The sequence below is a fragment of the Clarias gariepinus genome, chromosome 1 (genome assembly GCF_024256425.1).
Source record: "Clarias gariepinus isolate MV-2021 ecotype Netherlands chromosome 1, CGAR_prim_01v2, whole genome shotgun sequence".
NCBI classification, from domain to species: domain Eukaryota; kingdom Metazoa; phylum Chordata; class Actinopteri; order Siluriformes; family Clariidae; genus Clarias; species Clarias gariepinus.
The window spans coordinates 33,494,548-34,647,980 of NC_071100.1; the positions used below are offsets into that span (position 1 = coordinate 33,494,548).

General features: G+C 37.7%; 35 protein-coding genes and 2 non-coding genes across 55 annotated transcripts in view; 9 read left to right on the forward strand and 28 right to left on the reverse strand.

Moving 5' to 3' along the window:
• Window positions 1-250,938: 250,938 nt before the first annotated feature.
• Window positions 250,939-284,246, reverse strand: dhx15 (DEAH (Asp-Glu-Ala-His) box helicase 15). 2 transcript variants are annotated; one of them, XM_053495594.1, is made up of 14 exons: window positions 284,018-284,246; window positions 282,241-282,586; window positions 278,636-278,829; window positions 276,489-276,648; window positions 274,798-275,016; window positions 271,720-271,887; window positions 261,897-261,983; window positions 261,538-261,687; window positions 259,123-259,231; window positions 255,380-255,571; window positions 254,449-254,571; window positions 254,007-254,197; window positions 252,996-253,165; window positions 250,939-251,489 (listed from the first exon to the last, which is right to left on the reverse strand). In XM_053495594.1, the coding sequence occupies exons 1-14, from the start codon at window positions 284,023-284,025 to the stop codon at window positions 251,372-251,374; spliced, it is 2,235 nt and encodes a 744-aa protein (XP_053351569.1). In that variant the 5' UTR covers window positions 284,026-284,246; the 3' UTR covers window positions 250,939-251,371. The 2 variants fall into 2 exon arrangements, with proteins under 2 accessions (XP_053351569.1, XP_053351568.1); XM_053495593.1 differs by lacking the exon at window positions 284,018-284,246 and adding an exon at window positions 283,832-284,000.
• A 6,325-nt stretch (window positions 284,247-290,571) lies between these two features.
• On the forward strand, window positions 290,572-291,567 carry sod3a (superoxide dismutase 3, extracellular a). The gene is given in 1 exon segment (XM_053498742.1): window positions 290,572-291,567. A coding segment is annotated over 1 exon segment (645 nt). The 5' UTR covers window positions 290,572-290,593; the 3' UTR covers window positions 291,239-291,567.
• Window positions 291,568-295,825: 4,258 nt separating this feature from the next.
• ccdc149a (coiled-coil domain containing 149a) lies at window positions 295,826-312,309 on the reverse strand. 4 transcript variants are annotated; one of them, XM_053505000.1, is made up of 13 exons: window positions 312,160-312,309; window positions 309,691-309,852; window positions 309,490-309,528; window positions 308,399-308,506; window positions 307,442-307,558; window positions 306,856-307,028; window positions 305,757-305,829; window positions 305,580-305,664; window positions 305,253-305,397; window positions 303,778-303,854; window positions 302,941-302,973; window positions 298,206-298,322; window positions 295,826-297,479 (listed from the first exon to the last, which is right to left on the reverse strand). In XM_053505000.1, exons 1-13 carry the CDS (start codon window positions 312,271-312,273, stop codon window positions 296,875-296,877), a joined length of 1,848 nt encoding a protein of 615 aa, XP_053360975.1. In that variant the 5' UTR covers window positions 312,274-312,309; the 3' UTR covers window positions 295,826-296,874. The 4 variants fall into 4 exon arrangements, with proteins under 4 accessions (XP_053360975.1, XP_053360974.1, XP_053360978.1 ...); XM_053504999.1 differs by having other exon boundaries at window positions 298,206-298,325; XM_053505003.1 differs by lacking the exon at window positions 302,941-302,973.
• Window positions 312,310-321,858: 9,549 nt separating this feature from the next.
• On the reverse strand, window positions 321,859-364,590 carry LOC128519237 (uncharacterized). Of its 3 annotated transcripts, none has more exons than XM_053492895.1 (7): window positions 364,471-364,546; window positions 324,041-326,039; window positions 323,746-323,909; window positions 323,435-323,655; window positions 322,806-322,935; window positions 322,333-322,433; window positions 321,859-322,253 (listed from the first exon to the last, which is right to left on the reverse strand). In XM_053492895.1, the coding sequence occupies exons 2-7, from the start codon at window positions 326,013-326,015 to the stop codon at window positions 322,109-322,111; spliced, it is 2,736 nt and encodes a 911-aa protein (XP_053348870.1). In that variant the 5' UTR covers window positions 326,016-326,039; window positions 364,471-364,546; the 3' UTR covers window positions 321,859-322,108. The 3 variants fall into 3 exon arrangements, with proteins under 3 accessions (XP_053348870.1, XP_053348880.1, XP_053348861.1); XM_053492905.1 differs by lacking the exon at window positions 364,471-364,546 and adding an exon at window positions 330,950-331,024; XM_053492886.1 differs by lacking the exons at window positions 321,859-322,253; window positions 322,333-322,433; window positions 322,806-322,935; ... (1 more) ...; window positions 323,746-323,909; window positions 324,041-326,039 and adding exons at window positions 352,171-353,878; window positions 353,965-354,065; window positions 354,400-354,529; ... (1 more) ...; window positions 355,952-356,115; window positions 356,238-358,260 and having other exon boundaries at window positions 364,471-364,590.
• A 6,881-nt stretch (window positions 364,591-371,471) lies between these two features.
• Window positions 371,472-381,607, reverse strand: LOC128519252 (uncharacterized). Its single transcript, XM_053492918.1, has 7 exons — window positions 381,521-381,607; window positions 377,222-379,238; window positions 376,927-377,090; window positions 376,616-376,836; window positions 372,630-372,759; window positions 371,796-371,896; window positions 371,472-371,718 (listed from the first exon to the last, which is right to left on the reverse strand). Exons 2-7 carry the CDS (start codon window positions 379,221-379,223, stop codon window positions 371,574-371,576), a joined length of 2,763 nt encoding a protein of 920 aa, XP_053348893.1. The 5' UTR covers window positions 379,224-379,238; window positions 381,521-381,607; the 3' UTR covers window positions 371,472-371,573.
• Window positions 381,608-390,767: 9,160 nt separating this feature from the next.
• On the reverse strand, window positions 390,768-395,950 carry lgi2a (leucine-rich repeat LGI family, member 2a). The gene is made up of 8 exons (XM_053497975.1): window positions 395,662-395,950; window positions 395,338-395,409; window positions 394,076-394,147; window positions 393,706-393,777; window positions 393,544-393,615; window positions 393,091-393,260; window positions 392,627-392,791; window positions 390,768-392,358 (listed from the first exon to the last, which is right to left on the reverse strand). The coding sequence occupies exons 1-8, from the start codon at window positions 395,844-395,846 to the stop codon at window positions 391,541-391,543; spliced, it is 1,626 nt and encodes a 541-aa protein (XP_053353950.1). The 5' UTR covers window positions 395,847-395,950; the 3' UTR covers window positions 390,768-391,540.
• Window positions 395,951-400,641: 4,691 nt separating this feature from the next.
• Window positions 400,642-411,666, reverse strand: sepsecs (Sep (O-phosphoserine) tRNA:Sec (selenocysteine) tRNA synthase). Its single transcript, XM_053498702.1, has 11 exons — window positions 411,344-411,666; window positions 409,663-409,817; window positions 408,437-408,555; window positions 408,193-408,351; window positions 407,759-407,912; window positions 407,185-407,287; window positions 406,955-407,084; window positions 406,356-406,447; window positions 404,946-405,039; window positions 404,400-404,490; window positions 400,642-401,265 (listed from the first exon to the last, which is right to left on the reverse strand). The coding sequence occupies exons 1-11, from the start codon at window positions 411,455-411,457 to the stop codon at window positions 401,019-401,021; spliced, it is 1,458 nt and encodes a 485-aa protein (XP_053354677.1). The 5' UTR covers window positions 411,458-411,666; the 3' UTR covers window positions 400,642-401,018.
• Window positions 411,667-413,183: 1,517 nt separating this feature from the next.
• On the reverse strand, window positions 413,184-430,530 carry aco1 (aconitase 1, soluble). 2 transcript variants are annotated; one of them, XM_053501269.1, is made up of 21 exons: window positions 430,449-430,530; window positions 426,752-426,891; window positions 425,274-425,442; window positions 424,375-424,512; window positions 422,742-422,811; window positions 422,431-422,614; window positions 421,607-421,746; window positions 420,691-420,862; window positions 420,127-420,227; window positions 419,521-419,637; window positions 419,253-419,412; window positions 418,930-419,065; window positions 418,279-418,363; window positions 418,040-418,196; window positions 417,779-417,903; window positions 417,574-417,678; window positions 417,256-417,398; window positions 416,969-417,116; window positions 416,701-416,823; window positions 416,347-416,532; window positions 413,184-414,660 (listed from the first exon to the last, which is right to left on the reverse strand). In XM_053501269.1, exons 2-21 carry the CDS (start codon window positions 426,846-426,848, stop codon window positions 414,544-414,546), a joined length of 2,673 nt encoding a protein of 890 aa, XP_053357244.1. In that variant the 5' UTR covers window positions 426,849-426,891; window positions 430,449-430,530; the 3' UTR covers window positions 413,184-414,543. The 2 variants fall into 2 exon arrangements, with proteins under 2 accessions (XP_053357244.1, XP_053357253.1); XM_053501278.1 differs by having other exon boundaries at window positions 426,752-426,914; window positions 430,449-430,523.
• A 447-nt stretch (window positions 430,531-430,977) lies between these two features.
• Window positions 430,978-436,957, reverse strand: LOC128528555 (leucine-rich melanocyte differentiation-associated protein). Of its 2 annotated transcripts, none has more exons than XM_053501460.1 (5): window positions 436,864-436,957; window positions 435,190-435,403; window positions 434,742-434,858; window positions 434,557-434,634; window positions 430,978-432,264 (listed from the first exon to the last, which is right to left on the reverse strand). In XM_053501460.1, exons 2-5 carry the CDS (start codon window positions 435,366-435,368, stop codon window positions 432,141-432,143), a joined length of 498 nt encoding a protein of 165 aa, XP_053357435.1. In that variant the 5' UTR covers window positions 435,369-435,403; window positions 436,864-436,957; the 3' UTR covers window positions 430,978-432,140. The 2 variants fall into 2 exon arrangements, with proteins under 2 accessions (XP_053357435.1, XP_053357445.1); XM_053501470.1 differs by having other exon boundaries at window positions 434,742-434,916.
• A 7,432-nt stretch (window positions 436,958-444,389) lies between these two features.
• Window positions 444,390-447,060, forward strand: ppp1r15a (protein phosphatase 1, regulatory subunit 15A). The gene is made up of 3 exons (XM_053495575.1): window positions 444,390-444,625; window positions 445,162-446,104; window positions 446,573-447,060. The coding sequence occupies exons 1-3, from the start codon at window positions 444,609-444,611 to the stop codon at window positions 446,801-446,803; spliced, it is 1,191 nt and encodes a 396-aa protein (XP_053351550.1). The 5' UTR covers window positions 444,390-444,608; the 3' UTR covers window positions 446,804-447,060.
• Window positions 447,061-448,659: 1,599 nt separating this feature from the next.
• Window positions 448,660-457,269, reverse strand: acer2 (alkaline ceramidase 2). The gene is made up of 6 exons (XM_053495577.1): window positions 456,889-457,269; window positions 456,547-456,661; window positions 454,128-454,269; window positions 453,846-453,983; window positions 449,279-449,416; window positions 448,660-449,062 (listed from the first exon to the last, which is right to left on the reverse strand). The coding sequence occupies exons 1-6, from the start codon at window positions 456,991-456,993 to the stop codon at window positions 448,876-448,878; spliced, it is 825 nt and encodes a 274-aa protein (XP_053351552.1). The 5' UTR covers window positions 456,994-457,269; the 3' UTR covers window positions 448,660-448,875.
• Window positions 457,270-459,836: 2,567 nt separating this feature from the next.
• Window positions 459,837-516,871, reverse strand: dennd4c (DENN/MADD domain containing 4C). The gene is made up of 34 exons (XM_053479919.1): window positions 516,548-516,871; window positions 495,385-495,695; window positions 487,830-488,082; window positions 487,661-487,730; window positions 485,930-486,099; window positions 485,537-485,778; window positions 485,333-485,399; window positions 485,158-485,216; window positions 484,363-484,507; window positions 482,574-482,749; window positions 482,379-482,479; window positions 481,349-481,567; window positions 480,302-480,447; window positions 479,997-480,035; window positions 479,102-479,232; window positions 476,797-476,929; window positions 474,346-474,552; window positions 473,829-473,957; window positions 472,468-472,600; window positions 472,230-472,379; window positions 471,522-471,659; window positions 471,234-471,383; window positions 470,006-471,090; window positions 469,539-469,731; window positions 467,975-468,081; window positions 467,602-467,777; window positions 467,230-467,415; window positions 466,278-466,461; window positions 466,051-466,161; window positions 465,823-465,960; window positions 465,480-465,597; window positions 465,158-465,311; window positions 462,514-462,578; window positions 459,837-462,385 (listed from the first exon to the last, which is right to left on the reverse strand). The coding sequence occupies exons 2-34, from the start codon at window positions 495,681-495,683 to the stop codon at window positions 462,249-462,251; spliced, it is 5,811 nt and encodes a 1,936-aa protein (XP_053335894.1). The 5' UTR covers window positions 495,684-495,695; window positions 516,548-516,871; the 3' UTR covers window positions 459,837-462,248.
• A 3,215-nt stretch (window positions 516,872-520,086) lies between these two features.
• On the reverse strand, window positions 520,087-529,307 carry haus6 (HAUS augmin-like complex, subunit 6). The gene is made up of 16 exons (XM_053505562.1): window positions 528,873-529,307; window positions 526,858-526,953; window positions 526,691-526,769; window positions 526,453-526,585; window positions 526,204-526,348; window positions 526,038-526,100; window positions 524,977-525,031; window positions 524,532-524,705; window positions 523,834-524,027; window positions 523,246-523,375; window positions 522,954-523,056; window positions 522,788-522,860; window positions 522,558-522,657; window positions 521,662-521,760; window positions 521,265-521,394; window positions 520,087-521,104 (listed from the first exon to the last, which is right to left on the reverse strand). Exons 1-16 carry the CDS (start codon window positions 528,995-528,997, stop codon window positions 520,452-520,454), a joined length of 2,352 nt encoding a protein of 783 aa, XP_053361537.1. The 5' UTR covers window positions 528,998-529,307; the 3' UTR covers window positions 520,087-520,451.
• LOC128532042 (small Cajal body-specific RNA 8) lies at window positions 521,460-521,590 on the reverse strand. The gene has a single exon (XR_008361255.1). It is a non-coding gene; the product is annotated as a small Cajal body-specific RNA 8 (non-coding RNA).
• Window positions 521,933-522,063, reverse strand: LOC128532048 (small Cajal body-specific RNA 8). Its single transcript, XR_008361256.1, has one exon. It is a non-coding gene; the product is annotated as a small Cajal body-specific RNA 8 (non-coding RNA).
• Window positions 529,308-530,956: 1,649 nt separating the features above from the next.
• plin2 (perilipin 2) lies at window positions 530,957-534,774 on the reverse strand. The gene is made up of 8 exons (XM_053513090.1): window positions 534,639-534,774; window positions 534,503-534,537; window positions 533,372-533,567; window positions 533,202-533,284; window positions 532,797-533,061; window positions 532,247-532,422; window positions 531,767-531,886; window positions 530,957-531,680 (listed from the first exon to the last, which is right to left on the reverse strand). Exons 2-8 carry the CDS (start codon window positions 534,527-534,529, stop codon window positions 531,276-531,278), a joined length of 1,272 nt encoding a protein of 423 aa, XP_053369065.1. The 5' UTR covers window positions 534,530-534,537; window positions 534,639-534,774; the 3' UTR covers window positions 530,957-531,275.
• A 7,196-nt stretch (window positions 534,775-541,970) lies between these two features.
• larp7 (La ribonucleoprotein 7, transcriptional regulator) lies at window positions 541,971-551,900 on the reverse strand. Its single transcript, XM_053501891.1, has 12 exons — window positions 551,267-551,900; window positions 551,072-551,172; window positions 550,884-550,967; window positions 550,631-550,795; window positions 549,815-549,920; window positions 546,556-546,897; window positions 546,141-546,297; window positions 544,762-544,889; window positions 544,543-544,652; window positions 543,763-543,922; window positions 542,467-542,558; window positions 541,971-542,374 (listed from the first exon to the last, which is right to left on the reverse strand). The coding sequence occupies exons 1-12, from the start codon at window positions 551,478-551,480 to the stop codon at window positions 542,300-542,302; spliced, it is 1,734 nt and encodes a 577-aa protein (XP_053357866.1). The 5' UTR covers window positions 551,481-551,900; the 3' UTR covers window positions 541,971-542,299.
• Window positions 551,901-553,634: 1,734 nt separating this feature from the next.
• On the reverse strand, window positions 553,635-558,282 carry LOC128525494 (NACHT, LRR and PYD domains-containing protein 1 homolog). The gene is made up of 6 exons (XM_053497520.1): window positions 557,645-558,282; window positions 555,544-557,257; window positions 555,351-555,434; window positions 555,165-555,248; window positions 554,919-554,996; window positions 553,635-554,284 (listed from the first exon to the last, which is right to left on the reverse strand). The coding sequence occupies exons 1-6, from the start codon at window positions 557,946-557,948 to the stop codon at window positions 553,957-553,959; spliced, it is 2,592 nt and encodes an 863-aa protein (XP_053353495.1). The 5' UTR covers window positions 557,949-558,282; the 3' UTR covers window positions 553,635-553,956.
• Window positions 558,283-560,932: 2,650 nt separating this feature from the next.
• On the reverse strand, window positions 560,933-681,046 carry LOC128525453 (ADAMTS-like protein 1). 4 transcript variants are annotated; one of them, XM_053497517.1, is made up of 24 exons: window positions 680,793-681,046; window positions 629,433-629,555; window positions 598,013-598,140; window positions 591,411-591,456; window positions 590,969-591,205; window positions 590,436-590,562; window positions 588,527-588,601; window positions 586,041-586,198; window positions 583,626-583,737; window positions 582,287-582,425; window positions 582,093-582,143; window positions 581,417-581,621; window positions 578,058-578,205; window positions 577,875-577,959; window positions 573,723-574,015; window positions 570,081-570,210; window positions 568,201-568,411; window positions 567,700-567,879; window positions 567,011-567,164; window positions 565,505-566,507; window positions 565,258-565,385; window positions 562,620-562,716; window positions 561,908-562,094; window positions 560,933-561,130 (listed from the first exon to the last, which is right to left on the reverse strand). In XM_053497517.1, the coding sequence occupies exons 1-24, from the start codon at window positions 680,841-680,843 to the stop codon at window positions 560,969-560,971; spliced, it is 4,230 nt and encodes a 1,409-aa protein (XP_053353492.1). In that variant the 5' UTR covers window positions 680,844-681,046; the 3' UTR covers window positions 560,933-560,968. The 4 variants fall into 4 exon arrangements, 3 of the variants coding, with proteins under 3 accessions (XP_053353492.1, XP_053353493.1, XP_053353494.1); XM_053497518.1 differs by lacking the exons at window positions 629,433-629,555; window positions 680,793-681,046 and adding an exon at window positions 603,390-603,525; XR_008360761.1 differs by lacking the exons at window positions 560,933-561,130; window positions 561,908-562,094 and having other exon boundaries at window positions 562,621-562,716; window positions 565,258-565,380.
• Window positions 681,047-702,917: 21,871 nt separating this feature from the next.
• LOC128518716 (collagen alpha-1(XXV) chain) lies at window positions 702,918-874,922 on the forward strand. The gene is made up of 39 exons (XM_053491959.1): window positions 702,918-703,350; window positions 703,459-703,528; window positions 795,478-795,522; window positions 799,424-799,431; window positions 815,772-815,798; window positions 817,401-817,427; window positions 821,847-821,918; window positions 823,278-823,394; window positions 827,690-827,725; window positions 832,108-832,134; window positions 833,065-833,109; window positions 838,116-838,160; window positions 838,821-838,847; window positions 840,661-840,705; window positions 847,888-847,920; window positions 848,028-848,063; window positions 849,119-849,163; window positions 853,002-853,064; window positions 854,212-854,280; window positions 854,977-855,021; window positions 855,217-855,261; window positions 856,407-856,484; window positions 858,915-858,938; window positions 860,654-860,698; window positions 860,852-860,896; window positions 861,038-861,118; window positions 862,209-862,271; window positions 862,374-862,424; window positions 862,758-862,784; window positions 863,306-863,386; window positions 863,735-863,770; window positions 864,317-864,370; window positions 867,138-867,191; window positions 867,303-867,329; window positions 867,463-867,516; window positions 869,901-869,987; window positions 870,317-870,394; window positions 871,528-871,566; window positions 872,376-874,922. Exons 1-39 carry the CDS (start codon window positions 703,054-703,056, stop codon window positions 872,400-872,402), a joined length of 2,175 nt encoding a protein of 724 aa, XP_053347934.1. The 5' UTR covers window positions 702,918-703,053; the 3' UTR covers window positions 872,403-874,922.
• A 1,225-nt stretch (window positions 874,923-876,147) lies between these two features.
• On the forward strand, window positions 876,148-887,999 carry etnppl (ethanolamine-phosphate phospho-lyase). The gene is made up of 13 exons (XM_053491952.1): window positions 876,148-876,297; window positions 877,360-877,478; window positions 877,762-877,921; window positions 879,201-879,275; window positions 879,665-879,758; window positions 881,247-881,363; window positions 882,004-882,086; window positions 883,387-883,612; window positions 883,752-883,906; window positions 884,377-884,466; window positions 884,756-884,886; window positions 885,640-885,710; window positions 886,951-887,999. Exons 1-13 carry the CDS (start codon window positions 876,239-876,241, stop codon window positions 887,038-887,040), a joined length of 1,470 nt encoding a protein of 489 aa, XP_053347927.1. The 5' UTR covers window positions 876,148-876,238; the 3' UTR covers window positions 887,041-887,999.
• A 7,191-nt stretch (window positions 888,000-895,190) lies between these two features.
• On the reverse strand, window positions 895,191-898,208 carry ostc (oligosaccharyltransferase complex subunit). Its single transcript, XM_053507857.1, has 4 exons — window positions 897,990-898,208; window positions 896,672-896,765; window positions 896,354-896,551; window positions 895,191-895,602 (listed from the first exon to the last, which is right to left on the reverse strand). The coding sequence occupies exons 1-4, from the start codon at window positions 898,126-898,128 to the stop codon at window positions 895,584-895,586; spliced, it is 450 nt and encodes a 149-aa protein (XP_053363832.1). The 5' UTR covers window positions 898,129-898,208; the 3' UTR covers window positions 895,191-895,583.
• A 2,587-nt stretch (window positions 898,209-900,795) lies between these two features.
• rpl34 (ribosomal protein L34) lies at window positions 900,796-904,468 on the reverse strand. The gene is made up of 4 exons (XM_053506473.1): window positions 904,323-904,468; window positions 903,814-903,913; window positions 902,623-902,726; window positions 900,796-900,916 (listed from the first exon to the last, which is right to left on the reverse strand). The coding sequence occupies exons 1-4, from the start codon at window positions 904,385-904,387 to the stop codon at window positions 900,835-900,837; spliced, it is 351 nt and encodes a 116-aa protein (XP_053362448.1). The 5' UTR covers window positions 904,388-904,468; the 3' UTR covers window positions 900,796-900,834.
• Window positions 904,469-906,157: 1,689 nt separating this feature from the next.
• Window positions 906,158-923,809, forward strand: trmt44 (tRNA methyltransferase 44 homolog). The gene is made up of 11 exons (XM_053495638.1): window positions 906,158-906,581; window positions 906,666-906,780; window positions 908,131-908,350; window positions 908,456-908,524; window positions 908,707-908,814; window positions 909,157-909,228; window positions 913,099-913,205; window positions 915,571-915,754; window positions 917,669-918,047; window positions 921,404-921,520; window positions 923,039-923,809. The coding sequence occupies exons 1-11, from the start codon at window positions 906,227-906,229 to the stop codon at window positions 923,257-923,259; spliced, it is 1,947 nt and encodes a 648-aa protein (XP_053351613.1). The 5' UTR covers window positions 906,158-906,226; the 3' UTR covers window positions 923,260-923,809.
• Window positions 923,810-938,216: 14,407 nt separating this feature from the next.
• gpr78b (G protein-coupled receptor 78b) lies at window positions 938,217-940,797 on the forward strand. The gene is made up of 3 exons (XM_053501752.1): window positions 938,217-939,195; window positions 939,309-939,422; window positions 940,126-940,797. Exons 1-3 carry the CDS (start codon window positions 938,528-938,530, stop codon window positions 940,361-940,363), a joined length of 1,020 nt encoding a protein of 339 aa, XP_053357727.1. The 5' UTR covers window positions 938,217-938,527; the 3' UTR covers window positions 940,364-940,797.
• Window positions 940,798-944,971: 4,174 nt separating this feature from the next.
• Window positions 944,972-959,246, forward strand: LOC128527703 (carboxypeptidase Z-like). The gene is made up of 11 exons (XM_053500195.1): window positions 944,972-945,244; window positions 945,675-945,701; window positions 948,541-948,915; window positions 950,623-950,838; window positions 951,101-951,330; window positions 951,857-952,018; window positions 953,523-953,681; window positions 953,856-953,991; window positions 954,094-954,233; window positions 956,538-956,637; window positions 957,568-959,246. The coding sequence occupies exons 1-11, from the start codon at window positions 945,130-945,132 to the stop codon at window positions 957,912-957,914; spliced, it is 2,007 nt and encodes a 668-aa protein (XP_053356170.1). The 5' UTR covers window positions 944,972-945,129; the 3' UTR covers window positions 957,915-959,246.
• Window positions 959,247-973,396: 14,150 nt separating this feature from the next.
• Window positions 973,397-974,771, reverse strand: LOC128530627 (homeobox protein HMX2-like). The gene is made up of 2 exons (XM_053504677.1): window positions 974,624-974,771; window positions 973,397-974,058 (listed from the first exon to the last, which is right to left on the reverse strand). The coding sequence occupies exons 1-2, from the start codon at window positions 974,760-974,762 to the stop codon at window positions 973,577-973,579; spliced, it is 621 nt and encodes a 206-aa protein (XP_053360652.1). The 5' UTR covers window positions 974,763-974,771; the 3' UTR covers window positions 973,397-973,576.
• A 3,710-nt stretch (window positions 974,772-978,481) lies between these two features.
• Window positions 978,482-989,684, reverse strand: LOC128529371 (receptor-type tyrosine-protein phosphatase eta). The gene is made up of 9 exons (XM_053502844.1): window positions 989,460-989,684; window positions 986,505-987,206; window positions 983,441-983,683; window positions 982,999-983,250; window positions 981,772-982,041; window positions 980,889-981,158; window positions 980,346-980,621; window positions 979,112-979,209; window positions 978,482-978,634 (listed from the first exon to the last, which is right to left on the reverse strand). Exons 1-9 carry the CDS (start codon window positions 989,491-989,493, stop codon window positions 978,563-978,565), a joined length of 2,217 nt encoding a protein of 738 aa, XP_053358819.1. The 5' UTR covers window positions 989,494-989,684; the 3' UTR covers window positions 978,482-978,562.
• Window positions 989,685-989,833: 149 nt separating this feature from the next.
• Window positions 989,834-996,625, reverse strand: LOC128529631 (cellular tumor antigen p53-like). Its single transcript, XM_053503101.1, has 11 exons — window positions 996,458-996,625; window positions 994,669-994,807; window positions 993,797-993,857; window positions 993,478-993,690; window positions 992,751-992,937; window positions 992,083-992,195; window positions 991,762-991,871; window positions 991,527-991,651; window positions 991,037-991,134; window positions 990,816-990,919; window positions 989,834-990,723 (listed from the first exon to the last, which is right to left on the reverse strand). Exons 2-11 carry the CDS (start codon window positions 994,743-994,745, stop codon window positions 990,645-990,647), a joined length of 1,167 nt encoding a protein of 388 aa, XP_053359076.1. The 5' UTR covers window positions 994,746-994,807; window positions 996,458-996,625; the 3' UTR covers window positions 989,834-990,644.
• Window positions 996,626-1,001,736: 5,111 nt separating this feature from the next.
• On the forward strand, window positions 1,001,737-1,019,154 carry LOC128528672 (solute carrier family 2, facilitated glucose transporter member 4-like). Its single transcript, XM_053501694.1, has 11 exons — window positions 1,001,737-1,002,067; window positions 1,005,450-1,005,545; window positions 1,007,883-1,008,043; window positions 1,009,649-1,009,773; window positions 1,010,534-1,010,649; window positions 1,011,494-1,011,656; window positions 1,013,533-1,013,720; window positions 1,015,687-1,015,791; window positions 1,017,421-1,017,522; window positions 1,017,709-1,017,912; window positions 1,018,010-1,019,154. The coding sequence occupies exons 1-11, from the start codon at window positions 1,002,035-1,002,037 to the stop codon at window positions 1,018,232-1,018,234; spliced, it is 1,518 nt and encodes a 505-aa protein (XP_053357669.1). The 5' UTR covers window positions 1,001,737-1,002,034; the 3' UTR covers window positions 1,018,235-1,019,154.
• Window positions 1,019,155-1,026,156: 7,002 nt separating this feature from the next.
• LOC128531819 (Y-box-binding protein 2-A-like) lies at window positions 1,026,157-1,033,344 on the reverse strand. The gene is made up of 10 exons (XM_053506005.1): window positions 1,033,186-1,033,344; window positions 1,032,235-1,032,298; window positions 1,032,078-1,032,111; window positions 1,030,380-1,030,469; window positions 1,030,007-1,030,255; window positions 1,029,779-1,029,861; window positions 1,029,223-1,029,400; window positions 1,028,583-1,028,711; window positions 1,028,219-1,028,285; window positions 1,026,157-1,026,691 (listed from the first exon to the last, which is right to left on the reverse strand). Exons 1-9 carry the CDS (start codon window positions 1,033,262-1,033,264, stop codon window positions 1,028,259-1,028,261), a joined length of 933 nt encoding a protein of 310 aa, XP_053361980.1. The 5' UTR covers window positions 1,033,265-1,033,344; the 3' UTR covers window positions 1,026,157-1,026,691; window positions 1,028,219-1,028,258.
• A 5,595-nt stretch (window positions 1,033,345-1,038,939) lies between these two features.
• Window positions 1,038,940-1,043,703, forward strand: LOC128528341 (eukaryotic translation initiation factor 5A-1). 4 transcript variants are annotated; one of them, XM_053501172.1, is made up of 6 exons: window positions 1,038,940-1,039,318; window positions 1,040,579-1,040,754; window positions 1,040,999-1,041,103; window positions 1,041,212-1,041,343; window positions 1,041,439-1,041,511; window positions 1,043,580-1,043,703. In XM_053501172.1, the coding sequence occupies exons 2-5, from the start codon at window positions 1,040,587-1,040,589 to the stop codon at window positions 1,041,499-1,041,501; spliced, it is 468 nt and encodes a 155-aa protein (XP_053357147.1). In that variant the 5' UTR covers window positions 1,038,940-1,039,318; window positions 1,040,579-1,040,586; the 3' UTR covers window positions 1,041,502-1,041,511; window positions 1,043,580-1,043,703. The 4 variants fall into 4 exon arrangements, with proteins under 4 accessions (XP_053357147.1, XP_053357154.1, XP_053357139.1 ...); XM_053501179.1 differs by lacking the exon at window positions 1,043,580-1,043,703 and adding an exon at window positions 1,042,412-1,043,545; XM_053501164.1 differs by lacking the exon at window positions 1,043,580-1,043,703 and adding an exon at window positions 1,042,501-1,043,545.
• A 2,008-nt stretch (window positions 1,043,704-1,045,711) lies between these two features.
• Window positions 1,045,712-1,054,774, reverse strand: LOC128531345 (G protein pathway suppressor 2-like). The gene is made up of 11 exons (XM_053505192.1): window positions 1,054,687-1,054,774; window positions 1,054,313-1,054,430; window positions 1,052,480-1,052,589; window positions 1,050,239-1,050,351; window positions 1,050,046-1,050,125; window positions 1,048,931-1,049,010; window positions 1,048,626-1,048,800; window positions 1,047,383-1,047,466; window positions 1,047,158-1,047,234; window positions 1,046,313-1,046,408; window positions 1,045,712-1,046,094 (listed from the first exon to the last, which is right to left on the reverse strand). Exons 2-11 carry the CDS (start codon window positions 1,054,404-1,054,406, stop codon window positions 1,046,002-1,046,004), a joined length of 1,002 nt encoding a protein of 333 aa, XP_053361167.1. The 5' UTR covers window positions 1,054,407-1,054,430; window positions 1,054,687-1,054,774; the 3' UTR covers window positions 1,045,712-1,046,001.
• Window positions 1,054,775-1,060,425: 5,651 nt separating this feature from the next.
• LOC128527676 (histone H2A.Z) lies at window positions 1,060,426-1,063,199 on the reverse strand. Its single transcript, XM_053500186.1, has 5 exons — window positions 1,063,095-1,063,199; window positions 1,062,705-1,062,782; window positions 1,061,511-1,061,624; window positions 1,060,922-1,061,051; window positions 1,060,426-1,060,767 (listed from the first exon to the last, which is right to left on the reverse strand). Exons 1-5 carry the CDS (start codon window positions 1,063,095-1,063,097, stop codon window positions 1,060,706-1,060,708), a joined length of 387 nt encoding a protein of 128 aa, XP_053356161.1. The 5' UTR covers window positions 1,063,098-1,063,199; the 3' UTR covers window positions 1,060,426-1,060,705.
• Window positions 1,063,200-1,073,055: 9,856 nt separating this feature from the next.
• On the reverse strand, window positions 1,073,056-1,075,484 carry LOC128527579 (DNA damage-inducible transcript 4-like protein). The gene is made up of 3 exons (XM_053500031.1): window positions 1,075,398-1,075,484; window positions 1,074,946-1,075,080; window positions 1,073,056-1,074,229 (listed from the first exon to the last, which is right to left on the reverse strand). Exons 2-3 carry the CDS (start codon window positions 1,075,034-1,075,036, stop codon window positions 1,073,733-1,073,735), a joined length of 588 nt encoding a protein of 195 aa, XP_053356006.1. The 5' UTR covers window positions 1,075,037-1,075,080; window positions 1,075,398-1,075,484; the 3' UTR covers window positions 1,073,056-1,073,732.
• A 7,744-nt stretch (window positions 1,075,485-1,083,228) lies between these two features.
• On the reverse strand, window positions 1,083,229-1,094,861 carry LOC128526125 (uncharacterized). Of its 2 annotated transcripts, XM_053497750.1 has the most exons (13): window positions 1,094,627-1,094,861; window positions 1,090,391-1,090,480; window positions 1,090,212-1,090,277; window positions 1,089,807-1,089,875; window positions 1,089,597-1,089,665; window positions 1,089,392-1,089,460; window positions 1,088,997-1,089,065; window positions 1,088,594-1,088,662; window positions 1,088,282-1,088,314; window positions 1,087,023-1,087,115; window positions 1,086,900-1,086,927; window positions 1,086,615-1,086,691; window positions 1,083,229-1,083,964 (listed from the first exon to the last, which is right to left on the reverse strand). In XM_053497750.1, the coding sequence occupies exons 1-13, from the start codon at window positions 1,094,727-1,094,729 to the stop codon at window positions 1,083,957-1,083,959; spliced, it is 843 nt and encodes a 280-aa protein (XP_053353725.1). In that variant the 5' UTR covers window positions 1,094,730-1,094,861; the 3' UTR covers window positions 1,083,229-1,083,956. The 2 variants fall into 2 exon arrangements, with proteins under 2 accessions (XP_053353725.1, XP_053353803.1); XM_053497828.1 differs by lacking the exons at window positions 1,088,594-1,088,662; window positions 1,088,997-1,089,065 and having other exon boundaries at window positions 1,094,627-1,094,860.
• Window positions 1,094,862-1,103,303: 8,442 nt separating this feature from the next.
• The window catches only part of LOC128506827 (protein phosphatase 3 catalytic subunit alpha), a 101,086-nt gene continuing 50,956 nt past the window's right edge, over window positions 1,103,304-1,153,433 (reverse strand). The window contains exons 2-15 of one of the 4 annotated variants that reach the window (XM_053477462.1): window positions 1,151,678-1,151,878; window positions 1,130,601-1,130,725; window positions 1,129,505-1,129,616; window positions 1,128,896-1,129,041; window positions 1,127,064-1,127,203; window positions 1,123,323-1,123,400; window positions 1,122,617-1,122,711; window positions 1,117,884-1,118,009; window positions 1,117,567-1,117,638; window positions 1,114,717-1,114,743; window positions 1,112,018-1,112,102; window positions 1,111,807-1,111,904; window positions 1,107,588-1,107,617; window positions 1,103,304-1,105,156 (exon numbers count right to left, since the gene is read on the reverse strand). In XM_053477462.1, the coding sequence (XP_053333437.1) occupies window positions 1,104,960-1,105,156; window positions 1,107,588-1,107,617; window positions 1,111,807-1,111,904; window positions 1,112,018-1,112,102; window positions 1,114,717-1,114,743; window positions 1,117,567-1,117,638; window positions 1,117,884-1,118,009; window positions 1,122,617-1,122,711; window positions 1,123,323-1,123,400; window positions 1,127,064-1,127,203; window positions 1,128,896-1,129,041; window positions 1,129,505-1,129,616; window positions 1,130,601-1,130,725; window positions 1,151,678-1,151,878 (1,532 nt within the window). In that variant the 3' untranslated portion in view covers window positions 1,103,304-1,104,959. The remainder of the gene's footprint in view (window positions 1,105,157-1,107,587; window positions 1,107,618-1,111,806; window positions 1,111,905-1,112,017; window positions 1,112,103-1,114,716; window positions 1,114,744-1,117,566; window positions 1,117,639-1,117,883; window positions 1,118,010-1,122,616; window positions 1,122,712-1,123,322; window positions 1,123,401-1,127,063; window positions 1,127,204-1,128,895; window positions 1,129,042-1,129,504; window positions 1,129,617-1,130,600; window positions 1,130,726-1,151,677; window positions 1,151,879-1,153,433) is intronic. The other 3 variants (XM_053477536.1, XM_053477598.1, XM_053477665.1) reach the window with 3 other exon arrangements.

A 1,153,433-nucleotide genomic window follows, 5' to 3' on the forward strand; every position in this document is an offset into this window, starting at 1 on the left:
TTGCATCCAGTGTGAACTAACCCAAGTTATTTAGGTTATGCCTTTATTTGACACATATACATTACTGCACAGTGAAATTCCTTCTTCGGATATCCGAGCGTAGCTGGGGTCACAGCACATGCCACAACGCCTCTGGAGAGTATAGGGTTAAGGGACCTCTCTGAAGGGCCCAACAATGGCAACCTGGGGGAGCTGGGTGTTGAACTGCAGACCTTCTGATCCGTAACTCAGTGCCCTAACCCTCTGAGCTATAACTGCCTTAAAACATATTGTACTATGGTAATGATAGTGTACTAGGGTAAACTGAAGTACGATAATATATCATCAGATGACCATGATACTTGATACATGATGCACCATAGGACTTCTAGGAGTCCTAGGGTATGTACTGCGACACTTGATTTAAGTTCTGTAGTAGCATGTTCTCACTCTCTAACTTACTCTCACTCACTCATTGTCTCTACCGCTTTATCCTGTATACAGGGTCGGTTTAGGAGGGGGCTGGAGCTCTCCCTATCCTAAGAGACCTAGAGCATAAGGCGAGGTACACCCTGGACAAGGTGCCGATTCACAATTGTGTAGTTACCACCAGACTACTCCAGTACATACACCATGGAAGGAGTTTAGCCCAGACCTGCTCTAATACATGACGATGCTCCTGCTCACAAAACAAGCTCCATAAAGATATGGTCTACACTTATGTGGGAAGAACTCACACAGAGCCCTGACCTCAACCCCACTGAACACCTTTGGGATGCATTGGAATGCCAGCTACATGCCAGGACTGTTTACCTGACAGCACCTGACCTCACTAAATGCTCTTGTGGATAAATGAACACAAATCACCAAAGTCAAAGGAGGTTAATATAACAGCAAAGGAGAAATCAGGTTCATATTAATGTCGGTGATTTAGTAATGCGACGTTAAACGAGCACATACAGTATAGGGGCGGCAAGTGCAGCCACATACTCTACCTTTTAATATAGTGTGTGAAAATTTCACCTGTTATTCCAGGCCATGCGCAAATACATTTTGGTTCATTTTGGAAAAAATAATACTTCTTATTGCTGAAAATAAATAAATAAATAAATAAATAATGTTAAAAGTTGCTCCACACCACAACGGCATACTGTAATTGTCATGCATTCCCTCCTGTAAGGACCCTTCTCTCCCCAAAGTAAGTGAAATGCATGGCCACCCACACACACACAAAAAAAAAATAGACATTTTACAGGTCTCTTACACAACACTCTCGGCCATATACACTATCATTACCAGAATCAAACATGCCCAAATGATCGCTGAGCATTGCATGACTCAGTGTATGAATACAAAACTGTGTGTCCACTTCAGTGCAGGCCAGAGGCTAGACCAAATGAAAAGATGTCTACAGAGAATAGAAATAAGTGAGTACAAATAAAGGCAGAAGAAGCGAGTATCCTCTCGGCCTCCAGGGCTTCCATCCCTCTTGTAACACCTTTTCAAATTTATGCGGAAAAAACACGGCAATGTGCAAAGTACCCCGTCTCCATTTATGCCTATACAATCCATAATGCATGAAGCAATAGCCACTTAATTAGCAATGTTCACACGCCAACATCGCAACATGTCACATGTGCCCTTTAACATGCTTTTCTTTTCTTTCCCTCTTTTCCCAGCTGCATTCTCTATTGTTGCTGTATCTAGATTATGGTACACCTTAGTGAGTTGAATGTGAACAAAAAGGCCATAACCCACTGCACAACTTTTAAGCTAAATTCGTCCAAGGACCCCAAACCTGAGCAAGGCCAATGCAGCAACAAGTCTGTAGTGACAGGTTTTACAGTCACTGCAGCTGCCATGACGGTGTCCACTTTGACAATGAGAATGGCAAACTTCCAAGCACTTGAACAAAGAGCGATCCCCACAAATATGTTTGGACAACATCATGCCATTGGTCAAAGTTAGCCTATAAGGATGAAGGCAGGAAATCTTACCCTCAGGGGGGTCATGTATCAAAAACAGTGTTCAGTATCATCATTTACTGTACCAGCTGGTATAACAATAGATATACTCTAGATCATACAGATGATGTGGCTTGTGAGGATAATAATGTCCTCTTTTGATCCGAGCAGTCAGATACATGGTGAAGAATTCAGCGTATTTAATGCATCACTGTCCAACTGCCACTACAAGCAGACTCAGAGGGACAGAAAAGGTCAAAAGCATTTCTGCCTAGAGACCCATCAAATGGCACGGACAGATTTAAAAGAAATTGTAAGAGTTTGCGATTGGGACAATGTCGAAAGCTGTGCCGCAGCACTCATTACCCATTCCCACTTAGACCTCTGGCCTTGTCTTATGCAAAAGGAGTGCCCACTTAACGAGAGATGGCACGGGTGCACATGTCAACATCGATGTCAGTGCCACATGGACTGGAATGCACTGAAGAGCCACGTGGCACAGGCGAGCACATGAGCTGAGCAAATGTATGCCACTTAGCCCACGAAATGCTTCATCTGGAAAACAACATCAAACACATACTGTACACACATATCGCAGCACTGCAAGTCAAGCACTGCAATCATCTGCAGCAAATTTAGCCCGCCTGACTTGGGGTCAATATTAGAAATGAATGATAGCAGACTTCCCAGGAGGGTATTTGTTTAATTCAGAATGGTATAATGGAGACATATGTTCATGCATTTATTGTTCATGCAGCTAGACTACATCATCAGCAAGGAATATACGTGAAATTATCAAATATATTCCAAGAGATAGTAATATCTTGTAATATCTTTGCATGAGAAATGTGTTATTAGTAAAATTAAGACATATTTTTATATTTCACTTGACATGGTATTGTTGCCATTCATTCATTAATCAATTCATTCGTTCCACAATGGTTTGCTTTAGCATAAATATACTTCCTGCTGCATTATGCATCTATGTGTCCCCCAGTTGTTCAATTTGTCCTACACGCGCAACAAAACAAAAACCGCTCTCTGATTGGCTGAAATGTCGGTTTAGAAGACAAGCCAAATGGCCTTCGATTCAGTTATCAGATTGACCTTGCTGTGCCCCGGGTCATCACTGGGCTTTATTATTGCCTTGGACTTTGAAATCTACTGAAGTGCACAGTAGCCTGTAAGAGAACAGTGATAAGATCAGAGCAGGAGGGCCTGCGGGAGGTCAGTGCTCTATTAACCTGGGAAAGGATTAGCTAAACACCACAGGGGAGGGGGATTCACTTCTCTCAACATCCACAAACCTGGGTCCTTGCATGGGGAGCCTCAGCAGGTGTGTGTGTGTGTGTGTGTGTTTGACATAAAGTGACTGAGTTGTAGGTTAGAAAGTGTTTGTGTGTGCGGGAGTGCATGGGGCCCTGATAAGAAATTGAATGTGTGTATGTGGGTCTGTATGTGTGTGTATGTGCATGTGTGTGGCCTGTGGCATTTCAAAAAGTCGCCTCTAAAACATGAGTGCCTGGGGGGCTGCACATCTCTCCAGCTCGCTTATCTGCTGCTGCTGCTGCTGCTGCTGGCTGCAGAGGGGGCTTCGGCCAACAACACTACATCTCTCTCTCTCTCTTTCTCTCTCTCGCTCACATACACACAGCTGATAGAGAGACATTGCAGCTTAGTGAGGGTGGCATTTTGATCCCAGCACAGGGTTATATCATCACATAGCTTCCTTTACAACATGGATCAACCATACAGCAAGTTTGATTTGGGAAGATCTTGAGAGGCCAAATTGCCCATGCTGTTTCGGACCATGACTTACATGTCGAATAATGATTAGAAATGATTTGCCATCGAAAGTTGATTTAAATCGAATTCGTCGTCTGATTATGAACCAGCACTTCCATTATTTATCGCTGTCTAACTTTCAAGGTAGAGGTCAGTTGTACCATAAACAACACCTTTTGGTTGAACTCGTTCTAATAACCTGTGTTATTCATCTCTGCACCAATCAGAGGGCTTGTCATATAACAACAGGTGCAATCTATGTGAGGTTAAAACTCACACATCACACTGCATCTTTACTAAATGGGGGTGTTTGTAGATTTTTATAAATGCAAGGGTTACCATACTTCATTATTTGTGAGTTTCATGAAACAGTCAAGGATCACCTGATAAGCTTTATGATTATACATTTATGAACCATTAATGTACCTAATACACAAGACAAGCTGTCTTTAAGTTTTTTATTTATTTTTGTCCGTGATCTGCTTTCAAAATTACTTTAACACCTTAACATTCACATATTCTACCTTCCAACACCCAGAGCTAATAAGAATCAGAAGAATAAGAACAAATTATGATGCTTTGTATAATGCTTCACAATCATAAAGAATGAAGACGTGTTGGGACAAAAAAAAAATAATATTTATATAAAACAAGAAGTCACACTTGCACTGTAAAAAAAAGTGATAAGGTTAAGTGACAAATATATCAGACATCTATATTCAGATTGCATGCTTTAGTGAAAAGATATACTGAGAACAATGTGTGTGCTAGTGTAACTGTGGGTCTGGGCTTGAGTGTGTATCTAAAGCACCAATCAAAAAAAAAAAAAAAAAAACCTTCACATGTAACATATTGGTAGTATCTTGTATATACTAAATATCATCCTGACACAAGCCTATGCTGCATCGCAATGTATAAAATTTTCACTTGAATGCTACAGTATGTATGCCACATCAATATATTTTAACCAAGCTAACCTCTCCCACTCTACAAATACTTGAAAACGATCAATATGTAATAAATAATTTCATCTCTTTTTTCATCTCACTATTTAGAGTACCCCACTTAAATGTGTAGTTTATGCTTTTTAAGTTTATGCTTTCTAGGACATACCGTATGATCAGACGCACGAGCTCCCGAAACGTCTCCTCTTCTTACCCGTCTGGTGCTAACACTGCAGATACATCATAAGTGATAACAGGATCTAACTTGTTTAAATAAATTAAAAGTATCCATCATTCTTTGTTTTTCATATGACAGGCTCTGTTTAGTGTATCCTGAACACTATTGCCTTCTTTAATATCTGATTCGTCGTTGATGATATCTTTATAATGCAGAAATAAACAGGAAGTCAAACAAACAGGCAATGAATCCATTATGAATAATTAACCACACATTTCTTTAATAGCATGCAGCACTAAAAAAGTTGCCTCAGGTATGTATAGCTGTGAGTTTTTCCTTTTTTTTTTTTTTTTTTTTTACAGCTGTGTCCACTGATAGCAATTCTTAATTGCACGGCAGACACGACAGACGGCTTAGCTCTGGATATATGGGATAAAGCGGAACAATCAAACACAAATGCACGGGATATAATAGGCTTTACAAAAATGACTTTTGATAAATATGACTTTTCTAAATATGTAAAAGTGATTTAAAGTTTGTATGAGAACTTCACAGGACTGTATTATACAATTTGCATGCATTTTATGTCCTCTATATGGCTTAAATGAAATGCTTAAAAAAAACATTAATGTTCTACAGCCATAATTGAGAATATTAGAGGAAGAAAAGTGGGCAGTGTTTAAAATGACCCATTATCCATGGCTGACCTTATTATATAATCATTTAAATATATGTGAAAATATGTAGGAAAACAAAATGCATCTTTTAAAAGTGTCCTAAAAAGTAAATAATATGATTTCTGCAAATCTGGATTTTATACAGTCTTATGCAAACGTTTAGGTACTCCGTAATAAATAACAGATTTTTGTAATTTTTTAATTAAAAAGATGGTAACACAGTCTCTCTTGGAAATAAAAAAAAAGTCAAATATTTTCAGCAAACATTGAAGCATAGTTACTCCTTATGCCATTAATTGAACAAAAATATAAAACATTTTTATGGCATTGTGCAAAAGTTTGGGCACCCTAAGAGTCCCAGATTCTTTTTACAAAGGTTTCAGACACTAATCAGCTTGTTAGATCTGATGCATGGCAACGGCTGTCTGTGGTAAATGTCAATTTTAAAGCTTTACAGTTGCGGACACTCGACAACCATGGGTTCATCTAAGCAGCTGTGTAAGACTCTGAAAATGAAAGTTATTGACGCCCACAATGCAGGTGAATGCTACAAGAAGATAGCAAAGCGTTGTCAGCTTGCTGTTTCCACAGTGAAAAATCTAATTAAGAGATGGCAGTTTAGGGGAACTGTGGAGGTCAAGATAGGGTCTGGAAGACCAAGTAAACCCTCGGAGAGAACTGCCCGTATGCTGGTCAGAAAGACAAATCAAAACCCCCATTTGACTGAAAAAAACCTGCAGGAAGATTTAGCAGACTCAGAAGTGGCACAGGAAACATTGCACGGGTGAAGGGAAGCCATGGATTCCACAATACCAGCAAGTTCTGGAAGCAAGCATCACACCATCTGTAAAAAAAGCTGAAGCTGAAAAAGAGGATTGCTTCTACAACAGGACAAAAATCCTAAACATACCTCGAAATCCACTATGGAATACATCAAGAGACACAAGCTGAAGGGAATGGTCGTCACAGTCCCCTGATTTACACATCATTGAAAATTGTAGATCTTAAAAGAGCTGTGCATGCAAGACGACCAAAGAATATAACAGAACTAGAAGCCTTTTGTAAGGAAGAATTGGACAAAATCCCAAGTACAGTGAAACCTCGGATTGCGAGTAACACGGTTTGCGAGTGTTCCGCAAGACGAGCAAAAAATTGTAATAAATTTTGACTTGGAAAACAAACATGTCTTGGTTTATGAGTACTGAATATCATGTATCACGCATGCGCTTCTTGTTTTGATGCTGAGCCTCACGTGATCACAACTGAGCCAAAACTGAGTTTTTCTCTCTCTTGCGTTGCGGAATTGTGGGTAATCATCTCCTCTGCTGGGTCTTAGTGCGCGTCTTATAAGTCCCATATGTTTATATATGTATTACTATAACACTGTTACCATGTGTGTGTGTGTAAAACATATTTTTTTTGTGTCTGTATGTGTGTGTGTGTACAGCGCACGTGTAAAACAAAAGCAAGTCTCATTAGACCTAATTAAAAATCCATTTTCTCTCTCTGCTCATGCGTTAGCCTGCTCTTTGTGTCTGTGTGCGCGCGTGTCATTGGACACCGTGCCACACGCACACACACATACACACACACTCTTTCTCTCTGCTTTACACAGAAACACTGTTCTGTCGCGATTCTTTTCAAAGATAAAGTGCAAGTTAATTTGTTTTATTTTTACTTTACAGCAGTGATTTCGTTAGCGTGTTGCTCAATCAAGTGTCATTATAGAGATTTCTTGTTAATTTTTCCGATAAAACAGTGTTTCCGTTGTGTGCGCGCGTGTGTGTGAAAGAGTGGAGGAAGGGTAACTGTGTAAGACAAGAAGGGGGAGAGGGGAGCTTACTTTAGATTCACACACACACACATACACAGCACCTGCGCGCATAAACAAAACACTTCAATTTTTAAAGGTAAAGTGCAGGTTAATTTGTTTAATTTTTACTTTATATTTTGTGTTAATTATTTTTAGGTATTTTTTATGGGGGGGGGCTGTGGAACAAATAATTAAAGTTTCCATTATTTCTTATGGAAAAATTCAATTTGTTGAATTTAAGTGTAAAATTAAGTGTAAAAATAAGTGTTTTGGACTACGAGCCACTTCTGGAACAAAATATGCTCGTAATCCAAGGTTTAACTGTACACGAATTTAAAGACTTTTAGCTGGCTATAAAAAGCATTTGCAAGCTGTGATATCTGTTACTAAGTACTGATTATGTAGGGTGCCCAAACTTTTGCACAGTGCCACAATAATGTTTATGTTTTTTATCTTTGTTCAATTTAGGACATAAAAAGTAACTATGCATCAATGTTTGCTGAAAATATTGTGCATTTTGTTTTTCCATTTTCAAGAGAGACAAAAATGACCAAAATCTGTTATTTATCAAGGAGTGCCCAAAGTGGCGTTTTTTGGTCAATGTCTGTGCAGGTACTTGGATCTTCTTGAGGAGAATGAGTGGGAAGACATTCCATTGCAGTTTCTAACCGCTGTGTCATACAGTATGCGCTCCGTGTTTTCAGAGCAGACACACAAGTGTTCCACAATACTTATAAAGCTGCAGCTAGCGCAAACAGCAAAATCATGACTTCTAACACACAGTTGCATTATATCATAGCACTAATACACAGCACTGCCTTTAGCAGGAGCTCATCAACACCTGTGTGAACAAATCAGCGGATTATTTTACATCAATCTCAATTGGCAGATGTAAAACAGCACATCACAGAACCCTTGCATCCTTTTCTTCCCTGGTGAAGCTAACATGCAACTGTGATTCGTTCACAGCATGGACAAAGTGGTAGCAGTTTAAATATTTCATTTGATTTCAGGGGTGTGGATTTTATTATTTATGATCCAAAGAGCTGTGCGCACTCTTGTGTAAGGATTATTGTAAAATAAATATTGCCTCACTGTTATAATGAACATGCAGCTTTAATGATACCTAGGCATAGATGATAAGCTGTTACAGACTGTTCGGCCTCCTCCTGTGTGAATGATAAGAGCTTTTTTTCTTCTTCTTTTTTATCCTACTTCTGTTTCACTACTATAGTGACTTAAGGTATAAAAGGCAACACTGGCAGTGCAGATGTAAAATTCTGCACAATTAAGATAGTACACATTATTTATTACATGGAATAACTCAGCACTCCTCACTAATACAGTATACCATTTATCATTATTTTTCCAAAAGCTTATATGATTTTAGGCTGCATCAGTGGCCAGAATTGAGGATGATACCTGGCCAAAAAATGGAGTGCTCCAATATTTCATTCAACCGTCTTTAGCTTTGATTACGGTGCACTCTTTCAGCCTCTCTTTCACAGTTTAAGTCCTGGAATATACCCGTGTCATCAGGAAAGAAAACTCTATTGATGTGATACCCTGGTCATAAGCTGACTTCATTTTATTCCCACATAATGCTGCTGAGCCTAGACTTGACCAACTGAAGCAACCTCAGGTCATAACATTGCCTCCAGAGGCTTGTACAGTGGGCACTATGCATGATGGGTGCATCACCTCCTGCGCTTCTTAATGCACTAATCAGAACTGTGTATGGTTTGGCAGGATGCTCAGTAAAACTTAGTAGCTGATTTCCCTTTAAAACTGTACCAATTGTTCCTGAGACAAAAGGGTCCTCAAAGCGTCACACCAAATACTCACCATACTGTTTACTTGGCCTTACAGTTTATTCGTGGGTTGTATTTTTAAAGGCATCATTTGATTTGCATGTGCGTAAGACTTTTGCATAGTACTGATATATATATATATATATATATATATATATATATATATATATATATATAATAAAATATATATATATAAAACAAGACTGTGCATATCAGTTTTTGTTCTATGGCATTTAAATTATTTCTTTAAGAGAGAGAGAGAGAGAGAGAGCGAGGGAGAGAGCGAGGGGATGGCTGGCTTGAGCTTACAGAGTATACTTGAGCATGCTGATTGTAATGCTGCATTGTGTTGCTTGGATGAGATGACTAGTTATCCAACAACAATAGTGAATGTGAAAGTATTTCTGCTTGTGTGATTGTGTGTATATGTTTCTGTTATGCTCTCTTGTCTCTACTACCATTACTATATATTACTATATTACTATAAAGCGACAACAAACTCCCCATACAAATATTCTATAAATGATCTGAAGGGACATTACTTCACTCCATTTCACTCTCATACACATCACAAATCACAGCATACTGTATACATCATTCACCCCATGACCTGCTCCATGCTCTATCATTAGCAGCTGTAATCAGGAGAAATCCTGACTCTTTTGATGCAGGACCGTGTATGTAAACACATAATTATATACCAGTAATAGAGCTGAGAGCTTTGATTTGCAAGGTTCAATCCTAGCGGTAATGTTCAGACACGGTTCTCAAACGCTGAGGGAACCAACAGTCCCTGCGCTTCTTTAGCACAGTTCAGGGCCTGGCTTGAAACCTAGAGGATTTGTGTTTCATAATAGACTCAGTCAGGGAGAGAATGAGCAGGATTAAGTCAGCCTGTATCGGAATAGGGATTTGATGATGTCATCCGTATGAATGAAGCAGTTAGCGGATTAGCGCTCCTGAGGCGGAAGTGATCCAAACAAATGGATGTGAATGTCTGGCCAAGAAGAAGAAAGAAAGAATAAGGGGAAGGTGATGGCTGAGCTTGACTTTGGTCTATGTAAAACAGGAGCAGCTCTGTTCTTCCCTAGCTGTTCAGAAAGTAAGACATTTGGCTGGTAACCTTAGAAAGAGGATTCTAAATAGTAACATTTATTCAAAAAATAATAATGCACTGCAGCCATTTCTAACCTTTTGGAATGTTTTTAATTAATTCTTTTAAAGGTTTGTGTGGAAGCCAGTGCATATTTTCTCTGTCGAACCACTAGTCACACAGCGATGGTGAATCTTGGATCCCAGGAGAACTTTTAGCATTTGTTCACCTCTGCTGTACAACCATGGGGATGCCTAAATGGCTGCTACAGCGCCTAGGGATGTTGCCTTTCCTCCTCTATAAAGACTACACGCCAGTTTGCCAAGGAAAACAAAGAACACGCATCACCGTAGCTGTATTCACAATTTATATTGTTATGGGCAATATTATTTATCCGTGGGGAGGCCTAGAGCCTATGCTGGGAAGTTAGGGGACAAGGCAGGTGACACCCTTGATAGGGTGCCTACCCCTCACCAGGCACAAACACACACTGTACACTCACACCCCAATTCATACTGTACCTTACAGGCAATTTGGAAAACCAACAAGCACAGGGAGAAATTGCAAACTCCACACACACCGATCTGTGCTGCAGAAGTGAGATTCCAAACTATAACCCTGGAGGTGAGAGATGACAGTGCTAACCACCACGCCACCCATGCAGGCTATCCAATATCACAGATGCAAATGTCCAGTCAGTTGATTGCATCATGTTGAATATAACATTTTATAACTTCATTTTCTACCAAAACTTCATCATCACCCATGCAAGAGTAATATGTAACACAGATTTTCTTATTGCTTCTAATAACCAATTTAATGAATTAGTTTTTGTCAAAAATAAAAAGCACAGTTGTAGTGCTGCTACTCTAAAAAACGGAGAAATGCTGGCCTTGAGATGCTAATCCCTTTCTTTAAACTGCCATATAGTAATTTGATATTTGAATATCTGACAGTTTGTACATGCTTTCACCTTTGGCAAGCTAGCCCATTAAACTTAATTTATGAGGTGGACCTCTCGGCTTCTTTTTCATGCTCTCCGGCAGCCCTACACATTGTTCAAACGCACATAAATCTGTCCTCCTGGGACTGGATATATTTGGCTACTGTGTTCTGTATGTAATGGCCATGCACGGACACAGGCAGCCTTCAAAGTGTCTAAGGTCTATTCAATTGTCCCTGTCACTCGACAGTTTGAGCACATGGCATGACCGCAGCCTATTCCCTTCTCCACCGCCCCCAAAATTAGTTGGGGCATGTGGCTATTTGCTCCTCGTGGCCCAAGAGGAATGCTAGCCACAGCTGTTGGTGTGGCTGCCAGCTACTGGCCAATACTTCTCTCTGCATTTACCCTTATCAACAAGCCTGGCCACTCAGCGCTTCCCGAGGGAGGAGACAGAGGACAAAGCAATGCAAATTTACTCTCAAATGGACCGTCTGGGACATCGTGCTTGCCAGCAAGCTTAGTGTGTTATTAAGCACGCCAGCTAATTTTGCAGTTTTCAATCATTCATTCATTCATTCATTCATTCATTCAGTCCTTTCTTTTTCATCGTCAAGTTTTTGGTCCCAGAAATCACAAAGTGTTTTTATTTTTATTATTATTATCAGCCAAAGGCCCAGGGCCAGGAGGTTCCATTTGTAAGTATTTTTGGTACCTGCTCATGTACTAATAGTACTTAGCTAAGTGGTTTGCTGATTGTTTACACCATCATTTATCCAAACAAAGAATCCCTACAGGCTGCCAAAGTTTTTTAGTGCTACAGTATTTCTGCGGGGGAAAGCATCACTGTTTTAATTCACACGGGAGAAACGGCCTGTGCTTTGGGACATACAGTACTGATCAGGTGCACATGAAAGCCTCGCTCTTCAGCTGGCTATCACTCAGATTCCTCGTCGTATCTCCTGAGCATGCAGCGGCCATAAAATAACGGTACATGATTGCTAATTTGGGGCTGGCCTTCAACGGCTTAACCTTTGCCTTTTAAATTGATGCGTAGTAACTTGTTCTTTAACAAGAAAAGTATTAGCTTTCTTCTGAAATCAGGGAAATTTTTCTCTCCTTTCATGAAGGTTTTCCTCCTTTTTTCCCCCTCGTATGGTAATAAACTCTCTATTCTCAATAATGCTATACATCTACAGACAAGAGTTGTGTTACTTTACTGTACATTTGGCTAAAATAATCCATGCAAACTGTAACCTTCGAGCTGTTTTCACTAAGAGCTGTTCCGCCCAAGCTTGTTGGAGTGGTGGAGAGTGTATTTTGGGTTTTAGTTGTAGAACAGTAGAAGGGTGTAAATGTTTCCCAGCATTGCTGGGACGGCACTGAGCTTTTTATGTCTGCTATCAAAGGTTGACCGGGACATATATCAATTTCTTTTTACTATCTCTGTCAGTCCCAGGCATGCATGCAGTCACTTACAGCCTTTACAAATTATACCGATCTGAAATTGCAGAGAGATCACACACTATAGTAATATGTCAAGGATCCCAAACTGTTATACAAAGTCGAAGAAAATCCAGTGAACAGTGGATTTTCACATTCATACAGTAAGAATGTTTTTTTTTTGTGTCTTGAATAAGAAAAAATTTGAATGAAAACCCTTATTGAAACGTTTGTATGATGTCTGTTGGTAAGTCTTTACATACATTAGAGAACACCACCTTAATTACCTTTATGTAGTAGGTTGACTTTTTTTTTTTTTTTAACTTTATTTCAGAAGTTATACAGGGTCATTGGGGGTCTGGAGCCCAAGGTGGGGTACTCCCTGGATAGGTTGCCAATCCACACACTCATTCGCACACTACAGGCAATTTGGGAACACCAATAAACTTAATCTGTATGTCTTTTGACTGTTGGAGGAAACTGGAGTACCCGGAGAAAACCCACCAAGCACGGGGAGAACATACAAACTCCATGCACACAGACGGGAATCGACCCAGGACCCTGGAGGTGCGAGGCGACAGGTTGTTCATTCTTACCTTATTTATTTCTGAAGGCCGTATGCCAGCCAGATCAATCGGTTTATTGCCCAGATACTAAAGTGGTAATTAAATAAAAATGTTTAACACTGTGGTGTATACTGTGGATAGCATGAGTGTGCTTTAACTGAAAACATCATAAATAAGACACTTTCCACAATAATTAGAGACTAAGAGTAATTAGAGGAACTCAATCTGTCTATCAATAATATTCATTTTTGGTTGTTTTCTTTCATCTTGGTTGTCTCTTTTTTAAGATAAGGCAATGTTTTATTCAACCACTGTTATTTTATAGGTTTTGGCATCGGCCTTTCATAAATTCCTCGGTAACCTTCAAATAAAGCTTCCAAAAATTCTTAAACAACCTTATTTTGTTTTCGCAGAAGTCTAACAAAGCATTGCGCAGTTCATTAGCAGAGACAGTACGGTTATAGATGGGTAAGGATACAATAAATACTGTATGTACAACTTGTTCATCCTAGTAATTGGTCATTTGAAAAGAGAACAGACAGCAGGAAGCTTTGTCTTTGCTGAACAGTAAAGTTCACGGTGCTGTGTATGACCTTAAACAGGATTTAAATGTGGACAAGATTCACAAAATGCTTTATCAATGAAAGCAATTAAGATGTTACATATAAATGACAAGGAGACATCGATTTGCTCGTACGTGTTCATGTTGTATTGAAGACAGCGATTAAAAGAAAATCACATGAATGAGGACCTTGTACTGTAATAAAAGGTGGAGGTTTTTTAACAGCACTCTGCTTGTTGCTCGTATTCACTCATACATGTGGACACACACTACTACGACAGGTGTGTTACCTCCCCTCCTTAGATCACAGCTCATGGGAGAGTGTGTTGCCTCCCTCGCTGTGTGTGTGTGTGTGTGTGTGTTATTTTTCCATTCTGGTGCCTCTACTTTTATCCTTTGAGATTTAATTACTATCTTCCTTTCACCTCCAATTAAAGAGGCCAGGCCTCTTGGCCCTAATACTAATTCACCACAGCATCCTGTTCACTTTATAAATAAACTCCTAGCATCTAACCCGCCTGGCTCCTGTGCATATGCACTGACTACACTACGTATCTGATTCAACCACAGCTTTTTTCGGAACAAAATAGTTTAATGATATAACGATAATGTGTTTTAAACTCACTGGATAGAAGATGAAAGGTGAATCTCTCTCTCTCTCTCTCTCTTTCTCTCTCTCTCTCTCACCGAGTGTGTGGGATCCACCTGCTATAATGTAGGCCTGCTTATTTCACTATACGATTTGAGGAAGAAAAGTTCCAGACATGTTGCGGGAGTCTGAAAGGCTCCAGACAGCTGAGTTTGAGAGCATCTAATTCTGCTAATACAGATTAGCTCCTGTATTGATTGAACAACAAAGACAGGCGGGGAAGAATGCTCCAACATTCAATTATCCACACGGATAGACATGAAACCAACAACCAGCTTACTGCCAACACCTCCGTCTGTTCTCTTTGTTGATGAAACTGACTGGCGAAGAATTACGCATTTGTACTGATAAGATAATGCATGTATATGAATTCACCAAAAAATTAGACAGTTGAAGATTGGAAAGAGGCCAGGCGATGTTTTTATCCAGTCTTACAGATACATCACGACATATGGGCCTCTGCAGTCGTAGTCCACCTACTGTACCATGGTAGATTTGGCATGTTCGCTCTGGGATGCTCTTCTACTTAACACAGTTGTAAAGAATGGTTATTTGGGTCTCTGTAAACTTCTTTATGCAGTATATGGCAGTAAATATTTCCCATTGGTGAAGAACATCTCCAATAAAGAAAATATGGAAAATAAAGAAATACAAGTTGAATTGATTCATGCACTGATTTCAGTAGCAGTTATGTATTGGTTATGCTTGGTTAAGGCACCTTTTTCATCTTTTTATCCCCATGATTTTTATTTTTTTTTACTTTTACATGTTTATCAGCTTTTTTGGTCTGTTCAGATATTCTTTAACTCTGTAATAAACTGTCTGAGTATAAGAAGTTATGAGCTAATGATGTAATATACTAAAAATTACATACAAATGTAATATGTTACATCAAACTTAAATTATTAGCTTTTTCCTTTCTTTAATTCTTCGAAATAAAATATATTTTGCATATATACGTATATATATATATATATATATATATATATATATATATATATATAAACACACTATAACATTTAGTTATAAAAAGATAAAGTATGTACTATATATAAACTTTTTAGTTTAAAACTATAATAGTGTAATAGTGTAGTATAGTGTAGTTCATCAATCTATCTATCTATCTATCTATCTATCTATCTATCTATCTATCTATCTATCTACAATAGTAGCCTTCTTTTTTTAAACTAAATGTAACACATTATGGACACACAACCATATTTACTATAGCAGCAGAAAGTTATTGTCACTTCTGGCATATACATTGTTTATTATTTATTGCTAATGATATCAAAAGTCACATCTGGATATTAGTCCCTTACCTGCCATATAAAAGACTCCCAACACCACTACTGTAAGGCAAGTACACCATACTCTATTTATTAGTGCTTTATAATACACAAAAGTTTTAGTACAACTAGGTGCTGCTACTGAAGTAGCTCTTTTAACTTTTTTGAAGTGTGCCTATGAAAAAAAAATGAAATCCATACACACCACAGTAAAAAAAAATTGACAGCTGCAGGGAGGAGTTGGGAAATTAACCGGAGTCTGCTGTTAAGCACAAGTAGTTGTGTGGCTTTACAATATATGGTAGACTTCAGCTCAGAAGGGAGAGAGAGAGAGAGAGAGAGCACAAAAGAGCAAGAGAGAGCGATGGAGGGGGGGTTGATGGTGATAGCCATAAGCCGTACTCCATTGCGTGACAGTGCTGATGGGATTGCAGCGATGGCAGGAGGTTAAGAGCTTCAAGCGTCCAGGGGCACACAAGGCCACCTGGCTGCGCGCACACACTCTGCACACATTCAGAATGACTGAGCTGCTCATCATGGGCTGGCTGCACGGCTTGGAAATGAAGAAAAGATTTAGGAGAGCCGATTCTACTCATTCTAGATCAGCAGCTACCTGCCGAAGGGATCTAAAGAAGGAAGCCGAGTAGGCGCCGCCAAAACGCTGTTGATGCTAATTACCTGTTTGACTAATGTTTCAACATTAGCAGGAATGCCACATGTACATATTTGAATACAATATGTCGACGCATAGGTCTTTATATGGATAAATAATAACGCTTAAAGCAACATCTCTGATATGTGATATGGCTGAGATTCGATATGGCGGAAATGACGATTCGCATAATGCTTAAGTTCAAAATCCATGAATTTTCTCACTCGAGCAAGTTAGTGCTTTTGTTATGGCTGGGCATTTTGTGGCTATAAAAATCCTGTGCCTGCGCGCAGCTTAAATTAGCACTTCTTTCATTTTGGAGTTTCTGTGCTGCAGCATGAAGGACGGTCATTTGAAAGATCAAAACTTTCAAAGAGTTCTTCTGTTATTTAATGATACGAATGCATGTGCCAAGTTCGCCGAGGCTGAACAAGGCAACGTTTTTGCTCGTCGCATTGGATGCAAAATTTAGTCTGTGATGCAAAATCTTTGGTAGCAGCAAATTCCTTGCACATTTTGCTTGCAAATGTGAATGTACATAGAAATCAAAGCACATTTATTTTGTTTTATTGTAAACCAAAATATACGTGCACAGCTCATTTATATTACTTAGTTAATACCTGGATTCTGAAAGCATTGTAATAATAATGATGATAAAAAAAACAGGCATGTACATGAATATACCCGAATACACACAAGCACACAAAGATACACAGTTTGAATCAGAGTGTACATCCCAACAAGCTCACACCATCAGTCTCTCTCGCTCTCTCTCTGATTTTACTACTGTACCCTAGATGACTTGTGTATATATAAAGCTTGACAGAATTCTGATTGGCTGAGAGAAAGACAGGCTGAGGGAAAGACCCCACCACCACCACCAACACCCTTCTCTCTCTCTCGGTCAGTGTGTGGATGACAAGCGTGCATGGTGATCTGTCACCATGCTGGTATCATCAGAGAGAGAGAGAGAGAGAGACTGAAAGATGTGTGATAGATCGAGTGTCACATTAAAGCCCCTTCTAGTGAAAGAAAGAAGGAGAGGGACACTGCATGCCAATGCCATCTTCACTGGGACATGACACTTGGTGTACAATTACACATGATGCTAATGAATCAAGCAGGGATAATACACGGGAATTTACATGCATTCGGTCAGGGACGTGTACGCAAATACTTACATGAAGTACAGTGCACTGAAAGAGTCGGAATGATTCAACTCAACTGGCATGAGAAGAGAACTCGCTATTATGCTAAGGTACTAGTTATGCGGGAAAACAAGATCGCTTTTCTCCCAAGAGAAAACAAATAATAATAATAGGCTTTAAAGTCAGCTCTTTTTCAGCAACCTGATCTCGGCACAACGACCACAGGTGTGATTATGTAATTATGTATAAATAGAGCTCGTTATATAGCCTCCTTATACAAATCCTCCTTCCATACACTGTAGACTCAACACAATCTCTTTTAAATATAACGGGACAAAATCCACCAAACTTAACTGTAAATATTTACGCAATTGCAACCATATGTCAGTGCTACGGAGTGTTTGTTTCATTACACTGTTATTGATCGATCGCATACGGTTTAAAAGAGAAGGTTTAAGCAAGCCGAGATCCCGTTCATCTAAGCCTAGCTATCTAGCAACAAGGTCTACAGGTTCCTAAGGGACATGGATCAGCAGTGCTCCAGCCCCCGCGGCAGCTCCTTGGATCTGGATGAATTTTAATGGGATTTCCAGCTCAGCAGGACGCACCTGCTCTTCAGCCACAGAGCACCTCGTATCGATCAGCCCGCCATGTCGTACCGCCATTCATCAGGCGGCCTGTGACGCTCCAGCAGCAAAGCATCCAGCAGACACACTCACACACACACACCAATGACCCTAACCAGGTGTGTTTTACTGACACCAATTACACAGCACAGGATGGTGACTCTTGAGAGGAGAGGCTGTTTTCAAACGACAAGGGTGTTTTCCAACAGCGATGCACTGAAGCTGTGATAATGCTTCTATGTGTGTATAAGTGTATGCGAGGGATTCAAGGCTCTGCACTTAAATATAAACAACATTGTAAGATTTTAGGAATTATTAATTACTTCAAATGTAAAAAAAACAGGATTTTTGAGAATGTGAGAATGGTCTCACTGTGGTCTGTTCTGTATTCAGAAACCGGTCCCTCTTCGGATTGCGGTGGATCTGGACCATATCCTGGAAACACTTCACCTGGAACCTGTCCTGGAATCATGGAAACAATTTCTCCACTTCATCCCATGCAGGTGGGAATATAAATATAAATATAATACAGGGAATATACTATATATATTATAAAGTTGTTGGAATCTTGAATATTGAATAACCGGGCACAATGCATACACACACACCTATGGGCAAATTTAGCATAGAGAGTCCACCGATATGCCTGTTTTGGGGGATGGGAGAAAAAAAAAAGTGGGAAACCACTAGAACTAGAACTCTAAGAGAACGTGAAACATTACAACAACAGTAACCTCAACTCCAGATCAGAAACACTACCCGCTGCACTACCATGCCACCCCTATGCCCTATGTACTGTACAGTAGGTGTCAGTATCACTATCACTAGGGAGTTGAATGTCATTGCAGTCAGAAAGTAAAATATACACATACAGTATGTAAAAAAAAAAGTATCAATTATGGTAAAAACTGAATTTTATTATAAAATAAGCTGTTCTGTGGGTAATCTTTTATTCCTTTAAGATACATGTGTATTTACATACTGTATATACAGTATGTCTGTATCTGTAAGCATCTATAACAAACACAATATTTACTTGTATCTGTATCCGTAATATCTCAATATGACATAAATTTAGGGCAAAATATTATAATGGACTTTTCAAAACATTATCAGGTTAAAGCAAAGGTTCGGCGTACGTAAAGAGAGCTTCACTTTACTGAGTGTACATCTTGGCATAGTGACAGTTGGCACTCTGTACGACCGTGCCTTCAAAAGTGGGTCTGCACGACATGACGTGCCCTTCTGCCACCATTCGTCACCTTAACGCCACGGCTATGGCTCCTTGGCGATGTCATCATTACGTCTCTATTCAATTACTCTGACCTCCACACATGCCCTGGACTCCCACCTCTGTCCCGCTCCATTGCTACAGAAGGTTAATTAAAACAGAATGCATGGCTAATTTCTTTTCTAACGAGACTGGATGAGGTGTAATAAGTCAAAGAGACATTATAGAGCTTCATTGAAAGAGATTTGTGGACAGGGCGGCATTACTCTTCATCTCGTGTGTTTTCTCAAGTAGAGTGAATCTACATACTAGAGTGAATCATTTAGAAAAAAAAGCTTTAATAGTTGGCAGAGTGGGCTGGTGCCCAGCACTGTGGCCTCGCACCTCCATGGATAAGGGTTTCAATCCCGCCTTTGTGTGTGTGTGTGTGTGTGTGTGTGTGTGTGTGTGTGTGTGTGTGTGTGTGTGTGGAGTTTGTAGGTTCGCCACCGTAATGCTTGATGGGTTTCCTTTGGTTTCCTCCCACAGTCCAAACACATGCAGTGTAGGCTAAGTGGTGTTTCCAAATTGCCCAAAGTGTGTGTGGGCATGTCTGGCCTGACACCCCGTCCAGGGTGTACCCCACCTCCCGCAGCCCTGAATAGGATAAGGGGCTCCTGAGTGGCACAAGAGAAAGCGTTCATCCTTAATCTCAGTGTTACCTTTGGGAGTCCAAGCTCCCAAAAAAAAAGACGAAGCGGGCGAACCCACTATAATATATATATATATATATATATATATATATACAATAATAACTTTTATTTCAATCAATGTAACAAAAATGTTAAATTGTAGACCCACTGGCTATAGTGGCCATGGTGCATTAGTGGGTAGCTCTGTTGTTTCATACTTCTATGATCTCCTGTCACTTCTGGTGTGTGTGTATGTGTGGACTGTGTGTATTCTCCACACAGTCCACACACACACTTGGTAGATTACTGGCTTCCTTACAGTCCCAAGAGATGCACTGTTTCTTCAACTGCTTTTAGTGTATGAGTGGATGTGTGAGGGTGTGTGTCCACAGCGAAGTACGACTGCAGGCATGAGACCATAAGTCACTGCAGACAACCTTTGGCTCTTAAGATCCAGTTTAGGAATATAACAGCCTGGCTATGCAGCTCCTCTCTACCCCAATCACTAATAGACCAGGACCCCCGCCGAGCAGGTGCAGATTTTAGAAATCGTTGAAAAGCTGCGCTGTGTACCAGAATAACAGACAGTACAGACACACACGTACGGATCAGCCGTTGGTGGCGGCGTAACACACTCGGAGGACAGCGCTATCCGCTCCTTCCGCTTGCATGAGCTCACAGACGCCCCTGATTAGCCGTAGAGCAGGGATTAATGTGGGAGCACTAAGTACCTCTCATCCTCTCATCCCTGCCCTCTGAGAGAGCTCGGCCAATCAGCTGTCTCTAGAGCTCCGACTGTGAGAGGTAACAGCATCACCCGGGAATCTAATATATAATCTAATCTGCATGTCTTTTGATTGTGGGAGGAAACTGGAACACCCGGAGGAAACCAAGCAAGGAAGAACATGCACACTCCCAGATCCCGAGGCGGGAATCGAACCCAGACCCTGAAGGTGCAAAGTGCTAAGCCATCATGCCGACTTCAAGACGTACTGTAATCAGATACCGTTTAGAGTAACTGTACCATGTCAGGTCACAACATCCTGATGTCTTTAATTTTATTATAATAACACATCCAATTGTGCTTTATTCCTTACATGTAAAATTCTCTCTGAAACCTGAAAAGATCAAACAGCGGAATAACAAAGTGGATTCTCCTCAGTCTATCCTACACAGGGAATTCCGAATGTCTACATCTAAAGCTCTTTTGTTTAATTTTCCCCCCTCATTCTCGTCATCTGTTCGAAAGACAATTCAAAAGATTTGCTTTGATTATCACATTAAAGTCCATTTCTATTAACAGTAAATGTGCATAATCCAATTCTCAAATCCTGGATCAGGTAGAAAAATAGTAAATGTGAAAATAATCCTGGCCAGCGCCGTTAGAATTTAATAAGCTCTTGTGGTTTTAATGTAAAACAACTTTGCAGGTTTTAACCACTCCACTCACAGCTGGAAGGCATGGTATGTGAACTGAAAGTGAATTGAAACAGAAAGCCTTCTGCGTTTTTTTTTTTTTTTTCACCACCAGTATTACATAAGCGCTTGTTGGGAGATATAGAAACAAACACATGGAACGCAAAATAAATAAATAAATAAAAATAGTCATGGTGTGCTCTGTTATGTGGTGGGCTTCGTGTTTGAAAAGAAGGAAGAACAAACCTTTTCCTTTGCAGGCACGAGAGAGACGGCGGGAGACGGCGGGAGACGGAGGGAGATGGAGGGAGACGGCGGGAGAGGGAGGGAGATGGAGGGAGACGGGGGGAGAGGATATGAGAGATGCGGACGTGGATGAAAAATATTCCCAGAGGATAACTTGTGGGCCTCAGATGTTAATCATTTCAAACATTCCTAAACACAGTTATATCAGTATAGTAACTACTAAAATAAAAGTAAAAAGTGTCCAAGAAATTCAATACCAGAGTCACAAAACGTTTAGCTTGTTTAAGGATTTGGAGATATCAAAAAAGCAAATCTCAACCGAGAAAGGCCAACCGAGTGAAACCCCAAACAAACAGGTGAGCGGTGCGCATCCAGACGGGGTATTTGAATACACCGAGCACAAACACAACACTGTTATCTTGCTTGCTATTTGATTTCTATTCTTTTGGCTTCTCTGTTTTGAAAGATTAAAAAGTGCGGGGGAAGGGCACCGAGAGAAAGAGAGACAGGGAGGGAGGGAGGGAGAAAGAAGAGAGAAGGAGAGAAGGATAAAAAGGGAGGAGGAGGAGGAGGGGGGGGGAGGTTTATTGATGTGCAATGCCAGGGCTGATAAAGCGTTACGGGAGAATGGCTTTTCTATCAGTCTCCTTCAGCATGGCCGTTTCTGCTTTTCAGGCCCGACACGTCAAGGGAGGCATGCGGATGCTTCTCCTGAGTTTGGTTCATAGGCCAAGTAATTGCAATGGCAGCAATGTGTGTGTGTGTGTGTGTGTGAGAGAGAGAGAGAGAGAGAGACAGAGAGAGTGTGTTTGTGTAATTGTATCTCGGTGTGGTTTTTGCAATACGGCGTTCCACATGCATACAGGCCCCTACGTACCGAGCTACCTAAAATAGGTAATGGAGCGAGCGCGTCACACAATGAATATCGATTATATGTGAATATGTGATTATCATGGCTCCAGTTCCAGTCATGCCTTTAAAATACCCCCATGGTGGACAATAATGCACAGACCCGATCAATATTCCCCCTCCTCGCGTTCAGTAAGCGGGAGGCCTGGAAATGGCAAGGCTAAAGACTGAAGCAGGAGAAGCCGCTGCTTTATCAAAAAAACATATTTCACAGGTCCGGCTGATTTACAGCGACGGCAGCCGATAATGACAAACATGACTTATGGGTCGTGCGCGAGAACGGGGAAGGAGAAAAGAAGGTAAGGAAGAATGCGGCCCTCATTTTTTTAATCAGCGCCCTGTCATCACAGCTGTGCCCACGTGCAGCCATTTGGCCGTCTCTGGCTGGCCGTCGCACTGGGCCTAATGGAGTTCTGCCATTACCGGCCTAAATGAAGGTGACAGATATTAACCTGCAGCTCCAGGAATAGGAGCGCTTCCTCGAATTTTGTCAGAGGGAAGAAATATCACAGCTAGCGGAGCACAAGGCACCCGAAAACAACTCTATTTTCTCTTCTTGCCTGGTGACAAACGGCTTGAAATCTGTCCAGTATGACCATCCTAAGCGAGTCGAAAGCAAGTGTAACGCCTCCTTTTTCCGCTCACATATTAATTAACTAGGTTAGCCTGGCTTTCTTGGAAATTTCCAGTTAACAAAGATGCATTTCATTATTTATAACTAAGTCTTGTGATGTAGTGCATAAAGGGGGAAAAAAAAAGAATGCAAACCTGCTCTTAGAAACCGAGCGTTTCGGTTATAGAAAATCTATTGAAGATGATAAATATACTATATTTGAATATCTTACAATACTGTATGTTAAATCAAAACAAAAAAATCCCAAATCTCTAAACACTGCTATTAATAATGTTACTATACAAGCGGACAACTCTTCAGATTGCAGCTGACTACCATGCTAAGGCATTCAGAAATAACATATCTAATAATTTATATGTCTGTGGCTACAGCGGTGGCTTATATAAGATGCGGGATTTGTTTCCTCATTCTATCTTAATATCTCGCTATAAGCAAACAGAATTATGCAGTACCATGTCCCATTATCTTGAGACATGCAGCTGTCTGAATTTTTCATGCAATGATAATTGAAGAAAGAAAGAAAGAAAGAAAGAAAGACAGAAAAACACTGAGTGTTTTGAAAATGTGTCCTTATTCCAATCAATTTGTGGGAGCCGCTCGCTCTGCATGTCTCTGTCTCTGTCAATCTCTCCGTTGCCACGAGGCTCCTGTGCTTGAGTGATCGGCCCTGTGTTTTTTCCAGCCCATTCATGGTCTCAACTAGCAGCCAGGGCTCATTAGGAAGCCTGGAAAGCTGGAGGGCTGCCTTGGCCTTCCGTGCATTGCGAAAAGCTGATACGCGGTCGAGGGCTCTGGTGTGATCGAGTTGTGCGCCGAGCTCAGCTGATGCTGGTTAAAGGATCATAGAGTTTGTGTAGTCATGAGAGTGAAACTCAATCCTGGAGCACGTCAAGTAGGAGAAGAAAAAAAAAAAAAATGCACCAGTGCAGGGTGTGAATGGACGTTCAATTGAATTCCTTAATGTTATATCATACCGGCGTACACAAAACTCACACAAGCACTTAAACACTCACACGCTATTAAAAAAAAAAAAAAAAAGGAAAGCCTGAAAGCCTCGTCACATGCTTGCCGGGCTGTTTATATTACACTGAAGTTAAGTATTTAGCAGGAGATACACATGACTTGCTGCGTTCTTGGGTTCACAAATTCGAGACAGTCAGGATAACCTTTTTAACACTTAACTCGGGAGTGGTAACTCATTAACGCGCATATAGTAGTTTTAGGGGAACGGCTGAGCGGTGGAAAAGTAAAGGCGCGTCTCCCCCGTCAGCGTCTAGCGGAAACACGCACAGCTTGCTGTCATCATCACCCTGATTTGGAGCGTACGTCAGGCCTGGTGGAGCAGATGTAATGGGAGAAGGCAGCTCTGTACCCGCCACATACTCGATCTGTGCTTGTCACATGACACTGTAGGTCACGGCTGGGCCAGGCCGGGCCAGCGAGTCACCATTAGTGCTGCCATGGCAATCATTTTTTATTTTATTTTTTTAAGAAAGCATTGGAGTGAAAGGAATACATGTGTGCTCAGTGTGCACTCCAGAAAAAGTCTATACAGTATATGCGTATGCACATGTGATGGTATGTACTGTATGTGGCATGAGACAGATGGATCAGACCGGGGAAGGAGGGATCTGCTGCGGATCTATATACATCTCATTCATTCCCATTCTGTACAGGGTTGCAGGTATGCACAAGGAGGTAAACCCGGTACACCTTGGACAGGGCACACAAGATCACACTCACTCACACACTATGGGCTATTTGGAAATGCTATTTAGGCAAGACGGTAGTTACTAACTACACCCCCGTGTCACCACTGTACTGTACACAATATACAGAAATGATCAAAATAAGCCACATTTAGAAAGTGAATAAATGGGAGGAGCTTACATCAGAATATTAAACGGATACCGATACAAATTACGGCATGGTGTCTCACACAAACACATATAAACACACAAACTTCATTGTGGAAACACCATTAAAGCAATTCCTAGTCTAAATATTTAATGCAGATGCAGTCGATAAAACAATTCAAAGACTCAAGTGTCCAATACTTGGTGCAGTTAAGGAATTCAGATTAAAATAGAACTGACAAGTGAAGCTCCAAAGAGGCATCTTCAGGCAAGGTTCACACCAGTCAGGCAGAATGGTGTGAGTAAAATGTGTTATGAGACACTCCAGAGCCCGGATACACAGGCAAAACGGAGATCAGGCTCAGAGCCAAGATGGGCATTCGGCTCTTGGGGCATCGGCGCAGTCTCCACGGTGACATGAAGTTAATTAAAATGCAGCGTCACAGTCAACGCATCGACTCTCGTACTCTCTCCACAAGAGACACGGAAGTTCCTGTCTGATCTCTGATCTAATCATGCTGCTCAGCTATGCAACTGTGCTATTTCACATGGAGTGATGTAATGTTAATTCTCCTAGTGAACTCAGATGAATCATTATTGTGTGTAGCAACTTGTGTGTGTAGAACTTGTTAAAAAAAAGTTAAAAGTTTCCTCAATTTGACAACATGAAAAGATATAATTCACAAATGAAGTTAAGAAAGAGCAAACTGTTGTCCCGCACCTTTGAGGGTTAAGGGGTCCATTCCCACTTTGGGGTCTTTGTGCATGGAGTTTGCATGTTCTCCCTGTGCATGGTGGGTTTCCTACACGTACGGTCTGGTTTCCTCCCAAAGTCCAAAGACATGCAGGTTAAATGGCGTTCCCAAATTTGCCTGTAGTGTGTGAATGAGCAGTGAGTGTGTGGCTGGATGGATAGGCCCCCTCTCCATGGTGTACCTCGCCTTGAGCGCTAAGGGTATTTTCTCACTTGGGAACCGTTCCTGAGAACACTTGGCCCAGGGACAGTTCATTTTTGTCTGTGAGCACGCAATCGTTCCAAGCTCGGGAACCAATCACTAAACTAATTGCAGAGGTGGTCTCGGGACGTTCCTGGGATAGGATTCAGACCCTCCGCGACTCCGTATACAGGATGAAGCGGTACAGATGTCGATGACGATAATAATCACAAAAAATAAACAGTCCAAAATGATAAAGAAAGTGTGTTATAGAAGAAATAAACATATAGAACTGGATCTGATTTACTTTTTCGTTAAAGATCAAATCCTGGGTATCCATTAATCCAAGAAAGCAAAAAGCATCCCTCTTTTTTGTATCAATCAGAGTGACAGTTGTGAATGCCTGTGATGAGGAATGGGCTGTAGTACTAGCCTTTACTCTAACCAGCCTTGTGATAGGCAGAGTAAGATACAGAATGGGAATTCGAAACAAGAAAAGAAACATGGAAAATTAAACTAAAAAGTGTTAAATGCCAGATCTCCTGGTATACTACAAGCTGAATAATTACATATCTTTTTTTTTTCTTTTTTTTAAAGGAATGCCCACACGGTCTCATGCTGGCAGCACAGAAACAATTAAGTTGGCAAGGTGAGGATTAAAGGCATCATAAAGTTCTCAAATCCATCCATTTGAACTTTCCATGAGCTCAGGTTTGTTGTCTGGCCCTCGTCCTAGCCTACACTGCACTGTATATACTGTAGGATCTGCTCAGTGTGCTCGCCGCGTATCAGAGCAGCGCGAGTGTGTGCTGTGTGGCCTCTGCAGACTCGCTGCACTCAGCCGTGCCCCTGCTTCGTTACTTGGCTTCACAGACAGCATAATTTCAGACTGACATCACCTCAAACGAACGGCTGTCAAGACCAGTGCTGCCTTGGGGGAACTCGTGGGACACCCGTTCAAAAATGTCCTACTTGCTGGTGGAGAAGCGGAGAAAAAAAAGCATGAGAGAAAGAAATAACAAACTGCACAAGCACTGGGAACAACTGTTTAAGTCATGACAGGAAAAATGGCCAGTGCTTGGGGACGGGGGTTTTGTGTGTGTGTGTTTGTGTGACACTTCTCGCTGGTGCTAGGAATGTGTCTTTTCAGAGTGAATTATTCTCCTTTGCAGTAATGTCGTAGTGCATACACAAAAAGTTGGCTTTTTATAGATAGATATATAGATAGATGTGAATGTTATTGCTACAGAATATATGTACAATACTAATTAAGCATTCAGGATGGAGGCGTACAAGTGTCTGTAAATAGGATGTGTGTACCTATATGCACATGTGTTTGTGTCTTTCTGCACTACCTGGCCACACTACAAAGTCTTCTCCTTCTTTTTCACCGAGTTACAACCACAGGTCTTGTTGTCTGATGCCAGTTCTTCCAGCTCCGGTGGGCGTGTGCCAGCGAGCGGGGTCTGCCTCAGCTCCGCTGTCTGGCATCCTACACACTGAACAGGGCGCCCAGTACACCCTCATCATTTACATCCATTAAGTCAGGGATGGTTGGTGAGAGAGTGTTCGCCAGAGGCCCGGTGCCAGGCCTATAGCAGCACAACAGCAGGCCTGCTGCTGCCGATAAACAGAGAAACTCGTCTCTCTGTCCAGTTCTGTTCCCTCACCGCTGCCCACAGACATGAGAACAACACCCTGCTGCCAGTGCTGTTATAGTCACCATTTCAGAAAGTTTACATTTATCTATTTTAATGGAACAATTTTTTATTCTTTTCAGAGAAAATGGGGCGGGACAATGGGATTACACAGGGCAAGACGAATCCCTTAAGGGGTTTTATTTATGAATTTGCACCTATCGTGTATGAACTGTTGAGGGAAGAACTTCCTCAATCACTCTTTCGGTCATTTTCAGTACCTTATTTATTCTGATCACGGTCACCGTGGATGCCAGTAACATGGGGCATGAGGTGGGGGAAAACATCCTGGATGGGTCCATTACACAGCACCGTGCACACACATTCACACACTCGTTCTCACCTAGGGGCAATTCTGCATAAACAAACAATATACTGGTCTGTTTTAAAGTCTGTTTTTACCCAGTCAAGCTATATGTTCACAAATAGTGTTATATCAGCAGAATTATTCAATAAAGGCAGTATATCTATATATATATATATATGGCTATTTATGTGTTTAAATGAATACGCCAATTGGTAATCATACAATCTACAGTTATAGGCAGATAAATGTTTTGCATATATCTATTAAGTTAATTTGAATGTTTGTGTTCAATCTAACTTCAACTTAATTAAGCAATTTTTGTTTATATGCATTTCGAACTTTAAAAAAAATTGATGATAACCACAAAACCTCAAATACGAAAGAAAATGAACATCAACTGGATTGATCATTACATGCAGGTTGAGGGTGAGACCATTACAGTAGTGGCATTATTATGACCTTATTTTGATGCAATATTGTGTTATTCATAAGATGAAATGCAGCTAACAGCAGTTTGGAGGGTTAATTTGGTGCTTGTTATGGTGGTGGCATTCTTGAACAGTATAACATTTCATGCTAGTTTGTTTGACCCTGTCTGCTGCCAGGGATATACAGTACTAGCTATGAAACATGTTTATTTACAGTAGCATAACGGTAAGAGTAGCAAATCCCAATTAAGCAATATAGCTTCAACTTAAGACCTAACATTTGTCCATTTTCAAAGTATATGTTAATATCATTTCCCCAAGATAGGAGACAAATAAGATTAAGACATTACCATTGCAATTTGGAGTATACAGTTCCTCTTATAAACATCTCAGGCTTGAATAATGACTATTTTTATTATAAACTGAAAGATACATACTGTACGTGTGAGGGCAAGAATTCCTACTAAATATGAGTCAGTCCACAAACAGTGCTAAATCACAGACCTCCGTGCATTTTCAGAGTGAATGGAAGTTGGCTGTACGTTCAGTACGACACTGCCTTTAACAGATTACTGCTGGCGCACTCAACACTCTCTGGTGGCGCAGGAAAGCGCAAGGTTAACCACTCAACGTTAACCTCGTTCTAATTCTGTCTTCCTCATGACATCATCAGCCAGCGCCCCACTGGTGGCTTTCGATGTCACTATTCCCTTACGGTTCCTTTACTGAGCACATGCACAAGGACCTGGGGGCTCCCTCCTTCTCCTATTTCATACCTCACTGCTTACGATCCTTCATAGTCAACACACTAACCTCAACCTGTCTGGGGGGGGGTGCATTCACAAGTGTGCATACATGCATATATACAGCCACACACACCTGACACACTTACATACAAAAAAAGAAGACTTCAGCTCTTTCACCACATGCTTTATTCTATATTATAAAGTGAAGAAAAACTATGCATGTCTTATGTATGCAAAGTTATTATGGTAATGTATTAACTTATTAGTGTGTACTTCACCAGACAGATCAATCATCTTCACTAAGCCTATATAAATACATGGGATGTTCAAGTCGAACCATGACTTGTAATGAAATTTCTCACAGCACAAAAGTGATTGACATTTAAAGAACACTTCAAGCACAGTACAGTGATAGGACTCTTAGCTGCAGTAAAAGATTTTAATGGTGCGGATGTTTTAAAGAAGGCTGTACATCCCTGACTGCCCTCAGCGAGCCTAGTACATTCGTTCCCCATGAACGTTCACGAGTGGAACACCATATCCTTGAAAATGTACGAATAAGTTCAGCAACTTGCAGAAAAGACGCATTTGTCTGTGGGAACTGTACATACAAACAGTCGCGGACACTGTTTGCACGTCACAAGAACTCGGCTGGAAGTTACTGACACATCCTGCCATACAGGCCTCACTCGCTCCAAGACATCTCCACATGTTTTAGCTATTAAAGGAGTTCCTGGGAGGCCAGCGTTCCAGACATGAAGCAGGCAGACTGAGAAATAGAGGTAGTTTTTACTCTTATAAATGCGTTGATTCTGCACAATCAAAAGTCCCAGTTTGACTTGAACACCCTTCACAATTTGAACCTTCACTTCTTCAAACTATAAAGGAGTTTTATTGAATATATATACAGTACATATATATACTGTATATATAAGAATGATGTATTATCACTGCTGTTCCGAAACCCCTCATGTACAAATGATTTGTCGATCAAAAACATTTCTCCTACATTTATTTTCTGCCACACGTATCATAATCAGTGGACACAGTTTTAAGATGCTAGAATATAATGTATATTTTCCTCTATTTTCCACCACAAGAAGATACTATAGAATATTCTACTTAGGTTGCTGTTTACTTTTTAAATGCTTACATGCTTTGTTTTGAAACTGATTACGCTGATTATGTGTAAAATTAAATGGCGAGCATTTTAAATAAATATTGGTTAATTAAATGGCAACTGTATACTAATCTAATCAAAACACCACCGAAATGTTTGTTACCGTATTAAAAGCTCTAGTGGCAAGTGTACAAGATGTTTGTAGAAATATCAAAGACTGGATTGTTAAATCACGAATCCTGAATCAAGCCTTACAATACGCAGGACCTAATTTCATTTCGAATGACCTTTACGCAAGCCTGAAAGGAAACGGCAAACATGCAGACATTTGCAAGTGACAACATGGCATTTCACCGTCCTCATCAAGTGACACATAGTTACAGTCCACCCAGTGCTTTTCCACCCACATTATTCACCCTTATGCAACAGCACACAAGCAGTGCACTGTTCCTTACTTCAAGCTGATTTTTCATTTATGGTAATAATCATTTCTCTTGCTTCTAGCACTTTTGATTTGTGATTGTTTTTTTTCCCCTGTTGGACAATATATGTCATATTCTATATAAATATACTGTATGCAACTAATGCATTTTACATTACTAAAGAAAAAAAAATCTTGCATTATGGAGGGTACATTGTTAGAGTGCAATCTACCGTGACGCCACTAGTTCTCTGGTGGTCTGATAAACAAATTTTAATTTGTGGCCTGCACTTGTAGTTATATATATACATTAAGTTGTTATATTGTACTTGTATATATACATTTTTTTTTTTAGAGAAAATAACAAGGCTTTAAAAATTGAACTTGGAAATGAATAATGCTTATTAAGGATTTTAAAAACACTTATTTATAAAGTTTGGAGGTCTTCTATGGCCATTTGACCCTTGGTGACCCCATCACTGACGTCTTTACCAGTTAACGTTGTTAAGTGGCCAACTGATGGGCAGATGTCTAGATAATTAGGAACAGTTTCTCAGGTCTTCTTCAAAACCCTTACTGTCCACAGTCTTTTCTTCTTTCATATAAAGATGTTGTTCATCATACACCGTTAAACATCATACAAGCATTATAAATAGTGTATGTGTCTGCTAGAATTAGAATATCTTCTAATAACCAGCATAACTGCACTGAATGTGATAATATAGTTGGTTGTAATTGGCTTAGATGGTGATGATGGTGAAAGAATCATCCATATTATATTATGATGGTTATGTTAGTATTATTTTGTTGGGATGTTTTGTGTGCTGGTTACCCTTAAAGCTCACTTTATCCCACTGTAAGAAACCGAATCCCCTCAAACTATATTTATTTGGACTCTGTAAATGACACAGAAATGTTTCGATGCAATTCTTGCTTTTTAAACGTGGAATATTTTAGAAGTGGTGAAGTCTCTACTTTGTAAGCATGAGATGCGCATTACACTTTATTAGTAATAAAGTCTCAGAAAAAAGCAACGTTGCTGGTTTGGTCTTTGTTGTTCCTGCCCGTTAGTGTTATGTACTGTACACTGACAACCAGTAGTGTGTTCTCGAAGAAGAAGCCAGGACCCTCTCGTTTGTTTTTGTTTTTTTGTTTTTTACAGACGTTACATGTCATTTTAGTTTTTTATTTTTAAAAAGACACCTTATTTAACAGTTTTGTTTCAGTAATAAACTCCTCTGTGCTATTGCTGACTGCCATTTGTTTTTTTTTACTGAATATTTTACAGCAAGTGAAACAGCGCCTCCCCAAAACAACAACAAAAATATGCTGTGGTGAATGTGTGGTGAAACACGGTATTTCCATCATGTCCGAGGGGAAGCCAGGCCATGTAGGCCTCCCTTTCAAAAAAAAAAATTAATAAGTGAAAAGTTAAAGCAGATAATCAGATAAGGTTATCTTCATAGCATTGGCAAACTGTGATGTGTCAGAATCATGCCAAGGGAAGCCAGGGTGAAAAAAATACAAATTAACCAATCAGGTGATGCAGCTGTTATACAACTAAATATAAAAAAGGCAGGGAAAAAGAGAGGGATTTGTGCTTTCAGTGAGTGACATGATGTCCACGCCAAATAGCAGGCTGGTAGTGATAAACTTCAGCTGTTATTTTGATGGCTGAGACTCTTATATTGCTCATTGCGCCGCGCTTTGCCTAGATTAACTGCATATGTACATTTTTTTTTTAGTTAAGCCTTTATTTGTCACATATACATTAAAGCACATTGAAATTCCTTCTTCGCGTATCCCAGCGTAACTGGGGTCAGAGCACAGGGTCAGCCATGATACAGCACCCCTGGAGCAGATAGGGTTAAGGGCCTTGCTCAAGGGCCCAACAGTGGCAACCTGGTGGAGTTGGGGATCGCACCGCCAATCTTCCGATCAGTGCCTTAGCCCTCTGAGCCACCACTGCCCTGAATTTACAGTTGTGGTCATTTTACCGTGACAGTTTAAACATGTACGTGAAGAATTCGTCTGTCAAGTTCTTATAACACAGCTTATATATTATACATATGTGTTTGATATTAATGTAAATTTAACGTTTTCTGGTTTAGTTTGTAATAAACTCCTCCTTTATTAGCCTAATAATTGAATCTTTGCTGCACATGGAACTAGAGAGAGGTACTTCTGGCTGTTAAAGCGGCAACATATGATGTAGAAAACACACAGGATGATAAAATATCTGAAACAAGATGTAAATGAATAGTTTTGGGAGTAGGTGGCATGGTGGTTAGTACTGTGATTTTGCTCTGCCCGGGACAAGGGTTCGATTCCCACCTCGGGTCTGTGTACAAACATATGCAGACTACGCTAATTGGCATCTCCAATTTGCCCGTAGTGTAAGTGTGTGCGTGTTTGTGCCCTGTTATAGACTAGCACCCTGTCCAGGGTGTACCCCAACTAGTGCCCTGAGTCCCAGGGTTCACTGCACCCCTATACAGCAGGGGTCGGGAACCTATGGCTCGCAAGCCAGATGTGGCTCTTTTGATGGCTGCATCTGGCTCGAAGACAAATCTTTAATTAAAACAAAATTATAACGTTAAAAATATAAAACATTTTCATGTATTTCAATCCATTCATTTCCTACCGCTCATGCTCATGGTTGCGGGTGACTGGAGCCAATCACAGCTGTCCTCCGGGACAACACCAAATTTTTTTGGGATAATGTGTAACGTACATGTGTCGTTATGAGGTCAGGAAGTAAACTTCCCTTTTAATCAAGTAGTCAGCTAGCTAATCGCAGAAACCCCTTTTATTAAAGAAGATGGCTAAAAGAAAAAGTATCGTACTTTTCTGCAGGAATGGACAGAGGAATTCGCCTTTGTGGAGAGAGCAGGTTCTGCAGTGTATCTAATATGCAATGATGAAACAATCAAATCGCGCTTTGGAGAATTTCGTGAGCGTACTCGTCTTTTTAGGTTCATCACCCATCCACATGAGTGTGCAGTGGACAGCGCCACCCCCGGTGTCTCCGCCATAGATTTTGAGTTACAAGCTGCTGACCTGAAGGCCTCAGACATGTGGGTGAATAAGTTCAAGTCACTGAATGAAGATTTGGAAAGACTTGCACGACAGCAAGCAGAGCTGGCGAGCGAGCACAGGTGGAAATGAAGAGAAATGAAAAAACTTCAACCCGTGGACCAGCTCACTGCAGCGTTTAAGTATTGCTGTCCTGACATTGTTTGGCTCTACGTATGCATGTGAGCAGTCTTTCTCACATATAAAGAACATTAAGACCAACCCACAATCACGTTTAATGGATAGAAGTCTCAACGCCTGCATGAAGCTTAACCTCACCACGTATCGACCAGACTACAAAGCCATCTGCAAATCCATGCAGCACCAGGAGTCGCATTAATGGTAAGAAGTACTTTATTCATCATTGGTTAGCAACAGCTTAACAATGTTATTAAAAAGTATTTAGAGACTTTTTGTACTTTAAAAGTGTTGGTCTTACATAAAATGCATATATTTACTTGTATTTAGTTTTAAACATATTACATTTTAAAATATGTCGTGTTCATGGCTCTCTCTCAGCCAAAAAGGTTCCCGACCCCTGCTACTGTATACAGCATAAGTGGTATAGAGAATAAGAGCGAGAGAGTGAGTGAGTGAGTTTTGGGAAACATTTATGTTTTATTTAACCACTTCCAGAATGAGAATAAAAAATAATATTAATAATAATAAACGATGCATCATACAGTATTATAAGCAAAATTAAGTTTTCACAGAGGTGGTGTAGAAACAAACTTTGTTCATCTTTCTATATACTATTCTCGTTACCAGCTATTCTTAGGTTAAGAGAAAATGGTTGTATTTTCTGTCGAGGAGGGGTAAACTGATGTTACCAACATGCTGCCACTTCGCAGTTTGGTCTTTACACACTATCAGGGATTCTCCATCAGATGAGGACTGTATGCATGTTACTGGCTTTTTGTTGTTACATAATGTTATGCTGACTTCCTGTTTCAGAAGGAAATGCATCAACATAAAGAGTCCAATCACAGCTAAGAAGCCATTTCATGATGATTATAATAAATCAGCTCGAAACGATTAGTAAATTCATGGCACGCCATCTGATAAAAGCACATCTTAGTTTAACTGCAGGGCTTTAAAAGGATGAAAAAAAAAGCCAGCAGTAATAGGCCACAGGGAAAAGGCACACAATCCCAAGTGTTATGTTAAAGGCTCGAACTTTGCAGAGAGTTTCAGCCTGCAGTGTCAATAGATCAGGGAAGAAAGAGGCTCCCACCAGGACACGCTGTCACAAGCCTGATGGGGAGACCAAGTTCGACTCTCAGCATGGAGAGAAAAAAAGAGGGGGAAAAAGGGGGGAAAAATGGCTGAACTGAGTGAAGCCGACAGAGTGGCTGAAAGGATGAGAAAAAGGTTGTGAGTGTTAATTACAAACAGCCTGCAGAGAAGGAGAGAGACAGAAGAGGGGAGATTAAGTCAATTGTAGAGGATGGCCCAATATAAACCAGGGGAGAAAAAGGCAAGGGGAAAAAATAGCTTTAATTAGCATTAGCTATCATTAGCATTCAGAAGGCGGAAGCGAAGAGGAGCACAAGGACAAATTTGGGTGACGGGCGATTTTGGGAGAGCAGCTCACGAGCGTAAGGACTGCAGGCACCAACACCGTGTGTGTAATCAGCTGATTCCTCGCGTCTCCTTCACCATGTCATCTCATGACAAAGGTGCGGAAGCTGAATTAAACGTCTGCTTTCGGGATTGCAAAATACAACCTAATTTGTTTAGACCTCAAGCATGGGAAAAGACATATGGCTCAATTAATGAGTCCGGTACTTCTGAGACAACTCCGAAAACATGTGATTAAAAGCAATCAGTAACCAGCCTTTCAAATAGAAGGCACATCTGAATAAAAACAAAACAAATAGTTTAACAAGGACAAAAAAGTCTTAGAAAAGAAAAAAACACACAAACATACAGTATATATGTAAAAAAAAAAATGGTTCTACCGTTTAGTTTATGCCGAGATGCTTTTCTGCTTAACACAGTTGTAAAAAGTAATTATATGAGTTACTATTTACTTCCCGGGCAGCTCAGACCGATCTGACCATTTTCCTCTGTCCTCTCTTATTAACCAGGCGTTTCCACTCACAGCACTTTCGCTTACTCTATGTTTTTCTCCACGCCGCCTTGTGTAATGTCTAGAAACGGCTGTGCATGAAACCTTCAGGAGATTAGCACTTTCCGAAATACTCATACCAGCCCTGGCACTAACAACCATGGGACAGTTAAAATGGGTATGTACTGTACTGTAGGTGTGGACCTATGCACATTAAGTTCTGTGCAGTCCCAAAGAAACAATAAATACACACATACAAAAAACAATAAATACGTAAAACAAATAAAGCCCAGTAAACAGTAATGAAACAAAGGTACAATTTGTGCAGTTTTACAAGAGCTAAATTTGCTGTAACATTTAATTTTGTGTCGAAATATCTGAAATATTTCTGTACCTACTCACTAATAAGGTAATAATAATAATAATAATTCATGTATAAGTAAAAAATAAAAATAATTTAAAATATAGTTGCAAGCAACGATGAGCAGGCCCAAGCACCCTGCGCCATCACCACTCTGTGCCACCGCACATTTGTAGAATAGGCTGCAGATGCTGGAAAAAACCCATCACACTATGACGTCACTCAATGTGATGTCACTGAACGTGATGTCACTCAATATGATGTCCCACAGAAAGTAATTATCGACTGGGGTTTAAGGCATCATCACGGCTGGGCCGTTTGAGATATCAAAAATCCCTCTACAATTTTGCATCCACAATGTCTTTAGATCACATCAGCCCGGTTGGGTAGTGTTTGCATAAATCCCCTGGGAGGAGTATATCAAAATCTTTAGGGTGCGTTTTGGCAAACAACACAAAATAACTGACCTTCTGTTGAGTTGAGCCTATGACGAGCTCTAAATGTGTATTGGCTTTCACCTGCATACTGTACGTGCACGTGTGCATGAGCTATGCAGAAAAATCTCGTGTGAGCAGCAGACTCTCATGCATCCCAACGGCAGAAGATTCCACCCTGTCTGCCAAGTTTCTTTTTTTTTTTGAGCATGTTAACCCAAAATGGTGGGTGAAAAAAATTATTCTACACAACCCATAGTGCCTGGGCCCTAAAAATCCATAGGAAAATATTCACGTAAAAAAAATTATAATAACAAGGTGTCTAAGACTTTGGCACAGTGCATTAGATAGCCATGTGTCCAAATGTTTGTGGACAGTTTGGTTTGGCCTTTTCCCAAAAAAGTTGTAAATAATATACTATTTACAGAAAAAATTTTGTATAATATGTTTTTTGTATTCATGATCATTAAATTTCCTTTCACTGGAGGTCTCAACCTGTTGCAGCATGACAATATCCCTGTGCACATTGTCTCCCATAAAAAATAAATTTAGTCAAGGCTGGTGTGGAAGAACTTATGAGTGCTACACACAGTCCTGATCTCAACTCCACTAAACACCTTTGGGATAAATAATGCAGTAATGTAGTCTGCACCCAAGGCCTCCTCACCTGACATCAGTACCTGATCTCACTAATGCTCTTGTGGCTGAATGAGCCGATCCCCACAACTACACTCCAAGATCTAGTGGAAAACCCTTCCAGGAGAGTTCATATAACAAACTACCTGGAGATACAGTATATAGTTCAATGATCACAGATAATAGCTTAACAAAAGCTATGCAAGGAATTGATGAGAAATGATAGGCCGTGATCGGCACATTATTTCAATCCATTTATTATTTGAGTAGATGATTTGCCATGTGTAATATTTCTCCCTGCCATTATTAATATAGAAAAAAAATTATGTTTTTGAAAACTTGCATTAATATTAATCTGTTGTTTGAATTAAAGCCAGACAATCAGAGTCACACTGTTAGAGAAAGTTAACACCTTCTGGCTAATCAGATTCGAGATTTCAGCAATGCTGTGATATAATTATAAAATAATGCGGGTTTCTTTTGAGTACCGAGCTACGTTTTTCACCAATTAAATCAAAATTTACACCACTCCTTTTCTCTTCGAAATTACTTCTGAAATGAAAGAGTACAAAGTGAAAACATCCATCAGGAATCAAGCTTAACAATTTCTAATTAGTGCTGAACACACATGGGAATCTGCACAACTCTGAAGAAAAATGATGTTGGAAGAAACCCACCAAGCACAGGGAGAACAGGCAAACTCTGTTCACACTGACCAGATGTGGGACTTCCTTAAAATTGTTGTTGGGTGATTAGCCTCAGGTTGCATTAAACACTGCATTATATGAAATACCAAGAAAGTATTGTTACTCAATGTTATTGCACAACCAACCATCCAAACCCAGCCATTTAAATCAGTGTTATACTAAATACCAGGGTCAGGGGTAGCTCAGTGGTTAAGGCATTGGACTACGGTTCGGAAGATCCCAGATTCAAACCCCACAACCACCAAGTTGCCACTGGTGGGCCCTTGAGCAAGGCCCGTAACCCTCAACTGCATAGATGTGTAATGAAATAAAAATGTAAGTCGCTCTGGATAAGAGCGTCTGCCAAATGCCTAAATGTAAATACTCTATAGCGATTCGTTAGTCACACATTCGACAAGAGTAAAGTTGCTTCATAGAGTAGTTCGTTTAGGTTAACCGTTTCTAACTACTTCTAAAACAGAACAGTAAGAAACTCAAATACTTACAACCTTATTACTGTATGCATTTTTTTGTGCAATCAATTAGCTAAACAATAAAATAAAAACAGCTTATTTCATTGGTATTTCTAACTAACTCTAATGCAGTCAGGTATTTTTTATCAAATTGGAGTTTAAAACATAGCTCTTTTAAATAAGAAGGAAGCTACAGCTTCAAAAGAGAAGCTACAAAACTTTAATTTACATGATTTTATATATATATATATATATATATATATACTTGCACACAGTTATCGAAAAGAACATCAATACAACTGACTTCCATCTAAGACGAGCTAGTAATTACAGTACACTTATTCCTGTCAACCCTCACAAAACACTAAATGTTGTTTTGGCATAAAAAATCTCACTGCTGATTTTTTTTTTCTCCTGTTTGTCTGTGTGTGTTAAGTGTATTTTAAGGACGGCTTCCTGCATGCAAAATGTTTGCAGCAAAAAGAGTGACATTTGTCTCCATTAAGCCCAGGCTAAACGCTTCATTAGGAAGGAGTGCGAGGAGAAATGTAACCCTCACTCTCTACTTGTGTCGGAGGCTAAAATCCGCCGTGACGTTTGATGTGTTTGGGGTAATGGCAACTGTCACAGTGTCAGACAGGGCATTTGTGGCCGCAGTTTGTGTCACCACAGCCCATCAGTAGGAAATTACACAGCGAAGAGAACACAATTAGCTTTCCAACTTGTTAAAAACTGTCTTACTCTAAATGAGCTCCACTTTGGAAAGGAGGAGAAAAAAAAAAAGCGGGGACCAAAAAAATTTCGAATGAATCCCAGTGTTTATTACACATCTCTCCTTTCCATCCTTTGTTTCAGGGCTTATAGAGTGAGACAAGACGATTGGGGAGGAAAGTAAGAAATGGTGGGAGGAAGAAAAAAAAGAAAAGTACGTCATCACTCATTCCTCAAACATGTGACACCAAATCATTATGGGTACCATGACGATTGATCAACAGTCAGCTGGTAATTGATATCAGCAAAGTGTTTTTTCTTCTTCTTCTTCTTTTCTTTCCACACTCTCATCTATCTCACACTCAGGCCACCACGGTTTCGAAAATGTTCCCTGACATCATGTGGCACACTCAACGAGGCGGCTGCTTCGATCTATCAAAGAGAAATTGAATTACAGTAATGACTACGCCGATGAGATCTTATTTGTATGTGTTTGAGCGGCCCTTATTTTTCACCCCGTATATCCCTCCACGGTGAAGAAAGAACCGCCTGTTCTTTAAGCGGCGGGCATGCAACTCAGACATATTACAGTCAACTGTTTTGTGCCTAGAAGGGGGAGGGAGGATTGTATTTACAGCACAGAGACGCTTCCGTCGCATCGTTGAGTTTAATTAGTAATATCACACATCGTTTTCCACACAAGCTAAGTTTCAGTAACCATTAATGACCTTCATTTGAGTCTCATTGGCTGCGATGCAAATGCACTCGCACTGGATACAACAGTGGCAAAATAACAACACGCCGTTTTTGCTGCCTCCTCCAGACAACTTTCAAGTTGCGTTATGTAAATCATTCGGCCATTAAATTGATGTGCAGCAAGATGTTTAAAAGCATGCATTTAAAATGATATAAAGCATCTACTGAGAGGGAGAAATCCTTAACCCTTTATTGTAATGGGAAAAAAATGACATTCTAATATCTGATCTAACATGTACATTTTATTTTTGTTTAAAAAACTAGGAAAGTGATGCACACATGACTGTCTACGTCATGTAAAGAAAAAAAAACAGGAATTCGGGCCTTGAGTCGCTTTTACATACTGATGTGTGTTTTATGAAAAAAAAACATGAAAAACTGATTTTTCTCATGATCCCATACCCCCCACCCACCTTGCCACTAGGGGGCTCCCACATTAGGGCTACTACTATCACACAGTGGAGAGGTCCTTAGATTATCGTGTTTCCTCTAAACCACATGACGCCAGCCGCTTACGCATCGTTGGGGAAGGCGTGACACACTCGGAGGACAGCGCTATCCACTCCCTCCGCCTGGTAAGCTCACAAACGCCCCTGATTGGCGGTAGAGCCGTGATTAAGATGGGAGCACTAAGTAACTCTCATACTTTATTCTATTTAATGAGTTTCATCTAAATGCACCAATTTTTCTTTTTTCTCAATTATTTAACCTAATATATTTTTGTTCAGCATGCCCCTTTTAGTTCAGTGGAATACTTTATCCTGTATTCAGGGTCGCAGGGCGCCTGGAGCCTATCCCAGAAGGCTTAGGGCATGAGACGGGGTACACCCTGGACAGGGTGGCAATCCATCGCAGGGCACACACATACACTCACTCACTCACTCACACACTACGGGCAATTTGGGAATGCCAGTTAGCAATGGACTGTGGAGGAAACCAGAGTAACCTGAGGAAACCCACCAAGCACAAGGAGAACTCCATGCACACAGAGACGGGAATCGAGCCTGGCCGGGAATCGAACTCAGACCCTGGAGGTGCACGGTGACATTGCTAACCACTACACCACCAGGGTCAGGGGTTTGATTTGGGGTTATATGCATGGAGTTTGCATGATTTCTTCATGTGCTTACTGGGTTTCCTTTGTGTGCTCCAGTTTCCTCCTACAGTCCAAGGACATTCAGAGTGGGCTAATAGGTGTTCCCAAATTGCCTGTAGTGTGTGAATGAGTAAAACTGATTCCTAAAAAAAAAAATATTAGGTGAGATATTGGCCGACTTCCAGGATAACTTTAAAATAGAGGACTAAGCTGAGTAACTGCACCCCATCACAGCCCCCCCCCCTAACCCCCCCCCCCACCCCCCCCCCCGCCCATGGAGGAAATGTGGACTTGATTTCACCACTCAGTATCTCTGTACCCAAACATCACACAACCAAGAGCAATGATGTTATTCATGGTGTGTTTGTGTAAGCATGAATAAGAGAAATAAGTGGTCAGGAACTTTGGGAATATCGAGTAACGGGTGTCGCTGCTTAGTATGGCAAACACGGCGAATATGCACTTCTCGTACCCACTCACTCAGCAGCTGCATTTGAAGACTCTACTTGGGTGACATCTGATCAAGCGATGTGGACCTTTGAGACTTACACAATTTCAATGACTCTCTCTCTCTCCCTCACACACACACACACACAAACGGTGGACCCCTGTGAGAGCTCATTACTCCTAGCATGTGGACCCCTACACTATGATTCAAATATGCACTGCAGTAAGTGGACGAGTGGACTGAATATTCACCAGTGACACAAATCTAATATTTAGCTCAAATCTGAGTCATTGTCAGTCAATATTTAACACTTCAATTTAACACCATATACCCCAGGTTCAGCCAGTGTTTCCAGACTCCACACTCGTATAATTAAATACCCTTCCTATTAGTAACACACTAAAGAAATAGCACTTGTTAAATGAATCATATTCCAGATGATTGAATCAATATTTCAATAGCAGATATTTCAAGGGATTAACATGACAAAACTAGCATTCTGTTCATTTCCCAGACAATACAACAAGCACTAAGTGTGGAGAACACAGGTCCAAAAAAATAATAACCATTTTTGGCTTTTTATTTTTGTGGAATCCTGAAACATAACCGAAAAAAAAAAAAAAAAAACAATCAATCAAACTTAATAATGCCACAAGTGACTCTTGTATCATCTATAAGGCTTTATCTGTAGCCTTTTCTAACATAAATTATTATTAATGAGCTTTAGTAAAGGATGTGCAGTACTGTAGTTAGCACTGTGGCCTCAGACCTCCAGGGTCGAGGGTTCGAGTCTCACCTTCGGGGCTGTACAGTAAGTGTGGAGTTTGCATGTTGTCCCCATGCTAGGTGGATTTCCATGCAGATTACGCATGGAGATTATGCTAATTGGCATTTTCAAATTGTCTATATTGTGTGAATGTCTGCTTGTTTCCACTGCAATAGACTGGGACACTGTCCATGGTGTACCCTGCCTCATGCTTCTTCCCCCAGTCATGGGCTCCAAGCCTTCTATGGTCCTGCACAGGATACACACTACTGTATAGAGAACGAGTGAATGAGTTTGAGATATTTCGGGGGAAAAAATTACAATAATGCTTGAAATGAATAGTTTAAATTGTAAAAAATTGCTAAACCACATGTTTAAATAATATCTTCAAAAAACAAATACTTAGCAGCTATGAATGCTCAGTTTTTCCTACAAATGTACATTCTTCCCTAGAGCAGCTAGTTATTTCACATCCTTCTAAGAGCTTCTTAGACTTGTGTGCAGCTGCTCGGACACATCTCACTTTCCTGACTCTTTCTAGCTGACTCCCCTCAGAGCGGTTTGATTGGGTTTAAGGTCAGGGTGGCTGGGTTTTTCTATTACAGACAACAGTGTCTCCTTCCTCTTCAAATATCTCTTAGGGTGCTTTCACAAACCACTAACCGGAGCACCTTTTGTGCTGATATGAGAAAAAAGGGGGGGTCATGCACACTGTCCAGTTCTAGCTCATACCAATCAACTAACTAATATTAAATTTAATATTTACAGTAATAAAGATGAAATAAAATGGCTTTGCTCGGATTAATATGTTTCAGGACGATGTTTGTGAAATTTGTTTAAGGAGGAGATTGTATAAGGAATTTGTCTGCCGAGGTTGTATAGGGGGCTGTATTAAAGGCAGTTTAAGAAATGAAGAGAATTCAACTTGTGCAAATTCACTTTTTTGTCATCTTTAGAAATTCAGGTACAGTAGGTATCCAAAAAAACATAAGAGGAAAAAAAAACATTCGATTCTTTTTGTCTTTTTCCATTTTTCTACTATATAGGGTTAAAACAAGCCAATTAGGATTCCCCCCTATTGTGACCTCATATACGTAAGAAGATACCTTCCCCCAGCCGTTCTGTTTTCTGGTGGTGCGTGGCTTAGAAATAGCTCGTTTACATGCAGGAGGAGTAAAATAAAGGAAGTTTGAGGCGTGAAAAAAAAAACATTATCTCAGGGGTATTTCAGCTAGAATATTAACACTCACACACACTTTGGTGAGCTCTAAGACTTGGGTTAACTTGTTAAAGAAATAGTAAAATATGATACTTTTAAGAAAAAAAAGCATTGTCACCATTCATCCTCAGTAAGGGATTTATGTACATTGCCTCATATTGAAACATTCTTTATTCAGCCTGTGGTAAATGTTCTTGAATTTGCTCACTAACAGGGATTTTTTTTTCTTTCCCTATCTGCCCTCCTTGTTTGTTTTCTCTGCTTGCCCCAGCCTTGCAAGATGAAGGATTAGTTCATGTTATTCTGCAGTTAAACTGAAATATTTAACTTTTTTTCATTTTTTTTTTCAAGTGCTCCACTGTGGCTGAAAAAAAAAAAGAAAAGTAAAAAAAAAAAAAAACATTTTGGCAGCAGCACGTCTCAAAAATGGCTGCATTCCACCAGCGTCCCACAGGGAGAGCATGTTAAATGTGCGGTGGTGGTAAAGAACATGTCCGGTGTGAGAGCACCACTAGCCGGCTTTGAAGTGTTTATGGTCAATGAAAACCGATCAATGCCCAAGTAAAGCCTTTTTGTTAACATGCAGTGCGTATAGGTGAAAATGCATAGGAATAAAGAATGGTTATACATCATAATATATAGCACATTTTAAAATTGTGATACATCCTATGAATGGAAATTTAATTGGATATGTGTCTAACAGTAAACATTGTAACCTCTGTGTCTTTTAAGGTTTCATCTTTTTGTTGAGATCATCATAAAAAAGAAAAAAAGTTTAGAAATAATAGGCATATTTGGTTAAATTACACAGCTTAAAGCCATGCACCAAATGTACATGCAGACCCAAACACCTGGCAGCTAGTGCGAGCGAGGGATGCTTCAGAATTGACAGATAAGATGATTGACAGGTGAGCGGAGATGCCTACTTGTACTGATTGTTTTCCTCTGGTTTCCACAGCCTGGGGCACCACCGAGACTGGGGGATCACCTCGGAGCTTATTGACAGCTAACAGAATGTGAGGAGAATGTCAACAAATGTTACAAAAATGCTTACTTTATTTTGAAATCTACTTAATATTATTAATCTAAACGCCCTTTTCTCTTCCCCAGCCTGCTATGTACGTCATACTTCATCTGCACTCTAAGCTCATCAACCCATCAATTTATCTCATCCCACCAAAACAAACACGCCATACACGGCCATTCAAAGTGTTCCTAATTATCTCTTTAAAATTCACCAGGGCGATTAAGACCCTGTTCTGATTTCTCTGTTCTGCTTTCTCTCTCATGCCCACACACACACACACACACATTTATGGAGTGAGACACACACACATATCTTGAAATGTGGCAAGCAATTTGGTGGAGTGACTTAATTCATTAGGCGCGTGTTCCTGAAGATTATTAAACCGCAGACAGTGCATGCCAGTAATCAGGAGAAACGGAGAGAGAGAACTGAACGGTGTGAATTTATGAAAGAGAGAAAAACAGGGAATGGTCTTATTTTTCTAAACGACATTAGAATTTTCTTATCCATGTACAGTACACACCCTTCACACACCAAAATTCTACAATTGTGTGATTTTAATATACATGTACAGTATAATGGTCCAAAAGTCTGGATGCATAGGTAGGTTTCTCAATATTACATGAAATATGGCTTCAAAACGTGAACAAAATACGTCCATTTTCCAGCAAACCAGTTTTGTTCTGCAACAAGCAAAGAAAATATTAAAATGACTAGAATTGTGTTAAGAACTGTCCAACACATTATTAAAACCTGGAAGGATCTGAGCTATCATGCTCAAAGGATTTGGACTAAACAGCTGTGTGGTTCACTTGTTAGTGAGACTAATCAGGAAAAGGCTTCAATTTGCTAAGAAGTACAAAAATTGAACTTTAAAACAATAGGAAAGGGTCATGTGGAATTTGACTCTATTCCAGAGCGATTGGCCTGTCAGGGTAAGAAGAGACGCTGTACAAGCCTCTGGAGGCAGTGTTATGATCTGGGGTTGCTTCAGTTGGTCTGGCCTAGACTCAGCAACGTTATGGGGCAATAAATGAAGTCAGCTGACGACCTGAATGACCAGATTATCACATCTTCCCTTTAAATTAATTTCAGATTGTGAAAGAGTGGTTTTGGGAGCAAAGCTTAAGGGAGCCAATAAAATATATATTTTTCCCCTATATGTTCTCACTCACTCTTCTTCTATACCGCTTTATCCCGTATCTATCCCGGGAGACTTAGGGCACGAGGTGGTACACACTGATCAGGGTGCCAATCCATCACAGGGCATATACACACACACATACACTACGGGCAATTTGGAAACGCCAATTAGCCTAATCTGCATGTCTTTGGGAGAAAACCGGAGTACCCGGAGGAAACCCACCAAGCACCCGGAGAACATGCAAACTCCATGCACACAGAGACAGAAATCGAACCCGGACCCTGGAGGTCGATTTGAAGTACTAACCACTATACCACCAAGCCACTCCTATACAGTATATGTTCTATATCTGATACAACATAAGCCGTATAGCTAAATGACAATCAAACAAAATACAACCTCTCTCACAACCTAGAGTGTCTCACTCCCTCTTTTACTGTAAAAAAAGAAAGAAAGAAAAATGAAAAAGAGACACATGTCCTGAAGAAGAATCCAGCATTTCTTACCCATTCTGCCATACAATCATGATTCCAGGCGTGATCGGCACATAAAAGTGTAAGAAGCGCACACGCTCCGAAGGCGAGCAGGATAGTAGAGACTCTGCGGGGAAGAAGTGAGGTTCATGTGCTTGCATTTGTTCAGTTGGGATAAGCGCAGAGACACGCTCTCTGCCGAGTGTAATTTCTATCACACCCAAGAGCTAGACGCCTCACAGCTCAGATATATCAAGAAACCGAGAGTTTACTTTTCTCACACCAATATAGAACTTCTGTTCACACACTGACATGTAAACAAAGAAACAGATCCACACACACACATCACCAACCCAAGTGCTACAGTATCAGACGACCTTATTTTTTTTTTTCACAAAAACAAAACAAAGACTAAAATTATAGAATACTATAAACGAACATTCGCATATTCATGCTCAGACGTACAAAGAACCACACTGACTGATCTTAAATATAGGATTTTAGGGGACATATAAGAAAAAGCTTTACAAGAATGCATGCAGATACAGAGAGACGCTCTCTCACGCACAGAAACGTACACAGATCCCACGCTCTCACTCTCAGTCTCCCAGTTGACGTTATCAGTGAGGGAGATTTATTCACTCTCACAGTAAAATTTATGAGAGGTAGCTGCTTTCTGATGGAGAGGCCAGCTACTGTAAGAAATTACCTTTATTCTGGAAACAAAAAGACTAACAATAATAATAATAATAATAATAATAATAATCAGATTTGAACATTTTATTTTGATCTCTGCCAAGGATGCATGATACACCCGATCTGTTTATTAGAATGAAGCAATCATTTTGAGTCCACTGGCAGATAAGGCTGAATTGCATTTACTGGCGTGTTGTCGTAGGCTCTGTCTCAGCTTGTTCCAATCCATTTTGTCAGCAGTGCTTTGCTTTACTCCACCGAGGTGATAGTGAGTGACAAGTATGTGTGCAGCAGTTATTCCTTTGTTTACATTAAATGATTGATTGTTACTTCGGATGTTAGCTTGAGCGATATATTAATTAAAGATTTCACCAGCGAGGACAGCTAGTACATCATCCAAACAGTGTGAACACAGAACACTGACTCTTTTGTTTTGCATTCGGAAGTTAATTGCGGACTGAGCAAAATTGATGTCTTGTCTCATTCGGAAGCTGGAAACGCGCGAAACCTTGTCTTCGGTAATCTATTTCACAGGTGAGAACTGGAAAATGTGACAGCATTTAATAAGCCACAAACATGAAGTTAGAATTAAATATAGTGTACGGAGGAGATCAAAAGAACAAAACATTACTGAGATTGAATAAAAAATGGTCTTAAAAAAAAAGAACATATGAATAATAGGTAACTATTCCTTTTTGTTTTTCGTTTGTTTGTCTCAGTAAACTGCTTTACCGAGCTCCAGACTGAAACAACATTTCTACATGTACTATATGTATATACTGTACAAACTCGACTACATCTCAAGAAATGCGCCTTTATTTATAGAAGCACCACTTCATATACTGTACTGTAGCTCCTGCTGTGCATGGAGCACTACATCTCTGCTAGAAACTGATTTGATTACACATTAAAAACATTTCGTACATATTAACAGGTCTAGCTTTAAAGTTGATTTTGATAGAGTGGACATCAAACTTTAATGAATTGTCTGGAGTCTATTGAACCCCACCCCAAAAAATAAATATGAGAGAACATTACATTTTGTCTATATAATCCGTGGGTATATCCAGGATATATATGTTTATGCAAGATTTATAATAATTACAGTACTATAACAATTTACTATAACATTTTATGATGTCTGCAACTGTGTGTGTGTACACCTTAACTGTTGAGTTCTGCTTGAATTTAGGATAACTTGTGAATTTCTTGTGAATGAAAGCGTAAAACTGATTGGCATTTACTGAAGACTTTAAGCACAATGAGACAGTGATGAGACTCTTACTGTAGCTGCAGTAAAACATTTGAATGCTGCAAACATTTTAAAGATACCTATTAACAATTTCTCCTTCACAACTCTCACAACCCTATTTGTAAATCAAGTAACCTTACGTAAGCTCAAGTTTGGGATTTCCTGCTATTACTGAGTTTCCCAATTTGGGCAAATCATGGGTATTTTTAAAGACTTTTCCCAAGCTTAATGCAAACCTAATATGACATATTGTTCAGACCAATTATTGGAATAAAGTGGCCGAGGTTGAGTTCTGGAGTTAAATAAAGTTATGTTCTATAAATGATAGATTTCTGCCTATTATTCAAATTCAAATTCAAATTTTATTTGTCACATACACAGTCATACACAGTACGATATGCAGTGAAATGCTTATTATGTTGTAAAAGAAAAATGACTTGTTTTGTATATTTCAGCAGTGTTAATGGTAGTCTAAAATTAGAAAAAATTGTGATCTAATGTTTTTTTACGTCGAAAGTAAGACTTAACACTCAGAGAAAATTTTAAAACTATTGTAAAGATTGACATTATTATTTTTATTATTATGCATTCATGTTCTGTTTAGGATTTCTCAAAGGTCAGGTTGAATCAAACGTGCCTCAGAGCTGCCTAGGAGATATTCGGAGTGGAAGGAGGCACTGGTGTATGTTATGGAATGGCCTGTCTAGTGAACCAGTCTAAAACCCAATCAAGCTGCTCTAGGAGGAGTCAAATCGAAAGGTTTGAGTAACCGTCCGACTTCACACGTCTCTACACATCTCTGAAAAGCTCTGCAGGAGGAAACGAAGGACATCTCAGGAAAGTTAAAAAGCTTGGCAGGATAAAATTCCACTTTGTAGCAAGAAAGTGTGTCTACAACAGTTCGAGCTGCTAAGGAAATGCATAAGATTATCGCCAGGTGAAGCCATTGTGTTTTTAGAAATGTTATAAAAACCTGTATGCACAGAGCTTTTTAAAGCAATATACATATTTAAACAAAAGTAATCTGAGTGCATGGTATTCTGTTTTGAAGTGCATACAGAAGCAGTGGGGGCAAAGTTGACACCAGAAAGCGATGTTTTAGGAATTACTCACTAGAGAAACAAAGTTTAAATTGAGAAAGCGTTTGTAAGATGTTTCCATTGCGCTGAGCCGTTCTGTACCTATGCTGTAAGATGGAATAAACATGCATCTGGACAAACATGAATAATAGTAAATCTATATGTAAATGTTTGTTTTCTTGGCCCATCCACTTGGCCATTATAAATAACAAGGCATTCACTATAGTACAACGATGGGGGGAAAAGCAGGATTGAAATTGAAGTATCAACCCAGGCAGAGCAGACACTGGTGAGATGAGAGAATGCAGCGCATGTTTGGAATAAAGCTTTATAAATCCTCCCGGATTAATCTAGCTAAACTCCCTGAAATCACTAGAGGCTACAGGAAGAGACAAAAGGCCATGGCTGCCATTCTTCTCGAACAGGAGTATAAACATGGACAAGGCTTAATTATGCTCCTAGCAGGCACTTGCAGATGGCTGACCAATTAGTCTAACACTTTGTCACAATGTGTGACAGTTACCAGTTTTGACATGAAAGATTTTTTCTTTTTTAAGAACCTTAAACTTAACAAGCTGCTTCTGAAAACTATAAGGTAACAAATACATTACACTGTATGTGCCAAGCACGGGGGCTTAGTGGGTGGCACTCGAGCCTGGCACTTCCAGGGTCAAGGGTTCGATTCCTGCCTTTGTGTGCTTGTAGTTTACATGTTCTGCTCATGCTTGGTGGGTTTCCTCCATGTACTCCGGTTTCCTTCTACAGCCCGAAGACATGCAGATTAGACTAATTGGTGTTTTCTAATTGCCACTGGTGTGTGAATAAGTGTGTGTGTGTCCTGCCATGGATTGGTACCCCATCCAGAGTGTACCCCACCACGTTCCCTTAGTCTTCTATTAAAGGCTCTAGGCTGAGTAAGGGGGGGCTGGATATACACTGCGGCTTAGTGTTTAGCACCAAGCAGTAAAAGTTGCTATGGACGCAAAGAGGAGACTGACTTTGGAATAAGATGTTCAATAGGAACATATTGGTGTAATAATTATGTGTCTCCACCTACTTTTGCAATATAATGAATATGCTTTATTACAAAGACATCTTTCTTATTAACCCTTCAATCTCTAGCATCATGGATCAGTGTGAAAAACACAACCTTGACATTGGTCAATGACTAATAAAAATAAAAAAAACTTATATAGAAGTCCTGGTGGTATGTGTCACTGGAGGAGACTTCAGATGTCAACCTGTGCATTTGGGTGTTGGGATGTGTCATGTAGAACCAAAGTTATCATAACTTTGATAAATAAAACTGTTTATAAATGTTCCTACTACCAGAATATAAAAAATGACCTCATAAAAATATAGAACTCAGAAAATGCTTAAAGACAAGCCTGTCAGTCCGATCCTACATAAAAGACAGTGCAGTAAAACTTGCCAAAAAAAAGTCAATGCTGGCCATGAAATAAAGAGACCGGAACAGTGCACCACAGCCTGCTGCAAACAGGAACCTGCAGATAAAGAGCCCAGGGCCATTGACGCAGCCTCTGAATTCCCCAGATCCCAATCTGATCAAGCACCTATGGAACCTGCTGGACAAAGTCTGATCCACTAAGGCTCAACCCATAACTCACAGCAACCAAAGTATCCAGTGCCAATGTCTTGGTGCCAGACACTGGAGCACACCCCAGAGATCCACTTACTAAGGAACACAAGGAGTCCCGGTGGCACAAGGGAAACCCAAAACCGAGGCTGTTTTATTGTTAATTGATTTAATATTATGGATGATCAGTGTAGTTGGGTAAAATGAAATAAAATTAGTTTCATTTCATTATCTAGGTGATGCTAAATAAAATGAATTAAAACATTATATTGCACATTGCTGGATAATAGGCAAATATGGATAAAATGCTTTGGGAATTGAGGGTTGAACCTACCATTATACAAGAGTAGATCTGACCAGGGGTAGCTCAGTGGTTAAGGCATTAGACTACGGTTCAGGAGATCCCAGGTTCAAACCCCACAACCACCAAGTTGCCCCTGTTGATCAAGACCCTTAACCCTTAAGTGCTCAGATGTGTAATGAGATAAAAATGTAAGTCTGCTAAATGTAAATACCAACTATGTAAAATAACACCATACTATTATTACTAACAGAAAGTTTATTCTTTTAGATTACATATCTATTAGTGTGTTATTAAGGTCACATTAAATCTAAACAGAATGACTGAGGTTGAGAAACGGTCCCTGATATTTTCCTATGACATGAATATCAGTTTGCAGGAGAGTCTTTGCCCTCACCAGTCACTGCAAATATCAACATCAGACTGCATGGCACAACTGAGCCCTAAGGAACTACCATCAGCAAACTCACCACTGAGTCACTGAAAGGCACCAATTAATTGAGGCGATTCACCAGGCCAAGGGGGGGCCATGACTTCTGCATGCGTGTCTACATAAAAATTGAATAAGTATGGATCCATATGCATGATTAATGTAATTGTGAACTCAAGCAGATTTACAACTCCCACTCTGACACTATAACTGTGGGGACCACGCCACATTGCTCCTCGCTCATGAATGATGCAGGACGGCTCTCCATTTCAGGTGTGAGTGATAAAAAAAAAAAAAAAAAAAGATATGAATATTCAGTCATGGCAATAATTAAATCAAATTCTTGAGGATGGCTGTATGTTGGCTGAGTGTAGGACTGCTGGGGTGCGCAGATGGGGAAAGATGTGTGATTTGATACGCAATGACAGAACGGAAAATGCAGGCTTAGTTTTAACAGCTTGTCAAAGTTTAGATAGAGACATCACATGGGCAGAGGAGATGGGAGCCGTTATGTGGAAATGGGAATGTTGAAAAATGGTGTTTGGATAACAGCATAGCAAACTGACAAATTGCCTAAATTTTATTGTATTCTAGAAGACTTGGGTTAATTGGGGAAGGCGTATTAAACAAGCTGTATGGCAGTGCCTCATAGGACTTTTATTTAATTAGCTTAAAAGCCTTGGAATAGCAGTATCCAAGTAGGAATATTGCAAAACAACATTTTCTTCCACTGATCGTTCTTAAAGGTATCAACTGTAATGGCTGTGTATAAGTGTTGCTTCTGTAAGTGACAACATTACTACCCCGCAAGTTTTGGAATACTGTTGATTTTACTTGTTACTTGTTTCAATGTCACTGAACATTTGTATTTTACAGTTTTGTTTTTTTTTGCTGGTTTCAGGTTTAGGCGTCTCAATGTGTTTGTCCTTTTGTCCTGATTGCTTAAGTTGGTAGCGGTGATTAGCACGTCTTGTGAGAGCCGAGGGCTTGGAGGAGGCCAGACGGCACAGTGGCAGCCGTCAAAGAAAAACGAGTCGGCCGAGCGAAGGTTAATGCATGCAACGTGGTGAACACAGACAATCCAGCCTATCAGGGAGAAGAGGGTCGAGGACCTGTGTAGCTCCACCTCAGGCCACTGCTGCTAACACCATGATTAATACACGCCGTGGCTAATTAGCCTTGTGCTGGACCGACGCTTTAATGGCAGAACGCGTCAAAAACAAGCGCAGCTGCTGTGAAAGTCAGAGAAAGACAGAACGAGAATGGGGAGGGAGAACACTATTAACCTGGCTTGTGCAGGGGTTTGTCTGGCACCCTTTCCCACACCATTACCCAAGCCCAGTACACCGTGCCTGCTTGTACCCTTTCAGATTTATCTCCACACAGCACCTACAGGGACCATTTACTGCCTGCTGAGGCCTTTAGCTTAACTCTCATTGAGCAAGAGATAAACAGTTTCCACCAGCAATATGAGAAACCTACCTTCCCCAACGCAAACACGCATCATACCACAAACACACACTTAATACACTTAAGCACTATTTGCAGATAAGTACAGATGAAGTTATTTTTCTTGCACTGTAAAATTAAAGAATCGTGGGAAATGGAAATACGGGACAATTCCTGATTTATTAAGTTATAGTTAACTTACAACGTGACTTAAATCAAGTAATCAAACCGTAATAAATTGGTTCTTTTTGTTCAACCTGAGCTCAGAACCCTCATATGGACTGTGACTATGAAGTCATGCAATTTTTGTCCTCAGGTCCTCATTGTAATTCTAAAATAATAATGCAGTCTTTAAAAAGTAATTTATATTTTTATATGAAAAAAATATATGAAATATAAAAATATCATGTGGATGTACACCTCATATAAATCTTTTCAGTAATTTGTCCTGTTCTCTCCCTATTTGCTCTCTGATTGCCAGGGGTAGCTCATGAGCTCCCCAGTTCGAGTTCCCCGGAGTCGAGCTGCTGCTGTTCGGCCCTCGAGAAGTGACCTTCACCCTCATCTGTTCAGATACAATCGGGCTTCGAGCTGGCAACCCGAACCTGTTAAAAACTGCTGCTGAACCAACAGATACCTCTCCAGGGGTGGGGAGTATTCATCGCCCGATGGCACGTGTACAGCCCCTTATTCCACCTTATCCTTATCTGGTTCTACACTATGGCACAAAAGCCAAAATCTCAGGAGAGTGAGAGATAATAATGTTTTATCATGTACCACAAATGCTTACATCATGAACTTTAGTAACTCTGGCATCTTATCAAGCATGGTTTGAGGATCAATGGCATTATTCTGTTTGATCTCATGCTCATATTATTGATTTTGTTCTTGTCACTGTCCCAGGTCCTGAAATATCAGTGCTACCTGTTAGCTACAAGAAGTTAGAAACAGGATCAGACATTCAAATATTATTAGTTAAGTATATAGTATACAATACAGTATGTATCCGGAAATTTCTTCATGGGTATACTTTCATTACACATAAAAGTAAATATTATACAGTGGATCATGACTTCTAACCCAGTAAAAAAAAAAAAAAGATTACCAAGGTGGCACACAATGTTTCATTACAAATATCAGTTTCACTTGCACATAGTGTATATGATTGTTTATTGTTTAAGCTTAAACAAATCCGTGGTATAAATGAGACAACAGACCAAGCAGTTGTCCCGTGCAGTCTCACAAGCATTCTCACAATTATTTCCAGCTCAGCAGTGATAGCAGTACTAAATTGAACAAAGAAAAAACACCTTGCTGAATCCCATTCAACTACTGGAGGGTGACAACACAAGATGATCACCCCATCATTAACTCTCCTCAGTTTACACCCAATTGAAGGAAATACAGACAACATAAAATGTATTAGTAAGTTGAGTCACTAGAACAGCTTTAATGCACCTGGAAACAGATTCAGTGTCTTTGACAAATTCGCAGAAGGGATGAACATTATTCTTCTAAATAATATTTTGAGTTGTTTCTTTAATTGATGATGATTATGATGGAGAGCACTGTCTAACATGTCAGTCCAAAATCTCCCATAGGTGTTCAATTAGTTTGATATTTGGTGACTGTGAAGGTCATAGCATATGATTTATATCATTTCCTTCATTAAACCATTCGGTCCCATGTGGCTGGGGCAGGGGCATCCTGAAAGAGGGTAGAACCATTCAATCATAGCATAAACATAATCATTCAGGAGAATTCTGTATTGATTTACTGTGACTGTTTACTCCAAGCGGACAAGCGGACTCAAACACTGTCAGAAGAATGTCTCAGACAGCATCAGACTTTCAGCCTTCTGTTGTATGTTCCTCTCTTCATTTTTTATTGTAACGTATTTCGGTCCATCCGGCACATCGAGTGATAGAGCAAATACTCCCCACCCTGGAGGTACATCCTCTGTTTCTGTGGCAATTACTTAAGGGATCGGGTTGCCAGTTTGATGCCCGATTGTTACGGGGGCCCGACTCGTAAGAAACTGGAGTATGTAAAGGAAACCCACCCGAGGTGGAAATCGAACCATGACCCTGGAAGTGCTACTGTAGGTGACGGTGCTAACCACTAAGTCTAACCCCTCTCTACATTAGAAGGTAGAAAAAACGCACTGGGTTGCTCAGTGGTGTGTTCTTCAAAGTCTATCAGCACAAACAAACACTCAGTCACTCAGTTACAAAACATATCCACACACATGCAGCCGGATACTAATAAGTGGCAATCATCGTAATCTATACCCACACTCCAGCAAAGTCCCTGGTCGGACATTAGCCGCATGTTGCTGGCCAATAAATAACCAGGCAAATAAAACGCCTGTTCTGTGCAGCACAAAATGTTCCATGGAGTATGCAAAATAGGTCAATTACGGCCGATGGTAGGTCATTCCAAGCCTATTCCTTTTTATCGACTCTCACTGCAAGGCCCCGGGAAATAAGGTACGTCACAATTCATCGTTGATGCCGGCTCATTTCTTTTTTCCCACAGAGAAGAGCCGCCAGAGGAAATGACACAACTCATTTGTTTTACAAGGTTCCGCTTGAGGATTTTTTCCCCCTCTTTTCTCATACACACTTCAAAAAACCTTGAAATTTGCAGCCTTAGTTGCTCAGTGCTCTGAATATAATTGAGGATCGTGCTTCAGCTTTAAGTTTGCATATTGTCTAGGCCAACAAAAGCGCTTTTCTGGCAGCAGTTCTCGCTTTTAAGAAGGGGGGGGTCACCATTATTAGTCGCCCGCATATAAATTGCATGTCATAAAAGACAGGAAATACGCTGAAGAAATCATATGTAGGAAGATTACAAGATGGATCAATCTGGCACTGCTCCCCTGGGGCACTTTTTAATAGGCAGTGGTTTATAGATACTGTTTAGATATTTTGCTGTTCTGGACTATTCAGTGTATACGGAGGGAAATAGTGAGGCAGAAAACCTTCATGCTCTCCAGTTGCTAAGCATCAAATGAGTAGAATGGAGATTAGCCAGTAAGGGCATGAAGTTTTAGAAGTTTCAGAGACCTTTGGCAGAGGCACTGATGGGTGTCCTGTCTTAAATGTCAGCACCTCATCAATAAAGGTTTAGGGCCACTCATTAAGTTTTGTTGCATGGTTAAATGAGGGCTGTAATGGACCTGCAGTGCCTGAAGGGAAGCAGTCATCAGCATGCTCACAATGACTTTGCCTCACAGATCACTACCATCAGTTCCATCACTCCTCCTCGCAGCCCTTGTTTTTCTCCCATGTTTTCCTTCGGCTGTGTTTAATCCTGTGTTGGATCCGTTTCTGCCAATGCCCTGTTCATCTCCTCCTCCTATTTCCTGTCAGCTCTTAGAAAGCTCCTTCTGCTATAAACACAGCTGTCATGTCGACTGGCTGACGAAAAAGCAGCCAGCAATGACAAGCATCTCCAGCTTGGGTCTATCAGAGTGCCATGTAAGGTCTTCAAAAAGACACACACACACACACACACACACACACACACACACACACACACAGTCCCAACCAAAGCAAGAAAATGATTAAACAGATTTTACAGAGGCTAGTTAACGAATGTCCTCTACCAGGAAAAATGCCGAGCTTTAAACCTGACAAAGAAAATTCAAACTGGTTTCTAAATACCCAAAATGGGATTTTTTTTTTCAAAAACAAACAAAAAAACTGTTTAGACAAATTACTAAAAACCTGTTACCTGTTAATATATAAACCATATGGCCATATGTATTTGAACACATGACCAGTCATGACCATACATCCTTGTTGAAGCTCTTATTCCAAATGTACTGTATTATCCCTATAATCTCCACTCTTTTGGGAACACTCAGCCTTAAGAGTAATAGTGAGAACAGGCACTGATGACGAGTAACGAAGTCTGGCACGTAGTCTGGGTTTATTTTTATCCCAAAGGTGTTCAATACGATTGAGGTCAGGGCCTTGTTGAGGAAACTCTTTCAAAGTTCTCCCACTCTGTCCTTGGCAAATCATGTCTGTATAGACTTTGCTTTGGGTTTGGGCCTCTTAGATTCCAGTGAAGCTTGAAAGCGTACAAAGACATTCTGTACAACTTGGTGTTTTTAACCTCGCTTCAGTAATTTAGAGAAGAACTACATACAGGTCCACATACTTTTAGCCATATAGTGTACTGTATACAGTATGTTCTACATGTCCGGTCTGGTCCACTAGCTTATTATTTGCCTTACTGTACCTCCAATCACCCAAATGCTTTAGTCCAATAACACGTCTCACAATTTTCAATCTAGTGGGTTGAGCAAATGTGCAAGCTTTATAATAATCTTCTAATCTTTATATTTAAAAAAAAATATACAAGCAGATTAAATAACAGTGACTACAAAATATTGCATCTTTTAAATAAGCAAAATAATACATCAGGTTTTGAGTTTGCCCTGATAATCAAACATGATATTCAAAATATAGCACAGAGTCAAAGCAAAGAAATTCATTTGAGCATCATAGCATCTATTAAATCGGCATTGAAAAAGTTCAATACACACATTATGTTTCTGTTTCTCAAAGTGGACGCTTTGGTATTAGACATTTCCCTCTGAATGATTTCGACAGCATTTAAAGAGAGACTCTTAATTCAGATTCAGCCTAGTTTATAATCAGAATATTATTTTGCATTCATATTGGATTTTGTACAGTGTTTTTGACACAACTTGCTGTCTTTAATCTGTGTTATATTGAACACACAATCATCTGTGTATGGCAAGGATTATTTTTAGTTTGACTTTTCTGCCCTTCTGCAACAGCTATTTTATACAAATCGCATAACCAGAAACCCAATTTCCATATTGTTTTCTAACCCTGCTCTGCATGTGATGGAATTCGCACAATTATTGTTTGCCACAAAACACTCAATATTCTGTTGCACATACAAATTAGAGTACACTATTTGCCATCGTAGTAAATGAGAGATTAAATCCGGGATTAATGATAGGCACTTAGCTAGAATGTTTTATTATTATTATTAATAATAATAATAATAATAATAATAATAGGAAAAAACTACATTTGAGGATGAAGAGTAAAAGTGTGTGCGTGTGTGTGTAAATATCCATGTTGCATGGCTTTCCAAATCTACCACTGTAGCACATTAGATCTACATCCAACCTATGCCAAAAGAACAGAATTAACTTAATACTGTTTTATAAAACATAGGCAAAAATGATTCCACTTGGGGAAAACCATTTATTTATTTTCAGCACATGAAGGCAGAAAGTAAAGGAAGGAGATGATTCTGATTATTAGGGCTAAAGTGTCAATGAGGCCTGGTTATGGATGAGAATTTATTGGATGATGCTGTTGAAGTAGAAAGCGTAAGAACTCTTCACAATATTTCACCCAATAGATCTAAAGGAAAACCATACATGTGTGCCCAGGTTCACGTGACAGACAGTGAGAATTCAATGATTACATTTGATCAGCTGAAAAAATCTGTTATATATTTACTCTAGTCTAGATATTTGCGGTAGCAGTCGGTGGGGGTGGCGGTTATGGGAAGAGAGGAAGTCAGGGAGTCTCTAATCTCCGAGTTCTAACATTCCCTCGATAAAAGCACTTTTACAGAAATCACATTTCTTGCCGGATATCCTCTGGAAAAATGATTCCACCGTCTGTTGCCGAGTGGCGGGTCTTGGAGAGGCTGTCGGACAGCTAGGGCTTCTTTTTTTTGTGGTAGGTTAAAAGAACAATTTTCTTTGTTAAGCGTATATACTGGCAGGGCTCAAGACTGGGGATATGCGAAGCATAGTAAGTAATGTTGTTTCTTTTAACGGGGTTTACCGTGGATGGCTTTCTTTTCAATATCTTAAAAGCACAGCCTTACAAGCTTCTTTATCCAGTCAAGAGAAATCGGATACATGATCAGAGAGTGGCTTTTGCAAATGCAAGGAATGCTGGTGAAATATGAGGGACATATTACAAAACTATCTATCTATCTATCTATCTATCTATCTATCTATATATATATATATATGCAGTAAGATTTCCATCTTACACAGTGTTGCAATTCATAATTTGGATAGTTAAGGGTTCTTGGCCCCCTGAAGATATCCTGCTTGTGTTTCTTCCTGATAGAGAATTTGTTTGTGAAAGCGTTCTACATAAACCTTAAGGGTTTCCCCGGTGGGACAAAGCAAAGAACCCTTGAGCTAGCTAAATTTAACCTTTTAGCCTAACTTTCCAAATAAATGTAACATAAGAAGTCACTCAAACACACAGACGCATAAAACAGGTGCCAGTTTTCCCTGCTCTAACTAGATGACACACCAAGAGTGTTCTTGATTCTATGAGAAGAAGCTGCTGATAGATCCAGGATAACAAAGCCTTAGAGGAGGTGGAACCGTGCCACCTGACAGCATGTTGATTTATAAGGCCATGTGAAGGGCTGCCACAGCAACGGCTCTCTCCCTTCATCGTATGTGGAGAAAGGGGCGGGTTAAAAGTAATTTGGTGGCATGTAAAAGAAAGGAGGCACCTAAAACCAGTGTCAGAGCTCCTTTTGTTTCTTTGCCTTATTAAAATTGAAGATTGCTCCCGAGCTAGATGTTGCTCTATTAGTTTGCTACGTCAAATGAACAAATGACTCACCCTGTTATTATGGATGCGTCTGTATTGCTGAGTCTTTCCTCAGAACATATTGTATTGTATTTTTATTAGCACCACTCTTGACAGCAAACGTCCCACTTCATATTCATTTTAAATGACTTAGGGGTGCAACACTGTGCCACTATCTGTATCCATTTAGTGCTCCAAATATTCACATCTGATTTTAGATTGATGCTCAAAGTGGGTGTGTGTTTTTTTTTTTTAACCATACCATTACTCTCCCTGGAAAACACTGGTCTGAAAAGTCTACAAGCTCTTACACTTCAGTTTCTATTATATACAGTACTGTGCAAAAAGTCTTAGGCACCGTGTTATATGCTGTACCAATTTTGTTATATATGTTTATCATGTCTGCATAATTATGTACAAAATCATTCAGTATTCTCCAGCATGCTCTGTAAAACCTAACAGCTGTTTTCTTATAAAACTGCACAAATCTCCTGATTTTAAGCAATGCGTTTTCACTTCAAATATTGACGTTTATTTTATTACTCTGCATTGCACTTTATTGAAGTTTCTTTTATGCAGAAATGTTTTTTTAAAGCCTCTTTCACTTATGCCATACTTTTGTCTGTGCCCAAGACTTTTGCACAGTACTATAAGTAAAACAGTTGTTAGGTTTTACTGAGCTTGCTGGAGAATATGAGCTCTTCTGGTAACTTTGTCACACTCGCTCCTTTCTAATTATAAGCAAATCCCAGAAGCCTACATTAGGTTTTTTGTTCCCATCTGGAAACTTGTCTGTCTTGTACTATATTTCTTTATAACCATGCATATATTCTCCATTAATCATAATTAATGTAATTTTTAAGTTATATATGGAAATACTGAATAATTTTTTACATAATTATGCAGACATGATAAACATATATAACAAAATTGGTACAGCATATAATATGGTGCCTAAGACTTTTGCACAGGACTGCAGGGAGTCTATCTCAAGAAGCTCAAGGCACAAGGCAGAGAGCACCGTGAATGGCATGCCAACCCCTCGCGGGGCACAAGAACACACACTCAATCATGCATTACAGGTAATTTGGAAAGAACAATCAGCCTACACTGCATGTTTTTAGACTTTAGAAGTACCTGGAGGGAACCCACCAAGCATGGGGAGAAAATGCTGGTTTCACGCACAGACTTGGGGCAGGATTCAAACCCTCAACTAAAGCTATCCTTCTAACTTGAGATATTTTTTTATATATAGTTGGTTCCTTTTTCCAAAATTTACACTAGTAGCACAAGTTAAACCATTACTTTTGATATTGGCCATGTAGTTACTAAGGATGAATGAAGTGGTGATATGGCGCACCATTAAGGTATTTGCTTACATTATGCAACACACACACATACAGTACAATCAGATGTCAGGTTTCTTCCCACATTCCATAGACATGCAAATTAGGCTAATTGGTGTTCCCAAATTATCCATAACGTGTGAATGAGTGTGTGAGTGTGTGTATTCGTGTGTGCCCTGTGATGGATTGGCATCCAGTCTATGGTGTATCCCATCTCGTGGCCTGAGTCACCTGGGATAGGCTCCAGGCTCCCTCCGATCCTAAATACAGGATAAAGCGGTATAGACGATGAGTGAGTGAGTGAGTCACTCACTTATTCTTTATACTGCTAATCCTGTACAAGGTCACGGGAGGCCTGGAGCCTATCCCAGGTGACTCAGGCCACTGGACTGGGTGCCAATCCATCGCAGATCACAATTACACTAACTCACACATTATGAGTAATTTGAAATAGCCAATTAGCCTAATCTGCTTAGTAGGAGGAAATCAGGAGTACCCAGAGGCAACCCACCAATCATGGGGAGAACACGCAAACTCCATGCACACAGACCCGAGGGCAGACCAAAAGATGTGAGGCCACAGTGCGAACCACTATGCCACCATGTCAGCCATAATAATAAGGTGAAGAAGAAAAGGAATTCTATCCTACATTCATATCTGTGTTTGTATCTGTTAAGAACACATATCCAATCCAATTGATCACCAATATTAATTTATCAACCATCAACCAAGCACTATTCTCTAGGTCATACCTGTGGCTCTCACAACAGTACAGTGATCTCTTCCGAGGCTTTCCCAGACTCCGGTTTTAGACCAAAGCAGCACAGAAGGAGGTCACTACACAAAAGGAAATGCTTGATTCACTTTGATATATCAGTTGCTTTGATCCCTCATGTACTCCATTATAAATAGAAGACAATTGCTGGAGGGTCCATTCATGAAAGAGCGTAGATCTCATCCCCTAGAGGTGTGATGGATGGACAGGATTCAAAAAATGCTGCTAGGTTACCATGGACTTTGGTAACATGGCTTTCCTAGCTAGAGATGTGTAAAAAAAAAAAAAAATTATATATATTGTAGCCGTGTGTGACAGCAGGGCAGGACCCTGAGCGCTAACTTCCACTGAAAGACATTAACAACCTGAGGAGGGAGATTCTTTATTCAATAATCCCTATGATGGACATTCAGGGGCAAGACGTAAAATAGCTCAGGACTCACGTGTCAACTTTAGTGAGATGATGTTTATGGTGACACAATTCAAAAGACGGTTATCTTTTTTTAGATTCCGTACCTGATGTCACACCGAGCGGTGACAGGGTTGCACCTGTAGCTTAATTCTGTCTCAGTCGAACAGAGCTGAAAATACCCAGCGTACATTCCAGCCTAGCGTCCATTAAGCAAAGTGTGCTGTACTGTCAGTGACAAACAAGCCATCGACGGCTGAGTCAAGAAAAAAGAAAAATACGAATAACAATTGAACAAGGATTTAATGTAAGCCTTGTGGTCTGTCTCAGACTTGTTACCTTCCTCCCAAGACACAAATATGATTAAATGTATCAGTCTTCCTCGGGGAGAATGTTAGCGTTGACAACTCTAAATGCAAGTAGCAGTTATTTTAACTTCGCCGAAACTAATTTTCACCACAGTAACATCTATTACAGTATGCTGTAAATGCATACTCCAGCTAATATATTGGTGCGCCGTTGACACCTGTGAGGAAGACTGATAAATATGTTACTTTGCAAAGCCAATAAATGGCAAATGACTTTTACTGCTGCTGAGGCATTTATAATATTGATGGAACAGAAGTCGATATCACACTCCATACATCCTCATATAATATCACTCCATCTGTGTCCAAAAAGAAGAGCAAAAGCCAAGAGGAAAGGTACAAAAATCAATGGCCACCCCGATATTAAAATAAGCAGGCCCGTTCGTTCCTAATGGAGATAAAGAGGTTATAAATGGCTTCATTGAAAAACCGGACTGGACTTGGCTTTCATCTTGACACGATTAAACCCTCATTAGGTTGCTAATTATTTGGCATGTCTATATTTACTGTTGACAGTGCCAGCATGCCTCTTGACTCTCACAGAGAGCGGAGTGAATATTTCACAATGACAGTGGACTTGCAATGCATAGCGCGATGGGTTGCCAAGTGCACTAATCGATTAGGGAAAGAGTGATGCATAGCAACGTATAATTGAAATAAATTTGCCATAAAAAGACAAACAACTGGCTGAAGAGAAAGGACTTCAATACCGAAGAGATGCAATGGCATTTTCTCACCTTTTGCCCTCTTACTTTTATACCAAGTGAGAAAATCGTATTTCTGATAATGATTTCATGTCAGAGCAAGACGTGCCCTACTTTCTCATACTTTAGCATGGTTTGCTGGAAGGAGCTTTGGGATTAAGCCGCTGATGTTCAGTGCTGAAGTCAATCCTAATTACGTGACTTGTGAAGACTCAACGACTATACTTGCATGAAATTTTACCACTTATATTTTTGGCTCCTAAAATTCTGTATTATGGATCAGAGGCTTGCAAGAAATATAAATGGCTGAGCAGATGAACATCAGATTTTACACTTGAGCAGTTTTGTAAGATAAATATATCAAGGGATACATTGACTTGGCAAACAGCCATCATGGCTTATGCTGCATTTTATTCAAGATGCACCATGTGTCAGAAATAACTAATAACAAGAAGCGCGGTCTGATACAATTATCAACACACTTCAAGACAATGGGGAACATGCATGTGTTACAAATACTGTATACAAAAAAAATATGGAAATTTCTACCTACGAAGTCCCATCCTTTGCAATGACACAACATTTATTTTCAACCAGAGTTGCATTCATTTCTCTTCAAGATTTTAAATGGACGATTGGAGGGTCAGAATGGTGTGTAAAACCCAAACAATCGCTGAAGATTCTCAATGGGGTTAAGGTCTAGACTCTGTGGTTGCCGATCTATGTGTGAAAATAATGTCTCATGCTCCCTAAACCACTCTTTTCATTTTTTTCAAAAACATCTATTAATGGAAAAACCTGGTCATTCAGTATATATATTTTTTTCTCATTACTTTTTGGGGCACATACTGTACCATTACTGAACCTAGACCTGACCAACAGAAGCAACCTCAGATCATAACACTGCCCACAGGCTGGTATGGTAGGCACTATGTAGGATGGGTACATGTGCCTTTTTTTTTTTTTGAAGTCTTCTTTTGTTTTTACCCTGAAACACTCTGGAATTACTCTGGAACAGGATAGATCTTGACTCATCAGACAACATGACCTTTTTCCAATGCTCCACAGTCCATTCTTTATGCTCCCTAGCAAATTGAAGCAAATTGAAGCCTTTTTTCTGATTAGCTTCACTGATAACTGTTTTTCTTAAGGCTAAAATCTTTTCTTGGATGCAGGACGATAATTCAGACAAAAACAGAGTAACATCCTTGCCACGACCGCAGGATCCTTCTGTCATGGTTGTAGAAGCTACTCATTGCAGCAGTTAGGGTTAAATAACTTGTTGCCAGCTGAACCATATTAATCACTGCAGTAATTATCCAATGGACGGCCCATATCTATTTGCTTGAATCCAGGTGGTGATTTTTTTTTGGCCGGGCAGTGTGTAATTTTTTAACGTTATATATGCTGCTTGGCCAAAAAAGTAAATTATTGGTCTGCATCAAGCTGGGAAAACAAATAGGCAAATCACTGAAATTACTGGAACTGGGTTAAGAACTATCCAACAAATATTACAGATTAGAAGTATAGTGCAGCTACTCCAGTAAGTAAAAGTTATTTTGTCAGAGAAAACCAGAGAATCTAAATGAAACCCATGTAGAGAACAGATAAACACTTTTACCATGAATGAACCAGGGACTCTGGACTTGGTTTGATATTACAGAAAGAAACCCGGTGCTGTTACTGTTTCAGAGGAGGTCAATAATTATAGATGGTGAAGTGACAATTTAAAAACCAACATTTTGCAGGAAAAATAAAACAAATCACCACCATAATGTTTTGGGGTTGGCTGTGTGCGGGATAAACCTCTGTGACAGCACACACACACACGCGCACAGACATAAGTCAGCCATCTGGTTGGAGACACCACAATCAAAGTGAAGGAGAATGAGATACTCACTGGAGTGTATGTCTCGATGGCAGTAGGAGGGGAGAGTATAAGTGATAGAGGATCAGAGTAAAGTGAAAAAAGAGAGAACAAAACTGAAACGTAAGCCAAGAAATAGAAAAAAACATGAAGCAGCTCTGTTTGCAGCTTTTATATGAAAGTGCTCTGAAAGGCAAATTTGAGCTGTATTCATTTCTCTTTCTGATCAGTTACAAAAGAAAAGTGAGAAAGAAAAAAAAAACCTGTCTCTGTGGAGCAATACAGAGTTATTGATGCAGCCTGAGGCTCGGTGCATAAGCTACATACTGTATAATATCAGCAACCAGTGCCTTCACTAACTATTGATAACCTTCATCAAGTGTACAGCTGGATCATGCTCTGATGGCATGCACTTTCGTTGGCGAATTAGTGTGGCATTTTTGAATAGGACAAATGTCAATTTATTGGCAGAGCTTAAATAGATTAAGTCAAAAAAATTTTGGGTGATTATCTGGAGTGATAGGAGCAACTTTCTGAAAGGAGAGCAGCAGTTTGAGTTGCGTATACTCCATGTAGCGACCATGTGAGTTAAAAAAAAGGGTGTGATTAGAATTCCTTGGAGTTAACCTGCAAAATCAGGCCACAATCCATGTAGATAAGAACTGCCAGGAATGGAGTTTACAGATGGGGTTGAGGTTTCACAGACAGTTTCTCGTGATTTTACATGAGAGACATAAAAAAGAGTAAAAGGAAAAAGTGATCGATTCACTAAGTTCATTAATTTATTAATTAATTAATGTATTTATTTTTACAATAGCAACAATACTGAGGGATTAATCTGTGTAAACTTATTAGAAAGGTTCATTAAGCTTAAACTGTACTTTCCAACAATTTTTTTACTGCATTGACAACAACAGCAGCAGCAGCACAACAACAACTACTACTATTAATTATAATAATAATAATGCTAATAATAATAATAATAATAATAATAATTATTATTATTATTATTATTATTAAAATAATAATAATAATAATAATAATAATAATAATAATAATAATAATTATTATTATTATTAAAATAATAATAATAATAATAATAATAATAATAGTTGATATTTTTGCTCAAAGCAGAATGTTTAAAGAAAAATAAATAAATAAAAACATATCCGGGAGGGCAGATAACAGTAAACTTCCACTGATAGGGAAACAAAACAAAACTCACTAGTTTAAAAGAGGCGTAATGGACAGTGCCATCTGAGTGATGAATGTATAAAATCACTATTTGTTTATTGCAGTGTCCATCATTTAAATCCTAATTGTCTGTCAATAAACAGCGTGATAATTTCCATGCGATTATGTTTGATGGTGCCATATGGCATCACTGCACTTCCTGCTAAATCACCTCACACTGAGCAAAGACATGAATATACATTTTATTGAGGATGAAATGTTTGGTGAGATGAATTAGAAACTGCGAAAGAAAAAAAATCCAAATTTAAATGAATAACAAACTGCTTCTCTCTCTCTCTCTCTCTTTTTTTTTGTTGTACATTTGACTTTCTAATTAATGTGGGGATTTTATGTATTTGTTAATTGTGTCAATAGTAATTACATCCACTTTGACTGGCAATGCAATGGTTTTATGCTAATGCGTGTTTTTCATGTTTGTTTTTGTATCTGTGGACCTTCCGCAAACGTTCTGCTCCCAACAGTCTGTTAATCTGAATATACCTCTCAAACACATTTCTGCTCACTCTGTGCTTAAGCTGTGTGGTATTATCTATTTAAGGTCACGGGAGTGTGTGAGAAGTGTATCTGGTGAAAAACATATTGAAAAAGGCCAGCTGCCTGATGAGCTTATTAGTGTAAGATTATGAAATATAGACCTGTAACATTGAATTGGCACTAATAATGTTCTGTAGGTAGTAGATGCATAAAAAATAGAAGAAAAAAAACCTAATTGAATTCATCTTGAATCACAGAGCTTATATACTACAAAAAAAAAAAAAAAAAAATTAAAAAGTTTGCACTTTTTTCATTTATGGTTCACAATGACATTTCTCTCAAACAATTGTACATTATTTATGGCTTTCAACCGAAATTGACGAAACATTTCAATCCTGAAAGAAGCACTCTCTCCTAGGACAATGATCTTCTGGTGGCTTAAATACGAGGGGCATTCGAGTTAGACTGGGATCAAATTTACAGCAGATTTCAAGCACAGTACGGTGACGAGACAGTAAAATAAATGAATGGCTTTAAAATTTTAAAGAAGGCCGCTGCAGTCGTTCCTGTGAACCATCAGCGAGTGCTCCTTGAAAATTAATGTCTGTCTGTGGGAACTGTACATACAATCATTTATGAACACCACTTGCACATTACATGAACTCAATCAGGAGGTATTGCATGTAGCTCACTCCAAGCCTTTCCTACGTTTCCATGTTTGGGGCATTAAAGGAGTTCATGGGAGGCCAGGGTTTCAGACTTGAAGCAGGTCATCTGATCATGGCTCCGGGTATACTGAGAAAAAACCTCGTACCTTGTATCCAAGCACTAGTGAAACGATGGCATAAGTGCATTAGTGTAGCAGAGGATTATATAGAGGGGAAAAGGCAGTTTTACTCAGAACTGTGTTCTGTTATTCAATCAAAAGTCCCGGTTTGACCCGAACACCTCTCATGTTTTTATTTCTATTTAAATGAAATATAAAATTCCCTCGATGCTGATGTAAATCAAATCCTTTAATAACAGTTACGTTAGTTCTAAGGAATCACTGAGACAGGAACTGGCTACCGTTACAAACAATAAGAAAATGAATTTACTAAGAAAATAAGGAACTTAATTTACATCTGCTTTTAGTTTATTTGGGTCAGTTTTAGATTTCTTTGTTTTTATTATTCAGTTGTAGCTTAATTCAATTTTCTTCACCTTGTTTATGAATCCATCAATCCAACACTTATTTACATGTTTATTGTTGTGTGTGAAAGAGACATTTGCCTGGTGTCTTCAGCAATGAGATTCTCCCCCACCTTGTTCTTTATTTTTTTATTTTTTTATTTTTTGCCTGAAAGGTTTATTTCCTCCGGGAGGATGTGGTGGGAAAAAGAGAGAGAAACTTCCATACATACTACATTACTTTTTCATCAGCACACCGGCAGCCAGGACTCCCAGACCTGCGCATGTGTGTGTGTGTGTGTGTGTGTATGTGTGGCACAAGTCTGCACTTTGCATTACTTCTGGCATTTGCCAACTCTCTGCCCACTAAATTGCATATTCTCAAAGACATGATCTCTGCATTTCTAATAGACCTGACACAAACAAGCACACATTCAAAAATACACACACACACAAACACACACACACAGACACACATACTATCTGTGTGCCACATTGTTATTGCTACTAAATATTTGTATATAACGTACCTTACCCTTACCCTAGGCTCGATTCCCGTCTCTGTGTGCATGGAGTTGGCATGTTCTCCCCGTGCTTGGTGGGTTTCCTCCGGGTACGCCGGTTTCCTCCCACAGTCCAAACATATGCAGGTTAGGCTAATTGGCGTTTTCAATTTGCCTGTAGTGTGTGAGTGTGTGTATGTGTGTGCCCTGCGATGTATTAGCACCCTGTCCAGGGTGTACCCCGCCTTGTGCCCTAAGCCTCCTGGGATAGGCTCCAGGTCCCCGCAACCGTGAATACAGGATAAAGCGGTATAGACGATGAGAGCGTAAGTACCTTACCCTAATCTTAAGCCAATTAAGCAACAAAGACTCTTTCTTTCCTTTTGTCAGTGTTTCATTTAGTTTGATTGTTGTTTCATTCTTTTTAATTAAAACTGCAGTTTAGTGCTGTTGATTGATTATAAAAAATGATCTAGTTAAAATACAGATTTTGTTATATTATAAGCGTGCAATGTTAAAATAAAGCAATACATGACAAGGTGTTTACAGGAAACAGATTATGCAGGTTTATAATATCCTAAAAATGTTCAAAGAAATGTTAAATTATGCAAAAATGTAAAATAATCGAATTGCAAACTCCTTGCAGCAGCAATTATACTCTGAGCCCTGTCTGCTCTTACTGTATAGTGGTAACCATGTCCGTTATCACATTTTTTTTTTCAACCTTCCTAGCACAGTTGGCTAGCACATGCTCTGGCTAATATCTTTCTTCTGGTTTGACCTGTTTTCGGTTTTCATAATAAAACTTGCAGTTCAGCACATCTGATACTATTTCCTCAGTCATCTTATTATCCACGTTGAAAGTGTCATATTAACGCACTACAATTATGGAAAGCCATTAGGGTCAAACTTGGTCATATGATTAATTCATTTGCTTGATTTCTAGATTGCGTCATGTGTCAGTGTGTTAATATCCACAGCCCTAATTATTTATATGTATAGATATACATGTATCACACACACACACACACACACACACACAAAGACACACGCAGAGATACAGACAAAGACACACACACACACACAGCCACATACACACAAACACAAACACACACACACACACACAGAGAGACACACGCAGAGATACAGACAAAGACACACAAACACACACTCTCTCTCTCTTACACAAACACACACACACACTAAGGGACACATGGCCACTTTGATACCCCCAGTCAGACACACACAGAGACATACAGAGAGATAGACAGACAGAAATAACACACACACACACACACACACACACACATACACACACACATACACACACACCAGGTTACATCAGTATAACACAAAGCGAGTCACATTTCTGACATCAAAAAATGTTATAATTCTCATCCCAAAAACAGCGGAGTGTATGTAATGGCGAAGGAGAGGGAACACTCGACACTACACTCTATAGCAGACGGGTACAGAAACGCCCATCTTCAGTTTATGATGTAACCTGTAAATAGGTTGATCTGCATAATGTCCATACCAAAGATAATATTAGTGTTTTCCTAAGAGACCCATTGATACAGCATCACACAAACAATAATTAACATCATAATTAACATTGCTCTCTCTCTTAATAACACACTCGGGTCACGAGAAAAGTTATTTTATGGTATGTTAATGATTGCAACCTACCAATCCCGCTGACCTCAAATGACCTCACAGGTATTGGCTGTGACTTTAACTGGTTTTCTCACTGCACACTGTCCACCAGTAACGACTTCTTGGTTAAACAGTGGCTAACCCCATGAGAACATGTGTGATGTGAGGCTAAAGATAAGAGACACAAAAGAGGCACTGAAATGGTCAGTTCATTCTTCACTACGGTATAATAGGTAATAAAACGCAACAGGGCTTCAAACTCAGCTCTGCTCAGAATTGCTGGGTGATTTTCCCCTGACAAACTGTCAGCATGGCTGGAGGTTAAGATCATAAATAAGGAAATGACCACCTCCTCCGCACCCCCTCGTGATCCCCGCGCCCCGCTGCTTCAGGCCACCCATGACTGCCTTTCCTTTCCCATTCCGATGCATCTGTAAATATGAAATTTGCAAGAAAGAGGTTGTAAAGATAAAATAAAAAAAGGTATTGAATCTCGAAAGGCAGGAGAGAAATAATGTCAGCATGTGTATAGCGAAAAAAAGGAAGAATGAGAAAAGAGAAGGAAAAAAAAAACGCGCTCTAAAAATATACCAGCCTATGTCCACAGAGAAAGAGTCCTGATGGTAGAGCTCAAGCAGTCCTATGGCTGTAGGCAGTCAATTTCAGACCCACTACTGAGCCCTCGAGCACCAGAACAGCACAGATTGTAGAGATGTCGAACAATTCAGCGTATCACCGCTGATAGAAATGTGATCTGAGCTAAGATTAAGAAAAGTACCAAAAGAGTAAGGTCTTGAACAAAGTGCAGTAACAGTGAACTGCACAAATATAGTTATTATGCTTCATTTCTATACATTTATCCAAACCTGTTCATCTCATGGTCATTTAGTAAGAAGTGCAGGTGTAAGTCAGCATCTCATTACAAACACCGCTATGTGCTCTACTGTGTGTCTTGCTCAGATGCGACACTTCAAGAGTCTTGTTAACAAATAAACAGTTTGCATACTGTTATAGCAATATCTGATTATAATATTGCATAATAAGTAATAGAGAACAAAAGTCAAACTGAAACTGAATTTCTTTTCATTTTACATTGTGTTTATAAAGAATTTGGACTTGCTGTTCTAGTACTTTTAGAAGTGTTTGTGTGTGTGTGTGTGTGCGTGTGTGTGTGTGTGTGGTGCATGTGCACATATACTGTATATCCCCATCCTTAAAATGAAATGCATGTATTTTTAGTTTACATATCATACACATTTGTAATTATAATATTTAAGGATGTGTACTTTTCAATATTTTAATCTTTTTAATGGAACTGTGATTTTTTTTTTTATGGTCAGTCTATGAGGCTCTGATATCACATCACTGCCCTGTTTGTCTGCTTTTTTTTATTCCTGTGGTCAGGACGTACTTATGTATTTAATCATTTACTGTATTCTCTCACTCACTGTGGTCAAAAAGCCTTTTTAAGATGTTATAAAGTGTTACTTTGTTTCATCTTTTATATCATAATATATTCCTTCTTTCAGATTGGCCAGGCCATGAACATTGACAGTGTTTGTTAGTGAGCTGAATGTCAGTGGGCTATTTTGATTGCAGTCTCTCTCTCTCTCTCTCTTTTCAAATATTTTTCCTCTTACTTCAGCAACTAATTAAAATACCCAGATGCATCTTGTGCCATGTGTCAGTTACACATTGACATATTGTTCAAATTAACAGGGTAATGCACAAGAAAATGAAGCCACGTAAAGCAGCCGAGGCTGAAAATATGTTTGATTGGCATGGGTTGTAAGTAAGTCACCACTAAAGGTAGCATGGCATGCCTGTCAAAACAGACTGACAATGTGAAATGAGAACCTAGCATATCATTTATGTTTATGCTTCATGCACATTTTTGCAGTTCAGAGGCCAATTAGAACATCAAGTCAGTAATTAGAGACCCAGCAGTAAAACTATTTTCAATTAAAAAAAATGTCGTTTTATGCAAATAATTGAATGTTAGACATTCTGTATGCATGCCCATCAATTTCTAGCACAAAACTAACTTAAAAAAAACAGTCAGGACTCTGCTAGAACACTAACACTGCTAACACTGCTAGAAAAAAATAAAATAAAAAAACTATGGAATGGAACTGTTAAACAAAAGTGATTAATATATAGAAATGAATATCTACACAATAACAACCTTATCATTAAAAATACATCCTGATACTGATTCACTAAGAATACTATACCTCTAAAAACTCTGTTATGGAGCTAGTGTAGTAAGAAATTCTCTGTCTCTCTCTCTCTCTCTCTCTCCTTTGCTCTATCTCTCTAATTAAAGTGCTAATTTAAGAAATTGTCCTTATTATTTTAAGTACTTAATTACTTAAAATACAAAGATAAATTAATAATACTAAAGTGGGCTAACTACGGCAGTAGTTGTACACAAGTGACTTTTTTATTGCCATTATGCACGATTAATAAAATTCGGAATAATTTTTATTAAAATTCATGAAATATAAGTCAAGTTAATTCCATTTCAGGAGGAGGATGAATACTTCTGCAAGGCAATGCATAAGCTCTCTCCATAGCGATCTAATATACACTGCCCAGCCCAAAAAAAAGTCACTAGCTGGATTTAAGCAAATAGGTAAGAGCCTTCCACTGGATAATTACTGCAGTGATTAATATGGTTCAGCTGGCAACAAGTTATTTAACCCTAACTGATGCAGTAGTAGCTTCTCATTAATACAACAACCATGATGGAAGGCATATCTTGTGGTCATGACAAAGATGTTACTCTGTAACTACAACTACGCAGATTGCTAAAAGTACTCAAGTTGGGTGAAGAACTGTCCAAGACATTAGTAAAGCCTGGATGGATAGCGCTGCACCATCAACGTGGCCGAAGAAATGTGGTCGGAAAAAATCTTTCAAAACTTCACATCTGGAGGAATCAAAAGTACAAATCATGATTTTTATTTCTTCTTTCTTCCAAGTTCTTCCACATCTAAATCACTGATCCATGTGTCTGTATGCAGCTTGCTTTGTGCACTGGTGTGCAGTTATGTTGGAACTGGTGTGTGGTTGTTCTACAGGAGTTGGGCTCGGCCCCTTACTTCCAGTGAAAGGAACTCTTAATTCTTTAGCGTTCCAAGATATTTCGGAGAATTTCATGCTCATAACTTTGTGGGAACAGTTTCGTGAAGGCACCTTCCTGTTCCAACATGACTGCGCACCAGTGCACAAACCACCGTCCATAATAAGGATAAGTGAGTTTGGCGTGAAAGAACTTGACTGCCTCGCACAGAGTCACCTTTCGGGGGTTAGTGTGTTAAGCCGCCCCCAGTGGTAAGTCTTCAGCTCTCACTGACTGGCGGTGGTGGCCTTGGTGTGGGAGCCCCCTGGCGATGAGTGGAATTGGATATGAGTAAATTAGGGAGAAAAAAAATCTCTTTTGGAATGAAGTAGAGTGAAGACTGTAAGACAGACCTTCTCATCCAACATAAAATTCAAATAAACACACTCCTAAACCTTGTGGAAAGCCTTCCCAGAAGAGTTGAAGCTGTTATAGCTGCAAAAAGGTGGGGCCAACATGATATAAAACCCTATGAATTGAGAATTGGATGTTACTAAGTTTTTATGCATGTGAAGGCAGTTTAGCGAATACTTTGGATTTAAAAATTAATAAAATAGTGTATGTTAAAGTATATGTTAAAGACTTTTTTTCAGAATTTAGCCACGACTGGTCAGTTTCTCCACAACTATTATGCATACTGTATACATGTACAAAATAGAAACGGCTCTTTTCATCAGATAATTCTTGCTGTATTCTGGGGAAGAAGAAAAAAAAAACACATTTTCTTGGTTCTTGCTGAACTTTATAGCACCATGATCATCTCTGTAATGATACAGGTTAACAATATAGGAAAAACAATGAGCCTTGAAGCTTTGGGGACTTCATGCTTTGTAGTCTTGGATAAAAAATGTTTGTGTCTGATTTTAAACAGAGATTGAATCAGTGCACTCCTCAGTGCTCTGCATAATAAGCAGCACAAGAAGACTTTGGTCTACTAATTCAACATGGCTGAGAGGGGGGGGGGTGCAGTGATTATTGTAAATACATGAACAAACAGAGAAATAATTTAATTTTTGAAAAACAGTTCATCCTTTAAATGGAAATAATCAGATGTGACACTATGAGGTTGCATTTTGAAGATTTTACATTTGCATTTACTTTTAGACATTTGACAGGTGCTTTAAAGAAACAATACAAGTGGGATGGCATACAAATGAGGCACCTTACTGTTTGACAACTATAGCACAGAAGTACAGAAGTAGATATAACGCTAACAGACAAAAGGGCTAGATATTGCTGATCACAATCATTTGTGAGCCCCTTTGTCTGTTAGCATTAGGGAGTTTCAGATTTATTTGTGGTGTCATTTGCAGACCATGGGAACAGAATTGACTATAGGCTCTGAATGGTGACCATATTTAAAATCATATAGCCAGTAACACTGTGTCGTATCAAGGGATAACAAGAAGCTTGGTCTTTAAATTGTTGGTATTGTTGGTGCTTCATGAATGGGCTCAGAGAAGAGGACATAGCCAGGCATGGATCAAAGTGATATACCAGTCATCACTGGGTCACCACTGGGACCACTGCAGAAGTGATTGATACACGTGGACAACCTTTGATGTTGAGACTGGAGAATTCCCAACATTAACAAACACAACATACTGGCCAACATGTTTGGACATCTGACCATCACATAAAAATTTTTTTCAGCCTTCTGTAAATTGTTTCCACAAAATAAAAAAATAAAAAACAAACACATGTCCTTTGAATGCGTTGGCTGTAATATTTCCCTACATTGGAATTAAGAGTTATAACCCTGTTCCAGCATAACAATGACCCTGTGCACAATGCACACCTTTTCCGTTAAGACATCAGAGATAAATTTGACCACCAAGGCTTCCTACCCAACATCAGTGCCTCGCTTTACTAATGCTCTCGTCACTGGAAGGAAAATTCCCATAGCTAGGTTATAAAGAGGAAAGCTTTCCCAAAAGAGTGAGGGTTATTATAGAAATAAAAAAGGGATTGACTTTAAAATAGGATAATCAATAATTACACATGGTTCATACAGTATAATCCACATGCTTTTGGCCATATAGTGTACTATAGATCCCATATGACCAGTAAGGGCTGATTGCAGAGGTTTCTAACAGCCAATTTCGATGGTCTGGGTGGAGTATGAGCATGGATCCAGCATGCCGAGGTTTCTCATCTACGTTAGTCCCCCATAACAGGAGGTAAATGTCATATTTGGGAAAAGAGAATCAAACAGAAGCTCTGTATCTCTTATATATTTAGCAGATGCTGTTTTTCAAAGTTCCTTTGTGGGTTTAAACCGCGCCTGAGAAGGAGGGAGGGTTGGCTAAGCACAGACGGCCTTTTTATTTTGTTGTTGTCTTTGATACCGTTCTTTATCGGCCTTACTATGCTTTCTTCTCCTGTCCCACCTGAGGCCAGTGAAATTAACAGAAGAATAAATGACATTAACTGTGAGCAGAAGAAAAACAGCTGCAGCTGGAAGAAGCAATGAAATCGGCCCTGATGAACAAACAGGGGGTCTATAAACAGCTTCCCAGGTCTTTTGTTTTTTTGGACAAGGAGCGGAGAGCCAGAATAGATGAAGTGTCTAAGATCACACAGCAGGGTTCTAGTAGTTTTCTTCCCCTCTCACTAAAACACACAGGGATTTATTTCAGCATGTAGCTCTAGGCTTGACACCATGCATTCCCTAGAGTCAGGATTTAACACACACACACACACACAAACATGAGCAGACACACACACACACATTACTAATACTGATAGCTCGGTTTTTCCAACTTTACACAGTAACCCTTTAGCAGTTCCAGCAAAGATATGTGCTTTTAATTTTAACATGAACAAAAATGTAACTATGGTAATGTGCCTTATCATTTCCATGAAAAATCAGTTGCACTTTTAAGTCTACAATCATCCCGGGTAATCAAACAGGCTGAGCTACTTACAGTACAGTATGGAAACACTGCTGTCAATGGATTCTGTTTTCTACTAAAGAACAATTTTTAAAATGCTGGTAATTCCATATTGTATTGTGCAGTTAAGTCACTCTTTCTGCCGAGGATAATGGATTAAAATTCCCTTGTATAAAAATCATTTATCTGTGCCATCTTGTCATTGTTTGTAGTAAAACAGGTGCTCTGATCAGTCTGGTTATTTCGGTTTGTTAAGTTCGCATCTGTGTTGTGGCAATGAAAGCCCATCTTGACTAATAAAAAATCCTCCACCATGACCAACACACATTAAACACTGTCCTTTTGTTCTACCATGCTTTGGTGTTTCTCGATGGTATTTAAAAGCACAAATTGAGTACTTACTTCATGAGCGGTTTCCCTCGGCATTTTGGAAAAAAGTTCAGAGTAAAACTACAGCTGCATGTCTTTTAGTCAACCCGGGGTTTGCGGTAATGTTTAAATAGAGTAGAAACTTCAAAAAAAAAAAAAAAAAATCACTATCTAGATTTAACTAAGCACCCGGTTGCAGTGATTTATACAGTATGTTTCAGCTGGCAACAAGTTATTTAACCCTAACTGTTGCAGTGAGTAGCTTCCTATTTCTTAAACAACCATGTCAGTAGATGTATCTCTGTTACAGAAAAGTCAAATTATTATAATTTACATCAAGCAAAGAAAACACATAAGATTGCTGAAGCTACTGAAATTGGATTAAGAACTGTCCAATGCATTATTAAAACTTGGAAGCACAATGCTGCAACATCATCTTTGCAGAAACAATGTGGTGAGAATGATCTTGATCAGAACAGTTGGTGTAATCATATCGTGAAAATAAACACAAAACTTTTAATAGTGAATGCACAAAGCAAAGAGAATGCAAGGTATTGGGACTAAACATCTGTGTAATCTTCAGAAAAACACATCAGTAAGGATATTTAAAAAAAACAAGGGAAGAAAACCTTCAATGTGCTAGGAAGCATAAAAAATGATTGGTGCAGCATTGGAAAAAGGTCATGTGGTCTGTTGAGTCCAGAAGGACCCTGTTCCAGAATGATGGGTGCATCAAGGTAAGATGGGAAGCAGATGAATGATACATCATCATGTCTACGTAGTGCCTACCGTACAAGCCTTTTGGTCACGTCTAGGTTCAGCCAGACCATAACCACATTGACAATGTCTGGGATGTGTTGGAGAAGACTCTGTGCCGCAGTCTGATTCTCTGATTATGAATACAAGATTCTCAAGAAAAATCCATGCGACTTTGAATAGAAATAAATGTTGTGGCATTGCATAAGCTTATCAAAACAATGCCACAGTGAATGCATACCGCAATAAAAGCAAAAGGCGGTTCAACGAAATATTACAGGTTGTGTGTTTTTTTGGGGGGGCTGGACAGTGTAGTGCTTCAGTGTAATTAATCCATGGTGCACAGTGGAAGTCTCAAATCATAACATTGATATTAATGTTATCATTTGTAACCTAGAATTCAAGATTAACGGAAAATAAGGTAAATCATAAATTACATGTACAAGTAAGGCAGTAAAATATAACACTCCAAAGTTTTTCATTCCTTTAACTGAGACTGATGCAGCCAACATTTCCAATAAATGCAATTAAATAGCTACCTGCCCTGTAAACTGTTCTTTCCAAGTTCTCTGGTTTCACTCCAACTCTTAAAAGCGTACAGGTAGCCAGACTCGCATTCGCGAAATTAATATGCATGCATGGTGGGTTCATCAGTTTCATATTCTCTACATGATCCTGACCAGGAAAACAGCAGTTAAAAAAGAAGATGAATCAAATAAACCTGTAAATTATCTTTACACTGGAAGAAATGGGGTCTTAGCAAGTGAAATATTTTTTAATCTAACAAAACTTATCTATAATTTCTTTAAATAAGTCATTTCTTTTATAATATTGTTAAATTTTAAGCATAAAAATTCCAAGAAATAAACTCCTAAGACCAACAAAATCACCTGCTAACAGAATAAAAAATTTTGGTTTTAAATTTTAGATTAAAATAAAATTTAAAATTATATTTGGTTTGTTGGCATCATCTTTAAATAGCATTCATAATTCAATAGCATATATTATTTAATATTCTTATCATATTATGTTTGGATACATTAACTATATTCATATTATACACTGTGATGTATTTACTTGCTTATATATAATGTTTTGCAGTGTAAGCATTATAGCAGAAGTGCTGTTGTACTAAACATCAGAGTATTGTGCTAATATTTAGTAAACAGCACAACCTTGATATTGTTGTGTAATGGTATTTAATACATAGTATTACATTCAGTATTGCGGTATAATGTTTACTGTGGATATGTATCCTTGTCTATATCGCTTTATCTTGTGTAAAGGGTTACAAGTGGCCTGGAGCCTATCCCAGGAGACTTAGGGCACGAGGCGGGGGACAAGAATGGGAGGACGTGTTGGTGGAGCAAAATAACTAGCCATGGAACTCGGAGGTGAAATGCCCCTCGTCCAATCAGATACTGTAACTCAGTCGGAATGGTTGTGTAATTGTATTTAATACATAGTATTACACACAGTATTTCTGTATAATGTTTATTGTGGTTTTATGTATTGACCATATAGTCCTATATTCCTAACATGCGCAGGATGGCACTGTGATTACAATGATTTCAAACCTATTTGATCACCATCCACACTAAAACACTAAAAACTGTTTTTTTTTCTATTTTTGAGGACATAGTTTTGAAAAATCTATATGTAGAAATGTGTGTGTGTGTATAGCTCTAGATACACTGCATTATATACAAATCCATGGCATTAGACTTCGGCTATAGAGACTGTCCTTTAGCAACAATCGAAGACCTGTAACCCAATTCCTCACCATTACTACAGAAGAGTTCCCAGAGTAAATGCTTCGGTAAATTGATTCAACATCCACCAACTAAACCAGCTTTTTCCGCGTGAGCAATTATAGGAAGAGATGGGTTTCTCCATTTCCCCCTCTTAGATTCATTTCTTTTCCCTCAAACAACTGTGAAACCAAACAGAACACTCTGTGTGTGTGTGTGTGTGCGTGTGTGTGTGTGTGTGTGTGATGACAGTGCTCTAAGGAGGCAGTGTCTATGGAGAATATTTGGCCTTTTAAACAGTTTTACGATAAGCACCACACACAGCTGAGGTGGACATTGTACATTAATAATTGATTCACCTTTGAAGATCTATTAATCTGGATATTTTATATTTATTTATTTATTTGCACACAGAAAATATGTGAAATGTTTTCTTTAATACCTCCATTGTGGGTGCTGCGGATTGTGAGCCATCTTGTTAGTATGGACCCCTAACATATCTCCATCTATTGTAATGTGCATGCTGCTGCAACTCCTCAATGCCATCTCGCTGGCATTGTTGTGCCGCCCTCTGCATATAATTACTGATGCTATGGAAACATATGCGGGAAAGCACCGAGACTCCTATTTAAATTCATATTGCATCTTCTTCCTATCAGAGTGGAAACGGTGTCCCTTCAAAGACCGCATCTGGATAATGCAGGTTACATTTTAGATCCGGTCTTCACTCTTCCCCTGAGTGCCTTTTATAAATTATCCTTTTTAAGTAGTCCAAATTGTGCCCACTGGTTATTCAGAGACTTTAAAAGTCAGGAAACAGGGAAAGTTAGAGAGGGAGAAGGAGGTGGAAGAATGAAATGTGCATGAAAAATGCATCATGCTTGATTCTCAGGGGAGTTGATGGGGAATGTTTTTTATTGTTGCATAATGATTGTTTTGAGTGAATTTATACACACACACACACACACACACACAAACACACACATATGCACACATGCAAAATGTACAAAAGACCACGGTGAGATTTAGTGTGAATGGTATGTTCTGAAATAACACACAGTCTTTGACAAATTATATTTAAATAATATTGAACATTCAAGTGCCAGAGATTATGCTTTAGCCCTTTAATAAGAGTTGCAAAAGGAAACTCATGCATTTAAATATGCTTTTTAGCCTTAACTGCTTTTGGCCAATAGTTGCCTTAGTGAAGTACACCGCAGTATTATTTCTGTCTAAACTACTGGTTGTTTGCTTCACACATAAATGCCATTTTTTTCCTGAAGTGCGGAAATCACTTTTGCTGCATTAGATTCTAATTATCTTGCCTTGAAGGCAGAGAGGGAGTGCAAAAATATAAAGACGGAGACAGGATGGGTGTCTGAGGCTAGGCAAGTGTTTGCAGATGCCTACTGACAGAAGAGGAAAGGAGATGAAGTAGAATGGTTCTCCTGTGCATGCACATGTGTGTCTAAAAGAAAGAACGTTGGAGAAAATCTCTCAGAGAGAGACACAAAGAGAGAGAGATGGATATAAATGGTCAGACAATTGTCTGGGATTTTCCTGATTCTTTGCACCCACATCCATATACAGTGTTGGGGGACGTTACGTTTTAAAGTAACCAATTACATGTCGTTAAAAAGTAATCAGTCACATTATTGCGTTACTTTCTGACAAAAGTAGCTAGTTCAAATACTTTTCCATTTCGGAAAATGAAAACTCCTTTGTGATTCCTCATGCATGTTGTTTTAGTCAAGACCATCACCACTCAGCGAAGATTGGCCGATAATCTGGTAACTACTAACAGCAGGAATAACAGAGGCTTATCGGGGGCGGGGCTTGTAGGACGACTTTCACACACACACACAAGGCAAGACGAGGCAAGGTTAATTGTTTAGCACATTTATACACAATGGTAATTTAAAGCGCTTTACATAAAAGAACACACACACAGACTCACTGCTGTCTGGCATATGGGTTACAGAAATTGTCTAAATAACGGATTACATTTTTTAAAAATATAACTAAATAACTGAGAACTTACAGTAAAGTTACATTAGTTACATTATATATATATATATATATATATATATATATATATATATATATATATATATACAGAAAAACACCATTATCCCCACCACCTGTTGGACAGACAGCCCTAAACAGACCTTATTGAATAGTACGTCCTCATACCTAATAGTCTAACCCCATATTTTACAAATATTGTCTTACTCTTATGACTTTGACAAAAAACAAGTTCTGATGGCTAGGCAGCTGGATCAGAACATATCCTAAATGACAAGTCTTGTCAGGTGTCCCTGGTAGGCAGAAGATAGTATGTACCAAAGCGGTTCAAGAAAGGACAAGCAGCGAACCAGAAACACAGTTGTGGATGCCACAGCTACTCTACAGCAAACTGCTGAAAAAGTTAATAATAGAAAGGTATCAGAACACAGTGCATTACAGTTTGTTGCATATAGGGCTGTTTCGCCCCCGACTGGTCAGGGTGCTCATACTGATCATATCCATAGCTGGAAAAGACGGAAATGACGGCAATAGGCATGTGAGCATAAACCACAGAGCAGTTGAAGAAGGTGGCCTCACAATTTCGTTTACATCATCTGAAGAACTGGATGCAATGTGATGAGGTAGTGATGGAACCAGGATGCAGTATGGGAACAAGGCAAGTTGGAAATGTTCTACCGTGAAACCTTATGTCCATCATAGGTGGCATTCATGTTGATGTTACTTTGACACACATCACTTTCCTAAACAATGTTGCAGACCAGGTACACCTCTTTATGGCAACCTTATGATAGCATTATCCAGCATACGGTCTAGCAACTTCTTTTGAGCAGTTGTAGCAGTTTTAGAACTTTATTTAACTGTGTTCAGGATAATGTATTATTAACCAGGGTTTATAGGTGAGAACGATGGCTGAACAATGAAAAGTGAGCAAATCAGCAGAACACTGGTTTATATCTGTCATAATAGAGACATTTAAAAAAAAACGCTGGTCGCTCAAAGGATCCAAAAAGCATTACAAAATATATGGAGTTGTGAATAAGGACTGAAGATTAAAGGAGGAAGGTTAATTTTTATTGAACAACTGGACAGCTAAATGGAGAGGCTCTGCAGAAAAAAAGTCACAATTGCTTATTCCCATAAAGGATTCCTTGTAAAGGATGTTTAGCACATCTATGACTAAATGTTCCATTAGAGCAGGGTATTCAAGTAAAATCCATTTACAAACGCCTGACATGGATAAACAACAACTGTAGTTACCTTTAATGCTGAGCCATTAGTAATTATTTTATAGCTATAAATAAGACTGCATGCTTACAGTATGTTTTGTAGTGTTTCATGCTTCAAGTCTAAGGACAGATGTACCCTGGCGAGAAGAGACTTTGTTTTTGACATCGATGTCAAATGTCAACCGACCCTTTTCTAACTTACTGTACATCTCTAGCCCTGCAGCTACTCACTGGTCTGATAAGCTGGGAACTGGCTTTAGGTAAATTATTTACATAAATCCATGAAATTGGATGAAGAACCAACAGAGGATCTGCTATAGAAGCGCCATTCGTTTCTGTCTTTAAAAAAAAGAAGAGCTGTTAAACTATGGGAAGTTTTTTCATGTTTATTAGCTTTGCTACAGTACTTTTGAAGCACTTATTTCTGAGTCCACAGACTGACAATTGCCGTTTTAGACTCTTAAGATCCAATGAATTATCTATATTATCCATCCATCCATCCATCCATCACACTTATCCTGTGTATGGTCACAGAGACCTGGAGTCCGGAACTCAGGAAACAAGGCAGGGTGTATCCTGGATGGAATTCCAAACCATAACAAAGGACAAGCACGCGCACAATACGGGCAATTTAAAAAACCCCAATCAACCTACACAACTCCACACACACACAGAGAGGAGGCAAAATTCGAACCTCAAACCCAGGATGCATGGGTTTAATTTGTCGATTTATCAACAAGTCACATCTCATTCAGTAACTACAACAAATTATTCATTAACTCCAGTGACACCAGGAGGCAAAATATGCAGTTACCTAGTGAAGAATATAATTCTGGAGCTAGAGATGAGTGCAAGTTGTTTAAAAAGATATACATACAGTTATATTCTTCATTATTCCTAACATTATGGCTTATCATATACACTGTATATTCACCCTTGCCAGACTACGTTCTTAAAAAGAAAAATAGTCATTTGCTTAGACAAAGTGGATACTACAGATGCATCTCATCATAATGCAGAGGAGAAAAGCCCTGATGGTGCTCCACTGTCCTCTAACTGTGATTAAAGCTTATCCATTAATAGAAATCTCTCTCTCTCTCTCTCTTTCTCTCTCTCTTTCTCATTGTTTTGTTTTGTTTTATGTATCACTTTTTTATGGCTATCATAATGATGAGGTATGTAGTTTATGGCTGTTGCTTCTACCGCCGCTGAGCCGAACTGTGATGGGGACGCTACGGGCATGGTCCTTAAAGACTCTCGGCTATAAAAGCAGAAGAAAGTGGAAGATAGAGATGGAAACGAGCTAGCGGTGTGGATCCAGGCTGAACACACGGGTTCGGCTGGTGTGAAGCGCAATGCGGGTGACCTAGTAGATTACAAGGGTCAGTGAATTCTGAATAAGCAACCGAGTGAAGCCACTCTGTGACCCACAGGCTCAGCCTGATGTCGAGAGAAAGGCTTGGGAAGAGCTTTGGCAACACCAGCTGCAAAAACATCTGCACGATTGCACCCTCGAAAAGACAAGCTCTAATGGCACCAGTGCATACCACACTACAATCTCCCCCAGGGCTCTGAAGGAGGCAAACAAGCCTGAAAACCAAAGCAATGTAGAAACATTTCAAATTATAACACACTGGAGAAAAGGGGGTTTTGTTTTAACCCTTTAAAGTCATGGTTTCTCAGTTAGATTTCATGACAATTCAGTAACAACTTAACTTGAAATTATAAACCTTAGAAGCATGAATGGGTTTAACAGGTTAAATAACTAACATTGTTTTAAAAACCCTAACCTTACTGCTGTGTAAAAGCAGTAAGGGTGTATTATTATTATATTAATATTATGCCACCAAATGTGTTTTCCAAATAATTTTTCTACACTGTGTGATTGTGTATATTTTTTAAATCACACATACAGTCTTACAGTATGTACCTCTACATAAACCAATACAGTATATTTAAAGATTTATTCATGAGCAATTTGAAACTGAAAAGAAGTTATATCAATAACAAACATATTGTGCGGCTGCCAACGAAAAAGGGTTATTTACTGTTCTTTGAACACTGCCCTTAATTTACTGACATTAGTTGGTTTTCGATTTAAGCCCTGGCCTCCAAGAGTGTTGCTGAAAAAAATTTCAATTATGTTCTGGGAGAAGTAGGCGACAGGGCGCTTTGAGAGCAGCAGCATGCAGTCAGGTGATGTGATAAATGGCCAGCCTTTAATGTTATGGAGGATTAAACCTAAATTTTGTACGATCCTTAACTCAACCTATAGTCTCTCCTCTTTGAACTGAGCGTAATAAGTTTTCAGCTGTCACATTTTTAATTACATCCTTTATAAGCCTTAACCACACCGACCCTGGTTAAAAGAGCTAAATAAATAAATAAATAAATAAATAAATAACATGACCAGGACATTGGACATGTTAGAGATTTGTGCATGTGTGCGATTTAGCTAACCCATTGATTTATAAAAGAATGCCACTTATGTTCCTGAAGAGTTTGGCCCTTGACTCTCCATTAATGATCCACTTGTATGCAATAAATTATGCTAATGGATTTTAGCCCTTTAATGCAGGCGTGTTTTTCAGGCCTGATGGTGATGCCATTTATGTCCTCGTGACGCTGGGACTATTGTAGCGTCAAGGAGCATTGAAAGCATTATATTATACAAGGGGCGTTCAAGTCAAACTGGGACTTGTTATGAAATGTCGCATCAATGAAGGCATAAAACAGACATTTACAGTAGATTTCAAGCACAGCACATTGACGAGACTCTTAGCCGCAGTAAAACATTTGAGTGGTGTGAACTAGTTTTGAGAAAAACATATGTTCGTAGATGATGATCCCGGCCATAATGGCCCAGATCCTCTCTAATCGTTCTTATAAATATTCAGGAAGTGGAACATCTGATCCCTGAAAATCGATGAATAAATCGATGTCGCCAACTTGTGGAAACGACTCACATGTCTGTGGGAACTGTACATACAATCATTCACCAACACCACTGGAAGTTGGTTGCACTTGATCCAGACAGACCACAGGCAGTAAGGATGGGCGAGCATGTCTCAGCATCCCTAACTCTCAGCGCTGGAGCCCCCCAGGGTTGTGTTTTGAGGCCCCTGCTGTACTCTTTGTACACGTACGACTGCGTGGCCACTACCAACTCCACCGCCGTCATTTAGTTTGCTGACGACACTGAAGTGGTGGGCCTGATCATGAACAACGATTAGTCGGCCTACCTAAAGGAGATTGGAAATCTGGAGAAATGGTGCCAGAGAAACAATCTCCTCCTGAACGTCAGCAAGACAAAGGAGCTGATAGTGGACTTTTGTACAAAGCAGGAGAGGAACTACCAGACCCCCGTCATCAACAGGAGCCCAGTGGAGAGAGTGGACAGCTTTTGATATCTCGGTGTTCACATCATGCAGGACCTGTCATGGTTCTGTCACATCAACACCGTGGTGAAAAAGGCCCGGCAGCGTCTCTACCACCTCAGACGCTTGAGAGCCTTCAGACTGCCCGCCAAGGTGCTCAGGAATTTCTACTCCTGCACCATAGAGAGCATCCTGACGGGAAACATCACAACCTGGTTTAGCACCATGCAGGACGACGAGCTCTACAGAGGGTGGTGCGTTCAGCTGAGCGCATCATCCGCACCGAGCTCCCTGACTCGATCTACAGCAAGCGGGGCTGTACCAAGGCCAGGAAGATCGTGAAGGACCTCAGCCATCCCAACAATCCAACAAAGTTCTCTCTGTTGCGGTCCGGGAAGCGTTTCCGCTCCCTGAAGGCCAACACAGAGAGACTGAGCAGAAGCTTTTTCCCGCGGGCGATACGTCCTTTCAACCACAACACAACACAGGACTAATACCATCTTTTTAACATTCAACACTGACTGGGCATTCATGGCCACTATGGACACATTCACACTTGCACTAGAAATTTATATTTTCATTTATGGACCATCGTACAAATCACTTTAATAAGATACTTCTTATTAATAAAGTCACTTTTTATGCATATTTGCACACCCCAGTCATTTCTAAATTTCTACATTTTGACAAATTTCTATTTTCTTCTTCTATATTTAATATATTGATATTTTGTTCTTATTTGTACAGTATATTTTACTTTGTACAGTATATTTTACTAGTAATTTTTTTATCCATATTTATTGCTTATGTATAAGCTTTTATTTTTTAAGGTCACTGGTGTTGTATAAGCATTTCACTGCATATCGTACTGTGTATGACTGTGTATGTGACAAATTAAATTTGAATTTGATTTAAATTTGGGATATTGTCACATGACCCATATAGTCCTGACCTCGGTTCAAGCCATTTTCACACGTTTGGGACATTAAAGGAGTTCCTGGGAGACATGAATCAGGCAGTCTGATAATGGCTGGAAAAACGTCCTGAGAAAAAGTTCTACCTTGATAGCATCCAAGCACTAGTGAAAGCTGGGATAAGTGCATTAGTGTAGCAGGGGATTATATACAGTAAGAGAAATAAAGAGACATGCAGATATTTTTATTTTCATAACTGTGTTTTTTTATTCTGCACAGTCCCATTTTAAGTTGAACATATTATTCCACTGGTACCCACAGCTGATTAGCTAAGAGGAGAACCACACATACAGTAGCCTTGGCCACACCAATATTGGTCGTAATGAAATGAGAATGCTGATCAGGATTTAGAAAAACAAACTAGATTTAGTGCATCAGTATTCACAATAGATGCATGAATGATAAGATGAATTGTAACATAGATACCAGACTTTATTTTTCTTTATAGAATTCAATAATCACTGCGGCTGTATTCAGAGTTGGCGATTAAAGTCTTATGTCAGTATTTACATCAAGAAAGTTATCTATGTGTAGTTCACATATTCCACTTACAGATTCCACTGCCTTCATACATAAGCACTTTTAAACCCTTTAAAAAAATCATGGATACAAGATGTGAACTACATTTCTTTCATATGTAATATGATGTAAGATAAAAGCAAGAGAAATTATAAAAAGAAAAAAGATGAATATTATAATATATGAATGAGGCAATATAAAACTTTAAAACGATCTATCAGCATTGCAATATACAGTATGCTACATAAAATAATCTTTTTTATTATTACTTTTATCATTGCAAATTGATTTAATTTATCAATATGGCTTCCTTTCTTATTATTTGGATTATGTTGTCGTCTAACATTCAATTATGAGCTACCACAAGACACTTAATCTTGATTTAAATTTACCGTTTTGATTTGTCAAATGATAGAATAAAATAACATGTTTGTGGGATTTGATTCTCCTGTAAAAAAAAATTGAAGATAAGCTGTCCAAGCAGTTTAATTAAGTTCATAATTTTATGCATTAAAAACCTGATCCTTAAGATAAGCTCTGTCCCTAATGAAAACAGAATCAACTTAGTTTTAGGCAAAATCCACTAAGAGCAAAAGTCCCACACATATATATTAGCAGTTAGTAGTTATGACAGAGGTTTTTTTTGTTTTTTTTTGGCATTTTGGTCCCATCCATGTGCCATCAGGAACATCAGGTGACGAATACTCCCTACCCTGGAGATATAGCTGTTGTTTCTGTGGCAGTTACTTAAGGGATGGGTTTCGAGCTTAACGCCTGATTGTCATTCACACACTAATGGCAATTTGGGAATTTAATTAATTTAATCTGCACTGGCTGTGGAAGGACCCACCAAGTATGGAGAGAACATGCAAACTCTATGCACGCAGACCTGAAGGGTACAGTGCTAACCACTAAGCAACCGTTCCGTCTATGTCTTACGGCTTTGTCTGAAACAGAAAAGCTACCCATAAAAGCAGACCTTTAAATCTCTCCCTACTTCCTGAATAAATAGTCCACTTTAACGAAAATCAAGCATGTAGTGTACTCTATACACTCTACGCCCCAAGTACTGTAAAAGCAGTATTTTTTCCCTAACTGGTCAGTTCTGAGTGACATCACCACATTGTGGTAAAGGTATACAGTATAGATCTTTTCTCTGCGTATCGTGATCTCTCAGCATCTGCAGAGCATTCTCCTTTCTCCTCACTTTATGGCGAGACTTGAATGTTTAAGGATTAGTCCGCTGATATGATCGCATCCACTCTGAAGCACAAATTCTCAGAAAATAAATGTTACACATCATTTCATGGTATTAGGTTTCAGTGCCGCCCACTGTGTTCTGTAACCTTAAAATAAAACCGTGGCAGATTTCTCGTTCAATAACCTCTTGTTCCCCATGTGGCGGTTTACAAAAGTTTATTCTGCTCTCGCTCCCCGGTTCTTCGTTTCATTACAAAGCTCTGCGTTGCCGATGGTGATGGTATTGTTTCTGTACACCATGAGGGCTAAGGAGAGACTAATGAAGGTAAAACACAGAGAAACACCTGACTGTCCCAGAGGATTGTGAGGATCTTAGGAATAAAATTCATGTTTGCTGAACTCGGGTGTTTATCAAGAGAGAGAGAGACAAACAGCATAAAATGTGAATGAGTGTGTGTTGTTGTGTTTATGTGCATCACAGAGACATTTTATGTACCTGGGACTCATTTCGCTGTCAAGGTCTAAGACAGATGAGATGTGGTGTACTGATAATTCTCTTTATTGACCACTGGACTAAACCAAGATGAAGAATAGGACACACAAAGACCTCTCTTGAATCTATTGGAAAAGATGCTATTACACTAGCTATATAGGGAAGATATCATTCCAAATAATATTACTTCTGCTGTTATGTATTCAAACATTATAAACAGAAAAGTGCCTTTTTTTTTCCCAAAACAGAAATGAAACGCTTTTTCCCTTGGAAATGTCATTTCCACCTGTTTGTTTTTGTAAAGATGAGGGTTGAAGGTGTAAAGGCAATGGTGAATTCATATTTCATAACCACCACAGGTAACTTAATCAGAATATAATAACTGGCCTCAGTCAAAATCATAATCTAAGAACAGACAAGAAACCGGCATAACAATTGGGAACATCAAAATGGTAAAAAAATAGGCAAAGAATGTGCAGAGTGTTGCTTCGCAATGGGTGAGACCAAAGGGTTACATCTGGTTCTGAAAAATGAGTCTGATGCAGAAGTGCCAAAAGTTGCAATTTCTCGAATGACCACTGGCTCAAAAGTGAGCCAATACTCATAAATCACCACCACGATAAAATGTCCAAGTTTACAACAGACATAAACATTTGCAGCCTGTTTTGGTCTCCATAGTTAGATCATTCATTCATGACAACTGTAGAGGAGAAAGTGAGGTTTTATATAACTCATCAGTGACAATTATATTAAGCCATGAAACTGACATATTAAGGGGTGTGGTTAATTTGATTGACAGCTTTATTGCAGCTATGCATGACTTTAGCTAACCAGCTAACTGGAATTGTTATCGTTTAACTAATCACAAGAAATATAGGAGTTGACACGGGACGATATATACTGTAGCTAAAGCTAAGCTAGCTATCTTGTGGTAACCGAGGTAAACAGGCATGTTCCAACCAACAGCCAGGCCCCTTTTGCCTATTTATGGATTAAGGTTTAGGAGGCATCAGCAGTCTATGGGTGTGACACCTTATAGACGATGTGGGACTGAGAGGTGTGCTTGAGCACAAGTGATGATAACTGGAGTGTGTATGATGGCCGTTAGAGTTCTTGACAGCCATGCTTGTAGGCTGTGTTGTGTTCTGGGAACAGAAGGTTTTAGGCTCATATGCAGGTAAGGTAAAACTTTATTAAAATGACTGTGTATGAGGTTTGTGTGTGTGTGTGTGTGTGTGTGTGGGTGTGGGTGTGTGTGTGTGTGTAATGGTAGTGCTAAATAAAGCTGGCTAGGTGCTGCCTGTGTATAACCTAGAAATCCAGCAGCCAAACTCTGCTTTACTTGGATGCAAGAAAGCAGGTCACTCACACATCAGAGGCTACAGCCCAGCTCCATATCCCTGACATGAAGGAAAAAGAAAAATAAGAGGATGGAGGAGCGATTGGACAGCAATGTCAAAAAGCATTAAAGGAGCTGTGTCAGAAGAAGCAACATTCGTGGATGCATGTGGAATGCATACTGTAGGTCTTATGCTTCCCCGAAAAAAACACAACTTATTTAAACTTTGTAGAGAAATACGCCTGTATTCAGGGCTGCTGTGGAGGTTTAACACCTGTAAATGGTACACCTCTTAAATTTCTGGAATATGGTTTACCCACCCCTGATTAGCATTTACCCATCTCTGTATAGCGTTAAAACAGCTTCAAAAATGTCAAAAAACGAGGGTAAAAATGAAAGTTTTTTCGCAAAATGTCATCCTAAGAGTTTGGGATATTCATATTTGTTAGGTTTAGAAACAGTGCCCAAATTGTCAAGTTTTAAGATGAACACTCGCCGTGCTCCAAACCAGGAGAGGGGCAAACACACATGCACACATGGTGTGTCTGAGTATCTCTGTTTATTAGCCAAGAGAGCATATTTAAGCTTTTGCAGGAGGTCCCCTGTGTCACATACAATCCATGCATCAAAAGAACCAATCATTAACATGTGAGTCATAGAGAATTCCGAATACAGACAGACGATAGAAAACACATTTGCATCTTCAAGTTAGACACAGGGATCTAGGCAGACACAAGCTATTTGTACTGTATGTACAGTGGAACATTGAATTGGATTGCGAGTAACTTGGTTTGCGAGCGTTTTGCTGGATGAGCACATTTGTTTAATAAGTTTTAACGTGCTAAACAAGCGAGGTCTTGATATATACGAGTAGTATGCATGCACTTTGTATGCCAAGCGTCACGTGATCACAACTCTCTCTTCTGTCTAACGCGCTGTAGGATTGTGAGTAATCGTCTCCCATGCTCAGTCTCTGTGCGCGTGCGTCACTTGTATAGTCAACATCCATTCACGCGTGTACTGTTTAATATAATATGTAAAGCATGTAAAGCGAAAGCAAGTATCATTAGAGAGGTTCCTTGTTAAAGATCCAGTTTCCCGACAGAGCAGTGTTTCCATTGGTGTGTGTGTGTGTGTGTGTGTGTGTGTGTGTGTGTGTAGGTTGTCCTACTCCCTCCTCCTCTCCTCTTGTCTTACTTTAGCTTCAAAAACACACACACACACACTAACGGAAACACTGCTGTGTCGGGATTCTTTTCAAAGGTAAAGTGCAGGTGAATTTGTTTTATTTTTATGGTTTTATTATTTTTATATGAATATTTTTGTGCTGTGGAACGAATTATCTGAACTTATCATTTTTAATTAGGAAATTCGATTTGATATACAAGCAAGCTTCAAGAACAAATTATGCTCGCAATTCAAGGTCCCACTGTATATCCATCTGGATGCAGTCTACAGAAAATGTTTCCACATAAGGATTTAGGAAACGCAATGAGGGGGTTGTTTTATGGGCATAGAGGCATGGGAAAGTTCTCATTACAAAAAAAAACACACTTTCCAATATTGTTTTGCCTTACAACAGTAGTGCTTTTCTTAATTTTAATTTTTACACATTTTTCATGAGTGCAGGTTGAAAAGTACACTGGAACTGAGTAAAAGTTTTTTTAACATTATATTAAAAAAAATCTTACTGTATCAGATTGATAGACATAATTGTAAGCATTAAAATTGACTTCTCTAACTTGACACTAACTAAAATAAGTAGAAGGAGCACTTTCACAAAGTATTCTTTAAGAAGGAAAAGTGCTGACAGGCGAAGCACGAGTAAGAGGTGACTGATAAAGAGAAAAAAACAAACACAGCCCTCCAAGGAAGAGCACACAATGCTGCTATCCACAGATATGGTCTAATAACATTTTGTGCTGTACCAAGCCCGTTGCGTTAATCTTCCCTACCCTCATTAAATCAGCACTTCATTACCTCAGGTATTCTCTTAATTACTCCTGAAATCTTTTAGCTCAGGTAGCCACTGAGATGTGCTTCATATATAAATTCTGCCCAGATGTCCAAACCGCCCTCTTCTTCTTCTTGGTATTGCAGCAGCAGCAGTTTACTTTGTTGTTGTTTTGTTTGTTTGTTTTTTTGTTTTGTTTTTTTTGCTTGCCAGGGAATAAACAGGTTTGCTGTTGATCATATGACTTCATGGAAGAGGCATTTCTAACATCACAAATATGCTAGTTTCCACAGTGGTCTTAGGATGCTTGACAGTCAGTGTGCTCCAGACAAAAAGGCCAACCCCAAATCAGATAGTCGCAAGGCCAGATGTGATTAGAGAGTAGCTTGGTAGAACATAATGTGTGTAATGATGTACTGTAGCTTCAGAAAAAAAAGCAGTGTTGCGGTGGAGAAGTTCCAGAGGCCTGACTGCACAGTTTAGCGTGTACTGAAATAAATAAAGCACCTATAAAAACAGACCAACCTCCAAATAAATGTTTATATAATGAGCAAGGTAAATGAAGAGAAAATGCTGAAACTCTCAAAAATCATTAAATTAGCCACACACGGGGAACAGTCAAACCGAGGGCAAAGAGGTACAAAGATGACGAGTATAGATAATCGTGTCCTTAAGTGAATTAAATTTCCAGATTTTTTTTTTTTTTTTAAATAAAATGCTGTGACTGCTCAGGTAGTAAGATGGATGGTGGGATTAGATAGAAAATAAATGATTTTTTAAGACAGATGTCCTTCTCTTCCTTGTCCATGTTCACCCACAGGTAGACTCCTACATGTGATGTGGAAGTCATGCTGTCTCGGTAACCACCAAAGACTTTGCATACAATTTTAACCAATATACAGTATATGCTTTCCTTTTAAAGCAGGATTTAGTGCGGTTTCATCTGACTAATTGTAAGAGAAAAGCAATTTATTTAAACATAATGTGCATGTGGCATACGTTTTTACCCTGAGATGTAAATAAGCCAGTTACATCTACAGTATTCACTATACAAACCAATTTTAAAATAGATTTAATTTAAATAAAATGGATCCTAAGCTAGTTATAAATGAATTATAGCTGTTAAATTATATCAAACATGATGTTTCATCCTCTACAGTAGCACATGACTATAGCTTAATGAGCTTAATTTGTATTTCTACGTTGTCGTGTTACATTGCAGAAGTATTAAAGCTCACTTTCATGCTACACTGTAAACCCGAATAAGTTGGCAAAACTCAAAAGATTTGAGGTAATCAGTTACATCAATTTTTTTAAGTAATGGTTCCAGTTTTAAGTAAATGTAACTATGAGTTTTTGAGTTTCTTGTACTCATTTTTTTTAGTTGTTGCAAATCAAATAAATTGTTGCTGGTCTTTCGGCTGCTCCTGGCAATGGGTCGCAACAGCAGACAATCCGTCCCGCACACAAGCTTGGCACAGGTTTTACACCAGATGCCCTTCCTGACGTAACCCTTCCATTTTATCTGGTCTTGGGACAGGCACTTCATCCAGTTGTTGGGAATCGAAGCCAGGCCTTTCACATGGCAGGTGAAACACCTACCACTGAGCCACCAGTGCCCTATTGCCCTGATGACGTCAGACACAAAATCGCTAGTCTGAAAGATTTTAAGTTGGTGGAACTTTAAGGTGACAGTTACTGTTACTTAAGTACTTAAAAGATACATAAAATAAAATTTGTTCAGCTAACTTGAAAAGTGTCATTTCTACAAACTCATAAATACCAAAAAGTTCTAAATACTCATAAAGGTCTATTAATTTGAACTAATTGTAATTATTTAAGTTAACAGTACTCAATATGTTTAATTACTTTGAGCATTAGGGTTTACAGTGTACATTCTATTCATACGTAATAGGCTATTCAGCAGAATATGTCTCTTAATATTAATAGATGTATAATATTTAATCAGATGTAAAAAAAAAATTTGGGCAAGTTACAAGGAAGATATGTAGTTTGGATTTACAGAATGTAATTAAAACACTGGGTGTTGTGTTACACCACATTTGGACGCTCCTCACTTAAGTAAGAAAGCAAAAGTACAGTGCACGTTCAGCACCACAGCCAGCGCCACAACATGTGTACAATGGGCGGGGTTGTGTAATTCTCTTCAACTGGCAGCAAATTCCAGCTTACCGTCCTCCTGTCATCACCTGGCCATAAAATACTGCCAGAATGCTGGGTCAGTGAGCAGGGTTTGTCACATGTGCATAGCTCAAGGTGCTCTCGGCCTCTTACACTGTTGTAGACTCTGATGTCTCGTGTCTGAGTGCATCTTCAACCGAGCATCCTGTTGAGAATCAAAAGAATTGTCTGTCTTCTCAACCACAACCATGCCTCAATTTTAGCCATAAGCCTGCATCTTGTCCACTTTGCACACTACGTCACAAAACCCCAATTCTTTCCAGTGCCACCAAAGCGGGTTGTCATGGGAGGAGTTCCGGTTCACACAGAAGGTGCAGTTTGTTTGGCTCACCCATCAATTGTGCCACGGGACACACCGCAATGTAAATCTTGAGGCTGAGGTGAAAAATGTCTCCCCGCACTGCACTAAGTGTCAGACAACTGCACCTAGAAAACCAATTCCCACCATACTCCTCGCCTCCTCAATATTGTAATGCCATTCAAGCGGCCTCAGGATGGAGCTCATCAGCCTGTCTCACAAATCTGCAAGAGGCCATGAATACATCTTGGTCATGGTAGACTATGCCACCTGCTACCCAGAAGCAGTTCTTCTATGGAAAGCCACATCCAAGAATATTGCTAGGTTACTGGTATTTTTCTTCAGTTGTGTTGGTCTGCCTAAGGAACTGCTAACAGACCAAGGTACACCATTCATATTGAAACTAATTGCAGATGCTAATCAGCTTTTGCAGGACAAGCAGATCCAAACATCAGTCTAGTATCCGGAAACTGATGGCCTGGTGGCATGCATTAAGCAAACACCCAAACAGATGCTGTAGTGGGTAGTAAAGAAGGGTGGAGATGGAGCCAGCTGCTCTCATATGTATTTGAACTGCTGTTCAGATGGCCATGGGTTTGAGAAGCCTTGGAAGAGCAACCATCTCTGATCCATGGTGGACTATGCTTGATACTGTAGATAAAGACAAAGATTGACTTCATTCTCTTAAGCAAGATGATGGACAAATTCAGGGACATGTTTTTCACTGTGCCAAGGCTCACTCACCTAGGGCGACATGACATTAAGCCTTCCCCAGCCACGATCATTTCAGGCTTGCCATCAAAGCTAGAAGTAACCAAGATCAGTTAGCTCCTGGTCGAGAACCATTATCGTGGTTCCTAAGCCAGATGAGACGCTTCATCTTTGGAATTATTTCTGGTGCTTCTGAATTTGATGCCTATCTTTTGCCTCATATGGATGACCTCATCAAGCACCTGGGTAGATCACGCTTCGTGTCAATGCTGAATGTGACTAAAGAATATTGCCTTATTTTAAGTTTTTACAGTTTATGTTCATGGTTAGCTTGTTACTGTAGTGTATAGTGTCTGAGATGAATGTCTTAGTACTAAAAGAATCATTAGTATCCCATCAGGGATTTTTGGTGGTCAAAAAGTTGTGGTCATGTTATTTTTAAAACATTAAGGACGTTGGGACAACATTGATATCAGGTTGTTGTTGAAAGTTTACTTTGATTAAATGATGACAGAACAAAAAAACCTCATAAAAAACGTTGAACAGTACTGCTGATTTAATTTGTATTTTGCTGCAATTTTACTGTTGCCAATCCATTTACTTTGCAACCTTGTGTTATCTGTGCAGCTTATAACAATTTAAACTAGTAAATGATTAAAAAATATAATTTTCTATGTCTTCCAAATGCTCATAAAACAGATCTCGGCATCAGTCCTAACTATAAGCTTAAGTTCGCTGCCCTTTATATGAAACTTAAGAAGCCTAAAATGCTAATGATCTTTTTTTACCAACCTCATATTTTACCTTTGCTTGCCTGTCACTGTAGCTGAGGTCAACTCCATCAGGGCCGGAGATGAGGGCTTAACGCATGCCTTTATTTCATCAAGACTTGATTACTTTTCTAAAGATTCTCTCCACTTTCCAATAACCTGATGCTTCTTAATGACAACCTTGTACTGGCATGATCATAGCGGGACAGAGAAACATAAGAGTTCTGCACATTTCATCTGTTTTCATTGCACAGTAAAACCAGTGACTCACATGAAAGATATCTACTCATTAAATTTAAGTTATTTTGATTCTGACTGGAAGTAATATGAAAAAGCAAAATTTTAATTCACATAGACAAGCATTAATGTGTAGAAGGAGCCACATTTTACCCCTTGTTAAAGTAACTAACCCTCACCACCAGATGCTGAGGAAGGGCTTTAATGTGGAGATAGATACCTGTTATTATGCAAGAGTTCACTAAATTGCATGTTTTTGCATGGTTTACTTAACAACACAAGCATTAAGACCCATTCTAGCATTACTCCAAACGGTGGTCATGTCCTTGTCCTTACCCTTCCACCTCATATAACACATATTCCATCACATTTTTTAAAAATCTCATCATTTCGATTGACATTATACAGGTACGACTCGCAGCTCACTACACGTCATTCTAATAAGAGCCTGCATAAAAGTGTTAATTTGCTTAGAATGGCTACAGAATCTAAGTACTAGCTCTTATCAGGCAGTCGTAAACTTAATGCATTTCTATTACTGCACAAAAGCTAAGGATGTCAGAATGGCGTTTTTATCAGGAAGTTGTTCTAGGGCAAGGAGAATGTTATTTCATGAACTGGGAGAGCATTAATCTCCGTCACTTGTCCCCTCTGATTTATACCCCTTCCCAATGTGCCGAGGGTGAACCCAGCCTGAATCACTTTGTGATAGTGGTGTGTTTGGGCCCCTGACGACATCATTGCTGGCATTGAAGTCTTGCTCCCTAAATAAATGTGGAGAGTAAACAAGGGAAGGAATTAAGCTTCCTGAACAAGGAACATGAAAGACAAGATAACGCTGCATGCTAAGTGCGTTGTCTTTCTCCTCTCTATCTGTTTTACTCAAAGTACTCCGTGACGATTTTGAATTAGAGCAATTAATCTCCAACCTTCAGCCACGAGTGCAATCTAAGCGGGTGTGGGTCTTCTTTGAAAAGAAATATGAATGAGGACGTTTAAAAAGCAAACAGAAGGTGAATATTTTAGAATGCCTTCATTGATTAATGGACTGGCAGCTCAGCCCTGCAGCCCACGGGAGAAAATGGAGGCACCACTGGATCACCTTCTCATAATTTCCTGCAACAAGCATTTAACTAATCAGTTCTCTTGACTTTATTAAAAGACCACCAGGATGGGCACTAGGCGCTTGCCAAATTGTTTAATTAGTGATGATTCATTGCTAAAATGCTACTAAGAGACGAAAACCTTCTTCAGACCGTGGGGCATGATCATCATGCTGCTTTAAAGACCTCATTTTGATTAAAATGAGTATTACTTCTAATTCTTTCAATACATTTTAAACACAGCATGTGCCCCGAGCCCAGTCAGGCACTTTCACATGATTCATATGGCCCCTGTCTACATTCACGGCTTTATTATGTTTGACTTAATGCGTTTTTGATCTCGCAGAGGTTTCCTATAAAGATTAAAGGACAACACGGCCCTGATCTCATATATTAAGCCTCTGTCTCTTCATCTTTATTGTAAAGCTGTAAATGTGTTGTAATTACCTATAGCTGCAAAAAAGATAAATATATTACCTATGCAGAATGCTCAAACCTACACTACACATGCCTAGCGTTTGTCCTTTGAGTCTGTATGAAGTGCATCTTTGATGCCTTGTTGTGGTGTTTAAAGTGGTATTTAAACTTTCACAGTATGCTTAACTTTATCGTAAGATCACATCGCGTAGTGAGAATGACGGCAAGCTGTAATCAGGGGTGGCTACGATTTTTTAATTACAAAAAGATGCTAATATGAGGTTTAATTTTTGCCATCCAAATTAGATTATTCATACAATTTAACAGCAAAACAAAATGAATGTTACGGTCAACCTTTTACTGGTTTTGGCAAATATTCTCCTCTTGTATATGTTTTAGGCAAAACTGTGACACCGAGTGGCTATAGTAAAATGTCAACGCATTCAGGAAAACTACCAGCTGTGCCAAATACTTGCTGCTGTGAGTGAGTTAAATAGGTTCAGTGGACCTTTGGAGAATGTTGAAGCCAAGTACAGGTATGCCTGAATAGGAAATAATGGTGCTTTTACTGGTTTTGAAATGAAATTAGGCAAATATAGCATTGCACTTAAAATCACTCGTTTTTGCTGTTGTTGTCTTTGGTATATTTCGTTCTGACCCCGACTTTTGTTTTCCAAAAAACCGACATAGATCACAGAATGAAAACAAAAAATTCCAGTATTGTGTAGGTTCTCCTTGTGCCACCTGGAAAGCTCTTTGCCACCAGAGAATTTTGCAAACAGATTCTTTGGACTGATGAAACCAAAAATAACATGTACCAGAATGGTGTGAAGAGAAAACTATGAAGGAAAAACAGAAACAGCTCATGATCCGAAGCATACTACTGTCCACCCTCGGTGAAACATGGTAGAGGAAGTGTTATGACATAAGAGTGCATGACTGCCAATGGGAACAGGTCACTGGTGTTTACAGTATTGATAACCTGACTGCTTAATAAAGTATCAGCATGAATTATAAAGTGTATATTGCTATACTTACCCTCTGCTAAGATTTAGCCAAATGCTTCCAAACTGTTAGAACACCGCTTCATACTGCTGATGGATAATGACCCAAAACATACTGTACAGTAAAAGTGTACCCATGGCAAAGAATGGCATATTCTTCACAGTAAGGCAAGGCAAGGCAAGTTTATTTGTATAGCACATTTTATACACAATAGTAGTTCTAAGTGCTTTACATAAAAGAGAAGAAAATAATTATAAAGCAGTAAAACCTTTTTTAAATTATTTAAAAGTACAAGTCAGTCACCCAATCTTAACACAATAGAGAATGGAGACAAGACTGAATGCAGTGTGTGTATATTATGTTTGATGTTCCGTTATTTATGGCACCCCTCAAATAGATAAATTTATAGATTTTTTTTTTTTAACTGAAATTGTGTATGAAAATAGCACAATAGCAGGAGAAGTTCCTGAATGGTTTATGCCACACTTTTGTGAAACCCCTTGAATTAAAGCCAAACATCTTGACTTCGCTCACTTAAATTTTCATTTCAAATTCACTGTGCTGGTGTACAGAGGCCAAATGCCAAAAGATCTTTGTTCCAAAATGTATGTGTCTGACTGTAATTGATAATAAATGTTATTATGTTAATGTTTTGGGGTGTTAATTACAGTATGTAGCTGATCAGAGTATATGCAGTCAGACAATACGAGAACAGTCATTATACCGTGAATACCTGTACTATGATATTTAAAGTGAAATTAGAAATAAAAAAATCACACAACATTCACACTGATATAACTCAAACAGTTTTGACATGCTATTTTGGAATTTGTGCTTTTTAACATCATTGAGACTGGAAGAAAACATGCACAAAATATTCTTTTTCAATCAGTTCATAATTCTCATTGCTTCATTAAAAAAAAAAATTATTTGCAGTTAACGAATATTGTAAAGCAAACTATTTAGCTTTTTTTAAACAAACTATTTTAATGTTGAAAATGAAAAAATCAATTAATAAATTAACGGAAAAAAAATCACAGTAAAGAAAAAAATGGCAGAACTGTAAGTTGAGTATTTTGGAGGATGAACAAGAGTTGCAGCTTTTCTGGTGCCTAGATTTAGTATTCAGAGAAAACCCGTCATGAAGCTGGCAGAAAAAAAAGAAATGCTTGAACCAAAAAGAGCAATGATGTCAGAGGATTCTCTGAGAGACACTTCACAAACATGTATTGAATGCAACATTTTTATGTGGTTCACACAGTCATGCATATTCATGTAGCGTACATGACTGAGATCTCTGCAGGGGGAGTTGAAACAAAAGCACGTTTGGGAAAGTGGATGAGAACACCAGGGGCCTGGAAGAGAGGCCTTGTTCAAAGAGGGAAAAAAATAATAATGAGATTATTAAATACAGCCAGCAGATGAAAAATAATAACATATTGATCGAGCGAGTAGAACTTTAAAGGGCCATAATAGCCTGATTCCCTGTATTGATCAGCTTGCTCTCTGTGGATGGTTTTACAGGGACTTTACTGAGAGAAAAAGAGTGTTGCTGTTGTTGTTTTTTGCCGTGTTACTATGCAATATTATTGCAGTGTTATTACAATACCTTAATTGTTTGCTTGTGGGTTAAACTGTGTGAATGTTGCATTTCCCGTTACTGTGTGTAAAATCTATTCAGTTTCACACACTGCTTGACCTATCAAAATAAACACATAAAAAAAGAACACATACTGTACCACTTTATCCACTACTAGTGTATTGGTGTTGTTATGTTTTTGTATCTCGTGATATAATTAGAAAGTGTTCCACAAGGCGGTTAAAGAAACTGTGTCAGGAGGTATCAGGTGGATTATATCTGAGCATGAAATTTTTTCTGATGCATGTCAGAGCTATGTTTTGGAGCGACTGCCTCCTCCTTTTCCTTTTCCAGTGTGTGGTAGCGGTATGAGGGAAAGCACTGCTGGGGGAGCACCAGTGAGTTTGGGTGGAGGCTGAATTAAATTACCAGAAACAGTTGGGCTTTTATTGGGTGTGCGATACTGTCAGGGCGCCTGCGTCTCACTTCGGTAACATGCCGGATGAGATTTTTGTATTTCTCGAAGGCAACTGTGAATACTCAATGTTATCTCATTATGTGCCGAGTGTGTGTGCGTGCAGGAAGGGTGAAGGTGGAGTGAGGGCTGTATATATTACGTGCCTCAAGTCGCATAAACGGCATGTTGCCTAGCCTGCTAAAGGGAGGAAAAATAAAAATGGCAGCTGTCTAATGGGTAATAACTTCAGGCATGATTGGTCAAAAAAACATGCAAAAGTGGACAGCCTTAATTTGGATGCTTCTACCAAATCCATTGTTAACATCAGGTTACTATGCAAAAATACGGTTCGACACCATTCTGGGTGTCAAGAAAAAAAAAAAAAAAAAAAAAACTCATGTCATGATGGGAAAATAATGTGCTAAATGCTGATGACACGTGGCGTCTGTAGGAAATAAAGCTCAGCCCTTATTTCTGAATCTAAGCCAGAATGAGTGGCAGCTGCTGGTGAGATTTAGGAGAATTATATTCGGAAGGCAGAGAAGCAGGGATACATGGACGAGATCTTCAGTTCAGTCATGATCCACGCTCAAAGACTGACATATGGGACTATTTGTAAATAACACAAAACAGATTGGCTTCCAGGATTACAAGATGTGTGGGATTCTACCAAAACTAATGGTTTTTCGGAGAGAACCAAATTTAGAGCTTGGTAACAGATGTTGGAAGGCTCCTGAAGGGGAACCATGTTGACATCTAGAACTCCTACTTTGATAGATGGGGCCTAATTATACTCGAAAGCATAATTTCTGTGTTTTTTTTCTGTGCATATTGCTAAACATAGCACACAAAACACCCATACTGTATTCTTTTGTACTAAAGAAATTGTAATATGATATAACAGACTTCCAGCTCACAGACTTTAAGCACAGCCAAAACATCAATATCAATAGATAGGGATTACTATAATGTAACGAAAAAAAAGCTTCTTATTGAAATGCTAAGTCAGGGAGAGGGAGCAATAGAGCAGATGTGCAAATTTGGACTGACAGTCTCCATTTGGTATAAGGTCCATCAGTACCAGGCGATGATTTTGAGGAGAGGCAATGACTTTCAACTGTCAAAAGGAACGAAAAAAAAACAGACAGAGAGACAAGGTGTCTATTAAGGGCATGTTGGGGATAAAAATCCCTGCTGCAGAGCTGAATTAACTCCCTTATGGAAGCTGGCATCGAGAGGAAAGATGATATGTGAGCCCAGCAGAACTCATTCAACTCAATTACATCGGATTTGGCCATGTTTTAGAAAAGCACTTAGTTTGGTACAATGCATGCTTCATTATCAAGTTGTTCTTGAACAAGGGTATAAAAGTAACCATGGTGAAGGTGAGAAGGATAGTTCACAGAAAACAGAGAGAACATAAAAAGCAATAGGGAGAATTTACCAATTCTTGTCAAATAATACCAATAATAACAACAAAAACAATAATAATAATAATAATAATAATAATAATAATAATAATAATAATAACTCCACTTCAATTAACAGCCAAAACCTAACTATAAATGATTTAGGGATCTACCATTTTTTTATAATGTACTTGTGGGACAAGTTGGCAGCTTCGCTGATTGTGTTTTTGACAATGAATAAAGCACAGCATGGCACTCAAGCTCCTTGTAATGTAATGACAAATAGACAACATAATGTCTACAGTAGCATCTGGGAGGTTTTTATGCAACTCAGTAGCACCCAAAAATGGTAAACTAGCTGAGTGAGATTAAACAATCTTGTGGCTCAGAAAGTACTCTTTCACACAGGCCCAGATACAACTACAGTCGACCCCCAAAATTTGCGGGGTTACGTTCCTAGAGCGAGCTTATAAATGCCTATTTTCATAGTTTAAACCCTAAATATGTCCCTACATATGCTCCCAATTTTTGATTTTAAACTCAGCTTAATATATTAAAAATACAAAAAAACTTTTTTTAAAGGTAAACCCTTATACTGTACAATACTGTTCTGCTATGTCTGCCGCAGTGCAGTACTAGAATATAAAATACCAATGTAACCCCACATTTTCTTTGGTATGCCATGAACTCTGAATGGCAAATTCGTTGACTGTATATTTACTCTGCCACAATACAAGCAAACATAACATCCTCATATTTTAATGTTTAGTTTGTTTAGTCTATTTATTTATATCTTGTGTTCCAGTAAGATCTTGGTCTTGCGATTGTTGTCTTGGTCATTGCCATCACTGAAATTATTATGGATGGAAAAGTTCCATTTGGTAATGTATCAAAATTATTGTGTTTGGCAATTCATGTATCGCAAAACATATCATTTATATATGTTCGCCCATGTTTGGCAGTAAAATGTTGCAGTTTCTCTATAATTCTACTGTACAGGTGGTAGGAATGGAGGTGGTAACTGTTCACACATTGTCAGGCAGCACAGTATCCTGTGTGCTAGGAGCAAATTATTTGATAAGTTTGTTTAGAATTGCAACAAAATTTAAAAGAAAAAGAAAAAGGATACTAAAAAATCTAATCGAATCGGCACAGGGGTATCGTCTGGTCCCATGTGATTCCCATCCCTAAAAATTATTCTGTCATATGTCTGCTTTGTTGGAGTATTAGCTTTGTCCTTAGCATTAGCGATAGTTTCTGCCCAGCCACAGTCATCGTTTTCATGCTGTCATTTGAACTTGTACGTATTTGTGTTTGTTTGTTTTTTATATAATGTTCAAGCTTTACTTTTTTATAAGGAACAACCTACTGTTTGCATCCTGCCTCAACTCCCTCTATGGCATCATGTTAAAGAACAACATAATTAATTGTGGGTGGAATTCTGTCAAGACGGAGTGGGAGAGGGATTTAAAACCAGTCTTTTGCACAACTCTTCACTTTAAGCGTCAACTCAAATGAATAGCATTAGTTTAAAAAAAACAAAAAAACATAGTCTTTATCTGCTATGAAATATTTTTAGATTAACAAAGGGTCAGAAAATCTGGCTTTATTTGCTGTGTACCATGCTTTTTTTTTACGTGTACCATGTTTTTTTTTCTTTTAAAGATCTTGCTGAATTGCACCAAAGCTAGCGTTGCTAAGTTGTGATGAATTACTTTTAATGTTTTTCCTTAAAGCCGATCCCTCCTGCACACCCTCTTGTGAAGACAAGACCTACAGCAGCATCAGCGGGGAAATTTGGTAAAACCTCTATGTGCAGCATGTACAGTACCGTCCTGCAGAGACGGTGGGGAAATCTTTAGTCCAACCTAGTCCAACATATTACATAACACTTTGCAACGTATACGTCATTTCATTGGTGCATCATGTTTGGGGTGTAGAAACCGTCCTCACTGTAGCACAAGCAAAAGGTTAAAAAGGAGAAATTAATGTCTTAATGACATTATAACGAATGAGGAAATACTGGCCTTCATTTATTAAACGGAGTCAAGTGTGTCAGTGCAGTGTGGGGACTTGCAAACGCATGAATTATGTGCACATGGCACACTGAAGTGACAGCGAGGTAATGATAGCCACAAGTATTGTAAATTACCTCCGGGGTGGCGGGATCGTCATGCCCCTCACTACAAAGCAAGTCGAAAAGCCCTTGACTACTCAAAGAGTGTTCACTGGCTTTGTTCCTTTTCCAGCTGAGCATATGATGAATAATAAGCAGGTGTCATTTTCACAGCTAATTCGGATTTAGTTTTCGTCGTGTGAAAAAAAGTGTGTTTTATATTCCTTTTAATGGAACGTCAGGTCGTGTTCTTAAAGCCTTTCGCCACCTTTGATGTGTACAGAAGCATATTTAAATAACAGTAATGTTGGTATGCGTACACACACACACACACACACACAGGTCTTTAGTCTAGCTAGGAGTGAAGCTGCTGCGAAGCTGCTCATATGCACACATACTTGTTATGAAAGGATAGATTGGTTGAAATAATGTTTGTTTTTTTTACACACTTTAAAGTGCACTTTACTTCATTAAGGGGATCAGTTCATATTAACTGAAGGGAAGTTTCATGTTTTAAAAAGCGTACTGTCAAATCCATGACAATGATTGTTTCCCTTCTGCAACTGTGTAAATTATTTTAAAAAGTCAGTTTTGCCTTTCTACTTTTTTTCAATTTTTATCTTGATTTTTTTTGTGTGTGAAGAAAATCATTACATAGATTTAGATTTTTTTTCCCCTTTTTTTTGACAGTAATGCAATAAGTTTGGTTATGCAGCAACTCATTTACTTATACTGTACATGCATAAATACATACACAGAGATCTGTTTATATATATATATATATATATATATATTAGGGCTGTGTATTGGCAAGGGCCTCACGATACGATACGTATCACGATACACGGGTCACGATACGATAAATCACGATATATTGCGATACAATACATATTGTGATATATTGCAATAGTTTGTACTAGTATGTGTACTCCCTGGTATCGTATTGAAACCGAAGTGCAGCCACACGTCAGCCCTAAAAGCTGGAGGCGTTTTTATATTTTCCGCCATGCTCACTCATGTCTTGCTTACTTACTTGTTCTGATACCGTACTGCTTAGTGTTTTGTTGATAGCGAGTTAGCGACATCTATTGGAGCGGAGGAGGAGTTTTTTTGGCACAACTTGTATCGATACTTGAGGTTTGACTATCGATACACTATCGTAAAAAAAATTATCGCGATAGTTTGATGTATCGATATTTTTGCACAGCCCTAATATATATATACATATAAATGTTTACTGTTCTCATTTTACCACCTCAACCTCTTGGTTGCATACAGTATTTGCACATGCACTTTATGTTGTCTTTTTTGTAAGGTACTTAGTTTTGTAAATTTATGGTGTTAATCTGTTTTGTCTTAGCTAGTCAGCTAATTAGGTGTCTTAGTTAGCTAGTTAGTTTTTTAGTTAATTTGCATGTAGCATCTTGGTCCTAGAGGACCGCTGTTTCGTTGCACTGTGTACTGAGCTGTATATGGTTAAAATGACAATAAATGACTACTTGACTTGACCAATCATCCACAACACCAACACCACTACCAGGCGAATTTAATAACATTAATTATCAATTATATACCAGTGGTTATATATTGGTGAGAGAATCATGGGCACCCAAGGCTCCTCTAAGCTTTCAGGGACACAAGGCAAAATCCCACAAAAAAGATTATGTAGAGCAAAGTGCTGTCAAAGTTGATGCCGGCCCTGATGGAAAGATATCTGAACACCCAGTGCATCACAGCTTGCTGAATCAGTCTTAGCGGGCAAAGAGTGCAAGGTTGTTGATCCGCCCTTCAAATTCCCCAGATCCCAATCCGTTCAAGCTTCCATGGAATTTACAGAACAAACAAATCCGATACACGGAGGCCCCAACCCTCAACAAAAAGTGCCCAAATGTGGCAGTGCCAGGCACAACAGCACACCCCAGAGGTCATGTGGAGTCATACCCCGAGGGGCTAGAGCCGCTCCAGCAGCACAAGGGGTATATATTCTTATGGCTGCTTAGTGTGTATATAATGCCATTTTATCTACAAAATGCGATCTTAATGGGTCATCAAAGGAATTGAAATGGTTCCATTTACACCCATCTTAAATCCAGGATATATTTTAGTGAAGTAGCCATTCACACCAGCTATTAACACTCCCGCACTGCAGGTTTATGAGGAGAAGAACTGCAAATTTTAGGGTATTTATGTTTACGAAAAATGGCTTTTGTGTCTAGGAGGCATCTCTCATTAAAAGACGTATCTTTAGTATGAACATTAGAATAGTAGGACAATCAATGGAAAATGGGTTTACATGAGTAAGTTTGTTGCTTTAATTTGTAAATTAATCAGTGCTTTCCCCTTACTGTATGTCACTTAGACCTGGCCGGAAGTTAGAATGATAAGCTATAATAAGTTATAATGAGCTGAGCATCATTCTGAGCATAATCCCCTTCATAGGTGTTTTTTATCGGCTTGTTTGATAAATATTAATTACTACCTCACCCAAATACACTTAAAAGTCTCTTCTTCTTAAATAAATCATAGGCTTTTTCAAAAAGTTTACCCACTCATTCCGAAATGTGATGCTGCTCATGTATCTCTTGAACAGTTTCCTTCATTAGCCTTCACTGAGCAGCACTAAAGCAACATGGTGACCCTAGAGAACCTGGGAGAGCGTGAGCCACCTGTCTGTTCCTGGCTCCAAAGGATTTACAGCTTTGAGGCCATATGCTGCTATAAAAACATACACACTACATTCTAAGAAAGCATCATCCCTCACAATCTCGCTGTAGCCGACATCCATCAGTGTTTCAGGATAAGTATGAGTCAAACTAAAATAAAAAAAACCTTGAAGGTTATGTATTATAAAAACTGTGCTTTCATTAGCGAGAGAAGAACCTGAGAAGAAATTATATTCTAATTGTGTTCTAAGTGTGAGAAATATGGTTAGGCAGAGAGGCTGACATTATGATATAGAGACTGGAGGTGAGGCATGCATAAAAAATACAGTTTTGGCATATGAAACGAGTTCAGTAAAATAGTCTTAGAACTGAATATATTAGCGTGCGTCAGTTCTTAGTGATATTTTTCTATTAAAGCTGGCACGATACCATTTTCTTGTCTAAAACCTTAAGAATCAGTCAGTGCAATATTATTATCTTTAAAAGTTTTAAAGGTTTATTTTTTTCCAAAATTAAAGCGCTCCACAAACACGTATGTAAACTATTAACCTATAATACATCTAATAAATACGACGTAAAAATATGATTAAAATCAATCCAAATTCTTGTTACAAATTTTACCCTCAAATCTATTTTCAATCTTTCACAGAATCTGATATCCAGCATTTTATCTTTGATTTCTACAAATTTTATACCTATTTTCCATATCCTAAAATGCTCCCAGTGAGTCTTTCGGTGGTATCTGTGACCAGTCACCTGAAATACGATGTCAGTAATCGCAAAGCCAGAAAAAAGGAGCGCTTCATCTCTAATGAAGTAAAAGGCGGGTGCAGAACTGTTTGCAACACATGTGGGAGGGAAGCGAAGATGCGAAACAGCATCTCAAGTGGAGCAGGTCTGTTTGAAAGAGACCTCCTCAGCTTCTGCTGAGCGCACAGTCTGCCATGGCATGCAGCGCTCGGCGAGAGCGAGGAAATCTGACAATCAAGGTTTTTAAATGAACAACTAACAAGATAAAAGAGGACTAGATAACTTTCTAGACTATATGACCAGATTGACTGCTATATAACTCAGAAATAAAAGAATATTCAATTACACACACACACACACACACAAGTGATTCAGCAGACATAACACCATACACATAAAGTCGTGCCAGACGCTTCATAGAGTCTTCCAGTGTGTGAATACACATGGGCTCTTCAAAGGTAATTAGTCTTTATATTGCAGCATGTTCATCCAGTTTGCCCCCACACTGCTTTTGGGACTAAACACATGGACATGGATAATAGGTTCTGTTAATGAGCCGGTCCTTCATTATTAATCTTGCTAGAGGTCCTCTAGCTTATGAGCGTGGCATGCTGTGGACAAATGAACAAAAAAATAAATGTCTCTGGATCCTTGGTGGACTAAGTGTAAAAGAGACAGATTCCAAGTAAAAGCAAAAGTGTCCCATTGGTACGGTAAAGAGAAACATGCTGAATTAAACAGACTCCTCATACTCACACCTCTCCAATTCTGAAAGCTTTTCTAGGGTGGGAATGCCCTCTTAGCCCCACACCACCTGGTCAAAATACTAACAGCTGACTTGTTACTGACCTCCACAATGGCTATAAATCATTGGTTAGCCTCTGGCGAAGCTCAACTGCTTACTCCATGCTCACCATTCAGCACAAAGCAAAGTGGTAGCCAACTCTAGATCTGCTCTGTGGCCAGAATTTGATCAGCCTTATTTTTTCTGGTGTAGTGCTGTAATTCATTCTCCTTTTCTGCTTATATGCTTCAGGCTCTTTTTGGCTTAAAGGGCATCTATTGTATAAAATTCACTTTTTTAGTCATGTTTAGGCTTTCAGATGGGTCTCCAGTGTGCATGTACGAACAAAACACACGAGAAAGAAATACTCCCTGCCTTTCTTCTGTTTTTGTATTGGATGGGGCTAAAACAAGCAGGTTAGATTTCCGCCCTATTGCGAGGTCATACAGGAAGATCCCCTCCCTGGCTTCTTTTTCTTTTTCTTCCTTAACAGCTTTTGGGATCTAGTAGGTAGGTTGCATTACCACTAACTGCACAGTAGGTCTAATTCTCCCCCATCTTCCTGGCCTCTTAAAGCTGGCTTGTTGTTAAGTTCTGTAGCTTATTTACATGGACACTGAAACAGTGCATTTAGAGGTAGAGTAAAATATGTATGAAAATCGCATTAAATGAGGGGTATTTCAGCTTAAACATTAACACACACACACATTGGGGAGCTTTGAGACCTGTGTTAAATTGTTAAAGAAAAGTTAACATATGTAACCTTTAAAGGTAATGCTTTGTAATTTTGTAATATTCAGCTATATTCTTGGTACAATTTCATTTAGTTTTCAAGGTAATAGTCAGAGTAATAAGCAGTCAGATTTGCTGAAATGAAATCACAACTAAGTTTCTTAAAAAAAAATATGATTGTCATGTTGATTTCACTATACAGTATTTCCATTGTGGAGTTTCATAACACCCTCGTGAAGGTGTTTAGCTAGAGCTCATCATTGTTAACCACTGATTAACACAAGGTGTTGGCAGGTTTCACTGTAGTTTGCATTTCTAACTCAAGAGTGAGTGATTGGAGCACCTGGCTCACGTCATTCGTGCCTATCCTCCGATGCAGTATTTATCTGGCATGTGCAAAACTTGTCATTAGCAGGCTGGATGACAATATATACAGATTAGATCAGACTTCACATAAGTCTGCTTTGGGTAAAATGACCAGGTGTTATACTGTGGTATTGTTCTTCAAACTATTCAATTTCAGCTAGCTAACAAGACCAGCCAAAAGCATTGCATGTTGTGATATACTGTACGAGCCACATAATATGATTACATGTGGTTAGGTACAATACAGCAGCATTTCCCCAGCAGTTTAACAGAGATCATTAGTGAACAATATTATTGCTTTAAATGGAGCTCTTGGATTGGGAAGGCAGCCGTGACCTTACAGGGATTTGTTAAGGGCATCAGGCCTGCAGCTCCTCCATGTTTAATTAAAAAGTGCAGAAAGCCAACTCACTGACAACACGGGTTTCTGCAGAATGACCTTGACCTCCACTACCTGTGTTCTCATCCTTCAGACCCCTCAAAAGCCTTACACAGGACACAGGAAACTTGAAGGGCTACTGAAGGAGTCACACGGGTGTTTCTCATTACTCCTTATCTCATGCCATCGGCTCGGATACCCAAAGGCCTGCTGCAAATTCCCTGTTATGTAAAACCCAATGAAAGAACCAGGATAGAACCTCGCATAAGCACAAAGGCACATTCTCCGCCTGGTAAAAGCTGGTGGAAGCCAAGAAATAGGACGTGAGCGAATTGTTACAACGCATTTGTGTCGTAGCTATGGGGGCATTTTCTCCGTCAAGAGCAATTACGACTGATGTGACATATTTTGCGGTCCTCCGGGGTGACAAAGGTAACATATTGACTTAGATCCGAGCTGGAAACAGACATAGAGAGAGAGAATGCATGCAATTTTATCTTGGTACATTTTTCTAAAATTCAGCTCATGCTCTGCATCTGTGATAAGCGTAGCATATCCACACTTCCATAAAATATGGCAATTGGCAGAGCAAGTACTGCAAACCTTTTGAGAGCGAACATAACACATAAGTAATGACAATATCATGTGTTTGTGTAACTACATGATACTCGTACCCAGCGGCTGTCTGTGCAGTAAATGCTTCCACAGCCCTCTAGAGGAATGCCATGGGTAGACAGATGTTTCATTTCATGTCATGCTCCATACCCTCTTACTCACACCTACGTACAGTACAACCCTGACACACACACACACACACACACACACACTCTAACAACAACTCTATATCATGAATGATAAAGACTTCTCATTCAGAACAAGCTCAATCAATAATTTACTAGACAACGTTGGCTATAGTACAAGTACAAACACTGCCAGGATTAAAAAAAAAAGAAAAAAGTCACACACACTCTAAGATTTAATTCAACCACCCTTAGCTTTGATGACAGCACACAGTGTAGTGGCCAGTTTAAGTGTGAAAATGATTCCTCATGCTCCCCGAACCACTCTTTCACAATTTGAGTCCTGGAATATGCCTGTGCCATCGGGGGGAGGGGGGGATCTTTTTGTACAGTGGGCACTATACATTATGGGTACAGAATAGTGCTTCCTGACTATTTGAGGACTTTCTTCTGACTAGTCTCACTAACAAGTGGTTTTCTTATAGCCTCACACTCCTGTGAGTTCTCATCACATTGTGTGTATATGGAAATGCTCTTACTTTCACTATTTTCTTACCATGCAACTTCACCAAGTGTTTAAGTGATCTCCAGTCATGTTTTTTTTTTTCTGATCACATTTATTACACATAAATGAAGTTGACGGTTCAGCGCTAACCTTGCAAGGGTGTGGGGCTTTAATAGAGTTCTTAAATAGATTTCCAAATCATATTTAAAATCTGCTTAGTTGTTTTCTTTGCTTAATACAGGCCAATAATTCGATCCTTTTGAAATGGTGCTTTTCTTTTCCTTTTTTTCACAGGCTGTGTATATACACCGACATACACTTAAACTAGTTCCTGTTCCTTGCCTAGAACATGAGCAGTCCCTGGCAGAGAATAATGGCTTTGGTCGGCGGATTTGAGCTACTCAGCATAAAACACTAACTGTTGCTGAAGCTCCTTTGACCTCTCAGACATCAAACACCAACACAAAGGCCTTCTCCCAAAGGAGCTGATGTGTGAGACTTAAACCTTACAAAAGTAGAAGAGGGACCACAAATGGTATTTTCTTTCCTCAAACTCTGACACCTTCAAATCTGTATAGGTCAGTGTAGAACAAGGGCTAAACATCAGTGCAAGCAGATTATAGTAGAAGTGCATGACTTAGTGGAAACAATGGGTGGCTAAATGTGTGTTCATACTGTAGGAAGGATCTTTTGGAGCCTACTGTACCTACAGGATTGTGAGGTGGATATTGGTTCCTACTTGCAAAATCTAGATTTATTGGCTAGTACCTAGCAAAGTGTGGGTCCTGGATATTAATGAGATGTTTCCCACTGTATATGACCACCTTAAAATAAAACCAGATGCTAAGCTAATAACCAGTGTCAAATTGTATGAAGTAGTAAAACTGAATATTACATTTCTTTATATATTTATATATATTTCTTTGTATATTTTTTCTGTTTAGTGTTAATGTAAGCAAACAAAAACATGAACTCAGAAATATACAATAAATAAAATAAACTAAATTTAAAAAGAGTAGTATTAGTAGAATTGTCATTGTTGCAGATATTTTTCCTAGTGGGTGACCAACAGCAACCATAACCTCAAACAGCAACCATAAGGAAGAGTGAAAGGTCAAGGGCTAGATGTCAGGTAATCACAGCACCCAATCCACTGGTATCGACTAAAAGATTAAAAAGTTAAAATGACAGAATGACCCAGAAGCATCATATCTTCCACACAATTGCACTGTGAGAGCATTTGATCCTATCAGGATCTTAATGTTCGAACTTTACGAAAAACTGCAGAAACTTTACATTTTCGTACACTTTGCTTTAAATCATCATTAACAAGTTCATTAGAATTTAGCTTAAATACTGTTTTACTACTTAAAAACCGTAAGTTTGTAATAATTTTTTTATTACTTAGATTTTAAAGTATATATTAATTAATAAACAAATAAATTAAAATGAATAATTAAAGACTGTTGCAGTATCAGTGTGTTGTTAAATTGTGCTTTGTTCCCATTTTTCAAGTCATGAACTATGAGTTGTTAGTTTAAAATGCTCAGAAGTGGAAAATAAGAGTACTGTAGTTATCATTACTATCATTAGTTAATGGCCAATCTACTTTTTTACTGTTTAGTTAAGCTTAGCAAAGTAATGTACTGTGCTAATTAAAATGTATTATAACCAGATTTATATCAAATTCTTGATTCTGACTAGTGTCTACAGTATAACAACATACAGTAGTTTTAACAACAGTGCCCGCTGTAATTCAGCTCCTTCTGTAAAGTGCTTATCCTGTACAGGGTCACAGAAGCCCTGAAGCGCTGAATCTCAGGGGAATCGGGAACAAGGCGGATTATACTGTACACTGAACAGGATGGCAATAGATTGAACACACACACAATTCGGAAATGCCAATTAGCATATTCTGCATGTATTTGGACTGTGGGAGGAAACTGGTGTACCCGGAGGAAATCAACCCAGCATGGGAAGAACGTGAAAACACACACAGAGCCAAAAAGCAGGAGCACTACGCCATGTGCTGCCGCTGTAGTCCTGATCACATATTTATATGAATGCAATCATTTTAAAACTATGATTTCTATAGTAACAGCACATTCACAGGATCTTGTATAGCAGATAATCAACATAATTGAAGCCCCCTAAAAAAACATGTTAAATGCTGTTGGTATTTAACAAAGGAAGCATCTAATTGCTGATTTGGTGAATGTTTTATTACCATAAAAGGAAAATGCATCCAGTTTTAATAATAGCGTTCTATTGTAAGAAATCTTTAGCTGCAAATTGACAAAAGGAACTAACATGTTTAGTAACGTAAATATTTAACTTATATTGGCACTTATATTTAATATAACATCTTTGTGACATGTTGACATGACTCTGGGGTAGTAAAAGCATAACGGGACCTTGTGATTAATTCCTTATTTATTATTAACTTATTAATATCTAAAAATACTTATTAATATAAAAAACTGTTTTATGGTGTTATAATGGTTAGATAATGCTGACCATTGTATTAGGTAATGCTTATTAAATGTACCCTGCATGTTCACTTTGCAATCTTTCCTTTCGTCAGGCACCTAGCCTCCTGAGAGAACATCTTGTCTACCATGCATGATGGGTGTTTCTGATGAATATATTACGCTCTTTTTTTCTCCCTCCTCAAAGGGAAATGAATGTTGATAACTCCATAAATTCCATCCATTTTCCCCTCGGTGAAAGTGCTTCTGCCCTCTTTTTTTCTTCCGCTTGCCAAATGAATTCAAGGACACTTTTAACTTGGATTGGGGATGAACAAGTAGGAATAAATGACACTACAGAGTTAAATCAACATCAGCAGCTGGAGCTCCATCTTTCTGTTTTTCTTCTCGAGACTCAGCTGCCCAAGAGACCGCTGAACTGTAGCAGTGTCGTCTCGATGTTAATTCGGCTTTAATGTAACAGTCTAAAAGTATCGACTCTGGCAATGAAAAAAAAAAAAAGTATAATAATAATTCACTGACTGACAGCCGTAGACTTTCATTCACTTTCTGTATGTAGTTCAAAGTGCAACAAGTTAAAACAAGGTTTGATGCTAACAAATAACTGATTGCGAATGATTTGGGAACATATCACAGCAGTTCCTAAATCAAACTGAAGTACATAAAAAGTATTAACTAGAAACACAGACACACACAAACGCACACACAGTAGTCATTCAAAGCCACTGAATTTCTTATCAGAATAAATGAAATAGACTTCTTGTGAACTCCATGTGGCCAATTATAAAAAGCAATTTCAGACTGTGGGCCAAATTGTTCTGATCTCCCTGTGAATATGCAGCACTTTCTGGGACATGGGGCTTAATCGGCACCGCTCATTTGAAAACTTGCAGTGACCTTTGACCTAATATCCCCAGACACCTGAAGCTCCAGATGGAGAGAAAGTGCTGGAAGGTTCTTCAGCTCCATGCTTCAAGCCTTCACCTTATTACAGCAACAGCTTGTGTTCCAGCGCTCCTCCAACAGAGCCTGACCTCATTTGGCAGATTGGCTTTGCCTCTATAGATGATGGGTCTGGTGAAATTCCACCCCTATAGAGAATTGAACAAAAATAAAGAGATGATGGATATGCTGTGCAGTAACCAGATTTCTTTTTGAGAGCGGACTGAGAATTCTCAGACTAAAACAAGGGTTTTTTTTTTTTTTTTTTCCTTTGGTCTTTGTTTTTCAGTTTCATTTGGATTGAGAGTCACTTGCTGAATTCAGAACTACAGTCATGTTCCAAAGTTAGTACCCCCCTCTTTAAATTGCATGAGTGTGTATCTGTGCAAAAGATAATTAAAAACATTTGATTGTAGGGGGTCCTAATGTTAGGCATATACAACCACAAACGAATAACAATTATACTGTATAACCTTGTTTTACTATACCTTTATTTATTTAACAAAAATAAAACCAAAAATATGCGCCCAATGTGTCTAAGTACCCTTATAATTCAGTAGCTTGTAGATCCAAACTTAGCAGCAATAACTTATAAAAGTTATGAAACGTACAAAAATAATTTCCTTATTTGTGGAGAAATTTTGGCCCATTCTTTTTTACAAACTGCTCAGTTCATTAAGGTTATTTGGGAATTCACTTATGCACAGCTCTCTAAACATTTAAATTGGGTTGAGGTATGGACGTTGATAAGGCCATTCCAAAAAACCTTGATTCTTTTTAATGTAGCTTTACTGGTGTGCTTCCCAATTTCTACCAAGTTTTAGCTGTCAGACAGATCAGGCTTCACATTTGCTTTTAGAATACTCTGGTATACAGATGAGTTCATGGTCGATTTACTGACTGCAAGGTGCCCAGGTCCAGTGGCTGTATAATAAGCCCAAATTATCATCCCTCCACCACCGTGCTTGACTGTAGGTATGAGGTGTTTTTGCTGAAATGCTGTTTGGTTTTCCCCAAACATGACGCTGGGCATTAGGGCCAAACAGCTCTGCTCTACAGTCTCATTTTTCCATAGGACATTGTTCCAGAAGTCTTCTGGTTTGTTCAGATGCAGTTTTGCGAACAGACCAGCAAACTGCCAAAAATGCTTTAATATAAAGATCTGCACACCTGCTGATGATCATTTAATCAAGGGCTAATGATGAGCAACATGGTAAAAAAAAATTATATGTTGCTGTTTGTCTGAGGTTGTATTTGCCTAATATTAGTCCCACTGTGATTAGATTATTCTTATGTTTTTTACACAGAAGAGGGGGTGCTAACTTTTGAACATGACTGCTTTTTTAATATTTTATTATGTAACATTTCTTTTGAATATGTTTACAGGGTTACTCTCACATAAAAAGATTTCACGTTATTAATTTGTGTTTGTTTTGGTAGCTTTGTATTTTGCCTTAGCTTTAGTTTTTGTTACTTCCCTTGGTGTCTCATTCATTCTATATCTATAAAAAACAGGTGAGCATCTCAGTCTGCGGCAGCTCCTGCCACCATTCCATCAACCAGAATGCAATTAGGGCCAGCCTCTTAGACCGACTTTAATCCCAGCACTGTGGCTCATCCTTGCCATGTCAGACATGTAAAACATATAAAAGTGTGTGTGTGCAATCCATGTTTGTTCATGAAAAAAAGGCAAAACCATTGTAGCATGAAACTAACACCTTGATCTATTGCTTAGACTACCCATTTGCTTTGCATTCAATTTACTCATTGAACATGAGCACATGAACCTTAACCCTTGCTTTCAATGTTTCTGAATATTCACAATCTGAAATCAATAACGGGATTATTGATTCCCACACTAATGCTGTCGTTTCACACTCAGCCTGCCGAGCCACTATGTCAGAAATAATACATAAAGAATATTTGCTGTAAGCACAAACTATACACGATGACACTGTCATATACAATCAATCAAAATGGCAAAGAAAAATGTGATTTATACGGTGCGGTGCGTGCATCTTTTTTCTATTGATAAGTGCGGCCATAAATGGGAAAGGAGTTCAGATTCGGAAAACACATCCCACTACCTAGAGATGCACATGACTAATTAGCTAAAACGTTATCACTGTAGAGACATGGTAGCGCAATTTCTTTTTCCTGCCTGTAAGCACCACTGTTTATTGTCCACAAGCAAATCAATTTTGATTTGTTACAACCAGTAAAACCAGACCAGAAAAAAAGAACCCTAGAGTAAAGAATTTGAACATCTCGGTGTGGATAATGTCCATCCATGCATTAAGCAAAATAGGCAAGACAGGAATACAAAAGCAGAGGAGAGGAGATTAACAGGGCTGAAATTGATTTCTTAAGCTTCTCTCCTTTCAGCAGAGAGCCAGTCAAACAGGATTTACCGTCCTCAGATGCCCATGCGTTAAGAATCTGCCCTGTTGGAGAGGTGCATGTCCTCTTGGACTCACAAAACCTAGCACTCCCTGCGACGCGAACAACATACACCCTGAGAAACAAGAAGTGTGCGTATATAGGTGTCTATTTGTTTATGTTTATCCGTCAAGTTTTGGGTGCCATGCTTGAAAATGGCTATGAACACTTTTTAATGTATGGAATAAATCTCCTATGTCTGAATTATATGCAACTTTTTTCACTAAATGTGTAAAATGAAACAGTATTCTTCATCAGCACAAAGTAATTGTAACATTTGTGCAATGGCAAGAGTGTGTATTTGTGTGTACAGGAGGAGAGGGAGGAGACAATGCCTCAATCTGTCCAAAGGAGTTGTGAGATACTTGCCTTCTGTGGAGATAAATTAAGCGTCAGCCCCCATTTCATTCCCAATGACCTTGCTTCTTTAGGTGTCGCTATAAATTATGCACTTTAAAACTTAATTGCTTGTTCTAGTCAAGTATGGTATGCTTGCAGGATAATTAGTTAAAGATAAGTTAAGCTACAGAAGCTGTGGTTGTAGATACAGGCATGATAAGTGAGTACTGGAAGTGGGAAGGTTTCTTTTAGCGTGTGCATTCAGTGCCATCACATTCATAATGTAAATCCTTCTTACTGGGCGGAGACGGTTGACTTTACCAGCCAATCGTCTCGTCGGATAAAACAAAATTCAGTGCCGCTTCATAAAAATGCCTCGCCTTCTAAATTATGGGCCGCGCACACAGGTAATTGAGATAGTTAGGCGAATGTGGCAAAAATTATACTTTGCCAAATTGAGTATGATACATAAACATGAGATTGTCTCATGAATAATTTATAAACATTGCTCAGTCCAATTAACAAAGACAGAACTGCCACACAAGGAGTTTGTTTCGACATGCATGTCAGGTGTGTCTACAAGACTGATACTTAGTCAGGGCCACTGCTTAGCCAAAAATGTACATTAATAAATTGAATCATTTAAATTCACAGTTTACTAAAAGGCAGGGCACTAGGACCCGGGGAAGGCTTCACTGCAATGTTACCTGAGCTGAAAGAGAATAGAGATTGTAATAACAGAGAAAAAGAGAATAGAGATTGTGATTAAATAACAACTGACTGTTGTTATTTAATTACCTGATGCCATACAGTATGTGTTATTTTATAGCTTGGGAAAAAAAAATCTGAATTTTTATAAAATGAAGAAAATAAATCCGAACATGTGTCCAAACATGAAACTTAAGACATGAATTTGAAATTTAAGACATGAAGGAATAGATCTTGCGTAATCAGTATTGTCGAGTGCATTTGCAAAAACCCATCAAGCACCATGATGAAACTGTAAAGACCATCCCAGGAAAGCAAGACCAAAACTAACCTCTGCTGTGAGCCATTATGGAGGTTTTACAGAGCATAAGTAGCAGGCAACTATTTAAGGAAGAAATCAACTGTTTAAGGGAGAAATCAACTGTTTAAGGGAGATTATTGCAAATTTTGGATTTATTCAGCACTGTTTGACAATGCAGTAAGTAATAAAAATCAGAAAAATGGTATCTGAAGGTGTGTCCAAACTTTTGAATTTTGAAATACTGTACATCCCAAAGAAAAATCACATTAACAATTATAGAATGTGCTTTGTACAGTACAAGGGCCAGGGGTAGCTCAGTGGTTAAGGCATTGGACTACGGTTCGGAAGATCCCAGGTTCAAACCCCACAACCACCGAGTTGCCACTGTACACACAGACAAAGTTTATTTAAGATGCATCCATTCAGGTGTGAAGTTTATGTCAGTTTAAATATAAATATCGAAACTGACTGATGTGATATTAAACCTTCAGCTCTTCAATTTTAAGAAAAAATAATGTCGGCAGGGAGGAGAGGAGAGAAAGAACCTGAAAGAGATTAACAGGGCTGAAGGAGTTCGGTGATCAAGTAGAAACCAAGAGGGAGATGTTAAACCTTTGAGGTGAAATTCATGCTGAATTTTGGAGACACTGGCATATTATTCACCACACATAGGGCATACAGTTTTAACATGGCATAAATGAAATGATTCTGTGACATTTTTAGTTTTAGTTTAATCGTTTCCACTAACAGCATTATACATAGTGTGTTCATGGTGCCTTTGCAAATTGTACTAATGTCATTTCACACTTAAGTACGTTAACCTTTAACTGCGCTTTTACACGTCTAAGTGGCTAGTGATACTGTTCTACTAAAGTGAACTCCAAAAATGCGTACAACTACAGCATACAGTACAACAATGACATTAGAAAATAGTTATCAGAAAGCTAATGTTAGCGATAACACTAATGGATAAGGCTGATTAGGATTATCAGTACTATACAAAGTTTAACCAAGTACTGTCTGTCTGTTTCTTAACTGATCCAAAACCAATAGAGCTATAAACCAATTTAAAAGGAAAGACGTGTTGCATAACACTGCTCATACTATGCATGAAAATGTTGATTTACGTCGAAAGGGGGTTACTGGTGGTAGTACTGGTTGTATAAGTTCAAACACACCATTCTTATTCTCTCTCTGAGGACCGAGTAGACTTTAATTTCTACACCATTTGAAGAAATGTCATTCCCTTAACATCCCCGTAATATATCATTTAATAAAATTTAATAGGGGAATGTTAATATTTGTTCTGTAAAATGTCACTATGTCCTTGAAATTCTGAAATCTATGTTATAATTATTAAACTCAGCACAAACACTTATTAATATCTTACAATGTTAGAAGGATCAGGAAATAAATATTACTCTTTATTTGTATTTATGGTCTGTTTATTTCAACTCATATATGAGATTTATATCTCAGAGAATTATATTTACTTGCGTTACTGTAATTAAGTCGATTTTTTGTGTACTTGTACTTTGAAGTAGTTTTTTTATCTGTAATTTAACTTTTACTTATGTACGTTTTGTTTGAAGTCTTGTACTCTGCTACATTTTAAATCACATCAGTTACTGAGTAAAATAATAATAATAATAATAATGCATGGGAGAAAAAGAATCACCAGCTTCCATCTACTGCCCAGCGCTGTGTATACTGCAGGGAATGTTAGGCAAGAATACAAACTGGGGCTAAAATCACAAGAAAGATGGAGACGGACAGGTCAGACACCAGTGCTGCAGACCAGAACCGTGGTGGAAGCTAAACCACACTAGTGTTAATGTAGCTTTAAAATTTGTTAGAAGAGCTTTGAACAGCACGGGTCATTCATACTCCCATAGTGTATTCTATATCGTGCTGCTTAATCAGCATTTACGTTACCTCGACTGTCTATTGTGACCAATCACATCATCCTTCATGTCAGCCAGCTGATCATTCAGTCAAGTTTGCAAATGGCAAGTCACATCCTGCCAATGCCGACAAAACATATATAGTAGGGGAATATAGTGGTATAGATGTGATTTATGGATTTTATAATACTCACCCTATTTCTCAATGAAATGCATGATGGATTGTTTAGTTTTTTAAAATGAAGCCAATGTTAAAAATTTTCCATACTGACTTTCACTGTTTTATATTCTTCATGGAAATTAAAAAACTTTATGGACTTCATGGAGCTATGTTTATTTCCCCTCATGCCATTGTTTAAGAATTAATTGTAGATTAAATTCACAATTTATTCCCCAAAGAATTGCCCATTTATAGACATTAGAAGTCAAAAGTTTGGACGCAAGCTTGAATTTATTTTCTACATTCTAGAACAATACTGGATTTTTTTTTTTTTTTCAAAACTATAAAATAACATATGGTATTAGGTAATTACCTAACAACAACAACAACAACAACAAACAGCTGTTGTTGTTTTTTTAAAAAAGTAAGGTCAGCTGTTCTGGAATAGCTCTTGCAAGAACAGTATTGTGTCAAGTGCATTTGCAAAACCTATCAAGCACCATGATGAAACTGGCGCTCATGAAGACCATCCCTGGAAAGCAAGACCATAACTTACCTCTGCTGCAGAGCAGAAGTTCATTTGGAGTTACCAGCCTCAGAAATCACCAAATCAACAGCACCTCAGATTAGCGTCGTTATGAAGACTTTACAGAGCACAAGTTGTAGAAACATACAGTACTGTAGTTTACCCTACCGACTACAGCGTTGGTTGTGTGTTATCATGGTTTATTTTGTAATTGCACTTTAATTTGTGAAGGTTTCCTTTAATGAAAAACAACTTATTTGATTTTCTATCCATCTTGTCCTTTTTCCAATACATAGAAAAGAACCCTTTCGCCTTTCTGCTAAAAAAAATAACTTTGAAAGTAACTTTTACTCTGAGTAAATTTAAAATGATCTATTAATTTCTTTTACTTGAGTAGATTTTTAGACGTATTTCTGTTAATTTTACATTTCCTCACAAATTTCAATAACGTAATAGTACATTTACTTAAGTAGAATATTTTAGTACTCTTTTCACCTCTGGAGATACGGCATAAGTTGATATCAGTACCTTTGATTAATGTGTGTTTACTGTGTGCCGCCCTAACCAAAGAGCCAGACTGTACAAGAATTTTACACCTGCAGCTTTTACTGTGAACAAATTCAGAACAAATATGCATGTAAGGGCGTTTAAAATGCCCACTTTCCCCTGCACTGCCTCCCCCATGCCCCAACATATATAACTTTTTAATAAAGAGCATACACTCAGCTGAAAGGAATACGTTATAAAATAGATGAAATGGATGAAAAAGTAATGTATGCCTACTGAATGTATGTCAGGTTACTTAATTTCCAAAAATACATCACACCTTGTATAACCACCTAAAACGCTGCAGTACCATTGCTGACCTTGGAATGGTCCCCTCTCTTGCTTCTTCTCTTCCCCCTTCCTCCGGAAGCTCCCTCAAGCCTTCCACTGTAATTAGGTTCTTTGAATGTGTCTGTGAGGCAAGGGGTGGGCTACGACTCGCTAGCACACACAGGTCCGTATACTTGCATTGTTAATTCCATTAGCCCTCTGGCAAATACTTCAATATTTAACATTCTCGATTTAGCAGCAAACTCACATTGCCCTTTTCTATATTTCACCACTTACCTCATCCAAATCGAGTCACACTATACCACAAAGTGGCCTACAACACAAAACCAATACATGCCTAATCGATCTTAAACTCCTATATATAGTGTCAGCCACTGTTAGATATACTGCAGGAGAGGGGAAGAAACTCAGTCATTTAAATGCAGAACTCAGCACGGGTTGGGGAAAAAAAGATTTAAAAGTTGCTTTCCCAAGATGATGAAACAAGCAGATTTGCTAAAGGTAAAATTGGATCCATAGTTACAGGCCCGATAGAAACAATGAATCAACCACCGGCATCTGTTTTTCTTTATGGCCAAATGATTACTGTATATAGCACATAAATATAGTTCTGCTGCTTCTGATGATCATCTCCAAAAATCTGACCTGTTTATTATCTTAACCAGACTTGTACGTAATATTAATGAGATGTAATGAAAATGACAGACAATGTACTAAAGTTATATTTGAGTGAACACTGTTTACTACTTATGATTATAAATTAATAATTATAATGAGTATAGTTCCGATCAAGTATGCATAGTTTAAGTTTTGTCTCATAAGATTTACGCCAGTTAAGTGTGATTACTGTCTGTTATTTATTGAGCTGTTATGTCCCCATCTTCATCCCTCTCGCAGGTATTAAAATTATACGTTAACAATTAAAAGCTTAAATAGTTCTTTGAATAAAATCTAATAAGGGTTAAGGCAATATAATTGTAAACTGCATAATTTTTTTTTTATTAAAATGTTGAGCCATGAGATGATGCATATACATTTACATATACATATACAAAAATTGAAATACATATGCATTTCAATTTTTTTACTATGACTTTATAGTTTAGGATTTTAGTTTAAATCCATCCAAACCAAGCTCAACTACTGTAGCCACCCTGTTCTAGTCCGGACAGAAAACTCTCCAGAATGTGTAAGAAAAATATCACAATATCACCCCGCACCACATGGGCGTGTGCGAACATCTTGTTATTGTCACACCAGGAGCTGCTCCTAGGAGGGGGTTTCTATAACAAACTTCATGCCTCAGCTTTGACCTATCTTCAGCGGGATGGTTAACGCTTTACCCGAGTATTTTTACGTTTCCCATAAGCTTTGAAATACTTGCACAGCCATTCTCACCATCACACTAACCTAGAGTAGGTATGTGGTTTATACCTAATCTGTGTAATTCCGTTCATTTCTGTCATAGTTTTCACTGCACGTACATCAGGGTTTTAACATTTAGACTTACTAAAGTTCATGTATTGTACTGCCTACTGTATATAATACATAATATAATACAAGTGACATACAAACCTTTTTTTTAATTTGTTATCATACCCACACATCTTATTTTCTTCGTACACACGTATTCGTGGTATTTACCATCATTTTCTTCTTTAATAGAAAATTTTACGACTGGTCGAGAGCACTCTTACCAAGGTAAGAGGAAAAAAATCCCTCCTGTCTGCAAATTGTTTACATAGGTGGCAGAGGTTATGCCCCACTCCATGTCCCATCAAACCACTTTTTTTTTATTTCCTTAATAAAACGGTGTGTCCCTCGGCTGACACGGCATTCACAGATCTTTTTCTATTTCTGCATTTTTGATTTACCTGTAACGTACCTATCCATGCTGTGGAAGATCATGTGTTTTATTTCGAAGTACTTTCATTTCTCTACTGCTGTAGTTCTTATTACTACTTTTTTAGTGGCATCTCTGAAATTTAAGCTCCAGATTTGCAAACAACACAACATGTACCTGCCCTTATATGGAGTTAAGGGATGTTACTTAACCCCACCTCTTAATGTTTGGTTAAGACCGTTATGTGCATCTTATTTTTAATCTCAAAAGAAAATTAAGAAAATATTTAAAAGAAATTTAAGAGAATGTTACAGCATAAGGCTTATTGTATTGTATTTAGTCTTCTTAGTCTTATAATACTTATTAGTATTATTTGTTTGTTTACTTTAAAAAAATCCTTTTTATATACTCCTATATCCACTGGGTTTAATATCTTGCCTTGTTACAATGTGTGCATATGAATAAATGTGGGATGGGGTGAAGTTGAGTGTCCAGAATACCAACTGCCATTTAGATTGAAAAAAATGAGGACACATGCAGCAAAGAAGCCAAGAAATAGATTGTGAGGAATGGACTGCCTCGAGAGTTTGTGAGTAAATTATAGGGAGTAGAAGAGAAAAATATGATGCAAGAGAGAGAGAGAGAGACTGAGAGAGAGAGAGAGAGCATATGAAACGATGCGTATTGTTCAGTGATTATGTGCACTAACATTAGCCTGGTGATGACTCCTGCAGTATAATTGCTTTCACTGGTTAGGTAGTAACAAGCTGCTAATATTCTCTATAGATGTACTGGGAATATCAGAGTGTGATGGACAATCTGATGCTAAACATCCTCTATTGTCATTTATGAACTCTGTACTGTATCGCTTTCCTCAATCTTTCTTTTACCATTTCTCGATTGTTTTAGTTATATAGGCTGCCTCCTGCACTTGGGTCACCTAGACATTGCTCCAAGCACTTTATTGCCAATGCTTTCCGCGATATCAACCTGCCATTTATGGAACTATTTTCAGCCCTCATGAAATAGTTATCCTTTAAAGGCTGACCAAAGCAAACACAGGGTTTTTTTTTTTCTTTGTTTTTTTCTTTATTATGCTCCACAGGGTGCAGGTCACACTTTCACCGCTGCATGTTGATTCAGGTTCAAATGACAGCAGTGCTACCTCCAGTAAGGCATATAATAGCCTGTAATTTAGGGTTTGTCCATATGAATTGGATCCAGGCACAACAGATAATGACCAATATGTCTTAGAGACAATTTGCGCTAAGACTATGGCTCCAAATGGGCCGTCATGTGTACCAATTTAAGAGCGGGAGAAAATATACGACACACATAAAACTCATGGCTTTACCTCTTGTGCAGTTTCAGACCTTAATGTTTAATGTACTTAAACTTCATACAGAAGAAAAAATGCAAATGTTAGGGTTCTGATAGGCGGAGTTTAATCCTGACCTGCCACTGAAACCACAGTCACGTTTAAAAGTTAGTACCTCCTTATTTAATTCTATGTTTTTTTGTGTGAAAACATAATAAAAACCATTAGATCGTGGGGTCTCAGTATTAAGCAAATACAACCTAAATTTTTTTTCACTGTGCTAAAATAAATCCACCTTCATCAGCAATAACTTGAGGAAATCATTTCCTGTATGACTTTATCAGTCTCTCACATCATTGTGGAGAAATTTTAGCCCATTCATTTTTACAACACTTTTTCAGTGCTATGAGATTTTTTGAGAACTTTTTTGCAAAGCTCTCTTAAGGTCCTGCCACAGCATTCCAACTAGGTTAAGGGTCTGGATTTTGACCAGGCCATTCCAAAACCTTAATTTCAGCCATTCTGTTCTAAATTTACTGGTGTGCATTGAATCATTGTTCTGTCGCAGGACGTCATTTCACCCACCCTTTACCTACAGATGACCTTAAACATTTACCTTTAGAATAATCTCATATAAAGAGGAATTCCTGGTCAACATACTGACTGCAGGGTGCCCAGTCCTGTAGCTGCAACATAAGCCAAATCATCACCCCTCCACCGCTGTGCTTGACAGTGGGCATGAGGTGTTTTTGCTGAAATGCTGTGTGGTTTGGGTTAAATATGACGCTGGACATATTTTGTTAATGACACAGAACTCACATTGTTCCAAAAGCCTTGTGCTTTGTGAAAATGCTGTTTTGCGAACCTCAGTCATGCTTTCATGATCTCTTTAGACAAAAGAGGGTTTTCTCTGGGCAATCCATACTTGTTCAGTCTTCTAACTGTCTTATCATGGACTTAACATTCTCAATAAGTCCTGTAGGGTCTGAGATGCAGCTCTTGGGTTATTTTATATTTCTCTGAGCATTGCACGGGTTTTCACCTAGGGGTGAAAGTCCTGAGACATCCACTTCTGGGAAGATTGGCAACTGTCTTAAATGCTTTCCACTTGTTAATAATCTTTCTAACAGTAGAACGTTGAACTCCAAATTGTCTGGAAATGGTTGTATAACACTTTCCAGATAAATGTGCAGCAAAAATTGCTTTTTTAAGACCATTGCTTACTGTATGTCTTTCCTTCTTGGCATTGTCTTCACACAAATCTGAATGCTCTAAACCCGGAAACTGAAAAAACGTCTGATTTTATAGAGGTCTGCACACCTGCTGACGATCAGTTAATCAAGGGCTGATGATTAGCAGCACCTGGCTGCAACTTACCCTCTTAGGTCTTGCGGAAGCATTAACTGGGTACTTAGTATTGCACGCATGTTTTTTTTTTTTTTTTTTTGGCTTTATTTTAATAATAATTAAATAATGCCATATTGAAGAAAAACGTTTTCTGTTATTGTTGTCTGAGGTTGTATTTGCCTAATACTGAGACCTGCTACAATTATGATTTTTATATATATATATATTTTACACATAGAAATAAGAGGGGGTGCTAACTTTTGAATTTCCTGAAGTGAAAGGACAGCATCGGGAGCACAGAGTTGTATAAGAAGTTTTTTGTTGTTGTTGTGGCTGTTTGTTTGTTTGTTTGTTTTTCAGGGCAGAGGCCGACAGCTGTTTTTGAATGATGTTATTTTGTAAACATGGCAGCACAGCAAGGATCCAGTGCACCTATAAACGTCAGTCAGGCACTCTGGCATAATTTCATTTTGTTTGGAATAAATAAAAGGCTCATCCCTCAAAGTGATTGTGTGCCCTCCCAATATTTCAGCTTGACTCCCACTTTGATGAAGCAGTAGGTGCTTAATGATGCTCCTGATTTATACGCTTTGGAGATCGGGGGGAGGATAAGTGCAGCTGAGTTGCTGAGGAGAAGTGGCCTCATCTCTCTCGCTTCCTCCGTCTCTCTCTGCGATCTCTGTCTGTCTCTGTCTCTCTCCGTCTTCTCCTCCTTTTTTCTCCTCAAACATAAACAGACAAACACTATGCTGCTGATTTCTCCTTATGAATAAGTCATATCAACCTTTTTATACTACTTTCTACAACATTTTCTGTTAATGGGGACAGAGGAAGTTCTGAGCATCTTGAGTTCATCTTCTAAAGCTGGTTATCTGTTCGTCTGGTTATTCTGTGTTTAAGAACATGGAGAGATTCTTAACAGAACTACAGTATATACAGTACAGTAAGAAAGGTGCGTCCTGCTTTCCTAGATCCTGCACTGCTTAACAACAAGTATTAGAGGACTGATCACATTATACATTGCAAACTGCTATGTATTAATATACAGTACAGTATCTGCTCCATGGACTATAATTCTAATGTCAAAATACAAAAGAAAAATCCTCTGACATTCCAGAATAAGATTCTGCAAGAACAGCATTGTCACATCATGTTTGTCACATGTCCTTTACAGCACAGTAAAATATTTTTTTCCACCTATCCCAGTTAGGAGCGTAGGGTCAGCCAGGATACAGCGCCCCTGGAACAGATAGGTTTAAGGTCCTTGCTCAAGACCTTAACGCTGACAGCTTGGCGATGCTGGGTCTTGAACCCCTGACCTTCTGATCAGTAACCCACAGCGCTAACCGTTTAAGCCACCGGTGCCCTATAAACAATAATAAATAAACAGGGTAGCCACACACTTTGCCTGTGTCTTATGTTTGCAATTAATTAAAACTTTAATTCTTTCCCTTTATGCAGTTACTGATACTTGATGTTCTGGATTACTGGCAGCGCGGTAGGATGTAATTTGTTTTTAATAAAAACATTTGCCAAGATTAAATCGATGGAGTTTTATTGTGATATGAAAAGCCAGGAACCCCTGGTTTCCTTCGTACACTAAACGAAAACAAATCCAGTGATAGCCTGGCATCTTAAATAGGTATTTAATTATCCTTAATAGTCTTAGAATTAACATAATAAATGAGATTATTGCAACATATATAATTAAAATTTTTAATATAAAATAAACTTAAATAGATATCACTGCAAATATTTTTTGGATTAAACCAAATTAAGCTAAAATAATTGCACTTAATATTAGAAAAGGTATCATTTATTAGTGGTGTAAAGAGGATTTTTATGGGTTGCCACAGCGGAGAGCACATAAAATGACACCGTCATTACTAATTGAACATGGCAGGTCTGCGCAAGACCATCTGCTCCTCAAGAAACTGGTACTGAAGTCACAATTACCTTTTTGTAGATGCTTTAATAAGAATAAAATCTGTAAATTAATGCATTGCAAACACTGTTCAAGAGGAACAAAAAAAGAGTTTTAATGACCGCAGACAATATGCATTCACCTGCATGCTATGCTTGCAGCCTGTCTAATAATAATTCATTGTTTTGTCCCAGTTACTTTCTGACAGGATGTGTTAATGTTTTCAGATTGCACCAGGATTCCCTGATGATGTGACATATTTGGTAACACATTTTGTCATAATGCAGTGCCAACCAAGAAAAGCAACAGCTCCCAACTTTAGCAGTGCTGACGATCACTGAAGGTGGTCAATAGACCACAGAGGGCCTGCCCTTTCTTTCCTACTCGCTGCTTTCAGTTTGCACTCCAAACCTGTCTTTGGTGGTGTTTTTTTTTTTTTTTTTTGGCTTTGTCTTTAGAAAAAGCTAATAGAACAGCAAAAGATTTCAAATGTATCCAGGTAATTGAGCTAGTCTCTGTCTGTCTAATACTTATTGTTGTCCAGCCTTTATCTGACAATCAGTCAATACAACCCATTCCAAGCATATTTGCTAACACATAAAACCTCGGCTAAAAACAGCACCTTTTTTTTTCATTCCTCCCCTTTTCCTCTCTTTTTCTTCGTTTCTCTTCTTCATCATAATCCATCTTGCACGGTCAAATGTTCTTTTAGGCTTGAAACAAATGTAGAGTTTATTTAACACACATTAAAAGACACATTGAAAGGAGGTTTTGGGTGCAGTGGTCTGCCTACAGGGGACATGAGGGCACAGCTTCAAGAAAGACGTAACAGGATAAATACCTTTAATAAAATGTTAGTCTATGTTGGCACAAGGAAATTACACCATTAACCAACAGGCACCATCTTCTTGTGGTCAATGGGTTTCCCCTGGGTTCTCTGGTTTCCTCCAAGACACATGGTGTACTGAATGCAGATTGTTTCCAAATTGCCTGTAGTGTAGTGAAAAGGTGTGTGAGTGTGTTTCTATATGCTTGTGCCCTGTGATTGATTGGCATCCCATCCAGAGCGTACCCTGTCCCGTGCTCTAAGTTCCCTGGAATAGCTTCAAGCCCATACACAGGATAAGCAGTATAGATAATAAATGGATGGTGACAACTTCTCACCTGAGGGACTGGTAAAATAACTATTTTCTAATCACACCTACTTCACAATGGCATAACTATCAAGCACCTGGTGTGTCAAACCCTTTGTCAACTTGGGTCAACCCTGTACATCATAACCTAACACTGTGTTGTTGTAATGTGCAGTTCAGGAATTGCATGAACTCAGCTTGGACTTCATTACAGTCGATATAAAAATCATTATAAAAAGAGGTTGTAACAAATGCTAGAAAACAAGCAGATGTCATTAAACTAAGATAATCCATACTCCGGAAACTGAAAATCAGGTGATGCTAAAGTATGAACATGAATGTATAGATAATGTAGGAAAACCCACATGGATCCATAAATGTGCAACAATTTCCTATGAGACTTTGTGCCAAGACAAAGGCTGTGTTCCCATCAACTCGTAGTTTCCTGTGAAGTGGACTGCACTGAGTATTCAGACATGTTAAGTAAGCTTTCAAACCGTAGGGACTAAAATATTATGAATATTATAAAATATTACATGTAATATTCAAAAATCTCCTTCATAATTTTGAAATATCCAGTGTTGCCCCAAAATATAGAAACTAAATCAATAACATAAACATTGAATTAGAAGATGTGTCCAAACATTTGACTGGTACCGTATGGAATCATGTTAATAAGTAACAACAACAACAGTCAGTCGTTATTTTATGAGTTGTTATGAAGGCTTTAGGGAGCATAAGTAACAGACACATCTCAATATCAACTGTTCAAGAGGAATAATTGCATATTTTGGATGCCTTCTATATTGTAAAATAATGTTAAAAGCATTTAAAATATGCAATAATCTAAACAGGACTAAAATCACACACATGCACACATTGATGCGTCTTTACTAGTGCCATCTGGGCTAACCGGTACACCACCATGCTGCCTCAGTTACATACATTTCTGGAGTATATTCGTAGTTTTGCATGTATCAGTTTTTGTACATATATACAATTTGAGTGTGAAATTTCACAGTAACAGTAACAAGTACTCAAGCTGCTTACGTTACCAGGGAAACACAGAAAAAGGTATGTTCCCTTAAATGACATTCCAGGAGCAGCAGGGACTAGGGAAAAGGTTTAAAGATACAGTGTGGAACAGAACACAGTGTATAACAGGTAGAAAGCGTTTAATCAAAGTGAAAGCAGAGCAGCTAAAAACATCAGGTGAACCCAATAAACAATTGATAAGACAAGATGGGTAGAGACAGGACACATCCGAAAACAAACTATAAAATATACAAGGGTATAAAATAAACAAAAGTCACAGTTCTATTTCACTGGACATATTCCAAACTTTTCAAACAGGGGTAGCTCAGTGCTTAAGGTATTGGACTACCGCTCGGAAGGTACCAGGTTCAATTCCCACGGCCACCAAGTTGTCTCTTTAGGGCCCTTTAGCTGAGCTGCTAAAGCTCGGATGTACAGTATAATAAGACAAAAATGTACGTCTCTCTGGATGTCTGCCAAATACCTAAATGTAAGTAAATATTGCTTTAGATATAAATTTAGTACATAAATCATGTATATCTGTAGGCTATTTGAAGCAACGGCCCCACATTGATCTCCTGGTGAACAGCACTGATTAAACATGAGCATCTGCTGTTTAGAGAACCTTACCATCCATTTCTACAATATATTTAGTAAAGAAAAAATCAAACTCTTACTGTGTGTATGGATAAAACTAAAGGAGAGATGATTATTATTTAGGATGGCTACAGGACTGCGTAAAGCTCACACCTCAGTGTGGCTCTCAGGAGCACATTTATCACAGGCGCTTCCGTGCGGTAGAAGTGCTCGGAGTAATCGGTGAAACCTTCTCCCATATGTCTCCACCGCCTCTTTATCTACAACAGCAGCCTGCGGGCAACCTACAACCTTAACCCAATGTACATCTGACCTCCAACAAAGACTCGCTCCATTCTCAAACGTGTCACTGTACGTGCATGTGTGTGTGAGAGAGAGAGAGAGAGAGAGAGAGAGAAAAACTAAAATAAGAGAGAATTTTCTGCGGTATCACCACATGGCGCTGTCCAGAAAGAGAAGAAAAGCAAGCAGATGAATACCAACTGGCCATCTTCATGCTCTGACTGGCAAAAGCCCAGGCACAAGAGCAGCTGAGACACTGAGCCAGTCAGCCTATTTTACATTTAAGCAGTGCGGGAAAACCCGAACTACTAAAAGGATGTGCAAGCTAATTGTCCTCATTAGCATGATATACGACCCATAAATTCTCATTCGCCGAAGAATCCGCTTTGAAAAACGAGAAGTGTCCTTTTTTAATTTTTAATTACTCAGCCCACACATACTGTAATGATTCGTATATCGATAGCGAGACTAAGAGCGCCATCATTCTATGCTCGGTGCTTTATGTTACAAATGGAAGTTGGATGAGCTTAAATCTGTAATTGTATCAGCTGGAAAGCATCAAAACATTGGTTTTTTTTTCCTAAATTAAAAGTGGGAAATGGCCTCATGTATTTTACATGATGACAGCCACAGTCTGCTTTCATTAAAACTTGCATGCCAAAGAGAAATAACAATGTAGTAATGAAATCCCATAGAGCCATTTACCGTTTATGGACCAGAAGGACTAAAGACTGTGTTTCCAACTGCTTTAGGGGCTTTTCAGACACCATTATGATCCATTTGAGCCCCAGCAAGTCTCATATAGGCTGGTTAACAGAACGCATTAAACACCTTGATCATATTGAGACATCTTTTGCGCTCGCAGCAGTTTGAAGTAATAGCAAAACAAACACATGTAGAGTGCAGACTCATCTCAATTTTCCCGGTGATTGCGCACTGTATCACATTAATGCATATTTGTTCTGTGGTGATCAAATACAAGCTAAGAATTAGTCTTTTTTCCATTTAGGTGGAAATATTTAGGCAAAGATGAGCCAAAAAAAAACTATTTTAGTTTGATCAATCTTTATTTCATTCATTTATCTTCAGGAACTACTTTTTCGTGGTCCGGTTTCTGACGCATCCAGATGCTATCTCCAGATCATTAGGAGTAAGATACAATAAGAGAATTCACAAGTCCTGTGAATAGTGATACGAAGTTTGGATCATTTTAGTGAGTTGGTTCTTTAAATCTCGTTCATCAGAATAAATGAATTTTAGGCCTCCGAGTGGCGCAGTGGTAAAGTGCTCGCCCTATCATCCAGAGATCGCGAGTTGGATTCAGTCCAGTCGGAGGTCTAGAGAGAGCTGATTGGCCGAGCTCTCTCAGAGGGGAGGGATGAGAGGTACTTAGTGCTCCCACGTTAATCACGGCTCTACAGACAATCAGGGGCTTGTGTGAGCTCGCGCAAGCGGAAGAAGCCTTCAAAGTGTGTAACGCCACCACCAACAGCAAGCAGTTCGAAAAGAAGCGGTCGGCTGGTGTCATGTGGTTCAGAGGAAATATGTGATAGTCTTCGGCCCTCCCGACTGAGTGGTAGTAGTAACTTAATGTGGGAGCCCCCTAGTGACGGGGAGGAATATGATACGCGTAAATTTGAAAAAAAGGAATAAAAGAATTTATTTATTTAAGTCATTTAGTTCATTTCGTTCTTTTGATCAGAAATAAAATAAAATGTTATCGTTCATTCCTTTACGCTAGTAGCGTTTATGAGAATCACATGGCCAAACGATTCGGACCAAAAGACTTACAGGTAACTACTTATTTCTGTTTCCTGTACATAACCTACAGAGTTTTTGCGATGATTTGCGCATGCATGCCGAGTAGAAAACAAACAAATCACACTCTGAGATGACTCGTTCTTTTGAGTTGCATTAAAGACTTGTTCAAAAAGAACAATTTGTTCATGAATGACCCATCACTACAGTCCTTCATTTGCAACAAAGGGACAATTTAGCCTAGGCATAATTTTATGATTGTGGTGGAACCTGGAGGAAAACTATGTGAAGAGGGAGAACATGCAAAATGCACAGTATCCTGAGTTCAGGATCAAAAACCAGGAATCCTGAAGCTGTGAGGTGACACCTCTACTTAGTATTTCATTACACTCCCTGGGTCAATCTTTGAATCTACACTACAACTATTTAAACTTAATATCATGCAGATCCGTTCGGTATTAAGTGAAAATTACAGTAGTTTACTGTGAAAAGATTCATTCATTCATTCGCTATACCGCTTATCCTATACAAGGTCAAGGGGCCCTGAAGCCTATCCCAGCAGACTCAGGGCATAAGGCAACCATCGCAGAGCACAAAAGCACACACATTTACACACTACAGTTAACTTGGAAGCACCAGTTAGCCTGATCTGCATGTGTTTGGACTGTGAGAGGAAACCAGAGTACCCGAAGGAAACCCACCAAGCTCAGGGAGAGCATGCACAGCCCCGTAGTGGGAATCAAACCCTTGACTCTTGGAGGTGCGAGGCCTCAGTGCTAACCACTGTGAAAACAAAAGCAGTTAATTAATTATAAACAGAAATTGTTCTTTGCTGATCCTTTACTGGTTGGTTCTTGGTTCTATGGCATCGCTCCAAAGCACTTTTTTCCCCTCCAGTACATACATTTTTAAAGGTGCACCTTCACTGACCCTTTTTTTCTCTACCCTCACCCTTCTAGGTGTCTAGATTTCTTTTCTTACTTATCACTCTTCTTTCTCATCCTCTCTTACACACACACTCACATGTGCACACATGCTCTCTTTCTGCTACCCATTCGCCCTCCCTCCACTTTCTTCTTTCCATCCTCTCTATCTCTTCCTGTGCATTCAGACTGCTGTCTGCTCTTCTGGACGATCAGTGATTTATGTCGTCCCCAGGTGAGCATGTTCACATCAGCATTACCTTCCTTTTCCAAGGCAGTGATCTGTTTCCCTGAGCTCTCCGCTCCCGAGCTCGTACCACTTCAGTGATCAGAAGCTCGCTCCTACACCAGCGTCTCTCTCTCTCTCTCTCTCTCTCTCTCTTTCTGCCTGAAAGCCTAATACCAAATGGCAATATTCTGGAGGGAAAGAGACATCTAAAACCCATTGACTTTGAAGATTCATTGACTTCTTGTTATTTGGGCCAGCTCCACTAGTATATAGAGGACATTATTTTGGGTTCAGAGTAGAAGACAGCTTTTGGTTCAGGAAAAGCATGGAGGAGATTTGATTTTCTGATCATTTATAACATTAAATCGGTGATACCGGAAAAATAGTAAAGGTCATTTTTGTCTGATAGGGGAATATAACGTGTGTCTCTTACAAAATTAGATTGAAGGCACATTTAATACATATGCAGCCTTCAGAACAAGCTAATTCACATGCAACTACAGTACTGGTATACATAAGCCTGAAGGATTTTTAAAGACGACTGAGGACTGGGCTGCCTGCCCATAAAATGGCTACATGCTTCATTTGAATCTAAATCACATCAAAACCCCAATCTGAACACTGCCTGTCCTGTAGCATTGCACAGGAAGTGAACAAATAATGTCACAGAGCAACTGCAAGCTTCAGCTGAAATGCGATTCAATGCATTTCAATAACGTATTTAATAAAACATGTCAATCCACTGCTTTTTTTTAGAATGCAAATAGTGCAAGTGTAAGTACACTATAGCTTTATATGCTGTACATATTTAGGTTTTATGCTCTTTTCAAATGAGAACCGTGAACATATTTACTTCACTGGGACCAGTAACAATCAGTAATATTACTTTATGCTCATGTGGCTTTGGAAAATGAGAAATTTTATCACTACATCACCCCAGTTGGCCATGGTGATTTCAGATGGGCGAGAATGATACAACACACTCACACGTGTGGCTTGTAGTAAAATATCGATTGATTGGATCGGATAAAATCTGATTTAAAATAGCGTCTATACCTAAATATTATTCTTAGGCTAGTCATTATGCACTCTGACATGCCTGTTCCGTGACATCAAATAACCGCAGACAAGACCAAGCGCTCAATCTTATGAACCATTAAATCCATAAAGACAGTCAAGGGAGAATAAAGAAAAATGTGAATGATAGTCCTATATTTTGGAACGTTTCATCTTAATGTTTACATTAAGTCCCACAGAACACACTGAGAATTTAATTTTCCTCCCCATGAAACTCGATTGTAAATGAAACAGATACTTGGAGCCTTTTTGTTGTTGTTGTCTTATCTGCCGGAATATCAGATGGCGTCATGGAGAAGCCCACAGCAGACGTCAAAGCGTACATGATCGTCATGGGTCTTAGGTCAACTCCTACTATATGCTTACTCAGCACAAGATTCTAGTAAACACATTCAGTGCTGTGTACACTTTATTTTCCTGGACTAGTGGAGATATCACCACTCTTGATCTACATTTGTTTACCGTAACAGACAAAGCTACTTAGTTGGTAAAACAGGGTTACCGAGTGCATTTCACATCACATGGAAATAAAAAAAAAATATGTATTATAGCGAAATCTGTATTAATGCATGTAGCTTACCGTTCATACACTGACTAAATGTGATAAAAGCGAGTGATTTCATAGAAACAGGAACAAGAAACAAGATCCTATATGCCTTTTTTTTTTGTACTCTCCCGTTTCAGTAAGTCTTTACTGTCTTTTACTGGCTCAGAATTCAATTCTTGGGAACCTGATGTGGTCCTTTGCTGTTGCAGCCAAGTCTCTTCAAGTTGGACATAAGGTGTAAGACATTCTAATACGCTTTTATGCTCACCATGATTGCAAAGAGTGATTATTTACATAACTGGAGTGTTCCTATTAGCTGGAATTAGTCAGGGCATTTACTTATCACCTCTGTCAACGGCAAGAAGTTTCCACCCCAAGAACTACAGCACCACTCAGTGGATGTTTCCACACCAAGAACTAACCACTCACTCTCTCACAGGATGCTTTCACTCCAAGTACTACCACTTAATGAATGTTTCTACCTCCAAGAACTACCTCTCACAGGATGCTTTCACCCCAAGAACTACCACTTAATGGACATTTCCACCCCTGAAAAGCTCCTATCACTTAATGGACGTTTACCCCCCAAGAACTACCACTAACTGGATGCTTCCACCCCAAAGGACTACCACTAACTAGATGCTTCCATCCCAAAGGACTACCACTCACTGATGCTTCCACCCCAAGAACTACCATTCCATGGATGTTTCCACCCCTGAGAACTGCCACTCACTAGATGTTTTGACCCCAAGAACCACCTCTAACTGGATGTTTCCACTGGCAATAACTACTACTCACTAAGTGATTTTTCTGTGTAAACTCTAGAGAGTGTTGTATGTAAAAAATAATGTAATAAATAATGATCATAAATTAATTAATTTATATAAAGCCTTTGTATGGAAACCGAAATCCTTAGCCATGATAAGCAACCAAAATGTAATGAGAAAAGCTTAATATGGTGCACTGGGGTATTTCAACCTGAAGAAACAACAACAAACATTAAATCACGGGCTGAGGTACGCAAAATTTAAATTATGTTTATCTACATTGGGTAAGACCATATCTTTTCAAGTACAATTTGCACTGTAATCCATTGGCTTGTTACTCATTCTTGCCAGCCTTCAGATACTAATCACAATAAGCCATGGCAAACATGAATTGCTGTATTATTCCAGGTTAATGCTTTAGATAACATGGCCCATACTTTTTTTTAATTAAGCAGCAGTGCCCCGGATCCAGGAGGAGACCAAACCCACGGGAGTATGAGCCAAAGGCCAGAAGGTGGGAGGCATGTACCCTTTTGTCCATTGATTCCAGATGATCCCTTTGTATCCCTACGGATTTTCTGTTGAATTGAAAGCCCACTATAAATCTGGAATGGAAATCTATGAGTGCACACAATGGCCCAGTAACAGCAGAATTTTACCATAGGAGCTGGGAAAAATATAGTTATTGGCTTGTGTGTTTTGCACTGGCTGCTCAATGAGTGGCCAAAGAGTAGGGTATGTATTTCACAAAGGAAGGTATGTATTTCACAGACTCGAAGCAGACTTAAAGCCTGAGGATTATAGCAGGCTTAGAGCTATTTCAGACACTTACAGCTTTGAATGTGGTGTTTGGCTACAGTGCAGAGGAAAGATTTAAATCTGAGAAAGCAGCTTCTAGACATTCAGCTTAAAACTGCCTATAGGTATTAGTTCTTAATGTTAACATTAAATGTCAATGAAAGATAAATAACACAAAACCGAGAGAGGGTAAGGAAATAAAAATAGACAGCGGGAATTGTTGCTTAATATTATAGCCAATCATGTCTGCTTTTCTTTATTATCATTAATTGGTTTAAATCTTTTGCAAACAAGATCACATCAAATTCGTTACACCCCCTGTCAAGATTTACCCCTATTGCTTGGTCCTTGTGTCAACAATTAATCAGCAGTTAATACAGAGACTGCCTGATGACAGAGTAACAGACATCAAGCGAACAGCCAGAGAAGATGTCTTATTTAGTTCCCATGAGGTCCATGAGTTGTACGGGACACCTCTGCCTCCTCCACTCATTTGCATAAATCCCCAGACTACCCCTATTCCCTGATGACCTCTCCAATCCTCTCTCACTTTCACATTATTCTTAAAGACCTGCTGCCACCATGAGGGCTAAGGAACTTTACCAGGCTCACTGTCAGACTACATTTACAGGTTGCCGTATAAAGCAAGAGGACAGAGCGGAGCAAAATAAATAAATGAATAAAAATAGATAAATAAATAAATCAAACTATGTGCGAATGGAAATTTACAATTTATTTAAGCTTTTAGGCATTTAATCATTAAAAAAAAGGTGTAAGTTTAGGTAACCTCAAATAGGATATGCAATTGTAGAAAACCGCTTTGATACAGCTCACTCTGAAACCCTACTAGAACTAGTTTGCCTATGGTGAAGAATAAAGATTTCCCCCAAATTGTATCTTCTAAACTTAAAATGGACTATCACTGTGTCTTCTTGCAACGATGCTGGATCACAGATGGTAGGAAAGTTTCCTGCTGCAGTAAGAGCAGACCAGCAGGAGCTGCCCAGAGATCCTCTTCAAACACCTCGCTACTTTCTTTACACCACTGTCTGACAGTGATGAGATGTCTTAATACACTTCATGGCATGCAAAGAAGGAAGTGTTTTTTTCCATCCTTGTCCCTCCGACACAATGAACATGGTTTTCTTCCCCAAAAAAAACCGACATCCGAGGTGTATAGAAAATGTAAGAAGTAAAAACAGCATTTAAAATATGACAAAAAAAAATTACACAGGTACCATGAAAGAAATGCTAAAATAAGACAGTGATAGTGTCATAAAGGCCAGGTCCAGTGAGAGGGATTAATAGTGCAGTCAGATGGAATGGCAGAGGACACGACCTAACATGAGCATATGCCATACTAAAAATTAAATGTACATCAAACTTTTTCATGCAGGGAAAAAGTGTAAAAGATAGAGCTTTATTATAAGGATGCTTTGTTAAAATTAGTTTTAAAAAAAGCTGTTTTTTTTTTCACGGTTGATTAAGTACTGTGATTGCCTTGATGAGAAATGAATAAATAATTGATCTTCATTGCTTTGAAATGAGAGGCTTAAGTCTGTCATAGCATACAGTTTACTGTGGGTGTGGTCCTCATCAGACATAATCAAACTATATCGTTTTGTTGATTAAGGCATTCATGATAAACACACTGCATGAAATCAGGAGGTTGTCAAACGAGCTTGTGTCTGGAGAAGACAAAACAGTCTTGAACATGATATCCGTACATACATACTGTAGCTCGACTAAAGGCACACAAAACCACAACGTTCCTCACCAAAACCCTTCGCCTATAACATGAAGGCTGGCGTAGTGAGGATCCTGCCTCGCCTTGTAAGAGTCGCTGTAAGCTATCTGTAGCTGCAGTGTCTATACTAAAAGGTTGGCAGATTTCGTGAAGCGCAACTCTCTTCCTCCTTTTCTTCTTCGAGCACTCCGACCTCCGCCTAACCTCGCCAGTCACCAGAGCTGAGCGGCCCATCATGCCTGTGTCAATACGGCAATTTGTTTTTCTATTGCCTTCCTTATCAAGGTTAAACGGAATCAATCAATCATCCTCTATGGGGCAAAAGGGAAAGTGGAGAGAAAAAAAAAGGGGAGGTGTGCGGAACTTCCCATCAAAAACCAAGGGTTATAAATAATACGGCAGCAGAAACCAAACACTGTCATTGTGAATTTGTGACAAAAAAGGCAATTAACCGGCAGAGGAAACCTGAAACAAATGTCTTTTGAAAGACCTTCCGCCAAAAGTAAAACAGAGGGACATTCAGCCTCATTTCAGCTGTCTGCACGTTTAAATTACATGCTTCTGGCTCCTCGCTGGTATATATTAATATTTTATGTTGATATATTTCCAGTGAGGTGCACATTTTATCCATTTTGTTCTTAAGAAAGGAGCTCCATGAATAACAAAAGAAGCTCTATTCATTCAGCCTGTGTTCAGTAAAAATGTATTATATGATTAGTCAAAAACGGCTAGATATACCGTATGCGATAATTATACTACATTAATCCGATATGCAGTAAGCATCACATACAGTAGTTCAAGTTAGGTCACATGTACATATCAAGGGGCGAGGTCACTGTCAGATCAAGATAAACTGAAGGAGATTATTTTTGACCAATAGCACGCAAGCGACATGTCCATCCTGGTCCGTCAACAAGATGATTGATAACGTCAGGATCCTTTGCAATCATGCATAACTGTGTGTATAAGTGAAGAAATTTGGCATGTGCTTCTTACCCGGCGTAACTGATATATGAATCCGACCACATGACTGAAAATGGACTTATTGTTTTGCGGCATTTCTCACAATGACAATTTGCATACAGCTGGCATCATCAGTGTTGCAGCATTCTGCAGCATGCAAATAGGAGAATCTGTTTGTTCCAATCAAAACTATGCAAAATATCTCCTGTCGTTTTCAGCACCAGCTGCTGACACCACTCCCCAATGATAAAGCCAAACAACCCCATACCCCCAGACCAACTAATTCAGTTTGGACCTTCATCCACACCACATACAGTATGACTATACAGAGTTATTACAACTACACACTAACACTTAAATTGCCCTCCCCGATGCCTTAGATGCACCCTGCGAGTCACAAATGTTCATTCCCCTTGCTGAGCAGATCCTTGGGGACTCAGTATTTCAAGCCCTGTCTGGTCCAGGTGTACTGCCAGCCAAGCACCTCTCTTTGTTTTTATATGGCCTTTATTGCACAGCTGTTCCACAGGCTGACTCTGCACTATAATCATCCACTGAGTGTGTGCAGCTCCCATAATCATCATGGCCTCCAGAAAGCTGGAGCACAAAACCAGACATAAACCCACTGCAGCTTGACTGACATCGTGGTGAACCGCACACCTTTATGGGATCAGTGATCAAAGTTGGGAGCTGGAAAGTTCAGAAAATCTGAAGATGCTATTCCTTTTAAAGGTGTTTCTCCACTCTTAGCCCTTCTTTTCGCCCTCCTACTCAGAGACATAAAGTCCTTCAACATGCCCCTCTCCTGTATAGGGGAGGATCATTACCTATTAGCTTTGTTACTAGCACCCTGTGTGGTTGCACTAGCACATCAATGCACCGTTGTGCCACCGTAATCATTGTAATGCATCTCTGTTCATTTAATTAAGGGATAATGTCCAATTTCATGACGTTTATGAGGTTATAACATTCATTAGTCCTCAACAGATGCTGCGGCTGCATAGCTAAGTAGCCTGGAGTGTGTGTTGGTGTCGGCCATCCTCCTGGAATTAGCCAGTCGGCACGCAGCGCGCCTAACAGCCAGAAGAATTCATAAGCCCCGCGCCCTGCTTTCTTTACTCGTCTGCAGAAATGGGATAGATTTAAAGAGTATAGTGACTGAACTTTAAACAGCTTATAGCCGTAGCACATAAAACTGGCATTAAAATTTGTGATTGCAATTAAGGGGAAGTTACTTGCAATGAGAATGTCAAAAGCAGTTCTAATCATTTTTATTGTAGTGCTTAATTATTGTTGCCTGTACCTTTCCCAGGGCCAAATGTTTTACAGTCACATAATTTTAACCTTTAATTTTTGTGTTTTGCCCACGGCAAGAGTAGCAAGATGTGAAAAATGCACCAAATACATACTTATATTTAATACAAACTATATCCAAAAGTATGTGGACATCTGACTATCACAACCAGATGTATTTGTTTCAAAACCACATACATTAACATGGAGGAATTTCACTAAGCCTAAGTGCTAAATGAAAGACAAATCCACGAACTTTTTTTACTTTCAGCACTGACACTATCCAACCTATCAACAAACACACCATGGCAGGGTAGATAGGTCGAATTACAGGTGCTACTAAGACATAGATGATGTGATGATTGTAGTGTGGCAAGTCCAAACTCTTTCATTGCAAAATCCTTTCACTCACTCATCATCTGTACCGCTTGATCCTGTATACAGGGTTGTGGGAGACATCTATCCTGGAGTACCAGGAGAAAACCCACCTAGCACGGGGAAGAACATGCAAACTCCATGCACGTAAACCCCTAGGCGGGAATCGAACCTCGACCTAGGAGGTGCCAGGCAACAGTGCTAACCACTAAGCCACCACCACTAAGCAAGCTAAATTGCTACGCTGCAAGAAATAACTTCTTAGCAAGTGAAATATACTTGAATCTAGCCAAACCTATGTATAATTTCTTGAAATAAGAGTACAACAAACCAAACATTAAATAATTAAGCTTATTTTTTGGTCAAAAGTTTCAATCAAAAAATGGTTAATAATTTAGCTTTTTTCAAGAAATAAGTTCCTAAAAACTAGCAAAAGTATAACAAGAAATTTTTGCTTGCGATTTTACGAACATTTGGTTTGTTGACATTTTATTTAAGAAAAAAACATGTATGATGTTTGTGTTTGTCCACATGTATGCATGAGGACTGTAACTTAATTCAAGATATTTTTACTTCCTAGGATATGTTTTTATTTCAGTGTATAATTTGCTAAACTTTGTAGAGTGCAGTAATCACATGTTGATTACGGGATCCACAGCCATCCATGAAGATGCAAGTTCTGAAGGAGGGATGGAGGTGGAATGGCTGTCTCAGGGGTGAGGTCGGAGTTTCTGGGCAGCTGTCTGTAATTAATCCCTTTCCAGGTGTCTGGCCTCGGGCATCTGTGAGAGCAGTACAGCCACGTCTCCGTGGTGGCCCGCGTCCAGAGCTCAGGGACACACATCAATAAGATTCATTATGTTTTATTTAACCGTGAATCAGTAACACAAATACTAAATGAACATATTGGCTCATTTTGGGAGCATTAATATCACAACTTCTGTCATCCACTTATTAGTGATGAACGGATGATCGGAAAGATTAAAAATTAAATGATATACAGTTTGTATAACCTTGCAAATGCAAAGGGTTACTGGTCTATGCAGGGGGTCTATGGTGGATTACATCTTTCGCACGAGAAATTCATTTTGGCATATTTGGTTTAATGAATATGCAATGTAGAATGTTCTTACCTAGTCTGTGGCAGGATCTCGGCAGCTCAATTCATTTTTTCGCTCGCTATGTGCTTTACTAAAAATGATAAGTTGTGCAAATTAATACGTCCAGGGAGTATGTAATAAATTTGCCCAAACCTGTTTTACCCACCTGAAGGCAATATTATATACTTACTAAGATTTAATAACGAGAAGGCTTATTAAAATGATGTCTTAGTAAAATAATCAGAAGTTAATATTATCAGGGTAAAATAGGTCTCATATTAGATTTTCACGGACAGGATTTTAAACTGAACTTTATTAGCATAATGCAGACCATATTTAGGATCTTTTTTTTTTTTTTTTACTTTCCCACAGCCTTCACTCAAGCTCAGTTTGCTCTTCTTTATCTCGTGCAGTCAGACTGCGTGGTGTTGCAGTGGGTAGCATTGCTGCCTTATAGTTAGGTCTATAGTTTAATTCTGAGCTCAGGTTCCAGTCTGGGTAGAGTTCCGCATGTTCTTTCCATGTTTGTGTGGGCTTCGTATACTGTAGGTTCTCAGGTTTCCCATGAACGCTAAATTACCCACGATTTTAAACATGTGTGTTTACGGTGCCTTGTCATGAACTGGTGCTCCATGAAGGGTGATATTCCCACCCGAGATCCAAAGCTCTGAATCCACAGTGATGCTGTGCAGGATGAAGAGGTGACTAAAGATGAATAAATGATACTGTAGTCATCTACAGTAGTCTAGGACACCCTGTGGTTTTCAGGAACATTTGAGACAGTCTGAAAACTCATTTCCGTATTGTTTCCTCCTCCTACCTTTCACAGGACATAATTCACTTAAAAGTTCTTTGTAACTTACCTGCAACAGACATCTTAATATTAGTTTTTTTGTGTGTTTCCTTGTTCCTTGCATGCTGTTAAGCACATCGGTTGATGGATTCGTCATTTCTAAAGCAGTGGCTGTTTTTACGGGCCCTGACCCCCAACCTTCCTCCTTTCTCATCCAGGCTTTCGAACTGCCAACAGCAGAGCACACATTTTGTATGCATGCTCGCGGGCCTTACAGTGGCAACGCGGCAGAGGCGGGGCTTGAACCTCGACCCAGGGATCAGCTCAACCACCTGAGCCACGGTCCCATTTCAATGTATCGCACAAACGAAATACTGTACAGTAGCATTACTGAGTGGTTTGCACAACCATTAAACATTAAAACACTGAGATGATATCTATATATAACGCTGTCAGAGCTGATTCTTGTTTTGACTGCTGCATTCTTTCTTTCATCTTTTGAAAAATACTTTATGTTGTGTTCTTTACTTTTATTTCTCTCTCTCCTTCTCAATAGCTCCACCGCTCTGAAAGTGAGGCCAAGTGATCTTGGGTGAAGGGGGCTCCTGAGGAGTTAATGACACCCTACTATGACTAATGGGGAAAAGCCATGACAAAATAAGACAAATGGTTTAGACTAACTTCATTACCTTAGTGACAGCTTGACAGCATCATCGTTTAATGTGGTATTTTTCATCTGTCTCTCATTTGGAAACAAAAGCTTCTATGGCAGTGTTCCTTTTTTATAATAAGGAAATGGGCCAGTATCAAATCTCCCTCAGCCAAGAGTGAATTAAGAGTCTCTATTCCAGAAGTAAAACTATGTCTATCATTCCTCTTTCTGTACACGGCGCTAATCAAACGAGAGTGTAAACGTGACGCACAACCATTCCCAAGGTTTTATTGAAAGTAAATGAATACATAGACATCTGTTAATTGGAACAGATTCGTCCCGCTTGTATCTACCAATTCGAGGATATAAACACGCCACTCTTATTCAGAGACACCCCAAAAACACATCTCGCATTCCACAGGGTTGATCACGCTGTTGACTGCTGCCTGTGGAATGTTGTCCTACTTTTACTCTGTAGCTGTGAGAAGTTGTCAAATATTTGGGTGCACACTGCTGCATGCGCCGATCCACCGCATCCCATAGATGCTCAGTGGGTGACATGCAGGTCATGGAAAAACTGGGGCATTTTCAGCTGCCAGGAAGAGTGTGAAGAGAACTGTGCAGAAATCTTTCTACAGGTGCCAGTGTTTGTGTGGCTGATCTCAGGTGAGCCCACAGATAAAGTATTGTGTAGCTTTGTTCAGTGTTTATGTATATACGCACAAAAATATATATTTCCTTAAGTGCTTTTACATATGCAGCATTTAACTCAGTTTGAATCAAAACCCTACTGCTGTTTTCTTCTCTGTGTGCTTTACTTGGGTGAGTGAGTGAGAAAACGGCAATCGCATTCACGTATGGAGCTGCCAAGTAAATTTTAGCACAGTTTGGTTGCAGTGAGAAAGCAATTTGACTCTGAAATGACGACAGGAAATGAACCAAACATGCAGTGGAGATACCGTGTAGAAATGCTTTTTATATAGCAGGTGTTTTATATATATATATACTTTTTTATTCAAATACTGTAAATTTAAATAAAAAATGGATGCAATTAAGTGTTTTATCTTGCATTATATATAATTTTTATTGATATAAGGACCTATCAGCAGGAACCCTAACATCAGATGATGTCAAATGACAGATGTTGTAAATGGTAAATTACAAATAGAACTCAAAACAACAGAATATCAACCTTTACCTGCTTCCACCACTCAACGCTTATTCACACAACATCCGTCTGTTACATCCATGCTCCCATGAGTGTCTATCAGATTTCAGAAATCCAGACTGCAGAACGAGATGAACACAGCAGCTTCCCGCTCACAGCGCATGCATCTTATGTCTCTCGTACACAAATCGCTCACAAGTCTCCAGATTGTTGTACTGATATCTCCCTGTTTTCTTTTAAAAATATTATGGTGAAGAAATATCGATTTGGGAGTAAAACTCAAGTCTATTAAACTAAATTACAGCAAAATCACCTAGCGCTCTCACTCCCAAGGCCCGCGCTCAGGTGCCACCCATGACATCGGCATAGTTGCCGAAATAAAGGAGAATAATATGATACATTTTATAGCTACAGCTCTGGAGTCCTAACAGCTGGTAGTCAACAATGACCAATATCATAATATTAAAGTAATTGTAACTTTTTAAAACAACTTACAACCGATAACGTCCTAGCATCCATAACGTTGCAAAATTAGCATTAGCACAACATTTTGGAAATTATAAATTCAGAGCTTGCATTTGTCAGAAGGCAGAGCAGTCAGAACGCTTCATGAAAATTGCCGGCAAACAAATCCAAAACGTTGCACAAAATAGGCAAAAGTCTGGTGACGGGCAAACGGATTAGATCAGGCTGGGCATGAGAATCAAAACCACAATTAGGCAGACGCAGTGTTCATAATGAAGTGCAGATGTGTATATAATAAAAAAATTTCATTTGTATATGTAGTCCATACAGGCCTTTTCTGAAATCTCTGAAGCAGGTTGGTGTTCGTGGTAGTTCCTCTTCTTCAGCTACGATGCACTTTGGGAATTGTATTGTAGTGTGACGCTGATTTTGCCATTGATGCGACAGCCCTGTGTTCTCAGTTTTCCTGTAAACACTACACGGATACGGGTTTCTGTTTTTCCATTCCTGTATAGTATATATCGTACAGTACAGTATTTTTTCCATGGTTAATAAATGAATGAGTACAGTTTCAGCTTTAAATATGCGCAGTGTGACACCAAACCAAGTCAAATACTGTACATACTGAAACAAGAGCATACATTTGCCTCTGCAAACGGAATAATACAGTAGGTATGAAGGCCGCATAAAAGACACAGGCTTCCTGTTGGTGTGAGTGATTTAAATAAAGTCTAAATAAAGCATAAAGGCTACTCAATATCAGTATAGTAAATTTTTCATGACATGGGGTTAGCAGGTCTATTGTAATCTCTGGAACAGAGACAGCCCTTAGTGTTAGTTGTCTGCTTCTTTGACTGTCACATGCATTATTAAATGTCTGCTATGAGCTCCTCTCCATATGGGAAGTTTGGGCTTGTTTTGATTTTTTTTTTTTTCGTGGAATTACACAAATTTAGTCCAACGACAGTGAAAAGTGTTTAAATAATGCATGAGCATTCTGAGCACTGAGAAGTCTCTTAGGCATTACATTTGTTTGGTAGCAGTCAACCGTGTTAAATAACAAACCGTTGTAGTTCGAGACCATTCCTGCATTCTTTTAATGTTTACAGATTATTTTGTTTTTAATAAGATAACCTGGCAGGGATGAATGCGGGATTCTGCCAGTTGTGAGTGTTTCCATTCATGCTGTGGCGTGGCACCTGACGGTAAACCTAAACAAGGTGGAGAAGGTGAATGACGTGACATGCCTGAGCAATGACAGAGTTTGCCGTTTTAAGCATTTGAGCAGAGGTATCAAAACAACAGAACACCTCATTCGCCTTGATAACAAATGAGCTATGCTGAGAAAATGGATTCACGGTGACTCGTGGAGGGCAAGCGTTACGACAAACTCCATAACTTACAGAAAGATAAAATATATGACGGCGTGTTTATTATCGGTTACGTGAGAGGGGGGGCAACATCGGATGTTATTTCCTCAACAGACACCTTCAAACGGCTATTCGGCGCAATTAAGACAGGGCCGACTCACATCAGGTAAAGAATAAATCTGCCCGGGCCAGGTCGTGCTGTATGATTTGGCGTCTCTGTGGCTCATTTGTGTGTAAATGTAGCAGAGCCCAGATCGTGCCTGTGCTGTGTTTAAGCCCAGGAGTTGTTGCCTCCCCCTGAGAGGGAGAATCCATCAAACTCTCCTGAGAATAGCCAACTAGAGCAGCTGCCACCCCTGTGAGGCAGAAAAAGTGTTGTAGTTGCAGATTGTGTTATTGTTGATGCTTCTCTACTTCTTCCTCATCCTATCCTCTCTCAGTCACTCTTGTGAACTTATACGCTGTATTTGCCCGCTCTAGTGTTTTTATCATTATAGGGAATGAGGCTTGGGCCATTACACAAGCTACAATCCGATGCAAATGTTACTGAAATTGTACTGCGACTCGTCCTCGGCTGCGGCACCAGAATAAAAATCCCCCGCCATTTTTATTAGACGGGATTCTGTTCAGAATTTTCCCTCAGTGCTAGTTCCCCAGCAACAGTGTTGAATACCTAAACCGTTTGCATAAAGGGTGTTCATCATCACCTTATAGAGTGGCTTGCTTTCTTTTGTACTGTGAGTGACTGGATTTAATTACAAGCATATTTGCATGTACTGTATGTTGTACAAAGACATTTTTGTCCTGATCTCAATTTATATCAATATTTCCTTTTTTATCGTTTATTTGTTCTTAGTCAATGATTCTTTGGAGTAACTGAATAACATGCCTTATAATGAATTTGTAAATAATTAGCATTGATTTACCATCATGTAAACATCATGTAAAGTACTGTATAAACATTTATACCTTTATAGTCACAGACATGCTGTTTCAAGATGTCACACACCTGACAGTATATTTATTTAAATACACATGTACTAGCTTTAGTCTTGGCTTGTGTTATTCATTGATTGTGAGTCTAAACCAGAAACACTGGTACTGCATGCTTCAGGACTAGGTCTTTTGTCAAAGAAAACAAAAATCCACATTATTTATTGGACATTGTGCTCTTTTTAAAGTACAGTAACACTTGAGCCTCATAAACTCTAGTGGTCAATAACTTAATCTATAATCCAGGTTGATACAATTAGTCAACACCAATCAGCCATAAAATACCCTGCCTAGGGCAATGATGGCTCAAATGGTTAAGGCGCTGGATTACTGATCTGAAGGTAGGGAGTTCAAGCCCCAGCACCGTCAAGTTGCCACTCCGGAGCCCTTGAGCAAGGACCTTAACCCTATCTGTTCCAGGGCACTGGATCCTGGCTGACCCTGCACTCTCACCCCAGCTTCTTGACTGGGATTTGCAAAAAAATCATTTCAATGTGTTGTAAGGTACAGTACATTTGACAAGTTATTGAATATTAATATTGTGTCACTTATACAGTTTTTCGAGGCAGGCCTCCAGAAGACATCTGAAGGTGTGCTGTGGTATCTGGCACCAAGATATCAGCAGGAGATCCATTAAGGCCGTCATGACTTGTTTATTCAGGACATGCTTGATCGGCCTGAGAACTTGGTAATTTATCAATGCCTATTTGTTGTGTTTCTTAAACCATTTCTGAAAAATTCCTGAACTGACATCAGGAAATACTGTTTCAATGAACGTTTTCCAGCAAAACAAGGCCCCGAGCAACACAGTGCCTGCTGGTGCATCTCTTCATGGCATAAATGACACACACCCAGCCCTGCATACGAGACCACCTGCGTCTGTTGGTCTGCTGGATGTTGGTCAGCATAAACGCTCCAAATAATGGTTACATTTTTGTTGTTTTGCAGGGATAATGGCAAAGTTATATTAAGATCATGCACTCAATGTTAAACCAACGTTATTTTATCACAGTCATTCTAAACAATGTTGTTCTGGCGTTGTCCTGACAGTGAATGTCATCGCAACATTGTTACAACTATATTACAACGCTCATCCAACATTAGGGTTCCTGCTGGGACAGGCTTTGATTAGGACATTGATTAAGCTTCTAGTTATCAGATGCAAATAAAGATAAAAGTGAGGAGAAACTGGAATGTACACAACAGTTGAGTCTGGGTCTCAAGAGGTTACAGCGGGGCAAGAGGGCACAAACTCCCTGATTTATAATAGGAAATCCAAAGTTAAAAGCCAAGCAGGCTTAACTTACATAGCTAACTTCATCGAGAAAATAATAGAGCAACATAAACAGGAAGCACTTTGCAAAGATACAAAGCAACAGCAGGGAACACACATACAGACTAATCAATGAGATAAGACAGAACAGGTGGGTGCAGTTGCGTTCTCTATCAAAGAAAGGGCGGAGACTAACAGAAGGACATGGTGTGTACATATAAACGCACACACAAGAGCAGTGCTTAGTGGGAAACATGCCACAAACAGAGAGAAATGTGCATCAAAAACAACAAAAAAATAATGCTGAAATACTTCACAGGATATCTTTCTACCTTTTCCAGTTTTCCTTATTTTGCCTGCTATACAATACCATGACTAGCCAACGAGGGATATTAGAAATAACATAAATTCTATGGTACATTTAACAAGTCTGTAGATTCTACATGTTTATACTGTACCTATATGTTTACGTTCTCATACACTTTCTGCATTAACAGACTTCACTCTGTTATTTGGGCCAGAACTAAAAAATAAGAATGGAATGGCTACGAGGTCTACTTCAACTTTTTTTTTCTGACCAGAGCAACAAAAAAAATCCAGCATGTATTTTACTTCAACCTGTGCTCTCGAGCTACAATGACATCTTCCCTTTTATTGTTTCTTCCTTTTTTTTCTTCTCTTGTTCCTACTCAAAGCTACCCTGTGTATGAGCAAAGCCTTTTTGAAATTAAAGCCTGAACTCTGAGGCCACCTCATCCCCTTTCAGCTGAGTGAAGTCGGGTCTCTTCTGAGGAAAGGTGTCACTGACAGGTCACAGGTCATGTGATCTGTCAGCTCAGTGAAGTCAAGGAAAAGCAAAAAAAAAAAAAAATGCATTTGTGGAACAGATTGGAAGAATATTGTCCGGACTCTGTGTGTATAAACATTGTTTCGGGGTTTTTTTTGTCCGGAGAAAAAGAAAGTCTCCACCTGGAACTAAGCAAAGGCAGTGCACAGAGCCTCTTGTTACAACACAGTAAATATCTTCTGATGCTCAATAAAAGAGCAGTCTTGGTATAAAATTTGGGGTATCAAAGCTTTCCTTTGGCATATCTGATGCAGTATTTTTTTAAGGTCCCCTATTCCAGCAGTGAAATAGGAAACGAGGCTGTAATTAAACAAATGTTTTTCTAAAAGGGAGATTCCAAATAAAGAAAAAAAAAAGGTTTTATAAAAACAACTACTTCTTTATATTTCTTTAATGTCACCCAGGGTTTGATAAAAGGAATACAACTGAATACTTCCTCATCATCCGTTATATTACTAGTGTAATATACTGTCATGGGGAGGAAAAAAAGTGCTTGTATTAATCACGGTGTAAATACCGATCTCGTGGTCCACACTGATTTCTTTGATCACGCAAATAATCTCAGATAAAAATGAAAAACACGATTAGTTTATCCACAGCTCATCCAAGATCCTTCCAAAGCATCCCCATGAGCTTGGTCCTTGACTTGGTCGTTCCAACACCTTAATGTATTTCTTCTTTATCCATTCAGATGTCAACCTGCTGATGTCCTAACACATAACATGATGGACAGTACGGGGCTTCCGAGTGGCTAGAGGAAATCCACTATAGTTCCCCACTATCATACGGAGATACCATCCGTAGCTGGGAGCCTAGCAAACAATTTGGCCGTGCTCTCTCAGAAGGAGAGGGAGAGAAGAAGGGAGGGATGGCCTACTCGCATTCACACATCAATCATAGTGACACTAGCCAATCATGGACGCCTGAGAACTCACTTGGGAGAAAGGGCCAGACAGGGCTCTCCTCCGTCTGTGTTATGCTATTCCCTAATGATGCGTGAGAAGCAGTTTGAAAAGATGCGGTTGGTGGCTTCACGTGTGTCAGAGCAAGCCTCCCATGTTGGTAGCTGTTGCTAATGGGAGAGTGCCCCGACAAGATGGGTGGGAATTGGACATGACTAAATTATGGAGAAAATCAGTTCGAAATTTTGTGTATTCTGAGGTAAATTTCTCCTCACCACAGTTGTAAATAGTGATTGTTTGAGTTATTGGAGGTATCAGTAGGTGTCCAGGCTCGATTCCTGTCTCTGTGTGCATGAAGTTTGCATGTTTTCCCCTAGTGCTTGGTGGGTTTCCCCTGGGTACTCCGGTTTCCTCCCAACCAGATTAGGCTAACTGGCATTCCCAAATTGCCTGTAGTGTTTGTTTAAGTAAGTGTGTGCCCTGTAATGGATTGGCACCCTGTCCAGGGTGTACCCTGCCTCATGCCCTAAGCCTTCTGGGAAAAGCTCAAGTTCTTATTTTTAGTCCTGTATAATACCAGTCAAAACTTTGGACAAACCTTCTGATTCAATATCTTTTAGTTCAGTGATTTATTTCCCACATATGAGAACGATACTGGATATTTCAAAACTATGAAAAAGCAAATATGTCATTAGTTAATTAAGTAACAACAACAACAGTCAGTTGTTATTTTAAGACACGAAGGTCAGCTGTTCTATAGTATAATAGTTCTTGCAAGAACAGTCTTGTGTCAGGTGCATTTGCAAAACGCATCAAGCACCATGATGAAACTGGCCCTCATGAAGACCATCCCAGAAAAGCAAGACCATAACTTACTAATGAAGTTCATTAAGAGTTACCAGCCTCAAAAACCACCAATTAACAAACATCACCGGAGATTAGAGTCGTTATGAAGGCTTTATAGAGCATAAGTAGCGGACACATTTCAAGATCAACTGTTCAAAAGAGATTAATGCATATTTTGGACGCCTTTCGCATTGTTCTTCAATGTAGAAAGAAATAAAAGTCAAAAAAGACACTGGAATTAGAAGGTATACCCAACTTTTTGACTTTTGGTAGTGTATATACAGACAAACATTACTGTGTGTATTGAATAATCACCATACAGTTTCTCCGAGCTCATAGTAAATATCCGCTATGAACAGAAGAGTGATAGTTGCTGTGACTGGGTCATGCCGACTGAATTTACAAACAATAACAGTCTGTTTACTTCACATAAGCACTGCAATCATTTTGCCTGTGTATAATTAATACGCAGCCCTTTTTTCTTCCCATCCATACATCTTCATGCAAATTGCATCTGAAGATCAGGGATGCCTTGAAATCAAAGAAACTTTTTTCCCCTACGCAATTAGGACCCAATCTTTGATGGTAGGAATAAAAACAGTGCACATCATTAATTAAGTGCATAAACAACAACAAACCAGAGAAACAAAAAATACTGCCAAATTCTGCTGCTCTTTCATGAACGCTGATAGAAAGCATCTGCAACACCGATCCTTCACTTGTGTCTTCCGTACATGCCATCCCTGTATGCCTTTCACTTGTCAAAAAAATCTAGAGCAGTCTGTTCCCACATTTGTAACATTACCTGGACCCTCACCTTCAAGTAAAGGTTGACAGATTCTCATGGGAATATTGAGACAGCATTGGAAACATTCTGTATCACCCTTTAGCTAACCTAAAGCCCTCTTTTGGTGGAACACTGTATAGATTACAGCTCATCTCTACATAGAAAGAAATAAGAAAACATACAGTACATTTTGTCTTACAGAGCCAGCCCACAATCCTGTACTGTATACATATATACGTCAGGAGTTCAAATATTACACTCATCATTTTTTCAATAATATTCTAGCTATTTGCACCTCAACTTTATGCTAACAGGACATATTTTGTCCAGGTTAACTTTTCTTAGAGGTAGATGATGTGGTGTACTAATAATGAACAATGTAAGCCTCAACGGCAAAAACAAGTCTAGTGATTCTTACTAATTCGGATGATTCTTGGTACCAAAAGGATAAGTGGTTGAATCCAAAAAAAGGCAGGGTGCACAATCATAATATCTCCACCACCTAGTAGTGGAAGCATAACAAACATATACCCAACACTTCTTTATATACATATTGCAGCACAGTGGCGTAGTGGGTAACAGTGTGGTTCTGCATTTTTAGGGTCAACAGTTTGGTACCCGCCTCGGGTCTGTGTGCATGAAATTTGCATGTTCTCCACGTGCTTGGTGGGTTTCGTCTGGATACTCAGTTTTTTTCCCCACAATCCAAAGACATGCAGATTAGGCTAACTGGCATTCCAAAGTTGCCCACAGTGTGTGTGGGCCCTGCAACTGATGAAGAAAACATCCAGTGGGAAAAATGATTCTTTGAAATTATTCTTTGATCCCGTGCAGATTTTGCAAGTTTGCCCACTTACAATGAAATGAAGGGTTTATAATTTTATGACAGGTTTATTGTGAAGGATAGAAATAGAATATCAACCAAACATCCTTAAAAAGCACATGATACAAAGGTTATCAATTGAGTTGAATTTCAATGACTAAAATAAATATTTTATCTCAAAACAAAACATGACTTGGTGGAGGAATCCTTGTAGGCGAGCACAAAGGTAGGACGTTTTTTTGTAGTTGGTTACCAGGTTTGCACACATCTAAGAAGGGATTTTGGTCCACTATTCTCCACTGATATTATCTAAATCCTTAAGGTTTTGCCTGTCGCCTGGCAACTCCAAGTTTCAGCTCCCTTCATAAATTTTCTATAAGATTAAGGTCTGGAGACTGGCTAGGCCACTTCATGACCTTAATGTGCTTCTTCTTAAGACACTCCTTTGTTGCCTTGGCAGTATGTTTTGGGTCATTTTCATGCTGGATAACACATCCATAACCCATCTTCGGGAGGTTCTCATCCAATATTTTAAAAGTCGGGCTGTACCTTTAACAGTAAACAACCCCAAAGTATAATGTTTCCACCTCCGTGCATGACTGTAGGAATGGTGTTTTTAGAGTCACAGCCAGCGTTTTCTTTATTACAAAAACGACAAGTCGAGTTGATGCCAAAGGGCTAAATTTCTCTGTTCCCTGCAAATTTCAGACAGGCCTCCACATGTGCCTTTCAATCCATGGTGGCGTATTGTGCTACCAGTGGTTTGTTTGGTGACTGTGGACCCAACTGCCTTGTGATCATTCACAAGCTCCTCCTGCGTAGTTCTGGGCTGATCCCTCACTTTTCTCATGATTATCCTTCAACCATGAGATGGAATCTTGCATGGAGCTCCAGACCAATGGCGATTGATGGTAATCTTGTATTTCCTTTATTTGTGAATAATCGCTCCAACAGTTTTCTCCTTCTCACCAAGCTTCTTGCTGATTGTGTTGTTGCCCATTCCAACCTAGTGCAGGTCTACAATCTTGTCCCTGACATCTTTTGACAGCTGTTTGGTCTTGCCCATGGTAGTGATGTTTGAATAGAAGATGGAGATAGTGTCTTTTATACACATAATGAGTTGTTAGGAGCACCTTATTAATTTAATTTGTGTACCACATGAGCACATAACCAGTCTGTGGGAGGTAAAATTATTGTTGGTTGGTGGTTTTCTGGATTTTTGATTGATAGTCTGTCTCTGTCCTTTAAAATAAACCTATGATAAAAATATAGACCCTTCATTTCTTTGTACCTGGCCAAACTTACATAATCTACAGGGAATCAAATAATTATAATTTTTTCCATTGTATGTGTGCGTGTGTGTGTGTATGGACAACTGAATATCACAATAATATATAATGTCTTTTACTCCAGATTTAGTCTTACATTATAATAACCTCCACTCTTCTAAAAAAGACTAAGTAGATTTTGACTCATGGCTATATGGATATACTCAAACAGCTTTATGTACACAGACTAAACTTATAGATGTGTGCATGAAGTTATACTAATCAAACTGTATGTAATGTAAACTCTCAATCTGATCAAAATGACTTGTGGAGAAAAAACTAACCTGGAGAGAAGATAAAAGCTTCTTTTTTTTTTACTTTTGCTTGCGGAGTAAAATGTAAATACGTAATTTAAGGAGAATTCTGCCCTACTCTTACCTCTAACGATTAAAAGAGTGTGAGAGTTGACAGCAATTTGTGACACCATCCATGCCACCTGTCAGTTTGCTGCACATACCATTGAGAAGTGTAAAATATGGGGGTACACTGTGCTAATAAAGAGATGAAATGAAATGTTAGCTTAGAACACAGAATCACAAAAAACTGTTGTGTACACTGTCAAATAATTCTAGATATATAATAATACACGAGGAGGTTTACATAAGCCATCTTGTCCATGCTCCAGGACGATTATTTTAGTGTGTGTGCCATGGATGACACCAACAACTCCTGGGAAAGCAGTGATGCGCATGATTTCATGATGCGTCGTGGGGAAATGTATAAATTTGTGCATGATCTGTGGTGCTGTAAAAGCAAAGTTTGATTTATTATTTCGCACATTGTCGGCTGTGACAAAAACAAATCATCTCTGTTGCAAAGCTGCATCTACGCTGTTACTAAAAAAGTAAAGTAGCAATCAACTTTGTTTCTGCGTGGACGAAATGTTCATTGATGGACTAGTTGTATAACGCACACGATCTGTCACAAAATGTATTAAATTCCTAAGCCAAAATGGATCTTTAATGAGCTCCATGTCATTCAGTGTTACCAAAATGTCTTTCATCCCCCAAGTCTCTGCCTGAATGCCATTTCCTCACAGCTCCTAACCAGTTAGGACACCACCGGAGCTTTTCTAAATTTTGGTGGACATAGGAGTGATTTCCTATTTTAGAACGTTGATAATTTGCTCCTACTCCTAAACAAGCATCACTCTGAGATTTTTAAAAGTGATTTCCCATTAAGACACTAAGTAAATATGAACCCAAATCCCAATAGAGTTCACTTTGTGCACAAGGGCATTGTTATGTTGGCAATGGAAATCTTAAGGCAGAATAAATTAATGAAATTAACTGGTAACAAAATTTTCTTTTTGTCAATTTCAGGCATTCAGATGGGTCTCAAGCGGTGGTGGGCAATGTACACAAATCCTGTACTTGAATAAAAGTAGAAATTTTAACAGGCACTTAATACTCGAGTAAAAGTGGAAGTCCTCTATTTACATTTACTCAACTTCAGTAAAAGTACAAAAGTAGTCACCTTGAAGTTTACTTAAGTATCAAAATTACAGGGCTTGTACAGTATTAGCTCACAAGGTCTCTCTCTCTCTCACTCTCTACTTTCTGACCATAAATGTGCTGTTTTCGTCACTGTCTGCACCAGTTCTGCTTCTGATTTTTAACACCTGTCATGTTATTACAGTAGGCGTGGTCAACCAACACAATGTGATGCAGAAATATAGCTAAGTAAAAGTACAGGTATTTGCTGTACACCGTAGTGGAGTAAAAGTAAAAAAAAAAGTACTCTCTAATAAAACTACTTACATAAAGAACAGAAACATTAAATATATACTTAAGTACAGTAGCGAAGTGAATGTACGCAACTACCTTCCACATTCCACAAACAAAAAATTCATGTTGACAATTGACATTTGTCCTTGTCTTTTCCATATTTGTATTGGCTGGACTTTAAACAGGCCAATTAGATTTTTCTCCTATTGGGACTTTATATACGTAAAAAGATTGCCTTTCCAGGCTTGTTGCTCAGCTCCGCTGTTCTCTTTCGGGGTGTGGCTCAGCCGCTGCTCATTTACGTAGACACTGAAATGGTGCATTTGAAAGAGAATGAAACAGAGAGAGATTGAGTTATTAAAAAAATATTAGGTATTTCAGTTGGACTATTAACACACAATTTATGGAAGCTCTGAGACCTGTGTTAACTTGTTTAGGAAATAGAAAAATATGGGACATTTAATGCTAGAGCATATAAATACATACAAAATAAATCTGATTTTGTGGCAACATTTTTGGGGAAGGCCCAAATATGAGTACGATGGTCAGTTGTCTATAAACCTTTGGCCATAGAACAGAAATAGAGTTAACCTGGACATGTTAAACATTAAATAGAACTCAAATATTGTAGGTTTTTAATCAGTCATTTTAAAATCATTTGTTCTTCAAGAAGGTTCAAACGAACGGCAAGAGCTTACTCACTGGCTCATGGCAAACGGTTGAGTGAAAATTTCTCATTACAGCTTGTAATCCCAAAACATGCAATTTTACCGAAACAATGTTAAAATCTCCCCTATTCACTGCCAGTTCTCTGAGGATAATATTATAGGTCTCAGTTTCTCAGTTAAATATATATTCCAGTGGCGTTCCACTTCGGAAACAATGATACCACCACATTTCGTCTGACTCTCCCAAGAAGAACGAGGGGGTGCTTGAAAACAGGATATTAGCTTCAACCCGCATTCACAAATACAAGCGCTGCATTTAGGCAAGGGAACGCAAATTAACCTGAGATGCCATCTGCAATCAAGCCTAATTTCAATAACATTGTGCTTCGCATTCGCGTGCGCTCCCATTAGCATAATCAAGCGACAACAAAAATGTTTTCCTGGCTGATAATAGCGCCTGCATTCCGTGCGCATGTGCGTGAGAAAATTACAGGGAGACACAAGAGCGTGGATTGTACTTGGAGTCCTCCCATCAATAGCAGACACCCAGCCTACAGGGCAACTTATCTCCTGCTCTGATCAGAGATGGGAGGAGACTCTGTGAATACTTGCCTAATAAATAATGTACCGACTGTTTTGATATTCTACGACTTTATTTAAAGGTTTTTTTTTTTTAAATGTATAAATAACTCATCCCAAAAAAAAAAGCCTCAATTTTCCCGCTGACATTTTCTCTAAGAATTTTACAAAGAGCGAACTTCCACTTTGGTGAGCTCACCGATGGGATGAACATGAGGTGAGCAGACTCTCTGAAGAACGGCTCTGATGATATTTCTAATAATATGGTGCCATATGCAATTCCCTTGGGTGCACATCATCAGCCCAGCAAGTGGAAGAAGAAAAAAGAAGATGCTGCTTCACTGCAGCTGCCTCGAGTGACACACAATGTTTGAAACTGCATACTACATAACAAATACCCCAAACTCTGGGACATGTCCAAGACCAACCTGAGGGCTTCTTTGGTCTTTTATAGGGATGCACCGAAATTTCGGCCGCCGAAAATTTTCGGCCGAAATAGCATTATCGGTTTCGGCCGAAACGTAAGAAAGCGCCGAAAATAAAAGCCGAAATTGTCGCCACGCCTCTCCCATCCTCCCGTCTCGTTCGCGCTGTCATTACGCATCAAACACGGAGTGTGTCGGCGGTTTGGAAGCACTTGGAAGCAAGTTTTGTTATTGTTAAACAGCCTTATTACTGTTATTTATTATCAATAAAAGTTTGATTGCTTAATTAATTTGTAGTTTTTTTAATACAAACAAAAAGAAAATATTTTAAACATGTTTTTTAATGAAGCCACTTTCGGTTTCGGTATCGGTTTTCGGCCAAGTGCATCCAAAAATTTCGGTTTCGTTTTCGGCCCAGAATTTTCATTTCGGTGCATCCCTAGTCTTTTAATTACCTTCCAGACTCTTACATGTTCGAGCATATGATAAATACAATACAGTCAACTTAAAATATATATATGAACAAGGCTTTTTAGAAATGGAACAGTTAATGATGTGCACATCAGCTGGTAAAAGCTTCTATATACCACAAATAATTAACTAAATGATAGGCATGTTTCCTAAAATGACTGCAGTAATTTCCCCACAAGAGTATAAGCAATCCTTCAGTATTATGGGTTGTTTACTTAGCGCAAAGACACCCTCTAAATTAGATGCCCATTTTCAAAGTGATAAGGGAACAATTTAGTGAAGACCCATAACAATAATGCAACACGATCGATAATGTTAACAAGTGATTTGAAAAATCTAACGACCCTTAGACTGACTGCGCTGCAGCCGAGTAGGAAATATCCAAATAAGTACCAATAAAGAATGCTACTTTATCACAGATCTATCTGTGATTAACACTGCATGAATAAAATGATAGCTCTTAATGCTGTCATCATTAACTAGAATGAATATCAGGCTGGCAAAGTAATGAGGTTTTACATAATGAGCAGTGCTACAGAGATTGGAAGTAAATCAGAAGGAAACAGGCCAAAACATGAAAATGGCCAAACATGTGAAGAGAATTGAAATGACAACTTGTTTTTTTTTTTTCTTTTTTATTGCAGCAATGTAATAACAATTATTGTGCTACAACCTATTGAAAAGGGTTACTTAAAGTGCTGTGAAAAAGTATTTGCCCCTTTCTAATTTAATTTTTTTTCATAGTTGACATACTTTAATGATTAAGATCAAACAAAGATAATTAAAGAGTAAAGAGGTACAGTGAAACCTCGGATTGCGAGTAACGCGAAGCAAAGATTTATAATTCATTTTGATTTGAAAAATTAACAAGTATTAGTTTACGAGTACCGAGTATCGTGTATCACACATACACTTCTTGTTTTGATGCCGAGCCACACGTGATCACAACTGAGCCAATGTTTTCTCTCTCTCGCGCTGCGGAATTGTGGGTAATCTTCTCCCCTGCTCGATCTTAGTGCGCGTCTTCTGACTTGTGCATATGTGTGTGTGTGTGTACAGTGCGCGTGTACTGTTTATTATAACACACATGTGTGCATGCGTGTAAAGCAAAAGCAAGTCTCATTAGAGAGGTTAAAGATCCATTTTTTCTCTCTCGCTGTATCAGCATGCAGTGTGTTTCAAACACACACACACACACACACACACACACACACACACACACACACACACCGTACACACACACACACACACACACACACACACCTCCTCCTCTCGCCTTCGCACACACACACACACACACACACACACACACACACTCTTTCTTTCTCTAATGGAAACACTGCTTTATCGCAATACTTTTCCAAGGTAAAGTGCAGATTAATGTTTGTTTGTTTTTTTTACTTTACAGCAGTGATTCCATTAGTTTGCACTTACTCGAGAGTTATTAGCGATGTGCCTTGGTAAGTTTTCCAATAAAACAGTGTTTCCGTTAATGTGTGTGTGTGTGTGTGTGTGTGTGTGTGTGTTTGAAACTCAAATAAAAGAGGAGGAGGGGGTTACTGTTTAAGAAGGGGGGGGGGGGGGACTGATCCCTCCTTTCCTCTTACTTTAGCTTCACACAGACACACACCACAAACACACACACAGCGTCTGCGCACAAACGGAAACACTTATCTTTCTGATTTTTTTTTTTATTTTTTTTTAAGGGTAAGATGCAGATCAATTTGTTATATTTTTACTTTATATTTGTGTTAATTAGCGAGCCCGATTCCAAAACGAATTATGCTCGTAATCCAAGGTCCCACTGTAAATTAAAAAATGCAGTTTTAAATGATGATTTCATTACTTGAGGAAAAAAGCTGTCCAAACCTGTTTGACTGTATGTGAAACAGTAACACCCCCACCCCCTTGATAAATCATGAATTAACATTTTTTGGAAAGTTAAGGCAAATTTTACTTGCCACACCCAGGCTTGATTACTGCCAGATCTGTCAAATCTAGAAAACACATAAATGGAAAATATCTGACAAAGTAAAGCATTCAAGTGTGACAAATATGAAAAAAAAATCTAATTTTACTTGCCACACCCAGGCTTGATAAATATATATATATATATATATATATATATATATATATATATATATATATATATATATATATATATAAAACGTTTAACTTTACTCATGTTCTAAACTATGGCATTTATTTCTACAAAACATTTATTAGTAGAGTTGCTGTGTCAAAGTTCCTGGTTTAATTCTGACCTTGGGATAGATGGGTGTCCTCCAGGTTTCCTTCCAGAATTATGCCACTAGAAGCTCTGGCTATGCTAGGTTTGAATGAATGCTTGAATGTTTCCCGGTTAGGGACTGGTGTCCCATTCAGGCTTAGTCCTCACAATGTGTCCATTTTCCAGATTATTATCCAGATTTCTATCCAGGTTATTGGATGATTGACGGTATGGAGAAACACTATCATAATAGCTATCAAGTCTATTGAAATGTCAGTTGGACAAAATGCTGTCTGCAGCTTTATGATCAGCAAAATTCCATATGATGTGTTATGTAGTCGCACACAAGTATCTCTGCCTCTGCTTAACACATTGTACCTAAATGTGTAGTTTATATATTTGAATTTACAAGTTATAGAGCTTACACGTTACATGATAATGCTATTGAACATTAATCGATGTAGGCATTGTTTGCCAAAGATGGAGTAAAAACACCCGAGTATCTGCACACAGCACTGACCCCAACCTCACTGAACAGCTTTTAGATAGAACTGGAACCCAGAGAGTGCGTCTCCTCTTACAACAGCAGGGACTGACCCTTAGAGAGAGACTTTGTAATAGGACATTCTGTAAGCACATATACATTATAATTCTTTTGGCCATATAAGGTACAGTATATAATTTCTGAAACTCCTACATGCATAAATATACCAGGTTTGTATATACAGTGATGACAAAACAATGTTGTTCTCAAATTATCCCGATCATTATGTAAGATATCTGTTTAGAATATTTTCCTGTTTTCAAGCCTTTTTAATAAAAACTTAAACCCATCAGACACTAAAGCTACATGATCATTTTTTCAGGAAAACCCGCCTGAATAATACCATCGCCTGATCTGACTGTAGCGACAGAAAAGATTGATCTTACTGAATGCCGGAATTGCTCATGCACACAAACATCAGCTATCATGTTCTTATGATCGACTCCTTCACTTTATTTCTGTTGCAAAGTTAAGAAAAAATGAAGAAGAAAAAAAAAGTTCAGTAAATGTGCTTTTGTTAATTTGCAAGTAAATTTTGTCGGGAACACACTGTAGAGACCTAGGCATTTTCATCTATTTGTCTGTGACAGAGAATTTCGCATGGGGTGTTGTTACTTTTGACACCATAGTAGTTATTGCCTGAGAGAGAAAGTTGGAGGCTGGTACTGAATAGCAAAAGTTGATGGTTTGTAGAGAGAGAGAAAAAAAAAGTGGACGGCATTGTCTGTCAGAAAATACTGATGGAGAAATTGGGGCAAAAGAAGTGAATAAGAAATGAAATGGGGAGCTTTTCTCCAGAGTGCACATCTTGAAATGATGCCTCGATAGAAGAGGGGGAGTAGGAAGACGCGTACAGACACAGTTTGCCATATTAACACAAACTGCAGGGAGTTGTGTTGGAGAAAAAGAGAAAATGGGCAGGATGAAAGCAAATACAGAACAGAGACATTAGCTGGCGAGAAAAAAAGTGTACTGGTTAAAAAAAAAGGGAAAAAAACAGAGGAGAAGAGAATGAGATTGCAGAGGAGGAAAGGGCAGGAACGAATAAACCAGCAACTGTTCCTCTGTGTGTTGTGAAAGACTACGGTCATATAAATCATGCTCATGAACAGACCATTTCATTTATTGGGAATGGTGTTTGCTAAAGCCAGATTTCTATGCCTCACACTATATGTGTCACTATACACTCCTTTTATAAAGCGATTCCATCCTCCACCTCCTTCCTACGGCTGGGAAACACGATGACTTTTACATATAAAGAGATACAGAGATGGAGCTGTAACAATATGAGACATAGCACAACTAACAAAAATCCATAATGTAACAGAAAATGTTAATATAATTTTCTGGAGTCTGTACTCTGAATTCATTAAATTTTACAACTTGGTAATGAATCCTAATAAGCATTTTGTGAACTTGTAATGCTGCCATAAAGCTCTAATAGCATTCATTTATTGATCTTCTATATCATTTATCCTATACAGGGTCACAGGAAGTCTGGAGCTTATCTCAGGAAACTTCGTGCACAAGGCGGGGAATACCCTGGACAAGATAGCCATCCATCACTCGGCACACACACACACACACACACACTACGGCCAATTTGGGAAGACCAATTATCCTAATCTTCTTGTCTTCATTCTTTGGACTGTGGGAGTAAACTGCAGTAGCCGGAAGAAACCCACCAAGCAGGGGGAGAACATGCAATATGGGTATTCTGCAATATCTATTGCTGGATATAGCACTCCATTTTGTGTGATATTGCTCAATTACACTAATTGTTGGTGTACAAGACAGTGAGACCAGCGATGCTCTATGGCTGAGAAAAAGACAGGAGGCAGAGTTGGAGGTAGCAGAGATGAAGATGTTGAGGTTCAAGGATAGATAGAATCAAGAATGAACCAGAGGGACAACCCATGTTAGATGTTTTGGAGACAAAGTCAAAGAGGCTGGATTGAGGTGGTATGGACATGTTCAGAGGAGAGATTGTAAATATATTGGAAAAAGGATGCTGAGGTTGGAACTGCCAGACAGGAGGTCTAAAGGAGGACCAAAGAGGAGATTTATGGATGCAGTGTTAGAGAGGACATGATGTTAGTTGTTGTGAGAGAAGAGTATGCAGAGGACAGAGTTAAATGGAGGCAGATGATTTGCAGGGCAACCCCTGAAAAACAAAGAAGAAGAAGACACTAATTGTCTGTCGCCAGCTTGATACAGCAGTACTGGAAAGATGGGAGAGCAGCTGCCTGCCAAACCCACATTCAAAAACTTCAAAAAAAGAAAATCTCAAACAACCCAAACAATATCACACACATGATGGTTGTGGTGTGATATCTTCACCATGACCGTATCACAGCTGTGCTGATATTCAGTACAACAGCATGACCTTGTGGCACGAAAATGCAGATATTGCTTAAGCATTGTAGAGTAGAAACCGTATAAACTATCTAGTTATTTTAACCATGGAAAAATGGTTAAAATTTTGAGTTAAGTAAGTTGAGCATCATAGGTTGAGCATCATACTGTACAGTATGTGGCACGGCAAGGTATGTGGACACCTCCACCTCCCCGGCATGTGATGTCCCCCAACATTACATCTTCAGACTGCAAATATTCTATTTATCTACAGAGACTTTTCTAAAGGATAAAACTCAGCAACTTTTTTTTATGAATAATCCATGTTTTCAAATGTGCCTTGATGATGTAACAGCGTTTCAAGCAGGCGGTTAAAAAAAGATGCTTAAAAAAAAAGAGCAAAATGCTGATGATCTCTAGGTGGCCATTAAATTTTTATTGTAGCTATTAAACATTTTTAAAGACAATGAGAATTGTTGTATTACTGAAATCTGTTACTTAGTGACAGTCAGGAATTTTAGTAAGACAAATTACAGCTTATTGTATAAATAAAAGCAAAACTAGTTCATTTTTGGAGTTTAACTGTAAAGAGGGAGGATTCTACAAGAAGGAATTCTGGCTTTAATGAAATAAACATGCCAGTCTATTCATTTAACTTAGTGTATCCTCTTGGGGTAAAAAGGTATTGCCTCTTGGAAATACAGAGTAAACACCCATTTTGAGGGATAATATTTAGTTTCAAATAGCTCCGTTATGCATGCGAGCATTTGTAAATATAAAGAAAATGAGCAGCTGCTTAAACACAGCAGGAGGTATGATCAATGCTTTAGGGAAGTTGGGAGAATTCCCACACACTGGTGTTTTCAGTGAGATGAGCAATTTACTGAACAACACAGAGAACATATCCATATGAATAAAACATCGTCCCAGTTTCAGCCACGAGCGCAGAGGACCCGATGCTAAAGTGGCACGAACAGCCAGGCAGGCGCAGACACTCAAACTTTCAAACTTGGACGCTACCATGTATTTCGTTTCTGATATTTAACCACGTCGGTGCATTAAATGCTGTCATGTGTAAAAAAGGGAGAAGACAAGAAGGTCGATTTGTGTAGCAGATCCAGGTAACATGCTGTATGGCTTGCTGGAATGTATTGAATATATTCTTTTCCTAATAAGATTAGCTTTACATAACGATTATCATGAGAATGAAGTCTGATCATGTGGACGGCGCTTAATTCGTACCACATGAAAGCAACAGTATGTGTTTAAGGAAAGCCTATTTAAAGTCCTATTTTATCATGTGACCTTTAACAGAAAGTTGGAGAAGGATGGAAAGGCACTGAGTATGACCCAGGTAGTAACTCTTTCTCTTTATTTATACCGCAGTGCAACACCGTGTGGTACCATTTCATACCAATGAGCTCTGGAGAACACGACAGCTGTTTGCCTCTGGAGACGCTTAAGAAAAAGAAAAGGACAGAAAGAAAGAACAAAAAGCAAAGCTATTAAGAGGCAAGGTATTATGTTTGCACGTGGTGCGATTTTTTTTTTGCCTCTTATCTCTTCCAAACGACACATTTGTTCCGAACAGCGGCGATCAAATGCTCCGTCTGAAGAAACGCAATCAGAAATGTTTAGGTTGCTCTGACAGCGTGTCTGTCTTCATCTTTTGGCGGCACAAACAAAGCTTTTCTTCCATCTCACAGGAGACGAGGAGAACGCTGTTCTGCAAACCCCACAAGGCATCTGTGCTTTGTGAAGATCACAATTATTGGCACCCATGGGTGAAAATATTATGTTTTGCGGGAAGCGTTTCTGGTATTACACTTCTGGAGAAGGGTGGGTGAGGCCCATGGTTTGAACAGATTGTCAAACTGGTCTATGAAAAAAAAAAAACAATACAAAAAACAATATACACACACACACACACACAGGTAAACTGTATCAAAGATGTATTGAACAATGAAGACAGACTTTGGCATTTTGTTACCTTCGCTTTTACTTAGAGTTTCACATCGACAGCAAGAGTATTGTTCTTTTTTGTTTGCTCTGTAGCTACTGAAAAAGTCTCTAAACTGTTGTCAAAAACAGACAAAAAGAACATAAAAGCTCTATTCTTAGAGAAACGTTAGGTATGTCGGCCCAAAAAAAAAAAAAGAATACACAATACCAAGCCTAAGATATTCATTAATATTCTACAATAAATGTGATCATTCTTTGCTATATAAATGTGTTCTTGGGAAACTGCTACAAAGATAAATTTCATGCCAGGTTAGTACATAGCAATTGTATGACAATTCTGATTAAGGTCGATGCTCTTCACGATGGCGCCCCTGCGCTGATATTTTGATAGCTTGTACTTGCAATCCTGAGATCTTTATTCAGCCGTCAGCAACTATGCACTAAATCACAGCGGGGGGTGAAGTGACTAAAACCAAATTAGCATTTTTATCATTTGGGTTTAAGGAAGACTGACTTATTATGAAATTCATTTCTAGTACGCTGATGGAGTATGATCAAAGGCAATTAGATACATATAGCAAGAGCAGCTATATGTTAAGCAGGCAGGTATATATTTGATTTAGGCTGTCCAGATCAGTTATGTCGACAAGAATAAGCAGACAGAGGAGCAGTTTAGCCTCAGTTATCAAACCACCGGGCACAATCAAGGACTGCTGATGAGAGACACTTTCATCTTATCTGCAGAAAATTACAGCACAAGTCGAACGTTTGGATTTATTTTCTACATTATAGAAAAATACAGTTGTTGTTTTGTTTTTTTTTTTACTATAAAATAACATCAGCATATGGTAATTAAGTAACAACAACAACAACAGTCAGTTGTTATTTTAAGACATGAAGGTCGGCTGTTCAGGAACAGTTCTTGCAAGAACAGTATTGTCAGGTGCATTTGCAAAACCCATCAAGCACCATGATGAAACTGTCTCCCATAAAGACCATCCCAGGAAAGCAAGACCAAAACTTACCTCTGCTGCAGAGGAGAAGTTCATTTGGAGTTACCAGCCTCAAAAATCACCAATTAACAAACATCACCTCAGATTAGAGCCAAAAACATACTTTAAGCATTATAGATAATGGGCAGAAACTTCATCTTGTTTAGGTATTTTCTTTTGACACTATTTTCTAGAAAAAGTAAATCATGTGTGATAGAAAGAACTTATATACTAAGTAATGTTTGCCTCTGCCTTATATGTCTGATATGTACCTGGATATCATACCGTATACGTTGTTAAGTGTATAATAGTGTATGATAATCGAAAGTGAATGAGCTCTCAAAATATCAAAAGAGTCATGTTTGCAAACATTAATGTGAGACAGGATGTTTTGCAGACTGATTCCTCCTCTCTTCTCCTTATCTGTGATTAAATAGGCAGGCTTGTTCATAACCAGACAGAAGAGAGACAGAGGAGAAGGGAATGCAGATAACCTCCTCTCACCTCTTCCCATCTAATCATGCCTGCCTGTGATGAGCACGTGTGAGAGACGTAGCTCTCCATTGCCCACTGTCCCTGCAGCAATTACTGTTCTGACAGCTCCACAATGGCTCTGTAATTATGGCCCTCATATTTATCCGCTGAGCCCTCACTCTGCGTACGGTTCACATCGGCGAGTGATACGAGCACCTAACCGCAGATGTGGAAGCTTATAAATTGTTAGCATCATTAGTGTTCATAGTTGACGTCCTGTTTAGTTCATAGAGTGAAACAAAAAACACAAACAAAAAAACCTACCTATGTCAGCTGACAGGCAGGTCGGGTGTCTCCCTGCTGTCTCCCTGCTCCCATAAGCAGGTAACGTAGTTAAACTTCTGTTCGTTGATTAAATAAATTAGTCTGACGCTCTTGTCGTTGACATACCGCGGGTATTGAGACTGCAGGACTAGAGAGTACTCACTCGTTGAGAATTCCTTGATTTTGATGAACATGTATAGGGCTGTTTGCGCTGATGAGAGACCAAACCAGCTCTCTCTCTCACACACACACACACACACACACTCTTAAAAGCACCTCCAGTGATTGACTCACTTGATGAGATAGGAGATAAGAGTCTCACAGGATGCTAGGATTGGTCTTCGTAGCCCATTTCTCATCTGTTGCACATAAAACAGTAGAACTGTCAAACTTAAAATACTCATATGTACAGTACTATTAATCGAAACTTAATTGGGAAACTTAAAACCAACGTACAGTACGTCTAGTCAACATAATCTTGTGGATGTCAAATATTTCTTTTTTTTTTTTTTTTTTTTGTTTAGTGAACCTGTCCTTGACCCTGTCACCAGTTCATCCGTCTTCCTTCCCTTTGGTAGGTCTTAACCTTTGCAGAACTTCCCACGAGAGCTGCAGTGGTCAGGGCGTACTAAAAGTGGTCCAAGGTAGAAAGAACTGTGAACCAGTGGACATGAATGACCAAGGTTTTTTGATGCACATGAGGAGTTAAAGCTGGTCTGTGTAGACCAATCAAATAAGGGAGCTAATGTAGTACAAAACGCTGAAAAGGCAATGCTGGTTCGCACAGGAAGGTGTCAGAACACACAGTTTTGCATCATTATTTTGGTATCAAAAAGGGGACCTACTCAATATTAGTCCCCTGTATACCACTGGGCCTGGGCCAGGGGTAGCTCAGTGGTTAAGGCATTGGACAACGGTTCGGAAGATCCCAGGAACCCCACAACCACCGAGTTGCCACTGTTGGGCCCTTGAGCAAGGCCCTTAACCCTCAACTGCTCAGATGTGTAATGAGATAAAAGAAAATGTAAGTCGCTCTGGATAAGAGCGTCTGCCAAAATGCCTAAATGTAATTAATAGAACCTTGTTCATTCTAGAACCACATTGGAGATTTTAAAAATATGAAATAACAGATATGGCATTAAGTAATTAAGAAACAACAACAACAACTGACAGTTGTTATTTTAAGACATGAAGGTCAGCTGTTCTGGAATCGTTCCTGCAAGAACAGTATTTTCAAGTGCATTTGCAAAACCCATTAAGCACCGTGATGAAACTGGCTCTCATGAAGACCATCCCAGGAAAGCAAGACAAAAACTTACCTCTGCTGCAGAGGTGAAGTTCATTTAGAGTTACCAGCCTTAAACATCACCAATTAACAAACAGCACCTCAGATTAGAGTTGTTATGAAGGCTTTACATAAGTAGCAGACACATTTCAATATAAACTTCTCAAATGGGATTATTGAATATTTAGGATGGCTCCAGCTTTGTTTCACAATGCAAAAAAAAATCTGGAAAGGGCATGGAATAAGAATACTGTATGTGTCCAAATGAATGAAAAAAAAATATTGGTCATGAGCTTAGTCCTTCTCTACACATCCTCTACCTAAGACAACACACTTCTCCAAGCGGTGGATGAGCTCGAGAAGACCATCTTTGAAGAAGCCTTCTTTCTGACTCTCTTGGGGAGAAGTTCCACCTCGGTCACGACCACGTCATCATCTTTGAAACGCCTGCTATGAGGTGGAAGGACAACGTCACCGGGTGTGAAGTCGGGGGAGCAGGGGCAGGGGGATGAGGTGGAATTTCGTACCCCAAGTCACCAGCAAGTTTCACCGTTTTGTGAGCTGAATGGGCTGATGAACATTCATGAGTATTCCATGATGCTTCTCTTGGTTTTGACCCTCTAGCGACATTGTGCAGAACTATACCGCAGGTGTTTCAAATAAGAAGAACGTTCATGAACTTACTCATTTCCAGAGACAGAATTGTAAGACCGTGCCTCGTAATCACATCACTTCATACCGTCCAGTCTGTGACACAGAGGCAACCTGCAGGGAATGCTCACGTCTAGAAAAAATATTCCTGCTTTAATAGTTAAGCAGTACAAATTTTGGCAGTGAAGCATGGGGGCAAAAACAAACAAACAAACAAACAAACAAATGAATAAATAACCCGAAAACAAAATAATTCATTAATCATAATCGAGGTAAAATTTTCAATTCATCTAGATAGTGATTTGACGTCATATTGCCGACACTACTCTTATGTATTATAAAACTCACAGACTTAGTGTGAAAATAAATTAAATTCTACTTGCCCAAGTCGTGATTTGTTGTATTCCGACCTGATTCTCTTAAACACTATTTTAACTTTATCAAATTGTCCTTATTTTTCATTTGCCATTTTTTATTAAAGTGATTTTCTATGCTGCAACGCTATTACCAGTGAGTACTCTGACATTTCCATATCTCAGTGAAGATGTTCTTATCTTTCGGGCGTGCCATAATGACTTGCATCCTTAGAGAATCCCAGTCAACGTTGGTTGTCTATGTGTTATGTACATTACCCCAGAGATATATCCTATCTGAACTGGTTTTTCATTTAATTACCTCACTCCTGGAGAGCCAGTAAGAGTCATGCATTTAAATAGCAAGCAGTATTCATAATACAACTTCTCCATTTTTAAAACTACTGACACACAGATCTGTTTTGATGACTTTATAATTGTCGTTAGCGAATAGCCGCTGATGGCGTTTCAATGCGGACGCGCGGCCTAAGGCGTTTATTTGAAAGTGAACAGATGATAGTGGAAAATGACTTTGGCTTGATGTGCATTTGTGTTGTTTTTTTGTGCCAGAGACCCTCTACATAATCTGCATCACTGCTACATTAAGCTTGCTCCTGGGAAGTGTGAGAAGGTCACCGTCGGCTTTCTGGATGTTTCAGCACGCTGTCACTTTGGCACTGTATCTAGTGATGCTAACTGCTGCTATTAAGAACAAGTCATTAGTCGCCTCCAAACGAAGCTTGTTTACTCTCCTTTGGGTTTTTTTTTTTTTCAATTGTGTTTTTTCATTACAGTGTTGATAACTCTGCAATTCAGAAAACTTAATAGCAAGAACTTTTTTTTATTAATACTAACAAGCATTGTAGGTGAAAGTCCATCCTTAGCTGTGTTCTTTTGCATTTGTAACAACTAAATTCACATTCTAAGTCACAGAGATTAAGATTGTTATGGTTATGGCTGAGGTTAAGCTTTTATAACTTTAAAATAAAATAAAATCCAACCACATCAACTTCAATTTCATACACATTAGTCATGAGATCTCAGTCTCACAAAACCATAATAAAAACAAGATCGTATTAAGTCAAAAAAAGAAAGTGTGTGTAATGTGATGGTATCTCTTGGATTTAACAGCGGTCTTGGCTGTGAAAGTTTTTTCTCTATATCTTGTCCACCACAACATTCAAGGCACACTTTTGGCATAAATGACACAACATGTACAGTGTGCCAATGCCAGTCCTCATCAGTGCCTGATATAATGCTCTTGTAGCAGAATGAAAAATGCCCATAGCAATGCTCTAACATCTAGTGGAACCCTAAGAGATTAAATCTGGATTTCACAAACTTACCCTGATTGACCATAACATTAAAGTCAGAATTGTCTGAGTTCTCTCTGGTGTGTGCTGTGTTGTCTGGTACCAGGATGTTGGCAGTGAATCCTTTGGGTGCTGTTGGGGTCTCCAAGAATCTGACATGTTTGTCGAATGCAGTACATAAATGCTCAGTTTTGCTGAGTTATGGGGAGTTTGGAGGCCAAATCAACAACCTATCCTGCTAAGCCCCATGTGTGGCAAACTATGAAGCACTGGGTGTTCTGCTGCCTTTCTCTCATGGCTTTGTTGGACCCCCATGGGCATAGATGGGCCTTGGGTGGCCGTGATCTGGTCACCAGTTAAATCAATGTTATTCAATTTACCTTGCTGTGTTAGTGCTGTGCCTAATTGATGTGTATGGCTCTATACTACACTATGTAATCTTTGCATTGATTCTGCAGTTGATATACACATCAGTGTACGCAGAACCTCAGTAGCTCAGTGGTTAAGGCATTGGCATACGGTTCGGAAAGTCCCGGGTTCAAATCCCACAACCACCAAGTTGTGCCTTGTTGGGCAAGGCCCTTAACCCTCAACTGTTTAGATGTATAATGAGATAAAAATGTAAGTCGCTCTGGATAAGGGTGTCTGCCTAAGCTATAAACAATATATTGTGTTCAGATCTGTTGGTAACCAGTCAAAGGTATGGAAAAACCAGCAGCTTGGAAATGGATGGCCACTTGGGCAAAGTCCCCTACAGCTGATGTTGTTCCTCACGATCACGGTGTGTGAAAAAAAAAAAAAAAAAGCTTCATAACTGATACAAAGTGTTCTGGTGAACAAACAGGAATCGCTGCTAGTAGTTTTGAAGAGAACACTTCATTTCTGTCATCTAGCCTTCAAATTAGATAAAACCATGAAAACAATGGGAGCAGAAGCATGGCTATAAATAGGGACGCTGAAATGACGCAGGAACAGTCTAATTAAGGCTTGAACAAAGTCGACTGAAATCAATGGCTGCGTCAGAACGGCGCTGTTCAGCATACTTCATTAAGTTATTCATTCGGTCAATAAGCTGTATTATATATTTGTATAGCTGTAATAATGTAACACATATTATTTATACATGCTAATGCAACAATTATGTGGTTGCGGATGGTTTGATCGTAGTAAGTGGAAATCCTAAGGATTTTGTCTTTCTTGATTCTTATTGTGTTTAGTCACTAAGCAGGTAACAAGCAGATTTGCATTCTATTCAGCTGCTGTTTTTTTGTTCTGTCCAACAGTCAGAACAATAGCAGCAGACATCAGGATGTTTTGCCAGTTTAATTGTGCAGCAAATGTTATCCTGGTACAGCTGGTCTGTGAAAGGTATTCTTGTATAAAAAGTCCCTTTCCTGATTCTTCTCTCAAAGAAGATGAAATGGAGTCTGACACCAGTGGTAATCTAAAAGTCCCCTTGCTCCCAAAAAAAAAAAAAAAAAGAATGCTCAGTGGAAGTGCAAGACTGCGGGTGTAAACCTATTAATTTGTATCATTTCAGGACTTGAGTGTTATCATTCCAGTTCAAGTAATTAAAACATCACTCTGCCTAGATTGCCCCCCCCCCCCTTCACATTGCCTACACAGGGCTTGGTCTCCAAAGCATCAGCACATAACAAACCAATTTCCTTATATCAGCTTATATTCATATTTGATTCTGCCGCATTGCTGATGGGAGTTGGAACAAGGTCTCAATACACAGAAATCTAAATAACATTATGGCGCCTGCCGCAAACCTCATTTATAATCCAATGCCTCAGCTGAATTTGATTACTTCTTTTTTTTTCCTCTCTCTCTCATGTCTTTACTCAGGGAAAACGGCACATAATAAAAGTATATCAACATGAATTTGCCGAGGATGAGCTGTCAAAGCAAAATACTTGCGACGATACAGCCACAGTGGGTAAGCTCATCCTAATAGCAAATATGTAATAAAGTCCGACAAATTGGTAGATCTAACGAAAAGCTAAGCGGGGAAAAAAAAAAAAATTAAATCGGAACAACCAACCCTTTTGATCTAGTAAAAGAGTAACACTAAAAGAAAATAAATATCTTGACTACAGAAATGATTACTTGATAAGTAAATTAAGTAAAATAACAGAATTATGTCAAATAGCGTACAATAAATTTACAGTAGTATTCAAGTGTACTATGTGCAATTAACAGCGGCACAGTGGTGTAGTGGTTAGCAGTGGGGCCTCGCACCCCAGGTACTCTGGTTTCCTCCCACAGTCCAAAGACGGAACCTTTGCGAAGTAGGGTAATGGGCCTTTCCAAATTGCATGAAGTAAGTGTGTGAGTGTGTGTGCCCTGTTCTCTACCTCATGATCCGAGTCCACTGGAATGAGATGTGACCCTGTACAGGATGAGTGGTATAGAGAGTGCAAGTGAGTGCATTAACCACTTTCTATAATCTTAACATTATAGACATAACAAGCATATTTTTTTTATTCACTTAGATTTTTCTTAATCACAAAAATTCTGTAGCCTAATACAGTGGGGCAAAAAAGTATTTAGTCAGGCACCAATTGTGCAGGTTCTCCCACTTAAAAAGATGAGAGACGCCTGTAATTTTCATTATAGGTATACTTCAACTATGAGAGACAAAATAAGAAAAAAAAAATCCAGAAAATTACGTTGTGAAATTTTTTATGAATTAATGGTAAATTCCTTAGTAAAATAAGTATTTGGTCACCTACAAACAAGCAAGATTTCTGGCTCTCACAGACCTGTAACAACTTCTTTAAGAGGCTCCTCTGTCCTCCACTGATTACCTGTATTAATGGCATTGGTTTGAACTTGTTATCAGTATAAAAGACACCTGTCCACAACCTCAAACAGTCACACTCCAAACTCCACTATGGCCAAGACCAAAGAGCCGTTAAAGGACACCAGAAACTAAATTGTAAACCTGCACAAGGCTGGGAAGACTGAATCTGCAATAGAAAAGCAGCTTGGTGTGAAGAAATCAACTGTGGGAGCAATTACTGCATTAAAAATTGGAAGATATACAAGACCACTGATAATCTCCCTCTGTCTGGGGCTCCACGCAAGATCTCACCCCGTGGGTCAAAATGATCACAAAAACTGTGAGCAAAAATCCCAGAACCACACGGGGGAACCTAGTTAATAACCTGCAGAGAGCTGGGACCAAAGTAACAAAGGCTACCATCAGTAACTCACTGCGGCGCCAGGGACTCAAATCCTGCAGCCAGACGTGTCCCCCTGCTTAAGCCAGGACATGTCCAGGCACGTCTGAAGTTTGCTAGAGAGCATTTGGATGCTCCAGAAGTGGACTGGAAGAATGTCATATGGTCAGATGAAATCAAAATAGAACTTTTTGGTAAAAACTTAACTTGTCATGTTTGGAGGAAAAAGAATGCTGAGTTGCATCCAAAGAACACAATACCTACTGTGAAGCATGGGGGTGAAAGCATCATGCTTTGGGGCTGTTTTTCTCCAAAGGGACCAGGACGACTGATCCGTGTAAAGAAAAGAATGAATGGGGCCATGTATCAAGGGATTTTGAGGATCCATCAACAAGGACACTGAAGATAAAACATGGCTAGGTCTTTTAGCATGACAATGATCCCAAACACACCGCCCGGGCAACGAAGGAGTGGCTTTGTAAGAAGCATTTCAATGTCCTGGGGTGGCCTAGCCAGTCTCCAGATCTTAACCCCGTAGAAAATCTTTGGAGGGAATTAAAAGTCAGTGTCGCCAGCGACAGCCCCAAAACATCACTGTTCCAGAGGAGCTCTGCATGGAGGAATGGGCCAAAATACCAGCATCAGTGTGTGAAACCCTTGTGGAGACTTACAGAAAACTTTTGACCGCTGTCATTGCCAACAAATGGTATATAACAAAGTATTGAGATGAAATTTTGTTATTGACTAAATACTTATTTTTCACCATAATTAGCAAATAAATTCTTTAAAAATCCTACAAAGTGATTTTCTGGATTTTTATTTCTTATTTTGTCTCTTATAGTTGAGGTATACCTATGATGAAAATTACAATTTTCTAAATACTAAATACTACTAAATACTATTATAAGTTACTTGCTATGAAATGGGTGGAGTTTTCTTTGGAAAGAGATTGTTTGGGCAGGTGTGTGGACCTTTCGGCTTCTCCAAAAACTGCCAGAACATGATGTGTACCAAATAAAATTTAACTCTGACCCTTTCCGTTCACCACGTTACACTTACTGTTCCTTACATAAAACGCATCTGGATCTGAGTTATTACAATTATTCTGAACAGCCTCTATCAAATCGATGCATCACTCCAAAGCCTTAAATAATGTAATAAATACAGTACTTTAACGTTTCGTTGAGCGTTACGAGAAAAATGTAATCGGTACGATTGGCAGGTGAACCTGAATATTTTGCTTGCATTGTGTTACTGTGCATTGACAAAGCCTGCTAGCAGACCTGTCTTTGAAGTCAGTCTGAAAAACAATTCTGTCTGTTCCCTGTAGGCTGTAGACATCCTCAATATGACAAGAGCAAGCAGCAAAACCTGAGGTACAACATAATTGTCTATCCTGGCCCCAGAGTCAGGGAGGATAACAGAAGCAGCTACGTACGTGTCACCTTGTCTCATACAAAAAAAACGGGAAGTTAATTGTTATCAAACTTCCTGCTAATGTCAACAGAATATATATTTGTTTTATAAATGTTTATGCAACAGATTTTGACTTCGTACTTCCCAAGGGCAGGAAAATCAATTTTAATCAAAATTCCTGCAATACCTACAGTACAGTACGTTCCATATGTATATTCCACCACCTTGTATTGCATCATCTTAGTGTAATAAATACTGCTGTCTAAATGCGAAAAGGAAGAAAAAAATTAACCTTTTTTTATGATGCTTAGCGAAGCACTTTTAAACTATAAATGTAGGGATTTTTTTTTTTTTTTTTTTGATGATGATGTCCTTAAAGAGTTTGTGATATAATTAAGAACAAGAGAGGGAACAAGCACAGAAACAAAGGGTTTAGATTTGTTATTGATCGAACTTATATGCACCATACATTCTTCATATGGAAAATAATAACGTTTTAGCCATGCACACAAATACAATGTTTTAGATCACATGGGGATGAGAGCTAACGCTCCTACCGAAATACTAATATTCTTCATTTTTAACACAGGATAAGTTTTCTTGTGTATTGACATATACAGCTAAGATCATTTTAGTTCCAATCCATTTAAATAATTCAAGTTGCATTTACAAATCCTTAATCTGGCAGAAGATGAAGATACATATTTATAGAGCATATTTATTTATTTCAGTGAAAATGTTAAAAGGCTGCCTTTCTTTCAACTGCTATTACTACATTTGGCAACAAAATCCCAACATATTAGTGAGAGTGACAGGCCTGCGATGCAATATGTGCAGAAACTCATTTGCCTCCTGCATTTGAAAACTAATCTATTTATCACAGTTGGGACATGTGATGTGAACTTGTCTGGACTGCCATTTGGTGGACACAGCATACCAAATCAAAGGTTGTTCCACGAGAGTTCTTTCATTAATTTTTTTCCCCCCTTTCTGTCTTTTTCTTTTCATGATGGAAAGCCAGGCATGTTAATACATAAAATGCCCTGAGAATATTTGCTCCAAAGGGTTATGTCCATGAATCACAATAGCCTTCTTAAAGAGGGGGGGGGGAATAGACAAATCTGCTTACTTTGAAGCTTATTGAGTAGAATGAATCACGCAGAAGACTGCAAAGCAAAAAAAGGCAACAGAGATAGAAAAAAAGACAGAGAGAGATAGAGAAAGAGAGAGAGAGAGAGAGAGAGAGAGAGAGAGAGACTGAAAGGCCAGATGAAATTAGTTCCATCAGGCTACTCTGATTGTTCTTTTTATAGTGTGACCACCACCGGGGAAAACAGTGCCTTCTGGGAGTTTCAGAGACTGGATTGCTGACACATAGAACTCTCAATATCACGAACAAAATTGTCCAATGTGTCAGTATTGGTAGTGACACAGCTCTTTGAAGAATGTCACAAGGGATGGACATTTTTTTTTTCTGTTGTGGCCCTTGGGTGAAGGCACCACTGAAACTCAATGTACATACTGTCCCCTCTGGAAGTATTGGAAAGGCAAGCCCAATTCTTTTTTTTTTTTTTTTTATACACTGAAGAAATTCAAGTTTGAGATAAAAGGATGAATGAGACAAGTGATCTGATTTTCTGCATTTCATTTACTATACATTTATACTCTGGGATTTCCTTCTATCAATCTATCTATCTATTTATAGATATAGTAGTGGTAAAACATTGCACCTTTTGTTTGATGCAAGTGGGACTGATCAATTGAGTGATAGGCAGTTTGTTGGCAGTTACAGCCTTTTTAAAAAAAAAAAAATTCTTAAAAATGTAAGCACATAGTATTGACACCAAGTGTTCAATTTACATTTGTAGCTCTACAATGTAGCTTACTGTATGCAGTCCAAGGGTGTGTTGGTGTAAGTGACGAAGAACAACATTAGTCTAAAAAAAAAAACCTTTTAGAATCATGGCAGGAACTTTAAGAGTCACCAAGTCAACAAGTTGGTACACTGTTAAAGAGAAGAAATGCACTGGTGAGTTCAGCAACACCAAAAGGTCATAAAGCCTACACTAACTTGTATAGGAGGTAAACAGGAATACTTTCCTTTGTGGAAAAAAAACACAACATCTACTGTAGCTTAGTTAAGATCACTCTGGAGATGATCATTGGAGGAAAATCATTGTCAAGGTCTTGACTCAAGAGACACCTTCATGAATGTAACTCGTTAATTAATTTGACACGCTTACCTTGTAAGAAAATGAATATGCCAAAGGAAAGAAGGGGCTTGTGTCATCCAGACATGGTGGAGGCAGTGTTATGGCTTTGGCATTGATGACTCCCAATGGAACCAAGTCCTGGGTGTTCGACTGCTGATAGAAGTATGAAAGGATGAACTCTAAAGTCTATAATTTCTGCTCAGATTGACAAGTTAACTGAAAAACTGACAAGGCAGCGCTTCCTGGTACAGATGGATAATAGATAAGCCTTGGCTTCTGAAAGGCAAAGAATGGAAAGTTCTTTAAGGGCCAAGTCAATTGACTGACCTCAACTCAACTGAGCATGCTTTTCACTTACTGATGACAAAACTGAAACTGAAGGCTGGAAGACCCACAAACATGCAGCAACTGAAGGCATTTACAAAAAATGTCTGGCAAAGCGTCTCAAGCGGTACAGTATTTGTGTTTTTTGCATCCAAGTGTTAAAAGGTAAGCCTAATATTAATGATCATGTTAGCTAGTCCAATTACTCACTCACTCATCGTCTATACCACTTTATCCTGTATTCAGGGTTGCAGGGGGCCTGGAGCCTATCCAAGGAAGCTTAATGTACAAGGCTGGGTATGCCCTGGACAGGGTGCCAATCCATCACAGGGCGCACACATACACTCACCCATTCACACACTACGGGCAATATGGGAACGCCAATTAACCTAACCTGCATTTCTTTGGAATGTGGGAGGAAACCGGAGTACCCGGAGAAAACCCACCAAACATGGAGAAAACATGCACACAGAGGCAGAAATCAAACCCGGACCCTGAAGGTGCAAGTCGACAGTGCTAACCACTAAGCCACCGTGCCACTGTAATTCCTAAATGGATAATGCAACATTTTTGTTAACCCTAAATCCATTTAAATACATGGTGTTACAGAGGTAAAGAACTTATAAAAAGAAATGTGTAACTGTCCAAATATTGTCCTTATGGAAATGATTGAATATAATTAAGTCTGTAATTGTATATCTACAGTATAATGTATAATGAAGTATTTTTTAATTGTGCTACAAGCCATCCTAGTCAGAAACCAATAGTGATTGTTCAACAAATACTATATAATGGATTTTTACTCACCTAGTTCTGTCTGAAGACATTTTTTCCTCTCCTAAATAGCATTTGCTGTAATGTTGTTTTTTTTCTCCTATAGCACTCCGTGTGTCGAGTTTTATATGTAAGACATTTTATCAGGTTACTTGTACTGCAGGAAGATGTTGTAGTTCCTTCTGTTGATGTTTCCCCAGAGCACAGTTTGAAGTGTGCCTTTGCTTTGATTGCCGTCATTAACTGTGAAATCGCTGTCATTTTGCGTCGCCTGTTTATTAGTACACTAGATTTATGTCACATAGGATCAGGTGTTGGTATCAGAGCATTATTAATGAGTTTGATAGCATACAGAAGTGTATTTAAACAAGAAGCAAGAAGCAAACAAATCGAGAATGAAGAAGACTTAAAGTTATGAAAGTAATAAAATGGGCACATATACAACTAGGTGCGATAAATACTGTGGAATATGGCAGCTCTACATCCATGCCAAGGTTTGATGAGAATTCTGATCTAACACACCTAATCCAAATTAAATTCTTTGCACACATATAGAGATTAGAGGCATGAAACATAGGCACTTGTGCTACACAATATTCAACACTACATCATGTTATCACAAGTCATTACGAAGTCACGAAATCAGGAACGACTGCTAATGTTTCCACCATGACACTTATGTGAAAGTCATGAAAGTTAGATATGATATCATTACATTTCAGTACAGGACAAATCAACGTCTGTGTATCTTGTCCACATGCATTTAAGCCATGCATAAACGGTATCAAAATGAAATTGTTTTATGCTAACCCGCTTTTTAACTTTTTATTACTTTCCATGATGTAGAGAAAGCAGATACATTTCTTATCAACAAAACACCACTCACAGCTCTCGCTGTCTTTTCTAATCCTCCAAAGCTGAAAAGTCTTCATACGGAATAGTGATATAAAAATAAAAAATAAATCTTAGTTTTCAAATAACAAACCCACCCAGAGGCAGTACAGGAGTAGCCTTTAATTTGGAAAACTACTTTTAATAATTTAACAACCTTAAAATTAGCATGCACTTTCCTTTAACGATTATTATGCATAATAATTAAGAGTTTCCTTTTCTATGGTAATCTCACCAGATCAGGAAATTTCAGCTGCTAGTCGAGGTTCGGCACATGCGGAAACAAGAGGATATTAAGATCCGAATGTAATATTATTCTCGCAGGGCCACATTAATATGCAAGCAGATTATTGGCGTGATTACCCTAACCATATGTTAAGGCAAACAGAAATTAACCGAAGCACCACGGGAATAGCGGCGCGGAGGCACATTGGCAAGAGAGAATTGGCCTGTCATGCGATTGAATTTACAAATACCAGTGCTGCGATCTGCGATTGAGCGCTTAGCCTGAAACATGCATAAAAGCGAACGTTGAGGCTTTTTCCTTTAACATGGATACCATTTGCATCCAGACATGCAGTTTGCCAGCATTAAGCGAGCATTGTAAACATCCGTCAGAACTCGACACGATGCAGCCTTATTCCCTCTATCTTTAACAATACATCTGTCAAAGCTTTTGTTACATGCTCGGAGAATTCAGAACCCCTGCTTACTTTTGCAAGACCTGCTGAGATGAGGCTGCCTGTGACAGGCTTCACTTGATGAGATGTTCAAGGAAACCACAAACACGGCTTTGATCTGTTGATAGGTGTAATCAGCAGGCTACAGGATTTCATGGTAAATTGGGACTTTTCTTATTTTTGGAAAAAAAATAAACTTTTGAACATATCCTTGACAAAGTCAAACAAACAAACAAATGAAAAAAATATAATAATAAATTGCTCCCAGCTGAGATTCGGGTTCGGTGTTAACCTCGAATGTACCAATGGATCCGGTTGAAAGATATTCAGTGTGGATTAAAACTCAATTAAAACTACAAATTGCTTGTGTTTCCCTATGTGCTTAGCACATCGAAACAGTCTTGTCCTAACACCGTCCTTGCCATGCACCAGATCCCAGGAGTGCACAGCCAACTGATACAGCTAGATATAAACACCTGCCCCAACTCATTTTCTCAGGGAAATTGACTGAGCAACACTTAATTAACTAATTGAGGTCAGGGAGGTCTAAACAATGTTTTTGATGTTAATCAGATGGGGTGAATAGATGCCTTATGTATTTATGATCTGGGAAATACGAAGCATGTTACCTCCTAAAGAAACGTCTAGTGGAAGTAGGTAAAGAAGTGCTAGGGCAAAGACATGAGATGATAAATATACAGTCGGGTCTGTAAATATTTGTACAATCACACAAATGTTATAATCACGCCGCTGTACACCACCACAATTAGTTTAAAATGGTGCAATAGAGCTGTGGTTGAGGTTTAGACTTTAATTCAAGCCATCATTTGGGTAAAAAAAAAAGAAACAGACTGGTCAAAGAGAAAGCACAAACTTCAAATCAACATTTTGGCACAAGTAAAAATGCAGTGGCAAGCTCAGCAGCAGCCAAACTCATCGCTTGGTGAAGAGACACTTTACAACATCTAGCCAAGTCAAGAAAACTCTTAAGGAGGAAGGCATTTTTTTGTCAAAGTCTATATTTGAAAAGACACCTTCATGAATGTAACTGAAGGGTTTACCTCAATATGCAAACCACTGGAAACATTCAAAGACAGAAAAATGACAAAGCATCAAGATTTTGGATGAACAAAACCAAGATTGCACCACAATAATAAAAATGAAGGGTATGGCTAGGAAAAGAAGGGGGCTCGACATACTGTACAATGCATACAGGAGCTTGGTGTATAGCTCATCCTCCAAAACACAAGGTAACTCAGTAGTTAAGATTCAAATATCAGCATCACCAAGCTGCCACTGTTGGGCCCTTAACCTTCAACTGCTTATGTGTAATGAAATAATTGTACATCGCTCTTGATAAGGGGGTCTGCCAAATACAACAACTGCAATTTAGAGGGAAAATGTAAAAGCCATACTGTAGGTGCCCCCATACCACATCATCATCAAACATTGTGGAGGCAGTGGTTGAGAATGTATAACCAATTGAAATGGATCAGTGGTGTTTCTTGTTGGTGACTGCTGAAGGATGAACTGAAAGTGTATAGAGCTATACGTTCTACTCAGATTCAGTCAAATGCTACAAAAAAAAAAGATAGGATGGTGATACACAATACAGATGGCTAATGACTCAAAATATAACCTCGAAAAACAACCCAAGAGCCAAAGAAATGTAATGTTCTTAAATGGCTGAGTCAGTCACCTGAGCCCAACCCAATTGACCATGCTTTTCACTTACTGGAGAAGAAAATGAAGGCAGACAAACAGACAGCAACTGCAGTAAAAAGTCTGCCAAAGCGGCTCAAGGGAGGAAAGTTAGCATTTGATGATGGCCAGAACTTTCAGATTTCAGCCAGTCTTCGATAGCAAATGATTTGAATGCAATCGTGATTGTTTGTTCAGTTACTTTTGAGCCTGTGAGATTTACAAACATCCAAAGCAACTTGGATTAAAATTTAAATTAATGCTGAAAGTCTACAGTGTGGTTAGCACTGTCACCTTGCACCTCCAGGGTCTGGGTTCGATTCCCGGCCAGGCTCGATTCCCGTCTTTGTGTGCATGGAGTTTGCATGTTCTTCCCGTTCTTGGTGGGTTTCCTCCGGATACTCTGGTTTCCTCCCACATTCCAAAGACATGTAGGTAAGGTTAATTGGCATTCCCAAATTGCCTGTAGTGTGTAAATGGGTATGTGTACGTGTGTGTACGTGTGTGTGCCCTGTGATGAATTGGCACCCTGTCCAGGGTGTACCCTGCCTCGTGCCCTAAGTCTCCTGGGATAGGCTCCAGGCCCCTCGGATTAAGCGGTATAGAAGATGAGTGAGTGAAAGTCTAAAAAACTGTTACATCTTGATTGCCTAATTTCATGTCCGTTCAGACACAAGGCTAAAATATTTCTTTTATTTCTTTCTTCTAAATCAGAACGTTAAGTGGATCTTCTTGTAAAGAGATCAAGAAATAATACCCATTCGTTTATCGATTCATCCATTTATCATTTATTTATCGGGTGAGTTGCAGTCTGTAACTGATACCTGGAGGAAACATACACAGCACATACAGCACATTGAGGAAGAATTTAGCTCCACTTTTTGCACAATTTACAGTATTATAGATTCAATTTAAAATGGATCAAATTGGCCAGTCTTTTGGCTCCATCCAGTCTGACTGAGCTTGAGAGGTTCTGCCAGTAAGTATAGGAGAAATCCAGGTAGCGCTTATGAAGCTATACCCAATAAGTCTACTATAGAAGGCTTCTATATTGGCTCTGACCACTTAGTAAAAAAAAAAAAATCTTTAATTTTCAATACATTTCTGAGTCTCCAAAAACAACAAATTGTACAATACGAGACGCGGTAAAAAAAAAAAACAAGATGCTTTTGTCAATTTCTTGAGCAGCTACCTTCTGAGCAATTTAAAAACAAGAATCCTATGCATAGTTGAATGCTCAGTGATAAATCAGTATTCATCCTATTGTCAACAAAATGTTATTTGGCCCAAAACCAGCTAAAGGGCCCTTGAACACTTTGGCCTCTCTTCTTCTCTCTCGCTGTCTGCCTCTGCCAGACAGTGAAGGGCAAAGTGAGCGAAAATGAAATGCACAGTCGCGGCGCTGCAATTTAGCTAGCAAATTGTAAGAGAGTGGGGAGAAAAGCTGCTCCCAATTACTCTGGCTGATAGAGATACATCATCATTATGCCATTTCAAAAATCATAAGGTCGAACATCATGCCATGATGAACAGTAGCCAGTGGCAGAGGCGAGAGGAAATCAAAAAGTGAGAGAGCGAGAAAGGGAGTGGAGAAACGAGGGGCACGTGCGTGCATGCAAACGCTGTTCATTTCCTTCTAAAGTCCTTTTTCTAAGTTTATTTTTTTTTCCTCTTTTCTAAGACTGTCTCTGACAATCAACCATATATTTCAAATTGAACTGTCACACGGAGCTCATCTCTGAACTGTGAGAGTAATACATCAACATTCTCCCCTTGTGCAGGGAAGATAAGCTGTAGACATGTGAGCAGAACGATAGGAGGGGTCATTTCTCACTCTATTCATCCTCCTTTCCTCCCTCTTACTAGTCTTTCATGCTAATTACAAGCTTTGACTGTAATCCCAAGAAAAGCCAAGAGTGTCTGTATAGAATGGCTGACTGTGGTCTTTTCTCTATTTTTTTTTCCTTAAAATGTTTGGAGTCACCATTGCCAGCGTGTTTTTGGAGCATGCTAGGTGTAGCATGTAAGTACAGTCTGCCACTGACCCAGTGCCTGCCACACTCTGCATATCTTTCTGACCCTTTTTGTCTTCCACTTTACTTATTTGATCAAAAGTCTTTTTTGTATCATTGTATGCCAGTGAATATTTTATTGGATTTGTTCCCTGTTTGTACCTATAAACCTACTGTTTGGCTTTTCCTGGCATCCAGCCTCGTGGGTGTCTCCTGTATCCCTAACCTTACCTGTAACCTTACATATCCTGCTAGTGATGTTAATGTTTAATTCTAAATTAATTAACTGGCATCAAAAATGTATCAGATTAAAAACTTATTAACAGATAATGTTTGTTTTGCATAATGTTTCTCGGCAGCTCACATGTCCATTAACTTGTACGACACAAGAGGGCACACTTGCAGTTCAGGCAATACTTAGATTATAGGACATTGGCTGTATTTTTAATGGCTGTGTTGTGGAATGTGGACAAAGACACGAAAGCAAATGTTTTTGGCAGCCTTATCATATTACGACAGAAATTAACATCCATTTACACAAGGTCTGACAACATTGATGCTCTCTTAAGTTTCTAAAAGGGTTTAAAATTCTGATTAAAGATCAGGACAACACAGAAGCTCTCCGCCCCTCATGTCATGCATTACTTAGTGTTGTTATTTAATGTGTTCACGGCGTGTAAACCGCATCCGGCTTAACAGAACAGATCTCAGGCATTAAGCGTGTTTTTTTCCAGCTTTTCCAGCCTATTAAAATATACAATTCAATATTTTAATAAATTGCTGTTGTCTGGCATTTCTGTTGTGCTCTTTGTTATGTATGTACATTTACCAGTATTTACCTGACAAAACCAAATTAACTTTAATTTCTGATAGATAATAATAACAGTGCAGTACAGCACTGCCTCTCAAAAAAGCATTTATGAAAGACAATCCAAAAACAGTCAGTGTGGAGCCTGAGCTGAATCTGTCCAACCTTCAACATGCTGTCACCCTGCAGATGCTGAGCTTTTTCGATGTATAAGTTTTGCTAGAGTAGACAATATTAGAAAGTTATTCTGACAAAGCCATTTTTCATTATGCATTACTGTAGCTAAGTGGGACACTGTATTCCAATACTGTGATTACAAGATATTTTAAAAGATGCTACTGAAAAATACAATAAGTTAAATTAAAACCACAGCAATGGGGTTGAAAGTCCTGGTCAATCCACATCAAAGCACCATCATCAGCTTGTATAAGACACAATGTGTGGGTGCAGGTCACACACCAAAAATCAATAACATATACAGTCAGGCCTATAATCTTTTGAACAAAGATATGTTTGGGGGCATTTGGCCTCTGTACACCACCACACTGAATATAAAATGAAACCCTCAAGAAAGCAAGACTGACAAGGGGTTTGACAAAAGGGTAGCATTAACCGTTCAAGGATTTTAGCCAGTTTCGTGAATACCCCCATCTTGTGTGCCTGTTTCTTTGATTTTCCATAACTAATCAAGCTAATAAAAGGTCTGGAGGTGGTTTTGAATGTTACATTTGCATTTGTTAGCTGTTCACTCGAACTCTCAACATGTGAGGTGTGTATGAAAGTGAAAGAGGCCATCATTAGGCTGAAGATAGATAGATAGATAGATAGATAGATAGATAGATAGATAGATAGATAGATAGATAGATAGATAGATAGATAGATAGACCCATCTGAGAGATAACAAAATACCAAAAAAGCTTATCTGCGTTTCGGTATATATGGGCCTGACAGTATCAACCATTGTGCTGTACAAAACTCCCTCTGCTGACATTCCCAATAAAAAAATTAAAAAAACACGTTCGGCCTTCTTCAAGATAAGAACGAGATCCTAATGCTTAGCCGCGCAAAGGCGAGGTCATTAAGTCAAAGGAATGTAAAGGAATAAAAGTGACAATAACACTGCTACATATTATGTTATCATTGTATCGAGCCTGTCAGTTAGTAAATACCTGTTTTTGGTTATTGGCGCTGTAGCTGCCACACTATAGCCTGAGGAAATGAGCTACTGTTTTCCAGGGATTTAAGACGTACTGTAGACACGATTCAAACTTTGCAGAGTTGCTAAAATATATTATGTTTATTTTCCATACATATACTTGATTAAAAGAATAGGATCATAGAGCAAAACATGTCTCAGTCCTGTCATTTACAATAACTAAACTCATTAAATAGACATTGAGTAAACAGTAAGAGCTCTGTTTTTTTTGTATTATGGTCTCTATTATTTCCATGTTATTTCATGTTTATTCATATCAACTTGAGTAGAAAAAAAAACATTTTTCCTCTAGCTTAACTCTCAAATAAATCAGCACCATACCACAGCAGCAGTTTGTGTTAAACACTGAGCTCGGATATAGTCGAAAGGGTATTGATTGAGAGGTGATACATTCAGAACGACACCCTTTTTGTCTCTCCCTCTTATTTTAGAGACAGCCTGACAGAGCAGGGAAGAGAAGAAGGAGAGAGAGAGAGGGAAAAAAAAAGTCTGATTGTGGGAGAGTTTTTCCTATAACTCTTTGATGGGATCCTTTTGTCCTAAACATGCTCTCTCCTAAAGCCTGGTCTCATCATCAGTAAGCTAGACAGGCTGCTCAGTAATAACTCTGCAATCTCCAGAGCAAACAAGCAGTCACGCTGCATGAGAAAGTATCTTTTTTTCCCTTCTTCTTCTTTTTTTTTTTAATCAGCATGATGCGTCAGACAATGCACGCAGACGAGCGCTATGGAAAACGCTTCAGCTGCAGGCAAATACTTGTGCTGAATAAAAAGCAGTATGTGCACACAAAAAGAGAGAATCACAATGAATCAATGTGATTTATTGAAATTTTAAGTATAACAGGGGGGGGGGAAAGTAGGCAGAAGTACTGCAAGTGAAGAAGTGCAAGAAGTGCTGCCCATTCCAACACTTTTCCCTTCCATCACTTTCAATTATCAAACGCTTCCCTTTAAAATGAGTTATTTTATCAGTGCAGAAAGACCAATTGTCCTCTGAGCAGTATTTTACATTAGCCGAAGCCTTTAGAGAGAAAAAGACTTTCATTAGGCTTTACAGTTGACTGCTTTCTTCATTCCTTTTCTCAAGAAACTATTCACAAAGCTCTCAGGAGTCACATGACAGGATGCTGGGACAGAAAGGCCAAGATGGATGTAAGCAGGGAATATCAGCTCACATGCACAATGGACACAATTAATCTTCTCTTCAAGTATCTGAAGATTATTTAAAAGGGGGGGAAAAAAGAACGAGCATGTGGGAAGAAGTACAGGAGGACGACGGTAAAACGAATATGACTCCAGTAGTGACTAAAATGATAGCGAGTCCATGAGAAGAAGACAGGATTATGAGCATGTAAAGTGAAAAGAAGTATTTCCCAAGCGACTAAGGGCAAAGATAATCTGGATAAATGTTGACGCAGCCTAGTCAATGTTTCGGACAACTCCGAATCGAGGGGACAGAGCAGAATTACTTGTTGACAAGGGAACTAATATGTCTTTCATGTCTTATTTCATCCTCCCCTTTGCACTCAGGCTAAGCTCAAAGGTTACAGAAGGGGTCTCCATTGCAGTTTATAAGCAGTCTTCTGCCTCAAGAGTGAGCAATACGCTCTTTCAAAAAGAAAAGCCAGTACTGATGGGTCACAAGAATAAGCTGTAAGAAATAAGTTTTTTTTTTCCCCCTTCTATTTCCCCAACATGACAGCTTGGAACATGACATGGTAGCAGTGCTTCTCATTAAATCTGTTAAATGGCCTGTCTCAAGAGAATTACAGCCTCCATTTCACACAGTGCTAATCTGAATTGATGAGATTACATGAAATGTTACCCCAAATGAAAATTCAGACAGGGTTACATTTACAGTTTTGCTCTTCAATATTTTGTAATTGAACAATTCCCATGTCTTGTGCTTTAAGTTCAAAATATCCATGTTGCTGTTGATGTTTAGGCGCAAGCACAGGTGGTTCTCCACATGCTGCATATTCTGTTGTTGTTGTTTTTTTTTGTTTTTTTTTGGATGAAACTAATGCTATGTGAAAAACGCCTCAAACATGGTGAATCAATACTTCCATATCAGTGAAATCAAGCAACAGCAAAAGCTGACAAATATAATAAAAAGAGCTTTATTTCTAAGCCCTCCACTGTAAATGATCATGATGATACAAAGTGGCTAAATTTACCTAGTTTCTGGTGCTGAAAAGTGACCTTATTACCCATGTTTCTAGCAATATACTGTACAGTCACGTCACTATTTATTTATGACATAAATGAAGCCGAAATTAACAAATCATATGGACTATACTAAGATAATATTAAAATAATAATTTCCTATATGATATTATCAGTCTCTCACATTGTTATTGCTTCAGTTCATCGAAAAAAATCACTTATGTACCGCTCTCTTAATGTCACACCACAGCATTCCAGTTAGATTGAGGTTTACACTTTGACTAAACCATTCAAACACCTTGATTCTTTTAGTTCTTAGCCTTTCTGATGTAGAGTTACTGGTATGCTTCGGATCATTGTCCTGTTGCGTGACCCAATTTCGACCAAGCTTTAGCTGTCGCAAAAACAGCCTCACATTTGCCCCTAGAATACTCAGGTATACAGAGGAGTTCATGGTTGACTAAGTAACTGGAGGTGCCCAGGTCCAGTGTCAGCAAAAATAAGCCAAAATCACCCTTTCACCGCCATGCTCGGGTGGACAGTGGGTATTGATGTGTTTCTGCCAAACACCTTACTGGGCATTAATGCCAGACAACTCTATTATGGTCTCATTTGTCCAAAGGACATTGTTCCATGTGTTATTTTTATACAAAAGAGGCTTTCTTCTGGCAACCCTCCCAAACAAATCGTACTTGTTCAAGTCTTCTTCTAATTGTGCTGTAATGAACTTTTCATTTAACATGCTTATTAAGACCTGTAGGGTCAGAGATGTAACTCTTGTATAATATATATATATATATATATATATATATATATATATATATATATATATAATTTCTCTGTGGTCTGACCTTAGGGTAAATGTGTTGGGATGTCCACTCCTGGGAACATTTGCAGCTGCCTTAAATGTTTTCAAGTTCGGAAATCTTCCTCACTATGGAACACCAAACTTTTTTTTTATGTTTTTTTTTTTTTCAGATCTGCTTTTATAGAGGTCTGCACACCTGTTGATGATCAAAATAATCAAGGGCTGATGATCAGCATCTACATAATTCTTTTCCTTGGGTAAATTAGAGTATCACTGTATGATTTGGGCCACTATCAATCTGCAATATGAAGTGGCATTGGATCAGTTTCCCAGGATTCGGATGAATCTGAGAACAGGGCAATAGCCCTATACTCTTCAAAATTCATCCCGCTACTTTTATCAGCAGTCACGTCATCAACGAACAAAGGTGACCCGATTCTTTTGGCAGTCACACATGCCTGTGCCATCACACTGCCTCCATCGTGATGTGGTATGCTTTGTATCACAAGCTGTTCCTTTTTTTTCCTCGTATTGTACTATTATCTTACCATAAGTCTGGTACAAGTCAATTTTGGTTTTGCTGTCAAAGTCTAATCTGGCCTTTATGTTCTTGAGTGTTACAAGGTTTGCACCTTCTCTTGACTTTGACAATGACACGTCTACCTCCTCAAGAGTGTTTCTGACTTGGCTAGATGTTGTGAAAGGGTTCTTCCTGCATCATAGACAGAATTCTGTGGTCATCCATTTAATATATTTAATTCAAATGACATTAATACAAGTAAAGTAATGACACAATTACCTCTGCATTCAACTTCTCAACCCACTATTTGTGACTTCAGTACTTATATACAGGAGGTCTTGTGTGCTTAGCCATAGCTTGTTTACATTTTAGCTTAAAATGAGCAAAACCTTTCCTCTCATGAGGATTCTTTATAGACATTCGAGTTTTGCAGAAGTTAGAACAGCTCAGAGCTCTGTGCGATGCTGTTGGCAGTATGAAGCATTCTGTGGTGTGCACTACACTGGCACACAATCATTTGGAGCAGCATCAATCGAGAAATTGGGCCAATTTCGGAGTACAGCTTGTCTTGGCCTGAATTTTAACCAGTGTATGTTGGGGAGACACTGGGAATGAGTCAGCCAAAGCTTTATTAAGTCTGCAGATACAAGATGTTAACAAAAAATTAAATTGACCAGTTGCACTATGGTAAAATTAAACTAGAGGTATGACGAAAAGAAATCATATCACAATTTTTAAAAGCATTCCTATAATACAGGATACTGGTACGTACCAGAATATATAGGTTTGTTAGCAAAGGACCTGCAGTGCAGAGTACCAAAAAAACATATGTAATGATACTTTATTTATATAACACTCAGTTTATAAGAAATCTTCAAATACTTATAATGATTATGATATCATTCATATTTAAAGAACTTTAAAAGGAAAAAAAATATTAAATCAACTGCTTCTAGTCACTTTGCTTTTTTTATTTTAAAAAAGTAATAAAAAGATATCATGATAAAGCATATTGGGACATAATTTATCACGATAATTGTAGCAAGGCTGCTTCATTTTCTGCCATGCTCATCTAGATAAGCAGTGGTGTGCTGAACCATGCGGTCAGCGGGCAGGAAGCAAGCGGCAAGGGGTGACTGTGACTCAACCTCGACAGATTGCTTCGAACTAACTGAGGGGAAAAAGTACGGGTAGTCCTGCTTTTTAATCCAGACGCTTCAGGAGCATTTTTTTTCCAATGTGTCTTTCTGACAGAGCTCTCCGTCAGTCGATGCTAATCTGATATAAACCCGCTTAATTAAGATCTTGCTAATGATTATAATTGATCATATATGATTAATAGTAATTAGAATAATAATGTAATTATTGAAAATGTGAACTGAATAAGTGTATTGTTCTTTTTTTTTCAGTTATATTTTGCCAAGCCTATTTTGTAAGATAAACTAATATATAGACAGATCAAGGAGCATTCAAGTAAAAGTCTTTTAAATGTCCGAATAACAGAACACAGTTATGAGAGTAAAACTACTGTACCTTTATTTCTGCTACACTAATGCACTTATGCTAGTTCTTCACTAGTGCTTGTATAACATCAAGGTAGAAGGTTTCCTCATACGCCGAAGCCACTGTGCTAAATTGGACTGCCTGCCTCACCTCTGAAACGCTGGCCTCCCATGAACTCCTTTAATGGCCCAAATATGTGAAAATAGCTTGGAGCGAGGTCCAGACTGTACGGAAATGTGGCAATAGCTCAGACCAGAGTTTCTGTAAACTGCCGATTTCTATGGATCAGGCGTTCAACTCACTGAATGTTCACCGGAACAACTGCAGTGGGCTTTGAACAACCTTGCCCGGGATTGTCAATGTCAATGGTTTTATGCCTTCATTCATAAGAAATTTCCCAATGAGAAGTCCCAGTTTGACCTGAAGGCACCTTGTAGATAGATAGATAGATAGATAGATAGAGAGATAGATAGATAGATAGATGCTAAAAAAAAATCGAAAAAATTTTTTTTAGAAGTTTTTGATATTTTTTATTTTTTGAAGTTTTAAACACTTCTAAAGTGACGGCTTTCAGTCACTTTATAGTTTTAATGTTAAAAAAGTTAAAAAACATGATGATGAAGCATATTGGGACATAATTTGTCATAATAATTATGGCATGGCTGCTTCATTTTCTGCCACGTTCATCTAGATATGCTGGAGTAATACATCATTAATAGTAATTAGAATGATAATAATGTAATTATTGAAAATGTCAGCTGAATGAATGCTGATTTTGTTTACTTCAGACTTATTTCGACAAACCTATTTTATGATATAAACGACAGAAAGACAGACAGAAAGACAGACAGACAGATAGATAGATAGATAGATAGATAGATAGATAGATAGATAGATAAAGATAAGATATCATACATCAGAGTTGTTGATGATTTGGTGCTATCCTTTGTATTAGCAGCACAACATTAGCTCCATACCTGCAATCTTTTTTCTGTTCATTAAATTCTTTTTTTTTTCAGAGAGAGAGAGAGAGAAACTCCACCATCGTTTTCCACCTGTTTTGCGCTGCATTGAGTTTCCTGCAGGCTTTGGCACACGTTTCGCACAATGCTGGGCTGACTGGCACTGCCTCGCAGGTATTGTGAATTGTGAGTGAATTTACAATGCGGGCTGCACAATGCGCCTTAGGAAATACGGTCATGTTCGTGAGAAGTATTCATTCCAACCTGCGAGGATATGAAATGATCCTCTGGCTTAATGGCAAGCATTTATGAGTGACATAATATAGAACGAGGAAAAGCACGCATAAAAGGGGTTCGAATCATAATAATGCATTATGTTCTGTGGTTCTCCATTTAGTTCCCTTGAAATGACTGCAATACGGCCTCCTTGAAATTATGGCGGCCATAAATATTTCATCATGCGTCCTGTGCGGCACCTCAGACTACCAGGCTCATACAAATGCCCTCTTAATAATGATCATCACAGGTGCAATTCCTTGCCTTCTCCTGCAATAACACTAAACGCCTATTAATCTGTATTTGCATGCATTGACATAACTCTTGCATCAAATGACGCAAATCAATAAGTCGAAATATGATAGTGGCAAGATAAACTATATAACTAAAGGCTTGCTTACTGTCCACATCCTCCGACCTGGAACTTCTGCAGTCGATAACTGTTCTACATTTTTCTATAAGACAAGAGCTGAATACATTTTTTTTAAAAAGCAGCTAGGATAGCCATGAGAAACTAGCCTATCAGCTTACAGCCTCTCTTTATCAGCGCACCTCAGACCTGCCACGCAAGCGATATTCACGCAGCTAACACGCTGCCCCATCCAGCACTGACAGCAAGTGGTCATTTTAACACTCATCACTGTCACTATGCAGCTCACAGTCATATTCATGCTCCTTCATCAGGCCCACAATCTGCCTGAGACTTTTTTTTTCCTTAAATAAAATTCGTGACATCCTTCTTCGCATGCTAACAGATGGCTAACAGACGTATTAACACCTGCAAGCATGCGAGCTCGATTACCACACCATTACATATTTAGGATGCCCTTTTCATGCATGGATTCCCTCCTCACTCAATCTCATTTACTTGCTCTCATCTGTAAAACTGCAGATTATGAGGGGTGTGTGTATGTGTGCGTGTGTGTGTGTGTGTGTGTGAGAGAGAGAGAGAGAGAGATAGCATCACTTATACGTGGTTTTCATATGAAAATATGCATGTGAATGCACTGATTTTTTTTTTCAGTCACTACTTCCTAATGAATGCCACCAATCAAAGTGCCACTATTCAGTTATTCCACATGCATACGTCCTCACTCAATCTTTAATAATTTAAGAAGCTTTCCTCTTGGTCTGCCTCAACCATCTAAAAACTGCAGGAGACGTGAGAAGTGCTAAGAGTCAGCAATCAGATAAAATGAAGCGAACGATCTAGAAATGGGTCTCTTCAAGGATCCAAGTCGAAACACACAGAAGTGACAATATTCACAACCTGTGTGCTGCCATTACACACCAACAAAAAACGGTAAGAGATCTGGTTATCTGGGTATACAGTAAGTGGAAACATATTCCGTTCAATTCAATTAAATTTTATTTATATAGTGCTTTTCACAATGGTCATTGCAATGGTCATTATCTCAAAGCAGCGGCCCTGGTGGCTCAGTGGTAGGTGTTTCGCCTGCCATGAGGAAGGCCCGGGTTTGATTCCCAGCCAGTGCCCAAACCCCAGCCACTGGATGCAGTGCCGGTCCCAAGCCCAGATAAAATGGGAGGGCTGCGTCAGGAAGGGCATCCGGCGTAAAACCTGTGCCAAGTTGAAGAGCGGACTGGATATTCCGCTGTGGCGACCCCTTGCCGGGAGCAGCCGAAAGACCAACAACAACATTATCTCATAGCGGCTAAAGAAAATTATAGAAATGTGTATGAAATATACGTACATATACAGTATGTTGTTTAATTTTGGAGCATTAATGTGGGGATTTGTTCATTTGCTGATGTTCAATGAGGAGACATGGGGTGCAGTCCAAATTGTGCTGAGTGTGGTTGAGGTCAGGGCTCTGTATAGGAAACTCAAGTTCTTCCAGTCCAACCTTGGCAGAGCATAGACTTTGTGTTTAACACAGGGGCAGTGTCATGCTGAAACAGGTCTGTGCCTCTTTTCCATCAAAGTAAACATGGTGCTAGTTTAGATCTGGTGCTAGTGCCAGTTCAGAGCCAGTTCAATAGTAAAACTGGCGTTGTTTTTTAAATGGGCTGGAGAATCACTGTCTACATTGGGATCAAACCATCATTACTAGAAAGCATATGGGCTACCCATTGCATTTTGAATCCAATTTTTTTATCTTTTATGATGGATACAACGCTACACTACACATGAATACACTACTCCGGTTTAATGATGGTGGCCAGAAACTTTTAGTCGTGGACGTAATAAATAAAACCCCACAGCCTCTGATGTAAGCGTTTTATTTTGTTCTAGCCAAGCAAAGTGATGGTGCCACCATGAAAACCTTTTTTTTGTTTGTTTGTTTTTTGTCTGTTCTTTGGATGTCTGGAAATTTCTGGTTCGAAATTTGGCGCCAGCTCAGAACTAGCTTCGGAACCGCCTTGGCGAAAAAGGAGTATCTGTTTCAGTGAAGGGAAACTGTATGATACAATATACAAAGACATTCTAGACAATTTCCTTGTGGCAACAGAATAGGCAAGAACCACATATGGAAAAATTATCTCATATTTTTTGCCATATAGTGGATGTCCATTTTGATTTTGATAGAAAGCAATTATTAAAAAATGTGGACTTATAGAACCATATAATGAATATCATTGAGTTTTTTTATTTTTTACAATTTTTTCCCCATGTTTAATGTTATTATATATTGTTTCTAAAAAGCCAAGAACCACTGGGACTAAAACTAGACTAAAAGTACACTGCATTTTCTCAGCCGCTGTATCATGTTTGTGGTATTGATGATGATAATTCTCTACATATTCACTTCGACATGTTGACTTAACATGCTCCGGTCGATTCCCTGCGTTTTAGACACTCTATATGCTGATTCTTTAACGAGGATGTTAGCTTCCCCTTTAAGCTCGGCTTTTGCATCAAAGACTTTGTGGGGTTTAGTCAAAATGCCAATCACGGTCTCGATCAATAGAGGAGACCTGACATCAAGTGGCAAATCGGTCCAAGCAATTAAAACATACTGAAGCAGAACCAATAAAAGATTTTTTCTTTCTTTTTTTTTTTTACATGAGCCATGTAGCACGTCTTCTGTTGCAGCTTGTCCAATCACATGTAAATCATTTGTCTTATACAGTAGCAGCTCGTTGAGAAAAGAAGGAGTTCTGATTAATTAAGTTTACAGGAAATGTTGACTATAAAACCGGGGGGAAACCAAAGCATCGCAGCACAAAGGTTATTTTAAATGGTACAGTAAAGTGAGAATCACATTGATCACTCTCCCACAGTCATAACTTCTTTTAACTGGACCACAAAGTATGTTTTCTCATTCTCTAGTTTTCTCAAGTGGTGGCAAAACATAACCATAACCATTTTAAATCGGTGCCACTTCTTTAGATTCATATGCGTACAAAAAAAAGCTATAGGAACTTTTGTCACCATCTGGATGAGGTACAGTAACTGCTTCATCTACGTCTCTGAATGCAAAGAATTTCATGCAAAGAGTTTCATTTCATTTTCTAGACATTTATAACTTAATGGCTTTTTAGTTTTAATTAACAAGATGTTCAAAAGGTGGCACAGTGGCATAGTGGTTGCACCTCGGGTCTGTGTGCATTATGTTTTATGTTTGCATTTTTTCCCCATGGTTGATCTGGAGGATTCCTCCAGATACTCTGGTTTCCTTCCACAGCTCAAAGACATGCAGATAAGCCTGTTCTATGTGTGTGTGTGTATGTGCCCTGCGATGAATTGGCACCCTGTCCAGGGTGTACCCCCCTCACGCCATGTCTCCTGCGATAGGCTCCAGGCCCAAGTGACCCTGTACAGGATAAGCTGTATAGAAGACGAATAAATGAGTTGAATAAATGAAGATGTTTTCAAATCACATGATCATGTGATAAACCATTGCGTTATAAAGGAATGAGTTAACATTTACCGAATTAATTTACCTCTGACATGAAAAAGTGAAATAAATAAAGAAATAAAAAGTGTATTTTTCAACACTATTTTAGTACAGAAGAAAAGCAGAGCAGCTGCATCTCGGTCACTGTGCACGATGCCTTCTTGGTCACGATAGAGATAACCAGCTCTGGCAGGGAGGCAGCCAGCAGTGATTTGCCAGTAAACGTGCACAAGCCTATGAGCGCAGCTCTCGCTGCATGATGCAAAGCGAAATCCTTCGCCTTGGCTAATAAATATACGCACACGCTGCTATCAACGCGTGCACATGTGGGAAACTAAATATAGAAAGCCTTTAAATGTGTGTGCTCCATGGTATCCGTGTGTGTGTGTGTGTGCATCAGGAAAACTGTGCAATAGGAAGATGAAACAATCTTGGGCAATTTGATTTCCTTTTAATAATCTAGCCACTATATATCTGGCTCCAGGGTGAAATCAGGGCTTGGATGGTCTTACGGAGACAGGCATGACCTGCGGAAACAGGAGACACAGGGTGGTTCTTTAATATTATTCTATCCCATAACACATCAGCATACGCACCAAACTCACAACCTGCAGGAGACACCGGTGAGCAGAATAAAGCGACGCTAAAATTACCCACAATAATGGAGGTCACGAAGGAGACTCTGTGTGGCGTAAATCAAACGTATATATATATATATCTCCACACTGCTTTTATAAGTACCAGGGAAGGACACGGGACTAAATGCCATCCAGTCTTGTGGTGTGGCTTTTCATTTGCAAAGTGGACACTCAGTGGCACAGAGCAAACGCCACAAGATGCTGGCACGGGCCGCTGAAGCCTCACGCACACACACACACACACACATTGGGCCTAGAGCCATGACGTCAACGAAGATATTTTTGGAATGACGCACGCAAGTCCCCCCAGCTTGGCACCAAATCGTTTTAGCTGCATGGCTGAAATTCATTCCTACCCCCGCATCCCACCGAAACGCATGTTATTTTAAGAAGATGGAATGCTATAAGAGGCGAATCCCCCTGCCGGATAGAGCAGTTTTGTTTTGTTGTCTTTTTTTTTTTTTTAAGAGGGGGCACGATCTATTCTCTCACACCTTTTATGTGTCCTGCTGCATCCAAGTGAGGAAACCGTGCGAGTGTGAAGGAGCTGGTTACAGTAACACGCAATCTGGCTCTAAACAAAGGTCTGATTATAGCAGCACCAGACTGACAACAGAACACAGTTCCACCACTGGTCATGTTTACTTAAAGTGCTCAGATGATCAGAAACTGGTTTGTATAGTGTTTTTACATGGTTACTGGTATTGATTATCATAAAACAAACATAAAAAAAAAAGAATAAAATAATAAAAAACATATTTTACAGACGTGCAGTATTGTTTCTGGATCACAATTAAACTGTATCTATATGGCATCTTAATTATGTCTGCATGTTGATGTTGAGAGCATCGGATGACACAGATCAGCACTTCTGCCTATTTCTAGCAGAGGGAAACAGATGCATTACACTCCATCGACCCTGACATCATGTGAGGAGTCGTACGTGTGCGGCAGCCTGGTATGAATATCCCGAGCTCATATCGCTGTCTCTGACAACGCTGGCTTCCACCTTTCCAGGTATCTGGTTGCTCTGCTTTATGTGGACCTTGCATTTTTTTTTCCCTTTCCCTGGCTCCATGAAACGTGACCCGGTCTTTGCCACTGGAAGAGCTTCGTTCCGGAATGACAGGAAGGAGCAGCGGCTCTGCAACACCAGCAAAGCTTTTTTAGATTCACGTCTTTTTGGCACTTGAAGTAGCTAAATTTGCAATGAGTCAAGCTAGACTTCAAGGCGAAGAAAAGTTAAACATGCACAGACATATAGCGGGAAGCAAAAATCTGACAGCATTAAGAAAAATACATGTTTATTTTGCATTCTTTTTCAATTTAATACATCAAATTTAATTATAAATTATATGATGTGATACAAGGTAAGAAAAAACAATCTTGAGAAGAATTTCAGGCTTTCTTAGTATTCAATAGGTCCCTCTTTTGCTTTAATCAAGATGGCATGGACTTGTGTAGTTTGTGTTTCACGGTAGATCAGATTAGAGCGTCATCTGTAATGGGCGCACTTTAATAGAATGGAAAAACGTTTACAAATCTGACCTTTTGTGCAAAGCAATTAACACAGGCAATATCATATATGTACACCGTCTGTGATTTGCTGCACACTATTTTTCTCCGACCTCATTTAAGCTTTGATTACATGTGCCACGTCGTGTGTGAAGATGATTCCTCATGCTCCTAGAACAATGCTTTCACAGTTTGAGTACTGGAATGTGCATGTGTTTCATCAGGGAAGAAAAACTCCACTGATATGATAAACTGGTCATTCAGTACATTCAGGTCATCAGCTGACTTCATTTTATTGCCACATAACATTGCTGAGCCTAGACCTGACCAACTGAAGCAAACCCAGATCATACAGTAACACTGCCTTGTACAGTGGCCACTATGCATCCTTACACAGCTGGCCACACAGCTGTTTAGTCCTGATCCTGTGAGATCACTTTCTTGCATCGGGCGTTTAAGTAATCTCCATTCATTTTTTTTCTGACCACATTCCTTCAGCACAGTCCCTTTCTGGTTTAAATAATGTATTGGATAATTCTTAATCCGGTTCCAATGATTTCTGCAATCTCCTTAGTTGTTTACTTTGCTTGATGCGCTTGATTTGACCCTTTTGAAACAGTGACTTTGTTTTGTATTGATATACTGACATTAGAAATAATGCAAACCTTCGAATATGAAATACAGTGGAACCTCGATTCACGAACACCCTGGAGTACGAACAAATCGGTTTACGACCAAAAATTTTGCCTAAAATGTATTTGTCTCTGTTCACAAACTCCTTCTTGGGAACACGACCCAGAAATCGCCATCCCAAGTTGCCGCTATCAGCTAAACAAAGGCACGAATTCGGTTTTGCTCAGTCCGCGGGTAGGGGTCGCGCACATGATAAAATAATTTTGTGCGAAGTGGAATGACGTCCAAGCCCCTGCCAAGAAGTATCATCCGAAAAAAAAAACTCTGTGGACTACTACTTCTTATGAACTATTTTTTGTGCAGATGTTTTGTCAATCTGGCAGCCATGTACTGTACAAACCAGAGGCCAAGAAACAAAAATAAGGGAGAAAACCCCTGAAGGAGAATGGCCCAGTGTTATTATGGAAGGGGACCTACCTTCCTAACACTAACCTCCTCCTCCCTACAAATTATCTTCTCCTCCATTTATTCACATTAGCGAGTCTCCGTAAGAAAGGTGCGCGAACAATACATGTGAAAATGAAGGTTTTCGCTCACTCTTGTACGGTTTATATTTAGTGCTCTATTATTTCTGTATAATTAAGGCTTTTTCATACTTTTTTAAATATTTTCTGATATAAACAAAATCCATCAAGCGTTAAATATAGTTCATAGTGACGGAAAACTAATTAATTCTATTTACATGTATACCTGTGGAAAAAACGGAATCAGTCTACAACCAAATGGTTTATGACCAGAACTTAGGAACGAATTTAGTTCTTGAACCCGAGGTTTCACTGTTTTTAACATAACTATTTCCTTGTGTGTTTTAAAATTTTCTGAATGCTAAATTGTTCTTTTATTATTGCCAGTTTTAAATGAAATGAAAAAAGCAAGGATTTTCATTATAGTCTCAGACATTTGCACCACAATGTAGTAAATCATAAATATAACAAGTATTTCAGGTTACAAATGAGTAGGGATGGGAATCACCAGGGACCTCCTACTACCATTGTTATGTATCATTTGTATATATTCCACCAAGTTCTAAGCAGACAATAGCAATACTTTGGGTCTACCGCTCCGGATACTGTGCTGTGTGAATAGTTTAACATGCACCACCTGCAGGATTGTGGAGGAATGGCAGCATTTTTCCACTTCAAATGCAAACATACTGTATATAAATGTTGCTTTTTAAGACAAATTGTTTTTGCAGTGAAACTTATCTACATTTCTTTTTTTTTTCATGTCCTTGCAAACGAGTAATAAATTCTTAGGCATAAATCCTGGAAAAGGTAACAACGATTGCACATGGAACCTGCGAATCGGTCTCCGTTGTGTTTGCCATACAGTATTTGGTACGTTTCAACGCTGATAAGAAATCTGAGTGCTGTGCATGAGCTGCTAAAAATGTTATCATTTTTGGAATCAGTGGTCTGTCACCAAATGCTAACGGCTTATCTGTGTGAGCGCACAGATGTGCTCCAGTTGCCACAACAGCACATTTAGCTGATCGTTTGTAATTATGTTATTGCGATATTTATTACACATCTTGTATGGCTTTTTCGGAAATATTTAATGATGGCTAATGTGGGGATTTTAACAGAGACATTCAGGTTCATTGAGCAGAGTGTAGAGATTATGGCACAGCAGTGAGCTGTGAGTTTGAATACAAATGTGCTCTTTTCTTGCAAAAGGTGAAGCTGCTCCACTCGCAGAGAGTCTAGTGCTTTCCTTTGCTACTTGTTCACTTGCGGCACTTCGATTCAATCTAGACTGTTACGCGTATAAATACTGTCCTGGATCCACTTGATAACTTACATGGGTAAATCATGCTCTTGCTTGATTTTTTAACACCTTTTCAAATCCCCGTAAAAAATTTCTTAGCATTTAATACTTTAATTTCTGTAGTTGACACAAAGTTTTAAATAATAAACTGGAATGGTGCATTACTAGTTGAGTGTACTCACGCATACCAGGAATTAGCATTAGTTGTTGCACACAGAGACAAGAAAAGAGACAACACTTAACTCTGAAAGAAAAAAATGATTGAGGATTCAATACTACTTTAGTGCTTATTTTTAAGAAAAGCAGAGCAGTTGCACCTTAGTCACTATGAACGGTGCCTTCCTGGTCACGGTAGAGATAACATTTGTGCTTTTTAACACCCTTGTGACTCAAAGAAAGCATGCATAAAATATTCTCTGTCAGTTTGCAATACTTGCTTCTTCTGACAAAACTTCTCAGAACTGAAGAAAAAAAAAATGAAAGTTAAGGAAAAACAAAAATGAAGTTCTCATTTTGCTGTGAAAGTGTTCAAATGTACCTAAAACACACTTTAAGGAATTTTATATCTGATCACTCAAAACGTTTTACGAGGTCTGAGATGCATTTTGGCCACTTTATACGATGCATCCGTCAATCCGATAAACACTTGGCTAAATCTAGAGCCCATGCCTAAATCTAGAGCACATGCTCCAGGCTTCCTGTGACCCTGCAGTATAGAAATTGAATGAATTAATGAATGACCTCACCTCAATAAGTGACTCTCTGTGGGACCTGAATATGGTGCAAAAAGTCATGTTTTTACAATTCTGCAACCACTTTAGTCATAAAAAAACGAAAAAACACAAGAAGCTGGTTTTTATAGAATTCTTGGGTCATGCAAATTAGTTTGTCTGAAATTTTCTGATTTCGTTTGTGCATGTATTGTAAGTTTTCACCTTTCACATTTGTGGAAAAAGGCTCAGAGATGCCACCCAAGGCCCAGAAGCACTCGGCACAAACAGGGAAAGTACAGTGCCGCCTGGTCTGACTGCTAATGCCGGGAGCACTAATTCCAATCCAAAGAAGAAAAAGAAAAAAAAAAGGACACCTTGCTAATCAGCGACTGTTCAATAATTAGCTCCCAGTAGACTTAGCAAGTTAGAAAATGAAAGAGGGAGAAAGGGAACGAGAGAGAGAAATAAAGAGAGAGATAAGGAGGGTGTGAGAGAGATTTGGTGCACAGCTGGGTATCATCTCAGAGACATCTTTGCCCACTCAGCAATTAGCTTCTCTGTGACTAAGTAAGCAGACAAAAAGCACAAACCAAAAAAAAAAAAAGTAAGAAAGAAAGCAGTGCATTCGCTTAACATCTGTACTTGGTTTTGTTTTTGTCATTTAAACAATCAAACGAATGTCAAAGGTAGAGCAGGAGAAAGAGAGAGAGAGAGACTGGAAAAAAAGTAGTGTTTCACCACATCCGCTCCTGTCGGCTAATTGTAGGAAAATACAGACTACTTACAGGAGCAATGAGGGGGGTAATGACAAAGTAATTTTGACTAATTTCGCTTGGCTCACTTTCCCATTCTGTCTGATTGTGTGAAAGCCTTCTGCATCATTACAGCAACATCTGCAGTGACTAACCGAGCGTATGCCAGCTAGGGAAAGACAAGAAGGTTGGAAAAGAGAGCGAGAGAAAGAAGAGTGACACGGCGCACAGCGGGAAGTGGAGAACATGGCTGTTTAATGTAAACATTGCCTCCTGGTGTCAGAGCAAACTTATGAGGAATCTTGCTGAACAAATCATTATGAGATGTTTTCTGTAACCATCCCGGACAGCCGACCTAGGATCGTCACAAGCTACAAGATACTACATGCCAGGTAGATGGAGGTAAGCAAACTGAAATGACTACAGAACTGTGCAAAAGTCTTGACACCCCTCATCTTTTTATGTTTCCTGTCCAAAGAGCCAACCTTTCTTGTATTATTCTGGTTCTCATTTTCTGTCCAGTCCCTGTACCTCACCAGTTTGTTTTTTGTTTGTTTGTTTGTTTGTTAAGCCACACAGTGATCTATGAATCATTCAAGCATGAAAAAAATCTAACTTTAAGGCACAAACCTGGAGAAACAGGTGCAGATGATGACAGATGATCAAGTCAGTGATTAGTATACTGCTGATGCTGAGTGGTTGGAACAGATGAGAAGGGAAATGAGGTTGCTCCTAAGGTTGTTACATACAGAACACAACCAAGATCGAAATAGATTTAGGAACTTTGCAGTAAAACATCTGTTGCAGTAAAACATTTGTTTCCTACATAAGTTGATCTACATCATTTAATATAATTTAACATAAAGAAAGACTTTTGCACAGTATTATATTTAAAAAAAACTAAATCACGCTGATGACTTTAATCCTCCACGACAAAATGTTTGATCACTTCATCTAATTCGTTAATGCCTAGCGAATGCTTAGTCAGACTGTCTATATGCACGATGAGAACTTTGGCTCTGTGTGTTGGAGTGGAAAAAAAGATAAGCAGCATCAGATTTTTTACTTTAATAAAGATGAATGTGACACCCCATCCAAACTCCACCCACCCCCCCACACACACATACAAGCACAGAGAATTCATTTGGTTCAGTTTTCTCTCTCTCTCTCTCTCTGACACACATGCACACATGATCCCACACACTTTTCCATTCTCTATTTACACTTTCCCTGGAGAGCAAGAAAGTAAATCAGCCAGCTAATACAAGGTTGTACTTCTATTTGCTTTATCATCTGTTCTCTATCTGTACACTGAACAACCTGGGGTGGTGAAAAACGATTTCAACACACCAGCTCTCTGACCTCCTCCATTTCCATCTGTGTGGAGAATACTACAGATTATATTGCACACTTATTATATTGTAATCAAGGCCCAGACCTTGGAAGAATAGGCTTGTGCGAAGCGTTTCCTGCTTTTCTAACACAGTACTGGTTTATATAACCCTGTTTCTTGCATGTGAACATGATGGAAGAAGTGCCCGTGAAATTAAAGTTTGTTGTTGTTTTTTTTTTTTTTTTTGGTTTTGTTTTGGGTTATTTTATTTTTACACAGAGAACATCCGACAGCAGTGAATAGCCCTTGAGGATTGGATAGAGACCAAAAGAGCAGCACAGCTAAACATAAAGTGGAATTAAAAGTTTACACCGGGGGCTTTCGAAGTAGTGCCTGTTCACCCGGCAGTGTCATAATCAGGATGTGAACTCGCAGTCCCCGAAGATGCCACAGTCGTCTGTGGACAAGAGCCAAGCTAGCAAAATTGGCTGTGCTGAGTGGGTTAGAGGGATGGCACACTCTTTCCGCTGTCAATCACAGCGACACTTGGCAATCGTTTGCGTCTGTGAGATTGTTTATGTTGAATAAATCAGATAATGTTTTCCCTTTATGTGTGTTATACTGCCGTAATGCGAGGAGGAGGAAGTGTAAGACTGCATCCTGCGTGTAAGGCTCAATCCTCCCTGGTTGGTAACTGGTAAATGATAAAATAAGTAAAAGACGCTTGGTGGGTGAAAAATTTGCAAATGATAATATAAACTGTTTAAACGTTGATTTAAAGGCCTTCCTTCTCTTTCAAGAAAAAAAACATGAAAAATTTGTTTCAACAGCACTACCATTGGTCATACGAACAGGCAATGATGTGAACTACATGTAGAGGCTCATTTCTTTCCCTGACTTTTTTTGACCAAGTTAAATAAGTCTGGTAATGTTCCAGATGAATTCCAGCATGTTTGCATTTCTTTCTGATTCACCTCTTTTCCAATCATGTGCCCTTGCTTATACAGTAAATAATTTTTTTTTGTATTTTTGTTTTTATACAGAGTGAAGAAAAGCGGTGGGAGGTAAATGATTAAATCTACTTTGTTATTGTACTTAAGTACATACAGTACTGTGCAAAAGTCCTAGGCACCATCTTACAGTATATTCTGCACCAATTTTGTTATATATGTTTATTATGTTTTCATAATTATGTACAAAATCATTCAGTATTTCCATTTATAACTTAAAAATTAATAAATAAATAACATTACAGGAGAATATATGCATGGCTGTATAGAAAAAAAATCTAGTACAAGACAGACCAGTTTTCAGATGGGAACACTAAACAAAAAAAGGTATCAGAATAACTCATATTCTCCAGCAAGCTAAGTAAAACCTATCAACTATTTTCTTATAATACTGTGCAAAAATATTGTGCAGTATTTGATACTACAGATTTGTGCAGTTTTATAAGAAAACAGCTGTTAGGTTTTATTGAGCATGCTGGAGAATATGAGTTCTTATTTATTCATTTTTAAGTTAAATATGGAAATACTGAATGATTTTGTACATAATTATGCAGACACGATAAACATATATAACAAAATTGGTACAGCATATAATATGGTGCCTAAGACTTTTGCACAGTACTGTACATGTGTTTTATGTGGTTGTTCTTTACTTAAATGTTTTATTAGAATATACGTCTTTACTTGCACTTCACTCAAAAGTAGAGCAAATCTCTGATCTTCTACTTAACCAACCACAATGGTGTGGAGTACTTGAAGCAGGAATTTCACCTGATTACCTGATGACTATTATAAGTAATTGTGTGACAGCCTTTGTAACGGGTGTTTATCAGAAATCAGAAGCAGAGCTGATTACAGACGGCAACAAAAACAGCACGTTCACAATCCAGAGGCAGAGAGAAAGAGAGATTTTTTTTACTATGAAAAATCTTACTTTAAGCTAATACAAGCCCTTTCCTTTAACACTTAAGTAAATCTGAAGTTGAGCAATTTACCTTTATTCAAGTATACATCCAAATGGATGGCTTCCACTTTTACTTGAGTAATTTTTGCCCCTCTGCTTTTACTCAAGTGCAGGATTTACGTTTTACATTCTGAAATTCACTATAAAAATTTAATTTTGCATGATACTGTAGGATCGCAAGGGCAAGAGCAGGTGTGCTAACTATGATGGATTACTTGCTTTCTAATTAGTATTTTTTAATTAAAAATGAAGAAGACACAAGAAGTTAGCTGAAAAAGTACTCATTGTCAAGTTCATTGCTTTGCATCATTGAAGCACAGCTTTTCTTTCTTAACCGTAAAAAAATAACACTACATTACAAATGTATATTTATTTAAATGTACCTCAGCCTTCCTATTCAACATCCTGACTTCAGTCAGCATTGTTTCTCCTATTAATAAACCTAATTCAGGTCCATGTACAGGAAATGAGTGCAATTAATCCATGTTGCAAGTTTAACAAGTTTTTACGTCACCAGAGTATACACAAATACAGCTGTTTTAGCTCATCCTCAAGTCTCAGCACAAAGCCTGACTCCATCGGAGTGGAGACGTCAGACTTCGTGACGACTCCTCAGAGCTCCGAGCATTATCAACAGATACAGTTGCGTCCCGTCGTGGCTAGACTCTTATTATAGATTCTATTAAGATGAGCCCAAATTGGTGCTCTCCGTCAGGGCTGGCATACTTTGTTTGTTTTATTTCTCCACAACGAGTCAGAAGAGGCATTATTAGGCTCGACAGAGATAAGAAGGAATTAAAGGGACAATGAAATAAAAAAAGTCTATTAGCACTTATCATTTATTGGTGGTCAGTAAAGTAATGGTGGAAAACTGGGATAAATGCTTAGATGCAGCAAACTTATTTAAGCACAGTGCACTGAACATTTCTTACCATCTTATCTGTGTTTCATTTCCTGCCTCGGCTATACACAGATGACTGAATTATGAACATAAATACACCTCAGTTTGTGCCTTTTTTTTTTGGCTTAGTTAAACAAGTTATTAATTGTGAAGGTTAGTCTACTCCAATATTTGTTTTTATGCCACAACATTCCCGCTGACCTGTTAGAAGCCCTATTAAAAGATATTTTTTCTATAATTCAAACCACATTTATATTAATGCAGTCATTCAAATAATGGCTCATTCACAGGGACTATGGACAGACGTTCTATGTGTTCAAAGACTAATAAGAAAAGATACATGTATAATTTCTGTAAAGCAAAGATTATATAACGTTTCTGTAAGGAGTCTCGAGTGTCAGTGCTTTGTAACAGTCTCAATGTTTTCTGACACAGGAAAGACTTTAGAAATTTGGGACTTTTTCTGTTCCACAATGGTCTTATTTTGTCTTGTTAACTTCGACAAAGAGGGAAAAAAGTAAGCGGATGGGACTAGCTGTGGATAACTGTTATAACATATAACATGTCTCATGGATGTTCCACAACATTAAAACAGTAAAAAGCATGACATCCTTGATAAATAAACAGAAAAATTGGGACTTGTTGACAAACTGCTGTAGTATATATACAATAACACGATTCTGTAATTAAATCAAACCTGCCACTTTTCCCAAGGTCACATGTCATCATGCTGTTTTGGGTTATTTACTTATAGCAGCATGATGTCATGATTTATTCTTTATTTGTGGACTGCACTGGAACAGCTAAATAAACAATCAGGTCTCATTTGCACCAAAACTCACAAAAGCTTTTACATTTTTTAGACAGATCCACTAGATAAAATAAAAAAATAAAAATAAAGCACAGTAATAAGGATCCAGTCTTCACACCTGAGAAGAAGGGGCTCAGCTGGAAATTTCGCGAGGTAAGGATGAAACCATGACAACCTAACTTTTACACACAGCGCAAGACATTTACCACACGTGGCTGAAGAAAACAGCAGAATGTGATTATTCTAATGATTCGACTGTGAATGAAGCTCACTTTACTGTAGAGCTTATAAACAGATCGTTTTAATGAAACAGACACCAATCAGCCATAACATTAAAACCAGCTAGGTTTCGGGTTCCAATTATGCCATAGGGGTGACTCTGGCCCTTCCAGGGGGCCTGGCTCTGTTTTGCAGGGCCTCTGGGGGTGTGTTGTAGTGTCTGGCACCAGGATCCTTTGAGTTCTGTGTGTTGCAGGGTAGGGTCTCTGTGAATCAGACTAAATAGTGCTCTGGGTGTTCTGGTGCTGTTTTATCATGGCCGGCATTGACGTTCTTCTATGATTTGTTCTGCGTTGTCTTGACGGGCTGGCTTTCGCTCCCTGTGAGCCTTGGTTGAGCCTTGGTTGCCCGTGATCCTGTCACCAGTTTACCGGTATATAATTCATGTTCAATGTTTTTCAGTTCCCAGTCAGTGGTCATAATGTTATGGCTAAGCTGTGTATATTCTAGGCTATATTAATGAATAAAACAAGGCCTTAAATTCTTAGAAGCGGATCAACTAACACGACCATAATGCAATGATTTAACTGACATTGATGCTCAGCACATAAGCTGGAGGTGAAGGATGGGGCGTAGCATAAGGCACAGCAAAAATGAACACAGCTGCATACAGCACTTTACTTAAATAACGAACAGAAGCGGTAGGCGAGAGAAACTCATCACAAATTTCCTTCCAGGAGAAAAAGTTGGCTTATTTAAACAGGTACGGTGAGGGACGTGGCACAAAAATGCTGGTTGGTGATTAGATGGTTAGCAGTCATCATGTGTAATGGTAAATCATTTTCTTAATAATTACAGGCATTGTATTTACTTTGGTAGCAAAATGTCTTAAAACATTTAATTACACATAAGTTGGATTCGCTAAAGTGGGTGAATGATTGATTAGTTAGGAGCAGCAACTTCATCTGGAAAATATGATGGATATATAAATATAGAAATATGCCGATCTTACTGTCTCTCGACTCACCTTTCCAGTAAACTTTGATATCAAAACATGAAATACAAATTAATTGAGCCATGATGGAAAGGGAGAGAGGAAAAGAAAGAAAGTCCTCATAATCTCAGACAGACCACCCATGTTGCATGCTGATGAAAATCTCAGGTCTACTAGAACTAAGGAAGGATGAGTCTCCCACGGGGAAGATAGGAGGTTTTTAATTTATACTCTGCCACGGCTACGGAGGAGTGTGAGCTTAGTCATGGCTACCATCCCCAATTGGCCTTTGGGGAAGAGGTTTATTTTTGGTGTTTTGGGTTGAGTCAGGAGGCAAGAAAAGTAATGTAGGCTGTCAGATTGAACGTCTGCGTGAATTAATGTCACTTAGAAAGTAAAATAACGAAGATTTAGGAAATAAAGGCATATTATTTTAGGCTAGTCTCATCGTAAAAAATGCCATTCTCTTGTCATAATAAGAGTAAGTCAATGTAATGCATTAATATTATAGGTTAAAATCCTATGTGGTTTTAGGATTTATGTTCTTAATACACTTTTCACACAATGATAAAGTGAACCAGCTGGTTACTGTAAAATGAATTAATTGGTCCAGACCAAATGAAGAAATACTCTGAAGTCACACAGGCCAGTAATTGAGCAAGTAAGTGTCAGAAACAATGCATAAACAACGGATAAACAATGGATAAACAATGCCAACCTTTCATAACTATGTGGTGTTTTTATTATTTTATGAGGCATGCTTCATTATCAGGAAGACGATTCCCCAATTGTCTGACAGCGCCAATAAAACATTGGGGATTGAGTCAGTCCGAGCTGGGAATACAGTAATTACCACTTAGCTCAATAAAATCATGGCATGAAACAGCACACGAGTCTCTTTCCCAGTTATTAATATGAATCTTTGTGGGTTGTGGAACACGCTGTGTCTGTAACTGTGGATTAAGACTGGCAAACAGCACAAGGATCGAAGGATCGTTCAAACCGTAAACTTTTTAAAGACTAATCAAATGTTACACAGGACGTTGCAGACTACCCACCAGAAAATGACTAATAGGCTCCTATTGAGGACATACTGTACTTATTTAGGATGACAGAAATCCTCAGAGGCAGCCAAAATAACGGTTCTCTAGAAGAGATAAGGGGCTGGACGCTGAATCAGGAAGTACAAACTTAGCATTGAAATTTCACTGGACCTTCCAAAGACAGCCCGGGGTAAATGGCAAGACTGTAGCAGGAGACAAAGTGTATATAGCTTGATGCACTGAACTGAGGAGCAGCAGAAGAAAATCGGTAGTGGTGATGGGCCAACTGCTGACGTGCAAGCTCAAAGGTGAGAGAAAACAGATGTGTGACATTTTCATTTAGTCGTACTATAAATACAGAGATTCATAACATCAGAGATGGTATTAATACAAACTCTCTTTTAGATGAGCCTTGTTCAAAGTGACGGATTAAAGTTTTTAAACAGAAAAGTGAAAGGATACTTCAGGACTACTTTTCTGTTTTTCTTCACCAGAAATGGACTCCCAAACATAATATATATAAAAAATCTGTTTCTGTGCAGTCTCTGTGTCTCTTTTTACAGAACTATAGTGTGCAGTTCCTCTCTAAAACCCCAGTTTGCATAAAGATGCCACTCTCTTGTTTTTTTATTCCACTGACATGTACATTTTTAGGAAGAGAGATGTCAGCATAATGTTTGTCAGGATGCAGTTTTATTAAGCTGCAATAGATCCCATATCACTTTCAATTTTCCTATCTAACCATAATGTCTAGCAGAAACGTTAAACCGAGGTCTGTGTGTTTATTAGCCCTGTCTTTCAAACCGCTCTCCTTTAACTATTAATTAACAAATTTATAGATTTAAATAATTACTGTGAGGCAATAGGAATAGGTATTCATAAATGATTAAGTTTTTGGTTTGAATGTTTACTAGACTTTACATGAAACATTAAAACCAATTTTTTTGTACATTTATTTTTTTATACATTTGAAGGTTTTTAATTTTGCTCAAGGGTTCTATAGTAGCAGCGTGGTGAGGGGTTTAAACCTCTGACCTTCAGATCAGCGGAGCTACCTCTGATCTCAACCTCCTTTAGACACTCTAGAGCTCATACACTGTCATGAAGCAGCCTAGCATCTGCTTTAAAGGTCAAATGATGTTTATTTTTCTGCAAGATGTCTTAAAGATTGTCCATATAAAATCCCGTTCTTAAGTTTTTGGAGACGTTCCTTCTGAAACGTGGTTTCATGAGAACTTTTGGCAAATGTTGTTGTTCCTGCTGGAAAGTGGGTTTATACTTATGAGAGACACCATATATAATCAACATCAACAACCACAAAGGTCTTAGGGTGCTTGATGACGGGCAGTGACAGAACGTTGACAGATTTTTCCAGCAGGTTTAGTTGCATCTCTACCAAACACTATTTTCATACACTGACAAAAAACTTGACCTATTCAGCACTGCCATTAAACATTAGTCTATGGAAGCTGTAAACATGAAAAATTTTTACTTTGCCTGTCTCAAAGATTCGTTTGATATGGTAGACTATATCATGCTTCATTTCTGGCTGAGCTAACAGATCGGCTTCAAAAAGTCTCTAAGGGTGCTTTCACACATGCACTGTTGAGTCTCTTTGAATCAAACCTTGGTGCATTTTTGTCTTTTTAAGGCAGGAGGTCCCAGTCCCTGTTCAATGCACTAGAAACTAGAAAGGTTGGATCATGGCGAAAAAGCAATTTATGAAAACGCTGCTTTTTACAGTATACACGGAGCTCAGTTTTACAGGTAGATTTTCAGCTCTACAGTTCCTTTACACAAAGCGTTTTTATTTTAATTATGTGTGGTTTGAAACCAAACCAAAGAGTAAATGACTGCAGAGTATACATTTCAATCCGATTGAGACACAGCAAACAGACTAATAGGTGTGAATGCAAGATAAGTGCATTATCACAATCATACTGTAGCAGTTAGACTGTAGTGTAAAGTGTATCAACTTGAATGCGTACCTGAATGAGACTTAATTAGAATGTGAAATTTCTTTCCCCACATTTATGATGCAAATAAGCATCAGTTAATTAGGTTTCAGTCTGAATACCAACTTACTGCACTGGAAGAGTAGTGCAGAATTATTACCTTTTTTTTTTCTTTAGATCAGTGTGGGAGATGTTCCTGAAGCAGTTTACTAGAGTATATGAATTACTATAGTGAATGTTGAGGAAGTCTAGCTAAAGATTAGCGATGACTGCTCAAGATTTACAGCACAAATTATAGATGAGATTTTTTTCCGCCTACACAGTTAAAGGCTCAATTAACGGCTATATCTTGATTAAGTGATCTAATTTAAATAGGATACAGGTCTGCTGAGTGCCATTGCTTTATCAGCTAGTGTGAGAGTTTCAAGAGGAACAGGCTTGATGAAGCATTTACTGGAAGATTTGTTTTTGCCAGACAAGTTGCTCTATGAATTTTCAGAACTGGCTGTCTCTCTTTAATTGCCTGAATCATGTGAAGTGAATCTGAGTCAGTTGTGTTATAGTAGTGCTAGGATGGCCCTGACATCCTGCGATCCATCTCGCTCAAAACAGGATCACCTGAATACAGGCTGTTTTTAATACTTCATTTTTTTCCCCTCCTGTCTGATGTTTTCTCTCTCTCTCTCTCTGATAAGCCATCCAAGGCATTAAACTTGTCCAGGTTTCCCCAGAGTGTTGCTGATTTTTCTCCCAATGTACGGTTCAGCCAGGATTGGCTCAGGATTAGACGAAGAGGTTTATCTTTAGCACAGGAGAGCAAGGAGAGGTCAGGCTATTTGGGAATTCTCACCCAGCTTTATTTCAGGGGCTTGTAAGGGCTTGAGATAACATACATACTAAGTTCAGTTATTTTGCCAGTTCCTGAAATTTAGTGCTCAAGTACCTTGGCACGCTGTCACTCATTAGATCATTTGGGATATTAAACCTGGCAAATACTGCTTCTGATTTGCGCTTGAGGAAAAATGCAGTATAATGTGAAAGGAAAGTAGTGCTGTGGTATGTCCAGACAACTCTGTTGTGTTCACTAAGATCTGCTTTGATTTTTTTCACATAGTGAGCTGGTAATGTTGTTGGGATTAAAGGCTCTCTTTGCTGTCATGACGTGACTGATCGTAATCCCTTTTAAGACTAAAGCTTCGAACTTTCCTCTGTACTTATGCCTCGCTCAACTAAAACTCTTCTTCTTACTTATAGTACCTTCAACTAAAAACTACCACCAACTAGGAAATTCTCAGAATTCCTTCTCATAATATACACTAAACAAAACAAAAAATCACCACCTGTATTTAAGCAAGCAAACATTTAAGAGCCTTCTACTGGATAATTACTGCAGTGATTAATTGATGGTTTTGCTGGCAACAAGTTATTTAACGCTAACTGATGCAGTGAGTAGCTTCTCATTTCTTAAACAACCATAACTGAAGACATATCCTGTGGTTGTAGCAAAGATGTTACTTTGAAAGGTTAAATTATTGTCCTGAATCAAGAAAGAAAACAACTGACTGCTGAAATTACCAAAACATAAAATTGGTTTAAAAACTGTCCAATGCATTATTAAAACCTGAAAGGATAGTGGTATGCCATCACCTTCGACATAGAAATGTGGTCGGGAAAAAATTCACCAATTCATCACGCATTGATCACTTCAATGCTTCCCGGAATCAAATCGTTTAAAAAAGGCATCAGTAGAACTCATGGCTATGTTTAAAAAAAGAACGTAAGAGCATTTCCACACAGCCAAAGTGAAAAGAACTCGAGGGATTGGGACTAAACAGCTTGTAGCCTTAAGAAAAGGTTTCAATTTGTTAGGGAACATAAAAATGTAAAGCCTGTAAAGCAATGGAAAAAGGTCATGTGGTCAGATGAGTGAAGATTTACTCTGTTCCGTATTGATGGCGCATCAGGGTTCGATTCTATTCTATTTTATTCTTGGGTATTGTGATTTTTTTCCCCCCGATTCGACAGAAACTAGAGTTTACTGCCTGTTTCAAGGCATTGAAGTACTAAAACTACTATAAGTATTTAATAAACAATGCTGTGTAACTTGTGTTCTTGATTTTTTAAATGTCATTCCTCATACAAAGCGTTTTTTTTTCCCTGCCAATATTCTGCTCTGGGCCAGTGGTTGTTGAGAAGGTTGAGGAGGATTGCTTATTGAAGGAGGTCAAGCCCTGCAATCGCCAGCTTGCCACTGTTGGGCCCTTAGCCAAGAAGGCATCACAGTTGGATGCGGGAATCACCAACAAAAAAGGAATATGCATGAGAATTGTGTAAAGTTGACAGTAAAAGGATAGCTTGAGATCAGGATGCCTGGAAAGCTGTCCACTTGTTCCATGGCCTAACCTCATTTTGATGTTTGCTTGTGTTAAAAAAACACCCCTAATCTTAATCGATACTCTCACGAAATGTGAGTGTTTGCAGAAAATGGAAATGGTATATTTTGTGGTTTTTATTTTTATTTTATTTGTTAAATTTGGAACAATTTATCAACATTTCTAAATTGCCTAAATCATTTAGTATGAACCTTTTTAGAATAAAAAAATTAACGTAATCAAATAATTAAATTGAAATAAAATGATCAATTAAATCGCACAGCTTTATCAACTCTTTACTATTTTGAGACGGTAAATGTATATTACTTTAGCTAGGTTTTTGTGCTAACACAAGATGAACATTGAAGTGTTAAATAAATATATGGAGGACGAATATGGTGTACGTCTCAATTCTGTTATTACATGGCAGCACTGTCCATCTATAATCAAAAATGTGGATGTGCTATTCTCTTCACCTGCTTTAATTAATCACAGCTTGTCATGTGCCGTGCAAAAGGGTTCATGCATGCTGTTTCTTGCATGACATCCACGTGTGTCAGTCCCATCTACAGTGTGAGTGTAGACCCTCCCAGAGCATGCTCCACTATTTCTCCACTATCCACTGAGATCAACATCTTCTATCCTGTGGAGTTCCTTTACTTTTGGGACTATTCTTAAGAAAACTTGTGTGCACTGGCTCAAATCTTTATAAACATTGGTATAGTAAAAGATATAATAATCACAGTAAGCCTCCTACACCATGGACCCGGAGAAATCTGACAGATTTCACACGTCCGTCCAGTGAACTGTAGCTCTATTTTATTTTAGCTTTACTCTGATCTTAGAAAAAAAGAAGGATTGATCTCAGCTCAGGCTAACTTAAATCTGCACCTTTATGCTTTCTTTAAGAAACAGCATCATGCACATGGTCTGTCAGCTGCTTGCACTATACACTGATATCAACATCTTCCATCCTGTGGAGTTCTTTTACTTTTGGCACTAGTCTCACTACCTGTGTGCACTCCAAAACAAGGTTATGAGCATCTCCTGCTCTTTACAAGTCTTGTGCATGAATAAATCTTCTTTCACACAGTGTGTTCTGACTGGTGGCTGTTGAGCTTGTTCACACTATGGCCTCATATAAAGGAGTAAAATTTATTTTTGTACACAGCGCTGACCAAACATGGCCCTGGACCAATTCAGCTGACCCACAGGGATGCACGATGAAATATAGGATTCCTCTAGTGTTCTGTATAAAAAGGTCAGTATTAAATTTGAGCTCAAATAAGAATGGACTGGCGCTGATTTGGAGCTGCACAGTCTATAACTCTATTGCCAGCCAACTGCCACATAAAACCGCTGCAACAAAAGTGTGTTACAGCAAAACAATGAATCAACATAACTGAACATAGCAAATGGTCAGCTTTCTAGCAGGCCAGCTTTTCTCCTTTACTCCCTTTTATAACATTAAATTCTATTTTAGCTTTTCTCTTGCTGTATCTTTGTGCTATTTGACAGTTTTTCAGCATATGCATAACTATTTTCTCTCTCTAGTTTTATAAAAACTACTTTCCCTGACATACTGTTTGTATTTTCTGAAACAGCACAGGATCAGCCATTTGAGACGGAGTTCTTTATCTAAAATTCCCACAACTATGTAGCTGTAGATATTCGTATTGTTCCTCACTCAGAAATAAGAGTGATATGAAGAATAATAATAAATAAATAAATGCTGTGCACAGCCCTATAAAAGTTTCTACTCTCTCACTGTGCTGTTGCACTCTCTGATGCAAGCTGGTGCATTTATGGATGATGTTTTGTTGTGGACAAAAGTACTTATCAAGATTTTTCAGTACTACATCCAATTTCTTTTCATCCTCATTCAAAAGTGCTACTGTTTCTTTCGCATGAATCAGCTGAGTGACTTGCACTTCTCTTTTTGGAAAGAAAGATTAAACTCCTGGGCCCGTATTCACAGAGCTTTTTAAGCCTAAAAGTTGTTCCTAGTGACAAAATTCTAAGAAGATTCTTAGAATTATGACATTTGCTTAGAATTTCCCATTTAGGACTGAATCTTAGTAAAGATAAAAATGATTCACAAAACATCTTTTCCCTAAAAACAGCTCCTAAGGTAAAAAAGTGTTAAGAGTAGAGAGGAGGACTTTCAAAAGGCTTTAGAGATTCAATAGCAGAGGAGTATATGGCGGAAAGAAGAAATATGCGTCAAACACTGAACATAAAGCTAAAGGTAAACACTGCTCTTCTGTCCAATCTGGTTTTCTTATTGTTTTACTTCCTTCCATCTCTCTTGGATTGTTGACTACATACCATCCAAAAGTGCAACTTAAATAGACTGTGCTGCAATCATGTGAAAAACAGGTAAAAGCTGTGCCATTTTGCTCCCATCAATCTGAAATGGATCACAAGTTATAAAATCGGTATGGTAAATAAATCTAAGACCTTAAATATAGTAACTACTGTGTGAAAATTGGCTTCTTTAAAAGTAGACACATTTTAAACATTTAGCTGTTTTAATAAAATTGTATATATTTAGCCTATAACAGAAACTTTACATAAAGTAGACATGATTTTACAATTTCATTATATACAAACATTATGATTTCACTGTCTATTTTATTATCATATATTCTATTTGCACAAAGAGCACATTTCAAGACCATATATATATATATCAACCAATCACAGTCCTTGAATTGCTGCATCATCCCTAGCAACGGGGTCAACCATTCCTCCTCACTAAGATAAAGGTTTTTGTACTTTCCTTACTCAAAGTTGTTTTAAGAAGTTTCCTAAATCACTTTTAGTCCAGGACTCCCAGCTAGGACATTTTAAACTAAGATAGGAGCTCTCTGAGAGAATTCTACGAAGCTTTGTGCATCTGGGCCCTGAACCTCCAGGCTGAGGAATTAAAGTAAAGACTGCACTGACTCAACCACAGGGAATTTCTACGTAAAATTACACTACACCATCTTTTTCACCAAAAGAATACAACATGCCCTTCGTTGCATCGCGCTATTATAAAATTAATTCCATCGTGTCCGTACCACTCCGATCAGAACTCTAAACTCAGTTAAGAACTTAATGGATGTGGTTGGACGTTGCGCGTATGGACGTTAATCAGCATAAATGCTTTAATTAAGGTTTAAATTTCCTTGTTTTCTGGTTCGATTTGCAACATTGTGTTTGGATCTTATTTTATCAAAGTCATTTTAACTTTCAGAACATTTAGATACAACTATATTACATCGCTCATCCATTCGCACTACATGGGCAAAAGTTTTTGGACACCTGACCATTACATCTGAAACTTGTTGAAACCAATTCAGTAGTTAGAATCATGTTATCTAGAAAGCCTTTGTACATGATTATGATTGTGATTATGATTTCCATTTACTGAAACTTAAAGGCCCAAACCAGTTGCACCATGCACTAAGAAAGGTCCATAAAGCTCTATAAAAACCTGTTTTGCTGAGGTTGAAATAGAAAGTGTCTTGCACAGATCTCTGACCTCAACCCCACTGAACACCTTTTTAATGAACTGGAACACAAACAGGCCTTCTCACCCATAAGACCTTCTCACCCATCTCACATCAGTGCAGAGAAGTACAAGTTTGATTGAGCAGGAGATACTGATTTACTGACGGAGAACATGGCAAAGACTCCACCAACGATGGTGCATAGCCAACGGAATCAAGAAAGGAACAAGAGATATATTCTCATTTATAAAGAATGCACTACTATTCTCTAGAAATAACTATAGAGCTACAGGAGTAACATTAAATGTACTAGTGTACTTATTATGTTCACTATACAGGCATATGGAGAAAAAGCAAGAGTCTTTTGGAAAAGATGCAAGTGTCATATATTTTGACATATTCTGCTGAGTTTTTATCTAATCATTGAGTTACACGCAATATGTAATTCCACTGAATCAATTCATGAAGGTATTTAAAATTTTTATAATCTGGAATCAATTGTGTAACGGCTTCTGTTTGAGACTGAAGAACAAAAAACATCAGTTCAAGCCCATCAGTTTAAGACTCTCCATAACCAAAAGAGATGGATTGACAGTCAGATGTAACAAACACTAAAGTAACACGACCTTAAGAGTATTACTACTGAAATCTGTACATATCATACAGCAGATGTCAAACATTGTCCGAAATAGTCATTTTATTTCTGTCACATTTTGAGCTTTAATTTTCTCCTCGAGATTAAACTATACAGTTAGTGTTAACCATTTTATAGAATGAAACATTAGTACATTTAGTACAGTGACCAGGGGCACAATCAGAGCTTCATCCCTTGTCAAAGATCACACTCTACTTAACTGTTCGATTTTAGGAGGACGAACTGTCTTTTGTAAGTGCAGTTACCGAAAGCTTAGATAATGAGATGCGAAATTTTCCATCCTCAATACCCACTTTAAAACTCTAAAGCCAGGAACTCAGTAGCTCATTAGACAGTGTCCCAGAGGAACACCTGTGAACTGCTTGTTATAAGTTTGCTTAAACGTGGATAACCTCATATTCTAATTTGCTTAAAGATGTATTCGGCTTTCAATCGCAATTAAATGTATAGTCATTTCAATGGTTAAAAGATTAAATGATAATTAAAATATTTGATTAGTTCAAAGAAATATATTTTATAACAATACTCCCTAAAAACAGTAAAAAAATAAAAAAACTTTTATAAATGTTTTAGACATGTGAGGTCACATGACCAGGGATCATTATAATTAGTGCTGCTCAATTAATCGCATAAAATTTGAAACAGCAATCTGGACCTGTGCAATTATTTTACAGGTAATAGACACGTGGAGTTTGTCAATAGTCAATAATTAAAGTATTAGTTTTTATAAATATATATATATATATATATATATATATATATATATATATATTTATAGTAGAAATATGTAATGTGATTCCTAGCCCCTATGTACTGTGTGGTGTTTTAGTATATATATATATATAGGGGCGTGAATTTATATATAATATAAAATATATAGAACTTACAAAAAGTTCTATAATCAAGCATTTGGTTATAGCAAGTTAGAACCCTTGCCTTCATGAATTCCTTCATGCCTTCTCCTGTAAAAATAACATGTCAGATGCACTCATGTTCACTGCGGGCCCTTTGATTAATTAACGCTTTTATTCAATTAGATTGTTTTATTTTACTAGAGTGCTGTCAATTATCCATCAGTTAGTTCCAGTCCACTAATTTAATTGTTTGAACAGCTTCTATGTTTAGTATAACTGCACCGGGATGGTTTATTGTGTGTACTACTGCTCGTTTGTGTTGCGTCACGTAAACATTCACTTCCTAGTCTGAGACAGGCCCTACAGTAGTGTTAGTGAAATCATTAGCAGACGTGGCAAATGATAATTTTCAGAAATGCAACTTTTGCCTTTAAATAAAAGCTCATCAATTGTGATCAAAAGTTTACAAGAAGCGTTGTAAGGTTTTATAATATAATGCATTTTTTTTTCATGCCTCTATGCCCGTAAACAATCCCCTTATTGTGCTCCCTGAATCCTTATATAGCCCGTGTTCAGAACACTATATATCAAATTTAAATTCAAATTCAAATTTTATTTGTCACATACACAGTCATACACATTACGATATGCAGTGAAATGCTTAGACAACTGCTCGTGACCTAAGAATAAAAGAATAGGAATAGGAATAGGAAATAAATATGAAAATTAAAATAAAGGGTAAGTTAAACTAGGGAAGAATAAAATAAAAATATACAAATAAAAGTTATATAATAACTACAGTTTGTATACAGTTAAATAAAATAACTGTACACAAAAATACATAATATAGAAACTATATGGAGAATATATGAAAAAAATGTAAAACAATAAGAGCAGCCAAATAAATAGTTATTAAAAGAATGGTAATGTCCATGGTTGTGCAATCCACATATTAAAAGTGACTTATGCAGTGCAAATATGCCTAAAGTGATTTATTTAAAGTGACTTGTGAACTTACAAAAAGTCACATCCAAACAGCTTGTGTCTGCTGGAACCCTTTTGTTTAACCGAAAAAATGCAAATTTGTTTCCTATCGTCCGTCTGTCTGTCTCCGGGTCTCTTCATGACTTACACGTTAATGACTGGTTCTTTTGATGTACATGACACAGAGAAACTGGCCAAAAGCTTAAATATCCTCTCTTTGCTGATAATAAACAAAGATCTTCAGACATCATGCGTGCGTCTGTGTTTGTTCGAACATCAACTGGTAATTATATTGAAGTGCGGCAGACACAACAAGCAATGATTCTTCTTCTTTCATCTTAAAACTAAACAATTCTGACTCTCTCTTCTTAAACATAACAAGCATATTAACAAAAAAGCTATAATGTGTGTGTAAATACTTCAGGATTTATTTCCGCTAGTGGCGCAAAAGTAAACAAATTGCATCCAAAATGTCAGTAAGTTTGCATTCATTACTTGTTATTAGAACTGTGGTATAAAAGCTATATCACACTCACAGTTATACTGATTCACACTGTGTATTGATTGTCCATGTCTAGTGTGAGGGGCGTGAACGACTTCTCGTGAATTAAGATGTGAAACTGATATTTACATTCAGAATGTTGACTAGACTCTTAGCTGCAGTAAAACATTTGAATTGTGCAAACGTTTTTAGAGAAGGCTGTAAATGACATACAGGTGACTCGGAGCCAACTGCAGTCATTTGGAACGCAGAGTGGAACAACTGATCACTTAAAATCGATGGATAACAGTTCACCAACTTGCATAAGACATGGATCTGTCTGTGTAAACTCTACACACAATCTTTCACAAACACCACTTGCACGTTACAGCTATATTATTTCCACATCCCCAGTACAGTCCTGACTATTCAAGTTATTTCCACATGTTTTGGCCAATAAAGGAGTTCCTGGGAGCAGTTCAGCAGTACAGTCATGGCTCTGGTGCAGCAGGGAATTATATGGAGGAAAAAAAAACAACTTTACTCTCATGACTGTGTTGTTATTCTGCACAATCAAAGTCCCAGTTTGACTTGAACATCGCTCATACAACTACACTCTTGCTCATGAGATAGTTCTTACCTATTTCACCCTAAAATAGATTCTTAAGTACCATCATTGCCTTCCTGACCTATTCTGCAGTCTGCAGGTTTCACTAGTAACAAGTTTATCTTCAATCACAATCGATAAAAATTCTCTGCTGTCTAGGTTTCGAGTTGAACTCGATAAGTTCAACTCGACTTATTTTTGTTCTTTGCGTTTGAAACACTTCAATGCTCATCCAAGTCGCTTCTTCAGTCTGAGAAAGGTTAGTTAGGGAAACCCATATATACCCTAGTATATTCGCTAAACTAATTCCTTACCTGAGTAGACTCATTCGGTGGACAATATATAAACTGAGAGTAGGGGAGAGAAGTTTAAATGTGAGTCAGCAACTCTACACTCCCTGATAACTTGCAAAAAATCTGATCATTTCAAGCAGTGAAATGTTCGAAACCAAAAATAGAAGTTCGGTTGCCATAAAACAAATTTAGTATCAAATTGAGCCATATGTTGTGTTTAAGAATGGCATGTACATTTGTGCACATGCAGCACAGAATCATTACATATGGAGGAAAGCAAAAAAATATATATATATATATTTCTATTCTGTTGAATAATAAGAAAAGCTATGTCCTTTAAAAAACCCTATTTTTTTTATATTTTAAAATATTCTGTGCCTGTAAAAGTAAAAAGATATGTCTATTTGCTTGTGATATTACTAGCAAAAAAGTCCAAATGAAAGAAAAAAACTAAACAAACCAGTGAGAGGTCGTCAAGACAATTTAGCTGAGATGCCAAGAGGGAGCTTAGAAGGTTGACAAGTAGTTACATCTTTGACCTCTGGTTTCACCACATATGGAAAGCCAGGGTTTGTCAGTTTAAGAGAAACTACTCGTGTGCTTCAGGGATCAGTAATTGATTAACTTATATTAATAAAGTCAGGCGTCTCATATTGTGATATCCTTCATTCAGCTCACAACGCATGTTTCCTGATGGAAAAAAGATGTGATTTACGCTGTGAGGTACATACCTGAACACTGCGCTTGGCAACAAGGATATTTCTATTTCCTTATTATTTGCACATCATACATTCTCCCTGACGCTGAGCTGCCCTTAGGGTTAAACTCTATTCTCACCCTTTAATAGAAATACAACAGAGATCACATCGAATTTAGATTTATATAAATTATATTTAGGTCCGTAAGTGTGTACAGGTTTACGCTCATCAATCAAAATGACTGCCTAAATGTTAGAAGGAACAAATTGTGCATAAATGTCTGAGATTTATCGGGCTTCTTCTCGGTGTGCCGGAAATATCCATTTGCAAAGTGTCGCGTTTGATTTCTCTGTGATTTTTAAAGTAAACGAAAGCGGTGCTCATGGGCCTGTTACGAGGCTAGTCACCTTTGGGAGAGAAGAGAGGCAGCTTGTTAAGGATCAATTTGTGTGGACAGGCGTACAAATGGCGGTGAGACACAGCGTTGTCTTTGGCGCGCACCCGCGTGATTGATGGCTCCACACCTGCACCGTAAATCCTCCTGACAATGTGGAGACGGATCTCCTGTGTGCATTCGCCCTCTTCCTCCCTCCTTCTCTCCTTTCGTCCCCATATGCCCATGCCATATGCTTTCACTTCTTTTTTTTTTAAAAACAAAAAAGATATTCTAAACACATCACACATATTTCTTTTATATATATATATATATATATATATATATATATATATATATATATATATATATATATATATATATAAAGTCATATGTGATGCACATAAATATGTGTATTAGACACTTTATGCAGTGTGTACATTCACAGTGAGCAGTAGGTGGCATAGGAGGAGTTTCTACTGTGAAGCTTTCAAGCCTCAATAAGTACAGAATATAGTCTTTTTAGTTTAGTCATCACACTCTTTTCTTTCTTGTGTGGGTTTTTTTTGTGCTTTTTTAATGAAGCATACAAGATGTTACTTACTTTCTGTAACAAAAAAGCAAGAAGATCTTGGCAGCTGGAGGGTTATAACCCCAAAATTAACAGGAGCAGAAGATAAAATCAATTTCCTTGGGGGATGTTCTTGAGAAAGGAAAAGAAAAAAACAGAAAGACCGAGAGAATGAGATAGACCATGAGAGAGAGAGGGAGCGAGAGATTAGATAGAGAGAAAGATTCCCTCAGGAGTCCACACCTCTGTTTATTTCTATAGCAGCACAAAAGAAATCTCTTTTCCAAGGCTGCTGTTCTAATCAAATATGATCCGTTCACGTGTGATGCTTCTTTACACAGCTGGCTTCGGTCCCTCTGATAGAAACAGAAAACATTTTCATTTCACATTTCATTTACGTTGTTAGGCCACGAAGTGGAGAAACAAAAACCTATACTGTAGGTTCTATTCATCCGACATTACTCTGGCATCAGGTCTGCGGATGATATTCAGTCTTGTTCATGAGAAGAGCGGACATTTGCAATATGTAAGAAATGCCTGCTCATGTTTTGCTGCATGTTGTACTGCATGGCCACACGCTTCACAGAGCACACGACTCTCACCCACACGGGCAAGTTCACCTGGCAATAAAATATTATTTAAATAAATTATTATAATAAATACAGCATGTTTAATTAGTAATCAGAATATTTATACTGTATGTGTAGTGTGTAGTTAAGTAGTAATTAGAGATTGTGGAAAATCGATTCAGTCATGTATCGTGATGCTTTTGTTAGGCAATTCATCTCCACAAGTACTCCGAAACTGAGTTTGGCGTTAAAAAGTTTTTTTTTTCCTATTATAAATGCTTGTATGGTGGCACAGTGGTTAAAACTGTGGTCTCACACCTCCAGGGTGAAAGGTTTGATTCCCGTGTCGGGTCTACGTGCATGGAGATTGCATGTTCTCCCCACGCTTGGCGGATTTCCTCTGGGTAATCCGGTTGTCTTCCAGAAACCCAAAGATATGCAGATTAGGCTAATTGCCATTCCAAATTGTGTGTGCCCTGCGATGTTTTGTGCAGGGTGTACCAACTTCACACACACCAGACTGCATTACCCACAATGCATCACCCACACTGGACTACACTCCCGTAAACAGCTGTCGTAAATCAACCTCTCTCTCCCGCAACAACACGCTCTTTCATATGAGTAGGAAAAAGATGCAATATTATGGTTTCCGTCATTTTTTATATATTTGCGTACTGACTGGGCCGGCCCACACTGGCCAGCGGCCCACCGGGAAAACTCCCGGTACTCCAGATGGCCAGTCCGCCACTGCCCATGCGGATTTGCAGGTGAAGTGCTACGATGAACTGCTGCACTCTGTATTGTTTGCTGGTGATATAAACCATTTTTGTTTGTACAAATCATTCTTTAAATAATTTAAAATAACATATTATCGCCTTCTTGACTTTGCTCAGTGTTTCAGCATTGTAAAGTTAGTTCGTTCATATAATTAAAGTAGCTCGTGGAAGCTGAAACTAGCCAGAATTTACGTACAAATAACATAATGAATTTTATGATGAAGTCCTAATATGAGCTTCCCCTGTTTTAAAAGCTAGCAGCCGCCACTGAGTTGGATTATAAGCCATGCTGTGTTATTCTGAATATTACAAATCAGTTCAGCGCCTAGGTATCATGACAGTACCATATCCAGAATCAGAAGTGATAAAGCCTAAATCAGGTCTGCAAATGTGTTGTATAATAGCTCTGCTTATGTATGTCAAATTGTAATTCGGAGATTTCATTAGCATAATCTGCATGTTTTTGGACTATGGGAGGAAACCGGGGTACCCAAATGAAACCTACCAAGCCTGGGAAGAACATGCAGGTGTTGGAGGTGCAAGGCGACAGTGCTAACCCCAAGCCATCCACCTGTTTGTTGTCTAACACTGAAAAAACGATGAAGTGTTTGGAAAATTGTATTTAAAATTCCTCAGACTGCTTCAATGCAATACAAATATACTGGAGTTAAAAAGGAGAGATTCGAAAGAACCAGTAGTAAAAACATCTTGCATGTGTTTTCCTCTATAAAGAGCATCGCTAATACTTTGCTGGAGCTGTTATGCATTTGTAATGGGTTAAATGCGTGAACACGAATCACACACCACTGATCTGTGATGGACAGCTGTGTAGCAGCATCCTGTGATTAAGTGATTGAAACACTCGACTGCAGCGATCATAGATATAAAAATAGTAGATAGTCATTAGCTACTGTTTTAGGCTACAACAGTAATCAAGCACGCTGCCAAGTATGACAGGTAATGTGTGTTTGTATTCTCGTGTTCATTACAGCGTCACATGTTACAGACGGTACACTATTTCCACCCTAGAACCAGAGTGGCCTGGTCTGCATGACAAAGGCAGAACATTTTTTTAAAAACTAGCCTAAAACATTCTCCTCAAAAAAATTTTTATAAATAAATAAAAAATTATTTATAAAACCCTTGTTAATATTGTTTTACCCTATATTTCATTACTTTTTTATCCTGGAATCCATATCTAATAAAAAACCTCATGATTTTCCGAATAAATGCTCTGTAGTATCATAAACTATAGTCTTGTGTCCTACCCACACAGATGGCTCCTGACTAGCGTTGTCCGCTTGTTTCTGGATGTCCACGCTATTCGTTTCCAACCATCACTTGGTTGAGATAAAAACAGTCAGACGGACACATTTCTCAGAGAAACTTCTCAGAGGAGTGTTTTACTAACTTTGGGCTCTTCGGCACAGGTGTAAAATGAGTGAGAAGACAACCCTGTCTATATAAATCATCTGGGTTTTTTCAGCTGTAAGAAAAAAGAAGAGGCGCTTGTTACTGATCTCCATATTTAGTTAGCTTACTCACTTTTAGGGTTACAGGCATTGGTGTTCAGTGGTACATTTTTTCGGCCGGGTTTAAGTCCCAGCCGATGACCAAACCCCATCCACTGGATGCGGTGCTCGGTTGTGTCTGGAAGGCAATTTGTGCCAAGTTGTGTGCTGATCGGAGGGCGACCCCTTGATGGGAGCAGCCAAAAGACCAACGACCACTGTCAGGGTTGTTTAGAATCACTTTAGGCTCTTTCGACACAATGTCACAATGACTTCTTGTTTCGCAAAGGAAATACAACAACCAAATCAAATAGGAATCAAATCACTCCATCGTACATATAATAACTAAACGTATCATTTATCCAGAAATGTAAAAAGTTAAAACTGGCACCAAGATAATCAAGTATGTTTTCTTGAGGTGTACTTGAAGTTTTTATATGGGTTAACTTTTAGCGTTTTAGCTTACACAGAAATGTAATAAGGCAGCGGAAGTTCAAAAGTCACCCAGGGGAACACTGCAGATATACAACATGACTGAGGGTTTTGTTTTTCTTGTGCACAGAACTGCCTCTTCATTTATTCCTTCATCTTTAGTAACTGCTTTATCCTGGTTTGTCTTGAGAACACTGTTAGCAAAGCGGGTAGATTACTGCAGATGAACAAAATGAACAGACACAGCAGTCACTAAGCATATTTAAGCATAACCAATTCACATACCTGCATGATTTTAGACAGTCGGGGGAAAACCAGAGACCCTAAAGGAAGCCCGGACGAAAAACAATGAGAGCATGCAGAACACCATACAGAGAGGAACCCAAGATGAGGCTCAAACCAAGGAACCAGGACCTAAGAGATGTCCGTGTCATTGCGCCGCCCAAAACTACTGAAATGAAAAAACATGACTGCGTTCTCCTAGTTGAATACTTCTGTAGCATTTCATGAAGTAAAGACACACCTACACAAACACATCATGAACTACAACAAATACATTTCTTTATGACTTCAGGAACATCATTCTTAATAAAGATTATCAATTTCTACTGAAAATATTTTTGAACAAGTCAACACAGATCTCAGAGCTTCCGCAAAATGTGTTAATTCTTCACCTGAAATACCCATTTAATTTCATCCTTCTTCAGTCTCCCTTTATTTTATTCCTCCACCAAATGTGCCACTTCAGTGTCTATGCAAATGAGTTACTGTTGAGCCACTCCCCATCTAAGCAGCAAGAAGGGGGAGGGACACCTATGCCTTATATCGTCACAAAAGAGGAAAAATCTAATTGGAGCCCTGGCCGAAACAAAACTGGAAGCAGACAAAACAATGAGCAAACAAAACAGACAAGGGGAAACAGACAAAATGCAAGGAATCTTTTTTGTTTGTTTGTTTGTATACACACACACACAGGGGAACAATCTAAATGTCTAAACATGACTACAATGTAGACTTCGTGTAATAGATCCCCTTTAAACATTATCATTTTCACCCTGGAAATTTGACCTGTACTTTAACTGAAATTACTGAAACGGGCAAAATTAAGATTTTTTTTTTTACTGTCAATATGTACAACACACAACCGTACAGCTTAACGGGAAAAAAAAATCTGCCCTCAGATAAGCATCTGTAAGGAATAAACTATGTCATTATTATGCATCGCCAGCACAGCAGCCAAACTTGAGCATGCAGGGAGAACCAACGCCTGAGATACAGGACTTTAAAATGCCTGTGGCACTTCGCTCTAATCCGCTGTACACTTTGGTTCTATGCATTTCAAATGGGCCAGGAATGCAGACAGAATGCTCAATTTTCATAATCTACCCACTGATAAGCAATCGTATTCAACTTATCCGCTGAGTGAGGAGAAATTAGATGGAAGGGAGTAAAAAAAAAAAAAAAAAGGAGAGAGGAAAGAGAGTGAGAGTGGAAGAGGGGAAAAGTCAAGCTGTCCTAACAGATGATGTGCAGCTGTGAATAGTGAATCTCTTTTCTCACACAATTAAAGTGAGCATGTATTGATTTCCGATGGGCCTCTCGGGTGACTCCTGCGATTGTCTGCCATCCAAATGAGCCCTGGGGTAAGGTGACCACTTCCTCCTATTCTCAGGTTGTCCTTTGCAGTGTGGGTACATATGGGCCGCGGCGTTCCTAAGGAAGTGCCGCCGCAGCAATTTACAGACCACTTGATCCACTTCATTAGCTAATGTAACTATTAGGAGACCTGGGTTCTGGAGAGAAGACACAGGTTACAACTACAACAAGTTCTCGCAGGTCTATAAAAGGATTAAGGGGCTTCACTATAAAGACACTAAGTATGCTGAAAAACTATACATAAAAGAAAAGAAAAACTTTTCTCCATTAACTTCATCCTATTGATAGCGCTGACTGATCGTGCCATTTAATCCCTTTCTTTTTAAATCCAGTATTTAAACAAAAACAGCTAGCGGACAGAGCCTGTGGTGGTGGGAGAGGGTAGAAAAATGCATTCCTATCAAAAGAGATACACAACCCCACTGAATAAATAACCTTGCGGGATTTGAGGGTTTGATATTTATTTGCATCCATATGTACAAAATAGCTGAGTGCTCTCCATTTCAATAAGAAAATGCCCTCTAGAACAAATCTTTTTTTTTCCTGCAAGGGAAAGCATTTATTGAAGTCTTTCCATTTTAATAGCCTTCCAGTAATGCGCAGCAGCAACAGCAGCACTGCTTTCTGAAGACTGCTACAGTAAACATTAGTGCTGGCGAGAGCATCAGTGAGTCACTACAGTGTTGATGCTGAAAGTGGCATGTCCTCTCATTGTCCTCTTGCCTCGGAAAGCAAGACATTCTCATGTGCTTTAAAAACGCATCTGCGTGGAAAAAAAAGGAAAGTCTACATATTTCACAAATTCATACTCATCCTGTCTCTGTCACGCTAGTTTATACAGCAGTGCTGGTGAAGTTTTGACTCCGGCTGGTCAGAAGGTTAATTAATTTTCTATAACAACATGGCACTGAGAGTAGTTCTGCCTGCAAGGCAAACCGCAACTTTATATTAATGCACTTTAGTTTATATAGTAAAACCTATCAAGGGATTGCGAATTTCACGCCAAATATTAGTTTTATATTTTTCATTATTTAAAAATGGATAAATTCTTATTTAATGGCATGCACTGCACTGATTCACTCAGCATCTCTCTCACACATGACGCACAGACCCATCTAGAACTCGTAAAAGGCTTGTGAACGTACACCGGTTCATTTTGTTCAATGGCGAGTTTGACACGAGTGTTTTACCACAACTGTGAGACAGAGATCTCTGTGAATATAAAGATGTCAGAAAGGGAAAGGTGACTTTAAAGGTAGCAGTCTGAATCGGTCTGGAGTTAAGGAATGGAACTGCGGAGACCCGACTCTTCAAATGAGTCATTGGAAAGAGTGTAAGGAGCCTGCATAGTGATGAAGGCTAAGCTAACATTACAATACAGCTGGGTTATCAAGGTTAGCACGGGGTACATAGTGAATATTGACTGCTCCTGACTCAGACATGGATTGTTTACTCCCTCAGTCCTAACAAATTAGTTAATTAAATAGGTTAATTGTCAAAAAATCCTCCTGTCTTTGTCCTAATTCAAAAACGAGTGCTAAAAATACACAAGGGTGCACATTTGTCCTTTAGATTAGCATTTTGTACCACTGAGTGACAAACCTCTTGTAATAAGTGGGTGAGAAGTGTAATTCACTTCTACTTACTTAGAGCATATTAAGGCGTTTGTAGTAGTCAAAGCCAGAGCCACCAGAATAACCAACAAAAAAGAAGATTGAAAAACCTCTGCTATTGTCTGTTCGTTCTCAAGGACGTTAAAAATACAATGTCCGATAGCTGCAAGTGCACCGTCCTGTGTGTACAAGTAAATACGTTTATGAGCTGCTGAGAAATAGATGCAAAACAAACATTATCTGTTAATACATGTTTAATCAGCATTAATGGCAATTAATTGATTGATTGATTTATCATGAACATTCCTGTACCTGTAACATGTTTTAACAACATTATTTAACAAAGAAAATTGTACAATCAACAGTTGTGCTCTGTTGGGGATTATTTCGAGGTAGGAAACTCAACGTCAACACTTGTAAAAATCCAAGTTTTCTGACATGGGAACGTCTTCAGGACTAAAGTAATAACGCACTGTGCATTTTACAGATTATCAATTCTATGACTGCATTTAATTTCTTGTTACTTTAATGAGAGATAAAAATAGAGAAAGCCTGATGAGCGAACAACTGTTTATAGAAAGCAAATGTGTTTTCAAAATTACACAAATAATTAAATCACAGTGGCATAAGAGGAATAAATAATCATTCATAATAATAATTAAATTATTTTTCACATGTACCCTAAAGCAAATAATTTATCTGCACATGCCAGTTAGGAAGCCGGGGTCAGTGCGTGGGATCAGCCAGGATACAGCGGCTCTGGAGCAGACTGGGTTAAGGGCTTCCCTCTAGGGCTCAAGAGTGGAAGCCTGGCGGTGTTGGGTCTCGAACCCCCAACCTTTCAATCAGTAACCTACAGCCCTAACCGATTGAACCAATAAACCACTTAGAATTGTGTTGTTGTTGTTAGGAGTAAGAATCTTTACTTGTTTTACAATTGGATTTAATTAAAATTCAGGAGGGTTTGCTGAGATTAGATAAAAACTCCTTCATGGGAATCTTAACAGAAACAAACACGTGAATCACAGAATCCTGCATTTTCCAACTACTCTACAACTCGAACATTTCTGTGTCGGTGAAGAAGCGCCAGGACGCGATACTGAAGCTGCTGAGGTCATTGTTGCTGTGCAGCGTCCAGGATTGACTAAATAAAGTAAAAGCTCAAAAGGCAGTGGAGAGCTGCATTTTTAATAATCAATTCTTGATTCAAAGCAGAATTGTTCGACTGAGCAATGTAATGGAAAATAATCAGCTCCAGGGTGGTAATGTGACTCGGCATTCATATTGTGCCACGCCACACCGCACCCGCCGTCGATTATCTTCCTATTACAGCATGTTTATTGCATTTTATTCACTACTTAAATGTCTGAACACAAACTAGAACCTAAACAATATGTCCTCTAAAGGGAACTTCACACAGTGCCGGTCATGTAAAACATCTTACGTCCATGCAAATCACCCTTTGCAACTTTTAGTTGGAAAACAGCTCTCTGGTGACTCCTTTAGTAACTTTCTATGGGTTTTCTGATTGCTCTCTGGAGCTTAGGTGCACCATAAGCTGCCTGATTATCCTGAAATAGATCACGTTATTATGCCTCTGTAACACCGCTTATCTGCAACACCATAAAAAAAGGCGAAAAGCATTAGCAGACAGCTTGACTCATTCCTTCCTTAACTATTTTAGTCGACATATTTTTAGACAGCAATTAGACATAGACACAATTACTCAATTTGCCTGGCAGGCTCATAATCCATTGTGCCGCTGTCATTATTTTTTACATTTTTTTTTAAGTATGTGCATTTAGGAACCAAGGTAATGTCATTACTGGTCTGTGTGTGTTCACGGAGGGGTGAGAGGAAGTGACGTGGCCCTTCTCTGGAGGGAAGTCTCTCTTCCTGCAGGGCCTCCCAGCTCAATTAACTCAACTTCACCTGACGCTTTCTGCTGAAGGTGAGAGTCAACATGGGACTTAAGAGAAAGAAACAGAGAAAAGAGAAAGAGGACTGGATGTCCAGGCGGCCCAGAACTCTCCACGTCTTATGAATAAGAAACCCCACAGAGGTTAACGTAACAAGTCTAGACTTGGGCATTCCTTGCAGAACTGCAGAATTTCAGTGATGTCAATTGAGGCGGATATTCAGACAAGGGAATAAATCAATCCAGCTGAGAAAACATCTGCAGGTTTGTTTGCTCTTGAACACCAATAGAATCTACAGTGCCTGTATATGTGCTTTGCTTGGGTTTGAATAGGTAAATTGGAATGGTTGATGTACTACTACTTTGGAATAAAATTTGTTTTATATGTGTGATAAAATTACTGAATAATAGACCCAAAAAAAAAGTAGGAACCTCCACCGTAAAAAGGTTTTTTTTTTTTTTTTTTTTTGCATCTCGTCATCATCGTCCTTTGCAAAGCGACTTTACTTTAGGTCCAGTGCGTTGAGGGAACGTGTTCTGCAACGGAGATCCGTATAAATCACTGAGATGGGAAATGGATCTGCCTCCAGGATGTCCTAAAAAGGCCAAGGACGAGCAGTAGGTGCTTGGGGATCATTTTAATATGGATATGGAGGTGTGGTCTCATGGAGGGGTACATGCAGCACACACTTCAAAGGTGGCGTTGGGGATTGCGGGGGGAGGGATAGCTTCCTGGAGGTTTGAAGAAGAGGGGGAAAAAGTGGGAGAGAGAATTGAAGAAAATGCTGGAGCAGCAGATCTCAAGGCCAGAATCTATTTAATCACTGAATAAGGACAGTTCAAGAAGTGGCAACGTAATATTGCCTGTATAAAAATTCCCTCAACCTCTCCTGGTGACCTAGAGATAGTGGCTCTGACTGCTTTTATGACACAGAATACATTTAAACACAAAAGAAAAAGAAAAAACACCCACCACCTAAAAACATTAATTTCATCCTTTCACCACAAAGCTGGCCTTGGAAATTAATATACGGCTGAACCAGACTAGGCTTGCCGACCAAAAAGTGGGAAGTCTGTGGAATAATTGGGCGCAGTGCCCTGTGGTTCAGCAGAAGGGAGAAGCTGCTTGTGAACTCTACTGATTGCGGTGATGACAACTAGTTTAACAAATTGAAACAAGGCAAAGTCTGTAGTTAGTCTATAAAATGTAAAAAGGTGTTCAGTTTTGTAGTATAGAGGAATAAGAGCTGTGGTGAGGCAGTGTAACCCCTGGAATTCTCTTTCTCTCTCTCTCTCTCTCTCTCTCTCTCTCTCTAAGGCTTTGAAAAGCAATTAAGGTGCTGTTATACTGATCAAATAGAGGCACCATGCATGTGCAAAAACGCTGGATCTGACTAAGACCTGTTTTCACAATCATCAAACACAAACACTCTCCACTGAGCACAAACACATCTTTCACAGACGCTTTACTCGCATAAATGGTCCTTGTATGTAGCTGGAAGTCACTTGTCATAACTTTCAATGGCAGGAGAAGGTTCGTATCCGTCGGAAAATATGCACTTAAATCAAAATGTAAATGTAGTCAGTGAGACAGTATCAGGTGTTTTCACTGCTATTCCTTCTTATAGGAATGATTCCACCTCTGGGCAGAGAGTCTTTGCAGCATATTGCAGTGCCATGGATGGATGCCTATCTAATCAGACTTCTTAAAAGAGCTGCTGCAAACTCATACCTGGCCTGTTAAACATCAGGCATGTCGTTTTCTATGCTTGCAAAAAAAAAAAAAAGAAACCATGTGAGCATATAACAAGTGAGGCACAGGCCGTTTTCACAAGCTCTCACTATTATTTTTACTGAGTAGACTCAGCCATTACCTACATACTGTCTGTGAATACATTGAGATTAATTTGTTTATGTATTTTAAAGATGCGTTCTTAAAACATTTACCACTTTAAGATTAACTTGTCCTAGTTAATCTAGAAACTACATTCACACAGGAGCTGTTGTGCAGCTGTGGGCTTGTGATTCAAGTTTTCCTCCACCCCCCCCCCCTTCCTTCCCATTCCCATGTTATCAATGTTTGGGGGTCTGGTCTGAAAGTGACTGGAGTGACTCTCTTCGGCAAGAAAGAGGCAGCTGAAGATCTCAATAGGTGGTGGTAATAGGTGGTAACTGCCCATAAACCCGAAAGAGTTGAGTGAGGGGCAATGGAAATTTGAAACGGTTGAGCACATTGTGGAAGGTATTTTAGAAAATGGAGAAAGACTACAAGTAAGAAAGTAATGATGGTTTTCTTAAGGACGGGACTAGAAAATAGGCTTTAAACTGAAAAAAAGATGAGGGAGGTCAAAACCAGAAGGTAGCGGTAACACAACATAGTGAATGTCAACCGCCGATAAACACCAAGAAGACAAGCAGGTTAAATAGCATTCATGTTTCTCTTCAGATCATATAAGCCAGTAAACACCAAGAAGACAAGAGGGAAATCAAGATGGACATACTGTAATAACCGCTAGGGAAAATCAACTGCAAACTAAAATGAAGATGACGGAGATCGAGATCAGAAGGTAGCAGTAATGCAACATAGTGCATACCGACCACAAATAAACAGCAAGGAGAAGAAGAAGAAGGGAAGGAGGATCAAGACCAGAGGGTGGCAGTAATGCAACATAGTGCTTGCCATCTGTTGGCATACAAAACAAGACAAGCCAAGAAACCCAAACAGACTTAGGTTTTATTGTTGCCTGTACTTGTTGCCTGTGTTTTACTATGAATCCTAGGACTACTGTCAATTGGATTTTTTCAAATTCGATTCAATACTCCTAAGATTGACTGTACGCAGCAATATATAACAGGTTTTGAAGTATTAAAACTACTAAAAGTGTCTAATAAGCATTTAAATGATGTGTTGTTGATTGCTATGTTATGACTAATAGAAAGCGTCCACACTACAGACTAGTACGTGACGGTACTGCACCAACTGAATGTAAACTTAAAAAAAGATGATGAAAAAGAAGATAAAGAAGAAGCGAGTACTTCTGTACAAATGTTGTTGCACATATAAATTTTTTTTATTATTCAATTTTGGACCATTTAGTATTTGTAAGTTTAGTGTAAATCAAATCAGAATCAAAAATTAACCCTTCGATTAAATACATCAACTCAACCAATAAAATACTTTTTAAACTGCATAGTGAATTAAATCAAAACAGCTCAAGTTGGAACAAAAAGTTGCGCTGCTAAAATGATTTGATTCGTGATGTCACAAATCCCTGGCCAGCAGGCTTTCCTGACATGTCTGTTCTGTTCAGCTCTTGAGTCCTCCACAACAAAGAGACAGACAAAGCACGACTTTCATACACAGACAGATAATTTATTATTTTCAAAGATGACATGCAGCTATTTTCTTTTATACAAAAGCTATTTTTGTACAGTACTTTAACTCTAGACGCTGTCGACTACTCCACTCGGGGGTCTGAACACACAGGCTTCAATATGAAAAATTTGTCATTTTTAGTGTTTGTCTCTTTGTCTTGAGACTACAAATCAATGATCTCATCCTTGTCATAAACTCCTGTGAAATTTTACTCAGTTTCGTTTCATCCTCAGCCTCCAAAGACTTAAAAATATTTTTCTTTAACACCACCTGAGAACACAACATCATCTTCATTAAAAGATACTTATCCCGGTTGTTACTGTTCAAACTGTAACTGTCCACCTCTTCGTACGGAGTTATATGGCATCTGTACATTTCAAATGACTATGTTTTAAAATCTGTCATCTTCTTATGTTTGAAATAATACAGCACATGTACACTACCACTCAAAAGTTTGGGATCCCTTTCAAAAATCTTTCTTTTTGTTTAGTGATTTATTTACTACATTCTACAACAATACTGGGGATTTCAAAATTATGAAATAACACATATGGAATTAGATGTAATAGATATTAGATGTAATTATATAACAACAACAATAACAACAACAGACAGTTTTTATTTTAAGACACGCCGGTTAGCCTTTCTGGAAAAGTTCTTGCAGGACCACATTTGTCCAATGCATTTGCAAAACCCATCAAGCACCATGATGAAACTGGATCTCTTGAAGACCCTCCCAGGAAAGCAAGACCGAAACTTACCTCTGCTGCAGTGGAGAAGTTCATTTAGAGTTACCAGCCTCAGAAATCACCAATTAACAAAAAGCACCTCAGATTAGAGCTGTTATAGAGGCTTTACAGAACATAAAGTAGCAGACACATCTCAAGATCATCTGTTTAAAGGAGATTATTGTATATTTTAGACGCCTTAAGCATTACGTTATGAACCATGGAGTTAGACAGTGACCCGAAAATTTTAAGCGGTAGTGAACATGTAATGCACAGCTCTATTTGGTTACACAAAGTTGTAAGTGTAATGTTGGCCCTTTGTCCACATTTGTACAAAATTCATATTAGAGTAAAAACTCAGCTGGAGTATTAGGGGTAGCTCAGTGGTTAAGGCATTAGAATACAGTTCAGAAGGTCAAAGGGTCAAATCCTACAAGTTGTGCCCTAGAACAGTGGTTCTCAAACTTTCAAGCCAGCGACCCCTAATTAAAGATTGACAACATCTCGTGACCTCCACTATTAAAAACAAGCAATAAACATAACAAGTTGTTCACAGTATTTTGACTACATTTACTATACATCAAAATAATTTTGGCTTACCTTTCAATGGGAAGGGTGTACTTGTTTTTGCCAGCACAAAAGCTTCATTCGTGGCCTGATGGTGGATACAGCTACCCGCTGATCATCTTCGACATCATAAATGGATCGGTGTTTATTTTTTATATATGTAACAGCGAAAAAAGACTGCTCACACAAATATGTAGATCCAAATTAAAGCAGTACATCCATAACTGCACGGGACAACTCTGTGTATTCATCTGCTACCGCAACTTACTGAATACTGATACTGCACTTTATGAATTCTTCCAGATATTTTCGACGTTTTCTACTTTGATCTGACGGGGTCTTGCTCTTTTGCTTGGTCGATGTACATGGTTCTGATGACTCAGGCAAACTGTCCACAATTTCCTCAACATTTTTAGATTTGCGAATAACAAATTTATTCATCTTGGCAGTTGCGGTTTTTACATGCAGTTGTGAGCTGTAGCAATAACTACTGAGCCAGTCGCTGCACAGTGATGTCATATCTTTGAGTGGCGAATAAATTTTTTTTAAACACTCACACTCAATCAGTAATATCTTTACAAATCAGAAAATATTTATTTATAGCATTTACTTGTAAAACTGAAAAGTGTGTATTATAATCACAAAAAAAGAAAATTTTTTAATCCCTCTCGCGACCGCTTGAAATTATTCCGCGACCCCAGAGGGGTCGTGACCCCCAGTTTGGGAACCACTGCCCTAGAACAAGGCACTTAAAGTCGCTCTGGATAAGGGCGTCTGCCAAATGTAAATGTCAGCAATTAACACATCTGAGCATCAAGACCTTGGGTTTCGTGAAAGACAGTAATACAAGAGAGACGATGAGGCGTTCAGCACCATGGACAGCTGCCTTCAGTGTCCAGAGAACTGCAGAGCAGCAGCCTCAGAAAAAGCCCAAGTGTCTCCACACATGCAAAGCACTCATTTCTTTTTACCTCCCAAAACTGTTCCACTGTCAGAGCTGCAGACTATACAGCACAATCCATAATAAAATGAACCTAGTGAAGCCTGAGACACTCAGCTCTTAGTTGAAGGGTGTCTAACTCCTACTCGAGAGTTAGACTGTTAGACTTGCAGCAGCAGCAGCCACTCATTTCACAGCTCTAGCCAGGAGAGGCCCAGGCCCAGCACACATACAGCCACGTGAATAATGTAAAGACTTTCCCCACTGCTCAAGCATGAGTGGATAATCTGCTCACGAGGACACACTGTTTCAACATCGTTTTCATTTATTTATTTATTTATTTATTCTGCACCTACCATCATAGGCTCATGCGCACGGTTCTTTTTCTTTCTTTCTTTTTTTTCCTTTTCTTACTGATTCTTTTAAGGAAAAGCGTTTTTTTTTTAAGAAGCTTTTAGGCTCCATCGGCCTGTGGTGGCTCACGTGTCTGTGGACGGTGGAAGCGCGTAAACCTCTTGATGCATTGGGAGAGTAATTGGATGTGCATGTGCAGGAAATGAAAAGCACCCCTGGTTTTTAATTACCTAGTTTAATTCTGTTTTCCTCCCATTTTTAGCCGCTTTGTCTGTAAGCGCGCACCCTGCAGTCTTATTGACGGGGCAATTATATAGCGTTTTGCAAAATGACTCCCCCCCCCCCTTTCTTTTTTTCCCCTTGATGCCTAAATACTATAACAAAAAGGTTTTTAGAGAATTAGCCCCAATACCTGTCATGGATGAATCTGCATAAAAATGGAGAATTGTGTGATCTAAAACTGAGCTGTGTATGGGTATGTTTAAAGTCCTAAAACAATGTTACTATAAATATGCTTGTTACTTGTATGAACCAAATTGGCTATAAAAGCTCATGTATGTTCAACAATATTACGGTTTTCAGTGACGATTTTCTAAATATAGACACCACATTTAAATATAATCAAGTCATGCATTTTATGAATTCTTATAACAGATGCTGAAATATTTACATCCTTTTGGACTGTTTGTGAACTGCGTTCAGACTGACTCCAATCTCATTCACAACCTTTAAACACATAGCAAATATAGAATCGAATACCAATCCATATTGGATCACAACTAAAACTATTCGAAATCTACTAAAAATTCAAATTTAATTCTAGATGATGACGTAGCTGAACGTTGGTTCTCGTTTTCTAAAGCAATATGAAACAAATCCAGCACCTTGAGTAGAAGACTCACAAACTGCACAATACCACAGCACAACAATACTAATAATAAATGTCAGAAGTCCTATTCTTCCAAAAAGCGTGTACATCAATCACCCATGCCTCACCAAACACAATTTCCCACTAAAGTTCTCTAGAACACTGATGTCGATAAATAAATCTGAATTATAGACCCACAGCCTAGATCTCTTCACAACAGCCCTGCATCTCACTACTGCCTGATTTCTTCAAAGCACGGCCTGCTTCGAGTTTATTTTATTGATGGGATTCCTGGAGAGGTTTTATGCATTCTGTTTACTGTGTTTATTAATCATTTAATTCAAGGGCATCGGCTTGATTTTTCATCACTCGTAGCGTGATGTAACCTCGGATTGTTATCCATGTGAAATGAATGTTGTTGGCTTGCTGTTGAAAGGTGCAGAGGGTTGTTTGGAGGTGAGATGCTTTGAGCGGTTCTCAAAGGCAGTTATGTAAAGAATAGCCAGCAAGAAACAAACAGCAAGAACAAACTGAAGTTTGGACGAAGAAACGGTACATGATACGCCACGTTACTTAACAATGCTAGGCGTAGGCGTGAATGGCTGTTCTGAATTGCTACTGGATGAGGGTGCCCTGTGATGGACCCTGACAAAAATAAAGTGGTTATTAGTGAATTAATAAATGACTGGAGGAATTGATGAATAAATAAATTGAATGGATGAACAAATGGTTAGATAAATGGATGAATTAATTAATGAATCAAATAATCCCTATAAATATTGTGAACGCCACATTACTTAGTAAGCCTATTTTATGTGGTTTCCCTCTGCTTTCTAAGAAATATGCAAGTGGGCATGTATGGCTGTTCTAAATTGCCACTAGATATAAATGAGTGTGTGAACGGTACGCCTGTGATGGACCCTGACAAAGATAGTGGTTATTGGTGAAAGAATAAATGAATGAATTGATGGATGGATGAACAAATGGATTAATAAATGAATGAATGTCTATGAATAATTTGGATTTAAACTTAAATTAATAAATAAAAGAATGGATGGATGGATGAATGTATGCATGACTAAATTAATGGACCGATTAATGTATGGATGAATTAATAAATCAACTAATTAAATGTAGGCCAATCTGTAATCTGAACTTGGACTTGAATTTGATGAACCCAAATCTCTATGTCTGCAACTGTTTCTAACACTGTTAGGAGTACAATCACTATGATGGCTTCAGGACTGTGGATACCATCAAAACAGACTTTATGTTAAATCGATACACAGGTACACTTTTTGACTAGACACACAGGACAGGAGGAGGTCTTCATTTCGATTCTGGCTTCTTTTGAAGTGTTTCCCTTGCATCATCACCCTGCTAGTTAGGGATAAACTTAAACAATTTAAAAATTTCCATCTGGAATCCATACCTTTCAGTAAATCTGCTTTGTCATATTGTATACTGTTACTTACTCCACCTCCACCTACTTATAGTACTTATTGTGTATAGTGTCTTGTCTATAACAAGTGTAAGGTTTCTACTTTGGTGTGTACTTTGAGAGCCTCAAAAAGCTGGAATTAAATTCCTTTTGTTTGTCAACATACACTATATTGACAAAAGTATTTGGCCACACCTGTTAATTATTAAATACAGGCCTTTCAATCAGGACCCTTATCCCCAGTGAAGGGAAATCTTAAGTCTGCAGCATACCAAGACATCTTGGACAATGCTGTGCTCCCAACTTTGCGGCAACACTTTGGCGAAGACCCTTTTCTTTTCTAACATGACAGTGCACAAAGTAAGGACTATAGAGACAAGGTTCTGTGAGGAAGAACTTGACTGGCCCGCACAGAGCCCTGACGGAGCAGCTTTGGGATGAACTGAAACGGAGATTGCGAGCCAGGCCTTTTCATCCAACATCAGTGCCTGACCTCATAAATGCTCTACAAAATGAATGGATACAAATTCCCACAGAAACACTCCAAAATCTTGCGGACAGTCTTCCAACAAGAGTGGAAGCTGTTATAAGATGGGTTAACTCCATATGGAAGTGGATGTATTTGGATACAAAGTCATTGCATGTTTGGCCAAATACTTTGTTCATATAGTGCAACTGGCAAATAAAACTCAATTCTGGTTCTGATTCTGAAAACCGTATACAAATAAAACTGAACTAACCCGACTAAATCATTTTAAGTACTATTATAAGTGTTTAAAAAATAAGCTGAATATTGAAACAGTTGGATTATGTATGGAGGTGAAATTTATTAGAAAATAAAAATGTTTGTGAAACCCTGTTTTAAAGAAAAGTTGCTCATAATCTCAAGTCAGCTAAATATAAAGGAAAACTGCAATATACAGTAAGTCTTCCATTTCATTAGTGAAGTTTAAAAAAAAACGTCAATATCACGTGACCTTGCACGTTCTACGTCACTTTTTTGAAACTCTTTAAATAGAGCGCGTCTGCGGTTTAACGGAATTTCAGGGTTTGTCCGTTTCCGAGGTTATTTCACTACAGACTCGTAAATCAGTGTCAGCGTTCAGCTGGAAACTTTCCCCTTAATGTTACGACTACACATAGGAAAGGAGAAGTTTTAAGGCACATAGAAAGTGTAGAACGACAGCGGGCTCCTCGGTTCTGGATGAGAGTAAGTGGAGCTGGAGCAGCAGCAGGCTGTGTGTCCGCGGACACACACACACACACAGGGCTGGAGTCTCCTACCTGCTCAAACGAATTCTCCCAGGTGAAGTTGTGCAGAGACGAGGCGAAGAGCTCCTCCTCCGACAGCCCGTAGCCCTCCATGATGTGCGAGCCTGGCGACCGTGTTAGAAAGGTTTATACAGATGAGGAGAAGTGTCTTCGGACGAGTGTCGCTCGGCTCGGTTCCGCTCCGTCCCGTGTCTGTGTGTGTGGAGCCAAACGACGGATGGAGCGCGAGCTGCTCAGCGCGGTCACGTGGGAGTCCTTCAGCGGCGCGAGACTTGTGTGTGTGTCCTTATTTTCCTAATTTCCTTATGCCTGTGTTCCTCCTGCACTTCCTCCTTGAGTTTGTGCACAGCTAGTTCACTCTCATCTCATCAGAATAATTTGAGTTTATTTAAAGCGTCACTCTAATATATATTAGATATATACATTTTTCAAATAATTTATTTGCTAATTATGGTGGAAAATAAGTATTTGGTCAATAACAAAATTTCATCTCAATACTTTGTTATATACCCTTTGTTGGCAATGAAAAAAGTCAAAAGTTTTCTGTTCGGCTCCACAAGGTTTTCACACACTTGCTGGTATTTTGGCCCATTCCTCCATGCAGAGCTCCTCTGGAGCAGTGATGTTTTGGGGCTGTCACTGGCGACACTGACTTTTATATCCCTCCAAAGATTTTCTATGGGGTTAAGGAGACTGGCTAGGCCACCCCAGGACATTGAAATGCTTCTTACGAAGCCACTTCTTCATTGCCCGGGTGGTGTGTTTGGGATCATGCTGAAAGACCCAGCCACGTTTCTTCTTTAATCCCCTTCGCTAATGGAAGGAGGTTTTCATTCAAAATCTTATGATACATGGCCCCATTCATTCTTTTCTTTACACAGATCAGTCGTCCTGGTCCCTTTGCAGAAAAACAGCCCCAAAGCATGATGTTTCCACCCTCATGCTTCACAGTAGGTATGGTGTTCTTTGGATGCAACTCAGCATTCTTTCTCCTCCAAACACGAAGTTCTATTTTAATTTCATCTGACCATATGACATTCTCCCAATCCTCTTCTGGATCATCCAAATGCTCTCTAGCAAACTTCGGACGGGCCTGGACATGTACTGGCTTAAGCAGGGGGACACGTCTGGCTGCAGGATTCGAGTCCCTGGCAGCGCAGTGTGTTACTGATGGTAGACTTTGTTACTTTGGTCCCAGCTTTCTGCAGGTCATTCACCAGGTCCCACCATGTTGGTCTGGGATTTTCGCACAGTTCGTGATCATTTTGACACCACAGGGTGAGATCTTGTGTGGAGCCCAAGATCGAGGGAGATAATCAGTGGTCTTGTATGTCTTCCTTTTTGATTGATTTCTTCACACCAAGCTGCTTACCTATTGCAGATTCAGTCTTCCCAGCCTGGTGCAGGTCTCCAATTTTGTTTCTGGTGTCCTTTGACAGCTCTTTGGTCTTGGCCATAGTAGAGTTTGGAGTGTGAATGTTTGAGGTTGTGGACAGGTGTCGTTTATACTGATAACAGATGGCATTAATACTGGTAATGAGTGGAGGACAGTGGAGCCTCTTAAAGAAGTTACAGGTCTGTAAGAGCCAGAAATCTTGCTTGTTTGTAGGTGACCAAATTTCCACCATAATTTATAAATAAATTCTTTAAAAATCCTACAATGTGATTTTCTGGATATTATCCTTATTTTGTTTCTCATAGTTATGGTTATATAGTTATATAGTTATATATATATATATATATATATATATATATATATATATATATATATATATAGTGTGTATGTAATATATAATATGTGGACATAAGTATTGGGCATGTCATGGGTATACAGTTTACTATGGATTTGGTCCACTTTTGCCACTTTAAGAGCTCCCACTCTTCTTGGAAGGCTGTCCACAAGATTTTGGATCCGTTCCAGTTCATGCCAATGCTGCTCGATGGTGTTGAGGTCAGGCCCCTGTGCAGGCCAGTCAAGTTCTTCCACAAAGAACACATCAAACCTTGTTTTTATAGTCCTTACTTTGTGCACTGTCATCAAAACATATAATAATACTGTAAAGTTGGCATGTCTATGCATTAAAGATATTGAAAAAAAAAAATCAACCTTAAAAAAAATAGTTTATCTCAAAATTCAACAGGTATTTTTTAATAAGCACTTATGTGTGCAATTGAAATCTACTTAGTGAACGCAATCTCGCGCCTTCTTTCTGAGCACTTCACGGTAACATAAAAATTTTAGTTCATCCCGGAATTTAACAGATGGCGTTATACATTTTTAAAAACGCACTTATGAATGTGCAATTAAATTCCATGCGAATGATGTTGTGGGCACATCTAGTGTTGGAATAGAAACATTTATTTTCCAAGATGTGTTAGTATGCTAAAGCACTAAGATTGCCCCTCACTTAGATAAGGGGCCTAAAAGAAACCTCCTGGAGTAAATAATTCACAGGTTTGACCAAATACCCTGTCAGTATAGTGTAACTCATTCTTGAGATAGTCGAGTCCAAAACTGGGGTCAAGGGTTCAATTCCCACCTTGTGTGTGTGTGTGTGCGTTTCTAAAGTTTGGTTGTTCTTCCTATGTCTGGTGGGTTTCTTCTAGGTACACAAGTTTCCACCCACTGTCCAGATACATGCAAATTAGGTTAGTTGGTGTTCCCAAATTGTCTGTTGTGTGTGTGTGGATGTGCCCTATTATGGATCGGCACCCTGTCCATGATGTCTGGACATTTAACCCTGTAACCCTGTACTGTGCAGGACAAGCGGTATGGAAGATAAATGAATAAACCCCTGAAAAGTTTTGCCAACAAACTCCAGGTCGTAATAACTAATTTAAAGAAGGTGAATGATATTTGCTGTATTATAACAATTACGTCAGGCTAAAATGCAAATCTTTGTATCTTTATGTTAACGATTAGATTGTTACTATTTTTAAGAAATACATGAAAGGACTGTCCGTGGCTCAGACTTGTTTCAATCGGATTGGGATCTGGGGAGTTTGGAGGCTGGATCAGTAGCTAGGGCTCCAACATTGGCTTTTCTGTGAGACCATGGTGAATTTTGAATTTGCTCTACACAATTGACAATTTGTAAATGTAACTGCATAACTATTGTGTTACTTGCCTTGCTACTGGATGTTTGAAATTTTGTTCACAATCAGTAAAGTATCATTAGTTATCTATCCATTCATCCATCCATCTGACAGGTTAGCCTTTGCTCACCACTGGCATAATGGCAATATATTTTTTGAATGCACATGACCCTGTCCTTAGTTTTCTGATATATAATTGATAAGCAATGTTACAGTAGAATGGAGTACACTATATGGCCAAAAGTAAGCAAAAACCTGACCATTAAACATCCAATTCCAAATTGATGGGCATTTACAGTATACAGAGTTGGTCTCCTATTGCTGCTAAAACATTGTCTACCCTAATAGAGAAGGCTTCCCACTAGATTTCAAACCACGGCAGTGGGGATATTTGCCCCAATATATATATTATAGCAAAGTTATAACACAAGACATGGTTTGCAAAGGTTGAAATAGAAGCCAAAACCCCAACAGCTGTGCTTCCAAATCTAGAAGAATCCCAGAAATCTCAGAAGAATTGCAGGTACTTATGTGATGGGGACTATATCTATAATGCTCAGAAGTACATGTTGGTTTGATTGGTGCCAATATAGTACTTTTGCCCATATAGTGCAATGAGTGACAGGACCACAACATGTACATTAGACTTCATTCAAATAATTTTTTTTGTAATGTCTGATTTAAGGTGAAGCCTGTTGTTGTTCTTTCAGCTACTCTCATTAGGTGTTTCCATGGAGGATCATCCAATCTGCACATTTTTTTTACTTGAAAGTTTCTGACTCCCAGTAACAATAATAGACAATAAACATATCGAAGCAATTACAGATCATTAGTCATGTAAGGGGAAATATCATAAAGCTATATCCAGGGGTGGGAGGTGACTGAGAACATTTACTTTGGGTACCATGGTTAAGTACACATTTCATGTCTTTCTGTCTGTGAGTAGTTTTATTAGAAAATAATTTTTTAAGGACATTTCCTCATGCTGTTGCGCTACCTAACAACATTGGTGTGTAGAATTTGAATTTGCAGGAATTTTTCAACCAGATGAATATTACATGCCACTGTGTGACTTGCCTTTTTTTCATCAGCCTGAGGAAGCTAGAGAAAACCTCACGTACACAGGAAATGCATGCATACGTCCAATGTATGGCCAAACGTTTGTGCACAACCAACTATTATAAACATACTTGCTTATTGAACATCCAATTCCAGATTTAGTCCCCTCCCCCTTTGCTGTTAAAAGATTTTGGGGCACAGTTGTTGGGACTTGTGCTCATTGAACCATAAGAGCATTACTGAAGTCAGGCACTGGTGTTAGGTGAGGAGGTCTGAGGTGTAGCCTAAATTCCAGTTCATCTCAAAGCTGTTCAGTGGGGTTGGGGACAGTGATCTGTAGGATCTTAGGATCAAACCAGGTGGCTTCATCAGGGTAACTGAGCAAAGCTGAGCAGCAAAATGTCATAATACTGTAGAAAAGATATACTGTAACACAGGGACAAACTATCCGTCAAAATACTTATTTAACACTGATTTTAACCACCATACATTTTGTCCCTTAAACTTTTATAGTTTGTAACTAGATGAATACATCAATCAATCTCTCAGTATATAAATAAGGAGTAATAAGGGGGTGTTACAAGACAAAATTGGGCAATTTTTAACTAATCAAGAAGGAATTTCCCAAAGGCATGGAGTTTTTTTTTTTTTTTTGAGTTTCATTTACCTCTTCTCTACAATTATGCTGACTTTGGGAATACAAGAGCAATAAAGCTGTTCCTACATCAGTGATACGCCAAGAGCCTCCTCTTAATATCATAGTTTAATTTGTCCACACAATTATAAGTAGGCAATTTTAGTTTGAAGAACTTAAAAAAAAGAATTAACATGTCCTTCATCATCTTTATGCACTAGACAAACCCTTTCCGCACATGCTTGAATGGTTCAATTCATAAGCATGTTCATGCTTACTGAAATTGTCAAGATTCAGTACATTGACTAAAGTAATGAGAAAAAGAAATTGACATTGTTCTGTGTTGGCTGTGTACCCCAAAGTCATGTCTCACAAAGCCACTGTGAGAGGTGATTTGTTTGAAGTGCCCGATAATATATTGCATACTCCACATCTCAAGTGTAATAAATTAAATCAGGAATCAAATAAGTTAACACATGGATATTTCTTTCCCTTCTGAAAACATTCAAGGTTATCTACAATTTGCAATGCTCAGGAAATGGGCTTTGGAGCATTTGCATGGTACCACTGGCTGTAAATGTAGGAGACGAATACAATTCTCAAAGGCTACATTATTATTAAAACTACACTGCCTAAAATCGGTAAATTAAGCAGGTCATGCCTCTTGTGAACTGACTCTTACATCCTATCTAAAAAAAAGAAAAAAGCGGGGTACATGGCAGATTACTTAATCATCATCCTATCACAATTCTCCATTCGGGCAATTCTCTCTCTTAACTATTTAAGTGAGCTCTTAACAAGGAAAGTCATTATTTTGTATCAGTTTGTAATAATCAGTGATTATTGATTGATATTGAATAAATCTTACTATACTGTATACTGCTATTGTTTTCAGACCACAAAACTACATCCGCACTTGAATTTTAAGGTCCCATATTTTACAATTTCTGTTGTAAAAGTCTGTTCTTAATTGAAGTCAATCCAGATCTCACTGTGTGTGTGTGTGATGCTCCAGGTAAAATAATGCGTTTTTTTCCTTGCTCTCTTTCACTCCTCCTCCAAATGTGCCATTTCAGTTTCTATGTAAATGAGCAACATCTTTTTATATGAGGTTACAATAGGGAGAAAATCTAATTGGGTTTGTTACGACCCAGCCAGTACAAAATAGTTAAAAGGACAAAAATTAGGGAATCTTATATATATATATATATATATATAGTTTGTACTCTCATTGGAGACCCATCTGAACATCTAAAAATGACTACAAAGTCAATTTCGCATGACAAGTACCCTTTAATGCACTGTTAAGTGCTCATGGAATGATCCCACTGGAACTGTCCCAGCTGTTTGGATAAACATCAGATCACTGCTTTTTCCGATACTTTGTTACTCCTGACAACTTAGCCGAGGTATGTTTCTCACCTAGCACACTGGTGGGCGTGACAACGGCGTAACCTTTCCATGAACTTTCGTAAAACTGGGGTGAGATCCATTTCTCAAGGAATTCACCATTTCCGTTGTTTCTGAACACACCTTCTACCCCCCCTGAAGGGACTATACATCAGCAACAACCCACTGTACATCACACAGGAACCCATCACATGCAGACCGACGAGCTCTTGTCAAAGATGCTATGATTGAATTGTTCCATCATTCAGTCACCAGAGGGGCCATTACTCCAAATTAGCATACAAATTCAAAGCAGGACAGATGGATTTGTCACATTCCACTCGACTGCATCGTCTTCAAGACAGGCTTCGCCAGCACTGCGTGATGGAGATAAGACACCTGTCTCGGCTTCGGCTGGGACAACTGCTGTATGAATGGCAAGAGAAAAGAACTTAGGCGTTTGCAATAAACTTCCTTACAAACCTGACAGAATATCGTTGGAACATCACAGGGGGTCGTAGGACGTGCGGCAAAAACGCTTAGTGCTCGGAGGGCCGTCTGGATGATGGAGCAACGCTTGTGTCTGTCGGCAAGCCTGAATAGACTGCAGCTGTATGTATCAACGTTTTGTATGACTATGAACATTTGTCTAGAAAAAAGAAATGTCCTGAGAGAAAACTTAACACACTATGCCACTTTTAAACATCAATTTTTTGACAAATTTATTTAATGATTTCCCACATCATTAGAAAATCTGAATTTCTTAGCATGACTATTGCTAAATATGTTGGATCATGCCAAATGCCAGGTTTACCCTGTTCCAGAGTGATGGGCGCATCATCACCTCACTTTATCAAAGGAGGCTGATAAAGTGATGCACCCATCATACCTAGTGCCTACGTACAAGCCTGTGGGGGCAGTGTTATGATCTGGGTTTGCTTCTGTTGGTTAGGTCTGTTCAAGTTCAGCAACGTTCTGTCCCCAAAAAATGAGATCAGCTGATGAGCTAAATATATCAAATGACCAGGTTTTAATGGATTGTTTTTCGTGATGATGCCAGGATTTATCCGGCTCAAATTGTAAAAGAATGGTTCAGGGAGCATGAGACATCATTTTCACACATGGATTGGCCACCACCGTCCAGACCTCATTTACACTGAGAATCTTCGGGATGTGCTGGAGAAGACTTTATGCAGCTGTGATCAAAGCAAAAGGCTGTCCAATAAAATTTTAGTTTGTGAGACTAAGCCAGACAGTTTATGTTTCAGTGTGAGCAATTTTTATATTATATACATTAACTATGCTTTCATTATTGTGCATTTGGTAATTATATCATTGTGATTGTAGAATGATGCTTACCAATCAATCCTACACAATTTCCCAGTCAGCACAATCTAATGTGTTTTCTGTTGCCTTTTAAAATGCTTGTTTCTAAGCACATTTTCATGGATGTGCATTTAAGGATGAGGGGGAAAAAATATCTATTTAGAAATTTGGGGCTAAGAGCTTTCTCTCCAACAGTCTACAAACATCAAAACACATGCTAATCTCTCTCTTTTGAATATTGCATTCAGTAGCCCTGATGTGAACTCCCACAGTATGAAGCACTGCATCTTCCCCCTCCCTCGCTTCTGTTCACCAAAGAGCTAAGCAACAGTGTTTCTGCTCTCCTGACGACGTGCCTTTGAAACTGGGGGCACACGCTAACTTAGGGTGCTTTTGAAGTTACTGTGCCTTCATCGTGTGTCTTTTTGCATAAAGCTCATCCATACTGCCACTGCGTATAATGCCATAGGTAAGAAAACGGGTTTGGTGTTTTATCTGCGTCTAATGGATTAACAAAAAGAACCCCTGGGTGTCGTGATTAAATGTGCACTCTCCTAGTCGAGGTGGTGCATAAACACAGGGATGCAGCAGTAAATGCCATAATCTCAGGCTAGCGGGGCAAAGCATTGAGATGGATTATGTCTGGTGCTTCCACTAGGATTCTAAGAAACCCAACAATTGAAGAGAAACAAGTTGGAGGGTATTCGCTGAAAACTGGAACGTGGTGTGCATGAGACTGCTGGAGAAAGCATCAAAAGCAGTTGTAGATGCATATTACTCTGAAAAATGTGCAGAGGTAAAAGTCTGTTTTATTTTGTTGTTTTTTTAAGGTGCCAGATCAGTCCAGTGCTTTCGGCAGGAACGCACCAGACTCCACCACAACAAACCTGGGCACAAGAAAAAGATTGAGATCACATCAGTGCAAACCCGTTAGATGTCAAAGTGGCCCCTACAAAAAAAATAAAATAAAATCTGTGATGTCCCAAGTCTTTAAGTACCTTAAACTTCGGAGAAGACCCACAACTCACTTCGCAGTCTGAATAATTTGTTCCCTTTCGTCTGAGGAGCTGACCCAGATAATGAAGCTTTTCAAGAATCTCCACAATAGAGAGCCACCAACCTGCCCAAGCAGATGCAATTACACCCAGTCTGCAATCTTTCCCCCGTCCCAACCATCTGACATGATAAAACCGAAACGTTATCTATAGGCCTTTGTCATAGGCACCACAATGGAAGAAAAGGAATCCAGGCCACTTAATAAAGAACAGGCCTTTAAATCACAATTTTGTGAAATGTAATTGAATATGAAAGAAAAAGTAAGTCCAATTTTAATTTAGGGTGTACATAAGGGAAATTTGTCCCTTATGAAAAAGGAAAAGGCGCTTCTAGTACTATGGGCTCATGGAAAAAAATGACCACTGAGGGTCTTCCATTTTAGTTCCCTGAATTAATTAATCTCACCTCTACCCATTAACGCCACTGTTTCTCCTGCTATAAATAGACAAGAAAAGTGACCCATGGCTTTGTGGAGGCAGCATGAGGGCACACCTGGTCACATCGTAGAAGCAGTAACACAACTCAGATTAGACTGATACGTCAACTGTAGCACTCCTGAAACAGTGTTACTCATCAGCTTTTATTAGTCAGTGGTCAATATTAAGGGTAAAGGGAATCCTTACAGTTCACATGTAATAGGACCCATAACTGAGCCATTCTTACATTATATAAATGTTGATCTTGCTTAAATCAAAACACAACAAGCAGTACAACCAAAGCATAGTCTGAATCTGAGGTGATCCACAACTAATATCAATATTTTTTTATTGAATTCAAAATTTTCCTTAACAGAATAAACAAGTACTTGTCTACTCGGTTACATTTCAGTAAAAGTTTGCAACGTCTATAAGGAATGTCAACATCCACATGAATGATCATGCATAAAAATGGTCGATGTCTGTCTCTCTGTTGAGCATTCACTCCCAATCCAAACGATCGTTTGTGTCTACAGTGAACACTGTGTAATAATCACACGTGGCCAAAGAGATGGAAGCAAGAAAATATCCTTATAAAAATAATTTTAACGACAAACAGAAACAAAGAAGGGGAAAAAAACAAAAAACAAGTGACAATCTAAATGTTGACAAGATGACAAGGTACAACTTTCAGAGTTGAGAGAAGAAACCTCATGAAGAGCTGCAGGTTAGATTTCATATAGTCCTTTAAACCATCCAGGGCATTTAGTATTGAGTGTATTCCTTGGTTTGGAGTTTAGCGACGATGCGCTCCAACTGCCGCTTGGCTTCACACTGAGGGAAGTTGCCCATCTCGTAGTACTGTGGAGCAATTTTGACCAGCCTGGAAGACAATTGCATTGGTTAGTGTGGTGTAGAAATGCACGTTTCCATTATACACATTGTTTATGTACATTTTCTCTTAGCTAATACAAAACTTTGCTCTTGTGCTGCATCATCTAGTAAAGTTGAGCAAAGCTAACTGGCTATAAAGTTGACTCATCAAATTAGTACCAATAGGACACATCAATAAGACAAGTGACCATTCATTTTCTAGGTACATGCATGTTTTCAGAAACAGCGGCAAGCACTAAAGCATAAGAATAACGAGCAACATTTAAATTATGAAAATATTGTAGGATGCAAGACCAAGCTAAAAGAACTGGCTCTTTGGACCAATTCTATAGTCTGTGTGGTCTGACATTTCTTAAAGAAACTAGTACAAAGCTGAGGATGCAAAAGTACATTTTCTTCTCAAAAGTGGTGATACACAGAAGAGTTTGAAGTAGGTTGCATTTTGGCTCTTATAACTTTTCCCTTAAACCAGCCACGACACATTCAATGAATACGAGGGCGAGTCCAAAATTATCCGCCCCTTTTCTGTCGAATTTATGTTGATTTAACTTTTAGAAAAGACATATTTTTTTAAACATTTGCTTCTCAATACACCGTCAACAAGCTTTCATATTCCCTCGTTGAAAATATTCTAGACTGAGCCGTGAGTCATAAATGCACAACTACCTTCAATTCTTCATCACAAGTGAATCGTCGTCCTGATAGAGCTGTTTTCAGGGGAAAAAACAGGTGAAGGGCCAATGGATCAAGATCAGGGAGGACACTAAATCCTCAAAACTAAGATTTTTGCAGAGTGTCATCAGTGTGGGCAGAAATGTGCAGACATGCATCTTCATGCAAGATCCCGACACCTTTGGATAAAGTTCCTCTGCGATTAACCTGAAGTTCAGCCTTCAGCTCTTTAACATCTCACTGTAATGATAATGTTCCAATACTGGCCCTTGAGAATCCCAGAAAACTGTAAGCATCAATTTTGAATTACGCTTTTTCATGGTCACAGAATTTGTTTCTATTCCATGCTCATGGGGATAAATCCATGTCTCGTCACCGGTAATGACTCCCATTAAGAAACTTATCCACAGATTTCCAAATGCTTATGTTTATGCTCTTCCGTGAGTTGTCCTGGCACCAGGTACACAGTCAGAGCAGAAAAAATAATTACTGCACGCTGCTCTTCTTTCTTGCAAATAACAAGTGGGGCAATCCATTGAATCCATAAACCGATGCAACATGCTCACACCTGCACAGCGAATCCCGGGGAGACGGCAGACTTTAAACGAAAAAACAACGCTGACAAGAAAGTGCAGGACTAAAGTTTGAATACAACTGTAATGCGGATCATTTTTGACTCACCCTGAGCTACTTGTTCACCTGCTAGTGTGAATGTAGGGATAACTTTTGCACCACAGCTCGTTACTTTCTTTCTTGTAAGCTCAAATTCACAAACGACACATTTACAGGCACGAAACACAAGCACTGGGGATTTTTAGCTTACCACTCAGGTTTGATATCTGTACAGGTGCGGATGTAGTTCTTGGTGGTCAGCACAAACTCGTTATACAGGACCCACTCGGGCTTGTGGTCCAGCACAGTGGACGGGTGCAGCTGGACCACCTGGTTGTCCTTCACTGTCAAATAGTGCCCAGTTCGCTCCAGGTGGGCGACCTGATAACACAACAGCAGCAAATTAACAAATAAATCTGCCGCTCTCATGTATGCGCACACATTCATGCTCTCTCTCTCTCTCACACACACACACGCGAGCCAATTAAATATTCAGAGAAGAATGTGCAGATTAAACGGGGTGATCTGTCTCAATAAAATCTCACTGCAAACAAAGACATCAGCGACAGAACGCCCTGTAATTCCTACACCAAGGCACAAGTTTGTCTTGCCAGTAAAGGTTAATGTTGACAAATATTTTGATATTAATGGAGTAATTTAACTAGTCAGGTCACTTGTTTCAGGCGCCCCTTCTGGAGACAGGCCCATTAAAAATGCCATTTATTTTCCTTCAGCAGGCCAAAAAACTAAATTGATTTCTGATTATATGCTTAAATGCTTACACTTTGAAAGAGAGCTATCCATTATAATGGCAGGCCTGAATGACTGTGGCCTTGTAGCAGCGTTTGAAACTATACATTACTCAGTAAACTCAAACTTTTTCATTGTAATCCTAAAGGAGAAAAAGAAATGTACTCAAAGTATGAATATTAAAAAATTATAATGGATCTAATTATTATCTGTTGATTGAAAACAACAAGCTGTCGAGTCGATTCATGCCGGAATATTTGTCTAAGAACTCAAAGCCACCTCTCATTGGCATTAATTAATTATGCTGCTAACACAATTATACATTTTTAATGTTATTGTCACTATTATTTTTAAATACAAACAGAAACGGATTATTTTCAAAAAAAAGGTCAGTAATCGGCAGTCGAAGCTAATTCAAGGCACCTCAACGTGCATTAGCACTAACACATTCACTCACTCAAACCCCACCCACCTGCATGAAGAAGCCGGTGACCAGTGCACGGCGGATATTGATGTAGTAATCGCGACTGGTGAACTCGGTGCTGCGCCGCGGCAGGTTAAAGCGGTCCATGATGCGCGACAGCTGCTGCCGCACGTTATCTGCCGACATCAGCGAGCGGTAGTTCACAAAGTTATCGTAGCACCATTGAACTGACTCGTGGTCTGAGAGGGGCAGGAAAAAAAGAAAAGAAAAAAAATACAACAGTTATAATTAAGTCTCTTATTCCAAGTGACCTAAAAAATCTAAACAGTCACTGCTGATATTGTCAAAATACAATATGGAAACAAAACCAAGAACCAAATTATTTACTACGGATTACTTTTAATTGTTTACTCTAGTAAAATGCCTCAATGCTGCTTTTTTCAACACTTACTGAGCTAAAGTTTATTAGTTTGTGTGGTGTGGTACGTACTTTGTTTGAAGGCGTGATAAACGTTGAGCAGGGTGAGATGGTCTCCGTCGATGTGGGCAAACCTCATCTTGGCCTCATCAGCCGCCTTCTTGGCCTCGGTGGGACGCACAAAGCACTGTGGGACTAAACAAGGTTGGTATGGGCCCCAACATAGCCGCCCATAGGCATGAGTCACGCGTTTAAACAGGACACAAGGCCTAGTTGAGAGGCTAGAGCATGGCTCAGGCTATGCTACATGGAGGGGGAGGGAGAGAGGGCACGCGCCACTTCTGTCTGCTTTAATGTGGGACGTTCCAGAGGCTTACGCTGCGGCACATAAAGCACAGCTTCTTACAAACGTCTCCGGAACCATCCCGGTCAGGGCAAGTTAGTCGTTCACCAAAGAGGAGCGCAAAAACCGCTCCGGCTTGTCTGCAGTATAATCAGCAAGGCTTAGTCTCGAGGGGGAAAAAAAAACTTGAATCTTGTACTCTCAATTACTTCTCGTAATCTCAATTTGGATCAAACTCTGAATTACTTTTCCGGATCCAAATAGTAAATCATTTTCGCAAAATGCATACAGGATTTTACAAGCGCTCACCTAAAGCCTTTGTCTCAATTTCCCTGCTCTCCCCCACCCCTCCACTCAACACACCCTGCAATCATCTCATCAGGAACTGGACAATCTTACCGTCTACATGCTACAGCAGCACACACAATCCACAAACCATTTCTCTACATATATTATTCAAGACTTGTATAACAAAAAATTATGATTTAACTGAGTAAATCTGCAAATTGGGCAAATACAATCGTGCTCAATTTCAGAAAGCAAAATATTAGAATCTCCAGAAAGCTCTTCACCCAAAACACCAAACACTTTGTCCAAATGGGACAGGTGGAAAAACAATGTCCACTACATCTAACCCACACTGAGTTGAGTGTGTATTACCTGATAACATAGCGGTGATTGAAAGGATCTCGTTGGAGCAGTTGTATTCGCAGCTGGCGATGACCATCTTAGCCAGCTGAGGGTCCAGAGGGAACTCTGCCATCATGGAGCCCAGCTCGGTCAGGTCTCCGTCATCATTCAGCGCTGCCAGGTAGTTTAACAGCTCCAGAGCACGCATCAGAGTCTCGGGAGCTGGCAAGAAGAAAAGATGTAAAATATAACGTCTGGTGGATACCTGGCAATCTAACAGTGGTGGCTAAGCTTTGTTAAACTAACATCCCATCGCAAGTGGCTCATTAATATTTAAATTTTTTTTTTTTTTTTTTTTTTTTTTTTTTAAAACCAACGCCCTCTAAAGTGTCAGATAGTTGTCTGTGTGTAGGAACTGTAAATAAACCAGACTAATACTAAATCTTCACATTATTCCAGTGAAGAACCTTTCCTCAAACACCTTATCATCAGACTCCATAACACACTGCACTGGAAAAAAAAAAAAAAAAAAAAAAAAAAAGATAGCTCCCATACTCAAATTAAAATTTAATTGGTCACATACGCAGTACGACATGCAGTGAAATGCTTATACGGCCGTCCGTTACCTTAAACAAGATTACTAATTCGGAATAAATTATGGATTAAAATAAGAATAATAATAAAAAAAATAGCAAAACCTTATCTGTAGAAAATAAGATAAGAACAAAATGAAGAAAGGCGATTTGGCTGTACAAATATGTACTCTACTATTTTACAAGTACTCTATTGTACTGCGTTAAACTGAGTGAACTCACTAATCACTATTTTTCTATTTATAATAGAGATGGTAGACAATCGTCCACTGACCAGAATTGGCTCGAATTCGGTTTGATTGGCCGATTAGCCCCAGATAGAAACAATTCTGTACAGAGCGCAGAAGCTTCCCAACAGCGCAACAGAAACGCATTTTTTAATGGGATTACATTATCAAAGCTCGTGTGTGTTAAAAATTTCTGATCTGCTGGGGGGTTTTTTCCCCAAAAAATCTTCGACAAAATTTGTCTCAAACCCACTGGTTACACATGCTTACAGAGGTGTTAAAACACTGAGTGCACCCACATGCTCGCAGTCATGTTGAGTTTTAAGATTTTAGAGACATTTGAGACAATAAAATGTCACAGGTTCTTTATAATCCTTGATGTGGTGCATTCTGAACTATTTAAACCGGTTCATCCCGAGTTGTAGTGAAGTATTTGTTAGATTTGTTTAACAATAATTATGCCAGATGACATAACAGGAACATAACTGCGCTGCCTAGTAAAAAGATAGATAGAATTTTTTTTTTCTTAATGTAAAATTGAAACAAAATAGGAGAAAATGTAATATAGAAAATTGTGATACTTATAGAATCGCAATGTTAATCAAATCGGGACCTGGGTATCGTGATAACCAATCACGATCATTGAAAAATGCGAGTTGTGATGGGTGTCTGTGATAAAAGCCTGAGATATAAGATGGATATATTAAATAGATGTAATGCCAACACAGTAGCCTGTTATACTAAAGCTGTCGTATGACTAGTAACACATTATACTATATGCGACACACACAAAACAAAATTCAATTACTGACCTTTAGCTCTATAGAAGCTGAGCCTAACAATCAGCTGCATGTTAAGTGAAAATTGGCAGTGGAGAAAAGAAAAACAAGAGTCTACAGGCAGTCAGGAAAGATTTATTTCTTAAAAGGCAGCTGTTGGTTAGTTAAGACTTTGTATTGATCGCTTAGACCAAACATACTTTTTCTTCCTACACATGGTGAAAGCATGCTCAGTTATTATACTTTCATGGGAGAGGGGAAGAAAAAAAAAAAAAAAAAAAAGCATCAAGGATGGAAACCATAGTGTGAAGTTGGGTGGGTAAAAAAGTAACAAACCGCATGCCTTCATCATCAATGAACTACTGACTGCTATACCCTCAAAAGGTGCCGATACACTAACCCAAGGCCAAATCGAAAAGAGATCAAACATAAAGCAGGAGCAGTGAGGAACACTTAGCAAACAGTTCACTTTGGCGATATCGAACGGTAGAAAATTTGCAATTTCCCTGGTATCGCAAAAGGAACCTTGATTTAAGAGCGACAAAGCAAGATACTGTTTACCCAATGAAAAGAAAGATGTGGTACAATTCATACATATAAGGAATCCAGGGTCAAAATGTAACAGGAAAAATCATATTTACAACAAAACCTTTACATTGCCTAAACAAGCATGGTCAGTTCGTACATGGCTTAGACAGACAAGGACATTTAAGTGTAAGAGGAGTTTCTGGCTTGATTTCAGCCCAAGGCGCACGTGCCGAACCCAATGAGATTAATTCAACCCAGACAGGAATGTCCAGTCACCCCAATTTCATGTCTGATTATATCATGAAGAATTAACAGCGGCGCTAGCAGCAAAACTGTACCATCAGTTCCTACTCAGAACGGTCAAGATCCCTCGGGAAAGTAGACCTATATCTTTAAATGTACATTATACGGTGATGTGATTGGGTGGCCCACATTCCTCATGGCTTCCTCTCTCAGAGATGAGATTTTACAAGCACTAAAAAAAACAAGGGTGCACTGGATGATGCATCACGTTCCACACAAAAAATAAAAATAAGTAAAAAACTTTCAAGTCTTGAAGTTATGTTTTGACTCTCCATGTCCGGTGCTTTTTCCTGTCAGTGTTTTGGAAGAACGCTTTACTTTATTGTACACTATAGCTGAACACGGTCATCTCCTTATTTTAGAAGATATAAGTATATTTGTGCACCAATTTTTAAACATCTGACTGGGAAAACAATGCAGTTGGCGATCGATTAACTAGTAGCAGACAGTTCCCTCTCGCTGTACTGCTTCTGTACCCGTTCATCCTGCTACCACAAAAACGGTGTACTGAGAGGCAGTAAATGCAGTAAATGAAAGAGCTAATAAAAAGCTCAAGCAGCCCAGATCTGTGCTGCCAAAACATCACTGGCAAACGACCGATTATTAAAATGAATAAATAAAAACTGCTTATACAGGAGTCCCGTCGATGTGTGGGAGGCTTCAGACATCAAACTGTGCCATTTGGGTTTCCGAAAATGTCAAAAAGAACCAAAGTTATCATTAGTTTTAAAATGTGCAAATTTTTACCGCTATAAGAATATGAGAATGATGTAGCAACAAGATTATTATTGTCACCAGAAAAGCAACCTAAAGCAGTCATTAAGCACATGATCTTATAAATGATCTGTGCTATCTGGGTTTGACGTAAATTCGGTTCACTACATTCATCACAAGTTGTGATGAAAAATTGTAGTCTTTTTTTTTTTTTGTACTTTGCCTTACACTTCACTAGAAGTACATGTAGGGTGGGGTTTATAGATTGGATCTGTCAAATGTAAAATTAATAAACATTAAATAAAAATATTTTGTTGAAAGTAATTTGTTGTATATGGTAGAGCACTTTTCTGATGACTACTACCTCAAGTTTATCTCAAACATGTAACAAACACTTGAGAGTTGCAATTTATGCACATTTTTTTATTTTTTTTTACCAGTCTGGATTCAATCAGATCCAGACTTGATAACGAGACTTAATTTTTATTTTTTAAACAACCTTCAATTAAAATTTGAAAAAATATTAAAATAAAAAGCAGTCTTATGATAGCATTAGTTCAAAACTGGAAATGCATTTGTTAATTAATCTGCACTATTATTCCATGCATTCTCTGAAACGCTTTACATACCTGGGGGGTCCATGAAGTCGAAATGCACCAGGTCATCAATACCCAGCTTTTTCAGCTGTAACACTACAGAGCCCAGGTTTGATCTGAGAATCTCTGGGTACGTGTTATCCTTGTCAGAATAGGGAGTGGAAGAAAGGGGAGAGAAAAGAGTAAAAAGAGAATGAATTAGTCAGGATCTCCCATCAGGCACTAACACGTTCGCATGTGTCAAGAGAGTCAAGACTGGTGCCTTTGAGAAGCTATTTAACATGTTTTAAAATTCACTTTGTCGCCCCACGCGACAGGGAAGAATTACCCTGTTTAAAAGAAAGAACTGTGTTCACTTAGACATTTGTCAGGACATCTCATTTTCAGTATGGCTAGTTATCAATTTAAAGTGGAATTAAAAAAAAAAAAAAAAAAAGCCATCTGGCAAGACTGAAGTGATGATGACATAACGGTCGCCTTCAGTGCACGTTCAAGATCTTCCTTTTAGAAAAATGTAAATGATGACGCACATAAATGCTTGTACATAATTTTGCTAAAGTTTGCATAAACATCGGCAGGTTAACGATGGCCGTTTTGGTTAAACGGCCATCGTGTAATTACCACATTTGAATTATTCTGAAAATAAAAGTGCATTTTATTAACAAAATGTGTATTTATTAAAGGGAAGTGCACGTACTCTGAAGGTTTGCCGCCTCATTAAGAAACAATAGTTTCAGCACAAGTGAAGGTTTCAGTGTTTAGAATGTAAATGACCATGGCCTACATTAAATGAGTAGCCTGTTGCATGTTGTATTATATAAGGCAGTGGTCCATGAAGCAAAGCCAATGCATCTACTGTTTTTTTTTTTTATATATAGAGTTGGGAAATCAACACACCATTATATTTATTCAGGTTTTATAGCTAGCGCTATACAGTAAATGAACTGGCATTTTTTTCCCCCCCCCCCCCCCAAAAAAAGAAAAAAAAAAAAGGCCTCCAACTTGCGCAGTGGTAAAGTGATCATCCCATCATTCAGAGATCGCGAGTTCGATTCCCGGGTGATGCTGTAACCCCTCACAGCCGGAGCTCTAAGGAGAACTGATCGTCCGAGCTCTCTCGGGGATGAGGGGTACTTAGCGCTCACACATTAATCACGGCTCTACAGACAATCAGGGGCGTCTGTGTGCTCACGCAAGCATAAGGAGCCGATAGCGCTGTCCTCCAAGTGAGCTATGCCCCCCCTCCAACGGTGCGGTTCAAAAAGATGCGATCGGCTGGCGTCACGTGGTTCGAAAAAAACACGTGATAAAGTCTCTGGCCCTCCCGACTGAGCGGTAGTAGTAGCCTTAATGTGGGAGCCCCCTAGTGACGGGGAGGAATTGGACACTAAGAGAGAAAATTAAGGGTTGCGGGGGACAGGGTGTTCGAGGACTGTGCAAGAACACAGTTATTAGACTAAGAACTCCTTTAATTTCTCTATATAATAATGCACTTATTCCAGTGTTTCAGTAGAGCCTCAGCACTATCGACGTAGAGTACACCAGAGCCATGATCGAACTTGCCTGCTTCACGCCTGAACACAAAAAAAAAAAAAAAAAAAAAAAAAGCATGGTTTGATCACTAAATGCGTTCTGTTTTTGCAGGACAATGCACAAATTCGTCTTGTACAATATTATCATGATACTCGGGTACCGATTTGATTTCTAATGCTATTTAGTATCCCAATTTGACATATCTCGATTATACATCATTTTTGTCAGATTTTGTTACAGTTCTAAACAAACCTGGCAAATAATTTTTGAACAGTGTAAAGTGCATCCCCTGCACGATTACAGAGAAATGACAATATTTTACCAGCGTCAGTGTGGAAACAATTACCAGAAAGAAAAAAAAAAAACTGTATACATTTTTTTTATCCATCTCTACTGCCCACTACACCACTAGAACATTACAGGAACCCAGCTGGGAGCTACTGCCACATCCAACGTAAAGGCCTGACCTTGCTCCCAGGCATTTCCCCACGTTTTGAGCGGTTAAAGGAGTTCCTGGGAGGCTAGCGTTTCAGATGTAAAACAAGCAGTCCAATTATGGCTCCAGAAACTTGATACCTTGATGGTATCCTAAAACTATTAAAATGCTGGGATAAGTGCATTAGTGGAGCAGGAAATTATAAATAAAGAAATAAGAGTTCTGTTATTCCACATAATCAAAAGTCCTGGGTTGGCATGAATGCCCCTTGTATATGCAAAAACATTAATGCACACATTTCTATAATGAACCACATATAAAAAAACCTGGATTATGTTTAGAAAATATATCAGTTCTGACAGAGGGCAAAACCCTGATATAAAAAATATACAGAAAGAAAATATTTAACTGGGTCACAAGCGTGCAATTAAACATGATAAAATTACTACCCTTGCAAAAGTAATGTCAGCTTTGTTTACCTGCATCTCGGTCTTGTACGCCTTCTCTGTGTAAAGGCGGAAGCATTTACCCGGTCGCGTACGCCCGGCTCTTCCTGCCCTCTGCTGAGCTGACGCTTTACTGATCGCCGTCACTAGCAGTGACTCCACCCTGATGCGTGGGTTATACACCTGTGCAAGAAGAGAAGACAGAACATACTGATTATGTCAGAGAACAAGCAGAGCTCTTTAAACTGTGACTGGAGCAGGACAGGCAACAGAATAACAAACAAGCTTTTCAGTCTCTACCGTCACTGGATTTATCTGAAAATTTCACAAATAGCAGAAACTGATTATGAGACGACATTACACAGTGACATCGAGAGGTGAAGGGCGCTAACCTTTTGCTTGGCAAAGCCAGGATCGATCACAAAAACCACACCGTCGATGGTCAACGACGTCTCAGCGATGTTTGTTGACACCACAACCTGTAAAAGAGCAACACAAGACAGAGAAAGAGATGAACGTTTGCTGAACTCTTCATGCAACTTGACCAAATCTCTACATTACACATTTCAGTTAGTATTGCTGAAAAATGCTTAATACTTATTCATCTTTTTTAAGTAAAGAACCAACAGTGGTCTGACAGGAGTGGAGATCTTTGACTTCTACAAAGACTATTGGGAATTTTAAGAATATATTAGCTTTAAACCAACATCTAAAAAGCTGACGATACTTGTGCCACTGCTGATAAACATGGTTTTCCCCTCCATGTACACTGCCCGAACCAAAAAAAAAAGTCAATGACCTTTGACTTTGATTACATCACACAAAGTTAGCAGTTCATGTGTGAAAATGATTCCTCATGCTTCCAGAACCACTCCTTCACAATTTAAAGTCACAACATTCACAGCATGCACAACACAACTTAAAATACATGTGGGACATCTGGGGGGAAAAACCTGATCGATTACCACATCAGCTGACTTCATGTTATTGCCACTTAATGTTGCAGTCTAGACTAAAAGTGTCTAAAATGTCAAAGTCTAGACTTGAACTCCAAACCATCACACTGCTTCCAGATGTGTCTACAGTGCATGATGGGTAAACGCTTCATCTACTTCCCTTCTTACCCTGATGCACCCATTGCTCTGGAATAGGGTCAATCTGAACCTCAGACCACATGACCTTTTTCCATTACTCCAAAGTTCAATCTTTTTGCTCCCTAACAGACTAAAGGATTTTTTAAAATGTATTTTTAATATTAGTCTCACTAGCAAGTGCTTTAATTATAACCAAACAGCTGTTCGGTCCAATCCTGTGCATTTATGTGTGTGTATAGAAATGCTCTTAACTTTCACTGTGGAACATGAAAGTTAAAGGCTCTGTCCACATTTCTTCCACAAGGCTGGCAATAATAGATTGATGGGTTCCAGTAACTTCAATTCTCCATAGTTCTTTGTTTGATGCAGCTCAAAACCCTTTCTGAAATGGCATCTCGGTTTTTTTTGTTTCTTTGCAATCGCTGTAAATACAAAATGAGGTGGCGTGATCTCCCATGACCTGTCCACACACACACATTCCCCTCCTGTTTGTTAAGGGATAGCACATGCCTGAGTAAAGCTGGTGCTCCTTCTCACCAAAGCTGCCCACGTCCAACGTTTTCAATTATTTAACCCACATCAGAGGGTTTTACTTCTGCAACCCAGCATGTGTGTGTGTGAACATATGCATCATGACACCAAGAGGTTTAATAGGTAAGCAGAGCATTTGTTTTTCTTCTTTAAAAAAACAAACAAAAAACAAAACTATATTTTGTTTTTGTTAATCATGTGAAAGTGCTATACATTTCCAACTGTACATACCTTGTCTCGCAACTAAACTGTCAAAAATGCTTTCTCTATTCAAGCTTGTAGTGGCTTATGTAATAATGTTTCCGATAAAAAAAAAAAAAAAACTCATACAGCTATAAATGAACAGCACAAATTAGTTTCTCTAAGGTTTCTTTTCTTGCATTTCATCTTATGAATCATGAATTTATTTGCTGGGGAAAAAAAACAAATATGAAAAACAGCGTGGCCTGAGTGAATATAAACAGCAGAATTTAACGGCTGTAGTCGTCACTACAAAACTGATTTAATCATCAGAAAAAAGGTCCTTTTTTATGGCACAGGTGACACAGTTTTATGGTTTACCTCTTCTTTTTTTTTTTTTTTTTTAAAGCATTCTTTGCATAATGGATTTTAATGTAAAACTGCTTCACAGATAATGTCTTGGTTTCTATACAGTAAATAAGTTTTCTTTTCACCAATTTTTAAGGTTATGCTTTTGTGCGCCTCCATGTGACTTGCACTCAGGTACACGCTCATGTTTACATCTCAAATTCATAGTAGACGTTGGTGCAAGCATCTGCACGATGCCCCGGTGTGCTTGCTGATACCGAGTCGCAGAAGTGTACACCAGGCCTCGCTCGCTGCCAATCATTGATTCCTTCAAGCGCTCTCTTTTAAAAGTAACACGTAGCCCCTGTTTGCGGTATAGCAACACACCGAGCTGGAGACTGCTGGCATCTTTAATACGGCGAGACAACAAAGCATCTGTTCGCGAAGAGAAAGAAAGCCCTGAGAAGAGGCTGGCAGTAGCAGGGATTTGAGATATAAATTGCTTCAGAGAAGCCTGGCACATCGGACAAACAAAGTAACACAGAGGTAGATGATTCATGCATACCGAGGCGTTCACAGCGTGCACAACACAACGTGGCGCAAAAACAGAAACGGCCAAATTAAAATCTGTCACACTGACTAACAGGGGGAAGGCTCCTAAACTTCACAAAGTTAGAGACCTTAATGAAATAAAAGAAAATTTAACCATATTCTCTTTAAGAAGGTGTTTTGAGGCCGAAAAGGCAAATCCTAATTCAAAGTTAAACCAGCTTCAGGTTTCTAAAAAAAGAAAAATAACTCAACCTGGAAACAGCAAAACAGGGCTTGCAGACAGGGTGGGTAGCTCAGGGGATTAGATGGCAGATTTACACCCAGCCGATCAAAGTAATAAAGGCAGCTGCAACACTTATTTTCCTTCTCAAATTTAATAGAGAGCAAACGCAGACAACAAAAACAAAAATAAAAAAAGCAAACAAGGAGACAGGAAAAGTGTCTGGGAGATGCGAAGTAAAGATTCCTTAACAAGTAGATTGTGTTTAAGGTTTGTGAAGGAGGGATGAGTCACACCAATGTGTGGGTTTCTCTATCAGCATTTATACAAATCTTTAAAAAAAAAGAAAAAAAAAAGAAAGAAAAAGAAAAAAAAAAAAGGAGGTGTGTCCAGGACGGAAAGGAAGAGAGAGAGAGAGGGAGGGAGAGAGTGTGTAGCAGCAGCTCCTCGCACGCAAGCCTGTCCTGCTGGTAGATGTTCCCGTTCCGTAAGAGCGCTGATGCATTTCGGGCTGCACTGGATTCGTCACGCAGAACTTTCTTGTTAGAACAATGAAGAACTGCTAATGCGGCTCTTCTTCAGAAAACGGCGCAGTCCCGACAGTTTTTTAAATTTTATTTATTTTTTTCCGTTGGCTGAATTAATGATCTGGCCAAACAACTAACGATCTATGCAATAATAATAATTAATTGCAAGTAATGATCTGGTTAAGTAAATTTTCATAAAGAGGATTTGGTGTCTGGAGGACAAAACGATGACCGAAATCAATAAAACACGCTAGGAACCATCTGCTGCGGCATTTGCCTGGTTTGACGGAATAGCGCTCCATTATACCTTTAAAATATTCTGCAAGGGTAGGCATGGAAATAATATAAAAAGGTGGATGCATCGGTATAAATTGCTTATCAAAGGCGTCGGAATTATTACACACCCCGATTCACAATCCTTGACCCATAGGGTGTAGAGAAATTGCATCTTCATGGATCCGATGATCCACATACAAAAGGTCTGGAACAAATGCGGCTTACACTAAGCGCATAAGGCCAAGATGTGCGATATCTTACTTGAGTGGCTTCAATCTAAATGTTCCAAAATTCTCCAGATCAGCTCCTCTGCCCTATCCAACCCTCCATCAATCTTCAAAAAAAAAAGGGGGGGGGGAGTTTAAAACAAATTACTTTGGCAACCTTTTGTCTTTTCAACCTACCGTCAAGATACCAAAAGGTTACAAAAACTGGAATTCAGAGCAAAAAAATTTTAAAAGTGGGATGTAGAATAAGCAATCTCAGTAAAGGTCTCCTAGCTTTATTTCATCAACTAACAATGGTTCGATAGTGGTTACATGTCCACAAACCACAATCACTATTGAATTTTTACAGAATAGTAGGCTTTAGAAGCTACCAGACATAAGCAATAGCATTTAGTCTTTAGTTTTTGGTTCAATTACCTGTTAACAGGGGCAGAACACGAAACCATGACTGTTACATGAAAGAAAAAAAAAACAACTAATAAACAACCTGTCTGCTGTAACTATGCTCACTATGAAACCTAAACACACGTGTTTTCTTGTCTTCACGGCTATCCGTTTTACTGCATGGACGAAAGACGCATCAGAAAAAGCCATTTTGTATAGAGTCTGCAAACTATCGGCAGAGAAAAGGTACACACTATGAGATACTTTACGCTCATAGCTGTAGACACAAAGTTCTTTATCTGACATTTAAAAATCATATCCCTGATAATATATATGGTGATTGCTAACACTATTAATCACCCAAATCATATTAAACATTCTATTTTGGACTGAGGGTGTTTTCACATGAGATCCGATTGATTTGCTTCATGCCCAGGAATATTTGCTCCCTCTTTCCATAGTCCACTGGCCAGTGTTCACATTTTTTTTTTATCCTCTGTTCTCGGGCAAACTTGCGTATTTACACACCCAGGTGGCAGTATGCATTTGGGTTGTGAGCGCCTTTTAAACACTAAAGTAAAAGGGAACACGCACATTAACTTTCACGCTTCACCTAATATATTATGGATGTTTTGGGGGGAATTAAAATTTTAAAAAAAAATTTAATTGTAAAAAGGCTCTTACATGCCTTCGTACTTCATCAGCAATTGCTGTGCAAGTCAGGAGGAGGAGGGGCTTGCCGCGTGCTATGCACACAGATTTTGGAGAAAACAGATTTCAATGATGACAATCATGTCTAAACAATGGTCTATTTCCGTGCTCAGGTAAAACTGGCTTTCACATGTGATTCGATTCGTGTCCGAGTATGCTGTCCTCTTTAAGCAGACTTGGGCACGGTTCCCGAGCACAGAGTGATCGTGTTCTCACTGATTAAAATCAAACATATTTTAGGGTCAAATGCACTCAGAAACGATCGCAGGGCCCTAATGTGAAAATAGCCACATTGTGCTCGCTATATATTGTAATAGCCAAGTGTCCTCGCTATATTGGCTGCTAATCTTCTCTGAAGAATGTGTTATGATCCAGCCATGAGATTAGTATCTAAGAAAGTGTGGCAGGCTGTTCGTCTTCAAATTCATCCCAATAGTGGTGAGTGCGGTTGAGCTTCGGGCTTCACCCATACCAACCATTGATAAAGCACATCTTCATGGCTTTGTTCACACGGACATTATTATGCTGTAAGGAATTTCTACCTCTTACTTTCGGTGAAAAGAACTGCAGTAAATAAAACCATCCTATACAGTCGTGTCAAGAGTTTGGGGAAGAACCGCACTAGTGTAACGGTCTGACTGCCACAGACTTTTGGCCATATTGTGTACATGGACGCATTCCATCAACTGTATTGCTTTATGTTTATGAAGCCAAGAACAGTCGTTTGGCTCGGGTATGTCTATCCCAGAAATGAACTAAGCAGCCTTTTCATCAGTACTATCATTAGAGTGTCGCAGGGGCATGTTACTTCTGGGTTATTAGCCAGTAAGAGAGGCAGAGAGACAGCCTAATTCAAGCCATCCTTCACTGACATCACCAGGGAAAGTGCCATACTGACAAATTAAACCCAATTTAAAATTGAGAATATATGCTTCATGTTGGGCCAAACAGCATCCGTGAAAAAAAAAAAAAAAAATTAACTAGGAAAAAAGTTGAATGTAGAACAAATAAATCGCATGTACGCCAGGCACTCATGTCCCTGTCCTTTTATTCCCCAATTGCACTTCAACCAAAGACATTTCCACAGACCCCTGTGCATATAATCCTCCTGGTGCTGATCTGCACAAATTTAGACTGCTTTAAAAAAAGAAACTGCACACCAAGCCCATAAAAAAAATCTGCCGCATTTGGAACAGAACTGTTCACTAGGCTCCTTCGCAGGTGCTCTACAGACAACATCCATACTCTCTCTCCAACTATCAACAAAGGGGGCTGATTTGCATCGTGGGCATCGTATGCCAGAGGGTCTGACAAGATGACACTTTAACAAGGTAATTTGAGCTCATCTCTATGCAACCGGGGACAGATGAGGTAGGATGCAGAGAAAGAAAAAAAAAAAAAAAAAAGAAGAAGAAAAAAAAAAAAAAAATGCCACAAGGCTAGTCAAGACACCTTTAAGAAATCGCCAGGGTGTGGGTGGAACTGCTGTCATCCCAAAGCCCGAGTCTGGGTTTATGGGCCAAGGAAGGGACCGTTTATGACTGCGCCAATTTACAACACTGCTGGCATCCCGGTTCTGCCAAATGCTTCATCAACAAGTGCCCTTCCTCCTTCCCTTCCCATATTCCAGTTAAGATGGAGTGGCTTTTGCATCCCACGAGGGCCACTTGAGCAATGTGAGCAGCGGTGTATCCATGTCACTGTTTCATGTCAACATTTCTTTGAACAGCCTAAGCAAACACCGGTTAATGTTTGAACTTTTAAAGCAGTCAGAGCCCTGGCTTACAGGCAATCAAACAAGGGGAAATTTCTGCGCCTCTGTAAACGTGGACACGGCTGGGGGAGATGAAAAGATGACATGACATAAGGCAAAGAAGAGCAGAAGAAGGAGACAGAGAGGGTGTGTGCGCGCGCGTGTACGTGTGTGGCAATACACTCCGGGGTAGCAGATTGATTTAATATAGACATCCAAAAGAAGCTGCGAAAACAGAATTCAAGACCAACAATATAGTTGAGGAAGGGTGAAAATAATTGAAAAACAATTAAATACGTATTAAAATCAATATCATCTAAGTCAAGGGGTCAGCAACCTCGAACATTTAAAAAGCCATTCAGACACGTTTCCCACAGAAAAGAAAAACACTGGGAGCCACAAAAACCCTTCTGACATTTAAAATGAAGACAACACTATTTATTTTATACATAGCATAAAGCTAAAAAACTACATATGCAAAGTTTACATGTACGTGCATGTTATTCACAAGTTCTGACACGTGTCCTTTTTGTTACACAGTGTCACTCACGACTCCAGATGTTTCGTTAATTTCTTTGTCTCGTTTTACACACACACATATATATATATATATATGACATCTAAAATGTCAAATGACTGCCATCTTAACTGTTCAACAGTTAAAGGAGTTTTTGTCCTGTCTATACCATGCTACCAGAACACCTTTTCCACAAAATAACTAAGGCATTTCAACAAAAAAAGTATTTTGCAGGTAACACACTGATTAAAATTAGAGAACAACAATGACTGTAGCATGGAAAAAGATTACAACAAAATTTTCTGAAGGTTACAACAGTCAGCTATTAGTAAGAAGTGTACAGGCTCTGAATGACTTCAGCACATCTGCGACTACAGGGCAGCACTAGTCTCTCACACTGCTCTGGTGTGATTTTGGTCCACTCTTCTTCTTGTCTCCTCCACAGTTAAGTGACCGTAGTGGGTTTCTTGGCCATAACTCCGTCGCCAAGGATTTTTCAGAGGTTCTTTATTGGGTTGTGATCAGGACAGCAGGCCATGTCATTATTTCAACGTTTTCAGTTTCAAGGAATTGCTTTACCAGTTTTGAGGTGCAACATGGAGCATTGTCATGCATGAACACTGCGGGCTGATTGGGTGATGAATGCAGGGAAAGAACCATATGTTGTTAAAGGTTCTGATAAACATTTGCATTCAATCTGCAATGTAGCTGTATAAATGGCACAACTCCTGCTGCAGAAAACATGCCCCAAACCATGACACTTCCTCCTCCACTTTTCACTGACTTCTTTACACACTTTGGGTTTAGTCTTTCTCCAGTTTGTCGCCGAACATAAATGTTTTTCATCGGGCCCACATAAATTAAACTTGCTTTCATCACTGAAGTGAACTTTGGACCAGTTATCCTCTGTCCACACAACATGCTCCTGAGCAAAGCTTACTCTAGCCTTCTAATTCTTTCTGCTAATGAGAAGTGTGGTCACTGCAGAGTGGGCTTTAAGTCCAAACGCTCTTAAACGTTGAGACACTGTATGACGAGACAGATCCTTACCCTGTTCGCTGAACTGGCGAGCAATTCCAGCTGCAGTGTGGGAACAGTTCCCCATTGAAATCCTCCGCAGCATCCTGTCCTCTCTTGTATTTGTCTTCCGTGGACGACCAGCCTTATTGGGGGACTTAAATATGTTTGTGATGTTGTAAAAATTCAATATTTTTGGAAATCACAGATTTGGAACGACCAACTTGTTTGCTATGGCTGATAAGGTCATCCCTTTGGTCTTCATCTGGACAACTTGCTGCCGCAGGCTTTCAGTCACTTTAGAACGGCCCACCATCTTGCAGAGTCAGTAAAACTGGAAGTTAGGCTGCCAGTTAAATAGGGGTTGACAGGTAATTAAGGAAATTAGCACCAGGTGCGAGATTAACACCAATAACTGGGAGGTATCTAAAAGTGTTCTCTAATTTTGATCAGTGTGTTTTCTGCAAAATAATGTTTTTTGTTGAAATGCCTTAGTTATTTTGTGGAAAAGATGTTCTGTTAGCATGGTATAGACACGACAAAAACTCCCTCAACTTTTCAGCAGTAAAGATGACATTATTCCTGAATTGTTAATAATTGTTAATTTGTTAATAATTGCTTATAAATTGTTCTCTTATATATATAGTATATTGCACTTAGGAAATCAATGAACTGCTACAAAGAAAACAAAATCGTATTTCTGCATGCAACAAGAAAAATTTTGAACAAAAAGATGCTGGGTTGAAGGTTACTTTTTAAATAAAATATTCAATGTCTATTTGAGCCCTCCTTGTATTTATGGCACAAAAAGCCGAACTTAAATTATCCACCTGCAGCAAACCAAAATGCTGCCTGCCATCACTCTTTGATCGTGTGTACTGAAGTGTGCAGTCAGCGGTCAAATTAATATATTTACTATCATTATTATCAATGATTACCTAATACCTCACAATTTCAACTTCAATTAAATCAAGAAATCCTTAATATTATTACGGCTAGTAATCTGCAAGATATAAAATCAAGACATATTTAATAAATTATTATTATTATTATTATTATTATCAACCGAGCTCAAAAAGCCCAATAAATCACGTGCCGGCGGGTGTTGCACATCGCAATAGGAGGTTCTGATGCATACTTTGAGCGACGAAAAATTAAACATGTTTTATTTTAATGTTACAAGATCACCAAAATCTTTAAATTTGGAACTACATTTGGAAAAAAATAATAAATCAATAAAATAAATTTCAATTAATACTTTATTACTAATTTTACAAAGTCACAGGGAGCCATAGGAGGGGGATAAAAGAGCCACAGGTGGCTCCGGAGCCGACCTCTGATCTAGTGGAATGACTTGCAAGAAACGGTACAGGTGACTGCAACAGAATCGTTCGCCTTCGGATTACAGATAACGGAAGTAAAGACGGATGAGAATAGTGTGGAATTAAAAATATACACACGAGGAAAGAATGTAAATGTTGAACATTTTATGATGGAAAAATAAAAAGACCACAGGGATGGATAAAAGCCAAAGCAGCATGATGGAGGTCATCGTGTAAGGGGTGAAACCCATCAACGGCGAGATCCATGGACTAAGACTGCATGAGTAATACTGAGCTATTTTAGAGAAGAGGATCACATGCTGATTTAAAAGGGGGGGAAAAAAGAAAAGAAGGAAAAAAAAACAAAAAAAAACAACATATGCTGTGAGTCAATGCTGCACCAAAGCTTGAGGCAAGGACGAGACTTTAATGACGTCCTAGCACCACTCGGCATTCTGAGAGGTTCTCATGCCGTTTCCATCCTCTCCGTCTCATTCTCATTAGCAACGAACGATCAAGAACATTGTTTTAAAATTTTTATATCTAAATATTTTACCTTTCTACCGATGGCCCCGCTAGGCTTGCGAGGCGGCGGTGGCTCGAAAATCCTTTGCTGCTGCTGTGGTGGTAGCGTGGAGTAGAGGGGGATGATTTTGATATCGCCCACTTCGGGGCCGAGGTCGTCGATTTCCCGTTTGATCCGCTTGCAGGCTTCGTCGATTTCCTGAAAGGTAAAAAAGAAGATGCGACACAACAAGTGATGCTTGAGTGGCCTAGTAATACCTGGCTGCAGAGCGAAAAACAATCTGCCTTCAGCAACAAAGCAGAAATGTGTCATGTTTTTAAAGCTTTGTTTACATGGGCCTGCAGTAACTTTTTTTAAACTCCTTCTGACCCCAAATATCACATTAACTAGTCCTGGAACAGATTCCAGAGGCATAAAATGCAAACAGTGCTGAGGCTTCGGTGCTTCAGATCAAGTGTACTTTGTGAGCTAGTTGCGACATGGATGAGAAAATTAAACCTGGAGAGCATGCTGCTTGGATGAACTTCCTGTGGTTCTGCTGTCTAAAGCAATAGTCACAAGCACACACACACACAAACACACACACAGGCAGGCAGTGGGTTCATTATTCCAGATGGCAATGTAGTAAGGGTAATGTGAAATGAGAAAGCTGCACTGGTGCATAAACAGAAGCAAGTCACAAAGGATTGGTTAAGTGAGGGCAAACACTGCAGACGTACTGGGCTTACACACAAACGGGGCCTCGAGGAACCGGCGAAAAATCTGACAACCAACACTAAGATTTACAAACACAGCCAAGGTAACTGACTGTGAAATGCTTCTAAGAGCTAAAATAAATTTTCATCGATTAAACAAGTGGATAGACAATGACACGACAACATGGACGATGTCTAATTCAGACTTTCAGACTGCTGGAGTCAAGCAGATCAACACTAAGAATTTTCAAACAGTTCATATGCGTTGGAATTCAGGAGGGGGGGGGGGATTTGGCCAGGTCAAGAGTTGATTCAGACATCAAATAAAACTTACACCTTATAAGGCTTTCAGATGCAGCGTATATTATTACTGAAACATTATGGACCAAAAAAAAAAAAAACTACCTATACACTACTACCATCCTGAGGCTCATGTGTGTATTGCAACTCTCTCTGGCTACAGATCCAGCACTCAGTCAGATCTTTCGTGTCAAACAAATAGCATGATTATTTCTCACATACAAGGAGAGCAGATTAATAACACTGCAGCAACCTCTACTAATCTATATTTCCCCAAGACTGATCAAAGAGACTGATTGTGAGGTCCGAGGAAGGCCCATGGATTCATTTCCACTCCCGAGTAAAGAGCTGGCAATTATTATTCAGCCCATGTTGGCTCTGGCATTAGTGTTATACCAAATATACGAGCACAGCTTTGGGGCCATGTGGTAGTCCTAGCACACACAGACTTATTCTCAGGGGTACAATGTGTGTGTAAATCGTGCTGGTGGCCATGTGCCTTTTAATCAAAGCCTTTCCATGGCAGCTCGAGACAGAGTAAATGTGAATTGATTGATCAAATTAGCTAAAGTATTAATAGACCATTAGCTCTGGGGATGCAGCAGCTGTCGGAAGAACGGGCACCGGGGGAGACGGGCCGGGGGGCTGTGCCCGACAAGTGCGACTGCACCTGGGACACCACCACCAACACCAGCCCACTGACTCGACGGCTCTTTATAAACATTCTTGAAACGCTCTTTTTAATCTGCCCAGTGGAGATGCAAATTAGTTGGAACAGATGCAAGCTGGTTTGGGACTAATTCGAGCCACCACAGTTGTACAAATAACAGATTTTCATTTGTAGAAAGCTTGTTTAAGATGGAGAAAATACCAAGCATCCATTTCTTGTTGTATTTCGTACAAAGGAAAACAAGAAAAGGAAATGAAATCCAAAAAAAAAAATGTATCAAAGATCAGCTTCTAAATATTTCTGATTGGAAACCTGTAACAATGTCAGGTGATTTATATAATATATAATTATAGGAGTTGTTATATAACTTTTTTAGGCTATTAGTACTTTAGTGTTTTCATCTGGATTCATGTAGACAAAAAAAATAAATACTCCCAAAATAAAGCTAATGTATTCTGTACTATGAAAGCAGTCATTATTTGAGCAAATCTGAATGCGAGGACAAAAGGACACAGCCCCAAAGTTGTACTTGAAACGAGATGAAGGTTATGAAGAAATATATTGAAGCTAAGCTCAAAGGAGGGGGAGCGCTTCAGGTGTTCATTAATCTTTTGATTTCTTCGATGAGCTGCGCTACAAAAACTAAAAGAACAAAAACTGTCCCCTGTCCATATACTTATGAAACAAAGTACACAAAGCACACAAAAAAAACAAAAACAAAAAAAAAACACAGCAGGACACTGCTGACCCATCATCTGAGACCTTATTTATCATTCTGGCCGTGCGTCCAAGTCCCACTTCCACTTGGGTGAGCACAAGTTGTAAGAAAAGGAAGAGAGGGGAAAAAAAAAAAAAAAAAAAACAACAACAAATGACTTAATTTCAGGCCTGAATTTGGGTCACGCACACACACAGCGCCATCACACATGCTGGCTCTTTACCCAAGCACCAAGGCCAGCTGCGTCTGTGGCCCGTATCAATCTCAGCGCTGATCTTCCCAGCTCAGGGTGGCCGTTATAGAGGCGTCTGTGCAAAATTAATGTGTACGTCTTTATTTAAAAAGCAGTTTGTTCACACACGCCTGTCACGCCTATGTCGACAAGGGTGCTTGTTTATAACTGAGGGGTTCGTACTGCAAAGAGCTTGATTTTTTTACAGGCACAGAGAGACAAGGTCAAAATGTATTTTGCGGGCATGAATCATAAGGTTGAAACGCCCCGGGATGGTGCACATTTCGCACTTTATTATAGCTGAGGTTTCAGTCTGCGAATCCACTGACTCACTGTTTGTGCGGCGCACGCAAGCTGCACGGTGCGAGAGGGCGACCGTTTTATCGGAATCATTACGCATCGCTTCTAGCACCTGCTTTTCTTCGTGTACCAGCTGGGCAGTTTCGGAATGCTAACACCGTACCACAAGACCTCCTGAGTGATATGGCCTCACCTCCTGTCCTGTGAGGAACAGCAGAACGTCTCCCTCGTCTTCCTCGCACATGTGGATCTGGATGACCGTCCTGATGGCCGCCTCCAGGTAGTCACGCTCGGGCTCCGGCGTGTAGAAGATCTCTACGGGGTGCGTTCTGCCGGGGATGGTAAGCAAGGGGCAGCTGTCGAAGTACACCTGGAACTTTCCAGCATCCAAGGTGGCGCTCATGACGATAACCTGAGGCAAAGAGAACAAAGTTACCACCAGCTCAGTGGTTACTGATGGGAAGGAATGACTTCGCAAAATAAAATAAAAACCTGCAGTAATACTTCACACTCAAAAAAATAAAAAATAAATAAAAAAACTCAGCTGTTCACTAAAAGAAGTAAGCCACTGAATCATTCGTTAAGCGGCGGATATGGTACGACACACAGGGGGCTACACCTACCGCATTCTGCTGCTTGGGCAAAGTTCAATCTTCCCTGAAATCCTATTTATCTAAAACTTAACCTCGCTTTCACTCAACACTCCGAGGTCCACCTCAGTGCCTTTCTGCACTACGAGACATCATAATTGCTCTTTACCGAGGGACATTTAACTTCAAATTTATATGAGAAGATGAGGATCGGAGCTTACTTTGTAGTCACCTAGACCTCATTTAACACTTCCTGAACAAACGTAGAACCTTTGATTTGATCCTGACAACAAGCGGTCATTACCCATCTGCTTTATGAGAACCAAGTTCAGCACGTCGAGGCCATAAAAGGCAATGTGCTTCTGCTCCCTCAGGGTTGATTGCCTTAAAATGGGGTGACCAGAGGCCAGAATAAACTCTGCTAGAGGGGGAGAAAAAAAAATAAAAAAATCAAACTGGCCTTTTGCATTTCCCAGAGTAATGGCCGCATTAGTCTGAGAACAAACAACCACACAGCTGTCAGTGCTTTCAGCAATGGAGGAGCTTCATTAGAGAGTGCCAGACAAAGTTAAAAGCAATCGTTTAAAAACGGAGCAAAGTGCGGGGATACGCCCACAAGATCGTCACTATTAAAAGATTTCTTTTAATGAACCAAGCTTAAGTTTACGCACAACTAAAAACTCTCTCAGCCATCATGCATCACTAAAAGAAATAGACTGATTTGGCCTTTTGGGTCGATTCCGAATTAATGAGCTTTAGAGAGTAATGATCATAATTCCTCTTAATTAATGACCATTCAATCTGGCCCTTTTTTTTTTTTTTTTGGCAAACCAAACTTGAAATAAAGAAACATCGCCCTCGAAATCAACAGTTAATAAGGAAAAGAAGGGGGAGAAAAAAACAAAAAAAAAAAAAACAGTAGAGACACTGAATAAGGCGGTACATTACTGCGGATAACGTTCCTGACTGCAGCGGCAGCGTCGTGCTGCTCTCCCATGGAGCGGAACATCGCCAGAATCACATATCAGCATTCAGTCGCTCAAAGCAGCTACCAAGGAAATAACTTTTGATGAGGTTCCAGGGTTCAGGTGACAAGATCATGTTACAGAATCCCTTCCGCAACAGACACTAAGCTGTCACTAAGTGGTCCTAAAAAAACATCTGCTTATCTATTTTTTTTTTCCCTCCCCAGCTTAAACTGAAACTAAAATGTAGAGATGGATTGTACGACGTGACTGAAAAAACAATGTTAAACAGATTCGGATTTCTCTCTCTCTCTCTCACACACACCTACCTTTAAGTCTGTTCTCTGACGAACGACTTCTTTGAGCACGCCCATCAGAATATCTGTAGCCAGTGTGCGCTCATGAGCCTCGTCCAGAATAATTACTCCGTATCGCTCAAGCAGCGGGTCGTTCATGGCCTCTCTGAGTAACATACCATCAGTCATGTACCTAGATTTGGGAAATAACCAGAAAGAGAGTCTAAATTCTGTACCAATAACACATTTCAAAACAAGTACAACAGCCCTGATATATTAGGAGGCATGTTTTAAAAGCATTATGAACACAATGCATTCATGTGATACTCATTAATTTTTCATTTATACCACCCATCCTGTACAGGGATGCAAGGGCCTGGAGCCTGTCCAAGTAGACTATGGGCACGAGGAAGGGTACACCCACAATACAGGCAATTTGGGAACTAACCTATCAGGTCTGTGGGAGGAAACTGGAGTACTTTGAGGAAACCCACCAAAGACAGGGAGAAACACACAGCATACAGACCCGAGGCGGAAATCGAACCTTAGACCTTACCTACCTATATGGCACAATTTATAAATATAAACCTGAACAATGAGATTTGTCTACTATCATACAACCATGTAGATCCAGGACTATGGATAAAACTATAGTTCTCTCCCTATTGGTGTGACACAGCGTTAATTCATTACACACACAGTGTTAATTCATTGCTAGCAGGCATAAATAGTTTGTAATAAATCATTCCGAAAGCCATTTCTGATTTGGAAAAAAAAAAAAAAAAAAAAAAAAAAACATGTACTGAGAACTGGCAATGGACATGCTGATGTGTTCACTATCAGTAGCTGGCTGAGGAGAGCACGTGTTTTAAGTACAACAAGGATTTTTTTTTTTCTTGGCTTGTGAGACATTTCCATTCCAATGGGCGCTCTCCTGGCATTGTTTCCTGCATTGGTGCCAACACTGGAGTGAGCACTGTGGTTTGTTTACGTATATATATATATATATATATATATATATATATATATATATATATATATATATATATATAAATAAAAATAAGGCTAGAACCTCTTACAGTCGCAGAGAGATGAAAAACTTGGACATAGCTTGAAGGTTGGTTTATACATATGCACTTATTTTATTTGGTGGTTGGGGGGGGATTATGGGTTAACATGACACACTAAAAGACTTTAAAAAATTTTTTTTTAAATCACAGAAACACACTAATCTGCTGAGGTGGCAATGAGGGTCTGATTATACACTTGGAAACCTGAGCAGATGTTTCATCCATGATTCTAATTAGACCTTCAGTGTAACACAAAAACATCATGTGGGAACAGAAATCTAAGCACTAAAAGTGCAAACATTACGATTTTTCCCTTATCACACGACTTCCTATTTCCTATAGACCTCTGCACTGTCCCAATCTCCCTAAACACAGTGTGATACTTCAACAAATATCCTGCACCTAAAACTGATGAAAACTTGCTGTTAGGTTTGTCAAAACGGCTTTTGAAAACGAGAAAACACTCTCACCCGGGCGGTTATAAATAAACGGCACAAGCAGGTTTCCTTTTCTGCGTTTCATGGGTCGCTTGCCAATAAGTTCGCAATATTGTATCAGGGGGAGAGAAAAAAAAATGTTTATGGAAAAATAGGTTTGTTTTATTGTGGCATGAGGCTTTACACTGACTGCAGCCATCATCATAAAAGGCAGACTGATCAGTCTGTATGATTACACACTGCTTTCTGTATTTCTAATTCAATTTCAGTACTGACACAAAGTAGCGATTTTCTTTCATCATTCTTTTTATAAAACCCAAAGCTCTCCTTTATTTTTGGTTCCAGGACTTTGTGTGTTTTGCTTGTTCGTGATCTGTAAATGAAGCGTTAGATACGTCACTGCCTCTTCGACACCTACACAAGCATCCACACACACCATACCCTGCTCACAACTGCAGAACTACATCAGTGCTTAACATTTTTGTGCATGGCTAAAGCTGTAGACATCATGTTTTAAAAAGATACACATCTATGACATTTTACATAATCGTGAAAATGACGCCCAAAAATACCATCCAAATCACAAATCCACGTGGGAAATATTCTACATGCACTCTAATAAGCTGCCAACGGTCATTACTTTCCTGTTCAGGCATTTCATGTACGGACTCACTTGAGAATGGTTTTTGCCGAGCTGCAGTCCTCAAATCTGATAGAATAGCCAACTTCCTGTCCCAGCATGACATCCATCTCATCTGCCACTCGCTGTGCCACACTCATGGCCGCCACTCGGCGGGGCTGGGTACAGGCTACGCCACGCTTGGGCCCCGGCAGGGAACGCACCATATCCACACACCACTGAGGAATCTGTGGGGAGACACACACACACACAACATGACACACAAGCACTTACTAATCATTTGTTCATCTCTGCAGTAAACACACAGTGTACTGGCAGTCCAAAGGCTGGCTGGGTAGTAAGTAACAAAAGAAGTGAGACTGAACAAGTCAGTCAGTTGGTCAATGAGCAAATTACATTTCCTGGCCAGTTTATAGGTATAACCCCATCTTATCTGAGGAGGTGGGGGGATAAATAAAAAAATCTTCCAGATAATCTTAACGCATGGGGAATAAAACATTTCCCGATCAGGGAAAAAATAAACGATCAGGATAGCAGTCATAACAGAGGTACTGATATTAGACTGTGAGCATCATATCGCTCAGCTCGTAACTGCAGTCTGAATTACAGCTCTACTTATTAGCATAAGCAGAAATGATGCAAATAAGGCACTGCTCCTTTCAATGCCGAACCGAAAATCAGCATTCATTAATGCGGTGCCTTTCTTTTTTTAGAAACATGCTGCAGGGTGCTAATCACGTTCTTTGTGAATACAGGTCTTCGCTTGACAACTCTCAGACTCATTAAGGCAGCTGTTTGTCGTTTGCATTAACATTACAGCATCTTTCACACTTTATTTTTTTTTGAAGAGGGAAGAATCTGTACTATGGAAACAAAAAGTACATTATTAAAAAAAAAAAAAAAAAAAAACAGTCTCAGAAAGGGTCAAATTACTGGCCGGCATCAAGCAAAGAAAACAACTAAAAGGTATTTTAAAAAAGCAGAGTTAGGTTATGACCTATACCCTGCCCAGGTCTATCATAACACATTTCTGTCTGGCCAGCAAGGTCAAAGATAAACCACACTAATTTCTGGTTATTTTATTTAATAAATTAATTAAAATTAAGAAAATTAAGAAATTATCTAATATTTGATTTTATCCATAAATTCCAGTAAAACACATGTTTAGTTCCTCGTGTCACACGTGAATAAAGCTTAGTTTAGCTTAGGTAGTTGCAGATTCCCCTATTGAGTCTGAGGTGACTGATGCGCATCTAGAGCAAGTTGTACAATCAACGTGCACTATAAAGCATAAAGCTGATGTCGAATGTACATTTTTGATAAGTCATAACTTTTCATGGACATCAGTGGTAAAGCCGCAGGCTTAGTTTGCAACGAACATAACTGGGTTAAAAAACTACAACTTATGGTGTCACTTTGTGACAAGACACACAGAGAAATGCAGAACCTTGTCAAACAAGTCAGGACCCACGGCGCATTGATAGATAAACACCAAAAAATTAGCAAGTACTTTTTTTTTAAAGAAGAAAAAAAAAAACATCACATTTGTTCTGCCTATACGACAACAGTATTGTTTAGTCTTGATTTTAGTTTTTGACATTGGGAAGTCGCAGTGGATTGCTTAAAAAAATAAATTAATAAAAAAAACATTATGTACATGTGAAGGTCAGATCAGGAGATGTACTTTTTTGGATTTTTTTTTTAATTATTTATACGTTTGGTTGTCAAGTAAATTCTTATTAAAGTTAAAACAGGAATACATAATGGAGGCGGCACTTGTCACTATATCCCTGAAGTTGTGCTGCTTTACATACAATTTTTTTAAAGCGTTTTAAATTAATTTAAATGTTCATAAGATGCTGTTCAGGGAAATCTCTGATATAACAAATGCTGAAAAATAAGTGTAAGTGCACAGCATGTTTCCTATATTTAATATTAAATGGTAAAATTTAAATATAAGGAGAAAGTTTGTGCGGCCCACAACAAACATGGGTTTCTCATTTGGCGCACTGCTTGTCCCTGCTGGACAGTTAAGAACTTCCAACTCTGTGGCAGAAATGATCATATTAAAAAAATAATAATAATAAAAAAAAAAAAAAAACACTAATGGTGATTAACACTTGAAGTTGCACTGTAAAAAGAAAAACTGATGATAGAAATCACGACTACATTTAATGGGGAGGGTAAAAGCATTTCCATACATAGTGTGATGAGAACTCGTAAAACTGGGACTAAACAGCTGTGACTGCAAAAGAAAAACACTTGTTAGTAAGACTAATCAGTAACAAGGTTTCAGTTTGTTAGGGGGTGTGAAGAATGGACTTGTGAGCAATAGAAAAAAAAATAATAATAATAAAAAAAAAATCATGGGGTCTGAAGTGGTCAGACTGTACTTATTCCAGAGTGTTGGACACGTCAGAGCAAGAATTGAAGCATACTAGACACTGTACAAGCCCCTGAAGGCAGTGTTATGATCTGGTGTTGCTTCGGTTGATCATGTCTAGACTCAAAAACATTATGCAGCTATAAAATGTCCAGGGATGACCAGAATGTACTGAATGACCAGGTTTTCACATCTATATTTTTCTCCCCTGATGGAACTCAAATAGGACTTAAATAGTGAAAAAGTGGTTCTGGGAGGATGAGGAATTATTTTCATACATGGACCGGACAACGTTTTGTGCCAAAGCTAAAAGCAGTCAAATGACATCTTGAAGTGCAAGACTTTTTTGGGGTCAGGCAGTGTAGATGTATAAATAGAAATATAATTTAGTTTAACTAATCTGTCACATGCAGCCTTTTTGCAAATATGACTTCATTACCTACTAGTGCAAATCAGTGCAATTGTTTTCTGTGGCAAAGAATTTTGCTTTCTTGTTCTAAACTTAGTTTTAGAGTTTAAGATTTTGGCTTATAAGCAGATCTGAGTTTGATGGAGATTACCGGTCTCAATTTCTTTTTTCTATGTTGGATAACATCATTAAAATGTTCTTTATAAAACCATAACTAAGCAAAATTTTACTTCTGAAGGAAGTTTATCATAGTTGTGTGATTGATGCTCAATTAAAGCTTAAGCGGTACAGATATGTGCTGGAAACACAGAACAGGTCAATGATAAAAAAAAAAGATACATGTGCTTATATGGAAGTCTAGATGGTGTGTGTTAACAGGGAAGCATCAGACTACAAACGGTGTATTTGTGTTTTTTGGATATGGCAAGTAGGAAAAAAAGTTCTCATTACTTTACTCAGTACTCATTAAAGGGAAATTTTTTACCACTACTAGAGCATGGGAATGAGGTCACAAAAACATAGAACTGAACACATTATGATAATTTTTAAAAAACTGTGATCATGCGTATGTTTGCCTACGTGACCCATTTTCAAAGTTTTTGGTCAGTCATGTTGGGGTAGTTGGTTTAAAATAAACTGGATTTTAGTTTATCATATTGCTTTTTTTAATGCTGAAAATACGATGCCCTATATATGTTTATTAAACATAAAATAATGGCTAAAATGCTCTAAGCTTTTTGGGCTACAGCAAGGTTTTACCTAACCACTTATCAGTGCTTTACTCTAGATTATATATCAAGTCTTAAACAGCCATGTGCATGTATGTGTGCCTGCCGTCTAACAAACCTGTGTGGTCTTTCCAGAGCCGGTCTCTCCCACCAGGACAAAGCTCTGATGGCGTGTGAGGATCTCGTGGAAACGCTCTTTGTACTCCCAGACAGGAAGCTGCAGGCGCTTCTTGAGGATCTCGTAGTAGCGTGGCGTGTGAGGGAGGTTGGTGAAGGGGTTGACTTGCTGATGGATAGCCGTCTGTTTCAGAGGAATCATCCCGCCTCCAGACGCCGCGCTCATGCTCAGGGCCGAGTTTGGAGCTTTGCTGTCCCTGTCTCGTTCCCGGTCTCTGTCACGATCTCTGTCACGATCCCGGTCCCGGTCTTTTGACCTTTCATCTCGATCTCTGTCACGGTCTTTTCTGTAGTGGATGGAAGAGACGATTGGAAATTAAAAACCTTCTGTTCTAACATTGATATACTAATGTTCGGACATGAACTAGATATTATCCGGGTAGTGCGTCATCAATTCTATTACACAGAGTGTCCCGAAAGATTTAAGCAGCTGCATGAGCATGGTTAGCACATGTTTGTGTGTATGTGATGCTGGCTCAAGATAGTGAATTATATAAGGACTACTAACCTGAACAGACACACTAAGAGAGAGAGCTGGCAAGTTATTTAATTTAAGAAACTCATTACACTCATTCCAGTAACATACTTCTTACAGGTACAGCTAGATACGTGTGATTGATAACCAGGCAACTGAGGAATGTTAAAAGTACTTGATATTCTGCCTCAAGCTCTTGTCAACAGCTAGCCATAGTGAACTCCAATGCCGCAGTTACTAGCAAGCTAGCTGCTTAGCCGTAGCACATTCATACTTAGTGGGTCAAACTAAATACTGCTTCATAAAGGCTGCTACTTTAAAAGCTTTAGAAAATTTAAAAATTGGTTTTGTACTCAGTCTGCTGAACAATGTTTTTTAAAACAGTCACTAGCTACCGAGCTAACTGGCTGGCTGTTTTCCTGGAATACCGGGTGGCGGCAAACACGTTAGCTAGCTAGCTAGCACAATCATATCACCAGGACTAAGGGATTGCTTAGAATTCTGTTGCCATAGTGAACGTTTTAGTTCGCTATAAGGATAACCCGGGTCGTTTAAAGCAACTAACTGTTATTTTAAAATGCGTTGGAATAAAAAACAGGCCAACGAGACCAAACTGATTTAGGTTAGCTAGGCTAGAGCATGGGCTGTATCCCAAATTCAGCGCTCGCACCCTTCGTTAGGACACTACACATCCTATACGTAATAAACGAATCTATGCACTACGTAGTGCACGTTATATTGAGTGAGGTATCAATTTGGGATACGACCTGCGGCGCTAATCTCCAGCGCTACCCGCAGCAGTCGAGGCAAAGACCCACGTGTTGCGGCAGCGTTCGGGCAACGATACAAAACGAGCTAATCGACTAGTGTCGTGGTCATCAGTTATAATCCGAAAACATATTAGAAAATTTGACAATTCGTAATGTAATCCAGATTATTTTAACGCGTGGGCAGCACCAGTGCATGGCTAGTCCGACACAAAGAGGCTGATCGGCCGGGCCGGACACCGCGCAGAGGACAACAAACGTTCAAACCCATAATTTTGCATTAAACCTACCCGTCTGACGATCTCTTTTTGCTCGACGAATAATCATCACCTAAATCCAACCGATGTCGCTTAGACATTCTGTACAATAAGCGTTAACAATTTCAAAACGAAAAGAGATCGTGGTCGATTATTCCAAACAAACCCACACAGTGCTCAGCACTGTTCAACGACAAGATGGCGACCGGAAGCACTTACCTCATCATACTTATTCCTGAGACTGAGATAGCGGGAAATACTCGCGAGGAAGCGATCAACAGAGGTGGATAGAACAGGCCAGTGGCAACAGTTACTACTGCAGGAAATGTTTCATGAGTTTATTCGCCGACGGAGCGCTTTGCTGGATTAAAATGCGTAAATTAGAGCAGCTCTGCTTTCTAGACCGGGAGAGGATGTTGTATCTTTAGCGCCAAATTCCCGCTGCAGTGTCGACCTTGACCGCTAGGGGCTCTAGTAAGCGAAGAGTGGTCATTATGGGGGGAAAAAAAGCATGCCGCTGAACTTGAACTCACCAGCGTTACCGCCTTCTGGGTGTATTTCCGAGTTAAAGTCTTATATATATATATATATATATATATATATATATATATATATAACAAATATAAAAGAATATAAAGATAATATAGTTTTTAATAAGTATCTTATTTGAAGTTATATAAAACTTAATTTATAGATATTTATATTAATATATTATTATAAATATATAAATTAAGTTTTATGTGTGTGTGTGTGTGTGTGTGTGTGTGTGTGTGTGTATGTAATCATGCTACAATGAACCACGAAGGGCATGTACAGTTGTTGATCTCATAATATCTAAGACTCGAAAAGCCACAGGTTAATAAATAACATTGAAATTAACTGAATAAGAATTTATCCAATTTACAGTGACTTGGTGGCCTAGTGGTTAGGACTGTTGCCTTACACCTCCAGGGTCTGTTGGGACCTGTTTCAGTTATTATATTTTTATATGTATAATGTTTCACATTTTAAAAGGGACCTATTATGCAAAATTCGCTTCAGTCTTAGATGTTCAGAGTCTCCTGGGTGTGTGTATACAAAACAAAAATATAATAAACAAAAACATTTCCTGCTTTTCTTTTTTTTTTTTTTTTGGCTCTTTTTTCATGCTTGCTTTGTCCATTGTTCTCTCTCTTTGGGGTTCCCCCAGCTGGCTTCCTAGTATATACTTGCATATTCCAAGCATAACTAAAAAATGCATCACAAGTTGTCTATAATTTTTCTTCATATTTTCTTGGCTTGTTAGGCGTGCACAGAACTCGACTCGTTAAGGCACCCTCTGACCTCTGTATGACATCTGTTTCTGCTGTTTATTATGTATGATAACTCTTATGCTGTTTTACTCTTTCACTGTTTCATGATTCCCCCATGACGCTTAAAAGATCAACAGGTGCATGTTTTTGTGGTTAACTGGGCCAATGTGGTTGGAAAACAGACGGTTCTTGGGACAGTTTTAAGCTACCCCTTGAACACTGTCACCATTGTCCCATAGAAAATACACACATGGTATTACAGCAGTGGACAAAAGTTTTGAGAATGGCACAAATATTAATTTTCACAAAGTCTGCTGCTACAGAGTTTTGGATCGTTTTGTCAGATGTTACTATGATATACTGAAGTATAATTAGATGCGTTTTATAAGTGTCAAATGCTTTTATTGACAATTACATTAAATGTATGCAAAAAGTCAATATTTGCTGTGTTGACACTCCTTTTTCAAGATCTCTCCAATTAACCCTGACATGCTGTCAGTCAACTTCTGGGCCACATCCTGATTGATTCCAGCCCATTCTTGCATAATCAATATTTGGAGCCTGTCAGAATTTGTGGGTTTTTGTTTGTCCGTCCACCTCTTGAAGATTGGCCACAAGTTCTGAATGGGTTCTAGTTCTGGGGCGTCTCCTTGCCATGGACCCAAAAGTTAAATGTTTTGTTCCCTGAGCCACTATGTTATCACTTTTGCCAGACTCTTATGGCAAGGTGGTCCATTATGCTGGAAATGGCATTGTTCATCACCAAACTGTTTTTGGATGGTTGGTGGAAGTGGCCATCTGAGAATTTTTTTTTTTGCAAGGATGTTCTTTTAGGCAAAATTGTGGGTGAACCCACTCCCTTGGCTGGATAGCAACCCCACACATGAATAGTCTCAAGATGCTTTACTGTGGTCATGACACAGGACTGATTATTACACTTTATACATATATTACCTTTATACATTTTAAAAAGGGCAGCAAAGAAGCCAATTATCTCCAGGGAAAACATCAAGGACAGACTGATATTCTGCAAAAGGTACAGGGTCTGGACTGCTGAGGACTGGGGTAAAGTCATTTACTCCGATGAATTCCCCTTTCTAATTGTTTGGGGCACACGGAAAAAAGCTTGTCCAAAGAAGAAAAGGTGAGGGCTACAATCAGCCCTGTGTTATTCCCCCAGTAAAGCATCCTGAGACCATTCATGTGTGGAGTTCCTTCTCACCCAAGCCAATGGGTTCACTCACAATTTTGCCTAAGAACACAGAAAAGAATAAAATAGTTTCACAGTTCCAAGATTCCCACCATTCCCATCATTTTCCTTGATTTAACACACACTCGTAAATCTAAAATTCATTTTAATAGATATGGGTCAAATCTGACCTGGAATGTATAAAAAAAAATTTTTTTTTAGTATTTTGGGTCACTTCAGGAGAAGTCATTAAATTTCAGGCTAAAAGAAATACATTTAGAATTTTTTTTTTTTTCTGTCAAAATAGGTCAAAATTGACCTGAACAGTACGGGAGGGTTAAACAAGCCAATTAGATATTCCCCTATTATGACCTCATCTAAGAAAATATCTGGCATTTTGCTCAGCTCTGCTGGTGTCTGGTGGGGTGTGGCTCATAGACACTGAAATACCACAAGTGGAGGAGAAGTTAAATAAAGTGATTTGAGTTTTGAAACAGGGATTGTCTGAGGGGTATTTAAGCTGGAGCATTAATGTACACCAAACTGTGAAGTTATATTAATAACTTTCTATGATGCATGGTTCCCGAGATATATCCCCACCCTGTCAAAATTATGTATTAAAAAATACTGTAATATAAACTGCACTATTACTGCAATTTATATATTGTATATAATAATTGCACATACAGTACTAAATATAAGGGTATTATTGCTTTTACTTTTAAGTATAAATTGTGTATTTGTTTCATTTGTACTCACAAATGACTTTAATGGAAGTAACACAAAGCATAAATGAGTGCTTTTTTAAAACATTTTAGTCATCATTTTGTCATTTTTTAGTTATAGATGATTTGCCTTTTAAGGAGTTTTTATGGGCATCACAAAATCCTAATTAATCTTAGTTAGTCTGCTGTGCCATAAGTGCGACCGGTGAGTAAATTTTTTTTAAAGTGATTGGCATTTATTAACATGCAATTTGTTCATCACTGGGTAACGTGTAATACCTGAGCAACTTTTGTCAGGTAGACAAGCACAAAGACACACTTGGCTGACATTGTGAACAAAACAATTTTGCACCCCAAGATAATGTGTGGTTCATAAAAAAATGGGATTTTAAAACAGTTCTAATCAGGTTTTTTTTTATGTTTTAGCACATTTGAGTTGCTTCTAAAAGCCATGCATGAAAGAGTCTGTATAAAAGTAGGTTATATTAAGAAAATAGGCAGCAAAACAAGCTTAAGCATGAATGAGTTTGTCATTTCTGACAGGGATGCAATAATGTACTGCTGCATGTGTTAGGAAAGGGCTAATGCACAGAAAAGCGTAAAAAAAATCCATTACAGTGATCAGTCCCTCGCATAAGAGCGGTATTATCATACCATCAGTGTCCCTGGGTTTGAGAGTGGAGCAAAATAAAGAAAGGATGAAACTGGACCATGAAAATGTGCTTCAACAAATTGCTGTAGTCTTAGGAAAAACCTAAAGGTTTAGAAGACCACAGAAAACAACTAATAACAAGTTTTTAAAGTAAAAGATGTTTTAGGTTTTTTTTTTATTCATGAATTATAGTATACATAATATAAATTGGTATAGGTGTAAATTGATAATAAAGTGGCATAGATGATGAGAGTGAGAGAGAATATACAGTCTGATCTGGTTATTTAAATTGTTTTTTATATATTTTGTTTATTGTCAATTTCTAAAACTGTAAATACATCTATTTAATACCTAAAATATAATATGAATATTTATCAAACCTAAAATTTAAATAATAATCAGTATCATGGGGCTCGTTTGCATTTAACAGTTTCAATGTAGTTATAAAGGCTAAGGGGATGGAAAGCACAGTCTTCTGAAGGAAGTCATTTGGGATATTGCTGAGAACCTTCTGAATCCATGCCTTCAAGTCCTTCATTGTGCGAAGCTTTGTCCTGTCACCTGTCACCTCCTGCTTCACGTAGCTTTACAGGAAAAAACTCACATGGAGTGTGATCTGGATATCTTGGAGGCCATTTATGAGGTCCGTGGAAAATGCTGGCATAAACAATCACACACAGTACGAGCAAAATGTGGAGATGTTGTCATCATGACTCCAGTGATACTGCAAATTCTATGGCCATTAAATATTTCCTGCTTCATTTTTACCCACCCTGTATGTCCTCCTCTAAGGTAAAAGAAATAGAGTGAACCCACTCTTACCCTCTTGCCTTTTCTCTTTAGCTGCTAGCACCTGATCTAAAATTGGGAAGTTCCCTTTTTCAGGTTTGCACAGCACTTTAACATTTTTGTGCACATCCCTGACGCTTGTTTCGGCACTTTGTACTGTAGGTTACACAACAATTGTTCAAAGAAGATTCAACTAAGTAGGAAGGCAAACGAGTGGCAGACGCTTGATATATTTTTTGAAATATAATTAATATTAGGCATAGTGTATATTTATACATTAATATTACTTAATTCTTCATTATTAATAATCGGTTAGAATCTGTTGATTATTTTTCATAACAGCACAATAGCTAACTGTTTCAAAAGACTCTACAGTTTGAGTTCTTGGTAATAGTCTTCAGGATTCAGGATTCTTCACGTTGCTTTTTTTCCCCCAATTATTAACTTCAATAAAAATAAAAAGGTGAGGTAAAAAGAATCAAGTGTTTATTGCTGCTATAATGTCAGTAATAATAAAAACAAATTAGAAAAGAAGTATTGGAAAGCTGAACATTATTATTTGCATAGCCTAATAAACCACGTCCTTTTAATCTTCCCGAGTCCTTTCCCAGCTCTGTCATTATATTAGGATGAATCGGATAACTCAAAAGACAATCATTGGCATTGACACAGGTAATTACACCACCTGGGCATTTTTAACAAGCCACATAACAGCAGCTGGCTCATTGCTTGTAACTAGCGTCTAATGGTAATGGCGATGATGAAGTTAATATTTAGACAAACCCTTTGCATTAAAGATCATATCAAAGACTAATCTAAAATACAGGGGTTTTTCCCTCTACTCTCACAGGCAGTTAAGTTATAGTTCAGTTGTGTTTAAAATAAGCCTGGAAGCTAGCCCCTACATACACACACACATATACACACACATATAGTATACACATACAGTACATATACACATACTCAGAAACCACAGGAAACATAAAATTGTAGCTTGTGCCCAGTAAGCTTGGCTCCTTTACCTCAATCCATCACACAAAACTAAAATCACAGATCTGATTATTATCTTATTATTATTAATCTGAATAATTTAATTATGCAAAGAAGAAGGAAGAGACTGAATATTACTCAACTTGAAACAACTGAGCTAATCTTGCACTGCATAGTTTGATCAACTTAGTCGATATGGGTTCTACTAAGCAGGCTAAATTCTATAGAATTCCAGTGTGAAATTATAGATTAAAAGTCCATAGCTGGTTGGTTACCTGTACATAGTTGGTTAGAAGTTGGCTGTCACAAAAATGTAGCTTGCTTAAAGGCTTAACGAGGGAGACAGTAAGTGAAACTGTCAGCACTAGGAATTTCAGATTTGATCATTAAAAAAAAAATTATCCAGCTAACATGAGCAAAGTGATTTTTCTTGCTAGTTGTTTGATAATTTTTTTACAGGACGTCTGAGTTTAAGGAATTGACTCATATTCATGAACAATGAATGACTGAAGTTACAGTACATCTAATCAGCAGATCAAAGGTTTTTTTTCTCCCACACACAACAGCTAAATATAACATTTTCAGAAGAATGATCAAGCCAAGGATTTTTTTTTTTTCATTTTTGTTCAAGTTATTTAAATGAATTACTAGATATATAGCTGCATAAGATATATTGCTGTGGATGGAATTTTCCTCAACAATCTAAAACTATTCAAAATATTCAATAAGTGCAATTTTTCACAATACAAAGCAGCACAGCAATTTAGACCGTGTTTGGACTCTGAAACCTAGCTTTGTGTAACTAAAGATGATCAATAAGGCAATGTATCACATCAGCATGTTTCTGAACTGCGCTAGGGGTAAAAGTCCACATTTTTGTCTGAAGACTGTTGAGATCAGAACTTACAGAAATGGTAACGTGCATTTACTGTTCATTGGCATGGTGTTTATTGAGTCCATTCTTTTTTTATTGCTATATGAAATTGCATAAATGACATTGTTAGAGGTTATACATGATAAGTGTATATATATATATATATATATATATATATATATATATATATATATATATATATATGTGTATGTGTATGTTTATCATATAATTCCATATATTTCTCATTCATGTTTCAGATGAAGCTAATACACAAGGGAAATAATATGTTACCACTACTTCTGATATGGACAATGCACATGAATATTAAAGAAGGGATTGCATTTAATCACAGCAACATGTCTGTTGTTGATGCTCCTATGGAGGTTACCCTCTTCAATGGAACTCTGTTTGCCACCTGTGAACTTGTACCTGATCGTAAACTTCCTACTGGCCAACCTGAAATCTATGGACAAGTTCTCTTCAAACAAACCTTTCCAGCAGGAATACTGCAAGTCCTGATCAATGTACATGGTCTACCGACTGATGACCAACAAAAATGAGCTATTCACGTGCATCAGTATGGAGACCTGAGCCAAGGATGCATTACTTCTGGTCCACACTACAATCCCTTGAGGGTGGACCATCCTGCACACCCTGGTGATTATGTGGCCATCAATGGAACTATAAGACAACAACTTAAAAAAACGCTTTTTGGAGGTCGTTCTATTTTAGGACGTGCCGTTGTGATCCATGAGAAGGAGGATGATTTAGGCTTAGGTCCGAATGAAGAGAGCAGACGAAGCGGGAATGCAGGAAAAAGGATTGCTGGATGTGTCATTGGAATCTCATCTTCTAGTCTGTGGGAGAAACTCATCATAGAGATGGAAGGAGGGAAGAGGAATGAGAGCAAGGCAGAACATGAAACATAGGAGATGAAAACTGACAGATGGACAAAAGAAGTCATATTAAGAGAAGACATATTACATACTTATTTGTTTTGAATGCAGTTAATTTTGATGTTATTTATACATAAAGAAATAGAATAAAAGTTTAAAGTGAGATAATGCCAGAGTACTGTATTTCTCCAAAAGCACTGTGGACTGTTTACGCTCATTTGTGACTTTGTAAACTCAAGGAGTTTAACAGGAGCATGTAGGAAAATATTAGGTGAAGATGTGAGCCTGTAGGAGCCTAGAAGATTTATGAGATATCTATCAACCATGAAGTCATATCCCATCTCAGTTCCCAGTTTAGAAACAAATCAAACGGACAATAAATTAAGGCATAAAACTCAATGTTCTGAGTGCTTCTTCATAATGTCTGTTTGGAAACATTTTCCATGTGGCTAGCACAACAACAATATTTGCATCCAATAAATTAAGCAGAATGTAAGAAGCCTGCATCAATTATGTATATGTGGCCGAGATCAAGCTGACTGGATTAAAGCGATCTGCCAATTTGGTCATAAATAACATAATTTAAAGAGTAGGTGTATGTGGATGACACACTAAACTGAGTGTATGCTTTTCATTGTCTTAAATGCATTACATAAAAACTTATCGGTGAATTCACATATTTTCCAAGACAAAATGAAAATAATTCAATTATTTTAAAAGTTTTTTATGAATCAAAATAGATAGTAACTGGTTAAATAAAAAACAAATTAGAACCTGTTGATAATAAATGGTGTTTGTGGAATTGTTGAATAAAAGCAATATTAAACTCAAGGTCATTATATTTTGCGAAGTCCCTTGCTTGTGATATTGCTTAATTTAAGATGGCTAAATGGTAAATGTGTGTGTGTGGGGATGAGATAGGTCACATCGAGCAATGAATACTCCCAACTCTGGAGATATATCTGTTGTTTCTGTGGCAGTTACTTCACTCAACCAATCTTAGACTCACCTGTTCACAATGTCGGGTTGCCAACTTCGCCCAAGCAGTATCTGAGCAGTTGCTAAACGGAATGGTGGCAGCCCAGAGGTGCCAAGCTACTCCATTCTCCAAATGTGTTTAAACACTGTTTTCAAATATATACATATATAGTATTTTACAAGGGCCATTCAAGTTAACCTGGGACTTTTGATTTCACCAAATAAGAGAACACAGTTATTAGGTTATAAAACTACCTCCATTTTCTATATAATCCCCTGCTGCTCTAATGCAGTTACACCAGCGTTTCAGTAGTGCTTCAATATCATCAAGGTAGAAAGTTTTCTCAGTATGCCGGAGCCATGATCAGATTGATGCTTTGCATTTGAAATGCTGGCCTTCCAAGAACTTCTTTAATAGTCCAAACATGTGGAAATTACTTGGTGTGAGATCAGGACTGTACAAGGCATGTGGCAATAACCATTCAAATGATTTACTGTGGCTAAGTGTCTCATCACAGTACTGCGCATGAAATCTTCTGTACATTTCAATCAGTTATACATCTTTATTCTTGAGAAGTTTTATCGTGAGTCCTGGTTTGACTTGAATGCCTCATATATTACAAATATATGTACCAATTAAACATTTTTCTAACAGAACAAGAGCCAAAGGTTTATTTAACTCTAAATAGTCTAAACCCATATTTGGCCGTAATGTCTCTTAACCGTACCATATATTCACACACACACACCTCATGAGACACCTGACACAGATCGAGTGGCCTCATTTTCCTCTCAGCTCTAGTGCCCCCCCTTCAAACTCAATCATCTCACACTGAGGTAAGTGCACCAGTACCTGTCAGTCACGGACGATGTTGGCTCATTGAGTTGTGTACACCGTGTCAGAGTCAGAGCAAAACTGCACTCTGTATATGTCACCAATTATCTAATTATAGATACAGTGTGCATATATATAAAAATGTGGAAGACCTACTTCCTGTTTTTTTGGACAGGTGATTGTTATTCACCATTAAGATGCAACATGCTGATATTTCTTCCATTTTGAGATTTCCATCTTACTCAACCAATCTTAGACTCATACCTGCACTCAGATCTGACAGCATCTCCTTATTCCTCTATAAATAATTGAACAGTGACTGTGTGCATTCTCCCGAACCAATGTGCTGTTCTTTGTCTAAAACAACCTAAGAGTGAGTTGGGAATATCTTCCTTCCTGTGGATTAGCTGTGGCAGGAGACTGACGATCCGACACTGAGACGGTGGAGGCATGTGATGGGGACTCTGGGCTGATGTGGGGGATGGAGGGCGTGAAGAGGATTGTCGACTTCAATCGGCATCATATCAACATCTTGATTCCCCCCTGAGCTCGATGGAGCCGAGACGCGTTAAGCAATGGCAGAGAAAAGAGTAATGAAGCTTCTCTTGAATGAAGTGAGCTTCTCTTCTGTCATAAATAGTGACTCAGATGATCTGTGGGAGTAATGAAAGGATGAGTCAAAGCAGAAACTCCCCTGTGTCTGCAAACCATTCAGATAAGTTGCTCTCCAACTTTGGAATTCTAAAATCGAGTCCATATCTATAGCTCCAACTATGTCTTATTTAATACTTTTGTCATCTATTGTTTTGGGCTAAAATTCTACTAAAAGTTTCCAGTGGTTTTACTCCCCAAATTCTTAAAGTGTAGGCTAATTTATGTTTCCAAATTGCCCCTATTGTATAATTAGGTGCGCATGTGTACACCGAGAGTTGCAAGAATATTGCATCCTCAGCAATGAAACTTCCTTAACAACAATGACCGCTGTTGAGAAGTCCTATTGTAGGTCTCGGTGGCCAACCGTTGCTTCAGCAACATCAGCATGGCTCGAAGGATGGATGGATGGAAACATATATTCTCTTCTGGCTAAGCTCTATCTGATGTCTTGTGCATTTTCCAATTTCCAATAAACACATTTGCACAACCCCACCTAAGAAAAGCCAAGTGGTTTCCCAGCGTTCCATGTGGCTAATTTCCCGTAATCACTTGTGGGCTAGATGGGTACGGCCATGGCTCAGTGCATGGCTTCAGCAGAGCATAAACCAGCCTGCCGTTCCACACAGCTCGCCAACGCGACGTATCAGATACATCAGCTGGCATCCCGCCTGGCTTCTCCAGCATTTCTGCCCATATGATTGAAAAGGTGTGTGTGTGTGTGTGTGTGAATATAGCAAAGTGAGATCAAAAATAGAAAAGCCATGCCTTTTGCAGAATACGCAATTGAGTTTTTGGCTTAGATCATGCATTTGCTCAGAAAAAGCCGACTACCAGCTGAGGCCATGTTGAGATGAAATATATTTGTGCCTATGTGTGCGCGTGTATACAGCCTGAATTGAACTCGGAAGTAGTAACTGACTCCTGAATATAAGCAAACACAGAGTTTTTAAAAGAGCATAAGCTACCTCTTTGCAAGAAAAATCTGGTTCATACAAAATATTGATTTAGAATATTCACAAGTGTGTACATTTGAACAGTGCTGCCATTGATCGCTGATGTTGTGGCATTCACAGCACAGTAGCTATAGACAGTACGCAGGGGGTTTGGAAATTTTTAAGACGTCACTCTCAGCACAGGTAGCTTCATTTATAGTACTGTGCAAAAGTCTTAAGCCATCCTTCATTCCTTTATAATAAATTAAATAATGTGGATTAAATTTAAGAAAATGGGAACAAATGTTTTACTGCAACAGACTCAAAGTGCCTAAAGACACAATTTACAAATTGGTTGTTTATGCAACAACCTTAGCAGCAACCTCATTTCCCCTCTCGTCCGTTCCAAGCACTCAGCATCACCAGTATACTAATCGCCAAAAAACTAATCGCCAGCCTGATCATCTGTCATCATCTGCACCTGTTTCTCACAGGTTTGTGCCTTAATTTGGGTGGTTTTAATGCTTGAATGATTCGTAGATCACTGTGTGCCTTAACAAACAAAAACATTCCTTGGAAACTGCTCAGGTACAGGGACTAGACTGAAAATTCTGAGACAAAAATATGCTTGAGGAAGGACACAAGAAATCAAAGGAGGCATCAAAAACACAAGAAAGTTTAAAAGTAAAAATAGAAAGAGTCACTGGTCCCTGGTCTAGGAAAAATGCACACCAATAAGCTCACATTTCTCATGCTAAAAAAACATATCAGATCACAAATGAGACTGAATTGTTGTAATCAATCATAATATTCCTATATAATCCTATCTTAATATTTTCATTATACTTATGTTTCCAGCAGGTTAAACGTTTCCCAGGGGTGAGAACCTTTTTGTGCATGCTTTGTGAACGTACTGTAAACACATTGTCTTGTCTATTCAGTGTCTACGTGAACAGTGGAAAAAAGTTGGAATCTAAAATCGAAACATTTTCACAGATTGTTGTGTTTCACGGCTTAGGAGAAGTTGCAGGATGTGATGACACAGATGACATAAGATGACAAGGTGATCCTTATGATCATAGCTTTACAATGTTGTCCATCTCTAAAATCTATATTAAAAAGGTTTTAACTAAAATGTAGAACTATATCATTTAAAAAAAATTGAATGTGGAACAAGAACAAACAAAAAAAAAACAACAATATGAATTTGATGCTTTGACATTTTGAGAAAATATATATTAATATTTAATTAAACAGTTATGCCATAGGATATACATGTCATAAACAAGATATCTGACATTAACTTAATGCCACAGACTAAAAAAACAAAACAAACAAAAAAAACATGTCTATCATCCTATCATGTCCATCTCATACCTCCTAAAAAAAAACCTGTTCATTTTGGTAAGGCACATGCAGCAAAAAGCGGAGTGCAACCACAAATATACAATTGTAAACATTTAAATTAGTGTGTAATTAGTTGTATTAACAGCAATACCTTCATGATGTGAAACAATCTTCCGTAAATCATTTGTGATTTAAATGTAATTTGTACAACAACTCTTCAAGGTTCTTTGAAAATTACAGCATCCGTCTGATATACACAAAGTATTTTGCTGACTTTATAAAAAGGAGCTAAACATGCTACAAAAAGAAAAAAACAAAAGGAAGTAGAGAAGACTGAAACTTTCAAGGCTGCAGAAATATGTACCATAACAACAATAGCATGTTGACAAAGTGTGAACATAAAAGATATTGAACTATTCTTTTACACCTTATTCTTGTCGCTGGTGTAATATATGTACAGGTATTAATCCAGTTTAGAATATACATGCATTTTAATAAAGTTCAGAATAAGCTTATTCCTATTTTTGGAAGACAAATCATTGTTGATGATTTTTTTTTTCCAACAATAAACTTAATTCATAATCAGTGATTGTAAATTTAGCCTATAGCAAATAAACAGACAAAGATGTATACAGTAGAATGAAAAAGCACAAAAATCACTAATACATACTCTGGTTTTAATCTGCAAGAGGATTCCTGCATCTTGAGATTGCAAGTGTAAAATACGCACACTTTAAGTAACTTACACCTGGGCTCTGTGTGTTCCATGTTTCACATTTGTTCTTTTGTACAATGTCTAATCGAGGACAATGACTAAATATTAAGGCCTTTTCAGGGAAAATATGGAACCCACAGGGCAACAGACAAGAAATGAAAAAAAAAACTTTCTGAAATGTAATTCTCGCGAATTCTTTAGTCAAAATTTAAGCCACACTTTCACTGTGACAGCTATCAGTCTCTCCGGATTGATAGTCCAGATCCCACCTAGGTGTAAGAGGTGAAGCCAGTGTAGGCTCTTTGGAAATAGATACAAGACTTGAGAACTTCTGTTCCAATACATCATCAGGATCAGTAGCTACACCTAAAATCTGTCCAAAATCATGATGGATATAGTCCTCATGCTGGCTTTGGTCACAGATGCACATTGAACCAAGACGTGGAGAATAGTCAGAGCTATCAGACGGTGGAGAAGCCAGTGCCATGGCAGCATCTTCACCTTCCTCCACAGTCAAGCTGCCATCCACTTCAACAACTTCCCCTTCCTCTACAACAGGATGCTGCTTTTTGACCGGCTGCATCTCTGCGACCGTCCCAACTTCATCATCGCGTAGCCGCCGCTCCGTCTGCCTCGTGGTTTCCAGTCCGCAAGAATGCGTGTCCTCCTGTTGCTCAGAGGTGACAGGTGTCTCCATCTCGTCTACACCTCCATCTGGACTGGGGCGGGAGCGAGGCCACACGTTCAGGAAGCTGTCATCGCCAGCTGTGTCTAGTTCCCATGGCAATAACCCTCCACTTCCTGTCCTGTCATCTGAACCAGTCAGGAGGACAAAGAAGATTAATGGTAATTGTTTTAGTGCCATTGCTAATGAAGTAGTGCCCTGTGGGCTAATGTGTGCATTGTAGAGGTGGTGGCAGGATCTCAGCGACTCCAAGACGTCTAACCGTATTGAACGTCTTTATAAAGTAATAGCTTTGATATAAAATACACCATTGTTGAGAATCAGGGAAGATATTTTGGAATGCCTAATTAGCCTCTGAATAGCAGCAATAGATTTATTCACAGGAGTGTTTTCATACCAGCATATTAAAAGCAGCATTTTAGTGTGAAGTCATCCATGAGGAGAAGCGATTGACACCCATTGTCTTGAATAGCTGAGCCATGTTTGGATGCATGAAAGCAAAAGGTTAAACACTTTCACAATTTTCTCGAGTATGAGTGAAAAGAGAAACAGCTCATAGTATGGCTGGTATCCATATTTATGGACCATCCCTTCTGCAAAGACGTCCCAAAACTTGGTGAATGTCAGTGGGTGAGAATTTGCTAGCATTTGCAAAATGCCATGGCATTTCAGAAGGATCGGCCATTTAGCCACCACAGCGATAAGAGTGTGTGCGTGAAGCAGAGGTGCGTTCATGAGGACACATACGGCTCGAGCTACGGAGAGTGATCAAGCTAATTATGGCTCTTTAGTGTTGAGTCGAGGGCACAATTAGAGAACAGTGGTTTCATTTACACACAATTACAGTCCCTCACCTGCAGGGGGCTGCGAATCAGTCAGCCGTTCACTGGGCACAGGCTGTAAGGGAAGGCCAAGAGAGGAGGGAGGCGTGGTGTGTTGACTCTCAGTCAGAATAATGGCATCTTTACCTCCTGCTGAACACCAAGACCAAGAGGAAACATAGTGTCATCATAAAGTTTCTTTAAGGTAACTACATTATCATTATGAATAGTTCAGAATGACTGAGGAGGATTTTATAATGACAAGATGGGATGCACAAAAGAATAACAAGCAATAAAAAAAAAAACAAGATGTGGTGGACAGGACATTGGTGTCAGACTAATTGTAGACGGCCGAAACCCAAACTTAACCTCAGTCACCCCAACCTTACAGGACATCCTCTTCTTTTTTGGGGGGGATTTTTGACTTTCGTGAGCTTGTAAGCCGTCATCAACAGAATTAAAACCCAATAAAGCTTGAAATCTTTAAATCTACATAAAAACACATCTTAAATATATGAATGAAAAATTTAATTACTGAAAGAAAACATTTACACAACATTTAAATTTTTTCGAGATACTGTGTGTATGTGTATGTGATTAGCTTTTATGTTACCCAGGTAAATGTCTGCCTGTATTTCTGTACGGCAGAACTCTCTTATCTAACTCATTAATACAAAGAAATAAATTTTTTTAAGGTTGATTATCTTACGCCTTGTTTATGCTAAGTTGTACTTTAGTCGTCAGGTAAACACACTCCCTATTTAAGGTAGATTATTACATCAGACACATGACTGTTTATATCCCTTTAACTCAACATTTTGATTTGAGCACAAAACACTCTCAGTTCGGGTATTTTACATGCCGTAACCGTGGACTACTGTGGATAAGTTGGCTCTAATGATCTGTGTTTTATCCCACAGTGGCCCTTTACATGCTTTAATTAGCACCACGGTTTCAAAACGTATGAGACAAACTCAGACATACAGATATACAGACATGATTTTTTTGTCTGAGACTGGGTTCTGGTCCTCTAATTTATGAAACAAACAATATCATTGAAAGAGCAAGTTCAAACCAATGTACAGACAAAATATTTCTTTTATTTATATAGAAGATGTGGTGATCTATTGCGTACTGTTGATTGCAGGGTGAGGCCTCAATAGATGCTCGATCGGATTGTGATCTGGGGAGTTTGGGTGACATGGGTGAGCCTTGGGTGCACATGATCCTGTCACTGGTTTACTGGTATATAACTGATAATCAAAATTAACTTGTTAATCATAATATGTTAATGGCATTAATGTTATGACTGATTGTCGTATATTGACAAATGAGAGAGAGAGAGAAAGAGAGAGAGAGAGAGAGATGTGCTGGAAAATGTACTAAACAAACAAACACAAAAAAACTGAGAGAGAGAGAAAAAAAAGGGAGGAAGTGGCTACACACACTCTGTCATCTATCTTCATTAGTGCTAGCTGTATGCATCACAGTCTAAAGCCATATGCTGCACACAGGCAAATTTCCACTATAGAACCGAGCCATCACAAATAGCAGTTGCTGATGCTTACGTATTTGATCGGTCTTAAACAGAACTTAAATCCCAGGTACCTGGTCTCATCAAAAAGAATATAAAAGATATACGAAGACCTGCAAATCAATGTGTTAAATCTAAAGCCAAAGTTTAGAGGTACAACTATAGGTAAAGCATTTTATTCAGCCAAATGTACACCTGTGTCGGCCCGTGACACCTGACCTGGTCATATTCTGACACAAAATCTCAGAAGCATGCTTAACTAGATGGTTAATCTCTCTCCATGTATCTTTCCCTCCGTCTCTCCCTGTTCATCTCTGTCTTTAACTCACACACCTATACACACTAAATCTGGTTATTATTGTTCCTAGGGGTGAATAAGTGATGCTTTAAAAGCAGCATGTTCAGCTCTCTTCGTTTGAAAAGGTCATTGATGTGATGTAGAAAGGCATCTCAGAACCAATTAAAAACTTGGGCTAATTTGGTATGCAGAGCAGGATGGACGCTTGGCACAGCCTGCTGCGCAAAGCGGAATGGATGGATGAGTGGCTATTCCCACCTGGCAGCTGCCCATCCATCCGTTCGCTCTCTGTCTCTCCCTGTGTCCGTCATTCCCTCTCTCTCTCTCTCTCTCTCTCTCTCTCACACACACACACACACACACACACACACACACACACAGTGGGGCAAAAAAGTATTTAGTCAGCCATCAATTGTGCAAGTTCTCCCACTTAAAAAGATAAGAGAGGCCTGTAATTTTTTTATCATAGCTATACCTCAACTATAAGAAACAAAATTGAAAAAATCCAGAAAATCACATTGTAGGATTTTTAAAGAATTTATTTCCAAATAAAGGTGGAAAATATGACACTGTATATAAAAAGCAGATTAAACAGCATGCTCTCTCCATGTCTTTCTTACTGTATACACACAATACATACATGCTTGCGCACACAGAAACTAGATATAAAGAAAGCTACAGTATTTTTCACAATGAATATAACTTTTGCTCACTAAAAGTGACTGTACTGTACCATGCAAATTTGCACCTGCCTGTTTTTTTCTTTATGCATACAAAGGCAGGGAAGTAAAGACACCTGCCTGAGCTCACATTCTGACGTGACCGTGAGTCTGTCACATTGTCATCACCAACACTGTTCCTAAACACAAGCTGTCACCTAAAGAGACAATGACAGGCAATGGACTGCCTGGAAAAATGGTTCACACTGTTCTACAACTGAACACTTTTATGCAGATGAACTGGCCATATTTCTGCACTGTGGGCAGGTTGTGCTCTTAATATCTAATGAAATGCTGACACCCCTCCCCCCCCTCACGGCCACATTATTCCTTTATTTTCTCCCTGGCATTAACCTGTACAGGCTGTCTGTTTTTACAAGGCCACTCACTTTCCTCCCTGCTGCAGTTACCTTCATAGGGTGAGCCGCAAGCCACCCTGTCTCATCTAAAAATTCCACTAATAACAACACATTCCCCAAATGTGTTCGTAATGTGGGCAATCATTTTTTGTAATGGATGCTTGTCAGCTTTATGGTGGTAGAAAGACAGGCTTGTGAAAGGCAAGCGCCGCTGTGCCTCAGTGCATCAGATTTGGACTTGGAAAATGTGAAAGAGCCATACTGCCCTCTTGTGGATGGAGAATGGAAGCCCTGTCATTCTCTATACCTGTTTCGGTAAATCCATTAAGGACATTAAGTATAGGGCATACTAGGAATAATAATGCATTAAGGTACATAATCAAGTTAATTTAAAAAATGCTTTAATAAACTTGATACTAGTATTACAAAATATTTAGTTCCACACTAATGTACAGTACTCTTAAAAATCTGCTAAATTAGGTGTATTGATAATCCATTCATTCCTGACTGCTTTATCCGAGTCAGAGAGTTGGGTTAGACCCAAAAACTATCCTGAGAACCCTGATTGGGGCGCTTATCCATTGAGGAGCACCATAAATACACATATTCACACACTCTTGAATTTATACCTAACAGCAATTTAAGCTACAAACAGTGAAGGAAAGTAGCAAAATACTGTACATTTACTTTGTTACGGTATTCACGTTTACGGTCGGGAAAGAGAGTGCAAGAGAGAGCAAGAGGTTATAGTGAGTTCAGTATTTTTGATAAGTAAATTTAAAGATGATTTACTACATTTTACTTCAATAGAAATGCAAATTAAGGACTTCTACTTTTGCTTGAGTAATATTTGACCTAGGGCATCCCAACTCAAGTAAAGGATTTGTGTACTTTGTCCACCACTGGCTACGGTTAACATACTGTATTTACCTGCTGGACCACCATCCACTCTCATTTAAACATTAGTAAACCAAAATGCAATAAAGAGTTAATGAAAACTTACTGAAATACCAAAGTGGCAACTGAAAGTTTTGACTGAAACAAATCCAAAATCATGCATTTCAGCCTTGATCTGTTTAACTTAAATGTACTATTCGGAGCGAAAACAACTAAAGGACATCTATTTCGAACGCACCAATGAACACATCTCTATGCACTCTAGAACTGTCAGTGAATCAAAAATAAAGTTGAATCCAATTTTTTTTTTAGAAAGCTTTCTTCGTCACTAGCCAGATGAACACACTGAGCTATTCTTAAATCATCTCTATTACTGCATCGTTACCTGCGCGGAGCCAATCTGCTCCCTCAAACTCCATTTAACACAAATCTCAGGGCGGCTATTTTCACACAGGGGAGATCAGTTTCGTAAGACATTTGACTAGCTGACATTTGACTAGCTGACATTTGACTAGCTGATAATTAATGATTGTGTTTTAGAAAAGCTAATTGCTATGTTTTTCTATTGATTTGAAGCAGATATATATATATATATATATATATATATATATATATATATATATATATATATATATATATATATATATTTGTGTGTGTGTGTGTGTGTGTGTGTGTGTATATATATATATATATATATATATATATATATATATAAATATATATATTTTTTTTTTACATTAATTTTTATTAAAATGTTCAGTAAGATAATTTAACATAACAGCTAATTATCACGAACTTGGCAACGCTTGGAGTACAAGTTCTGGACACACAGACGTCACATGGATGAAGTGTTTATGGGAGGTGGTTATGACAAATAAATAAGGGACAGTTAAGTGGGCAGGTGTCAAGAATCTTGCTAACACAGAATAATGAAGCAAAAGCCAGATGGGCAGAAACATACTCCCTAATCCCACTGAAATGTTGTAGGTCAGACCTTTACAAGGCAGCAAAGAAAAGGAGAGAAAACATAATAAATTTTACATTCTTGATTGACATACAGCAAGGCTTTGACATGCAAGTACTATTACAGTCAGGCTAATGCAGACTAGACTCACCAGCCACTTTATTATACCTGTTAACTAAAGCAGTTATCCAGACTGGTTCACACTGTCTGGGTGGCATCTTTAATGGTAGCTTAAATAATAACTCACTGCAAACATGTAGAGCAAATGAGCATCTCAAAGCATGCAACACCATGAGCTTGGAGGCAGAAGTGCTCCTTCAGAAAACATAATCAAAAACTATACCTTATACATGGCAGAAGAAAAGCCTTCCATTGACCCACCAATGCCCCAGATCAAAAAATGAAATAGGGCAGCTGAAAAATCTGCAAGCAAATATGGGACACATCTACGCCAGCATGACTGTGAATCTCAAAGGAATTTTACCAACACCTTGAGGATTCAATGCTACAAAGAACTGTGACTGTTCTGAGAAATATAATAAAGTGGCCACTGAGTGTAGAGGACTGTTTTTCTCTGGATATGGTGATGTTATAAGATTTTTGATTTAGACGAAGATGCTCCTTAACACTATGATATTCATTCCTAGTACTCTTGCTTCAAAGCTCCACAATCACATTCATTAATAAATGTGTTTGTGTGTATGTGATGTACTGTAGCAGCAAAAATATAGAATGAAATGAGTTTAAAACAGCAATTAATGCTCATATGATACTGGAGCACTTGAATATAGACCACTGCATGACAATTACCCAGATGAAGAACACAACACTGACCTGGTAAACTCCAAAGCCCAGAAACCTCCAGAGTCTTCAGTTTATTTTCAAGCTCAGCAACTCGGGTCCCCAGAATCCTGTTAAAGGAACATCAAAACCAAAGCCGGAGCTGTCAGTCTATGGACATACATGCAAAAACGATCATATAGCTGTAGCATTTTGAAATGTGATCTCAGACCAGAAATACCACACTGTGCAAAAACCCCTCCTACTTTCGCCTTCACAGACACACACACACACACACACTATTTCTCTCTGCTCTACACAGAAACAATGCTCTGTTGCAATTCTTTTCAAAGGTAAAGTGCAGGTAAATTAGTTTTTTTTTTTTTTACTTTACAGCAGTGATTCCGTTAGTGTGTCGCTCAATCGAGGGTCATTATAGAGATTTCTTGTTTATTTATCTGAAAAACTAGTGTTTCAGTTGTGTGCGCGCGCATGTGTGAAAAGAGTGGGGAAAGGGTGACTGAGTAAGACGAGAAGGGAAAGAGGGGAGCTTACTTTAGATTCACACACACATACACAGCGCCTGCACGCACAAACGGAAACACTTATCTATCAGGATTTTTTTTTTTTTTTTCAAGGTAAACTGCAGGTTAAATTGTTTTATTTTTACTTAATATTTTTTGGGGCGCTGTGAAATAAATAATTTGAGTTTCCATTATTTCTTATGGGAAAATTCAATTTGGTTTACGAGTGTTTTGGAATACGAGCCCATTTCTGGAACAAATTATGCTCGTAATCCAAGGTAAAAATATGTTTATTTGTTTAATTTTATTACTGAGTCCATAAAGAAAAACATTTTTATTTGCAATCATTACTTTTTAAAAAAAAATTAAATACACCACATTTTAGATAAAAAAAGGCTGTCAGTTTTTAGCAAAAATAAATAAATAAATAACGCAAGTGTAATATTTAAAATCTTCATTAAGAACTAATTATATATATATATATATATATATATATATATATATATATATTTATATATATTCAATTAGTTAGGAAATTAAGGTCAAAGCGCAGGGTCAGCCAGAATATAGTGCCTTGGAGCAGACACGGTAAAGGTCCTTCTCAAAGTATAAATAGTGGCAACTTGGCAATGCTGGGGCTTGACCCCCGACCTTCCAATCAGTAACCCAGAGCCTTAACTGTTTAAGCCACCACTGCCCCATAAGAACTGTGGCAGAGGCTCAAAACTTAGTGTTCCTGATAACACTAATACATTTTGGACACTGTAACAAATGTGGATGTTTATTTAAATTATTACTGTTTACTGCTTTGTGTACTAGATGTATTTATGCAGATTTTTTTCCCCATTAAAAAAAAAACTGTTTTGCTTGACAACATTTCATTGAATGTGCCCAAGAGATTTGCAAAATACTATGTGTGCATGAGAATATAAAAAAATTTCAAGTTAAAAACTGCAACAAAACAATAAAACACACATACATACATACATACACACACATACACACCTGTTAGTCTGCCGTTGGTGCTGAATAACCATGTTCTTTTCATGAATTGTTTCCAGCAGGGCCATGGCCAGAGACTTCAGATCAGAGAGAGACTGAGGCGTGACTGGAAGACCACATCCATTATCCTCCGACAATAAATCTTGCACTGCAGTGAAACGTGGTTAGTGTGTGGTGTGTGAAAATGAATATGAGAAAGAAAAAAAATAGAAGAGACAGAAGAGAGCAAGCTGATACAAAAAGACAGTGTAAAGTGAACAAATCCACTAATTCTTCATATTTTCTGTTTTTAGCATTAAAATATATACTTCTGAGATACTGTCTTGTTACCCTGTTTGGCTGAGAGCACACCAGTAAGTGCACTAGTGTTAGATTTGCCACTTGTTTTCAGGTTCTTTCTCTGGTCCAGAGCACTCTGCAAACAAAAGATGCAGCTTTCTAGAGGAGATGCTTTGCTTCCCATAAAGGTATAGACAACTTCTTTTTATACCGAATTTTTATTCATACCTTATATTTCACGATGTTTGCTTTCAGCAGACTGACTTCTTCTTGAACTTGTTTTAACCTCTCATGCAAATACCTGGTGTTTAATAAGACATTTGAGGGGGCAAAACAAAACTGTATTTCATTGATTTATTTAAATATAAATTGTAGACACACACACACACACACACACACACACACACACATTTTAGTAGTGTCTGCAAATTAATTAATTCTTTTGTTTTATGGAAGCAGGACAATAAGTCGATCCTTATAAAACAGAGTAACATCTTTGCTACAACCACAGGATATCTCTTCTGTTATGGTTGTTTAAGAAATAAGAAGCTATTCACTGCATCAGTTAGGTTGAAATAACTTGTTGCCAGCTAAACCATCAATTAATCACTGCAGTAATTATCCGATAGAAGGCTCTTACCTATTTGCTTAGTAAAATCTAGGTAGTAACTTTTTGTTAGCCAGCAAATGTATTATTTTGTTTTCACAGATTAAATCAGAGTGAAATAAATACCTGTGTTCTGTTTGCTATTTTTAGTATGGCTCAGCTTCACACTGTATATAATGCCAAAAAAAAAAAAAAAAAAGTGATGAGCCCAAAAATGTCCTTTATTATTTACTGCTCCGAATACGGTAACAAAAAATGTTGTTCGTGTTCCTTAGAGAGAATGTAAGACATGTGCTAAATACGTGCTATAATTATTCTATTTCAAAAATGAGTCTAAAACTGTGAATTCTGTGACCCATATTCATCTATTCTTTTTTTTTCCTCCATTGCACCTATCGTGCTTACTCCTTTGGCTCAGTTTATTTCCAAACATGCCAATTTTTCCCCCAGCACCCACGCACTGTGTTCTCACCTGCCCAAACAAATTGCACTGACAGACTAAATGCTGTCTGTGGGAAAGTGCCCTTAAAGCTCTACTCCAGATCAAATACAATGATAAGATTAAACACGACAATATGATTAATCACTAGAAGGCTTCACAATAACAAGCTAGGATTAAATTCCTTGCAAATTAATGTTTAGCCTGGATCACTAAAGCAATTTGTAATGGTTAATGGTTTTTAAAATAACTAGCTGTAGCTGCATGAAACACTGCCTGACCTGTTCTCCATGCAAAGAGCGTCCACGTCCACAATGCGTTTGCCTCCACCACCCAGCACATGGTTGAGCTCGTGGTTGAGGCGATCGGCTTTCTCCTTGTATACGGTCCTTTCTGCCTTTACATCCTCCAATTCATCGCTCACTGCCTTTAGGCTGTTCTCCAGATCTTCTCTCTGAAACAGAAATAAATGCACAGATGTGAGACACCATCAGTACTGCTTCAACACTATTCTACTTTAATTACACACTCTGGTTACAGTTGAATCATCAAGCTACTGATTAGTTTTGCTCATAGTAAATAATGGTATTATACATCTTAGCCGGCATGATGTATGATAGAAGGAGAGGTTCTGTATAAGCTCATGTTATGTTACATATAATTCTGTCACACTCCAATATTGTTGATGAATGTCAGATGTTGATGAATACTGTGTTAAAGATATCCTGCTCTAAAAACACAGCAGCTAAATGCTCTCTTTAGAAGAAAGGCTGAAATATAAATATATATTTTTTATCCAGGATTTAATAAAAATTCACAATATTGCTTGCACTGAACTAATCTTTCCAGTCATCAGTGACTCTGTACCTGTAATCCTGCTTCCTCCAACTGCCTGACTAGATCCTCACGCTCGTGAGCTGGGAAGTGCCTGACCCCAACTTCATCATCCCCAAGCCTCTGTTTCGTGATTGTCATTCTCAAAAGCTGAAGAGGCAACAGACGTGTCAGATAATAACAGAAAGCTGTAGAATTGCTTGTTTACAGCAGATGATTGAGGGTAATCAAATAAACCATAATTATGCATTTGGTCAACATTTACATCACCGCACCACCCATGCTATGCACAAGTACCTGTTTGGGTTGGAACATAGGTAAATATAAATATAGTGCAGCCCATTACTGTGGTTATACACAATAATTACAGATGTTGCCTAATGACTTTTCTGGCTTATAAATCACTTTTCTACATTCCTCAGTTCTATAGTGCCTCTTTAGCAGAAATTATTTCTCTTCTTCCGAAAGTCAAAAGATTTTTGTAGGTGATTTAAGATGACACATCACAGTTTAATACTTTAGTTTTTTTCCCACTGTAATGTTTTTATTAACGCTTTTTAATTTGGTTTTACATAACAGTAAATAATAAAAGTAAATAAATACTAATCTTCTTCTTTAAGTTGGGGCAAATCCCAAGTTCTATTCAGGTACAGAAGTTTCCATACGTTTAAAAACAACATAATTAAGCTGTGCACCCTACCTAGTGTTCTATACTGTATACATACTGTAGAACAATATTTTTTTTCTCAGTGATGGAAAAAACAAGACAGGATTTTGCAACATAAAGTTAGCACTCTTGTTGTTTTTTCATGGATTCAAGATTAAACTATCAGCACACATACTGTAGCTATGTTTGGGTGCGTCTTGTTTGGTAGAAAAGTGCTATTAGTGGTTGTGTGTGTGTGTGTGTGTGTGTGTGTGTGTGTGTGTGTGTGTGTGTGTGTGTGTGCGTGTGTGTGTGTGTGTGTGTGCGTGTGTGTGTGTGTTTACCTTGTTGTCACCCTGAGCCTCAGTGAGTCTCTGAGTCAGCTCCTTCACTTCCTCTGTTAACTGTTTATTTCTGTCCCGTGAATCCCTCAACAGCTGAGCCAGATTTACCTGAGAGAGAGAGAGAGAGAGAGAGAGAGAGAGCGAGCGAGAGAGAGAGATGATGTACTATATTGCATGAGTGGATTATAGACCTAGACCTAAATTAAAACATAACAGAAGGTGGATCCAAGGTGGATTATTTTGATGGAATTGTGTTATAATGCCAGATGTATGCCCAAGTAATTTGACAATCATTGCAATCATTTATTTTTTAATGAAAATAATAATAATCATATTAATAATAATAATAATAAAAATCACACTTTTAATACATTTATAGCTACATGTAATGTAGTGGAATAAACAAAATATAAGTCACTTCCTATTATTCATTATGCTATGACAGATACAGATGAAGTATTTAATCCCTCACTAATGTCTTATATGTCTCTTAAAGCTTTTTTTTTTAATGCAGTTAGTTATGTTACGAAGAAATTGCAGAAAATCCTTCCAAAATTAGAAGATCAAAAACTGATGTAAAATATGTTTTTGTGACTTGTCCTGGTTTCAGCATTGCTACAGAAAATTAAAACTTGTTCTGACCAGTCAGTTGTGTAACTGCAGTTTTATCTATATAACATGGTACATGCATTTCTTCCAAATTACACTTGTCTTTCAGCACTTGTCATTTCATTCCCTAGCTCTACACCTGCACTGTAGGAATGGGAATCACCATGGAGCACCCAATAGGATGTGATTTTGTAAGAATCCCAATTTTATAAAGATCCTGATTCAAAATTACATTTTTTTTCAGATTTTGTTACAATACTAAGCAAAGTAAATACTTTGCGCCTACCACACAGGACGCTGTGCTGCCTTCCCATGTGTAAGATACCAAAAATCATATCACAGGCTTGCTAATATTCACTCCAGTATTGGAAGGCACAATGCCATGTAGAGAACTAAGAGCTTCCTGCTTCCAATACAATACAAGCAGCTCATCATATAATCATTGATTAAAGTCTAGTTGTGACTTGAATTGAGAAACCCACCTGGTTGCGTTTCTCAGGTGGTAACGTAGGATCTCCATCCTGAAACACAGAATATAAGAGTAAGCAAAACTGCTGTAACAGTATAGTTCTAGTTATTCGATATTATTTCAGGTAATAATGTCTTCAACATTAGCAATGAAAAAATATATATTTCATATTTAAAAAATATATATATGTTAAAGTACGCTTCATGGCACACACAATAAGTTCTCTGTATTTTTTCTTCAGGCCCTGATGTCTCTCACGCAGCTGGTTGGCCATCAGCTTGTACTGGTCTCTCTCCTGCTGGCATGTGTCTAACTCTTTGGACAGAATCAGCAGAGCCTCCTTCTTACTGTCCAGCTTACGTTTGCATATCAGAAACTGGAAATAAAAAGAAAAAATCCATTTATTCAGGTGCATTTATGTGTTGAGCAATAAGGTTACCATTTTTGCGTTTACAGCCATGTACCATTATAAATTCACTGGTCAATCTTATTTACAGCTAGTATTTTAGACATTAACTACCTGCAGGTAAACTGGAGATACATATAGAACACAGAGTTCAGGCCCAATTCTAATTTGACACTCCTGGAAAAGTAAATATTCCGCTTTGTTTGAGGGGAGGAGATAAGCCTTACCCTGTTTCATTTTCTATGTGGAGTAGTTCCTGCTTGCGTAAAATCCTACTGAGTAACAAACGGATTACCAGGAAAACGAGCACTACAAATATCCGTTACAAAATCAATACAAACACAAGGCAAACTTTTTGTATGGTGCCTCATACAGAATTACCAAATGTTGTGATATATTCTATAAGAAATAAGACCACTGCTCTGCAGTTTCATTCATGTGGCCTTTAAACACTGTTGTGTTTATCTTGAATCAAGACAAGCAACTTGACTTAGTTTACACAGAATCCAAAGTGAAGGTCCCATGATCTCCAAAAAGTTGAATAACCAAAAACAAAATGCTTGCTTACATACATCTGGATATTTGTAACTAATTTAAGATAGTTGTTGGTTGGTGCCAGACAGGCTGGTAAATTTTGCTGAAGCCAGAAGTCAGAGGAGAATAGTCGGACTGGTTCGAGCTGACAGAAAGGCAAAAGTAACTCAAATATCATCTCATTACAACCAGCAAAGGAAAAGAGCATACAAACACACAAGTCAAACAAACCTTGAAGCAAATTGGCTACAGCAGCCATCCTGTCAGCTAAGAACTGGAAACTGAGGCCCACCAAAATTGGATAATAGAAGACTAGAAGAAGAAAAATATTGCCTGGATTTTTGAACGTGCCATGAGCTCACTGTACTCAAAATGCCTCCAGAGTCACCACATCTCAATACAATAGAGCACCTTTAAGGTAAGGTAAAATGGGAGATTTGCATCATTGGCTACAGCTGACAAATCTCCAGCAACTGCATGATGCTATCATAGAAATATCGAACAAATATTCTAACTGAATATATGCCACAAAGAATTCAGGCACTTCTAAGGGCAAAAGGGTGTCCAACCCGATACCACCAAGGTCTATCTAATGAGGTGGCCGGTGAGTTTGAGTGTATATACAGTACTGGTCAAAAGTTTGGACACCCCTTTTAATTCAAAGGTTTTTGTTTAGTGATTCATTTTCTACATTCTAGAACAATACTAAAGATTTCAAAACTATAAAAATTAAGTAACAACAGCAACAAGTTGTTATTTTATGACATGAAGTCAGTTTTTCTGAAATAGCTCTTGCAAGAACAGTATCGTTAAGTGCATTTGGAAAACCCATCAAGCACCATGAAGAAACCGACTTTCATGAAGACCATAACTGGAAAGCAAGACAAAAAACTGAACTCAAATATGTGAGTGTATGAATATGTTTTGGCTGCTCCCATCGAGGTATCGCCAGAGTGGAACATTCGATCCACACACGGGTTTTAGGCTGGATGTCCTTCCTGACGCAACCCTCCCATTTTGGCTATATACTGTATATACACTGTATTCTATATTTACTGTACATAGGGCACTGGTGGTTCAGTGGTAGGGTTTTATATATGATTCGTGCCTAGCATAGATAGCCTTCTCTTTCTGTTCACCCTGTATTTCTGTATATAAGAAATGTGTGTTATATATTAAAAGTGTTGTTTGTGTCCTTGTCCTTGTTATCTTGCTGTATTGTCTACAACTGAGAGTTCAACAACTAAATACAATTCCTTGTCCAGCCTACACAAGTGCACTTTTCCATTAAAATAAGATACGGATCCTTTTTATTATTATTATTATTATTATTATTATTATTATACTCTAAATCAGGATACGATATTTTAATATCTGGAAAGTAAACCCTTCATCATAGCATTACTTATTTAAACAGCATTCCTTATTTAAAGCATTACATTAGATCTAAGGTGGTAAAGCATGAGAAGGCATATGACATACTGTACACACTGTAAACACAGCAGATCCACACAGCTGGACTCAACACCATGGTCTAATATACAGTAACTGTAGAATAACATTGAGTGTATCATATCATACAGCATGTTGAGTGGATAACACATAGATACACAGTATTAAAAGTTTGCACATAGAGACAGGTGTCCGTGGTGTGTGTGTGTGTGTGTGTGTGTGTGTCCTGGTCCATATGTTCCATGTAAACACACCCAACACTGCGCGTTCGAGCGGCTTTTAAACACTCACCTCGCTCACTAGCCCTTGCCAGTCACTTTCACTCCTGGTGGATGTAGAAGGGTTCATAGTGCCAGCATTGGGCAGCTGATTAATACATCTTTCATTTGATCTACTGGCCAGCATCGTGCAGTAACACCGAAGACGCACCTTACGCTCTGTTTTTTTTTTTTTTTTTTTCCTTGGGAAGTTCCGCCTTCTAGCCGCTATTTACCGACTGTAAAAAGGAACAACCAATCGGATTGCTGGGTTATTGTCACGTGATAGGATTCGACCCTGAGTATGACGAACTAGTGATGGGAATTCCGGCTCCTTGCGGTATCTGTGGGCGACACCATTTTTTCAAACAAATACCGAGTAATGAAACATTTCTCTTTCTCACAAGTCTTCATGTATTAATTATAAGGGATTTTTTTTTAAATATTGTGCAACAAGAATATCCAACACTAGATAGAATTATATTTGAAATTAGGAATGATTTCTGTTAAATTATAGAAACACTTTGTGTGATCTGGTCAGTAATTAATAATTCAGGATTCTGGATTAAAAAAACTTTATCAATCCCAAAAGGAAATTGCTTTAGGATTGCTCAAGGATTTATGTTATTTTGCATAGAATTTTCCATTTTCACGTGTCTAATTCAAACAGAGTGGTGTAGAGGGTAGCACTGTGTCTCGCCCTTCCAGGGTCCAGGTTCGATTTCCGCCTCAGGGTCTGTGTGCATGTTCTCCCTGTGCTTGGTGGGTTTCATCCGGGTACTCCAGTCTCCTCCCGCAGTCCAAAGACATGCAAATTAGGTCTACTGTCATTTACTAATTGCTCATAGTGTGTGTGCTCTGCGATGGATTGATACCCTGTGTAGGGTGTACCCTGCCTCGTGCCAAAACTCTCCTGGGATAGACTCCGGGCCCCCTGCAACACTGTAAAAGGATAAGCAGTAAAATGAATAAATGAATAATCCAAACAGTGAAACCACTTAAAAAAGAAAAAAAAACCGACAACAAACGTACGAAATATTACTGAAACCATCAGACATCCCATAATGTTAATCATTCATTCATTCATTCATTTATTTATCTTCTATACCTCTTAACCTGTTTTAGGGTTACAGGGGCCTGAAGCCTATCCCAGGAGACTTTGGGCCTATGGTGGGTACACCTTGGACAAGGGTGCTTAATTAATATGATAAACAAATTTGACTTTACTTTAAAAAAAAAAAAGTCAAAAAAATAAATGGATTATAGGTTTTATGCTAAACTTGTTAAAGATTCACGTCAGATTCCTGGACATGAATAGACTACTGTACATTTTCAGAGTCCCACTATTATGCTCCAGACCATCCACTAGAGGGAGAACAAAACCTGAGAGATAAGACCAGCAGCAGTGAACATGATAAAACTATTATAGTACTATGTGCACTGAGCCACTGCTGCAAAACACTTTTCCAGTGTCTATTCACATTTATTATAATAGATATTGTTAACAGTAAATTTATTGTACATAGGAAAATGGCATGCCACAGGCAAAACAGAAATATAATGACAAATACAAAAATTAGTGATTGACACTTAGTTCGGTAGAGACCATGCCTAAACAAAGATCACCATAAAGACCTAGGCCGAGAACCAACAGAAGACTAAGGATAATGCTAAGAATAATGGGTAATAAAATGTTATCACGATGCATCACTGTGCATTTGGATTCATGAAACCAGAGAATATTTTTAATGATTTTCAAAAGCCCCAGATGAGACTTTCTTATGACTCACCACACTTGTATTGAACCCAGTTTTGTGGTTGTCCTGTAAACTACATCTTACATCTGTGCAGTAGATCCTTCCCAGATGTATCTTTTACTTTTGGGTTCTTTTTTATTGTTGCCCTAATTTGATGAATAATTACTTTGCGATGACCTCTTCTAGCCCATTGCAATATTATGTTTTAAATAATAATTAAGAGCCAAAAAAATAAGAATGATTCATTAAGTTCTAGGCTATAACCTATGCAAACTGATTTAAATCTTTCATTGTTCTTTGGCACAGCTCTGGCTGAGAACTGAGACTTACCTACACAGTTATTATTATATATTAACACCAACATAAAATAATTTCTGAACAGCCATTAAAACATGAAAGCATTTGACATGTAATATTCAACTTTGTCTTTAGTTGCAAAAAATATTCAACTATACTCTCTTGAATTGCTCTAAAGTTGTAAAGTTGGATAAAACTACTTACAAATGGTAAGACATCCTTGTATTTCTGTCTCTTCCTAAGACCTTAATTCTTAAACAACAAAATTTAAGACTAAATATTTGATAAAATATGTAACTAGCTAAAAAGATATAAATAATTTTACAAACTACTGATCAATCAACAGAATAAGGTTCTTCCTCCTTCTGCACTTTTTTTATAATTATAATTATTATTATTATTACTATTATTATTATTTAAAGCATTTTACATTAATATAAATGGCACTGTAATTTTATTTGTCAAACATTACACTAAAAAGGTTAAGGCAATTATTTTAGTAGTATAAATACTACTAATAAATACAGACACCAAATGAAATGAACATAAAAGAAGTGGTTAAATTTGCCCTGGGTAAAAGTCACAAAGTACAAAACAAATAAACAAAATTGAAACAGAAAATCTTGAATATACACCATATCTAATAGCCTTTTTAGTCTTTGCAAAACAGAATGTGGCACAATAATGCTTCAATTTTGATTGTCTTGTTTTTATAATTGTGGGAAGTCAAATCTTAATTGAAAATAAAATAAAATTAATCACACAGTCCTACTATTCAAACTTTCTTTTTTTAGCATGCCCTGGTAAATTTATAATTGTCCGTCCTCAGTGCATTTTACTTTAAAGTTAAAGTGTGATGAATGGCCTCCATGGCAGTGAGTGCACCCTTATACTGCGAAAGCACACTATGTGTATGAGTGTTACAGTATGCCCACAGTTACAGGAATATACCCTTACTTTATATTCTCATGGGACAATATCATACCTGTAGTTTTCCAAAAATAAATGAACAGCATTCGTAAATAAACAGCATTAATGTGATCAACATTCATAACCATCATAGATAGTATAAGAACAATATTCTTTACCTAATGTCCACAATCGCAACTAAACTCAACTTGTGTTCATTTATACGGTAGGTGTTCAAACTTAAGAATTTCATCACAGATGACATACAAATAGTACAGACATTTTTCTGATAAACTCACCCTGTCAAAATAATTTCTTTAGTCACCATAGATTGGCTTATTCTTCAATAAATAGTTTTATAATACAGATTTTATTTTGGCCTAAAATATGTTTTAAAGTTTCCTAAGTTTCAAAATACATTGATATACACACAATGCTTATTTAAAACAGATCTAAATTCACATTTTATCACAGAGAAAAAAAAATCATATGTTGTCTTTTGAAACAAGGGGAATACTCTCCTATAATGCTGGTGTTACACAAAGACTAATTCGAATTTTCACTCTTTACTACATTTTACGTATATTTATGTCCTGGTCAATCACCGGACCTGAGTGGAGCCATTTTCTCATACTTGGTCTGGTGTTCCATCCTTTCTATTTACCCAAAAATTTCAAAAAGGCCATGGAATGTTGTCATTAAATTTATCTTTGCAGCATCTTCAGGGCTATTTAGACAAAAAAAAAAAAAAAAAAAATTTAAATCAGTACAAATAAAACTCACATCAGTAATGTTTATCCTCTATACAATTCAATGCTCATGCAGATTCTGTCCGGGTAGGGCTTTTTCTTATCATCCAATTTTTGCACAAGCTCAGAGGGCAACTGCAAAAAAACAGGCATTATAGAAAACCAAATACGTTTATAATGCAAAGCAAGTAATCTGTGTTAGTATCATAAATCACATTTGCATTTTTGACATCACTAATGCAGGCTATTTTGGTATGATCCCTCATAATGAACCATGCTTAGACATGTTTGGAAATGTGGAAATGTGGAACCAGTTTATAACACTTAACTATCATATATACTGTAAGTACCTACCAAATTCACAATTTCTCTTTTTGAGCAAAAACATTATTGCAAATATTTTAAGACCAAAATGTTCATCAACTCCACAAAAGTCCACATATCGCACAATACAAGGATTGTCTACCTGAGGAAGCCGTAAGTTCCTCTTTATTTAAGAGGTATTTATAATGGGCCTTCATCTCTCAGGCCATGAAAAATCTTTTTTTCTCAGGCCAAGAAAAATCAGAGCTCCTAAAATTCCCTTTATGAATTCAAAATCTTTGCCGAATGTGAGATTCCTCAGGTGATAAATCTTACTTGCTTCTATGCTAGCAAGTTTCTTAAGCTTGGGCTTCCAGCATTGGCTGACTGGATGCCATTTTTTTAACACTGATAAAAACACAATGCATGCTCCAAATGGACGCACAGTGGATGGCGACTCTTCAACTGAAGTCTTTACAATATTGGAATTCAAGATTTAATTCTTGTACAGTATCTTCTGTTGAGCGTTTTTCTTTTTTTCTTCTTCTTTGATGTCATCCTTTTTTCAGCTATCTTGTGCTTTGTGTCCATTCTTTGAAGTTTTACTTTATTTACATCATCTGTTCCTATATCTACATTAAAAAGAATCCGCTCAGGCACTGAGGTTAATCCACGTAAATGAATGAGATCTGGGACAAACTCATATAGAGCAGCAAAGAAATGGTAAGCACAAATGCTGTCTTCAATTCAGCAGTTTGGATCAGTAAAAGAAATAAGTGCATTGCATAACTCTTCAAGATGCAGAGTTAAGATCATCAGCAGTAAATATTTGCTTGAGGACTTGTCCATAGTCACAGAAGGAATAAGTTCCTCTAGAAAATGTTCCTTACATAAACTAAAAACCTTACATAAACTAAAAACTGCAGCAGTGAAATTGAAAAACATCTGACATTTTCCACAGCTTTATTTTCTGAAGGCAACTTACTAATGAGTTACTCTACATTATTTTTTTTTAAATTAAAATCTGGATTAAGCCCATAACTTTTTCAGGATCAGCACAAGTGCTTTGAACACGTCTGTTCTGAATTACAAGTTTTCTTTCCTTAACGTTCACCATATGTTCTGTGACATCCAATCGATTTGAATGTTTTGCAAATACTATGTTATATACTTAACAAAACAAATGTTTATGGTATGTCTGTAACCGCTGCTCCATGAAGGAGAGAAACAAGGTACAACACACAGTATGGGATATTACGCCCTCTCGTGTCCTGGCTGAAGACACCTTTATTTATGCCATGAAGGCAAGCAAACTGTAGTGATGTACTTGCAGCCAGGCCTATACATACTGTATCAAGAAAAAGTATGCAAACATTTGGATTTTCATGGTTTTCTGGATTAATTTTTTATAAAATGTGATCTGATCTTTATCTACTGTAAGTCAAAGTATTGACAATTATAATGTGCCTGCAAGGCTCCTGTTATGCAATTTAAAGAAGGGACAAATTATGACTGAATGACTAAATATCCAATTAGATTCTGTACTGTTAGTAGGAGTATTCTTTCACTAGATCAATATGGCATTAATTTTGTGCTACAAACCTGAATGTACTTAAATCGGCCTTGGCCGAATTTTATTGAAAGTTTTGCAGTACTTAGATATCTGCCCAAAGTATAACCTGTACCATAAGTTAAATTAAAATGCTGTGCGATGTTTTGAAAAGCTAAACTGCCAGATTTAATAATCTACTTAAAAAAAAAAGTTCTAATAACCTACTTTCTCAATGCGCCAATAGATATTCATTAGAAAAGCTAAACTGAATATTTTTTACTGACTTTAGTTAATATTTTTACCACTGAAATAACAGTGCTAAAGTGGTATAAATGAATTGTAAATTTCCTTTTTTTTTATTTTTTTTTTATCCAATCTTCTTTTCAATCTTATTCGTGATTCACTCTCCGATTACCAAACAGGGAGTATATTTGGCTGACAACAAAAGAAGTACAGTGGAACCCTGGATTACGAGTATATGAGTGCGGTTTATGAGTGTTCCGCAAGACGAGCAAAGATTTTTAATAAATTTTGACTTGAAAAACGAGCATTGTCTTGGTTTACGAGTACCAAGTATCATGTTTCACGCATGCGCTTCTTGTTTTGACGCCGAGCGTCACGTGATCAAAATTGAGCCAACAGTTTTTCACTCTCTTGCGCTGTGGAATCGGGTTTCCTGCTGGGTCTTAGTGCTCGTTTCTTACTGGTATAATCAACATCCATGCACGCGTGTACTGTTTACTATAACACTGTGACCCCGTGTGTTCAAAACATATTTTATTTTGTGTTCGGAAGCGCGTGTGTACATCGCGTGTACTGTTTCTTATAACACACGTGTGTGCGCGCGAGTAAAGCAAAATAAATTCTCAATACAGAGGTTAAAAATCTATGTTCTTCCTCATCGCGGTGTGTGGTTGTGTGCGTGCGTGAGCGAGCTTAATTTGACACTGTGCCGGCTGTGTGTGTGTGTGTGTGTGTGTGTGTGTGTGTGTGTGAAACCCTCATTCACAAACACACACACACATATAAATTAAGGCGAGAGACACACACTCTGCTGTCCAAAGAAACTCTGCTCTGTCGCAAATCTTTTCAGAGGTAAGGTGCTGGTTCATTTGTTTGTTTGTTTTACTTTACAGCAGTGATTCTGTTAGTTTGCGCTCACACAAGTGTCATTAGCAATGTTTATTGCTAATTTTCAGATAAAACAGTGTAGCGGGAGAGAGAGATTGATTTATGACATCTGTTTATGGAAGTGTAGTCCAGTGCGGGAGATGCATTGTGGGTAATGCAGTCCGGTGTGTGTGACCGCGATGCAAGATGTAAGCTAGGATATAGAGCCTGAGTCTTGTTCTTCAGAAGTTTTTTTAGTTGGATTCAAGTGCAGGATCCACCTGAAAGTTTGTACTATAACCTGACAATGCAAAAAAATAAAGAACGGGCATCGAGCAGTTTGTCCATCTCATTATTACACGAGCATTAACAGGCTGTTACGCTGTCGCAAGCAACATTAAAATAAAGTGGAGAAGCTTTAATAATTTAGAAGAGAACAACAGTCTTTCCGTTAATGTGTGTGTGAGTGTGTTTAAATGAGGGGAGAAAGTTTTAATGTGTAAGATGATGAGGGGGAGACAGGAGGGGCTGAAAGCAAGAGTCTCCACTTACTCTAGCCTCACACACACACACACACACACATACACAGCGCCTGCGTGCACAAAGGGAATCACTTATCTGCTGGTGTTCAATCGAAAAATGCTACCTATCGAGTTGTGCTATCTGCGCATACGCAGTCCCACAAGTCCATAAATCCATGCTATCTTGGTGCTAAGACTTCGGTTAACAGTGAGTTTAAGACGTTTTCCTTTGCTTACTTTGACCGAAACATTTGAGTTTCTGCATAAATTGTCATGAATGAGCCTTAACATTGAGGAAAATAAAAACTTAGGGCAAAAAAACTATCGTGGAAAAGCTTTATTACTTAAATTTAAACACCAACATTTACATTTTTTTGTATACTTGAAGCTCTTCTAATAACATTGAACATCCATAGTGTAGTTTTTCAATAATTTTGGTCAGCATTTATTAATTTACAAAAATCTAAGTAACGATAAGTGCGAATAAACTCCTAACTAACTTCTGCGCCATTACCCGGTGAAAAGGTTTACCGTGCGAATTACGGTTGCATAAATCGATAGACTCTGCTATCGATTTGTGCTACGGTAGCATTTTTTGACAAGGCAGCAAAAATCGATAGAACACCGGGATTTTATTTATTAAGGTAAAGTGCAGGTTCATTTGTTTTATTTTTACTTAATATTTTATATTTATTATTTTTAGGTATTTATTTTTTTGGGCTGTAGAATGAATAATTTAAGTTTCCATTATTTCTTATGAAAAAATTAAATTTGGTTTACAAGTGTTTTGGAATAAGAGCCCACTTTCAGAACAAATTATGCTCGTAATCCAGGGTTCCACTGTACAACTTAATGCATAAGATACACAACAAGGCGTAAGATACACAACCTTACAAAATTTTATTTTATTTGTATTAATATGTTAGAAAGAGAGTTCTGGCATACAGAAAGACAGGCAGACATGAAAGTTGGCTTCAACCTGAAATAATAATATCACTGATTAAATTAATGCTTAACAGCTTATTTTTATCTTTAACCTTTTAACTATTTCTACAAACTCTTTTTCTCACTTACACTAGTAAGAGAAATAATATGGTAGGGCGGCACCCAATAACAGCATAGTAACTCATGAATTTATATCACATGGTAGCTCAGAAAAAGCTTTCTCTTGCCTCCCTCACTCCCTCCCTCTGCTTTTGCTGTGTATTCATGAATATACACATTTGCACACACACACTCACCCACAACTCTAATAATTTACTATATTAATGACCATTTCCACCTTTGTCAGATACATACTGTACTGATGGCTTATTCATGAAAAAATAAATATTATGAAGTATATTATATTAATATAATATTAATAATATTTTCATATTATTATTATCATATATCTTAATGTATAATGTGTTGCAATAAAGTAAGTATTCAAATATTTATACAAGTTTTTCTTTTCCTGAAGTGTGTATGCATTTTTTTGGCTGACTCTGTATATAATATTAAAAATAATCATGAACAAAATTGTGTGTGGCGAAAGCTTCACATAGACCTTAAAATAGAAAAGAGTGATGCTCTCAGGTTAATGAATTTAGTTCTTTTGTTTTTTGTTTTTCATTGCCTGACATTTAATTATTTATCCTCTGTGCTCTTTATTTTATTGTATGTGTACAGGCTTGTGAATCAACCTGTTGATTTGTAGTACTTCATTAATTGCAATGTGTATTTGTTAACCGATGTTTGGATTTTCTTTTCTTTTTTTTTTTTTTTGATTTTTTCCCAGATTTTCTCCCTAATTTAGTCGTAGCCAATTCCTCCCCGTCACTAGGGGGCTCCCACATTAAGGCTTCTACGACCACTCAGCCGGGAGGGCCGAAGACTATGACGTGTTTCCTCCAAACCGCGTGACGTCAGCCGACCGCATCTTTTCAAACTGCTTGCTCACGGACCATTAGGGGCGGAGTAACACACTCGGAGGAAGCGCTAGCTGCTCCTTCCGCGTGCGCGAGCTCACAGACGCCCTTGATTGGCTGTAGAGCCGTGATTAATGTGGGAGCACAAAGTACCTCTTATCCCTCCCCTTTGAGAGAGCTCGGCCAATCAGCTCTCTCTAGACCTCCGGCTGTGAGAGGTAACAGCATCACCCAGGGATCAAACCAGCGATCTCCGGATGATAGGGCGAGCACTTTACCACTGTGCCACTGTTTGGATTTTTATTATTGAGTATGAACAATTTTTATTTTATGATTGCATTTTCATTATTAGATATGGTTGTTTATTATTTGATAGTTTGTATATCTTATAATATTTAATATTTTTGTGATGTGTACATTAATTTTTTCTTGTGGGAATTTGGTATTTGAATTATTGGCCCTTTATTTCATTAGTTGTGATGATTCATTAATTTCATCTGACATAAAAATGCTTGTGATGTCATATATCATAATGAAAATTAAAAAGAATAATAAAGGAAATAAAATAAAATATAATAAAAAAGAATTAATAAAGATTCTCAGTTGAGAATTTTAATTTGCGGTTTTAAAATTCAGAGGTGTTTTTTTTTCAACAATTTAAACAATATGATATCACAAAATAATAAAAAAAGTTTTAAACAGGAAATCTTGAATATAAAATATGAGCTTATGACATAAAAAAGTTTTCCATGAATTTTTGAAAAATGCCCTATTGAAAAGACGCTTTTAACAAAATGTATCACACAATTAAAGCCAACCTATAAAATGTCTCCTACAAAAAGTAATTAATGTTTGCTACTGTACATGCTGTACAGTTATGTCCAAATTGGTGGAAGTGCCTGAAGCCATTCTGTAACATTTGCACTGGTGTTCCATCCTCTCTTTTCAGCAAATTTGTAAGCATTTCCAAAAAGGTCAGGGAATATTGCCATCAAATGTATCTCCTTGGCATCACATTGGCTGTTTTAACAGAAAAAAATGAATTAAACACAGAACAAAACAAATCATATCAGTATTGGCTATCCTTTATACAACTCACTGATGCTCATGTAGATTCCTTATGAAGCGCAGCAGGCCGAGTGTGTTCTCCGGGTAGGCCTTTTTCTTACCATCCAGTTTTTGCACAAGCTCAGAGGGCAACTGTAAAGTGTTTTAGAAAACTAAATACTTTACAATACACAACAAAGTATTCTGTGTTAGTATTATAAATCTCATTTACATGGTGAGATCACTGATGCAGGCTAGTGTATAATAGAATCTCTCATAATAAACAAAGCTTAAACATGTTTGTAAATGTTATATCTCTTTTTCAAACACTGTTGAACCACCAAATTTACTGTTTCAAAATTAGTTTTGATAAGACTAATGCACAGATTTCATGACCATAATGAGACTATTAAAATACAATTAAAATATGTTAAATAAAGCACAGTGGCACATCATTATTGCCCGCATGTAACATAACTGAGAGATATAAATTAGTATTAAAAAGTGAAATCTGATTGGACTCACTTTTGATTTCCAGTCTGAGAAGCTTTTCCCTGCTGTTAAACCCTCTATAGCGGAGAGGAGGTCCGGGTCAGCATTGCGGCAGTTTTCCACATCCTTTTCATTCCCCAGCTTTTTTAAGTAGTTCAGCTTCCTAAAAAATTATATTATATTATATTATATTATATTATATTATATTATATTATATTATATTATATTATATTATATTTTTGGGGTAATTCTTTTTATTGAACAATTATCATATACTAACAATTTTATTTATAATTAATCTGATATGTCATTACTTATATACTATGCAAAGTGTTGTCACACCAATTATTCCCCCTTTATTAGTTTTATTAATTACTTTTTACTGCTTTTTATGGTACGTTTTTAAATGTAGAAACTTTTGAGAAGACAACCAAGGTAACAGTCATGGTGGACACAGAGCTACAGTAATCCCCAAAACACTGGGAAGAAAGCAGATGAATTTACCACTTTACAGGGTTTCATACACACTCATAATAAACACTCATTCTCATAACTATGGGCAATTAAGTGTGGTAAATTTTTTAAAAACATTTTAGGTAATGTTATTTTTAATGCAATGTAATATTTGTAATTTAATTAGTGTTTTGTTAGTTATGTCTTACCATGCATCTGTCCAAAAGAATGGGTGGTAAAGGGTCTGCTCTATAGTGGGTCTGTCTTTTGGCTCATGGCTGATCATCCGCTCCACTAAGTCCTTTGCCATCTCATCTTCCAGGTGTTTCAAGGAGTACTTCCCATCAAGAATATTAGCCTCACATCGGGGACCTGTGCCAAATGGATGGTGTCCACGAGAGAGGATGTAATACACCAACATTCCCGCAACCTAAAAAAATAACAATTAAAACCAAATACATACCAAATAACATTAAAAACTATAGATGATTATTTTATATAAATATTTAATACACAGCACCTGAATATCAGAACTCCTCTTGTAGCCAGTGTTACTGTCCTCTTCAAGAGTCTCTCTGGCTTTCCAGTACTTCGTTCCAGCAGCAGCAGTGCGACAAGTCGTTTCCTCCAGCTTCAGTCTTCGACTTATGCCAAGATCAGCTAATTTTGCCTTTCCATTTATATCTGTTAAATAATCATAATAAAAAACATTAATGTGCTACAGTTAAACATCAACTGAAGAATTATCCACCAAATAATATATTATAATTATATGAATAATTACTGATGTTACTGATAATTAATATTATTCTCACCAATCAAAACATTTTGAGGTTTGATGTCTCGATGTAGCACTTTGGTATCTTGGCGGTGAAGAACTTTCAGGCTACAGAGCACTTCTTTTACAATATTCTTCAGGACCTGTTGCTGCTGAAAACTGTCTTCTGGCAAATGGTCTTGGATGTATTCCTCCAAGGTGTATTCACAAAGTTGAAGCACAAGATATCCAAACGTGTCATCCTCTGCAAAGTCCACATATTGAATAATACAATCTCTTCCCAGTTGCGGAATCCGTAGACATTTTTCCTCATTTTTGAGGTCTTGATATTCTGACCTGTACATTCGTTTGACAGCTACTTCAGTGCCATCATCTTTCAGGCCAAGGAAAACCCGTGTTCCATCACTTCCTTTAGCTATCTCAAATTCAGGGCTATTGCCGATTGTGAGGTTCCCCAGGCGATAAACCATACTTGCGTCGACGCTAGCAAGTTTCTCTAGCTTGGGCTTCCAACGTTTGCTGACTGGAAACCAGTTTCTTTTCGTTGGCAAACCCTCAGTGTGCACTGCACATGGACGCACAGTGGAAACTGACTCCTCAACTGAAGTCTTTGCAATGTCCAAATCAAGATTTGATTCTTGTACAGCATCTTCTTTTAAACTTGTCTCTTGTTGATTATCTTTCTTCTTCTTTGATGTGATGTTTTCACCTGCTTCACTTGACCTATCTACAGCCCTTGTGCTTTGGGGTTTTCTGAGATTTGTGTCCAGTCTTTGCAGTTTCTCTTTAATTACATCATCTGTTCCTATATCTACATTAAAAAGAACCCTCTCAGGCACTGAAGTTAATCCACATGTATGAATGTGCTCTGGGACAAACTCATATAGACCAGCAAACAAACGGTAAGCACAAATGCTGGTATCAACTGGGCAGTTGGGATCAGTGAAAGGCATAAGTGCGTTGCATAACTCTTCAAGAACAGCAGAGTTAAGATCATCAGTGGATTTTTGCTTTGACGACTTGTCCATACCTACACAGAGAGTACTAAGTATTATGGGATTGAACACGATTCCCTCGATTCCATTTGTGGGCTGTAAACAGTTTTTCAGAATGGGTACAATCGCATTAAATATTTGAGGGGATATTTCTCTCATCATGCACATTACAGCATGTAAGGTGTTCAGTGCCCTTATCCTATGTTCAATAGCAATTCTGGGGAAGCGTTCGATAAATCCATTGATGTAGATGTCTGTTTTATTGGAGTCTTTCAACCACCCAATGCTAGATTGACGATACTGTTCTGCTAATTTGCCCACAACATTAAAATATATTTCAAAAAGCGCAAGATGGTTAAAAGGATGTTCCTCTAGAAAATTTTCCCTATATAAGTTAAAAACCTCTGGCTGGGATTTTTCGGCAACAGCAGCAGTAAAAATGAAAAACATTTTACACTTTTCTACAGCTTCGTTTCCTGAAGGTAACTTATTAAAAAGTTCCTCTACTTTTTTATCTAAATTAGGATTAATCCCATAATTCTTTTGAGGATCAGCACCAGCATCTGTAAGTGCTTTGAACATGTCCGCTCTGTCGTTGTGGGCAGCGAACTGTAATGGTGTAAACGTTTGTTGTTGATGACCATTTGGATTAGCTTTTGCAGCAATTAATCTTCTAACAATAGTCAGTGGAATTCCAGGTGTACTTGTAGCATAGTGCAGAGATGTTAGGCCATTTGTGGATACTATGTTGGGATCCGCATTTTCTCTCAGTAAAAAGTTACAAATCTCTTCAATGCCACATGCAGCTGCTGCTGTCAGTAGAGTAACATCATCATTCCACACTGCACAAGGGTACAGTCCATTTATATTTATCCCTTTAACTAATTTTTTAAATTTTTTTAGTTTGCCATCAATAAGGAATTGTATATATGGATTTGTTATCCTTGGCTCAACTTGTATAGGAACCAGAAGAGGAATTTGAACAGAATTTCCAACAGGAACAGAAAGTTGTGCCATTGATGCCTTTGATCCTCATATGTTCTGTTGAGGTAAATTATTAATATGTAATTAACATGTAAAATTATTAGTATGTAATTAATATGTACAACTGTGTAAATTTTTTGGAATGTTTAAAATTTACGAGTGCATCATGGGCTGTGCATGTGAAAATCGACCACCTCTTTTGTGGGTAGGATCAATATTATTAAGATGAATACGCTTAAATTCTCGTATTTATTTCAAACTATACCTATCTATATTAAGAAATCTTTTTTCTCCCATTTAAATAAAACAATTTTGTCTTATATCTGGAACAAGAAACCTCCCAGAATACGTCTACAATATCTCCAAAAACCTAAAGAGGATGGGGGAATGGCGCTACCAAATTTTGAATTTTATTACTGGGCCTGTAACTTGAGGGCTCTGAAGTACTGGCAGAATTCACTTTACACTAACCAGGCACCAGATTGGGTTCAGATAGAATCAGCTGCCTGTCTCTCCTCTTTGCTCCCAGCTCTCCTGTTTGCACCTTTGCCGTTAGGTCTAGACTCCCAATCCCTACACCCAGTAGTATGGAACTTTATTCAAATTTGGAATCAGATCCGCAAATTCTTTGGCTGGCAGAGAGCATCAGTACTTACCCCAACTGCCAATAATCATCGATTTACTCAGCCATTAAATGACCAAGCATTCCTAATAGGCAAGAAAAAGGTATTTTAACATTTAAAGACCTCTTTATGGATGAATGTTTCCTATCCTTCACTCAATTAGAATCCAGGTTTAATATTTCCAAAACACACTTTTTCAGGTATTTACAGGTGCGAGATTTCGTACGCAAGAACTTTCCCTCTTTTCCAGCACTACCTGAAAAAAATCCTATTGATCAGCTCCTTTCTGACGACCCGGACCAAAGAGGAAATATTTCTGGTTTATACACTAAAATTGCGTCAGTACTATCCGTCTCTAGTAATATACAAAGAGACTCCTGGCAACGGGATCTCAAGGTTACGTTGACAGATGCGGATTAGGATTAGGCTATATATAGGATCCATGGATCTTCTATTTGCACTAGACACAGCCTTAACCAATTTAAAGTGGAACATAGACTTCATTTCTCCAAAGCCAAACTAGCAAAGATGTATGCCTCGGTAGAACCTACCTGTGTGAGATGCAAGCAGTCCCCTGCTACATTGGCCCATATGTTTTGGTTGTGTCCCAAATTATCTGTATTTTGATCAAACATATTTCTATCTCATTCCAAAATATTCTGTAAAGATGTCTGTGCGAATCCTTTAACTGCTATCTTTGGCACAAAAAATATTCATGTGTAATTCTGTCTTTTGTCTGAGTTGGATTCCAAAATCTACGGCCACAACAGCTACAGATACGAGATTTTGTGTTCTTACAATACAACTCGAAATATACTCGAAATATACTGAAATATACGACTCTGACCGTTTACAGACACAAAACACGTTTTTACAACTCCTCTGTTTCACGGACGAATTGTAAAATTACACCCACGAATGCTGTGAGATAAACACTGTCAAAAATACGTCATCAAGGCCACATGCACAGGCATTACTATCTGAGGAAAGAGGAATCGATTCGGCGCATGCGCCCCGCCACTCTTTTAAACCACTGGCACCAAAATGCCAGGGCCCGGTTTCTCGATAACGCACACTATTCGGGAGCTAAGAAGACTCTTAAGATATATCTTACGTAAAGTGATAACTTTTGAAGTGTCTCTTAGGAGTCTTCTTAAGTCGCTGCCTCTTACATCCGACGTTACAAGGCGCTGTCTACAGTTAAAGTCCTGAATTAGCTGATATCGGTTGCTCAGAAATCGATTTTTTACTCCTTTTTCATGACAGCGTTAAGAAAGACGGCACTTTCTATGCAAATTAAACTTGGCACTAAATTCTTTTAATAACGTTTATTTCGACATGGGTTAACTTATCAATAGCATGCTGTGATAGACAAATATATAACTAAAATCACCAAACTGTTGCTAATATTTTTATGTAACCTTAAAATCAGCGGTGTATGGAAGCACATTATGGCACGTTATCAAAGTCGTATAAATGATTGAATATACTGTAGGACTGTAGGGCTGTTTAAGAATTTTATTTTATTCTTAAACAAGCCTACAGTATATTCAATCATTTATACGACTTTGATAACGTGCCATAATGTGCTTCCATACACCGTTGATTTTTAAAGACTGCTGCTCAGTGGTGGCAACTAGTGTCTTGAGCTGAAACTACGCTAAGAATGAGTTAAGGTTGGTCCAGACCAACCTTACAAACGTGTGACTTACCTAAGAGATACTTAGCGTACGAAAGTTTCGGGAAATGCGCCATAACGTTAAAAGAGAGGTTAAGGTACAACTTAAGAACTTAGCGATAAGAAGCTTCTCAGGTAAGTTTTTTTTCACAGATTCGGACATGTTTAAGAGAAGTAAAATTACAGAGATGTTTTACCAATAGTGGGTAAGATTTAAGGAGTTTAAAACGGTGGCGGGACACAGGCGCGGAATCAAATAATTAATCAATTAATTACATAATTGGCACAGCATGTATTATAATAGCATTTCTATTACAAATGTTAACTAGGTGAATTGATTTCCAAGAAAAAAAAAAAACATCATCTCACTGTATTACCTTTGCACACATGTCCTCAGTAGGAGGAGGGAAACCAATTTTTCGGTTGCCCAGGAAAATACGTTTCCCCCACTTTAATTGAAAGACAGTGTTTTTAAAAAAACCTTCTGTGCATTGTGTTACCTTCGCCTCATGTACACATGTCTCTGAGGCAATTTCAGACATCCATGATACTTCCAAAGCCAGTATGGAGGAGGAAACGAATTTTCCTGATGATCAGGAAAATATGTTTCCCATACTTCAATTTAAAAGACAATGTTTTTAAAACATTCTGATCACTATTTTATCTTTGCTATGGGAACACATGTCTCTGAGTCAGTTTCAGACATCCCTGATACTTCCACAGCCAGTAGGGAGGGGGAAACATATTTTCCTGATGCCCAATTCAATTTAAAAGACAGTGCTTTTGAAACATTATTTTATTGTGTGTGCAGGCCTGGACTGACCATAGGGCATGCCAGGGAAGGCCCGCCGGGCCGACGCACATTTTTGGGCTGGGGCTGTCAGTCATAATTTAATATCTTTTAAAAAGTTTATTAGGCAAATTAATTTATTACCGCAACGGTAGAGTGTCTGAGACACGAATCGCAGCCCATTGATTGACTGTCTTAAAGGACATTGGGCTAGTCCAATGAAATCTCAGGCCACGCCCTGCCTCCCTCCTGGCGAGCCTTCATCTCCCCTTGACAAAATCTGCTATTTAGAGTTTGGCCGGAGTTTGAGATGAGTCCATCTATAACAATGGATAAACCAGAAAAGAGCAAGGGGGGTTAAAAATCATACAATTTGATTTTCTGGATTATTTTTCTTATTTTGTGTCTCATAGTTGAGGTATACCTATGATGAAAATTACAGGCCTCTCTCATCTTTTTATGTGGGAGAACTTGCACAATTGGTGGCTGACTGAATACTTTTTTGCCCCACTGTATAACATTTGTACTACAGATAACATTTTGAAAAGCCTTTTGAAAAGATACCCCCAACACACAACCATACAATATATACATGTGTGTGCATATATACACATATACATACACACAATAAAATAATGTTTCAAAAGCACTGCCTTTCGAATTGAAGTGTGGGGAACTTATTTACTTGGGGATCAGGAAAATCTGTTTCCCCCTCCATACTGACTGTGAAAGTATCAGGGATGTCTAAAATTGCCTTAGAAACATGTGTGCAAAGGTAATACAGCGAGATGTTTTTTTTTTTTAACTGTATTTTTAACAAGAGACTCTTGGAAATCAATTCACCTAGTTAACATTTGTAATAAACTTCAAGTTTCCATACTCTGTGAAATTAAAGAAAAAGAACCAATTCAAACACATTAAATGTAAAAATGCTATTATAATATGTGCTGTGCCAATTATGTAATTCTGCTTTATCAAGGATATCCATACAGTATATCATGGACTTCAGAATATCGTGTTTCCCCATCATATGCGAGTGCTAAGATAGATAGATAGATAGATTTTTTAAATAAATCAATATCACATCTATCATCACACAGCTACTGTACGTGAAATAAAAGTAGTCGTGATGTCAGTACTTGCCCAGTCTTTTGCAGCGGTTTAAAAGGTCTGAATTATCTTTAAATATAAAAAAAAAGCGAAAAGACACTCGATTATTTTGCATACATTATATGTTTAATTCACAAAGTTCGTAAAAAGACTTTAAATCGAGAGAAAAACTGTTAAAATCCTCGTTCGCCTTCTCAGCGGTAGCGAGTGATGTCATGATTTGACCGGGGAAACAGGGACACTGAATTTCCCGGAACATCGGGGTTGTGTTTCAGAACACAGATGGAATAGAACAAACTAATTAATATTGAGGAAGGGCAATACGTCCGCATGCGCGGTAACATAAACATAAACTCTTTGTCAGCGGCGCCCGCGCGATCGACGCACTCATCCATATACGTAGAAAACAGATGCGATATCATGGTTTCCGTAATTTATTATATATTTGCGTACTGACTGGGCAGTGAACTTCATCGCTTGTACTTCCTTCGCTTTTTAGACTGTGTTTGCAACGACTTGCAGACAAATGTAACAGCTCACAGTGTTCACATCTAATCTTAGTTTCATAAAGTTTTAAGGTCTTATACGAATAGCGAGTGAAATAATTCAGATTTATTATATATATATAAAAACATTTAAGATAAGCGAAGTTGTGCAGCCTTACCCAAACGTTCCTCACTATGCTGTGCGGGTCTTACACAAAACCGGATATAAACTAGACAGTCTTATATTTCTATATCAAATTACTTACAATTACGGTACTTACTTATTTTTGGCGGGTCTTTGAGTTAGAAAAACATGGATGAGTGCAGGATTAGGAACTAGTCATCTTTACTTCTTCTTTTTACAGATGATAAAAAGAGAAAGGGAAAGGGAGGAGTTACAGTAGTTTTTTTTTAGCAAACAGAAAGGGCGTTGGGTGTTGGAGGAGCAGTGTACCGTAAAACACTGGTACATACCTTTCAATACATGTACAGACCTTTCAATACATGTACTGTACATTGATCAGCCATAACATTATGACCACTGTCAGGTAAAATGAATAACAAATACCTAGCTGATTAGCGCTGATTTGACCAAAAAATATATATTTTAACAGTAGTCTATATATACAGTGGCAAGAAAAAGTATGTGAACCTTTTGGAATTTCATGGTTTTCTGCTTTGTGATAAAATGTGGTCTGATCTTTCATGTTTTTATTGAGAACAGCCATAAAAACCTCATAGTGCTAGTGGGAAAAAAATATGTGATACACTTACGTAGACTACCTCATACAAACAATCCGGTGCTGTGTCGAAGTTGGTTGCCCCATCAGGATGCGTTTTTTTTAGCCCCACCCCCGTGAAAAGGCCACAGGGAACGCGCATTTAGGAAAAGGCTCGCCCGCGAAGGGTTATGCGCGGACAACTGAAGTTCTACAGAGCGCGGTAAAGAATAAAAAGGACAGTTAGTGTCCAACAGGATGTGTTTCCCTTGTTATCTTGGACATGTTTAGAATGATGAACCTCGGCTGAGTCACTTGTAGGCTGTAAACATGTCAGTATTTTGTTGATATCTCAAATCAAATATGCCTTTTCAGGAAAACCATAATGCCAAAATAGAGACCCGTCAGATACAGTCTCAAGACATTAATAATAATAATAGTAATCATAATAATTATTATATATAAATTAATAATAATAAATATTAATATTATTATTTATATTCTACTTAAATAGTATATATTATAATATTAATAATAAGGATTATTATAATTAAATATATAATAATAATAATAATAATAATAATTATTATTATTATTATTATTATTATTATTATTATTATGCGAGATAATTAGCATTTTATCCGCGTGATGTCAATTCACTAGGTCACATTATTTGAATAAACCCAAACTGCATATGAAAGAAATCAGCAAATCATGGATAGTGTATACCAGTGATTAAATATAAACAATACAACGCATGTACTGACATGATGGCTAGAGTTCGTCAGGGGATTAAAAAACGCTAACAATTTCCTTTTTGGCCTTTACTGCGTTCCGTAGAAGCTCAGTGGTCCGCGCATATAGTCAATTTTTTATAGCCAAACGAAACTACCTTCGGTATCATTTCGCGAACTGGCGCGTGCACGTTGTTGTCACGTGTTGGACGCTGTCGAATCAAAAGAATCTACGGTACTTTGATTGGATGTCGTGCCGAATGCGCGCGTGCTTTCTGTCACACACACGCGCACAGACACATAAACAGAGATAGAGCGGACCGTGTTAACATACTTTTTATCTTTGGGCTTTTTATGGGAAGTAGGGCTTTTTCCAAGTGCAAGTCCGAGTTATTTATGTTAAAGTCCAAGTCGAGTTGCAAGTCTTTTTATATTTTGTCAAGTCGAGTCTAAAGTCATCAAATTCATGACTCGAGTCTGACTCGAGTCCAAGTCACATGACCCGAGTCCACACCTCTGGACCAATGTAAATGGAGTCAGCTGTTAGCATACCTGCAGCTTTTTAAACAAAAGAGTTCGGAGGGGTGAACTAGAGCTACCAGTCAAAACGACCCCAAGAGCAAAACAAGGACTCTTTAATGACTTAAAGAAACAACCTTGAGTGACAGCCAATAATTTGAGGGCATCACCGGAACTGGCTAACATCTGTTTTCAAGAGTCTACAGTAAGTTAAACATGCAACAAGTAGGGTGTCAAAATACCGGACAAAAGAAGTGGCTACGCTCTGTAGAAGAGGTGCAGAAATACATAGACAGCTTGCCGAAAACAACATAGTACACTGTTTTTTTATCATTATCCTTTTAGTGCACAACTTCTCAGGAAAGTACTCTTTCTTATACTTTTAATCCAGTCATGTCTATGTTTTTCCAGGTAAAACCGTTTAGTCCTGTGCTAAACTTGTGTAGGATTTATAATTTTTTTTTTAATGTTCTCTATTTTTTTTTAATGTTGCATGAGTTACATGTTTGTTTCTTAGATTTACAAAAAAAAACATTGCTGCACGCCTGAAGTTTGCTAACGTGCACATTGACACTCCACAGTATTGGCAAAATTATTTGTGGACTGATGAAACTAAGATTGAACTATTTGGAAAGAACATGCAACACTACATCTGGCATAAAAAGGGTACAGCATATCATCATGAGAACCGTATCATCCCAACCGTAAAGTATGGTGGAGGAAACATCATTATTTTGGCCTGCTTTGCTGCATCAGGGTCTGGCTATCTTATTGAGGGGAACATGAATTCCCAAGTGTATCAATTGAATGCTTCAGGATAATGTGAGAATGTCTGCTCTGGTCCAAAACACTGGAGGAAGTCCACAACAAAAAGAGCTAAAACAGTTCTGCCAGGAAGAATAGGCTAAATTTTTTTCTAATTATTATATTTATGTATCCACCTGAACTGCTCATCATTAAGTAGGTGCAGTGTATATACTGTACAGGGAGAGAGAGAAAAAGTATAATGAAACGGTTAATTTTCATTTGTAATTTAATTTACGTTATATGTCCGTTATATGTAAAATAAAAAAAAATTAAGCCTTTGTCTTGATTATTATGTTTATTATGCTTTAGGAAACTAGATGTATGCCTGATGCCTCTTGATAAACTGACTCCAGCATCAATCCTCTTCTTTTGTAGCCCTTCTAAAGTCTTGACTTAGCTTTGCTTGACAATAGACCTTAATGCTGTTGTCGTCCCTGTAGCTTGTACGCCATTTCCTACCACAATTTTACCTTTTAATAAAATTTCCATGAATATGTTTCAATTTAGCACCGCCATCGGATTACCTTTCTTGTGGAGGGTGTTGATGATCAACTTCTGGACAACTGTTAAGTCATCAGCCTTCACCATGCGTGTACTGAACTAGACCGAGGGATACACAGCATTTATACTGCACCCTAAAAAATACTGGGTTAAAAACCACCCAGTCTGGGTTGGTTGGACTAACTACATAACCCAGCAAAATGGGTTAAATATTCAACCCAAATGCTGGGTTATATTTAACTATAATGCTGGGTTATAAATTGGTCAAATGTTCTACCCAGATGTTGGTTCATTTTAACAGGAATGTTGGGTTAATTCTACCTCACAAATAATAATAACAACCTTTCATGTTTTACAGTGAATCAGAAAAAAACCCCAATGTCTATTAAACACTGTTAAATTACTTTGATATACTGGTCTATTACAAAAAAACTTCAACCATACATGTATGCAATATACAACATCCTATTAAATGTTCATAGAAAAAACATTTATTTTTTAAAAGCACAAGAGCAGATAATCAACAGCATCATTACTAGGTATATACTAATATGGCAGAATGGAGTAATAACACAAATAGGCTGAGGCAGCTTCTACAGAGCAGGATCTCTCTTTGACTTCAGATATCTTTTCCGCAGAACAAAACTATCCAGCCCTGGTCCCATTTTAACATACAAACACTGTCAATGACTTTTCAAGTAGGCCTTGCAATTTCATTGCATCATAACAAAAAGTCCTGTACAGGAGCACACTTTTTTGGATAGTTGATGTCAAAAATATAAAATGCCTTAAAGCACACATCAACCGCCCCAAGTAGTCTGCATTGTTCCAGAGCCTGTAATTACCGAGGAACCCCAGTTGTGGTGGAGGTGTTGGGCCCATTTTTCCACTTACAAGACATGGAACGCAGTCTCGAACAAGTTGTTCGATGTCTTTGTCCAGCCCTGGCCACCATACGAGATCCCTACAGCGTTGCTTCAGTTTAACTATGCCGAGATGGCCCTCATGTGCCATAGCCAGCACTCGTCCCCTGAGTTTAGAAGGAATAACGGCACAGTGTCCACGGGCCAAGCATGTGTCATTCCAACATGACAACTCGTGTTTCACTCAAGTGTATGGCTGAATATCTGTCGTAAATTGGGCTGGCCAGCCATTCAGGACATACTCGCGAACCATAGAAAGGGTGGGATCAGCAGCTGACTCCTCTGTAAGTTCTTCCAAGGACACGAAAGCTATCAGAGGCGCATGCACTAATTGAATAAGGTCCCTGTCCTCAGGCCCCTGACAGGGGGTAATAGGCGATGACACAGAACGGGACAGCAGATCAGCCACTACATTATCTTTGCCTGATGTATTCTGTATGGTAAAATCATACTGTTGAAGGCGATCAGTCCAACGGTACATGCGCAGTGGTCTGTGACCCGACCCAGAAGGAGACATAAGCGCACTAAGGGCTTGATGGTCGGTTCGGAGGGTGAATTTCTGACCATAAAGATAGATATGCCAGCGTTCGCAGGCCCAGACACAAGCTAGAGCCTCCCTCTCACCGTTGAGTACTTTTGTTCCGTTGGGGTAAACGCACGAGAAGCAAAAGCCACAGGCCGTTCGACACCATTCTGGAGTTGTGAGAGGACAGCGCCAGTCGCGGTATCTGAAGCATCACAAGTGACCAGCGTGGGGCAGTCCAGACTAAAATGGGCTAAGACAGGGGGGCCTGTCAACAGTTCCTTAAGTGTGCGCACTGCGTTCGACCAGGCCGATGACCAGGCCCAAGGCGCATCCTTTTTTAGCAGCTGGCGGAGGGGGTATGTAATTTTGGAGTATTGAGGTAGAAAGCGCATATAGTATGTAGTTATCCCCAAGAATGAAGCCACTTGTACTGCGGATGAAGGTTCTGGTACCTGGTGTATAGCTTCAATATTGGAGTGCAATGGTGAAAGGCCCTCAGCTGAAACATGAAAGCCAACAAAGTCAACCTCTGGTACTGCAAATATACATTTTAAGTGTCAGGTTATGTCAACTGAGCAGCAAAAGTAGCCTTTAAGCGCTGTTCGTGAATCGCTGCATTCGGGGCATGGACAATAACATCATCCAGATAGATGGCAGTGCCAGGAACGCCAGCCAGTAAGGTAGACATAATTTTTTGAAACAGCTAGGGGCTGTAGGGGATTTAGAAAAAATCGTTGAGTCATGAAAGTGTGTAGTCAGTTCTTCGATTGATGGCAAAGTGTATCGATCTGGTATTATTGCTTTGCTACACTGTCAAATTAGACACCCATGGGGAGGCATTCACAGGTTCGATGATGCCCTCTGCTAACAGCCTGTTAAGTTCTGCAGTGACTTCTTCACGCAGCGCTAACGGAATGCGGCGAAGCGGCTGAACGACTGGTTTAACCGTGGAATCTAAGAGAGGTTGATGAGTGAATGCAGCTAAGCACCCTAGGCCTGTAAACAGTGTTGGCCACTTTTGCTGCCAAGGGCAACTGACCTTCAGAATCTGAGCCCCCTTATTGTCCAACAGAGAAAAATCCAGCCTCGTAAATAGGTCCAATCCAAGGATATTGTTTCCATGGTGTGTAATGTGAAATGGGATTTCAGGCAGAGCCTTGTTGCCATATTGGACAGGCGCATGTATAAGTCCGACAACATCGATTTCAGAATTTCCATATCCAAACAGATTCAGAGGGGCGGCTGGAGGGGCAAGTGCGCCAAATACCGCTCATACAGTAAGTGGCCATATTGAGCAGTAATACTTTAGCCCCTGTATCCCGGAGCAGGGGAATATGGGAATTCGATACTGTATATCAATCACACATGTAGAGAAACCGGCTGAATTGGAGTTAATTGAATGAATAATGGCAGGGGTTGTGGGGCTCGTATGTGAGTTTCATTGTGGATGAGCTTGAACTGGAGCAGATCGACAACATTTTGCAAAGTGGTTGGGCTTCCGACAGCGTCGACATATTTGTCCCTATGCAGGACAGTCAGGGGCACGTGATGAGTGTCTAGTGGAGCCACAATTTCCACACCGCCGCTGCATCTGAGGTTGTGCATGCTGTATGTCTGCGTTTGACAATAAATTTGCCTCTGCTCTGTGAATGTGTGTGTATTCTTAGGTCACGCCCCCACTGCTCACACTTAGTTCACGTGCAGTGTTTAATTTAGCAGCACACTGCGCAGCAGACTTAACTTGAGTGGCCAGAATTACAGCTTTCTCTAAAGTGAGATCATCATCTTCCAATAACAGGCGCTTCCGCACAAGTGAATTGTGTGTTTTCTTAATTAGTTGATCTCGTATCATCTCGTTTGATGACGTACCAAAACAGCACGGTTTTGCCAGCCCTCTTAAATCAGCGACATATTGAGCAATTGACTCACCGGCACGTTGACTGTGCTGTCGGAACTGCAGCCGTTTCAGCAGGAGACTCTGTTTTTTTTAAAATGACGGTCTAACAGTGTAATCGCAGCCGCGTAATCGTCCGCATCTCCAAGTGTGCGAAAAACACGTTGTCCTTCGGCGCCAAGACAGTGGAGGACTATGGCCATTTTCCGCCTTGTTGGAACAACATCAAAACCCATTGCGAGCAGGTACGTTTCAAATGCCATTTTCCACTGCTCCCACGGGACCGTAGGTTCACCAGGGTGAGGTAAGAATGGAGACGGTGAAGCTAGCGACAACGTGGGGGAATCATCAGCCATCCTCGAGCCAATTATTATATCTGTAAGAACGACTCGTACTTGAACTTCTTTACTTCTTTTTAATCACCAAAAAAACTTAACACAACACTTTTTCATTCCCCAGCACTTACTTCAGTTCAACCCCTCTACGTCATCCCATTCTTAACCCTTTAAAGAGACCGACGCACTTTATCCAACTGATGCAACAAAATATATTACTTTAACTAAGCATCAGGTTATTAATCTTTCTAAACATCCAACATTACATATAGTGATAATATTTGACTCATAGGTGAGTGAACATGTGTATACAGACCTTGTATTTAACGTCATTTTCACTTAAATGCCGGAGGAGGATGAACCGTCATCAACGTTTAAAAGTGAAGACACCAAGCTGACAGCCGCTGAATACACCGGTAACATTTGGGGGAGGGGCCAAGCAAACTTCAACCCAGCAGCCGGGTTACACAAAAACTACCCAACTCTCTGTAAATAACCCAGAAAAATGAAAAAAAAAAAAAACAGCATTTTTTTTTAGCGTGTGTAAGAATAGTAATTTACTCAAAGTGTGAAATATTCTAATACTTTGAGTTACTTTATTTTCAGGAGTTTTATATTCATCAAAATTACAACAAAAGGCTTTAATTGTAATGACAGCTGAGAAGATCATCTGGGTCTTTCCCCCCTCTATCATGGAAATCTACACCACACACTGCATTCGCAAAGCCACTAGCATTGCGCTTGAATATACACACCCCTTACATACTGGACACTCTTCACCCTCCTGCCATCTGAAAAAAGTTATCCAAGCATTCAGGCCTTCACATCCAGACTATGTAACACTTTGTTCCGACAAGCCATCCGACTCATCAATACATTACTATTGGGTTGATAAACACACATACTGTACACACTTAACACAGATGAACACCGTATTTTTTGCATTAAATTTACTGCTGTTATTTGCATAAGAACGTTTTCTTTCAGCAGTAAATATTGTGCAAAAAATATGACGTGTTCAGCTGTGTGAAGTGTGTATGTGTGTTTATCAACCCAGTACTATTGTATAACAACACAAAATCTTTACTGCATTTAACATCTCATGGACAATTTATTTGCCCCACCTCAATTCAGCTCTGTGTACTGGCCGGGGCTACATTGTTACAGTGTATTGTATTGTGTTTGTTATAGTTTGCACATTTGCACAAGTGCACTTTGTTATCGTTTGTATTTTTTCGAATGTTTTGAAAAACGAGCATGCCTTGATTTATGAGTACCAAATATCATCGAGCGTCATGTGAAACTTTTTACCACGCTTGCATGGATGTTGACTATACAAGTGAGAGATGCACCCTAAGACCAAGTAGGGGGGACGATTACGCACAATTATGCAGCACATGAGATATAAAATCCATTGACTCAGTTGTGATCACACACACGTGTGTGTGTGTGTGTGTGCAGGAGAAATGAGTTTGGCTCACCGGTTTCAATGTATCAGTCCAGGAGCATGATGATAGAAAATGGCTGTCATGTCCCAACGGGAGATACCGTAATCCTAATTTCGGAAAAATCCTTAATAAGACAGAGTTCACAGCTCTAAGACAAAATGGTGTCCGTTCAAGAGCGCAGTAAACACCATGTAGCGTTGTCTACCCTGGGCTGCATTTAAACGAGGTCAGCTGACTCGTCACCGGGATTCCCCTTGCGATTTGGGGGAACACCCTATCTCTCTTGGTGTTAGGCACTGCGAGTGACCATCCGACGCTCCACGGGGTTTCGCAGGGTCCGACTTAGGTGAGCTTCTGCAAGGATCGCCTTATTTTCTGGCATTGTCATACACTGGCAGGATATTGGTCGGATATTCTTTTTGGGTTTCCCAAAGAATATGGCAAAGATATTAGTCCGCATGCTGAATTAGCAATATTTGATGCTCTGTATGAACATCGCCAAAGAGACAAATTTTAACAGGAAATCTCAAATTCCTCCATCTTTTTAAAGGTGGGTTTTGGAAATGGTGTCATACAATCTACATCCTTGTGGTCCATTTCTTGCCTACTGTATCAGGACCATTGTTCACATTTAACTGTTCACAGCCTACTGATGCATATAGTACATTTATTGTATACTAAATGCCAGCCCATTGATTCATTTTTCTTTATTTTTAAATTGATTTATTTTTCTTTTTTTAAGGGTATGTGCACAATTGTTTTATTCTTTTAGGTACTGTGTTAAATGTGTAGCTGTTATGTCTTCAGTCTGTTAGTTGTTATTAAAATGTAAAATTAATAAATGTATATTTTAAAAAGTGACTACATTTACATACCTGATGAAACCACAAATGATTTCAAATGTACAGCCATCATTTTAAAACTTCATTGGAAAATGTCCATTTTTAATAAAAGACAGTATGGGTTGATCAAATGCTTCTATTTAACATTTTTCCCACCTTGTAAGACCTTAAAGGCTAAGATTAATAATGAAATACACAAATACGGACATGCTCCCCTGAAAGCTAAAAAAAGCTTTTTACTATCGATGGTGAATCAAATGAGAATGTATTGAAAGGATACGTATATTCAAACTATAATCTCTTGAATTGCTCCAATGTTGAAAAGTTAGATAAAACTACAAACGTACAGTCTTTGATCTTTGTATGTTCTTGTATGCCTGTCTCATAAGACCTTAATTTTTAGAGTGTAAGAGTCATTTCATGAGAATGGATAAAATTGGACTTGATTTTCACATTTTCTACCAAAATGTATTATTTGTATTGTATGTATATCCCACATCATTAAGGATATATTTAACTATCAGAAAAATGCATTTTCCCATCTCAGGCATTAGTTTTCTTTTATTATTGATCATATTTTCAAGATGTGGAGACTGTAATTCTTCAACCCCGTTATGGACACTTTGGAGGCTCTCTGAATATTATCATAAAATGTATTTCTAAATAAATTAACATGTTTACATTAATCATTAATAATTCAAAAAAAAAGATTTTCACACATTTTTACTCCTGAAATGTAACTAATAAGTGAAAGCAATCTTGTCATTTTTCATTAAAAATTTAGTTTAACTAAGAATTGTAATCAAAATCAATGATCATATGATAGCGCTCAATATTTTAGACACAAATCAGCAAACATTAAATTATTTTTTCAACATTTTAAGAAAATAATATATGAAAATGTAGGTGTGACGGGGTTGAGACTAGTATAACAGGGTTGAAGATGGTAACGGGGTTGAAGAGACAAATACAGCTTTACATTTAAACAGTTGTTTACTCTCAAATTCAATGTATAGGACTTGTCATTAGCATTATATCTCACTTTGTAACCATAGGAAGGACACCAGATACAAATTGCAGTAGAATTAAATTTTATTAATCTAAAGTAAAATCACCCACAACAGCATATTAACAACTAAAAAACATTGTAAAGTGAATTGCTTAGATGTAACATAATGTGTGTGTGTGTGTGTGTGAGGGTGTGTGTGTGTGTGTGTGTGTGTGTCTAGGCATAAGAGAGCCTCACGAGGTGTGCTAATAGTCACCTCATCCTTGCTCGGATAACATACAATTAAACTTGATGAACTGGTTGAACTAATAACAATAATAATCAGTTAACAATTTCAATGTGTCTGTCTGTATCAGCGCCTGTGTCTGTGTCCATGTCAAAGTGTTTTTGCATGTGTGTGCCTGCATCAGTGTGTGTGTCTGTATACAGTATATGCATAAATGTGCCTTTTGTTCCATGAATTCATCTCGTGAGTCGGTTCCACACCTCTTTCAAGACTTCCACATGGCGCTTTGTCACAGTCTGTGGGGGTGGAATGAGTTCAAGGACATCATCAAACAGGTACCAGAGGATATCATCCTGATGCGGGCAGAAGAATCGGTTTGACCCAACACGATGTATGCATTTGACCTGGACATGTGTTGTTTGTATGTTTAGAATGATGCCTGGATACAAATCATTGTCATATCTGAGAATACACCATTTGCCAATCAGCTCTGGACTTTCCCACTGGATTTCTTTTTCTGGATTCCCCCCACTGGCTGTCTGTGATACAGCCGTTTCTATCTTCTGGCGAAAAGTAAAACACTGGGTGTTGAAGCACTTGCAGTTAAACTGCTTCCGTGTTGTGCACATGCAGCTTACATCACGAACCATCAGTTCTCCTGCAGCTACAGTAATGACCTGGTGAATTCTCATGGTTCCAGGAACAGCTGGTATCTGCTTTGGCATTTTCTCCATTGCTTCCTCAACATCTTCACTTTTCACAAAGAACAGTTTCACACTTGTGTTTGTTTTAGACAAGGCCCTGAATAACTCTTCTGCATCTGGGATGTCATGCCCCTTTGCTACCATCATGTCAGCTGCTCTTTTTAAGGCTCCCCTGACACCATCTGGTGCTCCCTTTCTATGACTAGCCTCGAAAAAATTCCAAGAACCAGCCTTGAATCCTCTTCTGTCCAGTTCTGAAGTTTCCTCGTTGTTTGTATTGCGTACAGGGTACGTCCTTAAAAGGGGCAGCACAGACACTTGTGGATGTTGGCCAGGAAGGTTATCTAGCACAGTATTTAGGTGCTGCCATATTGCTGGAGGGCCTTTATGTCTACTGGGGGAGATGGTGCTAAAGCACACAGGCTCTGAGAGTCCACCAACATACAACACTCCAGTATGAAGGGTGGCCTGCTGATGTGAAGCCCCAAAGTGGACCGCCTGAACTTGAGAACTGTATTTACAGCTGTAGATTTCTGAGAAGTCAACATGTATCAAGGCCTCCTCCCCTGACATGTTGTTCTTCAGCTCACGGCAGAAGGCATACTGCTGCTTGATATTAAAGTGATGCAGTTTCTTTACAAAGCTGTGGAATAGCTCAATGAAGTCCTCTTGTGTGCCCTCCACAGATTTCTTGACTGTCACCTTGACAGTTGCCTTTTCTCCCTTTTTGTCTATCTCCGTCTCCTCTATTACCCACTGGGTAAATGATGTGTTTGCGGTGCTGTTGTATGCACTTGTGATGTGGACAGTTCCTTGCAATGGACACACTCTCCATACATGCAACTCTTGCTGGATGAGTTGCAGCAAACCTTCTCTATCAACTCTTCAATGTTGGCAGTCTCAATGAGTTTCAACTGACGGAGCTTTACTGCCAGAAAGCTGAGATTTTCATGCAACTTACACATGCATGTGTCACGTTTAGAGAGTGTTGGACACAACCCAAAAGGGGCGTAAATGACAGAAAAAAGAATAGGATATCACCTGGTCTGGGTTTTCTGCCAAAAATCTTCTGTGGATATTTTCTATCGTGTCCATCAGGAACCTCTTTTGCATTTTTAATTTGTTCTTTGTGAGTGTTTGTTTGGTTCCTGTGGTCATTCTACTCACATCATCTCTGAGATAGAATGCCTTGATTCTTTTTTTGAAGTCTTCAGTAAACCTGCTGGTCCTCTTTCTTTCAAAATGAAGACTGTCATGATGTCTAAAATTCTTGTTTGAAAGTCCGAGGGAGTCACTTGCAAACTTTTGCAACCTGTATTATTTTATAATTCTCCCTGTCGTGACTTTGGCAATCAGCTGCCTTTCTCTGTCCTTGGTGGCTTTTTTGTATTTATTTCTAATATCTTCAATGAGTGATTCATGGAAAAGTAAGGTTTTTTTTATTTGGGGGTTAACGGGGCAATTTAAAGTGAGTCGTGTTATTTTCGACTGTGGTGAATCCGAAGATTTCTTTGAACGTTGGCACCTTTTTTTGTATTTTTCTTTGTTTTCTTTCAAAACAAAGAAAGGCTGCTCTGGGTGATCTCCCTGATCAGGACTCTGTGGAGGAGTGCTCAAGTTCTTGAGCACTTCTTTCCTCTCCTTGCTCCTATGGTAAGCTGCTCTCCACATTTTTCTTTTCTTACGCTGTTCTCTTTTACTCAGTTCATTAATTGCTTTCTTCTTCCCTGCCTCTACATTCTTTCTCCATCTCTCACGCTCACTCTGCAAGTATCTTTCCCTTCTTTCAGGATCAGCTTTAAGCCGTTCCCGATACTTCCTTTGCCTTTCTGCTGCTGTTGTTGGTGCCATCTTACTCGCATTCTTAACATGGAACATAAATCACATTCAGCATGCATGCAGTATAAGAATGTTGATTGAATATAATAATAATGAATTTAAATAACTGGATAACTTAACAACCAAAGTATTAAAATCTCAACACCATCACAATCTCACAACCCCGTTACAATCAAAAACATAACAGGGTTGAGTGTGACAGGGTTGAGATTTTTGCACAAAATGGTCGCTGCTCAATGTAGTGAATACCAGACAGAGAGCACATGGCATGCATAAAATTCAAAATCACCATATATTTATGAAATAACAAAAAACTTTTTCATAAGTAATAGTTTTCTATCTTTTTTTCATGGTACGGTGTTGAGTCATTAAGTTTGACAACCACATTATCACAAGATAAATGACTAAAATAAAGGAAAAGACGGGAGCAACTTGCCTGTCTCTGTGGTCGTGTTGTCCAAAAGACTTCAGTGATGTCACTTCCTGATGTACAGTAGATGGGATTCTGGATCACACCATTGTATTTATGGGGGTGGGATCATTCGTGTAACTGGGTTGAGGGGTTACTCAGGTACAGAAATAATTGTGATTTTAATAAATAATTAACAATTAAGCAAAAGAGCACAAATAGAAGTTTATGTTGATATCAAAATTTATTGACTTTTTAAATAGCTTTATTTGGTATTTTCAAAGTAAACTTTCATCAAGGCCATAAGGGACATTACAAAATAGGTGGTGTCAAATGAAAAAACAGTTATTTCTCATAAAAAGAAAAAAAATAGTTCATTTTTTTTACGCTGTATTAAAGGGTGCATTTCAGTATATATGTAAAGCTGTTTAAATATAAAGTTTGGTGACCCAATAGATGAAATACACCATAAGAGGTGAGAGGGACTCAAATTGTGCCATTTCCATGGAATGACTTAAATAACATCATCAGTTTATAAAAATCAATCTGTAGAAGTGAGTTTTCTCGCCACTGGTGGTGGAGCTTTAAACTGCATTACTCAAAGCAGAATACGGAGTGAACTTCATCACTTGTACTTACTTGCGCTTTCCAGCCTGTTTGTTTCCATCGACATGCAGACTAAAGTAACAGCTCTCAGTTTCATAAAGCTTTCAGGTCTAACAAATAAGATAAGTCGGAGCATCTGCGTTTCACATAAAACATTTAAGATAAGCGGGGGTAAATGTTCGGCCTCACCCAAACGTTACTCATTATTGTGTGTGTGTGTGTGTTTTACACAAAACCGAATATAAACCGAACAGTCTTATATACAAAATGACATATAATTACAGTATTTACTTATTTTTTGCGGCTCATTGGGTTTGTGATTTAAAAGAAAACCATGGATGAGTAAAAGATTAGAAACTTGTCATCTCTATTCTTTCATTTTTACAGAAGAAAAACGAGACAGGGAGGAGTTACAACAGATTTTTTTTCAGCAAACAGAAAGGGCGGGAAAGAATGCCTGGGGGTTGGAGGATATAAACAGTATAGCGAGACGATTCATTTTCTTTTGTGGTTTAATTAAAAAATGAAACTGTAGATATACTCTATTCGAGTATATACTGTATGAGTGAAACTCATATAGATTCTAGTAACAGAAAAAATGTAAACCCTTTGTCAATTCAATCACTCAATTCCATTTACATGCCTTAAATCTCCTTTTCTTCTACATCCCAACGGTGTAGATCCAGTGACCAGGAATGCCACTGAGGAAAATGAAATTTGAAATTATTGATATGTGCATGAAATCAGTTAGAGATGACTTTTCTTACTTGGTGCCTTTGGCCTCTATAGCCTTAGCTCTATGTACTCGGTTAAAAGAAGTATAGGACCCAACATAGTTTTCTGCTGTTGTAACCCATCTGCTTCAGTGGTTATTGTGTTGTGCATTCTGAGATGCTGTTCTCCTTACCACAATTGAACAGAGTGGTCATCTGAATTACTGAATTACTATAGCTTTAAGTCAGGTTGAACCAGTTTGGCCATTCTCTTTCGACCTCAAAAGGTCTGCAGAACTGCTGATCACTGGTTATTCTTCATTTATCGCACCATTCTGTGTAAACCCAGGGAATTACCACAATTACCACTAGAAAAACTAATACCAGCACATCGTGAAGGGTGTACTGCCATGTTCAGAAATCACTGCAAGAGCATTTTTCAAAATTTTTGATGGTTGATATGGCTATTACACAAAGCTGCTGACCTGTCTCTCAGTAACTTCGTGCATGGTACTGTCACACAATTGGCTAATTAAATAAGTGACTGAGTAGGTGTACAGTTATTCCTTATAAAGTGATTTTACACCACACTGATGCTTTAGTGGTTTACACTGCACTGCTGGCTTCCTTAAAAGATGGCATGATCTGAATGAGGGCTACATGATTTGACCAAAAAATTATATTGTAATTATTTTGACACATTGTGATTTAAATTGTGATGTATATATTAGATGTTAATTATTTTTTTGAGGTCTTGAAATTCAGCCCTGTATATTCGTTTGACAGCTACTTTTAGTGCCCTCATCTTTCAGGCCAAGAAGAACCTGTGCTCCATCACTTCCTTTAGCTATCACGAAATTCAGGGCTACCGGTCATTAAAAGCTTCTGGGGGAGTTACTTACTTATATTCTAGCCTGGACTTACAGTGTTGACTGACTGACTGAATTTTCTTGTCACTGGTGAGTCCACAGTATGTGCTACAAATTGACGCACAGTGGAATCTAATGCCTCAACTGAAGTGCAATATTATGGTCTGATTCTTGTACGGGACCTTTTTTAAACTTATCTCTTGTTGATTGTTTTTCTTCTTTTTACATTATTTTTCTTCCGCGTTAATGTTGTGCTTTCTGCTGCTTCACCTGACCTATCTACAGCCCTTGATATTTGGGGAAATCTGAGATTTGTGTCTAGTCCTTGCAGTTTCTCTTTAATTACATAATCATGTGCTCTGGTACAAACCCATATGAGCAGCAATTAAACCAGAAGCACAAATGCTTATGAATAACTCATCAAGAACAGCAGAGTTAGGATCATCTGTAGATTTTTGCTTGGAGGACTTAGTCATACAAAGAATACTTGTATGGGATGAACAAATTTCCGTCCATTCTATTTGTAGTTTGCAAACAGGTCAGAATGGGTAAAACTGCATTAAATATTTTAGGGGATATTTCCCTCATCATATTAATTACAGCATGTAAATGTGTTAAGTGCCTTTATCCTATGTTCATAAGCAATTCTCGTAAAGTGCTTGATAAATCCCTTGATGTAGTTGTCTGGTTTTGGATTCTGTCAACCACTTTATGTTATTTGTTAATACTATTCTGGCCCCAAGCACAAATAAAATGGGAGAGTTGCACCACAAAGGGCATCCGGTGTAAAACCTGTGCTAAAGTTGTTGTGTGGATCGAGTGGTCCAGTGTGGTGACCCCTTGACGGGAAAGTTTTTTATTCTGCTGATGGGCAAGCGTCATTAAATTATAATTAAAAAAGTACACAATGATTGAAAGGATGTTTTCTCAAGAAAATGTTTTTAGGAGCAGCAGGAGTGAAATTTAAAGCATGCATGCACTTTTGTACAGCTTTTTTTTAAAGTAAATTACCTTCATAAAATAATCTTTTTAAAATCAAAATCTAAATTTATCTCATAATTTCTTTTAGGGTCAGCACCAGCTTCTATAGGTGCTTTAAACATGTCCGCGCTGTCATACATACATCCCACATACATTCCCACCTACACTTGTTGCTGTCAGTAACATTATTATTCCAAACTGCAAAGGGTATATAGTCCATTAATGTTTATCCCTCTAACTTCAATTTCTTTAGTTTGTTGTCAATAATGCATTGTGTTAATGTATCTGTTACCCTTGACTTACCCTTAAATTAAACAGGAAATGAAAGAGGAATCTCAAATATTAGATGGAGTGCCATTGATTCTCAAATGTTCTGTCAAGAAAAATTATAGTGGCAGGAGTTATCACTTCATCTTTATTAATTAACATCCATAAGTATTTCATTTAAAGAGAACTTTCTTGCTAATATGTTAGTGACACCTCCCTTAACAGACAATGATTTGTTCAGCATTGCAGAATTTTTGTTTGTTTAAGGTATTATTATATTGTGGCTACAGTTTCTTTAAACAAGACATATGGCACCTGTATCTGATGTTTACTGGTCTAATTGTTGCCCAGTGAGAGTTTGAATACCATTATCAATGCCAGTCGCGACACCATAAGGCCTTCAGTGAAGGCATTTTATTTCTTTAAATAAAAAAATATATTTTTGTCACTTTAAATATTGTATTATTTACAAATATTCCTATTCCTACAAACCTTTTTGCATTGTACAGTACAGTCTATGTCTTTAGTACCTAAAGGGTGAAAGTTAAAATATCATGAATTATATATTTTTTATTTGCTGTTTCTCTGTGGTTACTGAACTAGAGAGGACTAGAGGCTTTCTCTGAGGCTTTCCTGGAAGAGCAGCATTGTGAAATTGAGTGCATGCAAGCTCTACAGCTTGAGCTAGGGAAAACTACAAGTTGTATGGGAGTTAAAGAGATTTTGAGCACACAAGGGAAGCTTGGAGTTACAGAAACATTTTCATTACATGCGACAAGGTTTGAGCACGCATAAATAAAGCAAAAGTGACAAAAAATATTAAAACTGTAATATGGCAGGATGGCACACAATAGCATAAGACCTCGTACTACACCCATATCCAGATGAATATAAATCCAAACGGCACGTGTCTGCTGGAACCGTTTTGTTTAACCCGGAAAATGCAAATGTATTTCCTATTGTCTGTCTGACTTTATGACTTACTTCTTTATGACTTACAGTACATGTTAATGACTTGGTCTTTTGATGTACGGAACAAAAACTTAAATATGCTCTCTTTGCTAATAATAAACAGAGATCTTCAGACATCAAGCGTGCATATCTGTTTGTCCGTCTTGAATACCAGCCGGTAAGTGTATAGAAGTGCAGTGGACACAACAAGGAATAGTTCTTATTCCTTAAATTAATCTTATGAATTAAAAATCTTCATCACTATTATCAGTTCGTTTTGTATGTAAATATGCAAATACTTAAAAGCATTTGATTGGATAATTACACAAGTGATTACTATCTGGCAACATGGGAAATTTGGTTGGGAAAAATCATAAATGACTTTGATCAGAGATCACTTACAGTAAAAGCCTTGTGACTTTGCATCATAAGGAACACCGACAGGCTAGAAACCACAGCTATGTTTAATAATTAAAGTAACTCACAGGATTGGGACTAAACAGTTGTGTGGCCGAAAGAAATATCACTTTAGTCAAGACTATGGAGGCAGTGTTATTATCTGTGGTTGCTTCAGTTGGTCAGGTCTAGACTCAGCAACATTATATGGCAGTTATATATATTTATTATATGGCAATAAAATTATGTCAGCATACTACTTCCCTTCAGTACTGATCACATAATTAGTTTTCTTCCCTGACAGCACAGGCATATTCTAGGACCCAAATTGTGAAATGGTGTTTTTTTAGGGATGATGAAACATTTCACATATGAATGGACATAATAAAGTGGACAGTGAGTGGACTAACTGGTTTTATAAAGTAGGCAATATAAAGGTAACTTTGTACTTAAAAAGCTTACAAAATATTTGAAAAAATTACACAATCACATAATTAATTGGAGTAAAATATCTCAAATACTGTATGTATATATTTCATATGAATAAATAGGCCTAGCAAGATTATCTTGCTAATAAATTAAGCTAACTGTTACTCATTTGTCTGATGTCTTGCATTAAATCAGATATAATCCATGATAATGATAAAATTACTTTTAACAACCATATTGACTTAATTTCTCGCTTCTTACTGAGTTGAGTGATTGTAATTAAACGTAAACAGGAGCAGGTACAGTATTACGGACCAATAAAAAATAACCAGTGGCAGAAACAGTAAACCTAACTGTTGCTGTAACATAAACTGGCGATTGCTTAAAATATAATATTGCAAGTTTTTCTTTTTATGTGACTCCCATACTGATGTGCAAGGTAGCATGGTTTCCTATATATTTGCCCGACCCGTCATTTCGTCCTACTTGTCCTATTTCCTGCAATTTTTTGATCTGCATGAGTAATTTAAGCTAACATACAGTGCTGTGAAATTGCCCCTTCTTGATTTATTTTTTATTTTTTGCATATTTGTGGCACTTAAAAGATTGAGATCATCAAACACATTTAAATATTACACAAAGATAACCTGAGTAAATACAAAATGCAGTTTTAAATGATGATTTTATTTATTAAAGGAAAAAAGCTGTCCAAAGCTTCTATGTGAAAAAGTAATTGCCCCTAAACCTAATACATGTAACTGGTTGTGCCACATGTGGCAACATCTGCAATTAAGTGTTTGTGGTAACTGGCAATGAGTCTTTCACATGGTTTGGAGGAATTTTGGCCCAGTCCTCTATTCAGAATTGTTTTCATTTGCCCATTGAAGGGTTTTTTAGGAATAAAGAGTTTATCAGCCTGTTAAATGATCCCAATCAGATTTAAATCCGGACATTAACTAGGCCACTACAAAATCTTAACTTTGTATTTTTTGAGTCATCCAGAGGTGGGCTTGCTGATGTGTTTCGGATTATTGTCCTGCTGCAAGTTACGAAAATGAGGTAACGAAATGATGGCCGGACATTCTCCTTCATGATTTTATGGTATAGTGCAGAATTCATGGTTCCATCAATTATGGCAAGTCGTCCAGTTCCCGACCATACCATTAACACCACCATGTTTAACTGTTAGTATGATATTCTTTTCCTAAAATGGTATTTTAGTTTTACGCCAGATGTAATGGAACACACACCTTCCAAAATGTTCAACTTTTATCTCGGTCCATGGAATATTTGCCCAAAAATCTTGGGGATAATTAAGATTTTTTTAGGACAGTTTTTTTTCCTCTAATGAAATTATTTAAAAACTGCATTTTGTATTTACTTAGGTTATATTTGTGTAATATTACAATTTGTTTAATGATTTGAATCATTTACTGTAAGTGTCACAAATATGGGAGAAAAATAATATGAAAGGGGCAAATACTTTTTCATGCCACTGTAAAATTTAAGTCAATGTGGGAAAAATGGTATCAAAACTAAAGGGATTATATTCAGATAAAAAAATCTGAATATACTGTAATACCCCCCCCCCCCCCCCCCAACCACAACCACCAGCAGAGGTGGAAGGTAACGAATTACATTTACTCGCATTACTGTAATTGACTAGTTTTTTTTGAGTACTTGTACTTTTTAAAGTAGTTTTTTTTTTTATCTGTAATTTTACTTTTAATTAAGTATGTTTTGTTTGAGGTATTGTATTTCGCTACATTTAAAAGCTTATTCACTACTAAGTAAAAAAAAATTAATGAAAATGAAAAATAATAAAAAATCTGCAATGGGAAAGGGAAAAAATTGCACCCCAGAAACCACTGCACTGATTGATTGATTGCCATCTGATTTAAAGCGAATTGCCATCAAATTCTTATGAAGCAAACCCCTGGCCATTGTAACGGCCACTACTATGTATGTATGTATGTATGAATGTGTATGAATGTATTTTGCCCTTTTAAGAGTTGCCGCTCCTCCCCCAGTGTGCACTGCAGAGGTGTGTGTGTGAGAAGGAGAGAACGGAGTAGGAGCTCAGGTGTGCTGCTCACCCCCTAAATGCTCTATTCTTTTACTCTTTTCTTTACTTTTACTTTATGTTTTGTATTATAATTTTGTGACGCTAAAAGAGGCTGATATAGGTTTTGTCCTGAACATTATTCTTGGCTCTGAGCTCTTTTTTCCCTCAGCTATCTGCCACAAAGCGTAACATCATGTTTAAGCGACCATTTTGATTTCAAGCCCAAGAAAGGCAACAGCTTTATTATGCAAAGTCACAACAATTAGTCTGAGATTTATATCCGCTTGTTTTTTTGGAACTACACTAAAATCACTGTTAAAAAAAAGTAACGCGGTAACGTTTACTCTGAGTAAATTTTTAATGAGCTACTTTTTACTTTTACTTGAGATTTTTATAATTGTTACTTTAAAATTTTACTAAAGTAACAGTACTTGTACTTGAGTTCAAAAGTTAATTACTCTTTCCACCTCTGAGCACCAGACCCAAAAAGGTTGCAGGGTCAAGTGCTTACAAGTTTTAAACTCACCAGAAAGTGCAGCTAGAGGAGCAGGCTAGGTAATACTTTTTTTATTTGTTAGAAAAGTATTTAGCTACATGGAGATAAGACTCAAAATACCACCTTTACAACCACCAAAACAACTGGCCATAACCAAGTGAAACAAGAAATCCATGAGAAAGAATACATTCAGAGGAAGAACGAGAAACAAAGCAAGAGTGGCAGGGTAAGACATGAGTAATTTTACACAGTACTGACAACCCAACAGAATATGGTTGTCCTCTCCCAAATAATATATTTTCTCTTTTCAAAATGCCTCTCTTTCATTAGTCATTTAACACAGTGAAAAGTCTGAAGTAATGATTGCAGTAGCCTAATTACTAATAACAAATATAGACACCAAATAAAAAAATGAACATAAATGAAGTGGTTTAATTTCCCTTGAATAAAATGAAAAAAATAATAATTTAACATAATTTTATTTAAACACATAAAAGTTTGTCAGAAAGCTTTTGACAAAGGTGGCAAATGTAGTAAATGATTTAGAGTTTCGCAAGCAAGCTATGGTATAGTAATGGCACCCATAGAAATCATTGTAAACAAATCCTAATGGGGGTATAGTATATTCCCATTAGTATTTTACTATTTACTTTTTTAGGCAAATTTTTAAGAAATAGTCCTCCATGACTTTCTGTTTCATATGGGCATAAATGACACATTCCAAGTCTATTTATTAGATCCGCTTAAGTACTGCAAAAATCACGATCACATTATTTTGGTCAATAATTAGATTATGTTTATTTAACATGATTATGCATTGACCCTGGAAGTATTGTGTATTTATTGAACTTTAAAAAAGAAAGTTTTCAATGAGATTTATTAACCTTTAAAAGAATTAAACTGCAAAGCAAATACAAGTGTAAAAAAAAAAAAAAAAAAAAAGATAATTGCCCCAGCTGGACTGAGAGTGATTTTGGGCTTTTAGTGAGGGACAGAACTCACTACTGTAAAGCAAATTAATGCCCTAGATTTACATTAATTATGTATTCAGTGAATACAGTACAGAATGTTTAGTCTATGAAAAGTCATGTTTGTCTAATAATGAAAGTTATAAAACTGCAGAGATTGATAGAATCTCTGGATCTTCATACCAACTTCTGTCTTGTAAATTTTGCCAGAAAAAAATGGTAAAAATTAACATTAAACTTCATAAAAAAAGAATAATTATTTATTAGAATGTCACACAGTCTTTATGTAAAATCTGTTTGTATATCCCGGGGGTTGTTGCATAGGCTTCTGGCAGTGAGTATTATCATATTGCCTATTTCTATTTCTATTAGAAATTAAAAGAGAAAAATTTAAAAGAGCACACTATTATGATGGCTGTTAAACAGTGTTACATTCACAGTTACAGGGATATAGCCTTACTTTATATTCTAATGGGACAAAATCATGACTGTAGTTTTCCATAAATAAATAAATTAAAATGAAAAAAAAAAAAATTTCAACCTAATGTCAACAAACTTAACTACAGTAAACTCAACTTGTGTTCACATGTAGCAGTATTTGTATTTATCACGGATGACATGCAAATACTACAGAAATTTCCCTGAGAAACTTTAGTGACATTTGAATGGCTTCTTCAATATATTTTTTAATTCATTAAATTTTAAGAATTTAATTAAACTTTTTTAAACAGTTTTGATGATGTACATACAATACATATTTAAAACAAATCTCAGTGCATATTTTATCACAGAGAAATTTTTTTTGAAACAATAAAAATATTCTCTTATAATGCTGGTGTTACACAAACTGATTAGAATTTTTACTCTTTACTATGCTCTATGTATTTATGTCCTGGTCAATGACTGGAACTGAGCGAAGCCATTTTTTCATACTTGGTCTGTTGTTCCATCCTTTCGTTTTGGCAAACTTATAAGCATTTTCAAAAAGATCAGGGAATGTTGTCATCAAATTTAACTTCTCAGCTTCTTCAGGGCTATTGAGACAAACCAATATTAATTAGATTCAATGGAGTACAAACAAAAAATCACATCAGTAATGTAAATCCTCTATACAACTCACTAATGCTCATGCAGATTCCGTATGAAGCGCAACAGACCGAGTGTGTTCTCTGGGTAGGGCTTTTTCTTACTGTCCAGTTTTTGCACAAGCTCAGAGGGCAACTGTGAAGAACCATATACAGTAGAGTAGTTATCGTAAACCAAATACTTTTATAATGCACTACCACGTATACTGTATTAGTATCATAAATCATGTTTGTAAATGTTCAAGTAAAAACTGTTTATGACAGCTGACTATACTGTAACTACTGCTATCATAAATAAGTCCCTACCCAAGTCACAGTTTCACTTTTTGTGCAAAAACATTATTGCAAATATTTTGAAACCCAAATCCAACTATTAAAATACAGTACCATCAGTATTGTCTACTGTAACATGGCTAAGAGACAGTATGCCTGAAAGGCAGTATTAAACGGTAAAATCTGGTTAGACTCACATTTGATTTCCAGTCTGAGAAGCTTTTCCCTGCTGTAATACCGTCTATAGCGGAAAGGAGGTCCGGGTCGGCGTTGCGGCAGTTCTCCACATCCTTTTCATTCCCCAGCTTTTTTAAGTACTCCACTCTCCTGAAAACGTTATAATTTGTTTTGACTTAACCACAGAGATAAAATTACAAATCACAATTTGTACATAATACAATGCTGTCAGCTTTTAATATTATTGCTCTTTAAGCGACAGAGTTAACTAGTCATGTTGTTATGACAAATACATTTTTTATGTGTTTTTACGGCAAGTGACAATTTTTAAATGGCCTGAATCAGTTTGTCCAATGCAAATGCCTGTCCTTCCACACACAGCATCCAAACTAACATTAATTATTATGTATTGCATTCACTATTAGTGGTATAACAATCTTCTGAGTGATGTACTGTACACACAGTGCAGGTAAACATCTAAACCATGATATATCGTTTGTAACTTTCATTTGTAATCAATGTTGAAACAAATTATAAAGACATTTGCAAGTTAACCTTTAGAAAACCAAAGTTTTGCTTGTAACCTGCACTATTAGCAAATTATGATCAGGGAAAGTAGTATGTTAATTCTGTCATTTACAGTATATACTATCATTTACATTTAAAATTTCTTATATACACCAATCAGCCCTAACATTAACACCATTGAATATAATTTAGATACAAGTAAATCATCATGGAAAATGCTAAAGGGCTCATTCATGCCTGTGGGGAGCAAAGGTCATAAGCCCACAAAAAAGCCAGTGTAGAAATCCACCAGAACACCCAGTGCATCACAGCCTGGCACACACAGGGTCCATCATTGGGACTCCAATCCAATCGAACACTCATATGCAAAGGACAAACAAGACCAATTATGGAGGTCCCACCCCAAAAACCACAGCACCCAAAGGATCCACTGCCAACCTCCTGGTGCAAGACACCACAGCACAACCCCAGAGGACTTGTGCAGACACAATTTTGAGCATAATGTTTTGCATTGAAATGTTATGGCTGAAACAAAATTGCTCTGAAGTCTCCATCAATAAATACATCCTCATCCGGGTTCACCTGGTTACTCAACATCTAGCTGAAATACTGTTTAGAGGTTGTTGTTTTTTATTTTTAAATCCAAGTGCATAAGAAAAAAAACTCAGCTGTTCAGACATTTAGAAATTTGTATCCTGGTAAACCAAATAATATATTTGGTAAATTATTAGATATGTCTTACCATATATCTCTCCAAAAGAATGGGTGGCAAAGGGTCTGCTCTACATCAGGTCTGTCTTTTGGCTCATGGCTGATCATCCACTCCACTAGGTCCTTCGCTATTTCTTCCTCCAGGTCTTCCAAAGAGTACTTCCCATCAAGAATATTAGCCTCACATCGAACACCTTTGCCAAATGGATGGTGTCCGCAGGAGAGGATATAATACACTAACATTCCCGCAACCTAAAGGAATTATGAAATCAAAAATTAAATCAAATAAACTTTTTCCTATCTATTGAGGATAGATTGCTTACTATGCAAAACCTGAATGTCAGAACTCCTCTTGTAGCCAGTGTTACTGTCTTCTTCAACAGTTTCGCTGGGCTTCCAGCACTTTGTTCCAGCAGCATTAGTGCGACAAGTCGTCTCTCCCAGCTTCAGTCTTCTACTTATACCAAAGTCAGCTAATCTCGCCTTTCCAGTTATATCTGTAAATGGTAATACTACTATTAATATTGTACTGGTAAAAGATCAACTGACAAATTTCCACTAATTAATATATTTTAATTACAGTATATCAATAATTGCTGACAATTAATATTATTCTTACCAATCAGAACATTTTGAGGTTTGATGTCTCGATGAAGCACTTTGGTATCTTGGCTGTGAAGAACTTTCAGGCTACAGAGCACTTCTTTTACAATTTTCTTCAGGACCTGTTGCCGCTGAGAACTGTCTTCTGGCAAATGGTCTTGGATGTATTCCTCCAGGGTGTATTCACAAAGTTGAAGGACAAGATATCCAAATTTGTCATCCTCTGCAAAGTCCACATATCGCACAATACAAGGACTGTCGAGCTGAGGAAGCCGTAGAAATTCCTCTTCATTTTTGAGGTCTTGGTAATTGGACTTTAACATTCGTTTGACAGCTACTTCAGTGCCATCATCTCTCAAGCCAATAAAAACCCGTGTTCCATCACTTCCTTTAGCTATCTCAAATTCAGGGCTTTCATTAATTGTAAGATTCCCTAGATGATAAACCTTACTTGCTTCGATGCTAGAAAGTTTCTCTAGCTTGGGCCTCCAGCGTTGGCTGATTGAATGCCATTTTCTTGCTATGGGTGAATCCTCAGTGTGCGCTGCAAATGGATGCACTGTGGAAACTGACTCCTCAACTGAAGTTTTTGCAGTATCTAAATCAAGTTTTAATTCTTGTACAGCATCTTCTTTTAAGCTTGGTTCTTGTTGAGTGTTTTTCTGCTTCTTCTTCTTCTTCTTCTTCTTCTTTTTCTTCTTTGATTGTATGCTTTCTGCTCCCTCACCTAAGCTATCTACAGTTCTTGAACTTTGTAAAGATCTGAGATTTGTGTCCAGTCTTCGTAGTTTCTCCTTAATTACATCATCTGCTCTAATTGCTACAGCAGTAAGAATCCTATCAGGCACTGAGGTTAATCCATGTGAAAAGACTTGCTCTGGGAAAAACTCATATAGAGCAGCAAACAAACGGTAAGTAAGAATGCTGACATTTATTGGGTATTTAGGATCAGTAAAAGGCATAAGTTTATTGCTTAACTCTTCTAAAACAGCAGAGTTAAGATCATCTGCTGGTTTTTGCTTTAAGGACTTGTCCATAATCACACAAAGAATACTTAGCGGTATTAGCGGTGTTAACTGGAATGTACCAGTGGGCAGTAAACATTTGATAAGGATGGGTACAATCATATTAAATATTTGAGAGGATATTTCTCTCATCATGCAAACTACAGCTTGTAAGGTGTTCACTGCAAATATTCTATGTTCATGAGAAATTCTTGGAAAGCGTTCGATAAATCTATTGATGTAATTGCTTGTTTGATTGGAGTCTTTCAACCATTTTATGCTACTTTGTCGATATGTTTCTGCTGTCAGGCCCTCAACATTAAAATATATTTCAAAAAGTGCAAGATGGTTAAAAGGATGTTCCTCAAAAAAATGTTCCCTACATAAGTTAAAAACCTCTGGCTCAGTTTTTTTGGAAATTGCAGCAGTGAAATTAAAAAAAATTTTGCGCGTTTCTACAGTTTTATTTCCTGAAGGTAAATCTTTCACAAGACTTTCTACTTTGTTATCCAGATTTGAATTTCCCCCATAATTTCTTGCAGGGTCAGCACCAGCTTCTATTAGTGCATTAAACATGTCTGCTCTGTCCCTACTTGCAGCGAACTGTAATGGTGTACATATTTGTTCTGGATAACCATTTGGATCAGCTTTTGTGTCAATTAATCTTTTCACAATAGTCAGTGGAACTTCAGGTGTCTTTGCAGCATAGTGCAGAGATGTTAGGCCATTTGTGGATACTATGTTGGGATCCGCATTTTCTCTCAGTAGAAAGTCACAAATCTCTTCATTCCCACAAATAACTGCTGCTGTCAGTAGGGTTACATCATCATTCCACTCTGCATAAGGGTACAGTCCATTAATATTTATCCGTTTTACTTGTTTCTTCAATGTATTCAGTTTGTTGTTAATAATACATTGTATCACTGTGTCTGTTACTCTTGGCCTAACTTGAACAGGAAGTAAAAGAGGATTTTGAACAGAAATTCCAACAGGAACAGAAAATTGTGCTTGGAATGCCATTGATCCTCGTATGTTCTGTTGAGATAAATTATGGTTATTACTACAACTTTCTTACTGTACACCACACATTTTACATAAAAATACTTGAACAGGAAATAAAAGCGGAATCCCAATAGGTAGCTGGAATGCTACTGATGCTCAAATGTTCTGTCAAAATAAGTCTCATGATTTATCACTTCATCTTTATCTCATTCCATCCATAAATGGTACATTCAAAGAGGACTTTTAAGTTAACATGACAGACACATTAATTCCAGAATTTTAGATGTATATCTAAATCATTCACGGCTCTACAACCAGTCACAGGAGTCTGTCAGCTCACGCAAGCAAGCAGAAGGAGCAGACAGCGCTGCCCTCTGATTGTGTGTTCTCTCCAACGTGTGTGAGAGAGCAGTTCGAAAAGCTGTGACAGCAGGAGGTTCAGAGCCCTCCCTGACTGGTAGTAGTAGCCTTGATAGGGGAACGAACCAATGATGGGTGGGAAACATTGGGTAACCCATTAGTAAAATATACTTGTGTATGCAGCACTGTAACAATATAATAATATTAATCAACATAATATTTATCTCAGTGAAATAATATAGAAGTAGGTAGAAAGTATGACAAGTCATAAAACATACTGGGTTCACTTAGAGGTGAGAAAAGCAGACAGAATATGACAGGTCATAAAACATACTGGGTTCACTTAGAGGTGAGACAAGAAAAGCTGACGACTATGAGACAGGTCATAAAACATAAACAGGAAGGGGATGTGTCGTGATGCTCAGTGTACAGTGTGTACCCAAAGTACATGGGGAAAAAACCCTAAAGTGACCCAGACATGAACTGATAAATAGATAAGATAAGGCGCCAGGTGCCGGACCCAACAGAGACACGAGCATAAGATGAGGCGCTAGGTGCCGGATTTGGCAAAGACACGAGCACACTTAATGAAGGATTGAAACATGTGTTGGATACACGTGCTACACGTGCACCTGCAGTCGTGCACCCATGTCTAAGTAAGAATATAGACAAATAACCGAAAGACACACGATCAGTTTTACTACTACTGAGTTTAATAAGAGTAGACACAAAAATAAACTAGTATGTGCATCTACATAATACCAAACAAAGAGATGCTTACCCATGATGAGTTTCTTGAGAACTATATAGTTAATGGAATAAATAGTAAAAAATATGCAACGCCCTGTTATTTTTTTTTTTTAATAAACTAAGCAAAAGAAGTATAAAAATAATGGAAAGTAATTTGCAAGGAAAATTAATTATAATGGAAAAAATATATATAATCACTGGGTACAGATGACGTAGGGAGTCAGATGACGAGGTATATGACGTAACATAATATGATAGAAAACGTAAACATAATGGGAGAATTTCTAGGGAAAAGTCATGCCTATAATGGGTTCATAATTTGGTAAGGAGGGAAAAAAAGAACTGAGGGAGGAGATAAGGTGTGCATCCCTTCCCTTTGAAAGCTGTATATAATGAGCCTGCATGTAACTGTCAGACAGTCTGCTCCTAATCATGCTTGGATTTATGACCTAAGCATTCAAGTGCGGCTCACTTGGGTTTTATTGCTGCAATAAATCCTGCTTACATCATCCAGATGTGCATCCAGAGTCCTGAGTCGTTCTTTGGTTCTTTTGACTGGAGATACAGCTTTTGTTTAATGTTTTATAATTAGGTAACATTAACAAGTGGAAGACTAAAAATCTCACAACCTTTTCTCTTCATATTGGTTACTCAGGTTATGGCTGCACACATCGGATTTTTAAGAAATTTCAGTGTTTCAGTGTAAAGAAATTAAACTTAGCCAATTAGCAGATGATACCACAATTTTTGTCAAAAAATAGTGATGAAATGAATAAAGTTATTAATTGTATTGAAGAATTCTCTGGAATCTCTAAATTGAAAATGAACAAGAATAAGACCACACTATTCTCTCTTAAAGATTGTCTCCTGAAAGAAATTTGTGGGATTCCAATTAAGGACAATGTCCACATACCTTGGGATAAAGGTGTGTAAAGATTTGTCTTAGAGAAGCCGGTTAAATTTTAATCCTATAGTTGAGAAATTTAGTAACAGGTTCAATATGTGGCTTATGGGAGATCTGTCCCTATATGGGTTTTATAATGTGTTCTACTCTCAAAAGCAGAAGGGATTTCATGGTCTGTGTATATATCTATGTCAGCAGATTTTCCAAACAATGCTGTCAATGAATTAGACAGGATACTTTACGATTTTATTTGGAGGAAGAGGATACATTATTTATGGAAAGATATTAATAATAATAGAGACTTTGGTGGCCTTGTGGTTGTACGGTTCACAGATCTTAATAATGTTTTCAAGAGAATTGAATTTATTAAAAATAAAGATTATATATGGAATGTCTTCCCCAATTACATAATTAAATCTTTGGGTGGCATTAATTCCCTTTTAAAATATAATTTTTCTGTTGGAAAAAATTCCAGTTAAATTAGCAAATTTTCATATGCAGGCTCTGCTGGCTTAGCAATTAATCTATAAACAGAATTTCTCACCCCATTGATGCTTTATATGGAATAATAAGGATATCTTGTGCAAAAAAGGCAATCTTCAACCAGGCATGGTATGACAATGGAATTCTTACTGTCAGTCAGTTACTTAATGAACAGGGTCTACTTTTAACATATTATGAATTTTTTCAATAAGTTTCTGATTCCTGTAAGGCCAAAAGATTATTATATCATTTTTTATGCAATTCCTGGCAGTGATATCTTTATTATGAAATCCTGGATTTTCTCCTGTGGCTGCTGATTTTCAGATCAGGTTTTGTAGTGACACTATATTTATTGGGCATATTACCATAGTAATAGAAATACATTAGAAATATATTTAAAACAAACCTTTTTAATAATAATAAAATAATAAATAAGTATCCTATAAAATTTTACACAGAATCTACCCTGTCAAGGAGCTGCTACGATGTTTCAGTCTGAATCTTGATATCTTATGTGGGTTTTATAGCAATGCCAAAGAATCTGTCACTCATTTGTTTTTGACTGTGTATGTTTTGGTTGGACGTTTCTAATTTTGTTTCTAGCTTGCTTGGAACATGTATAAAAATTGATATGATGTTTTTTTTTTTGTACAGGATGATGTTAACTCCAAAAGTACAGTTAGTTTTATTGTACAACTTATTTTACTTGGGAAGTATCACATTCATGTGAAAAAATGGGCTAAAGCTAAGCCAAACTTTAATCATTTTATGAAACAGATTAAACAATATAGGACCACATTAGAAAATGTTAAAAACAAAAAAAGCAAGAAAGAACTTTTAAAACGTTTCACCAGGTTAAATTGATGTAGATCTAACCACTGGCTTGAAAAATGTTTCTTTTGTTGTTTTATTTATTTTCCTTTTTTAATATTCTTATCTGTCCTTTTTTACCTTTCTCATCTTAAACTACTTAAAATACTTAATTTTGGTAATTTGTAAATGTTGCGAGTGTTTTATGCTTGTTCAAATTTGGATTTAATTTTGGCATAATAAAAAAATAAAATAACTTGTAACTTTCTATCTGCCATTCTACCCACAAATCCCAGAGATCTCCTCCGTCATTTCCTACAAGCAGCCACAAGGGGTGACAAACAACTATTAACATAATCTACATGTTACAGTATGTGTGCGGGGTTGGGACTTGACATGAGGCATACTGTAGTCACAGAGAGGAATAGTCTTTAATGAAGACACCAGAACAAAAACATAAACCAACTCAGTCTCATCAAGGAACTAAAAGGAAGAAACTAGGAGAGAACCCAAAATAGCAGTAGCATGACTATCATTCTAAACTGAATTTAGGAGACCAGCCTGACATCAACCTCAGACAGAACAGATGCTAAACAAAACAGAAACTTAAGTACATGGAACTTAACTAAACAAGGAGTGAAACATAACACGAAGCTACACATAACTAGGAACTATACGAGACAAGGAGTTAAACAAGACTAGATCTAAACATAACCAAGAGATAAACAGAACCAGGGCTAAGATAGATTAGCTAAAGTAAACATTACTAGCGCTTGACATTAACAGGATGTCTGGGAGCTACAGTACAATGACAAGGAGATATGCAAGACTAGGTGCCAAACAAGACTAGGTGCTGAACAAGACTAGGTGCCAAACAAGACTAGGTGCTGAACAAGACTAGGAGATTAAACAGGCTAGGAGAATAAGCATCACATTACAGAAACAGAAACAGAACACATCAGACCAGGAGTCAGGGGGAAAGGGCATGCGCAGAGACATAGAGTGGTCACAAAAGGTAACTCAACAAATGCACAATAAAGAGAAACTAAGGACAAAACTATTTATAACAAACATAATTAGCTACCTCGGATCAGACGAGCGCTACAATTACCTGACCGAGGTGCCAGAGTTTAACTTAACAGAAAACAAAGGAAAACAAAATGGCGTCTTTGCGTGACACTACACCTACTCCTGTTTTTTTTGTTGTTGTTTGTTTTGCATATTGGTCACACTTAAATGATTCAGATCATCAAACAAATTGCAATATTACACAAAGAGTACACAAAGAGTAAATACAAAATGTAGTTTTAAATGATTCTTTCATTTATTATGGGAAAAAAGCTGTCAAATCAGCCTATCCCTATGTGAAAAAGTAATTGCCCCTAAACCTAATAGGTTAATCCTTTTTTAGTTTTTTTAAGCCATTTCGAGGTATATAATAAAATAATAATAAGCATTATTATTGAGGCAATGAGTCACATGACCTAAAGGTTACTAAAATAAAATAAAGAATGATTTCTTATTAAATATTAATAATGAGCAAATGGATAATATTGAATAAAAAAGGTTGTGCCCTCTGCAGAACAGGAGGTCACACATTTTAGAAAAGATTTTGAGGCAATAGGTTGCATGATTTTAAAATTATCAAAATAAAATATAGACTTCTTGCTTAATAATTATTAATAAATATGCAAAGTGACAATAATATTTCTATTAAAATTTATTAATAAATATGCAAAGTGATAATATAGAGTAAAAAAAGGTTGTGCCCTTTGCAGAACAGGTGGCCACAGAAATTTTAGTATAGATTTTGAGGCAATGGGTCACGTGACTTGAACTTATTGAAATTGAAATATACAAGTATTGCTTAATAATTATTAATAAATATGCAAAGTGACAATATTTAATATAAAAGCTTGTGCCCAGGGGGGCACAATTTTTATAATAGGCAATAGGTCACATGACCTGGTAGTTATAAATCAATAAACCTTCCACATTTATTATGCACAGTCATTATAGACAACCATGCATGACATTGACACTAACAGTAACAATATTTATAAAATTCCTTATTCATAATATAAATATTATCTGTATTTTAGTCGGACGGTCCCTTACTCGCGCAGTACGCGTGGTGCTGTGGTCGGACTGTCCGAATGTCCGCCATGAGACTCTTAATTCCTTTCCGTCAAAGCACTGAATCAGGAGTAAAATGAGGAGGAGCCTTTAACTGCATTACTCAAATCACAATACTTTTATTAGTTTTGCCCCCTAAACCTAATAGGTTAATCCTTCATCAGTTTTTCAACATTCAAACAAACATACAAAACATCAACTAAATTTAACTGGAGCTCTAACGTGAATGGACGATCGTTTAAACTATAATAGTGGAAACGTTTTTTCCCAGTTTAATGTACAAGCTGGTCCGACAGCGGTGCACACTCCTTTTTTCCTGGGTTATAAGCAGGATGTCTAAAAATGACGTTGATTTTTACATCTACATTTAATCAGTAAAGAACAATCATAACTAACACAATATGTGAGAGAGTTACACCATCCTGGATGGTCCATCCACGGTAATAAGAATTAAAGGGAGTCAGCATGAAAGGTAGAAGTGAGAAGGAGAGCAAGTGAACCCGAGTGAACTTCATCGCTTGTACTTACTTTCGCTTTTCAGACTGTCTGTTTCCAAAGACTTGCAGACAAAAGTAACAGCTCTCACACAGTGTTCACATCTAATCTTAGTTATGCGAATGGCAAGTGAAATAATTGAGATTTATTAATTAAAGAATTAAAACATTTAAGATAAGCGAAGTTGTGCAGCCTCACCCAAACGTTTCTCACTATGCTGTGCGGGTCTTACACAAAACCGGATAGAAACTGGACAGTCTTATATTTCTACAGTATATCAAATTACTTACAATTACGGTACTTACTTATTTTTGGCGGGTCTTTGAGTTAGAAAAACATGGTTGAGCGCAGGATTAGGAACTAGTCATCTTTACTTCTTCTTTTTACAGATGATAAAAAGAGAAAGGGAAAGGGTGGAGTTACAGTAGATTGTTTTTAGCAAACAGAAAGGGCGCGAAAAAGCAGTGCACCGTATGTACAGACCTATTACGACATGTACACTGATCAGCCATAACAATATGACCACTGTCAGGTCAAATGAATAACAAATACCTAGCTGATTGGCGGGGCTCAAAACCTTTTGGAATTTCTGCATTAATTTGTCATAAAATGTGGTCTAATCGTTCATGTTTTTATTGAAAACAACCATAAAGTTGTTCTAGTGGTAAAAGTATAGTGCTAGTGGGAAAAGTATGTGAATCCTTGATTTAATGACCTAAAAAAAGAGGGGGAAGATGGAGTCAGCTGTTAGCATACCTGCAGTCTTGTTAAGAAAATACTACTAGTCAAAACGACCCCAAAAGCCCAACAAAGACTCCTTATTGACGTAAAGAAAGAACCTCGAGTCACAGCCAATAATTTGAGGGCATCACCGGAACTAGCTAACAATTGAAATAAAAAGAACATTGTTAGAGTTGAAAAACATCCGCTCCAGTCTTCAGGAAAACAACTTCAGGAAAAGTTACCGGGCAAAGTCATAGACCTAAAAGGCCAAAACAGGAGACAAAATCTACATATCCTGGGTCTTCCAGAAGCTACTGAAGGTGGACGGCCTACCGAGTTCTTTTCCAAATTCTTGTGCGAGGTGTTTGGGAGTGAAAGGCTGCCATCCCTGTCTGAGATTGATAGACCTAACTGTATACCTTCTTTCAAACCCGCTTCAGGACAGAGACCTCGGCCGGTCATTCTCCGTGTACACCCATATCAGGTTAAAGACCTTCTGATTTGGGAGGCACGGCAGAGAGGGAAGCTGGAATACCGCAGTCAGCAGAATTATATTGTGGAAGACTATACTCCCGATTTTTTTTTTGTTGTATTTTTTTAACGGCCATAGTGATTTGGGATACCGTATATGGCAATTGAAAAAGAATGCATTTTAGTACAATGCAAATATATTAAAGACCCATATATGTGTACATCTAAGCTTAGCTGCAGGAATCTGTGAGGGCAACATATAAGACAATTAGTGTACCCAGGGCAGGCTTAGTAACAATTACCCTTGTATGGTTGTCTACAATAAACATTAGTGCTGTCAGAATGAATGATTAATCCAAGTGATTAATAAAAAAAACATTGTATATATATATATATATATATATATATATATATATATATATATATACACACTCACCTAAAAGATTATTAGGAACACCATACTAATACGGTGTTTGACCCCCTTTCCCCTTCAGAACTGCCTTAATTTTTAATTTAAGAGGTTCAGTAGATTATTTGTCTTTAAAAATGGTTACAATCTTAAAAAGAATAAATTCGTTAAATCCAGCCGAGACAATCTGATAACCATTAAACCAGAAAAAGGCCAAATAAGTAATTGAAATCTACCTCTAAAGTTTGGACTTCTCAACATTAGATCCTTTGTGCCTAAAGCACTTATTGTTAATGAAATAATATCAGATTATTGCCTTGACGCACTCTGCCTTACCGAAACCTGGCTTAAACCAAATGAATATATTGGTCTAAATGAGTCTACTCCGTCAGGATATTTTTATAAGCACGAGCCCTGTCTAACTGGTCGCGGTGGTGGTGTCGCCACTATCTACAATAATGTACTCACTGTTACACAGAAAATAAGGCCCAGGTTTAACTTATTTGAAGTGCTCATCATTAATGTTGCACTCAATGAAATACATTGTCTTGCTATACTAGTACAATACTAGTCTTGCTTGATCTTAGTGCTGCATTTGACACTATAGATCATAATATTCTCATAGATCGCTTACAAAATCACATAGGTATTCAGAGACAGGCATTAAAATGGTTTAGATCATACCTGTCTGATCGATACCATTTTGTAGATCTAACTGGAGAACCGTCTGGTGTAATGCCAACGAAATATGGGGTCCCACAAGGTTCAGTTTTAGGACCTCTGCTGTTCTCAATAAACATGCTTCCGTTGGGTAACATCATTAGAAGAGATGGGATTAGTTTCCATTGTTATGCTGATAATACCCAATTATATATCTCAACAAAACCAGACGAAATACCTAAATTGTCTAGATTAACCGAATGTGTCCAGGACATAAAATATTGGATGACCAATAACTTTCTTTTACCTAACTCAGACAAGACAGAGATATTACTCATCGGCCCCAAAACCAGCACACAACAGCTTTCACAATTCAGCCTGCGTTTAGAAGGATGTACTGTTACTACCAGCTCAACAGTAAAAGACCTGGGCGTAATATTAGACAGTAACTTGTCCTTTAAAAAATCATATTTCCAATATGACAAAAACAGCCTTTTTCCATCTTAGAAATATTGCCAAACTTAGGGACATCTTAACTGTATCTGATGCAGAAAAGCTAGTTCATGCATTCATGACCTCCAGACTGGACTATTGTAATGCATTACTAGGTGGTTGTCCTGCATCCTCAATAAACAAGCTTCAGTTAGTCCAAAATGTAGCCGCCAGGGTTGTCACTAGATCCAGAAAATATGATCATATAACCCCAATATTATCATCCCTGCACTGGCTACCTGTTCAGCTACACATCCTGCTCCTGTGCTCCCAGTGATCCAGACCCCATCTGCCCTCTGCACCTACTGACTCATCCCTATGCTGAACTGGACTACATGTTAATTTAAAGAATTTCTGTTATATTGTACTTTCAGCTGCATAACACACATGATGTTATATCATCTCTATCTGTTAACACCCAAATGAGGATGGGTTCGCTGTTGAGTCTGGTTTCTCTCCAGGTTTCTTCCTATTGCCATCTCAGGGAGTTTTTCCTTGCCACTGTCGCCGTCACCCTTGGCTTGCTCATTAGAGACATTTCATTCATTTATCTTATTATTATCTAGACACATTTTTCTCACACATACACAATTTATTATTATTATTATTGTTATTATTATTATAATTATTATTATTATTATTATTATTATTATTTTATGAATTTCTTGCATTTTTGTAAAGTACTTGGAGACAATGACCATTGTTAAAAGCGCTATATAAATAAAATTGAATTGGATCCAAAGTTGGAGCTACACATGCTGCTCCTGTGCTTCCCGTGACACAGACCCCATCTGCCCTCTGCACCTACTGACTCCCTGTGCTGTTATCACCCAGAGGAAGAAGGGGTTTCCTGATTGAGTCTGGTTCCTCTCAAGGTTTCTTCCTATTGCTCAGGGAGTTTTTCCTTTGCCACCGTCACCGTCACCCTTGGCTTGCTCATCAGACACATTTCATTCATCATTCATTCATCTCATAATCTAGACACATTTTTCTCACACATACACACTTCCAAATATTTTCTTTAAAAAAAATAATAATAATCTTTCATTTTTGTGAAGCTGCTTTGAGACAATGACCATTGTTAAAAGCGCTATATAAATAAAATTGAATGGAATTGAATTGAATATGTTTATTATGCTTTAGGAAACTACATGTATGCCTAATGTCTCTTGATAGACTGACTTCAGCATTAATCCTCTTCTTGTATAGCCCTCCCAAAGTCTTGACTTAGCTTTGCTTGACAATGGCCCTTTAATGCTGTTGTTGTCCCTGTAGCTTGTACGACTTTTCCTACCACAAGTTTACCTTTTAATTAAATTTCCATTAATATGCTTCAATTCAGCACCGCCTTCAGATTACCTTCCTTGTGGAGGGTGTTGATGATCAACTTCTGGACAACTGTTAAGTCAGCAGCCTTCACCATGCATATACTAAACTAGACCGAGAGATACACAGTATTTATGCTGTATGAATAGTAATTTACTCAAAGTGTGAAATATTCTAATACATTGAGTTATATGTCAAAATCATTAAAATTACAACAAAAAAGGCTTGAAATATTTAACTTTACTTGTAATGACAGCTGGGAATATCATCTGGGTCTTTCTCCTCTCTATCATAGACATCTACACCACACATTGCATTCGCAAATCCACCAGCATTGTGCTTGAACATACACACCCCTCACATACACTCTTCACCCTGCTGCCATCTGGGAAAAGTTATCCAAGCATTCAGGTCTTCACATCTAGACTATGTAACGCTTTTTTTTAGGTTCTCGCTTCCTAGAAGACGGTTCTGGCCTCGACTGGTGTTGGCAGCTGTTTCTCTGAGGACTTGACAGTTCGATAGTTCATACAAGTCTACCTGAGTTTTCAATAACTAACTGGACTCCATATTAACATCTGTCAAACAAGTGTTAATTATAACACACGTGTGTATTCGCGTTAAGCTAAAGCAAATCTTATTAGAGAGGTTAAAGATCTATTTTCTCTTTCTCTCTGTCAGCCTGCACTGATTCCGTTAGTGTGTGTGTGCATGCATCATTGGACAGCGTGCCACTTCCCTCTTCCTCTCGTCTCCACACACACATACACTCTAACAGAAACACTGCTCTGTCTTGATTCTTTTCAAAGGTAAAGTGCAGGTTCATTTGTTTCATTTATACATTATAGCAGTGATTCCATTAGTGCGCGTGCTCGAGTGTCATTAGAGAGATTTCTTGTTTATTTTCCTGATGAGGCAGTGTTTCTGTTTGTGTGTCTGTGTGTGTGTGAAAGTTGGCCCGCACAGTAGTCCTCCGGCCTCTTAAATGAGAGAGGAGGGAGGCGGGAGGCAGTCATTCTTCCTCTTGTTTTACTTTAGCTTCACACACGTTATCACATACATAGTGTGTGCACGTACAAACATACACACATATACACAGTGCGTGCGTTCACAAACACACGCACACATACACAGCACACACAAACAATAACGGAAACGCTTATCCGTCTGGTTTTATTTTTACTTTTTCAAAAGTTAAGTTAAAGTTGCAGGTTAGATTGTTATATTTTTACTTTATATTTTGTATTAAATATTTTTATATATTAATTTTTTGGGGGGTTGTGGAACAAATAACCTGAGTTTTCAGTATGTAAGTCCGGTATATTCTGTGTGTGTGTGTGTTTGGGAGGGGGGGCTGGGGGTGCAGGAGAAATTAGTCGCCCTCACCGGTTTTAATGTGAGTTCACAGTCCAGTACAGCTCTGAGACAAAATGGTGTCTGTTCAAGAGTGCAGTAAACACCATGTAGCGTTGTCTTCCCTGGGCTGCATTTAAACAAGGTCAGCTGACTCGTCGCCGGGATTCCCCTTGCGATTTGGGAGCGCAGTCTCACGAGAGTATAATGCGGAACCAAAACATTAATCTGTATGTTAGGTTTTTTATGTATAACATTGTATATTTGTGTCAAAGGTGTAGAACATCCTATCTCTCCTATGTAGTTTGGTGTTAGGCACTGTGAGTGACCATCCAATGTCCCGCAAGGTTTTGCAGGGTCCGACTTTGGCAGCTGGGTTACACAAAAACTACCCAACTCTCTGTAAATAACCCAGAAAAATGACCCAACAGAGGCAACCCAGCGCTTGGGTAGAAAAAACAACCCAGCGTTTTTTAGAGTGAAGGTTCGTCTTATTTTCTGGCATTGTCATACACTGGCAGGATATTGGTCGGATATTCTTTTTTTGTTTTTCAAAGCATATGGCAAAGATCTTGGTCCGCATGCTGAATTAGCAATATTTGATGTTTGGTATCAACATCGCCAAACAGACTAATTTTAACCGGAAATCTCAATTTCCTCTATTTTTTCGAAGTTTGATTTTGGAAATGGTGTCTACACACAATCTAAATCCTTGTTAAAAAAATTACAAATTTGGTGGTCCATTTCCTGCCTATCTGGAAAATCTCAAAGACAGGACCATTGTCCACATTTAACTGTTCACAGCGTACTGATGCATATTATACATTTATTGTATAATAAATGCCAGCCCATTTATTTATTTATTTATTTTAATTATTTTTTTTTTCTAAGGGTATGTGCGCAATTGTTTTATTTTTGGTGTATTTCTTTTAGGTGTTTTGTTAAATGTGTAGCTGTTATGTCTTTAGTCTGTTGGTTGTTATTCAAATGTAAAATTAATAAATATATATATTTTAAAAAAAGTTTCTACATTAACATACCTGATAAAACCATGATTTCAAATGTACAGCCATCATTTTAAAACTTTATTGAAAAATGTCCATTTTTATTGAAAGACATCGTGGGTTGATCAAATGCCTCCATTTAACATTTTTCCCAATTTGTATAAGATCAGTAATGTTATGCTCAAATATCTACATGCTGCCCTGAAAGCTAAAAAAAAAAGCTTTTTACTATCGATGGTAAATCAAATGAGAATGTATTGAAAGGATACGTATATTTAAACTATACTCTCTTGAATTGCTCCAATGTTGAAAAGTTAGATAAAACTTCAAACGTACAGTCTTTAATCTTTGGACGTTCTTGTATGCCTGTCTCATAAGACCTTAATTTTTAGAGTGTAACGACAAGTGTAATCTTAATTTTAAAATTAAATGATTAATAAATTGAATTTAAACATTCATTTTCTTATTCACTGCTCTGTCATTCAAAAAGAGATGAGTGATTTTATAAAATATGGCTAATCTAACAAAATTATAATTTTTTCCCTGTGCAGTTTAAATTCTTGGTCTTAAGTTATTTAAAACGTGGAATACTAACATAAATGGCATTTGTTTGAGTTTAATTTGTTATATATTACAGTAAAAAGTAAAAAACAGAAAAGTAAAGACACCAACTGAAAAAAAGACACCAACTGAAAATCTAAATAAATGAAGTGGCTTAATTTGCCTGGGGTAAAATTCAGACTTTTTTAGTTAAACAATTTGAACGTAGTTTGAAACAGGTTTGAAATATTACCTCATAACAATCTTTTAAGATAGCCAATGGATTAAATGATTTTGTGATTTGAAAGGTAAACAAATAATTAACAAATAATTTAAAAAAGGCCACTTTTAACGACATGTTTCACAATTAATGGCAACCTGTAAAACGTTGTCTACAAAAAGTGATTAGTGTTAACTACATGCTGTACGGTTATGTCCAAATTGGTGGAACTGCCTGAAGCCATTCTGTAACATTTGCACTGGTGTTCCATCCTCTCTTTTCAGCAAACTTGTAAGCATTTCCAAAAAGGTCAGGGAATATTGTCATCAAATGTATCTCCTTGGCATCTTCATGGCTTTTTAGACAGAACAAAATGAATAAAAAATAGTACAAAAAATTATATCAGTATTGTATATTCCTTACACAACTCACTAATGCTCATGTAGATTCCGTATGAAGCGCAGCAGGCCGAGTGTGTTCTCCGGGTAGGCCTTTTTCTTACCATCCAGTTTTTGCACAAGCTCGGAGGGCAACTGTGAAGAAACAAGTGATATAGTAAGCCAAATACTAACATACTATGATACCAATACTATCAGGTATAACCGTTTGGAGACTTTTTTGTGTTTTTTTTTTTTTTCTGCGTTTCCCAGAATGCAATGACTAATTACTGTAGTTTGGCTTTAAGTAACCATGTTTTTGAGTTAGTTCTTTGTCTTGCAACTGTTTTCTGCGGTTTTGTTGATCTATCCTCTTGTGCTATTTTGTTAATCTGTTCTGTTTGGTTATTGGTGAAATGCTGTTCTGTTTTGTTTTGTCCTGTTCTGTCCTGTTAATGTTTTGAGCCATAGATTTATGTTTTGTTCATTCCTGATTAGTTTGTTTCTGTTTTCTTTATATCATTAAAATACTTTAAAGTCTTAACCTCTGCGCCTATGCCTTGCCCTTCATCCAATATTGTGACCGATCACTGATGCAGGCTAGTGTATGATATAATCTCTCATAATAAAAAAAGCTTAAACAGGTTGTAAATTTTCATAACAGCTGCTTATAGCAGCTCTCTTATTCAAACACTGTTGTAACTACCAAATTTATTGTTTCAAGATTAGTTTCAAAAACACTATTGCACATATTTCCTGACCAAAATGTAACAACTGAAATGTAATTTAAACATGTTTATTAAATCACAGTGGTACATCAGTATTGTCTGCTGTAACATATTTGAGAGACATGAATCAGTATTAAAGAGTGAAATCTGATTGGACTAACTTTTGATTTCCAGTCTGAGAAGCTTTTCCCTGCTGTAATACCCTCTATAGCGGAAAGGAGGTTCGTGTCAGCGTTGCGGCAGTTTTCCACATCCTTTTCATTCCCCAGCTTTTTTAGATATTCCAGCTTCCTAAAAATTAGGAAAACCAACACAACATGCAAAATTCAGTTTGTGAAGTTTGAAAAGAAATGTATTTATTTATTGCTATATATTTTTATTAAACAATTATCATATACAAACATATAAAATATAACTGAATTAAGTATATTATTTATTAATATATTATTTAAGTATATTATTTATTTCAAACAAACTTCCCCCCTCCCCAAACATAACCAAAGAAAGACAGACAGACAGACAGACAGGAGTGTATCCTGTCTATGGCTTTCTCCCAACATTCCTCACTCAACTGCAATCCCAATAAATTTTTCCAAGCAGTCCTGGTTTTAGTGATTTTACAATTACCAAATGATAAGATAAAATTATATATTCTTAAAATTACACCTCGCTGATATGGGTTAAATGTGATCAGGCTCTCTCAGGGCTGCTTGCGATATGGCACTTAGATATAAAGTTACAAACTTGTAGGTAACAAAAGAAATGAGCTGCAGGCAGCTTATACTCCAAGGGAAGACTAGCAAAACTTTTAAATACTCCATCATTATACAAATTATAACAAAATGTTAATCTGATTGGTACAGTATTCTTATGTTTATGTATGGTTTTCGGGGGTTGGGAAGTTTAGTTTTGTGTCCTTTTTTGTTGTGTTTTCTTTTGTTCTTTCTGTATAGTTTAAAAATACATTTAAAAAACTTTCTATTGTCGACCCAGTTCCAAATTTACTGTAAAGTGACGTCTAAACTGATACCAAATCGTGAGTACCACTGGATTATCAGTGTATTGAGCAGGTTTTATTGGAAAGGAAGTTTAAAGTAGAGCTAATATAGAGGATGATCTACAAGACAGTAACTCTTATTTGCATCATGGGGATTTAGATAAGTTTATCCAAAAAGTTTATTTGTGAATGTGTGCAGCCAGTAGTATATTTTAAAATTAGGCAGAATTAGTCCACCACTACAGTAAGTTTACATCTCTGTAATAAGGTCTCTAATAAGGTTTTAGGAAGGTTTAGGAAGAAATAAAGGAAGTGATTGAAAAAAATTAAGTAATTTAGGAAAAAATGGTGCATTTTAACTGCATTGATTTTTCCAGTTGAAGAAAAAGGTGAATTGCTCCATCTCTAAATATCATATTTTACATCAGAAATAAGAGAGGAAAAGCTGGCATGGGAAAGATCAGATGGAAAACGAGTCACTGTAATTCCAAGATATTTAAAGCCTGAACAATTGAGTTTGAAAAGCAAGTTTAGATGTTGATGTTGTAAAGCACTGTTATTGACTGGTTAATGCTCACTCTTATGCAAATTTTGTTTATATCCTGAAGAATTAACCAAAACAGTTAAAAAAACATAAATAGAGGCTGCAGGATCAGTCACATATACAGTAACCACAAGTCATCAGCATATACAGTAGGGATAATTTGTGCTCCAACCCATTATGAAATAATACCTTAAAAAGCTAGAGAAGATCTAAACTTAACAGATAATGGTTCAATAGCAAGGGCAATAAGCAGTGGGAACCCCTGATGGGTACCACATCCAAGAGTGGATAAATAATTAGAGCTTATATCATTGGTGTGAACACTAGTTTGCGGAGACTTGTAAAGGAGGCGAATCCAGGACATAAGTTTATCCCCAAACCCAAATTTCTTTAATACTGCAAACAAGTATTCACACTCAACCTTATCAAATGCTTTCTCAGCATCCAGAGAAATTACAACCTCGGGGGTATAGATATTTGTAGTAAATTATATTAAGAAGTGTATGAGTATTAAAAAACAAATGCCGTCCTTTTATAAAACCAGGGAAAAATTTAATGTAAATTAGCAAATATGCAAATTCAATCTGTATTACAATTTTTGTAAGATGCTAACAAAAAAATTAAACACTATCAAATTCAGTTCTTCACGTACCTTTTTTTTTAACTTAAATCAGACTGTGAATTAATTTTGTGACCAAAATACAAAAAAATTAAATTAAGCAGCTAATTTCCTTATAAAACTGAATAAATTGTATTTGAGACTATATAGTAAGCAAAGGGTCGTCACACAGATTATTGCCCTTTTATTAATTACTTTTTTACTGGAAGTAGAAAATATTAGTAAAAGTGAGAAGGGCGTTGAAGAGGATGAAGAGTGGAAAGGGTGTTGGTCCTGATGACATACCTGTGGAGGTATGGAAGTGCTTAGGAGAGGTGTAGAGTGCAATAGAGTTTCTGACTAGTTTGTTTAACAAGATCTGGGAGAGTGAGAGGATTCCAGAGGAATGGAGGAGAAGTTTATTGGTGCTGATTTTTACGAACAAGGAAGAAGTGCAGAGCTGTGGCAACTATAGAGGCATAAAGCTAATGAGCCAGACAATGAAGCTGTGGGAAAGAGTAGTGGGAGCTAGGTTAAGGGCAGAGGTGAGCATTTGTGAGCAGCAATATGGTTTCATGCCTAGAAAAAGTACATGAGATGCAGTATTTGCTTTGAGGATGGAGAAGTACAGAGAAGGTAATAAAGAGTTGCATTGTGTCTTTGTAGATTTAGAGAAAGTGTACCACAGGGTGCCGAGAGAGGAGCTGTGGTATTGTATGAGGAAGTCTGTAGTGGCAAAGAAGTATGTTAGGATGGTGGAGGACATGTACTGTAGGAGAGCTGTAAGACAGTGGTGAGATATGCTGTAGGGGGAAGAGAAGAGTTTATGGTGGAGGTGGGTCTGCATCAAGGATCTGTTCTGAGCCCCTTTTTGTTTGCTCTGGTGATGGACAGGATGACAGGTGAAGTCTCCATGGATAATGATGTTTGTATATGACATTGTGCTTTAAAGTGAGAGCAGGGAACACGTGGAGGAAAATTTGAAAGGTGGGGGTATGCTCTGGAAAGCAGAGGAATGAAGGTTAGCCTCAGCAAGACAAAATACATGTGTGTGAATGAGAGGAACCCAAGAGGAATGGTGAGGCTACAGGGAGCAGAGGTAAAGAAGGTGCAGGACTTTAAGTACTTAGGAATAACGGTCCAGAGCAATGGAGGTGGAAAGGAGGTAAAGAAGCAGGTACAGGCAGGGTGGAATAGGTAGAGAAAAGTGTCACGTGTGTTGTGCAATAAATGAGTTTCAGCGAGAATGAAAGGAAAGGTGTACAGGACAGTGGTAAGACCAGCGATGCTCTACGGCTTAGAGACAGTGGCGCTGAAGAAAAGACAGGAGGCAGAGTTGGAGGTAGCAGAACTGAAGATGTTGAGGTTCTCTTTGGGAGTGACAAGGATGGATAGGATCAAGAATGAGTTCATCAGAGGGACAACTCACATTAGATGTTTTGAAGATAAAGTCAGAGAGGCCAGATTGAGGTGGTTTGGACATGTTCAGAGGAGAGATGGTGAATATATCGGTAGAAGGATGCTGAGGTTAGAACTGCCAGGCAGGAGGTCTAGAGGAAGACCAAAGAGGAGATTTATGGATGCAGTAAAAGAGGACATGAAGTTAGTTGGTGTGAGAGAAGAAAATGCAGAGGATAGGGTTAGATAGAGGCAAATGATTTGCTGTGGCGACACCTGAAAGGAAACAGCCGAAAGACAAGGAAGAAGAAGATTAATTACTTTTTACTGCTTCTTTATAGTACATTTTTTAATGTAGAAACTTTTGAGAAGACAACCAAGGTAACAGTCATGGTGGACACAGAGCTACAGTAATCCCCAAAACACTGGGAACAAAGCAGATGAATTTACCAAATTACAGGGTTTCATACACACTCATATTAAACACGTATTCTCTTAACTATGGGCAATTAAGTGTGGTAAAAAAAAAAATAACATTTTTAATATTTTAGGTAACGTTATTTTATGTAATATTTGTAATTTAATTAGTGTTTTGTTAGTTATGTCTTACCATGCATCTGTCCAAAAGAATGGGTGGTAAAGGGTCTGCTCTATAGTGGGTCTGTCTTTTGGCTCATGGCTGATCATCCACTCCACTAAGTCTTTTGCCATCTCATCTTCCAGGTGTTCCAAGGAGTACTTCCCATCAAGAATATTAGCCTCACATCGGGGACCTGTGCCAAATGGATGGTGTCCACGAGAGAGGATGTAATACACCAACATTCCCGCAACCTAAAAAAATAACAATTAAAACCAAATACATACCAAATAACATTAAAAACTATAAATGATTATTTTATATGAATATTTAATACACAGCACCTGAATATCAGAACTCCTCTTGTAGCCAGTGTTACTGTCCTCTTCAAGAGTCTCTCTGGCTTTCCAGTACTTCGTTCCAGCAGCAGCAGTGCGACAAGTCGTTTCCTCCAGCTTCAGTCTTCGACTTATGCCAAGATCAGCTAATTTTGCCTTTCCACTTATATCTGTTAAATAATCATAATAAAAAACATTAATGTGCTACAGTTAAACGTCAACTGAAGAATTATCCACCAAATAATATATTATAATTATATGAATAATTACTGATGTTACTGATAATTAATATTATTCTTACCAATCAGAACATTTTGAGGTTTGATGTCTCGATGAAGCACTTTGGTATCTTGGCTGTGAAGAACTTTTAGGCTACAGAGCACTTCTTTTACAATATTCTTCAGGACCTGTTGCTGCTGAAAACTGTCTTCTGGCAAATGGTCTTGGATGTATTCCTCCAGGGTGTATTCACAAAGTTGAAGCACAAGATATCCAAAATTGTCGTCCTCCGCAAAGTCCACATATTGAATAATACAATCTCTTCCCAGTTGCGGAATCCGTAGATTTTGTTCCTCATTTTTGAGGTCTTGATATTCGGACCTGTACATTCTTTTGACAGCTACTTCAGTGCCATCATCTTTCAGGCCAAGGAAAACCCGTGTTCCATCACTTCCTTTAGCTATCTCAAATTCAGGGCTATTGCCGATTGTGAGGTTCCCCAGGCGATAAACCATACTTGCGTCGATGCTAGCAAGTTTCTCTAGCTTGGGCTTCCAACGCTTGCTGACTGGAAACCATTTTCTTACCGTTGGCAAACCCTCAGTGTGCACTGCACATGGACGCACAGTGGAAACTGACTCCTCAACTGAAGTCTTTGCAATGTCCAAATCAAGACTTGATTCTTGTACATCATCTTCTTTTAAACTTGTCTCTTGTTGATTGTCTTTTCTCTTCTTTTTCTTCTTTTTCTTCTTCCTTGATGTAATGCTTTCTGCTGCTTCACTTGACCTATCTACAGCCCTTGTGCTTTGGGGTTTTCTGAGATTTGTATCCAGTCTTTGCAATTTCTCTTTAATTACATCATCTATACCTATATCTACATTAAAAAGAACCTTCTCAGGCACTGAAGTTAATCCACATGTATGAATGTGTTCTGGGACAAACTCATATAGAGTAGCAAACAAACGGTAAGCACAAATGCTGGTATCAACTGGGCAGTTAGGATCAGTGAAAGGGATAAGAGCGTTGCATAACTCTTCAAGAACAGCAGAGTTAAGATCATCAGTGGATTTTTGTTTTGATGACTTGTCCATACCTACACAGAGAGTACTAAGTATTATGGGATTGAACACGATTCCCTCCATTCCATTTGTGGGCTGTAAACAGTTGGTCAGAATGGGTACAATCGCATTAAATATTTGAGGGGATATTTCTCTCATCATGCACATTACAGCATGTAAGGTGTTCAGCGCCCTTATCCTATGTTCAAAAGCAATTCTGGGGAAGCGTTCGATAAATCCATTGATGTAGATGTCTGCTTTATTGGAGTCTTTCAACCACTTAATGCTAGATTGACGATACTGTTCTGCTAATTTGCCCACAACATTAAAATATAGTTCAAAAAGCACAAGATGGTTAAAAGGATGTTCCTCTAGGAAATGTTCCCTACATAAGTTAAACACCTCTCGCTCAGATTTTTTGGGAACTGCAGCAGTGAAATTGAAAAACATTTTACACTTTTCTACAGCTTCGTTTCCTGAAGGTAACTTATTAAAAAGTTCCTCTACTTTTTTATCTAAATTAGGATTAATCCCATAATTCTTTTGAGGATCAGCACCAGCATCTGTTAGTGCTTTGAACATGTCCGCTCTGTCGTTGTGGGCAGCGAACTGTAATGGTGTAAACATTTTTTGATGACCATTTGGATTAGCTTTTGCAGCAATTAATCTTCTAACAATAGTCAGTGGAATTCCAGGTGTACTTGTAGCATATTGCAGAGATGTTAGGCCATTGGTGGATACTATGTTGGGATCCGCATTTTCTCTCAGTAAAAAGTTACAAATCTCTTCATTCCCACATATAACTGCTGCTGTCAGTAGAGTAACATCATCATTCCACTCTGCATAAGGGTACAGTCCATTAATATTTATCCGTCTAACTTGTTTCTTCAATTTATTTAGTTTGTTGTTAATAATACATTGTATCACTGTATCTGTTACTCTTGGCCTAACTTGAACAGGAAGTGAAAGAGGAATTTGAACAGGAATTCCAACAGGAACAGAAAATTGTGCTTGGAATGCCATAGATCCTCGTATGTTCTGTTGAGGTAAATTATGGTGGCATGTTATTACTACAACGTCCTCACTGTACCACCACACATTTTACATTTTAGATAAACATGCATGATGCTAGAAACATGGGAGGTACAGTAATATCAGGAATAGCCTGATTAGTTCACAAAATTTTAAAATTATAACATACATTTACTTATAATAGCCAACTATTACAATCCTCTGTTTGTGTAATGCTTTCGTAAAAATTTAAAAAGGTTCCTAACTTTACAAATAATTTCCAAGTGAAACAATTTCTGAATGTAAAACAGTTTGACTGGTTTGTTTGGTGTGTGTGTGTGTGTACTGTATGTGGTGGGGTCCATTTTCAGACTTTTATCATTTTGGTAAATTATTATTCTCTGACACACAACAATGTCTATAAGAAAGCATTTAATTTGCAAACCACTAAAGAACATGGGCACCAGCTTTACTACAGTAGCAAACAACGTTTCTTTCTGTCATGTTAATGAAGCCACTTCCTGTCCAAAACAATAGGCTGACAAGACTATTCAGTGGGTTAATGGTGACTGTTGAAGCCAAGAGAAAAAACATTTACACATTTTTATTACCGCTAATTCTTCCCCAAGACGGCGCTGCTGATGGCAGCCTCAGCATAGCACTCATGTTCTTTCTTTGATGTGTTTATTGTCTGTGTGTTTGTAAAATTGAAACTGGAGGAGGCTGACAGTGCTGTAAACTACAGTTATTGTATTGCTCTTATGTTTTTCATAATCAACAATCATTTGGATTAAAAAGCTTTGATGTCCACCACACCTTGATCTAATTTGCCGACCCTGCTTCTTGCTTCATTAAAAAAAAAAAAAAATAATAATAATAATAATAATAATAATTAAATGGAGTTATCTTAATCTGAGGTCAAATTGTTGACTTGTGTATTGGTACAAATTACAAGTGATTTAAATTATTTGATCTATAGGAAGATTTAGTAGAAAAATTTAACAATAGGAATAATTTGTTAGCATCATCTATGGAAAATATTTCAACAAACAGTTGTGTTCATGGTAGTATATTTTGTGTCTTCTATACGTTGAATTTAAATCAACCTTAAAGCACAGCCTTTTCGAACATCTTCATTCAGCATATGAAATAAAGAACAAAAAATAACCAGTAAGCAGTCTGAATTTGTTATCATCAGGTATAATGAGGCTAAGTTTGTTAATCATTATGTCAACCTAGTGTAAATAATGCCTTGCCCATAAAGCTAGACTTTGGCCACAGTCTAAGTGGAAGAATTACTAACAATAATAATAGAGACAGATTTAGCTGCTGGTAATTCATCCAAGATTATTGTCATTAATAAACTTCCTATGAACTTTCTGTTAATATTGCTAAAGATTAATATCTCACTCATTCACTCATCTTTTATACCGCCTTATCCGGCATCAGTAATATAATACACAATACTACATATTGTGCATAATTGTGAAAGAGGTTTCTTACAAAAATAATTTTAATAAATTTAATGTTAGTTCAAACCATGTACATAAATATATTATTTTAAGATGGCTTTGGTGTTTTCCAGATGTGTAGCCAGATTAGTTTGATTGTGTCCTTTATCAGTTTCTAACTTATTTTAAGGCTTCCCAAACTGGAGAAAAGTGAAAATCAATTATTTAATGCCATTTTCACTTTTTAAAATGATCATTATGATTAGAATAAAACTGTCAAAAACAAATGTCCACATCACTCAAAATAACTATTTTTAGCTATTTAGTGCAGAGGTAGACACCCCGGCATCTGTTTTATCGATTAACTAATCCATCTGATTATAATAAGCAGAACTTTTAGGTGAGAACTAATTAGTGACATCACCTGTTTTGTGCACAGTGAGATGATTCTCCTACATGTTCTCCTAATACTATTGTCCACCACTGTATATTCTAACTGACTCTCGTTATGGAATATCCATAAATATGACTAATCTAAGAATGGTTGTAAATTGGGGTAAGAAAACTACTGGCTGAAATGATTTTGCTGTACATTATTCCTCCTGCTACCACTGGTTGTTTCTACTCACTTTTGTTTTCTCAAACTGGTCTCTGTTTCCAACTGTTTACAAAAATATTCATATAATAAAAATATATAATTAAAAAGGAAACCTAAAATTACATAGATAAGCCGAGTGAAAACACTAATATGAGGTCGCCTCTCTTACTTAAGCTTATTCATTATTCATTATGTATTCTTACACAAAAAACAATATAAATCAAACAGTCATGAATATAAAATGACTTAGAAAAACATACTTATGTATTTTGAGCGTTGAGTATCGACAAGGACAGAACTGAAGACTACCTGCTTGTGTTTCGTTTCCTTTAGAGCTGATAAGGGACACTGGGTTAGGTTACTGGGAGGAGTTTCATCCAGCAGAACAGAGCAAACAGGAAGCTAGAGTAAAGATGAACTGAATGAGAACACTTCATTATTTAGATGATCAGAAACCTTCTAATTGTTTTTGTAAAATTACTTCAAATGTACCTAATTGTAGCACTGAAATGTAAATTAATACCCGGTAAATGTTCTTCCCTTTGTTTAAGTCAGTGGTTCTCAAAGTGTGGGGCGACCACTAGTGGGGAATACAGACATGGCAGGTGGGGCGCAATGAACGGGAGGGAATTAGTGGAAAATATTAGAAAAGTACCTATTCTAATTCATGCTTTTCTTAATTGATTTATTCAATCTTTATTTTCTTTATCGGACACTCGAAACTAAATAATGACACACAAAGAAATGGATCGTTAATACAAGTAAATTAAAATAACATCAGAGAACCATAGTGCAACAATAACGGTTTAACGTCGGCATGTTAATTGCAGAGGAACGAAATATAAGGAAACATTCGGTATTATATATGTCATTTCATTTATTCCTATGTGTATTCTGATGTTTCTGTATTTTTGTTAAACATTAATATTGTGGCGTGGGCGGGGTTTCGATTGGGACCATCATGCTTTGCGGGAGGGGTTGTTGTGTGTTCACCCTGTTGGGAAAGGCTGTTTTGGTTAGTGGCTACGGCCCGGTGTGTGTGTGTGTGGTTAGAAGTATGTCTTGTGATTATATGTGTAGTGCCTGTGGATTGTCAATGTGCTGTTTGTGTGATAAAGCGATTAAAATACTCCCAGCCATTTGCATTGGGCAGCAAGGATGCTCACTCGCCTCTCCAAGTTCCTGCGTAGCGGTGGAAAACACTACAATTGGTGTCAGAAGTGGGATGGAGAGTAGCGGGTTAGAGCGCACCCCGGAGGAAATCCGGAGGATTAGAGTAGGCCGCCGAGTAGCAGAGCAGCTACGGAGGAAGAAAACCCTCCCTGACAGGGCCAGCACGAGCAAAGAGCGGCGGCCGGAGTGGAACGGCGCGTTTCAGGTTCCGGCACTGGACCTCAGAGGGGATTCCTCCAGTGAAATAGTGCAGGCACCGGAGCAAGTTACAGCTCCGTGCGCTGCCCGCCAGCGAGGCGACCTACAGCTGCGCCTGCCAGCCTACAACGGCGCCGTCGATCCCCACGCGTTCCTCGCCCAAGTGGAGCTAGCCGCCGACTTCGCGGGCTGGTCCCCGGCAGAAACAGCCGGACGTGTTAGTAGCGTGCACCAGGGGGGCGGAACTTCCGGTGGACGCGCCATGTAAACATCCGGTAGCAGACCGAGCGAGTATAATGGCCGAGCTTATGCGGCGTAGCAGCGCGGGGCTAAGTCAGACCCAGACCGACACTGTGAAGTCCCTTTTACACGAGTTCGCGGACATTTTCGCGGTAGATGAGCGCGAGTGCACACATACCAATCTGGTGCAGCACACGATTGATACGGGTAGCGCAGCTCCTGTTCGGTTACATCCGAGACGCCTCCCTTTAGCTAAACAAGCTATCGCCGAGCAAAAGCTGCGTGAGATGGCCGACTCGGGCGTCATAGAGCCAGCGTCTGGACCGTGGTCTTCACCGGTTGTGTTGGTACATAAAAAGGACGAATCGTGGCGATTTTGCGTCGATTACCGGCGGTTAAACGAGGTGACGCGCAAAGATTCTTATCCGTTGCCGCGGATAGATGATGCGCTGGAACACGTTGCGGGCTTGGCGTGGTTTAGCTCGTTAGATCTGCGTAGCGGGTACTGGCAAGTAGAGCTCGCTCCGGAAGCACGACCTAAAACCGCGTTTTTGATCGGGCAAGGGCTATGGCAATTCCGGCGCATGCCGTTCGGCTTATGTAATGCTCCAGCTACGTTCGAACGGTTGATGGAGAAAGTGTTGACCGATATACCACGCAACCGTTGTGTCGTCTATCTGGATGATTTACTAGTACACGGCAAGGAGTTTAAGGTCGCGCTAGCCAATCTACGTAAAGTATTTTTAGCTATCCGGCGGGCGAATTTGCGGCTCAACCCCAAAAAGTGTCAGCTGTTGCGGCGAGAGACGGGGTTTCTAGGACACGTAATTAGTGCTAGAGGTATTGCCACCGATCCAGCAAAAATTGCGGCGGTACAGAATTGGCCTGAACCGCTAAATGTGTCACAGCTACGCACCTTCCTCGGGTTAGCCTCGTACTATCGCCGGTTTGTGAAGGATTTTGCTACGATCGCCAGTCCGCTGCACGGGCTTACAAGGAAGAATCAGCCGTTTCGCTGGGACAGGGTGCACGCGCGTGCTTTCACTCGGTTACGGGAAGCTTTGGTCACGTCGCCTGTTCTCGGATATCCTGATACATCTCGTACGTTTATCCTCGACACAGACGCAAGCGATGTAGGGCTGGGGGCCGTCCTGTCTCAGGTTTCCGAGGGTAAAGAGCGTGCTATAGCGTATTTCAGCCGCGCGTTGTCTGGACCGGAGAGGAACTACTGCGTCACCCGGCGCAAGCTGCTAGCGGTCGTCGCGGCCCTTAAACATTTCAGGCCGTATTTATACGGACAATCCTTCCGATCACGCTTCGCTGGTGTGGCTGCTCAGTTTTAAAGAGCCCGAGGGGCAGTTAGCGCGATGGCTTGAGCGGCTGCAGGACTACGATTTTACCGTTCAGCACCGAGCGGGAAAACTGCATGCTAACGCCGACGCTTTATCCCGCCGGCCGTGCAGCAACGAGCGTTGTCGGCACTGCGAGCGGGTTGAAGAGCGCGTGGGGGGCTGCGACATCGAACATCCTCCGACCCCCGTGAAGCTGAACGATCTCCCTGCACAGTCCGCCGGAGCCCCCGTCGGTAATCAGCCGTCCGAGCCGGCGTGCAGCCGAGTTACCGCATCGCGTAAACCGTCGCCTGTAGTCGTTTCGCCCGTGCCACAGATGGACTGTGCTCAGCTAATTGCCGAGCAGGAGAAGGATCCCGCGCTGCAGCGGGTACTGGGGTGGGTTAACGCAGGCCAGAGACCGGATTATGCCGCGGTTGCTCACCTGGGGCCCGAGGAAAAAGCTCTCCACTCGCAGTTTAACCGACTAGCGTTGCGGGGGGGCTTACTCTACCGCCACTGGGAACGGCCGTGCGGCGCTGGCGAATCTTTTCAGCTGCTGGTGCCGCGGACTCTGCGGGCATGTGTGTTAGGAATGGTTCATGGGCATGCGGGTGCAGGACACTTTGGAGTCACTAAAACGCTGCGGCGGTTGCGTGCTCGCTTCTACTGGCCGGGCTGCCACACGGATAGTGAACTTTTTGTGCACAGATGCGACGTCTGCACGGCAAAGAAGGGCCCTACCCAGCGCTCGCGAGCACCCCTGCAAGACTTTCAGGTGGGGGCACCTATGGAGCGTATGGGCGTGGACATTCTTGTTCACCCTGTTGGGAAAGTCTGTTTTGGTTAGTGGCTACGGCCCGGTGTGTGTGTGTGTGGTTAGAAGTATGTCTTGTGATTATATGTGTAGTGCCTGTGGATTGTCAATGTGCTGTTTGTGTGATAAAGCGATTAAAATACTCCCAGCCATTTGCATTGGGCAGCAAGGAAGCTCACTCGCCTCGCCAAGTTCCTGCGTAGCGGTGGAAAACGCTACAATATTTTATCAGGCAGTACTAGTCTGGCATTTCTAGTTTCCAATGTAGAAACAAAGTAGCTTTTTGATCCTTCAGGCGCTGAACAGAAGGGAAGATCAATATCGTTCTACGCTTTTTGTTGCTGTGCTGCATTTAGCGATGATCCCTAAATCATGCGTTGCGCCGTAAAGAATAATGGTGTTTATGCTTTTAAACATGTATAATTTAAGGCGGATGTAGCTTAAAGACAATGTAGAGAGGAATATATCTAGGTATCTTATTTGTGGGTTTAGTTACGCAGCTATTGAATTCGGAGATGCGAATATCAAACTAACTTTACCGCCGCCACAAACAGGTGTTATGCGCTAAAATGCCCCCCTGCCATGGATTGCCCCCCTACATAATCTCTATCAAATATTATATTAGGACATGCATTCAAAGGTTTATTATTATCAAATATATTATTACTATTATAACTAACCCTAGACACGTGACACTCGTCGAGACGATTAATACAAATCCCCAAAAATGATTATTATATGGCACATTTATTTTGCAGGGGTTTGTCAATGTACAAATAACAAATTATTTATCACAAATTACACTAAATAAATATTGTTTGTGGTGAAAAATTACAGGAAACGATTTTTATTATAAAATAAGCAATATAAAAATATACATGTGGTATATAAAGAAAAAATATATAATTTATATATTTTTTCTCCTATACAATTTTTTTATATTGCTTACTTTATAATTAAATTCATTTGTTATAATTTGTCATTTGTAAACCATAAACCTATGAATTTATGTTCTAATATATTATTTGAAAGAGATTATGTGTGTGGGGGGGCAATCCGTGGCGAGGGGGGGGGGCATTTTAGACCATAACACAGTAGCAAACTGTATGTAGTGAGCATCATAACATCAATGGATACATTTGTTACATGGACCACAAATAAGCAGGTGATTCAGCACTATCAGCCTAACCAACCAAAAAGCCAGCCGAAAGGAAAACATGAAGCAGCCTATGTTGCGCTTGGATTCATGGTGGGGATGGTGGGGCAGAGGAGAGACCTGTGTGTGTTTTGTGTCTTAAACCGCTGGCAGCAGACAGCATGAGACAAAGTAGGAAGACACTTATCGACAACACACCCAATCACGTTAATAAGCCACTCGACTTCTTTGAAAGAAAGCTCTAGATAAGTAACAAAGTAAGCCTGTTATAACAATTGCACGTTTATTTTATCTGTTTTGAACTTGGCGTTATTTGATCTTACTGGTTTAGAAATTGATTTTTCATTAAATAGTACACTTGGCCGTTTTGGTTATCATTTTGTTGACAAGTGGGGCTTGAAAATTCACCCACCCCCTTAAGTGGGGAATGACAGAAAATGTTTGAGAACCACTGGTTTAAGTGAATGTTTGTTTAAACTTATGCAATTTCATAATCAAAACTATTGGAACATATGACCGATTGGTTTTTGTTGTTTCCCCACTATGCCACAGGTCTGAATGTTTTCTCTTGGTTTAAGCTTATTTTGAAAAGACCACTTTATTATTATTATTATTATTATTATTATTATTATTGCAATTTTTTTAATTTATTTATATAGCGCTTTTAATAACGGTCATTGTCTCAAAGCAGCTTCACAAAATAAAAAGAAAAATTATGGAAGTATGTATAAGTGAGAAAAAATGTGTTTAGATAATAATTTATTTATTATTATTAAGGATAAAACAACATGGAGGTCAGTAATTTATTTATGAGAGAAAATAAAACAATTTTGAAGCTTAAAAAAAAGTCAGTCTTTCTTCAAGCACTGGGTTTAGCTAATACATCAATACAATCCTGTGATGGGAATTCCGGCTCTTTCGGCTCCCAAGTGACTTCTTATATTTTTTGTTGCTTAAATGATTTTAATATCAAAAAGGATGTAAAATGATGCATAAAATGAATTACTTATGTATAAATAAAACATACATTATATCAAATGTTTATCATTTATATGGCTTATTATACTCAACATAGAGCAGAGTGCAACAAAAAATAAATTATAAAGTACAAAAACAAATACGACAGTCCAACTGTGTATTAGGGCCAATGAGATAAAAATAAAAAGAGTTGGAAGGGAGGGAGGGGGAAAACCTTTTTTCTATCAAGGAATCCGCATATACACTTTGCAAGGTTGGGCAGACGTCACTTTTATGCATTATGCCTGAAGTGAAAGATCTAATCAAACTTTTTCCTTGGATTTAGCAACAAGTAGCAACAAGTATACTTATTATTTTAACCCAGAAGGACCAGATCATCATAAGCATCTGGACTTTGAAGAGACATTCCTGTAAGCTGAGCCTATTTAGACAAAAACACCATAATGACTTGGATGTAATGATTGATTGTGTTTATCAAGAACTACTTGCATCCATTCAACAAAACACCTGAAACCATCGATACATCCATTTATCCCTGTACCATATGGCTTCAATTTCCATATGCCAAGGATTCCATATGTCAAACAGCAACAGGCCCTTTTGTATTGTAGTACCAGCGCCGAAGCATTGTGCTTTACAAAGGTACAAAGTTCCACACCATGAGGATTATTTAATTTTATGACCTGTCGTATTGTTTCCTGTTGTACCACAAATCCCTTTGCATTGCATGTTGATGTAACCAGCAGTAACTTTGGATCTGTCCATTGCGTTGTAGCTCCTGATAAACAAAGGCAATCACCTCATCCAAGTCAGTATGGTGTTTTCTTCTAAACAATGCAAAGTGTATATGCAGTTTCCTTTCTTGATAGAAAAAACCCACAGATTTATCAGTTTTTTTTTCTCGAAACTTTCAAAATTTTTTCTCAAAAATTTAGATTTTTTTTCTCGAAAATTTAGACTTACAACTTAAGTTTTAAACTCGGAATTTCCCTCCCTCTCCCCTTCCAATTTTTTTTTTTTAAATAGACTATATAAACTATTTACAAAGAAATACATCAAAATTTTACTGCGTTTCCTGCAGTCACTCATTTTAGCACCTTTTCCACTTGTACCTTGTACCTGTACCACCTGTTCTCTCGGATCCCTTCCACTTATTTCTTCGTCTCTGTGTCTGTGTCTGTTATCTCGCCTTCCCCTCCTGCTCAATGTGGAGACACACATACACCACCACACATCATGACATGCAGTTGACTAATCACGTGTGGCTTGAACAGAAAAAACGTTCACTTTAAAGAACTGACTCATTCGCGACTGACACATCACTAATACTGTACTAACAACCAAACATTTGCCAGCAACTTTCTTCTGCCAAGATTAAAGGTGTAAAGATGTCACTAACCACCACTGAAAGATGAGTAAGATCAGAAATTACTGCCATACCACATGCACAAGATACAAACCACTCATCAGCAACAAGAATCAGAAAGCCAGATTGAAACCAAATTTACCAAATTGAAGGAAAGTCGAATGTGAGGAGAGAGAAAGGATCTGCATATAGTATATACAGTACAGTTCTGTACCATTACAGTACATACAATAACATACAGTAATGTGAAAAAGTTTTTGCTTTTTTTGCATATTTGTCACATTTAAATAATTGAGATCATCAAACTTTAATATTACACAAAGATAATTGTATAAGTAAATACAAAATGTGGTTTTAAATGATAATTTCATGTAATAAGGGAAAAAATCTGTCCAACCCTACCTGGCCCTATGTGGAAAAGTAATTGCCTGTAACTATTATCTTTTAAATTTAATCTTCTAAATCTTTTCTTACCCTTGGCGGAAATAACTGCAGTCAAGCGATTACAATAACTAGCAATGAGTGTTTCACATCTGTGGAGGAATTTTGGCCCACTCTTCTTTGCAGATTGTTTTAATTCGGCCACGTTGGAGGGATTTTGAAGATGGATGGCATATTTAAAATCAGATCAGATTTAAGTAACTTTTTTTTTGTCATTTAGAGGTGGACTTGCTGGTGAAATATTCAGTTTATATTCAGTGGAAGCTCATTGGTCACACATGGTGGAGGTAGTGAATAAAAGAAGTACTAAAAAGTACAAAAATAAAAGCAACTAAAAAGAAGTTCAGTGTCATTTCATTTTAAGGTGTATGAATGTGAAGTGCAATCATTTAACGAAATACAATGCTGTTGCTGAGTGAAAGAGTGCAGTGGTTTATAAAAAAATCAGATAAAAAATATCACATATTTTTGCGTATTTGCATGAAATGTGGAGTTTTATCATAATTTATTTGACGTTTCAGTTTTATCCAAAAATGTACATACATTGAAACACAAAAGCTACATTGCAGAAATCCGCATTAAAAATAAATGACATGAAAAATGTTCAACAAATGTATGCATATGTATTTTTGAAAATAATTGTTGCATCTTTATACTTTGTTAAAGTGAAACTTTTGCTTTTGTTAAGTTTTACATGAAATTAGAACTTTACTTGTTTTATTTTCATAGGATTGAATGTGTTTTACATGCAGCTCTAAAAAGGATGCTCTCCACTTTTGTAGGCAGCTAAAATTATTTTTTCATTAGAAACACTTATTTTGTGTTTGACATTCAGTATTTTTACATAAATACATTAAAATTAAAATGCAAAATAGTTGTCATGGATTTTACAAGAGAAAGATAAACAAGTAATCAGACACCAAATGCATTATTTAAACTTTGTGCTTTTAGGATTTCCCTGTAATTTTGTTGGTATCAATTTATTCTGTTTAAACAAAATTATTTCACTTGTATCTCAGTTTAGAGATGACATTAATAGTAGAGATCATAATATAAGCAGTAGCTTGGCGTAATAGTAAAAGACATTCAAATGTCTGGAGGAACACACATACTTATGACTTTAAGATCACGTCATGTATAATCACATAACAAAAGGGCTAATCATATTCTACCATTCACTGTGTTCTAAAATAACTACCATCATTACTGTTATGAGAATTACTATTAATATTATCATTATTATTATTATTATTATTATTATTATTGGAAAGAGCATTAACACTGCCCTCTAATGGAAAACACTTACACTACACTTTAGTGAGTGTTGAACTAAGAATGAATAAAGTACAATAACTTTATTATGGAGATGGGAATAATAATAATAAATAAATAAATAAACAATCTATCCCTCTATTATATAATGTACAATGAACATTCACACCAGGACTTAATGGCTTTAGGATGGGTGGGGTAAGCCATTTCCAACATGGCATTTGGTTGACTAAATGTTACAGTATTCCTTAAATGTATTCATTATTCCTTATTCTTATGAGGTACTTGGAGCACTTTAAGGGTGTTAACTACACAGATTAGATATGTGTTATCAAGGGTTAAAAGCTGTTGTCCTAGATGGTCTCTCTCTCTTTTTCTATAGAATATACCACACGCTATGGTGTAACTTTGCTGTTTAAAAAATATAATCCAGGGGGAAGGTAAAGACCTTTTGTATGCCTCCACTCCACTGATATTTTTCCATAAGACATGACAACAAGCTGAGAGTCATACTGAAGAAAAAATACTTCAATGCTGAAATGTGGGGATTTTTAATGATAACTAGAACATAAAATGCTTTTGTATTTACTGGATGAAAGTCTCAGATATTTCCTTGAGTTGTTTTTGTGTGTGTGTGTGTGTGTGTGTGTATCATTTACAATATACATTGAATTTGCTATAAAACATACATTTGCAAAATAGAATGAAATCTATGAATTTGATACAACAAACTTAAATTTGTGTGCATTTACATATACTTCGGCATTCTGTGTAACTGCTTTTGAATAGTCATGTCCTATATTCAGAAAAAGAATGTATGCTTTTAATAATCATTCGAGAATATGTAAATTAATTATCAGCTATGACAGATATTGGGGAATTGAATGTTACAGACTTTGTCACCTGTATATCTTTACATGTCTGTATTTTTCAGCATGCCTGTATGGAAATCATATCTGCAACAGTATCATGCAGGTGCAGGACGATTGCTAAAGAACATCTTTGCTGTTAGGTGTTGGATATGCAGATGAGATGAGTACAATGGGGCAGCGCTCCATGAATATCCTAATTTTTCAGATAGGTGGAAATACATCTCTGATGAAGATGTATAAAATAACTAAAAGCTTATTTTCAGAGGAATGGAAAAACATCATACAAATGCATGAACTACCATGCACATGAATTTACATTACATACCTGATACTACAAATTATTCACAGCCATTATTTTTTTAACCCCTTCTTGGAAAAGTGGAAGACATTGTAGGATGCTGAAATGCTTCCATTCAACATTTTTGTCTATAAGACCTCAAAGGCTCAGATCAATAATAATATGCTCAAATATCTGCGTGCTCCCCTTGAAGCTGGAAGCGAAGATGAAGTCCCTGCGATATGTGGAGACCATTGTAAAAGATCGTGGGGCCTGAATGTAGACCTCCTTAAAGCGTTCAAAAACCTTGTCCTCTGGATTCCACAGGTAGACCTGTGAGAACGTGTAGTCACTACCTAAAGCCAAATAATATCGTTCTTTAAAGGAAAATGGCTGAAGGATCATGGAACCTCTTGAGGGAAGGGCCTGAATTTCAGAGAAATGTTTGGCAGTCCAGTGTAGGACTTTGGAGTCACCAATATATCGTGTCATAGCCAGATACAGGTCCTCTTTAATCCAGAATGCTTTGATAGCAACTACATCCTCCATGTTGGGGATTTCACCCTGCAACACAAACTTTTGTGCACTTTTGCTCCACTGGTAGATGACTGGAACTTGGGAACGACTGGCCAGAATAAGGTGAGCCTTGCCATCCAGGTTCACAAACTCTGCATCAGTATCACGGAACCATTCATGCAGTGATTGATAGGAGTAGAAGCCTTTGTCATTCCACTTATAGAGGGTTGAAAGACCAGCCTTAGAGCTGTCAGCAATGATGAAGAACCATTCATTACCAATTTGGAAGGTCTCTATGTCATTGGGCTTGGAGATCTTGGAGACTTCAATATCCTGAAACTTGGTGAATTTGCTTTGATCTTCATCAAACTTATAAATGTGAGAACCACCAAACAGCTGAGCAACAATCATAAATACCAGGTCTTGGATGATCACTGACTTACAGCCAACAATAGACTGACCTAAGAATATAAAGAGAAATTATTAAAGTTAATTCTTTAACACAGACCCAAAAAGTATTCTCTTAAAAAAAAAAGTCTACAATGATGCACATTAAATATGGACAAATGTGAAATTAGTTTAAAGACTAGTTGGTTTGTTAGTAGGTGCCGTATTTAACTTATTCCTTTGAGATCTTAAGAAAAAAAATTATTGAGTCTGTAAAAGAAGAAAAAACTTGAATATAAAAATGGGAAAATAAAACATTAGTGCTTATTTGGCTTATCCCACCTGTAATGTTGTCATAACTCCTGAAGTTCATTTCGATGTGGTCCCACTGAAGCACCATGCAGCTCTCTATATTAGGAGCAGCGATTGTTACATACACATCGTTCTTGTGGGAGAATGTGTCCACAGAAAGAGACTCAGTCATCACAGACTGAAGTGGAATAAAATCTGTATAAATAATGTTAGAATAGACATTGGTTCAAAATAGGGTTTGCAATGGTTAGATTATTAGAAAGTATTCATATTAAAACTAATTGCATTTGGATTGCATATAGAGTATGAGAGGTACAGGCAAGACATTTATCAACTGGTCACTTGGTTCCTGATTCTAAGTTTGAACAAAACACCTAAAATGTTAAATGGAAATGTGAATAAATGTCAGTAAAACAATACAACTGTGATTTCAAGGTATGAAAAATCCTGTGATTTCAGCTAAATTAGGAAATCTCTCTTTCACATCAAACAACCTGTGGAGATGCACTCATCATGGAGGCTTGTCATGTCATTGAGCCTCTTGCCCTTCATCTCCTCTGGGCCAGCACACATGATATCTGACACTGAGGCATTGGTGTTCTTCACCCACATCATCAGCCATTTAGCACGGCAGTCACACTCAAATGCATTGCCCCTCAGGTCTCTGTTGAAAAAAACAACAACAATTAGCCAAAAAAGATTTTGAAGAGGCAAACAAATGATTTGAGACTAAATATCAGCAATATCAAAAACGAAAACAAAACACTGAAAATAGACTTTCTTAAAAATGCAACAGATTAACTGCAAAGACCATATGAGATAAATAATATGAAAAATAATTTAAAACACATTCATTCCTTCATCCAGATCCAAATCCTGTATTTAGAGCAGAAGAATATTTTTAACACACAGAAAGAATTTCAACACAAAATGAAATGTAAGCTCACAGCTCGATTAGCGAGTCCAGATCACTGAAGAGATCTCTTGGCAAGGCTTTGATCTTGTTGTTTGCCAAAGACCTGTGGAGAGAACAGACAGACTTCATAGCAACAAAATCAATTTGGTAATAGTGTTATAGAAAAATAATCTGAGTAATATTATAAACTTACAGATGAGTCAGATCCTTGAGTCCTCTAAAGGAATATTTTGATGTGGTCTCAAGCTTATTATTTTCAATAAACCTAGAGGATTATCGATTTAGACAGGTTGTACAGTATAGGAATGGATAGCACAAAAAGAAAGAAAAAAGTGTGTTTAGGCAAAATTGTGACAGGATGTAATATCTTAAAAAGTAAGTATGTTATGAGTAATATGATATAGTGGCTATTAAAAACAATAATCCATTAGGAGTTTTTTTATTATACTAAGAAAGAAAGGGGAGGATGGACATGAGGGAGGGTAATTTATTTAATGTAACCTAACCAGAGATGTCTCTGTTGTGGTACAGATGCTTAAAGCCACAAAAGTGATTTCACTTACAAATATTCAAGGTGTGGTAAGCCTGAGAATGCATCATCCTTAATTGTGGTAAGAGCATTTGAATTAAGTAATCTGTAGAAACCAAAAGAGAGCATAAAGAATGTAAAGCACTGTATCGATAATATTTAAGTAACTGTAGCAGCTGCATTATAATTTCAGTGAGTCAGCTGTAAGAGCATTGTACAAGCCAGAACTGATATAGAAATACAAGATTTATGAAAAAGCCCTTTCATAAATCATGTATTAGTTACAAGAGCATATTAGCAAACATACTGTACAATGTAAAGCCTGATATGAATACAGATCTATTTTTATCCTATCTATTTTTATTTCTTTATAAGCAGTAAGTCAATGTTGGCATCATATCTCCAGTTGACAAAGTCAACAATGGCATTGTCCTCCATAAGTCACAGGCAGACCATATCACATTTCAGAGGAAAAAAGAGACACTTATGCCAATTGCCTTTTCAGTTAGACCCTTCATCTCCCTACATCATTATGCTGGTTATTAGGTTGCCCCTAAATGCCATCCTGATCTTTATTGTACTATAGTTCATTTGGGCACAATAGTACATTCTTTACCCACGTTATGAGCAATAAATTTAACCAGACACAGTACTGTACCACATGCATTAACAATATACGTTGGTGGCCAAAAAGTATTAAGACGAATGTGACATTGAATGTTATAATAAAATTCTCATTTATTTTTTAATAATGACAATCAGGATAACAATCATTTGATATTTTATGCAATGCACTCGCTATACAACACTCAAGTCCTTTATTCTTCAAAACCTGTGCACAGAATCAAAAAGACATCTGCGGTACTCTGCTGTGCTCGATGCTCGATCAGTGCCAGCTTGACTGATCATGTATGAAAAGATTTGCTACAAATTTTGCAATTGACTTGAAAATCTTCTCATTTTTAGCAACTTTGTGCACAGAATTTAGACAGTAAAAGTCCAACTCTTCAGCCAGATAGGCAGGGACTAGTAGTTGTGTGCACAGGGGAGAACTGCAATACGTGGTACAGTATGTGTTGTCTGAATACGCTGTACAGTATGGTATAGATGTATGACTTCTTAACGCTGTTTCCTTCACTTCATTGACATTCAAATCACACATTTGAACATGCTCGTCTCGCACATCCTAATCTATAGTGCACGGATCATCGATACGTCCTGACTTATCTATTGCAACAAATAACCAACAGATTATCAGTGTACATCATCTTGCAGAGATTCGGGTTTGGGACTTACAGGAGCTGGAGAGATGGCATGTGTGAGAATACGGCCTCCCTGACCTCAGAGAAGGTCCCATTCACGATGCTCCTGGAAAACCAAGATGATTATGATGATGAATAACCAGGTTAAAGTACAGTACAGAAGCTCTTCCAGCATGCAGACCTGTGTACTGTTAGTCTGTTCTCGGAGTCTACGTGATGGTGAATGCTGCGGGTTTCATGATGCCAGATACACACACACTCAGGAATTCTCTCTCCCACACACACACACACACAGCCAGGTATTGGTGGCTCTATGAGGTGCAGGTGTAAATGGTATTGTGGTGTCAGTGACACTTACAGAGAGCTGACTTCGCCCGGCGTGCTCCGCGGCACGTAGGCAGATCCGACGCAGATGATGGACTCCTTGGAGCAGCTGCAGGATGAAGGACACCTCACTGGCTTTTTCGCCGTGTAGCCCGACGGCACTAAACACAGCAGCACAGCGCACGCTATCACAGCGTAGCGTTTACTAGCGGCCAGCATGTTGACGGTGTCGGGGCAGTTCGCATGTGAGACTCAGTGAGGAGAGAGAGCTGAGGGAGCGGAGGGAGCGGAGGTGAGGAGGCTGAGAGCGGTCCGCCCTGCACCATCACACAATGCAGCAATGAACCAGAGCTCCTGACATCAGCGATTCAGCTGCAGCTCTCTCTCTCTCTCTCTCTCTGTGCTAGTGACTAGAGCTCACATAAAACAAACGAGCTCACACTCAATTATTTCAGCTTCCTCAACTTTTTACTATTTTAGATATACACTGATCAGCCATAACATTATGACCACCTGCTATAAATAGTGAGTAGATTTCCCCCCCCCTTTTCTGCAACCGAAACAGTAATTGACCCTATGCTCTTACTCCTTTCTATCACAACCAGTATTCACCTTTTTTCTCTTCTGTTGGATTGGACTACACGGACCAGCCTTCACTTCTCATATAAGTCAATAAGCCTTGGCCACCCATGACCCTGTCTCCGGTTCACCGGTTTTCCTTCTTTGGACCCTTTTTGGTTGGTCCTGACCACTACGATGATGCCAGGATCATCTCATAAGAGCTGCAGTTTTGCACTTGGTTGTCCAGCCATCACAAATTAGCACCAGTCAAAGTCAACCAAATCCTTACCCTTGAATATTTTTTTCTGCTCCCACATTATCAACTTCAATGGACACAATGTGCAGCCTGTTATACCCACCCATTTAAAACGGCCATTGTAACAAGATATTGTAACTCCAGCTACTGTGACTAAAGGGCAAATTATGATGGCTAGACTATAGCATCAGAGCAAGTCCAAAACTGCAGCTCTTGTGGGATGTTCCCAGGCTGCAGTGGTCAGAACCTACAGTATCTGAAGTGGTCCAAGGGAGGGAAACTTACATATAGCTAGAGGTTTCCCTCTGCTTTAAGCAAGTTTATAGGTCACAATTCTAAAGAAATTTTTCATATTCAAACAGGCTGGATGTTAATTAATTAAGACAAGAGTGGACTGTTCCAGAGACAAATAGCAAGGCATCTTGAAATACAACTTTATTCTGTTAATAGAATTATGATTCAATTTAAAGAAAAGATTATACAAGAAGCATACTTTTCTATAAAAGAAATCTATGTGCTCTTTGAGGAAAAATTGAAAACTACATGCTCATTATATGTCTAGGTGAGTTGTTTGTGTTGCGGTTGCTCCCGTCGAGGGGGTCGCCCATCTAATCCACCCAACAACTTGGCACAGGTTTTACCTTCCTTGCACATTCTTCCCATTTTATCTGGGCTTGGCACTGCATCTAGTTGCTGGGGTTTGGGCATTGGCTGGGAAACGAACCTGGGCCTTCCGCGTGGCAGGTGAGAAACCTAACACTGACCCACCAATGTCCCATATAAAAAGACACGAGGTAATAGTAAAAAAATATTTATAATGCATTAATACCTAAACATTACTCAATAATGAAACAGATTTTGAAGCAGACACTTTATCATAAAAAAATGGGTGCATACATATGTAATACCGTTGAAAAATTAAGGTATATACCCAAACTATAATTATCTATTAAACTAAAACTTTGCTAAACCTTGTTCCTCCCTTTGCTGTCATAATATCCACTACACTCAACACTAGATTTGGATGTTTGCTGTAAGGATTTGTGTAGCATTAGTGCTATCATGCAATGATCTTAGATGAGGAATACAGTTAGCATCCCAAATTATTCAAAATATCTTCAATGGCGTTGAGCTCAAGGCTCTGTGCGGGATACTCAAGTTTAGCCATACCAACTTTTGCAAACCATGACTTCTTTAAGCTCACTTTGTGCACAGAAGCATCATTCTGCTGGAGCAGGTTTCGTCCTCTCAGTTCCAGAGAAGGAAATTTTAATTAAGCTTTATACATATAGTGCACAATATGTATACTTTTATGTGCACCACATCAGCAACAAGGAATAGAAGGGTGTTACAATCAATCTGTTCATGTATTATGAACTTACCATTAGGTTACAGAACATACTTCATCAACATGATGCATCTGCTTACAGCTATTGAACTAAAACAATTTGATTAGAAAGTATGTCAATAGCTTATGTAGATGGAGAGAGAGAGATAGAGAAACCTGGTTATTTTTGTGGGTACAGAAAGCGCCAATATACTTTTATTATATTCACATAACCTGGATGTTTAGTGTTTGACTGTGATTAACACCTCAGAGAGAGAAGAAATGTTCTTAGTGTTATTTAAGCTATGATTTGATCCACATGCTGTGACCATTAATAAAATGTAACTAATAAATGTAAAGCCACAGCAATTACTGGGCTGAGAATTTTTTCTTAATGAAACCAGTACTGGTGCCATCATAAGACTTGAACAATGTCTTATAATCATTAAGTACAAGTTTATATTTCGCTAATAGCCACTCTGTACAAAATGCTTTGGTGCAAAGTCAGCAGCAGGCGGTAGAGCAAAGAGTGAGACGGGAAATAAAAGTGTGCACAGATAGAGTGCAAATAAACTGTTGACTCAGCAGTGTGTGTGGGAGAGAGAAAAAGAGAGCGAGAGAGATGATTCTGGCACTGCAGCTGCAAAGTTAACGCATGTCAGAAAGAAAAAAAGTACATTTAAAGTAAAAATTGAAGAAATGTGGGAGAGGAGAATAAACACAAGATATGGTTTCAGATCACCTTCCATGAATTATAAATGATAGTGTTGCTGTGCTGAACAATAAAACCATTATCCAATGCTGGGAACAGGCTGACTCGACACCTTGCTGCTAGAAACAGATGCTGCACATCCCTTCAGCTTGATCAACAAATACACATCTACTACAATATGTCTAATACAGCATATCTAAAACTTGCTTTCTATATAATAATAAGAAAAAACTATTTATGTTGAATAAACTTCCTATACTGTACTTATTTGGACCTTGGATCGCCCTCACATCTGGTACACAACCACATGTAAAGTTCAAGTCAAGTCAAGTTTATTTAAACAGCGCTCTTAACAGTGGTCATTGGTGGAAAGCAGGTTTACAGAATAAAAAAAATGAAAAATTAGAAAAATTTATTGTACAGGGTGTCAGAAAAGTCAGGTAAAATTTACTGTACGTTATAAAGCAAGTATGAATCTATAGGTGTTCAGCCTTATATGATTTTTTTTCCCCTTTTTCTCTATTTCAGACACAAGATAGCTTTGACACTAACAACAGAAGATCAAATAGCAGCAGACCTACCATCAATCAACTTTTTTCGTTGGGCTCAGTCGTCTATCAAAACCAGCACAGAACATTTGCCACACAATAGGAGGAAATTACCTTTACATCGGTTTTAAGACAGTAAGAAATGTTCTTGTACTTAGTGCTACAAAGTCAGAGGCCATTAATTTAAGCATTTCCTGTAATTTATAATTTTAAATTAATTATTGCATACGGATTCCTTACTTTTTGGCTACCATGTATCAGGGTTTTGGACAGCCTGTTACTGCTAAATGAGGCTTACATGTTCTGTAGTGTTTTTCTGGATATAGGTTTTAATGTAAAATAAAATATTTAATAGTTCCCTCTGAGTTCCCTCAGAATGGCTAACTCAAGATCTCAGCATCAGTGTGAGGTTTGGAAATTGAGGAAGTAAGTTCAATAATCTAACTCCACATAAATGCCTGCAGTTAACCACAGAAAATAAGAAAAAAGACATTTAGGGTGACCCAATGGCACAGTGGTTAGCATTGCTACCTTACAGCTCTGAGGTTGCTGCTTTAATCCTGAGCTTGCTTACTGTCCATGAGTTTTTTCATCAGGAACCTTGGTTTTTTCCCAGTTGCCCTACTGATATGTAGACTTGTTATGCTACACCACCTGTAGGTGTAAATATGTATACATGTATGTGCATAGCGCTCTAAACTGGACTGGCATTCCATTCATTGTATGTCTAATGTGGCAAAACAGAAACTTGTGACAATGCTGTCCTATGCTTTGCAAAAAAGAGGCATTCGCTGGGTTAAAAATGAACGTTTCTTGCAGAGTTTGTATATTTAACTATTTTAAACAAACCTGAATTCTCCATTGAAAGACATTTTAATAAAAAATTCTGAAAAACAAATTACTACTAAAGTTTTCTCATGAGGCACAGAGCACTTGCCCTCGTACACACTCTAAGTAGATTAGTAAAGACGTTTATTGTGGCTCCTATTCAAGTCTTCTATATAATCAGGTATAGACTTCATAACCTCTCATCTGTTTCCCTGCAGGCTTCCCATTTGTATTGTAATGGGTTTTTATTCTTGGCAGTAGCATACTGTTTTATATCCAGAGCTACTGATTCAAAGCGCACACATACGTTTCACTTCCAGCCTCCTTCTTATATCCTTCACATCTACTGCAGATCTGGATCAGTAATCCCAGCTGGGTGTGTGAATATAGCTGGGTTTATATCAGGCTTGTAGATTTTAATGAACTCCACTGGCAGTAGGAGTGGTTTCGGTCTCCCATTGAGCAAATTTGACCTTTCTGGCCGTGAGGCTTATCATGATACATTTCGTATATAATATTACAGCCATTAATTATTATAGGATATTTTTTACCTCTACTAGCAGAAATTCGCATAACGTCTGTAAAAAGCAACCATGCTGACGATTTAAAAGAATTAAATAAAATAGTTTTATTGATCAATGCCTTCAGTCATATTTTAAACCAAATATTTTGGCTGCATTCACATTACAATCCACATTGTTCAATTCTGATATATATATATATATATATATATATATATATATATATATATATATATACACACATATACTATATATATATATATATATATATATATATTTATTTATTTATTTTGGTCAGATTTGCATCCCATTACATACATAAATCTAGATATCTGATCTAGGATCACTTATGAGAGTGAATGAGATCTGAAAAACATCAGATTTGTGCATTCAGACAGCCCTAAAAAAACTAAAAATGTGTCACTAAAAATAAAAATCAGAATTGAGTCACTTCAGGCTGGTAATGTGACTGTAGTTTTTGGCTTGTTAGACAAGAACGTATCAACTAAAATATCAGCAGGAGATGCTTTTTTTTTAACTACTTTCCAATTTTTGTACAAACCAGCTTTGTCTACAGAAGAAGAAGGGCAAAACAGATAGATCTCCCAAAAAAAAAATCTTTTTTAAAGGCAACTGTTTCAGGGAACAGTTTGGTCATCAGGATCTGAAGGCGATGATACTGACTCACTCTTCTCTCCCTTTGTGTCTTTCTTAAGGGTCTTGAGGCATTTGTCGAGCCTTTTAATGGAGAGCTCCACATCTTTTTTGGTGATGGCAATAGCAGAAGCAGCATTAAGGTACGGGCATGGGTAGGTATCCGAATGTGACATGAAGCCATGAAACGTGTGTCCGCTCACAGTTTGTTCAACACCCAGTGGCACAACCCTGTAACGGCAGAGTGGAAAGATGTTTAAATGAATGGCAAAATTAGTCTGCAGAAGGAACAGAGTAGAAAGATTTTTTTTTACACAGAAAAAAAACAAGCAAATAAATTTATAGCAGACTTATTTAATCGACAGAATCTTTTTTCCCCACAAAGTGACTTTCAACTGAGAGATAACACCATCAAAGCTTTTGAGGATTAAGTGCCTTGTCAAGATCTTAACAGCGGCTCTCCGGTTCTACTGAGGCTTTTCATCATTGGTCAGACCCTTAATTAGCACACGTTAAAATTACCAAGCTAGATAGATATTATAGTCAAATTGAGCTTATTAATCTGTAAGGCTTGGTAAACCAAATTCCAGCAAAACTGAGCTGTGTACATCCTCTAAGGATGTATCCTGTGTGTTCATTCAACTGGATCCAGTAGCAACTTACATCAAAATAAAAACACTGATGGTTACCCACAAAGGGCTTACTAACACACATTAGTGCCATCTTTAGGCACTTTTCACACCCCACACTGTAACATCATACATCATCATTTGCACTGTCCAAGCACCCAGGTGCTGAATTACAATTCCCTGGGCTGACTCGACAGCTGAGTCACTCATTGTCTTCGAATGAAGACTAAAGGACTTTTCACGAAGCTCTTGTGTTAATATTTCAAAATCCAAATCCATTTCTGTGTTCTCTTTTTATGCTGTACTAAACTCTCCCCAACAGGGTTTTAAATGGATGGTACTCTTAGTCCCTGACCGCACAAATTAACATGAAGATGCTTGCATGTTAAGACTACAAATAACTTTTTACAAGTCGCACTGAACAAGTCTCCCTTTATGATTTTTATGAGCATTAGATTTATGAGCAGTAAAATTTTTTTATGATTAAATCAAGTTTATTTGAATGCCGTCATGTACAGAAGCGCACAATGATTAGAGGAGGTAAGTGTAGACATTTACAATTTGTACATTTATAATTCTGTTCATTATATTGTTATCTTTATAAATTATAAGTGAATTTTTTAAACACTTAATAATTCCAAAAAAAGAATAATATATATGGTCCTGCACTTAATAAGTACACATGCAGTGGTAGAACAATAGGTTTAGCCAGTGGATTATGGTATAGAAGGTCTGCCACCTGCTGCTGTTGAGCCCGTGAGGAAAGCCTTTAACCCTGCCTACTCCCGGGTCAGTCTCATAGCTGACCTCAGCTTCCCCTTTTTACTTGGGTAATATTTGCCCTAGGAAATCTCAACTTTTCCTGAAGTACAGAATTTGTGTACTTTGCCCATCTCTGCTTACAGTTAATCAAAGTTTATCTCAAAATTTTAGAATATTTCCTAAGATGAATGGAAGATACATGTTCTGGGCTCCTTTAACATTAATTACTGCATCGATGCAGCATGGCTTGAAGGCAATCAGCCTGTGTCACTGTTGAGGCATTACTGAAGACCTGGTTGCTTTGATAGCAGCCTTCAGCTGATCTTTATTGTTAGGTGGGATGTTTATCATTTTCCTCTTGACAACACATCATAGATTCTCTATGAGGTTCAGGTCTGATAAGTTGACTGGCCAATCAAGCACCACAATATTATGGTCAGCAAACCAGTTAGGAGTAGTTTTGACACTGTAGGCAGGTGTTAAGACCTGCAGGAAAATTACATTAGTATCTCCATTAAGCTTGTCAGCAGACGAAAGCATGACATACTGAAAAATCACTGGGTAGACAGCTGCGTTGACTTTGGACTTGTTAAAACAACCAACACCAGCAGATGACATGGCAGACCAAATTATCATCAACTATATTTTTCAGATACACTGTACATATGACAAAAGGCTCCGTTTAAAAGTCTTAATCAGTGTTAGGCTTTACATAATCTGCCACAATCATTACTAACACAACCCAGAACACATTAGTATATCTATTAGACATTCACTAAAAGCATTATAGGCCATGTTTCCATAAGCTCAGTTTAACAGAAAAATCAATAGAACAGGTTTTGACTACGTACGCCGAAACCCATTAGACAATTGGAGAACACTGTGGAAATGCTGTTAGAAGTTACTCAATTTTGCTTTTCAGTAGATCCAAAATATCGACTTGAACCTCACTTTTGGTGTGCATACTGTTTTTTTTTTTCTTATTTGTATCAACATTTCTCCTTTGATTTAGCAATATCATGTTAAAAGTGGAAAATTGTGGTAATGAAGAGATGCACATAGTGAGTGTGCAAAGAAAACATTCCCCAAATGGACACACGGCAGGTTAAGTTGGACTCATTCTGACCGTACCTCCGCAGAAATGGAAGTTAGACCAGAATATGTTTCGCCAGTATTTATCTGTCCAGTTTTGGCGAACCTGTGCCCACTGCTGTCTTAGCTTTGAGTTTATTGCTGACAGAAGTAAAGCCGACAGTCTTCTGCTGTTGCATCCCATCTGTCTAAAGTTTCAATGTGTTCATTCTGAGGAGCTTTTCTGCTTTCAAAAGATTTAGAGTGGTTATCTGAGATACTGTAGCCATTTCGTTAGCTTGAGGCAGTCTGACCATTCTCCTCTGACATCTCTTGTCAACAAGGTGTCCTCAGAACTGACACTCACTGGATGTTTTTTTTTTATTAGACCATTCTGAGTAAATTTGCACGGTTTCTGTTTGTGAAAATCCGACCATCTTGCATCGAAAATCATTTCATGGTCAAAATTGAGGTTCCATACCACCACTCCCCCCTCGCCCCCGCCCCTGCCCCATACTAATGGTTAATGTGTACATTACCTGAACCATCTTAGTCATACAAAACTACAGTACTATTAAATCAAATTGTTTAATTACTAATGTTTATGTAGATTTTTAATCTACTCTAATACTTCTTTCAAGATGAAAGCCATGGAAAGGATCAATTGATACTTTTGACAATTGCATGTTTAAGTGCATATGTTTTGTTTTAATGGCTTCAAGTTGATTTAATGAAGCTGACATTTTGTAAATAAAACTGTACCTGTATAAGAAGATAATATAGGAATCTAGTGAATAATATATGAATACTCAATGTGACATAAAAGGCTGAGTACAGTGGCCATAAAAAATATTCTGCATATTTTGGTTAGAACTCCTAAGTAAGCAGAAAAACCTGGCTCACCTGGCTCCAGACACCTGTCTGGTGAAGAGCATAGAGCCCAACTGGGTAACGGCTTTATCACAGTTAGTTTGAAGTCCATTCAGGGACATCGCTGAGGAGGACAAAATTACAGATTCTTTAAAATCACGAAAATGAATTTATCATCAATCTACTAATTCACTTAAATACAATAACTTTTATAGCTAAATATATGAAGCCGTGTGTGTTAGTGTTTTTCTGCAGACTGCTTCACACTCTGGCAATATTTTACACTTTTATATAAGAATTCGCCCAATAAATTAAAATATCCTGTCATACAGCATATTTCTTCAACAAACAGTAACTGTACAGCTGATTCGATGGCAATGACTGCTTTCTGCTGATTCCTAAAAAGAGCATTGGTCATGACTTTTAAAGCACACAAAAATCTGTGTAAATGAAAGAAGAAGAAGAAAATCGACAGCACTGTGTTTATATTTGGTTTGGTTATACATGATGATGCTATGCATTGACTATTCAGTAAAAAGTAAAGGTAATATGATTCATATCAATGCGTGTGTCTCTCACCAAGCGATATGGGATTGTGTGGTGTGTGTAGCAGTCTCTCTCCATGCCTATCAGCCAGAATCTTCAGCTCCTGAGCCAAGTGGGTGTACAGCTCCTTCAAGCAGTGCAAAAATCACAGTTATAAATAGCTCCACAATATCAGCTTTTTTCTGCACACACTGTTTACTGCTCATGTTGCAATTTTCCATCTGCTGGTCTACTCCCTCCAACTGCTCCTCTATTCGCAATCCTTCTGTCCTCCTCACTCTCTCCAACCCCCCCTTTCTCTACATGCGTTTATTAGCATCCCATTAGCTCTCCTCATGCTTTAATGGCAGGGGTGTGCTATGAATAGCAGTGATGGTGGTAATGCAGTTCAATGCTATTACATAGGGACAAAATGAGACTATGCATTAGCCCATGATAATAAATCTGTTTTTGTTCCCAAGATGCCAAACATCTATGTATGGAGAAGTGCTTTTATAACTGCTAGAGGTTTTAAGAGTCTAACAATTTTATATTACATTGTATTGAGGTCAAAAACCAACAAAACCCTATTTATTTATATTTCACAATTATAAATGAAGTGCTGAAATTCATATTATGTTGTATGATGAATGGACTAATTAAACGTTGCCAAAACATTTAATCAAAATGCACTGGCTATAAAAATCTGTCGAAAACCACCTATCTCTAAAGATGCAATTAAAAGAAATAAAACAATTAAAAGAAATAAAAGTTAAGAAATATGTATGACAATATGGTCAATAAATCACACACAAGAAAAAAATTGTTGATATTGAGATGTGTCTGCTATTTATGCTCTAATCTGAGGTGCTATTAATTGGTGATTTCTGAGGCTGGTAACTCTAAATGAAATTTAGCAAAGGCAAGTTTTTTTCTTGCTTTCCTAAAAATGGTCTTCATGAAAGACAGTTTTATCACAGTGCTTGATGGGTTTTGCAAATGCACTTGTCAATACTGTTCTTGCAAGAACTGTTCCATAAAAGCTGGACTGTATTGTTTTAGAATGTAGAAAATAAACCACTAAACAAAAAACATTAAATTAAAAGTTGTGTCCAAACTTTTGACGGGTACTATACATCAAATAGCACGCTCTGTATTATATTAGGTTAATGTAATTTCTTTTGCTCCTTTTTCAAGCTTGGAGAAGAAATATTGCAGCTTTTTCTCTGTGACATGGTCATTTATCTACAAACACTTCAGTACATGCAGGTGGCTGGCGCATGAAAACACTGCACAGCTCAACACACACTACTGCAGCCTTTTCTGTTTGGAAAAGCTTTAGCTCGCCCTCAATCAATATTTTCTACCAGCTCTCTTTTGTTAATGTTAGCAGGTGCTGCAAAGAACGGAACATTGCATTTTATTGGACATTGAATTTGTCAGTGCAGTGTGTCAGTGCTTTACCTTTCTCTCAGACAGGAGTTTCTTATAGCCACTGGCTCCGAGGCTGAGCAGAGTGATAAGTACATCCAGAGATGGGGAAGCTGATGCACGACCTGTTAAGAGGCAAGAAGTCAGAGATAAGGAAAAGGTAACGCGTAAAAAATAATAATTATTACATTAAAGCTATAAAAGAGTAATAATTCTTTTTCACATTTGTAAAATATCTGTGCTTAGAGTTCTTAGATCGAAAAGTTTGTGTCTATTAACACAAGATATGTAATATTTAACATAGTAAAAACCCATCCTAGACTAAAGGAATGCACAATAAATACTGCAGCATTTGGTATTCACACTGCAGTAGGAAGGTGAAAAAGATGCAGGTAAAGAAAGGTAGTTGGAGGCAAAAATAAAAACACTCAGAGAGACTCTCTCGTCTCACAACCACAATTCAGTAGAGATGCACTATGCACTTGCCAAAACTCAAAACTAAATAGGAGTAGACTCTTAATATAACGTGAAATAAACTATTGCATAAGCTGAGACAGCGGAGTGTTCAAATTGCATCTGTCATTTACAAAATGCATTCACAGAAACAAAGTTGAAGTGATTCACACACTAACCAGGGTACATTTTACTGATCTCTTTAATGAAGTCCTCATCAAAGCCTGCAATAATGGCACCTCCAACAGGAACCATGAAATTTTTGTCCAAGCTTTGAACAAAGGCATCAATCCTACCCACTCTTGCACCCTGTAAACACACTTGATTAACTTCCATGTCAGCTTAAAAAAAAAAAAAAAAGGCAAGACGACAGCAAAATATTATATTCACACTAGCATGTGCTCTTTACCTGCTGTATGAGGTGCATACACTTAGATGACTGTACTCCATAAGCATTGTTGACTATATGAGGGATGCTATATTTTGCACACATGACAGCGAGCTCTTCCAACCTGGATAATAAGAGGCATAAAAATGATCTGCATGTCTATTAGGTATTTATTCCAATTCCAGACAGGTTATTTTTTTAAACATATTTATGCAACATAAAAGTATGAATCCTTCTGTAGCCAGAAGTCCAATAATAAAAAATAGCAAATACTCTCTGTGAGGGAAGGAAGGACAGCATATTCCCTCTTTCATTTCAGCTCATGCATGTAAAAGTGGGCAGATAGAAACTCTCCTCCGAGTGTGTTAAGCCGCTTCACAACGATGCATGAGCAACAGTTTGAAAATATGTGGTCAGCTGGCTTCACGAGCCTCCCGGACAACCGGGGGTAATTAATGCTCTCGTGTGTACAGGGTATGTTTATATCTAATGATAGCCTTCACCCTTCATGCTGGTAACCTTATAAAATCCTTTAGTTCAAATCTTTTCATTATGCGTGCCATTTTATTCCATTCCAACTAGCCACTTGACCTGCCTGTCAGGGACACGAGGAGCAAAACAGGAAGTAGTGGAATGAACACAGAGGATATTGTCAGCTCCAAGTTCCTCGATCTTCTTCTCCACAGCCTCCAGGTCTGTCCTCAACTCATCTCCTTCCAAAACATTCTCAATGACCACCGGCTTAAACCCTGTTCATATTTAGACAAGACAGCACATGTATTTCCTACCATATTTTACATTTAAAAAAAAAACTGCTCCACCAAAACTAAACACTTATTGCATAATTTCAAGCAAAGACAATCAATCATACAAAGTTTTTATCACAAAGATATGGCAGGATGTAGCTCAAGTTATCTATCTGTAATTAAACTACATTTTGACTGTCCTTTTCTTTAATGATGACCTTTTCTTATAATGTGATTTTTCTTATAATGTGATCTTTTCTTATTAATAATATCAGTGTCATACCAGCAGTGACCATTGATTTAAAACAGGACTTCTGGTCAATGCGAGGCCAAATAATGTAGCGTGCTGACGGCCTCCTGTGGCGGAGTGTCAGGAAACACAAGGTCAAACTCATTCCGGTTGCCATGGGCACCACAAAGCATGTAGAAACACTTCGAACACCTGTGTGAAGAAAATGGTCCCATTCAATAAATTCATTAACACAAGCAAGCATTTCTATCCAATAAAATAATTATATGACATTCACCGCTAAATCTGAGGACATCCAGCACTAGTGAATTGGTGATCTTGTTAAGGAGACTGGAGCCAGCTGCCTTCGGCTGAACAGCAGCGATGTCACCAGAGCGACCGATGCCATGGATCAATCTAAAACAGAGAAGTGAATATGAACTTCCACTACGTTTGCAATGCAAACAGAGCTTTACATTAATCTGTCACATATTCTAGTTATTTTTCTTTTAATAACAACAGTTATATGTTCCCACTAGTGGTGTAACAGATTGGAGTGAATCCGTGATCCATAGGGATAACACCCCCACGCTTAGGCCTGGATGTGAACCGCAGATTAATTGCAAAAATTATCTAAAAATCTACTTCCACTTATGGTTTTATATTTTGGCCCAACCTTAAGTGAAAAAGCTTTTTTTACATGCACAAATTGTATTTTCACACCCTCAAACTCTCTCATGCACATAAATTAATTTTATTTCCTCTTGCTCAAACTCTCTCCCTCCCACTCGCTTTAAGCAGCACAGGGTTGCCTGATCACACCAACAAAATCCCCCTATGCACTGCCAAAAATTATAGGTGCACTGTACATATACAGTAGATGTTTCACTAAAACTAGCCGTTTTTTTTTTTTTACTAAAAAGATAATATAAAGCATCATAAATATAATTTTTTTATTTAAAATAAAGTCCACGCCCACATCATCAAATTAAAAAATAAACATGATGGCTCTACATGCACTTTTATTTAACAAATTATATATAAAGTGAATTATTTTAAACATTAGAAGGTATTTATTTTTCTCTCTCCATGACCAAAAACAGCGATACAATTCACACTGTGTTTTATGATCCGTTGCACCCCTAGTTCTCTTACAGGATATACATAGAAAAACCACAACACTAACTGATATATTTATATATCTTTATAAGGTGAATACCACGTTTACTAGAGTAAGAAAAAAATAACGTATAAAATTCTTACAGAATAAAGTAATAAAAAAAAAAAAATGCATTTACTTTTAATTATATGAAAAAAATATTTTATTTGAAAATATAAATGAAAAACAAGAAGTTTGATTGCATATGCTTGAATGAGATTAAACACAATATGAACAGGTTTGCTACAAACCTTCTGAACTACTAATGTAATATTTTCATTCCTGCTTATTTTATACAATGCTCTGCCTTTGCTCCTTAGACCACCCCTCTGACAATGCAACTCCAAAAAAAGCATTCAAATGACCTGTAATGTCTTCGGGCCACCAGGTCAGAGGCGACTCTGCCTTCTCTCTCTCCAACTCCACAGTTCCCCAAAAAATTATTACTGTCCATTACAGCAAGCTCATTCAGGAAGAGCTCTATGGTGCTTTCGTTCCATCCCTCCTCTGGACATTTGCCCTGGGAAGACAGGTAAACATCTCACAACAAGGTGCTCTTTAACTATTATTAAGTGTTAAGTAATAAGGTATAATTATACTGTGGAGTCTAGGAACTACATTTACAGTCACACATGAGCAGGATATGAACTGGGAAGGACTTGAATCTGTACCATTAATATCTTAACAATAAAGCTATTAAAACTATAGACCTGAGCAATACATTATATAATGACACCTCATCAATGGTATATGGAGAATACACATATATTTAAGGGCATGCAGACAGGCTTAGTCTAACTACCTTTTTTTTTTTTAAGGTAACCCTTTATTTGTCACATATACATTACAGCACAGTGAAATTCCTTCTTCGCATATCCCAGCGTAACTGGGGTCAAAGCGCAGGGTCAGCCATGATACAGCGCCCCTGGAGCAGATAGGGTTAAGGGCCTTGCTCAAGAGTGGCAACCTGGTGGAGCTGGGTATCGAACCGCCAATCTTCCGGTCGGTAACTCAGTGCCTTAGCCCTTTGAGCAACCACTGCCCTTTTAGTTTCTTATTCAAATGCATTTCGTGAAAAACTGATGTAATCCACCTTGCTCATGTTTATTACACCCATGACACTATAAGTCCTATTTGTTTGTTTGTTTTTTCAATCACTGCTCGTGACAATCTCTAATAAGCTGCATGAATCAATAGTCTGGGGTCAGAATAAATCAGCTGCTAGCTTAATCATACCATTCTGTAAAAGTTCTTACAACCACTGGTGATGTGGTTTCACACAAAAAAAGACTTTAAAACAACAATCTGATTCCAAAAATAAAATGGAATATGTACGCGTTTTTATGTTTGGAAGTCATGGATGGCCATAACCCTGCTAGGCCACTTGCACAAGCTGTCCCATAAAAAGATAATGTTACAGGACAGAATGAAGGGATGATTGATTCCAAGAGCCCTGGACAACCGGAGGTAATTAATGCTCTCATGTGTACAAAGTATGTTTATATCTTCTTCTTTTTTTTGAGGATGTATAGGGTCAACCCGGACTCATCATACCACATGACCTTTTCCATTACTCCAAAGTCCAATCTTTATTCTCCCTAACAAAATGTAGCTTTTTTCTTATTAGTTTCACTAACAAGTGGTCTTTTTATGGCCACACAGCTGTTTAATCCCAATCCTATGAGTTCTCATCACATTGTGTGTGTACGGAAATGCTCCTAATTCGCTATTGAACATAGATAGGATTTTTATTGTTGACTCTTTTTTTACCATGCAACTTCACCAAGTGTTTATTCTTTATTTATAATTTTTTTTGACACAAAGTTGATGGTCCAGTACTATTCTCCCAGGTTCCAGTCATTTTAAATCTCCTTAGTTGTTTTCTTTGCTCGATGCAGATTAATATTTGACACATGTGAAATGCTTTTATATATCAATGCTATGTGATGTATGTAAATGAGTCGTACTGTATATACAGTATGTACAATAACTGGGTGCACAGTTCTCGTGGTGGTACAGTAAGAGTGACATGATGATTAAATCTACCTGCTCCAGCAGAGTCCTGATGAGCTGCTCGTGACCGCGCCGAGCCTGCACGCCCTGCCGCACATAGGAAGCGGACACCAGCTTCTCACTCAGCCTGAAGTTCTCCTCATTCATTCCTAAAGCTGTAGAACAAACTTACACACACCTGAACCGCAGCAAGTAGGTGCTCAAGTCACTGCCGTCTCCGAAAATCATTAGTCATCATGAGTAAATCCGAAATGCTACTCATTAGGACATGTCGTGCACTAGGAATGGTGTATAACCTAGTGTTTAACACCCTACACAGGGCACTTATCTAGGAAGCATAGAGCTGCTTTGGACTCTAGCCCATGACAACACCAGCACACTTCCTGTTCATGCGTTTCCCAAACTCCACCCATAGATCTTTGCTCCTTCAAAATAAAAGTCCTGTCGGGTTTTTTTTTTTTTTTTTTTTTTACAGAGGTTGTTGAAAGGCAGCACGATGGTTTAGCACTGTGACCTCCTTTAGTGGGTTTTTACAGACAATTAGTGAGGTTGTTGGAAGTTTTGTCAGTTATTAGTTTTATCATTTATTAATTCCTCATCAGTATCGCTTATCATGTGTTTCAGGAAACATATGGCACAGGATGGGGAATACACTGAAGAGGGTGCCAATCCCCAAACAGAAAAGATCTAACCTTACTTTAAATAATAATAAATAATTTAAAAAAGAAACAAACAAAACACTACATTTATGGTTCAGTCATCTTTTCTTTGTTAAACATTATTTTATAATAAGATTGCTTAGTCTACCTACTTTTAGTTCCTTATCCAAACTTTGTGAAAAACTGATGCAATCCACCTTGCTCTTGTTTATTACAGCCATGAAACTAAAAGTCCTATGTTTTTTTTTTTTCAATCACTGCTCCTGACAATCTCTGATAAGCTGACAACCACTGGTGATGTGGTTTCACACACACAAAAAAAAACACTTTAAAACAACAATCTGATTTCAAAAATAAAAAGGAATATGAACGTATTCTTCTATTTGGAAGTCATGGATGGCCGTAACCCTGCTAGGCCACTTGCACAAGCTGTCCCTTAAAACAAGAATGTTACAGAACAGAATGAAGGGACAATTGATTCTAAAAGCCCTGGACAACCGGGGGTAATTAATGCTCTCATGTGTACAGGGTATGACTTTAATATCGCTTATCGTGTGTACAGGGTCACAGGAACCTGGATTATATTTCAGGAAACATAGGGCACAAAGTGGGAATTACACTTAAGAGGGTGCCAATCTCCATCGCAGGTCGCACACACACATTGTGGGCAATTTGCGAACACCAATTAACCTAATCTGCATGTCTTTGGACTATGGGAGGAAACCGGAGTACGCGGAGAAAACCCACCTAGCACGGGGAAAACATACAAACTGCACATACATACAGACCCGAGGCGGAAACCCTCAACCATGGAGATGTAAAGCCACAGTGCTAAGATCTGTTTGATACAGAATAATGCAAAGTACAACAATCATATCTCCTGAAAAAATATATATCTATATTTGAGTACACCACAATTATGAGACACAGAGAGGCATTACATGAGACATTATTGCTGTTTCTATCCACAGTCTCTTCCTGAAGATAAAAAATGCTTTTGAAATTATAAAACATTTTATATCCTGACCTTTATTAGGATGGGAAATATTTATATGATGGTTAACTTCCAGAGGAATTTAGAAATCATTAGGAGGTTTATGAAAAGTTGTTATAATGTTGTAACATTATGCATTTTCATTCATAATTCCCTGATTTTATGTTTCTTCAAAACAGCATACTGTAAATTAACTACAGCAAAGTGCACGGATACTATATGGCTTAAACAAATGTTTAATCATCAACAAAGTGAAAAAGTACACACATACATCTGGTTCGGAATGATGACCTGAATGATGAGCTTCTATGAATACACTTAGCATGACAGTTTATAGGCACTTACAGGAAACTCGCACTCTATCAGACCACTTCGTTAGAACACAAATATGTTCAACACACTAAAATATAATGATTTAGACACAATTATATGGACAGATTTCTTATCGAAATAAAAATTCAGCATTTTAAACACCAGTATGTTATTGGTCATAAGCACTAATTGCCTGTTGTGTTTATATAATCAACAGCTGAGAAAGCTGGAGCGACAAAACAGGCTAAAGGGTGTAAAGACCATCAGCTGATGAGTATCACAGCATCATTATTCCATAGTGAGTTTGAATAGTCAAAGCTTTAACGTAGAAATAAGAACTTATGTTTGTTTAGTGCTTTCAGGATAGACAATATTTTTATTGTAAAAATAATGTTACAGCTATTTCCAAATCTTAATTTTAAATTAATGCTAAAAAGAGAGTCACAGTGAAGGTTATTGTTTGGCAATACTGAGGTAAGGCTAGAAAGTAGACCCACTGCTGGATCTGTACACTCCTGCAGCCAGTGGCTATAGTTATTACACCAGATTCTCTGCATCTCTAATTCACTGCTTATGATTGTTATTAAACATGTTGATGAGCTAGAACATTCAGGTCCTAGTACAGGTGTGGTGAAACAAAAAAAATCCTTAGAAATCAATATGTAACTTGTCACTAACGCATCAGTCAGTCAGTAGAAACTGTCCACTTGCACATTACAGGAAGTTGGCCTCCCCTGTACAGTCCTGACCTCACTCCAAGCCATTTGTAGGATTGTGCCTTTAAGGTCGTTCCTGGGAGTTCAGCATTTCAGACTAAAGCAGGTGGCCTGATCATCGCTCCGGTGTACTGTGAAAACTTTCTACCTTTTTGGGGTCCAAGCACTAGTAAAACTAGTAGAATAAGTGCTTTGTTGTAGCAGGGGATTATATAAAGAAATAAAGGAATCAAAAGTCCTGGTTTGACTTTAATACCCCTTGTACTATGTTAATCAGGTGTCATCAGACAGTTATATCAACCACCACTGCCAGCATTTATTGCCAGCCTTATAGTGTATATTCTCCAAGCTGATATGTCTTGTATACGCAGTACAGACGTGTTAATTCACAAACACTAACATTTTAAATTCATTTATGACTCACCAAAAAAACAAAAAACAAAAAAACACTCATTTATAGTGTCAAGTTTTGAACTTTCAAAACAATAGACAGATAACAAAATGACTACACTTGTGCCCTATTTGCTGCACTGGAGGGAGATGAGATAATCTCTACTTTTCCGTCATCTTCCGGATCATGTAATTCAGGATGCCGCCGTGATGGAAGTAGGTTAGCTCCACGTCAGTGTCAAACCGCATCCTGGCCTGGAACGTCTTTCCATTGTCCAACTGCAGAAAGCACCAAGTAAAGAGAAAAATGTAAGATTACTGTGAATTTAGCTTATTGGCTTTTAAGTTATTATAATATAAGAAGAATTTATATTTATTATGTGCCTTGACTGAAACTGTGTGTTTATGTGCTTAATGCTGCAAGCATTATTAGTAGACTATATGCCGGATGTACTGTAGGCTTTAGTAATCTGCATTTGCAAATCCATGTATGTCTGTTCATAAACTGAGATTAGAAAACTTGGAGAGAACGAGAGAGAGAGGTGTGCATGTAGCCTATAGAAAAATCCAAAATTTGAAAAAGCCCTTAGACTTATCTCTGTTGTGTGAATAATTAAATAATTAACTTTTATCCAATAATAATTTGATCTCTTTTCTTTTTTTAACATTGAACAAAATTTAAAAGTTCACTATTATAATTATTGAGATCATTTAAACAGAACAGATACAGTGGAACCTTGGATTACGAGCATAATTCGTTCTGTAAGTGGGTTCATATTTCAAAATACTCGTAAACGAAACAAATTTTCCCATAAAAAATAATGGAAACTCAAATTATTTGTTCAGCCTCAAAAAATAAATTCATACAAATAATTAAAACAAAAAGTAAAAGTAAAACAAATTAACCTGCACTTTCCTTTTAAAACCCTTAACCCTTCTTCCTCTCGTATTTGAGTTTTTCACACACACACAATAACGGAAAGACTGTTTTATCGAAAAAATTAACAAGAAACATCGCTAATGACACTCGCGTAAGCGCATACTAACAGAATCACTGCTGTAAAGTCAAAATAAAACAAATTAATGTGCACTTTACCTGCAAAAAAATCGCAACAGAGCAGTGTTTCCATTAGAGAGAGAAAGAGAGCGAGAGAGAGAGTGCGCGCAGTGTGTGTGTGTGTGTCTGCGCGCATGTATGTAAGAAACGAGGGGAGGAGGGGTGTGTGTGTGAAGGGGAGAGGAGGTGTGTGTGTGTGTCTGTGTGTGTGTGTGTGTGTGTGTATGTAGGCGAGAGGAGGTGTGTGTGTGTGTGTGTCTTCATGTGTGTGTCCTTGTGTGTGTGTGTGTGTGAAGGGGCACGGTGTCCAATGACAAACTGCGGGAAAGAGAAAATGGATCTTTAAACTCTTAAATGAGACTTTCTTTTGCTTTACACACGTATGTTATAATAAACAGTACACACGCGCTCTACACACACGCATAAAAACACAAAATAAAATATGTTACGTACACACACGTGGTCACAGTGTTATAGTAAATAGTACCTGTGTGCACGGATGTTGATTATACCAGTAAGAGAGCAGCACTAAGACCCAGAAGGGTAACCGAGTAACCGATTACTCACAATTCCGCAGCGCAAGAGAGAGATAAACCGTTGGCTCAGTTGTGATCATGTGACACTCGGCGTCAAAACAAGAAGCGCATGCGTGATACATGATACTCGGTACTCGTAAACCAAGACTTGTTCGTTTTCCAAGTCAAAATGTATTAAAAATCTTTGCTTGTCTTGCGGAACACTCGCAAACCGCGTTACTCGCAATCAGAGGTTTTACTGTACTGCATAGCATGGCAAAATTTAAATAAGGAGGTAATTTATTAATGCCACACTGCTTAAGACTGATTGTTGGCATTTATTCTAACTCAGTACAATACAGCAAACAAAATAATGCATAAACAAACAAACACCTTAATGTCCACGATCATTCTGGGTGTGAGCTGCTCAGGGATGACCACGGTGTAGCGCTCTCGGCCAGTCAGCCCCAGGCTATCAGCCGTTTCCCCAGGCAGGTACTCCAGAGGAATTATCCCCATACCCACCAGGTTACTGCGGTGAATACGCTCGTAGCTCTCTGCCAGTACTGCTTTGATACCCTGAGACCATCAACAGAATTTTTTATTTTTTTTTTACTTCCAGCAAAAAAATGCAGATATTTTTTTCACATATAATGCCTCTTCTATTAATTTATCCATTTTTGTATGACAATGTACGTATTATCTTGGATTTATTAACGTTAGGTAAAATGTATACATGATACTTACGAGCAGGAACGGTCCTTTGGCAGCCCAGTCTCTGGAACTGCCTGATCCATACTCCTTCCCAGCCAGGATCAGCAGGGGATATCCTGCTTCTTGGTACTTCTCTGCAGCATCATACACATCCAGCTGTGGCAAAGAACATTATTGAAAGGAGCAGTTTATTGCTACACACAAAACAAACTGCAACTGCACTGAGAACAACAACCAAATCCACATTTGTGCTGGTGTTGCATGTTACACAAGAGGTCAGTTTAGATAACTGCCATCCTACCGTGTCCCCTGTAGGAAGGTAGAGGGTGCAAGGCGCCTGCTTGTTGAGAAACTTGTTGAAAAGGCGGATGTTTGCAAATGTTCCTCGAGCCATGACGGCATCATTACCACGCCGAGAGCCATACGAGTTAAACTCTCGGGGTGTTAGTCTACAGGGTAGTGAGAAACAATAATTTCTAATCTTTAAAAGACTGAGTGGATAGAGGAACAAACAATTATTTTAAATATTTAAAGCCTACATAGCAAGTGACTCTTCACAGAACAACTGATAAATATCAAACATCTCACCCGCGACTGGTCAGGTAGCGAGCAGCAGCACTGCTACGTGCGATGTTTCCGGCTGGAGAGATGTGGTCCGTAGTCACTGAATCCCCCAAATTGAGAAGCGCATATGCATCTACAATAGACTTAGGCTTTGGAAGCTCTCTGGTCTAAAATATAAACCACATAATTTGCTCAAGCTCCAAATGCAAGTATTGTGCTTGTTTTAAAAATTGCTAGTTCTACTACAGCGTCTTTTCTTTTATGATGTAATTGTATAGCATGAAGCTTAAAACTATTTTATGAACTGCTTTCCCTTGACAATAGTGACAAATTTATAATTACCAGTCCATCAAAGAAAGGCGGAGACTTGATGTAAGTGGATTTAGGGTCCCAGGGGTAGAGCTTGTCAGAAGACGCATTCAGAGAGTTCCAGCGTTCATTTACTTTCTAAGCAAAGACACAAAAAATAAATAAATAAATGATGACATTCTATATACTTAAGAGCAGACTAAACAAATCATACACGGCTTAAGCATAGTTTACTAACCTCCACTTTCTCATAAACCTCTTTGAACATGGCTGGGATGACAAACTTCCGTTCTACAGCCTGGATCTCCTCTCGTGTAGGCCAGATGTCCCTTAGAAAAATATTCTTTCCCTCTGTGTTCACTCCTATTCCAACACACAGCAAACAGAACCTACTGGTTTAATGTCACTTGCTGAACCAAAAAACTCTTATTGGGAAACTAGATATTTAAATGGATGGATGAATAAATAGATATGCAAGACATACTTAAATTTTACTTACCAATGGGCTCCTTTTCAAAGTCAATCTTTATTGTTCCTGCTATTGCATAAGCAATGACCAGAGGAGGAGAGGCTAAGTAGTTGGCACGTGTGTTAGGGTGTACACGACCTTCGAAGTTCCTGTTGCCAGACAGAATCCCTGCTGCTACCAGATCTCCCTGAGAAGAAGAGAAATTCTCATCGTATGGTAATCCTAAATCTTTTACAGAATTCCTTACAGCTAAAATGTTCAGTATTTACCTGTGTGATAGCCTCTACAACTGGCTCAGGAAGAGGACCACTGTTCCCTATGCAGGTCATGCATCCATAACCGACCACATCAAAACTAATAGGAGACAAATAATACATCAGGTGCAAGTTGTAATGCTGTCATTTCCATGGAGTAACCAAAAGATGTAACAATTTGCTGTAAAAGTGATCAATAACTATATATATATAAACTATTTTATATTAATCATAAAAACGAAACATCTGATATGCAAAACATATATTTATACAGCAAAAACTGTCATCTTACTAAACGTTTTGAATATAAACAGATGTATTCATTATTTCCTATTATAAGATTACAATAAGCCAATTATAAGATTATTAGGCCTTAAAGCCTTAAAAATGTTGGCAGATCATTTTATAATTAGCAAAATGATTTGCCAATAGAACAAGTCTATCTTAAAAAAAAATTTCATGTCTAGAAACAGGTTTAATATCTTATCTGTGGTTTACTGTAGCCTTAAATTATCTATTATTTTGACTCTATCCAAGATATTTAAAGTTGATGTCATTTTTTGCATTGTACTGACCCCATTTCATAACTTTCCATAGCTTTAAATATTTTCCTTTTTCTTTTACATAATTTAATCTTAGTTATTTCAAGTCTTGATGATATCATACCCTAATTTTGAGAGGTACTCCATTACACCACTTTCCTTCAGATAATAAGTGACCACCCCACTACCTGGAGAAAGGCTGGTCTTAATGTAAGGCTTCACACTTAAGCCACACTGGATGGCCTTCTTTGCCAGGAGACCTTTGAGAGTAAAAAAAAAAATATTTACATATATTAATAATTTATTTAGGTAAACAAGAGATACTAAGTTACTTACCACATAACACATTCTAACTTAAACCATGTGTGCATGTGTATTAAAAAGAAAAGTCAGTGCACCAGATTTGCCACTGTGTCACAGAGAAATTACACTTGCGTATATGTTTACCTGCACCCAGCATGACAGAAGGGTTGCTGGTGTTTGTGCAGCTGGTGATGGCAGCGATAACAACTGAGCCATGAGAGAGGGAGTAGTCCACACCGTTATACTGGAAAGGTATGCTGACATGATGGCGCTCAGGTGGCACCTGAAACCCCTTAAATCCTTGCTGAAAAATAAATTAATAAAAATCTTAATTAACAAACCCTAAAACATTATAATTAGGTAAGAAAGGAAGGTCTTGGTGTGGTTTGTATTGAAATTGAGCATTATGTACCTTGGCTCCTAAACAAGTCTCAAAGTCCTGCTTCATTTCCGATACGGCCACTCTGTCCTGCGGCCGCTTCGGTCCACTGCAGCAAGGTTCGACTGTGCTGAGGTCAAGTTCAACGACCTGCATGAAGAGAAGACAGAAATAACAAACACAAGCTGTGCAAAGATCGCTGAGCATGCCAATCAGTGTGGAGGTCACAAAATGCACCGTGTGAAGACAAGGCACATTCATTTCTATAGCACAAGACAACTTGAGGTGATTTCATAAACACCATAAATAGACAATGCAGAAAAGGAAATAAATTGAGGTACAATATGTTGAAGAAGAACATGTTAAGTATGTTTCAAGAAGTAGCAAGAAATATTGCATGAACATAAATAAATACAGTATATATTTCTATAGCTTGACCATATCAGCAGGTACAGTATGTCACAATCCATGCAGGGATACATCAGAAACAAAACATATTGTATTTATGGGCCTGTGTGTGTGTGTGTGTGTGTGCGTGCGTGCGTGTGCGTGGGTGCATGCGCGTGTGTGTGTGTGCGTGTGTGTGCGTGTGTGTGCGTGTGTGTGCGTGTGTGTGCGCGTGTGTGTATGCAAGGTTACCTTTGTAAATTCTGGATCCTGAGCCTGATTGCTGTAGTCCCTAAACATGGCAACTTCTTTCAGGTACTGTGTAATGTAGCTAAGCTTCTCAGCATCTCGTCCTGATCATACAAAAAAGCTGTTATATATCAGGTATACCTTTCACTTAGAAAGCAGATAAAATTACACTTTAAAAGAGAAAAGTGTAAAATTACACTTGCAAAAAATCTAGGGTTACAGTCATTCTGTAACCCTAGATTTTTTGCACTGCATTCCTAACAAAGTGGCCAGTACGTAGTTGTATATGACCAAAGGTAGGTGGACACCTGATTAATCACTCTTATGTGCTTGCGAAAATTTCCATTTTATTTTTATTCCTCTATTTGTTGTTATAATAAGCTCTTGTTTTATGAAAAGCCTTTTCACTAGATTTAGGAGGATGGCTCAAAGGATTTCTAAGTCGTTTCAGCCAAACAAGCATTACTGACTACAAGCACTAAAATCAAAATTTTTTATCATATATTGTATTTATTCTACACAGATAATATATCTGTGAATATATATCGGAAATAAATGACGGTATACCTGTCTGCTCAAGATACTGGACACTGATGTGGTCAACAGGGAAGAAGGCGGCGGTAGCACCGTACTCTGGGCACATGTTGGCAATCGTGGCACGGTCAGCGATGGAAAGCTGGGCCACACCAGGCCCAAAAAACTCCACAAACTTCCCGACTACTCCAACCTGACGCAAATGCTATGAAAAAAATAACAGATAAGCCATAGATTTAGGCAAATCATTTGTAAGAACATTTAAACATCTTGTAAGGGCATTTAAGAAATTTGGCATTCCTGAAAACCTTGCGAATTCGAGCAAACGCTGTTGCTTCCAAGTGTGAATAAATTACTGGTAACTACATTAATCTCACCTCGATCAAGTTGCATAAAGATTTGTACACATAATTTGCAATTTGTACACATAATTTGTGTGGATTACTGTACTTTCATAAATAGAATAATTTTGCATTCTGGTTCACTATGACAGGGACTGAAAAAGCATCAAGAAAATTATTTGTGAAAACCACTTATTTTATATTATTGGCATTATTTAAATTAGAAAATAAAAGTTAGGTAAAGTAAGTAAGGTAAGAAAGTTAGCCAAAACTAATCCATAAATTTCAACAATTAAGAGCTCAAAATGTCTAATCTTTCTTTGAGCCTCCAGTTACATTTATAAAGACTGCATTTGGTGCAAGCAAGGAGTATGCAACCGAAGATTATGTACTTTTATTCCCCTACAAGTTGTTCCCCTACCAAAGGTCCCATGCTCTAAACTGTTTAACACATCTGGGTATCAGGAAATGAAAGCTGACATTCTGATATCTCGTTGTATACTGTATAATGTATATACAAAATGCAAAGAAAATCAGAGATTTTACTACACAACCCTAATAAACAAAACTCAAAATTCTTATCTTCTGAACACAAAAAAAACACGTACCTTAGTGACAGTTAGGACAATATCAGTGGAGGTGATGTACTTGTTTGGCGTGCCCTGGAGTTTGTACCCAATGACCTCTGGCAGAACCATACTGATTGGCTGACCCAGCATTACCGCCTCAGCTTCAATACCTCCCACACCTGCTCAGACATATTGATAGTACATCCCGTCAGTATTAATTGCTCTCTTTAGAGCTATTTTCAGATTTCCAAACATAAGATTCGCACAAAAAAAAAAAAAAAAAACTCTAGGTTAAAAACATTTACACTATATGACCAAAGGTTTTCAGTTTACTGTTATAATATTACTACAATAGTCTTCTAAGGTAGCGTTCCACTAGATTTTGAAGCATGACTGTGGGGATTTATGTTCATTCTTACACAAGAGCATTAGTGAGGTTTGGCACTGATATTAGATAAAGGGGCCTGGAGTTCAGTCTGTGTGTTCAGTGAAGGCCTCTTGAGCTCTTACACTCCAACCTTGACAAACCATGTCTTCATGGAGCGTACTTTGTCGACAGGGTTAGTCATACTGGAACAAGTTTGGGCCCTTTTAGTTCTAGTGAAGGGAAATTGTAATGCTACAACACAACCTGAACATATTATTTTATAAAACATTAAAATGTGCCAGGGAGGGGGTCCTCCAGGACCCAAGTTGGAAACCTGTGATACAGTGTATACTTGAGGTCATTCTTTATAACAATTTTAAAACGTACTGTACAATTTCAGTGGTGATTTTTTAAATAGTTTTTAATTAAAATCTCCTAAGGTTTGCAACTAAGCATCTTTAGTTTAAAAAAAAGAAAAGAAAAAAAAAAACCTCACCCCAGCCCAGCACTCCCAGGCCATCGATCATGGTTGTGTGTGAATCAGTGCCCACGAGGCTGTCAGGGTAATAGTAGCCATTCTGCTGGAACACAACCCGAGCTAGATATTCCAGGTTCACCTGATGCACTATTCCGGATCCAGGAGGAATGATGCGCATATTCTGGAATGCTTTGGAACCCCACTGTGGACAAGAAAGCAAAAGATATTACTCTTGGTTAAAATACAATATGTAGGAATTGTGGAAAGAAAGAATTGTGTGCATTGTGAGAATTGTATTGTCAACTGAGGAAACTAAAGTAGAGCATTACCTTTAAAAACTCAAAACGTTCCTTATTTCTTTCAAATTCAAGTTCTTGGTTCTTCTGAAGACTGTCAGCCCTGAAATGAAGTTTGATAAAAGTCAATGAGCGTGTTTTAAAATGTAAAAGTGTTTTATGCACAGAAACAGGGACCAGGGGTAGCTCAGTGGTTAAGGCATTGGACTACGGTTCGGAAGATCCCAGATTCAAACCGCCCAATCACCAAGTTGCCACTGTTGGGCACTTGATCAAGGCCCTTAACCCTCAACTGCTCTGATGTATAATGAGATAAAAATGTAAGTCGCTCTGGATAAGAACGTCTGCCAAATGCCTTAATGTAAACAAACATCTTTATAACCAACATAAATTTTAACTAATAAAATACACTGTTTTTGGCTTCTAGTGATGTACTTCTAGTGTGATAATTTATGATAAATAATGTATTATATCTATAATAATATATGCACCATGTAAAAGCTAACTTTTGTGTAAAGGTTTTAAACATCCACAGATTCAGTTGAACATTGAGTGTGCAACATGAGCTATGTGGTCAAAGGTAAACCTTAACACACATCCAACTTGGCAACACTCGCTGTATAACGTCCACTGCAGATAACAAACAAAAGACACAAACCTTCTATTAAGCACACAATACTAAGATTTAAGTTATAAAAAATGCTTCTGGGGGAGCTACATTTTGTGTAAGCATTTTCATATATAAAGTACAGTATGAGCCGAAAAATATAGTACTGAAATGAAAAGAACTATGAAATGTAACTAACATACACTCTATTATCGTGTTGATTTACCACAGCATGCGTAATGTAAGTGTTCAAAGTGTGTGTTTAGATTATTCATGCAAATTCTTTAAACATATCCCGAAACAATGGCTGCTTCAGACTCCTGAGAAAGGAGACGATGTGTTCACGTAATGCACGCTCAATTCTTGGCATTCAATTCTTCACAGTTGAACACTTTAACATTCCCACATATAGGCATCAGGTGGTGTAAGATCAGGGGAATTGGACGGGTATGGAAAGAAATTGTTCTACCATCTTTTTTTAACTCGGTCGACGTTCACGACGACTTAGTGAGCGTTAGTAAAACTATAAATACTTTTTCCTCTGTCGAGAGACCCATTTTCAACAACTGCACAACACAACTTCTTTTCACTACTGGGAACTTGTGTGGGTGGAGCTATGCCTCATCAACAAATGCAAGTGTGTGTCCAAGATGTGCGAATTTCAGTACTGTATATTTTGGTGCATATCGCATTTTATCCATCAAACCACAGCGGACCATCCGCACAACAACTAGGCACAGGATTTACACCGGATGCCCTTCCTGATGCAACCCTGCTGCTTCAACCAGGCTTGGGACCCAGCTGGGGTTTGGTCATTAATTGGGAATTACACCTAGGCCTTTCGCATGGTAGGCAAGAAACATACGACAGAGCCACCAATGCCCCTAAAGAAATTTATTATCCTAGGGGTATTTGAGGATGATATGGCGAATTAATTTAATCACTCTTTGAAGGGTCTCCGAGACCCATGTTAACATGGTTAATATGGGACCTTTAATACATCTAAAATAAATTAGAAATCATACGTATTTTCAGTCGTGCACATGGTAAATGACTTACTTTCTGTTAAAATCCACCTGAATGGAATGATCAATGACTAGGTCAGCAGGACACACAGGGTTAATCTTCTCTGGATCACCACCCAGCTTCTTTACTGCATCACGCATTGCAGCAAAATCCACCACTGCAGGAACCCCACTGTCAACAGCAAAGAAGTCACAGGAGTGATACACTCAGAGCTACATTTCATGTGTTTTTTTGCATGCTCTTGCAGGTGTTATCTAGCACTACCCCTTCACGTATACTAATTTTATATTATATGTATATTAGAATTGTTTGTTACACACAAATAACCCATGAAATGATTAGTGAAACACATGAAATAGTGTCAGTGTAACATTCTAAGGAAGAAAACACAACATGGAGTGCTGTTGTGGGACAATAATCAGTTGCGGGGTGTTACGATGCCACCATTAAGCTGTTTCTTTGCTGATAACAGCACGTCCTGAAGCCTTGTTACAAAGAAACCACAAAGCCCTCTGTGATAAAGAGGCCGGTATTGGAAAGGTCAAAGGAAACTTTTTTCAACAGAAATCTTTAGCATATTATCTGAAGCACCTAATGTGCCAGTCCCTGAGTAAGAACTATTAAATACTTTTTTTAAAACAGAACTATTACAAAAAAATAAATTGATATTATAGAAAATTAATCTGCAACTCCTGGCTAATCAGAACTGAGAATTAAACAGCATTGTTGTATGACAAAAATCGAATTATTTAAACCTACTAAACACACCAGAGGACAGTGTTCCTTGTCTCTGACTAATTTATCAATTAAATATTGAAATGAAAGACGACACTGATATGAATATACTCATGAATATATAATAACAATACCGAAGAACCTTACAAAAGCCAAGAAGAAAAACAGCTAGTCAGTACAGATGTAATTAAACCTACGTGAAGTCCTGAAGGATGACGCGGGCAGGTCTGAAGGGCACCTCCACTGTTTGGGTTTGGGTCTGCTTCCAGTTGAGTATGCGCTCCACATCTTCCTTCTTTACCAGAAACTCATCACAGTTCCTCACTGCTGACTCCAGCAGCACACGGATGGAGAAAGGTAGGTGTTCTGTATTTAAGAAAATACAGAATTTAAAAAAATCACGTTATTAATAGCTTTCTCCAGTTCCAACCAGAGTGTATGGTACACTTTAATATCCTCAATTTAATGTGACTCATTTATATTAACAAAATACTTTATTATTTTCTTTACTATCTATATTCTTTAGAACTCACTTCATAAAAAAAAGACTGATTATGACATGTGAGAGCATTTAATGTTCTTTACTCACTTTAAATAAAATTTTCACACATCTGTCTGTGCATAAAAAGATTATAGGTCAAATGTACAGGGCTATAATTACAGAAATGAGTATACGTGACCCTGTCTGTTAAAGTCCTGCCAAGGTAATTTTTTGTGTTTTCTACATAAAATCATTCAACAAGGGCGATATGGACTTTCCGGTTAAAACTTCTGTTGGCCGCACTGTCTTATTAGCGTTTCCGTTTAAGGCTACCTTCTCCCAAGTCACTGCTGTGCAGGTGTAAACATTTTACATCAGTTTATTTGTAACTGCAGTGCAAGCAAAAATAATGCTCAACTTGTGATCTACACAAAAGAAGAGCAGTGTGCAGTGATACATTTTTTGTTGTCACAATAATTGATGCTTACAGTTTTGTGGGATTCTCAAAGGCCAATACTGGAACATTATTAGGAAAAAGATTCAACAATCAAAAGTCCTCATTACAGTGAGATGCTCTTTAAAGAGCTTAAGCCTGAACTTCGGATTAAACGCAAAGGCCTGATATCCTAGGTCACTGTGATCTTGCATAACAATCACGTCCGCACACTTCTGCCCACACTGTCAACACTAAAAGAAACTTTGTTTTGAGGTGTTAAAGCATCCTCCCTATAGTCCTGAACTTTCACCTGTTTGATCCCCTGAAAGCAGCCCTTCGAGGATAAAGATTCACTTCTGATGAAGAAGCAAAGACAGAGGTGCATTTTTGGCTCACAGCTCAGCCTAAAACATTTTTAATGAGAGGAATATGAACGTTTTTTGACAGACAGACAAAGTGTTTTAAAAAGCAAGAGATTATATCAAAAAAATTATGCATTTTTCTTTTCTAAAAGTTAATTAAAATAAATTCTACAGCCAGAGTGTGGATAGTTTTTGACTCTCACTCATAGAATGATTTTATGTAGAAAACAATGAACCATGAAAAATCACTAGTTAGGTTTTCACAGACAGGGTCACATTTGGCATCAACATCAAAGTCACTATTATATTACTTAAAAGATCATGCTTAGCTAAACCTGTAAATATTTTATTTGTTTTACAAAAGCAGAAATTCAGAAAATGCAGAAATTCTCTTACCATATCGGGGGTCTCCAAGCTTTCTGAGATTGAAAAACTTCCATTCAGGCTTCTTGGGGTTGAGAGGCTCAATGATGTGTGCGTACGGGTTACTCATAGTTGGAGACTCTTTCCTTACCCGCGCGGTACCTGTGAGTTACCTGATAATTCAGGAGAAAAAAGCCTAAATAAAAGCACACCACTTAATCAGTATCCAGTTACACCCAGGACCTTGTTTTAACATGCTGTTAGTAGCTAAAACACCTAATTAAACATCCAACTCTTTCACTTAGACTTGAGCATGTTAGCTCTTTTTAATGCCCCTATTTTGCAGCAAAGGCTTGAGGCACTGCCAAATTTGAGTGCCTGTTACGTGACAAACAGGATTACAACAATGAGATAGGACAAGCCACAGAAGTGAAGCAATGTAAATTTGATCTGCTCAGACTTTTAAAAAAGGCTAAGCTCCTTGTAATAATCTAGTGTTTGCATCAAAACCTTAATGCCTGACAGATCCAGAGCTGATTTTAAAAATATGTTTCCATAAACTATAAAAAACAAACAAAAACGCTGCCAAAACTGTGACTAATTTTGGAGTGTGCAGTTTGAGGTTATATAAAATACAGGACCCAAGCTGTAATTAAACATCGAGTGATAAACGCAGACAGTGTACAGTATATTGTGAAAGTCTGCATAAAAGATCATTGTGAAACTAGAGGGAGGGACTAAATAAACGCTCGGGTGATGGGTCACAAGATTATGTTAGAGCTTTTGTAACAACAACTAGAGATAACATCTAGTTTACCCATATTTAAATCAAACTGTGTTTGAATTTTGAGGCTTAGATCTGGGTAAACTAATGCTCACTAGCAATTCCAAACAGAAAAGTCACAGACTCAGAGAAAATTGCAAACATGACTAGTATAGTATATAGCAAAGTAAGTAAGATTTTTGCTGCAATAATGAGCCTATGCATTGAAAAGAATGCTTCAGGAAACCAGACAAGCAGGGCAGTTCACTCCATACTGCATAAGAACTAAACAGAGAATTCAAGATCATTACTCCTTTCAAAGTCACAAAACGTGATAATGACACAAGACGCTTAATGAGGCATTATTAAACTTTTCTAATTTGAGGACACCCCCCCCCCCCCCCCCTTCAACACCTCATTCATAGAGCAACACAATTTAAAACAACTGTTTGTCAGATTAATCTACAGGTAAAATATACAGTCCAAGTTAAAGGGGTAGCTCAGTGGTTAAGGCATTGAATTACGGTTCGGAAGGTCCCAAGTTCAAATCCCACAACTACCAAGTTGTCCCTGCTGTGCGCTTAAGCAAGGCCCTTAACCCCAAACTGCTCAGATGAATAATGAGATTACTTCTTTAAACCATTTTTACAATTCAAATGTTTTACCACTGGTAAGAGTCTCATTTCTCCCCCCTCTTTCTCTTTCCTCTCTTCCCCTGTCTCCCCAATTCACCCTTTTTGTCGAGGAACACATGTTGTTCCTGAGCTGCCAGTGATCCAGACTCCCTCTGCCCTCCGGACCTGTCTGACCCATCCTAGTGCCCCGCTTCTGGTTGAAGATCTCGTCACATGGATGCCCCGTGTGTCTCTTTGGGATGTGTCTGGTGTCTGGGGATGATTCTCTGTACATAGAAGACGGTTCTGGCCTTGACTGGTGTTGGCTACTGTTTCTCTGGGGACTTGACAGTTCGATAGTTCAGAACTGGAACTTCCTACAAGTCTACCTGGGTCTTCAATAACTACCTGGACGCCATATTAACATCAATTAACATCAGCTATTATAGCTGCCACCTAACACACTGTATAAATGCAGATAATTTACTGCTTTCTGTTCCACCCAAATGAGGATGGGTTCCCTGTTGAGTCTGGTTCCTCTCAAGGTTTTTTCCTATTACCATCTCAGGGAGTTTTTCCTTGCCACTGTCGCCCTCGGCTTGCTCACCAGGGCCAGACTCACAAACTGACCATTTTGATTCATACAAATTCACATTTCATACAAACTTAATTAAACTTAATTAAACTTAAAATAATTCTTTTGATTGTGTAAAGCACCTTTGCGGCAATGACAATTGCTAAAAGCACTATACAAATAAAATTGAATTGAATTGAATTGAATAACAGTTCTGTACTTGCAGTCTTCTATAAAGGTCAACCAGGTTTCACAAAAAAATTCGGCACAAGTCTGAGGTTGACTTGAACACCCCTCGCACTTGTCTAATGTTGTTAACTGCTTTACGTTTTTAAGCAAACCAACATATGATACAAGTCACCTGATATTAACATGGTTATAAGATCTGCCACTGCCATCAAAAACTTTAGCTTTTTTTTTTTTTATGAACTGCTACAGTACAGTCTGGAGAACACTTCTGTGGTAACATTTAATAACAATATTAAATTAAGTGATCAGTCAATACCTACAGTTTTAACTACTAACCACCAATTTTTAAGTTTTTATTATTATTATTATTTTATTAAACCTACAGATTACAGCTGGGTTTGGGTTTAAAAGCCTTCACACATTCAGCTTCTAAACATAAGATTAATGCAGTGTGGTGTTTTAGCTTTTAAATTATTTTTTATTATTTTTATATTTTATATATTTTTTATATTTTATTATATTTATTATATATAAAAATGTAATATTTTTACCATGTTTTAAATCTACAGTTGGGGAACCCAAGGATTCAGTCAGCAGAGATGCCACATCAAAAATTCAGGATCCACAAGTTTACTCCAAAACCTTCTCATCTGAAAGTTAAGGGCCTTGCACAAGGACCCAACAGGAGCAACTAAGTGATGCTTGCGTTCGAATCTGGGACCTTCCAATCAGTAGTCTAAGGCTTTAACCACTGAGCTACCCCAGCCCCCAAAATCCTACATAAAAGTAAACTTGCTTTGCTAAATTCCCAGTAGGTATGAATGAGTGCCCTGTAATGGACTGGTGTCCCATACAGCGTCCATTCCTGCCTCACATCCAGTACTTCCAGGACATGTCCTAGATCTAAAGCAACTTAGACCAAGATAGAGTGATTACTGATGAATGAATGAATGAATCTATATAATTATAATAAGGTTAAGGGCTAAGGTTAGGGTTAAGGAACCCAGAAGAGATTCATACAGACTTAATGAATTATGTCAGCTCAAAAACACCACTGTAGTGCTGTAGATATTTTGACTTGATCTCCCCAGTAATAGGAGCTATAAATGATTGCAGTAACGCCATTATATGTGTATTCACCCTGTACCAAGCAACAAGTTACATATTCTGTAAAACAGCCCTAATTGTATATATACTTAAGTATAGTTTTAAGAATATATATATATTAAGAGGCACTGCTTCAACTGTGCACCTGCTCTGCTATATTTAATAAAAAATTTAATAAACGAGCTAATAAGCAACATGGGCTTGCAGATTCTGGTTTAGTAACTACATAACAGGCTGCCATTCACTCATGTTCACAATCATTAAACTTCCTGCTGCTGTTTGTTGCCGACCTGCACTGGTCTCCTCACTCTCCCTTCTCTCCCATTGATGATCTGTCACTGGCCTGTATGTCTAGTTTCGCTAAAGCTAGCTAGCTAACAGAAGAATGCAATCGCATTGTTAAAGGTGACATTCATTTCCAAATCTAATATAATGTTTTCCCAAATCTACACAACTAATGTTATTAAATTTCACATGACTTACCGAGTTTACACAATGACCGACCTCTAGCAATCAGTTCATGTACTAGCGCTACAGCTACCTGAAGCAGAAAACTACAGACCACTTCTCTTACCGTAATGGACCTAAAAGCACAGACTAAAAATATATTTTTTAAAGTACTGAATATATAATTCATTAATTTTCTTTAAGATTATCTCCTGTATTAATTTGTAAAAATTGCAATTAGTATATATAGACTCAAAATAAAAACAAGCATATAGAAGTGTAAACATATATTACAATTTGACTCTACGGCGAATAATGTCATATGACGATTTTTGGCTTCATTACGGTAATGATTCAGCTGTTTGTCAGTAAGGTCGAAGTAATTACTTTTACGCCTATTTGGTACTATTTTATGCCTAAAATGTGTTTTAAAACACAACGGCTGAAATCTATAAATAATATAAACACAGCTACTAAGACATTTTGGGCAGTATGAACAAATTAAAGTTATACTGGACAAAAAGAGACTGCTTATTAGTTAAATGAAGAAGCTTTTATTGGCATTCCACTATTAACAGAAGGTGCAGTAAGTACACAGTAAAACTGAACAACGCTGCCCCAGGGTCATGGGGCTACATAAATTAGCACAGAACAGTACAGAAAGCTCGATAATAAAACCAAATTAGTCTACAATACAGTTAATTAATTGCGTTAAAGAATCAGTCAATGTAAGCAACAAGTGCAACATATAGTAGGCTACAATAGGCCGATTTCATTTGTTTGTTTGTTTTTTCATTTGCTTTTACTGCTATCTACAAGACAAAATTCCTAAACAGAAGCCTGTGCTTAAATATGAATGGTGTTCAAGTCAAACGAGGACTTTTGATTGTGCAGAATAACAGAACACAGTTATGAGAGGAAAAACTACCTTTATTTCTCTATATATTCCTTTGCCACACTAATGCACATATCCCGGCGTTTCACTAGTACTTGGATACTATCAAGGTAGAACGATTTGTCAGCCATGATCTGACTGCCTGCTTCACGTCTAAAACGCTGGTCTCTCAGGAACTCCTTTTATGGCCCAAACGTCTGGAAATGGCTTGAAGCACTCATAAATTTATGGGAGCGTGACAATAACTTGCAGCCGAGTTCCTGTAATGTGCTGTAAAGTGGTGTTTATAAATAACTGTGTGTACAGTTCGCACAGACAGATGCATTGTTAGTGACAAGTTATTCAGTGATTTTCAGAGATCAGGTGTTCCAGTAGCTAAAAGTTCACAGAAACGAAAGTTCACAGAAACAGTGGCCTAAGAGAGTCTCAGCCCATATTGTAGGGCATTCTTTAAAATGTTTGTCTGAAATATTTTACTGTGACTAAGGGTTTCATCACTATACTGCGCTTCAGTAAATATCAATCAGTTTTACACCTTCATTCACAAGAAGTCCTCGTTTGATTTGAACGTCCTTTTATTAAATATTCATAAACATCCAACATCCAACCTTGTATGATACTTCGTATATTGTGTAAAATTATTTAAAAAAATATAATTGGTACAGTGTAAAAACAATAATCATGCCTTTGTATTTGTCTGGGTTTTGGTACACTTCATGTGTACCAAAACCCAAAAAAAGCTTTGAGCTAGTTTACATTCATCTGCATGTGTAGTTCTTGGCAACAGTAAAGGAAGGGACAAGTCAACCTCTGCACTGAGATCAGTGATGGAGCTATTTCCTACTTTTGCTGCTCTTCTGCAACCTGTAAATCTTCCTGGCCTGTGCTTTCTCTTTCTCCTGCACCTCAGTGTCATCCAGCACCTCCAGACAGGGGATCTGACTGATAACATACTGCCTGTAGAATAAGAGTAAACCCAAATTAGAAATATTGTTTCATAACCATAATTGCAAACCACAGATTTCAGTCATCTGTGAACAATTGACAGTACATTATGACAATTTAACACATTTAATGCTGGTGGAAGCAAAAATACTGTACTGTGTCAAAAAGCAAGAAAAATTAAGCTTGACGTCTGACCTATTTATCAGGCTTGCTTTTATAATGCAAAACACTACAGGTTAATTAAGTCATTTTGTAAATCAATGGATACCATAGCCCTGTGGGTTGGTGGTATTCTTACAAGTGTTTTTATTGGAACTTTTTTCTAGGCACATTTTACTCAAAATTTAACATACGTTTTAATTATTTACAAAATCAAATCTGTAGTTCATGTATGATGTCAGAATAAAAAATGTTTATTTGAATGTGGTCTTAATGGAACAGACTTTTTACAGAAGAGGTTCTTGGAAATAAGAACACCATGCAATTCCTTTCAAAATAATGTTATGCTATTTTCAGCTTCATTACAATCATTAGTTTTACTTTTAAACGTTTAAATGAGAATAGGAATGCATATATATATATATATATATATATATATATATACACACACACACACACACACATGTTCAATACAGGTTCACTACATCTAGAAACTGCATTTTGGGGGACAAAACTCACTCATTTACTTGCTATACTCTTATCCGGTACAGGGTTGCAGGAAGCCTTGAGACTTTCCCAGGAGATTATGGCACAAGCCCAGAAGGGCTGCCAATCTACTGCAGGGCACACAAGCACACACACCCACTATGGGGAATTTGGAAATGCCAGTAACCCTAATCTGCATGCCTTTGGACTGTGGGGGGTAAACTGGAATAATTGGAGGAAACCCACCAAGTACGAGAAGAACATGCAAACTGGGGATTGAACCCTCGACATGCAAGGCCACAGTACAAAGCACAACACCACTATGCTATGAACGGCAAGACTGATTTGGAAAAAAAATAGTTACAGATATTATTATTATTATTATTATTATAAATAATAATAACAATAATAATAATAATACGTATTTGAAAAAAAAATTGTATAGTAGTAAGTCTGATTCATGTGGTTTATTAAATTAAAGTGAAAATCTGTATGTCATTGACATGTCATGTTTGGGATGTGGGTGAACAAAACAGTGAAGTAATAGTAAATTAAAGACACTGACTGAGATTTGATGTTTTACTACCACAGTTTAAGATAAAGCATGTGAATGCAATTGATAAACTTTGATATCTGAAAATAATTGATGTAATCAAAATTGTAATTTCTGCAGACAATTTACTGATTCTAGATTCGATTCTCTATTATTATTAGTAGTAGTATTGTAGTAGTAGTAGTAGTGGAAGGATCTGTGTGGCGATAAATCTAGAAACATCAAAACATCGAACATTCTGGAACAGCATATACATGTTGACCACTAGATGGAGGAGTATACACACATCTGAACTACTGTTCCGTGTAGTCGTGGCCAAAGGTTTTGAGAAGTATGTTTAAAGTATAATTACACGCATTTCATCAGTTTCAACGGCTTTTATTGATAATTTCATTAAGTTTATGCAAAGAGTCAGTATTTACAGTGTTGAGATCTCTGCAATTGGCTCTGTTATGCTGTCAATCAATTTCCGGGCCACATCCTGAATGACGGCAGGCCATTCTTGCATAATCAATGCTTGGAGTTTGTCAGAATTTGTGGGGTTTTGTTTGTCCATCCGCCTCTTGAGGACTGAACACAAGTTCTTAACAGTATTAAGGTTGGGGAAGTTTCCTGGCCACAGACACTATTCTTGCGATGTTTTGTTCCCAGAGCCTCTTATCACTTTGGCCTTATGGCAAGGTGCTCCAACATTCTGGGAAAGGCATTGTTCGTCACCAAACTGTTCTTGGAAAAAGTTGCTGTTTTTGGAGGATGTTTTTATACAATCCTTTTTTATGGTTGTGTTTGCACACAAAATTGTAAGTGAGCCCACACCCAGTCGGTCCCTGTACCTTTTGCAGCCAGTGCCTTATGGTTTTTCTGGATAGAAGTGGCTTCTGAAGATTTCTTTTTGTCAAGATTTTTTTTTTACACTGGAGCAGTAGACTTTAAGTTAATAAAATTAATTGTGTCATTTTCGATTTTTTTTACCCAGCTGTTAAAAACAAACTTTAAGTGACTCCTTTACAAAACTGAACTGAACCAAGCTCTTTAAGTTGGTAATTCTGTTTAGCCAAAAAAGGAAGCTATTTTGCATGTGGGAAGGTTTAGGTTTTTGTATTTACCTGTAATCAGCGTACTGTGTCAGACTGCCTCCATTAAAATAACTGGGTGCTGCTTCATTGTTCATCATACTGAGTATCCTGTAATTACAGCAGAAGACACCATAACCAACATCTTTCTGAGATGCAAGAACTTGTTTTCAGAGGAATCAACAATTCCTATTAAAGAATGGTCAGATAAAGCTTACTTAACATTAGGGAACTTGCAGCGTATTTCCTCGACTATGATGGGAAGATTGCTTATCTTGTTCTTGTTGATCCACAGTGTGGTGAGACTTGGCATGTAGGGGAATTTGACATGAGTGCTGTAGTTGTTGCCATCCAGGATGAGAGTGCTCAGCTTGTCCAGCTCCCCCAGAAGAGCTGGGCTCCGTTAATGACTGAGTTAAGGGCTATTACTTATAGGGAAAGGGATGACATAAGACAAAATGTGTGACCATGTGGCAAATTCTCAGGCCAGATGGTTTGTGGGAGTATGTTAGTGGGGGTGCATGTTCATGTACAGTTCTGTGCAGACTGTATAAGTTCCTGTTTTGTAGGATTATATAACCAATTTATTATATATTATATATAATTCAATAATTTACACACCTGGAAAGAAGTGGAATATAAAAGAAGTGGAAAAATAAAGGATACTCATCCAGCAGGTTATAACTGAGATCCAGGACCTCTAGGGTGTCCTGCTGTTTAAGAATGACATCATAAGGAATTTCCAGGAGGCTCTGGTATGCAAAGGAGAGCCTCTTCAACCCTGGCTCTATGGTGGATTTCCCTAGGTTCCCTCGCTCCTTTACACTGCTCTCACATACCTCCATTACATCAGCTCTCTGTATTACATCATAGATGTGACCTGATACATAACACTATACATGAAACCATACATGAAACCTTATACAACACCTTTAAGCATAGTACATCCATTTTACTCAAAAGCAATTCATTTATTAAAATTAGGAAAGCTTATAATAAGGAAGAAATACACCCTGGATGGTTGCCCTGTCTATCACACATTTACACACTTATTTCAACTTAAGGGTAAATTAGAGTCCATTTACTGGCATGGTATTTCTAGAAAGAAATACATTTGAAGTAGGCCTAAATTTAATAAATATTTTACTTTACATTAATATTTTGTAAGTGGGACTCCAGTATATTGGTGTGCACCATGCACACAGACTTTACCATAATTTTGCAATTTCCATCCATTTTTGCAGATTATTTATTGTGCCTAAAAGACACTCTTGTACAGTATGCATATTCATATATTGTGTCTATGCCATGGCATTGTTTGTATATGACTTCTCAGTTCTTAAATTGCCATTCTCCTGTGATGTTTTATTGCATTAATATTATTCGTTAGACTTAATTTTTTTAAATTGTTAAATTAAAATAGTTTTTTTATTTAAAAAAAATTAAATTATGTTTAAAATAGCAGTCTAGACATTTGCATCACATAAAAATTCATTTATTAATTCGTCTTGTATACCACCTATCTTGGGTAGAGGGTCGTGGGGGCCTGGAGCCTATCTCAGGAGACTTAGGGCATAAGGCTGGGTACACCCAGGAGAATGTGCCAATCCATAACAGGGCACACACACACTACGGCCAATTTGTGAACGCCAATTAACCTAATTTGCATGTCTTTGGACGGTGGGAGGAAACCAGAGTAACTCTCAGGCATCTCCCATGCTACTCCTATTAATAAAAGCATCTCAACCTTGCATCTTGCTGCATTTAGAGGAGTATTAAAATTCAATTTATCAAACCTGATAACTTCTGAACAAGCTTAATAATTTTAACTTTTCAAGGAAAGCAGTGACTACAAACAAAACAGCAAAGCTAGGGCTGAAAATAACTTAATATTCCATGCATTGCTTTGCGTCCTATCAGTATGCAGCGAAAGTAGGTCAAAGTCCAGAGTCAACAACTGAAACAAAAGCAAAGCTCCTATTTTATATAAATATATAATGTCAAGTTAATGTTCTTAAAATTCTACTTGGATAAAACTGACAAAATCACAATATTTACAAGTAGTGGGTTTTTTTTTGCAACATTTTTGCTTGCTTTAAAAAAAAAAGTCTTTACGGTTCAGCAAGATCCCTTCTTCCTTCATTCATTTTCCTTAAATCTGCTTTCTATCCCAAAAATATATCAGGTTTATAAGAGGTTGTTATCAGTAATTTACTTAAATTTGAATTGTAAATGCACTTACAGTATACAATAGTATGCTACACTACTGGACAAATGCATCCATGGGTTCAAAGCTATAAACAATTTACATTGTATTTTAATGGACAAAATTTTGCTTACCGATGTAGGCTGGGTTCTTCAGGAGGTTGTGTATTGAGACAATGGCTGAGTGTGTTAGACCTAAATGTCTTCTTTATCCACATAAAGGCCGTCTTTCATGTCTAGAGTCAGGATCACAAGGTCTGGATAATTACACTGCCCATTAACCCTTTACACAGGCCAGTACAAAGAAATAGGTCAACAGCTAAAATTTCTTGTGAATGAAGGTGTAAAACTGACTGTCATGTACAGAAGACTACAGACACAGTATGGTGATGGGACTCTTAGCTGCAGTAAAACATGTGACTTTTTTTTAAAAGAGGGCACTTCTTTTTCCCTCTTGCTCCTTTTATCACTGGCACTGATTTTGCTGTATTTGCAAACTATAATGTTTGTACAGTAATATTATCTTATTAATTAAGAAAGTTAGGCAGAGAGATAACATTACAAAATTCAAGAAATGCACAACCAATTTGTGTACTAGAAACATTCTTTGTGTGGTGGAAGCTGTTTGCACCATCTGAGTGAGTCCACTGCGTCCTGTTCTATACTGGGATTGCTGAACCCAGTTAGAACTTATGGGATCTTGGACATATACTGTATACAGTCATATGATGCATTAATGGATGTTATACAGTCCACACATGTACTATGATAGGGAGCTGAAATGATACGAAACCGGTAGAGGAGGAGACTGATGACACACCAAACTCAACACTTAATCCTTAATCTAATTTCATGCCAGTAATTCACTACAAAAGCACAAAGCATGAGTTTGCCACATTCTTTTTAATTAAAACTCAACCAACATATTGTAGCGTTTTTACGCCGGAAAGAATGCTGGAGAGACAGGTGAGCTTATTTGCTGCCCAATGCAATGGCTGGGAGTACTTTATTAGGCACACAGCAGGTATGGCATGAGCAGCACCTTCACTCAGGAGCCTACATCCAATTCAGCATCAGCCTGAACTGGAGCACATTTCAAACGTCACACACCCAACATACACAACAGGGCCGAAGCCACTAACCTAAACACCTTTCCCAATCATGGTGAACACACCGACATCCCCGCAAGGCATGCTGGTCGTCAGCCGCCGCCCCGCCCACGCCACAATATTATTGACACTAAATTGGATACTTAAATGGCCACATGTACTGTACTGTATGTGGTCTAGGTTAATTGGTGTTTACAAATTGCCCATGGTATGTGCTTGTGCCCTGGAATGGGTTGGCCCCCCCTCCAGTGTGTCTCTTGCACCATACGTTTCAGGTGCCCTAAGTTTCAGGATCTTTTTTTTTTTAATCATGCTTGCGACCCCAAAGAAAACATTCAGAAAATGATCTTTTTGCAATACTTTTGTAGTTTTTTTGCAATTTGTTTTGTATTTTTTTCCCTCAAAACTGCCAATATTGTGTTATCCAATCTGATAATCTGTTTGAGTATGTATATATGTTCAATAACACTAAGAGGAAGTGTAAACAGGTCAACATGATAAATAGGGTGACACAGTGGCTTAGTGGTTAGCACTGTTGCCTTGCACCTCCAGCACCTGGGTTCGATTTCAGCCTCTCTGTATGCATGAAGTTTGCATGTTCTCCCCGTGCTTGGTGGGTTTTAAAAATATAAAAAATACAAACAAGTTACATATGCATACATACATGGTGCACTATTTTCTACCCACCCCCCAATCCCACAAACAAGAAACAACAGCCAGTCAGTAGAAAAAGAAATAGTTATCCCAGACAGACCACACAGAGCATCCATGCGATGAGATCTCCAACCAGAAGCAGGACACCAGGAGTCAGGCAGAGGGGGTCTGCATCACTGGCAGCTCAGAACGACATGTATAGCTCGACAGAGACAGGTGGAGGGAAAGAGAGAGAGGTAGAGAGAGAGAGGAGAAGAGAGAGAAGAGGAGTGAGCAGAGGAGAAGGAGAGATGGCAGTCAAAAAATGTGTAATGTGAATGTATATTTAATGCAGAGTGCAAGCAGGGACTCCGGAATGACTAACTATGAGAGCATAACTAAAAGGGAGAGCCAAAAGGAAGCACAGACATGAGGGCTCCCTGAGATGTAACGCAACCAATCAGTTCACCGTGAACAAACCTGAGTGATCACTAAGAGTGGGGAAGACAGCATCTAAACATACCAGTTTACCGTAATACTCTACGTCCATGAGTCCCTCAGATCTGTGCATTTACCCAATGCAAATTTATTTACAAAAATGCTTGGCTAGATAAATAGGTTTTAAGCCTAGAATTAAGCCTAGGAGTCCCGAACATTAATTGAATTGAAGACTATTCCATAACTTTGGGGCTTTGTAAGAAAAAGCTCTGCCCCCTGCTGTAGTTTTCATAATACGCGGTACTGACAAGCAGCCTGCATCCTTTGATCGAAGGAGGCGTGGTGGATCTTAAGACACAAGCAGTATTTAAAGTCTTCTTCTTTGTCTTTCGGCTGTTCCCTTTCATGGGTCGACACAGCGAATCATTTGCCTCCATCTAACCCTATCCTCTGCATCCTCTTCTCTCACACCAACTAACTTCATGTCCTCTCTCACTGCATCCATAAATCTCCTCTTTGGTCTTCCTCTAGACCTCCTGCCTGGCAGTTGAAACATCAGCATCCTTCTACCGATATATTCACCATCTCTCCTCTGAACATGTCCAAACCACCTCAATCTGGCCTCTCTGACTTTATCTCCAAAACATCTAACGTGGGTTGTCCCTCTGATGAACTCATTCTTGATCCTATCCATTCTTGTCACTCCCAAAGAGAACCTCAACATCTTCAGCTCTGCTACCTCCAACTCTGCCTCCTGTCTTTTCTTCAGTGCCACTAAGCCGTAGAGCATCGCTGGTCTCACCACTGTCCTGTACACCTTTCCTTTCATTCTCGCTGATACTCTTTTATCGCACAACACACCTGACACTTTTCTCCACCCATTCCAACCTGCCTGTACCTGCCTCTTCACCTCCTTTCCACACTTTCCGTTGCTCTGGACCGTTGACTCTAAATACTTAAAATCCTGCACCCTCTTTACCTCTGCTCCCTGTAGCCTCACCGATCCTCTTGGGTCCCTCTCATTTACACACATGTATTCTGTCTTGCTGCGGCTAACCTTCATTCCTCTGCTTTCCAGAGCATACCTCCACCTCTCCAAATTTTCCTCCACCTGTTCCCTGCTCTCGCTACAAAGCACAATGTCATCTGCAAACATCATAGTCCATGGAGACTCCTGTCTTACCTCATCTGTCATCTTGTTCATCACCAGAGCAAACAAAAAAGGGCTTAGAGCCAATCCTTGATGCAGACCCACCTCCACCTTGAACTCTTCTGTCACACCTACAGCACATCTACTCTTTGTTCTCTTTCGTTTTCCTCATTCATCAACTCCTTAAAGTACTCCTTCCATCTTCCCATCACCCTCCTGGCATCTGTCAGTACATTTCCATCTCTATCTTTAATCACTCTAACCTGCTGCACATCCTTTCCATCTCTACCTCTCTGCCATGCCAACCTGTACAGATCCACCTCTCCCTCCTTACTGTCTAGCCTCATATGCTCTTTGTTTGGCCTTTGCCACCTCTACCTTCACCTTCCTCTGCATCTCCCTGTACTCCTGTCCACTCTCTTCAGTCCTCTCAGTGTCCCACTTCTTCTTAGCTAGCCTCTTTCCCTGTATACGCTCCTGGACTTCCTCATTCCACCACCAAGTCTCCTTGTCCACTTTCCCCTTACCTGATGATACACCAAGTACCCTCCTACCTGTCTCCCTGATCACATTGGCTGTAGTTGTCCAGTCAACTGAAAGCACCTCCTGACCACCCATAGCCTGTCTCAACTCCTCCCTAAAGACTACACAACATTCTTCCTTTCTCAGCTTCCACCACTTTGTCCTCTGCTCTGCTTTTGTCCTCTTCACCTTTTTCACCACCAGGGTTATTTTACACACCACCATTCTGTGTTGTCTGGCTACACTCTCCCCTACCAACACTTTGCAGTCACTGATCTCTTTCAGATTACAACGTCGACACAAGATGTAGTCGACCTGAGTGCTTCTGCCTCCACTCTTATATGTTACCCTATGTTCCTGCCTCTTCTGGAAGAAAGTATTTACTACTGCCATTTCCATCCTTTTTGCAAAGTCCACCACCATCTGTCCTTCTACATTCCTGTCCTGAAGACCAAGCCTGTCCATTACATTTTCATCACCTCTGTTCCCTTCCCCAACATGTCCATTGAAGTCTGCACCAATCACCACTCTCTCACCTCTGGGGATGCTCTGTATCACTTCATCTAACTCACTCCAGAATTTCTCCTTCTCTTTTAACTCACATCCTACCTGTGGGGCATAACCACTAACAACATTGAACATTATCTCTTCAATTTCCAGCTTCAGACTCATCACCCTATCTGATACTCTCTTTACCTCTAGAACATTCCTTACAAACTCCTCTTTCAGAATAACTCCTACTCCATTTCTTTTCCTATCTACACCATGGTAAAACAATTTGAACCCTGATCCTAAGCTTCTAGCCTTGCTACCTTTCCACCTGGTCTCCTGGACACACAGTATATCCACCTTCCTTCTCTGCATCATATCAACTAACACTCTTTCCTTCCCTGTCATGGTCCCAACATTCAAAGTCCCTACTATCACTCAAACTCTTGCCTTTCCTCTTCTCTCTCTCCCTTCGAACATGCTTTCCTTCTCTCCTTCTTCGACCAACTGTATAAAAATAAAATCGTATTTAACGTAGTATTTTAAAATCGATGTGAAATTTCACAGGGAGACAATGCAGTGAGGATAAGATAGGGGTGATGTGCTTTTTAGGTTCTGGTTCTAAGGAGGACTTTCGCTGCTGCATTCTGGACTAACTGAAGCTTGTTTATACACCTAGTTGAACAACCGGACAGTAATGCATTACAATAGTCCAACCTAGAGGTGATAAAAGCATGAACTAGTTTTTCTGCATTGTTTTGTGACAATATATTTGGCAATATTTCTTAGATGAAAGAATGGTATCCTGGTAATATTATCTACATGTGCTTCAAATGAAAGGCTGGGATCTATAATCACACTGAGGTCTTTTACTGTTGTACTTGACGGAACAGAAAGGCCATTTAAAGTTACAGTGTGATCAAAGTGCTTGCTTCTAGCTGCTTGTGGTCCTATGACTAGAACTTCTGTCTTTTCAGGATTAAGCAGAAGGAAGTTAATTAACATCGAATCTCTTATGTTCTGTGACGCAACCCTGATCAGAGGCCAATAGAAGGTCATTAACTATAACAAGTGCTGTCTCTGTGCTGTGATGAGGCCTAAATCCTAACTGGTACAGTTTGTTTATGCCATTTCTATGTACTATAGATATGAACATAGTTGCTGTGCTAATATCTTTTTCAGAATCTTAGAGATGAAAACGAGGTTTAATATCGGCCTTTAATTGGACAGCTGACAAGGGTCAAGGTCAGGTTTCTTAATTAGCGGTTTAATAACTGTTAATTTAAAGGATTTGGGAACATACCTACTGCTAAGTGAAAAGTTAATTATATTTAACAGGGTTTCTGTTATTGCTGGTACTATTTGCTTGAGAAAATGTAAATAGAATCTAATACACGGGTTGACAATTTTGAAGAAGAGATTAGTAAAGTTAGTTTCACTACTGTATGTTGTTGTGGAGATTTCTGCAGTTGTCTTGTTTCTAGTTAATGTAGCTAGGGTATTAAATAAAAATCTAGGATTATTTTTGTTATTTTCAATAAGAGTGGGGAAATACATTGATTCAACAGCACTGAGAGCTTCTCTATAGTTCAGTATGCTCTCCTTCCATGCTATTTGAAATACTAGCAATTTAGTTTGACGCCATTTGCGTTCTAATTTCCGTAGTTTCCATGTGTGGTCATTATACCAGGGAGCGAGTTTCTTATCTCTAATCATTTTCCTTTTAACTGGAGCTACATTATCTAAGGTATAACAAAATGTTGACTCTAAATATTTAGTCACCTGATCGAGTTCTGTGGAGTCAGATAGCGAGCCAATCAAAGTTGATAATTCTGGAAGATTATTGATAAAGCTCTGTGTGGTATTTGATGCAACTGTACAATTAATGTGGTAATGCGGCGCTGTGCATACATTATTACTGTGACCCACTTTAATTGAGCGACAGTGACAGTGATCTGAGGTAGCTTCAGACTGTGTAATTTTGGTCAGATGTCTTATACTTAATCCGAAGGATAATAATGTATTAAATCTAAAGTGTGACCTGCTTTATGAGTGGGTCCTACTACACACTGATTTACTCCTACAGTATGGACATAAATGCTGTTCTCAGAGGGTCTTCTGCATTCTCAAAATTAATATTAAAGTCTAAGACCTCTTCAATCCAGTGGGCACCTACTGGTGGCAACGACTCCTTCAAATTAAACAGGAACATTTCCTTTAAAAAAAAGGGCACTAAAGGCTATCATATTGTCGTGGATGTCATTCAACCAAACACCACTTGAGTCAACACTAAAAAGGGCAGTAAATGGGGATGGTGGTTTTAATGGTATTTGGCATATTTATGACAATGTATCTTAAGTAAAACTTGAAAAATTATATAACTTTGAGCATGTTCAGAAGCGTAGCTTGTTCCTGCTTACATCGGTCACATATAGGATTAAAGTCCCATCTGGATTCATAATTTTTTTTAAAAGATTGTTAGTTACTTTTACTTTTATATGTCACATGTAGTCACTGGATTTATTTATGTTCTTTGTTCTCTGATCAAGTTTTGAGTATCGTTTTCCAAGTTAGATTATGATGCAACCTAGCCTCAATTGTACATTGCTTATTTATTTATTTTATTATTTATTTATTTATTATTTATTTATTTATTTGCAAAAAAAAAATCTTACAAAAGAGAAAGCTGACAAAAATTTAAACAACCCAACAATCAAATAAAAAAAATAAAGATATTTACTGAGTAATAATATTACTTACAAATATATAAACTGTATATTAGTCCTGTCATGGGTGTATAGAAAGGGCTTGTTTCCTTTTTTGTTTGTAGTCTTGGTTACTATATTATATAGGTAGTAGTATTAATTGTATTTATTCAGTTATTATTTTTATTATTATTTTATATGTGGTGTGTAGAAAGGGTTTTGTTGTCTTGTGTCTCAGGCTGGGTTTTTTTTTTTTTATGTGAACAAAGGCAGACGACCAGCACATTCAATCCATTCTGTGGTACAGATGATTTGCATATTATTATTACTGTTTTTATTCATTTTTTATTGGCACTTTTCTGCTCGGTGTGTCGTCAGTGTTTTGCTTTTCTGGGACCCAGTCTGGGGTTTTGTTTGGAATTTTGATTTCCTTCTTAGGGCATGACGAAACCCAACCTCAATCCTACAGCGCAGTTTTCTCTGTGGGAGTTTCTCGAAACGCCGCGACGCAAATTCAGGTCATGTGACTTTCGGGTTCTCAGAAATTTCCAATCAGGCCCACGCCCCCCCCGCATTCTCGCGGTGACGTCAGCGATCGTCTATATAAGCAGCTCGTGTCGCTCACAAAGGTAGTTTCAACAGCCAGAAAAAAAAGACACATAAATGTATCAGAATAATTAGCGAGAGACGTGAATGGACGAAGACGCGAAGGATTACTTTTTCATTATGGCACTACTTCATTCCCGCAGACCAACGACAGTCGTCGAGCTTTTCAACAATTTCAGCATTTTAACGCGAAACCTTCACTGGAGCGCGCGCCAGGCTACGGGCTGAATGGCTGTTTATCAGAGGTAAGAATCGACCTGTTCTACTGCTCTGTTCTGTCTTACTCGGTAAATGTAATGTAAATGTATTGTTTGTTGTATATATACAAATATTACATTTAAAAACGAATATTTAGGCTGTTGCCTAGGTTACCACACGTAACGCGTCTTTGGAAAAACACAGTGTACCCGGACGTGACGTAACAGTAGACCAACTAGTACTCTAGATAAACTGTAAGAATTATAGTACAACCGAAATTTCTATGCCGTGGGGAATCTTAAAATTTGTATGCTTTTTTTCTAATAATTCCTTGTATATATATTATTTATTTTACAAATTTTGTGCCTTTAAATTGTAACGTTTCGTCTTAAAGCCTGTGAACTGCATCATGAAGGATTAATACATGGCTAATTAAGCAAGCTGTTTATGTTTATCTTTTATACAACAAGAGATTAGTTTAAAGAGTTTCTGTTCTGTTTTTGAAGTGTTTTCCTTTTTTTCCTCATCCTTTACACATTTACAAGAACCTTTTGTTTATAAACATTTCACTGTTTTCTTACAGATCGAGTGTGACTGCGATGGCATCATTTTCCACCCGTTTGTTTCTTCTGTTTGTTTGTTGTTGGCGACAACAGACCATCATGAACAATCCCTTCCTGAAGATCCTTAATCTTTATCCTAACATGACCAAGACTAGTGAAACTCAGTCATTCATCTCATACAGGAGAAGGTCCTTCCTTTGTGTGCTGCAAAACATTTGCTTTTATTTGTGTGACTTCCTCGAGGAACTCATCCATCAGTGTATGAGTGTTACAGAGCTACTGAACATAAACATGTACAGTGTTTTTCTATTACATAAGGACATGATGGTGAGCAAGATGAAGAACATGACTGTAGATGTAAAAAATTGGCCTGAACATGGCGCCTGGAACAAGGAAGTCAAAATGTCCACCGTTCTCGATAAGACTGTTAAATCACAAATGAAGGTGGTGATCCAGTCTGATCCGATGGAAGTGGCAGAATTCCTGCTCTCAGACTGGCTTGAATGTCAGTCAGAAGAGCAGGGTAGGAGCGATGATGATGACGACGATCAGACAGAATGGAGTGATAAAGAGTTGTCCAATGATGGAGTTTCAGAGATGTCCTCAGAAAACACTGGCGATCCCTACAATCCACTTCACTTCTGTTCTACTGAAGACCAAGTAAAACATTCAGACCATGACAAGGAGGAGGAGGAAAAGGAGGTTCCTCAAGAGCAAAATGAAACTGAATGGAGTGAGGAAGATGATTCTGATTGGTCAGATGAAGATGATTTGGAAATGCCTGCAGAGAGCAGAGTGTTATGGGAGTCCTTTAACAGTGATCCCTATAATCCACTCTGCTTCTCCGGTCCAACTGGAGTTAAAACCTCAGAGATTGAACAAGATCACAAGCCATCAAGCCTCACAGCCGGTGAGCTTGAGGAGAACGATCCTAAGCAGAGCACAAAGAGAAGCGCAAAGAAGGTAGATATTGCTTTAATATAGCTTATGTTTATCATATTTAATATTATGGGAAAAAAATTGAATATGTGGGTGCAAGAAGTGAGTCAATTAAATATTGTATTTAAGATCAGTTATGGATCAGCTGTTAAATAATTGCCCTGTTAATTATAGGAGTTTACAAGCAAAGACTTAGAGTCCTGTTTGCTGAGAATAGTGATGCAACAGTGTGCAATTCACAAGAAAGGATACTGAATTTATTAAACCTAGCTGCTCTTGACTACACATGCTGTCAGTATGATGCAATTTAGGAAAATTCATATGTGCACTCAGAAGCATTGTGAATGTTCCCAACTTCATGCATGTTATTTCTGACACATACTTTAACAAACCAGTTAAAAGACAAGGTTTGAGGTCTGTGTACTCTTGTTGTACAGTGTTGTGTTAATTCGCACATTAATTAGTCTGTTGCTCTGGAATTGTCATTTTCAGGTGCTTTTCAGTGAGAAGGTGACCATACACAACTTTGAGGACTGGGGCTCTGCAAGCCAGGAAGCAAGAGATGGTTCGTGCTGGATGGAGATGGCAAGAGATAGAGCACGTTTCAAAAGAAGAGTGGAGAAAACTGAAGAGATCATTAGCCCGTGTCTCACAGCTGAGCACAGAGCCAGAGTTTTGGATAGACTTTTGATCAGCTTGGACAGTGTCCCAGCCGATCAGTAAAGGTGAACAACGACCAAAAAAAGGCAGCTGTTATGTATAATATTTTATTTACATGGTGCTTTTGTACTTACCTCAAAGCGCTGTAGTTAATGCACTGTGATGTAGTATTTCTGTGAAGTTTTTTACTTTTCCACATTTTTATTTATTATTTGTATTTAATGCTCCTTAAATGTCCACTGTGTTGTCAATGTTCGGGGAAGGGGGGAGGGTGTGGAACTGGGATTTTCAATAAATCCTAAATGATATGTTCACACTAATCATTTGACTGATGCTTTTGTCTAAAATATTAAAAGCAGGAAACAAGTGAGCATTTTACAGTTGTGTTTTGGTTAAGGATCCAACAGCTTGGTAGTACTAAGATTTAAATTCATAACAGAAATGGGTAATAACTCTGGCTGAAAGGTGTACATCTGGCAGACTGGACCAGACCAGATAGCACAAACAAGTAAACTGTACACACATGCATTCACTGTCCACATTCTGTCCTAACTACGTACATGAAAGAAAATGGACAAGCTTCCATAGATTAAAGAAAATCTGTCTGGGGACTGTTGGTTAAAAGGACAAGTTGCTGAAAGTGGAGTAAAGGGTGCCTTGTGTTGACTACCACTAAGCTTTTTAAAACTGGGCAAATGTCATTTCTGAAATGTCTCTATCGCTCTAATCTGATCCTACAAACACAAGTTCCTTAAAACGATTAGAAATCCTTTACATTACACTGAAGCGTATCAGAAACTCAATAGCTCTAGACAAGGACACTTAAATGGTATATTGAATTCAAATAAGCCCTACAGCTATAATGTGTTAGAGATCCTAAAATACAGTACAATAGTCTTTACCAAAAAAAATAAAAGCACACAATGCTGGTTTCTGTATTATGAAACATTTTAATTATATAAATAACTAAAGTTACAATTTATTAGCAATACTTACAAAATGATTTGCAAATAGGAATAACCGAGTACAGGACAAAAGTGTACCACGGTTTGTGCTGTGTCCTGTAAGTGCAGTTATTTTGTCTTGATTAACAAACGTTTCAGATTAGTAGCTAAATGAGGTGATCTGACCTCCTGAAATGCTGATGCTGTTGTTGTGGTACTTAAATTTCAGCCTGTCATAGCAAAAAACTGCAAGGCTGGCTCACTGACTGTGTTGGTAGTGAGATCATGCCATGCACAATTACTTCAAGAGTCTGGCTTTCATTCCAAGTTTAAATGAAAACTATCTAACTTTAGAGTTTCCTGACTATATAAATATATATCAAACATTCTATTAAAATGTTGCATAACAAGCATTTATTTTCACAGAAGACATACCTTCTGGAAACATGTAGACACACAAAGCAAAGTAATTTTAGCACCAAGAGAAGTAATACTAAATAATCACTTTTTTTCTTTTGCTAGAACACAATTGTAATACAGTTCCATGTAATACTTTGCCCAGTAACTTGTGCAAGAAGCAGTACAAAATGGCTCACATTAGGATTTAAGTTAAACTGCATTGGGTCTTAAAAATATCACTTGTAATACTTCATACACACACAACGGGCCTTCATCACTGGATATTACAAAATATAAGATCAGTTAGTTAATGTTCATAGGAAAATAATTAATTCTAGTGATTTCTGGTAAATAGAGGTTTGATTTTAGTTTACCATTAAAATTTTCCCCTTTTGTTTTTACACACAGATAATGAAAAAACATTTACATGTGTTATATATGAGAAACAACCACAATATTAGAAAATACTCTGCTAACCATATCATGCCTCCTCAAATCCAGAGTGCATTAATTGGGTTAATGATTATTATTGTTATTGGATTGTTATTATTGTATTTTTTTATTTTTCAGGAGAAACAGTGACTTCACTTTCACAAAAGGGTCAGTATTTAGCTGTGTTGCCAGGAACGTTAAACAAAAGGTTCTTTAAAAAATTCTAACAAAATATGCATATGTGAATTATATAAGTTAACAATACAAACCAAACTATAACTAAGACCCACTGAATCCTTTAAAGAATCCTCAGTCTATAAAAGTGCATTGATCGCTGAAAATTGCAGCAGCGCTGGCTGATCATGTCACCTTGATGGATGGCTTACGGTGAACACAAAGCAGAGTTACATACGGCACTCCAATGAAGGCCCACTTCTCACTGGGCCAGAATTTAACCACCGGACCTTGCTCTGGAGCTTCAGACGCTGCGTCAAAGTAAGCGAAGCAAACACAGCCAAGATAGGAGGCCAAGCAGATGAGAATGTGCCTACACAAACAAATAACATCATATTCATTTATTATTAAAAGCAACAAAAACGTTTCTATAAAAATGTTCATTTTTATGTAATGTAAGGTTGGATAACTGCTTGCTCCACTTCTGCCTAATCGACCTGCGCTTAAAGGAAATAATCACACGCAGGTCGTATAGATAGTAGGGTGTGTCACTTGTGCTCATGTAAACATACACTGTGGATAAACTCACCAGGCACAGTGGAGGTACGGGAAGTTTACAGATGACCACATCTCACAGAAGATACGGTCACTGATCCAGCACATGAGCGCTAAAGTCCACCACAGTCCAGTGAGGAGGCCCAGTTTAAACACACGCAGATTCTCGCACCTGTCCAACACAAACGCATACAGGTTCATAAAAGGTCTACTACAGTTTGCACTCCTCAATAAATGAACAAACATACGCATTTCTGTGGTATCTCAGTACTGGATATAGTATCTTTGCGATACTTAGTGTGTTTATCTCTTTATCTCTGTGAACACACACTGTTTCTAACCTAAGGGAGTGTCATTGATTAAAATAGACAAACGAGAACTAGATACAGCATTTTAGTTACAAGCATTTAGGCTCATTAAGCTAATTTTTTGTATAAATCAATCCCAGTACTTTAAATGAGTTAGAAAAATATACTATGCTACATTTATTTCTTATCAGGAAGTAAAAAGCAAATCATGTTTTTCCTCCCAAAAGACTGCTGAAAAAAATTACTTGCAAACGTTAGAAGGAAACAGTGTGATAGTGATCTGAGGTGTTAACTGTGTCTAACTGCTGCTACAGCTTATAAATAATGTGCAAGACTACATATGCTATCTAATATGTTTAAATGAACATAAACATAGCAAGAAACTCCAAGAACTAGCAACATTACACATTAAATTACATTTACGGTCCCTAAAATCTCTATAGATAGGGGAAAATAAAATTTTTAGCAAAATGTAAGTTTATTTTTAAAGTATCCCCTACAAAAAAGTGACCTGAATCAGTCAAAGATTAAAAAAAAAAAACTTAACCATAGGACATAAACCAGTATAAACAGGTGCAGATGACAAATAAGCAGGCTAATGATTTGTATACAAGATCCATAAGATTCAAGAGAATTTCTTTGCCATTTGTACACATACCAACAATATGAGTGCATTAGATCTTTTTATTATTATTTTTTTACTAATGACTTTTTTTTATAATACAAGAATAAATAAAAGGATTTAGGATATCAGATTATAACAGTATAAAAGTGTACAGTATTTTATTGTACGCTGGTGATTCTGAATGCTGAGTGATTGGAACAGATGAGAGGGAAAATGAGGTTGCTGTTAAGGTTTTTACATAAAACATTTTTTATCTTTGTTTTTTTAGGCACTTTGACTCTTCTACTGTCATTTAAACACCTAAAGGTGCAGAAAGAGTGAAACAAATATTTAAGGTTTGCAATATTCAGTATATGTAAATATGACCATCAGTGGCCTGGGTCAAAGAAAAAGTGTAAGCTTTGCATGCTGCAGTCAGATGGTTGTGAAGATCATGGTCAGCATTGTTAAAACTTGTCAGTGACTTACATTCACTCAGACACTGTGAACATGCTGACTCAATCATTATACTCAGTAAACATGCATGTGCAGCAGTTTTCACACTGATAGATGCAGACACTTATCTGCCTAATTGTGTTAAATAGGTCAATAACAAGCACAATTGTAATTTAAATCCAAACCAACAAACATGATTTTTGCTTAGTGACAATGTCACCTAGGTTTGATCATCTGTACTGTTAATTTTATATTCAAAACATGCAAAGGTGTCAGAGACATCAAAGAACTTTTAACCTCTTTTGCAACTGCTCATTGTTCGCACTCTTTTTATGCATGTTTTCTCAATTGAAAAATTAATTAATTGTTAAATAATACTAATAATAATAGAATCCCACTCATCTCCCCATCATCTGATGCATTTAGTCTACGTTCGTTTTTTTTTTTTTTTTTAAAGACTGGAAAAAATAAGGGACTTAAAAGATGCTTTGTATCTGAATAGACACCCAGTGCATTCCAGGTCATGACCCCTGTAAGAATTTGCTTAAATTCCTTCAGGAGGTTTATTGGCGCCAGTATAGTCTCCTCTGTCAGCTGTGTGTTGACCTTAGTAACTGACGCTAAATCCTGGGGCACAGGGTTAACAATGATGGAACACTACGATCTGCCAAATGTACCAGTAGTGAAAGAGCAGGAAGAAGACACAGGGAGTGGAGGAAATATGGGCATTAGTGCCAATCAAAACTCCACCAAAGGGGGTGTGAATGCAAGTCAATGAACAGCAAAGGCAGAAAAGCACAAGGAAAAGTTTCTCAAGGTCTAAAAAAAATATATATATCAAGAACTTGGCATAAAAGTTCTATCTGACAAAGATGAGTTTTTAAAATGGAAAGTCAGGAAGACTTCTCTTTCAATCTCAATAAAACACATTTCCAGGTCTAAGAGAAGGCAGCTTTGCTATTAAACTATGGGTTTTAATTATTTCCTTCTATTAAATTAATTAAACTTCTTTAACTGAGAAAAGAGAATGTAGCCAAACTACAGTAGTGAAAATCCAAGGACAGAGAACCTATAATCAAGGAAGAAGAACATCCTTGGGAGATTAGTGAGGGACAGCGGATGGGTTGAGACAGGAAGTGGCTTGACCTAATATGATTTATTAAAAGTAAACCCTGTTGCAACTATAGCAACATAAAAACAAACTGTATAGAGACTATAAGTCATGCTAAAGGAAATCTTTTTATGTGGAAAATAGAAAAATACATGTCTGTGTTTGGCATGGCACATGTTTTAACACTTTAGAGAAACAAAACAGGAAAAGGAAAGAAAAAAACAGGAAAGAAGGGGGGGGGGACAATGAAAAAAATTACTAATGCCACATTAATGTCTTTTTTTGCTTCAGGCTGTTAAAATACTCTGTTTTGTCCTCAGACTTACAGAATCCATCACACACTTACGTGATCCCATGACGAGTCTCAAAACAGAAGTGGAACATACTGTCCCTTCATGTGTCCAAGCACGGCTGAGCTAAACAGATGATAAGAACTAGACTTCCTGTTCTGAGAATATGATGTCATGCTATACTATGTCCATACCACACAGCTCAGGAATAAACCTTTGTGGGACATAATGTACTGTACACTACAATGTAATACCAAACACAGGCATAGAGACATGTCCAAATCGTCATAATCATGATATGATGTACACAGTGATTTCAGAGCTACTGGAGCAGCCTGATGGATATGCGCTGATGGATCCTCATAAACAAAACATATTTTTTACGCATTACACAAAGATAATATATATTCTTAGTTTAAAATGTGATTTTTAGTTTTACATCTTTAACTTAAATAGCTACAGTGGTATAGACCATTTAATCATGGTGTAACCCTGGCATTTTTTAACCCTGGTTCATGGTGAAATGTCAAAGATCTACTTATGATGGAAAAATTTTATCTGGTAAAGAGATTATGTCTTATATTATGTATTATTGTGTCTGACAAACACGGATAAGGGTTACAGACCCACTGAATAAACAATCCAACATGGTAACCATGATGACAGTTATAAAATTTCAATAGTTTATGTAGCAATTAGGGTCTCCACTGTCATCATTTTGTAACAATCAAAGAAAAATGAAACTTTAATTTTTCCGAATATATGGAGGGCGTACAAATCAAGCTGGGACTTGTGATGAAATTTCTCGTGAATGAAGGCGTAAAACAGCTTGACCTTTGCAGAAAGCCTAAAGCCGAGGTGGCTCAGAGACTTCTACAGTTGTTCAGGGCATAGAACAGCTGATCCTTGAAAAAACACAAATTCGTGCCACATCCTCATACAGTCATGACCTCGCTCCAGACCAATTCCACATATTTATACTATTAAAAGGGTTTGTGGGAGGCCAGGGTTTCAGATGTGAAGCAGACAATCTGTTCATGGCTCTGGTGTACTTAGAGAACTTATTACTTTGTTGGTACACAAGCACCAGTGAAACGCATGGATAAGCGTATTGGTGTAGCAGGGGATTATACAGAGTAGTTCTGTAATAATCAAATGTCCCAGTTTGAATGGAACACCCCTCATATTTAAAGATAACGCAATGTGTTTCATTTCTCAGATATATGACGAGCTGTTTTGGGGACAGTCCTCAACAGTGAACTTAAATATACAAAGACTAAAAAGTAGGACACGTGATTCTGTAATGAACAAAAACTAAATTGTTGTGGTGTGCAATGCCCCACTCCAGGCCACATCACACCAGCCTGTCACTGATTCATGTTTTTTTTATTTTTATAAAACAGTATGCCAAGTCATGTTTGCCCGAGCCATTTTGAAAATATACAGAACTAAAATGCAGAAGAGTTGCTGAGTAAATACAACTCATGTTTTAGGTTAAATGTAGCATTGTCATGCAGAAACAAAAAAAATATATATATATATATATATATATATATAATTTTTGTATAATAATTTTTCCCCCACACTATATGATGAGGAGAAATAACAATAAAGTTGCCCGCATAAACTGTGCAAGTCCAGTATAAAACATTAGCAAAAAAAAGATCCTCTGTGTAGTCATCTCTCATCTCTTTCAATCAGTCACATCACCTGTTTGCTTAAAAAGGGTTATACTGTTATGATGTTGTTTTACTTAAGTAAAGCCACAACTAAAATGAAAAGCCCTGGGATGCCAATATTTTTATATTTTTAAATGAGCTAACCTCACTGACCTCTTAAGTTCTGTGATAAGGAGAGCTGTGCACGGAATTCCCAAAGTCATTAACGAAATCGAGTTTATTGCTGGCTTAATGAAGGCCAGACCAGTGGTGATCCCGGAGAGGATGCCTACAACCATTTTAAACCTGGACCTGGAGAAACAGACAAAAGAGCAAAGAGAGAAATGAGCCACAATATTGTAATAAAATAAATAAATAAATAAAAAAGTAGATTCAACAATGCTGAAATCTAATTCAACTAATTTGGGCACGTCAAGTCGGTTGAGTCAGTCTCACCTGTCTCTGCGAAAAATCCTAGGCAGGTATCTCTTGGGGAACCACATGCCAATAGCACACATAAGAACCCAGAGTATTGCTAATTCATCCAGCATCTGTCCCAGGAAACTCAGGGTAGCATGGAAATAAGTGGAACCAATTCCTGTATAAAGTGAACACAGAGATTCACTTTAGAACACAATCCAAGCGGGCGGAATATGACCTATATGGGACACTGTTTTAATCTCTCAAGAAAGCAGAATATATAAAACTACAGTACACAGGTAGACACTAGCTGGAATAGTATGACGTGTGCCATACTATATAATTCAATTTATTAAATGTATTAAAAAAAGTATTCACACTTTTATTGGACCTTGCACATTCACATACACTCACCTTGCTTTGCTATAAACAAATTAAAAAAAATTTTAAAGAAGGTATTTTACTAGGTGTGTCTGAACCAGCAGATTTTCTTTCACTTTTCTTTCAAATGAAGCCATGTCTGTTTAGATAGTTTTAGTAAATAGCATATGAACAACCCTGAGAAAGCAACACAAACATTCCATGTGTTAATGTCAGCATTTTTGCTCCCAAGCACTGCATTTTACTCTTACAAACAAGACAAATGTTTTCTTAAAATAAATTGCCACTTCAATTTCGGGATGATTACAGCTTTGCTATAGTTGGTAAACTTTGCTGTTTGTTACTGTGAGCACTTCCTATACTTTGAAAAATTACAGGAATGTTTCTAAACAAGAAAATAAATAATTGCATGATGAATGTATTAGGTCGGCAATCCCCAGGGAGTGATCGTGCTTTGAAAAACTTCCTGATGAGTGAGTCAAATGAATGGTGTTTTCCTGTAAGGTGATAATGTCTTTTGGGTTGGGTAGAGCAGAAGTTAAAGTTACCTTCATCTAGTATTACAAGACTGTTGTACTCAACCCCTACACAGACAGCATGATTAGCAACTGTTCACACTGTATTGATAAACTCAAAAAAATGACGAATGAAACAAAAAACAGAGTTCTCACACGTAGACTTTCTTGGGTGTTTCTGGCCGCCGTAAAATGAGCAGACTGGACCATATTCCTTTATTCGTCACATATCCCTTACTGCACAGTGAAATTATTTATTCTTTGCTTATCCCAAGTTTTTTTGGGGGCCCTAAATGTTCCTAATATTTTCAGACTAAAGTATATTAAAAAGGAACAACATTTCTTTTTCAAGAAAAAAAAAAGTCAGGAAAGTCATCAATCTTAAATTTATAAATGTATTTTATGGAATTTAAAATTCAGGTTTTCCTTAGCTTTCCTTATAACTTTATCTGAGCTTCTGAAACAGAGAACAGGTCAATCTAAACTGGTCAATCATTTGATATTTTATACGAAACTGAACATTTCAAACTCTTCTTGTAATAATCAATTTAGTCACACCATATGGAACATACCAACTTGGGGTGTGTTTGGGCAGATTTTAGAGCAGGCATTTCCAGTATAATAATAATAATTTATTGCACCATTCACCGCACTGACATATCTACAGCAAGTGGTACTGGTCAAAGGCCAGGAAGATAGTGAAGGACCCCAGCTGCCCAAACAAACAGACTTTTGCGATTAGGAAACACGTAGGACTCAACCAATTGGACTCAACTTTGTTTCCTTCACACCTGTGTTGAAGTACACATTACTCACCACATTGCACATTAGCACTTCTGCTCATATGCTGCACATCTCTTGTTTTGTGGACAAATACATGGACAATAACAATGCTGCTGACACACATCACTCCATACCTCATGTTCCACACATACTGCTGCCGTCATACATACATGCCATATCTTACTATATTGCACACCCTGTTTAACTTGTAAATTTTTTATAAATAATATTTTTTTAAATATAGTAATTCAAATATATAATATAAAAAAATCTATTCATACAATAGGTGGCATGGTAACTTAGTGGTTAGTCAGCACTGACGCCTTGCATCTCCAGGTTCTGGGTTCTGCTTGGAGGTCAGTGAATTTTTAAAAAATTTTAGGTTTTTTTTTCCCTAGTGCAACTTTGTAAACGGTAAATTTGAAAAATCCTCAAAATGTTTAAATGTTAAAATTCACATTTGTCTCTGTGAACTTTTCCCTTGCAATAAAGTCTTTGTCTGTCCACCCCAAGCACCCTTTCTTTTATTTTTTTTTAGGTTATGAAAAATCCTATAAGCATTTTGCCGCACATCCTACCTGTGTATGGTCATGTATGGGACAAATACAATGTGAATTTCATCTTCCTCATACGCACAAACACACTCACGATTTCAAAACAACAACAACAAAAAAAGAGGAGAATAACAAAAGCTCACGACCTCTGTTTTTCACATCCAGGCAACTCTTGTGCAAGTTCCTCCACACACTGGGGTTACTTTAGGTCAGATGACTTACCGACCACCACTAGGAGGGTCCAGATCAGGTAGATGCCGCTGTTGAAATGGGTGGCGTACTGACGAAAGAGACACATCAGGATAGGGGGCAGGATGAAGAATAAAAAGTTGCTTATCTAAAGAGAAATATAGGAAGTGTCAGTCAACTGGAATAAACACAAGACAGAGAGAGAGAGAGAAATAGAGAGAGAGAGAGAGACATGCAGTCTGTAGAGGAGTCTATATTTACCGAAGTGCAGCTTAAAATAAACTAGCGTTTAAGTTTGAGTTCGTTATTAACGACTGGATGGAAGCGGTTAGTGCACGCGTGAAGCTCGTGAGGTGAATTAAACCAAAGTCTTACCGTGTTATAAAACTCTGCTATTCCTGGATAGATGAGATAATTTCCTTCACACCAGTCCACCTCCGAGCTCCCAGCCTGAAGCTGATCCCATAACGCGACACTCATGTCTTAATCGCTTACACACACACACACACACACACGCTTATCCAGATAAACAATCCTCTCGTGCTGTGACAGACAGCGTTCGCGTGTTAAACAGCTTTACACAAAGAAGAGTTTCTCATTAACAACTGAAATGTCACGGCTTTAAAACTGCGTCTAAACCGCGTGTAGTTAGTCCACTCTGTACCCAGTCTGGTCATCTTTGTGTCCAGTGTCGAAGTGTGAGTGCAGCACTCTAACAAAAACCTCTCTCTCTCTCTCTCACTCTCTCTCGCGCTCGGTGCACGCACACCATAACAACACAGCGACACGAGTTCTGCGCATGCGCACTAATATCGCTTCCTGCTTGCTTTGTGCGTGTCACCAGCAGGTAGTTGAAGTGACTAAGTTTGCCGGTCTGTTCTCACGGAAAAGAATGTGCAAAACACATACGTACATACATACGCGGGGCAATTCCTTAGTCACGGGAAGCTCTATTTATCATCTGGTCACCATATATAGCCAGTTTGTCACATTCCTGAAGTGTGGACAAAACAATGAGCAAGTGTGCCAGGTGCAAGTTAAAGACCTTCCATTGACAGTATTATTTTTTTTACTGCAGCTAATTCTACACATAAACCAGTCGTTTTAATCCTTGTCCTACACATTTTAATGCCCTCTCAACCCCAGACATATATGTTCAGCTAAGTAATGACCAGTTATGAACTGAACTTGGTGTGATAGAGAAGGAACTTAACAGAAGTTTGAGAAGCTGAGGCAACACGGTGGCCTAATAGTTACTGTTGTGGCCTTGCACCTTCAGGGTCTGGGTTTGATTCCCACCTTGGAGTCCAGTGCGTGGAGTGTGCATGTTTGGCTGTCTTTGGTGGGACAACTGGTGAACTGGCACTCTCACTCATTTTCTTTCCTGATTTATCCTGTATTCAGGGTCGCGGAGGGGCCTGGAGCCTTTCCCAGGAGACTTAGGGCACAAGGCGAGGTACACAACAGTAAACTGGCAATTAATCAACAATGGAAGCAAAGGCTAGGCTGTTTGGGCCAATCCAACAGAAGAGATACTGTAGCGTAATTTGCTGAAAAAGTTGTTTCTGACATATCACAGTTCATTGCTGCTTGCCGTGTATGGGGCTGCAAAGCCACAGATTGGTCCCCATACTGAGGCCTGTCCACTGCTAAAAGCTGCTGTTCACATAAACTCAGCAAAAAAAGAAACGTCCCTTTTTTAGGACTGTGTATTTCAACAATAATGTTGCAAAAATCCAATTTACAGATCTTCATTGTAAAGGGTTTAAAAAAAATTTCCATGCATGTTTAATTACCCATAATCAATTAATTAACATGCACCTGTGGAATGGTCGTTAAGACCTTAGCAGCTTACAGAAAGTAGGCATTTAAGGTCACAGTTCTAAAAACGCAGGACACTAAAGAGACTTGTCAACCGACTGTGAAAAACACCCAAAGAAAGATGCCCAGGGTCCCTGCTCATCTGCGTGAACGTGCATTAGGCATGCTGCAGGGAGGCATGAGGACTGCTGATGTGGCTAGGGCAATAAATTGCCATGTCTGCACTGTGAGACGCCTAAGACAGCGCTACAGGGAGACAGGAAGGACAGCTGATCATCCTCGCAGTGGAAGACCACATGTAACAACACCTGCACAGGATCATCCGAATATCACACCTGCGTGACAGGTACAGGATGGCCACAACAACTGCCCGAGTCACACCAGGAACACACAATCCCTCCATCAGTGCTCAGACTGTCCGCAATAGGCAGTCCATGAGGAGGAGATGCACTGCAGTACTTCAAGCAGCTGGTGGCCACACCAGATCCTGACTGGTACTTTTGATTTTGAGCCTCCCTTCATTCAGGGACACATTGTGAAACATTTTTTGTTTATGTCTTATGGTGTTGACTCTTAGTGTTCATACAAATATTTACACATTAAGTTTACTGAAAGTAAAAACAGTTGAAAGTCAGAGGACATTTCTTTTTTTGCTGAGTATAGTTTATGAACATCAAAACTGGACCACAGACTAATGGAAAAAGGTGACCTTGTTTGTGAATCACATTTTCTTTTACTTTATGTGGATACCTGGTTACATGTGCCTCACTTACCTGGGTAAGATAATTGATGGACCAGAGTTGTTTCAGTTACACAAAAAGGACAATATTAGACTGGTGATTTTATAGTTGTGAGTTCTTGGCTGCTCCCACCAAGGGGTTGCCACACCAGACCATCAATCCGCACAACTTGGCACAGGTTTTATGCTGGTTGCACTTCCTGATGCAACCCTCCCATTTTATCCCAGCTTGAACCTCATCCAGGTGAGGTTATCTGGAAATTGTCATATCAACTGAACTCCTCTCTTGGTGAGTTAAACCAATTGAGATTGAGAAGTGGAATAGTCCTAGATGGGTATACATCAATCAGCCATGGATATGATGCATACCCATTTAGGACTAATCAACTTAGCAATCTTAATTGATTTACCTTAACAAGAGAGGAGTCCAGTTGATATGACAATTTCCAGATAACCTCACCAGGATGACTGAGAATCATTACAGTCCCAAGTTTACTTTAAAACAATAGCATAATTTTTAATATCACTTGTGACGAATTAACAGTTTAACAGAAGGCAGAATGGTTGCTTTCAAAGCTCCTCTGTAATAAGTTTGATGTCTTACCATAAAAAAAAAAAAATCCAACTTTTATTAAACAAATTACTACTATTTAATAAGAATGGGGATGTGTTACATGAGCAATCATGGAATGAATGCATGCGTGATATTTTCTAGTTTATCCCCAAATAAGTGTCAAATTATAACACACACAAAAAAAATCAATTTGGGAGAAGGCATGTTTATTGAAAAACAACAATGCTGTACACACTCATATCCATTTTACAGGATATTAAAGGGTAGATAAGTCACTGTCTGGACAGAACATATAACCTGCACATCATGTTGGAGATCCTGGCCCTCCTTTTTAAGATCATATGGTACGTGCCATATTCTCCCACTAGACTTTTTAATACAGAAATGATCTGTATGCTTTTCCTTTAACATAACACCAGGATATGTTTGACAAAAGAGTATCAGTTTTGCTATATGTGTACATAACCAGATACACTGGACAAGGTTGAACAAGCAGCAACAGCGGGAAGGTAAAATATTAACTGCAGTAAATGAAGCAATGTCAGCAATGTAAAATACATCTCTATCCATAAATAGGTTGGTTGGTGCCATCATTAGCAAATAGTATACACTGATATATTACAATAAACCCCCGAATTGGGAAATCTTTTAATGTTGGAATGTTACATTTAAGATTAAGGACAGGGTTAAATCACGTCATCATAACCCAAGTTACTGCACTTGAATCCGTATGTATTTGGTTTAATATTTGCTGATCCTTGATCAGTCACACTTACGTTACAGGATTACAGAGTTGGATCTCAGGTCAGTTGTGACTACAGTGAGTAAAATGCATCATATTCATGTTTCACATCAACACTGGGATTAATCTATGATCAATTTGCTTACAGAGTTACAAATGTGTAAACATAACATAAATCATGTTCTCACTGTCTTGTATGCTTTCAAGAAAAACATTCAAATACATCCAAATTCAAGCACTCCATACCTTTTCATTTACATTCTTGCAACAAGTAAGCCTTAAATGATTGTTTCTTAAGCTTTCTTTTAAATACTACAAAACCCCACTACCAAAATATCAATCTCATGGGAAAAATATAATTAATTTACATTTATTATAATCAAATTGTTGTTGCTAGAACAGTGGTTATCGGATTACTAACTATTTCTCTTTATATATACTCATCACCGTACGTCTCAATGTAATATTTTTAAACATATCCCCAAACAACCCTGAATTATATTACAAGGATAAAAAACATTGGACGATGTTTAACTTCACATGAGCTGTCAATTAATTATACAATAAAAGGATATGAAAAGATGAAGATAAATAAATTAAGGCAGACTGATTGCACTATGTTAATTTATTAGTAGTAAAACCTACCTTCTCTAAATAAAAAGGCACTAGAACTACAGAGATTTGCTGAATGATCATTTTTCTTTACAGAAAATAGTCTAAGTGATGCCTACTGAGGGCACTTAAACTAAGTGATGTAAGCAAAATGAATTTTAAGACGCTACTGAAAATGAAAATGTTTTAAAAAAATAATAAAATATTGATAAGTGAGAAATATTGTATTTTCATACTACAGCTTTAACAAACTGTTTAAGCATGTGTACATTTAAAGGGATAATTTTTTTTCTTCCTACGAAACATAATGACTTCATTCAAGACAACAATGTCCGAACAAATGCAGGCTAATTTCCTTTCAGTAGTTATACTCCCAAGGCATTCATTACTCTTCTTTATATCATAGGCAACTTTAAATTTACAATTAAGGTCCAAAGGTGCATAAAAGCTAACTTCCAGTAAAAGTACTTTACCGCCTATTACAGAACCTTTAGAATCTCATTACAATGCCACCTTGTTCATGACCAAATGTGATTGTCTGCTGCGACAGTTCTCTTAATGTGCTAATTTATATAACTGCACACACTCAGCTGTGTATGCACATGCACATACATACACACTTTAATCTTTCCACTGCAACACTCAAGACCCACATCGATAATATAGGCTTGGCATTTAAGACCGACTCCTTAGAAACGGGTAAAGATCCCTCTGTAAAAGGCAGTCTAGTTTGAACATCCCATCATGGAAAAAAATATATACAAACAATGGAAATAGAAATTAATTTGAAAGTGCACATTATTCAAGACCTTTGCCATCGGTCTCAGGAGAACACATCTTCACTTCCACTGGACGTCTTCCACAGGTAGGTTTGGATGGACACGACTAGAACGCAAGACAGTGATAAGGAACTGAGCACTTTTCCGTCCTCTTTACTCCCACTAGTCCATGGAAATAAACAGGTGCTAGGATCAAGGCAGTTGAAAATTTACACCAATAAATATCCATATGCAGCATAGTGATGTCACCAAACACTGTAATAAGCAAGCTTTGATCCTGATGCTGAAATCTGCAGGATGATAAAGTACCATGTTTGGGTAAAGGTGCAAGCAAGAGGACTAAGAGTAAAAAAAGTCTGTCAGTAAGTTCCTCGATACAATGACCGAGTGCACTTTTACACGTCCCAAAAGAATGAGCTCCTGATTCCTAGTGGGAAATGAAAGTTTTTCTGTTTGCTTACATCCAGGTCAGATGAATGGAGCTCCAAAGCACTTGAGGCACCACTGTATACTGCTGGAGGGTGGCCGATCAAGAGAAGAGAGCACTTTTAGCTGCTCCGGGTTCAGCCTTTCAAAAGCTTGTTGGTACTCTCGGTCATAGGCCTCTGTGGACACAAATTATAAAGATGGTGAGATAAGCACAACAAGTTTCTTTGAGCCAAAATGGAGGCACATTTTTCCAAAATAATCCATCAACCTCTATGGAAAATATTTTAAACCAATATTTACTTACCAACATCGATGTTTTCCCTTCCCAAGGCTACAAGCGATAGGAACAAAATCTGTCTGTATATACTCCTACAGATAAACAGAAAATCAAGAGTATTTTGTTTAATTTTTAACAGCATGTCAGCACCAAGGGTGACCTTCATGGCAGGAGTAAGATGTAAATAAACATATACAGTGCTCAGCATAAATGAGTACACCCCACTAAATTTGTCAGAAAACCATTAGTTTCCTTTCAGAATCAACTTTTTTTATGAGATACTATACTACAAAATACTTCCACAAATGTGGGCCATTGATTGCAAACAAGATTTGTTAATTTGAACACAAAAAAGTGATTTTTCTAACAAATTCATTCAAAGATACTGTAGCAAAAGTGATCCAAAAATTTAAGAAAGATGGAAGTGCAACCATCTTACAGAGACGTTCTGGCCATCCACGGAAGTTAACATCTCAACAAGAGCGTCTTCTGATGAGAAGGATTGAAGAAAATCACCATGCAAGTTCACTGCAGTTAGCTAAAGCAGTAGAAAGCCAAAGTGGAGTGACCGTTTCCCGTGACACCATACGGCGCACACTGAAGAGGAATGGCATGCATGGGTATCGTCCACGAAGGAAGCCTCTCCCAAAGCCCATGCACAAAAAAGCATGCCTAGAATTTGCTAGGGCCCATGCTGAAAAAGATGAAGAATACTGGGACTCTATACTTTGGAGTGATGAGATAAAGATCACTGTTTTTGGAACTAATGGTTTCAAAACTGTATGGCGTCATAAAGGTGAGGATTTCAAAGAAAAATGCATGGTGCCTACAGTGAAACATGGTGGTGGCAGTGTCCTTATGTGGGGCTGCATAAGTGCTGCTGGTGTTGGGGAGCTGCATTTCATTGATGGTATCATGAACTCAACAATGTACTGCTCTATACTGAAGGGGAAGATGCTGCCATCACTCCATGCACTTAGTCGTCATGCACTTTTCCAACACGACAATGATCCAAAACACACATCTAAAGCTACTGTTGCATTTCTGAAGAAGAACAGGGTGAAGGTGATTGAATAGCCAAGTATGTCTCCTGATCTGAACCCAATCGAACACCTGTGGGGAATTCTGAACCGACAAGTTGAGCATCACTCTTTATCCAGCATCCAGGCTCTAAAAGTGGTTATTCTTGAAGAATGGAAAAAAATAGATGTTGCAATTTTTCCCCCAACTTGTTCATTCCATGCCTAGAAGACTTGGTGCTGTCCTTAAAAATCATAAAAAATATGGTCATAAAAAATACTAAATGTAGTAGTTTTTGTTGTGGGGTGTATTCATTTTTGCTTCAACTAATTTGAATAAAACTGAAGATTTTGTGATCTAAGTTATATTATTAACCTTAATTTCATGTTATGGAGTTAAAAAAGTATTCAATAAAACTCATCCTTGTGAAAATTTTGGAAATTGTTCTTTTGTTCATTGAGCTACTGATTAAATTTATACTTTTTAAAGGGGGTGTACTCATTTATGCTGAGCACTGTATATATAAAATACAGAAAGTAACTAATAAACAAGCACCAAAAAAACTAAATACAAAAAAAAAATACTGTATACGAGTTATGTCAAGTGGTAAAAAAATTCTACAAGGGTGAGTCAAAAATTATCTTAACTCCTGTTATATTAAAACTTCTGTTTGTTGTGCATTTGCAAAACCTATTAAGCACCATGATCGAACTGGCTCTTATGAAGACCATCCCAGAAAAGCAAGACCAAAACGATACAGATAATAAGTAGCCGATATATCGCAACATTAACTGTTCAAAGAAGATTATTGCATATATTGGACACTAATAAGAAGAAAGAAAACTAATGTTATGTGGAACAGGATATATATATATATATATATATATATATATATATATATATATATAAATAAATCAGGTTAAAATGTAATAATAAATCAGGATATTTATAAAAATCAGGATGCATATAAAATTGCAATTTCAACTGAATTGGCACCAAAGAATCGTGATATCTTTTCGGAAGATGACTGGTGATTCCTTTCCCTACAATTAACAGTGCCTTTTACAGTGAGATGTTTACTGAAGAGCCGAAGCCTAAACATTAGAATAAACGCAGAAGACTGGTATCCAACAGCATTGTGATCCTGCGCCGTTGTGACAATACATGTCTGCACACATCTGCCCACACTGTGGCAAAAACTTTGTTTTGATGTGTAAAAGTCTTCTCCCTATAGTCCTGATCTTGATTTATCAGAATTTCACCTGGAATGTACCCCAAAAAACAGCCCTAGGAGAACGAAAATCAACTTCTGATGATGAAGTGAAGAACTGAGCTGTGAGCCATGAAGTACATTCATGGCTCACAGCTCAGCCTAAAACATGTTTAATGAGGTAATACTGAAGCTTGTTAAAAAATACAAGATGTTTTAAAAATGTTGAAAAATGGTATGTCTTTTCTAAAGTTTAATTTAAATTAATTCTACAGCTAGAGTGCAAATACTTCTTGAATTGTGTTACGTTCAAGTACCTCATTAAAAGACGTCCATATCTAAAAACATTCAATTATATACACGTACAATGGCAACAATAAATTTTGCATATGGTCACATGTACATGCTTGACTGGATAAAGTGACTAAACTGAACTCTGACCTCTGCCGTTTGACCTCCGGGTGTTGCTTGATCTCCGAGAGGAGTAGGTTTATGGGGTCATAAACATTATTGGTTTGGATGTTCTTAACGATGGTGTTAAGGAGAGACCGTATCTCCTGGTGGTCTGTAGGAGCCAAAAAACCTTTCTTCTTCACTGCAGGGAGAAGAAACGTAAAGATCACTCAAAACTTTTTAAAACTATTCTTATTTATTCCAATCTACTGCAACCTACAATGAGGTTTTGGCTTATGGTGATGTAGATATAGTAAATACAGCTCATCTGTGCTGCTCAATAATAGACCTAGTGTCCTGTAGTACTTACAGAAAGTCCTCCAGAGCTGGTAGAGAGGTTGGGTGGGCTCTTGGTGGAGATTCACATTGTCCCAAAGCAACCGCACGTATACTTGCTTACTGTCTCCACGCAGGGACGTCTGAGGCAGCTGTATCAGAAGGACACACAAGGAGCACATCAGGCTCATATAACCATCATAAGATTTACTGCAGAGAAACAGTAAAGGAGTTCTGATTAAATATTTCATTTACTTTCAAGCACTAATTATGACAAACATGATTATAAGGAACACCCAGACTGAAAATATAATACTTTTACCACCTAGTAGCAATGGGATAAATGAACCAGTTTTTAAAAATCAGAAGAAAATAACCTGTACTCCATTGTTGCAGTGTTCAGAGGTTAGAATAAGTCCAGGCAGAATGCTGGGAAGGTCCAGCCGCCGGAAATACCAAACCAGGTTCCAAAAGATGATGGGATGCTGGGTGAGGAACTTTTGACTATAGATAACCTGGAGAAACCATCATAAGAAGAGTGACATTCTGCACCGACTTAGAATCTTAAGCAATAACGTTTTAAATCTTTGTTGGGAAACATGTACCTGATCACCCTCATTTTCTAATAAGGACTCCAGCTCTTTCCTTAACACCAGAGGACTCAGGTAAGGCACTGAGATTGGCTTTGGGTTGGGACGCTTTTGATCCAATGTATCCTACGACATGAGAGGGAAACTTAAATGACCTGTTTTCTGAGTTTTTATTCCTTCACCATTTAAACACTTAAGTTGTTATTGGAAAAACTAACAACGGAACCACCAGTAGCACATACCACCACTTCCTGCAGGCTATTGGGCAGGCTGGTGGTGGACACTCCGTGATTGGGCCGCTGCACAGACTCCAGACTCTGTATGGGCCCGCCCACGCTGTTACTGCGAGTCAGTGACGTGCCACGCTTCTCTGCTTGCCTCTCTTGAAGGGTAATGGGGTCCGAAACCACTGGCTCTGGAGCTAGTCTGTGAAAATACAAAGAGTTTTTTAAAACACTGTCCTATGCAGAGAAAACGAGTGAGAACGCTATGATTGGCACATGGACAGACTATTTCTGTGCAGCAGCGAAAGTCTGTCCATGTGCTGGCATCAAGAATCCAAAATTACCAACCATGGTCTGTTTAAAGCTCCTGGTGATTTAACTGCTGCTGGTCTGATATAATCAGATTTCATACGTGGCAAAAAGAATGTTTACAAACACTAGTTCGCCAAAAATACTTTCTAAATTGTCAAATTTTTTAATAGATAAGGTGGTGTGGGCTAAAACAATAACAAAATAGCATGTCTCATTTTATCTGCAGGATGCAATGCACCACATGATCATTACATATGTGGGCACACACACAAAACAGCAAAGAGGTACAGTCTGGTACAAAAAAAACAACAGAAACATACACGTGGGAATTTTAAAAAGATAATGGACATGCCTGCTGTTTGTAGTGTCAAATACTTTTTAATTTAATGATAAATTATACCATGGAGCAGTAAAATTTATTCCACTCAGTCCGGAAACTGGTCTTTTTAATGTGATTTCTAGGTTAAAGTTGAATAATGTAATAGCATAACACAAGAAAAACACAAACGCATAATTTATATTTATTTCTGTAATATCCACCAGAATAGTGAATGTTTGTGAAGACTTGTTTAATGTATACAGGAAACCGTTAATATTCTGGGACATTTTTATTTTATTATTTTTATTACACACATGACATAAACATGGAAAAACATACGTTTTCTGTGTGCCGGTCTGGTAGGCCAGAGCCCCTTGAGTCTCCGTTTTGCTGTCAGGGGATTCTGAGAAGTCGATGAGGTCACTGGGGTCACTAGGGTTGCCCACCTTTACTTCTGTGGCGGAGGCTTGGGGCTGTGTGCTGCTGCTGTGGATGCTGTCTCCTGAGTTGCTGGTTAAATAAAACCTATGTTCACAAGAAAAAAATAAAATAAAAATAAAATTAATGTGAATGCTAAAACTATACACACAGCTTTTAACATCTGGAGCCAAATTGAGCATGAGTAAAATTATGTTACAAAAAAAAAGAAATTTAATTCAATAGTATCAATCAATTAAAAGCCAAAAAAAACATTTATATATTTTCACTCACCCAGACGGAGGACGCAGGTCCTGAAACTCCACATGCAGTAGTGGCAGGAAGGAATTGTTGCAAAAAGGACAGGACGAATTTAAGTTGGAGTCGTCTGCCATCCAACCTGCCATGATCTCCTCATCGTATACCAAAGCCTCACATGAGCGACACTGAGAGCAGCTCGACATCAACACCTGTAGAAAGATCATATTGATTCGCTATGTGAGAAGTACACAATAAGACATTTTTCAGGATAAAAGGTACTTCAGATGGTCAGATCTGTTATAGTGCAACAATAATACAGTACATTCTAACAATTGAAGCTTTATCACTAAGAGGTTATAAAAATAGCTGCAGCTGTAGTATAAACAGCAGATGGCGCTGTTCTTACCTCTAAAGCACAGTTCTGATAGATGCTGGAAGTGCTGGCATGATGAGAAGAGCCTTGCTCAGATCTCTCCGAATCCACAACCTTCATCGACCTGCCAGGAGTTATGGCTGTACGGCATGAACAGGAGCAGTCAAAAACAAACAGAAAACCATAAATCTGCAGTTAATTAAACAATATATATGTATTAACTCTTAACCTTTTATGTACATCTGTTTTAGCCTTATGGCATTCTTAGATCATGGCCTATTTGTGCTAGAGTGAATGTATGCTTTTGAAAAGTGACATTTACATTTTGTTAAGTTACTCTAGGTAGGAATATCTGCTAAATGCAATACAAACAGTCACCGGCCACTTCATTAGGTACACATGTTGAACTACTCAATATGTAAGTATCTAATCAGCCAATCACAGGGAAGCAACTCAATGCAGTTAGACATGTAGCCCTGCCCGAAACAAAGCTAATTAAGCTCTAACCGAGCATCAGAACAGAAAAGAAAATGAAAGTGTCATTAAAGTGACTTTAAACGTGGCATGGTTGTCGGCGCCAGACAGTCTGGTCTGAGTTTTTCTAAAACTGCTGACCTACTGGGATTTTCATGCATAACCATGTCTAGGGTTTATAAAGAATGAACAGGGAGAAAAAAAAAAAGAAAAAAAAAAACACCACGGAGACTATTCTGAATTAACTATGTGATGGTATTAGGAAGTGTGATTCTTGCTTTAATGTAACTCATGATTTTTCTCCATGAGAATTAAGATCACAATTCTCTCACATAATTATTAATTTTTCAACCAAAACTATTATTGCAGATATCACTTTTCTTAATTTAAGAAGCCTTAAAGTGAATAACCTAAAAGTCATTGAACATAAATAGAATGTTAGCAATAATAAATAAAAATAATTTAAACTGCCCATGTGCTTTTTGGAAACTCCAGGACTTCATGGCTTGTGCTAGTTTATAGAATTATTATTATTATTATTTATCAGCATATGGTAAACGTCAGAGGTAGTTAGGTAGTTTGAAATTAAATAAAATTCACAGTATCAATTTAATGTTTGAAAATTAAATAAAATTTACAGTATTCATTTATTGTTGCCAAGGGTCTTCTTTGGTACACATGATGTGACAGCGGAATGATGTGAATGGGGAAAGGAGATGAGAAGTGTTTGAGCTGTATGACTGAAGCATCCACTAATCTCTGGCCTAAATTGCCTGAATTAATAGTCTTTTGTTTGACACCGAGTGGGACCAATGAGTGTGGCCGATATAGCACTCAGGATAATTGTCAAGTAAATAAGTAAACACGCAAAAGCAGCTTTTTCAAAAACAACTAATGGGGCATGATCATGATTCAGCAGAACCTGAGGTCCCAGTTCATTTTCTAACCTGAACCGACGATGCTCTGCACCATTTACAACTCCATAGTACCCCAACAAGATTCTTTAAATTAAGAACAGTGGAGACTGTAGGGCATTGAAAAAGCATAGTCATGGTTCCTGATCATTTCCCGAGCCAAGCAGCATGATTTATGTTGGTAGATATTACAGTGAAAGCTCACTCACATGCAGCATGCTGTGTCCGACCGGCATCACTGCTCCCGCTGCTGCTGCCCAGACTGGTGGTGCTGCGCGTAAGGCCATTGGAGGCCAGGCTGGGCATCAGTCCTCTGGGCAGGACACCGTCTGTTCCTTCTCCAGACATCAGCTGCTCTTCCAGTCGAGCAGGAAAGCTGTCCCTAGGCTGGTTCTCCTCGTCCTGCAAGCAGTAATGCTTTATTGTTGTAAGATGAGTCAAGCTTAGAAATGCATGACAATTTCAAAGCCATAAGTAAATTCATTACGACCATTATATTCCTTATAAAGAGCTCCTTTCAATCACTGAAAGGCGCTCAGATTAAAATCAATACAATCTCATTAAGACAAGCTCTCTGTAGACCAAGACTGGAAACCACTGTTTACAAAATCCAGTGCTTCAATACAATGATTCATATATTTTTATTTCCCCTTGAATAAAATAACTTCCAGCTCACCTCATCATCTGAATTGGCGACGGCAGAGGCCATGGCCACCCACACTTTACTGGCTACGTTAGCTGCTTGTTTCATGCCTGACTTTAACATGTCCACTTTAGGTCCTGAAAGCAAGCTGTCCATCTTGATGCCCGAGATGGTGTTGATGACTGATCCTAATGATGCACTCTGTGAAGACCTTACTAGTGCAGTCAGAGATGTCGACCTTTGACCGTCACTGCTAGGGGTCTTCTGGGACCTGCTTCCAAATGTTTTAGAGCGTGTGACAGCGGGGCTGCTTTTAGGGGTTTCCAGTAATTCAGGGGTTTTTACCGGGCCTGCGGGGAGACTAGATCTTCGTCCCAAAGACTGTTTAGAGGAAGAAGAGTCCACGTGATTAACTTTACACTGGGCCTCCTGGTGCAGTTCCATGCTGGATGCCTTGGCTCCTAATGGGCTTTTAAGGTTCATGTACATCTCGATCTCGTCAGCAAGGTTTCGGGAGACCACCGGTGGGACGAGGCGTGCGGATTCTTGGCTCTGAATGGATGCTGCTTCCTCGCATTCTGAGGCCAGCAGTGAAAGCGGATCTGCCCCTATTTCCACATCCTCTCTTTCTACCACCTTGGAGGAGGAGGAGGAGGAACTGCTCACACTTCTCACCACTCCTTCAGTGCTTCCTTCAGGAATTACTTCCTCTGCCGTCCTTTCGTTTTCATCCATGTCTTCATCAGTTTTCTCCTCCAAACTGATTAACTCCATCTTGTCATTAACTTCCTCCTTAAGGGTAGAGCTTGCAATAGGCGTTATTCCTAGGTCACTAAAGACAGAAGCACAGGCTGAAGTAGGAGGAGGAGTCTTGCCACCCGAAAAAGCAGCAGCCAGGATTTTCGCATCAGCGCCCATGTGATCCACGCTCAACTCCAAACTGTTCTTTTTCAGCAACATGCCGGCTCGAGATTCTGCGCTGAAACTGCAGCTGCGCTCTGCGAAAGCTTTGACCCTCTGTTGTTGGCTGCTTTGTGCTAAGCTTGGGTGTGTAGTGCCTTCATCCTCGGGCAAGACAATGTCCTCAGTCTTACTGTGAGCAGTGAAGAGTTTGCCACCTAAAACGGATAACATTGCAGTCAGTCATGTTTAGAAATATGTCTTATTTTACATTCCTTGTAAGTAGATAATGAAGAAAACAGAAAAATACATTACACAAAGGGATAAAAATATTTAAATAAAATTATACCACTTTGCTTACTTGAATCTTTTCTTCCTATGGTTTTGTCAAAGTTCCCGCTGGGTTGTTTGACGATGCTGGCTGGAGGGTGTGTGGCCTCAGCAGGACTGGGAGGCTCGGACACAGCCATCGCACTATCCACAGAGCCAGCAATGTCCTCAACTATACAGTCTGACATCAAACACCATTCATTAAACACCATATAATATCTTTCAGAACCGCTTATATAAGACAAAAACCAAGTGATGAATAACAAGTGCATCATTAGAGGGAGGGAGATGTACTGCTAATCAGCAGGAGGCGCGTTACCATTCTGTTGACTCTTCACTGTTTTGCTCTTGTTGGCCTTCTCACCATCAGAGAGGGCGAAGGCTGTGTTTTTACAAGCATCTATGGAGTCCTGATGGAGCTCATCCTTAGAGCCATAACCCTGGTCAGATTGCCCTCCTAAAACGTACAAAAACAAGAAACAAAAACAAAATGATTATCAAATCTTAAATATTTTATCCATATATATTAATATTATTATTATTATTATATTATTAATCTTATGGATGAGAAGTGCCAGGTTTGCAGTGATTACACGTAATAATGTAATGAGCTAAATCTGCCTAAACAATATGACCTAAAAACTAGAAGTTGTCACATCAAGCAAAAGGGAGCGCATTAATTAAACTGGAATTTGCTTCCTCCACCAACTGTAACTCCATACTGAAGTAATGAATCATTTAAAAAAAAGAAGTGACTATTCCTTTACAATGAGCTTTGAATGGTGATAAATCTCCTCAAACTTCCTTCAAGAGCCTAACGCTTTCCACTAGCAAATGCCTGTTAGTGGGGCCAACAAAAGCTACAGATATGAGCCTAATGTGTTCAAGTATGCTCAAACTAAGGTTAATGAGGTGCTGGTAAACACAAAGTGGCTGGAACACTTGCATCACATCATAAATACAAAAACTACCACTCTGAGAACTGCATACTAGCTGTTTGCATGTGTATACATATACTGTGCATTACCTGTACTAATCTGACTCTCACTTCTGTCTCCCACAATGAGACCGCGTATAAACAGTGTGTGTTCTTCTCCGTTAGCTTCACTGGAGCTGTCGGCGCTACAGTGGCTGAGTCTGTCCCCGTCACCATCTGCTATTGCGTCCAGAGACACTACTACAGAGATATAACGGAGCTCAATAACACAATCATTCACAGCACTCTGATACCGAAACTTATACCGGTCATGTGATCTCTCGCTCACCCGCTGTAATAGGAGGAGCTCTTTTTGACCGTGCCTGTTTAAACTGGGCCACCCCTCGCACCACATTCCTCAGTTTAGTCCACATTAAGCGCCCGCTGCAGTTTCGATTAGGCCAAGGGTTCTCCAGGACAGCCTGCATACACACACACACACACACACACACACACACACACACACACACACAAATGAACACAGAGGTCACTGTAACCATAACATCATTTTTCCATGGTGACACATCCTGGATTTTTAAATATTTCCCCTATGCAGTTAAAAAAAATAAAATAAAAACCTGGAAAAGTTTATTGCTCTCTGTGATTCATGCTCAACAATAATGATCCGAAAATTATATGCTGATATGAATTTAAATGTGGAAAAACCTTTGAAATGTTCGAGACCTATTTAAGCTAATTTTAACAGTGTTTAACCAGGTTTTGTTATTCAAATTTCGTCTAGGCGTTTGGACCAGAAAACAGGCAGTGTCTCGACAGATTATACTGGGATACAGCACAGTGTTCATAAAGAAGCATTCATCTTTCAGCAAGAGATACTAACAATGTGGCAGCTTTAGGGACAGAAATTAGTTAGAACCCCAATAAACTGTTAATAGGATTTATTTAACACAACCCTGGTCAGCAAATCTGTGACAAAATGTTGATTTTGGAGTCATCACTGTTAATAAAGATCTTATTAATTTTAGTCTTTTGTTACATGCACTCATGACCTCTTTATTAGGAACAGTTCTATTTTGATCCACGGCGTATAGGATTAAAGAAACATGCACTACAGTGTACAGTAATATGTGACCAAGTTGTTGCATGCTTCGTGTGGTTCCATACATTCATTATCCTATATACAGGGTTGCAGGAAACTTGGAGCCTATCCCAGGAAATGTCCGGCACAAGACAGGGTACATTTACATTCAGGCATTTAGCAGACACTCCTATCCAGAGCAACTTATGAAAAATGTTTTGAAGTTGACATCACTGGATAGATACTTAGACTGGGTTACTAGGTTACTAACTAAGTGCCATCAGTTAAACACAACTGGGAAGAGTTGATTTTTTTTTTTTTTACTTTTTAGGGTGGGTAATTAGTCCAAGTATTAAAGAAACAGATGAGTCATCGTTTAAAGATAATCAAGGATTCAGCTGAACGACCAAGGGTTACACCCTTGACAGGGCACACACATACAACACACACTCATGTCTTTGGACTGTGGAAGGAAACCCACCAAACACGGGAAAAAACATGCAAACTCCATGCACACAAACCCGAGGTGGGAATCGAACCCCCGATCCTGGAAGTGCGAGACCACTACACCACTGTGCTGCCTGCTACATGTAATGAATGCACTACATTACCTTGTTGTAATATCCATATGTAATGGCATTGCCCGCAACACCGGCCTTCTTCATTTCCATCAGAACAAGCACGGCCATGACTGGCAGTCCCCACAGCCCACACAGCTGCATCATCACACGATAACACACCTGCAACAGACACACCATTAACCTTAATTTATGACTATATAAATACATATACAAGCAAAACAGTGTCTATGACCGGTTATTCGCTAGAATTTGTAATCTAAAGGAAAACACTTTAAAAGGTTTGGATAAGCTGCTAATCACGCTGCTCAACACATAACTAAGATAAATAATGAACAAAATAATTTCACATTCCTTATATTTGTTTTATTATTTAATTAACCCAAAATCTTATTTTTTATGTAAAATTTGTTACCTTTACAGCCCACAAGGGGGCTCCGGTCCAGACTTTGAACCACAAAACCAGACATGTTTTCTTTAAATTACATCAAAATACAAAAATATCTGCACATTTCACACAAATGTTAAGATCCACAAATGACAAACTAACCTCATCAAGCACCTCCACTTCAGAGCTCCTCATCTTGATCAGGACATTGATTGCTTGCTGCATGGCACGTGTTTTGGAGTGAGCCAGGCGCATGCGTGCAGGTAGGCATATGAACCACAGGCTATAGCAATGGCTGAACAGACACTTAGCCCACAATTGAGGGTTCGAATAGAAGCGCTTTGCCATTTTGTAAGCCAGCTTGACTTCCTATGACATGACAGACACAGAGAGAGCAACATTAAAGAGAGAAATACCATGCTGTAAATCGGTTATAATATGGATATTCTTCTCCAAGTGTATCAAATGTGAATTCTTTTCAAACCACAAGCTTTACCATATGACAATTAAGGTTCAAGCTAAATCTTGCACTCTGTAATTTATCTCAAAAAGCAGCCTGGTCAGGAAGTCAAAAAGATTAGTCTAAATACCTACATCATAAACAAGACAGAACAATACACTACCAGGATAAATGGAAGGATAAAAATCTTTTTTTATAATTTCACACAGGTTTATAAAAGCTAGCTCATACACACAAACTCCTCTAGTTAATAAATCCCTGTCCAACAATGCACATATGTTCTGTGTTTATGAAAGTCTTTAGTAAAAGGAGTGCAGTCTCAATACTGTGTTCAACAATGGCCTAAAAATAACATTTGATTTGTTTAAGAGATTCTCTCCACACTGGGACACTTGTTGCTGATGAAGCATCCGTTCCTTCAATAAGCCAATATCCTGCTGCTCCACCCAGCTGCTTGTGTGTCTAAACTAAGACAGTCAATGAACACAAGTGCAACACCAACAGAGCGGAATAGATATAAAGAAGCAGGAGAAAAACCAACATAAATTAAGCCATGATTGTGTACACCTGTTGTTTTTCCTCCATATTAATATACAGAGACCTAAAATGTGAGATTTCAGAAGAAATTATGAAGCGAGTAAAAAATTTTTATACACACACCCACACATATATCTATATATGTATATATATATATATATATACAAACACACACATAGACAGGGTACATGTATGTACAGTATATGAGCACAATCACTGCTGCTCATCCAAGTTGTCTCCTTTCCATTTCGCTCTGAAATTGATGCTTGTGCACGAGTATAAAAGAAGTCAAAACCAGAATAACACTCATTTTTATGTATATAGGTTGGTAACTTCTGACACTGTTCCAGGCTTACGGGCCTCTTTAAGGACAAATAAAATCGGCTACTGCATTGCCAGATCAGCCCCTTTTTTTAAATCAGATTGTGTAGGATTAATGGGTGTGTCATGGTTGACCAACAGGTATGAGTGAAAAAAGATTCTCACTGCATCAAGCACAAACATTGGCCTCTGTATTTGAGTCAACAATTCGAAGAGCAGCAGCAGCATGATGATTTTTTTTTTTTTTTTTTTTTGAGACCAGACATACAAATCATAAATCAACCTCCTCAGTTTCATAACGATGTCTAAATTTGCATTCAGGCTCAACTGTAATAACAACAATGTAAAAAACGAGTTTTTCAAGACTAGAACAACAGAAGACAGCTATGAGAGTAAAAACTTGGTAGTTTTATTTCTCTATATAATCCCCTCTACACTAATGTACTTTTCACAGTGTTTCACTAGTGTTTGGATACCATCAGTGTAGAAAGGTTTCTCAGTACACCAGAGCCATGATCAGACTGCCTGCTTCATGTTTGAACTTTTTTTTTTAAGTCCCTAACATGTGGATTTACAGCAAGATTGTAGTGCAGGTGTTGCAATAACTCCCAACAGAGCTTCTTCAAATGTGCAAGTTGTGTTTGTGAATGATTGTGTGTACAGTTCCCACAGACAAATGTGTCTCTTACGCATGTTGGTGACAAACATCTGTGTTTTTTTTGTAAGCATCAGATGCGGTCCACCCACCAAATGTTCTCATAAACAAATGCAGTGGGCTCCGAGCCACCTCGGCTGGGATCGTTATCCTCAGATGTATGATTGTTTTTGAAGTGTTTGCATCATTAAAATGTTTTTCCTGTTTCATCGCCATACTCTCCTTAAAGTAATCAGTAAGAAGTCCCGGTTTGACTTAAACATAAATGTTTTTTTTTTTTTTACATTATTAGGTACGTTTAAAAACCATCCATATTGATTATATCAAATTAACCTCTTTATATTCAAAATAGATCACTAATCCCAGAATATTCCTCTGAGAGTATGCAGACACTGAAAATGTAACAATGAGTCAGCAGTACTCGTATTCATCAAGGCACTGTTGTGTACTAAGAGTCACTGGTCTAGCATGTGATTAGTCTGTAAACAGAATCTGTTGCAAAATGATTCTTGTTCATTAGTAGCCAGAAAGTCACTGATTCTAACAAGATCATGAATGACACAGCAATTTCCTAGCATTTTACATGGTGAGCTGGAACACTGTGCAGCAGAGTGTAGTGTGTATATTGTGATCAAAATACCTGCTTGGTTCTTTTAGCCAGGAGTGCAGGACTGCTGGACACACTGGCACCTGGGGCTCGGACACTGAGTGCTGGCTTCAGCTTTACCGGACGATCGAATAGTTCCAGCCGTAAGCGAGGGAAGCTCTTGTAGCTGTTAAATAAAAAAATGTACATTAAATGCAATTTTAAAAAGTGACAAACATTATATACAGTCACTGAGCAGTTTATTAGAAACAACTGTACACCTACTTATTTATACCATCAATCAAACCGGCCAATCATGTGGCAGTAGTGCAATAAATATCATGCAACATCATGCAGATACAGACAAGCAGCTTCAGATAATGTTCAAATCAAACATGAGGATAGAAAATGTTATACCCTGTCGTTTTAACCCACAACAGACTCTAGAGTTTGCGCAGAATGGTCCAATAAAGAAAAAGCATCTCAGAATATACACCAGAATATTGAAGCAGAATAAGACCATGCAGGAGTTCCACTTCTGTTAGACAAGATCGGAAAAGCTGAGGCTTCACAGTGGGCACGGACTCTCCAAAATTGGACAGCTGAAGAAGTTTGGTCTGATAAATCTTGATTACTGCTTAGGCACATGGACGTTCAAAATTTGCCAACAAAAGGATGAATTAATGGAGCCAACCTGCCTTGTCTCAACAGTGGCGGCTGATGAAGGTAGTGTAATGGAGCATTCTCTTAGCCCGCTCTGTGCATGTTAAAATCAATTATTCATTGCTTTAATGCTCCAGTGTAATTCATTAAAAATCCTACAATGGGATTTTCTGGATTTTTTTTCTTATCTGGTCTCTCATAGTTGAGGTATACACATCATGAAAATTACAGGACTCTCTCATCTTTTGAAGTGGGAGAACTTGCACAATTGGTGGCCGACTAAATACTTTTTTGCCCCACTGTATTTGAGTTTTGTTGCAGATCATGTTTGCCACAACTTACATCTGCCATGTCACAAAGCAAAAGTCGTCTCAAACCGGTTACATTAACAGGAAAAATTTATTCAATGTTATTCAGGGTCTTCGCAGTCACCGGACCTGAATCCAGTACAGCACCTTTGTGATGTGTTAGAACGGGAGGTGCATCGCATGAAATGAAACATGATAAATCTGCAGGAATTGTCATAGAGCAGAATGCCAAAGAAATGTTTTCAACATCCTGTGGAATCCATGCCATAAAAATCGTGGCATTTTGAAAGCTCAGCCCTACCCAGTATTAGTGTGGCGCTTCTAATGAAAAAAAATAAATTTTTTAGTTAAACGAAAAGAAAAAAAAAAAAGTAAAAGGACTTCAGCCCCTAGACATAAACAGTAACCACAGTCGCCTGTTCGTATTTGAACAGGGTAATAAATAAACAGTGAGACAGTGGCTAGTTTGGTGGACTGAAGAATCAGATGCTTCCTGCAGGAGACACAGTACGGCTAAAAAAAAAAATGAATCCAGAACTAAATGGACTCAAGGCGAAAACCCAGCTTTTCTATCACATTGTGGCAGCAGTTAAAGTTCTCTGCAGGTAGTGGTATATTAAGTAGGAAAAACAGGCATGCCAGTTATTTTCTGAGAAAAACTTTACTTCATGGTTTACTGCACAAGAGACATAACACGCTTGTTGTAAAGGCAAGAAACGGTATAAATATAGAAACATCGCCAATGTGATATCACTTTGACCTGCCAGAAATAAGATATGAAATGATTAGAAGAAGAAAAAAAATTAATAAAACTTTGTATTTATGCCACCCATGAGCTCAGTTTGCATGTAACTTGGTGATGTGTAATTAAACTTGGCATGTGTAACCCAAGATGTCTCCCGTTGGCAGGAGAAAAAAAAAAGTGGATTGCAGTTAACCAAGCTTGTCTGGAAGAAAAGTGCAAAAGAGACAGCGAGCAAAAGCACAGTCACTGCAGAGTAGAAAGCTAAGTAACAGGCATGAGCGCTCAAGGCTGGAAAGAAACTGACTGTAAGACCCTTAGGTATTGACAAGTACATAAACAGATGACGCTAACCTTGTGCTAATGGATCTAATAGCCTTCACATGCTATTTAGGTACAGTAAGGAGTACAGCATAGGATCAGAGACTATAAAAACCTGATAGCAACTGAACACAAAAACCACCAAATGTCAGGAGAGGGGAGAAAATATAAAATAAAATACTGGTTTTAGCATGCATATAGCACATGCATTTTAACAGAAAGGCAGGCTTCAGATGGATGGCATTTTTAATGTTGGCAAGTTTCATTTACATAAAAACTTACTTATAATTTAAGTGAAAAGTGTGAGCATGTGATGGGGACACACCTGTATTTTAGAGGAGGATCTGTGCCATCATCAGCAGGGGGCTCTGGGGGCAAGATAAAGACCGTGTGCTCACTCTTCTGAGACTCATCAAGCTCTACCAGCCTGGTGTCTTCTGATAGCTCTCCTTCAACCTAAAAGCAAGATTAAAACAGTTGAACTCAACTGAAACTTTAATGTATTGCCTCCAACATCCAAGGCTGCATAAATGAAACCAATAATCATTATTATGCAATAATTTTGTAAGTGGCATTTAAGACTGAAAAAAAAGAAAGATATAAAGTGTCAAAAAAGTCACTCACAAATCAATAAATTATTTTATAGTGTGCTGTAAAAAAGATGTTGCGCAATGAAAATACATTTCATCAAAAGAAAAATTAATCCCTATTTTCATCTCAGAGCAATATTTACATACTGACTGTTTATTTAATGAGCACTAATTCCCCCCAAAACACACGGGGACTTTCCATGTCTTTTATGGCTTGACGTATTTAGATCAACAATGTGCCAAGACTTCCAACAGCAGATGGCAGAGTTAATTATTTACTTCATTAAACCGATGGTACTCCATATGAACAGCACACTGGCCATCTGGCCTTTAAACCTTATAAAAAGCTGATCTGGAGGCTGTTACATTACCGAGAGTCTAACCGAGCTACACACCAAAACAGTGCTCAGTTCAGTTCATCCACTTCCCTTTTTTTAGACACCAATGCACTTTTTTTTTTTCTTTTTAAACATCAAACATTTTGCCTTCAGGCTTAACATAACGTTTTTTTGTTTTTTTACTCTTCTGTCCTCATAATCTGCACAACCGTTAACTGCACTGTGCTGAAGAATAATGATGGGAGAGAAAAGTATTGCACAGGAATTTTTTTCAAGGGAAAATAAAGCTTACCTTTGTGCCCTTGTCTGTTCCTTTATCAGATGGGAAAAGCTATGAGAGAAGTCAGAGAGGAACAAACTCAACCATGGGAAACGCTGCGACTCGTGATAACAGTACAAGCGAAGGTGTTTTGCATATCATACTATGTCTTAAATTGTTCTGTTTACCTTTTACCTACTATAGTCACATAAAAAGCATTAAAACTTAATGTGCAGATTCAGTGTAGGTGAAGGTGAAAATCTGTCTGTTGCCAGAGGCAACAACGAATAGATTTGAAGTGCCAAGGTAGAGAAGTGGTAAGTGTGAGTGTCTGATACCTTTTCAATGCAGTAGTCAAAAAAGGCCAGGCCAGTGTCTTTGTCGCTGACAAAGGTGCATTCCTCTATGAAGCGAATAAATAGCTGAGTCTTGGTGAGCTGGGAGTAGAACTTCTGCTGAGCACGATCTCGACTCTTTAAAAACCCTGAAGCCAAAAAACAATTAATTGTGCCTTTAATTGTAGTGTTACACAAGATAAGTCACTGTAGAACTAAGCCTGTAGAGCAACATTAGACACATTATTCTAGCATAGATTTCATAAATTCCAGATAAACCCTGCAATTTCTGTTTTTACTGTAATAAATCCAAATTTATTTAATAACTACATTTAGTAGTGGAACAGCAGTACTCATTGAGGTACAATATGTAACTCAGCTAAAACTAGGACTTGTACAAACAGTCCCATGTGCATTTTTGTTTTTATTCCAGTAAAAACCACAACATGGAGAAGTGAGATACAGACAGCCATATCAACGCCATAAAAGAAAGAGAAACAAATTCAGCCAAACTGTGGCCAAGCAGTGACCCAAATCAAGCAAAACTAAATACACAACTGGAGAGGAGAGACTGAAATACCAGTTGCATGTGAATATAGTTCATCAAAATTAAATGGTTTATAAACAAAAGAACATTATTACAATTCCTCTTTTATTGTTCAATACATTTTAGGTGTCCACATACTTTTGGCTATATAATGTTTTTAATGTACATGCAACGTTAAAAAAAACAACTGTATTTCATATTATGAGTTTATTAGCCAACAACCTTGTTTCACCTAACACACACACAAAAACACAACGGAAACATAATACACACAAAACTGCAGGCTTTATTGTAAGAAACTCACAAATGTTTTAAAATATAATTTATAGATCTAAAAAAAAACCTGATATACACATTTAAACATATTGAGGCTTCTCATTATATTAGTGGTTTATTAAATTTGTGGTGGATGCCTCCTAAAATGTTTTTTTTGCCTTTTGTAAGAGAATCATTCACACCTTAAGCCACACATGCAATAATAAAAAATAAAAGTTTTCTTTTACCCTGCAGGTCGTAGAGAGAGCCAGCAGCAGTGGCCTTCTCAGAGGGCGCCTCAGTGATGGGTTTGAGGTAGTGTCGATAGCCCTTTAGTATTGAGGCCATGAAGCGCAGGAAGGCCTCTTGAACCTCCATCTCGAGAGCGGTCATCTTTTTATGCCACGTGAAGTCAGCCTCCATTGGGGTCATCTCTACGGCTGAGCCTTCTGGGGCTGTTCGCTTCACTGGATATTCATGAGTAAGCATTAATTATAAGGCCTTCATAACACAGATACTGTATGACAAGGATGGTACAAAGTGATAAAGGGAAATGGAAAGATAGCTGTAGTTCTGCAACTGTGGTTTTCTGAACACAAAAGAGCACCAGCTCTTTAGCAGTTCCTCTATTGTGGCCTACGCACTATTATAGGTAAATTATTTAGTTGATGGCTGTTCATTTAGAGACGAGCTACAAGGCTAGAGACATTAGCTACAGAGACAGAAAAGGGAGTTCATAAAGATTCTCATTTCCTTTCTTGTCTTTGGTCTGATTAGTAAACTGAATGTTTAAAGATCTGAGAGAGAGAGAGAGAGAGAGAGAGAGAGAGAGAGAGATACCTTTATCCTCCCCATGTCAAATTCTATGGCACTAAACAAAAGTGATACCGCCACTTCAAAAAGCAATCCATAAAAACTTCTAATGGTCCCATTTATAGCCATAATCCAATACTATAATTGGCAATTAAGCATTAAAAAGCAATTGTTATTGCCATTATGTTACGTCAGTTAAATATCAGGACCTTGTAAGCTAGGAATTGTAGGTAGCTGGACTTTACAGTCAGCTTATAGGCTATTTACTTTGTATCTAGTATAAAAGGGAAAATATGGCCTGTCAGATCAGCTTACTTCTACAGGACAGTTACTGTACCACTTAAATGATTAACAGCAATCAGATAATACACAGATGTCAGAGTCTGCTCCTGTCATAACCCAGATACCATATCTATTTAGGCAAGTTGTAAGATTAAGGTCCTTCTGAGTGATAAACCTTCTTACCAATATTAAGCTGGTGGTGCAGGTTGACCAGGGAGTTAATTAGACTCTTGCAAGGCTTCTTTGGGAGATTCTTCCAGCCTGAGTTCCTCTTCTCATCAGACCTAGCGCGAGATTAACATGTTATCAGACTTAACAAAAAAACTGTAACCTGTTATTAAATCTTCACTAGGGTTTTAATGTTCACACAAAGCTCACAGGTAGATAGTATTGGTGTCCAGGTCCACACAAACCACATCTGGTGGAGGATCGTAGAGGTCAAAATATCCCGAGTCCACTCCAACAATGAAAGGACATGGAGCATTCAAAACCCCAGCCAGGGAGAGAGGACACAGAGGGATGTAGGGACACTGCCACTGGAAAGGAAAAATCATCTGGAAGGAGAGACAGATGGATGAACATGTCAAACATCAAGCACAAACATCATGCGCTTTTAATGTACCGGAATAAAGCCAAATCCATATTAACTGTAGCATCACTTTATTCCATAGAGGCATGAAGGCATCATATGCTGCAGATTTTCATGGAACCATCCACCTTAAATGTTTAACATGTGTGCCCGAAGATACTTTCATGATCACCATGGTGTACTTTGAATAGTATACTAATAACCTTACTGTTGTAGTGTTTCCACCCGCAGAACTGGTGCTCCATGAAGCGCTCTACAGAATGCTGTGCATAATTTTTTTTTTTTTAATCCCAGAAGGTCAGCATTTATTTATTTTTTGTTAAACACAAACTAGTCCACCTGACACCAAAAACCATGTCACTGAGATCATATTTTGCGGCCATTCTAGTTACAAAACATTCTGTTTTGCCCTGCTGACACATGAATGACTGATTGCACAATTGTGTGAATGTACAGTACATGTGTTCCTAAAAAGTTGCTGTTAAAGAAAACATACCAACTGGGAGCTATAATAAATTTCAGTCATTATATTTTAAAACTAACCACTGTTGTGTCTAATCCTTGCTTCACTATATTTTTTAAACATAATTACCAGAATTTAGTTTTTTTTCATGGTGCATATAAATTTAAGTAAATTATGGAGATTAAATTCAAGAAACAGGAACAAATGCTTTTATACGACAGGCTGTAATGTGCTCAAAGATGCACGTAAAACAATCTCCTTACCCCTCTCATCTGTTCATCATCCGTCATTATCCGCACCTGTTTTGCACTGGTTCATGCTTTAAGCTAGATTTAATTTATGCATAAATTATTCATAGGTCACTGTGCGGCATAAAAAACTAAAATCGTTTCCCTGAAACTGCTCAGGTACATGGACTGGGCTGATAATGACAAACAAAAACTTGCCAAAAGAGGCAAAAAAAAATTTAAAATAATAAAAAACCTTCAGGAACCCTGGAGAACTATATCTCAAAATTACATTAAACTAAGTCTGTTGTTTTTGGGCAAAAAATTTAAAGAAAGTATGGGTGTCTTTTTTTTTTTGTGCGTATCACATGCCCTTAAACAAGCCTTTCACAAAAAAACCCTCCAATGTGGCAAAATTAAAACAATTCAGAAAAGAGGAGTGGGCCAAAATTTATCCACAGCGATGTGAAAGCCTCATTCATTGCCAGTTATCACAAACACTTGATTGTAGTTGTTGCCGCCAAGGAAGGCACAACCAGTTTTTAGGTTTAGTGGGCAATTACTTTTTCACATAAAACCAGGCAGGTTTAAATAGCTTTTTCCCTTAAAATGTGATCAATAAAAACTGCATCTTGTATTTACTCGAGTTATCTTTGTGTAATAATAAATGTCATGTTTGATGATCAATTAGGTTTAACAATAATAATAATAAAATAAATATAAAAAACAGGAAGGGGCAAAAACTTTTACATAAAATTGTGTGCACACAGGCATGTATGCATGCACGTACGTATACAGAAGCTTGTACCACAGCAACCACTGGTACGTTTTTTTCCTAAAGGTTAAAAAGCACTATACAGAAGGGTAACCCACAGACACAAAACTCACCGCCACTACTGCCTCAGCCACGCAAGTCAATACAGCTGGTCTGAGAGAGTGCAGAAGTATCTTGTTTTCCATCAAGACAAAATGCAGCAGCGTGGCACAGTTTTCTGGGCCCAGGTTAGTTAGCAGAGTGCTGTAGTCTGCACCACTGTGGGAGAGGAATGAAAGGAATTAATATGTTGGGAGGGGAAACCAGCTACAGAGAGAGGATACTGCAATCACCTTTTCAAAGGATTTACCACCACCTTGTGTAAAGCTACATACACATCTACAATCAGCTTTGACGTGGCAACTAGTCCTCTGTTTCCTTACTGAGACAAAGCACACATTGAATACATATTCCAAAAAGGAGACTGGAACAGCTGCCTGCTGTGAAGAAGTGGAGTCAGCAATTCCTTCCCTAAACTTTGGCTCACCTTACCACAAAGGAAAAACATCCGAAATGCTGTACTTTAAACTACTGCATATGATTTTTAAAAACTAGTCCGAATAGTTCTCTCACAGGTTTGTGTGTGTCTGTGTGTGTTGCAAAGCTCATAAAATTCTTTTATGTGTATAAATGTGTTTTTCATTAAGCTTGAGTTTAAATGGATGGAAAATTTTAATGCTGGAATGGGCAGTAAAGGTCACATTTGGCTATGCAATCCTTTTTGGAGAAAAAGCTCATTTTCTAGGAAATGTAAAAAGCAGCGCCATCACAATGACAAATCCAGTTTACAAATCCTGTCGCAAAAGTAGAAATAAAATCATCATTTACAGTCGTCATTGACATCATCAATGATACAACATCCAGCTTACCTTAGTGGTAATGGTGTACATACAGGCTGAGACAGCATTAAGCTTTCATGTGCTGAGAGCTAAGAGATTGGAGGGGGAAAAAAAAACTTAATGCTCTTCATATAATCTTCTAGCAGAACTTACACACATTGTATATAAACCTCATATTTTAAGAACATGGAATTATTTGTTATACCTGGACCAGTATTCTGGGTCTTTGTGGGGAGGGAAAGGGAACGTTGTGCATGAAATGGGAGATGTGTCTGAAACAGAAAATAATTAAGAGGGAAAAAAAAAAGAAAATACGGCAAACATGTTACTACAGGTTTCAGTGCAAAACCGGTGGCTCTTGTTGGTTCATAGAAAGTTCACAAAAGAATGTCTGACTAATTTCCCGTACTTCTCAATAGGTAGAGGGTTGACGCTGTTGACTGAGAGCTTGTAGAGGAACCGAAGGAACTCTTTAAAAGCATGGAAGAAGGGCCAGCGAGACAGGAGACAGATGCACTTGTTGGTGTTGACTGTGCGATCGGGAATAGGCTTCTTGTCGACGGTTGTAAGGAGTCCGAGCTGGATTTTCTGCTTCTCTGTCAGGTGATCTGCTGGATAACGCTCGTAGAACTGGATGGCTGCACCGTAAACCTGAAGAAGTAGAGGCAGAGTCTGACTTTGAAAAGATTTCAAAGGTGATTGGAGGCAGCTGCAAAGATCTGACATCTCATAGTAAAGAATTATAGTGATTTAACCAGCATGAAGGATAGCTTTTTTCTTTTTTCAAGGATTAATATTCTACCTTTTCTCCAGAAGAGTTGGTTAGGACGAATGTAGAGAACACGGGTAAGGGGTAGCGTGTGTTGGGGGCCCAGGACTCAATCTTAGCCCCCATAGGAAGGCAAAAAAGAGGGACCGACTCAGAAAGGGGGAAGGATTCGTAATCCTCCTCTGGGTAGCGAAAGATCAAACCTGGTGGAAGAAAAAATAAGGGCTCAGAACTCTGACAGTCAGAATCACTATGCGGCTTTTAAGCTTATCAGCTACACTAGTCGACAAAAAGTTTTTTTAAATCCTGCCATGCTTATCAGCACAATGTCTGAAACCAACGAGACATTAAAAATGAAGACTACTCATGCTCATCACCCTGAGCATTTCACTCACTATCAATCTAGTTTAAAAGGATTAAACAAACAATTTTGCACTTAAAATTAAATGGATGGAGAAACCAAACTGAAACAAATTGCTTATTTAATCACTCACAAAAAACAACATGGATGATCCAAGAAAAACATAAATGGAGTGATAACAGTTAAACGTGTAGTATATTTACACAAAAGGTATTTTCGCCCCTCATTTGAATTAAGACTAATCTCAGGTAGCTGATAAAACTTGGCCATGGATATCGGTTGTTTTAGCTAGAAAAACACATAGTCGGAGGGAAAATAAGGTCAGTCAGGAAGTCCTGTCTTTTAACGATTAACAAGACCACACTTGGCAGGAAGTAAGGCAGTGTGAAGATAAAGACTTGAGCTGTGTGCTCTATGAATATTAACCATGCTCTAACAGTATGAAAGGGCAAGACCATAATACAGAGTCATGTACAGCAGGCCTCTCATTGTCCATGTGTCTGTAACACTGTAAAGATCTTTGATGAACGAGACAAGAGCGAACACTGGGCATTCACTCCAATTCAAAAGAACATAATATAACTTTAAAAAAAAATACTGAATGCCATTTTTTGTAGCATTGTGCTACATGAGAACAGAGTATCTTTTAAAAAGAAAGAAAGGAAAAAAAAAAAAAAAACCCGAAACAGCCATGTAAAGGTTTATTCAGCTTAAATTTCTAAAGAACCAGTTAAAATTCTAGCTTATTTTTAAAGCTCTTAAAAACAAGTTGTGTTAGGGTGTTAAATAAAAAATTCATCAAAGTCTGTATAAAAAAAAAACAAAAAAAAAAACATTATCACAAGAAGCTGCCGTCAAGGAAATTACTGAAATAAACAAACAGGGTTTAAAATTTAAGTAGCTGGACTACGGCCAATGTTTTACCTTTGTTCAGTTCTGCTTGAGGATTTTCCCCCATTGCTCGTGTTTCATTTCCCCTTGCTGAAATACTTTCCTGGGTCTGAATCACCTCAGACTGCACTCCTGATTTATACATTAGTGGATGTCAGTGGACATACTGCCCACAGTGTGTTTTGTTTCTTTTCAAATAAAGGTCAAGTAAATTTTTTTGATTATGCAAGGTCTGCAGCATGGCGCCATCCTCAGAGTAGCTTTCATTCAGGTACTCTGCTATTGTGGAGGCCAGATTGTGCATAAATGCTGCATTTATGCACTATCTACTTGTGAAATCTTTGAGACAACAACTCACTTCCACTACCTACTTTAAACCTAGAATTTCATGCACCTTTATGGTGATTACTATCAAGAAATGACTGACAAGATGTTAGCCATGTGAGACAGACTGCGTTCTGATTAGAATAATGTAAAAAAACATAAAAATAAAAAAAACAACCAACACTCACCTGCTTTGTAAGCAATAGAGTTGGAAGAGGAGACTGACTTTTTATAGCACAGGAACACACTGGATCCCCACTGAGAATAAAGTGAAGTAAAAAGCAGACACTGTCAGGTCACGTTGTCCCAACATAAAATACACCCCTTCATTACCATATTATCTGTGCGAGATCTCACCATGCCACAGTTAAGGTTCTTGTCCACCTTGAGGAAGGTGTGTGGAGGAGTCTCCCCTTTGTTGGTGATTATCACACAGATGTCAGTAACGGCCAGAGAGTTGCGAGGCTGGACGGGTGGCGCGCGACGTAGCGTGATGAAGATGCGCTGCGAGGTTGCCGAACTGTTGTTGACGTTAGCGCAACGGCCGTACGGTGTGGCCTGAATCACCTCGCAGCCCTGGATCAGCCTGTCTTTCCCTTCGTACATCACCCTGAAACACACACGCATGTAATGGAGAACCAGAAACTGGACTTCTGAAAATAAATACCTTGTATTAATAATATAAGTGGTTGGGAAGCACTGAAGTGCACAGAGTAATCAATTAAAACGGCTTAGATTTTCCTGAAGTACAGAAAGAAAAGTTCAAAAGGGCATCTAACAATTAAACAACAGTCATGCGAGAGGTGCTGGCAGGGCATGACTTGAGTTTATCCAGAAGACATGACATTTCTTCCACAATAGTACTCGGTGTGAATAGTGGTGGGACATTACTGAATAACAAATATCTAAAGTCAAACGTTTAGCTGTAGAGATGGGGGGATTGATTCAGTTATAAATTGTGATTCTTTTGTGAGGCGACTTATGTATTGTCTCACTGACTCTAAATTATTATTATTATTATTATTATTATTATTTATTTTAAATAAACACATTTTGAACAGAGATGCACCTCTCGATTACCCAGTGACTGGAATTGTCTAGTTTTCAGTATGAGCAGCCTCGGTATCAGATATATTATAATAAATCAGATAAGTTATATTCTTCTATTTCGAATTAGTTTGTTTTATTTAAATCCTTCCCTTGGTTTTGAAGTGAGAAAACTCACGTCATAAAGTATAAGGTGCTGTACATTGAATTACTGATGTTCCATTCATTTGTAAAGGTGTTCAATAAAGTTATGGCTATAGTTATTTTAAATGTTCTACGTCTTAAAATTGTAAATAAATAAATGAATAAATAAATAAAATAAAAAGCTGGAAACTTTTTAAAATATCTAATCAGGATATTTATAAAATTTTAATCCTTACAAATTTAACAAATTGGCACCTGTGCATCCTAATCCCATCCGTATTATCAACTGTGTGGAATTGAGCAATTTATTAATAAATTAACATTTAAAACAACCAAAGTTGACAGAAGTGCTGCACATAGTTAAGATCACACATAAGTATAATAAAAATGCCAAATATTGTATACACAATAAATAAAATGGTAAAAAATATAAAACTATATAAAAAAAGTATAATATGAAAATCATGTTATGTACAATTTACACAATAAGTCAATTCATACTTTTAAAATAAACGAAATGAGAGAAATATTAATTTTTATAAATTCTAAACACACGTTGCGACTAGAAGAGAAAGCTGACCAGCTCTCTAACTACAGTATCTGATATGAGAATAAGGAGAAGGCCGAAGGATTACAAGAAAAGCTCCTTCTTCTACTGGAATCATATTTGTCAAGCCTCAGGTATGTAGGGGGTATTACCATGGCTAAATAAAATGTAATCATGAAGCACTTCATTTGAGCTCTCTTCAGAAATTCAGCATTACTGAATTACATCGAAATACTTAGTTTGATCACTTGATGAATAAGGGTCCTTCTCGCTGAGCTGAACTCTCTTCAGATTATAAATCTTTTGGATGACATAAATTTACAGTCTATAAGTGGTTATTTTGCCAGATGGGGGAAAAGAACGAAATAAGAGAATAAAAGACAAAATGGTTGTTAAGGGCTTTAATAACTCAAATAAACTCAAAGTAGTTTTCTTAGTGGCTAAGTGTCCCTGACACTTCCTTCTGTAGGCCAACTAAAAAAAATAATTCTGGCAATAGCAGAAGCTTAATGCGAGTCACAGTGAAGGTCATAGCAGGAGATGGCAATCAATCTGATGAGGAGGCACTCCTAATTTGTCTTTGGCATCAGCTCAAATCAGCTCATTATAACACATTACTCACAAAATGAAAAAGAACCTTGAGAGGAAGGAAAAAAATGTACAAGTCTCCCAAGAAGACATGCATCATCTACCCTATAAATGTGCAACATCTAAAAATGAAATAGCTTGTGCGCATATAGGGTTCCTAATAAACGTTCTGTGAAGGTTTCCCATAATTGGTTTTTAGGAAGTAAATATTATGTGACGACGATGGATGATGCAGACGCAAGACAGAGGATTGTGGTCCCTATGTGTCGCCTATTTTTTGCAGGCAACCAACCTGAAAATGGCTACTACACATCTACAATATCAAATACACAAGGAAATTCTCCATGACACTACATTCATTAGTCATACATCACCTGTAGAACAAGGCAATCATATCCTGCACCGCTTGTTATTGAGAAGGAGTTCAGCAAGATAGCTTATCGGAGCGATGTCGTAGAAAAACTACTTCCAGCTGTAGTCTACCTCATCGAAAAGGAAGTGCCACCTTGTAGTGTTAAATGCTTTTACCATTACTGAACCTCTGACTGTTACGGAGTATTGAACAGTATTAGATTAAAAACAAAAGGCAAAAAATTTACCTGTTTGTTACTGTTACTTACTGTGCAAGTTTCTCTGAATTGATTAGGAGGAGCTGCACATAGCAGATTTGATCCTGGCCATTTTGTTGTTGTTGTTGTTTTTTTAAATAAATAAATAAAAGATTTATTCCAAATTAAATAGCTAATGCAGATCCATGCTTCCTGCTAAAGGTTCTGTAAAGGTTTACTTAAACTGACATTTGAAGGAGTTGCGGATAGAAACGTAATGAAGACGTACAATGATCCCTATGCATGTGTATAGATAGTATCCCGATATTTATATCATCACTGGTGGGTTACACAAAAAGCAAAGAAGCATCAAAAACATGAAGTGATATGTAAAGAACATAACTAAAGCAATAAAGAGCTGATTTGCTTCTTTTAATATTTTGTAACAAACTTAAGTGAGGTTAAGTCAAGTACCTTATAATACCTTTACACCCAGCATTGATTTCTGCCAGTTGGAAACATTACCTATTTTGTCTGTGTGCAATACTAAACCTTAAAAACACGATTCTCATTATTAAATCCGGCCAGGGGAATTAAGCTAAGTTTCAGTTATTTTGGTTAAAATCTCAACAAGACGACAGCACTGTGATAGCTCATAGAAAAAGCACAAAAAACCTTTTGGAGCACATTCAGAAAAATAAGACTAGACAAAGTAAACTGGGTTTAAGAGAATTAACCATTGAATGATACTATACATTGTCAATCACCCATAACAGACCACAAAACTCTGTATGGATGCAATGGATTCTATTTTGTTCTCCATACACACAACACAGACAAAAGACACCCACGCACAAATGCACATCGAGCCACTATATCTGATGCTTCTGCAATTGCTGGATATCTCTTTAGTCTGACATTTAATCTTCGAGTTATACTCAAAAGACTACGGCCTCGTGGATCACAAGCCATTTTCCTCTGGCATTACGCAAGCTCGACAATTTGCAGACCGTTTGTAATAAAAGTGCAACGGAAAAAGAATGTGTTTAGATTGGGTTAAACTTTCGAAAGTGTTTCTATTCGGTTTATACAATTAAATACCTAAACCTGCTGATCAACATTGAGAAAACGTCTAACGTTTAGTGAGAACCTGCCAGAAACGTAAGCATGGGATTAAGAAAGACAAAAACGAGACTGGCAGCTTTGAGATGCACAGTGAGTACGAGCGTCAGCGTTTTCATGCAGCCTGTCGCCGGTTTCTCTGCAAGTCTGCGACAAGCAGAGGATTTAAAGATGATGCAAGACCTCTCCCAAACTAGCCTGGGCTGCCAAAGAACGCATTGTGTCCTCTTTGTCTATTGATAAACACAGCACTAACTGTCAGCACCGACAGCTGGTTTGTACTTGTCCTGTTCGCCGAGTTACTGTCAGTAACGTACTAACCAAAAAAGGAAGTAAATAACTGAATGAAAAATATGTGCACCTGTCCTTCGTAAGCAATACACTGATGTAACTGTACAAGTGTTACTGACACAGTTAGCTTACATTCTTATGGTGTAAACAGTCACACGAAAAAAAAAAAAACCATTAAAAACAATGTGCCACAATTTTGGTTTAACTTTTTAAGTTCTAGTCCATGTCTCCACAGGTAAATTTTTTGCCTTTTGTCCACACTCTAACTGCTGTTTTGACGTGCAGACAGGGAAAACTAAGTTCGGGGCTTTTAAGTGTGGTTGTTATCTCTTGATGTCAAAGAATAATGAACCAGATAAAAAAAAAAAGAAAAAAAAAAAAAGATATATTTCAAGCCTTTAAACTGGCCAACATAGCTTTACAGTTACCGCTTCAACATTAGTTTGCAAGTGCTTTAAAGTGTTTTTCATGCACACAAATCTTTTTATTTATTTACTTATTTTTTTAAGTGAGTGAGAATACCCGGTTTCAAAAAACAAGACAAAAAAAACAACAACACAAATGTACATGCGGACAAGGCCTGAGAAATCAAAAATGAAAAATAAAAACAAAAAAAAAAAAAATTTTTTTTTTTGTAAAAATGCCATGGCTCCCAATTATAACACAGCGTTCCCTTTCCCCAACAAACTGCGCTATAAAGGCAGTACCAGGACCATCTAGATAGTGCACCTTACAAATCACAAAGAACCCACAACGTCGGCTCTAAGCCAGCTCACTTGCTCGTGTTCAAGCAGCGTGTGCCTTTAGACCACCAGAGTGAGCGTGGTGTTTACCACATCATCATCAACATCATGGTGATGTGTAGGAAATGCCGTGCATATCACAGCCTTCAGAACAAAAAGGGCAGGTGAGAAGTGTTCGGGTGCAAGCCCTGCATATTTACTCTGCTCGGAGCACACTGTCACCACTATTCACTGCTATTTCTCAACAAACGGCTGCATTTAAATCCCGCCTGCATGCTGATAATTGGCTCCTATTTCAGAGTTCTGGTGACCTGAACAATCACAGAGGAAACCAAATATTTGTAACCAATCATCACACAGACAACTGAATTTGTGGAAAAAGGTTAAGTTACATCCTAATTAGGGTTGGGCGATGGCGACCAATTTGGCATCGTACAATGTCTAATGTGAAACATTGCGATGGACGGGGGTTGGTGTTAATTAATTTGTTATGAATTAATTATTTAGGTGTAGCCTACCGTTTCCACTAGATGACCCGCATGGTCTTAGTTTTACCCATAACCATACCAAAAATAAATAAAGATAAGTTAAAAACAAATTACCACCTGTCAATCACTCTGGCATGAATAGGCACAGTGATCTGTGTCGTTATAATGGCGTCGACAAACTTGGTTGGTAAAAGAGGTGCAAATTCACCTATCTGGCTTTAGACCGAATGAAAGAGGACAGCGACGAGATACGTCTGAAGTGGGGTGTAAAATTTGCGGTAAAGTTGTCCGCGCAAAAGATACACAGACGACAAATTTACATGACAATTTGCGTGTTCACCATCCCGCAGAATACAGCTCATTGCCAGTGTCATCACGCACAACTGAACCAGTGCTCCGTCTGAACGCGTGTTCAGCACAGCGGGTAATGTTGTTACTCTACTTCGCAGCTTATTAAAGCCAGAAAAGGTGAACATGTTAGTATTTTTGTCCAGAAACCTTCATATTTAAACTTATTTTTTTGTTCCAACCATGAAAAAAGCCATATTTGGTGTAGTTTATTTAATCTAATTAAATTACAATTATTTAGATTTTTTTCTGCTGTTTTTGTATGCCTCATTTATTAATGTAAACAAACTAGTTCGTATAATTCCCTTGGAGTTCACTGTAATTTGTATTGTGATCGCTAACAACTTCCTTGTTATTATTTCCTCATAATAATAATAGGAATAATAATAATAATAATAAAATAAGTAAAGATGCGGAAATTGAAGCATGCATTTCATTTGGCTATATAGTGTGATTAAGTGTGTGTTTTTCGCGAGCTGCGGGGGCGGGGCGGAGGATCGCAATGCCGGCTTAGCATCGTGATGTCTATCTACCCATCATCTATCGACCCAACCCTAATCCTAATGTGTCTAGAATAGGCCCAGTGCATAGACTGTATAAAAAGAACTGGACAAACCCTCTGTGATGTCACCCATATGTTTTCTGAAGAGTGGTTTTGAGGCTAAAATGTACTAGAGTTTGTTCTTTGCCATGCTGGCAGAAGTGGACTCTACCTAAACTTCCGGTTAATGCTGTTTGGAACACGTGCTATTAAGCACTGTTACTCATACCCTACACATCATTCCGTGTTAACTCCTACATTCCTTGTGGTAAGTTGAACTACGCTACAGTTAGCTGGTCAGCTAAAATGATGCATAGCAGACAGCTAGCAATATGACACTTGAAATGTCACCCAAATCAGTCTACATTTTATGCCTTACAATAATAAATTTACCTGAAAAGTTACATAAATTTCACCCCCTACAGCAGTCATGAATGGAAAATCTAGCTGTGCAGATGAAAACCATTTTTGGACCAGGCTGTAAACACTGTAAAGGTAGACAGTTTAACCTGGACCTCGGCTCACTTTTGGAGCCAGCCTCCAAGAAACTGAATGAGTTGGCACTTCTGCAATAGCTTCATTTTTTTCAGAACCGGAGGCTGCACCTTGGCCCAGTGCTGTCTTAGACACTCAAACACTTTAACAGTTACAATGTGGTCCAAAGGAAAAAGCCCAACACTGCACGAGTCTCAATTTGATCTTTCAGTATATTGTTTATAATGCTCTACAGCTTTAGTAACTAATTAAGCACGTTGTGTACTTACAGCTTACCCTATGTAAGACACCAGTGGATTCGCGGTCAAGTCAAAATCAACTTGAAATGACTCTGTTCATTGCATACAGAATGCCAAGGTGGAAGGATGGTGCAATATTCCTGTTTTGCACCAGTTCGGTAAATTGGGCTACCAATGGGAGGGAGGAAACCAACCAACCAAGTGCATTATGAACTACTGCTTAGGCTCATCACAGGGCGGCAGGACATACTTGGACTGTTTTGTGTCTACAGTATGTGACTGATTGACAAGGTAAAGAACATATCACTTCTACTACCATTTAAAGAAAAGAGCTAGAGTTGTTCCTTGGCTTAAGGCCATCTAAACAGCTGTAAATGTTCTACAGGTTATATGAGAGTAATCAAGTACATCAACAATCTGAACTTTCCAATGTAACTGGGGATTAACATTCAGCTTGCAGAGTTTCATAACAGTCATAATAATAAGATTTTATCTTTGTTTGGCTACAGTTCTCAAGAATTTCAAAAATAACCTCTACAATCTGAAAATGTAAACTGTGACAAACGCTAAATGCTAGCTGAAATATCAAAGCATTAACATCCCATATATTTTGAAGACGTTACCCAGCCCTATAACAACAAGGTCATGACCTCACTGACTTAAAAAGGATTTAACACTCTGAACAAGGTTAGTACATTTCTAATATACATGTTTTGTACTTAAATATGAAATAATAGGACATCATATATATTTGTCCTTATAAATACTCACCCAACATCACTTAATGGAGGTTTTCCATGGCCTCTCTTGTAGCACAGGAAGAGTTCGGGGCTCTTCAGGCTGCCGTGGTTCAGGTTGGCCGGCTGGCCGGTGTATGTGCTCTCTATGCATGTAAAACCCTCGGGCACTGTTTCACCTGCTGTTTTGTTGATGACTGCCAGGTCAATGATGGGGGCTTTAGGACCACTTGATTTGGTCTCGGACCGATCGACCTCCAGTGGTGTGGACTTGTCCGTCAGCCCAGCTACCACAAAGTAGTCAGTCACACGATGACCCTTGTCTTCAATCATGGCTGGACGTGCCTAAAAGAGACAAAGTGGCACACTTTGAGCTACAGGAGTTTACACATTTTCTATCTTTGTGTAAAAAACAAACAAACAAGAAAATAGAAACAAGTCACACTCACAGAACCATGCAAAAGTTTTGATTTATTTTCTACATTTTGCAACTATACTGATTTCAAAACTATAAAATAACACATATAGATTAATACAATTAAGTAACAACAAGGACAACACAAAGATCAGCTGTTCTGGAATAGTTCTGGCAAAAACAGTATTGCACCAAAACCCATCAAGCACCATGATGCAACTGGCTCTCATGAAGACCATCCCAGGAAGCAAGATCAAAATTGACCTCTGCTGCAGAAAAGTTCATTTAGAGGTGCCAGCCTCAAAAGAAAAACACCAATTAACATCACTTCAAATTAGATCTGTTATAATGGCTTTACGAAGCACAAGGAGGAGACACCTCTCACAATCAAGTTGAGATTTTTTGCATATTTTGGATGCTATTTATAAAAGTTTAAGTAAAATTATATATGAAATAGCATGTGCTAAAACTGGAACACAAAGTCACTCTTACTGGTTGAAAGCCGGTTCCTGCCTAAACATCATTCACCTGCTATAATCATGCTTTCCCAAGCATGTGCTGTTTTAACCTTACCTGAGTATAATTGCAGGTGCAGCCTTTCATACTGTACACTAGATGCTTTATTGCACAGGCATTCTTTTTCATATTACAAATCAAATAATGCCACAGAGTCAAGACTGCTAACAAGAAAAAATTTTAAATGCCAGGGAGAATATAATAAAACAACAAGGCTTCAGAGTCCACTTTTTCCATCAAATAAAAAGACCACAGTCTCGCTTTCTTTTTCTCCGAACAGCTCAAAGCTTGAGGCTTGCGACCTCACAGGACAAATATCATCTAGATAAGGCCTGCGTGAAGTGAAAGTAACAGCTACCAGAAGCGAATGCATTTCGGTCATGCCTTGCATATTTTACTGCTTCAGTGAGATGGCTTTATGTCGGACGAATTATGTGCATTCAGTCTGTCCGCTGAAATTAAGAAGCATCACAGTTGCAAAGTCAGAAAGACGTCATAATAGCTTTGACCAAAAGAACACTAGAATTGTTTGTTTAAAAAGCTTGGAGTTAAATCAGGATATTAACACTATAAAAACTAATTCCAAGAGAAGTTTACTCCTTTAAGATAGTATTGTATGCTCATGCAAACACACCCACGTTATCAGACCTTTAAAAATAAATGGTATTGTGTGGGCTACAATGCTTTATGCATGATCATCCCAGCTGTAGCAGGTGTGCATACACATAGGACGCATGGCTCACAACTAATAATTAGAAATCTAATTATCTAATCTCGTTATTACTGCAGTAATTAACATGGCTGACGCAGGGCACGGTTCATTACCTAAGACAATGTAAGGAGAGCCATTGCGGCTTTTTTAGATGTCTACTTGCAATCATTTACATTAAGGCATATGGCAGACGCTCTTACCCAGAGCTGCTTAAGGAAAGAGATTTTTTTATTTTTTTATTAGTCCAAGTACTGAAGAAACAAATACATGTTGACTCGTCATTTAAAGATAGTCAAAGACTCCTAAAGCAAGTTCATTCCACCACCTAGGTGCCAGAACAGAAAAGAGTCTGGATGAATGTCTTCCTTGATCCCTGAGAGATAGTGGGACCAAGCACGAGGCGAGCAGTGCTGGAGGAATCGGAGGAAACGTGGTTTGATGCAGTCCTACACACCACTAACAATGCATTAATGACGACCAGGAATCAGTTTATAATAATAAGAATCTGAAAGCGGGTGGAATTTTAAACACTTCAAGAGAAGTAAGATTTAAAAACATTAATTTACAAAAACAAAAGATGGAAAAAGAAAGTAGGCTTTAATGCTAATCTTCATAGTTTTTTCTGCTTGGTGCATGAATGAGAGATATGAGGGATTTCGCCACAAGATGTTGGCAAGTGTGCGATCAAAGCGAGATAAGCGCCAGCCTAGTCCTCTCGAAATCTGTTACATTCACGCAGGAAGCCTTGCTGAAGCAGCAACTGTGCATAACAAGAACGACGGAGGTTCTTTTATGACTATTTGACTCGTGTACAGTACTTCCTGCAACACAGAAATCAAGATGGAGGTTTACTGCTGAATTATTGCTACCTTTAGGAAAATAACGTCAGTTTAAATGTACAGTGTAGAACCATGCCCATTACCACGGCTAAGCAGATAATTATCAGCAATTACGCACCATAATAATTAGACATGGCTAATGTTTTGATCAAAGCAATTTTCAAGATAAGGCTTTTCAAAGAAAGTTTCAAGATAAGGCTTTGCCAAGCAGAGACTCCGAGTTAGTTTCCTTACATGCTTGCCATGGCTCTGCCAAGTCGCCTGGCATCTGGGAAGAAAAACTGCAGCATTGTCAGTTATGGCATTTTGTCAGCTATACTCTGGATTTAATGTGGATTTACAGGCCCAGTCGTAGAACGCTATTATGTACAAAACAGGAAAGGTATATATCCAGACACACGAAAGAAACTCATAAAAATTCTTAACAATGAACAACCCACACCTTTTCCTTCAGTTGTCAACGATGACGCAGGGTAACCGAGGGCGACCGGACAGAGCAATGTCCTTTCAGAAACATCCCAGAGTAGCTCTAATGTGTGTCAGGAGTGTTACTGTAAAACCACACAATGGAAACAGTGTCTAAGTCTGGGCTAGGCTTCTCAAATTGAAACTAAATCTCAGCATCCAAACTTTAATGAGTTTCTACAGTGATTTGGATCATTAAGATCACAAAAGCACTAACCATTACTACAAACCAGATCAGAAGACAAAATAAGCATATTCTGGTTGCCTCTCCAGTTAGTTACACTATGTTGTAGTTTATAACTAATTTACAATTTATAACAGTGGAACTTTAAAACCTTTAGGAAGCTGAGCAGTTTTCACTTTGGTTTTATTTGAAATAATCGGCCACGCTGCCGAACTGAATTAGATGTATTGCAAAAACGAAAGCAGCTTCAGACTTCACAATGAACAGTAATGAGAAAAAAAAAAGACAAGTGAGAACAAAGGAACACTTCTCCATCCATTTTGAAGCACTGATGTGCAAACTGTACTACATTCTGGTCTTTATTGTCTAATATTAGACAAATTTGCAACCACATTTCAAGTTGCTGCTTGGATGAAAATATAAATGACTACTGTATAGTGAAGTATTGTGAAGATTTATAGCTTTCATCACTTAACACACTGCATGTATGTTTTAAAGGCGTAAATCCAGTAATCCATTCCATCCACTGATTTTCCCATACACCCCAGCTTCATTTATGTGCTGTAACATCAGAAACATAGCAGAAACCCTTAATTGCTTTGGTATTCAAACATGTCTCAAGATGTTTTAACATCCACAATCAACCACATTTTAACTTCTTACAGATAGAACTTTTCACACCCAACTGCTTGGTGGGTTCTCGGACCTGTACAGGACTATCAGAAACTCTGACTTACAGTGTAACTCTCCCTTCGATCATCAATGGAATGCTATTACTTTTTTAAGGAACCAGGCCAACGGTTTTCCAAAAACTCCCATTTTTGCTATTCAGGACCAGCATCTTCTTCAATTTCACGCACTCACAAGAACTAAATGGCCAGATCTTAGAGATCCTATGACCTACGAATGTGCTCAGGAAAGCAATGCATCTGCAGGTCTGTACAAAATTTCTACAGGAATAATTTGGTTTACAATAACACTGCTCTTTTATTCATCGACAGCACATTAGGATCATGGGGACCCTTTAAGTGATGTGTGAATACTCCCTGAGACTTTTGTAGGATGCCAATCAATTGCAGAGCACCCTGTGTGTGTGAGTGTGTGTGTGAGTGTGTGTGTGAGTGTGTGTGTATATATATATATATATATATATATATATATATAAATATAATCTCCTCCTTGGGAGAACCCGGAGGAAAAATTCACAACTCCATATAGACAGGATGAAAATGGAAACACTAGATTGTTGCTTATATGACAATTTCCATGACCTGATGGGTATTATCATTTCTGCATGAAATGTTTTTTCATGTAACCTAATAGTTATCGAAATAGCCGATTTTTTTTACCATATAAACTAAATGATTCCTCTGCAAGGGCAATTGGAAAAAGCAATGAATAGGTCTGACATGCTCTGCCAAATAAACGTTACACAATTTGGCCTCTAGCTCTTTATGAGAGATTACTTTATATGAAGACAATAAAAAACTACAGAGAGTTCAGATGATATAAAAGTAAAAGGTTAAAGATTTTTACTTACAGTCATCAACCCAGTCAGATAAGTTTCTACAGGACCCGATATAGCTGAACTATAGCCACAAACTGGGAGGAAGAATAATAAAATTTTGTTAAGAACCACTAAAAAAAAAAAAAAAAAAAAAAAAAAAAGCACCAATAACCCAGTAAAATGAGCACACTGAGCCTTGCTGTGCAACCATGCCGTTATAACAAACAAAGAAACTATATCCACCTAGTTGGCTTGGAACACAAATAGAACAGAATAAGAAAAAAATCTTGTTAATTTTCTTAGGGGGTAGGGGGGAGGTCAAAAGCAACACTCTTGATTGACTTCCCACTTTATAGATGAGATTGGTGCATTCACATGAGACATCGTCCACTTCTGTTTTCAGGTAAGATTGGCTTCCATATCTGATTCGATCCAAGCCCAAGTATGATATATTGTTCTTGAGACCACCTTTTCCAGCAGACTCCGACATGGTTCTAGAGTACACAACAAATATGTTCTTACTGATTCAGATGAACCGGACTTGGGGGGGGGGGGTGGCACTTGTTCTCGGAAAATGATCCCGGGGCCCTAATGTAAAAATGTCTTCAGCTGTGATGCATTTTCTCATGTTATTCTACCTTGACCGACTAAAGAGAATAACCAGCGATCACGGAAATCCCTAAACACTCACACATTTCTTGTCTGATGAACAGAAATACAATTATATATATAATATATATTTAGAGAAACAAATTACACAAGTAATCATGGCCATCAATTGGAATCCAGACCAGCACACATCATGACAAAACGCTGAGTCATACTATAAAGATTATCCAATTCATCTATAAACACTACCAAGCTGTCATTTTTCTGACTAGTAATCTTTGAGCCAGAGAGACCGAGACGTAGGAAACACTGAGTCATGGCACATCTCCAATTCCTGGCAAAGTGTGTTCCACAATCTGCCAAGCACGAGTTCACCCCTGCTGAGGCGCAACAAACAAGCATAGCAGTAAAAACAGCAAACTACGTTGGCATCAAATACTTTTCACCTCAGTTTGGAGGGCACTGAACTCAGCACAAAATATGTCAGACTCCTACTGGTCATTATAAGCACTCAGTAGCATCGGGTCAGATGAAAAGTTGCACAGCTTCACAAATTTCTTTCTTGATCGAGTCCCAAGCTCAAACTGAGAGAAGTTCTAACTCTGCAGGGTAAATCCATTAAGAGCCAAGCTGATCCCAAAGAGATGAGCATACAGTTAATTAAAGCTGAGGTTTTATGCTCACTGCTCACACACTGCCATACACAGTGGCTTATCCCCTAGTTGTTCCCTTGGCAACTACGCTCCAACCTGACAGAAAAGAACCACAGATGAGATTACTTATTGAACACCTAGGCCATGACATGAAAGGGTTTCCATCGCCTTTAGCTCAACATGCCCAGGATGTCATTATATCAAAAGCAGAGGACAGACTGGTTTGGAGAATAAAGAATGCAGATCTGGTAATAACTCAGGAGAGATGAGATCAAGAAGATTTGACAGAGTTGGCTGCCAGAGAAAGGATCCACCATATTTAGGGCCTGGTTAATTACTGCCTAAGTGTCAGGGTAAATGGTTCACATTCCACAAGTAGTCAGGAAGGATGGAAAAGAAGAAAAATGCTAAACAAAACAAAGAGAAAGACAATGAGAGACAGATATATCCAAATGCTCATTCCTGAATCCAAAATGAATTCCTTTGCTTTTTAGACAAATTTGCAGGACAAATAGTTAATTAAGCGATAATACACAAGGGCGAATGCTGTTGTGCTGTATATCAACATGGCTGTGAAGACTTCAGCATCACAACATTGATGATATCCAGCACAACAGCACCTCAAGTGTGATATTGCTTTTATACAACAGCTACACAGAGATCACAAATCAATATATTATGTTTTGTTTGATAATTAACCAAGATAATTTGCTCTACCAACACACACCCTTCTGTGACTGGCGGAACTAAATATTTGCAACTGGTGGAGCTGGCAACAGACCGTGTAATTAACAGGGGTGAAAGTAGTTTTAAATTCTTACCAGTAGTATGTAACCAAAAGGGGGGGACAATAAAACATAGAAGTGGTGGACAGTCCTGTAAATCTTTCCCATTTTATTTCCACTTATTCCACTTTAGCATATCAGCTTAAAATCCCAGATGACATTAAAAGGAAAGCTAGTGCGCCATGTATGGTGTACAATCCACTTGTCCTACACACCATGTAGTGCCCTTGATTAGGTGTTGGAGAGGGATTTGGGATTCAGCCTTGTGTTAGAAGATTGTCAGAATAAATAAAACAACAAAGAGTCAATTTGAAACAACATGATGTAAAGATGACAATGTTATCAGATGTGTTTTTCTTAATGAAAGAGCTTCCGTTTCAGTTTTTTTTTTTAACCGGGTTTTGGCAGGCAGCTGCTCTACCCCTCAGTACTGCAGACCGGACTGAGCTACTTTCGCCCCTGCTGAAGACTGACGGTTAATGATTAATAGAACACCTGGGATGTGGAGTGATGTATATAGTTAAACGTCCTTGCGCAGTAACCACTAATTATCATCCCCATGGGAGGATAGGGTCTCATCCAACCAGATTATTTGGGCAGAATGTTTTATAACATGCAGAATGATGAATGTGCGTGGCTAAGATTTTGTTCTTTCAATTTCCAATATTGCAAACAGACATCCTACATACTGACAAATCACATACAATATCCAGGAGAGAAATTTTGAGAGTGAGTGAGAGAGAAAGCGTGCACATACTGATTCATCTTGTGCCAAGTTAGCCTATCACTGGTCTTAGTGGGTGGGGCTTAATTAGACCATTTGAGCTTCGTGCAGTGCTGTGGAAGAGTCGCAAAAAAAAAAGATAAAACAGAAACCACCTCAAGTACAGTTAAACATACTCCTGCCTATAACAGCATCCTTGTTCTTGGTCTCGTTGTCTGAAATATTTTCTAGGTGAAACACTGGCATACTCTCTTCCCCGTCAGTCAGTCACACTGCGTGGGTGTCTGTGAGCTGGTGTGGAAGAGCGCTGGTGATGCAGCAGTTTGAAAAGATGCAGTTGGCTGGCTTCACGTGTCACAGAGGAAGTGTGTTAGCCGGCACCCTCTGCGGGTGAAGTTTTAATGGGGTAGCTGGGTAAGAACTGGAAGGTGACAGAAGAAATGGGGGGAAACTAAGCAAACACACATCTTGCTTGATTTGTAAGTCATAGTCTATGAAGAAAAACATACACAAATGATACACAAAACACTATAAAGTCCTAAGGGGTGTACAATTAATTCTTACAAGGTATCTTTTTTCCCCCCGTAGCTATACAAGTTCTTTTGTCTAACTATTTAAAACAAAAAGGAGAATCCAAACATCTGAATGTCACTGGTTGCTCTGTGGAAATGTTTCTTAGCAGAAGCGAGATTTCTAGGTTTATATTCTTTGGAAAACACCACGTTTTATGGATATGTCTGGAAAAAGGAAGTAGATTTTGAGGAACTACAAAAAGGTCATATGGTGTCTATATGTGGAAACTGCACAACTCTAAGCCTTAACAAGATATGCAACACACTCAAAGTTTCAAATTATATATATATTCTGTTGTCCTCTTTGTTTAAAGGATAGCCTAAAAAGGCATTTGTCTTTGATACTTTCCTGATTTTTGATACCTCAGTATCCCAGTAAGCAGTAATTGCACTTATACATCACATGCTATGTGCGTGTACTTTCACTGGTGGGATGCATTTATGCTTTCCTATTATTTTTGTTTAGCCTCAGTAAGTGCTGCAGCACGTGTTTTTAAAAAAATATTACAAACAAAAACAATCGAAAATATTTACATGGGTGACACTATAAACCCTAGAATCACTGGGACATAAATAGGATCCAACAACATTCTCAGCATGTGCAAATGTTTGAATTGCACTGAATGCGCAACAGGAGGCAAAGTCCTGTCAACAAACACGCACACACACAGGTAAACACTGCTGCTTTCATAGCAACTGGCACTATGACTAAATTACACACTCGTATACGCATACGCAGGCTGACACTGATGACGTTCTTACAAACAGCTGGTCACGTTTGGTCCACGTGAACTATAGACGATGCACAGGCAGGTCTAAAGCCAAGCTTGAGGCATATTAAGGCAGTTGTGGTCAAACTGCTGAGTCAGAGAGCTGAGTGTGACTAGCAATCACCACCCCATTAACTATAGTCCATTTTGACGCAAGATAACATGAGTGACATTTGGCAGCTCTAAGCAGTACAATATTTAAACAAAAACAAAACAGCTATATTTTACATTAATGTACTCAATACAATTCTTATAAATGACACGTGCATTAAAACTGTATAACCCTTACTAATTTTGCCAGTTAGGCTAACCCTTACCATATTAACAAACGATTGCATAACTCGAATGCTATGTGACTTCCTTGGAAAACAGGCCTTCCTCATTTCAGAACTGGTTTTGCTTAGGTTTGCAGGTAGCGGCAGATTAGGTGACAATATGCTTTGTTTAGTAGAGCATCAAAGAGCAGTACGCCTGTTTAAAGCCACCTGCCTGCTACTATACGGTCTTTCTGCAGACATACAAAATAATGATTTAATGTATCACCACAATAACAAAAAAAATTTTTTTGTAAGTTTATTTATTTATTTATTTATTTATGTTTGGATTTGAGGTGGTAGATTTTTGCAGTTCCTCTATGATCCTACCTAGGTATCATGATATTGCATCTGGTGATGCCTGGTGATTCCCATCATCAAAAAAGAATAATACAAAAGAATCAAATACAAACCTTAAAGCAATTTCTAAAGATGGAGTTTACCCTTGGGTTTAACTTTCCACACACAAAATGGCTGTCCTGTAATTCATGAAGGCGAAGGCGCATTTGTGAAAACGCTAACATTTTGCATGTCTGTGTGGAAAACTGACATCAGAAATGTTTCAGCTCTGACCTGCCCATTTATGATTTATTGTTTGTGCTGATGCAAAAAAGGTATACGAGTGAGCATGTGTTAATTGCCGCTTGCCTAGCAATCATGTGCATTTGTGGGTCTATTGAAAGAAGTTAAGAATATGGCCCGGCTAAGAATGAAAGGGAAAAAAAACTGCTATGTACACTGCATCATGTTTATTACAGTGTGGAGCAAGTACGAAAGTAACAAAGTTACAGGAATGTCTTTAAATAAAAGGTTTTTTTAAATCAAGCCCAAAGTGGTCCAAAGTTTTAAACAAATAACTAAGTATACAAAAAAAAAAAAAGAAGCTAAATCTGATAGCTGGAACACTTCCGTTTCTACATCAAAGTTGTTGCAGAACACGTTTTAAAAGCTGCAGTTCCACTTACGTTGCCATCTTATGTTTTAGACTTGCTGAGAACAGGTGGGTAATTCAAGGTTTTCAAGCCATGGTTGTACTTCCATTCTCTGTTTTTTTTTTCCTCCCACAGAGCCTTCTTTTCTCACACAAGCGTACAAGCAGAGTGCCAAGCTCCTTTGTCTGTGGAAAGCTGAGGTCACATTTCTTGGCAGTACAACCAACCTCAGTTTGAAAAAGAATTGCAGTAAAAGCCCCTGGGCCTGATTTTTCTCCCATCTCTGAAACTGTCAAACTCTAGCGTTCCCATACTAATCAAGGCTCAGTTAAGAAAAAAAATTATAACATAATAATAAAAAAAACTTAAAAGTTAAACCTTCAAAAGTTTTCACATCTTAAGTAAAGTGATGCAACTGAAGTTGAAGAGCCATCTGCCTGATGGTTCTCTCCAGTGTCGTCCACAGTAACTGATCTTATACGGCACAAAAGGCAAAAAGCTTTGTATTGAACAGACGATCCACTATGTCAAGGGAGGGGGGAGGGGTGGAGAAACATCTAGTCGCCCTGTGCCCTACACCGCTTGTCTCAATTCTCTCTGCCCTGCCTCTGTAAGGACTTTACGATACAGCCACATTCAGGATCGTGTTGCCTGAGGGGAATAGCAATTGTCTGAATGTCTTTCATTTCCTATCAGTCTCTCCACACAAACATATTTTCACAAAGCAATTGTGTACATCTGTGCAATGGCGTAAATTTGTGTTCTTTCAGATTAACCACCTATAGACCTTTTCCCTTTAGCAAAAAAAAAAAAAAAAAAAAGGGAGATTCCCTTTGACTCGCAAAGACCATAGCTTGTCTATTTCCCTGATGCACTTAATGAGGTATTATACTTGATTTCTTACTGGAAATCTGGGCTGTGCATCATAAATTTTTTTTTTTTTTTTTAAGTTAGATACTAGTACTGAATACCTTGACTTTGATACCGTTTTTGATTCATTCTGATTTTTTGATACTATTTTTTCGATCCTTTTTAACAAGAGAGAGAAATATATGGCACATGTGTTTAATTTTACGAGGGGAATCATCCAGTTAGGGAGAATCATTACCGATGACGAGACACTGATTCATAACTGAGGTGAACGTGAGAGTAAACGGCAGAGTATGGAACCAGAAGACTGGCATTCAAGGTGCATTGTGAACTTGCATGACAATGCACGTCCGCACACACAGTTGACAATCTGCAAAAACTTTGAGGTTTTGAGGTTTTACAGCATCCTCCACATTTCAACTGTTCGGTCCCCTGAAAACAGTCCTTGGAGGACAAAGATTCATTTCAAGTCAAGACAAGCAGGGCATTCGTGACTCACATCTCAGCCTAAGACATTTTTTAATGAGGAAATAAAAAAGCTTGTTGACAGATGGAGAAAGTGTAATAAAGGGCAAGATTATGTATTTGTATTTTCTAAAAGTTATTTAAAAAATAAATATTACAAGTGTGGATAATGTATTTTCAGACATTTCATTTCCTTGACATGTTTGCACACTTAAAGATGCTTCGGATCATAAATATAAGCCTGTTTAAAACAGGGTGCTTTAACTTTTGATTTAACTCTCTCATTTTATGTTTTAGAAACCTGGTCTTCTTCCATTTGAAATATTTTTCTAACATACAAACACGTTTACCACAACTCAGATTGTTTGTAATGATGTCACACTTCAAAAGAGCTAGCTTAAAGTTCCCTGAACAGTGCACTGTTTCACGTCATCAGAGGAATCTGAATGATTTGCTCCATCTTTTACTAGTTTAACAAGGGAGACAGAATGAGGCACCATGGGTAACGGCCTTTTACGCCTCACAAAATATTAGGAATCATATAAATCAAATGAATGAAGATTTTATCGCTAATCTTCACCCCACTGCGTGTTAACATGGCTCACTTTCTTTTGTTGCAAGCTGAACTGTACACTTCAGATTACACCAAAAAAAAAAAAAAAAAAAAAAAAACAGTCGGTAACATTAATAAATAAAAAGTTACACAACGGAACCGCTAACTGAATGCAGATCTAGCTCTCTCTGGCTATAAGCTTAAAGCTACAGGGTCTCAGTTTAAAATCACTAATAAGTTTGGTAAATAAGTCACGTTGCAAATACATGTTTGCTAAATATTATCCTCTCTCTCAGTAATCTTGGAGAATGGGGAATCCGGTGGTGCAGATTTTATAACGTTATGTAAATGCATAAATGTATTCCACACCCACTCATGTGATTGTGTTGTCAGTCTGTATATTTTGCAATGCCCGCTGATAAAAGGTATAAAAGCTGAGAACAAAAAGCGAGCCAAACTTTTTGATTGTGCAGACATTTTTACACCTACTATATTACAAACAACTTAGTCAAGCCTCTCAAAATACAACGTACACAAACTCTCCGGGTGGCGTAATCAGCATGCTGCATGTTCACTGATTCAGAGTAAATTTACTCCTACTATTTATTTTAATACGAAGTATTAAAATTTTCTTTACTTGATGGTATCAAAGCAATTCATTCAGAGCCATTAAATGTATTGCAAGTTTGGCACACAGCTCTAACAGAAAAGTGTACAGTATGCATCAAAGGTTTCATACCGACAGATTTCAACCTGGATTCTGAAGATGATGGCCAGAAAAGTGTAGAAAAGATAACACTATGACATTAAGGAGAACTATGTAATGCTCATTAAAATTACATTACTGATTAGTAAGAGGCAGTGCAGAGGAATGAGTAAATGCTTCATAATTAACTTCAATTGAAATTATTTGTGATGTTTCCCTTTCAAAATTTTCCTGATGTTAATTTGAGCTTATTTTAAATGCATGCTATATTTAATCTTAAAGTGGAACCAGTAACTTTCAGCCTTTTAAATTTCAGGACGTGACTTAATTTTTTTATTTTTTTTTAAATGTAATTTTTTAAAAGTGTAAATGTGACGAAGCCAAAACAGTCAAATAAGCACTATCCATTTAAAAGCATATCGGTTTAAACGCCCAATTTAACAGAGCCGCCGGTGTGGCTTAATTCAGCGGCATACTGCTTATCTAGAACATTTGAGCTTGATTGTATGCTGAAGTGATCTCTTAGAGTTCACTGGTCATTTATCATTGTAAGAACACAGTCCACTCTATGTGACACTTAAGACATCAACAGCAGCAGCCACCATTGGAGATGTAGCACATGCCCTAGCCACCTGTCATCACAATGTGTTGCTGGCAAATGAAGACAACGAGGTGTAAAGCCACATGCAAAGATACACTTGGCTAAAAAATCTACATAGGAAATTTAATCAAATTAAAGTAATCAGGCTGTAAATTCAGGTTCTATCAAGCACTATTAAATCAACCTAAAAACAAAAAGACTATCTTTTCACTCAGATGAGAAAGCATAGTTTAAAAAAAAAAAAAAAAAAGCATTTAATAGGTGTCAAATGCCTTCATTTATCCCTGTAAGTAAATAGAAAACACTTGTGCTCCAATTTCTTGACAGTAATTCGATAGCAGCCCATCTGTAGCTTATCTAAAATTGAAGCCAAGTTTCCCTTTCCAAGCATTTAATTGCAGCCTTAGGAAACGAGAACAGGAAAGGGAACAAGGAGTCTACCACTTCAAACTTGCTCAGGCAGGAAAAATGAGTTGTGTGAGGAAAAAAACATAATGGGGTGTATTGTTACAGGAAAATAATCAACGCTGGGGCATTTGTAATGTGGTCTGGCATAAAGCAGAGACAATGTTAGAAATGGGGCAACCCACCTAAAATCACTATTGCTGGTTTTCTTCATACTTAATGCTAAGAAATAATGCAACTATTTTAAAGAAATACTGAAAGGATTTCAGATTTGTATCTGTATTAGTTACCGAGATTAAAGGGTTTCAGAAGGTGATGACGCGCAAATTTTACTGTGAAACTAATGCTAGAAAGAAAAAAAAAAAAAAAACGTACGAATTTTAACAAGTCACTGCTTTTTAACTATTCATGCTAGATGTGTACAATTTAAGGGTTTGTTCTCTTGTATAGTACCAGTCAAAAGTTTGGAGACAACTTTCCATGTTCTTTTCTAGATTTTGATTTCTTTTTTTACTTTGTAAATCAATGCTAAAGGCATCCAAAATAGACAGCAATGCTACTGTTACTTATGCTCCGTAAAGCCCTCATAACAGTTCTAATCTGAAGTGCTGTTTGTTAATTGGTAATTTTTGAGGCTGGTAACTCTAAATCAACTTCCCCCCCTGCAGCAGAGGTAAGTTTTGGTCTTGCATTCCTGGGATGGTCTTCATGAGAGAATTCATCAAGGAGCTTGATGGGTTTTGCAAATGCACCTGACAATACTGTTCTTGCAAGAGCTATTCCAGAACCGCTGGCCATGACTTAAAATAACAACTGACTGTTACTTAATTACATAATTCCATGTGTGTCATTTCATAGTTTTGAAATCTCCAGTATTGTTTTAAAGTCTAGAAAATAAATCACTAAAACAAACAACACTGAATTAGTAGAAACTCAAGTAGTTATATTATTATAATATTATAATATATATATTATATATTAGTTATAAGTATTTATATTAGGAAATGCCCGAAATATGAAGCTGGTACAAATTTTAGCTGTTATATTCTCAGATATGCCTTCATGCATCTACCATGGCTTATTCAATACAAACCACTTACTGTTCCCTTCTCTCTTTTTATATAGCACATGTGATAGAAAACCTTGCACACAAACTAATAGGAATAATTTTCAGAAAGTATAAATCTGGTGAACTGATGAGGATTTACACCAAGCAAATGTACACAAGTTGCAACAAGAAATTTACCACCCCTTAGCTATTAAAGTCCTGTATTCTGAATTCAGTGCCAAGGTAAAACAAATAACACTCTGTGGGAGACGCTATGTAGTGTCTCTCACCTGCAGCTTAAAACCGGCAGGTACGGCTCTAGTAATTGCACCACAAAATCAACGAAAAACAAGCGTCGCTGTCTGTAATGTTCCAGGGAAGAGTGACACGCTGGTCTGCTGATTGCTGATGTAGTGAGACTGACTTATGCAAGCATTTCTGAAAACCAGCCTCTGCATTCTAATGTGTATTCTCTAAGCCGACTCTAAGGTTTAGGAGGGAAGAGCGATATTTTTGTTCCAGCTGAGGAAAACATTTATAGTGGAAGAAATGGGTCAACATTTGAAACTCCAAGCAAACCACTGAGACTGTAAAAAAAAAAAAAAAAAAAAAAAAACCTACTTTAATAAAACATTTACAACTTTTTTTTTTCACAGCATTACTCAATTTTTTTATCTACCTACTGACAAGTCTATAAGAAACACATATTATAATGCTAAACATCATGAGTATCAATGGTGAAGCCTGTAGCATGGTTCATCACTGACCTGCTTTGTTTCGTTCAAAAAGTTATGAGTGTTAGATCACAAGTTCTGCAATTCATTAAACAGCAGGCACGGAAACTCTCAAGTGAAAAGTATGATCACGCTCATAGCACTTTAGTTAAAATGCTGGGAGGGTTTGTCAGAGCACTCATTTGCAGCCCTGTCTCATGGCAGACCAGAATTGAGGTTGAATTGAGAATTGAGAATTGAGATTAACATGTGACACACTCTGCAGTTTGGTACCAAAATAGTTTTTTAAAAAAGTTTTGGGATTTGATCCTTTCACAACAAGGTGTTTTTCACATTAGTCATGATTGATGTTTACCGTGCCTAAGAACGGTTGCTCCATGCTCCCCATTCCCAGTCTTTTTTTGTTTTCTGTACTTATACCTGCATATTTACACTCTCTGATACAGCAGGCATCAGTATGCATGTGCAGTACTTGGTTAGTGAAAAAATTGTCAAGAGTACCACCCTTGCATGCCTGCATACTTTATTAGCTATGGCTGTGTGATTTAAAAAATGAGATTTGTGCATTCCACGAACACACAAAGAATTTGGAAGAGAAAGACTGCACTTATGATGTCGCGTCTAAACAATGACCTACATTCTGTGTTCAGGTACAATTGGCTTGCATATTCGATTTGATCCGTGTCCAAATATGGCGTATCTTTCTCAAGACTGCTTTTCCCAGGAGACTTGTCTACGGTTCCCACTATGTTCTCACGGATCCAAATGGGGTGAAGTGTTCTCGGGAACAATCCAGGAGCCCTGGATTTTGAAAATGGAATAATGGAATTAATAATGTGCCATGATTTTTACCTGCCCCATGCTTCAGAATTTATATAAAAAGGGGGTCTTCCAAAGTACATGTGTCACCTGTTTATCGAATGTGCTACTTCTAAAAAATAAATAGCTAGGGCACAATGCTTCCTAAAAAATATTCTGTGAAGTTTTGGTCGAATTCTTATAAATAGTTTAGGAGTTAGACGGCTGGAGGAGAGGTGTGACAATTACGGACGACATCGGTGTGAGACAAGGGATACCCATGCAAGCAGACGGCACAAAAAATGAGAAACCCCTCAAGTTTTGTTTGTTCTAAATTGATAATTTTGTCATCAATAGGGTACAAGTAGCGTACACTTTGGTTTCTGATTTGTGAACATAGCCTAAGACAACTTTCCATGAACAAAAATGACTTCACACTTCAGCGCAACCGTGACTGGATATCATTTTTTCTCTCATAACATCAAAAATGCACTGAAAAGGGCTCCCTTACACTGTAGGATGAGAAGTCATGAATATTTACCATCCTGCCCGACTGAACTGGGAGCGGCTCAGAGGGGTTGCGCATAGATTTTACACACTCCACACTACAAGATAAGGTGGAAAAGCTGGATTCAGTTAACAACCAAACCGGGGACACTATTCACAACCTTCAAGGCGGGATGAATCTGCCTTGCAATCTTCTCTTTAAACCTCATCCAAGTGAAAGCGCTACAGGGTTATGGACAGATTACTTGCACTCAGACAACACTCCACCCAACTCAATCCAGGCTTTGAGGCATTCAAATGGGTTGGATCACTGGAACCGCATCCTAAAATGGCCACACCTGCATTATAATATCACCTGACACACAAGAGGATTCAAATCAGGCCATGAAACCTTTAACCACTCAGAAACAGAGCTGGAGGAAGATGTGACCTTTTGTCTATGCATTATTCTTAAACAAATACACATGGCTCTAATGTTTTTAGTGATCAACATTTATGGTTATAACAGACTTTGCCTATTAACCTGACATTTCTATCAACAGCACGTTTCTTTCCTGATTTTAAAATGTACACTTATATTACAAATTCAATTTCATAGTAAGTAAGCCTTTTTTCCACATGCAAACAAAGGAAAGTAAGTATACTGAGAGTGTAGAATTTATGCTGCCAATATTAAGCCCAATATTTTATTTAACAAGAAAACCCAAACTTGTTTTTTTTTTTTTTTTTTTTTTAATGTGGAAACGAGCATTATGCATCATGTTAATTTTGGCCATCGCAAGTGCTTTAAAGGCCAGATGATAACATTGTGAGCTGTACAAGCTGCTGCATTGTAGTCACTTAGAAAAGCTACCTGGAGGCAAAACTGTACAGCTCTCTCTATAGAAACTGTGCAGAGCTGAGTGATCTCATCCACAGCTTACTCCAGAAAGCCTGGGAAACATACAGTACTAATATATAATCTGCTTATAGCAAAGAACTTGTGTAAGGCGCTGTGCTTTTTAACGCTGATGTTTGTAAAGTACAGTTGGTGGGTTTTTTTGGCTGTGTTTTCCATCACAGTGGTTGAACTCAACCCTTAACAAACACATTGTGTTTATTTTCAAGTTCTCAGCTTGTTTGACTGGGCAGTTGAATTGAATGGGCTTTATCACAAACTCAATAAACAAAAATGTAAAACTAAGCACCCTTCAGTGAAAATTGGGGACTTATTGTGTAAAACCTGACAGTTACATTTTACAGAAAGTATACTAAAAGGAAAGGGGTGTCAAATAAGTTCTCTCAAACTCCACAAAGTTTGGAAAACCCTGTCCTAACTAGTGGACTTGCTACTTTAAAAGTGCTGAGTGGTTTTTCTTCATCTGGGCTGGCCTATAAAAGCTCTTACAGATTTTCATTCCAAAAGCTAGTGCACACATCCCAACAGACTGAGCTAGCTCCCTGAACTAAACAGCTTCAAATGCACTTAAATATATGGAAAAATTCAGCAGAGCACACACATACACATCAAAGCCAGCAGTGTCCTTTCCAAGCTCTACCTAAACAATGGCCAGCTAGCTGAAGGTGGAAAGGACACACCTACAGTAACGACAGTGTCGTGTTTCTCCTTTATTGCAGAGGCACAGACCTCCTGCTCTACACCCTTCTTTTACCTCTTTCTCTTTACTTTCCAGTGCCTTTCGTTCATGATTCGCACAACTTCTCAAAACATAGGCTTTGACTATGTGGTTTTGGCAAACCACAAGATCTGAATATTATATATTTTTAGTCTAACAGACTAAACACTGATCAACTCTGCAAGATACAAAGGTGCAGGCACAAGGTCAAGTGGAGTACAGTAAGGGTCATATGGTTACTCATCAACAAGTTGAACGTAGCAAAATTTTACAGTTGTGATCTTTCCTTTAGGTGGGTAATTGATATTTGGCAAAACAAAAAACAACAACAAAAAACACATACACCCTCCAAAATCTAACCACAATGTGAGGTGGCTATGGGAGGATTTCTTGCACCCAGGGCAGGGAGTGTAATGTATAATACATGTGTTGTGAAGCAAAGTTTCATTATCTTCATATAGACAGCAGCAATAACATAACATTTAAGGAAAATAACGTGTGTCAGTAAGAATGAGAATCACCAGTCACCACGCAATAAAAGACAATCATGATACTCATGTGACAATTCAATTAATATTGCGATTCTATAGGTATCACGATTCAGGTAGGTATCCTAATTCAACAATTTTTTTTCTGATTTGTTATAATTTTAAGACTGTGAACCTTAAGAAAATGTCAAAACTCAAGAGTTTTATACTTTAGTTTTATTCAGCAGCTTCACAACAGACCTGAACATGATTACTTAAATGTAGCTCATTTCTTATAACCTTAGTTTTCTCACTTAACCACCAAGGGCAGCATATAAACAATAGTACCATAATTATTACTAATAGACAAACTTAGCAAATAATTCACTCCTACCACACAGGATGCCAACGTGAGGGAATAGTTTAGAGAGTACAACCTGTAGGATTATAAAGAAACAGGAATGTTTTACCTGCGTCTGGCCTTTACTGCGCGTTTTTCAAGACTATTAGTGCAGGATACTTTTTTTGAGGATGGTGTAATTGTGTGTAATGAATGGGAAACTAATTCGCTCGCAGAGTTACAAGAAAAAGTTGATCGGATGTCCATGCACTCAGCATGATGTGTTTCATATTATTATTCTTTTTTTTCATAGCGTTATATTTAGCACATAATTCAATAGAAAATTGCCAATGGCAAGTTACAATCATGTTGTCAAAAAAAGTCCACATCGAGTGCCTTCATAACATGCCCAGAACACAATGCTGAGGTCAAGTGTCCAAAAGATGTTCCCTAAAACACAAGAACATTCACACTAAACTTTGCCCTTTGGAGGGAACAGGGATTTTCAACTGCTTAATGCCAATTGGGACAGTGTTAAAGAGAGAAGTAGTAAAGGTAAAGGACATTTCAGCAACATACTTCGAATGATTCTAATTTGAACATAATCATTTCAACAGCACATGCAATGTAATTTAGTGTTAATAGACTTTTCTTTTTATAAATCTTTATGAAACCTCTCGAAGGCACACAAATGGGCTTGGAGAGCAGAGTTAAACCTAGTACATTTTTGGAGAACTTGGTGACTCTTTAGGACCATTTAGTGACTTTATTAACAAAACAAACAAAAAAAAAAAAGTGCCAAAGTCTAGTGGCTAATCTGACACCTTCTAGAGGGGACATTGGCGAAGGAACTGCATGTTATCCCTCTTCAGCTCACATGTACTAGTTAGATGAGTTGCAGGAGCAGCTTTGGATACCGCCTGATCAGTGTGTAAGCGCAGACCAAAAAGTTGCGCTTGTGTAATCCTATGTTCCACTGAGCAATCATGGGCCACTGAATCATCAGTTAAGTTTGTGCGTCAATTACATTCTGTTTTAACCAGACTTTTTATTTTCCATGCATTCGATAATATTAGATTCAACTCTGTCACTGTGCATTGTGTATGTACAGAGCAAATTAAATGACTTTAGCATTAACCAGGAGTGCACAAGTGGCCTCATATTTTACACACAAACATTCAGAGGGCATTTTATCTCCTGGTAAATGTGTAAATATTTAGTTGTTTTTTGATGCCGTGACCAAAAACTTCTCCATTCATATAGGCTATAATCTACGGCTTTCAATCAATTCTACTGTAAACGTTTTTCTGCGCGCGCAACACGTGTCACTGTGTAAATAAGCACGGCAATCCGATTCACGTTGAAATTAGGATGTGACGTCACCTGGCAACTCCTTGACGACTTCTTGCGCATGCGTCTTCCACTAAAGAGAGTTGGCAGCAATGTTTCACGTAGAAAGCAGACTGGAAAGTTACCGATATTGCAAATACAATTAAACATAAAGGGAAATCCTCCAGGTAGAGGAATCAGCCATTAGTCATCCACCACCAGGCTGTCTTATCTGTTCCCGCCCTAAACTTCCTGGCTTTACCGATTAAAGCGGATGTGTTTCTCAAGAGCTCAATGACTCCTGTGTAGGACACAAGTTACCTGAGACACACCCTGAACCACCTGTAGCTTTTGTGTCGAAGTGCACTCATCATAGGGCCTAGAACTGTTGCGCACAACTGTTGCATCCGCTCAGAAGAAAGTCTGATGTGCACTACACCACTGACTGCGACACTTAAAGCTCACTTCATCGAGCTCGTCTTAATTCACTTTCCTTGTGTTTAAGTTACACCGCCACGCCATAACGCTTCACCCGGCGACTAAGGTTACACGACCTCTCTCTGTCTGTCTGTCTGTCTCTTTCTCTCTCACTGCGGGAAGTCAAAAGTGAAGCGCCATCAGCCAAACTGCAACATTCGTGTTAAATTGATTATTTTTCGTTGTGCAAAAATTACTTCCGCGCTTTTGCATCGACGCACAGCGACAGGCTGTTTCTGTAAAACCAAAAAACTTCCCAGACCCAATAAAAAGGAGTTCCATACCAGCTGTTTACGCGACTATAGGAAACAGTGCAGACATGTAGACCACTCGGAGCTCTCCTCTATCCTTCACACCGTCTCCGGGAGTCTCACACTAATGTCCACTGGAAGTCCAAAAGCCAGCCTGGGCCGCGTGTCGGTGGAAACTTTCCCTATCCCGTGCTGTCGTTACTCTTCGCGCTGTGTTGCGCTGCAGCCGGGCGCCATCTTTGCTTTGCTTCGCTTCGCTTTTGCGTTGCGTTACGTTACTTCGCTGTGAGGCTCTCGGCTTTCTCAGAGTCCTGGAGGCGGAATGGAGCCGCCCAGAACAGCCACTAGCTCTGCTCCACTTTTTATATTTCCACCTTCTACATTTTACACAGGTCACTTGTGCGCCCCCTATCTTAAAATGTCTGTCACAGTCTAACAGGTGTCCGTTGACCACTAAACAAATTAAGAGTTTGGGTTATCGAAATGATTTGTGGCTCATTTCAGTTGGTTAATCATACTAGCTTTATACTGGAAAACTTTTCCAGAAGAGATTATTCCTTCACTGAAAACAAAGTGTGCTAAGTCAGATCCCCTTTATAGATAAATATAGATTACAGTATATATTCAATTACAGTACCAGTCAAAAGTTTGGACACACCTTATAATTCAATGTTTTCTGTTTGTTTGTTTTAGTGAATATTTTTTATCAAGGTTTCTCTTAAATATTATGCACTAACCCCCCCCCCCCACACACACACACATATAATCACTTTCAAAAATTATATTACAACATAAATTAACATTTATCATAATCAAATATATTCTTACTATCATAAATGACCCCTAGTCACGTGACAGCCATCGAGGCTGTCATGTGACTAGGGATCATGTGACAGCCATCAGGGCTATTAATGAAAAAAAAATGCTATATGCTATTAATTTTTTAGCCCATTTATTTGGCAGAGGTAAAATATTGTACAATATTGTAAATGTGCGGCAGGGTGGCGTAGCACTGTCACCTTGTACCTCCAGGGTCCAGGATCGATTCTCACCTCAGGTTGGGTGTGCGTTGAGTTTGCATGTTCTCCCTGTGCTTAATGGGTCTCCTCACACGGGTAGCTTCTCTGACCAGTTTCCTTCATCAAAAAGTGCATTTTAGATGCCAATTTTTTTATGTTTAAAAAGGCTGTCATGTGACTAAGGATCATTATGATAGTAATATATTTGTTCATAATAAATTTGTAAAAATTATGTATAATTTTTTAAATGCCATAACTTAGTGCGGTCATTTTGGACCTTAAATTATCAATGCAATAATAATAGTGCCGTTCTTACCGTGAAATAAAAAGTGTTATAATTATCAATAAACTGTTAGTTTTGTGGTCTATTTGTAGATTCGTTACAGTGATTAAGGCTAAACCCAGAGATTAAGGCTAAATGTAATAGTTTTCCCTTCTGTCATGGCAACGTTACTGGAAACGCAAGACTTTGGCGTCTTCTGTTAGTGTACACCATGTCCCATGTGCAGCGAGAATGTCATGATCTAAATATGCAGAGCAAAGCTCAGTGTTTAAGTCTAGCAACCACATCGTTTTTTGGGGCCTAGATTTAGGCAGCTTATTGAAGGCAGACTGTGTCATTTCTCACACTAGGCTGCTGTGTTTTGACTTTCTTTGAAGCTGTTCATATGTTGCATCTTTTGCATGCTAAAATTTATGATTTTTAAATGAAAAAGTTTGACAAAAGTTGTTTAATTGTAAGCACTGTCGCCTTGCACCTCCAGGGTCTGGGTTTGATTCTGTGCTTGCATGAAGTTTGCATGTTCTCCCAGTGCTTGGTGGGTTTCCCCTGGCTACTCCAGTTTCGATGTGCAGATTAGGCCAATTGCCTTTCCTAATTTCCTGTTGTGTGTGTACCCTACGATGGATTGGCACCCCATCCAGGGTGCCCAAAGTATCCTTGGATAGGAGCCTGTACAGGATAAAATATAAAGACGAGTGCGCTTACAATAAAGCGTGTGTTTTCCTTGCCCATCCATGATTCCATGCAAGTTAAAATAAAATACAGCATTTTTAGAATGCCACAAGTGCATGTGACAAGAACAAACCAATCCCCTTCACTTTCTGTCCTCCTGGATCAGCAGGTAAAATTCTCCATGTTTTCTTCCTGTTTAAAGAGAAGGGAAAGCTTTTGAGCGATTAAGGAAGGATAAAACTTTCACTTTAAAATCATGGTTTTATCATGTGTCTTGTTTTGTACTTTAAGGACCTTTAAATATTGAAAACCCCTGTACTAGAACACTGGAGATTTTAAAACTATAAAATAACACATGGCATTAGGTAATTAATAACCGAGTTGTTACCAATGTCAGCTGTGTGATGTAACTGTTTCTCATAAAGACCAAATATTTTACTTTTGAAAGGTTACCAATTAAAGTTACCATGCTCAAAAATCACCACTTAACAGCACCACAGATTAGAGCCATTATGAAGGCTTACATAATGGCTCTAACAGGGTACATGTGCAACGAATATTATTGCATATTTTGGGTGCCTTTAGCATAATTTTACAATACAGTATAAGAAAAATTAGGAAAGACCACAGAAGTAGGTTGTGTATACATATTTGACTGGTGTTGTAAGGGATCCTAAGGGATTTTTGCTTTACCTAATTTGAAAACCCGCCACACAATTAAGTAACTACCAAATTGTACACTTCTATCATGGGTACATTCTTTGCACCTAAATGAAATGTGGATGTTATCACAAAAAAAAAAAAAAATAAAAAATACAACGTAAGGCTTGGACCTCACACCAAAATTACCTACTGTAATAGTTTAGTTTACACCTTCAGGGTTTAGGGGGCTTGAATCTAACCTGTGATATATGTGTGGAGTTTTACATGTTCCAACCTGTGCTTTGTGTTTCCTCAGGGAACTTCAGTGTCCACACACCTCAAAGACAATAATTATAGGCTAACTGACCTTTGTACCACAGCACACAAAATAGCAGTAAAGAAAATGTATTGATTGTTAAACCTAAATAACCACTGATGTGTTTTAAAGCTTTTTTTTTTCTTTTTTTTTTAAAGGTACGCTACATGCATCTTCAGGTTAATATAATGCATTAAGGTACCAGCACAGCAACAAGAAAAAGTAAAATTTTTTAAATTAGAGCATTTACTTTTAATTTTAAATCAAACCAACTCAAAGTAGACAGCAAATTTATTAAATAGATGAGAGGAACGAGGTGCAATTGTTCAGACATCTCAAAAGAAAACCTCCTAACAAACTATTTCTATGGCTGCATCAGACATCTAACGCTCACTGAAGATGCTAGAGCAGTCCCAGGACCACAGTGGACTGATCTTGCAGTTGGCTTTGCAACATCTGGGGACATCCCAGGATGAACTGGAACCTCTGGCTGGCTTGGACAGACCTGCCGAGTCTATTGGTACAGTGACCCTCCCCATGAGCAGCAGATGGACAATAAATGTATTCAGGGTCACCCCCTCAGAGTGTACTGACTGAGCTTGTTTATGGAAGTTAACAAACGAGTATTGTTTAAGACAAAAACAGTGCAAAGTTACTTTATTACAATTGAGAAACACTTGTTACATTTCTTAGCCTAATTCATGTTGACTGACGTTCGACATTTACACGCTTATTACAATAATTAACATTAAAAAAAATATTACAAATAGTACAATTAATCTGCACTTTCGATGAGCTTTAAGACAAACCAGGTATTAAAATAAACATTGTTAGAATGGAACAGAGCTAGTTTAAAAAGAGAAAAGCTATGACAGAGGGTAAAGTTTCTCCAGAATTTATTTCCCAGTTTCCTCAACCAGTTTGTAGATAGTGGCACAAAAGGTCAGAAACTGCATTTGTTCCTTGTGCGGTGAGTAAATTAAAGCTCAAGACATCAGGCACTGATTAGAGTTCATCCATAGGTGAGAACGTTACAAGATTGGGCAGGGTGGTCTCCTCTCGACATGGAGAAGAGAAACTCTCCAACTGATCCAAGTCCAGAGAAAATATCTTCTCACCACAAAAGCTACCCAGCCCTGGACTTGACTTTAGTGTCGATGGCACAAAGTCAGACTTTATCTCCTTAAACCTCCCCGTAAAAGGGGACTCATCCAGAGGGCTGCGACTAATTTGGAGTATAGTCTCGGTTTCAGGAGAACACGTCCTAACTGGAGGGAGGAGAAGTTCTTCCACCTCCTGTGAGCCATCACTGCAGTTGAAAGAACCATCATTCTCTGCATCTGGAAAGGTCTCATGAGCAATGCTGAAGTGGATGATGTCGCTCGAGTTTTGGCTTAGAGCCTCCAGCTGGGAGGTGTCCCAGGAAACAGTAGAGTGCAGAGAGCTCCCCTGCTTGGATGCCAGTGGACTACATGGGAGAGGGTCAGGGGTCATTATTGCAGAATCTCTCAAGGAAAAGGCTCCTACTCTGGGGCTTTTTTCTTTAAACTCAGAAATTGGTGTTCCAAGCCAAGAGGCACCACTTTGACGTTTCTCAAGCTGTTTCTCAGCCTTCCCTTCCTCCACTGCTTTTCTCCACGATGCTCTGACGTCTGTAACTGTAATAAAACTTAAAGTTACTGCAAGATCAAAAAGGTCAATAAAAGCTTAATTCATCTGACAATTGTAGTATTAAAAAAATTGTTACTTAAGTCATTCCAATGACATTAGAAATCTTAACATTAAAAAATTAATAAATAAATTGCAACAGAAACCTACTCAAGCTCTCTGGTGTGCGAGGGAGCTGCTTCTTTGTTGTGAAGGGGTCTGCTAATGTAATGAGCAACTGCTCCAGCTCCATACTGCTCCTTCTTCCTTCCACTGGACTCATGGTCACAGCTTCAGCAAACTAAATCCATACACAGGGCATTTAAGTACAATGCAATTTCACACAAACCAAAACAGGTACACAAGAATTGTCTGCTCCGTATCTGTCCGTTGCGATTTCTCTCAATTCGCCCCGGTCATCAGAAAGCAGGTATTATCTTGGGAAAGCTAGTGATGAGCAGCACATCATTTAGAACTACCCATGTATCAGTTTCCCACAATACATGCATTTTTTTTGCCATTAAATTTCATAATACTGAATAGTTGATATTGGATATTCTGTACATGCCTGACTTGCTAGATTCTCATATTCCAACTCCAGAATCTGAGCCTTTGGCTTCAGAGCAGATGTCTTAGTTTGTGAAAGCAAGGGGTTTCTCTTGCTAGCCTGTAAAGAATAAGAACCATTATGAAATGACTATACAACCAAAAAAAGAAAAGGGTTAAGACATTAAGACAAATCTGCTGATTCAATAAATTAAAGGAATGAGTTAAAGAGTGTTTTACAGAGACTTCACATCAATTTTGGCCAAATCTAATACAAGACCCTCAAATACAAGGATTGTCTGCTTCGTATCTGTCCGTTGCGATTTCCCTCAATTCGCCCCGGTCATCAGAAAGCAGGTATTATCTTGGGAAAGCTAGTGATGAGCAGCACATCATTTAGAACTACCCATGTATCAGTTTCCCACAACCTATACATGTTGCTTACATTTTTTTTTTTTTATTACAAAATTTGTCACTCCAATGAGACACCTACTATATAGCTGGCATCAGTTATGAATACAAACTGATCTCAAAGAACCTAAACCACACCTATACCCAAGATTTGAGATGGGGAATAAATCTGATTGGTTAACCAATCACACCAACTTCATTAAAATCACCCATTTTACCACTGCATTTAAAATAAAATATACATACTCCATCAAAAAGCTATATCAGAAGGTTTTAAATAACTTCTGTTATATTCCTATTGCCATCTCAGGGAGTTTTTCCTTGCCACTGTCGCCTTCACCCTTGGCTTGCTCATCAGGGACAATCTCATTATCATCTAGACACATTCTCACACATACACACTTCATACATTTTCTTTTCATTTTTGTGAAGCTGCTTTGAGACAATGACCATTGTTAAAAGCGCTATATAAATAAAATTAAATTGAATAGGGGCAATTGATAGTACCTTAACACAAATAGGAGATAATGGCCGCACAACAGGTGGAGACAAAGACCTTGGTGAAGCAAAAAGTATGTCTTCTGTTTTGTCCTCTGTTGGAGGAGAGCTGGGAGCAACAACAAAAAAAAAAAAAAAGGCCTCATAAGAAACCATTTACAAACAATTGGGGAATAAATAAAAAAGAAAAAAAGAAAAAGGTTTTTACTCATCCATCAAAATGTTGAAAAACATTTTACCTTAAGACATCACTTGTTTTAACTTCATGCTCAGTACAGCAAGGTTCTTCTTTACAGGTCTGTTCTGTAAGTTCTAGAATAAAATAAACAAAAAACAATAATGCATTAAGGATGCAGGTAACAGCAAGCCCAAACAATCTCAGCCAAATAAAGCTTACCAACTCACCAGAAAGTTTAGCTGGATACTGTGAGAAGATACTAGCCTTGAAGCTATCTTCAGAAGCAGCTTCAAAGGAGAGTGGAGGCATTGGAGAAAGAAAGTCCAAAACCTGTAATAATTCAGACATACATTAAAATGTACTCCTAGTTCCTTAACACAACTTGAGAGATTGATATCTCTAAAAATAGGAGAATTAGCTTTTCTCACTAATTAATTTCAAATACAATGCATAAACTAAAATAACTATTGCATCATCTTAGGCCAATCAATAAATATTATTGAATCACTTTACACTTACAGGATCATCGTTGAGGAAAGATACCAGGGGAGTGTGGCTCAAACATTCAGCCCACTTCTTTTCCCAGTCCAACTCCAGCTTCTTTATGCTGCTCTTTATCTGTGGTATATCCTCCTTGGACAACTTGCGCCTAGGAAGAAGGAGTATTTTTTAAGTTAGTGGATAATAAAAACCTGACCTACATAGTCTCCTAAATAAATCAATACTCACCATTGGACAAATAAAAAAAAAAAAAAGTCTTTGTATGAAAGATTATAATAAACCAATGGTTCTCAACTTCAGTGCTGGAGGAATACCTGCCCTGAGCACTTTAGTGTGTGCTCAGCTCCCAGCAGACCTGATTTAAGCAGGCCTTTATATTAGAAGAACAGACACCTTTCTCCTTGAAGTTGTGGACAGACAAATTGTTCCCACCCACATCCAATTAACAGTTCTGCAGTTACTCAGCAGCTAATTTAACTAATTAAAAGTTGTCATTGGGTGCTTTACAGCTCAACGCTCAGTCTGGTGGTTTTGTTAGTTACGTTTATTGTAGCAAGTCAGAAAAAAGCATATAAAATGCTCAATATTTTGCTCTAAAACTAATACCTCATATTTTTTAATGTCTCCTTTGAACGGTTCATGACCAAAGCTTGTTCCTGGAGACGTTGGTTGCTGAGCTGTGATGTCGGACCTGGAAGCTTGGCTCGTTCCTCGTTCAGGAGACCTAATCCAACATTAAGAAGCTCAAGCAACCGCAGGATGACTGGCTGCCCTTCCTCATACAAACTGCCAGCGCTGGTCTAAACATACACACATACACACAAATAAATAATTGTTTTTTTTAATTAAATATATATATTTTTAAGTTAGGCATATGCAGGTCAAGAGCTTCAATTAATCATTACATCAAACATTAAAACGGGCGAAAACCGATCTCAGTCACGGTGATGTGGTTGTTGGTTGCAGACAGAATGGTATGATGTATTTGAGTAACTGCTGATCTCATTACATTTATACATTTTGCAGTTTAGTTCAGTTTAGCCCTTATTTGTTACATACACATTGCTGCACAATTAAATAATTTTTTTGCATAGCTGGCATCAGAGTGCGGGGTGAGCCATGATACTCCACCAAGTTAAGATCCATTGTGTGCAAAAAATAAAGAAAAAAATAATGACTCCTGTCAGTTAAAGTATCTAAGGCTACAGCTGACACGGGCTCATCAAAACCATACTGTTAAAGATTGAAATCAAATGAGTGTATGAGACATGAGACAGGCTAAAATTGTGCATTTCCTGACTGACCTGATGTGATAACCTCTCCATTCTCTCTAGCAGAACTGCAGGAATCTTCACACTTATGTCCTTTCCATCCAAGACATACTGATCAACCTTGCCCTCGATCACACTAGCCAATACAGTCCGCTCTCCTTCTAGCCTGGACAAAGCTTTGTCAATCTCAGCCCATAAGCTTCGAACCTAAAATTAAAAAATGACAGTTAACAAATATAAGAAGTGCAAAAATAAACTGACCAAATCTAAACAGAAGAAATAGAAATGAGCACCAGAGTGCAAATGCAAATTCTGTACATGCATGTCTTCAACAAACTCTTCTCATTTATCTTTACTCATAATTTGACAGTATGACCAAATACTGCTAAATAGAAGTAAACAAATTGACAAAGCTACATTTAAGCATGTCAGCATTTAATTCAACTCATGATGAATGTAATTTCAAACTACAACAAACCTTGTGAATCTTTTCCAGGAGGTCTTTTTCCAAGTTGTCCTCATTCTCATACTTCCTACAAAAATATACATAATCAATTTATAAGTAATTAGCATTTTATCCCAAATCAATCAGTATATTTACTAAATAATGAGGGTTGCACTAACAGCAGAAATGCATGGGTTAATTCCTCTGGATTTAAAGGCTTATGTTGCCACACACGTTCACTGAGCACTTTATTAGTAACACTATGTTAATACCAAACTCATGATATGAATACAATATATTAAATATTCCATACACATACTGGACCTGATTGCATTACACAGTTCCTGCTGTTTTTTTTTTTAAGGTGCACTTTCATGTTGCAAATCTGGCTCTCTACCCAAATAACATGCTAGAGGCAGTCATTAGAACATGGATAAATTGTCAACTACAGTGTGGCCTCACACAAATTGTGCCACACCGCCACACCAACTCTACAAGCCTGAAATGTTGACATAAAGTAGGCTGGGTCAATGGACCCATACTGTTGTATCAAATTCAAACATCTGTTTGCCTCAGCATTAATGCCCACCACAGCGTTAGCTCTGTGTTCTGAGCTAACTAAAGTCGAACCCAGTGTAATGTCAAGCTGTTGTAGCCCATTTGCTCACATTTTAAGGTGTTGGGCATACTGAGTTGCTTTTCTGCTGACCACAGACTTACTAAACTAGAGTTACTAAAGCCTTTCTTTTAGCTCAAAAGTTTCTGGAAATTCCTCTCTGACCAATTCATCAACAAGGTGTTTCTATCTGGATGACTGGATGTTTACTCTTTTGTGTACCATTCTAAGCTGCTTGTGGAAAAGCCAAGATATCAGCAGGTATAGAAAAACTATGCAACCTACAATGCCCCCCCCCACCCCCCACTTGCACTGCTGCCACAGGATTGGATGATTATCTGTTTACCTGATTAAATAGGTGTACATGAGTTCCTAATAAAGTGCTTAAGTGAGTCTATGTCGTGTATGCAAGAACCAGGATTTAAAGCAGCTGCAAATAATTCAATTAAAAATTATATTTAAATCAGTTAAATCTTACTTGAGCAAATCATCATACTTGACATCTTCCGCTTTATGATCCTTAAAAGACTTCTCCAAATGTCTTAAAAAAAAAGGAAGATCCAACACTTACAAATAAAAAAAGAAAAACAAACACTAGAAACAGTAGAATCATGTATTTATAGCTCTCTAGTATTTTAACTAACCTAGCTCTCTTCTGATAGTCCTGAATGACAGCATCTTGCTCCATACACACTTTTAGGAAACGCCTCTTCACCAACTGAAAGCGCTTTATCTTTAACTCTTGAGAACTGGCAGGAACAGCTGCAGCCTCTGGGACCCATGTGCCATCTACATTTCCAAATTCAACAGAACAGTACTAACTTGTGCAGAGGTACAGTATGCAAAACTGCTGCTTTAAACCATTCTCAATGAAAGAGATCAAAATTATATACCTGAGCTAAAACTCCTCATCTGTTTTAGCATAACATATTTAGCCAAGTGAAGCATAAGATTGATGAATCTTGGTCCGGAAGAAGAGTGTAAATGTGATGCAACCACCTTGGGAAAATTGCTGCCTTTCTCATTCTGAGCACAGGGATACAGCTATATTACAACTTGAATAGCTAGAATATTAGTTAAAAACTTGTGCATACCTTGGATGTTACAAATTCTTAAGTCTTGTCAATGTACCATTATTTCTTGAAGCCATCCGAACGTCACCTTACGAAATTCAGCATCTGCCTTGTGATCCAAAACCGGCCAGCAATGTCTAAAGGACAAAACACAAAGTACTTGTGAACTAGGAGGAGAGAAGTAGAATAGTGTAGCATTACATTGTGTCTGGAACTGTTACTTACCTAAAGACCTCCTGTGCACGTGAAGGGTTCAACTTCTTAAACAAAAAATGGATAACAAGAAAGGAAGCCTCCTTGTTTGGTTTATCAAACATGTTCCTGTTTGATATGCAAAAAGATTAAATAAATTACACAATTTAGGAGTTACACACTTAATACTTCAGACTACCAAAATGCACTCATCATAATACATGCGCCACATCATAAAAACTACTGGTAACATTGTTCTGTCAATATGATTTTAGGTCTACAAAGACAAATTAGAACATTAGAAAGAAAGAATAAAAAAGGAAAAAATTTGAAGAATAAAACAGATTTTAATGGTCAGTCAGCTGTAACAACATCTCACAATAGCACCATTACATTGTCCTGTGGCCAGATGTGTGCTACAGCAAAATACAAGCATGTTTACCATAAATGTTCTTTCTTACTCTGTGTTCCAAGTCGATACAATAACAGGGCACAAAAGTTTTAACATGTAAGGAAGGAAGAATTCAGAACAAATAGAAATAGCTTGGAGTGAAGTCAGGACTGCATGGGGAATGTTGAAACTCTCAGTCAATTTCCTGTAATGTGCAAGTGGTGTTCATGAATGATTGATTGTACAATTCCCACAGACAGTTGGTAGCAAATTCTCCATCCATTTTCAAGGATGAAATTTCAACCCGGTTTGTCTTGAATGCCCCTCATAGATAGATAGATAAATAAATAGAGAACATATACAGCTCTACAGAGCATGCAATTGGCACATTATAAATGAGTATGTTGTAAAAATGACGACATACATATCAGTGGATGCAAATGTATAGGTGTAAAATAGGTAAAACACCGGAAAGATTAACATTTTGCGTTCCAACAGTGTCTTCGTCAAACATTTAAATTATGTTGGAATGATCCATCTTTGAGTGATAGGATTTAGACAGTCTGTACTGATTATCTTATAGTTTTTTTTGTGTGTTTTTTTTTTTTTTTACTTTTAAAAGTTAGAGAAGGAGGGGAAAAATTATTCAGGTATGAACTGCAATTCTTCACGCCACACTGGCACAAAAATAGATTTTTACATTAATAATTTTTACGTTTATGATAGAGATGAACTGGTTGATCAGCCGATGACCAGATTTAGCTGGGGTTCAATTTGAAAAACACCAGTGATCGCCTGATCAGCCTAAGATATAAATAATTCTGTATTGAGCGCAGAATCTTCCAAGTGGCGCAACAAAAATGGATTTTTATGGTATTTTATTGTCAAAAACTGCACACACTGAAAGCCTCCGATCTGCCTTTTTCTCCAAACTCGAATTAGTTAGCGAATTAGTCTCAAATCCACATGCGTTAAAAGCTGCACACACAACCTGCCAGTCAATCCGCACACTCACTGTTAAATTGAGTTTTGAGTATTTGAAGGCATTTGAGGAGGTAAAAGTTGCTGTTTCTTTATTAACCTACAGGAGACACACTGAACTACTTACAAATTTTCACCATGTTGTGTGAATTATTTCCCAAGTTTGCTTTGAAATAATAATTATGGCAGATGACAGAGATACGTGCTTCTCTTAGTTAGTTGGTTTGTACTGTTTAAATACTTCACTTGGCTTTTAAGTCAGAGAAAAATGCTATAAGAAACGGCCTACGTTTAATTAATCATTAAACTAATTTAAAATTCTAACAAAATCAGGTGTAACAAGTGTAATATCAAATCAGGATATTTATAAAATCGTGAAACTTCTAGAATCGCAATTGTAATCGAATCGGCACCCAGGTATCGTGATGATATGACTAGTGATTCCCATCCCTATTAGTCACAATAGGAACCATCTCTTCTGTTTTTTTTTCTTAGTTACACTTACCTCAGCCTGTCACTATTCATGCCAAGATGCTAGCACATCAAAATAAGAGAAGATAAACATATATGCTTCAATTTCGAATGCAACAGAGTTTAGTTCTCAGCTAAAGTGCAATAATCAAAGAAAATAAAACACGAAACAGATGACCTGATGCATGTGATGCGCTCAACTTACGCCCCCAGATTGAGATGCTTGATGTTTGTTTTTCCTTTCGTGCTGGAAGCCACGTCGAGATGGAACTCCATAACCTGAAGATACCACCACAAATATTTACCGCTGTCATCCTGAACAGTACACATTATTTTTACCGCAGAAACGCACTGGGCAGGTACACAGCAGAGCTCAGCTGAGCGCGGTCAGGTAGCGGAGCTCGCTAACAACACAACACTCATGTAGAGTTAGCTAGCCGAAACGGGTAACGTTACACCACGCCTTATTTCAAGTAAAGAATAAAAGAAAAAAATAATGAGATATTCAACTACTACACGACATCTATATTTTAGTTAAGGTAATTTGCGAAGTAACGCTTTGTTTACTAAAGTACCTACAGGTACGTAAAAACTCAAAATCTAATCCACCACTTCCTATAAACCGCCAAATTGTTTGAGACAATTGCATGACACAGGAAGTTATTCGTATCCACACCCGGAAATACATTGCTCTGACTCGAAGACAGATTCTAAAAAATGTATACAGTATTATGGACATGTAAACATTTAATACAAAATTATTTCAACAGGGTAAATGTCCAGGAATACGCTACGTTATTCTAGTATACAAACACGTCTTTTCTATAGGATTGGGTGCGATTTATATATTTGTTTGTTTTTTTATTTAATCTTAAAAGACGCCATCTTGGATAGGTCAAATATCCAGGGATGCGTTTGATAACGAAAGCGCTAGCCAGCTTGATCAAGTTTTAAACATATTCAAATTTGGGGGAAAACCCCCTTTAAATCAACCGTGGATGGATTAGAGACTCTCTGTAAGAAGTGGATTGTTGTCACAGTTCTGGTTAGGGTAAGAAAACTATGGTAGTACAAGGGGCGTTCAAGTCAAACTGGGACTTGGGACTGTTGGGCAGATAACAGAAAAGAACACAATTATGAGAGTAAAAAATTCCTTTATTTCTTTATATAATTCCCTGCTTTACCAAATGCACTTATCCCAGCATTTCAATAGTGCTTGGATGGCATCAAGGTAGAAAGTTCTTAGTACACATCAGACTTTCCGCTTTACGTCTGAAAAGCTGGCCTCCCAGGAACTCCTATAATGGCCTAACATGTAGAAATGGCTTGAAGCAAGGTCAGGACTGTACGGGTAATGTGGCAAAAAATTCCAGCCAAGTTCCTCGTGAGTGACAGTTCCCACAGAGAGACTTGAAAAATAGGAACAAGTTATTCACAGATTTTTTAAGAAGAGAGCTCTAAGCTACTTCAACCAGATCTCCATTCACGGACGTACATTGCTTAATCCTGTATACAGGGTTGCAAGGAGCCTGAACCCAGGAAGGTGCAAGGTGACAGTGCTAACCAATAAGCCACCGTGCCGCTCATGGACGTACAGCCTTCTTTAAAATATTTGCACCATTGCAACGTTTTACTGCAGCATCTCATTATTGTACTGTGCCTAATGTCTAATGTAAATGTTCATTTAAACAAATTTAATCACAAATCCCATTGTTTGGCTTGAACATCCCCTCATATGTTTGTTAATGACAACTCAATTTTGATGTTTTAGCCACATTTCCAGGAGAAAATTACGAATTCACACTACATATCCCAGAGCACCCCTATTGCGCCATGCTTCTCTGTGTTATGGTTTATGGCATTGACATTGCATCTGTGTGTACAGTCATTAGAAAACAGTGAATTCAACAGCCCCAAGAACTTGTGAGGGCTGAAAATGTTCCACAAGCATCCTCATTAGTGAACACAGCCCAAGCTAAGATTGTTGACTACTGTAGATCTGAAACGTCAGAGATGACATTGATGACAACGTCAGCACTGGACATGAGCCAAGGACACACCCTGATTGGGTTGCTCATCCATCACAGTGATTGGTTGACAAGGTCACTTTTTGCCTTTAACAGTATACATGTTCTTTTGTGCTGTTTTCACATTTAATTTTTCATTATTACTTAATGCCACACGAACATTTCTCTTTTTTTAAATGAATGTTTAGAATTTTATTAACATATGGTAAAATGGTTGCATGGTGTTATATGGAACACGATGAAGTGCAAAACACTTGTTGTTTAGATGAATTGGATTTTATTAGAAATGTAGATAGACAGTACAAAAGTTATATATTTCATAAGAAAGTTCATGAATTCAGATTTTGCAAAAAATGTATTAATAACTTGGTAATTTGTTGTACATTATTAATTTATCAATTGAAATTGTAAAAAGATTATTTATTTCATGGGTAGGAGAAAGAGGTGGATAAGTAGTAAAAATAGGTATAGTAGAGGATAAAGTTATATTTTCTAGTAAAGAATTTACATCACCAGGTTCAAAACAGAAAACAGACTTATCAAAAATTCAAAAGCCACTGCAAGGACCTAATGTTGATAAACTAATGTTCCTGATTAAGTGGCTGCATTTCCACTTCTGGCTGAACGCTGCTTTCTTCACTGGACTGGCTGATTGGTTTACTGATCGGTTCTGTGCGAGGGTAACTCGGACCCACCAGCCAGTTTAGTGGGGTGTTGTTAACCAAATAATCCATGACGTTGTCAATGGAATCTTTCATGCTCTTCAGCTGACCTCGAGTGTTGATGAGGACTGTGTCAGACAAGTCGCTCAGAGCTGCAGCATTGTTAAACCTGTTGTACACATCCCTGGCCATGTGGCCGATGGACAGTGTTTGCTCTTGGATGTTTTGTGGCAGGCCCTGGAGGTTGGACACGAGCGTCAAACAAGTTGTCTGTAGCTGCTGGGTCAGGTTGCGAGCAATGGTCAAGGTCCGGGACTCTATTAGCTACAGATAAAAAAAAAAAAAGTTTGCTTAACTTTTTTTTTTAGTGTAATAACTTCATAATTGAAGGTCTTTAACTGTGTGTGTACCTCTGCGTCGTTCTCTGTGTCACCGTCATTCTGAGACGTGGATTTCCAGTCCATTAATGCACTCAACTTTTTAACCACCTTCTGGTTGGCACCATTAATGTTCTTTCGTGTGTACTCAATCTAATAGAGACAGATTCAACATTTAAAAGTCAGTCTCACTAATACATTTCTCACAATATCATGAGCTTTCCTCCTCTACTGGACTCTGTGGTTCTGATAAGCTTCCCCATGACGTGTACACAGTGTGATTTGAGTGACGTCAAACTGGAGAACAGGTTTTATTATCCTGCTGTTACAGAGTTCAAACCTAACATTTGCATACTAACGTTCATAAACCTGGCATGAACAATAGATCAAAAAAAAGTCAAGCTCTAGGTAAGTTGGCGTACACATTTCACCATGCAAGCTATTTATGTATCACTGCTGATGATTGTCAAAATAGAAAAAAAAACATGAGATTCGGCTTTACAGGTCACCTACCAGATCCATGGTGCGATTTAGCTGAGAGATGGACTCCTGGCTGTTTTTCCTGGCATCACCAACCTTGCTGATAGCCTTCTGGTAGGCCCTCTGTCGCAGCTTGGTAGAGAGTGAGCCCAGTCGAACATAGTAGCTGGGTTCAATAGTCTTATCATCAAAACCTTTGATTTCATGTTCTGGAAAAGCATGTAAAATAAACAGATTTGAGGAAATGAGGTTAAACATGTTTAGATGTCTGGAAATGTTCACTGGAGTTATATAAACCAAAAAGATTGTAAAAACAACAACAAAAAACTTTGAATTTTAGTTCATTGCTCTCTTTGGGTTGAACTTGGTCAGATGAATGCTGAAAATAGTTCAGTTATTTATCCCATTATAGAGGAATCATTTTAAGACATTTAGGGACAGCTAAAACTCTTACTTGTTCATAAAAGAAATAAAAATACTATTTTAGCAATTAAATAGAAATTAAGCAAGACCAAGTCAGTATTATAGCTATTAACAGCTTCAGTTTTTACTATAGTAAACAAGACAGCACTCTCTCTCTCACCTTGGCTGTCCTCAGGCGCAGGCAGATAGCGCTCTACCAGAATCTCCGAAGTGCTCAGGGCAGTGTCCACACCGCTACTCACAAGCTTCGCCACTTTGCTTTCCATCATTGTGTGGACGCCACCAGTGACAACCAGCCTCGTCATCTCCATGCTGTCCTGCATTACTCCTCTGGTTCGGTCCATCACATGATTCAGGGTGTGGGACATGGTCTCCTTGGCCCCATTCATGGTTTCAGTGACCCGGTCTTTTGCACTGGAAACAAGCTGTAAGATTTGTCAACAAATTAAAGAATATCTGTTATAAGAAAACAAACAGCGTCAAAAGAAAATAATTGCTTATATGAAACATTCTGACCATTTTTGGTTGATATTTTCTAAATTGTTATCAACACTTTAAATGTTACCTGTCCAGAAGGCTGGTGAAGAATTGGCAGAGTCTTCTCTATTTTATCCAGACTCTTACAGGCAAGGTCGTTAGCCCGAGAGACTAAACAGAAATAGAAATAAAATCTAAGAAAGGCAATTCTGTGATAACAGAAGCTGTAAACTGATTAAACTTTAAAACAATGCTTACTTTGAGGTTCCAGCTTGCCAATAATTGGCAAGGCACTGGTAAGGGCAGCCGAAGTGATCGTTTTTACACCCATTTCTGCGGCCTCGCACACCGACTTGATGGCTGGATGGTTGTCTTTGGTGTTGCTGTACAAGTCAGACACCATGTCGTAGGTGGAACTCACCAGCGGGAGCTTGGCCACTCGGGCAACCACATTCTAAAGGATACAAAGGGCTTTTATAATATACTCAAAAATTTTCAGAAATTAAGGGATCAAACTTTATTGGATTGAATGGCACCATCAAGGTTGGATCTTTTGTACGTTATATTGTACAATTATGTAGTGTACATTTAAATAGATAAAGTATGAGATTAAAATATGGTCCTAACAGTCTAATTATTTGAATTTAATGTCTTTTTAGAGGTATGAAGTAAAATATTGTTCAAATTTTTTTCGAATGCTACCATCGAGGGGGTGCCACAGCGGATAGGTTTTACGCCAGGCACCCTTCCTGGCGCAACCTTCCATTTTTATCCAGGCTTGGAACCAGCAAAGCATCCAGTGGCTGAAGTTTGGGCATTGGGTGGGAATTCAACTTGGGCCTTATACATGGTAGACCGAATGACCAATGCCCATTTTAAAGGTATTGTATATACTAAAAGTAATAAATATAATATAATATATACATAAATATATATAATATGCCAATAATATACTATAAATAATAAAATCTAATATAATATAGACCTAAATATATATATTATGCTAATGATTTACTATAAATAATAAAATATAATATACTAAAAGTACAAAAGATTTTCCATTGACATTAGGGTACCACTTTAATGATAGTTTGTAGAAAGTCTGTGTATATACTGTTTATATATATATATACACACACACACACGCACACACACAATGTACAGACTTTAGGGGGAAAAACAGTTGTTTAAATCTTTTAATACAAAATCTATTTGTTATATATTGCTACATATATCATAATGTGGTAATAATATGGTAATATTATTACTATTATATCAAATTCAAAATTTATTTATCAATATAATATACAACTTTTTGGCTTTATATAAATATAAGTATACATATAAGTATAACTGAATGTCATTTTTATGAGCAATATTTATACACACCTCGTTCATTATTTCCACAGGAGGCATGTCTCTCACTGTAAAAGATTTAGAAAAGTCTATTAAACTATTCACATGAAGTATTTGAGGGAAATGAGTAAATATATATAAAATTACAGGATAATATTGAAAAACTCACCGTTTGTTGTGTGTCTGTATCAGGAAGAGAAAGCTGAAGTTTAATGTCAGTCAGTCCTGCTCAGTAAGCACTGCTCGAATCAGCGCCTGCTCCCGCTTTTATATCCCTCGAGCGGTTTCTCGCGAGACTGTGAACGTGACCGCCAAAAAGTAGTACAAAGGTGAACGATTACGTCAGCGTGGCTTTACCAGGACAACACTTCATGACGAGTTGTCTTCTGATTAACATTACACACACTTAAACACGCCTAGTCCCTTATAGTCGCACGTAAATAGTATCCGGAACTATGTATGCTTATAACCTCAGCAGTACTAGTAGGTTAATGTAGGTCATATTAAATGTTAAACGGTTATGTCTAGCCTCACTGATGTGACGTCACTCCCAGTATTGACACATTTTCAAGTTTTTTTAAAATAAACATTCGGTTTAGCATATACTGGCTTACATTACAAACTTTAACATTGTTTTGGAGTCTAAAACTATTTTGGTATGTTCTAGAATACTTGAGCAAGTTTGTTGTAACTTTCTGAAGGACGTCTGACTCAGGGTTGAGTAATTTCCTCTAAGACTGGGCCAGATCTGGGTAAAAGTCCACGCGTCACATTAACATGTGTTAGTGTATTTTACATGTTTAAGTTTTTTACATTCACTGAAATGTATCTTGTATCTTGTATCTTAATGCAATATTTTTGTGCTGAGTTGATATGTTTTGTTTTCGGTTAAACTAATTAAGGATGAGTTTTTTAAGACATAACTTTATTGATTCATTCATCTTCATTAACCACTTTATCCTGGCCAGGGTTGGGGTTAATTCCAGACCTATTCTGGGAACGCAAGGCAGGAATGCACCCTGAATAGGACACCATGCCCACCTTGGGTCAATAGAGTTTTAAAAAATCCACCAAACAGCATAGTTTTTAACTGAAAAAGGAAACCTATATAAACTTGGGATAACATGTAAAACTGCACAGACAGAACCTGGCAAGTCAGATATACAGTCATTTTTGTAGAAATTTCACAGATCAACCATAAGATTAAGACCACCTGCTTAATATTGGATAGGTCCCCCATTTTGCTACCAAAACAGTAATGACCTGTGTGTTCTGACACCCTTCTAGGAAACCAGCATTAGCCTTTTTAGCAATTAGAGCTACAGCAGCTCTTATATTGGATCAGACTACGCAGTCTGATCCAATATAAGAGCTGCATGTGCATCAGTGAGCCTTGGCCACCTGTTGCTGGTTCACAGGTTTTCCTTCCTTTGATCACTTTTGGTATGTCCTGACCACTGCAGACCAGGACCATTCCACAAGATCTGCAGTTTTAGAATTGCTCTAACCCGGTTGTCTAGCTGTCATAATTTACATTTACATTTAGGCATTTGGCAGAGGCTCTTATCCAGAGCGACTTACATTTTTATCTTATTACACATCTGAGCAGTTCAGGGTTAAGGGCCTTGCTCAAGGCAGACTTAAAACAGTGGCAACTTGGTGGTTGTGGGGTTTTGAACCTGTGATCTTCTGAACCATAGTCCAATGCCTTAACCACTGAGCTACCCCTGGCCTATAATTTGGCTCTTGTTACAGTAGTTACAGTTACAATGTCTCGTACCGATTGCACCTGGAAGTGGGTGGGTATATTAGACAGCAAAATAACTTTTTGTCCCTATAGTTGATGTATTGGAAAAAGAAATAATGCCTAAATGTAAGGATTTGAGTGACTTTGACAAGGCCACGGGCTAGACGACTGGGTCAGCAACTCCTAAACTGCTCTCTTGTGGGATGTTTCCGATGTGCAGTGGGGAGAAAAGTGGTGCAAGGAATTAAAACCAGTGAACCGGAAAAAGGTTCATGGGCATCCAAGGCTTACTGATGCACGTGGGAAGTAAAGGCTGGTCCATGGACTCTGGTCCCATATAAAAGTGTCACATACAGGTCATTCCTGTTTTGGTAGCACAAGAGGGGACTGCTCAGTAAGCTTCCCAATATTAAGTGAGTGGACAAAATATTATGTCTGATCAGTGTATGATACTGTTGAAATCACTGTAGCAGTTTGTGCATTTATCAAAGGTTCAACTGCAGTGACAAATCAGGCCAGAGTACAATCACCTTTCACTTTATAACTGCCACCTTTAGACTTTGATCTGATGATATGGAATATGATCTGATGGATCTATTCACATTTTCATCAGGCCACCAAATCAAAGTGTCACCACTGTGAAGAACAGTAAAACAAAGTCCACTCTGAGCATTACATCATGCACGTCATAGTTAATAGAATGATGTCACCTTGTCACTAATATATAATAAATTGTATATATGAAAAAACTGATTGTTTTTAAGATGGAATTATTTGTCACATATACCTTACCGCACAGTGAAATTATATTTTTTGCACGTCCCAGTAAGGAAGCTAGAGTAAGACGAAAGGGTCAGCCAGGTTACAGTACAGATAGGGTTAAGGTCCTTGCTCAAGGTTGGCAACTTGGCAATTCTAGGACTTAAACCCCCAACCTTCCGGTCAGTAACCTACAGCCTTAACCATTTGAGCCACTCTGTTTTAAGCTCTTTTACTGAAGTCCCTACATGAATATGATGTATTACCACTTTACAATGTTAACATATTTTCCCTTAAGATAATAGTCATGCTTTTTCCCCAGATACACTTGCATTATTTTATTTTTATTAAATATTTGCTTTATTTGTAGTTCTGCTGACCTAGGTGGTAAGCTGTGATCTATATTCCCAGATTGGTCCACGTAGGCTGTTGTGGTTGCCAACATTCAATGTCCTAAAGTGAACTTTATGCAGCTTTCTGTTTCAAATTCCCAGACCATACGAGTACAAATAGGTCATTTTCTTTTTTAGAAGGAATAAATACTTATCCTCTACTCAATGCCAGGAACGTTTATTTAAAAATAATTTTACATGTAAACATAGACTTAAATGGCTACGAATATTTAATACAAAGCTACGTGACAACAGTCTAGGTTTAACAACCAGGCGTTTTACATTAAATGATTTTTTAAAGACAGATTCCACAGAAAATGTAAAGGAGCAATACAGTATATTGATTTAAGTGAATCACGGACATTTCATTTTTACCCAAGCACTCCAGGTCTTATTATAAATTATACTATAACAACAAAAGAAAAAAGTTTCGAGACCAGTTTTTATAACACACAAACAGATAACAGCATAAGGCTACATGCACAGTCACAGGGAGCACTGACCTTCATAAGTCAGTGTGCCAAAAGACATCAGGAGCTGTGCAACTGGTGCTATTCTGACCATGAGCGTTACCACGTCTACTATTTCATCATGGACAGCAAATTAGAACAAAGGGCAAACGTAAAATTCTCCAGTCAATCCTCACGTGTGATTTGAACGTGCGCCGCGTTGCTGCCAAGTTCTGCCCAGGCTGCTGACCCAGGAGCAGAAGGAACATTCTGTCGAAATCTGCCAAGAAGTTCGTCCATGTGCTGTGGATGACCCGTCCTTCATGTTAAAGATCATTACTGGTGACAAAATGTGGGTGTATGTGTAGGACCCTTAGATGAAGCAAAAGTGTTTACAGTGGAAGAGCTCATCATCTCAATGACGGAAAAAGATGAAGCAGGTCCGCAGCTGGACCAAGAACATAGTCATTAACCTTTTCAACGTTTGCAGCATTGTGCATGGAGAATTTGTCCTCAAGGGCCAGAGCGTCAATAGTGAATTCTATTGCCAGGTTTTAAAGCGCCTGAATTTGATTTGAATTTGAAGCTGTTAGCATGAATGCTTGAGGAAAGGTCAATGCTATTCTGTATATTCAATGCGTCTGTATATCAAAACCATCAGTGTTACAGTGACATCTCGTGGACAAACTCGAGTATAGCATCTCATCTATCATTTAATCCTTATTACCTCTGAAAACATCAGGAGTAGCTCAGTGGTTAAGGCATTGGGCTTACAGTCCCAGGTTCAAACCTCACAACTGCCAAGTTGTCCCTGCTGGGAGCTTGAGCAAGGCCTTTAATCCAGATATTCACTCACTCACTCATCGTCTATACCACTTTATCCTGTATACAGGGTCGCCGGGGGCCTAGAGCCTATCCCCGGAGACTTTGGTTTTAAAGCAGGGTACACCCTGGATAAGGTGCCAATCTATCACAGGGCACACGAGGGCACACTACGGGCAATTTAGGAGTGCCAATTAGCCTAATCTGCATGTCTCTTTTACTGTGGGAGGGAACCCACTAAGCCCTGGGAGAACAGGCTAACTTTATTTTGATGGGAATTGAACCTGCCTCTGAAGGTGCAAGGCAAAAGTGCTAACCACTAAGCCACTGTGCCACCCTCATATGGAGAATACTGCAGTAGTCGTTCTGCAGAAGGGTGTCTGCCCAATGTCGTAAATGTAGAAAAAAGAAATCGTGCCAAACAACAGTGTGCCTAAACAACTAGAGCACTTCTTACACACTCTCGCAGGTTTCTCAAACAAAGACACCATAAACTGTCTATTTTAAGTATGTAAAAAAAAAAAAAAAGTGTCTGATGACAGTTCAACATTAGTCAGACACGTACAACGCTATATGAAGGTGGTATAATTGTCTTACCCAAAAGCTCACAGTCACAAAAGCATTAGCAGTCCTAACTTTAGCTAACACGTTCAACAAAGCATTGCAACTATTAAGAACATAGCCTAACAACTTTACAAGTCTCCAAATACACTTTCTTAGCTCTGTCAGAAGTACAGAGGTAGCTTTTTTTCCTATATTATATACAGTACTGTGCAAAAGTCTTAGGCACCGTGTTATATGCTGTACCAATTTTGTTATATATGTTTATCATGTCTGCATAATTATGTACAAAATCATTCAGTATTTCCATATATAACCTAAAAATGTATAAATTTATAACATTACAGAAGAATATATGCATGGCTGTAAAGAAAGAAATATAGTACAAGACAGACCAGTTTTCAGATGGAAACAAAAAACCTAATGTACGCTCCTGGGATTTGCATAAGATTAGAAAGGAGTGAGTGTGACAAAGTTACCAGAAGAACTCATATTCTCCAGCAAGCTCAGTAAAACCTAACTGAGCTTGGTTTTAGGTTAGGTTTTACTGAGCTTGCTGGAGAATATGAGTTCTATATAGTTCTGTACTATATTTCTTTCTTTACAGCCATGCATATATTCTCCTGTAATGTTAATTATTTGATTAATTTTTAAATTATATATGGAAATACTGAATGATTTTGTACATAATTATGCAGACATGATAAACATATATAACAAAATTAGTAGAGCATATAATATGGTGCCTAAGAATTTTGCACAGTACTGTATAATTTTACTAAATTAAGCCATTTTTAATTTTAATTGTTGATAGCGATCTTAACCACTGCAGTTTTCCAGGACATTTTGGGCATTGGTGGGCCGTTTTAAAGAACATGGGTTTTTATTGCACAAAAACCACCAACTGTCCTTTAACGCCCCATGCTGTTTGCTTTAACACCACAGAATAAATTGCCCAATGCCCAATAATCAGTGAAAGAAGAATGCCATTTAACAGAAAGAAAATTTAAGTTTTATGAATAGCCAAGCTATGTATGCAAGGGCTGGACTATGTACCACGTGCATTGATTAGAACATGGTTTAAAGCAGTAGTATGCTGTTCCTGACTGACATAAAGAGGTGAATATAGCAATCATGAACGGCAAGGTGGCTTAGTGTTTAGCATCGTCGCCTTGCCCCTCCAGGGTCCGGATGCAATTTGTGCCTCTGGGTCTGTGTGGATGGAGTTTTCATTTTCTTCCTGTGCTTGGTGGGTTTCCTCCGGGTTCTCCAGTTTCCTCCCACAGGCCAAAAACATGCAGATTATTTTGTGCAGATAAGTGGCTTTCCCAAATAAATACACTTTAATAAATACATCAGTTTATATTAGATTTTCTCATTTCATTACTTGAAAAGATGTTAGACCAAAAGAAGGACTTATAATGTCAATGGCATGGCATACAAATAGTCTGGACCTCAATCCAATTGAACATCTATGGTGGAAATTAAGGAAAATATTCCATGACAAGGCTCCAACCTGCAAAACTGATCTGGCAACTGCAATTAGAGAAAGTTGGAGCTGGATTGATGAACACTTTGTCGATAGTTAAATCAATGCCTCAGAGAATTTAAGCTGTTGTAAAAGCCAGTAGTGGTGTATGGTTTTTGTTTCATGATTCCATAATATTTTCCCCAAAAATGAGTGATTCCATATTTTTCCCCTGTGCTTGATCTGCAGTTTTCTTTCTCTAAATTTTATTTTTTTTTTTTTAAGTGTTTCTTAAAGCCAGAAGGTTGGAATGTTAAATGTAAATAGTTTTATGGCATGTCTGTGATAAGTACTTTTCTACATAATTAAAGAATTGCATGACCAAGACTAGTGATTCCATACATTTGCAGAGGGTTGTAGATAGATGAGTACCAGCAAGTTCAGTGTGTTGGGCCAGTTGTCGTTGCAAACGGACCACCTATAACTTATTTTCAAAAGACGTCCAACTATCAATATCCTCTAACACTGGCTAAATCTCTTTCTGGGAGAGGCTTCTTTTGCTCATGGAGCCAATAAATCAGAGATCAATTAAATCTTCTCCAAAAAGGGCCTGTGTGTGTAGATTTTCATTCCATCAGAGCAGAGGCCACACCTGATTCCACATGTTTAATTACTCTACAGAAAGCCAAGAACAAGTAATCAGGTGTGGTTTATGCTTGGTTGGAATGAAAACCTGCACATACCAGTTGACACCTCTGCAATAAACAAATTAAATAAAAAAATTTGAGTAGATTTATCACACAATTTCATTTCCAAGGCTGCATCTAATTCTTTCTCCTAAAATATAGGGATGCTGTGTTCATCACCATCCACACAACACAGCAGCAACAATATTTAGTGAGGGCCCAGTAGTGTGGTCAGCTATACTAAAATTAGCTATTTGCTTTCACCTCTACTGCCATATTTAATATTTGGTGTTTTACTTTAACATCTACAAAAAAAAAAAAAAGAAGAAAATGACCTTAATGTGCCAGGGTCCATAAACCTGGTTCTAAATCAAAAAAGAAAAACTTTAAATTAAGCATTAGTTTGCTAATGATTATATTTTACAAATTAATATTTAGCTTGTTTAAGTGTCCCTGTGTATTTGATAAATATAAAATATATTTTTTAAAAGTAGTTTAAAAGTAAAATTATACTTACAGTATATGTTATTTTTGCTCTCTTTCATGCAAGTGGTTAAGAAATTTGAAACAAGTCACATGTAGAACAAGTTGTTAGAGTTATTAAAAGAATATAATAATATTTTGAAAAAGAATTTATTAAAAATGGCCTATTGTGTTACATTTAAAAAGCACACAGTAATCTAAATACATTCACATTCATTCATGAGTTTTGCACTTTCATATTTACAGAAATGTCAGTGAGCACTAAAACAAAGTTTCATAGAACAGCAGTGGGCGGTATTGTGCACCACGGTTACCACATCAAACTTAAAACATTCAATGTTTTAGTATTATTTGAAAAAAATCAAGTTATTAAAACAAAATAATGATCAGTGCAAAAACTGAAGAAAAAAAAAGAATTATGTTACCGTTGAAAGGGCAATGAATACTTAAAAACACATGGTTGTTATTCATCAAAACGAATGTGCTTATTTGCATCTTTGGTACGAGCGATGATGATTTTCTCAGCCTTGGAAATGAGCTAGAAAAGGAAAATGGAACAAAATAAGAATCTTATAACTGAGCTGATTTATTTAAATACAGAAAGAAAATTTATTATAATACTTTACTTACCTTTTCTGTGCCACGCTTTTTGTCCCTGGGTCGATTTAGTTTAGCCTGTCGATCTACCAATATCTTCTGCCAGTACCTTTGCTCGTGATCACCTTAATAAATTATGATTTATTAATTTTATGAAAGACAAATAATTATGCAAAGAGAAGAAATCATCCTGATCTAACTAAAGCTAATATTGGTAGCATATTGCATAAAAAAGTGTTGTTTTTTTTATATGCTGTTTATATACTTTTAGCTTCTCCTGATTCTAATTAAAAAGATTTTTTAAGGATGGAAGAATCTGGTTTAAATGTATGTAAATGTAAATAAATGTAAATAAATGTAATGTGTGGGACTGCACCCCAAAAGTGGTATTTAAAAAAAATAAAATTAACAACACACATGTGGGAATAAACAGGGTTATATAGGTCAAATTCTTCAATTGCTTCAAAGTCCAGTTCTGATAACCAGATGCCCAATGTAGATGTTTTCAGCAGTGGATAGGGGTCAGAATGGGTACTCTGATGAGTCTGTAACTACACAGCATGATGTGATGCACGGTGTTCTCACACCTTTCTATCAAAGTCAAAATAAACCCTTTCAGCAAGTTGTGCGAAAATAGGTTTTATTATGGGATTGAACCAGATTAGCTTGCCTTTACTCTGCAAGTGCATCAGTGGATGCCCATAATCCTGTCAACAGTTTATCGATTATCTTTCCACAGATGACTTTTTGTAGGTATTAACCACAGCATACCAGGAATTAGTGCTGCACAATTAATCACACAAAAATGTAAATCACAATATGGAGCTGTGCAATTATTCAATCGCAAAAGGATGCAATTTTTTACTGGTAATATATGCATTGTCCGGAATTTATGTTAAATTTGTCAATAATCATTTTTAGAGATGATCTGGCCCAAGTTGTCTAGCCATCACAGTGGCCCTCATCAAAGTCGCTCAAATCCTTGTGCTTGCCAGTTTTTTCTGCTTCCAATATATTAACTTTACCATTGTTCATTTGCTGCTTAATATATTCCACCCACTGACAGATATTTACTTTTCAGTGGTTATTGTGTTGTAAAATGCATTTGATATGAAGACATGCCAAACAGAGTGTCTTGTAATAAATAATACGATCTAATGTAGCCCTTGACTGAATGATCATACTCTCCTGGAGGTTTTGCACTATTACATTATTTAGATCAAAGCAATGATACTAAAATGAACTGTATAAAGTTAACAGAGTGAAAACAGCACATTTTAACAAGCTGAAAACTTGCATTCCTTACTGTTTTGTATTTTGGTTGCTAACCTGTCAGGACGTCCAGATTCCAATTGTGCTTTTTCTGCAGTTCGGCACGAGCTGCAATTACCGCTTTGGCATCCTCGGGAGTCTTAAAGCGGATAAAACCCTCGGCATCTCCTTCCATGATGTCCACGTACTGCACTGCAGATATCTCGGACAGGGTGTCCTACAATCACAGAAACACACAGACGGAAAAGTTATACTTAACTTGAGTCACTCTCAATACTGACATTCATATTTTTAAGATAAACACTTATAAAATATGTCACCAGTGTTACTGTGAAGGGTATTGAATTTAAACCAGGACTTTTGATTGTGTCGAATAAAAACACAGTTATGAAAGCACAAGCTACGCTTATTTCACTATATAATCCCCAGCTAAACTATTGCACTTATCCCAGCATTTTACTAGTGCTTGGAGCCATAATAAGACTGCCTACTTCATGTTTGAAATGCTGGCTTCTCTGACATAAAGCAGGCATTAATGTCCCAATATGTGTACTTGAAATTGCAGGTCAGGACTGTACGGGAGTGTGGCAATAACCTCCAGCCTGCATCCTGTAATGTAGAGTATAAGTAGTTTCATGAATGAATGTTTGTACAATTCCTACAGACAGATGCATCTTTTCCGCAGGTTGGTGACAAATTTCCCACTGATTTTCAGGGATCAGGAGTTCCACCTGCTGAATATTTACAGGAACGTCTGGAGTGGGTTCTGAGCCACCTCATCACAGGTCCTGGTTTTACCTGAATTCCCCTTGTATTACACAAGCCACGATATCATACCTTAACACTTTTTTTGTTAGGCAAAGGCTGGTTGTGAGTGATCTTGAGAATGACTCCACTCTGAAACGCCGGCCCTTCAGGAGTTTCTTTTTTAGGGTTGCCATTACCTCCTGTGTAGTAGGGGATAAATAAATCATGCTTATTAGTACACCAACGTCATGCTCAACTTTCATTATGTTTTATTAAAAACATGGCTAAATGTAATATGGTGCTTCCCACCATCCTCAGTAGTTTGTAGATTGTCATATTCCGCTGTTTTTTGAATGTTGCAAATGTTCTTCTTTAGACTGGCCATGCACTGCTTCTGAAGAGCCAAATACTCCTTCTTCAGATCCAACCATTCTTTCCTTTAAACAACAAGAAGCACAATCGACTCATTTCAATGAAGACATCAAACCAAAATTGCGATTATTAGAAAATTTCTGGGTTAAGTAAAGAAAAAAATACATCCTGAATGACTTCCAAATCTATTACCACATGAGCTTCAGGAGTGTAACTTTTTAATTTAACCATAGTTCATTAATAGCTGGTCTATTTTAGGGCAAAAAAAGAGTGAATAGAATTTTGTACTCAAGTAAAAGTAATGTTACTTAAGTAAAATTAAGTTTTATAAGTTACCATTTAAAAAATCTACTCAAGTAAAAGTTAAAAGTAGCTCATTAAAAATTTACTCAGAGTAACAGAGTACAGAGTTCCTTTTTTTTTTAAATAGCGGGGGTGGAATTCTAGTGTAGTTCAAAAAAGACTAGGGAATATAAATATCAAAATAGTTGTTTTTAATTGAAGGAACACCCTTGCATAATAAAGCTGTTGGTTTTCTTGTGCTTGAAATCAAGGTGGTCGTTTAAATATGGCCAGGGGTTTTGCGTCATAAGAATTTTATGCTATTTTTCTTTCAGCTGGGTCTGCATCACTGGCATCTGTTTTGTCCGTTTCCATCGTCCTTGTGAGTTTAGCGCTATTGTTCTCCACGTCCTTTAATAAATATGTGCAGTGGTTTCCGAGGTGCAATTTTTTTTTCTTTCATGGTGCATTATTTTTATTGTTAGTTTTTTTTGTTCATTATTTTTTTTACTCAGTAACAAATATGATGCACAATGTAGCGAAGTACAATACTTATAACAAAACATACTTAAGTAAAAGTAAAATTACAGATCCTAAAAACGACTTTAAAAAGTAGAAGTACACAAAAAAACTGCTCAATAACGTGAGTGAATATAATTCTTTACTTTCCACACCTTTTGCTCGCTTACAGTTGCTCCAGTGGGAATAATTTCAACCTAAAGAGAGAGTGACTTCGCAGCTATGTCATGTACAGTAACTGCACTACATGACTTACAATTTTACTAATTCTAACTTAGAGAGCCCATTAAACATAATGATAAAAACATTTGTACATGATTACTTTTGTTTAAAAAAAATTTAAAATTGACTCACTACAGTCAAAATATTATAATAAAACATTCAAATGTGTTTCATGGTGAACTTTGCCTTTAAATTTATGCAATCATTATTATGATCCTTTTTTGTTTCATTGTAATAGCTATACATTCTTGGTTCCAATAAAAGTCAACAGGTATTTTAGTAAGGTAACTTACTTTGAGAGCACTCTGAGAGGAATAACCTCTTCCTCAATCTTCAGTCTCTCCTTATATTTCTTTTTTCTCTTCCTCTTGGCCTTTAACATGGAATCCTCTTTCTCATCCTTTTTTCCATCCTCCATTTCCTTATCTTTATTGTTCTCGAATGACAACTCTAGGAAACAATGATCAACTCCAGGTCATATCTACTGCTAATATAACTGAACAAGCAGTTAAGAAGTTGCAGCTAAGAAATTAAAATGATCACATCACTGTAGTTGCTTAAGGACTTAAAATTTCATATATAACTGTTCAGTATAAAAACGCTGTCCCAGGTTGTGCTACTGGTTTAGTAAAAGTCAGGTTTACTTCCAAGAACAAATTCTATTGGTTCCCTTTTTTTAATCTTGTGATTCCCAAAGGGTTTTCTTACCCTTTTCATCATTTGCTTCCTCATCCACTTTCCGCATTTTGGCAGGCTTCTCCACATGGCCTTCACCCCCAGACATTTCTGAGCTGTGTGACCGGCGTCTTTTCTTATCCGCCTTCTTTTGTGAATTTTTGATGGCAGCCACACACTCCATCTCAGTGCCCTCTGTAGCCTGTGCTTTGTTCCCGTTGGCTGCTTCAGTCTCTGCTGTGTGCTCCTTGTCAGTCATCTTTTCAGTTGCCATTTCCTCAACAAAATCATCTTTTTGCTCACTGTGTGTTCTCTTTTTCTTCTTCTTCTTTTTCTTTCCATCCTCATCATCATCTCCTCTACATTCATCATCTTCTAAAGGACAAACGGAATAATAACAAGTCAGTTGTGAAAAAGGTTAAAAATTACCCAGTAATTTACACTTCTTGAATTTAAAGGCCAGGTCTACCAATTTCATAATATGGTATTTTCACTATTTTTTGTAGTTTTTGTTGTGTTTAATTAAATACTAAATTAATGTGTAAAATTAATAAAGCATCTGAATTAATTTTCGGAATTAGCCATTTGTTTACTTGCCTTAATTTTTATCCGAGCACAATATGCATAATATACAAGCTGATTCTGCAGATCACACTGTCGTGCTCTGCTGGACATCACCAATTGTTTACGTTACCAGGGAAGACCCTGCTTTCAGTCAGTATTCTATTGTCTCAGATCAGGGGAAAAAGTAAAATGAGTCTGACTTTGATACAAGGTAGTTACAATTAAATCATGGTTTTGGACCTAGACTTCTAGAACCTAACATTTTATGAATATTATAGTTATTTAGTCTATAATATTTTAATATGACATTTTAACCCGTAACGCCATGCTGCTAAGGGTAAAGCTACAATCACACGAAAATATTCAAGATAATCTGCCTAAAATAAGAAAGGAAAGGCAGAATCCATTTATAACCAATACTATTTATATTTAGGCCCTGTCCACAAGTGGCCAGGTACTTTTAAAAACAGAGATTTTTATATGCGGTTTTGGCCTTTCGTCCACACGCAAACACAGTTTTGGTCATTGAAAACAGTGCTTTTGGAAAACTCCGTTTAAAGTACAGGCTTGTTGTAATATCACCTTGTGCCGATGATGTAATTGCCTGTGTGCTATTTGACGTTAGCTTTGTTTATGAGGATATTATGTGCAATGGTGGACGTACAGTATGTACAGTAAACTAGAAACCTAAAAGTGTTAACTTTGCGTACTGGACTTTTTACATGTGTAACCTACTCACATTACGTTTACGAACAAAGGTGCCCGAATGTACTACTAAGCTTACTGTTGCTACATACTGTACAAAACTCAGACGACACAGACCCCGCAGACAACGATGGCGGTTTCAGACGAGACCCATCACACTTCTACAAAAGAAAACCGGTAATGACGTTTTGTCCAGGCTTCTGATTGGGCCCCCTGTTGATTAGGGAGGCTCCTAACAGCACTTAACAGGACGTTTTGCGTTTTCATGTGGACAAAGTAATTTTAAAACCGTAGGTCATGTAGACAGAATTATTTTTAAATATGAAGAAAAATACCGTGGCCTTAGAAATACTTGTCATGTCCATTCGTGCTTGACTCAATTAATTCCAATCATCGTTATCTGTTTTTTTTTTGCCAATGCATAACTTTCCAGTAGAGATGTTCCGATATCATTTTCCCCCTCCTGATACCGATTCCGATACTTGGGCTAAGAGTATCGGACGATACAGAGTACTGATCCGATACCTGGGTGTGTATCTGTATATACAGCAGTAGATACTACTAGTACATATAATGAACTAGAGTGTTTTTATTATCTGACATACATTTAACAGTATTACTTATTTTTGAAAAAGAAACTGAACGTCAACATCTATAAAAAAAAAAAAAAAAAAGAACTTTAAATGCAGCCACAATTCTAACACTGTAAACTGAAAAAGGTATTTTCAAAAGGCTTCTTCACTGCCGTAAACAGTGGTTGCTTGTGGCAACAAGACACAACTTCGAAATCAGAATCGGAACAACCCTACTTTCCAGGCTCAGTAAGTCCGTCTTGATTTTCACTTGGAGCAGACGTACGAGATGGGCAGATTTATTCTGTCCTCTGTGCAGCTTCTTAAGCTACTGAGAGTGTTTCAGAAGCTGATTTCCTTCAATTGACTTTTGAGCTCTACTTGTTGTTCCGAACATACAAGAAGCGACTTCAAAAAAAAAAAAAAAAAAAAAAAAAAAAAAAACTGTCTACCTGTATATGTTTAATGGACAAGCACAAAGATGCTTCTAAAACTGCCCTGTCACACCTTTTGGAATCACTAGCAATAACTAAGACTTGCAGTAATCAGCTCTTGCTCCTTGGGACATGAAACAGCCGCTCCTGGAAGAAAGATTCTTATACTTGGTTGCCAGGAGTGGAACCCAAAGTGGCCATCTGTTGTTGTAGTCTGTGTTGGATATTCTGAAATGCTTCCCCAAAATTTAAAGTGATAAAATGCTTCCGCTTAAAGACATCTTCCCTAAGCATCCAATCGATCTGTGTAACCTCTAGTGACTGTTTTGCATGAAAATCCCCAAAGTGCAGCAGTTACTTAAGCACTACTAAATTTGCCAAAAAAGGCAGGTACTAAACACAACACTAACCAAACTAAGCATATAAACAGCATTTATATGTCGTGTGCGAGTTTGTGTTAATATACATTACCAATCAGAAGTTTAGGCACAGCTAAATGCATAGTCTTGTTCTGATTTTTATTTCTTTTTACACTGTAAAACAATTTGAAAGACATCCAAAATATGCAATAATCTTCTTTGTCGTTGACCTTGATATACATCTTTTACTTATGCTCTGTAAAGCCTACATGACACGTCTAATCTGAGATGCTGTTTGTGAATTGGAGATTTTTGAGGCTTGTAACTCTAAGTAACTTGTAAGTTTTGGTCTTGGTTTCCTGGGATGGACTTTATGAGAGCCAGTTTTTTTATAATGGTTAATAGGTTTTTGCAAATACACTTGATAATATTGTTATTGGAAGAACTATTCCAGAAGAGCCGACATTCGTGTCTCAAAATAACAGCTTAAAAAAATCCAATATTGTCCTAGAAAGAATGAAATAAATCACTTAACAAAAAAAGCACTAAATTAGACGGTGTGTCCAAACCTTTGACTGGTGCTGTAAAAATGAATGGCATGGGAAATGCATTGATGCACTTACATGGAAGTAACTGTTATGAGCATAAGCTGTATTACCTTTTGTGCTGTCTTGTACTGAATGAAAAGGAATTGTCTTTCTCCCCATGGTCTTTGGAAAAATGCCTGCCTTCCTTGGGGCATCCTCTGGAGGATTGTTCAGCATCTAAGACATGACAGAATGCTCAGAATGCTACTGTATTTAAAACCTCTCAACAACTAGCACAGACTAATGTACTCAAATTCAGATAGTAAATCAAACATGCCATTTAACTTTGGACTTGTTGTCAGTTTCTTTTGTAAATTCGAAATGGGAAACTGGCATGAGGTAACAACTGAGGCAAATGTCAGAGCTGCAGAAAAGTAATATTTTCTGGATATTTGAAATAAAAAAGAAAATAAGAAAATTCAAAAAGAATTGGTGACTGCAATAAAACAAACTTTAAACAAGTTGTTTACATATTTGTCAAATAATTTATTTCGTGCTAACAAAGTATTACCCATGCTTAGATAATATTTAGGATTTACTTGCATAAACTTTTTATTTTAAACAGCTGGAATCAGATTCCTTGTGTATGTCAACATACTTGGCGAATAAAAACTGATTCTGATGACAAAAAAAAAGCCACCGTCGCTTTGATGAGGTTTTATATTTAGGTGTCTAGACTTGTTTAGTGGATCGATGTGTTTAGAATAAATGAGCTACTGGCCAATGTGAAAACAAACCAAAAGCCTCAATTTCTCTTGGATTAAGATTATTACGCATAAACGGTTCTTAAAAAGCTGGATATTTTAACAGGTATTTCTGAAAAATATAACAGGTACTTCTGAAAAAAAAAAAAATCATAAAATTTATTTGAAAAAAAGATCAGGTACCTCAATGGCTTTCTGTGCCTGTGCTTCAGTCTTAAACTCCACAAACGCAAAGCCTTTGGAATCACCTGTTGACCTGTACCTGGGGATACTAACGTACACCACATTCCCACACTTACTAAACACTCGCTCGATCCAAACATGGGTAACATCTTTCGGCAGAAGTTCCTGAAAAACAAGAGCATTATAAGAAAATTCCGACTGAATCACAAAATCTGATAAATTAAAGCAGAATATTTAAAGGGGTGATATTTACAACATATACTGTGCGGTTATCTACATCACTTGGGCTGTCACCTAGCGGCTGTTTCCTCCTTACTTGTGTCCCTTCGAGATTTACCTAGCAGAAACAAAAACTGCAAATATTCATACACTTGAAAACATAAGGACATCGACATGACAAAAGCAACTCCAGTAGCACAAGTTATTTATTTGGTTTTGTACCTCTACCACGTCTGAATTTCGGAGAGCTCTAGCTATCAGCTTGCTATCTGTTGTCAACTTTTTCATTCTGTTGAATGTTGTTAGGAGAGATATATCAACATCTACAAAGGGAGAGAATTATACAATTAATCAGTCTTATCAGGGCTAAGAGTGAATATGCAAACTGTGCCATTTGTTATTAATATTAACACTTACAGCCATCCCTTGACTGCACGATGACGTTCTTCAGATATCTGTCCTTATGGAGATTTACATCACCAAACCAGAATTCGACTTGTTTCTTCACGTCTGCCAGAAGCTGTTTGACTCGAGACCTCTTCTTTTTCTCACTGTCTCGCTTCTTCTCTTCTGGCTCCTTCGCAGACAAGTCGTCTCCAGTCGTAATATTCGACATCCCAGCGTCAACCATGTCCACAACTTAGGTTGGACGCACACGTACACGTGTACAGCCGACTTGTACAATTCGAACCGGTGACTTTTCACGCAGCTTCCCTGTTTATGGACGCGAAAACGCTGCAGCGCAACCGTTACTGTTTCTGCAAGAAGGAGAAGGAGTGCGTTGGCTTCAACTGTAATAAGCTAGTCCCGTTCTTGTTCAGATAACGTTTCGATAACGTTTTGTGTTGTTTATGAGAATTTACACCTAACGTTACAGAACTCCAGTCCTACTCAAACGAGCACCCAGACGCTAGGGAACCGCTTTTAATCAGTCTACATTTGGGAGTTTAAACGCACAGCTCGGTGGTTTAAATTATTTAAAAAAGACAGAGGCATCTTGCTATGAGTTAAAAGTTCCTCGCGAGCATTCTCGGCGCATATCGATGACGTGTCACGAAGCGCGCGCGCGTTGGCTACAAATGTTAGTAGAACACAGACGAAAATGGGAAGAAAAGTGGGAAAGAAATAGCACAATATAGGGCAAGGCATGGCCAATCTAAATTTACCACAATTTTATTTTGTCATGTTTATTTTTTTTTTTATTAACAAAATAGAAATGAAATAAAAAAAATGTTTTGGCAAAAATTGGCCTAATAATTTAAAATGCCAGACATTTCATTAAAAAAAACGGCAGCCTTTGAAATACTGCAAAGTATTTTTTTAATTCCAGTAAAAACTGGCAAAATATTCAGGAAGATTCAATAAATGTTACTTTTATAAAGAATGACAGTAGTTTTAGTATATTAATTAATATTAATATATTGATATGTTTATATTCACCCTCATGCTCAATGAGCTGACCTTGATATGTGGAATTCTCTGTATAAAAGCATCAACATGCTTTATACAAACTTCTTACACTCTACTATACATTACTAATATTCAAACTACTCAAATCATTGTCTTGTAGTGTATATTATGTAAAAGCACCAACATCTTTCATCCTACTATACACTGTTGTTATTTGCACCACATCATATGTGATGTAGACTTGCACTACCATGCACACTCACTGTATGTAAAGTACTGATCTGTTACATACTTTGAATATTTTTGCTGTCTTTATTTAATCAGTATATATTGTGTACTTTGTGTATTTTGTATAGTGTCTTGTTTTATAAAAAACATAGTGTTTAATGTACAGTACCGTAGGTCAGTACTTTGAGCGGCACAAACAGCTGGAATCAGATTCCTTGTGTGTGTCAACATACTTGGCGAATAAAACCTGATTCTGATGACAAAAAAAAAAAGCTACTGTCGCTTTGATGAGGTTTGATGAGGTTTTATATTTAGGTGTCTAGACTTGTTTAGTGGATCGATGTGCTTAGAATAAATAAAATAATTATTGAAAGTGGAATATGGAAAGATGTACAAAAGGTTAAGGGAATTTTGAAAGCTTTACTTGTTCCATGGTGTTACACAATATTCTTGATTAAAATAACTAGTTCTTCTTTACCCCACATAAATGGCAGTGGCTATGTCAGTCACCTTCCTGGTTTAGTTTTTCTACAGTTATACCAAGACCTTTTAATATATTGTAAATCATCTTCTATACAGCTTATCGCTTATCTTCTATACCGCTATACCGCTTATCGCCAGTCAAAAAAATCCATTGTGTAGAAAATATAAAAAGAAAAGCACACAGACAACACATTTTTTTGTTCAATAGATTGCTAATCTACGGTGTCTGGCCAAAGAAAGTTTATTTAATTAAATTATCTTTAGTTTTGATTACAGTACACAATGTGTGTAGCCACTTCATAGGTAAAAATTATTTCTCATGCTCCCAGACAAACTGAATATAGTCCTGGAATATACTTGTGCCGTCAGGGAAAAAAATCTCTTGATGTGTTGATGGGATATAATTTTGGAAATGATTGGATCTAACGGTCATGTGGTAGGATTGAAGGAGCATGTGACTTTCAGGATCTCATCTGTTGCTAGATTAGAAAATGATGCCAGTAAAAGTGTAGGGGAATTCTGAGTGTAGGAGTGAAGGACTGTCAGATTTGATCAAATCAGCTAAATGTGACATGTACCACAACAGTGGCTGATAAATCCCCTTAGGTTAAGTACCATATTTGTCCAGAATTTAATTTAGCAAGAAAAAAAATGCCATAACATCACTAATGTATTATTTTATTAATATTAGCCATAAAGTAAAATAGAACAGCTGTAAACACTGATGATAAATATCAATGCAGTTACCTCTGAGGACATATTGCTCAAATGTTGAGAAATAAAACAATCTCAGTAAATAATAATAAAAGTAAATTAATAAATAAATACAAATTAGCAATTATACATATGAAATATTAAATATTAAATATTACAATATAAAGTATTACAACATCATCAGAAATAATATAAGGGGACAAATTTTGTCTTTGGTCTACATATATAAAACAGCTTCTAAATTCTCTTAAATTCCAGCAGTGTAAACTCCTCTATGTGGTCAGAATTGTCTCAAACTTCACCAGTTTCTTTCGCACATCCTCTTCCAAGCACTGCTCGATTCGTGTCCTTATTAATTTAGTCAGGTTTGTGTAAAAAGCCTTGGCCCACTGGCTTTCTAAACGACGGACAGATATGTCACACACTTTGTACAGGATTGTCACCAGCTTCTCATTGCTACTCACTTCACATCTTTGAAGAACCCAGTTTGCCCAATCTTTCCACATATTGTTTTCTGTGAAGGACACAGCGAAACAGGGCTCAGGACAGAGGCTGTTGAGGCGCTCACCTTCATCATCAGTTACATTGTTCCAGATGGCACTAAACAAAATCACAGATGTATTGTTACTTAACTCTTTAATATAATTATACCATAATAGTGTCCAATAAGAAACAATATATAATGGGTGTTTAAGTCAAAGCTGAACCTTTGATAGTGTGGCAGAACAGAACACATTTATGAGAGTAAAAAACTAAACCAGAACTATGATCGGACTACCTGCTTCACATCATTGTTAATGGCGAAACACTGGCCTCTCAAGAACTCCTTTAATGGCCAGAAACTCCTTCAAATTGAGTTGGTCAAATTCCTCATATGCTCACCACACCACTTGCACATGACAGGAACTCGACTGGGAGCTACTCAGCATCTGTACTGTAATTTCCACATGTTTGGGGGCATTAAAGAGTTCCCGGGAGGCTAGAGTTTCAGATATGAAGCAGGCAGTCCAAACATGGCTCTGGGGTATTGAGAAAACCTTATACCTTAATGGTATCTAAGGATTAGTGAAACACTGTGATAAGTGTATTAGTGCAGCAGGGAAATAAAGCTAGTTTTTAATATCATAAATGTGTTTTGTTGACTTGAACACCTCTCATACAATACAAAGTCCTTCTTATATTCAGACACCCCATAATAATCCTACTGTGTATCTGTAGTCATTGCTCAACTTACACAACTCTCTCAAGAGGAGAAGGTGTAAAAGCACTTAAGGGTGATAAGCCTGCAAAAGTGATACTGTTCCCCTCCATCCTAAGCAAAACAGAGGCAAAAATAGTCTTAATTTATAAAATGATGTGTGTTCTTCATATAGTTTAATACCTGGTTTATGTGTTATGTAATCTATATAAGAGGTATATATTTTTTTATATATATGTTTACATAAAAGTTTGGTTTAAGTAGAGGAAAATATCAACTCACCAGAGGTCTGTGAGTGCTTGCTTAGTTTCGATAGCATTTGTGAGTAGAAAAACATGCTCGTCACCGATGTTTGTCCATCCTAAACTGTATCCATAAGGTCAATGTATCCTAAGGTATTACTACTGCAATATTTTATGTGGCAAAACAGTAAATCATGAATTGAATGTTGAAGAAATAAACCTTTACCCAATTTCCTTTAAGACATCAGAAGCTTGTAGGATGTCAGCAACTACCTTGATCGCATCCAGATCCAGACTATTTTCCCCCAGCCTACATTAGATATCAGACCATTAAATGCACGGCTGTAAATTTGACAATATTAGTTATAATTCAGGATCAAGCCTGCATATTCTGTCTAACACTTAGAACTTAGACTCACCATAGTTTCTCACATCTGAGCAAGTACGGCTGTAAATCTCTTAGTGATTCAGCATTGATGTTCGTCCCGGTCAGATCCATTTCTGACATAGTAAGTTGCATTTCATTGAGAAAGTGCTTCACGGCAGTGTAGTCCATGGTGGACAAAGTGACATCACTGAGGTTGATGCGCATACCTTGCAGCTTGAGCTCCTGAATTAGTAGCACATCCTGTTGCTCTAAAATGCAGTGCAACTGTGTTAGAATGTAAGCGCCATTCTCACAAGTGGCCTGAGTATCCGATATCAGTTTCTGTCGGAAGGATTGCATTTTATCTTGCTGCTTTTGAAACCCGATATTTCTGGAGAGCAGTTCTTGGTTTCTTTCTGATAGCAGACCAGAAAGAAATCTCATAAACAGATCAAGGTTTCCTGGCAGACTATTGATACTGTATTCATTGCCTGAACCTAGTGTGTCTGATAAGGATACATCTGCCATGGCACAATAAAGTGCAGCAAAAAACTCCTGTATTGTGAGATGTGTAAAGGAATACATGTCTTCTGTGCAACCTGGCTCCTGAATGGATGTTTTGTCTAGAAAAGCGCTTGCGATAACACATCTAGCTATTTCATCATTGTTGCTATAAAAGAGAGTTTCTTGATTAATTAATTTCTGATATGCCAACCTGCCAAGCTTTAACAGGATTTCCTGTAAGTGTCCCTGATGGTTTATGCCAGTGACAATGTTTAACGATTCAATTCGATTGTTTGTGTGTGATTTGACCAATGCCAGCAAGTACTGCACGTAGATATCAGTCATTGTCCTTGAGTTAGTTGGGTACAGCCCATTACTTTCTTTAAGAATGCTACACACAATATGACAGAAGGCTGGTATGTAGCAGAGAGTAAGCATCAATTCATTTGTTGCCACTATTTTGAACATCTGTGTAGCTAACTCCTCATCCTGAAAGAAACGTTGGAAGAAGTCATGGATCTCGACAGTCGAGAATCCAGTTATCACAACAAAGCAGTCAATGGATCCAATGGGAATGTAGTTAACAGCCACGGGCCTGCTGGTAATCAGCACAGAGGCTCCTGGGAGGAGTTCTCCTATCATTAGGCTGGATAAGACTTCCACCACCTCGCCCTCCTCATCAAGATCTGTCAAAAAGACATCCACATCACAACTTCTGTAGTGCTTAAATTCATCAAAGCCATCCAAAATGATCAAGAGTTTAGCATCATTTTCAGTGATGGTGTCCAGATGCTTAGCAAGATGTCCATTTTTACGGAGAATAAGTTCTCGTAAGCTTACTGGCTTGCTGACAAGATTCAAGTCCCTGAAGGTTAGGTGAATAATGAAATCAAAAGACTGATGCTCTTTGTGATTACTGAAATCGCAAAGAATTTTCTGGACTAGGACAGTTTTCCCAATCCCTGCTACTCCAGTCACTAAAATCTTTTTGCCTGTCTTTTTGCCAGTTTCACTGGAAAACAGCTGTGCTGGCTTGATTAGTCTCTGCTCCGTAGCTTTCTGCTGCAGAGAAATGCGCTGCTGTCCAAAAGTTAAAACCTCATGTCTTTTTATTTCTAAACTATGGTGACCTTTTACAATCAACAGATTGACATAATGTTCAGAAAAAGGAATCTTCTCTCCATGACGTGTGTTATAGTACAGGATACACTCACTTCTGCGTTTTAAGACGGCTTTATGTTTTGCTATGATCTTCTGGTATTCTGAAACACATAAAACCCTATTTAACCACACACCTTATACTGTATAGTATGCACATACAATCCTATTTAACTACATTACATAATGTACACATAAAATACCATTTAACAACACACATGACATTAAATACCTTATATTGCCTTATATTGTGACTCATTGCAATAATATTGTACATAAAAAATGTACTGTAAAAATAATACACACATTAAATACTTCATAACGACACAAATTACACAATTTACACATTAAATACTTTTAAAATACACATCTTACATAGTAGTATATAAACACATTTTATACTATACTACATCAGAGATTACAATCATCCAGTTGTTGATTTGTTTACATTTTTTAAAGATGTTTTTATTCCATGTTATTAATTCACTTACCTGATGTCTCTTTTAGACAGTGATCATCAGCTTTTATGATCGACTCTCCAAGTTGCCTACTTACAGAAATAAAGATTCGGGCAGCCTCTTCCCCCTTGCCCTCCAATATATCCAGAACTTTGCGGACCTTTCCACGTGGCCCCTTCTCATATTGTATCTCCTCTCTATCATCTCTAGTGAGAACCTTCTTTGTAACTAATACGTCTATAAGTGAATCAATGTGGAACTCGAGTTTGTCCACAAGAGTAACACGGCGATCCCTGAGGCTCTGTAGGCAGGGATCGGGTGTTCCAGATAATGTCATAACAAAACTATTTCTGCATTTAGAATTAAAGACATAAATCAGGTTTGTCGTGCTCCAAGAAATCCGTCAAAAGTTGAAAGAAATGTCCTTCCAAGATCATCTCTCTATCAAATTGCAAACCAACCAAAACTGTCCAACTCCAAATATGTAGCTTACTTGGGTTATTGCTTTCATAATGAGTCATCCAGAATCGTAGCATATCACAATACAGAAACCAAAAGAGGAAGTAGGACTTCCGTATTGATACTAAGAAATGCTGTACTGTAAGGTTTCATGACATTGTGTGACATTTCTCTTGTCTCCTCCTACTATCTCTTTCAGTCTGATATTAATGTAACTTTCCCTGCTCTCTCCAAGTTTGACTTCTATGCTTCTCTCCCCCTTTCTTAATCTAACACTTCCTTGTTCACCTTCGGATGGAAACTTCCACTCTTTGTCCACCCAGATTTCAGCAAGACATGGTAAAATGGCCTTATGTACTTATGTTCTATAACTAATGTACATGACACCAAGCATTTGGCCAAACATATAAAAACTGTCTTTTTCTGACAAGAAACAGAGAGAGATCATCAGGCAACATCATGCATGTTGTGTTTATCTGTGTGTGTGTCTCTGTCTCCTGGCCGAGAAACATGTGAGAGCCGGCCGTTAACACTTCAGATAATTCATTAATAATTTTAACAAAAATAACTTTACAACTGTTTGTTGACTTTTATTAAAGTTCTAATTGTGATTGGTAAAATTTTAGGGGGAAAAATGAGCAAAGGCTCATGATTTACAACAAATGGTCTCTTGGGATTTGAAGAAATATTATTTATTGGAAAAAATAAATGACCATGGAACCAGTATCTCTGACATATACTGTACATTGTACCTGTATGCCTGTGCCAAACCTAATATTTACTTACTACAGTAAAAAAAAAAAAAAAATCACGATTTGCTATTAAAAAATTGACCTACTACTAGTGATGAGCAATGACATAGAAAATATAGGCTTGGATAGTTTCATCACAATGACGTTTCATCTGCAGACAAATTGCACTTATATAAATCAAACAAAGAAATAAATAGCTCTGTGAAAACACCTTCACTGTAAAAGAAAATTCCTAAAAGATGTATTTTCAGCAGTATTTTTTTTTAGCTCCTAAATGATTATTTAGTTTTAGGGCCCAGTTTCTAGGGACTGTGCTAAAAAAAACAATAAGACCTGTAACATATGAAATTCATGAGTTTTTAATATTTTCTAAAAGGGTGTAATTTTATTCCCTATGCCTTAGTTTAATGGGAAGTTTATTATGATTATATTATGAAACCCTTATTTAGGGATGATCCATACTAGGCACAACTATATTAAATTGATAAGTGGTTAAATCTTGGACAAAAACAAGGACAAGTTCAATTTATAAAACAATAACACGAGCAAAACCAAACAATAATAAAAATAATGAAACAATACCCAGGCACATTTAAAAATGGATCTGGAAATTATGAGTGCAAAGCTATCAGGGTTTCCATATACTGAAGTCCCTTTTTTTGTGAAGTCACATTTGTAATACTGGGTGATAGGATAAATTGCCAATTATTAAAACATGTCCAAATAACATTAGTGCAGCTTTTTTTCATTAGTTAAAATTCAAACATCTTCATAGTAACATTATTTCAGAGACTATATTTGAATATACATCTGTCATTTTTATCTACCGTTCCTTTGCGTGGCAGATTACAGAAATATAACAAGTTTCCAATATACTAGATGGTTTTCCAGTTTGCCAATTTGGGTTACACTGATGAAATTGTTCCGATCAAAGGCTTTAAACCAGTGTGGATATTCGTTTACAACTAGCGAATATGTGACCTTTATATGAATATAATCTAGGATGTGCAATCCAGTGAATTCAAAATGTTTTTACATCTTTCTGGACCATCAGACAGGCAGGAAATGCAAAACCATGGAAAGAGTAAACCAAAAATAAAATATAATTAAATCAAAGCCTTCATTGAAGTTAAATTAAAATCAATGTTCATTACTTTACAGTTTGCATCCAGTCTCACCCTCCACTTGTCATTGGGCTGATTAAAGGATGACCTGGTGACCCCAAACCCTCACACACCTTCGTCTTTGGATCATGTGCTGGTTTGTGTGGTGGGTTTGTAGGTGTTCATAAGAATCTTGATTAGTCTCTGTTTCTGTGCTTCAGTCCTGGTAGAGTCTCAGGTGTCTCTGCAGGACCGGCAGCAACGTGCTTTAAACTGGGGTAGGGGGCAAAGTTCCAGCTGTCGGACCTTCTCACAGTACCTGGTGCTGTCTTGGCAATCACCTGGGAACACAACGAAGCAACTTTTTACACTGACAGTGGTACAGTTTTATGGGGCGAAATATTTATATTAAAAGCAAATAACTTTTAAATGTGAGATCTAGACTCTGGAAATCCCCTATGTACAATCCTTCAAGGCAACTTGGCTTTATGAGAAAGGAATCTAGTACATGCAGGACAAGACAAACTTGATTTTTAAACACTACATTTGCATGTCACATTTGCTGTTTATCATAACTGTAACATTGTTGTTTTTGTTTTTTAAAGCTTTGACCGGGCATGTCAGTGCACAACTTGAATTACAGGATGATTCGTACTTCTCCCACAAGACAGAATGTTGCAACGCTGCCAGCTTGCAGGGCGAGGCCTCCAGGCACAGTGAAATTCCCGAGCTAGCTTTCCAGTACGGCGGTGCACGCATGTGACGTGGCGTGACTGAAAACCATGACGACCGCAGGTAGCAGTGCACTGGGTCCAAGGCCCAACACGCCAATGCAGAGCGCAGGCGTCTGTGGTGCAGTTTCTAAGTGAGGGAGGCCTGAGAAGTAAGAGTAATAACATGTATTCTGTCCCATTAATTCGCTATGGTGGGTAGCATTCTTTCATTTAATACATGCAAAACATCTCTGCAATTATCCAAAATAGACTCACTGAAGTAAAACAACTCAGATGAATAATTTAACAACTATAATCAAAAGACACACATTAAATAAGGCAAAATATTGTATAATTTGAACAAATCCTGAAGATCTCTTGCCTGGGCTGCCTGCTGCACAACTGATGGGCGACCCTAGTTCTGTTCTTGTCTTGACAGAAAACATGTCTGTGCTGTAGTGCTTTCTGTGGTCCAACACACTGCCCATGGCACTGTGCAAAACACAAAGTCATATCATAATACTGCAATCCTATTGTCAGATCTGGAAACAAATGACTTTTTACTGTGCAACGACCTCACTTAGGGATTTTTTTCTCTTGTTTCTTCTTTCTTTGGAAGTAGACCGTGGTAAGTTTACTTCCTCAGAAAGCTTGCTGATGACAATTTTGGTCTGGTAACTTTCTTTGTGAGTAATCTGTTGTGTAAAGCAACCTTTGTGTAAAGGCCATTAAATGTACGTATACGAGAATCAAAAAAGAAAGTAATAGTCATAAATGAATTATACTGCATAACTTATAAACTTATAATATTTATAAAGTATAGTTTTACAAATTGAAAATATAAGATAAGAAAATAATAAATAAATTAAACAACTACTGAATTTAGTATGCAGTTATAAGGAAAAAAAAGACATCTGCAACAACAATATAATGTACAAAATGAGCTTGGGGTGTTTCGGATTATTAATACTTGTCAGTGTGTATACTACATAAAAATGTAATATAACCCCATATATTTCCTTATATTGGTTGCATGCCTTTGCTTTGAGGCATGGAATAGACAAGTTCATATACAGTTCATCTAACTTGTACATATATTCATTTCAACTGATTTTAATTATTTAAAATTATAATTTATTATTTAACTATCGAATTTAAAGATTATAGGTAGATGGCAAATATTCTTAGAAACTATGGCACAACACTCTTCCTATTCTTATTCATCATCATATGACTGAGTTGTCATTACTCTCGTGACGTTTTACTCACAAGGCCCCATGGGGTTGTTGTCCAGGCAACGCAGGGTTGCGGGTTACAGGACTTGGTTTCTGTTGGCTTTCTACCAGCACTCATGCAAGAGCGCCCTCCCTTTGCAGCCCAAAGACAAGTAACATTGCGCCTCTGTATCCCTCCACCACAGCTTACAGAGCAAGGAGACCACGAGGACACGTGCCATCTGAGGTATAAAAGCAGGAAGGTTATGAAAGAGCGTAGGAAAAGGGCGCAAGAAATGTTGAGAACATATTAACCTAGATGACATACACAAGAAGCGAATGGAACTTTATACACAAACACAAAAAACATCACAGATGAATCAAGACAAGTCTATTTAGATACAGCTATGATAAGGTAGTGAGTAGGCTGATTAGATATGAAGCGCAATATAGGTAAATTCAGTAAAACTTGACTGCATAAACCACCATTCCACCATTCATTGCAATTAGTTTTATTTTATTAAAAAGTTATTTGCTTCCAACAAGCCAACATTAATTTCATAATATATTTTATTATTAATTTTTTTTTAAATAATCATTTAAGCTTCTTTAATCAACAGAAAAACACCAGAGTCCCTTCAACTACAGTTTTTTATTATTATTACATGGTAACATATGGTCTTTAAATATTTATGATTGGTTTATATTCAGTAAGATCAGATGCAAAGCCAGAAGATTCAGGTGGCAATGCAGTACTGTTCTGGTACCTGTGGGGGCAGTGTTGTCCATTGCAGCCTGCAGATGACTGGAAATTGCTAGAACATGAGCTGTTCTTTTTGGTTGTACCAACTGTACAGCCACTTCCTGTGGAATGAATAAAAACCCAATCTGTTAAAATACATTAACATTAATAATAAAATACATTAAATATAATAAATACAATTTTATATTATTTATATATATATATATATATATATATATATATATATATATATATACTCAGCAAAAAAAGAAAAGTCCTCTGTCTTTCAACTGTTTTTACTTTCAGTAAACTTAATGTATAAATATTTGTATGAACACTAAAAGAGTCAACACCATAAGACAAACTAAAAATGTTTCAGAATGTGTCCCTGAATGAAGGGAGCCCCAAAATCAAAAGTACCACTCAGTATCAGCTGCTTGAAGTACTGCAGTGCATCTCCTCCTCATGGACTGCCTATTGCAGACAGTCTGAGCACTGATGGAGGGATTGTGTGTTCCTGGTGTGACTCGGGCAGTTGTTGTGGCCATCCTGTACCTGTCACGCAGGTGTGATATTCGGATGATCCTGTGCAGGTGTTGTTACACGTGGTCTTCCACTGCGAGGATGATCAGCTGTCCTTCCTGTCTCCCTGTAGCGCTGTCTTAGACGTCTCACAGTGCAGACATGGCAATTTATTGCCCTAGCCACATCAGCAGTCCTCATGCCTCTCTGCAGCATGCCTAATGCACGTCCACGCAGATGAGCAGGGACCCTGGGCATTTTTCTTTGGGTGTTTTTTACAGTCGGTAGACAAGTCTCTTTAGTGTCCTGCGTTTTTAGAACTGTGACCTTAAATACCTACTTTCTGTAAGCTGTTAAGGTCTTAACGACCATTCCACAGGTGCATGTTAATTAATTAATTATGGTTAATTGAACATGCATGAAAAACATTATTTAAACAATTTACAATGTAGATCTGTAAAGTTCTTTGGATTTTTACATTATTGTTGAAATACACAGTCCTGAAAAAGGGACGTTTCTTTTTTTGCTGAGTATATATATACATATATATATATATCAATATTGGTACAGTTGATGATACAGGATGGGCTCATATGAGTATTTCAGACAATGTTGATCTCCTGGGATTTATGCAAAACAGTCACCAGTCACTACGTGTTAGACAGAAAAAAAATGCATAGAAAAAGCATAAAAAGTAAACAGTGAGCGACTGTGGGTTGAAGCACCCTGTTGATAAGATTGGTCAGAGAAAAATTACCAGATTTGCTCGAACTATCATGAAGCCTATGGTAACTCAAATAACCACTTAGGATAGCTGTGGTGAGCAGAAAAGCAACTCAGAAAAAAAAAAAAATACTTCAAACTTGGACTACAACATCAGAAGACCACATCGGATTGCCAACATCAGAAATCTGTGCCAACAGAAAGCACAAGCTCCTCAAAAACAAACAGTTAAAGACTGGAACTTCTAAATCCAATAGAGCAGCTCTGGGATGTGGTAGACCAGGGGATTTCAATTTTGAGCTGACAAACTCTGCAGCAATTATGTGATGCAATCATGTCAACATGGACCACAATCGCAAACACATGTTTCCAACACAATGTGGAATCAATGCCAAGTGGAATTAAAGATATTGTAAAATCAAATGGAGCCTTATCAAGTATTAGTGTAGTGTTCCTAATAAAGTGGAATGTATTACCTGTGGCATTTAAGTGATATACCATTTATGTTACTGGCATTGATCTACCTTTTAACATTAAACAACTTCATAATTCGAAGCTCTACAATTATATACAGGACATAAAAATTGAAAGTGGTCATGTTTCTCTTGGTTTTAAGGAATAAATTGGACTAGTTTTTACACTAATCTTTAACCTGGCTGTTCGTGTTCCACTGTGTTTCAAGTAAAAGAGTTCTGACATCCATATATCATTAGGATAATTCAAACTAAACAAGACTTTCAAATACTTTTCACGGCAGATGATGTTTTACAAGTAGGAATGTTAAACATAATTCACAGTTACACTGGCTCTTATCCACCCTACTACAAGGTACGCTACCCTAATTTGTTTTGAAATGCTCTCTGGATCTTCTAATTGTTGATGGATGCTGGGAGAAAGTCCAGCACAACAGGAATGGCCGGGCTTTGTTCTCCACGGCTACAAGGTCAGGAAGTAATCACAAAATTGACATGGCTCATGGCTGACCTCCATTTCATGTCACTACCAGTACTGGCAACTGAAACGTTAAATAGAAGGTCAGCTTACTTGTTTATATGGACAGGAAATTAACATATTCCTTCTGTACATAAAAAAATTCCTTATGTATGCATTATGCATTCTCATGTACATGTGTGTGAGCTAAATTTCTGGATAACCAAGGATTTCATTAGACATTTCACCATTGATTAGAAATGGTAAATAGATGACTAAATCCAAAAAATTTTACTTACTGTTGAAATCAAAGAATGCAATTAACTTGAAACAAGTAAAAAAACATCTGTTCTGCTTTCCCTACAGTAATGAACATTAATAGATGCTGTCAGACCATCATAACCTCACCTATTTTGAGAAAACCTTTAAATCTACACCTACTTCAACCCAGATCCCCAGGTGGTTAGTTTCTGTGTAACTTTATTTACCTGCTTTTTGCAGTTGAAAAGACAGCGAGGTGGACCCCAGATCATTTGCGGCATGGCAAGTATAAAATCCAAAGTCAGTCTCCTTGGGAACCTCAATGAACAGGGAGATGTCTGGCATCAGGCCTACTCTGCCACGACACAGGACAACAAAACTACTGAAAGCCATATAATGACAGCCTTTTTTTCCATTGCTAATGTGTTTTGACACTACTACAAAAATAAAAAACCATGCAATGTCCACTCTTACCTGCTGCCATTTTTTAACTCCATTCCCTCTTTTGTCCAACTTATTACTGGCTTTGGGTTGCCTTGGACTTCACATTTAAGTTCCACCCTCATGGCTTGCCTTGGGACTACAACAAAACTACCAGTACTAGTCACAATTTCATGAGGGTACTTGAACACCCTTGAAAATTTCTGAACAATCACTGGTCTTCTAAGAGGTCCCTTCCATTGTCTGGTGGACTGAGAAGCCAGTCTTAAATCATTTCCTTGAGCAAGATACTCCTTTGATGTGAATTCTTGTTTCTCATGGGCTTCCAAGGTGGAATCATTGTTTTCACCAGTCTTTTTGGTTAGTTCCTCTAAAAGTTGAGTAATAAGTTCCTCCTTTTGTGTGCTCTGGAGTCCACCAGATAAGTTACGAGATATCTCATCAAGTTTTTCCATGTCTGCCACCAACACCTGAGGGCTCTGAGAATCAAAAACCTCATCTTCACCCAGCAGTTCTTTAGAGACAAAAATCTCCATTGACAAATCTTTAAAATTAAGCAAGTGCTGCACGACTACATCATAGCGATTAAAAGCGAGAATTTCTTTCTCCTTAGATGATACTTGGTAAGTCTTTGCTGAGGATTTGTTACCATCTGTTGTCCAGATGTCAGCTTCTGGAACTGACACCTTCATCTTGCTTCCAAGAAGTTTGAGGACAAAATTTTCCTGTGCTTGGCCAGCAACACAAGTATACATCCCTGCATCTAAGACACGGATCTGCTGGATCTTGATGTAACCCACAGGGGATATAGAAATATGGGGCAGTAGTAGCAGTGGTTTTCCATCCTTTAACCAGTGAACATGGCCTTTTCGAAAATGACGGGTTGGGCAACTAAGCACGATTGTGGTCCATGGAAGCAAGTAAGCGTATCCACCAACAACAAAATGCAGTTTGGGGCCTTTCCTCCATTGAATATAGACCTTCCTCTGGGTCAAAATAGCAGGATCTGGTTTTGCAGCTGCTGGCTTGAAAGTCTCTGTAAACAAAACATGCAGGTCTCATTACTGTAATAAAATCTGCTGATTCACTGACTAAATATAAAAGGAGGCAAACAACCCAAAAGTTTTGCTGGAGCAAAGAGCAAAAAGAATTCCCTGGCACTGTAATACTACAATTCCACGTTCTCTATCAGCCCACTGGATATTTTTCATATTGCTCTTATAAGTGCTCCCACTTCTTGTACTTTATGCATGTCTCCTGCTATCTTCCTTGCTATCCTTAATTTTTTTTTAAAAACCTAATGAATAACATATTTAGATGCCTTGTAGGACAGTTTCTGGCTCATAATGTGAACAACAACATAAACTATTAAATACATAAATAAGTCTTGGACAATAAGACAATAGAGTGATTAATAACAGCGTTTGTATTTTAACCTGGACTCTTCGCAGATTCATCACAGTCAGATTGGAATTTTTTAGTGTGTGCTGCATTTTGCAATCTGAAACAGAAGCTGGCATAGAGCCAAAGGTCTCTTACTCTCACAGGGTCCAGAGGAGCACGATCGAGCTGTCGAGGGCTTCGGAACAGAAGCGCAGGCCTCTGGAATCAAAGTTCGGTACTGTCCATTCAACTCCATCCTCCTGCACATCACTAGCAACCTCTGGGTCCCTTCTCCACAGGTTGCTGAACACTGGACAAGCGACAAATAAGCATGATCATTCACTATGTACAGATGACCACATTTAGCAACTCTGCTGGAGAAAACTCATGGCCAGGAGCTGTTATGGTAACCCTGGCATGAGTAATGTAAGTGTTGAAATCCATTAGCCATATGAATTTATCTCACAGTAAAAAAAAGAGAAAAGAAGCCATTATTGTGGGATCCGTCAACCTCACTAAATGCAACAAATTCTTTTGTAACTTTCAAACACTTTTCTGTCAAGTCAGTGTGACAGAAAAACCACAGAATGGAATATAAACCTGTGCTTAATATTACAGTAACATAACCTTGGTGAGGCCAATGAAGTCATTCTAAAACCGTAACAATTTATTAAGTTTGCCAAGAGCGTTTAAGGGTGACATTCCGTACACAAAACACACAATAAAACAACGTTGAACCCTGTAGCTGCACAAAAAGTATGAACAGTAATAATTTGGTCGACAGAGTTTTGAAACCTGACCAGGAACATGACATCAGTTTCTTTAAGAGAATATATGTTCCTGACCTGTGTCCAATTTGAGAAGACCCACTGAGCAGGGCAGTCTATTAGGCCACAAGGCTGCATTGTGGGCAAGCTTGGAGAGGGACAGAAGGTTTCAGGTAACTCCAGTACACTTCCATCTGCCATTCGCTGCTTACACATCACGTCCCTCTTCTGATGGCCACCTCCGCATATATGAGAACACTGTGCAGAGACAAAGACTTCTAATTGAACTCACCTTGCATTGGCTGCCAGGGCTATGACCTAACTAAAAAGCCAAACTTCTATCACACAATGCACTCTGGGAAATTACAAGAAGGCTTTTTATTAATATGCTGCTTGATATTGCTATGGGTTCAGGTCAAGTTTGACCTAATAATTATATGCAAGGCATATACATCATTAGAAGTGTAGTTACACTGAACAAGATGCTGCAAGGCTCAATTTTCAACATATGGTATTGTTATTTTGTTTCACCACACCCCTTTGAGAATTCTGCAAGACCGGAGCATTTTCATATCGTACCTGACTCCATTCCTGTGGATCCCACATGGGAGGGCAATCAAAACGATTACAGGCCTGCAAAGAGGAGGGCTTGGGCTGCCGACACTTCTCATCTTCAACCCTTTCGGTGTGGTTGCTGTGTGCGCTTACTTTCAGTGTGCAGGTGACAGCTCGAGTCTGGAGGCCAACACCACATGTTGCTGAACAGGAGCTCCAGGCCTCCAGCTTCCACCTGGACAGACATAAAGAACCAATAAAAGAACTGCAAACAAATGCATGTTTTTGATCTACAGGATGGTTTCTTGAAAGTTGTAATATAAGGCAAATATATTGAATGTGATAGCTATTTATTCATTTATTTTCAGAACAAGTTCCTCCAAGTGGCTTTCATTTGTCTAACAAGTGTGCAGCATATGTGGGAACTTTGCTGAAAAAAGTGGCTCCCTATCAAGCATGGTGAGATAATGCTAAAGGTAAAGCAAAGCTACTTGTAATACACCTTAGTTTAACAGCTGTTTTTGTTATATTTCCAAGTTATTTCATAGTGTAAAGTCTTCATAAAATTGAAAAAAAATATATTCTATGAGTAGGTGAGTCCAAATTTTGAAATGACTTCAAAATCATAAACAGATTTAGTTGGTTTGCTTGCTTTATTTACATATTTTGTCAATTATTACAATTGTTCATAAACTATTCACATTTTGAAGGAAAATCTGTGCTCCGTCAAATAAAATTTAAGCCATGAGGTTCAAGAATGAGGCTCACATGGACATGATCAAATATCTACATAATCGCCGCACTGAGAAAATCACGATCCCACTGGTGCCTTTGACCTGAGGGTTACCTCTTTAACTCTGATAGTGGCAACAGCTGAAGTTGGAATAGACCAACACCTCAGACACACCAGGACCACCAGCAGTTATCTCAATCCTAGCAGCACACCCCTGCAGCCGAGCAGTCAGTCTGGGTCTCCGCCGATGATATGACAGTTCAGGCTGGAGGAGAAAAGCTGCAAATTCCCTTTATAAGGAGCGCAACCAAAGCACTAGAGGCAGTGTTAAGGGCCCGGTTACGAACTGGCAATAGCCAAAGGAAACAAGCAGAACACAAAGTTTGTTGTGCTTGAAAACAAAAGCAACACTTGGAAAAACAGGCTGGGTTTTTATGTCCATGGCATGAGTTGTGGAAGTCCAGCACAATGAAACGTAGTGTAGGTGGGCGGTATGGATTTTCCAGTCTTAGACCAACACATTTTACACACTTTACTGTATATTTTAACATCAGCGAATTTAATGCTTTAAAACATACTTCTCACTAGCACATGCAAAATACATAATTTAACACTTAAACTCTTGCCTATATTATGTTATGTATTTCAGCTTGCCAAGAATTTCTTATAGTAGTCTTGTCAGTACATACTAGTAATTAACCTATAAACACATATAACTTAAACGCTTGTTTCCTTTTCCATTACAAACTTTAATGAATATGAGACACTGGTTTAGGTGATGGATCCATCACTGCATGAGGCAGATAAGCCTCGGAGGCAAAGACTTGTCTCTACAATGCATATCTCATAGCTGTATACGAAACGAATATACCTGACCCTTAAGCGCTGATTAAAATATGCATGTAGGCTTCATTTCCTGACCTTGGGAAAGGGTTCATTTTTATTACCAAAGCATAGCTTTCTAATTCTAAGAGACAGTTGTCTCGCACAGAAATATCATTCTTGGACTTTTTACATTTTTTAATTAAAACTTCCTTTTAATTTAAGGAAGTATTGATTATATTTGCAATTTAGTAAAATTTAAATACAGTAACACCACAACTATAAATCTTTACCAAATTGTGGCATTCGGACCAAAGACAAACACATACACACACGGTCATGAACTTACCTGGGTGGACAAGGTTCAGTATTGCAGGTCTGCACAAGTTGAAGAGGTCGCTGTGTGCTCACACACTCACTTTCATCTGCGGCTTCTCTCGTCTGCTTGTTCAAACAGATCACTACTGCCTCTTTTATCCCTAAGGCACAAATTATATTTAAAAAACTAATGAAGTAAGAAACCACGTATTATATTACATCTCATTAACGGAGTGAATCCATCAACTCACTGAGTGACATTTCAAAAGGGATTATGAACATACCGGTAACCACATGCCACATTTCGACTGTACAGACAGAGGTACAGATATACGAGTCATGTGAAATATTAGATGTGTTTCTCCATCCAGGAATCTTACGTATTATGTCATGTTGTGTGGGAAAAAGTTGGGGATGGTGGTGGAGGGAAGCAACCCAAGCAACCCATGCAACTCCGTACAGCGATTGGTATCAAAGCAAATGATTTCACAATTGGTGCAACAAAGCAGTTCATTTATAATTTCTCATAATTACACCGTACCGTGGATGCTTGCCAGACATTACGCTAATCCTAGAGCTGCTTTCCCCACTGAAACTGCAACCTTACAATATTAAACGACTCTGACAGGAACTAATTTTTCAATAATTACAAAAGGGATTCAGCTCACACCGAACTAAGACAAGGTCTCCTTATAAGAATATTAGAGATGAGATAAGTCAGAGATCATTACAGAAGGTCATGATGGGGCTGATAATGAGTTAGCTGGGAGAGCAACCGGCTGTCATTAAGCAAGGAAATCATAAATCTATACTGTAAGGATTTAAAAAAAGATATGGAGTCAGGGAAGGAAAGACCTGACAGTTACAGGGTCCGAGACAGTGAAAATATAGCTGTATATGTCAAAGTAAGACAAAGCACCACAAGGCGTTCATGTGCTGTGCTTCTAGAGCAGAAGCAGACGTGCATAACCGTGTGCCATGGTGGAGTCGGGATTCTAGATGAAGCGTGTGTATTGAGCGCATGCACATCGGCGTAATCACGCACGCAAGGTTACAGGCACACACACACACACACACACAGTGCTAAGGCATAATTAGCGAAGCACATAAAATGACTCATTTAGCTTAAATCTAAACACTCCTTGATTACACTTAATGAACCAAATTACATAAAAAACATGCTAGGTTGTGTAGCAGCTAATCCAAACAGAGCGGGTGATAATTTTTTGCAGCATGCAGGACATTGTGCGAGACCCAGACTAATGAATGAATGAGTCATTCAGCTTTCGTTCTGTTAGCGGTGTCAGAGCCAATAATGAGCCTTGAAATTTGTGTCTACCACATCAAAGAGGCTGTGAGTGTGATGCTATACAGGACTCCATTCCTAAAGTGTGTGTGTGTGTGTGTGTGTGTGTGTGTGTGTGAGAGAGAGAGAGAGAGAGAGAGAGAGAGAGAGAGATGCATAGCAAGTATATTTAATGGTTGTGTAATAATATGTGAGAAATAACAGCATGCCAACAGTGAACCAAGGTATTTTTTCAGCGAAATGGTACAGTATTTTAGTACGAGGATCATGTCTGGTGTATGTTCTGTTTCTACAATTTCCTCTTGTTGTAGTTCCATTCGAAAGGACTATTAAGTGAAAAAGCTTTGGTATGAGCATATGTAGGTCTTAAAATTAAGCATTTGCAATTATAGGTCACCATACACATGGTATCCTCATTCTTCACACCAAGTTGGCATTTCTTGACATGGTATTCAATAACACATATATTATGTTATTAAATTATTAGTGAAGGAACAAAAATGACTAGAATAGTCATTTAGTTCTAATGGCTTGTGTTGTCTTTGTTGACATTGTGAACCTAAAAAGATTAGAATGAACCAAAAACATTATCTTTTATATTACACCGATCAGACATAACATTAAGTCCACCTTTCTTATTACCGTGCAGGTGTGCTGTGGTATCTGGCGCCAATGAAATATTAAAAAAAAGTACTTTAAGTCCTGTAAATTGCCAAGGGTGTCCAAGGATTGGATATGTCTGTCTAGCCTATCCTATATATGTGCAGTTGAATTCAGATCCTGGAAAGCTGGAGGCCAAGTCAACACACAAATTTACAATGCCCATATCTGTATCTATTTAATAGTCCTTACATTTATATACATTATGTATTTCAATATGGTCGAGTCCTAGGGCTGGATTAAATATCATCCCTACTACTACGATCCTGTAAACACTGAAAAACACTGGATGAAAACCTAAAGGTAGCAATGGCAGCACCATCAGTGTGGTCTGTGAATTACGGCTCTGGCAGTTCCTCAAACTTGTCTATATCGAGGGAGTTTATAACTGATGTCAACTGCAGATGGATGCAGTTCTGCTTTTTTAATCTTGTTATTATTTTTGTTCACTGAATAAAAACTCCAGAGTAGCTAACAACCAACAAGAACACACAACGAGAACCAACAACCTGGAAGACTATAGCAACCGAAAGTGCCAAAGTCACAAATGACTAAATAATGCTTTCAATCATGATCCAAAAACAAAAGAAAGAAAAACAAAATCAAGACTATCTAAGATTTATGCACAAATAGATGTGCCAAAGAATGACCTCACAGAGTTTCTCCAAAGATATAAACCCCTCTTAAGCCCTAAGAACAGTGATATTGCTGAAAATACATGAGAAAGCAATTAGAGCTGTGGTGTATAGTCATATTGACAGATGAAATCAAGATTAACGTGTATCGGAGTCATGCAAGGGAGAGAGTATATAGATAAATAGACCTGTTCAGGGTCCAAAGCATAGGAACCACATCTGTAAAACATCACGGCATAGGCAACGATAGACGCTAGTGGAATTGTTCACTGGTCTTTATTAATGATATGACTGATGACAGCAGCTCGGGATGAACTCTGAAGTGTACAAAAGCATCCCAACCGATCAGATCCAGCTAAAAGTCCCCAAAGTCAGTCAACAGCACTTTACCTAACAGCAGGATGAACACCCAAAAGACATTTTTAGAGCTAAAGTATGGAATATTCTTGACTGGCCAAGTCGTTCAGATGACCCGAATCCTGAGTCAATAATCTTACATTTCTCTTTAAGGAAATCTCACAGACCTATAGAAAGTGAAAATGATTGCATGTCCTTTACAACCATATGTGGGGTTTTGCCAAACTGTTGCCTATTACACAATTATCTATTAGACTTTTGGATTCTGTTGCACTACAAGATACAGCTGTCGAAATGTTTCAGTATGACAACAGCGACAGCCATAAAAACATGGTTTGCCAGAACTGGTGTGGAAGAATTCTAGTGGCCTGCAGTCCTGACCTTGCTCCCACTGAACACCTTCATAATGAATAATAGGAACGCTGAGTGCACCCCAGGCCTCCTGGAACAACATCAGTCCCTTACATCACTAATACACTTGCAGCTGCACAGCGGAAAGCAAAATCTAGTGGAAAGCCTTTTCAGAAATGTTCGGGTTATTATACCAGCAAAGGGAGACTCAATCTATAATGAGATGTTCCCAAAGCAGATATGGGCGAAATGAACGGGTGTCCACAAACTTCTGGTCATACAGTGTACATGAACTCACCAAAATGATGTCTTTTTTAAAGTAATAGATTTTCTAGTCTAGTCGTTTGGACTAGAAGCAACTCACCTCCACCACACATCTCGGAGCATTCAGTGAACCCATCGTACTCCCAGTCATGCAGCTCCTCTTGCTCTGTGGCTGTGTTTCTGAATTTCTCGCTCTCCGGCTCAGTTCTCACTCCAGGACAGGGTGTGCGGTAACAGGGTTGCATCTCTGGGGGCTTCTGTCCCTCACACTCATCATCCGGAAGATCAGCAACTGTCTGCGAGAAAGACAGCAACACCTGACACTTCACTGTGCGCCTCTGTGTGCCGGCACCACATGATCTACTGCAGGGCCCCCAAGCTCCCCGAATGAACCTGCAACACAAATTGACACAAAACAAACTCTGATGTGAAATTCTAATATAATTTGACACTAATAAAAAGCCTTTTTGACAATCTGGCTTCCTACTGGTACTAATTTCATTTTTCTCATATTTTACTTTACATATTTATAGCTAAGTTCATAAACTGCACTTTCTCACATCCAGCTGTTATTGCAATTCTTTAAGCAGCTGTTAGGCATTAAACCTCAACACTCTTGAATAAACTACGTTGATGCATGCTTCCTCATGGTTAAAAATCAAACAGGAAAGTGGAAATATTATGAGATCAGTGTTTTTATAGCTTCTCTTGGAGCAAGTGTTTCCTATTGTCAACCTGAGAGGTAGAATAGCTATTTATATTGTGGATACAAAAACAAACAAACTGTGAACCACAAGGAAAATGAACCTAATTATCATTTACTTTTGTAAGCTATAGTTAGTAGAGTGTGGTTATGTATCACCACACCGATTCCAAAAATCGAGCTTTTATTATTATTATTATTATTATTATTATTATTGTTTTTTTTTATGTACAAGGGTGAGACAAATATTATCCCCATTCCAGGTACAGTATATAAAACTCCTGTTGGCCGCACTTGGTCTTGGTCTTATCTTAACATTTAACATTAGTAGAAAAAAAAGATTCAATAATTAACAGTGCTCATTAGAGTGTGACACTTATTGAAAAACCAAAGCCTAACTTTCATGTCTTGCATGACAACACACGTCCTCACACTTCTGCACACACTGTGGACACTCGGCAAAAACTTTAGCCCTGGTGTTTCTCCATCGGCCTTTCACCTACTTGGTCCATGAAAGCAGTCCGACAAGGACAAAGATTCACTTCTGATGAAGAAGTGAGGACAGTGGTGCATTCATGGCCAGCAGCTCAGCCTAAAACATTTTTAATGAGGGATTATGAATGCTTGTTGACGGATGGACAAAGCGTATTGAAAAGCAAGGAGATTATGTTGAAAAATAATGCGTTTAAAATAAATTAAATTCTACAGCCAGAGTGTGGATAATTTTTGACTCACCCTTATATTTTATAATATGCATTTGGGGTGGTAAAATGTTGCTGTCCCACTATAATTCACACTCCAAACTATTCAGGAGGGACAAATAATTTCCTGGGTTTCTTTCAAATGAAAAAAAAAATATTATAAAACTGGGATATTAGTTTTAGATCCTTAAGCAAAATGCAGAATCACAAGTACAGATTCATCCATCTGTCAAACCAGTACCTAGGATTCATGATAATATTGCATTGTCTGGTCCTTGGTGAATAATGCCAGAGTGACTATTAATTTAGTTTAGAGCAGGCTCATCCGCTCTGTATTCCCGCCTTTGCTGTCACCGTCCAACAGATCAGCTCTAAGGAATTTAAGATGATTCAGGAGCACTAATGCCTTCTGAAGAGCGTTATATATAAAATCGTCCTGCAAATAAACCACCCAAACCATCAGTACTCAGGAAACCTGACATTTTAATTATCTTCTAGAAGCCCAGACACCATCGTAATTCAGATCTCTGCTAAAGATCCATCAAGTGCAATTTCCTTTTGAGTCAACAAAACTCTTTCATTAAAATCGCAAGCCAATCTTGGTTTCTACTGAGCAGACATTCATCCATCTGCATCCCAAATAAATACCAAGTCATTGGTACAAAAATACTGTGCAAAGAAGACGAGAGTACTTTAACTGTCATCAGCTGTTTAAAGCATATGGTAATGCCTTGCCATCTGTAAGAAACCCGTGGACATAATAGTCTGTAAGTGTGAGCCTGTGGACATAATAGTCAAGATCTGTAATTGTTCTCTATTCAGTCTTAGCTCCTTGTAGCCAGTTATTGTGATCATGCCTCTGAGACTGTCATGCAGATTTTTTTTGCTGACTGAACTGTGAAACCACAGCATAAGCATGCTTCCTCTTTTTATGACCCAGTGCACTGAGAAACCAATAACTAGGTTCTGATGGTCCTCAACAAGCACCCTAGTGGTCTTTTTACAACATCCTGCAGGATGCATCCAAAATTTTGGTTAACGCATCAACAATGAAACATTTACTCAGATTACATTTCTCCCAATACAGACAGTCATTTGATGTGAGAGACTTTTTCTTCTGTTACACTTATAGCAACACTACGGCCTGTCTTACACTGATAGCGGTTGACAAATTGTCTATTGTCTATCATGGTCAAAATTGTCAAACTTGGGCAATGTGTTTTAATCTTGATCTTTGCAAGTAATTGCTACAGCGGTTTAAAGTGTATTTGAAGAAAATAAAAATGGCAGGCTTAAGGCTTGGCAGCAGAGGTGCAATAAGTCTAACACAGGAATTTCCTTCTTGTTCCTTTCGCATCCGTACGCCTGCGCCCATATGGCAAGCAGATATTGTTGTTGGCTTCTGGGCGACAGCGTATTATATGCGGTTATTTATGTGCTTTGAGGGGAAGACATGCCTCTTGCAAAGAGCAAAATCATATGCTTTTGCAATGGACGATTCTCTCACTCTGCATAACTCTCAAAAAACTTAGAGAGAAACAGGTCGGCAGTGTTAAAACATATAAAGCATCATCCAGCATAGATCAAAGCTGAGGTCTTTCAAAGGTGATTGTATGCACATTCCTTATACTTTTATAGATTTCCACAAAGCATGTAACCAAAGAATCATTGTACATACATGACTTAATATACTTATTGAGTTATAGTGATATAGAGTTGGAAGAGAGAATAGTGAAATGCATATGAAACAGAATCCAACCATTTCATCCATTCCAATGCTTCCCTTATGGTTAAAAGTATTTCTTTAGATCACAATGGTTACTGCATTGTTGAAATGAATTTTAAGGGCTATATAAATCAGGCTTTGCCTCGAAATTTCATGAAGTCATACAACGAAACGAGTCTCCAAGAGATTAAAGCGTATGTTCCAAATTCTACTTTTTTTTGTGGCTTTCACCTTAAGCAAAATGCATGACTAGCACCAGATGCTTGTTCATGCTACTTCAACTTTATCCCCAACAAATTCAGCTACTTCAAGTTCATGTACTGTATGCTTAGGCCCCATATTTACCCCTTTAGCCCCACAATTCAAAGTTAAAAATACAGCACTGTAAATCACCATAGGTTTGTGTAGTGCATCAGTAGACGCCATTGTTCAGTCCTAGTCATCTGTAAAAATCATCATTTACCCCAATAAACTAATGGTTCCAACAGAACTTTAGCTCAAATAGTTATGCTCCCCTGTTCCGTTGACCAAAATTTTCTTTCAGTTCACTCTATTTCTACCAATCTCTTTATTTTAACCCAAAGACCTGTCAGTTTCAGACTTAAGTCCCTCAGTCTTGTAACAGCATACGTTTTCTTATGCTTTTATGCGAAGTGACTTACAATTGAGACGAGCAAATGAATTTTGCCAGTCTTGGGATTTACACATCCGGATAAGAAATAAGAGATGTGACTGTTAAACCACCAGTCAAATAGCTGGAACTCTAAGAGGTACTCTAAGAAGTAGCAGCCAGCCTACTCAATTATTTACCTTTTATAACATCATAATTTATGATGTTATAAAATAATGACATATATGAAAAATAATGGTAAATTATTACAGGTTTTATGCATTACAGTTGATCCACCACAGGATGTAGAACAGGTTGAAACAAATAAGAAAATGTACAGTATATGGCATTGAAAGTAACAACTGTAAGTAAGAAGTCCTCATAAGTCTAAGGGGTTGAAAAGAACAATGGAATAAAAGAGAATTTATGTACCTCTTTGAAAGCAACAAGCCAAATAAATGGTCTTTTACGGTGACTTTTTCAACAGTTTTTGAGCTAATCTACACACTTACGTTGGTTCCTCAGAAACGACTGTATCTTCCTCAAGTTCTATGGCTTGCTTGAACCAAGGTGGCTTCGCCTCAACTGGTAGCTTCTCTGAATGAAAGAAGAAAAGAAAACCAAATTAGTCAGATCATACCACACACCAAATGATGCTAATGTACAGTTAAACAGCAAACATGAACACTGTGTACCTGCAGGCTTGTAGCAAGGAACAGGAACCAGACAGTCTTCCTTTATGTGTGGCTTTGTGATTGGATTGCAGCCACCAGCATGTAGCCCTCTGTGATCAATGCACAGCACCACTCTATAACGTAGGCCTTGTCCACAGGTAACTGTGCACTGTGAATGACATATATTTAAACATTTTCATATACCCATATATATATAATGAGAGAATACATTTTGTCCAAGTTTTGATGTTGAATATTTAGCTGATGATTTATGTTATTCAATATTCCATCCACTTTGTGCGATGCCCCAGTTCCACCAGCAGCAAAACAGCCCCAAATCAGAATGCTACCACCACCATGCTTAACAGTTGGTAAAGTGTTCCTAGGATTAAATGCCATACCTTACCCCCTTAACAAAGTTCTGGCTAAATCATTTCTTCAAAAGGTTTTTTTGGTCAGCTGTAAACTTTAGTGTCAAGTTTAAAGTTGTGGATTTGGGGGCAGGGGCTTGTTTCTTGGTCGGCAGCCTTAAGTGCATGGTTATGTAAAACTTGCTTATCTTTAGACAGTGACACAAATGATTGAGCAGTAATTTTAACAGCTATGTATGCTTTGGTAGCTCCTAGGTTGTTCCTTACTATCCGAACTAACTTCCTACCATCTTGGAGGGTCTTTAAAATCTTGGCAAAGTAGCTATACCTCATAATAATTTGCACTTACAATTGTTTAGAGTGATCTTGGAATATCTTGTATAGGGGTGTGTAAATCTACTATTTTCATTCTAAGATCTGAACTGAGCTCCTTAGACAAACCTATAGTATTGTTTTGGTCAATACAATGAGTGCTGTCAAACAAGCCCTTTTTTTCCTCTTGGCACAGAGAATCTACCAGCTGTAGTCAATCATTATGACTAAAAGGAAGATGAAAGGCATGAGCTTAGCAAATTAAAATACATACTAATTTTGACCCTGTGTTGAAGTCCGAAAACCCAAAATAAATTAAACATTGTGCTTCAAATTCATGTTTTTTTTCTTCTATTAAAGATATATGATGTACAATCATTCTGTCCAGGAAAAAGACCAGTTCAAAGAAATCACTGAAAGCCCAATATTGCCATGACATTTGTGTTGGTGATGAGTGTATGTAGATTTCCGACCACAACTGTATCCTGTATCATTATAAAAATAAATACATCTGCAGGTGTACTGTAAGTGCTAGTCCAGCATTATAAAATAGTTTGCCACGCAAGAAACATGAGTTATATACAGTGCATTAAATAGGGATTTGCAACTTGTATACTTTATGGACTGACAGATCCATAAAGCACATGCCTGCATTTCATATGCACAGAGTAGTAATTATTGTTTCTTTACTGACAACATGGAACTGGAACCATTCACCCCAAGCCCTGTGCCAAAAGAAAAGGAAGAAGCCTAAAAACTCTAGATACTTATAAAATGCTTATTAAAAGTGTCTTCAGCCAATACAAGCATTTAAAAGAGGTTTAGAAAGACGAATAGTCATGGGGAAGCAAAATCCCAGGTTTTCACATTTTTTCAGGAGGGTTCATTAATTCTTGGTTATTCTGTTTTAAAAGGAAATTTACTCTATGAATAAAGAAAAACAATCACGAGAGATACAAATGTGATTCTATGGCGAGTCTGATACTCAGCTCCTCATTTAAGATTAAGATACTGAACCTAATCATGTTTTTGTTCTCAGATGGAATTTTTGGCTTGTTTCGATACTAGATTTAAGGCTTGTAAAATTTTTAAGAGTTGTAAAGTTTTCTGCGCTCAGCAACTTGCAGTGATGCAAAGCCCTCTAGCTTGATACGGTTAATAACACTGACCTGTAATGTTTTATATCAAGGTCTTTTAGTGGGTGCTTCTAGCTTCCAAATCAGGGGTAGCTCAGTGGTTAAGGCATTGGACTATCATACGGAAGGTCCCAGGTTCAAATCTTATGACCACCAAGTTGTCCCTGTTGGTTCTTTAAGCAAGGCCCTTTAACCCGATGTATAACGAGGTAAAAATGTAAGTCTGGATAAGTGCTGCTAAATGCCTAAATGTAGAATCTACGTTTTTTTTTTTTATCTCTCTTTTGTAATTCTCACATTGTGCTGGACTGCAGTATGAGATCAGGAAAAACATATAGTTATAGATGTAATAATGTTAGTTGCAGGAACGTTAGGATAATTCAGAGTTACCATAAGGTCTGGCTATTATACATATTTAACTGTGAACAGCACAAAGCCCAGGGGCAAACCTGAGGTGCTAAATTATTATTTCTGTTGAAGGGGAAAAAGCCTGGAGTGTGGAATAACTCCTTTGGGCTACAAATTTCTTACATTGAACCTAAAATGCAGCAATCAGTACAGTTACTTATAGTCAATCCCCTTACCAGATATATCTTATATTTTTGGCTTATGGATTTGATGTTTAAAATAGTTCAGATGTACTTGTGTTAAGTGCCTTAAATCGCTAGGGACCAACCAGGAAATTGCTACTTAGCTCATTTTAAATTACACACCATTAAAAAAAAAAACACAGTCCCCCCCTAAAAATCAGAATAGTCTATATTCACATGTTTAATCCTAAGGTAGGTTGGAGTACTAAACCTTATAGTTGAGTCGAGATATTCACATGTATCAATATTTGGATACAGAAGCTGTCCTTGTCTGCATTCATATCACATATGTAAATATAGAATTATTTATGCACATGTGGAAGAGTTAGTCAAATATTAAGTGAATGAGAAATGGTTCAGTTATATGTAATTCTGAGATTAAAATTTCTTCTTGTGAGATATCAGCTCTACTGAGTGTTACCATCAGATTATTCAATATTACTTTAATAAATCACTGAAATTTTTGTTTTAGACTGAAAATACAATAAAAATAAAAATATGAATTTTACACACATTACTGTGTCTTCATCAATCAATTAATTGTATTCCTGTAGTCCATGTAGTTTTTGCATGGAAGAGGTTGGATGAGATAACATCTATTTGAAAAAAACTAATTATCCATAAGACCTAAACTTCTGAACTACATAAGCTTCACATAAGTGCTTGATTGCTGAAGTGAATTAGCAAAAACACTCCTAAGATTTTATTAAATTCGAAATATTTTAATAGTTACTTAGATAATTAAATATATTCCATGCACTCCATGACCTTGATTAACTTATAGTTATTGCTTTCTGTTGTTGTGCTTCTACCTTATTATGTAGAAAATCTGATGTGCTAGATCACTTGCTATTTGATAAGCTGCTGAATAAGGACAGTATAGGCTATATTGGAAAATGATTAAAACAGAGTAAAAAAAAAGTGTTTGACAGTTATATATTTGCAAATAGAACAGAATAAATGTTAATCACCGGTGACCATTCCTGTGCAATCCATGTTGGACAGTCAAACGTGTTGCATGGTTGTACGATGGATGTCTTGGATGCGTACAGGCACTTCCATTCATCTGTAGGAGTGATGTTTCCCTGCATGTCTTCTTCCACACATGAGACGGAACGACTTTGAACTCCGCCACCACAGGATGTAGAACAGGCAGTCCATGGGCTGCTCCCCCATCTTACATTAGAGATTTCAAAGTTGAACTTTGAAGTAGTTTTGCATTTCAGGTCAAAAACTTCTTATGTTAGTGATAAACACATCATATTAATCAAAATCACAGCAGAGTTTTAGGCATTAAATTAAGAGCAAGCAATACTGACGTGCACAAGAACGCCTAAATTCCCCTAAGCAGTTCACTTCTGATTTGCTGAAAGGCCATACTACAGTCTTACTGGCTTAAAGCATCTGCACTGACTACTGCAAGAGGACTGAAAGCCTTCACTGTCTCAGCCTGGCTTTAAGCCCAGTAAGTGCTTCATCGAAATAGAATGTGAAACCTCTGGCACTCCGCTATTGTGGAAGAGAACTTGAAATGTTACTCGGCAAAGACAGGCTGAGGTGGACTGGAAAGCTGGCCAGGACCGAGAGGTTTTGGGTAGGCCAAGGGAAAAGTGCAACATAAGGCTAGGAGGAAGTTGAATTACATACCGAGGCAGTGGGTGGTAGAGGTCATAGGGCATTATTTGCTTGTATCCATCACTAAAAATTGTACATAAAAAAATGCAATGTTAAACACAAAGCTATGACATTTGGGTTAAATATAAGCCAGACATGTCATCCTTAATCAAGTGATAAAGAACAGTTACTTGTCTGTGTCTTCAGCTTGTGTAGCAGTTACCAACCTAGCAGGACAAGGGTCCATGTTGCACTCCTGGAGTCTGGGTTTAGGCTTGACATTCTCAGGGTAATAATGGCAATACTGGTCCACAACCACACGGTTACCTCGCAGGTCAAAGCATTCCGCTGAAGTCAGCTGATACCCTGGGTATGTTAAAACGAGATGAATTTGCTGGCAGTCATATAAACTAAACAGGGAATATATATATATATAGTAAGGTCAATAATTATTTGATCACGCTGTGACTTTGCAAGTTCTCTTTCTTAGAAATCATGGAGGGGTCTACAGTTTTCAGCATAGGTGCATTTCCACTGTAAGAGACAGAATCTAAAAAGAAAAATCCGCAAATCACATTGTATGATTTTTTAACAATTTATTTGAGAATTACTTTGTCAAATAAGTATTTGATCACTTGCTTATCAGCCAGATTTTTGACCACAATCAGCAAAAGCCCAAGTAGATACTGTACATGGGGTATCAATGATGCTAAGAATGGTGAAGAATCAGCCCAGAATCACACAGTAGGAGCTGGTCAATGCCGTGAAGAGAACTGGGACCATTGTCTTCTAGGCTACTATCAGTAATACATGAAAATTTTCCCTGCTTAAGTCAGCCCATGTCCAGGCCCGTCTGAAGTTTGCCAGGGTTCATTTGGATGATCCAGAGGAGTCATGGGATAAAGTCCTGTAGTCACATGAGACCAAAGTAGAACTTCGCTGCGTTTGGAGGAAAATGAATGATGAGTACCATCCCAATAATACCATACCTACAGTGAAGCATGGGGCTGGAAGCATCATGCTCTGGGGGTGTTTTTCTGCACAGAGAACAGGACGACTGCACTGTTTTAAGGAGAGGATGAACGGGGCCATGTATTGTGACATATTGGGCAAAAACCTCCTTAGTCAGAGCATTAAAGATGGGTCGTGGCTGGGTCTTCCAACATGAAAATGACCTAAAGCACACAGCCAGGAAAACCAAGGAATGGCTCCGTAAGAAGAATATGGACTATTTAAAAGCAAAATAACTGGTCTTTGAGTGTCAGAAATCTGGCTAATAAGCAAGTGATCAAATACTTATTTGACACAGTAATTCACAAATAAATTGGTAAAAAAATCATACAATGTGATTTCCGGATTATTCTTTTTAGATTCTGTCTCTCACAGTGGAAATGCACCTATGCTGAAAATTGTAGACACCTCCATGATTTCTAAGTAAGAGAACTTGAAAAATCCCAGGGTGATCAAATACTTATTGACCTCACATATATATATATATATATATATATATATATATATATATATATATATATATATATATATATAAAAAAAATTTAAGTTGTTTACCTCCACCACACGTTACAGAGCAAGGAAAGAAGTCGGTCTCTCTCCAGCGATGAATGATTGGCTGGTAAAAGATAAACTGTGCTGTACTGTCTATACTGCTGGAATAACGAACCTGTATAAAAAGAATTTTAGCATGTGTCAGAATAAAACATACCATTTCAACCCTCTCTGAGAGTATTATTTGTGAACCTCTCCAGGCACAATTATGTCGAAGTACAATCAAGTCTTGAGAAATAACAACTTCTATATTGACTATAACATTTCAGATCATTATTTAACCTTTTACAATTTTCAGGATGCAATTACTGACAAATGTCTTCAATTTGTGGTTAATAAAGTAGATAGGGTAAGCCAGTTTCCCAAAATGTGCAGTTATACTGAATCATTTTAGCTGTAATGAGCTAAATAGCAATTATTTAACTGTGTAAACTGGCTAAAGGCTCTATATTTGTTTTTGCTGGGAAGAAGGCTCACTATTCTATCATAACTATGACTATTCTGGCAGAATCTATGGGAGCGATCACCTTGATTCTCAAAGAGATTTTGGTTTCATGTAACTTGACTTTGGACAATAAAGACATCACTGAAGGCATGGAATGGTGGGATAAACATTCCATGCTATAAATAGTAGTATTTAGGATGTGTTAATCATGCTCTATGCAGCAATGCCAGCTATACAAACAAAATATAGACCAGTATTACACATTACAGCATCTACTTTATGGATATGTTCAAATTCTCCCTTTGAAGCATTACTTTATGATCAGACAATACCAAGCTAGTATTATCTTAAGACTGGTTGTCATCAATCAAAAGAGTGAGACAATCAGAGTATCGCTGAGGGGGATTGACTAACGCTGCTGAAGACTGGGGCTCGGCACATAGCCAGCAGAACCCCTGCTCTATACACACTCATGCAATTGAAGTACACTTTCCCTATATGGACAGCTCTAACGGTTGTGGTTACAATGTCTGTATACGAGTCTCTAATAAAGACACCTGGCATTCATTTTGGTCAACAGTGTTCAGTACATACACCAAGTTGCAATCGAACCGTGTACTAAATAGGTTCAGGCTAACCCTGTCACCCTCTCAGAGGATCTCATAAGCTTTGTCTTCACCTCCTTGACACTTAGAAAAGCACAATAGTGCAAAGACTTAAATATTCAGAGATCTCTTTTTCTAGTTCAAGATCAAGCCTTGCCCAAATAAACTTCCAAGACCTGTCACATTCTTTAGTGGTGACAAAAGTGTTTCTTTGAATGGTAAGATATCACTCCCCATACATCCTTACTGAGTCAGGCCTGGAGCTGGGTAAAACACCCACCATCTCCAAAACTTCATCCCCTAATAAAGCCATCTATTGAAAACATACGCTGGCCAAACCTCCCACTCAAATACTTAAGCTTCCTCTCGGACGCCTTTTTAGTCCCAGATGGGTTGTGTCACAATGCATTTGAGAATTTTAGTAATCGTTTATTGGTTGAGAAGAAGGAGATTCAACCCATCAAAGAGATTTTAAAGTTATTCACAATAGGAGTTCGACCTGCTTGGTGCCAGAAACTGTACGCTAGAGACATTGGTGTACAGAGTTGCATCTTCTGTCAATTATATTTACATAAAAAAATAAATTTTTAACGATTTACAAAGTTCACATAAAATGATTTCCATGAAAGGGTAAGGAAAACAACGCATGCGAATATTACGGAGTAGGTCAGAGGAACAGAATAATTCACACATTTATTTACAGTGGAATCACTGTCTGGCGTGTTTTAATGACTTTTTATTCCACTTTCTCAGCTTTCCTAAAAATTGTGATATGAGCTGGCCATCTTCCTGGTATCAAATTAGAAAATTAGGCATTTACCGCTTCTCAGATTTCTGTCTCCGACATTCCTATTTATTGTGTTATTTTGGATGGATTTTTGAAAGGAAGAGAGTTGTTTTTACTGGCATTTCTAACTGTTGGCTGCTTCATTTCAAATTGGCTATTCCATTAAGTGTATGACAGCCAGCACATTAATCTAGGGAGCTACTTAACAAACCGGGTAAAAGCAGAGGCGTAATAATTGGTGGGTGGCTGTCGGCCAGGAATTTAATTCGTTTCTGGAGGGAGTTAGGGTTGAGTTCACCAGAGGACTTCAATGTGATAAGGGAAACTCATAATTATCCATGGTACTGTATCCCTCCTTCCTCATTATATACCTTATATAGCATGCACCTCGGTCAGACACAGATATTTGTAAAACTGCTCATTTTTCAAAGACTGATCATTGAACTACTGAGTCCAGGAATGAGGAAATTCATCATGAACCTGATTTAGGATGACTAGATGCTCTTAGGTCAAATCATTCTCTTACACTTCAACAGTAGCTTCAAAGATGCAATAGTAATTTAAAACACTGATTGTCTTACTTTGACTGTGAAGTCAGCCTCTAGTGGTCCAATAATTTTAAGGATCTCCTTGTCAGTGAGCTTCTGGAAGTCAATGATTGTGTTCTGTAAGATGTTTTGCTTGGTTCCCTCCAGAGAAAGTTCTCCTTTGATCCCCTGCAAGGTCTTACTCTCCAGATCTAGGAACAAATATAACAATCTACTAGGGTTGCACCATTGTGGTTAAGATGAATATCACGGTTATTTAGATCAATACTGAGATTATGATATTTTATCGTGAACATTTTGCTTTTAGTAACAAACTCCCTTCACATCTATGTTATGTTACATTCCAGCTACAGATGTTTGTATTAAAATAAAATAATGATCCTAGATTTTGCCAAAATTAGCGAGCACAAATTTGCGACACCTGAGAGGACATAACAACAACAACAATAACAATAACAATAATTTTAATAATAACAACAACATCTATCCAACACATCTATCCATTACAGTATAGGGGTATGAGAGCCAAAACCCTTTGGAACAGAACCATTTTTTCCCAGCACACATTTTCAATATCGGTCGCTGTTCATTTAATTGTGGGAAGCCAAAATTGTGATCGAGATTAAAATGCAATTAATTGCGTAACCCATAATCAACTAATAGCTTTTATATTTAAAATGTTTGGCTTATGCAAATCCCACACAACCGTAGCCATATGTGGCACATGGGCTTAATATAAATTTTGGTACATGGAAAACGGAATGTACAGTTTATATTTTATTCCTTTCTACCTTATCTACATTGTATAGATTAATGCATTTTGGTTAGAATCTTGGTGTTTTTTCCTTACAAACTGCCAGCATAGACTTCATTTTATTCTTGTTAATATATTTTATTTTCTGAAAAAATGTATAAAAATACAAGACCCCTTAGTGACCTCAGTGAACGAACTATTTAGGGAGACTATGTGCTTTACTAGCCTGCTGCCTTTTTTAACAAATCAATGACATCACCCACATCACTGACACTTTATACAAAGCTGACACATAAATCAAATTCCTTATACCTAACATATAAACTTAACATATTAAATATATAAAGGTTTTTTGACACTGCCAAAATTCCAAAACGTTATAGAAGCCACAAGGCAACCACAAGAAATAATAAAAACAGTTTAAGTTCACGCTATTACTATATATGACACTTGTTCTGTGCCCAGTCTTCTTTTGATTAAAATCAATTAGTAATCCAATTACATATCAGTAGTAATAACACCATATTAACTAATTATTTGTCCTGATGAAGAATTTATTGTAATAAGAATTTAATTTAACATCCTCCCGGTGACTGAACTTGTATTTCTTTTTTAGGCTAGCCCGTACACTTCTAAAGCTTTCAAACCTCAATCTCCAACTTATTTAAAGTGCTTTTAGCACATGCTTTCAAGTGCTTAGTGCTATCAATGTCAATTTCAGATAAATTTGCACCACAATAAAGTTGCGCCTTGTCATGTAGAATAAGAACACCACCAAACGTCTACCTTACATTAGTTGTTTGGCACATGGGTTAAAAAAGACAACAAATTCTCGTAGTGACTTTTGTACAGTATTCAGTTGTGCATGGCTCTGTTGACATGGTGTGGGCTTTCCAGGCAATGGCAGATTTCTTGAAGTGTATCGCCTTGCTCCCTTCACAACATGGCCTAAAATCAACCTTCGATTTATGGGGTCTTGTCTTAATCCAGTGTGGACATTTACAAAATACCAAAGTGGGAACAAAAAACCCTCCAAGAGCGTAAGTAATTGCCAACAGGCAGCTGGTTACTATTTAGTTGCCCACAGTAAGAAAGTTGCCAAAAATGTGTTCATGAGAAAAACAGCTATGCTGCATCTTCAGAAAAAAAGCTCTTCGCTGGCTGTGATGAGAATAATGAAAGGATGGAAGACATTTGTTTGAAATTTTATGCCATATTATGCGGATGGTTGCCAACATCTTGACATCATTGATACAATCCTTGAACATCTTTAAATGTGACTGCAATGCAATGTAAAATAATCCCTCTCTCTAAATTGGTGTCATCTTTCAGGGATGAATTTCTTGGCCTAATGATGAACAACAGTGCAAATCTATCGTTAATGGTTATCAAGAGTATAAGCCTTCTAATAAAAAAAAAAATTCCTCCTTGGAACATACAGGAGGTATCAAGGCGATCATCAATCGGCCTTGTAACAGTCTGGCAGCATGAGCTAATGAATAAAGCATGCATCAGCCTTTAAACAACCAACAGTTTAATGAAATTAGTTTTCCTGGGCGCAGTCGGTGAGGTCTGATCATTCAGAGATTCTAGCTGTTCTTTTCCCTTCTTCTATTCACAGCCAACAAGTCCACCAGGAAATAATACTCTCTTACTTAAACTCCATTTAGACATAGAAGATATAGTTATTTCAAAATAAACAGGATAAATCCACTGTTTATCTTCTCAGTTCTGAATGGAAGCCCCTGGACCTACCAAGACTTACACAAGTGATCCTGGCCTTTCAGAATGAGGCGCACATGACGACTTCCATAAGGAATAACAATCACAGTGTCCTCAGCTGTGGAAAGGGGAGGAAAAAATAGGAAGGAATGATTAAAGGAAATACAAAGCTTTTCATTGCAGTCAGATGTGATCATTAAAGTGATCTAAGCTGTGCAGGAACACTTGAGTAAAACCGAGAACAATAGCAAACAAAACCTACACTATGTGCGATGACTGGAATATATAACGCTTGAGTGTGACGCCGCATCCTGTTTAATAGGGTTGGCTTGGCTTGAGTCTTTGTCCCATTTTTTTTTTTTAAATAATAAACCTTTTTTTTTTTTAATAAAGCAAAAGATAGATGTCTTTGGCTGCGGCTTGACATCCAACCCTCTTCTCATTTCTTACTCACAATGATGCAGTACGAATGAAGCTGTGTAGGAACTGCATCAAGTGGGACAAAGCGTGGACCTTATTTATATCAGGGTTTAACTGGGAACATTGCTGAGTTAAAAACCTCTTTGATAAAGCAGTATAGAATACATCTGCTTTGAGACAGCAGCTGTGCGGTGCAGGTGCACCAGGGTTTAAATTAATCACAGGTGCAAGTTACAGGGGGGAAAAAACACCCACTGACATTCTTAAATAGCATGTACAACCAAAACTATAATTTCAACAGCTTGTCAAGCCTTGCAAAATATGCAGTGGGGATCATCTAATTATTTATACAGTTCCCTGCAAATCTTAGGCACATATACAGACATTCTGCAAAGCAATAATCATAAAAAAATAATAATAATAATGATGAGTACTTGGTGTTTAGCACTGTTGCCTTGCACTGCCAGCACTGTTTGGGGGTTTGCCCAACAGACTGCTTGTTTGTTGTTTGTATGTTTTACTTTTAGCTTGGTGGGTTTTTTTCAGTATACTCTGGTTTACTCCCACAAAGACATGTTGTAGGCTGTTTTTTCCAATGTATGATTGGGTGTATGAGTGTGTGTATGAGTGTGAGTGTGTGCTTGTTCTTTGCAATGCGTTGGCAACCCATCCAAGGAGTCCTTGAGCACCATGGGATGGTCTCTGTGGCCCCAGTTGCGCAGAATGGAATAAATAATTACATTTATTAGAAAAAACTTGGTATAAAGTTGACAAATCAGGCTAAAATGACTATATTGTTTCTCTTTCTTCTACTAGTGGCTTGTGTGCAGATAAGGGTCATCCAAAATTCTGATGCAACCCAGAATAGAATATGACATCTTCCTATAGCAGTCAACCATCAAACATACAAAATCTCGGTTTTTTTATTTAAATTTAAAATATCGTCGTTGTCTATACCGCTTTATTGTGTATTCAGGGTCGCAGGTACCTGGAGCCTATTCGACGAGGCTTAAAACACGAGGCGGTGTACACCCTGGACAGGGTGCCAATCCATCGCAGGGCACACACACACATACACATACACACACTCACACGCTCATTTACACACTACGGGCAACGCCAATTTACTTAACCTACATGTTTTTGGACTGTGGGAGGAAACCGGAGTACCAGGAGGAAAACCACCAAGCACAGGGAGAACATGCCAACTCCATGCACACAGAGACGGGAATCGAGCCTGGTCGGGAATCGAACCCAGACCCTGGAGGTGCAAGGCGACAATGCTAACAATTTAAAATATATACAATAAAAAAAATTTAATAAAACTTATTTCCAGAAAATGTCTGTTGTCTGGTAAGGTAGGTCAAAAACAAAACTGCAACGTCTTTAACCTCTGCGTGTTTAATTACTATAAGAGCAAATTACTGTGGAGTGTGATAACACAAATTCACTGCTGAACCCTCAAAACAGTCATACAATTCCCTATGTGTCATTTGGTTCAAAAGAGATAAAGAGAAAAACATCCTCCTTACTTTTCCCACTGGCATGTTGGGATTTGTATTGTCCTCTCACAAGTCTGCAAGAGGATCCATCTCCATTGCAAACTCCACAATTATCTTCTTTAGCAGTGCTGCCTAGCTCATAATCACAGCCAACAATCTGCCAAAAGGGAAAAAACAAAACATTACATTTTAGAATAAAACATATTTCCAATCAACAAAATGTAATCTAAATGGAAATATGTGGCTTCAGTCTGTATTTGGATCTTAAGCGTGTAAAATACTAGTCGTCACGGCATTCTTCACGCTTCATTATGCAGGTTGAAACGTGAGCCGCGGTGAGGTTAATCTGAATTGTGCCATTACTGATTTAGACATGTAACATTGCAAATATGCATCCAAGCATGACCAGAACTGTCTTTGAAGATCAAAACCAACATGAAACATCACCGTGTTTGTAGCTGTATTGGCATACAGCTTACAAGCCATACTGTATATTGACACTGCTTAAGGCACTGCTAAAGAGTCTTAAGATTACTAGAGTTGTTTTCAAACATAGTGCAAACCTGACAGGCTCCACTGATGCACATATCCAAAGATTCAGTATAGCAGCGAGTTCCATCCAACACCTTCGGTGCCAGCTCAAGCACTAGGTCGGTGCCTTTAGCCTTGCATTTGAGGGCACATGGGTTTTCGGGGTCGTTGTCCACTGGCAGCCAGTCGTGGTAGCGACCCTGGTAGCGCACGTCAGCGTGAGCCGAACACTGCTGAGCGCGGAAATCTCCGGAATCTGGTGGACAGTCCTGAGGCAGGAGACATCACCGTAAGAGAAAAAATACCCCCCAAAAAAGAAAAAAAAAAAAAAAAAAAAAAAATATATATATATATATATATATATATATATATATATATATATATATATATATATGTGTGTGTGTGTGTGTGTGTGTGTGTGTAATGCTTTATATTTTAACTTGTAAATACACCTGTTCAAACTGTTTTACTTACCACATTACTGCACGTGCGGTACTTGATATTCTGCCCCTCACAGGTCCTATGAACGTAAGAAGACAGCTAATTTCAGATGTGTGTTCCCTTAACTATTGATCAAACTCTGTCCACATTCTCTCCATCTCTTTCGGTTTCACCTCAGACAGCATATCATTAGTAGGATTCAACAAGTCAAATACGCTCTATTAGGAGTGATCTCCTTAACATTTTCCATCCAATTTTAGCTTAATGTTCTTTCAAGCTGGAGTTCACCTCATGCTTAGAGGCTTAGGGATGACAAGTAATCAATGAAGAGCGCAGGATTATTCCAATGGATAGATTCGACTTCAGTGACATACGTGAAATTCCAGTGTCACAAGATCCTAGCAGATCTGGAGCTGTGATTAGAGGCTACATGTCAATATTATGATTCATGGACGAAGGATTATACTCTTATACTATTACGTCCGAGAAGACCATGGATGACTGTGGAGTCAAAAGCAAAATCCTTTGAGCTCGGGAAAAGCATTAGGCCAGACTGGCGCCTACGCCAAGTCAAACAGTGCATCACGGGCCCCAGACCAACTTTGATGCAAGATGAGTGACAGTCAGTCAAGATATAGACTCTCTTGTGAAACGAATACAAAGGTGATTCATTCCATGTCTGCCTTAGGGAAGCAAAAGAGACTCTGTAGACATTGAGTGTGAGCATCATGACTTTAAATGAGACAAGGGTATGTGAACAATACATTATGTCGTCACTCATATGGGAATGAAGATAAAGTTTGATTCCGAGCTTCTTTGGCAGACACAAAACACACGAAATGCAGTTACCACAACCCCACTTCTTCCGCTACATCTATTAAAAGAGCACTTCTGAACACGAGTGCATAAATTCTTTCCCTGACCAGAGGAAAACTGGAACTCCAATGCTAAAAATATGTTACAAAAGTAAGCACACAAACAAAACCCATCACTGCGTAAAAGTTGGCCATATACAACCATTAATCAATATGCACACATATTAAATTTCCATATACTGAACCAGTCAGCCATAACAGTACAACACAAAGAATTAAGTCTGATATAGTGTTGATTCCACTTGTCTGGGCAGCTCTGGCCCTTGGGGCATGATTCCAAAAGATCATTGGGGTGTGCTGTGGTGTCTTGGAGGAGCACAATGGCAGCATATCCATTGGTTGCTGTGGGTTATGGGGTTGGGCCTTCATGGATCAGACTTGTTTGTCTGCAGCATCTCATGGGTGCTTAATCAGATTGGGATCTGTGACCTGTGGGGCACTGGGTGTTCCAGTGCCTTTCTACTGTTTTTTTATTTGGTGTTTTGTGCTGCATTGGCTTTTCTGTGGGATCGGCCTGGATGAGGTGGCCTACCAATCTACTGGTATTTAATAATCAATTTTAATGGGTTAATGTTTTATGGTGTTAATGTTATGGCTGATCACATATGTCAAGCCCTTTAAAATAATTTATAATAAGTGGCAAAGAGTCCAAACTTTTAAAAATCACAATACTTAGTAGTGTGTGTGTGTCCTTCCTGTACCCTGACACAAGCTGTATGCCTTCTGCAAACGCTCTGAAACAGTCACAAAGGTGTGGCCAGTTTTGGACAGGAGTGGTCCCATTTGGCCTGCGGGAGCTTGAACGATCATTCACAGGTCTATACAACGATACAAGGTTTGTAACTGCTGGCTGTAAACACCCACGGCGTGAGCAGTCTCAGACTAGCTCAGACCAGCCTCTAATATCTCAATTGCTCTTAAATGCTATGAACATTTACAGTAGGGCGGGGTATCAAAAATCTTTTTTTTTTTTTTTTTTTGGTATCCTTTAACAGAAGCCTTTTGAGAATCCAAATGCAGCATTTGTTCAATTTGTTTTAATCAGCACAATTTAAGAGTTTTTTTTTTTTTTGGCACTTGAGGCACCTGAAGCAATCAAGCATGACATGTTAAGCAAACCACAACAACACTGTTTATCAATGAGGTAAATTTGCACAGTATTACAGAACTATGAAATAATATTAATATGAAGAGAATAATAATATTGCATTAAGATATTTATAGTATTGTGATACTTACAGAATCGCAATACTAATTGAATCTGCACATTGGTATCGTGATAATATGGCATCGGGTGGTCTGTGGTGAGTCCCATTCCTAATGGTAAGTATGGTAATTAAAAGTCTATAATTGTCATGAAATCCACTGAAAATTTGGAACAAATGGTTTATGTTTGCTGAATGAGCTAACGAATTTTCACAACTGAAAGTTGAACTAATGTTTTAATAGCACTGCTGCTGCAACAGGAATGACAAAAAGTCTGCAGATGTCTGCAATTACAACACATGCAGCCCAGCCCAACTTGAAATCTATAAATATAATGTGTCTTCACATCATAACATTGTATTATTATTATAAATATTGCAACATACAACACCTAATGTGATGTTTCCATATTCAAAAAACTCGTAAATACATCATTACCATTTGTTTATACAGTAGGGGCCGTCAATAAATTTTTAGTTGCTTAAGACTCGCACTGCATTTCAAACAAATTTCATAGTGAGACTGCTTGTTATGTAAGTGTGTTTCTTGTTATGAATAAAGAACACACACATCGTGGCGTGACATTACACTCTACTGAGCTGGCCAATGGCTAATTGAAATCATATGACCTCGAATTTTCTGATTACTCAACCACAGTCCTGGCTGAAACACCAGTGAATTGTACTAGTTACCATAATTTAAGTGTTAATTGAGGTTTCACCACATGCTGTAAGGGCTTAATGTATTTACATTCAACTACTTATTATTATTATTATTTTAAGGATTACAAACATAAATCTGTACTGGAGAGTCGATGCTGAGTATATAAACTTACTGACAGTCTAAGACTGGACTTTGGAGGTTTGTCAAGGATTTGAGGCAAAACCAAAATGTCCTTTTCCAACATGCAACCACAATGCAGGCCTATTATTTCTTTTTCTATGTAACACATCGGTTCTGTCAGGGTTTTTTCTTTTTTCTTTTCCTAATTTCTTCCTCATTTGCCAATATTGTGCTGTTTTTGATATATCCAAACTCAATTATTCTATTGGTTCTCTGCCACTTTTTCCAAAAAAGTGAATTATTACTAAAGTTCAGTGGCGGCATGGTGGCGTAGTGTTTACCCTGTGGCCTCGCAGCTCTGGGGTCGAAGGTTTAAGGGTTCGGGTCAATGTGTTTGGAGTTTGCATGTTATTCCTGTGCTTGATGGGTTTTCTTCGGGTACTCCGGTTTCCTTCTACAGTCCAAAGACATGCAGATTAGGTAATTGTGGTTGCTAATTTATAAATTAACTGAACTCTTATTACAACTGGAATTTTGTACTTAGAGATACAGTAAGTAGAAGAAAGCTTTTTTGTAAATTGGTCAGAATTCACTCTTTCAATATTATCCTTAAATTGCATACATTGGCAGACCAGAAACCAGTCTCAGTCTGTATGTCTGTCTGTTTGTCTGTCCAGTTGATTCTGTCACAGCATCATGAAAGCTGTCTGGACAGATTTTAATGAAACATTGCCAGTCTTTCGGTATTTGCCTTCATCTGCGCCATAAATGAAATCAAAATGTTGAGTAAAAGGGCCGTTATAAGCAGTTATTACCAGAATACGATTTGAAAGATGTATGGACAGATTAATATATGTTTATTCTTTCTGTGGGAAGTTTAAAAGCAGTTTGTCTCATCTGTTCCGAAACTGCGACGCAAATAAAAAGAGTAAAAAAAAAAGCACCAGATAAAATACAGAGCATACAGACCTGAACCATTCTGAGGTGAGGGTATGTAAAATACCTAAACTCAGAGTGTCGTGTGTTCAAATCAAAATGTTTGCTTTTGTTTGCACATTTGCACGTGCACTTTATGTTGTCTGTTGTCTGTAAAAACCCTGTAGATAGTCTTCCTTAGTTAGTTAGTTTTTGTTAATTTATGTTGTAATTTATGTTAGGTCAATCTGTCTTGTCTCTGCTAGCCAGCTAACTAGGTCTCTTAGTTAGCTAGTTTAGTTTTTCTGTTAATTTATGTTGTAAATTTATGTTGGTGGCCCTCCACACGGGCCACTAAGGTGTTTGTTCAGCACCTTGTTATTTCAGACTGGACTTCTACCACTCACTTTTGGCACATCTGCCTCTGTGCACTATTCGTTCTTTGCAGCTGATCCAGAATGCGGCTGCACGGCTTGTTCTCCACTTTCCTAAATTCTCCCACACCACCTCAATTCTCCGCTCTTTCCCCTGGCTTCCTGTAGCTGCCTACACCAAATTCAAAACACTGATGCTTGTCTCCAAAGCTAAAAACGGCCCAGCACCCGCTTACCTCAAAGCACTTATCACACCCAGCACTGCACCACATGCCCTTCAAACCCCTCAGCACCGCCCGACCCTCCCACTCCAACCACCACATCCTATACACAATTTAAAAATCCCAACAGCGTTTGACTGATGGTACTGTACTTCTAGTTAGTAACTAAGTAACCCAGTATACGGGATCTATCCAATGATTAAAACTTCCAAGCATTTTGTAAGTCATTCTGGATAAAGCATCTGCCAAATGCATTAAAGAAACGCAAATATAAATGGTGGAGAAAGCTGTTTTAAAACGGCTGTAATAATGATATGAGTGGAGGTTGTATGTGCATGTGGGTGTGGGTGAGCTGATGAGAGTCTTGGAACTGTGGCTTGATTGTGGTTATAAGTATTGACATTTGACAGACTTTGAAGCACATCTATGTGTGTACTGGCATGAGATGTGTGTTTATTTGAGAGAGTACGTGCTTGTGTATAACCTACATGTTGTCTTTTGGGGAACATGCGTGAGGTGTTGCAAGACTATTTACAATTTTCTCTCAGTAGCACATAAAGACCTTGTGTGGTTCCTTTAACAGGACTTTGATCTACAACCAACGGCAGGGTAACTGAACCCTATTCCCACGCGATGACTGCCTGCTATACCCAAATTCCGAACTCCTCCCTCCAATAAGGCACGGCGGTTCACACAAACACCCCCTGGCTCTCCAAATCCCCACCGCAACTCCTCATAAAGAGCAGAACCTCAAACAACTCTTAACACAAAATCACAGGGGTCAATTTTATTGCCATTTCAATTTGAGGTTTGCTCAACCGAGTAGCTCTCACTCACACAGCGAGGTTTTAATGAAAAGTGCTCTGTATAATCAAACCGCAAGGCGAAATGCTGCTGGAGTGAGTTGGACAAGGTTTGCCGTGGCAAGTTCAGCTATTTTCAGTTTGTAAAGAAGCAATATAAAGATTAGCAGAACCAAACAATGTAAAGTCCAATAACATTATTATGATCCCTGTGCAGGTCATATAGTGAAACCAGGAAGGAAAATATGATTCAAAGTATGAGCTTGAAGTAATATAACATCCTATTTCATTTTATTATGGTTGGCAACAATACACTGGTCCCGTAGGTGTGATGTATCCTGCTTAACTATCCTTGTCACCTTGGCCGGTATCAAGACAAAAGGGTAACACAGACTTGACCTCCTTGTTTAAGGGTTTATGAGTATTTCTTTTGGGGAGCTAAACTTTATGCAGATCACAAAGCATGAAATCCATGAGCTCATTGCACAAATATTCCTCAGCCAATAAAAGTGACATTTGTATAGAAAGCAGTCTCGTGTGCCACATCGTTCCTTCTGCAACTCACTTCCTGACCGGGTGCACACCCCCTGTCTCCTTTCTTAATTGAATTTCTTGAATTCGCCACTATACGAGGTGGGTTGTGATTTGCTGGATGTACTGTATGCGATGTGGATAATCAAGTTTGCTTGTTTCACCAGCGATGAACTACAGACAATGGCTGGAACCCATACGCCTGAAAAAATACAAGCAACAGCATGCATTTCCTGACCCACAGGGAGGGTTTTAAAGTCAAATAAAGTGTATTTTGAGCACTTCTATTACAGCCCATGGGAGAAGAATTCATGCAGAGATTTACTTGCATCATTAGAAGCATGTCCATGTCAATTTAGGCCGTATTAAACCATGCACTGAGAAAGACTTACTTCCATCAATGAGGGCTATTAATGAGAATCAGTTGAGCGCACTTACTGTGTAATTGAAGGATTACACCTGACTCCTTTAAGTGCATTCTACAAATTATCCATAGATATTTACATTCTGGTGTCGTTTTTCAAGGGACATCAGGGTCGTGGTACAAGTCAAGCTTTATTTCCCAAAGGGTGTGTCGAAAGCATTATTTTACTATGCACTGAGCATAGTTTATTTTGACTGGATGACTATGCACCAGTACATTTGCACTACAAACGATACCTTACCAAGTGATCATGTCTACAATACTGCATAAACCATTTGTTTAATATTTTAGCATCATTTAAGACATTTTTGTAAATGATTGATTTTTTTTAAATTACAATTTTTTTTTTTATATATTCAGGACATTTCTGCAGTATAATATTCATAAATTCATATACTGTATCATATTTTTATTAAACAGGAATTCGACAAGGATACAAAGTTTTAGAGAATTGCTCTGAGAAATATATAATATAGAATGAGCTCAGTAAAGCAGTGGCTTACTTAGAACTGAGACAACGTCTGAGAGAATAGGAAGCTCCTCCACCACAAGTGCGTGAACATTCGCTCCAGGTGCCCCAGGCATCCCATAGAGTGTCTCTGTCCTCCTCTGATCTGGCTGTCCGTGAGTTCTACAAGAGTGGGAGAAGAACAGAGAGAGAGAAGGACAGAGAGATAAAGTGCAAAAATTTAATACATCATTCATACTGCACTTTATATTGAACATGTATAATTTCAGTCACCACACCATATTCATGCACTACTTCGTTCAACGTTCACACACATTCCTATCCTAATTCTTTGGAAACTGAATGTAGCCACAATATCCACTCCTTTCCAGTGAAGCTTAGCAAATTTCAACATTCACCCTTTCAACACTTTTAACTCACTCCTTGATTGGCAATATAAATTTAAAGTGATGACAGATGATACACTATAACAATCTAGCTGGTCCACAATAGAGTCCTTTACAATACAAGCCATCACTATCAGATCTACGCCATCACTGCATGAGGCATGGGCATGTGAGACACCAATATAAGGTCAAGTGCTTAAACTAGCTCCAATTAAACTGCCTTAAAGTAGTGGCGTAGTTAATTACAGGCACTCGGAGACATTCCTCAACACTCTATTAAATGCGGATGTTTTTGTAGTATAGTAAGTAGTGGCATGTCCATATGGGTAGGTGGGAGGTATATGTTCTTTATTCACAACGAGTTTCAGAGAGTTACCAAAGAATTAAAAAAAATGCTATTTGACAGACAAGCCTGTGTTTCATTGATTTAGTTGTACTTCTAGATGTTGCACAGTCATGGAGCAGCATGTTGAGCAACATATTTCACTCCATAGAGTTATTATAGCTTGGGAAATACAAAAATGCTAAGAGGACAACTGGGTCAGGAACCGTGCTGCCCCATGAGTGCGTTTTGTTTGACTTTTGTTTATGTTTGGAGCGGGAGGAGAAAACAGGACAGTTAATACTTTTCCTACTTCTGTGTTTGTTACACACGGTCACAATGGCAATAAAAATCACACATGCTGCATCACACCCTGTAAAAAAAAAGACTTGAACAGAAGTTCAAACAAAGTTTTTAATACGTAGTTTTATTTTTTTAAGCACATAGTTAATTTTTTTTATATGAGGCAATTAAAAGCAAAAAAACAAAACAGTGAGACCAGATTAAACGAGATTAGACCAGATTAAATCTACAGTATTATGGGCGTACTCTAGCAAGATCAAAAGTAAAAAGTATTTTGTATAACCATACAAAGATCAGCCACAACATTTAAACAAACATTAAAACCACCTAGGTTTGGGGTTCCCCTTGTCCTCCCAGGGCAGTCCTGGCCCATTGTGGGTGGCTCTGCAGGGTCTCTGGGGTGTGCTGTGGTGTCTGACACCAGGACATTGGCAGTGGATCCTTTGGGTACTGTGGGATGTGAGGTGGGGCCTCCGTGGATCAGACTGGATTGTCTGATGCATCCCTTGGATGCTCATTCGGATTGGAATCTGAGGAGTTTGGAGGGTTGGTGATTGGTTCCCAAGTGCATGGGTAAGCCTTGATTCTGTCACCATTTTACTGTATAGTTTGTGATCAATGCTCTTTAGTTTACCTGCCGCTGGTATATAGTGATATGCACTGATCGGCTGATCAGTGCATATCACTATATCATATAATTACCTAGCATAGTCAAGCTGTGTTCGTGGCTGTTTGCATTTAATGGTACACTGACCTTTTAAAATCTATGGTCAACAGCTACTTCTATGTTGTATTATTGTTATTGGCGATAATCGTTTCCAGAAAGCTAAAGCATATCAGCATCATAACCCATAAGCATTAGACAGAAAAAAAGTGACAGGTGGAGAAAATGTAAGCCAGTAAAAATGGGAGACAGGTGTCTATCAAAGACTGAGTCCATCCATCCATCCCTCTAGGAACATCTGGAGTCCAACTAGGGGCCGTAGGGGCCAATTGTGACTATTTTATTTATTCCAATTTGTACGTTTTTGTACTGTGAGAAGAGACCGGAAAACCCACTAAGCATGGGTCGAACATTGCAAACTCCATGCACACAGACCCAATGCTGAAATCGAACCTAGGACCTGGAGGTGCAAGGCAAGTGTGCTAATCACTAAGCCACTGTGTCACTTTAAGAGTGAGTAGAAGACGATAATGTCTAGTAGGAAATAGACAAAACTCTCATGTTACCTTCAGCTTATTTCTGTCAGGTGTCAGAGTCATCCTCTCCAGTGTGAAACACTACGCCATTCTTAACAAGCTCAAGCCTATTTTTTCCCTCTCATGATAATTGTGGAGAGAGGAGAATTTCACTCGGAGGATATATGAGATAGGATTTTGGTTCCAAGATCAATATTATGAGAACTTGAATTCAGCACTTGCAAGGACAATGTGCGTCTCAGGCATGCCGTGACAGCCAGTGGAGCAGCGGCTCCATAACTGGTCCAATGCCAAAGATCACAGATCAAAAACTAATGCTATTTTCACATAGGACTCATCACCCATAGAATATTTCACCTTATTCAGTCAGTTATGCAACAAACAAAACAAATAAAACTCAAATGGGACTCATCCATGTTTATTAACGCATAAGATAAAAATAATCAAACGTACACCAAAAAGATGCATGTAGAGACGTGTGGTGTGTTTAGAAAATTGCTAGTCTCTATGGTCACAGTAGACAGCCAGGCTAAACCAAGATTCAGAAGGAACAAAGAAATGTCTAAACCTGTGATTGATCTGAGGTTGCACTACTTATATGTGTGCTCTGGAGTGTGGAAATGTCCCCAGTGAACTCATTGTTACTGACGAGTTCTCACAAGAATAATGGACATTTTAGCATTAGACAACATCACAAATGGGGGGCATTTAAGTGCACAAAAGAGCAAAGGGAATGCATTAAAGCCAGCTCCCTTTGCAGTATTAACCCATAATAGCAGTCTAAGTGCTGGTGTCCAGACTGGGACCATATTATGAAGAGGTTCTGTAAAAAACACCTGCTCTGAAATACCCACAGCTGCTAAATATTTTTTTCTTTAGCCAAGTAGCAAAATAATAGAGCATTTCTATCTCCTGACTGGAACTGCTAAGCAAAACCCTGGCAGGATCTTTGGAAAAAAAAATACATCAAAGTATTGGCTCCATCCCAAAAATATGGCATCCTGTTTAGTTAGGGATAAAGAATAACCCTCATGACGAAAGAAGATACCACGTAATGACACTGCTAGTTCGTTTCCTTTGAGCCAGTAGCGAAAACACTGCATTATTCATAAGCACTTTCAGATTATTCAAGAGGGAATACCACAAACAAATCAAAGTCTTGAAATACTACATACGATAGAGAAGGTCAGGAAGATCTAAACACAGCTGATGGAAAATAGAAAGAGTCATATTAGCAAAGGACTGTACAGTATAAAACGACTTTAGTCAGGCTACATTTAAGCAAATAAACCTCTGGATTGACTTTCCTGTCCTGGTTGCCCAGTTTCTTTTGAAAGTAATCAGAAGATTTGAACTGAATTACTGAACGGCTGCTCATTCGGCAAAGACAACCAAAAGCAGCTAAAGGCTAAAAACGGATGTTGTTTTTTTTATATAAGAAAAAAAGGGGGGAAAAAATCCCTGTTACTTCTTATCGTTCACTGTATTATTGGATGATAGCAAATTGTAAGGGTTAGTAAAGCCTGTGAGTCTGTTCATATCCCCTCACCTGCCAATCAGGCTGCTTTATTTACTGTATATGCTATAATCGTTTAGATGTTCAGAATCATTTGATTTATGGACTCATAAATAAAAAATCTATTCAATCCTGTGCAGGATGGAGCATGTTGGCGTATGGGGCAGCTCCACAGTCCCGTGTTTCGATCCTGGATTCGGGTTACTACTTGTGTGAGTTTCACATCTTCTCTTACGTCTGTCTGCTTTTCCTCTAAGCCCTCTGGTTTCCTCCCCCAAATACATGGCAGCAGTTTGACTCTAAAAGGTCTCAAGGTTCACAGAATGCACTGTGACATTTAACAGAGCAAAGCAGTTATAGAAGATAGATGAATGAATAGAGAAACAAATGAATGAAAAAAAAAAATACTAAACTGGAAGATAGAGGACAGCTGTTTATTAGTAGATATGCATTTACAGACAAAAAAAGTGGACACCCTGGATACAACATTTAACTTTTTATGTTAGTTAAACCTCTCAAATGTAGGTTGAGTTGCACAAAAATTACATTTTTCCAACAAGAAAGAAGACAACTTTAAAATTCCACAGTTGCAATAAAGGATAGAAGGTTTCTTGATGTCTGATCACTCAAGACAGGTCTAAACTATCTTTATTTAACAATCAGAACCAACTTGTATTTTTCTTCCTCCGACTTACTGACATTTCCTAACACCCATGCTATACTGTTTTCATTACTGACTGTTCATGAGGTTGTTAAAAGCCAGTCATCTTTTTATTTTAAGACATTGGTAAAAAAAAAAAAATGAAATAATAAAAATCATATCCACACTGTGATTTGTTTAAGTTATTTTCTTAGCAGCATAGACCGCACCTTAAATCTAAAATGCACGACCTGTCACTGTAATCAAGTCCCTGGGTCATTTCAGTCTGTTTTTCTTTACAGCCTTGGCTCATTATTCCAGTTGGGAACAATTCACTATGCTCATTCTTATGAATGCAAGCTTATTATATTGTGATGCCTTTTTCTTACTAACCTGAAGATTACTAGAAGCATAATTTTAAATAAATTATGTTAAATTGACATGTCTGATATTCCCAACCCATGGATTAATACTTGAGAGCTGCCTAGGTAGGACCTGCCATTAGCAGAGCTGTGAATGTGATGAAGTAGATTTCTTTGGGTAAAAGGGCAGCCTTTGACAACCTGAAAAGAGCAACATAATGCTCACTTTCACAGTCTCTAGGTTACATCAATATACATGGTATGAGCTATTTAATTGGGAGGCCATATGAACATCTGTTTAAATTCTTGTGTCCATGTACAGAACTTTTGTATTGTACATGCTCTTTTTATGTAAAAACTTATACAAACATCAGAAGTGCCAGGAGAACTGCAACACACTTGTCGTTCCTTATAGAATATATTCTCACTAAATAAAAAAAAAACTCCAACTCTAACATACAGTAAAAGACTGTGTGACATACATACAGTATAAACACAACTAATCCAATTCATCTAATGCAACCTTTTAATATCACCTAGCTTTGCTGTCATATAAAGTCCCACCTGAGATCAAAAACCCAGGAACAGACAAAAGCCCTAAAGGAATCTAAAGGAATAAAAAAAATATGCAATAGTTACATTAATGAAGCAAGTAATCAGAAATAAAGTTAAGAAACTGTACCAGAAGCACAAGAGAAGCCAGCAACACGGCAGCAGCAGTGGGTTGGTCCATGCCTTGAGAGACGTAGAGAGACTAGCACACGTGTGTGAGTGTGTGCAAGTGTGTATAAATATGTGCCGAGCGTTTAGATCTCTCCTCTCAGTGGCTAATAGAGTCGGTGTGACTGCAAGTCTCTGTTCCAGCACTCTCTCTCTCTCTCTGCCTCTTTGCTTATTTCTCTGCCTCTTTTTCAGAGGAGTCAGAGGGGTGCTTCGAGCCCCAAGAGCCTCCAGGTCCAACCTGCCAACCAATCAGAGAAAGCCTTGGCTGAGTATGCTAAACCAAACACAAGACTCGGGTCAGCTGTAGTTCCACTCGCACACGTTCTTCATTTTTCCCCTTTCATTTCTTGCTTTCTTCTGATTCTGATGCTTTACCTTTTTTTAGTCTTTTTGTCATGCTTTCCCAGGTCCTGCCACTGTTTTTCATCTCAGCCTTTCATCATCTATCTAACTTTCTCTCTCCCTCTGGCTTTTAACTCCAGCTAATCTTAGTTCTGGTCTGCCCTACAATATCCACAACCCACGTACAATGGTCACCTTGGAAAAACTATTGAATGACTAAATCACTAAAAATTCCCATATCCAGCTCTACGACCACAGGCATTCTCTCATTATTTCTTTGAATTTCTACCCAAACCCTCATTCTGCAGTTCATCTTATTTGATCGGTACAACTGAGATAAAACAGTGCCATCAAACGATTTAGACACAAATCGCAGAAATTATGTTCTTTTTCACTTGAAAGGAAAATAATCTGTAGACTTCAGTGAATCTCTTTAAAAACATCTGCCTAGAAAAGTCATTCAGTGAAGGAAAAGAGATAGTCATTCCCATATGTGCCTCTGGAGGACAATAGTAAGGACTTTAAATCCGATTTATGAAAAAGTAGTTGAAGTAAAAATATGATTAATTAAGTTTGATGACATAATCCCAGATTTTTCTATTCTGGTGTTCTACACAACATGTTTACTGACTAGTTTACTATACAGTGACCACATTACTAAAATATTAAAGAATATACAACTCATAAAAAATCTATTGTTAATTATTATAAAATAAATTAATATAAAATGAAACTTTGAAAAAGGTTGCTGAAAAAGGACCATATCAAAGTATGAGGGGTGTTCAAGTCAAACTGGGACTTGTGATGACCTTTTTGCAGTTATAAAACGGATTTACAGAAGACTTCAAGCAGAATACAATGATACGACTCTTAGCTGTAGTAAAAAATTTTTTAGAGAAGGTCATACATCAACAAGTGACGATCCTGGCTGGGGTGGTATTCAGCGAGTGGAACGGCTAATCGCTGAAAACTGATGGATAACTTGTCACCAACCTGCAGAAGAGACACATCTGTCTGTGGCAACTGTACACACAATCATTCCTCAACGCCACTTTCACCACTTGCACATCACAGGAACTCTATTGCCACATCCCACTTCATTTCCACATGAGTTCAGACCTGAAGCAGTCCGATCATGTCTCTGGTGCACTGAGTGAACTTTCTATCTCGATGGTATCCAAGCATTAGTGAAACACTAGGGTAAGTGCATTAATGTAGCAGAGGATGTTTTGTCATTCTGCACAATCAAAAGTTCTGGTTTGGCTCAACTCCGCACCCCTTGTATTTTGGAAAGAAAAAAAAATCAGTACCTCAGATAACTTATACGTGGTGAAGATATTCTGTCATTACACTGACCTTTTTGTTAATAGATAGTGTTACCAATGATTCAATTCCATCCCTTTAAACCCATTACCCCTTTGTCTAATGAGGTGAAGTCATGTCTGAAACGGCAAAGATATTGTAGATTGATGTGATGACTCCTCTCCATCAGTCCTTAATTTTATCGAAGCGGTATTTGACTGTTGCCTGGGTTTACAAAACTTTAAATTAAAAAATGATGTGCAACTGAGAACTGTGTGAATGCCAGGTCCGTCTGCAGCTACAGTGTAAAGAGAAATTTGTCATAATATCTAAACCACCAGCAGTGTACTGTATATCAAACATATTATCTTTAATTCGAGTAAGATGAGGTCATGCACAGGAGACATTTGACGTCATAAATCAGGCACCACGACAAAAAAGTATAACCCAGTGATGAAGTCAAAACCTTCCTTATTTTTGTGTCTGTTCATAAATTGCTAAATTGTGAAGATGTGCCATGTTTATTGCTCCACTTTCCATGTAGATTTTCTGATGACTGAAATATGATTCGCAATTCAAAAAAGATTCTGCAGAATATGTTTTAAAAAAAGCCACAGAGTAATCAAATTAAGGAAGGAAGAAATTACAGCTTATTCCAAAAACAATACTAAGCAAGTTTATTCAAAGTGAGCAGAGAGCAGGATAACAAACTCTTTAATCCCAAACATACACCCACTCCAAATGCTATCCAAGAAGGCTACCGCGTATCTATATATTCGCCAAAATAAATGAATAGTGAATGAATGATATTAAAATGCATCATGAGGAAATGAACTTTTTGATTGGCATGCCCTGTAGACAGGTCCTCATTTAAGGAATTGGCAAGCAACGTTTTGCTTCAATTACTTTCCCATAACTGTAGAATGTCAGCTAAATTCAATCTCAATATGCTCCGTCTACTGAGATCAACGTCTAGCCAATTGCATTCTTGTAAAGATATAGCTATCTGCCTGATAGTTTAAATGCAAAGACTACTGTTTAGATAAAATTACATAACCAAAAATGACCCCCCAACAAAACCCTTAAGTGAAGGATAACTTATGATAGGCCTTCTTTTTTTGGTTGAGTGGACTCCAACTTGTGTGAGAATAAGTTCATGAATGAAATACACCGCCATGGTATTTAGCAAAAGCCTACCCATCTTTTCTTGTACAAATGTCAAATGGCAGTTGTGACAGGATGACCCGAGGAAAGAAAGATGTTATTCAAAGTTTATTCCGTTACTCTTGTTGACTTTTCAGAACATATTGTACACTAAACACACATAGACACGCATACTGTAGGGTGCTGCAAGTGGATTTCTCGCTCTCACCTCCATCATTCTGCGTTCTATTTTAGTACTCCCTGGCTCACTGTAAACAGTCTAATAAACTACTGTAGGTGGTGAAATAAACTTTCCTATCTGTTTCTTAGAAAAAAAAAAAAAAAAAAACTTCCCAGCAATGTTTTACTGATGGTACTTAGTTAGCAACCTAGTAACCAGTGTAAGGATGTATTTAATGATGGGAACTTCAAAGCACTTTTGTACAGTAAGTCACTCTGGATAAGAGTGTCTGCCATATGCCTAAATGTAAGCGTAAATGTAATACGAAAAATTGTGTTCATTCCCACTCACCTGATCCTAGCTCCTTTCATGCCAACAGAGCAATCAAAAGAGTTAAGCAGCCTTTTCTATGCTTTAGACAGAGTTGATATATATACAGTATAGGAAACAAAGCTGCTGCACAAAAATCTAAAACTTAACATAAACAAATTGGGGGGAAAAAAGCTAAGCCTGATCATGAGAATCATGCGAAGAGAAAGCAGCCATGAGATAATGATGATGATGTAATGAGGTTTACCACAAGCCTGACCACCAAGCGACTGCTGCCAACAGGGTCCTGAGGCCTTTTTTCCACCATTTTTCACCAAGTCAACTGGGAAAATGGGTGAGACATGGAACAAGCCTGTTTGGGATCAATAAAAATCAGGCTGTCTCAGTCAGACTATTGGTGGCTGACCATGGTCATGTCAGAGATAGTCACAGATAAAGTATTACTACTATTACTAAGTATTATTATAAGTGGAAACATGACTAAACATGAATACTCTTGGCCTGATCACTGTCACCTACTGTCATACTTGACTCCACCCCTGAGCTAGGAGCCACCGCTCCTAGTCTGGTTCTAATCCAGTACAGAATTTGCAACTCTCACACTTACCTAACCACTAGTTCACCCATTTCCTGTTTATCATCCATTTAAACATCTTATTCAACATCGTTCTTTTTAGGCTTTGCAATCCAATAATTTTGTACTACTGAACATTAATCCCTAATTGATTTCCTGGACCCATATCCACAAAGTTTCTTAAGCCTAAAAGTTGTTCCTAGTGACAAAATTCTAAGAAAATTCTTAGAATTAGGACATTTTCTTAGAATTCCCCCTTAAATTTAGGATTAAATCTTAAGCTAAAAGTAAAAGATAAAAATGAGATAAAACGATTAATAAAACCTCTTTTCCCTAAAAACAGCTCCTAAGGTAAAAATTGTTAAGAGTAGAGAGGACGACTTTCAAGAGGCTTTAGAGATTCAATAGCAGAGGACCAAATGGCAGAAAGAATAAATATTCTTTAAACCCTGAACATAAAGCTAAAAGTAAACACTGCTCTTCTGTCCAATTTGGTTTTCTTATTGTTTTACTTCCTTCCATCTCTCTTGGATAGTTGACTACATACTATCAAGAGTGCAACCTAAATAGACTGTGCTGCAATCATGTAAATTAGTAAAAGGTTTGCCATTTTGCTCCCATCAATCTAAAATGGATTACAAGTAATAAAATCAGTATGGTAAATAAATGTAAGAACTTAAAGATTGTAACCTCTGCGTGGAAATTGGTTGCTTTAAAAGTAAACACAACATTTCAACATTTGTCTGTTTTAATTAACTTTAAGATATTTAGCCTATAACCAAACTTTCCATAAAGTAGCCTGTAGTTATGATTATACAATTTGATTATATACAAACATTATAATTTCACTGTCTATTTTATTATCATAAATTCTATTTTCACAAAGAGCACATTTCAAGACCTTTACAGAAGTCAGAGGTTATTTTTGTATCAACCAATCACAGTCCTTGAATAGCTGCATCATCCCTAGCAACGGGGTCAACCACGCCTCCTCACATAGGAGCTCTCTGAGAGAACTCTAAGAAGCTTTGTGAATACGGGTCCTAGTTTGACTCATGTCAAAATTTCTCAGTGTCTGATCTGGTTTTAACATTGCACTTACATAGAGTTGACTCCTAATGCATGCTTTGCATAGGTCTTGCTTTCTATAACCATTGCAATGTCTGATTTCTTACTCATAAACCTATGCTAGACATTTATTGTACTAGATTTCCGAATTTGAATAACTATATCTTCATGTTCTATAAGCCGCCTGCGTTTTGTCTAGTTACGTACAGTACTCGCTAAAACGTTAATGGCATAGTCATGTCATACATTATCTTAAATGCAGAAGCAAACAAATCAGTCTCAGATTCCAGGTTCCTGAGATCTGACATTAAGCTATGGATCCAAACTCCCAGTCCAGTGAGAATTGTAAGAGTGTATGAGTGGGATAAATGATGCCCTCCCATTCGCTCCCCCAAAAATGGTGCATGTGCTTAAGGCATGATTTACACTTAAGGTCATGATTTAAATGCTTTCTGGTTCTAGATATAAAATGTTTTTCCCTAGAAAGTGATTTTACAGCCAGCAGTTGAAAATCAACCACAAGCACTAAAAACCAAGGATTAAAATAAAAACTTAATTCTCTGACACCATATCCCATTCATTTTATCTTTGTGGCTTGGGGAGGAGGAAAATGACAGAACACAGAACATTAATCCTGTAACACATATACTCAGCCTATTTAGAAAGATATGGCACATATTCCGTGCCATAAATAATTTTTATGGCTGTATCGAACAATTTAGATGGAGTTATAGGGGTGTTTCATAAAAGCAAGACCACATTTTAGACCATTGGACCTTGCATTACTTTGATTCGGACATCTGAAGATTCTACTAACTGCTCTTTTCTTCTTTTTATCATGACTTTGACTATTTATTATAATAAACTATTACTATCACTAGACTACAAATCAATGTCAGCCTAATGTTTAGAAATGATTTACATTTGTCATCTTGAATTCAAACACCATCGCCACTTATTCCATCTCAGACCTTGATCGACGGTTGGACAATCATGAGTCGTCCCAAGACGAGGCAAACCACCATTTTGACTCAGTGCTGGGGGTATTCCAGAGAAGATAGATTCATTTACTTATTAAAAAGCTAAGTAGAGGAATAATTCTGAGTCTGGGTTTTGTGTCTGACCCTTTTTACATAAATAACATCCACATGGGAATTAAAAATGGTAGTTGGACTGATTGGGGAGTCTGTAACTTCCTGTTACTCACCTACTAATATTTACATTTTGGATCACTCCATAGGAAGATCGTAAGCCTAACAAAAGCACAAAAATATGTTTTCCTGTCCTTTCTTATACGGCTAAAATAAAAAGGGAGTCTTAAATTAATTACGCCTTAATTTTGTGAAATAAAATTGACAGCAGGGGAGACAACAGCACATGCTGGACAGCTAGATAAAGAGTATAATTGGTACACTTGTTACTGCTTTTTCACAAATGATATATATATATACTATATACTCACACACACATACACACACACACACACACACACACACACACACACACACACACACACACACACACACACACACACACACACACACAGCGATCAGGCATAGCATTATAAGCACTGACAGGTAAACCGCTGAACTGGCACCAGGATTATGGGCAGTCAAGGGGGGCCCATGCCAAAGGACCAAAGGCCAGTCTGTCTGATCCAATCCCACGGAAAAGTCAATGCAGTACAATTAGTCAAAAAAAGTCAAAGCTGGCCTATATAGAATGCACCAGCACATCCAGTGCTTCACAGCCTGCATTGTGAGCTGGCATCCAAACTCCCCAGATCCCAATCTAATCAAGTACCCATAGGAGGCGCCTGGCGGCAAGGATCCGCTGGCAACATCCTGGTGCCAGACACTACAGCACCCACACACACACCTGAAGGTTATTTTTTAACAGAACAGTGGCCAAGTGGCCATACACACATGCACACACACATGCACACACACACACACACACACACACGTACACATAAAAAAAATAAAAAAAACTTTGAGAAGCTATATGTAAATTCATGTGTGTATTAATTACTTCCCTGTTCATAGCATAGAAGGAGGAGTTGCAGCTGCTATGTCTCAGAATTTGCTTTTACAAGGTCCTGGAGGTGAAATGTCATGACTAGGATAAAGAACCAAAAACATTCTCCATTCATTCATTATTATTCAGCATATCATTTCTTTTTCCTTTCTATATCCCTCAAGTCAACATCAAATTTTATAATGGTTAGAGCAATACACAAAATCCCCAATAAACAACCAAATTAACACTTTAACTTTACAAAAGAGTGACATGCACTGTGAATTTTTTTTTTAAAGTACATAGAAGCAAAAACAACCTACAGCCATGAAGTGCTGAACTGCTGTCAGATGTAGTCAATCACTGATGCAGTTAGATCACCCATCAATGTCTCTTCTTTACTCTGTTTAATGTCTAATTTCAAGCTGATTTAACCACTTATATCATTTCCATGATTTTAGATTAGTATATATCGTTTACATCGAAACAAAACAGGATTTTTGTAAATGTGGATGATGTAAAACAAACTGCAAATAAACGTGTATATTATGTATGATTAAACGTTCAGTTCTACTCTATGCCACATCGCATTTCATCTTTTTATCCCAATACCCCAAGCCAATAGGAATCATATGGGTTTCATTTCTCTAATGCTCTGGTTTTATGTTGGTTTTGGCTTATTAGATCTATGAGGAAGTTTGATAGTGATATGATAGGAGATGGCCAAAAAGATGTTTGACTGGAAGGTTTGCAGCATGTTTTCATTGTAAAAATTAGCAGTGAAATCAGTGAATATCAGATATCAGTCAGCTACTCCAGCAGCTGAGCTGAACCACCGATGAGCTCACTTGCTTTTTGGGTGAATTCACAGTCACCTCTGTGTAGTCGTTTCATTCTAAAATCTAAAAAGGTTCACGTCTTTACGGTGTTAAACTTTCCCCTGACAAACTCTGCATTTACTTGATGGATCCAGTGTGTGACTCCACATAACCTACCCAAGAGCCTTTCTCTTAAATGTGTTATGAAAGCGAATGTGTCAGCCAGCCTGGGGAAACTTAAACACTTGTCAGACCATGAAACCTGTGACACTGCAAATCAAATCAGCTCAATTTCATGCCTTAAATGAATGAGAAACTGATGGCAAAACACTGAGAACTGTATGTACTAGATGTTTTTCTATGTCTAAGGCCATGATTTGATGCACTTAGTATTTGATGATCAATAACTGACTTAATATTTGAGTCAATAGTTATGTTATTTAGTTAAACCATATATAACCATATTTTAACAGATGGACATAACTGCCGTTTAGACCAGTTTATGAGATCAGTGATGAAAGAGTGACTTGCTGAAAGGTCTTTTGACTGGAAATAGAACAAACAAAGATTCATTACTGCCTTCATGTAATTTCTCAGAAAACTAGCCAGTTTTCAAGCCATCTTACTTCCATTAAGAAATTGAAACTCTAAAATCAGGCCTTTTTTACTCAACAGCATTTTTACATAGAATAGTCTAATTTACTTTTGCTTAGCATAAAAAAAGATTCTACGAAACGTTCTTATTTGATTTCACTTATTCATGGTACAGTAAATACTCAGCATGCGTGTAATGTAAGAAATAGCAAAAGAAGTCCTGCAGAAAAGCATGCACATACTGGATTCACAGTATGATATATTCATCTTCAATCAATCATCTTCTATACCCTTAATCTATATCTTCTTTAGACATGCTGCCAATCCATTGCAGTGGACACATACACACACATGCTTCCAGACACACACACTATAGGCAATTTAGGCTAATGTGCATGTCTTTGGACTGTAGAAAAAAACCAAAAAACATGGAAAAAACCCAACAAGCATGGAAAGAACATGATAACTCCACACGTACAGACCCGAGCCATCAATTGAATCCTCAATCCAGGAGGTGCAAAGCCACAGTGCTAACCCCCATGCCACCGTGCTGCCTTAATACAGGATTTCAAACCTAGTTGGATTTCAACTTAAAGAGAGCATGCCAATCGCACTCGTGTAACTCTTTCTCTCTTTTTCTCTGTGGCTGGGTCTCTTGTCTTTGTCTTGTCCCTGATACCTTCCCAGTGCTACCTAATGATTACACGAAGTGCGCAGGTATCAGGGCCCTTAAACAAACACGTCGCCAGGTGGGGCTGTCAGTTGGCAACTGTGTATCTGGGTGACCGTGACTCTGCCTGTTCAGAACTCTGTGGCTTCAGAGTATTTTTACGCGGTTCTGCTCCTCGCGAGACCCACATCGTTTCACAAATAAGACTGAATAAAATGAAAAGAGCTGATTTGATGCATCAGTATTTTTTTCCAATGCCAGGTTACAGAGTGCAATGAAATATGACCATATGATAATTACAAAAGAAAACAGGTGACATCACCTTGAACAGCGGAGGAAGCTGAGCAACTTGAAGCGAGACTGGCGCCCCCGTCCCCTGCTGGTGTGTGCTTGATCTGACAAGGTCACATCCAGTTCGCTGTGTAGCGAGGTCACGGATGTGACCAAACCTGAGCCAGTTTCTGGAGTACAAGTTTGAGGGGAAGGATTGTAAATAAACATCTGGTAAGGCAAACATGTTCTACAGAGTGATGGAGGTTCAAACTGAACTTTTCACCCTGGAACACAAATTTCAAACAAATAAACCCTGGACGGGACAATGGTAGATTATAGAGCACCATGCACACATGCATTTACACACTCACTGACAAATTACCTAATCTACCAATTTATTACATTAAACTATGAGCAGATACAGCGCCCCTGGAGTAAACAGGGTTGAGGGCCTAGTTTAAGGGCAAAATATGCTTGTGCAGCATTCTCTTTTCTGTGGGATTGGACTGGACGAGCTGGCCTTTGGAGCCCATATGATACTTGAGTGCCTTGTTCCTCTACTGTACATATCATACACCACATATCATATTGTACTTGTTAATGTTATTCAGTTCTCCTGGTGGTGGTGTTAATGTGATAGCTGATTATTGTATAACCTCATTATGTACTCTATCCTTGTGAAAACTCTCACATGAAGACCGTCTGGTATTACTCTATTGCCAAACTTCCCTATCTTTAAAATAAAATTGTCAAGGTGCTATTAAACAGAAACAGTGTAAAGAAAATGCAACAGTATAGTCTCTTCTCAGGAGGCTTTTTTTCCCCCTTTTTTAATACCTGTTTTACATACTTGTCCCCTGGGCAGCAATTAATTCCCAGATATTTCGATTCTAAACTCTGACTTTCATATAGGATTTTATATTTATGATTTTCTAATGAAATGTTGATTGTAAGATAAATGAACATTTCTGGAACTTTTTAAAACATTCTTTTTAAACGAGAACTCATATTTTACTTCATCTTCTATACAAGAATTTGATCAAATCTACATTTTTTCCCTAGCCAGACTCTGACATCATTGTTTTAAAAGTAGAGTCTGCTTCCATGCCTCAGTAGGATACTTCCATAAAGGTCTCACAGCCACAGTGAGGATATCAAGCTCAGCCGCACCATTTATGAATTAACCATTGACAAACCAATATAGAGCAAAAGAACTGTATCTGGAAAGAAATATTAGCTGGAGTAACCTGTATTAACCTGCAGAGACTGCAGCCAGAGCCACACAGATTCGGATAACTGCAGATTAGAATATAATATTCATCACAAAGTGACGCTCAGGCCATGGAGGAAGAACAGACATTTCAGGGTCATATGCAACAAATTATCACCCATGACGTCCAGGCACTAAACGTTCATGTCCACTGCAGTGACTAGAATCCGGCTGTGCTACATAATCACTGGTACACTTTACAAAAGCATGGCATGCCCAAGCCGTTACACATAACATGAGACAGCAGGACCACCCTGGTGCTCTGAGTACCGAGACAGGAGTCACACAGCCAAGGCTGAAACCAGATATGACACATAGATCGAACTTTCACACATTACAGACCGGCAAAAGACATTTCACCATGCTGGGAGTTCTTTGTGTCTATGGTTTCGCTTCATCACTGTACTATTCAACAAGAGATAAACCCGCAGGGTAGATCAGGTCAGGTATTACTGTACTCTGGATCATAGTCTTTATTAAATTAAAATTTAAAAACATTAACTTTATATATCTGTTTAACATGCAGTTCACAAAACCATAGAGATTTATGTGAAAATGTCCAATATGTTTATTTTTTGAGGTCTACCACATACAGGCATCTATATCACTAGTAGACTCTTAAAGCTTGTTTCCACAAAAATCACAGTAGATCAGCAAGATCAGGACAGAGAAAACAGAGCTCATCCATCCAAAAGCAATCCCTTTACTAAACCACTGGACTGTAAATGGTGCTCAGAAACAGATCAGCTGGGATATGTGTCCCCGAGGAAACGTATAACGCTTTTATCGTTATAAAGCCACAAGACAAACATTGTGCCACATGAAATCTTTTTAAATGCTCACACACACACACACACACACACACACACACACACACACACACACACACACACACACACACACACACTCATACACACACAGTCTAAGCCAGAAGCAGCAAAGAAGTTAAAACACTGATATGGAAAGTAAAAGAAAAATCACAAGTGGGAAGTAAAAGAGAAAAAAACAACAACGTTCTTCTAAGAAGACTCATACGCACAATAATAAGGAGCACACAAACAATGCAAAGTTAAAATATCCACAATGTCTTAAATCAGGAAAAAGCTTTGAGCAAAGAAATTCATGTAATATTTTCCCAGAGAGATTTACCAAGAAATAAAAACGACTAATGTCGATCACTGACAACAGAATAAAATACCACGGCTCAAGCTAATTAAGCTGTTATTACATTATAGCAACAACAATTGCTAAACATACAAATGAATGAAGCAATCTTATGTAATAATACACAGTATATACATCAGTCATTTGGAAACGTTTAAAAGTGTAATTTGGCAACGCAACAAAAAACGAATGAAAAAGAAGTGTGTTTTACAGTGCCGTTATTTGAGATTTACCTTAAGCCTGAAATATTTATAATTTTACATTTAGCTTTAGATATTTAAGACTGTAAAAAAATTAAAGAATTTAGCTCAGTTTCACTCTGCTTTAATGAACACTGACATCTAGTGTTCAGGTGAGTTAGATGTAGCATGTCAGCAGGCCTGAAATCTTTAACAATTTCTGAGCATCTTTCTTTGAATACATGACGTGGCATCTAAAATATCTGATTTTGGAATCCAAACCATGGACAAGACCACTAAGCAGAAATTGTTAGATAAGCACGTAGCTGAAATCATACAGGTTTATGGGCTTGTAATAAAGCATGCCAAGCAGAGCAACTTCATCAGGTTCTCGTGTCTAATTAGAATGCTCACATAGCAGGTGTATTACGTCCAGGCCACCTGAAAAGATTCGGTATCAACAGTACAGTAAAACAGGTGGATGTTTAAATGGCAACTTATTACCATCTCCACTAAAGCAAATAATAATGATATTCTTTCCTAAACTGACTAGTTCATGTTCTTACAGGGAAACAGCATCCTTGTGCATTTACTAGTGGATACTAATGGTATGGAGGAAAATCTGTAGTGTGGACATCATTTCAGAATGATAATGCATGTATAAAGTCCATCACATATCTGTTGCCTGATTGATCCTGCACCTGCCTCCCATGCCTTATTTGGTATAGTTGATGAATCCACAAGATGGCTCCACATCACCATTTCAGGCCCAGCTGAGTTATGTGCATGAAACAGTCACCATAAACTCACATGGAGACACCACCCTGACTCCTGACTTTAACCCTAACTTGGGAAGAGGACGCACTTACAGTAGCCTCTTTTTTGTACCTTTCACAGCTCATTAGGAGTTTCCTTTGTCTAACCTCTCCGTTCAGATCTTGTCATCAATGTGTGGCCCTAGTGGAAGCTGGAAACTCCAGGTGATATCTCTATCCATGAAAGGTTGTTGTATAAATTTCTCCTTACTATATCCAATATGACAATATACTCGTAAATAGGCCCGAACTGATGTGCATATAAGTACACTATATAATGTCTTGGAAAATGTTTTAAGTTTTCATACTCTGCAAACCAACTATGAAGTTTGTCACCCAGTTTGTCACAATGGAAACCGTCACACTGAGCCACGTTTCCACTACGCCCGCAAAAAATTGGGTGAACCCAATAACCACTTGTACAGCTTGTCAGATTCAAAGGAAGAATTTTAGAATTATTAAGGGTGTTTTATTGATATTATTGAACAGTTAACTGTATAACTACCCCACCCTTTGGATATTACTGATATACTACAAGCATGGTGCAGATGGAAAAGATTTCTAGAGTTGTCATTGGGATGTCACTCTTGTTGCTAGGTCAGAAGAGCTCTCAGCAACCTCTTTAGCCATTTGCTATGACCATGATAGGTCTGGAGCTCCTACCATGATTGCACAAAATGGGAATGAACACAATGTCCACCATTGGCCTAAACGATCCCTAGTTGGACTACAGAGGTTTCTGGATGGATGGATGGATGGATGGATGGATGGATGGATGGATGGATGGACGATGGTCCATGCATTGTTGTAGAAGACTGCATTAAATTCATATTACTGTATGTTCTTCTAGTGATTAGTTCCGGTGAAAGAAAAGTGTTACATTTGCATTGAATACACCATAACTTATATATAGCATCTCGGTTTACATGAGTATCAGATGCACTTTGGTATTTTTTGGTAATACTACTTGCATACTATGTGAAACTCATACTAAGAGATTTTTCTACATTTACAGTAGCTACTGTAGGTAGCTCACTCATTGTTTAATGCCTTACTGAATACTAGAAAATGATTAAAGTGAAAAGAAGTGAGCTAGCTAAATGATGAAAAAGCAGTCAGGATATAAGTTGATGGCATAACGGTTAATAGATCATTTAGATTCTCATCCACAGCTCCATACAGCCATGCAACTCTATACTATATATGTTTTGAAACCCTATATACAGTATCATTATCATTTCAACCCACATGAAACTTTTTGCACTCACCACTTATCTAAGAAACTAACTCTAAATCATGCAACATTATCAACCCATACGTGCTGTAGTTGCAAAAAAAAAAAAAAAAAAAAAAACATCTAACACAGATAAGATTGTTCCAGGTACACATATTTATGCCTGTGCTAAGCCTTGATGGAATTCAGATGGTGATTTATACAGACTATCCAACAATCAACTTTTTAGAGTTGCAACCGTGTCCTTTAAACATGTTCAGATAAACCTTTTTACTGGATTCTTGTGTCCCATTTCCATAATCAGGCTTTTAAATTCAACTGCCAAATTCCTTGCACAGGGTGAGGCATAATCAGAGTACAAAAGGTGAGAGTTGTCTTATTACAAGAAAAAAATGCAGCATGGGTAACATCTTCAAAACAATATATTGTGACTCAATATTTCTGCACAGACATTCTGTGTGACCTGATGATGAGTCTGTCAGTGTTTATAATAATATGCTGTGAGATGTGTTTTGCTGGTGAGAGACCTAAAACTAGGGCTGTCACACCTACAGCATGAGAGTTTATAATCTCGACAATCCTCATATGCTCCATATAGTTACATTCAGACATTCCCGCATCCCTCAGACCCTGTGGGCTCATTCACTGCACAGCTCATCACATTAATCTTCCGAGATTGTCTACCACGGTTTGCTTTTGTAATCGGTAAACACTTAGTTGTTGAAATGTGAGCCTGAAGCATTGCTAAAATGCTGTTGCAATGTAAGTCATGCCATTTCTCTTGTTCCTGTTTGATTTTGTCTGCTTCAAAACTTAGATATGTTGTTACATCAGATATGAATGCAATTTTTTTTATTACCAAACAATGAAAATTAGCTTATATTTATTTATGTCTGTGTTTACACTAAATTTAATTCTGTAATGTATACAATAGTAGTGAAATGCTAAAGCAAGCTGAAATAAAGGCTTATTCAGTTGTTGTAATTTAGTTTAATTGCGTGGCATATAATATGGGTGGCATAGGGGTGTATTGATTAGCACTGTCGCCTTGCACCTCCAGGGTCCGGGTTCGATTCCTGGCCAGGCTCGATTCCTGTCTCTGTGTGCATGGAGTTTGCATGTTCTCCCAGTGCTTGGTGGGTTTCCTCTAGGTATGCCGGTTTCCTCCCACAGTCCAAAGACATGTAGGTTAGGTTAATTGGCGTTTCCAAATTGTCCCTAGTGTGTGAATGAGAGTGTGTCTGTTTTATATGTGTGTGCATTGTGATGGATTTGCACCCTATCTGGGGTCTCCCCTTTCTTGTGCCCTAAATCTCCTGGGATAGGCTCCAGGGCCCCCACACCCCTGTATAGACGATAAAGCGGTATAGACGATGAGTAAGTTATTATTATTTTTTTTATATATTATTTGCAATAACATTAACAACATGGGGTTTTATACATTTGCAGAACACAGCACAATATACAAGGTTAAACGAATTAGAAATAAACCCTGGACTGAACCCTATAGGCTGACCATATAAAAATCTTTCTAATAAAACTATAAAAATAGTGCATACAATATAAAGATGAATCGTTCATTTATACAGCAGGATAAACGTTTTGGCTCAAGAGACACAGCTTCTGAATATTTCAACAGCAAACGCTCGGCAGCATAATTGAGGAGAGACTTACGGAGTCTAAAGACCAAGAAACACGAGAAACCATCATAAAAGAAATAGATGGGCATCCATTACAGTGTCAAAACCCCAACAATCCATTCGTTTTTGTCTCTGACCTTCTTCCTAACGCTCATTTGTCATAATGCTACATACCAAAAGGAGGCAGATTACTCAGTCATTTATAAATGCCTTCACAGCGGGCACTGTGACCCACCTATGCAATAAATCTGCTCCTAACCTGCTTTCAAGCATGTTTAGTAGGCTGATGATTGAGTAAAGCGCTAAAAGGTGAGCTAGATCTGGCTCGTCTGTTCTCTTGAAGCTGAGCAGGCTACCATTTGCAAAGCACGAACAAAAAACAAAAAAAAATCATGATAGCTAAGAGAAAGTTTTCCTTTTATTATGTTTTACCAAAAGAAAAATCTGCTTATTAGCAAGAAAAGCGATTACATTCATTCCACTCATTGCCAGGTGAGCAGGGAAAAGATGATTCCATGATTACATTCGACCACCCAGCAGCAAAACATCAGCTTAAACTATTGTGCACGTCAGTTTTTTGTTCTGCTTTTCAGTATTTTTGCTGAAATATCACACTGCCAAATTGCATATCCTCATGGATTAACACTTGCGTATGCTTAATATGAAGGTGATACCTCTGAGAAGAGGTATGAGAACATGCACGTATAGCATTTCGGCAAAAAGAACCATGACTGTGCGGACAGATTTCTTTTTTTTTTTACTTCTTCTCTCTCAATGCAACACTTTCTTCAATCTAAACCTCACCTGATACACCTTCAACAATCCAAAATCGAAAGCCAAACCACTATGCAAAACCACCAGGCAGAAATCTGTCCGACAGATGCATGCTTGAGCTCTCATTATCACATGAAACAAACTGAAAAATTCTAATTGAGACTCGGATGAAACCCAGGAGAGAGTAAGGTTGTGTTTAAGTACATCACCCGTATTTTGTGCAGAGAGCATGATTTTCAGCTTGGAAGCACTTCAGGTTATTTTTCAATTTTTGCGGCTGAGAGACGAGAACATTCGCCGACTCGGAGGCAGCGCTTTGTGCTCCGTGCCTAGCTGAAATACTGTATCGCCGTTGCCGCTGGTGAGTTTGTGTGGCCTGATTATGCACACTCTGCATGGACTTCATTTGTTTCTGTTTATGCTCTGTAAAGCCACTGAATAGTTTCAGTAAATGCTTACTGCAGAAGTAGAAGAAAAGAAGTGACCTTCGTTCCAAAAGGGTGCAATCCGATTCCAGGCACAGTGAGTAACTCTGAAAGCCAGACTCGGTAACCTAACATCCTCCCTTCTGGAAACGAAGCTTTGTATTCAAGTAGCAGACAATCTCCTCTGGGAAAGCTCCACAAATGAATATTAGGAGCAGACGCCATAAAAAAAAAAAAAACTTCAAAAAGATTAGAAAGTAAAGCTAAAAGTAAAAGAGTTCCTTTCTTTCTTTCTTTCTTTGGAACTACTGCAACAAGCATTATGGTTTCTGTAAAATCTGGATTTACAATTTTTGTTTTCTATGATTGTCTCATGTAAAGAACCTGTTCCCCTGTATTAGAATCTAATACTAAAATCTGTTTGTTACACAATATGGCTGAAAGCTTCCAGTCATCCCCGGAATTATTGGCACCCCTGTTAAAAATCAAGCTCATAATAATTTATCGTCTGATCAATTACGAGGGGTGTTCAAGTCAAACTGAAACCTTTGATTGTGCCGAATAACAGAACACATTTATGGCAGTAAAATCTGCCTTTATTTCTTTATTTAATCCCCTGCTCCACTTACGCACTTATCTCCAGTGTTTTACTAGAGCTAAGATACCATCAAGGTAGAACGTTTTTTAATATGCCGGAACCATGATCAGACTGCCTGCTAAATGTCTGAAATGCTGGCCTTCCAGGAACTCCTTTAATGGCCCAAACATCTGCAAATGGTTTGGAGTGAGGCTATGTGGCAACAATTCCCAGCCATGTCCCAGTAACATACTATACAAGTGGTGTTTATGAAATATTGTGTACACAGTTACCACAGTCAAAAACATCTTTTCTCAAGGTTTTAACAAGTTATCAATTGATTTAAAGGAGATTTCATCACAAGTCCGAGTCTGACTTTGATTCATACTGTAGATTAAGCTCACTCTTGACCTTAACATTCATTTCCCAGAGTTGAAAGGATCAAGAGGAATGACTGGTGATCTTACGTCCAATGCTTTAATAATGTAACCTTTACCATAAACTATTGATTAGATAAAGCAGAGTTGTCAATAAGGCATTTTAATGGTTTAAGTGCTATCATTACTTTTTCGGGGTCTACTGGTGATAAGCATAGTTTTAGGGGCTTTGACTCAAAACTGGTGGAAATACAATCCTGACCTCTGCATATGGTTAATGTTCATGCTACACTTGTCATCCATCACTGTCATTTTTATAAGTGTTGTTTACAGCTACTGTAATAAATACTCACATGGTCATATAAATTTGGTGGTTTTAATTGGTACCACTACAGACCAATTTCAACCAAAGAAATCACTGGAATTAAGGCACTTGTTTCCCTTTATTTAAATAAATGCACGAAACTGAAAATGTTTAATATGCGCTTTGGCATATACTTTGGTTTTGACACCTGCAACAAATTTTTACAGACATACACATAGGGAATAAGTAATGGACAAAAGAAGTGGGTAGAGTATATGTATTAATACCTTCATTGTCCAGGAAAGGAGCTGTATAGCCACAGTCACCCTCTGAAGGTAAGATACTGTATGCAATCTTATACTTACCTATAAAAATAAACAGATAAATAAATCAAAATAAATTATTAAACTACTTCAATAAAATCTAAAAATAATTGATTAGTTTATTACAAATAGTTTTCTATTTATTTTAAATAATAAAAAGAAACTCATCAAAATAATTGTGAAATTTGTGCCATTATTTCTTTTTCGTTTTGATTATGAAAGCAATTAGAATTAAAATAATTTCTGCTATTAGTTATTAATATTTGATTTAATTATACCTGGTCATTTTTTCAAACTGCTTCACATATTCACAGCAAACCTCTCTGGTTTGTGGAGCCTAACCGCATACTGTAGCGTGATTTTCATCAGATCTGTGCCAGCACCCATGATGCATTGGGGTTAGACCTATGCACACACCACAAATGAAATGTAACATTGCAAGCCTCAAGTGCCAGAGCATTTCCAGCAACACACACTTATTTTCAACTCACTCCGCAGTACTCAGCACTTCTGTGCAGCTGTGCTACAAAGGCCCTTGTTTGCCATAAGCCACACATGTTCTGACCAAGCTGAATAGTAACTACATCAAATCGAGCAAAGAAATAATGCTCGACCAGGCTTGATCCAAGATAGCGCTACCAGCTGCTCCTGAACCATTTATTCTCGTTTTCAGCTTAATTTTCTACAAGCACACAAAAAGGCATTGATGCAAATGATGCACGATGGTACACCATAACCCCGAACCGTCCATGTGTTCCCCAACTTTCCTCTTACATTTACTGTCTCAAAAACAGAGACAGAAGCTTTATGTTGTGTTTATATTCACATACAGCTGTGCTCTAAATTTGCATACCCTAAAAAAAATTGCTAAACATTAGCAAGTTATTTTGAAAAAATGATTGACAATGCAAATTTTTTTTTCTTATTTAAGGATAGTGAAGTCATTAATGATCACATAGTTGTTTGACTTCTTTTTAAAACCTAATGATAAATGAAACCACCCAAAGAACTCTGATTAAAAATTTTAGATATCATTGAATGTTTGACCAAATTATAATTATAAACGCACAGGTTTATATGGATATTTAGGAGAAATTTGCACACCTGTGACCTTACTGTAATTGTAATCAGTGTCTTGCACCATGGGAAAGAGACAAAAGAGCTGCCAATGGACCTGCGTAATAAGGTAGTTGAACTTTATAAAGCAAGAAAAGGATATAAAAAGAACACTTGAAAATGCCACTCAGTACTGTTGATACAAAGCCACGGTCAGGTAAACCAAGAAAGATTTCAGCTACTACTGCCAGAAGAATTGTTCGGGACGCAAATAAAAGCCCACAAACAACTTCGAGACAACAACAGTCGACAACAGTCTGGAAAAAAAAACTGGAGGCGCTGTTTTAAGGAGCACAATAAAGAGGTACACAAATGACAAAGAAAGCTATTACTGCGTCCTTGCCACAAAAAGGCCTGCTTGCAGTACACCAGACAGAACCTGGACAGAACTCACAGTTTGGACAAAATTGAACTTTATGTTTCAAAAGGAGTCAACAAAGCCTACAGTCAAAAGTACACCATGCCCACTGTAAAACATGGTGGTGAATGTCTTATGTTATGGGGCTGTGTGAGCTCTGTTATTATTATCATTATCTGTTGTTGTTATCAGAAAATACTAGCAGACAATTTGCATTTTACAGCATTTAAGCTGCGCATGGGACGCTCTTGGATGTTCCAACATGACAATAATCCAAAACACAAGGCCAAGTGTCTCTCCAATGGCTACAGCAGAAAATGGTGAAGGTTCTGGAGTGGCCATCACAGTCTCCTGACCTCAATACTATTGAGCCCCTCGGGGGGAGATTTCAAACGTGCAGTTGAGATGAAGCGCAAAACAGCCAAAAAATAAAAAGGAACTGGGGGCATCTCACCTAGAACGGGCAGCTATAGCACCTGAGAGAATTAAGGACCTCATGCACAATTATCGCAAAAAACTGTATGCCATCATTAATGCTAAAGGGGGTAATACATGAGATACTGCCTATTTTCTTTATTGTCATGTTTTGTTTTATGATTGAGCCATTCTCTTATGCCTTACATACCAGTATAAACTTGAGTCCTGCTGTATAATAAATAAAATAAATTAGTTTTGCCTTCTCACTTAAAAATGGTATACATCTTGCAAATTCTTTCAAGGTATGCACATTTTTGAGCACAACTGTATGTGACTTATATCTGGTATAAATAAATACCAGCTATAAGTACTCTGAACAATGATTATAAAATTGAATCTAATATAATGTAATCTCAATTGCAACTATGTATTTAAGGTTTGAAAAAAGATGTTAACCACTTTATCCTGATCAGTGTCATCAGTGTGTATAGTATGTGATTATGTCAACCGTGTGGGGCCTATACCGGGAATTGTGGGTGTAAGGCAGGAATACACGAAACCAATTCCATTATAAGGGATGGCGACAATACAATCAAAGTTAAATCTACAATTTGGCCTGTAAGCAGAGGTGGCTCAAATCTCAATAACCTAGCACAAGGACTTGCCTAAAAATTGAGTCCACTACAAGTAGTAATAGAACTTACATTGTTTTTTGTAGAAATACTACTGTAAGTACATACTCTAAAATATAGCTGTCTGACTGAGTTATCGATAAACAGTATTTTAAAGTATTATAAACACAAATGAAGCTGATGCTGTTGATAACATGTGCAAGTCTAGTAGAGATACGTTTTCTGTGGAAAAATCTAAAAATGTCAATTCACCCGACTGAGTGGTGGTAGTAGCCTTAATGTGGGAGCCTCCTAGTGACGGGGAGGAATTGGCCACGACTAGATTGGGGAGAAAAATCGGGGAAAAAAGAATTGGACAGGACTAAATTTATATAAAAAAATAAAATAAAAAAAAAGAGCCAAAAAGTGGAGTTTTAAAATAAGAGCATTTATGGGCCTACAATCATGAATAGCAGATATTTACCTCATTTGCTTTTCTCATTGGAGCACTGTTGGAGCAAAGCCATGAGGGATTATGTACAGTAGATCAATTAGGAGGTTAGGGCCACTGGGAAATTTCCAGGTACTTCCAATGGCCAGTTCCGTCCTGCCTATAGCACAGGACGACAAGGTCAACATATCCTTCCTCATAATAAAAAGCTTAATCAGGCATTGAATCGAGTAGGATTATGTTCAGGAGCTTCACAAGAATCTCAGCTGAAACATTTGGAACTGGACTACATCCCAAGACTCGATTTTTGCTATGATAACACTGCAATATAAAGACCTAAAGGGGGGGGGGATAAGCGATTGCGGTTCTTAATGCTTGACCATCCATCCGGAAAGCAGCACAAGGCCAGGGCTCGTCAGTGCTCGCAGACTGAAATGAGATTTACACTGCCAAGGAGGTAGAAGTGTGAGCTGGCCAAGGTTATGCTCATTAAAGCGAAGAGAAAGAAAAAAAAAACAATTAGAGTGACAGTGCTTCTGTCTCACACACACACCACTGTTATCTGGAGTTCCTGTGAAATTTTATCTCAGGAAATAAAAGGTCTTCTGGTGCGGATATCACAGATAGGGTGGCAGATTTGCTTTGTGTTATCTGTAGAGTATTACTCATGGCTACAGCAGGGAAACAGCTTTCTGTTATAAAAATACCAGTGTAAGCACTTATACTGATCCAGATGCAGATAAGTAACTTATAATGTCCTTATAGTGTTTAGATGTTAAATCATAACAGTGCTGCTGGATTCGCAAATCTTTTAAAGCAGCTCCGTCAGTCGTATATATATATATATAGATGATGTCACGGCGTGCGCATGTGATGGGCGTGCGCTTAAATCAATATCACTTCTCGCTCACTAGTTAGGCGGCCTCCCCTTTGGGTATGTGAAGGAGCGAGGCTGCAGAATTAGGCACGGCTGGTGAGCTATCGCCGCTAATGATCCCGGGCTTCTCCCTGCGCTATAAAACACAGCAGGGAGTGTAGCTCGGGGTCTGTCGGTTGGGACCTCTATGTGGTGCGGTGGACCTCTCGCGGCTCTCACTCTAGCTTGCAGCTGGATTTCGTGGACCTGCCGCTGATGAAGGAAGGGCTGCCAGGGGCACACATTACGGCCCCTGTTCCCAGCCGGGGAGAGCCGCCCAGACGGACGTCAGAGAAAACTCCTGTCTGAGGCCGCGCCCACGGAGAGAGCTGGGAGGGGCTGGTCCGGCCATCACAGAGAGCAAAGTCAACGCAAACTGTGCAGGAGCTGCTGTCCACGTGGGCTCACACTGCCACTCTGCCCACAGCAACAGCTCACCAGCCTGCGCCCACATGCCAGCCCATTGCCAAACAGACCAGCACGTGCACAATCCTTTAACATTTCCTTTCCTATTTTTTCCTAAATAAATAACCCTTTTCCCGTAAAACCTCGCCTCGCCTCCGTGCTTCATGGTGCCGCCTGTGCAAAAAGAAAAATCCCCCAAAATAATAATAATAATAAATAAAAAAAATACTAATTTACTAATTAACAGGCAAATTAATTTAGAACTCTGCCATGCTTTAATCTGTATGTCAGTGCTTAAAAAGTTTGTTTTAAAATTGGTGTCTAACTGATAGTCACAGCACAAGAATTATAAACTATTATTTAAAAAAATAGTTATGTTTTCTGTAATCACAACGATTATAGACAACATATTGAAGAAAAACATAATTGGTAATAGTTTTATATCGATTCAATGCTTGGACATTTTACAATCAAAAGTATACATTTATACAGATGTTTAAAAAAAAACAAAGCTGCTCATGATTTTCCTCCCAGAGGAGTTATCCCTCCCATCGTAAACATTTCATAGGCACAGCCAGAGGATGTCCTCTTTACTTTGGTGATACTGAGCCACCCATTTCAACCTGCATGTGTCTGTGTTCCAACAGAGCATATGTGTGCAGGTTATGCAGCTTGAATGATTCATCTGCGCTCATCTGATAAAGCTTTTAGAATAACTACCACTGTCTGCAGGGTACGTGCACAACATTCCACAAACACAGGAAATAAAAAGAGAATGAATCCCTCTTTGACAACATAGAAATACCTATAAGCTAATAGAGGGAGTGATCCATTAACTACAGAGGGGTATTGTGACTTAAAACGTTTTTTTCTTTGCTTTTAAAAGGTTAGTTTCTTGTAATTATTGCTCCATTAATCCTCCTGTGCCAACAACATTCCCTACCAAATAGTCATAAATGTCCTGCTTGACCAAGATAGCCAATGAAAATGTTTTCTCTCTCTCCAAGATCACTTCCTCCGCGTCATGCCAGAGTAACACGCCAAGGTCGCAGAGGCCGTTAGTCTCCTCTGTAGCCCTACAACCCAAAAAACAAGCTCGTGAATCAAGACGGCGAAAACTTCGGAAGCTGCAATGTATGTTCAGGGCAACAGCTAATTTCTCTGGCACTGTGGTAAAACTAATAATTGCTTAAGGATTTGAGGACATGAGGCAACACTACCTTAAATCAAGTTCCACAGCCAAGTGCCACGTGGAACATTTCTTCTATAAGCACTTATTTCAGCTACAGTATATTCGACTTTATAAATGTAAACCTAATAACATTTAAATTTAAAAATGCATGGCAGGAATTTAGTAGTTAATGAAGACACAAACGAAAGAGATGATGTGGATGCACAGATTAACAACAACAAAAAAGTGGTATAATACAGCAATGAGATAAAGCGCAACAAGTGTAAAACATACCACGACAGCACATTCTAAGTCCAGGGTTCAAATACGGCCTCTGGCCGATGTACTGTTGTTTACAGGTTCTCCCTGTGCTTTGTGGGTACTTCATTTACCTGAACCAGTCAAAAACATGCACGGTAGATCGACTGGTGTTTGCAAATTGTAAAAAAAGTGTACAATTAGGTAAAAGGTTGTGAGATTGTGTGCATCTCAGGAATCCCATCCAGGGTGTCTCCCATTATGTGCTTTGAATAGGCTTCAGGTACCCTTGCAGCCTAACACAGGACATGCAGTCTAGAAAATGAATGAATGCAATGAATATTTAATGTAAAATTAATGTAAAATTATGCAGTGGCAAAAGGGGTGGCTCAGTATGTTAAGGCACTGAGTTACTAATCGGAAAGTTGGCAAGTTAAGCCCCAGCTATATATATATATATTTATATATATATATATATATATATATATATATATATATATATATATATATATATATTGAATATATGCTATGTGTTATCTTCATTTTAGATGTCAAAAGGGTTTTGTGACTCCTGGTGTTTTCTTTTCTGTGGGAAACGGGTCCAAATGGCTTTTTGAGTGTTTAAAATTGCCGACCCCTGCGCTATTTAATCGGGATGGTGGAGGTCGGTGGAACAACTCATATTACAATATTTCCTCTGTGAGCATCCTGCAAAAGCTTTTATGCATCACTGAGGGTTTTAATCCAAGAAATTTACAGATTTTTTCATCGAGTCATTTTCAACAATAAAACAGGATGTTCACTGAAGCAATTCAAACTGAAATTGCAGAAATTGAATAGTGGCATTATAGCAGTAAAACATAATGAGGTCCACAGCTGGCATCTATTTGCTCCAAGTTCATGTCATTCGAAGCTTACGTCATTATTTTGTCTAAATATGCTCCTTTCATACCACACATACAAAATATGAATAATATGGTCTCATTTTAAGTAGGCACATGATTCTAATTCGTTTTGAATAACCCGATTGTTCATATTGGAAAAAAAATGTAAAACAAAGAGAAACCACGTAAAAAAAATAGGGTGATCAATTTCATTTCAAGATTTAATGGTAGACATGTTCTCTACAGTATGTTAAAAAAAAAAAATTAGTCAAAGCGAACGAATGCAACTGCAGAAGAAAAGAATTATCGTGCAATATAAATAATCTCAACGTATAACAAGCAGAACATTGTGAGACAAAAATAAATTCAAATAAAAATATATTAAAAAGTGTGATAAAAAGGTATTAATGAATCTTTGAATAATAAACTATGTTATTGTTTAATCCACTGCCTCCAATGAAAATGCAGTGAAAGTGTGTGGATTAGGGTCTGGGTAACCACATACACTGTGTTGCAACCGTCAAATGCCATTAACTCAATGAGCATGACAGACAAATTCCTTTAGACACAATATATTTTCACATCAATATTTTCTTCCCATCAATCATGTGTGATCGTGCAGTAATTACATAACACAAATGGGTGACGAATGGATTTAGGAAGCAGCTGGACTGTTCCTAAGTGGGTCTTTCAGAGCCGTGTAAAAGGGTCAGGTCACACAGATGTCAGACCTTCTCCTGAATGTGCGTCATACGCTTTTCCCATCTGTTCTTCTTCACTACATTCATATCCATGCAAGAGTCACTGATGTTAGTGCTCGCTGTATAGAACCTTGTTTGCTAGGTCTAAGAGTTTTATGATAGGACAGGTGATTAGGAAACTATGTACTGTACACAATAAGACAACAGGAATCAATAGCCAAGAAAAAGACTTAAATATAAAAAAAGGGATACTGTTTGAAATAATATAAATGGCCTTGTTTTAATTGAAAAACATCATACTGTACAAAGTTAGACACTTACAGAATCCTCGGATTTGTGGCTTGTAGGACCTTCACTTAAGAAATCATCAGGGAGGTCATCACGCCGGCTCAAGGTGAACTCACGGATAAAAACAACTTCTCCATCATTAGCCTCCACCCACACCTGAGAAAAAGCAAGAATATTATTGTATACATGTTCCCTAATCATGGCATGATGTCCTGTGTAACATCTTTTTAGCTCTCGTTATATATTTCATGTTGGACAAAACAGTGATTGAAATGGGAGAGCATTGGCAGCATTGCATTACTGAGGAAATTATAAGAAACATATAAATGAAGTATGAATAGAGACAGAACACAACCCTTATGTGTCTGGGATCCATTAGGCCCTGTCAAGTATTTGCCCAGTGCTTCCTTATGTACTTTGAAAACAATGAGCGTTCTCCATTAAGGGCTAACACCACTGTTTCTGTTTCCCACTCCTCCAGTGTACCACAAGAATTATTATAAGTATTAAAATTATTATTCCTAGCATTTCATGCACATTAAAATGGTTTTTCAATCTGTTTGCTTCACTAAACGGTTTATGTTATGTGGTCAGCCCTTGCTGTGCTGGGTATCCCTTTCGTGTTTGAAAAAACTTCCCGTATTAGAAGTCACACCAGGGGAGAGCTTGGACGGGGCCCATTAACAACAGCAATCATTCTCAAGGATGCACAGGCTCATGAGCGCCAGCCTCGGCTGCTCTCCTAGGGCCATAAACGCCCCATAATGAATAAGGTCACTTGTAGGCCTTGGAGGGGCTGTGCCAAGCTGGTGCTTATGGGGGCAAATGGGGGCGCCTTCAAATCTACTAAGGGAGGTCTCCAAAATATGGACAGAGAAAGCTTGAGTAAAAAAACAACTAAACAAAACAAACATGTGCTAATACTTACAGTTTAATACATTTTGACTAGCATATTCTGTATTTACCAAATGATTTGCCAGGCAAGAGATTGTGCAGCAGTGGTTGATCAAGTTGTAAAAAATCACAGGACTTTAACAAAATGTAAAAAAAATAGTTTGATAAAAGCAAGTGAACCTATACAATACCATATTAGAGAACCTATAAAATAACAGAAATAAAGTAATATACAGAAAGCCTGTTCTAAATTTTCAATTACGTTTTGCGAGTAGCTATAATACTGTACGTCTATAATATATTATTATAATCATCTAATTCATGAGAGGGTTTTGTGCCATGGCTTCTTATAGACAGACCATTTATATTTCTGATTCTGAGGCATATTGGGTGAACAAGCAAAATATACATAAACACATTATCACAATGTAATATATGTATAGGGCCTTGAGTTACAAATAATTAGGTCTCTGGTTCCCCTTGTGCCTTGTGTTTGTTCGGAACATCCCATGAGTGATGAATTGGATTAGGATCTGGTGGACTTGAGGCCAGGTCAAGAATCTTGAACTCTTTGCTGGCTAAACAGCCTGTGTAGGGCAGGCTGTAATGTTGGCTTTTCTGTGGGATTTGACCAGACAAGCTAGCCTTTGGTTCACACAGGCATAGATGTGCCTGGTTTCGCATAATCCTGTAACCAGTTTACTGGTATATAATTGATAGTGTTATTCAATTCACCTGGTAGTGGTGTTAACATTATTCGGGATATAGTATCTGGGTATGTTTATTAAAAATTAATTAAAGATAAGCTATTAGAATTATAAACATACCGTATCTCATAAACGTGAGTACACTCCTGATTTCATTTTAGTGTATCTTCTTAAAGGACAATACTATAGAAATAAACCTTGGATATATTTTAGAGTAGCCAATGTGGAGCTTGTACTGTATAACAGTACAGATTTACTGTCCTCCGAAAATAACTCAACAGCCATTATTGTCAAAAAAGCTGGCAACAAAAGTGATAACAGCTGTACATTGTTTAACCATGCAAAGTCACATGTCCTATTCATCATGTTCATGTGTTTGTCAGCTTGATAGGACCATATAGATTTGTGGCATCCTCTTCCACTCCTCCATAATGATATCACAGAGTTGCTGGATGTTAGACACATGGTGCTTCGCCACCTTCTGCCTGAGGATGCCCCACAGGTGCTCAATAGGGTTCAGGTCTGGAGGCATAATCGGCCACTTCATCACCTTTAACTTCAGCTTTTTTAGCAAGGCAGTTATCACCTTGGGGGTGTGTTTGGGATCGTTATCATGTTGGAAAACTGCTGTTGGGCTTAGTTTTTAAATGAGGGCATGATGTTCTGCTTCGGAATGTCACAGTACATGCTGGAATTCATGTTTCCCTCAATGAACCACAGCCCCTCCCCAGGACCAGCAGTACTCATGCAGCCCCAGACCATGATGCTACCACCACCATGCTTAACTGTAGGCAAGAGACAATTTTCTTGGTCCTCCTCACAAGGGCGCCGCCACACATTGTGGGCAACAACTGACCCAAACAAGTTTATCTTAATCTAATCAGACCACAGGACATGATTCCAGTAATTCATGCTCTTCGACAGGTTGTCTTCTTCAAACTGTTTACGGGCTTACTGTGAGCCAGCTTCAGAAGCTTCCTTCTGTGATGATGGCCATGCAAACCAACTTGTTGAAGTGTGCGGCGTATAGTTTGAGCATTGACATGCCACTTCAGCAACCACTGAAGCAATTCGGGCATCGGCCTGTTTTTTAAAGCCAGCTTATGCACCTGACGCAACTCAACTTCTTTGATTGACCTTTGCGAGGCCTGTTCTGAGTAGAACCTGTCTTGGAAAACCTCCGTATGACCCTGGCCAGTGTACTATTTCAGGGTATTACCGATCATCTTTGTGGAGAGTAAAAATTCAAATCCTCTGAGAGTTCTTTGTTATGAAGTGCCATGTTGGTCATCCAGTGGTCAGTATGTGTGAATTGTACTTAAAGCCCCAAATTTTAAGTACTCTAATATAAGATACACAAATTTGTATGGTCCTATCAAGCTGACAAACACATCAACATGATGAATAACGGCTGTATGTTGAGTTATTTTCAGAGGACAGTAAATCTGTACTGTTGCACATTGACTACTCTAAAATATATCCAAGGTTCATTTCTATAGCATTAGTTCTGTACCAGGTGTTTGTGTGCTTTTGTGTACATACAGTAGCCCATGATTGCTGTAGCTCGTTGTGCGGCCTTGCCTGCAAACTGTTTAATGCTGGTTTAATAATTAATTGCCTGTTTTTCGATTATGGATGCTACTGTAGCTGAAAGAATTCCAAGTAGTTTGGATGGTTCCTAGATCCAGTATAGTTTAGTTCTGTTTTTCCTCCTGAGTCATGGATGTTCTCACCTGTACCCGCGTCCCCATTTCAGGAAAATAAAAGAGTCTAGCACTTAAGCCAAATTCCTTTGTTTGTTTCGTATTTAAACCTTTTTATAGTGTAACTTACTGTAATTATTGCAATGTAACAAACCTTTTGTTTTTGTGTAGCAGTCATAGAATCATGATGCTGCTTTCATTTGTACAAAAGTTTCCTTATTAAGCAATGAAAAAGTGTGCAAAAAAATAAGGCGGGTATTGTGCATACCATCTCTTTCTAAAAATTGAATCGGTCGATATCAGACTGCTAATTTGAAATAATGTTATCCAAAAAAAGGCATATGACTAAAGAGCAAGTAATATGAGGCAGAGAACTTTGGCATAAATGGAAATTTCGAACATGTTCTGACTTCACTTAGCACTAAAGCATGGGAAAACAAGATATGCTTTTTTGAACAGTACCTGTCTCTAGCTGCCATCAGAGGAGGACATGGATGAACACATTAAATACATGTCATACACATTTACATGCAACATCAAAAGGCTTCCAAAAACAGGCCTTCATGTGCCAGATGATATTTTTCAAAGTCATTCAGTCACCCAGAACTATTGGATGTGTGTTTTTTTGGCGAACTGCCACAGCCCCAAGGCATTGCTGATGTTACAGAGCGGGTTTTTATCACGTTCTTGGCAGCAATATCACATTCAACAACTTCCAAGTACTGGTTTACTTGCTATGTCCTCAATAGCCTGAACCCTTGAGCAATTACTAGCCATTGTATAAGCCATGCTAGTGAGACTCATACCCAAAAACCAAAAATAGATCACAATTTTCAACTGGCCTTTGCAAAAGACATTGGCACGAGTGCATAGGAACTGACAACAAGTAAAACATTCAACTAATCAGACTCTAGACACGAGACATAAATAATGGGTACAAATGGAATTCCTATTAACCAATAAGCATTTTTTCCAATTTACAGAGATAACCTCAGAGTTTTTGACAGCCAGCTGACATTTTTCGGCTGTAGTGTGGTACGTATTTTCGGTAAAAGGCAACCATGAAATGATATCCTGAACAAAAAGACATTAAGCCTTTGGCACGTTTTTTTTTTTTAGGACAATCTCTCTAGGGTCACAGGCACAATCCCTCCAGTGATAAAACAGAAAAAACGTACCTTTAAAGGCTTATCCTATGAGACTCCATAGATTATCTATATTATACTGTCCTATCAATCATACCCACGTTTATCCAAAAAGAGAAGGCCGCCGAGTGAAACCTGGCTGAACTACAGCCTAATGGAGCATGGCAGCCAAGTCTTTTCTAGAATGTTTAAGACAAATTTATCAAATTCCCTTCTTAACATCTTGCTTAAGAAAACAACCCAGCTGTTAAAATCAGCTGTCATGGGGCCTGTACTCCCACTGGACATAGATGTTAAGTGCTGGCAGAAATCTCTTTTCTTAAGTCAACAACACTCTCCATGGAAGTCTATGTCCTTCTGTTGTGCTTCCGTTATGTCATCGTTATAAACCTTCTCTTAATGAATATTGCAAGATTATAATATTAGAAGTCACAATCTAACTTCTAAGCACTCAGCCTAAGAAAATATTATAGCAATTTGCTTGACTGTTTGGACAACCTGAAGATATGCTTTCTTCAAAGACACCACTTTTCAATAAGCAGCAAAACGAAGGTTAATCACGCATCACTGTAATCTGCGCATGAACGTGCTTGTGTGTCAGCACTGACTCCTGCTTCTGGAAGTGTCTTAGCTTATTCGTACCTTTAGAAGATCTGGAAGATCTCTGCTAGTACAAGTAGACAGAGAAGCACTTCTGTAAGTCCATAAATGTACCATAAATGTAAACACTTGTTATTCCAAGCTTTAAACAGAGGCAGTTTTAAGGGTGGTCACTTACAGACAATAAATACTTTCCATATATGAAGCACATTAGAAATATGTTCGCTATTTTTGGAAAGGAATACATCATAATGCAAAACAACTCCGCTAATGGCAACTTGCACCAGACTTCAAAAACATAAACAGGACACTTAAGACTAAACTTTTAAAAAGATACTGATTTAGCACACAGGGTTCCATCCACCTAAGCCCACTGAGTGCACCAACTTAGTGAAGAGATGTGACTTCCAACACTAACAGCAACGATGATGAATGTATGCGCATGTACTAGAGAGTGAGCAATGTGCGCTTTTTTTCCTTTGGCAGCGAGATTGAATTTCAAAGTACAAGAGTGGTGCACTGAGACAGAAGGAAAGTGATCCCAGGTCAAAGCAGGCCTACAGAAGAACACAATCAGAAATAATAACACCAACCCGATATTATAATTTGTCTTTCCTAGTGGGAGGTTCCAGGTACGAGAGCTGAGGGAAATGAAAAGGAGGACCGCATATTCTGCGTGCAATCCCAACCCTGACTTCTGTTTCATTCATAGCCTCCTAAGATTAATAAGATATCTTTCACTGTTTTGATAACAGAGTGCTCCTTTCCTCCCTGCTCCTGACTGTATGAAATGAAACAGGAAGAGGTATTTTGCTAATCTCCTTTTAAAGGGATCAGTGCAAGGTTTCTTTTAATGCTTGAGTGATGAGGAATTCTTGAATGATGTTCACTGATGTGCCACTTGTCTTTTGTTCAGTGTCTTTTTGTTCTTCTTCCTTTTGAAACCACTAGTGCTTTCACTCGTGACAGATATTCCTTTTTTCCCCAAGCGTTCAATCGCTTTCCTAAGGGGAAATTTTGTCACTGCAATGTTTTCCATATTCATGGCATGCTGCAATGGCATGTCATGATGTACAGTATAGGATGACACAGGTGAAGATATACCCTCAATACTGTATGTACTTGGTATATAAAAGAAAACGTCAAATGACAGGGTCTTAGATGGCTTTGAACATTATCCCCTTTGGTGTTAAAGTTCCCCTTCATGCACTACTGCTCAATAAGTAGAAATCATTGTCCAATGGAATTTGCTCTCATATTTATTTAAGGGGGGGTGCGGCTGTGCAAGCATTAGCTTAGAAAGTAGCTTTGTTTATAAGGCAAGTAAGTAAGCAAACAGAAATATCCCAGAGTTTGTAGAGATAAAGAAAAAAAAAAAAAAAAAAAAGGAAGGAACTGTCACAGTCTTGGACAAAAAAAAGCTAATGCTGATTGCCACAATCCTCATTGTCATTTCAAAAGTTCTTAAAATAAGACATTTGTCTCCCTCTCCAGACTTACTGTCTGTGTTAGGAATAATTTATCTTTTTCTTCCCATACCTTTTATAGCGCAAGCATCTCTATCTTACGGCCAAGTTATGTAAAGCAATCCTGCATGAGATCTGAGAATACCTTGCATGGTGCCAGTCTGACCAAAGTAGCCGTGACAGCACTGAATCCTTTGCCTCTTATGGAAATATGTAGCCACACGATCTTGACAAAGCCTGAAGAGAAAGGTGGCAACTTGAAGTGGTGATTTAGATGTCTGTTGCTTTCCGGCCCATGACTAACTCACAGCCCATTTATCTTCTGCTGTTTAACGGTTAACATTCCTGAAAGGCTTTTGGACTATAAATGCATTCTGCCATGCAAACCTGAAAGTGTCAGACTGTCGCGCTGCAGCCCTCACTGCAGACAATTCTAGTATTTGATTAAGATGGTCTTGAAGTTGAACTGCTATTTAATGTTGGTATAAAATATATACCTACTAATACAGTATGCTTCACTCCTAATTATAGTTTAACATCATTTAAATGTCATCCTGAAACCTATTTACATTCCCTAAGTTGTCTCTTATTTTAAATCATTTACTTTTCTTTTTTAGAAAAGTTTGCTTTTTGGATACAGTATTAGTGTATGAGTGATTTAATACTACAGACTCATAAAGGCTCTTACAGGTACATACTGTATATAATCTAATAGACGATTTAGATATTCTATTTCCCCTGAATTTTTTTTTTTTTCAAAATAGAGCTGAAAAAAAAAAAAAACCTAACTTCATTAGCTCTTCTTGGATAAAAACATGGTACAGTAGTTATATTGTGAGTGTCATTTTCAATCTTACAAAGCATGACAAAGACATGAGTAAGATAAGTATGGCACTTATTTAGTACATCACTGTGAAGTCGAGCTGGGCAATATGACTTCGAATCAATGTTATAAAAATTGCAATTGCAAAATTGAACATTTTACTTTGATTATGATTAATGATCGACGATTATCCACAGTGTTCACATTTGACTTCTTTTTGGTTTGTTGCCGTGTGTCTTCACTAAAGCCAAAATGTGTCCAAATGATGGACACCGCAATTTTCTTTGGTATAAGCTGCTCGAGTTGCTTAGTTGGCACCGTCTTTGAGTTTTACTACATGTTGCTTTCGTGTCAAAAAATAGACAGGGCAGAGTCACGTGATCGTATGATTTTAAGGGGACAATGCATGGACACACACACACACAGAGAAAGTATTAACAGAATATACATAAATAACAAAATAAAAATAAAAAACATGAGCAAGATTACATTCTGAATGTGGGTTTCGATTATTTTTCAATTTAATGCCCAGCCCTACTAAGTCTTCCTGTACTACCTACATAAATCATTTTCCCAAAAAATGTAACCTTCATAATTAAAAGAATTATGTCAGTTTACTGTCAGTCATTCCTTATGACATACCCATGTGCCATAGTTATATGCGCTGATTCACTTGTTCAAGGATAATAAATCTTCACTTCTCTGGAAATGGTTATGGATCCCAAATAATATCTTTTTTCATTGGTATGAGCTGACAAAGTAAAGCTGACAAATTTTTGGAGTGGTATATTTTTACAGGTTTAAAGGGTCTAAAGGCTTAAATAACAGCTTAAATAAAATTTAAATACTAACCTACCAAATGTCTAGTGTGTAGACCATTCCATTGTTCATTTGATCACTATATATTTTTAGGGGAGGCTAAAAATAAGTCACAAAAAGCCTAAATTAGGCTTCAGACCATGTCATTTGTGTGAACAGGGTTATTTTTAGTTAAAAATGTGAGCTTACATTGACAAGGAAGTTGGCAACAGCAATCTGGTTTGTACCTTATCTAAAGGCAAAGAATGAATTGACGTCAGCGCCGACGGGCATTTGAGCCGTGCTATACATTTTGAATATTAGAAGAATTCATTGAATTGACAATAAGGCGATGATAGCAACTTAATGATGCAACTTAGAATGAAACACATACTGTATCAATGTGAATTATAGCCCAAAATCAAATGACATAATTATGGCATTAATTTATTAAGCCGTTTCATACTTCTTGTATCATACGTGCCATGCAAGTTTACAGTATATTTTATGTGTGTAGTCTCTGCCATGAATTTCTGAATGTCTATATGGCATCTACTGTATATGACTATTGTCATGTCCATATAAATGTTCTGATTATATAATCTATTACAGTAGAACTTATAAGCAGAAGCATTATGTAATGTATGAGGTGTCTGCTGATCAGTTTTTCAGATCAAGTTCACAGGTCAGGCGAGAATATCACATTGAAAATGTCATGATATGTTTTCAGTGGAAATCAGAGACAGACTTAAAGCACTATTAAACAAAGCAGTGCTGAACCAAAGACAGCGTTGTCTTTAAACAGGGTTCATCTCTTACAAACTTGAAAGGCATTTGCAGTGTTTAATATTTCATATATTTTTACCCATTTAGAACAAGCATGCAAACCCTTTCTATAGAAATGTTAAGGAATTTTTAGCCTCGTGTGTATGTGAAGCAATGCACTTCATTCTGATCCTTTGTACAATTTCAGCAACAAGGAAGTTGGCAACAAAAACTTAAAGGGTTGGACCATACAGTACACTACCTGCAGTATTACCAAGATACATCAATGCATTTTGGTAGAGCAGTGCTTGGGATGGTTTATGAGAAGTTTAGATTTTTAAGCTCTGCAGAATTTGCTTTAATGCGAAAAGAAAATGAAGGATGCAGGCTGCAATTCAACATTAGCGAGGAAGACTCACAAAAATTCCACTGCTACATCATCGGACAGTTTCATTGGCCCAGAGAACCGAACTATGCGAAAAAACCAAATACATCGTCTACATAAGGATGTCTGTAGAGTGAGATCAAAAGACCTGGATGAAATTTTTCGGAAACAAAAAAACCTGACCTAAACAAGTAGGTGATATTTTTATTTAATTGGAAAAAAAAATATTTCTGGGTCGGTAATAAGACTGCAGGTCTCTTGTGAGAAAAGGAGGAAAGCAGCAAACAATGATTTCTAAATTTGCTGTGATATTTTAACGAAGTGCAAACATCAAAGTAAACTTTTAGTAAGATATTGGTTTAAGTACTAAACTTTGGTGCCTGGTTTCTTAGTAAATTTTTATTTTTATATTTTATTTATGTTTCTCTGTTCTTTTCAGGAATGTTGCCTGACTGGAACTTCCAGAGACCTGCTCTTTCTGAGCGATTATGCTTTCATGTAATATGTAATGAAGCATACAGCTGTACGCACAACTGAAAACACCATGTAGGCCACTCTGGATTTTACCTCCACCGGACTCTTAAAAGCTTATACACATGGAGCAAACTAAGGGTGGTTGATGCCTGGAGGGAAACCTTGGAATGATATCATGTTCCAGTTAAACTTTAAGGGACCTTTTGACAGGAAACCTCAGCCCAGTGATGTGGTACAAAAAGAAGAGACTTAATCACAGTACTGTTTGTTCTGCTGTATAACAAGACTGCAGAATGTCTCCTGAGCAAGAAGACGTAATGACTGCTTGTTGACGCTGCGGTGAAACATCTATCAATGCACATCATGTCCTTATAAAAGTTCTCTGTCACTTATAAGAACCTTGTGTCACAAATGCTTCCACATTCTTACGTGTTATATATTTAAGTAGTCAGATTTAACCCCCTAAATGACGTTATTACAATTAACAGGATAAGTGAACAAAATATGCATTTTACAGATATATATATATATATATATATATATATATATATATATATATATATATATGTTTTTTCAACTACAGTATGCCTTGAGCAAAATAACAAGCAAAGGAATTTTGCACAATGGAATTTTGACGAATCACGCACCTAAAAAAATTATCAAATGATAAGGCCTACTTCTGAACAACGCTGATGATGGATTAACCCTACCAGAAACATTGTGTACTTTTTAAGTACATTGCTTATTTCTTATTCCACTCAAGAATTTTTTTTATTTACATCTTCAATATAATGTATTGTTAAATTAGAACAGATTTTGTTTTTAATTCCATGGGATTTTGTTGTTTCTACTTGTTATATTGCATTTTAGCAAAATAGTAAATATCACTTTATTACACCGATCAGCTAGAACAATAAAACCACTGACCGAAATGAATAACAGTGATTATTAATGTGTTAATAGCACCTGTCAAAGAGATAAGATAAATCAGTCAGTTATTTAAGCAGTTATGTTGGAATCAGGAAACATGGGCAAGGGTAAGCTTCTAAGCGACTTTGACAAGGGCCAAATTGTATCACAAGGCTCATGTGGGGAGAGAAACCTAGCCCATCTTACATGTTAGCCATTATGATAGAAAAGGATCACAACATAGTGCAGCTTAGATTGCTGCATATGGCATATAAAGCTCCTGTAATGAGAATTAAACTTGGACCATGGAGCAGTGGAAGAAGGTGGCTCTGTCCTGGCATTCAAGTGGATGTTACATTCAAGTGGACCCCGTACCTAGATGTTGCTGCAGACCAAATACACCTTGTCATGGCAACAATATTTCCTAATGTCTTTAACCTCTTTCCCTGCCACGATATAAAAACTGTTCAAGAATGGTTTGAAGATCATGACCTCAACAAAGAGTTCATTGCCCTGACTTGATCTCCAAATTCTTCAGATCAAGCATGTGTGGGATGTACTGAACAAACAAGACAGATCTATGGAGGCCTCAACTCACAACTTATATGACTTAAAGCATATGCTACTAACATCTTGGTGCCAGATACCATAGCATATGTTTAGAGGTTTTGTTGAGCCCATGCTACGCCTCGAAGGGCCAAAGCTGTTTTGTTGGAACAAGCAAGGCCTGCACAAGATTAGGCAGGTGGTTTTAATGTTATGGCTAATATATAAGTGCATACAATATAAATACATATTATATAAAATACATATTGCATATAATGGATTGTAATGTATTGCATTGTGTATTGTATGTATTGTAGTGTTGCAGTAAACTAGTAAAAAAAATAATTAAAATAAACAAAAGTGCATTTTATAATAAAAAAAATCTTGTTGCACTGTAATTTATTCCACTAAGCCATTTTTATCGTGCTTGCATTTTTTCTTCTGATTTGTCCTGTATTTCTGATGTATTTTATGGTTTGCCTAATTTATAATCGATAAATACATCATTTACATTGCATAGCATATATATATATTATGCATTGTTGTTAAGTGCTGGTGTTTACCCTGACTTTTTTTTTTCTGACCCTAGACCACCATCAACAGAGAACAGTTTGCCACAAATTCCCAGCAGTCTTTCCCTTTTGTTTGGTTGTACTGACCTAGACAATTTCTATAAATTGTGTGTGCATGTAGTGGCCTTTCTAAAAAACTGATTTAGCAAGTGCGTTACAAAAACTTGATAAATTCCAGATGCCATGGGGCACTTACGGTATTGTACCACTTTTAGTAAAACTTTAAATAAACCATTTGGCCTTAAAGAACATAAAGAATAAGCAAACAAAACCAAAGGATTTTTTCTATCAAAATAACAGTCCATAGGCTGCTTGTTAGCCTTGCACATACCATCATAAATGTGTCAGCATCATGTCAAATCAAATTAAATGTTACTATGTACCTCCCAGTCATTTCTTTTTTTTTTTTTTTTTGTTTAAAAAGAAAATCATGTTCTGTCATCATTCATTACCCCGCACCAAAATGATCATGGTATATGGATTGAACGCCACATTGCCCGGTGCTTTTCGGACCTTTCCCAAACTCCTAGACTGTTGAGTGACCCATGTCCACATTCATTAGAGCAGTCGTATGTTATACAAAGTGAACTTGATTACATGGCTCCACATGGAGCAGAGTATGAAATACAAGGCTCTGGGTTGACCTTTAATCGTTCTCAAGGGATGAATAAGTGCAAATGAGAGTGTAATTCCTGTCAAGTCCCCACTTGTCTGAAATCTCATAGTGCGAACTCGATCCTTCGTTCTCAGGCTACAAACGGAGTCATGGTATGCTAAAGGTGTTGAGTGGCTGTAAATATCAGGTTGCAACGAAATTCGCAGTTCCTGAGAAAATTACATATATTGACATATAGTGGCATTAAAATGAGTGAGTTAGCATTTTCAGATTCATGACCAGGCACTAAGTGTAAGTTGGTGTAACCTGGTTTCACCTCCTATGACCCTCAGTTGTTTAAACACTGCCTGCAATGGTTAAACACCAACAACAATAATATAAAAAAGCTTCACACATGGCCATGGGGGGTTTAATTTACTGTGGCTTTAAAGATATGTTTATACTTTACGAAGCATCCAAAGTCTTCTAATTGTATACACAGATGGTTGTACAGCAACAGCTTCTCCTCCAAGTCATAGCACGCTCTATCTAAAGCTTGTGCTCTCACGACTCAAGAAAAATGAGAGAATATACTGTGCTGACTGTTCTGGTTTTGATTTTCTTCCTGCTTTACATCCTCCATCACATCCACTTGAGGCAAAAAATAGCTTTACATTTTTTGTCTGAGGGCAACTATTAAGGATGAGAGACAATTGGCTATATGTTGCCTGGGTATTTGTAAGTTGAAAGCATTTATATTAACAACTAGATATGACCATGACTTTGTTCGCATGGAATTTATTTGCACACTCATAAGCACATTTTTTAAAAAGTACAATGCCATCTGTTAAATTTTTGAATGAACAAAAATTTTTACTTGTAGTGTGCAGAATGAATGTATAAGATCGCGTTCATTAAGTAGAGTTCAATTGCATACTCCTAAGCGTATTTAAAAAAAAATACAGTGCCACCTGTTAAATTTTGTGATAAACAAATGAATTTAGGAAGTAAGGGCGTTTTTTTATTTAAAATGTCAAATTAGCATATCTCTTTCCATGGGTCAATTTCAATGAAACAATGCCTATATGTTTTCTCAACCTCGGCCAAATACACATGTGAAACGCCCGCTTAAATTCAATCAGTAGTGCGATGTGTGCACAAACAAACAGACAAACAGAAAGACAAAAATCCAATAACCATCTTTAATGTGATCGATTATTCATTTTATGCCCCCTGCCCCCCAAAATTATTTTTTCGCAAATATCTTTAAAGTACAGACACACCAACTTTCCAGTTTTATTATATGTATACATTTGTAAGTGTAAAACACTAAAACAGAGTTTTTTTTTTTTTTTAATTGTGCAGTAATATAGTCCATCAGATCCACTTACTATTCTGAAGTAAGGTTTGATTTGCAGTTGAGGACAGACCCTTACTTTGATGATTTATAAAGTCAAGAAAGCTACTCTTGAGGGAAATGTAATGAGATAATAAGTAAAAGAGGGCTGGTTGGTTTGGGTGGCACATGTGGGGACACATGAACTCTAAAAAGCTTAAGGATATGATGAGCCAGAAGAAGATGTTCTCCCTGTGAGCCTGACTCCCTCAGAGACCTGGGCTGAACTTACTGAATCATCCAAGGTATGTGAGTCAGTCAGAGTATAATCTATTTGAACAGAAGGGTCCATATGTTGACATTTCCCTTAAGGACAGTAAAGTACCTAGTAATGAATGAACACTGGCCACAAATACTAAAACAAATAACATCTTAACATCAGCTTGAGAATAATAGTAGAGTTTAATATTAACTGGGAGGGCTAAAATCTGATATTTAATAAACACTCACAAATGGAAAAATATGATGTGTTGAATGCATTATATTCCAAGGTTTTATTACCAACAGGAACACTATAACTAGTACACACAAAGAAAAGGGCAGCAAACATCTAACCTGGCTCAGTTTGTGTGTATACACTACATGAATGTTAATGTGTAATGACATCCTTCATTTGAACCTTTCTCACTCACTCACTCGTCATCTACATCGCTTCCGCTTCATTGCATAGGATTAGGGCACAAGGCGGGGTACACCCTGGGAGGGTGCCAATCCACACATACACACTTACACACACTCTATTGACAATTTGAATTTGTGAATACCAATTAGCCTTATTCACACGTCTTTGGACTGTGGGAAGAAAACTGAATCACCCGGAGGAAACCCACCAAGCATAGGGAGAACATGCTAACTCCATGCACACAGAGGTTGGAATCAAACCTAGCCGGGTATCAAACCCAGACCCTGAAGATGCAAGGCAAGGCAGTGCTAACTACTAAGCCACCGTGCCGCCCAACTTGAATCTGTTCAGTTATATTTAGGTTAAAATGAGGCCATATCTAATACGTGGTACGTGCCATGGTACAGTAGTAGCTCATTTACATCAGACAAGTCATGAAACGGGGATTTAGGTGTGAAAAATCATCCGAAGGGTATTTTAGCTAGACCATTAGCAATCACACTGAGAGTACATTGAGAACTGTGTTAGTTTGTAAAATTACTTAATAACACATAAAATATGTGACCTTTAAGTTATTAAATTATGAATGTTTCAGCTGTTTTTTTATCTGTAGTAAAATATATATATTTTTGTTTTCAGAAAAAATCCAGCAAATAAACTGATGTCGATGCCAAAAAAAAAGGAAACCTTATATTCATGTCTTTTTTATGCAGGAAAGACAGCAGAGTATAGCTCTGTTATCCCAGCTACCCCCCGCTCAATTGTAATTTTTTTTATCCAAAGTTGGTCAAATGGACCTTTAACAGAAAAGCAAACAGGAGTATGTCACACACCCAGTGCACGTTGTATCTGAGAGCAGAAACACCCTGGCATGTTAATTTCGCATAAAACCACACACACGCTCATTCGATTGCCTGGGCACTAACATGACAAAAATGCCCTTAGGCAGTTATTATTGGGAACAAATGCCAGAACAGCAGTGCCAAAGGAATAGCATGGCAGAGAAAAAGAGCAGTAGCGCAAGGCAGGCAGGTTTCAAGCGCCAGCTGCCTGACTGTGTATGTTTAGAGTCTTTCATCAAAATCCATATTGACTAGAACTCCTAATTAACTCAGGTGAAAGCAGCTATGTGAAAGTGTTGAAAGTATCGTCGGATTAGTCCACCCTAGCAAACGGTCCAATTGGCTGCACATTTCATAATTATATAGTCTGTCACAAATGAGTCTACTGCCCATCTCTTGCAGAGCCGGTTTGGTATGCTGCGGTTTTAAAAAGTGCTCCCTGTTCAAGCATTTTAATTACAGGAAAGTGGGTATGCCTAGTTTTGATTTAGCTCTCCTTCTCCATCATCTGTCATACTTCATCATGGATGGATTAAATAAGATTACGACAGTAAAGACGTTTATATAGCATATTTAGGGTACTACACTTTTTTTTTTTTTTTGCTAGGATTGAGCGTTTCACAGTAAGTGCTTCAATCTGAAATAGATTTTCGCATTTCTCCGAAATTAAATGCATTACTTTACTGGTGAAGCTGCTTGGTACAAATGTATTTAAAAAGTTTATTAAGATTTCTTTAATTCTTGCCAGGTGTTAACTTAAAAACTATGTGGTTAATGTTTATATACAATTACGTAGCTGCTTTGTCATGAAGTTGGCCTGCTGCTAGTATTGATTCGTACTTTGGATGTCTTAAAAAAGTTTAGAGTTTGACACACACCTTGCGCTGTTCAGCTGAACTGCTATGAGAAGAAGCAGGAATTCCAGATGCTGAAAACTAACATAGTGGTGGAGCACTGTTCGGAGCCGAGTTCGATATATTTTTTAACATATATTTACATGTCTCTTTTTATAAATCTTTACACATTTCTCTCCTTTTATCCTCTGGTTCATGGGCTAAGAAGTACAAGTCTAAAAGACCTCCCAGAAACCACTGTTTTCTTTGACACAGACACAAATCCAATCTGGCAGTCGAGCCATTAACTGAAGCCACACATCTCAACAAGTAAAACCATGCAGGCCTTAAGTGGCTGATACAGTACATGAGTGACTGAAAGCTTATAATTAGTCATAAAAAAGAAAGAAAGAAAGAAGAGACAGCTAATGTAAAGGGAGTTACAGTACCTACAGAATACACCATTAAATACTTCTTATGATTAATCTTAAATCATATTTTAAGGATAATCTTATGGTAATATTGAGTGTGTGCTTTGTGTGTGTGTGTGTGTGTGTCTATGGAGTTGTGTTATTGCCTAATGTGAGTAAAAATCCCAAGTATCTCTTTTCCCCCAAGCAAGAAAGCTGATGCTATGGCATGAAACGAGCAGCTGTTGTTTGGAATTAAGTATGTTTTAATTTTTCATTTATCTATCCAAGTGAGCTTCAGATTTCTACATTAATCTCTTTAGCTGCCACACTATTGTGCAATGAGACTACATTCGCTACATTTATTAAGGAGTGGCAAGGAACACAGTAGAAACATGCAGTTTTTCTGTGCACGCTCTAAACCTTTGGTTATGATAGTGCTACTCAAAAAAAACAAAAGAAAAAAACTTTTTTTTTTAAAGGCTACTTTTGACCTTTGTCCATTGGCATCTTAAAAAAAAAAATGTGCACCTCATTTTAAAGATAACATTAATAAACTTGGGCACATCTTACTAAGTGCATCATCTGTGTCAGCAAGAGAATACACTACAGTATATATGGTACTGGGTGTTCCCGCTTGCTCCTGTAATTACCAATACTGGATTTTTTTTTTTTCCTGAATCGAGACCTGTTTAGTTCTTCGTATTGGCACACACTTATCCCATAAATTAGATCTCCATGTCTGAAGTCTGACTTCGTAATGACACATACTGTAGCAAAGGCAATGTGGGTGGTTCTGGATTACAGATTTCTTCCAAGTTCTGAAGGTGGTCTGAAATATTGCCCTGTTTTGGGTAAGACCTATTCATAAATAGAGTACTTTAGCACCAAGTATTATAAAAAAAAACTATTTAAAATAAAATGTATAATATTTTTATATTAATACATACATTTATTGAAAAAAGAAAGAAAAAGTACAGTCTAAGCACTGTTCATTGACTTCAACTCTTGGGTCACCAAGAAGTTCCTGGTTAAAGAGAAATTATAATCAAATGCTGAAATATATGTGTCCCATAGGAGCACGACCACTCCTGCAGGCCCTGCCTCCACTAGAGGACCCTCATGAGAGCATGACGTATAAAATCCTGGAATATGTTTTGTACAGTATTTGGAAGTGGCTATGTATGTGTAAAATTGCTGTCAATTTTGTAGTGGTGCTTTACTTGGCAAGTTCCTATGTTAGTGAGATTTACTGAATGTTTAGAAACAGTTCACTCTTTAACTATAGAGTCAAAAAAGAGTTACTTTGATATACTGTACATCAAAGTACATACAAGTGATTAAACAAAAATAATAGGGCGAGTTTGAAGAACTTGCTTATTACTGCTATGTGTTAAGTCTGGCATACAGTATATGAAATGTTTTTATAACCTTATAAACATGCTGTAAACATTAATGTACATTTAACATTTGCTCATGCTGTTTTCTTCATTAGTGAAGAAACAGAAACGGACAGTTAACGGTCTTACTCGACTTGGTGGTGTTGCTAGAGCCAAGATTCTGCACAACCAACAATCAAGAGGATCTGGCTACTTCATCCTACTAAAGACACTCAGGCGCTTGTTCAGTCGCTTGTAATCTTGAGATTGGAGTGCTGCAATTTGCTTCCGACTACTCCTCTCGAGCGTGTCATCACACCGCTGGAACTGATTCAAAATGCAGATGTGCAGTTTGTTTTCAATCTCTCTCTCTCTCTGAAGTACTCCCACATCATCCCAATGCTGTGTTCCCTTCACTGGTTTTTTCTAACTGCCCGCATCAGATTTAAAACACTGTTGAGTGCCTACAAAGACAAAAACAAACCCCTACCTACCTGAAAGCACTTTTAAATCCTGTCTGTACCCGGTTTTCTTTTGAGCCACAGTCACGGCTTGACTTAACTCACAATGCCTCAAGACACAAGAAGATATGCATCAAGACTGGACTGGCACCAAGATAGTGGAATAGGCATTTCCTGAATGCCTCTATGTCTTCATATATATATATATATATATATATATATATATATATATATATATATAAAACACCACCTACTCACTAGTAGTCCATTGGCATGCTTTTTCACAGACTCTGTATACAGCTTTTGTGTGACACCCTGATTTGTGGCTTGGGCGCTGTTTCACAAGTTTGCGGTATGCTACTGATGCATCTTTCAAGTTATGGTCTGTCAGGTCTCATGTAATTCAACAATGTGTTTGGTTTACAAAAAAACACTGATTATGAAGGGACACATAAGTGCACAGTAGGAAGGACAAAACCGTCATCCATCATAGACACCCCAGCTAAGTTCTTTAATCTTTCTGCCAATAGCACTGATGCAGTATTAGTTCTTTTAGCTGGTTGCGGTTCAACAAAAGCAAAATGTTCCCCAATAATACTTTCAGCAACAATGTAGATCATTGTGCATGCATAATGCAAGTCACCGTTACCTATGTATCGCTGAGTCTATGTAAAATGCTTCCAAATATACTGATATATCAAAGGTAAAAAAAAACTCATCCAGATTTTAGTATTTTAGAAAAATACTGACCAACCTAATAGACAGCTCTCCAGCTCTATTTTACATTCCGTAATACAGCAGAAGAGATTTATTGGACACCATATGTGCGGTTTCTGTGTGGTAGGCTCTATAACATGATGTAGGTCATTGCCTCTTGCTTCCAATGCTCTGGCTCTCACGTTCAGTAACAGTCTCCCAGTAGCTGTTTGCTCAGTAGATTTTCAGCGCCAATGCCTTTCCAAAATACTCCGGTGCTGAGAGATGGCCACTGTTTGTTTTCACTGTTACCAAGATGACCAAAACAGTCAGTTTCCTTGACTATCTTCATCTCTAAAATAAAAATATCAAATGCTGCCTTTTGTCTTGAAGAATTTAAGTTCACTACTGTCATTTACTAAATAATTGGCTTTGTCTTGCTTAACTAATATCCTATAATATTCTCAATACATTAAACTTGAATTATACTAATGATACTAACACCAAATACTAATGGCACTGTTTTAGTATACAGTAGGTCAAATCTAAAACAGACCCTCAATCTAACTGTTTTCACAAAGTATAGCGTACAGTCAAGCTAGTGAGCTATTACAAATATGTATACACTATATAGTATTAGAAGTGTACAGAAGTGTAAGCTTCCTACAGTACAGTAAGTTTATTTATATTTGCACAAATCCAATAGAACTTAGTCTAAAATGTATAAAAGTCTAAAATGTACATAGATAGCAAGATAAGGTTGAAAATTTAAAGTAATTAAGGGAATGTCATGTCTCTGTGTATGACTAAACTGATGTTGGTCTGCCAACCGATAGTAATCTTGCAATCATAAGAAAACTGATATATTTTTGACTGTTTTTTGACTAAATTTGAGGCAGTGCAATAAAATAACAAAGTAAGAGAGAGAGAGAGAGAGAGAGAGAGAGAGAGAATGGACATGGGAATAGGTATAGAGCAGGAAACATCCCCAAAAAGACCATTAACATGTCAGCTGCGGTCTAAAGCCTGTGAAGTTTCCATAGCTTTTCAACCCGTCATAAAAAGAAAGCACATACCCTTATATTTTATGTCTGCCTACATCTTTATATAGTTGGCTAAATCAGCTCAGCAGCAGAATTCAAAATATCTGCACAATATTATCAGTCTTCAAAACTGGCAAGTACAGTATATCACTGTATATTTCTCTGTTGCTAAATACGGCACAATAAATGATAACATTTATCGTGCTATGGATGTACTTCCTCCAAAACATATACATTGATGGATATACAAAGTCAAAGCTGCCAGTAAAACAGCCAGACTTCTGTCTCTGGTGGCCATGATAAACACAGAGGGCACTTGTTTGCTCACAGTCTGTGTTGACTAGTGGAAGATGGACTGCCGATTTGCCAGAAAGTTGACTTTCGTGACTGCAGGGGCAAAATGTCTCTGCTCCGATCCCCGGACTTGTCAGAAACGAGCGAAAAAAAAGCAATATAACCTCAATAGAATCTTTGTATATATGCTTTGCTGGGAGGCCAAGCTATAGATAAAAATGTGGACATCTAAAGCTGCGTTTGTGAACCTTAAAAGCAAACAGCTTAATTTAGATGTCCGGAGTGTGTGGAATGGCAGTACAGAGTACTGAGTGTGCTCAGTGATTTTGTTCTGTTTGTACAGCTGAATGAAAACTCTTTCCATGTCACTTGAACGGTATGATGGATAACGTACAGGCTAGTGAAATCTTTGGCAAGACTTAATGCACTATAATAAAACAAACAAACAAACAAAAATACCTTCCAAAACATGGTGGCACATGTCTTTAGAGGCCAAAATGGGTTATTTGTCTTATATTGGTTTAAAAGGTCAAATGTGCTTACCCCCCCCCCCCCATTAGTGCATTCCCCAGATGTGATTTTTGAGAATAACATATAGAACTGTATCAATTGCTATTTACAGCTGCTTTGGCTGACCATATGGACAGCAGGCATCTGGGCTAAGAGGTAAATAAAACCAGTTGTGGGTGAGATGCCAGAGAAGGACAGCATAACTGAAGAGATCTTCAACAGGTGTCCGCTAAAGCAATTCATACTGTACCCTTCATACGTGACTGATGCCAGTCATTCTTGTTTTTTTTGGCTCAAGGAGTGTTACTTAGCTTTTTGCAGGGGCCTTATTTGCCTTGGAAAAACACCACGCCACTTGACTTAACATTTAAACCACAAGTGGTATCCCACAGACAAAGGGGTTTTGGCTGAATCCTGCAGACACGAACTGCCTTTCTGTGTAATTTCTTTCCCAGTGCCCTTTTAAAGTCGAAAAACTGTGCAACCAGCAGCTCCATTAAGCTGCAATCTCAAGCATTGTTGGTTAAAAAAGCCCACGGTTACAATATCACACAAGCTCAAACTTCTTTATGTGATCACATTGTCTTCCTGAGATGTACACATTCATAAAGTTTTGCATTCCTTCCTATAGCATTGCCTACATTAGTCATAGTGTCATATCTGCATCCACAGATTCTATTCCTAAGAATTCCCATAATTCCCAGCCCACATGATGATTATTTCAACTTTCACTGTGTTATTGATTTTACTCTCTTGTCTGCAATCGTTCATGAACTCACACACATACTCTGCAATGTCTGTGCCTGTGACGTTACTATGATTTTTGTTGCCAACCTGTTTTGCTACATTGTTACGCACGTATGAATTCACCTTTATTTAGCATCCTCCTATTATCCCTGCCTGCCTGATAACCAGCTGACACTTTCGTTTTTAGTTTGTTTGTTTTTGCGTATTTCCTATCCCTTCTATTCAATGCTTTAATTTTTTTTTTTTTTTAATAATAACAATCAAGATAATATGAAATTTTTTATTCATTCAATGAAATTGCTATATAACAATCAATATTAAGTTTAACGTTTTTTTTGTTTTCAAAACTAGCTGGATCTAGCACAGAGTTAAAAAGACGTCTGCAGTACTCTGGTGTCACTTGCACAATCCATGCCTGTTTAAGTGCTTCCTGGATCTCATATAAAGAAATTTGAAGAAGTTCACAACTTATTTGAAAATTCTCTAGCTTCAGCTTTAGAAAGTAAAAGTCTTGCCACTTATTTGTTCTATCCATTAACTAAACCAGCTGATAATTAGCACATCTCTTCAGTCAGATTGGTGAGATCTACTTAATGACCACCTGTTTTGTGCACAGAGAGAACTAATAGAGAGAAGTCATGCATGGCATATGCTGTCTTAATACTTTTGGCCACATTTGGCCGACTACTTTAATTCCACTAATGAAACTGTGGTTCAAAATGGTAAAAAGTCCAAAAATTAAAAGTCACTAAATGGAGGGAGTAAGCCTACAGCTGGAATCTGTGAGCAAACTTAGTTTCATTAACCTTTGAAAAATCTACCCATGCACTTTTTTGTGTATTTCATTAGTAGAATTTGGACAATAGTTTAGGATAAAATGGAAAAAAACATCCAATGTCTTAGCATTAAGTCATCATGATTCTAAATGCATACCTTCAATAAAGCAATGTTTTTTCTCAAGTGTATTTCCTTGTACAATTAGGACAGTGTGAGGTAAAATTGTGGTGGCACAGTGGCTTAGTAGTTTGCACTGTAGCATTGCTCTTCCAGGTTTGGATCGTGCTTCAGTGTCATGTTCTTTCCATGCTTGGTAAGTTTCCTCCACAGTCCAAAGTCATGAAGATTAGGCTAATTGGAGTTCCCAAATTACCCGTAGTGTGTGAATTCATGTGTGAATGTTGACCCGAGGTCCCACCATAGTCATAAAAATGGGAATAAATACAATGGCCACCACTGGCCTCCATGATACCAAGTTGGACTACAGAGATGGGTGGATAGATGGATGGAAGGAATTTCTACACTCTCTTGATATTAAATATAATGCCATTGTGTTTTCTGTGTAAAATGGTTCTACTTAACCAAGCAGTCGCAATTCCATTTACATGTTTTCTACCAATAAAACAGCAAAAACATGTTATACTTCTCAGTTCAGTAGTAAATATAAACTAGTGCTGTTGCTATTCATTCCATGTCATATCTACTAGGACAATAAGTGTCTATTTATCTTGTGTAGCAAATACAGCTGTTGTGTGGAATTTTATTATTGCTTTTTAATTAAATTTTTGTCATAATTTTTATTGTAAGTGTTACCTTTCTTTCTCTCCTTCATTAATAACACCTTATTAAATTCATCTTATGTCATTTATATTTTAATTACATCTGCTTTTGGTATTTACATACCATGCTTGTGTAAATTTATCAGGATTTTTACAGGATATGTCAAATTATTGATTTCCACAATAAAACTGATTAAATTTTAATCTATATTATTCATAAGAATATTCATGCAATGTTTCATTAAATATCCATTGCTTAAACACACACTTCTGAATTAATCTCAACTATTAGCATGAAGTATTTTACTACACAAGTATTTGTAAGGATGAAAATTAATCTCATAGTTACTTTCATTCACTCTGAGCAATATGATATGGAAAAGCTATCTTACACTCAGCAGGATTCTTTCTTTAGACCTTTTCATTTCTTTCTTTTTCCTGCGGTAAATGTATTCATTTATGACCTGGTGGGCATGGGAGGATGCCTGCACCATCTTATGCATCAATCACAGGGGATTTATGCATCTCAGTAGGAGTACAGTGTTTCATGTGCTCTTGAAACAGAATATCCCTGGCTGTCTCTCAGCAAGACAGGAATGTGTAGTTTCCTGGGGGCCAATCATGTTACGTGAGGGTTCTCCTATGCTTCTGTTGTCCTCTTCATGATATCACATGGATGGCAATATCCTCCTGGCTTGGTGCTGATCAAATCTGTGAAACGGATAGTGATATTCGGTGGCTCTCATCTGATCAGATTTCAGTTCAAGTTGCATGAAATCTCTTATCACTGTAATGAAATACAATTACATCAGATAAGTGTTATCCTATCTGTACCCTTAAATGTTACTTTATCTCTACCCCTTCCCCCTCTTAAATAAAAATTAATCCCTCGCATACAATGGAGTCTAGAGCTGTGTTTTTCAATGAATGTCTTATCAAATTTCTTGGGTAGAGCAGAGCAGAACAAAACTTATGTACTGCACTGTTCACGTATTAAGTGCACATATGTTGATAAAAAAGTATACCTGTGATAATAACTAAAGAGTGTTTGATGGAATGAGAGATTTTAGTGTTTTGGTGCAAAATATTTCACATGCATAATTATGGGCTTTTGTGATTTTAACAAAGCAACCTATTGTTACTGGCGTGTTCTATTCCAAAGGGAAAACAAATGGACTTATATTTTTAAAGAGAATTACATATTGTACCCTAATTAATGTTTAATAAATGTACATCTTGAATGCAGAAGTTTTACATAATCCTTAATGTAATATTTTAGCATAAAAGGGAAAAAAATTCTCATAAGACACTAAAATATCTCATTTTTACTCCCAAATTACCTCAATCCTATAAGGCATGTTTAGTGTAATTAAATTTAACTGTCTTGGCACTTTTTACTTGACACAACAACACAGTACTTTGGACTTTGCACTTCCCGATTAAAAACTATTAAGAGCAGACCTTTATGATGCTTTTTATCTCTTTTTATGCATTATAATGTGTGGATATGAGCAGTGTTGTTATTATTACTTTATTAATTATTATTAGCATCCACATTTGCTGAAACAGTAATTATACAGGGCAAAAGTTTTTACCTAGAATTTTTGCAAGCAGGGCATTTTTGTCATTTTTATTGCTTGAATTCACTTTTTATCTTATTTCTGTTCATTAAATAAATTATCCATGTGTGAATCAGTCACCTTTAGCAGTTAGGCCATGCTGCTACAACTTTTTTTTCCTTTAAACCCAACCCCTGAAAACAGTTGTAAAGAGATCTGCTGTTACTTGGTTGTCTTGCCTGTAAAATTAATTCCTCTAGCAGGTATGCAGATAGTGGGCATACTGGTAATCTTACCAAAGTAAGATGGGCAGAAAAGAGGAAGTTCTGGGTGATTGGGAGACAAAGAACCTGGCAGCAGATAGATGTATAAAGTATGTGTAAAGCACCATATGGAGAAGGAAGGCCATTTCCCCATATCCTGTAAAAGTAAAAAAACACCCTCTCTGATATATGAGAAGCATGCCCTATTGGTTATAAATTCAGCATTTCACAGATGTTATGTTTACTGTATGTTATAACTCACACAGAATCCTCAATTTATTCTACATTTTTACATGACTTTATGCGATTTATTAGCACAAAAATAATAACGACACTGACATCATAAAAGTAACACACACACAGCTGTGATTAAAATCTCTTGACCTCCATCATGTCCTTTTAAAACTAAATGTAATAAGGAATAAATAGTTGGGGTTTTTTTGAGCTTGGTATATTTATCCTAGGGGCCCCTACATTGGATTATTTGATCAACAAGCCCTGAAAGGTTTTGTGCCAGATGCCTTTTTTTTATTGTACTTATATGTTTTTCTTTCCTTTTTAAAAATTGTATTGCTGTTTATAGATCTGGGTGATATAACAAATATATCATGATTATTCTTGAAGACATTCGTAATACACACAATATATAGTTTTGGCCACATTTAAATTTAGGAAATAAATCCTAATTTTTTTTTAACACTTTACTTTTTTAAAGGGCAAAAATTCACGATCAAATCAACTGCTTTTTGTCAGTTACAATATACAGTACACTATGTGGATAAAAGTATGCGAACATGTGGCCATCAGTCCTTGCTAAACATCCCATTTAAGATTTGGTCCCTCCTCTAAAAAGGCTTTCCACTAAATGTTTGGCTTGCTCGTTTAGCCACAAGAGCCTTAGTGAGGTTGCATACTGGTGTTTGCTGAGGAAGCCTGGCAAGTAGATAACATTCCAGTTTATCCCAAAGGTGTTCAGTAGGCTTGAGGTCTGAGCTCAGACCAGGTCCCTAAAGTTCTTCCAGACCAGCCTTGGCAAATCATGTCATTTGGGAGTTTGTGATTTGTGTGATTTGTGCAAAGGTGCATTGTTATGCAACAGGTCTGGTCATCATAGTTGCAGTAAAGAAGGAAAACTTACTGCCACAACATGTACAAACACATTCTAAACATTCCTGAGTTTCCAGCTTTGTGGCAAAAGTTTGCGGTGACCCAAGTTTGACTTCAAGTGTCCATATACTACCTTTGGTGATATAGTGTCACAACATCTGCGTTATTCCAGAGAAGCATATTGAGACATAAGTAAACATCCACTTGATCTTTTTTTACCAGAATGAGTTTAGATGTATTTGGAATATAGTCAAATGAAGTTTATTTATTTGTTGTTTATGATTTTTATGCGTTATGCTTTTTCACTATATTTTCTTGCAGATCAGAAATTAGACAGGAGAGAATACAAAAGTTACAGTATAAGGTTGTAAGGCCAGTATAGATGACCTTACATATCTTACAGTGCTATCAAACTGTACTGGGTTTTATATAGTCTATATATAAGTTTTATATAAGTCTATTGTCAAACTGTACTGGGTTTTATATAGTTGCATCACTAGACTAAAAAGTCTATTGTTAGATAATAAGATATGGTATAAAAATTAATTAGGATGAAACCCCTTTGAGTGACTTCTTGGGCAAAGTACCTTTTTGCATTAAGTGCCAGACCTCAATGCTACCGTACGTTAACTCACACATATTTACTATTTATACTATAAATATTTATAACACTGTGAAGAGGATTGAAAAGCTTACTCATAAAGTAACCAAATAAATAATACTATATACATGCAGGAAAAAAATATGCTTTATTTATGTATCTTTGAGACATCTTTATTAAAGGGTATGGTGGTCAATTCGCCTTAGAAATATTAAACCGCTATGAAATGTATAGCATTCATAAATCCAATGAGATGTTAGGAAGCCTGTACTCCAGGTGAATAAAAGATTATGTCTTCCTCATAAAGAAACAGGCATGTATAAGTCACCTCACTTGTTTTAGAAGCCTTTCATAAATCATCCAGCAGTGATTTATCCATTTTTTTTTCGGTGGTTATAAATATGTCATGGGCCAAAAGCAGAACCCTTGCAATGAGGTGCTACCCTTTTTGTTAAAATAAAAGTCCAAGGAATGTGAAATTTGAGAGTATTTACATACAGGACAGAAAACTCTAAAATAACCATAAATCCTTTGGCTGAAAGACAAGTTCATTTATTCATTCATACACAAAGTAACATAAAAACAATAAATTTTTAAGCACTTCAAACATATACTTCATACAGTTTTACATCAACTAAGAAATTTTTTTTATGAACTACTAAGTTTCCTCTACTTTCTTAAATGATGGAACAGTATTATGCCCTCTCTGGCTTCATCCCATACTGTATCTATATAGTCCACATGTACTCTAAGCATCTCTATGGAGAGAGACAGAAATTTTCCAGTCTTCCGCAGACTTTCTTCCACAAAACTGAGTGCCTTCTCAATGTCAACCCTGCGTGGGAGACCTTAAGCATACAAAAAAAGGAAAAAGGTACAGTACAAAGCAAAAATTAAGCAGGCCAAAGGCAGAAAAAAGCAATAGCAATGAAGAAATGAGAAGCCAATCAAACTCAATAAACAATAAAGGGTTCAGTGCAATGAATATTATATTCTGTAGTTTACTGTATTTTTTTTACCTAATTCTAGCAAATTATGTAATTTTATATTTATTGTAATGCTTGTGCTATATGATTATATTTTGTTGCATGCACCTCTGTGAATGCTCACTATAGCAATCCATTGGATTGGTTGAGAGTACATACATGGAGTATCATTAATTTTGGTAAAATCTTATCAAATTCAGTCCCTTGAACAGTCTCATTCTCCAGCTTCTAGTTATGTCCCCCGACCTTTACTGAAAACTTTTTTTTTTTTTTGTTTCCCCACATGTCTGACTGAGAACATTTTTTCATTAAAAAGATCACACACAATCACACATCAGCACACTTGGAAAATATGGTTTTCTGGTTTCATAAGTCAGGTCATATAACATGTATTTATTTACACAGCTTATTTCAAGCCAAGAGGTCTTGGTCAATGTCTGGCACAAAAAAAACATTAAGTTTAAAAGTTTTTAAGGAGTGTGGGTAAAATCTTTTCTCTGACATGTCTCGTGAGGGAGTGTCGCAGGCTATTGGAAGGTAAATATGATGCACATTGTTTATTTATATGTGTATTATATTGTAGTCTATCCATCTATAAAAAAATCTATGTCTAGGTGATAAGTTGTTTAAGAATAGTTACAGTTTTATCTCTATAGCAAATAGTAAAAAAAAAACAAGGTTCTTTTAAATCTGGGATACTTAAAAGATTTTTTAAAAACACTATTTGCACCATTTGTTACGCATGATGGCACTGTTACTATTTTTGCACGACATAAAAAGAATTTTTGAACCCCTTTTGTACCTATACAGAATCATTTGAATTAATCAATTAATTAATAAATTCACACAGAACTATTTAAAACTAGAATCTATCCACTCAGATCACAACGCACATCAAATGCTCTGTCTTGATTGTTACAAATTCCATTATGCGTACCGCTCACCACTTTTCTTTCTAAAACTGTGGCTGCATCAGATGTAGCCAAAATATTCTGGCAGAACTATACTAAGACGAATAAACAAACAGATGCACTACATTGCCAAAAGTATTTGCTCGCCTGCACTGACATGCATATGAACTTGAGTAACATCCAATTCTTAGTCCATAGGGTTTAATATTATGTTGGCCCACCCTTTGCAGCTATACAAGTTTCAACTCTTCGGAGAAAGGCTTTCCACAAGGTTTAGAAGTGTGTTTATGGGAATTTCTGACCATTCTTCCAGAAGCACATACAGTATGAGAGGTCAGACACTAATGTTGGACGAAAAGGCCTGGCTCGCAATCTCTGCTTTTATTTATCCCAAAGGTGCTCTGTCTCTATGCAGGCCAGTCAAATTCTTTCTCACCAAATTTTCACATCTATGTCTTTATAGACCTTGCTTTGTGCACTGGTGCGGTGTCACGTTGGACAAGAAAGTGGCCATGCCCTAACTGCTCCCACAAATTTGGCAGCATAAAATATGTGTCCAAAATGTCTTGGTCTCCTGGAACTAAGGGGCCAAGCCCAACTCATGAAAAACAACCCCACATCATTATCCCCCCCCTCCACCAAACTCATCTATCGAATTGCCAGATAGAGAAGTGGGATTCGTCACTCCAAAGAACCTGTCTCCACTGCTCTAGAGTCCAGTCGTAGCGTGCTTTACACCACTTCATCCAATGCTTTGCATTACACTTGGTGATGTAGGGCTTGGATGCAGATGCTCGGCCATGGAAACCCATTCCATGAAGATCTCTACACACTTTTAAGCTAATCTGAAGGCAACATGAAGACAAAAGGTCTGTAGCTATTGACTCTGCAGAATTTTGGCGACCTCTGTGGACTGTGTGTCTCAACATCCATTGACCCTGCTCTGTGATTTTACGTGGCCTACCACTTTGTGGCTGAATGTTCATCATTCCCACTTGCTCCTATTTTGTTATAATACTAGTAACCGCTGACTGTGGGATATTTAATAGAAAGGAAATTTCACGAATGAACTTATTGCACAGGTGGCATCCTACAGTATCACAGTACCATGCTGGAATCCATGCCCGACCCATTTCTTTTTTCCTTTCTTTTTGCATGCCTAAGGTGTATAAAACCAAGGCTAGGTGCTTGATTTTATACACCTGTAACCATTGAAGCAATAGAAACACCTGATGATTTGGATGGGTGAGTGAAAATTTTTTGCCAATATAGTGTATTTATATATTTTTTTTAAATAGTCTTTTCTTTAGCATCTATTAAATATCCAAAATTTTCTGCCAAAATAAATTCTTCAGAACAGATGAGGTTTCTTTGTAACATCACAAGGCTGCAATTTATTTATTTTATTAAAGAGGATAAACATGGGAGAGGTTGGTGAGGAAAGCTAAAAGCTAAGTGAAAACAGAACAGAAAATTATTTTTTTAACAGACGCCCTACAGTCAAAAATAATTAATAAATAAATAAAGGTTGTGTTGTTCAATTATTAAGGAATACAGTTGCTGCCAAATTACTGTGGGAATAAAGCTGTTATTAGGAAAATAACCAAAAGTGATAAGAGTAACTGTCTCTGCTCCATCACGCCACCCCTGTTGATTATTTTTCTATAACAGCCTTCCTGTATCACTTTCCTTATTTTACTTGTGTTCCCCTTCATTATTTGCAAAACCTTTGCAAATGGAATATCTGGTTAGCCTACCATTAATACTGTGCTCATTTTTAATATATTGGTTTGTCAGTGGTAATACACTCATTATCCATGGTGCATAAACCTCGCTCTTTCGCTTTCACACACAGACTAGCACACACCCTGTGTACAATGGAGCCTCTTTATACCCCAAATATGCCATAGCTGGTGATGCCCACCTCCAGTTTCACATGTAAAATGGCCTTGGCTGGTAGTAAGGCAGAAGTTTGGCAGTCTTGCTATGCATAATTCCCACCCTTTCCCAAGGTAATTACTCTTTAAAAAAAATAACAAGCTTACTGGCAGGATACTTCATGCTCATTTTTCCTTTTTTGAATCATGCTAAATGCCTCATAAATACAGTACATGTTATGTTCTCAAATTCTCACACATGCTTGATGCAGGCTAATTAAGAAATGGTTTTCCTGTTATAAGAATTACCATATATATACAAATAACTCTATATACCATTATAATTTTGGGTTTAGATTCAGCTTACTGTTAATAAAACTTTAATTTACTAACTACCACCCCCCCCCCCCATAATATTTTTTAGAGACAGATATCACACACATACTGTACACTGCCCATCGAAAAAAATATCCAGTTCAAGTGACATGAAATATCGCACACACATACTTCATTGGACTGCTTTTAGCTTTGATTATACTGTAGCTGGGCATCGATTTGACAATCTTCAAATGTCACAACATTTAAATCCAGGGTCACATTAATTTCTCTCCAAAATGATAAAATTGAAAAAGATTCTCATGCTCCCTGAAGCACACACAATTTCACACTAATGAATCCTGGCATCGTCGTCTTGGAAAATACCCGTGCCATCAAAGGAAAAAAATTCCATTTAAGAAACATCCTGGTCATTAAGTATATTCAGGAGGCGATCAGACTGTAGGACTGCTGAGGCGTTATTAAAGATCATTTGGTTTTAATAGCAGCCTTCAGCTTGTATTGTCAGTTGATTCTCATCCTTCTCCTGATAATTCCTTATAGATTCTTTTTAGGGTTAAGGTCTAGAAGGCGCAATAATTTCATGGTCAGCAATTCAGGTAATGATAGTTTTGGCTTTGTGGACATTCTTCCTGGAAAAGGAAAGTACAGTACTGTAGCATCTCCATAAAGTTTGTTAGGAGATTGCAGCATGATTTCCATAAAACCGAGGCGTCTCATAGATGGCATTGGACATTAAGAGATGAAACATTGCACTTGATAAAACACAGTGGACCACCACCAGCAGATGACATGGCACCCCATCACTGACTGTGGAAACTTTACACTGGACGTCAAGCAACTCTTCATCTTGACTCTGCAACATTAATTTCCAAGTGAAATACAACATTTCCTTTAATCTGAAACGAAGACTTTGGACCACTGAGCAATGTTCCAGTCCTTTTTTCTTTGGCCCAGGTAAGATATTTATGGCATTGTCTCTGGTTCGGGAGCAGCTTGATACTAGGAATGCACAGTTGTAGCCATCTCCAGAAATCGTGTGTGCATGTTGGCTCTTGATGCACTGATTCCAGCCTCACTCCACTCCTTATAAAACTCTGACAATTTCTTGAATTGACTTTGCTTGACAATCTTCTTAAGTCTGCGGTCAACCCTGTTGCTTGTGCACCTTTCCTTACCTCACTCCTTCAAGCCAACTTTCCATGAATATGCTTAGACACAGCCAGCCAGTTCAGTCATGTCCTTCTCTGGCTTACCCAACCATGAGGAGGACGTCTATGACTCTCCATAGACATTCCTTATATGTCTTCTGGACAACTGTCAAGCCAGCAGTCTTCCCCATGACTGTGGTTGATAATTGTGAGACCGCTTTTTTTTATTTCATTAAGCTGTAAACTGTAATTATCAAAAAAAAAAAAAAAAAGACTTGAAATATTTAATTTAATGTTTAATAAATCGAGAATGAGTATTTATTTTAAAATTAATTACAAAACTAATTAAAATTATAAAACAAAATGTACTTTTTTATGCTATTTAAAATTTTCAAGTTCATGTTCACGTCCTGTACTTTTTCTCTCATACATTTTCTCTTATTACTACTGAGTTAAAAAAAAAAACACTCTTTATTGGAGTTTTATCCAAGGTTCTGTTTTTTACTTTAGGTCTAACACAATCATTTTTCACGAGTCATTCAGTACTCATAAATAAATACATAATAAAATAAAATAAATAAACATAAATAAAATCACTAACCAAGTCTCACGGATGTTTTATAAATGCATGGAGCTAAATATTATGTAGAATTTTTGGGGAGATTTCAATATACAGTATATCATTTAGCACACATATGTTAATCAAACCATCTGTATCTCATATATTCAAAGTATCTTAATCAAATCAACATGCAAGGGGTTAGGCCCTTAGGCCACGGAAGTCTTCAGCTCAGTTTAAAAAGTAAATTGAGACATACAGTAGGGCTAACAAAAAAGGAAAATTTAATCCAGACAACTAGTAAGCTCAAATTACAAATTATACAAATTAAGATCAAACAAAGCAGGACAAAAGTTCACAGATGGACTAACTTCTCCTTTTTAGAGAGCGCACACAGTGCTGTGATTACAGCAAATAAATAATTATCACTTATACTGATAATTGATAACATAATCATAATTGATAACATAATCACAGATGAGGTGGAGTTGAGGTTGATAGGGTTATTAGGATTAGTAGAAATAAGTAGGACAGTTAAATATTCACTATACTATACACATAAAAATTAACAAAACTAGTGATCACATAATCTGTTTAAAAGGCCAAAATGTTATATTCATGTGATTAGCGGACATAGTTATACTCCAGTAATTCAAAAAACATAAAAGGCACACCACAGGCCAATAAGAGGGAAACCAGATCACCCATAAAAAATTTAAAAAAATTAAAAGGCCAAGGAAGCCAACCCACACATGAATAATTAAGGAATAAAGATAATGAAGGAAAACATATGAAATTGAGATCCGTCACTCAACTAGGCCTAACAAATCATAACATATCTAATGAATATCGATGGAAAAGTTGGATCAAATAAAGAAACGAGGAGCGATAAAGTCACGTATATAAACCCATGTTGCATTAGGGAAGTGGAAACCTCATGGGGCATCTGTCTATCTGTCTGTCCAGCTGGTTTAGATTTGTCTGTCTTCAATAAACTTGATGTGCTTTTTCTCTACTCAGAGTTTCTTAGTAATTTTTGTTTGAAAATGGTTAAAGTCCTTTATATTTGCCACAACAATGAAAATACTTTAACTTTACATGTAAGTACTGTATAGTGTTGTCTTTAACTAATGTCATGTACTGTATAGTTGTCCATGCTTTTAATTTATTTTTTTTAACGATTGCCCCCAAAAATATATATATTTTGCTCTCTTTTTCTGCCCCTATCTCATATAATAAAAACAATAAATATCCACTAACTTAGACCTACATCAGGGACTTAAATCCTCATGGAATGTTAGAAAAACATAAGGGCTCAGCCGTCTTTTGAAATGTCTTTCATGTATTGTACCTGTCAGTTCCAAGGAGGAGCCTGCAGTGTTGAAAGAAGATTATGAGAAGCCTGGCGATGAGAAGATGACAGGTAAAATCAGCCATTAAGCTGTAGTGCCACATGATAACAGAAAGTCGAATGCTTTTTTCACATCTGAAAAATTGATGCTCTTGTTTTCCTCTTGAGTGTCAGTCTGCATGCAAGCACCAGTGTTCCTGTAATCTGTGCAGGTTATTGCAAAAGTTATTGCATAGGCTGTGTGATGAATGGTCAACTTGGAACAAGAATGATGTACTGTAGTGGTGCAATGGATCACAAAACTCATAGTCTGCATCGTATCATTGTTTGTGCACATGGATCGGAAGGTTTTTTAGATTTACCCCCCACACACACACAAAAAAAGTATAATGCAGTATAAGGCATTCTTCTTCTTCCCCTTCTTCTTCTTCTTCTAACCTTATTTGATGTAAAAATGTATTTACTATTATCTTCCTCCTCTGAATTATACTAAATTTACTAAAATAATTATTATTATATGATTGGGCTAAGAGTTATATATAGGGCAGATATCATTTGTCCTGGTTTTATCAGAGTGGGCAGCTTTTCAGACAAGATGCAAGAAGGGTTTTGTTTGTGTGATCTGGCATGCCTGTCCTGCCGAAAGCTTGCAGTTGAGAAAGTTTGGCGGAGTTTGTGACATAGAAATGAGTCAAAATGTATAACACTAACCCTAGCATCAGTAAAATTAAATTTTGCTTTTAACTTGCACTTTGCATGCGTGCCAAAAAGGGCTGCACAGCCGCTCCGACTCAATCCATTACATCAATTACTTAAATATGTAATTTACTTCCGTGGAGTGTGTCGATGCATAGTAATGTTTGCTTTCGTCTCTAAATTTGTTGCCACAAGTCACACAGTCTAGTCTGAGTGTTGGTGGGCATGAGTTCCTGGGAGTCTTTATTAGATTCTATATAGATTCTCTACGCGTTGCTTTCCAACGCATTGACGAGTTGTAAACCTTTCCTTTATGCGTGTCCAGACTTTTTAAGCTAACTAAACAATGTAAATAAAATGATTGAAATGGTTGCTTCCTACATGGATTTCATGTTAATGTCAGATTTTTAAAATAAATTCTGTCACTGTATGTAATTCTGCCTCTGACAAAAACAATGGGTTTTTTTTTTCATGGGGAAAAATTTTCATTTGTATTTCTTAAAATAAGAAAATTCTGAAACATCAAAAGATTAAAGAAAGTGATTGTGATTATTTACTGGAGAATTAATAAAAAGATTAAATTATCTAACCAGAAAATTACTGCTAAATAAGCTGTAAAAAATAATCACTGGACCACAGATTACTCACTTATCGTCTATACCGCTTAGTCCTGTATATAGGGTCACCGGGGTCCTGAAGCCTATCCCAAGAAACAGGGCACGAGGCAGGGTACACCCTGGACAAGATGCCAATCCATCACACGGCAATTTGGTAATACCAATTAGCCCAATCTGCATGTCTTCGGACTGTGGGAGGAAACCACTAAGCATGGGCAACTCCATGCACACAGAGGTGCGAATCAAACCTGGCCAGGAATCGAACCCAGATCCTGGAATCGGTTAAAAATAAGAATAACAATGATGGTTAGGTGCAGCCTTATTGCAAAATCATGAGGAGTAATCTGTATAGATCACAGATCAGCTCAGACAACTATAAAAACTGTAAACCTTTGATTAATTGAGCCTCTGAAGACAGACCAAATCTACTGCCTAGATAATAATAAATACCCACATTCTTATTTTACTGTAAAGTGCTTAAAGAAGAAGAGTCTTTTTACTTTAATTTTAGCTTTTTTACATCAGACGTCCCAATGAAGTATAGCTGCATGTATATGGTTAAACCGTATAAATTGGATAAGGCTTAAGAAACATATCTGAAAGCAAGTGAAGCAGGTTGTTTGCTTAAGCTTTTAAAAGTGTGAGATGCAAAGGGTGCCAAAGTTAACTGGGCATATGCACTGCCTTAAAAAAACATTCAAGCATGTCCTGAAAGTGTGCGTGAGAACCAGGCCAAAGAGTCATAGCTTTCTCTTTTCCGTACTGGCATATAACTAGATTTAAAAGCACATGTGAAGGAGGAAAGCAGATGTTTAAACCACAGGAAACATCATTAGCCTCGCAAACATTCATCCCAACGAGGCATGGAGACCCTGGTCAGAGTATAACTGCCCCTTTTCAGTAATGGCACCCTACTCTCCTTTGCCCTAACTCTCTGTAGTTTTACTACTCATTTTTGTCACACATTATGCCATCTTTCATTTACTGAAACCATTTCTATAACTCATATTAAATTCCACTTTGTACTTTTTTCATATTTGCTGCATCTCAATCCACTGCCTTCATCTCTGTTCTTTGACCGATGATTAATCCTGCTAGGTTTTTGTTTAGTGCATCTCAAGGACAATTTCCTTCTAGTTCCCTGCTCTTTTTCTTTTTTTTTTTTACTCCATCTTTTTTTCTTGAGCCTTGCTCAGTTCAGGGATAGGGCAATGAATGCAATCTGGGAGCCATATGACACCCACTTCTTTCTTCTTCTTTCATCATCTTCTTTACTCTTTCACCATAGCCTTTACAGTTTTCAGCTCTCATCCAGGAACACATAATAGTGACATGGGAAAGGGACAAACACAGCAATACTGCCAAGATGGAACAGTAGAAGCACATTCAGCCACAGGACATCTACGAAAAGAACAAGATGTCAGCAGTCTGCACTTTCATCTACAAATTTAATTGACAGTGATTGTCAATGTAAATGTCAGAGCAAGAGACTTCAATTGCTTTAAAATATCTGAAGGTGAAAAATTACACCAGCCACCGTGCCCCAATATACTGTAATGGAAGACACAGACCCCTGGCTGACCCATGTGTAAACGTGGGAGCATAAATACAGCAGGTGGGCAGGGTTGGATCCTTGGAACTGTTACGCTTGGGGTAATATTTGTATTATTGATGCTTATTTGGAGAACAAAATTGAAGATAACCTTTTCATGCTTTATTCATGTGTCAAAAATAAACAGTGGCTGACTATTATAGGATCTGATAGGATTCAGTGTGGTTGTAAGTATTTACTTTAGGCATCTTTAGGCATCTGTCTGTTTTTGTCTTCATGACCTGAGCTGTTTAGCCATCTCTTGACCTTGAGTCTGCCAGTGCAGGTAAGGTCTAAATGCACAGGTGAACCCCAGCAGGTGAAAAGCGCTTTTCCTTGACCTTCTGTTATAGTGCCCTCTGCTGGACACTGATTGATAATGGTGAGAACCTCACTGTTCTATTTTGATTCTCTTTACTGTATGCGCTAGGTCATGGGTTCTCCCCCGAGATGTAATTGGGGTTGGTGGATAAAGAGTTATTATGATTATTAATGCTACTCACTTTACAATTGTGCTTCCCTAGATCATTTTTATATCGTTTATTACTTTTGTATGCTTTTTGCTATATTTACAGTAAGTAGAATTAATTTATACAGTATATTCTATAGTCCCAACAAACGTGACACACATTCAATCGAGACCACTGTTATGTGGAGTGCTGCAAAAAGTTTAAAGGTGCACAAAAATACCATGAACAATACATGCAGGGCAGAATTAGCCCAATATCCATGTTTTATAATAATATTCCAAAAAAAGGCACTTAAATTCTAATAAAATACAGTATACAGAAAGTAATTCTTACTCACTCACTTATTGTTTATAACACTTTATCCTGCATACAGGATTGCATGTGGGCCTGGAGCCTCTCCTAGCAGACTAAGGGGAGGAGTCTTGGTGCCAATCCATGGCAAGGCACACACATACATATACACATGCTCATTCACACAATATAGGCAATTTAGAAGTGCAAATTAGCCTAATCTGCATGTCTTTGAAACTATGGGAATAAACCAGAGTACCTGGAGGAAACCCACAAAGCACAATGAGAACATCCAAACTCCATACACACAGACCATGAGGCGGGAATCAAACCCAGAGAATAGAGGTGCAAGGCGACAGTATGCCACCATAGGGCTGGGCGATATGGCTGAAAACTGTATCACGATATTAGTGTTTCATATCGGTCGATATTGATAATTATTGATATTTTTATGACCCATTTAAAATAGGGACCAGGAGGAAAATATATTACATTTAAACATTTTTATTTTAAACTTAACCTTCTTCTGATCATAGTCCCCTCAGTTATTAAGACAGAAATGTCAATAACCATGGAAAACTCAAATAATTAAAATGTAAACATAAGTCTAAAGTCACAATGAACACTTAACAATTATCTCTTAACATTTACGGTGCAAAATGAAAGAAAATGTAAGAAATGCTTAATAAAGTGTAATAAAATAAGTGCATTTTCTGCTTTTGAAGAGGAATCCAGCATGAGACAACGACATGGCGCAACCAAACGTGATACTGTTACATGATTGACGTTAGTGTATCACTCCCTATGTTGCTAGGTTACCAGAGAGCGAGTGCCTTTGTTAATGCAACTGTCACTGGCAATCCGAAGCGGACCAGAAGACTTAGCCCTTGTAGCGTGGACGGTAAATCAAAACTTGGAAATAGCACGAACAGGCAGGATAACCACGCGAGTCATTGTAAGAACTCTCTCACGCCGAGAGCAAGAGTTTACACAATTATACCCGCTGTTGCGGGAGAGAGGTTGATTTTACAGCAGCTGTTTACGGGAGTGTAGTCTAGTGCGGGCAATGCTTTGTAGGTAATGCAGTCCAATGTGCGTGAACACGTAAATGTGAGATGAGCTGGAATATAGAGCCTGAACCTGTTTACTTTTAGTAGTTTTTGGTTTGATTTAAGTACGGAATCCACCCGGAAGTTTGTAATATCGCCTGACAACGCAGTAAATAAAAGAATGGACATGCATCGACTCGTTTGTCTTTCCCATCAGCGCCATCTTGTCTCCTTTTATACTTCCTGAATCGCAACCGTACTACTTCAGGGTCCTAGTGCTTGTCGTGGAGCGAGTGCGCATGACAGCAACCAAACTAGCTTCGCGACCTCTGTTTTCTTCCGACACAGAATAGAAATTATCAAACGTTTTATCAAACAGATTTTTTATTGATATCGATCACGTGTCTATCGCGATACATATCGTTATCGTTTTATCGCCCAGCCCTATGCCACCGTGCCACTAAGCCACGCTTTATCATTATAAAGTTCTGCAGTACCAAGAGTTGAACAAAGACAAAAAAAAAATCCTCATCAAACTAGTCCTGAATCGCTGTTCTACAACACCATTATCCCACACCCACACATTGAAAACTCCAGACCAGAAGATATCAGCAAAACAATCACAATCAACTGAATTGCACAAACACTAAAAGTAAACCTTCTGAGCTACTGGGAAACCCAAACCAAACTGCACAGTGAGATGCAGCGTTATCTGGCCCTAAACAGACAGTACAGCGTAGCAGATTATCTGAGCATGATGATTGATCCAAAGCTGAGAAACACCTTGACGAAGTACAGACTCAGCAAGCAGAGCCCGGCCATAGAGACGAGGCAACACAGACGGTCCTGGCTGCACCGAGAGAAGAGACTGTGCCAGCAGTGCACACTGAATAAAACTAGAGACAGAGCTGCACTTCCTCACTCAATGCCCTAAAATGTAACCACATTCACACTAAATTCACACAAAATCAAGCCCTTGCCTCAGGAGTACTGCCTATTAAAAAAGTACAGATAGCAGTGTAGTACACACACACACACACACACACACACACACACACACACACACACACACACACACACACACACACACACCAGCCCAAAAGTGAGCGTAACCACATGAAATAACACATGCACACACACAATCCATTTAGTTATTTATTTATTTATTTATTTATTTGATTTTGTTTTCTGTGTACATTTTCCATGTATTATTACTGTTATTATTATTATTATTATTATATTCAACATTCCTTCCCTTCCAGTGGCTTTTATCACTGCTGTTTATTTCCTAACTGTATTGTTGAATATAGTTTATAAATTAATTTTCATCCATTTATTTCTGTAGTCATTTTCAGATTTGTTCCCAAAGTCTGTATTCGAGCTTTGGCAGTACAAATGTCCATATCTGTCCTGCCAATAAAACACCCCTTCAATCTTGATTTGTCCCTATTTGTTCTCACTGCGCTATGGAAGACAGTCAAGTGATCAAAAACAGCCGCAGCTAATGCAAAAGGTGTTAAAAAGTCCCTTTGCTGCAAAACAGCCAACACTTCACAACCTTGATTCAGATTAGGCAGCAAAATGTTTTATTTACTGTAGAATTGAAATCGGACCTTATCATGACCGAGTGCTTTTCTTCTGTAGCCACATATTTAACATGTGACACTGAATCTGCTTCACAGCCATTGCATAATAATTTTTCATATTTTTAGGCGACCTAATTTCGAAGGAATGTGATAAAGTATTGGTATGCAAATATAATTTAATCACCACTAATGGTAGACGTTTATATTTATATTTTAAGGTATACTGCATTTATAAAACCCTTTAGTTTTATTACATTAGTTTAGATCGAAACTACTGTACCACAGTCTTGTGCTGTGACCGCTGCATGACCCTGTCATCTCTCTTTACTCATCTGACACAGACTTGTGGGAAAGCACAACACTGCCAGCCTGAGCATTTGTACTGCATGATTCTCTCCAAGAACAAAAAAAACCCAAAACATTCTTTTTAACAGAATGCTGTGGCAATTACTCTTCTCTATTCATACAAGATTTTCTTAATTTGAAAAGGCTGTGTTTCAATAAACAAAAAGCATGGTACAATAAAACTGTATATTTGTGCTTGATTAATATTACAGCTGTTAAAAAATAAATTCATTAATTTAAAAAAATCAAATGACATGCTACAAAACGAACTATATATATATATATATATATATATATATATATATATATATATATATATATATATATATAGATATATATTTATATATATAGATATAGCCACTGGCTTCTACAGCACATGCAGGCGACTACAGAAACTCTTTGGTTCAGTTTCCAGCTATTTAAACAGCTGCACTAGCATTTAGATTAAATGGCTGTCACAATTTTGCCTCACGAACAATGAGAGAGTGAAAAGAAACATCCCAATCACAAGCACATGTGTTCAAATATTCACAGTAAAACCGTTCTCAGTGAATCAGCTTCGGGATTCACTTACTCTGTTATGATGACAATCAAACATCAATCGCACTCATCGCACAATACGTCCTGCCTCCACGCATACTTGGGGCTGCCGTCTACAGCAGTTATTCTCAATCATTTGCACTGCACATTTTAGTGCTTTTTTCAGCTCCCAGCACTCCTGATTTAACTAATCAGCTAATTAACAACTTTTTTTTTTCTTTTTAAATGAAGCAGATGTGACTGAGTAGAAAGAGCATGAACGAAAATGTACAGGACAGAAGGTTCCCCTGGGCCAGAGTTGAGAAACACTGTTTTAAAGTGTACAGTATTTTTAAGTTTGCAGAGAGGGTGGGGAACACCAAGGACATACTCTTTAATTACTCTCCTGGTTCAGAAGCACTATTTCTGGCCTAATTTTGGGGCCATGCAACAAAAACTGCTGTAACTAATAATTTTGTGCACAATTTAAAGGAGACCTTACATTCATGCTGAGAAATCAGCTGATGCCTCTTTCTCCTGAGTTCACGTTAAATAAAAACATGTTTGAAATCAGTTAGGCCTAGTTATTTGTATTATTTAGCTGGTGAAGTGGCTTGCTTTTGGCTTCAGTCATAATGTGCTTGAGGGGGCTCAAATATTGATTTTATTTACTTTTTTTTGCCAATATCATCAAATCAATTTTGTTTATAGAGCGCTTTTAACCAATCATTGTCACAAAGCAGCTACAGAGCCAAAAAATGTTAGGAAATATGTATAACTTGTACCATTTTTACAGTATATCCACCTATATTAACTTAAAACTTATATGAAATATCAAGAATTGTGGTGTGATTTCTTGAAAACATTTTTTTTTGTTTTATTAACTTCAAAAGAGAAGAAAAGCAGAAGGGGACAATGAACATTTTAACTGTTACAATGTAAGTGATACATGAAACTTACTTTTTTCATGGGTATTCTACAACATTACACATATCTATAAATAGATACGTGTCATTATTTAAAAGAGCCCTATTAAGATGATTACCTTTTTTGATCATTTTTTGGACAGTCTCGTTAATCTTTAGTGTTTGCGTACATGTAAAAAAAAAAAAAAGTGAAAAGAATATATCCACTTCCTTTTTTCTTTCGATTCGTCAGTTATTTGTGATGATTACATTATTCCTGAGGAAAAAAACATTAAAAGACCTTACTTTGGATTAGTGCCCAGAACAGACACAAAAGAGACAGCTCAAATATGTGTTTTAAATTAGACCATTGAGAAAGCTACAGCAACATGTGGGCTTTTATATTGCTGAACACAGGATGTCATTGTGAATGCAATTCCTAAAATATACACCCAACAATCTGTCGCTAGTGAAAAACCTTTTTTGTTTTTCTTCTTTCTTTTTAAAGGTTCAGACTGCAAAAGCCTCAAAATGGATGCAGAATCCTCTATAATGTCCCAAACATAAGTAAGCTGTTCCCCAGCTGTTTCCAGACTCTGCATTCAGAATGGCTAGAAAAATGTACTTCCACAAAGAGTGAAAGAAAACTTCAGGCATGCCACAATCTTATTCTAACATTTTTCAAAGAACTTGTCTCTTAAAGAGACCATTAAGACTTATATCACTCACTCACTTAATCATTGTCTATACCGTTTTATCCTGTATTCAGGGTAAACTAATATCAACTTGTTTGGAATATATTAACTTTCTTTCAGCTGCTCTTGTCAAGGAGTCGCCATAGTGAATCATCCAAGCCGCACACAACTTGGCTGGGTTGTATGGGGTGTGGCAACCCACCAACAGCAGCAAATCCGGATCCTCAGTTCCGCAAATCAACAACCTAGAGTCTTAGCTGCCTGAGCCACTACTCCCCTTGTTCAAAAATTTAACATTAAATGAAAGAAAATTGTAATCTGAAGCCAGCAATTTAGATATGTTGCGCAAAAAAAAAAATTAACAGCTGAGATGAGATACAAGCGCTGAAGACCAAACATAGATACATCTGAGACCACTGTCAGCACATGTCAACTGTGTAACTAATCATTTAGTGACGTCAATCAATTCTAATGTTAAAAAAAACAAAAAACATTTCCATTAAGTTTGTGCCCACCATAGCCTCATCTCTTGTTCCTGACTGATGGGACTGGAGCCAGATGTGGTCTTCAGCAGTGGTAGCCTACAGTATCTGCATAACCATTCGATGTTGTGTGCTTCAATGTGTTGTGCATGCTTAGTACAGCTTTAACAATTGGTTATTAACACTTACTGTAGCCTTCTCCTCAACCCTTACTAATCTGGCAATCTTCCATTTCTGCCTACAGAATACCCACTTTTCTGTGTAAGAAACTCTAGAGAAGAAACTTTCAGGGCACGGATAAGCAGGTGTTTGTAAGAAACTGATAAAGGATTTTTTTTATTTTTTGTGTTTGTTCTTAAATGTTGAACATTAGCAGTAAAAAATATTTATTTAATATAAGGATAAACTGTAACCGTTACATAAACACATTTTTATGGACAGCAGACTTCTATGTCAAAGTTTTCAACTGTTTATATAAAATGTCTGTTCAAAAACACATCATAGTTACGCTCTTTAATAGACTACATGGATTCAAATAGTTTCTTTGGGATGCCTTAATTTCCAAGATTTTGTTCTTTCCTGTGTGGCACTTCCTTATGGCATGAGAAGAATTTCTGCCACTCTCCCATTTTCTCCTCACAGAGGTTAATGACGGTGCCCTTCCTGTTGGCTGAGAGATGAAAGAGCCTGACAAACCAACAGGAAAAGACAGGGCAATGTCATTCTCTTTTGTTTAAACACAAAAAGATAAGACACGCTAAATTCCATGTACTTTCATCAACCTTATATTGTCTCAGCTTTGTAATCAGTTATTTATCTTGAATCATATTATTCAGCAACCGGACTGAAACTAATAGGAAATTGAATCTAGATATAGTGAGCAGTATAGTGAAGGTCAGAAATTCTGGCCTACTTCACTCTGTTCATCAAGAAAACTCCCTGTATCAAGCAATGTCAGCAAAACGGAAATGAAGTTTAAGCGAATTAACCAGTGAGGAAACAATGACACAGGCTTTCTGAAGTTATCCAACACCAGGTTCAAATCATATTAAAGTGTGCAGCAGCAGTAACTTGTAAGAGAAAGCAAACTTGCAAAATATTGCAAATTCGGTTTCCTGACCAGTTAGCAGGGGGCGGCCAGGTTTGTGACTTCCCCATGAAATTGGTTTGGAATCTGGTTACTGTGAGGTCTATAGCATATTATAAACATTACTAAACCATTTAGTGAGCTCCCATACCATATATGTAGATGTGGAAACTGTACTTTTAGAAGAGATCACACCTATCAGGATAAATGTGAACACTTTGTACTGACATTACCTTCTAAGGTTACAAGAGTACCCAAACCATGCCAGCAAATAACCCCCCAGGATAACAGATATACCAGTGATTATTTTATTTTGTCGCATGTCTGTATGGTGATCCTGTCTTTAAATATCTGGCTTAACTTAAATCCCACAGAGAAAGGCACAGTTGAGAGGCAGAGTGAGTAGTGCATTTGATGACTTGTCATTAAGAGCTACAGCAGTTCTGATTTTGAAAGCAAGGCAATGTGTCTGTGATGTAGTGTTTATTATTTCTGAGTAGTTCTTAAGATCCTCCTAAAGAATGCAACCAAAATGAACACTGGCTTGCTTGCAGCTGCGCTTCAAAGTCCTCACACAGGAGCATGTAGAGAGTCAGTATTCTCTGCAACTGTGCCATGTGACAGTCACCAACATGGTCTTCACGAATGATCCAGAGTCCAGAGACCTCCATGAAACTTTTCAATCGTAGCCAGATCGGATAAGGAACCGACCTTCGAGTTGATGGTATTGGAGCAATTTGTTTTTCAACCCTCAACAGGAACTGCATTTTGAGTCCAGCTGGCGCAGGCTAGTGACACAAGCCAGTGAAGCCATGCGGCTGATGGTGGATCACTAGAAGGCCTCTCTGATATTTCTTACTCTATCTTCTCCCCTTTTATCCTTCCTTACTAGTTTCCTGGAATCATGGAGCCAGGGCACTGTCATCATCACCACTCTATTCTAGATATAATCTGAATATAATAGTTCTCACCCTCTACTTTGGATATAATAAGACCTTTGTCCAAAAAGGCCTAATAAAATGCAAGACTTTTGGATGTGTGTGCAACTAATGGTAACAATGCTGGGAGGGTTTCGTCAGGAAGGGCATCTGGTAAAACCTTGGCACCGGTGTAAAACCTGTGCGTGCAGACCAAACTGTCTGCTGTGGTGACCCCCTTGCCGGGAGCAGCCGAAAAAATGACAACAAATATTAAGCCACAAAAATAAATAAATAAAATAAATAAAAACAATAGTGTAATAGAACTAATGTGCAACTCATCTTGCTGGCCATTGAACAAATGTTCTGCTTGCCAGCTGTCCAGATAACCTTTTTCAAATGTGTGGCATCACTTCTTTTTAGGTTACGTCTCCAACAGCATAGTAGAACATACTGGTGACTAAGTGGTAAAACATTAGAGCTTCTTACAGATGTTAAAAGACTCCAGAAAACTAGGTCCAGTTTGCGATTCAGCAGCAACCCAGGTATATGCAGGTCCTTTACATTATCCCATTCAAAGGAGCCTGGTGGGCTTAGTGGTGCTCATAGAACTTCTGTATGTGCTGTGACTTACATTTAAAGTCAGTGATGTACAGCATGAGCCAGAAAAAAGAAAGATAAAGTCCCCTGAGGAGCTTTCTTGCTGTTTGCCAAGGTTTTTTGAGGGGTATTGTAGGCTCTTGGCCTGACATACTATGGTCTCCTTGTGAGGTAATCTGAAATCCAGGTCACCAAATGTGAGATAACCTGCATTTCAATCCACATGTCTCCTAATAAAAGGGTCTGGATAGTTTTTTATACTCTTGGGAAATGAAAGAACATGATCTTCACAACACACAGCATTTCTTTTTTTTTTTTTTTACCTGAGATGCAGATAAATTGAAGGGGATCTAGTGCATGATAGACATAAGGTCTAAAGAGATAAAGAAGCAATTGTGTAGATTTCCAAAATAATCAATGTGGTGTCCAAATTTTATGCATTTTGCATTGACTGACTTTTTGATAGGTTAGGTGTGGCCTACCTTTATTCAACAATGGACAAGGGGAATTGGCAAATTTTATTTACTCCAAATATTGAGAAAAATAGCCTTTCACACTCTATTTGAGTTATACCCTTCCACCTAGATTGTTTGGGGCACCAGCAATGTTTCGATTCCTAAGGGGCAGGTGCCTTCACAATGCATATACCACCACTTATTTAAATGACAAAAGCATTTAAAGTAATGATTTACAATGCCATTTACAGCACCTGAGGTCTTTTTAGATCTAGGATGGATGGGACTGTAGTGTGCAATTGGACAGATGGAAGTATAGTCTCCGGGGTCTTACCTGGACCATGGACAGGTGAAAGCCCTAATTGACAAGACAACAGCATTTGTGGCCAGACTGAGTCCAAAGAGCAAAAAGGGGATGAAGCATTCAATGTCTAGCATTGGATGCCTATTATCAGAGATTCGTACCATTTTTCTGGATATTACAAGCCCACTAACTGACCTTACTAAAAAAAGAAGTGCTAGATTCAATCAAGTGAAAAGAGCCATGCAAGTGGACTTTCTGCCAGGAAAAAAGCTGTTGTGTGGGGGGCCCCACTATTGCATTCTCCTGAATTTCTCTTTTTTGTTTCACATTCTGACAGAGGAGTGGAGAACGTTTTGTCCCAGGTGGTGTAGTGGGAGAAGCACAGCTGATGCTGTATATCAGATGGAAACTCTTAATAAAGGAGGCCAGGTAGAACATACTGTAAACGAAAAGGGTTGTGCGGCCATAGAGTGGGAGGTCCTCACCCTCTAATACTACATATTGTTGTGCCCTTTTCCTTTATGATTCTGAGTATGCCCTGTTTCAATGCTCCACCGCATGACGAATGCCAACATGTGGATCACTTGTTTCCAAAAAAATGAGAGTGAGTGTTGTACTGTTTGGCACAGTTTGCACCCCTACACCACACCAAAAAAGAATGAACTTGAACCTGGCAGAGTGGAAGCTGTCAGTCTGGGATGGAAGTTTTTTCTGTTTTTGTGCTATTTTTTTCAAGATAATTTTTCTTTTAACATGCACTGAAAAGCACAGGCTGAACAGACATCAAGTAGGAGCTCAGTTAAAATTCCACCTGCCTCTTGAGTCTTCCTCCTTATTCTTACACAATAGGGTTTTTTTCAAACACACAAAAAATTGGATTGGAAAGTGTCCTTTTTTAGCTTACATTCAGACAAATCAAGAAAATAGTCATTTGATCCTTCTTCTTGAATTTTACAGTGTATAAAATAGATACTGCTTTGCATGACCTATTGTGTGCCAGTAAGATGGTAATCTGAAAGAAACAATGCTATGCTGTGAAAGTAAATGGGTTATGAAATAACTCGAAAAGATGTTTAAAATCAATGAATCAATTATGTGCAACATTTATAAAGGAACTGCAACATTCAAAACTAGGTTTGAATCACCTCTTACACATCATTATAACAACAAGAACACAGATTCTGTTCATTCTCAAGAAACCATTACTGGTAACATAGTGGGTTCTTCAAACACACACAAATGCACACACTTGCAGAAATACACACATATAAGTGATGCTCAGTATTTCGCCCTGACTGCTGATGAAGATGCATTCACTTCTCTCTTACCTAGACATGAGTCATTAAGCAATGTGCTGAACAGAGAGATGCAAGCCCACACACTTGGCAACTGTTGCATTTAAAGGCAAGTCAGCGTGCAGAAGATTTTGTATTTGAAGTTGCTGGTGGGAGAACCAATTAGGTCACTAGGGGTGAATGTTTTTGTGTGCGAGAGACAGAAAATGGCAGACACAGGGAGTGACAAAGAACAAGAATGTGAGAAAGGAAAGGGATCAAAAGGAGAGGGAGAGATCACCAAAAATGAGCATGAATATCTGTGTATACCTCCAGAGGAAAATGGGATAAAATACTCCCTGTCTCCCAACAGCGATAAATTTGTGCAAGTCTATATTCATAGAAGGATTTTTTTTTTCTAGCCAGGCATGTCTTTTACCATGGAAATCAACAGTGGGTTTTTACATGATACTTAATTTGGTATTGGTTTGTTTTAGTTGTGAGACATTCAGATAAATCCAGACCAATTCCTAATTACTCTGGAACCATCTGAAAACCAGACATGATGGCAAGCGTTCAAGCAGATCTTGTTAGAGTACAGTTTATTGTAAAAGTTTTAATGAACTGGGTGACACTACATTTAGAAAGTTTTGTCTTTTTTTTCTATAATACAACATGAGGAACTGGAAAGTTTGAGTTTTTACAGTTCATTGCACCTTGTGTGAGAAATGGAGTTGATTCAATTAAAACATCTAGAATATCTACTGTAGTAGTTTAATATCCTATAAAATATATGATTTCTAATAAAATAGGTTAAAACGGACTCTGTGTGTGTCTGTCTCTCCAAACAATCCCAATGCAAGCAATACCAATTCACTCACTTAATCATCACATTGAGTCTCATAAAACGGCTTATGTTAACTCATCTCTGCTGTATTGATAGATATTGTGTTTCGTCTCTTTACTAAATCCACATTCCTAAAGGCCTCACTCCTTTTACAACCCAAGCTGCACATTTCTGTCCCATTTGCTCCCATTTGTGCTTCTCCTTTAGCTTTTTATTGAGTGCAGCTTGAAGCGTGAGACGTTCTTCACACACATCATTTATCAACAGTGCCACCCCATTCCTGCAGAGTTGCACTCCTTCAGAGCCAAAAGACATACGGTTTTATTTGTAGGTACCTTCCTGAACTTCTGTTCTAATTCATCTCTTTAGGACCTCTTCCCTACAACAGGGAAAATGAAAATAGATAATCATGAAAATAAACAATCTTAATGTGGGCTTTTAACCGCAGCGTGTGCCAACACCAATATAAACGTTGAAGATGTTGATCTCTTTCTGTGGCAGGTGTGGAGGTGCCAAGCCAAGAGTCCCAGACGGGAAGCAGCAGACACAGTGTCGTCCAGTTGTCCAAGTGCATATCATCTTCTAATGAGCCTGACAGATGCTCTTGGCCTTCTAACAGACCGCAAGCCAAACTGTCCCTATGCTGGCATTAACGTGTTTATCCTTGGTCAACGTTCATCAGCAAATGTTCTACAACATAATCAAGGTTTAAGAATGCTGTCTAGACATGTGTGGGTTTTTAAGAAGCATACCTGTTGTATCATGTATGCTTACAGGATTGACACTTCAAGAAAAAATGCCAATAATGTGAAAAGCATGATGAAGAATTTTAAGGTTGACCTATACATGAACAGGTGGGTGTGTCTCTATGAACAGCATTTCAACTTCCGGTCAAGCCTTCACCATCCTTCTGTTCCACACATCCTGTTGTCCAGGTCTTTTACATCCAGGACACTGCAATATGCTACTAGAGTTTTAGGGTAATAGCCCAGTTTTGTGATTATATGTCTAACGTCACCTGATCACTTAGGGGTGTGTTACATGACATAAACATTTATAAATATGCAAGAGTAAGACTGAATTCAATATTTGTCTTGGGGTATAAAATGAAAATCATGTTAATTTTGCCTTGAATTTATTTTAATAATGCACTTAAAACAGACAAACAAAGCAAGTTTTTCAAAGATCTTTATGAGGATTTAGATTCCTAATGAGCAATTGTGAGCAAGGAAACACATCCCGAGACTAAATGAGGAAGAAACATTGACAGACACCAGACTTAGAGGCAGCCCATCTATTTCTGGGTGACCCTAAATGATGACATTATAAATCCTTACTCTTTATCCCAATAATTGTTGAATACAAGGTTTTTGACTTAAGTATTGCTGTATAATGATTAGGCACAGTAATCACCAAGGACCACTCAATACTATGACATCACGATGTCTAGATGACAATTTGGTTTGTATTGCGATTCTGTAAATATCATGATTTTATAAATATACAATGCAATATTAAACATTTGTAAAGATTTTGTTAAACTTCTTTACTAGTACCATACAAACACTGTGCTGCCTGTCAATGTGTGAATATTTTACAATCTGTAGGATTTTAGATTAACTGCAACATTTTACCACCTCGAACATATCTACATAAAAATTTAATTAAAAAAATATATTTTGGAGTCAATGTGGCGATACATGAATTGCCACACAAAAGAATCACAAGACATAACTGATTTTTTCTTCTTCCCCCATCTATAATAATGACGCTCCTTGATTAATGATGGGGTTCCATGTTGATAAATCTATTGCAAGTTAAAAATAGATAAATTCAACCTATTTTACATCATGGCTTAGTCTAGCTGTCCTTAAACATGCTCAGACGGACCTGCCTATTGAATATGAATCGCTTTTGCAACATCATCACTGTAAGTTGCACCAACGTAAATCACACATTTTCCGAACTCTGGTCCTGGAATAACTCACACTCTGCTTATTTTTTATTTTCCATTCTCTAACACACCAACTTGAAATCAGTAATGGCTGGATATTAGCTCATTACTTTGGTCAGGTGTCCTGAGAGCAAAGATAAGACAAACATCTGCAGGACATGGTGTACTCCAGAGCCAGAGTTGGAATCTAGATCTCTACTACAGTATGTTGGTCATGACTGATGAGCTAAAAGCTAATGATGCTGATCAGGTAAATGTTTAGTGGATGTATTAAAGCAGTATATACAACTCAAGTCTTGTTGATTTTGTTTGCTTTACTGCTCAGAGCCACATGCACCAACTGTGTCTTGAGAAACAGAAGCCAGGCATGACGTGTTTATTTATCAGTTAATAAATGCATTCCAGATGACCGCTTGAGTCAAAGGCACATAGCATAACCAAAGGAGAAAACACTAAGGGAAATGTGTGTGCGTGCCTGAGTGTGTGTGTGTGTGTGTGTGAGAGAGAGAGAGAGAGAGAGAATGTGTGGATGGAAATACAACAAACAAACAAACACAGCTGCCGAAAAACTTTCACACCCTGTCCGAAAAACACCTTTCCCGTTTCCACGCGTGCTGTCAGCACTAATTGATTTTTGGCGCTAAAAGCATCCGTCCGTTAGATAACCGCGTGCGCTTGTTAAAGGGGAGAGCGCGCAGAGTAACAGATAAGCAGTGACTCTACTGTATACTGGAGGTTATCGAGCGCGCGCGTGCGAATGACCTGACCTTCAACCAGCCCGCACGCGCCAGTTCGAGTAAGTTCCTTACTCGAGTTTATTAAACGAATACAACTTACCTCAAACAGCAGCAAAGTCCACACGAAGAGCCGTCCCGCCGATGCGCTCATGCTAGCACTCACACAGCTTCACCTCTTGTCAGTTGAATCTGCGCGGGTTGAACGCGCTGTGTCTAATGGACTGTGGAAGCGCGTGGAGTCTCACTGCTTTTATTGACTCTCACCGTATTGGAAAAGCAGCTTCTGACGACACCACGTTTCATATTTACTTCCCAATTGTAGTGCACGAGTAGCACGTTGTTACTAACTTTATATTTGCGTGACGGGCTACCCTGACTACACGCTCTTAAAGCTACACCCTCAACTCTATGTTCTGTTCTGTTCTGGTCAGGACATGCCAAATAATGGTAAGGAGGGGTTCTGTGCCACGGTGCTACCACGCTGTCATTTTTTTCCCGTCTATTTTTCTTTTAATTCCTGGCATGAACATACAAGAGGTGCATATTTCAACCTGTCAACTGACTCATCTCTCTTCACTCCTCAGGGCGGTGGATGAAGAGAAGTGATTTCTGTTCAATCACTCCTAGTTTTTCTTTCTTGTATCTTTAGTGATCGAAATCAGAGGCTTCAAATCTCGTTTGAAAAGAACATAAATACGATCGATAGATAATGTAATGAAATGTGGCATGTGCATGATAATTCCATATATCCATTCATCCAGCCTACAGTATCTAGGAAGTTCTGTAGTCCAGCTAGGACCTGTGGAGGCCAGTGGTGACCATTGTATTTATTCTTATTTTTGCCACCATTAACAAAGCCAAATAGCCTAATCTGCATGTCTTTGGTTTGTGGGAGGAAACCGGAGTACCCAGAGGAAACCCAACCAGCACAGGGAGAACATGTGAACGCGATGCACACAGACCCAAAGGTGGGAACCGAAGGAAGTGGAGGAGCAAGGCGACAGTCCTAAACACTAAACGACACTGCCTCCATGGAAATTGCATTGTGCAAAACATAGTTTGCATTAATAATTATATGAAATACTTTAATTTAAAGTCTTTCTCTCTCTCTCTCTCTGTATTATAACTAATCCCAGTTCATAAGTGCCATTGAACAACAGTTTCTTTTATTAGGCTACAATCTGCCACACTACTGTAGGTAATGGACAACCTAAAGTGGTCAAGGCAAAATTTGTTTTTGTTTTTTTGTTTTTGATTTTTGTTTTGTTTGTTTTGTCTTTTTCTAAGGCTTTTAGGCAGAACAGAGTTAAACTAATGAAAATCTTTGACTGAAACGGCATCTGCCTTTCTACCTTTCGTGAAGGTCCGTGTAAGATGCACTTAGAGGAACACAATAGAGAAGGCATGTCTGGTATGAACTACCTGAATTGCTGGCTGACATGCAGGCTTCAATTCAGCTTAATCTCCATTAGCACGCCAAAGAGAGGAATTCAAACAGCTACACTTGAACTCACTTGCATGCACTCTTTCTAGCTGGAGAGGGTAAATACCCTTAGGAGAATATAAAGGGAAAACGTGTGGGTTGTTAAAGAATATCATGCGTTATTAGAAGATGGCCTTTAGCAGTGGTGTAATGTGTGCTTATGTGCTTTTCTTAGTCGGTAAACTTTATAAAAAAGTTACAGTGGAAGTAATTGGAAGACACTGACTTTTATATGTTGTGATGAGTTTAAAACTTAAAATGTCACGTCCATTTTTTTTTATTTCTAAAAAGAAAGAAATAAGTAAATAAAAATGTGGGAAGATAAGACCTGAATAAAAGGTGTAAGAATATGTCCAAAATTAAAATAATTTTTGTAATCTTTAAACTGATAATGTTCTTTTAACTACAGTATATATACAGTGTAAGGGATTTCCAGAACAGTGTATAAGCAGTTTGGATGTAATTTTTTTTTTTTTTTGCTTTTTCAAAAAATTGTGCTTGTAATTGGTGTTTTCTACTGACAGCTTTAGGGCTATAACTTTAGTGTAACATATCTAATCACTACATTTTAGAAGTAATAGGAATAGAAAAAAGCGTTTGATTTATCAGACAGACTAGATCTAAAATACATGTAATTGATAAAATAACATTTTTAAGTTATCACTGACTGAATTTTTGTACTTTGATGTTTCTTCATTTAGCTACAGTAAGATGTTACTATGGGTTTTAACATGTTTAAGATTTAACCAAACTGGGTGTCTAAACTCTCAAATAGATTGATGGTCAGAAAATACACAAAGTAAGAATAGCTATACAGTGTTTTTTTTTTTTTTTTTCAATTTCATATAGAACCAGATATTTAGAACATTTTACTTGAAATTCTTTGGGAAGCAGAGGAAGGATGTTTACAACAGGATGGTCAAAGGGCACATGACCACGTCTGAGGAAGTTGTAGGAAAAAGAGCAACGTCCCTGTTTGCTGAAAGGATTGTAAGCATATGGTCCCCACACAAATACTCTTTCTAAATACTTTTTCTTATTTCATATTTATTTATATTATTTTTACTATTAACTTTCTCAACAAACAATGATTCAGTCCCAATAGAAGTTCTGTTTTTGTTTCAATTCTGATTGTTCAGAAGTTGACTTTTTTTTTTTTATATAATAGCACAACTTGGAAGGAATTTTTTAATATTAAGGCAAGTCACAGGATTATATTAATGCACCTGGGGACTTGTATGGGAGAATCTGAATAAAAGCAGATTTGTTTTAATGTTTGTAATGGTTTATGTAATAATGATTTATGTGAGGATAAAGAATTGCACTTATGCACAGAATCTCCAGTTTCTGTATTTTGTAACAGACAGACATGGTTTGATTAGGTTTTCAGACCGGGAAACTTTAGGATGAAGTTCCTTGCGGTTTCTAAGTAACATGAAAAACCTGGATGTTTTTACTTATTAACTTCAACAGAGAAAAAGAGGAAGAGTGCTTGGTAAAGGAATCACATACCATAACTATATATGGATAAAAAGTATGATGTCATTTTTTTAATAAATAACAAAAATTTGGGTGTTGGCATATTGCTGTAAAATAGGAGAAATAAATTATGACAGCCATGCTATTATTGGAAACTGATCAACATTGGGAGTGATATATCTAAACGCCACATCATGTTTTATTTCTTGTATAACCAACCGAGTATAGACATAAAGTGCATTCATGCACTGGCGTGCATTGGCATATGTGCACACAAAATCTTAAGAAGAGATGCAACCTAAAACCTCAAATGTACATGGAGACTGTACTGAAGCAAGGTTTCTGAATGCCAACTCATCCTTACTGTCCAGATGATTAATATTTATGCTAGTGGCTCTACTCATCTGTTTCTGTTTTAATTTATCCTGTTGGGAACGTTGCATTTCTTCTTTGGGGGTTTGCCAAGTTGGGTTTGGTGGGGGGTCAGTGCCTGGGAAGAAAGGAACCTCTTGGCTTGTCTGTTCAAGGAATGCTCGGCTTGTAGCAAGATGCCTACCTGTCTGTCTATCAGCAGGTGTCCATTTCAGCACGCTGTGCATTCCGATACTCCCCGACTGGCAAATTGTGTCTTGGGGCAGAACATGGTTCCCCCAGAGTACATACACAGTGAAACCTTGGATTGCGAGTAACACGGTTTGCGAGTGTTCCGCAAGATGAGCAAAGATTTTTAATAAATTTTTGACCTGAAAAAGTCTTGGTTTACGAGTACCGAGTATCATGTATCACGCATGCGCTTCTTGTTTTGACGCTGAGCGTCACATGATCACAACTGAGCTACTGTAACGGTTTTTCTCTTTCTTGCACTGCGGAATTGTGGGTAGTCGTCTTCCCTGCACACACACACACAGACACCCCTCCTATTTTCACCTTCACACACACACACACACATACACTCTTTTTCTCTGCCCTTCACAGAAACACTGCTCTGTCACGATTTCTTTTAAAGGTAAAGTGCAGGTTAATTTGTTTTATTTTTACTTTACAGCAGTGATTTCGTTAGTGTGTCGCTGAATCGAGTGTCATTAGAAAGATTTCTTTATCATTTTTCTGATAAAACAGTGTTTTTGTTGTGTGCGTGCGTGTGTGAAAAGAGTGGAGGAAGGATAACTGTGCAAGACGAGAAGGGGGAAAAGGGAGGAGCTCCTTACTTTAGCTTTACACACACATACACAGCGCCTGCACACACAAACGGAAACACTCATCTGTCAGAATTTATTTTTACTTTTTTTAAAGGTAAAGTGCAGCTTAATTTGTTTTATTTTTACTTTATATTTCGTGTTAACTATTTTTACGTAGTTTTTTTTTTTTTTGCCCGTGCAACGAATTATTTGAGTTTTCATTATTTCTTATGGGCAAATTCGAATTGGTTTACGTTAGTGTTTTGAAATACGAGCCCACTTCCGGAATGAATTATGCTCGTAATCCAAGGTTCCACTGTATCATTCTCAAGCCAGGCTACAATTAGGCATCCACGCTGTGTTGTTCAGTGATCCAAGGCAAGCCTTGTTTAAATAAGGCCTAGTTTATTTGACTGATGATCTACTTACAGTTCAGCATATAATGATTTAAGATGAAAGAGTAATTTACCATTACCACAGTATCATATTGTAGGTAATTCCTGCTGACCTCCTGCTTACACACATCTCTTTTATTAATTAATGTGAACTATCATATATTTCTAAACAACTGTTTTAAATTTTACTAGGTCAGTATTACTTCTGTTTGAGAAATACAAAACAAATACTTCTCCTGACCCAGGAATTGCTATGTATTTTGTACTCTAGTCATTATGCACCTCCAGCATCTCTCTGAGGAATATCAGTCCATTGCACAGTTCAAGATTCCAAACACTCAATCAGGGATTAAGTGTCTGAAAAGAGAAACTATGGTCAGTGAGTGGAAAGCTTCTGGGCTTCAAGGCTGTCTATTGTTACAGGAAAGTCTTTGTGCAGAGAACTGGCAGAGTATGGAACAACGCCAGTCTACGGCGGACTAATCATTCTCCCATACTGGTTTCATGGTGCTCAGTAAGCACACATAACACTGGGAATTAGAGCAGAAAGGAACCAAGTCTCATTTCACCTTTATTTCTTTGTCTTTAATTCAATATAGTAAATCACGGCTTTCACTGCTGTTTAGACATTTAATTCCCCCATTCGCAACTTCTCTCTTATCATCAGTGACATCTGGATTCAACCTGATTTGTCTCTGGAATTGAATGGAACCATTCTGATTGGTTTGTTCACCACATGTACAAAAGGAAGAAGGCAGTAATCGCCATCCTATGATGTCTCTGTAATTATTTGATTTGGTAGTAAAAAAATGCCTTGTGTTTGAAACATGCTGAACTCCAATTTCCACTGCAGTCCTGCTGGTGATACCATTGCCTATACACAAAAAAGAAAATCTCTCTTTTTTCACTCTCTACTTTTGACAGTTTCAACAATAGTACAAGTTATTTTATAAGTTATAAACGTTTGTAAAATCATATTCTATGGTGTTTTCAGTTAATAGATTTAAAAAGAGAAGAATCTTTATGAGAGATTTTGGACAGAAATGTTACAGTGCTCTTCACCACCATTCTCTTTCTAGTTCACTTTTAGTGACATTAGGAGTTGGACCCTTTGACAGGACCCTAAACTGCTCAGCTATGTGCTTGGAATAAATGATACCATATTGCTTTAACCATTGCTTACATGGTTATATGGAAAGGTTGGGCTTAGTTTTAATTGACTAATTAGGCAGGTCAAGAATTGCCATCAGAAATGAAATTTTCACCATAAATAAATTCTCTTCAAACCTAGTGTTAACACTTAATAACTTTGGGCACCTTTAAGTAGCAGGCAGAATATCTGAAAAATGAAGCTAGCTGATGCCTGAAAAAGAGATGAAACCTTGCGAAAATATTGTAAAGCAAATTTCCACTATAGGAAATGTCATTAATAAATGGCAATATGCCAGAGACATTTTGGAAATTAGTGCTATGGACTGATAAATGAAAGCTGTTCAAGGGTCTAACACCTAACATTCATTGCCATAATCACTAAAGGTATGTTTGGAAATAGAAGCATTTGATAAAAAAAATATATATCTTGTCAACTGTTAAGCATTAGGGCAGATCTATGCTTTTTTTGTATCAATCAGGATATAAAAAAATTATCGACATGAAATTGAAGACAAAAAATAAAGATACTTTATTGTCATTGTAGTGATGCAATGAAATTTGTTTGGTAGCTCTCAAAGATAAGCAGCAACAATAAATGTAAGAATAAACAAAAGAATACACACAAGAAGCAGTGTCTGAGAAAGTAAACTTAACACACATACAAAAAAAATAATAAAACACTGCCATCTTGGATAGTTAAAATTATTTACCATTGTTTATGTAAATTAATTTTTATTTTACTTAAAAAGTCAAGGCTGGGCACAACAGAAAGGCTCCAAAACATGCTGTGCACCAAAGCCTGGGCTCAACAGGCAAAGAGCCCAAGACTTCCAAACTAACCAGAACCCAAACCGATTGAGCCTGGACAAAAAATTTTTTGAACAAAAACTTTTTGATGCATGGACGCCCATCCCACAACCAACAGCACCCAAAGTACGTAGGGATTTGGTGCCACCTCATCCTCAGCACTTACCTGGGGATGAGGTGGCACCAAATGCACTACAGGAAAAAGACAAGCCAAAGGATGCAGTGTAATGTTTTTGCCAATTTCTTGCTGGGAAGCCATTCATGTGGTTATTTTGACACACATTACCTACCTAAAATTTGCTGTTGCCCAAGAACACCGCTTCATGGAAACAGTAGTTCCTTATGCCCTTGGCCTCTTCCAGCAAAACCATGCGCCCCAACCAGCAAAAATGGTTAAAAATTGGTTTAAGAACAAAAAAACAAGTTCAGAGTGTTGCCTTGGCCTTAAAATTCTCCAGATCTGAATTTAATCAAGCATCCCTGTGATGTGCAGGAAAACAAGTGCAATCCACCCTGCAGGAAGGGTGAAATACTTAATATTAGGCAGGGGGCTGATTTCTGCTCTTAAATTTAAAGACCCTGGCAGAATTGTGAAATATATAATAATATAAATACAATAATCCAGATATAATTATTATAAATATAATTTTGGGCTAGTTGTATCAAGTCAGTTATTATCAAATAATTATGTGAGCCCTGGTAAGTCAGGCTGCTAACTAAAATAAATGGCTTTGAAGTTTAAAAAACCTGCAGATAGCTGACCTGACAATGTACAGTACATACAAGCTGTCAGACAAAGTGTAAATGGCTATTAAGGTTAAGTTTTCACACGTGTGACTTGTTTGAATGTAATTAGAGTCATTTTATAGCCAATGAGTATTTGAGGTTTTAAAAGACCCATGCATATTTCATCCCGTGCTGCAGGGACTTCATTGAATATTGAGCCTGCAAAAGATCTGGTAAAAGGTAGCTGAATTTATAAATCAGGGATAGAATATAAAAAGATATCCAAACATGTAAAATTTGAAAATCTCAAGTGTTGAAACTCGGTCAGGTAGACCAGCAAAGATTTTAACCACCATGACAATTGTGTGGGATGCAAATAAAAACCCACAACCAGAATCAGCTAAAATACAGGCCCTTCTCCAGATAAGTGGTGTGGCTGTTTCAACATGCAAAAGAAATAAGTACTAAAACATGGGCTGCATGGTTAAGTTGTCATAAAAAAGTTACTGTGCCAATACCAAAAACAGCGACCTACAATGGGCCAAACATCACGAAGACAAGCCTCAAAACTTCTGGCACAAATTCATTTGGAGTGATGAGACCAAAATGTACTGTAACTGTTTGCGGCAGCCATAAATACTATGTTTTAAGAAGACTCAACAAGGCGGATGATGAGTACACCATCCCTACTTTGAAGCATGGAGGGGTTTTTCCAAATTGATGGCAAGATGAATGCAGTGTGTTATCACAAATGACTTGAGGCCAATTTGCAATAATCAGGCCAGAATCTGCGCATGGGATGCACTTTACATTGCAACAGCCCAGTGATCCAAAGCACAAGATTAAGATGACCCTTTAGAGAAAAAAAGGAAGAGAAAAGTAAGGGTTATGCTGTGGCCATCAGAGTCTCCTGATCTCATTATTCATTAAAACACTTTGGGGAGATCTCAAATGACCTCAAGTGGGGAGGTCCGAACAGTCATTAGATACTGGGGAATCCATCCTTATGAAGCAAATTAAAGGAGTCATTTACAAATTGCAAACCCAGAGCTCATGCTATCAGTGAAGAAAAGAAATTCATTGACGGTTGTAAGCTGACCTCATTTTTGGCACATAACATTGCTGAGCCTAGACCTGACCAGCAGAAGCAACCCCAGATCATGTAAGGTAGGCACTAGGAATGATGGGTGAATCATTTAATCCACCTCTCTTCTTACCCTGAAGCACATATCTCTCTGGTTGTTGCCATCCTGACAGGAGCTGCCTAAACCCTGGTTAATCTATAAATGGGGAAAATGGGCTAAATGAATAGAGCCTGGCTGTGGTTTGGAACCCGCCTATCTAACTCAGTAACCACATACAAGCTAGTGATCTTAGCTTTTGCTTACCTAAAATGCTGTGGTCCACCCATCCAACTAGGAACCTCTGTAATGCAACTAGGGATTGTGGAGGCTAAAGATGACTACCATTGGATTTATTCCTATTTTACAACTGTAGTGGGACCGCCAGTTAACATTCACACTTGCAAAATGCTAAGGTGGCTATATTAATTTATACGCTTATGCATGTTATTGAATGATCTCATCTTGTGCCAACTCCTACATTACTTCTGGTAAGTTAATTCTAAATATATAACTAAATAATACCTATATAACTGAGATTATATCATCTCAAAAATTAGAATAAGAATGCTTTGCAAGGTATACAAAGCCTTCACAGTCAACGATTCCTGTTTAGATCAAATAATCCACAGCACACAGCTAGTAGATTGATGCCTACAGGGCAGGCGTCACTCAAAATGGACACGCCCAGATTATGGATAACTTTATGTTTTAATTTAATTTTAACTGACAGGTTACAGAAACCCTCACCCCCAGTTATCATGAATAAGAAATCTAGCAATTGACACCAAAACCCCCTTTTTTTCGTACCATTCTGTTGTAAACTTGGGCATTTTAACATAAAAGTCTATGGGGATGTGCAGTACTCAGTTTTGAAGCCAGCTGCCAGTGGATTTTGGGGAAGTGCATGTTTTGGCATTTCTGGGTTGGCCTCAGACATTTCAGAACCGGAGTGAAATTTCAGAACTTCACAAGAAGTGTTCTGCTATACTCTATAGTTATGAAAACTTCGAGCATTACTTTTCTGAAATATAGACTTTTATAGAATAAAAGTTCTAGCATTTTTAAGTCTGGGAAGTCTTTAACGTCATGAGAAGTGGAGCACCACTGCATTGCAGATTTTTTTTTTTTAATTACATGGCCAGTATCAAATTACGAACAGAATTGATTATACTTACCTTTTTTTTCACTGAGTGAGGAATTCACAAATATCTAAATAAATATAGCCTAAAATTTTTATACATTTTAGAAATACTGTTTTATCTACAACATTTTTTAAACTGACTTCTTACACAGAAATAAGTTTTGCAAATAGACAGGTCAAGGAACTATAGAATTTTCCCATGTTTATTTTGGTGAAATAAATTAATCTTTATTTAGAGGTGATGTGTCTAAATATATAAGAGGCAGACAAAATAGTTAAGCCTTTTCATATTGTTTGGCTGTCGGTCAGAATTCAGTTACAGCAACCTATGGTAGGCTTTTGAGGCAACTATACATTTTTCAAGACAAACTCATTTTTCTGTGTATCTGTAATACTTCCATCATCTTAACCGTGGCCACTAAATGTGCATGTAGCCACAGAGGCTGTACTTTTGCATCCCATAGAAAAAGCAGAAAGTAAAAAAAATCTCAGTTCATGTTTTTTTGGCATTATAAAATATGTACTGAATATTCAAAACAAAGAAAGTGTGTCTGTAGCTTCTCACTGGGATGCATTTTTTTTCTACTTTGCCACATAAGTAGCTGCCCTCTTTAAATACAAGACTGCATTCATACACACATTTATACAGGCATGGGCAGGTTTTTTTGTTAGTTGCTAATTGCCTATTTGTTTTGTATGCGTCTGTGGTGGGTATTGATCTTTCAGTGTTAGTTATTTCACCCCTAAAATTATAATTACCATGGATCAGATGGGTTGTCAGCAGCAGAGCCCTAAAATATAGCTGTGAATAGTTTGTTTCTTGCCAGAAGAAACATATGCCATACTAATTCTAGTATGGCTCAGTGAAAATGACCTGCTGATCCTCAGTCAACCAAGCTGTGTTTTGGAACATTGTCAAAGCACAAAGAGACCAAAAAAACATGGTGCAAAATGACCTGACACTCTGGACCGCAAACAGTACTGTAACTACAATGAGAAATATTAAATATTAAATGGTCTGTTAAATTCTCCCTGAACCTCATACATTTCATATTAGATATTATGAAGTCAAACCAAAACAATGAGCCATAATAAGCTGACTAATAAATAATCTCATGTGATTTGTCAGTATGATGCATGATACTAAGTAACATAAGAAATGCCAGCACTGACTTCATCTAGTTTCTCCTACATATAATACATTTGAATGTAACTTCCGAGTTCTTTCCATTATGCTCTGCCACATTTTGTACACTTTTTAATAAGTACGAAATTGCAGTAATATGTATGTAAAATTCTAAAAGCTAGCATAATCAACCAATGATCAATACAGTATGCACACATGGGTAACTACAACATACTCATATGTTGCATACTGGGGTAGCTCTGGGGGCTACTGGGGTAGCCGGGGGTAGCTCAGTGGATAAGGCATTGGACTACGGTTCGGAAGATCCCAGGTTCAAACCCCCCAATCACCAAGTTGCCACTGTTGGGCACTTGATCAAGGCCCTTAACCCTCAACTGCTCAGATGTATAATGAGATAAAAATGTAAGTCGCTCTAGATAAGAACGTCTGCCAAATGCCCTAAATGTAAATACTGTACCAACATAATTTATTCTCATTGTTTTTGTTTATTAGCTTCTGATAACTCTCACTCACTCACTCACTCACTCATCTTCTATACCACTTTATCCTGTATTCAGGGTCGCGGAGACCTGGAGCCTATCCCAGGAGGCTTAGGGCACAAGGCAGGTACACCCTGGACAGAGTGCCAATCCATCACAGGACACATACACACACACTATGGGCAATTTGGAAACGGCAATTAGCTTAACTGCATATTTTTGGACAGTGGGAGGAAACCAGAGAACCCGGAGGAAACCCACCAAGCACGGGGAGAACATGCTACTCCATGCACAGAGAGATGGGAATTGGGTCTGGCCGGGAATCGAACCTGGACCCTGGAGGTGCAAGGCGACAGTGCTAACCACTACACCACCATGCCTCCCTTCTGATAACTTTTTACTTTTAATATATTTTTTGTAATATATGTAATTGGGAGTAATCGAGATGTTCTCATATGAGGACTGAGGGGTCTCATGAGGCGACATGAAAATGAATGGCTCTGTTATGCTGTGAAGGCGGGGTTTTTTTGTATGGTGAATGTGATGGTAATATTTTGTCCTGGGGATTGCAGTCCATGGCAAGCAAGTAGGCCATGGTGTAAATTCCACATAACTGAAATCCACCCAAAGAGCTCACTTTGGGAACTGAACTGAATGGAGACTTCCTGCAGTTATTCATGCAACTATTCCTCCATGGGTTTCTGTTCTACTAGGGAGCATTAGTAAATGCAATTGCATGAGGGTGTGGTGCTGGCTAGCAGCTTAATGGCATAGTCATATTCTTCATAAGGAGCTAGGCCACTAGTTTTAGTCTTGTTAAGTACCTCTTGGAACTTGTGGTACATGGGGAAACATAAATGAGGCATTGGTTTTCGAGGCTCTCCACTGTGCCCAAAGTCAGGAGAATTTAACAAAGGTGGAGACATTGGTAAATGCAATGGAATGACCATCTTATGATTTGATCTTTTTCATGCCAAAATACTTGTTAACAATGATGGTGCATCCAGGGAAAACCTTAGGTTATAATGTTTTAGCTGTGACTGTGACCAGTAGAAAGATGTCTTCCTAGTGAAAGGCACTGATCTGGAGAAAAAAAAAATGGTTGGATGCACCTTGTGAATCTTTCAGCCCCAATATAGACCCTCCATCAATGGTAAATGCCTTTAGGGGATGCTGTAAAGGCAATGTGGGAATGTTGAGTTTATTGATGTATCTTGGCCCATTAAGTTGCTTTCAGCTCCAGAGTTGATTAGCATTGCAAGGAAATTGACTTTTAACAATTTTTTTAAATGTTTTTTTTTTTTTAATTAAGTGTAATGTAAAAGACAGGTCACCAAAACTTGGGGCACTAGTGGAAATGGTAGAGACCTCTGTGAAGCAGGGTTGGGTCATAACTTTGTTTCGGAAAGTTCATTAAGCCATGGCAACAATAAAACAAAGCCTCTCCTTTCTTTGATTCTCTCTCTCAAAAACAAAATTTGGCTTGGCCCAGCTATAGGGGCTCAGAATGTTCAGTGTTACATTTAGGGTTAATTCCCCCTGGTGAACTTGGCAATAGATGAGGTGGTCAAGACAGAAGTCAATAAATAAAACACTAAAGGCACACTTGGTCATTATAGCAGGCCAGCTCCCTCAGCACTTCTGAGTTAAGACCCTGCTGAAAAGCAGCTTTGACTTGTGGTTCATTCCAGTCTCTGCCAGCCAGCAAACTCAGTCAGGGGTTGATCAAACACTGCTCCCATGTCTGATTCAAATATGTCCAACTCCATGATAGGTTTGGGAGACAGATTGAGAGACTTGGGACCAAAACAGGAATGAAGCTGAAGCCCGGTATACACCTCTGATGAATGTTGGCCAACCCCAGGAATTATTGAAACTCTTTTACCAGGGAGATAAGGGAGAGGAAGCCTTGGTAAGATCAGCTCAGAAGCATTTCTTTGGAAAGTTACTGGTGGTGAACAGTCATTTAAAAGGAGTATGGTGGCATAAGGGGCACTGTGATCCATGTTTTTGCATCTGTGAACATGCCAGTAAAGTGTGAAGGTGTGCTGCTGACTGTAGTTCATGCTGGCCATGTCTGTAGTAGGGCTGTGTGGTAAATCAACTTTTTAAGGTATATGGTAATATTTCGATGCAGGGTATAGGATGAGTCAATAGCAATTATATGAGATGTGTCAAATTCTCTCCAGAAAAGGTTGGTGTGTGCAGGTTTTCATTTCAACCAAGGAGAATCCACATCTGATAGTCTGTTGAAAGCTGATTAAACTGTTGGAATCAGGTGTGACAGAAGCCACACCTGAACGAAGGAGAACATCTGACACCTGTAGTTTATATCAGCATACTGTAGGTTATTATTGCATTACATGAAGCATGTATCTCTCCTCTCCCACACTCTCTGTGCAGTCCTGCCCCCTCTCCCTTTATGCCTGCACACAAATCTGGAGTTTACATAACTGGTACTTCCTTTTAAAAATATGTGTGCTAGTGTGACCGGATAGCATTACATATAAACGTCAAAAAGTTGTGATGAAAATAAGACATGAGCACAGTATCAACAGCATTGTAAACTGCAGTGCAAAGGTTATATGTTGTGCCTCAAAGCCTTTACACCCTGAAAAGTCTTCTGCCCAAAAGGAAAGGCTGTATCATTTTTATTTTTAGGACAACTCTGGGAGTCTACCTTAGTGGAAATTTTTTTTTACTTTGTCAGATGGTGTAGACCTATTATGTGTACATTAATGTTTTATTGATGTATTTAACTATTTATCTCTTGAGATAGCCTTATTTTTTTTTATAAAGGCTGTACAACAGCGCACCAACCAATCAGCAACAACGTGATTTATAACTAAACAGTAAGATTAAACCCAAGGCTCTGCTCTTGTGACTTTCTCAGGTCTAGTAAACATTACCAGAAGAACTCCTTTAACTTTTACCCTCTGAACTCTTTGTGTGTATGCATGTGTGTGTGTGTGTGTATGTGTGTGTGTGTGTGTGTTGAAGTAGCGTAGTTTTATGTATCGTACTGTAGGTTAGTTCAATAAATTATTGTTTCTTTATAAACAACTATTGTCTTGGTTATGCATTTTAAAGTTTAAACATTTGCCCAGATCTTAAGTTACCTTGCTAATAATTGCCGAATACTAAATTTTGTGTTATCATCGGTGGCAAGGTGATAAAAAATACACTAAATTGTGCTAAACGCTGGACGGGTAGTCAATAAAGTGTACATTCTAAATTTTAATTCAGTTAATTTAATTAACCCGAATCGTTAAATTCGATACACTTTTGACCCAGAGCTAAAACAAATTATTACACATTAATGGTGAACAATGCGACAGTCATTCATTGTCATTAATATTATACATATTTTTCATTTATGTTTTAAACAAGGAATGAAACCCTGCCATGGCAATTTTACTTTGTTTTTAAGTGCTGGTGACATCTCAAGTGTGGATTTGATTTGCAAATGAACACTTTATTCATTTCATATTGTTTCAAAATATTGTAATAAGTATACTGTATATTATGTGTTGTTATTCAGTATAAAAATACAGAGATATCCAAATTTCCCACCCCTAGTCTGTAGGCTGTTGTGGGTTATGGCAGGTGGAATTCAGATTGGATTTAAGCTAATGTTGATTTTTATTTTATTAGTTAACCATTTGTGTCCTGGTAACCATTTATATTTTTGTAGGTGTTTATTTCTTCATTTGATTAGGTGTGCAGCCTTAATAGTATAAACCACCCTAATGATTTAGATGCAGGCATCTGTAGCTCTTGTGCAAAATATCTTTAATAAATGATGTAATGACAAAAACAACAAAAGCTTAATGTTATTTTTTAAAGTACTCATATGAACTTTATTCTTACTCTGTCTTTGTTGTGGAGCACTCAATAACAACAGATTTGTTGCCTTAGCACTAGGTATTTGGATCATCACAAAGCAAATACTTTTACTATCAGAAAATGTGTTGCATAAAGGCAGCAGTAAAATACAACTGACAGGTAGAAACAATGACTAAATTGTCATTTATTGGCAAAATTAAGCATTTAATTAGTACACATTAGTGTTATTTCCTTCAACCGAACAGCCCTTGGTGTGCAATGCTTAAATTTGGTGGGAATAAGAAAATAGATTGAATTATAGAGACTTAATTATGATCACTGAGCCTAAACTACATGATTATTGTTTTTTACTCAATTTTTCCTTCCTGTCCTTGCTGATGGTTACACTATACTAAAGATTGGATTATTTGTATACCTTTTCTCCTTCTTTTCTTACTAACTGTTCATGGGTAACTAAACCAGCACCTACTCTCATGCCAGTGTAAACTTACAATAATGTACATGAGCTATTTTTTATTTAGCGTTGAAAACTCTCTGGATTTTCTTAACAGACAACAAAAAAATCTTGGTAAAATTTTTGCAAAAACATTTCGAGGTTTTCCACTGGTAAATTAATATCCTAGCAATTTCACATGACTGGACATTTTTCATGGGAACAATTTGACCTGGACGTGCGATTGCTAATAAAAGAAGCAACTTTCTTCCAAAACCTGAAAAATTTTGAATAATAAAATTCCCCAGCAAAAGAAATTTATGGCCCTGCTCCACACTTTTATACTGGTCTAAACTTAGCCTTAGACTCTATGTTGCTATGTACTTGCACTGGCACCCCAGCAGGAATTTTTGGATGTCAAAATGATGTGGCAAGGTTACTTTGGCAATATTGCAGACATAGTAACAAAATTGATATAGGTTGTTTTTGTTTTTAAAAAGTTAGAATAACCTTAATGAAATGACGTCGAACATGGACTACATAACATTGGGATAACGTTGAATGAAAAAACCTAACACAAGTTTACAGGCAAATACGTTTTAAAACATTTTCTTTTCATTCATTATAAATTTTATTTTGAAACATAAACTGATACAAACCTGTGATCGCTAGCAAACTGATCATAATTTCCTGAGCACTTAATGTTAAGGAATGCACACGAAGGCTTAATGCTTGTTTATACAAGCATTAGCTTTACATTAAGTACGAAAGTACTGTACAAGTGTACTGTACATAAACGTAAACACTAACTGTACAGGTTGTTGTTTGAAAAAGAATATTCTATCACTCATCTGAGTGGGTGTTTATCATGTTAAGAAGCCTGTGTTTTTCCTTTGTATTGGTTTAAATAAAAAAAAAATTATAGATGTTTACATTTTAAAAAAAAATTATATGGATATTTATGACCTCTGCCCAAAAAAATCAGAGAAGTAAGAGAGCTAAACTGTATCCATTTGAATCATAGTGGGACCAAACGAGAGACCTTGTACCGATTGGAACAGTACTAATATATGCAACATAACACCTCTAAAATCCACTGATCCACCAGGGAACCTGCTGCTGTTGCTAGTAAATGCACAACAGCAAGCACCACATTACTCCAGTTTACAAAAAAACATTAAAACTAGGAAGAAGACCCCATACAGACACACACACACACACACACACACACAGTATCAAAGTGCACTAAACTCATGTGCATGTAACATATTTCAGAAAATGTGTGCATTGAACTATTTCAATCTTTAACCTATTTGTGTTGTGTTCTGACAGGCATGTTTGTATACAGTGGCTTCTTGAGTTACAATAGCTTAGCTGTTAGCATTAACCTGTATTCAAGATTCAGGAGTCAAGATTCAAAGAACTTTATTAATCACAGATGGAAATGGCTTTTGGCCATTAAGCACTGACCTCTCTCACTAACACTTCACTTCTGCTTGAAGAACTGCCATTCCTTAGATGTTTTTTGCTTTTCACACCATTCTGTGTTTCTCTTTTCATACAGTACTACTCAGTCCAGCCTCTCGGGCACTAACAACCATGGCATAGTCAAAGTCATTGAATTGAGACCTTTTCCCCATTCTGGTGTTTGGAGTTAATATAAACTGAATGGCTTGATCTGTATCTGCATAATTTTTATTTAATGTGCTGCTTCAAGATGGTAAGATAACATTACCATCAATGTGCAGTACAGATGTTCTTTATTATATGTACAGTATCACCCATATAATAACAACCATGGTTATATCACCATTTTTTTTAATGTTGCTTTAAGTAAACATGAGGCAATTTTATTTTCACACATACAATTTACAAAAAGAAAAAACTTTATTGATGAATGAAATATTAAGACTAATTCCATTGTGTGCACATGATTAATGATACAGATACAGTATTGCAGCGCTCATTTAATCCCTTTCCATTCCCCTGTTTAAAAAGCAATTTACCCTGTGTAAGTTTTCAGCTGTGATTTACTGTACCCTTTTTTTTTTATTTCACAAGTGTGTGAATTTTCATGGTTCTTTAGGTTCTTAGCATATTAACACTATTCACTCTGGTCCAACACCTAGATTACATTAAACTAGACTGACATTTTTACAAAAGGACACAATAATAATGATTTTACAATATGGGATACAATCACAATGTGAAGCATGTAAAGAATTTCGCAGTGATTGTGTGGTGACTGCTGTAATTGTTTCTGGCAAACACACAGAGCCAGCTGGATTGTTGGATACACACATATAAAACTGAAACAGTAGAGCTGATTTTGGTTTCAATATATCAACTAGGGAAAAAAACATGAATCTGCAATCCTTGCTAAAAAGGAAAAAAAGGAAGAAAAAAGAAATAGGCTGCTGAAATTATTAAAACTAAGCGTATGATGCCAGCTAGTGGAGAAAATTGGCAGCTGCGGGTTTAACATTTTATAAAGTGGAATATACAAATGCTAACATTTCCAGTTAACATTGCATGATAACATTTATCTCGGTTAGGGTGGTGGTGTTGACTCCGGAGCTTATGCCGTAAACACTGGATAAAAGGGGACAACACACTTATGGCAGTTTAGAAACCAGTTTATCCGAAAGTATGTTTTTAGGATTGTAGAAGAGAACCAGATTACCTTGATAATCTATCATGTTTGTATTATCAAATATGTATTCACATAATTCGTCAATATATTGGAAGCACAAAATTCTCTAGAATGTTTTCTATGGAGTTACCTTTCACTTGAACTGAGAGACGCAGTCCTGTTCTAGAATGACAGTGCTCCTGTTCACACAGCAAAGTCCATCAAGACACGGTTTGTCAAGATTGATGTTGAACATCATTAGACATCAGTGTACAGAGATGGATCTAGTGGAGGTTAATTTAACACAAAATGGAGACTACATATATAATGGAATTTTGGAAAAGCACAGATAGGTGACTCCATTTCCTTATAGTGAACATCACAGTAGGGTAACTGGATTATCATAAACTCTTTGCAGGTTTTATTTATTTGGAAAAATCAGAAGGTTAAAAGGAAATTGAACACAGCCAAATGCCACACTTGAATTGGCACATAGTGGACACTAGAGTGCTCTGTTGCTTTATGAGTGCACTGGGAAGGCACAAGAATCACTTAGATCCAGGTTGTGCTTTTAACACGAAAGCTGCACAATTTGGATGAAATGTTGCACTGCTATTACATTTTTGGTAAAACTGTAATAAACATTAAAGTATATACATAAATAAAAACACATTAATAAAACTCTGATATGGTCCAGAAAAATACTCACAGCACCCTGAATATGGCATAGTGTAGTAGGTAGCATTGCTTGGTCCTTGGTTTAAGCCTGAGCTTGAGTTTCTTTCTGTCCATGCTCTCTGGGACCATCCAATTGTGCAACAAAGCATGTAGGTAGGTGGATTAGCCAATAAGTGTAAATGAGTGCATGGTGCTCTGTGATGTACAGGCATCCCATTCAGGGTGAATTCCTCCATCTTAACAGGATTGGCTCTAAATCTGTGACCCTGACCATGATAAAGTTAGTGTTAAAGAGAATGACAAGATATGATTTTATGGTATGGTATATTTGATATCCCCCACCCGCCACACCTTGCTGTTCAGATTTCACATTAGTAATCTACTGTAGTTCAGTACCCAGGTGCATTCGTGTATATACACAATCTGATAGATTACTGTAAGTGTTGATATGCATTCGGTTGTGTTGCAATTTGTTGAATAAACAAAGAAAATACTTGTATCATTAACTACAGTGTGTGACATTTGTTTATATTGTCGCTTCAATGTAGAAAAATGTGCAATTCGCAAACCAATTCAGTGGAATTTACTTTAATCCTATTAGCTATTATTATTTCAAGCAATCATTTCATGCATTCATATAATAGTAAACTTCAAGCAATCATTAAGCTCCTTCATTAGACCCAAAAGACCCCTTGGCAACCATGTTTGAATAGGACAGGGAAGTAGTACAGGTACTGTGTACAGGTACTGTAGTTTGCACACCTGATGTGAACTGTTCCTTGGTACACATGCACCATATTAAAGTCTACATTTTCAAATGGACCCAGGTGTGGTTTGTTTATTTATGCTTAGGTTTGGTATACAGTTATCACATTATTCTACCAAACTGGACTTCGGGGTCAAGCACAATGAAAAACACAATTCCATCATTATTTTACAAATGCACCATATTTACTATTGTTCTTGTTACTGTTCTTTGTGTTGCTTACATTAAAGGTCCCCACAGAGAATAATCCTGTCCCCACATTTGACATCGCCAAAGGTTTTACACCAGATGCCTTTCCTGACACAACTCTTCCATTTTTATCTGTGCTAGGGACTGGCACTAAGGGTGCCCTGCAACCCCAGTGGCTTGGTGTGGGACAGTGGTTGGGATGCAACCCCAGCCCATCCACATGGCAGACTTTGAGATCATATTTGGTTAAACACACTGTTTTAGCCTATGGCTGGGTAGGATTTAAGGTTGTTGTTACCAACAAAATGATGTAATCATACACTTTTCAACTGTCACACACTTGTTCAATGCTTGTACAAGACCTAACCAATTGGATGATTCATAAAAAAAACAAGATGTACAACAACTGTAAAGAGTTTAGACACAGTGGTTAGCTAGTCGGATTTCAAGATTACTACTAATAACATTATACCATTTTCTAGTAAACACTGAATTACAAAAGAAACTTGTTTATAGGTCTTTAAAAATATGGCACTGCTATTTTGCCTTCATATGGTGACTATCAACTTGATATCAAACCACCGAAAGGTAAATAATGGAATACATTTTTGTGTATCTCCAAAATATCTTCACACATCCTTTTTTTGCCATATCGTGAGTTTCTGTGGTGAAACTCAAACTGAGTGTGGGACCAATATAGAGGTCAGTCCAGGCCACATGTCTGGCAGCAGGAAGGCAGTGAATGCATGTCAGGCATCTCCACATGGGTTCCAACCACAAGCTTCTCCTTGAAGCCCGCTGTATAAGGTTACTACAAAAAACTGCGGCAAGCACATTGAACTTCACAGCAGTTAACCGCCACTTTCACACATCACGTGATAAAAATGCGAGTTGCTTTACTACTTGCTGTTCATTTTCATTTTTTGTTCCACAGTCCAACGATGGACCAGGAAACGACAGTGCAGTGGATCTGATAGGCTACTAGTTTATACGATAAGGCAATTTCGTATATGTTTCAGCATGGAAAATTTTGGTATCTTCTTTGATTTTTTCTAATGTATATTAGTTTAACCTGCTGATGTGGAATGAAAGGTTTTTCATGCGCGCTTAGATACCTTGGAGTTTGCACGATCTCCCCGGGCTTGGTGGGTTTCCTCCGGGTACTTCAGTTTTCACCCACAGTCCAATGATCATGCAGACAGAAGGTCCTACAAATGGTTGTAAAAAATTAAATTAATGTGGTGCAGATTAAGATTTTGAGTGTTATCATATTACAGAAGATAAGACTGCTTCATTCCTTGGTACATTTGACACCCCCCATCCGCCACCCCCTGCTCTTCAGATTTCACTAGTAATCTTCAGTTTACTTTCAGTCCCCAATTGCATTTGCATATATAAACTGTCTGATAGAGTAAGTGGTGATAAGCAGTTGGTTGGGTTGCAATTTGGAAAAACAATAGAAAATAAAGAGTACATTTGTATTATTAACTACATTGTGTGACATTTGTTTATATTGTTGCTTTAAAAAAATCTTTTCACTCACTTATCGTCTATACTGCTTTATCCTGTATACAGGGTCATGGGGGGCCTGGAATCTTATCCAAGTAGAGGACAAGGCGCGATACACCCTGGACAGGGCGCCAATCCATCGCTGGTACACACACTTACACTCACATGCTCATTCAATCCCTACAGGAATTTTGGGAATGCCAATTATCCTAATCTGCATGTTTTCGTACTGTGGGAGGAAACCAGAGAACTAGAAGGAAACCCACAAAGCACGGGGAGAACATGCAAACTCCATGCATACAGACTACGAGGTGGGAATCGAACCTGGAACCTGGAGGTGCAAGGTGACAGTGCTAACCACTAAGCCACCCCGCCTAATTTATATTCCTATTTTCGCTGTTATTTGATTGTAGATAAATCGTGCCTATCACAAGCCTCATTACTACTATCTGCCTATTATTATTTCAAGCGAGGATCTCATTCATGAATTTAATACTAAAATACAATCAAGCGTTTGAATTCCTTCTTTAGATTAAAGAGACCCTTTGGCAACCAGGTTTGAATGGGACAGTTATATAGTTATGACTGTACATTCTAAAAAAAACAGTATTTATGGAATAAATACAATGATCACGAAAAGTTGGACTATGGGTTCCTTATATGGATGGATTAGACACCTTGGCAGAAATAAATGATATAGCAGCAATCACTACTGATCAGAGACCTTTGAGAAATAGGATGCAGAAAGTAATACGTAATAAAGTGATGACGATGATGATCGTGTTCATTCAGAGGCGCGCAGTGCCGTGTATTGTGAGCGGACCGTGTGGAATGCATTGCGCTCTTCTCACTCGTGCGCTTCAACGCTTTGGCCACGCCGCCTGTCCAAGTAAGGGATCCGTCACGTCTGGCCACGCCGTCTTATTCAGGCTTATTCTGTCCAGTACATCAACTAGTTCCCAGAAGCCTCCGCGAATCAGTCGCAGTGTATCCGGTTATCAGGTTGGGTTTGAATGAGCGCGCGCTAGACATAAGCTGCGCGCGGACACGAACAGTTCAGTTCAGCACGGGACGCGTCGAAATACCAGTTTCAGCCCGTTTTTTTTTTTTTTAATAATAATTTATTTTTTATTAATTTCAATCATTCGGCTTCTGTTTTCGCATGGTGATTGTTGATATATAGAACCAGAGAGAGTCATGAAGGCTTCAGGAGCCACAAATCAGCCCAAGTGCGCTGCGAAAATGGAGAGCGACTCGGGCTGCGGCGTGCAGCGGCATCACCTCAGGACCGTCACCGCTGCCATCCCCTTCGTGTTCTCCGTCGCGTCGGTCGCCTTCTGCATCATCCTGGGGATTCAAACCAGTGACCTAAAGAACAGAATGCTGGATTTGGAGGGCAGCAACGGCGAGCGCGTTTTACACCCGTTTGCAGAGGTTTCCATGGACGAGTTTAACTCAATGGTACAGGAGAGAGTGGACGAGGTCCTGTCACAGGTAACGTGCAGATCACATACCATTTTCATATTATATATAATAATAATAATAATAATAATAATAATGAATTATCCGCTTAGTTACAATTGTCGGTTTTGGTTTGTTTAGCGCTCCTATGAACATTTTGCACGCATAAGGACTGCACGCCAAGTCTCACCTGAATGCAACTGCCCACAAGGTAATGCTCATTGTTCACTAACACTATCACACTCCTCTATACAAGTCAGTGATTTAAGGTGAGCAATGCACGATACACTGTAAGTGGCAGAGTTTGGAGATTTCACACATAATGTTTTTTTTATTTTCTAATCAGCTGCTCCAGTATGTAGTAACTCTATGAGAGCGCACGGCTCACTAGTGCGCACTGCTGATTCAGAAACTTCCAGTTAAGATCACCGAGTTGGAAATTGGATCTGCGTGGTGCTTCGACACAGCTATTAAATATTCTCGAAGCTTTTGGCAAATGAGGCGCGTTAATGTGCCACGTGGGGCGCTGATTGACATTTAACTCGGCAGGGCTTCCTGTGCTGAACATCCTCTACAAACAAAACAGCTGACTAGCATTTAGATAAGATTAGAAAAGATTTGGAGTGTGTGAGGGACGCATGCACCGGTGTGAGGGATGCTGTACGAAATTGCACTTTTATAAGATCGGACAAGTGTGCGTTGAAAGACAGGTGGATGCTCTGAAGATCTTCTATAAATACCTTTCAGGAGCCTATCTTAAAGTTTTGTAAAGAGCTTGTGTGTGTGTGTGTGTTTGTGTGTATTAGAGTCTGTTATCATCACACATTCTTGTCTAACCCTTCCTCAAATGACAGATCGAGCTCTGAGGTCAGCACTGTGGCCTCATATCTCCAGGGTCCGGGTTCAATTCCTGCATTGGGTCTGTGTGCATGGAGTTTGCATGTTCTCCCCATGATCGGTGGGTTTCCTCCGCGTACTCTGGTTTTCTCCTACAGTCCAAAGATTACGTTAATAAGCATTCCCAAATTGCCCACACCGTGTGAATGTGTATGTTGACCAGAAGTCCTACCACGGTTGTATGCGAATGATTTAGCACCCTGTCTAGGGTGTACTCCACCTCAAGTCTCTAGGGATATGCTCCAGGCCGCCCGCGACCCTGCACAGGGTAAGCGGTATATAATATGAATGTATAGATTTGCACAGTGCAAGGTCCATTCTGTGGGTTCGTTGCTGGAAAGCTGAAGTCACCACAGACTGCCTCTGAAAACAAATGACTCGCTCAGTGCTAGCTGCTCATTTCCACCAGTAGATGGAAACACACATTCCTAGAAATAAGTTAAGGAATTTTAACTACATCTGATAGGAAGATGCATAATAAGAGATGACAAGGGTTCCCGTATCTTGTGTTTAAATAACAACTGGTTAAAAGGAAGGTATACTTTATTATGTTATAAAAATGTGAAATGAGTTTAAAATTATCAGTTATGGCTTGATTAGTCTGTCTGGAGTAGAATATAAAGATAAATATGTATAAATCTCTGGTGCATGGTCTGTTATACATTAATCTGTTTGGTCAGAACTAGGTCTTAATGTACGAGCATGGATAAAAATCTAAAAGATGATTTGGTAGTCTCTGTGCTAAATTTTTGTGCATAATTTGTATTTTTTTGCCAGGTGTCTGTTAAATGCAGAACAAATCATTTCACACCAGATGAACCATGCCAGCACCAAACTAACTTTCCCAACACCCTGCCAATGGAATTTAGTGGCGAGATATGTTTTACAAGGCTTGCTGCTCTTTATATCGTGCACACATACACACATCCGGCCCAAAAACTTTAATTCCCCCGTCTTTTTGGTGGTTGACTCACTTACAGTACATAGAACAGTGCTGGGGTGAATCACAGTCTGTAGCTGATTCATAGCTTTTCTAGTATGGATTATCAGATCATCTTTTTATAACCAAAGCTGATTGAGCAGAAATTGCTCAGGTGAAGTAAAAAGGAAAATCAGACCTAGAGAGATGAATCAGGATTGTGTGCATTTTGTGTGTTAGTGTGCGTGTGTGTGTGTGTGTGTGTGTGAGAGAGAGAGAGAGAGAGTACGAGAGAGATATGCAAGGTGCACACCACCAAGGGCATCAGTGTCATTTAGTGCTTTGTGCTTTTCTTTACTGCAAGAGCACACAATTTGCTTCAAACTCTATTACTGTTCCAGCAACGTGTCTTTCTTTGTCATCAATTTATATAAGCTTCAAAGAATAACGTGTCAAAATCTGGCCGTATTTGTTTTTAGGATTTACACTGTCTTTTTTTTTTTTTGGTTTCTGTTTGTTTATCTCATTTTTCACAATCACTGTGGTCAGCGTTCCAAATAATTGCCTGTTGTTTAATAGGAGCTTTAAAAAACTGCCCTACTGAAATGTCACTATTACTTTCTTTGACCATCTTTCTTTCTCTGACCAACTCTCGCTCTCGCTCAGTAACGCTTCAAAAAAACCTTGGCAGGTCAGATATGCTGGGGACATAGTATAATAGAATTTCCCACTGTTTATGTGGTTTTTCCTGAAAGTGGGTGTTGGTTTTGATAGTCAGGAATGTCTACTGGCAACACAAGATTTCTCATATTACTAATTTTTTAAAGTATTGTCTTAATTCTAGCCAACCTTTGTTGCCATCGTTTGTCTTAGTTCATTTTCTCCTCTTATACACAAAACAGTGAAAGTTTAGAAAGTACCCAAAAGACAGCCACTGTCCATGGTTTATTTTGAAACTACTGAATGTTTAACATGCAAACTGAAACTTAAGAAGAAGATCATTTCAAGTATGAATTATATGCATTGCAGTGTTGTCTAAAAAAAATCTGCAGCTCAGCTGCCTAACCTTGTCAATCTAACTTTTGCAATTCTTCAGCCTGTTCAAAACAATTAAGCAGGTAATTAATAAGAAGCATGCGGACATAAGCGTGCTGTTTGTGTTTTCTCCCGGTAAGGGTTGTACAAGAATTACTGGCTGCCTGATAAAGCAATATAGACATTTAGCTAAAGACAGGAGGCAACTGGTGGCAATTAGATGCCATCCAGCAGTAGTAGAGCACAAGAAAAAGGCTATATATGCATACAAACATGTTAATGAAAAAGTGATGAGATAGAGAATGGGATAGGTGTCAACTATAGTATAGGAGGTTGTGATTAAATAAACATTGCAGTGAATTGGTGGATTATAAAGTGCATTGGAGTGGCAAACCATTTTCATTGCAAATGTGTTATATGCATTGAAAATGCTTCTAGTATTATGGAGGTGCCATTTAAAATAATGTTTCATTTCCAGAACATCATCAGTCTTATCTCCTGAACAAGCTTTGCAAATGAGAAACAATATGCATGTTTTGTAACTTCAGTAAAATATATGTGAAAAGTAAAAAGTAAGCACTCCATTTATAAAATACTGTACACTCAAGAAAAACACTAAAATAGGCTCATTCTCAAACTCTCAGAACTGACCTTTTTCAATTTTAGCCTTAGAAAATTCCTGTTCCATCAGGGAAGAAAAACTTCATAAATGTAATAACCTGGTCATTCAGTACATCCAGGTAGTCAGCTGACCTAATTTTATTGCCACATGACGTTGCTGAGCCTAGAACTGAGTAATTGAATCAACCCCAAAACATAACACTGCCTCCAGTAGCTTGTACAGTGTCTACTATGCATGATGTTTCAGACACATTCACATTTCATACAAACTTAAATAATTCTTTTGACCGTTTTGCGACAATGTCAGTTGTTAAAAGCGCTATATAAATAGAATTGAATTGAACTGAATTGATGGGTGAATTGCATTTCAATTCCTATATGCATACAGTATATACAAAAAAATTGCTTGATGCAGGCCCAATTTGACCCATTTGACAATGATGACATTTTTTGGCCAGGCAAAATTGCTGCCTTTTCAAGGATTGTGGGACAAAACACACTCCATTATGAGAGATCAGTCTGATGATTTATGTATTAAAAAAACAGTTGAGGGATTGAGATAGGGAAAAGAAACGCTTTTAAATCAAAGAGGCTGTTTGTCGCTGTTGTTGTTTGACTCTTGGCTCCATTCCCTGGATAGTAGACAGGAATCTGAGGGTAGGAGGGAGAGACCTCACCCCTGCCTCTTACCACAGACGATGCTCCCAGGCACATGCAGCAGTTCATAGAGCCACAACACATGTGGTTATACCCCAATTCACTAAAAGAATGGCTCCACAGTTTTAAATGTCACTGTGCTGCTGAAAGGTTGCCGTTTAAATTTGCAGTCAAAATATTGTATGATTGTGAAATTCATTATATCATCTGCCTTCTTAATAGACATTTTTAATATTAAAATCCAAGCCTCTAAAACTGGCAACTACAACAGATAGAAAACCGCAGTTTGAATTGTGACATTGTGAATTGTTTTGTCAGGTTAGCGTTAAACGTTAAAGTGTGCCGATGGAAAAGGGGTGGAGAGTAACCCATAACTGTCATCATCACTCCCCGGTTTGGCTGACAAGGTTAAGCAAGCATCTGGAAAGCTGGCTAAAGTCATAATTGTATTAGAATATAACACACATAGTTGTATACCATTAGCTTTGTATCTCTGTCTGTGTGGCCCCACATCTATGACTCAATAGCTTCTTCAACCACATCACCATGACCACTATGTGATCCGTAAAAAAAGACCCCACTGTTTTCAAGCAGAGAAAACACGTTATTTCATTCTAGCCCCCACCATTTTTACTCCGAAAGGAGTTTCCTGCATTGCTCATTCCCACAAGAGGTCATTCTCTCTCAGTCTGGCCATGTCCACAAGGTGAGTGCTGTGTTCTGGGTCTTCACCAAAGGAAGACCCCTAACCTCATAGGGCACATCTGTGGGAAAATCTGGATACTGAGCTATTATATTCTTCATACTTCTAATATGGGGCCCTTCTAATAAGACAACCCAAAATAAGAAGTCTAAAAGATTTAAAGGTCCCTGTGATCTATGTGATCTTTTTTTTTTGACCGAGTGCCAGCATATTGAACTTAAGAGAATGATTCATTTTGAAATAACTTCTCTTTCCTTTGATGTTAGAATGTTGAACTATTTGTATGGGATTTCGTTCTTCCATAACACCACATGGCTGTTTTTGAGCCTGTGACTTACCTTAAATCACCTTTGCTAAAATATAGCCGTTTAGGGGCATAATAGACAACTGCTTGAGACATGCCCTAAAAAATATGTTACAACAGTTCTAAAACAAAAGCTCATTTGCATACAGTATACTGTAGCTTAATACATGCACATACAGTACAATGCATTTAGGCATTTAGACATTGACCATCTTTGTCCAAGTTGCTGAACCAGGGATCAAAACAAGGGAACAGGTGATTTAAGTGAACAGACAGGCTGGTCTGACTATTTCCAAAATATGCTGATCTTCTGGTGTTATCTCTATACACATATCCATCTCTAAGGTTTACAGAGACTAATTTAAAAAATATTGCCTTGCTAAGAGTTCAGGAGAGAATGGCCAGACTGGTTCAAGCTTATAAAATGGCAACTTAAATGACATCTTGTTCCAACCAAGGTATAGTATACCGTAGCACATCTCTGAAAGCTCAGGTCGAACCTTAAGGCAAATGTTCTACAGCAGCAGTAAAATAAAAGAAAATTGTACTAATGTTTCCTGACTCCTGATGTTTCTGCTGTGACATTTAAATTGTAGGGTCAGAATTTGGTGTAAACAGCATGAAAGCATGGATTCATTTAATTTTTTGTTATGAACAATTGAGGCTACTGGTTGTGGTGGAATGGTGTGGGGGATATTTCCTTGGCACATTTTGGTTAAGCATCGTTTAAATACCACAGCCTACTGTTGCTGACCAAGTCCATCCCTTTATGACCTCAGTCAATATATACTTAAGCACTCACCAGCCGCTCCATTACTAACACCATTACATCCCAAAGGTGCTCTCAAACTAATAGAGCACCTTAGGGATGTGGTGGTATTAGCAAGGTGTACCTAATGAAATGGCCAGTAAACGTATAATGAATAATAAAAAGTGAACAAATCCACCAAACAATGTCAAACTACTGCTTACTTTGGTTAAACACATTTTACTGACTGCCAGTTGCTATGGTGAAAAACAGGATTAACCAAATCAGAATCACATATTTATTCTGTTTCAGTTTAAAAGTTACTAGCCCCCTACACTCTAAGCTGCCAGGTGATACATTTCTAAAGGTCTACTGTGGTAGGAGAAAAACAAAAAATAAGCATGCTATGTTACTCATTTTCAGTGCCACTATCATAATGATATCATACAGAAACATTATTAATATGACAAGACTGGTTGTTTGGCAGGGTGTGCTTAAATGATTTCATGCCATCACTGTTACTGCTGCTGTCTGTAAGAAGAGTGTTTTGTCCTTCACGGTGTACATTTAGGCATTTGGCAGACATTGTGTAATTGCACAGATCACACAATGTTAGGATCACAATTTTCTCATCCCTTGAAAAATTAATTCCTGGCTGTGACCCTAGAATTATAAGGTATATAGTTATACTCAAGAATCCCTTGCTCAGAATTGTGTGTGTGTGTTCACTCGCACTGGCACGTGGCGGGGACTGCTTCTGCTGTTCAGCACATTACAGTAACTAATGCTTTAAGGACACTCCAGTCAGCAAATATGTAATTTTATATCTATTAGGCATTATCACTACTTGCATCAGCCATATCGGAGTGCTAGAGTGGAGCTGAGGCCAAAATATAGGGAAAATCTCACATGTGTAGCCTGATAATACTTGTGTAGCCTAAAGCATGAGGTATAGATTGATGCAGCATCTCTAATTCTCAAAGGTGCAAATGTAAATCCATGTCTTCTTACTCACTCTCACTTACTCACTCATCTTCTATACCGCTTAATCCTGTATTCAGGGTTGCGGGGACCTGGAGCCTATCCCAGGAGACTTAGTGCACGAGGCAGGGTACACCCTGGACAGGGTGCCAATCCATTGCAGGGCGCATACACACATACACTCACACACTCATTCACACACTACGGGCATTTTGGGAATGCCAAATAGCCTAACCTGCATATGTTTGGACTGTGGGAGGAAACCGGAGTACCCGGAGGAAACCCACCAAGCACGGGGAGAACATGCAAACTCCATGCACACAGAGACGGGAATCCAGCCTGGCTGGGAATCGAACCCTGGACCCTGAAGGTGCAAGACGACAGTGCTATGTCATCTTACTGTTTTGTAAATTAAAGACTTGATACAATGATAGTAAACTTGTTGACTTAAGGTTAACTTAAGGTTGTTGTGTATTTTTCTCATAAATATAATTATCCATCAACTGAGCATTATTATATTAGAAATACACATTTGCTCTTAATAATGGTTGAATATTAATATGGCTGCATCTGTGTTATTGCAAATGTATTAATCTCTGCTGCTTTTTTTATGAAATGATGGATACTAAGTGCTTTGGCTTTAAACATATTAGAAATGTTGTTATTCTATTACGTTTCAAAGGTCAACATATTACATGTTATGGTTCAGCTGCTGCCACCCCTCCGTTCTTTCTAGATACGAAACATTGAACCCCAAGTCAGCCCTGACGTAATGCTCTCATATGCATTTTTGCCAGTTGGGGTCAGGTATCAAAACACTTTTCCTGCTGTGATGACATCCATCAAGCACGACAGCCATGTTGGTTTTGGTTCAGTTCAGTTTGGTTTGTGTTTTGAGCAGTTGTGGCCAGAGTCTGCACTCACATGAGACGTTTCAAATGGATGATACATGCTAAATCTGAGTCCAGGCACAATGTAGGATTCTCCCTCAGCTGTTTTAAATATCAGACTCAAATCATGGGATCTAAGAATATGTTCAAGAATTTGACATAAAATGGCATGTTACCAAAGCCGCACCACTTTTAATCCAAAGCAAAAAATTTATCATTCAAGCAAGTGGGTCTCTTTGTGGTTTTATAAGAATAATATCCTGAGTATAGAACATATAAGCAACTCTGTGAGATAGGCTTCAAGGCATTTTGAACATGTGGTCAACATATATAGAATATTTATTTTAAAATCCCAGGAACGGCTGACTGGTTATACTTTTATTAAATGCATCAGTTAGAAGGTGATAGTTTTATAGTGCCATGTTTCCACATTAGCATGTACATATTCCTTTTTTCTATATATTAAACATGGCAGCCAGCAAAATGTCAAGTTCCCTGAATTCTTTTCAGGTGGTTTTCATGAATGGCATGGTGTGGGTATAAAAACACTGCCTTTATGCCATTTGTTCCTCTCTGTGCTTGCTTGTGGGTTTTCTGTGGTCGCCACTATTATTGTGACACATTGCAGATGTGTAGGATGTCGGACTTCTAAAATCCTGTTAAACACAACTATATATTACTTAAACTAAATTCAATTAAAATGATATGATGCTACATTCTGTGGTTAAAAAATTACATGTTGCTAATGTTTCTACAATATGCACACAAACATAGATATACTATATGTGAAAGATACACACTCACACTGAACACATCCTTCATGTATTTCAGTTTCATTTGATACTGCTGACCAGTGAACTGTGATGGCACATACTCCTGTGCCTTCATAACAGAGATCAGTTTCACAGTCTGCTATGGAAAGCACTTCCTTTAATAACCTTGAGCTTCATTCATAAAAACATGTTTTATATACTAGGGTTGTCATTTATGAATGTACTGTAGTCCCTAAAGTTCTGTAATGTATTTCCTAAAACAGTTTTATAAAAACACGGTATAGATTTTAAGTGTAGTACATTTCAAGTGTAGAACATAAGTGTTTGCATATAATATAATATGATATGATATGATATGATATGATATGATATGATATGATATGATATAATATAATATAATATAATATAAAAGTGTATATACATTTCCACAGAGCTTCTTATAAGTACAAGGTTGATTTACGGAATCTAATGGTGCGAAAGCAGCAACTTACCAACTAACCAAATAATCATCACGAACATACCATCTTACGCAACAAGACTAAGTTGTCAGAAAAAAAAAAAAAAATATATATATATATATATATATATATATATATATATTATGATTAAAGCCTAAAGCTCAAGAAAATCAAAAATCCAGTGTCTTAAAATATTATACTAAATACAAAGGAATCTGAAAATGTATGTTAATTCATGCATTCAATCCTTGGTTAGGGCTCCTTTAGCACAAATTACTGCATAAGTGTGGCCTGGGAAGGAGGCAATTAGCCTGTGGCACTGCTGAGGTATTATTTAAGACCAGGTTGCTTTCATAGCAACCTTTAGCTTGTGTATTGTTAGTTCAAGTGTTTCACATCTTCTTCTTGAAAATACTCCATAGATTCTCTATGAGGTTCAGGTCACGCAAGTTGGATGGCCAATCACGCAGAGTAACGTCATGGTCAACCAACTAGTAAGTGATAGTTTTGGCACTGTGGGCAAGTTCTTAGTCCAGCTGGAAACAGAAATCTGCATCTCCATAAAGCTTGGGAGCAGCCAAAAGCATGAAGTGCTTTAAGATCTCCTGGGAAGTGGTTATGTTTACTGTGGACTTGATTAAACACAGTATATAGAATGAAACCAGCAGATTTACATGCCACCCAAAATCATTTCCCACTGTGGAAACGTCACACTGGACCTCAAACAACTTGAATTTTGTGCCACTCCACTTTCCTCCAGACTCTGGGACCTTAATTTCCAAATGCATTGCAAAATTTACTTTCATCTGAAAGAAGATTTTGGACCACTAAACATTCCAGTTCTTTTTTCTCCTTAGCCCAGGTAAGATGTTCATTACAATTCTTTGGTTAAGGAATAGCTTGATACTAGGAATGCAACAGTTGTAGCACATTTCCTGAAAGACGTCTGTGCATGGTACTGTAGCTCTTAATACACTCCAGTCTCAATCTACTTCTTGCGAAGCTCCTCCAAGTTCCTGAATTATCTTTATTTGAAATATTTTTTAAGGCTGCAGTCATCCTGTTGCTGGTGCAACGTTTCCTACCACATTTTCCTCTTCCAGTTAACTTTGCATAAATATGCTTTAATACAGCACCTTCTGTGGTTTACCCTACTAGTGGAGGATGTCTATGACTGTCTTCTGGTCATCTGTCAAGTCAGTAGTCTTCCCCATGCGTGTACTGAATTAGACTACATGATACACACTATTTACACTGGATTATATATACTCAAACATTTTATACTTCTAATGAGTCATGTACAGTACAGTAGTTAAGGTAGCCATGACAAGGAATGCTCTGATTTACTTATTTTCTAAATTATATGAATGTTTTTTGATTAAAAGCAGTTAGATTTAATAGTGTGTCCCCTAGTTGGTATTAAAGCAAGGTATAATTTCTGGATCTTTCACCTAGTGTCTGTCTCAAAACCTTTTTTTTTATATGTCTATAACATTAGGAAGGGTCAGAAATGGCTGCTCAGAAAGTCTCTTTAAATAAATACATCCCCCATGACAAATGAATACGAACTTAAACACAACATTTATTTCTACCCAGAGATTTCAGTTTTGCTTGAAATTTTATATTGATGACATGAGAGTCAAACCACTCCATAAAATATTCTTTAGCAAACCCCAAAGACTTTTACTGAGGTTAAGGTCAGTACTCTGCGGTGGCGAATTCAAATGTGAAAATGATTCCTCATCCTTCCAAAACCACTCTTTTACAATTAGCCTGATTCCCTGACTCTTTAAGTCAGCCTGTTGAATCTTTGCCATTGTCATCATGGAATATGCGCATGCCATCAAGGAAAGATAAAATCCATAGATGTGATTGCCTTATCATTCAGTACATTCAGGTCATCAGCTAACTTCATAATGTTTCTGATGTATAAAGGGTGCTTTGCTTTATGTTCTTCCCTTCATACCTTGATGCACCCATGGTTCTGGAATAGGATCACACTAGACTCATTAGGCCACATGACCTTTTTCTACTCCTTATTTATTCTTTTAGTCCCAATTCTGTGCATTCTTTAAATGTGCATTATTGAGTGTGTAAATTACATTTATTTTTTACAATGCAACCTTACCAAGATTTAGGTAATGATTTGGACATTTTTAATTCAATTGCAGTCATTTCAGATGTCTTCTTAGTTATTTTCTTTGTTTGAGGCAGATAATAATTTGACAGTTTGACCCTTGTGGAAAAGTTTTCCAAGACCACGGGATAAGTCTTCCGACACTGTTTGTACATCAAGGGTACATTTAACATTATTACAGTATGTACCATACAAAAAATAAAATATGACATCAGTTTGATTTTCAGTAAAATCATATTTTCAGGGACGTTAACAGTGTGATTAATGTGAATCAGTTAATAAAAATGGTCAATTTCCTGGTTGTGTGTATTTAATAATAGTAAATATTTGAATATCTAAGAGTGACATGGTGGGACAGCGGTCTGCATTGCCATGTCACAGCTCTAGGGTTCCCAAGTTAATGCTCAGCTTCGGTTACTACTGGACTGTGCTGCATGTTTTCCTTGTGTCACCATGGGTTTCATCCTTGCTCTCAAGTTCCCCCCTATTGTTCAAAAACATGGAAATTTGGCATTTCTAAATTGTTCCCTGACCACAAATACGCAGTAACTGAAAGTGAATGATGATTTTCAGTATACACAACAGATTGATTTATACATTTATTGATTTGAGACGTTAACTCCAATCACCATTTTCTTCAAACAACATATTGCATATATGCATTTAGCCGCAGAAGGCCACCTATTGCTGATATTCTTCCTTTGCTGCATAGAGAAAGTGTGGATGTAGATGTATAAAACAAAAAGCACAGTCTGGACATGGAGCTACTACAGACAGGTGATGAATATAGTAATTGTGTTGTTACTGTACATACCATAGCATACAGTGGTGGTCAAAAGTTTTGAAACAAAAGTGAAATTTATTGTTTTAATGACACAAGTTTTTTTTTTTTAATTACAATTAAGATAATATGAATAATTTATTTTATGCAATTCATTTGCCATACAACAAATAATATTAGGTCCATTAATTCCAGCTGGGCATAAAGCCAGCTGGGCATAAATGTCTGCATATGATTCTTCCTGATCATATACAAAAATTTGCCACAGAAGTTCGCAATCCACTTGAGAATCCCCTTAGTTTTAGGCATTTTCGTGCGGAGGTGGATACCCAGGTTTCAGAAAGTTAAAGTCCTGCCACATATTTGTTCCCTCCATTAACTAAACCAGCTGATTCTTATTAGCACAACTCCTTAGCCAGATAGGCTCGAACTAATTTGTGACATCACCTATTTTGTGCACAGGGAAAACTATAACACATGGCACATGTTGTCTTAATGCTTTTAGCCACCACTGTATGTTACTCCCTGAACCAAAATACTGGAAAATTCCTAATGAAGGAAAAGAGAGAAGAGGGCGAATGAATTTAGATGTCCTCTTCACAAAACATCGTAGTGCAGGTAAATTGTTCCATTCCGAACTTCTCCCGGACCAGCACTTTAGCCAAAGTAAACAAGAAGCAAGCTGAGAAAGTACTTTGCTCATTCTCACAGTTACCGCTAATGTCCCACCAGAGCCTCTGTTAAAGTGGCCAATTTGCAACACTGCATACTTATTAGCATTGGAGAACTTATGAAAAGTGTTATTTTACAAGGACCTCTCTACTTCTACAAAGAAAATACAGGGCATGGACATGGAGAGAAATATTACACCACAATCAATCCTTCGCCAGAGGTGATTAGAACGCATAACTTAGAGTTTTTTATTTAAAGTAATTCCATCTGTCAAGCGAAGTAAAAAGAAAAAAAAAAGCATGATATGGAGCACACCGCTGACCAATTCCTGAGGTTGCTGGCTTGGAATTCAGGGGTGTCCCATGAGGTAAGCTTGCCAGTAATAAAAAAAAAAGTGCAGTAATGGATTTTTGAAGTCTGTAAATCCAGTAGCCTAGTCATTACAGCCCTATATGACATAGGCAAAACCCTGCTGTCCTTTCCTTGATCTCAAAATAAGGGGCACATTCTGCCCCTTTTCCAAATCAATGCTGTTTATTTGCTGTGTGCTAAAGAATTTCCCATGTGCACACAAACCACTCAAGTCTGGCGCAGCTTAATTGTTCACTTGACTCGTTCCATTGTGCTGCTGTCTGGATTGTGGCTGCCAACTTTTTTTGTTCCCACTTATGTCACATCAGAGTTGTCATTGTCTCAAATTGAATGTGCAAATAAATATATAAATAAAGATCAGCATAAAAATATTTTAATTAAAAGAAAGAATGGAATCCAACAGAATCCAACATACGTGTATAAGAGGTAAACTATTTTACTGTGAAGATGGCAGTGTACTTCTTTATTGTCTTTTCTTACAAGGTGATTTATTTTCCTCAATATAGGGTATTAATAAAACATTATCTACTGGAGAGCCTACCCTAGCACAAACAATTAGTGCAAACACTTCCACAAGGACTGCTGCTGCAGGGCTGTGCACTGGTGATATGGGTCCTCATGAGGAGATGACCCATAAGGTTGATTTTTTTTTTGGAATCCCTCCTTAACATTTTGCAACCGCGGCTAACGCTTTCTTGCAGCTTTATCACAGCCGTTCGAATTTGTTATGGTGACGGCCTGACTGGAGTCTTATCTTCACTATTTACCCTGGCTTCTCAAAAAGTGCTGATCCAGTGACTGGTGTGTGTTAAACTCAGAGAATAATGGAATTGTAATGGATAAGGGATAAACATGAGCGGATATACATGCAGCATACTGGCTCCTGGAATCATTTCAGTGTATCCCAGAATGGGAGTTACATCGCAAAGAATTCACTGAAACAGCAGAATAACTACAAAGCTGAAACATGAACTGTGTCAGAGCTAAAAATGGACTTCAAAACACACAAAACCTAAGACTTTAGTGATAAGAAAGCAACACTAGACTCAATAATCTTAACAATCCATCATTTGAAACTTATTTGAAGTGCTGAACCTCCACACCTTGTCCTATATTTTGTTAAAGGTTGTTATTGCAGTTTGAAATCCATTATACAGCAGTTAGTTCCAACTGAATACTGTGATTGGACAAGAGGCCTTTCACAAACGGTCATGTATCACTCAACGTCCAAAGTGTTCATTAATTATTGATGATTAGTAATTATTAATTACTTTTGTAACTGTTGGTCACAGCATGGGGAAAAGTAGGTCGGTACGGTGCATCCAAACACGGATACATTTTAGCAAGAAAACACAAAGTCTAATAACATTATTTCATTTTAAAAACAATACTCACCTAAGGCGAGCTAGAAAGCCAACAAGCTTTTAACACAAGGATGAATCCCAAATCCCCCAAAGAAATGTGTACCATAACGCAGTAGCTTTCCATTTAAACTTATTTGGGATTGAACGCTGGACCCCATAAGTTGGTATTTTAAAGTGGAATAAGTGCAAATATAAAGTAAATATCCTAAGTTTTTCGGGACTGTCCACCACCTCCATGTTTTCTTCTCCTTACCTTCTGGCTACATATTACAGATAAGAATTTAAACCTACTGTTAATAACATCAACTGTCGATTGACAGCTACACCCTTATGCCTATGACCGAATCACAACCGTGTTGATATTTATTACAACAGCACTCACACTTATGTGATATTGCTTAATTACATCATGCCAGATTAGACTCAATCTATGACATAAATTGCTATTTAAATGCAAAACAAATTTAGGGCATATTTATGAAATCCACTGTGCACAGCAGGTGTCAGGATTGAAATGGGAGGCGCTTTTCCTCTGGCGCCTTCTAAGAATCGCTCTGGAGATTACCAGCATTAGCCTTTGGATGTCAAATCACAGCCTGTCATGTTTATATCGTGCCACACTTGTGCGTATGGCAGCTGCTTTTCACCTCTTGAATTCAGGAATATCAGGGTGCCCATACACATTGCGGCTTGAACACTGTCTCTAGAGCAATATGGAAAAACACTTACGGTTTTCTGCTTTTATTTGATTTCATGAGTGGGTCTGTGCCAGAGAAATCCACTTTCATGTGGGAAAGTGGAGTAGCTCATGCTTGCCCCTCAAAAACTGTCCTCTCACGACAATAGGACATGCATGGATGTCTGGTCTCTGTCAGGGACATAGTATTGTCTGTGTGGATCATTGCCTTTATATGACTTGGAAGGAACTATAAAAGAAACAGAGCAAAAGTACGCTTAGTGTAGCAGGCAAGATGTATACATTTTTTTCATTTAGAAGGTGGGGTTAAAAAAAAAAAGGTTATAATGTTGAAAACGTCTGGCATAAATGGTAATGTCAGAACTTTGTCCAGAATGGTTGTTCTTTAATGTGGAATAAACTTTGAAATAAGTGGGAAATTAAATGTGTGCGAAATGAACAGGAACAGAAAGAGCACTGCAAACACTTTTTAAAAGTTTTATGTATAGATTATGGAGGCGTTGCTAATGAGCTGATGAATTTATCATAAGTAGTAATTCTGGGAAAATGCTATTCTTTGTACATATCCTAGGGTGTTAGGGTTGTGGTGAATCCTAGGAATGCTGAGTATGACAAACGCTTAAAAGGAACACCGGTTAATTGTAGCACACCATACACACATATTCATATTGTGGGGCAAATTACCAAAGTGCATGTTTGTGGTAGGTGGGAGAAAAACCTTAGAACCTCAAGGAAACCCACAAGGAGACAGGGAGAAATTGTGAAACTCTGCACAGCTCAGGATTGAACCAGGAACCCTGCAGCTGTGTGGCACCAATGACCAAATAAGTGCAATATAATATCATTACACTACTTTATCTTTCCACAAATCATCTTCCTGGTTTACGGTAATCTAACAGAACACATTACAAATTACATTTATAAGCATGTATTATACCAAAATACATTTTATTATTTATTATTTTTTTTTATTCATTTTAAATTTTTCTCAGATTTCCCCCCTAATTTAGTCATGTCAAATTCCTCCCCATCACTAGGGCGCTCCAACATTAAGGCTACTACTATCACCACTCAGGTCAGAAGGGCCGAAGACTATCACATGTTTTTTACGCCAGCCGACCGCATCTTTTCAAACTGCTCGCTCACGCACTGTTGGGGGAGGTGTAACACACTCGAAGGACAGCGCTATCCGCTCCTTCCGCTTGCATGAGCTTACACCTGATTGGCTGTAGAGCCGTGATTAATGTGGGAGCACTAAGTACCTCTCATCCCTCCAGTCTGAGAGAGCTCAGCCAATCAGCTCTCCCTAGACTTCCTTGAGAGGTTACAGCATCACTCGGGAATCGAACTCACAATCTCCGGATGATAGGGCGAGCACTTTACCACTGCCCCTAATCCCGCTTAAAACTGACTGTAAAGTATTTATTAGTTTTTTACTATCCTGTTTAAATCACAGCCTTTAATGTAATTTATAACATATTCCATTAGATTACTCTAACCTGTAGTAAAGGACATGTAAAAAAGTAAGATAAGCAACCTGTGCTTTTTCTGTGGTCCAAAGATTATTTTTAGAGGGTTTTAAGTATTTTAGAGAATACTTATTGCTCATTCTACTGCTTTATTGCTCATTTGTTACTACATTTCCACTTCTTTCCCACTTGTACTCAATGTTCTTTGGATAGCACTAGGGTCTATGATTCATAAAATAATTTGACTTAAAACATGTCAAAATCATTTGATGGGGGAGCACTACGTTGCTGGGTGATGCATATGGCTACGACATTCAAGACATTAGGCTGGCATTCTGTCCGACTTACATTACAGCAAGTTGTGCCTCCTGAATTATTGGTTGGTTCTATCATTCCTGAAAATAATCTTCACATCAATTCAACTAATACCTTTGGATATGGATCTTATTTTATTTTCATTTATTGCAAAATTAGTTGTTGTATTTTGTATTTTTATGTCTGTAATGCCCTTAAGCCAAGTGTCATAATGGTATTCAGTTTAGGCAAGTGAAGTGGCAAAACTTGAGTAAAACTTTTAAGAACAAGGCTGTTCATGTTGATACTGGGAAGTTTCTTTCTCTTGTTGTTGCTGAACCCACTTCCTCCTGAGGCACTGTCAGATTAAGTTGCTGCTGTCAGAGTTTAGAATCAGTTTCACAATATTGTAGTTACTGTAACAGTCCAATAAAACATCCAATCCAAAAACATGTATCTAATTAAAATTCTAGGGCATGAATATTGTTTAATAACCATATTCCTTATCTATTTATTTGTTTGTTAGTTTGCTTGTTGCAAAGTGCTTTTATGCCATTTTCTGTAAAATAGGCACTATAAAAATCAGGTTGTTGTTCTAGTTTCTTAACAAGCCTACTCAACCTAAATATCACAATCACCTATCAACATAAAACGTCTGCTTAGAGCTTGGTTGTCAAGAACTAACCTGAGATGACCAGAAGACGTAGCTTTAGCGGTTAGCCCTTTGTAGCGTGAATGGTAAACCCAAACGCGGATGAAACACGAGTAGGCAGGATAATCACGCTTTTAGTCTAAGGACTCTCACAGATGGGGAGTAAGGGAAAGACACAATCTAACCCGCGTCCTATAAATACACACTCGATCAGGAATTGAAACCAAAAAGGTGAGTACTCACAGTTAGAAGCAGGAATCAGACGTGGCATCGGCAAAACTCAATGACTGAGCGAGGTGCTATGGTTTGTTTACCTCTTTTATACTTCCTGGTTTGCGACCGCTTAACTTCCGGGTCCTAGTGCCGGTCGCGTTCCGAGTGTGCATGACAGTACCCCCCTGTCCAGGACCGGCTCCAGACGGTCCTGAGGTGGAGGATACCCTGTGACGGTAGTCCCGGATGAGCTCAGGATCGAGGATGAACCGTGCTGGGACCCAAGATCGCTCCTCGGGGCCGTAGCCTTCCCAATCGACCAGGTACTGGGTGCCCCTGCCCCGAGGTCGCGAATCGAGGATTCGTCGCACGGTGTAAGCGGGACCGCCGTCAATGATTCGGGGAGGAGGAGCAGGGGGGGTGGGTGGAACCAGAGGTGAGGTGATGAAGGGTTTTAGCTGTGATGTATGGAAGACTGGGTGGATCCGGAGCGCCGCAGGCAGCTGGAGCCGGTAGGTGACAGGGTTAATCCGTAACGTGATGCGGTATGGTCCGATGAACCTTGGTGATAGTTTTCTTGATTCGGTGTGCAGATGGAGGTTTTTTGTTGATAGCCATACCTTGTCACCTACGTGGTACAACCGTCCCGGTGGGTGTCGGCGTCGATGCTGGGCGACGTAGCTGGTGTTGGCTTGCTGGATGGCGCGATTCGCTTGATTCCATATCCGCCGACACCTACGGACCAACTGTTGGGCCGATGGTACGTCAACCTCCGGTTCTTGATGGTCGAACATGGGAGGATGGAAACCATGGCACACCTCAAATGGGCTCAGGTTGGTGGCTGAGGAGACGTGTAGGTTGTGTGACAGTTCGGCCCATTTGAGGTAGCGGGACCAGGAGCGCTGGCGATCGGACACGAAACATCTCAGGTAGCGCTCCAGTTGTTGGTTGGTCCGTTCCGTCTGACCATTAGTCTGGGGATGGTAACCGGACGACAGACTACAGGTGGAATTGATCAGACGGCAGAAGGCCTTCCAGAACCGGGCTGTGAACTGGGGCCCTCTGTCCGAGACGATGTCCTTTGGGAACCCATGCAGTCGGACTACGTGTTCCAAAATCAATTCTGCGGTGTCTTTAGCTGATGGGAGTCCGGCTAGGGCCACCAGGTGCACGGCCTTGGAGAACCGATCAACGATGGTTAAAATGGTGTCCTTACCCTCTGAAACCGGCAGGCCCGTGATGAAATCCAGGGCGATGTGCGTCCAGGGCCGTCGAGGAACTGGGAGTGGTTGGAGTTCTCCTGGAGTTGGTTGGTTTGTGTCTTTTGCCCTGGCGCACACCGGGCACGCCTGAACGAACTCGAGGACGTCTCTCCTCAAGGAGGGCCACCAGAACGCTCGTTGGATAAATGATAACGTTCGTCGCGCCCCAGAATGTCCGGCGATGGTGGACGAATGCCCCCATTGGAGAACCTCTGCTCGCAGCTGTTGGGGTACGTAGAGTCGTCCAGGCGGCACACCTGCCGGTTCGGTCTCCGCCGCCTGTGCCTGGCGGACCCTGGTCTCCAAATCCCAGTGGAGGGGTGCGAGGATTCGGGATGGGTGGATGACAGGCACAGGTTCCGCCCGGGGGAGGTCGTCCTCATACTGGCGTGATAGGGCGTCGGCTTTGGTGTTCTTCGACCCCGGACGGTAAGAAAGATGGAAATTATATTGTCCGAAAAATAGTGCCCACCGTGCCTGTCGTGGATTGAGCTGCTTGAGGTTCTTGATGGTGATCAGGTTTTGGTGATCGGTCCAGACGATGAATGGTTCACTGGCGCCCTGGAGCCAGTGACGCCATTCCTCCAAAGCCCACTTTATGCCCAACAGCTCGCGGTCCCCTACCCCGTATCGCTGCTGAGTGGGGTCAAATTTTTTGGAGAAGAAACTGCAAGGGTGCAGTTTCTGGTCTGGACCTCGCTGGGAGAGAACCGCGCCGGCGCCCACATCCGACGCGTCCACCTCCACAACGAAGGGTTTATTGGCATCCGGATGAAGAAGAATCGGGGCGGTGGTGAAGCGATGGCAGAGTTCCTTGAAGGCTGAGATGGCGGTAGGATTGAGCTGAAATGGGTGAGGTGAGGGCCTGGTCAATGTGGTCAATGGTGCTGCAACTGTACTGTAGCCCCGGATAAAGCGACGATAGAAGTTCGCAAACCCGAGAAACCGCTGAAGCTGTTTGAGTGTCCTGGGTAGGGGCCAGTGACGTACAGCTTCTAGCTTCTGCGGGTCCATGGCCACACCCTGGGGCGAGATGACAAAACCCAGGAACGTGGTGGAGTGCTGGTGAAAAGCACATTTTTCCAGCTTGCAGTACAGTTGGTGAGCGAGCAATCTCTTTAAAACTGCACGTACGTGTTGGGTATGTTCTTCCAGGTGGCGGGAGTAGATGAGGATGTCGTCCAGGTAGACGAACACCCATCGGCCCAGCATGTCTCGGAGGACGTCATTTATGAATTGTTGGAAGGCCGAGGGTGCGTTGCAGAGTCCAAATGGTATGACCAGGCTCTCATAATGTCCGGTGGGTGTGATGAATGCCGTCTTCCACTCATCACCCTCTCTGATGCGCACCAAGTTGTAGGCGCTCCGGAGGTCCAACTTGGTGAATATGGTGGCACCAGAGAGGGCGTCCAGGGCTGAGTTGGTGAGTGGTAGTGGATGTCTGTTCTTAATGGTGATGTTGTTTAGCCCCCGATAGTCGACACATGGGCGAAGTTCGCCCCCTTTCTTCTTGACGAAGAAGAACCCCGCGGCGGCAGGCGAGGTGGAGGGCCGGATGGTTCCCTGACGGAGGGCGTTGGTGACGTATTCCTCCATCGCCTGCGTCTCCGAGGTGGATAGTGAATAGAGATGGCCGCGGGGAGGGACGGAGCCCGGCTGAAGTTCTATCGCCAGGTCGTAAGGGCGATGAGGCGGGAGATGGGTGGCTCGTTTCTTACAAAAAACTTCAGCCAGGTCTCGATAGGCGATAGGGATGGCGTTGGTGTCGACGTCGGGGGCCTCGGACTCCCTGGAACACGTCCCAGTCCGTGCCTGTAGGCAGAGTTCGGTGCAGGTCGGCCCCCACTGGAGAATCCGGTTCCGGGTCCACGAAATGATCAGGTCATGCTGTAACAGCCAGGGATAGCCGAGGATGATGGGCGGTGATGAGATGGTGGTAAGGTGAAATTGGATCTGCTCCTGGTGTTGGTCTATGGCGAGCGTGATGGGTTGGGTCTGATGGGTGATAGGGCTGGATGATAAGGGCCGACCGTCGACCGAAGTGATGTTTACCGGCTGGGATAACGCCTCAGTCCTCACCCCCAAATCTTTGGCATAATAAGAGTCAATGAAGTTACCTGCGGCACCGGAGTCGATGAACGCGGCGCTTCGAACTCGTTCGTGGCCAATTTGGAGGTTTACCTGAACCGTGAAACGTGAGATGGTGGCGTCGATTGTGGAGGAGAGGTGGAGGGGGCCCGGTGAGTCTCTCCTTTCACTCACCGGGGCTGCGCGTTTCCCGGGCGAATTGGACAAACAGCTCGGTGGTGCGCCGCCGACCCACAGTAGGCACACAGCCCCTCTCGATACCGTCGTTCGCGTTCCGCCACGGTCAGGGAGGCGCGTCCTAATTGCATGGGTTCCCCGGCTCCGGTGTCAACCACGGCAGGAGGTGGAGATCCGACAGGTCCAGTAGTGGAGGTGGTGAGAGCAGTAGGTGGTCGTGGCGTGGTGTAGGAGAAGGTGGGTGCAGGCGGCAGGGTCCTAGGGGCTGGCTTCGGGCGAGAGAGGATGCGTTGATCGATACGGAGGGAGAGCTGAATCATCCCCTCCAGGGTAGCAGGAAGCTCTCGCCCGGCGAGCTCGTCTTTGATACGTGGAGCCAGTCCCTCGTAGAAGGATGTCCGGAGCGCGGCATCTCCCCAGTCGGTCTGCACAGCGAGGGTCCGGAACTCTGCAGCGTACCGGCTCACGGACGATCCTCCCTGCCGCAGATGGTAGAGCTTGATGTCGGTCTCCACCTCGCCCGCTGGGTGTTCGAATGTGAGTCTGAGTTGGCGGGTGAACTCGTTATATGAGTGCGCGGTGTCTGAATCCGCCCGGAGAACTGCCGTGGCCCACTCAGCTGCCTGCCCGGATAGCAACGAGACCAGAAGCGCGATGCGTAGCTGATCGGTGGAGTACCTGGTGGCATTGAACTCAAACACCAGATCAAGCGCTGTTAGAAACACATTACACTTCCCGTCCGTGCCGTCCCATTTATCCGGAAGTGCCAAAAATAAATCAGAAGGAGGGGGGGGGGGTTGGTGCGGCGCCGCGGCCGCTGCGACGGGAGACCGGCTAGCCGCGCTATCCACAGCCGCCCGAAGATCCGCGTTCTCCCGCCGGAGCTCCGCGACCTCGCGGCGCAAGGCCGCGACGTCTTGGAGGTCCCGGCGCAGATTAGCGATCTCCCCGGTTAGCGTGTTGATGAGCTTGGCATGCTGATCAACCACATCGCAGAGGTGCGCGTAATCCGCTGGGTTCACCGCGGAAGGCTCAGTCATTCTGTCAAGAACTAACCTGAGATGACCAGAAGACGTAGCTTTAGCGGTTAGCCCTTTGTAGCGTGAATGGTAAACCCAAACGCGGATGAAACACGAGTAGGCAGGATAATCACGCTTTTAGTCTAAGGACTCTCACAGATGGGGAGTAAGGGAAAGACACAATCTAACCCGCGTCCTATAAATACACACTCGATCAGGAATTGAAACCAAAAAGGTGAGTACTCACAGTTAGAAGCAGGAATCAGACGTGGCATCGGCAAAACTCAATGACTGAGCGAGGTGCTATGGTTTGTTTACCTCTTTTATACTTCCTGGTTTGCGACCGCTTAACTTCCGGGTCCTAGTGCCGGTCGCGTTCCGAGTGTGCATGACATTGGTATTGTATTTCTGCCACATCGCCTATGCCTACATGTCCAAGAAAGAAAAAATGACGTTTTTAATAAATTGTTTTGAGAGTATAATAATTTATGACATGCCAAGTACCAAATCCAATTCAATATGTGATGTAACATGGTGCTTACTGATGCATGCTGGGTATTGTCTAATGCTGTGGGTAAGTCCAATTTCTTTGAGACAAAAAAAAAAAAAGTTCTTGGGATTAGAGAGACATGTGGCACCTATAAAACTTCTGCAGCCTGTTATAGCTGGCGTAAATTCATGCACAACAGCACAAAACAGTTGTTCACAGTATTTTTTATTGAAATATCCAGTAACGTTATATGAAGTTCTATAAGAATTACAAAGTACCAGTACATTGTTTTTTTTTATAACCCATAGAGAGCTTGAATTTAAACCCAACACTAAGGCAAAGTTCTTGCTGTGATGTGTTTATTCTCTAATCTCTTTCACTGGCTTGAGTTAGCAGTCTGTCTCTCCTGAGTGCTCATAATCCCTGATCTGTGTAAGTCCACTGGGATAGTAACCTGAGGTGTGCACACATGTGGCTCAGCTCCTCGGTTTGGTCCAGTGAGGCCTGTGTATTCTGCTCGGGGGTTTTGTGAATGGAGCCTGTAGGGGGCTGGAGGTGGGAAACTGAATCCCTTGGGATTTGCTGAGCGTCTGCTCACACATGAGAGTGCCTGCTCTGGAGGAATTATAAGAGCTGAGGGGCCTTAATGCCTGACCAGCTGTTAGTGTTCACATTGTACCACTGAAACAGGAACCAGATGACAGGCTTGCGGGAAAAGTGATAAAATGCTCTTTTGCATTCTGACTTCTGTGTACATCAGTGCACAAAGATTAATTCTAAAGCTGAGACTGTGGACTGTTTTTCATTGCTGAGAGTGTCTGTCTAAATTTAAATCATTTGGAATAAACAGAAGACTCTTTGTATTGATTTGCTTGATGTCTTACACTGATGCCAACATCTTCTATGTGTTGATATAAGGATAAATAGCAATATAAACTTAAATGGAAGACCACAATGAATTTTGAATGGAAATTAAGTGAGTTAATTCAATCTAGGTCCTAAGTAATGCATAATAGATGTCTTTAACCACAGACATTTCCCAGCCCTTATCCTCCGCACCTGGAAGATATCTTTGCAATCTCTCCGACTATGTGCCTGCTCAGTAACTCAGTATAAAGTGCTACTCTCGGATCCCTGGCATCTGTGCCGTATGTTGAGCGTGACTCTGGCAAAGTCTGACAGGCTCAATTAGAGCCATTTTTTTCAGTGTTAACGCGTCCTTGTGTCTATAAAGTTGGAGTTTCGGATAATCCTAAGGGTTTAAGTGGAATTCACCAGATGATTTCATGTTCCATTTTTTCATCTTATCTTTAATAATCCGCTTCACTGGTTTAAAGTAACTTTTTGAACTTTAGCACCTATTACAGTGAGCAGTTATTATGGTTTCTTGAAAGTTAATTATTCAGACAAGCACTGGGTATAATTCATTATAATTATTCTCTCCTTCTTAATTAGAGCTATATAATTACGATCCATTAATAGTTGTAAATAGTAAATGTATTTTCTGACATTATAATGATTCTTTTATGAAAAGTGACTATGATGTGATGAACATTATGTAAAGCTGTACAACAGTAATATTGGATCAATGAAAAAATATATGTACAGTATATTCAACACTCAGTGTATCATGCGCTAATCCTTCCTCATACCATGCCTTAGTGCAAATTCTACAGTCATGGAGTCACCACCTTTATCAAGGCCACTTCAGAGTAGTGTAGTTGGCTGCAATACTAATAGCAGTCCGTCATTCAAGAGCCATTTATAAAACAATTCATCACTCATCACTTCTGTGAAGCAGATGGCTGCTTTACCGATACATTAGCATCCACAGGGACAGTTGTGAGCACTCAGGGTCAGAATTAGCATACATCATCACTTCCTGCAAGGACCTATGGCTAGAATAACAAGGTTTCAGTTAAAGATAGTGGAGTCAGTGACTAAATAATAGATGGTCAAGAAATATGTACTGTACACTACTGCTCAAAAGTTTGGGATTACTTGCAATTTTTTTTGTTTTTTGTTCAGTGATTTATATTCTACATTCTACAATGGTACTGGGGATTTCAAAATTATGAAATGGCACATATGAAATTAGATAATTATGTAATAACAACAACAGTCAGTTGTTATTTTAAGACACGGAGGCCAGCTTTTTTGGAATAGTTCTTGCAAGAACAGTATTGTCAAATGCATTTGCAAAACTTATCAAGCACCATAATGAAACTGGCTTTTATGAAGACCATCCCAGGATAACATGTATAGTGGCTTGTTATTAATGCCTTGCTTTTAATAATACTTATTACTGTATTGCTAATATTATTTTACTGTTTTAATATAGTTCAAACAAATTAAGATTATCACTTATATTTGAATTACAGTACTTGTAAGTAACAAGATTGTCGTGTTGCTGCCATTCTTGTTTTTCTCTATTCACCCTCTTTCTCTCTCTCTCTCTCGCTCCCTCTCTCTCTTTTCTGTTCTTAGTTTTTTATTTAAGCCATCAACTAAAAGTTACTAACTAAATAGAGAATTCATGATTTTTAAAAGCTGTTATGCAATTTCCATGATTCATGTGAGACAGCAGTGGCTCAAATGATTCAGGCTCTGGGTTACTGACCAGAAGGTTGGGGGTTTGAGCCAGAGCGCCCCAAGTTGAGCTCTTAGACAAGGATCTTAACCCTATCTAATTGAGAGTTGCTGTATCCTGGCTGATCCTGTGCCCTTCCCCCACCTTCCTAACTGAAATATGTGAAAACTCATTTTACTGTCCTTTAAGGTACATTTGACAAGTAGTTGAATCTTACTCTTGATTCATAACATTTCTCTAGCAGGGTTGATGGGTTGTTGGGTTGATGTTGGTAATGCAGAGAGGTGATATTATTTTGACGTTATACACTATATTATAACCTACAGTTTATAAACTATAATACATACCTTTATAAATAGACTTATAAACTATAATACATACCTTTACACTGTAAATAGACTTATAAATTATAGTTCCTTTGAACTTTTAATCAGGTTCCTTTAAATCTGATCCTGGTTGCTTTCTCTTAACAACAAGACATCTAAATGAGTCAGGATTTATTTCAATTGTTTAGTTCACTATCCATAGATCTACTGTAAATATAACATAAAGCCCAAATTCTAACAGAATACGAAGCTAAATATTATGTTATTAACTATGCTGATTTAGTTACTATAGGTGTCACTATATAAAGTTGGGCAAGCTTTAGTCAGCCACCAATTGTGCAAGTTCTCCCACTTAAAAATATGAGAGAGGCCTGTAATTTTCATCATAGGTATACAGTGGTGTGAAAAACTATTTGCCCCCTTTCTGATTTCTTATTCTTTTGCATGTTTGTTACACAAAATGTTTCTGATCATCAAACACATTTAACTATTAGTCAAAGATAACACAAGTAAACACAAAATGCAGTTTTTACATGATGGTTTTTATTATTTAGGGAGAAAAAAAATCCAAACCTACATGGCCCTGTGTGAAAAAGTAATTGCCCCCCTGAACCTCATACAGTAACTGGTTGGGCCACCCTTAGCAGCAATAACTGCAATCAAGCGTTTGCGATAACTTGCAAGGAGTCTTTTACAGCGCTCCGGAGGAATTTTGACCCGCTCATCTCTTGCAGAATTGTTGTAATTCAGCTTTATTTGAGGGTTTTCTAGCATGAACCGCCTTTTTAAGGTCATGCCACAACATCTCAATAGGATTCAGGTCAGGACTTTGACTAGGCCACTCCAAAGTCTTCATTTTGTTTTTCTTCAGCCATTCAGAGGTGGATTTGCTGGTGTGTTTTGGGTCATTGTCCTGCTGCAGCACCCAAGATCGCTTCAGCTTGAGTTGACGAACAGATGGCCGGACATTCTCCTTCAGGATTTTTTGGTAGACAGTAGAATTCATGGTTCCATCTATCACAGCAAGCCTTCCAGGTCCTGAAGCAGCAAAACAACCCCAGACCATCACACTACCACCACCATATTTTACTGTTGGTATGATGTTCTTTTTCTGAAATGCTGTGTTACTTTTACGCCAGATGTAACGGGACACGCACCTTCCAAAAAGTTCAACTTTTGTCTTGTCGGTCCACAAGGTAATTTCCCAAAAGTCTTGGCAATCATTGAGATGTTTTTTAGCAAAATTGAGACGAGCCTTAATGTTCTTTTTGCTTAAAAGTGGTTTGCGCCTTGGAAATCTGCCATGCAGGCCGTTTTTGCCCTGTCTCTTTCTTATGGTGGAGTCGTGAACACTGACCTTAATTGAGGCAAGTGAGGCCTGCAGTTCTTTAGATGTTGTCCTGGGGTCTTTTGTGGCCTCTCGGATGAGTTGTCTCTGCGCTCTTGAGGTTGGCCGGCCACTCCTGGGAAGGTTCACCACTGTTCCATGTTTTTGCCATTCGTGGATAATGGCTCTCACTGTGGTTCGCTGGAGTCCCAAAGCTTTAGAAATGGCTTTATAACCTTAACCAGACTGATAGATCTCAATTACTTTTGTTCTCATTTGTTCCTGAATTTCTTTGGATCTTGGCATGATGTCTAGCTTTTGAGGTGCTTTTGGTCTACTTCTCTGTGTCAGGTAGCTCCTATTTAAGTGATTTCTTGATTGAAACAGGTGTGGCAGTAATCAGGCCTGGGGTTGACTACAGAAATTAAACTCAGGTGTGATAAACCACAGTTAAGTAATTTTTTAACAAGGGGGCAATCACTTTTTCACACAGGGCCATGTAGGTTTGGATTTTTTTTCTCCCTAAATAATAAAAACCATCATTTAAAAACTGCATTTTGTGTTCAATTATGTTATCTTTGACTAATAGTTAATGGTTTTTGATGAGCAGAAACATTTAAGTGTGACAAACATGCAAAAGAATAAGAAATCAGGAAGGGCCAAATAGTTTTTCACACCACTGTACCTCAACTATAAGGGACAAAAGAAGAAAAAAAAATCCAGAAAATCACATTGTAGGATTTTTAATTAATTTATTTGCAAATTATGGCTACTCTGTCCTCCACTCATTACCAGTATTAATGGCATCTGTTATCAGTATAAAAGACACCTGTCCACAACCTCATTCAAACATTCACACTTTAAACTCCACTATGGCCAAGTCCAAAGAGCTGTGTCTGCTGTGGCCAAGTCCAAAGAGCTGTTTCTGCAAGGACACCAGAAACAAAAGTCCTGCACCATGCTGGGGAGACTGAATCTGCAAAAGGTAAGCAGCTTGATGTAAAGAAATCAACTGTGGGAACAATTATTAGAAAATAGAAGACATACAAGACCACTGATAATCTCCCTCAATCTGGGGCTCCACCCCGTGGGGTCAAAATTATCACAAGAACTGTGAGCAAAAATCCCAGAACCACACGGGGGGACCTAGTGAATGACCTGCAGAGGGCTGGGACCAAAGTAACAAAGGCTACCATCAGTAACTCACTGCGGCGCCAGGGACTCAAATCCTGCAGCCAGACGTGTCCCCCTGCTTAAGCCAGGACATGTCGAGGCCCGTCTGAAGTTTGCTAGAGAGCATTTGGATGATCCAGAAGAGGATTGGAAGAATGTCATATGGTCAGATAAAACCAAAATAAAACTTCGTATTTGGAGGAGAAAGAATGCTGAGTTGCATCCAAAGAACACAATACCTACTGTGAAGCATGGGGGTGGAAACATCATGCTTTGGGGCTGTTTTTCTGCAAAGGGACCAGGACGACTGATCGGTGTAAAGAAAAGAATTAATAGGGCCATGTATCATGAGATTTTGAGTGAAAACCTCCTTCCATCAGCAGGAGCATTGAAGATGAAATCTGGCTGTGTCTTTTAATAATTTCACTATCTTTAGGGGTACTAGAATATAATTTAGGGGTGCATAAGCACCCCTAAAAAGGGTCTAAAATGTCCTGAATATGAAGTGCACACTAACGAAGGGCTTTCTAAGTCAAAATAACTATGGTTCAAAGTAAATCTTTGGCACTCTTCACAAACTAGCAATATGTTTTAAAACTTCTGGTTTATAATCCTCAGCTGTAACCTTTGGAACACACAAAGTTTTTTGGATAGTTCAAAGCCACATATATACAGAAAGACAACTAATACATCTGGACCTGGTCTTGCTTTCACAAAGGGTGAAAACCACAGGATAGGACGGAAATGCAGAAAATACAACACAAGACAAAGAGCCTCTTCAGGAAACTCTTAGGATTCAAAAGGAACAAAGAGGCCAATAACAGCTTGCTCTGAGCATTTATATCAACGAGTCATTTGTGCTGTTGACTGTTTAAGGAAATGAAGTGCAATTTAGCCTGTCGCCCAAACCCAAACTTCTTCCCAAATCTTCCATCTTGGTGCACATTGTTGTTGTTTTTTTTGCATGTGCAGTGTGAGTCTGGCCTTGAATAAATGAAGTAAATCGGGTAGATCCAGGCTAATGTGCTGTGCCTTGGAGCTACTCAGGCTTTCTGGCCTCCCAACAGTCTTTCCTTACTCATTTTTCAGATGTTCTCCTCAATAATGGATACCTTTAAGCCCAAACTGTGTATAGGTGGTTCTAGACGATTCTGGTGGCCCAGTTGATCTGGGAAAAGTTGGACGATAGCTTGTGGTTGAATGTTTACATCATGGCTCGTATCAATAACCTTTAGGGAGAAACAAATCAGTGTTGTTTAATCAATAGACCTTTTGTTGGTGCAAAGCCACAACTGCCACAATTTTTAGGGTTCATTTAAAAAGGGATAATGGTAGGATCTTAGTGACATGTAATTGGTCCTTACTTATAGCTACTGGCATTGCACCAAAGTAATATTGCAACACTTTTATGACCTCTGCAGTCTCACATTACCAGTAGTGATAATGTGGGGAGCAGTATGAACTTAGAAAAATTATAAGTCATCTGGACCCCTACAGTATTCTTCTGAAACTAAACAAAAAATGCTGAAAGTGGTGTACTGTATGTCTTCGATTATGAAAGAACGTCTTCATCCTTAACTGAATCCCTAAAAAAGAGAAAAGACTAAATAAGTTGTAACTCGTACCATGTTTCTCTCCATGGGAGGTACAATTTATTTGATTGAATAAATTTGTTTTCACCAGTGATCTTTACTAATTTTTCTAATTGTATAATTTGAGCCTATGCGAGCAGACTGACACTCAATGAAATTTAGTAGATCACAAGACCAGCTGTTAGGCTCTGAAGATGAGGATGCCAGACTAATGCCAGCCTTTCCTTTCTCTAGTGGTCATATATCCCTTGATCCCTACAATTTAAAAATATGTATGCATTGCCTTGTACTGGATTTCACGGCATCATATGGCTTGACAGCTGAACATCTCAACTGAACTGCAGTGCTAAAATGTCTGTTAAGTGAAAGCATATTGAATAGGTTAGGCACAGTTTGGAGCTGTAGTCTGGAGTGAGGTCTTTACACCTGTTCTTGACATTATATGAAAACTGTAACTTCACTTTAAAATCATTCAGAAGCTGGCATTATGACTATAAAAGGTAATTTAAGGAAAATGTTTAATGTATTTGAGAACAAAATGTATGTGGATACATTGGTTACTGAGACATCATAACATTAGTGTGTTTAAAATACTATTAACATGCTCTGCACACACACAGCAAATCGTGTTGTATGTGACATTGCCAACAAGGTCAACTTGTCAACAGGTTTGTTTCATGAGAAGCCAGAAATATAAGGCCAAACATAGGGCGGGAAGCTTGTTGCTGATCAAAGATGAATCAGCAATGTAATACGTTATGACGTTATCATATCTTCGTCTACTGTCAGTGTCTACTGTCCATATTACCCCTTTTCTTTCCTCACACTATGCTTTATTTTTTTGTTTCATAACAGACAAAATAACATTCATATTAATCATAATATATAGGCTACATGACTAAAGGGTGTGTCTTGATGTGTATAAACTTTATATAAATAGATTACAAGTAGCAATTTACAAATACATTACCTTTTACAGTTTGCACTTTTTGGCCACACACACCAACCTGTAAACCTAGAAACCATAGGCTAAGCCATATATGTTTTATAGATATATAATTTCAGTTTCAGTGTGGATAAGCAAACACTTTGCAAGGTTTTTTGAGCTGTTACCTTTTTGTGCTGCTTGCTTGTAGGTAATTACTATGAAGGTGAAATTATTCTTTTACATTGGTTGATTGATTGAGAGCCTGTGCACTTTTCACTGACATATGAAATTACATGGCTTCCATGATGGGGTAGTCGAAAACAACATGCAAAGCACTGCTTATACTGTATGTGGTAGAGTCCAACTCAGTAGCTGTCCCTCCCTGATGTCTCATGACATGCTCCAGCACTACCAGGTAAACATTAGTGAGCAAAATCTGACAAGCTCGTGCTGATTCCAAGACCCACGTGATGTTTGGCTTGGACAGGAGCGTTGTAGCTTCATGCGTACACAAGAGTGATGTGTAGAAAGCAACCTCTGTCTGACTCCGCTGAGCTCAGGCTAATTCCAATGAGATACTATTTTCAACCGTACTTCATACTTCATTTCCATGCCAAAATCATTATCCCAATTCCACATGAGAAACGACATGCGTCTACACACAGTTGTTGCATTTAGCTAAATACTGTAAAGATGTTCAGTCAATGTTGGAAAGCATTAGTCAGTGACAAGGTGTGTTCCATTCATATTATCTCCGGAAATCCTTCAAAGGTAGCTGTCTATTACCTACAGTAAAACAGGAGGAGACATACTTTTTGAGGCCTTCAGTCATTATGCATTATGACCTTTAGGATAGTAAAAAAAACAACCAGGATGTTTTTTTGCTGAATAACATAAAGCTTCAAGCTACTGTAAGTTAGCTGTGCAATTTTATTTTTAACTGGTATTAATTTAACATAAAAAATACACACAAATATAAAGTACTCCATCAAGAAATAGTTTGTACAGTATCATACTGTACATGTATATGGTGAAATTGTCATGGAATATTGGTTTGGTGAACAGATTAATTACAAAAGGCCCCTCAATCTTTCTGATTGGGGGGACCACTATCTTATCTGGTCTACCTGTGTCCAATTTAATAATAACTTTTATGTTAATATTGGTATACGAAACAGACATTTAGAACTGAATCGAACATATAAAGTATATTATAGTATATGACGTTTGAATTTGGGCATGAATGTAATTGACCATGAACTTCACTGCGAGATTTGTTTCAGACACTTAATAAGAGACTTGACTGAATTACGATATGATGATGTGTCAACGTGGCAGGAATTTCACTGATAAATGTTCCCCTTGCTCCTTGCTAACAGAAAGTCTAAGAAACATGAAGTCGTAGGTCCTGCAGTAAGCCATGAGTACTTTTTTTATTAGCACTTTATCATGTTGTAGAAGCAGTTCTGGAAAGCTTGACGATAAAGAGTTCAACAGCCATGTATCACGAATGAAGAAAAAAAAAGGCAATAAGAAACTCTAACAGGCTTTCCTTCTTATTGATGGTAATGGCTCCTGGAAAATTACTATTTAACGCCTTTTTGCTTCCATGATTACAACCACAACACAGAGAATAGCATGAATGAATTGAGTGTGAATGTATTTTGAATTTTTTACAATCCCAGAATCCCAGTAAATTTTTTTAGTATCTTCTTTTTACAAATCTATGAAATTCTTGCACTAAAATATCACAAACATGTCTAAGAAAAACAACTGTGCGTTCCAAATTGTGTGCAAGTTTGAAATTATTACTGTACACATGGTTATACAGGCCCCCACCCACCCACCCTTTTAAATTCATTAGAGCTTATTGTTTTCCCCTAGCTCCCACATAAAGGTTGGAAAATCCCTACTAGAATATTCATAAAGTGACGTATAAAAGACCAGTTAGCCGGCAATTACATATCTGAGAACTATTCTGAAGCCAATGAAAGAATCTCTATTCAAACAAAAGTGACAGTGGCCCACTCTATTCACATTTCACCTTCAGCACTTCATACAGTAAGAGCTGACTCTTTTGTGCAGAGGACACATTATTTTGAACAGAGTAACACACAATTTTAATTTTACTTTTGTCAACAGTTGGTGGCAACATTGTTGTGAGCATGTTAGATATCAGATCGTGTTATTAAAATAATAGAACGGAAGCTGCCTTTTTTCTCATTTTTCTTTTTTTTTTTTTACACTTGAAGTAAATGGTTACATTAATTTCCTAGATGCACCAGCTTGGGCAAACCACACAAAAAAGGGCAAATGGGAAAAAGCAATTAAGTCTGATTCCACCACTTTAAGCTATAATAAAAGAAACAGCCTTTGGGGAGCTTAGATAAAAGGAAAAAAAAACTTTTCATATATGGTAAAGATTTAAGCTAAATATCTTATTTTATATTTATAAAAAATCCTTGTTGTTTACCATATGGGCCCTGTTTTTATTTAAGGTTTTTATGTGTGTATGGGAATAAACATGCAATTTTACCTGTGCAATCTTACAGCAATAATGATACAGTATTTCATCATTTCAATGGAAAGGAAAACACAAATGCACTCATTTATAGACCCAGATAGTAAATCTTTATGCTTTATGTAACTGTTTCTGGACATATAGGGCACTGAATAGTAAAGTTCTCCTTAGCACTGTTAATGAAGAGGTCAGACATTCTGGGTATAGTTTTTGGCTACGGTTGGGAGAGAGGCTAGAGTTACCCCAGCTGCCCACCCAGATTTTTTGGAAAGAGGAGTTGTCCAAGGTGATATCACAGCCAAAGATATTACACCCATGATAAAAAAAATATCTAGATGCACCAAAGTGAGAGGAGTCCACAGATATGTGAAAGGATTAACAAGTCGCAGATGGTGTCTCAAGGTCATCACAAACTGCAAATGATATCTTTCGAGGAAGAGGAGAGAGAGCAGCATCAAACAGGGGTGCATTTGTTACTCTAAATTTCAGTGGGTAATGAACAACTTAACATTATGTATGCACAAAATCTTTTCCAAAACCATTTATTATTAGAGATTGAATAAAACCAATAATCCTTTGTTGACTATTGAAATATATTGAACATATAAAGTTTCCTAAACAAAAATATAGAAGCAATTACAGCAAAGCAGAATATCAAATTTTGTTAAAAAATTTGCCTAAGGAAAATTGTTGCAATAAAAAAGCAATTTATATTCTGTACACTATTTTGCTGCATTTGGGAACACAAATGGAATACACATTGGGTGTGGCAAGCTTTTGCATTTACTACTGTACGTGACCTTATGGGACACTATTTAATGTTCATGGGACTATCACAAGAAAGCACTGTCATCAACTACCAATGTGAAATGACAACTGGTACAGGAGGAGGCTGACAATTCTGTAAACTGCAGCTTTTGTATTGTTAAAAGTTTTCTCACACTCTTCAGCACTCTTTGTAATTAAATTGTCTTACGTGCGGCCAAAACTCACCCTTTACAATTTTTATGTAATTCACCACATAATCACAAGTTTCCTTTAGTCTTTTTATTGAAACTCAACATATGATTGATATAAATTTAAACATTTACATTGGCACAAACACAATTTTAGGCTGATTTTTCCATTGTGCAATAAAACCCGTGAGAACTTGAGTTATAGCATTTTTCAAAATCATAAAAGAATTTGCATTGATGTAACCAAAACAACTTTAACAAACTATGCATTTTAACACGTCCGTGACTTGAAGAAACTATGCACAAAATATTCCCTAAAGCTTGTATTATGTTTTGCTTCTTGTATCCTGAAACTGCCAAAATAAAGATATATTATTTTTTAGTCAACCTATGTTAATTAAAGAAAACTCTTAAGATGAAGTAAATAAAGTATATTGCCTATTGCAATATAAACCTTTAGGAAAATGAACACCAGAACATTATAGAGAAATATTTTAGTAATTTCTAATGATATGTAGTAGTCCAAGAAATGCATACTGTATGTTGACATATACTGTAGAAACATGGCAGAGTTTGACTTTAATCACCAGATTTATTGTGTAATTAGCTCAGTCGGCAGTGATTGCATACAGTATAGTATAGTACGGTATAGTTTTTTTAATTAGTATATATATATATATATATATATATATATATATATATATATATATATATATATATATAGGAGCATAGTATATCATAATATACTGTAGGAGAGCATACAGTGCTGTCTAGTCATTGCTCATTTTTTAAAAGGAAGATTTTTTAAAAGACAATAAGTAAACAGTAATACAGTTTTTATTAAATCTGAGAGTAAAATGAATTAAAATATTTGTGTTTTAATAATAGTAGATTTCAACAGCAGATGCATACAGTATGTCTGCATTCATTTTATATTTTCTTTCATTATTATTATTATTATATCATTTATTTGTTTATTTTCTTTTGTCCTACCCTAATGTGTATTCATCAAGTTTTTTTAATTATGGGCATTCATCAAGCATCATCTGTTTAGACGTCAGATTCTTGTATAGAGGCTTCATGATGGTTTTGTTGTCATGCATTGCTGAGTTTGTATGTTTTGTATCATAGCAACTGAATGGAGGCAGAGGCATGGATGGCTGTTGGAACTGCCTCGCATTCAATGAATGGGCAACATTATCAGTGTCCATAAGATCTCTTTGTATGTTTGACAGCTCCTTGTCATTTTCACGGGGGTGTGGATTTGTTAGGTTGCAGCAGGAGGGATCTGTGAAAGACTGGCATTGCGGACACATGTCACGTTAATGCCAGGTCAAATCAAAAGGGCATCAGTACAGCCCAATGAATCAGACACTGCTGATTACTTTTTTAAACAGATTTTGCAGTCTTATGGATTATTTGATAAAAAACTACTTCAAGCATTTCTTTAGTGAGTATTGAGGTCATCACTGAGAGTTTGCAATGTATTTGTTAATGCCAGGATCCATCACTTACACTTTCCTCTCTCGCATAACTCACTTACTCACTCATCTTCTACACTGGTTTATCCTGTATTCAGGGTCACGGGGGGTACTGGAGCCTATCCCAGGAGACTTAGGGCACAAGGCAGGATGCCAATCCATCACAGGGCACACACCCATACACACACTTACATATTCATTTACACACCAGGGGCAATTTTCGAATCACCAATTAGCTTAATCTGCATGTCTTTGGACTGTGGGAGGAGACCGGAGTACCCGGAGGAAACCCACCACGCACGGGGAGAACATGCAAACTCCTTGCACACAGAGACCGGAATTAAGCCTGGCCGGGAAGCAAATCCGGACCCTGAAGGTGCAAGGCGAGAGTGCTAACCACTACACCACTGTGCTGCTCATCTCTTTTTCAATTAGTTTTAATGTAATTAGTAAGTAATTAAGAATATAAAAGTTTATAATAAAATTACGTAGTGCTTTCTACTGACTGGTGTTTATTGAAACTATGTAAAAAAAAAAATAATAATAATAACAAAAATAATTAGGGTAATCTGGCACACAGTTAGTTACTAATGCAGTGTGTTCCAAGGTCAGTGCTTCAAACATATATAAAGCGGTCACACAGGCTTGATAGGCCTATGTAGGTAGCAGGGGTATAATAAAGAAGAGAGGAGAGGGTAGCAGGAATATAGTGAAGTTTGAAGTTAGCAGAATGCCCAGACTGAACATGTTAACATTTAAGTATCTAAATGTGGTACCTGTTTATTAATCATCCTAACTGTATGCTACAGACCAGTTGAACTCCTTTCAGCAGCACGGCCTAGTTATAGATGGAGTACCAGACTCACTCTGACTTCACTGAGCTGTCTGTTGGCGGCGGCTGCTTGATCCATGGCATTTGTGGCGCCTTGTGTCAAGTGTAGAGGGAGGTGGAGGGTGTGGGGTGATGGCTGAGGTGCTAGAGCAGCTGTCTGAGCCAATCTGTGTGCATTTGAATAGAGTTGCTTAAGAATACAGTCATCCTTTTACATAATGTTGAATTTCATTGTTTAACAGAAGACGATTTGGTTTCGGTTTTCAGAGCTGGATGGTACAATTGTTTGTACTACGTGTGGAGAATTTTAATGGACAAATAATATTTTTAAAGAAAACACGGAATGAAAACAGTCTGTAATTATTGATTCCAGAATATCTTATGAGAAAGGCAACAGTTATGAGGCAGCTTTTTTTCCTGAGACTAGAACAAGAAACAGCATGCAACATACGATGAGACTGGAATGCTCGACCTTGGTGCATCCTTCCCCAGTGGTGCCTAATCAAGGAGGATATTGAAACTGCAGCTTCAATTTAAACATAATTTATGTTCATCATTTCAAAAAGCCCTTAGCAGGTCTAAAGGATGCAGCACATTCATGGCTGATAAACCAGACTGATTAATTACATGGACATTATAATACTTGTTACTGGGTCTGAACACGTGTCACATGTCACCAGATTTGTGCCATGCTGAATAAAGGTAAATTGCGAGATAAGACCACTTATCACATAAGTTACCACTGCATCTTAACAATATCAAATAACTTATATGGAAAAAGTGCATTTACAGTATCTATTTCTTCCTACTTCCTATCCACATCCTCGTCAGGTTCTCAATGTGTCCATCATGTTGTCACTAATGTCCTATTACGAACATGATCCTGCGCTCACCAGGTACATTGAGATGGAGCAGAGTTATCACCGTGTCTGATCAGATTGCGCTGTGCTTTTACCAGGTGCTTATCACCTGCTTACCATGTTATCATTGCATCCGGGAGGTAGGTATAAATACCATGACATATGTAGTGCTTTTCAGAACGAAGAGACGGTGTAAGAAATTGGATGCAGTATTTATATGAAATCCCCTGAACATGATATAAACGGGCTAAAAACCTGCTGCATGTGCGCCATAAACGTGACAAGCACCACAAGAATGTAACTTAATGCAGTGTTCTACAACATAGCATGGACCTTTTATGGTCATAGCAAAAGCCTGAAGAGGTTGTTGTTTATTGATTTTTAAACATCCCAGTGACATCCCAATAACAACACGGTCGGAACGCCAATCAATTGTTCCCATGTCCGGGATGCTTGTAGTACATTAATGAAGTCTTTAAGAGCTGTTAGCTGCTAAATGCATCATTAGTACATCCTTATTAATTTTTTTTTTCTGTGCCTTGTTCTGACCATGTAATCCATCCATTTGACATCCATTGTAAAGTGAGACAGTGGAGTCCTTACAGGTTTCTACAGTGTTCGTGCCAAATAGTACTGTACACATTGCTACTGTGTTCACCCATTATTTTTTTTGCGGATGTAGTAGAAACGTGGCTCAGTGTGTTGAGGTAACAGTCATGAATATTACTACGTTATTTAAAACCTTTCTCTGAGATCTTCTGAGACTTAAATACATCCAAGAAGATGAATGAGCTTTAGTGGCGACACCATCTTTAGCCAAATGAAGCATGTGTTTGGCTGACCGACTGGATGGACCTGCTGTAATAAAAGACATTTTATACAAAGTGTTCATGAAAAAAATTGTGCCGTTCTTTCCAATCACACATTTCGCTGCAGCAACAGCCCATGCTCCTTTCTGTCAGTCTAACCACACCAGAGTAGTAGCATTTAATCATGTAATCTATTCTAGACACAAGCAAGACCATGATAGGAGCCTAGTTAGCAATAGTAACTATGACGTTACAATTAGAGCATTAGTAATATATAAGATTTATGATGCATTTTAAAGATTTTTATGAACCAGGAATGTTGCCCTAATATGTTTGGATTTGGCCCAAGAGCAGGTGTTTCACTTAGAAGCCAAGAACCAGAAATCAACTTTTACAGTCAGTGTTGCTGAGTGAAACCAGCTCTCAAGTGTGCACCATCCTCCTCTGTCACACTGTACATTCGTTACATGTTTGGCTTAGTGGGACTCTACTGACTGACATGCATTGATATAGCTATGTATCATCTAGCTGTCAGTGCATAACTGCACAGTGCTACATACTCTTGATGTCAAGGGCAGCAAAGTCTGTTAATCGGAATATACGTTTCATGCAGTAGTTAAGCAGTAGTGATATTAAACACATTGTGGATACATGATATTACAGTGATGAACCTAAGTATAAATAGTGGATGGTAGACGTGTGTAGTATGTTTGTGTCTGTGTGTATGTGCTAGTGTGTTCAGCTGCATACTTCTGATTTAATGCAGTGACGAAGTACACAGTCTGACCAACACAGACAGCGGTCCCAAGGTGAATTGTGCAAATGTTTTGTAGGGGTATCATATTTACACTCATCTCCTGGTTTGTTACACAACCTTCTAAATTAAGAACTGCACAGCTGAGTGATTCTAATAAAGGACAAATGTAGGGCCGTGAGACATACACAAACACACACGCACACACACACACACACACACACACACACACACACACACACACACACACACTTTTTGTTGGGTATTTCCAATGGCTTGTGTGGTAATGTAGCATGTTGATGGTATGCCTAGTCCTTACTATAACTTCAGTAATTAAATGGAATCATTTAGCTCTTTTAAAAAAAAAAATTATTATTATTTCCAACCAAGTGTTCCAACAAGGTTAAAAAACTGTCACCTATTATTTTAGGTATGATATGAATAGGGAGTTATAGCTTTTTCTTCAGTGAATGCATTATCTACAATTATAAATAATTTTTTGTTTAGAAACGTACTATTATGAAAAAAAGACAAACTCTCGTAAGCTCTAGCATATAAATGAGGTATACAAAAATTTACAAAAATGCATAATAATACATTTTAAACAAAAATATCACATTGACCCTTATGTTATAGCAGTAAGGAATGTAAATCTGGAGCATCTGGTGGATTCTGGGATCTTGAGAGGTTAGGTATAATGTCTGCACCGTGTTTAATGATGTCTGCACTGTGACCTGTGTCGTTTAAAAGAGTTTAATACAATACACTCTTATATAAGATGTTAAATGTATAGTTCACCACTGATACTTAATTTAACATAATTTAATAATAAACTTAAATTACTTTTACTAATGGTACTACAAACATCATCTGTTATTCAGAATTATATCAATCATTATATTAACACTGACTCCTAACTAAGGATCTTTATCACAAGCAAAAAGAAGTATTTTTTCAATACTTAATTTAATTCAAAAGATCCTAATTGTTCTTTTAAGATTCAAAGTAGGGATTGGACCGAAGGTCCATTATGATCTCGAGTGAGGACTGCTTCAGGTCAGATTTTGGAAGGAAAAAAAGGCAATATAAATTAACCAAAAAAGTGATTTCTAAAATATAACAATATAAGAGTTCAATATTAAGTTATACTAATAGCATACTAGAAAGAGAAAAGGAGGAAGATGTTTGCATGTATTATATTGATGTCATGTATCTATACAGGACTCACATGAAGACCATCCGAGAAAAGCAAGACCAAAACTTACCTCTCCTGGAGAGGAGTTCATTTAGTGTTACCAGCATTCAAAATCACCAATTTACAGCACCTTAGATCAGCATCAGATTAAGAATTCACCAACTCCAATTGATTAGAAATACATGGATCAACAGGTTTAACACAAACTCACCCACTTCTTTAATTGAAAATAGTGGGGCAACTACCAGAAATCAAATCTTTCTGAAATTTAACATTATAGACATTATAGATATATACACTAGTATACATACACACCGACTCTAGTCGGTGATGATCATAGTGTATAATGTGCAGGTTTTTATGTCTTAAATTAGAAAAGCATGCAAAACAGAAGCACTTGACTAGCAAAATCCCAAGTGTTCATTTAACACTTTAAGACTTCATCTGGACCTATATTCACTATTTAGGGTGTTAATTCAACACTCTGGGTGTTAATTCAACACTTTGGGTGTTAATTCCACAGTTGGGATTCTGCTGTGTATGTGCCACAGGCACCCCACTATATATAATGTGTATGTTTGTACATGTTGTTCAACTTTAACCAACATGTCCAAGAGAGGAAAAAAGTGCTTTTTTTTTAGCTTTTACTTAATAATTACCCCATATGCAATAGCACACCACGTTCCTTTTCTAGCATCATGTCTCTAACAGCTGCCATGCTGTGCTGTGTAGATTTAAGGCCTGACACACGTAGCAGCACATTCATTGGATCAGACGTCATGATCCATGCAAAGGAGTAGAAAGTGAAGCACTAAGGAGAAAGTAAAGGGTGATTTATTGGGGAGGCAGCAAGAAGTACTAACAGCCTCACCCATTATCAGAAACTCTGAGCTCATAGCTCTCAATTTTATAGTTTCCCAAATAAAAGGCTCCATGTTGAAGCTTTAAACTCAGATCTTGTGAAATTCTGCATCCAGCAGGCAACATGCAGTGAACAAGTAGCACATGCTACCACAACACACTTTTTGGCACTCCACTGAAAACCACAATGCTATACAAAATAAAAAAATGATGTGGTACAACACACCATTTACTGTATTTGGTCTTCCAGACAGATGTGAATAACTTTACATAGTGCTAGAAGTTGTTTTTTCAGGATGATCAAAGATCAGCATGCAGTCTCACTCTTTATAGCTACAATTAGAGTTTACAAAACAGAGTACTTTCTATTGTTCTGGGAGGAAATAAAAAATATGGCCATTATCAAAAATGTCTTGAACCAATTATCAGTGCGTTGCTGTTTATGAAAAAAATGATAGTAATATCTTCTCTGAATGGGTTACCTAATTCAGTGGTATATTATTAATGTGTGGTCCCTTAATTTATTTTATGCTCAGCTAAACCTCGTGTAAAAAGCAAAAATTGTTGTGTGATATTCCTAGCTAACACTATATATAGTATTATACTGTATGATCCCAATTATAACATTAAATTATCAAAACAAACAAACAAAATCATCTCAGTCTGTGCAGAATGAGAATATAGTATTGCCCAGTCCTGCAGCTCTACCACTGTTTGCCATAATCAATAAATCAGTTAGCTGTTATCAGCTTTTGTTTAGTTACATAAGGTTTAGGAAATAGAATTATGGTGCCGTGCGATTAAAAGGCATTTTATACAGGGCAAATGCACCCAGTTTTCTTGGGATTAGTTCTGGCTCCAACATTCAATCAGCTTATCATTGATCAGCATAATTCAGCTAAAATTAATGAGTAAATGATTGAGGTTGGCACTTATTGTAAGTGTCTCACTTACAATAAGTAAACTGATAATTAGTGTTGCAGTGTTGCTAATTAGTTTAGTAGGTTGTTGTTGTGGCAGTAAATGTACTTACTATTTTATTACCATTAATTGTAGCCACTTTCATTTTCCAATGTTAACAGCAACATCTAGAGAGACTCAGACCATGTATGCGTGAGTAATGAATTAATGCAGACTTTACTGGCCAGTGGCAGTTAAATACCTTGTTCTTAAGTGCAGGGAAAGATATATGGCTCATCTTGTGGTTCTCCTTGTATTGAGGATTATTTACCATGATGCTTCTTCTTATGGCCTTTGGAGGAATAACTCTCCATACCTTTAAAAGCAAATTACCCTTGTAAAACTTGCCAAAACTACATTTCCCCCACTTTTTTCTTTTGCCCTTATTGCAGTTCACAAAAGTATTATGTGGCTATACTGTATATAGTGGTGATGCATTAAAAAATTATACCATTGTGACATTTTGATGAAGTTCGGAATAAAGCCACCATATAAGGGTAAATATGAGATTAAATAAAAAAGCCATTTAAGCTAACAAAATGTGTGAAATTTAAAATGTTTAAATATACCCTGAACTGTCATAGATATTTTTATCTTTCTGAATCTATATTACAACCTGTCAACAGAACTAAAGACAATATTGCCAACAAAAGAGTTCATCTCAGGTAGATGCAAAACACTTTAGTGGTGACTGATGAGAGAAAGAAGTAGTTCTGGCATTTGGGTGGCACATGACCACTATAGACTTTACGTTAGCTCTTCTGATATCTCCTTTCATGACTCATTGCGTTTTTACAAGACATAGAGCATTTGGAATAAGTGCAACTTTCTATGGCAACTGCAGGCAGCTTACACACACAAACCTCCAAGAATCAGTGTTTTGACGGAATCTAGGTGCTTAATGCTTGGAGTGATAGTTCCCCAGGAGCTTTTATTTTATAGAGTATACATAGATTCAGATCTCATGGTAATTTTTAGATTTTTCCTTTTTTACGTTTTAATTCAATGTATTATTTACCCTTGAAAGATTCACCCAAGATGAAGAGATGCTTTTAGCTGAAAAGCTTCCGTTAATTAAAAACTATGCACAGACAGGTGACACATAAATAAACATACCGTCTGTTTCATTGGAGGCATTTTGATGGCAGGATTGCCACTTTGAAGTGAAGAGTGTACATTAAAATAAAATGATCCTGTTTTATGGACTTTACCTTATAATGTTTTTTTTCAAGAGTGAACTTGATTATGATGAAAAAAAGCCCCTGGAAGCTTGCGGTGTCTCAACCCAAGTCACTTTATGTTTAAGTTTTTCTTAATAATGATAGACTGTAGTATTAGCCATTGATACATGGTGTCAAACTGTCTCCAACATGGGTTATAGTTATACTATTATGTTACTTTAAGCAGCTGAGTCTGACTGATGTATTGTACAAGCATCAATCCTAGTTTTAATATTATATTTAAGTTTTATGAATATGGGGCAGATTTGTTTTCATGCTATTCTGCACATTTAAATTCTGTGTATCTGTCTCAGTGGAACTTTAATTAACTTGTGCTGGTATCCTTGGGATAAAATCTTATAAACTGTCAGTCATTCAAGCTTTATGTGCTGTATGAGTTGCTCTTATTTTTGTCTCAGTCATAATATGCATAAAAATGTATCCAAAACAACATTGATTTTTTTAAATAATGTATGCAGACAATAAGCTAAATAAAGGCTTTAAACAACATTTTCACATATAATTAAAATATAATACTTGAAGATGGCATTTGATGTTTATCAGCAAAAAAATTATAGTTTTACGTTCTGGCTGCATTTATAAATTTACACCAATCAGTTGCTTTAACTTTCACAGATAAAGTCAAATATTTGTAACATATCTAAAAGTAGAAAGGGCCTTTGACTGTTAGTCCAATAAAAAAAAAAAAAAGGATTAATTTCAAACATTTCCCTGTTTTAACCGCGCTTTAAAGTAAAGCAATTTTGAGACACCAGACTATAGGTATGCATTAGCACAGTGTGACTTATCTCATGACTAAAAAAGTCTTTGTAAAGTGACAGACGCAGACCTCAAGTTCACAGGAAAATACTGAGCATGTTCCACCTCCACACAGCCTTGAATACATCTGCATAAAATGATCTGTATAAAGCAGATTCAAGACACCCAGTGCAATCATGCTATTCGTCTTGATTGTCTTAACTATAAACTGTAAAATGAATTGCTACTTTGTATGCATAGACATAAATTTTTGAAGACACTTTTAGAAGTTGCAGCAGAGGACGGTTTGCAGTGAGGGAGGTAAATTCATGCACAGGCAGCGCTGATTGTAACATTTTAATCTGAAGCAATGTATTCTTGCATGTGCGGTAAACTGATATGTTTTTGGGGTGGAAACAAAAGGCTTGTTGGCCGGAGGTTCCAGAAATAACAATGTGAAACTTTGTCTGCCCAGATGGGGGTCCTCAGGAAAGTTTACCCTGAATATGCCAAAAGCTGCAATATTCTTTCCCTGTTTCATGTTAAGGAGGAATTTTATCATAACTGTATCTAATTGAATTCGAAAACAGGAGCATTATATCAGCAAAGTTTATTGGATCAGCATGGGAGTTGATGGGATCTGGACCTTTATTCTAAACTTGAAATTTTTGTTAGGATTTTTACAGACAGTGTTTAGCAGTTGAAATATACCCGAGAACTTAATCTCAGCTGCAGTAATGTTAATACCCCTACCTACAGTTCTCTATGAACATTACATAAGGAAAGTCCATGGAAGGGCTTTCACTCTCAGACACTCAGATTAAAATATTATCAGTATTATTTAACAAAAAGCTTTCATTCTTTAACCTTCACACTACTCCAGTAATCTATATTAATTCTCTGTGGTGGTGTTTATGTGTTAAAGCTGCAAGTAAAACTTGACTGTTCAATTTGGGATGAATTCATGGCTAAAAGGAATACTGAAATACCTCGATACTGAAATCTTTTTTCAGGTAAACATCAAAGTGATTGGTCAGTGTGGAGTCATTCCAATCCACAACCAGCAGGTTAATATTCATCTCTCAGCTGTTCCAACCTGTCACCCTGGCCAGATGCTTTAGATTCCCAGCCTGTGGTCCGTCTCATCCCTAATGCAGGACCTATCTGCAGAGAGAAGATATGGCCCCAGAGAGCTAAGTGCTGCTTCTCAAAAGGATTTCAAGGTCAAAGGACATAATCCAAGGACGGCTGTACATGATATGATCATTAAAATAGTTGCACGGAAAAAACAAGGGTGCGGCTTAAAGCTTTGTTGATGCGCTCTCTTTGTCTAAGCATGTCAAAGAGAAGTCACTTAGATTTGCCAATTACCAGATCGCATTCCCAAATAAGGAAGTAGCACTCATTTATCAGTTGGAGTTGATGAAATAAAAAGGCTGTCAGATAATGTTACAGCATGTCAAATTATGGTGCAGTAATTTGGTAAGAAGCAAAGATTTTCATCACACAAAACACTAACTGTTTACAAAACTTGAAATTATAGTAGTAAATGCCTTAAATAAAAATTTTATATTCCTTAGTTTTTTACGTTCCTCAGTTTCTAACAATTTACATAGGGTATTAAAACTACAGGAAAATGTTGCGTATTTAATACATTTCTGAGTTGCTTAACGAGTTAGACCACGATTATCTGGAACATGCAATGACTATTAGAGAAATTATTTAAATCCTTATGTTTTTTTCCCCAAAAAACCCTTATATACACAGATCTTCCATGATCTCTACACACATTCAGGAACAACCATAAGAGCATATGTGAGATGAGTGAAAATAATTCCATAAAATAGTGACTAAATTATAAGTTGTGCCTTCCTTCTAATTTTTTTTTTTAACAAAGATAAAGCCTTAGCTATGTTCTTGAAACCACTTTACAGTGTTTTGTATTAACATGCATTTTCCATGTTCAAAACTAATCTAACCTATTAGTGATGTATAACCTGGACAGTTAAGTGGAAATGGGCTAAACATGTATTTTCAGTTTGAAGAATCATGTACTATCCCTACCATACATTAGTGCCAGAAATGTCAGGAGAGGGAGCTTTTGTATTTCACACTAACGTATGTTTAACCAATTGCGCAAATAAGGCAAACATAATCAGCTTCAGTTTGGTAAAGTGGTTGATAATTTACTTAAAACAACATTTCGGACTGTGCCAACAATTTAAGTTTTTTTGTTCATTAAATGATGACATAATATTTAGCCATTTATATTTTAAAGTTTAATGTTGTATGACATGTATACTGTGTACTGGACATGTATACTGTATTTACACCTAATAACATTAACACATTCAAATTGATTGACTATATACCAGTAAACTGTGACAGGATCATGGGCACACAAGCCTCATTTATGCCTTTTGGGAGCAAACGCTAGCCTGTCTGGTCTCATCACACAGAAAAGCCAATGTAGAACCACACGCCAAAAAAGTCAATGCTGGCCTGATAGAAAGGCACCACAACACCCATTGCTCCACAGCCTGCCCCACACGCTCTTTGGGCAAAGATTCCAAGGTCACCAACCCGGTCCAGATCCCAATCCGATTAAGCATCCATGGGATGTGCCAGACAAACAAGTCTGAGCCACGGGTGACCCCACCCTGTAACCCATCACACCCAAAGTATCCGCTGCCAATATTCCGGTGCCAGACACCACAGCATACCCCTGTATGGTGGAGTCCGGTCTCAAGAGGCTAGAGCTGCCTAGGTTGAACATATATAATATTATGGCTGATCGGTGTATACTTCATAACGGCTTTAAACAGCCATTCACTTAAGAGCATTTTTCCTTTTTTTTTATTTTATTTAGGATTTTCCATACAGTTCCCTGTGTAGGTAGATTATACAAAAAGAATAACATATTCGAATGACCAGAACTACTGTCATAACCATGCTATTATAGTGAATTACTTAACACCTCCTGACCAATCAGAAATTAGCATTCAACAGTGCTGTAGTGTAGAAACGAATGGAGCTTTTCTATTATCACAGTGCCTTTGACAGATGTGCCACCTGGGAGTGTGTGGTGTTTACAGTATTTCATGTTACAGTAATATTATAAGTATGTTCCTCATGTTTTAAAGTATTACATTTCTCTCAACTTATACCAGGGAAAATAGAGACAAGTATATTTTGGAAGAACATGGGCACATACTTCTCAAAAATCGTTAAAAAGTAATCTCAGACAATTATACTGCATTTTGTTGATCAGCATTGCTTCTAGTGTGTGGAATGTTGAGCTTTTCTGGGAAAACAAGAATATTGATGCTGGTTTGGAGCAATGATTGTCTGCATCAAAGCATTTTTTTAGTCAAATAGTTATGTATGGGTTGCATATGACTCTTCTAATTTTTTTATTTGCCTTTAGATCAGAAAATCAGACAGAAAACCACTTATTCCAGCAACATTTCCGTATGTTGTTGGGCCAAGTCTCCTGATAATGCAGACATTCTGAACCCTTAAATTGATTATGAGGATTCCTAAGAGTGTCAGTTTAATCCAGTTGAATTTGTTGTACTTTTGATCACTGAACACTAGGCCAGTGGAAAAATTCACTTGTAGATGGAGAGGTGCCCAAATACTGTACCTTGATTGCTGTCAGATGAACAGACAAGTATGGAAGACATAATATGGGATAAACACTTGGAGCATTTGTCAGAATACAGGGGCATATCAATCAGTGATCTTGGCACAGAGAATGTAGCAAACTATTCAAAATGTTGAAAGTGATGACAGAGTACTGAACAAGGTACAACAAGGGCTCAGCAAATAAAACCAAACCTAAAACTAACCATTTTATACACCAACTGTTTTATGGAAGACATTTCATACCAAAATCATAAAAAGAACAAGATTAGGCTGAATAAAACTGAAGACAATTTGGCATCATTAATCTTGGTCATCATCTTGCTGGTTAGTTTTGCTCAAAACTAGTTCAGGTGGTCATATACATGGATCAGCCATAAGGTTAAAACCTTAAAATTAACATTAAAATTAACAAAAACTTTAGGATACCCTTACCAGCGGCCACCAGGCGTGTTCCCCAACTTGGGGCATGGCTTCATGGGACCTGCGGTTTTCTGTGGGTTGTGTGGTGGGACCTCCATGTATTGGACTTTTTTGCCCAGTGCGTGCTAAGGATACGCAATCAGATCCTTACACAACCTTGAATCTTTTGCTAAGCCTTATACATTCTGTGATGGGTACTGGGTATTGTGCTGCATTGGCTTTTCTGTGGGATTGGACCTGCCAAATGTTTTGATTAGGGATGCACCGAAATTTCGGCTGCCGAAAATTTTCGGCCGAAATAGCATTATCGGTTTCGGCCGAAACGTAAGAAAGCGCCGAAAATAAAAGCCGAAATTGTCGCCACGCCTCTCCCATCCTCCCGTCTCGTTCGCGCTGTCATTACGCATCAAACACGGAGTATGTCGGCGGTTCGGAAGCACTTCAAAGTTTCAGATGAGGACAGCAAAGTTGCAATAATTTTAATTAATTTGTAGTTTTTTTTAATACAAACAAAAAGAAAATATTTTAAACATGTTTTTTAATGAAGCCATTTTCGGTTTCGGTATCGGTTTTCGGCCAAGTGCATCCAAAAATTTCGGTTTCGTTTTCGGCCCAGAATTTTCATTTCGGTGCATCCCTAAGTTTTGATAATTAATGCTAGTCAAGTCACCTGGCGGTGATGGTAGTGATTGGTGTGTATTAGGATTTGCCACTAAGTCTATTGGCTGGTCTGTATATTACTGATAAAATTTTATTTATATTTAAATTATAAATTAAATATATTTTTAGCTGGGCATTGGGTTTAAATTAGACATATTGGTGGTTTGCCATGGGTGAGATCAACTGCTAATGATAATTGTGCCTTGCAAAAGGTTTTTATCAAGGGTTATTTGGAAGGTTCAGTATTCTTTGTTCATAAATGACTTTTACTAGTAACTCTGATAGGATAATAGTTTGCTGAAGGGTTCTACATAAAAAAGGAAAAGGATAGCCAAGAAACCATGTTTATAATCATATACAGTACAAACAGTGAATGCAATACAACCAGCATCAAATCATAGCTGCTTGTGTGTTTTTTCCCCTCATTTTAATACACATGTCCTGGCACTCCAATAACCATATTATTCTTACTAATTGCCATGTAAATCCCATCTCCCCTTTCAGATTTATGTGAATGTAAACTGTAACAGATACATATAAAACCATGAAATACGTGGTATTTCATGGAAGCACCTTGTATCCACAACAATATTTTTAGTACTATACAGAGGTTATGGTTAAATATAATTAATAATGCAGTTGTTGTGTAACTGAAATGCACAAAGTCACTAAATGCCTGGTGGAAAGATACAGTATAAATGTTTTAAATAATTTTCCCTGGCTTTTTCTTATAACTGTGAGGAAAAAAACAGGAAAAGAAAATACTTTCAGATAAAGCTACAATGTGCGCAATTAGTGCAGTACTTGCAGTGCATGCTGTTTCTTGCCCTAATTAAATGATTTGGGCTTGAAAAACATTGCTTATCAAAGTTGACTTGTACAACAGGAGAGAATTACCATGGGGAACTTTGACCTACTTGGTGCTCTATAGGCAGCTTTGTGGTTGGGGGTTCGAATCTGCCCTCCAGGGCATATCTGCAGGGAGTATGCATGTTCTCCCAGTGCTTGGTGGTTTTCCTCCATGTGTTCCAGTTTCCTCCCACCATTCAAAGACATGCAATGTAGGCTGATTGGCGTTTCCAAATTGTCCATGGTGTGCGACTGGGTGTGTCAGTGTGTATGCTTGTGCTCCTCACCCAGGGTGTACTGTGCCCTATGGGATTCACAGCCAGGTTCGCTATCCCACCTCTATGTGCATGGAGTTTGCATGTTCTCCCCATGCTTGGTGGGTTTCCTCAGGGTATATCTATTTCCCACAGTCCAATGACAAAGCAGGTTAGGCTTATTGGTGTTTCCAAATTGTCTGTTGTGTACGAATTTGTGTGTATGTCTGTACTGCAATAAAATGGCACACTGTCCACGGTGTACCCTGCAGGGGTGTACGTTCGGGTTTATGTGTTCGGGGACCTCTGAGATGTTTGTTATGAGATTTATGGTAACGTGTTAAAGAAATAGTAAACAAACATTGGACTTGTAAATGGGTTGCTGCTGATGTTTTGTGCCAGATACCACAGCACACCATCAGGTCTTGGAGAGTCCATGCCTTAATTAATCAGTACCGTCTTTTTTTCTATTTTTCTTTTTTTTTTGGACCTCAGTACTTATGGGCTTCTTCTTAGGCCTTGGCTAGAATTTGACTTTCTGTTTTAGCGAGGACTTTCTCCATCATTTGCACCTAAGGATTCTCTATAAGTTTAATCACTGGGCCCTGAAATGTAGACCCCATAATGTTCATCCAGGCTCTACTGGCAAAAACACAGCCCTACTGCTGTGATAATGGATGCCACCTGTTGAGTTTGGGCACTTATTACAGCTCTTAATGCGCATTAGCCACTGGGGACACACAGAGATGTGGTATGGCAGGGCACTGCCACTATAAAGCAGTTGTAAGACTTGGCAAGGCCTGGACATTTTTATAAATTGGCAGAGAGTGCTCAGGCTCAGGTGGATGTGAGAATAAAAGACTTGCAGCCATACAGCAGGGTGAGTGGTTTGTCAAGGTTAAAGTATACTTTAAAGCTGGTCTAGGACAATCTTTATGTCCACAATGCACAGTTGGCTTTTAAGGACCTTAATAAGTGATGTATAGTTGAATGATGAAGGAATGCTGACAAGAGGAGAAAACAAGAAAGTAGTTGGTGTGAAAGTCATTAGGAAGTGGAAGTGAACTAAAAACCAATCTAAAGGTCAAAGATCACAGCTCTTCGATATCCTTGAGTAAAAACACAACAGCCTAGTTTGCCAAGCTGTGAAATGGGAGGCAGGTTGTGGGCGGCATACCAGAGCAGTTGTTGTGTCAGGTGCTTCCGTGCGACAGGTTATTTTTAAGGAGGAATTTGCAACCATTTCTATGTGTGTCTATTCTGTCATCCCTCGGCCATCTGTGCCATGATTTTCAACAGCTTCTAAACACAAACATAACACACACTGGGGTCATAGCACCACACTCACACACATGGTTCATACAGGCCACAGCCACATGCTAACCACAGACTACTACAGTGTCTAGAGACAGAAAAGGACAGAGACAGGCACCAGTGGTATGCATCATCACTTGGGTGGCCTAGTTGAAATAAACTGCAAGTGTGAACTCAGGAGCCATGTGTTTGAATCAGATAATTGATTTTGATTGAAGTAAGCAAACCCATGAAAAGGAATATTTGTTTTCTGAAATAAGGAGCAACTAATTGATGGAGGAAACTCTTACAAGCAAGGCTTAATTCTTAAACATATACTCTACATTTGCTATCACACAGTCAAAGAATTTATGTTAATGTGGTACTATTGCTGAATTGTAAATTCTAAAATAATTAATACTTTATTGTTACAACAATGCTGCTAATATTGTCTATAGTACAATATAATGAGTAATATAATTGACTATTAATTTTTCATTTGCATGAAATTATGTAACATAATCTTTCATTTGCATGAAAGATTATATTACATAATTGGCATAGTGCTGTACTGTTCACATAGTTAAGTAAGAGCTTAAGGAAAAAAAACAGCACAATGTCGAGAAGCTGAGGACAAATATATCAGTTACTAATTCATTAATTTATTAAATAAATAAAATAATGCTATAATAATAATGCAAAGACTGAAATGTGTACATTTAACTAGTATGATCAGGGTTCAAAATAACTGATGGCCCATGGCCAGTAAAAACCTATTCCAGCCAGTTGATTGGACAGTCGCTGTCCCCTTATGGTAACAGTTTCTGCCACCAATCTGGCCACACCCACTGTAATACTATACTATTCGTAAACACAACCTTAAACACATAGAGCCTAAAGTTCCTAAAATAATCATTTAACTAACCTTTTATATTGCTTGCCTATTTAGTCATTGTTTATTATTATTATTACTATTACTACTATTATTATTTTTGCTGGGTGGTGGGGCATTGAGGGAAAAAATATGTTGGGCATTTAGTGTGATACTATAGAATATTTAGCAAAATATATGCTATTTCTAGTCTAGGTTAGTTTACTAAGTGTGCTTTCACACTATGGACTCAGACAAGGATCAACATACACTTGACTACATAATTTGGTACATTGACATGATGTAAACACTCTGGATCAGCATGCCGTGCTAATGTCCATTTGAAAGTGTGGTCTTGAACATTGTACAGTGTGCATGGGCAAAGTTGGAATCTCTTCTGATATTAGTCTATGTATGTAGCATGTGTTGTTGTCATCTTCTTAACTGCAAGGCCATAGCTGATAAAATAGGAAGGCAAACGAGAGGCAGACGCTTGACATATTTTCTGAAATATAAATAATATTAGGCATAGTGTAGAGGTCAACTTCCTCGTTCACTCTTTTCTTTGTGTTTATTGGCGGATGACAAACCAAGTAGATGCATACTGCCACATACTGTATTGGAGAGCATGAACGTGTACTCGGGTATGGAACAATATGCCCAATGTGAAAGCTGGCCAGCAGGGCAGGCAAGGAGCAATCATACCTGGGTACTTTAAAAAGCAATCATGCTACAGTAGTGTGAAAGCAGCCTTGTTGAAACATGTCACAAGGATGCATCTGTGTGCATGTGAGGTCTGAAAGAAGCTTTGCCAAGCTTCTGAGGATTTAATTCTAACTGCTTGCTCTGAAAATAAAACCTAAAGCACAGTTCATAAAACCGTGAAATACTGACCTTTCTTAAAGGACATCCTAAATCTTTCTTTTCAATTTTTAGGTACCTAGCGAGATGTATTAATTCACAATAGAATGTGATTAGCTTCTTCCTTATAGATCAATAGATGTCATCAAGATTAAATGCTGCACAGAACATATACAAGGCGGTGAGTGCTAAATCACTATGATTGTACTCACACATTGTGCATTGAGTCTTCTGCCAGCTGCATAGGCTGGCATCGTAAATGTTTTCTGTAAAATACATCGAAACCACATTGAGTATATTGGTTGATTTGCAGACGTATAAAATGACATATAAAATGCTGACGCAAAGAATCATAGGTCATATCAGTGATTTAAGTTGGGATTTTGGCATTTTAAGAGTACCCTGGAGTAATCATCTTAATTATTGCACCCCTGAGTATCAGTAGCTCATCTGATCTAGAGCATATTTCCAAATCTAATCCAGTTATGTATTTGACTGACACAATACTGTTCATGTATGTGATTGTGTGATTGTTTTACATAATTTGACAGCAGAGAGCATGATTATATGGCTATACTGTAGGACTCAAGTCCAGTCTGTATCTCCAGTTAAAATTAAACACAAATCCTATGTAGAACATTAGCTTGGCAAGAAGATTCTGATTACAGCACAACACTTTAGAGGGCTAGTTACACACAAGGCACACACTAAACAAGAAACAGTGAAGAACAAAGTCTCAGGAAAGTATAGTTCAAAAGAACTTTTGGTCTCTAAGCAAATCAATGCTTGCTCTTTGAATGTCAAGACGTACTTATAGAGATCGAAAATGACAATTTCTGGGACAAAATGTTACCACCAAATTGAAACATATTTTCGTTTGCTGTAAAACAGATGAGGGTTCCTTTGCTGCTATTGAAACATCTCTGAAATTATAACTGGAGGCACCAAAGTTGTCATGTGGCTCTCAACAAATGAAGAATCTGAAGTGTACCACTGACAACAGTACTTATTGTGGCTTGACTGTGTAGCAGTGCACATATTTAAAATAAAACAACCACTACGTAATTGAATTAAATCTATTTTGAATTGTTTGCATTTGCATTGTTTCACTGGAGTTTTGTATTATACACAAAGAGAAGTTCAGGGTCAGAGCGCAGGGTCAGTTTCTTTGGTGTTTCTGGGATAGTTTTATATTAAAATTTTGCTCATGGGACTGGTTGTGGTAGAACAGACACGCTATCACCCGCTCTGGACCAACTCACAATTGTTTATTCAAGGCTCGAGATTCGCTGAGATTCTTCATTTTGGGAACAACAATGGACACATTCCAGAGAGAGAAGGTCCATTAAAGGTCCTAGTCCATTAAAACAGATCAAACATCTTCACCCCATAGTTTCACACGAACTGAAGACTTTTTTAATGGAGATAGTAGACCACAAAGTGATCAGTAAATGTCTTAAAAAGTAGAATATCCAGCTGTGTTACTGATTTGAGAAAGCAAAAGCCAAATACCAAAAAATAAGGTTATTTGGGAAAAGTTTGCTGTCCAGGTATTTTCACTTCTCTTGCCTAGAAAATACAAGATTAGGCCCTATTCAGTGGATTGTAAAATAAAGATAAACTATTCTAAAATACTGATAGACTTGTCTACATAACATTATCAGGCAGAGCAAGGTTTTTTCTGGCTTGAAAAGACAGAATACACCAAACATTTACAATAGCAAGGAAGAAGTCACTTGATATTGTGCACTTCAATGTGCTTTTTTTCTAATGAGAAATGGTTGTAGCTATGGAATCAAATTTGTATCAAAAAGATTTAACAAAATAAAAGAATTGGAAAAAAAGAAACATATCGAAAGCAAATAAAAACTAACTGCAAACTAGCTTTAGTATAAACTAATTCAAGAAAATCAAGACTTTGTCAAAATTATTGGCACTAGCAAGGCAAAGACCCATTAGAAACTGTTCAATAACAAGATTTTTTTTCCACTTTCAAACTTTAATAATTACTAAAGACTAAACTGAAAGTACTTTATAAAATGAAGAAAGAAATTTTAGTGGTACCTTCGCATACTAACTTTTTTGCAAGTAATGTGCAAGAAATTTGATTTAATAAAGACATACCACCATGGGCTCAATAATGTTAGCAAGAGAGAAAGCAAGAAGAAAAGGAAGCGTTTTTGATGCAGCCAGTACCAAGAGAAATCATAAATGAATGTTTTAATTAGTTTTATTGTCTTTTTTTCATCTTTTACTTCATTTACATGTGTTTTCTAAAAGTTTTGAATAATTTTATATGCAAAGATATATCTATAGTATTGGAAATTGGTTAAATAAGAGGTTGATATGCTCTGACTCTGATATCTTCAACATCACAGCCATGCTGATATTCAGCACCTCAGCGCTCCCTTTAAAATTATATTGTTGAATTATTAATTCAAATTTTATTTATTTTAGAGTCAAAGCCATACTAATTACTTTATTTCTCTCATTTATTTACTCTTGGTTTAAGACCCCATATTGAAACTCATTATTTTGGCATGACTACCCACCTTGACAGTGTGAATTTACATACCAGTTGGTGCATTGCAATCAAATTCACAGAGCTTATTGCGGATTCCTGGTAATTGTGGGTGTCAGAAAGAATGTGTCAATTAGCTTGGCGGCCTTGACTGTTTGATCAGCATCCTACAGGCAATTAAAAAAAGGGAGTCATAATTAAGAGGCTGGGAATGTTCTTGAAGACTGGTGCTATGCTCATTAGGATGAGCATGGTCAGATGCGTAGGTGCGGCCATGCGGATGGCAGAATGTGGAAGCTGCCACAACCTGTCACCTTTCATCAGTCTTACAAAGAAAAAAAAGTGAGAAATTCTAGGCCTTAGAAGCTCACAGAATTATAATAAATGGCCCACAGTTGATTGGTTTTGCTTGTTTTTTGCCACTGACATTATTCATGCAAGGTCAACCTCGGGGTTCCAGAAACCAGGCCACAATAATATGAAAGTCATAAATAAATTTACAACCATAAATATTTGATTATATTTAAACCAAAGTTGCTTGCCTCACATTTTAAAATAAAACAAACAAAAACATGAAATATTAATATCTTATATGGAGAAATGCTGAGTTACTTTTCAGCTTTTATTTGAATCCTCTTTTGAGTTTAGTACCTTTATTACTGCAAAAATGGTGCCAAATTATCACAGAAACATGGCATGCACCAATCTGCCATAACATTAACATTGCTACAAGGTGAATTGAATAGCATTATATATCAGTGAACTAGCAACAAGTTTATGGGCACCCAAGGCTCATCTATGCCTGTGGTGACTAAAGGCCAGCCGACTCAGCCTGATTACAAGCAAATACAGCACAAACTGCTGTATAACATAAATGCTGGCCATAAAAGAAAGGTATTAGGACATCCAGTGCATCACAGCCTACCGTGTACTTAACAGGAAAAGAGGTCAAGGGTGTTGAACCAGCCTCCAAATCACCCAGATCCCAACCAGTATGAGAACCCTGTGATGCACAAGACAAAAAAAGCCATGTGAATGGTTTTAAAATTGCGACTGATCAGCATTAATTCTGTTTTAATTTCTTTTTTTGGACTTAGTTGAGAGTAGGCCATATATATTTTTTTTAGTGCATTAATGGCATGTAATACACAGGTTTCTGATGTGTTTCCATGTAATTACTGCATGTTTTATGTAATTACTGCATGCTGCACGGATAAGAGCATCTGCCAAATGTAAATGTAATGTATGCAAATGAAAAAGAGGACGAATAAAAAAAAATCCAATATGTTTATCTTTTGCCAGATGGCTTTCCAAAAGGGGAAAATGATGGACTTCTAGTATATATAAATGATTTTTAGAACAGGATGAAGTTCCAGCTATTTCCAGGAGCACAACTTGTTGCTGCCTATATAAACAAAATGGTGGCAGAGCTTTTCTGTGGCACATATTTTTATGATTAAATAGTTGGAAGGATCTTTTGTTTGTGTTGTATATCTACCATAACAGTCAGGCCATATGGTTCTCACTTGGCTGTTAATTTGATAGCCATAAACAGAAGCAGAGTGTGAATAGTGACGGACTACCATTCTTCGCTTATCTTCACTTTAAAATAAGTGTGAGGTTTTACAAGTTTTTGTTTGGATTCGTGGTTAAGTTGCAAGTCAAGTAATGTCATTTAATGTCTTAATGGGCTTGATGTCATTTTTATTTTTACAAACAACTGAAAAAACTTACATCATGATGATTTAATGTAGAAATAAATGACTGCTACAGTATCTACCACGTACAGCATTTTCCCCCATTGCTAGGACTGAACTATAGTAATGTTTGCCCAGAATCACAACACTACACTTAAAATACTGATGGACAGAGGAATACCGACACAGTGACAGAGACAGTGAAAAGTTGATGAATACAAACAATAAATACAGTAAACTATAAGAGTATACAATGAATAACATACTGAACCAAAGTCTGTATAGTGTTCTTGAATTATATATAGAATTATGTGCAGAAGTATATAATCATATAAAGTAACTTGTACAGCGACTAGTGCAGTGGGCAGAGTGAGCAGACAAATAATTACCACTGACTTTTGCCTTTGACATACAGTGATTAATTAAAGTCTGCTATAGCTGTATTATTAGTACGTTTCTGATAAGAGATCTCATAGAGATGGGCTTCTTTTTTGCATCATTGCACACATAATTATTAGCCCATCAAATTCATTTCAATCAAATCAAAACCCAGTTTTGAAGTCTGATGCTTACATGTTTGCTGAAAGTATTTTGTAGCATCACCCAGTAGTATTGCGTTGTGTGTAAGCATGTGAATGTGTTGTGCCCTCCTCTGGACTTGTATCCCATTCTGGGTGTATTCATGCTTTGTGCCCATGAATGCTTACTGAAGATGATGTAATGTAGAAATAAATGACTCACTGATATCTACCACGTCCAGCATTTTTCCTGTTGTCTCTTCAGGTTGTTATGATTTTCACATCCATTTTCAGTCGCTGTTTTCCTGTACTCATAATTCAATATTTTGCGTTGGTAAAATTATATTTCACATACAGTATATAGTACATAGGAAAGGCGATAATATAATACAAAGTTACAAGTTAAATACATGACAGAGTATTGGATTATTCTATTTGGTTATCTCTTTCTCTCTCTGTCTCTCTTTTGTTTATAAGTCATTTTTATTATAGTGTTCATGTAATCATATTTTTTTTAGGAATGGCTGCAATTACACTGCAGATTCTTTGACTCATTTCAGCATGTGGCTTAAAGGCAATTTTAGGCCAATGAAAGGATCTTATTAAATGGATTTCTTATAAATCCAGAGTTCATGGTATTAATATGATACTAAGTCCACTGATAGTTGTATCTTTGAATGAATTGCTGACAGATGCTTATAGATTTTATGCATTAACCAGGCCAAACCGCCATGGTTTTCTGCATAAGGTTACCACATACATGTAAATCTCCATGGATTAAACAGAATATAGATACAATTTTAATCAAAAACAGTGATGAAATTGCTCAATGTGGTTGTAGCTTTTTATGATAAAGACAATGAAGCTGTAAGGGTTTTATAACCTGACATTGGGTATGTGCTTAGGCCAAGATTATTGTTCTGCATTGTAATGGATTCTAGTGTGTTGCATATTACTAGTAGGTCCCATATTAAACACTAATTGGTTTTAAATGGAAAAATGATTTTAAATATTCCACTTGTGTGGAATATTACCAAAATGTCTGTTCGTCATGCCATTACATATGGTACATGAAGATGCACTTAACAACTGAACACTAAATCAGGTAGTTTATTATGTCAAATAGGAAAGAAAAATGTGAACAAGCCTCCATTAATTGTTAACATTGCTTTCAATGTAATGTAGGTTAGCAAGTGGGTTAATCAAACTGTCATTGTTGAGATGCCTCTTTAATAGCATAACTAATTTCAGCAGACAGTTTTATAGCAAACATTGCTGGCAATTAGCTAACACTAATTGTGGCTAAAATGTTCTTTGCAGTTATCTGGGCATAGCTGGTGAGCAGCTACAGTGCGTCATGTTAGAAATGTAGTCCAGCACGTTAAAAGAAAACAATAGCTTACAATGGCTAAAAGCTAAATAAAATAGATTTTCTTTCTAACTACTTCTAAATTATAGCAAGCTTTCTAGCTAATGAATTTGTTTCCTAACTCTTTCCATTAGAAACAGCAGTAGGTTAGTGTTAGGATTAGAACCAAATTACAAAAAAACATAAACTTGAAGGTCCAGAGTCTCGTTACGCTCACCGCATGTGGCATTTTGACTTCCTACAATATTAATGCAAGAACATGAACTAGAAAACTCAAGGGGCTGGAATAAGCACACTAATTATAACTAAACAAGAAACATTGGAACAGAATTACAAACAGGAAATAACCCAAACTAGCACAAGGAATGCTGGAAACAAAAGTATGTGTCTTAATGGCCGTTGTTGGAAACCCTAACTATCACTGTGCCTTTATCAACCTTTAATCTTTATATTGCTACTTTATATCCACAGATCTAGTTGAAGGATACATATCAAGGATATCACTGCAATGATTTAATCACAGGTCTAATCTTGTTCTTCATACGTTGACCCATTTACAGTATATATAATTACGAGGGTGAGTCAAAAATTCTCTGCACTCCAGTTATATTAGAATTTCTGTCTCATCAGTGCTTTTCGTTTAATGCTACTCTCTTCCCAGTCACTACTCCACAGGTGTGAATGGGTTACATCTGTTCTTTTGTAATTGCGATGCGAGCTAAGGCTCCATGGGTGTACCTGTTATTTATCAAAGGCTTTGTGTACTGTATGAAGAAAGGGATTTGTTGTGAAGAAGTGTGTATGAATAGATAGAGAAGGTCAAGGAAGGTTGCACAAGTGTTAGCCATCAAGATTAAGCCGGATGCCCATTCATGTCCACAGCTAATAACAACACTGCATCCTCCCTATAGTCCTGATCTTGTTCCAAAGCTGACCTTAGAGGACGAAGATTTACTTCTAATTGAGAAGCGAAGACAGCAGTGCATTTGTGGCTTGCAGCTCAAGTTAAAACATTTCTAAAAGAGTGAATACTAAACTTGTTGACAGATGGAAAAAGTGTATTGAAAGGCAAGGAGATTATGTTGAAAAATTTACAAAATTTTATTTAAATACATTCTATAGCTACAATACTACTGGATTATTTTTGAACTCTTAAAGCATTATTTTTCTTTTATTGGTCTTCTCTGATCATTTCAGTTATACTGAGTAATTCTTATTTAATTTGTTACATAATTCAAGTAAACTCCATCAACTCGCTCTCTCACTCATTCTCCATACTGAGATGCTTGAGCCCTTACTCTTCAGCACTTATTTTGAAGGTTACTAGATTTGGGTTCCTTATCATGTAAAGCCATCTGGGATCTTTTGTTCATTAGGCTTGTTTGCATGTTCTTACACATTGCAGCAAATACCTTCGTGAATCAGGCCCAGATGTGGGAACTGCCCATACCAGAGGTAGACGACGCTGACTCTCAGCATGGTGCTGGCTCTGATTTCTCCCAAAATAAATATAACCAACGTTCAGCATGTCAATTATTTTTCCTTTTGCAGCCAGAACTAACAGTACTTGCTGCTAGAATACAGCAATTACACCTCTCAAAAATAATGCTGTTATAAAAACTGACAAGAAAAATTAAAACGTTTCTGTTTTTCTGAGCATGGTTTAATCGACTTGTACCACAAGTTGCTTTGAAATCTGAAACTCTTTAAACAGAAACATATTCAAGCAGACAGCTTAGAGACAAAAAAATCAGAATTGACAATGATGATTGTACCTCTGCCACAAAGCAGAGTAAAAAATGTAGATCTAATAAATCATCAATGGGTAGAAACTACATTCTGACACACAGACTCATTGAGTTGAGACATCACAGATAAAAGCATTGACTGAGTGGAGAAAATGCTAAAAGGTCATCCAGTTGATGGTCAAAATCGGGATAGTTTATTTGTTGTATGTGTGGTGTTGAATCTGTAACTAAGCACACATTTTTACCTATTAATTTTTACCATCCAAATATACCAAGTCAAACAAAGCACTAGAAAGAAATCGACTCATAGCAAATGTTAATTAAGTTCCTTCTGGTGAAATAGAGTGCTTAAGTCTGTCATGATTTTCTGTAAATGGGGTGGTGGCTCGGTGTGTTAAGGCTCAGTGTTACTGATCTAAATGTCGCCGGTTCGAGCTCCAGCTTAGCCAGGGCTGTTGGACCCTTAAACAAGGCCCTTAACCCTGTCTGCTTCAGGGATGCCATAACATCGCTGTTACCCTAGCCTCCCAACAAACCTGGGATTGCAGTAATGTATTATGACAAATAAAAGCTAAACCTAACTTAAAAATTACAAAATACAGTGAGTTAACCATTATGTTCTGTAAACTACATACTTTCCTCATATTGCCATAAAGTTTAAGGGTGATGGACAAAGTACAGTATCATGCAAAGGTTTGGCAGCTTTCACACACTCTGGACTGGGTTATAGAGCACAAAGATACTGGCTTACGTTTGGTTGACTAGGCTCTGGTATGATATCTGCCTAAAGTAATTGTATTTCATTTAGAAACAGCAATCTCAACTGAGCCTCTGGGAAGTCATTATTTTTTTTTCTTAAGGTTACCCAATAGTTGCACTTTTGAAGAATAAGACAAACCAACAACAGTACTCAATAACAGTAATTATGCTCTTCTCAGACAAAAGCCTGAGTGAGTCAGTGCCATTTGTTTATAACTTTTTTAACACACAGTGTCTACAAAGTAGATCACTGGAGAGATCTTGCTTGATATTGCCATGGCTCAATGCACCATATTTTATGCATCACAGATTTCACTTATAGAGAGGGCCTGTTACAACAGCCACATCTTTTCTGCTTATGTCAAAATCTTTCAAATATCTCTTAGTCATCTAGCCGTTGTGTCTTACACAGCACAGTGGTTTTCCTGCATGCTATAAAATGTCATGCAGAATCGGTCTAAAAGCTTTTCTAAGCAGTAAATAACATTACATGTGCAACTTGGAGAGTCAGTAGGAACTGTAATGTATGTGTGTGTGTGTTTGGAGTGGAGTGAAGACCTAAACAAACATCACGACTCAACACTTCCACTATCTTTCAACAATGTGAACATGTCTTCAACTATAAGTATAGTTATGGGGGATATACTGGGAAAAAACAATTGCACACTGTAAGATTTCATTCAATCACCTTTAACTTTTATTACATCACACAATATGCTGGGCAGTTCATGTGTAAAAATTATTATTCATGCTCTCAAAACACCCTTTTACAATTTGAGCCCTGGCATATGCTGGTGACATCGGAGAAGCCCTTGGCACCCATGGATGTGATAACCTGGTAATTCAGTACATGAAGATCATCAGCTGACTTTATTTTATTGACACAAAACATTGCTGAGCCTAGACCTGACCAATTGAAGCAACCCCAGGTCATAACACAGAGTCTCCAGAGTCTTATTTAGTGGGCACTATACATGTTGGGTACATCACTGCCCTTCTTTGATTACATAATACACCCATCAATCTGGAATAGGGTACTGTAAATTGATTAGTCTCACTAACAAGTGGTTTCCTTATGTACACAACTGTTTAGTTACAATCCTTTGAGTTCTTAACACAATGTATCTGTAGAGAAATGCTCTTACTAATTAAACATAGCTATGGTTTTTATTGTTGATTTTTTTTTACCATGCAACTTCCCTAAGTGTTTGGGGTGTAAGTGATCGTTATTTATGATTTTTTATTTTTATTTTTTTAAGTTGATGGTTCAGCACTATCCTTTCAGGTCTTAATAATGTGTTGAAGTGCCTGTAACCCAGTTCCAGAAACTTTTAATCTCCTACTGTAATTTGACCCGTCTGAAATGGTGACTTTGTTTGGCCAGCCGGTATATAAAAGATGTCATTTGGTCTAAGCCACTAAATGCTAAATGCTTAGTTGGTACAGTAATCGATAGCAGAAGGTTAAATGCATTTGCACTCTACATTAAAATAATTCTCAAATTGGCAATTCCAGTGACCTCTGGATAGACCCGAGTTGTGTGATTCTTTTTGTTATACCGATTGTGTGGCTGAAGGTCAGGTAGGTTATAGCTGAACACCTCTTGGGTAAGTTATCTGAGCTGGCCACATGCTGTTTATGTCAATCAGGTTAACAATGGCTCACTCATTCAAACCTTTTAGGTAATGCAAGCCATTAGTGATCGAGTGTTAAAGGTCAAGACCCCAGGAATCTGACTACCTGAGAAAAAGAATAAGTGAAATGGAACTTTGCCTAAATTAAACAAAAGGATTATTATTAACTTGACTTTTAAATGTAAAAATGTAGAGGTCTTATTAGAGCTGCCAAAACATTTAGAAAGATAAATAGTTCTTTAGTAGTAGGTATGGCTATAGAACATTAAAGAATGATGAAAAGTAAATGCTTATGGCAGTCCATACGCTGGATAAATGCCAGCGTCTTTTATTCTCTTCAAATGTTTGGCTCAGAAATTGCAGGTTAGTTCCAGTATTGTGGCAAATCATGTGGGCAGCCATGCGACTAACCGCCAGCCAGCAATATTCAACTGCCAGGAAATACATAAATTTTACTTATTGTTCCATTTAACTCTTTCAACGCAGGCTAAGTGTAAAGCTCCTACTGTTTCTTTACAAGCTATACAATACTAATCACACTATTTCCCAAAATTGATTAGGCCCAATCAAATGTGTTTCAACACATTTATAACATTGAGCCTTGTTTCTTGAGAATTTCTCAAAACAATGGAATGCTTAATACATTGAGTTATTACTCATTTTAGGCTGTTTACTGTCTCATGCACATGAAATCAAATTGATTTTGACACAACTCAGCGGGTTCCTTAGTTCAGCCAGCACACAAGACATCACATGATCAACATAGTGGAACCCAATATAACTGTCAATTAGTATATTTAAGTGGAAATAAAAACAATATTTAATATCCCACTGAGTTGAGTGTAGGCATGATTATTTTTTTTTATGTTTTGCTAGTTGGCAGTCACCAAGCAGCTGTATAATGTCTATAATGTAACAGAGTAAAAGAGTCATTTATGTCGATTTTGTAATTATTTTTGACGTTTTTCACGTTTTTACACTGCTACCAAAGCTTACATTAAGTATTATATGCAATTTTAGAAATTATGTGTTTGCAGAAAAAAGTTTTTAAAGCTAAACAGTAAAACATGTTCCAGGGTTAAGTACAAAAATTGCTTGTTTGGTATATAAATATATTTAATCTATTCAGGAGTTGTGTATATCATAGCTGTAAAATGTGAATGGCAGAAAAAGAATGAAAAAAAAACCCAAAACAATTACAGTATGATTTTTGGTGCTAATATTATATTGCAATTGTCTGTAAGATGGAAAGAATTTTAAAGGGTGCCATGTATTAGTAATTTGTAACAACGTATTTAAATTTAAATGAAAACAATTTTGAGCTTTTTCCATTTTTCTCTGAGTTTCCACATTGGGTCATTTGATCTGCAAGGTATTACCTGGTTTTATGCTGAATGCCCTTTCATTTTAGTAGCTGGGTATTATAAATGAACATTTAAGGGTTAAGGGCCTTGACCTAGGGCTCAGGAGGGGCAACATTGGAGTGGCAGAACCCCCAACCCTCCAATCAGCAACCTAGGGCTTTAACTGACTGAGCCCCAACTGGCCTAACCTGTTTAAATTAAAAATACATATAGGTATAAGGTACAAGTGTATATAAATATTGAAATTCCAAAACTCAAACATACAAAAAATTATTGACATAAAAAAGGACGAATTTTGCACTTTAAAGATGGACAATATCACTGTGGCTCATTATTCTATTCCACACTCTATGACCACACCAATCCTCATGCTGCACATTCCACACACTTAATGAAGTTTATTTTTACTTAATTGTATTCAATTTTATTTTATTTTAACAAAAAGGGCACAGTGGTATAGTGGTTAGCACTGTCGCCTTGCACCTCCAGGGTCCAGGTTCGATTCCTGGCCAGGCTCGATTGCCATCTCTGTGTGCATGGAGTAGCATGTTCTTCCTGTGCTTGGTGGGTTTTCTCTGGGTACTCCAGTTTCCTCCTACAGTCCAAAGATATGCAGGTTAGGCTAATTGGCGTTCCCAAATTGCCTGAAATGTGTGTGTGCCCTGCGATGGATTGGCACCCTGTCCAGGGTGTACCCGGCCTTGTGGCCTAAGCCTCCAGGGTTAGGCTCCAGGTCCCCGCGACTCTAAATACAGGATAAAGTGGTATAGAAGATGAGTGAGTGTAACAAAAAGATAATACTTTCTTTCCTATTTCCTATATGCCCCTTCCTTTCTTTTTTTTCTTTTCATGGTCACAAACAGTTGTGCAAACATTTCACTGCATATCATACTGTGTATGGTTGTATATGTGACAAATAATTTTTTATGTGACGCTAGAACAGATGTATCTACAATAAATAGCTAGTAAGTTGCCAACAGTGCTCCAGATTCATACTGAATATTCATTAAACACAACATTTGAATATAATTAACTGCTTACAGTTTGAAAGAGTTTGTTGTAAAGTGAAATATAATTGGAATTGCTCCATCCTCCAGGATTAAGTTTTTGGCACATTAGTATGTCTCATTAAGAAAGCAGTCTGGGCTGAAATGTGCCGAACAAACTGTTCAGTGCGGAAGGACCTTCCTAGGAACTGTGGGGAAAAGAAATATAATCCACCAATTTGTGACACCTGGACACATATTTACTTGTCAACAGCCAGAAAGTTAAGCTGTATTTTCATCTTCCAATTTTAAACAACAATCTTTGTCATTTTAGCCAAACCACTGTTGGCGTAATATGTACAGCACATACAGTACTTTCACGATAGTGACATTACAGTCATGAGGACTTCAAAACAGACTGTCATTACAGCTTATTCCCCATATACAGATGCCTTGGAGTAAAATGGTAATTTGAAACCTTAGCAGTCTTTAAAGAGTATGTTTAACTATTTTAATTTAAAATGTCAAGACAAATCCAGTTTGAGTATGATGCGGATCATCAAAAATTGTTTAGACCCCATTGACGAAGAGCACCCAGAATGCTCTTGAACTCGTAGAACTGGATGGGTGTTATTTGTAGTATGGCTGGAAAAGAAAACAGGAATGTCAAAAAGGAGCAGGAAGGCGCAAAGGGCAAATTAGATGGTGATGTTTTACTTGGCTGGCTTTGTTGGAAATGGTAATAATAAGCAGCTTAAGAGGGTTCAAACAGCTTCCTTTTTTTCATCAGTATGCCACAGTACATGTCACGTTCACTCCATACCTGTCTCATCAGTAGCCATGGCTGTTTTTTTCTCTCTACATCCCTTCTTACTGTACTCTCTGCTGTCTTTTATCTCAGTTATAAATGCTTAGTTTACTCAGAGTGTGGCCTGTTACTGATTAAAAACTGCTTGTGTACTCAAAGCTTGTATGGAATTAGTGGTAGCAATGGTAATGATTATACGCCACAACATACATACTTTTTCAGTTTTAAGTCTGCATTGCTACAGCACATAAAATATGTTTTAACTTTTGTCTCGCAATATGCAAACAATTTCTTTATTTATATTTATGCATATGGATATATGTTGCTAAATTATTGCTAAAATTGCTTTTTGTGCTCTTCGACCATATAAGTAAAAAAAAAAAAAAAAAAAGATCAAGCCTGGTTAAATGAATATTTTGAGGTTTTACAGCAAGAGAGTTAATTCAAAGCATGTGCAGGACTTTGAACAAAGACAACAGTTGTTTCTTAGTGTACCAGCAGTTTGATCATCATTGTTAAAGGAGACAGCTCATTTCCTTTTTTTTGTTTTTAGCTTTTATTTTAAATTAAGGTTATTTTGGATCAGATATTGTAATGGGTTTATACTTCTTGATCCAGTTGCATTCATGATTTGCCAGTACACATGCTTCTAACTGATAAAGCCATATCCCATTTTAAAAATATTTTTTTTATCGTCATGATAAAGAGCATATCCTGTTTGAAGCACTTCAGCTTATACTGTTAATATGAATTCCAGTCTGTAGCTTATAGGCCTGATGTAGTTTGTTTACCTGTTTTATGTGGGTGTCATCTTCACACTCACCCTAACAATAGTGGAGGAGAAAGACTCATGAAGAGAGAACAGGTTTATTTAGGTTTAAAGCAAGTGGTTTTAATTGCTGAGCACATTGCCATGTTTAATTGAGGAACCTATAAAGTACCTGACTTTGAGAACAAATTGGTTATGCTTCAGAAACCTCCACATTATGATTTGCATTTCATTAGGACACAGCCATCCAGAAGCGTCAGGTGAAAATAGAGAGTAAAGTTGCTGGTAATGGACTTCAGACATAAGTGGAAAAGTTTTACAGCTTCCTGATAAAGAACAAAGAACAAATGAGAAAGTGGTGGAGTGGAAGAACTGGGTAACTCTGTGTGGATAGGCTTCAGAGGGTTTTAGTACAGAATTCTTTACTACTATTCTAGTCTATTGATGACTGCATGCTACAGATTGGGAATAGTTTTCTGTTTTTGGGTTTAAATTCAGCATTTGTCGTCATTGAACGTGACAAGATATTGGCAGATTAAGAATTTATCTACTGGTTGATTGAGATTCTTTGGAGATTTACAGTATCCATATTTTTATATTTAAAATATTTGTGTATAATAATTATATAATATTGATATTTATATCATTTTTATTGCGTTGTGAGTTTTACCTTATACACACGTACACATATAACATAACTGATTTCGGAAATAGTAGTGCTGAGAACCATACTTAAAAACACCAAAATTATTATTTTTTTTTAGTTTTTACATTTGTAATAGAGATACATAGGCCAATGAGCCAATGACTGGAACCAGTATGTTTTCAGCTTGATCTGCCATGGCCAGCCTCAGGTATAACCAATTCTCTGCCAAGTGCACGGGCTTCTGAGAGGAACTCAACAGAAACGAAGTGGGGTACACCCAGGACAGTGTGCCAACCCATCGCAGGGCACTGGCTAGGGCAGGGTCAATTAGCCTAATCCGCAGGTCTGTGGACTGTCGGAGGAAACCGGAGTACACGGAGGAAACCCACCAAGTACGAGGAGAGCATGCAAACTCCATGCGCACGGAGACGGAAATTGAGTCTGGCCGTGAAGGTGCAAGTAGTAACTACTTAGATATGTTGCTTGCTGGCCTTTCAAAAAAATATATGCTTTAGTTAGTCGAATATAAACCAGACTTTAACCAATAAATACACTTCATGTATAATTATCAATACAAGTTCCATTAGATATCTATGAAGTGTTGCATTATTATTAGGTCCTGTTTAGGAAATGGTTTAGCTCTAATGTATCTACTGTAACTAGTTTCACTTTTAGCTCAGACATTGAAAGAATATTTTATGTTTTTTTATGTCCTTTTTTTATTATTTGTAGATTTTCTTACATATTTTGACTCTTCATTCTGACTACATAAAATTCATGAATGTGCCTCACCATAAACCTTTTGTATTATTAACACATCTTGTATATGTAAGGCACTCTGAGATTTAACATTTGTAACATTTCACATTAATCACTCAACATTAACATAAATTCCACAAAAGGAACAAAAGCATAAATGTTTGTCAATCATCAGTGGTCATAAATTTAGATCATCATATTAAATTTACAGATTTCTTGCGATTCAGATGTACTGTAAGTCCTTACCACAAAACAAACAAGTGAGGAGACCACAGCGTCCACTCTGGGTTTGCTGACCCAGCAGGGTTAACGTCTGCTACCATCCAGCTTTCAACACCTGAAAATGGTCTCCCATTGAAGAGCAAAGTCAAAACATCCACAGGCCTTATCCACATCCCTCATTGAACAAATGTTAGAAACCCAGCAAGACACCTGTCATCTTGTGAAATATATTTATGATTTCCATTGCCATCTGGAAAAAAAGATCTCAAGTGCTCCAGAGGAGAGTGACAACAAATCACAGGTGATCAGTGTTCATTTTCTCTGTCTGTTATGGCTGACTAATGCATCACCACCGTTTAAAGTGAAATAGTGTCCCCAACAAATCAATCTAATTGAACACCTATAGGAGATAGTAGAGTGACGGCTCTCTGCAAAAACATTATCAAAATCCCAACTGAGGGAAGATCTAGTCAAAGAATGGTAGAGTATCAGACTTGACTTTAAACGGGTTATTGAAGTGGCTCACCATTTTAGTAACATACTTTCTTGTTGTTTTGCCTTGAAGTGATGTCCCCTGAAGGAAACTCAAAAATTATAGCAATTCTAAAAGTAAAGTGAGAAAGCCAGAGTATTCAAAGTGACAAAAATAAACATATCTACAGTAAGGACAGCCATATACATCTGATTCGGTTTCAATGGTGTTGATTGAAAGCACTGTAAAGTCAATGATGAGACGTGGCCAAAAGTTTTGAAAATGACACAAATATTAGTTTTCACAAAGTTTGCTGCTAAACTGCTTTTAGATCTTTGTTTTAGTCGTTTCTGTGATATACTGAAATATAATTACAAGCACTTCATATGTTTCAAAGGCTTTTATCGACAATTACATGACATTTATGCGAAGAGTCAGTATTTGCAGTGTTGACCCATCTTTTTCAGAACCTCTGCAATTCGACTGGGCATGCTCTCAATCAACTTCTGGGCCAAATCCTAACTGATAGCAACCCATTCTTTCATAATCACTTCTTGGAGTCTGTCAGAATCAGTGGGTTTTTGTTTGTCCACCCACCTCTTGAGGATTGACCACAAGTTCTAAATGGGATCAAGATCTGGGGAGTTTCCAGGCCATGGACCCAAAATTTCAACGTTTTGATCCCCGAGCCACTCCATCAGTGCTCCATCGTGCTGGAAAATGCATTGTTCTTCACCAAACTGTTGTTGGATTGTTGGAAGAAGTTGCTGTTTGAGGGTGTTTTGGTACCATTCTTTATTCATGACTGTGTTTTTGGGCAAAATTGTGAGTGAGCCCACTCCCTTGGATGAGAAGCAACCCCACACATAAATGGTCTCAGGATGCTTTACTGTTGGCATGACGCAGGACTGATGGTAGCGCTAACCTTTTCTTCTCCGGATAAGCCTTTTTCCAGATGCCCCAAACAATCAGAAAGAGGCTTCATCTGAGAATATGACTTTGCCCCAGTCCTCAGAAGTCCATTCACCATACTTTCTGCAGAAGATCAATCTGTCCCTGATGTTTTTTTTTTTTTTTAGATAAGTGGCTTCTTTGCTGCCCTTCTTGACACCAGGCCATCTACCAAAAGTCTTCGCCTTACTGGGCGTTCAGATGCACTCACACCGGCCTGCTGCCATTTCTGAGCAAGCTCTGCACTGGTGGCACTCCGATCCCGCAGCTGAATCCTCTTTAGGAGACGATCCTGGCGCTTGCTGGCCTTTCTTGGACACCCTGAAGCCTTCTTAACAAAAATTTAACCTCTTTCCTTGAAGTTCTTAATGAACCTATAAATTGTTGATTTAGGTGCAATCTTAGTAGCCACAATATCCTTGCCTGTGAAGCCATTTCCACAACGCTGCACACGTTTCTTTGCAGGTCACCATGGTCAACAATGGAAGAACAATGATTTCAAGTATCACCCCTTCAAGTCTGCCATTTTAACCCAATCAGCTTGACATAATAATCTCCAGCCTTGTGCTCGTCAACATTCTCACCTGAGTTAACAAGACGCTTACTGAAATGATCTCAGCAGGTCCTTTAAAGACAGCAATGAAATGCAGTGGAAAGGTTTTTTTGGGATTACAGTAAGTTAATTTTCATGGCAAAGAAGGACTATGCAATTCATCTGATCACTCTTCATAACATTCTGGAGTATATGCAAATTGCTATTATAAAAACTTTTCCAACTTTTCCTATTTCCAATATTTATGTAATTCTCAAAACTCATGGCCAAAGGTGCAAAACAGAACAAACTAAAAGTTTGTAAACAAAGCCATTTTAAAAAAGAATTTGCATCAAGGTTTCCATAGCTACAAAGTTAACTGCGTCAGTTCAACTTTTCCTTATAAAGATAACAAAATTGCAGAAAAGATTCTATGAGTAAAGCTGAAAAATCTTTATTGCAAAAACTTTATTAAAAAATGGTTGACTGACTGTACCTTGCTCTTCTCAGTTTTGGCAAGCCTAAAACAACAGAATGATGAATTCTGTAAATCTGTAATTAAATTACTAATGTTATCCATTTAAGAGCTCTACTCTAACCAGTCCTAAATCCTTAATCCTTAACGACTGATGACTAGTGTGGATTTATACTGTAGCTGTTGCAGTCGTTCCAATCTATCATATCAGCCTTGGAATTAGAATCCCATTCATTAATAGATAGACTCCCGGTGTTGCCATAGTTTGTATAAGTCAACAGTTCACTTTTTACTTTTAAAATGAGCCTTTTTCTATAATTATTGACCCACTTATACTTCTATCTGAACAAGGTTCTGATATTGTGTCAGAAACTAGCCTTTAGATGGAGCTATAAACGTCAAAAGCATTCAACTCTAATCAACCTCCAGGAAAAGTTCTCCTTAATTATGATTGAATTTTCATATTTCCAAATAAATTGTTTGATTTGGCCAGTGTGATTCTGTCATCTTATCTCAAGTGCCAATATTTAATTTTAACAAACATGTTTGCCTTGCTGTTTAGTACTCTTCTCACATTGCTGTTTACTGCTCATCACTTTATTAAATAGGTTCTATTGCTGTACTCTCCTACTGGATTCTCCTGCTGTTCGGATGCACTTTGAAAGCTCTGGTCTTTCAGAAGTTGGTTTCTGTCAGCTTTCAGAAGCAGTACTGACAAAGCATAATGAGCCCATAGGAGTGTCATTAAGTTAAAACCCCGTTAAAGAGATGGAAGCCACAAAACCGTATTTTTTTTCCCAGGCTTGCATTAGCGCTTGCTTAATTGCCTAGTAAACAGGACACTTTTCGACTGAACAGCGATTGAACACCTCTAGTAGCTCAGCTGTGTAAAAAGTTAAAAAAGAAAAGAATTTTGATGTGTTGTATTTGTTGTGTTTTAAGACAAACCATGCTTGTAACTTAAAGGGAATGTGATAGACACTGATTTTGGTAAACAAACTACAGCCATAATCATCCTCAGGATTGAAAGATTTAAATGAACTCTTGCTTTAGTAACAACCCCAAGAGAGATGAGTCTGGTTTAGACATGAGCGACTTTCTCTTACCCACCCTGTTTTTTCCTTGCATCACCAACCTGGCTTCCCCTTACATCTGCACCATGAGCTCACAATGTTTCCTTTTTCTCACAGACAAGAACTATGCTGCAGCATGCCAACACCTCACACGACATAATGGACCTGTTTTTAGAGAAACAACATAGTGGTACCTGTTTCTGTTTTTATCCCCTAAATTAGTCCCTTAGCTCCTGTGTTGGCTCAACATCAAAGCGAGTCTGTTATGGTGTATAATGTATGTTGAGACTGTGCCAGTGCTGTAAAAGGAGTAGATGGACATACATTACATAGGATCTGCCTCTCATTTCTTATAGAATTACCAAGAAGTTGATGTTAAGTCACAGGTGTGGTGTTACCTTCTGGAAGCTAATTTCTGGAACAGTTGAGCTAATGTGAAAGAGAAACAGTAATTCCTATATTCCAGCTTAGAGTCCGTAATTATTAGGGGAAAAAAGTATATTCATTCATCATTCAGTAAGTGCACTAGCCTGGGCAGGGAGGGATCCATGGTGTGTTCCGAGCCTATGCTGGGAACACATGGAATGTCTTAAAAAGAATAATCCAGATGTACAATTCTTTCTCCTTATTTACCTAACTTTAGATATGGCAAAATTTACTTCCATTTAATTTCAAACAATCACATGGGTCCTTTGTTTTCTTTTCTTGTCCCACTCTTTATAACTTCGGACATGGAATTTTGCATCACAGCTTAGGATGATATATGTGTGAGAGCGTTTATTATATTGTAGAAGGGGGCGCTGAGGTAAATGTTGGCTTTCCTAATGTTTGCTGCGTAATCCAAGGTTCTGTGTAAAGCACTGTTAGTGGATTATTGTGGCAGGTTGTAAAAGAACGCGGTGACACGAGTTTCAAAAGAACTTCACCAGCAGCATTCTGGCACAAGCTTCAACAAGGGCATGCTGTGAGCCAAGGGAGTCAGAGATGAAGGAGGCCTCACTCCTCTTCCTTAACTCCTACTTTTCTCCTGATCCTTACAAGAAAAAGCCAGTGTCTTACTCCCCTCTGTGTTTCCTACAAACCTTATGAGGACACAGTATGGCCCATTATATCAATCCATATAGACTAGGTTTGCACCACTGCTCATGTGGTTTGGTCTTTATTCTGTGTTTTATGTCTCCCTTGTTCGCTTTTTAGCTCTTTTAACACTGGTCTTTATGTTTTGTCAGCAAGGCTTAAGATGGATTTGTTCTTCAGGTATAAAACATTATAAGGCAGACCTAAAACCTGAGAGAAAGTAACATAACTGGTAGAGAATAATAAAGTATAGGAAGTGCAGCTGAACAGCGCTGAATGTTATTTGAGTTTGACATGTAATATATAGCGCTTCAAATACTACTTTATATTCCTCAAATACTTTTTTTTTAATGATAAATAGTTCTGTCACTCTGTCAAATGTGTTGCAGGTCTAGGATTTTATTAAAGAACAGTTATTGATTATGTGAAGAATAAAACAGGACAGATTTTCACTATAAAACAGAAAAAAAAAAAACAGAGTTATGTAATGTAGCAACACAAAGTTACTACTCTCATGCCAAAGTTGTTTAATTTTTTCCCAATAACAACATGTCCCAAAGTATTTTATTCTTTTTAGACCACAAAACCGCCAACATTTACAAGTGCTAAGAATTTTTAGCAACACTTTTTTAGCAACAATTATTTGTTAGGGGTTAATTAAGGGTATGCCCTTTGTTTATTAAATCCCAAATGATATTAGAAGTGCTTATGAATTAGATCTTCTGTATGTTCAATTTATGCTTTAATAGGAACTTTAATAGTAAACTACAGTACAGAAGCTGAAAAGGTCACTAATGTGGTTTATCGTTTCTCTGTTTTAAAGAAGAATCATTAGAAGATAAAAGCATGAAACGTTTTTAAGTCAAGTTGTATCCCGTATTCTAAAGTCAAGTAAATTTTTGTCTTTTTGATAGTAAAACAAAGAGGCATATCAATAGACCATTATATTTTCTATCCACAAAACATACTGTACCACCAAAACCAACATAAGAGGTGCATTCAAGTCAAAGTACGTCTATTGATATTGCATAAAAACAGAACACAGTTTTGAGAATTAAAACTACCTTTCTTTCTCCATATAATCCCCTGCTACACTAATGCACTTATCTTAGCATTTCACTAAATTCAAATTCAAATTTTATTTGTCACATACACAAACATACACAGTACGAAATGATCCCACTAGTGGATCCCATCATGTAGTTTCGGTACATCAGAGACATGATCGGACTTCCTGCATCACATCTGAAAGGCCGGCCTCCCAGGAACTCCCAAACATGTGGAAACATCTTGGAGCGAAGTGAGGACTGTATGCGGATGTGGCAATAACACTCAGCCAAGTTCCTGTAATGTACAAACAGTGTTCACAAATGATTGTGTGTACAGTTCCCACAAACAGATGTGTGTTTTCCACTAGTTGGTGACAAGTTATCCATTGATTTTCAAGAATCTGGTGTTTTATTCTTTGAATGTTCATGGGAACCACTGCAGTGGGCTCCGAGCCATGTTGGCTGCAACCGTCATTAACTGACCTATGGCCTCCTTTAAAGTGTTTGCACCATTCAAGTGCTTCTTTAAATGTCCATTAGTTTTATCTATTTATTCATAAGAATGCTCCTTGATCTGAAAACATATAACACCAAAGAGCATTAACTAAATTAGTTTTTGTTTTATTTTATTTCATTTAATTAACTACTAGTATGTTTCCCATTAAAGAGACAGTTATCTGTTTTATTTAATAAAGTACTATAAATTGTCCTTTACAAAGTTATGAACCGCACACTCACTTCCATAATCACAAAGTGCAATATCTGTTAGAGCATACCTTTTAGAAGTTTAGTGCATAGGGTATGATTTAGCTATTTCAGTGGATTTTTATCACGCCCTGTATAAGAGTTAAATTTACAAACACTCCAGTGGTGACAGCTCAAAGCTGTCCATGTCACACACTAAACATGGAATTTGTTGAATTTTAGACTTTACAATCTGTGTATGAAAAGGCAAAAACCATCTCCAAACTACTAGAATCCACCTTAGTACAACTTAAGAGCTGCTTTGATGTTATTTTTTTACGTTTAGAATTATCTCAAAAACAGTTTTGATGTGTACACTTTCTCCCATGACAATCTAGTTTAGAATCGGATTCAGGCAAGTTCGAAAGGCCCGCAAGACCATGTCCACACATAGCCAGGTATTTTTTTTTTTTTTTTTTTTTTCTTCTGCGGTTTTGGCCTTTTGTCCACACGCAAACGCAGTTTCGGTCGTTGAAAACGAAGCTTTTGAAAAACTATGATATAACTTGGATATTATGTGCAATGGTGGACGTACGTACAGTAAACTAGTGACTGTGTTAACATTGCGTACTGGACTTTTTACATGCGTGTACGTACACGGGCAGTTACTCACACATTACGTTTACGAACAGACGTGCCTAAATGTACGATGAAGCTCACTGCTGCTAAATACTGTACAAAAGTCAAACAGACAACACAGACCCTGCAGACAGCAAGTTTTCCTCGCAAACGCATATCCTAATACTCTTTACAAATTAAAAACACGAGGCAGAGCAAGGACAGGCAAGGACATTCATTTGGTACAAAGACAATTGGGCAAAAGACAAACCTGTAAACCAGAAAAATACCATAACCATAGTCACTGTAGCATAGAAGTGAAAGAGTTGGTATCAACAGGTATGTTACACTGAGTGTGTGAACTGAGAGTTCTTAGATAGTTTGTCTGCGGTTCTGTAATTGAAGCCAGGTGTGTGCAATTAGAATTACTGTAAGATAGAGCATGCTGTGAGGGACTCTGTGATGGCTGAGAGATGCAGTCGACGGCCATGTTTGTACACCAATCTGTGATACCTAATGTGGAAAGTAGCACCGTTTCCAATTTGACATGACATCAAGGGTCTTCCCTTTATCAACCAATCTTTATTTTTCTCTCTAACATTAATAAAACCTGTAATGGTTTGGCACTCCATACAGGGTGTTCCCAACCCTGTGCCCTAAGTCTCCTGGGATAGGCTCCAAGCCATCCTGTATACAGGATAAAGCGGTATAGACAGTAATGAGATGACTTGTCACAACTTACTCATGATAGTTTTATTCAGGAGCACTTACTGTAATTCTAAAGCAGATGAACATGATTTAGCTTTGTTCGTATGGACGTCAATCTTTATGATTAACATGGAGATGGTTGGGTTTGAATGACGTACATTGTGGTTTACTTCTGACATTTTAATGAAAAGGTATTTGCCCTTATAAACATCATGCACTTTGGATCTGAATTCCAAAAGCTGTTTTGGATTGACATTGTCTTATGAAATTTCTAAAGGGCAGCGTCCCACTCTAAACGTTCTTCCACTGATTATATTGAATAAGAGACTTGGAAGATATTTTAAAGAGTTTATTAAGCTTCCACTGTGGAGCATGGCAGTGATTCGAGCAAACAAATTAGGATTAATTGAATATCATATTTGTTTTGGAAACCACCATTTCGGCATCTATGTAACCCAGAGCGGCCTTACAGTGCAAAATTACAGTGCGTTTTGGATCTACAGAGAGGTGATGAACTTTTTAAGTGACGGAATGCTAAGTGGTTTGAGTAAGGTTTATTACAGCATTGTTGATGACAATAGTTGTTCTGTTTTTTATTTTTTAAATATGCTGAATATATAAAACATTTTGTAACATAAGTGTAAAACTCATGAATCTGTGCTTCATGCCAACTCTACCTACTAAATTGACATCTTTTCTCATTTCAAATTGCCGGTGGAGTTTTTTGAAGTGGTATTTGAGAAGACTTTATGCCAGCCTAGTGCAAAGTGGATTGTGGTTGTGGCACATATATAATGAAATAAATTATGCGGGAAAAAATGGGAAGAAGATGCCAGGAGAATCTTGGGCACATGCACTTCTAAGTATGTAACAAGTGTTGTGGGAACAAGAGGGAGGATTTGATTTGCAAAACCATAAGCTGTTTGGGAGTAACAGAAAACCCACAGCTCCAAAAAGTCTGCAGTTGTTGACAAGAAACCATATAACAGGGTCCAGTAACTTTGTCCTCATAAGTGGACTCTAACACACTTCCAACATTATTCCTCAAATCCATGGCTGCATGCTGCATAGGCTTTTATCCGCAATGACACAAGGACAATTGATTGGCAATTTATGGAGTACCTTTTCTAATAAGTCATAAACACGAATAGTGGGTGCAAAATCATTGCAGAGGTAGTTCAGGACTTAATTTACTGCAGCATTAACAATAAGTAGCACTTGCACAGAATCACTACAACTCTGCATTAGTTTTTCCACTATTAAAGCTGTGTTTGAACATCCCCAAGCTGTGATTCATGTGAAATAAAACTGATCCACAGCTTTTCTGTGAGTAAAAGCTTTCCTTACAAAGTTCAGTTTGCAAAGCCTTTTGCATGGTTTTCATTTATTGTTTAGCTATATATTTGTAATATATTATAGCATCAATAAATTCCTAAAGATATTATTATTTTTTGTTAAAAAAATTATTACCTGGAACCATATACTTTATAATAAATTAAAAATTTTAGACTTTGTTTTAACCTCTGATCTGGCTTGAATGACTTACCAGTAAAAACACAAGGCAATTTTTGCCCCATCTGACAAATACTATTGATATTGTTTTTCTTCATTTCACAATGTGGTTACAAAAACGTTCATGTTTCTTTTTCTTCTTGGAAGATTTAATTCTGAAAATTCATGTTTCCCTTTGGAGCACAGATTTATTGTTTATTATCTTAAATCCAGCTGCCAGGAAGTATAAAAACATACCAACATCAAAAAATTGAGGATTTTAAAGAGTTTGAGCCTTTGACTTATTTAGGCTATTCGTTTATTCATTCATTCATTCATTCATTCATTCAGTTATTGTGGTTTGTAGCAATATTTACTACAAACCAATTGGGGTGCACACTGTTACAAGGCACAATACCAGAGCATCCTTATAAATGTTAAGTAAATTTATATATTTTATTAGTTGAATAAAATGTTTTTAATTGTTAATTATTAAGATTATATTGTTTGTAGAGCTCTTTACATCTTATCAGCATTAATGTCTGTTATTTAAAATCAATCAACACTTTCTGACCAATTCAATTTAAAGGTTTCATAGTCATAAAGACATTTTTAATAGGTATGTTTTAGAACACAGGTTTAACATGTGCACTTTGCTGTTGGGTTAGTTAAACGGTATGCACTTATATCTAATTTCTCGGTGAGATACCAAAAAAAAAAACATTTCTTATTAAAAAAATATATATACAGATTTTAAAAAGCATAATCAATTGAGGAAAAATGACCATTGTTTGCAGTATGCTTCAGCATAATCAGTTTATGAGGATTTATTGACTAATTGGCTAGAGGTTAAGGTTTGTACAGCATGCTGCATTGCCTGCTATACGATTGCTTAACTGCAATCTCTGTATCATGGCTGACCTTGCCTGCTGTTCCTATCTTCGTAACAAGCTAAAATGTGAAAAGAAATGCGACAATAGAGGGTTACTTTCTTTCTTTGTTTTTTTTTTCTTTCTTTCTTCTTTTTCTTTCTGTCTTTTTTCTTTTTTTAAAAAAACTGTACAACATAATAAAATAGTATGGAAGAACCTGAGGTCAGAGTACAGTAATGCTATTTATTTATTATAATATTTATTAATATTATTACCATAAAATTTTTTAAATCGCCTTATCAAAGTTTTAGTAAGTGATACAAAAAAATCTTAGCAATTCCTATTCAAATAAAATAAGAAAAATACATAAAACTAAATAGCATTCAACCTTACAGAATATGAGTATGACACTGTGTCTAGAATTTACTTACTGAATGATTTTAGTGACATGCCTGGTGTAAAATGTGATGAAACCACCGCTACACACCTACTGTAAAATGGTGCCAGAGGAGAATTGTGCCAGAAGGGAGACAATGGTCATGCAGCATAGATTGCTCATTTAAGTGTTTTCACCACCCTCTTCAAGAACATCATAAAGTTGTTTTACTACCTACACCGACCTTGTAAAATCTCATTATGCCATTAAATATACATTAAGGTCCTTTAATGATTACTCATCATTAATCATTATCTCAATGAAGGATTCTGCAAACTGTAATTTTTATGTTTTTTTTTTTTGTTTGTGTGTGTGTGTGTGTGTGTGTGTGTAACAAATATCCGTAATTTAGGGAAGTTAATGGCTTGAAAAAAGTAGCTGCTGATCTCCAAGTTCTAAAGATTTTATAGATTAAAAGAGTCAGTCGAAAATTAAGGCCTGGTTGCTACTTTCCGTCTTCCATATGGTCTTACCTCTACTGGTTATTCTGCCTCAGTGTCTCAGGAATAACTACAAGCTGGAAAAAGTGACATTATGCTCATGTGCCAGCTGATGTGGCATTGAATCTCAAGAGTAAAATTAAAAATGAGCTAGTTGTGCAGACTGTACCATTAATTCAATACCATGATATTAAATTTTAACAACTGCAAAGTATAAGTCGGATATTACCAAGTGTGTTGCAAGGATGCAATGTGAGCATATTGTGCATATAGCGTACAGAACCATAAATTAAAACCCAGGAAAGTGTTCATAATTACTTCAGCAACACGTAGGTATGCGTTTACGATATCCAGGTGGGATTATGCACTATTAAGCCTAGAATTTGTATTTATCCATGTGGGGACCATTCACAACAGCAGAAGATGAGTCACAGGTGGAGAAAGCTCCAAGCAGAACCAGAGCATCAGGATGGATTATTTCTTAAAGGAGTATCAGTCATTGCTTTGGCATATGGAGAGTTAACGTGTAGCATTTGGAGCTTTTAGAATGCCATTACTTTGATTTACTTTTGTTTAATACATGGATAGAATTTGTTTTCTGTAGTCATCTAACTACAGGGCTTTTCTAGGACACAAAATTTGGAATTTAGAATATATTTAGTTTCAGTCCCAGTATAGGGGATTTTTTTTTTTTTTGCTTCATGCGTCATACTAATTGCTGATGCTTCATAGCTTTAAAGTAATTGTAAAAATAATTGTGGGGAGCTATACAGATTTTAATAGCCTCCAACAGGAACAAAGTGGCTATAATTTAAAATCTGCACCCAAGTAGCTACAGTATAGTGCATAAATAAGTAACGTATATTAAATATCCTTTAGTAAATATTAAAGTTAATTTACAAATAATGAGAAAATATTGTTAGCACATAAATTCATTTATAATTTAAACTAAATTGTACAGGTATTCTTTTGTACTTTCATTGCTTTTTGCAATATCTGTATGTGTCAACTAAACAATTTATTGTCTCAAATGCTTTGTCAAATTTTTTTGTCAAATCACAGAGAGAATAAACTTTATATCCTACAAGCATTAAACGCTCACAAAATAAATTCAAGTACTTTCATGCTTTTAAACAAACCACACGAAGCCAGCAAAATGTAAGGGAATATCAAAGCTATGGCTTACATGTGATGTTACCACCGTCAGCCTGGAGCTCACACCACATTCAGAAACAGAAATAAATTTACACTTGCATAAGCTTTACTCGATACTTTTAGTGACACGTTCATTCAATGCCCAGATGTATTCAGGCAACTGTTTCTATTGGGACGTCTTTTTACCTCCCTTGAGATGTACCTCACAGCTGACTAACTGGACAGAGATGAATACCTAGAGCTCACAACACACTCAAACACATATTACTCAGGTTACAAACAGTATTCACAGTGGAATACTCACCAGCTGTTGTTTTATAAAGCAAAGACGCCCACCAAGAGCTTTGTGATGGAGACTGATACAATGCCACTTTGACCATCTGCCTGGTTAATTGTCAATCTTTTTCTTTTAGATGTCAAATTAGCAGCTGGGTCTCCAGAGGGGTATTGTTCTTAAAATAGTAGAAAGTCCATGAGTTTCTTTCACAATAAGAAATAGCAGCTTTAGGCACTTAATTTGTAATTAATACCATGCTAGTTGGTACTACTGAAGTCATTCATTCATCAAACTGCAATAGCAAACAATGATTGGTTACTGCTCTAAAGGAGAAGTTTCGGTACATTACTGAGGACTCCAACCTCTTTACCGCATACGTAAATCTACATGAAGCAGAGTATTGAACCAATAAACTCCAGCTAATATAACTTAAGTTGTGAAACAACAGCTTGGCTATTGATTTGTTTATTACCTTCACTGGCTCTAAGTACTATAGTCTCTGATTTCAGTTGGCCCACTGCAGACTCTGTGGGGAGGAAAATTACATTGCACAGGACACATTGGTCAAGTTTCAAATATCCAAGCCTTTGACTCAGCCAAAGAAGAAATACATCAAGCTCTAAAGGTGATGAAAGCTCTTCTCATAGTTACAGGGTCCATACATAAGGACCCTAGCTTCAATGTGAAAAACAAATTCTCTTAGCCGATGACTGATTGAAGATTGCCATCAGATGAATTTAACTAATAGGTAACTGCAAATTTTTCTTGGCATAAAAGATGAGCAGAACAAATTCCACAGATGCATTTGTAACGAGAGATGTCGGTAATGGACGAAAAAAAGAAAACACATTCATATGGAGCGAGTATGATTTTAGGCCTGAGCTATTTGAGCCATAGCTTTATATCCAAAGGGGAAATGCATTTTTATACACATTTCTTTTTCTTCTCTTAAACATTGTTAATTAGGCAGAAATGATGAATATTATGCTGGAAGGATAACAGAAAATCATAATCACTGGTTAACCAAAAACAGCAAGGAAGTCGAATCCCACAGAGTTAAACTGCTACTGCACTGACATGCTTCCGCACTTATCATTTATCAATGTTCAAAGAAATCAAGTAGAGATAGATAACAGGCTCTTACTGTGCAGTATGCTGTATATATGCACACATTCATTTAGAAAGGTTAGTCTCTTTGGAATAAGTTTAAATGCAATAAAAAAAATGTGTTAGTAAAGACTAGATTTTTACAAAGTGGGCTTAAACACAGGGAGGACTTTCTACATGGAATAATTTAAATAAAATGAAATTAAGCTTAAAATAAACGAATTAAGTGAATTAATGAGTCTAAATGATACGCATAGTCAACAAACCAGCAACACTAATAATGAGTTCCTTTTTTTTTCTGCTGTTTCCATTATGAGGCTTGGCTCTAGACTGGTTTAACAAAAAAGCATTCACACTGTCAGTGTGCTAAAATTGTGACAATGCCAAAGCCATCCATGGCTGCGAGTCCAGAAGACAAAAACTGGCCAAACTCTGTCTCTCCCCTCTCAGTAAGAGCGATGCTAACCAATCATGGCTTTTTTTTTCGAGTCTGTTGCATGTAGAAGGGTGTGTTACACTTCTCTGCAATGGCATAAAACAGAACTACTGCTTTTTGGCACAACTCCATCCCACATACATGGACACACACACACCTGTATCCCCTGATCATAGCTGGCCGAAAAGTATAAACGGTGAGTTAATTTAGCCAGAACAATAGATTTATTACGTTTAGAACAAAGAGTCTATTCAGCAAGTGTCTGTCTCCTGATGTTGCATATCCAGACCTAGCAGGATGTGGACTGATGTCATTCATAAAAATATTTTCTGAGCTCTGACTGTGTGTGTGTGTGTGTATAGGGGGATGTTCACTGGATACAGTGAGTCATGACAAGGGAATCATGATCAAAAACACCTACAACACACACACACACACACACACACACACACACACACACACACACACACACACACAAAGGGCTACAGATTCCTTACAGACTTTGTTGTTTAATACGGTTTAATACTTTTATATTGTAGATATGGACTTTACAGAATATCAATACAAGACCTTTGCTTAATCAGTGTGGTTATAAAAGCCATGGAGAATATGAGGCTTAAGCCTGTCTGACACTATATAATTTAATCCTGTTATTTCAGATTTCCTTGTCCATTGTTCTTTCTAACAAAATTTTAAAAACTGGAAGAGAATTTCTCCATCAGGTCCTGTACAGTATGTACTAAGAATCACTTCAAGGAATCTTGCTCAAAGTTATTTAAGTAATAAATAAAATTCTTACATAGTAGGACATAAAGTTATTTATAAAATTACATACTCTTACTTTCTGTGAGAAGTAGGACTGCTCCTACGAAAGCATGTAACATCACTGAGAGTCGCAACATAGGCTGCAAATCGTAGTGGGTGTTGTAGTTTTAACAGTTTTTTTGTAGTTTTAAATGGTGAATGGTAAAATCAGCACTCGCTGTGTAAAGCTTTATATACATTAGCAAATATTATAGATGCATGACTCTGAGATCCTAATCAAACTGCTCCAAATAAAACTGTTTCAGGCCCCCATGATAGAGCTGTATAGGTCATAATCTGATTAAAATTACTTTAAAAAGAATGTAAAACTGGAGAGAAAATGAGACTGTATTTGCTTGTGGAGGAGGTAGTAAAAAGTAAAAATCTAATTGAAGGAAAATTCTGGCCTACTCTTAGATGAAAAGCAATTTGTGAAAGCATCAATGCCACCTGTTAGTTTGTCGCACGTACCCTGGAGGAGTACAAAAACAGCTGTGTGTACTGTTTTTTATATATGATATATGAAAATTTGATTTAATATTTCTGACATTGCTGTGACAAACAGGAATTATCACTATTTTAAAGCTGTATTTTCGCTGTTACTTTGTTGTAAAGTAGCAGACAACATTAGAAATGTTCGGTAATGTTCTACTTGCAAACTGCATGCGATCCGTCACAAAAAAAAGTGTTGCATTTTTGTTCACATATCTTTTAAGAAACATCTCTATTTTGCACAAGGCTCTGTCTAAATAATATTTCCTGGTGACTTCCAACCAGTTAGAACACCTCCGGAGCTTTTTTCCCCAAGTTTTAATGGAGATTGGACTGTTTTCCTATTTTAAGATTGTTTATAAATTGCTCTTACTCCTAGTACTAAAAGTAGGACCAAAATTGCATCACATTTAGTAATTTTTTTTTCAGAAAAAAATTAATTAAAATGTATACTGATCAGCAATAACATTAACATCACATAACATTTACAATTATCATCAATTATACCAGTAAACTGATGAAGGCTTATTAATGCCTGTGAAAAGCAAAGGCTTGGCTGTCTGGAATGATTCATCAAAAAAAGCAATGTTGCACAAACTGCTGAGAAAAGATCATTCTGGCTATGAAGGAAAGGTCTCAGAACATGCAGTGCATCATAGCCTGCACACAATATTTGGCCTAGTGTTACGTTAAAGTTTTTAAAGTGTCTCGTGTGTAAAAATCAAACAGCCAGTATGCATGATGTAAAAGTACATTCATGAGCTATTACAGCTGGGGTAAAACAGGCACTCAATACTTTAAAATTTATTTATCCCCATCAAAAAAAAAAGCAAACAACCATGTCCTCCTTTTCTTGTTGACCTACCCTTATAATTTTATGTCATGCACTAGCATCACAGATGTGGAGGTTGGCTGCACGTTAAAAGCGTAATTTAAAAAATCAACGTCAGCTAATGGTTAGGACACTATTCAAGCTTGCAGTCTGTGACAAACAGTCGCCTTAATTGAGGTTTATTTGGCACCCGTTTTTAATTATGTTGGGGTTAATTATATGCATGAGGTCACCTGAAGGTATAAGCATTAGATGAGCTGTCAGAAAGCCAGAAAAAAAGTACTCAACAATTTCAATCCGGTTTGGGACCCGCACTGCATTCAGTTGGCTTGGGGCTGTGATTGGAGCATGACCATTGAGTGGGAACTAAACCCAGGCCTTCCGCATGGCAAGCAAGAAACCTACCACTGAGCTACCAATACCCACCTTTAATATGAGTAAATGATTCAGTATAAAGCAATGGACAATGTAAAGTGTAGGTTTTTTTTCCTTAAACTGAGATTGGTAACAGAACAGAAAAGCTGATTGGAACTTCTCAGACACCCTGAATAAATTACACATATACCTTCTATAACAAGTCTGTCCTAAAAGACAAATGTCCTTCTGTCATTAAATACTATAGTTGAGTTGAAGAATTCCTCGTTCTTTGAAGGAATTATTTCGCTTTGAATGGAATGTTCACTATTCATTCAGATCTTTATTATAACTTGGTGGCATATGTTGAGCTTCAAATGAGCTCTAGTGACTATAATGCAGTCTTATTCATAGATGACATATAAATGTTTTGCTGTTTCCTAAACAACTGAAAAACAAAGAAAAGCGCATAAAACCAATTTTACAGTGGTTATGATGAATGCCAACTTAATTTAGCGTTTAGCAATTGCAGCACCACATTGTTTATAATAATACAACATGACATTAAAGTTATGAATTATAGTCAAATTTAAAGCCATGTAATATTTTGCTGTGAACAAAGACTTAAACAAAGAATGAAAGAATTCCACAATTATGGCTCATCACTACATTAAGTACATGAAGTGCTCAATTTGGTACATCAATTTGTTCTTTCCTGACAGGTTTAACATAAAATATGATGTGCATTGATTAGTCTGTCTCACAAGGTAGTTTTATAAATATAGTGGATTGAAAAACTTAGCATCATACTTTATTGTTCTTTTCAAAATCATTGAACTTCTTGTTACTTGTAATCTGTTCCTGCCCACACACTTATGAAAATCCATCCATCTATTATCTATACTGCTCATACTGTATAGGGTTATGGAGGCCTGGTGCCTATCCCTGGAAACTTAGTTCACAAGGTGAGGCATGATGTAAAGATATGGGGGTAAACCCATTTGCAGAAAACAAGCAGACACCCAGTCAAACACTATTGGCAATTTGTAAACCCCAATCAGGATACAACGCATGACTTTGGGATGTGGAAGGAAACCCTCGGTACTCAGAGGACACCCACCAAGCACAGGGAGAACATGCAAACCAGACACACAGACCAGAGGCGAGATGCTGGTTAGCTTAGTGCTAACCACTTAGCCACCACTTATTAAGATGTCACTCTGAATATGAAGCGGCGTATAAGTTTATTAAAGAGATGACAGATGAAGGGCCTTGGTTACCGTTGGGAAAGTTTAGCCAGGGGTTCTCAGTAGTTGTGGTTATAAGGACAAGGCCTGGGCATCATTAAGTTTAGAAATCAGTACTCATGGTCTTAGAAAAGGCCAGATAATTGGCCACTAAGAAGCATGAACCATAAAACATTGATTAAATGGTAGAATATCTACATGTAGCCCTTTTCTTAAAACTTATCCAATTGCACACATTAGTTTTCATTTTTGTGAAAAATCAGTCCTGTAATGCAATTTATAATTGCTAAAAATTGAAGCAAAATTTACACAGCCTTTGAAAAAATTGCCTTTATACACTACTTTTATACAAGTTCAATTTTATCATGTCACTTAAGAGTGACAAATAAAAAGTTTCAGAATCTTTATGAACAAAGAAGAAGAAGTGTTAGTGAAATTAATTAGCAAGTAACCATTTACTGATATATTTATGGCTCACTCAAAATGAGCTGTCACAGCTGCTGGTCCAGACAAGAAAAGCCAGCAAAACGAAGGACACAGTTACCAGATCTAATATTAACACTTGGCAAATTAATGAATCCATAAATATGCTGACTTAGCATTTTTGTCCTTGGCTCAGCCTGGGAACTTAGTAAACTGTTGAATTATCTTACTCCAGGCTGGTGTGAGTGTTTAAGTTCAACCTCTTATCTTTTGAAGTTGTTTCATTAGAAAGATTTAAAAGCTAAAATAATTTTCTCTGTTGCTTTTCTAACACATTACACACAAATGATGTTACTTCGTCAATTTGGTTAAGCACAAGTACTGTAAATAGCACTGTTGTTATTGTTGCAAAGCAGCTTTACACAATTAAAAGAATTATTTAAGTTTGTATGGAATGTGAGTATGTATGAGTCAAAATGGTCCCTGATGAGCAAGCCAAGGGTGACATTGGCAAGGAAAAACTCCCTGAGATGGCAATAGGAAGAAACCTTGAGAGGAACCAGACTCAACAGGGAACCCATCCTCATTTGGGTGAAACAGAAAGCAGGAATTGATCTGCTTTCATACTGTGTGTTAGGTGGCAGGCAGTTCAGTTAATTTTAATTGATTTTAATATGGAGTCCAGGTAGTTATTGGAGGCTCAGGTTGACTTGTAGAAAATTCCGGTACTGAACTATTGAGCAACTTCAGCCAAGTCAAGTCCTCAGAGAAACAGCTGTCAACATCAGTCGAGGCCAGAACCGTCTTTATGGTAGAGGCAAACTGTCCCCAGACACCAGATGCATCCCAAAGAGACACACGGGGCATCCATGTGATGGATCAACCAGAAGCGGGGCACCAGGATGGGTCAGACAGGTGTGGAGTGCAAAGGGAGCCTGAATCATTGAATAAATGCATCTGTGTTGAAGAGAATAAATACTGTATAAATTGAACTGTCAAGTGCATATTTAATATGGAGCCAAGAAAGTGCCATATTTGATTTTAGATTTCTCACTCACTCATCATCTAAATCACTTTATGCTGCATACAGGGTCACTTGGCGAATGGAGTCTATCCAGGAGACACAGGGCACAAGGCGGTACACCCTGGTAGGGGTGCCAATGCACCGCAGGGCACACAATCTAATTGAAGGAAAATTCTGGCCTACTCTTAGATGAAAAGCAATTTGTGAAAGCATCAATGCCACCTGTTAGTTTGTCGCACGTACCCTGGAGGAGTACAAAAACAGCTGTGTGTACTGTTTTTTATATATGATATATGAAAATTTGATTTAATATTTCTGACATTGCTGTGACAAACAGGAATTATCACTATTTTAAAGCTGTATTTTCGCTGTTACTTTGTTGTAAAGTAGCAGACAACATTAGAAATGTTCGGTAATGTTCTACTTGCAAACTGCATGCGATCCGTCACAAAAAAAAGTGTTGCATTTTTGTTCACATATCTTTTAAGAAACATCTCTATTTTGCACAAGGCTCTGTCTAAATAATATTTCCTGGTGACTTCCAACCAGTTAGAACACCTCCGGAGCTTTTTTCCCCAAGTTTTAATGGAGATTGGACTGTTTTCCTATTTTAAGATTGTTTATAAATTGCTCTTACTCCTAGTACTAAAAGTAGGACCAAAATTGCATCACATTTAGTAATTTTTTTTTCAGAAAAAAATTAATTAAAATGTATACTGATCAGCAATAACATTAACATCACATAACATTTACAATTATCATCAATTATACCAGTAAACTGATGAAGGCTTATTAATGCCTGTGAAAAGCAAAGGCTTGGCTGTCTGGAATGATTCATCAAAAAAAGCAATGTTGCACAAACTGCTGAGAAAAGATCATTCTGGCTATGAAGGAAAGGTCTCAGAACATGCAGTGCATCATAGCCTGCACACAATATTTGGCCTAGTGTTACGTTAAAGTTTTTAAAGTGTCTCGTGTGTAAAAATCAAACAGCCAGTATGCATGATGTAAAAGTACATTCATGAGCTATTACAGCTGGGGTAAAACAGGCACTCAATACTTTAAAATTTATTTATCCCCATCAAAAAAAAAAGCAAACAACCATGTCCTCCTTTTCTTGTTGACCTACCCTTATAATTTTATGTCATGCACTAGCATCACAGATGTGGAGGTTGGCTGCACGTTAAAAGCGTAATTTAAAAAATCAACGTCAGCTAATGGTTAGGACACTATTCAAGCTTGCAGTCTGTGACAAACAGTCGCCTTAATTGAGGTTTATTTGGCACCCGTTTTTAATTATGTTGGGGTTAATTATATGCATGAGGTCACCTGAAGGTATAAGCATTAGATGAGCTGTCAGAAAGCCAGAAAAAAAGTACTCAACAATTTCAATCCGGTTTGGGACCCGCACTGCATTCAGTTGGCTTGGGGCTGTGATTGGAGCATGACCATTGAGTGGGAACTAAACCCAGGCCTTCCGCATGGCAAGCAAGAAACCTACCACTGAGCTACCAATACCCACCTTTAATATGAGTAAATGATTCAGTATAAAGCAATGGACAATGTAAAGTGTAGGTTTTTTTTCCTTAAACTGAGATTGGTAACAGAACAGAAAAGCTGATTGGAACTTCTCAGACACCCTGAATAAATTACACATATACCTTCTATAACAAGTCTGTCCTAAAAGACAAATGTCCTTCTGTCATTAAATACTATAGTTGAGTTGAAGAATTCCTCGTTCTTTGAAGGAATTATTTCGCTTTGAATGGAATGTTCACTATTCATTCAGATCTTTATTATAACTTGGTGGCATATGTTGAGCTTCAAATGAGCTCTAGTGACTATAATGCAGTCTTATTCATAGATGACATATAAATGTTTTGCTGTTTCCTAAACAACTGAAAAACAAAGAAAAGCGCATAAAACCAATTTTACAGTGGTTATGATGAATGCCAACTTAATTTAGCGTTTAGCAATTGCAGCACCACATTGTTTATAATAATACAACATGACATTAAAGTTATGAATTATAGTCAAATTTAAAGCCATGTAATATTTTGCTGTGAACAAAGACTTAAACAAAGAATGAAAGAATTCCACAATTATGGCTCATCACTACATTAAGTACATGAAGTGCTCAATTTGGTACATCAATTTGTTCTTTCCTGACAGGTTTAACATAAAATATGATGTGCATTGATTAGTCTGTCTCACAAGGTAGTTTTATAAATATAGTGGATTGAAAAACTTAGCATCATACTTTATTGTTCTTTTCAAAATCATTGAACTTCTTGTTACTTGTAATCTGTTCCTGCCCACACACTTATGAAAATCCATCCATCTATTATCTATACTGCTCATACTGTATAGGGTTATGGAGGCCTGGTGCCTATCCCTGGAAACTTAGTTCACAAGGTGAGGCATGATGTAAAGATATGGGGGTAAACCCATTTGCAGAAAACAAGCAGACACCCAGTCAAACACTATTGGCAATTTGTAAACCCCAATCAGGATACAACGCATGACTTTGGGATGTGGAAGGAAACCCTCGGTACTCAGAGGACACCCACCAAGCACAGGGAGAACATGCAAACCAGACACACAGACCAGAGGCGAGATGCTGGTTAGCTTAGTGCTAACCACTTAGCCACCACTTATTAAGATGTCACTCTGAATATGAAGCGGCGTATAAGTTTATTAAAGAGATGACAGATGAAGGGCCTTGGTTACCGTTGGGAAAGTTTAGCCAGGGGTTCTCAGTAGTTGTGGTTATAAGGACAAGGCCTGGGCATCATTAAGTTTAGAAATCAGTACTCATGGTCTTAGAAAAGGCCAGATAATTGGCCACTAAGAAGCATGAACCATAAAACATTGATTAAATGGTAGAATATCTACATGTAGCCCTTTTCTTAAAACTTATCCAATTGCACACATTAGTTTTCATTTTTGTGAAAAATCAGTCCTGTAATGCAATTTATAATTGCTAAAAATTGAAGCAAAATTTACACAGCCTTTGAAAAAATTGCCTTTATACACTACTTTTATACAAGTTCAATTTTATCATGTCACTTAAGAGTGACAAATAAAAAGTTTCAGAATCTTTATGAACAAAGAAGAAGAAGTGTTAGTGAAATTAATTAGCAAGTAACCATTTACTGATATATTTATGGCTCACTCAAAATGAGCTGTCACAGCTGCTGGTCCAGACAAGAAAAGCCAGCAAAACGAAGGACACAGTTACCAGATCTAATATTAACACTTGGCAAATTAATGAATCCATAAATATGCTGACTTAGCATTTTTGTCCTTGGCTCAGCCTGGGAACTTAGTAAACTGTTGAATTATCTTACTCCAGGCTGGTGTGAGTGTTTAAGTTCAACCTCTTATCTTTTGAAGTTGTTTCATTAGAAAGATTTAAAAGCTAAAATAATTTTCTCTGTTGCTTTTCTAACACATTACACACAAATGATGTTACTTCGTCAATTTGGTTAAGCACAAGTACTGTAAATAGCACTGTTGTTATTGTTGCAAAGCAGCTTTACACAATTAAAAGAATTATTTAAGTTTGTATGGAATGTGAGTATGTATGAGTCAAAATGGTCCCTGATGAGCAAGCCAAGGGTGACATTGGCAAGGAAAAACTCCCTGAGATGGCAATAGGAAGAAACCTTGAGAGGAACCAGACTCAACAGGGAACCCATCCTCATTTGGGTGAAACAGAAAGCAGGAATTGATCTGCTTTCATACTGTGTGTTAGGTGGCAGGCAGTTCAGTTAATTTTAATTGATTTTAATATGGAGTCCAGGTAGTTATTGGAGGCTCAGGTTGACTTGTAGAAAATTCCGGTACTGAACTATTGAGCAACTTCAGCCAAGTCAAGTCCTCAGAGAAACAGCTGTCAACATCAGTCGAGGCCAGAACCGTCTTTATGGTAGAGGCAAACTGTCCCCAGACACCAGATGCATCCCAAAGAGACACACGGGGCATCCATGTGATGGATCAACCAGAAGCGGGGCACCAGGATGGGTCAGACAGGTGTGGAGTGCAAAGGGAGCCTGAATCATTGAATAAATGCATCTGTGTTGAAGAGAATAAATACTGTATAAATTGAACTGTCAAGTGCATATTTAATATGGAGCCAAGAAAGTGCCATATTTGATTTTAGATTTCTCACTCACTCATCATCTAAATCACTTTATGCTGCATACAGGGTCACTTGGCGAATGGAGTCTATCCAGGAGACACAGGGCACAAGGCGGTACACCCTGGTAGGGGTGCCAATGCACCGCAGGGCACACACACACTCATTCAGACACTACAGGCAAATGGGAAGGCCAGTTAGCCTAAACTGCAACTCTTTGGACTGTGTGTGGGAAACGAAGTAACTCCATGCCCACAGGCCTGAGGCGGGAATCGAACCCAGACCCTGGAGGTGCAAGGCGAAAGTGCCATAGTTTTCAATTTCAACTTTCAATTTGTTAATGAATTTTTGAATGGATTGAAGAAGCACTAAATCTACAAAAACTCTGACCTCTCTTTGAGTGCTTCTATTGAACTTTTCGACATTTGCCAAAATTTGCAGCAGAAATATTTGAGGATTTTATACGGATCAAACAAGAAAGATAGTCTAAGGACATTTTTCTTCTTTTGCATTTTAGGCCCACCAGGAAAGCGAGGAAGAAGAGGACACAACGGGGAACCTGGTGAGTATTTTCTTTGCAACACCTTGCGGTTCAGTATCCATGTTGTTTCACTCCATAGACTGTTTTCAAAACAAGTAACAAGACCGATTCATGGAACTTTTTTCATGAAAGGGTAATACAGTAAGTTCTCCTTTCACATTTTCCTAATGAAAATGATGGAGACTTAACGTGCAACTGCCCGGAAGAGTTGAATTCTCTGTCTGGTAGTTTTGTTTTTTTTGGACCTTTAGTAGGAAGTTCATACCTAGAACAGACCATCAAATCCTGCAAAAAATAGACCTAGTTCATTTTGGAGGATTTACATCAATGCCCTACCCACAAAGCATATAAAATGGATGCGGGTTAAAACTATAATGAAAAAAAAAAATAATCTGAAATTCTATGTGGATAAATAAAGAACATTGAAGACTAATGATCACAAGTGTTGAGAGGTGTAGGGGTTGAATATGGTACAATTGTACTATTGGAGCAAAGGTAGTCACTCCATAAAAAGTCAATGACTGCATATAAATTTGAATCACTGCATATAAAAGCTTTTTCCTCAGTAAACTCGAGCTATGAGGTAGTGGTTAGCTCATTGGAGAGGAAATGAAGGCCGCCACTGATAGAACAGACAGGACATTGGACTCAATTATTATTAATTGTGATGTGGGCTTTCAAATCACAGGAATTAAATACAATCAGGAGACAGGCCAAAAATTCTAGTTGACTCTTGATGTCTGCATACAAAGCACTCTGTTCTTAATTTTGCTAAATAAATTTCTAATCTTGTGAATGGCCTGGAGCTGTGTTTTCAGTTGGGTGGATGATTGTGTATATATTCTTGTGGTATATATTTCAAACTACTATTCACCATGCATGTCACTTCAAAGCCAAAAGGGAAAGTGATGCATTGTGTTGTTATTTTATATAAAGCTTAAAAATGTGGACAATCGTCTTTGGGTTGATGTGTACTTTTGAGGTTGCTTTATGCTGCGGTGAAAACTGAAATAACCTCCTGTGGATAAATTGAACGGAAAGGCAACCAGTGCCAGCAAGAACAATGTGTAACAGTGTACAGCCTTGTATAGTAATTGTATACAATAAGACAACAATTCCTTTTATTGAGCTGATACATGAACTGCATCATTGTGTTGCTCTATCAGCATGTAGCACAGCCAGACCAAGCATATCAAGGCATTTTACACTTGGGCCACACACTATTAGCCAGGCCAGATTTGCATTTTCCATCTCTGGTCTGCGACCACACACACACACACACACACACACACACACACACACACACTTCCATTTAGGATGTGGTCCACAGACAAGCCAAAACAAATGTGAGTTGATGCTCAAATAATGAGTTCTAGAGATGTTATTTTACTCTCACCTTTGTACATTAGACTAATGGTCCACTTGAAGTAAAACTGCATATGATCCAGGTTCCTCCTCATAAAAGAATCAAATACTCTGTGATGTGTATTTTCTATTGGCCTGTTGGGAAAAACACTGGTTAATACTGAATTCCCAAATAGGTACAGAAATAACGAATCTTTTTCTTTGTCATATCTGTGTTTCTACTTTATATCACACATGAAGAATATCTCATAGTCATCACTAGAAACTTGGCTTCATCAAGCTTGCTTGGGTAGTGCTTCCATTAAAGAATAATTTTTAGAACATTTTTGACCACTTATTTAAATGAAGACCAAAGGGTTTCCAAGGTGAGAAACACTAAACATGTGGAAAGACTGTCTGGATGGATGGAATATCTTTTCATCTGGTTAGACTCTGCCCAATGTAACCAGCTAAATGAGGGGCAAGAGCAAACTGGAAAAACACCAAGGTGTTTACCCAGGAACTAAAACTCAAAATTAGGACGAGTGAATAAGGTTTGAGGAGGAACAGGCGCTTTTTTGGCTTGGCTGACTGGAGCAGTCATAGATGGGGTTCGTGGTCGAGGGATGTCGCTGTTGAGTGAGAGCATGGCGGTTATCTATGACCGTGCAAAATGGGTGGTCAGTGCTTGATTGCACTTACATGCACACAGGCGCCTATTCACATCCCCTGAGTAGGTTAGAGTCCTTGCATTTCTGACCAAATGACCACAGGAAAAAGGCTATTAAAAGGTTTCATTTCAGCAGATAACTATCCAGATGAAATCAACTGCTTAACAGAACAATAACCTTCAATGCAGAAACCCATCTGCTACATCTATAAAAATAAATATAAGCCAGTAAACTATACTGTAAAACTACTGTATAAGTGAAAGTACCATTGAGAAATTTACCAACTATTTTTGGGCAATATTTAAAATCCAGTTCAGTTCTTTTGTCAGTGGGATAAAATAAACACAGAGATGCAATGAGGCATCTAAAACTACTAAGCATGGAGGGAGTAATCAAATCAAACAATTCTGGAGCAAAATTTTGTACTAAAAGGGTTATAGCACCATAATTATAATGCATTAAACGGCAATGAACTGCTATCAAAGTAAACACAATATGTACAGTATATGAGTACGCTAAATGATAGCTGGCGAAATAACAGAGTTAGCAAACCGGAAACTATGTAGCTGTCAGTACCTATGGCTGTTCCAGACCTTCCTGTCATATCTGCAGGTGATAATGACTTGCCCTTTCTTATGACCATGCAGAGTCTACCTTACTACTTTGCCAGGAAGACTTTAATCATGGGGGAAGACATCAAACATTCAGAGAATTCCACTAAAAGGAGCTGGGTTATTTTTCTTCCATCTTCTGTTTTTGGACTAAGATTGCAAAGATGGGACTGCTGTGTTTCCTCTGTGTAGCACATATAAATTAAATAATACTTCTATTAAATAAACATGTCTTTAAATGTCCATTAGGAATTATTATCTAACCTAAAGTCTTATATTTTATGTAAGCATTTTACATTTTATTTTGTGCTATGTACTTTATGTGTTGAGTATATGTTGTCAGCTGCTTCAGGAAACAAGGTTTAAACAACTTGTTAAAGGTTAACTTCTGGACTCATTTTGTTTTGCAATATGTTAGCATTGTTATGAAGGTTTAAGAGGTTAGGAAAGAAAATGCTAAAGGTTTTTTTAGACGTGGAATGCTCTACAATGTTATGGCTGTTTCTACTCTAATGATTTATCATCTGAAAAAAAAAGTGTCATTGCTAAGGTATTGCCCTCAAGGACAGATTGTTGAGGAATGTTTATCCAAATAAATTGCAAATCTACAAGACATAATCTATTTATTTTTTTTATAATTTACAAATGAAAAATGTCCTTGAGAATTTTTTCACTAAACCTCGCACACCAAAACTGCATGACTGGGAGCTGGGTGTTTTCGTTGGTAACGTGAAAGCTTTTTAATAAACACCTTTGAAAATTAGCAAAATCCTGTGACTGAGAAGGAAATGGATAAAAGAGGGCCTCCTGGTCAATACTATATTCCATTTCTTCTTATTTTTAATGTACAACATTGATAGTCTATTTTGTATTAGGACATTTTGCCTAGGAGCTAATTTTATATGCACTCAGTATTAATAACGCACATGAATCTGCACACATGCAGAAATAAGATGCAGGGATACTCATGAGCTGAAACAGAATAGCCGGAAGCATGTCATTTTATTAGGGTGTAATGTATTTATAACCATTAGTTTATGCCAGTTTAGCCTTTTAGCTTGGACATCAAGAATGGCATCTGGGGTTAAACCTGCAGATAGGATGAGCTGCAACCACTAATGGTAACAGCCAAATGATGATAAAGAAGAACAACATTTTAGACGAATCAGGAGTTGAAACAATTCCAGGAACTACTGGCGATACAGCTGCTACTAAACAGCTCCTGGAAATTAACTTGTCTGTTAGTTTGTCCAAATGATGACAAATTTTCTTTTTTTTTCTCTTTTCTCTTTCTAGGACCTCCTGTAAGTACGACACCAAAGAACTGAATTTGATTTGAACGAATGATTGTGCAACTTTGAAGGTAAAACCTCTGATGACTAATTAGGTTTAAAAACGCATGAATTTTCATTAACAAATTAGGAAAATGTGACATTTAAATATATTTTTTTCTTGAGCATATTTTGTTTGTGGTCACTCTATACAGTAGGCAAAGCCAGCGGTTTATAAACAAAACCAGGGAATAGGCTGGTGAAGAAAATCCAACTCCAATGGTTTTCTCTAATGTAGAAATGCGCTGGACCAAAGTTTACCAAATAGTGAAAGTTTGCCAGGCCCTTCTGTAAAAAATGAGTCTGAGGTACAGAACAGAGTAATTACAGAAGAATTTTACTTCACAAAGATCAAACTATCTGCAATCAGGATGATAAATATAAAGCCATGTTTAATCAATAACAGCACTGATCATCAAGATGTGACGAAACAGGCCATGTATCACCAATATAATTCACAGAGGTTGTGGCCAGTTGAAAGGGTATGACGGTGCAGGTCCATAAAACTGTGAAAAGAATAAGAAGCTAATTCTTTTTACATTTATCGACACCTACCATACACAATTCAGCATGGAGGTGAGATGAAGCCAGGCGGTAAAGGTGTTTTTCTTTAGCCATCAATCACTCTGTTGGGTGCTGTGTATCAGCCCATGCTAAAGAAGAAAATCATTAGAAAAACACTGGGAATAGATGTTTTTTTATTTATATATATATTTTTCAAAGGACTGTTTAAAGAGGATAAACAACAGAAAGTCTTTTATTCATCTTTTACAAGATTAAAAGTTCTATATTGTTTTATCTACCACTCTCGGATCGATCACAATGTGACACATGACACAACACCAATAAGCCAAAAATAAAAGGATATATATATACAGTATACAATTTTTTTATTTTTTTGCCATACTCATTCAAAGTAAATATGTATATAGTTATTAGATGTGCTAAAAATAATGACATGTTATTGTAAATTCAATTTACCTATGAACATTATCTTAAATGATCTGATAAACTGTAAGGATGTGTGACTTGAAATGGATTCACGGAAAATTTAAAAACTCTTTGTTCAATAGACACTATAAAAGGAACAAAGACGAAAAACAAGGTGGAAAAGCTATTTGCTTTATAAGTGTTTTATTTCACTCCTCCAGATAATGTTTTGAAGAGATTGTAATTCAGATAATGGCTACTTTTATTATTTTGGATTTTTAAGAATGATAGACAAGAAAGGCCTCTGAACAGCCTTTAAAAAGACTGGAAAAGCACTCAGCAGTTAGCCACTGGATTTCTCCAGACAAATAATAAAAAAGAAATAGCAAACTCATTTTACTATAGCTTGTTGACTTATTTAAAGCAATTAATTGGTCTACGAAAAGAGACTGCCAACCACTGGATCGTGATGGTGCACTCAGTAAACCTTACAATCAAATGCAACAATTGAAAAATATGCCAGTTTAGTAATGCATGATGATACATTTGGGCCACAAGACTTGTGTACAGGATTTTCCTGCTGTTGGTTATAATTAATAAAAAACACAAACCACACAATGAAGTTTATCAATCAATTCAAGCTTGTTTTATTTTTTCATATAAAAAAATGGAACAAGGATGTTAGCATCATACTTATAAAATTGAATGAACAGTTAGGTCCATATCCATGTCAGCTAGACTCTAGGTTCTCCTTAGTATGCTGTTTTGATCTGTGTATTTGAAACAAAATCCACTGTGGGTTCCAACACAATAAAGGGTGAACGATAAGGTCATCGTGATTATTCACCCAGAAGCTCTAAGGCTCTAAATCTAAACCGCCACTAACTGATCCATTTTGAATACAGATCTCCGAGGAATTGGTATAACATGCTGTAACCTTTAAAATGTCTTAAAAACTCTTAAATTACACACACTGAATTTTTACGTTCAAGCCTTGTTTAACGTTTTGTTTGTTTGTTTGTTTTTTACTAGCCCTTATGAATTCCAGTCAGCCTATAAGTGCTCACACAAACGGCTGGCGTGGAATAGCATTTTTCCAGGGTTTTCCCCCTCTGAAATTATGTGAAGGAACAGTGTGCTTTCGAAAATGAATTATGCAGTAGGCCTGCCCAGGATTAACAAAACCTTGGAGACACCCAGGGGCTCAGCCCTTGGCCTCATCCATAATGCAGTGCACCTGTTAATAAAACATCTTCCAGTTGGACTTTGATCAGCATTATACCTCACCTCTGCTGAGAGGAGATTTAGGAAAGTCCAAACACTGACTTGCTACTAATTATCATGGCATTTTGACAAGTTAGGGTAAAAAAGTGCTAGGCAGAAACGTGAGTTTACAACTATAATATTTGGGTGCAAAATGGATATGAATAACATGCAGTACCCTACCTAAAACTAATCTGTATTTTGGTGAGCTTGGATGTGGAAGTATAGTTAAATGTCTACAGATCATTTAAGAATTTCATTATTTCAGTATAAAAGATCTTTCATTTCTCACATGAGAAGCTTTGTGTCAGCTATGCGAGAGGACCAGAATTTCCAAATGCCAAGAAAGCAAAATCACTGTGTGTTGCCTAGCAATGACATTCCAAACACATTCTCTAAGACAACCAGCTAGAGGTAGCACAGCTGGATTCAAATATGAATCATACCTGCACCGATAGCCATCCTTTCCTGCAGATGGAATTGCTACATTAACAATTTATGCTAAGCAAAGGTTTTTCACAATTGTTTTTTTGTCTTTTCAGCACCACATATAAAAAAAACAGAGTTCAGGAGAATCTGGAAAAACAGAATATTTAGTTTACTCAAATTCGTGTACCTAATGATGCCTATAATTCCCGTATAGTCCAAGATGAGCATGAAGAATTGAAACACCAGACCCAGGGACTGTTCCTATCAGCATGAGGTTACCTCAGTTGTTGAAACTGTCAGTGGTACACAACTGTGGCTGCAAATTGCTAAACCTTAAATACAGTGAAAACCAATACCAGCTATGTCATCGTAGCAGATAAGTATGGGCTGGTAAATGTTATTCTATAATACACATACTGTACATTGGGGACAGTCCCAGAAAGAAGAGTGTTGAAGAAAAGAAAATGAGCAAAACCCAATACAAGGAGGACAAAGTGTTACAAGGAGTGACATCTGTGCCATCCCAATGACTGCCATGAATCAGGACCACATATGGGGCTGTTCATATTGTACATAAAGTATAGAACATGTTTCAGTGTTGACAGGCATTTCAAATCAGCCAGATACAATCTGGTTTATTCAGGGGGCCAAGTGAAACCAGAGAAGTGCAATCTATTACAGAATATTTGTACTGTGACAACAGAAGCTTTCAAGCAACAGCAATACTGCTGTAAAATTGTGAGACGTGTATATTTTCTAAGCTTGCTGTTAGCAGCAAACTCTGCGGCAACAAGAGGGCTGGTTTCATCGGATCTAAACACTGTAAACCGGAGTGGCTATTTAATTAAATATTGGTATATGTGAAAGTCATCATTTTAAATATTAATTGTATATATTTATATGAGAAACTTCACATAGTGATACTGAAAAATATATTATTGAGGTCTTTAAAGATTTTAAGATCATTAAATACATCTATGGAATCATCATCATCATCATCATCATCATCACCACTACCACCACCACCAGTAACAACAACAGTAGCACCTCTTTTATGAAACCCTTCAGTGTTACTTCAAATGATTATATAGCCTTTGAAGCATTGCTGCCTTCCCTCTACTGACTTCCTATAGCTGCCCACATCAGAGTTTTAAACACTATTGCTTGCCTACAAAGCCAAAAATGGACTAATACCTGAATTAATGAACCCCTCTAGCCTGCACCACATCTCCTTCAAGCCTCAAGCATGACTCGACTTTTTCCTTTATCCCTCAAAATACAAGGAAGATCATCAAGGCTCTTCTCTGTACTGACACCCAGGTGGTGGAATGAACTTTCATAGCTTCCAATGAAGCTTGAATATCTACCTTTTCACTAAGCATATTGACGAACACTAATTTAAAAAAAAGCAAAGAAAGGAAGAGACTTATCCTGTTTTTGCAGAACCAATTTTTACTAAATCCTTTTCATAACGACTATTAAAACACCTGGGCCACAGAGTGATACATATAGTATAGTTAAGCTTCCCATTGCTGTTCCCGTGTATCATCACCACTTATGGAATGTCCTTGTCCAATCAGATTACTTTTTCAAAAGTAACTATATAATCAATGTTCGAACACTTTGCTTTTTTTCAATTAAAATGCTTTGCTTTCTGCCTGGCTGCAATCAAAAAGATGAGTATTATCTCTGATGATGCTTTTTAAGTGACTGTAATGCAGCCACTTTCAGCTTGTTTAAGAGGTTTTATGCCTTCAGTTTTTCAAGATAACAATCCACTGTTTTGACCACAATTGAAATTGACCATCCTTGATATAGTAGACTACATCATTCTGCAATCCAGTGTTGAAGTGTTTGGCTGCCTGCAAGCAGCTATGATGCTTCTGTATACTGTACAATTCTTTCTGCTCTGTCAGCAGTCACATCATCAGTAAAGACATGGGAACAGATGTACATTCGGTTGTACTGTACACACCCATATCATCATGGTTCACAGTGTTATGCGTTGAATCATGAGAAGTTCCACTTTTCCTACATTCTTTATCCTGTCCATAAGACTTTGTCTAAGAAGTCATCAGCCTTTTTTTTTTTTTTTTAGGAAACTTGTGACTTGGCTTGTGTTCAACAGTTTTTGTTTGTGAAGAATTCTTCATTTACTCTGTGGTCTTTTGAGCTGTTTACAATTTCTAAGCTTATGAGTGCATAGTTGCTTCTGAATAGTTGACCAAAAGTATTGGATTTTTAAATTTGTTTTCATTTTTCATATCCTTATAGTTCGCTGGCATTCATATTGGCTTAGCTTTCTTTTTGCATGGACAAATGGTACAGTAAATGCTGTACAGTAAATAGGAATAATGAGGCATTAGTTACACTACATTCTAAATAAAAACCATGCCAGTGCTATGATCTAGTCTATATCATTAATCAAACGTACATATTAGACTGTAAAAATAAATGTCAAATTTCAACAAGAAGGATAACCATCTAGCACATCATCTGAAGTTAAGTGTAGTGATTGTTAAGTGTAGTGTTTATAAGAAACTTATCCCATTGCATCACTACTGCATGGATACCATCACAGTAAAAAGTTTTCTCAGTACGCTGGAGCCTTTATGTCTGAAATGCTGGCCTTCCAGGAACTCCTTTAATAGTAAGAGGATGTAGCGGTAACACCCAACCAAGTGCCTGTAAATTACATGTGGTGTTTGTGAGTGATTGTGTGTACAGTTGTGTGAACAGATGTGTCTCTTACAGTCAGCGAGAAGTTATCCATCAATTTTCAAGGGTAAGGCTTTCCACCTGTTGAATGTTCGACTGCAGTGGGCTCCATCACCATAGTGTGTTGAAGTTTTCTGAAAATCTTTATTGGTTTTAAGCCTTCGTTCCCAAGAACTGTCATCACAATTCCCAGTTTGACATAAATGCCCCTTAGAATATACAGTGGCAAAGTTGGGGTATATGTTCCTGTTCATGAACTTCAAAGTTCAGCACACAAAAGACAAAAAAAATAAGTATGGAAATATAAAGTATACTTTATTTACTTCAGTTACTTCAATTGTCCTTGAACACACCTCCCTAAATGCAAAGTGAGCTGCGAATTAACTTGCCAGGCAGCACATTGAACCTTTGAGGTTCTTTACTGCCTAACTCCTTCAGCTAAACCTCTTTGTTCATGCACCACCATGGACACACGTGCACAAATGCAGCCATCATTAAAGGGACTTTGCGCCAGACCAATTGTGATACAATGCGATTATGGGAAACAGATGCCTTTCCCCAAAGTCAGTTTTCCAGTGGTTTTTCTGTTCCAGCCTAACATCCAACACTGTGACTCCCTTGACAAGCACCAGCCATTTTGTGGTAATCTGTTCTTGCCCACACTGTTCTGATTGCTTACATCCCTGTCCTCCATTAGATTTCCCACTCAAAAACATTCCACAAGGCTTCTTGCTCAAGGGTTTTGAGTCATACTGAACATACACACATGGGGTATGCCATTAGGCCTTTTGCCTTATATTTTAATTTAGGCCTGTGGTTTTTAGTTCAGTTAGTGAGTTCCCCTAAAGCATTAATGTCTCTTCAGTGGGGACTTGATAGTGCAGTGACAATTACCTTCACTAGCTCCCTTGTTATTATCAGGACCTATTGGTTAGTTATGCGCCCAACCCGAAAGCTGCTATTGGTATGTGCTTGGGTCACCTAATACGCTCATTACAGGTTTATGTAATCATGGTTGTTTTGTGTGTGTAAACAATATTTTAAACATTATCTACAGAGATGTTATAGAAGCATTCAAAATCATAAAAAACTAAATTCACTGACTCAAGTGACTAATGGCAGTAGCAGGTATGGATAAGTGAAATTTGGAAAGCAATTTAACAGTTTAATACCAGCCTTTGTGTCTGCCGATTTACATAAAGTAGTCTGCCATTGCTCATAGTCAGGCACTTCCTCAGTAAGTGGAGGGCAGTCAAAATGACTCTTTTTATGACCATGTTTTACAACAATTGTCACTCTGGATTTATTCCATTCACAGTTTTAATATGAGTAGGGAACAGCTTCCACACCATTAAATACTGTATAGTATGTGTGCAGCCCTTTCTTTAAGGCAGGTGTGGGATTTTAAATCTGCCATGTAGCACAGGTCTGTTTCTTTGTGGCTTCATATAGGAGTGCCACTGAGTCACAAAAAGATGCATATACTGTATTGTGTGCCCTTCAAAATAACAAAATGCTTTACAGATTGCTCCTGGTTATGATTTCTTCATACAGTTGTTGCAATCTTTTCTGAAGTAGTTTTTGACAATACAATCGATCAAAAAAAAGGTGTTTTTTGTCTTTTGTTTTATAATTTATCATTAAATCCTAATAAAAATATTTAAGACTGGTTGATAAACAATATTTATATACTTTCCCTTTATGATTGAATAAAATAAATAAATGAATAAAGTCCTGTATTGGTATATTAAAAAAACACAAGTTGATATAGCTTTATATGGAAGGTGTTTAAAACCCAACTCGCCTAGCCAGGGTCGGGGTTCGATTCCCGGTCAGGTTCGTCACTATGTGCATGGAGTTTGCTTGTTCTTCTTGGATTCTTGGTGGGTACTCCGGTTTCCTTCCACAGACAACAGACATGCAGATTAGGCTAATTGGTTTTCCAAAATTACCCATAGTGTGTGGATAAGTGTGTGTATGTGTGTGTCCTGCGATGAATGGCACCCTACCTTAAGTCTTCTAGGATGGGCTCTAGGTCCTCTGTGACCCTGAATACAGGATAAAGTGGTATGGACTATGAATGAGTGAATGAGTGAGTGAGTGATGAGTGTTCATTTGAAAATCACAAATAAAATGAAATGATGTTTACATACTTTAAATGATGAACACACTTGCTGGAAGGGCATGTGCTATGTTTTATGCCACCTGATTCTGATTCTTGCATGATTCTCTCTATCTTAAACTATGGCTAAAGAGGTGGGTAACTTTTTTTCTTTATGACACAAATTACTTATCAATATTAGGCAAGCCTTTGCCTTATCAATAAATGAAGCCTTTGCCACTCACATTCACCACATTGCAGTTTAATTTCAATTCACATTATTCACAAAAAACATCATTTTTTTTCTCATTAACATTCCAATATTATGAAGTCAGTAAGTGTTGATCACTAATACGTAGATGTGCCTTAGGTGAACAGCGGCTTTCCAAGGCTAAGACTCCTTTAAATTAGGTTGTCGCTGACAGTTATTAATGCAAGCCTTCTATTGCTGTGCCCTAGATAACAACTGCCTACAGTCCTTCTTGAAAAGGCTATTAATCTGCATACGATATCTATAAGTGGGTATTGACTGTGAAAGAAGTATTTTGTAATTGAGATACAAGGTCTTTGAATGACACTGATTGATTTTACATGGCAATAAAAGGTTTGCATTATACAGTGCCACTGATTATTCAATAGAAGTACATTGCCTGGCAAAAAAAACAAAAAAAAACAAAACAACGGACACTATAAGATTTTATTCAGTAACGCTTAGCTTTAATTACACTGCTCTTTATCAATTGGAAACCTGGAATATGTCTGATGCCATTTTGATGAGATACCCTGGTCATTCCGCAAATTTAGATCGTCAGCTGACCTGACCATTTTATTGCCACACAACATTCCTGAGTCTAGACGTGACCAACTAAAGCAACCCCAGATCATAACATTGCCTTCAGAGGCTTGTACAGTGGCCACTATGCATGGTGCATCGCTTCTTGCACTTCCCTTCTTACTCTCATGAACCCAGCACTCTAAAATAGGGTCAGTGTGAACTCATCAGACCACATGATGAGTTCTCATCACATTGTGTGTGTATGGAAATGCTCTTACTTTTACTTTTAAACATAGCTATGGTTTTTAACTGCTGATTTTTTACCATGTAATTTCACCTTGTTTTTTAATGAGCTCCATTCATGATTTTTTCTGACCACTTTTCCTGCACACAATTTGACAGTTTAGTACTATCCTTCCAGAGTTTAATAATATGTTAAGGGTTTCTTAACCAAGTTCCAGTAATTTCAAATCTACTTAGTTGTTTGGTTTGCTTGATGCAGCACAATAATTTGACACATCTGAAATGGAAACCTTTTTTTGACCAGGCAGTGTATATAAGTGGTAAACTTTTGCTGATATTATTATTATTATTATTATTACTATTATTAATAATAATAATAATAATAATAATAATAATAATAACAATAATAATAACAATAATAATAATAATACCAACATAGCATTTTATTTGTAAACAATTTAGATTTAAACCAGATGAAACCACTTATAAATAGATAGGTAGTTTTTTTGTTGTTGTTGTTGCCAGAAACAGTCTATTTCGGGTGTACAAATAGAAATTGAATAGAAAATAGAAAGTATTATCTCCCCTAGCTACAGATTTTATATTTCATACACTTATTCTGAGCTGCTGAGTGAAACTGTAGTGAACTCAATAGAACACTTTTCTTCGTGTCAACAACAGAGAAACTGGTGGAAGCTCTCCAATCTTGTGCTTGCACTGCTGAACACAAAGTGTCAAACTTTGCAGCATTTTTTATGTTAAGTGAAAAACATTAATGAACAGTGGGAAGAAAAATTTACTCATTGCAAGAAGTGGTAAACAAACAAAATATCTCATCGGCAAAAACAACCCTCTCTTTATTAGGTATAATGACAGGTTTAATGTTTTTTTTGCGTATGATTACAGGAACAGAGATGACTCTCACTTGAGTAAGAAAGAAAAAGAAACAAAAAAAGAGCAATAAGAAGTAAAAAACATGAAGAATTTAATTTATGCCATTACACTTAAACCTTAAATTGTGAGCATAATTCATTCTGGAAACGTGCTTGCATATCAAAACACTTGTATATTAAAGTGAATTTTCCTATAAGACATAATGGAAACTTAAAGTTTATTCCACAACCCAAAAATATTCATATAAAAGTGATTAATACAAAATATAGAGTAAAAATTTAACAAATTAACCTGACCTTTACGTTTGAAAAGAATCCCAACAGATCAGTGTTTCTGTTAGTGTGTGTGTGTGTGTGTGTGTGTGTGTGTGATCTCAAAAGAAATTTTAAATTAAGTTAAGCCTTTGTGTTTATTCTCAAGATTTGCTACAAAGATTCTTTACATAATAAATTATCATTATAAAAATGTTTAGTTTTTTGTAATTACGTGAGTTTAGCTGGTGAATGAAGATTATGAAGAAAATCAAAAGTAGCAAATCACTCTATTATTCATGAATCTGATTACTTGGTTAAAATAATGTTAATAAATGTTTATCAATTATCATTATCATTCTTTCATTATTATTCATACTTTTCAGTCTATACATCAGTATTAGCATTATTATTAATACACTAAGATACTAACCGTGATGGTGTTCAAAGATTTTGAGTTTTTTTTTCCTCTCCCAGGTCTTTGTTAAATTCAATATGGAGTCAGCAACCTTCTGATAATGTGGTGGCAGAATTTAGCCTACTACAAGAAAATAAATTGTACATTTTAACCCCAATCAGCAGTGATGATTAGTTTTCAAATGGCCTCAGAACGGCTAAGGACATTGGATGTTTGCCCACAGCCTTCAAAATGTCAATTATGTTCAGTGATCAACAGACAATATGTTTCCAAACTTTAACTTTTTCTTGAGAGATATGCAAAGCACATATTAATAGCTAAGGTCTGACATAACTGGGGAATAATATACACTTTATATTTTGTTTGGATGTATGATATAAATGTGTGTGTTTGACAGCTGTTGGCAGTTGAAAATTGGTAACATTGCAAACCATATCAACTTGTTATTTGCAGCAATGGTACATAGCATTTTTAATCTATGCATTTTTAGTAATTAATGATAAAAAGAGAGAAAAGTAGACAAGCACATGCACAGAGATGAAGAGAGATAAACAAAGATGTTTAATTACAAAAACAAACAGTCTCACATAAGTCAAATCAGTTTATAGAGGAATATAAGTATATTTTAACAAAGAATAAAAATTAGCAATTGGTGTGTTACGCACTCAACATTGTCTCAATATTAAAAGTGTAGAAGTAGGTAAGATTTACGCAATGTGCATGACACTAAAATTTGCTCATTATAACTCTGCTTTCAGTGTAAGTTATAATTAACTTATTATTATGATTATTATTATTATTATTATTATTATTATTATTATTATTATTATTATTATTAAGTATTTAAGACCAAAAAAAACATTCAAATGTAGACACCACAGATTCCTTACATACCAAGACCATTTCTTTTTGCCATAACACATAAAATAGCTCTACTTTATTGTGCTGAAAAAATTTAAAACCATAACCACTGTATATTTACAGATACTTACAGTATCATAAACCCCTTCATTGTTCTCGATTACAAAAAAAACAAATGGTAAATCCAGTCCCCATTCAGATATACTTTAAAACATGTTGTGTCTCTGGCTTCGACCTCAGTGCTATTTAAAAATGTATTGTTCATACTGTGTAAAAAAAAAAAAAAAAAGTCTGCCTGAGGGAATAAATTGATTTTCCAGGTCGGAAATATGGGAGAGATGTGAGATCATTTTTTGAATATTGTCTTTATATAAACAGGCTGAAAGCTGAGATATTATCTGACTTCCATTATTTCATGGCTTTGGTTGTAGTGTCTGATCTGAGACTTCATCTGGATTCTCAGTAAGCCAAACTATGAGGAGATGCCTTAAAACAGAAGGGTCTCGTCAACACCTTAATAAAAGATCTTTTACCAAGACTGTATTATGTGAACCCTACTATACACATGTTCCATTTGTGTGGACCGTCATATCATGTTCTCACTAACATGTATACCCCGTTACCTCGTAAAAGTTATCCACTGCCAATGGATTTGGCATTGTAAACTAAGGTAAAATTTGGGGCTTCAAAGCTCCATTGTCCTGGGGTTGATCCTGATCTCTGGTTAGCGGATTTGTATTTGTTTTCTCTGTGTCTGTATAGGCTGCCTGTGGTAGTTTTTCTTCAACCTACCAAAACATGGCAATTGGTAGAATGGCTCCTTTAAATTAACCCTAAGGGTGAATGAGTGAGTTTGTGAATGTCTGTTAAGCAATGCAATTTAAATGGTATGCCATGGAAAATATTTTCCTGCCTCCCAGTGTTCCTGGGATATAATCCAAATGAAAATTGTATGAATTAATGAATGAATGAATGAGAGGAAATGGTTCATTCAGCATGAGCTCATGGAAGACTGTGCCACTTGAAAGCTTCTTATACTACTGTATATGTGATAACAGTTCTGCTTGAACTTTTGCCAGGGCACAGAGCAAATAAAATAGGTGTCTGATTCACCCTCACCTGCTGTGTCAGGAATAAGTGGTAATATTTAATGGTGGCATAAGCCAAGGTCCTTAGTGTCTACTAATACTAGACATGGTTTCCTAGAGACAGTCTGACCATTGCCTCCATACAGAGACAGTATGTATATACCTCTGTTATTGTTGTCGCTGATGTCGCAGAAATACAATTAGTATTGCAATCAGTACAGGACCACTAAATGTTCACATTGCACAGCTAAACTCCTTTTTTTGTGGTTTTGGATCAATCAGATTCAGCAAATATACTAATAATATCCACAGTTTGACCACATTCTGCAGAGAAATAATGGTTGCCAATTTGTTTGTTGAACTTTGTTTATTTCATTTGCTGTTGTTAGTTTCTGAAAGAAATGCAGATGGTTCTGCATCAATTTTATGTTGGTCAATTCTAACAGAGGCCTCCTGGTTTTCTTCCAGTTTTTAATTTAGCTCTGTTTGTGCAGTCCTTTACTGCATAATTATTGACACCAGATACTTAAACAGAATAAGTAACAAGAATTTTCCAAACTGCCAAGGTAACTAAACCTACTAAGATTCACATTTGCATCTTGAAGGTACTGTATATAAGAGGAATTTTATGCAAAATTCAGTCTATTCAGATGGGCCTCTAGTCTGACTGCCTAAAAACATTCAGACTGGAATGTCTTTGGGTTTAAAAAGCAAATCAGATTTTGCCCTATTGTGACCTTACACAGAGGTGCTGCTTGTATCTGCTTGTGGCCCCAGGCCCTTAGGCTGATAAATTTTAAACTTCATCAGTAGTCAATGACAATAGGAGACCTCACCTCCCTATGGGTTTTTATATTATTTATATTCATATTTTGAAATTACAAGGTTATTTATATTTTGAAATAAACACTGTGTATTCATTTAGTTTGGAACAATGATTGAAATTATCACGTCTCAATTCTCTGCTCAGCTCTTCTCTTCTCTCACAAGCTCTGCCTTTCTTCGGATGCCATTTTTAAAAAGCTATTTTAAATAGGGAAAGGCTATTGGGTAGCAACTATCTGCTAAAGAGTAACTTAGAATTGTTAAGCTCTTAAGAATGGCTATGTTAGCCGTTATCTGTAGCAGGTAGAGTACTGTGCAAAAGTTTTAGGCAAGTACTGTATATGTAATTTCCATCTCCATGAAAAGCAAGACATTATGTACTCCTGGTAACATAAAAGACGATTCAATTTACCTTTAGTGAACATTTTAAACAGACAGTGGGACAATTTTCAGACACTGACATGCTAATTGTGGATCAACAAAGTGTAAGGAAAAATCATTTTCTTTTTTGACAGATACCTGTACCAATATGTCAGTGTGGCCTTAATTGTTACAGATGTAACATGTGGCCGATATGATTGTACCATGTGACCCCTATGCTTTTTTATTAGAACAGTCTGTCAATCAATCAGAAAAACATGCTTTTCCTTAACTGATGTGCTTGAATGGCCTACTTTCTCTGCACCTTTGGTTCAATGTGCCAAAGAACTTTTTTTTGTCAAACCATACATTCAATATTTTATCCAAACAAATGCAAGATAGTAGATTCCCAGATGAGGTTTGTGTCAATTTGACTTTTGTATTTGACTTATGCATAAAGAAAGTAAAAAAATATATATCTAGGCCAAACTGTTACTTGCTTTATTTGGACAAAGTCCTGTGTGTGTGTGTGTGTGTGTGTGTGCTTGTGCTTGTGCGTGTGCGCGCGCATAGGCAAATTCTTTCGATCAGTGCTATTCGATAATCTGATGATCTCTTTGTGCATTGTCTGTTCTAAGCCAAGCCAAACTGAGCAAGCTATTACAAAGTTTTGATAAGACTCATACCAAAGCTACATCTAAAGTGATCAGGCATAAGAGTGCTTACAAAAACAGAGATTTGAAGTAAAAATATATCATATTTGTATTAATACTCAGAATATCTACTTAATCAGATGTGCTGTAGGAGGTCTTTCTCGGTTCGTTGTGGTTTTGGCTTTGGTCGTGCAGATCTTTTATCGAGACCATGTAATGCCTTTTACTCCTGAACTGCTTTTTGTTAGTCAGATGAGAGCGCACAGTGAAGTTTATCAGACACATCTTTTTTAACTTTAATTTGCAAACTATTAATGAGCCATACTGATCATAGAAAGTTTTAATCATTTTATGTTCTGTACTACTGTTTAGGGAAATTCTTTTGGCAGATTTAAGTGTTTTTTTTTCTTCCAAGTCAAAAAGGTAATCAGTGAATTAACTAATATGAGAGGCTTGTGACTGTTCTGTTCAGCACACGATGATACTTTATATTGATATTTTATTTTACTAAATTAATGTGTTTGGTTTATTCGCACAAAATGTATTCATAGTTTAAATTTTACTGAACAGCACAACCTTCTGGTGGGGTGGAAAAAGGCAACAGATTTTACCTTTTCTCTTAATGATCAAAACAATATTCTTTACATTGCATTTACGTTTACTGTATTAATCATAGGTTTCTTTATGGACTTTTGTAGTTTGCAGAATGAGCCAACTGCATTTCACTCAATTTTTCATTCTGCAGATGCACACATTTTCTTATCTGTTTCTAATGTTCTTTGTACATGTGTCATGTTTGTGTTTTGTTTGCTTTTGTGTAACAGCACTTGCATCCACCTCACCTCTAAAACATGACACATGTTTATTTAATGCTCAAGGGTAATGGATTTAATACACCTCTGATAGACATCGGTGCTCATGAACCTGACAAGGTCTGATACAGCCCAGTTAGAGGTTAACATCATGTCTGTGCTTCTCTTCTCACCTTCTCTCATCTCACTGGGAGACCTGCTTAGCGTTCAGGAGCAAAAGGAACAGGTCCAGACAAAGTATTAGCTGGAACTGATCTATGAAATGTCAGACTCAGGATGAAGTGACTTAGGTAATGGTAACACGCTGTGTTTTAAGAGGAAAATGTCAAACGCCAAAAAAAGCTTGGCCTCACAAATAACAAGGAGACACAATTTCGAGGCTTTTGTCTTTAGTTGATTAATTGGTACATGTCCTGATGCAGACATGAGCATTTATAACAGGATAATAATAGTTAATATGGTCACTGACCCCATTAAATTAGCAAACAACAATTTCCTTCTCTTTGAATGAAAAACACTGTAAGGTGTTAGTAAGTATTCCTGTCAGGTTTGTGCTGTCATCACACACATCATCTCACTCAGAGAAACCCTGGGGAAGAAAAAATTCTGAGGATTGCAGGTGTCTGGCTGTGCCATCACTTCCTCAGTGTCAAACCTTTAAGTCTGAACACAAAAGCCATATGTGTTCGTGCCTTTAGAGGCTTCCTCCTTACATTCACTCTATTTATTCAATCACAAAATTGGGAAAAAAGACAGAAATTAATGATGCCTACCTCAATGCCAGTAAAGCAATTCACTCTACAGAGCAGCATAGAAACTTTGGATGAAAAAACTACGATTTACCAGTTTCCAGGGTTATTAAAAAGCTATCTATATTTAATCTAATACAAAATTATATAAGAAAATGTTCATTGGAAGGATGGTAATGGGTACAGGAGGCCTATGAGCTTTTGCATTTACTCTCACTCACTCATTCTCTATACCACTTAGCATATACAGGGTCGTGGGAGGCCTAAAGCCTATCCCGGGAGACTCGGGCCATGAGGCAGGGACACAAGCACACTCAATCACACACTACAGTTTGGAAACACCAATTAGCCCAATATGCATGTCTTTGGACTGTGGGAGGAAAAGAGAGTGCCCAGAGAAAACCCCCCAAACATGGGGAAAACATCCAAACACTGCGCACAAAGACCCATGGTGGGAATCGAACCCTTAACCATGAAGGTATACAGTGCCATTCTGTTGCAATTAGTAAAATAAAAATTTCAATTATGGTGTAATGTGACAGATGAAAAAATAGTTTTTTTCTGAATAACAGGTCACATGGTTGTAGCATAGAGCTTGTTAACGTTGACAATATTAATGATATTCAAAACAATCACTATATTACATGTAGTATGATCTGTACTGGGAGTATCAAAAGGGGGGGAAATAATTTATCCAGAGTGTTTGAGGAAGGAAAACCACATGCCATGTTAACATACAGAAAACTCTGAACGTATGATAACCAACCTCAGGATCAAACCTGGACCCCTGCCGTGGTAAGGCAGCGATGCTTCCCACTGCACCCAGGTTTCATTACAGGCTTGTGTTTGTTGATGCAAATTTGTGGTTAAATGTTTTGCACAGATATTAAGAATGAGTTGGAAAACATTAATTCTTTATTGTTGTTTTTTTAATCCCCAACAGGGTCCACCAGGTCAGAAAGGCGAGAAGGTAAGCATTGTTGTTATAGCAACAATTTTGCACTCAGTTGCCAATTCTTTTCTATATTGCTTTTTTACCTTGTTTCATATCAGACCAATATATTTAACTTTCTATAGAAAGTGGCTCAAATGAGACAGCATTTAGAAATATGTTGGCCACAGGTTTATTGCCTTAAATGCATAGCCTTAAAACAAAAAATGCAGGAGATAACAAAGGTAGATGTGTGACGTAAATTAAACAAATGCCAATTAAAGTTAGCATATACATTTACATTTAGGCATTTGGCAGACGCTCTTATCCAGAGCGACTTACATTTTTATCTCATTATACATCTGAGCAGTTGAGGGTTAAGGGCCTTGCTCAAGGGCCCAACAGTGGCAACTTGGTGGTTGTGGGGTTTAAACCTGGGATCTTCCGAACCGTAGTCCAATGCCTTAACCACTGAGCTACCCCTGGCCCCCAGTAACTTAATGTTAGCCTTTTAAAAAAATAAATAAATAACTTTAGCTCAGCTACAGCTAAGCTACATAGCTTGTTATAACTGAGGTAAGTAGATGTGTTCCTGCCAACAACCAGGCTCCGTTTGTTCTGCCCATTAGTCCATTCATAAATTAACCAGGGTTTACATGAAGTGAGTTCCTGCCGAGATGGCAACAATTTCCAAAGTTGAGTTTTAAAACTGCTCTTCAGAAAACCTATGGGTGACATCACAGAGAGTTTGTCAAGTTCCAATCCAGGCTTTAGGGTATTTCCAGAAAATATTTGGAAAGACTTTCTAGTACTTTGTATTACTTTTAGATTGACAAACCAAGAAGAAATAAGAGCACCTACAAATTAATACATCACTTTATTATAAAGTACATACCTCACTCAAACTCTAAGTACCACCAAAGTTAAGTGGGTAAAACTGGCTACTGGTGTTCAGGAAATGCAGGTCTATCAGTGTGGCAAAGTCCATTTACATGATTCTGTATAGCATGATGAACTGAATGAAATTATATGAAGATCAACGATAATTTTCGATCAGTAATTTTCACACTGCCTACTGTACTGTAATTGCTAAAGTGGTGCAATCCTAATGTCCTACATATTTTACATATGAATATTTGAATAAAAATGTTAGAATCCAGCAGTCACATTATGACTCATGTGTACTGTATGACTGTGTATTACTTAAAGGTTTTCTTTTATGCTTTTACTAAAATCTATAATAATATAAGGTATAACATTACCCAACTTCTGATAGAGAAGAAACCAGTGCCTTTAATGAGGATGTTCGTGTTTTCAACCACAATAAGACAAATTAGGAAATCCCTCTCCCTATATGTTAGTATATACAATATACTGTACAGTATATATACACTTTCCTATTTTCTACTTACACTTCACCTCAGCCCTTCTTTTAAACCCCTGTCAGCCTCGGTCTCTGTTATGGTAAGTGATTTTCCCCTCAGCCGCAATGAATTTTTGAGGCTGCCCGTATTAGCTTTCCTCATCAGTGTATTTTGAATTATGTCTCGGTGGTGCTCCTCTTCCAGCCTCACTGTCCATTTGTATGGATGATGTTACCTAATTGTATTCTACAATTTTACATTCTTTTTTCCTTTATAGGGCGATCAAGGAGACCAGGGACCGCGGGTATGTGGTCTTCTATAGCATGCACTTTTTCTTTTTTGTGTTGAGAAATCTGTGTTATGTCTGTGGGTATTGCATGGAATGTTTGAGATGCATGTTTTTTTTTTTTGGTTGACGGTGCGTACTTAAGCTTTCCAAGCACAACGAAGCTTCACTAGAATAAGTAAAGCAGGCACAGGAGGGTTCAACTATAAACACCTAAGGCAGCCATTAAGGAAGGTCAGTGCCCTCTGATTGCTTCTGTGGGACTGACTGCCCTCAACAGAGGAAGCTTGGCTGGAACAAAAACAAGTGTAACTGAGTTTATTGTAATTTGATATAGCTGATGCTTTTCTACTTCAAAATGACATATGAGCACTAAAAACTGAGAGCTCATTGGAAGAACGTAATTATTTCCATCCCAGTTGTTTGACATTTTGATAAATTCACACCTCTTATAAAATGATTATGAAGTCCACGCTTTGCCACAGCTGGCAAATTATTGAATAAATCACTCAGATATCTCATTCCAGTATCTGCTTGCAGGGATTCCTTTAATTGTGACTGGCCTATTAAGTCTATCTGTCTTTATTGCGTTATGTGCCTTCTCTTTGCCTAGTTACTCACTGCCTTTTCTTTATATCTATCATTATCTTGGATAGACTCCAGAATGGGACCAGGCACTAAAAGTGTCTCTAATTAATTTGCCTTACAAGCGGGTAGACATTGAGTTTAACTCATGATGACAGAACATAGCCAATTCTGAACTTTTTCATCAATGCGACGCTCTCGCTTATGTTCCTGGGTTGCAAAAAAGCAATCCCATACTGATTGTGGTTTACTGTGTATCACTTTGAGGCTGTGTCATTCTCCTGCTCCTTGAAAATTTGATTTATACTCTAACCACAAAAAACACTTCTTGCATTAACTCTGAGTTACTGCACAGACAGAAGCTTTTTACTAAGTTGGGCTCTGTGTCATAATTTAAAAAAAGACTAGTTTTTATAAGATACTAACTATGAATTTTATTTTTAATTGCAAAGATGGGCTTTAAATAATTAGATGTGAAGACAATGTCTGTTTGGAGAAATAAAGGAATAGGAAACTAATATTCAGTTGTAGTACTTTACCATGTACAGCTGTATTTCATTTTCTAGCTAGGTGTACAAATACATTAAAAAAAATTTTATGTAAATACATAATTTATGTAATGTCATGTAACTTAGAAATAATAATGATTATTTAGAACAACACCAACAAAAAAGAGTAGCTTAGTTTAGGATCCATCAGTTTCCATTTTCACATGAACCAACGGTCTTGGAAAAGTTCTGACAAGAGTTATACACATCATACAGGTCCTGACTGAACTTTTAGAGTCCTGACAAATTTACTTAGGATTGTCATTTAGAACTAGAAATGGAAGTATTTTTGTGTAGTTTTGCAGATGTACAACTTAAGATGAGCTGCTTTACTGGAATGAAGCGATCTTAGAACCTAGCCAGTATGCAATCGCTCCACAAATGTCAGAAGCATTATTCAATTTTGAACATTTCAAAGTCTATTCCAGGACAAAAAAAAGTTTTGCATGCTATGATTCAGAAGCCAAGCTGTCATTAAAAATAAACTGATTTAAAATCAGTCTGATGAGGTTTGTAAAATGCATGACAAGCCAAGTACACAGAGCTACCTTCAGGATTCAGGCAGTACACTTATTTAAATGTATTGAAACCATCTGCACTGAAATATAGATAATCATTTTATGGCAACTAAACTTTGGTCTCTCGGTGCAAAGGAGGACAAAAATAAGATGAGGATAAGTGAAAATAATCTAGTGAGGCATCGTAACTCTTCTTTTCCTAGCCTAAGGAGAAGACTAAAGGAGAAAAGTGAAAACTGAACTCCATTTTGGTTAACTCATGTCAGACATTTTTCTTTCTGCTGGTAACGGCATTATTGTAACACGGGCACAGTTACTATGTGGCCAAACTAATGGCATATAAACCCAGCTTATTTTAACCACAGTCTTCTTATATAATGTAGTGGGATCAGTGCAAAGTCCCACTGCCTCCAGGCAAATTGATCAAGCTTTTTGTAAAACTAACAAAATGAAGCAAAGGCAACACTCCAGGTTTAGTGGAGCGCTACATAACTCAAAAGGCCAAGGCAGTATTTCTGTCAGAAGATCTCTCAGTGATCCTCTTGTGCTTGTGTCCAATTTTATTGTCAGGATGTCTGTGGTTGTTAGTAACTCATCCTGTAGTGATGTCTCATTATTTAGATTTATTATAATTTTGTTTGAAAGAATATCTTCTTCACTTATCCACCGAAACAGTAGACAGCTGTTTCCTGAGCTTTCCTCTTTTAAATGACCTATGCCATTTCCCAAACATGGTAGAATGGAATATCCCATAAACATGGTATTTCCCCACGTTTTTATGACAACTGTTTAAAAACCACTGTTCAACTAATTGCTGGAATGTTTTTTTAATAGATATATACCAGACATTTAGGTTCTGTTGGGATGACAGAGCAGACATAAAAATATGGCCACATTTTTCCTGGAAAACCATTTCATTCAAAATAAACATTCAAACTATTTTTTCAATTGTCACTTAAAACAGATGGGCAGATAAAAAGTGATGCACCAGACATGGAAAGTCTGGCATTTATTACCATATATCTGATATTATAAATCATATAAAAGATATTTTGGTTTAAATGCAAATTACGTAGCCTTATGGGCGATATGTCTTGAACTTAAATTTTCCAAAGTGCTACTTACTCAGTGGACTTATCCAGTGGATTACGTAATCCATATTATCATGTTATGTGGTTGTTGTTTTTGTTATGCAATTTTGTCCCCAGGGACTTCCTGGTGTACCCTCCATGGCTGCATTACACAGCAATCAAATCCTGACTGTAAAGGTTTGTTCGGGTGGCGCAGCTGCTCAGCCAGACTCTATGGCTTACACACTGAGATAACCAGAACTTCTCACTGTCAAGACCAAGTTTATAACAGAAGAACAAATTGATTTAATCAATTAAGTCCAATCAACAACAGTTACACATGTCAAGCAGCTTCCGCAGTGAAAGAACAAGCTCTTTTCTAAATACTATATAGCAGTGGTTTTCAAACTTGAACCATGCAAGGGCTTTTACAGAACCAAATTTGTTTTTTCGTTAATTTCATTGTAATGACCGATTTGTTAAAACGTTTGCTAAAGACTGTTAAACATGGCTAAAGGCCAAAGTACATTTCACCATCAAAAATTTAATTCATGGCTGAGTCACCTAGCCTAATAGCTACTTAGTGTTATAGAAATGCCGTAGTAAATTAACACATGAAATAAAAACTAGTTTAACTGATGTGCAAAGCAAGACAATTTGATCACAAGAATTTTATATAATTGTTATTTCAACAGGATGAGTAACACCAAAATAAAAGAAATTAATAAAGAAGCTAGCCACATTCCAAAAAGATAATTTACTAGAACACTGTATGTATGGTGCAATGGAGAACACTTTGCGGAGCTTTATTATTATTATTATTGTTATTATTATTTTATTTATTTAATTAATTTTATTTATATTTTTGTGCACTTTCCTTAACTTAGGAGAATCAAAACCACCATAAAAAATAGTTAATTGCTTATCTACAGTATAGGTCAAATTTACATTCTCATTGTGTTCTATTAGCTCAGTTGATTGAAATTTCCTTTTAATAAACAGTTCTGTTCTCATTGGAAGCCACAATCACAAAGAGTTAGGGCCTATAGTCTTTTTTTCTAACTAACACACATAATACAGAAACGTGTTGAGAGCCACTGCTATATGGAGTCAGATTAGGTCAGGCTTAGGGCTGGTAAAAAAACAACCAAGATATGGTCTGGAGAGTAACCATGTGAGTGAATGCCCATGTTTTACCACAGGTATTTCACTACAGGGTATTTTTAAACCTTGTAAAAAATAAAAAAAAAATAAAAAAAAAATATATATATATATATATATATATATATATATATATATATATATATTTTCACAGTCATATATTTGTATAAATGACCAGAAAAAATAACCATCACTTCAGTGTGTGCAGCTCCTGGGGTCTGGCTTAGCACTAAGCATTACTGTGATGACAGTGCATTCAATGAGGCAAAATTGACATGTTTCTTGGGGCTGATGAAGTCTAAGTGGGTGTCCCAACACCCCTGAGGTGGTAATTCAGACATCTGGGACCAAATATAGTCTAGACTTTAAAAACCATCACTGCAGAAAAGTGTGAATTTCTCCTCATGCTTGAAGGCACTGAACTTCTGGCCTGTCTCAACCACTTGATCTAATCTATGTTTATGCTTTTTTATTTCTTCTTCTTCTGGGACTTCATCCAACTATCTCCTCTTCCACCTCTGCCCTCCGACCTCTTGATCTCTCACTCCTGCTCAGATGGTCTTCCCTAAGATCAATCATGGCTTTCTTTCTGCTGATCAGCAGCTCATTAAGCGTCGGCTCATTAAGGTAGTGCTTGACCTAACTCTTCTCTATCAGTAGTCCACAGTTTTTTTCCCTTCATTTTCTTCTGGTTCTTCTGGTTCTGCCTGGGCAACAAAACATATGCAGTAATAAATAACAATCATTCTATGCTTGTAGTGGAACTTGATAGCTACTGAGCACTCATTTATTTTTTATTTGCTTTAAACTGTCTACAAAGAAAATCATTAATAGTGCAATAAGTAATTTTAAATGTCCTTGAATGTGGCAAACAGAGAATGTCCAAAGATTTATTTATTATAAGAGGTCAATAAAAAATTATGTGTATTCGCCCCAGATGAACTATCAGTGCAAGTTAAGTGGGGAAGTCTACCATGGAACACAAAATGTTCCATTTAATAAAGAGTGACTGCATTGATAAATTGAATACAGAGCCCTGTAGAGGCCACAATATACATTTTCTGTTTCATTTGTATGATATACTAAATTATGCACATTATTTAGTTTAACGTGGTCATGAAATACTAAACCAAGGCTCATAATTTTAATTTCTAGATTTAATAAAGTTGTGCCCTTCACTGAAGAAATAATACGCCCACTGAGTTATGCCCAGTGTGTTTAACAATAATATTAATTTGGCGATGGTAAAGCCCATGCACCCTTTATATACTTGTTTAAATATTCTTGCTTACAGCCATGTCATGGAAGGTAGAAGTTATTCATATACCTCTGTAATGCATCCAAGGGAAAGTAGATGTTAATGACTGAATCTCTGTCTATAATGGACTTATGATCTAAACCTGAGCTATAGTTGAAGTGCTTAGTCAGGTTATTCATTCAACTTAATTGTAGGCATGTTGAATTTAGAGAAAAGCACAGATTAACCAAACATGACCAAGTTTTCTTAATTCGTTAAGTCAAACTAATACATTGAGAGGATAATTGAATTGAATCATACATACGCCAATTTTTATTTTCTTGAGGCCATGTTAAACTAAATAGTGCATACATTGTATACAAGAATAATAAAATAAATCTTTTTGTGCTTTGTAATTAAATATAAATATCTTTCAGACTAATGTGAAAATCTGGAAATCTTTAAATTCAGTTATACATGTATTAAAATTCCAGAAAGAACATTTCAAAGCAGAACCATAGACCACAGTCTTAAATCAATGAATTAAAACAGAAGGCTAACATCATGTCTGCTGTCTTATAGTGTACTTAGTTGATTTAAACAACTTTATGATTCATTATCGCTCTTCATGATAGCTACTCTCATTGCCTTTTTATTCATTCACTGGAAGTATTTCTATTCCTGTTGAGTGCTATTTAATGCTCTGACTTCAGTATTAGCAATATTATGTTGTATCATTTGTTCTTCAGGGTGATCAGGGGCAAGCAGGCCCTCCAGGACCTCCTGGACCACCAGGTCCTCCTGGTCCCAGGGGACCCCCAGGAGACACAGGGAAGGATGGTCCCAGGGGAGCGCCAGGGCTACCAGTGAGTGTTTACTGTTTCTTAGAGTCTGACTAAAAAATGTACCTTGAGGCAGGGTGCAACAAACACACCATAACCCACAACATGCGCAAGTTCACATCTCAAAAATGTTCCCGCTTCCAACAATCTGTCTGTACCCCAGCAATTGATTTATATTACTTCTGCTTTCCACTAAACATAACTCTTTCCATGTGTTTAATACTGTCAGAGGGACAGTGTGTTAATTTATGTACGTTCTGAGAAAGATAAAAAGGAGAAATAAAAATAAAAATATATCAATTATATATCATTATAAAGCATTCCAAGGACTGCAAAGTGATGTGTTCACTGATTTGTAGCAACCATGTAAAAAGTTAAATGCTTCTTCATTCCGGACAATATCATTATTGTTCTAACTCCAGAAAACTAAGAAAAGTACGTACCAAAAAGAATTACAGTATAAAAAAATTAAGTATTAATGGAACAGTTTGATATACACTGGTCTGTCAGCATTTTGAGTTGTTATTTTATTAAGGAGCAGGCATTACAACATGCTGTGTTTCCAAAAACTTGGCAAATCAATGATACAGTATATGCATTATTTGGCCGAAGGTTTGTGGACACATGATTATCACACCCATATGTGGTTCTTGTCAAAACATTGGAAGCAGACAATAAGGGGCCCAAAGCTGTTTCAGCATGACAATGTCCCTGTGCACAAAGCAAGATACATGGTCAGAACTTAGAGTAATCTAAACAGACACTGACCTCAACTCACTGAACTCTCAGACAGGATCCATTTCCCAAACTCTTTTTTTAGGGTCCCACTTTTTAAAAATGTCAACCCATCACAATTCACATTGGCTACTGGTGACTGACAAAAAAGATACAGTACAAGTTAGATGGACACAAATGGACTCCTTTTATTTCCTTTTCTCTCACTCTAACAGCCAGATAAAGTATGATAGAGACTATCAATGGTGACCTAAATAAAATTTCCTGCCACCTACAGTACCTGTGGGTTGTGACCCAGTGTTTAGGAACCAATGATCTAGAACACTGCCTGCATCTCAGGCCTTCTCATCTTACACAAGTGCCTGACCTTACTACTGTATTACTATTATCATTAGGAAGGCTAGCTCAATACTGGGCACTCCCCTGGAATGTTTAAAGCTGGTTGTGGAGAGAAGCATGTTACATGTGATGATTACCATGTTAACCATCATGGAGACCACCTTACATCCCCTCCACAACATACTGACTAAACAGCAGGGCACTTTTAGTAAGAGACTGCTTCAGCTCCGCTGTGACAACAGCTAACTGCAATTAGATCTTACAAGACCTCTGCTCTGTGTCAGTTGAGGGATCTCTTTCTCTGACATCACAATAAATATGCTCATATACATTCTGTTCCCTTTCAAAAGCTACACTCGATGCTGCGTGAAAACGCTATGGGAACATCTTTCTCTGTTGCCGGTTAGGAAGCATATGTGTATCAATCTTGCATGTTTGATACACACATGGTCAACCTCGGACAGGTGACATCATCTGATGAAGCGCACCTGCTGGTTATAAATAAGAGTGAACCGGAACATTCCTCAGATCTTTTTGTCTTTAGGACCGTATTGTGATTGCGTGTGATGTGTGCAAGCGAATTTAAAAGTATTAACTCACCGATATGATGGAGTTGTTAGATCCGTACCTCCGCGTGATAGATTACTTAGGAGCGCGATCTCCACACTTTGTTTCAAATGCTTCACGGAATTCCCCCTTTCTCTCGTGCCCTCGCCGGATCAGGAAGTTTTCCATCCACTTCCCCAGCGCGCATCGGCGCTTCTTGTGAATGGATAGGAAAGACATACTCTGGGGTTCGCTATCGGGGGCGAAGCTTACCAGTATTGGGTCCTTCCATTTGGTCTCAGGAGCTAGCGCTTCGACATTGGGATGTTGTCCTAGCTGGGGCACAGGACGAGTTCCTGTTCTGCAAAGGGAGCTGGAGAGGCCATCTTCTCGCGTGGCACATCAATTGCCCCGAACTGATGGCTTTATTTTGGCCCTGAAACACCTCCTCCAGCAGTTGAGGCTACCATGTCCTAGTGCGAGTGGACAACACTACAGTAGTCTCGTGTATAATCGCCGGAGCGGACTGTGCTCGCGCCACTTGAATAAGCTAGCGCACCAGATTCTGCTTTGGGCACAGGAAGAGTTCCTGTCCCTTAAGGCGATTTACATTCCAGGGCATATGAAGAGGGGAGCCCTGGAACCTTCACGCACTAGAGGAACTTATGCACTCCAGGTGAGGGTATTTGAAAGTGGTGCATGGCGAAACATGTAGACACAGTCCACTACCAAATTGTTTCAGTTCTGGAGTTCTGCAAGAAAAGTTGTCCTCAGGCTTATGCCCTAGTACCCACAGAATGTATGTGGCCGCTATTTCGGCTTGTAATGTTCTGACTGATGTGGTCTGGTTGACACCCCTTCCAAACCGCTAGAGAGAGAACTGGAGATCTGCAGGCCTCCCATCCTGCCCAGACCTTGGCCCTGGGCTAGTCAGAGCTATTCTGCATTCTCACCGGAACTATTTTCATTTTTGACCATGTCTTCCTCGAAGCCTCTGTCCTCCGCCTTTACAGCTCAGGAGCAGAAAGGTTTCACTTAGGATGCTATTGCCCTAGCCTACGAGGCGCGTGGTCACACTTCTCCTGTGGATACAGGGCTCATTCATCCAGGGGGATTGCCACATCTATTGCGCTAGCAAGAGGTGTTTCCCCGCAGCAAGTGTGTATGCGGCAGGTTGGACCTCTCTGCAGACATTTGTGAGATTCAATAGTTTGGATGTTCATGCTACTCCGGGCTCACAGGTCCTCGAGTCAGCCTCTCAGAGCTAGCTCTGAGACCTCCTTGGCATTGTGTGCGCACACGTTACACAACTTTGGGGGTCCAGACACTTGCAGTGCGGCGGCGTTGGTATAACGTCTCGGGTTACTTTGCCGTTACCCTGTTCCCTGAAAAAGCGGTAACGAGATGCTGCTCTCCAATGCCGCACTGCTTGCTTGACTGGACGTCCTTTCAGACAAAATTGATCTGAGGAATGTTTTAGAACATTATCTGATGAAGCAGGTGCACTTCATCAGATAATGTCACCTGACCGAGGTTATATATGCCAAGATTTGGCGTGTTTGATACACACTTGCTTCACAAACTGCAACACAGAAAGATGTTCGCATAGCGTTTTCACACAGCATCTCATTCCCGCTTTTTCAGGGTACAGGGTTACAGCAACCCGATACGTTTTCATGGCACTATGGTCACATCCTTCATTCATTACATCCTCTTTTTTATTAGTATTTGTGGCTTACATACTTGCTGAATCATTCTTTATTACTTGCTGGGGCACCTTGGGCACCTTATGTAAAATTTCGTTCCCATCTGTATATACAATCATCATGCACATGAACATAGAAGCAGCATTTTCATATTCATATATTATATGTTAGCATTTTTTACCTCATTAATGCCCATTAAATTTGACACAAGTATTACCTTATTAATGCACTGTAAATTGTTAAAAGTGTTCATTAATGCATCTTAATTGTATTTTTTGTGCAATTCTTGTTTGCTGCCAAATGTTGTATATTATGTGAACTTACTGCTGTAACAATACAATTCTCTTTGGGATTAATTAAGTACTCTCTCTTTCTATTTCTCTCTCTCTCTCTCTCTCTCTATCTATCTATCTATCTATCTATCTGATTGTCTATCTATCACACATACATACATGCATACATACATACATATATACATACATACGTTCAAAAGTTTGGGGTCACTTGCAAATTTCTTTGTTTTTGTTTAGTGATTTATTTTCTACATTCTACAACAATACTGGGGATTTCAAAACTATAAAATAACACATATGGAATTAGGTAATTACGTAACAACAACAAAAACAACAGTTAGTTGTTATTTTAAGACACAGAGGTCAACCTTTCTGTAATAGTTCTTGCAAGAACAGTATTGTCAAGTGCATTTGCAAAATTCAAAAAGCACCATAATGAAACTGGCTCTCATGAAGCCCATCCCAGGAGGTTATGAAGTCTTTACAGAGCACAAGTAGCAGACACATGTCACTATTAACTGTTCAAAGGAGATTAATGCATTTTTTGGACACCTTTAGCATTTCTTTACAATGTAGAAAGAAATAAAAATCAGAAACGATCATGAGTTAGAAAGTGACCCCAAACTTTTGAACGGTAGTGTAAGTCCCTTAAGGTATTAGAATTAGAGATTATGTTGATTTCCCCTCTCCTCTATTACAGGGTGACCCAGGAACCCCAGGAGAGCTCGGCCCCATGGTAAGTATCTTATCCAGTCCATTTCCATACTAAATGATATACATTAATTCAGTGAGAAACATTTTTTTACCAATTGATTACTTTTAATACTGATTATTAATGGCATTACTAACTATAATTACATGTTAAACTTCACATAAATAACTATAATTATACAAAACACTCAAATAAGCAGAAGTGCTATTAAAAGAGAAGAGTGAGAGCAGACTACCCAAAAGAAATGCATTTATTAATGACCTATACATTGTCACATAATATGAGCAACATGACTGGTGAGTAGGGATTGGCCATAAAGAAAATCTGGAAAGAATTCACTGTAGATGCTTTTTAAAAGTTACTGTAATCATTTGCAAAAACAAATCATTCGATCAGGGTCATTCCCTGGAATATTCTGCTTGATGGTTGCCAAACCATGCAACTGAGTCTAACATGGTAAAACCAAGCTTAACATTATTTTGGTGTCCAATAGTAATTTTCGAAAAAAACAAAAAGTCTGGTTTTCAATTCAAAACAGGAAAATTACTTGAAGATTGCATCACACTTTTATTATTCTAACTTAAAGCAGAATATTACTAGGGTATAAGCACTGGTTTATTAGAAACAGTTTATGTTGGAACCGCAATGTGTCATGTGTTCTTTCTAAGAATTGTTTGGTTGTTGTTGTCCGCCCCCACACACACACACACACATGGAGCTTCTTACAGGGGCCAGGCTACTCTAATTAACAGCAATGCGATACTGCTGTTTAAGATTAACACATTTAGAGAAAGTTTTCTAGCAATGATTTGATGAAGCATGTCAGTTAAGATCAAGTTATCCACTGTCAAGTACACAAATATGGGCAGTATGTTTAAAAGTACTGGGATGACAGGGATTCATACAGTAGATTGGGTACTGATGAGGTGAGAGACGATGACCATTTTATATATTGTATCCAAGTTGCATTTAAGGAAAATCACAATAGGTCATGCTTTATGATGGTTTATTATGATTAAATCACTTTTAAAATGTTGACTAGCCTATGGTATGTAGGTTTTGTACTGAAAATAGAACATGTTCGATTCTTAGGTTTCCTCTGTATTTTGACTTCTGTTTTTTTATGACAGTTTATAAACTCTTTCAGCATTCAACAGTAGTCACCTGGGGGAACAGAGAAAACAATCAATTAATTTTTACAATCAAGTTATTGTAATTATTTTTGCAGTAATAAACAATGCTTGAGAAAAAATAGGTTTTGGAAAAGAGTATAAAAGACATACCAATGCAATGCACCTGGCCAAGATCCAAGGTCTAACTAGTCAAAAGTTGTGCTTAGAGATTCGGCCTGTCAAATGAACAAAATTCCATGGTTTTCTGAAGACATCCAAGACATGTGGTGTTGTTTATTAAAATGAAGTTCTCATGGAGCAGAGATGATTAGAAAAAAATAAAATATTTGCAGAATCTATCAGGAATCATCAGTGCCACAAGGTGGCTCTTGGTAAAATTAAGAGACTCTCCGCTTTCCAGGGGTGGTTTGCTGTCTTGCCCACAGCTTGTACTTGGGGTTTACTGGGTAGAGGTGGACTACTCAATATGAAACATCAGTGAGGTTCTCAACTTTATGGTGTGCTGAAAGAGTCATATGCAGGGCTCATGATAGAAGATTATTGCAGATTATGTTGTCTTTGCTGGATAAAAAAAGTTTTTTTTTGTTGTTGTTTTTTTAGGTAGGGAAAAACATCTTTTATTTAAATGATTTAGTAAATACACCAAGACATTTAATCAGTTTTTAAATCATGGCTTTGGGATTTGACTTGAGAAAAAATGATAACTGGGCCCTAGCCTACAGGTACACATGTTTTTTTTAAGAGCCTCTTTTTATAGGATGACTCTATATACAATTTCCAATCACTTCATTATGAACTCACCTCCCCATTCAGGGAATTTATTTATTAGGCCAATTATTTAGAAGCAGAGCAATGTGTAAAACCATGCAGATACAGGCCAAGAGCTTCAGATAATGTGAAACATCAGAATGTGGAAAATGTCGTCTTAATTACTTTGACAGTGGTATGACTAACACAAGACTGATTTGAGTATTTTAAAAACTGCTGATCTCCTGTGATTTTCACCCACAGTAGTCTCTAGATGGTTACATAGAATGGTGCGATGAACAAAAAACATCTAGTGAGCGGTAGTTGGAATGTAGTTGAATGTAGTGGAATGCCTTGTTGAAAGAGGTCAGCACAGGATGGCCATACTTGTTTGAGATTACCAGAATAACTTACTCTTTATACCTATGGTGAGCAAAAAAGCATCATAGAGAACACAACATGTTAAACCTAGAGGCATATGGGCTAAAACAGTTGAAGACCAGATTGGGTTCTACTTGTGTCAGTCGTATAGACCATAATGAGGCTAGAGTGGCCACAAGCACACATTGGGCAGTTAAAGTTTGGAAAATCTGACCAGGCAATGTGCACAAAAATTTCTATCAGATTAGCAGTTTCTAAAAAATTTTAACCAGCTTATCAAGCATCAGCAACCATTTGATTGTCAATGTTACCATTTTTTGTATTTGTATGATTTATGTTTTCTTTATAATCCCACATTCTGTATATGGCAGATTTGGTAATTGTATGAATGAGCAAGGACACAGGTGTTCATAGGACAGTGAGTCAAAATCAATGGTTTTTATAAGTATATGTACAATATATAATATATATAATTTACTTGTCAAAATAAGACATAGCTAGAGTTAAGAGTTATTAAGGTTCCTTTAATAAATAACATGAATCTTTCATATTCCAAAATTAATTTGTGTTTCATGATCAAGTACCTCAAATGCATTTGTAAAAGTAAAGTCGATTTTTTGGTTAATGCATTAGTCTGTATTACAGCCAGTAAAAAAAGGTTTATTATTGTTTTTAGTATCTATTGCCAATTACTGGGGGAAGTGTTCTCATTCTTTTAAACTGCCAAGCAGAAACAGGAAGAACATGAGAGAACAGGAAAAGAATAATTTATAGTTTAAATTAATGCCTAATACCCCATTATTTGCTTTCTTTCAGTACTGACTAATCTCTTCAGTTCTGAGACAAAGATTTAGTTTAGTTCTGTTTAGTTTGGAAAATTGAGTAGGCAAGATGTAACGTCTGACGAGATAGACCACAGGCATTGTCTGCAGACATATGGACAATATCTGCGCTTGGGCTCCTAATGTGATATTTACTGTGAAATTCATCACTCAGGGGAACAGAGGAGTTCCGAACTTGATACATCCAGTATGGCTTGAACTTGTCCTCAGTACACACCATGATTCATCACAGTGGTTATACAATGGGCCAACTTTCAGTTAGCCTGCACAAGCAGAGATCTGTCAACGAGATAGCAGTGTTTTTGTTGTGTGCCATGCACTAGCCTTCTGCTGTTCAACAGGGGCAGGATCAGAGAGATTTCCTGAAACCCACTCATGGAGTGATGAAGTGCAGTGGTCTATGACGACTGTAGGGTCAAGGCTGATTAGAGACAAGAGTAATCATTTCTTTAGGCTATTTTTCACATCATGGCAAAACAGTTCTGTGGACTTAAAGTAACCATTTTAATGCCATTTGCTTCCGGGCCACAGTTTGCCATAAATGTTCTAAAGCATAGCATCATTAGCAGTGCATTAGCAAAAAATATAAACCTGACCTCAGCTAAATATAAACCTGAATTGGATGAAATACTTATACTTATGAAATACTTGTGCAAATAATGTTAATTAGTCTAAAACACCATATAGAGTATCACAAAAAGATGACTGACAAAAACTGCTTCATATTTATTACATTCATCATATATACAGTATAATTGTACAGTAGAACTAATACCAGGCCCACTGCCACAGTTATTTTATCCTCATAGATATGTGTCTGATATAGCCTCAACAGATTTGGTGAGAGTGCATCTCTAGTATGTCTCTGTGGAAATCAACCATAGGGAGTGGATGCACATAAATCTGGCTATTAAGCCTCTCCTAAGCCCAGAGGAGCAAAGAAACAATTTAGTTGCCACTGACATTATACAATTTATATTTGTATTTCACTTCAGTGAAAAGGGTAAAAAGAAACATCAATTTTTATGATGCAGGTGGCAACTAAAATGTGTCTTTGCTCCACTAGGCTGAGGAGAAGCTGAATGGCCAGGTTTATGAGCATCCATGATAATATTCTATAGGTGATTACCACAGAAGGACATTATAGGTGCTTTCTCACTTATTTTTGTTCATAAAGGGATTGAATAGTTGGCTTTAATTTCAGTCGTATAGGCCTTGCTTTGCCAGGCTGGGGTAGTCTCTAAAGACTGTGCTGGCAGAGGAAATTATATAATTTCATTCAGTATTTTTGTCTTTTTTCCAGGGACCAGAGGGCCCTCCAGGTCTCAAGGTACAGTGAGATATTCTTTTTAGATCTAACTGTTATTTAAATTATTTATAAATCAGGGAAATGGGATAACGCATCCCAAGGTTGATGTAACATACTGTACAAAGGTATTTGAATTTTTTTTTTGTCATCTCAGCACTATGTATTTACCAGAATTTTTATGTTTTAGTGAAGATGAAAGTATTTACTATAGTTTAATACATTTTAAACTGCTGAACTCCTGCAGTTAAGAAAATATTTGATTATACCATGGACTATGCTTGAAGATTATAGTAAAGTACCAAACAGCATGAGCAACAACCATTTTTCATGCAAAAAGAAATTTCAGATTTACATACTGTTTTCTGTACAGAATCTTTATACAAAATATATGTAGCATTACAAGTCAACAGGTTTTCCTCAAACAGAACCAAGAATGAGAAAATAAAGAATCACAAATCTTGCATAGGAGATTTTATTGATAAACTGAGATCAATATTACAATATTTATCTCAATTTGTTAATAAAATCTCAATATTACAGTAGTATTTCTGTTGTAGGCAAAGCTGTAGACATGATTGAAACAATTTGTTTAACATTTTCAAGCCACTAGTTAACATTCAAAAGCTGTAGGATTCATAGCAGAGTTCTGTTTTTTGTCCGTTTTTGTGCCAGGTGTCTTTTTTCCAGTCTTAATACACAAGATGTTTGGTCTGGCAATCTTAGCAAACATATTCAATAATCAACATGGGAATTTTGTGGCTAGTACTAGTGTATCTTACAGAAGAGAAACTTATCCAATGGAAGTTAAATGGCCTATTTAATTTAATTACAAATAAAATCAAAGCAACATTATTTTTAATAATTTTAACTATTTATATTATTATAAAAATAATTTACATAATAATAATAATTTAATAATTTAAATATTAACATATTTTTATTTATTTATAGGGTTCCATTGGGCCACCTGGCATACCAGGGATTGATGGACTGAAGGTAAGTTTTAACATACTTTTTTACACAGATAATTCATGCAATTTTAGGGATGAAATTATAATATCAGCTCATACTTTCATGTTATAGTTGTTATTACTGCTTACAGTCTTTAAGTAAAGCCAGACCAATCATCCAGCTGGACTCCAGTTAATAAAGGCAAATTGGATCCAAATACACACTGAAAATAAGCCAGTGGATAATTATGACTGAATATGACTGTACCATCAGGGAAGAAAAAAAGTACATTGATGGTGGAACCTGATCATCCAATATATCCAGATAGTCAGCTGACTTTATTTATTGCGCACATAATGTTGCGGACCCTGGATCTGACCAACATAAGGAATCCCATATCATAACACTGCCCTTGAGAGAGTTGTATGGTAGGAAATATGCATGATGGGTGTATCACTTCATCCGCCTCAATTCCTACCCTGATGGACCCAACACCCAACAGGATAAAACCTGGACTCAACAGACCACATGACCTTTTTCCAATGCTCATCGGGCCATTGTTTATGCTTTCTAGCAACTTGTAATTTTTTTTATTAGCCTTACTGGTATATGGGTTTCTAAAGGACACACAGCTGTTTAGTCCCAATCCCTTAAGTTCTCCTCACGTTGCGCTTGTAATAATGCAATATTAAAAATAGCTGTGAGTTCTAATTTAGTTTTTTTATGCTTTAATTTCACTAAGCATTTTAATGAACTCCCATCATGCTCATTTAGGATGTTTTTACTATCGCATTTTTTTCTCAAAGATGATTCGCCATTATCCTTCTAGGTTTTAACAATGCGTTTTACAGTTCTTAACCAAATTCAAACGTTCTCCTGAGTTGTTTTCTTTCTTGAGGCAGGACAATAATTTGTCCCTCCTAAGAGTTACATCTTTGCCACGCCCACAGTACATGTTTTCTGACAGGGTTATTTAAGAAATAATAAGCTATTGACTGCATCAATTAGCTAGCTGAACCATATTAATCACTACACCAGTTATCCAATGGAAGCATGATCTTAAATCTCTAAACTTTTAGCTAAGTTAAATCCAGGTGGTGATTTTTTGGCCAGACGATGAATATGCCTCCTTATTTGTGTGAGATAGCCAGAAAAAATGCTTGAAGTTTTTTTTTTTATAATATTCAGTTCATAAATGTTTTCCCTAACTTGGAGGTGGATCCAGGGCAATGGTTTGATACAACAATCTTAGGAATGGCTTTAAGAAAATAAAAAAAAAATTGATGTTAACTTTTTTGACAATGTTGCCAAATTGAGCATGGTAGGACATTTAGAAGGACTATAGACAGTTGGGAACTGTGAGAATTTTTGTTATGTGGCTGGGAGACTGCATGAGGCTTAGGGTGGGGGGATGTATATGTATACGATAATGTTTATAAAGCAGGTGTTCTTGGTGTGGAATACATTGATGTCCAGTTAGTGATATAATAACTTATCTTAACAGTTGGTTGCTGCAGGCCAGAGGAACATGGGTCTTATCTAATTGAGCTTTAGGTTAAAAAAAATATCAAAACACAGAAGAAGCATAAACAAAGCCATATGGCATTAATAAATATTCATGATACCCAAATGTGGTTGGAAAAATCATTTTCCGCTCATCCTCTTCACATATGAGTGGAAAGACACATCTAACCCAGAGAAAAACCTTGCACTGCAAACTGCTATAAGGCTTTTGAAAGTGGTGGGAGAAGAGTTACAGTTAACCACAACAGTATTTAGACAATGGTAATCAGAGGTGTAGGTTTCCATTTCTTTTTTTATACAAAGAAAATACTGCAGACCTTTTGGAAGTACAAATATAAAACTGTCTGTTATAACCCAGCTTCCTATATGTACCTAACGATTACAGTTGTCTGGTTTCCTTGATCTTGTTTACAAAAACAAATATAACATCCACAACAAGTTGGCAGACATGGGCAATGCGAGGCTGTGCCCATGGCACTACAGTGGCCATGTTATAGCATCCATTTGAGACCAGCATAATGTATGTTTACATCTTATACAGGTGCATCTCAATAAATTAGAATATCATCGAAAATAGTTTTTTTTCTTTCAGGAATTCAATTTAAGTGAACAAGTGTAACTATAATTATATAGAATTATTACATACAGACTGATATATTTCAAGTTTGATAATTATGGATATTTGGATAATTATGGCTTATAGCTAATGAAAACCTAAAATTCAGTATCTCAGAAAATTTTATCAATGCTTAAGATCAATAAAAAAAAGATTTTTACTGAAAAGTGTGAAGATGTATAGCACTCAATACTTGGTCAAGGCTCACTTAGCATGAATTACTGCAACAGTGAAGCATGGCATGGAGGCAATCAGTCTGTGGCACTGCTGAGATGTTATGGAAGCCCAGGGTGCTCTCATAGCGGCTTTCAGCTCAAGTGCATTATTCTGTCTGGTGTCCCACCTCTTCCTTTTCACAATACCTCATAGATTCTCTAAGGGGTTTAGTTCGGGTGAGTTTGCTGGCCAATAAAGCACAGGGATTCCATGGTCCTTAAACCAGAAAATAGTACTTTGACATGACAGTGACAGTGTGGGCAGGTGCCAAGTCCTGTGACAAGTTTCGTCTGAAAAGAGGACTTTGGCCCACTGAGCAACAGTCTAGTCCTTTTTGTTCTTAGCTCAGGTAAGACACCTCTGATGTTGTTTCTGGTTTAAGATTGACTTAACAGACTGTATTGTATAACTATGACACCCTCTACAGTATAGACATACAGTAGGTGTTTAGAAGACTGTATGTTTTTGGCTGTCTGCATAACTGTAAAGGCCCATTTTCCTCAGAGGGATGAGCAGCGGTTTACCCTTAGTAAAAGGAGATGAAAGATGGGTCTTCTACTTTCAAGAGGTAGTCCGGATTTTTGGCTGTTTGGGTGAATGTGTTTAAAGAGAATTTGTCAGCTGTTTTGGCAGTCTCTAACACTGTTGAAACCCCTGGGAAAGTGGTAATAAGAGCTGGTTCACTACATCTACTATGTGCAGAGAGTACAGGAACACTTCTGCTTTAATACACATTCCCTGAGCAAGGTGTAACCATAATTGTTTTGTAGAACAGTTAACAACTGTTTTAAAATTGGAAGACTTTATCATAGTTCTGAGTAGCCAGTTTTGTGCCATCACTCGGAAGGTTTCAGACCAAGAAGGTCACAGATATTGAAATCTAAAAAAGTACTTTGCACAATATTCTCAGGAATTGTCTACTGTATGTTGATGTCATATTGTTGGTAGGCAGCAGAATGAGAGGAATTAGTTTTTCTTGCCTTGGCCTGAGAGATATTCTTTTTTGACAGTAGAGCTAAAGTATGTGATGACAGTTTCTACAGTACCTAGCTTACCTTAGATAGGGTAATTGTTACGTTTTTGTAGTAATTTGTTTCTGCAATCGCACATTCTGTAAACCTGAAAAAAAAAAATCTCCATCCATTGGTGAGGTTTTCTGTAATGCCCTGACAATAGCTGAATAGAAACTCAAAAAAATCTATCAGTCAACAATGTCTAAACAAAATCTGGGGATAATGTTTCAAAACAAGGCCTGAAGACCAAATTCAAAAACTTATTGCAAAATGTCAGAAATCCAGTGAACCTCAGGGTCAGATTTTAGAAAAAGAGAACAATCGCAACAGTAATAAAATGGAGAGATGAAAAGAAGGATTATACACATTAAGTAACAACAGAGAATAAATGCCTTATAATTCCTAAAACCTACAGAATTCACAAAATCAGTAAAGAAAAGTAAAAGAAATGGCACGCTTTAAATAACTCATGAATAAGTGACAAAAGAGAAGCAGATGTGCAAAGATAGAGATGGAAATCAGAAAGCTGTGGAAGCAGAACAAGTATAGAACTTGCTGGAGGAGGGGATGACACTTTTGCCTTCATGCTTTAAAAATATCCAAATTGAGCTTAAAGGAATGGTCTGTCAAACTCATTCAGTGTAGGAGGAAATGAATAGACCAAGCTTTATTTTCTGACCAACCCAGTTTAAGTAACAGCTCAGCATTATGGTGAAACTCAACACCATGCTGATGATGCTGATCTTGACCTTAGTCTTGAGTTTAGTCAGGAATTACAGCAATTAATAATCCTTATAATTTATTAAAAATGGGTCAGATCTTGAAGTGTTCATGGTGTTGTTTCAGTGCTTACCGTTTTGGTTTTCTTTGATTTAAATATGCCGTATCTGAGTCTGGATACTTTATCTGAATCTTTTGACAAACTTTTAAGGACACAACTGCTTTTAAAAAGAGTTATATTGTAGCGATAACATTTGTCATAGAAAAATGATTGTTGGTATTGTTAGAGCAGGACAAAAAGGGACATAGAACATCTAACACAAATCTTCACAAGTTTTTAAATAGATATGAAAAAAGTAGGCTGTGTGTGTGTGAAAAAGAAACAGAGAAAGAACCATTTTCAGAAAGGAGTCACTTGGAAACATTGCAACATTGCAAATTCTGTGCCTGTATTTGGACTGCTGGGTGCCAAGCCTCATGAAATGCATCTCTGGTGCCTTAAGGTTTCATTATAAAGCAAATTAGTTCCACCACTGAATCCTCATGCTATAAAGATGTGTTATTTTCACATCATATAAAGAACAACTCAGCTCCAAAAACTAAAATGTTAGACATTTTTTATTTTACATTAGCATAACTATACCACATTGTCTAAAAGTAAAGCTTAATTTTTTTTGAATATTGTCAAGTTAAAAATATATATTATTTAAGCCGAATGCACGTCTATAGGACGAATACACAACTTTAAGACTACTGTGGACATTTAAAACAAACAAACAAACACCAAAAAGATTATTGTTTTCAAATATGTAATTCTCCAGGTATAGAAACTGGACATTTTATGCAAAAAGTCATGACAATGAGAACTCAATAACTTTATCTGGACTTCCCTGGTGCAAGAAATCGTGGCTCCCTTTGTAGAGGGATTGATTGGGTCACATTCTGTGTTTTGTTGTTTGTAGGGGGAGGTGGGTATGCCCGGATTAGATGGAATCCCTGGTGCCAAGGTTTGTGGCACATGATGTGTAATTTATCGCCAATCATGGAATCCATTTCATATTTCCGATTTCACTTTTTTTTGTGTGTGTGTGTGTGTGTGTGTGTGTGTGTGTGCGTGTGTGTGTGCGTGTGTGTATGTGTGTTTGGAAAGGCGAATGGATTTCTGTTATGACATCAATCACAAGCAGAATCTATTTCTAACATGAAACCACCAGATATGTAATGTTCACTTGAAAAATCATTTGACAAAACTTCTGTGTGTTTCATCAGTATTACAAATGCAAGAAATTGCAAGAATATTAAATATCATCAACAACTGTTACAATTTGTTTCACTCTGCTTCATTTTCATATGGATCATGTCCATCACTGCAAATATTTACTTATAATTTCAAATATTTCTGTCTGTCCTGCCTCTGTGCACTGTATCATACCCTCTGTACCTGCATGTGAATGTTTATTTTAAAGTGAGGCGCAATGCCTAGGGAAATGGTCTTCAATTACTTCTGAGGTCATCTGTGGAAGGAACAGCTGTAACATGAGCTTCATTTCTTAATTGAATGTGAACTTAATCTTAGATGTAATCTAAACAAGCTTGTGCTATTATTTTCCTTGCTCTGGCACTGTCTGACTTTTGAACTTTTAACATGTGTCTTTCTTTGCAACTAGGGTGACAGAGGAGAGCAAGGTGAAAAGGTAAAGCCATATTTTTTCATTTATACATTAAGCTAGATTAAAAACTTTTCAAAGTTAAAGGTCAATCAATCAATCAATCAATCAATCAGTCAATCAATCAATAAGGATAAATCCATATAAAAGATAAAGGTGCAATTGCAAGTTGCAGGTATTTGACATATTCTCTTTCTTGCTTAATACTTAAGCAAGAAATTAACTAATAAATAAGCAATTACCATTACATGTAGATTGTAATAAGGATTAAATTACAAGTGTGAACAGAAGCTATAAATTGTGGATCTGGTCCAATTTTATTTTGGAACAAAGAGCAAGTCACATTTCTCAACATAAATTTCTAGATGTACATGACCCACCTGTGTAAAGAGAGTTCATGAACCTAATTACTTTTTTGACTTTGACTTTGTTACTGCTGGAGAAGCAAAAAAATCCACTCCTCACTTAGGATTTTGATATCAATTTCTACAGACACTGCTTGAAAAGCAACCATGTACTGTATGGACCTGAAAATGTGAAAAGAGATTTATCAGCTAATGCCTAAAATGTGTAAAATTAGTCATAAACAGCAGGAAGGAACTTATGTGTATAGATTATATAGTCAGTTAATTCTACAGACCCTTAACTACTTAATCTTTACCTATCATAATTTCCTGTTAAAGACTCTTTCACTACAAAACAGTTTAGGTTAGTAACCAAAAAAAGTATACAAATAAAAGTTATGAAAAACAATAACCATTTCTTAAAGAAAATCCTAAATCAACTGACTAAGGTTATTACTGTTTCATCTATCATTAAATAAATGTCTTTCAGGCTGAAAACTACTGTAAATACAAGGTGGTATCAAAAAGTTTTGAGACTACACCAGCATATGGCAGCACAAGGCTGCACGCACAATCGCAGGGAGCACCAACCCTCATCATCCTGTGTACATCAGGAGCTGTGCAACTGGTGCTATTCCGACCATATGCGTTAAAACATCTACGATTTCATCATGGACTACAAGTTGTCCATGGACAAAAGTGAATGTGAAATTCTGAGTAAAACTGGATAAATCTTGAGATGATTCGGTTTACGGAAAAGTTTACGGCGATGCTGCAATGAATTGTCTAAGGTGTTTTGAGTGGCACATGCACTTCAAGAGCGGAATAATATTACTGAAAGACTACGATGGATCAGGAAGACCTTAAATGAGCTCATCCCTTGAAAATGTCGAAACCATTCAGCAACTTATGCATGATGATCGGCAGGGAACAATACACAACATTGAAAATGCACCGTGTTGCCACAAAGTTCATCCACAGAGTGCTGACCCAGGAGCAGAAGGAATATCAAGTCAATGGTGTCTTGGATAATCTGTCTTTTATGTTGAGAATCATTACCTGTGACAAAACTTGTGTGTATTGGTACATTATGACTCTAAGAGGAAGTAACAGACTTTACAGTGGGAGAGCCCATTTTCTCCAATACTGAAAAAGGCGAGGCTGGTCCGCACCTCAACCAAGTGCATGCTCATCGTCTTTTTCGACATTCACAGCATTGTGCATCGAGAATTTCGTCTTCTGGGGGCCAAAATGTCAAGAGCGAGAGGATGTGCGGCCAAAGCGACAGATCTGTGGCGTGCAAATCCCAAAACGTTTTGATACCACCTCATAGTTTGGCACTGTGATTCAAAAATTAACTGTTCCTCTGACTTCTGGACATTTGTGCCTAATAATAATGCTAATGCTCTAAAATGTAAAAGAGGCCACTGAATTTCTTATATTTTTATGAACATTTATTCTTGTATTTCAATAAAAAAATTTGCCTTTCCTTACAGGGTGACATGGGAGAAGAGGGGCCAAAGGGCAATGTTGGTGAGAAGGTAAACCTGCACAAGTACATGTTAATGCAGCTGTAACTGAATTCCGGTGAACTGAATCCTTTATATGATATTCATAAGCCTGCACTAGTTTTTTTTCTCCGTAGAATGCATTTTATATGGAGAAATAACGTTCTTAGGGGGGAAAAACTTTGTTTACACTAAATGTTTAATGTTCTGTTCTGTTGGAAATATGCCTTAGTTGTTAAAATATTTTGGAAACTTAAATTAAATTAATTAGCTTGCCTATAGCTTTGGCTTATAGTGTGTATGACTGAGCACTTTCATAAATCCGTAGAAGACAGTAAAAAGTAATCATTTTAACTAAAGATCAGCAGTGGGGAAAGACATGCTGTTGATCCAAGTGATATTATATACAGTATATATACATACCTTAGATAATGCCTCTCTGAGGCCTAGGTTTGGATGCTCCCAAGCTGAAGTAGAATCCCTAAGCATTACATCTGTACAGTTACTCTTGTATACGTTTCTGTGCCATTGTGCTTTTGCCAGACAAAGCCATTTACAAAACTTATTTGACACTTGGCCTGATTATAAAATCACAACATACCAAAATGTCTCACTGCCATCAAAAAGTGAACATGTTTAAACCTCACATACTGTAATGTATTAATGGAGGGTACGTACATTCTTCACACTACATTAAGGGGGTGTGGATCCTTATAGACTGCGAAACAGAAATCTACCCAGTGTGTCTCCACCAATTTATTACACATAGGAGTAAAACCTTTTTTTTCTTTCTTTTCTTTTTTTCTTTTTTTTTTTTTTTTTTTTACCACTATGGACATTTTAGTAAAAGTGGTAGTGCATACAAGCAGCAGCCAAGTAAAAAAAAAAAAAACATTGTAGGAAACAGATGTGGGACTATTTCCATGCATGGAAGACAGTCCAAAAAAGAAACTGGTCTACAATAAAACTTTGTTGCCTGAATAAAACCTTTGATCTCATCTACCTTACTGCCATAAAACAGTTTAAATGACGAAGGAGGTTGGGGGAAGGGGAGTGCTGGGTAGGTGTTTGAATAAAGAAGCAGGTATCATGGAAAATAAAATGCCTTAAACATTTTCTTGACTGACATGCAGAACTCCTACTGTACTCTTTCATGGATGAAAGGGAAATCCTCCTATATTGATCATATTGTTCATATTTAAGAGGCATGAACATTTGTATTGAAAAGTGATAGGTAAAGACAACCTGTGTCTCAATCACTTCCGCACAGTACGTTTCCCCAAAAGGAACATTTACTATCTACTATGTAAAATTACTGAAATGTAAAAGAAAAGACAGAAATTCTTCTTAAATAGCATGGCGGCTGCATGTTTTCCACGTTTGTCACCTAATGATCTTGTTCTTGGATGCCATCGTGTATTGAATTGATTAGAACGGATATTTTAAGTCTGATTCACCAGTGACTAAGGACATGATACATTGCATCCTTGTCTAGTTGAAGGGCACTCACTCATAATATGGAAATGATGTCTGAAATTTTCCATAAAGGCTTGTGAATAGCAAGTTGTGACGTTATCATTGTGGATATAGATCTGTTGATATGTCCATCCAAAATTTGGGTTTATAAATTTAAGAGAAAACTGAATCTGGCTAACAAAGGTAACACTGTAATAGCAAGGCATGCATGAAAGAATACATAGTAAAAAACTGGGATTTAGAGCTGTGAGAACTAACTGTCTAAATGCTCAATTTGATGCATGTAAGGGAGAGGGTAGCAAAAAAATAATTTACCCTGCTTGAGTGAAAACATAATGTGTGCTGTAGCTACTGTGGCCTGACTGTAAATGACTGTGGGAAAATGTAAAACTCAGACTTTTTACACTAACATACTGTAATAATTCACACACACTAAAAAAGTTTCATTTTTATAGTTTAAACTGCTAATAAAACATTTGACATGTAAAATATTAATTGGGTATAAAATTTGCTGAGATCTCTAATGTGGAAATTATGCATTTTGGTCAAAACATTGCAAAAGTAAACGTGAATTGGATTGTGAGAAACAGTTTAATGAATATCAGTGTTAGATCAGTGAGTCAGTTTCCATGTAGCGCCTCACAGTCTTTAAGTCAAATCTAATTCATGTCATTTGCCAGCAACCATAGTGCCCTGCTTGTCTCTGGGCTATTGAGAACGTCTGCAGCTACAAATTCCCATAGTAATTCCCATGTTCTTCTAAGAATAATCATTATAGCCAAGCTGACGTACTTTAAAAAACCGGGCACCAAAGCGCCACAACCAAACTACAGCTATAACTTTAACTAGCTCTCATCATCTCATACTGTAGCTCTCATGGCAGAATTAATCACTCTCCTGATTACATATGTTGAAAAACTACCAAGTCCATTACAATGGCCTAATGGATGAAAATGAAATGGAATTTGTATTTCATTTATTGTAGCCTAAGTGCACTTGAAGAGATTGTGGTAATAACATTGTAAATGTATCCATTTTCCAACTTTAGAAGTCCTCTTCTAGTCAAGACCATTACCTAATACAGTGGAACCTCGGATTACGAGCATAATTCGTTCCGGGAGTGGGCAGTACTGCATTACCCACAATGCATCTCCCGCACTGGACTACACTTCCGTAAACAGATGTCATAAATCAACCTCTCTCTCCCGCTACACTTTTTTCGAAAAAATTAGCAAGGAATATCGCTAATGACACTTGTGTGCGCGCATACTAACGGAATTACTGCTGTAAAGTAAAACAAACAAACAAACGAACCGCACTTTACCTTTTAGAATCGCAATAAAGCAGAGTCTCTGTGTAGAGCAGAGTCTTAATGTGTGTGCGTGTTTGTGTGTGTGTGAAGCACCTCCCCCCCCCCCACACACACACATAGCGATGAGCTGAGGAAGAAAATTAATTTTTAACCTCTGTATTGAGAATTTATTTTGCTTTACTTGCACGCGCACGTGTGTTATAAGAAACAGTACATGTGCTTTCGACCACAAAATAAAATATGTTTTACACACGTGGTCACAGTGTTATGTTGATTATACCAGTATGAGCACTAAGACCCAGCAGTAGAGATGATTACTCAAAATTCTGCAGAGCGAGAGAAAAATTTTTGGCTTCGTAGTGATCACGTGACGCTCGGCGTCAAAACAAGAAGCACATGCGTGATACATGATAATCTGTGCTTGTAAACCAAGACAAACGCTCGTTTTTCAAGTTAAAATTTATTAAATCTTTGCTCGTCTTGCAGAACACTCGTAAACCACGTTACTCGTAATCCGAGTTTCACTGTAAAAGATAAATCCAAAACCAGTCTTGAGAGGCTATGTCGGGATCGATTCCAAGTGAAAGTGATACTGAGACCAGAAACTAGGGTATCAGCCTCGTTTTAAGACCACACCTCTTCTTTAGATAGATGACTTTCATCCATTACACCAAAGATTGGGTTTTCTACTAAAAGAAGTTAGTACCACTGTTTATGTGAAAAGAAAGACATTTTTTATACATATTCTGGGTCAAGGCAAGAAGAATGTTTTGTCAGTCCAATGTGCAACACTGGGACATTGAGTTTAACAGCCCTGCTCTCTATAATCTCATACCGATTTTATCACCACCAAAATGTAATCAAATTATCTCTTCCCAGTGAAACATGACCAAGACCTAAGTAAATTTATGTGGGCAGCAAATTATGAGAACAGCATTTTTTCTCATCTTTTTCAGATGATAAAACACTTCATACTGTATGACCAAAAGTTTGTGGACACCTAACCATCATGCCCAAGTTTGCTATTTAAAATTCGCATTTATAATAACTGACTCTTCTGGGAAAGCCTTTCACTAGATTTGGGGTGTGGCTGTATGGATTTGTTCATTCAGCCACAAGAGCATTAGTAAGTTCAGGCACTGATGCTTCTTAGTTCCAGTGATGGGAAATGTTACAACATTCTAAGACATTCTGTACAATTGTGTTCTGTGGGAACAGTTTGGGGAAGACCCACATATACACAAACATTCAGCTAATGTAAATGTATCATGTGTTGAAATGTGCTGTGCAGTTGTTGATTGACGTGGATGTGTATATTACTTAAAGTTTAGATAAACTTTATAGCCAGCGACATTTCACATTCTTTTCCTTTACCTTTTTCATAAAAGTCTAAATGTAACTTTACAATATACAGCTGTGCAGGAAATCCATGGCGATGCATGATTTTTCTTGTCCAGGGATTATGAATGTTAGTACCTAATCTCCAATGGATAAACAACTATAATACAACACTAAATGGCAAATTTGAATGAAATCACAAGTAGTACATCACAAGTAGAATTTAAAAAAATAATGCACTTTTTAAATTGTAATACCAGTTTAACAAGTTCAGCTTGAAGCATTCATCCACTTTAATACATTTGGTTACACAAGCATGCATATAAAATTTAAATGACAAACTATGAATGTAGTAGCATACATAGACTTAGCTGTTAAGTGATATCCAGCTGTAACTAGTAAGCCAGTTTATGGCTAGGGGAAAATGCAAAAATTAATTATGCCTTGTGCACTTTCATTATTGACTCTAATAAAACCCAGAGCATGCATTCCTCAGCAACTTCTGAATGCAGAACTCATGTGGAAACTTAAATTCAGCAGCAGGCAGAGGCCCCAGCCTTCCTGCTCTCACTCATTGACTTTCCCACCAGCAATAATCATCTGGTGCCCTCTGTTCTCCTTTTGTACATCATATCCCAGTGGAGCATTAAACTCAGTGATTGTTATTGGCCACACATTTTATTTCTGTTGTTCTATCAAAAACAAGATACATCCCTTTAAAATTTTTGCTGCTTCCTTCTAGGATGTTTGACAGAACCAAATCATATGTCATCTATCACATGTATGGTAATCTGGGAAAACCTGATGGACGACTCTGTCGCTAAATTCTTTTTTTCTCTATTTTTTATCGCCCAAGGCTTAAACAAGCCAATTAGATTTCCCCATACTGTGACCTCATATAAGAAAAATACCCTGGTTTGTTGGTTAGCAGTAGATCATTTACATAGACACTGAAACTGAGCATTTGAAGAAGGAGTGAAATAAAGGGAGTTTAAAGTGCAAAAAAATATTAGGTAGGTATTTCATTTAAAGCTTCGAGATCTGTGACATGAGACTAGTTAAAGAAATAGTAAAATATGGGACCTTTAATACAAACATATTGCCAGTTTAACTTACCATGGTCAGTTTGCTTAAAGATTTGAAAAGGTTTTTTGTTAGAGCAGGATCAGGCTTTAAAACAAATGCTCATACTGAACAGATAAGAGGACTGAGGATTCGCACTTCAGATTTAGAATTATTTATACTGATTGAAGTAATACTGTACTTATTATTGTTATGTATAATTGTGGGAAGCACTTTTTATTTAACCTTTATCTGAATGCGGACTATAATCCATAAATTATAATCATAGATGAGTAATATTCTCTTTTTTAAATCGGCCCAAATCCATTTGTCAAAACAGTGCTCTTATATAATTACCAAAAAATTAAAGTGACCTTTACTAGCAATGCGAAACTTAAAAGAGAGTGTCCTTTTAAAGGGGGACTAATTAGTGGATTTCAAGAGCCACTGGCATATTACATCAGGATCTAATGAAACCAGACAAACTAGCTTGCACAAAAATAGGAACATTAATTTACTCATTCATCCTTAGTGACCACTTTATCTCATTTAGCAACATAGTGGTTCCACAGCCTATCCTGGGAACACTGGATGTGGGGCAGGAATACATCCTGTATGGAATATTATTCCATTACAAGGGCATCACATGCACATAATCATTCACACATACTGTAGGGTCAGAAATAAAGTAACCAGCATGTTTTTGGGGAGGTGGGAGGAAATGCAATGACTCAGTGGAAAAGCACATATACATTGGGAGAATATATTGTATGTAACTTCACACTGACAGAAACTGAGCTCATAAATGAACCAGGGCCTCTGAATCTGTGAGGTAACCTTGCTACCCACTGTTCTGGCATGACACTGTGCTGGTCATAGAAACATTTATATTGTTAAATTTGCTTACATTCCATTAAGGTGTTCAGAGTGGTTTTGAATTATTGCCAGTGTGGGGTGCTTGACGAATTCTGTTTGTCCAGTTAAGGCAAATTATAGGTATATTTCAATAAAAAAAAACATTATAAACACTGCACAGTATGTCTTATATATGTCAGGGATTGGGGACAGCAGGCACACCATAATTGTGAGCAAACAAAACTTGGATAAGAACTAAACTGAACATTCATCATGAAACAAATCAAATACTAGACCAACTACAAAAGACTAAACTGTAGTTTAAATAAGGAGGATGATCACCAGGCTAAACTGGTGATCTGTTAACTACTGTATGAACATTGAGCATGAGACAAAAAGAATAAAAAACAACTTATATGCCCCCCCATACAAAACATGAATCTTTAGGTGTGTACCCACAGTAGTACATTGTTAGTGGTTATCTGTGACAAAAAAATTCACTTGCAGATTTTGGGGTATGCCTTGTCTCACTGCCATTTAACAGCAAGTTCTATTTCTATAGTTTCCATCCTATATTAAATAATCTGTTTGTTTTTTTATGAGTATTTTATTGTAACATTATGGTTTTACTAGATTAAGCATTGCAAATCATATAAAAATTTTTCTCCAGCTTTGATGTTGCACCGCGTTCTAAGGTAATGAGTCACTTGGATACGAAAACAGAATTGTACAGCGAAACAAATTTTCCATCACACCTGTGTATCTGCTGTGCCAGCATTTACACCCTGATTCAACTCAACAATAACGGTGCATGCTGTTGTGAATGTTTGTCATTTGCTTAGTCTGGAAAATCCTGAACTTAACTAAACACAGATACTTAAAAGTGAGTTGTTTGGCACATATGTGCTATAGTAAATCATACACTATCTGTTTTTTTTTTTTTTTAATCCAAATGTGGATGTGTTTACACAAATTGTGTGCTTTTATCCAAAATATAGTTTTTTCAGTTTAATAAAGAAATATTCGTGTGTTTAATAAAGAAATATCCGTGTACTGGGCCATCACTGATCAGCCCAGGCAGTTTATGGATTACCTGCTTCAACTATAACAGGAACTGAATGTGTTAGTGGCTCTTAGGACAACAATAATTTTTTACTTTTTTTAATCCTCAGGGTGACGCAGGGTCTTCCGCTGCCGGCATAAAGGTAAAATTTACTTGAACAATTCAGAATATTAATTTATTCCTTTATTTAGCACACTCATCATTTTATTTATGCCATTATTTGCTTTATGGTTTAACTCTGTATTACAGGGTGAACCAGGTGAACCAGGACGAAGTGGGCACAAGGTAAAACAGCAGTAGCTAAACAGGGCTCCATGACAAAACCCTATTTATGTTAAACATGTTTTACAAAATGCAACCTTGAGGTAATAAAATAAAACATTTTAACATATTTCAAAATGATGTGCTCACATCAGAGCACTGATTGCTTCTGATAATCACAACTTAGGTTTCATTGAGGAGGAATTCAGGCATCATTGGACATCTTTGCAAGCTCTACTACTAAACACATTTCCCCAACATGTCGTTCAACATCATGTCTAAATATTACACTACAGCTATTTAGTCTCTTTATTTCATACTGTTTCACACTGTGCTCTGTAACTGGTACTGATTTCTCCTGAAAGAACAGATAATCTACTCTGAATAATTTATACAAATGAAATTAAGTGGCAAGTAGCTATTTCTGTTTAGAATAGTTCATCATATTTTCAGTGCTTTACAGAGATGCGGTGGAAGTGTGCAAGTCTCAATCTGTCGCCTGAGATCTGTTTTGAAAAATGTTTCTACTTACATTCCCTGCGCGCATTAATTTTAATAGAGCATGAATGCCTAACTAACAATGAAAATGTTTTAAATGATATGTTAATGCTTTTAAAGACTCAGCTTTTCTTCGCCACTTTCTCATGATTTACTTAGCCTCCAGTGCAATAATTATAGACCTATGTCTGTTGAAAACCATAACAGTGACTTTAGTGATAAGAATGAAACACCACAGTATTCAGAAATGTGGTCTATTATCCACTTTGCATGCATGCTAAACATAATTCAGTTTGAACATGCTGGTTGACACAATGACCAAGGGAATTGCGATTCCTGAAAATGTGCACAAGATTTCCATGGAAGTCACCCAACTGAAACATCCTTAAACGCCCAATTCTGTTAGCTTCCACAACATCGAACTGATGATTGTCACGTTGGTCAAAACACAGTGGGCTGATTTAGTGGTGTAGTGGACAGTGAGTGAAACCTTTAGTGGTTGAGCTGGTTTTCCAGGCTCAGGGCCAGGAATGGAGGCTTAGCTTGGTTTGGCTGTAATTTCTTGCACTTTTCCTGTGCAGGGAGAACCAGGACTTCCAGGGCTGCCTGGACTTCCCGGAATAAAGGTAAATGTTGCCGTGTCTTCATCCAAAAACTTCTCAATTTTGTGCAGTAAAATCACTAGTGATGAATTAACTCCTGTAGAGTTAGAAATAAATTCTAGTAATCTGATTTAGTTCTGGAGAAGTTAATCCTGGTGATTTAACTGTACACCCATTCCCATAATTCACCTACTGTACGTACACAGCGGCCTAACAGTAGTCCATGACTCAGGCAGGGTGTCTATGGCTCAGTCACATTTATTTTGTAATTTGGTTAACTAAATTCTTTAAATTTATGTGTGGAACTACTGTATTTAGAATAAAGTAAAATTGGATTGAGCCTAGCCTCTTCTGTTTTGCAATCAATTACTGATGCTGTTTAAAAAGTACAGAACAGGCTTTAATAGAGGTAGATTCATGTGTAGATATTTTCCAAGTTTAAATTTAAAAGTAATCCATTACATACTTGTAATGTGTATTTCTCCCATACATGTGGATGAAGTTTTAATACAAAGATTCCGTATTAACGTATTTCTTTATGCTTTAATTTAGCACTTTGCTTGAACACTAAAATGTGCGAATGCAGGCATGACATGATGATTGTGGCTATTTTATTTTGTTTGACTGCACCACTTTTTTGTATGCTTGATACCTCTTGGGCTTCTATAAATTTTTGCATTTTTTAACCAATTTAAGGGCTGAGAGCTTTTGAATGCTAACACTGTTTTGTTATGTAAATATGACCAAACTTTTTATATGCTGAACCCAGAACAAAAAAATCTCTCATAGCTGACAAGTTGACAACGCACCACCATACCAGTGTGTAGTGTAGTGCAGATTGATGTAATGGGAACAAACTTTATCTCTATATATATATATATATATATATATATATATATATATATATATATATATATATATATATATATATTATCAGTAATTGTTGTTTTATAATTTATAATGCACCAAGACTTGTGGACATAAAACACAGCACATACAGTAAAGACTGCTCTTTTTACAAAGCTGTTCTCACAGGTCTTCTGTTTAAAAGAGATGCACTACTAAAAGAGATCTACCCACTGGCATCTATTTTTCTAATAATGCAAGTAATTTACCAGAGAAATATCAAAATTTCATTTTCCAGTAATTCTTGAAACGAAAACGTGAGAAAACGTGCATCATTCGGTTCTGTGGTCTTGTACATCGTTATGGAAAAATAAGCATTTTTTATTCCCACCAAATGTATTCATTAGTTCTCTCTTTCTGGAAATAACCAACACACAGGTTTTGTTTTAGGAAGCATCATTTTGCTCCAGTTGTGTGAAAACAGGAAAAATTGGTTTGTCTCTACTGGGTCAAAGTAGTCTACTCATGCACTTTGGAGATTTGTGCACTGATACAAATTTATTGCATATGACTTATTGTAGCTTTAGCCATCACTGGGTCAGAAAGTGCACAGTTATGATTGGCTTCCTACAGATCCTGCCCTCACTCTCTAAATAACAAACATGGGTCAGTACAGGCCTGAAGCAAGTGCATTTAGCACAATTCTTCCTTCTCATAGACGTATTGGCTATAATTACACACAGTGTGTGTTCATTTGCATATAAATACAGTACATACTGGCTTCTGGGATTTATATTAATGGTTTTCTGTGTAGTCTGTAGAACAAAAATAAACAGTAAATTTGACACATACTATTTTGTGAACGGATAATATTGTCAGTACAATTTCTGACATGGTTTTGTATTTCTTGCATAGTTTTTTCTAAGGTTAAAATCATAGAACAAATTTTTTTTCCTCTAATGCCTTTTATATGTACAAAAACGGTAGGTTTGTATTGATGTTTTACAGTAGATATAAAGTCCAGGCTTTCTACCTTACTCACATACTCACCCATATTTCTCAATATTTCCCACATGGGGGAGCTATTAGCGCCTAAGGAGTGTTTGTTTGGTGCATAATTGAAAGCGATTAAGCCATTCCAGCTGTTTCTCATACATCTCCATATGTTTTCAGTCAGCAGTTATTGAACTATAACTCTCACTAACCTACAGTGCCCTACTGTGTTATTAAATGCTTTCTTTGGAATGACATTAATATACAGTGGTATGCAAAAGTTTGTGCTTAAAATTTCTGTTACTATAAAGTGTTATGTTAGTAAGGCTTAAAGTTAAAGATGACACAATCTTTTCAACATTTAAGTAAGATTAGTGTCATTGCAAGGCTCTTAACCCGAAGCACATAGGGAAAGCGGGATCCACCAACATAAAGAATGATCTTTGATAAGCAGTGTAGCATGTACAGTGAAAGGGCAGACTGAGTTCAGGATGCCTGCAAGGCAGACAATTCAAACCTTGGCTTACCATCACATGATGTAATATTTTTGTTTTTGTACAATTTAAAAGAGGATGAAAAAGGAAAGGAGCACCATGCAAACATTTGGGCACACCAGTTAATGCGAGATCTTGTTGTTTACAGTCATTAGGAAAGGTGAAGTGATGCTCATTTCAAAGCTTTATAATACTCAGACTCCTCAAATCATGGGCTCTTCTAAGCAGCCTTCCAGCAATTGAGGCCCTCAAAGCAGAAGTCTATAAGAAGACAACAAAAAGACTATCAGGTAGCCATTTCCCTATTTTTAATGTAATAAAGAAATGGCAATCAACAGAAACAGTAAGGTAAAATATATGCTTGTAATATTGTAACAAAGGCTATTTTCCTGTAAAAAACAACAACAACAACAAAAAAACGGTCGGTCATCAAATCCACCTTTTCTGGATCCTCACCACAAAATTTAGCATTGGAGGTTTGCAAAAATAAACACCAAAACATGACTGACAAAGGTAAAATAAAACAGTTTAAACACAACAGAAAAACAACATTTGGAGACAAAAGGGTTCTTCAACTGTTAGGCATGGTGGTGGCTCGATCAAGCTTTGGGCTAGTGTTGCAACCAGTGGCATGGAAAGCATTGTACTGGTAGTGCAAAGAATGCTTTCAATTAAATATCAGTAAATTCTGAAAGCAAACATTATACTCATTTCCCTCACTCATCTTTTATACCGCACACACACTCATTCACACACTACGGGCAATTTGGAAACACCAATCAAGCTAACCTACTGTACATGTCTTTGGACTGTGGGAGGAAAATGGAGTACCCGGAGTACCCACCAAGCACAGGAAGAACTCCATGCACACAGAGACAGGAATCAAACCCGGACCCTGGACGTGCAAAGGGGACAGTGCTAACCACTACACCACCGTGCCACCCAAACATTACACTGTGTGTAAAACAATTCAGATAAAAAGATGGCTTCAGCAGCAGTATAATGGTTCTAAACATGCCTTTAAACACACATTGGACTACCTTAAGAGACAGAAGCTGAAGGTTTTGGCATGGCCTTTACAGATGCCCAACAATCTGACAGAGTCCTTTCGCAAGGAAGTATCAGTGAAAACTCCTTAAACAATAACTAAAGGACATTTAGCTAGTTACAAATAGGGTTTGCAAGCTATGATACTTGCCAAAGAGGTGTATACTACTGTAAGTACTGGACATGCAGGGAGCCCAAACATTTGCTCTTGGTCCCCTTTTCTTTTCACTTTAAACATTTACAGGTTGATCCTTGATTAAAATAACAATTAAATGTGTCATCTTTACCTTTGTGCTTTTTGCAAATTAGGTCATCTTTTGCTCAGTTACTTATACCTAATAACACAGTAACATATATTTTGACCAGGGTGCCCAGACTTTTGCATGACACTGTCGGTGTGATGTTTATATCTGTGCATTTTGGGTACTAAACTATTCTACAGTGTCTGATTTCTTAGTTTAACAACATTTCCTCCACCACAGGGTGAACCTGGCTTTCTTGGCCCTCAGGGTGAACCAGGGTTGCCAGGACTACCTGGAACTAAGGTGGGTAAATGAACCTTGTCATGCACACACTTGGACAAAATCAGTGTTTCTGTGCTAAATGATGACTCATATGACCATATACTGACCATATGCTGTTGTAATCCAGTAGAGGGTCACTCATTTTAAATTTTTAATTTGAGGCGAAGTGCTCAGAGACATACTATTATATAACATGGGTTCATTATTATATGTTTAATAATTGATGCAATGTTAGACACACATAGAGTGTGTGTGTGTGTGTGTGTGTGTGTGTGTGTGTGTGTGTGTGTGTGTGTGTGGTCTCAAAAGTGCAAAACTGAACAAAAGTCTGCCAGTGCAAAAGTGAACATGACCCTCAGGTGATTATTAAAGAATCATGCAGTGCAGTGTTCTTTGCAAAAAAAAAAAAGAAAATGAAAAACTAGAGTTATTAGGAAACAGGTATTAGAAACAACAAAAAAATTATCTGGTTATAAGAAATTAATGAATGTTCACTTCTTTAAAGAGCTGTACTTGGCACACACTCTGACATAGAACATACTCAGAAACTACTGTGACATTTCTAGACTTCCTCAAAGAAACAAATCAGTTAACATTTGCTATATATATATTTTTGCTATAGTGTATATTATGCTAGGCGGCATGGTGTAGTGGGTAGCTCTGTTGCCTTGCACATTCGGGTTCGATTCCTGCCCAGGCATGATTTCTGTCTCTGTGTGCATGGAGTTTGCATGTTCTTCTCCCTGTGGTTGGTGGTTTCCTCCAGGTACTCCGGTTTCCTCTCACAGTCCAAAGACAACATGTAGGTTTGGCTAATTGGCATTTTCAAATTGCCCGTAGTGTGTGAGTGAGTAAGTGTATGTGTGTGTGCCCTGTGATGGATCGGCACTCCATGTCCAGGGTGTACCCCGCCTCGTGCCCTAAGCCTCCAGGGATGGGCTCCAGGCCCCCGCGACCCTGAATACAGGATAAAGCGGTAGAAGATGAGTGAGTGAGTGTATATCATGCTAAGAAAACCTGCTCCATGGGTCCATGTAGAATTCTATAGAAGGTCTTTCTCTGTGTCTCTCCTGAAACCTGAAAGAATGAATAAAATTAAATTTTGTTGTTATGCTTGTCTTCAAATGTTTATCAAGAAAACCAAATAAAAAAATGTCTCTTTTAACAGGGAGAACGAGGAGAGCCAGGACCGCCAGGAAAGGGTGAACGTGGGGAAATAGGCCCAGTTGGACCAAAGGTCAGCCTTAGCCATAACAGAGGCCTTCAAAAACAGAGCGCTGTGATTATCACTGATTACTTAAATAGTCCTTTAGTCCCTTGCATAGTTCCAGGTGTTTCCTAGTTTTAAAAACTGGGTTTTGGTTACCCCCTAGTGGCCATTTATTTGAAAGGACATACAGTAATTCTATTAGCCACTGAAGCGAAAAGAAGTGGAGATAAAGACAGAAGTGGTGATCAAAATGGCTTCCAGCTGGCATATTTACATTGATCATAAAGACTTCTATTTGAGTTTTGGTGTAGACAGGATATAAATGACTAGACCAGACCTTACAAAGGAAATTACAGGCTTTGAATGAGATTAAGACTTGGGTCCTGTTTTTTTTCTTTCTCTCTTTTCATTTACCGGTGATCTTTTCAAAGAGCAATATGGAATTAATTATCTTTGTATGGTAGACTGCTTCAACAGGTGGTTTCTCCATCAGTTAAAAGAGTGGTCTGAAATAATAATAATATTATTATTAGGACTTTCTTTTACTTACAAGAAATCCTAAAAGAAAACTACCCCATACCCCCACCCCACCCCACCCTGGGGTTATAGGTGATCCAGTTTAAATAATCATTTCACATAAATTAGGTACCATTGTTTTTTTCCCCTAAAAAATAAGATATTAGTGTTGAATAGACTTATATTAGTGATTACTGTTTAATCTAGGGAGCACAAGGGGAGTCCGGAACACCAGGCTTCAAAGGGTCGAAGGTCAGTCGCTTAAATCCATCCCAATTTATTATAATAGAAAAAAGTATTATTTTACTATGATAAAATTAGGAACTACATGGCTGTTTAACAATAATGTTCATTGATTATTATATATAATAATAAATAATTAAATAAACCCTTAAACATTTTAAAAATTAGTGTCAATATTTTCCTCTCTTTGTTTCATTACTAAAGGGTGACACTGGTGACAAAGGAGATATTGGACTTTCAGGACCCACTGTAAGTATTTTATACTGTATACAGAAGAAATATTGAATATTTGTGCAAATAAAGATCTCCATTTTTAATCCAGTTTGAACACAATTACTGTAATTATTGCTGTATCAAGACTGTAGTACAGTATATAAGATTATTAAAACCTGGTGTATTAGACTGTACAATAGAATGTCTATAATGCCCTCATTATTAGCACGGATGTTTTTAAAGCAATATCACACGGAGGGAGTCTGGTCATAGCACAAGGTTGCTGCCTGAGTGTCGAAGGCATGGAAGTCATACTGATATTCGTTGCAACAGCATGAACTCATGTGATAGTGCTTTCATACAACAGTTCTACAAAATTCATTTATTGTCAACACATAATGATTTGTTTGTCTATTTAATCAGTTAGTTTGCTCTGCCACCAAATATCCAAATATTCCACAAATGACGGATTTAAAATTCTTCCTGCTACTTTGTATTCAATTTTAGAATATGAGCTAACTTCCAGATTTCAGGGTAGAATGCCAGATACCATTCACTGGATAGTTTGTGCTCTAGAATATATAATCCCTTGTTCCAGTCTCTAAAGGGGTTTGGAATTCTTGTGTTAGATGCTAGTTGGCTTTGTTACTCGTCTTAGCTGAGAACAGAACAACAAGGACAGTTCAGAGGCAATTTTCAATGACTTAGTAGCAATTACTAAGAAGGCAAAGTGCTGTTTGCTAAGCAGCTTTTGAACTGCACCCCAGGTTTTCTTATCCAACAACAGTACCTAAACTCACAAATGCGCATGTGTCTAAATAAGCCATGCTCCAAAATCTAGTGAAGAGCTTTCACATTAAAGTGGAGGTTATTTTAGCAGGGAGAAATAAATTCTGGAATGGGATGTTCAAACAGCAGATGTGGGTGAGATGGTCAGGTTTTCTGAACCTTTTGGTATACATTGCATATGCATTATAAATACAGTAGTTTATTTTGTTTCTTACTTGTACAATTAACCTGAAAGATATATAGAATATGATATATATTTTATATATATGAAAAAAATGGATTAAGGCAAAATGTATCAATTACTATTTAAAAAAATAATCTTTCTGGTTATTTTATCTAAAAAAACTGCTTATATTCCTTAATTATTGCAAAATAAAATGTATGTATTAAAGGGTCCAGCTGGAGAGAAAGGTGACCAGGGCACAACGGAAATAATCGACTACAATGGAAACATCCAAGAAGCACTACAGGTCAGAAGCCACTATTTTTTTTTTCAGTCAGACAAAAAAAATTTTTTTTGGTTTATTTGTTTTCTACTTTGTTGGTGCAACAATCAGCCATATCATTAAGATCACCACCAAGTGAATTTAATTTTATTGATTATCAATTATATACCAGTAAACTTGTGCACACAAGGCCCATCTTCGCCTGTGGAAACCAAAGGTCAGCCCATCTGTTCCCATCCTAAGCAAAAGTCAATGCAGCACAAACCACCGGAAAAAGTCAATACTGGACACGATAGAAAGGCACGAGAATACCCAGTACATCACAGCCTCCCATGTATGGGAGTTCAAGGTTATTCACTTTCCAGATCCCAAGCTGATCCAGCATTGATGGGATAACAAATAAGTCAGATCCACAGATGCCCCACACTCCAGCCCACTGCACCTAAACAAACCACTACTAGCGGCCCAGTGCCAGACACAACAATACACATCCAAATTCTCTGCAAAGCCATTCCCTCAGGTGCCAGAGCCACCTCTGAGGCGCATGGGGAGCCCAAAACCTAGGTGGTTTTAATGTTGACGGTTTTAAAATTGTGGCTGATATCTGTATATTAATAACTTATATGATGTACAGTCATGTACAAGAGTTAGTACACCCTCATTTTAATTATATGTGTATTTGTGTAAAGACATCTAAATGTATAAACAAAAATCATCTAATTCAGCAGTTATTAGTATTAAGGCAACGACAACTTCAAACTTTTTTGACCATGGCATTATTTATTTAACAAAAGTGAAGCCAAAATCAAAAAGAACATTTAGGCAATACTAAGTACTACCTAATGTTTCCATATCCACCATATAGATCCACCTTTTGCAGCACATAACTTAATACCTTAAATAAATTGATGGTATGCTGTTTGACTTTAAACTTGTTTGTTCAGATGCAGTTTTGTGAGAAGTCGTGCTTCTAGGTTCTTTTTAGACAAACCTAGAAGATGCTTTCTCCTGGCAACCCTTACAGACAAACCTCATTTCGTCTTCTTCTAATTGTGCTGCCATCTACTTTACCATTTAACACTACACTGTAAACCCTAAAGTAGTTAAACATATTGAGTACTGTTAACCTAAATAATTACAATTAGTCCTAATTAATAGACCTTTATGAGTATATAGAACTTTTTGGTATTTATGAGTTTGTGGAAATGCCACTTTTCAAGTTAGCTGAACAAATTTGACATTTTAAGTCTGTAAGTACTTAAGTAACAGTAACTGTCACTTTTAAGTTTTACCAACTTAAAATCTTTTAGACTAGCGATTCTGTGTCTGACGTCATCAGGGCAATAGGGCACTGGTGGCTCAGTGGTATGTGTTTTGCCTGCCATGCGAAAGGCCTGGGTTTGATTCCCAACAACTGCATGAAGTGCCTGTCCCAAGACCAGATAAAATGGAAGGGTTACGTCAGGAAGGGCATCTGGCGTAAAACCTGTGCCAAACTTGTGTGAGGCCTGTATTGTCTGCTGTAGCAACCCATTGCTGGGAGCAGCTTATTTATTTGATTTGCAACAACAATAAAAAAATGAGTAGAACAAACTCAAAAACTCACAGTTCCATTTACTTAAAACTGGAAACATCATTACTCAAAAAATTGGGGTAACTGATTACCTCAAATGTTTTGAGTTTTGCCAACTTATTCAGGTTTACAGTGTATCAGTGAGACTTTTAGCATCTGAGATATAGCTCTTTTTTTGTATTTCTTTGAGCATGATCTGGCCTAGGGGCTGGGATTTTTTTTTTTACTGTAGAGCAGTGATTGTTTGTAAATGGTCTTATAACCCTTTCCAGATTGATGTGCAGCAAAATACTCTAAGATTGTTGCTTGTATCTTTCCCTCTGGGCTTTGTCTTAACACACCGGATTGTTCCAGACCAGCACACTGCCAATATTTTTATAATGGTCTGCAAACCAGCTGATGATCATTTAATCAGCAGCCGATGAGAAGCAGCACCTGGTTGCGACTTACCTTCTTAAATCCTGTAGAAGCAGTAAGAGGGTATTTAGTATTTCCCACATATTTTTTTGGGCTAAATAAATAATGAACTGTGATGAAAAGTTATATGTTGTTGTTCATCTAAGGTTGTATTTGCCTAATACTAAGACCTGCTGGATCAGATTTTTTATGATGTTTTTAGACAAAAACATATAGAATTAAAATGTGCGTACTAAGTTTTACACATGACTGTATGTACTTGTCAGTCATTTGTTGTTTAAGGATGATAAGCTACAAAAATATTTGATTTAAAATCCACACCAAAGAAAACCTTTATTGTTAAACTGTTTGCATGCACCAACACATGACATTCAAGCAAGGACGGCAGACTATCTAGTATAGTATTCTTATCGTCTTACTTCACCAAATCTAATCTCTTTTCACTGCCTTCTTTCTGCCTACAGAAGATAACCACTATTACAGTGACGGTAATAAATCTCCGTCTTGTCTGTGTTATAATCAGTGCTGTACTTTGCCCTGCATGGACCCAATTCTGTTCCTATAAATGTTCCTGCTAATGATGTACCTCACCTTGTTGCTAAGTTATGTGTTTTGACTAAAGACATTATTCTAAATGCACTATATCCTTTATAACAAATTTTCTAGTTTACTATCATAATAGGCATGATTTGAAAACTAGACTGACTCTTGAGGAGTACAGATGGTTTAAAAAAAAAAATCAACACAAGGGTTTTGTAATTATAGAGGCAGACATTGAGCTCTAACCCTTACAGGTCGAAAGGAATGACTTTGTCCCATTCATTGTACCTGGTTTGGGAAGTTTATGTTTATCCCAAGGAAGTTAATACCATATAACAATCTTGCATTAATTCTAGATTTGTTTGTACTACCTTTAAAATTATTAGCTAACACTCTGTAGCTACAATGTTTAAGCTTTTTGCTAGAAGACTGAAAATAATATAACTATTGTGGATTATGTACAATAATGCCTGCTGGCATTAAAAATGTTGTTTTACGTGCTAATTTATTTAATATGTAAATGTTTCTAATGTTAATTATGGTACAAAACTTAATTTGATTAAGTAAAATGGTTTATTTCAATGTCTCCACATTCGTTTGGAAGATAGAGGACAAGCCTTTTTGCACATTTTTCTATTTCTTTTATTACCGGCTTATTTACCGCTTAGTTTGTATTGCATTTTGTGGATTTGGAGTTTTTGATGTTTTTGATGTAGTCACAATTAACTATAAGACGTAATGTAACTGGGAAACAGCTTTGTTGCTTTAGTCATATTTTATGCTTGACCTGATTTATAGAATATTTAATGTCACAGGTTATGTGGTTGTATGGCTATAAAGGCTATTATAAGCAATTTAATTGATTATAGTAAATTAGTAAACTATAATCTAATTATAATATATTATTTTCATATTTTGTAACTATTGACTACTTTTACCACACAAATAGAGATCCTTTTTGTGTGTGTGTGTGTGTGTGTGTGTGTGTGTATTTAGGAAATAAATGTCTTGTGAATCAGATATGATATCCCGAGGAGTCACTCATGGGTTAAATTCAGTAAATCAAACTGTTAATTTAATTGGGTGTTCAGGGTAAGAGTAGACATTAGCCAACATGTCATGTGTGTTCATGTATTTCAAAAATATGGAACATACTCACCCTCCATTGCAGAGTAAGGAGCCAGCAGTTTGTGTCCACATGGTCTAAGAAGGAAGGTCATATATTTGATAATTGAGTTTAAGTATCAAGTACAAAACTCATTTTAGCGGTGGCACAGCCTATTACTGTCTGTTAACTTTTTCCTGATGACCAATGCTGCTTTGCCGTTTTCTAAACATTGTTTTTTGTTTGTTTGTTTTTGTAGATCTTAGGTAGTAATTATTTAAAAATGACATGGAGTTGTTTTTTTTACACTGCGGTTTAATAAGAGTGTGAGTTAAAAGTCATTAATTGGTACAAATAAACCAGCTACAATGAATGGAGCTTTGGCATAACAGTATTAGATGCATGCAAGTTATATATGGCTGGCATTCCCAAATGTGTTGGAAATCTTTGTTACTAATTTAATGTATTTCTGTATAATGAAAGATGAAAGCATGATGTACAGCTAATAGTGTGTGTGTGTGTGTGTGTGTGTGTTATTTTTTTTTTTACTTATGTTAGGGTCCCCCTGGACCTCCTGGACCAGTTGGACCACAGGGTATTAAGGTATTAATAGATCAAATGCCAACTAAATACTCTATACATATCAAGTCAACAGGAACATTAGACAAAGCCAACTAATAAACATGATAAAATGTTAAAGAGAAAGGAAACATAAGCTTGATTACTGAACAGAAAAATGCTATACATCCCTAACAGGGTGATCAAGGTCCTCCAGGTCTTCCAGGCCTTGATGGAGAGAGGGTAAGAAAAGAAACATTGGCTGTTTTTCTATTTTATTGAGTATTTGTATTGTGTAAAACAAAATACATGGTATCTTGAAAGTATAAGAATTTCCTTTGGATAATCTTGCTGTTTTACTTTATATTTATACACTATTCTCAGGGTCACAAGGGTTCAAAAGGAGACATGGGAATGCCAGGAATGGCTGGTGATAAAGGCTCTGTAGGATTGCCCGGGCTACCAGTAAGTGTCACAAATTTTTTAAATATATACAAGTAGTCCCCAACTTACGAACATTTGAGTTACGAATTTCCACAGATACAAATAGACCGCGGGTCTACGAACATTTCGTAGAAAGTCGCAGGAGTAATTAAAAAATATACACTAAAGTACAGCAATACCAGTATTCTAATATTTACAATTACAGTATATACAATATTTTCCGTGTTTAAGTAAATGTATAAAAAGTCTGGTATATTATGTGTGTGTGCATGAAGGGGTACGGGAGAAATAAATCGGCCTCACCGGTTTCAATGAATCAGTCTGGGATCACGATGATAGAAAATGGCTGTCCCGATAGAGAACAATAAAAAAAGAATAAAAACAAAACAGAGTTCAGAGTCAAAGAAAGGAGAAAACAGTTGATTGAATGGTGGATTCCCCTCACGAATTAAAGGTGCAGGGACAACAATGTTATATTTCACAAACCAGTAAAACCATGCATTGCGAGTAATTTAGTTTGGAGTCTAAGTAAAGTCAACATCCATGCAATTGTGTATGTGTGTGTGTGTGTGTGCATCTGTGTGTGAAAGTTGTCCTACTCAATAACCCCACCCCCCTCCTTCTCCTCCTCCTCCTCTCCTGTCAAGGAGATTCTTTACTGTATTCTTTACTGTAAAATGCAGTGCTATTCGTTTTGTTTTTCTTTATATGTTCTTTTTTATATGAGTATTTTAGGTAGTGTCACAAATCATTGGAGTTTCTTTTATTTCTTATTCTCCTCGTGATTTAAGGGCACAAAGACAAAATTATACTGTGAGATTAATTTCCTTAGGCACAGTTATGGTTTTTGGCTGCATGATTCCAATGTTGGGAAAGAGGACAAGGTTGAGTCAAGGAGATCAGCATGCTTTATATTGTATTTTTATGACAAAGGTGTATAAGACTCACTTTGTCGGACTTACAAACAAATCCAACTTATGAACATGTCCTTTAAATGGAAATTGTATGTACTGTACTGTATACTACCTCACCATACATGCATGAGATTCAGTACCAGAAAGTACTGGTTGAATAAAGATTTATACTGAGTATTACGATAATGTGTATACAGGGTTTCAATGGGCAGAAAGGAGAAAAAGGTGATTCTGGCCTGCCTGGACCTCAAGGACCATTTGTAAGTTTAACATACATTTGGGACACAAGGCAGGAAAATATGACTGTATAATATATGTATCATTTATAGCTTTTTTTTACTTCATATTTCTCATATGAACAGATTATCGGCCCTCCTGGGCCACTTGGTCCACATGGTCCTCCTGGTCCAATGGTAAGTCTGTATGGTCACGGTTATTAAAATATAACAATGATCACATCTTGATACAGCGTTTTTTTTTTCATGTAATTTAATAATATAAATGAACATATTACACATTTAAGCAATAGCTGGACATAGCCTATATAAGAAATACTTTTGCTATATACTGTACGGTATATTAAGAAAATATAATCTTTGGCAGATTTGTCATGTTTGTTAGCTTATGATTAAAACATTCATAATTTTCTAACTGTAAGAGGCAAAATATATAAACAAAAATATTTTGTAATCTTTAGATTTCAAAACTTAACAAAGTTTATTCATCTGATTGCTGGTGCTTTTCAGGGACCACATGGATTTCCTGGACAGAAGGTAAGTTAACCAAAAACGTATATATAATTATACAAACATTCATAACCAATCAATAAATCCACAAAATACATATGGAAAATTGCAAGAATAATTTTTTTGCATTTTAAAAAGACTGACTTTTTCCCTAGTGTAGATTTTACATATTGATATTAGGTAATTTTACTAAAACAAATTAAGTTTATTTAATATGATTTTTTCTTCAAATTAAATATTTTACCAGCAGGATGTTATTATGAATATGTTTATACATTAATAATTTTTAGGGTGTGGAATGTTGACAACATTCTTCTTCTTTAAAAAAAATAAAATACGCACAAACAACTCAATAAGGTTAAGGGCTTTGCTTAAGGACCCAACATGGGATATTTGTAACTCATAACCTTTCCTTCACTAACAGAGAACTATAACTACTAAACTAGTTAGTATCATACCACTCATCCCTATCACAACTGGAGCTAAGTAACCGCTTTAGATCATACTGTCATTCCCTGAACCAAGCTCTGCTGCTTTTCTGGATTTAGGGGGAAGCAGGTCTGCCGGGTTTAAAGGGAGCACGTGGGGAGCCCGGACATAAGGGTGACCGTGGACCCCTGGGCCTCCCTGTGAGTAGCCATCCAAAGCTACTGTATGCATGCTGTCAAATTGATGCTTAAATGTAATGCCTGCAGCCTTTTACAAAACACCTCACAAAACATTTCCTCCATTTTTTCTATTCTCTTCTTACTTTCAATGTCTGTACAAGGCTCATGTGCCTCTTTGGTTTTTTCTCATGTCCAACTTTGCCTGCCCTTCCCTGCCTGTCCTCCTTCTGTGCTAGTGTCTTATCTGGAAACTATTCTTTCCACTCTGTGTTAACAACTCAGTTGACAGTTTTTGGCCACCTCATCATGTACTGTTCATCATGTACTAATCCCTGTCTTCATGTCACTCATACCTCCACAAACTCACAGGGAGCGGCTGGCTTGGATGGCAAGCCGGGATTAAGGGTGAGTCTCACGTGAACAAACTTCATCCCCCAGCTGCCTTCTCCTTGTAGGATTCAAAAAGACAAACTGGACAACAAATATTAAAAAAAATATATGTTTAAGGGGGAAATTAGAGTATCAGTGTTTACAATATTTCAGCACTCGCATATTCATACACACACACATACACACACACGCACACACACACACACACACACACACACACACACACACACACACACACACACACACATTTTTCTCTTAATAAAAGGCCACATGAGATCCCTGTCTGTCTGCTGATGAATGTAAAATTAACACGTCATCTATTAACATATTGCCATTTGTCATTATAAGTTTGTTTTTTGGGGTTGACTTCTGCATGGAAATACTAGAGCAATGGTGAATTAGCAAGCACATGCCAAGCAAACACATTCAAAAGCATGATTAACCACAGCAAGATTTTTAAGTCATTACAGAAATTTCTTTAAAATTTTGCTCACATTTTGGGATGTTTTCATTGATTATAGATGGGGAGAAAATCAGTGAACTCCATATGTTTGTTTGTAGGGTACAGATGGCCCAGTTGGTGCTCCTGGTCCTGCTGGCCCTAAAGGAGACAGAGTAAGTTTAATGAGACTACATGTCCTGGTACAGAGGGCATATTTAAATTGCAATGATTGGTCCAACATTGTAATATGTTCATTACTTAGCTATTAATCTCCTTTCAACACTGACAAAAAGTTTGACTTTACTGGATATATAGAATATGCAATAGCATTTTAATTAAAAATTCTTGTCACTTGGTGTGGCGAGTGTGAGAGTCATATTACTTAATCCTATGTAAATGATTTAACAAGCCAATTAGATTTTTCCCCTAACATGACCTGGTATATAAAGATCCTTGGCTTGTTGCTCAGCTCTGCTTTTCTTTCCTGGGGCATGGCTCAGCAGTAGCTCATTTACATTCACAAAAAAAAAAAAATTAAGATTTATACTCATTATATCTCCAACTATATATGTTTGCATGTCAGTACCTGAAAAAAAAATGCTGGTAGCATTTTATCTATATATATATATATAAAAAAAAAACTATTTTTAATTGGCAGATTCCCACACACCCTAAAAAATACTGGGTTAAAAACAACCCAGTCTGGGTTGTTTTTAACCCAGCTGCTGGGTAAATATTGGACTAACTACATGCTGGGTTAATTTAACCCAGCAAGATGGGTTAAATATTCAACCCAAATGCTAGGTCAAATTTAACTATAATGCTGGGTTAATTTAACCCAGCAAAATGGGTTATTTGTTTACAGTGAATCTGTAAAAAACCCATGTCTATTAAACAGTTAAATTACTTTGATATACTGGTATATTACAAAAAAACTTCCAAGTTTTGCAAACCATACATATATGCAATAAACAACATCCTATTAAATGTGCTTAGAAAAAAACATTTATTTTTCAAAAGAACAAGAACAGATAATCAACAGCATATATTGACATGCATATATTGATATGAATCATTACTATACTATTACTTACAAGGGCAGAATGGAGTAACTGCACAGATAGGCTAAGGCAGCTTCTACAGAGCAGGGTCTCTCTGTGACTTCAGATATCTTTTCTGCAAAACAGAACTATCCAGTCCTGGCCTCATTTTTAACATACAAACACTGTCTATGACTTTTCAGGTAGGCCTCGCTATTTCATAGCAACATTACAAAAAGTTCTATACAGGAGCACACTGCTTTGGATAGTTACTGTCAAAAATATATAAGCACACATCAACCGCTCCAAGTAGTGTGCATTGCTCCAGAGCCTGTCCCACCAGAATGACAAATTCCTGAGAGCAGTGCTGGTCATTATCTCCCAAGGTCAGGATGTAGGGGTATGGGCTAGACACTTCAGCCTACTGGAGGTGTTCCATCATGTTGGTCTCAACCTTAGAAAGAAAAAAAATGAAAAAGTAAAAATTTTGTTGAATAGCAAAGATTAAATTGAATAAGACTATTAATTTAGTGTGTAATAGGATTGATACTAAATAAAAAAATGACAAAGCTGTCCATTAAGATAGGGTATAGGTAACCTGAAACAAAAACATGGAGACAGCTACTACCAAAAATAAAACAGCAAAATAAGCATGGCTTTTAGGACACAGCACTTTATGTCAGACTAGTTGATCTTGTGGTCTGCATTGGTTTTAAGCTAATTACCGAAAAAAATTTCATAGCTGGTGTCATACTGGTGCATTACAATCACCAAAATATTAATACTTCCATCTAGTAGTTACCTGTTCAGCTTACATGCAATTACTGGTGATACATTTGCATACTTGCCAAAGGGGGAAAGGTGTAATGTATTGTTATAACTCGGGAGGAACGTGGGAGAAATTTGACCGCGGAGTAAATTACTAGATAGTGAAAAACGAGAGGTTAGCAGGTGTGCATATTTTTGAGAAGATCAGTGTTTTGTAACACCCCAGCATTTTATTGTCTCAAGCAGTGAGATTTATAAAGTTATAATGTTAATGTGTTTGCTAACACTAGCAACCTAACTAAATGTCTGCGTCATGCTAGCACTACAGTTAACAGTTTAGCGTTCATTCATCACTTCACCATCTTTGTACACCCTGCAAACATTCTACAAAGAAAGCTAAAAAGCTCAGACATCCTGGGGGGGATAGCTTATTGGCCAGTTCTCTTATAACACTGAACAAAGTCTACCTGAGACTACTGACTCTATTATATTACTGGTTCTACTGTTCTTACTGCTATTGGTTACTGCTCTTTTTTGCGTTAAATAAATGAAGGCATCTGTCTGTTACAGCATTTCTTTAGAAGTGTCCTTACAGATGCAGTGTACAGTTTATGCATTATTTGTGAGGAATATCAGTCCACCTTGGGCCACTCAGCTTGATAAAAAAGGCTAGAGAATGAGCTTGAAATAGAAGGGAACTTCCATTGGCTGCAAATGTTAGAACACAGGCATTCTCAACAGTGTTGCTAATTAGTACATAGCAAGAAAATAAGAGATTTAATTACATGAAAATTAATTACAGGTACTACTTAAGAGAAACTGCCCCGCTGGTTCTAATCTCAGCTGTAGAACTACGATTACATACATGAACTTACATCCGATTTAAGCACAAAGATCTCAAAATAGGATAAGGCAAATTTAAGCTTTCACGAAGTAAAAACATGTAGAAACATAGTTAAAGTAGTAGAAACATGATTGATTCTAGTTATTTGTTTTTATGACATTTGCTTAATTTTATTCATATGCACATGTTGAGATAAAACCTTTTGTCGTAGTTATAGAATCAATAAAAAAACAACAACAATGTAGTCATTTTTCCAAGAAAAATAAATTGTACATTTTCTTGTCACAGGGTGAGAAAGGTGTTACAGGTGAACCTGGACCAAGAGGACCCTATGGATTACCTGTAAGTCCGTTTCAGTATAAAAATCCTGACACCAGTATTGGCACTACTATATAAAAAAGCATAAAGTAAACTCATAAAGGAATATTTTAATTTAAAACTTTTTCCCCCCAGGGTGCTGCTGGGACACCTGGCCTGGATGTGAGTTGATGGTCTACATTACTGCAAAAACATTTGTTGATGTTTCTTTGGTTTCATAGCAGCATTTTCTCGCTCAAGCCCTCAGGAGTTAGGCCTCAAGGCATATGTAATTATTTGAAGTTGTATTTTGCAGGGGTTACCAGGATTAAGGGGAGAGAAGGGCGACGTGGGGGAAAGAGGAGAAAAGGTGACCATGACATAGATGAATGTGCTCAGGGAATCTTTAAGAAAACCTTAATCAGAAGATCTGGTGTCAATGGACCATGAAAGCTTATCTACGGGACAGGACTGCAAATTGCTAATGATATTACAATTTGCCTTAAGTCTTTATAGATTTTAATAATTGTTATGTATTTATTGCAATATAATTGCTCTTATCTGCCATACGCTCTACATAGACATTAAATATTTAATGTAATGCACCGCTTTATCCCTATTTAGAAGCATGCTCTTAATACATTTATTTATCTTCAGTGGCCATTTTTGTCCAAGATCCAAGATCTATACCAAGGCACACTGGGAATGAGGCAGGAATACACCCTGGAAGTAACATCTAATAATTCCTGAATTCCAGGGCACCATGCACACACATTCACACATAAGGGAAATTTTCCACTTTTTGATATTTTTATTTTTGCACAGTGGGAGAGGAAATTGGACTACCCGGAGAGCATGCTTAAAGTTAATTAAAATATACTTGATAATAAAATTTTACCATTCAACATTCCATTTTCACATCATTTTATCACCACATAATCCTATAAACTAACTTAAGAAAGAGCAAAATCCTGTGTTTTAATTAGATGAAATATAGTCCTAAACCAACATAAATATTTCAGTGATAGTCCATTGACAGCAGGAATAGCTACTGAATTTTAATTCTGCATTTCCTATAGTTTGTTTTCTCATTTCTCTCATGCATGCGTATCATTTCACTGCTAAACTACTTGTATCTAACTCAGCTTTTTATCATCTGACTGACAATGGGAAACTGTATATTTAAATGTCATGGAATGTGCTAGACATAATTTACCAACAAAAATAAGCAACAAATATAATGTATATATTTTGTTAAAAAGTGTAATAAAAAAGTGTCAGAGTTTATACAGTAGTAAAGTCTATTACCGGTGGCAAAAGAGTTTCCTGGCAGTACAATATAAAAGAGTTTTTGCATTAATTTAAAAAGACATATATGTAAACTTAAATATGTAATTTTATGTAAACTGATAAAATTATTATAATTTATTTGAAAAAATTTCATATACTTCAATAACTACAATTATGAAAGATGGTAATAGCTTTTGATAACATATGAAGGACTTATCTCTGCAAGAAATAGTGCCTTAAAAACAAATTTATTACTATTTATTATTATTATTTATTATTATTTTTATAAAAAAAAATTTTACTACAGTCTGATTCCATGACATAATGGGTAGATAGGGACATTTTAATAACTGCCGGTGGTGTATGATTATAAAGAATGTTACCTTGTTTATATGCAGCCAATCAATTTTAAGAAAACTGTATCCCTTCCTTGTAGACAGTTGCACATAGTACTGTAAATGTGCACTCACCGTCCACTTTATTAGAGAAACTAAAGAGCAAAAATCCAGAGTTTTAGTTAATGCTTACATCAAAGATCAGAATGAAGTAAATAGAAAAGCTGAGAGCATTTTTTTATTTAACTTTAATTTTGCATGATTGTTGGTACAAGAAATGCTGGTTTGAACGTTTCAGAAACTTCTGATCTTCTACAGTAGGATTCTCACATCCAAAAAAATATATATAAATTGAGTGACAATGAGAGAGGTCAGAGCAAAATGGCCAGATTGGTTTGGCATGACAATGTTCCTAATAAAGTGGATGGTAAGCATATATGACATACAAAATTTCTTTATGAATTGCTTTACCTTCACAAGCATGAAATAAATGACTCCTCATATTAATCTTTCATTCATCAAGTCATATAATTTAGACCAAAACATCAAAACAAATCCATTCATCATCATCATCATCATCCCAATCAACTTTTACTTAGTATATAATCTTAAACAGGTTATTGTTAATGTTCGTTTAGATAATATTAGATTGTTTGTTTTTATTTTTATGGCATGAAAGCACATAAACTCATGGGAGAAAGGGATACAGTTTTTTTGCTGTATGATTTAATGTGTAGATAAGATATGCTTTTTTTGGGATCTGGGATGTCTTCTCCACACTTTCCCTTCCCTTGTGGCCTCCAGAACTGATAATTCCTTCTCCATTCCCCTGCAGATGTAGCCTCCCCGGTTTCTCTTTTCTGATCCTATCCCTATCTAATGTTCTTTGATTCATTGGATCATAGCTTTACCCTTACTTACATAAAACTCCTTTTTAACTAAACTAATGCAGACCAATTGTTTGTGGGTTTGCAGGTTTACCTCTATTTTCCCCATCACTGTTACGTCTTCTTCTACAATATATTTAGTTCTTGCAAGCACATTAATAGCACTTGCATATATAAAGATATACACAGAAAATGCATTGTAATAAAAATTTCTCCAGCTGATCACACCATTATGTCCACAGGGGGAGAAGGGAAAGAAGGGCAAAAAAGGGCCTAAGGGGGAGAAAGGAGAACAGGGTGCCCCCGGATTAGATGCACCCTGCCCATTGGTATGTGCAAGCTGAGGGCTGGAAAACCTCCACGTGACCTAAGGCACCTAAATCCCTCAGAGAGGAGTGATTCTTTGCACAGTCTGGCAACCCAAAATCCCTAAGTGGTGTGCGCTAAAACTACTAGTCGTTTCTAGTTTTTTTTTTAATTCTTTTTCAGAGTCTGGCCTACAGTCTGTTCATCAGCACACTGTAAAAGGGTAAAAGTGGTTGCCAGCCAGTGCCAGGCCACTCCTCTCTGCCCTGTGCCGTGCCCTCACAACGAGAGGCCGGAAGGGCGCCTGCAGCCTTATCCCAGTAACACTCCCAGTTCCGTTTCTATGACACAGGGTTTCCGGGGTCTTAAGGGTGAAAAGGGCGAGCCAGGCCAGCCTGGGCTTGATGGGCTGGATGCCCCGTGCCAATTGGTACAGTATCCTCTTTTCCTATCCTTTCCTGTGCATGCTACCATTTCGTGTCCCCACTATGGCATGGATCCCACATGCATCCATGTAATGTCAAAGCTGTCAGCTTCTTCTTTAAAAAAATTTAAGTTACTCTGTTACTCATCCCATTGCTGCATACCATGCATGTGCTACTTATCACATGATTAACTGAGCTTTAATTTGCTTTATTTTGTGCATTGCATTCCTAATGTAGTAGTGCATCATTTAGTTAGTGATCTTTCTGCTTCCCAATAACAGAACCTGCAAGCGAACCTGATGTACCCAACATTATACTTATTTACACTGCCAGAGGCAATTTCCTAAACATCCTTAACATTAGCCTTTGTAACTTACCTTTGGATTAGGATGCTTACCCTCTCACTTTGAATAAATCTGTCAATTCCTTGCAGCAAAATATAGGACATTTTAGACTCTGTAACCAACACTGACTAACCTGTGCCCCATAACGTAAAACTACATGACTTTCATTGCAGTATCAGCATGGGTCTACTCTTCATATTCCTACTTATCTTCTACCTGTTCCAGTTGGGCACAGCAAAAATAAGGATATATTCAGCCTTTGGCTCCTCCTGCACCATTTAAAAGTTTTGACTCCTTTGTAAACCCTAATATAGTTGTTATTATTATTATTATTATTATTATTATTATTATTATTATTATTATTATTATTACTGCTATTATTATTATTGTTAAATGGACTAATGGATTCCTTGTGTCGTCTACTGTACATCCACTTTATTGCCAAATGTTTATTTTGCCTCAATTTGGGTTTCCATTATTCCATTATTGCATTATTGCATGTCTTTTTTTTTAAATACTATGGGTGCATATACAATAGATTACCTTTGACAGACTTGTGATAGAATGTGTCCAACCTACTGGTTTTCATGAACTGTTCATTTATATATGTGTGAAAATTACATCTTATGTTTTTTATTGCATGTAACAGTTTACCAGGGAAAAAAATGTAATAGTTTTGGAAAGCTCGAAAGTAAATAGAAATTAATATTGTGGAAGATCATTGACAAACTTAAAAATGCACCAACTGTTTTAATTTCTTAACAATTTTAACTTTCTTAACCTTTCAACTATAGGGGCCAGATGGATTACCAATGCCTGGCTGCTGGCAAAAGGTAAGTATCGAAACTCCATAGTTTATATAATACTTAGTTAAAATCTAATATCTTAGTTAAATGTAATATTAAAGTTTGTATGCTTCGCTGTTCATGTAAAACTGCATGGGGTTTAAAATGCCTATCCTTAGTAACAATGTTTGATGTTAACTCTGACCCATTGACTGTGTCTCATATCTTACAATATGCCTTTCTGTGATTCTCTTACAGTGAACAGTCTAACTCAAACCGCATGGAATCTGTAAATAATGCTTCATTATTGTATTTATAGTTTGTATTTTTAATTGTAAAGAAAAATATAAATGGATCTTAATATAAATATGTGTGTGTGTACACTGTGGGGTAAAAGCAAAAAGAGTTTCACCACACCCAGTCGCTTCAACTCACACTTGTGTTGTCATGGCGGTGTGTGTCACATTCACATAAGCATTGTGGAGATCACATCGTGTGTGACCCACCAAGAGACTCTTGAACACAAGGACAGGTTTGCATGGTCCTTGGGATAAGTGTGGATACAGAAATGGACTAATGAGATTTAAGGAAAAGGTGGAAGAGAAAGCGGTGGCAATGGGAAGATCAGGACTTGCTCTCAATCTAAATATCTAAATATCATCCCATCATGTCGTACTACCAGCTGAAAAGACTAAAGACTGTCCACACAACCTAAAATAAGCATGCAGTGTACATGTTACATTGTGCTGTGATCAATATGCTATGGCTTCTGCAGAGCACTAACCAGCTGTTCTTACCTTGTCTAATAAGAAATCTTTGGCCCTGAGGTTTAATTTAATTTTTGTCATCTTCTCAAGGGAGTCACCCCCTGGCTGGTAGCCTGAGAGAGTCTTTTAAGTGAAGGTAGAATGAGATTGTTGCTTTCCTTTCTTGTAAAGAGGTCAGTTCTTCACCACTCAGGATTTCACTCCCTGAATACAGTGACTTATTGAAATGATCAGCGAGCCGTAATCACAGGATGAGTGGAAGAAAGAGGCTGAACTGCTTCATCGAATCCTGGGTCAGATGGCAAATCAGAAACTCCAGCCTAAGTGCCCTTTATTGGAGCGGGTGTGTGCAAAAGGATGGAGATTTCCAACACCTGTACCATCATCAGGAATGGCATCTCTGTATTCCTCTGGAACAAGACACTTGATTGTGTCAATTGTGGGATCTACGGAGGATGTTATTCAGTTATTGTCATTCCCTTGTTGTAACGGTTTACTTTGTGTTTCGAAAAATGTTTCACATAGAATTAATTCCAAAATATATAATATTGCAGCTGATGCAAAACTTAAACTAAAGGTACATTGCAAACAGTTGATAACATAAATACTGGTTTATTTTTCTTGGTATTGTTTTTATGGGTTTCATTTAACTGACATTTCTGCATGTCAAATTAAAGTGTCCATTGATATTGAAAACATTGACATCTTTTTGGTAGTGCATGTTTTATTCTGAGGCTAGCAGTTCTGTTAGTCATTGCAACACACACCATTTAAGATATATTAAGGATTTTTTTGTGCGTTTTTTTTTCACATTGTTTGAAATTTAATTTACACAAATAACGTACACATAGTTACAAATCCTGTCCAAGTTTCAGCAAACACAAGGGGCAGCACTGACTTATTATTTTTTTATTCTTTAAATCTTTATTAACGTTATCTGCTACCAGTGCTATAACATTCCAGAGCTGTTGGAAAGTTCCTGAGACACACAGCCCTGCAGTCCTGTGGCACTGAATTAGCCATGTGATGCCAGTCATAAATACACTTAAGCTGCACTGTGTTTGATGGAGCAATTGCCGTTGACTGAGTATGTAACTGCATTTTGTGTGTATTTGTATATACAGTTTATAATCAAGCTAACTGAAACATTTGCATTATTCTTTAAACATTTCAGTAATGCAGTGTTTGTTTTATTTAATACTTAAGCATATTGCTGGAAAACAGAGGCATTCCTTGTAACATGAGGTAGCTTTGAAGGTCTTTTTGCCTTTCAGTATTATTCATGTATTGTGAAGTTCTGCACTGAAATGCAAGACAATATAAATGGATGTAATGCCTCATTATGCTTCAAAACTTCACTTGTTTGAATCTTGAGGAGCATTCTTTAATATGGATGCGTTACGCCATGCTGCAACACAGTTTATGTTGGACTGCATATTTTCAGTCATGTTAGTCACTTTTTTGTCATTATTCATTCTTTAAATAAAAAAAAGGATCAATAAATAAGAATATACCACATGCAGTATTTACAGGCTGTATGTAATATAGTCCCACATCCTTTCTCATAATTATTGTTAATTGAATGTAGAATAAATATATGTATAATAGACTCTGTGTGCAGTTAAATATTTTCTCATTAGACAAAAAGTGCAATTTATACTTTTCTTGTACAGTATGTATTGATTTGTAAACCATATTCAGTTTAAGAACACAAATGTCAGTTACACCCATTTTGATTTCTATTGTAAGTTATAAGAGTATATTTTAATAATTTTTACTTTGGCACTGGTAATTCCATTGTTTTTCAAGCCTATTGTGTGGATGAGAAGAAGGCCCAATGTTAAGCCAGTCATATTTTTTTTCATTTCTATATTTTATATTTCAGATATGACACATGCTTTTATTGAGCTGTCATGTTCCACATCATTTTGTGAGCACGAGAGCCAATGTTGTCTTCTGTTAACTTTTTTTTCTTTTAATATTTGCAAAAAACACTTTTTATACATTTCAACATTGGTGCTTTTTAAATCCATACAGTTTGTTGTTATTGTTGTTTATTTACTTGGTGTCATCATGTTTTGAAAATTCCACTTTACATAAACAGTTATTTTTTTATTTGCATTTTTGTTTGTCTAGTTTGTTTTTTCTAGTACTTTCTCCATTATTTTGCTTACTTTTTTTCCAGAAAGTACTTGACAATAATTTAAATGATTGTTTCCTTTCTTTTTTATTTTGTGATTCTTTAATGTTTCTTTTAAATATGAAAAACACATCTGGATAGAATAACGTTTTTGATGCATTGATTAGTTTCTTGTAAATAACACATTTGGCATTGGGTCTAAGATTTTTTGGCCTATTAGGATAATCAAACTTTAGAGACATAAATCAGTTCTACTTGCAGGACCACCTTCTACCTACAGATGTTTGGATAGACATTGCAAGCAAACTCTCTCTCTCTCTCTCTCTCTGTTTCTTTATTTTTATTGACTTTTATTCATTTTATAATTTAGGAAAGGAAAAAATGTTAATGGTCTAATTTCTTTAATTGACCTATATTGTTGATGAGTGCCCATAAAAGGCTTTTAAGTACGTTTTATGTGACAGTGCTGTTGAGCCAAATAAACTCCTCCAAATATCTGCTGGAGTGTTTTTGATTTTTTTGGAGGGTTGGAAAAGACTTTAAAATTGATCATAAAAGTGTTATGGAGTGACTTTTGTTTTAAAAACTATTTTTAAAGAATTATGACAATACACAGTAGACTGACCAAATGTGACCCTTGGGTGTGTTGCGATCATACACACCATCATAGCACTATGCACTTAAATTCCCCAATGCAATGGATTGCCCCCTGTATTATGTCTGTCAAATATTATATTACAAAATAACTTAATTCATTTATTTAGCAATATATCACTCACTCACTCATTAATAAACTATACTGCTTTATTAAGTTTTTAGAGTCGCTGGGATCCTGGAGCCTATCCCAGGAGACTTAGGCTGGGTACACCCTGGACAGGGTTTAGCAATGTATATTATAATCAAATATTATATTACTATTATAATGAGCCTTAGTCATAGCTATCAAGACCATTAATGAAAAAATGGGATATAATACTTCTTACTGAGTACATTTATCTTGTTATGTAATACAAAATCTTTTAACTAAATAAATATTGTAAATTTAGATGTTAATCATTATGTAGAAATCTTTATATATTAACTATGATCTAAAAAAACTGTTATAAAAGAAACAATATAAAAAGATACATGTTGAAAACCAATTGTGTGAACACAAAGTGATTTTAAAAATGCATTTAATATACCTATACCTATAGGTATGTTTCATAAAATGCCAATACTTTATTTCACGAAAGCGGTAGTATAGTAATAGCACTGTCGTATTGTATAAAAGTTTAGTAATAGCACTGTTGCCTTGCACCTCCAGGAGAGTGTGTGTGTGTGTGTGTGTGTGTGTGTGTGTGTGTGTCCTGCCATGAATTGGCACCCTGTCCAGGGTGTACCCCACCCTGTGCCTGAACCCTCCTGAGACAGGGGCTACACACACACCCTGTATACAGGACTAGCAGTGTAGAAGATGATTGATTGATTGATTGATTGATTGATTGATTGATTGATTGAATGAATGAATGAATTATTTTTTAATGTATTTTCCAATTCTTACATAGAGGTTATGTGTCTGTGTGTGTTAATCGCATAACAATGATCGGCATTATACGATAAAATTATAGCAGACGCAGAAGGGGGGGATGGATATTCAACATTAAAGAAAGAGTGGCGGCTTTTGAATCGTCCTGGTGAATCGGTTCTTCCAATCGAGTCACTTTACGGAGTCGTTCGTTTATCCTAACCATTAATATGCTGTTTCTCTCGCTTCGTCTCTTTCTCTCTTCCACTCACCGCGAGCTGCTGCTGTATTCTCCGAGCCGCTGCAATGTCAACTGAACTTTTCAGTAAGCAGAAAACCATCGATCTGAGGAAGAAACATATTGGGTGAGGAATACAGTAAGCATTAGTGAGGTTTACTTTTCTGAAGTAAACTCTGAATCACTGCGGAGGTTTGGACAGAGCGCACGAGTTCTTTTTTTATACCAGTGAATGATTTTTAATAACGAATAAACAGCTGTCTTGTTAACCTTTAAATGTCTATTTTAGTGCTTTTAAAAAAAAATTATAATAATTGTAGTATTTCGAATTGCTGTATCATTGCTTAGAGATTAGGTTGCACAATAGTGATAGGCTTATACAGTACAGCTGTGGGCAAAAGTTGTAAGAATGATACATAAATTAATTTTCAAAAATTTTGCTCATTCAGTGGTTTTAGATCTTTTTGTCAGATGTTACTATGATATACTGCATTTCATAGGTGTAAAGGACTTTTACTCATAATTACATTAATTTTATGCAAAGAGTCTGCAGTCTGCAATATCTGCAGTGTTTGATCCTTTTTTCTTTTTTTTTTAAGATCTTTGCAATTCGCCCTGGCATGCTGTCAATCCACTTTTGGGCCACTCCCTGACTGATGGCTGCTTATTCTTGAAAAATCATTACTTGGAATTTGTCAGAGATTGTTTGTTTTTTGTTAGTCCATCCGCCTGTTGAAGATTGGCCCCAAGTTCTCAATGGGATTAAAGACTGGGTTTCCTGGCCACAAACCAAAAATTTGGTTGTTTTATTCCCCAAGCCTCTTAAATATCACATTTGCCTTATGGCAGCTTCATCATGCTGGGAAAGTCATTGTTAATCATCAAATTATTCTTAGATGGTTGAGAGATTTTAATCTCTAAGGATGGTTTTGTACCATCCTTTATGGCTGTGTTCTTAGGCAAAGTTGTGAGCGAGCCCACTCCTTTGGCCGTAATTCTTGCAATTATACTTCAGTATATCATAGTAACATCTGACAAAAAGATTTAAAACTCCTAAGCAGCAGACTTTGTGAAAAAAATAACATCTGTCATTTTTAAAACCTTTTTTTTTTCATTTCATTGTTGTTGTTTTTTAAAATTTTCAACATTCCATTAGTATAAAAGTTCCTATCCTGTTTCTTCTGTTTAGTCCCTCCTGCAAGGTTTTCTTCAGCAATGATCCCATCAAGATTGTCCGAGCTAGGGGTCAGTACATGTACAGTGAAAAAGGCGAGCAGTATCTGGACTGCATCAACAATGTCGCTCATGGTACATGCACAAGAAATGGCATTTATTTTCACTTGTATTGCTGCATGCACGGTCATATATCATATAAATTTGCATCTTCCTGGTTAGTTGTATGAGCAATAAACCAGAGTGAATATACAAGATTTAACAATTTGAATCAGTTAGAAATTGGGAATCAAATACTACTGTATTTTTATGTATTTTTTGTTTAAGTTTTTTTTTTTTTTTTTGGCTTTTTTTTTTTTTTGTGGTGGAAATATCACGCTGAATCCTTAAGTTCTGTTTTTTTTTTTTTGTGCCTTAGTGGGCCACAGTCACCCAGAAGTTGTCCATGCTGGAGCGAAGCAGATGGAGTTATTGAATACCAATTCACGCTACCTTCATGACAACCTTGTCCAATACGCACAGCGCCTTCAAGCCACCCTGCCTGAAAAGCTCTCAGTCTGCTACTTTACCAACTCAGGGTAAGTATCTTCACCTTGTACACCAGAAATACCATGAGATTGTGTTATGAGAATGCAGCTCTTCAACATGCAGAATTCCCCACATATGGTCAGGAAGCACAAGGAGTTAGACAAGAAACAGATCTTGTTTGCTCATTTCTCGTTATGCAACCTGTGGGTGTTCTGTGAATCTGTTTATTAGGTATTGCTGTCATGGATCAATGGTCATAGTACAAATACAGACAAGCAATGCTGTTTTCATTTTGAAAAAAAAAAAGACCTTGGCCACAGAAGTTCTAATCATTCAGGGTTCAAGTATCAGCCACTCGCTATATCATATACATGTGCTGGGTGAGAGTCAAAGGCCAGACAGAGTTCTTACAAAAATAGCCTCTGTGCAGTGAGAGACCAAATGATATGCTGTGCCAGCCAATTACTGGACCTGTGTATTAAGGCTCTGAAATGTGGCATTGTAAACGTGTGCGAGTCATACAGTGCAGGGGAGCCGACTTTATTCAATAGCTCTCAGATGGTTTGTGTTTGCTTCTTTTTATCTTAAAACCTAAAATAAATACAGCTTTCATGTGAAATACAATGCTTTTTAATGAAGTGATTGGCTCCTGTCAGCGTGTTTAGAAATTAAGATATAGCAATGTTAAATCTCAACATTTTTAAAACACAAATGCATGATTTCCTTCTATAATTTACATGTGAACAACAAAATATAAGCTTAAATACTGTAAAAAACTGTTCAGTGGAGTAAACTTAGTAACAGTCTGGATAAATCCATCACTGACACCTTGGCATACTGGGCTAAGGTTACATTTTAGATGAGTCAAAGTGGTTGTAGAGTAGCAGCTGTGTGTCTAACAGGAGGTAAATGGATTACAGTAAGAAAGTACAGACCACGCTGGTGTTTTTTATTAAAAAGTATGGAAGACATTCATAATGGCTAGTACAGATATAGGGTTAGGTAATTCTAAAGTTTTTTTTTTTTTACCATTCATTTTCAGAAGAGAAGAGTTTGTTATTCTCTAAACCCTTCATGTGAGAAGCTGTTAATACGAGATGAATATTAAGTGTCGAAGACTTGACATTACAACTAGTTGCACTGGCTGTAAGACAAATCATATAAGAAGTATGAGGGTTAAAGTGAACAAGGTAAAAAAAAATGAATGGATGTCATTTTGTTAGGAAAAAAAACAGCTTTTCAAAAGGTCTACCTGAAAGACACATTATAGATGACACATTTACATGATGACTCAGTAGGTAATAGGACTTCTTACGATTTGTCCTTTAGGTCTGAGGCCAATGACCTGGCTTTGAGACTGGCTTGGCAGTACACTGGCCACAAAGACATCATCACACTGGACAAGTAAGTCAATACTATAGTCCATCTCAGTTCATTTTCTCTTTACATATGCAAAGAGTAACCAGGTTCGTAGAAGTGCTGAGCTGGCAGCTTACACATTAACTCTACTAAGTGTTGTCTGTCTGCTGGTGACCATGAACAAGCTGTGTCAGCTATTAGACATGATTATATGTTATTACGCTTTTAAATATTGTATGTAGAAACCCCACTGGCAGACCATCAGCACTTATATGTCAAATGTACTGTACCTTTGAACCCAGGTTTTAAAGTTCACTTAAGTTTTTAAAACATATTAGCTCATTATAAGCTGCTTGCTTTTAGCTTGTTATACTTAAATCTATTTATTACTCATTTCATAACCTCTGTTAATTTTCACCATGCTCTTCCTGCAGTGCCTATCATGGACATGTGTCGTCACTCATTGATATCAGTCCTTACAAGTTTCACCAGCTGGGACAGAGTGAGCAAAGCCAACATGTGCATGTGGTAAGTCCTGAAAAACTCTTAAATCAATTTAAAAACACAGACCTGCACGTACAGCCACATCCACCGGTATTTGCCAACCCACCCTCAACCGACCTTTTATGCTTTCCTGATCTTGCATGACTCAGCATCTGTTATACAGTTTACTACTATGTTATCATCCTTAGCACACGTTCCAACTTTATAACTCAGCAATATCAGGAGGAGATAACCATGAGTGCAAGGGGGTATTTCCCATTCTTTATCACTAATATAACTCAGCACTTTTAAATAAGTATGTGTTAATACAATAAACCGCATTTTCAATTCAACATCTTTTACCGCAAAACTGCAATTACAATAAACTTCAAAAAGCAGCCAAGTTTACCTTAATGAGATAAAATGTTTAAAAGGGTCCTTTACTTTGTAAATGGAATTATGAACGAAACCAAGCAGGACGCAAATGCAGTTAAATGTTTATTGTATATTTAGAAAAATCCAAAAGTGTGGTTTAACAACAGGCACAAGGTCAGATGAATAACCATTGATCTGGAATAGCTTGGTGTTTAAGTGCACAAGTTTACTTGGAATCAGCATCTTTGATATAACCATTTTAACTGATAATTTTAAGTTTATTTATGATTTTCATTCTTTTTACTCACTCACTCATTGCCTATACCGACTTATCCTGTGTTCAGGGGCCTGGAGCCTATCCCTATGTGTGTGATGGGTTGACATGCTGTCCAGTGCCCCAAGTCTTCTGGGATAGGCTTCAGGCCTGCTGAGACACTTAGAGTTAGTAAGTAAGTGTGAGAGAGGGTTAAAGAATGAAGGGCTGGAAATAGGGTTGTTGAGTCTATTGACTATTATTCTCTAAGCACATGTGCTCACATGTTGTCCTACACAGTAGCCCCCTCTCTCCTCGTCTTCTCTCATCTTCACACATACATACACACATGTGCATACACAAACACACACATACACACACACCGATACACATGCACGAGTGCGTACAAACACATAGTGCAGGTTTATTTGTTTATTTTTACTTTATTATATTTTGTATTACTTGTTTGTATATGAAAAATTTTTTAGGGTTGTGGAACGAATTATAGGATTTACCATAATTTCCTACGGGAAAATTTGCTTTTCATATATGAGTGCTTCAAGAAAAATTATGCTGTTTCACCAGTGGTAGTTGTTTCGCCTGCCATGCAGAAGGCCCGGGTTCGATTCCCAGCCAGTGCCCAAACCCCAGCCACTGGATGCAGTGCTGGTCCCAAGCCCGGATAAAATGGGAGGGTTGCATCAGGAAGGGCGTAAAACCTGTGCCAAGTTGTAGTACGGACTGGGTATTCCGCTGTGGCGACCGCTTGCCGGGAACAATAACAACAATATAAACTTTAGTGTAGCTTAAGTATTTTGTTGAATACTAAAAATCTTGACAAAATTTTGGAAACTCAATGTTGATGACCTCAAAACTCCCATCTCAATTATCCATTGTTTTATTAGGCTCCAAGTCCAGACATCTACAGAGGGAAATACAGGGAAGACCATGCCGACCCTGCTACTGCATATGCAGATGAAGTTCAAGACATAATTGAAAAAGCTCATGCTAAAGGACATAAGGTATTGCCAAAAATACATTAGCTTATGAGCATACAAATTGCTTTAAATAAAATGTAATAAAATCATGGATTATGTATTACTTTATGCATTATCCATATATGATTTAGCAGATTAATTAAAGGTAATTACAGTTAAATTAATTTTTCACAACCAGCAGCAGTTTTACGATTGCTCATTTTAAAGTTTTTTTATTTCTCCCTTTTCCTTCTGTCTATTTAGATCTTCTTTCAGGTTGTATAAAGCCTTAAGGACTCACTGATTTGCATATGGTCAATATCTAACCCTGTATTACAGAGAAATTTCTGTTCTGTTTCTATAGACAAAAATATCTAATGAGTAAAATATAGACTTCATATAATGGAATATAGACAGATATGAATGAATGGAGCTCTCATATAAAGATTATGAAGATATGAAGATTTTTTTTAAAACTCCTAAAAGAAGTTTTAAAAAACTTTTCTAAAAGGAGATTCTGAAAGAAATGCTCCTTGTAAATGATTAATTAAAATAAAATCCTGTTCATTTAGCTGCACTTCTGCAACATTTTTATTGTTTTGAACTTTATACTGGTTCTTGGATTTACCCATACAGCCCCTGAAAAGAGAACACACTGATAGATGCAACCTCTTTTTTCATGCAGATTGCTGCTTTCATTGCTGAGTCACTGCAGAGTTGTGGAGGGCAGGTCGTTCCTCCAGTGGGCTACTTCCAGAAAGTGGCACAGTATGTACCAGCATTTAAACGAGTGTTTATTCAGCACTATATAAGGGCAATTCAAGTCAAACCGGGACTTGTAATGAAATTTCTAGTGAATGAAGGTGTAAAAAGGATTGATATTACTGCAGACTTCAAGCACAGTACCGTGATTAGACCCTTAGCTGTAGTAAAACATTTGAATGGTGTGAACTTTTTCACTAATCCCTGAAAACTGACCGATAACTTATTGCCAACTTGTGGAAGAGATAGGTTTGTCTGTGAGAACTGAACACAGAATCATTCATGAACACCAGTTGCACATTACAGGAACTTGGCTGGAGTTATTGCCACATCCTCGATACAGTCATGACCTCGCTCCAAGCCATTTCCATATGTTTGGGCTATTAAAGGAGTTGTACTTGAACAACTCTTTTTGAAAAACAATCTTTTTGTTGTTTTGCTCCTCAAATCAAATGCAACTTTTTATGACTACTTATAAAATTGTAGTTGCTACTCTATTTTGCATTATATTGAGAATACAATAAATGTGGATCTATTGCTGACTATATTATTGTTTTTGTATGGAATATAATAATCTTATCATCTAGTTTCTAAGATGCGTTTATATAAAAAAAAAGAACTCTGCGTGCAAGAAAGTGAATATAATTATATTGAATTATGTAGGGTTTGATTAGGTAATTCTGGTGCAAAGTTTTTGAACAGTTCATAATTCCTGTTAGAAGTTAGCAGTTGTGGGTTAACATTTAATAGGAAAAAAAATTCTACGGTGGCAACCAAAACTGATCACAGTCAGATATCACTAATAGCTCAAAAATACAAAAGTGCAAAAATTTTTTTTACACTCTCATTTTTCCACTGACGTTAAAATTCATATTAATGAGGAATTCAACATATGAGTATTGGAGAAAAGGACAAAGACCTGATTTGGTGAGTTAGCGATCTTTGAGATCAAAAGCATGATGGTATGAATAGCATAGAATTTTAAAGCATGATGTGTTTGGTCAGAGTGTACAGATTAAAAGTGAATATAGGAATACTATAGAATAGTATAGGCTGCTGCATTGGTCTCTTTAGGTAAAGATTATGATAAAGCCCATTCCTGCTAACACTTCATTTAGCAAGTAGTTGAATGGCAGTGTGGGTAATAGAGTCAACTCAGTGTTTCCTTACAATCTAAATAGACAAGTCCTTCAGGATATAGTTGTGCAAATGTACTGTATATGCCTATACAGTTAGTACAGTATACACTGTAAAGTGTGCACAACTCTATTTCTATGTGTGAACAAAACAATCCTTTTTTTCACAGACATGTGAGAAAGGCTGGAGGCGTGTTCATTGCTGATGAGGTTCAGGTCGGCTTTGGAAGAGTAGGCTCCCATTTTTGGGCCTTTCAGCTACAAGGGGAAGACTTCATACCTGATATTGTCACTATGGGTAAACCGATAGGGAACGGACATCCAATGTCCTGTGTGGTGACCACCAGAGCAGTGGCTGAAGGCTTCATGTCATCTGGAATGGAGTACTTTAACACAGTGAGAACTACACATTTTTACACTGATATAATGACACATTGAGACAAGGAGATATAAAAATCATGCCTTTATAATCTTTTTAATTGTATAGGTTGGACAATGTTAACCTGACTGAAGAATGTGTTTATGTATGCTTCAGTTTGGTGGCAATCCTGTATCCTGTGCTATTGGGCTAGCTGTACTGGATGTGATTGAGAAGGAGGATCTTCAAGGGAATGCCCTGCGTGTAGGGAGATACCTGACAGACCTGCTAGAGAAACTGAAACAAAAACATCCCTTAGTGGGAGACGTCAGGTCTTTTTTTAAATGCTTTCTTCAGTTCTTGGTTCATATTTTTTTAAATCAGTTCAAAGAAATTCACTTTTAAACTGAATCAGTTGTGAATATTCTAAGGAGTACCAAGTCTGATAGAGGCATTTTCATGTACAGGGGGACCCAACAAAATGTATACAAACTTCAACAGTTGTATTCTATACCCTTTTAAAGTCAAATTCAATGATGGTAGTGGTTAGCTCAGTGACTATCAATCAGATTCAGATTCAGATCAGAGTCCCAGGTACAAACACTAGCACCATCAAATTGAGCACAGCCCTTACAGTACCTACAACTGCTCAGATGTATGAAGAGATAAAATCTAAGTCGCTCTGGATAAGGGTTACTGCCAAATGCCATAAATGGAAATGGAATGCGTAGTATTATGTTTTCTCTAAGGATATCAGTACAGGTTGTACAAGAGTGAAAAATGAAAGCTATGTGTTTTACAGAGGTTGTGGCCTTTTTGTCGGGGTGGAGCTGGTGAAAGATCGGCTTAATAGAACCCCTGCAACAGCTGAAGCTCAAGATGTCATATATAGGTAAAACCTATAATTATCTAAACACCCTAAAGCATTTTTTAAGTTTTCTGCAAAAGATGCTGGTGTGAATGCAGGTTACATTTCAACCAAACAGAAATTTCAACTGATACCACCTACTTTAATGGCTCGTGGTGTGGCCTTAAAGCCTGCTTGATTGAAGTGTGGCTCTTTACAGATAAGATTGAACCCCTCTGCTACAGGCTATATTTCTGCTTAAGTTCATTTATACAAAGTGATATGGTAAATAAATATTACCTCTAAATGGATAACTATTTTGACCTTCCCACAGACTGAAGGATCAGCAAGTTTTGTTAAGTGCAGATGGACCACACCGTAACGTCCTGAAGTTTAAACCACCAATGTGCTTCTCCAGAGAGGATGCCGACTTGGCAGTTGGAAAAATTGACCAGATTCTAACAGGTAACTCTGGTCGACATATACAGTAAACGTTAGATTGCGAGCATAATTCAATCTGAAAGCATGCTCGTATATCAAATAATTTGCATAACAAAGCAAATTTTCCCTTTAAAAATAATAGAAACTCTGATTATTTGTTCCACAACCCAAAAATATTTATATAAAAATTATCAAAACAAAATATAAACTAAAAATAAAACAAACTGACCTGCACTTTATCTTTAAAAAGAATCCCGGCAGAGTAGTATTTCTGTTAGTGTGTATGGTTTTGCCTGCACGCACAAACACACATAAACACACACGTGTGCACGGACAAACACACACACATTAACAGAAACACTGCTTTGTCAGGAAATTTCTTTAACAAGGAACCTTTCTAATGACACTAACTTTCGCTTTATGCATGTGCACACACACGTGGTCACGATGTTATAATAAACATTACATGCACACACAGAGGTTGACTATACGAGTGACGCAGGCACACTGTTACTGAGTATGAGAGACGACTACCCACAATCCCATAGTGTGCCCAAGAGAAGAACTAGTTGTGATCATGTGACGCTCGGCAAAGCATGTGCGTACTACTCCTATATAACAAGACCTTGCTTGTGTTTAAGTTAAAATTTATTTAAAACTTTGCTCGTCTTGCAAATGCTCACACCAAGTTACTCTCAATCCAAGGTTCCATGTGTTTTGTTTTGTACTTCAGATCTGTATACTCATAATTAATGCCATTATATTTTTTTCTTTAAGACCTTGAAAATGCTTTGGGCCTTCATATATCTGACACTACAGACCCTACAAATGCACAAAACAAGCGCAAGGTAAGCTGAGATGAATATTTAAAGATTTTATAAATATATATTTTTTAATATACAGTGGAACCTTGGATTACGAGCATAAAAAAAAAAAACTCTTCTCAGTTGTGTTGGACTAATGGTACTTAGTTATTAACCTAGTTAACCCAGTGTAAGTATGTATCCAATGTTGTAAACATTAAAGCACTTTTTGTAAGTCGCTCTGGATAAGAGCGTCTGCCAAATGCCTAAATGTAAATGTAAATGTAAATGTAATTCATTTTGGAAGCGGGCTCATATTCCAAAATACTCGTAAACTAGTAACAAATTTTATTTTCCCATAAGAAATAATGGAAACTCAAATTATTCGTTCCACAGCCCCAAAAAATGAATACATAAAAATAATTAACACAAAAGATTAAGTAAAAATAAAACAAATTAACCTGCACCTTAAAAAAAAGTAAAAATAAATCCTGACAGATAAGTGTTTCCGTTTATGCAAGCAGACGCTGTGTGTGTGTGTGTGTGTGTGTGAACCCCTCCAGTCCCGAGAGAGTGTATGTGAACCGGCACGGTGTCAAATTACAGGTGGGTACACACATAACAGAGGCCGAGGGAGAAAATGGATTTTTAACCTTCTAATAAACCTTTATTGCACAGTAAACCTTTTTTATTTGAATTTCACATAAACACACATTATTGGAAAGACTGTTTTCTCAGAAAAATTAGCAAGGGAACATTGCTAATGACACTTGTGTGAGCGCTTAATAACGGAATCAGTGCTGTAAAGTAAAAATAAAAACAAACAAAAGAACCTGCACTTTAACTTTGAAAAGAATCGTGACAGAGCAGAGTTTGTGTGAGGAGCAGAGAGTGTGTGTGTGTTTGTGTGTGTGTGTGACACACATAAGGCGAAAGTGTGTTGAGTGTGTTAGAGAGATGTTGATTATACCAGTGAGAGACGAGCACTAAGTTCCAGCAGGGGAGACAATTTAACCACAATTCCGCAGCGCAAGAGTGAGAATAATCGTTGGCTTAGTTGTGATCATGTGACGCTCAACGACAAAACAAGAAGCGCATTCGTGATACATGATACTCGGCACTCGTAAACCAAGATTTGCTTCTTTTTTTAAATCAAAATTTATTAAAAATCTTCGCTCATCTTGCGGAACACTCTAAAACTGCGTAACTCGTAAACTGAGGTTTCACTGTAATGTTTTTGTGTCAGTGTCACTAATAAATTTGCTGAATTTTTATTTGTCCCCAGGAATCAGTCGAGGAAAATGGCTATGATATACATTCAGGTGGCAACCATAATATCACTAAGACAAAGCCTAACAAAAAACAAAGAACATAACAAACCTTGTCCTTTTTTAAAAAACATTATATAATACATTGGGGTGAGTCCAGGTCTAAATGCAACCTACGGATCCTCTCTTGATGTATACAATCCAATTTTTCCTTTCACCAGATGGTGACAGCAGACTGTGTTATCACAGCTGACCTACAGTAATTGCAAATCTTTTTTTTCTTGACTAAATCTGCAGATTAATTTGTGTGATTGCACAATGATCACATTATTGTTGTTCTTAAGTATGATCTTTAAGCCACCTGAGTATGTTGCTGCTAGTGCCTTTGACATCTCCACACCCTACCAGAAACCAGTAGTTCTGGTGTAAAAATTGTTTCAATCAGTGCGTCCTGCCGTTCTTTTGTTACTGCCTTTTTTTATTATTATTTTTGTCCCATTATGATGTTACTCATTCTGTCAACATTATCTGCTGTGAAGCAAACATAATTTGCATTTTATTATAGAAATGTATCTTTAGATAGCTAAATGGGATGAAGTCATGGCTTGACTTTTGGTACAGACAAATAGTGCAAAGGTAACAGAGAAAGAAGCAAATTGGAAACAAAAATATTTTTTCACCAAGAGCCATGGCAGATGTGTGCCTCACATGTTGAGACTGGAGCAGTAATTAAGGATTTTATGTCATATGACATTTTATAAGTAATGAAGAATTATGAGTAATGCAAAACAAATTTAGACGATAAGAGAGCAATGAATCTGAATAGTTAAAGCTAACCTGGTAGATAATTAGAGAAATAGGGAACGTTAGCAATGTAGGAGCCATGCTTTTACAACAACTAAGCATTGAGAATTTTTCCTGTGCTATTTAAAGAGTATAGTCAATGTCATTTATCTTAATGAGGAACATAAATTTTAAAATATATAATTTTGCCTGTCACAATTACAGTGTTTATGGCATACCATGCTGCAATACTTCCTCTAAAATATAATTCAGATTGCTGTTGCTTTTCCATGTTTTAATGGATTTATAATGTGCCTGATTATGTAACACTAAATAGGTGCTATTTTATATATAATTGCCATTTTTTGGAATGGAAATAATACTATTTATGATATTTAATGATGCAAAAATAAAAGGTAACATCAGGTGGAAAAAAGATTCTAAGCTTTGTTGAATTTAATGGGTTTTTAGTCATGTACAGTATGCTAAATGCAAGAACATATTTAAATGCAAAAAACAATACAAAACCTATCATGTCATTTAAAGATTGAATGAGAAGCCTATGTCAGAATCAGGCAGCAATGAGGTGGTAAATTTCTTCACAGAAAAAAAGGGGGGGAAATTGACAAAGAGCTAAAACGCAACCTAATGAAATGTGCAAGGTTCACGTTGTTCTTTTCATGCAAACATTAGACGTGTATAAGGCATATGTGTGGTATATAAGGCAAGTGTGTCCTCTGCATGCACTCGCTGATAACAGGCACTGTTAGCTGTTCAAATGAATGCATTTTGGAGTGTGTGCAGTCACCCACTTTCAGCTTAACCTCATATGATTAGAACAACTTTTGCAAGTTGGCCTTTTCCTGCTTAAATGCACTAGAAAAAAACTTAAAATGTCCTGCATGAAGGCCAGGAAAAAAACAGCTGACTAACTGTTAACTTAAACCCAAATTGGTTACAGATTGGTTATCAAGTCAGTCAAGAGCACGTCTCTTGACCGAATAATTTTTTTTTTGTCACATTACACCGATTTTAGTTTTGTTGCGTTGGTTGCCGGTGGAATATAGAGTGATCTTTAAATATAAATGCTTTTATTTGTTTTTAGGCGATTACGGTCGTAGTACCACAATGTATGAGTGATTTAATTCACCCATACAATCCTCAGAAAGCACTTAGATCATCTGATCAACTTCTGCTCACGATTCAGAAAATTCGTTTAAGAAGGAGAGGTGACCGTGCTTTTTCTGTGTCTGGTTCCACTTTTTGGATCAAGCTCCCTTTTCATGTCCGAGTAGCTCACAGTATAGAAATTTTTTAATAAAATTTCTGTATCTATATCTGTTTGTCGAGGCTTTTAAACATTTATGATAGTGGTTTGTATTGGTAATTTAATGGTTCTCTTGTTTTTAAATGATTTTTATTTTATTATGTAAAGCTCTTTGGTCAACCATCAGTTGTTTTAAATGTGCTATATAAATAAATAAATTAACTTAACATAACATTAAAACATAAAAGCTACTGTATCGCAATTAGCTTAAAAAGTTATTTCTGGCCATGATATGAAGGTGTCAGAACCCACAGTGCATATGGTGTTGCATAGCCACGGACTAGTCAGAGTGCCCATGCTGACCTATGTCTGCTGCTGAAAGTTCCCACAACACACAGGCCCATTGTAGGAAGAAGGTGGTCTACGTTAAAAGATCATGTTTTCTTTTACATCGTGTGGATGGTTGGGTGTGTTTGCCTCACTTATCTGTGCAATAGATGGCTCTAGGATGCTTTATGGGGAAAAGGCATGTCAGTGAAGACAGTATAATGCTTTGGGCAATGTTTAAAACCCTAGGTCCTGGCATTCATGAAATGCCAAAAGTGCAAAGTGCCCAACAGTGGCAGCTTGAACCATCAATGTCCTGAGCCATTACTGCCCTAAACACGTTGGATGCAGTTCCATAGTGGGCATGAGATACTTATTGTAGGGTGTTGTGTTAAATGGGTTCATGTGGGTGTTACTTTGACACGGTTCACCTCTCAAAAATTGTTGCAGACCAAGTATCCCCTGATGGCAGCCTCTTTTAGCAGGATAATGCACCCTGTCACACTGCAAAATCATGGAACAGTCTGAGGAACGTGACAGGTGTTGACTTGGCCTCCAAATTCTCAAGATCTCAATCTGAGTTTCTGTAGCTTCTGTAGAACGTCCTGGACTAACAAGTCTGATCAATGAATTCACAATTTTGCAACTTACAAGCCATATGAGGATCTGCTGGTGACACCTTGGTACCAGATACCAGTACAGTACATGCCTTCCCTAGGAGTCTGATATAAGTAACACATGAAAAACCCCACATGATGTTGTTGTTGCATGTTTAGTGTAAGCAACTTAATAATGCCATGCCATGATGCCATCCTTTTCTCAGCATACCAAACAAAGAGTTTGGTACAGTATATGTTATAGTATATGGAACCCCACTACAGATCCTTTAATGCTAAATGTCTCCCTCTAGTGTTTAAGTGGAATGCAGCATTTTACAACGTCAAAATTTTGCACATTTTTTTCTTAACCGATGGTTGAACATGTTATTAGGAATAAGCATGTTAATATTCAGTTAATAATTAATGGTAACAAAACACACATTTTTTTAAAGTTATGTAAGACAAATTAAAAAGCCCAAATAATTTAAACAAACAGAACTAATAAAATACAATAAAGATGGCTACCCATTACTGCGCACAGCAACGGGCGCCCTCTTGTGGTGGACATATTAATAGACATGAGAACAGAGAAATATGATACAGAACATTTAATAGGTTAATAGGTTTTTTTAACCCGTAAAAAGCAAACGTTAAATCAATACACTGCATTAATGCACCCTAATTCATATAATGGCTCTTATTATGTCATATCTAAGTAACATATTTGCACAGGTTCTTACAATTTATCCAAAATCAAATCAAATTCAAATTTTTTTGTCACATACACAGTCATACACAGTACGATATGCAGTGAAATGCTTACACGACTACCAGTGACCTTAAAAAATAAAAGCTTATACATAAGAAAATAAATATAAATAAAAGAAATATGTTAAGAATAAAAATTAACTAGTAAAATATACTGCACAAAAAATATACTGTAATAAAAAATACGTTAGAAAATAAGATTAACTAGTGAAATGAGAACAAAATATTAATATAACAGACATAGAAATATAGAAAAGAAAATAGAAAAAGAAATTTGTCAAAACAGAAAGTTTGAGATGGCTCTGGTGTGCGAATATGCATAAAAAGTGACTTCGTAAGTCTTATTTAAAGTGATTTGTGCAGTGGTCCATAAAAAAAGTCCATAGATGAAAATAGAAATATATATATATATATGAAAATCCAACACTTTTTGTCATTTTTATTTAGTCAAATTAATTTCTGGTTGGAAACCATCAACATTTCACTGACAATGTATAGTATATTGCTTGGCCAAAGCTGTTTAAGGATGGTCAAGAAAAACGTTTGAGAAGAGTGTCTGCATTAAGCAAATAAAACTGTCCAAACATATTGTTACCATCAACTTCATAGAAATAAATTTGGAAGTCAGCATGAATCACTTAATCACTTGACGTTGCATAGCAACACATAAAGTTGCATAGTAAAAAAAGGAAAGTAGAAATTAAAGCTACATTTAAAAGTGAAAGTAAGAGCATTCCCACATGCTCAGTATGATGAGAACTCAATAAAGAATTGGGACTAAACAGCTGTGTGACAACAAGAAAACCACTTGTTAGTGAATTATCCAGAAAAAGGCTGCAATTTGATAGGGAGGATAAAGATTGGAGGAATGGGAAAATGATCATGTGGTTTGTTGAGTCCAGATTGACCCAATCCCCCAAGCAATAGGCAGATCAGAGTAAGAAAAAAAGCACATGAAGGGATGCACTTAACATCCATTGTCCCCACTGTACAAGCCTTTAAAGGAAGTGTTATGATTGTTTTCTTATATACCAAATTAAAGCTAAAGTGGTCAAATGAAATATTAGTCCCTTTTGGTGCACAATTCGGCTGTATTTTATGTAGGCGAGGTAGTACCACTAGCAACTATATTTTATCTATAAAATCATTAGTAATAAAAATAAATAAATAAACTAAAATGCTGCATGCCAACTTAAAGTTAACACCAAAAGCACAGCTCTGTTTATAAAAGCAACATTTAGATTACACTCTTTAAATCAGTTTCAGTGAAAGTTACATCTATGTAAGCAAATTTCACAGATAGGACACAGGTGGTGTGACTTAAAGGCTGTGTATCGGACATGATCATGAGCAGCAACGCATTCAGACCGTACTCTATACACTTCTGCCTTTAGATACTATAAACTGAGACATCAACAAAAATGTTCTGATGACAGCAGCTGTCAGTTGTTTAGGAAATGGACAGGAGAAAAAGGCCTTGTGAAGTCCTTTGTTAAATAGTGTAATTATGTGAATTATTAGGGCCCAAGCACTATAACATAAGGTCTATGTTGTTAAAGTGTGTAAAGGGCCCTGTTATTTTCCTAAGATTTTTTTTTTCACCATTTGGGCCATTTTGAAAGTCTCAACATGCTCAAAAACACTTGAAAGACTGGAATATGCTGCCATTATAAGATGCTTCTGAGTCTTGCACTTATGCACATGAAACACGGTACACATTTAGAGCTCACTGAGCCGAACAACTTTTGCATTGCATGTCCTGGGCTAAACTCATTAGGAAGTCAGTTATTTTCTGTTATTTGCAAGACGCACCCATTAGACACACTTTTCTTAGGGAAATTATACGATCGCCACCAAACCGGGCCCATGTAATCTAAAGACATTGAGGATACAAAATTGTAGAGGGATTTTTAATATCTTAAATGGGTCAGCTATGACAATGCATCTAACTTATGCTGAAAAGAGGTTAATAACTTTCTGTGTGACATTACAGTATATTGAGTGACATCACACTGAATGACATCACTTTGAGTAATATCATAGTGCAAGGCTTTTTTTTTCCATCTGCTGCTTTTTGGAGGTCTAAACATAAAAACCCCCTCTATACATGTAAACATTACAACACACTCACATCTCTCTTACACACATGTACACATGTACACACAGGACAAACACATTCATATACACACACTCTCACACTCACATCTCTCCTATACAGACACATCTATCCATGCATGCACAAACACGCTTATACAGTGATGTTCAAAATAATAGCAGTGTGTTGAAAAAAGTGAGTAAAGCTCCATATCCATATAATAACGTTTAATTTAAATCAAACAAATGCATTAGACACCCTGCACATTCTATTCTGAATCACAACATGAAGAAAAATGTGCTAAATGTAGCCTATTATTAGTTTAATGTAAATAAATAAAAACAAATATTAGATGAATTTACAGTTTAAACAATAATGCTTGAAGTTTACTCCTTCTTGTGCATCTCTGAACTAATATTTAGTTTAGTATAACCATGCTTTCTGAGAACTGCTTCACATCTGTAACAATTGTACTACATGCCACAATTCCTCGGCATTTCTTGGTTTTGCCTCAGAAACAGCATTTTTAATGTCAGCCCACAAGTTTTCTATTGGATTAAGGTCTGGGGATTGGGCTGCCCACTCCATAATTTTGCTCTGGAACCAAGATGCTGCTCGGTTACTGGTGTGTTGGGGTCGTTGTCTTGTTAAAACACCCATTTCAGGGGCATTTCCTCTTCAGCATAAGGCACCATGACCTCTAAGTATTCTCATGTACTCAAATTGATCCCTGAAATGTGATAAATAGGCCCAACACCATAGTACGAGAAGCGTCCCAATATCATAATGCTTGTCCCTCCATGCTTCACTGTCTTCACAGTGTACTGTGTCTTGAATTCAATGTTTGGGGGTCGTCTGACAAACTGTCTGCGGCTTCTAGACCCAAAAAGAACTTGTGGATCGTGCTTTCATCAGTCCACAAAATATTGCACCATTTCTCTTTACGCCAGTCAATGTGTTCTTTGGCAAACTGTAACCTCTTCAGCACATGTCTTTTTTCTACAATGGGACCTGTGGGTACTTCTTGCTGATAGCTTCTCTTCACATAGCCGTGTTCTAATAGTAACAGTACTTACAGGTAACTTTGGATGTTCTTTGACTCAATTTTGTTTTTCTTCGATCCATTCAAATGGTAGTTTTCTTCCACGTCTTTCTGGTTTTGGTCTCCATTTTAAAGGTTAAAAATGATTTGGTATAATTTTAGCAGAGCAGCCCATCATTTTCTTTGTATGTTTTCCCATCACTAATCAACTTTTAAATCAAAGTACGCTGTTCTTCTGAACAATGTCTGGACAACCCATTTTACTTTGATTTTCAGAGAGAAATGCACAGGAGAACCTTTTCTGCATTTATGCTTAAATAACTCCACACTATTTTTTTTTTAACAGGCTAATATTTGTTTTTCCTCACTTACATTAAACTAATAATACATTTAGCATTTTTCTTCATGTTGTGATTCAGAATAGAATGTGCAGGGTGTCCAATGCATTTATGTGATTTAAATTAAAAGTTATATGGATATGAAGCTTTACTCGCTTTTTTCAACACACTGCTTATTTTTGATTATTTTAAACACCACTGTACATCACACACATACACACACAACAAATGTTAACACTCACATCTCTCTTACACACACACGCTAACAAGTCACATGTCTTACATACAGACACATTACAAATGTTAACACAGTCTCAACACACATTCACTCGTCACACACAGACTGACACACCCACACATCTCACACACACACCTCTCTTTTACATACGCTAACACACACACTTCCACACACATACACAAACACTAACACACTCAACAAATACTTAGGGCCCAAGCCCTATGTAGTGTGTGACGTGTGCATTGTAAACAGTATGTACAATTTTTGCACAAACGTCAAATATAGAGTATTTTTTTGTACTTGGTTCATTTTCTTATTGTACTGCTTTTTGCCCACCCCCAGTATTTGTATGTTTTGGCAGTCTGTTATTTTGTACTGCTGCAGAACAGCAAAAAAATAATTATCTTATACGCTCCCAATTTAAATACAGAACTAGATAAGGTCTAATTGCCAAACCAGGTGCATTAATAATTTTCATCATTGCTAATTTTTATGCCATTTGACCCTGTCTCTTTATGGTGAAGCTTATTAATGGTAACATGAGCACAAGTGATTACATGTGCAAGTCTTCAAACTGAAATAAGACCTCTTATATTTGTGTTCACAGGATCTTTCTGACAGGTAACATTTGTTAATCTGCCCAGGTTCCTGAAAGTCATGATATTTATACTCTTCACTGCTAACATTTGACAGGATGAGTTATATTACTACTCAGACATACTCAGAGTTCATATTTGGACTCAAAGTACCACCACAATAAGGCAGTTATAGATTAAATAATAATAATAATAAAAAACATCAGGGTTGTATAAATCAATTTTATTGTGGCTTTACATAGAAAAAACCCCCACACAGGCCAGATTTAAATGCATTTCTAGTTTTCTAAAATAGCGTGTAATTGACTTCATATGTAAACCAATTTTGATCATTTAACACAGAGCTGCTACACATGGCATACCTTTCCCTATCAAGTTATGCAAATTTTGCACAAAATATAGCAAACCTAAACCCTGCAAACTGTAGCCCCTTTGGATGGGGATACACAAGATACAAAGTATTTCACTCTCTGAGACACACACATAGAAAATCATCATCAACACACTGATCCAGAAGGTAATTTTCTGTTCATATGCCGTCATTCTTCTGTCTCCTTCTGCCTGTGGTGTGTCCCACCGAAAAGGCCTTGTGCAGCTTTAACCCATGAGATATCCACTGCAAACAAGAAATCAAGCATGATCATAAATACATTCCATTTGATACATTCTGATTGGTTCATTAAAAAAATCATCATGCATAATTTGAAACAGACTGTGATATTTGCCAAAGCATAAATTAGCATTAGGGATCAATGATGTACACCCGCTGTATTTGTAATGTACAAGGGGCGTTCAAGACAAACCAGGATTTGTAATGAAATTTCTTATGAGTGAAGGTGTAAAACTAATGAACATTTAAAGAAAACTTCAAGTACTGTGATGTGACTCCTAGCTGGGGCAAAACACCTGAATGGTGCCTTAAGAAGACTGTATGTCCGTGAATGATGATGATCCCAGCTGCGGTGGCTCAAAGCTCACTGAAGTTATTCGTATGAACATTCAGCAAATGGAACGGCTAATTCTTAAAAATTGACGGATAACTCATCGCCAACTTACAAAAGACACACATTTGTCTATTCATGAACACCACTTGAACATTACGGGGACTCTGATGGAAATTATTCCCAGACATGAAGCAGGCAGTCTGACCAGGGCTCCTGCTTGCCTTCTACCTTGATGGTGTCCAAGCACTAGTGAAATGCTAGGATGAATGCATTAGTGTAGCAGGGGATCATAACTAACGGTATTTTTACTCTAAGAAATGTGTTGTTATTCTACACAATCAAAGGACCCCATTTTTCCTTGAATACCATGTATTTCTGTAATGTATTGTGTGTGTCTCTGACTAAAGTAAAGGTTGGACTTACGGCAACTTCATTCTCATGAACACTCGGGCCATGAAGAAGCTGAGTAGCACGCTTACAAAGCCAATAAAGAGGAGCAAGAAGCGGTTGAGTTTCGGAATGTTCGGAGCATTGGAGCGGTCCAGAATGATGAAGCCAAGACCACCCATGGTAAAGAGGAAGCTGGATGCCAGACCCTCCATGATGTACTGCCCATTCACTCTGACACACACAGACAGCATGAATGGTTTTATATTTAAAACTTTATATTTAAAAAAAAATTTTTTATTATATGCACGCTGTGAAAAAGTGGGTGCCATTGGCAGGACTCATAAAACTTACCTGTAAGCCAAAAATGCCACAGGTCTCTGGTGACCATGTTCATCAGTCATTGAGCCCACGCTGGGCGGCTCAACGATGACATCATAGATTATACCTGAAAGTAAAAAAACATTTGGGATTGTAAATCAATTAAACAGATAGCATTGTTTTTTTTTTCTGGATACATGGTAGCAGAATAAGTTGTTGCTTCTCAGCTTCAGGGCTTCTCTTGAACCCTGAGCACAGAGTACCTGTCTCTGTTCAGGTTCTCCCCGTATACATGTGGAATTATGGGTTTCCTTTTATGGAAACCAAAAAATATACCAGCTGGTGAAGCAGCAAAAGTAAACGGCCCATAGGTGTGCATGTGTGATGATAGACTGGCATTCCTCCAGGGTGTAACCTGGGTTATGACCAGTTTTTAGGAACAGGCTCAGACTGCTGAGAGCTTAGCCAGGATAAAGCACGTTTTAATGGAAACTAACAAATGTTCTATTCCTCTCTCTTTTTTTTTAAATTTTATGACCATTTTCAATGATGTGTCTCTATGTGTAAAATGTATAATAATAATAATAATAATAATAATAAACAGCATGGTGGTAAAGTGGTTAGCACTGTCGCCTTGCACTTCAAGGGTCCGGGTTCAATTCCCGGCCAGGCTTGATTCCCATCTCTGTGTGCATGAAGATTGGGTGCATTGGGCTTTCTCCAGGTACTCCGATTTCCTCCCATAGTCCAAAGATATGCAGGTTCCCAAATTGCCCGTAGTGTGTGAATGGGTGTGTGAGTGTATGTATGTGTGTGCATGTGTGTGCGCGCGCCCTGTGATGGACTGGCACCCTGTCCAGGGTGTACACTCCTGGGATAGGCTCCAGGTTCCCGTGACCCTGAATACAGGATAAAGCGGTATAGAAGATGAGTGAGTGATGTTGTTGTTTTATAACAGACCAAGCTAGCTAGCTCAAGTTAATAGACAAAAACTAAATGTCGGGGAATTATACTATATGTATTAATACATCTAATGATACATTTATTTTCCTTTTCCCCAGTTTATATGCTATGCGACAGATAGACAACTTAAACGACACTACAGCCTGCAGTTTAGCTACTGTATTTGGGAGACATGAGCTAGCTAACTAGTTTAGCAGGTTGCGCACCACCATAGTTTAGCACACAGCTCAAGAGAAAATTAGAACTATTACCGTAATGCTTGTAGTGTATAAAATATAGAATGTTTCTATTTTGAACAGCGCAGTAAGATGTAAGCTGGCAGGGAATGTCCACAGACACACAGCAGGCTAACTGTGTCCTGATTCAACACACACACACACACACTCACCCCCAGTGATGAGAAAGTAGGACACAATCACCACGGCGTACACGGTCATGGCGGAGGGCATGTGCAGCCAGGACGGCTTCTTCAGCTTGATGTTCGGACATTCCAACACCGCAAACGGCAGGCTGACTAAAGTCTCCATAACTCCTCTCCTTGTTCCTCTCCTGGCTGGTGTCACTGCAGCGCCGTAAGAGCGACGTGTACAGGAAGTAGTTCTCGCTCTCAAACACACACACACACACACACGCACTCAGCATCCACAGCTAACCGCCACAATAAAGGACTCCCTTCAGGAAATAACGCCAATAGTTTATACAGTAGATTGCTAAACTACACGCACAGATTTATAATTAAATCAATTCCGTCTTGTCTTTTGCCAACACTTAAACTACGTTTAAAAACTCACAGTTCTGTCCAATAATGTCAAAATAACAGCACGCCAGCTGTGTTGCCCTGCGCGTTCAAACATCTGGCTGTGCTCCATTCTGTGGTGATCATGACTATGCCCTATTTCCTCAAAAGGGAACATCCCTTATCAAAACCTTTTATTAAACTCAATCCCGGTCTGCTGTAAGAAGACTCACGTTCTCGTCTAATAATAATAAAAAGGGATAATAATATCGTTTTTAATTTCCTTAATTTAGATTAGATGCAGATTAATAAATAAATTAATTAATTAATTAATTGTCATGAATAATTAATAATTCAATTATTTGTCACATGTTACTTTATTATACCCTATACACACACTCTGGCTGTAGAATTTATTTTAATTAAATATCATTTTTCATCATCACAAAGCATTTACTAATATAAATGAATAAAATGTTTTATTCCCCATCCTTATTTTCCATTTTATGACTATTTTTCTTGCATATTATGCTTTTTATGGTCTTTATGTGTACTTGATACTATCAAAAGCTCTCATAAGCAAAACGTATAATAATAATAATAAGCATAAGGCTTTAATGTACCCCTGTTATTAATCACAATGTGGGCAGAAGTATGCGTAAACTCACATCCTTAGACAGCAGTCCTTTGCATTCAATCCAAAGTTTATACTTCAGCTCTTCAATAAGCATCTCGCTGTAACAAGCACTGTTTACTGTTGAAAGTTTTTCCTGATGGTGTTCCAATAGTCCCACTTGAAAATCAATTTTCCAGCTGATGGTTGACTTTTGAACTTTTTGAGGATGTTTCTATTCCACAATCTGCTTTTTTCTTTCAGACCCGTAGTGATGAATCAGTGTTTCATCACCCATAAAGATTCTCTTTAAAAAAAACTTTCACCTTCCTTACACTATTGGACCAAATTTGTCCACATGCTTCCGTTAGTGCTTTCAGCACCATGTAAACCTGCCAGACCATAAAAAATAAATCCCTCTATGCTGCTCATCTTTTGTGCAAATCACAACTGGAGCTCAAACCGCAGTTACAAATGAACTGATGTAACACGTTCACACCTGCACAGACTAGGGAGACAGTAGCCTTGAACAGAAAGCACTAAGAGTGCCGCCAACATAAGTTTTAATATAACTGGAGTGAAGATCAACATTTTAACTATATTTTGCGAAAATGAACCAAATGTCTCGGAAAAGATTTATTTTCTTGAATGAGACTCGGATTTAAATTGGTAAAATGATCCGAACTTCCCATAACCACCTCCTTGTGACACCAAAACAGCTCCACTAATGCCTCTAAAGGTGTGCTGTATCTGGCACCAAAATGCTAGAAGTAGATCCGGTAAATCCCATAAGTTGCAGGATGGGGTCTCTATGGAGCTGACTTGTTCGTCCAGCTCATGCTACAAATGCTCAATCAGATTGAAATTTAGAGGCCAAGTCAGGATGTATTATTTAGGCCACTGCCATACTGTCTGCAACAATTTATATTAGGTTTAACGTGTCGAAGTTAACGCCACATGAATCTCTGGACCCAGCGTTTTTCACTAGGACATTGCCCAGAGCATCACAAGTCAACATCACTTCTCGGTCAGGCTTCTTAAACTGTTCCTGAACAATTTTATGCAGTGATGCCGCGCACATTATCCTGCTAAAAGAGACTGTTGCCATTAGGAGAGATCATTGCCATAAAGGGATGGACTTGGTCTGCAACAATATTTGGATATACTGCCAAGCTAAAATAATTCACACGCCTCAACATTTCAAAATATTTTAAACAAAGGAAACACCAACATGCTCAAATTCACTTAAAAATTGCGTTTTCAAAGGAAAATACCTATTTTTATGTTCATGAGTTAATTCACTGAGAAAAGAATTAAGAAACTCCAAGAAGAACCAACAGTTTTGTTGTTTCAGCAAAAAAAAAAAAAAAAAAAAAAAAAAAAATCTAGTTGAAGTCTACAGTTAATATTTGGTTTATATTTCATACAAGCATGTTCACAAGAAACCCCATAAACATGGTCAACTATCAACCATATAACTCATTTGATTACTGCAATGTTATACACAGAATATACTCCATTTAAAATTGTTTTTTAATACTTTTACAGCATTTCACAGACAGCTTTTCCCAGGATGATTTTGAGCTTTACCACAAACACATCTGAAAGCTGTTGTTTCATGCACACTATCTAGAGAGAGATTAAAATAACATTAACTTTTCCTTTCAGCCTCTTGTACATTTCAGACTTTCAAATGACTGTGCAATTATGTTTTAAAATTATGGGTGTCATTTGTCATGTAGACAAGCAAAAAAAAAAAGACTGATAAATGAATAAATATATAATAAATAAATATAACAGCTCACAAACTTCACATTTTATAAAACATAACAGGACACAATCAAGTGTGTTCAGAAACATTTATTTTAAAGTACAAACACCCATTTACTTTTTCTGACTCTGTGCCTGTGCCTTGAGTACTTTGACAACGATCTTCTGCTCCTCGATAAGGAATGCACGCTTGATCCTGGAAAATACACAAAACATTTAAGTTAGCTTCACAATGTATACAAGATCCACTAGGTCTATTATATATACAGTGGAACCTCGGATTACGAGTAACGTGGTTTACGAGTGTTTTGCAAGACGAGCAACAATTTTTAATATTTTTTACTTGAAAAACGAGCATTGTCTTAGTTAACGAGCACCGAGTATCATGTTTCACGCATGCGCTTCTTGTTTTAACAACGAGCGTTACGTCATCACAAGTGAGCCAACAGTTTTTCTCTCTCTTGCAGCAGAATTGTAGGTAATCGTCCCTTCTGCTGGGTGAGTACACGCACGCGCTGTGTGTGTGTAAGATGTGCGTGTGCGCGCACACACACACATTAACGGAGAGACCGTTTTTAAAACCGTTTAAAAATTAGCAAGGAACATCGCTAGTCACACTCGCGTGAGTGCATACTAACAGGATCACTGCTGTAAAGTAAAACAACAACAACAAAAATTAAACAGCTCCTCACCTTTGAAAACAGTCGCGACAGAGAAGAGTTTGTGTGTTTATTTGGCAATCTGAGAGAAGGGGAGCTGTAAAGCCGAGACCTATCGTCTTCCCTGCTGGGTCTTAGAGCCTGCAGTGTTTTTGAGTGTGCGTGTTTGTGTCTGTGTAAGGCAGAGAGTTTGTGTGTTTGTTTGGCAACCTGAGAGAAGGGGGGCCATAAACGCAAGCGAGCCCCCCTTCATCCCCCCTCCTCTCAGGTTGCCAAATAAACACACAAACTTCTCTCTGTCGCGATTGTTTTCAAAGGTGAGGAGCTGTTTAATTTGTTTTTTGTTGTTGTTGTTTTACTTACAGCAGTGATCCTGTTAGTATGCGCTCACGTGAGTGTGACTAGGAATGTTCCTTGCTAATTTTTAAATGGTTTTAAAAACGGTCTATCCGTTAATGTGTGTGTGTGTGTGTGTGCGCGCACATTTTACACACATACACTGCATGCACAAACGAAAACCCTTATCTGTCGGGGTTTAATTATAAATTTTTTTAAGGTAAAGTACAGGTTAATTTGTTTTATTTTTACTTTATATTTTGTATTAATTATATTTATGTATCTATTTTTTTGGGCTGTAGAACGAATAATTTAAGTTTCCATTATTTCCTATGGGAAAATTAAATTTGGTTTACGAGTGTTTTGGAATACGAGCCCACTTCTGGAACGAATTAAGCTCGTAATCCGAGGTTCCACTGTATATATATATATATATATATATATATATATATATATATATATACACACAAAAAAACAGTGCCCAAATTTATACCAGCACAAAAAAAAAAAAAACTACCAAATGTCAAACATTTCTCACAAAATCTGCTACCTGCATCCCTAACCCCTTTTTAAAATAAAAAAATAAATAAATAAAAAAAACTGTCGACACTACACCATTCACAACCCAAACCTATTTGTGATACAAAAAATCTGCTACCTGCATCCCTAACCCCTTTTTAAAATAAAAAAATTAATAAATAAATAAAAACTGTCGACACTACACCATTCACAACCCAAACCTATTTGTGATACAACTACGAGCATAAGAGAGTAATAAGAGAACTTTATTTATAACCAACTATTGGAGTCTGTCCTAAAGTTGACAACCAGATGAAGAAAAAAATATTTTTTTCTAAATATATTGCTTCAATTACTCAACCGACCGTTATCACTTTAATGCTCTTACCTGTCACGGACACACTTGGCGCACATGGAACCACCATAGGCTCTGCTCACATGCTTCTTGGTCTTTGAGAGCCTCATCAGAACCTGAGGTCTCACTGCACGGATCTGTTTAAAACAACCATTTAAGCATTTAGAAACACAGTCAACCATCAAACTTCAAAAACAGTTACATGACCACAGAACCTAGCTCCTATTTGGGTAAAAATATCAAAGATTTCAAATAACTGCATTAGGTTAAATTAGAGGCAAACAGGTCCACCTTGAACTTTAGATGACATGCTCAACCTAATACAGATTACACAATACTGGATGCGAATTAAACTGATTGAACTGTCAAAATGTTAGCCAACTTTGATGTTTAAGACCACTACTACACTTTATTTCTTTTATAATCCCCTGTTAGACTAATGCACTTATCCCCAAGTTTCAATAGTGCTTGGACACAAACAAGGTATAACGTTCTTATTACACCTGAGCCATGATCAGACTGCCTGCTTCTTGTCTGAAACCCTGACCTGGCAGGAACTCCTTTAATGTCTCAAAACATGTGGAAATTACTTGAAGCGAGGTCAGATCTGTACAGGGGATTACAGCCGAGTTCCTGTAGTGTGCAAGTGGTGTTTGGGAACAATTGTGTGTACAGTTCCCACAGACAGATGCATCTCTTCCACAAGTTGCTGACAAGTTATTCGTCATTTTTCATTAGATCATTTGAAAAATCAAATGTTTCAACTCGCAGAATATTCACAGAACAACTGCAGTGGGCTCCAAGCTACCTTGGCTGGAATGTACAGTCTTCTTTTAAACATTTGCACCAGTCAATTTTCTTTTTTTTTTTACTGCAACTCATCACTGTGCTGAGTTTGAAGTCTTATGTGAAGGTCGATTTGTTTTACACCTTCATTCATGAGAAAAAATTCTTCACAAGTTCTGGTCTGACTTGAACATCCTTCATATTAAGGTTTGAAAAAGTTAAAGTCCACACAGTTTCTTAAGGTGGGTTCTGTACAGCATGACCATAGACTTCACACTTGATGTCACAACTCACAATTACTCATGTTACTATATTAGTCTATTTGATAATCTTAATAAAATGTCAATCTGAAACCTTAAATCACTTAGGTAGTTAAGTGATTTAAGCAGACAACCGAGTGTCAGATTCAGAAAGTTTTGTATATAAAGCAACACTTACACCACGCAGTCTACCGGGGCAGATTCCACATGCTGACTTGGGGGACTTGCCAGTCTTTTTGGTGTAGAGATACACAATACGGTTACCAGGGGTCCGGGATCTGGCGGCAAAACAAACAATTGTTCATCAAGTTCACCATCAATACTAACTGATCTATAGGACGATAATCCACGATGGCGATATGATACTGTCACCATCTTGACTATGATTATTTCCTAATGAGGTATTTTATATTATTTAGAAAATAATGCTCTTAACTGAGACTTTAACAGAGCAGTCATATTAAGACGACACCAAATAAGCTACTTGTCCTTGTTAAGTGTTGAAGCATTAAATATAGCACAAAGTGCTTTCAAGATGTTTAGTCCTGACACAAACAAATTACTGAGTTAACGTCTGTGTTCTGCATCCTTGATCTGCTGAATGCAGAAAATAAACACCAAATTGCTGTTAACCTTAGTGTCCATGCATGGCTGTGTGTGTGTAAAGAAAGAAGGAGTCCAACTCACAGCCTGGTCTTGTTGGAGGTGGTGTTGTAGGACAGCCTACGGCGGTAAGTCAGGCGCTGAACCATTTTGACCTGAAAAACAAAAATACAGACAAATTAATATAGAGAGTCTTGCTGCTAAATAAAATCTAAGTCACCCATTTTAGCTGGAGAAGGCGTTGCTGATTTGTTATATACTTCATAATTCAGAATACTTTCTCAGTATATAATGCTAAATTATTCAACGCGTAAAAATCCTGTAATTTAAGAACATACAGAACTAATTAAATTCAGGGAAAATATAGCTTCATAACAAGGGCCTGGAGTTTCGCCGGTTTTAACCAACTAGCTCACATTTTCGCTACCACTAAAGCAGAGCAAATAAAAAGCTATCAAATATAAAAACCGAGCCAATATCACTCAAGTGTACTTCTTTACACTGTTAATAACACATATACACAAAAACAAATTGTAAGTGAAGCTCAAAAACTGAAGATTACAAGCGATTATGTTTTCGTTTCTTCCGCGAAAAGAAGAAATCCGCCATACCTGCTATCACCGAAACGGAAGAGGAAGGAGGAGAGGTAGGGTGAAAGTTGAAAACCCGTAAAAAACCGGAAATGGTGTTTTGATGTAGTCAAATTAAAAGTCCGCCGACACGGCCATCTCATGGTTCCTAAATGTTCAAAATGTTGACTAGATTTAGAGAAAGTCGCAGCTCTCTGTTCACCAAAAAAAGATGTTCGCCAGACTCAATGGCAAATAATTTATATATCGGTCAGGAAGTGGATTGTGTAAACGCTGCACATTTTTTGTTCACTTGGCATTTTTTACATAAATGATTGCAAAATTGTAGGGATATTGTAATTCTTTTAGCTTTAATGTTTAATAATTTTTTATAATGGTTTCAATTTAATTGTTCTCTAGCACAATTTATTTAATCACAGAGAAATCTTTCTTTTTAGGTTCCGGGCAGTTTATATAAGCATTTATATAAGTGCTGCATATCATATGTGTATGATCGTACTCTAAATTTAATATATAATTTTAAGCTTTTATTGTTGACCTGCTTTACACTTGCTCAATTATGCAGTTACGATCAGCCAATAATGTGGAAGCATTGCAATAAACCTAAGACCCTTGGCTAACAGGAGTAGAATTATATTAAAAATATAATGTGCATTATGAATTAAAATTTTCAACACTTTATCGCTCACACATTTATAAACTTCCATGTTTCACAACATGCACAAACAAACATGTCTTTAAATAAAATAAGTTTTCTTAGGGAAGTTCGGGTATAACAAGCTATATATTTCTATTGATACTATCAATGAAGAAAGCTAATGAAATAAGTAATCTGGAGTGGGGCATTCATTCTTCATCTATACTAGTTATTCTGTTACAGGGTCACGGGATCATGGAGCCTATGCCAGGAGACTTGGGTGGGCTTGGGGGCCAGGGTTTGGTCGTTGAGTGGGAATTAAGCCTACCATTGAGCCACCAGCGCCCTGCAAAAATGTATAACTTCTAATTAGCAGTTTGCTCCTGATGAAGAAGCAGAGGGCGATGATGGTAAGGAAAAACTCCCTGAGATTAGAATAGGAGCAAGATGGTTCCTTCCTTGAGAGGAACCAGACCCAACAATAAAGATAGATATAGCAGTGACGAATCCCCTGAATAGTTAACAGAAAAGGCGGTTTATTATATATATAAAATATACTATATATATATATATATATATATATATATATATATATATATATATATACTGTAGGCTCCTTGTTGCTCAAACCTTGGCTTGAACAAGAACTTTTATTTTGAAACGCGTCCTTGCTGCTAGCATAACCTTAAACACGAGCTACTGTAACTAGCAGCAGGTTGATGTGAGTTTTTAAGCCGTGCAGTGATCAATGTTGTGTTCAGATGAAAACGTGTCCACTGTCTAAGATGAACCGCGAGGTTACATGCAGACCCGAAGGCTTTTGGTGTGCGGTTGATGTCTGGATAAAGAAGCCGCATGTAGTGAATAAGCGGCTGTGCGGAGCGATAGAGACAGAATACAGGCATGTGAGCTGTGAGGAGCTCGAGCTCTGTCTCTGCAGCGTCACTGGTGGCAGTGTGCGGGATTTCCCGCACATCCTCACTTTCCTGCGCGCGCCCACTGCGGGCACGGGCCACCAGACTGCACCAGGCTGGAGTGTAGGAGTGAGAACCATCATCCCTAAAGCATGTGTGCAGAGCGGTGCAGCAAAGCTGTACAAGGAAGTGGTTGTCAAAGGTAAGATAAAGACTGGAACTAACATATATTTTATTTTGTGTTTTGTTGCATTAAGTCATGCCAGTGAACTCCTTAATCCTCCAGACTTAAATGGGCAAACAGTGACATTTCTGCCAATTGAAGAAAACAGTGAAGGCCACATCATTCTGAAGGAAAGCAATGTTTATCAGATCCAGCTTCAGGAAAAGACAGATGATTGGTGAGTGCCTTCTCGGATTACTTTTAGTGAGAACCACAATAGGGAACTCCTTGTTGAGAAAGCCTCACTTTTTTCTGTATTAAGACCAGAGTTCTCTTTCTATTACTAAGACTGTCCTGATTCTTAGCCGTGCATCTGCTTTTAGGCCAATACTGGCCTTGAATGTTTCTTTGGAAAGATTTTATCATCTAATCATCAATCATGGTGATGCATGTGATCTGGCACATGAATTCAGTACCCAAGCCTTAAAGTACACCACTGTCACACGAGAACCTAAACATTTCAATTATATGAAAAAAATGTGACATTGTATTTGAGTCAAAGCTTTCAAGACCTAAAGAGTCCTTTTATGTGCTTACATACAATGTGTCAAACCTAATGTAAAACAAGCCTCAAAAAAAGGAGACAGAGGACAGCCAACTAATAATAGTTAAAAGGAAGAAAAGGACTTTTTTAAACTTGTTATAATGAAGCACTTTATGAAATGCACCCTTAGATTCAGCAGAGACGCCTTTCTACACTATAGACCATTCTTTGCAAAATACTTGAGACACCTCTCCTTTCTTCATGTTAAATTCAATTAAAGAAATTGAAACACGTTTTACTGTTGCAGGCTGCAAAGTGCCTAAAGATACAATTAAAAAATGGCTTGTGTATGTAACAACCTCAGCAGCAGCCTCATTTTCTCTCTTGTCTGTTCCAACCACTCAGCATTCAGCATCACCAATATAATAATCACCTGCCTGATCATCTGTCATCATTTGCACTTGTTTCTCACTGGTTAAGTTAGACTTTTTAATGATTGAATGGGTCATACCATATGTCACTGTAAGAGCGAAAAAGTCCTTTAGGAAGCCGGGAGAACTCAAGAAAAAAAAATGCAAGAAGGTCTGGCACTTTGAAAGTAAAATATGAAGAAATGAGTTTAAAGACTTTTGCAATTTGCAATTTTTATCCAATGTCAGCTAGTGTGGAAAAGAGAGTTTTAAAGGATTAGATCACACCATATTAAAATCCACATTTTTATCACGCAATTCCTTACAGGAACAATATCATTGATTAATAGGCCATCTAGGATGTAAATGGATATTCACAGATGTTTTGGTACAGTTTGTGCTTACTGATTCCCCTAAGTTATAAAAGAGAAGCTTGAAGAGACCAGGCACAGTTATTAAAAGGATGCCCAAGTTGATATTGTATTTATAAGCATTTAATTTGGGCATCAAAATAAGCACATACTGGCTCGAAACATCTAGAAACTAGAGACGTTTATCTGGAAAAACTGAAGCTGGCTGAATCTTTACAGCTTTATTATCAGTATGTGCACTGTATATTTCTGCCTTGCTTTAGGATACTGTCTCTTCATACCCTGAGACCTGATCAGTGGTTTAGTGATGCTGTGGGCTATCCAAGACTCACCTGGCTGACATCAGAGCTTCTTCCTAAACTAGCACGCTGGGCCGCAGAGGACAAAGCTACGGAGTTTAAGAGTACTCTGTCTCTTATATCTGTCGAGAAGTACAGCATACTCTACCAGCAGCTAAAAATCAAATACAAAGAGCTCGTCAAGGTAACGAAATGCTGAGCAGTTTGTAATTTTGTTCTTTAGGATGAGTTTTTTTTTTACAAATATTTTATTCAGTTTGTTTTTAGAGCTAATACAACTGTGTCACAGGTCTGGCCTGAAGTTACTGACCCTGAGAAATTCGTCTTTGAGGATGTTGCCATTGCTACGTACCTTCTTGTGAGTTTAACCGCATTTTTTAAAATTATTCCTTTGTTTTGTACATGTACAAATGTTTCACAAATACGATATGTTTCTGGAGCACAACTTGAGGTTGTCCAAGTTAAACCTCATGTATAAATTAACAGTGTTTTATTGAAAAATGTCATGTTTGTGCAAAGTGTTTTATTACATCTCTGCAGGTTTTATGGGCTGAAGAGCGAGCTGAAAAAGGAATAACATCCAAACAGTCTTTTGTGGACCTCGGTTGTGGAAACGGTCTGCTCGTCCACATATTAAACAATGAAGGGGTATGTCTGCTCTGTTATTGTCATTTGTGTTTCACTGGTGTAAAATTATTAACCAATGAACAATGACCTTTGCCACTAAGGTCTTCTAATCTACCAAGATTTATTTAGCATTAAAATCAATGACACGGTAGAAGCCAGGTGAAGAGGATAATGAAACCACCTAGCTTTTCGTTCACCTTTTTAATCATACGCCAGATTAGGAATTCATACCCTTCACAGTCCCCCACATGCAGTCACACTCAGATGCTGAAAAGTAATTATACATAGTAACCTTGATATGCGTGGGCTGATTAGTCACTGATTGTGTTGGCTAGAATAGTCACAGACTTTTTTATTTTACAGCATCCTGGAAAGGGAATTGACATTCGCAAGCGAAAAATCTGGGACATGTATGGACCCAATACACACTTGGAGGTAAGAGACATTACATCAGCACAGATGCTGCATGCTAATGCTTTGTAAGAGAGTTACACTAATCCTCATTTATAAATGGATGAAGCTTCTAGTTACCTACCAATGAATTTATAAATTTGAAAGAGTATTTGTAAAGAAATCTTAAAATCCATCCAGAATAGTTGGGATGAAAATCGTCAGTCACCACCTGACATGATGTTATCATGATAACTAAGTGCCCATTCAATTAATTTTGTGATTCTGCATTATTTATTCATTTATTTATTTATTTTGTACTCGGTTTTAAGACATTAAACACTTGAAAAATAAAAGTTGTCATAACTCAAAACATTTATATCCTAGAATAATACTTAATAATAGTTTAGAGTGTACCACCTGGATTATAAAGAAACTGTGACGTTTTACCTCGTCAAATGCGTCCAGGGACTTGAGCACAATTGTGGGCACGCTGCCTCGTGCAGCTTCTTACATGTGTTACATACACAAAACCAGTGACAGAAAAATGGAAAAAAAGAGGAATGAAGCACAGTGTGTATTCATTTATTGTTGTCACTTTAAAAAAAACTCTTAAATCCATAAAAAATTCTTATCCCTATTATAATAAATATGACCTTTAAATTGTCTAACTGGCATGCAGGTTTGTTTATGGATCATAGTTTGGCTTACTTGATTAAATTACTCACATAAATCAAAAAGTGTATTATAACTTTTTATAAATAAAAAGTGTTTTATAATTGCAGCTAAGGAAATGCAAAACAATGCCATTAATAAAGATAAACTAAGGGTATTCAGTTAACGACTAAAAGACAGCATCTGTGAAATCTCCAGTGGTACCTGATGCACAGCAAATTTTTGGTTGCATAACTAGGTGATGTTAGGAAGCGCTAAGATGGAACATATTAGTAAAAAAAAAAAAAAAAATTATTCCAAAGTATTGCTGCACAATTATTCTTACAAAAATTTTAATCGTAATACGGACCAGTGCAGTTATTTAATCACAAAAAAACTGCAAGTGATTACAAATAATGACTCATAGTCTGGAATTTAAGTCTGGAGTTTTCAAATTTTGATTATTTTAATTACTTGCTCTTTTTTTTATTTATATATCATTTTGAGTTAATAAATAAATATTTCAGAGATCCCCACTAACCCTTTTGTTCATTTACCCAGATAGAGCAAGATGAAGTAATAAAAAATAAAGAACTAAATACTCTTTTGACACTGTTTGTCAGAGCAAGTAGCACACTAGCGTATTTTTTGTCATTTTTTGAATAACCTAGACACTATGATGAATTGAATTTTATTTCATTTTAACCACCTATGCACAAATAAGAAAAAACAAAAATATTACCATAAAACAGTTATATTATTAAAAGAAAAGGAAAACCGTACTGTATATGGTGCTGGTGTAATACAACAAAAAGTATGTAAAACTTACTTGCCTGTTTTATTCATTATATATATTGAGACACAACTGCAGCTTCACATCATGTCTCTTAAAACCATTCAGACCTGGTAGAAACAAAGCAAACTAAAAAAGAAGCAGGTGGTCTGTATATTCAGTTACATTCATAGTTGTGTGATTATGAAATATACTAAACGAATAACTAAAACATCATAAAATGTTAATATTTATATTTTATTGCTGCTAGTTTGCTTTTTCTTAGTTTTAAACGTTCTAACAGGAAAGTTCATTAAAAGATTTCTTTTCAAAGAAATTTCTTTTTACATTTTCATTGTTATCATCTTGTTTGGTAGTTAACTCAAGCACAAAACGACCTTTTTTTTTTATTTAGGAGCTGATGGCTAAATAATATTTATTTTGTAATTGTGGCAGTTTTATCCGATTAACTGATTAGTTGTTTCAATATTTGATAGATTCATTGATTATTAAAATAAACATGAGTTGCAACTCTAATCTCAATCCATCTTAAAACTTCAAGGGTGATTGCCTGGCTGATCTCTTAGCTAATGTAATAGTCTACAACACATCTGGAGTAGCTGTAAACTCGTACATCACCATATTGTGTGTTTGCCATCTAAAGATGAGATAGCACCCTGGAAGTGCAAGGCGTCAGTGCTAACCATTACACCACTGTGCCGCCTAGATATTCATAGTGCATTCTGTGAAAACCATAACTTAAAAACAAAACTTACGAATAAAAGTTTTCACCAAAGTGATGCAAAAAAATGAAATATTGCAATTTCATGCTCATTAGGTTAAAGCAAGTTAGGAAGCTGTGTGCCCAAAGCAAGAACTCGACCGTTGAAGGTTTCAGTGACAAGGACAGATACGCTGCTTGTAGATCTTGTGTCTAGTCTCACATGGGAAACACGCTCATTAGTCTTTACTTACTCGGAACTGCTGGCAAGTCCTTCAGTGATTAGAGTTAGTCACGACTTATTTTCAGAATATGGAGAACAGAGCAACAAAATGGCTTCAAGGCTTAAAGAGAAAAACATACTTTTAGCTAAAGGACAAACTCTTCTTATTGGAGTATAAGAGGTTCTGCGAATATTTCCATTATACCTGTCTGGCCTTGAGATATCCTATCATTTTTTTAAATCCTAACCTTGCCAGTCAAGTAATATGTGTATGCCTCATAACAATATGCAACATTAGTACAGTCAGTGTTTAAGTTCATCTCAAAGGTTTTCAGTGTGGTGGGAGCACTCCAGTTTCTCAATACCAGCCTTGGTGCAGTTCAGGGTTTTTTTCTTGGCTGGAACATCTTTAAGGCCCCTTAGTTCCAGGTAAGGGAAATCATAAGACCAAATAGTGTATAATACTTCACAATGTTCAAATGCAGCACAGTTTAGACCACAGCTTATCATAAAAATAAGATGAGTGTGTGTTCCAAATGACCCTGAGCTTTTTTTGCGTAGTTATCATATAGTATTTTTTGTTTTACCAGTAATAATAGTAAAACAGAAAAACATTTTACATTATTACTTGACCAGTGTGCAATTTTTATAGTTAACTCCCAATAGATTAAATAGCTAAATCATACAATAGGTTTAAACTGTATTTGCCTTACATGAGAACGCGTTTTCCACAGACATGTAAGCTAGGACATGTTTTCCGAAGCTTTCTCCAACCATACCTTAAATATGTCAATCTTAGACTACTACTCTATTCTCTTTAATGTATTCTCCCCATTAGATTTTTTTTTTTTTTTTTTTTTTTTGCTCAAAAGGTAGCACAGAGTTTATTCAGTGCTGTGGCTGATGGAAATTGATGTGCTTTTAAGATGAGTACCCATGTACCAGTAAGAGTCCCTGCAGTGCTGCAACATTACTAAAAGACATGGTGTGTACATCAGCACTGAGGCATGCTGGGAGGAAAATGGGATGTCTGTGAAAGTTGGTTTTGCTCCTCAGGTTAGTTAAATGATGCAGGATATACATATTAATGACCATTGCATTTATATTGGTTTCTTATGGCTGTTAAACAACTGAGGCACGGAGTTTTGTGGCAACTGTCGCAAATTATAAATGTGACAAAATCTTGTTGGCTTTTACGTTTCCGTCCCTGTAAGATCAGTAACATAGGTTAGAAGTTTTTTTTCCAGTCTTTGCTATTACCTTCTGTAATAAATGTATATACACGCCACCATATAGTTAGCACTGTTGAATAAAGGGCAAATTATATATTTAATAGCACTCGTTATGAGCACAGAATAAAACTTTAATGCATAATTTTTACAAAAAAATGTTGAATACTTTCATGATGTGAAACTCCAACTGTGATCATTCATGCACATCCGCTTATTCTTTTTCCATTTTCAGCTTGAGACGAGTGACTCTTGAGTGTCATTACACCTTTAGCCGCTGATAATGAAATGCACCGGCCACTCTTGTCTATTTCAGGAAAAAGCAATCACGCCCAGCGCTGCGTTCCTCTTCCCTGAGACAGACTGGCTCATTGGAAACCACTCAGATGAGCTCACGCCATGGATCCCAGTTATAGCAGCCAGGCAAGTCATCAGCTGGCAATTTAGTACGAATGCTGAAGTGCCACCTGATCTCCACTAAATGACCGTCAAGGGGTTTGTGCACTTACTGCTTGTCCTTGATCTTTTTTTTTTGGTTTAAGATCCATTGTCATTGCTTTTAACACCCAATGTCTCAATTCCAGACTCAGAGTTTAAAATAGCAATTGTCATCATGGGGAAAATCTCTTAAAAATGACCCTTAACTGGGAATGTCGTTAAAAATGAAAGAGCGTCGCTGGTATATTCAAACAGCCTGGGAAAACCCTTTAGAAGGTCAGATTGGGTTATTTCATTGTGTATTTATATCTAAATCAAAAGTTTTATAACCAAAATAAGAATTTTACAATCAGGAAATGAGTTTTTACATTCATTCTCAGCATCACTACATTTGCCTTATTATCTGAGGTAAAGGTCACTTATAACATCTCTCTTTTTTCTCTTCACTCAAATTACCTCTGTTGACTTAAAAACAAAATATTCACCATTTTGTTGGCTGAATTTCATCCCTCCATCTAAGCTGACATTGCGAAAAGTGTGGGTTGACAGCAAGTGACCTGTAACTTCAAATCACTCACATTGCTAAGGACAACCTCTGGCAAACTACAAGCACACACATTCACACACCCGATCATACTGTACAACACAGTCAATTTGGAAATGCCAATCACTACATTAAACTGTATGTCTTCGGACTGTAGAAGATAACCCGCTATGCGTGGCAAGGACTCCTTGCACACAGATCGGACTCCTTGCACACAGATTTAACAAAAAATAAGACAAAAGACAAGTAGAAGTACCCTTCTTGATTCAATAGCTTGTAGATCCATCTTTAAAATCAATAACCCCAAGTATCTTTTATGACTTTATCAGGCTCTTACCTTATTGTAGAGGAATTTTGGGTCATTCCTTTTTATGACATTGCTAAAGTTCATTGGTGGTTTTGTGCTTTGGCTTATGCACAGCTCTGTTAAAATCCTGACAAAGAATTTCAGTTAGGGTAAGGTCTAGACTATTATACTAAGCCATTCCAAAAGCCTGATTCTTTTTTATTTATTTTATTTTTTTTTTAGCTTTTTTGATGTATTTACTGGTGTGCTTTGGATCATTGTCCTGTTGCATGAATCAATTTTGACCAAGCTTTAGCTGTAGGACAGATGGCCTCACATCTGTCTCTATAATACTTTGGTATTTGGTACTCTGGACTGCAGGGCCCAAGCTCTGTGGCAGACCAAATCATCACCGCCCCACCGCTGTGCTTAACAATAGCTATGAGGTGTTTCTGGTGAAATGTTGGTTGGTTTTCTGGTCATTCAGGCCAAACAATTCCTTTTTGGTTTCATTTGTCCAAAGGATCTTGTTCCAGAAACCGTGTGGCTTGTTCAGATCCAGTTGTGTGAACCTTTTTGTTTTGTTTAGTTTTTTTTGACAGAAATGGTTTCTCCCAGCAATTCTTTCAAACAAGTCATACTTGTTCAGTCTTTTTCTAATTGTGCTCTAAAAAACTTTTATATTTTACATGCACAGTAAGGCCTGTAGGGACTGAGATGTAGCTCTTGTTTTTGTTTTTCCAAAAATTGCATGATCTGACCTTGGGGTTCATGTCCTAGGACACTCACTCCTGGTGACAATTGTTAACAGTCTTGAAAGTCTTCCACTTGTGAATGGTCTTTCTCACTGTACAACCATGGCCAAACGTTTTTTCACCAATTTTTACAAGTCCGCTGCTTCAGAGTTTTTAGTACTAACTTTTTTACGTGACTGAATATAAAGAAATAAAGGTAGTTTTTACTCTCAGAACTGTGTTCTGTATTTTTGTGCAATAAATAATAAATAAATCCTTGTTTTGTATAATTCCCTTGTTAAAGTATGTCTTATTGGAAGTCATAGACATAAAATATAGGTAAGGACTAAACTTTATCATTAGGGTGGATTAAACACTAGGTGGAGATCTTTAGCTTGGCGCAGTCTTATCTTGCCTCTTGTTGTTTAAACTTGGCAGTACTGTATGTGGGGGAAAAGCAGTTTGTTTCTCTTTTTCTGTTAAACAGTGTAGTTGCAGTGCAGTTTATTTTTGTTTCTTTTGTAGGATCACGCATGATCTATATAGAGCTTGATGAATCCTGAGGGATTGTACCTTAGGGTTTCTTTTGAAATAACTGACATTTTTGCAGCATACTGCTTTATACTAAAACAAACAAAAACAGCACAGATTTGCAATGCCTGTTTTTTCCAGCCTCAGCACACAGCTGAGGCTTAAAATATAGAAACCAAATGTTTTCTGTACTTGAGATATTATTTGAAGAGTTGCCTGATATAGTGATTTTTCCATGTTCTCTTCTCTGCATAGATCCTCCTACCACTGCCGCTACTTTGTGCTGCCTTGCTGTTTCTTCGACTTCTGTGGGAAGTACCAGCGCAGACAGTGTAAGAAATCTCAGTACAGAGAGTATGTCGACTTCATCAGTGAGGTCAGCGCTGTATGCGGCTTCCAAACACATGAAGACTGTCTTAGGATTCCCTCCACCAAGCGGGTATGATTAAACGGTCTTCATCATTTTTTCCCAAAATTATTTTTCGAAATGTTTAGCTTTTATTTATCTAATTATTCACCCTCCGTAAGGTAAGGGATTTTATTAAAAGGGCCGGTAGTCTTTAGAGATAGAAATACAATTGTGTCTAACTGAAATAAATCTAAATTGATAAAATGAATAGTGTCTTTTCAAAATTTCAAATGGCTGAGCCATGTTCGACATTGTGGTGAAGACACACACACACACACACACACACCTCTGTAATATCGACAGAATAGAATTCAACTGGTTTGCTTGAAGGGATTGAAGATTAAGAACTTTATTAATGCCAAAGGGAAATTGCTTTGACTTGTTACAGTTGCTCACTGTTCAAAAAAGAAATAAGGAAAGGAAGTACAACCCCACAATTATAATGAGAAGAAAATTTTTGAAAACAAAAGCTATAAAAGTGAGGATCACAGCTGAGTGAACAGTGAATTGAACATGAAGTGAAATGGAACAACAAATATTGCATGTGATAATAGCCAAAGGTTGAGTGTGAGAAATAAGAGGTTTTAAACAGCAGCCAATGTTATCTCTATTGATTGTCCTAATCTTTGTCTATGTTATTAATAATTGATTAAATGTTTTATTAAGCATTGGGTTTTGTCATGCTGTTTTTGTTTCCATTTTGTAAAAGCAATAAGCCACGTGTGGCTTTTCAATCACGTGAAACAATGCGGAGTGGATCGCCTAAACCCGCTTACCTTGGAGAACACCCCCAGCCACGGGCCCCGTACTTCCATGCAGTTATTCAGTCAGCCAGTCATGTGGCAGCAATGCAATGCATAAAATCAGCCAGGCACAGCTTTAGTTATTGTTCACATCAAACTTCAGAATGTGGAATAAAATGTTATCTTAGTGACTCTTAACATGGTTTGTTGCTGCCAGCCGGTTCGAGTGTTTCAGAAACTACTTGGATTTTCACTAAAACTATAGTCTCCAGAATTTAAACGGAATGGTGCAGTGGAAAAGATGAAAAAATAAAATAAAATACCTTCAGTGAACAGAGTGGTTTAAGCTGACAGGGAGACTAGAGTATCTTAAATAACCACTTTTTTTTTTTTTTTTTTTAAACAACAATGGTGAGCAGAAAAGCATTTCTGCACATTTACCATTGAATACAGAGGCAGATTAGTCTAGGCTCAGATATTACTATTCCCAAGACCCAACCATGCTCTTCCGCTGTTGCAACACATCGACCACATGGATTGACATTTTGAGATGTTTTTTTTTTTTTTTTTCTGTTCAGTAAACAGGAAAGCTGTTTGAACTTTCCTGTCAGGTCATAACAGTCTATCAGTTCTCCTCTTTCACCAAAAAGACATTTCCATCTGCAGAATTGACACACGTTGGATGTTTTGGGTTTTTGTGTGCGTGTGTGTGTGAGAAAATCCTAAGATCATCAGCAGTTTAGGCAATACCTGTGTGACACCAACAATCACTTCACCAAGGTCACGTTCTCATATGAACATGAACAGAAACAGTTGATCGGTATCGGATAAATGAGTGAGGAGGTGGAATTTTTTGAAATGTCTTTAATTTATTATGTATATGCATTAAATTTGCTGCCTCATGATAATGCAGATTGACTGATATTTAGCGAGAAACTTTATTATTTAGCCATTTCTACCACAATCATATTGTACATGCATGGAGTTTTCTTTTAACTCAGAATTTAAACCTGTATGCTTGTGTACCAACTGATAAAACTACCAGACTGTTGTGCCACACTAGACTCGACTGATGGTGCTGAGAACATGTAACTTTCTGTAACAAGACAAGCAGCACTCGCTCAAAACCAGAGCCAAAAATCTCACAGTGTTGCGTCATGCTTTTTTTCTTCTTCTTTCTTTCTTTTTTTTTTTTTTACAGGTCTGTCTAATTGGAAAGAGTAGGAGTTATGAGCTGGCTGAAGAAGAGTTAGCAGAAGTGAAAAGAACAGACTATATTATGGGACGACAAGCCTTAATTGACAACTCGACAGTTGTTACTCAGAAAGAACACAGTGGACCTCATCATCATCAAGGAGATGGACAGGAGATGACCAAAGCAGGATGTGACTGGGGAACTGGTTTTCAGCCGAGAGAGAAGATAGAGACAGTCAGAAATTGTGCAGCTCTCCCTAGGGACTTTGTAGATGGTATTGTCCTGAAGGTGGCGATGGCCTTGCTAGGACTCAATGGACAGAAAAGAGAGGAGGAGGAGGAAGAGGACAAGATTGGAAAGAAGAGAATTGGGTGGAATTCAGGAGGTAAAAAGAGCATGGCTTTTTTTCTTTTACTGTGAGGTGTGAGTCATATGTTGTACACAGTGGAAGATGTAATACGGATAAATGAGTGAGGAGGTGGAATTTTTTGAAATGTCTTTAATTTATTATGTAATGCAGTGAATTACTGGTATAAAAGCACAATTATAAATTATGTAAGGGTTTTTAAGATAATGAAGATAAAAAAAAACACCAGGATAACTTGACTTCTCATGAACGCATTGTTCCACCTCATGATCTCAAAGATTAATAGCTTTTTCAACTTCGTTTTAACATAGTGCAGTCATCCTGTTGATCCAAGTTTTGTGATTAAGGAAGATTTTAACTAAAGAATGCAAGGCATCAGTGGTTAAGTGGTAGGCTTTTTGGCAGCCATGCAGAAGGTCTCGATTCATGTCTCAGCCAGTGGCCCTATGTCCACCCCCAGTGCCAATTTCCAAATCAATTTAAAATAGGAGCGTTATATCTGGAAGAGTTTTCAGAGTACAACCTGTGCATTTATCAAAATGTGCAGATTATATAATTCAATGTGGCAACTACTAACGAGAACAGCCAACAACAATGCCAATCATTAAAAAGGAGGCCAAAATGTGACAACAGAGTGAGCGCCCCAGTCTGAAACATCCTGTGTTGCATGGAGAACACAAATGCACTCCATCATCCCGTCTATTCGATTATAGGCTGCACTAAGTGCTTAAACTGGTGAACCCCATTAAAAAGCTTTATGTTTCAAACACATTTGGGCTCTTTTGCTGTTCATCCGTTCAACCATATTAGATACTGTAGGGTTGTCTTAAGAGCAGCTATAGCAATTTTTTTCATATTCACAATTTTTACGGTTTTTCTTGTCTTCACTCACTTTTTGAGATGTTTTAGATGTTAACTCTCAGTTCTCTGGCTTTAGAGATACTGGCCCTGAAACTGGGCAGTGCACTCCCAAAAGCAGTCAAGAGACAAACTGCAAGTGGAACAAGTGACTTATTCATTAAGCATTTTCTGTCTAGCTGGTCATATTGTAATTATTAAGTTCTGGCAAAACTACATCAAAAACCCTTTGACTTCTAAAGCACTTAAAACTATACCAATGTTCTTGTATATCCCCTTGCTTTCTCTTTAGAAGAAGAAGATTTGCTATAACATTAGTAAATGCTCCTGTTAGATAAATATAATAGTAATCACCTTTTTTATCAACCTAGTGCTTCACTTGCTGGTAGAGAGCTATATGCAGTAATATGCAACGTATATTAGCATGTAAAGAAAAATGCAGTATATTAGATTATGTAGGCAAATTATTAGTTTTACCTTGAATTATGTGGTTTATATTGCTACCATTAACCATCATAAAAGAGCTGCACTATGCGTTTTTGTCTATCTGGCTTAATTGCTATTTGCAAACCATATTGCATTAATGACTTGTCTTGATGATAAATGTGGCAGAATATTACCAAAAGTAAGATTTAGTCCTCACCGGTCGTATATTAAAGCTGAATAACAAATTCACACATTATCAGCCATTAAGGCTAGAGGCATTATCCAGTTAATACACTTACTTTAGCCAATTGTTGGATATCCAGTGATGTAACTTGAAGCCCTGGTTAAAAGGAGGGTGGCATTATCTGAACATGAAAACAAACAATGAGACTCCTTTCAGCTTCTTGCACCACTCAGCCATAAATCCCCATTTGTAGTGTGTGTGCTCTAAAGGGCAGCTCGAAATGGGCTATTGATATTGTATTAGCACTCCAGATATTGTGGTGTCTGGCGTCAGAAATTCTAGGCCATTGTCTCCTAGCCTAAATTATGCACTGTATGCAGCAACACAGCCTACTTAGTGTAGTACCTTCCGCTTATCTTCCTTCAGCTAGCTTTGACGTTCTGTTAATTTAGCACAATGAACTATCACAGAACATTGGGAGGCAAGTTTCACTGAAATGCCATACCGACTCAATAGGTGTGCTGACCTCCTGGGCATAATTATAGAGATGTCATGCATGTCATTAGGCTGCAGAGACACTACAGGGACACTATTTCGGATTCCCCACTGACATTCTGTGTGTCACAGCAAGAAGCCTCGGCGCTCCTGCTGTTAATACTTGGGGCGGCCGCTCGGTGTGGAAGAGACAACACTCTCTTCAGATTAATGAGTGGGCCTTGTTTCTATGGTAACAAATCCTCAGCCCAGACTGGAAACCCACCTTGGGTGTAACGTCAACATTAGGAATCTCCGTCTGCTTCTTGTACTAAATTTAGTTATTCAGGAGTATAAATTATTCCAAAAAACAGTTTGTGTAAGGCTGATTTTTTTGGAATGATGAATAGTAAAAGTCAATTAGGGCACATTGTACACTCCGTGGCCCAAAAAAAAAAAAAAAAGTTGCCATTTTAGAAGGGTCAAAATATTAGCCTGCATTAAGCTAAGAAAACATTGCAAGTACTGGACAAACAACAAATTATGAAAACCTGAAAGGATGGTGTTGAACCATCAATTTTGTGGAAGGAATGTGATTAAGGAAAAGAAATCATGATAGCTCACTTAAACGGTTTCTTCATAGAAATCACATAATATATATAACAAATAAAGATTATACTTTAGAGCAATGGAAAAATGTCATGTGGTCATGCCCACTGTCCACACCTTTATATCTAATATTATGCATAGTGCCCACTGTACACACCTTTGGACGCAGTGTTATAATCTGGGGTTGCTTTAGTTGGTCAGTTCTAACCTCTGCAATGTTATGTAACAATAAAATGAAGTCAGGTGATGACCTGAATGTACTGAATGACCAGGTTATCACATGAATAGATTTATTTCTTCCCTGATGGCCTGGCCGTATTCCAGGAACAAAATTGTAAAAGAGTCTTTACTTTCTGAATGAGATATTTTTTAGGTAGTGTATAACCACTCTAATGTGGCCTTTGTCCAGAATTCTCTTAATTTTAAGCAATAAAATGTGTACAAAACTAAATGCGACGATACTATACAACTGTGCACAACTAGGGTTAGCATCTGATTCTTATTTATTCAGTCTTGTTTATTTTAGGGCATAACTGAGGCTCATTAGTAATTATCATGTTCAGGAAAGGCAGGTGAAATGTGTTACACATGTGTTTTTTTTCCTTTTTGCTTCTCTTGGTGTAGATAGTTTATTTAGAGTTGTGCCACATTGCAGATTGGTCAGGAGTCGTTGATTTAGTGTTGATTTGATGACACCCAATTTTTCCATAACAGCACACAAAGCCATTCATCAGTCTTTACTTTTTGGTAAATTACTTATGGCTCAGACATATATAATTCCTTTTTGTATTTATCTGTTTTTCTTCTATTTATCCATTCTCAGGTTCTCTCTCCATCCGTGAGGTTGCTGAGCTCCTGGACCAGTCCACATTGCAGACTCTGAAGAAAGAATGTGGAGGACTACAGACTCTACTTAAAAACAACCATCAAGTGTTCCGAGGTATTTAGCAATTTTTCAAAATGCATATTTAGCTTCTGTGTTGTCTGGTTAGGATTCTTTATGACAGCCATTTCTTTGGGTCTGTCTTTAAAATCACAAAATGTTTCACTAAGTGTTTCATTGCCGTTCCCTATTTTTTCTGACTACATTTCTTCCATAGAGTTATAGGTTCAGAAGCACTATTCTTCCAGGTTTTAATAATGAGTTCTTTACCCGGTTCCAATAATTTAAAATCTCCTTAGTTGTTTTCTTTGCTTGATGCAACCCAAACCCACACTTTAGTTGAATAATATTTGAAGAACGAGTTATTTAGATTTTAAAAAAAAAACTCAACCTGTTCTGCATATTTAACATATGATTTCTGAAAGTTCTGTCTAAACTGATGAATACAAGCCATGGCCATGTATCAGCCCTGAAATCTATTGTTTGAGTGGACTAATAATAAACACTCAACTCATCCTTAAAATTATAAAATAACTTTAGAGTCTGTCTGGAGGACAATAAATTGAAATTCAAAGGCTCTGTTATAGCATTATAAAAATGCCAGACAGATTCAATTTACCAAGAAATTGAAGATCTATCAAAAGGTTACAGGAATATTCTTCCAAAGAGGTATCTGTCCTGTTCTCATTTATCTCTGTCTAACGACAGGCCAAAGTCTAGAAACAACACTTAAAAAGCAATGTATCTTTATATATTTTATTTTTGTGTAGAATTTCACTTAATGGTTAAATGTTTTTATAGTAGTCTAATAACGACTTGATTTGCCTTTGCAAATCTTGTCCTTTAGAATGACAGGTCATATTTAAATATGTATATTAAGTATACAAATATTTACAATCATTTTAATTAACTTCAGTACTATACGGACAAGATAAGATTTCAGCCATACTGTATATTAAGGATTGTAACGGGAGGATTCATGCAGGAAACGTGATCTCTGTATAAATCACTGAGATGAAAAATTTATTCTCAAAGTATGCATTATGGTCACATTACAATGTACTAAATATATGCTACATATGCTGCATTTGAAAACAAACTATTTTGAACTTTTACATGTATGGATGGATGTGGTGTGCTGGATGATTAGTAGGTCACATGACCTTTTTAAATACTGCCACAAAGCCTTTTTTCCTCCTACTGGATCCCACAATTTCTTCAGTCTTCAACCAAAACTGCTCCAAGGAAGAAAAATTGGTGAACCATTTCTGGTCATTTTGTAATTAAATATTAAATATGGTAAAATCTTTACAGATGCATACATTACATAACAAATTCGAACAGGGTCACAAAATTGCATTACCCCACCTCCCCAGGTAAAACCAGTGTACCTTTAATAGGGTTTAATATTGAAATGTTTTTTAAAGTTTTTTTTTTCGCTTAAATTTCACTGAACATATTTCAACAATATTAAATTATCATCCATTTTTTAAATCGGTAATGCATGAGTATTTTTGGCCTGTAATGTAGCTCTGTTTTAGCACAAGCTCACACTGTATTTCTTCTTCTTTACAGTGGAAGGTGGAAAGGTTCAGATCCGTGATTGGCGCAGTCAGGGCACCCAGACTGACCCAAAGCGCAAATCTCAAATCTCAGATGCATTAAAAACGCGACTCTGCTGGTTCCACACTCACCACCCTGATGGATGCCCATTGTCAAGCAAAGACTGTGATTTTGCCCATGGAGCTGATGACCTCCGACCCTCCACACGCCCCTTAAAAAAGCACAGGAGCTGACCACGAGAGATGCAATGACTTCTTGTATATTTATATTTAAATTCAAATTTCAGAGAGACTCGCAGTGATTTTGTCATAATCTTTTTGGTTTAAAAGAAATTCAGGGCTAGGGAGATTGATCTTGTTGGTGTGTGTATGATGCCTTGGCGTCTTGATTATTTGCCGCTGTTTGTATAGCTGCAAATCAATAATTATTTTTTCTTGCAAATATGAACAATAAATACATGAACTCAATATGGACCACACAGTACAACTTTTGCGTTAGAATTCATTTACCCCATTGCAACATTATAAACCTTTATGCATGTGCCTGAGGTAGCGTGTGTTAAATGTTAAAGGCATAAATAATTTGGCATGCGGTGTGGGGGGCAGGCCAATGTGTAGGTTATTGTCCTTCTTCTCAAATGTCACAGGACAGGATGTCTATGCTCCATATGGTGAATGGAGGCTCCAGGGTTTTTGTTGATGATGAGGCATGGAATCATTTTATTTATTTATTTGTTTTATTTTATTTACAGAGATGTGGGAATAGCCATAGTAAGTTGTATTTGTAAAACATGAAATCACCTAGATATTTACAGAATGCCAGAAACGTATTAATTATATTTAACATATCAGGTTTCACAAGCCATATAAATGTGTAATATAAACAATTACTTACTTTGGATATTGCCTATCAATTGTTTATCTTTTTTTCTAAAATCACTTAAGGAATCCTTTAACTTTAAAGAGAAAAAATCCGTCACTGCTCCTTTTTTCATTTTTTTTCTAGGTAGGGCTTAAACAAGACAGTTCGATTCCCCCCCTGGGGTAATTCAGCTCGAGCATTAACACAAACACTTTGGGGGAGCTTTAAGACCTATACTAAAAACAGTAAAATATGGGACCTTTAGCCTCCTGAGACCTGAACTCTGCTGTTGTGTACATTTCATTTTCCCCTCACCGTTTCTTTTTATTAGCATCTGATAACAAATAAACAGTGTTTAAAAACTTGACAAAAAATTTTTACTTCCCTGGCCTCATAGTAGGATTCTACAAGGATATGAAGACAATCTAGTTGGGAGAAAATTGTATGTCTTATGTATGACATTCAGGTCTTAAGAGGTTAACTAAAGTTGCTACATGGGAGTTCATTTAAAGTGGGAAAAAATTCCTGGAAATGTTAGTTACAAGGAAGAAGGCGTTTTCCTCCCTTGAGTTTTTATTGTAAGATGACCTACTTATTTTTGCCCAATGAAGAATAATCTAATTAAAATCTTATTACAATCTTATGCAGTCTGCTAATTTGGATTTGATTACTTATAACTAATGTAAGTACAGTAGTGTAATTAATGTGCATATATATATATATATATATATATATATATATATACACAGAGTATATACATATTGGGTGGTCGTGGGTATCTAATATTTTGTAAAACATTCCCTGGTTTGTAACAGAAATATGGCTCAGTGACTCACTCTCTCTACCCTGTTGGGAATAATAAGTCAAAAAGGCAGCCTGCTGTTTCTTCTCCATATGGAAGCAGCTTGGCACAATTTTGAGCAAGAAGATCCTGTGGGACCATGTTAATGAAGGCACACAGTCCTGTAGGGGTGGATTCAAAAAGCATCACAGGTTCTTTTCATCTTGTCTCGGTGCTTAATAAGTCTGCAGTGTAGGTGTGGGAAATGTGGAGTAGCCTCTGCAATCGTCTAGTGGTTCAATATTTATTTCTTTTAGCCGGAGAACATATAAATCACACATTTGACTAATTGAGTTGTGAGGTCTGTCTGTGTGTTAGCTGTGTTGTATGGATTGTTGAGAAAAACCAATTGATTCTGTGCCTACGTGAGTTGTTACCCTTTAAGCCAATGAAGAAAAGTCAACAAAGTATTAATGATGCACTATTAGCAAAATCTCGCTTGCTCAAAAATTAAACACATTTTGGTGCATACATTTTAGCATAAACTCTGGGTGTCTGTTTATGTCTTGTATGTCTATATTTCCTATTACACCATAAGATTGACTAATCGACCAAATCAATGGCAGAACACCTTTTCCTTGAGGAACTGCAGACACATTTTCCCTGAGCTTGAGTAATGACTGGGAGAAATGGCCAGCTGTGGCTGAATCTGGGCCAGTGGGAAGGATTTTGAAAAAAAGATGCGCTTGGTTCTGTCTCCACTAAGAATTAGAGACTGATCTGAGGTCTGTGGTGTTCTGTGACTATTAAAAGGATTCTTAATTAAAATATAGCAGCCATCTCATCTTATCCAAGGTGCCCTCATACCTTAGTGCAGTTAGTACGATTTAAGAATAGAACTGATTTATAGCACGAAGTGAGCGAGGAAGAAAACGCACAAGGGAGTTAAAGTTACAAAACAGTGGAGAGGTTGAGATCATAACTGGCTTTGTTGAGTGTGTGTGCGTGTGTGCTCGAGTGTAAATGAGAGGTGGGGAAATCAGTGTGGTCAGTCTGAGGTTATTGGCACAGTCACTGAACTTGGTAAACATTGCCTTTAAGACATGTGGATTAATTGTTCATGGCTGTTGGAAACATTTGGAATATTCAGAGATCTTGCTGAGAATTTACGAGATCGCGTTCTCTCCTTATGTTCTTTCTGTGGATAAAAAGAGAGACCATGTGAGACCAACAGACGTCTTCTATTAACTTCCAATCTCCTTTCTTTTCTGCAAAGCAACTTGACACAAACACACACATGTGACTCCTGTAGATTCTACGAATGATAGCGATTTTTTTAAATAAACAGACTTTTTTATTACTTTCTTTAAATGTTAATAAAACGGTGAAATGTGACATAACAGTCTAGAAAGACTGTGAGCTGGCCATTCCTGCTCTGCTCTGAGTATCTACACTGTGTGACAGATAGGCACATCAGGAAGGCAGATGCAAACCTTATTCTCCTATGCTTTCTCTGGAGCCTGTATGGCATTAGCCCAAGTGTGTGCTGCCAGAAGCTAGAGAATGGCCATGGGCTCTTTCCAACCAAAGACCTTCTGCTGCCCACACACATCTGTCGAGCTGTTACCTGAGAAACCGATAATACACAGTGACTAAGACTCTTTCCCCTCCCTGTGACAGTCCTGTTTGACATGGACTCGAGCTGACAGGTCCCTGCTCACTTCATCTGAGGTGAAACTTTTGTTTGAATTTACCTCTGGGCTTTACCTCTGATACTGCGTGCCCAGAATAGGAGGAACACACATTTAATTACCAAAAAAATGTCATGATCGAAAATAAAGGAATTCTCTTATATTAGTTAATGTTATGATAGTAAATATCATACTGGGATATATAAATGTAAGTATGTAACATTTCTTTTAAATAAGTTGATTAACAGTAAACAGCATCACCTCATCTATAAACTGTCACATGTCTATATTTTACTCTTCTCTTGGAAATAAAATAAAAATTATTTAAAAATATAAAGAGCCAAATGTGCAGCAGATTGAAATGGCGGAGGGTACTTATGCAAATACTAAATACCTTTAGTGAGTGTGGTAGACATTAAGTTGGCCCTTAACCAATTATTATAATTATATTTATACAAGTGTCTCTAAATAAATGCCTTTAGTGTGACAGATAGGCAGCAAGCTGCCCTATAACCAATTATTATAATTATATTTATATAAATTCTTGTGCTGTTTAGAAATAGTTCAACTATATTTATGTCTACACTTTTTGTTTGCTTCAGCAATATCTCAGCCAGTTTGCTCTGTTGCAAATGGCAACCATCCAATTTTTTTTAGATTTTCTCAGCTGATTGTCATTGTTCAGGCAACAGACTACTGCAAAGCCATATGGACCTGAATGTTATCGCATATGCAAGGAATAAAATATATGTAAGGTGCAAAAGAATATTGGATTGGTTAGTTTGAGAGATGGGAAGTTGGGATATGAGACAAGAATTGTCCGCCTTATATGAGAAAATTGCTACTGTACAGTATACATGTCATATTTATATGTCTCCATGGGATATTAAGTGCTGAGAAACTTTGAAAATATCAACAACAAAAAAAACTTATGCCTCTTAAAGCCAATATGTACAAACACACCAGTGCAAAAGATACCCAAGGGGATTCTTTATGTCTCTAGTGTACACAAAATAAGTTTTTAGGCTTTTTTAGTGTTGCACATGTGCAAAACTACCACTGAAGCATTATTTTATGCTCTCGAGTTAGCACATTAAAGTGATGATTCATGACATTACATATCCTGTCCTCAATTTCTGCTGAAATGAGACTTCTAAATGATACCCATATTAATCTTATATACAGGGTGTCCCAAAAGTCTAAAGACATAGAGGAAGTTAACACTTTAAGTAATAGTAAAGTCATAATAATAATCTTATTTTTTTGTAAACACATGAATAACTTCAAATCCATTCCTTAAAATGGCTTTTGTATGGTTGCATTTCATGATACATGATGGTGTTGTATCTAATGCCAGGACCTTAGCGGCAGATTGTATGCCCAGCACATCCCAGAGATGCTGAATCAAATTTATTTCTGTGAAATTTGGAGGTCAACACCTAGATCTCTTTGTGATGTTCCTTAAAGCATTCCTAAAATAATGAGTGTGTCACATAACACTATTCTGCGACACAAGGCTACTGCCATTAAGGAATACATTGCTATGAAGGGATGAACCTAAATTGTAGGTATGTGGTAATGTAGGTCAGTAGCCCAAAGCATCACATTGCCTTCATCCCTTTTAGACTCCCCATAGTGCATCCTGGTGCCATCTCTTTCTCAGGTACCCCCTGTCCACATGATGGAAAAGAAAACATGAATCATCAGCCCAGCCCACCTTCTTCCACTGTTCATGGTCCAGTTCTGATGCTCATGTGGCAATTGTCAGGATACACAGTGTATCATAGCCAATATTAACTTTTTCAGGGTACAACAATCAGCCATAACATTATAACCACCCACCTAATATTGACAACTTACCCTTTTGCCACCTCAATGACGCTGTCGCTGCTTCACTGGTTTTCCTTCCTTTGACCATTTTTGGTAGGTCCTGACCACTGCATACTGGGAACATCCCTCCAGTTTGGGAGTTGGTCTGACCCAGTCATTAAGCCATAACAATTTGGCCTTTGTCAAAATCACTCACATCCTTACATTTGCCTATTTTTTCTGCTTACAACAGGTCAACTATTGAAACAAATTTTTCATTTACTGCCTAATATATCCCCTCCACTTCCAGATGCCATTGTAACAAGATATTGTAACTTGAGCTACTTTGACAAGAACCAAATTGTGATGGTTAGACAACTGGATCAGAGCAACTCCAATAGTGTTGTTGCCAATACCCATCAGTAACTCTTAGGTCCTTGTAAACCTGTCATACAGTAAGGTCCATACATTTTGAAACAAAGATACGTTTATTGGCAGTTTGCCTCTGTACACCAACACATTGAATTCGAAATTAAACACTGTGAGCAAGGTCAAGAGTTTCCGCTTTAATTCAAATTTGTGGGATCATAAACCAATAGCTTACAAGCAGCTGCATGGCCAGGTTAGACCAGTTCCCTTGCTGCTTCATGACGAATCAAGCAAAAAAAAAGTTGAGAGGTGGTGAGTGTTACGTTCAGTAGCCGAGCTTTAAATTTGAGGTCCAAAGTAGATGACAGCTGAATTTTATACATGGTGAAGAAGAATCCTTTCACAACATATAGCCAAGTGAAGAGGCAGGTGTGTCAATGTCAAAGTTTACAGTCAAGGGACGACTTCATGACATTAATACAGAAGCTTTACAACAAGGTGCAAACCATTGGTAATTCTCTAGTACAGAAAGGCCAGATAAGACATTGCCAATTATTTTGGAATCTGCTTACCACATCATCTGTCAAACGTGTGTGTATGGCTGCCACTGGTGAGATATTGGCGACCCTAATAAAAGTAGCCAGATGCTGGGAAACTGGTAGGACATTGCTTCATATTTCAGATAGGTAATGACCCAAAACATACAGTAAAAGCTACCTAAGACAAAGAAATAGTGTAATCTTTACTGGCCCAAATCAGTTATCTGCTCTCAACCCAATAGAGCATGCTTTCACTTACTGAAAACAAGACTAAAGGCAGAGAGCCCCACAAACAAGTAGCAGCTAAACACAGTAAAGGCCTGGCAAAGCATCTCAAAGAGGGTTTCTGACTTCAGGCAGTGCAAACAATTAAGTGCAAGGGATTTTCATCCAAGTATTAAAGTCAATCACTATGGTTGTAATCATTTTAGTTTGTAACATTGAAAATGTTTGTTGGTCCTTAATGTTTAATGACACACTTTTCTCAAACCCCTTGAATTTAAAGCTCAAAATCTTGTTCACAAACTGAGTGTTTCATTTTAAATTCAATGTGGTGGTGTACAAAAGCCAAATGCTTTGTTACAAAATGCGTGAACCTGACCGTACACTTTAGTCAGGTAGACAGGTATTTGAAAAATGACACATTCATATTTTTGTCTCTATACACCACTACGATGTATTTGAAAGCAATATTGTTTTTTTTAGTTTTTATTCAAGTATTATATATATCCAATCAACAATTTGGTACATCATTAAAACCAAGGAATTCATTGGTAAAATCAGTAACACCAACAGGCATGGAAGAACATCTAAAGTGGATGATCACAGAACTATTAGCTATAGAGAAAACAGATGCAAGGAGAGATGCACACTGCTGAATAATAAGCTCAATGCTCAATACGCTCATGGTTTTTCATTGGCAAACAATAAATTTACTCACATATAGACAGACAAAAGGTCTGCATGAATTACACTTGGCTAAAGACAAATGCTGGAAATTAGGTTTCATGAACAAACCTTCATAAACACACTTCATTCTTATTTTTTCCTTGCACTGTGTTTGGGCAACATTCACTCAAAATAGCGCCTTCTATGAACAGATAAATCTACTGGGTACCTTACACTTTAATTAAAGATTCACTAGAATTCAGTGCTGGTGCACGGCAGTTTTGAGGATCTTCACTTACTCTCCTGATTAGAGTTATGTAACACTGGTTAATACTGCATGCTCTGATGAAATAGTCATGAGAATGGAAGCTGCACAGGAATAATGTTGCCCTGTCGGAAAACGTGAAGCATGGTGTCCTGATGATCTTTATAGATTTAAGTAGTCTTTAAATAGCATCTCTACAAAAAAAAAAAAAAGGCAGAATTTATTTGTCGTCTGTCACAATTCTTGACGTTATGCAGTGCGAGTGTCAGATTTCACCTTAAGACAAAAGTTTTGACACTTTCAGCGTACTAAAATCAGAAGATGGTGTAGATTAACATCTAAGTGATTTAAACAAGACCACCATTTAGCCTGCAGTGTTAGTAAAGTATGTAAATTACAGCTTAAAATGTATGCAAAGTATTTCTCAGTGATGAATTCATAAATAAAGTATTCATTTTCTGTACCACTTCTAATGGATGCATTCAGGAGGGTGTGGAGTCTATCCCAGGGAGCTTATGGTACAAAGCAAGGGGCACCATGGATGGGGTGGCAACCCATTGCAGGGCACAGGCACATGTACAGACATCCAATTATACACTACTGCCAATTCAGGAACACTACAGTGCATGTTGTTTGTCTTGAAACCCAGAATATCTCAAGTAAACCCACATATAGCCCTGATCGAGCAAAGTGCAAAGGAGGTGAAAATTAAACTCTAATGTCTGATACAATATGATAACAGCAATGTCCTAATTATTTGGTGGCAGAATATGGCTTGATTCCCGTCTCAGTTTGCATGTTCTCCCTGTGCTTGGTGGGTTTCCTCCGGGTACTCTGGTTTCCTCCCACAAGACATGTAGGTTAGGTTAATTGGCATTCCCAAATGCACATAGTGTGTGAATAAGTGTGTGAGTGTGTGTGTGTGTGTGTGTGTGTGTGTGTGTGTGTGTGTGTGTGTGTGCCCTGTGATGTATTGGCACCCTGTCCAGGGTGTGCCCCGCCTTGTGCCCTAAGTTGGGGGGTCTGGAGCGACCCTGAATAAGCGGTATAGATGATGAGAACCTGTATCCCATGACCCAATCAGGAGTAATGATTAGTTCTTAATGCAACACACAATAAATATAACACAAATCTTTAAGAGTATGTGAGAAAATATAATATAAATATCTTTTTTTTATGCCAACTAAATTCTGCTAGACAAATCAGCCTGTTATTTGCAGTCATTTTAGCTGATAATGGGAAGCTAAAACACCATGTGTAAGTTTCAGGTTAGATGATATTTTCTAAAATATGATTTTCAGTAACAAGAAAAAGCAAGACTAACATTATAATTTGATGAAAGAATGGAAGATTAGAACCGAGCAATTACTGAAGTATGCCACAAGAATTTCACATTTCTGCAATGTGGGCTTCATGAAAATGTTTTTTTTTTCCTGTCATACTTTCTGTACACTCAATAATTCACAATAAACAGGAACCACTTTTTAAAGTGCTGGTGGGACAAAGTCATCTGTGATGTATGAAGCTGGTTTTGCAGACCTCGAGTTGGACTATGGGCATGAGTCACATTGTTTATGTTATATAACATCTCTCCAGACCGAAGTGTACGGGGCCACAGCCTCAGGAGCAGCTGAGCCCCAGACAGTGATAAATGTCCTGTGTGCCATGGCTGTCACATTTCTCCACAACGCTTTTCTCTGGTTCACTCTACCTGTGACAGAGGTGCCTTTCGGGCCAGCATTTCCTGTGGGCACTGTATTATAGACATAATATCTGCTCAGTAGATCCCAAAAAGCTTGCCATGTAACTGTTGCTGTATTTGTGTTCATGCTCCACTGTTATCAATCACAAATGGAGGGTCAGAATTTTACATTAGAAAAAAATCAATTAGTGTACAGTGTATGTCAGAAGCTGTACAACTCGACGTAAGCTGCCAGGAGAAGTAAGTGTCCTTTAGCAGGCTGTATATTTAACTAGCATGTCTTATGCTTTTATGAGGATTTCTGTGATCATGCCTTCACTACTTCCAGTTTGCTTGGGGGTTTTTTCAGCTGCTTGAATATGTCTCCAAATCTAATTTGACTAATAGCATTTGTATGCTTAGTTTAATTTCACAGTCAGCTTTCACTGCCAGATTAATATGTAATGTGCGTGTGTGTGTGTGTGTGCGTGCATGTGTGTGTGTGTGTGTGTGTGTGTGTGAAATACTCACCAGCTGGCATCAACCAGCTGGTTTTTGCTAGTAATAATAAATTCAGTATGTTCCCACATTTCACATTCTCTCTCTCTCTCTCTCTCTCTCTCTCTCTCTCTGGTACCAGATCTTCCATGTCATATCATTTCAAACAACCTAAAATGGGAAATACTTTTATGACAAAGCATAGAATCACATCACATTTATGAACAGGTGTCTCAGTTCATGGCAGCATGTCGACAGATTGATATTTACGCCAACACTAACTGTTGTAGTCCTTACAATTAGTACAAAACCTGTTACCTTTAGAAAGCTAAAGAAAAGTCACTGTGTATTATATCGTTTTTCATTCTATTTAAACAACAGATGTCCTATAGAACCTCCTGTTATTTGCAGCTGTCTAAATACTACAAGCTATATAGATGTCCTTAGCTTGTTAATTTAATGCAGCCATATGCTCCATACATTTGATTTCATCAGAATCAAGCCATAAAATTATACAAAATGCTTACCACAACATTTTTCTTTTCTTTTTTTTTGTTCTTTCTTTCTTTCTTTTTTTTTCTTTTAGGCAACAGGGGAGTAGAAATATGCAAAGAGCTGTTTAAAAAGCTTTGCTGGTCTTGACAAGCTGCCAATCTGGCAGCAAAGTTAACAGCCCATACTGAGCCATGACACTTGAACTGTGCTGGTGTCTTATCAATTATTTATCGTATATCAGCATTGCAAATATGACCAACTCTGATCAAACCACTCGGAGATGAAACTCAAACTTCCCTAACCTGTACATCTGGGAATACCAGTTTAAACTGGATTGTTGTTCAACATGTGGCTGAAGCTGGAGTCACTCATAAATACCACGAATACAGCTAGGGTATTACAGCATTAATAAATAAGAAAGAGTCTTTTCAAATGTGACCTCTTTGTTGGTTTTGGTCCAAGGGGGTCCATCCATTTTTCCCCAGTACTAAGCTGAAAAGGATTTATTGATGTGATCTTATGGACTTTCCATCCTACTCCCTGACCGGCTCTTTTTGGCATCAGGATGAAAGAAGCACCCCCATGACTAAAGCAAAGGTTGACTGTGCCATGGCCATCAGACTCCTGCAATGAGCCAAATCATTCATTCTCATAGAGCAAGCTTGACTGTATGCAACTATAAAATTATGAGCAGTGTCTTTAATATGCACTGCATAAAATCACTATTGTGAAAAAAAAAGTTGCTCATATTCACCGGGGATGTGCAATTTTGTTGCACAATCTGTTATTGAAAGACTTGAAAACAAGTCCAAAACAAAAAAAAAAGGACTCTTCAGTAAACACTTCGCAGAATGATGAACGAAAATGATCTCCAAACAGTAACACATTTAGAATGAACTGCAACCTTGCTCCCAAAACAACATTTTTCATATCATGAAGACAGTCCCACAGTTGAACTTGATTGCATAACTGTAGTTCAGGCCTGTTTGGGACTGCCTTTGGACAGGAATGTGCTATTTACTTAAAGGGATGTGGGATGTGTGACTGTGAAACTTAGATGCAAGACAAGAGCCATCTCATTTAAGCACACACACACACACACACACACACAGAGGAAATTACCTTATTTGGTAACCGTCTTCTGTTTCAGTTGGCTCTCGCACAAGGATGTGCAGGTGGATTACTTCCACTAGCAAAGGTGACCCAAGGGAACATTGAATTTTGGGCTTTAGTGCTATCAGGGAAGTTATTTTAATCCTCTGCCATTTCACCAAAGGACAATGCCTCACAAGACTCAGCGTTTCCATGGCAACATGACTCACAATAACTCTTTGATCATACCTGCGCCAGCTGGGAGATGTCTCACGGCAGCCATTTCACGCTGTTTGTTTGCCAAACAGTACTCTGTTTAGTGGCTCCACTGCTTCACAAATGACACCTCACTTATAACTTGCCATGAAACACAGAAGGGAACAACAAGGCTATTGTGTGCCTTTAACACTCTTAATATATCTCTTTAACAGCAGGTAAGGTCTTTAATTATTGTGTGAAGCCGGAGCATGAAGATGATTATTCTTCTATGATATAAAGCTGTGGTGTCAAGGACTCCTTAAAAAAAAGGGTTTTTTGGCATGTAAGCACACACACACACACACACACACACACACAGATAATTGCTCCCACCTACGCTGTGCTTCTGTCTTGTTCTATGAGTGGCTTATTTGCCCTCTACACTACACTTACCTCCACCAGGTCATGATTGGGCGCTGAGATTTTTAAAACAGCTGTGCTGCTTTGCACATGAATACAAACCTACACACAGCATATGAAACAGGTGCTGGAACACCTGTTCAAATTGGTTGGTGGCAATACTGCTGCATTGTGTATTAGGTAAAACTAGATTTTTTTTTCATCTAAGTGTTCCTAACTAACATTAGTTATGAGACTTGAGCTTTAATAAACAATAAACCGAATGTAAGTGATGTTAAAAAAAATAACACTAGCTTTGTTAAACGAAGCTTGTTTGAAATGCCACCAAATATTCATGAAGCTCTCAGATATCAATGTTGAATTCTACCAGTTGACCTCATTTAAGAGACAAAGAACCAGCAAAAACATAGTGATTGGTTTATTCTTGTTAGATTTATTCTTAAACCAGGATTAAACAGGTTTCAAACTGTTTTGTCTGTGCACTCACAAACATTACTGTCATTCATTCAGTTTCACACTATCTTACTTAAGGTTGAAGTGGATCTATTGCCAATAGTGGAAACACACCATGGACGGCATGGGCACTAGGCAAACACATATTCACAACTATGGGCAACTTAGCACTGCCAGTCTATGTGTTCGCATGTTTTTGTGTTGAGGATCAGCAGGGTTTTGTATTGAGGAAATACTGGATTTGTACAGGATTTGCTGCCCTTGAATTATTTATACATCTAATTATTACTTACTAACATTATAAATGGTTAATTTATTTAGTTTTTAAAACATATATAATTTAATTAATTATAAAAACATTAGGCATTAGGTTTATTTTGTCAAGATCCCAGTTTGTGCAATACTAGGGTTAGGATAATATCTTTGATGCAGAACGGAAAACCTGCTACAGTTACAAATACTGAAAAATAGATTTGCCTCACTTAGATACTTCACTTGGTGGTAATATGAGAAGATATGATACAGCAAAAGTTATTATAAGTAAATATAAATACAGCCTATCATGCCCAGACTAAAACTATTGTTCTTGGCACACTCATTAAAACAATATGATGCCTAGAATTTTTCCACTTAGTGTAGATGACTCAACTTATAAATGTGCAATTTAAATACATTAAATATAATGCAGTTAAGTTTTTGATGAATTTTTTTTTGTTGTTGTAAGAAAAAATCCTAAATCTTATCTGTCTGACTGATAAAATACTATGACCCTGTAGTAACACCATTCCAGGACAACTTTTTGTCACTTTGCAATTGTCACTTTGCAATGTCTCAATTAGCAAAAAAGCAACTTTACTTGAAACAGGAAAATAAAAGTTAGATATATTTCTACTGTATTTAAGGCAATTAAAATGTCCACCACAAGGTGCAGGTGGACTTCTTTGAATATACTGTGTGTAATCAGATTCACTGCTTAATTAAGCAGGAAACCATAAGTGGTTCTCCAGGTTGTGAAAGTTATCATATGTGTCAAAAATGCTGTTCAAGATTGCAAAATTAATTCAGAAATAACACCTTCCACCCACTACAAGCCACCTTAGAGACCTAAAAATATTCAAGTCCATTAACCACAGCAACATGAACAGGAAGCTATGGATCAGACTAAAATAATCAGAACCATAATGCAGCAGATTTTTAAGTCACATCGCCCACACACATACAGGGACCATCTTCATATAACATAAATATACTTCTATCTGTTTGCAAATATCAAGGTTTTAGACCCATGAGCATAAAACACACACACACACACACACTATTATCATGTTTGCAAAAATGGACACTTTTTCTGCATATAAGAAAAAGTCCCCTAACCAATGTAACATAAGGAGGTGGGTCACTGATCCTCTGAGACTGTGGGGGATGTTTGTGGTTTGGGATCCGAAGGCGCTTGTGAAAAGTAACAGCATCAGTTATTCATCTCTCTGCCAGAAAAGATCTGGTTGCCTCTGCCAGGAGGTTGTGTCCTAACCACAGTTGGATTCTGCAAGAATGGAATGACCCCAAATTTACATTCAAATAAACACACAAATGATTGTGTAAAAGACAGTTTTTATCTCTAAAACTATTACAGGGAAAAAACGCTTAGTGCTGTTATTCTCTGCAGGAGAGTTTTCACCAAATATAAATTGTGTTGGTGTTGATAATGTTAAAATGAATATGTATAAGTTCTGCTTAACTAAAACTTTTTAATGTCCCTGTATGTCTGTGTAAAAATGAACATTGCATAATTAGTGATTTTCCCTATTTTCATGAAGAATGTCAGTTATTGTAGAAGTGATTGCAAAGGTTTTGCCTATTTGCATCATTTGCACTATTATACATATTTTTAATTAATTAATTTAAATAAAATGCAATGTTTTCAGTTATCACTTCTGCTGTTATGCTGTAGATGTTTCTAGGGATCTATAAAATATCACATATACATATCACAATCAATTCCCTATTTAGAAGTGCTTCTGTACATCTTGTGTGTAAAGTGTTTAGTTCCTTAAAAGTCAGATGTTTGCGACAAGACACTGAGAATGGGTTGTACAGAAAAAGACTTCCCATTGAACAGGATGTCCTAAAAGTCTCCATACTGTACATACTGTAGATGTGCCACAGAGTGGCCTCCAAGATCCCCAGATATAAGTCCACCTGATCTTTTACTGTGGAAGCACATGGTGTACCAGAAAAAGTTTTTTAGCACAAAACTAATTTAAGGGATTGCATTTAAAGTGCAATTACATGCACTACAATTACATGCAACACCAGATGCGTTAATGCTAATTCATCATGGGTGGGTAAGATGGTGTGTGTGTGTGTGTGTGTGTGTGTGTGTGTGTGTGTGTGTGTGTGTGTGTGTGTGTGTGTGTGTGTAGAGAATGTTTTGTAAATTAAGTTACATTTATTACACCATGTTAATTCCCCGAGGTATGGATACTTTTGGAAAAACCATGGACAGTACATGAAAAGCAGTATAGCAAACCAGTACCCATCGACTGGCTAATTTTATAATCTCTGGTCTTGCCTTTTCCACAGGAACCTGTTGACTCACAGTGGAAACCTTGGCTTAAACTCTGAAACTGCTAAATGAGGTGTTATAATTGATAATTGAATCCTAACTCTGTAACTATTGTGTTATGCTCTAAGCTGTGCCAACAACCAGTAGCTAAAAATAAGTCTCTAGTTTTACTGGCCAGTTTTCTTTCAGCTAAGAACATGTTATGATCCAGGATGATCTGTTGTTGACAATGCATTTCATTCATTAAAAAAAAGTATATATAATAGAGAGATTTGAAAAATAGTATGCTTAGACTGTGATTAATACAATTACACATTAATGATAACATAGTTCTTGATCATTAAAACGCGTTTTAACGTGTGTCATAACGAGAAACATACAGTACATTTTGCATAGTGCTCTAAGTATACCCCTCTCACTTTGTTAATAGTAAATAGTTGCAGGAGTAATCTGCCTGTTGCTCGGTGGCCTCCCACGATGGCTCGGGTGTGTGCGCATGATCTAAGCACAAGACGCTCGTGAGCCTGACAGTCGCAGCGTGCTCGCGCTGAGAGAGACGCAGTAAGGTGGAAGAGCAGTCTGGGGAGGATGTACTTTCAACGCAGCAGCAAAACTCAATGATATTGATATAATTGCTCGAGAAATGCATTGCCCAAGAGATTCACGTGCAACTTTTAGGAGCTTTAGGATTTAAAACAAGACACCGGTGCGCACCCTTGGGCTTCAGGACTCTGGACAGCTCACTCAGTTTGCGCCTTATTCCAGTTTTTTTGGGGGGGAATTGATAATCCCAAGTATTTGTTTTATAAGAAAACTTATGAGGAATCATGGACGTCCCGACGTGTTTCCGATCACCAGGCATGGGCGCACCTCAACGAGACTTCTGAAGTGAGACATGGACTTGGCGGAGATCCTGCTCGCACTTTTCATCGTCGTGGTCGCGACGGTCTCGTTGTTGTCCAACTTGCTGGTGTTGCTATGTTTCGCGCACAGCAGCGAGATACGCAGGCAGGTGCCGGGCATTTTCACGACGAACTTGTCCTTTTGCAACCTGCTCATCACCGTGTTGAACATGCCGTCCACGCTGGTCGGGATAATAAAGGACCAGCAGCCTTTCGGGGACTGCCTGTGCCGCGCGGTCAGCTTCCTGGACACGTTCCTGACGGCCAACGCGATGCTGAGCATGGCGGCGCTCAGCATCGACCGCTGGATCGCCGTGGTCTTCCCGCTGAGCTACTCGAGCAAGATGCGCTGCCGGGACGCGCTGCTGATGGTGTGTTACGCGTGGCTCCACTCGCTCGCCTTCTCCGTGGTGGCGCTGCTGCGCTCCTGGCTCGACTACAGCCGCGCGTACGCGTCCTGCACCTTGCGCCTGAACGCCGAGAGCTCCCGCACCGACTTCGCCGCCTTCACCGTGGCCTTCCACGGCGCCAGCTTCATGCTCTCGCTGCTCGTGTTGTGCGTGACTTACTTAAAAGTGCTGAAAGTCGCGCGCTTCCACTGCAAAAGGATCGACATTATAACCATGCAGACGCTCTTCTTGCTTGTTGATATACATCCAAGGTATTCATGCCGCTTCTTCATACAGTATCTAGTAGCTTCGTGCACGTCGGTTTTGCCATTCTTTTCGGAAAATCCTAATTCTCATTGCATTCCGTTGTTTTGTTTTTTTTCAGCGTTAAACAACGTTGTTTGGCTGAGCAAAAGAGGAGGAAACAGCGCGCGACCAAGAAAATCAGTATATTTATTGGATCATTTATTATCTGTTTCGCCCCATATGTCATAACTAGGTAGGTCCTGTTGAAATGAAAATGTTACAAAAGTTAGACATGCTCATTCATTCAGATTGTTCATTGTTGTCTCGATGTTCTGAAACATTCACCTTAATTTTGAACATAATTTTAAACCAACCAGTTTAACTTAACAAGCTTAACAAGTAAGAAAGTATATTAAGAAGCTTTTTTTATGACGTCATTTAATTGTAGTGACGTAAACGCGCTGCACAAAAATCCGCGCTTCTAAGAATAACCAGTGTGCCCGGAGGTGATAAGATCCTATCAATAGTTTCTGTTTCCCTGGGGATTTGCACTTGATGATGCCTTTAACACGCTCAAAGAATCTTGGCATCCCCCCCTCCATTTTTGTAATTCCCACTGTATTTTCCCCCCACAGGACCAATTCTTCTAATCACAAAATATCTTCAAATTAATACAGAAACAAAGAAACTAATACAAAACATTTTGGGAAACATGTTTATGTGCATAAGATAGAAGTTTTGATAACAGTTTAGCCCTATAAACATTCACATAATTATTTGATTATTCATTTTAAATCACAATATCAGTCTGATATTATTAAAAGCATATGGTGAGGAGTCTGATTCTGGGCCTGGCAACAGGTTTGAAAAGACTAATGGGTTTGCATTCAGTTTTGTCTGCTTTTTATTCTCCAGCTGTTATTAAGTTATTAATGGTCCTGCTCTCTGCTTTCTAGGCTGACAGAGCTTCTTCCCTTTGTGGATATCAACCGATACTGGGGCATCATCAGCAAGTGCTTGACTTACAGCAAAGCAGCTTCAGATCCCTTTGCATATTCCCTATTGCGGCAACAGTACAAGAAAATACTAGTATCGGTGGCTAATCGCCTATTAAAACGTGACTTATACCCTTCCTCTGGACACAACAGTTCACTAGACACAGAAAATGACTACTGTCTCCAAAGAATCAGCTAGTGACATTTTCTTTACATGGAAACATCCTAATTCTTAGATCTTAAAGTATATAGAAAGAGACAATGAATGGGAAAGTGTGTGTAGAGCAAGAGAGAGAGAGTTGAACTGATTATCAATTAGATGTAGCTGGAGATGCTGGCTGTTTGATGCACACATAGATATATGCACCAGACAGCAGTGATAAATATGGACAAGAACAATATGTGACTAAATGGCCATGTGCTCTGTTCACAATACAAACACCCACACACTTACACACACACACTTACAAACACATCAAAGACATCAGAGTGATAATTGAACCTCAGCAGACAAACAGGCACACCATCATTTGAGACGCGTGTTTTCTTTCCAAGTTTTTTTCTTTTCAAGATCATCAAAGTTAATCAGTGGAAGGTGTCATATGATCCAATCGACCCTGAATTATATGCCCTGTGCACGTACAGTACACTCGGTATATTAACCCTTCAATTGGCAAAATTTCCTGAACAGAGTAAGAATCCTGTGGCCATATATCAACAAATCAAAGAAAGGGGTAATGGCATTGCTAAACTTCTCACAGATATGGATATGTCATGGATAAAATGTGGTGTATTCTTTAGATGTTGCTACTAGTAGACAATGTGGTAATACTGTATACTAAGAAAATGGCCCTCATTCTTAAAGTGGTTATGAATTTACTTATTTAAAATCCCGGCTCAGAAACTGGAAAATACTGCACTTTTTTTCCTAATAAATTATTATTTACTATTAGTTATCGAACAGCTAAAATGAAACATTACACAATAGTACCTAGACCAGGTTGTAACTGAATGTACTAGATAAAATTTTACAGCAGCACATTGTGCACACCAAGCTGTGTTTCCACAAGTAAACATAGTGTACATACTTTGCACAGTATAAAGTAATTTGTAATGTAAATTCAGTGGTTTTATTTAGTAAGGCAGGTTTATGATATGATGATTTATGAACTTATGAAATTATAATGAAATGCTTTATACATCCATATTTGTGCCAGTTTTCTTATATATGTACTGTTTTGTGAACATACTGAACAAATAAGAATATACATGAAGTTAAATTAAATTATGTAGGATTTTAAGTAAATGCAATCCAATAAACAACAAGAAAATCATGTGGCCAACATCAACTTACCCCCGCAGAGTTTAAAATTCAAATAATAATGTAAAAAAAAAAACTAAGACTTTCTTGGTAATACTTAGTGGCTAAAGTTTCACAATGATCTGGAGAAGCAAATGGATGGAAAAATGTCTAATACAAAGAGTCTGCCAGGTTAATGGACAAAGCAGGAAAGTCAAGTGATCTTTTTTGTTAAATTCTATTTTTGTCCCAACTCAAAGAAATATCTTTCACAGTAACTGCATTGAATAGAAAAGGGTATTAGAACTGACAGTTCTGGGGCTGACATTTACTATTATCATTTCTCGCTTGAAGGGATTTGAAGACTTTACCGTTTGCCAGAGGTTTCCTACATGCCAGATAGCACATACCACACAATCCTTTTGACTGGTACTGTTATTATTGCCACTTTGCCATGGGTCATCAGACTAAAATAAAATGAAACCAATAAAATGAAAAATCATTCTTGTCAAAAGAAACCTATAATAGCATACTTTCAGTGGTTCATGGGACTTTTTAAAATGCTTATTCATTTGCACTTGAATTTATTTAAAAACAATTTCTGCTTTTTTACTTATGTCCAGGCCTGAACATATTAACAAGGAAGCAGCTGACTTCATATTAGCAACACAGAAACTACACTCAAAAATGTGTTATGTGCTATAATTTCTAATACAGGCCCACTGTTCTTTGGTTCTATACAGATCCTTAAATGAACCCATAAGGATTAAACATTTTAAGAGTATAGAAGATACTGATTATTTTCTCTCAACTTTATTTTGTGTATTTCCTTTTAAGATCCTTAATTAGATATCATTGAGTATAACACTTTTGCCACAGTCCTTCATGAAAACATTGATCAAGTTTAATAGTTTTAAATTTTATTTAAGTTCAGTGTGAAACCTGACACATGGACACATACAGTATACTGTAGCTTTTATTCCTTTCATCAGATTCCCATTAAAATATTTTTCCTTACACTAAGTTAGTATTTGGTAGCATTACCTTTAAATTGTTTAATGTGAGTCTAATGGGGCAGTGGTGGCTCAAGGCTGTAGGTTACTGAGTTTTTGATTGGAAGGTTGTAGATTCGCCAGCCCTGCAAAGTTGTCACTGTTGAGCCTTTGAGCAAGCCCCTTAACCTTATATGCCCTAAGGGAACTATACCCTGTCTGACCCTGTCCACTGACCCCAGCTTCCTAACTGGGATATACAAAAAAAATATTTCACTGTGTTTTGTCACAAGGTACATGTGACAAATCATTGAATCTTAAACTTAGTCAGGTTTGTAGGCCAACTTGCTTGCAATCATTTGTTTGTTTCCCAGTTCTGGCAACAATTTTACTATTTGATTGAGGTCAGGGCCACTCCTATACTTTATTCTCCCAGAGCTATTCTGATACAGCATTAGAAGTATGCTTAGGGTCAATGTGCATTGAAAATAACATAACCATTTGTGACCAAGCTTTAATGTCCTGGCTAATGTCTTGAGATGTTGCTTTATATCTACATAATCTTTCTCAAGTTGCAATCTATTTTGTGAAGTATACCAGTCTATTCTGGAGCAAAGCACCACCACAAAACAATGCTGCCAATCCTGTCCTTTTCAGGTAGGATGGTGTTCCTTAACTCGCAAGCCTTGCAACCATTATGGCCTAACAGTTTATTTTTTTTCCAGATCAGAAGGCATTTCTCCAAAAATAAGATCCTTGTCCCCATGTGCAGCTGCAAACCATAGTCTGACTTTTTATGGAGGTTCTGGATCAGTGGTTTCTTCCTTGCTGAGCAGCTTTTCAGGTTACGTCAATTTCGGGTCTTGTTTTACTGTGGAGATATTTTTGTATCTGTTTCCCCCTGTGTCTTCACAGGGCCCTTTGCTGTTGTTCTGCAATTGACTTATACTTTTTATACCAAAGTAAATGTCTCCTTTCCGAGCAGTATGGTGGCTGTGTGGTCCCATGGTGTTTATATCTGTGTAATATTGTTTGTACAGATGAATGTAGTACCTTGAGACATTTAGATTTTTTTTTCTGATGTCTTGGCTGATTTCTTTTGACTTTCCTATGATGTCAAACAAAGAGGCACTGAGGTGAAGGCGATGCCTTAAAATACATCCACAAGTACACCTCCATTTGCCTTAAATCATGCCAATAAGCCTAACAGGAGCTTCTAAACAAATGGAATGTGTCATCCTAACATATGTAAACGTCCGACTTCAACTGTATGTGTTGTTTGTAGACTGCAAAGTAATAACTTTAATAGTGATTAATACTGGCGAACTCCTTACAGCAGAACATTCCAAGAGACCTCAAAAGATTATGTAACAGTGATGAGAAGCGAGCAAAACATTAATATGTTTACAGTAAGTCCCTGACTTACGGACATTCAAATTACAAATTTCTGCAGATATGAATGAACATTTGTAAATGCAAACAACTCGTGCAAATAGCTCATGTGTATTTAACAAACAATAGACAGTGTAGTTCACTAGATACCAATATTTACAATTATATACAATATGTTCTGTGTATATTTAAATGTATTAAATGTCCAAAATCTGGTATATTGTATGTGTGCGTGTGGGGGTGCAGGAGAAATGAGTGAATCAGTCCGGAAAGCTGTCCTTATGGTGAATAATACTAACCGCGGAAAATCCTCAACAAGTTCACAGTTCAATCCAGTTCTGACACCATTCAAGCTCAAGACCTCCTCCTGATGTCTTACTGGGTTCCCTTAAAATGAGCTCAGCTGACCCCGCTGCATCACCGGGAAACCCCTCGCGATTTAAAGGCGTATAATGCAGAACTAAAACCTGTGTGTTTGGTTGTATTATGCTGTACAACGTATATTTGTGTCAAAGGTGTATAAGACTCACTTTGTCGGACTTACAAATTAATCCAACTTACAAACATGCTCCCAAAACGGAACTCATTTGTAAGTTGGGGACTTACAGTATAAGTCAGACATAAAAATATACCAGGTGGCATTTTACTCCAGAATACTGAAAAGAAAATGTTTGCATGGTTCCAGTTCAGGTTGGATTCACATGAAAGTAAACTGGTGTGCACCAGAAATAGCATAACAAAAATAGGAAACAGGATACTTTCTCATGCAAACCAGAATGTTTCTCTTTTTTTAACACGTCCCTTAGGAGCTCTGTAAAAATATGATTAATATGGTTAAAAAATTCTTGGTATCTGCGGTCTAAATATTGTACTCCAAACTTGCTAGCTGCCTTGATTTCGCTCATTAAATATCATTTAAATGTAATAACATTTTCATTGTTTCAGAGAATATCTCACCATGTATTTATAACTTTCTTTCAAAACAGACTGTTGCAGTTTTAATGTTATCCTTCTGGAGCATTTTTAAACACCCACTTGCCTCATTTGAGTCTTGAGTGCTCAGCTGTTTTATATGAAAAGAGAAAAATATCCAGGCATAACAATGCCTCTACATTTCAAGAAGAGAACAGCAGAAGCAGCAACACATTAGTGTTTGTCCTCATGATTTATTCTCCCTGTGTAATCTGAGAGTGCTGTAGAGCCGCAGTGAAGACATCCAGAACTCTGAGGCTGGAAACAGTACGAGCTCCGGGCTGACAAAGTTTACACTTTACTAACCGTATGGATATAAACCTGGACAAAATGAAAAGTTTATGGATTGCTCTTTTTCTCGACATGGTTGGAACAGCTATCTGGGGTTTCCCACAGCGTTGTAAACCTGGCAGCTATTTTCAAGGTTGGTCAACTGTGTAATTGATGTTAAAACTGTAAGACTGTTGCATAATTTAATACGAGACATTAGTTATACACTATGTAGAAGAATATCAAAGACTTGCAGGAATTCATAGCCTCGGGGTCAAAGAGTTATAGTTATGAAACTTACACTTGACAAACGCCTACTTTGTTGAGTATATAAACAGGCTGTTTGAATCTGTTTTAAAGCTAATGGCTGAATTTCCAACGGACCTTTAAGTTCCTGTTTATGTGCACTGCATTAGTGCAAAGTGATGGCTTTTACCCAATATAAATGCATCACGTTATATATGGAGGCATTTGGAAATCATACAACAGTAAAAAAAAGTAATATTCCACAGGCTATTTAACGCCATCTAGTGTTCCGTACCCTAGAATTCTGATTTCTAAAGTTAATATTGTCTCTCACACAGGGTGCAGAACTCCTCCAGTGGAAATGCGTGAGTTAAGAGATTTGTGCATTTGTTTATTTGTGTCTGTGTGCTCCTTATGGAATATTCACATAGCCTACATTTTACGTAGGGGTACTGATAACTGTATATCCAGTAGCATGTGAAAAAATGTGAAAATGTATTTTAAAGTTTTTATGTAATACAACTCATGTCATGTGTTAATTATACGATCACGTGAAAAATTTGCACGTGATATAACTCATGTGGTGTGTTAATGATATGAACAAGTAAAAAAGTTACATGTTTCTTTATAGTGAAGGAGTCATGTTCTACTGTACATGCAAATACAGTGAGTTGCAGAAGTATTCATACCCCTTGAATTGTTTCACATTTTGTTACATTACAACTACAAACATAAATGTATTTATTGGGATTTTATGATTGATCAACACAAAGTGGCACATAATTGTAAAGTGGAAGGAAAATGCTAAAATGGTTTTCAATTTTTTTTTTTAAATAAATAATCTTCAAACTGTAGCATGCATTTTCGCCCACTCTTCTTTCCAAAATACTGTAGCTCAAGCTAAGATTGAATGGATGAGTGTCTACGAACAGCAATTTTAAATTCTTGCCACAGATTCTCAATTGGATTTAGGTGGATTTGACTGGGCTATTTTACCACATGAATACGCTTTGATCTAAACCATTCCATGGTAGCTCTACCTCTGCACCAGTTTCAAGTCTTTTGCAGACTCTAAGAGTTTTTCTTCTAAGATTGCCCTGTATTTTGGATCCTTTCATTTTCCCATCAACTCTGACCAAGTTCCCTCTCCCTGCTGAAGAAAAGCATCCCCACAACATGATGCTGCCACCACCATGCACAGTGTTAGTTTTCCAGAACACATAGTGTTTTGCATTTAGGCCAAAATGTTCCATTTTGATCTCATCCAAACAGAGCAACTTCTTCCACATGTTTGCTGTGTCCCCCACATAGCTTGTTGCAAACTCCAAACAGGACTTCTAATGCCTTCCTTTTAACAATGTCTTTCTTCCTGAACCTCTAGTGCAACACCAATAGTTGTCCTGTGGACTGATTCTTCCACCTGAGCTGTGGATCTCTGCAGCTCCTTCCAAAATACCATGGGCCTCTTGGCTGCTTCTCTGATTAATGCTGTCGTTAACTGGCCTGTCTGTTTAGGTAGACAGCCATGTCTTGGTAGGATTACAGTTGTGCCATACTCTTTCCTTTTGGGATGATAAAGTAAACAGTGCTCCATGAGATGTTTAATGTTTGGGATATATTTTTATGAACTTTTCCACAATTTTATCCCGTAGCTGTCTGCTCCCTGGGCTTCATGATGCTGTTTGTCCACTAATGTCCTCTAAAAAAAAAACTGTGAGGGCTTCATAAAACAGCTGTATTTATACTGAAATTAAATTACACACAGGTGGACTTCATTTACTAATTAGGAGACTCCTGAAGGCATTTGGTTCCACTGAATTTTAGTTATAAGTAAAAATGTATTTACATTGTGATCAAGAAGTCACAATGTAAGAAAATCCAAGAAGTATGAATACTTTTACAAGGCAGTATGAGAAAAAGAAAGCAAATCAATGAGCTTGATCCTACTAGATGAATATAGTCACAATACCATGATATTGCTTTTAGATTTTTTAATTATTAAATGAATAGCCTATGCCACAGTATTTGGTTTGGTTTCTGCTGTGGGCTACTATATATAAAACACACCACAAACATAAATAAAGCCTAGATTTACTATACAGATGTTAACATTAACATCTGTAAGAAGGCCTGTTGTTTAAGAATGATTCAGAGCAAGTTCTCAGTGTTTACTTGAACATACAAAGTGCTGCACTGAAAAGAAATGAAAAACATCTGATATTTTATTGTTTCAAAGTTTGTTTGGAATTGAAGCATGGCTGTCCAAGAGTTAGTGATATACTGTATATACAACTATTCTGGACAGGACTGTATTTCTTCACTTGTCACTCAGAGAAATACGGACAATATAAAAAAAAGTGAAGTCATGTTGGAACACATTATACAGCTTTCTACTGTGCAAGGTAGCAAGCATAGTGCAGATATTCCAGAAAGAGTCATTTCTACTGTTTTAAATAGAGATAAATAGAAAAAAAAGTTTTTTTTTCTAGACTGTCCTAAATCAGAATTGATGTGCAAATAAGTACATTACAATAGGTTCTGGTCTATGTAAATTTCCTTGCTCTATACAGCGACTGAAGTTTGTCACCTTGAACACAAATACACAGTGAATTATTGGGGGCAAAAGCCTTATTCCATGCAAAATGCCCACTGAGCTAAATTGAGTTAGTTTATTTCAAGGATACAGTACATTGTCTTTAGTACATAGTTTTTTATGTATACATGAACTATGGTCGAACTGGCTAGTTTTGGTTAGCCTAGCTAGTTCTGGGGAAAGTAGACTTAAAGAGGACACTTGGTGGGACTGCAGCTTCATATGTGTCTCAGCTGAACTTTGGAATGCATTTTTGCACAGTAAAAGGCTTGTGGAATTTGGCCAGATTACATTTATGTCATTGTGCAGAGCAGGAAACGATCAAGACTTATTATAATTTACCTGTTGTACCTATTGTAATTTACCATACCAGGTTTGTTAGAGTATATTTGCACACAAACAACATATATACAGTATAACGTGACATGTAAAAGATTAGGCATCCTGTTAAAAATCTGTTAGCATGAATAGATACGTAAGTAGAGGATGAACTGATTTCCAAAAGGCATGCCATAAAAGATGAAATGCTCCTTTCAACATTTTAAGCAAAAGCACTGTATTGTTTCGTTTTGCATATATTATTGTTATATTGTGTTTTTTTCTAATGCCAGCCAAATGTACAGATGTCATGTTGACCTACTGTAAAGACATGCCCTACTCCACCACTATGTACCCTAACCTCCTGGATCAAAAAAGTCGCACTGAGGCCGAGCAGAGTATGGAGTATCTGCTTCTGAATGTAATTCATTCAGTGTTAAATGGGGAGTGCAGTCCAGATATACGCATGCTGGGCTGCTCCATCATAGCGCCACGCTGTGAAAACAACAAGATCCTGAAGCCCTGTCGCAGCACTTGTGAGTCTGTGCACAAAGCCTGTGACCACATGTTTGAACGTATTGGAATGGCCTGGCCCTACTACATAGACTGCGATCGCTTTTTTGTTAGTGATGAGGAAGGCTGTTATGACCCACTGGAAAACCTAAGAGGTAATGTTTAATATGATTAACTCTTTCATATTTTGAATGAAATTTTTTTTCTTCTTCTTTTTCTATTAAGTCTTTAGTAGGAACACCTGTCATGTGATATTATTTATATGACCATAGATAGAACTCACTAGTAAGCTATTAAGTAAAAAAGTTAAATGATGTTAAGCCATACCTTAGCTGCATTGGATTTGTGTTTTGAATTGTTATTATGCGAGAAGTTAAATGTTTCCAGCTGTCAATCAGTACAAAAGTGAATTGGAGCTATACATAAATAGTCCCCCAGTTTCAGCTAAAGAAAAGAGGCACAATATGCATGATGCTGCCAACACCACACTTCAATGTGTAATATTCTTTAGAATTATACCCTAAAAAAGCTTCCATCTAGCTTTACTACTCCAAATTTGCGCCATCATAAAGAATATGAGAGCTTGTAGTGAGATGCAAGGAAAAAGGTCACCAGCACTTGCCTGATGTACCTGCAGCCATAGATCTTTTGTCAGCATTTGTTTTGTCTTGTTTTTTTTATTATTATTAATTTTAGAGACACAATGTTGTTGGTTTTGTAATTTCTTTTGTACTCGTCTCCTGACTGATCGCATGAGATCTCAGGGTAAACTTTGGACCCTGAGATCTCATGCATGTTTTGTCAGCCATTTGTGAACAACAAGAAAATTATACAGGCACACTTTATGTTCAGTGAACTTCCATTTTTAAGCAGTGCCATTCAGTACAATCAGAATACAGACAGCATCTTTGAGATTAGAATTTGCTAAAGCTGACTTCCCTAATTGAAATAATTTTACTTAAATAACTAACTCAATTTGTTAACAGGTTGAATAACTTAACTAATCCAACATCTAACATATATCTCTGTAAGTTTATTCACTACTCATTCACTACAGGCCTTCTGCTTCCCAATGTATTATTTATAGATTTTCTATCTAAATCTAAAATTGGCTCAGCATTGTGTCCCTTAAGTGCAGTATCTATTTTTAGAAAATAAACAGATTGACTTAGCAGGCAAAAAATATGAACAGATGTTCAAGAGTGCAATCTTTCAGTGACCTAATTAATCCCATGTTGAAAGTTTTTAAAGCTTGATCCAAGTTATCCTTTAAAGACATCTGTGTTTGTCTGTTTTATAGTACATGTTTTGTCCTGGGTCGCCAAATTAACTTACCATCCAACCCAGTTCGTGGTGTATGCTATGGCCAATAGACATTTCTATTTTACTTCTGTATGGTGATTTTCATGAATATGCTGTTTGAGTTAAAAAGGGTATACATTTAGAGCTTTAAATACCTTCATATGCACTATGATGTTAAAATGTGGATGTGGACAGTTGAGCATAACAAGCGTGCTCCAAAAAAGACATGGTTTGCCAAAGTCAGAGTGGAAACAACCTCAAACTTAACCCAGAAAATATAAATCTGCTCTTTCCCTGAGCTTTGTCTTCCATTAAGGTGTCATTAGTTCTTTAATAATTTTTACTTTACAAGTTATTTTTTAAATAATAAAAAAATATATCATTAAAAAAATAATAATTAATTTAGTTTAAATCAGGGGTGTCAATTAAAAAAGTTGCATCCATAATAAGAGCAATATCCTCAATGTGTCAAGTTCTTAGTTTAAGGGGCATCTAGTTTTTTATGCTTTCTTATACACATACAATTTTACTAAAACTTTTTAAACTTTTTTAATTTAAAGATAAAGAGGAACCTGAAATGGATAACATGCCAATAGAGGAATCCTCATCAATAATCCCGTTCACCTATCACTCCAACACACAGATGTACAAGATCCTTAAAAAGACAGCAGAAGAATGCTCTCACATCTCAAGGACATACAGCATTGGACAGAGTTTTGAAAAGAAAGACCTGCTCGTAATAGAGTTTTCAAGCAACCCTGGAGAACATGAACTATGTAAGTGATTTTAAAAACAATAGCAGTCAGATGATTCAGTAAATTGAGTGTAGCAGAAATAAAGAAATAATAAATCTTTCTAGCAAAACACTAGGCTGCATTTAGTTTTTTCATGAGTACTTAAAAAGGCCACCAGGGACAATACTATAAACACACAACGAAATAGCTTTTGCAGAAACTTAATACTTAAGAAAATATGCGATGACAGATGACTATTTCTTTGCAAACCTAGTTGTTTTTCTGTGTTCTCTCCTTGTGTAAGTGGAACCAGAGGTCAAGTACATTGGAAACCTGCATGGAAACGAGGTCATGGGCCGAGAGTTGCTGATTTACTTGGCTCAGTACCTGTGCTCTGAGTATCTGTTGGGAAATACACGGATCCAGGCTCTCATTAACACAACACGCATCCACATTCTGCCCTCCATGAATCCTGACGGCTATGAATTAGCCCTTTCTGAAAAGTATGGAAGTTCTGACTCAGATTATGATGAGGTGAGCAATGACTAATTCTCATGTTCCATCGATGCCTAATGATGCATTTACTATTAAAGGTTTTAAATAAGGTTTTTTCCTTACTGATTGAGGAAGGAAATGTTTGTTTTATTGCAATAACCTGCAATCAAATCTCTGAAGTTTCAACTCTCAAAGTTACATTCCTACAAAGTTTATATCCCTGTGAACTATTGGACAAATGTTTTCAACACCACTGATGTAACATAATTCTAACCATAGATTGTTCTACAAAGATGTATTTGTCCACCCAGATGATAATTCAACAATGTTATTACACAAGAAATACAGATTATTAACAAAAGACCATTTTGAAGGTTTATGATGAATTTCTGTGGTAAACCACTGAGGTATGCATGGATTTTACACAGTGGTTTACAAGAATTTGCAAGTGGTAGGAGCATATGGTTTCAATCTCATTATTTCAACAAGTATTGAGTACTTTAATAGACATCTTAAAAGCATTGCCCACGTAACAAATTCATTTATTGTCATATTAAATCTACAGGATTCGGTATACACTGTGTCTGCAGATGGCCGTCGCAATGCCCAGAATATAGACCTCAACAGGAATTTCCCAGACTTGACTTCTTTTGTCTACAACCAGCGTAGACTTAAGTCCTTTCGCAGTGACCATATTCCCATCCCAGACTCCTACTGGCTTGGTAAGGTAGGAAATCTCAACTCTTATTACAGAAGCACAGGTAAATTTATTACAATAAAGCAGCAATGAATATCTGTCTGTCTGCCTGTCTACTGTGCATCTTGATTATTGTGGGAAATATTATTGTATCATTGTTTTTTATAATCTAGTTAATTAAGTGAAACTCGCATATGTTCTAAATTCATTAAATGTAAAGTGAAATATTTCAAGCATTTTTTATGATTTTAATGATTGCATCTTACAGCTAACAAAACACAAAAAAAATCAGCATCTCAAAATATTTAAACATATATCATCTTGTGAGTTAAATACCATGTAGGTCTAAGTATAGTTTAGTACATGCAACCACAATCATAGGAAATACTATAGATTCGACAGTTGTCTAGAAGACAATCACTGACACCTTCCATAAGGAGGGTAAGCCACAGAAGGTCATCACTGAAAGAGCTGACTGTTCACAGAATGAAAACAGTTGCTCTATCAAAAAAGGAAATGACTGGAGATGAAAAGTGTGGTAGGAAAAGTGGGCAAGCAACAGGTATGACTGCAGCCTTAAGAGGATTGTCAAGCAAAGCCGATTCAAAAACTTGGGAGAGCTTTCCAAGGCTGGAATCTAAACATTAAGAGCCACCATGCACAGACATCTTCAGAAAATGGGATACAACTTTCGTATTTCTAGGCACTCTTGAACCAGAGACAATGTCATGAATGTCAATGTCTTGCCTGGGTTAAGGAGAAAATGATCTGGACTGTTACTCAGTGGCCAAAAATCCTCTTTTTAGATGGGAGTAAATTTTCATATGGAATTCAAGGTCCCAGAGTCTAAAGAAAATGTGGAGAGGCACAGAATCCAAGTTTCCATAGTCGTTGATGATTAAGGGTGCCATGTCATCTGCTGGTGTTGGTCCACTGTGTTTCATCAAATCCAATGTCAATGAAGCCATCTACCAGAAGATTTTAAAGGACTTCATGGTTCCGACAAGTTTTATGTAGAAGCTGATCTCCTTTTCCAGCAGAAGGTCATCCTCTGCAGGACTTAGTACCTGCCCACAGCACCAAAACTATGTCTACCAGGTTTGCTGACCATGATATTACTGTGTTTGATTGGCCAGCTAACTCACCTGACCTGAAGCCCAGAGAGAATCTATGTGCTGTTGGCAAGATGAAGATGAGCTGCTATCAAACACACAGTTCAGTAATGCTTCAGCATTGCCTCCATGCCATGCTGCACTGATGCAGTAATTTGTCTAAAAAGAGCCCTGCCAAAATACTGACGGAACATGCTTGTCAGATGTTTTTAGGCCATTTCTGTATTGTACTCTTTTTTTTTTTTGATTGATCTTAGAAAATATATTTTGAGATACTAGATTTTTTATTTTTTGGAGTTGTAAGCCGTAATCAATACAATATTTCACTTTATATGCATACATATGTTGTAGGAGTTTAAGTTTTATTTATGTTAATAGTTACACTTCAGTGTGTTTGTGTATATGTGTGTGTCTATAAAAAGGTTGCTCCAGAGACATATGCTGTTATGAAATGGATACGGTCCATTCCATTTGTTCTGTCTGCTAGCTTTCATGGAGGAGACCTGGTGGTGTCTTACCCTTACGACCTCTCAAATCATCCTCACAAAAAGAACGTGTTCTCTCCCACTCCAGACGAGCAGGTGACTCCTGGCAGATAATAGGCAAATTTCATCACTGCACTGTTGTAACACTGCCATGAAGTACTAGTACTAGTACAAACTGCAGCAAGTCAACTGATGCAACACATGCAATACAAAACTAAATAAAAAAAAAATACAATTGCAGCATTGTTACACAAGACATCTGAATTGCAGGTCTTCAGGCAGTTGGCCATGATTTACACAAATGCCCATGCCACAATGTCCAGCCCGGACACAGACAGGTGTGGTGGCAACTTTGCTGATAACGAGGGGATTGTAAATGGGGCTCAGTGGTTCAGCATAGCAGGAGGTAAACATGGTGAAAATATATTACAGGGTATTAATTAATTCATTGTTGGCATGATCAGGTTACTATACAATACTATACAATATACCTCCATTTTTATGGCAGGAATGGGAGACTTTAATTATCTACACACAAACTGCTTTGAGATAACAGTAGAGCTGGGCTGTGACAAATTTCCAGCAGAAGATGACCTATATACAGGCTGGAGAGAAAATAAAGAGGCTTTCCTGACTTTCTTGGAGTCGGTAAGACCATCATTGCATAAATGAATAAACAATGTGTATATGTATATGTATGTAATAAAATTGCACAATGCTCAATGTGTAGTTTATTAAAAATATTAAACTAAAAAAAGGTTTATGCCTATGATATTCATAGAATAAAAAGGTTAGTTTCTTAATTTAAAACTTTTCTTGACATTTTTCTGACCCAGTAATTAGCCCTATCTTTAGCTAGAATTAAGTTGTTCATTATTTCTCAGCTTTTCTTAACAAGGGCACTAGTTTTAGTCAAGTTTTCAAGTGAGAAAACAAATGTGACCCAGTGAACATTCAAAGTAAGTTTATCAACGGAGTGATAAGGTTCACAGAATATGATCTTTAAAAGCTATTAAAGAAAATGTATTAATGAATAAATGAGATACTCTTATGGGTTTGGCAGAGTAATGGGCTACAAGTTAAAATACCAAACCATTAAACGAAAATTGTACTAAGTAACAATGAAGTAATTAATATTCAGGCTTCAGAATTTAGATTTGTTTCATTCAGTATTAAAATACGTTACTACAATATTTCCCTATCAATCTTTTGAGATTATATCATTATTATAGGTAGAGTACAAAAAATGAAATAGAAATTCTTTATGCTTTTTCTAGATTTTTGATCCTTAAGCAGAAATAAATTCATATTCTCATTAGATGTTTTATTGAGTAGAGTAAGGTACAACCCAAATCAGAAAAAGTTGAGACAGTATGGAAAATGCAAAAAAAAAAAAGAAAGTAGTGATTTCTAAATTTACTTTTATTTGTATTTCATTGCAGACAATATGAACACAAAATATTTCATGTTTTGTCTGGTCAACTTTATTTCATTTGTAAATATATATGCTTTACTAAATTGTAACAATTTAAGGCTAGTAATCAGGTAAATTGGTTAAATAATGATGTGATTTTAAACAGGTGATGTCAACATGTGATTGTAATTATAATCAGGTACAAAAGCAGCATCCAAGTAAGGTCTAGTCCTTTATGAGCAAAGATGGGCTGAGGATTGCAAGTTCAACAAATACGTGACAAAATTATTGAAATGTTTAAAAACAATGTTTCTCAAAGAAAGATAGGCAGACATTTGGATATTTCACGTTTAACAGTTTATAACATAATTAAAAGATTCAAGAAATCTGAAGAATTACAGTGCGTAAAGGACAAGTCGGCAAGCCTAAACTGAACAACCATGATCTCCGATTCCTCAGGTGGCACTGCATGAAGAATCGTCATTTATCTATAAGCAATATCATCACATGGGCTCAGGACTACATTGGCAAACCTTTGTAGTTACCAAAATAAGTAGTTACATCCAAAAATGCCAGTTAAAACTGTACTGTGCCAAAAGGAAGCCCTACGTTAACAGTGTCCAGAAGCGCCGTCGACTTCTCTGGGCTCTGAGGCATCTGGGATGGACCATCACACAGTGGAAACATGTACTGTGGTCAGATGAATCAGTATTTCAGTTATTTTTTGGGAGAAATAGACACCGTGTGCTCCAGACCAAAGAAGAAAAGGATCATCCAGACTGTTACCAGCAACAAGTGCAAAATCCAGGGTCTGTCATGGTATGGGGTTGTGTCAGTGCCCTTGGCAAAGGTAACTTTGGCACATTAATGCTGAAAAGTACATAGTGTTTTTTGGAGCACAATATGCCTTGAATGCCTTTAAGAAGACACCTTTCCAGGGATGCCAATGCACATTTTAACAAGACAATGCAAAACCACATTCTGCACACTTTACGAAGTCCTTGCTGTGGAGGAAGAGGATACAGGTACTTAACTGGCCTGCCTGCAGTCCCGAACTGTTTCCCATATAGAATTTGTGGCGCATTTTGAAGCACAAAATACGACAACAAAAACCCTGTACTGTTGCCCACCTTAAGACTTGTTTGCAGAAATAAATTAGGCAAATTCACACCTGAAACACTTCATTACTTGGTGTCTTCAGTCCCTTAACGTCTTTTAAGTGTTGTGAAAAAGATTGACAACATTACAAAGTGGTAAATGCTTTACTGTTCCAAAAGAAGAAGAAAAAATCATGAGGAACACATTCAATAATGTGCTGTTGTTTTGTCTGCAGTGTGTTTTTCATACTATCCTAACTTTTAACTAAATACTGTATGTTTGACTCACTAACTATGACTGATGCTCACTCCTGGATAATTTATTTCAGGAACAGTCACTGAATTTGGTTGTATGTTTAGAATCCAGTTAGGCCACTGATTACTGACAATGAATGCTGTAAATTGTAAAAATGCTAAAAAATATATATGTGTATATTCCAGGTGCATAGTGGAATTAAAGGAATTGTGAAAGATGAAGATGGCCATGGCATTAAAGCAGCCACTATATCAGTCAGAGGGATCAGGCATGTCATTACCACAGGTACGAATGTAGGAATTGTTAAATACAAGGGAAGTTCAAGTCAAAACAGGACTTATAATGAAATTTCTTAAACCACTTGACATTTACAGAAGACTTCAATCACAGTATGGTGAATAGACTCTTAGCAGCAGTAAAACCTCTGAATGTTACAAAGGTTTTAAAGAAGGCCATACTTCCATGAATGAGGATCTTGGCCAAGGTGGCTGAGAGCCCACCGCAGCCATTCCTGAAAACATTCAGTGAGTGGAATGCATGGCCCTTAAAAATTGTTGAATAAGTTGTCACCAAAGCATTTGTCTGTGGGAATTGTAAAATTACAGCGGCAATAGTGCATCATACAGCCCCAGCATTGCCAAAGTACCACTGTTGAGCTCATGAATAAGGCCTTTTACCTATCTCCTCCAGTCACGCTGTTTCCTGACTGCCTCTGCACTGTAACCCCTGATTCCTTACTGGGATATGCAAGAAAACAATTCACTTTGCAGTAAGGTACATGTGACAGATAATTGTAAATTAATCTTAATTATAGGAACTGAGCTGGGAGTTATTGCCACATCCCCCCATATAGTCCTGACCTTGCTTCAAGCCATTTCTGCATGTTTGGGCAATTAAAGGATATCCTGAAAGACCACCATTTCATGAAAATGCTGAGATAAGTGAAATGGTGAGATACAGTAAGTGCATTAGTGAAACAGAGGATTACATGGAAAAATAAAGGTAGTTTTAACTCTCAGAACTGTTATGCTGCACAATCAAAAGGCCCAGTTTGACTTAAACGCCCCTCATACATTTTACAATGAAAATTTAATCCTGTGCTTTTATTACATACATGTGTGTGTCATTTTCAATCAGCCCATTTCCCATCATTTTATAAGGATCAATTTTTGCTTGAACTTTTGTCTAAATGTGCATCTCTTTCTGCTTCATCAGCTGAAAATGGTGATTATTGGAGACTGCTGTTACCAGGCACCCACATTGTCAGTGCCTCAGCACCAGGTTATAGCAGAGTCTTGAAGAGGGTGCACCTTCCTGCTCACATGCAGACTGCTGGTCGGGTGGACTTTGTGCTTAAGAAGGTTCAACCTGATCCAGAAATAAATGAACTAAACATCCTTCATTGGGAAAACTATGAGCGATTTGACCCTTATAACCAGCGGATACGATATTCCACAGGGAAAACGAGTCAGATGGACGAGGAGAGGCAGAAGAAGCCATGGTGGTGGTCCTATTTTACACAGCTGGGTAACCAAAATCCCTCCTGGCTCCTAAGGAATTAGCCCCATCTGGTGCTCTGAAAGTATCTTCACAGCCTGCTTTTAAGTCAGTTTTAAGATAATCATTATACAGCATATTGTAGACATATTAAGCAGTAACACAATGATTTACATGAACACATCTACTGAAATCTCCATTATATCCATTACCTTTATCTGTATCAAGACAAATTCATCTTGATTATACAGTACCGGGCAAAAGTCATGAGCCACCTTTCATTACTTCATACTAAATTATTTTAAATTATATAGATTAAAGTACATTTTTAGGAACAACTTAAATATGACGAGCTGTAAAGTTCCTAAAGATACAATAAAAAATTGATTGTTAACCCTCAGCAGCAACCTCATTTCCCCACTCGTCTGTTCCAGCCATTCAGCATCACCAGTATACTAATCACCGACGTGATTATTTGTTTTCATCTGCACCTGTTCATCCCTTAAGATGGTTTAACAAACCAAAACACTTCTCTGTAACTGGTCAGGTACAGGGACAGAGATCCCATAACTAACTAAAAATAGAAAGTAAGATTAGAAGAGCTATTCCTCAAGACTACATAAAAAATACATGAAAGTCTAGTTCTTTGGAAGCAAAATATAAAGAAATTAGGGCTCAAGACTTTTTGCACAGTACTGTACCAGTACCGTACTTTGCACAGTACCAGTACTGTCGTTGCATTACTTTAATATAGCATAAAATTTTTAAAAGAAAACATATACTGTAGGTAATGTGTTGAAAACTTACTCAATTGAAAGGTCGAAGTATCCAGCCCAAAAGAAGTATTTAAGTATTAAAAAGTACGATGAAAATGTTTTTATTTGTAAAATTAAGTTATGGTTTTATATAAAAAAGTTACTTTTAGTGACTGTTTTCTTACTCTAGCATATTGAAACATTTGACTTAGATAGGAACAAATGCATTCTTCCTCAAATACAGTGTATAATATGAAAAGGTAATTGCAAAATGCCAAATTGGAATGATTTTTGATAGTGGTTGATGTCGATGAATTTGATTAGGTTCTTATCAGAAATGAATGGATGCTTATTGAAAAATAGTGTTGAGGTACTGGAAACATGAGCCATGGTAGACTTTTAACATTTGTGATGAGTATTTCAATGAAACCAAAAGGAGTAGATTTGGAAATGCAACTTGAAATGTACAAGTATTCATTTAAATGTGAAAAGAAAACAATACATAAAAAAAGTATTTTTATTTATTCCACCTCTGAACATAATCATCAATATGCTTAAAGCACTTGATTTATTACTTACAACCAATAAATATCAGTTTCAAGACATGTTGCCTATAGAGAATAAAGTTTTGGTTAAAAACTGCACTGTGTATCTGGCATGTTATTATGATAGAGTTTTTATTTGCCCACCAACCAAAAAGTCTACTGTGGCTAAGTTCATAAAGTCAAAGTGCATTGTGTCCAACATAAATTAGATAGAGAAAAGTTTGGCTGCTTTAGGACTTTCAAATATCATATTTATACTGTATATGTATTTTACTTTGTGCGAAAGTGAAAAAAATTAAGTATGTGAATTTCATTTTAAAAAGGATATTTGCTCTGTCAGCTGTTAGTGATTTTAGATGACGAGAGCAGCAGAGGGTGATGGAAAGAATCAGTGATTCCTCATGCGGGTGCCAGATGTAGTCAGGAGGAAAGGAAAATCAGATCTGAATGTGTGCATGTGTGTGTGTGTACATGTGACTGAGTAAAGGAGGCTGACAAATTTATTATAACTGTAATTTAAGTTAATAACTTACACAATAAACTGTGTAAAAATGAATGCATACAGGTGGCACAAAGTTAGTTTAATCATCAGAATTGTTTTTCTGATCAGTTTAACCAGTGCCCCATCAGGTAATGATAACAAACAACAGGCTTTCATCAAATGTTTGATACGCTCACCATGTCAATAAAGAAAGATTTATGGCCCATCCCGTTACATTCTTCAGGTTGTGCATTTTTTAATAACTAAAAAAATTATGTGCAAAGCAGTTTAAGAATGTTTGGGGGCCCTAGGTGACACCCTACCATAGTCATTCCTTTCAGCATGACGTGGTAGCCAGCATGGGTTCATTTTCCAATTACAGCATAGTATTACACTTTGGAAACAACAATGGCAAATAACATATTTAATATAAATATTCAAAGCATTCTCCCAAATTCTGTTGAACTCATTTACTACATTCATGGGAGCTGCTGTTTTTACCCAGCTGGTAGCTTTGCTTCACTAATCATGTGACAGAAAGACCTAAAGCGACAGATTGCTATAAAATGCCATTGTTCTCTGTCGTGTTAAGTTAGAAAACTCTTACTGTCTATTATATACAGGGTCGCAGAAGCGTGGTATTATCAATTTGAAACTTAAAAGGAAATAAAAGAGAACCGAAAACCCAACAAAAACAGAGCGCCGCCATGTACGCGGGAACCGACGGGCTCTGGAAACTAAAACTAAAACTTGTGATCCTCTCGGGGCCTATGGTCTTACCGAGGATTTATCTGAGGGGGGCTTGTGTTTTTTTTTTAATTAGTTTTATATTTAACCTGAGAGCGCACACTTAAAGACAGCGTGCTGCGCGCTCTCTCTCTCTCGCTGGGGAGGCAGAGGCTGGGTCTTTGCCGCTGTCTCGCGACTTTCTGCGCGCTTATCTTTATCTCTCTCTCTCTCTCTCCTTTCCTCGTTCACGCTGATTTCCCTGCGGCGGCGTTGCCTGGCAACCGCGTGTCTACACTAAAAACATGTAACTTAAAAATGTCTATCTAAAAACATGTAACTTAAAAAAGGTAAACTTTTAAAAGATATATAGTTAAAACGTTTGGTTATAGACAGCTTTGTATTGAAACCATTCAGATAAAGTTTAATTACCCACTACTCATACAAATATACAAGTAAAATACAAATATACAAGTACAATACAAATATACAAAGTACAATAAACCAGATCTTTCAGCCGATATTTAAAAGCAGTGAGCACTATATAATATAATATTATTTTATAATACAATTCATTAGCTGTTCAGGAATAAGTTTCATCTTTGCAGTTGTTTTTTGTTCCTTTTTTGTATATATTCCATATGTTTTATATACATTTCTATAAATTATGCATTTTATAAGGTCGATGTCTTAACACTTCTTTTAAATGAATGTATGTGACTCTTTTCATTAATCCATTGTGCATTAAGAGATTATCCACCAGGGGGCGGTGTTGTTCTAGTAATTCGATATCTGTATCAGATTTCCTAGATTATATGCAAGAATTTGTATTTTGGCAAATAAGTCTGTTAACTGTTGTTGTTGGTGATGGTGGTGGTGGTTTGTAAACAGTAACTTATATAAATATGTAGCTGTCATAAAATTGCCTAGTAGATGTCATTAAAACGGAATATCATTTCAGGCTTGACCAAGTCCTGCTTTATGAACCGTAAGTGTGTGAGAGAATTAAAACAGGCTAAAAGTCTGGCAACAGGATTAACATTAAGCTTCTCACCTTTCATCTCAGTAATCTCACTTAATGAGCAAGGATCTTACATGCCTACATAATATTCCATATTTTCATTTGGGGAAAAAGTGTTTGTGTGTGTGAGTTTCCTATACTTTTTAATATTGTACCCACATTTACAACTTGTTTATTTTATACAGTACTAATGATGTCTTGTTTATTTTGTTTTATAGCACGTTAGTATTTACATTTTATCATGACCCTAAATTGTAATCAGTAATATGTCTGCAGTGAAAGTAATGTATCTATTCCTAATGCATTCATACTTAAAGGTATTTTAGATAGTAATCAACAGTCGTCCATATCTGTTGCATTAGGTTGGGATCTGATGCAACAGACGACAGATGACTCACATAATTTTCCTATTCATCAAACCATTCAGAGAGCCTTTGTGCCTTGTGGATGGGGCATTGTCATCCTGGAGAAGAGCACTCCCATGTGAATACAAATACTCCATCAAAGGACAGAAATGATCAGAAAAAAACATTGTATTTCAAATCTTAATTTGCTTACTTCTTTTTTTATATATATAAAAAAACATATGCTATAGCATATATATAACTAAGTTTGACTTCTTCAAGAATTCCAACTTATTCCCTTCTCTGGTATTCCAGGTTGTGTAAATAATTAACTTTAGTAAAAACCTTTTTTAATGATTTTTTTTATTGTGTTCATCCAAACTACTATAAGAACAGTATTTAATTCATCAATAATGTCATCTCCAGTTCTGCCTGTTTAGTGGTAGCAATTACAGGACTATATGGGATAATTCCTCCAGCAGGAGATATTAAGCTTCAAGACCTTGAGCAAAATTAACCGAAACACACACAGCAGTGTTAACATAACAAGTCAAGCATGAAGCTCAACAAAACAAGACCATTGTTGTCAGAAATGCAGTGGTTATATGAGCAAACCAAGCACTAATATCTTTAGAGAAGCTTATTGTAGCCATGTTTTGTTTGGCTTTCTCTCTAACCATGACAGGTCATTGCAAAGAATAGGGCTGAAGTTTAAACTTGACCCTGACACTAATGCAGTTCCTGGAACTTGTCATGATTTAAGTCTTTTTGTACATTACTCATTGCCATTTGTCGTTGTTTTGGTATACTGTAGCAAACTTTCTTTTCAGAGCTGTAAGGCCTAAAATATGTATCTGTATTTTTTCGGTTTTATTGTTATCTCATGAAATTTCTTTCTACTTAATCTACATCTTTGTGGGTTTTTGAAGTATGAGAGTATACAAGTCAAACTGGGACTTTTGATTGGGCAAAATAAAAGAACAGTTAATAGCGCAAACATGTGAAAAGGACTATATGGGGCGTGTGGCAATAACTCCCAGCCGAGTTCCTGTAACGTAGAAGTGGTGTTCATTGTGTGTACAGTTCCCATAGACAGATGTTTCTCTTTCGCAAGTTGGCTACAAGTTATCTGTAAATTTTTAAGGATAGCTGAATATTCACGGGAACATTCAGTGAGCAATAAGCCACCTCGGCAGGTTATGACCATTCCTCTACAGTAAAACTTTCAAGAGCTGCCTGTAGCAGTGTGAGTAATGAAACCAGTGTTTCTGAGAATATTTATTTGGTTAATGGAAACTATATTAGATGTCATGAAGCAAAAGCAGACTGCATTGAAGAATGGAGTAAAAAAAAAAAAAAAAAAAGCTTACAGCTCAATCTTATTTTAACCCTTGGCAAGTGTGAGGCAGAGATTGTCTTTGGGTGTTCTACGTATCAAGCCAAACTCCAAATTATATTTGTCAGCAAAAGAGCAACAGAAAAAATGCCTTATGACAGCACTGCTTAGATACTGCTCCCAGACAGAAGAAGCAGAGACATTGTAAAGTCACATTGATACGTACAAGAGGACAATGTGGGAAATACAACCGATGTCTTGCGGACAATACAGTACACACCGGACACCTAAAACAGAAAGAATTAATTTGATCCAGCTAAAACTAACTTTTTGTGTTGCCTGTGGGAAGAACGGGACTGAAATATGAGCTTGTACGTGGGATTATTTTCCACAAGAGATTCTTGATTCAGTTTAACTCTAGCAATGCATTGTGGGATGTTCCCATACTGGCACTTACTGATAAGTTATAATTATATGAACTGTATTCTAATTTATTTTACCTCGTTATCACATACTCCACTTCAGTGCTCAATGTAGAAAGAGTGAAAGGAACTTGAATAGCTCACATTTAATAATATTAATATCATATATCACTCACTCATTCTATATAACACTTATCCTGTACAGGGTCGCGGAGGGTCTGGAGTCTATTCCGGGCAACTCAGGGCACTAAGTGTGGTAAACCCACTCATCTTTGCGGAATTGTTGTAATTCAGCCACATTGGAGGGTTTTCGAGCATAAACCGACTTTGTTTAAGGTCATGCCACAGCATCTCAATTGGATTCAGGTCAGGACTTTGACTGGGCCACTCCAAAGTCCTCATTTTGTTTTTCTTTAGCCATTCAGAAGTGGACTTGCTGGTGTGCTTTGGATCATTGTCCGGCTGCAGAACCCAAGTTCGCTTCAGCTTGAGGTCACAAACAAATAGGCGGACATTCTCCTTCAGGATATTTTGGTACACAGCAGAATTCATGGTTCCATCTATCACAGCAAGTCTTCCAGGTCCTGAAGCAGCAAAACAGCCCCAGACCATCACACAACCACTACCATATTTTACTGTTAGCATGATGTTGTTCCTTAGAAATGTGGTGTTACGTTTATGGGACACACACCTTCCAAAAAGTTAAACTTTTGTCTTGTCAGTCCACAGAGTATTTTCCCAAAAGGGGATCATCAAGATGTTTTCTGGCAAAACTGAGATGAGCCTTTATGTTCTTTTTGCTTAGCAGTGGTTTTCGTCTTGAAACTCTGCCATGCAAACCATTTTAGCCCAGTCTCTTTCTTATGGCAGAGTCATAAACACTTACCTTAACTGAGGCAAGTGAGGCCTGGAGTTTTTTGGATGTTGTTGTGGCCTCTTTTGTGACCACTTGAATGAGTTGTCGCTGCACTCTTGGGGTAATTTTGGTCATTCAGCCACTCCTAGGAAGGTTCTCCACTGTTCCATGTTTTTGCCATTTGTGGATAATGGCTCTCACTGTGGTTTGCTTCAGTCCCTAGAAATGGCTTTATAACATTTTCCAGACTGATACATCTCAATTATTTTCTTTATTATTTGTTTTTTGAAAATGATGTCTAGCTTTTGAGAATCTTTTGATCTACTTTACTTTGTCAGACAGGTCCTATTTAAGTGATTTCTTGATTACGAATTACAGGTGTGGCAGTAATCAGGCCTGGTTGTGGCTAGATAAATTGAACTAATAAACACAAAGCAAGCATTATTAGAGGTATATCTTGTATTCATCTAATTAGTAGCTAATGTAGTTGATTGCTGTCATTTAAATTTGTATATTGCGAGCAATTAAGAAAACACAAAAATAAGCCACAATTCTTCACCTTCAAACAAATCAGTTATTGTTCTTTTCCAATTTCACCCACGAAATGAAAAAAAAAAAATCCTTATTAGCTAAATTTTTACCCATTTTTTAAAAACATGGTAAGTACAGTACAATTTTTGATTGCTGGCTTTAATATGGAAGTTTTTAATATATATATATATTATACATATATATATACAGCATATATTGTTTTATGTTTAATGTTTTATATAGGTGCTATAAGCTTTTACAGTACACGGAAATGAAACTCCTCAAAATGGATGAATAAATGGGTCATGTAATTGAAGAATCAAAAAGAGAAAAGTCTCCACCACAGTGTCATGGCATTTCCTGTGCTTATTACTCATTTAATGCATAAACCCAATTATTAAATATGCAAAATTAGCCATTTAAAGTAGAAGATCTTAGTGTAAAGTGCTCGGAGGCACTTAAGTTCACACATGCATATATAATGTGTTCAGACAGTTCAGCAGCTGATAAAAACGAAGTTGTAGTTATGCATACTGTATGTCAAAAAAATAGCAAAAAGTGCATTTGGAAAAAATGAAGAAAATGCATTTTAATTTTTAAGACTTAAATCAATTGGCATATGTCCCAGAAAGAAGCTTCAGAAACAATCAAAGATTTATGTTGTAATTAAGTCATCAAATATGGAAAGGTTTTACTTAAGAATCACCTTTTTCCACAGAAAGGTGCATAAAATATGTATTACACTTTTTTCATATGAACCTCAAGGGAGAAAAGGGAGATTAACATTAATAAGGATTTAATCTTAAAAGTCCTGAAAACCCTTTTCAACAGATTGACCAGTTTATATTTAAATATTTATATGTAAATATTTCCAGTTCCAAAATTTTTTTTTCCAAATCTAATTTTAATCTTTAATCCAATGTTCAACTTTTTCTGTTGATATCCAATCTAACATTATTAACATGGAATGATATCAATACTGATTATCAGATGCTAATTTGTAAAGTAATAATTATTCTCCTCATTACCTATTTTATGTGAGATAGTTTGTTACCCAACTCTTATATCCAACTGGTGTTTGCACTACCATACCGGCAGTATGTACTAACATATCTAATATTGTATGGTATGTACAGTCATATTACACTACATGCCATACCAAGTACAGTGGTACGTACCCTCATATTACACTACATGGTGCCTACCACTGTAATGTCACAGTTACTGTATACTATTACCACTGTAATACTATGGTTATATGATAATATTATAGTATATTATCTCCTTTAGTTTACCATATTAAATGCTACTACATGCCTCAGTAAAAAATGTTTATTGAATAAAGGAACAACAATGACACTCATTCCAAAATACTAAATAAATGCTTCCTCACAAATTTAAGCATATTAAGAAATGTTTTGTCAAGCTGAAAATAAAATGTTTAATAATAAATGTATTAGATAAAATATCCAACTAAAAATCCATTTTATATCTTATCCTGTATTCCCATCTGTCCTAAATAACACCTCTTGTAAGTGAAGTCTAAGCAGAAGTGACAGACTTAATTAGTCTTTTCAATAAGCAATAATTCATAGTTGACTCATTCACTCTGGAATGATGTAATTCCTTCTGTCATTTTTCCCCTAGGCAGGGCAATCAGACTGTTTAAATGTGCATAAAGCACAAATTGAAAAAAGTTAAGCATCACTTCAGCTCAATTAAATATAAAGCTCTTTAAATATTAATTTTATCAGCTCCCTCATGAGTTTATCCGACAAAATGGACTGTAAAAATCCACTATTTTTAAGACTAAAATTCAAAGATGGCTCTTTTAAGGTCTGCAAAAAAATGCTGCTTTTGAGTTGTTTTTTTGAGTGAAATGTTTGGAATCTTTAAAAGTGGTATAAGATGATGGCTTCCGCAAGCTGCTGTGTGTTTTTGGTAATTATGAACTTTATGAAAGATTAAAACAGCTCCATATTTATACAAACAGAACATTTTACCCACCGCTGGATCTCCATTGGCCTCTGAGTTTAGTAACAGGAGCACTCTGCAGTAATAAAGAGACCTTAGCCGCTCCAGTAAATACGATGTGATTTGAATAGAGCAGACAGGAGAGAGAAGTGGGTCTTTCAGTCATGCATAATGCAAAATGAATATGACTATATCACAGCCATCTAATGGTGACATAACAATCTGTTAAAACACTTCTCTCAATCTTGGTACATCTTACACATAGACAAAAAGCTATATATACAGTATATGGAGAGACCTGGATTTTTTTGGTAAAAAATTAATAAGATGTGCAATAATGTGTAATAATAATGTGCAGTATGTCCTACATTTACAGAAAAAGGTTTTTATTTTTTTTTTAATTACAGTTTTTTTTCCTAGAGATTGATATAATTCATATATATTATGCATTATTACCCTTTGCAATTTATGCAACTTAAATGTTCTTTTCCACTATTTCTTTTTCTTAAAAGCATTGCAAAAATGGCAGACGGTTTGTTGCTGGTTGTTGATTTGTTGATATGACCTTTACAACGGTCACTCATTCTTTCAAAGGCTAATGGTAGCTGTCATGTTAACCGTGCATGAATTGTCAATGACAGATCACATCATAGTGCATTGTGTAGACTGCATGCTGCAGCTTGCAGGAGATGCTCATTTGAACTCCAGGCTTCTGTCATCTTGGTTGATACTTATAGGTGAAATGTGCTGTATGTTGTACAGTGATTCACACGCTTATGCTTACTAAAATGGCTTACATGAAAAGTATAAAAAAAATAGTATGATCTGGCCCTTTTGGAGCATTCACGTTTGTGAACTTTATGTCTTAAATTAACACTTTTGGACTTGTGTAATGCTTTTTGTTTTTGTTTTTACTGATCCTGTTCATTTCAGGGTTTGCAGTAGCCCTGCTGTAGGTCTCAGCGGGTTTCTATAGGCCCTTTGCCAGCTATGACTGCTTAGGATTGAATATAGTGGGCCACAAATGACCACAAACAGGCCTATGGAAACATGTGGTGGACCGAAAAATTTGCAGCTTTGCCACAATTTTTAATCATGCTCCAAAATTTTTGTAGGCTGCTGGCAAACTACAAATCACTACTCACCCTGACACACCCTGGTTAGCCACAATCTTGTTATATAACTTTGCACAACTCATTATGATTTATGAATTTGCTGTGATTTATAGCAGAAATAATTAAAATGGAAACTGGCTTTTCTTGAGCATGCATATAGCCCATGCCAGCAGGTTAGGGAGTCACCCTGGCACACCCAGAAAGCCATGATCATGCCTCACAGCTATACCCATGACTAATCACAATTTAAAAATTCATAGTAAGAATTGTGGGAACTGCTTTAACCGCAATTTTAAGCAAAAAAAAACATTGCTGCTTTTTCAAAAATTCATGAGACATTTATTTAATAGCATTCTTACCTCATTGCATAAAAAAGCAGTCTCTGAATATGTAAATGGGTCAGTGGCTATTACAAGTCCTCTAATGAAAGAGAAAAGCTACTAGACTGCTGCTGAAACTATTGATCTGTAGCACAGAGACCAGGCCTCACACTCCCAGAGTGACACAATATAGCACAAATGTTCTGATCAAGCCCAGTCAATAATCATCCATTAAAAGCAGATAGACTGTCACATTGTGACCGCTGGCCTCAGCCAGCCACATAAACATGAATTTAACACCACATCCATGTCATGGCTGAACCACATCCATTAGTCCAGTATCAGTTTTCAGTAAATCCTAATATTGATTTTCTAATATTTTTGCAAGGCCATGTACAATGGTCTAAAAACAATCAAACTTTCCATGAACTGAGCAGATTGCTGTCACCAGTGTAATGTGAGTGTGTCCCATGTTGTTGGTCAAATGTCAGCTCCATGAGGACACCAAGCGCCATGTTGGCATTCAAAGCAGATGGATCAGCAAGAATGAGGCTGAACAACAGGCAGCTCTGGGGAGGCAAGAGGTTATTGCTTTTCATTTGACATGTCTACATGTTATTAGCAGTACTGTATGTAATCATTAAATCTGCACCAACTAATGTTTTTTTTCTTTCAAAACTTTTGAATGACAATCATTTTTTTTTTAAAGGGAGACTATAGTATATGCTGAACTGAAAAAGTTATATTATTTTCCAAGTTTCCAATTATGTTTCTTATGTTTGTAATCATTTTGTCTGATTAATGATTGTTGTAAAGACTTCTAAAAAAAGGGCTTTCTTTATGTTTTATTTTTTATTATTATCTGCTGTCCTTGCAATATTTATTATAACTAAATTCACATCAATGTAATATAAACATTCAGTGCTATCCAAAAGTTTTTAGCTGCCCCTCATTTCTCCATATTTTCCAAAGAGCCAGACTTTCTTGAATAATTTTTAAACTAGTCTTAAGAAATAGTTTTCCAAGCTTAATGAAGTATTTTTTTTGTTTCTCATTTTTGTTTCTGTATCTAACCAGTTTTAAAATAATGTTTTTCGTTTGTTGCACCACACAGTTACTTATGAATATTAACAAGCATAGGAAAACATCTAATGTGAAGACACGAACTAGTGGGGAACAGATGCTGAAGATGATAAATGATCAGGCCGGTAAATTTGTATACTAGCGATGCTGAATGCTTAAAGGCGTACGACAGGGTGCCTGGAGTGGCAGAGAAGTATATTAGAGTGGTCCAGGACATGTATGAGAGCTGTAAGACAGTGGTGAGATGTGCTGTAGGTGGGTCTGCATCAAGGATCAGCTCTAAGCCCCTTTTTGTTTGCTCTGGTGATGGACAGGATGACAGATGAGGTAAGCCGGGAGTCTCCATGGACTATGATGTTTGCAAATGACATTGTGCTTTGTAGCGAGAGCAGCTAACAGGTGGAGGAAAATTTGGAGAGGTGGAGGTATGCTCTAGAAAGCAGAGGAATGAAGGTTACCCGCAGTAAGACAGAATACATGTTTGTGAATGAGAGGAACCCATGAGGATACAGGGAGCAGAGGTAAAGAAGGTGCAGGATTTTAAGTACTTAGGGTCAACGGTCCAGAGCAACGGAGAGTGTGGAAAGGTGGTGAAGAGGCGGGTACAGGCAGGTTGGAATGGGTGGAGAAAAGTTTCAGGTGTGTTGTGCGATAAAAGAGTATCAGCGAGAATGAAAGAAAAAGTATACAGGACAGTGGTGAGACTGCGATGCTCTATGGCTTAGAACAGTGGCACTGAAGAAAAGACAGGAGGCAGAGTTGGAGGTAGCAGAGCTGAAGATGTTGGGGTTCTCTTTGGGAGTGACAAGGATGGATAGGATCAAGAATGAGTTTATCAGAGGGACAACCCACGTTAGATGTTTTGAAGATAAAGTCAGAGAGGCCAGATTGAGGTGGTTTGGACATGTTCAGAGGAGAGATGGTGAATATATCGGTAGAAGGATGCTGAGGTTTGACCTGCCAGGCAAAAGGTTTAGAGGAAGACCAAAAAGGAGATTTATGGATGCAGTAAAAGAGGACATGAAGTTAGTTGGTGTGAAAGAAGAGGATAAGGTGATGCAGAGGCAGATGATGCGCTGTGGCGACCCCTAAAAGGGAACAGCCGAAAGACAAAGAAGAAGAAGTGATGCTGAATGCTGAGTGTTTAGAACAGACGAAAGGGGAAATAAAGTTGCTCCTGAGGTTTAACAATGTTTTTGTAACCATAAACAATTTTTAAATTGGCTCTTTATTCACTTTGCAGTCTTTTCACAGTAAGACATTTTTTTCCTGATTCTTAATTTTAATATGGACTGTTTAGTTTAATTAAAAATGAAGAAATGAGTAGAGACTAGTCACTGAATTTCATCGAGATCTGTAATTTTACAGGTAAAAAGTAACAAATTGCTATTTGATCAAAATTCTAGGCATTTGTACATTAGTTTTACTTTTGTTTAATACCTTTGACTATTTGTCTAATATCTTAGAGTTTACCCAGCACATATTCCACAACATATAACCATATTTCTATTTAATATATAAAGACAGTTTGTCTTTAACACCTCATTATTAGCATTCAGGCATTATTACAAACATTATAAACATTATTGTTTATGTAATCAAAGTTATTATTATATTAACTAAGGAATTCTGCTTTTTCTTTTATAAATTGTATTTTTAGACTTTTTAAACTTTTACTTTTCTTTCTTATATTAAATGAATAATTGGGAATATTTCCCCTTTAACCAGAGTATTTATTCATATGATAATTGGACATTTATTTAAGGAAATAATTTCTGTCCTATTACCACCCATGTACTTTTATGTTCAGATAATTAAAAAAAAATGTGCACAAACACAGATCAGTAACAAGTAAGCACATTAACCAAAGAGTGTTTAAGAGAAGTGATTAGAATCATCAACTGCATTTACTGTAGAGACTCCATTTCATGTTGGTTCTGTATTCAAGTTAAGTATCAAGTTATGTCAGGCTCCCAAGTGGCCCTAAATCAATAAGCCATTTAAATATCTTTAGGGAGGATTAGGTTTAGTACATTTCTCATTTGGCCTTAGATTTCATTAAATAGGTTGTTGTTGTTCATTGTAAATTATTTAAGATAAATGAGTGTATATGGTAGCTTGGCATTAGGATCACATGAAGCCTTTAATTGATTCCTCATTACCCCCCACATGGCTCCACACTGGTGCAGCAGCAAGAAGGTCATTTATACCTTGAGGTTCTAGAGCAGAGCAGCACTAAGTGGCTCATCCACAACCAAGAGTCAAAACAAGCAGAGCCAGGAAGTCTGGTGACTCCATTCAACACGCACACACACGCGCGCACACAAAAACACGCACACACACACAATCTAATATCAAATAAACAGTATGTTAGATGATCATCAAAAGTCTACAATGTTCATGTTATTAATATAAGCAAATTTGCATATTGTTTAACCCTGCTACTTCCTTTAATAGATATAAAGTATTTTATATTGCTTGTTACAAATAGTATAAATCAATACTTGCATCTATTTCTTTGGACTACAGTTTACAGGACAGGAACAATATTCATGTAAAATTAAAGGTTTCCTTATCTCAAATAGGCTATGTTTAAGCTCTTATATTTTAATTCAAACATGTTGAATTAGCTAAGTGAACCAGCTGCCGAATAATGAGAATTTGAGAAAGTTCTTTTGAGAAAGATTGCAGAATATATTATATTTCATCCTGTTGAACTGATTTTTTAAAATTTGATTGTGTGAGAGAAAAATGAAAACAAATGCACCCAGTTTGATTGTTTCCTGAATATCAGGTACAGTAATTTGCCATAGAAGTTTGCAATTCTCTAGATTTTGCCGTTGTTCTGCAGAGGTGGACACCTTGACATGATAGAAAATGTATCATATTAACAGTAAACAGTAGAAGTCCTGCCACATATTTGTTCCATACATTAATTAAACCAGCAGGCACAACTCTTTAATGAGTCATCACCTGTTTTGTGCACACAGAGAATTATACTGTATATATATATATTATACTGTATATATACAAACAAACAAAACAATATATATATATATATATATTTTTTTTTTTTTTTTTTTTTTTTTTTGTTTTGTTTTGTTCTACTGCAGAAAACAGGGTGTGTCCTATAAATCAGAGACTTTACAGAGGTGTAATAGTTTAAATAATAAAACCAAAAATGATGTAGGTTAGCTACTTTTAGGATGGTTTAGGTTAAATAAATACATTAAGCAAAGACTAAAATGGTCTGTGATACCATTTTTAAGTTGTTAAAATTATAATGAATTACACAAATATTTAGTAGAAACAGTGTTCTGAATGTTTTATCAAAAACAATGAGTCCACTCTTATAATAATAATAATAATAATAATAATAATAATAAAGACATTAAGAAAGCTACATTATAAAATATGACACTGAAGTGTCTCTGTTTTCATCAGCTTTTTTTATGTTGGTTTGTATTTATTTGAACACAGCAGATTTGTCAGCAATTACATGGAAAGAGGGTGTAAATGATCAACACTAAGTGTTTTGTAGTAGGCTGAATGTACAGTTTGCCTGGACCAGACACTAATTTGCTTGGACAGATGGAAGCAGAGAAAAGCTTAAACACAAAAGATGCAAGTGACCCGGAAAAATTGTAAAACAAAGCCTCAAAGCCAACTATGGCCTTTCAGGACATGCCAAAGATTTATATTTAGTAGTATATGTAGTTGACTTACAGTTAAATGCTTAGATTTTTCACTTAGTTCATTGGATGCTAAAATGCACCAAGATATTATAAAGTCTCTTTAAATCCACGCTACACTCTCCCAAATCCCATTTAAATTAGCTTATATTTAAACCATAATCAGCAGCTGTTATTGATTTAAATTTTAATTATATAACTAAAATAATAAAAAGTAACTTTAAAATGGCAGATCCTTGATTAAAGATCTTGATTGTCTGCTTTGTTTTGTTCTTATCATTTTATGATTATGTGCTGGATTTAGTGATGCATGATAAACTCTATAAAGTTTGATGTGTTCCTGTATTAATGTTTAAAAAATGTTATGCCCTTATTGCATAATAAAATAGGCAAGACAAATGTATTGTTCAACCTTATTTGCGCAACTATTATCACAAGTTGAATGACTTCCAGTCCAGAATTGTTCCTCCAAATGGTTTCGTATTTTCTATGCAATAAAAAAAAAAATAGTCTGTGCTGTGAGAAATCACGTATCTCCATCAAAAAGCCTGAAATATTTGCTGATATGGGAAAGATACAGGTGGTGTGGAGTGCTTCCTCCATACAGGAGAGGAACAGGAGTCGACAACAAACATCCTCCCAAAATATTACTCCCAACAGTTCCTCTGTACGGCCCTTCTAGGTCTGTGGAGATCTGCCGTTTCAGTTTATTCCTTCTGTTCTGGAACCAGATTTTGACCTGGGTCTCAGTAAGTTGTAAGGAGCTGGCGAGACATGCTCGTTCAGCGCTGCTCAGATAGCGCTTTAAGTCAAATGTCGACTCCAGCTGGAAGATTTGTCTTTTGGAGAAAATGGTGCGTGTTTTCTTCTTCACCAGTACTTTGGTCTTCTTGTGGTTTTGGGGATGTTTAGAAATTTTATCTTGGCTGTTCGTGTTGGGATAGTTTAAACTTACTTTGTCCATCATGATGCTCAGAGAGCGGCCACAGCCATCTCTTCCACCGTACTCTGTCAAATAAACACACTATGGCCATTACACAAACAACAATAGGCTTTAATGCGCGCTTCTAAACTTTACATTCCTCTCTCGTTCAGGTGCCACTGGCAAGCGTACACTTTTTATACATTCAGTAGAATATATATTTGTTACCTTGGAAAGTTGATTAGTGTACAGGTAAATCCAAATATAAATTACAATCTATTTATATCTGATTAAAATATTTTAACGTTTTAATTACTACAGAGTGTCTCAACTGGCTTTATGCAAAGGGGAAATTAACATAAATAAGCAATTACATGCAAATTATTTATAAAATGTGTTAACAGAGCTTTATCATGAGTGGGAGAGATGACTTTATGCGTTTACAAAGACATTATGCACAAAAGTCTTAGCTTCTCCTGTCTGTGGAGCCTTTTAAGACACCTGTACTAAAACAAGTACAAAATATTTCCCACAAAAGTGACAAAGTTACAGTGAGCAATTTCACCTGCTGGGAGTGTAAAAACAAGTTAATGTTAACTTTAAAACATAAAACGTTCCACCCAGTCTTTAAAAGGGGTGTATTTAAATTACCTGGTTTATGAGACGATGAAAAGCTGCTCTCTGGACTGAGTTGTGAATTTGGGCGATTCACATCAGACTCCTTATTAAGGATGTGATCAATAGTGAATTTCAGCGCTGCTGGTCGGCGCACCGCGTCGTCTTTATTCATGCTTCCTGATCCCGGTTACCTTAAGTTAGTTTCTTAAAGCTCGCGCGTCACTGATGAAGCGTGCGAAGCGGAGAACAGTGCAGGGCGCGCGCAGCATCATCCCGCGGTCAGCGTCACTCCGCTCTCCCGACGCACGAGCGCTAAACAGAAGCGCGAGCTTGTATTGGCTGAAACCGACATAGCGTGACGTAAAACCCCAACAGACCAACCTCTCAGGATTAAAGGACAATTTTAATCTCTCCAGGGAATCTAAAATAGGCGAAATCTTCAAGTTTTCAAGTCGCCAAACTAAATGACGCTATATTCTGCATTCTTTCCTTAACGTACCGTATGTATGCATGCGTATAACGGTGCGTTGTTTACAGAATATATAAGAATAAAATATACAGTAATGCAAAGACAGCAATATAACTATACAATCAAGTTTAACCTCAGTAGATAAGGTTTTCTTGAGGTTTAAACTTGATTGTAATATACCTCAGATAACTTATAACGCTCTCTTTTCAATTGCTGTTAATTTAATCCGCGTCTATTCTGTATATAGTGCACCGTTATACGTATATGCGCATATGTGTATTTCCATATATTCAGCAAATTTCACTTCTGCTACATATATTTGCATATTTACTAGATTCGACATTCATATGCCACTTAATGCACTTCTGTTTAGCTGCTACTTGCATTTCATTGGCTTTGTACGTTTCACAATGATATAATTCAATTTTCTCTAATCTAAAAAAAAAAAAACCCTGATCACTTGATTAGGTTATAAAAATGAATGAAATGAGATATCGCCAGAATATTAATATCAACTCCTGGTCCTGGCTTCAATTCCCGCACTGGTCTTTGGCTTTCCCAAATTGCCCATAGCGTGTTTATACTAATACACCTTGATTAGTTTCAAATATAACAATAAAAAGTCTTGATGTAAAACATTTTTTTCACTGAATACCAATATATTTAATTTCTTGTCAAATAAAAGCTTGTGCAATGATAGAACGACACCTGGGTATTTTACCTTGTCAAGCCCCACCACCTACTGTTAGTTTTTATCATTGCAAGCAAGTGCATTTGTAGTGTAGGTTACTTTCATGTCAGCTTTTGTTTTATTTAATTTTGTTTTTACTGCTAATGTTTCAGACTAAGGAATGACAAAAAAAAACTTTTAAAAGATAGTCAAAAAAGCTGATTATTATTACTGCTATTAAAGTGGGCAAGACCAGCTTAATACACCTATCAGACTTTAATCTGTATATTATCCATTCGAAAGAAATCCACGCAAAGAATTTTCTGATTTTATCCGTGTGTGCAGTCAGATATTCAATCAATCAATTAGTAACAATCTAAACTTTGAGCCATGTCTGTATACAGAGTTATTGACAAAATCTAGGATGAACTGGACATCCTAATCACAGCATTTAATCAGAAATTTGTGGGAAAACTATAAAGTTTGGCAATACATTTTGTCTGTATGCTTGTTTGTTTGTTACAAAATTTTTGGTTCACCAAATATACCACAATTTATAGGCCAATATTAAATGTTTTCGTGTTTGTCTGAGGGTTACTTTATTCAAATCTGTCAGTCACTAGTCTTTGCTCTGTAAGACACAAAAAACATACAAAAGTACGCAATGTGTATAAGCAAGCTTTTTCTTTTTCTTTTTTTTTTAATCAATTGTTACATGTAAATTGAAAGCCAGGACAAAAAACTGAAATATTTAGAAGCATATTAGTAATAACATAGAATAGTATAATTAGTAATGATATTTAGCTTTGCATTTGTGTTGTTATTGTCATATAAAAGAAAATGAATAGAATTTTCTTCTTTTTTCTGTTTTTGGGTCCAGAAAATTGCTTTATATGTGCAAAAAAATGTTTATTCATGGGTACATAATGTATAGCCTAATGCATGTGAGATCAAATGAATGTGATATTAAACAATATGTAATCATATGAAAAAAACAATTAATCACATCTGATAATAAAGATGAGGTGACAAAATTGCCGTGTGAAATTAATCAAATATATGGAAAAATTTAAATGAAATTTGAAATTAATTTACTCCCTTCCACACACACACACACACACACACACACACACAGACTTTGTAACAGTGCTTAAAATTCTTCTTTAATTATTTAATGTACAGTATATGCGGTTGAATAATTAAAAAATGTACTAACGAAAGACTTTCGTTATGCTGTATAATCACAAATAATGCTTATAAGTGGATACACATATTATGTACCTAAATTAATATGCCAACTATACGTTCCCTAGTAAAAAAAAAAAAAAAAAGTATGCTAAGTATACTAAATCCTAGCATGCCAAAGCATACTTAAATGTACTTGCAGCCAGACTAATGACTAGTATACTTGAAGTTTGCTATTTTGAAACAACTAATTTTGTACTAAGTGTACAATTTTAAGTGTATTAAGTATACATTTGTGTGTTAAAGTGAAACAATACAGTACACACAACCTTCTATACTACAGTATTGCAAATGTATTAACAGTACACTAAAGGAGTTTAGGATAATAGGCTAAATGAATTTTCTACACATAACATGTTTTTGAAAAGAATTACATCAGTAATTATGAGGCAGATTTTATTCATGAGTTCAACAGATTTAATTTGCACAAGGTAACAAAAAAGCACTACTATAGTTTATTTGTGTTCAACAAAAGTCAGATTGTCTTACAAACACACAAACTAAAATTTAAACTGTAGTCTGAACACAGACAGACATTAGTATTAGAGTATACAGGTACAGTATTAGTTTAAACCTGGTGTGTTGATTCTGTTACACAGAGACTGGAAACAGGCCGAGAGCTACAGAGCCATTATACCACAAGCAAAGTACATAGGATTTAGCAACAACACATTAGACAATACATTCTATAGCTTAAACTATGGACTTAATTTTAAACTACCAAACACAAACTATTAAATTTACCTTATGTCGATGAAAATTAAATAATAACGATACCAACAAACGCACGCAACGACGCAGCTTCCAGCCGTTAATTCAAACTAGAAGCGGAGGCCTGGGGAGCCAATCAGACAGTCCGAATTTGCCCGCCTCTCGCTTCTGATTGGCTGGTGTCGCGCTGATTCTAGTCTCTTCTGTTGAATGGAATAGTTGAAGCTATAACACTGCTGCAGTTCGTGCAAGTGTCGCTTTATAACAGTGAGCGCATAGAAGAAAGTTTAAACACAGAAATTATCTTGAACGTGCAAAAGTGATTTTCAGATTTTTAAAAACGAGTCTAAACGCGTCAAAACGCGTATAAATAAGTACATTTACATTTAACTGATAATATACTGAGACTACCTTATATTAAAAATTGTATTATAATGTGTTCTTTCTGTACTTTTGTACAATGATTATTTCGAGCATATTCTTTAAAAATATACCAAAAATACATTGAAAAACCAGTTTAAATAAGTATACTTTGGAAATTAAACAAACCTTTCACTTAACGTATATTTTCCAATAATATATTTTTGGAAAGTGTACTATAATACAATTATTTTGAAGTATAGGCTATTTAAAGTATACTTCCAAAATTTGGTAAAAGCATGATGTTAGTATACTTTTTATATATTAACTGATGGTACAATTTTTTTGTTAGTATATTTGCAATATACTATCGAGGATTTCAATATATTTGTAATAGACTAAAGTGTTTGTTTTTTTATCTAAGACACTGGAAAAATTTAACTGATACAAGAAAAGCAAAAATTATTGTGCTGCATATATTTTAAAAATATATATTTTTCGCATTGACTTATTTGTGTTAATTCATGTCATTCTCAGTAAGATTCCAGAAAACATTGTCCTTAAATTTCTTGTAAATAGAATTGTTCAGCTGCAACACAACAAAAAGAGATACATAATTCAAAAAATCCATTAATAGACAGACAAGCTGCAATATGCATACAAACAAAGACATAAGCATTTGAGAGTTTATAATTAACTGTATATAAACATGTGCTTTAAATTAAGTATTTGTAAAAAATGTTATTAAATCTAATTAAATCTGGACTAGAAGGAGAGAAAAACGCACATTATACAATACTTCCTGAAATTAGGCCTGTGCTTTTGGTAAGTGGGTTACCGTTAGTTAAGCTAAATCTTTCAGTCACTGTTCTACATGATATCATAAACTCTTAATAAACTTAAAAGGCTCAGTTTTTATGATAATCATCAATGTATATTGTTTGAGGAAAAGGAGTCTATGTATTGGTATGTGGTGCTCATTTGGTTATTCAAACAACAATTTTGTTGTTTCTAAATCCTAAATCCTTTACAATTCTATTCTTTATCTTATATATTTGTCACTCACCGCTGTTAGGATATTGGATTTAGCATTGGAGCCCATGCAGTAAAGTTGAGTGGAGGAGGAACACAGCATCATAAGGGATAATTTTCTAAGTTCAGGTTCTGTACAAAAAACACATTGTTTTTTATACAAAGTTTCTAGTTTCATAGTTTCATTTACATAGTTTCATTTATAAGTGATTCAAGCAGCAATATGACTTAATCTCTGAGCAGTAACACTGTGTCTATATTTAACTGTCAATAATCGTGACAGCATGCTGTTTTATGGAACATGCCACAGAAATTTTCTGTATTTTACTTTGCATTAAAGTATCGAGCAACCAGCATGTAAATTTGTGTTGTTATGTTTTTGGTTTGTCTATGTGAATATAAATGTGTTTCATATTGTGGCCTTTTAGTATGGAGGTGGCCTGCCAGGTGCAAAAAGTCACCACTTTTGAAAGGACAAATTGTCGGCCTGCATCAAGCAAAGGAAACATTAAAATTGAAATTTGGAAAGATTTGCGGTCAGACAAAAATTATAAGCGACCATGACTGGAGATCACTTAAATTATTAATCATAAAAAACAATTCATTAAAAAAATCACAGCCATGTTTACTAATGAAAGTAAGAACATTTCCACATGCACAGTGTAATGAGAACTCAAAAGATTGGGACTAAACAGCTGTGTGGCCATTAAATTTTTTTTATAAAGAAATAAAGAAAAAAAATGTTAGTGAGGGTAATCAGCAAAAGGGCTTTTATTTGCCAGGGAACATAATGATTGGACTTTGGAGCAAGAGAAAATGTTCTGGTGAGTCCAGATTGACACTATCCAAGAGCGATGAACAAGTCAGGATAAGAAGACAAGCACATGAAACGACGCACCCATCATGTATAGCACACGTTGTACAAGCCTCTGGAGGCAGTGTTATGATGTTCAGTTGTCAGGTATAGGCTCAGCCATGTTGTGTGTCAATAAAATGAACTAAATGACCACAGTATAACATTTATGGAATTTTTCTTTCATGATGGCACAGGCATGTTCCAGGATTCAAATTGATGCCCTTTTCATGCACTTGTGAGGCATTCAATAAAATACTAACTAACTGTCAAATTAACAAGATTAGAACTTCGGAAAATTGCACTCCCTAAACATCCATAATTAAATTCATATTTTTGATAAGTATACACACTGAGAGTAGACTTACAAAAGAAGAAAAAAACACTTTATGTGAGAAGCATATAATTTCCTTACTTGTATATCCAGTAGTCTCTGAGGGAAGACTTTCAAGACCACCAGCTAAAACTGTAACATAAAAATTGTACTTGCTGCCAGATTTGAGTCTATCAATCATGGTTGAGTTGTTTCCAGTTATGGTTAGATTTCCACCATCACCCCAAAACTCAGAAACATATTTCACTGAGTAAACAATGCCTTTTACTCCTTCTGAGTCTATTGGGTTTTCCCACCTTAAATGTACTGTGGTATTGTTTAAGATTTCTGCACTAGCCTTACCAGGAGAATTGGGCTCTAAGAACAGAATAAAAATATGTCAGATATGTTAGTGTATGGTCAATCTGTAAATGAGAACACATCCAATCTCATTTTCTCATTCAGTTCATTCAGGGTAATTTAAGTGTATTTTTCATTTTTATAAATTGTTTTATATGTTATAGATTTTGTTAAAAATAAATAATATATAGTGGTTGATAATTACCTTTATTTGAAAATTAGAAAAGTAGAAGTAAAGAGTAGAATTGTAATTTAAATGTGATGGTATTAAAACTAATCACTTACTGGTAAAAGTTGAATTATTGACTGCAATACTTGGATTCAGATCTTCCTTCACATAAGTAGTGACAGTAACAGTGTAATTCGTTGCTGTATTTAAGGAGTTGAATGTATAATTCAACAAGGTTGTGTTGGCATGAGGACCAGGGATGTTCTGGCTCATGGAGCTAGAGATATTTACAATGAACCAAGCAAAATTTCCTTCTGGACTGTTCCAAGTTGCAGTAATACTGTTATTTGTACTGTTCAGTGAAAGGTTCCTCACTGGCATTGGTGCTAAAAACAATAACATCAAAAGTTACACAATTCAAAATACAAACAAATACATTTTTATAGGAATGACGGCTTGAAAACTTTGAATAATTGGTTAATGACTCTTTGGGTGTCAAGTTAAGTAGGTTGCCATTTCATGCAGATTTGACATCAGGGCAGCTGGCATAAATAGTTTAGACAGGCTAGCAGACCTAATTCAAAAACACAGTTATGGAAAGGTGGTTTACTTGCTCTGTTATCCTCCCCAAGATACCTTTGGTTTGGTGGTTTTTTTCTTTGGGTTTGAATGAAATCTTCTATGTTAAAATTAGAACATGAACCTAGATTCCCTCTGACTTGAAAACCAAAAAAAGTCTGAAATCATGAATACAGCTGACCATCACTGACACAGTGTACAATGTGTTCGTAATATTCTGCCCCACATTCTTATTCTGTGACATGATGAAAATCTGATATTACACTTTGTTCAACATGAACAGTTTCATTGTCAAGTTACTACCCAAAATTATATTTTAACCTTAATACCAGCCATTACCGTTTAATATATAATTCTGTGATGTGTGACATGTAATGAGTGCAAGAAAAAAGGGAAAAGAAAAAGTAATCTCTGACTCACTAGTATAAGCAGTGATAGAAGTGGCTTCTTCTTCATCAGGGCAGTTTGGTACTCTTACTGACACGGTTAATGTGTAACTACTACCAGATGTGAGGGAGGACATGCTTGTGAGACTTAAATTTTTTTGTGTTAAATTCTTTAAAGTAGTTCCATTGTACAGAGTAATGTTATAGATGTAGTTCCATCTATTGCTGTCCGGTGAATCCCACCTCGCTATTATCTTGTCACTTTCATTGTTGAAAGAAGTAAGGTTTATCACTTTGGAAGGCTCTGTAAAATTAGGTTCACAATCAGAGAAGGTTGCAAGGTAACAGATTTTAAATGAGCACTGTGGTAAAATGAATACTGTGTTTCTAAAGTCAAAGAAATATTAAAAACTCCACTTTAGACTAAAGACAATACTTGATAATTACTTATTTATTTTACTTAGAAATAGTTAAAGGCAAATAAATATATAAAAAAAATTTCATTACAATTTGTAAATTTATTTTGAATGTTCATTCTAATAAAGATATATGATCATCATATATTGTGCAAATATTATATATTACTTCTTAATATCAGCATTATATATAGATACACTAGTGGCCAAAATTGTTAACATAACATATGCCATGTATTATAGTTCTCGCTGTGCAATATGGTGTATTCACCAATTAATTATAGCCAAGCTTCTGGGAAACTGGCTATGTGACAATAGTCTTTAGCTTCTGGAGCTATGGCCCAAGTTATATCGAGACCAAATCCCAAAAGAAAACTTTTGGGCAATGGTAAAGAAGCAATAGCATTCAAGAAAGCATCTTCTTTACATGAAAGATGTTGTCTACATCAAGCAGACATGGATTGAACGAGTGACATCAGAGTACTACAGATGTTTTTTGACTCTATGCCCAGCAGGATGCAGCAGGTTTTAAAGAATAAAGGGCTTAATTGTAAATATTGACTGTTTTATAGCAATTTAAGTGCATAAAATATCAAATTATTCTTATCATCCAGATTGTTAATATATTTTTTTATTAAGAATGTAAACATGTAATTTTACTTTTGTCTCAATACATTTGGCCACTACTGTATATAAAAGTTTGAATAATGAAAAAATTTGTATATACTGTATTATTTTCTTACTTTAATTTTAATAAGTAAAAATCATATAGTTTTAAATAGTTATCAATTACAAACAATAACTGATGGTATTATATTGTTTAATAGGTTAACCGCATTACTCACTAGTGCAAGTACTGATGTGGCCTGGCTCTCCAAAAATGGTTATATTGACCACAGCTTTTACAGTGAAATTATACATTTGTCCTGGTTCCAGTTCAGTTAATTGGCATTTTTCAGGACAGCAACTTCTATTTAAAATTTTCTGGTCACTAATTACTAAGTAGGATACATTAGTTCCCCCTGATGTGTTCCAACTGAGGGTAATTTCATCTGTTCCCACCTTTACTATGCTAAGATTACTGATTTTCTCTGGTACTAGAAGAAATATTTGAAGGAAGAAAAAAAATCACATGAGGTTATCCAGATGCATTACTTAAAATTATCATACAGGTGATGGGACAGAAAACATTGGATAAAGAAGCTGTAATAATACAGTATTGGTATTAATGTACAGAAAAAAAAGGTACAACAATATCATGAATGAAATGTCTTTAATTTTACTCACACGTGTAGAAGGAGATATTCTGAGGGTTGAGGTCCCTCTCACACTTCACAGGGATTACCTGCATGGTGTACTCTGTTCCCGGAGCCAGGCCTTCAATCTGGTAACTTGTCGCAGATGTTTCATTTAAATAACTTCCATTGATCATTACTCTGTACTGAGAAATGTTTATACCTGCCTTACTCCAACTCAAAATCCCTCCACTTTGTGTCCTGTTGGAGATTGTTATGTCACCATAAAAACGATCTGCAATAAAAGACAGAATGAAGTATAAAGGCTTGTTTAAGGGGGAAAATCTTTTTAGTGAGGTAAAGTGGGTTTTATTTAATGTAGTATTTTAAATTACAAATCAAAACATTTAAGTATATGATACTTCACAAGTCAGAGATCCTCATGAATGAAACAATAAATAACATGTAGTGTTATTTGCACTCTGTTAAAAGAAACTAGACAAACAAACTTGGTTTTAAATACCAAAAGGATATCAACATGTTTCGAATGATATCTCTGTATTTCATATAAAATCTCCTACCACCTAAATGAGCCTATCCCAGTCGGACTCTGGGCACAAGGTTGGGTAGACCCTGGACAGGGTGCCAATCCATCATAGGGCACACAGGCACACACACACTCGCACACAATGATTGTAAATTGCATGTCTTAGGACTTAGAGAGAAAGTCACCTGTGCCTGAAGAAAAACCACCAAGCATGGGGGAAAACATGCAAACTCCATGCACACAAACCCGAGGTGGGAATCAAACCCTTGACTCAATACTATGCTGCACTATTTTATACTAAGATACTATACTACACTGCACAATATTATACTAAAATACTACAGTATAGTATAATATACAGTACTACAACATTTTTGTTTCCATTTGTAAATAAACATACATTTGAATAGTTATTATAGTACCATAGTGTAGTATAATAAGACATTATAAAAGTCCTATAGTCGTATAGTAAAAACATACAATGTTCTTATTTCTTAGTTAAATGATTTCAGAACATATTTTATTCTTAAGTGGCCCCTTTGGGTTCTGTGTAGAATTAAAGGTTCTATTTAGTGGAGCCCAAACTCACCAATAACCAAAGGATCTTAACCATCACTATCACTACAAATGACTTTTTACTAGAATATCAGGCAGGAGGAAACTCTCACAATCTCCCACTCACTCAGACACTTTCGCGTGTCCAACCCGTACAACAAGGCTTTTGTGTTCTGTTCAACTTCCTCTTTCACCCTGACGTTCATTTACAGTATCTGATTTAAATATGTACCAGTTATGCAGATGTTCAAGGCAATGTAGATGAAATTGTTCAATAGTTACAATACAAAGTTCTAAAGATGACATAGTCTGTTGAAGGAGAATATATTCAGGAACATACTGTCTAAACGTTTCTCCTGCTGGCTACTATGTGCTGCTTGTTTAGTAGCAATGTTGCATGCTGTGTACTACACCTTGAGGTCCATAAGGAATTGTGCACCCACAAATGATAAAATAACCTTGCTTAAGTTGTATATATTGTACAGTATAATTTCAGGAGGCTGGAAAATACTTGCATTTAACTATTTGCTTCTAATTATGTGCAAAGGTTTGTCTCAATTTATGGATTATATTTCATATTTTGAATGACCAGTTATATCTAAGCTGTTTCTAAAGATGCTGTATTTCTCATTCATTGGATTGTGGTATGATGCATCAATGTTAATAAAAAATTAAAGTCACACATTAAAGCAAAGATGTTTGCATAGGATGCATCTCCATATCCTTGCTTTTTTGCCCACTTAACTCCTTGCAACCTGATTCTTCAGGAAACACAATAGCTACAGCTATAAATATGACGAATTCATATTTTCCAAATTCCAGCATGCAGTCTAGAGACCAACACCTCGCTTAGGTGTTAGGAGTGCTAACTTAACCAAATTTAATTTATAACATATAAACAAAAACATTGTTTCTTAATAGACCACAAAAGGTTACTTTACACTAATCATTAATTAATAATTAATAGCTGATAGACAGTCAAAGACAAGACAAGTCAAGACAGTCAGCCAAAACAATTGATACACACTTCAGGAAAAGACAAAATAATACAATAAATATTATATTAATATAATAATAATAATATTATCATTTTAGTAGGCTTGAGTAGGCTTGACTTGTCTTAATAATGTGATAATATTATTATTGAAGTTGTTTCCGGTAGTGTGTAGACATTTTGTGTATTTCCCGTTTATTCTTGAAATGTCTCCACATCATCGTTTGAACAGATATACTGTGTATTACAACATGCATCCTATCTATAATACCTACTGCACCTTCTGTACATATGACTCCATAACCATATTTTACTACTTTATTTCTTGTAAACAGGCCACATATTCACTTCTCATTAGATAATAACTGCTTTTTATTGTCTTTGTATGTTTGTTTAAATGCAAAAGTTAAATGTCTAATTTAAAAAGAATGGCAAATTTCTTACTATGTAAAGAATTTCTCGTGTATACACTGATCAGCCAAAACACTAAAAGACAAAACATTATGCCCATATTGTGTAGGTTCCTCTTCTGCTACCTGGACAGCTCTGGCCCCTTGAGGCATGACTCCACAAGAACCCTGCGGGTGTGCTCTGGTGTGTGGCACCAGAATGTTGGCAGCAGAGCCTTTGGGTGCTCTGCAATATATACTGTAGGGTGGGGCCTTGGAATGAGATTTGTTTGTCCAGAGCATCACATGGATGCTTGATCAAATTGGAATCAGGAGAGTCTGAAGCCTGGGTCCCATGATCGGTGGGCTGTGGTGCATTAGATCCTTCTTATCATGGTCAGCATTTACCTTTTTGGCAAGTTGTGCTGCATTGTGTTTTCTTTAGGATCAGACCAGAAAGGCTGCCCTTTGTTTCTTGCAGGCATGAGTGGGCAATATCCTGCCCCCATTTACAGGTACTGTATATAATTGATTACATATATTAATTAAACATAAATGTTATGACTGATCATTGTACATATTACATATTATAGTCAAACTCAGGGTCAGTTTTAAAACATGAAGACCTTACCATCATAGCAGATGTAGGGCAGAGATTCATTGCAGTGCTTTTCTTGCCACATCCCAAAGCTAAGCAGGACCACACAGGAATCCTCAATATATTGAGGCTCTAAATTATCAATGATAGTACTTATAGAGGAGTTAGGAGATACAAGCATTCTAGGAGTTGAGCTTGTAACCAAATGCGTTGTGGTAAAGACAGTTGGGGATACTGTAATGGGAGGGTTGTACTCGGATGCATTTAGACAGTCACAGAGCTTCCCCAAAGCTGGACACATCATCTCAGTCACTGCACTGTTATTATCCATGTTGAACAAATCGTCTTTCTCAGTGGTATTTAGACATGCACAGAGCCTTGCAAAGGCTGGGCACTGCATCACCTGTGGATTTGTATTGTTAATTACTGGTGGTGGTGGTGGACATGTGGGCTGCGGCACTGGAATCTTTTTCGGGACAGGATGACCAGGATACCAGTTCTGGTAGATGACAGGCTCACCATTGGCCCACTGTGACCAAAATTTTGAAGCACTTGTGTTTTGGCGCAGGCCGATCCAGTAGTCGTCAGTAAGGTTCCGAATTATTAACTCAGCAGCTGCTGGTGTGATGGTGGTCAAGTCTTTGTAACAGGCCTGACATTGAAGTCTGGCATCATCCCATGTGGTTGCATTAGGTTTGTAAAAATAGTCTCTCTCCGTGCTTATAATGGAAACAGCTGAAAAGATATAGGCAAGAAATCATTAGTGATTTTAGATGCTTTATAATAAGACATTTGGTGGCATAGCTAAAAGAAACATTACACTTTCAAGGCATTTTTCTGGTACAAGATTTCACAAACCAACAGATCACAAGCTGACAGTAACTGGCACCATACAGGAACTGAAAATACACAATAGAGCAAAGGCACTCTGAGATTATATGGCTGTTGTTACTTAATAAAGGGGGAAACTACAAGTACACATATGCAACGGGTCAATATTTTAAGGCAACAAACCGCTGTCCTCACTTCTTTATCAAAAGTGTGAAAGTCTGATGGAGCAAGATCAGAATTATAGGAAGGATGCTTTAACACCTTAAAACAATGTTTTTGCAGGGTGTGTCGACAGTGTGGGCAGAAGTTTGCAGATGTGCATTGTCATGCAATATCGCGACACCCTTGGAAATCAGTCCTCTGCGTTTAATCCACAGTTTAGGATCAGCTCCTTAATAAGCATTTTACTGTAACAAGCACTGTTAATTGTTAAACCTTCACTCCCTGATAATGTTCCAATACTGGTTCTTAAAAAATCTCAGAAAACTGAAAGCATCAATTTTCCAGCTGATGGTTGTCTTTTGAACTTCTTTTGGTTCAGTGATTGAGGATGTTTCCACTCAGGTTCGTAGTGATAAATTCATGTCTGATCACCAGTAATGATTCTCTTTAAGGAACTTTCACCTACCCTAGAGTATTATATGCTCTTGGGCAAGTTGTTGAAAGTTAAATACTGAAAGTTTGCCAATGTTTATAACACCAGAAATGTTTTTCGATTAATAATTAAAATGAAACATCTGAAGAGGAGAATGATAATGAATATGCAAGAAAACAAACAAAAAGAAGATTCTTGCTTTAGGTAAAACCAAGAAAAGACTCTTTATTTCTTACAGCTAAAGGATTCTTTATCATTTTGAATAAGAGAGTGGACATTTTTTTAAAATAATTTTTGTCTTATACCTAACTGTAACAGGTTTGTGTGCTATTATGCAGCTCAAAGTTAAATATTTCTGGTTCATATTTGTCTCACTTAATTCTATATACTCATCATAACTGGAAAAAAAAAAGGAAAGGAAAAAGGAAAATCTTTGGCAATGTTGGGGCAAAACAGTAAACACGCCCATCTACACAAACATATTTCCATCCAATGGGAGTATGTGACTTTTTGACTTTATTTTTTGATATTTAGGGCCTTTTATACAATTTTAATGAATAATGAATTTTTAAGAAAAAAGTAAATAAAAATATGAGCCCTTATGTCTACTCATCCTAATAATTACCATTCTACTTCGACTGACTGAAGTTAAGTCAATACTTGCACAAAAAATTTAATATTGCCTTCATGCAGTGTTTGTTAGCTTTTTCACTGCAACTATATCAACTCTATGTTACACAGCATAGTATTGGAGTTATCGGCACTTAAGAGAACACAGTTTGCACTTTTTCTTTCATCAATCTTTTAAATATCCTATTTTCTTATGCAAAATCTGTTTTTATTACCTTTCAGTTTTTGTCTCACCAGCATTTTATTGCATGTCAAACTTTGACAACTTTGAATTAAGTTTGTTTTTATAAATTATAACACCTGCAGTCACTGCTGTAACTCGGTAAATGTTTTTCCATTTGAGGAGCCAAAATAGGAAAAAGAGGCCTGCATTTTGCCTTTTCTAGTGCATGTGTAAAGGTTTTCTGGCCACATTTCTAGTGTAAATTGGGAAGTACACAATTTGAGCACATACCCAAAAATGAGACACAAATGCATTAAATTGTTCAGGGCTCAAATCTAATGCTTTACTGTGTGGTATAGTTTTAATGTCTCATAACCAATTACCTTATTTATAAAACCACTTTACATCAGTTAAAAGTATGGGTTTACATAGAAAATGTCTACTTAATAGCTAACACATGGCAACATTTTAAAGCCTTTTTGAAAAAAAAAGAAAAAAAAAAGAAAAAAAAAAGAAAAAAAAAGGTATTCCAGAAAGTCCAATATTATTAGAATTTCTTAGAATGTGGGTCTACATGGTAAAGGGGTTAATAAATACTTTGTTTCTGCTTTACTCTTTTAGTAGTTCAGCATACATTTAAAGTAACTTCATAAAGTAAGTTAATTAGTAATGCTTTTGTTTGAAATGTGCTGTAGGCTATTTGCCCTCGTATTATTTTCCAGTAATTGCCAAGCTATAGTTGTAAAAAACAGCTGAGGTTGCAACTTACCAACTAAAAGCAAAGACCCCAGCAGCAACATCATCCAAAGTGTCAGAAAATCTTCAGTACCAAAATCACTTGATAATTGTCACAGCTTGAGGCAAAAACAAAGTAATACAAAAAAAAAACTCAAATTAAAGAGTTGTGTGTTCCAAGAAAACAAGAAACCAGTCCTCATGGATACATGAATCTCACTCACAAAAAGAGGTTCAGTTGACAGTAAATGCAGCTGAATCTGACCTGGTAAAACATCCTAGGTGAATGTGGTTGTTGAGTGCACAGCAGAGAGATAAAAGCACAAGGAAATATTTATCATTATATTTGCATTTAGCTGATGGTAAAAGCAGTCTTACTGGTCAGAAATGAGCTGCCACACACACAGCGCTGTCTTATTTGTTTATTTGCTTTCGTCATGTTGAGTTACAGTATAGACAAAATATAAAAAAAGAGCTCAAACGAACAACTGCAAAGGTTTGTATATGTAGATTTAAATGTGTCTTAACTGTACTTGTTTGCACGAAACAAGTAAATGTGCTTACAGCAAAAAAATTAAAGTAACAGAAAAATTGTGTCATGTAAAAAATATATCTGGAATGACTACAGTTAACAAAACTAAACAAAACAAAAACAAAATACAAAGACATAGAAAAAATACTGTTAAACATTTGTCCATTTCCGACCATTTCAAACTGACCTGAGAGAGCGGACAACTAACACAGGATCACCTGAAGCAAAGCATCAGTGGTATAAACATCCTTATTAATAAAAAACATACATTTTAATCCATTGCAAGGGGTTTTAAGATGATGTATCCGTATAAGGCACAAAAAGGTGATCCAACACAAAAAGTAGTAAAGTTTTCTGTACATACAAACGGGTGACACGATAAAGGGAAAAGCTGCATCTTTGTTACAGTGTAAAAGGATTTTGGTGGCATCATGGTCTGCTTGTCCTTTTTAGGGTTAAGAGTCACTGCACATATAAAAAGACAGTAAATTGGTGTTCAATTCCATCAGTACAGGTCCAGAGACTTGCAGCATCTATACCATCTCACACAAACTGTTCAGGAAGCCGGTTTACTCCTTTAAGTTGTCAATTTTCTTATCTAAATTTCAATATAGCATTATATTTGCTTAACAGAAAGTGGAAAGAAAGGCTCATAGGAAACAAAACAATAACAAACAGGGCTCATTTTCAGTCAGTGTCTGTCTTCTCATCATTTTGGAGCAGCTTTTTGCCACAGCCTGGCTGCTTTTTCAAGTTCTTCAAAGTGCTGAAGTGAAAAGAAATGGTACAAGTCAGTCAGAGCTTAAGCTGAATTACAGACAAGCTTAATTTATGAATAAAGTAAAAGAGCCCTTTTACCGTTTCTGTCTGTATTTGTCCTTATCTGCAGGAGGCATCATGTCCATTAACTCCAAACTGTCGTTAATCGTTTTCAGCATATTAAACCTCTCTCTCCCACGAATCTACGGTCAAAGATTAAACGTTAAATTGCACTAATAGAAACTGCTAATCTATGTCAAATTGAAAAAACAATATTATGTAGAGTGCTTATTAAAAGGCTGCATGGATCCCTCACTCACTTGCAAAAAAAAGATTTCCTCCTCAGAACTGGATTCAGTCTTGGTCTTTTTACTTGATTCAGCATTAGGAGTGACCTGAGATTCCATTGCAGAAGATTCTAAAATAGAGTTAAAAAAAAAAAGCAATTGAGAATAAAAACTAAAGGCACAAGAGGCTCATCAAAGGTGGACAAATCAGGAATTCAATAATGAGTAGATTACATGTCCAAGATAATAATGATTAGTTTTGTTTGTTTGCTTGCTTTTGAAGCCCCATAAAAGCAACATAACTACTTATTATTGACTTTTTTTGTAAAAAAAAAAAAAAAAAAAAAAAAGTTACCACTTTTGGTACGCAGGCTTAGTGTAAGTGACAAGATGTTGAGGGCAATTAAATCTTTTATCATGGTATTTTAAGATGGGAAATCACAAGAAATTAATAATTTCTCATCTGAGACATCTATACTGTCTATGGTATACACTTCCCATTCTTGCCCTTGCTTGCTCTTACTTCTTTTAACTCCTGTCGCAGTCTTCAACGTTTTTTTGTTAAGATTTTCTTCTTCAGTCTTGCGATCACGGCCAGGGCAGGCGCACACACGGACCTCAAAACAACGGCGACCTAAAACCTGCCCACTGACGAGCAGTAGCGTACAGTTATATATTAATTAACTTGGTTAATTTACTAGGCCATAGCAGAGGAAAAGTAGAAGAAATGTCAATAAAAGAAACAAAGCAGGACTCACTCATGTGTTTCAAGAGTCATTATGGTAAGAATGGGCCTACGGTTCATGCCTCCCATACAGCTGCTGTTGCACATAAAGTTCAGTAAGACCGTGGTGGCCTCTGAGCCCAGCTGCAGGCAGAGAGAGAAAAAGACGCAAAGATTCCGTTTACTTGGACTACACATTGAAAGACGCAAAGGCCATATGATGTAAATTTTAAAACCAATCAGCAACTTAAAAAAATATTTAAAAATGCTAGACACAGCCATATCAAGTGTACATCTATATACAGCAATGGGGTAATAACCTGCTTGACATTTAAATTTAAACTGAACATATCACCTGAGGAGCCTCATAGGGAACAGTAACACTCTGCCTCTTGGTATTGGGGTCCTCCAGGTACTGAGCCTTCTGACTCCCCTCTATCCGGATAAGGTGGCTGCGATGATTCACACCTGTCAGAGAAACAGAAATAGCATAAGACCCAAAACAATAAAGCCTTGTTCCATGCTCGGCAGGTGTATGCTTGTAAGCATCAACTGCATTTAGCTAGAATTGTAAAATGCACCATTGATCATGGCATTTTATCAGTACATCTGGTTCAAAGTTAGGACAGTAGAGGTTATAATAAAGCACACATGATAAGGACGACATTTTGCATACTTGCAAATTATAACACTGGTCAGTTCTTCCTTCAAATACATTACTAATCCACCAATTCATTGTGTCAATATACCATATTTTGTATTTGCATTGTAAAAACTGTCACTTCTACCCATTTTTTCTAACACTAGCACTAGGTTTCTGACATTGCCAGGAAGACACAGCTGTCAATCACTGACAGAAAGCAAAATATAAATGCATAGATTTCTGCAATCTCCACTGCTGGATTTGTCATACAGTTGACATTATTTTACAGATTCTTCTAAACAAATGCTTTACCCACTGTTTACCAAGAAAATAATAGATTAATAACAAAATTCTAATTAAACTTAATTAAAAGGAGATACCTTCATTGTTCTCTGCGATATTTTGGTGATGAGGGCAGCGCAGCACCACCTCAGAAACGTGCTCAGGTTTTTTATAAATGGGAGTGGCCCTGAGCACTGCTCCCTGAGGAGGAACTTTATCCAGCAGAACATCAACCGGGCACGTCTTAGCCAGCTGGCAGTACAGTTTATCCAAAGGTTTGGAATACTACAAAGAGGAAAAGAAACTCTAACGTTAGTTTACAGCTCTCATTAAAACCATCATGCTTCACGTCACCATCAGGTCTGAAACACTGGCCTCCCAGGGAGTCATTTAATGGACCAAGCATATGAAAATTGTTTGGACAGAGGTCAGGACTGTACGGAGAAGTGGCGAGAACACTCCCTGGAGTTCATGTAATATGCAAGTGGTGCAGCAAGCAGTATAAGGTCATGCACTGTCCTGCAAAAACAGAAAGCATTTAGTGATCAAACCAGGCTGTCCCTCCCCCTTAACATTAAGAAAAAGGGACATTAAAGTACTTCCTGAGAGGCCAGCGTTTTAGCAGTGACAATGGCATGAAGGAAGCAATCTGATCTAACTCTGGTGAACTGTGCTAGGATAAGTGCAACAGTGTAGCATGGGATTATACAGAGAAACAAAGGTTTCCTCTCATAACTGTGTCCTATTAATCTTCACAGTCAAAAGTACCAGTTTGACTTGAACACCCCCTTGTTAAAAGCAGTCACGTTGCCCTGCCTAACTAACCGTGGAGGTAACAGACTTAGTTGTGCTGGTCTGGTTGAAGCGGAGGTTGAAGCTATACTCTCCGGGATAGTCATTGGTGGAAGGTACCACTGCAGCTGGAGGAGGCAGACTGTCGAGGACCGGAGACATTACAGCAGCTTCAGCAGTATTCTCAGGGGCCTCAGAGAGATCCAGGTCATCAAAGTTCTCATTAAAGGTGCCATTGGGCAAGGCCTATCAAATTAAAAGCATGTTAACCTTGAGAAAAGTTAAAGGAGAACATGCAAAAACTGTGCTAGTTAGGGACAAGTGAAACGAACAAGAAAAGGAAAAAACTTACAGCACTGAGCCAGGCATCACTGTCTGCTCTTGGAAGCTCTGCAATAAGGTCCGTAAACTCCCTGTACATGAACATAAAGAAATAATTGAATATTTACAAGGTACTTTGCAAAAAAACAGTTAACTCTGGTCTGGCAACTGGCTTAGTTACAAAATGGATTATTAAAAGTATTATTTTGTCATTGATGTTGTGAGTATGTATTTATTAACATTTACAGAAGACGTATCAGGTGTCAGGACTGTGTAAGAGTGAATAAGCTACAAGACAGATTAATGTACGTGTTGAATTACTTCATTACAGTTGGAATCTGCTTACTTTTCAATACCACAAAAACATTCAATCACATGAGGTCACATAAAAAGCATTTTAATGATGACAAAAACACTGTTTATGGCAATCAGAAATGGTAACCAATTATAAAACACTAACTCCACCACCTGACACTAGTCAAATTAACATTTGGTGTAGCTGTGGGGGGACGGGTGTCAATACACCAGTTTTGCACTAACACTTTCACATTTACTTAAAAGACTATACGTACAAAAGTATGTAAGCATTTTACATATACCCATTATTATATTTTTGAATTTTGAACCAAATAGTTTTTTTCTTTTATTATTCTAATCCTCTTGCTACCTCAGGATTTCCCTCTGGGATTAATAACCACATCACTCGATTTGATGAGCGGTCTGTCTATATATCCATCTTCATCGTTCCTACTCAAACCCTGGGTATGTGCTGGGAATACCCACATGCAGCTACTTTGTTGAATTTTCTTTCTTAAAACTTTAATTGCTTTGGATTACCAATTCCCACAGAAAACTGAACTAAGGACCCACTTTCCATCAAACCCATGTCATGTGCTAACTCACACGTTGCATAAGCCATGATTCCAGATCTGTGCAAAATTGTCCTGGCTCAAAGGTATTGTCATGTCCAGCTCACTCATGGCTGATCTAGGCCAATGCAGGTACAGCAAGCGTCACTGGGAAAACAGCGAGGCAATAGGAACTGCAAGGAGAGACAAATGGTCCAATTGGTAGGTAGAACATATGGAAGTGTGATGAATTAAGTGCTAGCCTACATGTGTTTATACAAATACATTTAAAATGCTCAAGTTTCCTTTAAAAAAAGTAAAAAAATTTCAGCACACATGTATTAATTCTTTCACGTGCATTTAAGCAGTCCTTGCTTTTGAGATTGCTGCTTAATTAGAAACAGAACAAAAACAGGCAGCATAACAACCTGTGTAATACAATCAATTTGTTTAGTTTGTTTAGAATTGTAACAAAACCTAAAAAATAATTGATTTAATAGGGATATGTATACATTCGTGATTGTTGTTACAACTGTCAAGGGGTCCCCACAGCAGCCATTCCAATCTGCACACAACTTGACACAGATTTTATGCCGGTTGCCCTTCCTGACATAACCCCCACCATTTTATCCAGACTTGGGATCGGCACTGCATGCAGTGGCTTTATTTTGGACATTAAGTGGGATTTGAACCTAGGCCTTGGGCATGAGAAAGCTACCACTGAGCCACTATGTATAAAATCGTGATAAAAACTACAAATCTAGGTATCGTAATAATATTGTAGCAAGTAGTGCCTAGTAATTCTCATCCCTAATGTAAAGGCACATCTTATTGGATGAGCGTGTACAAAAGTTACATGTGTTAGAGCAGTTACATGTGTGCTGTAATCTCAAATCAGAATCCTATAACTTCAGCTTGTGAGAGGCACAAGACGATTTTTCCCTTTTGTTTTTAGACATGCTATTCATTTCTTTATGGTGATTAAACTTAGTACGCACACTGGCAGGCAGCACAGCATTCAGTGTGGTAGGAGCAAATAATTTGATAAGTTTGTTTAGAATTGTAACAACCTTATATATATATATATATATAGATAGATATATAGAAGCAGGATATGTAAAGTTGTAATACTAACTAAAAAATATTACTAACTTCTCTAATGTTAAGGCACATCTTATCGGATAAGCATCCATATCAACAGTTAAACTGTAATCTCAAATCAATGAGTAAAATTTTCAGATTGAAAAACTCTCATATAACTTTAGCTAATTACATTTTGATTACTTTTAGATATACTAATAATTCCTTTATGGTGAAATATCTGCCTAAATTGACCTTAACTAGAAGTATTTAACAATGATACATAAATGATGTATAAAAAACAAAAACAAAGGACAGGTACAAGGTTAGATTGCTGCAAAAACATGTATAATCCCACAAGCACGATTCACGTGATTTTGCTTATTTCGTTATATAAAAGCGTATGTAATTGTAAAGAATCATTGGTATAGGAACAGAAGATGCACTCAGAGCGTATTGCGGTTCAGATAAACAGGGCCACACACACACACACACACCCATCCAGGCCCTCAATAACAAAGACGACACACACACACAGACACATCCACTCAATTCCAGGATTTTAAACTGAAGATTAGTGTCTAAGCTTCACCACAGCGGTTAAAAACGCCACAGAGTTATCCTGCATGTGTACTGTCCTTAACGTAACTTTATAAACATGACTTTATCTCAAGCCGTCGCGTTTCTACTTCCTAGTTTGGCGCGCGCGCGCGCTCGTTAACTGCGTGGCCTGCTAGCGTTTCAGTTTCATTCAAAAGCTTTACCTCGCCTCCCAGTCAGGGTTTCACCGCCAGTGACTGAATGCTTCCTGAGTTTGGTCTCAGAACGAGTGTCGAAAAATATGCATTAACCGCTGTGAGACTTTCTAGAGCAACACAGAGCTTCATTCAGCTCCTTCAGCCTAGCACAACAAAACTGAAAGCAGCGTGGCAGGCCACTTCCTCAAACAGTGGGCGGGGCAAACGACGTGATTTGTATAGCCAATCAGAGACCATCACTCAATAAGAGTTTACTTTTGAACTTGGATCGTTTACACTTTAAGCTAGTGATTATGGTTTAAGGATTATCCACACTTTCTTAACAGCCTTTGTGTTGGTTTTATTAGTCAAAAGAACACGGCAGGGTTGTACACTAATGCTTGTTACATCAGTGCCTCTCAACCCATGTTCCTGAATGACTAACTGCCCTGCACTTTTTAGTGTTTTCTCAGCCTTCAGCACACTTCATTTAACTGATTGGCTAATTACTAACCTTAACTTAATTGAACTAGAGGTTAACAGTGCCTTAATGGTTAGCAGCGTCGCCTTGCACCTCCAGGTTCCGGGTTTGATTCTCACCTTGGGGGTCTGTGTGTATGGAGTTTGCATGTTCTCTGCGTGCTAGGTGGGTTTCACCTGGGTGCGCTGGTTACCTCCCACTGTCCAATGACATGCAGTTTACAACATCTTGGAATCTTGGATTGATCTAACACAGTGGTCCTCAACCCTAATACTCAACTTTCACATTTTAGTGATTTCCCATTTCAATAATAATAATAATAATAATACATTTTATTTATAATGCACTTTATATTTGAAGCAAATCTCAAAGTGCAACAAATTATTTTAACCCAAAAACTCTGATAAAAAAAGATAAGTTTAAAGACCAGATTTAAAATCATCAACAGTCTGTGGCATCCTCAGATACTCGGGGAGAGCATTCCACAGTCACAGTAAAGCTGAGCAAAAAACCTGATCTCCTATAGTATGAAGCTTGGTCTCAGAAGATGTAGTGACACAGACCGGAGGTTGTGTGTAGATGTATGTAAGGTAATAAATTCTGAGATAGAGAGTGGCATCCCCATAGATGTACTGGTGGATAAGAATGGCAACCTTGTATTCAATTCTGAATGAAACAGGGAGCCCAAGAAGAGATTTAAGGATGGGCATAATATGGTTACATGCTTTCATCAGAATCCTAGCAGCACAGTTTTTAATTTACTACAGCTTTTGAAGGCTTTTTCCAGAAGTCTCAATGAGGAGTGCATTTCAGTAGTCCAGCATGGAGGAGACAAACGCATGGACTAACTTTTCCGCATCTGCAAATGTGAACGGAACATTAGAAATGTTCCTGAGGTGAAAGAAAGATGTCTTACACAGATGTGTGATATGAGCCTCATACTTCAAATGAGAGTCCATTTTAACCCTGAGGGTAATAACAGATAACCATAAATAATAACGGATATCCAGACAAGAAAAGGTGATACTAGTGATGTTAGATGCCCTAACCTGGTGAGGGGTGCCTACTAAAATAGCATCAGTCTTAGAACTGTTCAGCTGCAGGAAATATTGCCTCATCCATGACTTTATCTCCTCCAAACAGATGGTCAAAATGGATGATGGCGGATTAGATGAGGAGGTTGATTTTATCCTGAGGTAAAGCTGAGTATCATTAGCACAGCCCAGAGAAAGCATATACAATATAAACAAAATGGGGCCGAGCACTGTCCCCTGAGGAATACCACAGGTAACACTTTGTGTAGTGGATTTAGAGTCTTCCAGGGCTCTGTTCTTCCAGGAAGGTAAGATAAGAACCAGTTGTAAACAGAGTCAGAGAAACCTACAGTATGACATAATCTGACCAGAGCTGTTTCCATGTTGTGGCAGGGGCGGAAACCAGACTGGAATTTTTCAAATAAAATAATTTTTACAATTCATTAAAGGTTTGTAATAATTGATCGGGTAACAAGCAGATTAGACTGATTGACATTCCCGAGTTGCCCGTAGTGTGTGAGCATATGTGCAAAGGTGTGTCCTGTGATGCTTTGGCACTCTGTCTGGGGTGTACCCTGCCTTGTGTCATGGTGGAATAAGCTCCAGGCCCCCCACGATCCTGTATACAGGATAAAGTGGTATGAATGGTAAATGTGTGATAGAAACACTAAACTGTGCAGGACAGGGGGACCTTCAGGACAAGGGTTAAGAACCACCATGTTAGATCAATCCAAATGAAATGATTGGTGTTATGTAAAGTTAATAGATGTAGCTTATCTCACTCACTTGCTCATCGTCTATACTGCTTTGTTCTGTATATAGGGTCACAGTGGTTTCTGGATCCTATCCCAGGAGACTTTGACCATGACACAGGGTACATCCTGGACAGGTGCGAGTCTATTGCAGGGCACACACTCATTTGCTCATTCATGCAAAACGGGCAATAGCCAAATTTTTGTGTCTTTATACTGTGAGAGAAAACTAGAGAACACCCAACAAGCACGGGGGGAACATGAAAACTCCATGCGCACAGACCCAAGGCAGGAATCAAACCTGGACCCTGGAGGTGCAAATCACATACTGTAATGTACAGTATATGACTGCTGTTATGCAAATTTAATAGTTCTAGCTTATCTCAGTCACTCTCTCATCGTCTATACCACTTTATCCTGTATACAGGGTCACAGGGGGGTCTGTTGGCTATCCCATGAGAATTCCAGGGTTGCGAACCACTGTTAGATCAAGTCAAAATGTTGTAAACAAGCATCAAATATCTTGTGATCTTGTATTTCTCATCATAAATGAAGAAAATATACACAGATGTGCAAGAAGAAAATAATCCATATCGTGAGTACATTTTGGCTCTTCATGCATATTTGATTCATTTTTGCAAAGAAAATAATAGTGATTACTAAAATAGCTGGAATTGGGGTAAGAACTAACACAATATCAAACTAAATTATTAACTTTATGGAAGAATGTTTATGGTCAGAACTCATAAAAGTTTATGAGTTCTGACCATTGGGAGACTTGGGATTGGGAGACTTGTAAGTGAGACTACTCAAAAAAGGAGCATACAAAGTTGCTTTAGGCACAATGGAAAAAAAGGGGATGTGGTCTGATTAGTTTAGATTTACCCTATTTTAAAGCATTGAGTACATCAGGGAAAGAAGGGAAGAATGCATGAAGTGATGTGCCAGTGACCACTGTACAAGCCTCTGAAGGCAGTGTTATTAAAATAAAAGTGTCAATCAAATTAAGTCAGCTGATGGCCTGAATGTACTGAAAGACCATGTTATCTAATCAGTGGATTTGTTCATTTCTTTATGGCACATGGCACAAGGTAAGATTCTTGAGGCTCAAATTCTTGAGGCCAAAATCTTTGGAATGTACTGAAATAAATATTGTGACATTGAATAAGGTTTACAAAGTTAGTAGAAAGAAAAAGACAAAAGAAAAAAATAAATAATCAACGCTAAAGGTGACTAAACTATTCAATTTGTTCCTCTTCCCTTCTTATTTTCTGATCTTTAAGAGTATTGACAATAAAGACATTTTTATCTTTTTTAACCTCTTATGTTATTATTATTAACTCATAAATACATGTTACATATAAAATAGTTTATAAAATATAAGCATTAGGAGTATTAAAGAAATGTTACTGCCACAACAGGAAATCATTAAATTAAAGTGAAATAGTTTATAGTACTTTCTAATTAGATCATTAGGTCATTCAAGATTTGAGAGATGCACAAATATATATATATATATGAAAGACTGCACAGGTTTTAAATACATGGTGAGTTTTTTGTAATGTTTGTAGGACAAGCTCCAGGTCCATGGCACAAGGATAAAGTGGCTATAAATTAATTCAGGTAAATGAACAAATAAATATGTTTGTGTTCAGCCTTTATTTGCAGCCTATTTTTTCGAGAAAGATGACAGCAAGCATTACCATGATATTCAATATTGTAATTTATCCCATTTTGGTCTGTCCACATAAAAAATCTCAGAAACCCAAAGTTATGATTGTGTATTTAAGGGGCATTTTATATATAGTCGTCAGCTACATAGGAGAATATAAACACTTCTAAAACATTTCCATCACCTGATTAAAGCTGTCACCTGTTTGAGCCGCAGTCACATGGCATGTTTGTTTGACTTAGTGGGACTGAGTGGGTTAGAGAGGGTGTGAGTGAATGAGAGCAAGTAAGAGGCTCTTTCTGTTCTCTTTACTATTTTTGGTACTCTAGTCTATCATTGACCTTTCAGTTTGGAACTACAGCAACATGATTTCTATGTGATGTAACTTTAGCTTTACTCTGCAACACTTATTCGAACTGTCACTTGTGTTTGTCCTGCCGCTTTTTATTTCTGTACTGAGCTGTGTCCATGACTGAAGCGGGTGAGCTGTATTAGGTTTCTCTCGGTTTAGTGAGTGAGGCCCACATGACGCTGACTTGGGCCCTGACTTCAGCTGACTGGTGTCAGATTTAGCTGTTCCTTCTGAATCCGGACACATTGTATAGTGACATAGGGAGGGGGTGGGGACAACCGGACAGTCAGGCCTAAGAAAAAAGAGGAGGTGGAAAGGAAAATGTGGCATGATGTGAAGGCATGCAGTGGGTGGTAAAGACACAAAACTCGTCTTGACATTTTCCACTGTTGTAAGACTTTCTCTCGACCACTGAAACTCACTGACCCCAGTCCTGGGAGACCACAGTGATACAACCCACAATCGAGGAACACCTGTTATGCTGTGGGGGAAGGATTCGTCTTTTTTATGTGGGAATGGGGTGAGTTGAGAAGAACAGGGGGATGGCTTAGTGCGTGACCCCTTTGGCATGCAATTTAAAATAGTAAGGGATTTATGTGCAATGAAAGACAAACAATGGCAAACCAGCAGACATGTCCAAAGCACTTGGTCTGGGGTTCCAGGGGGACGCTGTCACTCATCATTCATTTGCATTTTGACCTTATGACCCTGGTTCATTTTAGAAGATCACTGTGACCCTTGCACATTAGTAACATTTCGAGCAACTCAGGTGGGTATAAAAGACTAAACGTGAGGTAGGTTTGGGAATAGAGTGTACATTTTTGTGTGTAAGTATTAAGTTAATAAGTTAATCGTGAGAAATATGCATTAAGGAAAAAGAACATTGGCTTGTGTCACTTCATTGTAGGTTAAACATGTGGATTTGGTGGCTCATGGCTGTGTGGCTCACGGGACTGTACGAGCCCATAATACACCCCTCACTCCTTTAGCCAATGACAGAGAAGGAGAACAGGAGACAGACGACGACCGGCTGTGGCGTTATGCGCGTGCAGCTCTGCACTGAACCGCGCGGCAGGTGCACGAGGACGCGTAAAAGCCAGCGTGCGCGCGCACTGGACGCACATACAGATAATGCTTGCTCTTAGTGTGTGAACTCTGCTATAACTCAGATTCAGTGCGAGACTCGAACACGTCCAGTGTTCTGGAATAACGTTTTTATTTCTCCACGTGGATCGTGTCTGTGTGTGTGTGTGTTTGTGTGTGTGAGGGGGAGGGACCACAGAAGAACGAGAAAACAGAAAAAAGATTCAACCATGCCGCCTGGATTTCATCAGCTTGGAGGAGAGGTATTATTATTATCAATATTATTATTATTATTATTATTATTATTATTATTATACTGTGGGAGCTGATTAATGTGGTTATAACTTATAAGAGTTACAAAATAATTAACAAGTAGCCAAAATAAGGGATACATAAGAGTTAACTAAAACATTTAGATATTACATTACAAGCATGATGTATGTTTACACTAATTATAAATTACGTGTTGTTGTTATTATTACAATTTGTTTTTACCTTACATATTCTTAATAAAATGTGGTATTATTAATAAGTTTTAAGCCAAACACAAAAAGTTTTCCAACACTAACAGCAGAAGCCCCGCCTACTTCTCTCACAACATTTACAGTCACCTTTTGAAAATATAACTTATCTAGCTCCTGAAAATGTAATTAATAACCTTTTTGACACTTAAATCACTGCCTTGGTTTCACACTGTAAAATGAATCAAGCACTCGTAATGTGATTTGTTCGAGCATAACTTTAAATATGTCAGGCCTATAAGAAAGTGACCTTCACAAGGAGAACAGGCTTGCAGGACTGGTTCTCAGTACGCAGTACTGTGTTTAAATGGCATACTGTTTATCATCATACGAAAATAAAGAATCTATGTCAGGAGTCATGATTTTGATTCCCCACCTTTTATTCAATCAGTTTTCCTGAAGATTTTCTCAAATTATTTTGTACTACAGTGAAATTAAAATACAAATGTGTGTAGCCTATTTATTGGACCTGTCTAAAGTTTATGAGCATTTTCAGGGTCAAAACTGGCTGCAGATTTGAAAACAGTAATGTTTTTATTTGTACTGTGCCCAGGGCTACAGGACATGATCATTATACCCTCAATTTAGAGGCTGTGAATGAGAACCGAACATAGTCAAATGTGCTAAGGTCAAATGTTTTTTAAAAGGATGAAGAGCTTTATAATAATTTTGTCACATAATCGACAAAAACACTACCCTAACAAATTAAAGCACTAAATATAAGCAAATGCTTATCTGACATATACATATTCAGGGTTTCCCAAAAGACTGGATTTTTGGCTAAAAATATATATATATAAAAAAAAAACTATAAAAACAAAAACCCTGATTGACAACCTCTGATTTCGTGGCACTTGCGTATATGCTAAATTCAAGGATGCCGAACATTCCTTGATGTATGAGAACTGCTGTTGTTATATGAGATGATTTCCGCCTTTAATACAATTATTATTCTGTGCCAACTCTGACAGATTACTGACTTTATATGACCCCAAAGAAAAAGTCTAGTGATGATTGGTCTGGTACTATTCCATCTTTTATTCAAAGATAGATTGGGACTTAAATAAAAAGGGAAATATCAGATTCCTTATAATGAAAAATATCTGTGGATCCAGACTTTTGGGTCACCTTGTATAAAATGCTACCCGTAGAAAGTTTTTCAACTTACAAACCAACAGTTGAAAAGTGGAAATTATAACTGTCCAAGTAAAATGTCTAGGTTATAGATTTTATTACCTTTGTCTTTGCTGTAACATGTGCTGTAATATATTTTCATATGATTTCAGCACTCAGCAAATGACAGCAAATTAAATCACTGAAAGTCAAGAGCAAAGTATATTATATACATGAAAATGTATTCATTAAAGGGTTATTGTAATAAGTTGCTTCAATTTGTGAAGATAACAATTTTTACTTAATAAATGTTGCTGTAGTGACAGATAGTAAACATTTAAGTGGATAGGTCAGCCCCCTGGAGAGACTACAAAAGCAGTTGTGTTGCCAAAATATTTGGCACTATGTCTGAAGCTGTAGTGCCTTGCTTAGCACAGAGCATCTCTTCTTGCACTGCTGTCACTCAGTGGTAGGACAGGTGCCGAAGCTCCACGGCAAACACACAACCTCAACCTACACAGAAGCAATACCAATGTTTCTATTTCTTGTACTTTTATTATTGATTACACCTTAACGTACACCTCTACTGTTCATTGGTTGACTAAAAATTTATTAAATCATATGTAGGCACAATGTAATAACTGCTTTTATTTATATTCATGCCAGTCTAAAATCTCAAAAAGTTAGCAAAATGTGTTTATACCTAAATGTTTGACATTTGCTTATTAAACATTTCCTGCAATATTCCATTTCCATTAGTTGTAACTTCCTTCAGATAGTCTATTCAAATGCATATGTACTTGACATATATATATATATGTAAATGCACTTGACATATATATATATATGTCAAGTGCATTTGCAAAATCCGTCAAGCACCATAATAAAACTGGCTCTCATGAAGACCATCCCAGGAGGGCGAGACCAAAACCTACCTCTGCTGCAGATGAAAAGTTCATTTAGAGTTATCAGCCTGAAAAATTAACAATTAACAGCACCTCAGATTGAAGGCATTATGAAGTTTTTACAGAGCATAAGTAGCAGACACATTTCACTATTAACTGTTCAAAGGAAATTAATGCATTTTTTGAATGCCTTTATCATTCCTTTACAATGTAAAAAGAAATAAAAATCAGCAACAATCATGGAGTTAGAAAGTCACCCCAAACTTCTGAACAGTAGTATATATATATAGTATATATGTGTGTGATTTGAGCTGTGTTTGTGATTGGATCACAAACTAGGATTTAATAGGATTTAAACATACTGAACATGCTGAACATATTGGCCTGATATTATTAGAGGGTGATCTGTTAAACAGACACTTTCAGCTGCAGTTGTACCCTGGCTGGCTAATTTGGTTAACTTAATTAGCGATAGACAAAATGTTGTTTGTTACACTACATTTTGTTCAGGTTTGGCTAGTTTTTTAAAAATAAAGTTTTGCAATAAAATTAAGCATGAAATTGAATGCTTAAATTAGATATGAAAGTCCTAAAAATTCATCTGTGGTAAAACTAAAATATAAAACAGAACACAAACTAGTTTACCACATAGTCTGAGTATCATTTAGATATATTGTGAGCAAACACTGTTGTACTATGTAGTACAATGTTCATGGCAAAAACTGGTGTACACATGTCTCTATTTTAGACTCTGAGTTAGTCTGAGGCTGACACACAAGGTGACATTTTTCCAGCGTGGCTTCTCACCTTTTGTAATTGTAGAGTACCATGTATCAAATAACATAACATAACCAGGGTAGTGGAGGAATGATGGACTTGTAATTTATACATGCACCAGGCCTTGCCCTTTTAAAAGTGTAGATGTGCTCATTTAGTTTCTTTATACTTTTGACCGATACAATTAGAATGATTAGTTTAAAATATTACTATAGTTAAGTGTTTAAACAATAAACGTTTTATATAGCAGTTTTGAACAATCTATATATGCAATGTTCATGATGGTTCTGATTTACTGATACAACTGTAATCATGTTTGTGTTCTACAGAGAATAACTGGAACACTTGCACTGTCAGTGTTCACTGCAGTTTTGGGCTCGCTTCAGTTTGGATACAATATTGGAGTCATCAATGCTCCTCAGAAGGTAATTCCTTGATATCTTGCTTTGACAAAGTTTTAGAAAAAAGAAAATTTTGTGATCAAATTGGTAAATATGTAAATAACCACTGCTTCTACATTTTGGAAAGTGTGACACTTTTTTTTATATCACATGTATGATCTGGCTAGACCAGTGCTTAGTCCTATACAAACTCATTAGATGCTAAATCTATAGACATTCATGAGACAAAGTGCAATGCGTTAAATTGATTCTGTGTTATGTGGGTGCATACTCTAGATCAGAAATCTCTTTTATGTTTTTTCAGAATCGTACAAACACTTAGAAACTAGCATGTGTGAAGCAATTGGGCTTTGATATAACAAAGGGATCAGAGCAATTTTATCACTTTCAAGGACTTTTAATTGTGTTTCAATGTCAGCGTCAGATTTCTAGTCAGAATACCAGGCAGGGACACCCAGTCAGCCAGCATGGTTATTGCGATTATTGTTTTGGGTCTAAACTTTGGGCTAATTCCACAGTTTATTCGTGTTTTTAAAATGCGTATGGGTAGATCTAACGCTGATATAATACCATTAGAGCTTAAAAAGTGGAGATTAAGTAGGTTTCAAATATTTGTGCTTTACAATTGTATTAATGTTTAAAGAGGTCCTTAATGACATACAATTATGATATTATTGTATTATCAGACAATTTCCTGGTATGGCCTTAAAGGTCATGTTTAATGTATTAATTTACAATAGTAAATATTGCAGTTATTAAAAGCTTAAGGCCAGTGAAAATACACATAAATTAATAAGTAATAAAAAATCTGAAATTGCAATGAAAAAAATAAAAACTTAACAATAAATAGGCAGGAGCTTGTATTATTACCACTACAGTGTTATTAGGTAACAGACACCAGAAATATCCCCCAACTGTCTCCATCCATGTAAGCCTCAAACTCTAGTGTCACATTCAGAAACATTTAGCCACACTGGTGTAATGGGAAAAACCCTCTTGAGTTGTTTGAAGCAGGGGAATAATGCATATTATGCAATAACGCAAATTAGAATATCATTATATAGATTCATTACACACAGACTAATTTATAACAGTATTTTATTTCTTTGAATTTTAATGTTTAAGGCTCTCGCTACTTGATCAGAGCTCTCTTTGCATGAATTACTGCAGCAAGGTGAGGTATTGAGGCGATCAGTCTGTGGCACTGCTGAGGTTTTGTGGAAGCCCAGGTTGCTCTGATACTGGCCTTCAGCTGTTCTGTATTGTTGGGTCTCTTGCCTCACATCTTCCTCTTCATAATACCCTATAAATTCTCTATGGAGTCTCTACTTTTCAATGATATTCTAATTGTATATTTATAAATGCAAACCAAATTATAGTGTTCAGCAAATATAAAGCAGAACAAGTTACTCTGTGTTAAGAAAACTGTTATACTGTATTCATTGTCTTCATAAGAAGTATATGTGTGTACTTTTTTATAAGCACCTGCAAAAATCTTTTTTATCACAATTAATAGTTTTACATTTCAACTGATATACCCAGTCTCCTTTCTATTGTGCATACATTTCCATGACTCTCTTTATATAATCTCACTTATATTTATAATTAGCCTTGTTTATTTTACAACACTGTGATTTATTATTTATGCATTATATATAGTCAGTTCTGGAAAGGTGGATGACCGTCTGATTCAGTATTAAGTAGTTCTGTAAGATTTCATCAATCTCTGACATTTTAATCTAAAATGTTGGCTCACTTTTCTGCATTGCTTTAAGGACGTTTAAGGGATTTTGCTCATGCACAGCTTTTTTAAGATCCAGCTATATCATCAGTGAGTTTTGGCAAAGTCTGGCAATTGCACCAGTATAATTTGTTTTTTCCTAAGCCATTCAAATGCTGATTTGCTGATGTGCTTGGAAACATTGTTCTGCTTCTTGACACAATTTCAGCTCAGTTTGAGCTGCTGGATGATAATATTCATAGTATAATACATTGAGTTCATCCATGTCATAAATGACTGCAAGTTTCCTGGTCCTGTGGTTGTAAAACACACAATAAACTCTTATCCTGTCACTTTCCTACACGAAATATTCAAATATTAACATAGTACAATTTTTTGTATATGTCTTCCTTCACTGAAGAGCTTACATCTAACCTATTACTGTACACCACTATGCAAAATGTACACTGTTTTGACAAAACACTTTAAAAAAAAAAACTTGAAGTGAATGCCCGGCACATCCTGTTTATTAATAATGAACTCTGCAATACTTTTCCTTTCCCTACAAATGTTACTCTTGCTTTTATACAGTATATATTTTTTTAATGTTTCCCCTCATCTTCTTTTCTTTTTCTGCTCAGATTATTGAGAATGAGTATAATGCGACGTGGATACACCGTTACTCAAATTCCATTCCAGAGTCCACACTCACGTCTCTCTGGTCCCTCTCAGTAGCCATCTTTTCTATCGGAGGCATGCTCTCTTCTTTCTGCGTTGGAATCATCTCAGAGTGGCTCGGCAGGTGAGAGGGCACTCTTGTAATAGAAGTTACAAGGACCATTGGACTTTTACAGAGACTGTAGAAAGAGAAAGCCAAGCTTAATTATTTAATCGTTCATTTTCAGTGGCTGCTTCACTTCATCTTGAGCAGGGTCATTCAACTCTTTATAAAAATGCTAAATCTGTCCAGTGTCAATTTGACACTATCTGCAGCTGGTGAAGCCATCTAGTGATAAATCATTAATACTACACACTTATGTCAGATTACTAAAGCATATATTGTTTGTATCTATAATTATTCTTTAAATTCCTGATTTATGTTTAATTGTATTATTTTTATAACTAATAACTGTATTTAATATAAAGTTTGTAGGGTTATTTCTAAAATTTAAATGAACAAATGTGTATTTTGCAGTTTTATATATATCTATACACTACTATTCAAAAGTTTATGAACACTTGCAAATTTCTTAGTTTTTGTTTGGTGATTTATTTTCTACATTCTACAACAATACTGGGGATTTCAAAACATAAAATTACACATATGGGATTAGGCAATTACATAACATCAGGAAAAACAACAGTTAGTTATTTTAAGACACAGAGGTCAGCCTTTCTGTAATAGTTCTTGCAAGAACAGTATTGTCAAGTGCATTTGCAAAATCCAGCCTGAAAAATGACCAATTAACAGCAACACAGATTCGAGGCGTTATGAAGTCTTTACAGAGCATAAGTAGCAGAAACATCTCAATATCAACTGTTCAAAGGAGATTAATGCATTTTTTGGATGCCTTCAGCATTCCTTTACAATGTAGAAAGAAATAAAAATCAGGAACCATCATGGAGTTAGAAAGTGTTCTAAAACTTTTGAACGGTAGTTTATATATATATATATATATATATATATATATATATATATATATACTATATAATAAAATTTTAACAGGTATTCATTTCATTTTAAAATTACAAAGCTGTTACATTTTGCATTCAGTAAATAAGCTACATCTTTACAAAGATATGCCTAAAGGAACTCTAGAAATTCAAATAATCAAAGTATAAATCATCTTTATATGCTTGTTGAAAAATGTGTGTCTGCAAAATAAATAGTTATCACAACATAAAATGCTTGTAGATGTACAGCAACTAAGTAATAAACCATTTTCTATCAGTTATTTAACTTGCTTGTATGTCACATTGCTTCAGGCCACATTTATATCAGTAAGGCAATTTTTTTTTGCTAAATTATTCCATGTCAATTTCAGTGTAACTCAAACTTAACGAAGCACAGAAACTCAAACAATCTACATGCTGGCTCACCGTTGTCAATTCTGATCAAGTGATTTTTGTAACAATGTCTTGTAGCTGCTTTGTTACAATTTCCAATGTTAAAATTATTATAGAACCATTCATCAGCATTCAGTTTACTGTTCCTGAAATGCAGAGAAAAAAAAAATGTATGAAGAACAACACTTACAAGCAGAGAGCATGGAGCTCTGTCTTTATCTGATACTGAATATAATAGAATATTTACTGTGTGATGATGAATACATCTGAAGTAATGTACACTTAGAGAGGCTTACAGTTTACTGGGATTTATATGATTGTATGTTGTGTGTTTTAAAAGGAGGAAAGCCATGCTCATCAATAATCTCCTGGCTTTCATTGGTGGAGGCTTGATGGCTCTGTCTAAACTCAGTAAATCGTTTGAGATGATGATTTTAGGACGCTTTACGATTGGAGCATACTGTGGTAGGTATTTTAGTAAAATGGAATAGAAATGATTTAAGAATTTAACAGGTTTTAGATGTTTTAAATGTTTTGGTAATTTCATTAAACATCAAATCAGGTTTTTTTAAAATAATATATGTTTATGTTTACATGAAAACCATTTTTTCTGCTTAGTATGGAACAACTGTATATTGTTTCTAATAGCAATACAGTTTTAACTTGTTGGGAATTTAAGTGCTAATCAGTGTTTTTTTTCTTCATTAAGAATGCCCTTCTAATTACATTTCAGCAATTTCCTTAGATATATTTTTATCTTAATTTAATTTAAAGAATTATATATTGGTTTGCTTATAACAATCAATAAATTAATGCAAAAGAGTAGTATAATTTCAGCACATTTTATATTCTTTATTTCAATACCTTTCAATGTTCATTTGATCTGGTTAATCTATATATGTTTTAACTTTATATTGACTTTAGAGGTAAAAAAAAAAAAATGCAGAGAAACACCAGCCTTGATGTTCACCTTCTTAATGATAGTTAAGGATTTGTGTAGCAGATGAGCAGAAACCTAAATCATTTGGCCAGCTCTTTCAACCTGAGTCATCTAAGACCAGACATTGTACGATCAGTATGATCCAGACTGTATACTGAATAGTATTATATTATGCTTGTTTTCAGAAGAGAAAAAGACTTAAGCCATTCTGACACACAGCACTTTTGAAAAGCTATTGTGTACACAATGGATAAATTGTATATAAACAGTTTGATGTGTTATCAGGGCTGGCATCAGGACTGGTTCCCATGTATGTGGGTGAAATATCACCCACCAATCTGAGAGGAGCTCTGGGCACACTACACCAGTTAGCCATAGTCACTGGCATTCTCATTGCTCAGGTAAACTTATATTCAATTTATTGCCAAAGGTCAGAGGTGGCAGAAGTACACAAACACAATACTCAAGTAAAAGTACTTGCCTTATAATGTACTGCACTAAAAGTTAAAATACTAAATACATGCTCTAAAATGTATTACAAAAGTACATGTACTCCACAAACAACATATAGATATCTATCTGACCGAGTTACTGAAAAACAGTATTTCAAAGTATTTCAAACACAATTGATAACATGAATGTGCAAGTCTAATAGTGATTGAATGCGATAAGATTTAACATTAATTAAACAAACAGTGTGCAGCATTGTTAGCATCTGCCATCACTTTCGTAATTAAGCTATTAAGTTGCTATCTTTGCTATTCTGTATAATGCATGTAGGCTTTACACTTAAACATTGGGTGGGATATGTTGCCGAGGTAATCATCAATCACTTCGGTGCGTTAACAAATCTGTGCTTTTATAATGACCTGCCAGTCATTTCTCTAACCTACAACTGCTTGGACTGGTGGAATTGTTTCGTTCCTCTTATGTGAAGTGTAGCTCAGTGGTGATATGGACAGCGCAAACACTTATATTTAGATAAAAAAAGTACATAATGAGTCTCTATTGAAAACGTAGGGACCAAAACTACCAGTTTTTCATTGAAAACTGTAGTGATTAGAAGTAAAAAGTGTCACATAAGGAAAATACTCAAATACACTGAAAAGTACTTAAGTTCAGTAATGAAGTAGTTGTACTTAACTCCACGTTATTTAATTTTATAAAAATTTAGATTTTTAATAAACTTTAGACAAACATGATAATAATTCCATATCTTGTAATGTAAGGATTTTTTCTGTTCAGGTTTTAGGTCTGGAGACATTGCTGGGCAGTGAGGATTTATGGCCTGTGTTATTAGGCATTACAGTGATCCCTACAGTCCTACAGATGGCATTGTTGCCATTCTGTCCAGAAAGTCCTCGCTTTCTTTACATTGTCCGCTGCCAGGAGCACCATGCCAAAAGTGGTAAGGTGACACGCTGAATAAATCACACAGTGCTAAAAGCAAGTCTCCACATGTTCAAAAGCTGTACTAAGAACAACTTCAGTATAACATATATACTGTACACACACATGCATCCATTTGTCAAAAAGGGGCACAATGAATACTGACATCATACATAAGACACCTTCAGAACATTAAAACGTATAACAATAATAATAATAATAAAGACAAGACTATATTCCTTTTTATAGTTTAGAATAAAAATATTTAAAGGGTTATGACATATTTTTGTAGTGGTGTAGTTCAAATAACTTTAATTACATCCACCCTGTTCAGTGTGATATAAAGTGTCTAATAACTTTTTGGCCTCTTGAAAAGCTTTACCTTCATTCATATCTTCTGAGCAGCCCATTTCTCTAAACATACACTGCCACACCCAGTATGAAAATTTTTGGTTAAACTTCAGAAAAAAAGAAACAGGTATTATAAGTGGAAATGGCTGGCGCACACAACATTCTGCATGTTTGTTTTATACACTGTCTAATTTTAACTTTAAGAAAGATATACATAAATTCAAAGTATTACAGTCATAACTTTCAAACAAGTGCACTTGGCTTTAGTAAAGTATTCTTTAAAATCCTGTTTATCTGTGAGGGAACACACTTTTTTTTTTTTTTACTTAATTGCCAATTGTGTCTCTACATGTTCAGGTCTGAAGATTAAGAGATTCATGTCAAACCCAATGTAATATCACTTAATACAAAGGGTGACATCACAGGGCACTGGTGGCTCAGTAGTAGGTGTTTTGCCTGCCATGCAGAAGGCCCGGGTTCGATTCCCAGTCAGTGCCCAAACCGCCCACAGGACGGAGTGCCGGTTCCAAACTCGGATAAATGGGAGGGTTGCGTCAGGAAGGGCACCCCAAGTAAAAGCTGTGCCAAGTTGCTGTGCGGACTGGATATTGGTGACTGGTGGCGACCCCTTGCTGGGAGCAATACAATGTCACACAGAAAGTTATTAAGCACTATTCGGCATAAGTTTAAGGCATCGTCACAACTGACCTGTTTGAGATATCATAAATATCCTCTACAGTTTTGCATCTGTAGAGGAAAATGGATGTAAATTCTCAATCATATAAATTCCCTAGGAGGAGTACATCCAAATCCAATGTGTCGTTTTGCAAACGACCCAAAATAACTGACTTCCTGTTGAGTAGAGCCCATGACATGTGAAAGTTGTTTAGCTCAATGAGATCTAAATACGTACCAGGTTTCATGTGCATACATGCAAGTGTATATGAACTATGCAGCAAAATCTCGTGTGAAGAACACCAGAATACCACGACCCAGAATAACTGACTTCCTTAGAGTAGAGCCATGACATGATGTTCAGCTCAATGAGATGTAAATGTCTACTGGGTTTCGTGTGACTTTGTGCAATTGTGTATGCAGAAAAATCTTATGTAATTTTTTAATGGCAGCAGATTCCAACTTGTCTGCCAATTTTCATAAGGTTTTGAGCATGTTAAGATCCCCAAAAAGCCCCGGGTGCTGGAAGCCCCTCACACACTATGGGGACATATGAATGATGTCATAGTACTTGGGCGCTAATTTTGTCTTTGTGCTGCTGTCTTATCAGAGAAGACAACTTTCCAATTTTCATTTTTAATTTCCGTTTTTATAATTAGTCACCATCAACTGTTTCATCTTGGAAACCACAGCAAAAGCAAAGCAAAATTTTTAAACCTGATTATAAAGAGAAACCATATCTAATTAGTTAAAAGAAAAAAAAAATCAAAATCTCTAAAGCCCTGAGTCTTCTGGGGTAGGCTCCAGATCTCCTGTGACCCAGTAGCATTACAGTAGCGTGTCCTGAGTATGGTATTTGTTTTAACCAGGTCTGAGGCGTCTGACTGGACGGATGGAGGTGAGTGATGACCTAGCAGAGATGAAGGAGGAGAAGAGAAGGATGGACATGGAGAGAAAGGTGTCTATTGTGGAGCTTTTCCGCTCACCGCTCTACAGGCAGCCCATCATCATATCCATCCTGCTCCAGCTCTCCCAACAACTGTCAGGAATCAATGCTGTGAGTAATCAGAATACAGTGGAACCTTGGATTGCGAGTAACCTGTTTGTAATCGTTTCGCAAAACAAGCAAAAAAAAAAGACGAGTGTGTCTTGATATACGAGTACCAAGTATCATTGAGTATCATGTAACATGTGCTTCTTGCCTTGGTTTATTATTTCTTATGGGAGAAACACTTCAAGAACAAATAATGCCCACAATCCAAGATTCCACTGTAACTCCTTTTAAAGAACACATCATTTTGTAATAGAGAATTTAACAGTGAGCTAGTCAGTTGAAATGCTATTTTCACTATCTCATAATCAATAATCCTCTTTATCCAAGATGTCAGTTACTTTGTAGAAAACCCCTTGTTGCCAGGGAGTTTTAAAAGTTTTCTACCATATACAATATATTTCTGAAAACTATAGTCTCTCTTGTATGTCAACCTCAATCAGTAGGATTTTAAAGTATAATTAGAACTGAAACTAGATAATTATTTGAAATTTTCCACTTTGACCACAACACTGATGCATTGTGGGAATTGACAGCTAGTATCTGGAATATGTGTAATGTAGCATTACAGTTTTTCTTTCTTGAAAAGAGACTCAAATCTGTTCCAGCATGACAATGTTCCCGTAAACAAGGCAAACCTTGCCCTCAACTCTACTCAACACATTTGGGATGAAATGAAACACCTTGAGTACACTGACATAAACTGAAACCACAGAACTCTTCACAACCCTTCAGTATCTATCCACACTAATTCTCTTGTGACTGAATACACAAAAATCCCTACAGCCACACTCCAGAAGTCTACTGGAAAGCCTTCCCTGAAGAGTAAAGTTTATGAAAACAGCAAAGATGAATTGATCAGCTGTCCACATACTTTTGACCATATAGTGACCTTTAACATAATCAAGTCCTGGCATTCCAAATATATGAGAATTAATAAGAAATCTCCTAGGTATCAGTAAAAAGTAAAAAACAAAAAATTCAACCTTATTTTGGTGAAACAGAACACAACAGTGAAAAAACAGTAACAGAATTATACTCTTTACATCTTAGAGCTCTCCAAAATGATCTTTAATTTACCAACTAAAATACAGCTCACATTTCTTTCTGTTTCACTCCTTTTCCAAATCCGCTGTTTTTGTGTCTGCAGCCTTAAATGAACTGCCCCAGAACAGTTCTTTGAGAAAGTGCATTTTCATAGCCAGTTATAATGCTGGAACTGGAAACTTTTATGTTTGCACTGCTAATTGCTAAAAGCTAATTTAGCCATTCTGACAGACTTAAGATCACTAGGCTAGCTTTTAGCAGTAGGCCACTACATGCAAGGGTTAGCCTTATTTGCTATAGCTTTTAAAATGGCACCTAAACAATAGCAGAGTAGGTTAGTGTTGAGAAGAGCTGAGTTTCTTGGTATATGAGGTCATGATGGGGGAAAAAAATCAGATTTGCTTGTTTAAGTCCCAGCCAGTACAAATATGGAAAAAGGACAAACAACAGTGAATGTTTTTTTTCCCTCAAGTGTTTTTGTGTCGATGCAGACTTCAGACCCATCTGAATGTCTAAACATTACATTTTGCATAATTGTTCCTCTTTAATGATTTTTATTTTTATATATTGGCATCTAATCAACTAAACAAAGATTGAAATTATTATAAATAGCTTGCTGATATCTCAGTAAATTGTATTTTAACAATTTTATCTGTTATTATTAAACAATTATATATCCAGACCCTAATAGTCATAACAATATGCTAAATATATACTGCTTAAAAAAATAAAGGGAACACTTAGTCCCAGTTTGACTTAAACGCCTCTCATATGTGTATGCATGGTTCAAGTCAAACCGGGACTAAGTGTTCCCTTTATTTTTTGAGCAGTATACTTTATATATGATGGCTGGGATTATTACTTACAACGTAACATTTCCACCATTCACAACCAAAAATACTAATATATTTGCTTTTGTCTGCAGATTTTCTACTACTCAACCAGCATATTCCAGAAGGCTGGAGTGGAGAGCCCAGTCTATGCCACAATAGGTGCTGGAGTTGTAAACTGTGCCTTCACTGTGGTCTCGGTATGAACAGGCATACACATATCCCATTACTCTTTAACATCTTATCTAAGAACAAACAAGATAAGAGGGCAAAATGTCCACTGTCTGTTACTAGGTCATGGCATTTTAATGCCATTGGGTGTGGTATAAACACAGGTAGCAATGCAATATGATTTCCATAAGTTCACAAAAGTATTCAGACCCTATTTATGGCAATTTAAGACTTTTACAGAATGAATCAGACAGCCACATGAACAGTACACACTTTAGATGATGTATAACTTGATGCTTAAGACGAAGAAGTAAAATGAATGCATTTTAAGGATGAAGTAACCAGAAGTAAGATCAAACTAATCCAGAATAACTGAAAAAGAAAATATCAGCACTGATTTCAATACAAAGCAGGAACAAACCATAACATGATGGCTTCACAACATTGTATTTTAGTCTGTACCAGTTTTGAACACTGACATGGTCACCATGTTGTCCTTTCCATTTGTTTACTCAGTGTTTCTTGGATAACATTCAAAACCTTACTCCATAGCATTGGCTAGACTACTCAAGAACATTTTTGAGGACATTTATTTATATGGAACATTCCAGGATAAATTTTTACATGCTTGGCTCACTTTCCAGCACAGAAATTAATTATTTTTGGTAGTTTTACGTGTAGTGGACTAAAACAAATCTTCCTCCAAAATTTGCTTGTATTTTGTCCATTGGCCTTTCAAACACATCAAGCTTTACATTGCTGTTGTAAATGTTGCATGATGCTACCACAAGCCTGACATCTATAGTACTTCATCTCCTGTGACCTCAGCAGCTTTTCTTTTTTTCCCATTTTGGCTGGAATACTCCCATAACTAGTGCTTTGATGTACGTTCTTTCTAGTTTGTTGTCACATTTATGGTAGAGAACCATACCACTTTTCTTGTTTCTGGCTGTGTTGGGATTACAGTGATCATCCACAATGCTAACACCACCACCAAGTAAATTGAATAAAATTGATCATCGATTAAACTGGAGATAGGATTATGGGCACCAATAAGCCAGTGTAGCATAAATTGCTAAAAAAAAAAAGTCAATGCTGGTTATTACAGAAAGGTATAAGAACAACCTGTGGATAGCCTGCTGTGTATGGGCTAATCAGATGAAGAGTTCAAGGCTGTTGATATGGCCTCCAAACTCCACAGATTTAAATCCGATCGAGGATCCACCAGATGCAACAGACAAACAAGTCCGATCCCTGACTCACCCTGCGATCTACAGCACCCATTGTATTTGCCACTAACCTCCCGGTGCCAGATACAACGACACACCCCTGAGGTCTTGTGGAATCCATACACCAATGGGGCAGTACTGCCCAGGTGGCACAAAGGGAACCTACACAATATTGGCCCTAATGTTTTTTTTAATGTGGCTGATCAGTGTAGATGGTTATGCAGAGATGCTCAGAGACTTTAATTTTATCCTTTCTATGATTTGTAGTCTTAAGAAACGTTAAGAATAACTTACTTTGAATACTTTTGGTCTTCATCATTAATCTATATGATAACTATATATGCAATGTTTTCACAACCTGTTGTATTTGTCCATTTGTTTTTCTATGGATTAGCATAAAAAGATATAAAAATAATTTCTACTAAACAGCTTTTCTTGGTGGAGAGGATGGGCCGGCGGACGCTACACATGCTAGGACTGGCCGGAATGTGCGTTTGTGCAGTAATCATGACAATTGCCCTCAGCTTATTGGTTAGTACATTTACTTCCAAGTCTTCGTGCTACAGGGGTGTTAAATGTTATTTATTTGAATTGACTAAACTGTTTTCTTTGAAACATTTTGTTCTCCAGTCATTAATCATAGTTTACCTTTTCTTTATTTATGCAATTTACGTATGTAGGTATTTTTCCCCTTAATAACTTTTATTTGGTCATCAGGAAAGCGTGCCATGGATGAGCTACATTAGCATGCTCTCCATCTTTGGCTTTGTGGCCTTCTTTGAGGTGGGCCCAGGACCCATTCCCTGGTTCTTCGTGGCTGAGCTGTTTTCTCAAGGGCCCAGACCTGCAGCCATGGCTGTGGCAGGATGTTCCAACTGGACAGCAAATTTCATAATTGGCATGGGCTTCCAGTATGTTGCCGTAAGTATAAATATGTATCAAGTAAATTAAACAGACCCTTAACATGATGTCTACTTAAATTCATAAAACTCTTTTCTTTTCTCTCCTTATACTTCAGAACCTCTGTGGTCCGTATGTATTCCTCATCTTTGCGGCACTCCTTCTGTTTTTCTTGCTTTTCACCTTCTTTCGAGTTCCTGAAACTCGAGGAAAGACTTTTGACCAGATTTCTGCCAGTTTCAGTCACCGTTCTAATAGTATACTGGACCGGGATCTGAGCATGGAGCTAGTAAAGCCCAGTACAGAGCTGGAGGACTTGGGAGCAGACAGCTCAGAGCAGTAAGAACCAGCAGGTGAAGAGTCTGATCTAGGGATACATACCAGAACAGACACCTTACCCTCTGATTATGTTTGACGAGAGCTGAATGTATATGAACGAAGGGAGAAAGACTAAAACAATGCTGCTGATTGTTACAATGTTTGATAAGAGTGTTTCAGAGAGACTCGGATTACTGCACTTTATCTGCACAACAATGGTTGCCAGTTATATTTGTATATTTTTATTTACACTGACACAGTCCGCTATTTTCCTTAATACTGACATATTCAAGAATTTCTAAGATCTTCAAAGGAATATATAACCTTTTTTTTTTATTCTACCACAAGTATTACCTTGTCTTCGAGAAACAGATCAAGGTTAAAATAAATCAGAAAACCATGCAGATGAATTTTGTAATTGTTTTTGGGCAGTCCCATCAGAGGCTTTACTCCAACTTGTGCTTTAAGTAGATTTTAAATATAATACTTCTGTATTTGAGGTGAGAAAAATTAATCGTTTAAAGATTTAGACCAGAAAAAAAGTACAGTAGGGCTTAATATGTAGTGATTTGACTTTTAAAAAAATGGTAAGAGTATTAAATGGTTAAAATGTTTTGTTTGCTACAGTAATTGATTTTATGTGAGTTGATAACGGACAAGATTTTTATTTTGAAATGGAAAAAAACAAAGGACCTATTATTTTAGTAATTGAAACCATGTTTAGTATATATGGCAAGTATAACATATATATAAAATGTCATACTTGGTAAGTTATGAGTAGTTTGACAATAGTGATCTGTGTGTGTCGTTTGTCATGTTTGCAATAAAAAAGACGACAATGAGGTGTTGCATGCACCTTTGATCTAATTAACGGTTCATTAATTTATTTATATTGTTTTATTGAAACTGCCCATTGAAAGACATTAAACACTAATTTTGCCCTTACTGAATTTTTCATAATCCTTTTGGTCATATACATTTGCAGCATTATTGCCCCTGCAACTGACAACTTCAGTAAATGAAAACTTCCATAACAAACATTATTAGGCACACAATACAGTGGTGTTCAAAATAATAGCAGTGTGTTGAAAAAAGTAAGTAAAGCTCCATATCCATATAATAACTTTTAATTTAAATCACACAATGCATTGGACACCCTGCACATTCTATTCTAAATCACAACATAAAGAAAAATGTGCTAAATGCATTATTAGTTAATGTAAGTGAAGAAAAACAAATATCAGTTTGTTCAAAGAAATAGCAGTGTCATCATTCATCTTTACAAAGTGATGAATTTACAGTTTAAACTAAAGTGCTTGAAGTTTAATCTTTCTTGTGCATCTCTGAACTAATGTTTAGTTGTATAACCATGTTTTCTGAGAACTGTTTCACATCTGTGACAATTGTACCACATGCCACAATTCCTCGGCATTTCTTAGTTTTGCCTCAGAAACAGCATTTTTAATGTCAGCCCACAACTTTTTTATTGGATTAAGGTCTGGGGATTGGGCTGCCCACTCCATAACGTTAATCTTGTCAATCTGGAACCAAGATGCTGCTCGGTTACTGGTGTGTTTGGGGTCGTTGTCTTGTTGAAACACCCATTTCAAGGGTATTTTCTCTTCGGCATAAGGCAACATGACCTCTTTAAGTATTCTGATGTACTCAAATTGATCCATGATCCCTGAAATGTGATAAATAGGCCCAACACCATAGTACGAGAAGTGTCCCCATATCATGATGCTTGTGCCTCCATGCTTCACTGTCTTTACAGTGTACTGTGTCTTGAATTTAATGTTTGGGGGTCGTCTGACAAACTGTCTGCAGCCTCTAGACCCAAAAAAAGACAATCTTGCTTTCATCAGTCCACAAAATGTTGCACCATTTCTCTTTAGGCCAGTCAATGTGTTCTTTGGCGAACTGTAACCTCTTCAGCACATGTCTTTTTTTCAACAATGGATTTATGGGGGCTTCTTGCTGATAGCTTGGCTTCACATAGCTGTGTTCTAATAGTAACAGTACTCACAGGTAACTTTAGGTGTTCTTTGACCATACTGGTACTGATCATTGGCTGTCTTTGAGTCAATTTCGTTATTCTTCGATACATTTGAATAGTAGTTTTCCATTTTCTTCTACATCTTTCTGGTTTTGATCTCAACTGTACATCACTTTTATCTTATAGGTATTGTTCCCGCGAATAAGTTCCTCATTTGTTTGTACCAGGGTTTAAATTATACTGCCTTTTCTTGTTTATACTAAATAACAACATTATCTTTACGCTTTACTACTGGATTTTTGCCTTTTTCTGTTTTTTGCGCTTTTTCGGAGAACGCGTGTATCATCTGAGAACAAGCGGAATCCATCACCAAACAACTTAACTCCGACTCAGGTACGTTATAATGAATAATATTCAGCTCGTCCAGTGTGTAGAGAGCAGGATGCTTAGACATTCTTGTTAGTGATAATTTTACTTGTGATAGGTGTGTGTTAGTGAGCACTCTGACAGAAAAGATATCAGCGCTAGAGGAGAGCATCCAGACTTTAGAGAGAGTTAGAGAGCGTGAGAGCAGCGTTATTCCCGTAGTGGACAGTCTGGGTGCCGCAGGTGGAGATAACCAGCCCCCTGCGCCCCCTGAGTGGCGCAGTGGTAAAGTGCTCGCCCTATCATCGGGAGATCGCTGGTTCGAACCCCGGGTGATGCTGTTTTCCTCTCACAGCCGGAGGTCAAGACAGAGCTGATTGGCCGAGCTCTCTCAGAGGGCAGGGATGAGAGGTACTTGCGCTCCCACGGCTAGCGCTTCCCTTCGAGTGTGTTACTCCGCCCCTAATGGGGCGTGAGCAAGCAGTTCGAAAAGATGCAGTCAGCTGACATCAAGTGGTTCGGAGGAAACACGTGATAGTCTTCGGCCCTCCCGGCTGAGTGGTAGTAGTAGCCTTTATGTGGGAGCCCCCTAGTGACGGGGAGGAATTTGCTACGACTAAATTAGGGGAGAAAATTGGAAAAAATCCCCCCAAAAAATATAATTAAATGGAGATAACCAGCCCACGACTCCGGCATTAGAGGCCTCACAGCTGGGCTAGCCTACCAGAGCACACCTCCTCTGCGCTTCACGTGTCCAACAGGTTTGCTCTCCTCAATGATGCACCCACTGAAAAACCTGAAAGAGCTCTGGTTATAGGAGATTCTATACTGAGACATGTGAAATTAGCCAGGCCTTTGGGGCGCCAGCGGCAGTGGTTAGGTGTATCCCGGGAGGCAGAGCACCGGACATAGCAGGTAATCTTAGGGCTCTAGGACAGCACAGGTTCTCCAAGATAGTGTAACATGCTGGAGCTAATGATATACGCCTTTGTAAGTCAGAGGTTAATAAGAACAACTTTTCAGAGGTGTTTAAATTAGCAAAGGCGATGTCCGATGACGTAATATGCTTTGGTCCCATCCCAAATAGACTTGGCGACATAGCTTACAGCAGGTTATGGTCGCTGAATCGCTGGATGTCCAGGTGGTGCTCTGAAAACAATGTGGGTTTAATAGATACAGTAATTGGAAGACCTTTGAGGGCAAAACTGGCCTGTTAGGGCGGGACGGTGTCCATCCCACTCGGGAAGGTGCTGCTCTCATTTCTTTTAGTATAGCTCATAGTCTCAGAAGAGGCCTAGTTAATCGGTGACAATCCAGAGCCCAGGCCAGGGAGCCGACAGACAGGCTAAACCAACCGTCTGCTAGCTGCATAGAGTCGTCACTCAGGGTTTACTGTATTGAGACTGTGTCTGTTCCCCGAGCTAAAAACTAATTTAGAAAGACTCAGAAAGTCTGTTTTAGTAATTTAATTAACATAAAGACCACAAACTCGGATCATACTAAATGTGCAGTCGGCACCTCTGATCTGAAGCTAGGACTGTTAAATATTAGATCTCTCGGATCTAAAGCAGTTATTGTTAACGAAACTATCACAGACCAGGAGTTTGATATATTACGTTTAACAGAAACCTGGATTAAAGAAAACGAGTATGTAGCTCTAAATGAAGCTAGTCCTCCTGGATACAGCTACATACACCATCCTCGGCTAACTGGTAGAGGAGGAGGCGTCGCAGTTATTCACAATGATAATCTGGCTATCGTACAAAAACACGTAAAAATGCATTTGAAATTCTCTATAGTAACATAAATTCAGCTCAGACGATTCCGCTAATCATCATTTACAGACCCCTAGGGCCGTATTCTGAGTTTCTCTGTGAATTTGCAGATTTTCTCTCAAACCTTGTTGTTTCCGTAGACAAAGTGTTAATTGCTGGAGATTTAAATATTCATTTTGAGAATCCAGAAGACCCTCTGAGAGCAGCATTTATGTCCATACTGGACTCAGTAGGAGTAAATCAGTGTGTAGTAGGACCCACTCATAAAGCAGGTCACACTTTGGACTTAATATTATCCTTCGGATTAAGTATAAGAAACATAATTACAATTCCACAGTCTGAAGTTATCCCAGATCACTGTTTTGTCTCAATTAAAGTGTATCATAGTAAAAATGTATGCACAGCACCGCGCTACCGCCTTAAACGTATGTTCACATCAAATACCACACAGAGCTTTATCAATAATCTCCCAGAGTTATCAACTTTGATTGGATCGCCATCTGACTCCACAGAACTCGATCAAGTGACTGAATATCTAGAGTCAACACTTCATTATAGCTTAGATAATGTAGCTCCAGTTAAAAGGAAAATGATTAGAGATAAGAAACTTGCTCCTTGGTATAATGACCACACACGCACTCTAAAACAAACCGCTCGTAAATTAGAACGCAAATGGCGTCAAACTAAATTGTTAGTATTCTAAATAGCATGGAAGGAGAGCATCCTGAACTATAGAGAAGCTCTCAGTGCTGTTAGATCAATGTATCTCTACTCTTATAGAAAAAAAACAAAAATAATCCTAGATTTTTATTTAATACCATAGCCTAATTAACTAAAAACAAGACCACTGCAGAAATCTCCACAACAACATATAGTAGTGAGGATTTCATGCTTTTTCAATAAAAAAAATCATAAATATTAGGCAAAAAAATCAGCCTTTAAAACCAGACAATTTAAGTGATACAGATGATAAATTAATCACATCACATCAGAACCTAAAATACTCCCCTTGAAGCAAGAGAACTGATCTTGACCCCTGTCAGCTTTCCAATTACATGCCGATATCAAACCTCCCCTTTATTTCTAAAATTCTGGAAAAGGTAGTATCACAGCAGCTCATGTTCATATCTACATAAAAATAGCATAAACGAACTGTATCAGTCAGGATTTAGGTCTCATCACAGCACAGAGACAGCACTCGTTAAAGTAGTAAATGACCTCCTAGTGGCTTCTGATCAGGGTTGCGTCACTATGCTTGTGTTACTCGACCTCAGTGCAGCTTTTGACACTATTGATCATAGTATTTTCCTACACAGATTAGAAAATGTAGTAGGAATTAAGGGAACTGCCCTCTTACGGCTTAGATCCTATTTGACTGATCATTATTAATGTGTAGATTTAGACGGTGACCATTCCTCATGTTCTCAAGTTGAGTTTGGTTTTCCACAGGGTTCTGTTTTAGGCCCACTGCTTTTTTTCCTTTACATTCCTCCTCTGGGCAACATAATTCGTAAACATGGTATTAGTTTTCATTGTTATGCTAATGACACACAAGTATACGTTTTAGAAAAAACAGATGAGAAAAACCAGTTTACTAAAGTTGAGCAATGTGTGCAGGACATAAGATATTGGATGTTAATTAATTTCCTTCTGCTTAATCCTGATAAGACGGAAGTTCTAGTCATAGGACCACAAGCAGCTAGAAGTAAGCTTTCTAAACACAGTGATTTAAAATGGCCTTTCTGTTCCATCAAGTGCAACAGTAAAAGACCTCAGTGTGATTATAGATTCCGGCCTTTCAATTAAAGCACATGTAGATAATATTACCAGGATAGAATTATTTCATCTCAGAGATATTGCCAAAATAAGAAATATATTGTCACCCAATGATGCAGAAAAACTAGTTCCTGCTTTTATCACGTCTAGGTTGGGGTATTGCAACACCTTACTGTCTGGTTGTTCAACAAGGTGCTTAAACAACCTTCAATTAGTCCAGAATGCAGCAGCGATTCCTCACTTGAACCAGAAGATATAAGCACATCACTCCTATCTTATCCATATTGCATTGGCTTCCTGTGAAATTTCGTATCGGTTTTAAAATACTACTCTTGACGTATAAAGCATTAAATGGTCTCGCGCCGCAGTATCTGAGTGAACTGCTAGTGTCTTACAATCCGCCACGCCTCCTTCGATCAAAGGATGCAGGCTGCCTGTCAGTACCACATATTACTAAAACTACAGTAGGGGGCAGAGCTTTTTCTTACAAAGCCCCAGTTATGGAATAACCTCCCAGTTAATGTTCGGGACTCAGACACAGTCTCAGTGTCTAAGTCTAAGCTAAAAACCTATTTATTTAGCCAAGCATTTTTGTAAATAGATTAGCCTTAGGTAAAGGAGCAGATCTGAGAAGCTCATGGACGTAGAGTATTAGGTGAACTGGTATGTTTAGATGCAGTCTTCCCCACTCTCATTAATCACCCAGGTTTGTTGACGGTGAGGTGGTTGTTTGCTTTAGATCTCAGGGACCCCTCATGCTTGTGTTTCCTTCTGGCTCTCCCTTTTTAGTTATGCGGTCATAGTTAGTCTTGCCGGTGTCCCTGCTTGCACTCTGCACTAAATATACATTCACCTTATACGTTGTTCGACTGTGACCACACCGAACTGCCATCTTTCTATCTCTTTTGCTCTCTCCTTTTTCCATCTCTGTCAAGCCATACATGTCGCTCCTGAGCTGCCAGTGATCCAGACCTCCTCTGCCCTCTGGACCTGTCTAACTCGTCCTGGAGTCCTGCTTCTGGTTGGAAAGCTCATCACATGGATGCCACGTGTGGTCTGCATGTGGTGCCTGGGGATGGCTCCACTTTTCCATGAAGGTGGTCCTGTCCTCAACTGATGCAGACAGTTGTTCTCTGAAGACCTGTGACTTTAGTCACTCAATAGTTCAGGACTGGAATTTCTTACAGTCTACCTGAGACTCCAAGAACAAACTGGACTTTAATCTCAGTCTCGCATAATATTATGCACATCACTCCCTGCTATCTGTTTTCACCCAGATGAGGATGGGTTCCCTGTTGAGTCTGGTTCCTCTCAAGGTTTCTTCCCTATTACCATCTCAGGGAGTTTTTCCTTGGCACTGTCGCCGTCATCCTCAGCTTGTTCATCAGGGACAATCATATCATTTTGATTCATACACATTTCATACAAAGGTAATCCTTTTGATTGTGTAAAGCTGCTTTGTGACTATGTAAATTGTTAAACAGGCTATACAAATAAAATTTAATTGATCTAAATTGTTTTAAAAAGCATTTGATATAACTTTAGCCAGAGCATTTCTTTGCATGTTCCCCCCATCTCTAATCAACTTTGGAATCAAAGTACGCTGTTGTTTGGAAAAATGTCTGAAACAACCCGTTTTACTCTGATTTTCAGAGGGAAATGCACAGGCATTCTGCATTTATCCTTAAATAAGGGGAACTTGTTTAACACCTGTTTTTCACAAAATAATTTACCTCTCCAATTGAACTTCACACTGCTATTATTTTAAACACGCCCCATTTCAATTAATGATTAAATTACACAGAATCAGGTGCATGCAAGTCATGACTGTTGCTTTTCTATTATACCTGATTTTCTATTTACCATGAAGAAATAATTTTTCACAAAACCAATTATTGATCTGGTTACTGGTGTTGGACTGCTATTATTTTGAACACAACTTTACATCACCTTTATCTAAATTGTAACAAGTTAACCTAAGGTAAATTTCCTTTTTGAAAGCCTAACTTCCCGGCAAAGCCTACACTTTAAGGCTTGACACAATGAAATTAGAGGACTAGATTATTCTGCACGTTTTATAGATATTTCACTTTAATGACATTGCACATAATCCCTTCCAATGAAATCAAAAAAAAAAAAAAAAAAGTAAAGAAAAAAAACCAGTTTGTATCTTTTTATGAATAGCCTTATTGCATTTCCCCCAACATTTAGCAAATGGTAAGGGGGGGGAAAAAAAAGGAGGCATACTCTGTATACACCACCCCTCACCATGTTCATTGTTTTTCCTAAAACTTAAAGGGCCAAACTGGTTCTCATTTCAGCTGCTCACACCCATAATCACTGAATTAAAAGGGAGACAATGCAAATATATTGGGCTTTCTGAGCAAGTCTATTTTTTATCCCCCTAAAGATATTAAAGTCCAAAATATACTAGTAACTCCTCTTTCCTCTTGCTCATCAAATGAAGAGTTCATACTAAAGAGTTCAGGCAAAAGGTATGGAGGAGGGAAGGGTAGTATGCACATCAGTTGTAGGTTTGCTGAAACACCATCCCAGCTCTTCCAGAGACCTATACAAAACAAGAGACAAGATCTTAAAATTAAACATACCATACAAAAGATTAGGAAAATTTGTGGTGCACAATGTAATAAAAAGGTTGGTTTGTAGCAAAACAAAAAGTTCAAGTTTCAACACCAAATTCACAATTTCATCTTAATAAAACACTGCAAGGAGGTGCCGTTCACATAGACCACTCACTCATCTTCTATACCGCTTTATCCTGTATTCAGTATCCTGTCTTCTATACCGCTTTATCCTGTATCCTGTATCCCAGAAGGCTTGGGGCACAATCGCAGGGCACACACACGTACACACTATGGGCAATTCAGGAACACCAATCAACCTAACCGACATGTCTTTGGACTGTGGGAGGAAACCGGAGTACCTGGATGAAACCCACCAAGCACGGGGAGAACATACAAACTCCATGCACACAGAGACGGGAATCGAGCCTGGCCGGGAATCGAACACGGACCCTGGAGGTGCAAGGCGACAGTGCTAACTACTACACCATCTTGCCACCTCAACTAGACCAATTAAAATTATCGTACAGTTGCGAGGGGAATTCAAGTAAAATGTGACTTTTGATTTTTTATAACAGGTATAAGAAAAAGAAGCACTTTTATTTCTTTAATCCCCTGGTGCACTAACATTTCACTAGTGCTTGGATACAATCAGAGAAAGTTCCATTCTCTAGGTCATGCATTGTCCTGCAAAAACAGAACACCTTCGGTGACCAAACAAGGACTTTTTCCAGTAAAGGAGCTCCTTGGAGGCCAACATTGCAGCAGGTGACATAACCCAGGCAGTCTAGTCATAGCTCCAGTGTACTAAGAACACTTTCTTAATTAAGAAATTAAGTGCATTAATGCATCCTTAAAACCTTCAACACAATGACTAAAATAACTAATTGCTTATAAATGCACTAGTAACCTTGGTGAATGTCCTTTTATCAGGGACCATACAAGACTACAAAACAACCCAGCTAATTCACGTACATCAGCCAGGCAAGTAAAGATGGATTATGTTCACATTACAAACTACAATGTTCAATCCCAATTTATAGGTCAGATTGGATTTGCATCGTGTGTATTTGGCGCACATGAACATCGATTTTTGCTCGCTCATCCGGGTTAAAACGATATCGCAAGAAGAAAAACTTTGGCTGACATTAGTAAATACACTACATCTATGCCCAAATTTCCTTTTTTTATTAATTTTATGGAGAAGTTAATTTATTTTACTTTTGCCAATTAGCAGGTCTGGTAATTTAAATAATTAACTTTAATTATATTGATTTAGTGATAATTCTTTTAATGATGTACAAATTCAAGTTCAAAATTTAAACAATTAAAATTTTACTTTTGGAAGTCTAATTACAATTAGAAACAATGTGTTAAATTATCATTTTCTGGATCAGGTGGAAACTGAGTCATTCATCTTAAACCATCCATTGCATTTGAGCTGCAGCTGTTGTATGAATGTTGCAATTCTATATGGCTTGGAACTACTGCACCAGTTTAGCTCAGAGTCCCACCTCTTGCCCGGGTCGCTAGATTTCTTCCAGTTCATGGAAGTCACACCACAGGCGTGGCATCAGGAGCCTGTAAAGACAGATGTTACTAGAGCGTTGGAGAAAGCCACCATCCATCGAAAAGGAAATGTGATGGTTATACTTAAGCAAAACAAAACAAGGCTTAACTGGTTGCAGGCACCAGTTTAAAAAAAAAAAAAAAAAAAAAAAAAAAATGATCAAGACTACAGACCCCTCTTGACAATATCACAATGGTATCATGCACAAATCAAAGCAGTTAAGAGCATGCCAATGCATGGGAAAACTATCCTACGAAATAAAAGCTGCATGAAACTATGCGATCAAATACAAAATCTTAACCTCTCACCTCTGCTGCTTTTGGGGAAGCTTTCTGGGACTGTTTCGGTGAAGATTTTGGTGAGGCTTTGACATCAACTGGTTTAGAAGGCGTAGTAGGCGAGGCAGGCTCTGCTTTGTCGGGTTTGTCCGCACCATCCTGTCAAGAAATAGCCAGTCATGGACTTTCCTCTGTTTGGTGTGCATACTGATGTCATTTTCTAGTTCATTTTAAATAAAGAACTCTAACCTACTAAACCTTCTAATGTGTAGCAAAAACAAAAAAAAATTTAATTAATACAGTGGAACCTTGGTTCATGAATGTCACAATCTCCCCACCCCCATAAACAATAATGTAGTGCCTTTTTTCTCTTTGTGTAGCGAAGAAAAAATTCAACTTTAGAAAAAAATATTTATTACTGACTATTTAAGACTGAGTTTTATATTATGTAATAAACAAAATAAAACCAAAAGTTAAATATGGTTTATAGTGACAGAACAGATTAATTTTATTTACATGCATCAGTGTACCACCAAACTGGTGAATTAAGGTTCCACTGTACACACAAATGCACAACAATTCAACTACAAACAGAATAATCTACCACATTGGCCACTGACTTATGTTTATCTTACTTTTCCTGTCAATCTCATTAAAAGTGATGCTTTACTTTGGAGGTTGTAGAGTCAGAATTCCTTTGTCGACGACGGCTAAATTGTCGGCGTGACTTTTGAGCTTGGGTATCAGCTTGCTCTCCATTACTCTGACCCTCTTTGAGGGTTTCCCTCTGGCTCTCGGCAGGAGTGGCCGACTGAACTTCTCCAGGAGGTGGACGAGGACGGAATGGCCTGGAAAACACCAGCAAATCTTCATTTATTGACTGATACTCTTTGAAAGGAGTGTAGAATGTATTTGGTTATAGTAGGTATGTTCTAAGATATACAGTACTAAAACCTGTGCATCTCAAACGCCCATTCTTTCTAGGACGAATCATTTCATGTTGTACTGACTTTCCATACCCGTTCCATTCCTTCTGCTACCTATATAAACAGTGTCTACAGCGAGGACGTGCACATACTTCGAACACTTGCATTAGGCATCCTGTGGTTAATCCACATACCAATAGTGGGCATGTTATTTTCTTCCAGGAGAAATAAACAAAGAGATGCTCGTCTTTTTATTTCAGTACCGTGCATGTGGCGCATACTTTACTTTTAAATCCTCACCTCCGATATCGGGGTCTGAACTTGCGTGGTTGCGGTCTCTGTTGGCCACCGTCTGCTACCTTCTGTTCACCTGCTGATTCTCCCTATAAAATAATTATTATACACATACATACACATATATAAAAAAATTTAAACCCAAATGTGTTAACAGTAACTAAAAATACTAAAATACAAAGAAATGAGCTTTTTTGTCCAAATGGTCAACATACAGGTATGCTGAGCGCTCACCTCAGTTTGGGGCTGAGCGTCTGGTCTCCTACGCTGACGGCGGCGTCGCTGCGCAGGTTGTGGACCGCCGTTTTGTCCCTCCCCCTCAGAAGTGGGACCAGCAGAGGAATCGCCCGTTTTCCCATCATCCTGTGCTGATCGTGCAGGACGGGGAAAGAAGCGCCTGCGGAATCTCCGCTTGTTTGGAGCATAGCGGCTGCCTTTAACTGGAACCCCACCAGGACCGGTTACATTAGCAGCTTCTGAGCCCTAGGTCAAGTAAACATAAGATAAACCAGGTTAGTATGTAACTAAAAACTAATAACGTACACTGTATGAAAGAAAATTTCTAAGGTAACCTTAAGATTTGACCAAACAACTGAACATTGCTTACCTTGGCTGCCTCAACGACGTCAAACTCCACAATCTCCCCGTCCCCTACACTCCTGAGAAACTTTCTAGGATTGTTTTTCTTAATGGCAGTCTGTCAAAAGCAGGGAAAGTAAATTTGTTTTTATTGGGATTTATTGCCGTATCAGCTTCTCAGACTATTTCATGGCAAGATTCACATCAAATATTAAGCTGGTTTATTCAAATCAATTTTATGTTATAATGTAAGTATAATAATAATAATAATAATAGATAAAAATAAATAAATATCACATTCAATTCAATTTTATCTGTATAGCGTTTTAACAATTGTCATTGTCGCAAAGCAGCTTTACACAATCAAAAGAATTATTTAAGTCTGTATGGAATGTAAGTGTGCATGAAGATGAGCAGATCGTCCCTGGTGAGCAAGCCGCGGGCACATTATAGCATGGTCAGATAGAAATTGCACTTTAAATAGAAATTGTAAAAAAGTTTTTCGCAAGGAAAGTAAAAACCTACATTCAACAATGAGGTGATACCATGTAACTTGGCAGAGTTACTGTTACCAATCTAAAGTTGTTTTGTTCCTAAAGACACCGCATCCAAAATTTTTTATTATGCTAAAGTATTCACCAATCTTAAAAAAATAAAAAAATAAAAAATAATAATAATAATAAAAAGAAAGAAAGAAAGAACGACCATTCCCCCCGCCCCCACGGGATTAATATAGGCTTTAATCCCTCCCTCAATTTCTCTCGAACAGGGTGGAGGGTGGCTCATTAAAGAGAAACCAAAAGTCATCTTTCCTTGACTCTCTGTAGCAGGAAAAAAAAATAAAAATAATAATAATAATAAATATATTTTTTTTTTATTTGTACATCTGCAGAACTGTGCACTGGAGAAAGTTTAATCACAACATTTAATATTTTTGCAAAAAAAATTTACAAAATTAGAGCCATCTGAGCTCCTGCTGCAGGGTCAAGGGTGTTGGTTAGAACTGGCAGGAAACACATATATATACACATACCCAATGCACCATCTTAGATATGTCAAACAGACCAACATTGGGTATGAAAGAAGTACTACAGCACACGGTCATAGACATGCAATCAGGAAGAAAAAAAAAACCTGTGAATGCCCGACAGACAATGAGATGGGGGTAATGTAAAACTTCAAATTTGCTCAGTTTTTATTTGCAGTAAACGTCATTTATTTTATAATTTACTGGTAAGCTAGGAAATAAGCTGGCCTGATTTACACTGGTAATTTGTATCAGAATTCAGTTGCGGCATCTTTTTAGCCTGATAACTCAGCAAGCTAGTGACTGAAGATGTGGTGCACGTCTTTAGTATTTAAAACTTGGTTATACAGGTAGAAAGCAACCAAAAGAGAGAAGGAGCTCAGTGCAGCAAAAGGCCTTGTGTAAAAACAAAGACTTGTCAAAGAAAGCAAATAAAGAGCGTTGGTTGTCCATGTATCCAGATATCATAATTTTATGCATCATGGCTTTATCAGCCTCTAAGATGTGCAGAGATATCACTGAGCAGAGATAGGAGCAAAGCAAGTAAACTTTTGCTTCTTCACCCCTGGTACAGTCATATTAATGTGCACGATTAAGATTATGCTTCTGTAATACTAAAACACAATTATATCTTCATAGCAGAGGGAGGACCGGGAGGCGGGGGAATATACAGTAGGTAAAGTCACTGAACTTTCTTACCTGATGGACAAACACGTCCTCTTTGGTGTCATTCCTGCAAGGCAAATAAAGTGGTTTAGACTATGCACAATAAATCTAAACGAGAAATATGAACAAAATTCTCAGGAAAAGAACTACTTTATTGAATTGAAGGGTTCACAAGTCTTTCCACACATACCTGTTGATAAAGCCATAGCCATTGCGCACATTGAACCATTTCACAGTTCCTTGCACCAAAGTAGCTGTAACAGTAGAACTGTAGTAAGGACTTACACTTATGAAAAGGAGTTGTGAAACACAGTAAACAACAAGAGTCTCAACTCATGAGGCATGAAATACCAAAGAGCTTAGGCCCCGAGTGTAAATAATCAACCTCAACATTTGACCAGAAATAAATCTCAAAGCATTTTAAACGTGAGATAGGATTAAAATATGATCAAGCAGAAAGTGCTGTAACTCATGCCTGAACACCTGCGTATTAAACAGCACGTAGGCGTCAGGACTAAAGGCCTGAAGAACATTCAGGTCACGTAGATAAGGAACTCGGGAGGAAAGATTGTCTGTCCTTATTAAACGTTGTCTGTAATAAACGCCATTATGGAGTTCAAGTTACTGCGTTGCTTCATGACACTGTCACAAGGACAATTTGTGATTTTTATTGTATTTTTTTTTTTTAACAACAGATTTCAATTTTGAGCTCTACGACACAAATAAGTAGTGAGCAAAACATTAGATTGTTGAAGATAGTTAAAGAAGAGCAAACCAAACAAGGCAACAAACAGATAGTGCATTGCTCAGCCTTGTTACAAAATAGCGCACTGGATAAAACACACACACACAGCGGCGAGGAAGGGGAAAAAACGAGCAACACGTGGAAACAGGCTGAGTGTTCCCGAAATGTGTCTCACTACCCCTGAAGTCAAGCTGAAACGTACACGCCAAACTCCGGATAGGACCAGACAACATGGACCAGACACGAGGAGTAACAGCTGAAGTAAACATTAAAGCACGGCAATGTTAACATGGTGTGTTTCAGTGCGCAGATACGAGACTTAACCTGGGTGGCGTTTCGTGTTTGTTTTTCAAAACAGGAGTGCAGTTGAGGCTGAATTGTTCGAGAAGTTCCTACCAATCACTTTTCGCTCTGGCTGAGCTGGTCCGGTCTCCGGGGCTGACAGAGGAGCGCCTTGCACGTCTGTGTCGGTCATTTTGGCTCATTTGTCCCCCTCCCTCCTACTCGCCAAAACTTCCCCACAGCCGCCACCTCAATCGCTTTATCCCGAGTCCAGGACTGGAATGAGTGCGCGAGCCGCGCCCCTATTGGTCCGCCGCTGACCAATCCGAGAGCAGCAGGTACGCCTTCATTTCATCAATTGGAAGTGAGACATAAGTGATGAAGCCCATTATGGGGTTCAGGATTTCTTTTATTAACGTTTGATCTCACTTCATTCAGCACATGTCCATCTGGCTGTAAATGAGGCTTCAGTCTGCTCTCCTGCAAAACCAGCTCCCAGCTCCAAACATTATCCATATTAGATACCTAAGGTGAGTATAAATTAATTATGATTTTGTGCATTTACGTATTAAAACTATGCTAGATAAAAGTAAACACGGAGTAGCACTGACGGCTTGCACCTCCACATCCTGGGTTCGGAGTTGCTCTGACTCAATTATGCCCCTTCTAACAGTAGCTAGATTTAATATCTCCTTACAATGGTGGCTGGAAGTGGGATATATTAGGCAGCAAGTAAACTTTTTTCCTGAAGTTGATGTGATGGAAGCCGGAAAAATTGGCAAGTGTTAGGGTTTGAGGGACTTTGACAAAGGCCAAATTGTATACATTGTTGATGGCTAGACAACTGATTATTTTTTCCCGCCTTGTGTCTGTGTGCGTGTTTTTCCCGTGCTTGCCTGGTTTCCTCCAGGTAGTCTGGTTTGCTACCAAAGTCCAAAGACATGCAGATTAGGCTGATTAGCGTTTTCAAATTGCCCTAGTTTGTGATGTTAACCGGAGGTCCTGCCACAGTCCTGCCTCTGTCACCATTGGCCTCTACGGTCTCTAGTTAGATTACTGAGGTTCCTAGATGGATAGGTGGACTTTGCATATCAGCCATAACATTATGACCACCTGCCTAATATTGAGTAGGTCCCCCTTTTGCCACCATAAGAGGCATGCACTGCATGTTCTGACACCTTTTTATCACAACCAGCATTAAAGTTTCTGATTAACCAATGTGATTTACACTAGCGCTTTTATTGGATCAGATTACACGGGTCAGCCTTCGCTCTCCATATGCATCAGTAAGCTTTGGCCACCTATCACCCTGCAGATCAGGAACATCCCACATGAAGTGCCCAATATATCCCACCCACTTCCACCTGCCATTGTAATGAGATATTAAAAATGTAGCTACTATTAGAAGCGGCACATTGTAAAGGCTAGACAATTGAGTCAGAGCAACTCCAAAGCAGCCTATGGGATGTTCCCAGGCTGTAGTGAGCCGGACAAACCAAAAGTGATTCAAGGAAGGAAAAATGGTGAACTGGTGACAAGGTCATGAGTGGCCAAGGTTCACTGTTGCATACAGTATGTGGAGAGAAGACTGGCCTTTTTATTCCAACTCAATAGAAGAGCTAATGTAGCTCAAATTGAGTTAAAGTTTAATGCTGGTTCCAATAGGAAGGTGTCAGAACACAAAGTGTTTGGAAACGGCAAACCACAAAGCACGGGGAGAACATGCAAACTCTAGGCAGAAATCAAACCCAAGCTGAAGGTGCAAGGTGACAGTCCTAGCCACCAAGCCATAGTGCCATACACACATGCCATGTTTTCTCTCACAAATTTATTTATATAATGATATAGAGAGAACATAATTGTCTTTTCTGTTTCCAGGTTTACTCTAATTTGCTGTATTTAGCACTTAGGTTTTGTTTTACTGTGTACTGAACTGTATTTGGTTGAAGGGACAATAAAAGCCTACTTGACTTGACCGGCACTATATTGTCATATATACATAGTTATTTTGTGCTCTTCTATAAGTTATTAATTTTATATATCATCTTCTATATTACTTATCCTGTGTACAGAGTTGGGGAAGAACCTCAGGGCACAGGGTGGAATACACCCTGGACAGAATACCAGTCCATCGCAGGGCGCACACACAAACACACACACACACACACACACACACAGGGCAATTTCGAAATGCATGTTAACCTAATCTGAGTGGCGTGAGAATAACTGTGGGAGGAAACTGGAGTACCTGGAGGAAACCTACCAAACATGGGGAGAACGTGCAAACACACACAGACCCAAGGTGGGAATCAAACCCTCAACCCTGGAGGTGCAATGCAATAGTGCTACCAAACAAAGAAAACAAATTTAAAAGTTTGTTTAATAATACGATATAGCGATGTTTGTTTTAAATTTTATATATTATATGTATAATGAATGTTTGACTTTCAGTTTGGAAATTAATTTTTAATTTTTGGTATTTACTTTAGTTTAAGGATTTCTTGAATAAGATTATGTTTGAACCTTTGTGTAAATACATTGGGATAGTAAACACAAAAATACATTTAGAGCACAATATAGTATGCTAATGTGCATTATTATTTATTTCATACACATTGTATGTGTGATGTAAGGTGAACTAATGAAAATGTTTGTATGTGGTTTCTTAATTTTTGGGTATGTAGCCATTTTCAGATCTTTTTTGTGCAGACTTAACATGTCTACAGGGTCAACATTATATAGAATCCATCATGCTTTATTTTCCAAATATCAACAATGATCTCTAAATAGTATGTTGTTTTATTAAAGAGAAAACAAGAAGACGCTATACCATCCTCATGCTGCACTGCACCTGCCATCTGTTAAGCACATATCAACTCATGCAGCCTTCAGTGATAAATTATAGCCCAAGAGCCTGGGCCAAAGCACTGAGAGCAAACTCTAGCGTCGAGGTGAGGAAGAGGACCATCCTTAGCCTCCCTAACTCTACCCCCTTCTACCATTAAATGTTCCCCAGACTCAAGTTTCACACAGCTATATTTATCCGAATAACCACAGACTGGCAACACTGGCCTCCTGGCCATGATCATGCATTATGGCCTATATTCAGGCAATTCAATAGCTTTCTATTTTCTGTCTTTGCAAGAAAACACAAGTTTTGTAAAAAGCCAATGTTTATTTGTGATGCCATCTTTAAGATTGCAAATACAAAACCATCAATCACAAGTTAATATAGGAAAAAGGCTCATACATTTTCTTGAAATATAGAGCCTTACATATACTGTAGGTTAAACAATGTTCTGTTCAATTTCATTTTAAATATCTACTGTAGAAATGTAGAGCCGACAGTTCTGTATCTTGTGTCTTTATTGAACAGTAAACCCACTACATCTACTGTACTATGAATATGCATGTGCACTTCTCAGACATAGAGGGATATCAAGCGTTTTTTTTTGCAGAATGTCCTCCCTCAGATGCCTTAAAACCTTGCAATAGAGTTCACTATTGATGGTCTGTTGCCTGGGGACAAATTCCCGATGCACAATGCTGCAAATTACAAAAAAGACGATGAGCATACACTTGGTTGAGCTGCAGACCTGCCTCGCCTTTTTTAGTCATGGAGAAGATGGGCTCTTCCACTGTAAAGACTGTTACTTTCTCTTAGGGTCATATCAATGCACCCACGTTTTGTCACAGGTAATGACCCTTGACATGAAAGACGGGTTATCCAAGACACCCTGGCAATGTTTTTGCCGGACTTTGACTCGATGTTGTTTCTGCTCCTGGGTCAGCAGCCTGGGGAACTTGGCAGCAACATGCTGTGTGTTTAAATCACACAATGAGGATTGCTTGGATTGTTCCGTATAAGACACTGAGATTTGCAGCAGTGGCAGTGATTGTTCTCAGACAATCATCATGCACAACTTGTGCAATGGTTTCACCATTTTTGGGGATTGGGCTCATTGAAGGTCTTCCTGATCTCCCCTTGTCCCATCGTGAAGTCCCATTGTTAAAAAAAGACGTGCTGAAGGGGTTACAGTTTGCTAAAGAACATATTGACTGGCCTAAAGAGAAATGGTGCAACATTTTGTCGATTGATTAAAGCAAGATTGTTCTTTTTGGGTCTAGAGGCTGCAGACAGTTTGTCAGACGACCCCCAAACATTAAATTCAAGACACAGTACACTGTGAAGACAGTGAAGCATGGAGGCACAAGCATCAGGATATGGGGACGCTTCTCGTACTATGGTGTTGGGCCTATTTATCACATTTCAGGGATCATGGATCAATTTGAGTACATGAGAATACTTAAAGAGGTCATGTTGCCTTATGCCGAAGAGAAAATACCCTTGAAATGGGTGTTTCAACAAGACAACGACCCCAAACACACCAGTAACTGAGCAGCACCTTGGTTCCAGATCGACAAGATTAACGTTATGGAGTGGGCAGCCCAATCCCCAGACCTTAATCCAATAGAAAAGTTGTGGGCGGACATTAAAAATGCTGTTTCTGAGGCAAAACTAAGAAATGCCGAGGAATTGTGGCATGTAGTACAATTGTTACAGATGTGAAGCAGTTCTCATAAAGCATGGTTAAACAACTAAATATTAGTTCAAAGATGCACAAGAAAGGTTAAACCTCAAGCATTTTTGTTTAAACTGTAAATTCGTCACTTTATAAAGATGACACTGATATTTCTTTGAACAAACTAATATTTGTTTTTCTTCACATACATTAAACTAATAATACATTTAGCACATTTTTCTTCATGTTGTGATTCAGAATAAAATGTGCAGGGTGTCCAATGCATTTATGTGATTTAAATTAAAAGTTATTATATGGATATGGAGCTTTACTCCCTTTTTTCAACACACTGCTATTATTTTGAACACCACTGTACATAAGTGCTTTAAAGTTTCCATCATTAAATACATTCCTACTACATTACTAACTAGAAATACCATAAGTTAAACACTGAAGTTTACCTAACAGACAGATAGGTTTTTAGTTGTCTCTTAAAGATTACCAGTGTAAAGATCAAAGACATCTGGACATGAAATCTGTCCAGGACATCTGGTGTTCATTACACCACCTAAGAGCCAGGACAGAAAACTAAGAGCTAGTTTAGATGTATGTCTTCTTCAATCAGAAAACTAAGAGCTAGTTTAGATGCATGTCTTTTTCAATGCATGTCTTCTTCAATCTCTGTTTAGTTTAGATGCATATCTTCTTCAATCCCTCGAAGATGGTAGGACCAGGATGGTAGGGTGTTGACTCTGCCTCCAAATTCGCCTAATAAGATCATGAATCTGTAGGATGTCCTAGACAAACAAGACAATCAGGACATAAATGATCTGACGCCTTGGCGTCAGCTATACAGAGATCTTCTTGAGCCCATGCCTCGGTGGGACAGAGCTGTTTTGGGGCACAAGGGGGTCCTACTCAATATCAGGCAGGTAGCTTTAATGTTTAGGCTCTTCGGTGTATACTGCTGTGATCGTGGGATGGGGACATTCAGTGCGCATGCCTGAAAATGGGGAATCGTGGCGTGCGTAACACGGGCTACGTAGAGTTTTGAGGAATATGCCTTTGCCGTACCTTTCCGCCCATAACTAGCGGAACCCATCTGGAAGAATTAATGGGGGAGAAACAAGACCGGATCTATAGAGATGGAAAAAGTCGGGCATTTTTAGTATAGAGTTAACACAAAAAAACACCACAGTGAAAATGACTTATTGAAAAATCTCCATAATGAGAGGTCTATGTTTTTACCGCTAACTGATCAACCGGCCACGAGGCAGAGCGCGCTCACGCGACCGCGCGCCCCGCCCGGCCTATAGAATTTAAAGAGCGAAGGGCGAGCGCGCATGCGCAGTGAGGAGGAAACTGCTGTGGTTCGTTTCATGGCTATGTGTGGCTGAGTCAAAGAGTGAACGAGAAAAGCTAGCGAGAAAGAGTGTGTGTGTGTTTTTGGGGCTCACACTCTTGTCGGCTGCTGACCTGTGCGTGAGGCCTCGTCAAAACGCTCGGACCCGCTGTTGGAAAAGGAAAGTCAGGAGAAGAAGAAAAAGAGAAACAGAAACGCCTGGAATGACGGTAGCCTCCAAAGAGCTGAATTAAGACAAGAACGGGCAGCGCGCGCCGCCGAGAGATAAGCGAGCAGTGAAGCCGTGAGAGATCAAGCGAGACTTAACTCAGCTGGTGGATTGCCCCGTTTAACGTCTAGGGTGGAAAAGATCGCGAATTAGGTGAGTGCACGTTTGGGGTGGCTTTGAATTAACCTAGCAACATGGCGCGAGCTCGCTATAGCAGAAACTCCCGTTCCTAACACAAGCTCTAATCTTTTATGCTGATATTTTGTACACTGACTTGATTCTTTTTATACTTCTAACTTTAGACAAAGCGGGTTTCTTTGTGTGTTAATTTTCCTGGTGTGGCGATGTCAGGATGACGACAACAAAATTTTCTTTAGGCCTCAACTTGAACTTTGCGGAACTGCAATATGTAAAATGTAAAAATGCATTTCTGTAGATCTAGTCAAGTTAAAACGTTATATGTAGAACGAGACCAGATGACTGAAGGTAGCTCAAGCCCATGGCCGGCCGGCCTCGCAGCGCCCCGGATTAGCGCGGCACACAGCAGGGACACCTCGTGTTAGCGCTATAGGCGTGTGAACAGCCTGGAGTCGGGCGGCTCACCGGGTGTGCGCACAGGAGGGTCCCCGGTGAGCCATGAGCTCGGGTGGGACGCGAGTGAGCCGCAGTCAGGCCGCAGTGAATGAACTCCAGGCTAAGTTCAGCGCGCTTTGTTCAGCCGGCCTCCTCGGTCCGGGCTAGCGCGTTAGCATGTGCAGAGGCGCCGGCGGGCTTACTGCTGACAGTGTGGGGCAGAAAACCGTGAGCGACGTTTTTCCCCTAAAATCCCAAATCCCAAACTTTAATATAGTTAATCTGATGTTTTAAAGCGCCGACACGCCGTGTAAACGTGCTAACATGCTGTTTACGCCGACACGCTGATAGCACGATGGACACAGCATGACTTGACGTTTGGGCCCTTCCACGTGAGCGCGTACGCGCCGATATACACCACCACTGCAGGCATTATTCGCTAAATGCATGATTCCCCCCCTCCCAATACCTCACGCTACGCTAATAAATCTAATATGTGAGACTAAAAAAAAAAGGAATCCTTAGTTTACCCAAATGTACTTAATTTTCGAAAAAGTCTAGTTTGTGCAGCAGCATGGCTAACAGGTGCCATGCATGCGTTACCTAATTTAGCCCTGGTGTTCGAGCTAGCGAGGTGGAACACTGTTTAATTATATACTTCAAAGTTCTTTAATTATGTAAATAATAAAAACATGTTTGCTTAAACAAATTCTGACTCCTGAAAGGTCGATTTACCATATGCAGTTTTGGCAAGTTTCCCACTTAACGTTACTGTACCAGTATGTTGAATATCACTTCCTAGACCTAAAAGATGAATGTTTAATGTTTGTCTGCTTTCAGGATACAAAATGGCAGATGCAGATGTGGACTTTACAACAGGTGATGCTGGGGCTTCCACCACCTACCCCATGCAGTGTTCTGCTCTCCGCAAGAACGGCTTTGTGGTGCTGAAGGGTCGACCATGCAAGATTGTGGAGATGTCCACTTCCAAAACTGGCAAACATGGGCACGCAAAGGTGACCAGCTTTAGTGAATAAGGCTTGTTTAAGTAGTTTTAAAAAGTCTAGCTTTTGTAAATTAAAAACCATCCTTTGTTGAAGAAACTTGGAAATTCATGGCATTCAAAATGTAATGTGGTATACAATAAGACACCTTTAAAAATCACATGTTAACGGATGTCCAGTAGTTGACATGCGGCCACCATGCATGTCTCGAGGTTTAAAATCATCGAAGCGCCTAACTTTGTGTTTTTGTCAACAGGTCCACATGGTTGGCATTGACATCTTTACTGGCAAAAAATATGAAGATATTTGTCCCTCAACTCACAACATGGATGTCCCTAACATCAAGAGAATGGACTATCAGGTAGGACGGGTCTTTGTTTCGAAGGAACAAGTGACCTATATTAACATATCCACACAGACTTTTACAACAACTACAACTTTTAAAACAACTTTCTTTTCTCATCCACAGCTGATTGGCATTACAGATGGCTACCTGTCTCTGCTCCAGGACAGCGGTGAGGTCAGAGAAGACTTGAAAATGCCTGAGGGAGACCTGGGCAAAGAGATCGAGAGCAAGTATGAAGCTGGAGAGGAGATGCTGGTAAATGCCTTAAAACACATCGACTCTACACCTATTTTGTAGATGATTTACGTGAATCTGGTTGACTGATTTGCTTTCTTGCCTGTGTTTTTCAGATCAGTGTCCTGTCTGCAATGAATGAAGAGGCTGCAGTGGCCATTAAAGCCATGACTAAATAAAGCCCAGCAGGTACACGGAGCTCTCACGTGTATGTGTGTATGTGTATGCATGCTCACCTGCTAGAGAGTAACTGTGCTACGCTAGTGTGCCAACAGCAAAGCACTAATCCGAGTGTTTACGTTATATTCCAGCAATTATTTTTTTCCAGTCAAATTATCCATGTGGTGATCTCAATAAAATATACTATTTAGTTCAAAAACTCTTCGGTGTGTGTTCACTTAACTGTCTGTTCAAAAATTTCTGTACAACATTTATGTATAAATTTCACTATAGAAAGCAGGAGGATGATGGTTTGCTCTTTGCACACTGGTGCTTGCATGACCACCACCATAACACAAATGGCAAAACACACTTTGTATTCAATTGCTCTGTAGACCATATCGGACAAGATGCATGAACAAACTGTACATAGGATGTTATGTATGTTCTGTTTTTTTATCTGTATTACATTTGTTGTGTAAATATCACAACAGGGTTAATTGTTAAAGAATAAAGGCATCCAAGGTTGCTACTATACATAATCTATTAACATTTAATCAATGGTAAATTTGACATGAACATTAGAATGATCCCTGGATCTGCACTAAGTGCGGGGCCTAATATATATATAATATATATATATATATATATATATATATATTTTTATTATTTACCCCCGCCCCCCCTCTTTCCATCTGCTGGTTGTTTAACCATCTGATTCATAACACCTTGTACATCATGGATTTGTAACTCCAGCTATGTTCCCAGCTACCTTGCAATTAAAGGAGGGAAAACATTCTGAAATTGTGACAAATGTCACATCTGCCTTAGATATACAATGTGGTGGAAGTTTTTGAATTCTAGCTACTTATACTGTCCATTTCTTTTCCTCTTATTTGAGTTTTTTTTTAAATAATTTTTTTCTATTAGTTTTACCTAACCCTTTTAATTTTCATTCTGACTTGCTCCCTTACTCCTGCCTGTTTTTCCTCTGCTTTTCCTTTCTTCCTTTCTCTCAGGTATTTGCAAGATGCACTGGACCTGGACAAAAGGAGAGAATTACGCCTCAGCAATGCTATCCCCTCCTGTTGTTTTTTTCCCCCGTCCTCTTTTTATTTTAATTCTTCATTCTCTCCCGTTCTTTATGTACTTAAGCCTGTCTTTGGGTTGGACGATTAGAAGAAAAAAAATAAATAATTGGAAATGGTTGCAAATGGACAAATATCTCTGTAAATACACTGAATATACATTAATCAACAATATTTTGAATGTATATATTAGAGGAAAAAAGCAGAATGACACAAGATCTTTAGCTTTGGGAACTGTAAAGGCACGTCATATGTATTATACTAACATGCGTCTGTTCTCATTTTGTCTTTGGCTTGTTTTTTTTTCGTTTCCTTTTTTATATTTACATTTGTCCCGGTCGCCACCATCTCTTACCAGTTTAAATTGGACTGTTGTGTTCTAATGGCGGCACTGCGGTAAAAGACAAGAAGACCATGTGTAATGAGATGTGGCGTGGTCTTACACCTAATCCTTTATTTTTTGGTAGCCAAAATATAAAAGATGGGGAAGATGTCTTCATAATGAGTGAACATGTATTTAGCGAGATGTAAAAAAGATAAATAAAATGTCCTGTTTACACCATTTTAAGCACTTCATCAAATATAAGAATGTTTTCATGTAGAAAAATGGTTTAACCAAATTTTCAGGACTGCAGTCTTAAAATGATGGGAGGGACACCCTCTCTTCCCCCAAAAAACAAAACTTGAACATTTGGGGAGTACAGCTGGCAAGAAGTTTGGTCTCGGTACATACTCAGGCTAAGAGATGTACAACTGTCATTCCCTTATCACTTCTTAACAGGGGTTATTCTCCAACATTTATTTTAATTTGGTGAATCCCTATCCCCATGGGTTTGGCTTCCTGTGCTGGCTCATATTTGAACTTGGTGTTAAAATAATTTCTTTTTACTTTCATATTACTTTAGCAGAACTTTTGTTTGTACCCTGACTGTGATAAACAGCTGTATTAAAGAGATTCTCATACCCTAATATTAAATTGAGCACCTACATGTTTGCCTTTTCTGTTTCAGTGTCTGATGGACATTCATTATTGCAAGACACTTGTATGCTGACATTGTACAGAATTACTGGAACTCGATGAAAACAACCAAAATATTTGTATTTCCATTAATAAAAAAGCTATTTCAACCCTTATTATTGGAATAATAATCTTAGTTCTAAGGCAATGTAGTGTGGCTTTCTTCCAGGCTGTTGTAGGCAGGAAATGTTATGTAGGGAGACTATTTTGACCTAATTGGGATATGAACATGATTAAATACCTGAATAACCTTACATCACAACAGCAATACTCGTGATTAATCAAAATTTGAAATGTGAATATGGGTAAACAGTAACTATGTGATAATGATTTTTCCCTGGTTGCAGTTTACCATAAAAAATTTAAAATACAAGTGATGCCATCATTTCCATCTTCAGGAGATTATGGTAGAATGTACTGTAGTATAACCAGCTTATTGTCAGGATGCTTGCTGGCAGCATCAAGTGTGAAATGTCAGGTGGACACATAGAAATTATTTAAGAAGTTAAAATGTTAAAGAAAACATTACATTTTAAAATAATGATGCTGCTACCTGAATGACTGAATCTGAGTGCAGACTGATGCAGTTCACTTCTGTGTGATTTTTTTTGACCATTTTCAGTTGAAGTATTTTGTTGACAACCCTAATAAATAGACTTCATTGATAGACCTGTCTGATGTTAGCTATATTGAGCATACAGCAGTGGCCAAAATTAGTAAGGCAACATATGCCATATATTATTGCTCTCCCTGTAAGCAAAAACAGGTGATTTCACTAATTAGTTCCTGCCTATCTGGCTGAAGTGTTGTCAAAGTGCTAATTAACTCAAAACTAGTGAAAAACTAGTTGGCAATGGCCTGGGTCATCTCCAGAACTAAACCCAATAGAGAACTGTTGGACAATGAGAAGGCTGTAGGATGTAGCAGTCGAGAAACCATCTTCTGTACATGATCTTAGATAGAAAGAATTCAAGCAGGTGTGGAATGAGCATGTGACAAATTAGTGCAGACAGCAGGTTTTGTAGGGAGAAAAATTCTATGTACATGTACAGTATATATAGATACATAGTTGTATAGCAATTTCATTGCATATAATATTTTTACCAAAAAAAAAAACCACAATGTAATTAAAACACTGAATTTGACTTGTCTCAATACTTTTGGCCACCATACAGTCTCTTTACACATTCACAGAAAGTAAGGCCTCCCCACAAACCTTGAGAGCCTGTGACCATGGGGGGAGGGAGGAGGGGGGAAGGGTGCGGGGCTTCCAGACAGAGTTGGTTAGTGTCTGTAAATAGAGTTGAAAACCTGCTCAAACCATTTTGCTTTTCACAGTCAGTTGCAATCAGTTGGCTTGTGCCATTTTTTTTATTAGAGTAAATAAATGCTTTTAGTGTATTTATGAGCGATTCCTCATAGTAGATATATTGTAAATACATTGTGGAGCTCCTACACAAAATGCATGAAGATTGGCTGGTAGTATAATATTGTTTAGAGAAGATTAAGTTATATTCGATTTAGGATGCCAGGTATCAGGAATTCTAAATCAGATTTATTTTTCTTGAAAGGGAATATGTTCTGATTATGAAATATTCGCTCATTACTGATGATTTAAGGTAGTCTTTTCCTGCTAGAGCCAAAGCACAATATAATAAAATATGTTAGTACAGTGCAAGGTCTCATCCTAGTTACTTTTTTTTTTTTTTAAGTGAACCACACTTTATTTCCAGTAGAAACACCTCGTACAGGCCAATTCAGTCTTAACAAGAATTTTGAGCATTACGTCTAACACATATTCATAGAAGCTTTATTTGAATCAGTAATAAGCAACAAGTAGATTATTTAAGATAATTTTTTGGCCTATAATTTTTAGAATGCCTGTAAACTTTTGGCTAGGTGACAGTTTAAAAAAAATCAATCATACTTAGAAACTTTAAAGAAAAATAAAATCTAGCTATAGTTGTCAAACCTAATTTTGGTTTAAAAACAACTGGAACTTCCTCTACAGTAGTAATAAACACCTGTCTCTGGAAATGTTTTCACTTGGCATTTAACATTATTTTGCAGCACTCTTGTCAATTTAAATGCATGCAAGCAGGATATGCAAAATAAATCATTCACTCAGAGAAAATGTATTTTATTCAGTCTGAACAAGAGCTACTTAAACAAAATGTCAAAAAATTTGATGCTTAACAACGGATGTATCCATTAAACAAAAACATGCTAGTGAGCAATGCATCAAATAAAAGGTTTTTTTAAAAAAAAAAAGCACCACAAACTATCTACATGAAAAGTGTATTTACATCTTAGAGACCATCCAAATCAGACCTCTGCAGAATTATGAACATTTATTCGACCCCTTGATGATTATTTTGGTTACTGTCCACATGTTTTCCGCACTCTGCTTTTGGTTACTTGCTATGGTGATAGAATCTCTGTCCAGCTTGTGGGTGGGAGAGGAAAGCGTGACGGGGAGCTGACTGTGGAGAGCTCTGAAACGGGGCCTGGCAAATACAAAGAAATTAGCGTTAAGCATATTAAATACATCTATCTAAACTATACATTTAACAGAATGAGTGAATAATATAAGGAAAATGAATAAAAATTGTATAACATTATGGGTGCCTGGGAAAACAAGTAATTTTTTTTAAATAAAAAAAATTTAGAATGTGTGATAAAATAAAGATACAAGAAAAGACAATGTATTGCTCAGTAAGCGCACCTTTGCAGTAGGAATCTGAACAGCCAATGAAGGTGTAGGAAGCAGTCCTGCAGCACTTACATGTAGAGCTTGGGCATGCATGGACCTCAGGGCACCCTGTAACACATGCAGACATTCCCCTTTCTCATCAAGCGGCATAACTTTTTAGCAATTTGTAGGACTTGTATTTGTGTATAAGTTTTTCCCACACTTTTTTACAGGATTAATGTCTCTAGTGTTTAGTCAAATAGTCAAATACTCCATGAAATGTAATTAGAAGGCAAACCATATGACTTCGCTGTAGTTGCACATATGGTATATGCTACAGAAAACAACTGACAAGTTTTAATATAAAAACCAAGGCCCTGTGATGTTAGGTTAGCTATGAAGTTTGTCAGGCCATAGCTGCTACACAAGAGGACTTTTTGCTAACTTACTGATTGAGTGCAAACAACACAATGACGCACACCAATAATGCAGCTGTGTTAGCTTCAGTATTTTAGGTCAATGTTAAGTAAAAAATCTTTTGGTTTAGTTCTTGAGCTTTATGAAACAGCACAAAAAAACAAACAAAAAAACATAAGGACATCCAATGGCAAGCCTTGACTTGTGTGCACACAAGAGCATGCATGGGTTGGCTTGACACACACGCAGACTACTTTGTATACCAAAACAGCAAGCCACATTAGTGCCCATTTCGAGAGATGTCAAAATAATTACTGTAAACAAACCTATAAAATGTTTTGCATGTAATAACAGGGCAGACACTTATCTAAAACAGGAACCACAAGGTCATGCAATGGTCCCCCTACTATCACAAGTAGGTTTTTAAGAATGATGTGAATCCAGAAATCAAATGTTTTTACCGAGTCAGTGAAGCCAGACTGCTGATTGGCATGTTCAAGTTGCTTCTGAAGGGGTATACCGGCACTAGGGAGAAATCCTGTCATAAACAATAAAAAGCAGTTAACAACATAAGAGGTGTTGGAGAAAAACACAGAAAGAAAAAAAAAAAAACCACCAGCATTTTGACAGCTAGAAATAAGCAGTCAAGAAAGAATACATCATAATAACAATGAGCTTATGTCTACCTGGCTGGGCAGCAAAGTGGCTGTGGACAGCATAACTCTGTGGCTGATGGGGCAGGTAGGACATGGTCTGGAAAGCTGAAGCACCTATAGACAGAGTAGTAAAAATAAAAGGTTGGTAAGAGAGATCTGACGAGAATGGCTAGACAGAAAGGAAGTCAACAGTAACTGAAAGGATACTAAGTTGTTCAGTAAAAAAAAAAAGAAAAATCATATTAGAAGATACAACACTTAGACCCTTGAGGCAGATGGGCTTCAATAACAAAAAGATGACATTAGGTCTCACTGACATATCAACCTAGTGCAGGAATCACTTTATGGCGACAATGGGCTCAAGCTTACCAAAACTGGAATACTGAAAATCTTTTTAAAAAAATCACATCTGCAGAGGAATCTAGATTGCTGCTGAAGCACACAGACAGTGGAGTCAGAATTTGGTACCAGAGGAATGAATTGATGGACCCGAGCTGTATTATGTTAATAGTTCACTCTGGTGGAGGTGGTGAAATGGTGAAGGGAATGTTTTCGTGGCACACCGTGGGTCTGTTCATATCATATTAATCATTGTTTGAATGCCACAGTCTGTACGAGTATTGTTACTGAGCGTGAACATCCTTCATGGCTACAATAAGGTTTCTATTGCAATTACAGGACAACATACTATCCTGCAACTATAGCAGTAATAGACAATAGACAGTAACTAGTATGGATTAAAAAAAACTATTTGCCATAAGAGTCATTATGCACGCAACATTCAAGTGCAAGTAAGCTGGCATGTGCTACTAAAATGCTAACCACAGATCCTCCAGTTGATAAAACAAAAAGAATTAAAAATATATACAAGCAAAACAAAGTTTTTACAAAGTAAAAACTTTCTAAATTCAATGTGTGTTTAATAAGATTAAAAATTTACAGTTACAGCATTACTTTACTAAAGATTGCTTTAAGTCTTTCGCTTTAGAACTTGAATGTGGCGTGTCCAAAAGGGTTTGGCCTTTTTATTGTGTTTTATAGTTTTCTTGATTGAGCGCTATATTTGTTTCCCACACAGACATATTTTCTACTTTTTGAGATTTGACACACTCATATGCATTTGCAGCTATTTAACAGACAGTACCCGTAAGCCTAGAGACTCAGTGCGCCCTCCTCTCCTTCTGTATCTTTTTGTGTGTGTGTGTGGGAATCTTTATTTTCTTGACATATTGGCCACCAGAGTTTACTCCTAGTGGCTTTATACAGTACGTACCCGCCCTGATCTGCGTTCCTGAGAAGCTGATGGGGACCGATGCAGCTGGGCCGTAGGTGGAAGGGTGCTGAGTCTGCGTGACTGTGTACGCCTCATGAACTGCAGGGCTGGCTGAAAACTGAGCATGCTCAGTAGAGCCTGCAGTGAAAGCAGGTTGACCAGGAAAGTGACGGCCCTAAATAACACAAATAACGATGGGTTAGAGATGTGCACACTTGTAATGTCAAGCGTGTAAACAAGCAGTATAATGTATAGCAGCCCATCTTTACTTTGAGAAAAGTGGCAAAACAAATCAAAAGACTTACAGGGATACCAGGTGCCGGAAATAACTGTTTACCACGTTCTGCTAACAGACCAGCGGGCCTACTGTGACTCACAGGACTGCCTGAAAGACAGATACAAAATTGACGAAGAGAATTCAATACCTCTATCAGATCATAACATTTGAAATTTGTGTAGTTGAGTTCCCAGAAGGATGACTGCCTCTCCAAAGCCTCTTTCACCAGCAGCAGGTACACTACACCGCTTTAAAATTTTTTTTTTACTATCTACGATAGTGATTTTGGTGAGTTCAAAATCATTCATACTCTGGTTATATTAAAACTTGTTGGCTAATGCTTTGTCAGTACTTTACGTTCAATGCTACTGTCTCTCCGGTCACCAGTGCAGGTGTAAACATGTTGCATCAGTTCATTTGTAACTGCGGTGCGAGCAAAAATGGATGGCCTACTTGTGATTTGCACAAAAGGCGAGCAGCATGCAGTGATTCGTGGTCACTTTTTGTGGTCTTAGGATGTACCTGGTGCCCGAAACAGCTCACATAAGACCATAAACGGAAGCGTTTGGAGAAGGAAGGTGAAAGTTTCTTAAAGAGAATAATTACTGCTTTATCATTATGAGCCTAAGAGGAAACGACAGAGTATGGAATGGAAACATTCTCAATTGCAGACCAAGAAAAGGTTTAAAGGTCAACCATCAGCTGGAAAATTTTTCTTGGATTCTGAATGGCAAGTATTAAAACATTAAAAAAAAATTTTTTTTTTTTTAAATGGTTCAACAATCAACAGTGCTTGTTACAGTGGGATGCTTATTAAAGAGCTGAAAACTAAACTTCAGATTAACTGCAGAGGACTGCCATCCAAGGGAGTTATTATGACACTGCACATCTGCTCTGCAAAAATTTCATTGAGACGTTAAAGCATCCTCCCTATAGTCCTGATCCTGTTCTATTGGGCTTTGACCTAACTGGCAGCTCTACTAAGGTTGCTAAAATTACTAATGAAGACATGAAACAGTGGTGCATTCGTGGGTAATTTTTCTCTAAAGATTTATTATAATAAACTTTACAGCCAGAGTGTGGATTATTTTTGACTCAACCACGCATTACGTAAAACCATGAAACTGAGTCTTTAAAACCTACCTTGCAGGGTGAGCAGGTGCTGTCCTGAGTGCAGAGGTATGCTGGTTGGGTAACTGGCTGAAGTCAGTGTTGTGATATCACTGTCATTTAAAAACAATAAAAAAAGTGTGAAAACAGAGCTGCTGAGATTAGCAAACATTGCAGCATAAAATTATGATGCTGGCAACTCTACACCCACGCTTTCCGCACACACCTTTGCTCCTTTCTTCGTCGCTTCTCCTCTTCATGAAGCACTTTTTTAAGTTGCAGGAAGAGCTGATGTTTCTCCTCCTGCAAACCCTGCAGTTTCTCCCCCATCTTCTGAACCTGAAACACGGTACAGCAACGTCACAAAACATTCTCTTGGCAACAGAAGGAGCTTTTTGGGGATTAAACATGCGTCATTTGCTTGAGCAATACTTTTGGCTTCCAGCAATTCATGAGCGTTCACTAAAAACCTGCAAACAATATTCTCAGAAAAAGTGGTCAGTGTTTACACTTACAGAGCAGCTGCATTTTTATTGGCACTTTTATGGGCATTCTTTTCAGTCTATGAAAATAATTACTTAAAGTTGCTGTATGCAAGTTTTTGTGCTTTAAAAAAAAAAGTTCAAAAGCCTGTTACAATCAACGTGTGGATAAACATTTCATTGTGTAGGTTAATGGACGCTGTACTCTTCCTCTGCTGAGAGCTGAGAGGGAGCTCTGAGTGCCAAGAAACACATTCAGGAAGAATTCATGTCCCAAACCACATAATGCACACTAAGAAATATGCCTAAATAGTAATGAATGCAATGTTATGGCTACATAATATTTATTATGATGGTATGCAATTTGACACATAGCCCAAGTATTCCAGACTCACAACTACTTGGTATTACAGAATAAAACCTTAAATGCGCACATGACTGTGATTGTTAGAAGTAATGAGTGTTAGATTGCAAAAACCTCTAAACACAATTGTGATTGTGCACAATGTAGACAGCTAAAGAATATTACACAACAGTTCCGAGCGAGTAATCTGATTGGACAGGAGGCAAGTGGCGATATAGAGCATACAGCACTGGGACGTCTAACTATATGAATCACAGAACAGTCCCTAAGTATTAGAAAGAGGGGAGAGCAGCTGCCTGCCAAAACCCACATTCAATAGCAGTCAAAGCAGCACTTTCAGCAAGAAAACGTATTTGTAGGGCACTACCTGGTGTGTGGAAAAAACTTTTCATTTTAAACTATTTGAGAATCAAACCCTGGAAACCTGGATGTTAGCTTAGCGGAATAAGTTGGAATATAAGTTTCTCTGGTCTCTGCACCACCTCCAATGTTTATTCTCCTCAGCTTTTGGCTATATAGTACTGGTAAGAATTTTAAACTATTACACGGTCTGTCACCAGCTTCGTCATTCACAGTTAAATCCACCAGTACTGGAAGGATGTGTGTTAACTAAAATAAATAAATAAATAAATCAGAATCTGTTGATTAAAGAAGTTCCACAAACGCCATTTATTTTCTATAAAAGCAAGATCATACTCGAGGTTGTGTTGTTGTACTATATTCAGCATGTTGTTGTAACTGATATCCAGAACAACGGCACTCCTTCTCGCGTGATACTGCTTAAATATTGAATGTTGTTATTAATGTGCTAAAATCCCACACCAGAGGATAACTCACACTCACCAGAGATATAAAGAAACACCAACTCCAATGAGTCATTCACAAGCTTGCCATCAAATCCGAGAACAACCTGTTCAGCAAGAACACAAAAGCTAAACCTCTGAACTACAATTTTCCTCTTATTGTCTAATAACTGCTTGATGTACTTCTCTAACTTCTATTTTCTTTTCTTCCCCGTCACTTTCTTAGTCCTTTATCAGAATTCTTTCATGCATAAAGATAGTTAATTATGACATTTGACGTGTTTGTGCGCGCACAAATTCCCTGTTATTTCCAACCAGACTACCGACACAGCACGGTCAATAAATTACTAATACAGGATCATCATGGCAACTTACAGCAGCCCAGGGATTTCATATTATAAACCATTCTATTCACTGCTGACTTAGTAATTACTTTTATGCAGTTATAACGAAATCCTTTACACACTGTACCTTTTATTTTCCCTATACATACAAAACATTATCAATTTACCTACGACCACAAGCATTACCAGATTGGGTTATGGACTATTAATTGTAGTTTTAGCTATAACAATAATAATAATATTTAGCTTTTTTTTTGTTTTTGTTTTTTGGTTGCTTTAGAAATTGACAAAGAGAACATACTAAACTATTTTACTAACATGCTTTCCATTCAGATGTAAGAATCACTAATGTCATAAACTGGAAATCACAATATGATTTTTTTTTACAAAATAGTGCTAATTCTTGCAAAGCCCTAAAGACAACACACACATGTACAATGCTGCCTCTAATGTCTTCATGTCTAATATACGCACCTGCTCTTTTGTTTCCTCTAGTGACATTCTTTCCTCCATCTCTTTTGTCCTTTTCCTTTCTTCTTCCTCTTTCATCTTTTGCTCCATCATTTTGTCCACTTCTTCCTCCTCTGCAAGTAAGTAAAAAAGAAATATAAAAAAAAGAAACTGATGAAAATTCAGGCAGTGGTAAGTGACCAGGGCCATGGTCTATGGCAAAACAGATTAATTTTGGTCAGTAGTGGCTTAACAGTTAAGGCTATAGGATTTAAGCTCTAATAGCGTAAAGTTACCACTGTTGGGCCCTTGAGCAAGGCCCTTAACTCTTTCTGTTCCAGGGGTGCTAAATGCAGGGACTTTGACTGCATTTTCATAACAAGCAGGGATTAAAAATAAAATATAATAAATAATAATAATTTCATTGTGCTGTAATGTACAGTAATGTGCAATAGTCTTAGGCATCGAATTATAATGCTTGCATTATTATGTGCAAAACCATTTAGTTTACAAACATTAGTTAAAAACAAGTCAATAAATAAGTCTATGGAAGAATATTTGTATATTAATTTTCAAGTTATGTTTAGAAATAGTGAATGATTTTGTACTTAATAATGGTAACCAGGTATAACATGCCTAATACATTTGCATAGTACTGTATATGCGACAAATAAAGCCTTTGTCTTCTTTCACACAAGAAAGTTTTTAATGGTAGTTTTTAAGTTTAAATGCAGACAGTGTATTGATGTCCATAACCAGGTTCGAGGATCACTGATGTACATACAGAAGTCAAAAATTTTAAAATCCCAGAAAACTTTAAGAATCCCAGAAAAGTGTAAGAATCAATTTTTCAGCTGCAGTTGACTTTTGACCATTTTCATGTTTGGAGATTGAGGATATTTCCATTCCGCACTCTGCCGTTTACTCTCAGGCTTATAGTGATTAATCGTCTCTATGTCTCATCTCCAGTAATGATTTCCGCACACTCCCGGACCACAAACAAAAAACAAATCATTGCATGCTGCTTACTTGTGCAAATTACCAGAAGGGAATCCATTTTTGGAAACGTAAATAAGACCCGGCAGCCAACTGGAGTGTGCATCATTTTGGACTCGTACTAAAATTTTTGACCAGTGAATGAGCATTCTGTGAATCATGTATTACCAACATACACTCTATGAACGAAAGTATTTGTCCAAACCTGCAATTATATTTTGTCTAAATACATATACTTTAATATGGAGTTGGTCCACTTTTGCAGCTATAACAGCTTTCACACTTCTTAGAAGGCTGTCCACAAGATTTTAGTGTTTTGGGGAATTCATGCCTATTAATTATGTAGACCATTTATAAGGTCAGGCACTGATGTTGGATGAGAAGGCTTGTCTCACAATCCTTATTCCAGTTCATCCCAAAGGTGCACGATGGGGTTGAGGTCAGGGTTCTGTCCGGGCCAGTCAAGTTCTTCACCAAACCATGTCTTTATAGTCCCTGCAATGTGCACTCGGGTATAGTAATGCTGAAATAGAAAAGGCCTTTCGCAAACTGTTGACACAAAGTTGGAAGCATAGCATTGTCCAAGATGTCTGGTAAGCTAGCTTGCCCTTCACTGGGGAAATGGGTCCTGACTGAAACACTCGAAATCAACACTTTTGTCTATTTAGTGTATTTAAGGGTTAGCTTGAGACCTTCTGCATGGGTTAGAATTATTTTGTTAGGACCTGGCAACCTTGTTTGGAGATCCACTGAGATTCTGAGCACAGTCATTAATTCAGTATGATCTGTATTATTGTTGAATACTTCTTAGTGTAACTTTACTCTGGTATAAGAAGATAAAGCTGTTAGTGCGTGCTCTACCTTGTCTCTTGCGCTCTCTTTCCCTCATGATGTGTTTGTGTAAGGCTCTGGCCATGGCGTTGGACAGTTTCGGTCTCTCCAACAGAGCAGGCATGGTGACGGGGAGCGGAGGGGCCAGCTACACACCAAACACAAACACAAACACACACAGTTCACCATCAGTACCACACTCAGACAGCAAACACAGTCCAGAGTTTATATTAGTCTAGCCATTAGTATTGTCCGAACACTGAAAATGACTTTTATGAAGCAGGAAACAGAGCTTGCGCACTAAAATACAATTATTTAGCGATTTCTGCTTTTCAAAAAAACAATAAAACAAATACATATAGCACGAGAACCTTTTTTCGGTTTTTATTAAACACCAGACATACCTCCTTCGCCTCTATATAAACTATAAATATACAGCTTAATGTTGCTCGGGTGTAGCTTTGAGTTGTTATACGGTCGGTGTATAACCACTTCCGGCATCACATCGAATGTCTCGTTTCCTTGTCCGGTGCAGGCTAGACAAAGTAAAAGACTGAACGCGACGTCGTCTTGTGAGAAATCTGTACGCTTGTTAATTAAAAAAATCTTAATATAATAAAAAACAATAATTTAATATTGCTAAATAATGTAACGTAAATGTTATATTTATTATATTTCGACTTTATCCGTTACTAATTACAGACAGTCGCGCCATCTACTGGACAATAAACGGTACTGCGCATCTGCCGTCAGAAATATCACAGACGCCATGTTTCAGTACCACGACATCTACTCAATCCCTCTGTAGCTGAACAAACCAAACACGATATACTCCCTACCTTTATCATGTTTTTAAGATGTACAATGTTTTATTGATTTATTTATTAGTCAAATTGTGCTCCATTAGGGGGAAAATATTCTATCTATATGAGTATATGAGAAAGGTTTTGTCTGTACTGTACGTTGATCAGAACTCGTTCCTTCAGTGATATACAGGATTTATGTTTCATACATTGGAGAAGCTCAGAAATAAAAAGAAAAATCTGTCTTTCCCAGATTAAGTCATGCAAAACTGTCTGGACAGAATTTATTTAAACTTAAGTATTAAACAGTACTTTAGTATTTGCCTTAAGTTTAATTTGCACCATAAGAGAAATCAAAATGTTGAGTAAAAACGATGTTATGAACAGTTACTTGGTGGATGTAATATTCTACTTTAAAATGAGATATTAATAAGCTACTTGCTCAATGTAGACAAACACCTGCACCAATAGATATTCATTAGCAAAGCTAAACTGAATATTTTTTACTGGGATTACTTAATATTTTCACAGCTGAAATAAGAGTATAGTGAAGTGGTTCAAGTGAATTTTAACACGCTGGAGTCATTTTAAGACAAAATGTTATCCTTATCCGATTTACTTTTTCGATTTATCATCTGTGATTCATTCTCCGATTACGGAACAGAAAGTGTATTTGGATGACAACGAAAGAAGTACAACTTATCATCTACAAAGCATAAACTTAAAACTGTCTCTATCCTCTCTTTAGCATTGACTGTAATAAGATGAAATGAGAGTAAATTCAAAATCTTGCCATTAGTATTTTCAGGGTCCATCTACATGTACATGGGCTTCAACCTGAAATAATAATATCACTGATTGCATAATAGCTGATCAGCTTATTTTTAGCTTGAAACTTTTTAAACTACCATTAAACTCTTTTCCCGTCCAGGACGAACACTATATTAAAAAAAAAGTTAGTCATCGTTCAGTCATTTGCAGATGATAGCTTGAGGTAAGACTAGAGACATAAAGGAATGCACTGGAGAGAAGAGACATGAAGATCAGTAGGAGCAAGGTAGAGTACATGTGTGTAAATGAGAGAGATGGTCGGGGAAAGGTGTAGTTTGCAAGTAGTAAAGGGGAAGAGTGAAGGTAGAGGAGTTTAAATATTTAAGATCAACTGTCCAAAGGAATGGTGAGTGTGGTAGAGATGTGAAGAGAAGAGTGATTGTGAGTCCATTAGGGTTTGGAGACTTTGCCACTGATAAAAGATAGGAAGCAGAGTTGAAGATGCTACGACTTGCTTTGGGAGCGACAATGGACAGTATTAGGAATGAGTATATTAGAGGGACAGTATAGGATGGGTTTGGACAAAGTTGCCAGAGAAGCCAGATTAGATGGTTTTAACATACAGTATGCAGAATAGGGATTAGGGATATATCAGTAGGAGAATGTTAAAGATGGAGCTGCCAGGCAGGAGGAGAAGAGGAAGGCCTGAAAGGAGGTTTATTGATGTGGCGAGGGAGGACATGCCAGGAGGTTGATGTGACAAAGTAAGATGGTAGACAGAATTAGATGGAGTCAAATAGTCCATATCTTTGGACTGTGGAGGGAAATTAGAAAACCCAGAGGAAAACCACAAACCCATGGGGTGAACATTCAAACTCTATTTAGAGGCGAGATTGAAACATGCAACCTTAAGAAACAAGAAAATTATGCTGATTACTTAGCTACTGTGTGCTTACTTACTTGAATAGGTATTACAACGTAAACCATGTTTCCTCATGCATTCAGTGTGTTTATCATGTCTGTTCTGTGTTTAGTCTTCATATGTAGTCATGTCACCTCTACAAGCAGCATTTAAGGTCTGGCTTTAATTAGAACGTCTTTTTAAATGTAACATTATTCCTGTGTTTTCCAGTTGTATAATTGAAATTCTATGGATTTATGGTTTAGTTTTGCTTAGTAAAACTTTTGCTAAATAATGATATTTAGGGGTAAACTTGTCTATAATTACATGCATTTAAATAATCTTTTTAAAAATGTGCATATATGGTATACTTATCTGTCAAAGGTGTTGTGGAATATACACAAGAATGACTGGATTACTAGTTATTATTACCATCCACACCTACCACAATAAAGATTAAAGAGGTCCAATTATGCCATTTTAAGGTTGGTAATATTGCTTAATGAGTCTCTTAAAACAGGTTTACTTGTATGCAAGGTCAAAAAACACTTTAGTTTTCTCTAAAAATAGATTTAATTTTACCCCATTTCTAAATGATTCGTAAACGACTCGTGTGAAGCAGTTCGAAGATTCAGTCTGTCTAAACCCCTCCTTTCAGTGAGCCCTCACTGCTGTGATTGGTCAGATGCCGCTGTGATTTATAACTGGTCTACCGCTACAGTGTGTGTCGGAAAAAGAAATGCCCATGATCATAACTGAACGACGGCTCTGGAGACCTGTCAATACATAAAACAGATGGCGTCGGTTTTATTGTGTAATGACCAGCTAATTTAATATTAACTGTGGCTACAAAAATCGAGAGGTCTTTTATCTTTGTGTCGGTGTTGCGTTAAAAGGCCAGTGAGCAAAAAGGACAAACACAAACAAGTATATAAAGCAAACGTGTATTATACAAAACTAAATAAAGTAAATAAAAAAGGTGCACAACAACCAAACAAAAATATAAACAATATTTACAAACTACATATAATAAACTGTATGTGTATGTGAACGCGAGTGAGTGGAAAATGTCCCAAGTCTGTGTTTATTGTATGTGTGTTAGAGGAGTATAGTTCGGTCTTACCAGGGTTAATGAAATCCAAGAGGCCGATGATCCGGTTAAAAAATCTTCGAAAGAAAATGATCCACAACAATCTCTCCTTCTCTCGTCCAAACGCCAGCGCTAGTCCATCATGCATTTTGTGTGTGTGTGATGAGCGAAGTGCGCATGCTCTGTTCCCTTACTTTTCGCGTGTATGGTAAGTGTTAGAGTTCAGTTTTGGTGAATGGTGGAGAATAAACAGTTAAAAAGGATTTCGTGTGCTTTCATTTTTATAGTTTTTTTTATATTACAAAGTGTTTAAGCGAACCTTGCATGAATGCTCGGTCACATTAACAAGAGTATGGTAACATTAATTGTAAGATGGCGGGCAAGTTGTTCGTGATGTAGAACGTGGGCGGGCAAGTTGTTCGTGACGTGGGCGGACATTATGCAAATATTTTACGGAGTGACGTGGAGTAAAAATAGATTTGCTAACTACTCGTTTAGGCAAATGTGAGCCGATTCTTTTTTTTAACAGACAAAAACTCCATTTATCGTGCACTGTCAGCGTCACAAATAGTGCAGATCGTTTATGTTCACATACAGCTACATGACACTGCATGAAAGAAAACATTTGAAAAAGCATAATAGGACCTCTTAACGTCCCAATAAGTAAATATTGCAGCACTGTTATTTGTTAACCACACCCTAAAGTATGGTAAACTTTAAAATATTTAGATCTACTGTAAATGCACTGCTATAAACAGGTTATTGATTTTTCTCTGCAGTATCTCTGAGCCACTAACAGAGAGAACACTGTTTTAACTGGTTATAAAGGTTTTGTTATATTATTTTTTTTAGACATGAATACAGTATAAGCTGTTCTGAAATACTTCTTGCAACAACAGTATTGTCAAGTGTATTTGCAAAACCCATCAAGTACTATGATGAAACTGGCTTCTATGAATACCATCACAAGCAAGCAAGACCAATACTTACCTCTGCTGCAGAGAAGTTTATTTAGTTACCAGCCTCTAAAATCATCAATTAACAGCACCTCAGATTAGTGCTGTTATGAAGGCCTAACTGTAGCAGACATCTCTATCAACTGTTCAAATGAGATTATTGCATATTTTGTATTTCTTCAGAATTGTTTTACAATGTAGAAAAAAAAAATAGAAATCAGGAATGACCATAGAAGTAAAACTCTTGACTGGTACTGTACATACATACCTAACAATTTGGATTTAAAATTACTTGAACTGTGTATAGAGTAAGTCTTTAACACATTCTAAAAACCAGGAAGGATAGTGCTGAATTATCAACTTTGTGGAAGAAATGGGGTCAGAGCATTTCCATACACCTAATATAGAGCTCACAGGATTAGGACTAAACAGTAAGATTCATCAGAAAAAAAAATTGCTAAGGAGAATAAAGATTGGACTTTTGAGCAATGAAAAGAGGTCATGTGACAGGTGCATCAGGATAAGAGGGGAAACAATGCTCCAAACATGCCACTGTACAAGCCTTTTGAGGCCATCTTAAGATCTGGGGTTCCTTCAGTTGGTCAGGTCTAGACTCTCATATTGTGATAAAGTCTGGTAAATGATGAGGTTATCCAGGTGTTTCTTTCCTGATGACTGAGGAATATTCAAGAAAATTAAGTGGTTCTGGAAGCATGAGGTATCACTTTCACACAAACTGGTCACCACATTGTTTACTGTAAGCAAAACTAAATGTGATTGAATTAAATATCAATGTGTGTGACTTTTGGCTGGGCAATGTATTATTACATATTAAGCATTTAACATAAGCTAATTCACTCAGATTAGTTTCTTATATTAACTTGAACCACAGATTCAGCATGACACCAAATAGTTAGCTAGAGTTTAGAAACCAACTGAACTAAAATTGGGATGAACAGACAAGTGGTAAACTTCAATGCTTATTAGGGGGGTAAAAAGGATCAAATCACAATTTTATACTAGGACAATTGAACAAATAATCCTAGCATCAGTTAATGTTTACACAAATTTTTTTTTTTTTTTTGAAGTGTGGCAATTCAGAGACTTTAACCACAGTTGTAGGTAAATTTGGTTAAAGATGCTGATCTCCTGGGATTGTCATCACATTCAGAAAATATGGGAACTAAAACTTTCTTTTATCTACTGGCACTATGACAGGCTGACTGGGTAACTGCGGTTCCTATTAACTATAACCTCCTATTATAGTGAAAAGTATATTTAAATACAAGGTTATGACTCAATTTGAAAATTATGACAGGTCAGAGAGAGAAAAAAAAAACAAAAAAAAAAAAACACACATTTCACTAGACACATGCAAGTAAACTGAAGCTAACTGAATTGACAAATATTTATTCTGTTAATAAGCAAAAGATTACAAATACCCTCAAAAGCTACAATTAGTACTTATTGGCTCATTTTATGTACATTAAAATAGAATTACAGTCTCAATAACCCAAAATGGACTTTGGTATCTAAACTGAATTTAGAGCCTGGTCAATACTGCACAAGAAAAGCTATGGCATTTTTTTGGGGAAGAAAAGGAACAAGGTTAAACACAAACATGCTGTTGATACAGTGCACCAAGTTTATTTGAATAAAACCCAACGCAAATTACCAATTAAAAATCACAAAGCACACTACACTTTAAACTTGTCAAAAATAAAAATTGGCTTCTCTGAAGCCATGTTTTGTTGTTTTTTTTTTTTGTTTAAAAATACCTCAGAAATGAGTAAATGCAAAGCTGAACACAAGGTCATGAAACTACCAGACTACACAAAACACTTCAGAATTCTCCCAGAGCAAATCCTGAGAAGCGCCACACACACGATTCGCCCGGAAAGGTTAAACAGTCTTCTGCTGCCCCTTCTTTCCAATGAGAGATTTGTGAATGTGAGGAATGACACCTTTAAACACAAAAGAATAATCAAATCAATGCAAAATATGCAGGCATTTCAACATTTACTTCATAATTAACAGTCCATATTTGAAATCTAACTAAAAGGCAAGGATTAGTAGTTTTAAATATTGTATACACAAGACTGTACATGCACAACTTACCACCACCAGCAATTGTTGCTTTGATAAGCGAGTCCAGCTCCTCGTCACCTCTGATGGCGAGCTGCAAATGCCGTGGAGTGATACGCTTCACCTTCAAATCCTTGGACGCATTCCCTGCCAACTCAAGAACCTTAACGCAAAAGGAAAAGCTGCTGATGCATGATGAATCAAACAGGGCAGTGCAATCAGAAGAAATTTGACTTCTAGGCAGCTTGCCACTACTTTCCATATTGGAAGCGTCTTTCCACTCAACCAATTTCATTACTGGAGATTTGAAGCCTCTATAATACATGCTTGTGTGTATTTAAAATACTAGCACCCCAGTGGATACATGATTGAGCCAATGCCTCTGAAATGTACTTTCATTTCTCCAAATTCTTAGGTTGTGCAAAATGTGAACTCAAGACCCATCACCATGCTAGGCATTATTTATTGACCATTTGCATGGAGTCTACAACCCCATCACCAGAAGGGCATCATGCACGTGCAAAACCATTAAAGTTCACAGGGAATAAAAAAAAAAAAGCATAATTTGCATAGAACCGCTGGTTAGGATGGTAGTGTTAAAAATTTGCTCTTAAAGCCTCACCTCAGCAGTCAGATACTCGAGGATTGCAGCACTGTAAACAGCTGCAGTAGCTCCTACACGGCCATGACTTGTTGTTCTGGACTTTAGGTGTCTGTGAATACGTCCAACAGGGAACTGTAAGGCATGCAAGAGAAGAGAAGAATGTTTATGTTTTAAGCACATTAAGCAGGATGCATTATATGGTTCAAGATGTAAACTTCGTAAATTTGTTACACCCAGACATATGTATATACATTAAACAAGTTAAATAAGTTATGTTTTTGGGGGACTTACAAGATGAATAAAAAAAAAAGAAAAAAAAAAAAAAAAAAAAAAGACCTGTGACAAATCGGAAGTATTGGCGAGATTAATTTATTTAAACAAGCATCCACCAATAACCCTAATTTACCCATATTTGCCCACACAGCAACCCAAAAAATGTATATACTAATAAAAATAGTATGCTGTATATTCATCTATCTATACACGTTTAATATATACACACAGAGATAAGATACACATTTCTCTTTTCCTAAAGTGTGTACAGTGTATGTACATGCTTGCTGCCTATATATACACTTTTAAAAATCTGTAAACCAGCTGCTGTAACGTTTCACTTTAGCATTAATAAATTGCTCCATCCACATTTTTTTTATATACATTACATTATTTTTCCTTTTAACTGCTTTTGTTAAAGCAGGGTTGTTTTCCCATGCGTGTACTTTGATTACACGCCACAATTTGTAATCGCAACTACATGTCTGTTGTTTATTATGTTACTACTATTGCTACTGGATGTTTAAAACTTCCTTCGGGACCCATTTATCCATCTTTACACCCTCTACCTTATGTAAAATCTATTTGGATTAAAGAGTGCTCGGTGGTCTCGGCACCAGCCTTATTTCTTCCTCAAACACCAACGACCGCCCGTCACGTGACCAAGTACACCTTTCGGAGACGTTCGGAAATGTTCGTGCAAAAAAAAAAGAAAAAAGGCAGAGTAAAAACTTCCAGGTTTATGATCGTGTTATATTAATGCACTGATTTTGGGTGACTATATATTACATAAATCTTTTTAACCAAAATTTCTCTCATTAATTAAACAGCCAGCAATTAAAATTATTATACATGCATTTTGATTTAATGAGGTAAAATATAAGCCGAATACATCTTTAAGAGTCGAAATGAAGAAGCGCGAGAAACCGCGATACAGACCTGCAGTCCTGCCCTTTGTGAGCGCGAAACCGCCTTGGCTTTCGCCTTGCCCGAGTCCTTTCCAGCTTTTCCTCCTGCCTAAAAAAAATACACAAGAAAGTGCATTTTAATACATAGTCACTAGTTAACATTCTACATGCCGTGCTTTGAGTCGTGAATTTACTTAAAACGTGTTACTAAACGCACGGCAGCGTAACACACGTCCTTGGCCTGCAGCAAACAATTCACGTTAGCTTCAACGCTAACTGACGTTAGCTAAAATAAGCCTGAGACAATAGCATGTAGGCTAAAACCGCCAAAGAACTGAAATATTACAAGACGCGGATAAACTCTAAAAAATTTATCTAACGTAAAAATACGAAACGAACACGAAGAAAATAATTTCATTACCATTTCGTAAGTCTATTTCTAGTAAAAATCGCCCAGACAATTCCAGAAGGTCTCGGTTTGAAACAGGCTTCCCGCCTTCAGTTGGCTATATAGAGAGAGGCAGTACATCCGGGACACAGCGCTCACAAAGCAGCCAATCAGCTTCGTCGTTTTGTCGCGCGGCGGTAAGGCGCGTCGTCATGAGAACCAGACAGACCAGTCTGTGTGCTAAAACGTCTTAAAATGTTATTACTGGCACAGCTAGAATTTAATATTTATTTGTTTGTTTCATTGACATTTAATGTGTTTGTTAAACTCTATCTAACAAGTTTGTTTTTGGTTTAAAAATATGTCAGCTGGCTTAATGAAACAGGTTTTGGTAATTTCATAATATATAAAGGTTAGTAACTTGATTTAATTTAACACCAATAACAAACATGAATGCTGGATATCTGTTTTACTGAGATATGTAAGAAAATAGAGATAATACACACTTCTGTTAATCCCTCAATGTTGTGCTAAAGAATAGCAAAGAATAAATAGCAAAGTATATTTAGTGTCAGACAAAAAATTGAACACAAGCTTGGAGTTATTTTTTCTTAAAATGTTATATGTTATACATTCTATAACGATATGATACTGGATTTTTTAAAACTATGAAATAGGCATTAGGCAATTAAGTAATAACAACATGAATGGCGTTTGTTGTGGAATAGTTCTTGCAACAACAGTATTGTCACGTTTTTTGTTTTTGTTTTTTATCACAAAATCCATCAAGCACCTAGGGTTAGAAGACGATCAGCTTACCTCTGCTGCAAAGGGGAAGTTTATTTAGAGTCACCAGCCTCAGGGACCACCAATTAAGAGCACCTCAGATTAGAGCTATTAATATGTTATAGAAATAATAATTCATATTCTGCACATACCTGTTACGGTTTTTTGGTAATTACACATCTACACAATATTAAATAAATATACCATGACTTATTCTGCATTTTATGATTCAATCATGATCCACAGATGTAAACAGGCTTAAAAACTGATTAAACAACACATCGGTCAAGAATTAGACTGTTATTGTGAAGTGATTATATGCCTGACAGCCACACCAAGAGCATTTCACACCTCTTTATTTAGCTCTCAAGAAGTGTGAGTCTATTAGCATAAACGAAAAATGAGTTAAAATGCGTTTTTTGATGATATTGGTTATAATTGATGTCTCGAGCTTATGGGACTATTAAATAATGCAATAAGATAATAATTACACTGCATATTTAATTCATATAAAATTTTAACAATTTTCAGGATTTAATACAAGAAATAATTAAGACACTCAGAGATTCTTTAATGCAATGACCTAAAGCTCCACAAGGTGGCTGCAGGCGCCATTGTGTGTGAAGCTATTCTGCACCTGCTGTAACTGAAAAAAGCAAATGGCTGAGAGCTGGAGTATGAAATTAACCTGAAGCCATGGTCTTTTTTTTGGAACAGGGTTTTATTTCATATCTCAAATGCTTTAGCAGCATTCATCGACAGAAACAGTGATGTTTCAACCTATTTAGCATAAACATACACCGATCAGACAAAACATGATGACCACCTGCCTAATATTAAGTAGGTCCCTCTTTTGCCCTCATATCAGAGATGTGTGTTCTGACAACTTTGTATCAAAACCAGCATTAACCTTTTCCTCAATTTGATTACTACATGGGCCAGCCTTCACTTTCATGTGTATCAGTAAGCCCTGACCACCCATGACCATGTAGCCAGTTCACCGTTTTCCTTTCTTTACTTTTGGTAGGTCCTGACCACTGCAGACCAGGAACATTTCACAAGAGCTGGAGTTTTGGAGTTGCTATGACCCAGTGCATTTGCCATTACTATCTGGAACTTGTCGAAGTCACTCAAATTCTTATGCTTTTCCATTAGTTTCTGCTTTCAATACATTGACAGGAAACAAGCTTAACTTGTTGCCTAATATATCCCACCCACTTCCAGACGCCATGGTAACGAGATGGCTACTGTGAGAAATACAAATTGTAATGGCTAGACAACCGAGTCAGAGAAACTCTAAAACTCCAGCTCTTGTGTGATGTTTTGGTATATCCTGCAGTGGTCAGGACATTTTGAAGCAAAGAAAACTGGCACCAGTGCTGTGTAGTCTGATTCAATAGAAGAGCTTCTGTAGCTCAAATCGAGGAAAAGGTTAATGCTAAAGGGTTCATGCCTATATAGACAAAAGTTTGTTGACATCTGACCATCAGATTAATACGTGCTTTTTGAACACCTAATTCCAGATGGAGTGCCATTTTTTGCTCAGAAACATTTGCTCTTTTTGTAAGGATTTACGCTAGATATTGAAGTGCATCTGTAGGGACGTATGCTCCTTCAGGTACAAAAGCAAGTCAGGTTTCTAGTTTATCCCAAAAGTGCTTAGTGGCATTAAGGTCAGGGCTCTATTCAGGACACTTAAATTTGTCTTTGTGGTGTCAGTTTGGGGAAAAAAAACTACATACTTGGACAGGCGTATATACTTTTGATCATATACATAAATTACACACCATGAACGAGAGTGTATATCTTTACACAGTGTTTGAATTTTGAAAGCAATTGCTTAATTATCACCACCTGCCTGATTTGACCAAAGTTACCTTGTACGATGCCAAAGCTGATCATGAGTACTTACAATAACATCAACATTAATTTTTTATAAACTTCTCATATTTAGAGCAATGTACCAAAAGTTAAACCAGTAAAAACATCAGCATGCTATAACTTTTCTAATGTATTGCTTAAGCCATGCTTAATAAAATTTCATTAGTCATTGTTCTCCTTTATGTATAGGAGGAGTAAAATTATTGGGCATATAATGAACTTCAGCATAGTGTCCATGAAACATACAGTTAATATAGTGGGCAGAATGACATGCCATCCAGGGCAAGAGCTGAAATCTGTTACTGACAAATTACTGGCATGAAATTACAGACATGCTTGAAGTACAACCACCTACACAGAGGTCCCGAAAGCTATTTGGCTGCTTATAACTAAGTGATCCAGCTGACTGTAAGTTTTTCAATGTCCACCACTCTTCTCACATCTCTTGCATACTCTCTCTCTCTCTCTCATGCACGCGCATGCACGCACACCCCCCCTCACACACACGCACACCATGATTCTACATTTCACATACATTTGCATAATCATTATGCCCCTGAGACTCTTTTGACCCATTTCTCTTCATCGAAAAATGTAAAAAAATATGAGCACATGATATGAGGGAATGGAAAGACAAGTCTTTCCTTGTCTCATGACTTTTTCAAGCACTGAGGGTGAACATAAAAATGTAAACCTCAAGAATGCATTGATATCATGTACCCACTAAGGAATAGTTCATACCCTTGCACCGAGAACAGCTACAGTCCGTTTTGCAATATTCTCCTACAAAAACTGAAGGTTATCTAAAACAATATACTACTGAAGCTACTTGATCCTGTGACTTGGCTCTGATTTGGCCTATAGTATCTTATAAATGATGCTGCATCGAAAACCTGTGTCAGATTTCTCAAACAGATGAACAGGCAGACAAACAGTCAGAATGGAGGAAAGGAGGCAAGAAAGAAAAAAACAAGGAAAGACAATCATCTGTGACGGGAATATCACACACTTATGCTTGACCCGATCTTAAGACTTCCCAATGAGATGTGACTTGACACACACATGCTAGAGCCTTCCTCCTGACTTTCTGCTCATACACCTCCTAAATAACCCCTGTCTGTCTCTGTGCAACAGTTAGAAAATGACCCTTCATGGGCAATCTCTTCAGTGGCTTTCTTTGCTTCATGCAGGCCAACACCTTTTTAAAGCAGGGACTTTTGCCCATGCAGTCAAAATTATATTTAAGCATTTAAAGAAATATACAAGACATCAAATATCTGTTTCTTTTCATTCCAGGTCATAACAGGGTGCTCGTCTCAGCATAAAACAGTAACTGCTGCTTTCTTTCGAAACCAGGCTTTGATGATTCATGTTCGGACTTAACTCAGGTCATTCTGTTTTTGCAAGATCATGTTATTTTGACTTTAAAATCAAGGGTTATATGCTGCATGTCCACAAATTCACTGTGATCTATTCACTGTAAGAAAATTAAATCCATTTCAAATGATAAGCATTATACATACTGTAATATTCAACAGAGCGATCACTTGCTATGACTGCATAGAAAGCTTTTGCTGTTATTGTTGTCATATATACTTGACTTTGTTGGGTAAAGCAAGAAGCCAGAAAGGGCAGATATAATGCCAAGTCTTTCATCTTTATGGCTTAAGAGATGGTCTTGACCATACTCTTTGCAACTACAGACCCTGCAACCCGTCGGTAGTGTCTATAATGATTGAGTAGTTCAAAATAGTAGTGTTTTTTTTCCATTTTATCTTTATGTATCTTATTTTGAAAGTGGTGGGCAGTTGCGGGGTAAAACACTGCATAAGTTGCTTCTCTTATGCCCTGAATTATGTTTAAATATAACAAACTTTCGTCCGTCCCAATTTAACACAGCTGACCTAACCCAAAAAAGTCCTGCTGTGTTGCATCCACACAACTTGTTCTGTGCTCATAGTTTAGCAAGTACAATGTACAAGTACTAGGTTGAGGATGAGTTATTTGCTCAGCTAATACCTATATATATATATATATATATATATATATATATATATATATATATATATATATATATATATATACAGACAAATCAAATTATATCACATGAGATTGGTTACTATTTAAAAAATTCTTTTTTTCTGGAAACAGTACATTCTGATGGCTGATGTGATGAAAGACCTTATGAAAGCAACAATCTTGCCTGGATGATGCAGTTACATCATCCACCCTTGAACAAGTTCTTCCTCAAAAAGAACGCATAATTTGTCCAAGGTCAGGTCAGGGTCAAGTGTAAAGAAGCTCCAGAGCAGTGATTAGGCATAATGAATACCATTCATATACATATGTACAGTAGATCTCAAATCTATCATATAGGAAATCTAATATGAATCTTAAACTGGACGTGGGTGTCCCAGGTTCAGCTTCTGCCAACCTTTGGTTGCTTCAGGAAAGGCATTACAGTGCAATACCTGTGCCAAAACAAACACATAAAAAGCTTCTACTGTGATGACCCCAAATGGGATGAGCTGACAAGCAAGAAATGTTCAGATACTCTAGAAATATTTACTAGACAGCAAATGGGTGATAGCTTAATGATGGCCCATATACAACTATGGAATAGATGTGAGGAACTCTGTCTGTCTGCCAGAGCACTGACTCGATGATGCTTGATACGTCTATGTGTCAAGCATGAAATGGATGTGTATGAAAACATGACCTTGAACATGACTGTGCCACTTTCTCACCACTGTGTACTTGTCGTTGCTGTTACTGACCCTTAGTGTGCCATATTTGTCCTGCTCTCTGAACATGGTCTTTATTTAACAGCAGTTACATAATGGGAATTTAATGACTTTGTTAAAATGGTCAAAAATGTTGTCACCCAGCCAATACAATTAATGTCAGATTGGATGTTTTGCATTGAAACAGACCCAGATTCACAGAGACAAGTGGAAATGGGTAACTAAAGGTAATCCAGATGAAGTGACCTCTTTAGAGTCAGACTAAAATAAGATAGAAACAATACGTGTTAAGTCACTAATCATTATTTGTCCTCCTTAAGTCTGTGTTTATTATATTACTTGATAATTTTAGGGTGGCATAGTGGCTTAGTGATTAGCCCTCTGGCCACGCACCTCCAGGGGTTAGGGTTTCATTCTGTTTGTGTGGAGTTTGCATGTTCTTGAGGTGGGTTTCCTCCAAGTAATCCAGTTTCTTCACTCAGTCCATGCAGATTAGGCTGATTGGTGTTGTCAAGTTGTGTGTGTGTGTGAGTGCGTGGTAAGTGCATGTGTGCCCTGTGATGAATTGGCACCCATGGAGTACCCCCCTCGTGTCGGAATTTTCTTGGGGTAGGCTCCAGGCTTCCTGCGACCCTCAATAGGTTACACTATACATTTTCATTTTCACATTTTACTATAATTGAAGCATTCCAATAAAAATATTATGCTGTCTCAGTTTCCTTCAAAGTAAATGAGCACATTGTTATATAGCAAATGGACAACTGACTTTGGACACCACAATGTGACATTGTAAAAAGGATTTGATATTTTTAGCCAGTGTAACCTGGCACACACAGAATCTGTTCTACGAAGTGAGCATGTTTATATGGAAGACAGTCCTGATCAAGGTTTTACTAAAGGTCAGTGCAGGACCAGCGCCCACAAAACCATCATCACCAAACACCACAGCCAAAAACTTTCAGGGCCAAGGATTCAGTTCATCCCAGGACAGAATGATTCATAGTTTAATTCCTAAACAGACAGTGAACAGGATGCCATCGAGTGAGAAGGTCAAAAGAAGCAACAAACACTTTACCACTTTAACAGGATTTTACCATTTAAAAAGTCTATCTGTAATGCGGAAACGGTCATTTACATACACAATATCGCTTATATATTTTCTTTAAATGTTCAAAATAAACTGAATTAAATATTACACAATTAAGGTTTTATAGGGGAAACCAGATGCTTCCACCAAGAAACCAGTTACTGATTGAAGAATCAGTAATGAACAGGAACATCACGGTTTGTTCGGGTTCTCTGTGGCCAACTAGGTACACGGTAGAAATAAACAGTGTTACAGATTTTGTGTTTCTTTCTACCTGAAACTATAGAAACACTATACCACTGTATCTGTACATCAATTTAACACTGGAGGTTTTGCTGTATACTGTCATATTTAGAGATATTATAAACCAAGACTAAATTCCAATGAATTCAACGTCATAAATGACCTCCATTAAACAGTCATGACCAAGGATCGATCTTAAACTCCTAGAGATGCATGTATACACTGGAGACGCCAAGAAATCTGTCCCGAACATCTTGCTACTTTACAAGGACAGTACAGCCTGTAAGGAAGTGTATTCATGGGGCAATATATTGATGAACAGCATGTTCCTTACAAGAATGTATTTATGCATTAAAGCACTGGTGATGAGATTTGAAGTGATTGCCTCAGGCATTGTGCACTTCTGATGACGGTTATGCATAAGTAGTGTGCTGTATGTTTTGCATATTTAATGACAGGACAGAGACAAAAAATGGTATACAGTATATCATTTTTTCCACAATTTGCTATTTTAATATTAATTAGAGAAAAATGAAATAAACTGGACATTTACTTCATATTCTCTTCATTACTCATCATTGTGTATCTCCAGAGCAGCAGTAAGCTGCTCAAGAATGATAGTGTTGTTTTGTTAGATTAGATTACTTTCGTTCAGAGACCTATCAACATGACTTTCATAGAACTTGTCGTGTGTGAAAGCGAGGAAGGGGTGATGTCCTTCCACCTCTGTGAAAGTGCTGCATAGTTTGGCAGGCATAATGCTAAATCAGCAGCTATGTATTACAGCGGAGCAGTTTGACAACAGCTGCTGAGAGCACACACACATACACACAAACACACAAGCATGTTTTACTGTCTTTGTGGGGTCATTAATTAATACTTCTGAATGAAAAAACATAAGACAAAAGTCAGAGGTCTTTGCATATGTTTTCATGTATTACAGGTAGTATGGGGACATTTGGTCCACACATACCCACAATCACACACACACACACACACACACACACACACACACACACACACACACACACACACAAATGTCAAGGTCAGCACATATGTTTGTCAATCAGTTTTCATTCCTATAACGATATCACAGATACCAGACTTCCTATTAAAGGTGAATTGCAGAATCTCCTACTGTAGGTTTAGAGAATGCATTCGCCATTTAAAAAAACTACTTGCGCAAATGTTGTTTTATGTGATTAGACAGGAAATAAACAATCACATTTTTTCATTCCAGACCAGAAGAACTGACACACTTTCACAAGCTCAAAGTTCATAGTCCATTCTGTAACAGCTGGAGACCTTTAAGCAGTGACGTACATAGAGGCAAATATTGCAGGACAAAAAAGAGACATATTACTACTGTTTAAAAAAGAATCTTACCATACTGGTTGAAAAATAAATCATTGGCTCTAAGACAACTTGTAAAAATATTGATAAATCATCCCTCCATGTGAGTGCATAAGGTGTGTATACCTGTATAGGTATAGAAAGTCGGTCTCGATAAGGGAATCTACTCACTGGGGTAAATGCAAATGTAAAATTCTTGTTATATTTATTATCCAGAGCCTTTTGCTGGGTGCAAGGCTGGAAAACCCTGTGTCGACAGTCCATCACAGGGCACTGTACATATAATTTAATTTAGAGTCGACAATCCACCTACTAGCTGGACAACCCATATTGATGGAAAAGAGAGTCCAGTGCAGGCCAAACGTCTCAATACAACTTATTGTATTATTGCCAAGTCTATCTAGCGTAATCAACTGGTTTAGTTAATAGATGGATATGTGGCAGGAGCCGGGGTGTCCACCTCTGCACAACAAGGGTAAAACTAGTGAATTTTCACATGAACTGTGAACTTCTGAGAAGCAATCCAACAGATATGAATTTAGAAAGTGACACCAGACTACTGCAGGCATCTTTTTCACTCAACAGGTTTTTTAAATATACAGTAAAGGACTTATACTAAATGTTGATTGTTGTATACAAATTATTGTTATTATCTTGATTTCACTTTTGTCTAAATACGTTAGGCCACTACTGTCTATGTAAAATTCTGCATTCCTTGTACTCTTGTGAGTATTCACATTGTGGCTTTTTTGTCCTCCTACATTTATCCTCAGCACTTGTTCTTAGGTAGATTGGTGGAAAATTCAGTTGTCTGCACCTGTCTTATTCAATCATGCATGTGTCACCTGTAAACCCTCAATAGAATTCATTCATTTCTCACCAGAGAGCCACTTGATTATTGCAACTTGCTTCTTGTTGGCTGTTGACTATTGTGTCCCCAGTGTAAGACTACTTTATCTCCCCCCACAGGATTTTAAACCCAGAGGACTCTTTAAAAAGAATGGACCATCACCCCTCATTTATGTGCAAATGCCTGGAATGTTTTTTTGCTACACTTTTAAGTCACTTTGCATGAAAGCATCTGTCTACCACGTGAATAGACAAAGGAAATGTAAATATGTGATTAAATAGTGAAAATGTGTTATTGATGGCCTGCTCTGCTGCTATTTGCAGTTTTTTGGTCATCAACTTATGCAACAGATCCCAAATGCAATTAAGCAGACAATTGCTGATTTATTTTTCTAAAGGCATTTTAAAACAAAATTACAGAATCATTGTCAATTTGAGCATTTGCTGTAATTTATAGTCAAGTAGAACTATTAAAATATTGCAATTCATAAGTAAAATACATTTTCCATTATTTGGCTGCTGTTATATCAAAATGCAATCCTAAAGCGGAGCAGGATTGCATAAGTGTGCTTTGGCATTTACAGGTTATTTCTGTACATTTTTCCTTCTCCTGGATTATATTTTTTTTACTCTCAGTACCCTCAATTTTCATATCCTTCTAGAAAAACATGAGAACTAAATAGATCAAGTATAAAACATTCTTAACTCAAGAAAAACGGTACATAAAAATACTTCCCATTTTTGCTTCCTTGTTGATTTATGTATTCATGTATGTGATGACTTTCTATAGTTAGAACAGTTTCTACAGGAGCTACTACTGCATTAATTTCTCATAACTTTGTGCTAAAAAATAGGCAAAAATATTTCACCCATCAGCAGCATAAAAAGCATTTATCAGCATGAATATTTTTATCAGTAAGGTGATAATGTTGAAGATAAACATGCAACTGACTGCAACATTTGTTTTATTACTCAAGGCCACTGTTTCGAAACAGATCAGCAGTTCTGGTAGCAAAGTAGGTCAACACTAGAAATTAAGAAAACCATGTGATCTATTCAAAATAGTTTATTGTCAAATAGACAAGAAATTCCACTTCCTGTAACAGGAACCTCTTAAAAATACATCCAGTTATCAGAACAGCACTGCAATAGTGATGGACAAAGACAGAACATAGGGGATACCCAGTCAAGCACCAACAGCTTGCCCAGTAAGTTTCATAGAAAAGCCAAAAATTCTTTTTAAACAATTTTAGGACATTGAAAACATTACACTTAAATTGATCTTTAATGTCTTCAGCAGCATGTTTTTACAAGCACGCACTGCAGAAAGCACAATACTTTCAGAAACACACCCCTCACCCACACACTTGATATGAAGCTGTGCAAGTCCCTTTAATATTTAGTAAGGTATTTGTTACATCCTAGTGAGAATTCACATGAATTAATGGCACAAACATTTGTGCACTAGGAAATAGAAGTAGGAAATCTGAATAACACAGACAGCACAAGTATGGGCACAGCATCCTATAACAAAGTACATTAAACTCAACATATTGAATGGCTCACTGTGTTAATCCACCTCCCCCAAAACCAAACATACAGTGAATCTACAGAACTAGTTCACATTATAGTATAAAAAGTGCAGAAAAAAAAAGAGCTGTTCAAAAGGCAGCCCTGTACATTTACATCCTGAAGTGCTCTGGTACCATTAAACCCAAGCCCAGTGGCTCAGCACTCCTCGACTACGGTACCAGCCGCTGACGAGTAGAGCTTCTTTTTAACGAGCCGAAACCCAGGGCCGAGCTTGAGTGTGCGACGCGAAAAGCACGTCCCAATACGCAGAAAGTCCCTGAAGTTCATCCAGCTGCTTCCGTCTTGTTTGAAGACCAGCGTCAGCTCAAAGGTGGGCACCATGCGGGCATCACAAACCAAGCGTTCGAGCTTCGCACATCGTCGCTGTTTATGCTGCTCCTCCAGCTCGAGACGCACATCCAGCACGCAGCCACGTAACCCACAGGGTTCACTGGCCGCAAGCCTCAAAACGTCCCGTGCCACCCGCCGGGTCAGTGTCACGGGCAGTAATACTTTTGTGCAATGTAGAGTGCTGGTCTTTGCACGCGCCAAGCAGCCCTCAAGCAGCCGCACCAGCTGTTGGCACGCCCATTCCTCACAAGCTTCGGCACTCAGATACGGCTCAGCCAGGCAGCGCTCCCAAAAGTCCAGTTCTACACAATGGATAAAAGAAATACATGAAATTCCAAGGCAGAAGATTTTCAAGTCACTGCAAATGATATGAAAACACCATTAACCATTAAAATGGTTTGCAGCTATGGTATGACAGGGAAAAAAAAAAAAAAAAAAAAAAGTAATTTCATGTTAAATCTTAGCAATGAGAAAACAAGGCTGGGGCATTCTGTCTTCACTACTAAAATGTGTAACTTTCTTTTAAGCAATACCAAACCTTTAGTGATTAGATGTCACATCAGACATCATGTCCTTCATAATACAAGTAAGAAAGATAACTAACACCAGATAACCAATAGTAAAACTAACACCAATTAACCTTTAGTAACCATTTGTGATAGGAATGGATTTTATATGCTAGGGAGCTTAGGCTGCTCTTTCTTCCCAGACAGAGAGAGTAGCAACGTAATGTAAAGGAGCTTTATGATGTACGTGTATAATGCTTAGCCTCGTCACACTGCTATGAGAGCTGACATTTGTGTCACGGTGATTTACACTCAAGCTCACAGTGGATCTGGGCTGCTGCTGCCTGAACAGGGTGACTTCAGCTGATTAATGACGTCACCGCGGACAGCCTCTGGCCTCAGCTCCTCATCCACAGCGCAGTAAACATGCACAACAGCCAGCACCTGATCTACAGCTTACAGTTCTCATGCAAACGGACAAATGTGAAATGAATAACGTTATATCAATTTACCGTTGTCGATGCATTCCCGGTCGTATCCTTTGTCAACAAAATCCGAGATGAATTCAGAGCTTTTGTTCTTCTGTGTGCTTGTTGCAACCATTGTGCAAAGCCTTTGGATTAGTTTCTTGGCCTTATAATATGGTGCTGAAAAATAATAAAATACATTTTAACAACTAAATATCCACTTCAAATAAATAAATAAATAATCTACCCTTCCCTAAATGCAAACATTTTGCTAAATATAATTCTAGATACAATTAAAAAAGCATATACCAAATAATTTTACAAAGTAACTTAAAGTACTAATTTGGTCTTTTTTATCTCTCAACCGTTGACATAGCAACAAGAGGAAACTTCGAGAAAAAAAGTTTTAGTCCTAGCCCAGAGGCAAATAAAGCTGTCTACAGGTACCTGTGAAAGGGAAGGACAGATAAAAACATAAAGAAGGTGCAAGCACTTACCGTTATAAAATAAATTAAAATATATTAGTCAGAAATGTCTTCACATAAATACTTGAGTCACTTCACACACTCCCAAAAGCACCCTAATCATTCATACTGAATGAAAGCCCGAGAAACACTCTACCAGTATTTATAGGCTTCTGCGGACAACGACCACACGGCGTCCACCAATCAGAACACAGTATTACATTCCAACCGCAGTTAGGCCAAGCAAGGAGCAAGCGGCGCGTGCCCGAGTCGCGTGATCTGATTGGCTAGTGTCCACGCCCCCTGGCCAATGGCTGCACGGCGGTCCGTGTTGCTATACCTCCAGTAGGTCATCATTCCTCCCAGTGGCTTCTAATGCAAAACAGATCCTGAACTAAAAATGTTTTGAGGCCAGTTTTCTTTTTCCCACTGACTGAAATCTGAAATCTGGAAAGGGGATTATTATATATGATCATACGAAGTAATCTGATAAGCATAATATGATCACTTCCACCCATGCAGTTCAGTTGTTTGTTGGGTTGGTTTGTTTGATAGATAGATTGATAGATAGATTACTTTATTAATCCCAAAGGTAAATTGTATCATACAGGTGTCAGGTTGCACATCAAGGTTGCACTGCAATTAACTTCATTTCATAAAACTCATGATTTTTATGCTTTATTTATATGCTTCTTATATCTATCTATCTATCTATCTATCTATCTATCTATCTATCTATCTATCTATCTATCTATCTATCTATCTATCTATCTGTCTGTCTGTCTGTCTGTCGGTATATCTATCATACAACAAGTAAGCAACAAGCAAGAATCGCAGAAAGGAAATGGTGGAAACAACTGTTTACAACTTAAGGTGCATTAATGAGGTAAAAATGTCAAATAATACGCATACACTGTTTCTACGTACACGTGTATCATTATTGTATATACAGGTGGGAACAAACCTGTACACAAGGTGCACCAGCAAGTTCAAATAGTAATAATTTTTTTTTTACCAGAACGTTTAGCTATTAATAGAAGAATTTTTTTTTTATTTAAATGACCATATCAATGCAATAAAGACAGAATGTATATGAGCTTATTTATAGTGATGTCATAGATGAAGATCCCTCTCCTGACACAGAGCAGAGTTATTGTAAAGTCTAATTTGTGAACAAGCATAAATGTACTTATAACATTAATATGTAATTTTATGATAAAACAATTACCTTGTTCACATATTTAACCTCTTTGTACTAAAGAAAAGTTCTCACTAGTACTGACTTTCAAAAAATATAGTCATCACTCCTATTCAATATTGGAAAAAATTGTCTAGGGAGTTTAGGGACAATAAAGTACAGTATGATATGAAGTGCCTCAGGTGCTGTTACTTGCCTAGACAATCCAAAAAATAAATAAATAAATAAAATAATGATAAAGGTCAGTATTGCATCAGAAGTGTCCAGACAGCACTGACCTAACTTGAAGAACAAGACTTTGTGATCCAGCAAGTCCAATTACACAGTAAAAGTTCACAAAACAAATTCAAATTCAAATTTCATTTGTCATGTACACAATCATTCACGGTACGATATGCAGGGAAATGCTTAAATGACTGTTTGTGATCTTAAAAAAAGGAAATATGAGATAAAATAAGAAGATAGAAATAAATATTTCCATGCAATAATAGAAGACAAAAAATTGCACTAAAATAAAAAATATAAAATCTACAAATATAAACATAAACAATTACAATAAAATAAAATGTAAAATAAAAATATATAAAATGTAAAATGTATAAAATTTATAAAATATATCCACAGGTGAAAGAAAGAGTAATACACATGTAAGTAATTTATTTGTCCTTTAATTTAGTGGGAAGCCAGGAAACCATGATCACCCATTTTTATCCTTTTTGTGGAATTTACGTTTTAACTCCACAGTTGTGAAGATGTCATACCTAAAGAGATAGCAGTCAGATTGTCTGACTTCGATGCTGTATTTTAAGACTTTAAATGTCTGTGTGCTGTATATTACACCTCAGAAAAGCGGTTACATCATGGCCAATTCAGGGGCAGTCTCCTGCTGAATTGGGCAGTCACTGTAAGAGGTAACCAGCTGACAGTAGCTAAAAGAAACTCTTGTTGATAGGTGAAGAAGAAAAATCTCCTACAAATACACAGTAACTGTGACTGGTTCTTGTGTCGTATTAACCTAACAGATTATTTATATCCTTGGCTTTCTTACCTATTTAGGCATACTACATAGTGCACAGTGTATTCAACAAGACCTTCCAAACAAGACTTGTTAAACGTGTATTTTTTGGCACTGAGACTAATCCGCACCCAATGTTATGATATTCTTCTATGAGTAGCTTGTAATAGCTTTCTTTTTTTTTTTCATAACCAGGAAGGGTTAATTTTAAATCTAGCAGCTGTAAGAATTAAAATATTTAATATTAACAATATATTCTTGAAGAATTAAAAGAATTATGTAGTATTTCTTTAAAGGGTGTTCACAAAAATGTCATAAATGCTGCACTGTATGTAATATTAAACCTCATTGTATACAATTCATGTTTGTCAGAAAAACAGCCAATGTTTAACAGTGAATGAATTAGTTTCTCAGACAGTGGCTCTCGGTGACTGACAGTTGTTTACTGGTCAAAACCTCAGAATAAGGACATTTGAGATGTAGCCAACAGGTAAAACAACAAATTGTTGGAACTGCATATACAGCACATTGCTGATACAGGTATTCTCATCCAACTCAGAAGTTACAGGAGGTGTTTAGTAACTGCACAGAGCAAAACAAGCTCATTATACCCTGCTGTCAATGCCTGTTTTCTCCATGCAATATGACCCTGTCAGCTTAATATCTCTGACGCACACACACACGAGGACACACTCACACTCACACACGCATACACACACACACACTGACACTCACACACGCATACACACACACACACACACACACACACACACACACACACACACACACACACACACACATGTGTAGAGCCAAGGGTAATGGAATCCCACAGGTCACATGAAAGAACAAGATCCTGGTAAGAAAACAGGGTCACACGTATTTCCCTCCATGAAGCATCTCCAAAAAGTACACAAGCAACACAGCTGACCTTTCTGAATGAAAATAGAGAGGAAGACACACAAGGCATGCTTTAAAATACTATATCAGGGCATGTCTGAGAACTTTAAGGGCCATTTGCCTTTTATATTATGAGTGCTCAAAATTTTCAAAATGTACATAAGAACACATGAGTTTCACATGAGTAAATAAGGATATGCAATGGAAAAAAAAATGAACATTCTGTCTTGGTTAAGAATAATAATAATTAAAAAAAAGCTGCATGATTTATGGGTTTTAGATTTATTTGCTGTATGTATTATGGCTTTAATGTGGCCATTAAAGCTTTGAGCCACAGCCTTTCATGAGCTGTTCAGTTTAGATCAAAATGAGAATAAAGTGTCTAGTGTGGTTTTAATTCTTTAAAAGAATAACCAGGTTAAGCAAAAAAAAAAAAAAAAGTGTTACATTTTAGTGCTGAAAAGTCAGTCTTGTGCATATGAATTGGATGACGAACAATATTTTCTTCAGTAATTTTTGTATTCCTTATTTTGGGTATTATTTTGGATCTTACACTGACAAATTATTTCTTGAAAGTTATTTGTACAACAAATAGAAAGCTAGCCAGTTATCAATCACATACCTTTTACAATAACAAACCATATGTGAACAAGAGTTTGTATCACTATTCCAGTGTTTGTGTATGGTTTTTACTTGCTCCTTCACTTAGGCTTATGGTAATTAGGTTTAGTGCAGTGACATGATGATGAGAAGACCAGTGAGGTTGGTTGAGCCTGTTTGAGTGTTTTCATTCTCATCCTCATTTGGTCAGCGATTGCTGCTTCTGCAGAATGGAGTGTTTTGTTTTCTGGTTGTTTTTCCTCCATCAGTGAATGAAATGACTCACCAGCTTCCATCCAATGTTGCCACTCCAGTTTTCGTAGAAAGCTCTTGAGTGTTTCCATATCAAATAGATTGAAAGGCATGTTTATTATTATCTGTTATTAGTATTAACAACATCTTGGAATTCACATTCAAACCAGAATGAAATATACAATGAATGGTTCTACTTTTTTTTTAGTCTAGTCTTTGCCTATATCAATCAAGTTTGTTCTATCTTTCCAATTTCTTTCTGTCCAGGGCAGTGCTTAAGTTACACCTATAAAATTACAGCTGTTGTTTTGCTAAACACTTGTCCGATAAAACTAAATAAACAACTTTAAAAGTACTCGGTAATACTTAATAACACGGTATTCAAAAACGTTCACACATATTAGATTATACTGTACGATGATGCAAATTTGCTGAACTGCCTTCACAGTTGAGGAAACAAGAGCCAGTTTTTGGTAGTGACAACTCAGCACAGCTGTTAGTGATTATCAGCAACAGGGACAGCCCAAATCTGGGATCTTGTTTTGGCTGACCCTGAACTTGTTTAGTTATTCATCTGATCTGATCTGTAGCTCTTATTACAGTAGAAGTGCAAATGGTTCCAGGTAAAATCTCTATAGCTCAAGGGTTCTGTGTATTCGAGTGGCCCGGATCTTGCAGGAAGCTTCATGAGACGAAAGATATTAGTGGAAAGATTTAGAGGAAGATTTTAGGGTTATTAACTTATATCAACTGTTAATATCATCATTATTTTGTTAATATATTGGATGTTATTCTGTCTGTTTGATGTACCTCCCCCACTGATAAAAAGAACATTAAATAAGAATAGGACAGTGAGATCTTTCACCGAAAGGCCAATAGGTGTAATTGTATCCTTTTATTTATAAACCATTTATTTATAAAATATTTTAAATGAATTTAAAGGAATTTAGAATATACAGTACAATATTTATTGGCTTGTATGTGGAATATACTATCTTTCAGCACCAGGCTGTACCACAGGGCTACACAGACCAGTCATTGTTTTCCTCTTATGGTCTCTTGCCTGGCTGTGAGTTGACATATCTGTTTATACAAACCTGTGGTTAATACTTACCTGTCTTCTTCTGCCAGTATTATACTTTTTTTTTAATTAAGCAAAGAGTCTGGTATCCAGACTTTATTTACTATACACCAGCACTTACACTTTACACACCTACTGTACATCACTGAAATTCTGTAATGCACTGTGGACAGAGTTCAGAGGCATTACTGTACACACACACACACACACACACACACACACACACACACACACACACACACACACACACACAGTGGTATCCAGGCCTGTTGGCTAGGTATTAACATGTAACTAAAGATCAAAGTGCTGTTCAAAAGTATAAGAAGTAACAGAGACGTGTGTCAGTTATACACGTTACTGACCTTTAACTTAAACCTATTCTTCTTGTGTAAGCAAACAGCAGTATTAACTCCAGTATCGCTGTTTGTTTGATCTAAACACAGTGTGTCATGATAAAAATCAATTCACTGATTGTTTTTGACTGTAAATACAAGAAAACCATTTGAGAGAAATTTTTGAAACATAAATAATAGTAATGATTAGTAATTATTGTTTAAAGGGTTAATTACAGTTTTTTACAGAAGCTAGGACACATTTCTCGATACCTAGGTCACTTTTGCAAAACTCTTCACACAGTGAGCACAACAGAAGTCTATGTGGGCTAAACTGAGGATCAATTATCATTGTTTTGGCACAAAATGCATTCAATGACTACATCTCTCAAATTTCATGAATTCTTTTCTCACTTAGACACAACAACTGCCAAAAATCTTTGTACGTACAAGACACTTTGCATGTGCTTACATACTGTTTAAACTTTTGTCCAAAACAATAACATAATGCAAAACTGAATAAGACAGCAAAATTCAACTGCAATATTTTATTGAAACATATTTAAATCTAAAAATGCAGTTTAACCAGCCACAGCTGATTCTCATTGTAGATGAACATCTACACAGGTGTTACTCTTTCAATTTCATTACAAACGGAGACAACTGCTGAATAGGTTTGTATTGTGATGTAAATATGGACCCAGCCAGAAATAGAGAAGTGGCTGAAAGAGGAAGAAGAGTGGCTAGGAGGGGGCAAGGAATACGTATGCATGGTGGAAGAAGAATAAGAGGAAGATCAAGAGCTGTAGTCTCAGATGAGATCAGAGATACTGTAATTGATCATGTAGTAAATCATGGTCTCCCAATGAAAGAGGCTGGTCAGAGAGTGCAGCCAAATCTGCAACGCTCTACAGTGGCATCTATTGTTAGAGTTTTCCGGCAAACCAACAGGTAACTTGTATTCTGCAAGGGCATTTGACTCAGTTGCACATTTCAGAAGTAAAAAGACTTTTGTGTAATTGTTTTTGCATTTCTGCTTAGGACTCAACGGTTACCTTACACAGGGGGAAGGGAAAGAATTTTGGTATTACTTAGTGCAATAAATAAATAAATAAATAAATAAACAAACAACATAAAATATTGACGAATTCTGCATAATGTCTGATTCATTCCAGTAACATATATTGCAGATATAAACAATATACATTGCAATTATAACAGAGATGTGTCCTTGTTTTACACAAGAAAACACTGTCTAATGCTACTGTACATGTTGTTAGTGTTTTTTAGGTCATTGTTTTGTGGGTGACAAAGTGTGTTTGTCGGCTGTCAACCTTTGCTAGTGTTCTGGAAGAATAAGTTTATTTGAGACCTGAATAAAGTGTTTTGGTAGTTGTAGTGCATTTTGAATGTGAAATTACCTGCTTTGCCCAGCTGAATGTCAGTTAGGAGAATTGTGTGAAGAGTTTTGCAAAAGTGACCTAAGTATTGAGAAATGTGTCCTAGCGTCTGTAAAAAAACTGTAAACACAAACCCTCATATTACTCTATTAATTCAGATAAATAATAGCTTTAGCAATATACAGTGGAATCTTGGATTGCAAGTAACTTGGTCTGCAAGTGTTTTGCAAGACGAGCAAATTTTTTAAAATCAATTTAAACTTAATAAACGAGCGAGGTCTTGATATACAATTACGCATACCCTTTGTCTGCCGAGTGTCTGAGCCAATGGTTCTTCTTTTTTTGCACGCTGCGGGACTATTGGTAATCGTCTCCCATACTCAGTCTCAGTATGTGTGCGTCACTCGTATAATCAACATCCGTGCGCATGTACTGTGTATTATAACATTATGACCATGTGTGTGTGCCTGCGTGTAATGCAAAAACAAGTGTCATCAGTGAGATCTATTTTATACAATCTCTCTCTCTCTCCGTCAGAAAGCAGTGATTCTGTTAGTGTTTGTGTGTGAAAGTTGTCCTACACAGTCGCCACACACACACACACACGCACACACACACACACACACACACACACACACACACACACACACACACACACACACACACACACAGACTGTTCTATTGGTATATTAATCATCTAGTTATATAGTCTTTTTTATTTCAATTACTTTGCATTTACTTTACTTTAATCACATTTTTGAACACTTTTTATAATTTTATAATTGCATCAATGAACAAAAACTAAACAAAACATGCATGCAAACTATACAGTGCATTTTAATAATCTGGATAAGTTCCCAGAAAAGGCTAAGCCTGGATGTAATTCAACTCTCAATGTGTGCAATTTTGGCCATGTAAATCTATTGACATAACATTAAGACGCCAGGTGCCAGGTCTGAAAATGACCATATGATCCCACCTGAGGTTGTATGAATGCTGCCACTATTTTTTTAGGAATATTTTGTGTATATTCATATAGTCTGTGGTCTGACTGCTGTTATATAATTTTGTAAATGAAATAAGTCATGCTTGGCACAAATTCTATTTATTGAACTCCAATTGAATAAAAATACACACACAAAACACAATGCACAAAGCTTAAGAACATTTCTATTATTAAAACAGAAGAGTAAAAGTGTGGGTGTAAGGTGTAAGTTTATATTTACAAGTACTTTGTGAAAAAAATGCTACTTTTTAAAACAGATTGTAGAAGAAATAATTGTAACACTGTAACAGATTATAATATTATAACGCTGTAGACATTGTTATTTGGGAATGCAGAGAATACTTGTTATCATGAATAGAAGAAATAGTGATAAAAGTGATAAAACAAGAATTCATTTATTGTTCTCTATGGAGTGAGGATAAAAACAGAGTAACACTTTTCTTCGATGTACAAGAAATAGTTTTTCTCTTAACATTTTGTAAATAGTTTTACAGTAACATATTTGATAATAAAAATTTCTTCAGCTTTCAAATGACCTTTCTTTTTGTTTAATGAAAATGTATTACAAACTGGCACCTGTATATATAGAACTTTATGTACAGAAGTAAATTTCCAGCATCTCAATAACATTAAAAAACATTATTTATTCAGTAGTCATTGTTGAAATCTATTATATTTACCAACAGTATCCATAGACATACATTTGGTGTAAAACATTTCATTTCATTTCATTTTTAATCTAATGGAAGGCCACTGAAGTTTGTCATTTTAATCCTTCGACAGTTTGGCGTCTGTTACTTCACCTGTCTGCTTATTTTGCTGCAAATGCACCAAAAGTAAAAGGATAATTAATTCACATAAACTTCTAAATGACAGTGTATGAATGTATTCTCTGTGCTAGGGTATTATTTAGTTTGAAACATTTCAACAAGAAAGTTCTTTCCCCTCCACTAGAGGTCACTATGTTACTTTAAATAGTCAGGGGCCAATATGAGCACAGTATCAGAAATAGAGCTCTTACACAATATACTTGTATGTAAGTAAATGCTCGTCTCTGCAGGACACAATACTTAAAGAGTAATAAGTTAATAAAGCATTATAATCACACATCTTTAGTTACTAATCGTATGCTAAGACGTTAGAGGAAATATGAATGTAAAGTTGATTTCATCTGATACCCCTGATGAGTGTCTGATGTTTCAAACTGTATTTGGAAAGTCACAGGCAGGCAGATCAAAGCTGACAACTGCCTTGTGATTACGCAGTGAACCAGCGCCAACTAATCACTGTCTGGCACATTTAATGTTCTGAGTCACCACACAAATTTGATATTCCGAGTCACCACACAGCCCCTAGTAATTGCACTATTTCTGACATTTACTATATCAGAATTGTGTGGCTATTCATTACTCCAACAATATGCTGTTTATCACGTACTGTGGCAATAAAAACAGCAATTATTGTCCTTGAGTCCCTTGAGTTCCTAGGGCATATAGGCTGTCAAATGTTGACTCCATTTCTTTTTCCAGAGTCACAATCACTGATTTAAAAGAAACTGCCTTTTTACGTCATATGTATAATCAAACCCAACACAGCCCTAAATGCAGGAAGTGCTATGTGTAAACATTTAAATGATACAAATCATGTCAAATTCCCTCATGACAAGTTCAAGACGAGTTAAAAAAAAACAACACCCCAAAGCAGGGCTCTTGGGGGTTCTGTGACTTTTTTACAGCACTGCACAATCATTTTTATCCAGAATAGATTGTACCTGACTGAGAAAGTTATCTATCATCTTGCATTGGTTTGAAGGGGAGAGAGGTGGAGAGATCAACAGCAGGAAACACCTTCCCTCACTCTGTTCCACACCAGAAACAATAAGTTATAAAAAGCTCAGGCTTCCTCTGAGCCGCTTGACATGTTGGACCAGATAATGGCAAGGCAGGGTAGGATGTGGCCAGAAGAAAGGAGTAATTTAAATCACATTCTTCCGTTTCACCTTAAACTGAACAGGAATTATTTTTAACTACGACTTGTTTTTGACTTTATGTTAGGTTTGAGTTCCTGAAAGGAATTTTTGTTTGTCAAAATGCAATGTTAATCTGCCAGACGTTCCAGACGTTGGGACACCGTTGGCTTTAGGATGTTTTAACTTTGGTGAAATGACGGTGGACCAACATTGCCTGTTTTGGGGTTGGGATGATAATAAAATTAATGACCCCAATACAATTTTGCAAATATGACTTTAGAAGAATATTTATTGATATAATGTCTTTATTTTGCAACTCAAATCATGAATGTGTTGTTTAGTAACCTTTTGTTTCACTTTTAAATCAATACTTCTCTGTTGCCTCTTGCTGCTGCTATTGTAACACTGCTTTTGGGAGCCACTTGCATGACACACTATGTTTGAGAGAAAATTAAACAGGCGATCACACTGCACTTAAGAGCTATACGAGTGCATTGTGTACAGGTGACATACGATACACATATGGTGTGTGGGAAGCTGATGCTTGACTATGAAGGTTTATGCAGCCGGATGTTGGGCAAATAGACATAAAGTGGCATACATGCTATAAATAAATGTATATATTGTAATAATGTAATGTAAAAAATGTATATAAATATAATATTCACCAGCCTGGGGATCTTTGCTTTAAGTTTGTATTTGCAATATTGTGTTCAGGTTATTTATTCAATGTTATTCTAACATCATGTTATCATTTTAAACGAATAAGTCATTCTAAATTTTGAAAACAATGTTAAAAACAGTACAGTATTGGATTAACTTTTGACTTAACTTTTGATGCAAACCTAATTTCACACCAGTAAAGAATGTCATCATTAAGGATTACACTTTTTGCATTCAATTAATGCATAAAGAAATTATTATTATTATTATTATTATTATTATTATTATTTTTACGATAGTTGGTAATCTTAGACGTTAGACTTTGAAAATCTTGCTAAACTGATGCCCCTGTTTTTTTTCTCCATGTTTTTGGATAGTATAAAATGGAAAGAAGTCTGTGAAGAATGTTAGGATAGTTAGAGTAGGACATGAGCAACGTTTAAATTATAGTGCGAACCAACATAAAAGCCAAAGGTATTGCATTCTACACAACATTAATATTAACAAGAGGGTCAGCTGTAAAGGTGTAAGGTTAAGGCTACAGACTACAGAAGGTTCCAGGTTCAAACCCCACAATCACCATGTTGTCCTTGTTGGGCCCTTGAACAAGGCCCTTAACCCTCAACTGCACAGATGTATAATGAGATAAAAACGTAAGTCGCCCTAGATATGCTGTAAATGTATTCTTGCAGATAAATCATGGCATGGAATAGTAGGGTAAAATTTTTTATTGTATTTACTATTCACAATTTGGTGAAGATAAATGTTAGAATACCATTCCATAGCTGCAAGAAAGAATCATATAAGATTAACAATCATATAAGGTAGTTAACATACCATTCTCCTCGCCTCCTGATTTGACTCCCAAAAGCATGACCCCATCTTTGTTACTTTCTGTCCTTTGGAACGAAGCACTGAGATTACAGCAGCAACCATAGAAGAAATAACAAAAAACAATCAGGACCCCCGGGAAACTATTTTACAATATAACATATGTGTCGAAATTGTCTATTCAAGTGGCTTAACACAGCTGGAATCCTCCATAACAGCAAGAAATTTTCAAAGCAAGTACTTCTGATGCACTCAAACTAGAAGAATTTCTTTCAGACCCGACATACTCACTTCTCTGTTCCATGGTCCATGGTCTCAACTATGGCGAAACCAAAATGAAGAACAATCTTAGATTGGTCCAAATAAAGAAATCCAGATTGTACGTATAGAATAAAAATTGTTTTTAATACATACCTGGATGCTGAACCTTAAAACACTTGAGCTTCATGTAAATAAGCAGTCCCACGACAGCCCCCAAAAGCAAGAAAAGCCAAAAATATCTCTTATCTGAAATATAACATAATGTGTTTACAGGAATCTGCACATCACATCCACATTTCCTCATCTGGCATATGCCCTTGAGATAAAAAAACATATCTATATTAACCAAAAACTGTAATTTATTACACTGTATTTGTTATATCGAATTATAAGAAGTGGACAAATTAATTGTTATTTGTTGGACAATTTATACAGAGCGCACTACTGACACTCCCTCATCCCAGTATGAAATTTTTCAGATGCAGAGGGTCAAGTCTGTGTGTAAGTTCTTGGACAAGTCAGATGGGATTTTATGACACAATGACTGTCCTGCAAATTTCCCAGACTATAATCCCATAGAGAGTGAATATTTTGACCAGCAGTTGGAAATATATTAGACAGACAGGTTTCTCCTGTCCTAAACCACCTGGCTATATGCTTACAGTCAAATAACACTAGATACTGTATAAATACATCACTTAATTTACAAAGCAAAAATTATTTGATTTAAAATATATTTCAATTAAATATTATGGCCCAAACACTATGACATCAGTCCTATGCCATTAAAATGTGTGAGGGCCCTCTTGTTGTTCTTGTGATTTTTTTCCCAAAACCATCATGGGCTCTTAACATGCTCAAAAACTCATGGTTGGAATCTGCTGCCATTATTCGAAACATGTGTGCATTCGAAACATGGTGCAAATTTAGAGCTCATTGAGCTGAACAACTTTCACATTGCATTGGCTCTACTCAACAGGAAGTCAGTTATTTTAGGTTGTTTGCAAAATGCACCCAATGGAATTTGATACAGTAAGGATTTTTGATATTTCAAAAGGGCCAGCCGTAACGACGCCTTAAACTTATGCTGAAAAAGTTGTTGATTACTTTCTGTGTGCCATTATATTGAGTGACATCATAGTGTGATGCTTTTTTTCAGCATCTGCGGCTTTTTGGAGATCTAAACACAAAATTACCCATTCTACACACACACACGCACGCACGCACGCACGCACGCACACACACACACACACACACACACACACATGATTGATAACAACTGTACATTTTTAATATCACAAATATTTAACAATGTCTGACACATCGTAACTTTTCAAATTTGGAAAAAAAATATATTCAAAGTATTTCTGTGATATAATATGAACTATAAACTGACTGACATACACACTTACCAATACTTGAAGCTAATGCACCAGCCTGAGGATCTATGGAAAAAACAATTACTCTCATTTCTGCTCATGGCAGCATTAACATATGATTTATTGTTATTCATTATGTGCATATTGATAAGTGGCTAAAAATTTCTTAGCAGCGTTTCTATTGTTCTTTAATTCATTTATGAACAATGTATTTCTTGAAGTCTGACCTGAATGATTAAACAGTTTACTAAACACAACAATCAATATACTGTCAAAGATACAACAAAACACAAATGCAGCATTAATACTGTATATGACATTGATAAGTGGCTAAAGATTTCTTACTAGAGTTTCCAGAAGTTGTGTTAGCTGTAGTTGTTTCGGCTTTACTAGGTGTGATTCCTGAGTCCGTACCTGAATGAGTAAACAGTGGACCAAATAAAATAACCAATATGCTGCCAAAGACACCAGAAAACACTGGTGCAGCATTAATATATGACATATGGTTATTCATTTTGTGCATATTAATAAGTGGCTAAAGATTTCTAAGCAGCGTTTTTATTGTTCTTTGATTCATTTATGAACAATGTATTTCTTGAAGCCTGACCTGAATGATTAAACAGTTTACTAAACACAACAATCAATATGCTGTCAAAGATACAACAAAACACTGGTGAGGCATTAATACTGTATATGACATATGGTTGTTCAATATGTGCATATTGATGAGTGGCTAAAGATTTCTTACTAGATTTTCCAGAAGTTGTGGTAGCTGTAGTTGTTTCAGCTTTACTAGGTGTGATTCCTGAGTCCGTACCTGAATGAGTAAACAGTGGACCAAATAAAATAACCAATATGCTGCCAAAGACACCAGAAAACACTGGTGCAGCATTAATATATGACATATGGTTATTCATTTTGTGCATATTAATAAGTGGCTAAAGATTTCTAAGCAGCATTTTTATTGTTCTTTGATTCATTTATGAACAATGTATTTCTTGAAGCCTGACCTGAATGATTAAACAGTTTACTAAACACAACAATCAATATGCTGTCAAAGATACAACAAAACACTGGTGCAGCATTAATACTGTATATGACATATGGTTGTTCCTCATTGATAAGTGGCTAAAGATTTCTTACTAGAGTTTCCAGAAGTTGTGTTAGCTGTAGTTGTTTCAGCTTTACTAGGTGTGATTCCTGAGTCCGTACCTGAATGATTAAACAGTGGACCAAATAGAATAACCAATATGCTGCCAAAGACACCAGAAAACACTGGTGCAGCATTAATATATGACATATGGTTATTCATTTTGTGCATATTGATAAGTGGCTAAAGTTTTCTTACTAGAGTTTCCAGCAGTTGTGTTAGCTGTAATTGCTCCAGCTGGAGTAGGTGTAGGATCTGAAGCCGTACCTGAATGATTAAACAGTGTACAAAATACAATAACCAATATGCTGTCAAAGACACCAGAAAACACTGGTGCAGCATTAATATACAGTATGACACATGGTTGTTCGTTATGTGCATATTGATAAGTGGCTAAAGATTTCTCACTTGAGTTTCCAACTGTTGTCTTGTCTGTAGATGCTTCAGTTTTAAAAGATGCATTTTCTGAAACCGTACCTGAATAATAAAACAGTCACGAAACACATTATTATTATTATTTTTTAATTATCCCAGTGCACTTTACATTGTGACTTTTTATTACCAAGACATTTAGGTTACAGTATAGTGTACTGCAAAGACCTGGACATAACTGACAGGTAGAAAGGCATATGTACTGTATATATGCTACAAATGTTTAGACACATATAAATAGTGCTGTTTCAAGTGTTGCTCATATAACCCAGTTAAACCCAATTAATATGCAAAAGCGGCATTTTTTTTAATCAATGGTAAGGCATTCTATAAAAAATTTTTTTTGATGAAAATGTGAAGAGTGTGAAACACTGTTTTTACTCAGGCTGTTGGTGCTTTGGGGAGGGCTCGTTTGGTTCTCTTGCTCAGTGCTTTGAGATGTTTTACCTAAGGGACCATAAAAAATCATAATACACATTGTTCTCTGTATAATTGTAATCTAGGATAACACTGTATGAATGCATGTTGAAACTGCACAGCTCAGTTATAGTGAGACTCACCTGCTGCAGTAGTGTTATTAGACTGCATTGTTTGATTGGAGGCAGTATCATTTCCGGAAGCCAGTTTTGTATTATTTTGAGCAGATGTTGCTGAATGAAAAAGAATGTCCTTATTATAGAGAGCATCAAGAATTTATACAGTTTCTGGTTGCACATTAACATTTTATAACTCATGTCAGCCACAATGTAAATTATAGGTGTGTGTTGATTTGCCTTTTCAAATACATGGACATGATATATCTGTTTGAATTATTTAATAAATGTTTAATAATTATTGCATTACTTACAAACCTTTTGATTCTTACAAACGTAGTTCAATTTAAGGTAATGGTGTCATGGGCCATACTGATAAAGCCTTTAAGAATCCTCTGGGAGAGCACCTAATTTTACTTTAACACTTCTAGCTAGGAGCCTCAGCTCACAGATGATTTAGGATCAAACTCAGACCAATTTTAAGGAGGAAATAAACTCTTATCTCATTGAGGAGGCAGGGCTGATTGGGAGTGAGGGAAAAACTCACACACACACACACTCCTTTGCTGCCTGCTGTTGCTGTGTTTCTCTGTAGTGTTTATCTGTCCAGTTCTAATAGTGGGTTGGTTACTGGGTGCCAGTCCTGGTGCTTGTTTTGTGTATATTAGAACAGGTTGTGTGGCTCATATTGGGCTGGATGTGGATATGTTAAAGCTCGAAGCACACAGCACTACAAAGCAATAACTACGTATTAATTATATAAGATATATCTGATATAATTACTTTCTTTGCAGTAACAGGCCCGTTGCCTATTTTACCCTAATCACATACATATATTTATTTGCTTTATTATTATTTTTTTATTAGTTTGTTTACCATGCTGCCAATTTTTCTACCTAATCTATTTAAAATTATCTGGAGAAAAATGGCTCTGCTCTTTACTGTGATTGTTGGCCTGTCCATGTAAGTGGCGCGGTTGGTTGAGCAAGTACTTCGTCTTAGTCTTTCCACCATTGTCTATTCTGCTTAAAAAACTTCTAAGCCTCCCCATTACTTCTAATAGTTAAGATGCTTCATAAATAACTTTTATCTTTACTATGATCTTATCTTTAACTTTTAATAAAGATGATTTTTGGTAAATGCCCACAATTCAAAGCATCTCTTTGCACTAATAATTTTCATAAATAGGGACCCAGGAGTTTGAGGTAAAATTCAGAAGTGAAATTTAGAATCTGGAGACTGCTGTGTTTGAATGTCCAAGTAAATCGATATCTAAAATTCAATCTAAAAATAAAAGGACATGCTGTTGAATAGAAGGAAAGAAGGATGAAGGATCATTTGAAGGATCAAATAAACAGCATTGGTGAGTTCTTTTATCTAATTAGTTTTTAATTGTTGGTGGCTGGTTGTTAAAATGTATGTTACTGCACTGTTATTAAGTATTTGGTAATATATATTTCATGATTCACTATGGATTAGTATGCACTGAAGTTCCTCAGTCAAAGGGAACAAACTGATGAATATAAAATACTTTCACAGGATTTTTCATTTATTTATTTATTTACTTATTTATTTATTTATTTATTTTAGAAACGGTTTCATAAGTTATATAAACTGAAAATTTGCTGATAATAACATTTAAGCAATCAGGTAATAATTGTCAATGTGATTGATTGATTGATTGATTGATTAATTGATTAATTGATTGATTTGGTGATTGATTTATTTTTATTTATTAATTGATAATAGAATGCTCAGGTCATGGGAGTGGTATCTTTTTTTATTTGGGCTGCCGACCTGAACATAATCCAAATTGTTTCTTTATAAATGAATATTACATGACACCTATTGTTAATTGTATTTTCAAGCATACAACCAACTAATATCTACAGCAGTAAAGGAAAATACACATTTCTAATTTACTTGAACACCTTGAAACATGTTATAAAGGTAAAGCTGAACGCTCTGGTGAAACTGTATCGCTCAGTTATAGTGACACTTACCTAGTGTCGTTGTTGCTGTTGTTAAAGTCAGTCAGAGAAAGAAGTATTAAACTGTTTAATCCATCATGTACGGTATTTAATTGGCATCTTTAAAATATATATTTACTGGTCTTACATTTAGCATAATTTTATTTGTTTATGTTTATTAATGTAATTATTTTTAAAATACAGGATCCAAACAAGGTGTCATGTGCAATTCACAATCATCTGCCATTACAACTGAGACTGTAAATTCTTAATAGCTATCAATACAATACAGTTAAACACTTGTACCTTTAAAATGACTTATCGGCCTGAGAATTGACTCGGACATCTGATGGGAAACTTTCATGTGTTAACTTTTTGACATAACTTTAACCTGTTTAAGCCTTTGACCTGGCAGATTGGATGACATAGGATGCCTGAAACAGCAGCGTTCCCTCATTCTCTAGCGCAGACATCCTCTTCATATTTGAGCAGACCTGTGAAAAGCTGCATCCTGTGTAACCCTGCTTCACTCCCTAGAGTCCCCTAGGAGGTTCCTGTCAGTGCTTCCTGGCCATGATACATTCTTCTTCTGTGCACTTATTGTCTGGCCCAAAGTGATTTCTAACTGCTTGATTTATACTCTCCAGTCTGAAAGCTGATGCCTGAATCTGTCTGTCTGGGAGAGTCAGAATGAATCAGAATTAACTAAGTAATCTAAAAAAAAAAAAATTTAGTAAATAAATAAATAAATTATAAGGAGAAACAATGATGTCAGTGTCAAAATTTTGGAATGGTTACATTTACCCATAAATGCCCACAATTCAGTTCAACGGCTAAACCGATTATACCAATTTAAGAACAAAATACTGCTTTAGCAATTAATGAAACCTAAAGTGACTTTCACAGTTTCTATTGACCTCCTTTAGCTTCACAATTTACATTATGGTGCTTTAGATTATGGTGCACAGTCATCGCCTATACCGCTTAATCCTCTATACAGGGTCGTGGGGGTCTGAAGCCTATCCCAGGAGACTTAGGTCATGAGGTGGGGTACACACTGGACATTTGGGAACGCCAATTAGCCTAATCTGCATGTTTTTGGACTGTGAGAGGAAACCAGAGTACCCCAAGAAAACCCACCAAGCATGGAAAGAACGTGTAAACTCCATGATGGTGCACAGTGTGGTGGCAAATTCATGTGTGAAAATGATTCGTCATGCCCCCAATCTAAAACCAGGAATATGCCTGTGCCATTATGGAAGAAATTAAAATAGCAAATTTAATTTAAAAAAATTCATGATTAGTCTCACTAACAAGTGGTTTTCACATCTGTTTAGTTCCAGTCCTGTGAGGTGTTTTTACTTTGTGCACATGGAAATACAGTTACGTTTGCTACGAAACAGAGCTATGATTTCTACTGTCAGTAGAAGTGTAACTAATCTGTATGCATTGTTTTTTTTTCTGACCACATTTCTACCACAAAGTTGAAGGTTCAGCACTGTTCCAACAGGTTTTATTACTGTGTTGGACAGTTTTTAACCCAATTCCAGTTATCTCGTTAATTGTTAATTGTTTTTGGTGCTAGATGCAGAATTACCTTCTGAAAATGGGATTTTCTCCCTCTCTCTCTCTCTCTCTCTCTCTCTCTCTATGTATATATATATATATATATATATATATATATATATATATATATATATATATATATATATATATATATATATACTGTATATATTATACGCACACATTAGACAACATTATTTAGACTTCCTGGCCATTCTCCAAACTCTGGGTGTTGACCAATTTCCTGGTTGTGTTGTACATTTTTCCAAGAGTGGCTTTTACATGCTGGCCATTGCTGCACTCCCCTGTGAGAATCAGGGCTGTCTGGTTCCCACTGATTAACCCCAAGAGAAAACCAGTTCCCACCCTAAACTGCCACAAGATAAACAAACATCTACAGATTTTGGGCAGTCTATGTTTTTCACATTAATCCTCTCAACTCCTTAAAAGTATTCTTTGTCGAGGTATACACATACACAATACACATACACATATCACCCATCTGGGTTTAAAGCCTGATCCTTATTGATTACATTCTAATGAATGTATCAAAATAATTACATTTTCCTGCAAGTATTCACTCAGACAAAAGGCCTTCCATTCATTGCCACTGGCATTTAACTGTATACAGACCTCATACACTGTTTCATTATTTCATCCTTATGAAAAAACATTTAGTCTCAAAATGAACCTCAATAATTTGAACCACATGAATAAAAATGGTACTTACTTAGGAGGAGACAATACCAGAAGATGAGAAGAGTGACTCTGGCAGCCATGATGTCTTTTCTTTTGTACGATGCACTAAATATGATGGTTTCACACTGTAGCATCAAATAAGTGCAGCAGAACCAGCGTCACTGGGAGTCTCACATAAAGCCTCTCTGCTGCTTATTCTGTCACTTCCCTTGGTTAAATTGAGGAAATACACCAGCTTCCACCTGGGTGGAGGACTAGCGGGCTGGAATGAGAGGTGGGGTTGTTGGGGCGTGAACGAGCCGGAGCGAGAACTCTTTCAACAGGAACCCGGTGTCCGAGCTTGTGTTTGTGCTATGTACAGAAACTTCTTTCTGCTCGCGTTTCCTTCCTGGCTAGCCTCAACAAATGTTTTGGAGTAATACATGGTGGCCAGGCTCGACCAGAAAACACAATGAAATGTCTCGTATGTGTTCAGTCTTGGTTCTTTGTGTCAGACAGAACAACTGGATCATAGATGCACACTTTTAATAATTAGGAACTGGTTTCTAGCTAAAATTGAAAGAAAGTTTGAATGAAAAAAAAATTATACCATACACTGCAATCCATTGGCCAGAACTTTTATATCACATAGTCTAAGAATGATTATTATAAAATCAAATGGCATGGTGGTGTAACAGGAAACAAGGCTGGTTAAAGTCCTCACGTCCCAAGGGTCTGGAGCAGCGTCTGAACTCCTTAATGCATGTGCGTGATTTCAAATTCCCTTTATGGGTTTCCTTTAATTTTCTTACTCTCTGCCAAATCCATGTGGGGGAGACTTGTGCGTCATCAAGGGTGTGTCCCCCCCTGTGTGTCCACACAGTTGCAAGGAAAGATGCACAGAAAAGTTACATAAACGTTTATTGATATGAAGTATGTTTCATGTGGATTTTTTCCCCCTAAAAGATATAACCTGAAATATCAAGTTTGGTTTCAAGCTAATGTTCAGTGTTGTGTTTCCATGTCCAGGAGATTGACTGGGTGTGGTTGAAGTGAATTGGAGCAATTCAGAGCTTGGCTTTATCTAATCAAACACTTATCAGGAAAAGTACCACAGGTCAGATATAACGCTGTGCTCTGTAGAGATACAGGACAGTAGATGAAGCAAGTTTTTCTCTCACAGCTCTGTTTTAAGTACCTACCTGGATGTACTCAAGCTTTCCCAATGGTTTCTTCATCCAAAACAGGATGTGAAAAACTTCTTACTTACTTCCTGCATCTACTATGTCATGCAAGCACACTAGAAACAATAAGGAGAAATTCAGTGATCCTAAGTGACAAGGAAAACATACGTGCTTCCAAAGACATTCTAGCTTTCAGAAAAATAAAAGATGACAATCCTGTTCCTTTCAAACATTCTTTCCTGGGGAGTAAATAAACTCTTGTCTAATTCACTTCACAACAACCAACTTGATAAGAACCAGAAATCCTGTCATTTAAGGCAATCACATGATCATCCAGAAATCCAAAATCTTATTTTGTAAAGTGCCTCAAATCCCGCAAATGTAAGATTCACTGAGAGAAGGTAAGGAGTGTGATTCTGCTCGCGTATCATTGAATAACTGGTTTCTGGTACATCGATACAGAAATAAAATGCCATCATGCCATCGAAAAAATATCCTCAGTAACTGATATTATCCATGTGGAACAGCTTCAGGGTGGTCGTGTATCCTCTCATTAATTCCCATCAGATTTTACAGCCGTACAAGAGATTAGACACAAGCCACCCAGGGAAATAGTCTTCTTTAGAATCGAAAGGAAAGGAATAGTAAGAACTCCTGCAAGTTGGTAAGATTCCCTACAGAACAAGGATTTTCCTCTGGAAAAACTTATCTGTTGGCATTAAGAGTTAGTTCCCACACAACAAACCCAAATACATGAAAAAAGCAGCTGATGCACACACTACAGTTTGCCAAATACTCTGAGCTTGCAAATAATTTAAAGGTCATAAGCCTTATAATAATAATAATAATAATAATAATAATAATAATAATAATAATAATAAGGTTAGTTGTGACATTTTTCTTTAACAAATGACAGCTATGTATATAGACGGCACGGTGGCATAGTGCTTAGCACTGTAGCTTCACACCTTCAAGGTCGAGGGTTTAATTCTAGCCTCAGGTCTGTGTGCATGGAGTGTGCATGTTCTCCCTATGCTTGGTGGGTTTACTTCCACAGTCCACAGACATGCAGATTAGGCTGATTGACTTGCCGAAATTGCCTGTGGTATGTGAATGAGCTTGTGAGAGTGTGTGTACAGTATGTGTGCCCTGGCAAACTGGTACTGGGAGTACCTTGAGCCCCAAGTGTCCTGTGATAGGCTCCAGCCCCCCGCAACCCTGTAATATAAAAAGGAATTTATTATAGCCATATTTTCCAGTTAATTGCCTGGCCGGGAATCGAACCCGGACCCTAGAGGTGCAAGGCGAGAATGCCGCCTGCAAGGATCACAGTAGTTATTATTATTATTATTATTATTATTATTATATAAGCAGGAAAGGTTTTCAATTTTAATTTTATAATTATTATTATAATGATATATATACTCAGCAAAAAAAGAAACGCCCCTTTTTCAAGACTGTGTATTTCAACAATAATGTAAAAATCCAAATAACTTTACAGATCTTCATTGTAAAGGGTTTAAACAATGTTTTCCATGCATGTTCAATTAACCATAATCAATTAATTAACATGCACCTGTGGAATGGTCGTTAAGACCTTAACAGCTTACAGAAAGTAGGCATTTAAGGTCACAGTTCTAAAAACGCAGTAAACTAAAGAGACTTGTCTACCGACTGTGAAAAACACCCAAAGAAAGATGCCCAGGGTCCCTGCTCATCTGCGTGGACGTGCATTAGGCATGCTGCAGAGAGGCATGAGGATTGCTGATGTGGCTAGGGCAATAAATTGCCATGTCCGCACTGTGAGACGCCTAAGACGGCGCTACAGGGAGACAGGAAGGACAGCTGATCATCCTCGCAGTGGAAGACCACATGTAACAACACCTGCACAGGATCATCCGAATATCACACCTGCGTGACAGGTACAGGATGGCCACAACAACTGCCCGAGTCACACCAGGAACACACAATCCCTCCATCAGTGCTCAGACTGTCCGCAATAGGCAGTCCATGAGGAGGAGATGCACTGCAGTACTTCAAGCAGCTGGTGGCCACACCAGATACTGACTGGTACTTTTGATTTCGAGCCTCCCTTCATTCAGGGACACATTGTGAAACATTTTTGGTTTATGTCTTATGGTGTTGACTCTTTTAGTGTTCATACAAATATTTACACATTAGGTTTATTGAAAGTAAACTTTTTTTGCAAAGTCTTCTTTTGCTGAGTATATATATACTAACACACACACACACACACACACACATATATATATATATATATATATATATATTTTTTTTTTTTATTTATACATATTGGGGCGTGGGCGGGGTTTCGACTGGCAACCATCATGCTTTGCGGGAGGGGTTGCTGTGTGTTCACCTTGGGAAAAGGTGTTTGGGTTAGTGGCTTCGGCCATGTTTTGTGTGTGTGTGTGTGTCTATTGAATGGTTTGTTTTATTGCTGAGGCTAACTTTAATGTGGTTCTTCTGTTAAGGTGCTGTTCATGCTATACAGTGATTAAATAAAGTACTCCCAGCCAGTTGCATTGGACAGCAAGGAAGCTCACTCGTCTCTCCAAGTTCCTTCTTAGCGGTTAAAAACGCTACAATATATAAAATTATTATTATACAGTACACCTGTGTGCTATTTTTTTTCTCTTGAAGAAACCATTTTTAATTTTACTAAATATTTGAAAAGAAAAAGAAGAAATGCAGTTGCATCACTGCAGTGCTGTTTCCAAAAAAAGAAAAGTGTGATCCTAATAAGTCACTGTAGCGCCCTCTGTTGGGAGTAGCCCAAAGAACAACAACATTTTGGCAACGTGAAACATTTTTATTATGCAACATTATGTTATTATGCAATTTTAAATAACCTTCTTGGCTAAAGCATATTTTTAAACAGGAGCAAAAAAAGCCGAACACTGCATGATACACAAAAATGCATATTTAATCTTTATTTTTTTATTTATTTGGAGATTTAGGTAAGTAGGTCTAGACTAAACAATGTTAAAACTGTGTCGACCCATTTTTAATCAAACCTGGCTTATTTTGGTTTTATCTGCATGCTAAAAAAATAAAATAAAATAAAATAAAAGGCATATACACACTGTCCACTTTATTAGGAACACCTGTCCCCAGACTCCCCTGTGTACTTCTTATCTATCAGTGGACACCTCAAAGTAGGGGCAAATTTAAACTCCTTAGCCTCTAATATTGTTATCTAACTTAACATATTGTTAACCTATTTGGTCAGTGTGCTTGTACAGGCATTGTGCGTTATCTTCCAGACAAATCCTTTCCAGCAGTTCAGCAGAGATGTTTTCAACAGCAGTAAACTAGGTTCTCTCACATTACCCGAACCCTCCTCGTACCCCACTCCACCAAAGTTCATTATTTCCCGACAAAGGAAACACCATTGTTGAAGCTGCCAAGTGGTCATTTCCTATTTTGCCGATATAATTGGACCTGGATCTGTATTTCTCTTTAGAAAATCTGGAACCAATTCCATTGGAAGACTTTAGCACATGTTGAAATGCAATCAACTGCTCCATGATCGAAAACAGTAAAGGGAAAGAAGCAATCAGTTGACTCATAATTATGGAGGATTCTGAAACATGAAATTGCAAGTCCATCAGAGGGATTCACATAACCGTGTATAGTTCATGATTGGCCAAGAAGAATGAGGATAAAATGAGCCACAAAATCATAATTACGTCTCACTGTAGACATCTCAAAGCACTAATGTTAGGAGTGCAGTGTCCGACATCTTCTTCCTCTATTCATTTCATTTTAAATATACCCTGTATCATTCAATGTATCTTTAACTTTCCAATGAAGGTACACATACACCTTTTTTTTTTTTTTTTTTTTTTCTTCATATTTAGAAGTACAAATTTAGAAGACATGTTGCATGTAAATTTGGAATGCATATACACACCATATTAAATATTGAATATTATAAAATAATAAAAAACATAGGTATCGGAATATTTATGCTATAAGCACCTTTTATAGAGTCACTGTTAAAATTCTTTCTGCCACCAGGGAGGATTGGGTATCCCAGCTCCACTACAGAGGAGACCTTTCCTTTGATTCATCTTCAGTAAATGCTTTATCTGATAGCCAATACACCTACCAGAGAATCCAGAGAACACCCACGCAGACACAGCAGAACATGCCAACCTTTGCAAGAGCTTAGGATCGAACCTGGGACCCTGGAGCTGTGAAGAAGCAAAACCACCCACTGCACAACTATGCCTCTCTGAGAGTTCTTTTCCCCTAGCGAATTATTAAGCTTTTCATAAGTTCATCTGCCTTGTTTGCACAAGTCATTCTGCCTCACGGCATATCAAGTTAACGCTGTGCTTATGACACTAGGCTCTACCTATTCTTCCCACCAGAGAATGCCGCAAACCCAGCTAGAGTTGTATCTTACCTTATAGACATCTCAGCCTTCACCTCCTACTCACTCCTTTCAAGACAGAGCTTCTAGTCATCCTGTCTATCAGGGGGTGTACAATGAGGACATGAGTAGCTGCACTTCATTCCTAAACTTAAAGATTATTACGATGAATTTATACTTTACTTGACTATTACTGAAACTGAACTTTTATCTGATCAGAAATCTTTATACTGTATATGCTTCTTCTTTTATCCAGGCAATCACTATTTACTATACATTAACAGAATGGACTCAATTAGCATTGAATTAAGACTTGAGAAAATATCAACAATCAATTAGTTTGTCAATGGTCATGACTTTCTTATGGTACACAAAGTAGTTCAAAGTATAACTATAATTGATAACTATAACTATAATCAACTATAAACTATAATAATACATTGGACTTTAGTGTGGAACCTGAGAATAATCATCGCTAGCCCCAACACAGGAAAATTGCATCACTTATATAAAAAGTGGCATCTTCACCTGTCTTGTAGTCTTTTTTTTGTTGTTGCTAATTTCTTAAGTCAAACTGGGACTTTTGGTTCTGAAGAATAACAGAACACAGTTATGATTCTCTATATACAGTATATCCCCTGCTATGTTAATGCACTTGTCTCTGTGTTTCACTAGTACTCGGATACTATATATATATAAAGTTTTTTTTGGTACACCAGAGTCATGATCATTTTGATTTATACAAATTTTCATACTAATTTCCTTAATTGAATTGAATGAGTGGACTGCCTGCTTCTCAACTGAAATTCTAGCCTCCTAGGAACTCCTTTAATGGCCCAAACATGTAGAAATGGCTTGAAGTGAGGTCAGGACTGTATGAGGGATGTGGCAATACATCCGTGCCGAGTTCCTGCAATGTGCAAGTCATGTAGGTGAATGATTGTGTGGACAGTTTCCACAGACAGATGTGTCTCTTTCACAAGTTGGCAAGTTATCTAATAAGTTATTCCAAGGGTCGGATGTTCCTCTTGCTAAATGTTCATGGTAACAACTGCAGCAGGTTCCGAGCCACCTTGGCCAGTTTTGTCATTTATGGACCTTCTTTAAGTCGTTTACACCATTCAATGGATTATTCGTCTTTGCTGGTCAAATAACATAATCCTATAAGCAAATGAGCAGGTCAAGCTACTGTTTCTGGTAATGGAAAATCCCACTGACACAAAATTATACTGCCTTGCAAAAGTATTCATAAACCTGGTCAGAGATAAAGTTCTAAAGAGGTTAGGGTTAGGCTAGGAAAAAATATCCCAAGCTTTTAACATTTCACACAGCACTGTTAAATTCATTATCCCAAAATGAAAGAGTATGGCACATCTGCAATCCTACCAAGACTTGGTCGTCCACCTAAACTGACAGGTGAAGGAGATCATTAATCAGGGAAGCAGCCAAGAGGCCCATGGTATCTCTGGAGGAGCTGCAGAGATCCACGGCTCAGGTGGAAGTTTCAGTCCACAGCAAGAGTGGCAAAAAGAAAGCCATTGTTGAAACATAGCATTAAGAAGTCCTGTTTGGAGTTTGCAACAAGTCATGTGTTGGACAAGGTGCTAGGGTCAGATGAATGTGGCGGAAAACTAACACTGTGCATGGTGGTGGCAGCATCACGGGGAATACTTTTTTCAGCAGGGAAAGTGAAGCTGGTCAGAGTTGATGGGAAAATAGATGGAGCCAAATACAAGGCACTGTAAAACCTGTTAGAGTCTGCAAAAGACTTGAGACTGGGGTGGAGGTTCACCTTTAAGCAGGACAACAACATTAAACATACAGCCAGAGCTACAATGGAATACAATTAAGAATCTGTGGCAAGACTTGAAAATTGCTGTTTCACAGATGCTCTCCATTCAATCTGACTGAGCTTGAGCTTTTTTGCCAACAAGGGCAGGCAAAATTTCATTCCCTAGATGGGCCAGGGGTAGCTCAGTGGTTAAGGTATTGGACTACGGTTCGGAAGATCCCAGGTTCAAACCCCACAACCACCAAGTTGCCACTGTTGGGCCCTTGAGCAAGGCCCTTAACCCTCAACTGCTCAGATGTATAATGAGATAAAATTGTAAGTCGCTCTGGATAAGAGCGTCTGCCAAATGCCTAAATGTAAATGTAGAGACATGACCCAAAAGACTTGCAGCAGTAATTGTAGAAAAAGGTGGTCCTACAAAGTACTGACATCGGGCTCAATACAAATGCACGGCACACTTTTCAGATACTTATTTGCAAAACATTTTTAACCATTCAGAACTTTCCTTCCAATACACAATTATGTACCACTTTGTGTTGGTCGATCACATAAAATCCCAATAAAATACATTTTATGGTCGTGGCTGTAACATGACGAAATTTGGAAAAGTTCAAGGGGGATGAATATTTTTGCAGGGCACTGTAGTTTCTATATTTTTTTTAATATCAATACTTGTGGCTTGATTTTGACTCCATACCTAATTGTCACAAACTTTTATCAACTGAAGCAGAACTTGTTACAGGGAGTTTAACCAAACAGGAAGCATGGAGCACTTCTTCATTTAAGTTTATTACTTTAGTCCTAATCCTTCACTCACCCATTGATTTAAAAAAAATAATTAATTAGTTTTGCATCTTGCACAAACGAAAGTATTTAATGTTCTATATGTAAGATCCAGCAATCTATCACATGTAATGTATTTTTCTTACTTTAATTTAATGTCTATGTTAATGGATTGCTGTTAAGCTACACCCCACCAGAGACCAGCGGAGCTGAGCCACAAGCCGGGGGGAGGGGTCGCTATGGGGAGGGGATCTACCTGTATGAGGTTACAATAAGGGGAAGTATAAGCACTGACCAATGCAAAAGAGAGAAAAAAAAAAGTGAAAGCAGGGAATGATTTTTTTATTTTCCTTCTCACATTTTTGTTTGTACATGCACACTGGAGACCCACCTAATGATCACCTGTTAATTCTTTTAGATTTACTCAGTTTATTTACTGAATAAGTACAAAAACATCTTTAAAAAGTGAGGGATACATTTATTTTAAAAAATCCCTAACGGATACTGTCTTAGTGCACTTTTATTGGCCAGACACGTACAGGGACACATAATGACACACGAATCCAAGTTTTTATTTTCATGCACATTTTATTGAACAGTAATATAAAATACTCTTTAATAGTTGTGAGTGCATGCTGCATCAGCCAACAGTTTGGAAGTTAAATTACAAAAGCAAGTCTTAATGTTGTGTAGTGAATTACTTGGGCACTTAAGCATTTGTTTAAAAAAAAAAAAAAAAGAACAAAAAAAAAAACAATGGAGTATTTTATTTTCTTAAAGTATTGAGCAGTAACAAACTGGTAACTGATATACAAAGCATAGTTACTACTACTACTAATAATAATAATACACTTTTGTCTGTGGCATGTTTACAAAAAAAGAAAAAAAAAGTCTAACTGTCTTGTATGACATTAACAGCTGTCATGCATTTTGAGTTCCACATGTAACCACAAACTTATGTCATGATAACAGTTAAACATGCTAAATCGGACTACGTGTGTACTTACAGGCGTAAAAACCTTGATTCCTCATCCAATGTTAAATAGTTTGATGCTTTCATAACAAAAGTCAAAGGCCTGAAGCTTTATCCTGGCGTTACAGTAAAGAATGGTGGTATACATTTCCAGTATATATCGACTAAGCACACTACAGATCAAAACCGGCCTCTGCAGCCAAGATAATTCATAATTCATTCATATTTCCTTTGATAAATCTTATAAAACATGCATAGGCAGATGCTTTCTATTTTTTGTCTTATTTTCAGAATATAGGTGCTTTTATATATATATATATATATATATATATATATATATATATATATATATATATATATATATATATATATATATGCACGCAGACACACTTTTTGTTTGTTCGCAATACTTAAAAAGAAAAATGAACACTCACAGAAGTTCCAGCAAGCCACAATAGATCTATTCCCATCTTGAATAAAACAAAACATATTTTTCAAATGCTAGGTGTGAATTCCAGTTCTAAACTTCAAGAAAGTGGGAACTTGCCATCAAGCAAATTAGCCATTATACAGAAAATAGGATCAAAGCACACACACCAAAGAAACCTGAGGTAAGCATAATCTGTACAAAACCATAAAACGTTCCATTTTTGGCATTTCAATGTTGCAACATTCTTTTAAGACTGCCTAATTTACTTTAGAGCTAGTTCATAAGAGTAGCAAAAAAGGTATCAATAAATAGTCCTCATTTAGTTTGTACACCCTTTCCATGTTAAAAACTTTATGCTCTGTCCATTTTAGTGCTGTTTTTTTTTGTAAACATACAATAATTAGTAAGAAGTTACACACACGAAAATAATAATAATAATAATAATAATAATAAATCGGTTAACCAGTAAATGAGTAAAGGCCTTTACACATAAGATATCTGCCTTCTGCGCTCCTCAATCCACAACCGAGAGCACCCTCACCACACTTACTCATTCAGAAAAGAGTGAACCCGCAAGAACTTTTCATGGTTTTTACAAGCAAAATATTTGTAAAGGCATATCGAAAGACTAAGAGAGTGTCGCTCTGAATCATGTTTGAAAACTCTGCTCTCCCATTCGCCTCCCTCTCTATCCTCACTTCCTCTGCTCCTACCCTCTGACTCGCGATGCCCGCCCCCCTGCACTCGTCTGTCCGACTGTAGCATGGAGAGAGAGAGGGAGGAGCCTGATGATGGCATGGGCGGGGTGTAGGCGGGGACAATCACTGGATGGCACTGCCGCTGCTGGCCTTGGCCTCGGTGCCGTTGCTTTCGGAGCACAGTGCTTTGTTGAGAGAGTTGAGGCTGGCATCGCAGGGCAGCGCGTCGCGCCGGGGTGGCATGCGCTCGTTAATGCGGTCCAGGCCTTTGGCCTCTTCAAAGCTTGTGATCTTGTGCTGTGGCGAAAAGCCTTTGATGGCTGAATTGGGGAGCAGGATGAAGAAGAAAAAATGTTAGAAAATGATGCTTCTAATTTCTGGACATGGCAAAGCCCTTGCTCTCTCTCTCTCTCTCTTACACACACACACACACACACACACACACACACACACACACACACACACACACACACACACACACACACACAAAAAATCACACACACACTATAAAAATGTTGAAATTTTGCTAATGCCTTTGTCTATTTGTAGTAAGTCAAGGTGACTGGACTTGTAATAAAATCTTAACTACTAAATCTAATGAACAAACATGACTAAAACATGTAGGATACTGAAACACAATAATGACTCCTGCGACCTTGACTTACAGGATGACTGAAAACCTTCACATCCATATTTTGGCTGATCCAAAATATTGAAATCCCTCTTTATTTAATGCTTTGTAGATAAGGTTAACATTCAAGCATACTTTAAATAATTTGATACATCATGAGATTTGTAAATACACAATGCCTCATGATTCCCTTAATGGTGGGAGGGAAAAGAATAAACAGGTGTAATGTAATGTGTAAAAGCAAATACCAGGATATTCACACTAGATAACCATGTTCTTTTGGGTTTACAGAATGGAGCAGTGCTAGGCTGTCTCAGTTCTGGAAGGCCGTGAACACAAGTGGTTTCCACAAGGCCACTTCCCTTTAGGCTGATCACAAGTTGGGGTTATTTTACACTGTCCAGTGGGAACCCAAAATAAAATAAAAATAAATAAATAAATAAATAATAATAAAAAAAACAAGCCACCAAGAACTGAACTTCCCACCACACTCCATAAAGGCACTAGAGAGGCTTAGGGAAAGGTAACGTAACATAAAAGAGGGGAAAAATGTGAGAAAAGATATGTGTACAAAAAAAAGGTGAAGCTAGACCAGTATATGGATACTGAGGGAATTTGCTTGCTAACCACGTTATGCCTGTTTCAAGCATGCAGCAAACTGAAGAGACGTATTAAACGCTAATGATTAACAATCTAAGTTGTTCCCTTTGAGATCAGGATCAGGGCTTTGGGCCATGTTGTACAATGGATACGTTTCACTGTTGCTGCATAGCACAGGGCAAACACAGGTTATTAGCAGTGAAGGAGAAAAACACAGACACAGCACAGCCACGGACTATCCACAGGGGGGAAGCCAAATAAATAATGTAGTTCAAAAATAGAAGAATAATAAAAGAAAACCAGTACTGGCACAGTGGGCACCTTTATGTCTAAGAACAATACTTAAGCATCAACAGTTATAACATAAATAGCAGCCAAAGCCACTATTTAGGGTGCAGTTGAGATTGTTCTTGCGGTATAGACTGTTGGTTAAACTCAAAATTCAGGCAAAAACAAAGCGCAACTGCATCAGCACCATTGTTTTAAAGGGGATGTACAGACTGTACACTGGGTAACTGTATTCTTCTGATTACTGTGTAATATTCTATGGTATATACCAGAGGTTCTTTATGATGTCCCAGAGGTCCTCAAAGTATTGACATGCTAGAAGTATTTTCTTTCATTTTGATTTTCAAATCAAATCCGTCCCAACATACAGTAAGTACAATTATTATTGTGTTGATATTATTAGAGGGTTTGACTGGTCACTTACAGTATATCAAATAAGTTTCACAAGTCTGGATCCACTGGCAGTTGTCTTATATGGAATTGCAGCAGGAAATCATCTCTGCAGATAACAAAATCCGTTCTGATACATTAGGCTCCAGAGACATGCGTACATTACAGATTATTCTCATTATTTTTCTTTATTAGAACCTGATAACTATTATATTAATCAGTGGACATAAACTACTATTCAAAAATTTGGATAAACCTTCTAATGCCATGGTCTTTTTTTAATGTTTATGCTCTGTAAATCCTTCATAACGACTCTAATCTAAGCTGCTGTTAACTGGTGATTTTCGAGGCCGGTAACTCTAAATGAACTTCCCCGCTGCAGCAGAGTAGTGTATACTTTTAAATAGATTTCAGCCTATGGATCCAGGCTTTTGCACCACCCTGTAGTATTGTAAACCTTTAAATACTGAGCTTGAGATCTGAATAGTTAGGATTAAGATTGTGTTTATAAAATATTTAAAATTTTCTGTACGCTCCCTGACTGCAATTAGTTTGAGAACCCCTGTGAGATTTGCATTAAAAGATTTAAATGCTGTTCAAATTAATGTACAACTCCAAACGTGGCTGCACTTGCGATCAAGTTCCCCTTTAAAGCAAGCGTGGCTTGTTTCGGTATTTTCTTTTCTTATTTCTATTTTCGCTGAACACTAAAGCACTCTGTTTGCCCAAACAACCAACACACTCTACACAAAGCTACAGTAACAATAGATGAACCCATTAGAACCCCTTTATCTGTTGCAGACAGGCAACAGAAAGGGGAAAAGGGGCTATGGCCTATTTACCTTCATCGGCCTCTATAGCCTCAATAGTAGCTGAAGAGAAGAAGGGGAGGGGGTTACAAAACGAGTGAGAGAATTGAGCAGAGCAGGTTAAATTTGTCCAGTAACAAGTCAACGAGTAGGAAAAAAAAAAGAGTCACATGTACATGTAACGGTGTTAACACACAGTGGGTGACTCTTAAGTGAGAACAGACAGAACAGAGATGCTACGGGGGAAATCACAGACAGAATAAGAGAGGCTTAGAGGAGGAGGAGTGAAATGTGCAATGATGGACATTTAAAATGGGATCTTTGCACCACAGATAACTGACAGAACGGAGGCACACAGAAATCAGAGATGTGTGCTCATGACTGTCTTATTGTTGCTCACTGCTCTGCATTTTAAAAAACGAGCATGAAATGGTGACAAGCCACTGGATGCAGATACAGAACGGCTGTTACAGGTGCAGCGGTCTACTGCGTCCCAACACATACTGGATACGGTCAATAAAAATAGGAAATGTTTTAATAAGGACTATAATGGTTACGTCTGCCCACACACACATTTCATTTCTATTGCGCAAGACTTGTTAGCATGTGTCATCAAAGAAAATCTCCATCCTTGATGGCACTGAGTAGGAGTTGCCACTTACCTGTGAGTAACTATCTTTGATAGTTAACAATATGTACAAGTTCATGTGCAGAATCATGTGCAAAAAAAAAAAAAAAAAAAAAAAACGAGAATGGAAAATTTGGCAAATGAAAGAAAGGCAAGATGTGAAGATCGGTGTAAAAAATCTAGGGAAAACTGGAAGAATTTGTTTAAGAGAAGACACCACACACACAAATCTGCTAAGATGACAGAGATACTGAGGGAAGAGACAGCATTGTAGTAGAAGACGTCTGCTGTCTCAGAGGACGGACAGACAGCACACACTTAGCTGTGTTTCTACTAATGCTGAGGCAGGAATTAGCCTTTACTCCGTCTCTGGCATGTCTCCTTTTTCAAGTTAAACTACGTGAACCATATTTACAAAAGGTCTTAAGGCTGAGAGTAGCTTCCAACTGGCCTACTTTTCCCTGGATTTAGATTTACATGGGGCACTAGAGTAATGCCTCTTGATTATAGGAGTTTGTCTTTTTTATAGACTTTCCCTGCTCTGCACTGTTCCCTCGTCTGGAAAGACCTCCTTTACTGTCTTTAATGGCCTGAAATAACGCAAGATACGCAAGATAATTTATACACAAATAAACAGGGTTCAGACTTCTTTTTTTTTTTTTTGGAGAAGCGAGTGTACAGTACTGTGGAAACATCTTGCTTGGAGAACTATTCTTTAAGATGACATTAAGAATATAAAAATATATAAAATATAAATATAAAAAGTCCAAAGTAAAAAGTCAAAGTATAAAGAAATGGCCTGGGGCCTTAAGAGTTCTGCACAATACTGTACATGCACATGATATGCTAATTAATAACCTTAACGTGGACAACAATATAACAATACAATAAAAAAAAAAACACTCTGTACGAGGTCATGAGATACAGTTTTTAGTTAGAACCAGAAATTCAGGATACTACCTCCTAACTCATCCCTAGAGCAAAACTGTTCTTATATTTACTTCCGAACAAACAATGAACATCTAAATAACAACCCTGTATAAACTTCGTGAAAATGTATTGCTCTCTGCAGTTTCACGGATAACTTTCAAAGTTACTTCTAAAGAACTTAGATAAGATTGTTTTGTTTATGGCTCCTGATCTTCACTGCACACTCAAAACTGGAAAAGATTGGAAAGTCAAAACTTTGGGGAAAAAAAACCCAAAACCTGAAACCCCTGAATGAAACAAAATAACACTACCATCATTCACTAGATTAGATACAACCAAACCTCCCATTTAGTGCTAGTGCTGGGGTAAGATCATGCGAGTGAGGGAGTAAAGTTGTTCCAATTCCTGCCTGTTGTCAGAAGGCAACACAAGGTGGTATATTTATAAAAGCTTAGTTAGGATTCAATACTTATTCTTATTACAATGTAAAATAGACACCAAAATCTTGTGTGCATTTATGTACATAATACAGCCAAAAGTATGTGGACACCTGACAAATATTGTATGTATGTGATTTCCCAAAGTTTTAGCCACAATGTTCATGACAGGTGCAATTATACAGCCTGACTTTGTGTGCCGTAACATTGTAATTTCAATTCATTGGAATAAACCTGTTGCAGCATGACAATGCCCCTGTTCACAAACTGAGTTTCATAAGGATATAATTTGACAAAATGAAGTGCAGCGCTGACCTAAATCCCAGTAAACATCTTGGGTTGAATGCCAATGCTTCATTGAAACAATGGGAAAATATATTCACCAAGCACAGGTGGGTGCATTTGATGGTCAGGTGTCCACAAACTTTTGGCCAATATAATATAAGCCTGCTTTTTATTATGTATGCTAATGTGTTGAGCATCATAATATCAGCAACTCTGGAAATCACAAATATGTGCAATTTGTGGTTCAGAAACTTCCAAAGCTCCACTATACTCCATATAATGAAATATTCTCTGCTGTTGCAACACTGCTATTAATGCTTTATAAGACCTGCTAAAAGCCTTTGAACCACAAACTTCAAAAAGATGCAATTTCCACACAAGTGCTGTGACATTGTGATGCAGAAAAGTAGAGATCGATGTTTTAACACAGCATGTGTTAAGTGCCATAATGAAAAAGGGTTAACTGTGTAGAAAGGTATTCGAGTGAATTCAGCATTTGTTTTTATGTTTAAAAAAAAAAAAGTGTGTAAAAGACAGTTGCACAACGCTTTATACCTGTAGATCCCAGGAAGAAAAAAAAGAGAAGAAGAGACATGGTTTGAGATATCAGTAGATAAGACAGTGAGTGCAAGTAATTCAAAGAAAACCTTTCGTTCCAAAAACCACCAGCAGAGGGAGCATCAGTGCAGAAACAGGATATAATTACAAATAAAGTGAGGCAGAATGTGAGACCACGCCATCAACGTAACTAAATTAACATGTAGGAGATAGTTTGCAAAGAGTCATCATATTAGAAACTTTGGAAATCACAAATGTGTGGAATATAAACAATAATGTTCTTAGATATTATCTCTACTGTGGATATTATAACAGGGCTATCATATAAATTTTTTTAAATACAAATTTGTACAGGAAAACAGACAAAACATTCTGCATAATTAACTCTGTCTAACCAGGAAGAGCGAGAGCTATTACATGCACTCATGTAACACCAGTTAAGTGCATCTTGCAAACTGTTACGACTGGAGGAGCGCGCTCATCATTTGGCTAGTGTCTCCATGATTGGCTAGTGTCTTTATGATTGATGTGGGAGTGCCGGTACCTCTCTCCTTCACTGAGAGCATGGCCAGTTTTGCTCTCTAGGACCCCTGGCCATGGGTGGTTATAAAATTACTGTGAAGCAATGTTGCAATTTCCAGGCGAACACTTTTCTGTTTTCTGTTGTGCCACTCAGCAAGCAACGGAAAATAGGTTTGAGAAAAAGGTTTTAGGATTTTGGAATAATTCATATTTTTGCTGTTAAGCAGTGCTTTATTTGTGTAGTTCCCAGATTCTCCCACTGAAAAAACACTATCTGAGATTCAGATATTTCAGAGTTGAAATAATATGTATTACAGAATGATGGCTGACATGGCAGTCACAAACGTGTGTATTGGTATTCATTTCTTCAAATTTTCCCTAAACATTTAGACAAAATTTTTTTTTCTATACATAACATTCTATATTAAAAGACTATATTCCTTAAAATATATTTAAATTTGCCCACTTATTCAAGTTTTTCTTTGTCTAGTTTGTGCACTTCAGTCTTTGCCCCACGCTTATATGCACATAAGTGTATTTACTCTGTGTACTTAACGTCCTGCGCTCGTCAGTTACTGTATCGTTCCAGACCTTAACAACCATGAATGGCAATGAAGTTGATTTACGTTTATTAACTTTAAATTAAAAAAAAATTCTGACACTTTTGCCCTTTGCATGAGCCAATCTTAGCAAAATTCCCCAAAACTACAAACAATGCTACAATATTTATTTATACCTAATATATCAATATATCTAATAAACCACTAACAACATTCACATATAATAAATTTTTAAGAACTAGTTGGAATTGTCCACATATTACAAAATGCTACAAGAGCTACCCTGGAGTTGCTCTTATCTTGAGGTGTGTCAGAGTGTGTGTATGTCTTACCGTTCTGGAGTTTCTCTCTGCCTCCTGAGAGAACGCCGCTGGGTAGCATGCCAGTCGGGGTGAGACCCTTCAGAGTCAAAACACTCTCACTCTCCTCTCTGGAAGACGGTCACACCATTACACACATGTACTCATAAATGTTCAGTGCACACACCCTCATCAATATGAACACGCACAAACAAACACACAAACACACACACACGTATCTTACCGCAGCACTGAGAACACTCTAGCCATCTTCCCAATGGCACGAATCTTATTTCGGATCACTTCTTTGCGTGCAGAGGCTGTAGCACCTACACAGATGCACAAAAACACAGGGTCACAATGAGGACACAGCAACAGCAAAGCTGCATCTTCAGCAGGAAGTTTCTTTTAGGAAAAAAAAAGAAACGATTTCTCTGCTACTATGGCACAGCCTCAAATATCAAAAACCATTCATATATCAATATGCTCAAAAAGACAAACAGCTGCGTTAACTAAATCGAGCCCTAAGGTGCAACTTCCCGGACCAATAAAAAGCTCCCTTTGTGGCAGTTCGGCTAATTTGCTGTCCTGGCAAAGGTGTGTCGGATAATAAACGAGCCCCCTATAGCAGCCTTCAGAAAGTGAATAACATGCTAAGCATTCGGTTAGATTGCGTCTGGTTCCTGCAAATCAGGGTTACAGTAAGGATACTCGCATCTTCACACACATTATTACTCACACTGTTTTAATCAACATGCTAGCTTTAGGGAGCTGTGGAAAGGAGTTGCAACACTGAAAAACCGGTGCACACAACTTCTACAAGTGTTGCTTAACCAGATTTTACATTAAACCCAACCTTGGTGAAATAGTTATTATATGCTATGCACTATATGGCCAGACATTTGTAGACACCTGACAACCACATCCATATGTGCTGGTAAAACATCCCAGTCCCCTCTTGGCTCTTGTAATAATGGCCACTCTGGATTCTAGAGTGTGGCTGTGGGGATTTGTGGTCATTCCGCTACATGCACATTGGTAATTTCCGGCTCTCGGCTTGTTGAGTGATTAGGACCAGGGTACAATCAATGTTCCAGTTTATACTGACTCCAGTGGGGTTAAGTTGAGGTCAGGACTTTGAGGAGTCTTGTGAAGTTCTTCCACTCTGACCTTGGCTAACCATGTCCTCATAGAGCTTGCTTTGTGCAAAGTGTTGTAATGATGGTGGAGCAAGTTTACCTCTTTTTTTTTTTCCAGTAAAATGAAACAGCATACAAAGACGTTCTATAAAATGTTTGCTTCCAAGCTTGTGAAAAGAGTTTGGGGAAGAACTATTAATGGGTGTAATGATCAGGTGTCCAAATAATTTCGGGCATATATTGTACATGCTCTGAGCAGCGTAAAACTGTTAAGACTGACAGGAATGCAAGATTTACAATATTAAAATCATTTGGTAACACGGCAGTACAAAAGCTCATGTATTAGACATATTACTGTGATTGAGTAATGAACATAGCAGTATATTACCAATGTCGAACTTTACATGGCCTCCTCATAGTTTTGGGCAAGTGCATGCCCCTCTTGTAAGTTTGATCAATTTCACATAAACCCGTGTTATAGGTAGATTTGCTACTTTAAACTGTAGTCTCAATGTGGGTGCATGGTGTCCTGAGATGGAGTTGCATCCCTTTTCACCTCGAGCCCGTACACCATGAGCCTTACCAGGAGTGCTTGTACTGCATTTGACCTAACTCAGATGTGTGTTCTAATTTTTTAAGCCATGCTGAAAGGAAAAAATAGGGATGTCTCCATATGCGTCTTTGTTATTACCAATGAAGCTGATCGAATCAGACAAGTGATCCATAGTTATCTCTGCAAACAGTAAACTGTACTGTCAATATTATAGATTTAACAACTACTGAAGCTGTGAGCAGCCATGATGACTTGACGTCACTTGCTTCACACTCTTTGCTAAAGAGAGCTTCCTGGCATTCAGACTAGGAATTCCATATTTCTTTGTTTTCCCTTTTTCCCCCCAAATGGGTGTTGAAAATTCAGAGTCACAAGCTTTAGGCAAATGGTGCCATAATTTTTATTCTCTGCTGTTGAGACAGTGGATTAGGAGCACAATTAGATTAGTTAAAATTACTTGATTATTGATTATTTATTAGCTTGTAGTTTTCAGAAAGTCTTTTTTTACACTGCTAAACATCTTATAAAGTAAAATATTCTTGAATCTAGCAAAACCCATCTATATTTTTTAACTAAGAATAAGATTACTACGATAGTCACACTAAAATTACAAGCAAAAAAAGTAATTTTCTATTGAAAGCTAATTTTTTAAAATAGATTTATTTAAAATGGCATTTGTGCTTGTAATTTAATAACCTTTAACTAGAACTAATCTTAATTTCATAACTGTTTTGTTATGAACTTATGTTTAAGAAAATAGATATTTTGTTAAGATAAAAGAATATTTTACTTGCTAAAATGTAATATTATGCATCGCAAGAAGAATCAGGCAACAACTACAATATAAAGTAATAATATGGCAACAAAAATCGGCAACTAATAAAGCTGCTGCCATATTCACTGCTTATACAGGCTTCTTATCTGAAACTTTTAGAAGAATATTGATTTAAAAGTCAGTTGCATTATAACAACTCCACAAGACCATTGACATGAACAATGTGAGCAATCATGGGAGGCAATCCACACAACAAACACATTCATTCTCAAATAATCTAAAGTGAGTAATGAGCTACTTCAGGTGGACATTCAGGAAAATATTAGTATGAATCCATATAATAATTTAAATACTACTACAAATAATAATAAAAGGAAAAACAGCTTAAACTTGATGTTATGCAACCTGTTAGCAAACAGTACAAACAATAAGCAAGGCTGCACTGTGCACACGGCAAGGCATGTGGGAGGCTGTACCTTTCTTTGGGGCATATATTAGCTGCCCTTCTCAAGAACACCCCAGAAGAGAACAGAAAAAGAACAGAAGAATGATCAGTGGATGGCTGAGGAATGGGAGAGGAATAGAAAGAGAGGAAGAAGGGAGCAAAGAGACTATAAAAAAGATGGATAAGGACAGGGTGAGTGAAGGAGACTGCAACAGAGTCCGGGAAGGAGAAAAAGTGAGAGAGAGAAAGAGAGAGGAAGAAAGCCACACCTATGGAGAAAAAGAAAGGAAATGCTTTGAACCAATGAATGTGGGTGTTGGCGGAGGAGGGGGGGGGGGGTACACAAACAGAAAAGAAACTGATTAGATAAAGCTGCAGGAAAAGTAATATCACCTACAAAAACAAGAACGTGCAAATAGGTAGGTGAGAGAGGAAAATGAAAAAGAAGTTATTAAAGAAGACCTATTATGCAAGCTTCACTTTTTAGTCATTTTTTAAAAATTTGGATGAGTTTTCAGTGTGTGAACACACACACCAAAAAAACAAAAACAAAAAAAAGGAAAACATTGCCTTACTTCCCCCTCATTTTTTAAATTTAAACAAGGTAACATTTTTTCCACTCCTAATATGACCTCAGATTGATTATTAAAAAAAATATGAAAAAAAAAAAGCTGCATAGACCCTCCCTAGTTGGCTTGCTGCTCAGCTCTGTCCAGCTCCGCTATTCTCCTCGTGTCATTTTTTATTTCGGAGTCTGTGAACATGCAGGCACTAAAGGCAAATCACATCAAACGCCCCATTTTGGCTGTATAAAGGAATATTTTTACTCCCATCCTCTCAGAAAGTGAAATTCTTTTGTTTACGATGGAAAAGTTCTCTGACAGCTATCTCTAAAGTTTTATGCAGCTCACATCAGACTGCTGTATTACAAAGGACAGTTCAATGCCGGATTTGCCTCAAAACTGAAGCTCAAATGTGGTTTCTGATTTCCTGCTACTCAACTTCAGAAGCTTAGGCTGTATTTTTAAGTTGTCCATTAAATCTGCCTGTTCAATTAGCTATATACAGTAAATGCTGAACACGACAGCATTGTGTACTGCACGCAGACGCAGGGTAAATCTTTGTAAAAGTAATAATTAGCGAGTAATAGCCAAATGTGCCGGAGAATGTGTGGGAAACTGCTCTATTGTGTACGGATATAAGAATATTAATTCTCTTAATCTTTATCAATTAAACTGATTTAGAAGGTCAACTTTAAATTGTGTTTCTTTATAAATAATGAATGTCAGTTGAGCTGTTAGCATGTAAGTGCTAACAACTAATATAGCTTCTTTTGTGAGGATATGAATGTCAATTCACGATGACATCCTTAATAATAACCTGATTAGTGATATAAAGATCAAATATGACTTATGTGGTGCTAACTCTCCTGATATAGCGCCAACACTCCTGTCCCATTTCAGGGGCTAAAGAAGGCTAGGTTAGCCATAGCATTAGCCATCAACAAAGCTTTAGCTACTTTAGCTTTTAGTCGCACTTTAACTGGTATAACTCTCAACAGATCAACTCTGAGGATGTTAGCATAAATTAACACTCTTACATATGAATACAGTAGATAATTTGCCACTCTTTTACCTGAAAATATGTTATATCAAAAAAAGAAGCACAATAGGTCCACTTTTAAGTTATAAGAACAAGGAATAAACAACATGAGAAAAAGGTAATTAAGTCAGATAGAATAATTCCCAAACTAGATTAATTAAGATCAACCCAAGTGTGATAGAATGAGGAAAAGTGTGTGAAACACAAGAAGTTGGTATTTAACGTGTGAACATGAGAGGGATTAGCCTGCTAGCGTGAAAGCCAAGTTACTCCTATTGTTTTTCAATAAAATCTAAACGCTCAGCTTTAGCCATATATTCTCATGCAGATGACGCTCTAGCATATTTCTCGGTTTTCCTTACTTTTCCCTTCCTCAACATGAGAAGTGACTAAAGCAGTTCGGCAAACACAAGTGTGATGCTGCTTGTGAGACGCGGAGGATTTTAGCACAGAGTAATAACATGTCTCGGCTGCTAGACATCCCCTAGCACAGACATGATGCGTTTGTTTATCGTTTCCTGTTTTGAGGGAAAAGCAGTAGCAGCTGGTGCTTTATATGTAGAGGGGTTATGACTCCACCGTGCGCATATATCGCATCAGTCATCAGCATGAATGTTTATATCTTGCAGTAAATCACAATGATGAAGCCAAACTAGTATGAGCTAGGGAGAAATCATATATACATCTTCCACATTTATATCATGTTCTGCTTGTAAATCCTTGAATCTGAAAATCTTAACGGGTTTATCAGCCTTCAGATATTTTCTGTAGATTGTAAACCCAGATTTATTGTTGCTGTTTTCAGAAAATGGGCTTTAACGGTTGCGCCTGTGCTACTCGCAGGATTCAAAGATGCACTATAAACATGGGAATAGAAAAGCTTTCACACAACAGCTATATTTTTTGGTTTAAACTAACTCAGAGCAGCTCCCGATTGCATAGCTGTAGAGAAATTAAATTAGCCTTCCAATGCTTTTTATAATCCTAAGAGCTCTGCCCCACTCCAACACAGCATCCGTGCTCACCGCAGCCTACGTGTATGACCTTCAAGCTGAGGTGTTCTTTAACCACATTTAGGCCGAAACCCCTACCTGGCCCCATGTCCAACTCAGACCTGTTGTGTTAGAGATCTAAAAGCAGCCAGACATACCCAGTACTCAAGACTGCTGAATCTGCTCTAGTGGCATCTCTTGTGGGGAATCAGAGAAACTCAACACCGAGGCCCTTCTGTGTAAGTGGACGCGTGTGCGTTCGCATATGTTAGCTGTAAATGTCTTACCATCAATTTCCTCATCTGTAGTCAGTTCATCATTGGAGCAGATGCTCAGTACATTAACCAACATCTCAGTGACTGGGGGCAAGAACACACAGAGAAAGACATTGGGCTAATGCTGTTTTCTGGAATGTTCTACATGACATGATTAAAAAGTGTATATGATGATACATGAGAACGTTTCACAGTTTTGATTATATAAAAAACGTTACCACAGAATAAACTAATCAGATCTAATTATTCAGAAAAAAATCACTTCCTTATAACACAATGAACACTTACGAATCTGTGTGTGTACATGTTCTGGAGGCTTTAAAATGTACCTTTCTCCCCAACGAAGGGCAAGGACCAGGTGAAGACATCCATGAAGTTAGGCAGCCAGTAGGGGTGAGGAGAACAGTTGAACTGCCGAATGTTCATGACATTATTCTCATATTTCAGCACAGCAGCTAAATACAGGGAAAGAAAGAAAAGTGAGACTTTTAGTACACTCTCTCACACTCTCTCACAGAGGAACATGTGCCTAAAGTTGAGCACTCAAACCGATTCTCACAATTGTGTTAAAGGTAACAGATTTCTTTGTCGAGATTAACACTTAACTAACATGAATTAGAGCCCGCTTCAGAGTTACTGTTGTAACCTGTCTAGGTGGGTTAAAAGTTAGCACCGGTGCACTATAGGCTAATCAGTGTTTACAAATTAGTTTCACACTATTGTTTTATTGCGAGTGTGTGCGTTATGCCCTAAGTTACTGGAGAGAGACTCCAGCTCCAAAAGCGGTCCAGACAATGGATGGCTGGATAGGTGGATACATCAGTATACTGTATATCCCCAACTTAAGAGTTGCATTAATCTATTTAACAACAAAGATGTCTTTATAAACCTTTATCTCTAATAACCCGTCATCCCTATTATTACCACATAATTTTCAAGCCAAAAGCTCTAACGTTAGTTGTATAATTACTATTACGTCCTAATTTATAAATTATTTAATGTTATTTAGCTCATAGTTTGTAAATGATCAACAATGGAGTAAATACAAGTTAAGGCAACCTTGGTGTAAAGTGTTAACCTTCAGAGTAACCCACAGCCAGTATGATATCTGCTTTGGGCAATCTAGCCTTTAACTGAGTGGTCAACATCCAAATCTTGCTGAAATCTTATCTGTGTGGCTCAAGGTCACTCTCTGGGTGGTATGAGGACCATCGTGAGCACGGTGACTCCTGCTTGTGTGCCTCACATACCGAAAGCCGACACTGCGCTTGAGCTCGCACTGAGGGACTTTCCCGGCCAGGAGTCTCGCTCTTGATTGGGAATAGCAGGCTGTCATGTGGTTCGAAGAGCAGGCCAGCTGTCAACTGCAAGCCAGACTTAAAGACCTGAGAGCATGTCTCTCCTTAACCTCTAGCGCAGTTGGGTTGGGTAGTGCATAAAACATTGTTATATCGGTTACATCATCTTATTCACAAACTAATTTATATTTTACAATAATTTTCAATATGGCTTGTATCATTGTGCAGATTAAGACCCCCCAAATGTTATAATTTGATTTGAGATGCATTTCCGGGCACAAACACCAGGTGGCTCTTGTGGCCACTAAAGCGCATAAATTAAACAACAATGTTATAGTAGAGACTATTTGTTGGGTAGTAGTAAAATTTGCATATATATTATTTACACACAAACAAACATTACGGTGACTCATGAGAATAAAAATTTAACAGTAATCTACTTTAATTAAACACCATGAATAATGAATGGAATGAATAAATTATTAAAAATGAAAAACATGCAAATACATTTTGACATGCTTATTACAAAATTATCTAAACTGTTTATTAACTGTTAAATTGTACCTTCTTAAAAAACAAAATAAAAAACAAACAAACAAATGTAATCGTAAGTTATAGAAGTAAACTCTTAACCAGCCAAGTTATTACATTCCATTGTTATTCGTCAAATCAAAGCAGTAAACTTGGAGTCGGAGCTAAACAGCATGGGAGTGTAATGGAGAAACAGAGCACTGTGACCATGGAGAGAATCTGTTGTTCTCTCTCTCTCTTTCAGTTTTCCTCTCATTTCAGGACACAGTCTGACTGAGAATGTCAGTCTGAACAGGAAGCACAAGATGACCCCCACGATCTGCTATCCTACAGGTAAACATACTGCGCTTCAGAAACTAACATGCTTCATGCTGGAATGTGGGAAGAAATCAGGGAATCAGAAATGAACTGATTAACCACTATCACAGAAAAAAAACATTTTCAGAACCCCTCTGTTATTTGTCTCCAAACAGATTCCTAAGAAGAAAACGAGCCACTGTTCCTGAATCATCTCGTCTCTCCTGTGAATTTGTGCTGCTCGAGGCAAAACCTGACTGTGGATCAGTATTCGAGGCATGTCTTATCTGGAATCCCCAACTGTGCCACTGACAGATGGAGGAACCCTCAGTGCTTTAATCAATGCTTGGAATGAGCTCAGCGTGCTGGCAGAGACTGCGGCCATTACCCCTGCTGCGTCCTGCTACACTCTCCTCTAGTCGGAGATGAAAACACTGGTTCGGCATTCATTAGTTACATCACGCTAACCAGCACTACCGCAACTTTGCCGCTCTTTGCCATATTATTTCCTGTGCTTTGTCATAGGTTGCCTTACTGACTCGTTTTCGTGCAGACTGAGCTCCATCCGGACGGACAGCTGGGGAGTCAGTCTGGCAAAACGGGAGAGTGATGGATAGTGCGGGCGCACCCTCCCACTGTCCTTGCTGGATTTACAGCAGCGCTCTGAGGCTATAAGTCTTGGCACAGGCCATGACTCTGACTTCACTGTGAAGAGAGAGGATCAATCTTGCATGCATCCATCCGCCATCCTCCCCCCTGCCCACTGTCTGCCTGATCCAGCTTTAAATAAATGAGCGGAGGTCGTGGCGGTGGGTTTGTGTGAAGGAAGAACAGTTTGATGAAATCACAGCTGCATCGCTGGCACATGACACACCTCTGGCCTCATCTGCTTCATGCCAACTCATATCTGAGTCTCTGTTCACTGGGACTATTGACCAAGAAAAACAAGCACCTCAGTGGAACATTGTGTTATTCTAGTTGTAACGTAAAAACTAGAACAAAGTAAATGCATTGCAGCAACAAGCTATCATCGAGACTGATGCAAAATCAGGGATGGATAAATAATGGTAATGGAGGAAAACCTAGGGTGTACTATGTATGTGCAAATATGATGTATTGCATTACATCAAAAACACTGGCGAGGTTTAGTTGAGTTAATATCAGACTTCGAATTTGCACTGAATTAAAAGCATATTAACAACAGATAACACTATTCCAAATGGATTCAGAGCAAGAGATTATACTTCTGAAGGCTAAAATGATGAGTGCCTTGAACCTATAACCTTTTATCAACTGACACAGATCGTTCAAATTGTACATGTTAGTACGGAGGAAGAGTTACTCGACCAAGGTACTATACTCAACGCAGTCTATCACAATTGATGCATTTGTGCTATCGTTAACCCAAACTCTCGAATCCTCTTTAAAAATTGTCTCCCAGTGGATGGTTTGTCATAAGTGCCGGTATTCCCTTCTTTAAACTTATTCCTCCTTCTGTGCACTTTTCTCTGGTGTCATCTCCAGTAGTACAATGGTGTGTAATACCTTTGTGTAGTGGTATAACAACGTGCAATTTGAACAACTTGAGCCAGTTGTTAAAAAGTTATGCCGACTTTTGCATTACTTTCATTACAGCCCTCGTTTATGGAAACTTGACAAACATATGTGGTTGTTCTCCGAACTGTTACCACAAAATGTTTGGCACACCATTTTCTACAATGTGTTTGTATTTCCATTCACTGAAACTAAGGAACCCGAAATCGGTTCCAGCTCGACAACTCCCCGGAGTAAAAAAAAAAAAAAAAAAAAAAAAGCTCTGTAAAGACGTAGTTTGTCGAGGCTAGTGAGAAAAAACTGAAGTTGCCCGTAAATCAACCCAATTGAAGACTTTTCAAATAAATTGAAAGACTAAAAAAGCTTAAAAGAATGAAGGTTATTATATTGTAATTATAATATTGGGGCAGTGGTGGTGCTGTTAAACGGTTAAGGCTCTGGGGTACTGATCGGCAGGTCTGGGTTACAAGCCTACTGTTAATCCCTTGAGCAAGGCCTTTAACCCTATCTGCTCTAGGGCTGATGTATTCCCATCATCTATATCCCAGATGATGTATTGTAGCCTTAGCTCTTCAAGACGCCAGAGACGCATATACAGTAATACAACAGTACAAAACTCTTTCTCTGAGAATCACTCGGTTAGCACTGCATTAAGCAATTCTCTTGCTTTTTGCCATTTTCGACTTGAAAAAAGCATCTCAAACACTTCATTTCACTCGTCACTTCAGTTCATTAAATTATTCACATCCAACTACTAAACCTGGAGCTAATAACTTCTATTCTGTCCTCCCTGTAATGCACAACACAAATATTTTAAGCTCATTACCTTTGCCATGGCAAAGCTCGGATGAAATATTAAAGCTGGGGAAAGATTAGCGAGCAGCAAGGCAAATAACTACAAAAGCTAAGGATAACCAGGAGGGTTTAAAAGTTTTCAGCGAGAAAAGCAAGTTCTGCGCACACAATTACTGCGTAGCTTGTTCATTAGCGAGTAACTGTTACTCTAATTTAAAAGATTTCCTTCGATTATAGAGGGAAAACCTGAACATACGCCCCTGGACGTCGGTGATGAATAGCTGAGACACGCATATAGCCCTGCAAACTCTCAACACAATTACCGTAGCTACATTAGCTGTGGGTGAGAGAGGGGGGGAGGAGGTTTGTGTGAACTCAGCAATGATTGATCCATCTTCACGCTTTCATTTGCCAGAAGAAAAGAAAAAGTGCAGCATGGGTAAAATGACCAAACACCCACTCAATTTCCTTTCTCTTTAATGTAAAAGTGCTGACTAACTGAGCTTGGGTCTGTCCATCTTGCAGCTCAGCAGGACCACAGCATGCCAACCGTACACTAGTGCCACAAACTCACTGCTGTCACTTACCTTTATTATTGTAGACATCTAAGTAATTGGGAGCTGAAAAGATGGTGATGAGTGAGGGGAAGCCTGTAGTCTGGCTCTTTCTGTACATGCGATACCTGATAAAAGACAAAAACTCTTGATGGGTTATTATCATTGTTCTGGTTACAGAATCTGTAATCATTTGTCTAAATCGCTTCAATCATGTATTATGGTTTATTTTATGTTCTCAACAGGTCCGACTGGATTTAGTCAGTGTGGTTTTTGTTTACTGCTCACATCCCCGCTGCTATAATCTATTAGACTGTGAGACTAAGGGGAGTCCAAACTACTCAGACAATAACTCTGCAATAATCAATAAAACCCCTGCTGTGCAAAGAGCTCAAATGAACTGACTACAGCACAAGCAGGGCAATTTCATTTGAGCCGGAGTGAGTAAGCAAAATTTCAGACAGTGCTTAAGCTTAGTTGAAAATTGACTAGGAGCAAACTGCGTGCACTTAGGAGATTTAGAAGATGAGCTTAACTCACAAGTTACGCAACAGACTATAAATCTTTTTTGGGTACTTTAACGTTTTCCTTAAAAAATGTATAGTACAACATCATCATGAATAACCAACATGCAGTCCAGCACAACAGGTACATTAGGAACATAATTTGTTAATTACTTCACAGTTAGATGTATTGTGAAATGCAGTGAAACTGGGGAAAGTGTAAGATGATGCATTACCCAGCATCTTGTGCTTCGTGAGCCCGGATGACAGATAATAAGTTGTTGTGTTGTAGGAAATCACACACGGCAGGATAACTGTTGAAGAAAAATATTAAGATATTCAGTGAATTTGCTTTACAACAATACAGCAACGAACACGCTCAAGTCTCTCACAGTGACCATCAAGGAAGGAAATGTTGCATTTAAACAGTATGTGTTTGTGTTTCAGAGCAACAGTGGGAAACCTCAACATTGCTGGAGACTAGAAGCCAAAGCAAACGCTGTCATCCATCCTGAAAGGCTAGCTGTGAGTTTCTGGACTTTTCCATACCGCAGCCATCACCCAACTAGAAAAGGGCAACGCTGGAACTTTCCCGTGTTTACAACCCGCTTTAATGATGAATCTGCCCTGTGGGTCCCTGCAACCGCTGAATGAGCTGACAGAACTAAAACAACATCTTAGACAAACACAAATGGAGCTCGGTGCCTGCGCGAATGCACTCGGAGAACTCGCTCTTGAGGGAATGAGTCGCCTGGCTATACAAGGCGAAATGCTGGAAGCTGTGAAAAAGGTTTAATGCTGTCTTGGTTGAATCTAAACTCGTTAAAGAATAATGCTGAAAGAAAAACAAACACCAACTGGCCAACTTGTTTAAAAAAAAAAAAAAAAAAAAACACTCCTGGTAGAAACTGAAATATGTGCTGTTGGGCATGTCTTTACACTTGAATAGCTCTGTCATCCAATTAAGGTTCATTGCATTCATTTGGAAATAAAAAATTAACATTACAAAAAAAAAATGATATAAGGCTTATATTCGGTTTTCTCTTACAGTTGCTGCAGATAGGCGGGAAAAAAACAGGTAAAGGCAAGCAGGTGATCAGCATCCGTGACCTATCTGCTGTCAGCTACAAACCTGAAACCACTCCGTGTGTGTGTAAATTTTTACAAAGGCAATCCAGTGAGCAGATGCTTTATTGTCTATAATAAATACTAGGAATATTTGCTTAACCATGTTGCTACCACTTATCACAGGGCTTTTGAAAACATTGCATCATCGGTAATGACCAAAGATGTACTGTATATATTGGTTTATCTTAAAAATGTAGTTTCTGTTTTGCAAGAATCATATTTACAGACATTTTTTTTGGGTTGCCTGTTGGAGAACAAACCAAACTGCACATTTATATTAAGAAAACTAAACCAAACTCATATTGCCCTTTAATAAAATCAATTTACTGCTATTTTTTTTTTTGGAAAGTATTAAAACCATGGGAAATGTGGATTTGCTCTTTAGAAGGTTAAAATTAAATGAACGCTGTCTCGGTAGTGGTTATAAGTATACATAGCTAGCTTCTGTTTTGTAAACATTACATTTTGCGTGGTTTCGGATGGTCACACATACTACAGGCTAACAATTTATTACTATAAGGGAACACCAATGCATGATCCAATCACAACACGGAAGCTCCAATGTTAAGCTTTCATTTCCTCTCATTTATTACCAAACATGAGAATCACTGCAATCTATATTGTTCGTAATATACAGTACTGTACTGAGCCGCCCCTCATTTTTTCATATTAAATTTGAGTGATGATTAAATTAAAGAAATGGGAACAAATGTTTTACTGTGACTGAATGTGCCTAAAGATACAATTTAAAAATTGTTTTTTTTTTCTAAAGCATCCTCAGCAGTAACCTCATTTCCCCTCTAGTCCATTCCAACCACTCAGTATTCAGCATCGCCAGGATATTAATCACTGACCTGATCATCTGTCATCTTCTGCACCTGTTTCTCACTGGTTCATGCCATGAGGATGTTTTTTTAATGCTTGAATTATTTATAGGTCACTTTATGGTTTAATGAACTAAAACATCCCTCTGAAATGGTTCAGGTACAGTGACTGAACTGAAAATGAGATACAAATTTAACCAATAAGCTATGTTTTGCATGTAGTGTTAACCTTGACATTCCAGCAGTAATCAACCATTAGCTTAGCTATCTCTACTAAACAGGCTGCTTACATATTTGCTAATAACTTGTTTGAAGAGACTGGTGTCTTTCCTGAACACCTTGAGGTGGCCTGATTACAATCCACTTCTCATTTCATCATCTTTATTTTCATAGAGGTCTGTACAGGTCCATATTGTGATTTAGATTTTTTTTCTTTAATTAATTGTGTAGCACAAGTATGATAGACTTTAATAAAAAAAAATGTGCAATTACTGTCGGATTGTTATAAGTGGAATAAAACATCTCAGGATGTGCTGTTATATTTACAGTAGACGATGAAACGTCACACCATTGATCATTTTCAAATAACAGCACGCCCTCTTGTGTTTTATTCCTTACATATTTAAGCTAATGATCTTTTCGATGGTATCCCTCAGGGTGACCACAGAGGATGGGCTACAGTCATTAGCTTTCCACATTAACACAAATATATTTTGATGATATATTTTCCCCTCTGTCCCAATTCATCCCAGGGTGAAAGTAGAATTGTATAAACTGAGACAAGATAAGGTGCTGAACTATACTGTGTTGTGTTTATTGCACGCTGTTCAGCCTAATACCATCACATTGTCTTTTTACTAGTATATGATAATCGATAGTCTTCTTGTGGAAATCTGTTTCCTACTGGTGTAACAATTCATGCAAAATTTATACCTAAAGTAAAATGACAACCGACCACACTGACACCCGACCCTCTCTGTGCTATACATGTCAGGTGTAAATTTATGGAGTGAACAATTACACAGCTGGTTGTGTGTGTAAAAGTTACGAGGTCTCGTGGTGGGATGAGACAGGATGTTTGTCCCTGGGAGTGTTGAGGAGAAGCAAACGGGCCTGCTGCTCTGCTCTGGACTCGTAAAGACACACAACTACGCAGTATGCTTCCAATTACACCTTACAGCCTCAGAAAAAGGCAGACAGGCAGGAAGAGTGTGAGAGTCTGCTCCATGCGGTAAAGTAAGAAGTAGACAGTGTGGCTATATGCGTGTGTGTGTGTGTGTGCGTGCGTGTGTGTTTGAGAGAACTACAAATGTAGATGCAGTACATTTCTGTTATGTACGATAATTCTTCTGTATTGCTGGATTTTCATGGAGATTCAATTTAACACATCTTACAAGTTTGTGCTCCAATGCCACATTATACACTTTACATATTTCATCGAATGGTTGAGTTCATTGTAGGGGTGTGCCCTTCAGGCAGGATTTCTCATAACCAAATTTACTACACCAGACTGATCTAATTCCCGCCCAGCAAGCAAATACCACGAAAAAAAAAACACAACCTAAAACAACATAAATGGCACATCATGACAAGGCTGCCAGCAATCATGACCTACTGGTCAGAAAAAAGAAAAAAAAAAAAAAAAACATGGAGGATTCATATACTAGTTCTCTCCGTGAAAAATTAAGAACATGGATCAGAAGAAAATTTTTACATGCATGCACTAGAAAAACATTCCCAAGCATAGCGACCTATCCTAAACAGACTTCTCATAAAACCAGCTGTGTTACTGTGGGATCCGACTGCAGAAGCCTGACTCATGCAGTGTGTAATACCTCCCCTTTTTTTTTTTTTTTTTTTTTTACCATTTCTGCCACTGTTTTTATTGCTATTGTTGAGAACAGAAAAATGAAACAGGCTGCGATATTGTGTGGTAGAAATTTGTAGGTCTTGTGAAAAGGTGAAGCTGAGAGTGAATTTGAAAGGGTGCACGGATGGTGTTTGGAGTTTTAGATTTATAACTACCTGTAGAAGTAAGAGCAGCCGCGGACCGTGTTGTGTGTGAAGTGTTCTTGGGTCTTCTCGTTGCCGAAGTCCTCCAGCGGGTCAGACCAGAGCAGGTCACACATCGGTCCGTAAGCAGGAGGCTCCTTGAATCTGTCTAACTGGAGATGGTAAAGACATGCTCAGCTTATGGATGAACTGGATTTCAGGGTGTCGTGATGGACACAGATAATAAAAGCTTTTTCAGTTTTCTACCCACATCCACGGAAAGAAACGGCGTGCGTCACTCCAAAAGGTTCGTTAATTGATCGATTATAAGAGGACCATCGCACACGGTTCAAAACACACCCCTGTGTTTTTAAGTCAATAAAGCATTCACATAATCGATTCAGTCTTAAAGTGATCTAATAAAAAGGGAGGTACAAACTGCTGCCTGCTCAAATACGAGCCAGAAGCCATCTGTTAGTAAGTCATGTGACCGCAGCCTTTATAAAAGGCTGCATTCAATTAGAGTGGAGGTAAGTACAGTTGGCGAATCCAGGCACTTTTATTAAAGTTGAGGGAAGTGCAGGATTATTAAGTGTCATTAATCTGCCATTCGCCCTCTGTGCGTCATATTACAGACATGAGAGGAGCGAAAGGTCATTGTAAGCTGTTATATTACAGTATTGGCATTGTTTAACTGAAAGAGAGAAAAAAAAATCTTCGATTTATTCAGCGGTGAAAGACATAAAAATGAATAATGCATGATAAGACTTTCCAGATAAACCCGGTGTAACTGTCATCGCATGGATATGTTCTCAGTTCTGCCTGATGAAAGCCATGTTGAAAGATTTATATCTACAGCAATAAACCTGGCTCAAGCTTCAATTCTGAGCAGGGATGCATTAATACCATTCTTGCCCCCTTTTTCAATTTGAGTACAAATAAATGTTTTCAGGAACGAAAATGTATAATCTATGTACTACAAAATAAACAAATAGGGATGTCACAACATTTTATTTAGGTCTGTTTATGTGGTGCTGCTGTGTTCTGCGTGTTTCTTGTTAATTTAATCGCAGGGGAGCAATGTGTAGACTCACACACTCACTGATACTCATCTGGTCTTCATGCTATTTAGTTAAGCTGGTGTTTGAAAGTCGTACTGTTTTTACAAGAGGATGCTGTAGTTCTTCCTCTTGACAGTTTGCAGGCTCTGAGGAATACAACTAAAGGAGCACAGGCTCGGACTGACCCTTAACACCAGTATCCGTATTGATGCATCTCTATTTTCTGAGTGATGCTGGGTTGAAATTAACTTGGCAAAAGATGGCTTTTCTCTTTTCTTATAGGTTGATCATAGCAAAGCTATAAACAGGTCATGAACAATCGCAAACCTGTCCAGTGACATTTTATGAGCAGCAATTTGTTGTCGATGTGACTTAGCCATCATCTATTAGACTGATCCCGCTAGTGAATGCGAAAGGACTAAAAACCTGCTTTTAAATAAAAGGGGTGGCGATCACTGAAATTAAGCGATTCATGTCTGTGTTTTTAGTTATAGCTTGGATACCCGTGTCTGAATCACATAACACACAAAGCCTTCATTTATAAATTATCCTTTAAATATATTAACATCCTAAACATAACATAACAGCCTTTAAATATTCACTTCTAACTTAAAAGTTGGGTTCAGTGCTGCTTACGTTATGTTTTCTTACCTTTGAATTGCTGGCAATTTATTATTATTATTATAATTATTTTTTTTTTTTACAAAAGTAATGCATTAAACACTGGATTAACCACATCTAAGCAATATTCTTTAAAGCTCCCGGATGAGACTGAATTGATTGCTTCAATTTTGGCATACATACTTTTCTAATGTCATCAAGGTTTGTTATTTCAGGGGACAGGCCTCCGTGCACACACAGGAACTGCTGATTCATGAGCGCGGCCAGCGGAAGGCAGTCAAAGGCATCCATACATGCGTCATAAACTCGCTCCGAATACTTAATTTTACCTGTGAGGGACGGAAAAGAGGTTTGGGTGGAGATGGTGGGAAGGAAACACAAAGCTGACATGAATATGCACGAACACGCTGCACTAGTGCGCTGGCCAAAGTGGGAAGTCTTAAAAAGCCAATCACCTCAAAAAAAAACAACAAAAAAAACCGGGAATCTTGGTTAGATGATCAGTCCAAAAGCAACATATCTAAAGTCTAACCATCAAAGACAGCAAGCAGAGAATATGACTTCATGGGCTGAGAAGGAAACACTTTAATTTCTTACTTTAATTTCAAACAGTTTGAAAACACTTTAATTTCAGTTGAAAGGAAGAAAAACGACTGCGATGTGTGCATACCCATGCCTCCTTGTTTTTATGCTTCCACACAGCACAGTTAACACAGAGCTCAATAGCTGGCGAAGCAAAACGTAAGTCTTTGATGTGTTTGGGGTGGTAATGTGGCCGGTAGCTATACTTACATTCCTGCTTAAAGGTGAAATACTCTGTTAAATGTCTACATTCGTGGTTCCCACGCAGCAAAAACAGTGTTTTGGGATAAAGAATTTTTAAGGCCCATAAGTACAGCACACACTGAAAAAGAGAAAAAAAAAACATACACAAAGACAAGCATGGTTATGATGTGAGGGTAATAATAAAACACCTTTAGATGCATTAAAAAACTGCTTATTTCAGTGATTTGACAGAAACCTTAGATCTCCTTTGTTCAGATTTTGGCAACAAAAAAAACTAAATTAACAATAAATTCAGTTACAATGTCTGGCCAAAAAAAGTCACTTTTACTGGAAATTTCTGGAACAGTGTTAACAGCCCTTTAACACATTATCAAAATCTGGAAGGACTGTGCTGAATTGTCATCTTTGTGGAAGAAATGTGTCAGAAAAAATCTAAAATGCAGATCACTTAAACACTTAAAAAAAAAAAAAACTAACAAAAAAAAAACAAAAAAACATTGCTATATTTAACATTGAAAGTAATAGCGTTTCCATGCACGCACACAACGTTATAAGAACATGCAGGGTTAGGACTAAACATGTCTGTGGCCATAAGAAAACCACTTGTTGGTTAGAAAAATCAGAAAAAAGCTTTCAATTTGCTAAGGAGCATGACGTTTGGACTTTGAAGTAATGGAAAAAGGTCATGTGGTCTGATGAGTCCAAACTGACCCTATTCCTGAGTAAAGGATGCATCAGGGTGAGAAGGGACGTGCACAAAGCAATGTTCCCATAATGCACTGTACAAGCCTCTGGAGGCAGTGTTATAATCTGGGGTTGCTTCAGTTATTCAGGTCTAGGCTCAGTAATGTTATGTGGCAATAAAATGAAGTCAGCTGATGACCTATATATACAGAGTGGCCAGGCTATCAGATCTATGCAGTTTTCTTTGCTGATGGCACAGGCGTATTCCACGACTCAATCTATGAAAGACTATCTGGGATCACGAGGGATCATTGACCTTTTTTGACCAGGCACGGCATTTACTTACACGTGATTAATCAATTACACAGTATTGATCTTATGTCTTAAAATTGGTTATAGAAAGCAAGGTAAATCATACTTCAATACTGAAATATCCTCTGTCCACGTAATCTCCAAGGAAAAGGTAGCGCGTGTTGGCTGGAGATCCTCCCACCTCAAACAACTTCATCAAGTCGAAGAACTGCCCATGGATGTCTCCACATACTGGACAAGACAGAAGAAGAAGAAGAAAAAAAAACCATTCAGAAATACAATACTGCACCAACACACAATGTAGTTAGATCCGTAAGTATTTGGACATTGATGCAGCTTTTTTGAGGCTGCCTCTCTCTGTATACCAAAACAATAGATTAGAAATGAACTGAAGTGTAGACTTTCAATCTTAATTTCAGGGATTTAAGAATAATATTGTATTTACTGTTACTATTAATTACAACTATTATTTTTTTTTTACGTAGCATTATTTTCACAGGCTCGAATATATCTAGCTGGCGTCTTTTCCCTTTACACATCGGTATCTTTTTGACTGCACATTGAACAGCTACCAAATGCAAAAAACAGACCACAATCATCCACTAAACTGCTTATCGGTAAATTGTCCACTTACTTTCGAGCCGGGGAAAAACTGAGGGCCTGGGTAAAAATGGTTGTTTAGAAATAACAGTTAATGCAATATGTTTTGGTTAAACTCCTTGCATTAAAGCTGAATGTCTCCACTTTAATCACATCTTGAGTGCTTCATTTAAAAGTAATTGGACAAACTAATATAATTATACACAGAAGGATCGCTTCAGCCTAACGACAGCCTGCTTCACTTGCATCAACATCTCTCTGGACTGCATATTGAGTGCTCCTGAGGACAGCTAGCAAATGCAATCCTTGAAATCAACTTCAGGACCTTTTTAACTCCTTGCTTTATTTCAAACCCATTATGGCGGATTGAAACACGTGCAATAACATAAAAGGCGGCACAGTGGCTTATTGGTTTTTCACTGTCGCCTTGCACCTCCAGGGTCCGGGCTCGATTTCCGCGTCGGGTCTGTGTGCGTGGAGTTTGAAAGACATGCAGATTAAGCTAAATGGTCTTCCTAAATTGCCCATGGTGTGTAAACGTGTAAGTGAGTGTTGACCAGAGGTCCTACCACGGTCACAAAATGGAAATAAACACAATGATACTGTAGTCACCACTGTCCCCCATGGTCTCTAGTTGGACTGCAGAGGTTCTTATATGGATGAAATTGTATAACAACTGCCCAAGTGTCCAAAAACTTATGCACATGACAGTACATTCTTAATTTATATTTCGACTTTAGTAAACTTTTTAACCCCCTACATCTATGCAGATGTACACAGGTAACCCTCTTTATCTACGAATGACTTACTAATTCGCACTAATGTACAAATTTTCATGCAGGACTGACATCAGGGCTTTGAAGTAGCACGGTGACTGAAAGCTTTTCCTCCATCTTATCACCAAACAATGGTGCCTGAGGCTTTTCATATAAAGAGTGTCACCTGGCCTCTTGTTAAATGAATAATGTATGCATCAGGGCTGCTGGTTGAAATGCGCCTTTGTGCATTAAACAATGCGCACTGAGCAAAGACTCACTTTCATCCAGCATCCCGCTGAGTGATGGCTACTGCCATGCCCTTATATAGTGACAGTTTAAATACGCATTCAGATGTTTTGTCCTGTAATAAACTGAGCAAATACTCTGCGTATATGGATCAAAGTGGTGTTTGACTCCTAGGCATTTACTTTGCATTAGAACAGTGCGTTACAAAACGTTTAAAAAGGTGCACAATTATAACAGCAAGCATGCAATAAGCAGAAGGAGACGGCCTTAATGTGGATTGCTCATACTTGAGTATTCCTATTTAATGTCTGTGTTTAAGGGCAGAAGTGGCAATACAATGGCATTTAAGAGCAGTCAAGTCGACTAAGTATACAATCATCTTTCTCTACACGGTTATAAAACCTAGACTGGGACGCTGGGTAACCTTTTCTATATCACGTATCATGTATCTTTCATTTTCCGCTTACCAGAACTTCTACTCAGAGTTTAAATAAGGAAAAATAAAAGAAACATTTTGAATATTTATTTGCTGAGTCATCCATTAACTAAGCAAATAAATATTTAACTTTTTCTGAGATACTGAATTTAAGGTTTTCATTAGCTATAAGCCATACTCATCAAAATTAAAAGAAATAAACACTTGAAATACATAAGTGTATGTGTAGTAAATCTACAGAAATAAATCAACTTTTTCGATGATATCCTAATTTATTGAGACGCACCTGGATGTATGCTGTAAATGGGTAAAATGTTGACAATCACCACATGTGGAAAAGCTGTTGAATAATACTGTATACACACATACAGTACAGGACCAGTCAAAAGTTTGGACTCACCTTCTAATTCAATGTTTTTTGGTTCATTGTCTACATTCTAGAACAATGTTCTAAAACAAAAAAAGTAAAAAGAGACGCATGGAATTTTTGACCAATCAAGGTCAGCAGTTCTTGCAAGAGCCGTTATGAAGATTTTACAGAACATAAGTTCAATTCAATTTTATTTGTATAGCACTGTGATGGCAATAGAAAGAAAGCTTGAGGTTCAACTGGGAACCCATCGTCAGTTGGGTAAACGTTATGTAGATAAGATAAGTAGCAGACGCATCTCAATAACGACTGTTCAAATAAGATTACTGCATATCTTGGATCCCTTCAGCATTGGTTTACAATGTTAAAAGACATAAAATCAAGACAGACCACTGAAATGGAAGCACACTATTGCAGAAAGCATTAGGACTTGTATAGGAATTGTGATGAGAGTTGTGTTACATCATCCGCCTCTTCTTCTATTAACTCCTAGTCTGACTTCCTTTAAAAACAAATGCTGCGAATCAGTTTCATGCCACTTTCAAGTGTTACTTTATCACCACTGACTATAAAATTGTTAACAAAGAACACATGCCTAAAAAATTGAGCGCATCCTACGATGCAGCACAACACTTTGAACGGCAAGGTTCTCATAAGATGCACATTTCCATGGTTACTGTGCTCCACGAGCTCTGTTACACTGTCCATTTGAAATGCAAATGCTATTTAACAAATGGTCTTTCCACTTCCATAGCAGCATATCAATATTTTTAGTTTTCCTCTCAACTGTGCATGCAATAAATTAGCCGGGGTACAGGAACGCTAATAACAGCACTGTCTCTACTGATTCCATTGCTGGTAATGTTTACGCTGTTTTGTTTGTGTCAATCTGGACACCATATTAGTTATTTGCCAGTCATTTCTTATTCATGGAGACAGAATGAGTTCTATAAATAGAGCTTCCTCGTTTTTTTCTTATTAAGTGACATTCTCAGTCCTGTAACATTGTAATCGCGTGACACAACAGCAATGCACTGATGGCCAACATGGCTCTAGTGACAACTCTATGATATTGTGCTATAGCAGTGCTGAATTCTTATTCTGAATGGTCGAAAGTTAGTGAATAAGTTTCCATAATGGCACGGTTTAGACAGCTTTGATGCAAATCAAATGTTTATATTAAAGTTGTCGTTCTAATACAATAAAGTATAATAATATACTAATACAATAAAGTCGTCGTTCTAATACAATAAAGTCCCAAAGAACAACGGGCACACCAAATTGTCACGTTTTTTTTTATTCTGTAGAACCGAGGGTACTACATGAGCAGAGCTGGGAACCTGTGGAACATATTGTTTGTATAGTAACAACTTGTATAACTGTATAACTATGATTTACTGTTAACAACTAACAACTTATTACTTCAAATTTAAATTCAAATTTTATTTGTCACATACACAGTCATACACAGTACGATATGCAGTGAAATGCTTAGGCAACTGCTTATGACCTAAAATAAAGACTAATATGAGAATTAAAATATAGGGTACATAAAACTAGAAAATAATAAAATAAAATATAAAAACTAAAGTTAAAAAAAAAAAAAAAAACTTGCAACTTATTATAATAATTATTATAACATGACAATATCCCGATACCCAGGTGCCGATTCGATGCGATTCTTCTGATATCTTAAATTTAAAAATATCCATATACACAGTATATATGATTTTGTTACATCTCTAAACAAACAATTTAAAACATTTTCTAATGTAAACAATTTGTTCTGACAATTTGGGATGCTGTTCTGCCTGCCAATGTGTAAATAGTTTAGAGCACTACCTGTATGATTATAGAGGAACTGTAACATCAAACCACCTCAAATTTAACCACCTCAAATGCAAACATATACGCAAAAAAAATAAAACAATAAAATAAAATAATAATAATATGATGCAAAAAATCTTGTTTGGAGTGCAACGATGCACAAGTTGCCACATAATAAATAGTTAGAGATGGGAAAAAAATCAATCAAGTGATATCACAATTTTTTTAATAATCATTATTATTTTAAATTATATTTTAACTGGTTTCTTATTAACACCAAAACAACAAAGCTGGATCAATACACATTTGACTTCTACAGCAGATATTTAAACAGATTAAGCAATACATTGTTAGTAGGAAAGAGTGACCATGGAAAGCCAAACAGCAAGTCAGTCCAGTGAAAGAAAAATCCGAGGGGGGCAAGTCAGGACTAGGGTCTTGATTGTTCAAGTAAATCACACAAAGAATAAAATAAGTATACATTTCATTGCTAGATAAGTGGTGAAATCTAATAAACAGTGTGAATCAGAAGGAAAATCTAGCAATGTTTTCCATTTTAACAAATGTATAGTTTGAGACAAAAGAATTATTATTATTATTATTTAATAAAAAGAGACATAATACTGACAACTGATACTTCACAAAGCTGTTCAGTGGGATTGAGGACATGTTTTTTTTTTTTACTAATCTTGGCATTAGACCATGTTTTCATGGAGTTTGCCTTGTGCACAGTGGCATTGTCATGTTGGAGCAGGTTTGAGCCTCTTAGGTCCAGTAAAGGAAAATCATAAAGCTAAAGCTTACAAAGACATTTTACATAAATGTGCGCTTCCAGCTGTGTTGCAACATTTTGTATAATTTGTATAGTTGTTAGTACAAGAGGTTATTAAATCAACAGCAACAAGCTGATGGGGAGGTTCATATCACTACCCTGGTGCTCATAAAGATGTACACTTTACTTGAATCTTAAAGGAAAACATGGTGCCTTAAAGGGAACAAGGCACCATGTTTTCCTGAGGGTGAGCTGAGGGTTAGATGAATTATGCTACACACCTGGCAACCCGGCTACAAGATAAAGAAGAAAGAATGTGGTGGTGAAATGGCATGAATGCCTCAGAGAAATGAAAGAGAGATGTTGGCTGTAGCGTTTGATTTTTTTTAAGCAAAGAAAAAGACAGAAGGAGGTCAGTGATGTGTGCGAGTCTCCTACAAACACAAACTAAAAGAAACTTTCAAGCATTCTGGAAGTTTAAGTTAAACCCTTTTTTAATAGAGAAATCAGAAAGGCCTAAAAACCTGTCTTACTCTACCTTAAGACACGTGATAGGTCACAGGGACCTGAAGCCTATCCCAGGATGCTTAGGGCACGAGGCGGGGTACACCCTGGACAGGGTGCAAATCAGCTACAATTTAGAAGAAGCTATAATTTAATAGAAGAAGAAGGAATAACACTTTCTTATTTGGCCATTTTTGGAAATGCTTTATAATCTCGTACAAGAATTTATTGTCACGTGTTGTGCAAAACGCAGAACAGCAGAGTCAAAATGTCCTTAGGAACTGTCCAATTAGCATCTGTTAGATGTGCTGCAGTGGCAAGCAATTAAGCTGAGCTCCAAGTCTTTGGAAAAACACACAAACACGCCAGCACACACAAACCTGCTGTACACACTAGTGCATTTTGTTCCACACATGCCTAAGCTTCAGACATCTTTCACAACATGAAAATCTGACCATCAAGTAAAATTTCGGAGCTTGTTAGATGAATTTCCAAGTTCAGCCCGACTGTGGTCACCTGCGATTACACTAGCGGCTCCCGTGGCCATGGCAACCTTACTTATTGGCATGGAAACAGTCCTGTGATAAGTTCCTCATTCGCTGCACTGTAAGACTATTCCCACGGGGGGTTTAATGCTTTGTTCAGGCATATTTAATAAATAGAGGATTAGCAAACAATTAAATCATATTGTACTTTACATTCCCTTTGCGTGCTTGCACGGTGAGCATGAGAGAGAGAGAGAGAGAGAGAGAGAGAGAAAGAGAGAGAACATACAGAGGTTTGTCACAGGTTGTTTTTTTTTATCCCCCCCCCCCATCAGTGTTTATGAAATAAGTTTAATGAAAGCAGATTGAGGCCGTTGGCATGCGTACATGTGCCACTGTGTGTGTGTTGTGAACTGTAATGTTCCGACAGTCAACATTGCACTTCAGATGAGGAAACAAACCCAACATGGAACGAGTGTGTTAGTGTGGGGAGCAATGTTCCGCTGTGAAAAGGCTAGTACGGCGCATAGACGGAGAAAAGGCCAGTGCTTAAGAGCTGTTACACACAACAGGGACGTTTAGGCGCTTGAATCTTTACATGCTAACACTTACCACTACAAACGATCCGCTTTTCTTTTTCTATATAAATATCAGAGCTCTGTGTAACGTCCAGATGCAGAATACTGTATATCCATCTCCTTTACCACAAGACTCAGTTACTTAAATGGTTCCGGACCAAGACATCAGACACTTGTTATCTCTTAATTTCCTATACTCAATGACGATACAGATGTGTTTATGGCATAAAATGCACTGATTGGGCACAGAAACACCTGTAATCCATTTACATTACATTCACAGCATTTGGCAGACGCCTTAATACACAGTGACTAACAATCATCTCATTATACATCTGAGCAGTTGAGGGTTGAGGGCCTTGTCCAACAGTGGCAGCTTGACAGTGATGGGGTTTAAACCTGTTACCTTCCAATCAGTACTCCAATGTTTGCTCATTAGGAATCCTGTTCATTGTCCAATCAGCCAATCAATGTAGGTACCTGAAGCTAAGAACTTCAGCAAATTTTCATGTTAAACATCAAAATAAGGACATAGTGTAATTTCAGTGACGTTGCCCATGGCGTGGATGTTGGTGCCAGATGGTCTTGTTTGAGAATTATAGAAACTGCTAATCAACATCTGTCGTCTCTTGAACGCACGCAGAATGACGTTAATGGCAAAACCAGTGAGCAATCGTTCCAACTGGGAGCAGACTAAAATGGGCAGACTGGTTCAAGTTGACAGGAAGGTTGCAGGAATATAAATAACCAGAGCAGAATTGCAGAAGAGTGAGCAGAAAACTGTGCAGCATGTTAAACTCTGAGATGGATCTACTGTAATAAAACAGCACAAGTTCAGATCACTCCTGACATACAAGAACAAAGCTGAAACACATTGAACCCGGGAAAGACATTGTTGTGGGTTTTTTACAAGCAACAAAATGCAGATTCCTGCTCTCATCATCAGTGGGTTTGGTGAGACCCACTGATGATGAGAGGGGTGATGTCCAGTACTAGGGATGTGTCCATATTTTTTTATATCCATTTCAGCAAATCTGAATCAGCCAATGAAGTCATAATGAAAAAGAGGCTCCAAGATCAGGCAAATAGAAAAATGCATTACAGTTAGAAGGAAAAATTAAAGGACCATAAAAGTAACACAGGACTGAACTGGATCGATTCATGATTTGATTCGGTTTTGGATTTGCAATTTCTGAGTCGTAATTACAAGAGCTGGGTGTTGTGGGAAAGCGGCCCACCAGAGAGGAAGTGTGTAGCTGACGAGTGTTATGAGCGGCGTCACCAAGATGAATTAGCAGAAAGCGCTTCAACAGTGCATATTTTTTCAGTAAGTAGCAAAATCTTTCTTTTTTTTTCTCCCCCACCAGCACCCCTTCTCTTCAGAGGAGCCTTGAGACTTTATATTATGTGATAATATGTACCAAGGTACAAAACATGAGACAAAAAGAAACAATAACAACAGTTTTCACAATAATATACATGAATAAATGGTCCAAATCAGTTTGGCACTGTGAAAATGTTTTTTTTTTTTTTTTTTTTTACTTTTAATTAAAAGCTCAAGGTTGTGAAACTTGCAGAATTGGAATACAAATGAAATCTCCACCTACAGTAGGTATCGTGATAATATCCTATCAGTTGGTCCCTGGTGATTCCTGTCTCTATCACATACTTTTTGATCAAGACGGATTGCCTTCCAGTAAATGATATACATTTCATTTCAGAGTGAAGCTGGTGGGTTTCTTTATTTCGAATTCTCTATAAACGGTAAGTGCTGTGAGATGTTCTCTGCGGCTTTTCTACTGATATTTACTTCTAATGTGTCTCGGAGCAAGCAGAATGATGGGGACAGAGGGACGGGCTGCTTCAGCAGGAGGGATAATTGACGAGTGACGAGTTGCCAAAAATGTTTAATGGGTGTGCTGTACCATATGGCATTTACGTATGTAGCTCTCCGCGGTGTTCTGTGCGCACAGTCGGTGAAGCCCATTTTTAAGCACGTTTTTTGCCTTCTAGTGTGTTCTCATGAAGATGTAGACCGGTGTGATTTGTGAGGAGCAAAGTCGGGTCTGGAGGAAATCAAGATGCCTTTCTCTCTGTTTTTTTTTTTCTCTCCTGCACAATCAACATTTTACATTAAGGATGGGTTAAAGATGTACCGCATTAATACTTCAGCTTAAAGAATCACAAGAACGTTTTACACTCACCTAAAGGATTATTGGAACACCTGTTCAATTTCTCATTAATACAATTATCTAATCAACCAATCACATGGCAGTTGCTTCAATGCATTTAGGGGTGTGGTCCTGGTCAAGCCAATCTCCTGAACTCCAAACTGAATGTCAGAATGGGAAAGAAAGGTGATTTAAGCAATTTTGAGCGTGGCATGGTTGTTGGTGTCAGGCGGGCCGGTCTGAGTATTTCACAATCTGCTCAGTTATTAAGATTTTCACGCACAACCATTTCTAGGGTTTACAAAGAATGGTTTGAAAAGGGAAAAACATCCAGTATGCGGCAGTCCTGTGGGCAAAAATGCCTTGTTGATGCTAGAGGTCAGAGGAGAATGGGCCGACTGACTCAAGCTGATAGAAGAGCAACTTTGACTAAAATAACCACTCATTACAACCGAGGTATGCAGCATTCGTGAAGCCTTAACACACACAACCTTGAGGCGGATGGGCTACAACAGCAGAAGACCCCACTGGGTACCACTCATCTCCACTACAAATAGGAAAAAGAGGCTACAATTTGCACGAGTTCACCAAAATTGGACAGTTGAAGACTGGAAAAATGTTGCCTGGTCTGATGAGTCTCGATTTCTGTTGAGACATTTAAAAAATGGTAGAGTCAGAATTTGGCGTAAACAGAATGAGAACATGGATCCATCATGCCTTGTTACCACTGTGCAGGCTGCTGGTGGTGGTGTAATGGTGTGGGGGATGTTTTCTCGGCACACTTTAGGCCCCTTAGTGCCAATTGGGCATCGTTTAAATGCCACTTGCTACCTGAGCATTGTTTCTGACCATGTCCATCCCTTTATGACCACCATGTACCCATCCTCTGATGGCTACTTCCAGCAGGATAATGCACCATGTCACAAAGCTCGAATCATTTCAAATTGGTTTCTTGAACATGACAATGAGTTCACTGTACTAAAATGGCCCCCACAGTCACCAGATCTTAACCCAATAGAGCATCTTTGGGATGTGGTGGAACGGGAGCTTCGTGCCCTGGATGTGCATCCCACAAATATCCATCAACTGCAAGATGCTATCCTATCAATATGGGCCAACATTTCTAAAGAATTCTTTCAGCACCTTGTTAAATCAATGCCACGTTGAATTAAGGCAGATCTGAAGGCAAAAGGGGGTCAAACACTGTATTAGTATGGTGTTCCTAATAATCCTTTAGGTGAGTGTATAACCATTGTGATAGCTAAATGTTTAAAGAATGATTTAATGTTTTATTTTGTTTTATTTAAAACAATCTGTACACGAACAAATGCCTCCAAAATTAACTTGTTAAAATAATAATAATAATAAAAAAGATAAATAAATGAATTTATCTTCTATTCTTCTTTTTCTGTACAGCATTGCAGTAATCATTGAGCCTATCCCAGGAAACTTCAGGCACAAACCAGGCGACACCCTGGACAGGGTGCCAATCCATCGCCAATCCCATTTACACACATTGAGGAATTTGGGAATAAAATTGGCCTAACCTACCGGTCTTTGGAACCCACCAAGCTTGGAAAGAACATGCCAACTATACGCACAGTGCCAACCGGTAAGGGCACTCCGACTGATCAGTTGTCTCTCAACTGGCCGATCGAATAATAAAAAAAAATTTTTTTAATAGGGAATAAAAAAAATAAAAAAATTTAAAAATACACGAGTTGACAGACACATCAAAATGCCGGTGCCAGTCTGGGAATATTTCCAAGTCTCTTTAAATTTGCAATATGCAAAGATTTTTTACCTTAAGCAGAACGTCGCAGTGTGAATAATTTGAATATGAAAAGTTACCCGCAAAGGCGTCAGCTAAATGTTGTAAGTCAATCCTCACACATGCACCTATAACAGAAGCGCTCATAAAGCTGAAGCAGTACTCTGCAGAGTAAAAAAACTAAAAGCCATTATCGCAAAAATAATAATAAATAACTCCCGAGGCAGCCTTGGTTTACCTTACCGCTTCCATGTTTGCGACTATGTGAGCGACTATTCAGCACGGTTGTACACATTCTGAATGACAAGAGGAACAGACTATCTCTTAAAAATATAGAAAGTCTGATATTTATAAAGAAATGCTGTCCTCTGTGTTTACTAATGAGAACCAGGACTAGCTCGCCAAATACAAAGTGACTGATGAGTGTTTTTTAAAAACGTTTAGTGAAGAATTTTGATTTGTTATTCATTCTTATTCATGCCTTGTTCCATGTGCTGCACGTAATACCGAGTGAGAATAGTAGGACCGCCGCATTTTAGCGTGAGAGCCCCTATATACAGTAGTACTTAGGGACGGATTTGCTCTTTAGCCGAGCATAGTTCAGCATAGTTCAATATAATAATCAACTGTTTAAAGACACATGAGGCGGTTGCACGTTATTGCAAACCAGAAAAACAGAAATAAATCCTTTTTCACAATTGTTTTTCACAATCTCTTACATCACACAGGATTTGGCGCTGTTTAGTTAAAAACACTTAGCAGTTAAGCACGCCACGGGTCAGTCGCCACACATCACAAGGATGCAAAATGAAATGTAAATGTGGAATGTCGAGACTGTAGTTCATGTGGATGTACAGTCACATACCAAATGTGCATGCACACACTGCAGCAGTTGGTCAATACCTAAAGTCTGCGTCGATTACGTTCCTAGAGCGCCGGTGAATTGTGAAAAAAAAAATAATAATGTGCTGCTGTGTGCCAAGTGCTAGAATGAAAAATACAGATGTTACCCCTATATGTACCATAATTCATGCAAGTGCATTTTCTTTGGTATAAGTAGGTAAATACAGTAACAATTCACCATCCCAAGCTGTGTTGCTTTGTGTTCTCTCTACAGTGCTAAAAAATTATGCAGTATTATATTTTATATGGAAATTTTATGTTAATATTTATGTTACAAAATTTGTAAATTATATTGTTTTTAGTAGCTTAGTGTTAAAATGCATGAATAATTATATATTGTCATAAAAAAAAGGATATTTCGATTTTAGCGAAATTGTGGGGGTTTCTGCAAACAATTATTAGTAAGGTTCTTGGGTAGAAAAAAGAAAAAACGGCCAACGACCGAGGTGGTGAACTCTGAACTGCATCTTTGCGGGAGTCGATTGTAATGTGTCGTTGTCTAGATCATTCTCCGTGCATGTGCCAGTCTAAGGCACTTTGATGATTCAAATTTCGAATAATGATGTTGCATGTAAAAGCTCTTTCCTGACAACTCCAACTCCAAATACAACTCCTGACCAGCACAGAGCCAAAGAAATTAGTAGATAAATTGTTATTTCTCACAGAGCGGAAGCACACATGACAAAAATAGGATGCAATCATACAGAAAAGCCACTTTCAAGGACAACATTGACTCCGCTCACACACGCACAGATGCAGACACTAGAACAGAGAAGGAGAGAGAGGGGGAAAAAAGAGAGAGAGAGGCAGTCACGATCAGGTTCTCGATTAGCTGAGTGAGTAGGAGCACACAGTGTTGAGTGAGTGGTGAAGTGATCTCTGCGACTGCACCTCCATCAGCAGGCCACTGTGTAGGCGATGCACATTACACAACTCCACTCACTGGCCTACGCAGTGCCGATGCAGAAGCGCACACACGCGTGCACACACACACATACATGCCTAGACTATAGAGGAGGGAATCATGAGGGATTGCCCATTTCCATGTGCACACAGGGTAACTTAATGTGATTAGAAAGCTTTTTTTATTTATATAGTACATCCTGATTTAAGATTTTTAAAGCATCTGTTTTTTTGGGGGGCCATTAACCACCTGCTGTTTTAAAAGCATGATATTTGTAATCTATCAGGAGAACATTATGCTTAATGTATATTCATTATGATGATCACTACACAATTTTACTCAAATATTTGCATAGAATTTCTGGGTTATCCAACCGTTCGTTCTCATTCGGTTGCTCGAGTGGTGATCCAGAAATGCCTCTTGTTTTTGTTCACCAAGTAAAAATTCTCTTCTCTGTTCGAAACTGTTACTACTAGGGCTAAAATCAATGCTTCTTAGAAATATCGAATATAGGGGTATTTAAAGGATATTTTTAAATATTACTTGCACTATTTGCTACGGGTGATGGCACAGTTTCTATTTTTGCTAAACTCTGTGAACCCTTCCTTCCCGACAGAGTGAATGGTGAGCATGTCTTTCGTGACATAAAAAGCCACAGCAACAGGAGTCAACTAAGTTTATTGGGTGAAGTCTGAATTGACAGAATTATTTATATTATTACCAAGGATGGAACACTCAATTATACTTTATATAAACTTAGTCATCTGACTTTTCGAACCTGTACAGATTCCAAATGTCTCAAGTGACATTTAAATATTCCTCACTGACATTCTCACTGTTTCTTTTATTGGAATTAACCTAATTAATGTAGAAAATCGTCCAGCACAATATAAACCTACAAATTCAAATGTGCATACCCCGAGTATAATTGCATTCTTGTTCCGTGATATTGTTTCACTACGTAAAAAAAAGAAATAAATAAAAATAATGATGTATATCCTATTAGGCATCATATGCACTGCTTTCAGTTGAGTTTTTTTCCTACCTTTCTTTGGCTAAATGTCCCTTGTCACTTAATATAGGAAGCCAAACTGGGACTTTTTAATATATAGAATAACATAAAACGGTTCTCAGTACGCCGCAGCCATGTTCTGACTGTCTGCCTACACGTCTGAATTACTGGCCTTCCAGGAACCCCTTAAATGGCCCAAACATGCAGAAAGAGCTAGGAGCGAGATCAGGATGTGGCAATAACCTCCAGATGAGTTCCTGTAATGTACAAGTGGTGTTCATGAATGATTCCACAGGGAGATGCGTCTTTCTGCAAGTTGCCGACAAGCTACCTGTAGATTTTCAAGGATCAGGTGTTCCACTCTCTGTTCACGAACGGCTGCAGTGGGCTCTGAGCCACCTAGGCCAGAAATGTTATTTATGGACACGGTGCCTTCTTTAAAACATTCACATTACTGTGCTTAAAGTCTTCTGTAAATGTCAATCAGTTTTATACCTTCACTCAAGAAACTTTTAGCAACGGTTTGACGTGAACAGCCCTGGTATAAAAAGATTTCCAAGTAAACACCTGCCATTTATGTCATACTTTACTATAACATATTGGACTTAGGAATCGATTTTTAAAACTATTCATAAACACGGTTTAGCACAAGAGTGGCATGATCTGTCTAATGTATCAAAACTGAAAAATAAGCTTGAATGAAATTTAACAACCATAACATCTAGTAAATGCTATTATGTGCAACATGTTGATTACATTTGCATCAATGCCACAACATGATTCTCCCATGTCTACTTACCCCTGAGTGCACACATCTACCCTGCCTCCCACACCCACACTCACACTCATACCCATCCCATTGCATCACACCACAGCTGCCTCATCAGCCCTTTTACTGCACTTAAAGTCCTAAAAGACAGGAACAGACAGGAAGTTCCTTTGGGTCTTCCTTGTAGCCACTATTAAATGAGCACAAACCTCCAGTCAAGTCATTTCCACTGGAGACACGTCATTAATTATCACAGACATCATTTAACAGTGCAGTTTAGTGTCCCCACTATAGAAAGCCCGTCTGATTAGGCTGCCTTTCTATTTAATGACATTACAAGAACCTGGACTTTCCAGATAAAACAATTAAGGCAATTGAGTCGTGCTTGGAAGAACAGCCACAGCCTCCGAGTTGAACTGTCTATTCAGGCAATTAGCAAAAGATGGAGGAGAAGCTTGGCACTGATTACTGCTGAGTCACTTAGTGGATGCTAAGCCTTCTGTTCTAACCACAGGACTGCTACAAAGTCCTGGATATGAGCAAAAGCTGACTGCCTAGTGTGTTTCACTGCGTCTGTGCTACTAAATAAATGTGCCAGTGTAGTAGAAAAATTCCTTATAGGTAAAGTGACTATTTTATTGTTTATAACAGGTTAGAAACCATACAGACCGTCTGTATTTGGAGCTGCATGCCGTTTAGAGTGGCTCTCATCCGGATCTTTCCAAAAAAATAACAATAATAAAAATCTCCCTTACAAATTTTCGACTATGGAATTGGAATTTTTCAAGAAATTTGAATTGGCATAGGAAGCACTTATGGCAAACGAACTGAACGTCGGTGCGTACATTTGGGAGCCGTTCAAAACTTGTGCATCAGTGGAAAGCCAAACAAAGCAGGTTTAGTTTTATTTTTTTTATTTGTGTAAGATTTAGTGAAAGTTAGCAAGGATGATAGCAACAAGAAAAGGAAGCCACTTTCAGTGGAAATTATAAAAGAAAGAAAAAAAAAAAATCTCTAAAAAAGCTGCCAGCACCGAAAGGAATCACAAATTAAAATTTATTAAGGTTTAATGTCTATTTATTGCATATTTTCCTTCATGTTTATGTTTTTTCTAAATGTTTTGACTATAGTGTTGGAAATCAACATTTGTGAACATTTGTATCGTAACACGAATTTGCTGAGCATGTTATTTCAAAAAGTGATCCAAAAGAAAAACTAATATTTCAACAAACATTTTGTTGGTATATAATACTGTAAGTACTGAGAAGGGACCAGTGCTGACCAGGTGTGAGAAGGGTTTGGTGACTATAAATAGAAATGGGCTTTGCGACTTGACAAAAAAAAATACTTTGCTGAAGTAGGCATTCATTTCTTGCAGGCAGTCCGAGGGGTAAAACTTTAGCTACTGCTTTCTTAATTCATCATTAGTAACTGTTTTATTCTGATCAATCTTGCTTTACCTGTCAATTCCAGAAGACTTTAGGAATGAGCTGGGGTACACCCAGGCTAGGCTGCCAATCCATCACACGATGCACGCACCAATCAACAAACCCGCAGGTATATCTGGGATTCCCAAATAACCTAACCTGCATGTCTTTGGACTGTGGAAGGAAACCGAGCACCCAGAGGAAACCCAATAAATAAGAAGAAAACCCGCAAGCTCTACGCACACAGACCCCAAGGCGGGAATCGAACCCCGGACCCTCGAGGTCTGAGGCCACAGTGCAAATCACTACACCACCATGCTGCCAATTATAATAATACATTTGCCACAAATTCTAATTAGAATTAGCAAAAAAGTGAGGCAGCATGTCCTTTAAACCAAGTGAACAGTATTTGGTTGGTCCTAAAGTCCCTATGAAGACTGGCAGACGGGGCAGTGGTGGCTCAGTATGTTAAGGCTCTTAGCCCACCAACAAGAAGCTGGGATATGCAAAGCATTAAGCATTTCACTGCATATCGTACTGTGTATGACTGTGTATGTGACATATAAAATTTGAATTTAATTTAATTTTAAAGATGAAAAATGAAATCCACAAAGCAACAGTTGCACTACACTGAGTAACTTTCTTTTCTACAAAGTAAGCAGCATTATAAAACACTGGTGTGTGTAGGGACACGGCAGGAGTCTTTAATAAAGTGGCCTCACAGTGTTGCTGTAATCGATATGTTTACTTGAAGACATTTCACCAAGCTGAATATGCTTGCACTAATTGCACACTTTGAATAAACTGTATGCGCATCCTAAACTGGGCAGACTTTAGACATTCTTGATTTATACAAATCAAAAGTTAAAGGCATGGAGTGGGTTCACACAACTTTTCATTTATTTTGTTCAGAATTAGATTTATGTCTGATATTTGGAAGCAAAAAGCATAGTGGTGTAACTCTATATAAATAATGTTATATAATGTAATGCTTGCTTAGCACAAAACATTTAAATATTTTAACAGGTATACTGTATATGGTTTATTTAGGCTTAATTCGAAGATCATAATCATCTCTTTTTTCCAAGTCTATAACAGCATATAGACTGATGTTGGACATTCCTTTGGCACACTGAGTCCACTTGTTTTCTTTAGAAGGCAGCTTCACACATCGTAGTCGAACACCTATGGGAGATTTTGACTTGACGTGGTAGACAGCGCTCTCGGACTCCATCATCAGAACACCGATTGAGGGAATATCTTTGGTGTTTTTTACTCCAGTACAGTTCCAGAGATGTGCACAATCTATTCCCAGGTGTGTATGAGCTGTTCTGGCAGCTTGTGTAGGCTTACTAAGACACTTTCTGACAGGTTTTTCCTCTAATATGTAACCTACATCTGTTACTGTGTAAAACACTGGAGCTGATTGTCACAGTCACATGCTAATTAGCTTCCCAAATCATTCAAAAGCAGAAGTAAATAACATAAGCGACTGTTATTGACTCATAATCTGCTTCCTCCAATCACACAGGCTTGTACGGTAAACACTAGGCATGATGGGTGCATCACTTCATCTGTCTCTCTTCTTAACCATTGCTCTGGAAAAGGTTATATCTGGACTATCTGGACTATGAAGTTTTCCCGATGCTCCACAGTCCATCTTTTCGGACCCCTAAAAAACTGAACCCTTTTTCTGATTAGCCTCACTGATACATTAAGTGGTTTTCTTATGGCTACACAGCTGTTTGGTCCCAATCCCTTATGCTCCCTTCACATTTTGTAAGTGGAACTGTTCTTTCACAATTAAACTGATTTCTTCTGTTGTTGTTGTTGTTTTTTTTTTACAAATTGATTCCACTATGTGTTTAAGGAAGAAATGTGGTTGGAAAAAATAACCTGGATGAGTGTGATGGATTACTTAAAGATAATTCATAACTATCCTTCCAGATTATAATAAAGCGTCCTTTAGTTCTTAACCAAATTTTAGTAGTTTCAGAAATCTCCTTATTAGTGGTGTTTGCATGTGCAGGATAATAATTTGAGCAAAGTTATTAGAGGAACATCTTTGCCACAATCACAGAATATCTCTTCTGAAATGGGCGTTTAAGTAATGAGAAGCTACTCTCTGCACTAGTCACCGTAGGGTTAATTAACTTATTGCCAGCTGAAACATTAAATCACTGCAGGAGTTATGGACGGCTCTTAACTCTTAGCTCAGTTAAATCCGGGTGATGACTTTTTTTTGGCCGCGGTATGAACTTTGAAGGTTCCCCCCAAAAAATGAATGAAATGAAACTTTAGGTATTTAGGCTTTACACACACACACACACACACACACACACACACACACACACACACACACACACGTCTATATGTACATGAATATACAGTATATTAGCGTGATCACCACCTGCTAATGCTCTGTGTGTTTGTGTGTGTGTGTGTGTGTGTGTGTGTCCCAAACGCTTCGATGATATCAACCCACTTCCCACTTACTGGCACACTGAACCCTTTGGCAAGCATTATGTGAGAAGAAAGGTACGTCTACACAAGTGTGTGAGAGATACAGAGAGGGTGAGAGAGAGAGAAAGAGAGAGCGCAACATTGAAAAGGAGTGTGTGTGTGTGTGTGTGTGTGTGTGTGTGTGTGTGTGTGTGGCTGTGTGTGTGTTTGTATATGCATGTGTGCACCAACAGGATGGGGATTAGCTGGGTGGGAGTGATTAATGGCTCTGTTCCAGCTACACTGTGTACCTCTGCATGTCCTGATGAAGGCGTGTGTGTAGATGATGGTTGTTCTCACCCCATGCTCACATACTTGCTCTCTCTCTCTCTCTCACACACATACACACACACACACACACACACACCCCCCTCAGGGCAGCATAGTGTTTCCAAAAACACCAGCAGACCAGGGCTTAACACACAAACACGATGCAGCATACACTGTAAACATGCCCTCTCATGGTCTCAGAGCAGCGCTTTAAAAAACAGTGACATTAATGCAAGAAAAAGAAGAAACATTATCATTTATTTCAGTATCAAAAAATGTCAGCGTGCAGTTTCTCATAGCCTTGTTTGGCCTAAGCAGCAAGCTTATAAGCAACCAGAAAAACCACAACCATACAACACAGAAGGATCGGGTGTGGTGCCTGGATTTTAATATCAGTGTGTACAGTGCAGTGTACGACTGGAGTGATTTGCACAGAGGCTAGCTGTTATACCGGCTACGATTACACAAACACCCACACAACCCCATGCTCCTAGTCTTTGTGTGCTTATGGACCTGCGGCTTTGATGCAGCGTATGCGTAACGACGAACCCTGATGCACACAAGCACATGAGCAAACACATGTGTGCTGAGTGATGCTGCAGTCCATTGTGTAGCATGAACCCTACACAGGGCGTACACAGATATGACCATGGTGGCCAATTGCAGCTTCGTTTCAGACTAAAGAGATGAAAAAAAAGCGTTTGTTTAAATCAAGTGAACCATGGGTGGAATCTTTGTTCAGCAAAAAATCAAAAAGCTTTAAAAAATGTATGTTGCTCGTTCTATTTGCTCACTGATGTGGAAATAGAATTCTGGCTTCAACTTTACAAAATGGTGGTCATATTCACATCCAACTGGTTGTTAAGTCTGGCTTCTGCGATAAAGTTTCAAATTCTTTGTTTCAGTTTAAAAATGCGCATGAGCTACCGCTACACCCATGCACGTGCATACCAGACAAGACATGTGAATGGCATACTTAGCCACACCGCCAAAAAATGGAAGGGAAAAAAAAGTGGGGATGTTTCACACACTGAACTAGACAAGAGTTTAGATTTATTTTCTACATTCTAGAACAATACAAATTTTTTTTTTTTTTTTTAAGTAGAGATAATGGATAGATTCAGTTATGTATCACAATCCTTTTGTGGGGAAATTCCTCATGCATCACCACACTGACTTAAAAAATTGTTTTTTTTACATGTACAGTACATGTTTGCATTTGAGATGGTAAAATGTTGTAGTTCCTTTATGATCCTACAGGTGGTGCTCTAAACTATTCCTACGCTGGCAGGCAGAAGAAGTGAATTATTTGGTTAGGTTGTTTAAAATTGTAACAAAATTTTAAAATAATAATAATATAGAAAATTGCAATACTAACAGTATCGGAATACAAATCGAATCGACGCCTGCGTATCATGATAATATCGTATCGCGTGATCCCTGGTAATTCCCGTCGCTAAAATATGGAGACTCATGTGAATGTACAAAAATATTTTAAAAATGACTTTTAATTAAAAATGCTATTTTTACAATCAAAACTAAACCTAAAAGTAACCTTCTTAACCTAACAGAAAACTTTTGTCTCTTTCAGATTTTTTTTTTTTATAAAACAAAAGCACTTTTATTTTCATATGGCACCAGCAAAAAGTTCTCAGAAGGTCAAAACTATCAGATACTCATATCCTTATATAGGGATAAGCAAGCAAGACAAACAACCAGAACACACAGTAGAACACACTGTATTTTCGTTTTAAGATAACATGATAACCCTGACTTATTAATCGTTCGGGTCAAGCGCAAACGCTCTACAACATCACTGTACTTAGTAGGAATACCAAAACAGACTCCCCAAAAGGCACGGAGACATCTTAAAGACATTTGTCTGGACCATTTATGTGTAAAAAATCAGAGTAATGCCGTCCTTATTTCTGTAAACAAGCTGAGGTGGAGTTTCATTGGCTCTTGGATGTGAGTGGGAGGAACGACGACGCTGTGGGTTGAAATTCAGCCGAGAACATTTAGAGAAAGAAAAAAAAATTGAAAAAAAGATTGCAAAGATAACTAATTTAAGAAAATAAACCTAACACACCACTCTGGACATAAAAAAACAATAATAATTAAAAAAAAAAAAAAAAAACTGTTAAAAGTGCAAACGGAGAATAAAGAGAAGAAAGGGAGTCATGCTGCAGATTAAAGCTCAGAGCCCGAGGCGGAGTGTAATGAGAAACAGACAAGGTGTTTATGTTACAGGCGGCCAATAGAGCACACGCCCAAATATAATAACAAGCGGCGCTGCAGAGAGCTCGTCCTCCTGCTCTGTGTTAATAGAGTCATCAAAGAGCCTTAAACCAAAGTCTAATGAAGTCGCCCAATGCTAAAGAAGGCAAAGAGAAAGAAGAGGAAAGAGACTGGCTAGGTCCTGCTAATTCGCCTTATTAAAAAAAAAAAAAAAAAAAAACACTGGGGAAAAATAATGTAAAAAGAAAAAGGGCACAGATTTCCAGTTTATTGTGTAAAAAAAAAAAAAAAAGCCAGAAACAGCTGAGACTTCATGTAGACATGCATCGAATGTGAGAGACCAGTTCACACTTGGTCTTTTCCCTCAACAGGAATCTTGTGTCATTTCTCAGCAACAGCGGTCATTTCCACTAAAGCTAAGAGCAAACCAAGGGGGGCCAAAGCTGTCAAACCAACGTGACGAGGAGAAAGCTGTAAAAAGTGGAGCGCCACACGCAGCGCTTTCTGTCAACACTTTTCCCGTTAATGCAGCCGAGCCTCTATAGAGAGGTGTAGAGAGGACTCGGAGTGGGAGATTTCTGCTTAGATGCTTTTCCCGGTCTCCTGCTATGATGTGTGAACTGAGAGGGGAAACACTGACCTGTGACCGGGGCCTCGATGTCCAGCAGGTTCTTCTCGGCACGCAGGATGGCCGCTCCCTCGCCGATGAGGCGCAGGGCCACGCTCTCATCCACGCGGCCCTCTTTGGTCAGATGAGCCTTAAGGACATCGACTTTGGGCTTTCCTTCGTTGTCAAACACCTCTTTGACGGTCAGCCTGTGGCTGGGGGGGAACGGGACAGCTGGAAAAAAACAGGGAAAAAAAAAAGAAAGATATTAAATCACTGTGGGTTTCACTGAGGTTTACCCTCAGTTTGCAACCAGGAAGGAGAGACACCTTATTCCACTTATTTCAATGACTGATCTTAAACTATTAAGTGGCTCCTGTTTGGCTGGATTAAAAACCTTAAGGCACATCAACAGGAACACCAGATAAAAAGAAGCATTCACCATAGTGTGCAGAGATAGCAGGGTTAAATCCAGACAATTCTACATATATACACCATGCAAGAGAGCAAAATTTGCCCATGCTGTCCCTATACTTATTAATACTCATGGGCATTATAGTACAGTTAACTCCTGCAGAGACTATCTCCATAGTAAAACAATAACCAATCAAAAGATTAGCTGAGGTTGAAACAGTGCAAGACATTTTTACATTTTTAACCAGATTATAATTGACAGGCCTGAGCTCAAAGAAAATTGTCTATGATTGGGGAGATCCTCGATGGCAATGAATTAGCGAGCATGACTTGAACTTAGCATGTGTTTAGAGAGGTTAAGCATCGCATCATACACATCTCTAGAGATTAGGGGGAAAATAAATTCAATGCGATTCAGTGATGTATTGCGATTCATTGGTGTGGCAATTCCTGTATCACCACACTGAATTATACACTCTAATCTATTCACACATGGCCAGGCGGCATAGCATCCTCTGTGGGAGGAGTGAATTATTCTTCAAGTTTGTTGAAATCTGAGAGAGACAGAGAAAAAACATAAAATCTGGATATTTTTAAAAAACGTGATGCTTACAGAATCTCAACTCAAACTGAATCAGGCTGAACCTCTTTAAGCTACTAATATCATCACCCTGACATTGAGTAAAAAAAAAAAAAAAATCAATTATTTAAAGAGGATATCTAAATCCTGAAAACAAAAGGAATAAAATGACAGCTGCAGAGAACTTTTTTCCCCGATCGATCAATAGATAGAAAGATCAATAGATATCTCAAGGGAAATTCCAGAAATGATTAAAGACTATTAAGAACTTTGAAACATGCAATTAAAACAAAAAGAAAAGTAAAAAAGAAAGACACACAGACAGAGCTACTGGATGGGTTTAACCAGTCTGCATGTTTTTATGGAAATTCTTGTCAGTGAATCTAAATGTTATTGAAAAATGAATGTGAAAAAAATCATGAAAAGTTGACTAGTGACAGCTATTCACTGGTGTCTATGTAACTAATATGCAGAACGTTCTGTATAAAGGTTTTACTCAACTTGTGCCTTTCTGATGCCTCCAAGTATTGTTATAATGCCAGTGGTTTATAGCATAAACCTTGAATCCTTTAGATTTTTATAAAGATGCATAACAGATTGCTTCTCTTGCAGTGAAAGTAGAAGCATCCAATTTAGCCATGCTGTTTACCCTCCAGCACTAATGCAATATGCTGTGGTTCCTGTGTCCTGTCTGCTCTATAAGCTGACTATAGTTACACTGCACTATGATGCAACATGAGCAGGAGTTATGCAGTATAAAAAAAAGAAAGAAAAAAGAATGCCTCCACATGTTTC

What these genes read in the sequence shown, in the direction of transcription:
- dhx15 (XM_053495593.1), bottom strand. Translation starts at nt 283,899, where the DNA reads ATGTCTAAGCGACATCGGTTGGATTTAGGTGATGATTATTCGTCGAGC. An exon ending in GTCAGAGAACAGACTTAAAG is followed by an intron (nt 275,017 to 276,488) that starts GTAGGTGTGTGT and finishes TCTTTGCCTCAG; the next exon opens with GTTATCGTCATGAGCGCCAC. An exon ending in ACAGATATCAAACCTGAGTG is followed by an intron (nt 251,490 to 252,995) that starts GTAAGCTAAAAA and finishes ATTGTCTTCCAG; the next exon opens with GCTGGTCAAAATTGCTCCAC.
- ccdc149a (XM_053504999.1), bottom strand. Translation starts at nt 312,273, where the DNA reads ATGCTGGCCAGTAGATCAAATGAAAGATGTATTAATCAGCTGCCCAAT. An exon ending in GGCAAGGGCTAGTGAGCGAG is followed by an intron (nt 309,853 to 312,159) that starts GTGAGTGTTTAA and finishes TTTTATTTCCAG; the next exon opens with TTTCTGATATGCAAACGTAA. An exon ending in TGTGCTCTCAGCCAAACAGG is followed by an intron (nt 305,398 to 305,579) that starts GTAACAAGACAG and finishes GTTTCACTGCAG; the next exon opens with TGCAAGATTTATTGTCGGAG.
- LOC128519237 (XM_053492886.1), bottom strand. Translation starts at nt 358,245, where the DNA reads ATGGCATTCCAAGCACAATTTTCTGTTCCTGTTGGAATTTCTGTTCAA. An exon ending in ACCTCAAAATGTTCTGATTG is followed by an intron (nt 356,116 to 356,237) that starts GTAAGAATAATA and finishes TACCATTTACAG; the next exon opens with ATATAACTGGAAAGGCGAGA. An exon ending in AGAGGAGTTCTGACATTCAG is followed by an intron (nt 355,871 to 355,951) that starts GTTTTGCATAGT and finishes TAATTCCTTTAG; the next exon opens with GTTGCGGGAATGTTAGTGTA.
- LOC128519252 (XM_053492918.1), bottom strand. Translation starts at nt 379,223, where the DNA reads ATGGCATTCCAAGCACAATTTTCTGTTCCTGTTGGAATTCCTGTTCAA. An exon ending in ACCTCAAAATGTTCTGATTG is followed by an intron (nt 377,091 to 377,221) that starts GTAAGAATAATA and finishes ATTATTTAACAG; the next exon opens with ATATAAGTGGAAAGGCAAAA. An exon ending in TTCTTTTGGACAGATGCATG is followed by an intron (nt 372,760 to 376,615) that starts GTAAGACATAAC and finishes CCTAATTTTTAG; the next exon opens with GAAGCTGGAATATCTAAAAA.
- lgi2a (XM_053497975.1), bottom strand. Translation starts at nt 395,846, where the DNA reads ATGCTGGCCGCTAGTAAACGCTACGCTGTGATAGCGTGCGCTGTGCTG. An exon ending in CTCAAGGATCTGACTCATCT is followed by an intron (nt 393,616 to 393,705) that starts GTAAGTTTATAA and finishes TTCTCTCCACAG; the next exon opens with GTCTTTGGCAAACAACAAGA. An exon ending in CTGGACTCGCTAATCGAGCT is followed by an intron (nt 393,261 to 393,543) that starts GTGAGCTTACAT and finishes TTTTTTCAACAG; the next exon opens with AGACCTGAGGGGCAATGCAT.
- sepsecs (XM_053498702.1), bottom strand. Translation starts at nt 411,457, where the DNA reads ATGAATGAGGAGAACTTCAGGCTGAGTGAGAAGCTGGTGTCCGCTTCC. An exon ending in GTGGCCCGAAGACATTACAG is followed by an intron (nt 408,556 to 409,662) that starts GTCATTTGAATG and finishes TCTCTGTTTTAG; the next exon opens with ATTGATCCATGGCATCGGTC. An exon ending in GTATGCACCTCATACAGCAG is followed by an intron (nt 407,085 to 407,184) that starts GTAAAGAGCACA and finishes GTGTGTTTACAG; the next exon opens with GGTGCAAGAGTGGGTAGGAT.
- aco1 (XM_053501269.1), bottom strand. Translation starts at nt 426,848, where the DNA reads ATGAGTAACCCGTACGCACACATCATTGAGCCTCTCAACCCCAAGAAG. An exon ending in TTGTAGAGGCTATCACACAG is followed by an intron (nt 418,197 to 418,278) that starts GTAAATACTGAA and finishes TCTTCTTCTCAG; the next exon opens with GGAGATCTGGTAGCAGCAGG. An exon ending in AGGTTTATGAGAAAGTGGAG is followed by an intron (nt 417,679 to 417,778) that starts GTTAGTAAACTA and finishes GTCTTTGCTTAG; the next exon opens with AAAGTAAATGAACGCTGGAA.
- LOC128528555 (XM_053501460.1), bottom strand. Translation starts at nt 435,368, where the DNA reads ATGGAGGTATGTGAGAGCAGTGTAAAGGAGCGAGGGAACCTAGGGAAA. An exon ending in AGTTATAACCTGCTGGATGA is followed by an intron (nt 434,859 to 435,189) that starts GTATCCTTTATT and finishes CAACAACTACAG; the next exon opens with CACTCATGTCAAATTCCCCT. An exon ending in ACACAGTACGCTGATTACAG is followed by an intron (nt 432,265 to 434,556) that starts GTAAATACAAAA and finishes CTTATTCTACAG; the next exon opens with GCAGTATGTTATCAGTCAGA.
- ppp1r15a (XM_053495575.1), top strand. An exon ending in CAAAGAGAAGCGCAAAGAAG is followed by an intron (nt 446,105 to 446,572) that starts GTAGATATTGCT and finishes TGTCATTTTCAG; the next exon opens with GTGCTTTTCAGTGAGAAGGT.
- acer2 (XM_053495577.1), bottom strand. Translation starts at nt 456,993, where the DNA reads ATGAGTGTCGCGTTATGGGATCAGCTTCAGGCTGGGAGCTCGGAGGTG. An exon ending in TAGCAGAGTTTTATAACACG is followed by an intron (nt 456,662 to 456,888) that starts GTAAGACTTTGG and finishes ATTTCTCTTTAG; the next exon opens with ATAAGCAACTTTTTATTCTT. An exon ending in CTTATCACAGAACTTAAGAG is followed by an intron (nt 449,417 to 453,845) that starts GTCAGTGAGGTT and finishes TGTGTTGGACAG; the next exon opens with GTGCGAGAATCTGCGTGTGT.
- dennd4c (XM_053479919.1), bottom strand. Translation starts at nt 495,683, where the DNA reads ATGATTGAAGACAAGGGTCATCGTGTGACTGACTACTTTGTGGTAGCT. An exon ending in TCGCCAATTCAGATGATGAG is followed by an intron (nt 469,732 to 470,005) that starts GTGAGCTGGAAG and finishes TACTGCTTGCAG; the next exon opens with GACGAGGAGAACCAGCCTAG. An exon ending in AAGGGAAAACATCGATGTTG is followed by an intron (nt 462,386 to 462,513) that starts GTAAGTAAATAT and finishes TTGTGTCCACAG; the next exon opens with AGGCCTATGACCGAGAGTAC.
- haus6 (XM_053505562.1), bottom strand. Translation starts at nt 528,997, where the DNA reads ATGTGTACTGTTCAGGATGACAGCGGTAAATATTTGTGGTGGTATCTT. An exon ending in AAGCATCTCAATCTGGGGGC is followed by an intron (nt 526,954 to 528,872) that starts GTAAGTTGAGCG and finishes CATATCAAACAG; the next exon opens with GAACATGTTTGATAAACCAA. An exon ending in GATGGCTTCAAGAAATAATG is followed by an intron (nt 526,586 to 526,690) that starts GTACATTGACAA and finishes CCCTGTGCTCAG; the next exon opens with AATGAGAAAGGCAGCAATTT.
- plin2 (XM_053513090.1), bottom strand. Translation starts at nt 534,529, where the DNA reads ATGCCTCCTGTGGAAATAATGAACGAG. An exon ending in CTGTGGAAATAATGAACGAG is followed by an intron (nt 533,568 to 534,502) that starts GTGTGTATAAAT and finishes TGTATCCTTTAG; the next exon opens with AATGTGGTTGCCCGAGTGGC. An exon ending in TGCGCCTGAGGACAGCCAAG is followed by an intron (nt 532,423 to 532,796) that starts GTGAGAGAGAGA and finishes ATGCTTTTCCAG; the next exon opens with AACATGAAATCAAAGGTTTT.
- larp7 (XM_053501891.1), bottom strand. Translation starts at nt 551,480, where the DNA reads ATGGTTGACGCTGGGATGTCGAATATTACGACTGGAGACGACTTGTCT. An exon ending in AGTACAAGACAGCACAAAAG is followed by an intron (nt 546,898 to 549,814) that starts GTAATACAGCTT and finishes TTTGTCCTTTAG; the next exon opens with AAGATGATGAATGTAGAGGA. An exon ending in GAATCTGGACGTCCTGACAG is followed by an intron (nt 542,559 to 543,762) that starts GTTAGCAACCAA and finishes TAATTTATTAAG; the next exon opens with GTGATCACGAGCAAAGGTAC.
- LOC128525494 (XM_053497520.1), bottom strand. Translation starts at nt 557,948, where the DNA reads ATGACATTATCTGGAACACCCGATCCCTGCCTACAGAGCCTCAGGGAT. An exon ending in CTCAGATGTGAGAAACTATG is followed by an intron (nt 555,435 to 555,543) that starts GTGAGTCTAAGT and finishes TATCTAATGTAG; the next exon opens with GCTGGGGGAAAATAGTCTGG. An exon ending in GATGTCTTAAAGGAAATTGG is followed by an intron (nt 555,249 to 555,350) that starts GTAAAGGTTTAT and finishes TTATGGATACAG; the next exon opens with TTTAGGATGGACAAACATCG.
- LOC128525453 (XM_053497517.1), bottom strand. Translation starts at nt 680,843, where the DNA reads ATGAGCGCATCGGCGGGACGGCTCTTCGTGTGGACTTTGCTGCTGTTT. An exon ending in AGACGTTGTCTCAGTTCTAA is followed by an intron (nt 591,457 to 598,012) that starts GTAAGCCACTGC and finishes TTACGTTCATAG; the next exon opens with GACCTGTGAGGGGCAGAATA. An exon ending in CTCCGAGATGTGTGGTGGAG is followed by an intron (nt 570,211 to 573,722) that starts GTGAGTTGCTTC and finishes TTTGTGCCTTAG; the next exon opens with GGATAAAAGAGGCAGTAGTG.
- LOC128518716 (XM_053491959.1), top strand. Translation starts at nt 703,054, where the DNA reads ATGAAGGCTTCAGGAGCCACAAATCAGCCCAAGTGCGCTGCGAAAATG. An exon ending in TTAAGCGTCGGCTCATTAAG is followed by an intron (nt 821,919 to 823,277) that starts GTAGTGCTTGAC and finishes TTTGTTCTTCAG; the next exon opens with GGTGATCAGGGGCAAGCAGG. An exon ending in TAACCACTATTACAGTGACG is followed by an intron (nt 858,939 to 860,653) that starts GTAATAAATCTC and finishes TACTTATGTTAG; the next exon opens with GGTCCCCCTGGACCTCCTGG.
- etnppl (XM_053491952.1), top strand. Translation starts at nt 876,239, where the DNA reads ATGTCAACTGAACTTTTCAGTAAGCAGAAAACCATCGATCTGAGGAAG. An exon ending in CTCATGCTAAAGGACATAAG is followed by an intron (nt 881,364 to 882,003) that starts GTATTGCCAAAA and finishes TTTTTCATGCAG; the next exon opens with ATTGCTGCTTTCATTGCTGA. An exon ending in CCCTTAGTGGGAGACGTCAG is followed by an intron (nt 883,907 to 884,376) that starts GTCTTTTTTTAA and finishes TGTGTTTTACAG; the next exon opens with AGGTTGTGGCCTTTTTGTCG.
- ostc (XM_053507857.1), bottom strand. Translation starts at nt 898,128, where the DNA reads ATGGAGACTTTAGTCAGCCTGCCGTTTGCGGTGTTGGAATGTCCGAAC. An exon ending in CTACTTTCTCATCACTGGGG is followed by an intron (nt 896,766 to 897,989) that starts GTGAGTGTGTGT and finishes TTTTACTTTCAG; the next exon opens with GTATAATCTATGATGTCATC. An exon ending in GTGGCATTTTTGGCTTACAG is followed by an intron (nt 896,552 to 896,671) that starts GTAAGTTTTATG and finishes TGTGTGTGTCAG; the next exon opens with AGTGAATGGGCAGTACATCA.
- rpl34 (XM_053506473.1), bottom strand. Translation starts at nt 904,387, where the DNA reads ATGGTTCAGCGCCTGACTTACCGCCGTAGGCTGTCCTACAACACCACC. An exon ending in ACCTCCAACAAGACCAGGCT is followed by an intron (nt 903,914 to 904,322) that starts GTGAGTTGGACT and finishes TTTTGCCGCCAG; the next exon opens with ATCCCGGACCCCTGGTAACC. An exon ending in GCCCCGGTAGACTGCGTGGT is followed by an intron (nt 902,727 to 903,813) that starts GTAAGTGTTGCT and finishes TGTTTTAAACAG; the next exon opens with ATCCGTGCAGTGAGACCTCA.
- trmt44 (XM_053495638.1), top strand. Translation starts at nt 906,227, where the DNA reads ATGAAAACGTGTCCACTGTCTAAGATGAACCGCGAGGTTACATGCAGA. An exon ending in CAAGGAAGTGGTTGTCAAAG is followed by an intron (nt 906,582 to 906,665) that starts GTAAGATAAAGA and finishes TTAATCCTCCAG; the next exon opens with ACTTAAATGGGCAAACAGTG. An exon ending in ACATATTAAACAATGAAGGG is followed by an intron (nt 908,815 to 909,156) that starts GTATGTCTGCTC and finishes TTTATTTTACAG; the next exon opens with CATCCTGGAAAGGGAATTGA.
- gpr78b (XM_053501752.1), top strand. Translation starts at nt 938,528, where the DNA reads ATGGACTTGGCGGAGATCCTGCTCGCACTTTTCATCGTCGTGGTCGCG. An exon ending in CTTGTTGATATACATCCAAG is followed by an intron (nt 939,196 to 939,308) that starts GTATTCATGCCG and finishes GTTTTTTTTCAG; the next exon opens with CGTTAAACAACGTTGTTTGG. An exon ending in GCCCCATATGTCATAACTAG is followed by an intron (nt 939,423 to 940,125) that starts GTAGGTCCTGTT and finishes TCTGCTTTCTAG; the next exon opens with GCTGACAGAGCTTCTTCCCT.
- LOC128527703 (XM_053500195.1), top strand. Translation starts at nt 945,130, where the DNA reads ATGGATATAAACCTGGACAAAATGAAAAGTTTATGGATTGCTCTTTTT. An exon ending in CCCTGGAGAACATGAACTAT is followed by an intron (nt 950,839 to 951,100) that starts GTAAGTGATTTT and finishes TCCTTGTGTAAG; the next exon opens with TGGAACCAGAGGTCAAGTAC. An exon ending in CAGGCATGTCATTACCACAG is followed by an intron (nt 956,638 to 957,567) that starts GTACGAATGTAG and finishes CTGCTTCATCAG; the next exon opens with CTGAAAATGGTGATTATTGG.
- LOC128530627 (XM_053504677.1), bottom strand. Translation starts at nt 974,762, where the DNA reads ATGAATAAAGACGACGCGGTGCGCCGACCAGCAGCGCTGAAATTCACT. An exon ending in TTCATCGTCTCATAAACCAG is followed by an intron (nt 974,059 to 974,623) that starts GTAATTTAAATA and finishes TTTATTTGACAG; the next exon opens with AGTACGGTGGAAGAGATGGC.
- LOC128529371 (XM_053502844.1), bottom strand. Translation starts at nt 989,493, where the DNA reads ATGATGTTGCTGCTGGGGTCTTTGCTTTTAGTTG. An exon ending in CCACATCAGTACTTGCACTA is followed by an intron (nt 982,042 to 982,998) that starts GTGAGTAATGCG and finishes CTAATTTTACAG; the next exon opens with AGCCTTCCAAAGTGATAAAC. An exon ending in AATCCAATATCCTAACAGCG is followed by an intron (nt 978,635 to 979,111) that starts GTGAGTGACAAA and finishes GTTGTGTTGCAG; the next exon opens with CTGAACAATTCTATTTACAA.
- LOC128529631 (XM_053503101.1), bottom strand. Translation starts at nt 994,745, where the DNA reads ATGAGTGAGCTGGACATGACAATACCTTTGAGCCAGGACAATTTTGCA. An exon ending in TATCGCAGAGAACAATGAAG is followed by an intron (nt 992,196 to 992,750) that starts GTATCTCCTTTT and finishes TTTCTCTGACAG; the next exon opens with GTGTGAATCATCGCAGCCAC. An exon ending in TGCGACAGGAGTTAAAAGAA is followed by an intron (nt 991,135 to 991,526) that starts GTAAGAGCAAGC and finishes ACTCTATTTTAG; the next exon opens with AATCTTCTGCAATGGAATCT.
- LOC128528672 (XM_053501694.1), top strand. Translation starts at nt 1,002,035, where the DNA reads ATGCCGCCTGGATTTCATCAGCTTGGAGGAGAG. An exon ending in AACTGTCAGGAATCAATGCT is followed by an intron (nt 1,013,721 to 1,015,686) that starts GTGAGTAATCAG and finishes TTTTGTCTGCAG; the next exon opens with ATTTTCTACTACTCAACCAG. An exon ending in TGGGCTTCCAGTATGTTGCC is followed by an intron (nt 1,017,913 to 1,018,009) that starts GTAAGTATAAAT and finishes CTTATACTTCAG; the next exon opens with AACCTCTGTGGTCCGTATGT.
- LOC128531819 (XM_053506005.1), bottom strand. Translation starts at nt 1,033,264, where the DNA reads ATGACCGACACAGACGTGCAAGGCGCTCCTCTGTCAGCCCCGGAGACC. An exon ending in ACGTCGTTGAGGCAGCCAAG is followed by an intron (nt 1,030,256 to 1,030,379) that starts GTAAGCAATGTT and finishes TACTTGACCTAG; the next exon opens with GGCTCAGAAGCTGCTAATGT. An exon ending in TTCAGACCCCGATATCGGAG is followed by an intron (nt 1,029,401 to 1,029,778) that starts GTGAGGATTTAA and finishes GGTGTTTTCCAG; the next exon opens with GCCATTCCGTCCTCGTCCAC.
- LOC128528341 (XM_053501172.1), top strand. Translation starts at nt 1,040,587, where the DNA reads ATGGCAGATGCAGATGTGGACTTTACAACAGGTGATGCTGGGGCTTCC. An exon ending in GCAAACATGGGCACGCAAAG is followed by an intron (nt 1,040,755 to 1,040,998) that starts GTGACCAGCTTT and finishes TTTTGTCAACAG; the next exon opens with GTCCACATGGTTGGCATTGA. An exon ending in AAGCTGGAGAGGAGATGCTG is followed by an intron (nt 1,041,344 to 1,041,438) that starts GTAAATGCCTTA and finishes TGTGTTTTTCAG; the next exon opens with ATCAGTGTCCTGTCTGCAAT.
- LOC128531345 (XM_053505192.1), bottom strand. Translation starts at nt 1,054,406, where the DNA reads ATGCCTGCTCTGTTGGAGAGACCGAAACTGTCCAACGCCATGGCCAGA. An exon ending in CGACGAAGAAAGGAGCAAAG is followed by an intron (nt 1,050,126 to 1,050,238) that starts GTGTGTGCGGAA and finishes TTTAAATGACAG; the next exon opens with TGATATCACAACACTGACTT. An exon ending in AGTCTGGCTTCACTGACTCG is followed by an intron (nt 1,046,409 to 1,047,157) that starts GTAAAAACATTT and finishes CATGTGTTACAG; the next exon opens with GGTGCCCTGAGGTCCATGCA.
- LOC128527676 (XM_053500186.1), bottom strand. An exon ending in CACAAAGGGCAGGACTGCAG is followed by an intron (nt 1,061,625 to 1,062,704) that starts GTCTGTATCGCG and finishes CATGCCTTACAG; the next exon opens with TTCCCTGTTGGACGTATTCA. An exon ending in TCGAGTATCTGACTGCTGAG is followed by an intron (nt 1,061,052 to 1,061,510) that starts GTGAGGCTTTAA and finishes TTTTGCGTTAAG; the next exon opens with GTTCTTGAGTTGGCAGGGAA.
- LOC128527579 (XM_053500031.1), bottom strand. Translation starts at nt 1,075,036, where the DNA reads ATGGTTGCAACAAGCACACAGAAGAACAAAAGCTCTGAATTCATCTCG. An exon ending in CCGGGAATGCATCGACAACG is followed by an intron (nt 1,074,230 to 1,074,945) that starts GTAAATTGATAT and finishes TCCATTGTGTAG; the next exon opens with AACTGGACTTTTGGGAGCGC.
- LOC128526125 (XM_053497750.1), bottom strand. Translation starts at nt 1,094,729, where the DNA reads ATGCTACAGTGTGAAACCATCATATTTAGTGCATCGTACAAAAGAAAA. An exon ending in CCAAAGCACCAACAGCCTGA is followed by an intron (nt 1,089,876 to 1,090,211) that starts GTAAAAACAGTG and finishes TTTATTATTCAG; the next exon opens with GTACGGTTTCAGAAAATGCA. An exon ending in CACAACTTCTGGAAACTCTA is followed by an intron (nt 1,089,066 to 1,089,391) that starts GTAAGAAATCTT and finishes TTACTCATTCAG; the next exon opens with GTACGGACTCAGGAATCACA.